Source organism: Sus scrofa, chromosome 16 (assembly GCF_054392235.1).
Source record: "Sus scrofa isolate SSC_HxYL_T2T_F1_AM1 chromosome 16, Sscrofa_HxYL_maternal_Yorkshire_Landrace_v2.0, whole genome shotgun sequence".
NCBI classification, from domain to species: domain Eukaryota; kingdom Metazoa; phylum Chordata; class Mammalia; order Artiodactyla; family Suidae; genus Sus; species Sus scrofa.
Genome location: NC_139398.1, coordinates 84,580,880 through 85,734,312, shown reverse-complemented (window position 1 = coordinate 85,734,312; position 1,153,433 = coordinate 84,580,880). Strand labels below are relative to the sequence as shown.

The window sequence follows — 1,153,433 nt, the reverse complement described above, 5'->3', positions numbered from 1 at the left end:
ATCACAAACCTGCATCTACAGTCCTACCTTCCCCGGAGCCCCAATCTTTTCCTAACAGCCATGCACTCACTATCTCCCCGAGGATGTCAGATGCATATATCACTCTAACCCACCTCATATATAACTCAACCTAGTCTCCCAGCTTCATCCTTCACTTTCCCCATCTTGAGAAGTAGCACTAGAATTCACTGAGCACCTGCAATCCCAAACTTGATTAATCTTTCCTAACCCACCCACTTCTAACCTTTCAGCAAGTCCTGCCAATTAGGTGCTGAGTTACCCATGTGTCCGCATTCTCATGTTCTCTCTCTAGCCCATCATCTCTAACCCAGACCCCAACTGAGAACGGTCCCCGCTTCCACCCTTGCCTCCCACATAGGAGCCAAAATGACCTTTCCAAAACTGTTCATCAGAGCATCTAATTCTCCATTTAAAAGCCTCCCAGGGCTTCTGAGCAGACTTAGGAGGAACTTCAAACTCCTTACCTGGGCCAATATGGATTTATATCAATCGATTGCCGTCTGACACTCCGACCCTCATTCACTTAGCTCTCAGCTGATGTCATGTTCCAGACACACAGGCATTCTTCAAACACTTTAGTGAACTGCTGTGTGGCACTTGCCTGGCATTTTCCTCCCTTGGAGCTATAGATACATGGCTGATTCTGAGCTGGCATTCAGTTCTCAGGCCATAGGCTTCCTGTGAAACGTTCCCAAATTATCCAGTCTAAGCAGGACCCTCACAGCCCTTTTCCAGCGTCCAGGTTGCTATCATATTGCCTCGGTATATTTTTTACACGATGTTTACATTTTTTCCTTGCAATCGTAATGATCTTATTTGCTCTTTGAAGCGACTGGGTTTCCTTCATCCACTAGAACTAAATTTCCCGAAGACCATGACCGTCACTTTTGTTCATCGATATGTGTTAACACACTCCTGTTGTCTAGAATGCACCTGACACACGGGGAAACAGAAGAGCAGATCTACTTGAACGCTTGTTACGAACCAGACATGGCTCAGAGAGTGTTACCTTAAATCACTTCCTGCTCCAAACAACCCCATGCAGTCCATGTGATGCATATTCTGTGTTTCAGAGGAGTTTAGCAGACGAGGTTGACTGGCTCGCTGAGTATGTATTACTGATAACAAGCAGAGCTGGGATTTTAACCTAGTATGACAACGTCCAGAGTCCACACTCTACATGTTGCAACCTTCCTGCATTTAAGTGTAAGGAAATAAGTTGCATGGAAGAACAAATAGAACACTTGTATCGTATTGTCATATATTGCATTAGCTCTTATTTTAAACTTGGCTCAGATTACTGAGTTTCCTTCATGTGAAATGTTGCAAGTGCCCCAGCCATGGAGTTGGGAGCAACTGAAACCACAAAATCCATGAATGAACTGTTCTGTCCACTCATCTTCTCATGGGGATTTCTCAGCTGGAAGCATTGAGAGCAATGATTTAAACCCACCAGCCCTTATCAGCCAAGATGCCAAGGACCTGACATCCCTTGGTGCCCCCTAAAGTATTCAAAGTTTTAGGGATGTTGCCCTGAGCATGGATTTTTCTTTTGTGTAATTCCTCTGTCTCGTGTGGCACAGTCCTCAGTGTTAGACTTCGGCTCTTCCATTCCCATGGGTGACCATGCCTGGACTGGGTGATGAGCCAAGACACAGCTTAGTTCCATTCCCTTCAGAAAACCAGCCCAGTGCCCAAAGTTTGAGCATCTGCCATTGCTCCTAACAGTCATTAGTGAACAATACAGTAGGTGGATCCTCGTAGTTCATTATTTGTGCCTTACCTATTAAGGAGGTCCCTGTGCAGACTCTACTTCACCTCGTGACTTTGCCTTCATATGTGCATCGTCACAGGGAAGTCAGGCCAAATGGCATTTCTGCTCACTACTGAACTTTGGCAAAACTCCCATAGGGCTACTTATTTTGTCTACAGTTTCTGCACTTTTAGGCTGCCCGTTAATAACATATATCAGGATGGCAACCCTCTCTAGGTTTATAGAACCCAGATAAAACTGAGCTTAAGACTTCACCTTCAGCTACTGAAATAGCAATTTTTATCTTAAAGACTATTGAAGTCAGAAAGCTATTGAAGAAAGCTTTCATATGATTGTATTAAAAAAGGAGTCTAATAGGCATAAATCTATCTCTACAGACTCTTGCCTTTACTGAGTCTGGCCTTATTTCAGTATATATTATGAATCTTTAAGACAGCGTTTACACTTCCTTCTCTGTGTTGAACTATTTACAAAGGATGTCTATGAACGGAGATAAGGTTAATGAGAAAAAAATATCACCTCCAGCAGCTGAGCCAAGCAAGGTTCATGTCGATTTTTTTTTTTTTTTCAAGTACAGCCAAGGAAAGGGGAAAAAAAGACATTCCGGACAGGAAGAGATAATGCACCGTGGCTTTTCCTAACCTCAGCCCTATTTGTGTCACAGAGCTGAACCGTGCCTTGATTAAATCGCAGACATGCTCACTAATATTTCAGACTTGCAAATAATCAAAATGATGTTTTGTTCTCAATTAACTCCTTCCTTTTCTGACTGCAGGGAAATGAGTAAGTTAAGGAAAGCCGTCAAGAAGACTTGCTATCCTCTGAGTCGAGATTCCAGGGTGAATTGAGAAATGAGCTAAAATATGAGGGTATCACCCACTGGGAACACACACACGTGTGCGTTCACTCTCAAAGGCAACACAATGTATGGTAATGACCCTGACCTAGACTAGGGAACAGACTCAAAGGAGAAGGTGGCAGCCAAGTGACCTAAGGAAAGAGGAGACCCCACAGTGGAGCTTCCTCGTGGCCAGCGCTCAAGTCTCCCCCACAGGCTCCATGCCAGTGTACTTCCATTCTAGAGAGAAAACAAACTGCTACCCAGGAGAATGGACCACCGTCCTGCAGTCAGCCTATTACCTCAAGGGGTCCAGTAGGATGCCTGCCCAGTTTTGATCATCACGAACAAGCTAGAATGCTGAATATGCCGGCATAGAACAAGGAAAAAAAAGGCATCATAGGGGACAGGAGAAGACAGAAGCAATTAGAAGAAAACAACTCAAGATGGAAGAAAATGCGCTTCATCGTTTCCTGAAATGAAACTCGATAAAACACACTCATATGAAAAGGAGCTTGTATATAGAACAATAGAAAAATGAAAAGCCACGGGAGATTTTCAGTGAGAGAAATAAAGTTAGAATTAAAACACCATGATTACAGATCTAAATAACGAATTACATCAAGGAACTGAAGTACTTCCATACATATAAAATCAGTAACAGAGAGATAAGATTTGAGACAATGATAGAACATATATGAAAGCAATTAGGAAAATATGAATAAGTAGGGAAGGCATATGGTGATTGTTATTCCTGAATTAGAGATTTCAGTAAATAAAACAGATGTACTTAAAGATATATTAAAAATTTCTCCAGAAACTTTAAAAATACTGAATCAACAAGTCCATTGAGGGGTTCCTGACCTGGCTGAGTAGATTAAGGATCCAGAATTGTTAGACCTACAGCATAGATTGTGGCTGTGTCTTGAATTCAGTCCCTGGCCTGGGAACTTCCATATGCCACAAGTGTGGCCATAAAATAGAAAAAATAAAATTAAGCTAAATTTTTTTAAAAAGTCAGTTGATAACATTATACTCCATACTATTTTGATGCACATATTTGAGTTAAGTGATTAACCGTCAAGGAAAAAATTCTTGAGGCATCTAGGGAGATTAGGCAGGCAGGTTACATTATAAAGATTTGAATATTGGTCTAGGCAACATCTATAAACTTTGGGGTAAATATGACATACTCTGCATGCCCAAGGCAGATATAGCTTAGGAAACACTATTCGAGAAGCCCTGGGAAAAACAAAACTGACTTAACAATGAAATGCTTCCATTTAGAGATAAATCAAAATAAATGTCTTAGAGATTAAGAAACCATGAAAAGTTGAGTAATAAATTCATTTAGAAATGGCACTAAATATATTCACATGATATGTTTAACGCTGCAGAAATAAAATTGGCATTAATACTGAATTTGCATAACATTTTCAATGATAGAAAAATTGTAGCTATAGGATGTGAATGTGCTATAATGATTACAGTTAACTTCAATAATTTATTATGTTACTAATCATTTAAGACAGAATTAACACAGACGCTAATATGGCAAAACGTGCATATTCTAGCTTTGGGGAATATAAATAAATGTTTATACTCACGTTGTTAACATCTAAAAATAGAAAGGTAGAATTATTCTGCTGATGAGTTAGCAATTGCCAGTTTTAGGAAAATGAGGTTCATATACAGAATTTCTCACAATAGAAAAATAAGAGTGGACAGAATGGCTAATGAGGTTTCCATAGAGACTGGAAGTCACAAATATCTCAATGACAGGAAGAAGCAGCCTTAAATATGGTCTCTTCCCTTTCCCACACAAATATTAATGATATCTCTTTATGCAGAATATGGAAGGTGAAATTTAATCAGCTTTGCAATCAGCCAGTTTAATTCGCTGGATGGGTTTGCAAGGGAGATTTGCATCCTGTGTCATTACAGTATTTCCACTGACATCTTCTGTACTCCTTGTCAGGGTTGTTCCCATTCTTTGGAGGATATGAAAATAACATATAAGGCCCTGATTTTCCCAAAATGACTCTATCCTGTAGCCAAAAATTGCCATGATGAGGCCTGGTGAGTAGGAGAAAAGATAGTATTTGGAAAAGACCACAGTAAATTAGCACCTCTTATGTGTCATTCATATATTTGCCTGAATTCATTATTCAGTGATAGTGAGACACTTGGGATCCTGTTGAAATATTGAACTTGATTTAAAATTTCCATCCCTCAATAAGATTAGCCCCAAACTAAATTAAGGGGCTGATAACAGAACGGATGTGCATGAAGAGCAAGCATCGGGAGTTCCGCACGTGGCCCCGCAGAAACGAAACTGACTGGTATCCATGAGGATGCAGGTTCGATCCCTGGCCTCGCCCAGTGGGTTGGGGATCAGATGCTGCCGTGAGCTGTGGTATAGGTCACAGACGTGGCTCAGATTCCAAGTTGCTGTGGCTGTGGCTCCAGTTTCAAACCCTAGCCTGGGAACTTCCATTTGCTGCAGGTGTGACCCTAAAAAGCAGAAAAAAAAAAAAAAAAGAGTAAGCATCTTGTTCTAAAGCCATCGGCACCCAGTTCTGTGGATGGAAGACCAGTGTTCTTCCCAGAATTAACTTTGAGACCTCCACTCTAGCCTATAGGTTTTAAATGGACTCAAATTTTATGAGATCTATTTATGTTTAAATATTTTGCAAAACAAAACAAAACAAAACACCACAACTCATTCATTTGATTTCTGTTATTAAAAAAAAAGTTTTGTGTTTTCCTTCTGAAATCCACTCTGGAAGATGAATTCAGAGGTCAGAAACTTGAGGAATTTTACTTCCCACCAAAAAGTTTCCTATTTTAAAATATTACTGGTAGTGCTCCGTAAAAATCCACATGTTATTTTGAGTAACTGTATTAGGCCAAAATCTCATGCAACTTTATTTTCTAGACTTCCTGACTCATTTCCAGCTGTATCCAGGCTCTAAGCCAAGACTGGATCACCTCTTGGCCTTAGCTCCAGCCACTGCCCCACCACCAAACAAGCCACCTGGAAGTGGCAAGTTAAGGCACACATTAAAGAGGAAAGATTCTCCTTCTAACAAAACCTTTTCTTCTCATCCCAGGTCCAAGCATCTCCCCATTTTATGAATTTCTAGAGCATTTACAGTGACCCTAGGGACATCTAGTTTCAGGTCAAGTGCTACGTTTCAGTTTCTAGTGTTTCTAGCAAGCCATCTATGTCTCGTCTCTGGCGCCTAGACCGTATCTAGAAGAGGCCAGAGCCCATGCTTCCTGGGTGCCTGCATCCCTAAACACAGAGCTAAGACCCTCTGTGTATCAGTTTTCATCACACAATACCATGACCAGGAGGGCTCTGGGCTAAATTCTCCCTAGCCTGAGAGTCTAACAAAGCTCTCATCAAAATTTATGAGAGAATAAGGTCAGAACCCAAATAAAGCATCCAGATATATACACTTGTTTCAGATATTGTGTGATTGGCTCCAGCCTTCGTTCACAAATACGCATCTCAAAATAATCACCCCAAAATTTGTTTAATTTTGTTAGCGTACAGCGGAGTTTCAATGTTGCATTAGTTTCAGGTGTACAGCAAATGAATCAAGTATATATATAATCCATTCTTTTTTTTTCCACAGAGGCCATTACAGACTATTGAGTAGAAAGGTTTGAATAAGGAAAGTGTTCTCATTTGAGAAATGTTTTATTAGATTTTAAGGCAGGTACATTATGAGCTCTTTGAAAATCTGATATTCAGCAGGGGCACAATTTTGTATTGTTCGTTTATAGATTCTCAGCATGGTTTATGAAGGAAGCAAGAGAAAGAAGGTGTCAGAAAATATGAATGATTCCCACCCCCAACACCGGGCAGGAAAAACAAAAAATCGAAACAACCCTGGGTAACATGCCACACGTGTCACCATGATGTCAGGTGCTTCAGTCCACCGGAAAAAAAAATAGGCTAAAATTCACAAGTTTGTAAATGATGAGTCTTTTCACTTATTAATCTAGATTTTCTTCCCTCAGGGAAATTTAATCTCTGATTTCAGTGGGAAACACATTTTGAAATAAAAAAAGGACACTACTTTATCTTCCTCAGCAAAGCTGTCACACGATTCTCTGCATGAGCAAAAACACTTACATCAGTGCAGACTTTCTTGCAGGTTGTAAATGTTATAGCATCTACAAAATAAACTCTTTTTAAAAGTTATTCTTCTAAGTTTTATTCTTAAGATACTTTGAGCCATCTGAATAATATCTTTGCCACTACAGCATCCTAAAAGCCTTAGTTCTTAATTTCTTCATTTTTCACATGTAGTTGTGATTCTAAAGAAATAATAAAACATCCCATCAACAGAAGCAGAAGCCATTTGTTGAGTACCTACTATGTGTCAAGCGTTGCACTGGATGCTGGGGATATGCTAGTGAGCAAGATAGTCCATCATCCTGGGAGACAAACAATGAAAGCTGTCACCCCCATAAAGCTCAATCACTGATGATGGGGGAGCAAGGGGAGCTGGGGAATGTGAGCAGGACGGACGCAGCCTGACCTCAAGATCAGAGAGGGCAGCCCTGATAAAGGTACGTTTAAATTGAGACCTGAAACAAAGGTGAAGAATGCAAGGGGAGAAGGCCATTCCAGGTGGAGGACATGGTTAATGTGAGAAATGATATGGTGACTTTGGGACAAATCAATAATGTCAGCCTGCTGCGACCCTGGAAAGGAACGAGTGCCGACAATGACAGAGGAGAGGCCCTATCTGGAGGACTTGAGTGAGCCTGGTAGATGGGACACTTTCCACAGGGTGATGCGAGGTCATCAAAGAGTTTAAATACCATAATTATGTTTATAAACGTCCCTCTAGCTGTGGAGACTAGAGAGCCAGAACTGGAGGCACAAGATAAGTTGGAGTGGACCTCTCTGTCCAGCCCAGGAAAAAGATGATTATGGGTCCTGCCAGAATTGGATGGGAAAAAATATGGAGGGATGCCAGACATACTCCGGAAGAAGAGCTAAACATATTTGGTGATTGTGATGAGGAAGAAGAATATCTGCACACCCATACGGCTGTGCAGGTTGTGCACTAAACATTTCAGGGGTGCCATTGTCATCACATCCATATTAAAGTTCCTTGATGAAGTTGTGCATTATAAAACCTGAAAGCCCGATGATGAAGGCATCTGCCTTGGTTTTTATCCTTGCCAGATGGTAATGGTGACACCATTTATTAGAAGGTAAGGAGAAAATCAGGTTCATGATGGTCAGGTAGGCAGTGGTGTGGTGACCAGAGGAAATAACAAGAGGACTGATAAATAGTTCAAATGAAGATGGGTGCTAGTCAAGCGTGGGTCTGCTGTTCAGGATATTGGCATGATGAGGTGTCTTTAAGAAATCTCAGCCTTCAGAGGATAATGGAAGCAAGAGCATTTTCTAAGAGTAGACCAAGAGGGTGTAGGGACTGAAAAATTTTGTAATTTCAAAACTTTTGGAATTTTAACCTTCAATGGGAAGGGAGAAGCAAAGGATGAAGGGCAAAAGGGAAAAGTAGCTGAGTTTTAAAAAGTGTTTACAGGGTATACTGACACAAGAGTGGCCTTGATTAGCATGATTCCCTTGGAAAGGTGCAGAATACTCGGAGCTCCCTTTGTGGCCCAGTAGAAACGAATCTGACTAGTATCCATGAGGACGCAGGTTCAATCCCTGGCCTCGCTCAGTGGGTTAAGGATCCAGTGTTGCTATGAGCTCTGGTGTAGGTCACAGACACAGTTCAGATCTGACGTTGCTGTGGCTGTGGTATAGGCTGGCAGCTACAGGTTCAGTTCGATCCCTAGCCTGGGAACTTCCACATGCTGTGGGTGCAGTCCTAAAAAAGACCAAAAGAAAAACAAAAAAACAAAAAAACAAAAAAAAAAAAAAGGAAAGAAAGGGGCAGAATCCAGATTGTAATGGCTTGAAGGTGGAATAGAAGATGCAGAAATAGAAACAGGGGGAGCAGACAACACTTTCATGCAGTTTAACTGAAGGAATTAAGGCGAGTGGAGTAGCAGCAGAAGGATTGTTAGAATAAAGTGGGGGGTTAAATATGCAAAACAAAGGTAATTTTTTTTAGGCGTTTAAACAAGCACAGTTGAGGTGATTAGCTTCCTGTTGAAGCAGATGCTCATTGTTCTTTGTAATAAGTGAGAATATTACCCCATACACGTCTCATTGCTGTTTCACTTGAGTTAGCGCAAATCAAAAGGCTCTAAACTGATACAGAAAGACCTTCAGTAAGGAAAATTTTCAGGAGATAACTTGAAAAATCATATGTTCTCTAATGAAATTACTATTTTATCACTTTTTGGAGAAATTCTTTTTCTCTCTTCAATTTACCTGTTCGGTGGCTTATAAAATTTTAAATTCAAATAGTGATACAAATATACAGTAGGAAACGAATAGCAGTCTTATACCACGTTAGTTACAGAAATGTTGAAGCGGAATTTCAAAGCAGAAGCTGGATTATTGAAAGAAAAGTCTTCTTGCTATACATCCATAGCCTAGCAAACAGAAGCCCATAATTTCTTTCTTATAATATTTGAAGAAAGTAAAAATTAGTTGTAAATTGAAATCCAACAATTTCTGATCAGAAAATCCATCTCAATACTTTGAGTACTTTCAATTCATATTAAAAAGAAGAAAGATTACAAATAGTCTACTTATCTTCTCAAGAAATTATCCAGGGAAATATTGTTTTTGAGAAAATGTATTTGAAGAATCTTTAAAGATTACTTCATGAAAACAACACTCATGATACTTTCAAAAACAGTCATTTTAAATAACTTGTGATTGCTTCTGTTGAAATAGTCTAATTCCCATTGAAGGGATTTTTATGTTAGAATTGGAGAAACTGGTATCTCACTCATTATTCATCACAGGTCCTAAAGCAGAAAGTCCATATAATTAAATACTAGTGCATTCTGTATTTTGTTTTCTAAGCCATTTTCTTTTGCTTGAAGATCTGGCAATAATTCTTTCTCAGAGGTATGCCTTCATCATTTACGACAAAGCTGCTGTATTAAATCAGCCCCGGGAATTTGGAGCCTTCCGTGTGGTTCATTTTCAAAGTCTGCGTTGGCCCGTCCAACTGGATGGTCCATTAGCTGGAAAGCATCCAGCCTGTCTGCATTTGGCTCTGCAGTCACCTGGAACACCACCTGTCATGCTGACATGCTGGCATCCTCCCATATTACAATCAGGCTGCAAAGTCCTACCCTTCATTAGTCTGAGGTCCCTGATTTCTCTTGGGATGCTAAGTTTCTTCAGCTGATGTTTGTGTAAGATGGATGAAATAATTGAATCCAAGCATGGCTTCAGAGACAATGTATTGTCCAGTAAATCATTTTTACTTAGGATAGACGGGCCCATTCTCTTCCCTTTTCTCCTGCAGAGTCTCTGAAATTTTCTGTGTTGCTATATAGATTTTCTGTGTTGGCCACTTGTTGCTAGGTGGCCAAGTTGGAGAGAAATGGCAGAATACTTAATGATAATGTATGGAAAGGCTAATTATAAATAATTAATAGATAAGGTGATACATTTGTTATTGCCTAATTATCGGGAATACTGTGCATTTTTATTCCTTTTGCATTCTGACTTTTCAGTGCACTTTTTGGAGTTTCACGCCCCAACAGAAGGAAATGTCAGCATCATTATAGAAATTTTGCATATGAATAAGAAGCCCTTTTCTCTCAACCCTCATCACCTGACAGTCAGTCTATGGCTTTCGATTGAAAAGAAACAGTAAGATTTTATCTCTCCATAAAATTAAACATAATTTTTTTCTTCCTTCTGTTAGAAGTTTTTAATAGTCTAACCAAAAATCTACGTATTTTTGAGTAACAAAACTATGGAGGCAAGATAAATCTACATTATAAAATATATATATATATAACTCCCTCTGGATTTTCTTTTTTTCCTTAAATTAGTTAATCACAGTGATGCAGAGTATAAAAGACTCTGAAAGCATATTATATTAGCCACGGTCCTCACGATATTCCTGCAGGGCGTCTCTTAGTTGAGAAAGACACTCATCGGGATGCCTGGGCCAAAACACATCTCTGCGTGGTAGTCCCCCAAATCCAAGATGTGTGCAGTCAACTGAAAGGCAAGGCTAGTTTTGAGGGTGGGAAAGAGAAAATCACTGGCCCCACTTTCCTCTTTCACTAAAAGGAGGCTCTCCTTAGCCTCTCCTTTGCGTTATTGTGCATTAGGTGTGATTTTGGTGAAGGCTCACACTTAGGAAGAACCCATACATTTGTCGAGTTGAAAATAATGTTCACATTTGTGTACTGACACCATCGGAAGACTTTGTGGGAGGGAACTGAAGAACCAGAGGAGCCCTATCCCGTCAAAAACTGGGTCACTATCTCATCAAAAAAAAAAAATCAAAAAAATCAAAATCAAAAAACTGGGTCACTATCCCATTAAAAACACTATCCCATCAAAAAAAAAAATCAAAATTAAAAAAACTGGGTCACTATCCCATCAAAAACACTATCCCATTAAAAACTCTGTGTGTGTGTGTGTGTGTAGAGAGAGGAATATATATACATAACTGGGTCCCTTTGCCACACAGCAGAAATTTGCACAACATTGTAAATCAACTATAATTAAAAAAAAAAAAAAGATAAAAGAAACGTCCTGCAGTGTTGTCTGACCACTGGTGCCTTTTACTGTGTGATGTTTTGGGGCTCTGTATTAATCATCACAGGAAAACCTGTTCAGATTTGCCCTGGGGTCCCCCGTCTTGGCTTCGGCCCACCACTCCCTGTCATACCTCTGATCTCCGGGACCCTCAGACCGCCCTTTGGTGGGTCGGGTGAGATCCTTCACGGGTTTTTGACGGGGTATGTTCCTCTGGTTCTGAGACTCTTTGGCGGGTCTTCCCTTGGGTGAGCCTGACCAGTAGCCACGCTGTGTTCTCAGTACCCGCTCAGCTGGGTGCACCTCTGTCTTCAATTCTGGGAAACACTTTTCTCTCGCTTGACTCCTGTCCTCATCCTTTGCTTCTGGCGCGCTGTTAAAAAGACGCTGGGAGGTCTGCTCTTTCCTTAGGCCTGAACCTTTCTTTCATTCTGTCAGGTTCACACCCTTGCTCTGTGATCTGAAAAAACCCCTCCCTTCCATTTTCCAGCTCACTGATTTTCTATCTCTTTTGTATTTAAACTACCTATCACATTTCCGTTTGGTCAAAATTTTTAATTTCCAAGTCTCTCTCTGATACAGTTTTTCTTGGATACAATATTTTTTGGATTCTTTCTAGGATGAGGATTACATTAATGTTGAATGTCTACATGGCTGCATTTTCGAGTCCTCTTTCTTTCTTGAAGAGGGTAGATTCTTCCATCCTTCTAGTTCAGGCTTGGATCCATTTCACCACATCTCAAGGATGCTTCTGGGTAAGTGTCCAGCAACCCATAGTGTCAACTGGTATTTAATGTGCACATATGGGACATATGGAAATAAAATTTTTTATTATATTTATGTTTCTTTCTCCTTATATTACACATTTATATACAAATATTTGAGTCATTTATAGTCCTTCAAACTACCTTCTGGTTTTCCTCATATTTTCAATATATCTTTATTTTGGCTGAATTAGCCAGTCTCTTTTTTTGTTTTTGGCTGCGCCCATGGCCTGTGGAAGTTCCCGGGCCAGGGAGAGAATCTGAACTGGAGCTGTGACCTACACCACAGCTATAGCAATACAGCAGGATCCTTAATCCACCGCCCCAGGTCAGGGATGGAACCAGCACCGCCTCAGAGACAAATCCGATCATTACCCCACTGCCCCACAGCCGGAACTCCGAATTGGCCAATCTCTTAATGAAACTGTTTTTTGATGTTCTTTTTCTATACTATAATCCATTTTTTGATTTACAGCTTATAACCTAGAAAATCACACGCTTTCAGTGTCAAGACTTCAAAACCATCAGTGGAAAATGAGATGATTTTCTCGCTTGTGATTTTCCAGCTTTGGTTGCACTTGTAGAATTTCCTCTGAGCTATTTTCAGAGATTTAGCTATAGTTTTGTACTCATTCTCGGCAGCCCACTTTGACATTTCACAAGTTGATACCTCTTTAACCACAAGCATACATTCCTGGGTCCACGGCTGGACATAAGGTCAAATATTTACTTTTTTACTTCCTTTTTTTTTTTTTTTTTTTGCTTTTAGGGGCTGCACCCATGGCATATGGAAGTTCCCAGGCTAGAGGTCAAATTAGAGCTATAGCTGCCAGCCTACACTGCACATAGCAATTCAGGATCAGAGCCACATCTGCGACCTACACCACAGCTCGTGGCAACGCCAGATCCCTGACTCATTGAGCGAGACCAGGGATCTAACCCAAGTCCTCATGGATACTAATCGGCTTCATTTCCACTTCACCACAATGGGAACTCCCAAAGCCAAATGTTCTCACGGCTTGTGTGTATTTCCCAGCAGTTATGCTAGGGCCAGTGAGAGATGTTATATAAAATGATTCTTCTAGAAACAAGCCTGGGCTACCTTGAACCTCAATTTTTGGTGTCTTATGTTGCTCATTCAGGAAAAGAGTTTTGGAGGGAAATTTAGCCTTAACCCATTACCCAGGTAAACAGGAAGAACTCCCTAAAAGCTCCAGGGGGCCTCCCAAACTGGGGCCACCCTTGTCCTGTCTTTCTCCGTCTCAAACCTTCCCCGGGGCTCCAGTTCCCTAGAACAGGATCCAATTTCTCTCTCGGATCCTCCTCTAATTCTGGTTATCATATCAGTGCCATGGGAAAGGCCGGGAAATAAGCTGGTTATGAGCTTTCACCAACGTATTTATACCTGATGCATAGAGAAATCATATGTTTATCACTGACTCAATGGCTTCATACAATTTAAGGAGATAATTTAGGCAATACTGTGGATTTTCTTCCATCTAAGACTAGTTTAAATATTCCTTCATTAATTTAGGCCTCTTCTTGGGGGAAGAAACATACTACAAATAATATGTAAATTATAAGGTACCATTCTCATTTTTTTTCTGGATGTTTTTTGGTTTTGGTGTTTTAGCTTTTTTTTTGGGGGGGCGCACCTGTGGCATATGGAGCTTCCTAGGCTAGGGGTGGAATCAGAGCTGTAGCTGCTGGCCTACACCACAGCCACAGCCACAGCCATAGCCATAGCCACACAGGATCCCAGGATCCGAGCCACATCTGCAACCTATACCACAGCTCACGGCAACACCGGATCCTTAACCCAGGGATCAAACCTGAGCCTTCATGGATGCTAGTCAGATTCGTTAACCACTGAGCCACTGGGGAACTCCCCATTCTCATTTTTAAAATGTTAAGTGCTTTTAAAATTGTTTTAGAATAAAAGGTCTGCCATGGTGAAACTATGCCTCATTTTGATTCAAGATATACATTGTATTAAATAACTATCAACTATCTGAGTTTTGGAATTTCAGAGAAAGTGTACAAAAAGCATCATTTGGCTAGGACTAGCAACACAATTTGTAGAATTAAGTACAAAATTAAAACGCAGGCCTCTTATTCAAAAGACAGGGGAAATATGTGAAATACTAAACTACGGAGGTTTTTCCCCTTTATTTTGCAGTATCTTTCTTTACTTGTTATCCAGCTTGTTTATACTTCTTTTTGTATTTGATATTTAATGTCATTCTAAGTAATGACCATTAAAATTATAAATTATTAGCAGGCATTTTTCCATTCATTTATATACTATGCAATAACATTAGATATAAATATAAAAGTATTTAATTCATTTGCAGAGTCACCAAAATTATATAATGCATATGTTATAACTCATACCTGCATGCATATTTTGTTCTTATCGGAACAATGGAGACACTACCCCACAATTACAATACCTGCTTTTTCGTTTTTGTTTTCACTTCTTGATGTGCTACTTTTTTACCAACCTTCTCTACCTTTGGCTCATTGATGAGTGAGGAAGGACTGAACGGAAAAGGAACCACAAATTAGTCTATTTTTCTCTTTCTTTGTCATCATTTTTAACCCACATCATAGAGTGATGCAGGGAAGTAACACAGATTTTTAAAAAAGATACGTTTCCTTCATTGGTTGTATTTCTTACAATCACGCCGCCTTCTTTCTCTGTTTGCAGCATCTTCTCATTTAAAGAAAGGTCTGGTTTGAATGGAAAGATTGGCTTCCCGGAGCTGCCTGTACCTCCTTTCCTCGGTTCCAGACCTAACGTGCTCACCCTGTGTGAACACTGAGTTTCACGGAACCATCACCACTGTGAGTTCACAGAAATGCTGGGCTCATTGACTTTTAGAAGGCTCTATGGACACACACCATACAGCTTCCCTAAAAATAACTCGAAATGAATTATAGACCGAAATGTAAATGAAACAGTCTGAAACTCGGGAGTTCCCATCGCGGCTCAGCAGAAACGAACCTGACTGGTATCCATAAGGAGGCGTGTTCGATTTCCAGCCCCACTCAGCGCGTTAAGGATCCAGGGTTGCCCTGAGCCAAGGTGTAGGTCGCAGATGCAGCTCGGATCCCACATCGATGTGGCTGTGGTACAGGCCAGCAGCTGTAGCTTCGACTGGACCCCTAGCCTGGGAACTTCCATAGGCTGCCAGTGTGGCTGTAAAAAAGCAAAAAAAGAAAAAAGAAAACTTTGAAACTCCCAGAAGATAACACAGGATAAAATGGAGATGACTTTGGGTATGGCAATGACTTTTTAGATGCAACACCATTAAATGATTCATTAGAGACGTCATCAATAAGCTGGACGTCATGAAAATTGTGCTAAAGATAATGTTAAAAGATTGAGAAGACAAGCCACAGTTTGGGAGAAAATATTTGCAAATAACACATCTTGAAAAAAGTCTCCTATACGTATATATGTAAAACTCAACAATAAAATAGTTAATTTTAAAATGGGCCAGGAATATGGCAGGGAAACAACTCAGGAGACAGAGCGACATCCTTGCCAACCTAACTGCAAATTTAGATGACCATAAATAGAACCTAGTGATTGGTTCCATGTTTCTGCTGATGAATCAAAGGCAAAATATCTTTCTGAATTCTATCAAAGGCAAAATATCTATCTGAATTCTGCCATTTCTCCAGCGTACTCTGCATACTTGCTTCAAGGAAAACGTTTCATCAGCTAAGCTCCCAAATCACCTACGTGATGAATCATTTTCTGAATAAGAAATCGCAAAGTAGAATCAACCCTTCTGGCTTTGATTTCCTCTAAGAACTTTGAGGATCTTAAGGGAATATAAGCTACTGATAATATTCGGCTTTATACATGTATTTATTTTTACATACAGCTTGTAATTCTAATTCAATGGTAAGTGAAAGACAAAACAAAAATGTCTCTTTTCATTTTATAGGTAGTACATTACCTCATTTATCTCTTTACACGTAACAGGGAACTGAACAAATATCCTTCATTACTGCACGTCTAATTTTATTTCTTAGAGCATATACCTGTGCCTTAACCTCAAAAGGTTCTTTATGGATATGTGAAAAAATAAATCTGTTTCCAGGCTAATTTCCACCAATTACATAATTGATGTGAGAATATCAAAAATTGATGATTAATGTATTTAACTGCTATGAAAACAGAATGTAAACAAACAAGAGGGTTGCCTTTCTTCAGGTCAACATTGATTCTGCAGCTCTCACCTGTGATGAGGTATCCTTCAATCCCAAGCTCATCAGCTCTCTCGCCAAAGCTGCATTGCCAGAGCTGTATTCTCACACTCAGATTTGCCACTTCGAGGTCAACAAATGCAAAATGGATTCATCATCTAACTCCTCCTTCTCTGACCCTTCCCTCTTCCTAAAGATGTATGTTTTAAGTCCATCACCCTTGGCTGAATCCTTGTCATCATTTTTTAAATTGTGACCCTCATTTTTGATTTATCAATTTCTTTCCTCCCCTCAAGCCATTCAGTCACCAAACTTTTTTCCTTCCTACCATAGGAATTCACATATCAAACCTGAGACTTCTATCCTTAGAAAAATCTGCTTGCAAGGTTGGTTCTTGGCTGAAATCTGGAAACTTGGCTGGTATAGAGTGTCCTGAACTGATTAAAAAACTTTCCCCATTTGATAAGAATGGCTCATTGTGACTAAGCTGCTTTTTTTTTTTCTTCTTTTCTTTTCTTTTTTATTTTTATTTTTATTTATTTATTTATTTATTTATTTTGGCTCGTTTCCACTGAGCCACGACAGGAACTCCTAGGCTGTTTTTAAAAACAATAGGGTCTATGTCAGACAAGTCCTTTCCTTCCGGGGGTCAGGGATTACAGTGGTTGGCAGAGAATGTCCACACAACCAGCTCCTTAGAGTCTCTTCAGTGAGCTTCCTTGATAGACAGTACTCCCTACACATTGTCTGGACTTACTGCTGGAGGAATTAAGCACACCCTGCACGGCTTCTCTGGGGAGACTGTTGGAAGCTTGCGCCTGGTGTCTCCCGGACCTTATCTCCCTGCACCGTTTCCCTTACTGATCTTGCTCTGTTTCCTTTTGTTGTCCTAATCTTAGCTGTGAGTTTAACTCGGCTCTGAGTCCTGGGAGCCTTCATAATGAATCACTGAACCTAGAAAGGATATTGGAGTCTTGGTTTCACTATTTATTTTACTATTTTATTTATTTTATTTTATTTTATTTTTTGGCCACCAGGTCTGAACCAGAGTTGCAAACCTACACCGCATCTGTGGCAATGCTGGATCCTTAACCAACTGTACCAGCCCTGGAATTGAACCTGTATCCCAGTACTCCAGCTATGCCACTGATCTCTTTGTGCCACAGTGGGAACTCCTCACTTCTCTTTAGATCTTCGTCGTCCTTCATATGTGTCCACATTTTTTGAAATTAAATTTTATGGGAGTATAGTGATTTACAATATTGTGTTAGTTTCAAAAACCTAGCTTGCCTCTTTAGCTCTTATCTTCCCACCTTCAAAATAACTCTATAGATTATTTTAATTCTTAACTGTGGTTCACTTCTCTCTTTATTATTCCACTCCTGTCATCTCAGCTCCATCATTTTCTCCCTGGGTTTGTAAGGGTCTCCGTCTGAGAACCTTTGGCTGTCATCTTGCCTAGGAAATCTTTCTCTCTTTTTTCTAAAACAACCCTGGAAAGACACAGTGTCACCGTGGTATCTTCCATTTATAACGTTACAAACCTCCCTGCACGACAGCATCCTGACCTGTCTCAGGAGGACCCCTATCTCTAACCTCACGGCTTGTCAAGTCCCACCGGCTCGGCACAACCCACCCACAGACACCAGTCCTGTCAAACTGCTCCTGGGTCCTGGTTACACCAATGGTCCAATCGCCCCAAGTCTCTGAAAAATGCTCCCTCTCCCTGGAATGTTTTCCCCAAGGAGAAATAACTGACTTTCCAAAACGTACATCAGGGGTAAAAAAAAATGAAATAAAAATGATGCAAATGAAACTATATACAAAGCAGAAACCGATCCGCAGATCCACAGACATAGTTATGGTTGTGAAAGGGGGTGGAGGAGGGTAAGTTAGGAGTTTGGGATTAACAGCTACACCCCAGGATACATAAAATAGGGAACCAACAAGAACCTCCTGTACAGCATGGGGAAATATACTCAGAATTTTGTAATAACCTATAAGGGAAAATAATCTGAAAAATATACATATGTTTTAAATTACGATTCCCATTTTCAGGGGTAAGAAAACGGTAGTTTAGCGTTAGGAAGCCACACGGACATCTACTTAGAAAGCACCTGTGTTACAGACGTGGGGTTTAACTTTCTTTTTGTTCTGTTGGTGACCAGAGTATCTTTGCAAACATTCTACAGTATTATTTTCCTGTAGTGACACATACACTCCCAAACCTTTAAATGGGTGCAAACCACTGTGTTCTCTGCTGACCACAGACTTCTTCATGGATCCACTTTTCAGCTCTCGGCCAGAGATAATGAGCTTAGCAAAACATTTCACCACTGCTTTCTCGGTCAGAACTCCTCTTCAATATTCTTTTATTTTAGCTTTCTTTGAGTAAACATATGCTCATTCATCATTTCTTCCCAAATACTGAAGAATGTTTTTCATTATGTTAAATGCGTCTTTGTTTTTAAAACTATGAATCATTCTTTTCAAACTTATTGCCCTGAGTGAGAATATTTATTATATTTTTTGGTTCCTGATGTCAAATTAACACGTTTTAGAAAATAATGATAGCAATTATTTCTACCCAAGTCTTTTGGATATTTGAACATATGGCTAAACTGTGAATGATTTTTCATAGTGTAGCATAATTTTCCAGTAAATCAAGGATGTTTTTGGCAAGATCGTTATGGAAAAGTCAATGGACTTTGAGATTTGTGCATGTTCCTTTTGTTTCAAGTTTTTGTCCAATTTTTTAAAACTGTTGAGACTGATAAATTCTTAATTGGGGTATTATATTCAGACTCAATGACTATAACAAAACTGTAATTGAAATTTAAAATGAGTGGACGTGTTCTTTAATCTTATTAGGATCAAAATAGGAAAACAGTCTGCTCATTTATTTCAATGTTCTCTTGCATAACATTTGAAGTTATTTTAAAGTTTTCACTTGAAGAATACAAATTTTCCAGATCACAAGGAAACTTTAAGATCATAATGGACTTTATTTTAAAAGAAGTTGCATGGATGTTTGTTTTGCTGTTGCTGCTGTTCGTTGTTATTTTTTTTTTAACTTTTGCTTTGAACGACTTTTCACTCTGTCTCCTTTGTTACTCTCATTTCCTGGATTTATAACCTTTATCTCAAGGGCTCTGAATCCCCAGGACATGGGTATTTGAAGTGACGGCTAAGCACGACATATGACCTCAATCCTCCATGCACGATGCTAAATAAGTTAAGATCAGGAGTTCCCGTTGTGGCTCAGTGAGTTAAGGACCCGTGGTTGTCTTCCTGAGGATGCAGTTTGATCCCTGACCCGACTCAGTGGGTTAAGGATCTGGCATTACTGCAAACTGCAGCATAGGTTGCAGAAGCAGCTTGGATTCAGTGTTGCTGTGGCTGTGGTAGGCTGGCAGCTGCAGTTCTGATTTGACCCCTGGCCCAGGAACTTCCATATGCTGCAGGTGTGGCCCTAAAAAGAAAAAAAGAAGAAGGTCAAAAGTTTAACCTTCATAAATTCAAGTTAATACCACACAAATTAAAATGAAACAAAATGACATGTACCATTCAAAATAAGATTGTATGGTTCAATATAAACCTTCACATCTACCAAAAATAAGTAAATAAACAAACATGCGCCTGTATTACAATGGTCTGATAACATACTTCCAGAGGAATTCTCCACAATAATTTACAATAATGAAAGTTAGGTCCTATGAGACTTATTCTTTTAATGATCTTTCCAGTATAGCTGTTTTGTTATTCTCAGGGAGTCCATGGCTCAGACATTTGGGAAGTCCATGACAGAGATGACACTTTTCGGTCCTGAATGTCTAGGGTGCTGGGGACAGAGCTGAGAAGAGCATCTCGACCAGGAGATGGGACACCTGGCTCGAAACTCAGTTCCCAGGTGACTTCTACACCCACAGTTCTGATGGCTGGACCAGTACAACGTGAAGGCTGCTACACCTGAGAACCTTTCTCCAGGTGTCCAAATGCAGCTTCTCCACCCGTGACTTTGGCTCCTCAAGCCTCATAACTGAACTCTGAGAAAGAGCATGCTCACGTGGGGCCTCAGGAAAGAGAGCTTCCCGGTGACATAAGCAGAGCTTACATGGCTTTCTGACCTAGTCTCAGGCATCGCGCTCTCGATTCCATTCATTGTTCTCTCCTAGTCACAGGAGACAGATGCCCACTCTGATTCCAAGGGGAGGAGACACGCCTCCTCCTCTTGCTGGGAAGACTGACGAGGTCACGTGGTTCACAAAGATGCGGGAAGGACCATAATGCTGCAGCCACGTGGAAAATACCATCTGCAACACGCCAATGTTATCACCATTTGCTCCACCTCCCAGGACCGTCACATGTATGCAGAATACGTTCAGACACCACATAAAGCCACAAATAGATGCATATAAAGCCACAAGCAAAGAACACATTCTGAACTCTCCCGAAGCCCTCTGACGCTGCCCCTTGGAACGTGGTTTATTTTTGAAATACCTTATTTCAATGTTATTATTGAATAATAGTATTCAATAAAATAATTACTAATACCTTATACTCATTATTTATAAGATGATCCATAGTTAGTTATACCATGACAATTTTCTTGAGCATGTTAACAGCAAGTGCACAGCAAAGTTACAGTAATGAAGATGAAAATCAGTGTCAGTGATCTTAGTTCCAGACAAAAAAAGTGATGAGAGAATCTTTTAAAGTGAAAAGGAGCTGAATCAAAGGACATGTACTGTCATGACTATATATATACATATATAGTGTTAGGAGGGCATTGGGGCAAATATAAGATGTTTTGTAACAGTATTTTCTCTATGCACTGTAAACTGATGTTGCATCAAAAATAATCTAAGAAAAATATTCAACAGCTGCCTTCTATTATAGGTATTTTTGCCAATTCCCATGTACATAAATATGAAAATTTTCTTTGAGCAGAGAAGTGTCTGCTGAGAGCGGTTTGCTTGGTTCAGCCTGCATTTTATAGTTCACTACATAGACTTTTTAAAATACAATATGTAGGGAGTTCTTTAGTGGTTCAGTGGTTAGAACTTGGTGCTTTCACCGCGGTGGCCCGGGGTTCCATCCTTGGTCTGGGAACTGAAATCCCACATCAAGCCGCTGCAGGCCATGGCCAAAAAATAATTTTTTTAATTAAAAGTAAAATATGTAACATAGGTGGACTATGTGAAGAATACAGAATTCTACCATGTCATAGATTTTTGTTTCACTGAATAAAAATACCTTCCCCTTTAGGAAAATTTTTGTAGATCAAGTGAATATATGCATAGTAATTAATGGGACTGCCAAAACCTAATTCATTTGGTAAAATAGATAAGTATATGTGCTGAGACTGAACAACTCTCCTTTGGCTTGTTAGTAGCATAGTCCCTGCAACTGGCTTATTAAAACGTAAGGAGTAACATTAAATTTTTAAAAATTAAACTACTTAATGAGGTGCATTGCTGACACCAAAGCCTAATCAGAAGTAATAAAACAATTTTTACACAAGAACAGTTTATTGGGTTTGGTCATTATTTTTTTTTCAGTCACACCTTCAGCATGGGACCAGGAATTGGATCCAAGCTGCAGCTCCAACAAACCCGATCCTTTAACCCACTGAGCCAGGCCTGGGATCAAGCCTGCCCCTCTGCCGTGACCGGAGCCAAGCTGCTGCAGTCAGGTTCTTAACCCACAGCACCACAGCAGGAACTCCATTTTTTTTTTTTAAATTAGGGATAAAAATCCACGCAGATACCTACATTATTTAACCATCTATCTCTTCAGAAGTCATTTTGTACCGGTTCTTACAGACTGAACGGAGTCAAAAGTTGCTTGTTCCTCACTCTTTCCACGTATATTTATTTCTGTGCATACCATGTTGTGTTGTTATAGGTCGTACATCTGTTGCTGCATCTGATTATGCATCGAGGATAAGGTTCATTCTCTGAACATCTTTTCATCTCCAGTATTTAGCACCATGCATAACAATTTCCTATTAAAACAGGAGCACTCCGTCAAATGTATTATTTGTTTGGATGAATGAAACAACGTACCTCAGAAGCAGATTTATTTCTGAATCTCCTACAAATACTACTACTACCTACCAGTTTTCTAAAGTTTTTTTTTCCTTAATTAGTATCTTAGTTATCCAGTCAGATAACCCAGGAAAAGCCATGCTTCACTCACTTTTCAATCTAGGCTTATACTGGATACACAGTGAGAATCGCTTTATCAAGTCACAGTGATTCAAGGGCTTTCAGCGTAACACAGTCCTTACCTTTCATTAGAGAGCGAGGCAACACTTACAATATGTCCACAATACTCACGTTTATCATCTATTTATTAGATATTTGGTACCATACTATCCACACATTTTTTCACCCTGATTTCTTGGATTAATATATGCAGATGGCCACTCCAAAGCAAGATGTAGAGTTGTTTTCTGTCGTTTTCATAGCTGCAAAGGTCTCCACTGTTTATGCAACCAGGTAGCTGCAAATGGACATTTATTTTTAAAATTGTTTTTGCTATTAAGAAAAGTACCACAAGAAGCAACTCTGAGTATATACGTTTCTTTTCTGCCAGTTTATTTTTGGATAGATTTTCAAAAAAAGCATTGAACAGCATGCTAAATAGTGCTATATTTTCAAATACCTCTCTGACAGATAATTACTCAGAAGCAGGACTACTGGATCAGATGGTAGTATTTTAAATGTTTTTGAGAAATCTTCTGTTTTCCGTCATGGCTGCACCATTGTACACTTCCACCAACAATAGTGCACAAGAGATCCAATTTCACACCAACATGTATCTTCTCTTTTTTTGCCATCCAGAGAAGCTGTAGTGTAAAACCTGCCCATCCTTGGGTTTTGTTCTGTTTTGTGATGCAAGAGCCTGCCCTAAGCTTTGACTGCTAAGGCAGCTACTTCAAAAAAAATTCAGGCCTCCTCCCTAACCTCCTACCTTTAGGATCCTTTGTTTCAGAGATGTTTGTTGGTTTTATTACCAAATCCAGGCTTGCTCTGCTTGCCCCATGACAGGCCATTAGATTGGGAGACACGTTTTTGGCACAAGGGATAATGACTTTGAATCGGAAAACCAGCAGATTGAGAAGATGCCAGACTTATGTCTCAAAAAACCATGTCCCCTCAGTCAGAATTCATGTCCCTTTTATACAAGAAAGGGGAGGTGGGGTGGTTAGTGGTTGCAAACCTCCTGATGAAGAAATACTTTGTTTTTGCAGCTGTCCAGGAGGTCAGGGCATAACATTCCTGTAAACTTCCAACAAAACAAATATTTTTCTCTATTCTGCAACATTTTATCTAAAAATGTAATACTCTTAAAGGTCCTAGCCTTAAGAATTAGCTATCCTGTATATTTCAGGCTATCGGAGGCATCCTTTTGCAAAAGGTGATAGAAGCACCGGGACACCTGAGCCGTGACAGAGGACACAGATGGAGTCAGGTTTGCTCTTTGCTATCACCATGTCATTGACTGACAATTTAGGTCACTTGTTTTTAATCTTCCTGCACCTCATTCCCACTCTTAGGTGGCAGATTCACAGATTAGGAGTGACCCGGTGAGACTCCTGGTCCCCACCCTCAACCCCAATAAAAGCAGAGCCCCAGACCCCATGTTCTCCCACTCTCTACCCAATACTTCACTCTGTGACCCCAGATGCCCCACGTAATTTTCAGGACATGTGAATAAAAAATATTTTCTTTTTTTCCAAAGTTTCTTGGTGATTTTCCCAGAGAGTGTCTTAAAGCCATGGTAAGAACCACAAGAGCCTGTCCATCCACAATTGTGGTTATTAATAGTTTGAGCCCAGGAGTTCCCGTCGTGGCGCAGTGGTTACTAGGAACCATGAGGTTGCGGGTTTGATCCCTGCCCTTGCTCAGTGGGTCAAGGTTTCGGCGTTGCCGTGAGCTGTGGTGTAGGTCATAGACACGACTCGGATCCTGCGTTGCTGTGGGTCTAGCATAGGCTGGCAGCTACAGCTCCGATTCGACCCCTAGCCCGGGAACCTCCATATGCCGCGGGAGCGGCCCAAGAAATGGCAAAAAGACAAAAAAAAAAAAAAAAAAAAAATAGTTTGAGCCCTAGACAAAATACAGATGTGATGGGATACATTACTGCGGTCTTTTAAATTGCGTTTCCCTGATCGTTTGTGGCATGTGAATATTCCCTCAATAAACCTGCTAAAATTAAAATAAACACAAGGAGTAAGCTATACTAAGCAGCTTTCAAAGGTACAAGCCTTTGTTGGCAGGATTAAAATGGTAAGAGAACAAAGCATTAAAGGAAGCACCTCTTGATTTTCTCTGGCAAAGCAATTTTAGGCCAAAGGTGGAACATTCACCACTGAAGGTGATTTTAGCAAGGGGCTTCAAAGTCTAAAGGGTGTTTTATAAAGGCTCAGTTCTCATCTTTCCCCCTACGTAGGGAGTGGAATATTTTCCTTTCTAACTTGTAAGTCAATTTTCAACATGTGTGTCTTCTGATGGAAACCCATTATGGATTTTTCTATTCCTAAATGTATTTAGAAGCCACGAGTAAATCTGCAGAGTCTCTGAGCTGAAAGGAAAGTTATTAGTCAATAACGCGAGATATATGACCAGTCTTTCCAAATGTGAAAATGTAAGTATAGATGTTTTTGTGGTTTGCAGAGTCAGAGGCTATGGATTTATGGGAAAGAACACACTCGTGTGTTTCAACACAGCCTCCCTCCATGTGGGTGGGGGGCAGTTCTAAGAGCCGTGCCCCCCAACCCCTCACTCCCAGGGCCCCCATCCCCAGATGCTCACATCTTTTATAGAAAGTTGCAGAGTGTAGTTGGCCCTCCACATCCATGGATTTCCCATTCATGGTTTCAACCAAACATGGATGAAAATTTTGACATTTCCACCCTCAGCTGGTTAAATACACATATGCGAAACCCTTGGATAGGAAGGGCTGACTGTATTTAAACAAAACACAGGGAGAGGGAGTTTCCCTCGCCAGCATTTAAGAGGTGATAAGAGCCTGCATGATGTAAGGCCTAACAACAATGACAAAAATACACAGCAAAGTAGGATTTAGCTCTACGTGTTTGTAATTGCCTGATAAATCCAGTTAGTGGCATTTTCAATCACTCAGAAAAGAAGCTTACTAAATCCACTTATGGGATAATGTGAGCACCTCATTTGAGCAGAAATTATCAGAAAATAAACCAGCAGCTTTAATATTGAAGTACAGTTTTGATAATGCTCTTTCCCATGATATTTTTAACCTTTATTTACTTTCTAAGAACCAAACATTTGCCCTGAAATGAATAAATTGTTTGTATAATTACTATATGTATATATGTGTATATACATGTAATTTACTATGTGCATATATATATGTAATTTAGTATGTACATATCTCTATGTACATAAAATTTACTACACATGATACAATTGTACTTTTTACTTCAATGCTCATAAAGAGCTAAAAGTTGTATTAAGTATCATCATTGTTGCACCAATTTAATTTACATTCCCATCAACAGTGTGTGAGGGTTCCCTTTTCTCCATAAACTAGCCAGTACTTGTTCTGTGTGGTTTTATTGATGATAGCCATTCTGACAGGTAGGAGGCGACGTCTCATTGTGGTTTTGATTTACATTTCCCAGATGATGAGCAATGTTGAGCATCTTCTCATGTGCCTGTTGGCCACTTGCATATCCTCTTTGGAAAAATATATATTCAGTTCTTCTGCCCATTTCTAATTGGGTTGTTTGATTTTTTTGATGTTGGGTTGTATGAGTTGTTGTTGAATATTAATCCTTTGTTAGAATGTAAATTGATGCAGCCATTGTAGAAAACAGTTTCTCAAAAGGCTAAAAACAGAACTACCATAGGACTCAGCAATTCCATCCTTGGGTATATATCCAAAAAACAAAAAAAACAAAAGCAGTAATTCAACAAGATACATATGCTCCCAAATTCATAGCAGCATCGTTGATGGTTGTCAAGATGTGGAAGCGACATAGTGTCCATCATTAGATGAATGGATAAAGATGTGATAGTTAGATAGAGAGACAGACAGACAGACAGTGGAATACTACTCAGACTTAAAAAATATTGAAACTTTGCCATTTGCAGCAACATGGATGGCCTTGGAAGACATTATGTTAAGTGAAATAAGTCAAACAGAGAAAGATAAATACTGTATGATATTACTCATATGTGGCATCTAAAAAATACAACAAATTAGTGAATATAACAAAAATAGAAGCAGATTCACAGATACAAAGAACAAACTAGTGATTTATTACCAGTGGGGAGGTAGGGAGGGGAAATAGAGGACTGGGGGAACAGGAGGTACAAACTATTGGGTATAAAGTAGGTTTCAAGGATGTATTGCACAGTACAGGGAATATAGATTATATTTTGTAATAACTGTAAATGTGTAAGCCTTAAAATAATAAAATAACTTTTTTATAAGCTAGGTATAAACCTACTATTTTTTGACATTCTAGACATGTTTAATTCCAACAAAATATGTATATTTTAAATATGACTCTTCTTTTTCAGGTATGTGGATTATTCCCTATTATTAACAAATTGATTTGCATTAAGATATGGGACAGGGCGATGGGGGTAAGGGAGGGAAGAATTGGGTGTTTGGGATTAGCAGAGACAGATTATAATATAAAGGATGGATAAACAATAAGTTCCCACGTTATAGCAAGGGGAACAATATTCAATATCCTGCGATAAAACATAATGGAAACAAATATGAATAGGAATATATATATATATGAATCGTTTTGCTGTACATAAAAAATGAACACCATGTTGTAACTCAATGCTATTTCAATAAAATTACAATTGATTTTGTACTATTAATTAATAATAAATAAAATTGTATCCTTTTAAAAAATATTATGGTTTCAATACAATTAGAAATACCACTTTTCACTCTTTCGGATGTTTTAGGTACTGATGGATACATTGAACTTACTGCAGAGTAACCATAGTTGAGGCACACAAAACAAGAGTGGGGCAGCCATGGAGCATCTGGTCTCAGACAAGTTCCTAAAACATGGGAGGACTTGTGCTGTACATAACCCAAGGATACCAGTGCTTTTAAAACATCTGCTAGCTGCAACCTTGTTTCAAGATAGTTTCCCCTTGTAACTATGCAACCATTTCAAGCCCCAGCCATTCCTTACTTAACAAAAGCCTTTTACATTTTACCAGCTTCAATTATAATTCTCAATAAACAACTCTGTAATTAATGGCAAACTTGTGTTTTTTTTCTTTATAAACCACTCCATCACCATCCCAATTTTGTAGTCTGGCAGAAAAATTCAAGTGGTTCTTATAGTCTGTGTTACACCGCCTGCAGTCTTAACCAACCCCCCAAAGATGCTGCTTTATTTCAGTCAGGTCTCCATTTCCTTGAATTTTGGTTAAAAATACCTAGCGTGGCTTTATTTTCTATAATTGATTTTCTTCTGGCCACCAGAGTTACTGGACTTTTTTTTTTAAATAAGCATATATAAGACCCAAGACAGTTGGAATTAATTTCAATTTATAATATATTTATTGTATATATGTTTTTCTCACTTATTTACTAACACTATTTGAAATAACACAATTTTATGCAATATGTGAACTTTGGATTCTGTCCTCTAGTAGGTGTACAAAATCAATACTGACCACAGTATTGACAACATTGGCTATTAATTGGCCAACTTTATATTTGCATTCATTCTGTCTGAGTCGTGTTTACTCTTAACTCAGGGTTAAGAAAACTGTTATTTATAGAAATTTCTGACATATTAGCTTCTTTCTGATGGTGGCAGTCTTCCTTGTTATTGTTATTGTCCCGTGATTGTGTTATGGTTTTCATCATAAGTTTTAAGGTCATTATGCCACTATGATCCATAAAAAAAAAAACCACCACTGGATAAAGCATAAAAATTAGAGTTTTCATTACATGAGTTATTAGTCTTCACTTTAAATCTTATGTTCATTCCCTTGTGGCTGCCTGATGGGAGGGGGAGGGAGTGGGAGGGATCGGGAGCTTGGGCTTATCAGACACAACTTAGAATAGATTTACAAGGAGATCCTGCTGAATAGCATTGAGAACTTTGTCTAGATACTCATGTTGCAACAGAAGAAAGGGTGGGGGAAAAATGTAATTGTAATGTATACATGTAAGGATAACCTGACCCCCTTGCTGTACAGTGGGAAAATTAAAAAAAATTATAAAAAAAAAATCTTATGTTCATTCCAACTTGGGCATATTTTGTTATTATTGCTAGTAAGAATGACCTTTCTGTTATAACAACTCAAAGAGAGGCATACTAAAATTATCGCTGTGGCTAAGTTCCTTTCATTAATTAGGACTTTCGTTTCTATACATGTTCATAAGCAAAGTATAATTTTTTTTTCTGACATTTAACAAACGTGTAGGAGAAAACTTCCTGCTTTCTGTTAAACACTAGGTTTAAGTACTTTGGTACATACCAATATGTTCAACGACTCTTCATGAAATAATAAGGAATTTTTTTATGGCAAAGATTAACTGAATCTGAGAAAATTCTCTCCTGAATTGATGTATCACTTCTCAAGCAAAGAAACAGAAAAGACATGGACATGCTATGCCATTGTCCTGCTATTATAATCATCATGATGATATTCTTATCAGAATAACCTTCAATATACAAATTTTTCCTTCTGAAAAGTATTGATTTGAAACATAACATTTTGTGGTGTCTTGTTGGACATCTTGCTCATTGCTCTTCATTCCAGGAAGTCTGCTATCTTAGAATTTCAGTTGAACTTTTTTGATGACTCAGGCATCCCTGTAAAATTTTTTAAGGCTTCTTCCACGAATGGCAGAGTCTAATGTCTCACCCTTGAGTGTGAACATTTGTAATGAGAAAAAAAAGCAGAATTAAAATTGCATTACCTCTGAGACAAGGTTTGAAAAAGTGACACTGTTTTGGCCTGGTGTTCTCCTCCTTGTCAGATGGGTGTGTTGGAAACCCTAAGCCAACTTGTGAGAAATCTACCTACAGTGGAGCCACCATGCTGGAGAAGACGCATGGAAAGACAAATGCCCAGGCTTCTCAGTGCCCAGCTGTTTCAACCCTTGCTCAACCCTCTGATCTGGGTGGGTAAAACTTTGCATCATTCCAGTTCCCAAGTTTAAGGCTGCCTTACTTACTTCAAATTCAATAGAGATGACCCTGCCTTTCTCTGCCCTGTCCAAATTCCTGATCCCTAGAATCTGTAGGCGTAAAAGCTGATAGCCACATACCAATAAGTGTTCATTTGTTTTGCAGTCATGGTAACTGAAACCCTTCTAAAATACATCATTAAAAAAACCCAATTAATCCTTTGATATCACTGTCTCTTCAGCTGTTTTTTCTCTCTCCCACATCTTTCTTTTTTTCTTTCTTTCTTTTTTGGACTAAATCTTTTTTTTTTAATTTTATTGAGGTATAGTTGATTTACATGTTGTGTTAATTTCTGTACAGCAATGTGATTAAATTATACATATACATACATACATATATACCCATGTATATTCTTATTCATATTCTTTTCCATTATGGTTTGTTATGGGATATTAAATTAAGTTCCTGTGCTATACAGTAGGACTTTATTTTTATTTATCCTACATATAGTAGTTTGCCTCTGCTATTCTCAAATTCCCAATCCTTCTCTCCCTTATTCCCTACCCTTTGTCCCATATCTTAATTTAAATCAATTTGCTAATAAGTAATGAGGAATAAAACACATACCTGAACAATAAAATAACAAACATCTATTTTAAAAGCTACGTATAAAGCTGCTAGTCTTGTCTACATTTGAAACATGTTTAATTCCAACAAAATATAGCCTTTATTTACATCTGTTTTTTTTTTAAATATTACCTCTTCCCTTTTTAGACAGTTATTGTTTGAGTTAGGATAAAGCCCAGAAGTGTCCTCTAAGAGATAAATTTTGTCAGCCAGTCGCTGAGCCTCCTTCTTTCTAAGTTTATCATTCATTATCCAGACAGGGAAAATTGTTCAACGAGAAGTATCAAGGACTGTTGAATATTTACAAAGATGAGGAACGAGAGAGACTAAAGGCTAATGTTAACTTTGGTGAGAGACATGTGGAAGGAATTTCATGAGAACCAGAAGTTTGAAGGATTAATAAGAGACAGGGGAAATAAAGATAGCGAGTTTAGGCAATCCAAGATTTTAGCTGTGACATTGAGAAGAGATATAAAACCACAATTTCTAGCAAAGATGGAACCAAACGAAGGTGTTGATTTTTCTTTGTTTCTTTTTAAGGTGAAAAACACTTGAGCAGCCTTAAAATCTTTACTGAAGCGTCAGCAGAGACAAAGATTGAGCGTATATGTTTTTAGCAAATACAGAAAAGAGGTCAAGGCCCCTCACTAAGGGAAAATGAGCTTCCTCACGTCCTACTGAGCTCACATGCAAAGATTTCCTTAGAGAAAAATAAAGGGTGCTCCTTTTTTTTTTTAATCTAAAAAGAAGATTAAAATAACATTAAATGTAAATAGAAAATTAAGTTTAAGTTGGCAAAATTATGCATCCTAAAGTCTTGACAGGATGAAAGGAGTAAAGAATAATCCAGAGAAAGACTTCTGTATTAAGGAACTTGTGCTAGGATACTAAGCAATCTGAGTTCTAGTGAAAGAAAGGATGGAGAAACTTGCTCTTCCATCTCCAGCTCTTCCAAGGGAAAGCAAAAGAACTACAAATATCTGGAGTTCCTCTGTGGCTCAACAGGTTAAGGATCTGGTGTTGTCACTGTTACGGCTTGGGTCACTGCTGTGTGGCACAGGTTTGATCCCTGGCCCGGGAACTTCCACATGCCATGGACTGCCCCCCCCCCAAAAGTACAAATATTTAAGAAGGACATCCTCCAGAACTAACCAGGAGGGCTTCTCCATCAGGTTTCCTTCTCTCTTTTCTCCTCCTGAAAGAAGTAAAAATGATACATTCATATTTTTAATGAATCCAGAGCCTTCAGTTCCAGGAATATCTATATTACTGTCTCAACAGTCCCTCATATATCTTTGACATGATGGGAATAAATAAATCTTCTAAACCTGATAACATTTGCCAATACCTTTTTGTCAAGGGTCATATAAAGAAACTACAGAAGAACTATGTCTAGATACTCATGTTGCAACAGAAGAAAGGGTGGGGGAAAAAATGTAATTGTAATGTATACATGTAAGGATAACCTGACCCCCTTGCAGTACAGTGGGAAAATTAAAAAAAAATATTAAAAAAAAAAGAAACTACAGAATAGTTTACACTTTAGATCATCTACTTTATAGCTTTAAAATGTATACTCTGTGTGCATCGCCACGAATCTATGCATAAAGATAAAATATGCACATGACATTTTCACTTACATTCAATGGCTTTGATGAGTATAGCTGTGGGTTAGTTTAAAATTCCAAGAGAAGTGTGTGAAGAGCGAAGGAATACAGACCTTTTAAAGCCATTTCTAGTGCACATGGTGTTTTTAGGTAGTATTTATTTCCCAAACCGCCTTGCCTTATCTCAAAAACATTATGGAATAATTGATATTCAAAAATATCTAACTGGAGTTCCCATTGTGGCTCAATGACAACAAGCCTGACTAGTATTTATGAGGATCCAGATTCGATCACTGGCTTTGCTCAGTGGGTTAGAGATCCGGGGTTGCCCTGAGCTGTGACATAGTTGGCAGGTGTGGCTTGGATCCCATGTTGCTACGGCTGTGGCATAGGCCTGCAGCTGCAGCTCCAGTTCGACCCCTAGCCTGGGAACTTCCAAATGCCACTGGTGTGACTCTAAAAAGAAAAAAAATCCATCCTTGCTATATATAAAATTATTGCGTCAGTGGGCTAAAACCTCCAGCGCTAACATAAAGATCAAATCATAAGTAAACATTTATGAGACTCTAGACATTTATAAACATTTATAAGACTCTAATTTGGAAATATTCTTCAATTTTATCAACTTGCATTGCATCACGGAAGTAACCCTCACCTCCTCCAAATATCGTTTGGACATTAGTGTCTAACATATTTTTGTTAAGACAGTCAGTAGCATGATTTTTCAAGCATAAAGCAAATAACTTTAGTATTTTTTCCTGTTGGACTTTATCATTATTGCATTTTATTTCTTTTTTTTTATTTTTATTTTTTTTGTCTTTTTTTGCTATTTCTTGGGCCACTCCCACAGCATATGGAGGTTCCCAGGCTAGGGGTCTAATCGGAGCTGCAGCCGCCAGCCTACACCAGAGCCACAGCAACGCTGGATCCGAGCCACGTCTGCAACCTACACCACAGCTCATGGCAACGCCGGATCCTTAACCCACTGAGCAAGGGCAGGGATCGAACCCGCAACCTCATGGTTCCTAGTTGGATTCGTTAACCACTGCACCACAATGGGAACTCCTGCATTTTATTTCTTAACATTATTCAGAGTTTGAGTGACAAGAGTCTGCTGAAGATCTAGCTCATTGTCTATGCTAAAATTTCTAACCATTAGGACTTTGTGGAAGTATAACTGTAGTTATAGCTTTATCTCTCTCTATTTGCCCACCCACCCAACACACACAATATACACAGTCTAAAACAAAGACAAAATGTATAAAACTGTCAAGAAAGTAACTCAGGTGAAAGGAAAAGGTGATACCAGAAATTCAGCAGTCCTTGGACACACGTGATCTGGTAAAGGCAAGATAGAGAAATACAGTAACAAGACTAATGGATGTTATTTATGAGGTAAGGACTAATACATGTGACTGCAAAGGTAGCTAGTCAGTCTATGGGGACAAGACAGACAAGGCTTGTCTGCCCTTAGAAGTTGGTATTGTTGGAAGAACCACTGGCTTTTCAACTATTTCAATCAGCAGATCACTCAGTTCTTTGAGGTTCAGCTTCTTCATCTGTTGAATACCTGGGACTGGGGAAATGTTTTAGGAGTTCCTAGGAAATATAAAATTCCAAGGTAATAGTACAGAATAGAGAATTGCAAAAAGTGAGCATTACAAAGAGACAGTCTGATTTGTTTGCTTTTTCCTCAGCCTCACTTGTGTGTGGTGTTATTTATACCTGTTTATATAGATATGTATATACATATGCTTGTGTTTATGAAATTATTTTATATATGCATACAATTTCATAAACGCATATATGTATATATATTTGATGTACTGAAATTGTGTTTAGAATATTTTCCTCTATGTTCATAAGGGATGTTGGTCAGTAGATTTTTCATGTGATTTCTTTTTTCTTGGTTTGATATCAGTGTATGAGGCATCATATAATAAATTGAGAAGTATCCTCTTCTGTTCAACTTTCTGGAATCATTTGTACAGATTTCATATGATTTCTTCATTCAGGATTTCCTATAATTCTCGTTGAAGACCATCTGGGCCTGATGCTTATTTTATGGGAAAGATTTTAACTATAAAATCCTTTGATAGACCTAAAACTCTTTGATAGAGTTCCATTCAATTTTTGTTTGTTTGTTTGTTTTGGCCATACCCACAGCATGCTGAAGTTCCCAGGCCAGGGATCAAACCCATGCTATAGCAGTGACCTGAGCAACTGCAGTAACAATGCTGGATCCAGAGCCCACTCAGCCACACGGGAACTCCTCCACTCAGTTTTTTTATTTCTTCTTGAATTGGCTTGGTAATTTATTTATTTCATGTACTCATTCCATTTTATGTAAGTTATCAAATTTATTGTCAATATTAATCCTTTATTTTTCTTTTAATATTTAAAAATTTTATAGTGATGTCTTTTTTATTATTATGATAGTTTTTATCTTTCTTTTTCACTGAAAATTTGTCTTGCTAGAAGTTTACCAATTATATTGATCTTCTTAAAGGACCAGATTTTTTTGATAATTTCTTCTGTTTTGCTGTTATCTACTTCATTATTTCTGCCTTTTAGCTATGTTTTCTCCTTGCTTGAATTATATTTGATATTATTTTTCTAGTTTCTTAAGGTAAAGCCCGAGGTCATAGATTTTATACTTTTTTTCCAATAAAGAGTACATTACTATAAAATTCCCTATATATACACTGCTTTAGCTACAGCTCACAAGTTCTGTATGTTGTATTTTTATTTTATTTAAGTACAAAAATTTGTAGTTTTCCTTTTGATTCCTCTTTGCCCAAGGTGTTATTCAGAAATGAGTTATTTAGTTTCAAAATTTGGAGGATGTTTCTCAGTTATCTCTCTATTAGTATTTTATAAATTAACTTCATTTGGATCATAAGACATACTTTGAATCATTGAAATTCTTAGAAATGTATTGAGGCTTGTTTGTATGGTCTATACAGGTTGCCCTCCATGTCTGCACGTTCTACTTCTGCTGATTCAACAAACTTAAGATTGAAAATCTTCAAACAAAAAAATTCCAGAAATTGCAAAAAGCAAAACTTGAATTTGCCACACACAACTGGTACTGATTAACATATCATTTACATTGTACTTACAACTATTTGCATTGCATTTATATTGCATTAGGTATCATGAATCATCCAGACACTATTTAGAGTACATAGGAGGATGTGCCTTATATGCAAACACTAAGCCATTTTACATAAGGGATTTGAGCCTCCATGGATACCAAGGAATGATTGCATTGGAAAGTGTTCTGTGTTCACTAAGACTGTGTGTTCTGGTGTTGTGTGGAGTGTTCTAGAAACGTCAGGAGTTTGTTGGTAGTTTTCCTTTGTTTAAATTGACCCCATCCTTACTGATTTTCTGTCTACACATTCTATGAATTATTAGGGCCTGGGTGTTGATGTCTCCACCTTTAATTGTGGACTTGGCTCTCTCTCTCCTTTCTGAAGCTCTGTAATTGGGTACAAGGTATAAATTATTGTGTCATCTTGTTAATTAGACATCTGAGTATAATCAGCAAAAGTGAACAAAAATCTATTATCTCAATTGCCCTTGAACAAAGCTGAGCATAAAAAGGAAGTTATTTTGCTAAGACACGGATGAGTTTATGTAGGCACATTAGTGATTTAAAGGATAAAAGGACGAAGAAGCAATTTAAGTGTTTTGGGGGAAGCCCAGAGGGCAGATGGAGGATCAGCATATTGGGCACGGCTTTGCTGAGAGAGGGAATCAAGTGGGTGACCAGGGATAGTGTGGCCAAAATGGTACCTTGCAGAGCTGAGATGTCTGAGACGGGACTGTTGTTTCCTGTCTGGCATGAATCTTTGCAATAAATTACTCACAAAGTCTTCATTAAAGTCGACTTTCATGCTAATGCTCTCTGCTGGAACAGCATCTTTTTGCTCAATTCAGAAAAGTTTTGAGTTCCAAGTCAGAGTAACCACTGTGAGACCCCAAAACTGTCAAAGTGCAAGAGCACAGGGTCAGTGTGGCCATCAGAAAGGAAGTGCTTGAGAGTGTGAGGGAATACAGGAGACTTTGGACTTTTTCAAACCATGGAATTTGGGGCTGATGGTACTCACACATGTCCTAGCTGGAAGACAAACTTACAGCAAAAGAAAGGATTTTTAATCATCAAATACATTAGATTTACCCTTTTCAGTAAAGGAAAAGAAGTCCTAAATTTAACTGGGAGTTTGGGTTCAGTAGATGCAAATTATTACATTGAGAATGGACAGCAATGAGGTCCTGCTGTATAGCACAGGGAACGATATCTAATCACTTGTGATAGAACATGATAGAAGATAATATGAGAAAAACAGGACTGGGTCACTTTTCTGTACAGCAGAAATTGACAGAACATTATAAAGCAACCACTTTAATAAAAAATTAAAAAATAAAAATACGAAAAATGTATTGCCTCCTATAGGAAATCCCGAAGTTGAGACATATCATTGTGATTTGAATAATTTACCTTTTATCTATGGTCAGAGGTTTTCTGGCTATAGTTTTGACAACCACACTGTACAGGCTTATGCATTTATCAACATCAGAGTTTCCACACGTATGCTTATAATGAGTCAGGGGGTCATTTGAAGGAAATTTACATTTAGCTGAGGAAGGCTTGGAGCCTTCGCTTACATGGCTTGAGTTTTGTTTTGTTTTCCATATGCCCAGGCTTTAACAATCTGTCACACAGATGAAGAAAAAAAACCATTTGCAGTCACCCAAATTTGCCTCAGCAGAAGAAACACATACCCAGAAATGTTTGAAGATAATTAAAATGAAAGCCAGCAGTTTGGAGCATACCGACTATGATTAAAGTATGCTATCTGGAATTCCCATCGTGGCGCAGTGGTTAACGAATCCGACTAGGAACCATGAGGTTGTGGGTTCGATCCCTGGCCTGGCTCAGTGGGTTAACGATCCAGCGTTGAGCTGATCTGCGGTGTAGGTTGCAGACGCGTCTCAGATCCCGCGTTGCTGTGGCTCTGGCATAGGCCGGTGGCTACAGCTTCGATTTGAACCCTAGCCTAGGAACCTCCATATGCCACGGGAGTGGCCCCAGAAAAAGGCAAAAAGACAAAAAAAAAATAATAATAAAAAAAATAAAGTAAGCTATCTGCCTTAAGTGAGAATTCTTTTTGAGGAATATATATGGGCACTTTTCTAAAAACTGGCATTCACTCATCTACAGGGTCATAGAATCATTTGGTCCCAATGTGGAGGCGTGCTGTGGAAAATGGGAGTAGATGGGTTTCCAGCAGTGAAATGTACCCCCCCACCCAAGGCAGGCTAGCCTTAGAATAAATGTAGAAAAGTGACGGTTTCTAATAAGTTAATTTAGAGAAATCTGGAAAAGTTCAAAAATTCAAAACCCCTGCCTCACTCAACCTGTGGAATTGGGACTAGTTCTTCACAATAAAACTTTGCTATGTTTGAAATTTACCAACAAGTTTAGAAACAGCAGACAATACCTAGTCACTTGTGATGGAACATAACAAAGGATAATGTGAGAAAAAGAATACACACACACATATATTTGTGTCTATTGTCATTATTCTAGGATGTGGATGTGTGTTGTGTATATATATGTTACTGGGTCCTTTTGCTGTACAGTAGAAAATTGACAGAACACTGTAAACCAGCTATAATGGAGAAAATAATATCAATTTTAAAAAAAAGCAGAAAAGGCGTGCCCACTGTGGCCCAGCTGGTTAAGGATCCGGCATTGTCTCTGCATCGGCTCAGGTTTAATCCCCTGCTCTATGCACTGGGTTACGGAACTGGTATTGCTATAGCTGTGGCTCGGATTTGATCCCTGATCCAGGAATTTCCATGTGCCATGAGTGCAGGAAAAAAAAAAAACAGCACACAAAAATCCATAATTGTACCGGAACCTGGTTTATAAGAATGGTTGAAGCGCTGGCCTTACAGTCTTGAGAAGTCAGAGAAGAATATGGCATTTCCTGATAATGTTATTATGAGAATGAAAATAGCACAGGGCACATGGCAAACTATTCAGAACGAGTCACTGCACATGGTCCATGTTAAGAAATTCTTGCTGGTTTGTTATTTATTGACCTGTTAACAATGTCCATTCTGACTGGTGTGAGGTGGTACCTCATTGTAGTTTCGACTTGCATTTCTCTAACAATTAATGATGTTGAGCATCTTTTCATGTGCCTGTTAGCCATCTGTATGTCTCCTTTGGAGAAATGCCTATTTAGGTCTTCTGCCCATTTTTCACTTGGGTTTTTTGTTTTTTTTTTGTTGTTGTTGAGTTGTATATGTTGTTTGTATATTTTGGATATGCAAAATCTAAAAATCCAATGCTTGTCTGACGCATCATTTGCAAAGATTTTCTCCCATTCTGTGGTTGTCTTCATTTTTATAGTGGTTTCCTTTGCTATGCAAAAGCTTTTGAGTTTAATTAGGTCCCATGTGTTTGTTTGTGTCTTTATTGTCATTATTCTAGGATGTGGATCAAACAAGACGTTGCTATGATTTATGCCATAGAGCGTTCTGCCTAAGTTTTCCTCTGGGAGTTTCACAGTATCTGGCCTTATATTTAGGTCTTTAATCCATTTCGAGTTTATTTTTGTGTATGATGTTAGAAAGTGTTCTAATTTCATTCTTTCACATGTAGCTGTCCATTTTTCCCAGCACCACTTATTGAAGAGACTATCTTTCTTCCACTGTATGTTCTTGCCTCCTTTGTCATAGATTAGTTGACTGTAGGTGTTTGGGATTATCTATGGGCTTTCTATCCTATTCCACTGATCTATATTTCTATTTTTGTGTCAGTACCATATTGTTTTGCTGGAGAGGGTGTGGAGAAATTGGTACCCTCCTTCACTGTTGGTGGGAACATAAAGTGGTACAAACATTATGGAAAACAGTATGGAGGTACCTCAGAAAACTAAATATAGAACTACCTTAGGATCTAGCAATCCCACTCCTGGGCATATAACTGGACAAAATTTTCACTGAAAAAAAATATATGCACCCTTACGTGCATTGCACAACTATTCACAATAGCCAAGATATGGAAACCACCCAAATGTCCATCAACAGATGAACAAATTAAAAGATATGGTACATATATACAATGGAATACCATTCAGCCATGAAAAAGACAAACTAATGCCATCTGCAGCAACATGGATGGAACTAGAGACTCTAATGCTAAGTGAAGTAAGTCAGAAAGAAAAAGACAAATACCGTATGATACCACTTATTTGTGGAATCTAAAATATGGCACAGATGATCCTATCTTCAAAACAAAAACAGAACATGACCAAGAAGAGCAGACTTATGGTTCCTGGGGGGAAGGAGGAGGGGATGAGATGGACAGATGGGCAGTTTGAGGTTTGGGGGTACAAAATGTTATGTTTGGGGTAGATGGGCAACAGCACCTTACTGTACAACACAGGGAACGCTGTCTGTGTGATTAGGTCATTTTGCTGTACAACAGAAAGTAAAGAAACCTTGTAAACCAACTACGCTTTAATAAAAAAAATTTTTTTAAAGAAATCCTTGCTCATATTGCAAGCAAATTCTCTTATCAAAGGAAGCACATTTGGCACCTGCTGTTCAGGCTATATGGCGCACTACACCTTGGGGATGCATGTTGTAACAACTTTCCTAAACATGTAAATAAAGGCATTTCTTTCATACCTTAGCTTTCTAAAAGCATTCAAAAAATTTAAACATTTGGGAAATGGCTCTGTGTCCTTAGTAAATATAAGCAGAAGTCACAATCAGGACTCGGTTTATTGTTTTGGGGAGAAAATCATCATTGCCTTAAGGCATCAACCTACATTATTATGTTCATGTAGGTCCTTTTTGTTATGAAAGATTTACAGAATAGAAATTCAGTAACATGCAGTCTGCTCCTTCCCACTAATTATACTGTTAAAACGAATGAATGATTTACTTTGTAATTCTTAATGAACTCACTAAGAATGGTCTGATTTATGAGCTTATATCCCTACCGTGGGGATCAAGTAAAGGCATCTGGCTTTGAAATACAGTAAAACTGTGCCATCAGGCAGTGCATGAGGTCCAATGAATTCAATCATGTAAAAAGGCAGATTATATATTTCTATGAAATTAGAAAAGAATATTTTTGAGATTATATGTTATTGTGAAAAGCTCCGAAGAAAAGATAGTGAAACACAGAGCAGCCACTAAACTTACTCTGAGACGAGGGAATCCACACGATCAGGAGATGGACCCAGTGATTTTTAGAAAATGTCAATAATTAAGCAATTACCATTTCGGTGCAGTTTTAGAACAATTCTTTCAACCCCAAAAGATTCCTTGTGCCTGTTTTACAGTAAAAGCCAACCCCTCCTTCCCCCCCACCCAGGCAACCACAAATCTGACTTCTGTCTCTAGAATTGTGCCTTTCCTAGAAATTTCATACAAATGGAATCGTACAGTAAGTAGTCTTTGCGTCTGGCGTCTTAGACTTAGCATGACTTTCTTGAGGCTCATCTATGCTGTCACACATCTCAGTAGTGGATTGCATTTTATTAGTGAGAAGTAGTTCAGTATACGGTTCTATCTCAAATTGTTCATCCGTATAACACTGGATGGACATGTTTTAGGCTATTGTGAATCATACTGCTTTGAACATTCACATACAGTCTTTGTGTAGACATAGATGTTCTATTCTCTTGTGGACGCAGCTGGGATGAAATTACTGTGTCATCTGATACCTGTATGTTTAATATTCAGAGAAGCTAACAAACTGTTTTCTAAAGTGTTACTTCACATTCCTACTAGCAGTGTGTAGTAGATCTCCTTTTTATAAATCCTTGCCAACACTTGGTACTGTCTGTTTTTACTATGGCCTCTCTAGTGTGTATGTAGTGCTTTCTCACTGCAGATTGAATTTCCCTTTTCCTAATGACTCATGATGATGAACTTTCTTTTCATGTGCACATTAGCTATTCTCTTACCTTCTTTGGTGAATTTTTTTTCAAATATTTTCCCATTTTAACTTAATTATTTGTTTATTATTAAACTGTAATAGTGCTTTATATCTTCTCGCAATGAGTTCTTCCACAGATATATGACCCAAAAATACTCTGTCCTAATTTGGTGAAGTCCGATTATCAACGTTATCTCATGGACCATGCATATCGTACCGTATGTAAAAATCCTTGCCTATCCTGAGATAAAATCAGTGTTATCCTCTGTCCTTTAGAAACCGGATGCGTTTAATGGTTGGTGAGCTTGTAGCTCTCAGTCATCCCTTCAGCTTTTGTCTTTCCTTTCATCTACTGCTTTGTTTCCTAGAATATCTTTCATCAGATTTTTACAAACCAAGAATAATAAAGATCCTGTTTTCCATTTTAAATAGAGTTAAGGGCTATCTTTTGCTTTTGTTTATTTCCCATATTTATGTATAGAGTGAGAAACTTCCTCAGTGCGATGGGAGCATCCGCAGGTGACAGCCAGGCTCCCCCCCAGGAGCCATAGAACAGAAAGGAGCAGGGATCAATTGAGCTACACGAAACACATGGGATGTATGTATGTTTTTAATTTTTTCCAGCGTTATTGAGCTATACTTGACAAATGAAAATTGTATAGATTTAAGGTGCACAACAAGATATTTTAGTATGCATAGATATATGAAATTATTACATGGCAATCAGGTTAATTAACATATTCATCACTTCATATAATTAGAATTTTGTGTGTGTGTGTGGAGGACAAGAACACTAAAGATCTCCCTTGGCAAATTTCAAGTATAAAATACGGTGCTATGAACTATACTTACCATGCTCTGTATTAACCCACCAGAATGTAATCACCCCACATAACCAAACCTCTGAATCCTTTAACCAACATCTCCCAATTTTCTTCACCTAGCTGCCCCTGGCAGCCATCATTCAATTCTCTGCTTTTATGCATTAGCCTTTTTTTTTTTTTAACATTCCACATATATATCCACATGTATAATCATGCAGTATTTTCTTTCTGTTTCTGGCTTATTTCACTTAGCATAATGTCCTCCAGGTTCAGATATGGCAATGAGTGTCCATTGATGGATGAGCAGAAAATATATGGTTTATATATGACGAATTCAAAACGCAGAGCAAGAAGAAAAAGAAGCAAAGGCGGACTGAAGTAGAATATAAACATGGCGTTAGGGCTTCAGCTGACCTGGGAGAGAGAAAACCAAGCTGTCAGATGTGGGAGCAGCTGATTCAAGATAAAAGCCTCAAATGAAGGAGGCAAGCCTTTAATCACTTACAGTTGTGGTAAAGCAAGTGTCCAAAACTGGAGAAAAGCACCATCTCCCCATGTTCCATTTTGTCCCATGGAAAAGCACCCCAGTCCTGGGTGAGGTGGTCATTGCAGACATGGGGGTCAATTTTGGGGGGATATCTGAACAAAGGTTCTGGCAGCGGACAAACCCTAAGGTCACAGTTGGAGAGTAAAACTGCTGAGTCACAGTGGGGAAAATGTTTCAAGGTTTCCTTCTTCTCCCCTCCATAAGGTGGTCTCAGCAGAGGGACCAGAGGAGGACTTCTCCCCAGAGCTACAGATAAAGAGAGAGGAATGAAGCACAAAAGATGCTGAGCTCGCCAATAAGCAGTTGAACAACTTAGCTTTTATTCAAGAGTCTCAGACAAAGACACATGGAGCCAGATGGATCCTAGTAGAAACTGGCCAATTTAAGGATGACATGCTTTCTAATTTGAGGTGACAAGATCAGTGCCTTATGCAGAGATAAAACATACTTCATGCATCCATTCTTCCCTAGTGAATTCCAGCAGGGACATAACATAACTTACAAGCTACTTGCTTCTTTTTTTCCTTTTTCTTTCCTTCTTCTATTTTTTTTTTCACTGTTGCCCTTGTATATGAATATCACTCACAATATTTTGTCACATTACAGTGAGAGTATCATCAAAATAAGCTTGGATTCTTAATAGCCCTGTAAAATTAAAAATAAAACCAGAAGAAAGTATACCAGCAGACATCTGTCTATATAAGCCATTTAAAGAGATTGGATTTTTTTTTTTAATATAGCATGGAGAGGAAATTTTTAAAACTACCTTCATATGCATTTGCTAATTAAATTTTTCCTTTGTTAAATGAAAAAAAAATGGCATATGGCTTTTATTCAGGTAGAGGAAAAACCGAGCAATGAAGAATTAAAAAAAATGAATCCCTGAAAGATGTTCAAACAGTGGGAACGTTATCTTTTGATAGCTGCATTCATTTTGGTGTTTTCAAAGTAACTTTTAAGCTCTGTAGACTATAAGGGAAATTCACATCTACCTAGAAAATACATGTATATTTGATTTATTTGAGGCCTTACATATATTAGTCTTGCTTTCTCAGGAGAAATATGACAAAGTCCACGTCACATCTTTCACAGTCAGCACATCTATCTTCGAACTTGAGGGTCTTTCTCATACCGCCTTGTATGTCTTCTAGCATATATATAATAAATTACTTTTCTCAAAGTATTACAACCATAGGTATGGTAATTAGAATGAGACAAATTGCAATGGTCATTTAGTAAAATGATGAATCGGTTAGAAGCAGTTGGAGGCAGAAAACTTAACATTGAGACTATGATGAATGGGTGAGTGAAGGTAAGATTGGTCTGTGAGATGCAGCTTGAGAAGAACTCTCCTTCCATCCCCCAAACAACAAACTCTTCATGGTGGAATTGAAGACACACATAAGAGGAGGGGAGATGGGTTTCAGTTTCAATATCTCAGGGTAAGTATTTCATTTTATGGCAAAATTGCTTTTCCCACAAGAGAGTACCCTTATTCCCTGAAAAAAAAAAAAAAAAAAGCATATTTAAAAAAAAAAATCTTATCCTTTATCTCTTTTTTCCCAGGAAATTACTTTTTACTTTTATGGCAAAATGACATTCATTGGATTCTCTTTTTACTTCTCTACTGTCTTGGCAAGTTTTCAAATTGGTTGAATTCCCCCCCACCCCAACATATGCCTTGTTGATCCTGCACCATTAAATGAGTCTTAATTTGATCCAGTGGAAACTGCATTAAGATTAGTTTTAAAAATAAATTTATAGAGAGTTCCTGTTGTGGCTCAGTGGGTTAAGAACCCAACAAGTATCCATGAGGATGCAGGTTCCATCCCTGGCCTTGCTCAGTGGATCTGGCATTGCCATGAGCTATGGTGTAGATCACAGATGTGCCTCATATCCTGCATTGCTGTGGCTGTGGTGTAGGCTGGCAGATGCAGCTCTGATTCAATCCCTACACCGGGAAGTTCCATATGCAGCAGGTGGGGCCCTAAAAGAACAAATAAATAAATAAATAAACTTATAGTAAAATTTTCAAATATATTCTGAATCTAAAAAAGTTGGGGAGTTCCCTCCGTGGCTCAGTGGTTAATGAAACCGACTAGCATCTATGAGGACTTGGGTTCGATCCCTGAGCTCACTCAGTGGGTTAAGGATCTGCGTGGCCATGAGCTGCAGTGTAGGTTGCAGACGTGGCTCAGATCCGGCATTGCTGTGGCTGTGGTGTAGGCTGGCAGCTACAGCTCCGAATGGACCCCTAGCCTAGGAACCTCCATATGCCAGGTGTGTGGCCCTAAAAAGACAAAAGACAAAGAAAAAAAAAAAAGTTGGGAGTGAATGTGATTGCAAAAGGGCAAACTATTATTTGAAAAATAACCATTAATTAAAATCTCAAAACCCATCGCTCTAGGCTGGGGATTGAACTTTCAACTCCCGAGCAATAGTCAGATTCTTAACCCACTGCACCACGGTGGAAATTCCCAAATTAATTTTTACTTCTACTTACTCTAATCTATAAATGTATTTACGAGTAAAATTATCTGCAGATGTGACAGTTACTAAAGACTAATATTTGAGAATACGTGATAACAACACATTTTTATTCATTGCTGCAATAACTAAAAGTCAATTTCATCAACTGTGTAACCATTACAAAAAGGTTCATGTCCTCACACACACGGGATTGCTAAAAAGCCACATAGATGCAATGAATGTCAATTCAGTCTCTGAGATTGAATAAAAGATGGCCAAACGTAATCAGTTTTGAAAAAATAGGAATGTAAACCCAATATCACTTCGTTTCTTTTGCTGTTTTTTTTTTTCCTCTGCTTTACTATATCAAGAAAAGAAAAGTATTTTCACATCTATGTTATTCACATAATTAATCACATCTAAATATGGGTACCTTTTAGATAAGTTCCCTAGAGATATTAAAAACGTCACAGTATGCTGCCATTTCTCATAGCTTACTCTATCAGAGCTGCTGGAATAAAGAATGAAAAAGTGATTCAGGGAGAGTATGTTTAAATTTTGAACGATGGCTGACAAAGAGGAAACTGGCTGATGGCTCGTGGCTACATGAGAATAAGTCTGGTTTACTATTGCCTTGCTGGTGGATGTTTAGCCTTTCTGGTGTCCTATTCTAACTAAAGTCCCCTTGTCGAGTAGTCTTCTGCAGCACATTATATGAAATTCCAAAAAGATAAGAATTATATGAACATCGTACACGCAATAACAGGAGGCCACGACGGCCAAGGAAAGGTCTGATAAGCTATCAGCATTTTCATTTCACTACATTTCTATGAAAATGAGTGAATATTTAATTTAAGCTCAGTTTTCAAAGTCAGCAGAATGTAGCATTTCACTTTTGCCCTGGATAATCTTCAAGAACTTTATTTGGCATTTTCATGGTCCTTTCTTCAAATCTAATAATGTCACCGAGTCCAAGCTCTGTGTTGGGGCAATTTTATTCAGAAAGCCGGCAGACAGAGAAGATGGTAGACCCGTGTCCCAAAGAACCATCTTACCCTGGTTAGAATTCAGGCTGCTTTTATGCTAAAAAGAGAGGGGGTGTGGCTGGTGGTTGCAAATGTTTTGCTCCAAAATCCTTTGCACTTAACAGCTGTTCACATGGGTCTGGTCACGATGCTCCTATAAACCCCCAACAAGACAAGTGTTATTCTCTGTTCTCCAACGTTTTATCTTATAGGAATGGAATAGTTTCACACCTTTAAAGGGCAGAACCTTGAGAATGGCCTATTCTGTATATTTCAGACAATAGGGTGTATTCTTTTACAAAAGGTGCAGAGCCAGTCATTAAGCACAAGCAACAGAGCACAAAGCTTAGAGCTAAGGGAATAGATCTAATATGGAGTCGGGTTTTTCCTTCTCTATTACAATAAGATGCATTAAAGGCTTCTCTATAGCACAAACAACTATATGATATCCTGGGCTCCCTGGGCCCCTCGAAATTGAAGGACCCAGAGGATTAGGCATTTTCAACACTGATAATAGATTCTATGTATGCTGACAGTATCAATAGGTATTTGTCTGGGCCTTCTAACTCTACTGTAGGAGTTTAAGTCCTCTTGATTCCAAAGAGGATGCCCTAGTTGTGAGATACCTGAGTCCATTTCTGTCCTGGTGGACCTCCTGTAGTACATGAGTGCTCTGTGGATAGGAATGAGAGATCCAAGAGGCAGGTGGTCCAGGAGATCTCAAATTCCTGAATCCTATCATCTTCTCTCCATGGCAACTTGGAGAAGACCCAGGGAGTTGTGGGCCCACAGAGGACAAGCCTGGTGAGAGGACACTCGTACCGTTAGTCAGTGCTCCAGTGCCTGACGGCATGGTCCTGGCCTCCCCCAGGAAACGGAAATGTAGCTGACATATTCCAGGGCTGGGGGTAGATGAAGACTGGCGGAGCTGCTTTGTGCACAGCTGTCCATCCGGACTTGACCCTGAGTTAAGGGTCTTACTGATAATGATGCAAAGTCAGTCTCAGGAAAGCCGGGCAGTTGTCAAGAGGAAGCCTGCAGAAGAGCAGGGAGCACTGCTGACCCTTCCTGATGAGTTAACTTTTCTGACTATTCCTGTAAAGCTCTCATGTCTGGTTAATCTACATTCCATCTCTGTAGACTTAAGAAGGTCACTTTTTATTGGGTATAATCTTGGAAAGCAAATAAATAAATATGGAATGCAATACAAAGCAGGAAAAAAAAATGAAGTAGTAACAGCCATATTTTTTACATTGTGAGACCAAATTCTAGTCAATAGAACTGGAGCCACAAGAACCCACTGGGTGAAATAAAATTATGTGATTTAACCTTAGCATGTTATTCTCAGCTAGGGAGCAATTGCCTATGAGGAAGGGAGAGCATTAATTTCTAATCAAACTTGGGATAAGGCTAAATGCGTAAAATCACTTTCACACTTTTGACTTTGTTAGGAAGATTTTGCTTAGAATGCGCTATTAATGTGGAGCTCTACCTCCAGATAGAGTCAGCTGGGGTAAATAAATAAACGTTGTAAGCAGAATAATGGTCCGAATCATTTCTCACTGGTGATTCGGTTTCACTGCTGCGAGAAATTGTCTAGGAAAAAACAGTTAATGGAATACTTAGTTCATCCTGATACTATTAATTCTCTTGAATGAATTGAGAAGAAGGTAGTTAACCAGGCGTATTATCTCAATTTTACTGCCTCGCTAACACTCAATTGCTTGTCCCAGGTCCCACATTCAGTTCACCCTATCGTTTTGCTTTATCTTCTCAACATGTTCCTGGACTGGCCTTGCCCTAAATGCTGCTGAGGTCTCACCTTGCATATGAAGACAACCTGGAATAAATTAAAAGGCGTTAAAAAGAGGCAACTCACCAAGCTGGGATGAGACCTTCCATTTATCATTCAGATTCGGGCATTCTTGTTTCAGCTCCGTGCCCTCTGGACCCATCAGGGTTGATGCGAAGCTCGTTTCAGTTACACCAGCCTCTTCCAGCTGCGTCTTCTCTCCTCCTCCTCCTCACTCCTCTCTCTTTGCTGAACTTTGAAAACTGCAGCGTATTGACGTGATGCTCATGGGCCACTATTTCTTACAGATGTATGGTATGGCCCCAGTTAGCATCTGTGTGGCCTTGGACGAGTATGTAACCAAACTCTCAGTGTCTAAGAGATGACAGTTCCAACCTCATAAGGCTGCTGAGATGAAATGAGTCGGTGCATGTGGAAGACGTACGTATATGTCCACGTTGCTGGCTCTCACCACCTCTGAGTTTTGCTTCTCTTTTTCTGGGCATCTTTGACATCTTCCTGCGTCAAGTGGATGCCCCATTTCTTTCTTACAAACGTTCTTTGAAACTCCCGTCTCCATTGTTCTCTCATTTCTGTGAACGTCTACAAAGACAGTGACTGCTGATTTCCTCCTTGAAGCTGGTCATTCCGGGTTTGCTGTCACCTTAACTCATGGGTTCGAGGGGTTCTCATTCAGGATGTTTCTAGGCGAAGCCAAAGTATCTTACGTGGTTCGCATCCGCCTGACTAGGTGCTGGACATGCTTCTGACACCCTTCTTCCCTCCACGGTAGCTTCACAAGCTCTCCACAGCCTGGGCAAGAACACATGTTTTAACCCTCCCTGCTTTCTAGAAGTCTCCTTATAGCGGGCATCATAAGGCCTCTTGGTTTCATAGGTGAATGTTAATTCACAGAGAAGATGAAACTTGATCTAGTAAATAATTCATGCTTAGGCATCAATAACATGCAGTTTTAGGAAAGATTGATGCAATAAACCTCAGCATAATGACTTTTGTGATTGGCATCTAATCAGACTTGTGTTCTTGTGAGTATGTTAGATGTGCCGAATTGTCATATTTGATAAGTAGCCTATGTATTATGTCACTTCTCAAAATACTTTTTCTTTCAGTGAGAATCGTACCTTATGCCATATTTTATTCCTACTAGTATAGAGGTCTGCCTTTAGGAAAAAGCCAAAAATATAGAAATGTTTCCAGGTTTTAAAAATGTCAGAAATTCCTGTCGTGGTGCAGCGGAAACCGACTAGGAACCATGAGGTTGCAGGTTTGATCCCTGGCCTCGCTCAGTGGGTTAAGGATCTGGCGTTGCCATGAGCTGCAGTGTAGGTCGAAGATGCTGCTCAGATCCTGCATTGCTGTGGCTGTGATATAGGCCAGCAGCAACAGCTCCGAATGGACCCTAGCCTGGGAACCTCCAGATGCCACAGGTGTGGCCCTAAAAAGACAAAAAAAAAAAAAAAAAAAAAAAAAAAGGAAAGAAAGAAAAGAAAGAAAGAGAGAAAGAGAAAAAATAATAACTAAAAATGTCTACTACTGTTTGCTAAATAAGTATGCTAAGAATGGGGTTAGTTGCAAAATTAGGCCAGAAAGAAATCAACTACATTTGAAAATTCTCAGAAATGCAGCATATCCAGATATGAGCCATTTCTGGAAGTCAAATTATTGTGATTGTCCAAAGGTTCTTTCAGAAGTTCTCTGCCACTCTATAGAGAGCTTCCAATAAATCTATTTCAACACTCACAACACCCTAATACTTCAGGATGCTTGCACCATCCCGCAGAGTAGGGAAGGCGCTCACTCTCTGGAACTCCATTACTCCTCTGCACTTTTCTGTATCTATGTTCTTTCTTATCATATAGAAGGAACAACCTGAATAAAGTGCTTTCTCAGACATTGTTACAAAACTCACCAGCTGATGGGAAAATTCAAAATATTTACCAACAGGTCTCACAAGGTCAGTGATGGATTTGAAGTGGTGCCCAGGTATCCTGGTGCTAACACGTTGAAAATTAGCCCGCTTCTTCCCTCCTGCTCTTTTCTTGGTTAAGATAAAATTTTCTTCAAGTCTCAGGTTAAGTACTACTTCTTCAAAGGGTGCCTTTCTACTGAGGGCCTGGCTCGTGTTCTCTCTGCTATGTCCTCATAAGACTGTCTCATCATATCTCTAACAGCTTAGTCTTAGCATCCTCGCCACAGCTTGTTCTTCTAATCACGTTCCTCATCCTACCTGGCCTGTAAAAGGGATGAACAGATGTCGTCTTAGGGTCTATCAGTTATCATCAAGAATAGTAAATGTTGTGTTATCGTTGTGATTATAATCACATACATATACATGTAGATATACTTTTTGAAATTATGTTGGCACCAAATTGTGGCCCTTGAATTGCTATGAGGTAATGATAGTAGAACAGAGGTAATCCCAACATGTAAATTTCAATATTTGTGCCAAGCAAAGAACAAATAGTTTCACAGTTAATGCCACCTAAACAAAAACGTATGGGTGTTCCTACAGAGAACACATATGGGAAATGGCATATTTTGTTATGATCCTAAAACACACATGAGTCACAGTTGATGTCCAATAGAATGGCTTTTAGGATATTCAATGACGCTAATTTGAATTTTACTGGTGTTGAAATTCTGCTTGCACTTATAATTTTGATATGTTTGTATAACTGCATGAGCTATATGCATAATGTATTTATATTTAGTTTTATATTTATATATATTTTATGTACCAGTGCAATACAATTAATTCAAATCAACAAAAAATGAAATAATAAAATAATAATAAAACATTAAAAAAATTTTTAAATTAAAAACTCACACAACATTCCTTCCAGATAAATAACTGAGCAAACAAACCTCTTACTTTACTTGTTATTTATTTTTAGACACAAGTTTAATAGTAAAATTTAAAAAGAAAGATGTGGGAGTTCCTGTCGTGGTTCCGTGATAACGAACCTGACTAGTATCCATGAGGACACGGGTTTGATCTCTGGCCTCGCTCATTGGGTTAAGGATCCCACGTTGCCGTGAGCTGCAGCCTAAGTTACAGATGTAGCTTGGATCCTACTTTGCTGTGGCTGTGGTGTAGGCCAGCAACTGCAGCTATGATTCGACTCCTAGCCTGGGAACTTCCATATGCCATAGGTGCAGCCCTAAAAGCAAAAATTAATAAGTAACTAAAAATTTAAAAATAGAAAGAAAGATGCTAAGACTAAAGTAGCAGCCTGGAAACTGCAGGGCATCTTGAGGCAATGTTGACCTACAATCTTGGTCTGTGAGTGACACAGAGAAAGGGCTGGGACAATAGCGAGGATGGCTTTACAAGCTCGTGTGCTTGCAAATTCTCTGCATCAAGGTTCCTTCTGAGTGTCCCACCCTGTGTTCCAGGAATTAAGAAACTTTTTGAGTCTGGCTGTTGGGAGCACACATTACTCTCACCCCTGCCTGACTACCCAGCGGTGTTCCCTCCGGCGACTGAATGATTTCAGAAGGTTCCCTCACATGCATGTGCTGACTGCTCCCTGCTGAACCATCAGGGGATCCTGCGCGGATCCCCAGGGTCCTGCTAGAAGGCAGGATTTCCCGTCTTTGGTGTTCTGTCTTATGAAATATAATCACCTTGGTTGGGTCCTGAACACAAGATCAGGTGCCCGAAGCACAGTGAGGTCAAACTGAAACAGAGAAAGTGCTTGGAACAGAGAAAGGTTTATTGCAGGGCCAGGAAGGGACAACAGGTGGCTCCTGCCCACCCTCCCCCCAAACTCCAAACTCCCCGCAGGGTTTCAGTAAAGCCTTTTTAAAGGCAAGATGAGTGAGGAGCTCGGTTGACTGTCACCAACTTCTTGGCGTTGGATCTTTTGTCCTTGTAGTGTCCACATAGGTCAGGTCACAGGGTTTCTGTAAACCTCCAACAAGACAAATATTATTCTCTGTTCTGCAACTTTTTATTTCTATGTGAATGGAAATGTGTCACCCCCTTCAAAGGCCAGAGCCTTGGGAATGGGCTGTCCTGTACGTTTCAGGCAATAGACGACATTCTCAACTGGAAGCAAAAGCAATGGCGTACAAAGATTAAAGGAAAAGAAACAGATCTAATACAGTCAGGTTTCTTCTTCCCAGTTAGTGTCCCCAAATTTCCGTCTCCATCTCCTCGATGAAGGAAGACCACAGAGTTCCCAGTCCTTGCCCATCGCCTGGAAAGTCTGCCCAGGCAGGGAGCTGGGGAAATTTCGCTACTCATCTCATTTGACTCCTGTCTCTGAGGAACCAAGAGGCACCAAACCCGTGGTTTCTCTATTCCTGATTCATGTACTTTGTTTTGCCAGGTTTTTCTAATGCATTTCCGTTGTTTCAGGCAGGAGGCTCACTCTGCTTCTTTTTGCTGTATCTTGGCCACAAGCAGAATCCAAGCACCATCTTATTTTAAGTACTGTTCCTTTCTATTATGTGGATGGCATCAAGGGGCCTAGCGAAAGCTTCTTCCACTGCAGTTTTGGAAACAGCTTACAGTTCATACACATTTTTCCATAATTCCTTTATAATCAGTTCATATAGATAACAACCCTCTCTTTCATGTGTTGATGTCTATTAAATACATAGGTTAATTTCTGGAAAATTGGCTTCTATACAATAAAACCTCATATTTCAAGAATAGGATGTGCTTTCTTTTTTTTTTTTTTTTTTGTCTTTTGTCTTTTGTCTTTTTGTCTGTTGTTGTTGTTGATGTTGTTGTTGCTGTTGTTGCTATTTCTTGGGCCGCTCCCGTGGCATATATGGAGGTTCCCAGGCTAGGGGTCCAATCGGAGCTGTAGCCACCGGCCTACGCCAGAGCCACAGCAACGCGGGATCTGAGCCGCGTCTGCAACCTACACCACAGCTCACGGCAACGCCGGATCGTTAACCCACTGAGCAAGGGCAGGGACCGAACCCGCAACCTCATGGTTCCTAGTCGGATTCATTAACCACTGCGCCACGACGGGAACTCCAGGATGTGCTTTCTTATTGTTCAAATCTTGTATACATTCCTCAGAATTATTTTAAAGTTTTATTTCTATGAATTGTGTACATATCTTGTAGAGTTTATTCTTACATATTTATCCTCCTTTGTTGGTTTCAAAAATTGATTCTATTATCTCCTTATGTTTATTAACTGTTGTTTCGATTTGAGAAAGTTACTGATTTTTGCATATTAGTTTTCTGTGCAGAACTATATGAAATTCTGTTATTTATTCAAATATTTCTATTTGAATATTATTATACAGTTCTCTCATAGATACCCGTTCTGAAATAATTCATTATTCATTTGTATTTTTCCACATGCATGCAGCATAGGCCCCTTTGCTTCTTTTTGACAATCCTTATTTTTATAAATTTACTAGATTCTGGTTCTGCATCCCACTTTTATTCATGTCAACTAGAAAACTGTGATTTGAGAAAATCTCATTGGTAATTCCTACTCTCCACTTTCACCTATTCTTTTCTACTTCAAGAGAGTGTCATATCAATTAATAAGATAATTTTCTTGAAATAATTAAGACTGTTCAAGAGAGAGATTTAACGTAAGTATTAAGAGTTAGCATAGTGCTTTATCTTATAAATATTCAAAAATAGAGAGTTATATAAGAATGGTAAGTGGGCTTGGGTGTGCTAAGAATTTAAATATGTGTGCATGAATTAAAGATTCAGTGTTGACATAAATAATTTATATTTAAAAAATTTAAGTAAAACAGCTTGGAGAAATTCAAATGCAAATATGTATCATCTAATGTTAAGCATTGAGAAAGGACACAATTAAAAGAAATCATATTGCTGAGTATTATAAAGGTGAACATTTTCACTTTTTTCTTAGAATTTTCCAAAAATATTATGATGTCTCTTAATTAGATTAATGCTACAGGTGGTAACCAATACCTAAACTTTCAGCATCTTACCATAAAAACTTGTTCATGCATTTTAGGGATCAGTTGGGATAACAGAGGCTACACTAAACATTTTGATTATAAAAGTTTTAATTTGGAAAGAGCACCTTCTCCAACTTCTGATGATCAGCCAACCTGCCTTGGCTGTTTCCGTCAACCTAATATACTGGAGTGAATATTTCTTCGATTCACCTGGAAGCTGCATAAGTTCTCAGGAGTCTCCAAGAAGCTCCTATCGGCTGTCCAGGTCTGAAGCCAGGCTCTCCAGGAAGCCACAGTGAATCCTGCCTCTGCCCAGAATCTGCCTGGAGCTAATTGTGAGAATGACGGCGTCTCCTTCTCTGCCATCTTCCAAATCATGTGTGTGTTCTCTCCAAGGCAAACTCTCACCTGGACCCAGACAGAGAAGGGAATTCTCTGCTTCAGCATCCTAGAGGCATTTACAAAGGTGTGGTAGACAACAGAGAAGAATACAAACTTTTGTAACATTGCAGAGGGATGTAGGTGGTCCCGGTTGGTATGCTGTCAGTAGGTAGGAAGATGAGATGATACTTTCATGTCCACTCCACATTCACTTTCTTCTCCATCACTTCACTCATTTTCTATTGGCAGGGACGGGCTGTGTGGCTCCACCCAGTTACAAGAGGGGCCACCTCTCAGTGACTATGCATAGGAGGAGAGTAGGAAGAGTAAAATGAGTGAAAAGTTAGCTTAGCCAACAAATAATTTAAAGATAAGTTTCCATGAACCTTTGCAATTTGAAAAAAGTAATACTGAATCCAACAAGTAACATAAAATAATAGTTTATTAACATCGATTTTACTCTTGACACCTTAGATTTTCTTATTTATTGAATGATTACTTTTACTACCTTTGAAACAGTCTACTGCTTTCCCAGGATACAAATATCAGTGCTAGAAATCAAAACCACACTGAGTACCACCTCTCATGGTCAGAGTGGCCATCATGAAAAAGTTTTCAGGGAGTTCCCGTCGTGGCACAGTGGTTAACGAATCCGACTAGGAACCATGAGGTTGCGGGTTCGATCCCTGCCCTTGCTCAGTGGGTTAACGATCCGGCGTTGCCGTGAGCTGTGGTGTAGGTCGCAGACTCAGCTCGGATCCCGCGTTGCTGTGGCTCTGGCGTAGGCCGGTGGCTACAGCTCCGATTCAACCCCTAGCCTGGGAACCTCCATATGCCGCAGGAGCGGCCCAAGAAATAGCAACAACAACAACAACAAAAAAGACAAAAGACAAAAGACAAAAAAAAAAAAAAAAAAAAAAAAAGTTTTCAAATAGCAAATGCTAGAGAGAGTATAAAGAAAAGGGTACCCTCCATCGCTGTTGGTGGGAATGTAAATTGGTACAGCCACTATGAAAAACAATATGGACGTTCCTCAAATAACTAAAAATTGAGTTGTCATATGATCCAGCAATCCCACTCCTGTACATACATCTGGACAAAATTATAGTTTGAAAAGATATGTGCACTTCTATGTTCATAGAACACAAGTTACAATAGTCAAGATATGGAAACAACATAAATTTCCATCAACAGATGAATGGATAAAGAAGATGTGTGTGTATACAACGGAATATTACCCAGCCATAAAAATGAATGAAATTATGCCATTTGCAACAACATGGATGGACCTAGAGATTATCATACTAAATTAATTAATTCCAAAAGGGAAAGACAAATCCCGTATTATATCACTTACAGGTAGAATCTAAAATATGACACAAATGAACTTATCTATGAAACAGAAACAGTCACAGACACAGAGCAAAGACTTGTGATTACCAAAGGGGAGGAGAGAGGGGGAGGGATGGACTGGGAGTTTTGGATTAGCAGATGCAAAATATCGTATACAGAATGGACAAACAACAAGGTGGTCTTCCTGTATAACACAGGGAACTGTATTTAATATCTTATAATGAAGCATATGGAAAAGAATACAAATACATGTATCTATCTTTGCTGTAACCAAAAACAAATACAACATTGTACATTGTAAAGCAACCATACCTCAATAAAATCTGTTTTAAAAGTAAATACATAAATTTAAAAATCACAAATATTCGTGTTGAAATCACAAATTTTACTGTATAAAAATACTGAATTAACATACTAACTTTTCTCTGATGACAGTGATACTGATCCTTGTCCTGAAGGGAATGGTCGCATTCCTTGGAATTTGCAGAAAACCTACCTCCATTATAAAGCAAGGAAGAAGGATCTGAAGTTTGCTGATAAAACTCAATTTTCATATGAACATAGAGGAGACCTTTTGAGTTTCACTCAATCACGTATAGTATGATCCTGTGAAGTTTTACAAATATACACCCTTTATAACCTTGTTTAGGCTAGAAAACAGTCTTGGATTGTACTCCTTATTGTGAGAGAAAATTAGCAGTTTCTTGGATTTCTGCTGGAAGCTTCTAGCAAAAAATCAGAGAAGCAATATATGTATGTTTTCTGAAGCACGTTCTATTAACTCTGGAAGGAGATTTGAAACATCACTTGAGCTAGGAATATGTTATACATTTTATTCACCTAAATAAGTCTCGTTGAGTATTTTCTGAATGTATGAAAGAATGAGAAGAATTATTTATATAATGCATTTACTTCTCACACATATATAACAAGGCTCTCAAAATCAGATATTTTCTTGTCTTCTCCCAACAATATCTACTGCATTAACTTTTGTGAATGAGTGAAAGTGGAAACCACTGTCAGATGTGTCCCATCAGCCCTTTTGTTATCAACTGAAAACCTTAATATTTCTCTGGGAAAAAGGATCTTACTTATTCCTTCACATCATACAAATTTGCTTTTCTTATGCTACTGCCCCCTTATGCTATTGAAATTTTAATAAAATCCACACCATTAATATTATCTGGTCATCTACTCTGTATTTAGGTTGCAATGTTATGTGCATTTTTACTACAAAAAAAAATTTACAAGGAGAGATGCACTGCGTTTCTCCAAATCCCTAGGAATTACTGCAGAAAGATAAGAAGAGTTTCATTGTATGTCCCCAGGTCATCTGGGTTATTAACTAGATAGATTTAACCATTAGTAGCCGCCTGAATTATAGCTTCTTCAGGATTATTGGCCATTCATTTAAGTTTTGAGAACAGTTACCAGAAACATTGCACTATGCTAGGCAATAATTTCAGCTCTGGCAAAGGTATTTTTACAGATCATATATTTCCAAACAATTTTTTTTTCTTCTAAAATAAGTGTAGTAGCCTTCTCTTGTAGACGCACTATCTAAAAAATTTAGGCAAAGTGGATTTAAAAGTGAATAACCCACAAGATAATAAAAGGTGTGTTTCCATGTAATTTAAGGCTTAGAGTAGTATTATCATTTCAATTCTGCAAAGCAACTTTTCATGCGTGGGGTTTTTGAGTGTATATATAGTTTGTCAGTGGTCATGTTAGGGACAATCTTGGCTTATAGGAAATTGGGAACCACTGGGCATTTGCTGCACTTTTGTGTTTGTAAACAAACAAACAAACAAACAAAAAACAAACAAAAAAACCTGAAATGAAAGGTAGTAATGGAAATTAGGTAGACTTCCCCAAAAAGGAAACAGAAAAGTGCATAGGAGTTCCCACTGTGGCTCAGTGGAAACAAATCTGACTAGCATCCATGAGGACAGAAGTTCGATCCCTGGCCCTGTTCAGTGGGTTAAGGATCTGGTGTTCCCATGGCCTGTGAGGTAGGTTGCAAATGCAGCTTGGATCTGGCGTTGCTGTGGCTGTGGTGTAGGCTGGCAGCAACAGCTCCGATTAGACCCTAGCCTGGGAACCTCCATGTGCCATAGGTGTGGCCCTAAAAAGACAAAAAAAAAAAGAAGTGTGTGTGTGCGTGTGTGTGTGTGTGTGTGCATGTGCCTGTGCATGCACAGATCTTAAGAGAAGGTGCATCCTAAAGCTCTCTAACTGTGCTGGCAGGTAGGATAGATTCCCTGTTTAATTTCCACTGTGACTTACAGTAACAGAGGCACTTTCTCAGGATGGCTTCTAGCATCCTTGGGATTCAACTATTACATTTTTATTATAGCTGTGTTAGTTTTGGTCCTGGAATAAGTAATGCATTTTCAAGTGATTATGACATATTGAGTAAATAAAATATAATTAGTGTGATTAATGTTGTTTTTTAATCTAAAATCGGACCGATACTTTCTGTCACTAGCCCATATTTTAATTTGTCACCAGGCCTCCATGACAATAGAGACGGTGAACTTATTATTTGAGATATCTATGCCTTTTCCATAATTAACTATGGAGAAATCAATTATTATAAATGCACAGTAATAATTAAGGCTTGTAATTTTCTTTCGTGATGACTAAACATTTTGGAGACTTAATTACATATTCATAAAGAAAATAGAGACATGATAAGGAATATTATAACAGGTTGCGACACCTTTAATTAAGCACAGGAAATTGATATTTGCCCATTAGGAAATATATCTTGCATTTATGCAATCATGTAACATCATATAGAGAACAACTATATCATCTTGATGAATAAATGAAAATGAACACAAAGATTCCCCAAATTGTTGGTCTATATTTTACCTACATTTAATGATTTTTAAAATATTAGTGAAGTTATTCATTCTGTTAGAATGCTAAATTCTCTCTATAATAATACTAAAAGATAGTATGCCAAGTTTCTGTTCTTTGGCAGATTTTTAGATCAATGAAACAATAGCTTAGCATTGATTATAGTTTTTTTATTTCCTACAGTAATAGAACAAGCGAGTAAAGCTTACTGAAAAGCAATCCATTTAAATGACTGAAAGTCTACAGAAAGATCTAGACAGAATGTACAACTCAGAATGGAAATATACATCAGCGACAAAACCAATATAAATGCTGGTCTTCATGAAATCATTACAAATTAAAAGTGGGGAAAAACATGCACATGTTTGAGCTATTCGCTATTTAATATCTCCTCTTGAGTGCTTGTTATTTTCCAATGTATATTTTTGTCAGTTCCTTGGTGTATTTATACAGGGACACTTTTTATGAATTAAATTGATAAAATACTCCTTGGGGCTATTAGGTTATGAAAAAATATTGTGTAGCATTACAAACTTTCAGCGTAAGAATTTAACCTGAAGGAACAATGGAGATTTCAAATGCGGTGAATTATTTTAGTAATACGAAACCCTGTCAAATGACACACAAACGTTGCTTAAAATTAAACACTTATATTTAGAGCGATAGAAATTAACATTTCAAAGAAAATTTTTAGGGAGTTCCCATTGTGGCTCAGTGGTAAGGAGCCCAACGGGTATCCATGAGGACGTGGGTTAGATCCCTAGCCTCACTCAGTGGGTTAAGGATCTAGCATTGCTGTGAATTATGGTGTAGGCAGCAGATGTGGTTCAGATCTGGTGTTGCTGTGGCTGTGGTGCAGGCCAGCAGCTACAGCTCTGATTCAACCCCTAGCCTGGAAACTTCCATATGCCCCAGGTGTGGCCCTAAGAAACAAACAAACAAACAAAAAAGACTGAAACTTGGGTAAATGGTTAAATTATAAGTTTTTCAATTTAGTGTCTCACTAACGGTATTTTATAATTTATCTTTTCATACTCAAATGAGGTTGTAGTTGTTACATGACACTCAAGGCATTTCCCATTCTATGTGCTGCCATAAAAGTTGCTCTTTCTTTAAAATGGCAAAATTAGAAAGGCTAGACAACAAACAGAAATAATTTGTCTCTCCAGAACTTGAAAGAAAATCTTTCTTTAGTTGATATACTTTTAAAAGTGGGGGTAGTGTCTTACTCTTTTGTGTGTTTTCAGGAAATATGCTAACAACTGCCCTTCCACACTCTTGAACTATAATCAGGGCTAGAGGGTTTCTTTATAGGAGTGGTAATTATACCATATGTTCGCAAAAGAAGCTAAACCTTCATAACATGATCCCCTAATAAAGTCAATGTTTTCAAGGAATTCTTAATGCAGAAGTCTCTTTTTGTATTTTTTATTTTCTCATGAAGTATCATAAGTTATCACTAATGAATGAGTGAAGCTTATTTCAACATATACTTTGTAGTTTTCCAAAATCATGCAACGGAAACAGCTAACTGCCAAAATGCATTATACAACTATTTTACTCCATAAATCCAGGGTAAAGATGATTTTTAGGGATATGCATTCAAGATTTTTTGTTTATGATATACTATGTTTAACAAGGTAATATTTCAGTTTGATGATTTCTGTGAGTTAAGGCCACATTCGCAAAGATATAGTTGATTAGCTTCCAATTCTCTCTTTTCTTTCCTAACCGAAAGTATCTTTAACTTATCTCAGGCATGATTCCATTTTGCATGAATTTCTAGATGCAGTGTTCTGACCTTTCTCTATCAGTTAAGATTTACTTTCAGAAACAAGTAACAAAAGCAGGACTTCAGAGGTCTGCACTCATAAGGATTCACTCCCTCATATAAAAGGGCAATGGAAGTTGGCTGTCCACGGCTCAGAAAGCACCTCGACCCAGTTTTCCGAGCTCTAATGTATATGAATCCTCTATTTTACCCCTTTTAGCATAAAGCTTCCAACCGTAAGGACACCTCATCCACCAAGAGGGCAGCTAGAACCAGAGCTCCCGTGCCCATCCCATTCACATTCCTGAAGATCAATGGACAGAAGCCTGCTATTACTCTATCCCCTCATGCTGATGGCCACAGTTAAGGAGATAAAGACAAGTTTTTGGAGCGAAAATGAAGACAATGCTAAAAATATAAATTTTTATGCACCATGATTCTTAAAAGAGGAATTAGGTACAATATGTTTGGAGATTGTTAAGAGTCCTGAAAAATAACTTCCTATTATTGTAGGCAGAGAGTTTTCCAGATCTACGTTTATAAACCTGGTCATATAAAACTGTGGTTTGTCAAATCATTCCTTTGGTAAATTTAAACTCTTCTTCTTCTTTTTTCTTTTAAGGAAAGTCAAACCTCCAATGTCAGTGCTGCGGAAAATGGCAATGAAGATGTCTAGGGCATCAATGGGTATGACTCCCACATCCTTTTATTAGCAATCTACTGGTCACGTGCAGCAAAATAAGGGACATCTCGAGTGACTTGGACCATTAATAGTTTAGGGTGTCAACCACCCTACCAAACTGATTTATTCCTAAAGTTGCATATTTATTTATAAGATTTATTAAAATATTCATACCTATCTATATGCAGGGCATAAAGTTCATAGTGATTGCACTATTAGTTATAAATTGTCAGCAACTCAGTTATAAATTGTCAGCAATTCATAGAAATTAATTATCTTTAATGGCTCTTGATTTCCCAATAAACAGCTTATTATGTGCTTCAGCATCTTTGTGAAATATGAAGCACTTAAAATGAATATTCGTGTCATGGAGGTAAGAATGTTCTCAGTAGCAATACATTAAATTGCTCATGATTTGCTAGCATGTTTCTCTCCACACGCCTCCAAGTCTTCCATTAAAATAAAGTGACTTAAATCACACCAAACCGTACTAGCCCCTGAAGTTACTCAACCCATTTTGCATGCTTTGGGCCAAGGGGAAAACTCATGAAACTCATGAAATCCATGCCCAAGATGGTTTGTCATGGCTTACACTGCAAAGAGCATGCTATCAAGTTTGTGTCTTGTTTATGATGGGGATCCTGGATTCTCTGAAGATTTTGAGGTGCTTATGGCTTATGTGGAATCCACAACTCTTCTCAATATTTTCTTCATAAAGTAACTGAAAGAGACCTGAGAATGTTTGTGTGTGTGCTTCTGAAGTGAGCACAAATCGGAAGGACCATCTTGCCCATCTAGTTTGAGCCTTTGGTGCTTTGCTTTGATAATGAACATACTCTTGGAGTTATCAAGTCTTAAGAATTCTACTCCCTGGACTGCCTTGCCTATAAGCGTGTCATGTTTCACTGAATGCATTTGCAAGTGGTATTTGTCTGAATACATCCTTTTAGTCAGGCAGTTAACAAGTATGACTTCCTCTGTGCTGTCTCTGAGGCACAGCTTAGTCACATCTGAACTCTGTCTTCTGCTGACATCTTACTGTTTTAAACACTTTGCTCCTGTATTTGTCTGAGGCATTGTTATAAGCTTCACACCAGGCTGATCTAAAGCTTTACTTCCTGATGACTTTCCATATGCCTCTAAGGAAATGTTGGTTGTGCTTTCTCTTCCAAGCACCTCCATTCTGCAACTTCTTAGTCTAGAAAGTTCCAGCCTGCCATGGGTGTTTCTTAAATTACTCCTGAACAAGTTTTTCCACATATATACTTCATTTGTCATTGTGAGGAAATAAACTCACACGTAATGTTTGAATCAATTGCAAGGAAAAACCATCGAGAGGAACAGGGTGTGGGATTTCATGGTGGGATTTAGAATTGAAACTCTAATTAAGTCCTAAGAATTATTACCATACTTTATCAAATAGATTGTATTGCTTAATTCGTGCGGTTCTGATACTTTTCCTAAAGCATGATAGTACATGGAAACCAATGATTGTATTGTCTAAGATTTATATGTTTTTATTCACCAAGAGCCAACAAGCTTCAGACAAGACCTATATAGTCTTGCAGGGAAAAAACAAAACAAAACAGATTTTAAGTGCTGGGCAATAACTTGTCATTTTCCCTGACTTCTTATCAACTTTGTCTTTGGCACTTTTGTCATTTCGAATGAAGACATTTGACATTAATTACATTTTTGTGACCCTTAACTACTCTTGTTGGAAAAGCCAAGCACTTCGGAGAAGAAAATTGTACTGAGAAAAATCCTTGAGATTAGCTCATATCTCTAGTGCTGTCAATTCAAGTCCTAGTTCCTTGGGGAAACTGTTAAAAGGGGCCTCAATGTCATTTCAATACCAGGATGTTCAAATACTGCTTTCATGCCACAGGAAAGGGAAGAAACGAAATTGATTATTTTGTACAAACTGTTTTTAACATTCTCATCCAGGGGAACTTACTCATACTTCTGTGGTTTCATGGCACCATCAAGTAACCCCAGTGTGGCACCTTGCTGTGATTATTCGAATTGGCATTTCTCAAGTGAGGCTATAGGTTTTTTGAGGGATCCTGAAATAAATATATAAAATCTCTTCAATATTTCCCATAATATTTATTATATCAAAAAGGATCAATGTTAAGTCGTATAAACAGAGAAATACAGCTATTAATACATAGTATATATACCTGCTTTTAATTTTTTTTTTTTTTTTTTTTGGCTTTTTAGGGCATATGGAAGTTCCCAGGCTAGGGGTCGAATCAGAGCTACAGCTGCCAGCCTAAGACATAGCCACACAGGATCCAAGCCATGTCTGCAGTCTACACAATGGCTCACGGCAACGCCAGATCCTTAACCCACTGAATGAGGGGAGGGATCGAACACACAACCTCATGGTTACTAGTTGGATTCGTTTCTGCTGCACCACAACGGGCACTCCCATACCCGCTTTTAATTTATTTGTTAGATGTTGTTGCTTTCTTTCTTTCTTTTTTTTTTTCTTTTCACTTGGCATTATTTTTTTTTTTTTAATTTAAAAAAAATTTTAAATTGTAATCAGTTCTTATTTCCCCAATACATTTTTTCCTACCGTACAGCATGGTGACCCAGTCACACATAAACATACACATACACATTCTTTTTTCTCACATCATCATGTTGTTTCTAACTTAGTTTAGGCAAAGTTTTTTTTTTTAATTTTTACTCATTTAGACTTGGTGCAAACTCATGCTTTTATTGATATTCACGTAGCTGAGAATACATGCTTTTTCTTTTTGTGTTTACATGCGACACTGCAGCTCAGCAGCTGTCCATACTCAGGTTTCATTTTTTAGGGCTGAAGACCTTCAGAGAGGAGATACAGTCTGGATATATTTTAGTGGGGCATTCCTATTTCTTGATATTCTTGTCGTGGTGAGAAGTATTGTTTGTCTTTTACTATTTATTAAATGCAAGCATGAGTACAGACTTCTAGGTAAAGTTTTTTTCATGTAAACTTCTAAATATTGCCTCACATGAACAACTTTATTAATTCTGAACTATTTATTTATTTATTTATTTATTTATTTATTTTTGCCTTTTCCAGGGCCACTTCCTGCAGCACATGGAGGTTTCTAGGCTAGGGGTCTAATTGGAGCTGTAGCCACCAGCCTACGCCAGAGCCATAGTAACACGGGATCCGAGCCGCATCTGCAACCTACACCACAGCTCACAGCAATGCCAGATCCTTAATCCACTGAGCAAGGCCAGGGATCAAACCTGCAACCTCATGGTTCCTAGTCAGATTTGTTAACCACTGCGCCACGACGGGAACTCCCGAACTATTTATGCTTCTAAATTAACATTGCTTTGTCTCTGGTGGGTCCTTCTAATATCTTATTAGATTCAATTTAAAGGTTTTTAAGAATTTTTGTATGTATATGCAGATTTCATGCTAGCTCATGTCTAGCTCATGTTAATCTGAAGAAGATAGACTGTGTTGAAGTAATAAACAAACGCCCAGCCTCAGGAGCTTCATCAAGAAAGTCTATCTTTAGCAAACGATATGGATGCCAAGCCGTTGAGCTGAGGGATCTGCTCCATAAAATGACTTAGGGACTTTCATCCAGAGAGTCATAGTCATCATTTTCTGGCTGCATCTTCTGGATCATGAGAACACCACAGTCACCGAGGCAGAAAGAATGGAGATCTTCCGTGGGCTGAGGCCACGCCAGCTGCATTTCAGCCCCTGCAGCCCACTGGCTTGAGGTGGACATGTGACTTGGCAAAAAGGCTGGGCTGTGTCTTCTTTCTTGTGCCTGAATGCAGAATTGCTTATCGGTAAGGTCTGGAATTGAACATATTCCTATATTTGTATGCTCTGGAAGAGTTATGGTGGCTACTCCCTAGGGTTTCTGTGAGGGTTAAGTAAGTTAATATGGGTAGACAAAGAAAGCTAGGCCCATAGTAAGCACTAAAACCTGTCTGCTGGTATAATTATTGTACTAATTAGGGGTAATAATGGCAGTGGTATTGTGGTCAAGGGAGTAGCAATAGTCACATTTGCAGCAGCAGCGGTAGTAACACTGGTAATAGCGGTAGCAGCAGTTGTAATAATAGTAACAGTGGGGACAGTACTAACAATAGTAGTAGCAGTAATAAGAGTAACAGTGGGGATAGTACTAACAATAGTAGTAGCAGTAATAAGAGTAACAGCGGGGACAGTACTAGCGGTAGCAGTCGTAGTAATAAGAGTAACAGCGGGGACAGTACTAGCGGCAGCGGTCATAGTAATAAGAGTAACAGCGGGGACAGTACTAGCGGCAGCGGTCGTAGTAATAAGAGTAACAGCGGGGACAGTACTAGCGGTAGCAGTAGTCATAGAAGCAGTGGTGGTAGTAGGTAGTAGCAGTGGTAATAGTAGCAATAGTAGTGGTAGTTTTATCAGCAGCAACAGCAGCAGAAGCCATAGTGTCAGGGGAGCAGTAATATTTGAACTATAGGCAGACCTCGGAGATAATTGTGGGTTTAGTCCCAGATGATCACAATGAAGAAAGTATCACATAAAGCCCGCCACATGGATTTTTTGGTTTCCCAGCACATGTAAAAGTTATGTTTATACTGTACTGTCCTCTCTTAAGTGTGCAATAGCATTATGCCTAAAAAGACAAAGCACATGCCTTAATTTAAAAAATACTTTGTTGGAGTTCTCACTGTGCTACAGAGGGTTAAGGATCCAGTGTTTTCTCTATGGAGGCACAAGTTTGATCCCCCAACCAGTGCAGTAGGTGAAGGATCTAGTGTTGCCGCAGCCGTGAGGCAATTTGCAGCGATGGCACAGATTTGATCCCTGACCCAAGAATTTCCATGTGCCTCAGGTGTGGCCAAAAAAGAAAAAAGTAATAAAAATAAAAATGGTTTATTGCTAAAAACCTGTTAACTATTATCCGAGCCTTCAATAAATCCCAGCAGTAACATCAAAGGTCACTGATGGCAGAGCACCATAAAAAATAGAGTCATAAGGAAAGCTTGAAATATTTTAAGAGGCGTTCCATTGTGGCTCAGCAGGTTAGGAATCCACTGTTGTCACTGTGGTGGCTCTGGTTACAGCTGTGGCATAGGTTTGACCCCTGGCTGGGGAACTTCTACATGCTATGGGCATGGCTGAAAACCAAAAAGCACAACAACAATAAATCATCAAGAATTACCAAAATAGGACATGGAGACAGGAAGAGAGTGACAGCCAATAGACTTCGCCCACGCAGGATTGCCCCAAACGTGGAATTTGTAAAAAAAAAAAAACCTCAGTGAACGGAAGGGCAATAAAACAGGTATGCTGGGAGTTCCCATGGCAACTCAGCAGAAATGAATCTGACTAGTCTCCATGGGGACGCATGTTCGATCCCTGGCCTCACTCAGTGGGTTAAGGATCCAACATTGCCTTGAGCTGTGGTGTAGGTGACAGAGGTGGCTCAGATCCCACATTGCTGTGGCTGTGGTGTAGGCTGGCAGCTACAACTCTGATTCGACCCCTAGCCTGGGAACCTCCATGTGCCACAAGTACAGCCCTCAAAAGACAAAAAGAAAACAAAAAAAAAAAAAACAGGGTATGCCTGTAAAGATACGGTGGGGCTGGTAGAAGCAGCCCCAATATTGGTAGTAGCAGCACCAATAACAGGGATCCTAGGGGCCTCCTAGGAAAAACTCATATGTAAAATTATATATATATGCATAATTTTATATATACTGTATATGTGTATATATATACATACATGGAAAAACTCATGTAAAATTATTTATATGCATAATTTTATATATACTATATATGTATATATATACACATACATATAAATATAGTACATATATTTATAATTGTATACATATAGTACAGATCTTTACCTTTTTGCCCTTAGCACTTAGATTTCATATTTAATTTATTTATTGTTATGTTCCTAATTCCATTAGACATTTAGTTAAGCATGAGCATTCACTGTCATTTATTTGAAAAAAAAAGGTTGAAATATTCTTTCTACTATAATTGCGGTTTATATGCTCACAGACTGTTTTAATCTCCTCTGGGGTAATTAGATTTTTGGATACTAAAACGAGATTTTCTGGGCTTTGCTGCTTCCTCCACCACTTCTGAGGTTTTGTTTTGTTTTTTCCTCAGCTATAAAATGTGAATTCTGATAGTACTGACCTTGTAGAATTGTTTTAAGGACTAAGTGAGTTAATACACGTGAACTACTTTGAAGAGTGGCAAACCCAAAACAACTGCTCGACAAGAAGTACGTAGGTGGTACCTCCTGTCTTGTGCTATTTATTTTCATCTGCCCTCTTTGTCTCAATCAGCCACAATTTCTCTCTCTTTGGCTTAACTGATTGCTTTTAGTTTCTGGCTGTTATATTTTGTAATCGACTTTCTTCTGCTTTCTTTGACATTTATAAATTGCCTTTGCTGGGCCCTGAAGTTGTGTAATGAGTGAATTTAATTTCACTGCTTGTTTTCTCAATATATGCATTTAGAGTTAAACCCCTTTTTCCCAAACAGTTTGCTTTGTAATTCCTTAAGGACCAATAATATACACGACTTTTTCCTGTCCTTATTGGCTCATCGTACGTTTTGTTTAAAATGTGTCTCTTTAAATCTTTCGCTCCTTGTTATTATATTTTCTTCTTCTTACTGAGTAGTAAATTTGTTATTATTTATATTATGTATTATATGTTTTTATCTAGTCTAGGTACACATTCCAGATGTTGTCGATATTTTCTCCTGGTTTGTGACTTGTCTTTTCATTTTCTTCATGATATCTTTAGAAGCGTAGACATTTTTTAATATACGTTTCTTTTATCATTTTTGATTTTTTGCATTCTAAGAAATTTTGCATATCCCAGGGCACAAAAGTTTTCTTTTTTGTTCTCTTCTAGAAGTTTTACAGTTTTAGATTTTACCCTGCGGTCTCCTTATGGGCTGGGATAGATTCCATCCTCCCACCCTCCACCAAACAGAGGGATTTCCTGCTGCTTCAGTACCATCTCTTGAAAATAATACATCTATATCTATCTTTTCACTATTTTTTAATCTCACCAATTTGATGTATTTTTGTTTCATTTTTTTGTGTGTATTTTCTTTTGGATTAATTCAATTCTTATCATTATCTGTTTGTCTTTTCTTTTTTATGGCTGCACTTGCAGCGTATGGAACTTCCTGGGCTAGGAATCGAGTCAGAGCTGCAACTGCTGGCCTACGCCACAGCTTGCAGCAACACTGGATCCTTAACCCACTGAGAAAGGCCAGGGATTGAACCCACATTCTCAAGGATACTATGTTAGGTTCTTAACCCACTGAACCACAAAGGGAACTCCTGATTTTTAGCAATACATTCTCTTACCATACCTTCAGGTGTTGCTTTAAGGATTGCAACATACCTAAGTGAATTTTTTTTATCCTCCAATAAACTCTTTTACCTATGCCTTCTTATACCATACTGGTACTTGAGGATACTTTTTCATTTACATCAATACCTTTTTAATATTTTAATGTTATTGGGCTAGCCTATATTCTATTTACGTATATCCTATAACTATATGACGTTATGACTATTGTTTTTAGTGTTAATGTTAACTTACATTTACCAATAGATTTATTCTTTCTGTTGTCCTTGGTTCTATCCTAATTTATTTTTCCATCTTGGCTGATTTTACTCCAGTGAGAAAGCTAACATTTTTTTGTGTGTGTGAATATCTGCAGTTGCTAATTCTGTTTTTATTTGCTTTGTTCTTGTTTATTTTAACTGCGTATTTTTAAGTGTTTTTTTTTTTTTTTCTTACTTGGTATGGGGAATTCTAGATTGGAAATTATTTTCTTTCATCCTTTTACTTGATTTTTTTCTGACTTCCATTGTGTTTGCCGACAATAGCAAGCTGTCATTCTTAATCTTACTCCTTGGAAGGGGATGTGTGTTTGTATTTCTGCCTGCTTTTCCTATTTTTCAGCATATTTACTAGGACTTGTCTAGCTGTGGTCATTTTGCATTTAAGCTACTTGCACTTCCCAAACGTCTTGACTCTGAGAGCAATTCCTTTGTTGATTTGAGAGATCTCAGTTTCTCACTCCTTTTTCTATGTGATCCTGATTTTATGTAAGTCAGACCTTCTAAGTCCCCCCATTTTGAAGCTCAAGATATCTTATTCGAGAAAAGAGTGGTTTTATCTATAAGAAAATCCTTCCCATAATGAGAGGGCGAGTGCAGTGGCAGATAATTCTTTTTAGCTTAATAAGAGAAGACAGACTAAAGGCTCTTCCTTGATGAATCACAAGCATCATATAGAGAGCACCATAAGTTTAGCATTAGACAGTATATTAAAGACTAATGTTACTGAGAGCTTATAACTTCGCATATCATTTGGCTGTGAGAAGAAGTATGTCTTTGCCTTTTGCTGGTTAGGTATATTTTTATCAAGGCATAAATAATAGCTTATGTGTTTAATTAACTCTAAATGATTTGAGGTTTGGGACTCTGTCAACTCCCCAATGACAGCTCATGGTGCATTGTGGGTACTTAATAAAAGTGTGTCGAATGACTATTCCTTGAAGAATGTAGACTTAGCAACATCAGCAAAATCTTGAACCCCAAATATGTCATCATGCTTGTCTTTTTCTAAGAAAGATTTCATGAATTGGCAAATAGATTTTTCTCTGTTGGTCCAAAAGTATTATTGGATATTCAAGACACAGAGAGGCCTGGACTAGTCAACACAGATCCAGAATGATTAAAGAGACTTGGAGTTCCCTGGCAGCCTGAAGGTTGAGGATTCAGCATTGTCCCTGGCCAGGGAATTTTCACATGTTGCTGGCGTGGCCAAAATAGAATAAATACAATTCATTATCTCAATTTTCTTGTGAAACATATTATCGTCTATTTTAAAATTTCAGAATATTTTCTTGCTAGTCCAGCTAGTATCCAAATAAGAAGGAATTGTGCTTTTTACAATATCAGAACTAGGACTTAAAAAGGAGCTCTGGCAACTCTTTGGTGATCCACCCCTTTGGGTCCCAGGGTCTATAAGGTATGGATACATATGAGCCTAAGAACAACTTGTGACTCATGCAAACTAGAGGGAAGGGCTCAGATCACACAAGACACTGTACTAGGGAGTCTGAAGACTAGTTTGCAATTACTTCACTCACACCTCTTAGTCAAGGTCCTATAATAAAGGCTTCTTGGCCCTGTTTACCCTGATGGATTAAACATGTCTGCAGCATTTCAGGCACATCCTCACAAATGTTCTCTCCAAGCACAGTTTACAAGGCAGTGGAGCCCAAAGTACTGATGGAACTATTTATTAATCAAAGTGTCATTCCTTAAAACTTGTAAATTACAGCCTTTAATATTCTGGTGGCAGTCATGATTTTAAAGGACCTCTACTTCACTTTTTTTTGTTTGATTAAAAACTCCCCCAAATTCTCAAAACTTAATGTCTTAAGATACAAAGTTTCTTCTAAAACATAGACATTTGGTATTAAAGTAAAACATGTCAGGCCTTAGGGGAAAATCCCCCGCGAATAACCATTTTAACGACCCTGGGGAGTGATTGTTTCTGCCTCAAAGATTAGGTCACCACTTATTCCTTTGCTCAGCCAGGTACAGGTAGAGATATAATTGGAAAGTAGTTTACCGCCTAAGATAAAAAGCAACAGGGTGCAGATCTAACGAGAGTCCTGCTTGAACCTGTTAAATGCATAACTATGAGCCATAGAGAGTTTACCAAACAGACATAAAAGGGATGTGTATGTTGTGATGCACAAAATGTGAACAAGAATATTATTTCAGTGTATTCTCCGAGAAACTGAGAATAACTGTCCAAATGACTAAAATTTGCTAATTATGTGTGAGGAAATGTAGTCAATTTCGGTTATGCACAATGTGGATGCTTTCATATATAAACTTTATTCATTTAATTTTTAGTGGGAAGAGTCAGTGCTTCAGTATTAACGAATAATTGGAACAGATCTATGAAGAATATTTTATTCATTTTTCATTTTGTCTCATCTTTTATTCATTTGTAATTTGTACAATGTATATTTTAATTCTTGTCTGAACCATTTGAGAATATATATTTTAATGTCATGCCTTTCCCCCTGACTACATAAGTGTGTTTTCCATAAAAATTCTATGTTCTCATGCATAACCACAGTGTGGGTACCAACTTTAAAAATGCAATATTAACATGACAGTTTCATCTAATCTTCATCCATATGCTAATTCCTTCATTTGACCCAATGGTATCTGTTGAGTATTCTGTTTTTTGGTTTTTGTTTTCTGCTACAGATCTAGTCTAAGATTATATATTGCTTTTGTCTTTTCTCTTTATTCTCCTAGTTCAGTCCTTCAGAATAACTATTCGAAGTAATAATAATTCAGTCCTCGAGGAGGGAGCAGGTATTTTATCAACATTTCTCCAACTTTGCCTGGTATGTCCTCAAGACTTGACCTAGTTTAGGCATGACCAGCCGGGTTAGACATGATGGTGGGCTCACAAGATGATGCTCTTCACTCCCACTGGGACTCTGATTTTTGACCATCTGGGTGAGATCTTAGCAGTTTTCTCCCCTCTGTGCTTTGTATTTGTCTCCTTTTCAACATGTACAGCGTGAGCTCTGGCTTCTAGTAGCATCACCGTTACTCGTTTGCTCAGTTTTACAATATGCAAAACATAACCTCAGAATCTCTGCACCTGTAGATGACAAAAAGCCAATGCAGTGGTAAAAGGAAAGATTTGTTTGTATGTGATTCAGGTGATGATAAATCTCGGTTACTCCATGTTGGGTCACATGTTTAAGTAATTAGGATAATCTCTCCTCATTAAAAATTACTGGTACAAACTTTTATGATATAGGGTGTATATCCTAATTTTCTTTCCCTCTCATTTTTATCCCTCATTTTTGGAGCATTTCATTTCATTGCACTGCATACAGTGTCTCTTTGTACTTTGTGCAGATTAGTTTATCTTTGTACATTGAGGAATCAGTTGGCTACTTTGTACACTGACAAATCAGTTGGTTACCTCTGTGTAACTGCTTAAAATAGGAACCATTGAATTGGCTCATGATTCTTTGGGCTCGGACTGGTGGTTCGAATGATGTTTGCTGGACCGGCTCAAGCATCTATGTTCAGCTGGAGAGGTGGCTGGGTCCTGGCTGGTCCAGTTGATCTCATTTGTATGCTTGGTAGTTGTCTGGCTGTTGGTTGCAGTGGTAAGGGATAACTGGGGCTTGTGTCCTTATCATGCAGCTCTGAAGACAGAGCTATTTCCCTGGAAATACCAGTTTCCAGTACAGTGAGCCAAGGAAATAAGACCTCTTGAGGCCTGGGTTTGGAAATGAGCCACCTTCATTCTACCACTTTCCATTAGCCAAAGCGTCTTGTAAGAATGGGACAGGTTTCAGGGCTGATGAAGCATATTCTGCCCCTTGAAGAAACGTGTGGAAGGAACACTGCAAAGTGTGGACACGGGCATGAGGGCAGAGTGCTGCTAGCTCTTTGGGGAAGAAAAGTATGGCTTACAATAAGATCAAACAGCAACAGCAAAAAGAAAGCCAAAGAAATTCCGGTTGTTATGAAAATGGATACGAGACTCCGCATGTGAATTATAGGTCATTTGGCTTTCTGATGTCTTTTTTGGTCACTGCTTTTAACTTCTCAGTTATGCAAAACAAATACCTAAATGGTTCATATCTACGAGCAGGGTATATTTAAGGGATAAAGGCCCTAGGAAAAGACCAAGTTGCAACTCTGATATTGTCTATATGTTACTGATCAAAAGAAAATCAAAAAGACATTTTATTTGTGTGAGCATTTAAGGAATGTGTGTATACAGGGTAGGGGGGTGAAGGGGGCTGTGTCACTATGCTGTGCAGCAGCAGAAATTGACACAAGTCTGTTCTCCAAGTCCATGATTTTCTTTTCTGTGGACAGGTTCATTTGTGCTGTATATTAGATTCCAGATATAAGTGATAAGGTTGCCAAGGAGGAGTGGGAGGGAATGGGATGGACTGGGAATTTGGAGTTAATAGATGCAAACTATTGCCTTTGGAATGGATAAGCAGTGAGATCCTGCTGTATAGCACTGGGAACTATATCTAGTCACTTATGATGGAGCATGATAATGTGAAAAAAAGAATGTATACATGTATATGTGACTGGGTCAACTTGCCGTACAGTAGAAAATTGACAGAACACTGTAAACCAGCCATAATGGAAAAAATAAAAATCACTAAAAAATTAAAGAATAAAAAAGAAATCGACACAACACTAAATCAACACTACTCTAATACAAATTTTTAACAAAAATGTTTTAAAAAACCTTTTAGTCATGATTGTACAAGACATTATAAGATACTGAAAATCTCTGGTTTTCAAAAACAAACAGTAGACATATTAATTCCTTCTCATTGTTTGACCTATTCTTTGATATTTACATAGGTTACTGTCAGGGGTGGAGTTTTGACTTTTACTATATAGGATTATTTTCATATCACCAGAACATTCAGATGCTGCTAAAGTGGAGAAAAGGTTTCAATATTTGAGAGAAATCTGTTTTAACTGATTTGAAATTCATCAATAGTATTTTATCATTTTTCTCTAGTCTTTTGATCCAGACACCCTCAACTCAAGTCCAAATCAAAGTGGCTTTGTGAGAATTATCTCTTTTCAAATTAACTCCATTCTGAAATACCTCACATCAAAAAGGCCTTGAGGAGAGATCAGAGTATGAAAGCCTAACTAACTATCACAAGTCACCTCCAGATCTTCTGCTGGGACACAGGCATGAGGCAATCTGGCCTCTGGGTTAACCCCCATCCCCCACTGTTTAAAGTCCTTACCTTGAACCTGCCCTAGAGAACAGAGCCCTCCTAATCCCTTCCTGACCTTCTATTCCTGCAGCCCCCTTTCTAGCCCACCACCATTGTCCACTTAGGCAGACCTACAGCCTCTAGTGGGATTCAGGAAAAAGCAAAGTCACTATCTGACGAACTAAAGCAAAGGGAAGGTAAAGAATCTACAGCTAGAGAATTTGAGGCCAGAAAAGGATGGTGGGATAATTTTAGAAAGGAGATTGGCATTGAGATAACAGGAGAGGAAGCTTCTTCAACCAAGAGGCAGCAGATGAGCTCCCAGAGACCATAAAGAAAACCTTTAAGGAGAAAGGATATCTGCCTGAAAAGCTTTTTTTTTTTTTTTTTTTTTTTAATGCAGACAGAAGTGCCCTGTTCTGGACAAAGAATGCCAGATAAGACAGTTATTGGTAAGGAAGAGAAACGGAGCACCAGGATTTAAAGCAGGATGCATAGACTAACTCTACTGTTTTGGGCAAATGTCCTCAGGGGTGTGATCAGGACTGTCCTTATCTGTAAAGCTGCTCACTTTCAAAACTTGAAGGGAAAAGATAAACACCAGCTACCAAACACCAGCCTTTTGGTTGTACAACAAGAAAGCCTGGACAAGTCTTTTTTTCTGGATTGGTTCCATCGGTGCTTTATCCTTGAAGTTAGGAAGTACCTTGTCAGTAAGGACTGCCTTGGAAAGTTCTATTAATATTGGAAAAATTCCCCCAGCCTCCCAGAACCTCATGAGTTCAGCACCCAAGCCACGGACGTGTTCTACTTGCCCCCAAACAAAACATCTCTAGTTCAGCCTCTGGATGAGGGTGTTGTAAGGACATTTAAGACCCAATACACATGGTGTGCTATGGAAAGGATTGCCAAGCTGTGGAAGAGGACCCCCATGGAGACAACGTTATCAAAATTGGGCAGGATCACACCATGGAAGATGCCGTTGTTGCCATAGAAAAAACCGTGAAAGCCATCAAGCCAGAAACAATAACTTCCGGCTGGAGAAAATTGTGTCCAAGGTTTGTGCATGATTTCTCAGAATTTACAACAGAGCCAATTAAGGAAATCATGAAAGAGATTGTGGATATGGGAGAAAAAAAAAAAAAAAAAGAGGTGGGTAGAGGAACGTTTTGAGATATGGATCTTAGGGAGATTCCAGAGCCAACACCAGAAGAATTAACAGAAGACAGTCTGGTGGAAATCAGTGCTTTTCAACCGGGGTAACGAGACAATGAGGAGAGGACATAGAAGAAGCAGTGCCAGGAAATAAACCAACACGGGACAATATGGCAGAAGGGTTCCAATGAATTGAGATTGCTTTTGACTTTTTTTTTTTTACTACATGGATTCTTCCAGGCACTGAGACTAAAGAAAACAGTGGAAGAAGGATTGGTACCACATGGAAACATTTCTAGAGAAATGAAATGAAAAAGCAAAAAAGGTCAGACAAATTACTGTGTATTTCGGTAAAGTTACCCCTCGTGGGCCTGCCGCCCCTGACACCTCCTCCACCTCTTCTGCCTCTGTCATCCTCTAAACAGCAAGGCAAAGCCTGCCCTCCCCTCCTGCCCACCAGACATGAAAGGGATGAGTTGGAAGGGCTTCATGATGCTCCGCCTCCGCTTAATCAACAGAAATAATTTCATGCTGTACCATTAATAAACCCATCTATCGTATATGTGTGTGACTGCCTTCCTGTGAAAAATCTAATCACTGTGCGGAAAGAACGGTATGAGATGTTTTTGTGCCACCATCATCATCGCCTAAGTATTCATTGAGTAGAACATCGTATGCAAGACAGACTGGAGTGAATAGTTTATCCTTACCTAACTTAAGGGGAGGGATGCTTACTAGGACATTAATGAGGTGCTAGTTTTCTTACTGTTTTAGAACTTTGTTTTCAAAGAATTGCATTACTGTACAGTGTGCCTCTTTCTTAATTAGAGAAACTAAAAAATATAAGGAGAAAATTCGGAAGCTCCTCAGTCTGTACATCTAATTCTTTGTTGCTTTTCTGTAATTGTCCTTATGCGTATATTTTAAATAAACATTTTGCAGATTTATTTCATGGGGATTCGTCCTTGCATTCAAAAGTGGAGTATTATTGTTTTGTGTTCTTCTTGGCCACTGCTACGTCGAAGTGCGTGGAGAGCACTGAAGGCTCCATTTAAGGTGTTTGTGCCCTCCCAACATTTCCCAAAGAAATGCGGATTCACTGATCATACCAAAACTTACATTGAAATAACCTACTATAAACTTGGCTCTTAAGTATTTACTTTGGTTTGATTTTTTGAGGGCTAATAAAACCACTTTAATTTGTCCCTTTTATGTCACTACATTTAACCCAGGAAAGGGAAGAGCTGCAACAGGAAAGGCAGAAATATCAGTCATATCCTCCAAAAAGGGGATTTGGTAAGTAAAAGCTTTAGAAAGATACCTATTTGTCCTAGCGGACAGAGAAGATTTATAATGACTTAATTTCCAATCAAGTTCACATGAAATACATTTTTTCCCAAGTAAGAGTTGGTCAAAAAGAAGAATGCTTCCTTTATCTTCAGAATTTAAAAAAAAAAAAAGGTTTTATTTTATTACTAAGGTGTTCTAGATCACTTTAAATATCATGAAAACTTACTCACTTTGCTGAAACTAAAGTTTCAAAATCATTATCATGTTAATTGCTCAAATCAAGTACAGCAAACACAGCCTCGATGACTTGAGGCTATTGCTAGGAAATTTTAGTTTTGTAATGTCCCTTGGGCTGTAGGCCTTTCAGGTGTGGCACTGTTGTCTTTAGCCTGTATTTTCCTGTGCCCTGAAGCTACCTCAGTCCAGATTCTCAATCTCACCTTCACCAAATTAAATCCTCCAGTTCTGTTTTGCTCCCCAAATCACCCTACTAGATGCATTTAATGTAGTCAGTCTTCCCTGCTTTTCCTTCTGACCGCATGTGACTGGCACCCAGAGCCATTTACAGCCCAATCTAGTCGTCAACAATGGAGACTGCTTACTTTTTCAGTCTGAGCCTCAGCTCACAGAAGGGGTCAAAGCTGAAGACTGACATTTAAAAGTCATCAATATATAGTTGCTTTTTTTTTTTTTCAGTTTAACTTTTATTTTATATTTGAGTGTTCTTGATTAACAATATGGTATTAGTTTTAGGTGTACAGGATAGTGGTTCTTTTTTCAGATGCTTTTCCCATATAGGTTATTAGAGAATACGGAGTAGAGTTCCTTCTGCTATGCAGCAGGTCTTTGTTAATTATCTACTTTATACATAATTGTATGTAGAGATGTGGGATGCCCATATATATATAATGTCATTGGATAGTGTCTTCGTTGAGACTGTGGCAGAATACCACAGGCTTGGTGGCTGAAACAACAAATATTTATTCCTCAGAGTTCTGAGACTGGGGTTCCAAAAGCAGGGTACCATCATGGTTGGGTTCTGGGGAGAGCCTTCTGCCTTGTTCAGACAGCTGTCTTCTCATTCAGTTTCACATGGATAGGAGAGCAGAGAAAGAGTGAGCTCTCATGTCTTCTCTTGCAAAGGCACTAATCCCAACCCAGGGATCTGACTTCACAATCTTACCTTCCAAAGGCCCCCTCTCCTAATAGCATGACACAGGAGTTTAGGATTTCAACGTAAGGATTTCATAAGGGATACATTTGGTCCACAACAGACAACAGGTGATTTCCTAAGAGGGAGAAACACCAAGGTCTGAATTCCAGGCGACTCAACCATGTAATGTTTTTACCAAGGAGGTGGGGCTGGGAGAGGAATCTCTCAGGACTGGCTCATGAGAACAGGGGAAAACCAAGAGACGAGATCTCAAAGAAGCCTAAAAACTGCTTCAGGAAGGAAGAAGGTATCCATGATCAAACGGTTGGTGAAGAAGAGGATTTTAGGCAAAGAAGGTAAACTCCTGGGTGCTTTGGGTGGCCAACTATCCATTCCCACAATGACAGTAGCTACAATTATATCATAAATGTAGGATGCTCTTTCTGTCTCTCATTAATGTGTAAAATTATAAACCTATTCCTCACAGGTATTTTCGAAAATGTGAGTTTAAAAGCTTTCTAATGTATTTCAGAGGCTAGAAGCCAAGTTGGAATAGCATTTACTGTCATGGAACCATCTTCTGAGCCAACTGGCTTAGTGGAAAAAGTGTTGAAGTACAGCCAGCCAATAGGAAAGAAAAAAACAAGAGCAAAAACATTAACTCATCATTGAGATAAATGCAGATGATATAATGGCATCACAGAGGAAATGAGACTGAAACGCAATCACTCATTCCATCAAGGGGCTTGGCTGCCATCCCTTCGGGTGTCAAAAGAGCATCCTTTGGCATCAGTCAGAGAGATGTGGTCCTGATTCTGATTCATCTCTCAGGAGCTGGAAGAGGCGGGCCAAGCAACTCAGCTTCTCTCACCCTGTTTTCCTGCCTGTGAAATGGGGAACATTTCATCCATCTCCTGGAGTTTGTACGTGGATGAAAGTAGATATTTCTGTGAAAAGTCTAGAAAGGGCATTCAAGTATCCCTCAGTAAACATCACCGCCCACAACATACATACACACACACACACACATATATATATGTAATATATATGTATATATATTTCCATGTTATCTGAATATGAACTCAATGGTAATGTATTTTTAGATCCAAGTACAACACATTTCTCTTATTATATACTAACTGCACTCATAGTCTCCGATACACTTGTTAAAGAATGGTGGAAAGAGAATTTCTTCACTGCCTCCTCTCTGTGCTGTTTTAGGTCTTGTATCCTCCAACTCCTAGCCTTGTGGTTAAGTTCTCTCTCAACCTATTTTGCAAGTCGAGAAGCTTAATGTCACAGAAGATGAGGGACTGACTCGGGATCATGTAAAAAGTTTCCAATGTTCTGTTCATTAGTCGGGGATTCCGGTAAATAGGAAGATCATAGCAGGTGAGTTAGGACTCTTGCACCACTTGTTACAGGTTTACCCTAATAGTGTGCATTCGTGGCTGTTTAAGACATCACATCTGTCGTTGACATCTGAGCACCTTGCTAATACTTAGAAGAATTGGGAGGAAACCTGTAAAAAACCTGTTTGAAGCACTTCATATAAACTTGTGGAAGAGACGGACATTCAGAGATGACAAATAGTTATCTTTTTTAGCACCTAGAAGTGATTTTTTTTTTAAGCAGTGATCATCTGTTTTAGGGATATTAAAAGGTATTTGGTATTGGCGTACGCACACTGTAGTATATAGAGTGACCGGCCAAGAGCGATCTGCTCACAGCCCAGGGGCCTCTACCCAAAACCATCTGCAAGAAGATGGATGTGTGTTTGTGGGGAACTGAATCACTTTGTTGTACAGCAGAAATAATCACCACACTGTTTGTTCATCAGCGAGACGTCCAGAAAACTTTTTGAAAGCGTTATTATGGTTCATACTAGTTCCACAATCTAAATAATTCATTTTTACTGATATATTTCTGTCATTTCAAAGCCAAAAATCTATTCAGGTCATTTTTTTTTTTTTAACCTAAGAAGTGAAGCAGGAGGTTCCATTAGGTGTACAGCAAGGAACCACATGATTGCCTACATTTTTAAAAAAGTGTTGGGAGTTCCCGTCGTGGCACAGTGGTTCACGAATCCGACTAGGAACCATGAGGTTGCGGGTTCGGTCCCTGCCCTTGCTCAGTGGGTTAACGATCCGGCGTTGCCGTGAGCTGTGGTGTAGGTTGCAGACGCGGCTCGGATCCCGCGTTGCTGTGGCTCTGGTGTAGGCCGGTGGCTACAGCTCCGATTGGACCCCTAGCCTGGGAACCTCCATATGCCGCGGGAGTGGCCCAAGAAATAGAAAAAAGACAAAAAAAAAAAAAAAAAAAGATAAAAAAGTGTTGTCTTCACTTAAAAATTCACTGTAATTTGATTACAAAAGATTAGATCCAAAAGTCACTGTACATAAATTGGAGAAGCATCTTGGCTGCCCAGGTGTGCAGGATGTCTTTGCTTGAATGATTAGCTGACCAAAAGAGAAACATTGCCCCCAAAAATGTTGGTTGCTGCTGTCTATCTGCATGAAGGGTTTGGCTCAGCATACGTTCTGTAAAAGCAGGTGGCTGTCCATAGCATTTTGCTAGTGTACCTTCCCAAATGCAGAACTAATCCCATTATATGCTTTTGCTCTCACTGAAGCGATGGTTCTGAATCAGTTTAATTTTAGCTTTGTGTAGTTATCGGTATTAATATTTTAAAGTTAAAAAATCATGGTGCTGTGGCTGTGGTGTAGGCCAACAGTTGCAGCTCCGATTCGACCCCTAGCTGGGGAACTTCCATGTGCCCTAGATGTGGCTATAAAAAGAAAAAAAAGGAGTTCCCGTCGTGGCGCAGTGGTTAACGAGTCCGACTAGGAACCGTGAGGTTGAGGGTTCCATCCCTGCCCTTGCTCAGTGGGTTGGGGATCCAGCGTTGCTGTGGCTCTGGTGTAGGCTGGTGGCTACGGCTCCAATTAGACCCCTAGCCTGGGAACCTCCATATGCCGCAGGAGCGGCCCAAGAAATAGCAAAAAGCCAAAAAAAGAAAAAGAAAAAGAAAAAGAAAAAAAGAAAAAAAAAACCAAAAGTTAAATATCACAGAGCCTTTTTACCCACACACAGCTTATAATCAAAGAGAATTAATCACCCATGATAACCTGCTGACTGGTCAGTTTGAACGGATGCCCCATTTATTAGTTCAATTTCAACCTTAAGTAATCAGTCACATTTCCTAGTTCGTATTTGAATGGCATGTGCCTGAAATTACATATAAATGAATACATGAAAAAAAAAACATGAAATACATGAAAAAATAAAATGAAACAATGTCTGCTTTGTCCAGTACTAAAGCATTACAGGCATATAAAACTTAAAAATACAGAACATAGGAGTTCCCACTTGGCTCAGTGGCAACGAACCTGACTAGTAACCACAAAGGTGCAAGTTTTATTCCTGGCCTTAAGGATGTGGCACTGATGTGAGCTGTGGTGTAGGTCACAGATGGGACTTGGACCCCGTGATGCTGAGGCTGTGGCATAGAGCAGCAGCTACAGCTCTAATTCGACTCCTAGACTGGAAACCTCCATATGCCGCAGGTGCAGCCCTAAAAAGCAAAAAAATAAAACAAAATAAAAGAATTCCCTCTCCTGAGAAAAATCACTGTGATAAAACCGCTTTTATCATTGTGATATGTTTTAGCACAATATAGTATTAATAATTTCATTATTAACATAGTTACAGTAAATAGGATTTCCTCTCTCTCTGTCTCTCTCTCTCTTTCTCTCCACCCGTCCTCTTCCCTTCCTTCTTTCCTTATTTGGACCTTCCAAAGCCTACTCCATCCAGGCAATTCCAACACTGTGCTCTTGGACATTACATATTCCTGGGCTAGAGATAAGAGAAAAAGAACAAAGTTAAAATATCCTCTCCCAAAAGGACAAAAGGAAAGAGGTCCTGTGACAGGGCGGAGAAGACAGCAAGTTAAGTAATTTATCAAAGAGCAGAAAGCCCTGCCTACCAGCCTAAGGAGAGGTTGACAGCTCATTATCTCTGGGCTGAATGGCAGCCGAGTGGCTCTACCAAAGTCAAAACCAAAAGGAGTCACCTCCCATTGTCTTCAGACAACCAGAATCCCCAAGGGATTAATGCACAACTTTTTAACTTCCCCTGAGGTTAAAAAATAAAGATAAGATAATGAGCCAATTTATTCAGAAGCAAGAATAATCAAAGGCAATGTTTTCATTATTAATCTAAAAGGTTTAATTACTTGCTATACCACTTGACAATTATGTATTAATCACATGATTAATCTAATAACCTTGATGTTCACAGCATGAAAATTTTGTGTAGTATGCACAAAATTAATGTAGGGAGTGGTTTGAGTTTAAGTTTGAATGATATTTAAAATTTCTGAGCGAAGAAAATTTAAGAAATTGATAAGGCTGGAATTCCCGTCATGGCTCAGTGGTTAACGAATCCGACTAGGAACCATGAAGTCGCGGATTTGATCCCTGGCCTTGCTCGGTGGATTAAGGATCTAGTGCTGCCGTGAGCTGTGGTGTAGTTTGCAGACACGGCTCGGATCCCGCGTTGCTGTGGCTCTGGCGTAGGCTGGCGGCTACAGCTCGGATTCGACCCCTAGCCTGGGAACCTCCATATGCCGCAGGAGCGGCTCAAGAAATGGCAAAAAAAAGACCAAAAAAAAAAAAAAAAAGAAAAAAAGAAAGAAATTGATAAGGATATGTGACAAACTTGCATAAGTATATGATATTTTTATAAATTACAGAATACGTAGATAGGCCATGATGTGTGATTTCTAAAATGCATCACGTCTATTTCCTAGACTGAATTTTTCTTATAGGGTCCTAGGAGTTTGCTTTAGGACGTATGTTTCCTTCCCATGGACGTACCATGAAAACTGTGCGTTGCATTGTCTTCACAGACTTCGAGCTCGGCTTGGATACATTGGGCTCTCCTGCCTGATTTCACCATCAGCTAACAGTTAACTTGGAAAAATGTATATTTAGGTACAATGTAAGTAGACAAGGAACATATGCCACCCTTCCACCCAACAACAAAAGTTATGCATAGAATGTTAGAGGCTTTAGGCATTTCCATATTAACTGGTAGTAGTTTTGGTTTTTGGTTTTTTTTTTTTTTGTCTTTTTGCTATTTCTTGGGCCGCTCCCGCGGCATATGGAGGTTCCCAGGCTAGGAGTCGAATCGGAGCCGCAGCCACCAGCCTACACCAGAGCCACAGCAATGCTGGATCCGAGCAGTGTCTTCGACCTATACCACAGCCCACGGCAACCCCTGATCGTTAACCCACTGAGCAAGGGCAGGGACCGAACCCTCAACCTCATGGTTCCTAGTCGGATTCGTTAACCACTGCGCCATGACAGGAACTCTGGTAGGAGTTTTTAACTCTGGCATTCACAGTGAATAGGTTGTTCAAAATAAGAACATTATTCCCTCCAAAAATTATTTTCCCTTTACAAATTTCAAATGGATACCTTTCAAAATATGTTAATAGGTTTCCTTTTTTATTAAATGAATGCATGCATGTATGAATGTATTCTTAAGTAGAGCCTTTCAGACATCTTAACCTTTGAAGGCTCAGGGATGTCAAGACAGACATCAAATATTCCATGATGTAAAAGCATTTTCAGGAACTGTGGGTCCTATGCTGAAACATTCTACATTGTGATACTTCTTGAGTTATCACATTGGCTCTTTGCGTTTCCTCCTCCTCCTTCTCCTTCTCATTCTTCTTCTGCTCTCAGATGACATTTCTCTATGCTAAGCATATCTATTCACTGAGGAATCTTTTCAATAATGTATGGTATCTACTCTGTTCTGGGAAGCTGCATGACCAAACTGAAAGTACAGAAAAAAAAATAAATGAGATCCCTGAGAAGAGCACCTTGTAGTGGCAGAAACTAAGTGCTCAAAGGAAAGGAAGAAAGAAGGAAGAAAGGAAGGAAGGAAGAGAAAGAAAGAAAGAAAGAAAGAAAGAAAGAAAGAAAGAAAGAAAGAAAGAAAGAAGGAAGGAAGGAAGGAAGGAAGGAAGGAAGGAAAGAAAGAAAGAAAGAAAGAAAGAAAGAAAGAAAGAAGGAGGGAGGGAGGGAGGGAGGGAAGGAAGGAAGGAAGGAAGGAAAAGAAAGAAGGAAAGAAAGAAAGAAAGAAAGAAAGAAAGAAGGAAGGAAGGAAGGAAGGAAAAGAAAGAAAGAAAGAAAGAAAGAAAGAAAGAAAGAAAGAAAGAAAGAAAGAAAGAAAGAAAGAAGGAAGGAAGGAAGGAAGGAAGGAAGAAAGAAAGAGAAAAAGAAAGAAAGGAAGGAAGGAAGGAAAAGAAAGAAAGGAAAAGAAAGGTGGGAAGAAAGAAAGAAATGTGGGAAGAAGGAAGGAAGGAAAGAAAAATAGAGAGAGAACACATTGTCATTTGGCTGCAGAAGCCACCTGAAATAGCTCCCAATGATCAAGGTTAGAACAACAAAATGAAGCAATAGTTTATAACCCAAAATATAAGATAAACATCCATGAGTATACATTAATCAAGATACATAAATAAATGGGGTAAAGGAGACAAGTTTCCTCCTATGCAGAAAAATTGCAAATAAATTATGTTGATCCTTTGCCCTCCTTCTGGTGGAGTATCACTCTCCAGTCCCCAGGTGTGAGCTTTACGTCATGACCTTCAAAGAATACAGTAGGGAAAGAGGAGATCAAAGAGTAGCTTCAGAGAAAAGATAACTGACAAGCTCTGTCTCCGCCAAGGGAGTAAGGTCATCGACAGCCATGAAACACATTCCTATTAGATACACCTGATATCACGTAATGAATACCTCTGAGGTCTTTGTCCCCGTGATCCACAGCCCCTGTCTGACCACAAGAAAAAACTACCTGACCAATAGTCCTTAAATCTGTCAAGGTAATCAAAAAAACAGAAATTCTGGAAACCTGTCATGGCCAAGAGAAGCCTTAGGAGATAAAATGGGTAAGTGTAATGTGTTATGCCAGATGGGATCCTGGAACAGAAAAAGGATATACCGGAGTTCCCATCATGGCGCAGTGGTTAACGAATCCGACTAGGAACAATGAGGTTGCGGGTTCGGTCCCTGCCCTTGCTCAGTGGGTTAACGATCCAGCGTTGCCGTGAGCTGTGGTGTAGGTTGCAGACGCGGCTCGGATCCCGCGTTGCTGTGGCTCTGGCGTAGGCGGTGGCTGCAGCTCCGATTCGACCCCTAGCCTGGGAACCTCCATCTGCCGCAGGAGCGGCCCAAAGAAATAGCAAAAAGACAAAAAAGAAAAAAAAAAGAAAAAAAAGAAAAAGGATATACCAATTGGTATAGTGTGAAATAACTTAAGAATAATCTATTAATGTGGATTCATTAGCTGGGGTCAATGTATCATAAAGGCAATGGAATATGTTAGGAATATGCAAAACTGGGTGGGTGTGTGCAGGAACCCTCTCTATCTTTGCAACTTATCTGTCAGTCTAAAACTATCCTTAAATAGTTTATTATTTGAAAATAGCAATTGCTTATTTTTTAGTATTTGAATGTGTTAAACCCATCTATTATTGACAGACGGTGTCATATAATGTCACTTTAATCAGTGTTTCCCAAACTCTAATCTTGTGTGGGTATCACCAAAGTCACGTTTCGCATTTTTAATGTGGTTACTAGAAACATTTAAATGACAGAGGTGACATGCACTATATTTCTTTTGGACAGCGCAACTCTAGACCATGTCCATTCATATCTTACCTTACATAGCCTAGAAAATCTGATGGTTTTCCACACATATGCTTCGCACTGACTATATTTTTTTCTCTTCTTTTATATTTATTTGTTTTTGTCTTTTTAGGGCCACACTGCAGCACATGGAGGTTCCCTGCTAGGGGTTGAATCAGAGATGTAGCTGCTGGTCTACACCACAGCCACAGCAACTTCAGATCTGAGCAGCATCTGTGCCTACAGCACAGCTCAGAGCAATGCTGGATCCTTAACCCATTGAGCAAGGCCAGGGATCAAACCTGCATCCTCATGGATACTAGTCAGATTCGTTTCTGCTGAGCCATGATGGGAACTCCATTTTCCCTTCTTTTTTTAAATTGAAGGACAGTTTTTGTGCAGTAGTCTATGTTACAGGTATATAATATAGTGAGAGAATCACTAAGTCTTGGCAAAGATCTTATGACTAGTACAGAATTGCTTTGCATTGGCTTTCCCTATAAAACTACCTATTCCTGGACCTCTCCCTGAGAAACTCTTCTCTGTTCTGGTGTGTGCATGGAGATCAGGGTTTTTAAACACTCCCCAGTGATTCTGATGTACAGCTGACAACGGGAAGCCCTTCTTTAATGTTTTATAATGCAGGAGACAGCAATGATTTCCCTTCTCAGAATGTGACTGGATGACCAGTTATGGCAGGATCTCTAGGTATCTTTGTTGTTTGTTTGTTTTGCACCTTCCTGGCTGCTACTCTAGAAGTCAGCATGATGATCTCAAGGTTTAGGGTCAGGAAATTCAAATGAAGCAGAAATTGCTCTCACCCATGTGTGAATTTCTAACGGCCATTGGTGTAGAGTCTTAAGGAAGGAGAAAGGCATGGGGGGTGGGGGTGAGCAGTGATGTGGGGGGGTGGGCGGTGATGTAGGGAGGGAAGTGGAGGGGGTGCAGAGGGGAGCCAAGAGGAATGCAAGACAAGTTTTAAAGAATAAAAAGAGATTACCGGGACAGAGGAAGAAACCAAAGAAAATAAAATAGGAGCTGACAGTTATAGGGTTTATGATTATCCATCTTCCATACATACTTTCAATTTATTGTCTTATTAAATTCTCATAAGAATCCATTTAAGGTGTATTGTTGTACCTATTTTACAAATGAGGAAAAGGCCCAGTGAGAGTCAATTATTTGCCTTGAGACGGCCGGTGAGCCGAGAGCAAGCAGAGAGGCCAGGTGGAGAGAGGGGTGTGCAGCCACGTGCTGTCTTTCTACCAGAGGACAGACGAGTGGATGATGCAGCGGTAAGGTTTAAATCGTCAAATCAATACAGTCAGGCAAACACAGAGCAATCCCTGTGTCTGAGTCAGTGCTTCTACGAAGAATTGCTTTTCTAAAGTCAATACACCCATTAAATAGTTTATTTTAACATTGGAATAACTGCGTAGGTTGACATAATGCGCGCTTGTGTTGACCGTTCATTGGTGCTTTCCTCAAGTAACTAAATACTTAAGTATTTCCTCTCTGAAATAATGTGGTTAATACAACCAAAAGAAGGCTTTCACCGTGTATTGTCTAGCTGTGGGTATTTGCCCTGTTTCCCCAGCGGTTTCTTCTGAAGCACCTGTAAAGACGTGCCTGAGCCTCGGCGACTTAATGCCTAAGAGCTGATAACCCTGTGCAGGCTTTTCCACAAGGGGGCGCTGCACCGGTGGGGCTGAATAGGTGGCAAGAGTAGGTATACATGAGCATGTGTGTTTTGGTCCCAGGACCCTGAGACGTGCCTGGGAAACATCGTTGCTGAAATGGCCACACTATGGAATGAGAATATTTAACGATGCTGGAGAATATGGAGACACAAATTGCAAATGAGAAACATCAGGAAAATTTGCAAATCCTATTTGGAAACATTATTGTAGTGATACAGGGTTTACTTAGGGAGAGAACTAGAGGACTATTTAGTTCCGAAAACATGAAGAGAAATTTGTTCTAGGAAGAGTTGGGACGCATCCCTTGACAGTGAGGAAGAACTCACCATATGCTGAAGGGAGGGACTATTTTATCTGTGGGTATTCCTTGTGGTGCTGTATTAAAAGGAGATGAGCAAGTTGACTAAAGAGAGTGGAAAAGAAACAAAAGGGGCCAGCTGCATACGTGGCTTCTGAGAGCGCACAGAAGAGCGAGCAAGAGCCTATGGTGGATATTAAGGTTTAATTCACGAAACTCTCTGAAGTTGCTAATTGTTTGTGTGGAAAGAAGTTAGTCTCCAGATGACTAAAAAGACAGCAAATCAGGGGGCTAGGGAGAGAGGCAAGATGAAAGAAATAAAGTTCATAAAGTGAAAAAAATGCATTTACGGAGATATTTTTCAGAAGAGAATACATGCTGGAGTGATTTCATTTTTTTTTTTTTTCACTTTTTGTTATTGTTTCCTATGAGTTGCAAACCAGGTTCACTTTGTGTGTGTGTGTATGTGTGTGTGTGTGTGTACACAAATATATTCAATAGCTGAATTCATACACTTCTACAGCTTCAGTATATTTAAGTGTGGCCCTGACCTTGAATTGAAGCTGCTGAATCGTATGGCCAGTGTTGAAGCCATGTCTAGATTACAGGGCTGTGAACTGTCCATTCACTGTCCCGGTGAAAACACAAGGATATCTCCCCCATTCCCCACCCCCGCTGATGGGAGTATAATAGTATAACTTGGCATTTTCCACTTAGGGGCGTTGGTGCCAATGTGCTTACCCTCTGGTATTGCTACTCTGGGCAGCTCTCCCTGTGTCCACTGATAGATCAGCCCTGGACTGTCTTCTTGACCTCAGATGGTGCAGACTCCTGGGGGGGGGGGAGTTGAGTCTAATTACCAGAAAATGTCTAATTGATTTTGTCTAATTATCAGTCTCTTCAGTTTTAGCTTCACTCCATCCTCAGTGGCTGACCCAGGATTCCCTGGGTCCTGACATAAAACAGCATTAACTGCGTCACTATGATAATTCGTTTAATATGTTCAACAAGTTGTGGAAATAACAGCACCAGGACCACTCACTAACCTACCGACCTGAACTGCTAACATCACCAGCGATGTGCCATGGCTTGTCCATCTCCCTGGATGCTGTACAAAAATATTTGAGAAAATAATACATAAAAATCACTGAGAAGATGTCAAACTATTTACTATCAGAGACTGGTGAGGTTAGATCTTGACCATCTAGTTCAAAATGCTGATTTAGACTGAAAGGACTTCAGGCCAATGGAATTAAATCCAACTTGTTAAAATAGGAAACTTCACTATAAATATTTATGTTTAACATATTCCATGGAATTTTAACCTCAATTAGGCAGTTAAACCATAAATCATTTTAGAGGTCCTCTTTCTCTTTATGTATTTTGAAATGGAATGGAGGGAATGACCCTGGAAGGTCTCCAGTTTATAAAGAGCTTTGCTGAGGTATGATTGGTATCCAAGAAGATGCACATATTTAAAATATACAAGTCAATTAACCCCGACATCCATATATACCTGTAAAACCAACCATAATCAAAGCAGTAACATAGCCATCACCTCCAAGACTTTCCTCCTTCTCCCTTGTAATTGTTTTATTTTTATCTTTATCTTTATTTTATTTTAGTTTTGTCTTTTTAGGACCACACCTGCAGCAAATGGAAGTTCCCAGGCTAGGGGTTGAATCAGAGCTGCAGCTGCCGGCCTACACCATTGCCACAATAATCCCAAATCCAAGCCACACCTGTGACCTACACCACAGCTCACAGCAATGCTGGGTCCTTAACCCACTGAGCGAGGCCAGGGATCAAACCCTCGTCTTCATGGATAACAATCGGATTCGTTACCACTGAGCCACGACGGGAACTCCTGTTTTATTTTTCACTGTGGTAAGAACATTTAATGTGAGATCTACTCTCAATAAAATTTGAAGTGCACAAGACAGTGTGGTTAACAACAGGCACGATATTGTATAGGAGATCTCTCGTCTCCAGTCATCCGACACAGTAGAATTTTACACCCAGGCATAGCAACCCTCCGTTTCCACCTCCATCCAGCTCCTGGCAACCACCATTCCACTCTCTGCTTCTATAAGTCTGATGACTTTAAGTACCTCATCTAAGTCAATTCACACAGTATTTGTCTTTCTTGATGGGCTTACTTCCTTAGCATAATGTCCTCCTCCAAGCTTATCCATGTGGTTGTATATGGCAGGATTTCTTTTTCTGAAGGCTGAATAACATTTTATTGTATGTATATACCATTTTTTCTGTATCCATTAATGCATCAACAGACATTTAGGTTGATGTCTTGGATATGACACCAAAAGCAAGGGTAACAAAAACAAAAATAGACAAGTGGGACTACATTAGACTAAAAAGCTTCTGCACAGCAAAGGAAACAACAAAATGAAAAGGCAATCTACAGACTATGAAAAAATATTTGCAAAACACCTATCTGCTAATGAGCTAATATCCAAATATATATAATAAACTATGACTCAACAGCAAAATAAAAAGAATTAATCCAATCAAAAATGGATTGAATGACACGTCTCTAAAGAAGACATACAAATGGCTAGTAGATACGTGAAAACATGCTCGCTGTCACTAATCATCAGGGCAAAGATAATAAAAACCGCAAAGAGATATCACACCTGTCAGAATGGCTATTATCCAAAAAAAGAAAAAAAAATGTATTGGTGAAGACGTGGAAAAATTGTGTCTTGGTGGCGTGAATGTAAAATGGTGCAGCCAAGGAGTTCCCCCTGTGGCTCAGCAGAAACAAATCCAATTAGTATCCATGCAGATGCGGGTTTGATCCCCAGCCTCACTCAGTGGGTCAGAGATCTGGTGTTGTGGTGAGCTGTGGTGTAGGTCACAGATGTGGCTCGGATCCCACATTGCTATGACTATGACGTAGGCTGGCAGCTGTAGCTGCGATTTGACCTCTAGCCTGGGAACTTCCATATGCCTTGGGTGCAGCCCAAAAAGCAAAAAATAAAATAAAACAAATTAAACTAAAAGGTTCAGCCACTATGGAAAACAGTATAGAGATCCCTCAAAAAATTAAAGATAGAACAACCATATGATCCAGGAATCTTACTCTCAGGTAGATATCTAAAATAACTGAAATCAGGATCATAAAGATATCTGAACTCCCACGTTCATTGCAGCGCTATTCACAATGGCCAAGACTCGAGGGAGAGCTTGCTGCCACGGTAATTTAACACATCCAAACATGAACTCACAAGTTCATGAGCAAACCAGCTCCCAGAACAACTACCTGTTGACTGTCAACTTTCTCCGATTATTTTTCTTTCTCCCTCCACCCATTCTCCCCGCTATCCCTACGGGATCCTGTTGGAGGAGCTATGGACACAGTCCAGTATCTACTAGCCCCCATCCAAGCTAGTCAGCAGTTGACCAGGGGAAATAATTGTCAGGATTCCTGGGTTGCAAAAAACTTACTAGAGGGTAAGCACCCTTCTGGATACTACAGACATATCTTTGGCAGCCTTGAAGCGAGGAAGGGACTCACTCTGGTATAAAAGATTCTTCTAAAAGCTCTTTCTAATGTACTGAGCCTCAGGTACCCTGTCTCATGACATAGCTTAACATCTTTCTCCTTGGAAAAGGAGAGATACTCAGTGTTACTAGTTATTTTAATACAGAGCAAGATGATGTGGTTATATTTGGAGAGGAGGGGTGATAAATTGACTTCCTGGCATTGTCTTTGTATGTTTCATCGGCTCATACACTTTTGTGTTTTCTGTCTTCCAGAATGCTTAAACCTGACCAGGAGTGGTGCATCTCAGCACTAGAAGCCTGAGGACTGGTTCACCCAAAAGGTACTTACAACATGGCAGGTGAATTGATAATTCAACAAAGAAAGCAGGATGCAGCGCATACCTGTGGATGAGAAGAAATTGGTCATAGCAAGTGACTTGCTCAATAGCACCAGAGCATCCAGAAATGTCACTATCAGGGGAAAAAAGTGAGCATCTTAGCTTGTATGAAAGGAATCATGCATTAAAGAACAGATGATTTAAGAACAAAACATAGAAGAATGTAAAAACCATCATATTTAGGAGTGCCCTTGTGATGCAGCAGGTTAAGGATCTGGTGTTGTCACCGCAGTGGCCTCGTGCCAGGTTCAGTACACCTGTGGCTCAGGTTCAGTACCTGGCCTAGCAACTGCTACATGCCATGGGTGAAAAAAAAACATTTTTACACATAAACAGTTGGTTATAATCACAATACTGTACTGGGAACTCACTACTGTAAAATGAATCAGTGTCCATCCCTCTCACTCTCTCTCTCAGAATATTTTCCTAATATAAATAAGGTCAAAATATTTTTACAGATTCAAAATCGTAGCACTCTCCTTTCATAAAACTCAGATGATCATGACACCGGTTGTTCCAAATATACTGACAATCACCTCTCTGTCCACTTGTGACTGTGGCTGAACTTAGATTCTTCATCACAGATAAAGCCAGGCCATTATCTTTCTGGAGTTATTGTCTTCTGCCCAAGGAGGACAGGAGGAGAACTGGCTTTAACTTCGCCCGACAGAATCAATGCCATGGTGTTGAGATAAGCTGACCACGGAAGGCAGCAATTCTTTATTCAAACAAGAGCCTGCGTTGGAATGTTCTGAAGATACACCCTGGAGGATGGGAAGAGTTGCCATCCTCTGTGTAATGAATCAGGCTCTACACTCCTCCCAAGAAAGGTTTCCCTAATGGGTGTTCAAGGAGTGTTTGAGTCATGTACTCTCTCACTGCGGAATAAATAATGGCCAAAGTGTAAATGAAGAGAGATGGAGGCAGGGAATCTGGAGAGTGGGGGCAGATGCTGGTCTCATGGGACTTGGGACCAGTGCAGCCACTCATTTGGCCATTCAGTGGTTTAATTTGTGCTATCAGTTATTTGGGAAAAATTGAAAAATCTTTAAGAATTGCATCTATTCTTAGATATGACTAGCTCTTGAGGATAAAAACAAGTTAAGTAAAATAAAGTATTTTGTTTAAAATAGGTAAAATAAAGTGTTCCCCCTACAGCTCAGCAGGTTAAGCACCCAACTAGTGTCCATGAGGATGTGGGTTCGATCCCTGGCCTCACTCAGTGGGTTAAGGATTCAGCATTGCTGCAAGCTGTGGTGTAGGTCACAGATGCTGCTCAGATCTGGCATTGCTGTGGCTGTGTCAGAGGCTGGCAGCCACAGCTCTTAGTCAAGCCTAGCCCAGGAATTTCCATATGCTGCAGGTGTGGCCCTAAAAAGAAAAAAGAAATTAATTTTTTAAAATTTAAATAAAGTAAAATAGGTAAGGTAAGTTATAATATTCTCTTCCAAAAACTATCTTAAATAGCTGTTTATATATTCAGTTTGAGTAAAATGTCACTAAGACCTCATGCACATACAGGATGTCCAGCACTTAATAATATATGAATCATTAGGAGTAATTACTGACCTCCTTATGAGTTTTAGTCACCTGGTAGGAGCTCAGTAAATGCTGAAAAATTGACAGAATCTGTAGACTGAGAAGCTGGATGGGAAATCAAATTCCACAGCTAAGTTTTGATTTTCCTCTGGATTCTTCCACACTCGATTGTTCGAGGAAGCTCTCAAAAGAGCTGTCAGTGTCCTCGGGAGAATTATTTACATTTCCAATATAGTGTGGGTTAAAAGGCCCTCCAAGAAAAATGGCATGAAATAACCCGGGCCCCAGGGGGGCCCCACAGGAAGATGTGGCTGGAGTGAGTTATTTGAAGAATGTAAGGCAAATACCACCCTGTCAATAATGACAAGCTCTTTCAGAAGATGAGGTGTGGGAGAATAAATCATAAATAGGTTTCAGGTGTCAGTCAGGAAATAAGCTATTACTTTGTCCCAAGTGGAGCTGTTGGGGACAACAGAGCAGAATATTGCATATCTGGAGACTGCTGCTAGCTCGGGTACCATGGCAACCAGGACAGGCGTGGGAGTAACAGTCATTCCTAAGGTAGATGGATCACAGCGGATTTCTCTTCTGAACTCAGAATGCAGAGGCTAAGAGGTATAAATGGAAAAGTCAGTTCACTAACTCCATGCATGACATTCTGAGAAGGTCCAGCCTTCTACACTCTTGGGCATGCCTGGAGCCATGGGAGGATCTGATGGAGAGCGGATTCAAGCAGCATCTCTTCCCTCCCTTGCTGGGTGAAACTGTGCAACATCTCATTTGTACCCTGTACAGAAATGCAATGATCAGAATCTTTGCCACCTGCCACTGGGAAGCCAATTTAAGGGAATGAAGTGGAGATATTTTAAAATAGAACAATTTTAGACAGCTCCGATTTTGCCTAAAATGTGAGCCATTTGCTATTATAGAATGATAGTTTTAAAATTCTAAGACTTTCCTCTTCCACTCATCCTGTGATCTCAGTAAAAAAAAAAGGGGGGGAGATCTAGGTGGCAGGAAGGCCAAGTGATCCCCTAGAATTAGTTCTTTCATTCTTATTTTTGAGGGGCATTTCTTTGTAAAATAAAATTAAAAACAAAAACAAAAAAACTCAGAGCTGAGCTTGTGCAAACACAAGTGGGCCAGAGTCAGAATGTATCATGTGAGGCATAGTAATTGAAACATTCATATGTTCTTTGTAATCCTTCTCCTATCACAGCTTTCTCTACGTGAAAGTGGTGATCTGACTGCTAAAGGTTTCACAGATTAGTTTTAGGTATAGTCAGGGTTACTCCACAGCCCATTAAAAATTACTTTTGAACTCCTTTTCTCTAGACCTTTTCAAGTTGTGGCTATAATTCTGCACCCAGTACTGGGAGGTAGGTTTTTCCCCTGCCCTAAGCAATTCTCGACACCAGCTGGATATGCCATGATTCAACTTGATTCTGATACAGTTTACCCAAAGACAGTGTGAGATTCCACGGCTTCAGGGGTCAGTCCTATAAGACTGCTCTCTGCTTCAAACACGAAGCAAAAGGGCAGGTTGTTGCCTGGGCTTCTGACCAACTGGCAGTAGAGTTTTGAAATTCCTACAGCCTCATCTTTGGTTCAGTTAATGTGCTGGAGCAGCTCACAGAACTCAGAGAAATATTTTTCTTATTAGATTATCGGTTTGTTATAAAAGGCTGTAACTCAGGAACAGCCAGAGGGAAGAGATGCAAAGGTGTGGGAAGGACTCAGCTCTCCCCTGCCCTCTCCAAAGTCACCACGTTCCTGGAATATCCACGTGTTCACCAGTCTGGAAGATCTCTGAATCCCATCCTTTTGGGAGTTCATGGAGGCTTCCTTGCATAGGCATGATTGATTAAATCTCCAGTCCCCTTCTGCTCCTTGGAGGTCAAGGGAGAGACAGGTGGTCCCAACCCTTCGATTGTATGCTTGGTTGCCCCTGGTAACCAGCCCGCATTCTTAGGTGCTTTCTAAAAGTCACCTCATTGACATAAACTCAGGTGCGGTCAAAAGGTATTTGTTATGAATATAGATCTCCAGGGTTTTAGGAGCCCTGTGCCAGGAACAGGGACAAAGACTAAGTGCATATTATTAAAAATCACAATATCATAGTGGCTTATATGTTTCTGCGCGTGCAAGGCATCTTCTCAGACACAAGAACTCTATAAAATCTTTATCATATTGTATTCTTTATCGCACTGAGAATCTTGATTTTTTTCTGTATATTAAGGAAAACCTTTTCTTTTAATTGTATTGAAGAATCTTTTCCTAGAATAAGCCCTTTACTAGTTTAGTTATTCTTTTGCAAAGTGGTACGGTATGCTCTTGCCATTTTATTTCAACTTTAAAGGAAAACACTACTCGAGTTTAGGAAATTCTGCTCTATATAGATCTATGTCATTCTTTGTCCCCAGAACTTTGGCATATCATTTGTTATCACTAAGCAGTTTGCTTCTTTCAGGGAGTCCAACATAACTGCCTTATTTTATCCATGCTCCTGAATACTCAACTCAACGCCTGTTAAGAGCAAAATTGAATAATCAGATATTAATGCTCAAATTTAGCAATAAAACCTAGCTGGTGTTGAAAAAGCATCAATCTTTATGCTTATAACGCCAAGAAAATATTTCAGATTCTTACTTTTAGAAAGTATGCAAAGATGTGGTCAGAGAAAAGAGAAGAGGACGAAAGCAAAAGAAAGCTCCTGAGCGGCTGAGTGAATAAATGTATGTCTGTTGATTGATTGTAAACATATTTCAGAATTAGAATTAAGCTCAAGTGTTGGGAGCAAATCCCCCACGTATCGCTCAAGTTTCTGAGAGTCATGTGAATAGGGACAATAACTGACTTTATTCAAGACTGTCTCTCCAGTGAAATCACATGAAGAGATGGGATCTGTGCCTCAGGTGATGTTGGATAAATGAACCTCAAGTGACTTTAGCAAACAACTTCGGAAGATGTAATCAGGGCACACTGCCTGCTTAGTAAAATAAAGACAGAGTCTCCCTCCAAGCAAGGAGTAGGCATGTTCACTGCCTGTTTTAGAATATTTGTGTTCCTGAAGCACAGAATTCCTCTCTTTTGATGCAATTCATGCGTGTGTGCAAATAGCATCTAGCCCTCCTTACATCTTTCTGTCCTGCATGAAATATGTATGCTCGAGTTCACTTAATATAACATAAAAGAGACTGAAAATATTCGACAAGGGTATATAGCATGGAATTGAGTTAACAAAAGGTTAATACAGACTGCTGTGATTCCAAAGACAGACATTGAAACAACTGGAGGGATTTGCAGGAAGTTCAGTTTTGGGAAATTTTGGAGCTGATGGATTACCATCCCTGACTCTTCAAGCAAAGTCTGCATGATCATGTGAAGAGATGGGATCTGTGCCTCAGGTGATGTTGGATAAATGAACCTCGAGTGACTTTGTTATCTCCTTTCATTCTGCAGCTGGAAGACGAAGCTATTGGGAATCTGAGGACCAAAAAATCTCAGCACTCAGACCTATGCTGTATATATTCCATATTAAGCACCTGCAGCCACAGAAAACACTCCAAGGATTTATAGTTCTTCTTCTTTTTTTTTTTTTCTTTTTAGGGCTGCACCTGCCGCATATGGACATTCTCAGGCTAGGGGTCAAATTGGAGCTGCAGCTGCCAGCCTACACCACAGCCATAGCAACTCAGGATCTGAGCTGTGTCTGTGACCTACACCACAGCTCTTGACATTGCTGGATCCTTAACCCACTGAGCGAGGCCAGGGATTGAACCCACATCCCCGTGGATACTAGTCGGGTTCATTACCACTGAGCCATGAAGGGAACTCCTTGGTAGTTCTAAGAATGCTAATAGTATGCTTGCTTTCTTTCCATATACTCTTTCACAAAATCCTCACTAGTCTCCGTTTCCCTTTCCTCTGGATAAATAGCAGGAAGCATTCATATTGAGAGGAACGTCATCCTTGAGTAAAGGATGGTATATGCCATTTATCTGGGATTCACTTGTAGGGATTATCCCAGTATAAATTTCAACTCAATGAATTCATCAAAACTCAGATGCATGCTCCCCCAAAGAGTAAATTTTACTGTCTATGAATTAAAATGCAAGTTTTTTTTTTAAATCTGACTTCTAAAATGTCTTCCAGTTCTAATAGTCTTTATTTTAAAAAAGATTTTGACTTCCCAGAATTTTTTTCCAACATTTTAGCAGAGAATGCCTTTGAGGCTTGGCCTTAGTCGTATCCTGACTTAACACAGGAGATCTAATTAATATTGAAAGAGATCTGAACCATATTTTTCTTGGGCAGAAAAGAGTTTCAAATTACTAGTAGTCGTGAAATTGGCTTTTGAAGGAATGGAGTCACTTATTGAATTGAAATAGCTGCTCTTAGGGGTTGTAGAAATGCAGCCTGTTTATTTGATGCAAAGTAACACCTGGTATTGTTTTTTACTTCCAGGAACCACTGAAAAAAATTCTAGGGATACTGACATTAGCAGTCTGGGTACTTACCAGGCACGGTGCAAAATGTCTCCCATGGATTATTATACTTAATTCTCAAAATGAACTTGAGGCCTCAATACCGTGAGTTATTTTCATCTTCTACAGAGGAATGGAATTGATTTATTCTGTGCATGACCATGTACCTATAACCAACAAGCTGAGACTTTAACCCATGTCTGGGTATCTCAGAAGCTCACCTTCTCCATGATATGCTGTCTCAGTTTCTCTGGTCTCTATTGAAATTGATTTTGAAGCACACTCAGGTGCAGCATAAACTTGGTAACCTTCTTAGAAATAAAAGCAAAATAAACCAATGGAATCTAATCAAATTGACAAGTTTTGCACAGCAAAGGAAACCAAAAAGAAAACAAAAAGACAACTTACAGAATGGGAGAAAATAGTTTCAAATGATACAACTGACAAGGGCTTAATCTCTAAAATATAAAAGCAACTTATACAGCTCAACAGCAAAAAAGCCAACAATCCAATTGAAAAAGGGGCAAAAGACCTGAATAGACATTTCTCCAAAGAAGATAACACAGATGGCCAACAAGTACAAGAAAAAATGCTCAATATCACCGATCATTAGCGAAATGCAAATCGAAACTACCATGAGATACCACCTCACATGAGTCAGAATGGCCATCATTAATAAGCCCACAAATAGCAAATGCTGGAGGAAGTGTGGAGAAAAGGGAAGCGTCCTGCACTTTTGGTGGGAATATAAGCTGGTACAACCACTATGGAGAACAGTACGGAAGTACCTTAGAAAACCATACATAGAACCACCACATGACCCAGCAATCCCACTCTTGGGCATATATCCAAACAAAACTTTCCTTGAAAAAAACACATGCACCCGCATGTTCATTGCAGCACTATTCACAATAGCCAAGACAAGGAAACAACCTAAGTGTCCATCGACAGATGATTGGATTAAGAAGATGTACATAGTGGAATACTATTCAGCCATAAAAAGAACAAAATAATGCCATTTGTAGCAACATGGATGGAACTAGAGACTCTCATCCTGAGTGAAGTAAGTCAGAAAGAGAAAGATGAGTACCATATGATATCACTTATATCTGGAATCTAATATATGGCACAAATGAACCTTTCCACAGAAAATAAAATCATGGACTTGGAGAAGAGACTTGTGGTTGCCAAGGGGGAGGGGGAACGGAATGGCATGGATTGGGAACTTGGGGTTAATAGATGCAGACTTTTGCCTTTGGAATGAATAAGCAATGAGATCCTGCTGTGTAGCACTGGTAACTATATCTAGTCGCTTGTGATGGAGCATGATAATGTGAGAAAAAAGAATCTATACATGTATGTGTAACTGGGTCACCATGCAGTACAGTAGAAAATTGACAGAACACTGTAAACCAGCTATAATGAAAAAAAATCATTATATAAATTAAAAAAAAAACACTATCCCCCTCAAAAAAAAAAAAAAAACACTTTATAACCATCTTAGAAAGCAATAAGTACCCTGCCTGGCCCTGCCGCCACCCCCCATTAAATATAAAATCCTACAAATGGGTGTGGAAATGCCACTTTCCATGACTTAAATAGTCACTTTACTTACATTTTAAATCAAAATTTAAATCCATCCTTGTAGCTTCCCATTTGAAATAAGACAACACAGGACTAGTTGGGACTGTGAACATTTTCAGCCAATATACCCGCTGTGTGATGTCTAATCGCTCTGTGGTTCTCCCAGGGGAGATGGGCTGTGCGAATATCCATACCTAGAGCTGAGATAAGGAGTTTGAGCAAGAGGAAGGCAATGAAGGGTTTCATTTTCATCCTCAGCTCCCCTGCAGTTTGCATGTCCCTGATGTCATCATCCAGACTGTGGCTGCCCCACGTTTTCCTTGGAGGGACAATGTGTGGCTTCCGGGCAGCAGGAGGTGACCACCTTAAGATGCTCAGCTAGAGTTTTGCTTCTGCGCATTAAATTGAACCCGAAGTCACTCTCCTCTGTATCTATCGAATTAAGTTGTCTTTGATAGATCTGAGTAAATTATTTCTGGAAAAGTTGAGTGGGTTGTGAACTTTATTTTTTCCTGACCTCTAGTGATTCAGGGAGGGAGGGGTGGGTGGAGGGATCATTCTTTGCTTCTGAGCCCTCCAGGTGGTAATTCCGTACAATGATGGGAACGAAATTATTGACCTTGGGAATTTAGTCTGTGTGGCTGTTTAATCACTTTCATGCTCTTGCTTTAGGGAGGTTCCAAAGTCCTTTTCATGTGTGTTCTATAGATGCCCAGAATCACATTGCACCCCCCTTTCAAATTACTGGAGCTTGGAAACCTGAAAAACAAGTAGAGATTCCCTATTACCCGTTATTACCATTTTGTTTTCTGTCATGACAATCGGGCTTGTGAAGCAATAGAAAGGGCATAAGTCCACTAAAGCAAAGAGAAAAATAAAACCCCTCCAACCCATTCCGTTTGCAAGTGGAAGGGAAAGAAAGCATATGACAATGACTTTAAGACATTTCTCTTCTTCCACAAACCTATGCTTGCCTGTCTGTGGACCTTGCTCAGAAACAGTCTGGAGAACAGATGCCACTCCAGAAAATATGTTGCATTGTTTGTCCAAGGGAGGTTTTCCTTTTGTTTAATTTGGAAATGCTGCATGCTGCAGAGGTTCTGCGGAGAACATTAAAATCGAGGGCCATGAAGCGTGAGTTCCTCTTGCTAATTTATCATGGATTTTCACTTCGATCAGTCTCTGACGCTGAACATCTGTTCGGGAACTTGCTGAGCCCAAGAAGTTCCCCCAGAGCTTCCCCTGTGGGGGAGCAGTGGGCCTGCCTCTAGACCAGCCCAAACGCAGCCTGTGCATTTCCTTGCTTTAGCAGGTGCTGCCTGAGCTACCCTTAGCCTGACAACTTCAAGAGAGAAAAAAAAAAAAAAAAAAAAAACGCAAAGCGATAATGCCGCAAAACATAACTGCTTGTCGAGCCTCCTAAGACTCATAACTTCACAACTTCTGTTGAGAGCATTAATGGAGAGTTAATTAGCCATTGTTGTGGCTGATACTGAAGTCTATGGTTTTTCTTTTTATGGGACTGATGTGTTATCTGGGCTAATTTGCAGAAGTTTGATAACCAGAGGTTTCACACCAGCATGAAAAATAAATCATAGGTGATGAAAACCTATTAAAAATATCCAAATAATCATAAACCACCAGTCCTAATCACTGAGAGTCGTCAAAAGATAACAGCCAAACAAAGGACTCCTTTGACAGCATCAGCTAAAATTCCAAATTTTTTTAAGCACAATTTTCACATCTGGCTTGGCATTAGGATTCATAGAAACTCAACCTAGGTACAGATGTCAAGAAGGGCAAACTGCTTAAATCTCGATAGGCCGATGGGGAAAGGGGGGTTGTCTCCATCCAGGGAGCAAGGTTGCAGATGCTGCAGGCTCCAGTTGGGGCTTCTCCCAGAGAAAGCCTCTCCAAGGCACCTGCTGAATGCTTTCAAGGATGCCATGCTTGGAAGTGAATGCCCTCATGTCTGCCAACTGCAGAGAATAACAGAGATTGCAAGGGCACTAAGAACCCAGTGTAGAGCTCCTGACACAGAGCATAACAGGAGAATTACTACACTGTAGGCAGTTGAGTCTGTACAATGGTTAGTAAAGAGGCCACTGCAGAATAACCAGGCATGGACTCCGGTCCCACATGACATAAGATGAGTCTGGACCCCTGGGATCCACCCAAGGCTGGCAGAAGCGCCAGGAGGCAATGTCACTGACCAGGCCATGGTGTAAGTGCCCACCTCCAAGCTCCCAGTGAGTGTTGGGGGCCTGCCCTCCAAAGAGAGAGACTCCAACCCCCTGGGCTGTGGCAATAAGGGCTGCCCCAGGGAGGGGAGGAGACAGCAGCAAGCCTGGGACATCTGTGGACCAGCGTGACTAGGAGATGCGTTTGCCCTGCAAGGAAAGGGGAAGCCAGCATTAAAGGAGTTCCTACCATGCTCCAGAAAGGAAAGGCACCCCGAGTGTGATTCCTCATTAAACCCTCACTCCGTCCTGAGAAGCAGGCTTCATCATCTCTGACCGCAGAGGAGGCTGAGACCTTGTGAGACTGAGCAACAGGCCCATCACTCAGCTGAGAGCCGACAGAGGACAGGACCCAAATCAAGACGGGTCCCACCCCAGGGCCTGAGCTCCTCCAGCACCTCGTCTGTCCCTCTGGGAAACCTCAACGAAGGTCCGGTCTCCCTCCAGCCTTTCTCCCACTTCTGCAGAAGCGGACTCTACCCATCGGTAGAACCTTGATTGTTCCATTCACGTCCAGCACAGGATAGTCAAGTTACCAAGAAAAAATAAAATGAACAAAGAGTTATCACCGTACAAAGTCTATGGAGGGACAAAACTACATGCAAGAACTTAGTTTCTCAATCCAAGGTTAAGTAAAATCAGGACACTGTATTTTGCAAGTTAGGCACCAGGACTTTCACTTACTGCTGTGAACCGCTCATCTTCTCAAATCTCTTTTCCTGAAGTATTACTCAAGGAAAAGAGACACACTGTGTGTTAGAGGCATCCTGGATGATAGTGATCGAATCCCTCCTGATCAGTTAAGAGCTACAATCCATGCCTTACAATACTGCAGATAGAGATATTCGTGGGAGAGTTTAATAGAGGAACGCCTTTGAGACCAGCTCCTTGACAGAGCAAAGAATAGGAGTCCCAAGAGTCACATTCACTCAGCAATCCACATCTGTAGCAACAGAGGAGAAGGCTTCCATGGCTTATTTGGGAAGAGCTGTGAGGGAGTGGGGCACTGGAGTTGTAATATGAACCATGAAAGAAGACAGTACTCTGGGTATTTGGGCAAGAGCATCTGCTTGGAAGGAATGGAAAGGGCAGAAGCCTCAAGGCAGAAAGGACTTGGAGGATTTCAGACAGAAAGGAAACCAGGTCCTCTGCCAGGTAATGACAAGCCAGAGGATGACATTGGAACATCAGGAAGGTGGATGGAAACAATACCATGTGGATTGTTTCAGACCATGGAAAGAAGTGTGGGTTTTGTTCAACTTGGAATGTGAAATTATAGTGATGCATCCGTCTTCACTTACACTCTAGGGAGAGAATCCTTCTTCCTGGCTTGACACTGGGTAGGAGGAAGGCAAACATGGAGGAGAAGGAAGATTCTAAGAGGCTGGAAAACAGATCCAGGGGCCACGTCATAATGGTCTGGACCATGAAATTAGCACTTGAAATGTGAGGTGGATGGAGGATTGAAACATTTGTGAATGCAGAGCTCCCGAGAGGTGCTGGGGATGTGAGATATGCAGGAAAGAGAAGAAAAAGATATGACTGAAGTATCGGCCAGAGCAACTGAATTTCTGGTCTTAGCAGCAACCAAGATGGGGCAAGCTTTGGGGGAAGTCGATATGTGTGTGCAGGTCGGGGATGAGGTGAGGAGGGGAAGCTGTGAAGCTCCATGAAGCAAAAGTGAGGAGGTCTTCTTGGTTTCACTTTCCCTCACTCTCCACCTCCACAGCTCATCCATGAGGAGGTCCAGGTGGCACTACCTCTAATGCACATCCCGGTCCTTCTACCTCCTCCTGCTTCTGCAGCCGCGTCCCATGTCAGCATTGTCTTCGACTGAGCATCTTTTCTTTCCCTCCTGTACTCCATGCTCCAGTTTCTGTGCAACCGTCATGATCTTTCAAAAATGCAAAGCCGATCCTATCACTTCACTGCTTAAAAGATTCTAATGAATGCCTGTGAGATTTAGAGTGAATGTTCAAACCCTGGCCCATCAAGGAGCCGTGTCCCTGATTCTGCCATTTCTTCACCCTGTGGCCACACTGCTCTCCCCTCTCCCAGGGCCGTCTGGCCTGAGAGCCTTCTTCTTGTTCCCCAGCCTCCCCTAAGACCCCATTGTTCGACCTGGGGAATAGTTGTTATCCCTGCCTGATTGATCTCTGCATCACTGACTCCTTCCTGTCACTCAAATCACATTTCCAATGTCACTCTTCAGAGAAATTTTGTCTGCCCACACAATCTCAAGGAGCCACCTACCCCTTCTCCATCATATAACCCTATTGAAATTCTCATTGTTAATGTCATCCGTGGCATTGACCTTGTGAATTTGTTTGTTTATGGCATTAAAGTACAGGAAAAAGGGCTCTTTCCTCTTTGATCCAGTGGGGCAGTGCCTGACACCTAAAACTCAAATATTATTTGAACAAATGAATTCTTACTTCGTCCATACCTTACAACAGCACTTGGCCTAGAGCAGATGTTCAGTGAAGTTTTGAAGGTTTGGAGTTTTTTAATAAATGAACACTAGAAGAAGGAGCCCAAAAGATTCTCAAGAGTCGTTCAAGTGTCTCATTTCTCTTCACTGGGTTACTCGAGCAGGCAGTAACGAGTAATTTTCTTGATCTTTGGATCAAAATACCACTGTGATGACTGGCAGCTAGGTACTGTGATATGCCTCTTATTTTCCTTCCATTTCTGGACGTTGAAACACTCAGGATTTTCAACCTGATTTGTCCTGTGTTGTTAGACATTGCTACTAAGCGTAACAACCTCTGTGAAGCAGGACCATTGTCCTGTTTGCTTCAGGATGAAGATCCATGCACCTGCCACCATCGAAAGAGGATTAGCCTCGTCCCCTTCAGTTGAGGGGGAGGGGGCTCTTCCTTCTCTACTGGGGAGCATTTCCTTCTCAAAGGTGGGGCTCTGATCAGAAAAACAGCAGCACATTTGCAAACGTCACTTTATTGCAGAATAAATAAGTAAATCCCATATTTGCAGATGGGCTGCAATATCAATTTATTGTAGGGTAAATTAGTAAACCAAGTCGATATTCCCTTTGTCCCCCAGGGAAAGCAAAAGTGTTGGTTCAGTCTGAATAATGAACAGCATCCGTTCTGACTAAACCAGCCATTTATCAAATTGATTGTTGTCCTTGTGCCCCCATTGATACATATAATTAGCCTTACTTAAATAGATTGCCAGGGTTGGGGGCATGATGGAGGAGAGAGGAAAAAGAACTGAAAACCATCATCACCCAGCGGGGGGGTGGGTACCCAGAGGTACAGCGAGGTGGTCAGCAGTCTCAGAATAAACATGGTTTATTCTACTAGAGCATGGATTTATCTCAGAATTTTGGAGAAAATGTGAGGCAATTAAACTTGCAAGTATTAAGAGCATCATTTTTAAATTAAGCTAATACATTCTTAGGAATGCTAAGGAGCAGAATGCATCTTCACAAGAAATTTCTGCGGTAAGAGATGACATCATAAAGGAAGCTCTCTTAGGCATCAAACCTGGTTAGGATATATATAATCAGGGACCCTGTGTGTCCCCACTGGCATTCAGTTCCCATGTTACTAGAGATTTCAGCAGAAAGATTGAAGAAGCCCAAGGAGAAGGTCACTTTCCTACTGCCCCTATTCCAGACCCTAGCAGACACATTCGCCTCCTAGCTGTGCTTTCTTTCCTTGCTTGGCAAAAGCCCCCATCTGGCTCCTCCCTGACCTGCTCATGGGCCTTCCCTCGAGGAGATTCCACCATGAGGAATCCACTTAGTGTGCCCAGCTCACGTTCCACAAGCTTTGGAGCCTCAGCCATCCCAGTAGCCTTCACTATCTGCTCCACCATCAGGATGCAAGCTCCCTACTTCTAGCAACCAGGTTTCATCTCTGTGCTCCTCATTTCTGGTACCATCGGGGCTCAGTAAATACCTGAAGAATTCTGGGACTTACTTTCCTTCTTGGATAATTGGCAGAAAAGCAGACAAGAAAGCCATGTGAGCAAGAAGAAGCACAAAGAGAGGGCAGGAAGTGAGGGGAATAGCTGTGTGAGAGGGTACTGGAGAGGTAAGCCAAACCAGATCATGCTGAGCCTGGTAGGTCAAGGCCAGGGATTTGACCACAGAATAGGCACAATAAGAAGCCTTGAGAGGTTTCATGGAGGGTGCTCACAAATTTGCAAGTTACTACAATTTGCATGTGATGGCTAAAGGATATTTTGCAAAGCAATCTTAAAACTTAAATGCATATAGTCTAAAATACCATTAGATGTGTATAGTCTAAATGCAACTTGCTGGCATGATGTCAATTGAATGGATGCAGAATGCTAGACTAGGATGTGTGTTCACTATTTAAAATATTTAATATGATTAAATTAAATGTTCTTTAAATTTAAATAAAAATTCTGCCTCACTAAATAATTTGACATGAAATATTATATTTGATAATTATGTTTATATTCTCTTCTAATTTTAATATGCAATTCTTAATGTTTAACTTTTTGTCACATTTCCTTTAATTTAGATGTTTGAGGAAAATAAATTCAATTTTGTATACTTCACATAAAATTACATTTTACTTTTAGTCTTTTAAGTTATTAATATCAATAGAATAAAACGTGAATTTGCATTACATGAAATGTGAACATATTGGTGTGAAGCTCTTGATTATAAAAAATGTCATAACTTTGTTAATATTATTATTTATTCAAACATTGTCAGCCTACTAGCAGAATATTCAGACATGGGCAATTCTAATTAGTGTTTTGTCTCTGTCATCTAAGTACTGATACGAGGTAAGACTTGGTCCTCAGGCTCCTTTGACTCCCACTCCCTGCTAGGTGGTGAACAGCATTTGTTCTGTGCGACCAGAATCTCTTCCTCCATCTTTGGTTACAGTGGTCCTCTCCAAATAGGTAAGTCTTTCCTTCCTCCTCCATGGTTGCTGGTGGGACTGTTAACACAAGGGTTCTGCTCCTCCTGATGACAAGGAGGAAAGAGTGAGTCAATATGGGCCATTTTATAACAACTCCATGTTCAGCATTTCAGGTGTCACTGCTGTGCAGTAAAACACCCCAAAGCTCAGATCCCTTAAACCACCTTAATTTCTAGGTAGTCATGTGTTCTGTCAGTTCATAGGGTAGGTCTTCTCCTCTGAGGGGTGTAATTTGGTTCTGGTAGGTGGGCCACCCAAAATTTCTTAGATCTTTCCACTTCTCAGGCCCCACTTCCTATTTACATCCCATGTGAATTCTCATGGCAACAGACTCCTTCCTCTTTCCTGCCACGTATCTTTTCCCACCCAAAGGCTGTTCTACACTGTTGTCATGGTGACAGTCCTAAGGCATGCATATGATCATGCTCCTCTCACTACAGAATCCTGCAAAGTCTCCCCATAGACCTCAGAGTGAAGTCCAATATTATGATGTAGCATAAAAGAACCAACCCTGTTATCTTTTTCAGCCTCACCTCTTACCACAGTTCTCCTTGCATCCCCTGGGCTTTACCCATACTGAAATTGCTTCAATTCTCTAAACATATTACACTTTCTTTAGAAACAGAGTTTTGAGATGTGTGACTAGATTTCCTTTAGGTCCTTTCATGTGATCCCCCACTGAGACCACTATAAATGCTTGTGTCTGGGGGGGGGGGGGGTTGGTAAGATTGAGGTAGCAAGTGGGAAAGAAACTAGAAGGTGTCTATGAATTCAATATGAAAATGCACCAACTCCTTGTCTCAAAAATTATACTTCTCATGACCTAGTAGAAAAAGAACTCAGAGTTGCTCCAAAATTATTTCATTGCAACATATCCCATCACAGCAAAAATTGAAAACAACTTAATATGTCTTTTGATAAGAGACAGATTAAAAAATGTTCTGTATATTTATGCAATGAAATATAATACTAGGCCCCTGCTAGATCCACATGTAATAGCACTAAGAGAAAAACCATCTTATTACAGAACATGAAAAAGTGAGAGGGCTGAACCGCTGGGAACACTGCATGTTAAGAGGCTCTTACTTTGTTTGTGTGGTTTGGAATTTTATTATTTATTATTGCAAAAAAATGCATGTGTCATTTCTGGAACACAGAGGTAGATGTGAGTTTAGATATGTCAGCAAACAAATCTAAACATCTTGGTTAGAATGAGAAAACTTTCGTCTTATAATAAAATGGTCTATTTCCTCCTTTTGACTGGTTCTACTTTAATTTTCTATCAGAATGTTTCTGCTAAAGTACATGAAAGATCTATGGAATATAATCAGCTATGTTTGAGGAGTTACATTCACAATAAACTCTTATTCTTAGCCACTTATAATGGAAACAACTAGCTTTTGGCCTTACCTTTCTCCAGCTGCTTTCAAGACAACCATGAGTTTTACTTGGAAAACTTAAAAAATATCTTTCAGTTATTAATATTTAAACCAATGTTGTTTTATGCAATAAGAGAAAAAAGTAACATTTAAAAGCTTCTGCCCTTTTATTGATTAAAATCTGAAAAGGTTTCCATTGAATTGACCTCAGATTAACATGGTTGCAGTCTGAATTAAAAAAAAAAACATTTTCTCTATTTGTATCCACATCCAGGTGAGTAAAAATAAGCAGCAACAAATCACTATTACCTTTGCGACGTCTCTATAAACATCCATTCCTATGTGGGTCCATGCAGATAAGTAAGTGTCTCTTCATGGAAGCAGACTTTTCTTTAAGTCTTTCTTTACATGAACACACTTTTTTAATGTTTGGTTTTAGTTTGGGCAGCAAATCAATATGGCATTACTTATATTTTTGCATTTCTCTTTCTGTCTTTCTGTCTCTCTCCCTCTTTTACCTATTCTTTGACTCAAGTAGTCATTTTTTTTCTCTTAAAATGATGAACACGCCATGGTTCTATTTTATAGGATACTATTTATCAAAATATTGCCTTCAACCTTCCTTATTTTAATCCCTTTGATTCTATGCCCTGAGATGTTTGATGGTGCCAGTTTTTAAGCCATTTGCAGAATTTGCCATGTAAGTGTGTAAATCAACATCCCCAGCTTCACCTGACATCATTTTACAGGTTAGACATCCTCCTTTTAATCGCAGTGTATCTGGAAGCCATGGACGCCCCAAGTCTGTCGTCAGCATCTTCTTTCAGGTTCCAAAACCCCATGACTATTGTGGCCTCTCCTGCGTTTCGTGTCTTTGTAAAATTAGTTCTATTGGTGATTTCTGGAGGAAACAGATTTAGTTCTTACAGCTTGGATCTCATTTTTCCAACTTATCCTAGAAGTTGTATGTAATCTTTAATATGAATGCAAAGGAATTCTCCTTTGTAAGGGGTTCTAGAAAGTTGAAATGAGCAAAGAAAATTTAACCATGCCAACCATGACAACCAGGGTTTATTCCTTATTATCTTAGGCAGAAAACAGGTTGAACTCTTCAGAACTACCTGTAATGGACAGAACAGTACTTTATATAATAACAAATTAAATATATCCCAAAGCCATAGTGACAATGCATCTAAATTCCTGAGTTATTGAAATGTTACATTAAAGAATCATTTAATCTCTTACTTATTAAGATGCTAAGTTAAGAGCCTACTTACAAAATATACAAATAAGTTAAAAGAGGATTATCTAATGTCTCTGTGTAAGGAGGATAATTACTGGTACCTTCCCAGCTCTGAACTATTTGTTTTATGCTGTGACTAGAAGAACATTTGAAGTGAGTTTTATAATCCGTTTTTATTATCCAATTAAACTTCTCCTAAAAGTACAATTAGAAATTTATGAGAAAGGAATCAGAACTCATTAAAGGGTAAAGCTGATATCAAATTTCTAATTTATGGACTTTCAAACCTTTAACCTTCTGTCCTTTTTGTTGATTAAAACACTTATTTCTTTACTAATCTACCTAGACAAACAACTGAATTCTAATTTTCCATTGCTGAACGCATTTGAAAATCCTTTTACATGTTCTTTTTTCATGTAATGATGTAAGCCATACTAAATAACACTCACTTTTAAGGTTTCACATTAAATACATCTACACATAACTATACTTATATCTGTATCTACATCTATGTTTAATGATTTCTTTGGACTTACATGCCTAGCAATATGGCCAATTAAACATGACACAATCAGGTCTTGAGTGAATAGAAACAGATACACGTTATTTTGTCTTCTGGATATATTAAGATATAAATGGCAAACAGCACTATGTAAGTTTAAGAGGTACAGCACAATGATTTGACTTACATATATTGACATGATTATCACACTAATGTTAGTGAATTCCCATCATCTCTTACAGATACAAAATTAAAGAAAAAGAAAAGATAGGTTTTCCTTGATAATGAGAACACTTAGGATTGACTTTTAACAAATTTCATATATAACATATAATACTGGTAATTACATTAATCATGTTATACCTTCTATCTTTAGTACTTATTTATCTTATAATTGGGAGTTTGTACATTTTCATCCAGCTGAGAAGACTCAAAACGCTTTTGACTTTAGCCGGTGGCTGAAATCATCTGGGGGCATCTTTATTCACATGGCTGATGGTTAATACTGGTTATTGTACTCAAACTGGGGTGACAACCAGAACGACTGCACATGACCTCTATTCATGGGATTTTATATGTGCACCACATGATACATGAGAACATATTTGGGGTTTCTCATGTTGTGGAGGCTAGAGTCCAATAGCAAGCGTCCCAAAAGAGTGTGTCATTGTGATGACCTAAGCTTAGATGGCAGCTGGCATCACGTTTGCTAAACGCTATTGATTGAGACAGTCAAAGAGATGCATCCGACTTCAATAGCAGAGAACATATAGACATCCCACTACCAGATGGGTTGACTGTCAAGGTCACATTGTAGAAGAGCGTGTTGCACCATCGTGAGACAACAACAGTATGTCACATGAGGTTAAGATGCATGGAGGAGATTGAAAAAGTCTAACGTATGAATAATCAGAATCCCAGAAAGGAAGAAGATTATGCAGAGAAACAACTTTCAGACAGAAAACAGCTAAGAACTTTCACAAGGGTGGAATACATAAAACTACCTAGAATCACAGCCTATACCAATAAACATTTTAAAAAAGGAAACTGTATCTTTTCATGTTGTAATAAAAGGTAGAAACAAATGGGAAAAAAAATGGAGAAAATTCTCAGGATGAAAAGACAACAGAAGAATCACTTAATGCAATAATACAAGGAATGGCTCCTCAGGCACAAAAACAGAAGCCAAAAAGTTGAAAAACTGCATCACCAAAGTGCTGAGGGAAAATAGATCTTACCTGAAACTGTCTATGGAGCAACACTGTATTTCATTAACGAAGGTGCAATATATTTCAGGTTATGAAAAACTGAAAAAAAGATAAAGAGCTTTTGCTAAAGAATTTTAGAGGGTATATAGTTTTGTAATTTTTCAGTTTTATTGAAGTATAATTGACACATAAAAATGCCATGTATTGAAGGTATACCATTGGATATTTTGGTATAAGTATACACTGAGAAAAAAGCAATACAATCACACTAATACCCACCGCCTCATTTACCATTTCTTTCTTTCTTTCCTCATCAGTTGATAATGAAATGATTTTCACCATTTCTCAATTCACATTTTTCTTCTGGTTTGGTCCAATTCTATTATGACTTTTTTTTTTTTTCCCCACTGTACAGCAAGGGGATCAAGTTATCCTTACATGTATACATTACATTTTTTCCCCACCCTTTGTTCTGTTGCAACATGAGTATCTAGACAAAGTTCTCAATGCTACTCAGCAGGATCTCCTTGTAAATCTATTCTAAGTTGTATCTGATAAGCCCAAGCTCCCGATCCCTCCCACTCCCTCCCCCTCCCATCAGGCAGCCACAAATCTGTTTTCCAAGTCCATGATTTTCTTTTCTGTGGAGATGTTCATTTGTGCTGGATATTATGACTTTTTAAATTAAGACTTTGCTTTTTTAGAGCAGTATAAAATTCAAGACAAAATTAAGGGGAAGGTACAGAGATCCTCCAAATACATACTGTTCTCGAATATTCATAGCCTCCCCCGTTATCCATATCCCCCTCCAGAATAGTGCATGTGTTACAACAGAGGAAACCATGCTGACACCACACAGATATCATACTTACCCAAAGTTTGTATGCGACGTTATAGTTCACTCTTACGGTTCTGCATTCCATAAGTTTGAACAAATGTCTAATGTGTGTACATCATTATAGCATTATACAAAGTATTCTCACTGGCCTGGAAATTCTCTGTGCTCTAGGTATTCATCCCTCATCTCTTCCCTCTAATCCCCTAAACTCTGAAAACGACACATCATTATCCTGAATCTATGGTTTTTGACTTTTCCAGAATTTCATATATACACATACATATGGAATCATATACTATGTAGCATTTTCAGATTTTTTTATTAGTAAATGCTGGGTTGGTATCCTGTGGAAACAAACATGTGAGAAGATCTGGAAGAGGTTCTTGAGGGACCATGATCTCTGCTTTGAGGTGCGGGAAGCACCACTCTAGATGGTGTCTTACAATATGGGGAAGGCTATTTACCAACAATTCATTATACCCTTCTTGTAAATAAGTAGGACAGACCCAGGACTAATCTCCTGTTGAAGCTTTGCTTTATTTTCTGAGGTTAATTAAGCTCTCAGTATCTCGACAACAAGACAGGATTGGCTCTGTCTTCACCTTTGCCAGGGTTGGAGGCTGCATCTTGTTACCATAGCAACCTGGTCCACAGATTTGATGATAATTAAAAACTAACCAGAAGAGCATCTTTATCTACTGGAACTGGGACACAAATCCTCAAAAGTAGGAAGAAAAGTAAATATCATGCCCATACCCAAAAGAAATGTAAAAATTTTTACAACTCACTGCAATAGGGAAACGCATTAAATATCAATTTGTTTAAGCATTTAATAGTTAAGTTGGCAAAAAAAGAAATCCTCATAGACCATAGTATGAATTAATAAAATATTTTTTACTTGGTTCAAAATCATTATGTGGATTTTGGGGTATGTTATCCTTTTTATGTACAGAATTAAGATAACAAAACGCCATATTAATCTTTTGAAGTGCATAGAAGTATGTACTGTAAAAAAGGACAAATCCATGTTTATTCTCCTTACTCTTAATTTCCAATCATTGGTAGCAACTCTAGTTCCTTGTCTATAAAGAATCACTTTTAACAGTGTGTGTGTGTGTGTGTGTGTGTGTGTGTGTGTGTGTGTGTGTGTGTGTGTACACGTATCAGGGCTTCGCAGCCTGGCACTGTTGACACATGGCTGCTAGACTATCCACTGTGGTCAAGTGCCACCCTGTAGGATGTTTACCAGCATCTTGGCCTCTGACCAGTAGCATAACCCTTCAGTTGTGTTAAAATCCTCTCCAGACATTGCCACCTGTCCTAGAGCAATCTTTTTTTACCTTATTTCTCTTCTACTCCACCCCACATTTCAGTGAACACGGATCCCCTGCAAAAACATTCAGATTCAACTGAGAGTTGAGATGATAACAGGCCAGGGAAAACACCCCAATACTGTGCTGGTGGGGAGCACCTCCTAGCCATGTATTCAAGAATTTTAGAACCGTCCCTTCTGGACTGGCTCCCTGTACCCTCATAGCATCTCCACACATTCCACAGGAAGTGGAAGTTGTCACTGAGTTTGCCCAAAGTGAAGAATGACTGAAACTCTTACTATGAAAGATAAAAACTATTTTTTTTTTTCAAATTAAGCCAGCCTCTCATACATGGCTGATAAGAACGTAAATTGGGGAATTCCCGTCGTGGCGCAGTGGTTAACGAATCCGACTAGGAACCATGAGGTTGCGGGTTCGGTCCCTGCCCTTGCTCAGTGGGTTAACGATCCGGCGTTGCCGTGAGCTGTGGTGTAGGCTGCAGATGCGGCTCGGATCCTGCGTTGCTGTAGCTCTGGCATAGGCTGGTGGCTACAGCTCCAATTAGACCCCTAGCCTGGGAACCTCCATATGCCGCAGGAGCGGCCCAAGAAATGCCAAAAAGACCAAAAAAAAAAAAAGAGTGTAAATTGGTACAACTTCTACGGAAGGTAGTTTGGAAGTCTATATATTAGAATTGTAAATGCATACACCTTTTGATCTAACAATTATGTATCTGACCAAATTCTGTCAATTTTCGTGCATAGATATAAAATAATATATTTACAAGGAGGCTCAATGACGTAGTTTTTTTTGGTTTTTTGTTTTTGTCTTTTGTCTTTTTAGGGCCACACTAGTAGCAAATGGAAGTTCCCAGGCTAGGGGTCTAATGGGAGCTACAGCTGCCGGCCTACCCCACAGCCACAGCAACACCAGATCCAAGCCACGTCTGCAACCTACACCACAGCTCATGGCAACACCAGTCCCTAACCCACTGATCGAGGCCAGGGGTTGAATCCTCAACCTCATGGTTCTTAGATTTGTTTTTGCTGCACCATGACGGGAACTCCAAAGTACTTCTAGTAATAGCAAAACTTGGGAGGCAACTTAAATATTTTCAGCAAGACTGCTCAAGTAAACAGATTATATCCAAAAAATGTAACTGTAGCAAATCACACTTCATTATATATTCATTTATATTTTGTGAATTTTAAATAACATGACTGAATCACCTATTCAAAAATGAAATATAGGCGTTCCCGTCATGCCTCAGTGGTTAACGAATCCGACTAGGAACCCTGAGGTTTCAGGTTTTCAGGTTCCCTGGCCTTGCTCAGTGGATTAAGGATCCAGAGTTGCCGTGAGCTGTGGTGTAGGTCGCAGACGCAGCTCGGATCCCGTGTTGCTGTGGCTGTGGTGTAGGCCGGCAGCTGTATCTCCGATTCGACCCCTAGCCTGGGAACCTCCATATGCCACGGGAGCGGCCCTATAAAAGGCAAAAAGACCAAAAAGAAAAAAAGAAAGAAAGAGATATAATGAGCCAATGTCCTCCTGGAATAAGCAGAGAACACCTACTTATGTAGCAAAAGGCCATTAATATTGGTATCATTTTAATTTAAAATATATTTCAAATCAACATATGTGAGATAGAATACAAAATTATTTTTGAAAACATTTTCAATTGGATAAGTTGAAATATGGGTAGTAAACCCACTGATATTGTGGCAAAATTCCAATACTTGCTAGCATATTTTTCACTATTTTTTTATCATAACCCTGGGAAACAAGAAACAACAAAAGGACCTCAGAGAATTAGGAAAGTAGGACTTGCTCTGCATTTTTGCCAGCAGTTGATTTTTTCTTTTCTTCCTTTCTTCTCTTTCTTCCTTCCTTCCTTCCTTTCTTTCCTTCCTTCCTTTCTTTCTTACTTTCTTTTTTTCTTTCTTTCTTTCTTTCCTTCCTTCCTTCCTTCCTTCCTTCCTTTCTTTCTTTCTTTCCTCCCTTCTTTCTTCCTTTCTTCTCTTCCTTTCTTCCTTCCTTCCTTCCTTCCTTTCTTTCTTTCTTTCCTCCCTTCTTTCTTCCTTTCTTCCTTCCTTTCTTTCTTTCTTTCTTTCTTTCTTTCTTTCTTTCTTTCTTTCTTTCCTTCCTTCCTTCTTTCTTCCTCTCTTCTCTTCCTTTCTTCCTTCCTTCCTTTCCTTCCTTTTTTTTTTAAGGGTAATTAAGTCATTCTTATAAGTGTGCAATAATATTTCAATGTGATTTTAATTTCCAATTTCCTAGTGACTAATGATGTTGACTGAATTTTTGTTTATCACCTGTAAGTTTTGTTTCCATTTTTGTTTTTATTGTTTTATTATGTCTTTTTTTTTTTCTCTGCAATTTGGAGTTCTTTCCATATTATGGTTACCAATTCCTCATCAGGGATATGTTTTGGAAATATTTTCTCCCATTCTTTGGTTTTTATTTTCATAAAGTCTTTCAAAGACTGTACATTTTAAATATTGGTAAATGCAATTTACATAATTTTTTCTTTTATGGTTCCTCCATATCGTGTTCTATACAAGAAATCTTTACCCCAAAGTCATCAAGATTTTCTTCTATTTTCTCCTGGAAATTTTATAGTTGTAGGTTTTACATTGAGATATCTGATCTACTTTTAGTTAATTTTATGTGGTACCAGTTATGAATATTCATTGATTATTTTTACCCATACTTCTTTGCATTATATTTTGCAGTAATTGTTCTTATGATTACAGCATATATCCTTGATTTTTCAAAGTTTAAATAGAGTTAAGGTTGTAGCATTTATAAAATATAAATATCTAAGGAATAGTAAGATTCCATTTACCATGCCTGAATTTTTATGCTTTAGTAATTATGTGCATATTCATGTCACATAAACTTGAATACAATGTTAAAGTGTTTGATTTTATAGACAAGTGTTTTTTTAAAGAAGCAAATAGAAACAAGAGATATTCTTTTTTCTTTTTAGGGCCATACCTGCACATATGGAAGTTCCCATGCTAGGGGTTGAATTGGAGCTGCAGCTGCTGGTCTACACCACAGCCACAGCAACATGGGATATGAGCCACATCTGCAAACTACACTGCAGTTTGTGGCAACACCAGATCCTTAACTCACTGACCAAGGCCAGGGAGCAAACTTGCATCCTCATGGATACTAGTCAGGTTCTTAACTCACCAAGCCACAGCGGAAACTCCAGAAAATTTTAATATGTATCATATTTTTCCAATTTCCAATGTTAGTCACGTCTTTGATAAAATTCTGGTTTTACTTGTCTTCAGCCTAAAGAACTTTCTTTAGTATTTCTTATAGTGCAGTTCTGTTGACCAATTTTTTATTGCCTTGAATAACATATAAGTTGCCTATCATTTTTTTCCTCTATATTATATGTGTATATTTTTTCTGTCTACTTTCCAGAGTTCCTCTTTATCTTTGGTTTTTAACAATTTAACTATTTTCTTCCCGAGGCGATGAGTTTCTTTTTCTTTAAACTGCTTGGGGAATGCTTAATGTCTTGAATGTAGAAATTATGTGTTTCACAAATACCAATTATTATTTCCCCAATTTTATTTTCAACTCCAGGTTTTCCTCTTCTGGAATTGCAGTCTTACATATGGTGAACTCCTGGATATTGTTACAAAGATCACTGAGATTTTATTTGCTATTTATCTTAAAATTTTTCATCTCTCTGCTTCAGGTAGAAGCAATTTTCAAAGTTCTCTCCTTTTTTTCATCCTACTTTAATCTGCTGTTAAGCCCATCTAGTAGCTTTATTTCAGTTATACTTTTATTCAGTTTTCAAATTTCCTTATGTTTCTATATTTTATTTTTCTCTGCCTAAATTTCTTGCCTAAATTTCTAAATTCGTTACCTCATTGAGACCATATTTTTAAAATTTCTGGAGTTCCCGTCGTGGCGCAGTGGTTAACAAATCCGACTAGGAACCATGAGGTTGCGGGTTTGGTCCCTGCCCTTGCTCAGTGGGTTAACGATCCGGCGTTGCCGTGAGCTGTGGTGTAGGTTGCAGATGCGGCTCGGATCCTGCGTTGCTGTGGCTCTGGCGTAGGCCGGTGGCTACAGCTCCGATTCGACCCCTAGCCTGGGAATCTCCATATGCCGTGGGAGCGGCTCAAGAAATAGCAAAAAGACAAAAAAAAAAAAAAAAAAAAAAAAAAAAGAAAACTATAAATCATTATCACTAATGAAAATAAAAGCAAAAATCCTCAACAAAATATTAACCAAATTCAGTAATACATTAAAGGGATCATACATCAAAAGTGAGATGCAAAAAAGATGGTTAAGTATCTGCAAATCCATTGATATGACACACCACATTAACAAAACAAAGGATAAAAATCACATAATCATCTCAATAGATGCATAAAAAAAAATTAAAAAAAATAAAAATAAAATTTCTTTGAATGTGTTTCTTAATTCTTTGAAACTACTATATGGGCTACAAAATTTTAAGTAGCCAATATAAAGTGTTAATATCTCTACATAGATTTCCTATCAGTTCATCCATTACAGTTACATTTTCTTCTAGTCCTTGAACATAGCTATAACAAATATCTGTAAATCTTTGTTATTGACCTAATATCTGGGATATCCCCAGCTCATTCTCCATTGACTTACTTTTCTCTTTCCCATGGGTTACATTTTTCTCTGTTATTTTATGTCTTTTAATGCTGGATTGTGTGCAAGATTTGTGATGATAGCTTGGAGAGATTGGATTCTGTTTTCTCTAAAGAGTATTGATTTTCTTCCCTTAACAAGATTTTATCTCAGCCGAACTCAAACTCCAAATTCTGTCTTCCCTACAGTTAGCAGAAGTTCAAATCTTTTAAGTTATTTGACGTGTTCTGGGCTACTCGGAGCTTATTCTATACAAACATAGTTAAGGCAACAGCCAATAATTTGGGTAGATTAAACAGAACTTGCTGTCCCCCCTCTTTTGCTCTATTTTGCACTTTCTCCTTCACTTTCCAACTACTGTGATCGCTCCTTACTCTACCCTGAGTCTTCAGCCAGTAAAACTAAATTTTTATCAGAAATTTAGCCACTTCACATGGGAACAACTGTTGTCTGCCATCAGGCAATAAGCCATGAACTGGGAAATTTAGTGTTACTACCTTCTTTCAATTTTATCCCTACCTTCTTTGAGTAGATTTTAGTTCCCTTGGACTTGTTTTTTTGTTTTTCTTTTGTTTTGCTTTGCTTTGTTTCATTTTTTCCAATTGTTTATTGTTGTCTGAGGATGTTAGTCCAGTATGAGCTATTCTGTTATAACCTGGAGAAAAAAATCCTCCTTTTTAGGAAAGATTTTGCCACTAAGTGTAATTAAAAATAACTTGTTTCAAGAAAGACAGTAAAGGAAGAGCAAATTGATAAGTTCCTAATGATGAATAATGTATCTCCCGAGTGCTATGATAACCTTGTAAGCAGAATAGATTTTTTGTTTATCTAAATTTACTTCTGTGTAGTTCCCTATCTTTTTACAGGAGTGAGGAAATACCAATTGTCCCTGTCAACAATTGTGGAGAAGGCCTCCCTGGAAGATTAAGGAAAATCTTAGCAATAGGCACATATCTGCACATTATATGTACTCGGGAAGAGACTGTTGAAGTTATTTAATCGATAGACTGTTTTACTTGGGGTCTAAATCACCTCTTGCCGGTGGGTTCTTTGAGCTCACACCCCTGCTTGCGTACTTCCTGCCCACGGCTTCGAGAGGCTCTAGAGGAAGAGAGAGCGGGTTTAACTGGTATCTATCAAGAAAGGCTTTAAAAAGAGGTGTGCGAGTCTAAGCTGGTTTCAAGAAGACGTTAAGATTTTTGAGAATAAAGATGAGACGAGAGCTTAGTAAGTAGCAAAGCAAGTGTAAGGCCCGCAGCAGGGGACAAGTGACCACAGGACCGTATCCTAAGGGGTCTTTCCCGCAGCGCCAGGACGGTGAATGTAATTTAGCATTTAGCATAGAACGGGAGCCTCAGAAGGTTCTGGAGCAGAGGATTCTGACGAAACCTGTCACTTATTTGCATTAAGTGATAACTTTGCTTTAAAATGTTAACTTTATCCACTTTTTATTGTATTTTTGCGTTAAAATGATACCGTCATCATTTGCATTCAAATGATAACTTTAAGTAAAAAAAATAATAAAATAAAAATAAATTTACTTCTGAAAAACATAACTCATGAACATTCCAAATGTCTGTTTTGGAAAATGGCTCTATGCTCTTTAAAAGTGCATAGCATGAGAGACTTTTGCTGGAAAACAGTGTGGCGATTGGGCCAGAAATGAAGTAAGTACAAATTGAATGAGAGAGAATTAAATAAAATAATTTTGTTTATTTCAGCTTCCCATTGAGTTTCTCATTTTGCATAAGCAGTCACACAGAAAATTAATTTAATACATGATTAAAATTTTGAAATGTTCCTAATTGTTTTGTTCTTCACTGATTCCTAAAGTGTCTTATGATCATAAAATTCATGCTTATAAATATTACTACTATGCAGAAGATGAAAAAGAAGTGTATTTTTTTTGCACCATCCCGAAATAACATACAGCATTTTTAGTCCTCCTCGGACAGTTATTAGAAATATGCCTGCACATCGTCAAAGTGTTTTGCCTTGATATAATAATTATTCTTCTGTCCCGTGACATATAAGTTTTAAGTTGAGTCAATGGAGTTTTAAAAACTTCCACAGTTGTCCCCATTCGAATAATACTTGGAAATATCTTAGATATATGTAAAGTAAAAAGTTACTACCTTTTAGAAGAATGATAAATTCTTTTGATTTTCAAAAATATAAAAATATAATGCATACATTTTATTTCAGAGAAATAATAACATATGGCATATTGTAGTGAATTTCTACTTATATGAAATTTTCTTTCTTTAAAAAAAATTCAGGGGCTACATCATGACATTCAGTGTACACAGCGATGTTTCTAAGGCCCTGCAAAGTCTTGACTCAGGTAAGTCAATGCGTCTCAACCTGCCAGTTTCTCCCAGGACCCCAGTCTATCAAGAACTTCGGAAAACAAGGCTCAGATACAAATATTTTTAATTTTTTTTATTTTTTCCATTATAGTTGGTTTACAGTGTTCTGTCAGTTTTCTGCAGTACAGCAAAGAGACCCAGTCACACATACATATATACATTCTTTTTCTCACATTATCCTCCATCATGCTCCATCATAAGTGACCAGATAAGTCCCCAGTGCTATACAGCAAGATCTCATTGCTTATCCATTCTAAAGGCAATAGTTTGCATCTATTAACCCCAGATTCCCAGTCCATCCTATTCCCTTCCCCCTCCCCCTTGGCAACCACAAGTCTGTTCTCCAAGTCCATGAGTTTCTTTTCTGTGGAAAGGTTCATTTGTGCCATATATTAGATTCCAGATATAAGTGATATCACATGGTATTTGTCTTTCTCTTTCCAACTTACTTCACTTAGTATGAGAGTCTCTAGTTCCATCCATGTTGGTGCAAATGGCATTATTTTGTTCTTTTTTATGGCTGAGTTTTATATATATGTGTGTGTGTGTGTGTGTATATATATATATATATATATATATATATAAAACATCTTAATCCATTCATCTCTCAATGGACATTTATGTTGTTTCCATTGGTATAAATTTTTTTTTAATTTTCCCTAATCATAATGTGCATACAAGAGTAGCAATTACTGACAACAGTCATTAAATAGAGTTATCTGTTATAACTCTATTGCTGTTTTTTGGCGATAAACACACATATTTATCAACTGTTAATCAGAAACTTAATTCCAAATAATCCTGGGCAAGTTTGTATTTGATATTTGATAGAATGTATTAAAAATAACTATACAAATTCAATATTTAAAATTGAATAATAGGATAAAAAAGGATGCCTGGAGAGAGATACAAGAAAATAAACGTAATCTCACTGAACCCTTCTAATAACACTGTAAAGAAACAGATATAATTATTGCCATTTTACAAGTAAGGAAACCAAAGCACCAGATAGTAAAGTAACTTGTCCCATGTCACAGGACATGGAGGAGCTAAGAATGCACCCAGACAGCCTGCCTTCAGAAGTCCCTGCCGTTACACTTACACCTACCCTTTCTACTCAAATAGTAGTGATTTCCAATGAAAACTAATCTTCCTGGAGCATCCATTGCAGAGATGTCTCCCCTCTGAGTCTCAGAACTCCTGAGTTGTTTGTTTTCTTTGGCTACCTCTGAAGGTAACCCAAAGACTTTTATTCTTCAGTGCCCCTGAAGTCATGATCCCAATTATTTCTAGAGGGTATTATTGTTCCATCTGCCACATACTCACAGTTCTAAAACTTCTAAAACTTCTCCTACTCTATTACACGTAGAATCTGAAATATGGCACAAATGAACCTATCTACAAAACAGAAGCAGACTCACTTGGGGTTGCCGGGGTAGGGGCCAGGGAGTGGGATGGAATGGGAGTTTGGGGTTAGTAGATGCAAACTATTACTTTAGAATGGACAAGCAATGAGGTCCTATAATGGGAACTAGACTATGATGGAAAAGAATATTTTTTAAGAAGAATGCAAAAAAAAAAAAAATCTTCAGGTCCCTGCCCATATTCCCTCAGTCCCCTCAAAATTTACCTGCAGCTTTGGAAGAGACTTTCCAAATATACCTATAGGGCATCTTTGCTCGTGACTCCATATGCTTTCGCCGAAGGGCAGTTTCTAGGAGCAGGAGTGTCTCAGTGTGTGCAAGAGGCAGGCCGGATGTGACAGGGAGCTAATGTTCCAAAAAAGCAGTCCTTCCCATGAAGCGAGGTGGAATAGTGAGTAAGAACCGAGCTTCCTTGAGCCTCAGTGGTGTGATTCTGAACTGTGCATTGCGCATTTTCACAGAGGTTGCCCAGGGAGATCCTTCTACCCTAAAACCCATCATGATCCCTCACTCCTTAATGCACCCTTCCGGCTTTCCTTAATTTCCCCTGTCCTTCCCCTTTTCCCTCTTTGTGTCCCTGAAGTCATCTTCAGGTAAATCATGTGCACCAAATTCTGGATGCAGAGTCATCTCTTGGCGGGACTCAAACTAAGATGACGATCATGAAACACCCTTCTGTTTCTCCCCTTCAGTCCCTCGTTCCTCTTTGTCCCCCTCCTAAGGAAACTCTGTGTGCTCAGTGCATCACATAAAGGACAGTATCTGCAGGAGGCCACATGACCTCTATTCTCATCTCACCTCCAGAGGGACCTATCTTCTCAAAATTAAATTACCTTCAATTACCATCTGAATGTTGACTGTCCCACAATCATTAACTCCAGCTCAAATGCCTCTCCTCTGTTTTACAATTGTCTTTCCAGTCATTTATTCCAGGCGCTGTTCCAGTCATGAGTATAAGATCTTCAAACACAGATTCTACCTCAGGGGGCTTGCATCCCAGCTGGGAGAGAGAAAACACCAATAAATTATTACAAAGGATAATGGACAAGACCAACCAGTGAGCATTAAAAAAATAATACAACAGAAATTGTGCCAGAGCTTCATGGGGATGAAGGAGAGCTTCGGCTGAGATGGCCCAGGACCTCTTCAAAATTAGTACTTGATATAAAGCCTGCGTTCATTCCTCTCCACTGAGCGCCCTATCAGGTACCAGATTGCTCCACTTAGGTGTCTAACTACTGAAAACTGAGCACATCCATGACTAGGTCTGATTGTCATTCAAAAATGCTTCATTTGCCTCCCTCCCCAAGGTCAAGTCTATCCATCCAGCTTCTTTGGACAGAGGAAGAACTCATGACCCTTTCAAGTCTTGTTTTTATATTTGGCTGTCTTTCTCCTTCCCCTTACTTTTAACCTATAATCGTCTTTATATTTGAAATAGGTTTTATGTAGAAAGCAGAGTTAGATCTTATTTTATGACCCACTCTGCCGATCTCTTTTAATTGGTATATTTACAACATTGACACAAATTGATTATTGATATAGTTGGATTAATAGCTACCATATTTGTTACTGTTTTCTTATTTTATTGAGATTGTAACTGACAGGGAACATTGTATAGGTTTAGGTACACAGCATAACAGTTTGATATGGTTTGATATACGTGTATATTGTGAAATGCACACTGAGGTATATGGAATGACTGGCCAACACGCAGTGCTGTGTAGTACAGGGAACTCTACCCAATGCTCTGTGATAAACTATGTGAGAAAAGTATCTGAAAAGTATCTGAAAAAGAATCGATGTGTGTATATGTACAACAATCACTTTGTTGTATAGCAGAAATTACCAATACCCTGTAATTCTGCTGCACATCAATAAAACACCAATGGAAAAAAAGAAATGATTATCTCAAAAATTTCAGAAAATATCTATCACTTCGCACAGTTCCTAATTATTTTTCTTGGGATGAGAACTTTCATGTTCTGCTCTCTTACCTGCTTTATATGTGCCATGCAGGGTTGTTGACAATGGTCCCTGTACTGTATTTTGCATCCCCAGAACTAATGTATCTTGTAACTGAAATTGAGTATCTTTTACCCACCTTCCACTAAGGTTATTCTTTTCTATTTGTTGCCCTTGTTTTTCTTCTTATTTTTGCCTCCCACTCTTGTTATACATTTTCCTGTATTAATTGCTTATTTTTGCCTCCCACTCTTGTTATGCCTTCTCCTGTATTAATCGCGCCTTATATATGATTCTATCCTTTTTTTTAAAATTTAATTTTTTTTTTCTCCGCTGTACAGCATGGGGGCCAAGTTACCCTTACATGCATACATTTTTTTCCCACCCTTGGTTCTGTTGCAGTATAAGCATCTAGACATAGTTCTCAATGCTACTCAGCAGGATCTCCTTGTAAATCCATTCCAAGTTGTATCCGATAACCCCAAGCTCCCCATCCCTCCCACTCCCTCCCTCTCCCCCAGGGCAGCCACAAGTCTATTCTCCAAGTCCATGATTTTCCTTTCTGTGGAAAGGTTCAATTGTGCTGTATATTAGATTCCAGTAATAGGTGATAGCATATGGTATTTGTCTTTGTCTTTCTATCCTTAAGCATAGCAGTCATATTTTTCTTTACCTTTTTAGGGGTGGCTCTGGAGTTTGCATTATACATTTACAACAAATTCAATTCCACTTTTGAAAATAACACTGTACCACTGTATAGGTGATGCACGTATGTTGCAATTAACAACATAATCCCATCACTTGTATCAGAGCTTCCGTACATTTTGTTTATGCATAAGTATATATACGTAAGTGTACATACATAATCAGATAACATTGCTGCTGTTATTATTTTGAACAAAATGTTATTTTGAACAAAATCGTGTTTGTTAGCTGAATTAAAGGCAAGAAAAATTAAAGTTTCATCTTACTTTAACATAGAGCTCTTTCTGTACACTTCCTTTCTTTGGGTAGATCCTACCTAATGACATTTTTCATTTTCCTTCTCCCTGCAGAACTCAGTTTAATTTTTCTTGCAAGAAAAGTCAACTGGCAACAAATTCCCCCAATTTTTGTTTACCTGCAAGAATCTTCATTTCTCTTTCACTTTAGAAAGCTAATTTTGCTGCACATAGAGGGGGTTGCTTTTTTCTCTCAACGCTTCAAATATGTCTCTCCATTCACTTCTTGCTTATATGGATTCTCAGGAGCTGACATATGTAATTCCTATCTTTGTTCCTTCATAGTTGAAGTGCTTTTTCCTCTGGCTGCTTTCAAGAGGCTGTCTTTGATTTTCTGAAGTTTGAATAATATATACCTAAGTGTAACTTGGTGGCATTTATCCTGCTTAGTGTTCTCCAAGCTTCCTGAATATGTGGTAAACAATTTGACATTCACTGGGGAAAATTCTCTGTCTTTATCGTTTCAAATATTTCTCCTGTTCTTTTCTTTCTTCTTCCGGTAGTCCTTTATAAATGTTAAAAGTTTAGTAGTTGTCCCACAGTTCCTAGATATTCAGTTCCATTATTTTTCTTTCTTACTTTCTTTCTTTCTTTCTTTTTTTTTTTTTTTCTTTTTCTTTTTAAGGCTGCACTTGCAGCCTATGGATGGAAGTTCCGGGGTTAGGGGTCAAATCAGAGCTGCCGCTGCAGGCCTACGCTACAGCCATTGCAACGCGGGATCTGAGCCCAGTCTGCGGCCTACACCACAGCTCACGGCAATGCCAGATCCCTAACTCCCTGAGCCAGGCTAGGGTTCGAATTTGCATCCTCATGGATACTAGTTGGGTTCATTACTGCTGAGCTACAACAGCAACTCCCTCCATTATTTTTCATCTTTTCCCCTCTTTTCCATTTTGGAAGTTTCCAGTGACATATCCTCAAGCCCAGAGATTCTTTTGCCAACGGTGTACAGTATATTAACCAGGGTTTGGTGAGCGTGTGCCCCTGGACTGTGAATTTTCACTAGTGCTTCTCAGGTGCTATTTCCGTCTTAGGTGGGACAGGATGGCCAGAGGGGGCGGGATTTGGGTAGAAGGAGCTAGCTTTGGACATTGCTCTGCCCCTGGGCTTGCTCAGCTCAAATACCCCACTAAGATAGGCTCTAGGAAAATAATTTCTCTTGAGAGCAGACCTTGTTGAGAAGGCAGAATGCTCTGATGTCTTTCAAGATGCTGACTTTTCTTCTCTCCCAGCTGAAAGGCTAAGGGTTTTACTCTCAAAGCTCCATCATGATGCTCTTAGCGTTCCAAAGAAGTAAAACGCACAAAAGCATGGGACCCTTTGACACTGTCCCCCTGAAAGTTTTAGTTTGTGCCCACTGAGTCTCCAGCAATTGGTCAGTGACAGCTTATATGTTCCTAACCTCTGTTCCCCAGGAGGTTTCTGTGCAGGGGTTTGTGCATAGGTGGGTTGTGAGACTCAGCATCTGCCTCTCTGTCTCTTCAATTTCGGAGGCAACAGTTCACCCCGTGACCTCACTTCTCTGAAGGATCTAAAAAGATATGTTGGTTTTTCAGAGTGTTCAGCTTTTCATTGTTGTTAGGAAGTAGTGGAGAATTCTGAACTTCTTACATGCCCGATGAGAAAACAAGAGTATCAGATTTCGTTTTGATTTGCTACTTCAGAGATTAACCTTAATACAGGTAAGGAAAGGAACAAAATTTTAAATATAAGCTCACTTTTAAATATTGTCATTAAAGTGCCATGAGATCAAGGTACACATTTTTTTTTTCTAGCGTGATGGTATATGGTTTGAAAGGAAAAATATACACTTCAGTCCTGTATTGAATATATCTTTGTTGAAAACTACATTAAGGTTTTAGCCAACATTGACAAGTAACTTACAGAACTATGTCCAGCAACATGTTATTAAATGTCTATGAAATAAGGATTTTATGCTTTTTGATGTCTTTGCTCACCTACTATGACTCTAGCAGAAAAGGAGGGTACAAAGGCTGGTTCCCTTATGAAACCTGATTCTCTTCAAGTGGTGTTTTTTTCACTCAAATCAGGCATCAAGTCAATAATAAGACATTTTAGGAGTGGCTGTTGTGGCAGAGCAGGTTCAGAATCTGACTAGTATTCATGAAGATGTGCTTTGATCCCTGGCCTCGGTCAGTGGGTGAAAGATCCGGTGTTGCCCCAAGCTGCGCCATAGGTCTCAGATATGGCTTGGATCTGGCATTGCCATGGATGTGATATAGGCCAGCAGCTGCAGCTCTGATTCCCCTCCTGGCCTGGGAACTTCCATATGCCTCAGGTGTGACCATACAACGAAAAAAGAAAAAATAAATAAAATTGATTAAAATAATCAGATATTTTAATGGCAAACACTTCATATATATTCTTTCAATAATATAGCCACGCATGCAGCATATGGAAGTTCTTGGCCCAGGGATTGAATCTGAGCCACAGCTGCGGCCATGCTGGGCTGGGGATCAAACCTGCACCTCTGTAGCAACCTGAGCCAGTGCTTCGCATTCTTAACCCACTGTGCTGCAGTGGGAACTCCAACACTCTGTTCAGTTTAGGAAGAGGTTTAGGAAAGGAAGACTTTCCTGATATTAGAGATACTAGTGATTTTTGTGGAGAGTGCTGATGTAGAGGCTGGAGTCCAGGGAAAAGGAGAATTTCACACACAGGCCACTCTTCCCTGTGGATTTTTTTTTTTTTTTTTGTCTTTTTAGGGCCGCTCCTGCGGCATATGGAGGTTCCCAGGTTTAGGGGTCTAAATTGGAGCTGTAGCCACCAGCCTTGCCACAGCCGCAGCAATGCCAGATCCAAGCTGCGTCTTCGACCTACACCACAGCTCATGGCAGTGCCAGATCCTTAACCCACTGAGCAAGGCCGGGGATCGAACCTGTGTCCTCACGGATACTAGTCAGATTCGTTTTTGCTGAGCCACGATGGGAACTCCTTCCCTGTGGATTTAATCCAGGGCAAAGGAACTTCTCTGTAAAAGCAGTTCCCAATTGTGCCATCTCTTTAAAAAATCTCGTCACATTTAACCGCAGCCTGATCTGAAGTAATGTATTAAAAACAATGACTTTTAAAATTGTTTACACTTTTGGAGCAGTATGTAAAGAAATCAGGTTAATAAATTAGAGTCTTTTTAAAGTGGTGATCATATGTGGGTACATTATTAACTAACCCAAAAACCTCTTTGCGCTTAAATAGGCAAGATGCAAATACACACCTGCAACCTCCAACCACGTCTCTTTGCTCTCTCTTTTTCTCTCTCTCTAACTCACACACACACATAAACACACGCAAACCAGAAAAATCTAAATTCAGTTATCAAAAGTCATCCCCTCTTGTATATTATACTAATGATTCATAAGTATCAAAGAAAGTTTATATGGGGATCTCTGAGTTATTTGGATAAAAATTCAAGTTATTTTCTAATTATATTGTATTAAATTAAATTAATTATCTAATTTAATTATATTGTGTTACTGTATAATAAGCTATACTAAAGACATGATTTCTAGTCAAAGTCCCCACTTTGATCCTTCATACAGTGAATAAATATGAAATAAGACTTTTTAAATATTTGTTTGCAGAATCCAAAAAAACACAAAGATTTACTTTTTATATAAAATCATTGAGTAACCTAAAATTAAACTGACCTGAAATTTTGTTTATATTAAGAGTAAAAAGTTACTTTATCATTCCACTGACAAAATATAGAAAGTGCAAGATGAAATTCCCTATTTTTATTAAAATTGTAGTTTTATACCACAAAATATTTTTTCACTAAAATACATATGGAATAAAATTTTCATTCCATTTATTCTGCTCCTTTGATGAATAGCCTATAAAATATGTAAATGCAATTTAATATACAAAACAAAAAAATGAATCTTAGTTCATTTACATATATCAACATTTTTATTAAGATCATTGTCTGCATTTAAATATATTTTCATTTTAAGCTACAAAATCTTACTAAAAACACCACTTAAAAATACACCATTAAATAACAATTGTTCAGATAGAAGCATTTTGTAATTAGATTTTAAAAGATTCAAATGAAAATGATTTTTTTTGGAAAAATCATTTATTGTTGTACCAAATGTTTCTTTCAACTCCAGATATGTACTTCATAAGTTATCATTTATAACAGAGGGACAAATCCAGAAAATTCATCCTGATTATTTTCCCCACTGATTAATTACAGAGCTAAATGCTGATGCAGTTGGAATATTTCCTACTTATATATATATTTCCTTAAGAAAAGGAAAATCATACTTCAGTCATTAATTTCAGTAGCTTGTATCACAAAAAATTCAGATTCACACAAGGCACACGGAGCAGCTCCTAGTTTACGGTTCACTTCTGATCAATTGATCCATTGATTGGTTCATACAATAACCACTTTCAGAAAGGCTTTTAAAGAAGTTCATGTTAACACACACAGCGTAATAAAATAAAATATGACTAAAACTCAATAAGGTCTAGAGAGTGGGCAGTTCATTCACCCATGTGTCCTTATCATGCATTCCCCCACTGGTCACATAGTTACTCAAATGCCCTAATTCTTTGAGAGAAAAAAAAAGGACCCATCAGAGAGCATCTGACCTTATTGAGCCACACAGGGCTGAGTGTTCTAGAATGTCACCTGTAGGAATTCTGACCATTCACGGGTCTGCAATTTGGGCAATTTTGCTTCTGGCAGATATTATTTCACCTGCCCGTTCTCATATTATACCACTTTGCTGGGTCTTTCATTTTCCTTTTTTTTAGCGGAAATGTCTTCCTAATCGCAAGCTCACGTAGACAAAATAAGAACTGGAATTTATGATACCCGTGTTGTGGGAGCTTAGAAAATGCTGACTAATACGCTAAAATACTGTCTGCTGTGGGACCAGCACTTGCTGGCCTTCCAAGATAAATAGCCATAAGCACCTTGAGCCATGAAGGAGAAAGCCCACAGCCTCAGGCCAGGCCTCCGCCACATTCCCTTTCTCAGGGATCCGACTCAAAAGGGTTCTAATCAATCGATAATTTAGGGTAACCTCAAGCCAGGCCTCCACCACATTCCTTTTCTCAGGGATCTGACTCAAATGGATTCTAATCAATCGATAATTTAGGGCAACCTCTGGATTTGTCCTATTAGGTAACATTAAAATTTCAACCAATAAAATTACATTCAAAATGTGCTTTTAGAAAAGTCTCCTTTACTTTAGCAAATGTACTTGCTTCATAGATGTGTGGTTTTCTACTGCTTCTCAAAAGTGGAGCAAAATGAACATTTTCACAGTATAAAAGTTTATCCCTCTTGACAAACCATTGGTTTGCCCTTTTCTTTCCTAAAATCGGTAGGACAGGTGAAGCTTAGAAAAGGTCATCAGACCTCTGTGTTTTTCCCACATTTTATTCTGTTCCCTCCTCACTCAGGTCACCAGTCAACTGATTATTCACCAGGCGTATAGGGGGTGTGAGACCCCAAAACATAAACCCTAAGGGACCTACCTCAATCTAGGTGCCCAGGGAATTCCAGATCCGTTGGGGTAAATTGCCTAAACAAGTAAGTAAATAAATCAATAGAAAAATAATTAGGGAGTTCCCGTTGTGGCGCAGTGGTTAACAAATCCGACTAGGAACCATGAGGTTGCGGGTTCGGTCCCTGCCCTTGCTCAGTGGGTTAACGATCCGGCGTTGCCGTGAGCTGTGGTGTAGGTCGCAGACGCGGCTTGGATCCCGCGTTGCTGTGGCTCTGGCGTAGGCCAATGGCTATAGCTCCGATTGGACCCCTAGCCTGGGAACCTCCATATGCCGCAGGAGCGGCCCAAGAAAGGGCAAAAAAAAAAAAAAGAAAAAGAAAAATGATTAGAAATGGTGCTGTGTGTTATAGAAGCAGTAAGTGGTGCTGAGACAGAGATGAGAAGGTGGGAGCAGAGGTGTGGCATGAGCCACCCACACAAACCCAGGGACTGGGCTCTCGGCTAGCCTGGGCTGATCTCCAACAGGGAAGAAACGCAGAATCAAGAGATCAGGGAGTTAGGAATTAAAGGTGACTTCTAACTGGATGATTCTGGGCTGATAGCCTCTGAACTGTTTTCTCACACTGTGACTCATAAGCCTATGTTCATTGCAGCATTATTTACAATAGCCAAGACATGGAAGCTACCTGAACATCCTTCAACAGGGGGGTGGATAAAGAAGATGTGTTACATATATACAGTGGAATATTACTCAGCCATAAAAAAGAATGAAATAATGCCATTTGCAGCAACATGGATGCACCTAGAAATTATCATATTAAGTGAAGTTAGACAGTGAAGGACTCATATTTCTAGCTTTCTATCTATGATGGAAAACAGGAAAAGCTACTTATTATCAACTGTTCCTCATTGTGAAGAGACACTAAATTTTCTAGAAACCTCTTCTTAATTTCAGCCCAGATAAAGAAAGACCCCTTACGTCATTTGTCATCAAAGTTGTCACCCTCTGAAGCACACCAAGTTGTGACAAGTTTATGAATGTCATGAGATAGAGATCCTGTTGTCGCCTGTTGGGTTCAACAGGTCTTTGGACGCTTCAGATCGGAAAAGCTTTTGAAAAGAGCTCTCAAACACCAGGTCATGCACAAAGACAATTACACCAAGAAAATAGCTGGAACTGGATGGGGTAGTTCTCATTCTAGCCACTTAACAAGACTGTCTACCTAAAATGGGCAAATATGTACATGTTAAGGATCGAGAGATGCACCAGAATTACCCTTTAAAGTCGAAGATTTCCTTTTGCCTCCAAGAAAATAAAATTTTATTCCATGTCTACCTGGAAGCTGAGGCCTGGAGGAAATACCGGAGCAGTGAATGACCAGCTTTTCCTGAATCCAGGTCACTCGTTCACGGACATTTGATGGGAATGGTATGGATGTCTCTGTTGATGGGAATGGTATGGATGCCTCTGTTGATGGGAATGGTATGGATGTCTCTGTTGATGGGAATGGTATGGATGTCTCTGTTGATGGGAATGGTATGGATGCCTCTGTTGATGGGAATGGTATGGATGCCTCTGTTGATGGGAATGGTATGGATGCCTCTGTTGATGGGAATGGTATGGATGTCTCTGTTGATGGGAATGGTATGGATGCCTCTGTTGATGGGAATGGTATGGATGCCTCTGTTGATGGGAATGGTATGGATGTCTCTGTTGATGGGAATGGTATGGATGCCTCTGTTGATGGGAATGGTATGGATGCCTCTGTTGATGGGAATGGTATGGATGCCTCTGTTGATGGGAATGGTATGGATGTCTCTGTTGATGGGAATGGTATGGATGCCTCTGTTGATGGGAATGGTATGGATGCCTCTGTTGATGGGAATGGTATGGATGCCTCTGTTGATGGGAATGGTATGGATGCCTCTGTTGATGGGAATGGTATGGATGCCTCTGTTGATGGGAATGGTATGGATGCCTCTGACGTTTGAGTGAAAACCATCAACATCACATAAAAGGCATCCAATTAAACATATGTAGGATGTCACAGAAGGCAAAGCTCTACATGTAACAGAAAAAGCGCCAGTCCTCTTAGGAAGATAGAGCCCATTGGTACAATGGGATCTATTTTTACTATGAAACTACTGGCTAAAAACAAAGTAAATAAACAGGAGAGAGAAAAAGGGAGAGATGAGAGAATTTCATTATATTCGGATTTTTAATTCATGTGTAATTATATTTATAAGCTGCTAGGTAGGGTTTTTTCCCCTTTGGATAATGGAATAGGTCCAATATTTTATTGAATAATAACCATATTGTGAGACCATGCAGAGAGGGTCTTTTGTTTTCTTTATCCTACATGCACTGAAAAAAAAAAAATCATTGGAAGCTTTTATTAAGGGCAAGTTGTGATTAAATTTACTTCTAAATCTAAAAGAATGTTCCCCATTGAGTACAGAAAATGAGTTAGAGGATCAAGAATGCTCATGTTGTTGGATTGGACTATTTCCATGTCATGATTCTAAGATGAGAGTCTCAAAACAGCCCTTTTTCCTTGTATAGGAGACACATGAACTTGACCAAAAGTTGCATTCTGTGAAGACCCTTAGAGGAAGGGTATTAGGTTTCTCAAATATGCAAAGAACATCTTTGAATTTGTAAGACAAAAGAAATTCTAAGAGGCCAGCAACAAATTCACACAGGGTATTCAACAAATTCTACATCCAACAGAGTATATGTATTCTGTTTTTAATGCCTTTCAGGATGACGAGATTTCAAGAAATTCTATGTGACAATGGCATATATCATACTGAGTCATATTAGAAACTCTGTGATAAATATAGGTCATTTGCCAAAACTAAGAATTTCAGTAGAGATCATTTACTATATTCAATGGGATTTGTGTGGATGAACCAAGTTAGTACTTTCAATGGCCCAAACTCAGGAAGGGTTTGTTCATCTTCCAATGTACCTTTCCCCCAGTTCATCTATTATTAAGTGGTGTTCTGGTTATCTGTTGCTGAGCACAACTAATAACTGGATTAAAAAATGTGTTATTGTCTCTTGCAATTCTGGTAGTTGATGGTTCATCTGGGCATCCCCTTCTTGGGGTTCCCATCAATTAAGGCAGGTCAGGGCTGAGCCTGGAGACACCTGAAGCCCTCTTCAGTACACACCTGGCATCAGACCTGGACACAGGCTGACTGGAAAATCGGGGGTAGACAAGGCACCTCTTTCAATGTGACAAAAAGTCTTGAGATTCTTGCATGCACAGTAGTTTCAATGGGTCAGACGTCTTAAGTGGCACCTAGATTGCACCAGGGAAAGTAGTCTAAGGAATCATGGCAGAAGTTCCATAGTGTCATTTAGGTTTCTTGTAACTTAGTCTCAGAAGTCAGCATCACTAACACCACATTATCTTGGTTATACAGGGTCAGCTGGACTTAATGTGGGAGATGGCTACATGGGGTGTGAATGAGAGCAGGCCTGGTTCATCAGGACCATCTGGGAGACTAGTTATTAGGAGGTTATATTCATCTACTGGAGGCTAGGGGAGAAAAGAAGGTGTGTCAATTAAGGGAGTATAGGTTTTCAGCTCAATTCCTTTGAATAAAAGGGATGTATGTTACACAGCAGATTAGTGCTATGCTAGCTCATTGAGAGGCATCTCACAGGAAGCCAGTTTAATTAAATAGGAAACTCATTTATGATTATTTAATATTTGTTACTATTTGGGGAGGAAGCAGAGAATCAGGTGGGCACTGAGCACTGTCATTTCTTGCTCTTCGAAAAGGATTAAATAACTAAAATATCTTTTGAGGTCAGCAGGTTACATTTACTTGGTAAAAAATTCAGGAATGGTTGTTTATTGCCAGGAAATGGGGAACTAGCCCAGTGCTTAGAATCCATCAGACCCTTGAATAATCCCAGCAATCAAGGAAGCTAGTGACTGATTTATCTGTAAACCAGGAATGTCATTTGCATCTATCACCAATCAGGAAGGTATCTACTTGAGATATTTGAAAATGGTACAAATTATCCACAATGGACAGATCTGTTTTTCTTCATTTTCCTCATTCTTTGGTGGTTACTTATCACAGGAAACACCCCAGAAACCTCAAATCCCCCTGCTCTTGTGCTAAACCCCGTAGGTATCTAAATTCTCATGATTACAAAAGCTGAAAGTCGAGGGGAAAAGAACAATTCCCAAAATGGTCTAAAAGTACCTTCCCGTTTAACTTGGCTGCCAGACACACCCGTTCGTCTCCAGCAGGACAGAAGCCACCTTTCCAGGAAGCATGGCAGCTGCTGACTAAGACAAAGAAACCCCACATGAGGGTCCAAGCCAGGAAAGAAAGATGCTCATGTGACTGGAATCCCAGGAAGCAGAATCTCCAGGGGCAGCAGGAACTATTCCAAACTCTGGAGAAGAGCAGTGAGGACCAAGACCCCAGGAAGAGCCGGGGTTAGATGCTCAAGGTGGTCTTGGCCCCAGGAGGCCCCCACCTCGGGGGCCTGTGGCTGTGGAGGGAGCAGTTTTGCCACCTGTGGGGCCACTGAAGACCCAGGAAGATGCAGCATAAGCACGAGGACATGAGATGCTGCAAACACACATAGAGAAGGTACAAGCTTCTGAGGACCAGCTAGTTTATGGCCCTGTTTTCAGAGGATGAGACACAATGTTGATTTGGGGTCAGCAGGTGGCATTTACTAGATTTGGAAATACAAGAAAAGAGAGTCATTGGGTTACTCACGTGTCACATGTTTAAGCTTTTTCTTTTTTGCTAGTTCTAGAAGTCTAGTGAGTCAGTTTATAATTGACTTTTGCTGTCCTGGAGTAGCTGAACCAACAGGAAGAGATGCCGGAGGCCAGTCAGCGTGTCTCCACCTGAAGGACAGGACAGTCACCAACAGAGGGTGGGCAGCCGGGCTCCCGTCTCTTCTCACAAAGGTCCTCTGTACGTTGGGTGGAGGGGACACTTTGTGTCCCCTCCCCGGGAAGGAGGTGCGGGGATCCTGATGCTTTCAGGGCCCATTCCCCTCATTCCTCACTCAGGGGCACCAAGAGTGAGTGAAATGGCACATTTGAGGCCAAGCTGACCTCTCAGGACACAGAAGCCTCAGGAAACAGCTCTAAGTGTGGCTCTGAAGTGACTCTGTCGACCCCAGGATGTTCACAGTGCCCATGCAAGGTTCCTGGCGAACAGTCACCACTAGTCGCAGGTGGTTCACAATCAAGGGGGCTTTTCTCCTTCTGCCACTTGGGTACAGTTCCCCAGATTCCCAGGGGGGACAGGAGAATGCAGTGGGGGAGGGGTAGGACCCAGAGGCCACTTGTTTCTAGAACGTCATAATCTCATGGCTTTCACTGTTAACCCCATCCATCTGGATTTCATCCTCCTTAAAAGAAAACGCAGGTTTTACTCTAGCTGATCACTGACCTTCCACGGCGTTTAGATGAGAAAACAGTCAAAAAGTATAACAGAATACTATTGATTTCTTCCGTTCATCATTCACTTATTTTATGTATGTCTTTAAGGCCTGAGATATGCCAGAAAGTGATGATAACAGAGATGATATGATAGAACCTTGGTCCTCAGGCAGCCCCCACCATAATGAAGAAACAGATGCACGATATATTGGATTATGTTAGTGGATACATTGAAGGTAATTAAGATCTAATGTTTATTAGAAAAAGGAATGACCTCTGACCTGACACTTCAAATTTGACATCATTTGGTTCCACAGTGGTCAAAGGGCCCACACCCACAGAGCACTTGAAATCATGGGGGGAGAATGAGGGTCAAAGAAATACTGGTTCATCCGATGAGCAGACTGGGTTAAGTCCAACTACCTTCTCTGTCACACTTCTGACAGGTTATTAAAAACCCTGGGACAACTATAGGATCCAATTCAGAAATGAAGATGTCTAAATGATGCCTCCAAACCCAAGACTTTAATAAAACCTGGGCAAACACTCTACCTGACAAGTAACATCCCCAGCCACTCTCACGTGCATGTTGCATTTGATTATCTCATAGTTGTGTGAGGTACACAAGTAAGAACAATGAGCTTCTGAGAAGTTAATCTTCTCAAATTTTCCCAGCGGGTACGTGGTTTTCTTGAATTTCTTTTTTGTTGATGCTGGGTTTTTTTGTTTTTTGTTTTTTTTTCGTTTTTGGTTTTTAGAGCCACACCTTTGGCATATGGACATTCCCAGGCTAGGGGTCCAACCAGAGCTACGGCTGCCAGCCTACGCCACACCCACAGCAACTCAGAATCCAAGTCACGTCTGCAGCCTCCACCACAGCTCATGGCAACGCTGGATCCTTAACCACTGAGCGAGGCCAGGGATGGAACCCACATCCTCATGGATCCTAGTTGGGTTCCTTAACCACTGAGCCATGAAGGGAACTCCCTGAATTTCTTTTAGTTGGAAATGCTGTCCTGTTTGTTGAAACTCATGGATCCTAGTTGGGTTCCTTAACCACTGAGCCATGAAGGGAACTCCCTGAATTTCTTTTAGTTGGAAATGCTGTCCTGTTTGTTGAAACTCATGGATCCTAGTTGGGTTCCTTAACCACTGAGCCATGAAGGGAACTCCCTGAATTTCTTTTAGTTGGAAATGCTGTCCGGTTTGTTGAAACGAAGGGAGCCAACCACAATGTGACCTTCACTGAGTTAATGATTTTACACAGGTGCACTGTATTGGGGGGGGGGGTGGGAAATCCCACCAACGGTCACAACTGGACAGCTTCTCTCCATGAACTTTAGCCAACTCCCCCAAGGCAGCCACTTTACTCTAGCTTTTATAAACACAACTTGTCTTATTTATTTATTTATTTTTAAATTACATTGGAATATAGTTGGCTCACAAATGTATTAGTTTCAGGCGTGCAGCAAAGTGAATCAGTTACACATATACCTATATCCATTCTTTTTTCCCATACAGGTTATTACAGAATATCGAGGAGAATCCCCTGTGCTGTACAGTAGGGGCTTGGTCGTGATCTGTTTTATTTATAGCCGTGTGCACGTATTAATCCCGTGCTCGAGACACACCTTCTGAATCCTTCTGGCGTTCGCCCTGCGTTGGCCCTGCTCGCCCTCTGGATTTGAGGCTCTTCAGGCGGGGTTTTGTTTGTTTGTTCGTTTTTGTTTTCTTCTCCACGAGTCCCGCTGTGTGGGGCATCTGCCTTCTGCCCAGAGTGAGCGCACGTGACTGTCATTCGATCCCACGGACAGAGGTCTGGAGAGAGAGCCCCCTTCACGGGGAAGGGCCACACGCTCAGCTGCTGCCCGGCCGTCAGGGAGGGGCCTTGAATGTCAGGGCGACGGCGAGTGCGCTGACGACGCGGGCCGAGAACCACAGACCTCAATACACTGCGAGGAGCGGGGTGGGGGGGTGCGATGCTTGGCCCTGCAGCCGCCCCACCCCCACATTAACCCCTGAGGGGAAAGGCCAGGCTGTGGGAGAGGCCGGGGACCGACGTGTCCCCAACCACCCAGAGAGTAGGGGCGCTGCAGGGTCCCGATGGCTCCTCACTCCCAGTCCAGAGCCCTCTGACCTCCCTGGGACCCTGTGCCTGGCTTCTCCCTCTGCCAGCCGAAATGACAACATTAGTCCAAGAAGGGCACTTGCCTGGCTCTTCAGAGGACCTTGGGGAAAAGCTCCAGCTCCAGTTCTCCAAATTACACTGCGAATTCCCTGCAAGGTCAGGACCCTCGAAACCTGAAGCAGGAGACTGACATGGGACTAAATCACACAAGCCACTCGGTCCCAAGGGTCCCAACAAATATGCCCCTTGGTGCCTGATGTGGGAGCCCTGCAGACAGAGCCGATGTGCCCTCTCTCCGGCCCTCATCTCCGGAGCCAAGGACGGAGGCCGGCGGCCGTCATCACCGGACGAGGCGGCCACCGGGGGAGGCTCGGCTTCCCTCTGCATCCAACACGTCTGACAGGGCAGGTCGCACAGGGGCTGAGACCCGAGGCTGGTGAGTCAGCAGAGCAGGGCAGGTGCGTGAGTGCATGTGTGCATGTGTGTGTGTCTGTGTGTGTGTGTGTGTGTCTGAGTCTGCGTGAGGGGGTGGGGGGAGGAATGGAGAGGGGCGTGCCTATGAGAGGATGTGTGTTTGTAGCATAAGTTGGAAAATGTGATTACCAGTGTGTGGGTGTTTGTTGAATGCATGATGAGTATACAAGAGTGTGCATGGGTGCGCACGAGAGTGTGAAAGTGTGTTTGCGAGGGGGTTTTGTGAGTGTGCGCGTGGATGTGCATAAACTGCGTATGAAAATGTGGGCGTATCATTGTGACTGGATGGATGGGTGTGAGTGTGTATGTGAGTGAAAGGGTGCATTGGTGTGTCTGTGAGTACGAATGTGTGGATAGGAGAGTGTGTAAAGGGGGGCGTGTGTTTGTGTGTCCTCTAGGACTGGGGAAATGTGGCGAGAAGGGATAGAGGGAGGCTTGGGAAATATGGACCCTGGCTTTTCCCCTAACGCATACATGCACGTCTTACTGAAATTTCACGGGCCCGGGGAGCCTGTAAAAAGGATGCGCCAACCCGGGCAATAAAGAGTCGGAGCCCTCGTCTGCTCAATGCCCCAGTGCGCATGCGTGTCCCGGCCCCTCTGCGCCTTTATCTGGAGGCCTCACTGCATCCCGGCTTGGGTTTGCAGTCAAAGGCGTCCGCTGGGACCCCCTGGCAGGGCTGGACCTCTCACTTCTTTTTTTCAGCCTTTCCTTTAGTCCTTTCAGACTTTCACAACGGATGATGCTAATCACGTCTGCTCAATAACTTTCAAAAGGTCATGATTTGGGGGAAAAAAAATCTGTTTGCTAATTTTAGATTCTGCTTCCATACACCTGTTGAAACGAGTAACAAAACGCAGAAACTGGAAGAATTTATGAATTTGCTGTTCCGTTTTTTCCTCTTGCATTATTATTTTTTTGCAGACAGAACAACCTTTTCCTGCTGGGGAAGGTCTTTGTCTCACAGGCTTTGAAGGGCTGCCGTGGAGCAAAGGAAACCCCCCCCCCCCCACAACCACCGCTGCTGCCGAAGCTCTCTGAGGAAAGGGGTATTGTCAGCTCTCATCCCCCAGAACAGCTTCTTTCAGTCCAGAATTTCTCTAGAGAAGGGAAATACATTCACTTAGGAAGAAGGCAAAGATGCAGAAATGGGGGGAAAAAGACAGACTGCTGGAGGATTCTGTGGGTTAGAACCTGGGGCCGGGAGTCAAGATGCAAGGCTTTGTTTTCAAGCCTGCACCTCAACTTCTGCTTCCAGTTTCAAAACATCACATCCCATACAAATGCATGTCATAATGGTTTTGAGAAAACCTGCCCTATTCTATGATTATCAGAGGTTGTATGAGAAAGGCTATTTACTGCAGACTTTTGAGACGCAAACTAAAACTGTCAGAGCATCTCAGCTTGAGGGAGACCTGTAGCCATGATGCTGAGCTACCTACTGCCCAGAGCAGCAAGGATGGGGACCATGTTGACCTTTGCCCTGGCCTTTGCCCCGAGTCCATTCTGCAGGTGCAGACAGTGGCCATGGTGTCAGGAGATGACTATACAAAGACAAGGCAGAGCTGGGTCAGGGTATCCCAGAGGTTACATGGTATTGGCTGCTTTTTTCTTTTCTGAAAAATGCAAATAATGTCTGTCCTTCATCTATTCATATCCGTATATGTGTCACATAAATGAATACAGTTGATCCTCCTGGAAACACATTTTTCCCGATTTGTTTCTTTGTGGGTTTCCACTGGTAGGACCTTCATGCTTTTAAGATTAAACCCAGAGCCAAAGAAAAAAAAAATCCTGGTAATATTGAGAAAGACACTTTAGTGTCATTTCTTCCATCTTAGGAAGCCAAGATATTTTCATTCCCAAGAAGAACAGCCCCCGTGGCAGGGAGGGCTTTTGGTTATTTTTTTTTACTGACTTAAAATAGAGACCCAGAAGAATTTTTGAAACCCCTTGATTGGAGACTGTGGGGAAAGAGTGCCGTTTGACATATTAATGACAACTCTGGAACATTATCTGGGGCACCTGCAGAGGGCTTGTCTTAATCGCTCCATGTCAACACCCATGGACGTGCACTAGTGTTCCTCCAGCCTTAGACAGACAACCCAACGTTCTCCTGCTGGGTGTGTGCCCCAAAGAATTGAGAAGGAAGGACGGAAGACAAAACCAGGATTGCACACTGAGCACTCGAGGACTTCGCATTGGAAGGTCACTGTGTTCGGATCCCCTGTCTATCCGTATTATGACCGGTGACCATGCCCTGTATCCAGTGAGAAAGGCATCTCCTTCAGGGAAGCTGAAGGAGGTTTCAGCTTTACTCTCCTTTGATTTATTACTCATTGAAGAGAAACAGATTGTTGGTTCTGAGGAAATACTGAAACTAAAAGTTTAATCTGAAACTAAAAGGTTCAGATAAAAAAAAGTCAAACTTCCAAAATGGTATATTTGGGAGTCATGGAATTTAGAGAGAGCAAAGAGCTTTCAGTGGATGCTAGGGTTATATTTTAAAATGTGCATCCTAGCATAGCTGAAAGGATTTTGTCTTGGGGAATGTATGGAAAATGTAAGTACCAGAAGTTCCTGTTGTGGCTCAGTGGTAACGAACCTGACTAGTATCCATGAGTTTTAGGGTTCGATCTCCGGCCTCACTTAGTGGGTTAAGGATCCAGTGTTGCTGTGAGCTGTGGTGTAGGTCGAAGATGAAGCTTGGATCATGGCGTAGGCTGGCAGCTGCAGCTCCAATTTGACGCCTAGCCTGGGAACTTCCATCCATATGCTGCAGATGTAGCCCTAAAAAGCAAAAAAAAAAAAAAAAAAAAAAAAAAGAAGAAGAAGAAAAAAGAAAAAATGTAAGTACCATATTGTGTGTACCATACAATTTTACCATATTGGGCCTAGAAACATGAAGAAGAGAAGAAAGATTGCATTTATATATAGCAATTTATTTAGTTACTTACTTACTTATATTGCTTTTCAGGGCTGCACCAGTGGCATATGGAAGTTCCCAGGCTAGGGGTCGAATCAGAGCTGCAGCTGCGGGCCTACACCAGAGCCACAGCAACTTGGAACCAAGCCACGTCTGCGACCTATAATACAGCTCAAGGTAACACCCGATCCTTAACCCACTGAGCAAGGCAAGGGATTGAACCCTCATGGATACTAGTTGGGTTTGTAACCTGCTGAGTCACAATGGGAATGTATAGGAGTTTAGATATTAAGAAGAGACACATTGCAGGAAAGCAGAGCAATCTAATTGCCAATCAATGAATGATATATTAAACCCACATCTAAACAGAGATACATTTAAGTAGAGCTAAAAATAAAAATAAGACTATTTCTTGTATTGTGCTCAATGTACCACTACCATTTGAGTTTTGCATTCACTCTACCCGTATTATTTTGGAAAACTTGATATGGGCTGTCCATGTTCTGAAGCAAACAGCTAAATTTGAGGCTGGTGGGAGCATACCGCATCCTTGCCTACGCTCCGGAAACCCATTACCACGGAGGCAAATTTGCGACTCTTAAACACACCTTCTTGCAACTTTAGTCAAAAATGTAAAATGGCTTAGTAGAAGGTAAACCATACAGCTTGGATATCTCTATTGTTTTGAAAGATACAAAGAATAAAATACATACAGGTACTGTATTCATTTCACAGTTGCTGCCATGATAAATGAACATGAAGGTAGAGGGTTAAAACAGCAAATGCATTATCTCACAATTCTGCGGGTTGGAAACCCAGGTGGTTGGCTGGTGTCTTTGCTCCTGGTCTCACAGGAGTGTAATCAAAGTGTCAGCAGAGCTGTGTCCTTGCTGCAGGCTGGGGCTCATCCCCTCCCAGGCTCATGATGGCTGTTGGCAGAATTCAGTGCCTGGTGAGTGCAGCATTAAGGTTCCCTTTGCCTTCTAGTTGTTGCCTGGGGGTCATTCTTCGTTTCCAGAGGACATCTGAATTCCCTGGCTTGTGACCATCTTTGTTTTCAAAGCCAATGTCAAGTTCTCCTCAAGCTTCAAAACTCTCGTCCTATGTATCATCACAGCTGAAAAAACATTCTCTGCTTTTATGGGCTCTTGTGATCTGATTGGGTCAGAAATTTAATTAGATCTAATCTCTTTTTTTAATGTACCTTTCTTTAATTTTTAAAAGCATACACAAGAGAAGCTATGTGTTTTGCATAGAAATGTTCACATAACAATCCATTTCTTGGGAGTTCCCTCCATGGCTCAGCAGTTAACTAGGATCCATGAGGATGTGCGTTCGATCCCTGGCCTTGCACAGTGGGATAAGGATCCAGTGTTTTGTGACCTGCGGTGTAAGTCACAGATGCAGCTTGAATCCCGAGTTGCTGTGGCTGTGGGGTAGGCCAGCAGCTGTAGCTCCAATTCATCCCCTAGCCTGGGAACTTCCATGTGCCTCAGGTGTGGCCCTAAAAAAGCCAAAAAGAAAAAAAAAATGCGTTCCTTAACAGTTTTCCAAAACTATTATATATGTCTGAAATTAATTGATTAAATATATCCAAATTTTTAAGTGAAATTGAAATCTCTAATAAAACTACCAGATATGCTAGACTTTTTCCAAAATCAAATGAACACAGAATCTGAATATTGTTTGTCTTAAGCAAAGTTTATTTTTAGCTTTACTGCCTGTATTCTGTAAGATACACCTTTATTGTGCTTTGGCAAATAGGATACATTTCTTGAAAACACTGATCAAAATTTTCCATACTTACAGCCCTGTAAGACAGATTACAGTGCAATATCAAATCTAGTCCCGATGCTACAGAAATCTTCATTCCAAAGCAGAGTGGAAGAGTGAGACAGCACCTAGTACACCTGCACTTCATAGTAAGCCTTTGGCTTTGCTCAGGCTACAGAGAAAACATACCAAAACTCGTCACAGCCTGAGTCATTCTCGTTGCTCTCATAGTCTGCCACAGTTAACACTGGCTAGGAGAAAATTCTGCTCATGTCTGTCCAGATTTCTAAACACAGCACTGAAATTCAAGTCACCACATTACCAGTACTAAGTGTAGTCTCTTCTCTTTTTTTAAGTTAATTTATTTTTAAACAACATTTTTGTGATTTCTGTTCAAAATAAAATGCTTATTTTTAACTTATTCACCATAGGAAGTTTCTAATATACGCTATGCAGAGCAAAATACATTGAATTCAATTTCTTCTAATGCATTGTGTTGCGAAAGCAGAGACTTTCTGCAAAGAGAAAATTACAGCACTAAAGGTTACATAAAAAGGAACCATGAAAAGAAAATGACAGAGAGGAAATATTAAATATAAGAAGAGCTGCCCTGAGCAGAAACCGTACATCGATGTCTTGATTTCATAGCATTTCCAGTATCATTTGTAAAAATGTTCTACAAATTGCCTTTAATGTTTTGAAAGGCATTCAATAGATGTAGGCAAAGTTGAGGAAGAATATCCACCAGTGGAAGCTATGCTGCTCGGCTTTGGCATCACAGTTGGCCTCATGGCCTCGGACCAAGAGTCTCTGCCAGGACCTGAATCCTCCTGTGACGTCACTCGAGTGCTTGATGTTGCCGGGCTGCGGTCGTACATGACGTCACCCTGGCCAGGGTGAGGACGGGTCTGTCGCTCCAGCCCCACTCACAGAAATGAGGACACACAAACCGTGATGTGGTCACGGCAGACTGCTCAGTGTCACCGTGACAGGAAGTGGGTGATGGGGAGACAAAGGTGTGGGGTCTCCTAGGGTCCCAGGTACAACACACCTGTTTCCCCACCTGGGCTGTGCATCCGTCGGGAGTCAAACATCAGATGCCTCACTGAGCATCATTCCCGCACCAGATAAAAGCTGTTTGGAGGAAACGGGCTCCTGGAAAGGAAAGGAAGCCCTGCAAACCTGCAGATCAGCCACTCCTACCCTCCTCACTCCTAGGTCAAGGACAAGAGCTGTGGGCAAACTCGCTGGGGAAGGCAGGTGCCCCAGAGAGGACAGGACAGGGGGACCCCACTGCTCAGCTTGCTCTTGCCGGGGTTCCACCTGGACTGGGCTCTTCCCTGGGCACAGTGGGACAGTGGAGGGAAGCCAGGAGTGCCCTGCCTGGGGTGGAAGAACCAGGACTGGGAGACACCCTTGACCTTGACTCTGGGCCAGGACTTACCCACTGTCTAAGGTGATCTTCCCAATTCCCATGAGATTTCATTTCTTCTTATGTAAATGCAGACACAGTCAATGATGAAGATTGAGTGGGAGATCGAAGATGTGAAATGTTTAGCAGATGCTTTCTAAATGTAAGTTAACATAAAAATTGTCACTCTGAGCCAAATGTGTATTTCGTCAATGGTGCTTTTTGATACTTATTCATAAGTAACATCTGACTGATGACAGTTACACAACAATGCGGTTCCACTAATCTCCTCTCTGGTTTCCCCCTTCCTTTAGCATGAAGCAGGCTCCATCAGCCATCACCTCTAGAAGAATCTTTCCTAATCTTATCATTTCTTCTTCTTATGCAGCTGACCTACCCCTGCCCTTCCCTTTTCTTCCAAACAGAAGAAAGAACCATCTGCAAAGAACTATCCAGGCACCTACATCCAACTCATCTATGACAAAGGAGGCAAGAACATACGATGGAGGAAAGACAGCCTGTTCAATAAGTGGTGCTGGGAACACTGGACGGCCACATGGAAAAGAATGAAATTAGAACACTCCCTAACACCATACACAAAAATAAACTCCAAAGGGATTAAAGACCTAGATATAAGGCCAGATACTCTAAAACTCTTAGAGGAAAACATAGGCCAAACACTCTCTGACATAAGTGACAGTAACATCTTCTCAGATCCACCTATTAGAGTAATGACAGTAAAAACAAAAATAAACAAATGGGACTTAATTAAACTGAAAAGTTTCTGCACAGCAAAGGAAACCCTAAACAAAATGAAAAGACAACCCACAGAATGGGAGAAAATCTTTGCAAATGAATCAACTGACAAGAGATTCATCTCCAAAATTTATAAACACCTCCTACCTCTCAATACCAAAAAAAAAAAAAAAAAAACCATCAAAAAATGGGCAGAAAATCTAAACAGATGATTCTCCAAAGAAGACATATAGATGGCTCAAAAACACATGAAAAGATGTTCAACATCACTCATTATTAGAGAAATGCAAATCAAAACCACTGTGAGGTACCATCTTATACCAGCCAGTATGGCCATCATCAAAAAGTCTACAAACAGAAGGTGCTGGAGAGGGTGTGGAGAAAAAGGAACCCTATTACACTGTTGGTGGGATTGTAAACTGGTGCAACCACTGTGGAAAACAGGATGGAGATTCCTCAGAAAACTAAACATGGAACTACCATTTGATCCAGAAATCCTACTCCTGGGCATCTATCCAGAGAAAACCATGACTCGCAAAGACACATGTACTCCAGTGTTCACTGCAGCACTATTTGCAATAGCCAAGACATGGAGACAGCCTAAATGTCCATCGACAGAGGAGTGGATCAAGAAGGTGTGGTACATACACAGAATGGAATATTACTCAGCCATTAAAATGAACAAAATATTGGCATTTTTAGCAACATGGATGGACCTAGAAATTATCATGCTAAGTGAGGTCAGCCATAGAATGAAATACCAACATCAAATGCTATCACTTATATGTGGAATCTAAAAAAAGGACACAACGAACTTCTTTGCAGAATAGATACTGACTCACAGACTTTGAAAAACTTAAGGTTTCCAAAGGAGACAGGTTGGGGGGGTGGGGGAAATCCTATAAAACTGGATTGTGATGATCATTGTACAACCATGAATGTAATAAATTCATTGAGTAATTAAAAAAAAAGATCAATAAAAAAAAAAAAAAGATCTAGAGCCATGATCCTACTGCCTTACATCTCATTCATCGACCAAGTTCCAAACTTTGTTGTTTCCTTGAAATCAATTTGATTTCCTGTTATTTTATGGAAATTGCATTTCCCAAGGTCAACAGTGACCTCTAACTTACCATATCCAATGATTTTTTTTTTCATTCTGGGGCTGTTAAAGTGTGTTTGGGGGGCTCTCTGGCCTTTCATGAACATCATTATCTCCCTGACATCTTTTACTGACAGCACTTCTTCATAGCTCACCTCTCATTCACATCCCCCTGCCTCCGTTTGTTACTCAGGAGTCTGATATAACCCCTATTTCTTTTCAATCCCTGTGTCATTTACAGGTAATACTCTCCATTCTCATGTCCTTAGCTACCACTGCAAACTGGTAAATGTCTTTCAGCATTTTGACCTTTTCTGAGGTTTAAGCCCAGATTTCCAAACTGCATGGAGAATAGTTCTATAAAAACATTCTAAGGCACCTGAAAATTAAACTTCTAAAACCAGATCTCATTATCTGTCCCTAAACACACACTACTTCCCCTATATCCGAGCCAAGATGGTTTTGTTAATAAGGGTTTGTTAATTATTTAGAATCACTACTGATTTCCATAAGGAAGAGCCTGTAACAGAGAAGTTTGCATTGATCTTCAAAACACTTCGAGGTGCGTTTATCAGTGAAAGCTAGGGTGCGTTAAACTCTTGACATAAACAAGAATTGTGAGTGCCTAGGTACTTTCCAGGAGGCAGAGTGAGGAATACAAGAGCAGGAAAGAAGAGAAAAGAGCAGGTAAAATGATAAACTTGGTTTCGATTTGGTAAAGATGAGTTGGTGAGACTGTCAGTGTCAGGGTAGCTGAAAGGAGATGCAGGACATTGTAAGTTTCAACTCATGCAGGGTGCAAGGTAAGCCCTTCCAGCTCCCCAGCAAAGAACCTTCTAACCAAGTTTAGCAGTTGCCTTAGAGAAGGTGAATGAAGCAGAAGGGATTATTTCTCAGGTCTGGAATGATACCAGGGCAATGACAGAAGGACTCTCTTAAAACAGAAGACAATCAAATTCGTAAATGTAGTATATGGACAACAAAGACAAGGAAATGCAGACGGATGAAAATGTGGAGAGATCTGGGGGATGTGTTCAAATTTCCAGTTTTTGGAAAAAGCATTGGAATCTATCTTTTCTAAATATTAGGGGGTGGTCACAAAAACCTTCCCCATGGAAGATTTCCTCAACTGGCTTCATAACTTGATCACAACCAGCTATGGAGTCTCATTTGACTCAGATTCACCATCATCACCTCCGTCTCCCTCACCCTGGGCTGCCTCTGGACCTGGTGGGTTTTATCCCATTTCCACCCTTCTCCTCTCTCCTTTCTAGCCCTGGTCCAGCCCTGCAAGCTTCATTGCTCATTTGCCTGTGACAGCTTTGTCCTGGTGGGATCCTGCCAATAGAAGTTTCTGGAAGGAAATGGAGCATGAAGAGAAGGGAGAAATTGGGGCATTCCTTCCCTCCCTCTGTCATTGATAGAGTCTTTGTCAGCAGCTGAGTCTCTTTTGTGGATCCAGATAGAATTCTGGGCTTGCCCTGCTGATGGATGACCCTAGCCCCCGGCTCTGGACACTGCTCCCTGCCTTTGAGCCTCCAGCCTGCAGAAGCATGAAGTCCTGTCCCGAGTGGCCTCACCAACTCACTCAGATTCACAATTTTTCCATCACATGTATGAGCAACGTTGTTTCAATCTTCTCTCTATTTTTTCTTAAGGATAAATAGTTTTCTTTATTGTTATATTAACGCAAACGTACAGGCAGACCTTGGAAATAATGCAGATTCGGTTCCAAACCACTACAATAAAGCAAACATCACAAGAGAGAATCACACAAATATTTCAGTTTCCCAGTGCATTGAAAAGTTATGTTTACCCTATAGTGTAGTCCATTAAGAGTGCAATAACATGTCTAAAAAATGTACATACCTTAATAAAAATATTTTATTGCTAAAACCTGTTAACTGTCAGCCAACAGCACAGGAATGCAACAAACAAATCCTCTCTGTTTTAAATACACAAAATGATTCATGTTCAAACCTTCATCAATAGATTACTTATGGCCAAAGATTCCCACCAAGTCCTAATGACACACAGACTCTTGCCTTTCAGTTCAGATATCATAGTTCAACCCCTATCATTTCTTGAGTTTAATATTGGAAGACTATCTAAAATATTAAGTACATAATCTATCCTCAACAAAGGCAGAGTCAAGGGTAAAATGTAAAACATTTTCTTATCTTTTTGCACAACCCAGACCAAGGACCTAAAGTCATCCCTCCATTCGTTTCTCTGCACCTATTTGTTTAATACACATTTACGAGCACCTTCCATGAATCAGGAATTCTCCTTTGTTTCTCCAGGAGAGGGATTAGAGGTGTGTGGAGAAGGATAAATGAGAGCAAAATCAGCAACAGCAACACAACAAAACTGGTTTCTGCCTCTGAGGAGTTTGGATTCAACTGCGGGGGAAGAGCATAAACAAATAATTTCTGACTCCAGCCAGGCTCTGCTTCCATATATATCAGTGCCAGCTAGGGAAGGAAGGATTCCACAGTCATTTCTCATTAAAAACACAGAAATGTGATTTTTTTAAATAAATATTTATTATCTGCTGTGTGTTTACTCTTAGTGCAATTCACTTTTATGCCTCTTCTGTTTGACTTTCTTCAGCTCGTTGCAGGCTCTGTCCCACCAGCCTTGCATCCTCACAGCTGTCAGGGACCGAAGTCTGGGTTTTGGTGTTAATTTGATTTATCCTACAGGAAACAAATGTGCGCTCTGCCAAAGGACCAGAGCAGCCATATAACAAGACCTATTTTAAATCTGACTACATTATATATTGCTTTTTTCCAATTCACTGAATATTTCCCAGAGCAGAAATACATTTACATTTGTTATTCCGTAGACTTATCTGTGTACCCACCAAGCACAATACTTCATTTGATTTACAAGCCGAACGCCATCGGAGCGCTTCCCCGCATCTTTTATGAAATGTTTCGGCGTGGAGCAAACCTTGAAGAGTCACAGATTGTGAGTGATGCCGTGGGGGTCGCCTCAGCATCTGGGGGTCCCTGGAGATCAGACGCATCTCCATGTTTCACTGCAATGAGCAGAATTAAAAGGGGCATGACAATATTTTTGGAAATCAATTGTAGGAGAGACTGAATATGCACAGGGACCCAGTCAGACCATATAGGAAAATAGAACCCTGACCTACCATCTCTAGCAACCAACCCTGCAAAAAACCCGTGACCCACTTAAAGAGTCCAGGAAGCCAGCCTGCTTTCTGTGTCAAACTTGTGGGAAGTCTGACCACTATCTAGTCCCTAATCCCGGAAGCCAACCAATAATCCCTCTAACAACTGGCCACCAAGAACCAGGACTTGGTTAATAATGGATAGTTCCCCTAATTTTTGCCCCCACTTTTAATTTAGGACCAACCAGAGAAAGCCAAATATGCAACTATAACCAAGCACATAGGACACCTCACTTCTTTTCAGCTCCAGCTTCCTCATGCCGGCATCCTCCAGTCAGGGCATACCTGAAGCCATCTTTTTTCTTTTTTTTCTTTTTTCCTCTGTGACAAATTTACCATTCCTCTGCCTGCCTGTGAGTTTCTGCCAAAAAGCAAGCGATAGTAGTGGACTCCCTCACCACAGCAAGCTCTGAATAAAAGAGCTCTGGCTTTTGTCATTCGGTTGCTCTTTATTTTCACATATGATTTTTCTGGTGTTTCTTTCCACTTGCATTTATTGGCCAGATACAGAAATCATCACCGCACTGAACACTGTACTCAAGTTTTTAAAACAAGATTAATTATCAGAGCTTCAATAAGCTGCTTCTGAGAGAGGATGTGCAACTGTTTATCATAACATCTTGGCTCTCATCTGAAGATGTCTAATAAACCCAATATAAAGTGCTAAGAGAAATTCTCTACTGGGATCTATGTCATTTGTGCTAAGCAGAAATGTAGACTCCTTTGGAGACAAAAGCTAAAGAGGTGAAATTAGAACGTGCCTGGAGAATAATTCTCCTGTATATAAGAGGAGCCTTAACGACAGTACCCGGGGAGAGAGTCAGCCAGCTACCAGGATAGGTCTGGAAGCCCCATTAGAGTGGCCCCATTATAGCAGGAGACAGTCCATCTATGGCAGAGATTAAAGAGGAATTTCACAATCTCCATCACAGATTTAAAGGGATCTATGGTTGAAAGGTCAAGGCAGTCTCTTTTGTGATGCTCTAAAATCTAGTACATGAACTACCATAGTAAGCATAGATTAAAAAAAAAAAAACCTTTAATTTTTAACATATTAATGTACTTACAATATTTAAAATGTATGATTTGGGTGGGTATTAGACTGGCTGAATTCTTATATGTCTCTAAGATTTTATGATTGTACACAACTATAATTTTTATACTGAGATGTCAAGGGAGCCAGATATTTGCACTAAGCAAGTCCAGGAAGGACAGGGCTGTGCATTCAGGGAGGAAGATTATCTCCCCACAGTAGGAGGAGCTTGTCTTCTAAGAGGAAATGATAAATAAATCGGATGCTTTATCCTAGATGGGATCCTGCAACAGAAAAAAAAGGAGAATAGGGAAAAATTCAGAAGACCTAAATAAAGTATGAAGCTTAGTACTATATCAATATTGGCTCAGTAGCTGTGACAAAGATACCATAGAACATGAGATCTTAACAGTAAGAGAGAATGGAGGGAACCCCAGGTAGTAGAGGAGGAGGATGCTAAGCTCACCTCTTCCCAAACATACATCTGCCTGTGGAGCAGCCCTTACCGGAAACAACCTGGCGGAATGCGTCTTCTATAAAACCAAGGCTAAACCTACAAGACTCCATCCTACTAAAAAGATTTCATGAGAACTGTGTAAGTGTCTTCCACTGGGGTTATTCAGGGAAGCATACTGTCAGAAGTATGTCATGTCTGAGATATTATATTAAATTCTAACACAAATCTGTGAGGGGGAAATATGAATAAAGTGGGCATAGCTCATGCTACACAGACAATTCACAGTAGTCAACATATTTAAGAAAGTCTGAGAATCAACCATTGCCATAGTGTGGACCCCAAACCATCTTTATTAAATGGTTTGTCCAGGGTTCAAGGGTAACGTCAAGGCATGGGGGTAGAAATCTTTGTTACCACACATATAAAATATTTTTAAATGAGCCAGCTCTTTAAAGGGATTCCACCTATGGATTTAGATTTCCTTACTAAATAGTGTGGGAATTTTAACTTTTAGTCACTACACCAAATACACTGTTTGAATCAAAGACTCAAGATCATGGCACACTATTTAATAAATAGTCACTAACAATGTTCAATTATCGGGAGTGATGACGAAACAAAGCATAACAGCTGCAGGCTCCCCTAGACTAAACATCATGTTTTACACAGCAGCACCCTACTTGAATAATTCAGTTCCCATTATAAGGATTGTGATGATCATTATACAACTACAGATGTGATGAATTCATTTGAGTAATAAAAAAAATTAAATCAAAAAAATAAGTTAGGCCTAACTCAAGGTTAAACATGAGCAATAAAGACAAAAACGAACAAAAATATTTGTAAACAACTCCAGCAATCAAGTCTGGGTTTCATTAGGAAGCTGTTGGAGAGATATTTTCATGCATGAACTTTAAATTATAGGGGAAAAAAGGAGTTCCCGTCGTGGCGCAGCGGTTAATGAATCCGACTAGGAACCATGAGGTTGCGGGTTCGATCCCTGCTCTTGCTCAGTGGGTTAAGGATCCGGCGTTGCCATGAGCTGTGGTGTAGGTCGCAGACGCGGCTCGGGTCCTGCGTTGCTGTGGCTCTAGCATAGGCTGGCGGCTACGGCTCCGATTAGAACCCTAGCCTGGGAACCTCCATATGCCGTGGGAGCCGCCCAAAGAAATAGCAAAAAAAAAAAATAATAATAATAAAATAAATTATAGGGGAAAAAAGAAAGGAAGATGAATTACTTTTGCTGTTTTGAAGTACGTATATATGCCAGAGATTTTTTTTTAAGTTTTATGGAGGTGAAATTGACATACAATAAGCCATGTATACCAACTGTAACGTATGTGCATAAACATAAGACTATCAGCACAATCCAGATAGTGAACGTATTTATCAACTGCATAAGTCCTTGTGCCCTCCTGTAATCCCTTCCTCCCTCCAGGACCCCAGTCCCAGGCAGACACTGATCTACTTTCTGAATTTTTTAGGAAAATATATGATTAGATAGATAAATATGTATAGAGAGAGAATGTACTTCTTTCACCCAGTGTATTTTGGGGTTTATCAATGCTGTACATATGGCTACAATAATGCATCCTTTTTGATTGCTAATATTCCTAATTCTTTATGGTATGGATGCCCTAAAGTTTGTTTATCCATTCACCTCTTCATAGACATAAAAACCATTTCCAGTTGGGGGCTGTTGACCATAAACCTCCTCTGAGCATCGTGTTCGAGTCTCTGTATGGACAGAAGTTTTCATTTATGTTGCCTAATATTTGTAAGTGGAATGGCTATGTCACGTGACAGGTGATGTGTATTGCCTAAGACATTGCCACACCAGGTTCCAGATGGTTGTGCTGTTCCATGTGCTCCTCTGAGGTGTGTTTGAGCTCCAGATACTCTGCATCACCAACAACACTTTTTGTGGGCTGTCTAAACTTTTAGCCATTCTAATTAGTACGTAGTACATCTCATTCTGGTTTTAATTTGCATTTCCCTAATCACTAACGGGATTGAGAATTTTTCAAGTGCAGCTTTGTCATCCATATAGATTCCTTGGTGAGGGGCTTTTTATATCTTTTGCCCGTTTTACTATTAGCTTGCTTGTTTCCTTGTTATTAAGTGTTTTTTTTTTTTTTTTTTTTTTTTTTTTTTTGGTCTTTTTGCTATTTCTTGGGCCGCTCCCGCGGCATATGGAGGTTCCCAGGCTAGGGGTCTAATTGGAGCTGTAGCCACCGGCCTACACCAGAGCCACAGCAACGCGAGATCCGAGCTGCATCTGCAACCTACACCACAGCTCACGGCAACGCCCGATCGTTAACCCACTGAGCAAGGGCAGGGACCGAACCCGCAACCTCATGGTTCCTAGTCGGATTCGTTAACCACTGCGCCACGACGGGAACTCCGTTGTTATTGAGTTTTAAGGATTCTTTATATACTCTGAATACAAGCACAGTATCAAATAAGTGACTTGCAAATATTTTCTCCCAATCTTCTGTGGTGTCTGTTTTCATTCTTTTAATATTGCCTTCCAAAACCCAGACGTTCTTAAATTGGATGAAATAATATGTATCCTTTTATATTTTATACGTGTGTGTGTGTGTTTGTGCCTGTGCATGTCATTTCATTATATATAAATCACTTCTTCCATGGGTTGTTTGCTTGTTTGAATTTGCCCGGCATATTTCTCATTCTCCAGAAATACAGTTAAGAGCCAAATGTTTAAAAGACTCATGCTTCCCCCTCAAGGAAGTGAAATATATCTTTCTATAGAAATATATCTTTATATAAATAAATATATATATCTTTCTATGCCTTAAGTGTGGTTGGTATATAGCAACTGCATTCTAAAATGTGTAATATGCTCTTGGGATAGAACATAATGGAATATAGCCTAAGAAAAAGAAGTGACTGGGGCACTATATTGTACTGCAGAAATTGGCACAACATTGTAAATCAATAATACTTTCATTAAAAAAAAAAAAAAAAGAAAGAAAAGGGGAAAAAAGAGTAACCTCACAATGAAGAAACCTGATCCAAACTACCTCAGCCCACTGGTGAAAGTTAATATCATCAGTGACGAGTCATGTTGATACTATGTACCCTCAACGGGACTTGAGGAAAATGGCACTTTATCGCTCTAGTCTTCCTCCCCCAACCAAAAGTCCCAGTGTGATTATTCGAAAAATATCAGCCCTAACCCAACGGAGGGGAATCCCACAGTACAAGGACCCTCTGCTCCACGTCTGGGTAACTGTCACAGCCAGGCTGCCCCCGAGGAGGCATGACTAACCAATGCCATGTGAGAGCCTCCACGTATCCTGGAACGGAAAAGGGACATTAGGCAAAAATTAAGGAAATCTGCATGAAGTACGGTCTTGCAATAATGCATTCACATCAGTTCATTCACTGTAACAAACGTACCGCACGGATGCAAGGTGTCAGTTATAGGGGACATGGTGTGAGACACTCAGGACACCTGTGTACCAACTTTCCAATTCTTCCTTAACTCTAAAAAGGTTCCAGTTCCCAAAGCATATTTTTAGAAAATTGTCTAAGGACTTGGGTTTATGTAATCCCTTTAAGTGCTTCTTCAGATGCAGATGTTATGAATGGAAGGCTCGTGTTCTATATTTCTTGTCATATAAATTGGCCCCCCACTGCAATAAAGCCGCTGATTATATACTTACAAGAGAGCAAATGTCCCCTTTCCTGTTCCTCTGGTCCAAATGAGTTACTATCGTGAGAAGTCACTGCCCGTGATGTACAAATGTAGATAAATATTTCACATCAAAGCCTTCCATGGCTTATGGAATTTTCTTTGCTTGAGTGGTTTCTGAGGATGAAATTCAAGCTGGAACAGATATTAGAGTGAAATCTTAGTGAATTTTGAAGGGTTCTGATGGATTGAAAACATCTAGTGAAACAGAAGGAAAATATAATTCCTTCCCATAGATAATGCTCTAAAAATTTAACCAACTGAAATATTATATTAAATAGCTCTGGTGACATTTGGTATTTTAACAGCTCCATGTTTACCATATGAAGATAAAGTGAGGATTTCATTACACTGTTATGGATCATTAATAGAAGAGGGTGATGATAACAGTAAGAAACAGGGCAGGGTGCTCTGGAAGGCTCTGGCATCCAGCCTGCTTACTTCCTATGTGCTTTTAGGTAAGTCTTTTAACCCAGGGTGTTCATCGTTTTTCTTCTATTATAAAGGGATAATAAAGTACCCACTTCATAAGATCATCGACTATTGCTATTTTTGCCACATCTTCTACCTCTAACTATATATATATATATACATATATGTATATATATATATATAGGGTTTTTCTTGTAAAAGTCAATTTTCTGTAAAATGAATGAAGAAGAAAGAACGCCCTGTCTTTTACGGTTAATCTCTCCTTTTTCACTTACGGTGTTAATCCTTCCTACTTCTAGACCCAGGTTTCCAACTGGCCTCCTGCCCTTCAGCCTGCAGGACAGTCCTTACATAGCATCTCCTGTGGTGCAAATTGCCGTGGCTTTTGTTAACATGAAGATAATTCTGATTTCTTCCTTCTTTTTGGCTGGTAAAATTCTACCTTTTCACATACAGCACTTTAACAGAAAGTCATATTTCTGTTCTCTTCTGTGAAATCAGCAGTTATTGTTATCCTCGCATGCCCGCTTTTTCTCTGGCTGTTTTCAAGGTCCTTTTTTTCCTTTTCTTTGAAATTGCATTTTGACTATGCTATGTCTAAGAAGAATTTTTTTCATACTTATTTTGCTTGTGTCTTCCAGAGATTCTTGCCTACAAAGGTAAATTTTTCACCACATTTTGAAAGGATTTAGCTATTATTTCTTCAAACATTTTTTCTGTTCCCATTTTGCACTTTTTTCCTTCTAAGGAACAATTACATGTGCACTAGGCCATCTGATATTATCTTTAGTTCCCTGAAGAGCTAATCATTCTTTTTCAACCTAGTTCTCGCTTTTCTTCAGATTAGAAAAATTCAATATTTATATTTGTATGTTAATATCATATTTACTATTTTATATGCATATATAATTATAATAAATGTTTACTATGCAAAATAATATAATACATAATAAACATTATATAATTAATTATATATTTTATTATATATTTATAGTATACATGTTTATAATACATCATTATTTATAATGTAAGTGTTGTAAATAAATATATAGTATATTAATACAAACATATTAATATACAATATAAGGATTTATAATGTGTAAATAAAATATTTAATGTATAAAATATAAACATTTAATTTATATTTTAATTATATGTAAGATGAATAATACTTTTATGTAAAAATATATAAATACTATATTTTATGTTAACATCAAATATAAATATATTTACTTTATATTTAATTACATATAAGATGAATAATACATTTTATATAAAATATATAAATATAATATTTTTGTGTTATATGTTTACTATTTTATACACAGTTCATCTATTAATATTTATATTTTTATTCAATATTTATATGCAAACTATAAAAATACAGATATTAGGTAACAATATGTATGCATACATCTCTGGATACAATTTTTGCTTTAAATAATATGTTACGTTTTTTATGTCTAGGAGGTTTGGCTCCTCTATTTATCACTTTGCAGATTAAAATTATGTCTTTCTCCAGTACAATTGTATTTCCATGATATCCTGAACTCATACATATCCATGCAACTTGCTTTGGTCAGTGAAACATGATTGAGAGTGACAGGTGACACTTTCAGGCATTGCTTAAGAGCCAGCATGCCCTTCGTGTAACCTTCTCTTCTCTCTCTGCCTCGATGTCTATCGGTGTTCCAGAAAGTTGAAATCTCATCAGGCTGAGTTTGGCAATCATGCAAAGCAAAGCTCTATAATGACCTAATAGAAATTATCATACTAAGTGAAGTCAGACAGAAAGACAAATATCATCTGAGATCACTAATATGTGGAATCTTATAGAAATGATACAATAGAATTTACAAAACAGAAACAGGCTCAAAGATTTTGAAGCCAAAACTGTTTACCAAAAGGGGATGGGGATGCGTGGGTGGGGATAATTTCGGGGGTTGGGATACACACACACACACACACACACACACACACACACACACACTTCTATATAGAGAATAGGCAGGTAATGGGGACCTACTGTAGATAGCACAGGGAAATTTACTCTGTACTGTGTGTAACCTAAACGGGAAAAAAAATCTAAATAGAAATGGATATATGTATATGTATAACTGATTTATTTTGCTGTATACCTGAAATTAACACAACTTTTTAAGTCGACTATATTCCAACAAAAATTTTTTAAAAGAATAAACATTTGTTGTTTTAATCAATGAGATGTGTCACTTGATACTGTAACAGAGTTAATTAATTCTGCTGATACTGTGGATATGTACATATTTATTACAATTTTAGAATAACTTGTCATTTCTAACTGTATCCCATTAGCTTTTTTGGAAATTTTTAGTCACATAGAATATTTCAAAGTAGTAGACATATTTAGATTATTGAAGCACCCTCTTCAAGGGCATAATGTGTGTTTCTATTTATGTAAATCTTCTCCTATGCCACCAAAGAAGCATTTTAGTGTCTGTTATGGCATAATTTATGCCAACATTTTTCTCAAGAAGAATAAGTATTTTTTATCTTTAATCTATTAATTGTAGGGTAAGAAAAATATTCTGCATAAATATTTGACATGACTCTTAATTAATTCCCAATCTTAAATAGACAGAGTTGGATTACTAACTTAAAGATAATAATGACCTTTAAACTCTTTTTTTTTTTCTTTTTTTTTGGTCTTTTTGCCTTTTCTAGGGCCGCTTCCATGGCATATGGAAGTTGCCAGGCTATGGGTTGAATCGGAGCTGTAGCCACTGGCCTTCACCAGGGCCACAGCAATGCAGGATCCAAGCCGCGTCTGCAACCTTCACCACAGCTCACGGCAACGCCGGGTCCCCAACCCAATGAGCAAGGCCAGGGATCAAACCTGCAACCTCATGGTTCCTAGTCGGATTCGTTAATCACTGCGCCACAACGGGAACTCCTGACCTTTAAACTCTTGATTACTATTAAATTATATCTTAGAAAATTTGTATGAATTTACTTTCCCACCAGCAATATCTTACTTTTTTTTTTTTTTTTTTTTTTTTTTTTTTGTCTTTTTTCAGGGCTGCACCCACGGCATATGGAAGTTCCTAGGCTAGGGGTCTAATCAGAGCTACAGCTGCCGGCCTACACCACAGCCACAGCAACGCCAGATCTGAGCCACATCTGCGACCCACACCGAATCCTTAACCCACTGAGCGAGGCCAGGGATCAAATCCGCAACCTCATGGTTCCTAGTTGGATTCGTTTCTGCTGTGCCACGACCGGAACTCCAAATCTTACTTTAAAAAAAAAAAAAAAAATTAGCTGCATTTGCGGCCTATGCATGTTCCTGGTCCAGGGATTAAATTCACCTGCAGCCATTACCTACACTGCGGATCTAGCAATGCCAGATCCTTTATCCCACTATGCTGGGCCAGGGATCAGTTCGTGCCTCTGCAGCAACCTGAGCTATTGCAGTAGATTCTTTTTTTTTTTTATTTTCCCACTGTACAGCAAGGGGGTCAGGTTATCCTTACATGTATACATTACAATTACAGTTTTTCCCCCACCCTTTCTGCTGAATAGCATTGAGAACTATGTCTAGATACTCATGTTGCAACAGAAGAAAGGGTGCAGTAGATTCTTAACCCACTGCACCATAGCAGGAACTCCAATCTTACTGTAATTAAATTTTCTTTTCTTCAGGAAAGGATTCAAATGGATGGATAAATGGGTAGAGAATATGTGTGTAATGAGTGTTGGTGAAGATACCCCCACAAATAAAAAGTAAACAAAATCCACATGCGTTAGTATGCATACACACATATTTTTTAACCTAAACAATGAAATATACAGATATACACACACATATTTACTTTTACGTATGTATACATACACGCATAATTGTGGGCTGTTGCTGGCAGAGCTAGAAATCATGATTTGGTCAGTCTTGTTTAATTCTACCCTTCAACTTCTCATTGGAGTACAATGCAAACCCCAAACATCATAGCATTTTACCCGTAAGTTCTGCATTATGAATCTCTAACAGCTACGAATGCAACAATATTATTGCCATTAGCAAAATCACAGTACTTCCTTATAGCTATATAATGTTCATTATCATATTCATTCTTTATCTAAATTTCCCCAAATGTTTCACAAATATGTGTTGTTTTAGACTTTTTTGTTTTCCTGGTCCCCTTTAGCAATGAAATTTTACATTAAAATGTATTTTAAGTCAGACTGAATTGAACAGTCTCGTTGCATAGATCCTTGTAAATATGTGATTCACCTTATCTTTGGTGTCCACAGAAAAGTGGGATCTTGGAACAAAAGCATCTTCTGCTTTTTTTTTTTTCCCTTGATGATGATGATAAAATATTCTCTAAAGCATTTACACTTATGTATCTAACCACCAATAGTAAAGTATAATTCTTATTTCTTATTGATCTACTTCCCAGTAAGAATTTATTTGCATCAGACCATTGTCTATTGTTGAACCCACTTTCTTTCATTATTGATGTGATCAAGAATCATTTCATGTTCAACTAAGGCTTTCTCATCCTACTTTGGTGTTTTGCTTGCATCCCTTTGACATTTCTCTCTAACGAGAAACTTTGTCTTCCTTTATTAATTTGTAAGATACCTCTATATATTCTGAATACCAAATCCTCCATAATAAGCAATATAAATATTTCTCCTAGTCTTTATTTTGACTTTTACAGGGTTAAAGTCACATAAACATTATATAGAAGTATTGCATTTTAATGCAATTTTTTCCTTTATGCAGTTTTTTCCCCATATAAAAATTATTTCATACTATAAAATCATAGAGATATTTTATATATTTTTCCAACATTTTAAATGTCGCTTTCACATTTGCATGGTTAGTCTTTCTAAAATGTATTTAGGATATTTCTCTACTATTCACGTGGTCACTTTACTCAAAATCTCTTTTTTGTGTGTTTTCTCAATATTTATGCTATACCTGGTTCTCTCAAATTCATATTTCTATTTCTTGTCTCTCCACCATTTTAGATTTATTTATTTCTCCATGAAGAAAACTTCAAGATGATATAATTATAATTTTATAATAAATTATGATATCTTGATTGGTCAATCACTACTACTCCTCCTTTTCCTTCATTATCCCTCTTTTTTGTCCTTAAAATTTTGTTTTCCCACAGGAAATTTAGAATTAGCTTATCGAGGATTGGATATATTTCCCTGTGCTATACAGCAAGACCTCATTGCTCATCTACTCTAAATGTAATAGTTTGAACTATTTGATACATTTTAATCACAAATGATGCTCAATTTCACTAAACATTTTTTTATACAGCTTTACCATTAAGACTTGGAATCCGGTGATTCTTCTTCAAAGTAGTTTTGTAGTCTACATCCTTTGCGTGTCCTCCGAAATTTTAGAATGCACTTTGAATTTTCAACAATGAAAATAAAAACAACAGCATCAATAAAACCCACTGTGATTTTTGAACCCATAGACCTATTTGGAGGGAGTTCATACTAATTAATAACAATACGGTGTGTTGCGTTACTTCATCATTTGTCAGTAGTTTTGTGTAAAAAGATTTTAGACAATAGGATTTATGAGTTGTTTTGGTTTGCTTGGTTTCTTTGGTTTTCCCCAGAGAAGATTTTCCCTCTCCTGTTGGGCAGGTGCGATGAGGAGCTGATCCCAGTTCCGTGGAGCTGAAGAAGGTCCTGACTCATCGCAGCTTTAGTAACAGCCAGTCCTCCTCTGGCTTCTGATGTCTGTAGCCTGTGGGCTCTGCTGCTATGCTTACTGAAGGCGCCTTCCTCTAGAGAGACTTTGTCTCATGGACCAAAAGGATGTGGCCCTGCCGCCTGCCTCCTTGCGAGACCAACCCTGAGCAAATGCCCCGTGGAGAAAACCAGCCTCCTTCTAGATGGGGTCCCGTGGACGTCTGTCTCCACAGCCCCCAAACTCTGCTGGTTTCTGTCTCTTGCAGAGACCTGTGCTCTGAACCAAGACCTATGAACATTCCCTCCAAGAACTGCTAAATGCCCCCAGGAAGATGATGTCCAGTATCTCAACTGAGACCATGTCCAGTAGCTCAACCCACAATTGAGAGCTCATCTCTATAGAGGATTTTAGCTTAATTCGTCCTACCTTTGGGTCTCCTTTATGTTTAAACATTTGACTTCTGTTAATATGTCCATTTTTTGCTGGTTTATGTGCTTGGGGGCGATAGTTTGTCACTATTTACTATACCAAGTAGAAGAGGAAGTTCTTAAAACATTTTTGAATGAATTCTTTGGCAATTTTAAAGAACTCTGCCATGACTTTTGGTATTTTGGTATTTTGTACTTGCCTAGTTAAATGGGGTAATACTGTTTTCAGAGAATAATTCATCCATACTTTCATGCATTCATTGCTCATCTTGGACTCTTTTAATTCTATTAGCATAAAACACAGGGAGTTCCCATCGTGGCGCAATGGAAGGGAATCCGGCTAGGAACCATGCAGTTGTGGCTTTGATCCCTGGCCTCGCTCAGTGGGTCAAAGATCTGGCATTGCCATGAGCTGTGGTATAGGTCACCGATGTGGCTTGGATCCCGCGTAGCTGTGGCTATGGTGTAGGTTAGCAAATTGTAGCTCTGAGTCGATCCCTAGCCTGGGAACCTCCATATGCTGAGGGTGTGGCCTTAAAAAGCAAAAAAAAAAAAAAAAGGAAAGAAAGAAAGAAAAATACATAGCTATCTACTATATCATCTTGTTGCAAATTTAATTCTTGTTTTCACTATTTTTCTTTAATCAGTGGTTTATTTAAATATATTCATCTCTTTTACCTTTTTTTTTTTTTTTTTGTATTTTTGACTTTTCTAGGGCTGCTCCCATGGCATAGGGAGGTTCCCAGCCTAGGGGTCAGAGCTGTAGTCACCAGCCTATGCCAGAGCCACAGCAATGTGGGATCCCAGCCAAGTCTGCGACCTACACCACAGCTCACGGCAACGCCGGATCCTTAACCCACTGAGCAAGGCCAGGGATTGAACCCACAACCTCATGGTTCCTAGTCGGATTCATTAACCACTGCGCCACAACGGGAACTCCTCTTTTACCTTATTTTCAATTTACACTTCTACTTTTCATATTTTAGTCTGTTTCTTTGCTTTAATGTCTTTGATGCTATCTTCTTCCTTTTAATAAACCCTACGTGTAAAAGACAGAGTGAAAATTTCTGCCCAAAATAATATTTATACATTCAATGAGATAATAATCTAAAGGACCTTAGCACAGGGCTCAGTGTATTTTAAGTGCCCAATATCAAAATGACTATACTATTTTTGATACCTATTACTGTCATTATAATTATATATATATAACTTTTAATTAAATCCCTAGCCCATTTCTGATCCTAAACATATGTATAAATTTATATAAACTATGTATTTATGTGTTTGTATATATCCATATAGAGAGAGATATATATACACATATATGTATATATGTAGACACAAATATGTAAAATGGGGAGATACTTAGGAAGATTTTCTTATTTAATTGCTCTTGTTTTTTTTTTCTTTTTTTTTTGCTATCTGTTAAAAAAAGAAAAATTCAGAGAGACTGAAGACAATTAGTAGCTAGAGTCTAAACCAATCACCTTTCAGGGACACATTGCCTGCATCCCTTCTAAGGCAGAGGTTGTCCTTTCAACAGCTGCAATGGCACCACAGATGTTTTGAGGGTCCCACAGGTAAGCTTTAGAGTAAGGGTGACCGTGCACTTCAGGCTGGAACATTTCAAAAGCTGCTATGAGAGGTCTGGCCAGCCTTTCAGACCTTCTGATCTTCACTCAGTATCTTTCCCAGAAATCAAGACAAGAGGAAAAACTTGCAGCAGTGGAGAGAAATTTTTTCTGACCCATGTATTATTCACCTGCCCATCCGATGCTAAACTTAAACCCTGTTTTCTCTCAGCTTCTAGCCATTGTGTTTTATCTAATGCATCGCCTCTCCGTTTTGGCAAAGGCACAGTTGATGGAATGGCATAGACCTTCCTCCCTGCCATCCTTAGTCAAGAATTCTCCCTTCAACACCTGTTGCCCAGCAGGCAGTATTATCATTAGAGTATATCTCTTTTTAAAATGTATTTTGTTGAAGTATCTTTGATTTATATCATTGTGTTAACTGATAGAGCAAAGTGATTCAGTTATACCGTAGAGACATTCTTTTCCATATTATAAGGAACCCTAAAACACAGGGCTACTGGAAAGCGGTTCTGCTTTCTTTGAGGGCTTGAAAATAGTGAAATCTTACCCTCTTTGGCACTTTCACTGCCCAGACATTCGAAGGAGAGTGAATCTTGCTACTTCTCTGCTCCCCAGGAGAAAACCACCGAGTGTGACAATACAGCATTACCTGCGCTCCACCTTCCTCTCACCATTAAAATATATACACTTATAAATGCCATGTAAATGCCAGGTGCCATTTTACATTTATTTTTTAGAAAAATAATATTTGGTGTTACCTATCTTCAAGCAAAAAGTAATTCTACCTGAAAGTTCCCCCAAATTTATCTTGTGGCTTCCTCTCCTCCCTGACATGTGTAGGTCCCATTTTTCAAATTAAGAGCTTAAGGTTCTTAGTTTCTCTTCCTTGGAAATATCTCTTTTAAGGCTGGTCACCCAGTGGTTTATAAGTCAGTTAGTCAATTACAGTTTAGTATGAATACGCTTGACCCATCTTTCCTAAGAGAGTGTTGATATAGAAAAAAAGAAAAAAGTAGGGTAATTATGAGGATGCTGGTGACCTGAGAGGGGCGAACGGATACCACTGGATAAAGATGATGACCCAGAGCTGGGCAGGAGGACCACCAGATGACCATGAATTGACACACTTCCAACTATTATTTTAGGAATTAGCACTAGACACCAGAAGCTGGTCTTGCCGTTGAACTAAGGCAATTTTAATAGCTTCTACAGCAGTAATTCTTTTAATTGTACAAACTACATTCCTAACCACAATTACCAATAAGAAGTAGAATATAGTCCCAAGTTGAAATGAGATGTGATCTAACAGGAAGTGGATAGGAATGAATGAGGCAAACACAAGGTCATCTGAGCACATGTCGCAAGGTTGTCACAAATAGCCCGCTATAGGAGTTCAGTTCATGGAAAAGGGGCCAGGAAGCTTCTTTAAAGCAGGAAGATATATTTCACAGCCTCCTATGGACTACGTGGGTAGTGAAGGGATAGACTAGACAAGATGAAGCTATACCATAAAAGCACTCATGGCACATTCGAAACATCTCCAATCTTAAACAGACTTTATGTTTTAGAGCAGTTTTAAGTTCACAGCAACATCAAACAAAAGCAGATACATTTCCCATATACCTCCTGCCCGCAACGATGACAGCTTCCCCATGGTCCACATTCTGCCTCCTCCAACCAGTGGTACCTCTGTTATAACTGATGAACCTACACGGACACGGACACGGCATTATCACCATAGTTCACAGGAGGGGTCACTCAGGGTGTGGCACATTCTACAGGTTTTAACAAATGTGTGATGACCTGCACCCATCCTGATAGCATCACTCGGCAGAGCTTCACTGCCCTAAAAGTCCTCTGTGCTCCGCCAATTCATCACCTCCCCATTCAACGCCTGACAACCATTGACTTTTTACTCTCTTCGTGATTTTGCCTCTCTGAGAACGTCATATAGTTGAAATTTAACAGCATGTAGCCTTTTCCCATTGACTCGCTTCACTGAAAAATACACATTTAAGATTCCTCTGTGTCTCTTCATGGCCTGATAACTAATTTCTTTTAAGTGCTGTGTAATATTCTTCTATCAGATGTTACCACAATTTATTTATCCATTCGCCTGCTAAACAGCATCTTGGCTGTTTCCAGTTTCTGGCAATTATGAATAAAGCTGCTGTAAACATCGATGAGTGGGTCTTTATATGGACATAAAAGTTCAGTTCATTTGGCCAAATGCCAAGGAAGACATTGCTGGATGATAAGGCAAAAATATGTTTAGTTCTGTAAGAAACCACCAAACTGTCTTCCGAGGTAACTACCATTTTGCATCCCCACCAGCAGTGAAAGAGAGTTCCTGCTGCTCCACATCCTTGCCAGCATTTGGGGTTGTCCGTGTTTTGGATTTTCATCATTCTAATAAAAATCACCATTTGTTGCCTTCTTATTCCTTCTTATTTATTAGCACCGTTCTTGTTTATTCGCTCACACATTCCATTATCTTACCCAGTTCCTGCTGGGGCTCAGCAGTAACCAGCTCAACTAGTTTCCATGAAGACACAGGTTCGATCCCTGGCCTTGCTCGGTGGGTTAAGGATCCAGGATTGCCTGAGCTGTGGTGGAGGTCGCAGACGCGGCTTGGATCTAGCATTGCTGTGGCTGTGGTGTGGCCTGGCAGTTACAGCTTCAATTCGACACCTAGCCTGGAAACTCCCATATGCCACAAATGCGGCCCTAAAAAGCAAAATATATATTATATATATATATATATATATATATATAATATATATATTATATATGTAAATGTAGTTGACTTACAATGCTGTATTCGTTTTAGGTGCACAGCAAAGTGAATCCGTTGTACATGTACCTTGCACTGGGCTGGAATTCAGGGCACATGTAAGGAGTCATGGGGGCTAAATAAGCAGTGAGTGAGGCAGTTATTGGCCCTAACAGCCCTTCTGGAAGATCACATCATTTAACAGACATATGATCTAAGTGTCCTCTTCGCGTTTTTTCAGAGGTCACCCCTTCCAGGTAAAAACGGAAAGAGAATGGGGTTTATTGTGCACCGGTTTGGGGCTCTGGACTTGCTTTTCAGGCCCACATCCCGCCTCCCTGGCCCCACCTAGCCCCTCCCACCTAGTGTCTCTCTGCTCATTTCCTCCCTGGCAGGTCCCTCCCTGGCCCCTTCCCCCAATCCCACCTTCCCTTCCACTTACCTCCCAGCCTGTCCATCTCCTCCAGCACTTTTCTTCCACCCCTTCTCCTCACTGGGATGGAAGCTGCCCAGGAAGTGGCTCCTCTGCTCTGCGAGCGGGGGTGGGGGGTAGGGGGGCGCTGTTCTGCCTTGACTTATTTTGCACCCTGTAGCCTGACCCCACCCAGGACTCTACAGGTGGGTCAGGGCATGCTGGAGGTCCTAACACTGTATTTTCTCCCCTTCGCATCCCATGACCTTGGAGAAAGGGTACCACCTCCAGCCGGTGATGGGTCAGCCTCCATCGGCCTTTCCAGAAATGGAAGTCAAACTCACAAGGGTGGATCTGCCCCATAATCCATCCCTCTCCCAGAAGCGCATTTCAAAGTCGGACTCAAAAATAACCCGTGACATCCCATGTGCCAAGAATATTCCCGGAAGGGCTTTGATGCTCCATGTGCCATGAAAGAGCCCAGGGCAGCCAGGGGCAACTCTGTCCAGCCCCTTCAGGGGTCACAGCCCCTAGCTTTGGGGGGTGAGAGTTCAATGTCGAACACAGGAACCTCACACCTGCACAGACATGGGCTGCCGACCCCAGCTCACCTGCAGCTTCTCTGCAGCTTGAGGACCCCTGGCCCCAGTCCAGCCAACAGGCTTGGATCTTGCTCCCACCTGTTATCCCAGGTCTCCCTCCCAGTGGCCCTGGTGTCCAGGTGCTCATCCCTTCCTGGCATTTTAGAGACACAGCTGTTTCCTGGAGCCCGATGTAAGCTTGATCAGTGTAAGAGCAAATGCCTCCTGCCTGCTTCTGGCTTGTCTGGACCTGGGCACACACTGGCTTGTTAGAGATAATGACATGACCGGACAGTAATTGCGGTCAGTGAGTGTTGCTTCTGTCATGCCTGGACAGAGGTTCTGCCCTGCATTTTTTCATTTTTTCATTTGGACTTTAGCCTAGAAGAGGTCATGGCAGCACCTGATCAGTTTGAAAAAATCCCGAATGTTTTGACTTTGCTTTTGAAAGCCTCTTTTGAAGATGGTCACAGGGAACCATGAGCACACCTGGGTACCTTCCATGAAAGCCACCTTACCTGTTTGAAGACCTTAAGCCTTTTGTTTGCAAGAGACTGAAGAACATTCTAGAAAAAAGAAATGTTCTCAAAAAGCATTGCTTTCTAATTAGTTTGTCAGCTGAGGAGATAACTGGCATTCTGTGCTGGGCAGGAATGCACAAGAGCCAAGAGCACTAATACATGGGACCCCTGAATTCACGGCGCTTGGCGGGCCCGGTTACCACGGCAATCACCCCATCGCCTCACCCTGGTGCACCTGTGACAAATAAGATTAACTGCTCTATTTTGCTTGTGGCCCAGGGATAGACATCACCAAGAACCAGTGTAGGAATTTACCAAGTTAAAATCCCTACTGGAAAATGGACTCCCATCCCCAGACCGCACCCTAAGATTTGGTTCCCTTGTTCTGTGATCAGACCTGGACATTGGAAAGATAAAAATGTTCAGCCAGGATTATATATCCCTGATGATCATGCCACATGAGGACTGGGCCTCAATGTTGTTCCAAAGCTTATTTTTCTTTTCTGAGGCTTGATTTGAGGACTGATTTTAAAAAATAATAATAGCAAGGCAATTCTGACCACATGTGGTCTCCAGGCTTCCTATCAGCTTTAGATAAGTGCAAAGTTTGCTGGATTTGATGGGATATTACATTGAATCCCAGCACTTTTTCCTTTCCCTGGAGGGGTCTTACTTGGTGTTATAGAAGCCCAAAGATGGACAGCTTCACCAGGAGCCTGGAGGCCACCTGAGGGCTGACCCATAAGGGCCTTACCTGCCACCACTTCCAGTTTTTTAACTTGTGAACTAAAGGGGTTAAAATGTGTTTAACCATGAAGTTCCCTCTCAATCTGTGTTTCTATCAAAGCTTAATTGCATCTCAGGCATTAGAGACATTTACAGACAGGTGTCTTGTCTACCATCTTCTGCACATGTCAGGGCTGAATTTCATTTCTTTATTTTTTATCAGTTTTTTTATAATTGATTCACAATGTTCTGTCAATTTCTGCTGTACAGCAAAATGACCCAGTTATACATTCTTTTTCTCACATTATCCTCCATCATGTTCCATCACAAGTGATTGGAAATCGTTCCCTGTGCTACACAGTAGGATCTCATTGTTTACCCACTCCAAATGCTATAGTTTGCATTTGCTAACCCCAAACTCCCAGTCCATCCCACTCCATCCCCCTTCCTCCAGCAAACACAAGTCTGTCCTCCATGTCTGCTATCTGTTTCTGTTTTGTATAAGCATTTCTGCCAAATTTTAGACTTGCATGTAAGTGATATCATATGGTATCTGTCTTTCTGACTTACTTCACTCATTATGAGAGTCTCTAGTTACATCCATTTTGCTGCAAATGGCATTTCTGTCTTTAAGAGCAGGCTGGCATCTGAATGGATTTGGCCTTTAAAATGTGAATGGTAGTGAAATACATGCCTGCAGAGCAGAAGTTTTATGAGCCAGGGTGGGATTCAACCAATTCCCATTCACCTGTTCTGTAATTTGGGATAAGATGAAGCTTTGTTAGTCTGAATATGGAATGATTGTCCCAGGCAAAAGATCCTTGCCTACTCCAAAAACAAATCTTAACTGCTTAAACCACTGAGATTTTGGAGATGTTTGTTACTGCAGCATCACATAGTTTTTCTGACTGATACAATGTATCCCAACCTCTGAAAACTTCATAGGAAGTTTAAAATGCCTTGTGCTTCACTGAGTGTGACACAGCAAAGTGTGTGATGATCATGATGATCCTGATAGAATAGCCTGTTTGACTTATCAGAAAAGACATCATTTTCCACGTATGGCAATTATAAAACATGTTTATGACATCATTTGTCAATTTCTTGAATTTGGCCTGTGTGACTTACAGAGGTTAATACAATACAGAAATTTCTGATTCTGAGGCTAAAAATTAACAATTATATTCTTTAAGAATTTTTACTGTAAGTGACAGCCACCAATGAAGATGTGGAGCTCTTTTTGCAATTTTGTGGTCAATGATTTGGACATCAAATGCTACAGAACTTCATAGGAAGTCAAATTTTATCTTTGTGATTTAATATTATTGAGTTTAACATTACACATCGGGGGTTGTGGTTAGCTTGTATTTGTGGCAATGAACGGAATAGATGGCATTCAGCTGAGATCATATGCACAAAATTACATGAAAAATTGAAATATCAAGGTTCGTTTAGCACAGCTGCTTGCTAATGAAGAAACATTACTAATGAAGAGATTTATTCTCTAAAAGGAACTTCCACCTGAGGCTGCAAAAATGCAGAAGAGATGAATAAACTAAGAGAGAGACAAGAGGAATTATTTCTAATTAAACATCAGTGAAATATTTGCTGAACTTCAGATTCTGCAATGAATAGATCACTGGTTGTGAAGGCGGAATTCAGGCTCTTTTCCTGGTTGATTACAATGCTGGACTAATTTGAATTTGAAATTGCCCAGTGCTCCTGTCATTTTAAAATGCAATTCCTTATATCTTTGTTCTTGATTCATGCATTCTAAGATACCAAACAGCTCTCAAGCTTTAGAATAACAACAATGGCAGGGAGCTCCCGTCAGTGGCACAATGGAAACAAATCCGACTAGGAACCATGAGGTGGCGGGTTCGATCTCTGACCTTGTTCAGTGGGTCAAAGATTCGGCGTTGCTGTGAGCTGTAGTGTAGGTCACAGACTTGGCTTGGATCCTGAGTTGCTGAGGCTGTGGTGTAGGCTAGCAGCTCTGATGTAGCTCCGATTAGCCCCCTAGCCTGGGAACCTCCATATGCCGCGTGCATGGCCCTGAAAAGCAAAAAAAGAAAAAAAGAAAAAAAGAAAAGAAAAAAGCAGCAGCAAACATGGACAGCAAAACTGTTCTCTTTCTGGTGCTGAAGATGCAAAAATACTGTTACCTGCCAGAGTCAAAGCAGGTCCTATTTTGCCTGATGGTTGGAAGAGCCTCTTTCTCTTTCAGCACGCTCTGCAGCAGGTAAGTGCTTTTTAGAAACACATGGTAAAATTTAAGGGAAAATAATTATCTATTTTGAATATTCCCGAGGAAGTTTTCAGAAGTGTAACATAAAGTTACGGAATGACAATCACTGGGGCTATTAAGTTTGAGGCAATAATGTGCAATACAGAGAGGCTGACCAAGTCCATGAGGAACCGGCTGGGCCTGGAAGGCTGAGGTGCCAAGGACAGTTCTCAGCCCAAGGACAGCTGATTGTGGCATCTCACCCATGTGGTGGATGCCTGGATGCCGCTCATCCACTGAGTGGTTTTGCAAACAAGATTGCGTTGGAACATTCGGGTGAAACTTATGTCAAAGATTTTCACGGACCTCAAGCGACAGCTCGGATGTGGCATTCTCCTGCCTGCAGCAGCAGTGTAATGACATTTTGGATACTGACATCCACTGTTCATCACGGGTATTTATTGTTTGCCTTGGTGCTAGAAGCGAGGGCATAAAAATAAACAAGGCTAAGGCCCATTTCTCAAGCAAATCTGAGTGGTCCTTGAGGCTTAGGTTTTCTTTTCTTTGGGACCTCAGTGGGGTGGGAAATTGGTTGGTGTTATTTCAACAGAAGAACAGGCTGATGCCACCATGCTCACCCATCCTAGCAAGGAAATTTTCAAGCCAGGGATTGTCCATTGGTCATAGTCAAATAGGTGTCCCCCGCTCCCTGATCCCAAGTGTCGAGCATCAGAAGACAGGAATGCTGCACTTGGGCAGGTTGGCCATGGGGTGTGGACACAAAAGTATAGGAAAGTGAAAGTTCAGGGGTCCGTGTTCTCCTCTGCTTCTCAGCTCCTAAATTTTCCTAGTGGACTCCTTGTTCTGCACGCACCAAGAACTATGCCCTGTAGAGTTAACGGAAACTGGTAACTCGTAGAAATTCCTAAAATTGTCTTAAAGAGCAATAGATAGGGGAACAGCTTGTTAAAATGTCTCTGCTCGATCCTAAACTGCCTTCATTGATTCAGCTCACTTTTTTTTTTTCCTTTTCTCTTCTTAATTTCTCTTCCCAGCTTCATGCAGCCCATTTGTATGGGAATTTGGAGTCAGTCCAGCATGAGCTGGTTGGGGCTGGTTGGGACCACCAACCCCAAAACTGGGCCTGCACAGGTGTCTGATTAATGGCTTTTTGACATCAAAAGACTGGAAAACTCCATTCTCAAATCGTGCTAACCACCTTCATTTGAACATGCCTAGACATGTAACTGAGATGCACCTATGCAAAAAAAGCAATGACTACCTCACCTTTTCCCTACCTCCAATCACCTTTTTCCATGCCTAAGACAACCCTGCTTATCCCATAAATATCCTACTCCCCTCACCTTTGGGGAAGCAGATCTGAGACCTGACCTCCCATCTCCTTTCTTGGCTGCCTTATAAATAAACTCTTTCTTGGCTGTGAACCTCCAAGTCTCAGCATTTGGCTTGTTGTGCTTTGAACAATGGGATCTGGTTCAGAACCAGGATCTGAAAGGAACCCTTTTACATAACTCAGGAGCACAAACAAGTCAAGAGCCAACCCAGGTACCATTAAAAATACATAAAAGGGACCTTGTGTTGCAGAAAAAAGAGCACTAATTCCATCTGAGTTCACTAGAAGGTTTCATGGAGGATGAAGTCACTGGGTAGGGCACTGAAAACCCAGTAGGATTTGGATAGAAACAGAGAAAAGGCATTGGGATGAAGGAAAGGGTTCTGGAAGATGCAGATACTTGGGTAGTGAGAAGCCTGCAGGGCTGGGATGTATGTGCACTCAGCTGATTGCATCTACCCAGACAGCAAAGGGCATGAGGATTCAAGTCTGCCCTGGGTTCAGGTTCAGTCTCAGCCTAGAATGATAGCAATGCATTCTGCTAGGAATGACTGGGCCCCCACAGGGAACCATACCAACAGTAGTAGTCCCCAGAGACATTCCCCTCCAGAGCCAGTGTCATGGCTGGACTAGCCCTTGTGCTTGTCGTCATATCTGCAAGTTGCATCTCCGCAACAACCATCAGGGAACATTGAAATAACAATAAATAATAATGCTTATTACTCACAGGTCCTGTAGGGTACAGAGCACACCTGGGGCCACACAGTGAGGTGTTAGGGAGACGGCGGGGTTCAAAGGTAGGGTGCCTGGGGTTTCACGGTTCACTCTTTACCAGTGCTTTCTAAAAGGGGGAACATCATGAGTGAGGTGTCCTGGCTCTAAATCTGGTTGAGTAGCTGGTGATGTGTTTATGCCACACAGGTAACTTTGAAGTGGATGCCTCAGCAATCAAAACTTCATGCCAGGCACTCACATTATAATCAAAAAAGCTAATTGTCAGGTATTCCCACTACTCTTGGTTTCTGCCACAGCCCTCCTAAGGAATACTCATACCTGCAGAGAGTGGACACCAGGAAATCACAGAACATGGACCTGAAATGGACATGAGATCTGTTAGAAATTTTTTTCTATTTATTCTAACATTCCACCTCTCCTTCAAAGCATTGCTTCCTCTGGGTAAAGTCTTAAGGTCCTCTATACAGCAAACATATATACATTATTAAATATGCATGTATTTTGAAAGTCTTTTATTAAGTGTTTCTCATAAATTTCAGCTGGTATTTGATGGTAATAGGTTGGTGCCACTCCTCTTTCAACACATAGATTTGTGCTTTTCCTTCTGAAAGTTCTGGAGTTTGCATAGAATAGAGTCAAAATTGTCAGTATCAAAGGCGAAAAGACTGATCTCCTTTAAAATGTTTAAGAAAAGACCTGTGTTCAAGTGCCTACCACATGATAACAGTGTTACATTCTATGAAGAATTGCCTTTTTCGACCGAGGTTCTCTAATATCACTTTGGCAGAATAAGCAGTAGAGGGGAAAAAGAAAACTAGAAATATCACTCAACAGCTTCTTTATATTTTTCTCAAAAACACACCAAAGGTACATTGACCAAAGGTAAAAATTTTTAATTCTACTGAAAACTCCTTTGAACAGCTGAGCAAAGAATGTGAAGGTCTGAAGTTCAGTGAAAATTATAAACTTCACAATGCAGCTCAACCTGAAGTACCCTAGCTTCGGATGATGGAACATCAACAGTTAAAGGGGGAAGTTTTCACCTTGAATTCCCTGTAGAGTGAATACTTTTTATAGGTCCTCTTATTCCAACTGCCTTCTTTTCTTAACATACAAGTTCACACTGACCTCAGTAACATTTTCTAGCAGCAGCTAGAAGGGGGCTGAGAACAATTCAATGAACACCATGAATTGCTAGAGGGGAGATGCCAGCCTAGAAACATGTCTCTACTAGGTAACTTGCCCTCCGAAAAGCAAAAGAAAGACATGGGTAGTCAAACAAAAATAAAGGGTTTTGGGGGGTGGGAGGTTGTTTTCTGTTTTGTTTTTTATTTTGCAAACAGGCCCCTCTAAGCTATGTTAAAAAACATCTTTGGGTTGAAAGATAATAATATTACATGGAAATTCGTATCTGCATAAAAGAATGGAGAGCCCTGGAAAGCATCAAAGGGGAGAAAAGCAAGAGATTTTTAAAAATTTATTTAAAAGATAATTAGCACTTTAAAGAGCTGCTGGTGCAAGTTCATAGGCATCACACACAATGAGGCCAAACAAACTGTAATGGAGTTTGGAGAAGAGAAAGTTTTATTGCAGAACCATGTGAGATGGGTGGCTCATGCCACCGCCCCCCTTCCCCCCCCCGCCCCCCCCCGCCCCAAAGCTATAACTCCCCAAACCAAAAGAGTAAAGCCTTTTTCAAAAGCCAGGTGAGGGAGGAAGGTCTCAGGGTAAGTGATCAGCTTGTGCACAACTTTCTGCTTGGCAGATAGAGAGGTAACAAAGACAGGGTCACAGAGGTTAGCACTGTTCAGCTCCAGGAGGCCTGGGGGCTATGTGCTCAGGTCATCAAGTAGGTAACATCTTCCATTTGGCGGCGAGGGGGTTCACATTTGTAAGACAAATGCTATTGCATCAGATAGTATTATCTAGGTGCTTCAGAGAGGAGCTAAAGCAGAGGATGCTTGGGCCTGCCCCGGGAAGGCACCATAGGGTCCTGCTCAGTTACAGAACCAATTCTGCAAGATTTTTGTCTCAGGTACAAATTATTGGGAACCCTAGAGAGCTCTGTTACATTTACTAACACATTGCTGTATTAGAAATTAAAATTAGGGGAGTTCCCATCGTGGCGCAGTGGTTAATGAATCCGACTAGGAACCATGAGGTTGTGGGTTCAGTCCCTGCCCTCGCTCAGTGGGTTAACGATCCGGTGTTGCCGTGAGCTGTGGTGTAGGTTGCAGACGTGGCTCGGATCCCGCGTTGCTGTGGCTCTGGTGTAGGCCAGCAGCTATAGCTCCGATTAGACCCCTAGCCTGGGAACCTCAATATGCCGCGGGAGCGGCCCAAGAAATGGCAAAAAGAAAAAAAAAGAAAAGAAATTAAAATTACAGCATATATTTTTTAACAGATATTAAAGAAAATATTTATTTATTAATCAATTTTAAAGTATTGATAATAACCCCACACTACAGTACCAAAAATATCTTCATAAGAAAAATAACTACAATTTCCAAAAAAAGGAAAAAATTAATAAGCAGGATGGCATTCTTTTATATTTTTGCAAATCTTTTAAATACCTAACTTAAAAAAAAGACAGCTAAAGTATCATGTTTGTTTGACCATTTGTTCTGCTTTAATATCACACTTACCATAGACTTTGGAAAATTTTTGTTAAAGAATGGAAGTGAAAAAAGCAAGTACTATTGTATCATTATGAAAATGATTTTAAACTCATGGATATTCTGATAGGATCTTATGAACCATAGGAGACCTAGACTGAACTTTGAGAACCACTTGTTTAAATGAAAAATAATACACTTTGAAGTTTATAACATAAGTAAAAGTAAAATGTGTGAAAACATTAGCATTTAGGCTGGAAGGAAGGAAATGAAAGTAAGTTTTGTATGCCTCTCCCAATAGAGAAATTTAGAAGAGGCCCCAATATATTTAAGGTCATATATGATAAACCTACAGCTAATATCATACTCAATGGTTAAAAGCTGAAAGCATTTCCTCTAAGATCAGGAAAAAGATAAGGATGTCCAATCCTGCCACTTATATTTAACACAGTTTGGAAATCCTAGCCACAACAATCAGACAAGAAAAAGAAATAAAAGGAATCTGAATCAGAAAGAAGTAAAGGAGTTCCCATTGTGGCGCAGTGGTTAATGAATCCGACTAGGAACCATGAGGTTGAGGGTTCGATCCCTGGCCTCGCTCAGTGGGTTAAGGATCCGGCATTGCCGTGAGCTGTGGTGTAGGTTGCAGATGCGGCTCGGATCCCGAGTTGCCGTGGCTTTGGCGTAGGCCAGCGGCTACAGCTCCTATTCGACCCCTAGCCTGGGAACCTCCATATGCCGCGGGAGCGGCCCAAAGAAATAGCAAAAAGACAAAAAAAAAAAAAGAAAGAAAGAAAGAAGTAAAATCATCACTGTTTGAAGACGACATGATACTGTACAGAGACAATCCTGTAAATACTAGAACTCATTGATGAATTTGGTAACGTTATAGATATAAAATTGATGTAAAGAAATCTGTTGCATTTCCATATACTAGCCATGAAGTATCAGAAAGAAAAATTTAAGGAAATAATGAAATAATCCCATTTACCACTGTATCCAAAATAATAAAATACTTAGGAATAAACCTAACTAAGGAGGTAAAAGATCTGTACTCAGAAAACTATAAGACACTGATTGGAGTTCCCGTCATGGTGCAGTGGTTAACAAATCCAACTAGGAACCATGAGGTTGCAGGTTCAATCTCTGCCCTTGCTCAGTGGGTTAACGATCCGGCATTGCCATGAGCTGTGGTGTAGGTTGCAGACGCAGCTCAGATCCTGTGTTGCTGTGGCTCTGGCGTAGGCTGGCAGCTACAGCTCCGATTCGACCCCTAGCCTGGGAACCTCCATATGCCGCTGGAGCAGCCCAAGAAATGGCAAAAAGACAAAAAAAAAAAAAGAAAGAAAAAAAAGAAAACTATAAGACACTGATTAAAGAAATTAGAGATCACACATACAGAGAGAGAGAGATGGAAAGATATAGCATGTTCTTGGATTGGAAGAATCAATATTATTAAAATGACTGTATTCCCCAAGGCAATATACAGATTCAATGTATTCCCTATCAAAGTACCAATGGCATTTTTTTTAAAGAACTAGAAAAATAATTTTAAATTTCGTACGGAAAAACAAAAGAGCCTGAATAGCCAAAACTATCTTGAGAAAGAAGAACATATCTGGAGAAATAAGGCTCCCTGAGTTCAGACTATACTCCAAAGCTACTGTCATCAAAACAGTATGGTACTGGCACAAAAAGACACAGATCAATGGAACAGGATAGAAAGCCTGGAAATAAAACTTATGGTCAGTTAATCTATGACAAAGGGGGCAACAATATACACTGGAGAAAAGACAGTCTCTTCAATATGTGGTACTGGGAAAACTAGACAGCTACATGTAAAAGAATGAAACTAGAACACTCTTTAACATCATATTCAAAAATAAACTCAAAAAGAATTAAAGACCTAAATATAAGACCAGATACTATAAAACTCTTATAGGAACACATAAGCAGAACTCTCTTTGACATAAATTGAAACAATATTTTTTGACCTGTCTCCTAAAGTAAAGGACATAGAAGCAAAAATTTAAACAAATGGGACCTAATTAAAGTTAAAAGTTTTACACACCAAAGAAAACCGTGGACAAAACAAAAGGAAAACCTACCGTGTGGGAGAAAATATTCGCAAACGATATGACTGAAAAGCAATCAATATCAAAATATATAAACAGCTCATGCAACTCAATATCAAAAAAAATCAAATAACTCAATTAAAAATGGGCAGAATAACTGAACAGACATTTTTCCAAAAGGAAATGCAGATGCCAACAGGCACCTTTTATGCTGAGAGTGATGCTCATCATCAAGGAAATGCAAATCAAAATCCCAGGGAGGTCACTTCACACCTGTCAGAATGGCTATCATCAAAAAGGACACAAAGAACCTGTGCTGGCAAGGACATAGCAAGGAGAAAAGGGAACCCTAGCACACTGCTGGTGGGAATGTAAATTGGCAGAGCCATTGTGCAAAACAGTACAGAGGTTTCTCAAAAAACTAAAACTGACACTACCATAGGATCCAGCAATTCCACTTCTGGGTATATAGATGGAAAAACACAAAAAACCTAATCCAAACAGATACATGCACCTCATTGTTCAGAGCAGCATTATTTACAATTGCCAAGATATGGAAGCAACCTAAGTGTCAACAACAGATGAATGAATAAAAATATGTGTGCATGTATGTGTGTGTATATATATAATGGAGTACTGCTCAACCATAAAAAGAACAAAAATTTTCCATTCACAGCAATATGGATGGACTTGGAGGGCATTATGCTCAGTGAAATAAGTCAGACAGTGAAAGACAAACACTGCATGATTTCACTTATATGCGGAATCTAAAAAGTACACCAAACTAGTGAATATAACAAAAAGAAGAATCACGGATATAGAGAGCAAACAAGTGGTTACCAGTGGGGAGGAGGAAGGGGGAGAGGAAATTAAGGGTAGAGGAGATACAAACTATTAGGTATAAAATGAGCTACAAGGATATATTGTACAACCTGGGGAATATAGCCGATGTTTCATAATAACCATAAATAGAGTGTAATCTTTAAAAAAATGTGAATCACTATATTGTACATCTGTAACATATGTAATATTGTACAGCAACCATACTTCGATTTTAAAAAGATGCATACGGAATCCATTACGTTCAAGTTCACAGCTTAAGATTTTAAAAAAAAGAAGTAGCCTGTGACACTGTATAAATTGTCAATATTAGAACAAGTATTAAAAATAAATAACACATATTTAGCATATATTTCTAAAATGTCGATTAAAATATTGTAAATTAATTACTCAAGGAAGATAAGGAAAGAAAAAAACTCATACATATTCAGTACAAATAGAAAGCACGTTAAATGCATACAAACCCAGTAATATCGGAAAGTACATTGAATGTAAATGGTTCGCCATCAATGGCATAAATTTCCACCCTAAAAAGACAGAAAAAGAAGAAAATGTAGCTAAGGTAAGCATATCAAAGGAAATAATGAACAAACACTTGAAACAATGAAACAGAAAGAAGAAACATTAGAGAAAAACAATAAAACCAAAAGTTATGTCCCAGAATGTATCAATAAAAGTTATAGAACTCTAGCTACACTGAAGAAGATAAAAAAGAAAACAAACACAAATATTACCACTGTATTAGTTTACTCAGGTATTTTGTTTTGACATCCTGAGAATAAACCCTTTCTCCCCAAGTTTTGGGAATTAGTCAAGTAAGCCTACTTCCATCAGTTCCAGGATACATTATATTGAAGATTCCAACCATTGAAATAATATAAGGAAAAGGCTTTTTTTTTTTTTTTTTTTTTTTTTTTTGCTTTTTAGAGCCGTACCCGTGGCATATAGAGGTTCCCAGGCTAGGAGTCAAATCGGAGCTGAACCTACTGGCCTACACCACAGCCACAGCAATGCAGGCTCCAAGCTGTGTCTTCAGCTTACACCACAGTTCACATAAATGCCAGAACCTTAACCCACTGAGCATGGCGTGGGGTCAAAGTGCGTCCTCATGGATGCTAGTCAGATGCGTTAACCACTGAGCCATGACAGGAACGCCAAGACATTTTAAAAATATAGAATGGAAAGGAGGAAATAAAATTTTTATTCTTCACAAATGACACAGATTTATCACATAGAATATTGTAAGAAATTTGCATAAAAACTGACAATGTTTTAAGTTTTTGTGGCTGCACCCTTGGCATATGGAAGTTCCCAGGCCAGGGACTGAATCTGAACACAGTTGCAACCCACGCCACAGCTGTGGCAACACCAGATTCTTTAACCCACTGTGCTGGGCCGGGGATCAAACCAGTGTCTCCACAGAGACCTGCACCACCTCCATTGGATTCTTAACCCCACTGCACCACAGCAGGAAGTCCAAAGTTTTAAGTTACAATTACAGAGTAACAGGATACAAAGTCAACATACAAAATAAATATATAATGTACAAAATAAGTTGTTTATATTTATATACACATCTCTATACAAATGAACACTTGAAAAACAAAATGAAAACAAAATTGTTCACGATTACATCAAAAACATGAAGCAAGACAAAGTTAATGAAAACATTCAAGATCTACACACTAAAAATGATAAACCCTTTTGCTGAGACAAATTAAAGATGACCTATATGCATGAAAATAGACACTTTTGTCATTGGATTGGAAAGTTCTCCTTGAACTGATTTCCAGATTCCAGGTAATTCCAAACCAAATATGACAGATGACGTCTCAAAGGAATATGAGACATGCATATAAATTAGAACAGTCCAAACAATTTTCAAATTTCAAAAAGCCCTGCTACCCTGCTTTGTTTCCAGAATTTATGATAGAGTAAAAGGCATTACATAAAAGGATCAAGAGCAGAAAGGATAAAGTGATATGTGGCTTCATGTGAGCCCTGAGGCTGTAGAAGGTATAAACATCTCAAACCCTTGCTCCAGAATTCAGGTTTCGGTCATGAGGACTCAGTGCATCTCCTTTCAGAGGCCCTGCCCACCCAGGACACGTGTGGGCTTCTAACAAGTTAAACATCCTTTCACCTTAATTTGCTACTCTTATACCTGGCCTTGGGTGGGGAGGTGGGGGTGACAGGGGGATGTCTTTTTAAATTTTTCTTAATTCTAAATCGTCTCCCTTTCAGATCACAAAGGCAGGGTTAATGCATATAAAACCAAAGGAAACCATGTTGGAAGTAAGATGGGACCACTGAGTAATAAGAAGAAACTACTTATTACTCTTTTTCTAAAGCCACATAACAGAGATAGAGGCAAGCATGTGATCTACTTTGAATGAATATTAAGAAACTGGTTTGTGGAGTTCCCGTCGTGGTGCAGCAGAAACAAATCCGACCAGGAACCACGAGGTTGCGGGTTCAATCCCTGGCCTCGCTCAGTGGCTTGAGGATTCAGTGTGGGTCACAGACAAGGCTCAGATCTGGCATTGCTGTGGCTGTGGCGTAGACCGGAAGCTATAGCTGCGATTAGACTCCCAGTCTGGGAACTTCCATATGCCACAGGTGTGGCTAAAAAGCAAAAAAAAAAAAAAAAAAAAAAAGAAAAGAAAAAAGAAACTGTTTTGCTTTAAAAAAAAAAAAAAAAAGAAGAAACCGGTTTGCATTTTTTAATATAATAACTAGATCAACGTAATACACACAGCTTAAAAAAACATAAAAGCTAATGGTATTGATGGAATTAAACTCAGTAATTCCTTGCCTTAACCTTCTACATGCCTACATATAATACAATCCGTGAGATTTTAATTACCCCTGTTTAGCACTGCTCTGGCCCTTACCTTTGCATATCTAACAGATATGCTTAAGCAACTATTTTTTTGATTCATCGGCTATAGAATATTTTTCCATAGTGTTGGCTCTATGATAGATGAGCTATTAATTATTTTTCTACCAACACTCCCACTTCTGTCCTTTTCCAATTATTGGTGACTTTAACACCTTAAATTTTTTCACTTGATTATCCCTATTGACCTTTTAATATTGAAGTTTTTAGTTATTTTACAACAATGTAAATATTTTCTTTTGAATACCCATTTTGTGAGATGAGCATGTTATTGCCTGTGTGCTTCTTTACCCTGACTTTAAAGTTAAAAATATGTATATTCCTTTGTGTTAGGCATAATTAAGTATTTTGTGTCTTCTCTGCAACTTGATCAATAAAGTTGAAAATTGATAAATATCAGTTTATTATTTTTACAAAAAGAAAGGTTTGGACTTATCTGTAGCAACAGAAGGCAGAATAGCCGTTGCTTTCAGAGGATACAGAGTAGAAAAGGGCATCGGGGAGCCTTCAGGATACTGGAAATGATTTCTAGTTGCGTATATGTGTAAATATGTAGAAATAACTTTTCTGCACATTTCGTGTACACCTCATTCTCTGCACGTTTCTCTCAATAAAAAACACCAGAGAAAGTTTGGGAGCATTTATTTCGCCAGCTAGGCTGGCCTAGAGAAAATGCAAAATTCAATTTGGAGCTATTTTATTGTCCTGGAAGAACCTTTCTCCTTTCAAATAGATTTTAAACAAATTGGGGTCTGCAGGGGCAGGCTTTGTTTTATTACACAGCTCTGTGGTCATGCGGGATTCAGTTTAATGAGAACGGAAATAAAATCATCCCCCATCAAATGAAAGCCCCCACCACCCAAGCCTGGAGTCCTGCCGAAAGGCACAGCAATGACCTGCTGGTGTCACAGCAGCATATGCCTACGAGTGTGCCATGTCAGTCTTTACAACAGCCACACACTCTCCCACGGCAGCAGACACCACTTAACACAGGCATCCCACATACAAGCTGTATGTGCTGGCAGATGTTTAATTACCAGGACCACTCTGGATCATGGAACCACTTGGAAGCCAGTTCCCAAGCTGAGAATTGATGTCCATCAATTGTTCACCTCTAACCAATGCTCCATCCAAAAGAAACACACGCAATAGCAGCAAAGTCAGGAAGACTGACATCTGAGCCACTTCAAGGCTCCCTCCACACAGGTGGTTTATTTGTGCTCCTTAGAAGTCAAGAGGATAAAGGTCTTCTAACAAATCAGGTAGGTCTGAATATTATTGCAGATGAATAATATCTCAGGTGTCCTGGATACATGAGCAGGTCGGAAAAAGAATTTTCCAGCATAGTGAGATGAAGAGAAAGAAGAGTATATCGAGCTAAGACAGGCTGAGAGCACAGCAGAACAACTGCCTGATGACCATGGAAGTCCAACCTGAGTGCATGGTCATGTCTGTTTTTATAGCACAGGGACAAAGGAGAGAGGAGAGGTCACAGGATGCACTTGCTGGTTGGTTGGGGTGTATTGCCCCTATAGGGGCGGCGAGAGGAGTGGACCAAATACCTTTCCTAGCAGGGCCAGGAAGGAGTAGGGCAGGTTGCTCAAGAGGGGCTTGAGAACTCTATAACCATTGCAGATGGGATGAAAGGGGCATTAAGGATTTGCTAATTTTTTAATCTCACCCAGAGGCTTCTTGAATTTTATCTCCTTGAAGAGGCCTTGAAGTCCCACATGTAGTGTAGAGGAGGAAGACCTGGGCTGTGTAGACCAAAGGTTCTGCAAGCAGACTGGGTGTAATTATTCTGAGTGAGCAATTTACCACCATTTCTTTTTCTTTGTCTTTTTAGGGCCTCACCCACGGCATATGGAACTTCCCAGGCTAGGGGTCGAATCAGAGATGCAGCTGCTGGCCGGCACCACAGCTACAGCAATGCCACATCTGAGCCACAAGTACAACCTATGCAGCAGCTTAACAGCAGCGCCAGATCTTTAACCCAATAAGTGAGGCCAGGGATCAAACCCACATCCTCATGAATACTACTTGGCTTCTTCACCCGCTGAGCCACCATTTCAAGTAAGACAAGCAAAATAGTCAAAGAAGGAACAGATGAACCTGAAATCTCGATGACAGCATAATAAAAAATGATTTCTTGCTCCTGTAAAGTACAATAGATGCACTCAGGTTCTGGCAAGCATTCCAGGGTCCATGCCATTAGAAGCTTAGCCATTTTCTACACATGGGTCTCCAGGCCCCCTGCCCTTGATACTCTCCCGGCTGATGTGGGAAGAGATTGGATGGTCTGTCTGGAAGTTTTTAAGGGTCTGGGCTGGAAGAAGCACAAATTATATCAGCCCACACCCAATTTCCTAGAAGTCAGTGGCCCCATTCAGATAAAAAGAGATCAGCAAAAACAGCTACATTATGGAAGAAATGCATGGGCCTTGGACCAGAGAGCTGTTTGAAATAAATTTCAAGGCTATTAATATAGTAAGGTACTTGTATGGGTCCAAAGCAGAAAAACGCTTGTTCTCAACATCCACTAGCCAATGTAATTAGATCATCCAAAAATAATCTGCTAGAAAGATTTGCCTCTGGAATAAAGTAATTTCCACTTTTAGGGAAGAACAATAAGCAAAATTTAAATATGTTGAGAAAAAGGAGTAGAGGCCAATATTTCCTAATTAGGGCAAGTTTGTAATTAGAATATGACTAATTTCCTCATTAGGATAGGTGAGCAGATATTTTAAATTTATTTAAATACATATAATAAAATGAAGTAAAATAGTAAATTATAATATGCAAAAATTGCCCAAGTGTGCACCGCATTGAATTTTCATAAAACAAACATGCTGGGAAACCAGCACCCAGATCAAGATAAAGAGCATGACCAGTGGAGTTTCTGTTGTGGCTCAGTGAGTTATGAACCCAACTAGTATCCATGAGGATGCCGGTGAAATCCCTGGCCTGGCTCAGTGGGTTAAGGACCGGCATTGCCGCAAGCTGCTGTGAAGGTCACACAGGCTGCTTGGATCTAGTGTTGCTGTGGCTGTAGTGTAGGCTGGCAGCTGCATCTCCGAGTCCACCCCTAGCCCGGAACTTCCATATCCCGCAGGTGCAGCCCTAAAAAAGGCCATGACCAGAACCTCCCAGCCTGCCCCCTGCCCTACCTCACAATGCCAAATACTATTGACTGTTACCTTGGTTTCTGCTATTTCACACCAGTTCTACCTGACTTTGAGCATTACACAGGAGGTATCATAGAGTGTGTACTTTTACCCAAATTATTTATTCAATGACTTGTTTATGAGAGTCACACATGCTGCTGCGTTTAGCAGTAGAGTCCGCATTTTGGTTTCTGAATGATATTCCATTGCTACTTCTGAGACTAATAGTTCTCAAGAGTTTGCACGCAGCCTTCTTTTTCCTTTTTTATTTTTTTTTTTCCTTTTCTAAACCCATTCTCTGGAACTTATGCTGTAATTTCCACATAATGCTGCACTCACACATTCCACCCCAGCCTAAACACCCCTACTAATAATAAAGCCTGCCTTTATTGAGCAGATACGAAGCATGGAGCCTTGAAATACAGAGACTGGTCACTTTAAGTTCTGTCTGCTGTATTCCTCAGCTTCTGCAGTTGGTAGGACCAGATAATTGGATTTCAGCCAATGGCCTGTGGGTTGAAGTGACGTCTGGGGCTTACAGGAATTGTCCCTAGGATGCACTCCCACGTGAACCTCTGCGTTCTTCAGCCATGACATAGTAGACTAATTCCGTCCTGACCTCAATTCCCTCCACATTGTTTGAACCTTCTCTGGCTTTGCTCATGACTCTTGCTAAAGTTCGCTTCTTTGGCTGTCCTCTCCCACAAAGGTTCTCTCACAAGCCCTGTCCCTGACTTTCCAGGCTTCTGGTTTATACCCTTTGCCTGAATGTCCTCCTGCAACTCCCAGTGGCGGCTTATAGCACCTGGGGGATGAGGACCAAAAATGGGTACTGCCACTCTCCTTGGGATTCCGGATGTCGGCAGGAGCCTAGAACTCACATAGCCTGGAGGAACCCACTTTCTCTAAGTGCAAATGCCCTTCACTTTCCACCCAGCTTTTCAAGCTGTGACCTATAAGCCTTCTTTAATCTTTCTTCCTCGGCTCCTGCAGGCTCCTCTACCTTCAAAATCTGTGTCTTTCCGCCCCCACTCCTTGCCCTATGAGTTTCTGTCCTCATCACCTCTCTCCCAGGCTATTACCTCTGCTTCCTTTCAGCATCCAAACAGCTGCCAGAAACTTCTCTCTCAAACGTCAGACATCTCCATTCTGCTTAAAATGCTCTGGAGGCTCCTTACTGAATGCAGAGTATAATATGGGGAATCTTAAAATGGTTTGAGGATTTCCAACCAAAGAAGTTTCCAAGTAATTGAACCTCGTTCAATTCAAAGGCTTTTTGCTCTGCTCTCCCCACGTGTCCAACCCCTGAGACCCTCACAATATTTCACCTTCGTTGGAGCACCCCATGCACATCTTTGTACACTTCGATGTCTAAGAAACCTTTAAATAATACCCTCCAGTCCTCCTTTTAAATCTTAAGCTACTTTTAGGTACCTACCTCACATAGCTTGTGATGTCTTTTTATCCGTCGTTTCTTTGTTTAACTGGAGCACTTTATTAACATCTTTATTATAGATTTTCTTACCATAAGTAATGACACACTTACAATTTTTCCTTAGAGAATAATCTTTTCAAAATTAATTTCACCATCATATTCCCAGGACCTCGGAAAATGCCTACAATATGATAAAATCTTTGTAAACATTTGGGTTTTGTCCCTATCAGGCATTTATATTCAATTTTGTATGATATTTTCATGTTGGAATTTGAGATACGAACAAAGCCAACCCAGGAAAATCTGTATGATGTCATCATTAACTTGGAGAAAGTGTTCTTTATTTGTATTATTTTCTTTGCTCTATGATTTCTTTTTAGAGATAATCGGCACAGCAGGCCTAACTATTGTGAACTCTGAGCTAATAGACTCTGAATGATGTTTTAGAACATAAAGTACTTTCTGTCCTGAAACTACATGATGGACATATTAATAGCATACATGTCGCATTTGAAGTTGAGGATTTGAGACAAGGTAATCGCCTTAAATACACAGTAACTTAACCTATAGAAAAACAACAACATTGGCAATAGCGGTCCTAAATATAGTTTCATGTACATTAACTCCTTAGACACCATCTTCACCAAAATGAGAAAACATAGGACCATTACAATGGTACTGAACATTAAACAGTAGCAAAAGAAAAAGAACAAAAATATTAATGGCTAATTATATCAGAGTCATGAAAAAAACCTGTTGGATATTCTTTCCATGACTTCAAAATCCTGCGACAACATAATGTATACAAAACAATAGTTGAACTGTCTCAAGTCATCTACAAAAACAGAAACTTTTAATCACAGGAGAATTCAGATGCAATTTCCATAACCAAGGAGAGCAAGGAAACCAAACTGGGTTACGAGACCTAATACTTAAAAAGCTGTTCAAGGGAAGATGTGAACTTCCCTTTCCTGGAAACCATAAGTTCTTACTCTCTATCCTGTACACGTAAACCTGAAATTCTGCCTAAGGACTACCAAACATTCAGCTCCTGGATAGCCTGCCTTAAAAAGGACAGAGCTTGATCACCTTATCTTGTTTCTCCACCAAAAATATAACACTTTGAAAAGAAGAAAAGATTTAAAAATAAATTCTCCATGCTGAGCTCCTCTATATTTTTTTCTTTTGTCTCCTGGCATTTTTTTTCCCCCTAATTTCAATCTTTGTAAAGTCACACTGGCTTCCTATTCTGGTGTTTGGGCATGGCTATCTCCCAGGATAATTGCTGATGTTTCATGCTCCTGATTCTCTAATTTAGGAAGATGGCCACATGAACCACTTCCACTTTCTGTGACTTGGTGCTGAAGGGCATATCCTGCCTGGGAAATGAGATGAGCATTATATCTTTAATTGCTCTTCCAACAGCCCTTTGATCCACAATAGTCCTTTGCCTTTTCCTGAAGAAAAAAAGCAGTCCTTCCTCTAAACGTTCCTAGGTCACAGAGTTGCCAGTACCAGTGTGACAGCATGGGAGGAAGGCTCCAGTTTCATGTATTAGAAGAGGTATATCTTTCTTTTCTTCCAGTGCAATATATTTTCCATCTTCATAACTGTGTTTGGTGCAGGTCGCAGATGCGGCTCCAATCTGGCATTGCTGTGGCTATGGCATAGGCCAGCGACTACAGCTCTGATTCCTAGCCTGGAACCTCCATATGCCTTGGGTGTGCCCCCAAAAAGCCAAAAAAAAAAAAAAGAGAGAGAGAAAGAAAGAAAGAAGGAAAGAAAAAAAAAAGGAAAAAGAGCTAAATGTCATTAAGAAGAGTGAGCTTTGAGGCTTTTTAACTTACCTAGTCCCATCCCCTCTTGCCCTGCTCCACAGCAGCCTTAGAAAATAACAGCCCAACTTCCCAGCACCAGAAAGGGTAGAGCAGGGCAGGAAATGTTTCAGAGCCTCACTAGTAAATAGGCAATGTTATCTGATTTGATTGAGATTTCCTTGGGAGAACCAGAGGTTTCAGGCAAATAAGGAAATCTCCTTAAAATCTTTAGATGATTACTAAGCTAATTAAGTAAAGACTTCAAAGACTCAGCCTTTATGGAAGTAAATTTTAAAATTTACTAAACAAACAACTACCACAACAAAAACCAGGAAAAAATAAACTTTGGAGTGGGATGAAAAACTGACTTATTTTTTTTCAATATGTATTTTTATTTTATTTTATTTTTTTAAGATCACTGGTATTTTACTTTATTTTTTAATTACTCAATGAATTTTATTACATTTATAGTTGTACAACAATCATCACAACCAAATTTTATAGCATTTCCATTCCAAACCCTCAGTGCATTCCCCCAGCCCCCAATCTGTCTCCTTTGGAAACCATAAGTTTTTCAAAGTCTGTAAGTCAGTATCTGTTCTGCAAAGAAGTTCGTTGTGTCCCTTTATTAAATTCCACATGTAAGTGACAGCATTTGTGGTTGGTGTCTCACTGTCTGACTGACTTCACTTAGCATGATAATTTCTATGTCCACCCATGTTGCTGCAACTGCCATTATTTCTTTCCTTTTAATGGCTGAGTCATATTCCATTGTGTGTATGTACCACATCTTCTTGATCCTCTCCAATGTTCATTGCAGCACCGTATACAATAGCCAAGACATGGAAACAACCCACATGTCCATCGACAGAGGAGCGGAAAAACTGGTTTCTAGAGTTGCTCAATGTTTGAAATGTCTAAATTTGAACAACAATAACAAAAAGCATAGAAAGAAAAGAGAGAGAAAGTATCGCCCATACACAAGAAAAGCAGCAATAAATATAAATCATTTCCTGGGAAACCTGGATTGGACTTACTTGACAATCACTTTAAATCAGCTATTATGCTTTTTTTTTAACAAAAAAAAATTAAGGAAATCATGCTTAAAGAAATAAAGGGAAGTAGGAGAATGTATCTCATTAAATACACGCAGCAAATAGAGATGAAAATTATGAAAACAAATGGAAATGCTCAAGTTTAAGTTTAACAATAACTGAAGTGAAGGATTCCCTAGAGGGTGGAACAGAGGATTTGAACAGGCAGAAGAACTGGCACACCTAAGGCTGAGTCAACTAAGGAACAGAAAAGGGAAAAAAAATGAACAGAACCTTAGAAATCTGAGGGAAACCATAATCATAGCAATATACGTATAATGGGAGTTGCAGAAGGAGAAGGGAGAAAGAAAGGGATAAGATATTTGGAAAAATATATATATATGGCCAAAGGTCAGAAGACAAATGTTGGAAATTCACCAAGTCACCGAATATCTTCATTTCTCTCTTTCTAGTGCCTGGGCATCAGGCTGCTAGACTAAGAATAAAATCAATTACGTATGCGTTTTGTCTCTCAATAGATGAATGACAGAAAAGGCACAATTCTCTATTTTACTTAAACCTGCTCTGTCACTCACCTGCATGGTTATTGGAAATTCAACCTCATTCACTATTAGTGTTCTTTGCCCACCACTCCAACCCTGAACAGGTGATATCCAATCCCTTGTTTGTTTTGCCATGAAGCCAGATACTAATTCTGTGATGGCTTCTTGCGGACAGGCACATGGAGGGAGTTTGCGTGTTTGCTAGAATCAAGGGCTTTGTTCCCTGGCCCCAGGCATGGACTGTTATGTCTAGTGCTCAGCATCCTGAGTGTGTGAACCCATCACAGCACATGTCATCTCAGCACATCCCAGCACGCTCTCAGAATCCATCCCTCAGCTCATGTCCCAAATTAAAGAATAGCAACCTTTCCCATCCTGAATCAGGACCACTTCTGCTTCCCCCAACTGTAGCAGTAGCACCCATCTTAGTTCTGGAAAGACATGGGATCATGGGCTTTAAATGGGCCAGAATCACAGAAGGTATTCTGCCCTACTGTTCCGCCTCTCAACCTCAGACCATTAGAACTCAAACGGGAGATTTTAAATCATAAGGTAGGAATCAGGATTGGTGCTGTTTTATTATTTCCCAGTGAAGCCCCAGCTTCTTCCACTGAATACCACCAAAACAATGATTAAAAAATAGTAGGACCTAGTTGTCTTTCTTTTAGATAACTCACTGGATCACATGCACAGAGATGAATACATATACATACATTTAAATTATGACACATCCAGCATCTATTTCTTTGTTTCTCCTTAACATAATTTTCATTTTATTCAGGCAGCCTTTATATTCAGGTGATTTATCAGAAGCTGACTCTGCCCATTCCTTCATTTATTCATCATTTACTCATTTAGCACTTCCTTCCATTGCCTTTACTCTGTTCCAGATTTTTAAGAAATATTAATTCAATACTTGCAGATGTACCCCTGAATAATCCAAGTCAATCAGGTTTGGCTCAGCACATTGCCAATATGTAGATCTGGAATGGAAACCTGACACCATCCAGATCAATGAGGTATAAACAGCTTTGCCACCAGCTTTGGAGCACGCTCCTGTTACTCTCCTAGGGGATGCCCAGGAGCAGCCTTTGCCATCTGCAGGTATAAATGAGGAATCCTGGAGCCCCAGGTCCTAGACATTCCACTTTCAGGAAACCTACCCCGGCAGAAGCTATACTATGAACCAGGGACTGGAGAGACGGAAGGCCTGGGACCCCACTGCTCCACAAGCCCGGGAACTCATCAGCACCAAGGCCAGTGGCACCTCAGCCTTCCAGGGAGTGACTCCCCAGAGCTTTCCTATTTCCTTACTAAGCAATCAGGGGAGGTTTCTCTTTCCAGTCACTGGAAACTCCTCTGCGTGTTGACAGGCCTTCCAAACCCAGAGGTCACATAATGTGTGCAGTGATAAAGAGAATGGCCCAGGGGACTAAGTCTGGGAAGTTTACTCTAAGTCAGGGACCTGGTCCAGGTTGCCCTTGAAATATTCCATGTTTTGGCCCTGCCTCACTCTTAACATTCAAGTAGGTAAGAAAAATTATTCCATGGGACTTGATGAATATGCAAATGAATGACAGTGCCCATACAAAGTCAATTATAATTAAATTTATCATGCTTTCAGCTTGGTCTGATTCATTATGGGGAAGGTAAGTTTTCAGACAACTTTGAATTAATTCTAGAATAGAATTTTGGTCTCCAGTTCCTTTCCTTAAATCACTATTAACACTCAGCCAGTGGCTGTGATTTAAATGCATTTCACTTGGAAGCCAGCCAAAGGAACTTCCCTACAGAAGCAAGAGGAAATGAAATGACTTGGTGTTTTCACAGGACTCTTTCAAACTGCATACAAAAAATTCATCAAAAAATGTGTTTAAAATTCAGCTTCCCAATCTGTTGATCCTTATTTGGTCAGTTTTTTGTTTGTTTGTTTTTTGGGTTTTGATTTTTAGGGATGAACCCATGGCATAGGGAGGTTCCCAGGCTAGGGGTCCAATCAAAGCTGCAGCTGCCAGCCTACACCACAGCCACAGCAACATGGGATCCGAGCCGCATCTGCAACCTACACCAGAGCTCACAGCAATGCCTGATCCTTAACCCTCTGAGCGAGGCCAGGGAGCCCACCTGCATACTCACGGATGCTAGTGGGGTCCATTAACCACTGAGCCAGACGGGAACTCCTGGTCACATTTCTAATGAAGTTGTTATGGGAACACACACCTTCCCAAAGTCACAGATGAAATCTCTCCATTTCCAGCAGTAAAAAAACGTCAGGCAACAGTGCAGCTCAATATACATTCTACTCCTAGCTTCAGTTTCCTTTTCTGTAAACTGAGGATCACCTTACCACTTTCAAGATTTATGGGGTTGAAATGAGATGATATGAATACCCAGCACCGTGACCATCTCGCAGTAGGTAGGCAATTGCTATTGTGTTCACCTTTTCTACCCACAGACTTCAAAAACCATTCTAAAATTCAAGTTCATTCTCTACTTGGCTTCAGTTTAACTCTGACTTTACCTTCAGCTTTTCTCCTAAAAAGCCCTCTGCTCTCTCCAGAGACATCTCGCTATTGTCCAATCACGGTGCGTTACCGCCTCCAGCTGCGCATCTGTCCTGGCCACTCTCTCTTCGTCGCAGGCTTTCTTCTCTCCCAGCCTCTCGAGACCTTGGCGACCCGGTTTCCCGTCTGCTTCCTCATGAGGGTTTCTCTGGGCCTCTGCGTCGCAGTCACCACCTCATTGCGAGAGCGAGGACGAAGTGGCTGGCACTCTAAAACACCTGACTAAAAACTAAGCTATCCCACTTACTAATGTGTGACTTAGGCAAGTCCCTTCATGAATCTTGATGAGTCTCACACCCGGTCTCTAAATGGTGAGGACAGTATACCTGCGGCATCTATTTGTGGGTGAGAAGCAACCTAAGCACTTAGGACACAGCCCTGCAGGTGGCGCTGGCTCACCCACGTCAATGCCCTGCATTGTGCAGTGACACGGATGCTCCACTAGGGGGCTCGGAAGCACATGACTCAGCCCCAGGCTCTAAAACAGGGAGGCAAGATGCAAAGACTTCATGGGGGGCTCTTGCAGCATAAACGAAATTCCACAGCTGTCCACTATTGACAGCAAACAGGTTTCCAAAACAATGGACACTGGAAATATTACGTTATACTTTCTATCTTTTCTGTGGTACGACCTGATTTCTTTCCGTGTATGTTTTGATGAGCGACTCAATCCCTCTGAGAAACTGAGAAGCATAATTAAAAAGTAAACTGCCTACTCTTCATTTTATTGGCATTACCTAGTCTTACATCATACTTTAGTAGAAAAAATATTAACCTAGGCTGTCAATCCAACTTGAAACATTACTGGACACAAGACTTTGGAAAAATTCCCTTCAGGAGCCTCATTGTCTTTATTTAATGCAACACAAATGAAACAGCTGCCCTCACAACCTCGTGTATTTATTGAGAGTTTAGATTGAATAATTTATATGAAAGATGTGTGAGCGCTTTGAACCGCTATAGAAGCACAGAGGTCTATCAGGAAGCTGAACTTAAAACGATGCTTCTAAATTAAAAGTTGCCTGGTGATACATTTTCAAGGCGTCAATTGCCCCGAGTTGTACAGAACAAGGGGTTGCTTAGCCAGTTAATGCTTTTTGGCATTCGCATTTAAATCAAACTGGACAGTAGGATGAAGTGTGGCTTTTCCCTTTCCGGTCTCCTTAAGGTAATTATTAATGAAGCCAGTTTGATTTGGGAGTTTTTGTGTAGGAATAAGACACATAGCCATATGCATTAATCCCTGGGCTCTCAGGAAAAATTGTGGAGAAAAGACATATGCTTCTGCTAGAACAGAGCAATTCAATTTGTGGGTTTAAAAGGCACAAAGAATGCACATGGGTTCAGATTTTTAACTCTTCATACTGTTTCCAGGTCACTGTGCCCAGCAGGATTTTCCTGCATGGCACCCCAGAATAACAGGAGCATTGCGATCGTGGGGTTCTACTTACTGCTGTGACTGGGAACCCCAAGGCGGGAGTTGGAGAGAACCCACAGATAAGCAATGCTGTTTGTGTTTTTCTGCTGCTCAAATGCTGTCTGTTTTTGCAGAAGTACAGAGAAGTCACTGCAGAGATTAAGAGCCGTTTAACTCCCCTGACATCTGTAGCCTCATATAAGGCATGGGGGGATGCGACCATCCTTCACAGAGCAGGAGTGAGGATTAAATGAGAATTCACAGTGTCCTGGCAAGTCTGTGTCTGGTTCTCCTCCCTCTGTACCTCCCTGGACACCTGCTGCCTGACTGCAGACAGTACAGAATTCCCTGTGCCTGGAAGGGAAGTGTCAGCAGGTGCCGCCACCTTGAAAACCCTTGTTGCTTTGGTGTTTTCCATGTTTTCTGCTTTCTTTTAAATAGGACACACAGAGCACCATCAGAAGAGTGGGACAGACGGGAAGAGTTCCGCCTTTCTTCACCCCACCAGAGGCAGAAAGTTCAGGAGAGGATCAAGAAAGAGCTATTTCCGCATTCCCATGAAACCTCCCCAACAGCACTCCGAGTGGGGTTTATCATTTCTTCCATGAAGAAGCTGGGCGGGATAGGGAACGTTCTCAGTCATACAGAGAGGGGCGCTGTTTCTGGTGGTCCAGGAACAAACCTGGCCTCTTGGAAGACCCTGCATCTCCCTGGCAAAGGAAGGGACCAGTGCACCTCCAGGTACCCCGTTCCGGGGATGTGAGATGAAGGAGGGCATTGGGGGGAAGGCAGAGAGCGTAAGTCTGCAAAGCCACAAAGCTTGTGCTGGCAGAGGATGTCTCTTTTGTTGAGATGGGCAAAAGGGTCTCCCTTTCTTCCTGTCAAAGTCTTAATCATTCTTCTCCTCAGTAACTTGGAGCCAACAAAGATTCAGACCAGCTGAGGAATGCCCAGCTCCTGGATCTCAGAATGAACTGACAGGTGGTTTATTGGAGGAGAAGGTTTTGATGAAAAGCCCCTCAGCCAAGCCATTCACCTGGTACAATGCTGCCTTCTCCACCATATGTCTTGCCTTAGCTTTTGCCAAAACATTCTTGGCCAGCAGGAAGACAGGTCTTCACTGTGCAATTCCCATGCATCGTTGAAAGGAACTAAAGAAATACTCATTTAGTGAATTGAAAACTATAGAAAAAAGGACAGAAAATGGGTCATTTTAATAGTAATCACTTCATGGAGTTCCCATCATGGCACAGCGGAAACAAATCTGACTAGGAACCATTAGGTTTCGGGTTCGATCCCTAGCCTTGCTAAGTGTGTTAAGGATCCAGTGTTGCCATGAGCTGTGGTGTAGGTCGCAGACGCAGCTTGGTTCTGTCTGATGTTGCTGTGGCTGTGGTGTAGGCCAGCAGCTGTAGCTCTGATTGAACCGCTAGCCTGGGGACCTCCATATGTCTCAGGTGGAGCCCTAAAAAGCAAATAAAATAAAATAATAATATTCACTTCAATATTTATCATAGAACAACTAAATGTCTCCTGGTTGTTGCAAGAGGATACTATTGTGGGAAAATTCATCTTCTTCTCTCTTTTTTTTTTTTTTTTTTTGGCCTTTTTAGGGCCACACCCTCAGCATATAGAGGTTCCCAGGCCAGGGGTCTGATCGGAGCTGCAGCTGCCGGCCTACGCCACAGCCACAGCAACATGGGAAACAAGCTGCCTCTGTGACCTACACCACAATTCATGGCAACGCCAGATCCTTAAGTCACTGATCGAGGCCAGGGATGGAACCCACATCCTCAGGTATCCTAGTCAGGTTGGTTAACTGCTGAGCCATGAAGGGAACTCTGGAAAATTTATGTTCCAGTCGGAATTCTCTTCTGTATAGGATGCATTTGTTGGCAACCATGAAAATCTCTCAGAGCAAGAATATAATGATTTGTAACTTAGCCAGTTCAGAAGTCCTGCTTTAGTAAGATACAGTCAAAGCCTGGATCGGAATTAGATACTGTGCCTCAGAAGAGTTTACAAATCAAAATTGGCAATTGCCTCATCCATATAGTATTTTTATTAAATATTTACTATTGAATTTTTAATTGAGTGCATTTCAGTTGCTTGCCCCAGGAATATTTCTCAAAATAGAGAAAAATAAACACTAGACAACGTGGGTATTATGGCATAGAGGTTGTAAAACATTTTTAGAATACCGTCATTTTGCAGGGTGACATTTATAGCTTAATATAAAATTTGAACAAAAATAGAAAGATGTGTGGAAATGGAGCTTATATATTTAAATATTAATCTAAGGCATGTGATACCAGGACACTAAAAGAACCGATACAGGTAGTTCAGGGCAGCAAGCCTATGACACACGACATATGCAATGTCTTCTGCAGAAAGCATGAAGGAATTATGCTGATTCCACGGTGATATGAGAGCAGTGATCTTTGCATTTTCAGCAAAAAAAAAAAAAAAGAGAGAGAGAGAGAGTCATTAAAATTTCATACTTATGAGTTCCTGAAGTTGCTCAGTGGTAATGAACTTGACTAGTCTCCATGAGGACATGGGTTTGATCCCTGGCCTCGCTCAGTGGGTTAAGGGTCTAGGGTTGCTGTGGCTGTGGTGTAGGCCGGCAGATGTAGCTCCCATTCAACACCTGGCCTGGGAACCTCCACATGCCACAGGTGTGGCCCTAAAAGACGAAAAAAGTAACGCATACTTAGCATGTGCGAGGCGTTGTGCTGGGAATTTTGTATGAATGTTCCCCTGAATCTTCAGGGCTTCTCCGTGAAAGGAAAGCAGGACTCAGCCACAAAGAGGAGCCGTGAACTAAAGATTTGACTTAAAGTGGTATCAGAAATTCCCACTATGATTGGCAAGACATCTCCTCCCATCCAGGAAGAATTTTCTGCAAAGTGAGAGTTTCTTGGTGGACAGTGTATATACATCAAAGAGTTTCAGTTATTCTGAGCAACCTATAAATTTCTATGCTGTGAGAATGATGACTAAACAGATAAAATGCATTCAGAAGGAGAGGAAATAAATAAAACTAGATCATCAAATGAAGCTGAGGACTTCCTGGGCTGCCCCCACCCAATCCCAGTGTCAGACCAAACACATGAAGCCCGATCTTACTCCTATTCCGTCATACGTTCAGCTGGATCAATTGGTTATTACAGTAGATGCTGCGAATATTTTTTAAAAGTGTGGCTCACGCAACGCACCTAAGAGTTGCAGATGGAGATTGTTTGGGGAGACTGGTTTTTTGTTTCTTTGTTTTGTCTTTTTGCCTTTTCTAGGGCCACTCCGTGGCATATGGAGGTTCCCAGGCTAGGGGTCTAATTGGAGCTATAGCCGCTGGCCTAGGCCACAGCCACAGCCATGCCAGATGCAAGCCGTGTCTGTGACCTACACCAGAGCTCACGGCAATGCCGGGTCCTTAACCCACTGAGCAAGGCCAGGGATCGAACCCGCAACCTCATGGTTCCTAGTCAGATTCATTAACAACTGCGCCACAACAGGAACTCCTGGGGAGACTGTTAAATGAAGTTCTTTCTATATGCAATACACGGCAGGGTAAATCATGGGTGTGGTTTCAAACAGCTTTTAATGCCATGGATAAGACAAGCTGGACCAAAAATAAAACTGGATCATCCATTTCATCTCCTGACCCATCCAGCGGTGACTTTGGGACCCTTGGTTTCAGGGCTCTCATCTCCCTTATAAACTGGAGCAGTTGATTTCCTTGGCCTTTTTAGGGAGACGTTTCCATGGCTCTGGAGCCTATATCCTTGCCAAGGAGTTTTATAACAGCCTTACCCAGAAGATGTTAAAATGTCCAATTTTCCTGCCCCTAAATGAATTGTGTTTTCACTTTGGATCCCAACGTCTCCATAGAAAGGAAGCTTATGCACTTAGTCCTAAACCGAATAGTCAGTGATAACGTGACAGGTTCTCAAAATGGGGCCTGAGGAGCCCAGGGAGCCCCTCCATCCTTAGCAGGCAGAATGCAAGGTCAAAACTAACTTTATAATAACTCTAAGACATGATTTTCCTTCGTTCCTGTCATTCTCTCATTCAGGAAGTATTGAGCTTTCTAGAAGCCTCTTGACATGATGTCATCATCACTCTGATAACGGGTAGAATATATGTTTGTGTATTTTTCTATTTTCTAGGGTTTTCCAAGGTAGTATATTCAGTATATAAATATAAATATGTGCATTTCCAGAGATTAACTCAGTTGTTCTCAGGACTCCCACATCTTGATTCTATCTTCAGTTCCACCTGCTAAATTTTCTTTAATCCTCAGTGTTATTCAATAAATAAATGACTTTTATAACTAAAGTTCCTGGAAAATGTCCTTAATCCTATGCAGAAACACAGAAAGAAGCACATAAAATTTGTTGTTTTCATCTTTTAAAGTTTTATTGAAGAGCTAATTTACAATGTTGTGATAATTTCTGCTGTACAACAAAGTGATTCAGCAATCCATGTACACACATCCACTCTCTTTCAGATTCATTTTCCACATAGGTTATCACAGAATATTGGGTAGAGTTTTTTGCTATATAGCACGTCCCCATTGGCCAGTCATTCCACAGACCTCACCGTGCATATGGAGTCCCAAACCCCCCGTCCAGCCCTCCCCATCCACCACTTGTTTCTTTTGCAATCCAATTTAATATTTTATGGGAGACATTCCTAGAAGTGTACATTTTGTTTATACTGTTAATTATTTTAGAATTTGAAAATGTATTATTTTAAAATACAAAAGGAGGAGTTCCCATCGTGGCTCAGAGGAAATGAATCTGACTAGCATCCATGAGGTTTCGGGTTTGATCCCTGGCCTCACTCAATGGGTTAAGGATCCGGGGTTGCTGTGGTTGTGGTGTAGGCTAGCAACTGCAGCTCTGATTCGACCCCTGGCCTGGGAACCTCCATATGCTACAGGTGTGGCCCTAAAAGACTAAATAAATAAATAAATAAAACAAATACAAATGTATTTTATATTACATTTTCCTTATATTTGAAGTTTGGTCATTGGCACTTGCTTTCTCAAACTACTGTCTATGTCTAAATATGGTCAAAAAGATGGGGCTGACATATCAGAATTTTCTGACTCATGAAAGAAAGGAATCTATTCCAAGGAAAGTGGGTGAAACTATATATAAGAAATTAAAATATGATGAAGACAAGCTTTCCTCCTTCATAGGTATTAACAATTGACTGCATCGAATCTTAGTTAAAAGAACATTTTGAATCATATTGCAGTGTCAGGTAAGTGGTACCATCATTTTGAGACTAATCATTCAAAGTTTAAGGAAAAAGGAATTCACTCTACTAAGTGTAGCCGTGATGAGCTCTTTAAGAGACACAACTCTTACAGACTTTCACACCAGAGATGACAAAGCCTGGAAGCACCTCCCTGGGTGAGTTATCACATTGTGGTGGCTGGGTACCACGAACAGCTGATGCAGGCACTGCTGAATGCCCGCTGGGTGAAAATGCAATGGAGAAGCGGGGCCTCTTTCCCATGACTCAGTAACTCATTGATTCACAAATTTTGCTACCAACACAAAGACCGAGTCAATATCTCAGGTACAGAACTGTGCTTTGCCTTACAAATGGCTAAACCCATAGACGTGATGGGACTTGCTATTTTGCTCACTTTGGTCCAATATGAACACCAAACAGTAGTTGAAAAATATTTCCCAGTATATGAATATTTATCACAAAACTTAAGTGGTGCTGAAATATCTGAAGCATGTAATAACTTTTGGAAAACCATGGTTTATCCTAGGAGTTCCCTGGGGACTTGGCAGGTTAAGGACCTGGCGTTTTCACTTCTGTGACGCAGGTTCCATCCCTGGCCTGGGAACTTTCCCATGCCGCAGGCAGTGCCAGGAAAAAAAAAATCACAGTTTATTCCAGAAGAAAATATGCTTTGATATTTTCACTAATGGTGTGGAAGTAGCAATGGATAAAACTGCAGGAATCAAAGCCATAGAAGGAAACTATACTGGCAGGCATTGTATTTCTCCCTACCACATACTCCCATGGAACAAAACAAATTTTTAAAAAGATTTATACTTAAAAATGCCTAGATGAAGCAGTAAAAAATTATTATTATTAAATCTCAACCCGTTAGCATATCTATCCTTTTAAAAATATTTTGGGTGTTAAAATGAGAACCATAATGCTTCTCTCAAGAAAAACCACATGTGTGATTCTTTGAGTTACAAACAATACCAGCTATGTTTTTCCATGAACACCTTCCATATTTTAAAAAATAACTGACAGACCAACTACGGTTTCTCAAACACAGATATTTGTCAGATACTTTCTTTGAAAATGAATAAAGCGAGGTATTAGCTTCAAAGGAAACAGCTGACAATATGCGTTTCCAATGACAAAATTGGAGCTTTCAAGTGAAAATTAGAATTTTGGAAAACTTGCATTTGCCTCTGGGAGCTTGGCAGCTTCGTGATATTTTAAAAAACATGTCTCTTATAAGATTGGTAGTCATATTCTCAAATGTGGTTATTTGTGTTGTGCAGGTGAAACACTCATAAACAAAGCTCTTTTGAAACACTCCTTACATTTTTAAGAATATAAAGGAGCCCCAAAACAAACCAAAAAAAGGAAATGTAGGGTAGTGAATTATTGCAGGAAAACAAGAAAAAAATCAGTGGAAAACAAATCTTGGTCCGACCCACCAAAATAGACAATTTTCCTACTTCAATTCAGCACTTTCAATGAGGAGGGACCGACAGTATTTTTAACTTTAACCTCAGTAGGGTTGGACCAATGTGGCCTAAACCGTGCCTGAGGAAGACTAGTTCTCACTATCTGATGCAGGACTCAGTCTGACCTGAGAAAACCAGGGATGCAAGTATAATGGCAGATGAAAGCTCTAATGTTGGAATAATAGGTACCCACCTCTGAGTCTGGCTCTGTCTGTGACCATTCTGTGACCTAAAATTTTGGCCCAGCAGCCAGTTTCCTTATTTTTAATGTTAGGACATAACAGGTACCTAACTCATAAGGTTGTTTATTTGGTTTATTTGTTTTTCTTTTTTTTCAAATGTCATAGGCTTTTAGGATCTCAGATATTTTAGAGACAGACTGCATGGGTGATTCCATTTCCTTATTTATTAAGGCACTTAGAATAGGGGCAAAGGATGAATTAAATAATGGCTAGTATTGACTCAATAACAGGTCATTGCTGCAGAGAAACCCCAAAGAACTGGGTTCAAGACAGTTGCAAATTGGGCCTAATTTTCCTTTTTCTCTCTCACAGATGTTTGTAAGATTCAAATGCAATAAATAGAAGCACTAAGCACTTTGAAACACACACACACAGGTGCACACATGAAGGATATTGATTTTATTCTGAAAATTAAAGAGGAATTAGATTTAACATAAAGGGAAACATACAACAAACTCTAAAAATAAGCTAATTCATCATTTTTAATGGGTTCGCTTGCAGAACTTAGAATATAGATACTGAACACTCCACACCATGTATTCTTTTAACCAATTTTATAGCAGACTCCATGCTGGACTCCAACAGGCAGGATGTCCTCTCCCATGAAAAAAAGAACACTATTCCACCTCCAGAGAACCCTTTGTCAAGTTGAAGAGACAATTACGCAAACAAGGAATAAGAAATCAAAGATGATTTTAACTGCAGATTGCATTAAACCCTATCAATGAAAACAATAGACAAGAAAAGAATGCCTGGGGTGGGGGCAGGGCACTGACTTGGACCCAGGTCAGGTGAGTCTCTCTCTGCCAGGGTGAACTTTACCCTGAGATGGGCAGCATGGGCAGAGGGGAGCAGCAGGTGAGGCTGGGGGTGATCCCCAGAGGAGAGCAGCATGTGCCAGCATCCTCAGATAAGACAAGGGGCCACCCTGGCTGGACTCTGGAGAGCAAAGGGGTGTCAGGAGTTAAGGTGAAGAGAGGGCTTGTGACATATTGTTTATTTCAACCCACATGCAATGGGAATCCATGGAGGGCTGTTATAGGGGAATGAGAGGATCCAGCCAAGACTTGCAAAGGTCACTCCAACTGTTCTGCACAGAGAACACAGGTGGGGAGCAGGTGGATGGGGGTGAATCAGTAAGGACAGCCTCCCTGCCACCAGGTGTGCACCTGATGACAGCATCTGCTACAGGGAGGGGAAGGGAGGGGGCATCTGCTACAGGGAGGGGAGGGGGCAGTCTCACTACTGGGGTGGAGGCGGGGGGGCATCTCACTACTGGCAGGGGCAGGGGCATCTCACTACTGGGAGGGGAATGGGGGCATCTCACTATTGGGAGGGGAGGGGGGGCATCTCGATACTGGGAGGGGAGGAGGTGGCAGCATCCTGGGCACTGATGTGAGGAGGGAAGCCTGGACCGAGAGGGAGGGAGGGAAGTAGGTGGAGTTGGGATATATTTTGCAGGTGGAATGGCCAGATGGGTTTGCTTAAATCATAGGAGTCATGTATGCTGTCTTGTCCCTTCCCTATGTGGGGAAGGCAATAGTATGAAGGAAATAGCATGAATCTTTTCACAAGAGAAACTTTTGCACAACTAATGGCTTTTGAAATTTATTTGCAAATATGATTTGAAATGTTCGTATAAGTCTCTCACTTCCTCATAGAAAAACTAGCAATATTCTTGTACTTTCTCAAATAATTAAAGCAATGTTTTGAGTGGATGCTGAGTGAGAATTGGCAATTATTTTTACTCAATATTATTGTTTCATTTATCCTAAAATTGAATTTTTGTCATAATCCCATAGTGATTATTCTTATCATCACAAGTTTTTGTGACTTCAGCAGTATTATCATACACTTTATTTGCCACTTGTACTTCTCTAAAGTTTCCCTGCATATATTTTTTTTCTTTTTTTTTTTTTGTCTTTTTGTTGTTGTTGTTGTTGTTGCTGTTGCTATTTCTTGGGCTGCTCCCGTGGCATATGGAGGTTCCCAGGCTAGGGGTCCAATCGGAGCTGTAGCCACCGGCCTACGCCAGAGCCACAGCAACGCGGGATCCGAGCCGCGTCTGCAACCTACACCACAGCTCACGGCAACGCCGGATCGTTAACCCACTGAGCAAGGGCAGGGACCGAACCCGCAACCTCATGGTTCCTAGTCGGATTCGTTAACCACTGCGCCATGACGGGAACTCCCCTGCATATATTTTACAGAAGCATTTACTTATTAAATTTTTCAAAATATTAAGCATTCAATAATTATACTACTCACACATTTTTTGTATTTTTATCCTATTTCTTGTTTTTAATTTGCTTTCAGGAAAGGCATTTTAAGACACGGCAGATTTTCATAACCATTGTAAAAAATAGATGTACTTAGGATGACATTTATATGTAATTTTGATACAACATTAGAAGCATTATGGCTAGTTTGCCAAGGAAAAGCATGAGGCAAGGAAACTTTTCACTATAGATACATAAATCACGTGCATAAATCATACAGAATTTACAATAAACTGGCCAGCCAGCAGCAGAGAGAAAATGTCTTCAGGTTTTAGTCATCTTCACATTCAAGCTTGTTATCTCCTCTGCATTACTAATAAGAACTCAATTATCCCCCCTCCAGCTTGTCTGCACTCATGGTGCTCCCTTTTGGGGAGCTGGGCAGGGCAGGAGGATGCATGTTCTTTCACACGAGGTACTAAAGCTGTCTGTAATTCTTCATCCTCTCGGCGATTTTCTCACAGCAAATGTTTCCATATACTCCTTTCTTTTCACTGTATCCAGTGATTGATTCTGTCTGTAATGCATCTTTCATTCACCCAGGCACTTGTAAAAATAATGTACAGTTTGCTCCCTGGCATCAATAATAGGAGAACTACTCTTGCTATTTGCTGTCACTGAAGATGCTGCCTGTTAGCCAATTCATATGAAATACATTGATAGTAGAGCAATACTAATATAAAGGTTTACATCAGCTTCATATGTCTTGAGATTTTGAGTTGTGGCCAAAGCGGTAATAATTAAGAGTCAATCAACTCCATGGAGACGAGCGGTTTCCGGCTTAGCAGGAATCTCAGGAAGCCCCCTCTGATGCATGGAAGGAGGTTTGCAAATTTCCAAGGGTTTTGGTTCCTGACTTTGTTGGGATACTTATCCTTTGTTGGGATACAATCTTGGGGAAGAAAGAGTTGGATAATAAATTATTTTGGCTTCTCTTAGATGTTTTCAGATTGGTCGGAACCAGTGAACCTTAAGCCACCTGCTTAGGATCAGTGATGCTAAATGTGTTCATTTTCCCTCCGAGTCCTTAAAATTCATGTAACTTCAAATACGGGGGGTAAAAATAAGGCATGTTGAATTGTCTTGATTCTATAGATGATATTAGATTACCCAGGAAGTAAATCTAACTATGTTTCTTCTCATAGTTCTGTCCTCTCTGCTAAACAACATAATTAAAAGGAGACACTGTGTGTAGTTCATTTTCTCTTAAAGAGAAAAAAACTGTTGAAAATACAAATTAAAATTATAAACACTCTTTGCATATTCTAGAAAATTGACATAGACCTCATATCAGTCTCTCATTTTTATTTTATCCACATAGAAATGCCATGAGGAAGGCAGAATGGTTATTAGCTCTATTTCTTAGACTAAAAATATCAGGCAGGAAAGATGTGTAATTTCCCAGAGGAGTTGAAGCTTAGAAGTGGAGGAGAGAGATTCAGGCCAAGATGTCTGACTCCCAGTTCTGGTCTCTTCCCCCAGTAACTTGAGCCTACTCACTGCTCCTTACTGCCCTCCCGCTCAGAGTGCTTTGGGACAGGAGAGTCATACAAAACTCTATTGGTTGAAGGATAAAGATACATGACAATTGCAACTTTATTTAAATAATATTAGTCCCTATTTTCATTGTATTACTTTGTGTTGACTTGCCTAGGTTTGTAACAAGTTATCAGTAGATTTGCACTCTTCTGAAAATCATGTATTAGTTTTTTGCAATCCAACCCTTCCACCAAGAACAACTAGAAACACTGATAAAATTAAAGGAAATGTCTGTTTGAAGGCTTTGTAGAACTACCGAGACAGGAGAAGCCAAAATCCCAGAGATAACGGAAGTACAGAGAAGCAAATTCACCGCAAAACTCATTTTCCACTTGAGCCATTTGTAAATTAAAAGGCTAGTTCCTACTGGCTCAGAAGCCAATCAGGTAGCTAAACCTGAGAGGTGAAGAAGCTGAGCAGAAATTCCAGAAGTCTCATTGCATTAGAGAGACCAAAAATGGATTTCAGGTCTCAGCAAGAGAGGCATTCAGAAGCAATTCTGAAGGGCTACATACTGTAAGAATAAACTGAAATGAATCAACCTGTTAAGAAGAATAAAGTTCAGCCTCTAATCAATCCCTGATCAGTTTTAATTTATGGTTGGATTCCAAGTCACTGGGTTCTGAATTTTTAATTCACAAAATCTCAAGGGGCAGTTGGTACTTAATGATGAATTACCTGCTTGTCAAAAGTGAAAATAGATCTTCTCTAAGAGTGATCAATTATCCTTACAATGTTTCAAAATATATGTGTGGTATTAAATTACTTAACACACCAGGAGGCAGAATGAAATAATAGAAAACAAAGAAAACAAACAGAAAGCTGACAAAGATGCAAGAGAAATCTAGACATTTTAATTAATGCTATTAGACACAAACTTTAAATTATATAAACACACATACTAATAATATGATCAAGAAATTAGATGGCAAAATGGAGGTTATCAATAAAAAAATTGAAACCATAAAAGTGAATCTAATGGAAAATATAAAATTAAATATGCGAAAAATATAATTAAAAGCATAATAGACTGTTTGACAATAGGCTATTGAATTATTAAGGTGAAAAACAAGTTAAAAGAAAACATTAAAATTGAGGGAAAATATATTTAAGAGCATAAGAGAGAACCATTTCATGATGAAAAAGATGTTACATATGTTTAAGGGGAGTTTCAGAAGTAGAAAAGAAAAAGAATGAAGAAAATCTATATAGAAAAAAATAAATGACAAGAACTTTCAAAAGCTAATGAACAATGTACAGAAAGAACTAAAAAGACTATGAAGAGAAACATACCCATTGGAGTAAAATTTTTTTAATTTTAGGACAAACAAAATCAAAAGAATAGTGGGCAGGGCATAGAAACATCAATGAGGAAAAAAAGTTTGACAGAACTTCTCAACTGAAACAGTGCAGACTAGATGAAGTGATAATAAAATCATCAACGTGTTAGAACAGAAATAAAAGTCAAAGAAGAATTCTATACCTACCTAAAACAGCATTACTTTTTAAAAGGCAAAATAAAGATATTTTCAGACAAACAAAAATTGGTGGAATCTGTAACCTCCACACTGAATAAAATGATCCCAAAAGGGAACGCAAAGTTACAAGGCAGAATTAAGAGCAAGAGAAAGAAATATGTGGGGGGGGGGGTCTAAATGGACATTGACTTTTGCAGACAACTAAAGTGTTTTACTGAGTTTTAAATATCTAAAATAATAAAATATATGGCAACACTAGCACAAAGTATGAAAGAAAAGAATACAGAAGTAAAGTGTTCTAAGCTCCTTGAAGTAGTCAAAGTAGAAAGCATGGATTCAGGTTGTACATGCTCCAGCTGTACCCCCTCCACAACCAGGCGTGACTTGCCTTTCAGAAGACAGAAGTTTCTGTGGACCTCTGTGGTAGTCTCAACTGGGGAGAGTGGGGATGTGACCAGTATGTATTGTATAGAGGCCAGGGATACTGCTAAGCATTGTACATTGCAACCCCGTCCCCCAAAACAAAGAATGTTTCAGCTCAAAATGTCAACAATGCTGAGATTGAGAACCTTGCTCTATAGTGTCTGCTTAAGATTGACTAGAGAAAAATCCTGACAAGATGCATGCATATCACCGGACAAGTTTGACCTAGACTTAGACCCAATAGAATGTGTACATTCATGCACCAAGAGACATGTATAAGAATGTTAATGCTGTAAGAATATTACAGCATTATCTGAAATAGAAAAAGGAAATGGAGAAGCAACTCAAATGGTCATCAACAGTAGACTCTCTCAACAAAGTATGGGTCATTCATACAGTGGAAAACTATAGAGTGACAAGAATGGACACACAACAATATGGATGAAGCAAAGCACAGCAGAATACATAGTTCACGAGTTTCCTTTTGAATTTTTCAAAATCACTAAAGCTTAGCGATGCCACTTGAAGATAGTGTCTTCCACCTCAGGGAACAGAAAAGAGCGGTGCTAGGGAAGGGCAAAGGAGAATCTCCGGTGTGCTGGAAACGCTCTGTTTACACGGGAGGCTTCACTCTGTGATAATTCATTAGGTTCAACATCTATGATTTCTGCACCATTGTTTACAAATGGCAACCTTTGATAGAAAAGAAAGAAGGAAAGATGTCTTTAAAACATCCCTAATTACTAGAGAAATGCAAATCAAAACTACAATGAGGTACCACCTCACACTGATCAGAATGGCCATCCTTCAAAAAATCTACAAATAACAAATACTGGAGAAGGTGTGGAGAAAAAGGAACTTTCCTACACTGTTGGGGGGAATGTAAATTGGTACAACCGCTGTGGAGAACAGTATGGAGGTTCCTCAGAAAACTACCAAATGATCCAGCAATCCCAATGCTGGGTATATATATGGATAAAACTATAAATTGAAAGTTCCATGCACCCCTATGTGCATTGCAGCACTATTCACAACAGCCAAGACATGGAAACAACCAAAATGTCCATCGACAGATGAATGGATTAAGAAGACATACAATGGAATACTTCTCATCTGTAAGAGAGAATGAAATAATGCCCTTCGCAGCAACATGGATACAACTAGAGATTCTCATACTAAGTGAAGTAAGTCGGAAAAAGAAAGACAAATACCATATGATATCACTTACATGTGGCATCTAAAAGGTGGTACAAATGAACCTATTTACAAGACAGAAACAAACTCACAGACATAGAGGACAGACTTATGCTTGCCAGAGTGGAGGAGGGCAGAGAATGGGATTGACAGGGAGTTTGATGTTGGTGGATGGAAACATTTAGAGTGGATAAGCCATGAGGTCCTGCTGTATAGCACAAGGAACTATGTATATCCAGTCTCTTGGGATAGACCTTGATGGATGACAATATAAGAAAGGGAATGTATGTATGAATAACTGGGTCAGTTTTTTGTACAGCAGACACTGGCAGACATTGTAAATCAACAATACTTTAATAAATATTTTTTTAAATCACTGAAGGGATTTATTCAAAGGTCAGAATTCTGGGTTTTTCGGGGGGGGTGTTAGTTTTTTTCCTTTTCTATTTTTTTTTTCCCACTGTACAGCATGGGGACCAAGTTACACATACATGTATACATGTTTTACCTCCCACTGTTGTGTCACAATGAATAAATAAATTTTAAAAACAAGCAAGTAATGATAATCTGTGGCCTCTGACTCTCGGGGTGATAATACATGATGCTTTTTTTCCAAAAGACACCAGTATTTGTGCCAGGCTGGAAACTGATTGATCTAAAATATATGTTTTTGCTAACTCCTGAAAGTTTGCCTATCTTTTCTCAGTGTTGACGTGTTTCTTTTTACTGAGGTGCTGGAGGGAATGAAAAGAGGATGGAAAGGCAGCATGAGGACTATGTGGGATTGAATAAGCACGAGCCTGTAGAGGAAGCCTCCCACTTGACTGGCCTGGAGCTGTGTTTATAGAGAAGTTGAGTTAGAATACACTGGGTTATATTCAATAAAATGCCTAAAATTAGTCTATAAATTACAGTAGTATTACTTTTATATTTACAACCATCCTGGCCTTATTCACTTAAAGTTTACTTTCCCTGCAACATTATCCAAAGTGTCAGATTTGGTTGAAACGAGCTCATTAGCAACTGTATTAAGAGATCAATCAATCTATTGAGAATTTTTTTCGGATATAAAATAGAGAATACATCCAAGTTCTAGTACTTCTCCGGAGGATATTATGAGTAATACTTTCATAAAGTTAGCTTTTCTTTATTCTTTTGAACGTCCTTCTCTCTGCTATTTTTAGTATGGAAAGATGTGGAATAAAAATGATTGAAAAGCTTTTCCTCCAAATCAAAAGTAGGGATTGAGCAATATCCTTGTGCCTTCACGCTTTTGTTCATTTTTTTGGTCTCTTATCTATTTGTCTTATGAAACTCCTGGGCTTTGTGAGTCAGACATCAAACTTTACCAGAGTCTTATGAAAAGAGCATAGGGGGAAAGGTATAACTAGTTACATAGATGCTACCTGGTATTCAGAGGGTATTTTCTATCTTCATTCAAAACCACCACAAAAACTCTGTGAACTTAAATAAATGGTTTATTTTAGAATCAAGACATCAAACATGTACGAGACATTACCTTTACATTAAAATAAACATCCCAGAGTGGACGGAGAATGTATTCCTATCCAATCCAGTTGAGCCTCTAAACTACAACCAACTCACTTGTCCTTTCTCTGTGGGTTGTCTCAACTATTTCCGCTTCTCCTAAAACTCTGCATCGACAGCACCTCTTCTTTCTCATCTCTGGGAATTTAACCGCTGCCTGATGCACATCAGATTTGTTATCACGGAGTTCCCGTCATGGCTCAGTGGTTAACGAATCCGACTAGGAACCATGAGGTTGTGGGTTCGATCCCTGGCCTTGCTCTGTGGGTTAAGGATCCGGCGTTACCGTGAGCTGTGGTGTAGGTTGCAGATGAGGCTCAGATCCCACGTTGCTGTGGCTCTGGTGTAGTCTGGCAGCTACAGCTCTAATTAGACCCCTAGCCTGGGAACCTCCATATGCCGCAGGAGCGGCCCCAGAAAGGCAAAAAGCCAAAAAGCCAAAAAAAAAAAAAAAAAAAAAAGATTTGTTATCACCATTTCCACACAGAATGGCTTTCACCTGTATTCGTCATGTCTTCCTCCCCTTCTGTCCTGGGGAGCAGGTGCTCCTGCATTAAGCCAAGCTTCTCTCCAGATACCCATGGACTCATCCGAAGAGCCTCCTCCTCAAGTCGCAGCAGCTCTGTCTGATATAGCAACTATCTTCTTTCTGCTCTGCAGTCAGCCTTATCTTCAATACCCTCGGCAGCATTTTCAATTGTTCAAGAATCCCCTATCCAAAAAAAACCAAAAAACAAAAAAAAAGCAAAAAAAAACCTTGGCCCTATATATTCCTACAGTTACCCACATACGTCTCATTTCCCACCAAAAACTTAAAGATTTGCTACATGCTCTTTTCTTCTCTTCTCTCCAACAGAATCACCGCTCCCATTTCTCCCATCATGCAGTTCACACCGCTGCAGGTAAGACGCTAGTGACTCCAGGGAGCTGTGGATGCGTCATACCTCCCCTCTCCCCACCGCCACACGTTCCTTCTTTCCCAGCACCACGGCGTTGTTGGAGACAGAATCCTAGCAAGCAGCACCACTGAAATGGGAGTAACTTCACTTTCCAGGCTCACCAGCTACTCCTGATGGAATTCTGCTGTTTTACAGATGAGTTAAGTGCCAAGCATCTTGATAAGGCTTTCAAAACAATTTGACTATTATCTCTCAGAATGGTGTGTCAGTTTGCAATTCTACCAGAAGTGCATGGAAGGGCGGGATCTGATGACACTGGGATAGTTTCATCCTTTTTTTCTTTGTTTTGGCCAGCGTGGTGAGTGAGAAACTGTATTTTATATTTTTGAATTCAAGTACGACTGGAATATTTTTCCATATGACTTTTGGCCTTTTGTATATTTGGGCATTTGCATGTTTATTTTTGGCCCATTTTCTTATTATTATGTCTACTTCCTGATGGTTTGTAAACTCTCAAATCTAATATGATATGATGCTTTTAAATAAGTTTTTTAAACCCACAAAATACAACCAAATTATACATTGTCTACGCGCATGTATATAGAATAAAATCTATATATATGCAAAATAAAATTAGCCCAGTGTATGATAGAAAAATCACAAAACTGTCATTAATAAAGTATTGGCATCGTGGTAGATCCAGATTTGGGGCTATATGGACAGTAATAGGGCTGCCTCCTCATCTCAACCGGAGCTCCTACTAAAGCTGGGCTGGACCCGCCTGTTGGCACCTGGATTCCCTCATGTCCACCCTGGGACCCAAGGATCCACCTTCCCACAGAATCTGGCTCAGTGTCTGCTCGGCCACTTGCGGCCCTGGCCTGACAGACCCCCGGGCTCACCACTTTCCCAATTACAAATAAATGCACCCTTTGTATGGGTCCCCCATTCCCCATGCTGGGGTCCCACCCCCAGGGTCTCTGAGACTCTCGGAGAGAAAGAGGTTTCCTGGGACTGTGTGCTTTCACTGAGTCCTGTCTGTGTCAGGAGGAAGGATGCATCTTGGAGAAGCAGAAGTCACAGACATACCTTCTCTCTGAAATTCCTTTCTATGCCAGACAACATAAAGAGGAAACCCCCTACAAGCAAGGAAATCTAAGCTTCTATTTAGGATTATTATCCTCCCAAGATGGCTCATTTTAGTGAGGCAAATGCCACCTGCAGTTCGTGGGGAGGGGTATGCAATAGTTCTTCAAAGTTCCCCAAACATTGGTCTGGGTTTGCAGTTTCAAAGGGAAAAAAGGAGAGAAATGAATTTGCCACGTTGTAGCCCTGCATTCTACCCCCTGCATCCCGACACATGATTCTTAGAGGAAAGGAGGCAAGTATAATAAAAAGGAAAAGCCAAACAGTGAAAGAATATTCATGTCTGATTAGTGTTGCGTGGGGGATGGTAACGTCTGTACTCATTCGAATACAGACGCCGCTCTGATTTGTTCCTGTGTGACAGGAGCACGCAGGACACTGATGAAAAGGTTTGGTTGATGAGTTAAGCTATTAAACATTTATAACCGTTTACATTCATACAGATCAATTCATCCCAACTTCTCATGAAGTCTGATTATCTAGATCAAATTGAGGAAGAAATTTTATAGTCATGCAGTTACTGTCAAAGATGATATCTGCCAAAATGGATAATTCAGGTAAAAATGGCCTTCATTTCATGCCCCAATTATCGATGCTCACTGATCTTTGTAATTTTCCATTAAGATGACAAAACAGAAAAATCACTCAGTCCAGTCATTTGACGATAAAGTTAACTGCTAAGAAAGCTAGTTCTTCTTACTTTGGGCACCCCAATTGTTTTTTTTTATTTTTGGAGAAAAGTTTAGTATTTTCTTCCAATAACGCTTTCTTTTTTTATCAAACTTGTCATCCTAATAACCAGTAAAACATGTTGAGAATATTGTATCAGTTTAAAGTAAGATAAATATCTGCATGTGCGTGTTTGTGTGAAATATGAAAAGTTACATGTAATTGGGGTGAGTCAAAGGAAAAATAAGCAGATGGTGAGCATCTTATGTTTGTCTGGCTCTGTGTTTCTTCCTGTTTTATCATCTAACAAGTGCCTGTGGTTACTTTTAGTTGATGAATTTTCCTTTCCTCATAATATTTGTAACGTGTTTCAGTTTTCTTCTGCAGCAAGTCATGTAAAATTGAATAAAGAAAAGAAACCACGCACATTTTCTCTACTGGCACCTGAAGGGTGGAGGTGTACGTTCTGGATGGAAGGTTGTCTTTGGAACCAAGTCCCTCCTACCTTCTTGTCCTGTGACCCTTAATGTCTGACTTTTATCCTCATGTTCACAGAATGGTTGCTGCGCCTCTAGGCATCACCCTTGTATTCCAGGTAGCACAAAAGCATGAGGCCAAGGGGGAATGTGCCAGCTGAGAAAGAAACTCTTATTAAAAAAAAAAAAAAAAAAGAAAGAAAGAAAGAAAAGGGGAGCTTCCTCAGAAATCCCACTTCCAAGTTTAGATTCTTTCTTATTGGACAGAATTATGTCACAAGGTCACCACTAGCTAGAGGAATGATTTTTAGCTGCACACTTGGCTGCCCAAACCATATGGAGGTATGCTTAGAAATAGAAGAAGAGGGGTAATGAATGTGTGTAGACCAATTACAGTGTTTTCTACAGTTTCCACTGTGCTTAGGGTATGGTTGTTATACAGTCATTTTAGGTATAATAATTAACACTCAGGACTTCCCATTGTGGCTCAGCAGTAACGAACCCAACAGGTATCCATGAGGATGTGGGCTCGATCCCTGGCCTTGCTCAGTGGGTTAAGGATCTGGCATTGACGTGAGCTGTGGTGTAGGTCGCTGACACCACTCAGATCTGGTGTTGCTGTGGCTGTGGCTGTGGCTGGCAGCTGCAGCTCCAATTCCACCCCTAGCCTGGGAACTTCCATATGCCACAGGGGCAGCCCTAAAAAAGCAAAAAAAAAAAAATTAACACGGGACATGAGTCAGAGATGTGTAGAACTTGTAACATTGTGGCCTGAGAAGAGGGAGCTGTGATGGATCCAGACGTGAATTGTTATTAACACTGGCTGGCGGAGTGTGGATGTGCTCATGGGAGCATCAGATGAGCCCCTGAGAAAGGCTCTGCTACTATGGCTGGTGATGCTGGTACCTGTTCACTGGGTGTCGTGGGACTAGAGACGGTGGCTTGGAGGATGGCAGGGGGAGGGGTGAACCGAGAGAGAAGGGGCAGGGCTGCAACAGGAAGGGAAGTGACTTGAAAAAACCATGGCGAAGCCCCACTCCAGCACTGCGCTTCAGCCATCCTGCCATTATCTCCTTGGATGCCCTTTTCATTCCAAGAAAGTTCATTTCCTCAAGTCCTGTAATCAGAACAATGTCTACTTTCCCCCCAGGACACTGGCCACCCCAGGGAGGCTAGTGATGTTTATTACAAACACAAACTTTCTCTGACACATGCAGGAATGAAGTTAGATTTTTTTTTTAAATTGATCCTGTGGCAGGGGCTGTGTTGGGTTCTTTATCTGCAGTGTTTTACCTAACCCTTGTAAAAGCCTTTCAAGTAAGATATATTAGCATCATTTTACACATGTGTACCATGGACCAGGCAGATCTGCTGATTCAGATCCTCTTGTCTACAGCATTGTATTATTCAGCGTTCTTCAGAGAAATAGAACCACTATTTATGGATGTATTCGTGTGTGTGTGTGCGCGCGAATGCAAATGTGTGTATGGACCCAACCAGAAAGCAGGGAGAGGGAAAAATGGAGAGATAGAGGTACCAGCTAATCAGGTTAGAACCCCCTGATCCAGACATGCAAGAACTAGATTTTTGGCCCTGGGAGCCATTAAATTCTCATTTTATGTTAAGCTAGTTTGTGTTGGGTTTCTATTTGGAGAGAATCTTTTCAACTACACTTAATAAGCATCTCTTCTTCCCCAGTTGCCAACTGGATAAGCAGCTGTACACGTTTCTCTGAGGGGTTCTCCTTTCAGCATATGTGAGCCATCCCCAGCGTGGAAGGAAAAAGAACAAGTGAAGCGCAGCTATCACATAAAATAAAACGTGCCCTGGAGTTCCCCTGTGCTGCAGTAGGTTAAGGATCTGGCATTGTCACTGCAGCCACTCAGGGTGCTGCTGTGGCTGCAGGTTTGATCCTTGGCTCAGGAACTTCCACATGCCATGGTGTGGCAAAAAAACAAAAACAAAAACAAAAAAACCCGCAAATATAGAAACACATAGTTTCTAGCCATGAGAGAACTGTCCCTGCCAGAGTCTGCCTATGTAATTGTGAAGTCATGATTTAGAAAAACAGGTTTGTAATCTTTTATTTTACTTTATTTTTGCTTTTTGTGGCCACGCCTGCAGTGTATGGAAGTTCCCAGGCTAGGGGTTGAATTGGAGCTGCAGCTGCCAGTCTACACCACAGCCACAGCAACGTGGGATCCAAGGCGCACCTGTAACCTATGCTGCAGCTCACAACAACTCTGGATCCTCAACTCACAGAGCAAGGCAAGGGATTGAACCCAGATCCTCATGGATACTAGTCGGATTCTTAACCTGCTGAGCCACAACAGGAATTCCCAGATTTGTACTCTTTTTATGTAGAAAAGGAACCGGCTCACTTTCTCGTCATCCCATCTCAGGTTGGAGCGCTTTGCCAATGCAAAACAAATTAGGAGTCTTGGAAGAATAGTTAAATTGTTTTGTCTTGGGAAAATGAAGGGAGCTTCCATCTCTGCTAATACATGTAATCTTTCTTCCACAAGGAGGTCCTGACGGGATGGGTCAGATGGCATTTCTAGTCCCGCCCACCCACCGCTGTGACAATGGCACCCTGAGGGGAGGGCTTTCCTTCCCCCTTAGCTCCCTGGGAAGCCCCCTCCCTCGTTCCCATCCCTCGATGAAAATGATCTCCTCTTTCTTGGTGTGTTCTCTCATGCAATCACTTTGAAACACAACCAACTGCTTCTCTTAAAGTATCCATTTCAGGAAAAAAATAAAAATCATTTAAAATAAAAAAATAAAATAAAACTATAACTTCTGGAACTCACTGGTCATGCTTCTCGTTGACAAGAAAATCTCCCGATTATACGATAGACCTAGTCTGTGGCCCATAGGCACATAGCCAGACTTATTCTTCAGAAAGTAACTTACTAATGGAAGTTGAGGACAAGGGAATTCACCCATCTAGAAAGAGATGTGGCGTTCCTTTATTCCTTGACTAATTTTCAAAGATTATTATGCATTTGTCCCAGAATGCTAAATCTAAAGAAGGGAACGCTTAGATTCCTCTTAATCATTTCAGGTGTTTCACCTCGTGTCCCAGCCTCTTTTCTGGGAGGACTTTATCTTCTCCCCTGAATAGCTTCCCTCTGCAGGCACTCAGCACCTCCCACAGCCAAAAGCAATAGCCCAGTTACAGGCCGTTTGCTTCTCATTTCTACCTAGTGCTGGGCCAGACGGTTAGGCACCATTTAACTAAATTACTGGTGAAATTATCAACCTTACATCAACACTCTGAGAGCCAGCTATTAAAAGCACATTCGGAGTTCCCGTCGTGGCGCAGTGGTTAACGAATCCGACTAGGAACCATGAGGTTGCGGGTTCGATCCCTGCCCTTGCTCAGTGGGTTAACGATCCAGCGTTGCCGTGAGCTGTGGTGTAGGTTGCAGACGTGGCTCGGATCCCGCGTTGCTGTGGCTCTGGCGTAGGCCGGTGGCTACAGCTCCGATTCGACCCCTAGCCTGGGAAACTCCATATGCCGCGGGAGTGGCCCAAGAAATAGCAACAACAACAACAACAACAAAAAAAAACAAAAAACAAAAAACAAAAAACGACAAAAAGACAAAAAAAAAAAAAAAAAAAAAAAAAAAAAAGCACATTCGGTGATGTTTTGTTTTGTTTTCTCTCATTTTTCTCCTGGCTTCAAGATGTAGAAAAGGTTGGTATATGAGATTAAAGGATAATGAAATTTGTCTTTGACCTTCTTCCCCAAGGTAGGGAGTCCTGTGGCGGGTCAGGGGTCGTACAGATTGAGTAGGAAGAGCCGTCACTGTGACCGCGTTCAGAATGGACAGAGTCACACCTGGAGAGGCATCAGGAATGGGTGTACCAGGGTCTGATTTGCCTATGACACTTGAGGAATCTCAGTGAGCCCCAAGTGAATTTGCATTTGTGACTCTCAGCAATGGTGGCCAAAGACACAGTCATGGCGTCTCTGTTGATTACTTTTGGAAAGACATGTGGGGTCCATGAGATTGCTCAAGCATAGAAAAAAATACTCTTTTTTTTTTCTCATTAAAAAAAAATGGCTAAAAGGAAAACCTTCAAGAAGTCTGGGCATAGACAGTCAACACATAAAAATACTGGAATGATTGCCAAACAATCAATTCCTACAGGCTTTCACCATCCCATGAGACACTGTGGAGACATCCATGGAGCTGTGGGAGGAATTTATTCAGGAAGACCACGCCAATGAGCTCCAGCTATTATGACAAGCCTGAAAGATCAGGGGGGAGGCTCCAGACAGGGCCCGTCAGCTGCAAAAGTCATTCTGCCCTCCCCTGGCTCTCTCTCAGGCAGAAACTTAGGGAGCGTGGTCCTTAAGCTTTTAGGAGAGAAACACAAATTCACTGTAAGGTTAGTCAGCACGGCAAGCCAGTAAGCAAGGGATGTGACCAGCCATCATCCCATCAACTTTTCACTAAGAAAACCCACACGGGGCCAAAAAGGCAAACTTCAAGAGAGGCTCTCAATATGACGGGAATAAAATTACGCATGGCGTCATATTCCTATAACCCTCTTGGAACTTCACCTACCAAGGCCGTAATCCCTTAGTCATTTTACCTCATCGAATATTTAATCCGATAGTCCAATAATATGGTTATTTTTATTATTCGTGATAATATTGAAGGAATACTGTTATCTATATGCCCTTCCACATGCAACGGAACCTCACTAATGATGTCCTCACAGTTTCTGACTTTGCAGAAGAAGGATCTGAGTCTTCATCAGTTCAAGTAAAATGTCCAAAATACACACAGTGATCAAGGAGTTAGAAAAAAATTACACCCAGTGAGTGGCGAAGGCTTTGAGCCAAGCTCTGCGCTCCTGTGCACCTCACTCCCAATCCCCATGCTTATCACCCGGGATTTAAACATTGAGACGATCTTGAAAGCAAGGTCACTAATGCCATCTCCTTTGGAGGCTTGACTCGTGCAGAAAATCCTCCCTCTGAGAGCATCCTTCTCTCAAGATGTTTCAATCAACTTGTGTAGCCGGTGTCTGAACTAAATGTCCACAGGGCCAGGCAGGGAAACTGAATGTGTGAGTTCTCTGAGTGTAAGATAGATTTGCAAATCATCTCATTTGGTAAGCTGTCCTTTTTTTTTTAAATAATAATTTTTATTTTTTCCATTATAGGTGATTGACCTGGTTCTGTCAATTTTCTGCTGCACAGCAAGGTGACCCAGTCACACGTACATGTATACATTCTTTTTTCTCACATTATCATGCAACATCACAAGTGACCAGACAGAGTTCCCAGTGCTACACAGCAGGATCCCATTGCTTATCCATTCCAAAGGTTCTAGTTTGCATCTATGAACCCCAAATTCCCACTCCCTCCTACTCTTCCCGCTCCTTGGCAACCACAAGTCTGTTCTCCATGTCCATGATTTTCATCCTTTTGTTTTGTTGACAGTTTTCCTTTGCTGAGCAGAAGCTTTTTAGTTTGATGTAATCCCATTTTATTTATTTTTTTCTTTTGATTTCCCTTGCCTGAGGAGACATACCTAGAAAGGTATTTCTAAGACTGATGTCAGAGAATGTACTGCCTTTGTTATCGTCTAGGAGTTTTATGGCTTCAAGTCTTACATTTGAATCTTCAATCCATTTTGAGTCAGTTTTTATGCATCGTGTGATTAGAGGTCAAGTTTCATTTTTTTGCATGTAGCTGTCCAGTTTTCCCAACACCATTTGTTGAAGAGGCTCTTCTTTTTTCCATTGACCATTCTTTACTCTTTCGGTTATAAATTAATTTCCATATATGCATGGGCTTATATCTGGAATTAAAAAGATGTGGTGGGGAGTTCCCATCGTGGCTCAGTGGTAAATGAATCCGACTAGGAACCATGAGGTTGCGGGTTCGATCCCTGACCTTGCTCAGTGGGTTAAGGATCCTGTGTTTCCACGAGCTGTGGTGTAGGTCAGTGGCTACAGCTCCGATTAGACCCCTAGCCTGGGAACCTCCATATGCCATGGGAGTGGCCCTGGAAAAGGAAAAGAAAAAAAAAAAAAAAAAGATGTGGTGCATGTGTGTGTGTGTATAGATAGATATCTAGATGGATAGATAGATAGAGATAGATATTTAATGGGCTAGTCCTTGGCTATGAAAAGCCATTAAATCTTGCCATTTGCTCCAGAGTGAATGGGCCTTGAGGACATCACACTAAGTAAACTAAGTCAGAGGGAGAGAGACAAGTGCCATATGATTTCACTTTTATGTGTAATATAAAAAACACAGAACCGAAATAAAGGAAGAAGCCAAACAGAAACAAACCAATATGTACAGAGAACAGAGTAGTGGTTACCAGAGGGGGAAGGGTGGGGGGAAGGATGAAATGGGCAAAAGAAATCAACCGTGTGGTGACAGATGGAAAATCAAATTTGGGCGGCGGGCAGCTTGTAGAGTATACATGAGCAATATGATGTTGAATACATGTATTTTATATAATGCTATAATCAAGGCTGCCTCAAATAAATACCCATATAAAAATACAAGAATGGGAGTTCCCGTGGTGGCGCAGTGGAAACGAATCCAACTAGGAATTGTGAGGTTGCGGGTAAGATCCCTGGCCTCACTCAGTGGGTCAAGGATCTGGCGTTGCCGTGAGCTGTGGTGTAGGTCGAAGACTCGGCTCAGATCCTGCATTGCTGTGGCTGTGGTGTAGGCTAGTGGCTGCAGCTAGCCTGGGAACCTCCATATGCTGCGGGTGCAGCCCGAAAAAGAAAAAAGAAAAAAAAAAAAAAGCAAGAATGAAGATGCCTGTATCTACACATAAACAGTCTCTCTCTCTCTCTCTCTTTCTCTGTCTCTCTCTCTCTCTCTCTCACACACACACACACACACACACACACGCTACCCCAGGCATTCAAACTCACTTTTATAACACAGTGTATGCTGACCGAAGAAAAGCCCTCCCACTCAAGACAGACTTGTAGACAAGGTTTTGTGATCCTATTTCTGACACTATAAATAAATAAAAGGAAGTGAGAAAAGTGCTGGGTTAAAACTGCTCAAAGCACAATCAGGAAGGACGATTCGGCCTTTGAGGTCCATTTGTGAATGTTTTGAATAAGCGAGTTAGGAATGGATGTTTTCACAGGAATGAAAAGGAAGACCGTTGGAATGAAGTAAAACCATTATACTGTTACACTGAGGGCTCTCATACTGAGTAGCAGTGGAATGAAAACTGGACCGTGTTAATATTCTAATTAGATGCATTTTTGGAATGCCAGAGCTCTTACAGAATTTTAAGTTTTTCGGAGGTTAAAGTCTTTCGTTCTTATCTGACATGAACAAATTTCAGTTGTTACAGGGGAAAAATGAAGAATGCCAAAATGGAATATCCAGCTTAAGCAAAGTCCTTGAGCATTCGAATCTTTTTGGCAGCTTGTGTACTGAGAGAGATAAGCTTCTGTGCGTCTATGCTTCATCTTTGTTTAAATTGTGAAATATGCTGGTGATGAATTAAAAATAACTGGGAATTATATTGACTGGTGTTGGAAAATATTCAAGGACAAGGCAAAGGTAAGCCTGCCATTGGGATGAGCCAGGATCCCCAGGGCACTTCAACGGTCGTGCTGTGACTGCCCCCCAGCAGCCCTCTTTGGGAAGGAATAACCTTTTACATGTGTACTTTAGGGGTGTTTGGGTGTCTATAATTACATCAGCAAAACAGAGGGTTGACCTTGGATTCACAAGAGTCACACCCATTTTCTACTGCAAATGTACAAAGGAGACCTAGAAAGAGGTATGATTGCCGCAGAAATGTCCACGTGACAGCAGAGAAGCAGGTGCCAGGCTGTGTGGAGCTGGAGCATTGCAGTGACGCACGTAAGGATTCCTAGAAAACCACCAATAGCCAGGAAAAGGCAAAGAAGGATTTTCCTGCAGGTTTCAGAGAAAACAGGTCCAGGCCAACACCTTGAATTCAAGACTTCTAGCCTCCATAACTTTGAGACAATACATTTCTGTTGTTTTAAAGTCCCTCAACTTGTGGGACTTTGTTATGGCAGCTCTGGAAAACTGAGCTAGAAATGAACCTAACCAATACAATTGCCAAAGATGTTGCCATTTGACACAGGTTGTCTTGGTGCTGTTATTAATAGCATCTCTTAACCCTCAAAAGTGACCCAGTTTGGATGAAAAGATGTGACCCTCAGTCTGTACCTTACCTCTGGCCAGCTTCAACTCATCTCTACTTCCAAGTTTTCCCCTTTTAAACATATGAGTGGAGGGTACAAAGAGTTAAGAGATAAAGTGAACAGCATCGTGGCAGAAAAGTGGTAATTTTTAAAAAATCTCTGAGATAAAAAAGAAGTTTAGAGTTTCCAACGTGGCTCAGTGGAAATGAATCTGACTAGAAACCATGAGGTTGGGAGTTCCATCCCTGGCCTTGTTCAGTGGGTTAAGGATCTGGTGTTGGCGTGAGCTGTGGTGTAGGTTGAAGACTCGGCTTGGACCCTGAGTTGTTTCTGTGGCTGTGGTGTAGGTCACAGATGTGGCTCGGATCTTGAGTTGCTGTGGCTGTGACCCTATGCCTTGGGTGTGGCCCTAAAAAGCAAAAAACAAAGCAGAAAAGAAGTGCCGGCCATGCATACATTGTTGACATGTAGGAAAATTGATGGCTTCAGTTCCTAGCTCAGTTGATTTGCTTGTGAATGGCAAACATTGAAGAGACTCCGAGGAAGTGAGGTGAAATGCAAATAAAGAGAAGAGGACTCTTTAAAGAGTTCCCATTTTTTACAGATTTCAACTAAGGCCAGACTTCACTTAGGGATGTGCTTGGTGTTAAAACCCAGACAGAGCTTTAGTGGCTTGCGAAATGAAAGGACAGTGTTCAAAGTGAACACGGAAGCCTGAAAAAGAGAAAGGAGAGCTTGACACAGGGAAGCCACAGCAGGGAAGCCACAGCAGAGAAGCCACAGCAGGGAAGCCACAGCAGAGAAGCCCATGGAAATCCTGACACGGGGAAGCTACGGTGGAAGAGCCCACGTCATAGGTATAAACTACCTGCCTCTCTGGCTGCCTCCAGAACTGCCCCTATGTAGATCTACATGGGAACTCAGCCAAGTTTGGCTGAGGCTAGAATAGAATAGAACTCATTTCTAGGGAGACAGGCTGAGGAATCTGAGTTTAGTCAAAATGAAAAACTCAATCAATCCTTTTAGCAGGAACATATAAGAATCTATAGTGTTTGTTCGTTTGTTTGTTTTATGGCTGCACTTATGGCATGTATACGTTTTCAGGCCATGGGAGGAATCTGAGCCACAGCTGTGACTTATGCCAGCTGTGGCAATGCCAGATCCTTGAACTCACTGTGCTGGCAGGGAATCAAACCTGTGCCTTCGCAACGACCTGAGCCACTGTGGTTGGATTCTTAACCCACCCCACTGAAGCAGGAACTCCGGGATCCATAGTTTTTAATCAATGTCTCCATCATAAGACCCTAGATTCCAACCAAATTATTGGACATACAAAGAAAAAGACAATATGAACGCATAAGCAAGAGAAAAGGCCATGCACAGAGGGCAACTCCTTCCCTGAAACTTCAGCCAAAGAAAGAAGAGAGAAGAAAGGAGGAAAGGAAGGAAGAAGGAAGGGGGAGGCAGGGGGGGAGGGAATAAAAAAAAGAAAAGAAAAGAAGAAAAAACACTCCGCTATAAGCATGGGGCTTTCTGGCATGTAGCAAGTAGGCAGAGCCTTCTGCCCCAGTATATCCGTAATATTATTTTTATTTTCACAGTTCTACTGTCAAAAGTCCTGACTCCAAGCTCTCATCAATTAACAAATTACCCTTTATTAGTCTAGTGATGGATTAGAGTAGCTTCATTGGGAAAGAGCAGGAAAGAGGCAGGAAAGCAGTTTTGTTTTCCTCGTTGGGTGAGTTCGTTTTAATTTTATTGAACTTGAGGATAGATAACATTTATGGGAGCTGCTGAGGAACAGCTTCTGAGCGTTGGTGATGCTGCTGCTCATCTACCAAATTCTGTAGGACTAAGCAGAGGAGGTGACTACATCCCTGGCAAAGACTGTATGTGGCCCCCGTTCACCTCTAGCCATATTTTCTGGTTGTCTCATTAATTTCATTCCGTAAGAGAACAAAAGTGTCCCAGGGAGCATCTGATCTATTTCCACTTTTAAAGAATTAGTCCCAGAAAACGCAATGTATTTAGAAGGTTAGATGGTTGGCTAGTGTCAGTCCTGGACTGCAACGCCACCTCTTAATCGCCAGCATCTCTGCTCTCAACACTGCCTCAAACTTACACCAATCAGTGTCTTGATTAATCTACTAAGTTCAATTTTTCTCACATGCCTGTTAGATGCCAAGAGTTGTCCTGGGGCTTGGAAGTGCATTCGTGAACACGGTGGAGGAGAGCTCTCTGCCCTCAATCTGTATGGACCGTTCTGTCCTGGAAGCTACGCAACCTGGCTGGGAGTTCGAATCCGCTGATAAATATATTATTATGTTTACTTATTTGTTTCGAATTATGTATTATAAGTTTCACTTCTGATAAAGAAATTTCATTTATTGATTTTCCTAATGTGTTATCCCTCTGGCCCTGTTTATCTATAAGAAGTTAAAGAAAACTAGACATTGCAAAAAACCAAATGGTACTTATTTAATCTTTGCTGTGACTAGGCTTGTTTCTAGGCACTACTGCCCTTCATTTCCTTATGTTTTACTTTGTTTTGGTAAAATTCATCGTGACCTAATAGAAATTCATTTTATAAAACTTAAAAATAAACATTTTGCATATTAACATAAGATTCTTGTTTTTCATGATTTTTTTTTTTTTTTTTTTTTTGTAGGGCTGCACTCACAGCATATGGAGGTTGCCAGGCTAGCGGTCGAAATGGAGCTGTAGCCACTGGCCTTCACCACAGCCACAGCAACGCTGGATCCTAGCTGCATCAGCGACATACACCACAGCTCATGGCAATACCAGTCCTTAACCCACTGAGCGAGGCCAGGGATCAAACCTGCAACCTCATGGATGCTAGTCAGATTTGTTTCTGCTGAGCTGTGATGGGAACTTTCATGACTGTTTATCCTCTCTTTGCTGAAATTTGAATCGTGTTTCTTGGCCTTCACTAGTTATGCTGTAACTATTAAAATTGAATTCAAATAAATTATAAATGCAACGATGGCACTAAAATCATGTGGTTATGCATTTACACTAAAGTGAATGAATGTGAGTGTTTATGTGTGCATGTGTGGGGGTTGGCTATTTTATTACATCTATGTTATCAAAAAAAAACCCCATTATTTTTAGAATGAGCAAGTGGATTACCATTTAGCACACACTAGACTATGATTACTTCTGATTTACATGCTGCAAAGAAGCCCTTATCTTAACTTGCACTGCTATGCTGTTCAATATCCAAGATCCAAAGCTAAACATCAGTTGGTCAACCCTTTAAGACATTAATTATATCACTCTCCAATTTACTTAACAAAAGAGTTTTGCTAATAAAGTATGACTGAATCTTCTGGTCCTATACTTTGTATTCCCATACCAACGGAAGACATTTCCTCACAAATTTAATCAGTTCCTTCAGGTTCTCCTCTAAGTTTCTCTTCCCCTGTATTACAAAAGGGAATCATTATTTCTGATAAGATTAGACTTCTAGTCAAAAGAGAAGAATATGGCCAAAGAACTCTGTCCGCCACTAAAAAAATACAGAAAACAATGGAGACACGCACTCCAATATAGGTTAAAAAACAAACAAAATTAAGGAAAAGTACCTTTGGATATTTCTACAGTGGGGAGTCCAATATGTAGACTTCTGAATACTCTAGAATTAAAAGCAAGCAGTGGAGGCTCAAATTTATTTACTCAGAGAAACAGCAATTAAACACGGTGTGTTTGTGGCAGGAGATCATAAAATCACTCCTGGTATGAAGTAGATCTAAGTCTGAGTTCTGTTCTTATAAGAAGAAGCTGAACTTGTCCTGGGAAGCCCGCCGCCATGTCCTAAGGAAGCCCAAGCTACCTGACACGGAGTCACCAGGAGAGTTTCTCCTTCAGTGGAATTCCAGACCCAGCTGAAAACCAGCATAAACCAGCCAGCAGGTGAGTGAACATATTCTGAGATCTCCAAACTCCGGTCTTCTATGTGAAAACCTGGATATTGTGGGGCAGAGACCAGTTGTTTGGTCTCTGATGTTCCCTGTTTGAATTCCAGACCCAAAGAATCTCTGGTTCTAATAAATGTTTGCTTTACACGGCTATTAGAGTATTGGTTACATAGCTTCAGTAGCCACAATTTTTCTCTTTATTATAATTTATTAAATGGTGATGATTGTAGCAGAGCTCAGGACAAGAATATGGTTTATTTTCTCCCAACACTTTCTTTTCATCAGAGAAAAAGGCAGGTAGGTACATGCCATGCTTGCTCTGCTGGCCTCTTCCTTTTGGTGTCTTGTGTCAATACACATTTGCTATTTAAATTTATGTAAATAAATTGTACACATTTTCCATTTCCAGAGTTTCTCAGGATATTTCTTCATTAAGAGTCATTATATCTCCTAGATGCAAGTGAGGTGGGGAGGGCGTTTTTCTCATACCAGTTCCCATTTTTTCCCCAAGTCCAAGGTCTAATTAGACTCTGCTTTCTGTATAAGAACATGATATTCACAACACTTATGCTCAATCCACACATAACAGTTTTGTCTTCAAAATAAACTTCTAAGACCAGACCTAAGTAATTTCCACATCATCCAGGAATTAGAAAGCAAATGGAAAAGGAACTTAATCTGAATATGTAATCTTCTCTTTTTATTTATTTGAAAGTTGGCTTCTTTGTAAATTCTACAGCTACATAAAAACATATTATAGGCCATTCTTTGCCTTATTTCTTTGCATGAATTAATATTATTGGACTCATTTAGCATTTTTGAAACTATGACCTTTTTCCTCAAGACGGTATGACCAAAGCAGTCATCTAAATGGCAATCAAGCTGAAATTATCACGGTTATTTCTTAGCTGCTGTTCTTGCCTGTATCTTTTTTAGTATTTTCATTAGATTTCTCTCTAATTCACTGGCTTCACATAACATGTGGATTTGATGTTCTCACTTGAGCTGTCAAGTATACATTTTCATAGATTTTAACATGAGACACAGACTCTTTCAGAGTAGACCTCAGGAGGTAAATTTCAGTGCTGTGCTGAAATTACGGTGCTTATGGGTTGCTGCTGAAGACAATTTAATTTCACTGTGTCTTAATTTACTAGAAATGGTGATATAAAATAAGATCGGGTTGAACACCTGGGGTGTCTAAGCAGGATGATGAAGATGGAATGAGAGTCAAGATGTCCTTGGTGCTGACAAAACCTGGACATTTAATTCCCCACAATAAATTTTCTCTAACACCTAACAGTGTCCTTCTGATTCTGAATAATTATGCTGTTATTTTTCATGTGGGGAAAAACATGCATTCTTTCCATAAGTTGCCCAGCTCGAGGTTAAGAAGTTCTTCTCTCTTGACAAGCAAACTCAATTTTTATCCAATCTGTTATGCTTTGAATTTGTTTACTGCTCTCCCTTTTCTTTTTCTTTGATTAGCCAAAAATCTGGAGACTCGAGCTCTCCTGACGAGATGCCACTTTATTTACAGAAAGGCAGGGCACTGCCCACTACTCGTCACATCACTGGCAATTCAGTCCCAGGTGTCTGCCACGTGCTGAGTTAGAGCAGTTGTAAGCAAAACATCAACCGGCACATCCTGTGCAGTTCAAAGTGTCTGGAGTTCGGAATTTTGCTTGTCTGCCTTTTAGGGCCACACCCGTGGCATATAGAAGTTCCCAGGCTAGGGGTCGAATTGGAGCTGCAGAACCAGCCTACACCACAGCCACACAACACCAGATCTGAGCTGCATCTGACCTACACCACAGCTCATGACAACGCTGGATCCTTAACCCGCTGAGCAAGGCCATGGATTGAACTTGCATCCTCATGGAAGCTAGTCTGGTCCATTACTACTGAGCCACTACAAGAATTCCAGGAATGCTTATAATAAGATTTCAGCTCATTGAATGGTCTGTTATTACAATGGAAAAGATGGATATTCTACTAATTTATTGGTCTATTTAAAATTTTTTAATCTAGCTTTCAGAGAAGACCTGCTGTGTCTTATATTAGACACATGAGATGTGAAGGAAATAAGATAAAATCCTTTCATTCAGAAAAATGGAGTGTTTGCATCTTCTAACCCCAAACTCACAAACTATTACATTTAGAATATATAAGCAATGAGATCCTACTGTACAGCACAGGGAACTATATCAATCTCTGTGATAGAACATGGTAGATGATAGAATGAGAAAAAGAATATATATATTATATACACATATAATATATATACATATATATATACACATATACATATATATATATAATATATACACATATATCTTATATATGTGTATACACACACACACATATATGACTGGGTCACTATGCTTACAGTGGAAATGGACACAACTCTGTAAATCAACTATACTTTAATATAAAATAAATAAATTTTTTAAATGGACTGTTACTGCAGTGACTCAGGTCACTGCTGGGGCACATGGGTTCAAACCCTGGCGTAGGAACTTCTGCATGCCACAGGTGCAGACAAAAAAGGGAAAAAAAAAAAAAAACATGTAAAAGAGAAGAAAGCAGATGTTAACTAGAGAAAAAGCAACCCACAGGCTAAGTTTCCTGATGCCCTTTCTTTAGCTAACTCTCCCATTTTTCTGAATTCTGTGGTCCTGCTCATCCTTGCAGCCACTATAGCGGGCACCTATAATGGAAATGGGATATAATGATCACCAAAAATGCTTGAGGAAAAGATTATTTGGGGCTGAAGATGGAAAAAAGCCAAATTAAGGACACTGTTTTAAAATCCAGCTTTACGTTTAAAAATCTTAAATTTTTAAATCTCTCCAATCAATGAAACTACACTCCTTAATTTTAAGAATTCAATGTTCACTTTCTTCAGCATGTTCTGATTCAGTCTCATGCAAGACTTCCACGAGGATAATGATTTCTGGGTGGGTGAGGGGTGACATTTACGTGAAGCCATGATTTTCTAGCAGTGAGATGATTTCGTGTTTGAAATCGAAATGTGCAGGTGAAACTTGCCTCCTTACTTGAATTGCAGAATGCACGTGAGCAGCCCCTTCTATTAAGTCAGCCTCCTCTAATAAGCTGCTCAGACTACTTTATTGAAACCAAAAAGCATGAAGGAAGGGTCTTCCTTCTTTCCTTCTGCACAGCCCAGGGGGAAGCTGGTTGCCCCTCCTCTGAATTAAGCTCTCACTTGCTCCCACTCTTTTGGAATTTATCAGTGTCTCCCTTGTGTCACAGCATAAACACGTGATAAAGTCTGAGCTTCTGCGGGGCAGAGTCTGTGATTATCTTGGCTGCTGCTTCCCCTGTGTGTGCCTCTCCTCAGTGGCTCTTTGAATGTGAAGGGGTTAGTTCCAGAATCCTCATGGATGCTTTCAACTTCATCGCATCCTCCACAGGGCAGTAGCAGCCAATGAACCATTCCCTTACACTTAAGATATATATTTTTTCCCCGAACGTGAAAAAAGGCTGTTATTTTTACTCATCACGATATACAACTCTGCTGGGCAGATCTGTCTGCTTTTTTGCTCACATACACTTGGCTCAGTCGACAGGGTTTTACTGATGCCCTCTCTAGTTCAGCACTCCTGGTTTTGCCTAACAACCCAAACCCACATCAAGTGCAGCAAAACTCCACAAACGTGTGCAGGACCCAAGAAGACAGATGTGTTGATACACCTCCTTAATCCAGCTGGGAGATCGACCCTATCTGCCGGCAACTAGGACAAGAGTGATGACAGCCCCAAGCATGGGTCATGGGTGTCTGTGGCTTCATGTAGCCCAGGTCACTTCATGCCCTTTGTTTGACCTGAGATGGGGGACCTTAGGGACAGTGATGGGAGGGATCCAGCCTACAGAGACCCTCCCACAAAGGCTGCTACAATGTGTGTTAGGACACGTGCACACTCAGGAGACTCCTTCCCAGGTCACGGAATGTAGGAAGAGTGGGTCCAGCCCTGACTCTGCCTCAGGGAACTCTGTGACCTGGAAAGTCACTTTGCCCCCCAACCTCAGTTTCCTAGGGGGCGGACAGGTGGGCTGTAAGCTCCAAAGGCATCACAAGCCATGGAACTTTGTTCTTTAACAACTTTAGAGACAGACACAGGTCATCCAGCTCTACCAGATGCCCAAGAGTTGTGTGGCTGTAAAGGGGGTCACCTCTGCCTGGGAAGAGAGTTCAAACAATCTGGTTGCAGCTGCAACTAGCAGTTTCCTGGAACTGAGAAACTCAGAGATGGCCGTAAATGATAGCATGACTGTGAGGAAGCAAAAGGCATAGAGTACCCAAGATTTCGATTTTTCTCCATAGAACTTACAGAAGCCACAGCCCAGAGATTTTATTTCCTGTCATACCACAGAGGCGTGTGCCCCCCAGCATCACAACCTCAGGTATCAAGTAGTTACCAGAATAGGATGAAGGCAATTAGTGGACAGTGTTTGTTTTATGAGGGAAAAGGCTTTTATTTCATTTAAATTATATTACCTCAAAATCCAGGAGAAAAATAATGAGGTGAAAACCATAAAAGTAGCACTATCAAAACATATTTATTTATTGTATGCTTGACTAATTTAAAGCATAGAAACAGTTTGCACTGATTTTGCTAGAGATGTCCCCCTTTTTTTCATAATGATCATGAAAATTTTGTAACTATAAAACAAAACAAAACAAAACAAAACAAAAAGGAGTTCCTCTTGTGGCTCAGCAGAAATGAATCTGACTAGCATCCATGAGGATACAGGTTCAACCCCTGACCTCACTCAATGGGTTAAGGATCCGGTGTTGGCGTAAGCTGTGGTGTAGGTCACAGACATGGCTCAGATCCCTCATTTCTGTGGCTATGGCATAGGTCAGTGCTACAGCTCTGATTCAACCCCTAGCCTGGGGACCTCCATATGCCAAGGGTGCAGCCCTAAAAAGACACACACAAAAAAATTGTATCTATAATTTGGAATTAAGTTTTCTTTAAAGACACATATCCCTAAAACCTATCAGGTAAAATATAGGTATTATCAGGTATAATATGGAGCTATTTTTTTGAGAAATTATTTTATAATTTGATTACTGATGCATCAGATTGTTATAAGGCATTTCCATGTCCAAGACACCCCCTCTATAAAGTGATTTAAGGATGTGGCCCCCTTGGACTTTCTTTTGAGGAGTTCCAACCTATCAGATAATGCACACACAGATAATCACAGAACCTCACAGTGAGAAATAAGTACCTATGATGGTGCTTCTTGGTGTACAATGTCTTCTCGTTTCTTTGTTTTGTTTTGTTTTGCCATGTCTGTGGCATGTGGAAGTTCTCAGGCCAGGGATTGAACCTGCACCACAGCAGCAGCCAGAGCCCCTGCATTGACAATGCTGAATCCTTGACTCTCTGTGCCACACCAGAACTCCATAACGTCCCATCTTCAACATTAGCCTTTTGCACCCTCCCCATAAATCTATAGAAGAGAAGAGGATAGATGATACTGTTCCAGATTTATCAAGGAAGATGTAAACTCAAACCACCCGATTGCAGAGTCCACCACTGAGAAATGCCGGTGTTTACTTCCTCCCAGAACACCAAGCTGTAGTTACAACTCAGGGGTGAGAATGGGCAGGGTCAGCTCCTGCCCCATTGAGTCACCAGAGAAAGAGAAAGCTTTTCATTTGAGTCAAAAGAAACAGATGTGAGTTTATCTTAATGGAGTCAAGGGTGCTGAATATTTCCTGCTCACGGAGGAAGGAACCTGAGCAAAAAGACACACATGATACAGTGTAACAGATAACGCACTGCCTGGTGTGTGAGGCTCCTGGATGGGAACAGAGGCAAAAGGCACAGAAAAGAAAGCAGCTTGTGTCAGATCTGAACTATCCAGTGGAGCTTGGACACAGAGATTTATTCCATGGAAACCGAGAGTCACTGGAAACACTTCAGCAAGCCCATGACATGTCAAGTAGACAATCTGGGGAGAGTTACTTAGAAGCATCTTGTCTCATTAATACCCACTTCACTCTATTTCTTGTTAGAGTCTTTTAGGCTAAAAGACTCTAACAAGAAATAGAGTGAAGTGGGTATTAATGAGAGTGGAGAGTAAGAAACTCTACTGAAATTAAATAGCAACTCAACCATAAGCCACTTTTATACCGAGAGGTCTGCCTATTCCTAACCATCCCAGCTTAACAATCCTAGTTGGAGAGATTGGGCATAAAAATCATGTACTTTCTGGGAGTTCCCAATGTGGTGCAGTGGAAATGAATCCAACTAGTATCCATGAGGACAAAGGTTCGATCCCTGGCCTCACTCAGTGGGTTAAGTAACTGGTGTTGCTGTGAGCTGTGGTGCAGGTCGCAGACGTGGCTCGGATCCCTCGTTGCTGTGGCTCTGGCATAGGCCAGCAGCTACAGCTCTGATTCGACTCCTAGCCTGGGAACCTCCATATGCCATGGGAGCAGCCCAAGAAATGGCCAAAAAAAAAAAAAAAAAATATATATATATATATATATATATATATATAAGAATCAAAATAAAGGTGAATATCTTTCAAAACAGTCCTGAAAGAGTTCAAACAATATTCTCGGGCACATAAAGAGTTGAATTAAAGAGAGACTTGTTCCTTTTTAACTGGGGTTCAATATTAAAAAGAGGCTTAAAAGAGGCTGAAACGTGTAATTGGAGATTGTCAATTTCGAAGAGTTTGAACATTTCTTCAAATGGATGAATATCTTCAAAAACCCCTAGAAAGTGTTTGCAAATCATTATCTGATAACAAGTTAGTATCTAGAGTATATTAAAAGAATACATAAGAGCTAAAATTCAACAACAGAATTACCAAAAAAAAAAAAAAAATCTAAAATGGGCTTGAATAGACGTTTGTCCAAAGAAGACATTCAAATAGCCAATAAGCTCATGAAAAAAAAAAATGTTCACTATCATTAAACATTAGGGAAATGGAAATCAAAACCAGAGTGAAATCACACTTCACACTCATAGACAATCACTGTCCAGAAGAGAGAATATAGAATACAGAACAGAGGCGTGTTGATGAGGATGTAGAGAGAGTGGAACCCTTACGGATTGCTAATGGCAAAGTGAAATGATGCAGTCAGCATGGAAGACAGCACGGCAGGTCTACGCTAACACTTCCAGACTCGCTCGTAGAAGCGATGCTTTACCAGATGGCAAATCTTCTCCCATGGCTGAATGCATAGTCTTCCCTGCGGCATGTTAAATTGTGAAAGATAAAATGGTAAATATATACACTCACAGTCAAGATGCTTTTGAAGTAGTTGGTAATTCCAGAAGGCTGTGGAAACAAAGGTATTCTTAACGTTCCCAGGCACCCTGGTGAAAATGGACAGAAAACATAAGAATTACTTGACATCTGCACACTATCCCCTAAAACCTACCATCATAAGCACATAAGCATAGAGATCCAGAATGAAGAGGGAAAAATAAGGTAGAGGAAAAAATTTAGCAGATTTCATACTAAACGCTCTGTTCTGGCTAAAGGACTTTTACAGAATAGAAAGATAAATTCATGAGAAAATCGTAAAGAGAACACTGATAAGAATCACAGTTTAGAAGTTCCCATTGTGGTGCAGCAGAAACAAATCTGACTAGGAACCATGAGGTTGCAGGTTCGATCCCTGGCCTTACTCAGTGGGTTAAGGATCCAGCATTGCCATGAGCTGTGATGTAGGTCACAGATGCAGCTTGGATCCCGCACTGATGTGACTGTGGTGTAGGCTGGCAGCTGTGACTCCAATTTGACCCCCAGCCTGGGAACCTTCATATGGGTGTGGCCCTAAAAAGCAAAAAAAAAAAAAAAAAAAAAAAAAAAAATCACAGTTTAAAAGGTCTTTTGAGTATTTCCAAGTGGATTTTATACAAGTGTCTTCCTCTATAGGCTGTGGATATGGACTAGTCTTAATACATTATTTTCTTAGAGAGGCTGAAAGAATCCCTACTTAAAAAAAAAAAAAAAAAAGGGAGTTCCCATTGTGGCGCAGTGGAAACAAATCTGATTAGTATCCATTAGGATGCAGTTTTGAACCCTGACCTTGCTAAGTCGGTCAGGGATCCGGCGTTGCCATGACCTGTGGTGTAGTTTGCGGATGTGGCTCAGATTCCACATTGCTGTGGCTGTGGTGTAGGCTGGCAGCTATAGCTCTGATTCAAGATTCAACCCCTAGCCATATGCGGAGGTTCAGCCCTTAAAAAAAAAAAAAGAAAAAAAGAAAAACCTTAGTTGTCATAATGGATTAAAAACAGATAATATTTTTTGTTTGCTAGTTAGGGAGTTATAACTTATCCTACAGTGATAGAAGAAAATATTTAATAGGAAAATTATTTGTGATTTAGTTAAGGCTTCTCAATCACAAAATTCTCTATTCTCATAACCCACAAGCCTCTGCAAAAGTGGAATGAGTAAATAGAGTATTGAAACTAAAGTTATTTAAACGATCAGACACCTCTGAAATCTCAGGGCCTAAGATACTACACTTAGCTTTCATGGCTCACAGGAATTTATATGTTTTCCTGCTCTGCACTGGTGGGTCCAGGTCATGGAAACTATGGTGCCGATACTCACTCCCTATTCTTTACGATTGATGAAATTCCATACTGCAAAGGAAGAACTCGTACCCTCAGGCCTGTCATGAACTTGCAAATGATGTTTTTCTTCAACAATCACCTGATCAGCCCCTTTGTGATGAAAACTAGATGGTTCAATGTTCTGAAACAGGCGTCAAAGAAAGCCCTCTTCCAACCTCACAGGACTACACCCCGTACTCATGACCACCATAATGGTAATTAAATTGCAAGTATCAATCGTTAAATGCTTGTTCCCCAATTCAAACTACATCATCCCTTTTCAAATGACAAAAATGGGAAAGTCACAGCAATTGGACATCTCCAACTAAGGTTCTCTGAGGAATTCTGGAAGCAGAAGGTCCACACAAGTTGAATGAAGATATATGATCCTCAGAACAAGCGGACAACTTCATGAGACTGACAGTTTCAGTGCAAGACCATCAGAGCAAGATTCTTTTAAATCCCTGGAACCACTGATCGTCATATGCCCCTTTCCACACTTTTTTGGTCGTATTTTTGGCCATACTTCAGATAATAAGTTTAGATTTTACACTTCGGACTTCAGTAATAATAACTTGCCTAAGTCTATGTTTTACTACAATCACCACCTTAAACTTCAAAATTCAGACTTCACAAGCAATTTGAAGTATGGTCAGACACATAAGCGCTTATTTAGAAAAACTCAAATAATGGTCATAATTGCAATCAAGGCTATTAAAATACATCTTTATCAAGGATATTCTAATCATTAATTACCCTTAACAAGAGATCGATTGATAAAGGCCTGAGACAGAGTGTTATAATTTTACTTAAAAAAAAGGCATAACTCAGCCTGATCACGTGATATGATCTAGTCCTTGCTGACTTTCTCTTTTATGAGCATGTATGTGTCTCTTTTGTAATAATACTACAAATCAAATCCCCAAAGAGACTCAAACATTTGAAACCGTATATATTACTATCGCATGATAGATCAAAGTGTTTAGGACTATAAAACACAGAAAGTAAGGAAAAGATATGTTATACCAAATTACCCAATAAAGAGACAAAGGCATATACAGAATGAAATATTGACACACAATCCTAGAACTAATCAGACCTCAAACTATAAATCAGACACCCAACCTATAAATCAAACTATAAAGGACACCTCATCATTGAGGACAGCCAGCACTTTGGGCTGCAACTTTGGATGGAAGGATGATGAAAAAGGAGGTTTTGAGTGAGTTCCTTCACTCTCAGGAAAGCATCCTGTAACTTCCTGATAACAAGTAACCATGAGAACAAGTCGGTTTTTTTTCTTAATTAATATTTCTGATAATATATTTTGATTTTACTTTATTTTTTTTCTTTTTGGCCACCCCACAGCATACGGAGTTCCCAGGCCAGGGATCAGATCTGAGCTGCAGGTGCAACCTACACAGCAGCTATGGCAACAGCAGACCCTTCAACACACTGTGTTGGGCCAGGGAGAGAACCTGCATCCTGGCACTGCAGAGACATCATCAGTCCTGTTGTGCCACAGAGGGAGCTCCAAGAACCAGTTTTAATTGTGTCTAATGGATTAAGGACAACTCAATTCCATGTACTTTCACAGCCAGCCAACCAGTGACAAGTCACATTTCTGAAGCGTTGGCAGAAACCTCGGCAGCATAAGCATGTCAGGAACCACTGTGTTGAAAGCCAACCATCAAGCAACATGCACATACTAGTAACACGGATTAGCCAAACAAATGTCTGAAGGCTGCAACCTCTCAAGGTCCACCTCTCTTCACTACACCCTTCTAAGACTCCTAGGTGAAATCATTCCCCTAATCGACTTGGAGAGCTTTTTCCTGCAAGCATAACTTTCTTTGACTTCAGCGTGTCACAAGCTCAATTTTGTTGGTTAGTGGCCCCCTTCTTTCAAAACCTAATTAAAAGCTTGCAATGATTAATTTAATCTTTTGCAGTAAAGATGTTGCTTTTCTTCTTTTCAATATGTCTAAAATTAATGCAAGGAATGCTAAAATACATGTCTGCACACTGGTGGACAGAGCCATCAAATCTTTCAAATTTCCGCAAGGGAAACCCTTTGATTACTTAAGAGAAAAAAACAATGAAAAGATAACAATTTTATTATGGAGAGTTCAAGAGCACTTGCCTTTGTTTCTTTTAAGAGAAACAAGAAGGCAGATGCTTCTCAGAACAGTCCTACCTTCAGGGAATATGCGGGTTAATGGGCATCAACCACTAGTCCCTTTTGATGTCTTGTCTTGCTCTGTATTCTACAACCTTATAAGCTTGGTGCACTCAGAATTTATCTAACTACTTAATAGCTTTGCCCTAATTTATATGAGGAAGAGCAAATAGTAAAACTCACATAGGAAATGATGATTATGGAGTTCCTGTCGTGGCTCAGTGGTTAACGAATCTGACTAGGAACCATGAGGTTGCAGGTTCGATCCCTGGCCTCACCCAGTGGGCTAAGGATCTGATGTTGCTGTGGTGTAGGTCACAGACGCAGCTCAGATCCCGTGTTGCTGTGGCTCTGGCAGCTACAGCTCCGATTAGACCCCTAGCCTGGGAACCTCCTTATGCCGCAGGAGAGGCCCTAGAAAAGGCAAAAAGATAAAAACAACAACAAAAAAAAACCCAAGATGATGATTATATATTATATAGTATCATATGTCCCGGACAATTTTTCCTAGAATAACCACCTCTTTTTGAATCTGGAAAGAACATCCAGCCACCCCCTCCCCCCAACTCATTCTCCCTACACACAAATTATTGATGTTAACTTATTCAGTCTTTCAGATCAGGAAACCCACGTGACATTTAGCCTCTTAACAGAAAGGGAACAAGAAGTTCAAGGGAGAATCATCCAACAATTTGGTTTAAATATTCCTTGATTTTAACCCATGTGGTGTTGAAACGTTAGAGTGCTTCCATAATGTGACAGGCCAAAATCAAAATGATACTCTCATAAACTAAATTACATAAAAATTGATTTCTCCCATGGTGGTGGAAGAAGTAAGAATTATTCATATGATGCACAAACTGAAACTGTTAATGTACTTTTTATCGTCTGTAAAAGTAATATTATCACGAAGGTAAAACATTTCCTTAAGTGTTATCCAAATTTTGAGTTTAATAATGACCACTTTTCCCTTTATTTTTTCATATTCTGATCTTTAAGTGATGCATAATATCTGATTATGTGATATGGGAGCCACCAAGATAGCTCTTATTTAAGAGGTAGTAAAAGTACTTAATAATTTCTTTAATATCCTAGTTAACATTCTTGCTGCTAATGAGCAGTTTTTAAATTACATTACTCCTTAGAGAATATGCTTAAATATGGTCTTCCTTCAAACTCTATCATAACAGTTTGCTAATTAAAATAAGTTACTCATGAAATCATAAACAGAGTAGAAAATATAGAGTCTGAATAGAAGTAAAAAGATACTACGTAATTCCTAGTTTATTGCAGGTTTACCGTTTTTGAGACCCAGAATCATGGTTGATCTTGAGAGCAAGACTAAGTATGACAGAGCCTTTCTGATTGGTGTAATCGGAAGACACATTTTTCTGAGAAAATCAACCACCACCACCACTATGTGTAAATTGTAGATTTTAGATACGTGGTATGTACTTGCTGCATCAGTACTTTCCCAAGAATTAACACCCTCAGATTGGATATTGATAATGATGCGTGCAAGGTCAAAATGGAACCTGCAACCTCATGGTTCCTAGTCGAATGCGTTAACCACTGTACCATGACGGGAACTCCGGAAATCATTTTTATATCTTTATTTTTATTTATTTATTTTGTTTTTGTTTTGTCTTTTTGCCTTTTCTGAGGCCACTCCCGCAGCATATGGAGACTCCCAGGCTTGGGATCTAATTGGAGCTGTAGCCACTGACCTACACCAGAGCCACAGCAACGTGGGATCCCAGCCGCGTCTGTGACCTACACCACAGCTCATGGCAATGCCAGATCCTTAACCCACTGAGCAAGGCCAGGGATCAAATCTGCAACCTCATGGTTCCTAGACGGATTGGTTAACCACTGCGCCACGATGGGAACTCCCCGGAAATCACTTTTAAAGATTAAAAGACAACCCCACAGAATGGGAGAAAAATCTTTGCAAACAAAGTGACCAAAAAGGGATTAACCTCCAAAATATACAAATATCTCATGCAGCTTTATATCACAATAAATAATAAATAAACAACCTAATCAAAAAATGGACAGAGGATCTAAACAGTTTTTCAAAGAAGACAGACAGATGGACAAAAAGCACATGAAAATATGTTCAACATCACTGATTTTTAGAGAAAGGCCAAGTCAAAACTACCATGAAGTATTACCCTACACAAGTCGGAATGACCATCATCAAAATGTCTACAAACCATAAATGCTGGAGAGGGTGTGGAGAAAATGGAACCCTCCTACACTGTTGGTAGGAATATAAATTGGTGCAACCACTATGGAGAACAGTATGGAGGCTCCTTTAAAAACTAAATACAGGAGTTCCCATCGTGGCTCAGCAGAAACAAATCTGACTAATATCCATGAGGATGCAGGTTCGATCTCTGGCCTTGCCCAGTGGGTTAAGGATCTGGCGTTGCCATGAGCAGTGGTGTAGGTCAGAGATGTGGCTCGGATCTGACGTTGCTGTGGCTGTGCTGTAGGCCAGCACCTATAGCTCCAATTTGACCCCTAGCCTGGGAAGCCTCATGCGCTATGAGGGCAGCCCTAAAAATCAAATCAAATCAAATCAAATCAATAAAATAAAAACTAAATTTAGAGCTGCCATATGATCCAGCAATCACATTCCTTGGCATAAATCAGGGAAAAACAGCAATTCAAAAAAGATTCAGTTCCATCGTGGCGCAGTGGTTAACGAATCTGACTAGGAACCATGAGGTTGCAGATTCGATCCCTGGCCTTGCTCAGTGGGTTAAGGATCCAGCATTGCCGTGAGCTGTGCTGTGGGTCACAGATGCGGCTCAGATCCCGAGTTGCTGTGGCTCTGGTGTAGGCCAGCGGCTACGGCTCCGATTAGACCCCTAGCCTGGGAACCTCCATATGCCGCGGGAGCAGCTCAAGAAAAGCCAAAAAAAAAAAAAAAAAAAAAAAAAAAAAAAACAACTTATTTATAAAGCAGAAATAAAAGTCACAGATTTTGAAGTTGTACTCATAGTTACCAAAAGGAGAGGGACAAATTAGCATACAAAATATATAACTAACAAGGACGTGCTGTATCACAGGGAAATCCACTCGATATTCTATAATAACCTATGTGAGAAAAAAGAAGGGATATTTTTATATGTGTAAGTGATTCCCTTTGCTGTATACTTGAAACTCATAAAACATCATAAGTTAACTACACTCCCCCAATTTTTTCAAGTTAAAAAAATAAAATAAGGGAGTTCCCTCCATGGCTCAGCGGTTAACGATTCTGACTAGGATCCATGAGGATGCGGGTTTGATCTCTGGCCTCGCTCATTGGGTTAAGGATCTGGCATTATTGTAAGCCGAGGTGTAGGTTGCAGATGGGGCTCAGATCCGGCATTGCTGTGGCTGTGGCATAGGCCAAGAGCTGCAATTCTGATCCAATCCCTACACTGGAAACCTCTATAAGGTGCAGGCACGACCCTAAAAAGGAAAAAAAAAAAAAAAATTTCAAGTCCCTTTCTTCACAGCAGTTTTTCCAGCTGAGCTCCGCCCTCATTGATCAGGTCTCAGGGCTCCTCTTTCCCTTCCTGAGATTCTCCCCAGGAATCCATCCATCTCTGAAGTCTCTGCAGTCCTTTTTTATCAAAATATTTCTTCCAAACAAACACAGCACAAAGCTCAGTCCATTGTAATCATTAATGAACATTCCCTTGCAGGAGAAATCAGAGCAAACATATATCTAGAGCCAGCTCTCCAATTAAATGAACTCATTTAATCCTCATTAATAACCTGATACAATAGCTGCAATTACTAACCCCAATTTATGGCATGAGAAACTGAAGGTCCTTAGTTAATTCCTCCCCTTGCAATGACCCACTTTGGCCTGGCCCAGCCTGAATACCTCACCGGCAAGGGGGATGGGTGACCACGTGTGTTTGGTCCTTATCCAGACCATCCATCCCAGCTTCCTGGTCAGAAACATCCACCTGCGCTGGTGGAGCGTAATGAATGCTGAGGAATAAACCGAAATAAATCATTTACGGGAAACAGGGCACAGAGGGGTCAAGAGCACCTTCTGTGGGACAGGCTTGCCTGGGTCCAGATCCCAGCCCTCCCTCATTAACTGGGGGACTTTAGGAAAGTTACTTAGCCTCTCAGAGCTGCACGTCTCTCATCTGAGAGGTAGGGGATAGTAACGGGACAGACCTCAGAAGGCCTAGTTTAGAGATTGAAATCAGCTTAGGCGGAGTTCCCTTCGTGGCTCAGAGGAAACGAATCTGACTAGCATCCATAAGGTTGCAGGTTCGATCCCTAGCCTCGCTCACTGGGTTAAGTTATCTGGAGTTGCTGACCCCTAGCTTGGGAACGTCCATGTGCCGCGTATGCTGCCCTAAACAAAACAAAACAAAAAACCAACAAAACAAGTAAAGTGAGCTTAGGTGGACTGATATGGAGAAGCAATATATAGGCTGGCACACTGTCACTCCCAGGTATATTTTATTACCCAAACACATGTGTAATATCGATTGTCTCTGCTTGTTAAATGCCGAAGCGAGTGTACAGCTCCAGGCTGGTAATAAAATTGCTCAAACTTTCATATTTTAGGACTCTATGATATTTCTGACAGAAAGGGGGAAACTGGGGCTTGCCTGCAAGGTTTTGGGGGGCACAGGGACCTTATGAGGGAACGTTTTAAGATTCACAAGGAGAGAGCATGAGAGGCATGTGATAAATGGGCCAGGAAGAAAGAGGTGCCAAGAAAGCTTGCACTGTATTATGTCTTCTGGTAGAAAAGCAGCTAAAATCAATGATTTCCAAAAGCCATCAAGCATTTCTAGGTGTCGAAGAGTGAGCTTGGATTGTACATGGAATGGAGAGTCCAAAGGGACCTGCTGTCTAGCACGGGGACCTCTGCTCGGTAGCCTGTGATAACCTACATGGGGAAAGAATCTGACAAAGAGTGGACATGTGTACAGGTACAACCGATCACTTCATTGTACAGCAGGAATTATCACAACATTGTAAATCAACTATAGTTCAATAAAACTTTAAAACAACAACAACAACAACAGGGAGTTCCTGTCGTGGCGCAGAAGAAACAAATTTAACTAGGAGCCATGAGGTTGCAGGTTCAATCCCTGGCCTCACTCAGTGGGTTAAGGATCTCGTGTTGCCGTGAGCTGTGGTGAAGGTCGCGGATGTGGCTCGGATCTGGCATTGCTGTGGCTGTGCTGGAGGCTGGCAGCTATAGCTCTGATTTGACTCCAAGCCTGGGAACCTCCATATGCCGCGGGTGCGGCCCTAAAAAAAAGGACAAAAGGACAAAAAAATTAAAAAAAATTTAAAAAACAGTGTGACTGGAGGTTTACAGGCCTTAGTTCAAGTAATCCTCCTAATAATGTTATAGCTCAAGTTATAGTCTTACCCTCATCTTCCAGATAAGGAAATGAAAATGCACAGATGTTTGGTAAATTGTCAAAATTGTAGAGCTAGTAAAAAGGGAGATGAAGGAAGGAAGGAAGGAAGGAAGAGAGACAGACAGATGGAGGAAGGTAGGTTAAGAACCTGTCATAGTCTCCATGAGGTTTCGGGTTCGATCCCTGGCCTCGCTCAATCGGTTAAGGATCCGGCGTTGCCATGAGGTGTGGTGTAGGTCACAGACACAGCTCGGATCTGGCATTGCTGTGGCTGTAGCGTAGGCCAGCAGCCACAGGATTGTGGGGTGCATGAGGCACCCCTGAAGGTCTTCCAAAAATCACTGGGCTGGATGGACTGAGGCTCCATCACCAACATGGCAAGGACTTGGTCACCCAAAGACTGACAACTATGTAATTATTTCATGCAACACATTGCTGTCCCAGGAGCAGTTCTTGTAATCTCCCAGGTGGGCTGGTTTATACCTTTCTTACAGATGAGCCTAGGCTGCTCCTAATTACTTCTAATTACTTCTCCTAAATGCTTCTCCCGAGTATCTGCCGCTTCCTAGCACCCCTCACAATTCCAGAAGGATGTCACCAAAGCTTTTTGTAAAAGACAATCCCCCTCAGCACTAGGGAAGACACTTGGAAATGTACAGTGGAATAACCTTTCTAAAGGGCGATGTGGTAAACAAATCAAAAGTCTCCAATACGTGTCTACGTCTGACCCAGTCATTTCAGTTACAGGAAATATCCAGAGACATACTGACAAAGATAGTCACCCCAGGCTTGTTTATAAAAACACTTGGAAATCACCTAACTTCCCCCAAACAGGAGTTGCACATTCCTGGCAGGGGAATGATGGAGCCACTCAATGTGAAGAAGAAGCAAACAGCTTGTTTCCTGGAATTTATTCATGGGCAGGGCTGAGAGGGGAAACGTGCATTGAACGGTGTTCCAGAAGGTATTTATGAAGACATTTGTGTAGCTCCAAGAAAAGGAACATTAAGTGACAGCAGTCATCTCTGGCATCATCTGAGAGATGTATGTGGCAGCGGCTGCTTTTTATCCACATTCAGCATCCTGCCCTTCATCCCAAGAGGATCTGTCCTTTGTTTGGACTTGAGTATTCCAGATAAAGAAGGACACTTTCCTACCTCGCCCACCCCTGGAGGCTTAACCTCGGACGTGGCGCAGCCACCTGCCGGTGGTTCTTAGGAACTTTCGGCTGACCCACTGCAAGACCACCACTTCCTCCTCACCTCCTCTGACCCTCTTCCTGTCTGGAGGAGAGAGAACACTTGGAATTGTAGGAGGGCAGAGACCACTTGCTAAGAAGAGTAGAAACATTTTTAATAGAGGTGCTATAAACACTCCAGTCCAGGTATCTGTGTGAATATAAAATTCATCTCTATGGGAGTGTGGCCACTGGGTCATAGGGAAAATACACAATTTATGAGAAAACCATCAATCATTCTCCAGAGAATCTGTGCCACTCGGCATGCACACATCACAATAGCCGAGCAAAGAAGCTGGATCTGCCGGTTGCTTTCTTCCTCTTTTTTTCTTTTAACAGCCACGCTTTGCAGCACATGGGAGTTCCTGGGCCAGGGGTCTAATGCGAGCTGCAGCTGCAACTGCAGGCCTACAGCACAGCCAGAGCAACACCAGGAGGTGCCTCAACCGCGACCTACACTCCAGCGTGCCGCAACACCAGATCCTTAACCCAATGAGCAAGGCCAGGGATCAAACCCACATCCTCACAGAGACAAGGTGAGGTCCTTAACCCTCTGAGCCATAGCGGGAACTCCACCAAGATCTTTCTTCAGATTTACCCTCTCCCACTGGGGGTTTGGGATGGGCATATGCACACTGGGTATATGGAAAGACTGACCAACAGGGACCTGTTGTACAGCATAGGCAACTCTACCCAATATTCTGTGGTGATCTATATGGGAGAAAATCTGAAAAAAATGGATGTGTATATATGTACAACTGAATCACTTGGTTGTACAGCAGAAATTATCACAACTCTCTAAATCAGCTGTACTTCAATAAAAATTTTTAAAAATAGTGGGAATAAAAACAGTAAGGTTAATATGAAAAAAAGACCCTCTCTCAAATTTACTTCTCAATATATTCATATTTACTCTAATGCAACATTTTTAATATAACTCTAATGAATGAACATTGTTATAGTTCATAAACATTGTTATAGTTGTATTAACATTGCCATTATTTTAATGTGTTTCTACACATAGGTATTAGCGCCTTCTCCTCCCCTAAATCTGTGCCTTAGGATCACTTCTATCTAGGAGTTCCCATGTGGCTCAGCAAGTTAGGGACCTGATGTTTGGCTCTGTGAGAATGCAGGTTTGATCTCTGGCCTTGCTCAGCCAATTGCAAATGTGGCTCTGATCAGGGGCTGTGGTGCCTGTGGTGTAGGTCACAGCTGCAGCTATGATTCAACCCGTAGCCCAGGAACTTACATTTGCTATAAGTACAACCATAAAAAGGAAAAAAATCATTTCTCTCTTGTCCAAGACGGAGAAATGCCCTGAGACATACAAGCAGGTGCCATGAAGGCTCCACAGCCAGTGGGGAGTGGGAAAATGGTGAGATTCATTAGCCTAACAGCTGGCAAATAAAGTTTCTAAAACCTCGAATCATGGCTTCAAATTTAGTAGGTGTTTCTCCTTGAAAGGACTTAGAGTATCTTCTTGGAGAATGCTGGTACCTTCTCTTTTCCACTTCTCATCAATGCACAATTTCCATGAACCCAACCGTGATTGTTCTCACAGAAGCTTGACATGAAAGGTACTTGACATTCTTTACCAGTAATTGACATCCTGTGACCTGGAGCAGTTCAAAACCGTAAGATAGAATCTCTGTCTCTTTAAAAAATAACACCTATTTTCTAGTAGATAATTTGATTATTTTTGGCAAAGATGGAAAAAAAATACATGGTGTAAGTTTGAGGTCTTCTAAGAATAAGAGCCATTAACCTCATCTATCTGTGATGATACAGCAGAGGGAAACAACAGAAGTAGTAGTCCTGAAAAATGTTACAATTATCTTTTGAAAAGATCAAAGGGCTTAAACGCCTAAAATAGGATGCATGTTGCTACAGAATGATAGAAACATTTTAAATGATGTTTTGGTATCATTTAGGATAAGCTAACTGATTGAATGAGTCCGTCTCAACTTGTGTCATGGCTCAAACCCCATAGCAGTTTGGTTCTTGTGCACGTATTCCCTCCAGGTCGATGAGGCCAGGACACAGGAAGAGGGTAGGGGATGAACTATTGTTATATCGGCCATGGGAGTGAACCTCAAACCCATTATGCTGAGTCTTTGTGGTGGGGGGGGGTCCCCAGGGCAGTGCCAATGCCTTGGCCAGCCCATAGCTTCCAAGGACTCCCTGGGCATCTCCAGTCAGCACCTGAGCAGAGGGCTGGCAGATACTCACACCGGAAGTGATAGATCCTTTTCTGTTGCTCACAGCCCATTGGCCAGAATCAGTATCAAATTCACCGAAGGCACCAGGATAGGGAAATGAGGTTGCTTTCTGAGCAGCTACTTCCCAGGAACAACTCTGACCTAGGATGCGGGAACACTAGTCTTTGATGGGCAGTGAGCTCTCTTTACAAACTATTGTTCAAGAGTCGGTTATTTGTTTTATTAATTTCTAGAGTAGTGGGACATTGAGATATCTCTTGGATATTTTTCCTTAAATATTTTCCTCTTTATTTTCCCCAGGTGTCTAATCTTTTTGTTTCCATCAACAGCATTAAATCTAAGCACGACAGCAGAAACTGGCACCCAAGAGTCCTTTAGAATATTGTTTCATACTATATTACTCTATTCTCATTTTCAGCCTTAGGTGTATATTAAATCTTCTCATTGTTTTTGTCATGATTCTTAACGTCTATTTTGTATTCATAGCTATGGTTCATTTTGTCTTATTTCTCCAGCTCTGTCTTGTAATTACTGTCTTCCCATCAGTAATATCTAATTTATCACTACCCTTCTTTTGAGATATTTTTCAATGATTATAGGTTTTTTTCAGAATTTTTATGGGTTGGAATTCCCCTTTTCTTAGTTCATAATGCTCGATTCCTTTTTTTTTTTTTTTTTTCTTTTTTGGCCACAACCTCTGCATATGGAAGTGCTGGTGGGTAAGGGAGAGAATCCTAGCCCCAGCTGCAATCCTACACAACAGCTGTAGCAACGCCAAATCTTTAATCCACTCTGCCACAGTGGGAACTCCCCCATGCCCTATTCTTGCCTTACAGATTCCACTCTTTATCTGATCTTTTCCAACATCTTAAAAATGCATCTTAAACATATGTATTTTTACGTCTTTTTATAAGATGTAAATAGCCCCAAGCTAGAAATAACCCAAATCTTCATGGACTGATGACAGCGTCTGAATCTCTCTCAAGGCGGGATCATCTCCTATGTGTCCACAGTCTTTCCTTAACTTTCGTGGGATCTGTTTTAGGGAGACACATTTTGACCCCAAGTATGGAGAATTTTTAATAAGACTCTACATTTGCTTTTGGTCCACAATATTTTATCAGTCCTGGGCTGATACATTTTTTCCATCAGCATGACTGAAATACATAAATAACGCAAAATAAATTTTAAGGGTAACCTTTGATCCTCGTTGATATATATTATATATAATTTTAACTACAATGGTCCTTGATATCACCCCTAAAATGTCCATTTAGCTCATCTGTAGAGAAGGTATTCCTTTGCCGTCTCAAGCCCAGGCAATCCCAAATATTTTTTCTGAAGCAACAAGCCTATATTGTAGAGCATGGGGAATTATAGTCAGTATTTAGTAATAACTATTAGTGAAGTATAATCTGTAAAAATGCAGAATCATTATGTGGTATACCTGAAACTAATATATTATAAATCAACTCAATTTTCAATAAAAATCTCTTTTCTGTTCAATGACTCTGCCTTTTCTAGAATTTCATGTCAATGGACTCACGGACCATATAATTTTGTGTGTGTGTGGCTTGTTCACTTAGTATCATGCTCTAGAGAGTCATTTTTTGCTGGTGTGTATCAGCAGTTTATTCCATTTCCTTACTAAGCATTATTTTATGGATATACTATTATTTGTTTATCATTCACTAGCTGCTGGACATTAGGGTTTTTTTTTTTTAACTGTTTTACTATTTTGAACACAGCTGCTATGAATTTTGCATACAAATACTTGCATCATATTGTCTTCTTCGTATGCTGAGTGTTTGGTTAATGGATGCAGAAAGTTGCAAATTTGTGTTGTTTCATGTTGAACTGTATTCCTGTATAGGGCGTTGGGGCTTGGTCCCCCGAGAAATTTTATTATTTAGATTGCTCTGACCTTTTCAAGAGTTGCTTTTAAGTTTGTGAGGGTGAATACGAGCAGATGTAATTGTTGCAGGCTACCTTTCAGCATTTATTTCTGTATTAGATTTCTGCACATCACACCGGCTGGAGGTTCTTTGTTCTCAGAGGCAAATATTTCCAACCATAGCACAGAACTAGTGCCCACCTGGGCCTGGGATTCAGAGTAGTGAGCACAAGTCATTCGTCCTTACAGCGTGGATGGACCTGACTTCCCACCTCCTGACCCTCAACCCAAGGTCAATTCCCATCCCCTCCAGCACAAAAGAAGGCTATGCTGCAGAGGTATCTGGTCCCACTGTGGCCCAACCTCCCTACAGCATGTCTGTCATGTCAAGTCAACTTGCACAACCTTCTGTTTTAACCAGACCTTTAGTTTAAGGAACACTAGGCATTTATGGTAGATCTTTCTGGATAGGGAAGCTTTAAGTATCACGGCTTTTTCTATAAATATATTTTATTTCCCTAGAGGCACTCTTTGACTCTGTGAAGCATTCACCAGCATGGAAATGGGAGGCCTTATAAACACTGGCCACAGAACTGCCAGGTAATATAAAAGCGATGCAGACTGGCTTCGCTTTCCCAAGAGAAAGAGCTGCCTTCGTCAAAATACATACAATCATTAAAAGGAGAATCCACTGTAATGCAGCAAATACGATAACCATCTTTTCAAACAGGACAAAAATTGGCAACACTCTCTCTAATGAGTCCATGTGTGAGTTGCATGCATTAATTTGCTTTTTGCTTTAGGCTCTTAAAATTTTGTAGCTAACAATGCCCAGTTATGGCAGTCTAGATGTCACTGAGACATGACATGCTTGGATATTCAGGTATTTTCCCTACTCCCTTCCTCTCCACTGTTTCCGAGCATCTAATCCTTTTCTGTCCCTTAGCCACAATAAGCAGGGCGGGGTGAACCAGCGGCCATCCCTCAGGCACTAGAAGTGGATCCAAAGGGCACGTCTACCCAGGTTGGGTAACAGCTCATTGTCTGACAAAGAATCACCTTCACAAGAAAAAAAAAAAATCTTACACAGCTCAACAATAGACTGGATTGTTGTCTAGGTCCCAGTTTCTTTCTCACTACACGTTGGAACTTGTTTTTCTGAAAAGCTTCCAGAAAATAACCAGACAACCTCGTGAAGTTCACAGTGATGGGCTTTAAGCTACAGAGGACAGCGGGCTGCTTCCTAAGCATGGAGCGCTCGCCCCTGCCTCTGGGTCTTCAGGCTTGGGGTCTGACATGTGCTGACTGCCAAGGACGGAGGGCCCACCCTAATGCAAGCCCAGCCCCCGCCCAGGGGGCCTTTCAAGCTCTGGCACGCACCCTCTCTCCTTCTTTCTTGCTCTAGGATTACAAAACCCTTTTCACCTGCTGTTGCTGCAGGTACTGCTTCCGGGTCAGGGGTGAAAGCATCTCGATTTTGGTCATAGGTCAAGCCCACCAGGCCGCTGGCTCTTCCCGGGGAAGTGGTAGCAGTGTTGGGGTGGGGGGGAGGTTCTACTGGGACCAGTAGCAATCACCCTGGGTAACAGCCCAGGAAAAGCAGGGCTCTCCACCCCTCAGCCCCACCCGCTCCACCCTCCACTGTCTTGCACAATCGCATATTGCACAGTTTCTTTCTTCCCTTTTTTTTTAATTTATTATAGTTGATTTACAGTGTTCTGCCAATTGCAGCTGTACAGTAAAATGACCCAGTCATACATATATACGGATTCTTTTTTACATTATCCTCCATCATGTTCCATCACAAGTGATGGGATAGAGTTCCCTGTGCTGTACAGCAAGACCTCATTGCTTATCCATTCCATATGCAATAGTTGGCATCTACTAACCCCCAAATTTATTTTAAAAAGAGAGTTCACAGCTTAAAAAGAAATTATGGTCACTCATGTTAAGAGGGCTTTGTGTTTTTGACAGTCTCCCCCGAGCCCTCCATGGCTGGCTCCTCCGGATCTTTCTAACTCCTCCTTCTCTCTCACCTGCTCCACAGAAACGTTCTGTTCTTTTAAACTCTTGCCACGAGCTCCTCCCCTCCTTCCGAGGGCCAATTCTCTTTGCTTTGCCTAAAATGTGGACCTGCTGATTGGCAGCACCTGCCCTTCCTCTGCTCAGTCCCTGCCCTTTAGGGAAAGGGGGGAGCACCCAGGGTCCATTCAGGGTTCTCCCTCCTTCGCAGCAGAGCCTGAGGCCCCTCTGCCCTCCAGGTGCCCCAGGGCCCTGTGCCTTGGCTCCCATCTTGCCCAGCCCTGCCCCTGGGAATGCCTGCCGTGGGCTTGCTAACCAGGAACCCACAGTCATTTAAGCTTCACAGATCCCAGTTTTCCATGATTTTAGATAAAGATCTGACTTTTCAGGAGGGTATCTTCCTATGAGCTTGCTCCCATGAAGGAGGAGATTTCGGGTTTAGATTCACCTGCTGTGAAAAGGTTGAGTTTCGCTAAATTCTGTTTATCCAAGAAGGTAGGTACCAGTTCCACCCCAGGGGTGAGGCGTTTGGATGGAGTCGGTCAACCCGATGTGGCAGGTGGCCTCCCTCTTGTGAGGACAAGGACACATGATGAAAGAGAACAGGACTTAGTGGGCATCTCGATGAAAGCCGAACACATCCAGGTGTGGGCAGTTGTTAAACTTATTAAAAGGCCCCGGAGCAATGTCCTGCTGCCGTCATCAACCCAGCCACTCCCTCATGGCTCTGGCTGTAACGAAGGGGTTCCAGATCCCTCCCTGCACGCGCAGTGATTGTGTGATTGTGATCCTGGACAAACCGTGCCATGTTCATTCCACAACAGCACACGGGGGTGTGAGGCTGTCCTCAGGTGAATCCAGCCTTTACTCCCACTCATTTCTATTCATATCTAGTTTTCATGGGAATGTCCTCTGACCAGAGTCACTTTGAGAGAGACTGAAAGAGACAGACAGACAGGCAGGCAGAGGCCGCAGGTGGGCTGTAGCAGATGTGCTGGTACAGAGGGAGGCTCATCCCTCCCCACCCGCCACCTGCCCCTCAGGTGATCTGCAGGTGCTCAGCTCACTGTCACCTGCTTCCCAGCACCTCGGGAGCCCCAGGCTGTGCCACGGGCAGGACCCCACTCACGGCCTCCCTATAGGAAGGGGCCCCACTCTGCTACCCTGGGTGCACTGCCCTCTTTCAAATCAGCGACTCCTGCCTCTGCTTGGAGTTGTTACCACTCCACACACCCTTAGAGAAGGTTTGCATTCTTGCCAAGGGCACTGTCCCCGTCCCTAGGACCCCAGGGCTCAGGGGACTGAGAGCTCTGGTCCTCCATGATGGGACAATGGCCTTCTCCCTAACTCATGCTGTCTTCAATGCCATACCAAAGCCGTGCTTCCCAGAATGCCTCAAGACACCTGCCTTCTCTTTAAAACCCTTCCAAAGCAGATAAAGACTCACAAAAGTAGTTACATCCAGGGGTTCCGATCATGGCTCAGGGGTTAATGAATCCAACTAGGAATGATGAGGTTGCAGGTTTGATCCCTGGCCTCGCTCAGGGGGTTAAGGATCCGAAGTTGCTGTGAGCCATGGTGGAGTTCTCAGACGTGGCTTGGATCCCATGTTGCTGTGGCTGTGGTGCAGGCTGACAGCTACAGCTCTGATTAGACCCCCCTAACCTCCATATGCCGCGGGTGTGACCCTAAGAAAAGACAGACAAACAAGTAATTACATCCAAGAGCGTTTGTCTGTCTGGGCCGTGGCCTCTGTTTTCACAGAGAATGAGCCAAAATTCAAGGCTGGTCACCCTGTTCCCTTCTCTCCCTCCCACCCCTCCTGCTGACCCTGCCACCTTCAGCCCTTCTCACTGTGTGGCTCTCAGAGTCTCTGCCCTTGTCCCCAACTTGGAGGTCCCCTCGTTTCTCACCATGGCAGGCCCAGGACCTCCAGGCCCCCTCTGCGCATCAGGAGAGAGCTCGGCGACTTCGGTGTCGCCTCTCTCATGCAGGACACAAGACCCCGCTCCCTCTGGTCTCTGGCTGCTTGCTCACACCCTGGCGGGAGCAATAGGACTCAGAGCCCAACCTTAGTTCAAAGAGGACGGGAGGCAAGGAAAATGAACAGACATACAAGCCAAGTGATGGGGAGAGGATATGCAAACCGAGTTATTTCACAAGTGTTATCCCGAGAGTGTTCTTTTCAGAGTGACCACCGGGACCATCTAGGCACAGGACTGGGGCTTTTACCCACTTTCCTACATTAATCCTCCAGGACCAGCTTATGGGGGATACAGTCCCTTTTGTTTTAAACAAATCCCATCCCCCAGTGCTGCTCCCACGTCAAGGCCCTTCTGTTGGATGCCGTGGCCAGATCGGCAATGGGCTTTCCTGCCCAAAGCTGGAGCTGTGCCAGCCCATCCAGCCAGCTCTGGACCTGGCTCTGTTCTCAGGGGACCATGTCCTCAGTGCAGGAAGCAGTCTCTTGCTTTCCACTGTCTAGACTTCCAGTTCTTTTGTGGAGAGCTCTCCTTGGGGCTGAATCACAGTAGCTAAAAATACATGTTTACCTGTAGTTTGGTTTTCTACCAAATTTTCTCTTTCCCACTGCTCCCAACAATTTGGCCCAGGCTCCTTTATCTTTCTATGGATGTGCACAGGTAAGATTCTACCAAATGGCTCTAGAGTCTGACTCTGAACACAACGTGCAGGGTTCCATTCCAACTGCCCTTCCTCGTTCATATAGTGTGGTCTCTGCACACGGGTGGAGAAAGAAATTTTCCGGATTTAAACCAAGGTATAGACAAGACAAGTTTATTGAGGCAAGAGACACTATTAGTACAATGGGCTTACTTTCTGACAATCAGGGAGAGCCGACTCTGGGCGCGTGGTCGTGTCTGTTTTTACAGCCCAAAGACAAAAGAGTTCAAGAAGTGGTTCTGCCATACGCCTGTTGACCTGCTGCTTGGTTGGGGAAGAATGGGGTCTTCGGATACCCTTGCTGGTTGGTTGGGGGCACATGTTGCCCCTATAGGGGCAGGTAAGGAGTGGGCTACATACCTTCTCTAGTGGGGGGCAGGAAGGAGGAGGCCAAGTTGCTGGGGTGGGGAGGTCCTTCAGGACCTTGTAACAGTGACAGTGAGACAGGTGGGATGATGAGGGTCTGGCAGTTCTTTTCTTGGCTGGAGGCTGTTTGAGTTTTATCTCCTTGGAGAAGCCTTCAAGTCCCACATATATGGCCTCTTACCTGCAGCTCCCTCCACCCAAAGGAACATTTCTGGAGAATTCTAGGGCCCACGCTGTCTGAATTTTGGTTTATTTTACAACTATTCCCATTCCTGCTTTCCATAAAACTTTTTTTTTATTAAAGTGTAGTTGATTTGCAATGTTGTCTACTGTACAGCAAAGGGACCCAGTGCTATATATATATATATAGTCTCTCTCTCTCACTCACACACACACACACACACACACACACACACACACACACACACACGTGAAACTGACAGCACTAACGGCCTGAACCCAGCCAGAACCCAGATTGGGACTTGAACCCACGTGCCAGCACTTGAACCCAGCCTAAACCCAGATTGGGCTTAAACCTATGGTTTTAAATTAAAATCACTCATCTGGTGTCTGGACTCACTGAGGTTCAGGGTCTTCATGCCTCTACACAGAAGGAATTCAGCGAGGGACAAAGTGATAGGCAATAAATAGATTTATTAGGATAGGACACTTGTGAGAGATGCAAGCAGGCAGGCACGGAGGCTCTACCCCGAGGATCCACTGGGCTACAGTTTTATGATCCAAAGGCGGGGGTGGGTGTGTGTGTTGGGGGGGGGGGTCAGCAAAGACCTTCTCTTCCTCTTTCTTGGAGCAGTAGCTCCTCTGGAGTATCTGGTAAGGTGTGTATTCAAATCCGCAGAAGGGCGGTCCTCAAACTCCTGCCCTTGGTCTGAATCTGAATCCTGGCCTCGTCCCATCCACACCCAATGACCTGGGCAATTCGCACACCTCCTTCCACTAGTCAAGCCAGCCTGCTTTGTTCGGATGTCTTTCTCGAGCAATTCTTACAGGGATCTCCCAGAGTTCCCTAGGTTTTCCTCTCCATCTATGGTCCTTTATTGGGACTTCTATAACTACCTGTGCCTACTCCATCCCTATTTTATATGTATATGTGTGTGTGTATATATATATATATGTATATTCCCTTTCTTATATTACCCATATATTATTATATTCTCCATATAACTATTGAAAAATATGAAGCAGTGAAAAATCCAATGAGGAAACATAAACTATCCAGGTTGTAAAATACGTTTTATGTGCAGACTTTCCTCGCGTTGTCCAGTGGCCTCCGTGGTGCCATGATGACCTTGTCTCCATTCTCTGAAGGTCAGAGGTTGGATTTTTGTTATTTTGACCCCTTAGTGCTTCCCCTCAATGGCTCTCTTGATAAAAGCAAAACAGATTAGAGAACAGAAACAAAACCCAAACCCCTAAATGACCCGTCCTTTAAAAACTTTTTTCCTTTCTCTGATTATCTCAAGGTCAAGGAGCCCCAGGTAACTAGCAACCTTGACTGCGGACCACAGAAAATCTCTTGAACACATTAAAGTACTCCCAGTCTTTGTTTACATAATACACACCAGTGAGGAGACTATTATTACAAGCTAGTGCCTTGTGGGGCTCCCGTGAAGCCGAGCAGGCATCTCTGGGCTCCTGGGCACACAGCCTTTCTGTGTCCCCCATGTCTTATTTTTAGGGAATGAATTTCAGCCTCCATGCCTTTCCCTGGGTGCCACAGTTGCTAATCAGGGAAGGGAGGGGTTGCAGAGGCAGGAGATGAGCAATCAAGAAACAAGAGCTCAGCTTTGGGGGCAGGGGCCTGGCCCTCCTCAGGGAATATACCTAACAATGTCTTTGAGTTCTTCAGCAAGACTAAAACCCCAACCAATGGAAGATGTTAAGGAAGCTCCTTTATTCCAGAAAGAAGACCACCAGACCGATGAACGCCAGCTTTGAAGACAATGCAAGCTTGCCTCTACCCTGATCCTTATCTACAGCCCTATAGTTCACTCCCCAAACTATAAATCCACCTCCTAATCTCTCCTAAACAGGGGAGGAGGTGGGGGCGGAGTGGGCAGAGGCCCACAGTCCTTAAGGCATTAGCTTGCTGTGACCCTCCTTTGCCTGGCAAAGCAATAAAGCTATTTTTTCTCCTTCACCAAAACTCTGTCTCCATGTTTCCATTTGGCACCAGTGAGCAGAGGCTGAGTGCTGGCAACCCTGGGCATGCAAGCCTTTCTGTGACCCCCATTTCTTGTTTTTAGGGAGCAAGCTTCAGCCTCCATGGCCTTCCCAGAGTTCCAAAGGGCAGTTGCTGATCTGGGAAGGGAGGGGATGCAGAGACCAGGGAGGAGCAGCCAAGAGACAATAGAGCATCCCTGGGGCAGGTCCTGGTTCCTCCTCAAAGAACACACAGAACAAGAGCTTTGAGCCTTTCTACAGAACCAAAACCCCCAACAAATGGAAGAACCACTAGATGAAGCATCTTCATTCCGGGAAGAAGGAGGACCACCAGAACCAGTCCCAGGGCCATGAAACACCGGCTTTGAAAGACAACACAAGCTTGCCTCTACCCCATCCTTATCTTCTGCCCTATTGTCCACTCCCAGAATTATAAAACCACCTCCTAATCTCGGGGTGGGGTGGTGGGGGAGAAGGAGAATAGTCTTTAAGGCATTAGCTTACTGTGGCCCCCTTTGCCTGGCAAAGCAATAAAGCTGTCTCTTTCTCCACCAAAACTCTGTCTCTGCATTTTTTTTTTTTTTTTTTTTTTTTTGTCTCTTTGCCTTTTCTAGGGCCACTTCCCACGGCATATGGAGATTCCCAGGCTAGGGGTCTAACCGGAACTGTAGCCACCAGCCTACACCAGAGCCACAGCGATATTGCCTTAGATGTTACAGAAAGTCTTCTTTCCTAAGAGTTGTAAGAATGGCATGTATCCAGCAAGTCCTTCCATCATAACCTGAAGAGAGTGAAACTGACAGCCCTTATGACTTGAACCTAGTCAGAACCCAGTTGGGACTGGAACCCTCATGTCAGGACTTGAACCCAGCCTAAACCCATATTGGGGCTTGAACACAGTTTTTAAATTAAGATCACTCACCCAGTGTCTGGACTTTGTGCTTCAACACAGAAGGAAATCAGCAAGAGACAAAGCGATAGGCAAGGAATAGATTTATTAAGAGAGGACACTTGTGAGAGATGCGGGCAGGCGGGCATGGAAGCTCGGCCCCAGGATTAGGTGGGCTACAGTTTATTATCCAGGGGGAGTGGAGGTTGGATAAGACTGCCTCTTCCTCTTTATTCTAGAAAGAATTCATCCTTGGTATCTGGTAAGACAGTATTTGACCCTATAAGGTCCAACTGGGACTGTCATGGTGCTTATTCAAATCAGCAGAAGGGTGGTCCTTAAACACCTGCCCTGGGTCTAAAAACTGAATGCAGACCCCACCTCATCTCCCACCCAATGGCCTGAGGCATATCTCACACCTCCACTAGTCAAGCAAGCCTGCCTTGTTCTGATGGCTTTCTTGACCAATTGTTAACTTACAGTGATCTCCCAAAGGTCCCTGGGTTTCCCTCTCTATGGTCCCCTGTTGGGACTTCTACAACTACTTGTCTTACTCCATCCCTATCGAGAGAATACTTCAGGTTGCTCTCTATTCCACAGACCAGAACCATCAAGAATCTAAATGGTTCCTTCCCACCGGCACCTTTATAATGGACAATCTTAACTTACCTATGTTTGGTCAACCCTGGAACAATCCCCCAAATATCAGCCATCTTCCCAGCCTGATGCAGTTTTCCTACTGTGGACATATATCTGTTCTGATAATCACTTGAACTGAAAGCACGTTTCCCTCTCCAAATGCTGTGGGTTTTTTTTTTTTTTTCTTTTGTTCTTTAAGCTGTATAACATCTCAGCTGCCACAAGGAGTATGCAAAAAAGTATGACTCATTTAAATATTATCCTTCCATTTACAATAAAAGTAGTAATAGTAATGACATGTTTGTTCAACCTTTTGTGTGTGCCCAGGCCTTTTGCTAAGTGCTTTGCTTGTGTTAACTCAAGGAATCATCTCAACGACCTTTGAGGAGTTCCCTTGTGGCTCAGTGGGTTAAAGACTTGGTGTTGTCACTGCAGTGGCTCTCAATGCGGTGGCAGAGGTTCCATCCCTGGCCCGGGAACGTCTGCATGTCGCAGGTGCATCCAAAGAGACAACCATTCAATACAGGCAGACCTCTGAGATGTTGTGGGTTTGATTCCAGACCACTGCAATCAAGTGAATATCACAATAAGTCCAGTTACACAATTTCTTTGGTTTCTCAGTGCATGTAAAAGCTATGTTTACACTAAACACCAGTCAATTAAGTGTGCAATAACATTCTATCTAAAAAGTATGTACCTTAGTTTAAAAATTATTGATGGCTGAAAAATGCTTACCATCATCTGAGCTTTCAGTGAATTATAATCCTTTTGCTGGTGGAAGGTTTGAAATATTGTGAGAATTATCAAAATGCGACACAGAGGCACCAAGTAACCAAATGCTGTTGGAAAAACGGCGCCAATAGATTTGCTCTGTGCAGAGTTGCCACAAAGCTTCAGCTTGTAAAATACACAGTATCTGTGAAGTGCCATAAAATGGCGTGTGTCTGGATAGGCGCTCTCATTATCTCCACTTACAGATAAGAAACTGAAGCTCAGAGAAGGGTTTTGTTGTTTGGTTTGGTTTGGTCTTTTTCTGTTTTTCAACATGATCCAGTTTATTCTGCCTTGGAAGGGCGGTCCTGAGAGTGGCAGGTGCACCCTCTTCTGGGTGGAGGGAGGGCCTGAGGGCCAATTAAGGCCACGGGTGGTCACCAGCCCTAAGGGCAGAGCTGCCCCTGGAGCCCAGGCCCATACCACCAGGTGTCTCCATCAGACCTTGCGCCTGGAGGTCCAGAGGGGGGCGTCATGGAGATGACGGAGCACATGCCCCAGAGCCCCTCACGCGCAGGTGGCCCTGTGGTTTCCTCAAATGGGATCAGGTAAAGAGTCCAGTGGCAGCTAAGACTCCTTTCTCTTTCCATCCTGATTCCCTCCCTCTCCCTCACAGGTCCCCTTCTGTGAGGGGAGGTTGGAGCAGCTGTGCGCCCTTCTGGAAGGTTCTCCAGGGAAACTGAGGTGGAGATACATCAAACGGGGCTGAGGGAGGAGTGTATACATGGGTTGCAGTGACCTCCGTAGAGAGGTAGGTCCTTGCAGATATCTTGTCCACGTGGGAGCTCTCTTCCTCCCCCTGTCCTGTTATCCGTGTGCTGACACAACGGTGCAGCATCCGCGGGGCTGTCTTGCAGTGCACAGCCTCCCAACGGTCTGCAAACAGTGGGGAAGAAAGATCTGGAAACACAGAGCCGAAGGCTGGACTGTGCAGGAATCACTGTAATCTCTTAGCTTGTACATGATAGACGTGTTCCAAATTTGGGCAAACATCTGAAAATTTTACATGGGATCTCCCAGAACAAGGTGTTATTTTAAAGATAAATCAACCTTGATTCATAATTATTTCCTATTCTTGCAACATAATCGTTTTTGTCTGGCAGTTAACATAAGTGTTCTGTTACTTTTCTTGACTTTTTTGTTTCTGAATATGAATTTTTAGTCTTTTTGAATATAGAGGTTCTGTCTACATATTCATGTAGAGGTGTCTTTTCAAAATCTGAATAAACATTTATTTTCATACATGACTTTGTAGTATGAATTTTGTGTTCCTTTTCTTTTCAGGACACCCAAATTAGATAAACTTGAGATGCTTTAGAATGGGATCCATCCTTGGAGTTCTCATCGTGGCTCAGTGGAAACAAATCTGACTAGTATTCATGAGGATGTGGGTTTGATCCCTGGCCTCACTCAGTGGGTTAAGGATCTGGCGTTGCGGTGAGCTGTGGTGTAGGTAACAGATGTGGCTCAGATCCCACAGGGCTGTGGCTGTGGTGTAGGCCAGCAACTGTAGCTCTGATTAGACCCCTAGCCTGGGAACTTTCCTATGCCGTGGGTGCGGCCCTAAAAAGCAAAAAAAAAAAAGAAAAAGAAAAAAAATTGGAAAACACAATTGAATAAAGTTCTGTGTTCTATGGTAAGACTCAGTTTGAAAATATTAGGAGCAGTTTTTCAAACTAGAGATGAACTCTTGCTGTTCCTGTGTACTGCTAATCACTTCGCAAGGGCTTACCTTTTACATTTTTCTTTTTCTTTTTTTTTTTTTGTCTTTTTTTGCCTTTTCTAGGGCCGCTCCTGCGACACATGGAGGTTCCCAGGCCAGGGGTCCAATTGGAGCTGCAGCCATTGGCCTACACCCGAGCCACAGCAATGAGGGATCCGAGCCTATACCACGGCTCTCGGCAACGCCGGATCCCTAACCCACTGAGCAAGGCCAGGGACCCAACCGGCAACCTCATGGTTCCTAGTCAGACTCGTTAACCACTGAGCCACACGGAAACTCCTTAAATTTATTTTCTTTGTTATGCTTTTAGCAGCTGGTCTTAGGAGCTCTGCACTACCCAGAACTCTCAAATGTTTATCAGATGTACTCCTGCTGCTTTAGGTTCTGGTTCTGATGTGACTACGATAGCAGGGTGGGTGAGAGCTTCAAATCCTTCCAAGAAAAATGGATGCCAAGAGGATTGATGAGCGAAGAGTCCCTGCAGACATTCTTTGATCTCATAAACAAACTACTTTAAAGAAATAAACGAAGCATAAACAAGTATTAATTCCAGAAAAATAACACAGTTTCAGATATTATTATAAGGACAATTTGTTCTTATTTTAAATACCTACATTTGTGCAGTCAATACTTTCAATTATTTCTGCTATTCTTCACAAGCTAGGCTTAAGAGGACACTTTAAATGGAAATTTACATTATGTATTTCAAACAGGTCCAGGAAGGGATTTTAAATCATTTTTTTTTTTTTTTAATGGCCATGCCTGCTGCTTATGGAAGTTTCCAGGCTAGGGGTCGAATTGGAGCTACAACTTCAGGCCTACGCCACAGCCACAGCAATGCGGGATCTGAACCTCATCTTCAAACTATGCCACAGCTTGCAGCAGCAACGCTGGATCCTTAATCCACTGAGGGAGGCCAGGGATCAAACTTACATCCTTGGGGACACTGTTGAGTTCTTAACCTGCTGAGCCATAATGGGAACTCCCTTTATATCCTATTTTAATTTTATTTTTTAAGAACAAATGAGGTCTAAAAAGAGGAGATGGACACATGAGCATTGTGTGAGAATGTCTAAATATTAGAATATATCACTCTAAATACAAAGATTCGGAAAAAAAATCACAAGGCAGAAAACTGTGGTACCACACTTATTCCACTCACTTTCTAAACTAACTGTCAAATGTAGGTTCTTCATGGGATGCTTTAAAATGTTAATATTTCATATAATACAGATACACAGAATTCAAACTGAATTGGCCTGGGATGGGGTCTGGATTATATTTAAAAACAAATAAACAAAAAATCTCCCAAGATAATACTAATACGCAGGAGTTCCGTCGTGGCTCAGCAGAAACAAATCTGACTAGCATCCATGAGGACACAGGTTCGATCCCTGGCCTCACTCAGTGGGTTAAGGATCTGGCGTTGCCATGAGCTGTGGTGTAGGTCACAGATGTGGCTCAGATCCCTCATTTGCTGTGCCTGTAGCTAGTCTGGTGGCTACAGCTCTGATTTGACCCCTAGCCTGGCAACCACCATATGCCGTGGGTGAGGCCCTAAAAAAACAAAAAACAAAAAACAAAATTAACACATAGCTGGAGCTAACAATCTAGATTGTCAGCCTGCTCAGTGGGAAAGAACAGGCCTCCCCCCAAAAGCGTAGGAAATTCTTCTTCCACTTAGCACTAAAGGACATCCAACATTCCAACAGGTGAGTGAAGTCTTTTAACTGTGTAGTCAGCCTGGATCATCTGGGTAAAAAGAGATTCGAAAAATTCATATTCCATTAGTTTGGGTTAAAAGAAGTTTACTCATTTTAACATGCTTCATTTGTTCATATTTGTGTACAGTTTTATTTTATTATGTTAATTTTAGTGTCTAAAATATTAAATTAATTTTCGGTCAATTGTACATTGAATACATGTGAAATTATACACATATTTATATATATTTGATGTATATATGTTTATATGCATACCTGTGTGTATATCTAAACACACACACATATGGAGAGAGAGAGGGAGATTTTATGGGATCATAACATTGAAATATGGATTTCAGGCTCTTCTAGCTAAGTTACTGTGCTGACTGGTAGTAAGCAATTCATTCTAGAAAAAAGCCCTCATTTTATGCAAGGAAGAATGGACTATATTTTCTGTAGAGAAGATCAACCTATTATAAATATAAATCCATCATGAAGGGTACAGGATACCAACACCTTGTAAATGAAAAAAACCTGATAGGTTTTCCACGGCCCACTTTCCTATCACCCATAGAAATGTTTGTAAAAGTTGTTTATGACATCAGAGTCATCAGGAAGCTGGTTGATCCGGTCTTGGCCTCCATACAAGAGGCCATAGCATCTGACCACACAGGAGCACGGTGTGGGGCGTACCCAGGAGGCTGCCTGCAGTCTCACTCTGATTAAATGCTCTCCTTTGATAGAGACGGCGCCTCTGCATGCCTGGGAACGCAGGGGACTCTGAGGTTATGCAAAGAAACATGCCAAATTGTTTCCTAAATGGCAGGATTTATTTCAATGCTCACGTACAATTGAATGAGACAAACTATTTACATAAAACGTAAGTACAAAAAATATAATACAATTTTTACTGTACATCGTCGGGATTCTCTTCTTTTGTCTCCCCAAACGGGGCTGCGGTGAAAGGAAGCTTGCTGGACTGTTGGCAGCACTCGGGATCATTCTTCATGAATTTATTCTTTAAAAGAGATGAAGAGGTTCGGGTTCTAGACATGGAATTTGCCAGGAGCAGTGAGTGAGTGGGACACGTTCACGTCTGTAATAACAACTCATTTTCCCTTATAAAAACGCTGGATCTCCCCAGCATTGAGAGCAGGGGAGAAAGGGTTTCTGCTGATGGGCTGGGTGACCTCCCCGTCCCCCCTTCCCTGAACTTCCATCCCTCGATCCCAGGCAGCAGGCCATGAGCTCATGTGGTGCCAGGACTGGGGGCTGAAGCCGATTTTGAAAACGACGTTATCTGTTGGGTGTCGTCCGACAACTGAGATGTAGACCTGGGGAGCTCCCTCGTGAGCCCTGAAGACCAGGGAACTGATGAAGAGGAAAGGGTACAGTGGAGACCCCTGGAAAATCTGCATTTCATACTTCTAACAACTAGCTTTCCAAGGCAGCCTTGAAAGTCAAAACTGAAAAATAGTGTGGTACACCCAACAGTCCTGAGGGAGAGAGGATTTCCAGAATCCCACAAGCCTTCCAACAGGGCAACCTAAAACTCGTGTTAGGGGAGACAGTGCTACCTTGTTCTAAAAAAGCTCATTATGATGAATACATATTGCCTTTAAAAAAATAATTTCAAGGTCAGTAACTTTCTGTAAGTTTACCAAGGGTTCAAGGTGGCTTTGGAGAAGGTTCAGTGAAAAAAAAAAAAAAAGAAGAAGAAACAATCCCGGATAAGTTTATTTTGTATCACAAAACAGCAACAGCAAATTAACACAGAAGGAGGCATTGAACAATTCATAACGTCTTCAAAAGTCACATCCAGTGGCATAACACGCAAGTTTAGTTAGATGCTTTTGAAGAATCCTACCTTGGACCAAGTTTGTGCCTTTTTCTGCCCAGGATGTAGACTTTTAGTGGTCAATGTAGATGCTTATGTTAAGGTTCATACTGTGCTTTCTTTCAAAGTGTGGAAGTTCAAGTTCGATTTTGGCCAAGTCACGTTACAGGGGAAGAGCTATCCACGTTAGCAGAGAAAACACTACTGGCTTTCTTAACCCAAACTGAGTGACAACTTCATGAACTTGGGATGCAGTTTTGACACTGACTTCAGACAGACAAACAGCAGGCAATATTCCCGGAAGTTCTCATCCATCCGTTGGCGCTGTACCAGTCATGACCAGCCTGCAAATGATGCTCCTTGCCTACAGACATGCCTGGAGAGGGACATCAACAAAACCCTCTAACTGCTAGAGGCAGCCCACTGACAGTGCGACTACAGAACAAGCACTAAGGTTGTTTGTTTGTATTTATTTTTGGAAAGTGTAAAATTAAAGCCGTGTCAGTTTCTGGAAGGCTGGGAGTTGGTTGACCTAAATTCTGAAGACACCATGGCACCCATTCTGGTACCACAGCCCCAGCGGGGTCAAAAATCACATCTGATGATGACGTGCTTTTTGTTCATTTTCTGTTCCTGAGTTCAAAGAGGCAGGGAAGAAAGATTTTCTTCAAAGTATAGCCAATCAGTCCTATGCTTTGAACCAATAATATCCAAAGGAAATGATCCATCATCGTCTTAAACAAGGCACTGGCAACTTTTTATAGGAAATTAAACTACCTTCACTTACTAATGATGCTCTCTTCCTAGGAACATGATAGAAAGATAGTTTGGATTTTCTGGAGCAGATTTTACTCCCAGCTTGTATTTATCTAACACGTGGACCATTTTGAATATCTACTATTTGGGCCATTTGGCATTAAGTTGCTAAAAAGCTGAGAAAGAACAGGACAGTGTTTGAATGGCTGGCCTCAGATTTCTGAGGAAGGAAAAGGCGGGATGAATTTTAGTTTAAGGAATGCCATTGAGTGTATTTTTTTTAAAATCTCTATTTCTTTCCTTTCATGTCTTAAAGTATCTTTGACTAGTTACCATTACCATGTTGTCGAAGTAAAATTTGTTTGCCTGACTGAGGATTGGCACGGAATCTGGTCACGGGTAACAAGCTTGATTGATTTTTCCTGGCAGAGCTAATGTGGTCTTTTGAAAATGCTATATGAGAGAGCTTTACCTGGGAACAGTGCATTTGGGTCACGGTGATTTTGGTTTTGATGATATGCTCTTAGACCTTTTGCAATGTGAACATATTTTCAAAAGAGAGTAGGTTCCCATTCTTAATGTTTCTGTAACATGTACCACATTTTTGATGATACAACCTATGACCATTAAAAAAAACCCACCCTGATCCATCTCTTCAAAAATATCCATAATGTATCTTTAACCTAAATCCATAAAAAAGGAGTGTGGGATAGAAAAATCCCTGCTAACAGTTCAACTTCACATCTGGTTCATTACTTTTCAATTCCTCCAAAAGGAAAGAAGCAAGGATTAAAGCAATATATTTGTTTGTGTTTTATCATGTTATCAGAATAGATGACCAGAAGGCCTTGGTTCTATATTTATAGAGTTATAAGACATATTTAAATCAATTATTATTAATGACCTCACTGGGAAAGAACAGCAGAAATAAATTCCTGGTCTCCTAATATTTCATCTTACGTAGTAACACACTGTGAAATATTTGGCATTCCCTTTTGTACATTTCTCGGACCAAAACAGATCTAACTCTCTGTTTCCCCATTTCAAAACACTAATCAGAGAAGCAGAGGGTCAGAAAGGCTTTCTAGTGTCTGATAATAGAAAATCAGAGGTAATCCATTTGGGTAATGTCATGTCAACATACATTACCAAGTCAACATGAATTATGAAATAATAGCTTAGAAAGAAAGAATAGTCTGGTTATGGCCAGTGAGATCTGTGAACTCCAATTTCTATCATCTTAAAAAAAAAAAGAGCTGGAGTTCCCACTGTGGCGCAACGGGATCAGTGGCGGCTCAGGACACAGGTTCAATCCCCAGCCTGGCACAGTGGGTAAAAGATGTCGATGGAGCTGTCATATAGGTCACTATTGCAGCTCTGATCTGATCCCTGGCCTGGAAGCATCCAGGTGCTGCAGAGCAGCCAAAAAAAAAAAAAAAAAAAAAGCAGAGAGTTTGCATATGAAGACATTTAAGGTTATTGTTTTCATTCCCTGCCTTCAAAGACAATGATTATTAGAGTTGTGGGATTCGAGCACAGTGCTGCCACCTGCAGAGCAGCGGCTCTGAGGCCGACTCAGTGCAAGGCATCCACCACTGCTACCTGTTGCCTCTGGCCAGGTGCCCCAGAGTCATCTTTTGAAACATAAAGACTGAATTCGATTTGGTTACCTCTAAATGCCACAAGAAAACCCCACTGAAATATAAAACACACCCTGGGGCTAAAAGAAAGTTGATGACCACAGGGCAAAGTCTATAAGTTTGACAGGGTCAGGGAAACGTTTGTGATTTGTTCGAAAATTGAGGAAAATGTCATAAAAATGCATCAGGATATTTGCAAATTCAAACACTAAGGAGGCTGCCCCTCCACTGTGCATTAAGGAAGTGTTTGCCCAAAGTGATGAGCTGAGGGCAGACTTGATATATTTTTAAACCAAACCTCCTTTGATCTGCCCTGCACTCTGACATGCCCCCTCCGGAGCCTCTGGGGACCTGGGGTTCCCCTGCTGAGGCTTTGAAGGCATCTGACCCACTAATTCAGCCAAAGACCCCAGTGGGAACACTCTCCACACAGGCTTTGATTCCTGTGAATTTCACCCTTTTGCAGATAAATAAGGAAACAGGGGCACCTTCGCCTGCACTCTGGGCAGTCGATGCCGGAGCATCCAGGGGTCAGACCCAGGGGACTGTGCCTGCCCATCACGGGTCCCCACCTGGGACTGTCCATATCACTTTGCTGGGAGTGGCCAGGTCCCCTTCTTTTCAAGGTCACCTCCCTCATTCTCTTCCTTCTTCTTTGGCATCACTGGTGAGTCAGTGGGGCCAGACCCCTGGTTCATGCCCACCCCACGGGCTGACCCTTCCTGGGGACAGAGGCTTCTCCGTGGCAGAGACGCCCTCACACTCACGCTTTACTGCTCCCAGTTCACTTAGCATCTGCCAACCCTCCACACACCCAGGGAGCCCTCTTTTTCCCTAGTTTTTTTTTTTTTTTTTTTTTGCTTTTTGCCATTTCTTGGGCCGCTCCCGCGGCATATGGAGATTCCCAGGCTAGCGGTCAAATCGGAGCTGTATCTGCTGGCCTACGCCAGAGCCACAGCAACATGGGATCTGAGCCGCGTCTGCAACCTACACCACAGCTCACGGCAACGCCAGATCCTTAACCCACTGAGCAAGGCCAGGGATCAAACCCACAACCTCATGGTTCCTAGTCAGATTCGTTAACCACTGAGCCACGATGGGAACTCCTTTCCCTGGTGTTAATGCCAATTCTAGTGACAAAATACAGGCTTATGGAAATGTTCCCGAAGGATCAGGAAGGTTCAGATCTTCCCTCCCATTACTTTCCAGGGGCAGCAGCACAGAAATAAGCCTAAAGGGAGTCAGACAACCAGGTAAGGAAACGCCCGAATCTGGGGGACACTGGGGCTTTAGGTAGTAGCGCCTGATCCTGCACCCCCAGAGTTCACGGAGTCCATGTCTTTTGAGTGACACAGCCCTCAGTGTCATCAACACCATCAACCAGCACTATTTTGGGGAGGCCTCCTGCAAGGATTCTGTGGCACTGTAGGGGGGATAGTAGACAGTGACTAGTCTAGTCCAGAGAAAACACTGGACACTGGGAATCACGTCCAAAAAATTTAAATGTGAGGCTGAAGCCAGTTTCCTAATGGACACCAGCCAAACTTCAACTGTCTCCAGAAATAACCTTAGACATTACACTGTGATTATTGTCATTTGATGTTAAGCTCAGAGAGATGCAAATTAAAAGTATTAGTCTCTATTTGTGCTTCTTCTACCAGAAAGACAGAAAGAGAGAGGAAGTAAAAGAGAGAAAGAAAAAGAAAGAAAAAGAGAAAGAAGGAAAAAGAAAGAGAGAGAGAAAGAAAAAGAAGGAAGGAAGAAAGGGAAGGAAAAGAACAAAGGTAAAAAGAGAATGAAGAAGTCACACAGAAAAATGGGACAAATGTTGGCAGAAATCCCAACCATCACAGCCTAAGGAAGGGCTGCTGTAAGAAGGAGGTTCCAGCAGAAGTGGGCAGATACCCCCGTGAAACCTCATCACATGGAAGCTTAATGGGGGGAGGCATGGACACATAAGCAATAGCTCCACAGTGATGGGAAAACAGAAGTTACTACATAGCTTGTCAAAATACTTAGATGATAGCTAAAACTATTCTAAACCAATTGATATCCTGTAAAATAAGTGAGAGGGACGGAGGGGGGAGAGAGCAGAACAATTTTCTTTTGAATAGAGTGTTAGGGAACAAAAATGAGTGATAATCGTAAAGGTTTACATAATGAGTAACATGAAAATTCTGTTGTGGGGGAGGGTGTTTTCCCTGGTTATTGCATAGACTGATTAAAGATCAACTTGGATGTCATTTAAAAAGCATTTCCCATCAAATCCAGTAATGCTGTTTTGAAATATCAGTATTCTTCCTCTTAGGGAAGATAGAATGACCATTTAAGTTTAGAAAGTGTTGCAGGAGAGGAATTAAAACAACAGCTAAAATGTGCTACACAGTAAGGGCATTTTTCTTACAGGAAAGTGATGAGGCAGGTAGCAGCATCCAATGAAAATGCAACCTAAGAACAATGAGAAAACGTCCTGGCTATATTCACCTCCTAAGTGTGGACTCTGCATGGAGACAGAGCACGCTCACTCAGCATACAAAGGAATGTGGGGTATGTATCTTGACCTCCCCGATGGAAAGACCTGGAACACCATTCATTTGAAATCTCTCAGACCTCTCAGATCCCACTTGCAATTTCAGCATGAATTTTAGTAGAGCTGTTTCTGAAAATCTGGGTATATGAGAATATTTTGAACGCAACAACACTCATTTCTAAGGATAGGATTTTTCATTTTCTTTAAGTTGAATAGGTAAAAACATGTATGCTAAAAGTCTGTGTTCCTCAAGGCCCATAGTATATGTTTTCAGAGATCTGAAGCTTCATTTTATCAATAAGAACATGTTTGAATGTCCACCCAGGCCTTTGTCACAGCACCCAGAGGCATCAAATGAACAGTTTTAATCTTCTTCTAACTTTCAGTAATTATTCACCTAACTGCCATATGTTATGTATCAGGTTTTTTTTGTGAGTAATCAATTCTTTTTTTTTTTTTTTTTTTTTTTTTTTGCTTTTTAGGGCTGCATCCATGTTATAGGGAAGTTCCCAGGCTAGGGGTTGAATCGGAGCTGTAGCCACTGGCCTATGCCACAGCCACAGCATTGCAGGACCTGAGAAGTGTCTGCAACCTACACCAAAGCTCATGGCAAAGCTGGATCCTTAACCCACTGAGCAAGGCCAGGGATCCTTGTGGATCTTAGATTCGTTTCCATTGAGCCACGATGGGAACTCCCTATCCTGTTTTATTTTTTTTTCTTCTGGGGACACCACCAAATAGTATCATAACACCTCTGAAATGCTGATGAATGATTGAAGCTCAGAACTACAGGGATCATTAAAAACTGGATACCCTGATTTCTCAAGGTACTTCTGGAAATGCTGTTGCCCCCATGCAGGGAGAAGGGGGAGTGGGTGGGTGGGAAGGCAGCACTGAGATAAAAAACAAAAGGCACCAGAGCCAAACATCTCCTCACCTGACCTGGAGGCAGCAAATGACAGCTTGGTACATGGGGAGCATTTCATTTTTTCTTCTTTTTTTGTCTTTTTGCCATTTCTTGGGCCACTCCCGAAGCATATGGAGGTTCCCAGGCTAGGGGTCTAATCGGAGCTGTAGCCACCGGCCTACGCCAGAGCCGCAGCAACGCGGGATCCGAGCCGCATCTGCAACCTACACCATAGCTCACGGCAACGCCGGATCCTTAACCCACTGAGCAAAGGCAGGGATCGAACCCGCAACCTCATGGTTCCTAGTCGGATTCGTTAACCACTGCGCCACTAGGGGAACTCCATGGGGAGCATTTCAATAGGTACAGCAATGAGCTGCAGAAAGCCAACTTTGCACGTCATCAATGCTCTTGTTAGAGGCTGACTGCCATACAGGAGTTCTATCAGGGCGATGTAAAATTAAAAAAAAAAAAAGTTGCTTTTCATTACACGTAAGTTCTTTCAAAACTTTCCATAACATGGAAAATAAAAAAAAAAGTTGTTTTCAATTCTATTTCAGTCCTTTCAAGACTTTCTTCATTGGCATCATGAATGTTCAAGATTCTTCTTTGCAGAGAAAGGAGAGGTGTAGAGTCTATTATCCAAATGTTAAACAAGTGGTTATTTTATGGAGTGTTTCTTGGGGATGCTACTCTGGACCAGAGAGGTGGGCTTCCAAGCCAACCACGTGGCAAGGAGCTCCCTGAAATGTCATGACATCCATACGTCAGAATAAGGCTGGCTTCACAGGAACCTGTAGAACACGTGCCCCCTTCACGGAGTCTGTACCTCTGCCCTTAACACTCCCCTCCCCCAGAGAAAACACAGTGACCGCGTCAAGACCAAGGGCGGGGCACCTCACCCTCCACACCATCACCTCTGCAGGTGGTTGCAAGCCAAGCTAAATCTCTGGTGTCCTCAGGCAAAAATCATTCCAGGTCCAAACACACACAGGATAATCCAGACCGAGAAGATGGAGCTCCATGGTGAGTCTTTGTACGGCCACATTCATATTCTTCATTTTATCAATATTATAAACCAGGTGGAGGTTGGGGGGTGGGCTCTCACATAAAGTGCCGATTTTCTTGAATTATATCATCATGAAGATTTGCGCTCATGAGCAAGAGGATGTTCATATTTCTAAAGACTCCTTCCAATGTGGGTGGTACATTTACAAAAAAGCTCAAGAAAACAACTGACTCGTTAGAAAAATGGACTCAACACAATAAAGAGATTTCACACCATGGCTCATTAAACAATGACGGAAAATTGTAGAACAGATTTTCGTGATGCCATGTTTAGACGATTTGTTGCTTTTAAGGACGAGCGTTTTTGGCAGCGATGGGATACGTGTGGCTTGAAATGCACTTGGAATGTTTCCAAACTCCATCTCTGAAGTGTTGGAGACATGGGCAGGCGTGGAGAGCAGGCCTCGAGGAACTGGGGAATTACAAGAAGCCAAAAATAGAAGAGCTCTTAGTACTCATCATAGTTATTGAGATCTGTGAAGTAGGCGTTGGAATAGGTCTTCCCAGTGAGATGTGGGTTGAAATATTTGTTTCTTTCCTCCAGGATCAAGTTGTTTTTGTTAAATGCCTATAAAAAATTGAAATAAAATAGAAGATTTAAGAATACTCAGTAAATATTTCAGAAAAAGAATATAACTACGAGACAATACAGGAGTTCCCATCATGGCTCAGTGGTAACCAATCCAACCAGTGTCCCTGAGGATGTGGGTTCGATCCCTGGTCTTGCTCAGTGGGTTAAGGATCTGGCATTGCCATGAGCTATGGTGTAGGCTGCAGATGTGGCTCAGATCCTGCATTGCTGTGGCTGTAGCGTAGGCCAGCAGCTGAAGCTCTGATTCGACCCCTGGCTTGGGAATTTACATATGCTGTGGGTGTGGCCCTAAAAAGACAAGAAAAAAAAAAATTAGAGAGAGAGAGAGAGAAAGAGAGAGAATTACAGTTGACCTTTGAGCAATGCAGGTGTTAGTGGTGTCAACCCTCCTTGAAGTCAAAAAATAAGTATAACTTATAGTCAGCCCTCCATTTCCCTGCTTCTTCCAGATTGGAACTTCCTCTGTTATCTGCAGTATTGCATCCTGGATTCAAACGACCCCCTGACATGTAGTATTGTCACATTTAATACTGAAAAAAACTCCACATCAGTGGACCTGCACAGTTCAAGGGCCAGCTGTATGCTGAATTTGAGTTCTCTTGTAGGGCTCATTATTGAAAAATGAGTTTTCTCACTTACTTGTCTCTCACATCATTTGCTTTGATGAGGACTTGCCTTGTAACTACAATGAGGTAGGTTTTCATACCAGTCTATTTGTGAATTTTACTCTACTTTTGAACTTGAGTCAGGAAGTTTCCAAGAATTAGAAAACCTAAATTGAAACCTCCTGGAGACCTAAAACCAGTGATTTCAAATTTGCAAACACTTTGAATATTAGCATTTATAACTAAGTAAATTTTTTTTTCTTCCTTTTCAGAGCCATGCCTGCAGCAGATGGAGGGGTCCCAGGCTAAGGGTTGAATCGGAGCTGCAGCAGCTGGCCTATACCACAGCCTCAGCGACGTGGGATCTGAGGCCATGCCTGCGACCTATACCACAGTGCACCAAAACACTGGATCCTTAACTCACTGAGCGGGGCCAGGGATTGAACCTGTGTCCTCATGGATACTAGTTGGGATCTTTCTTGCTAAGCCACAATGGGAACTCCCTGAGTAGGTATTTAAGCAGCTTTCTGATTGCCATGGTACACTGATGAGGGATTCTGCAGGAACTTTTTTGATTAAATGCAGGAAATGCATTTGAAATAGGCTTGAGGAATTCCCACTGTGCTTCAGCAGGAGAAGAATCTGACTAGTATGCATGAGGATGTGGGTTCGATCCCTAGCATTGCTCAGTGGGTTTAAGGATCCAGTGTTGCTACAAGCTGCAGCAGAGGTCGCAGATGTGGCTTGGATCCAGCTTTTCTGTGGCTGTGGTGTAGGCTGGCAGCTGTAGCGCCGATGACCCCTGGCCTGGAAACTTCCAATATGCCATGGGTGTGGCCCTAAAAAAGGAAATACGCTTGAAAATTAGTTGAAGATTGTCTTTATAACGCCGCCCTGGTGATCCCTGCAAGGGACCTGTATGTCCTCTGACCAAGCGACTGGTCCTCATTCCGCTGCCCAGCGTGTGCGGGTCCTGAGCGTGGAGGGCTTCTCTTTGTGCCAGCCCTGCTTGGATGCAGAGGCACAGCAAGGGCAGCCTGGCCGGTGACCAGTGACCCTGTTTTCCAGCATTTTCTATGTTGCTATTTCCATGACCCACTTTCAACCTAATTCCCATTCTGAGAAGCCACCTTTCCTAAGGCACAGCAAAGCTCCAAAGGCCATTCATCATAAACAGAGCCCTTTATCTTGTCCCCACCCTACCACCCATGCCACCAACAACCCCGGGGGGTCCACCGACCTTCTTTGCACACCTGGCCGCAGGGGTGGCCGCTGATCCCTTACCTTGATGGCCTCTACTGAGTCATACTTGTCCAGTTTGTTGATGTGGTTGGTTATGCTGGTGTTGAGAGGGGCGGGCGCGACGGGGTGGATGACGGTGGCGTCATGGGACTGCTGCTGGTACCGCTGGCAGTAGGTGTAGACGAGCAGCGTAAGAAGGCAGCCCAGGATGGAGCTGCTCAGCCCCACGGCGATCATGTGGAACACGCTGAACTCTGCGGAGACAGGACCACGGGGACCCTGGTCAAGAGCCCTCTCCGCCACAGCTCAAAGGAAAAAGGAGGATGTGGCAGAAAGCCCCGCATCCATTCCCAAACGCAGGGAATCCCAGGACCCTGTACAATGTCCTGAGCAAGACATTTCTCTGCAGTGAGCACCGGCTACAGTTTAAGTCAGCGCCCTTACGGAGGATAACCTACTTTTTGAATAGGTTCAAACAATCACCTTCATACTTTAACAGAGACAGTTTTTCAAAGGCTTGAATGAGACTGTTCTTCTGCTTCAAGTGAAGCATGATCCACGGTCTAGGGAACATGTTTTCTTTTTTTTTTTTCTGGCTTTTTGGGGCCACACCTGCAGCACATGGAAATTCCCAGGCTAGGGGTTCAATCGGAGCTGCAGCTGCCAGCCTACACCACAGCCACAGCAACGCCAGATCTCTAACCCACTGAGCGAGGCCAGGGATCGAACCCACGTCCTCCTGGATACTAGTCAGGTTCTTAAGGGGCTGAGCCACAAGGAACTCCCTAGGGAACACGTTTTCCATGTTCCTAACAAGCTGAGGTTTCCTGCCTGCAGCGGGACTGTGTCCCAGGACCATGGAGGATGCCTTTATTGCTCTTCCATCACTGCTCACCCGCAAGCTGGGCTATTGCCCCCTCTCCTTTATCATTTCATTTTATTTCAAAATGTGTTCCAATATGTCATTCTTAGGTTTCCATTGCATTTTTTGAATATGGATAGACACACACTGCATAACATTAGAAAGTACAAAAGCGTATACAAGAATAAGTCTATTTTTTTCTTTCCGAGAGGGAAACTGTGCTTTTCCCAGTGAAATTCTGCGCTCTTAGATGCAGTGTGTGCACGTTGTAAATATTACTGTCCCACTTTTCTTCACTCCTGTTGCATTTCTTTTCTTTTCCTCTTTTTTTGGTCCTTTGTCTTTTTAGGGCTGCCTATAGAGGTTCCCAGGCTAGGGGTCAAATCAGAGCTGTAGCTGCTGGTCTACACCACAGCCACAGCGATGTGGGATCTGAGTCACATTTGCAAGCTACACCACAGCCAGATCCAGCAAGGCCAGGGATCACACTGGTGTCCTCATGGATACTAGTCAGGTTCATTAACCATTGAGCCATGATGGGAACTCTGCATTTCTTTCTTATAAAGAAAATGGGTTATTCCAAAGAAATAAAGGATTTGTGGCAAAGGAATATGAACTTGTAAAGGTCGTGAAATGACCCTCCTATTTTTATAGTGTTTTTCCCTATTTAATTATACCTTTATGTTTTTTGAGTTATAAATATAAAATGTTGAAAAGCTGAGCTGACATGGACCTATGTCTCTGCTATAGAATTGGTTTGAGCGACATCAAGGGAGCATAACCAATGCTGCTTAATCTCTGAAAAAGAACTACAAAAGAGAGAGAGAGAAAAAAAAAGATATTCATGGTGTGTTGATAAAACACTTTCCAGTCAAAGCTTTGAGCCTTTCAGGGAATAAGGACAGCATCTGAACCTTGTCTGTGAAGCTGAGATTATTGAAAATCAGGCAAAGGAAAACAGGACCGCGTGTTTTCTCTGTTGGCTTGGCACCGCAGTGCTAACCAGTCGCATAAGGATTGCCAGCTTTCTGTCTCCACTGCCCAGGCCTGATGATCTGGTTCTCTCCCAAGGTGTCCCCTCTGTGCACCACCAGGGGGCCAGTATCACCCTTTCTCCCCGTACCTGTCCAACCGGCATCTGAACGGGACCACTGAAGATGCTTGCTGGGCATCACTGCGGGTGTGGGTGAGTCCCACTGGACCACATGGGGAGGTCCCCTGGGTGCTTGTGGAGAGACCTGTGAGTTTGTCCCCTGCACCCAGGCCCTGGGATGCCTACACTTTAATCACCTGGGCTCGTCCCTGGGAGCCCTCTGATTTGCCTTTGCCTCATGTGTGATTTGCAGCACAGGCGTCATATCCCTCATCCATCCCGAAACCGTCTAAGCGTCTTCCACTAAGCTGCGCCCCTTTGCTGCTCCTGGACACCGTGGTCTGGGGCCCTGGGAAATGCACTTGTTCCACCTGGTGGATGCATGCCGCGCGGAGAGGGAGCCTCCTCATGACCAACACACGCTCATCCACACCGAGACTCCAAACTAGTGGTTCCTAATGCAGCTTCTTGTGTCTGCACCAGACACCTGGGGCTGAATAACCCAGGACGACCCTACTAGAACATTCCACAAGTTATCCTCCAGCCCGACACCTGTCTCAACCATTCACTTCTCTATGATTTGGTCCCTGGTTTAGCAAAGTGAAAGGAAGCCATGAATCTTTGGTCTTTCCGGATTGTGACTGGAGGACTGGACATCTCCCAACCTGGGATGCTGGATAAAGCATCCAAGGGCCCTTTCACCTGCAACCACTAGAAGCTTTGACTGTAACCCTGAAGATGTTCTCGAGACAGGCCAGGGAGGATTTCACACATGTTGGCTTTTCTCCATACTTTAGCCGACTGGAGTTCCCCAGAGTCAGTGCCATGTACGGAAAAAAGAACTTCGGCTGCATGGATAACATACTATATTTTAACAAAGGAAGGTGTAGGACTCTCTCCATATGCAGATACTTTGTCATTAGTCAAATGAATCATGCCTGCAGGTGCCTGGGGAAGGCTGGGGCCAGCTGACATCTTTATGATGACAATACAGTCTTTGTGTCTCATGCAACTAAAAATGAGCCCTCCGAGTTGAAACATTCCAATATGTCTGCAGTTTTCCGCCCAAGGGGAAAGTAATACCCATTATAGCTTCTTTAAATGTGCTTAGGCTGGCTCTTGGCTTTGACTATTCTCTTTGCTCTTGTTTTTGGCCAGTAAAGCTAGAGGAGAGACCAGTTGGTCCAACTGGCTGATTTTCTGTGCAAGCAGTTTGATTGATTTGTCAACAAGCTGAAAAAAGGCCTCCAGGATGGCCTCCCAACATCCCCAAACATCCTTGCTAAGTAACCGTTTTCTACCCCTCGGCCCTGCAACAGCTTCATCTGACTTCTTAGGCGTCTCCTCTGCTGTGTCAATGTCAGCTGCCTAACGAGCTAAAAAATCAGTCCTGAATATTGTAATTAAAATGTATACGATTGAATCAGTAGCACCTCAAAGCTTGATTTGGTGCAGGCTTTGGCCCAGCTGGTTCAGACACGGAGAAGCTGTATTTCAGGATGGAAGTGGGCTTTTTGGCTATGGCCTTGGGGGTGCCCAAGACCTTGGAAGGACTCCACTTTTATTTTATTTTATTTTTTCATTTTTAAAGTTTTGTTGAAGGCCGGCCAAGGAAAGTGGTTTTGAACCTGTGTTAGGCCGGGAGGGCTGCCTGGACCTCCCTCAGAGCAGAAGTCCCTACAAACTCTGCTTACGCTGGACCCTAGACACAATCCTTAGGGATGCTCAGCATTGCGACTCTTCCTGTGGTGCTTGAAGCTCCACTGGGATCCCAGCGCCTGGATCCAAACCCAGCCCCGCTTCAACTGTGTGTGTGAACCTCATCTCTGTGACCCTCATGTCCTCATTTACAAAATGCAGGTAGGAGTTCCTGCTGTGGCACAACCGATCTGTAGCGCTAGGACACGGGTTCAATCCTGGCCTAGCATCTCCCATTAAAGGATCCTTCGTTGCTGCACTGGCAGCATAGGTAGGTCACAACTTCGGCTTGGATCTGCTTCCTGGCCCGGGAACTCCATATGCCGAGGGGAGGCCAAATGACAAAAACAAACAAACAAAAAAATGCAGGTAAAAAGATGTGGTTGCTCTGCTTCTCTAAAAATCTCTGAAACCTGGTCACCTCACTCACATGGCAGAGAAGACTGACCTGACCATTTGCGGCAGAATGGACCAGAACTGCCAGGAGAGCATCCATTAGCAGCTTAACCTCACCCGCTTGTCATGGCAACATCACTGAAGAGACTGGATATGGAGCGTGGCCTCCAGACCCTGTGCAGGTGCCACGGAGTTATGCCCCATATTACTCACCTGTCATGGGAAACATGCTCACCTCCAAACCTTCTCTAGCTCCAAGGGTTTTCTGCAGAGAACTGGGGGCTGTGGCAGCCCCATGCATGCTCTTTGGGAGGACGAAATAGGATACACCTCTTGTCATTTTACGCAGTGTCTGGGACATAGTGGCGGCGGATGCAAAAACACTACGGCCACTACTGTTTTTCTGTGAATGAGCCCACGTTCATCTTGCAGCTGGATCCTGGGCTGGGGGCGGGGGGCGCAGCCTGTGAACTCACTGAGTTGACCCACCTCAGGCACCTGACATCACCCTTCTCAGGATGTGACTTCTGGTTTCAGAGGGGCTGGAGCTCTTTGAGTCCCCATTGTAAGCTCAGCACCCTCACAAAACTGGCAGAGTGGTGCTTAGCAAAGATAAGAGAAAGAATGGAGTTTACCAGATGGCTAACTAAACAGATAGAATGCACCAGACTCTTTTTTTTTTTTTTTTTTTTTTTTTTGGTAGGGCCACAACTAATCAAACAAATATACTTTTTTTTTTCTTTTTTCTTTTGGCTTTTTGGCTTTTTTAGGGCCACACCCATAGCACATGGAAGTTTCCAGGCTAGGGGTCGAATCTGAGCTACAACCACTGGCCTATGCCACAGCCACAGCAATGCCATATCCAAGTCGAGTCTGTGACCTACACAACAACTCAAGGCAACGCTGGATCTTTAACCCACTGAGCGATGCCAGGGATTGAACCCACACCCTCATGGATCCTAGTCGGGTTCGTTACTGCTGAACCATAATGACAACTCCACATAGCACACTCTTAATAGCATTACCTTTCTCAAACACACCTACAAAACTGCAGCTTCCTTAGGAAGGTAAGGAGAGACCAAAGCCTGTTGCACTGAGCTGAATAAGACTCCCCACTGAGAGGTGGATTATGCTAGGAATGGTTTAAGTACAGTCATCGGTGACACACAGAAGATGCTGGTCTTGTTTGTGGCTCTTGGCTCTGATCACCAAAGGCAGACCAGGGCTGGGCTCTGATCAGTGGACAGTCCGCCCTCCTATCCAGACAGGACTGAAATAGATGGGAAAGTCCAAAAGCATCTGGATCTGAACCAGAGAATGTGATTTCTGTCATTCAAGATGAAAGGAAGTTTGAAAAATACCTCTAGAGATACAGGTAGAAACTTTTGCCCATAATAAAATTGTCACATTTGTCATTTCAGCAGATTGGAGATTGGAGGCTGACTACCATGGATGTGTACTACAAATATAAACAAAATAGTTGAAGTCTGTGTTACTCTGGGAAATCTAACTGTAACTAATACCGCTGGATCATAAAGCTCACATCCGCCAGAAAACACCTGCAGGGCTTATTAAACCGCAGAGTGTGGGGGAGCTCCCACTGATCCCTGGCCCAACGCAGTGGGTTAGGGATCTGGTGTTGCCACAGTGTACCATAGGTCGAGACTGCGGCTCCGATCCCTGGCCCAAGGAATTCCACATGCCACAGGGTGGCCAAAAATGACCAACAAAAAAACCCCAAAAATCCATAGTGTGGGGTCCCACAAAGAGGTTCTGATTCTGCAGCTGGAGGTGGAACTGAGAATCTGCATTTCTACCAAGTTCCGAGGTGACACTGATGATGCTGGCCTAAGGATCCCCCCTGGGAACCACTGATCCAAGCATCAAATACAAACTCCTAATATTTATAGTGCCAGAATACAGTGTTTGGATACAGGAGTTTCATGTCCATTTTTCTTGGCCAATAGCAGAAATATCATATGACACATAAGGGAAGAGAAATGATTGGAAACCATCAAATACATGAGAAATTAATTAAAAAAGAAGAACTCACCTCCACACCTTTTCTCTTCTATGCTGCTGGATCTCGCCACTGATACTTCTGGAAAAACAAAAATTCAATCACAATGTGTAATGAGTGCTGGGAAGGAAAGTCAGGTTAACGATTTATTTACAAAATGTCTCATGATTTTGAATTTCCTGTGAGTCAAAGTTTCCAAAGGTCTGATTATTTTTTGTTTTGCTTTGTTTTTGTCTTTTTGGGGCAGCATCTGTGGCATACAGAGGTTCCCAGGCTAGGGGTCAAATCAGAGCCGTAGCTGCTGGCCTACACCACAGCCACAGCATCGCCAGATCCAAGCCATGTCTGTGACCTAACACTACAGGCTATGGCAATGCCGAATTATTAACCCACTGATCGAGGCCAGGGATCGAACCTGTGTCCTCATGGTTCCTAGTCAGGCTCATTACCTACTTCTGAGCCACAACAGAACTCCCCTGATTATTTTTAAAAAACATATTTTGTTGTGTTAACCAACCAGAGATGTATTTGGTCAAGGTCACCTTGACTGTGAAGGGGTGAGATTTATTAGCACAAAAGGGGGGAAACAACACTATGGTCTCTTTTGCTGAAACCTGGGCATTAGTTTCAGAAGGATGTGCTGAGGTTCTGTCACAATGTATTCTGCCAGCTGTGGGACCCCACAGCATTTGCCTGCGATGCTCCTGCCTCAGATCTTGTGTCTCATCAAAGCCAGGGGTGTCCTATTCCCTGGGGAGGGGGACCGCTCCCCCAGAGCTCAGAGGAAACTGCCGCAACAAACCATGTGTCTGCTCAGGGCCCATCCACACTCTCTGGCATGGCCCAGGTGAAACCCACAAGTAGCGTGCCAATACAGGGAGGGAGCCACCTAAACATTTAACCCCGAGGATAAACACCACTGCAGAAGTCCCAAAATGTGATTTTTTCCTTTGATAATAAGAATGAAAAATATGTCTGGTTAATAAGGAAACACCACCAATAAATACTCTTGCGCTTCTAGACCACAGAAGATTGAGGTGCCTTATGAGGTAACTTTCTCGAAATTATCATCTTTTCCATAAATGGAAGAAAACAAGGTATGGCCTATCATTACTTTGTAAGAGGCTGGTCTCTGCTATGGTCCACCTCACAGTCCTAAGGCAGGTGTTGGGCACGTGGGACACGGTGTATGAGTGTCTAGCACCATATGCCTAATGAGAACGTGTGACAGGTGACTCTCACTATGAACCTCGATTTCGCATGGAAGAGCCTGTAGCAAAGGGGCCGGCCAACTTCTTCTCCAAGAGGAGAGCACGGATGGGTATATAATGTATTTTCCCAAATATATTAAGGTTGCAGGAAGAGAATGGCCCTTTCTTCTCTGTGCAAACACATATGCACAGCATTGCTGAAGCACTGACCTAATGGTAAAATAACCGAATACCTTATTGTCATTTTTTGAACAAACTCTTCTATTGTCATCATGAAATTGTAGAACACATTGTGCTTAAAGATATCTTCAAACTCGTGACCTAAATTCAGGTCTACAGCCACTGTTGTTTACAAATCTATAGTCACCTTGAAACCACAAGAGTTGATTGGATCATCTCTGCGTCACCCAAACGGGACCTCAAAAACCAGATAAAACTCCCACGTATGAATCATTTCCTCTGGAAATGTTGGAAATGATTTTGTGTGCCCTGACCAGCATCCCCCACCCCCTTACCTGGGATGAAATTGGAATCAAAAACACACGGCCGGCTCTCTGTGGTGTTTCCGGAACACTGGCCGCCCACGGGGTAGAGAAGAACGCACTGGCGGACGCGGATCTGGACTCCAGACACATCACACTCGGACCAGTCTGACCACTCCGACCAGCTCTCTGCAGCGGCCAGAAGAAGAGAGCAGATGCAGCAACAATACCCACCAAGTTCGAGTGACTTGGAAGCTCAGGCAGCTCACATACATGAACTTTTCATACAATGTATGTTGTGGGTCTGGGCATAAATAAGGTGGACTCGTGTCTTTTGAACAGACCAGTAAATAAAATACCTGGGGGCATGAATAAAAGAACTTGAATGCTTTTGATTAGAAAGAATGTGTTTAAAATACATTTTCCAGGAGTTCCCATCGTGGCGCAGTGGTTAACCCATCCGACTAGGAACCATGAGGCTGCAGGTTTGATCCCTGGCCTTGCTCAGTGGGTTAAGGATCCGAGGTTGCGGTGAGCTGTGGTGTAGGTCGCAGATGCAGCTCACGTCCCGCATTGCTGTGGCTGTGGCACAGGCCGGTGGCTACAGCTCTGATTTGACCCCTATCCTGGGATCCTCCATATGCCATAGGTGCGGCCCTAAAAAAAGCCAATAAAATAAAAAATAAAAATAAATAAATAAAATACATTTTCCAAAACCCACATTATTTGAATGCTCTCAAGTAACTGGATGAGTCATTCCCAAAGCTAATCTGTGGGCAGTGCATGATCCTTCTGTGGTCGGCAGAGCCATTATAAGTGTGGACACTATGCTCAATGCTTCCCTGGAAAAGTCCCACAGGCCTCAGCGTGCAGGCAAGAGAAATGATGGTGCAGGAATGAGAAAGGCCTGGATGCTGAAAGGGGTTCGAGCTACTTCAAGTACTTTCTCCCCTGTTGTGAAAACAACTCTGCAGGGTCAGTTCACCCAAGGCAGGCTGTTCTTGGGGGTCAAATTCATGTTCTCCCATGTTTACTGTCACTGAAGCACATGGGATCCACGTGCAAGTCTGGGTCGAGGCTGAAAGATGAGCAGCTCTGGTCACTTCACCCCAAGGTGGAAGATTCAGTAGGATGTGTGACATTCACCCGGGCCCAAGGATGTGTGGAAAGAGAGGATTAACCCTCATTTTAAGGAAGGAGGTTGAAAAAAATGAGCTCTCAATATCCCTTCTGAACTATTCATGGTATAAATAAGATGTTTTTCTACGCAACTTGCTTCTTTCCTCTTTTTAAATGGAAGCATCATCTTTGCAGTTCAGGGAACTTTCGGCGATCACCCTGGGGTTTTGATCCAGTCAGCAGGGGGCGCTTACCGGGGCAGGGCTGCGTGTTGCAGAGTGCCTCTTCCGTGTGCAGCCCCAGGCAGATGTCCCCTCCGTAGGCGGGGGCTGGGTTTGTGCACGAGCGTGTCCTCATGTAATGTCCACCTCCACACGTCGCCGAGCACTTTGACCAGGGCGACCAGCAGGACCACATGCCATCCACTGGGAAGGGACATAGAGTCACATCACTTCCGAAATCTAATCTGACCCCCTGCTGGGGCTGCAGAGAGGCTGATGTGCAGGTTGCTGGGCACCCTACTGGCCATCCCTGGAGGAGATGTGGGGTCTTGCCTGGCTTTGCATATGCCTCCCTATCTTTTTTGCAGTCCTATTACTCCTTTCAGGAAATATTTCTAAGAGTGTAATATGCAAGCATGAGGATGACCAAGGAGGGCATGTATGTACATAGTGAAAGCCCAGTCCCTGGGAATGACCTTGAACCCTTTCTGCAGCTGTCAGCTAGCTCTCACCCTCCTTCACTGCACGACCCAGTCGGCCAAATGAGACTTAGAGGCGAGGAGAAGTAGTTTCTTACTAACTGATTCTGACTTGCTGCTGGACAACAGGATGGAGAAAAGCTAGCAGGTGCCATGAGGACGGACAGAAGGACACTCTATAAACGCAGGTACTGCAGACCTACAGCATGAGGCTACAACAGAGTCATGAGACGGATCCTAGGAACGGCAGCCAGACTTCAGATTGAACGTGAGGGTGAGTTTTCTAAACTGAACGGTTCCTTGACTATGGGTGTCCACCCTGGCTTGTAAGGCCAAGCGTTGCTGTTTTCTCCAGGGGTCCTGGTAGCTGGAGTCAGCCAGCCCACCTGGATCTGGAGAAGCTCAGCGCTTCATCCTGCAGTGGCTGATGTCGCCAAAACTGAGACCTCACATTGACACTGGTCTGAGAGATACTGTCAGACAGAACCTCCAATATTCTAACATCTGACTCCTTCTTCCTAGCCAGCCCCTCCCCATTTTTGCTGATTCCTAGGGCAATGCTACAGGATGTGGTCAAGATGTCATTAAACTCTTGATTACTGGGCGACAAACAGTCTTAACCATGGCTGACTTAGTTAAAAAGCTGATGAGAGACTTACTATTAACATATGTAGATTGTATCATGATTTATTGTCTCTGTGGCTCTCATTAAAAAAAAAACAATAGGAGTTCCTGTTGTGGCACAACTGGATCAGCAGCGTCTCTGCAGCACTGAGACTGAGGTTCAATTCCTGGCCTGGTACAGTGGGTTAAGGATCTGGTGTTGCCGCAGCTGGGGTGTAGGTTGGAGCTGTGACTCAGATCTGATCCCTTGCCCGGGAACTCCATATTCTGTGGGGCAGCCCAAAAGAAAAACAGAAAAGAAAAAAAAAAAAAACAAAACATAAAACAAAATACAACAGAAGCAACCATGAAAGGAAATGTCACAATCATTTAGGACATTAGGTTGCTTTGGCTAGAATGACCTACTCTGTGTTTTTTCTTATGCCTACCATGATTTACTGCATCTTTATGAAGCCATATTTTTTTTAGCTATAGGCATAGGGAAAAAGAAAGCATTTCTGAGAAACACAAGCAGAAACTTCCTGTGATGATATTTTTGTTTGCAAAAAGTAAATCAATACCAAAAAAAAAAAAAAACCCGCCAACCCAATTTTAAATGAGTTTTCAACCTAATTAGAAATTTTGTGATTCAGTGGTTTACATAAACCTGCAGAATTCAGTAACATTTTCCCAAATAGGCCATAAGATATATCAGAAAATAAAGAGGAATTGATCAGATAGCTGACACTGGTTGTATCACTGGGAAAAAAGAAGGCAGACATATGTTTGCCTAAAGTGTAAAATTTTCCAAAATTTTCCAAACCCTCTCCTCTATCTGTTGTCACTGGGCAGTTTTCTCTGTCTGTAACCTGACAGAGATTCTCACTCACTGATTCTTCTCCTCACCTTTATTGTTTTAATAAGAAAGAGGAACAAATGGTCTTGGTGAATTGGAATATTACTTGGTAACAAAGAACCATGTGCTGGCTCTACCTTTGTCAGCCAAGATCTGGAGTCACTTCGGAATCAAACCTGAACTGAGGCAAAGAAAACGCGACAGAGAAAGACTGAGATACTTCTCAAGGTTGGAGGTCAAGTATGGGAAGTCAAGGTACGAGTGAGACCAACCTACCAAAGGTGAGAAAGGATAGTTGCAACACGGGCTCAACTTTCACATCGTATTGTAATTTTTGATACACATTAGAACTGGAGATCAAATGGTTCACTGATTAATGTAACAGGTATTTTATAGTCCTCTAAACTTAAGACGGATTTTCAAACGTAACCATAACGAGAAAACTTGTAGGTCAAACATAGGGCCCATGTGTAACTGCGTTGTGGACAGAGCAGGACTGAGGAGGAAGGAAGACACCCTGGAGGAGGTGAAAATAGCCCACACCTGGCTGAGAAGCTCCGCATCCCCAGCCCCAAGCACTCTCAACCTCTCCTGGCTGAGTTACGTCCTGCCCTGTGTTAGGAATGTTCCGGGAGGTAAGAGAGATGGATGTTTGCCCCACCCGGCCCCTTGAACGCATCCATTACCAAGTGGAAAGTGGGGGCGGCCACTTTGAATATTTCCACAACCCTCTGTGGAATCTTGGCTTTGGCCAAGAAAATGAGGACAGAGTTATTTCCAGACATTAAGGTTATGTATACATGATACTGGCTTGACCATCAAATCAGCGAAAATAACAACAGTCACTAGATCATATTCACGGGATGTCTCTGGGATGGAGCTGAGCCTTGCCCTCGAGGGCCAGGGCAGCATCCAAACATCCAGAGGAGTCTGTACATTCTGCCGATGGCAGGGAGGACCGTGTCTGGAGCCTGGGGAGGTGGGGGGTGGATCCTGACATGCCTGCATGGCGCTCCCTGCTCCATCTTACTGCATGGATCTTAATCTCATAATGCTGCCCACAGGCTCCCTCGAGCACCGCCCCCCTCCCCCGGAAGGAATCCTTCCCCGCTCTACGCTGGGGCTGTGGGAAAGACATGGCTCTGTGACCTTTCCCAGCTCCTCGGCATCGCTTGGCCAAGAAAGTTGGGTTGTTTGGAGAGAAGAGTCTCCCGAGGCTGGAGAAATACGGGCAGAGATAGTCCAGGAGGACCGGAGCAGCTGGAGAGCGGGGACATTCTCGGGAGCCTCAGCTACAAAGCTGGGAACTGTATTTTCAGCTTAACATACACACTTATTCATCCATCTATCCACACACCAATCCACCTGTCGTCATTCATCACCCATCTCTCCACCCACAATTCACTCGTGATCCATCCATCCATCCATCCATCCTTCCATCCATCCGCAGATGCTCACAAAGAATTGCTATGAGTCAATTCTTTGCTTAAGGAACTCAGAAGGTTGTTTGCACCTACTGAGAATGATGCTGTACTTGCAGGCTTCTGTGCCTTGCTTCAATGCCAAGTACACAGTATTTGGCATAATCCCTCATTGCCCATCCTTGTCTGTCTATATGGCCAACTCCGTACTGTCTCCTATCATTCAGTAATGCCGAGTGCCTGTTCAGTGTAACTGCCATGATCCCCGCTCAGCGGGTCCCTGGGTTGATGTAGCCACTACGTCTTGTCATCACCCCCATAGCCGGGGACCCCTGTGGGTTGACATAAGTCACAGGATACCTCCTCACGAAACTCTTAAGTCCCTTTCTGACCCGGACCAGGTCACTGTGCCTTTCTGTCCTCAGTGAATGGGCACAGTGGGCTATCCAAAAACGGTTGCTTAAAAACTGAAAGAAAGATCAAGTAACCAAGCCGTTATTTTCTCATCATTCAACACGCATCACTGACAGCTATTTCAAGGGTGTGCCAGGCCCACGCTGGGAGTGAGATGGCCCCGGCCCCGCCAGTGTTCACTCTGACAAAGTCAAGGGCAGGAAGCACTCCTAGAGCGCTGCACTCAGAATGGCCGTGAAGCATCAGGTGAAATGAAAGATCCTCTGACTGGGACAGCAGGTGGAAGAGGTCAAGGTTCAGAGCTGCACACAAAGAGGGGCTGGAGGGAAGCAGAGGAGCCTCAGGGCTGTGTCTGCGGACAATGCCCTGAGCAGGGGCTCCTTGAGCTCACTTTCCTAACCCCGCAGCTGTTGGGCAATTCTGTGAAACGAAAAGCCAGGCCTCAGGAGGAAGAGCCAGGAGGCACAGCTCTGTGGGCCCCCAGGATGGGCAGTGGGTGTTGAGGGGACCGAACCTGGGAGGAAGTGGATGTCTGAGGGTAGAAGGCACCGGGGCAGTGGGGCAGCCTCTGGCGTGTCACCTCCGCGACTGTCACTCTGGTGGGAGGACTCTGCGGTGGGAAGGAGGCCAGTTCCTGGGGGGGGCTGGGCCCCTCGGAGTCTGGGAGGGACCAGCTCCAGTGTCAAGGACAGGATCCAGCCCACGGCAGCCCAGCTTCCTCCTTATGAGGCCTGTCCCTGGGTCCACCATCCCTGATAGGGCTCCCAAGAATGCTTTGTTTTGTTTTGTTTTTATCATTGTAACCCCTTCCATTTTATTTTTTGAAGTTTTACTGAACTAGAAAACTGACTCATAAAATTAACGACCTTTACCTCCTGAGACAAAAATCCATGGATCAATAAAGAAATAATGGAAATAAGAATCTAATTTAAATGAAATGAAAACGAAGTGAGCATGCAGCAAAAGGGCTGTGGTTAAGGGACTACTTAGAGCCTTAAAGTCAAGCAGCAGAAAAGGAGAAATGTTGACAAGAGGAAAGAGATGAATCTAATCCGGCCTAGGTTGTAGTGTCTTGAGACCAGTGCAATTGGAAGATCACATCTATGTCCGTCTATATCCTCATCTATGACTGTACACCTGTACCTATACCTACGTTTACATCTGTATCCACATCTGCATCTATAACTACATCTGTATCTATTCCTACATTTACATCCATATCTATAGCTACATCTGTACCTATACTTACATTTACATCTGTATCTATATCTACATCTATATCTACATCTATGTCTTTACCTATATCTACATCTATACTTACATTTACATCCATATCTATAGCTACATCTATATCTACATCTGTATCTATAACTATGTCTATATCTATATCTACATCTATAACTATATCTACTTCCGTATCTCTATCTACATCTATAACTATATCTACATCTGTATCTATATCTATAACTATGGCTACATCTATAACTATATCTATATCTGCATCTACATCTGTATCTCTATCTACATCTTAACTATATCTACATCTGTATCTACATCTACATCTACATCTGTATCTATAGCTACATCTGTATCTATATCTGTAACTATGTCTACATCTATATCCACATCTATAACTACAGCTACATCTGTATCTGCATCTCTGTCCATCTATATCCACATCTATAACTATGTATCTGTACCTACACCTACATTTACATCTACATCTATATCTAAACCTCCATCTCCATCTTCATCTGTATCTACATCTAAATCTGCATCTACATCTCACCCTACATCTCTACCTACGTTTACTTCTGTATCTACTCCTACATCTACATCTAAACCTGCATCTAGCTCTATAGCTATGTCGCTACACTGACATCTACCTCTCTATCCAGGCACCTATCCATCTATGACCAATTTCATCTCCAGCATACAGCCAGGGGAGCTGAGGTCGGACCTTGCTGTTCAGACCTTTGCCAGGTGACTCGATCCGCTCACCTGGGCAGGGCAGGATGTTGCACTCCTGGTACTCCAGGGACGGGCCCAGGCAGGGCAGGCCCCCGTACTTGGGCTCCGGGTTGTTGCAAAGGCGCTTCCGGTTCCGAATGCCCCGGCTGCAGTCTCGGCTGCACTGTGACCATGAGGTCCAGGCCGACCAGGCCCCGTTGACCGTGTGGGCGGAGTATCGCCCAGCACGCAGGAAGTCTCCAGAAAGACCTGCAAGGAAATGGCCACAGTGTGATTCTGTCAGGAGCTCTTAAGAGTCACCAGAGTCCGAACGAACCTTCGTTCTGTGTTCCTTGTCTGCTTGGCTTCTGCAACGACACTCTCAAATGTCAGCGGGACACTCTCTGCACTTCAGGAGCAAAAAACAGACAGAGGAAAAGTTGCAGTTTGAGTTACAATGTATAGCTCCATCTTCTTTTTCTGGGTTGCTATTAAATAGGGGTACAGCGAAGAGTTCAATTTATGAATGTGGCCAAGTCCTTACCCAAGTAATGGGTTTTTCACAATAGGTCACTTATTCTAAGGAATTTCTTACAAAGAAAACACACCTTCTCACGTCTGCTGGGAATTGCACAACAAAGGGCCCTTGTGCACTTCATGTTCATTTGATGCAAGTGCCTATGGACTTAGAATGTTCAAAAGTATTCAGTCATTTTCTCATATGCAGCAATGTGACACAGGTTTTTGTGTTCCTTTTTTGTCTTTTTAGGGCTGCCCACACAACAAATGGAAGTTCCCAGGCTAGGGGTCGAATTGGAGCTGCAGCTGCTGGCCTACACCATAGCCCCAGCAACACACGGGATCCAAGCGGCATCTGGGACCTACACCACAGCTCACAGCAACACTGGATCCTTAACCCACTGCACAAGGCCAGGGATCGAAGCTGTGTCCTCATGGATGTTAGTCAGATTCGTTTCCACTGAGCCGTGATGGGAACTCCAAAGTGACATAGGTTTAACCCCAAACTCTCAAAGTATGCCATGAAGTTCTGGGGAAGTGTAGGCAGACGTGTCTACAGTTCTCTTCACTACCAGGTTCTTTTGTTGTTTTCTTAAAAACTCTCACTCAGAAAAACCTAGATGAGATGTTCTTTACAGAAAATGGATTAGAAACATTTTTCTGTGATGAGACAGTTCTTTGTGGTTAATCGGTAAAAAGCACACTATCTAGCCTCATTTTGTGCGGTCAGAGGCAAACAAATTCAATTGTGTATTCTCAAGATATCAATACCAAAAGTATGTGGATGGGCATTAAACTTAGATCCGTGAAGATACAAAAAGAGGGAGTTCCCTGGTGGCCTAGTGGTTAAGGGATCTGAGTTGTCACTGCTATGGCTCAAGTTCAATACCTGGCTTGGGAACTTCTGCATGCTGTGGGCTCGGCCAAAAAAATCAAAAAAAAAAATAATAAAAACAACATACACAAGAAGGATGAAGTATGTTTTAAGCCACACCCACAATATCCTTTTGGAGGAAATAAAAGATGTCTTTTATAAACGTGAATCAAAATTTTCCTTAGTTTATAGTAGTGTCATTTAAGTTGAATGTTAGTGTTGGTTTTGAATGTATCTGAGAATGGAAGGATTAAAAAATATATGTTGAAAAAAGAGAATACAGTATAGAGGAAAGCTCTGTCATTCTTTTTTCACTTTGATGCATAAGAAATGAGGTCACAGTCTGCTCTGAAATCAGGGAATGAGCAACGAATTGGAGACGAGGTTGCCAGATTTAGCCAATAAAATACAAGAATCTCAGTTAAATTTTAGTTCTGGATAAACAACAAATAGGATTTTAAGATAAATATGACCACATAGTACTTGCGATCTACTTATCCTAAAAAACATTCTTGGAACCTACTCATCCTAAAAAAATTCTGAAATGGAATTTCTGCTGTGGTTCGGTGGGTTAAGAATCCAGTTGCAGTGGCTTGGGTCACTGTGGAGGTCCCTGGCCTGGCACAGTGAATTGATCTGGCATTGCTGCAGCTTTGGCATAGGTTGCAGCCACAGCTCAGATTCAATCCCTTGTCCTGGAACTTCCATATGCCAAAAGCAACAGCCATAAAAAAAAAATCTGAAAAATATATGGAATTCATATTTAATTGGACATTTTGTATTTTATCTCACAACCCTAACTTGAGATCACAAGACCTTTCCTTATGGTAAGTAGATCTTTAAAATGGGTCTTCAGGAGTTCCTATTGTAGCTCAGTGGTAATAAACACGATTAGTATCCATGAGGATGCAGGTTCAATCCCTGGCCCCGCTCAGTGGGTTAAGAATCCTGCGTTGCTGTGAGCTGTGGTGTAGGTTGCAGACTCAGCTCGGATCCTGCATTGCTGTGGCTCTGGCGTAGGCTGGTGGCTACAGCTCCGATTAGACCCCTAGCCTGGGAACCTCCATATGCCTCGGGTGGGGCCCTAAAAACAACAAACAAACAAAACAGCACAAAAATGCTGAGAAATATTCCAGGTGGTCTACTCTAAGATGTTACTACTGCTGTTCTCCTCAAGTTGTGCTCCACGAACCTTCTAGAAGCACTTAATTTCTTCTTAGCCCTGGAGAGGTCCTGCTAAATGAGACGAGAGTGATGGGAGAGGTGCAGAGGAAGCAGAAATGAATCTTTTGGGGAGGCCCAGCCTCGCCCCCTCTCCCGCAGTTGAGATGCCGGAGCTTCAAGGGGGACAAGGGAGGTGCAGGAGGTGAGGTGACCATTCAGGGGCAGGGCCAGGCAGAGGGTGGACCTTCCTGTCTCCCGAGAGTTCTCCCTACGTGATCCATATGGCATTGACGGGATTTATACAATTACAAGGGGCAACGCAATTTCAAAGACTATTAAAGGATTCTCACTTGCTGGACTTTCTAATCAAAAGATCCTTTTATGCATATAAACACAGAGATGCACTTCCATTGTCTTTGTCCAGTTTGGGGATAACTACAACAAAAAGCTTATTTGCAGTTTCCATGTCCCAGGGCCGGAAGGACGATGCAAGAACTCTGAGGCTTTCTCAATATATTTTCTGACCCTGAATACATCTCCCAGAGATGCTTCTGGTCCTGTTATAAAGACAGGGTTGTTCTGAGGGCTGAAGTCACAGGACCACCTCACTGTGTAGCTGAATTTTTAGAGTAATGGTCTTTCTCATCGATTTGCTATGAAGTCAGCTCTGCTGTAGGGATTGTTGTTACAAAGATGGCTCAGCTGTAACTGCTCTTCTATGAACTAAGAGACGAGATGGAACGCCTGTCCCCACTCACCGTCGGTGGAGCACCCGCTGGTGCCGTCGCTAGAACAGTACCGCATCTCAATCCTCTGTCTCCCCACTTCCAGCAAATTTGGATCAGGCAGGCGGGCCTTGCATGTGTACCGAAAGCGCTGCTCATAGTGGCCCCCGTTGTCAGAGATGTTGACAGGTGTCCATGGGGTCCAGGGCGTGGTCTTCTTCAGCTCGGGGCACGGGTTGGTGTTGCAAGACTGGTACTCCTGGGAGAGAAAAGGCATGACCGGTGCTTATCATAGGGCAGAGCAGAGCCAGGGGTTTCCTTCTTAACGTGAAAGACAGCTCTCCAAAACTGCAGGTCCTGACACCCACCAGCTACTCCACAAAGTTAAAAGCACATTTTTTTTTTTTTTTTTTTTGGTAAATCAGGCATTTCAGAGAATGTTTAGTGTTCAAGCTAACTATAAAAGGAATCTGCATAGTTTCTGCATCAAGGATGAGAATGAGCTAATACATGTAATTGTATATGAATAAAAATGGTGATTCCCCAGTCATCTTTCTTTCACTTAATAAGTGACCCAAAATGCTGATTATTCTGATAAATTCAGATTTGTTTTTTAAGATTAAAGATAAAATGATGGAACCAGGCTTTGCTTTCTTGGACCACATTATGTTCAGTTTGAGACTAATATTTAAAGTTTGGGGATCACAGATTCAAAGTGTTTAGAATGGCAGCCATCCAAATGATAACACAGAATATAACTTTTAGTCGTAATAGATCTTAATTTAATTCACAAGATTTCCCTGATTAACATTTTCATGGCATTTCTGTCTCACCTCCCTTTCCCTAGTACCAGGCACCTCCCTGGCAGGCACAGGTGGGAGGCCCTGGCACCTGGAGCATGCTGTTTGGGGGTGGTGGAATTTAGGATTATAAACTTAGGCCTATTAATCTGGCAAGAATTTTAAACATTCTGTCTCCAGAAATAAGACTAAATCTAAGGGGCACAGGATTTGACCTTGGACATAGCACTGGATCACAACTCCTCCTGTTGACAGTAAAGGATGTTTCACTAGAGGGAAAACACACAACATAGAATATACCCCATCATGGCCATACTTTTAAAATAGTTTTATTAATATATATATTTATTATACAAACATAATACATATAATTTATATATAAATAAATATATATAGTTATGTATATACATAGAGAGATGGGAGAAGGATGGAACAATTCTCTTTTTCATAATAAATCTTAGAAAACTAATGAACTCTTACTATCTATACAGACATATATTTATTATGAAAAAGAGAATTGTTTCGTCCTTCTCCCATCTCTTTTGGTTGAATGTTTGGATATTTATCCAGTAGATCAAACAACAAGAATTTTCTAGTATCAGGCATCGCCCATTAACTGTGTACCCCACAAAAAGGACTCAGTTCTTTATTTTTACCCTGCTCTCCGTATCTCCAACAATGACTTCCCATTCTCCATCATCTTACCTCACGTTTCCCATCACTGGTCATCACTATACAACCTCCCCCACAAAATAGACTTAGACTGGAAGCAAACTGGACACAAAACAGACATGAGTCAGGCTACACATTTGGTGAGATCAAAACCCAGGCTATCCACACCTGGGAGACAGAGCCAGGAAGTGGAGGGAGATGAAGGGGCTGGATTCTCAGAAGGAGAAAGTTATGCATGGTTTCCCTCTCTGGTATTCAGCTGAGTACGAACTCATGTATGTGTACAGAGACACTACCCATGGGTTGGGAAAGACCTCCCTGAAAAGACAGATAAGAGGGAATGGTGCATCTCACTCATATAGGGCTGGGAGGAGCACTTGATCCTAAGAGCCAGGCTGAAAAGTTCCTAATTCTCCAGGCATCCGTTGGGGTACCAAGAAGACGCATGTCTCCAGAGCAGGGAAAAACCACCCCAGACGAAACTCTGCTCTGATCACAACAAAGCTTACTAATAAAACCCCTAAAGATCAAACTAGTTTCATACAACTTGATCTTGTCCCAAAGGAGAGCTTGAGCATATATGGGGGGTACAAAAGTGTCCAGGACACAGCTAGGAAAAGGCCACAATGTCTTATGTCGAATCCAAAATTACCAGATATGCGAAGAAGGTGCTAAAAAACTCAACCTATTATGAAGAGAAAAGGCAGTCGACTAAAATTGGCACCAAAACAATACAGATGACAGAATCTAATCAAGAACATTTAAAACAGTTATTACAACTGTACTGCATATGTTTAAGGAGCTAGGAAAAAGACTTAACATATTAAGTAGAAACATGGAAGATATAAGGAAGAAATAAAATCAGCTGTACACAACAGTCTGTGAGGCCATCTTTAATCTACTATAAAAACCAGACAAAGGCATCAGAAGGAAAGAAAACTGCATGGAAATATTCCCTGTTGACCTAGGTACAAAAGTGCCTAACAGGATTTTAATAAATAAAACTCCAAACTATACACAAAGATTGGTACCTTATAATTTAGGTAGGGGGTAGGTCAAGGGTGAAAGGTTGCATTAACATTTAAAATGGGGTGGCACAAATGAACCCATCTACAAAATAGAAACAGACTCACATACATAGAGAACAGACTTGTGACTGCCAAGGGGAGGGGGAGGAAGTGCCACAGACAGGGAATTTGGGGTTGGTAGATGCAAACTCTCACATTTGGAATCGATTAGCAATAAGGTCCTACGATATAGCACAGGGAACTATATCCAATCTCTTGGAATAGAATAAGATGGAAGATTATATGAGAAAAAGAATGTATATATATATACATGTATGACTGGGTCACTGCTATACAACAGAAATGGATACAACACTGTAAGTCAACTATGCCCTAGTAAAACATAAAAATCAGATCAATGTAATTCACCATATTAAGTCTTAAAGGTAAACCTATGTGAACATTTCAATAGATACAGATTTATGAGCTGATAATAGACAAAAATCCGTTCCTTATAGAAACTCTCAATCAAGAAGGGATAGAAATGAATTTTCTAAATATGATGAAGAATATTTATTAAAAACCTACAAGCAGAATCTTACCTAAAAGTTAAAACCTGCATTTTTTAAAGCTGCAGAATATTAGATCAATATTCATTTTATTGCTGTGTATTAGCAATGAGGAATCATAAATTAAAAGAATGTCATTTACAGTAGTATCAAAATATGAAATATTTAGGAATAAGTTTCACAAAAAATGTGCATGACTTGTACACTTAAAGAAAATTAAATTTTCTAAAGATCTACAGAATCAACATAATCTTAGTCACAATTCCAGAAGCATTTAAAAAAATAAACTTTGATAATTCTAAATTCCAGGCATGCAGAAATTCAAAGTATCTAGAATAGCAAAAGCAATTGCAAAGAAAAGACACTGTTGGAGAATTTATACAACCTGACTTCAAGATTCATTATAAAACTACAATACTTAAAATGTTGAGGCATTAAGATTGAAAGATGGAGCTGAGGAATGGAAAGCCCAGCGATAAGACTCGCATGTTTATTGATTTTTATGTTTGATTATCTGAGACCACTCAGATCACTACTAAACTGAATGTAACTACTAAGTATTTGCATATAAATGTTTCCTAAGTACAACATGTGCAACATGAAGGTCAATTTTCCCTACATCGCATCTGCCTGAAAAACGCTATTTTCTTTCATAACAATCAGCCAGGGTAGCAACTTCCTGCGAAAGCCTATATATCCACGGGCATCAACTGCATTCTTTTATAATCATATTTCTCTTCTCGTCGGTTTCTTTAGCTACACTGCATGTTCATGCCAACACAGACCTTTGAGCATGGAGGAGTTAAAATCTTCCATGGGGGTTGGAGAGATTTCTGAGTCACAGGACAAACTGGTAGAAGGGCCACCTTCTAACCTACTGTCTAACCCTCTGCAAATCTTGAGATGCTCAGAACATGTTTTAGTCCATCTGGGCTGCTCTAACAAACCACCGCAGACAAGCCATTTGTAAACAACAGAAATTTATTTCTAACAGCTCTGGAGGCTGGAAGTGCGAGATCAGGGTGCCAGCATGATTGGGGGAGGGTCCTGTCTGGGTCACAGATCTCTTTGTAGTCCCACATGGCAGAAAGGGCTAGCTTATTCTTGGGGCCTATTTTATAAGGACAGAAATCCCACTCATGGGGACTCTGCCCTCATGGTCCAATCATATCCCAAAGGCCCCACTTCCTTTTTTTTATTTTCCAGGGCAGCACCTGTAGCACATGGAAATTCCCAGGCTAGGGGCCAAAACTGAGCTGTACCTGCAGCCCTACACCACAGCCAAAGCAGCACCAAATCCAAGCCAAGCTTGCAGCATTGCCAGACACTTAAATCCACTGAGCGAGGCCAGGAATAGAACCTGCATCCTCTGGGATACTAGTCGGGTTCTTAACCCGCTGAGCCACAATGGGAACTCCAAAGGCCCACCTCCTAAGACCATTACTTCAGGCATTAGGTTTTCCACACATGGATTTGGGGGCACACAAGCATCCAGCATATAGCAGAACAGATTCCAACAAACCCCAAAGAGGGGTCACAAGATGATCTCAAAGTGCTTAATCAGCACCTTTTGGAATCCACAATCTTGTGTTTGATTTAGTCCAATGACTGCAAATAAATATTCAGTGCACCACTTGAATCTGGTTCCTAGAAGGTAAAATGATTTTGCTCCACGACAATCTACACTGGCTGCTCTGAAGAGGCGATGATGATTTAGAGATTTTAAAGAATATTCCTAATTTCTTTCCATTACTGTTACTAGTTATTACAGACCCAATGAAATAAAACAGAAATATTCTTTTTTCTGGGTCTTTTTGCCATTTTCTTGGGCCACTCCTGCGGCATATGGAGATTCCCAGGCTAGGGGTTGAATCGGAGCTGTAGCCACTGGCCTACACCAGAGCCACAGCAATGTGGGATCCGAGCTGCGTCTGCAACCTATACCACAGCTCACAGCAACGCTGGATCCTTAACCCACTGAGCAAGGGCAGGGATCGAACCCGCAACCTCATGGTTCCTAGTTGGATTTGTTAACCACTGAGCCACGACAGGAACTCCAAAACAGAAATATTCTTTAAAATATAAAAGCAGGAGTTCCTGCCATGGCACAAGGGGTTAAGAATCCAACTGCAGTGGCTCAGGTCACTGCGAAGATATGGGTTGCATTCACTTTCGACAAGTAGGCAAACTGCATTCTTTTCAGGGCAGAAAAGCAGCAAATATTCCTCTGCTTTCTTACTAAAAAAACAAAACAAAACAAAAACAAAAAAACGATATATGTGCCTGCATACGTTGGATTATATATGTGTGCATATCTAAGAAAATGGAGCCGGTTCTCCACCTTACACATAATTGTAGGCATTTCTTTTTATATCACTTGCGGAAAGCCCAAGAGGATAAGAAAATCAGGGCTGTCGCTGGAAATCATCTTTATTATAGAAGCTGTGATTTGTGGGCATTCCATAAACTTACATCTCAAATGAGAAGATCCATTTATTTGGTTTATTCTCTCACTATAATGCCCTTAAATTCTTAGTCTCTCAGAGTGAATATCAAGAGTTCAGACATATTTTACAGGCAAATCCCTTGCAACGAGAGGAGAGACTACTTTTAGTTAGGAGTGAGAGCCTATTCTTGGGAAAAAATGTTTCCTTCTCAAACTGGCAATTGAAATGGATGACCATGAGCAAAAGAATTTACCTGTTATTCCCTTTCCTCCATTTTTAACGGAAAAAAAATGCTCAACTGCAATATCCTTGCTTCAGAAGATTCTAATAATTTGTACATATTTTTAAGAGGTTTTATGAGGAATTTTGGAAGAACCAGATAAGTGATGCCATGTTATTTAACATTAAGGCTTTGAAAGGACAATTCATGGGGCATTACTATTACAGTAAGACCTTTACAGAATACCAGATAGGTGCCCTGGATTTTTTTCTTTTTTTTTTCTTCTTTTTGTCTTTTTAGCCACATCCGCAGCATACGGAGGTTCCCAGGCTAGGGGTCGAATCAGAGCTGTAGCTACTGGCCTACACCACTGCCACAGCAACTCAGGATCCGAGCCGCACCTGCAACCTACACGACAGCTCATGGCAATGCTGGATCCTTAACCCACTGAGCAAGGCCAGGGATTGAACCTGCATCCTCATGGATGCTAGTCGGATTCGTTTCCACTGAGCCATAACAGGAACTCCCCTGGATTCTTTTAAGTGCAAAAAGCAACAATCATCTGCGATCTTAGGGGAAAATGGGATTTTTCTACTGTGGTGCAATGGGATCTGTGGCATGTCCACCACGCGAGGACACAGGTTTGATCCCTGGGCCAGCGCAGTGGGTTAAAGGCCCCAGCGTTGCCGCAGATGTGTAAGCTGCAGCCACGGCTCAGATCTGATCCCTGGCTTGGGTACTCCATATGCTGTGGGGTGGCCAAAAAAATAAAGAAGAAAATCACACTTTCCAATGGACTCAAAACAGAGAAAAAGAGAGAAAAAATGATCTTTGCATGTGTGTATAACTCACCATACATGTACAATCAAAAGAAAAAACTTAAAGAAATAAAAAATACTCCCTGTAATCACAGGCTTTAGATGTTATTACAATTACACAGTCACACAGTCACACTTGTGTGGGCTGAAGGGGCTTAATTTCTTGGCAGGAAAATGCAAAATCATTTTAGAATAATGGAGTGGTTATGGAATATTCAGTCATGAAGACACAGAAAAAACACAGCCATAAAATCATACCTACGGCTCGCGCAAATCCTAATTGAAAAAATTAAATGTACGATATTTCAAGCTATTACATTCAGCAGCCTAGGCAACTGTTATTATTTTACCAACACCTGGTGATTAATCTGTGTCTGATAAGCAAACATTTATTTTATATATCAATGAATTTATAAAAAACTGCTTTGCGCTTATGAGAAATGCACTAAAAATAAATGGGGTCAGATGGTGTTGATAAACACATGTAACTTGTTTTCACCTGCCCACTGGCTGCAAAGTAATTAAAGACCATTTTCCTCTCTTGGATCATTTTGATGCTTGTATTTACTTTTTAAATTTTGCTTTTGTAGCTAAAGGAACTTGGGCCAAAACAGAGTTATACAATCTTCCTCTATCTGCTTATTCCATCGGCCACATTCCTAAAGATATTATACAAAGATAGTGGTTTTCTTCTCCCTTTCATCAGGGATGCAGGGTTGAGTAGTCCTACTGGGAACCCCAGGAGCATCTGGTCCGTTAGTTACCTGCACCCTGATTTCCTTGATTATGGCGCAGCTATGCTCCAAGGATGCTATGTCAATAAGCACCACTCAGACTGGTGGCCAGAATTCTCAGGTTGCCCTAAAAGCCCTCCCCCCCACCCCGCCCTGGGCTATCATGCCCTTTGTAATTCCTTCCCTGGAGTGTGGGTGGGTCCTGTGATGATGATGGGCTAGGTGGCTATCTTGATTAGTTCCTCCCAGCCCAAGACCTTGTAGTGGACAAAAGAGATTCTTCACCTGGCTTTGAACATGTTCGCTGCCCTGCTGCAAGGGGACCATGTGGCTAGGACCAGAGGGCAGCCAGTAGGAACTGACAGCATCCTCCTACCTGCATCCAGGGGAAAACAAGAGCCTCAGTCTCAAAACTTCAAAGGACTGATGTCGACAAACAACTACAAGGTTTGAAAGAAAATTGTGAGCCTCAGAAAAGTCTGGAGCTCCGGTCAACACCTTGTTTTCAGCTTGTGAAAATTTAAACAGAAGAAGCTCATTTAAATTAAGCCCAGGAGTTTCCATCGTGGTGCAATGGAAACGAATCCCACTAGGAACCATGAGGTTGCGGGTTCAACCCCTGGCCTCGCGCAGTGGGCTAATGATCTGGCATTGCCATGAGCTGTGGTGCAAGTTGCAGACGCAGCTTGGATCTGGCGTTGCTGTGGCTGTGGCATAGGCTGGCAGCTGTAGCCCCAATTAGACCCCTAGCCTGGGAACCAACATATGCCACAGGTGCAGCCCTAAAAAGATAAAATAAAATAAAATAAAATAAAATAAAATAAATAAAATAAAATAAAATAACATAAAATAAATTAAGCCCAGATGTCTGAGTCATAGAACCATGAGAGAATAAATGCATGTTGTTTTAAGTCACTAAATTTGTATTAATTTGTTCCATAGCAATAGAACATTAATATACACCTATGTAGATGGATATTTCTTTGGTATTTGTATATATAAGGGAATCTATTCCATGACCTTATTTTCGTCTAATACTCCAAGGACTCAACTTATTAGATAATTCAAATTCAGGTGAATTTTCTTATCTCCTGCCTCTTTTAATTCTTAATCTGGCCTCCCAGTGGTAAGGAATCTTCCTTCGTGGAAATCTCATTATCATCCTTCTATTGGTAGTCCTCCAATGTTTGCTTATAAGAAAGCTTTGGCTCAAAGTCCAAAACCATGACTGTTACTTGCTATTAATATTACATAGGAAATTTCAAGATGTTAATGAGAATCTGCATGTTTTCTACCAAGTGGAGGTTGTTTGTTACAACTCATGTCTTACTAAAGGTGCCTGATGCCATCCTGAGTTCATTTTTTTGAATTCAACCTCATAGAATAAGGGACAGAAGAAACATGTGTTGATCAGCCCATTGTATTTCAACTTCACCAGTTCCACTAAAGCTGTAGATATTAGTTCCCTGTGTTTGAGAAAATATGTTGGGCAAATGCCTTTTGTTTAAGGACAAGAACAGAATTTTTTTATTATTTATTTTTATTTTTTATTTTTTTTAGGGCCGCACCTGCGGCATATGGAGGTTCCCAGGCTAGGGGTGGAATCGGAGCTGCAGCTACAGGCCTACGTCACAGCCACAGCAATGCCAGATCTGAGCCACATCTGTGACCTCTGCTGCAGCTTGTGGCAACACTGATCTTTAACCCGCCAAGCAAGGCCGAGGATCAAACCCGAATCCTCATGGATAGTAGGCGGGTTCTTAACCCACTGAGCCACAATGGAAATGCCACGAATTTAAAATGGCATTCCATTCCTTTCGTGAAAGCGCTTCTCCTCAAGTGTGTCTCTGTGTGGGTCACGGGCACTAGAGGAAAAGCATCTGTGGTCAGGAGAGACTGAGAAGCCCTGGGTTCCACAAAGGTCAATGGGTTCCTTCAAATCAGAAGTGATCAGAGCAGATCTGGAGTCCTTTGTTTTTTTTTTCTTACAGCTTCTCGGGCAACCACGAGGAAGCCCACCTTAGCAAATGCTGGCAAGGAGGACACTAACTGGAATCAAAGGTTCTTAAAAGATGAGAGCATTGGAACGATACAGAGAAGATTCGCATGGCCCCTGCGCAGGGATGACACACAAATTCGTGAAGTGTTCCATATTTTTGGGAGTGTGGGGTGAGTAGATGCAACTATTACATTTACTTTTAGGATGGATAAGCAATGAGGTCCTGCTGAACAGCACGGGGGATTAGATCCAACCACTCGGGATAGACCATAACGGAAGATAACATGAGAAAAAGAGTGTGTGTGTGTGTGTGTGTGTGAGACTGGGTCACTTTGCTGAACAGCAGAAATTGGTACAACATTGTAAATCAACTATACTTTAATAAAACATGTTAAAAAAAAAAAGGTGACAGCAATTTCCTTGTTGAATGACTGACTCTATAATCAACCTCACTGATTCAAAACTGAAAATAGGGTTGTCTCCCTAGGCTTTTGAACTTGTGTGGAAGTTACCCCTCTTTCTCCAACGCTAACTAGGATTTTAAAGGCTGAGGATGGAGTCTTCTGTTCAAAAAATCTCATATGTATGATTGGGTCACTCTGCTGTACAGCAGAAATTGGCACAACACTGTAAAAAGACTAGGCTTTCATAAAAAAAATTCCTTAGCCCACCTGACTCCATGTTCTCATGGGGGAGCCGATAAAATATCCCCCTCCTATGCGACTGTCAGGAGGTGACTATTTCTAGAGTGTAGGAGGGACTGGGAGCTGGCACTTGATTGATTTTGCTCCTCCAGCGACTTCTACTCTGAGTTTATTCATGAGCGGGCTGGTCCGTTTTTACTTTGAAACGCTGGGCTCACTTTCAAGTTCATCGCCTTTGTGACAAAGAGGAAAGCCCATTAGGTCTGTCCAGGGGATCTACTCCCTTTAATGTCATAAGCTAGTGGCTCAGCCTTCTCATCTATAAAATGGGCACGTAGAGAAACACACCCTGATGATCCGGGAGTGTTAACGAGGTGAGGTGTTTACAGTGATTAGCAGGGATCCTGAAATGTGGGGCATCTCTGGTTTGCAGAGATGCCTGGAAATGAAGATGGGGTGCAGAACATGAAAACATTAGGGGTTCTTCCACGGTGGTCACTAGCAATCTTGAGGCGTCCGAGAAAATGTGGATGGTCGCAGCAACCCAATTATCTTAGCAGGTTACACTCAGAGGAATGGATTTACCTAACGGGGAAAATGAGTCTAACCCGCATCTGCGTTTCCATGTATATCATTTCACTCCCTCAGTAATGTGATCGTCAAGCAGAAAATTATCTTCAAAATGTGTTCTTATCGGAGTCGACGTGAAGCTGACTTTTTATCAGTTTGCATTCCTTAAATGATTAGTTAAGATTTCATGTCCTAAAAGATAGTAGCAGGGATATTTATTTAACCTAAAATTCCTACATCATGAATGATGTATTTGGAACATTCACTGTTAAGGTCAAAGTCCTTCTGACACTTCGTTTCACCAGGAGGGAAATATTTGGGACTCTTGGGTGTGTTTTTGGCTCTGTACGCTGGGACCCCATCGTCTAATGGATCTGGGAAATGAAAAACATGCGTGTTTTATCAACATCTTTGCTTATAATTTAAAGCACAAGGAAGCAATTTTTTTTGCTCCTCTTTTGGCCAGTTTACTGTGGGAAATTATGTTTCTCAAACAAAAATATTTAAATGACTTTTTTCTTATAATTCAGATTGTTTAACTAGGTTCCTATTACCTCATGAATATTTCCTGCCAGCACTTATGAGAAATGTCCTGAGCATCTAAATTTTAAAAATCCTGTGTTTGAAATTTAAAGTCAAAGTAATATCGTCCAAATGGCATTTTTAATGAACAACACAACCATGAAAATAGAAGCATCATGTTATCCATCCATTCATCAGCTCATCCATTCCTCTTTTTTCCACTAATCACTGTTGGAACGTCTATACCTTACGCAAGATGCTAAGCTGTGTCCTCAGGGGATTTTAGATGTTAGTGGTGAAAATAAACAGAGGAAGTTCAAGGGAGAGATAGGAAAGTTCCATGAGCCCCACACCAACTACGAGTTACGAGTTACGGGAATTAAGATGCAGGAGCGCCTTGATCTTCAATAAGATGAGGTCATAGTAAATGATACTGGGACCAATCCCCTGGGCCACTTGGCTTGGGATTCTACGTCTGGCACATGGACCAGTTTGTGTGTGTGTGTGTGTGTGTGTGTGTGTGTGTGTGTTTTCATTTTTTAAAGATGTTTGCAGTAGAGCTGATTTACAATGCCGTGTTAATTTCTTCTGCACAACAAAGTGATTCGGGGAAACACATACATCCTTTCATTCTCTTTCAGCTTCTTTGCCCACATAGATTATCACAGAATATGACCAGTTTTATACCAAGAAGCATTTTCCTGCTCAGTCACAGCACCAGAGGTGGGCTGCACCCAGCAGTTTAGTAACTGATTCTGGTTAAACTACCCATTCCTTGGTACAAGTATGTCACTGCTAATACAAAGCAAATGAAATCCCCAGCTCAATCTTATCCACCTTGAGGAAAGTTTAAAGTCTCCATCACAGAAAATAAAAAACCTACAGGATAAAATATAAGTTGTCAAAAGAGTCGGGTATCTGCCCTTATTTTTTCTTAATACAGTGAAAAGTCTTTGTACCCCAAATTTATAAATGTTCAAACTGTATGCACAGGGTCCCTGTGGCAGTCCTGTTGAAAAGAGTCAAGTGCCAGAGCAGCCAGCCCAGGACTGTGGTCACAGGGGACGGCCAAGGGTCATTTCAAGGTGGGAGGCCTGCCTGGGGCTCCCCGAGCTCCATCATGATCCCACTGGCTTTCTTCTGCAAGCCGGGAGCTACATCATCAAGAAGCCCCCGGTCACCCAGCAAAGGAGATGCATTTCCAACCCAGCAGCATGAAGGCACTGCCCGTTCTCTGCAGAGTCACAAACTCAATGAGAAAACATAAAATATAAAATGGCTTTCAGGGCATCCTTCCCAAATAAATTATCACAAAGGAGAATATTCTATCTAAAACGCAGACATCATGACACAATAACTTGTCTAAGACCTCTATTGATGGACTTCTTTTCCTCTCTTCCTCCTTCTTTCCTTCCCTTTTTTTCTCTCCCTCTCTCTCCCTTTCTTCTTTCCTTCTTTTTTGGCTGTGGTGAGCAGCAGCCTGAACATGATAACACAGTAATTTCTCTAAGACCTCTATTGATGAATTTCATTTCCTTCCTTCCTTCCTTCCTTCCTTTTTGGCTGTAGCATGTAGAGGTCTGATGTGGGATCTCAGTTCCCAAGACCATGGATTGAACCCAGCCCACAGTGGCGAAAACACTGAGTCCTAACCACTAGAGCACCAAGGAACGCTTGGATAGATTTATTCTAAAATTTATATAATCTTCTCTCCCAGCACTTAATTTAATGGCTTCTTAATGCCTTGAGGTTATAATTAAATTTACCTGTTACTGAAAATATTTGAACGCATTAAATTGTGTTGTTCCTGTTGCTTTGTCCTAGCCTAAATACATTTCTCACATCTGCTTGAATTTTGTTTTTTTGGTATCTAAGTTTCTGGCCACAACTCAGCTATGTCCTATGCTCCCATGGCTCATGGTCCTCTTCCTACCCCCATCTTTGTGATAGATACTCTGATCATTAAGCTGATTGGAGCAGGTATCAAAGAGAACAGTCAGCCCGGTGAGGACTTGCAATCTGTGCCCCAAGGCGGGACAGCAAAACCTTTGTACACACCTGCTTCCTAAACCGGGCTTGATCTTAGCCGCCAGCATTGAGGTGGCTGCTTTCCCACCAATGAGGATTGTGGTAGCATTAGGATATTCAAGGTGTTAAAATCAAACTAAACACCTCTAGGCTTTAATATACTTACCATAGGGCAATGATACAAAACAGTTTATTCACCTCGAAGTTTCCTATAAAAATAATTGTCCAAATCAACTTTTAAAGACTGATCTACATGATGGATTTTCATCGACTTAATTTGAAAATCTACACATTCGTACATACAATATGGTGATTAAATTCAGTGGGTAAACTTCCATCAAATCCATATTTTTATCACAGATATTTATTTATCCTGATGCATGTACATTCCTTATTTCTAGCCAAATTTTCCCCCAATTGCCACTATATAAACACACTTGTGCGTGTGTATACATATATATGTGTGTGTCTCTATCTATGTACATAAAAACTTATGATGGAGGTCACTTGTATGGAAGTTTCTATATGCAGATTATCTAAACCAACAAATGCCGTACAAATCTCTTGTTCTAGAAGGTTATGTCTTTAATAAAGGGAGGGTGTTTCTTGCGTTTCTTATTAAGGCTATCTTTCAGCTCTACGGGAAAATGTCCCGGTTGAAATACTTAGGATTCCATACTGTGAATGACTTTAAAATTTACTTTTCCTTTTCTAGGACACATTGTTGAATTTAAACAAGATTACCGACTGTGCTCTGCTTCATCTTCTATTCATTGAGGCAAAAAAATTAATAAGGTGGCTGAATAAAAATGCCTGCCCTTCTAAAATAAGACCGAAGTATCTCTAAACTGCTTAATTTTCTTAGAAATGTAAGCATAGAGAACAAGAAAAATAAGTGATATGTTAGAGTGACTGTATACATCCAAGGTTTTATATTGTGACAGGAAAAAAAATCTGTTTTCTTCTTTTAAACCGTTCCTTGGTGTTAGAGGGTGTTTGGCTTTATTACACCATGAAATGTTCTAACCCATATGCAGACAGAACATTGCAGTCAGGGGACTGAGCTGGGAAGGCTTCTTTCGAACAGGAGTTTACATGGGCAGGCAGGAAAAACACCAGCAGCTAGAGGCCTAAATATATATTTAATGTATACAATATATTATTGTGTATAAAATAAATATACGATTTCACAAAATTATAGTCCAAGGAGCATGCAAAGAGGTGCCAGTGTGAGTGAGTTTGAATGGCAGCCTTGAAGAACGCTGGGAAATTAGTGTTAATTGCATTTCTGTGACTCTGTGTTACCAGCAGGGTAAATCCCAAAGCGCTCAGCTTTCCAGACTCAGAAAATTAGATCAATTGCACAGGCTCAACCCCTCCCGTCCTTCGGCTGGTAATGGAGCCATGGAGTGCTCTTCTAAAGACCCACGAACACAGACTGTGGCTTCAGGCTTCTCTGCCACCTTTCCTGTAATATGTGATTCTCCAAATTCACCTGAAAACACCCCTCCCTCCTTCCTGCTACCACCGGGGGCCTGGAAAGTAACAGAAGGTGCCACAAGGACCTGTATGCAAGACGGAGTCTCCAATGATTTTAATGATGTGGGGAGAGATCTGCTACCTATTTCCTGTTTTCTCTTTCTAGACCAGCACTGGACACTTGCTATTTGTCACACAGAAGAAGACCTTCCAGTCCTTCCTCCATCAAACATGGCACAAATGGGGTTCATGCATCCAAAAAACCAGCGCGGCATCTTGCGTTTCTGATAACTTTTCCTCAACGGTCCTCAAAAATCTTTAAAAATACTGAATAATTTTTCAGTCACTGAACAATATACAAACACCCAAAGATCACGCAGCTATGGTTCAAGTGGGGCAGGGGCCAGGAACCCATCTCACTGAGCACCCACCTGTCCAAGGCTACCCGCAAAGATTCAACATGGTGCCATTTGCCAGACACGCAATAAATGAATGTTACTCTCCATCCAATGGTCGGTCATTAACTCCTAGTCCCTGGTCTTTGGGACACAAGTGAGAAAGCTGGAGAGAATCCCGGGACCCATTATCTCCATGCTTGACCTTACATGGTTTACTTCTTTGCCCTATTGTATTGAGTTGGCTATCATTTCCAGAACAATATCAAACATTCGCAGTGCTGGCAGGAACCCTTGGCTTTTCTTTGACTTTAATGGAAAAGCTTCCAACCTTTCGCCATTCCTTATGATGTCGTCTGCTATCTCATTTTAAGAGGTATCCTTCATAAGGTTAAAGAAGTTCCCATCTCTGCTTTGTTTGTTGACTTTTCCAAAAACTATTAGGAGGGAGTGTGGAATTTTATCAAACATTTGTTTTGCATACATTGGAACGATGACAGCGTTCTTTCCTCTTAATCTTATTAATACAAAGTGTATTATTTACAAGACTCTCCACTTGAACTTCATAAATGTCATATTATGAATATGGACATATGGATATAAGAGAAATATAAATATTTACATATGTATAGTTTCTATTTATACATAAAATCTGATGGATTAATGCTGCACAAGGTTGTACAATATGTACATTGACAGAAGGGCAGAACAGCAGACAGATGTGAGGGCTCAGATTCGGCGTGCATCTTTTCCTAAGCAGTGCGCTTGGGCGGAGGGCTGGCGGTCCTTGGATGAAGGTGCATGGAAACATGCTGGCTGCCTGCCAAGACCTGAGCCTATGCTGCTGTGAGGGACAGAAGGAGAAACTTGTACCACTTCACACAAAGGCCCCTTACTGGTTGGCAGTGCTGCTGGAGTTCATCCATTTCTAACCCTCAAGGCCAATGCCATTGACCAAACAACTCAACCACCGGATATCTTATCTTGGGAGAACCTGTTACAGAAATTTCTCACTTTAAAGCCAATGTCCTTCTCTGTCTACTGCTCACTTTCCCTGCTGATGTCTCTACAAGCAGGCGCTTCTAGCTCTGACTTACAAGCTCTGACTTTCCCCTCCTCCACGAGGTGGCCATGAGACAAAGCATATGAAAGTGAAAGGAAGGGAACGACAAATACAACTCAAGTTTAGGGTTAGTAGTTGGTTATTACATTCAGGGTGGATAAGCAGTGAGGTCCTGCTGTAGAGCACAGGGAACTGTATCCAATCACTTGTGACAGACATGATAGAAGATAGTATGAGAACCAGAATGTATATATATGTATGACTGGGCCACTTCGCTGTACGGCAGAAATTGACAGAACACTGTAAATCAAGTATAATAAAAAGTTAAAACAAATAACTAATACGTACATCAATAAAAGTATTTTTAAAATGTTGAAGACCTGACTCTACTCTGCATGTCTTTTTGCAAAGGTGATGACTCTTTGGGGACTTCTGGAGAGAAAGTTTGATCTCTGCTGCTGGGTTGTTTTGTTTTGTTTTGTTTTGGTCTTTTTGTCATTTTAGTGCTGCACTCATGGCATGTGGAGGTTTCCAGGCTAGGAGTCTAATCAGCGCTGTAGCCGCCAGACTACATCACAGCCACAGCAGTGCAGGATCCGAACTGCATCTGCGACCTACACCACAGCTCACGGTAATGCCGGATCCTTAACCCTCCAGGGAATCGAACCTGTGTCCTCATGGATGCTAGTCAGGTTGGTTAACTACTGAGTCACGACGGGAACTCCTCTGCTCTTGGTTTAAATGTGTGACGGTTCTGCCTTAATTTGAATTTTGTAAAAAATTTATAGCTGCACCTGCAGCATATGTTAGTTCCCAGGCCAGGAGTTGAATTGGAGCTGCAGCTGCCGGCCTACACCACAGCCACAGCAACACCAGATCTTAGCCACACCTGTGACCTATGTTGCATTTTGCGGCAACACCAGATCCTTCGCCCACAGAGTGGGGCCAGGGATGGAACCTGCATCCTCACAGAGACAATGTCAAGTCCTTAACTTGCTGAGCCACAAAGGGAACTCCAATTTGAATTTTTGCCAGTGGCTTTCACGCAGTCGAACAAACAGTTGTTCTGTGCCAGGTACTGAGAAGGTGCTGAGGTTGCAGAACTGAGCCACAGAGACCTGGCACCTGCAACTAACTGGGGGCTTAGAATCTCACGGTGTCCTCTGCAAAGAATCTCCAAGCCGCTGGGGACACCTCCCTTCTCCAGCGGAGAGGACCACAGAAAAAGCATCACCCAGCTTTCTCGAAATTCACACTCACCCATGATTTCATCCTGGTTCAGTTACAAGGACCCGATCTGCAATTTAAAACCGTGCCAAGCAAGTATCTGGCCTCCACCGAGATGTGAATAAAACGTCTGCCAAGTGCCAGATCGTCACCCTTCCTTTTGTAACACTAGTCCCTTATCTTTTTTAACTTGACTACCCTGGGCTGGAAGTTCATTCAGATTCCTTTCAAACAAACGAGGCTAAGCCTGATAAATGCAGGGCAAATTCACAGCCACACCTACTCCCAGGCCTTCTCTGCACAAGTTATCAGCCCAAAAGCCGCCAAAGGGAAACTGTTAAATTCTGTTAAATAACAAGGAACAATGACTACCGAGGGAAAAAGTTATTTCCAATGATTATATTTTTTTGCCGAGAGTCAGGTAAAAGAAGTGAAGAGTCAGGATCTTTAAAAACAGACACTTTCTTTCAGAAGGAAACAGGGTTTCCTTTGGCCAGATTCCTCTCATTCTGCTCTGACTCCGGGGGCGCATCTGAAAGTAATAAGATCTCTGAGCTCCAAGGATGGCAGACAAGACGGAGAGGGCGCGAGAGCCCCTGAGAAGATCGCATAAGGTCTGTGCCCCAAGAAAACGTCTGCTAAATCTTCACGAAGGTGCGCACGTGGAATTCACAGCCTACAAAACTGGGGTTTACAAAGTCTAAAGTCAACCCCAATGGACCCGAAGTATTTACGTGTCCAGCTTAGTGAGTGTGCAGGCTAAAGGACCCATTTCTTTCCAGGAGATTCAGAGGCACGGAGACACGTCGCAAATGCACTGAGATCCACAGGCAAACCTCTACTCTGCAGGGTAACCAGTGGGAGTTCCTCAGTGCACCTAAGGAAGGTACCAGAGGCCAGCCACCCCCACACGTACCCTCAGGGAAACGCCAGAGCCTCCGCCAATTCCAGGGCCAACCCCTGTTGCGGCAAACTACTGGGGACACCATCCGTATCAAAGTTCCGCTGAACACTGATCTAACTCTCAGGAACCCCTAAAACATCCAAATGACCTCTGCTAAACTGGTGAGGTGGGCCTTGTCCAGAGCAACCCGTCCAATATACAGGGAACTTCAAATGACAAGCCTCACTCTTTCCAGCCTCTGGACACATGTAGCTTATATATATATATATTTTTTTTTAATTTATTTTTTATTGTTATTTCCCCCAACACATTTTTTTTTTTCCCACTGTACAGCATGGGGACCCAGTTACACATACATGTATACATAGTTTTTTCTATACACAGAACTACCATATGATCCAGCAAATCCCACTCTTGGGCATAAATCCGGACAAAACTTTCCTTAAAAAAGCTTATATTCAATATAGCGTTTTCCCCTGGAGTTGATGCTATTGGGTTGTTAGTACTTCCCTTCCAAGGTTGAGAGCTCCTTGAGGTCAAGGACAGCAACTTAACCAGACCCACATTCCACCCAGCCCGCATCCCAAGCTGAGGCTCCTACTCAGAGATGTTCAAGACGTGTGCTGAGGGAACTGAGCTGGATTCCGCTTTGGCTGGGTTCATGAAACGCACCAAGGGAAATAAGGCAACATTTGACTAGCGCACAGGATGATGGTCTGAAGACGGCTCGAGGTCACCACCTTTAAATTCTTATTTACAAAGCAGAGCTCAAATATTGGAATCCATGCCCCTTCAAACTATTCAGTTCAGCTTTTCTTTTGTAATTGGGTGCTCTGCATTAGTTATATGTACTCAGGTCTTGCCTCTGGGGGTCTGATAAGGTCTGGGAAGGTCACCGCCAAGTATAATCTCATATCAAAACCAATTTTAATGAACTTCATACACTATTACTGCAGGCCTACTGGCTTTTGGGGCTAAATTTGATTCGTGTGAAGCAGCCTTGTAAAGCTAATTAGAAAGAATTTGAAATAATTTAAGAATATGAACCAGAAATGCAATGCTCATAAGCTAATATCAGGGAAAGAAAAATTAAATGTGAACTAAAGGCAGCTCCACTGGGGTATAAAGAGTATCTGTGAAAGAAGACTAATCACAAAATATGTTCCTTTATAAGAAACGAAGAAAGAACCAGACAGTAGGCAAGAACAATACACCGCACAAGAATAATCACTTCATCCAAAAAGATGGTGATAACATTTTCCCAAATTGCCATCATCTTTTTAAAAACGTTAGTACATAAATTTAATAACTAGGTTCATTTATTCACTATCTTCAACTTTGCCAGGAATTAAGGATACAATCACAAATAAAACAGATATTGTCCCAGATTTTAACATCTTAAAACATCTTCTTTGCGGTATTCCTAAGTTTAAAAACAAGTTAATTCATCTCATATTAATGGGATGGAACGTCCCCCTTTGACATAGGATGAAATCCAAGTTCCTACAACACATTTGAGGGCATCATGGGCCTTAATTTATCTTCTTTCAGGTTGAGAAGCATGGATTGTGGGAAAGTCGCATTGACAGACGACACAGATTTGCATGCATCACATCATGTATGTATTTATAATCAAAGAGCTTCTTTTAGAAAGTGAAACCATATGGTAGTTCTCATTTAGTTGTCTGAGGAACCTCTGCACTGTTTTCCACAGTGGGGTACATTCCCACCAACAGTGAAGGAGGGTTCCCTTTTTCCCACACCCTCTCCAGCATTCGTCATTTGTAGACTTGTTAATGACGGCCCTTCCGACTGGCGTGAGGAGGTACCTCCTTGTAGTTTTGATTTGCACTTCTCCAATAATCAGTGACGCTGAGCATATCATATGATCCAGCAATCCCACTCCTGGGCATCTATCCGGACAAAATGCTAATGTGAAAAGATACAGGCACCCCTATATTCACTGCAGTGCTATTCGCAACAGCCAACATGTGGCATCAACCTCAAGGTCAGATGAAGGGATTAAGATGTAGTACAAATATACGGAATACTAATAGAAAAGAATGAAATATTGCCATCTGCAGCAACGTGGGTGCAACTAAAGATTCTCATACTACGTATAAGTATGTCAGAGAGAGAAAGACAAAGACCCATATGATATCACTTATGTGTGGAATCTAAACTATGGCACAAAGGAACCTATCTACAGAATAGAAACAGACTCACAGACATAGCGAACAGACTCATGGTTGCCAAGGGAGCAGGGGAGCAGGATGGATGGGGAGTTTGGGGCTGGTAGATGCAAATTCTTAGACTTAGGATGGATAAGCGATGAGGTCCTGATGTACAGCCACAGAGCACTATGTCCAATCTCTTGGGATAGAACACGAAGGAAGATAGTGTGAGAAAAAGAATGTATATGTATATGGCTGGGTCGCTGCGCTATACAGCAGAAGTTGACCCAATACTGTAAATCAGCTATACTTTAATAAAAATAAAATTAAAAAAGAAAGTAAAGTTAATTTTTTTTTTTAATGTGAAGAAAAATAATTGAAAACATGATGTAGCTTCCAGGATTAAAATCACCGATGGAGTTATCTCATGGAACTATTAACACAAGAAAGTGAGTTTAGCCTCAGTGATGGAATAGCGATAGGAAGTAAGAGCCAGACCCCAAGTTCCTCAGCCTGATATGCAAGTCCTTTCAGGAATGAAAGCCCTTACTTTTTTTTTTTTTCTCCTGCTTTTTTAGGGCCCTACCCGCAGCACATGGAGGTTCCCAAGCTAGGGACTGAATCAGAGCTGTAGCTGCTGGCCTGCACTACGGCCACAGCAACACAGGATGTGAGCTATGTCTGTGACCTACACCACAGCTCACGGCAACACCGGATCCTTAACCCACTGAGCGAGGCCAGGGATCAAATCCGCATCATTATGGATACTACTCAGGCTCGTTACCTCTGAGCCACGATGGGAACATTCTGGAAGACCTTACTTCCCAGAGCTGCGTCCTGCCACATTCCTTTATGCATCCTCGAGCCACACAAACAATACTACTTATGGTTCGCTCTTCATGCTCCTTCCGCAGGGAAACTCCATTCCCATCTCAACGTGGCTAAATCTCAGCCATGGGGGTCTTTGGGGCCCTTGACCCATCCAGCCAGAGGCAACCCCTCCCTCCTCTGGAGTCATCATTTTCTCTTGAATGTTCCACTGACACTTCCTGACTTCTTCCTCATATTCCGGCCATTAGATTGATATTTTTTCTCCTATGATTTTCTCCTATGATTAGGAATTTTACTGTATGCATTTGCATATCTTCACCTTCCATAGTATCTTGTTCAGTTCTTCGCACACAGTAAACACTCAACAGTTTTGGCTGAAAGGAGGTAGAGATGGAAAGATATGAAAAACTCTACAGAGGATACAATGGAAGACATGGATCAGTAGCGGAAGTCATTGAGCGTTTTCATCTCTTTCATACATAAAACTACTTAGAAATGAACAACGACCTATGAGGTCACAGCAAGCCCTAGGGAAATTAATTATCAAAAGTGACTCATGCTACAGGCAGAGCTCCTTTCCATCCTTCACTTTCAGGCGGCAAAAGGCTTATCACCAAAGGCTATTAGCAAGGGCAAGAAGATAAGAGAAAGAAATCAGTTCCATAAGCTTCATAAGGAAAAGTGCCTGGCGAACATCAGAGGGCTCCTTCTGGTGTCTGGATTCTGTCCGTTTGCCCCTGCTATTTTTGTCTCGCTCTTTGGAGAGGCTATGGCTCATGTGCTTCTGTGGAGCCTGCATGATTTTATAAGGTGGATTCCTTATAAAGGTTTCCTCCTTTCAGCCACTGCCCTCTCTTCCTCCCACACGATGGTTGCTTTCTGATGGTCTTAAACTGGGCAAGTTCAAGGGACTAGGACAGACTCGAACAGATGTGGAAAACCTTTCACACCATGAGAGATGCAAGATGCCAAATAGTGTGGGATGTGACTTTCTCACGCAGCATGGCTTATAAAATAACGCAAGAATGTGACATGGTATGAGCTGGTTCCATCTTCAAGAGCCTTTATTAAAACTATTTCTTTCAAACCAGAACCTCATGAGATTCTGCAAGTCAATTGAAAAAGCATGCCGTGGAGTGAAATGAAGAGACAGCTGCTCTAAGAATGCCTGTTATTATAACACATCATGGGACCACGGAGAAGAATCATTCAGCTCTTTTATTTTTCTGACACATGTTCAAGACTTCCAAACGTATCCCTGTATTTCTATTTAGAAATGTTAACCAAAAAAACCAAAAAAACAAAAAAACCCAAAAAACGAAAAAACAAAACCCTAAGTATGGCAGTAGCATTTTTTTTACTCTTTCTTATATTCACACAGAAGAGTTCTATGCTAGGCTCTCGTTCTTAGAAAAGTCCAGGATTTAGTAAAGGGATAGCATTGGGGAAGAAAGAAACCAGTGCATCTGGGAAAAATATGCAACATTTTAAAACCATTTTTTCACGTTCCAACATCTGTTGCTTCCTTCTTTACTTAATTACAAGTTGCTTTGAAAATTATTATGTATGTGTGTTAACAACTGAAATTATCCACGTTCAATAATTCCACTGGAGGCACTCAGATGAAATAATAAAAAAAAATGGGTAATGCAAATCTTAAGCAAAACACCCATTAAAACATATTGTTGATATAATTAAATGCTTATGTAACTTTCCCCCAAAGGAAGAACAGTCTGCCAGGAGCAAAACCAAATGACAAGTATCATAGAATCAAAATTTGTTTTAAAACTCTCTGGCTGCACACACCTTACTCTTTCCAAATCGAAATGCAAACTAAAGTATATTGTGTATCACAGCACAGGCAAACAAAAACAAGCTAGTGAACACATCAGTGCACAGACCCTTCCAGGTTAAGCTTCACAAGTGAAGACTCTTTCTGAAGTTTTACACTGGGACCCGGAGCCCCTTACTCACTGTGCTATCCCCAGAGGCCACTGCAGGGCAGAAGCTTACTATTTATTAAATAATAACAGCATGAACATGAATAACAAATGAAGACGTTCAGATTCTAGTTCCATCAGTGTGCGTTTTGGCAAACATTGATTAAGACTGTGATGTATGTGGGTGTTGCAAACCTGAGTCAATCAAATGAAGAGCCCACCACGGAAGAGGCACAGCCAAGGAAGGGGCAAAATCTTTGTCCATCAGAAGGAGGACTCCCTAGGATTTTGTTTGCTTGCTTACTTACTTGGTATTAGAGGGGATTTTAGAAATGAGCACGTGGAGTCAGTATGTTGGCCTCTATAACATGGAACCTACCACAGATCAGACCCCTGCTTCCCTCCAATCCCCCGCAAGGTGGTTAGGCAGTTAGTATCATGTAGAACACAGTTCTTGGATCGGGATGGCCAGATGGACAGAAGGTTTTCATGCAAGCATGGCCCAAGCTATAAGGCATGAAAATGCCTCCTGGAAACATGGCCCCAGCCTCTGCAGTGAGGTGCTAGACTGAAACATGATTTTCTTTTCTTTTTTTTTAGTGTGAACATAACTGTACTTTTAAAATTTATTTAGTTATTTATTTTTGTTGTCTTTTGGGGGCCATATCTGCAGCATACGGAAGTTCCCAGGCTAGGGGTCCAATTGCAGCTGCAGCTGCCAGCCTACACCACAACCACAGCAACTCGGGACCTGAGCTCTGTCTGTGACCTACACCACAGCTCACAGCAACACCAGATCCTTAAGCCACTGAACAGGGCCAGGGATCCAACCTGCATCTTCACTGATACTAGTTGGGTTCATTACCTCCCAGCCACGAAGGGAACTCCTATTTTATAAAAATTTTATGGGAGTATAGCTGACCTGTAATGTTATATTAGCTTCAGGTGTACTGCAAAGTGAATCAGGTACCCATATAAATGTATCCATTCTTTTTTTCCCCATATAGGTTATCACACACTGTTAAGTAGATTTCCCTATGTTATCTATACCGTAGATTCTTGTTAATCCTCTATTTTAGACAGTAGATGTATACGTTACACCCACTCTTCTTCCCCTCCCCCAACAGTTTTATCTATGGTAACCCTAAGATTGCTTTTGAAATCTATGATTTTGTTTCTGCTTTAGAAATAAGATTTTTTTAAAAGTAGAGGGAGCTACCCAAGGATGCCCATAAATGCAAGAGCCCATCCTTGATGCTACAAATTGCACCCTGAAGACAGGAAGTCATCCCGAATCAGAGGGACAGCAACAGATCACATCATTTACGGGCCAGTTTGACGGGGTAAGGGAATTGCTTTTTAAAAACTACGAACAAGCAAAGCCCGTTCAGACTCCAAGAGAGCCTTCCCTTTAATTGCAGTGGCAAGTGCCCAGTGCAACTAGAAGGAGACAAGATGAACTACAGAAATTGACCACAAATAAGTGCCCAATTTGGCAGAGACATCAAATCGACTAAACGACCCCAGGAGCGTTCTTTATGGATAATCCACAATTAGCCCAAAGTGTCAGCAGGGCTACAATCAAAGACTAAAGATGCATTTGGAAAAGACTAGTCCCTGATTGTTTTTATAGGCACTTCCACTAAGGCTTTAAATTTAGAAAGCCACATTTAATTACCCATTTTGTAGCAGTTAAAAATCTGGCATCATTTAAAACAGAGATCTGGGTTTCCTATAGCTGAGTATTTATTTATGCCTTTAGAAAATCAGTTTGTTCTGTGTGTATGGGGTTTTCTTACAAGCCTACAAAAGATTTTTAAACTCATGACCATTTAGTGGAAATTGTTAAGGCTGAGAATACTGCTACTGTGTTTCCCTAAGCGAATTTTATGTATTTTAATATCAGGTATTAGAAAATCTTCACTATGGAATTTATAGGTGAACTGCAGGGGAAGATCGTGTGTGTGTGTGTGTGTGTGTGTGTGTGTGTGTGAAGTCTCTTTTACAGCAAAAAACCTCTATTTATGACAGCTTCTCTTTTCAATTAACTTTGCAATCACTGTATTTGAATTATTATAGCCAGAAACGAAGCGGATTTTTGTAAAGCCAAAGAAATCTGTGCAATAGATCCTTCCAACACTGTAAATAAAACATTTTTTGTGAAATACTCCAGATCTCCATACCAATTACAATTTCCAGAGATTGCAGAATAATTTATACGTTCTAGAGGGAGACTTCTGATGGATAAATTCCTATAATCCATCATTGTTCTTTTTTCTCTCCATCTGCATCATTCTTAAACTTGATGGCCAAACTTCCAGCTCTAAATTTCAGAATGCGTACTGTTTTTCAGCCATCCGCCGAACCACTTGATTCTGTGTGCTGGTATTAACTTTTTCAAAAGACTCCAGCCTCTTCGAACAAAATGTGGCATTTTTACTCTGACAGTCTCTCATATTTGCAAGCTCTTCACACAGGGAGATCTCACATAACAAAAGAAAGCCAATTTTGCATTCCCATGTTTATGAAGGTATAATAGCAAGTTGCAGCTAGGGAGAGCAATCATTTCCCTTGCAAAAGAATACGTGGGAATATAAGCGAATGCCTTGTGCAAGCGCGGTGCCAGGGAAGAGCACATTCTGTGATCTTCTTTGGGAAGGTCAAGGTCATCTGTCGAGTTCCTGGTAATGGATCACACGAACCTTTTAGATCCTCTCCAGTAGGCACGGCATAAAGAAAGAGCATCCGTTGTGAACTGGTGTTTGAGAGGTAGCTTCCAAAGACAGGAAGGGGAGGAGGAAGCTGGGAGAGGCGTGGAGAGCATGGACTGATTTTCATGTCTTTCAGGGTCTCCCCTCCTAGGGGAAGGATCTGGGATTTGAAGAGCTTCCTCGGAGGAGGGCAGTGAGCAGTAAGGGGAGGGCGTGGGCACAGCAGTTAAGGTGCTTTTGACTCAAACTAGCAGAAGCTGTGGGGAATTTTGATCTCAGGTAGCCAGTCCCCAGCAAGGGTGGCTCCCAGGCAGATGTCCCCAGGGGTGTCTCCTGTTCCCCCTCCGCCCTCATCTTGTGACCCCCTCGGGCTGCCAGTAAGAGAGGAGAGCAGTCCCTGTGGCAGCTCCAATATGCACATATCCTGAAAACAGAAAGGAGCTCTCCGTTCTGGCCTCTTTTTCAGGAACAAAGAGATTTTTCCCAGGAGCCCCCGGCAATGCTTCTCACACGCATCCGAGGCAAGAAGTGGGCCACGTGATGGAAAACCACTGAGCTAAGTTCCAATGCCTGATGGAAAACAGAGTGCAATCCAGCCCCATAAAGGGCACCACAGCCACTTCCTGGCAGGAAAGTTCTTAGGAGACCATGGGACACTGCAAGGGCCCCAGGCAGGGTTTAATCCTAATTTGTAGAGCTTCAGAAATCCTAAGCTCAGGGACCCCTTCTAGTGAGATCAGGATCTGCCTTCATGCAGCCAGGGATGGCAAGTGTCTGGAGGGGCCCACACGGCAGCCCCCACCCCAAGATCGCAGCTGCAGGCATGGTGGGGGGCAGGTGTCTGCCAGCAGTGCCCACCTGGGGCATAGGCTTCATTTCCTGTGCTTTTTCACATCAGGTTTCCCCTGAGGCTCCTGGGGCTGCTGGGCTTGTGGGGTGCAGTCCTGAAGCCACCCTCAACTAAGGGGAGCCCGCGAAGGGCAGGGACTTCGGGCGGCACTGCAGTCTTGCCAGGCATCCTGGAGGGACACAGCCCTGCTGCCCTCAGCAGTGACCTTGATAACAAACCCCATGTGGGTTTTTCTTCTGTTTTGTTCACCTCACCCTTCTGCAGATTCACCTCCTGGTCTAAGCTGTTGTTTTGTCTCAAGCTCTATTTTTTTTTCCTTTTAGGGTTACACCTGCAGCCTATGGCAGCTCCCGGGCTAGAAGTCGAATCGGAGCTTCAGCTCCCGGCCTACCCCACAGCCACAGCAATGTGGGGTCTGAGTTGCATCTAAGACCTACAACGCAGCTTGTGGCAACGTCGGATCCTTAACCCACCCAGCAAGGCCAAGGATCAAAGCCGCATCATGGTGGATACTAGTTGAATGACAAGGCGCTACACAGAAACGAGTTGTTTTGTCATACAGTCATTATTTTCATACATTACAACCTACTTGAACTTCCAGTTGCCAGGTGTGTCTTGCTCTCAAATGAATCCATAGCCATAACTGGACACAAACAATTTTCTTTAGTGTTTTACCTCAGTTCTGATTAACCTTCACAGAAGCCTTTGGATCGCATGGACTGATTTTCATGTCCTAATCCTTGACTTTTCAGGGCCTTCTGGTGGTCCAGTTCTTTTGAACCTGGGAAATAAATATCTCTCCCATGCTCCCTGTTGAAGTCTTAAATCACAGCTTTTGTCGACTGTTTTACACTGCGTGTGATATTTCAGTAATAAATACTGTGCTGGCAGGACTAAGTCTGGTTCTGATTTTGAATTATCTGTGCTGTGTGTGACACCATCTTCAGCTTTATTCTTTCATACATCTGCTAAACCTTCCAGAGAAAGCTGATTACATTAATTTGAGAAGCAAATTTTATGTACACACCATAACATTTTATGTCTGTCTTCTTTTGTGTGTTGTAATTTTCAGCCAAAACATAAAATGAAGATCTGGGTTATGAGTTCATCTTCAAGTAATTTCCATGCCCATGAGACTCTTATTAATGGAACTCTCATGGTTGGTTGGAAGTATATGATCATAATACATTTGGACAAAACGTTCACTCAAAAAGATACCCTATGTTCACTGTAGTACTATTTACAGTAGCCAAGACATGGAAACATCCTAAATGTCCATTGACAGATGAATGGATTAAGAAATTGTGGTATATATGTACAATGGAATACTACTCAGCCATGAAAACGGACAAAAATAATTCCATTTGTAGTGACAAGGATAGAATCAGAGACTCTCATACTAAGTGAAGTGAGTCAGAAAGAAAAAGAAAAATACCATATGATATCACATATATGTGGAATCTAAAATACAGCACCGATGATCCTATCTACAAAACAGAAACAGATCACAGCCATGGAGAGCAAACTTGTGTTTGCTGGGCGGGGGGAGGAAGTGGGATAGACAGGGAGTTTGGGGTTGGTGGATACAAAGTGTAACATTCGGAATGGATGGGCAATGGGGTCCTACTGTACAACACAGGGAACTGTGTGTGACTGGGTCACCTTGCTGTACAACAGAAATTAAAGAAACAGTGTAAATCACCTACACTTTAATAAAAAATAATAACATTTGTACATCAAGGGTGCTAATGAACATGAGAAGTGTTATGGAAACACAAAAAAAGCTCCTCTTTCTTTTTAAGATCCACTTTGTACTTTGTGAGAGTGAAGGAAAATAAGATCTTATCACTGATGACTCAACCTTGAGCAAAAAAAATTATCCAAATGCAGTCATGGCATTAAATTCTATTTGTGCCCAAAGAATCAGTTCTCAAATGCTGGCCCCGTTGCTTACTGGCCACTAGCCACGTTCATTAATCTTTCTCAGGTTGAGTTTCTCCAACTCCAAGTGGAGGTAGGTAATAATGCAAACTGCCGAGCAGGCACTCAGAGAGGATAAACACGATCAATTTGAACTGCTCTTAGAACAGTACCTGGCACGCAGTAGGTGCTCAGTAAAAGTTAATTATTTGATTGTATAACACAGAATTTCAGTCTACCATAACATGCCTAAATAATAACTCCAGTGTGCTCAGTTATAATGTCCTTTCAATATTTCATTGGATATTGCACATTAAGTTCGGATTTATAAAACATATAACCATTATCATCGTGGTTATTAGACACTACCAAAAAGGGTTAAAAATGAAACAAAACTATGCCAAAGATAATTAAGCCCAAGGTGACTATTCTAAAATGATCTAATTATTTTAAATAAAATAATTTAACCTGGGATTTCCAAGCTGCTGCTGTGATCCAGGCTTAAATCCTGGCAGATGACCTGGAACAGACACGGACCCCCTCTCAGCCCATTTTCTCGCAGGGGGAAGGGGAAGATTAACCAGAATGGTGACATTTCTCCCGGAGCCCTGCTGCTCCAGGGGCAGGCTCAGTACCCTGGGGCAGTTTATCCTGCTGGGCTGTCTCGCTTTCCTTCATCCGTAAGCCCTGGTGTAGTAAAGTCCCATTTACGGAGCTGTAACAGAATGACAGGCAGACTACTGCACCTAGCTCTCAGCTGGTGCTCAATAAATAACATCATTTCCCCTCATTTCTCTCTACTGCCCTCCAGGGTTACGGGGAGGGCTTTATTGCATGATTCATCTATCATCACATGCCTAGATAACAACTCGTCTCATGATAACCTCATTTCGATAACATTTGACATAATAAAGTAAGTTAGGATTTGTAAGATGTGAACTCACCGCCATTATGGTCACTAGATATTCTCAAAATAGGTTAAAAAGGGAACATAAATATGCCAAATACAGTTAACATAAAATAATACTATTTATATGTCTATATAAATGCAAATTATAAATTATGTAAATATTACTATAAAGGAATTCTAAATATGAAAACATAAAATATGAGTTGTTAATATTATATTTTGAGAAATTTCTTATACAAACGATTCATACATCTCAGTAACAACAACAAAAGAAACAAACCAATCAAAAAATGGCCTGAAGATCTAAATACACATTTCTTCAACGAAGACATACAGATGCCCAATAGGCATATGAGAAGATGCTCAACATCGTTAATTATTAGATAAATGCAAATCAAATTTGCATTTACAATGAGGTATCAGCTCACACCAGTCAGAGCAGCCATCATCAAAAAGCATACAAACAAGAAATGCTGGGGAGGGTGTGGGGAAAAGGGAACCTTCCTACACTGTGAGTGGGAGTGTAAGTTTGTGCAGCCACCATGGAAAACAGTATGGAGGTTCCTCAACTATGAGCCAGCAATGCTACTCCTGCATATAGATCTGGCAAAAAACTATAATTAGAAAAGATATACATACCCCTATGTGCACAGTAGCGCTATTCACAATAGCCGAGACATGGAAACAACCTACGTGTCCATCAACGAATGAGCGGATAAACAAGATGTGGTACATATACACAATGGAATACTACTCAACCATCAAAAAGAAGGAAATAATGCCATTTGCAGCCATATGGATGGACTTAGAGATTATCCTATACTAAGTGAAGTGAGTCAGAAAAAGAAAGACAAATACCACCTGCTATCACTTATATGCCGAATCCAAAATATGACCCAAATGAGCTTATCTGTGAAACAGAAACAAACTCACAGACATAGAGGTCAGACTCGGGTTGCCAAGGTGGAGGGGGTGGGTCAAGGTGGGATGAAGTGGGAGTTTGGGACGAGAAGAGGCAAACTAGTATACACAGAATGGATATAAACAACACGATCCCACTGCATCTGTAACACGGGGAACTGTATTCAACAGCCTGTAATAAACCATACTGGGAAAAAAGTATAGAAGTTTTTTTTTCCTCCCTGAAGCTATGTTTCGATGCCAATAACAATGGTGATGATTTCTATTTTATGAATGTTTATGGTAAATTTACCACGAGCTAGGAAGTATAAACTCGTTGCTCATGCATCTGGCGTATCCTCACAGAGAGCCAGGTGTTGGTGCTTCGTATTTCATTTGAGGATGCTGATGGGAGACACGAACAGCATCCTGGTGATGCAGAGGCAGAGCTGGGATGTGGCTTCACCTCTCTCACCTGCTCACCTGCTCTGGGAGGCCGCATGTGTGAAGGGACACAGTGGACATCTGAGCAGGAGCAGTGGGGACCAGAGGGAGCCAGGGCTCCTGGGGGTTCTAGACAAGCTCCCTTGAAAGTGGGAGGAAATGCCTGCCCATTAAGTGTCCCGATGGGTTTCATTCCAGACTCATCAGACATGTGCCGCTGGGATCCAGAGAAGGCATTCCAGGATCACAGAATCAGTGATTTCAAGGCCCAGGGACTAGTGCCAGTCAAGTGCAGCTGGCTTTGCCCTGCATGTCAGGGAGGAAGACAGAGGCCCAGAGCATGGGCGGGCTGGCCTCAGGGTCACACAAAGAACTTGAGGCCGAAGATCCAGGCCCTCCCTCTGTGTGTGTCAATCAACTCCTCAAACAGCCCAAGGCTCCATGGCCCCCATGCCTTCCACACCCTGAACTTCTTTTTCTCTAACTTTATTTACCATGATAAGCTCATTTATGATGAGATCCACCTTTTTAAAACTTTTAAGCATTTAACACTGTATTGTTGACAATAGGCATAACGTCATATAGCAGATCTCTAGAACTTCTTCATCTTGATTAACTGAAACTTTATTTCCCCACTTCCCTCTCTACCCAGCCCCTGGGGACCTCCATCCCGCTCCTGGATCTGATGTATCTATTTTAGACACCTCCTGTAAGTAGAATCACACAGTGTTTGTCCTGTGACAGGCTAATTTCACACAACATAATATCTTCAAGGTCCATCTGTGTTGTCACATGTTACAGAACTTCCTTCTTTTTAAAGGCTGTATAGTATTCCATCGTATGCATACACTGCATTTTCTTTAACCATTCATCTGTAGATGGACATTTAGGTTGTTTACACATCCTAACTACTGTGAATAGTGTTGCAGTGAGCCTGGGAGTGCAGAAAACCTTTCAAGACCCTGATTTCAAGTCCCGTGGAGATGGAGAAATTAGAACACTTGCGTGCTATGAATGGGAATGCAAAGTGGTGCAGCCGCTGTGGAAAACAGCATGGAAAAATTAAAAATTAAAAAATAAAAATAAAACTACTTTATGCCAGCAATCCCATTCTGCACATATATCCAGAGAAAGCCATAATTTGAAAAGATACAAGCACCTAATGTTCATTGCAGCACTATTCACAACAGCCAAGACACAGAAACAACATAAATGTCCATCTGCAGAAGAATGAATAATAAAGATGTGGGACATGTATATATGATACGATGTTATTTATTCAGCCATAAAGCGGAATGAAATAATGCCATATGCAGCAACATGGATGGACCTAGAGATTATCACACTGAAAAAGCCAAGCAAAGACAAATATCATATATCACTTATATGTGGAATCTAATAAAAATGATACAAAAAACTTATTTATAAAAAAAAACAAAGTCACAAATCTAATTTTTTTTTTTTTTTTTTTTTGCTTTCTAGGGCCATACCTGTGGCATATGGAGTTTCCCAGGCTAGGGGTTGAATCAGAGCTACAGTGGCTGGTCTACACCACAGCCACAGCAATGCAGGATCTGAGCTGCATCTTCAACCTACACCACAGCTCACTGCAATGCCAGATCCTTAACCTGATGAGCGAGGCCAGGGATCGAACCTGTGTCTTCATGGATGCTAGTCAGATATGTTAACCGTTGAGCCACAATGGGAACTCCAAACTCACAAATTTCAAAAGCAATCCTATGGATACCCTAAGTGAAACTGTTGGGAAGAGGGAAGAATGGGCAGGGTGGGAATAACATATACTCATGACTGTATAAAACAGATGAGTAATGAGAACTACGTGGATCTAGCATAGAAAAATCTACTCAATAGTTTTTCATAACCTACATGGGATAAAGAATGGATATATTTACATGTATGACTGATTCACTTTGCTGTATATCTGAAACGAATACAACACTGTGAATCAAGTATACCCCAATAAAATTAAATAACAGGATAAAAAAAAAAACCCTACCATATGATCCAGCAAGCCCACTTCTCCATACTTATCCAAAAGAACTGAAATCAGGATTGTGAAGAGGTATCAACATTTAGAACCTTCAGAGCAAGGTTTTACAGAAAAAACTAACAGCTCTCAAGGTGGGTCCTCATCTGTCTGAAATGACCATCTCGTGCTGAGATGTAAAGAAAGGCTTGGAGATTGATTCAAAGACAAAGACATATCAATTTCACTGGTGAAACGTGAGAAGTCTTTCTGTAGAAGTTTCAATTTAAAAATGATGGGGCAAGCAAAGATGCTCAAGTCTTGTATAGCCCTTCATACTTGAACTTGAAATCAACTCTTTTGCTCTTGGCTGCTATAGCGCTCAGGACATTCAAGTTCTCATGCTTTCCACAAACCTATACTTTACTGTGTAAGTACCATTTCACTAGCATACCGTCATTTCTAATGAGCTTGTGCTCAGAGGCAGCTAAACCCAGGAATAACAATTAAAGAACCACAATTAAATAACAATTAAAGAGTAGGAAGGAGAACACACAGCGAAGCTCTAAAAAGGTGAGACTTTCTGGCAAACATCGGAGGCATCACATATTTGATACACACAGCAGCTCCGAGAGGAGGGAGTTATCATTTCTTTCTTAGAAGAGGAGGCTGAAATTCATAAACTATCACCTGACTTGTCATCCAGGCAGATAACACCGTGGCTCCAAAATCAGTAAGTTACCTATGCTTACAGCTGCTATCTTAATAGAAGACAAAAAGTCAGAAACAAACATACTCTGTGGCCAAAGACTTCTCAATGGCAGCTTGAAGAGCAATATATTCCTTTGCCTAAACAGCTATTTATTTTTTTGGCCGCATCCACAGCACATGGAAGTTCCTGGGCCAGGGACCTAGGCTGAGTCACAGCTGTGACTTAAGCCACTGCTGCGGCAACGCTGGATCCTTTAGCCCAAGGCGCCGGGCTGGGAACTCCTTAAATAGCTATTATTTTCAAACAAACATTTTGGGAATTGAATTGAGAGGATCTATTTTCTCAACTATCCAAAGAAACCAAGCCCTTCATTCTGCTTTTGTCCCTGACTCGGCATTCCTGCCTTCGAAGCACAGAAACTGGAATAGATAGAAAAAGCCATGCGGGAATAAAAAGAACTGCTATGCTTCTACCGTAAAGGAGTGGACAGCTCCAGAGTGCCAAAATGACAACTTTCTGGAATTACATGGCCAGCAGATGAACTATGGTGGGGAAGGAAGAAAAAGAAAGCTAAACTAAAATACCTACAAAGTTGTGTTAGGCTCACTGGAGACACTTGTGATATTCCTTTGGATTTGGAACCGGATATTATATTTATTTCACAAGCCATAATTTTGGAAATTGAGACACAAATAAAACAACAAATACATTAACATTTTAGAAACACATTCAATTTTTTACCTTTATAATCAGATGTATTCCCACCCCCCTCCCCCACCCCGCGCACCCCTCCCCACATACTCCAAGGACTACATAGGAGATGGACTACCCTTTCCTTAATATACTTTGCCTTTAATTAAACTGTTTTTATTTATTTATTTTTATTTTATTTTTTGCTTTTTAGGGCCACACCTGCAGCATATGGAGGTTCCCAGGCTAGGGGTCCAATCGGAGCTACAGCTGCCCTCCTACGCCACGGCCACAGCCACATCAGATCTGAGCCATCTCCGTGACCTACACCACAGCTCATGGCAATGCCAAATCCTCAACTCATTGAGCGAGGCCAGGGATCGAACCCGCATCCTCATGCTTCCTAGCTGGAGTCGTTTCTGCTGCGCCACGATGGGAACTCCTAAACTGTTTTAAAATGTAATTATTGAAGTCGCTTTGCAATAAGAAAAATGAATGACTTGAGATGTTTTCTGAGTTCAATGTATTGCTAAGTTTTAGAAACTGGGGTGCAAGATCAGCTCGGGCCAGCCATCCCTTCGCTTTCCTAGTGGAGGAGACAAGCCTTGATAGGCAAGTGGGGATCCCAGTCTTAGATGCCAAGCCACCAGGAGCAGGAGGCTCAGTTTCAGCAAAGAAAACATTTACCACATTGGAATTGCTTTCCTAGAACATGTGAAGGTTTACAGATTTATCTTGAACATTTTCTTTCTTTCATTGTTTTGTTGTTGCTTTTTTTTTTTTTTTGCTTTTTTAGGGCCGCACCCATGGGATATGGAGGTTCCCAGGTTAGGGGTCCAATCGGAGCTCCAGCTGCCAGCCTACACCATAGCCACAGCAATGTGGGATCTGAGCCATGTCTGCGACCTACACCACAGCTCATGACAACTCTGGATTCTTAACCCACTGAGCGAGGCCAGGGATCGAACCCACAATCTCATGCTTCCTAGTCGGATTCATTTCCACTGCGCCATGCCGGGAACTCCCACCTTGCACATTTTCACACATAAGTTTAAATCTCAACCTCTGAAATATCAACAAATACATCATCATAAATGGGACACTAAGATTTTTTCCATAGTGGAAAGTTAGTTCAGGCTGGTCTGGAAAGAAATGCCTCCTATAATCAGTAATAGATTCCATTAAAGCTACTGCAATATCTTTGCCAGTGCAAAGGGAAAGAAATCTAATTGCAAATCCCAATAACAGAAATCTCCTTGAGTTGAACGTAATACCAAAGCGTCTTATAACCCTTGTCCTCTCTTCGAATCTCCCAAGGCTGTCTGGAGTGTGTGGCTTTTGAGTCTCATAAAACAAACTTTACAGAAACACAAACTCATCCTCAGCCTCATGACCCAAGGTTACAAAATTGCTGTGAAGACCAATGGGAAGATCCGCAAGGAAGGGGCCAAGCCAGACCTTCTCCTGCTGAAATCTCTCCACCAAAACATCCCTACTGCCTCTGTGTCCACTCTGCAGTGCCAGCACCAGGGCCAGGCGAGTGAAGTGAAGCCTTCGGAGCTCAATCATTCTGACAGATGGTACCGGGGGAACAACAAGCCTTCGCACGAGTCGGATTTTATTGGAGAGTCTAAAGTGTGAAAAGAACTATGACCTGCTAAGGCAGAAGAAAAACAAAACCATACGTTGTTTTTCGTTCCCTAGGAATTGGCACCAAATGTGCTCTGACAACGGCCCCGTAAAGTTTTTCACTCCTCAGTGTCGTGGGTGTGTCTCCACTTTCTGCCTCAGTGTGGGCTCAGTATAACCACCTTATTCCATTTTCTCAAACCAAATATAGTGCCCAGCATTAACCCGGTGAAAGTTTTTGTACTAGCTCAGAAATGAGAACTGGGAAACGCCTGGGGCAGTTTATCTCACATGGGAATATTGATTCCATGCAGCCTTCCGGAAACTCTGAGTTTCCAGACTCTTCCACAGACATTCTCATTCACTCTCATTTGCAGTGCATTGAGTGCCTGTTGAGAATCTCGTGTTTGCTGAACATGGGTGTGTGCAGAGCATTCGGTGTTTGTAGAACACCTAAGTTTTGCAGTTGAAAGTGTCTGCAGGGGACCTACTGTGTGCAGCGCCCCCTAGTGTGTGCTGACTCTGGCCTCTGAGCTCCAGAGTGTGAGCTGGGGATGAAGGGGACCACTCACCACATTGCAGCCCGCACAGTCAGGCCCGTTCTCGCAGGTTCTGCGGCGAGCTTGAATGCCGCCCCCGCACTGCGCGGTGCACCGTTCCCAGGGACCCCAGCCGGTCCAGAACACGTGGGGTGGGCACAGCAGATGCTCATTGCAGTATCTGTAATGAGGGAAGCAAGAGGAAAAAGAATTGCTTTAGTCTAACGTGAGTCCTCGATCTCTCCGCTCTGGGTCTCTGCACCAGATGTTGAACACATGGGCATGCTCTGCGTGGAGGGGCGCTTGGAATTCCGAGTGGTCGCACGGGGAAGGAGGCAGATGTGGCGCTGGCCATGCTGTGTGTGCACAGACAATGGGATGCGGGAGACAATGAAGAAAATGCTAGACTCACAATGCAGGATGGATCTTCCTGCGCAGCCAATTAAAGGAGAAACAAACAAAACAAAACCCTTCAAATAGACGCCCGCAACATGAGAACACATCGAAAATACCTAAGTAGGGCATTTATCTTCTAAACACAAACACTGAAAGATAAAGGAGGTTAGGAATATCAAGTCAGCAAACTGTGTGTGGAATTCATTTCTCATCCTAAAATCAAATCAGGCCCATGAGCCTACTAATATAAGTTAAAGAAAAGTTAGTCTCATTGGGGCTTGAAGCTTCGTGTCGCCTACTTTCTAGGCTACCATGTTCTTAAACTTCTTTGTAGACTCAGGAGGATGTCCAGCAACCGTAATTTCAATGACCATCAGTTATCCCCAAAGAGTTGACAACTATTGACAACTAGTCCAATTTTTTTTTTTTTTTTTAGTGACTGACTATACTTGTACATGCATATTCATGTTGCCCACTTTTAGCCAAACACACAAGGCCTTCCTTAGCATTAGATGCATCACATTTCTCCTCAGTCTTGAATATTACCAGTATTCCTTGTTTCAAGAGGGAAACAAATAAACAAACAACAGAAACTAAGAAGAAGAGAGCCTGACACTGTACAGGTTACAGCTCCTAGGGAAGACGTTACTTTGCATGTGGCCAAACTCAGGGAGACACAGTTGGCAATTTAAAGGACCACTGAAATTCAGTATTGGAGTTCCTGCTGTGGCTCAGCAGAAATGAATCCAACTAGTATCCACGAGGAGGCAGGTTCGATCCCTGGCCTCGCTCAGTGTGTTTAGGGTCTGGCATTGTTGTAAGCTTTGGTGTAGGTCGCAGATGTGGCTTGGATCCCGCATTGCTGCAGGACGGCAGCTGCAGTTCCGATTCCACTCCTAGTCTGGAACTTCCATATGCCCCTGGTGCGGTCCTATGAAGAAAAATAAACAAATAAATAAATTCAGTATTAAGCGCGAGTTTAGCTTCTAGAGAACCCCAGAATGTAAGTTTTTCTGTCTCTTTCCTTCATCCCAGGCCATTTGCCGTCAGACACAAGACACAGAGGTCCCCGCCTGCCAGGCTGAGTCAGTCACCTTTTACAAGTCTTCCTATGAATAAACACTCATTCCTGCATGGCACTATGAAAGGCGTTGGCGGGAGTGCGTCCCTGCCACAGAGTGTAAACCTGAGACGAATACAGAGAAATAGACACAAGCGGGTTGTGCTGGACAGAACACACTATCTTTTCTGAAAATGACGTACAGTCAATTTACAGTGTTGTATTAGTGTCAGGTATACAGCAAAGTGAATCAGTTATACACAAACATGTATATATGTATATATGTATATTTCCATTATAGTTTATTACAAGATATTTTTTGCTGTTGTGTTTTATTTTTTATTAGCATACAGTTGATTTGCACTATTGTGTCCTTTTCTGCTGTATGGCACAGTGACCCCGTCACACGTATATACACACATTCCTCTTCTCATATTTTCTTCTATCTTGGTCTATCCCAAAAGACTGGATATGTTCCTTGTGCTGTACAGTGGATACAATGCCCGGTGCTATAGAGCAGGCCCTTGTTGTGTATCTATTTTATATGCAGCGGTGTGAATACGTTAATCCCAAACTCCTAACGTAGCCCCCCTCTCCTTTTCCCCTTTGCTCAACACAAGTTTGGTTGCTATGTCTGTGAGTCTCTACTTTGTAAATAAGCTCGAGTCATACATTAGAGTCCTTGGATAAGTGATATCTTACGGGATTTGTCTTTCATTTTCTGACCGACGTCCCCAGCCTGATAATCTCTAGTGTTGCGTGGCTGCAAATGGCAAATTTCATTCTTTTTATGGCTAACTCCACTGTGTGTGTTTATATATTATACATATACATATATAATATATATATACACATCTGTATATGTGTGTGTTTATATATATAATATATATACCACATCTGTATATGTGTGTTTATATATAGTATATATATACCACATCTGTATATGTGTTTATATATATATAATATATATGTACACACCAATCTTCTTTATCCACTCCTCTGTGGGAGGGCTCTTGGGTTGCTTCCATGTCTAGGCTACTGAAAACAGTACTGCTGTAAACATACGGTGCATGCATCTTTTTGACCTGTAGTGTTATCCAAATATGTGCCCAAGAGTAGGAATGCTAGATCATCTGGTAACTCCATTTCTAGTTTTTTAAGGAACCTCCATACTACTTTCCATCGTCGGAAAACACCATCTCAATGAGCAAAAAGTAGATTTAGTCAGTAGGTAATTTCCAGAAAGTAGGAAAGGTAATTTGAGGAGCAGAGTTTCCCAACGTCAAATACTGATATGATTAAACTGTTTTCAGATCAAAGAGGGGACATTTGATGGAGGATGTGATGGCTTCAGAAACAGGTACAGGCACAGAAAACACGAAACATCCACATTGAAGGGAGTCAACTGGATGAAGAGTCCTGAGCAGCAGTGGGTATTCTGGAAAAGAACGGAAGGTAGAAAGAGTGAGAAGAGTGAAGGAAAAAGGTGATTGAGGAGGAGCAAACAGGAAAAGGTGACAGGGGTGGAATGAACGTTCTTCATACAAAGAGAGTGGAAGAACTTGAACTGTATTTACAGGGAACCAAGGAAATCCCACAAAGCTCCAGAGACAAAAGAGCACCGTCGGAGCTGCAGCAAGCACGGGGCTTCAAGAGCTGGTGTTTCATCCTGCTGGGGATGGAGCTCAGGGGGTGGGAGGAGCTCACTGTGCCTGAGTGTGGGGTCTGAGCCACTGCTGGCGGGTGAGGACACAGCAGGAGGGGCCGATGGAGCACCTGCCAGCTTGCGAGTCTGCGTCTGCAACCATCAAAGGAAGAGGCAATCCACGGTGGGGGCAGGTGAATAAGAAGGGTTAAATGTGGAGTCTGGTGAAGTGGGAATAAGCTGGCAGCTGTGTGGACGTACAGAAAAACGAATAAATGAGAGAGTCCTAAGTTAGCTCCTCAAAGGAAAGTGGGAGGCATATTTTTTCCAGGGAGAGAGGGTTAAGATTTCACAGCAGAAGGACCCTCCAGAGTCCAAAAACCAATCAGGAAAACAACCTAGTCTCTCAATTGTCACACGAAAGAGTAGCCAGTGAAACGTAGTACTTATCTCTCTTCTTCATGGGTTCAATTTTTAAGACACATAGTCTTTTTGTTTGTTTGTTTTTGTTTTTTGTCTTTTTAGAGCTGCGCCCACAGCATATGGAGGTTCCCAGGCTAGGAGTCGAATCAGAGCTGTTGCTGCCAGACTATGCCAGAGCCACAGCAACACCAGATCCGAGCTGCGTCTGCGACCTACACCATAGCTTACAGCAATGCCGGATCCTTAATCCACTGAGCAAGGCCAGGGATCAAACCCGCAACCTCATGGTTCCCAGTTGGATTTGTTTCTGCTGCACAACATCAAGAACTCCAAGACACATAGTCTTGCAGGGCTCCGAGTCTTAGAGCTCCAGACTCTCCACATTCTTACACGTTGGAAAGAAGGGGAAGAAAGCTTCTAATTAAGAGAGTGGATAGAAGAGCCAAAAGAAAATTGAGGACATAACAGATGAAAAACATTTGACCCTAGGAATCCCGTGCAAGCGTGTAGAGTTATAGGAGGTAAGATGCCCTGACTCCTCCATGACTATCAGCACGTGTGCTGGTGCAGGGGGTGTTCCAAGAGGAAACCAACATTTGTTTTGAGAACGAGAACGAGCTTGGAAGGAGTAAGTCCAGAAAATGCAGAACATCAGAACTCTCAGCATTTCGTTCAAAATAGCAATGTGCATGCAATAAGCCATTCGTGGCAACATAGAGGCAACTAGAGATTCTTATATTAAGTGAAGTAAGTCAGAAAGAGAAAAACAAATACCATATGATATCACTTATATGTGGATTCTAAACTATGGCACAAATGAACCTATCTACAGAACAGAAACATACAGACACGGAGAAGAGGCTTCTGATTGCCAAGGGGGAAGGGGAAGTGGGAAGGACCAGAAGTTTTGGGTCAGCAGATCGAACCATTACCTTCAGAATGGATTAAGCAATGAGGTCCTACTGTACAGCACAGGGAACTATAGCCAATCTCTTGGGATAGACCAGGAGGGAAGATAATACAGGAAAAGGAATGCATCTATATGTATGACTGGGTCACTTTGCTGTGCTGCAGAAATTGGCACAACATTGTAAGTCAACTACACTTTAATACAAAATAAAAAAAAAACAGAGCAAACTAATGTGTCAAAATACAACTCAAATATATGATATATCACATCATGATATATGAAACCGGTTTCTAAACAACTTCGAGGGACCAAATCAGGAAAGATTAACTGAGGGTGTGACAGAAAGAAAAAAATATGAAATACATATTCATGCATATGCATGTATAAATAAATATATGAAGGTTTCATTAAAAAATACAAATTAAAAATTAAAAAATTGAAAAAAAGTCCACATGTAGCTTCTCTCACTGTGGCCAGAAGACCACCTCCTATTTCTTTTCTTTTTCTTTTTTTTTTTTTTCTTTTTGTCTTTTTGCCATTTCTGGGGCCGCTCCCGTGGCATATGGAGGTTCCCAGGCTAGGGGCTGAATCGAAGTTGTAGCCACCGGCCTACACTGCAGCCACAGCAACATGGGATCGGAGCCTCGTCAACCTACACCACAGCTCACGGCAATGCTGGATCCTTAACCCACTGAGCAAGGCCAGGGATCGAACCCGCAACCTCATGGTTCCTAGTCGGATTTGCTAACCACTGAGCCACGATGGGAACTCCAACCTCCTATTTCTAAGACGATTCTACCAACATTTCAAGGGACTGAACATCCTTGATCCCTGACACTAATTTCAGCTTTCAAAGACAAGAACACACCATCCATAAGGATGGAGAGGGCAAAGGAAAATTTTATTAAAAGTGCCCATAAAACCCTTGATTTTTAATAAAAAGCACTGCTGCTAAGCCACCACTTCCCCGCAGCAAAATAAATCGTAAGCCACAATCCTTTCTCATCTTTGCCTACCGCAGGCCACCTCGAACGTGCTCAGTATATTATTACAGCTGAAAGTCTTCTGCAGCAGAACCTGGTAACTGCATGCAGCACGGAACTTTCAAACAGTTTTAATAATGCAGTTTGGCTGCACTTTCGAGTTGCCCACCATGTGCCTTCCCTCCTGTTTCTATAGTAGCCTTGTGATAAAGGACACACCAGGATATGTGAGTATGTCACCCTCCGCAAGGGACGTCAAAGGGAAATAGAAATTGCCAGGTTAGGAGTTCCCATCGTGGCACAGCGGTTAACAAACCCAACTAGGATTCATGAGGATGTGGGTTTGATCCCTGGCCTCACTCAGTGGGTTAGGGATCCTGAGGTGCCATGAGCTCTGGAGTGGCTCTGGTTTGACCCCTAGTCTGGGAACCTCCATATGCCATGGGTGTGGCCCTAAAAACAAAAAAACAAACAAACAAAAAAGAAAGTGCAGGTTAGCCTGTCCCTTGATGTCTGGGTTTCACTCGCAAATTCACCCTGGGAGGGGTCTGCTCAGAGGCTAAGCTCTTACAAGCTCTGAACTCTAGATTCTCTGCAATTTCAAGGGAGAACTGCCTCTCTGACCCGCTTATGGTTTCAGCCAAAGAACTGCTGCCACTGAGAAACGTACCTCTTGGTAAACTCCTGACTGGGCCTCCAGTGTCTTTCTTGGGCACAAACAACAACGGGCATCTAAAGTGAATTAATCTTGGTGACTTTGCTTGTGCAAGGATTTTTATTAACTTATGGATTTTAATAAAATCTACACTGTAGATAAGGCATGGGTTCTTCACTCTCTAGTCCTTTACAGACAACTGACTTTCAGCAAATTACAAACTAAATATTTTTGAAATTTTATGGGCTCTCCTGGACCTCTAGTATCTTAAAGCACTGAAAGTCACAGGCACATTTCAGGACGCATTAAAAATACACAATGGAATACTACTCAGCCATAAAAAAGAACGAAATAATGCCATTTGCAGCAACATGGATGGAACTAGAGACTCTTATACTGAGTGAAGTCAGAAAGAGAAAGACAAATACCATATGATATCGCTTACATCTGGAATCTAACATAAGGCACAAATGAACCTTTCCACAGAAAAGAAAATCATGGACTTGGAGAATAGACTTGTGGTTGCCAAGGGGGAGGGGGAGGGAGTGGAGTGGTTGGGGAGCTTGGGGTTAATAGATGCAAACTATTGCTTTTGGAATGGATTAGCAATGAGATCCTGCTGTGTAGCACTGGGAACTATGTCTAGTCACTTAGGATGGAGCGTGATAATGTGAGAAAAAAGAACATATACATGTATGTGTAACTGGGTCATCATGCTGTACAGTAGAAAAAAATTGTATTGGGGAAATAACTATTAAAAAATAATAATAACAAAAAAATTAAGATTTTAATTTTGCCAATGACTGCTCATTCTCCATGTGCATTTAAAAGTGAATTAAGAACCCAGCAATGCTTCTCCATAAACTACCCCTTTTTTTCCACAAACCTAGTCTCTGTGAAGAAAACTGCCTTTCATAATGCTGCATAAACTAGATTCTCAACACCGTATTGTGTTCCTTGTCCTATTTCTTCATGCTACAAACTGTGTTCAGTTCGGATCAGCCCACACTAGTTTGTCACTGCAACCTGCTAGGCAGAACCAAGCTGATCCTGGTTTGGTTCTAGTGATTTCTCACTGGTTTGCTCCACGTGATTGTTCCTTTGCTGGACCACACTGGAATGATGGAATCTTTTATGGCAGTAGAGAAACTGTATGTGTATTAAGTCCTCCACGATATGATTTTTTACCCCAAGAGAAAGCTAAGGGAATCAGTAGGGAAGAGTAATGATAATGACTTGGAAAGAGCATCACTTTGGCTCATCATGGGATTAGGAAGTCTGCCTATGAAGATGAAGACAAATCGTATAATAAACCCCCATCCATTCCTGGGTCTCTTAAATTTGATAATGCAGTGGAAAGACTCTAACGTGGTCTCCATGAGTCTCACTTCCTGGAATTCACTTCTTCTGTAATCCCCTCCCACTCAGTGAGGGTGCAACCTGGGATTTGCTTCTAACCAATAGACTATGGCAAAGATGACAGGCTCTCACTTCCGTGATTATGTTACGTTCCACCAAAATATCCTTCTTTCCAGTAACTCTTTGCTGTGCTGGCTCTGAGGAAGGTGTCAAGGAATTGAGGGCAGCCTCTGGCAAACATGACCTTGGTCTTTGGTGCAGTCTTGTGACATCCTGAAGCAAAGGACCCAGGTAAGCTATGTCCAGACTGTGAACCCACAGGAACTGTGAGCCAGGAAGCAGGTGGTGCTTTCGGCAGCTAAGTTTGAAGTAATATTATTATGAATGACACTAAAATAGTTGTCAGATCTTGGCTACTATAAGAAATACCTAAACATACAAAAGAGGCTTGAGGACCAGAGAATAAGGAGAAGCAAGTAGAATTTTTGTGGAGCATGGTATAGAAAACCTAAATCACCTTGAATAGACTGTTGGTATAAATAAATGTAAACTTTGAGGATGCTGCCAGCCAGGGTTTAGAAGGAGACAGAATAAAGAACACAACTCAACAACAAAGCCAACCCAATTAGAAAACGGGCAAAGACCTAGATATTTTCAAAAAAGACGTACAGATGGCCAAAGAAACCCATGGGAAGATGCTCAACATCATTTGTCCTTAGGGAAATGTCAATCAAAACCATGAGACACCTTTTTATACTTGCTAGAAAGGCTATAATCAAAGAATGGAAAATAAAACTTGTTGGCAAGGATGTCGTGAAATCAGAACCCTTGTACCTTGCTGGTAGCTTTGTAGATGGTGAAGCTGCTGTAGAAAACAAATTGACAGTTGCTCTGAAATCTAAGCATAGAATTAACATATGACCAAGCAACCACATATATATACATATATGCAATCACACACACATATGTACACACAATACACACACACGCACACACACACGTATGCATGTATATACTCCTTCATATATACACAAAAGAACCGCAACAAGGACTTGAACAGATACTTGAATGCCAGTGTTCACTACAGCATTATTCTCAATAACCAAAAGGTGGAAATAACGCAAACATCTACTGAGAGGTGAATGGATCATGACGATATGGTACAGCCATGCAGAAGAATATTACTCAGCCCTAAAAAGAAGTGATGTTCTCATACATGCTATAAAACGAAAACAATATGCGAAGTGAAGTAAGCGAGATACAAGATGGCAAATATTGTACAATTGCTTCTAATTATCTTACATTTCCTAAATAGGCAAAATTACAGATCTGAGGTTGCCAGAAGCTGCAGGGAGGAAATAATAGGGAGTTATTGCTTAATGGTTAGCGTGTCTGTTTGGGATGATGCAAAAGATTTGGAAATAGTGTTATGTTTGCACAATACTGCAACTATAATTGACGCCACTGAACTAAACGCTTAAAAATGGTTATATAGCATATTTCATGTTACATATATAAAACATTATATATATATGATACACAGATTTTAAAAAAATTAAAAGGAAATAGGATCATATTAATAGAAGCTGGAAGAAGTAATGTCTTTATTCAAGGAAGAAAGCTTCCAAAATTGGCTCTGCAGTTATAGGGAAAGCAGAACACATCGTGACATGAGATATATAGCTAAGGAAATTTCCAAGCAGTATGTTGAAGGTTATGCCTCTTTTCTTCTTGCTGCTCATAGCAAAATGTGAGAGGAAAAAAAATGAGGGAAGCAAAATTAAACCGAAGGAAACAGGATGGTTTTGGAAATTCTTAGCCTCTACTGATGGCAAAAGATGCTAAAATGAAGAAGGAGCTTTTGCGCACTGTCAGGAAAGGCTGACATAGAGCAAAACGCCGAGGCTGTGACTGTACAACCTTTGGCGAAAACCTTGAAAAGATCAAAAGATCAGGGTGGTTGTCAGTCACACAAAGAGTCCTTCCCAAAGGTCAAGTGTGAGAATTGCAGATGCTCTCCATCACAAGTGGGCTGGAGGGGGCTGTCCCTCAGCCATCTCAGCAGATCCCCAGGTAGAGCAGGGTTATTTCAAAAAGATCTGCGGGGACAGATTTGTTTAGAGGAATAACCCCCAAGGAAATTCACAGAAGACGGATCGAGTTTATTTCAGCAAAAACACTACCAGCATAGACTAAAATGGACAGAGAACGTATAAATGAAATGAGGCTCTTGGAAACCCAACATCCTACTGGCAGGAAGCAGGCTGACACAATGGCCCACCTGCAAGCAGACGCTACCTTCATGGGAAAGGAAGGAAGGCTCAGGAAGCGGAAGAGAGAGGCCAGAAGGCATAGCCAAGAAGTTTTAAACTTCAAGGATTATGCCCAAGCCTTTACGTTTAAGCAAGCAACTCCAAACACTTGTCAGAAGAGATTTCAGAATTTCTATAGAGCAGCGGTTCCACTGTACTTCCCATTTTCCCCCTTTTCAAACAGAACCATCTATATAGCTCTTACCCTTCACCTGCCCCACTGTGTGTACGCTGGGTGTGTTGGTGGCAGAGAGCTTGTCTCTCAGGTTAAAGATGGACAGACTAAGATAAACTGCACCCAGGGAGTCTCATTCACATCTGGGTCTGATTTAAATGATAAGGTTCTGATGTGGGGCAATGAGGGAATGGCATACCACTTCTGGGGCACTTGGGAGTGGAGGAAGTGCATTTTGCGTGTGGCAGGGACAAGCGTGGCAGGGACAGACAGTCAACTGCGGCAGATAAACTCCGCAGCTCTGCCTCCTGTATTCACATCCTGTGTGATGCCCTCTCATGATCTAGGACCAGGTCTGTGACTTACTTTTTACCAAGAGAATGTGGCAAGGTGCTGGTAGGTCACCTTTGCAATGACATAACATAGGAAAGTGACATCCCTCTTACAAGGAGACTCTCTTTCTTGCTGGATTTGAAGAAGCATGTCACCATGTTGGGAAGGCTAATTTGGCATGAAACTGAGCCCAGTCTCAGGCTGATGACTGGTGAGACACTGAGGTCGTCTGTGTGACAGCCTAAAAGGAACTGAATACTGATTGAAAAAAAAAAAATCATGGGATCTTGCAAGTAAATCCTTCCCCCGTTGAGCCTCAGATGTGACCATGATTCTGGCTGAGCCGAGAACCCAGGTGAGTCTTTTAGGAACTCCTGGTCCCCTGAATCTGTGAGGTGATGAATGTGTGCTGTTTTAAGCCATTAAGTTTGTGAGCCATCGTTGCACAGCAGGATAAAATAAATAAGGACAATAGTATTTGCATTTTGTTGGTATTTACATAGAGATCCATTGTATCAATCTCTTTGGGAATCGGTGCTTCTACTCAGTTTCTACTACACAAGAAAATCATTTTCCAAGAAACTGTAGAACAGAAAAACAAAGAGCCCATGCTTTTTAAAGCATATCTAGAAAATACGTTAGTATTGCTTTATCCATTATTGAGACAAAAAATGAGGTGAACATTTCTGAGATTTCTGTTGTAATAAAGCTCTCCTTGAATGTTTCGGATATGAGAGATTTTGTCCCAAAGGAAAAGTCACTAACTATAATCCTAGTTAATGAACTGAGGGATATTTTGGGGAAGGGTCCCTGTATCCATTTGTGACCATTCAGGGGTTCTTTAGGATTGATGGTGTGTAAATAAGCATGAGGATGCAAAGCAATGAAATTAGAACACACCCTCACACCATGCACAAAAATAAACTCAAAATGGCTGAAAGACTTAAACATAAGACAAGACACCATCAAACTCCTAGAAGAGAACATAGGCAAAACACTCTCTGACATCAACATCATGAATATTTTCTCAGGTTAGTCTCCCAAAGCAACAGAAATAAGAGCAAAAATAGGCCAATGGAAACTAATCAAACTGAAAAGCTTTTGCACAGCAAAGGAAACCAAAAAGAAAACAAAAAGTCAACTTACAGAATGGGAGAAAATAGTTTCAAACGATGCAATGGACAAGGGCTTAATCTCTAGAATATATAAGCAACTTATACAACTCAACAGCAAAAAAGCCAATCGACCAATGGAAAAATGGGCAAAAGACCTGAATAGACTGTTTTCCAAGGAAGATATACAGCTGGGCAACAAGCACATGAAAAAATGCTCAACATCACTGATTATAAGAGAAATGCAAATCAAAACTACCATGAGATACCACCTCACACCAGTCAGAATGGCCATCATTCATAAGTCCACAAATAACAAGTGCTGGAGGGGCTATGGAGAAAAGGGAACCCTCCTGCACTGCTGGTGGGAATATCAACTGGTACAGCCACTATGGAGAACAGTTTGGAGACACCTTAGAAACCTATACATAGAACTTCCATATGACCCCGCAATCCCACTCTAGGGCATATATCCGGACAAAACTCTACTTAAAAGAGACACATGCACCTGCATGTTCACTGCAGCACTATTCAAAATAGCCAAGACATGGAAACAACCCAAATGGCCATCAACGGATGATTGGATTAGGAAGATGTGGTATATATACACAATGGAATACTACTCGGCCATAAAAAAGAATGACATAATGCCATTTGCAGCAACATGGATGGAACTAGAGACTCTCATTCTGAGTGGAATGAGTCAGAAAGACAAAGACAAATACCATATGATATCACTCATATCTGGTATCTAATATACAGCACAAATAGACCTTTCCACAGAAAAGAAAATCATGGACTTGGAGAACAGACTTGTGGCTGCCGACGGGAGAGGGAGGGAGTGGGAGGGATTGGGAGCTTGGGGTTATCGGATGCAACTTGGAATAGATTTACATGGAGATCCTGCTGAGGAGCATCAAGAACTATGTCTGGATACTTATATTGCAACAGACCAAAGGGTGGGAAAAAAAATGTATACATGTAAGAGTAACTTGGTCCCCATGCTGTACAGCGGGAAAAAAAATAAAAATAAAAATGAATTAAAAAAAATAAGCATGATGAGATTTTATTAATGCTCACGTATGTCCAGTCCTTGGTCTTTGGTCCCTCCCCATGGAGACCAGGGACTCCTTCAATCTTGAGTTTCATTCTCGAATATCCCTTTTGTTAGAATCACTGTGGTATTTCTTTATATTACTTAGATGGAGAGCTTTCCCACATAACAGGGCAAAGAAATCTAAGACTCTCTTGCTTGTGAAGACCGAGAAAGAGCTGTCATGTGTTTGTTTTCCCCAATTTTCAGGAACGTCTTGATTGCCCCCAAGAAAGGCTGTTCACAGGGGGAACTTTGCCTGGATCACAGCCCCTGTCCTTACCATCCACACAGCTATGACTCAAGTCCAAACTGTTCCTCATCAAGCAAATATTCATCCAGCTCAAATGCGTGTTTGTTCTGTAAAATCAGAACATTTCAAACGGAAGTTCCGCAAACACATTAGCCGTCCTGATTTTTTTTCCCAAGAAGGAAGGTTTATGAACACTGGGAAATGGATACAGCACGTACATCCGTGTTAACCACACAGCTTTTTTCTTCCTGTGTGCTCAGCCCGGCAAAGGTGATAACAGGGGTGAGGTTTGTGGAGGTGTCGTGATCCCGGGGTGGCTTTGCACTGATGAAAGTGACTTTGCTTGAATGGGTTCCATTCTGCGACAATGTATAGCATTTTAAAATTTATAACCCATTTAAAATCTTACAACGCTGGGAAATAGCAGGGAGACAACTTTCCCATAATCGACTTTCCCACTTATCAGCTGGTGTCAGATGGGAAATGACAGGCTTGCGTAAGACTGTCACTGGGGACTGCTTCAAAATCGACCAACCCTGCCTGGTAAAAATCACCCTTCGCTCTCCTCAGAGTCAAAAGAAGGGAATCTTTACTGGTAATTTAGGAACACAGTGAAGAAAGAAAAGCATGATTCTCTACATTTAATTTCAGGTTGTAATAAATGTCTAGTAGAGAATGATCTATACACTAAGCCTGTTGGTTTTGTCTACATAAGGATTAATCACGTAGCAAATAACTGCATACAGTACTCTTATTAGGCTCCAACTGGACCCATTTCACTGGATACAAGCCTTGTTACATTTTATTTAAAAGGCATTAAAAGCCACTTTGCTTGTGCATCAATAGGGTAAATGTATGTGAGTATGGAGAATAAGAATCCTGAAAGTGATGTGAAATTCACCTAAATGGACTTTCTCTCAATAGCCATAAACAGGAATGTACTTTAAATATGCAAGAAAGAGTCAAGTATTACAACTGCAGATTTTATGAGGCCCAAATCGAATGTCTGGGTCTATAAAAGGCAACAAACTGTCAAACGTGAGACTGAAATAACATACCCCCATGACACGCTGAAGGCTTAAAATACACATAGAAAAGGATCCCTCCCTCTGGGATGTCCTGCAGCTTCCCAGAGGGTAGCTGTTAATAGATAAGCATGTAGGCATTAGTAGTCATAAATATAAGAAAAATACTATGTTCTCACTCATACGCCAGTTGCTTAGTGATGGAAAACTTACCTCATCTGATCCATCTGAACCCAGGATCAGCCCAGGTCCTATTTGCAATTGTAGATTTGAGACCAGCCTAGTTGAATTCTAACAAGAACAAGCACTACCTAGCAGACCCGCCTGCCTAGTCTCCAGGGAGCCCAGCCCAGCACTGCCCCTGCTTCTGGGTCTCCAATCCCCAGGGAACGGCCCCGCTGAGTGTACTCTGCAGGCTCCTCTATGGCCCCCCGTGATGCTGTCACCCTCAAGCTTTGGTCAAAATGAAAGGATGTCAGGCAAGGAGGAGGGCCACTGAGCCCAACAGAACTGGATGCCACTATAAGCTGAGTAAGATCCAAAACGAAAACCGCCGGGAGACCGACCACGCTGGAATGACAGTAAGCATGAGGATAGCGATGCAGGAGCAGAGAGGGTGCCTACCTTTCCTCGCGGTTCTGTCCCACACACACCCGGCCCCCGTGCCGGGGCGTGGGGTTGCTGCAGGACCTCTGGCGCACCTGGAAGCCGATCCCGCAGGTGGTGCTGCACGGAGACCACGAGGTCCAGGGGGTCCAGCCTCCATTCCTGGGAGAGGAAGCATCAGGGTCACTGGAGCCACACCTCTGTTTGCACCCACCCCCAAATTCACATTCTCCCGCAGGGACCACTGCTTGTGAGCTGCGAAGGAAGAGGGAGCAAAGAGCCATGGGGATGAGTGAACTGTTAGAGGGGTCTTGGTCACTGTAAGGTCCCCCCCCCCTCCACCCAGGTATCTGATTTTAGGATCCAAATAGAAACTTTGAGAGTCAAGCTGTATGTACACTGTAAATAATTAAAAATTGGCTCTATTAGAAACAATTCAGGAAATTTAGCTGTCACAGGTTAAGTCCATGAAAAATAATGTTATTGCATTGAAAAGTAACTAGGGATGAATCCTTGAAACCTTTAGAGTTTATGATTTTATTGGACCGTTACCATATCAGTTAAATCTATGAAAAGTGCACATTTGAACAAAATATCATCTAAAAGCTTGCTTTAAAAATCTATTAACATTAGTGAAAATTAGCAACTCCTTTGATAGCTTTCATAGTCATAAAGAGCGTCAAAGGAGTTTCCTGCTGTAGCACAGCAGGTTAAGGATCAGGCATTGATGTAGCTGTGGCTGGGTCACAGCTGCAGCTCAGATTCAATCCCTGGCCCAGGAACTTCCATACGCCTAGGGTGCAGCCAAACCACCCCCCCAAAAAACCCTATAATATTCAAAGTATTAAAACAAGCTTTACTAGAAATGAAGAATGGATATTTTAAATTCAGAGTCTTGGCGTTTTCTCGCAATGTGACAAAGATACAGTGTATAAAGAAGTGCAGGGAGGGGAAGGGAGTGGGATGGATTGGGAGCTTGGGGTTAAGGGATGCAAACTATTGCTTTTAGAATGGATTAACAATGAGATCCTGCTGTGTAGCACTGAGAACTATGTCTAGTTACATATGATGGAGCGTGATAATGGGAGAAAAAGGAATATATACATGTATGTGTAACTGGGTCCCCATGCTGTACAGTGGAAAAAAAAAATTGTGTTGAGGAAATAACAATAAAAAAGTGCAAATTGTGTATATCTTTTTAAATGTAATTTTACATAAGTAAAAAAATAAGGTAAATGTATTAAAAATGTAAAATAAAAATACAATGAATCACTTTTATAAAAGCGGTTTGAAAGATAAACTGCTGACAGCTTAAGAAAAAATTTTAGTGTTGATTTTTTTCCTTACACTGTCTGCATGTAGAATGTTTATAATTTAAATATCTCCCTTAGCAGTTCGTCCCTGCTATGTAAAAACAAACTACAGGAATTTAAAATCTTCAAGTATTGAAATATTGGTTTAATCCAGAGCCCAAACTCCAACATAGATGAAGGTTTACTGCATGTAGAAATAATTTTACTTCTCTAATTGCATATGGATTTCTTTTTTTTTTTTTTTTTTTTTTTTTTTTCGTCTTTTTTGTTGTTGTTCTTGTTGCTATTTCTTGGGCCGCTCCCATGGCATATGGAGGTTCCCAGGCTAGGGGTTGAATCGGAGCTGTAGCCACCGGCCTACGCCAGAGCCACAGCAACGCGGGATCCGAGCCGCGTCTGCAACCTCCACCACAGCTCACGGCAACGCCGGATCGTTAACCCACTGAGCAAGGGCAGGGACCGAACCTGCAACCTCATGGTTCCTAGTCGGATTCGTTAACCACTGCGCCATGACGGGAACTCCTGCATATGGATTTCTGAACGGATGTTACTTTCATCTGTGGGATTTACATTTCCACTGAAAAAAAATCAACTCACATTAATTCTAACCTTACTTTATATATGCCTTTAGAAGCATGCAGGTCCACAGCTACGCCATTCAAGCTCAAGGTATAAAGAACAAATTGAATATGTAATTTCTAACACAATTACAAAGGAAAGTTCCTCTGAGAAAATTCTTAGTATATTTATTCTTTCTCTACTTTATTTTCTGAAGCTTAACAGTCATCTACTGTTAAAATACATAGTGATACCTCGATGTATGGTATAAAAAGCTTCTTTATGATACTATAACCTAAATAACACAAAATAAGACAGATCCTCTCAAGTTGCTCCTAAAGGTAATTAGTATCTTATACTCCATGACATTCACAATTTTTTTTTTTTTTTTTTTTTTTTGCTTTTAAGGACCGCACCTGTGGCATATGGAGGTTCCCAGGCTAGGGGTTGAATCAGAGCTACAGCTGCCAACCTACACCATAGCCAGAGCAACGTGGGATCTGAGCCACATCTACGACCTACACCATAGCTCATGGCAACACCAGATCCTTAACCCCACTGAGCAAGGACAGGGATCGAACCCACAACCTCATGGTTCCTACTCAGATGCATTTCCGCCACGCCACGACAGGAACACCGACAGTTACAATTTTAGTATCCAAATAATTCTCTGACTTTACAGACAAAAATAGCATTTTCAACATAAGTAAAATGACGTTTTCACTTTCAGAGTTCTTTAGGTAGGAAAAACGATGGTTAAATAATGCAGGAAACACTGTTTCCAAAATTATTTGGAAATTCTTCATTTCCTAAACCTTTTAACAAACATGGTATCTTATACTACATTGTCTACTTACAGCATACGGAACACACTGTATTCAGGGAGGGAGGTCAATGGAGAAATGTGTACGTAGTAGGACTATAATATCTGGGGGAATAAATGAGTGTATTGTCCATGCATGTGGTTATTCTTCAGAGCTGGGTTTGCTGCTCAGAGGCAGACATAGCAGCAGGTAACCACCAAAGAAATAGTATCAAGGAAGCATGTATCATTAGAGGGATCATTTTTTGTGATTAAGTCAACCCCAAATCATCTACTTATGCATCGAAAACATGCATTTCTTTGATCTTCAGTCTTAAAATAATCACTAATTGCATCACAGCTCTGCTTAGTGAATGACATTCCAACCAGAGCCGCGGAGGTATCAATAAACAAGTCACAGCACTCAATAGTCCTTTTTCCTCCCCATCAAACAGTATAAAAAAGAATATTAGCCACTTATTATAATCTTTCAACAATCACAGTTCTATAGCCGTTTTAAAGTTGCTGCCAGGCATCAGTGGAAACCATCTTAGTTTTATAGAAATGATGCACCCATAATGCAATGTCGATGGGCTTTTGTTTTCTATAATAACAGGAATAATCCAATCTGTGTTGGATTATTCTGCTGGGCTCCCTTCAACTTTATGGAGGGATTATTATCCTGCTGGGCTCCCTTCAACTTTATGGAGGGATCTGAGCTGATCTACGGAGAAGGGGAGCAGAAGGCAAAGTGTACCCTTGCACCTTGCCTTTCCACATCTGACCCCCTTCTCCTCTTGGGAGGCTGAGCTCTCACCCCCCAGGCTCCCACGTAGAAGGGTCACCCATGTGAGTTTCAGTGTTGGTGATGTCACAGACGACTCACCCAGAGGCCTTTGCTTTCTACACAGGCTCCTGGGAAGAGGCTCACACTTAAACAATATCCCACATACAAGGAGGGAGAGTTTGCAGACCATCTGAGAGGCATTCTTGGTGTCTGTTTTAAAACATAGACTACTGCTGTGGTCATGGTGCCACGGGTGATGCTGGAAAAGGAGGAGCAAATTGAGTAGAGTTGTAAGAAAATCAGAGAAACAACAAACCAACACACAGAGGAGACAGGAAACCTACTCCACAGATGACACTATTTGAGCCATTTTCCAGGTTACCCCGCAGCTGACGTTAGCTGAGTTGGGGGTGTTCTGAGCTCAGATGCACCACAGCACAGAGCAGAGCATTTTGACTGAGGACTTTGCTTCTGTCTCCCAGGTACTGTCAAAGCGCCCTGTAGTGGCTGCTGTGGTCGGCCCTTCTCCAGATGCTGAGGGTGGTGTTGGCGGTTACGACTCAGGGGAGAGGATCTAACATCTCCAAGGGTCCTGCTACAGAGTTCCATGCTACCAGCCGAGGTCTCCACTGGGTCCACAGCACAGCTCAGCCCAGCCCCCTGCCTCCCCCACGCCCAGCTAGAGATGCTCAGGGCACCTCCACTTCCTGCACACACTCAACCTCCCTGTCAGAGTGGTCCTGGTCCCTCCTGATGGGCACAGGTTTTGCTCCAAGAGAAAAATCCCATAAACAAAGTATAGGTAAGAAACACCGAAAGATGCAGATTTATTTTCTTTAGATTGCAAAGTCCTGTCGAGGAGCCAGTTATTTGCCTGACCTTCTACCTTTCTAGGTAGCTAGTTACAGTTTTCTCGCTCTCTCTGGGTACCTCCTTCCCTCCCAAGAAACAGAATTCAGAAATGACATACACCTTCGTGTGTCCCTTCTAATGATAAAATGGTTAACGAATCCAACTAGGAACCATGAGGTTGCAGGTTCGATCCCTGGCCTTGCTCAGTGGGTTAAGGATCCCGCATTGCCATGAGCTGTGGTGTAGGTCGCAGACGTGGCTCGGGTCCTGCGTTGCTGTGTCTGTGGCGTAGGCTGGCAGCTACAGCTCTGATTAGACCCCTAGCCTGGGAACCTCCATATGCCGAGGGAGTGGCCTAGAAAAGGCAAAAAGACCAAAAAAAAAAAAAAAACACCCCAAAACCAAAAACCATTTTTTTTCTAATCCTCAGTATGTCTGACTTGGCTCTGGTTTGATAATAGGTCTGGTTTAGCTAATTACTTTATATTGTAGATTTCTTTTCATAAATCGAATGCCTTTAATCTGCTACTCTAAGATAGTGGGAAAACAAATTTAAATGATGTGATACCTAAAAGCATTTAATCGATGCTATTATGTTCACAAAATGTATTAAATTAGCAATATTTTGAGTTTCCCGACTTTCTGGATTAAACAATAGAAATAAATGACAATAATACATAAAGAACAGGCTTAACTTTGAGTCACTAGATCAATCTTTGTGACGGCTTTTTGATATACTTTGCACAAATTGAGGAAGTACTTCACATTACTGACTGAGCCAAAAAAAAAAAAAAAAGGTTTGCAAATTAGGTAGTTTCCAGTTTTTTGCTTCCAACAAAATTGAGGCCAGCATAAACAGGTTTTCAACTGATAAAGTGCAATAAAAATAATCTTGATGTTAGACTACCATACTTTTGGCAGACAACGTCAAAGGAATATGTAGACCAATAGTCCCTTGCTGCTAGAACACGAAATATTGGCTGCGAACTGGCTCAATCCACTTGGCTCCTCATGCTTGTCTCTTTCCTTTGACAGCATCGGCGGCTCCCAATGGTTAGAAGTGAGTGAGTGCCAGAGGCCCTCCCTTCTGAACTTGCCTTGAGGTCGTTCATAAGAATGAAAGCAAATCTCAGATCAAATCTGGGGACACATAGCAAGCGATGACATGGCCTGTTTTGGTAAATGGAGGAGTCCCAGCTTCCTATCCCTCAGGTGTGCTGAAATGTACACTCATGAGAGAGTCTCATAAAGCACAGGTGATGCTCCTGGCAGCTATCTGCCAGCCTTCTCATCAGAGCAGGGAAAGGCAACCTCCGGGATCGCAGCAGACACTACACCCAATTCATGTGAGGGGAGAGAGGCACACACAGCCTCTCAGCTCATCACTCTTGGATGGCCCTTAATTCATCAACTGATAGTGATCCCTAACAGCCCATATACCAGTCAGGGAGCCTTGCGTGCAGATTCAGAAAGCTATGCCCACTGCTAGCAGCACGCTCCTCTAGGAGCACCAAAGTAGGATAGTTTTAGTAGTTGCAGAAGCTGCCCCTAGAATCCATAGTCCTGAATCTGTAAGAAAGAGACAGGACACACCTAAGGGAGCAACTAAAACTCCTGTGCCCACACATGTACGCGGCGTCAGATGGGACAGATGTCATCACAGTGTTTGTACGTGGACAGTGTGGCTTCTGGATGCAGTGGTCTTCACGGCAAGTTACTCTCCTGTCCCTTAAAAGAATGGTGGTAAACTAGATACCCTTCAAATACTTGCAGGTTGGCATCTCATTTTTTTTTTTTTTCCCAAAAATTGCAGAGTTCCCATTGATGCAACAGGATCAGCAGCATCTCTGACGCACCAGGACACAGGTTCGATCCCCAGCACAGTGGATTAAAGGATCCAGCATTGCTGCAGCTGTGGTTTGGGTGGAAACTATGTCTCGGATCTGAACCCTGGCCAGGAAACTCCCTATGACTGACTCGGCGCAGCCAAACAAACAAAAAATTTCAAAAGTTGCCAAGATGCAATTTCTGTTACATCCCTATGTCCATGTGTGAACAGAATTTAAACACCATAGTGATTTTATTTTATTTTTTATTTGTCTTTTTCGGGCCACACCCGAGGCATATGGAAATTCCCAGGCCAGGGGTTTTACCGGAGCTGTACCTGCCAACCTATACCACACAGCCACAGCAACGCAGGATCTGAGCCGTGTCTGCAATCTACACCACAGCTCAAGGCAAATTTGGATCTTGATCCCACTGAGCGGGGCCAAGGACTGAACCTGCATCCTCATGGATATTAGTCTGGTTCTTACCCCACTGAGCCACAACAGGAACTCTCTCACGGTGATTTTATAGCCACCTTCCCATTTAAAACATTGATGAGTGGGGTCTAATTTAACATTCAGAAATGTTATGCCTTCCTTCTCCTCTTTCATTTGTGTGCACAAGAAATATTTTTTTTCTTAATCCAACCATGAACATATGAATAGGTTTAGATTTATTTAAACACATAAACAGATTTAGAATCTAACTTGTAATCTAAAAATCTCGCCAAGGATCACATCATTTTCCTGTGGTAAGTGTTTCTGTCCTTTTGTGACCTTTCTCTTAAAGAGGGAAGGAACATATTGGAAGTGATTTTCCAGGAGTTCCCACTGTGGCTCAGTGGGTTAAGAACCTGACATCATGTCCATGAGGATGAGGTTCTATCCTTGGTCTCCCTTAGTAGATGAAGGATCCCGGGTTGCCCCAAGCTCAGCGTAGGCTGCAGATGTGACTTAGATCCAGTGTTGCGGTGGCTGTGTGTAGACCTGCACCTGCAGCTCTGATTCCACCCCGAGCCTGGGAACCTCCATATGCCTCAAGGGTGGCCGTAAAAGGAAAAAAAAATAAAAGTGATTTCCCAAACTCCTGTCCAAGCTGACTTTACACCTGCAGGTAGTTCCGAGTATTGAGGGGGACACACCTGGAACAGTTGGCGATCTCCACGCGGGGGCCCTCGCACGGCCAGCCGCCACACTGGGGGGCCGGGCTGTCACAGGAGCGGGTGCGGCAGAGGCAGGAGCCCACGGCGCTGCCATCCGTGTGCGAGCAGGGTGTCCACGGAGACCACGCGCCGAAGCGCCCGTCCACGGTGAGGTTCCGCGTCTGGGAGACAGAAGCAAGGAGGTCAGAAAGAGTTAGGGCTGCAAATATAATAGAGGAACGGGTGAAATCTCTCTCACAAGACCCCTGGAACTCATTTAGAATATTTCCTGTGACAGTTCAGAAGAGATGAACAGGGGGGGTTTTCAAAGTAAAGCAGCAGAGGTCACGGGTGGAGACAGTGATGGAGGCTGGGGTCCGGGGGTGGGGGCAGGAGGCAGAGGGAAAGAGGGATGTAAGAGTTGGGGGAGGGGCAGAGGAGGGAACTGTCAATCAAGCAATGGCCTGTCAATCAAGCCGTGGTAGGCCTGTCCCCTCCCGTGAGAAACCCAGGGAACAAGAGGAACTGGAGTGAAGAATCACAGATGGACAACGCTGTTGAATCTTTACGTACCTTAAAAAACTGAAAGATTGATTAACTAGTTTTATTTACGACCTGGCTTGGCCTCAAAAATGGCTTCAAACTAACAACATGTCATTGATAAGAGTAAAAGAGCACAGATTAAGCAATGCGTTTGCTCCTTGTTAGGGACATTCTGGTCAAACCCATACTATCTCCATATGCAGAGAAAGCAGAGCTGAGGACTGAACCGGGAAACAGGACAGGGTCAGAGCGGGGGCCCGGATGCCCCGTGATAGGGATGCTCTGAAGGCCCTGGGCTGGGGGTGGGGTGGGGCAGGGAGGGAGAGCCTCACCAGCGGTCCCCTGGCCCAGGAGGCCCAGTTCCGGGGAGGTGGAAGACTGGACCACGACGCCACCTCACCTCTGATAAGGTCATCTTCTCAGGAGCTACAGAGGGTCCCTAAGAGTTGAGAGTCACGGGGTGCAGCCTTCAGGTCACCCAACCCCACAAAGGAATCTCCCCTTCAAAAAGGGATAGAAGAAGACCTAAGGCCCCCCCCTCCACACTTAACATGGGGACTTGTGCGTTTCTTAGAAAACAGGACAGCAAAGAGAGGATTACAGGTAAATTGCACGCTTTACCCTCTGCTGCTGGCTGCCCCTGGGGTCCTGTCCGAAGGCCAGTGCCCTGGACACTGATTCTGGGGATGAAAGACCCATCGGCCCCACAAGAGATGAATCCCATGATGACACAGCCAGTTCCTTTGGGGCAAGAAACTACGTGCACATCCTGTTTCAGAACAAAGCCAACACCGAACTTTGTGTGTGAGCATCCGGGCCAGCTTTGCCTCTGCTCCATCACGTCTCCAAACACAGCAGGGAGGAGGAAGCCCGTTCATGTCTCTCCCAGGGCTGGTTCCCATCTCCCGATGCCACAGTTGTGACTCTGTCCTTCCCCTCTCCTAGCCACACTCTAAAGCTTTGTACCCACTAACTGCCTGGCTATTTCCGTAAGACGCTGCACAGAGCGGAAGAGGATGGAACTGCGTCATCATCTGGAAGCTTCTCCAGACCCTACCCAGACAGAGTGAGAGCACAAAGGCAGAGTCTTCCTAAGAGGAAAATATCCCTGTGTCTATGGTCCCTGGAGCCCCCCCACCCCAGACTATCGTTGATAAAAATGCAGCTCCTCGAGTTCCCATGGTAGCTCAGTGGTAATGAACCCAACTAGGATCCATGAGGATGTGGTTCGATCCCTGGCCTCGCTCAGTGGGCTAAGGATCTGGTGTTGCTATGAGCTGTGGTGTAGGTCACAGATGTAGCTTGGATCCCAAGTTGCTGTGGCTGTGGAGTAGGACAGCAGCTATAGCTCCAATTCGACTCCTAGCCTGGGAACCTCCATGTGCCATGGGTGCAGCCCTAAAAAAATTAAAAAAAAATTTTTAATTAAAAATTAAAAAAATGCAGGAGTTCCCAATGTGGCTCAGCAGAAATGAATCTAACCAGCATCCAGGTTCGATCCCTGACCTTGCTCAGTGGGTTAAGGATCCAGCATTGTTGTGAGCTGTGGTGTAGGTCACAGACGTGGCTTGGATCCCATGTTGCTGTGGCTGTGGCTGTGGTGTAGGCCGGCAGCTACAGCTGTGATTCAACCCCTAGCCTAGGAACCTCCATATGCTGGGGGGGGGGTGGCCCCAAAAAGACAAAACAAAGACAAAAACAAAAACAATGCAGCTCCTACCCTGACTGTAAGGAGATCTTAGTGTTTTATGGGAGAACAGAGCCCCGAGTGAGTAGGGAGTTCAAACGCCTAATTTCTCACCTGAATTTGCTGTTACACCAGCCAAGGCCCTGCTACATGGGAGTTTCAGCATTCAGCCTCCACCCCTTTGATAGCCCTCCGGTTGCCTCTGGCTGAGAGGGAATTTGCACAGGTAGAAGAGGGCTCAGCAGGTGCCCTCACTGGCACTGACCATGCTCACCAATGCTCATGCACTTCTATGTCCAAACACCTGCCCGCCAAGTAAATGTGGCTATGACTGCTCTACTGCAAAAAGCATGAACCCTTCGCTCAGGGAGCCAGCATCAAGGTTAACAGTGGTCCCACGATATATGTGTAACATATTACACAATAAAGGGCTAAGCATAGTAATCACTACTATTACTTCGTGAGTGTGCTGCCAGTCTCGGGAGCCTGTGAAGTCAGCCCCCCTCTACTTCTCTGCCCTCGGGGGGTGGGGTGTAGGGCTGGGTGTGGGGGTTGACCCACCAGCCACCTGCCCTATGGAGGGGGGGGGGCGATCCTTCGATGGTAAAGTGGAGCAATGAGAGTTTCTGCCTCTACGCTGTCCTCGGAGGCTAAAAATAGCACCTGTGGACTTGTCAGGTGGGTGGCACAGGGGCCACAGCCCAGATCAGGGCACACTAGGGGAAAAGGCATTGCATGGATCAGACAGAAATGATGCCGAGCTCCTTTTTTTTTGTGTGTGTGTGTGTTTTTGCCATTTCTTGGGCTGCTCCTGCGGCATATGGAGGTTCCCAGGCTAGGGGTCTAATCGAAGCTGTAGGTGCCAGCCTACGCCAGAGCCACAGCAACGCGGGATCCGAGCTGCGTCTGCGACCTACACCACAGCTCACGGTAACACTGGATCGTTAACCCACTGAGCAAGGCCAGGGATCGAACCCGCAACCTCATGGTTCCTAGTCGGATGCGTTACCCACTGCGCCACGATGGGAACTCCCGGAGCTCCATTTTGACTTGACAAATGCAAATATGGTCCCTCGTTCCTCCCTCCGGGCATCCAAATGACGCTCTATGTCAGACGAGAAGATGAGGAGCTCAGTTCCCCAGCCTTGTCTGTGTGCTTTTGGCACAAAGGTGTTGGCTGGAAGGGGAAACCGGGGACGAGAATTCTCACAGAGGGAGAAGAAGGAGAAGGGCAGCTTCCACCGATTGGAGCATTTTCACCTTGAAAACAAGCCACAACTCTCATGCACATCACTGAGGTTTGGCTCCCTGGCTGGGTTTGGACAGGAGACCAGCGATTCCTTATTGAGCTGTGATCGGTGGATGGAGGCATGGTGGAAAGAGGGATTTCAGGGCACAGGACTGGATTATGTCACCATGGTGCTGCTCTGTGTATGATGTGGGCAGGTGCCTGTGCCTGTACACCCCAAACACACACACACATACACACGTCACAGCTCACAGAAAATGGTGCAAAAACCTAAAGAGCTTAAAAGCAAATGTTTAAAGCCACAAGAAAAACCAACCAAAACAGAACACTGGAATTCAGGTAGTTTAACACATCACGTTGACCCTAAAATTTTACATCAAAAATGTCCTCCTCCTCTGAAGGCCTGCTGTTCTCTGGACGAGGCTCCAACTCAGCCCAGAAGGGGCCAGAAGCCTCTAGAATGTTGCCGGAGGGTCGGGAAAAGGGAGCCCTGGGCGTGACAGTAGAAAATAACAGCCGCAGAGATGAAGATCTGTCTTCAGCACCTGGATTTATGGGTCCTGGCGGGACTGTGACACAAAGGAAAGCAATGAAAGCACTTGGGCTGCTCAGCCTGCCGGGCTGCTGGGGAGAGGGCAGGACAGGCTGGGGAGGCCCGTGGCGCACCCTGGCTGGACCCCAGACAACAGGAAAGCCTGGAGGGGAGAGAACAATCTGCAAGTGGGGGAGCCCCAGCCCCTGGGGCAGGGAGTGGATGGGGAGGGGGGAACAGGGACCAACCAGCACAGCGACCAGCATCATGGTCAGGAGAGGCTCTACGAGACTTCGGGCTCCCTCCATTAGCCTCCTTGGCTGCGAAGGTGTGAAGGGCAGTGCATGTTAGGGAAGTCGGTGTGACTTTTTTTTTTTTTTTTTTTTTTTTTTGTCTTTTTGCCTCTTCTAGGGCCGCTGCTGCGGCATATGGAGGTTCCCAGGCTAGGGGTCCAATCAGAGCTGTAGCCACCAGCCTACGCCAGAACCAGAGCAACACAGGATCCGAGCCGCGTCTGCGACCTACACCACAGCTCATGGCAACGCCAGATCCTTAACCCACTGAGCAAGGCCAGGGATTGAACCCACAACCTCAGGGTTCCTAGTCGGATGCATTAACCACTGCGCCACGACACGGGAACTCCCGTTGTGACTTTTGAAGGTCTAGTAATTGCCCTCCCCACTGTTGATTAGAAGCTTTTGAAGGGACAATTATTGGGGGACCGATGAGAAGATTGAGAGCAAAGACGGTTCTCTTAAATCCCTCCTGGCTTCTGTTTCTTTGTCTTAAATACAAAGGAAATACCCCAGAGATGGTTAGGCTCTCTTAAGCGACAAGAGAGCTTAAGGACATCTGGGTATAGAAAAATCAAGGACTTCTGAAGTCAGCAGGAAATCTGCTATGATGGTGGCGAATGGAGATGGAAGCAGAAGGCACTCAGAATGCCGGAAGAGGACATTTTATGATGGAAAAATACTCGGGATTTGGCAAAAGCTGAAAGAATAAGCCAGTGACGTGTGGAAAGGGACCAGCAGGGCCATGAATCAAGCTGCCAGCAGAGGTGGCCTTTCTGCGAGATAAACTTACCAGTCAGGGGACACACTGGTCTGAGTGAGCGACATGAATTAAGTCCTCGTAAAAGGCCCCTGGTCTCTATCTCACTTTACCCATAGGGAAGCTGACACTCAGAGGTCACTCAGTTTGCCCCAAGTCGCTCTGATTGTAAAAGACTCAACCATCAGTCTAAATAAGCTAAATCCAGGGCCTGTAATCTCAGCCATTTCATTCTGTAAATGAGTCTCATATGGGTGAGCGTCTTAGGGAAATCAGCTTCGTATAATTTTACCCCCCATCGTGTAATACCCAAGTTCCCTCCGACTAGGAAATAATGGACTTCCAAGAGACAGCTAAGGGAGATGCCATGTTCGTTACCAAGCATAATCCTTAATCCCACTCTTGATTTATTCATGTTCAATTCATTCATTCCCAGCTGATCAAGGATACAGATGCAGCTGCTGAGCACAGAGGTCCCTGGAGCAGGTGTTTATTCCTGGACTCTAACCAACATTCTCTTAGGACTAAATTGAAGTGCTATGTTTTCTGTCTGGATATTTTTTTTCAGAAGGTAAAAGATTTTCTTTTATTTACTTTCAAAGCCTCATGCACCTTTTGTGCAAGACTGTAACAAAACAGGACATTGAATGTGCTCCCTGGAAAGTCTTGTGTCATGTGATGACGTCTTGTCTCATGTGATGACATCAACTTAATATCATCCTTAAGTCTATCTGTGCACATGAATTACAGGATGGAACTAGCATCTGTGACGAGAACCAGGCTGGAGCATTGTGTGGCTGGCAAGGCAGGCAGTAGAAACAATCTTTATTACCTCTGAATCCCGGTCCTACCATCTACAAATGGAAGTGATGGAGTTCCCGTTGTGGCTCATGGTATTGAATCCGACTGGTATCCATCAGGACGAAGGTTCGATCCCCGGCCTCACTCATTGGGTTAAGGATCTGGCATTGCTGTGAGCTGTATGCCACAGACATGGGTCAGATCTGGCGTTGCTGTGGCTGTGGCGTAGGTCAGCAGCTGCAGCTCCGATTTAACCCTTAGCCTGAGAGCTTCCATATGCTGCAGGTGCAGCCCTAAGAAGCAAATAATAATAATAGTAATAATAATAAAGTAAAAATAAAATAAATGGGAGTGAGAGATAAAGTCATGACTGTTACATGTGATACTGCATTGAAAGGGGTCTAACATGGCCCTGAGCACCTGGTCTAAACACCCAATTAACCTGCATTCCCTTGTCCTTCTTTTACAGTAGATTTCAGTGACACCTCTGAGGCTTTCTGTACATACTGCACGGGTGACTGATGGGTCACCAACCCCTGATCCCACGTATCAGCCGCTGCTCCTGGAGATGCTGGCAGCGGGTGGGGGCGGGGGTGTGCCATGGTCTTGAAGATGGATGTCAGCGGTGCTGGATTTAAGTCCTGTTTTCTTGCCCAGTGTAGGTGCCGCATCCTGAGTAAACCTCTGGCCTGCGGTATTTCCCTCTAGATAAAGGGATCTGGGCTTAATCCTTTCCAAAGTCCCCTTCCACTCCCAGGATGATAATTACACAGCAGCCAGGGAGGGATCTGTTCTTTCAAGATATTTAGGTGCTTATTTGGTCTCTGTATCTTGCTAGTTACTGCACGAGAGATTTTTTAAATAAATACATTTTTTTTTTTTTTTCTTTTTAGGGCTGCACTTGAGGCATACGGAAGTTCCTAGGCTAGGGGTCAAATCAGAGCTACAGCTTCAGACTATGCCACAGCCATGCTGGATCCGAGCTGCATCTGTGATCTACTCCACAGCTTGTGGCAACGCTGGATCCTTAACCAGCTGAGTGAGTCCAGGGATCAAACCCACGTCCTCACTGTGTTGGGTTCTTAACCCTCTGAGCCACAACGGGAACTCCCTGCATGGGGTATTTTGGAACAGACCATGGCATGCCAACCCCATGGGCCTACACAAGATGTGGGTGATATTTAGGAATAAATACCTCACGTAGATTCTTAGACCAAGCTATCCTTGTTAAATAACATCACATGTTATGCAGGACATGCATATTTTAGAATCACTCTAGGTATGTAAATTTATACCTTGCTCGAGGATTATGAATCTCTTAAACTGAGACCCATGTTTCCTTTTTTCTTTTTTTTTTTTTTTAGGGTCGCACCTGTGGCATATGGAGATCCCCAGGCTAGGGGTCGAATCGGAGCGGTAGTTGCCAGCCTATGCCACAACCACAGCAATGCCAGATCCGAGCCGAGTCTATGACCTACACCACAGCTCATGGCAATGCCGGAGTCCTGACTCCCTGAGGAAGGCAACCTGCATCCTCATGGATACCAGTTGGATTCCATTCTGCTGAGCCATGATGGGAACTCCAAGACCAGTGTCTGCAGTTGCAATTATATAAGCAAAGAGAACAGGAATCAATAGTCAGTGAATGATTGTCCCATCTCCTGGACAAGAGAAATCCATGAACATTTTTAAACAGGGATCTGTTAGTGGAAAATAGGTCTCCTTCTTTCCCAATAAAATAAAGCTGTTCTTCCATTTCAGTCAAAAATTAAAAAAAAAAAATTATAGAAGCAAATGACACTTTTTTTATGACCACGCCCACAGCATATGGAAGTTCTCGGGTCAAGGATGGAATCTGAGCCTCAGCTGTGACCTATGCCACAGCCGTGGTAATACTGGATCCTTTAACTCACTGCACCAGGCCTGGGATCAAATCCAGGCTCCCACAGCAACTCGAGCCACTGCAGTCAAATTCTTAACCCACTGTGCCACAGCGGGAACTCATGCAACTGACATTTTTAATAGCTTTGAAAAATACTTCTCCAGAGAAAAAATGCAAATAAACAAAATAAGAAATGAAAAAGGATAAATCACAATGGATACTGAAGAAATGCAAAAAAAAAAAAGAGAATACTATGAACAATTGTATGCCAACAAGTTTGATGACCTAGAAGAAATGGACAACTTTCTAGAGACTTACAACTTGCCAAAACTGAATCAAGAAGAAACAGATCAACTGAACAGACTGATCACTAGAAATGAAATTGAATATGTAATAAAAATACTCCCTACAAATAAAAGTCCAGGACCAGATGGCTTCACAGGAGACTTCTACCAAATATACAAAGAGGAACTTACACACGTTCTCCTTAAACTTTTCCAAAAGGTTGAAGAAGAAGGAACACTCTCAAAGACAGTCTATGACGCCACCATCACCCTGATTCCAAAACCAGACAAAGATACCACCAAAAAAGAAAACTATAGGCCAATATCTTTGATGAATATAGACACAAAAATTCTCAACAAAATTTTAGCCAATTGAATCCAACAACATATAAAAAAGATCATACGCCAAGACCAAGTTTGATTCATTCCAGGTTCCTAAGGATGGTTCAACATATGCAAACCAATCAACGACATACACCACATTAACAAAAGAAAAGTCAAAAACCACATGATCATCTCAATAGATGCAGAAAAAACATTTGACAAAGTCCAACATCCATTCATGATCAAAACTCTTACCAAAGTGGGTATAGAAGGAACATACCTTAACATAATTAAAGCCATTTATGACAAACCCACAGCAAATATAATACTCAATGGAGAAAAGCTGAAAGCCTTCCCGCTAAAATATGGAACAAGACAAGGATGCCCACTCTCACCACTTTTATTCAACATAGTATTGGAAGTCCTAGCCACAGCAATCAGACTAACAAAAGAAATAAAAGGGGAGTTCCTGTCGTGGCGCAGTGGTTAACGAATCTGACTGGGAACCATGAGGTTGCGGGTTCGGTCCCTGCCCTTGCTCAGTGGGTTAATGATCCGGCGTTGCCCGTGAGCTGTGGTGTAGGTTGCAGACGTGGCTCGGATCCTGCGTTGCTGTGGCTCTGGCGTAGGCCAGTGGCTACAGCTCCGATTAGACCCCTAGCCTGGGAACCTCCATATGCCCCGGGAGCAGCCCAAGAAATAGCAAAAAGACAAAAAAAAAAAAAAAAAAAAAAAAAGAAAAAGAAAAAGAAATAAAAGGTATCCAAATTGGAAGAGAAGGGGTAAAATTGTCACTGTATGCAGATGACATGATACTATATACAGAAAACCCTAAGGACTCAATCCCAAAACTACTAGAACTGATCAACAAATTCAGCAGAGTAGCAGGATATAAGATTAACATTCGGAAATCAGTCACATTTCTGTATACTAACAATGAAATATTAGAAAAGGAATATAAAAATACAATACCTTTTAAAATTGCACCCCAAAAAATCAAATGTCTGGGAATACACCTGACCAAGGAGATGAAAAGTTTATATGCTGAGAACTATAAAACATTAATCAAGGAAATTAAAGAGGATTCAAAGAAATGGAAAGATATTCCATGCTCCTGGTTGGAAAAGTTAATATTGTAAAAATGGCCACACTACCCAAAGCAATCTACAGGTTCAATGCAATCCCTATCAAATTACCCAGGACATTTTTCACAGAACTAGAACAAACAATCCAAAAATTTATATGGAACCACAAAAGACCCAGAATTGCCAAAGCAATCCTGAGGAACAAAAACCAAGCAGGAGGCATAACTCTCCCACACTTCAGGCAATATTACAAAGCCACAGTCATCAAGACAGTGTGGTATTGGTACCAAAACATACAGACAGACCAATGGAACAGAACAGAGAACCCAGGAACAAATCCAGACACCTACAGTCAATTAATCTTCAACCAAAGAGGCAAGAACACAATATGGGGAAAAGACAGTCTTTTCAGCAAGTGGTGAGGGGAAAACTGGACAGCTGCATGTAAATCAATGAAACTGGAACACACCCTCACACCATGCACAAAAATAAACTCAAAGTGGCTTAAAGACTTAAACATAAGACAAGACACCATCAAATTCCTAGAAGAGAACATAGGCAAAGCATTCTCTGACATCAACCTTACAAATACTTTCTCAGGTCAGTCTCCCAAAGCAACAAAAATAAAAGCAAAAATAAACCAATGGGATGTAATCAAACTGACAAGCTTTTGCACAGCAAAGGAAACCATTAAAAAAAAAAGACAACTTACAGAATGGGAGAAAATAATTTCAAACAATGCAACTGACAAGGACTTAATATCTAAAATATACAAACAACTTATACAACTCAACAGCAAAAAAGCCAACAGCCCAATGGAAAAGTGGGCAAAAGACCTGAATAGACATTTCTCCAAAGAAGATATACAGATGGCCATAAGAACATGAAAAAATGCTCAACATCACTGATTATTAGAGAAATGCAAATCAAAACTACAGTGAGGTACCACCCCACACCAGTCAGAATGGCCATCATTAATAAGTCCACAAATAACAAATGCTGGAGGGGGTGTGGAGAAAAGGGAACCCTCCTGCACTGCTGGTGGGAATGTAAGCTGGTACAACCACCATGGAGAACAGTATGGAGGTACGTCAGAAACCTATACATAGAACTACCATATGACCCAGCAATCCCACTCTTGGGCATATATCCGGACAAAACTCTACTTAAAAGAGACACATGCACCTGCATGTTCATTGCTGCTCTATTCACAAAAGCCAAGACATGGCAACAACCCAGATGTCCATTGACAGATGATTGGATTAGGACATGCGGTATATATACACAACGGAATACTATTTAGACATAAAAATAACCAAAATAATGCCATCTGCAGCAACATGGATGGAACCAGAGACTGTCATACTAAGTGAAATAAGTCAGAAAGAGAAAGACAAATACCATATGATATCACTTATATCTGGAATTTAATATATGGCACAAATGATCCTTTCCACAGAAAAGAAAATCTTGGACATGGGGAACAGACTTGGGGTTGCCAAGGGGGAGGGCGAAGGAGTGAGATGGACTGGGAATCTGGGGTTAACGGATGCAAACTATTGCCTTTGGAATGGATAAGCAATGGGATCCGGCTGTATAGCAGGGGAGCTATGCCTAGTCACTTGTGATGGAGCATGATAATGCGAGAAAAAAGAATGTATACATGTATGTGTGACTGGGTCACCTTGCTGTGCAGTAGAAAATTGACAGAACACTGTAAACCAGGTATAATGGAAACAATTTTTAAAAATTAAAAAAAAATACTTCTCTAAGTCTGCTACATATTCCTGCTAGCCATTTTCCGCCAGTTCATTTCTTTCTAAAAGAGTTAGAAAGAAATGAAATAATAATAATAATTAAAACAATCGTTGTTAATATGGGATTTTCCATTTTCTCTCTGTTACTCTACATAAGTCAGAAAGACATATGAGTTCCTTTCCTATGGTTTACTCAAAGTGACATAATTTATTGTCTGTGGTTGGATGTGCTGCATATTCTAATCAAAAGTGTATCTTGGGGAGTTCCTGGTGTTGGCGCAGTGAAAGGTCTAGATCACCTGTCCACGTTTGGGGAGTGAGACAGGTCTAAGTCCTAGCCTTTGAGTTACTCTGCCCGATGCTCCCACTTACAAACTGAAGGATAGGCTTTGTGGCACAGAGAGTGCGAAGTGCAGGTTCCCTGATAGGAAACAGATGGACTGTTCGGGTGCCTCGGGCAGTTCTGAATGGAAGAAACAGCATGGACTTCAACAACCAGAATGCACCCCTTCTCTTCTCTCCTCTGTCTTGCAGAGGTGTGGCCGCAAGGGACAGCACAGAGATCAGCAGCGGTGTAACAGCCACGTGACGTATTTTCTTTTTTTCTTCCTTTCTTTTTAGGGCTGAGCCTGCGGCATATGGAAGTTCCCAGGCTAGGAGTCAAATGGGAACAGCAGCTGCCGGCCTAAGCCACAGCCACAGTACTGCAGGATCCAAGCTGCACCTGCGACCTACACCATAGCTTATGGCAATGCCAGATCCTTAACCTGAGCGAGGACAGGGATCAAACTTGCATTCTTATGGATACTAGCTGGGTTCATAACCCGCTGAGCCACGGTGGGAACGCCCTCCCTTTTCAAATATGCTGAAGTGAATAGCTTTTGCTCATATTCTCTGAAGAACAAAAAAAAAAAAAAAAAAAAGAATTTGGGAGGACGTGACGGAGGGCTCTCAAGACAAAGGGGAAAAAAAGCTGGGTATTACCAGTGAGGCCCCAAAGAAATAATTAGCAAGGGAAAGTGGGAAACTGCTGCCTGGATTCCGAGCATCTGGTTCTAAACACAGCGGAGTTTCTCCTCATTCTGCGGGGTTCCCTGTGGGAACGTCCATTAAGCTGCTTCTCCCGGCCCTTCCCGTGACCCTAAGCAGTGTCAGGAGACTGTCCCTCATGGGGTTCCATCATAATATCCTGTAGTTTATTCTTTTAAAAGCTCTACTTCTCAGCTTCTGGAATTACAGCTCCCAGGGGATATTTATTGATGGGTGTGGAAGTTGCTATTTTATCGGTGCTACAAAGGGAAAAATAGTCGACATAAAACCTGGAGAAAAAAACCAAGCATAAAACAGAGATGTGACATCTCACTTTCACACCAGCACTATTTTCTCTCAAGATATTTATTTTCAAAGCAGATAGCAAAGTCCTGGCAGCATCATACGAGGCTCTGCGCAAGCTAAGGGGGTGAATGAGTGAAGGGAGCACAGACTGGATTTGCAAGGAAGGTTCTCAGTACACGAACCTCAGGCAATTTGGGTTAGGATCTTAGGACATCCGGGTTTCGCATGGACATGTGTTTCTCGGGCTGGACACATGAGGACACTTACAGGACAGGTGGCGATGCTCTGCTCCCACTGCGTCATGCTCAGGCTCTCCTCCAGGCTCGTGCATTTCTTCATCACCACATCCCAGCCACAGTAGGGGTCCTGGGCCCCAATGCAGGTGCTGGAATCACACATTAAAGCATCAGCAGAAAGGCAGGTTTATCTGCTACAATAGATGCAAGCGAAGGGTCCATCCTGATTCCCTGGCATGGGAACTAGTTATGAGAAACAAAGGTGCAGTCTTCACACTAGAGAGCATAGTTATCTGCACACACGAGTAACTATCTAATTAAAAACACATAATTAATTTTAGCTGAAATATCATTTTAGTCGAAATTTCGTTTTCAGAGATAAAGGGCAGACAACCAGATGACTATCTGTTCTAACATGAGCCTTCTGGTGTCAGGAACAATCTAAAGTCAGAATTTTGCAAGGCTCAAAAATACTAGCTGTTCCATGGGGTCCTGCTGTACAGCACAGGGAACTATATCCAATCACTTGTGGTAGGACATGAGAGAAGATGATATGAGAAAAATAATATGTAGGGAGTTCCTGTGGTGGTGCAGTGGAAACAAAATGGACTAATATCCATGAAGACCCAGGTCTGATCCCTGGCCTTGCTCAGAGGGTTAAGGATCTGGCATTGCCGAGAGCTGCGGTGTAGGTTGTAGATGTGGCACGGATCCAGTGTTGCTGTAGCTGTGGCAAAATCGATGTAGCTCCGATTCGACTCCTAGCCTGGGAACTTCCATATGGCATGAGTGAAGCCCTAAAAAGCAAAAAAAGAAAAAAAGAAAAAAAATGTACATGCACACACACACACACACAACGGGGTCACTTTGCTGTACAGCAGAAATCGACAAAACATTGTAGATTGACTAATAATAAAAAAATTTTAAAAATATGCACAACTTAAAACAATACTAATTGTTGTCACCACCCCCATCACCACCACCATAATCATTGCCATCACCATCACTGCCCCACAACCGTCACCATCATCACCACCGTCATCACCACCATCATCACCACTGTCATTATCACCACCATCACCACCATTATCATCCTATCACCACCATCACCGCCATCATCATCCTATCACCACCATCACCACCATCATCACCATCACTGCCGTCATCATCCTATCACCACCATCACCACCATCATCACCATCACTGCCGTCATCATCCTATCACCACCATCACCACCATCACCACCACCGTCATCATCACCATCATCACCACTGTCATCATCACCACCATCACCACCATCACCACCACCGTCATCATCACCACCATCACCACCATCATCATCCTATCACCACCATCACCATCACAATCACTGTCATCATCACCACCATCACCACCATCACCATCACCACCATCACCACTATCACCACCATCATCATCCTATCACCACCATCACCATCACAATCACTGTCATCACCACCATCACCACCATCACCATCACCACCATCACCACTATCACCACCACCATCATCCTATCACCACCATCACCATCACAATCACTGTCATCATCACCACCATCACCACCATCACCATCACCACCATCATCATCCTATCACCACCATCACCATCACAATCACTGTCATCATCACCACCATCACCACCATCACCATCACCACCATCACCACTATCACCACCATCATCATCCTATCACCACCATCACCACCACCGTCATCATCACCACCATCACCACTGTCATCATCACCACCATCACCACCATCACCATCACCACCATCATCACCACTATCACCACCGTCATCATCACCATCATCACCACTGTCATCATCACCACCATCACCATCACCACCATCACCACCATCACCATCACCGCCATCATCACCATCACAACCACCACCCATCTACTCAATAACAGTTATTAGTTTGAACACCTACTATGATATATACAATAGCCTCATTTAAAAACAGTTTTTATAGGAAGGTATTAATATTTTCACTTTATCATCATTCCCTCAATAAAAGGTATTACTTGTAGAACACCTACTGTGATATATAAAAATATTATATCATTTAACCATTTAAACAGCTCTAAGATGGAGATATTATTATTTTCACTTTATTGATGAGACAATGGAGACAGAAAATTTCTAAAATTTGCCTAAGGACAAACAAATATACCCCAAATCCTGCAACACAGTTGGTTGAAATTTAATAAAATAGGGAAGTCTTCCTTTTGAGTACCATACCTTAAAAATGCACCAAAATCTAATAATTTATATTTTTTAATGTAATGGTTTAGTGGCTTAACACACTATTACAGTGGTAATATTATATTTAACATAATGGTTTAATAGTGGTTTAATACACTCTTGAAGTGGTGATAGTGTATTAAATAATACCCTAGTGTAATAAATAGTGGTTTAATACAGCTCTGACTATAATATTCAACATATTCTGTCAGAAGTGTTACAGATGGTAGATATTTTGCTTTAGCTTTGCCTAAATAAAGGAGCTCATGTATTAGACAAAGATCCTGAAGTTATAAATACAACAGGTAGACATGGGGAGAGGACACAGGCAGAAGTGACAGTGACGGAGACAAATGCAGCAGCAGATGTCCCCACAGATAAGCGGGGCATTGGACACGCTCTCTCTGAAGGGCCAAGAGGTCAGGTGTGCAGGACATGGCTGTGAGGACAGGTGAATAGCTTCTGCATCAGGGCAGAGATTACAAGAGGGTGAATCTGTTACAGAGTCAGTTACCAGTTCACCAAGAGAAGGAGGAGACATCATGCATAATTATCAAATAGGGGGGCCAGGGAGGTGGTATAAGTAATAATAAGTCATTAACATTAATAATATTAAAAACCCTAATTATCACACATGGGCATTCTCCCTGTGCTTGCTCCTGTTTTCCTGTCGGTGAGCAAAAAAGGGCCAAGCTACACATCAAGAATTATGCAAGAAGCCTGAATTCCTTTGCCGGTGTCCTATTAAAGCAACATGACCATTAGACAAAATTAAACATCCAAAAAGGCGGAAATTCCACAAAGTCCCTAACTTTGCCAGAGGCTTCCCCTTGCAAAGCTGCCTGGAGATCTGAAACAGCGCCACAGGCTTACATGGAATATTTTAAGCTGTTTCCAACGAAAAGCTGCTTCTTATAACATCTCTTTTTTTCCGATACTACTGGTGATTCTGCATGTTCTTAACATTACAGTGAAAATACTAAAACTTCTCTATAGACACAAGTGCCCATTCATTAAAAATACTATTTATATATATTTTCCTCACTTAAAATATTTCATACGATGGACAACTTTCTGATGAGCTCCGCCTTTATTCTAAGTTACAGTTTAAAGAAAAACCAGTCCCCACGGTCTGTTATTTTTGGCAGGTGCGACTCTTAAAGAGAGCATGTGGAAAATCACAGACCTCCTATGAATGCTGCTATCATGAAAGTGGCTTTTCTTTATTCCATTTTGAAAATATTTCTCTTTGTGTGATAAATCTTCTTAATGAAAAAGTTTTCCTTATTTTGTTAAGAACTTTAGATTTTTCTCATGTAACATATGGCTCCGGTATTTGAAAAGTCTTTGAAAACAAAGAAAACAAGTTGGTCAGAATCTGAGGTTTTAACTTTAAAACACATTTATTGAAAATGTATTTTAGGGCTCAATGTATATTTGGAAGTAGGCCTTAACTGTAGAAGAAGGATAAACTATTTTCCTCTGTAGAGGAAATTTATCTAATGATATTGAAATTATCTAGACTCTTTTTATTTTTATTTTTTTTCATTTTTTTATTACTCAAATGAATTTATCACATCTGTAGTTGTATAATGATCATAACAATCTGATTTCACAGGATTTCCATCCCACTATCTAGACTCTTTTTAAAGTTGTGGTTTTAAGTTATTTGGTGAATAATAGGAAAAAAATAGGTCAATTCATTAAAATCTTTCCACTGAACTTCTGGAAAGCTGAAGCTAATTACTGAGTATGATTCTCTTGCAAGTTAGATTATCTAAATATCAATGATTTCATTCAGCTTGTTTCTGTCACACTCACAGCCATTAGGTCAGTTTATTAATTTATATATTTATGTATTTATTTATTGTTTAGGGCTGAACCCGCAGCATATGGAAGTTCCCGGGCTAGGGGTTGAATTGGGGCTGCAGCCTCAGGCCTACACCACCGCCACAGCAATGCTGGGTCCGAGCCACATCTGTACCCTATGCCAGGGCTTGTGCCAACACCAGATCCTTAACCCACTGAGCCAGACCAGGGATGAAACTCGCATTCCCACAGACTCTTCAGCCTCAGTTAAGCCCCTGAGACACAATGGGAACTCCAGCTTATTTTTGATATTAAGAATTTTTGCCATATCAGCAAAATGTATTCATTAAGCATGGAATTTTAAGAGTTTTCCATCATTTATTCAGCACATATTTAGCACCTGCCTAGAACTGCCTTTGAAAGTGGTGGATGTACCAGACAAACCAAACAGACATAGTCAGCACGTCCAAAGCACTCATCTTTTAGTGAAGGAAATAAACATTAAACGAATACACTGATAAATAGCAGCCAGTTGCAAAGGGAAAAACAGAAGCGGGTGTCAGGAAGTACGTAGGGAGAGGCATTTAAACTGGGACCACTGAGATGCACAGAGCGATGAAGTGATACTCTTCAGAGAAAACAACGTTTCCGCAGGAAGATCAGCTTGGAAAGGTGCTTCAGTGGGGCATGAATGGGAGTTTGAAGAAAGGGCATAAGCGGAGGTGAGGCGTTGGTGCAAGTTCGAGATGTAGCATCTACTGAGCCCTCCAGCCTCCCTCCTGGGGACTTGGGTTCCCTTGGAAGTGATGTACTTTTATTTTATCATTATTATTATTTTTTTTGTCTTTTTGCAATTTCTTGGGCTGCTCCCGCGGCATATGGAGGTTCCCTGGCTAGGGGTCGAATCAGAGCTGTAGCCACCGGCCTGTGCCAGAGCCACAGCAACTCGGAATCCAAGCCGCGTCTGCAACCTACACCACAGCTCACGGCAACGCCGGATCCTTAACCCACTGAGCAAGGCCAGGAATTGAATCCGCAATCTCATGGTTCCTAGTCGGATTCGTTAACCACTGCGCCACGATGGGAACTCCAAAGCGATGTACTTTTACAATGCTTCCCAAATGTGTGCAAAAATCGCGTGTCAAACATCAGTCTTTCTTTGTACTATCGTGATGACGACAGTGGGAAGGAAGCGTTTACCTGTTCGTGGATGGCAGTGCCCTCATGCCTAAGACAGTGTGAGGTCCCTCGTTCCTGACTGTTACGTCACTGCATCCTGCAGAATCTGCTTTTACTTTAAACATTGCATTAAAAACGCTGTCTTACTAAAAATAAGACGGAAGGAATTCCAACGAGGCGATAAGCTTCCTGAGGAATGCATTCTGAAAGAACCACAAATCCATCAACTGGTAAACCCAACTAGAACATGGTATTTGTTTGTTTTTTAGTTGCCTCTTCTGCAAAACCAGAATGGTCATACCCACCTCACTGGGCTGGTTTGAGGACTAATTTACATCACAGAGTAGAAAAGAAAAAGTCTTAGTGAATGGGATGCATATTCTTATTCTACTTCATCTCTAAAAGTAATTATAACTAAAACATGCTGTTGATTTGGGGGAGTGTCCAAAACCATTCCATACAAAAAATACTCAATCTGTGAACGTCATGGGCATTTGGTAAGGCAATGTGACACACCCCGAGGAGTTCCATGACCTGTTGCAGAGTATTTCAGCTACCAGTTTGGATCCACTCACAATTCACGACAGATGTTTATTAAGTGAGAAGACCACACAACCAGTGGGTGGTACAGAGTCAGAGGACAGAGACATGGCCCAGGAGAGCGCTGGGAAGAGGTACTGTTTAGGCTGACCTTTGAAGGAAGCTGGGGTTTAGCCACATCCTTGGTCACAATGGCCCCAGGAAGGCTGACGAGTCAGGTGCATGTACAGCATGCATGAAGTGGGAGGTAAGCAGATTCAGGCTGGGCTGAAGTTTCCTTAAGATTCCAGAGAAGGGAGTTCCCGTCGTGGCTCAGAACTTAATGAACCTGACTAGCATCCATGAAGATTCTGGTTCGATCCCTGGCCTCACTCAGTGGGTTAAGGATCTGTTGCCGTGAGCTGTGGTGTAGGTCGCAGATGTGGCTCAGATCCCATGTTGCTGTGGCTGTGGCGTAGGTCAGGGGCTATAGCTCTGACTGGACCACAGGTATGGCATAAAAAGACAAAAGAAAAAAAAGATTCCAGAGAAGGAATTGATTGATTGATGTGATTAAAATGTTGAAGTTCTGCTTCAGTGAGGGAAATTTAGCTGTGGTATGTAGGATGTGTCAGATAGTGAAACTCACTAGAGGAGTAATTCATAATTCCCAAGAAGAACTGAAATACAAGTACAATTGCAATAGCTTTTTTTTTAAAAGTCAGGACACATGCCAAGTAAACCAAGATATAATTAACAGTAAAAAAATTACAAGTTTATACTCATTATGTATAACTTGCTAAAGGCACTTAATAATAATTCATGCTATGTGCTATGATTTGTAAAGGAAATTAATGAACAAGAATTTCAATTAGTCACTAACATTTAATATATTGAAAACTATTCACTACTGGCTTACATTGCATTGATTAAATACAATGAGGATTTTTCACATTTCACTATTAATATTCAATTTAAATAATTGATTCGTCCCACCAGGAATACTGAACAAATGGGTTTTAGTTGCATTTTTTTGGGGGGGGGTCTTATTAGGGCTACACTCACGGCACATGGAAGTTCCCCAGCTAGGGGTCGAATCAGAGCTACAGCTGCAGGCCTACACCACAGCCACAGCAATGTGGGATCCAAGCCAGGTCTTCGACCTACACCACAGCTCACAACATCGCCAGATCCTTAACTCACTGAGCGAGGCCAGGGATCAAACTCCCATCCTTATAGATCCTAGGCGAGTCCAGTACCACTGAACCACAACGGGAACTCCTTAGCCACAATCTTATTAGGATATAACACTCAAATTTTTTGAAAAAAAAAATCTGTTTAAAACAACAAGAGCGACATACATTTTCAAGGAGGCATTATGGGAAAATTGATAGTTTAGAAAAAAATGGAAAAAAGTCGAGGGCATTTGAAATGAGAAAAACACAAGTGCTTTCTGGAACTCCAGTACTTGTGGTCAGCTTTGCTTTCTGATATGACACACAGCTTTCTGGAACTCCAGTACTTGTGGTCAGCTTTGGTTTCTGATATGACACACAGTCCTGTTTCACCCACTTGTCCCACACGGATTCCCGAGCTGTTTATCTTGGCCTCCGGGTGGGTCTCAGTCATAGGGAACTCTTCTCTAGAACAAATATACAATTTTTCTGGAAAGGCCAATTCTGCCCCCTGAGTGAAGCTCTCCAGGGAAGGCGGCCTGGGCTCTGTCCAGCTTTGTCCTCAGGGAGAAAAGGCATTGAGATTGCAGTGATTTCCAGAAGGGATGACCAGAAAACACCATATCCCTGTGCCCAAGAGAGAAAGAACAGAATCACTGGCCTCTTGGTTTGGGGAAAAACCAACACTTTGGTCATCTATCCTCTCTGTTCTGTAAAACAGAGGTAATTGCAGGTTCCTTCAAGCAGGACAGGAGAGGAGTCATCTCACATCAACTTTTTTAAAGTGCCAGGCCCATTACATGTCTCTGATTTTTTTCTTCCCCAGTAACATATTGAATAACTTGCTTATAATCACACCCCAAGCCAAAGGCTTATCCGGAATCCACCTGAATCCAAAACTGATGATCTTTCTATATACTGGCTGCTTTGCAGGCCCATGGGAATGATGGTTTCCACACAAATCATGAATCCACTGGACCATGCTTCAAATGCAGTCTTAGGGGGAGCTCAGTGTAGAAAAGCCAGGGTGTTTCTCAGGACAACTCAGGTGCAAGGATCTGGAGCTGAGACCATTACTGCAGCCCAAGTTTTCCTATGGAAGCTCTTTACAGAAATATGCTTTTTTTTTTTTTTTTTTTTTTAAAGGAAATGGAATAGAAAGCTGAACCCAAAACTGTTGATTGGCTAAGGATAGCCAAGGAAAGCTCAGAACCTGTACTAGTGAATTTGACCTGAGGAATATTTTTAGCATACCTTCTTGTTCCTAGAAACTTATTCTCCCTTGTGACGACAACGTGATCACATGAACACATTTGGCAGAAGAAGAGAATGAAAAAAATGTATGCATAATCCCATAATTGTAGGGGCAACTCATAGCATCTCTACAAGATGGCACACACATATTTTCTTTGCCTGTAATATCTCTCTGGATCAAATATAAGTTTATATCATTGTCAAGGTGGATGTACCATGATGCTACAGAAGCTTAAATTTCCTTTCTTCATGAGACCCTTTAAGGGTCTGTGATTAGCCCTAATCATTTTTGTACTTATAGTATGATATTATTTCCTTAGAATAGGGAATTTCTCTTCAAATAGAGCATCTCTCTCAAATTATTTAAGCCTCAGGCCCCACAAAACTTATATTTTCCCCTGATTATTACCAAACAATAGTACAATTTATGTTTCTTCATGTACTGGTCTAGTTCTTGCAAGTTCATGTTCTACCTATCACCTTTTGACGGTTTTTCCACCCTGTCCAGAACTTGGGGGTGTTAACTTAGGACTTTCTAGAAGATACTGTGTTCCAGCCCAAGCCCACCTTGGATCCCCTCTGACAATGTTGTACATAGCATGTTGGCATGAATACTTTCGGTCTTTTCCTGCTATTGTTTAAACAATATTAATGATGGGAACACGTGATGTTTTGTTTTTTTTTTCAACTAATATCATATCATACAGATGTCTTCATAATTATCATTTGGTCACTTCGGAATAATTCACAGAGTGAATACTCCATTGAATCAGTATATTGTAACTTGGTAATTAATTCCTGTACTATTGGAAATTTAAGATTGGAGCACTGGTTGTGATTCAGATACAGCTTAAAAAAATAATTGGACAGGGATGGCAGGTTTCGAGATTGGACCTCGTGGAGTCCAGGATTAGACTTTAGTGACGAATCAACTTGGGGATAAAGTCTACAGTAACTCCAAGGCCCTTTGGCTCGAATCCACAAGACATATCTGGGAGACTTTATTTATATCAGAGTTTCTCATTAGCTTCTGGGCCCAAGGAAGACGAGGTCAGGGATCCCTCACCCATCACTGTGCACTTAGAGCCTGGCTTGGTGCTCAGCACGTATGAAGCTCAATGAATACGCTACAAAGGAATTAACAAAGGAAAACCCACAGACTTTAGAGGCTACACCAAAGCCAGTGCAAACAGAAACTTATGACACTGAGATGTGGGAAATACTAGATTTATTTTGAAGGGAGAACATTTATTTTGTAAAATGGGTCCATGTCAAAGCCGCCTTCTGATGCTTGCACAATATGCATATTCAGTATCCTAGCTGGGGGATCTCCTAGAGATCCTACCACTTCTCTCTCTACATTGTGTGTCTCTCCCATAAGACAGAAGCTGTCTTTAGAGAATATTTAATCAATAAAGGTGCCAACTTATCGTCACTACCTTTTAAAACTTGGCTCTTTCAAGCTAAAAAAAAGAAAAAGTCCCTGTAGTAATTTAATTTCTATACTAAGTTTCTCAATGAGGTGTTAACTTTTTTTTTTTTATTACAAGCTAAGTGAATTAGGAATTCCTAGATACCCAGTCACAAATGGAGCCATTTTTTTTTTACTTAATGGTTTCCTCTTTTCCTCCAGTTTTATGAAGGAAAATTTAAAAGGCATGTTTCTTAGGTTATGTATAGGCTATATAACCTATATAGGCGCTTCTTCTCTTTCCAATTAGTTTTTATGGTAAAGCAAAAATAAAACAAACACCTAAGGACTAAGAAGTTTCAATCTTTGGGGTAACTTAGGTTTTATATCACTACACTTTTTTGTAAAGGGGGCTTTTTGGTTTCACAGGAACTGAAGTTTACTTTTTAGGCTATAAAGGAAAATAGCAGAAAAGGAAGAAGCAAAGCATCCATTTGTTAATTTGGTAAGTATTTACGGAGCCTGTTGCAGGCCAGGCACATGCTGAAGGCTACATGGAATCTGGAAAGACAATGCCTGGCCTTGCCAGCTCTTGTCCCCAGGGGCTGAAAGAGGAATTCTAGTATCTCTTCTATGACTGATGATCCTTAGACATTTTCTCTCTGATTCTGATCGATACCTCGTCTATAACGTTGGAACCCTGCAACCTGATAGGTTTATTTTGTCTCATAATCTTGGTGGGTGTCAAATAAAAAATAAAAAACAGAGAAAACTCCTAGAAGAGAACATAGGCAAAACATTCTCTGACATCAACCTTTCAAATGTTTTCTTAAGTCAGTCTCCCATGGCAATAGAAATAAAAGCAAAAATAAACCAATGGGACCTAATCAAACTGACAAGCTTTTGCACAGCAAAGGAAGCCATTAAAAAAAAAAAGACAACCTATGGAATGGGAGAAAATAGGGCTTAATCTCTAAAATATACAAACAACTTATACAACTCAAAAGCAAGAAAACCCAACTGAACAATGGGCAGAAGACCTAAGTAGACATTTCTTCAAAGAAGATATACAGATGGCCAACAAGCTCATGAAAAAATGCTCAACATCATTAATTATTAGAGAAGTAAAAAATCAAAACTACAATGAGGTACCACCTCACACTAGTCAGAATGGCCATCCTTAACAAGTCAACAAATAACGAATGTTGGAGAGGGTGTGGAGAAAAGGGAACCCTCCTGCACTGTTGGTGGGAATGTAAGCTGGTACAACCACTATGGAGAACAGTATGGAGGTACCTCAGAAAACTTAGTATAGAAATACCATATGACCCAGCAATCCTACTCTTGGGCATATATCTGGACAAAACTTTCATGGAGAAAGATACATGCACCCATATGTTCATTGCAGCACTATTCACAAGAGCCAAGACATGGAAACCACCCAAACATCCAATGACAGATGCATGTATTAAGATGTGGTCTATACACACAATGGAATACTACTCAGCCATAAAAAAGAAAATAATGCCATTTGCAGCAACATGGATGGAACTCTCACACTAAATGAAGTAAGTCAGAAAGACAAAGGCAAATGCCAAATGATATCACCTATATCTGCAATCTAATATATGGCACAAATGAACCTTTCTACAGAAAAGAAACTCATGGACTTAGAGAACAGACTTGTGGTTGCCAAGGGGGATGGGGAGGGAGTGGGGTGGACTGGGAGTTTGGGGTTAATAGATACAAACTATTACATTTAGAGTGGATAAGCAATGAGATCCCATGGAATAGTACAGGGAACTATATCTGGTCACTTGTGATGGAACATGATAGAGGATAATGTGAGAAAAAGAATATGTGTGTGTGTGTGTGTGTGTGTGTGTGTATGACTGGGTCACTTTGCTGTACAGTAGAAATTGACAGAACACTGTAAATCAAGTACAATGGAAAAAATTAAAAACCTGAAAAAAAAAAAGAACCTGAGTGTGTGAAGAGTAGAAAAACACCATGCTATAAGAAAAAAACTAGGGTTTAGAGTTATATTATGTAATTTCATACTTAAGTTATCTCATGTAACACCTAATTTTATAAATGAGCATATATCATGATGTAAGACACATTCATTTATTATAAACATGATAATAATCTAATTCAGGAATCAGCGAACGATAACCCATGGGCCTAATCCAGCCTGCTCCTTCTAGCTGTGCCGAAACACAGGGCAGCAGGATGCTCGACCCTGGGGCCCTCGTGACTTTTCACATCTCCACAGAGAGCAAGGCTTAACCACAGCTGCCCTAAGCCTTGGCAGAACACCCTGGGCCCCTCGCTATCATACCTTTGGGAGAGTTATGTTCTGCACCCCGTCCCCCATTCCTCTCTGTTCCAGGGAGGCTGTGCTGAGATGGTTTCTCATCGCCTCCTGGCTTCTAATGAGGTGTAAGGCTTTCTGCCCCCTACCCTTGCCCTTAAAAGGTCCAGCCGCAGGCTACAAAAGTGCAGCATGGAATCAGCTCCTCAGCCACATGGGGGCAAGTTCTCCTGTGCCTTGTCATCTCGCCTCTTCTCTCTCTTTTTCCTTTTTTTGGCTTCCCTGAGGCATACGCAGTTCCCAGGCCAGAGATCAGATCGGAGCTACAGTTGTGACCTATTCTGCAGCTCTGCAACACCAGATCGTTAATCCACTGTGCCGGGCTGGGATCGAACCTATGTCCTGGCTGGTGCTGCAGAGTCTCTGCTGATCCTGTTGAGCCACAGGGGAAACACCTGGCCTCTTTTGTTTTGGTGTCATCTGTGGGACAAGGGACCTGAGTATCTGACATCTTTTCTGCTCTTTTGCTGTCTACCTAAAAAATAAAGTGTCTGAATCTAAAAGTGAACTGTTTGTTGGCTTGACGAATCTGTGTGCCTTGTGGACACACAGCCACACCCCGTCTTCATGGCCTGCGGCTGCTTCCAAGCTATAGGACAGAGATGGGCACTAGTGACAGAGACCATAGAGCCCGGGGAGCCTAAAGCATCTTCCGTCCAATTTACAGACAAGGTCTGCCAGGTCACTGACCTAATTCATGTCCAATCCCTAAAACAACTTTAAAATCTTTATCAAAAGTCTTCCCATCAGGGGTTCCCATCATAATACAGTGGTAATGAACCTGACTAGTATCCGTGAGGACACAGGTTCAATCCCTAGACTCACTCAGTGGGTTAAGGATCTGGTGTTGCCGTGAACTGGTGTAGGTTGCAGACACAGCTGAGATCTGGCGTTGCAGTGGCTGTGGCATAGGCCAGCAGCTGCAGCTCCGATTTGACTCCTAGCCTGGAAACTTCCATATGCAGCCCTAAAAAGACCGAAAAAAAAAAAAAAACTGCCTTCCCATCAGCCCTTCCCCAGGCTTTCCTTTCCTTAGACTCAAAGAGCATCAGTCATCAACTAACCAGAAGGCTACACTACGTTCTTGGAAGTCAGGGGCGTGGGGAGAAACAGCTTGATTTCTGGACATGACTGTTAGAGCCTGCGATCATGCTTTTCTTCCTGAAGCAGGGAGATTAAGAATGCTCTCAGCTCTCGGCCAGTCCATTTGCCTCCCAGTGGCAGGTTATGACTTCGCACTGGGATTTACATCAGCAGGAATGAAGTGAGGGGCTATTCTTGGCTCCTTTGCCCTGTGCATCCTTATAAAGACCTTTTACCACTTTCATGCTGCTTCCGGGAGTCCCTGGCTGTGCATGGGCTGCGCGTGAGAAGGGCTTCAGGTTACCTGTCTTCTGTTTCCTGTGCCACATCCATACCAGCCCCTGCCAGATGCCCATGTTCATCAATATTCAGCAACAGTTAATTCATTTGATGAAAATAGCACATGTGTATTGTAAATAAGTCTCTGCGGACGAAGGATATACAGGAAAAGTAAAGGATTCCCCCCCGCCACTCCACATCCGCAGAGGTCACCACCCATTCTGATGAGTGGATTTACTGCTAGCGTAGTTTTTTCATGCTATGTATTAAATAGGTTATGCAAAAGAGGCTGACATTAAAATCTTTTCACTCGTTTTTGGAGGTCAAACTTGACTATATTTTTAAAAAATATTTTTCTTTCAGGAGTTCCATCATAGCACAGCGGAAGTGAATCCAACTAGGAACCATGAGGACGTAGGTTCGATCCCTGGCCTCACTCAGTGGGTTAAGGATCTGGCGTTGCCATGAGCTGTGGTGTAGGTCACAGAAGTGGCTCAGATCCCACGTGGCTGTGGCTGTGGTGTAGGCCGGCAGCCACAGCTCTGATTCGACCCCTAGGCTGGGAACTTCCATATGCCGCAGGTGTGGCCCTACAAAGACAAAAGACAAAAATAAATATGTATATGTATTTTTCTTTCAGAATAACGTTCTGAGAAAAACAGGTATGAGAAACTAAAAACGCTGTGCTGTTGGCTCCAAGGTACAATGGGTGCACAGCGTGGATGGGGCAGGCGTGCACTTTTTCCACCCTCTCCTGGGTCCAGGGTCATCTCTAGAACAGCTGGAGAGTGGAGACTCATTTTACAGACACTCAGGGGGTTCGAAACCTCCCTTTGGTCTTCTTAACCTCGCCTGGTGGCAGGTATAATAGAGAAGGCAGTAAAGAGAAGAAGCTGGGGGTCGTTGTCAGCAGACCTGAGTTCAGCCTGCCCTGGTATTAACGAGATCTGGCTCTCAGGATCACAGGGGGAAAATACCATCAAACAGCCCATCTGTGCTGAAATCTGACCGCTGAGCGTGATGGCCTCATTCTACCTGGGGCAGCACAGAGAACCAACGATAAAGTCTGCGTATTAGAGGCAGAGAGGCCAGGGTTTCACGTCACATGACCTTCGGGAGCCAGGACACCAAAAGGCGCAGCCACCACATCCATCTGGAAAACAGAGATGAGGTTGGACTGAACTCTCTGCAGTGATGAAGGAAGTGGGGATAAGATGCAGCACAGTGCCAGACAGGCGAGAGACTCTTGGGGAAATGTAAGAATTGCTATCATTCAGAAGCATCTTAAGAGATACCAAACTGCGCACTGCCTTTGAAAAACGACTCAAAAAAATGAAAAATGTGAATACGATTTTGAAGGAGACAGATGATTAAGCTCAATTTCTCTTCTTCATCCTTCAATGCGTTTATAACATTGATTTTTGAATGACAAAACTTCTCAGATTCTCCTATGAAAAGTTTATTTAACAAAGAAATGAGTATAGTTACTCAGTTGGCATCTTGTTCCTATTCGATGTACTTCTTTAGGAATAGTTCTTGAAGACTAAAATTGCTTTTGTCCAGGAAAAAAAAAAAAACAAAACACTATCTTCCCCCATAACCTTTTAAAAAAGAAATCTGGAGTTCCCGTCGTGGCGCAGTGGTTAATGAATCCGACTAGGAACCATGAGGTTGCGGGTTCGATCCCTGCCCTTGCTCAGTGGGTTAAGGATCTGGCGTTGCCGTGAGCTGTGGTGTAGGCTGCAGACGTGGCTGGGATCCCGCATTGCTGTGGCTCTGGCGCAGGCCAGTGGCTACAGCTCCGATTCGACCCCTGGCCTGGGAACCTCCATATGCTGCGGGAGTGGCCCAAAGAAATAGCAAAAAGACCAAAAAATAACAATAAATTAAAAAAATAAAAAAATAAAATAAAAAAGAAATCTGGTCATGTAGACATGAGTTCCTTAAAAGTGGATTTTTAAAATTTCTCCAGTGATCATTAACTGGAGAGGTTTTCCTGTCTTTCTCTAGGAGGAGGAGAGTGGAGAAACACTGGAAAAAATTCTAAAACACTGGGAAAAACCTCCCAATCCTGGGGTTGACATCTGTAGATTTTCTTTTCTCAAATAGAATATTTAAGGGTCAAACATAAACTCACCCGCTCTGGGCAAGAGCATCCGGAAAACCACAGTCTATCAGCTTAAATAAAGTTATCGTCTCTCGCTGCTTTTCTCTGAGCACGTGGACAAGTCAACAGCGGGGAGATTCTGCTCTGGATGAAACTGTAAAATCATCTCCTCCCAGGAGGCTGATGAAAACAGACAAGGGGCTTATTCTCCTTGAAAGAAAAAGGGGGAACTGTGAACTCCTCCCAGGCGGCTGTGCCTGGTGGCAGCCGGCGCCTGTGGATTCATGATTGAGCTTCAAGTGCTGTTGCCTAGGAGATGAGAGGAGGCCGATGATGCCTGCCTTCCCTGACCTGATGCGGGACTTCATTGCCTAAGTTATGCCTATGAGCTGCTGAGCCAGCAGAGCACCAGGAAAAAGGCGACTTGCCTCATGCTTGGCAAGCCACAAACTCCACTCCGATCCCGGAAACACCTGCACATGGCACAGCCCTGTCTTTTTGTCATCCCATGTCACATCCCCAGAGCTTGCTGGGCTGGAGCTGGAAGACCAGTACCCTTCCAGCTTCATTCAACTTGTGACACTCCTGTTGACTGGACCCCAACCCTCATCCCTGTCACCGACGGAACCCTCAGCTACTGGGCCAGAATAATTCCTGCCCTAGGCGAGGCTTGCAGGAAACATGCATCAGAACACACTTCAAGCGGCGGCCACTGGTCGAATTTAGAAAGAAGGTGTTACATAAAAGATAGCTGTTAACAGAGAACACCGTTTGTGACTATAACTACGATGGCATTGTCATTAGCCGGGAGATGCCTAATGTGTTTATTCCTCAGCACTCCAATACAGGGGAGGCCTCGTATTATGTACACCTTGTTATCTAAAACCATCTAGGAAGATTTTTATTAAATAGAAAAACCGTCCTTCTACCTAAGAACACCCACTTTGCAGAGGGCTGTAAATTTCACACTACCCGGATTATCTCATTTCATTCTAGAGCAATTCACACGTGTTAGATGAGAAAGCGAGGTTTAACATACTCTAGCGACCAGGTCAAGAACTTTATACATACATATATACGTTTATATACCTATGTAAAATATGTATAAAATTTATACAAAACATATATACATACACAAACTATGAATTTATACATACGAATATTTCTAACTATGAATTGTAGTATATTATACATACATTATATATATACATTATGTGTATGTAATATACACACACATTATGTGTATATAATATATACATGTCTATATATGTGTGTGTGTGTGTATAAAAACTTGTGACAGGTTAACTCAGAAACACCTAATACCAGCATTACCACTGACTATTACAATGCACTGAATAGTTTATTTCAATCCTGACATCTGTGTACAGATGTTACAAACTGGCTTTTTTTTTTTTTTGGTCTTTTTGTCTTTTTTTAGAGCTGTGGCCACAGCATATGGAGGTTCCCAGGCTAGGGGTCGAATTGGAGCTGTAGCTGCTGGCCTATGCCACAGCCACAGCCACGCGGGATCCGAGCCGTATCTGTGACCTACACCACAGTTCATGGCAATGCTGGGTCCTTAACCCATTGAGCGAGGCCAGGGATCGAACCTGCAACCTCATGGTTCCTAGTCGGATTCATTTCGGCTGTGCCACAACAGGAACTCCTAAAGTGGCTCTTCCTCCACGGATACTGATATCTTATTTTCATCGCAGCACCTGGTTTGCATCAGATCCTGGGATGCAGGACTCACGGGGATGCTGAAGGCCACATCCCATTCAGCCACAGGAACTCTGAAAGCCCTCAGGGCTCCTGTGCCCTCTTTCTGGGTGGGCCATCTATAAGGGATGCACGGCGGACCCCTGGGGCTGCCCTACCTGCGAGTGCGGTAGAACTGGCACCTCTTCAGCGGGATCTTGGCCACGTGCTCCCGAAGACCCACGAACAGGACGCTCTGGCTGTGGAGGATCTGCAGGCTCCTGATGGGCTCCGGCCGCCTCTCGGGGAAGAGCTCGATCTCTTCCAGCAAACAGCCGCCCGAGCTCTGAGTCAAGGGCGCCCGCACCTTCTTGATGGAGCCGTAATCTGCCAAGGCAACAGGAAAAGAAGAAATTAAGGTCCGTGGGTCTCACCCGTCCCTTGCCGTTAAGCCTCCAGCGTTCCCCAGCCTGGCTGCACACAGAATCAGCTGCATTCTCACAAAGGCTGAGGCCTGGGCCCCACCCCGCACCTGTTCGACCAGCAGCCACTGGATGGGGCCGGGCGCCAGTATTTTTACAGCTCCCAGCAGAGCTAACGTCCATCCACTGGGCTACCAGCTGGTGGTCCAGATACAAGTCTAGAGACCCAGCGCGCAGTAAAGCTCACTGTGGCCCAGTGCTGCCAGCTTGCACGGTACCACAGAGGGCGCTGGGTCGGAGGAATCCTGGAGACCACCTTGGATTCTCAGTGCCAGACGGAGTTGCTGACGTTGCTGCCCTAGCACAGCAGAGCCGGGGCTGGAGGCCAGCTTCAGATACACAGGAAGCAAAGGACAGCTTCCTTCCTGCCCCGGAAGCGCACCCCTCTCTGCCTCTCCGTCCAGATCACCTCCTCCCTCTTTCTCTCTCAGGTGTGTTCTTTAGGATGCTCTCCTGGGTCTCCGTTCCACAGCTTCTTCCTTCCTGTACTACTGAGCATCCCTTTCGAGCTGGTCCCCTCCCGACTCCAGGGTTTCTGCTCGCCACATGCTCACGCTCACTTATTTTGGTTATAAGTCCTGCTGGATGACAAGTGTCCCAGGGTCCCCTGAACCAGAGACTCCCCAGGGTGGTGGTGAGGGGCACGGAAAAGGGTCCTCTCAGCCAGGGAGGGGCACGACTCAGCCCACACTCGGTGTTGTTGGAACCCAGACTTGCAACACGTCCTATTGTCCCTGAAGCACTGTGCCGAGGCCCCTGCAGCCAGGCTGCAAATCCAGGGTGTAGACTCAACCTCCAGCAGCACCTCTGAGAGCCGTGAGCAAGTTCCTCAAATCACCCTGAAGGCACTGGCTGTAAAAAACCCACGGGGATCTGAGTTTCAAAACACAGCGATTCTTGCCGTGGAAACACAGACAAGGAGGCTAGGAAGTTATCTGTGGCTCTTCTGATTTTAAACATCCTTCGTCTCTAAGGACTCTCATAGGAATGGAAAACGTCAAAGGCATTTTCTGTCCCAGTCTTCTGAGATTTGCAGATTGATAGGAGACTTCAGACCAAGGATGTTTACATTTAAAAAGAAAATACCCATGTGGGTATATATATTATCCTGAGTTCATCCCGAAACGTGTATCTGAAACATCTCCAGTGAACATTGATGGATTATGAGCTGCCTGCTATAAGCATGCATTCAATTATGTATACAGTAGCATATGCAGCATTAGTAAACTATTGCGTAATTTTACTGTAGGTGAGCTGGTTGAACGTGTAGCTTTTGAGAATTACTACGTATGCTGAGAAGGTTAAAAACATAGTACCTGTCTTAAGGGAAGAGTGTCTGTTTGTGATCACATAGCAAGGGAAGGAACCAGGGGGAGGGAGAAGAGGCAGAGAGAGAGAGAGGGAGGGAGAGAGAGAAGGGGGCAGCCTGTGTGCAAGGCAGCATTTTTACAAACGCTCAGACGTAGGTGTGGAAGAGAATTTGTATGTGTTTATTAGCATGAGTCAATCTAATTTTGACTTGGAAAGCACAGCTCCCAGTTGGAGGGACATTCAAGCCAGTGATGTCTGGGCCTTCCTGCCCACACAGTGCAATGCATCAGAGATGGGCACAGCACCAGCACAAAGATGGGAACGAGGTGGGCACTTCAGGGCAGGTGACCTTGACAGGGTCTCAGCCACACCATCCTGAGAGGGCATCTCTACCAGCAGATGGAAGTGCCAGCCTTCCTGTGGGGCAGTGACAGGCACAGAGTCTGCGCTGCCCTCTGGGACATGCTGACAATAGAACAGGGTCTGGGACAGGGGTTGGGAGCCCGCCACCATGAGGTGAGCAGCAGGCTCCGATGAGACTTAAATAAGAGACTCAGGATAAAACAGAACATTTTAGAGCAATGCAGGGGTGGAGGTGGGGCAGAGGCAGCACAGGTGGGTGTCCAGCTGGAGAACTGTCATTTTATCTTTTGACTGTTACCACACTATTTTCAGGGGAAACATGGGTGACAGAGCTAAATCCTATTCAGCAGCTGAACAGTTTCCTGGCTGTTGATTATTTATTTTGCTGATGGATTATTACCCTGAGAAACCAAATTAGTAACAGTTCAAACATCAATATGCTCACATGCATGGTGAATTCTTGAGCAATTGTGGGGGAAAACACATTTTTAAAATATTTTCAATAATTTGATTTAAAAGAATGAACCACTGTGGATCAAAACTTCTCCACGTGTACTTCTGCCCATCTTGTATCTGACTTTCCAGTTGCCTGGGATCTCACAAAACTACAGGGCTTAGCATTTCAGAGAATGGTTCGTAGCCTGGCTTTATGTCTTGTCCACCACCTGTGTCTCTGCTTGGTCCTCGCTCGGAAACATCTGATCTGGGAGCCTTGTGAAGCCGCCTGTCCTATGGGCACCAACCAGGTCAGCACCTCCAGACCCAGGGGCCCTGCAGGAGCTTCCTTCTGTTTTTGCTTTATCATACTTGCCACAGTTTAATAACAAATGTACTTGTTTTTTTTTTTTCCTTCTACACTTGTCCTTATGAAGCTCCAGAGACGATCAAGAGTTTGCCTTCTGCTGTCTGCTATATGTTCATCGCCACGGTCTCTGCGGAGATGAATATACACGAGCTGAGTGAGAAACTGAGCAGAAGAGTGAGGGAAGAAAGGAAAGAAAGACGAAAGGAGGGAAGAAGGCAGGAAGGCAGGCAGGCAACTATTACGCAAATGTCATGACTTGTGCATTAGCTAAAAAGACTCCCGATTAGTATGTTTGCACCGCAACCTTTAATGAGAGTTAGGACATCGGTGTGAAAGTGCGAGAAGAACTATTATTTCGCCAAGTCCCAAATGTTTCCAATGAAAGTGTCATAAACCAAATAGGAGTGAGGAAAAACATCTTCATTGGTGTCAGCTGGAGAAATATCCGTTCTGAACATTTGCCGTAGAAAAATAAAATCATGCCCACCTTCCACACACCTGAAACTCAATACGCGAATCAAAGTCAGTGGCAGGAGAACAGAAATGCCAGAAAAACAGAAAGCCTTCTCAATCAATTCTTTAAAATTTTGAGATCAGAGAGAAAAGGACAAATTGGCGCTTCCTGTCCATCTCAGAGCCCCCCTCCCCAAGGAGAGAGGAGGAAGTGTGGCTCTGTAAGTGCAAAATCGGAGCTGACAGCAAGAACAACGCGCTGGCACTGCTTTAGCCCAAATGCTCCTGAGAGTCACCTTTTTGTAGGTATTTTGAAACTATTAACTACTAATTATGTTCTGGACACAAATTTGAGAGTCTTATATTTGCAGTTTATCTTGCAAATGGAAAACTGTAGCTATTCATTGTGGAAGAGACAGAGCTGATCAAAACTGATCATGTGGTTGTTATCTGCAAGGCCTGAATAGTTGTAATTACAAGAAATGTAAATATTGTACTGAAGGACTTCTATTTGCCTCATTTCAGCAGAACAGGAAGCATGTTGACTTCCTAGAGGGTTGGCAGATTAAACAAAGGATGCCCACTTAATTTGAATTGTAGATAAACCATGATTTTTTTGGTATTACTAAAAAATTCAAGATTATTCAAGGTTTAGCTGAAATTCCAATGAAAGTGGGCATCTTATACTTTTATTTGTTACATCTGGCAACCTCATTTTCATCCCCATCTCATTCGATCATCTCAGCAAGCTGATAACGATGAAGCAAATGCATGCATGAGCATCCCCACTGCATAGATGAGAAAAATGAGTTTCAGAGACTAGAAGAACTGACACGTATTTCCTATTAATGGTCCTTTCAAAATCCTGTAAGGGAGTCAGACGTGAAAAGGAAGGTCACTTCAATGCTAATGAAAGTAACAATGGACCACAACGCAAACACTCATTAAAAAGCCAGTGTGATACCTAGGAAAGGGTAGTTTTATTTAGATTGTCTGCATAGCCTGTTCATCCCAAGAACTCTTCTCGTAGTCTTGAAAGTCAACGTTCTGATCCATCCATCCATCGGAAGCCGCCGTCACCCGCCCACGTGGAAGACACGTGGAGGCAGCATCTGCTTTAGAGAGCACCGGGTCCCCCCAGGAGCCAGGACCACATTCCTTCTGCATGGGCACAACGTCAGGCACAGACAGGCACCCACAGTGACTGACATCCCTGCTGTCTTACACCGTCTATTTAAAGAGTCCATCCGTGTTACTGCAAATGGCCTTATTTCATTCTGTGTCATGACTGAATCCTACCCCACTGTATACAGGTACCACATCTTTATTCATTCTGCTGCCGATGGACATTTAGGTTGTTTCTGTGTGTCTTGGCTATTGTGACTAGTGCTGCAATGAACCACGGGTGCATGAATCTTTTCAAATCATGATTTTTCTCTGGATATATGTGCAGGAACGGGATGGCTGGCGTATAGCAGTTTTATTTTATCTTTCAATTTTTAATTTTTTTTCCATGCTGTTTTCCATAGCAGCTGCACCATGTTGCATTGCCAGTGATATGAGAACGCTCCTGAGCAGAAATCATCAGACTGTAGGTCTAAACAATTCCTAATACTGACTTTTGCTGGTGACTAATTAAGTCATGGAAGATCAGAGGCACGTCAGACGTCAGACGGGGGCGGGGAGGAAACACAGAGGCAAGATTGGACGATCAGACTAAGAAATATGTTCATTTCCACCTCAAAATGCTGAGCCATTAGGAAAACGGCTAAAGAAAAAGCTAAGGTCATTAATAAAATGGTTTACCAAGGTGAAGTTGGAATACTGTCATATGAAACAGTCGTAAATCCAATTTTAAAAGTGACTGCCGGGGAAGAAATATTTACATCGTTCTTATCAGAAGACTGGAGTGTTACTTAGAAAGGACATGAAGAAATTCTTCCCTCCCAAAAAAGTTCCAACCACAAGAAATGACCCATGAAACACTGACGCTTGCTCCACAGCCTCTATCCCACAGGAAAAATGTTTGCATTTCTTCCAGGATGGGTAAGTGAAACAAGAACAAAACCAAATAAATATAAATGCACGTGTTTTTCAGCAGAAGGTTAAAAATAGACGTATTTTGGTTTCAGTGAAAAAAAAAGGTTCTTAGAGCAGAATGTGATAGTAAAGAAAGCTCCCAGGACAGATTCCTAACACTTTTCATGAGAGCAGAGTGACCTGCTCATGGGACCTGGGGACGCAGCAAACATGATTGGCATCTACATAAAAGCTCCAGGCACCGATGCCTGGAGGCAGAAGCCCTGGAGTGTGTCTAGACCCGCACCATCCAAAGGAAATACAGAATAACCCATGTCAGCAATTTAAAATTTTTCTAGTGGTCACATTTTAAAGAGAAAAAAAAAAAGGAGTTCCCATCATGGCTCAGTGGTTAATGAATCCGACTAGGAACCATGAGGTTGTGGGTTCTATCCCTGGCCTTGCTCAGTGGGTTAAGGATCCGGTGTTGCCATGAGCTGTGGTGTAGGTGGCAGACGCGGCTCTGATCCCATGTTGCTGTGGCTCTGGTGTAGGCCAGTGGCTACAGCTCCAATTCAACCCCTGGCCTGGGAACCTCCGTATGCCACGGGAGCGGCCCAAGAAATGGCAAAAAGACAGAAAAAAAAAAAGACAAAGAAAAAAAATGAGAAGGTAAATTAAATTTAATTATAAACTTTGATTTAACCCAAGGGATCCAAAATATTATAATATGTAATATTCCAATAGGTAACCAATATATAATTATTGAACGGCTCTGCCTTCTTTTTTATACTGTCTCTGCAATGAGGGTTCAGTTCAGACCACCCAAGATTCTGGTGTCCATCAGCCCCATGAAGTTATGGTCATGGTATTGGACAACTTGAAGATGAGGTGGCCTGGGACAGCCCACTGCTGCTCTAAAGAGCCAAGTGCCCACCACTCCCCCAAACAGGCAATAATTTCATAACCCACAACATGGCAAGTTTCCTTTGACTGCATTTCACATATTGAGCTTTGCCATACAGTTTTCACTGAACAAAGGGCTGCATCTCCACAAATGTTTGACAGTCCTTGCACCGGAGCTCCTGCTGCAGAAAAAAGGATGCAGGTCCTCAGAGGTTCACTGAAGGCTCCTGGCTGCCCAGCAAGTGAGCAGAGCCCCGGAATGGGCATCTCGCCCCTAATGCCTCACTCAGCCACCTGGCATCACCTGCTGGCAATTTTCCCACGGGCAAATGACAGATGTCCCGTGAGAGCAGATGTAATTACTTCAGGTTATGTCAGAACCTTGTGGATCGCCACAAAGTAATCAGAACCATTAAAAAAGGTTTTTTCCCCCCTTTTCTGTTTTTGTTTGTCTGCCTTGTAGAGTTTTCCTTTAACTACAGGTGAAGCTTGTCCCTACTCTTTTGGAGCAGAGCTTCTCTCCCAAACCAAAATAGTGAGGGCGACATGATTTTACATCACCCATAGCCTGAATAATCACCATATGAAACCTAGCATAAATGAGAAAAAAAAATACTGATATACCGAAATTACCTATACCAAAATACCAACTTTAAGCTAACAAGGAAAGGGAAGCACAGATGCAAACTTGATGGACAAATAGAAAAATACCGGCAACCTTCCTTTCCCTAATAGGGTCAACTTTCTGCATCCAATAAGATAAGACCTTGGGGGAGAATATGCAGGACCCTACTGGTGTGGCCGCTCTACAGGCCTATCATCTACCGTCATTAGGTTTTCTAAACTAAAATTTCAAAGAGTCATAAACTAAACTAAAGAGTCATAGGATATCAGAGTCAGAAGGAATCCATAACAACCTTTTGAATTTTGCAGGTAAGGAAAGCAAAACCCAGAAATGTTGATTTCCAAAGGTCAGGCTATTGGGGCAAAGTTTAGGTCCTCTTTATATCAACCAAGTACTGCTTGCTAAATTTTTGAAGCCGTCTTTGCTTTGGAAAGTACAAGAAGAAGTCCTTACAATGGTGAACCAGTACTAGTATGGCTGATGAATTTCTAAAAGATCAAGTGGTCTGATAAAACGGTGTATTAAGTCATAGCTGTTATTCGAGATAAAGGTTAGGCTATGATTTATGGATGTGCATATCTTTTTTTTTTTCTTTTTGTCTTTTTGCCATTTCTTGGGCCGCTCCTGCGGCATATGGAGATTCCCAGGCTAGGGGTCTAATCGGAGCCGTAGCCACCAGCCTACACCAGAGCCACAGCAACGCAGGATCCGAGCCATGTCTGCAACCTGCACCACAGCTCACGGCAACGCCGGATCGTCAACCCACTGAGCAAGGGCAGGGACCGAACCCGCAACCTCATGGTTCCTAGTCGGATTCGTTAACCACTGCGCCACGACGGGAACTCCAAGGATATGCATATCTTATCACCAAATTCCCTACACAAACACCTATGGTATAAGTGGTGCCAAGCCCAGGATAGATCTGGCTTCTCTGCCAGGCTAGGGGCTCTCATTTCCACAAGCTTAGGAAGGAAATAAGAGAATGAATGGATGAAAAATGCCTAGAATATTCATTTTCAGTTGTTTTTTAAAAGAGGATACAAGGTGACAAAAGATTGGTTGAAACAAAAAAATTACAATAAAAGTAATATCCTTAAACCACTAATTTCTTTTCTTTTTTTCTTTTCTTTTTTTTTTTTTTTTTTTTTTTTTTGTCTTTTTAGGGCTGCATCTGTGGCATATGGAGGCTCCCAGGCTAGGGACCCAATCCGAGCTACAGCCAGCCCACACCAGAGCCACAGCAACGTGGGATCCAAGCCGAGTCTGTGACCTATACCACAGCTCACAGCAAGGCCGGATCCTTAACCCACAGAACGAGACCAAGGAGCGAACCTTCGACCTCATGGGTGCTCATCAGGTTCATTAACCGCTGAGACATGACGGGAACACCTGCTAATTGTTTCTGTAATGTAAGTTTTATGTAATATGAACACTAATACACATAATTCAGTTATCATGGTTAAAAATTGACAATACTGTTGTTTACTTTGGGGGAAAATTGCTATGTCCCTAAATTTCAAATTCCAGTTGGGTAGCCAACATGGATGCACGTGTTTAAACAAGAGTCTATTCTGTGACTTGATGGGATGGTTACATAAAACAAGCTCTCACTGGGCATGAAAGGCACCTTAAGAAAAGATAGGGATTATTATGGGCCGAATTGCGGCCCCTCAAAATTCCTATGTTTAAGTCTTCATTTCCTAATACCTCAGAACGTGACTATAGTGGAGAGAGGGCCTTGAAAGAGGAGAGGAAGGTGAAAAGAAGCTGTATGGGGGGTTCCTCCTCTAATAGGACTGGTGTCCTGATAAGAAGAGGAAATTAGGACACAGATGCAGGCATCCATGTGTAAGGCCACATCTGAAAGATGCCCGTCCTCCAGCCGCGGGGAGAGGTCCCAGAAGAAGGAAACCCTGCTAACCCCTTGACCTTGAACTTCTAGCCTCCAGACCAGTGAGAAGGACATTTCTGTGGCTTAATCCATCCAGTCTGCGGCACTTTGCTGCCTTCGTTAAGGCAGCATGAGCAGACCGGCACGTGGACTTGCTTAAGAGTAGAGAGATCCTGTCCCCTGGATGATTTGCTCCAAACATTTCCACACTAGACTCCAAATTACCTTCCTGTATTTCCCTAAGATATCACGACTCACGTTCAAGCGCGAAGGCAGCACACACACTGTTCGGCAACTTTCTTTTTACCTTGTATGATGGTGACAGAAGATTCCTATCAGTTAACAGCCTGGCATTTTCAAATATTGTCATTTATGTTGCTTAATGCCCTATACATAGGATCGTGGACAGAAAAGCAGCAGGAGATGATACAGAACATGTAGCATTGTGAAAAACAGGTGCATTTTGGTAAACATTATAATTCAGGTATCTTAGGCCTTGCTCACAACCTTTATGCTAACGACCCTAGTGATTTGCTGGGGGAAAAATTAGTCTCAGAACGAAGTTCAAGGACGAGCCTTCCAGGATTTGAGGTACAGGTTGCTGAAGACAATGAATTTCTTTCTGGAGGATGTCTGGAATTTTAGCCTCACTAAAATTTCAGGAGTTTATGAAAATAATCTTTTATTTTTGGAAAGAAGGAAGGTAGAAAGGAAAAAAGGAGGGAGAGAGGGAAGGGAAAAAAAAAACAACCCATGATCAGTTCGATATAATATTTACTATTGCGATAAATAGCAATAATAATTTTGATTGTTCAAACTTGTATATGATCAGACAGCCTTTTCAACTCATTAAAGCGTCAACAATGAAACAATATTTCCTGTCATTATATTCCATGTATACAGGAGCTTCAACTCTAATGAGCTTGAGAACCCTGAACAATGAACAAAGGCCCAGAGAAATTCATTCTTGGGTATAGCAGCCCGAAGCACTTGCAAAACATAAAATAATTATGAAAAAACATTTAAGGGGTAGAGCTGTAACATGCTCAATACATTATAATTATTATTATTTTTGACTTTTGTCCTTTTAGGGCCACACCTGTGGCACATGGAGGGTCCCAGGCTAGGGGTCGAATCGGAGCTACAGCTGCCGGCCTACACCGCAGCCACAGCCACACCAGATCCGAGCCGAATCTGCGACCTACGCCACAGCTCACGGCAACACCAGATCCTTAACCCACTGAGGGAGGCCAGGGATCGAACCCACAACCTCATGGCTTCTAGTTGGATTCGTTTCCGCTGCACCATGACGGGAACTCCAAATTTTTGTTTTAAGAAAGGAAAAAAGTCACACCAAGAGAAGGCTAGTTCAGGAAAATACAACATAAAAATGTGGGAGTCTCGTGAAACCTTAGATGGTTAAATCTTTTCTCGTGATTCCGTCTCTCCTGACTTTTCTAAGTTTTGCTGTACATGTTTATGATGCGCTTGCCGTGTGCCGAATCCAGTACCAAAATTAAACCTGTGAACAGGCCAGGTGGCAATTCTGACAAAGGTCGCCTCTGACAGAGCTGTAGATTCACAGCAGACACCAAGGCCACTAACGGGGCGGCGGGGGCGGGGAGCTGAATCACCTTATTTGCAACGGTGCATTTGACTCTGTTTGGGTCTCTGCTGCTGCATCCCAGAGACATTTTCAGTGTTTGGTCTCATCGACCCAGACTTACTGCCAGAGTAAAAGAAAAGCTTTTGTCTTTGCATCCGTTCCCATTCCAAGCGTTATCAGTGAGGTAATGATGAAATGCCCTCTTCTGCTCCCCGGGCAGCACGTTGCCATAGCAACAGATCATTATATAAAGTTCATCAAGTCAGCCCCTTGTTACGCCAAAGTAGCAGACGGCGAATATGTTTCGAAAGTTCTTTCTTTTTTCCCATAATTGAGCAAATGAATTAAATTGGTCTTGGCATCGGAAGCTCAGCATCGCATTTATATAGAAAAGGGGACTTAAGAGCAGAACACAGGCCTTCTTGGCTACTGTAGGCCTGCAAAGGGGATTTTAATGAACTCGGTTTATCAGATTCAACGAATGGCTTCTATTTGTCCTCACAGCGGAGAGTTAGCCAGCTTGAACATACTAGTTATAAATTAGACGCAACGGTCTTTTATCCCAAAGTATTATTTTATGCCCTATTTAAGTACCGTCACCCTTGGCAGCTAAGTTCCAGGGAAGCAGGTGCTGGGGGCAGAGTCGATCTTATTCATTCTGCTCTCAGTGGCATCTAGAACAGGGCCCGACACACAGTAGGTGCTCAAGTAGAGCACAAGGTTCACTGTGTGGACCTGGTGCCCAGTGGTCCATGTTAGACTCCTGTCTCCAGGTCACGCACGTCTCTGGGTCTCAGCTTCACCCTGGGCCCAGCTCACAAGCTGGGGACCACGTGGGGAGCTCACCCACGCAGATGGCTTAGATGCTGCCTGGCACGCGGGGTGTGTTATGTAAGAATCCACTATTATTTTACTGCTCTTTTTAGCTTATAGATTATAAGCCCTTACTCAAGTTTTGTCTAAAACGAGCAAGCTCCCTGCCTCTGTCAGTACTGCCCACACCTAAAGCAGAGGGGTAGATAATAGCTCTATTACAGCAACCTCTGCTGCCTTCCTGAGAGACACAATGAAACAGAACACTCCTTTAAAGACCCTGAATCATAAGCCGATGCTTACAGGAAATTTACCGCTGGAGTTTCCTGTGACTGAGGACCCTGTTACATTTAAAACGAGTGTGCAATTAATAAAGTCCCCTGGGCATCCTTTTCTAAAGCTCTCATCTAGCCCCAACGTGCAATTCTAACTCTCATCATTCTGCTAAGGCGGCCATTCGAGTTTCCAGCAGGAAATGACTCTTCTTGGATTTGTTGTATCTAAATTACAAAACAGCCACCCAGTTGGCAAAGCTGGCAGCCTTTCTCTGACAGTCAGCAGGCAGGAATACAGAGTCTAGATTATCCTCTCATTCCCAGTGGTCAAATTCACACTGCATCGGATTTCATCGGGTGTGGACTGAGGCGGTTGAGAAAAACCTATGCCAGGCGCTTTCGTATTTTGCACCATTAACTTGGAAGGAAAAAAGACAGCTCTCTCCTCAGTGGAATAAGAAAAGCACTTTGTCATTTTTCTGACTCGCTACACTACACTAATGATGAACTGGTGGCTGAGATTCCAAGTTATTTGGTAACTTGCCTCTTCTCATAGGCCTTCTTTCGGTGTGAACTTATCCATGCTTATGGCTTCGAAGCCAATCCGAGGTCTCCATTACCGACCCAAACCCTTCTCTTTAGCTTCAAAGAGGGATTTCCAACTGACTGTCAGCCCTACTAAAGGAAACCAGAGCTCAGCATATCCCAAAAGCAAATGTGTCTCCCCTTTGGCTCAAATCTGTTCATGCCTCTGAAGTCTCATTTCATTTGTCAGGATAAAATTTTCCACCTGACCCATCCTATGTTTTAGCTTCATCTCTCTCTCTACTCACAACAGCAGCTAATTTATTTTACTTTTATTTTTATTTTTTTTTGGCTTTTCTAGGGCTGCACCTGCGGCATATGGAGGTTCCCAGGCTAGGGGCCTACTCGGAGCTGTAGCTGCCAGCCTACACCACAGCCACAGCAACACAGGATCCAAGCCGCGTTTGCAACCTACACCACAGCTCACGGCAATGCCGATCCTTAACCCACTGAGCGAGGCCAGGGATCGAACCCGCAACCTCATGGTTCCTAGTCGGATTCGTTAACCACTGAGCCACAATGGGAACTCTGCCAGCTAATTTATTTTTTTCACCTTTCCGAGCAATTGGATGCATCCATCTGCAGGTTTTCCACATCCTCCCAAACCTTCTCCAGGCAGCTCCAACCCTCCCCTCTGTGGGGTGTTTCTGACCCTCCCAAGCCAGGTCATGGTTTCCAAGTCTCTGTGCCTCTGGGATCCAGAGGAAGAAATCCCTAACCAGTCCAGGAGGAGAGGATGGGGAAGGGAAAGTCTGTACTTTTCAACTGGACCCTGAAAGATGAATATCATTCACCAGGCACAGAAGGGAACGAGGGCGAGTGGGGGAGGGGGGCGTCCTGCCAAAGTGGGAAGATTAGGGACCGTGGCTCAGGGACTTGTAGGAGCAAGGGTTCCTTGGAAGGGTGATGCATCGGGAATGACCACTGGGAAACAGTTCTGTTTACATGTGTTTGTGCAACGCCCCACACTAGATCAAGTGTGATAAAGGGCTGAGCTCTGCAAAACACTTTAACAAGCCATGTGGAACAGCGTATGTAGCACAGCTGAAGATTCCAGCTCCCTGCGGATCAGCAACTTCAGCTTCCCAGCCCATGGACCATGAACAGGTTATGAATGCACCGTGGCACAGATCTCCTCCACGCACGGGACAGTGTGGGCAGCTTTGCCCTGCTTGGCTGGTCTCCATGGCAGCAAGCAGCCTTGATTTTTCCAATGTGCCATGTACAGAATGCCATTTCCTATGGTTGCCATGACTGGGAAGGCCTGCCCTGGCCAAAGTTCTCCATGCAGCCTCCAGGAGACGCCCATGGAGGCAGAGACAAGCACCCCGGTAAGAGCAGAAAGCTGGGAATCACCCAAAAGCCAACCAACAAGATTACGTTCAAGTGAAGAGTAGAAAACCGTATAGTGGCAAAGATGAAGGATCGTGAGTTGTGTGCATGCACGTGGATGAATTTTGCTCAAAATTTTTAAAAGAAAATCTTAGGAGAATACGCATAAATCCATCTACCTAAAGGTCAAAACCATATAAAATTAAGCTATGCCCTCTAGGGAATAAAATATGGTGAAACGATAAAAGAAAGCAAGGAAATCATAAAAACAAAATTCAGGGTAGTGGGTACCTTGGGAAGAGGGTTTGGGTTTGGGGGGTGTAAAAAGGGGCCTTCAGAACATTTGTGCTGTTCTCTGTCGCTTGGCTGATGGGTAAACTGGCACACCTGTGTTATTACTTACTACTCTTTATACTGAAAATACCTATCTAAAATAGTGCCTATAATTACCCCCCAAAAAACTTCTTAAAAACGGAAAGCTAGAGTTCCATTGTGGCTCAGGGGGTTAAGAACCCGACACAGTGTCCGCGAGGATGTGGATTCAATCTGTGGCCTCCCTCAGTGGGTTAAGGATCTGGTGCTGCCACAAGCTGCAGTGTAGGTCACAGATGCGGCTTGGATCCAGTGCTGCTGTGGCTGTGGTGTAGGCCTCAGCTGCAGCTCCAATTTGACCCCTAGGCTGGAAACTTCCATATGCTGCAGGTGCAACCATAAAAAGAATAAGAAACAAACAAACAAAAAACCCAACTACAAAGAAAGCTACTACACAGAATGCAATTTTTTATATTTGCAAACTTACCTTTTTAGGTGAACAGGCATACCTGTCACCCCCGCCCCAACACACAGACACACGATAGGATGCTAATTTTGATGTAAATATATTACAATAGAAATGAGTATTAAGAACAAAAGGCATTGTAAGTATATAATAAGGCAGACACTTCTATTCCCTAACATTCCTCTGGACGCAACGCTTATTCTTTGGACAATGTCCTGAACAGAGCTGGGGCTAGGTGTCAACACACTTCTTGCCATCCACCCTAAGGGCCTGGGTATGGAGGTGTCTGGCAAGAAAGTCTCCCCGTGATATGAGGGGTGGACTTCGGTTGGGATCCTTTTGAGAGTGAAAGATAAAGGGGTAGGGGAGAGAAAGCTGGGAGGTGGCAGAGAGCTGCAGGCGCCTCAGGAAAGCTTCCCGGTGACCACTGAGCCTTCGAGGTGTCAGCTAAACTCACACGACGCTTGCTGTGCCTTGTTCTTTTTAATTTTATTAAAACAATTAAACTTTTTTTTTTTTTTTTGTTGCTTTTCAGGGCTGCACCTGCGGCACATGGAAGTTCCAGGCTAGAGGGTGAATCAGAGCTGCAGGTGTATAGCACAGTGAGGCAGTGATGCTTATATACCTATCAGTTCTTTTTCAGATTCTTTTCAATATAGGTTATTAAGCACAATGGAATAGCTTTCCCTGTGCTACACAGCAAGTCCTTGTTAGTTACCTAGTTTATAAACAGTACGTATATGTTAATCCCAACGTCCCCATTTGTCCCTCTTCTCAGTGTTTCACCTTTGGTAACCAAATGTTTGGTTTTGAAATCTTTTTTTTTTTTTTTTTTTTTTTTGTCTTTTTGCCTTTTCTAGGGCTGCTCCCATGGCATGTGGAGGTTCCCAGGCTAGGGGTCCAATCGGAGCTGTAGCTGCCGGCCTACGCCACAGCCATAGCAACTCGGGATCCAAGTAGGATCCGAGCCACGTCTGCAACCTACACTACAGCTCATGGCAACGCTGGATCCTTAACCCACTGAGCAAGGCCAGGGATCGAACCCACATCCTCATGGATACTAATGCAGTTTGTTTTTTTTTGTTTTTGTTTTTTTGTCTTTTTGCCTTTTCTAGGGCCGCTCCTGCGGCATATGGAGGTTCCCAGGCTAGGGGTTGAATCGGAGCTGTAGTCACCAGCCTACACCAGAGCCACAGCAACGTGGGATCAGAGCTTCGTCTGCGACCTACACCACAGCTCACGACAACGCCGGATTCTTAACCCACTGAGCAAGGCCAGGGATCGACCCGGCAACCTCATGGTTCCCAGTCGGCTGCGTTAACCACTGGGCCACGACGGGAACTCCTGGTTTTGAAATCTTTGAGTCTGTTTCTGTTTTGCGAATAAGTCCTTTTCTATCATGTTTTATTTGGTTCCACATGTTAGTCATCTCAAGGTCAGGTATGACAACATACGTGATTATATCATTGAGGACCTACATGCAGTGCTTATGCTGATAATTAATTTTTGAGAACCCTTTCAATACCACAGGTGAGGATTTTTTTAAATGACTTCAGAGTCACATCCATGTATGAGATTTTAAGTATGAAGACAATTATTGAAATTTTTATAACACAAAACAATGAAAATTGAGGGCTATAAAAACCTGATATATCTGTTCTAGAGGTGTGAAAACCAACTTCTACCGGTTTTAACTCAAGATCGTTGCAAGGAACTTTTACCAATGGTAGACAAGTCTCAATATTTTAGCCTCACATGGTATATGCTGAACGCATATTTTCTAGTTAAAGAAGAAGAGAAATCCTCTTTCTTGAGCAAATTTTCTTTTCCTCTCTCCACTCAAGTTTAATTTCTCAAATAAAAAAATTACATATTTAATCAGTTTTATTATTTCAGAGTGTATGATTAGACTAAAAATAGAGTACAAGAACTGCCCTCTGAACATTGTTTTAATCTCAAAATGCTTTAAAAATTTCAGAGTTAAGCTTTTGTAGCCTTCAGAAATCCGCAAAGAGATGATAATTATTCACTTGGTCAGAAAGTTAATTAATTTGCACTGAATGCTCTTAACTGGTGAAAAAGCTCGGAAGCTCTTTTTCTTCTTTCTTTCATCTCTGGGCCGAGCTAACATAATGACAATGTGGCTGGATGACGGAGGGATGAGTAGCTGGACAGATGACAGATGGCTCCCTACTTGCCACCTACCCATTTATTCAGTATTTATTTAGCATTTGCTGTCAGCCAGGGTACAGCAGCGGAAGGAACACTTTTCCTTGACATTTTTTTTTTTTTTTGATCTACAAGAGCGACTGCATACATAAATATAATTTCAGGTATTCTTTTTTTTTCCTTTTGTCTTTTTAGGGCCACACCTGCAGCATACAGAGGTTCCCAGGCTAGGGGTTGAGTGGGAGCTGTAGCTGCCGGTCTACACCACAGCCACAACAATGCCAGATCTGAGCCACAGCCACAGCAATGCATGATAGGAGCCGCATCTGCGACCTACACCACAGCTCACGGCAACGCCAGATCCTTAACCCACTGAGTGAGGCCAGGAATTGAACCTGAATTCTCATGGATACCAGTCAGATTCATTTCCACTGAGCCACAACGGGAATTCCTCAGGCATTCTTGACTTTAGGAGTTGGTTAGGTTTTGGCTGCCTTGATTCTTCATTCAAGGTCTCATTAGCAAAAATCACACCTTCAGCTTCTCTGAGAAAATACCTATTTATCCAACAGCTAAGTCAGATACAAGCAAATAGGTCGTTGCTCCTAGGACACTGGTTTCAAACCCCATGCCATTTTCAACACTACGAGAATTGTATGGTTTCTTGGTAACCTCTGCGGCATCTTTTCGGAAAGACACTTCCTTTTCAAGACCATAAAAGGCCCTATTTAAAACTATTACCTTTAGAAAGGACAAGCCACGAGCCCCTACTGCACAGCAGAGGGACGTATACCCAGTCTCTTGGGATAGAACATGAGAGAAGATGGTATGAGAAGAAGAATGTGCACATATGTATGACTGGGTCACTATGCTGTAGAGCAGAAAGCGGCACAACATTGTAAGTCAACATACTTTAATAATAAAAAAAAAAAGAAACATCAATTTGGCCATTTCAATATTTCAAAAAGGAAAGTATTTTAAACCAACCAACAACTGGATCCAAGTATTATAAACCAACCAACAATTGGATAGCTTTTTAACTGCACTGTGGGATTGTGTAATTTTTTGGCAAGAAATAACTTATAAGAAACTCTGATGTTGACATCTCTGCAAATGACACGTATGATGTCCCACACCCACTCGGGTTTGTTTGTAGACATGCCGCTGTCAATCACCACACGACTGTCAGGCTCTTTACCCCAATCCCAGTCTGCTGCTGGGATCCGGGCGGAAGGACTATTTCCTTCCACCTGTGCTAATTCCCCACTGTGATGGGGGAGCTCCCGCTTCCTCTGATGGGCTCCCGGTGGGAACGGCCCTATTTGCAGGTACACCACCCTCCCTCTGCCTCAGCGCTTGCTCACTCCCAGGTCTGTCAAAGCTCTTCCTTTCACACGGACGGATTTCGCTCCCCACATCTCCTCCGCAAAATCCTCTTGGCAAAGAAATGATGGGGTGTTTTTACTTCTGGTCACTCTGCCGTGTAATGACTTCTAGAAGAAAGCTCATTTAAAATGTCACCATTAAGGATATTTCTTTTCTTTTTTAAATTTTATTACAGTTGAGTTACAATGTTCTGTCCATTTCTGCTATACAGCAAAGTGACCCAGTTATACATATAGAGACATTCTTTTTCTCATAATATCTTCCCTCATGTTCCGTCACAAGTGATTGGATATAGTTCCCTGCGCTGCTAGCAGGACCTCATTGCTCATCCATTCCACACATGTAATAGTTTGCATCTACTAACCCCAAACTCCCGGTCCATCCCACTGCCTCCTCCTTGACAACCACGGGTTTGTTCTCACACAGTGGAGACAATGCCCATTCTCTCCTGACCCTTCTCTGTGTACTGCCCTCTGCTTCAGAATTTAATTACCTAGAGGCCAAAGCCTAAATCTCATTGCCAGGCAAGGGTCATGCATACAAGACAGCAAGGTCGGTGGATGGCACTCAGGCAAAGAATGAAAAAGGTCGGCGGTCAAAGCCAAGGCGTCAACAATCCTACAAGTAATTTCTGCGGTCATCAGGTGCCGGTCTGCCTTGGCCCAAACGACCTGACACCTTTGTCGAGCCTCCGTGACCATGTCCTGTCTGTTGGATGAAATCACTACAGAAAGATTTACTCCAAAGACAACGTTCCTATCAAAGGGCGAGGGGGGCAACACTGTCCCCTGACCGGAACCTGAGATTTCCTCCGGCAAAGATTCAATTTGTTAACACATCATAACAGAATCAAATTATTCCAGATTTTATGGTACTGAGAAGAATTCTGCTTAGAGAATGCGAGGGTGGCCAGTTGAGAGCAATTTCGCATATTCCATTAATGTTCACCCGCCACCGTGAAGGAGGGGGAGTTCTAAAAGTCTGTTCCTTGCCTTCCCAAAGGAATCACAAAACCGCATCCACAGAACGTCTGCGTCAGTCCGGAGCAGGGACCATGTCTTCTTGGGGGAAACCTGAATGCGCCCCAGTGGTCCTGGAGTAACTGGGTGGCAGACACACAGCGCCCCCTAGAGGGGAGATGCCATTGCCAGACTGCCTATAGGGTGAAGTCAGGGATTCTCCTGACAGGGTCTAGGTTTATCCCTAGAGTCAGGAAAAGACCACACCTCAAGGTCACAGTACAAAGAAAGGAAGGAGAAGTGAGAGTAGAGATGGGGGGAGGGGGTGCAGGCAGAGACAGTGATGGCCATTACATTTTTAATGTTGTAAGATATTTTATTTGTCTTTGGTTTGTGATGGAATTATCTGTTAAATGCCATAAAATATATGGCATTTTCTCCCTGCCTTCCACTTCTACACTATTGATTGTTTTTTTTCCGGGGCAGACATTAGCTCACGGAGCACTGGAGCCAATGAAAAATGAAGTCTTCAGTCTAGATGACCAGGCGTAGAGCCAATAATCAATGCAACTGGGCAGCTCAAACTAGAGGGAGAGAGGTTTTCGCCTTTGAATATGAGCCACCCTAATAGTTGCAGGAGTAGATGTTTGTCCCAAGGAGAAACATTTTATATTTAATTTTAAACTTTTAAGACTGAAACTTACATTGAGAGTTTTTTTTTGTTTGCTTGTTTATTTGGCAGGGATGGGGCTTCGGGACACTTCCTGTGGTAGCAAGTTTCTAAAGTGGCCCTACAATCACATACATATGTACCCCCTCTTCTGGAGTAGCCCAGCCTGTGATGATGGTATGTCACTCTTGGGATCAGGTGACATTATACGGCCATAGTGAGGGGTTTTACAGGTGTTGATTTTGAATTAAAGTGGGATTACCCTTTGTGGGCCTGACTTAATCAGGTGACAGCCCTTAAAAGACAGCCAGGCCCCTCACTGAGAAGAAAGGCTCTTTGCAGTCTGGATGGAGGAGGTGGTTATGTTGGAGAAGGAGCTGGGTGGGGAGGAACTGCAGGCAGCCTGTGAGACATGACAGTGGCCTCTGCCAAAAGCCAGCAACCCCCTGAGGCCCTCAGTCAAACAGCCACAAGGAAATGAACTTGTCTGACAACCTGAATGAGCTGGCATGTGAATTCTTCACCAGCCACGCCTTCAGATGAGATTGCAGCCCTACCTAACATCTTAATTGCAGCCTGCTGAGACCCTGAGCAGACAAGCCAGACAAACACAGGCTCTAGACTCATGGGAACTGCAAGGTAATAAATGTAAGTTGTGTTACACTGCTAATATTATACGTGTGTGTGTGTGTGTGTGTGTTTGGATGAAACACCTTTTAACAAATTTTGTACTAAGAAAAGTAGGTAACAAGTGTTGGTAATACCTGTACAATGTATTTAAAGCATTTTCTCCCAGATGATGAAATGAATGAGGATGGAGTGGCCATTTAATTGGGAGTTTTATTACCTATGAAGACATGTGTTCTTAAGATCATTGAGAGAAATCCTTTTATAATAACACTTGCAAGTTTGTCGTCAAATTAGCAGACAGGTGGGTCTTCTCATAATTGCATTTCTAGGACAAAAGTATCTGCAAAAACATATCCTAACTTATGCATTCCAATAACTGGTGCTCTACAAAGGACTTACCTGGCAAAGTTTTCACAGCAAATGGTTTGAATGTTTCTCTGCACACGTGGAGGTCTCTAACTCACAAAACAAGAAAACCTGGGACCCTGGATGGATGTTACTAAAATCTCCTTGGAGCAATGATATCATTTCACACAGAAACACTAATATACTAACTAGAGTTTTGTGTAAACAGGAGGACAGCAGACTTTGGAATAGGGGGCTATTTTGCTAACCTCCAGCACCTGCCATGACAGCTAAAGGAACAGGACCAAAAATGTGCATCGGGCGGGATTTCTACGAAAAGACCAGGTAAAGAGACACAGTTTGTATTTCTTTGGTCCACAGACTGCAATGTTTTATGCCCTGGGACAACTGGCAACCAATACCAATCATGTGAAACATGAAAGAGAAAGAACGAAAGATTTACACGAGTCTGACACAGAGAAAGAGGAGAGAGAAAGCAGATAGAGAAGGAAACAGGAGATGTAAAACTGGCTCCTCTGTGAAGACAGAAGTGGATTGCATCAATTTAGAGTAAATTGGGATATTTACTCATTAGCGTATAACTTCAGATTATTTTGTGGTTGGGGAACGAGGCATAAAGTACGAAAATTATTCAGGAAACATGTTTAAAAACATATTAAAACCAAGAATTAATGTTGCTATATTTAGTAAAACAAAACAGGGAATTATTTTTATACCATGTTAAGTGGTTTGGCATATATTACACTGCACTCCACAGCAGACTTTTCATTTTAATTGGGCCTGACAGAGTAATACCAAAATACTCATTTTTTGTTCGTTGAGTTCAGGACATGGAGAAATGGCAGGGGAGCAGGGGAAAGGCGGGCTGCACTTTAAATGTGGCTGCGAGACCAGATGCAAAGTGGAAAAGTACACCCAGGTGAATTAGTGCCCGGGGCCGCTGCAGTTTAGAATAGCACATCCTCGGCTTAAAGCAGCAGAAATGTGCCACCCCACAGTTCTGGAGGCCTGAGGTCTGAAATCAAGGTGGCAGGGCCACGCTCCCTTGAGACGCTGGGTACCTTCCTTCCTGTGTCTTCCCAGCTCCTGGGGGTGGCTCTGCATCACTGGTGGTCCCTGGCTTTCAGCAGCATCACTCCAGTCTCCGCCTGCATTGTCACATGTCCTTTTCCTGTGCGGGGGTCTCTCTCCTCCTCTTATAAGAACACCAGTCATATTGGATTAAGGGTCCACTCTCCCCCAGTATGACTTAATCTTAACTGATTGTCTCTGCAAAGACCCTATTTGCAAATGAGGTCACATCTGAGCTATTGGCGGGTTGGGACTGCGACATATCTTTTGCGGAGATCACAGTTTAACCCGAGACACCAGGCAGTTGGGATTGTCCTTCACCGCTGCTATTCACTGTAATTATATTATCATTAAAAACTCAAAATCCATTAAACTTTATCAAATAAGCACTCAAAGGACACAATGCTCCCTTTCGGCTCGCGGGAACCTTATATAAATGGACACGTGCAGGGCACATCCAGATTGGGTGTGGGTTTCCAATTTCCAGGGAGCAGGTCAGAGTGTGGAGCGATTGTAAAAAAATCTTTCCAAAATAAGGGTTTCACCAATGAATGCCTGGGCGTGACACTTAGGCAGTTGTGAATTGATTAGAAATATTAAGGGAGATAATTGCCAGTAAAAGGCAACAGTAACCGTATTACTTAATTTTTGGTACCTGAAAAAATCTCCCTAGGGTCTCTGAAGTCTTCGGTACTTTAGCCCGAGGGAAGACTCAGCAGTCTTCCTCTCTTTAGAAGGGAGCTGAAAAACTGAAGAATTAGGCACTGGAAGAATCTATCTATATATATATGTATACACACACACACATATACACTATATATACATATATATGTATAAATAATGGGATTATTATTTCATTATATATATATATATATATATATATAATTATATATATCATTATGTGGGTGTGTGTGTTTATAAAATCCCATTCCTGAAATTCATTATTTCAGGAATGGGATTTTGACTTCTGCTGAGCAAGGTGCAATTGCTACTCTTACAGAAGTTTCTACAACATACTTATTTATTTATTTATTTATGTCTACTTAGGGCCACACCCGCGGCATATGGAAGATCCCAGGCTAGGGGTCAGATTGGAGCCGTACTGCCGGCCTACACCACAGCCACAGCAACGCGGGATCCGAGCCGGGTCTGTAACCTACCCTGCTGCTCACAGCAATGCCAGATCCTTAACCCACTAAGTGAGGCCAGGGATTGAACCTGCGTCCTCAAGGATGCCAGTTGCACTCATGGATACTAGTTGGCTCGTTACCGCTGAGCCACAACAGGAACGCCCTCTGGAACACTTTCTATTTCTTTGCTTTTCCTGCCAGCTCATTTTGGAAGTATTACTGATTTCTGGATTTTAATAATGATCGGTAGCAAGTAACAATAAAAATGCCTGTTCTGTGTTAAAAATACACAAGCTGAGAAGGAAGGACAGGATCGCATCGTTGGTTTCTCCAGGGTCTTTGTGGACGCGGGAGTCTGGGCTTCCACCTGCATCGAGGAATCGCCTTTCCGTCTGGTTACCTTGACCCCCAACCCTGTGACCAGCACAATGTCACCTACTTCGTGATCCCTTCAGTTTTCCTTCTCACTGAGATGATTCCATGCAGTGGTTGTGAACTTCATAAAAACCAGATTCTGGAGTTCCCGTCGTGGCACAGTGGAAACGAATCCGACTACAAACCATGAGGTTGCGGGTACGATCCCTGGCTTCACTCAGCAGGTCAAGGATCCAGCATTGCCGTGATCTGTGGTGTAGATGGCAGACGTGGCTCGGATCTGGTGTTGCTGTGGCTGTGGTGTAGGCCAGCAGCTGTAGCTCCAATTGGACCCTTAGCCTGGGAACCTCCATATGACTCAGGCACGGCCCTAAAAAGATAAAAGACAAAAACAAAAACAAACCAAAAAAACAGATTCGGGGTCTAATCTCTGGTGAAAATAGTGAAGGTCACATAGTCCCTCCAACTGAAGTCCCAGAAAGTGACCCCCCCCCCAGTCTGTCTCTCCCACCTCTTGAAAATCATTATACGCAGTGGATCTCGTGTGCTGCCCTTAGAAGGTCCTTCTTAACACTGAAATCTTTCCTACCCCATGTTCCTTCTTCAGGCTTTATTTGTTTTTCTCCATCTAACATTTAAGGTAACTATTTTATTGTTTGTTTCTCGTTCTAAAAGATAAGCTTCTTGAGGACAGGGAGTCTGTCCACTGTGTATGGACAGACTGAATCCTCTGCATGGAATTTGACATGAAAACTGCAGGTTCTCCCTTCTCGGAAAACGTTGTCAGCAACCACTGAATGGCCCAAACCAAAAAAATAAATAAATAAATAAAAAATAATAATAATAAAAAGTAAAAAATAAAATAAAAAAGCAAGTGAGACCTTGACGTTACCCAATTCTCTCCCCTTTATACCTCCCAGAACAATCTATACTGAATCTATCCGTTTCTCTCCATGAAAATAACCAACAGTAGTATTTCTAAAACTTTTAAAAATTATCACTCTGGCAAGGAGACGTTCACATTTTTTTCTGTACTTGTCCTCACACCCATGAAAGTTTAATACGAAAGACAGCATATTTGTTTAAGCAGTACATGTATATTTGGGCTTTGTACCTAAAAATAAGATTTTTTTTTTTTTGGTCTCTCAAGACATTTTTTTTTTTTTAGGGCCACACCTGATGCATATGGAAGCGGATCTGAGCCACATCTGCAACCTACGCTTTCAGCCATGCCGGATCTTTAACCCACTGAGCGTGGCCAGGGCTTGAACCTGCACCCTCACAGACACCATGTCAGCTTCTTAGCCCAATGAGCCACAACGAACTAATTTTTGCCTCCTTGGGAGCAACACAGTCCAGCTGAGAGTGCTGCCTTCGTCATCACCACCACCTGACCGACAGCCAAGCCCTCCACCCCCATCCTCCCCTGGACCGTGTTTGTGACTGTAACAGCTTTGACCAGACTAGCCTTCCTTACGCAATTACAATAAATGACACATCACTGCAGTGCCTATTTATTTTTACATTAATCCATGAATCTTGCAGCAAAATGATACTGAAGTTGCAAAATAGAAATTTTACCCCCAATTTTACCCTGTTTCTACCCTGGTTGCTCCTCTCCAATTCATTCTCCAAGAACTATGGACAATAATCTTTGAAAACATTTATTGTTTCATGTTACTCCCTTTCTTTACAAACTTTTCAATGATATTATTATTGTTAGTATTCCTGGATTAAAATCTGAGTTTCTTAACAAAGCCTATAGAGCATATGTCATCTATCCCTGCCTTTGTTTGTAGCCACGCAAGCTGCAGGGTTGGGCAACTTATTCCTTGGTGTGACTGCCTAGAAAGCAGAGCCTGAGCAGGGTTATGAGCTGATGCATTTCGTGGGATACAATCCCGAGAATGTGTAAGTGAGGGAAGCAGCGGAGCAGGAAAGGGAGCGGGTAATGCCACATGAGAGGTCACCACGGGTCATTCCTGGATGCTGAGCCACAAAGGGACACCTGCTTGGCTATGTGCAAAACCCACTGGGTTCCTGAATAGCCCACTGGAGGGAAAAAAGAGAAGGAAACTTATGAGCTGGTTCCTTCCCATGTCCCGCCTCTTGCTGGTTGAGGTGCACCCCGTAGGGAGTTAATCCCTCCGCACTTCCGAGGTGTAGCTCCCAGACCCTGTAGCATCTGTTTGAGAAGCTACATCCCAGGCCAGTGGTGTGATGTCTCACCCACGTCCAGAAGTGGCTGGAGGGCCTGGCCACCAGCTGGTCAGCATCAGTGGGAAGAACATCATGGTTCTGCCCAGAAACCTATCAGCACGGGAGGCAGCTCAGGGGGAGCCAATTCCAGGAGAAAGGAAGGCCAAGAAAATCTGAGGAGGCAGCTAAGGCAGGTCTGATCCTGCCTTCTCTAAGGTTTCCGCACACACTGGACCTTCTCTAAGGTTTCCGCACACACTGGTCTCCACCAACTCTCAGGGCCCTTCATATTCCAGGAGACACTTGAAATTTTCTTCATCAGAAATTAAAATGGATCCTCAGTCACCACCCATCTTTTTCCCATGCCTTCTCTCCTGAGAGTTCTGACCTGGTTCTCTTTTTGACTACACATCAAGGTTTTCTGTTTTACAAGTAAGAAATAACAGATGCTGTATCCCTAAGTTCCCCATGTACCTCGATTTTTGAAAGAAAGATTAGCCTAGAATGTAACTCTTGGGTCACATTCAACTTTTCTCCAATTTTTGTCTGTATTGTTTTACTTGAAATCTGGTATTGAATATTCCATCATTTCGTTGTGTTTGTTTTCCTCTTTCTCAAAACTCCTCTATCATATGTTTGGCTGAATCTAGCCAGTAATTAGCCTTATTCTGTGCTTGTAAAAGACACCCCTGGTATCTATTCAGTTGCCTGAGATTTTCAATCTGGGGAATGTCTGCCTATTCTCTTTATTCCTGGCTGAGTATTATATATTCTTGATTCATATTTTCTTTTGTTCAGAATACTTTAGACCACATCTCTTAGGTTTATGCAGTGAAAGAGTATTCCAGGACTCTCTAACTTTTTTTCTCCATTTGCACGTATTTTTTCTCCTGAGTGCCTAGATGATTCTTTACTTTTGTAATTTAACAGTGTAACCTGACTACAGCTAGTGTTCATTTATTCTAAGTCAATATTGTTCAAACACGGTGTGCTTTGAAATGTGTAGATTCAATTCTTTCTTTATTTCAGGGAAATCACTTCTGGTCCTTTTGCTGTCCCTATCCAGACCAACAAGTTCTATTATGTATGATTTCTGACTTTTTTTGTCTTGTATATTTTAATCACGCTATTAGCTGGCTTTGTCTTAAAACGTTTTCTTTCTAATCAAGTCATGTCTGTCTTGCTAACTAGTTAGCAAATCACACCAGCAAGAATTGAGATGAGCTGCAATCATGTCTGCTGTGCTCCTGTTGGATAAGAGATTTTATATGTGCATTGCAAACAATTAGAAATCAATCACAATGATGTCAGGGCCCAACCACAGAGGGGGGGCAAGGAACATTCACTATAGAGAAGTGATTCTAAGGTTAAAAAAAAAAAATCAGTATTTCCTCCAGAACAGTGCTCCTTGAATCTGGTCCAGAAACGCCAGCATTGCGTTGGGCTGGGAGACTGTTAGAAGCGACCCCTCTCTGTGCTGAATCAGAATCTCATGAAGATGGACTCAAGAACCTGCCTGCCCTCCAGCATGCTTTCCAGGTGAGTCACCCACGGCTCTGGTTGAACCAATGGTGGGCTAAGATAGCACCCCAACACTGAGGTCTGTGGAATGACTGGCCAATGGGGACCTGCTATAGAGCACAGGGAACTCTACCCAATATTCTGTGATGATCTATATGGGAAAAGAATCTGAACAAGAACAGATGTGTGTACATGTATGATGAGTCACTTTGCTGTCCAGCAGACAGGATCAAAACCTTATAAACCAACTACACTTCAATAAAACTTTAAAAAAAAGAAAGAAAAAATGTACTCCAGAAATAATACGGGTTGGAATTAAGGGAACAAATATTATGCAAAAATAAAAATGCATGGTCAGCAGAGGTGGCAGAGGGTCCAAAACGACAGAATGCGAGAGAAAATATGGGAGAAGGAGCAGATTTGAAGACACCCTGGAAATGAGGCCAAGGGAAAATAAAGGAATATATTTCATTAAGAAAGGAGAGGAGAAACCCCGAAGCCAGATGACATGTCCATGGCGGCGACACAGAATGAGAACAACCATAGTGAAGGGCAGAGCAGAGCGACAGCCACACGCGAGGGGCAGGCAGAATACTGGGAGCTGGCAAAGGAGGAGCAGAGGGGAGACGTGCTAGAGGAACGGGGTTCTGCAGAGGAAGGAAGATTCCCGGAGAGATGCATGGTCCACGCGCTGCTGACTTGGTCTTTGTCCAGAGGAACCGCGCAGCCATTGGCATATAAGACTCCATCACTAACAGGACGCCAGGCATCAGTAGCCTAGAGGAGGTACCACTGCCATGCTTGCCTCTGTTCCGAGAAGACCTTCGAAGAAATAACTTATAGAGAATCAGCACAGTTATGGCTGGGATGATGTGCTAATGCTGGCTGGATTTCCAACAAGAGAGAGATGGAAGCGACAGGAAAACAGACCCAGAAGGTGTCCAGAAACAGCGGGGTGGTGGCAGCGGGGAAATGCCATTCAAGCCGCAAGAAGCACCGTGCACGGGACTATTAACAGAGGTCTCTTTCACTTTGATTCTTAGATAATACGGACAAATAAATTAACCAACTTTCAAATGACCACTGACAGGTTTTCTCCAGTGTGTGTTTATTCAAGCCAACTCCAGAGGAGAGAAAATAAGTTATTGAGGCAGAAGACGAACGCAGGTGGCCAGAGGAGGAGCATGGGCTCTGACGCCTTCTTTGACATGGCTGTTGATTAACATTTGTGGTGTAAGGGCTCCAGAGAGTAACTGCCCCACGGGCCTTGTTTTATTATAGGAAGTGCACCTACCCTCATATGGACTTTAATGTCTAGCCCACTCCTCAACGGATAAAAAGGAATGAGAGGAAGGGTGACTCAGTCTAAGGGAAGAGAAGGACAAAGAATCATGAAACTTATGGGGCATTTCCACCCCTAAAACTCCTATTGGACAAGGACTGATATAGGTAATTGAACACGGCCAATGGGAGAAAACCGCATCTTTCTGGACCCCAGGTTGGTACCCCCCATCTTTAACGGATAAAAACCCCTGTAAAACAATAGAGAGCAGGGGGCTCTTCTCCCCCTCCCAGCAGCCCTGGGAGCTATTTGCTTTCCTGTAATAAAGACTTTGCTTGCTTGCTGCCTGTATGTTTGCGGAATTCATTTGTCAACTGCATGAACAAGAACCCGGATTCCGGTAGCATCTTTCTGGCATCATTATCACCAAACCTGATTCCCAAACCCAAGATATGAGAGTGATTTTATTAGCAAGTTAGGAAGTATTCCAGCTTCACATTCACTGGTTGTAAATGGTACACTCCAGCTCTATCATATGAGTGCTTAATAATTCCTAGGGGAGCTACAGCTTGCTCAGCTGAACTGTAAGGACCCACCCATGTTTGCTCAATGTCAGCTTTATTATCAAATGCACCTATGGTTTGCCTTGATGAAACCCTACTGGGGCAATATATTAATAAAAGGCCATAGAGGAGTTCCTTGGTGGCACAGCAAGTTAAGGATCTGGCATTACCACTCTGGTGGCTTGGGTCACTGCTGTGGTGTGGGTTCAAGCCCTGGCCTGAGAACTTCCACATACCTTGGGCACGGCCAATAACAGCAACAACAAGCTATATAAATATCAGGCTTTAGAATTTTAAATGTAAAATTCTATAATTCTTGCCATCCTACTTATCAGGAGTTGTTTGGCTCTTAGCAAGTGTAGCTGAAACAGACTGGCCTTTGGGGATATTCTAACATTCCATTTTTACATTTCAATACCTTGGAAATAAAGAAGAAAGCTATTGGCTGGGTCATTAAAAATTACATCCTGAAAAGTTATTTTATTCTGAATTAAACCTTGCAAAAAAAGAAATCTCCTTCAAACTATATGCATCAACCACAAATGTAATAAATTCATTGAGTAATGAATTAAAAAAAAAAAAAAAAACGAGATAAATGGGGATTTCCAGAACTTGGTTGGGACAGGAAATCTATAATTTTAGAGAGTTCCTCAAGTTAGAATCATCAAGCTAGTCTAAACAAACCTAAATACCACCTCTGTATCCAGATGCTACGGGAACTCTTTGCATGTCTGCCCTGAGTCCTAGCATCTGGTCGGGAGAAAGGCTCTCTGTGGGGCTCCAGCATCCATGATTGTCTCCCTGCTGGAAGGGGCCTTCACCCACTGCAACCCCCATCCCTCCTCTTGAGTTTAACAACAACTCGAGGAGGGAGGCATGGGACTACAGAAGAGCAGTTCGATGTAAGGCCTCTTCTTCCATTGTCTCAACCTGTGACTGGAGTTAATAACATCTTGCTATGCCATGACTGAATTTGTAAATAGGCAGTGGATTAAAACAAAAGCAGGAATTCCCATTGTGGGGCAGTGGAAACTAATTCGACTAGTATCCATGAGGATGTGGGTTTGATCCCTGGCCTCGCTCAGTGGGTTAAGGATCTGGCGTTGCCCTGAGCTGTGGTGTAGGTTGCAGACGTGGCTCCGATCCCACGATGCTGTGGCTGTGGCTGGCCGCTGCAGCTCTGATTCGATCCCTAGCCGAGGAACTTACTTACACCGCATTGGCGGCCCTAAAAAGCAAAAATTAAAAAAAATAATAATTTAGGAGTTCCTGTCGTTGCTCAGTGGTTAGGGAATCTGACTGGCATCCATGAGGACCTGGGTTTGATCCCTGGCCTGGCTCAGTGGGTTGAGGATCTGGCGTTGCCGTGAGCTGCGGTGGTGGCTGCAGATGCAGCTCAGATCCCACGTTGCTGTGGCTATGGCTGTGGCCAGCAGCTGCAGCTCTGATTTGACTCCTAGCCTGGGAACCTCCATATGCCACAGGTGTGGCCCTAAAAACCAAAATAATAATCATTAATAATAATAATAATAATGTTTTTAAAAAGCAGAAAAATCAGGTCTGTAGAACAAAAAAAAGTGAATCTCTATGGGACATATTTGCTGAATGGCTTGTGGTCCATCATTATCAGCATCAGAACTGCAAACCTGGAGGCAAGATCTGGGAGCACCATGGCTACTACAGCCTGGGCTAATCCCCTAGCTTCGATGTTGTGGGAGAGGAAAAGGCTGGGGTGGGAGAGCGCAGGGAGCAGCCCAACCCTGAGATCATTCAAAACTGACTTGGGCAAGCAAGTTTCTAGAAGGCTGTACTGTTTCAAAAGCCACAGATGTTGACTATAATTTCATTTTGGATCTGTAATTTATCTAAGTGGATCTGTTCTAATTTGATTTAGATTCTGCTCAGACACATTGCTTGCAATAAATTCCTCCATTATGTTATTCCAGGGGGCATGTTTGAAACAATGGTAGAACAAGTTGCCCATTGCTATGGACTGAATGGGACTACCCTCCCCAAATTCATGTTAAAGCCTTAATCCTCAGGGCAATGCTTTTTGGAGGCGGGGCCTTTGGGAGGGGATTAGGTCAGGAGGGTGGAGCCCCAGGATGGGACTGGTGCCCTTATAAGAAGAGACAGGAGAGAGATAACCACTATTTCCACATGTGAGGATGCAGCAAGAAGGCAGCCGTCTACAAATCGGGAAGAGAGCCCTTCCTCACCAGGAAACAAATTGGATTGCACTTTGACCTTGGACGTGCAACCTCCAGAACTGTGAGGAATCCACGTCTGTTGTTTGAGGCTCCCAGTCGGTGGTATTTTGTTATCACAAGATACTCCTTAGAAGGGCAGCGTCATTAGAAATCATCAGAAGTCCACTAGGAATCATTACAAACACAGCGGAAACAAACGTGACCTTTCCATGGCCTTGGCTGGGGTCCAGGTCAGACTTCTTAGGTTGAGGCCACAGGATGCGCTGTGCAGACCCACCAGGGCCTGCTCAGGACCCATCACCATCCTTCTCCAACTACTGATGAGAAACTCAACAGCCTCCCAGAATTCCAAGAGGACTCTGTGCTCTGTGGCATCAACCAGAACATGTATGAAAAGAACCTAGGAAACTTTTTGGTCTGTTTCATTCATTCCTCAGTCTACCCCAGGCCAGGCACCTCCTGGGGGTAATAGCATAAAAATTGCAGAAAAAGGGTCATGGTTCCTTCTTGGACTCGAGTGAGCAAAACAGATGCTGTGATGGCAGTTCCTCGTCTGCTCTTAAAAGAAACAGACCTGACCACCCATCCCCTCAGGCTACCACATCAATCTTCAGCAGGCCTTCTCTGAAGGGGTCCTGGAAGCCTTCCCAGCTAACCTCCTCCATGCTCCCTCCCTGCCCGTCCCAGACCAACCTTTAGAGGCCCAGTGGCCTCCTTTGGGGACCCAGTGGTGACATCTCTGTCCTCACCTGACCTGACCACACAGCAGCACCACCCACAGGTGACCCCTCCTGCATCTGGCACCTTGGCTGTGTTCCTCCTCCTTCAGGGCCATGTCTGCCTCCTGGGTCAGCTCTTGGCTTAACCATCATCGCCTGGGAGAGGCCAACCCTCACTGGCCAAGCCCAGAGCCTCCTGGATCTCCTACCACTTTGCTCTCTTCGCACCCACTGCAAAGGCTGGTCCTCCCCTCTCATGAGGTCCTTAGTGGTTGGTTCACTATCTGCCGTCCAGGCCTGAACGTAAGCTCCCTCAGATCAAGACACTGCCAGTCTGTTCACCATCTCACTCATCCACATTCAGATGATCCATAATAGAGCAGAAACTCCGTAAATCTTAGTAACTTCATGAATAAAATGAACCAACTGACGGATAAAAGATACTATTAACACCAAGAGTGGAAACTGTGTCCCATGAAAAAGGGCCAGTTACACAAAACACACAGCACAGAGGAGGTGGGGAGGGAGCTTATGTAGGAGCACCTGGAAGCAAGAAAAAGCAAGGCCAGGCTGCAAAACTAAGACCCTGCCATGAAGCTGGCCTTGGGCACCGGGCACTGTCCAGGTAACGAACAAGAGATGGGACCTGCCTTCAACAGGTGAGTTACTATGGAAACCAAACAGGTCCGACTGTCCCTGATAACTTGATAAGTAGTGTTACTTGTGTTTTCTGTAAAATGTTTTGTTATTTATGCCCTCAAACACGTTCTCTGGAATGCTTCTATATACCATCCTCCCACAGGAAAATACTGCTGTGAGCACGGTTTATTTAGACCAATCACAAATCATATCACAACCCAGGATAATATTTCATTCAGCAATGCCCTCTAACAAATTTCACTGTCTTGAGTTATCCTAATTAAAAGGATCTTGCCAAGAAGAGACTTATTTTATGAGTAGTTATGAAATAATAGTTTAAAAAAATCAGGCACTGCTTTTCCAATTAAAATTATGACTAATGCGGTGAAAGAAGATGATGAAATTACTTCCAGAGGAAGACGACGGAAAGGGAGCATTGTGGGCTCTGCTGCTGGGGGGAGAGGAGACAGGCCAAAACTTGACACTGAGATCGCATGTTTAGAATTCACTTTTTTTCTTTTACCTATTTTATACTATTTATTTTTTAATTAAAGTATAGTCGATAGACAATGTTGTGCCAGTTTCTGCTGTACAGCAAAGTGACCCAGTCATATGTATATATATATATATTCAGAGAACTACCATATGGTCCTACGACCCCACTCCTGGGCATGTATCTGGACAAAACTATAATTCAAAACGACACACGTTCCACAGAAAAGAAAATCATGGACTTGGAGAATAGACTTGTGGTTGCCAAGGGGGAGGGGGAGGGAGTGGGATTAATTGGGAGCTTGGGGTTAACAGAGGCAAACTATTGCTTTTGGAATGGATTAGCAATGAGATCCTGCTGTGCAGCACTGAGAACTATGTCTAGTCACTTGCGACAGAGCAGGATAACGGGAGAAAAAAGAAGGGATGCATGTGTGTGTAACTGGGTCACCATGCTGTACAGTAGAAAAAAAATCATATTGGGGAAATAATTAAAAAAATAGATGAAAATAAAGATTTGGAAACTATAAAAAAAACCAAAAAGATACATGCACCCCTATGTTCATTGCAGCACTCTTCACAATAGCCGAGACATGGAAACAACTGAAATGTCCATCCACAAAGGAATAGATACAGAAGATGTGGTACATATAAACCACGGAATCCTACTCAGCCTAGAGAAGAATCAACGAGTGCCCTTTGCAGCAACCCGGATGCAACTAGAGGCTCTCATCCTAAGTGACGTAAGTCAGAAAGAGGAAGACAAAGCCCACATGCTCTCACATGTTCAGAATTCAAAACAAATCGGACGATGGCAGAAAGCTCCCGGGAGGCGGGGCGAGCGCCTACCTGTGGCCAAATAGATGATGTGGACGAGCGCATCCCGGCCCTGCACCACGTCGACGGCCACGTGGGAGAAGCGGCTGTTGTCCTCCATGAAGGAGGGCACGGCGGTCACCGGCTGCACCACCTCATGCATCAGAATGAACTTCTGAGCATCCTGCAGGTTCCTCTCCGTCAGGTTCACGTACAGGCCCTGGTCCACGGTGCCGCACTGCAGAGAAAGACAGGCCGTTACTGGCACCCGCCCCCTGCACCCTGCTGCCAACCCGGGTCACCGCGGACCACGGGGGGCGGAGGGTGACTGGGGACCTGAAGATCCGAGGTGTGCAAACATGCTCCCTTCCTCGTCCTCCCGCAAGTCCCCAGCCTGGGCATCCCTCCCATTTTAGGTTTGAACTCGTTGTACTGGGGTTGGGGGAGTCTCTCAACATCCCTCATCAAGAAGTGATGAGACGTTTTAAGAGAAGGAAGCGGAAGTCACTGCGGCCTTCACAGCATAGGCATAAAATCTCCTCATCACCTGCTGAGTCCCTCGGACGCTGCCTACCTGCTGCGTCCCACTCAACCTGCCAGATAAATCGGGTGCCCAGACTGAAAATGCAGCAACCAAATGCCTCATGCAGATTTCCTAGTTCTCCTTGGATCGCAGGTCTATAAGCAAGATACGGAATCCACGGAGATAAAACTAGGTCATTTTAATCTGTAAACTATGAAATATCCTATCGTCTTTCACGCGGGCTACGAAACTCTATGCAGGCCTTATGGCTTTGTAATCATATTCGAAACGAGGAGAAATGAAAAACTGGTTTAGAGTCGAGCCTCTGAAAAATACCATCGTGTCGGGGAGCAAAAAGTGCCATTCCCAACTGTCTCTCCGGCAGGCGAATTATTTTGAGCTGAAGAACAATGACGGCCCGAAAAACTCGGGGCTTGGACCTTCCCCTTAACTGCCTAAAAGAATTTAGACAGAGGGCCTGTTCCTGGAAGAGAGCCACCACCAGAGACGGCTGCAAAGAAGATGGGCCAGGTGGGAGGGGTGAAACTCAGCAGGGCCTAGAGAGTGGACCCCACGTCCTGTCCCCTTGTCTCTGCCAGCCCAGCAAAAATATATTTACGAAACTTTGCTGTTCTATCTCCAGGTCAACTGCCTTCCTCCCCCTTTGAGTCCCAAAGCTCTACCCTCAACATTCTCTGGTGTCTTTAGCTGAAGATGGAATTGAAGGTAAGTGTTTTGGCCACTTTGCGGAGTCACTTGCTCAGTCCCTCCCACCTGTATCTGTTCTTAAGCTTTTGCTTGGTTTTTCTCCTGTTAATCTGACTCGTGCCAACTTAATTCTTCACACTGGTCAGAAGAATGGAGTGCAATCTCTTCCTCCCCAATAATGATGAATCTTCAAAAAGAGAGGGGGATAAGAGATGAAAGAAGTGAGGGGGGAAGGGAGATGATGGGGAGAGAGAAGGCTCCTACAAGAAGAAATCAGAAGGAAAGAGAAAGGATCTCAGGCAGAGGAAAGACCACGAAGAGAAAGCTGGGATGGACAGGGGAAAAAAAAAATCAGGCCTGGAAATTGCTGAGAATTAAATTCAGAGCCGTGTTGTGGATAGGCTGGCAGGTGCTCTGTAGGATGGTTTAGGGCAAGGACGAGGTTAAAAGAGGAGTAGGAAAGCAAGCAGAGCTTTCCCAGGACAGAGCACAGACTCAGAAAATTATCACCAGCAATTCTCATTTCTTTCATAAACTTTAAATCCTGGTACCAATAAAGGCTGATCCTCGGCAGAGCTTCATCTAAGCAGGTTTGATGGAAATGAATTTCCCTGTCCATACCACCTGAAACTACCTTTCTAACATGTCATTTCTAATACTTGGTTTTATAATAGGTTGGAGGTACAGACGTCTAAGATGGAAATGGCTTTTTAAAACCAGACGATATTTTTGTAGCACTGGATAAAATACCCTACATGCCCTAAAATGATAGGCTGATTGTAGAATTAAAGAATCTTGGAGTGAATGGATTCTGAACTGGTGCAAGGCTCGGTTTAATGTCACGACCTTGCGTGGATGGCCCGGGTACCAGGTGGTAGACGGTCAGGTGAAGGTGAAGGTTCAGCTCAGTGACCCAGGAGCCACGTGGTCTCAGATGAGGCGCTGCCTCCCAGCCTCTGTCTTTATCTGGAAAGTGGCTAGAGAAGCACTTCCTCTGTTCCCTTCACAGGGCTGCTGGGGGGCCACCTGAAACGCTCCGTGGAGAGCATCTGTCAATTCATTGCAAGTGCTTGTAAATGCCAAAGAACAGGGCCGTGTGCCTGGCACGGAGAAGCCATTCACACAATGGTCAATGGTCAATGTGCCTGCCTAGGAGCAGGCAGCGATTCTATGGTCCATTGAGCTGCAGGGGCCGGAGCGAATGAGTGAATAAATAAAGGAAGGAAGGAATCAATGGGCAAATGAATACAGGGCAGTTGTATTGGGGCAGGAGGGCCGTGCCAGGAGGTTTTATGAAATTACCATATATGCCACTAACACTTGGAGGACAGAGACATGGCCTGTTCACAGATGCATTACGACATGAGAGAGCTCTGCCGGGCTTGGGGCGTTCCAGTTCTGAAAAGTGATGCTGTTTGGCTGTCGACTCTAAAGGCACAGGGTGCAACAAGCCACCTGCCCTCCAGGGGAGGGTCTGTACCCAGGTGTTTTTTTGAAAAACTGGCATGAGAAACATCAGGAGGTAGGATAGAAAGCTGAGGACCTCTGGCTGCTCCTGAGGAATCTGTGGACCCAGGAGACTCCAGGGTGGGTGGGGGGCACTGTCTAACAGGACCCCCGATAGCCCCCTGCCCTTTTTACCACCCTCTAATTTAAACCAGTAACCGGAACGGTCCTTGTGATTCTATGATTTGTAATAAATAGATATTGGATCTTGATGTTTGGTCACAAAGCTCCTAAAACCCTCGGAATTTCCTAAGTGAAGAGAGCACGAAGGCATCTTTTGTTATGATACTGAGGGGACTTTGGGAAAATACCTAAAGACAGGGGCAGGTTCCCAGGGGACCCAACGCTGTGATTAGAGAGTTGGAACTTTCAGTCCTAAGCCCCTGACCTCCAGGGAGGAGAAAGGGGCTGCAGGCTGAGTCCATCACTAATGGCTAGTGATTTCATCAATCTGCCTACCTAAGGAAGCCTCCCCCCCAAACCCCAAAGGGCAGAGCTCTCAGAGGGTCCGGGTGAGTGAACACAGGAGATGGGGGAGCGAGTCCAGCTCAGAAAGAGCCCCGTGCCCTTCCCCCACATCCTGCTCTACACAGCTCTTCCATCTGGCTGTTCCTGAGTTACGTCCTTTATGCGAAACCAGGGATGGAGTAAATAAGATGCTTCTGTGTTCTGTGACTGCTCTAGTCCACGAATCAGCCTACGGAGGGGTCCTCAGAACCTTCCATCTATGACCCATAGGTCGGAAGCCTGGGGGACAACTTGGACTTGCGATTGGCATCTGAAGTGGGGGTCAAGGAGAGAGAAGAGCCTTTTGCCTGTGAGCTCTGATGTTTACCCTCCGGGTAAACAGAGTCAGAATTGAGCTGGACTGCTGGACACCCTGCGAGTGTTGGAGGACCACTTAGCGGTGGAACTGATTGACGAGATTGTTATTCCCGGACTAGGGATCGAACCTGCTCCACAGCTGGAACCAGAGCCACAGCAGTAACAATGCTGGATCTCTAACCCACTGAGCCGGGACAGAACTCTGTAGAGCTGGTTTTAGACGATACTCTACACTCTACAATGTCTTGGTTTCATGTGCCAGCCTATAATGAATATCTCACCCAAGGATTCTTTTTCAAATATTTTGAAAGCTATTTAAATTTACAGCCTATATTTATTGGATCAGAAGGAACCTCGCCAAGTCTCTCATGGGCTGCAAATTCTCTGGCTGTGCCTGATATCCTGGGCTCCCCTAGTGTCTGTGGGACACCCTGGGCACTCTGGGCAAGACGAAAACAATAAAAGGAGTAAAAACACAGCTCTGGTCCTCCTGCGGCTCACCCTCCATTATAGCTGTCTTGTTAACATCTCTGAAAGTAGTAAGATCGATACTTCTACTAATTCTTAACACAGTAACCCTTGCATTCTGGTTGGTTTGTTCCAAGGACAACAGATTCCCCCCTCATCCGCTGGCCAGTGCAAGTGCCTGATTTTTTTCTTTCTTTCTTTCTTTTTTTTTTCTAGGGCCACACCTGCAGCATATGGAGGTTCCCAGGCTAGGGTCACATCGGAGCTGCAGCTACCTGTCTACACCACGGCCACAGCAACGCAGGATCTGAGCCACATCTGCAACCCACACCACAGCTCACCTCACGGCAAAGCCATCAGAACCCTAACTCTCTAAGCAGGCCCAGGGATCCGACCCGCATCCTCATGGATACTAGTCACGTTCTGTTACCATTAAGCCACGAGGGGAACTCCAGCGAGGGCCTGACTTGGATGGTACCTTCCAGCCATCTTGCTGCAAACTTGCATTAGGTACTAGAAGGTGCCGACAGCCTGGCCACGCCCTTCAGTTGGTCCTCCAACAAGGGCCCCCTCATCTGCTTGACCACTTTTGAGGGTCTGTTTTCCATTGTGGCTCCATCATTTCTGATTGATGGTAATCACCACTGCGCAGAAAACTCCCGAATCTGTCCCCTCACAGCAGTGCTACTGGGTCTGGATGATGTTTTCTGTGAGTGATGCTTATCCTGGTGTGGCCCAGAGTCCAGGTGACTTTGGGAACAGCAGCCTCAACCCAGCAAGACTTTCACCACACTTACTACAGTGGTTTTGAGATTGCAATTGATAAGAAATAGTATTTTGTTTTGCTATTGTTTTCAAGGGAGATTTCGGTATTAAATCTTGAAAAATGATGCACTATTCCTCCCAACCCATTCTTCTTCCTGCACCTGCATCACGTTTCTGCTCTTCTAATGAATTAGCTGCTTCGAGTGTGTAAGTACTGCATAAAATCCCAAATGTCAGTAGTCAAACAACAGTACACCTAACCACTTCTAACTGTTGGTTATGGCAAACATAAGGCCCTTTATATACGACTAGTGGAGGGATATTTAATCCAAAACATATCCCCGCCCTATGCCAGCCTCGATGGTCCCATGAAAGTCAGTGAGGTGGCTTCATGTTAGCATGGTTAGCAAATACCATAAACCACAAGAAAACACTTGGCACTAATTTGTACCAGAAGTTATACAAAGAATTGCCATAATCTATAACTTTGGTCCCATGCACATCTCAAATTCTACCCGAGGAAGACAAGCTCAGCTAAGCCACTTCCTGGCTGAAATGCATGCCACGTTCTGCACGCTTCATTCCTTACCCTGCATATCCCCCCTCCTGTCTCATAAATGTGAGCAGGCCCTTCGGGGTGACACCGGCATTATAAAACCAGATGCCCGTGGCCTTGGGAAATGAGGGGATGTGCTGTGTGCTACCAATGCATCCAGACAAAGGGGCTACAAGCTACTGCCTGGAGGCGGTAAAGCTTCACAAAGTTTATTAAGTCTGCTCATTGTGAAGACTTTTGCAACAGAAAATCAAGACATTAAAAAGACACTAAAAATATCCTGAGCATCTCTGCTAATTTTTTTTAAACCTCTGGATTTTACAATTGGGCTTTCTTAAAGGGTTTGATAGAATTCATGGTTTTTACAAAGGCCCTTCTTTTTTTTTTTTTTTTTCCTTTTTATCTTTTTTAGGGCTGACCTAGCAGCATCTGGAAGTTCCCAGGTTAGGGGTGGAACCGAAGCTGCAGCTGCTGGCCTACACCACAGCTACAGCAATGTGGGATCCAAGCCACATCTGCGACCTACACCACAGCCACAGTAACTCTAGATCCAAGCCTTGTCTGCAATCTACACTGCAGCTCATGACAACACCGGATCCTTAACCCACGGAGAGGGGCCAGGAATTGATCCCGCATCCTCATGGATACCAGTCAGGTTCATAACCTGATGAGCCAGAACAGGAACCCCTACAAAGAACCTTCCTAAACTGTTACTATGCCCTAAGATCCAGGGACACGGGGGCCGGGAGACTGAACAAAGGCGCCGAGAGAGTCAGTGTTCAGGTAATAATTACACAAAACACATCTGTCATCAGGACAAGTGATTACTTCATGTCTGGTTCCCACCAAAGTGTTGGCTTGCCTGCATCTCTTTGTCTGGCACTGCGCTTTCTCAGCAGCAAGGCCTGGATAATAACTACAAACCCGATTGCTCAGTTTCCTGACTTATAAGTGAGACTAATGATGTCCACTTAGCAGAGCTGCTCAAAGGGAAAATAAGACAAAGTAAGTAAAAATAAACATTCTAAAATCCTTCTTCCTCACTGTATTGATGAAAATGGGAGATGGCAGATGCTAAATTATTTGCCCAAGTAAAGCAGTAAATGGTAAAGTGGATGTGGAAACCCTTTCCAATTCTTAAGCCCAGGATCTTTAGGAAAAACAAACAAACAAAACAATTAGAATTGCAAAAAAAAAAAATATATATATATATATATACACACACACAAATAAACCATGGATTTCTCATCCTGGTGCAGCGGAAACGAATCCAACTAGGGACCATGAGGTTGCGAGGTCGATCCCTGGTCTCGTTCAGTGGGTTAAGGATCTGGTGTTGCCATGAGCTGTGGTGTAGGTCGCAGACATGGCTTGGATCCCGCACTGCTGTGGCTGTGGTGCAAGCTGGCAGCTGCAGCTCCAATTGGACCCCTAGCCTGGGAACCTCCATGTGCTGCAGGTGCGGCTCTAAAAGGACAAAAGACAAAAGTAAATAAATAAATAAACAAACAAACAATTAGAACGGGAGGGTCCCTGCCAAAGACCAAGTAAAGTGTAAGATAATTGAGTTTTCCATACCCCCAGTTTTCTAAAAAGCCAGAGATTGTGTGTGTTGGGATGATAAACCAATCAGAATTTGGAGGCCTGGATACAGGACCCCGGTCAAGCATGGATTAGTTATGACAGCTGCAGGTCCCCTAGGTAGAAGAGGTGAAGGCTTCGCATCTCAGGACCGAGGTTGGGATTCCAGCTCAGCCACTAATCAGCAGTGTCCTTGGCCCGATGATGTGTCTGGGGGCTCAACACCCTCCTCTGACTGTGGGAGGCGCTGTTACCCATCACAGGACTTTTGGCAGAATGCACCACATAATGCAACCTTGGTGGTCCTAAAAATTACACCCATGATGAGGTGATGATGCTCCTGGGAAAGTCCTTCTCAGAAGATAAGCCCTCAGGGGAAGCCTGCTGTTATGCATGGAAGTCTGTGTCTTCCTAACACTGATCTGTTGAAACCCAGTCCTCTGGGCGGCTGCATTTGGAGTTGGAGCCTCTGGGGCAGTGACTGAGGTTAAATGAGGTCTTAAGGATGGGGCCCCGGCCTCCCAGGATTAGCAGCTATCCATGCTTACTCAGAAGAAGCCCCACGAGGACACACTGAAGGTGGCCATCTACAAGCTGGGAAGGGAGCTCTCACCAGAAACAGAACCGACCAGAACCTTGACCACAGGCATCTAGCCTCCAGAACTGCGAGAAAATAAAAATCCAGCCTGTGGTGTTTTGTTATGGCTGCCTGAGCTGACTAATACACCTGCTGACCAACCAAACAGGAGTAGATGGCTTGACCCCTGGGTTCCAGCGCCTTCCGCACATGGGTAGACGGGCTTATAGCTTGAACATGCTGCACTTCTGTGATGTCTAAATGCATGGCCTCCATCTGCTCTCCTTTCCCCACCGCTGCCCCATCACAGCCCATTCACCCCAATGGTTAATCTCGCCACATTTGCCAATTAGAGCTCAAATTCTGTTTGTGCATCTCCAACGGCTCTGTGCCCGGGACCCATTCATGACAGCGACATTCATTAGGAATCAGAGTTTCTGGGGACACAGAGTCCACCATCATTAGCACTAATTGAAGCTTGGACTCCCCAACCTGCTGCATTATGCTGGCCTCTTTCAGTCCAGCCTCAGGAATCACAGCTGACAAAAGGCCCTTTTTGGGTCTGGGCGCCTGAGCTGACAAAAGGCCTCGGTCTATTTACAGGAGACACGCTGAGTGTGGGACTGTCCAGGGGGCTTGGAGGAGGGGCACAGCTCACACGGAATTGTGCATGCACTGGGGTTTCAACTGTCCCAGCCAGTCTGTCTCTACAAGGTTCCTGCCGTCTCTCTGCGGGTGGGGGTGGGGTGACAGAAGGAGGGCCCCATTGTCCTGGGAATTACCTGGAAGTTGGGGTTGGGGTTGGGATACGGCAGCCAGGCGGACCGGGAGTTCTCCTGGTACTTGAAGGGTCCATTAAAGGCCTGCGAGATGGCACTCAGGTTGAAGACACACACGGCCGAGGCAGCGATGCTATTCCTGGGGAACGAGGGAAGAGAAGGGAGAGGTGGGTCCGAGAGGCTGGGGGACCATGGTCCTCCCCAGACCCTGTGATGCTGAGCAAGCGCCTGTAGGGAGAAAGATTCGAGATCAGTCTCCTAAACACCCAAGGATGTAGCCGAAGCAGTGGGTGGTGTCCTCGGGGTTTCTCGGGCGGAGAACGAACACTTCACTGTAGAAACGACAGTATTTAGCAGTTATGACACCTGCCCGCCTGCCTCATGGGATTAATTCACCCAGCCACGATGGGTGTGACAAAGGATTCTGAAGAGCTCTATGTAATGCCTTTCCAATTCCCAGAGGAAAAAGACTGTCTTCCAGGGGACGGGCCTCTCATCAGCCTAGCAGGGCTCTTCCCACCCATTTATCTGGTTACTTTAGCTGGCGGTGGGGCAAGCTGCTGTTACTGCTTTTTTTTCTTTATAGAGCCACAACCATGGCATATGGAGGTTCCCAGGCTAGGGGTCGAAGCAGAGCTACAGTGGCTGGCCCACGCCACAGCCACAGCAGTGTGGGATACGAGCCACATCTGCAACCTACACTGCAGCTCACATCAATGCCAGATCCTTAACCCACTGAGCAAGGCCAGGGATTGAACCTGTGTCCGCATAGATGCTAGTCGGGTTCTTAACCTGCTGAGCCATGACAAGAACTCCTTTTTTTTCCTTTTTTTTTTTTTTTAAAGTCCCAGATAGCTATGGCTATCTGTTATTCTCAAAAAAAAAATAATAATCCATTAAAAGCATTTTGCCAACAGTGCCTATCAGAGAACCTTCCTACACAGAACCTATTTTTTTTTTAATTAAAAAGCCTTTTAAATTCAATTGGTCAGAGAGAGACACCTGCCAGAGCACTGACACAGGAAGTCGTGAAGTTTGATGGAGATTCCAGTTCTGCCGAATTGAAGGCTGCAATTGAGAGGCTCACAGAGCCCAGACCCCTTTCACTAAGCCTAAGTGGAAACAGCAATGTTTTGTTTGTTAAATAAATCTGCCTTGGGAGCTCAGCTTGGGTTTTAAATTTTCATGTTATTGCTCTTCGCCAATACCAGGTCTACGTATCGGTTGTTTGCCCTGAATCAAGGGAAAATCGGGAACATGGAAAATCGGGAACGTGAACCTGATGCTCGGCTTATCTGACAAACACGGAGCAGGTGGAAGACACCATTTCAAAGGCTTTACAGATTCCAATTCACTTGCCCTTTACAAGGTAAGAGAAGTTCATTGATAAGGAAGCTGCAGCCCAGGAAGGTCCAGACACCTGCCCGATTACCCAGCTCCCAAATGGGAGAAGTGAACTAAAACTCCAGGTGGGGAGGAACTATCTGAATCCAAATATCCAAAGAGGAAATACCTGAATCTCTGTGACAGTTCTATGTGGACAGTAATAAAAACAACAAAACGCCTTCCTGGGAAGACTGGAGCCCTGCGAGCAAGGGTGTGGGTTCCTTGGAAGCTTCAGCACAGAGAACAGAGTCTGGCGGGAAGATGCGAACCCAGACTGTGGGCGAATAGAGTGAAACAAAAACATGAACTTCTTCCTATCGCTAATTTTACTCTTTTTTATATTATCTTTGGAAAATAAGTATATGAGGAGTCAAAAAGTATAAGAAAGAAATAGACTTTGGATGTGTGACTGGACTTCAGAAAGATCGAGAAGGCAACTCTGTTAGAGCAAGAACGGCCGGCCAGCCCCTCAGCAGGGATTCCATCCAGGGACCAGGTGACCACTGTCCTGGGACAGTGACAGTCGAGGGGGATGGTTAATAATAATAATAATAATAATAATAACAACAACAATAATAATACTACCTCCCTGAGCCCTCTGCCGAGCACCTCACAGGGGTCGTCTTATTTATCACAGTCAGTGAACCTCTAGATTCTGAGACCAGCCTGATTTTACAGACCTAGGAACCAAGGAACTGGGAGGTTATTGAACCCACATCACGGCTTAAACAGGATTTACAGCTGCTTTTCCAGGGCCCCAGAGTTCACACCTTTGACCCCAGTGCAGTGCTTCTTCCCAGGAAGGGAGGAAACTCCTCTCCCTGCCGGCATCTCATTGCTCAGTTCACTGCATTCACTCCCTCTGAAGGGGACTGGTCGGGGTCTCTGATGTCAGTGCCCCTGGGGCTGCCAGTCTGAGCATCCCTGACAGGTGTTGGTGGGCACTTTTTCCCCCACACACACATACACTTTCCAGTGCTGCCTCTGCCCTTTAACTTCCTGTGATCTGAGGGAATTCCCATTGTGGTGCAGCAGAAAAAAAACCGACTAGAATCCATGTGGACACGGGTTTGATCCCTGGCCACCCTCAGTGGGTTAAGGATCCGGCGTTGCCGTGAGCTGAAGTGTAGGTTTGCAGATGCAGCTTGGATCCTGCGTTGCTGTGGCCGTGGCGTAGGCTGGCAGCTGTAGGCCTGATTAGATCCCTAGCCTGGGAACGTCCATATGCCCTGGCTGGTTTTACAAACCAACAAAGACAAACAGCATTTCCTGTGATCTGAGAAGGGTGGGTTGGGAGGAAATGGGTGACTCTCTAGTGGCTCTACCTCCCCCTCTTCCCAGGATGGGCCCACCTGCCAGAACTACATATTCACCTTCTCCTGCCCATCCCTGCAGGTGGGTGAGGCCAGCCCAGGTCTAGACATCCATGACTTCACAGACGAGAAGGCTTGGACTGGGATCTGCGGTCACAAGCCCATTTGGCTAATAGACCTTCAACCCCCTGCTGCAAGCTGGCCTCTATCCATCCTCACGGCAATAACGAGGCTGCTCTCTTTTATTTCTTGTTCAGAGTCCAGGTGGGTGAGGCTGGGAGTAACCTCACCCACCACCACCCTGCTGAGCCCAACGGTACTGGAATGCAGAGTTTGCTTCCTCGGTCTTCTGGAAGCAGCTGCTAGGAAAGTAAAGTTCCTCCTAGCTCTTCATCCCCTAAGGAGGGAAGAGAAATCACAACTTTTGCCCCCAAACTCCCACTACTTTATTATCTGTGAGCCAGCATTTTTAGACATCCAGGAAAAAAACAAGCAAAACCTTCTGGGACTCTGCTGTAGGAGTGTATCGTTTCCAGCAGCCTAATTCACGCCTAAGGGTTGGAGAAAACCACACGGCCCTAGCGATGGAATGAGCTAGAACCGTGAACTCTGTCTCCACTCCCCAGTGCTGAGGGGCCTTATGTACAGAGAGAAGTCAGACCTATGAGCAAAGCACCAGGAAGCTTGGCCGAGGCACTTTTAGCCATCAGTTCAGAGACAGGACAGAACTGAGCCTCAGACCGTCACTTTCTTTCAATTTGGAGAAAGTCTGGTCGGGAACGAGGCCATCTCTTGGGAGGGCAATGAACAGGCTGACACGCGGGGTGGGGGGAGGAATATCATGGGATTGGAGATGACTGTATCAGAAGGTTGTTCCCAAGACCTAGCGAGAAGAAGTACTGGAGAGAGAAAACGGAGGTCTAGCGATTCTACTTCTGTCAGTACAGATGCTAAAATATACTCGGTCATATCTAACAAGATGGGCATTTGCGACAGTGGACAAATAGACTGGAACAGTCTGAAACTTATTTTTGCAGGTATCTAAACTGGCCGTTCGCCCTCTTGGAATGGCCTGGACACGGGACTTTCATAACTTTTTAAATCGTCCCTTTACGCCCACAGCCAGGCGAATGAAGAGCTAAGTAAGCCAAGCTCCCACTGTGTGCAAAATCAATGTCAACTGGGCAGCTGAACATTCATCTTGTGCAGCTGACACTGTTTCTTAAACAAGGTTTTGGAAAGCAAATCAACTTCAGAACCTAAACATTGATTTTTTTTTTTTCCCGAAAGAAACTTATCAAGGAGAGAAAATAACCTAGGGGGTTGAAAACCAGATGTATAATAAAGACAGTCGTGGTAGGATGGTGGGGTTGCAAAGGGTGGGGAGCCATCTATTTTTATCTCATTTTTCTAACTTCACATCAGAAAGAAGACTCTTCATGGAATAAACATTATTATCAAGCTCAGCCGAGGGAAGAATACCATGGAAGTGAGATGTAGAGAAAGTGATTCTTCAGACATGAAATCCATGGGTGGGCTTCAGAATAGATAAAAAGTAAGGTGACAAGACGTGGGAAGCCGCAGAGACATTACAGGGGGACCGGCTGTCCGAGTTCACCTGGGACCTAGAGGTTTCCTGGGTTACGGAGCTGTCCTCAGTGCTGAAGCCCGGGCAGTTCGGGACACACCGGCATGGCTGGTCAACCCATCCCATTTCTTGGTACTTCCAGCCCATCCTGATTTAGATCCTTTACCCTGGATACAAATACACCTAGTTGGTGTGTGTCTAAACTGCTAGGTCCCTGGATGAGAGACTTCAAAGATGAGGCGAAGCAGAACTTGCACGGCAGAAGCATCATTCCCATAGCCAAGGTTGAGGAGAGTGAAGCTCCGAGTCGCTGTGCTTCTGGGGGTGGGGTGTGATCGCGGGGAGTCTTAGCACAGCACAGCAGCTAAGAATGGAAATGAAGTGTGTGTCATGTTATGTACACTCCGCCAGACAGAGTGAAAGAAAAGAAACTGCATGATTTATCTAGTCCACATAGCATCAGTTCTGAAGACAGAGGTATCTCCCCACAAGAACAAAAATACTATAATTTTTTCAAAAACATTTAAAAAGGAGATGCATCCTTTTTAAAATGTTTACTTTCTGGCCGCACCCGGGGTGAGTGGAAGTTCTAGGCCAGGGATCGAACCCTCGCCACAGCAGTGACCCAAGCCACTGCAGTGACAACGCTGGATCTTTTTAACCCACTGGGTCCAAGAGAAGTCCTAGAATAGTCATTTTTAGAAATGCCTAAGTTAGGAATTTTCTAGAACACTGATTTATAATGCAGCTTTATGGGAAAATGAGAAAGTACATTGCATACATGAGCAGGGCTTTAGTTAAGACTCACTATCTCAAAGATCAGACTCTCCAGACAACCATGCTTTCCTAATGCAAAGAGGTGTGACTTGGGTATAGAAAAAAATGATATCTGATACTTTCCAGTTTGCAAAAAGTGCCCAGAGCACACGGGTAAATGAGGAGGGAAAAAAATGTACAGGGAATAATTCGATGCTAGCATTGCATAGGATAGATCAAAACTTTGGGACTGGTTTTATTTTCCTAATACCAGTTTCAGAAATCACATCACTTTCTGTAACTCTGAATTTATCCTCAAAAATTGAGGGAGAAGAGGAGTCCCTGTTTTGGCACAGCAGAAATGAATCTCACTAGTATCCACGAGGATGTGGGGTCGATCCCTGGCCTCGCTCAGTGGGGTAAAGGATCTGGTGTTGCCGTGAGCTGTGGTGTAGGTCACAGATGCAGCTCGGATCCCGCGTTGCCGCGGCTGGCAGCTGCAGCTGTGATTTGACCCCTAGCCTGGCAACATGCATAGGCGGCAGGTGCAGCCCTAAAAAGCAAAACAATAAAAATAGAAAAAAATGAGCTGTTAGCCCAGGAAAAGAAGAAAGGTTACTTCTAAGGCAACTTGGAAACCTCCCAGGTCAGAGCAAAGGAGACGCATTCAGAGAGAGGCGAGGAGGACGGGGTGGGAAGCGAGGACCTGCAGTCACATACACATTGGTGGAAAAGACGGCATAGATCAAGTCCAGCTCCGGCAGGAAGAAAGTGCCCTGCAGCTCGTTGTAGTAGAAAGGGACCTCGCCGGGGCGCGAGCAGTTGAGGCGCGCCTTCATGAACGTGGTCCACGTGTCCTCCAGCAGGAACCGGCCCCCGAGGTCGTTCTTACACACCCGGGCCGCTCGGGAGAACACCGTCTTCCCACAGTCATGCTCCACGGCATTTTCGCGGAAAAAGAAGTAGGTGAAGTTCCCGATGTCGTAGGATGACACGAAGTTGGGTTCTAGAAACGACAGGGAAAGAAGAAGAGTCTCAGTACTCGTGGGCGACTTCTGCGTGTCTCGGCTGCTCAGTCTTTCTTCCAAGGAGACTTGATGTTGTGGGCCCAACATGAGTGAGTTCTTATCAAATGAACGGGAGGCCCTAAGTTTTATGCCACTGGGTGGAAGGCAGTACACGCATTCAGAGTTAATAAAGCGGCACGTGGGGAGTTCCCTGGTGGCTCAGTGGGTTAAGGACCTAACATTGTCCCTGCTGTGGCTCAGGTTACTGCTAGGGTGCAGGTTGGATCGCTGGGCTGGGAACATCCACAGGCCGTGGGTATGGCAAAAATAAATAAATAAATAAATAAATAAATAAATAAATAATGCAGCAATTAGGTAGCGCCAAAAATATGGGCAGCATCTAAAAGGGGAAGCAAAACATTGCGGCACACTTTGAAGCCATATCTAGTTCATTATTTGTACATTCTTACATAACCTTCAGAAAAAGAGGGAGCAAAAGAGATTAAAAACATGAAATGTGATTCAGAATATAGGAATATAGGAATCTAGTATCCTGTTTGTGTAGAAGACAGCATTTTTTGGTTTTTGTTGTATACATGAGCATGACTTCAACATAATTTACATGCTTTTAGTAAGAACTTCAGAAGTGTTTTTCTTTTGTGAAAACTGAAACTAGAAGGTTAGTGTCTTGACTTGGCAATTCCTGTTACCATGGTGACCATGTAACTGTGATGATTGACTCTTATTTTCTTATTTCTGGGTTTCTGGGGAATCCATTTAGAGAAGGGAAGTGTATTCAGATGGTGTAAGTGCCTGGAAGCTTTCTGGTCTCATAATTAGATTAAAAATAGGGACTTGGAAGAGTTTCCATTGTGGCTCAGTGGTAACGAACCCTACCAGTATCCATGAGGATGTGGGTTCTATCCCTGGCCTTGCTCAGTGGATTAAGGATCTGGCGTTGCCGTGAGCTGTAGGCTGGCAGCTGCAGCTACAATTCTACCTTTAGCCTGGGATCTTCCCTATGCCACAGGTGCGGCCCTAGAAGGACAAAAAGAAAAGAAAAAAAAGGGACTTACGAGATGACAAAACTATGACAAACCTTACTTACTCACCATGCTCATTTGGTCTTTGGGAATTAATTGTCAACTGAGTTTCATACACAGCATTGCAAATGCAGCCTTCATAACTTCCTGTTTGAGTCTATGGATAATAAGTATGATCCCCTTTCAGACACAGGCGTGTCTTCACACTGATCTTTAAAAAGGTTTGACTCGAGTTTACTCTTTTCTCTATTGCTGAGAATGTTCCATTCAATCGGCAGGTTATCTTAATTTTATGATATAATCAGGATCAGAGGACAATAACCTTGAGTGTTCAAAATTAATGGAAAGATACAACAACTGTATCCACAAGAATACGTTTCAGGGATGTGGGGGCGGAGATTAAACTGGCTTTGTACGTTGCCAGACCCAACCAGATTGTAGCAAGAAACAGACATATTCTTGGCAGGACGACTACAAAGAGGTTTGTCTACAAGTTGACTCATTAATATTAAGAGTTAGACTCATTAATAAGAGTTATACTTCCCACAGGCTCACCTAAGATCTGAAATGCACACCTTGATTAAAGGCTGCTGCCAGTTTTCAATCAAATTCAATTGAATTTCCATCAATATCTGATGCCATCACAAAGTGTTTCAACTTGACCTTCTAAAATATAACAACTGTGTAACATGATGGAGGATAATGTGAGAAAAAGAATACGTGTGTGTATATGTGTGTGTATATGTATGTGTGTGTGTGTGTGTGAGAACTGGGCCACTCTGCTGTACAGCAGACATTGACAGAATATTGTAAATCAACTATAATAAAAAATAAAAATAAATAAAAAAATTAAAATTTAACAACTATTCCACATTGTACGCATGATGTGCTTTTATCTTCGACCCAGGATTTTTTTTTAGGGCCGCACCTGTGGCATATGGCATATGGAGGTTCGCAGGGTAGGGGTCCAATCGGAGCTACAGCCGCCGGCCTACACCACAGCCACAGCAATGCCAGATCCAAGCCACATCTGTGACCTACATCACAGCTCAGAGCAATGCCAAATCCTTAACCCACCAAGTGAGGTTAGGGATTGAACCTGTGTCCTTACGGATACTAGTTGCGTTCGTAACCCACTAAGCCACAGCAGGCACTTCTAGGATACTGTTGTTAAGCCATATTGAGTACAGTAAGTAATAGATAATTCAACAAGTACTGATCTTAGCTTATAAACTGTCAAGCATAGTGTCTGATCACTTGCTTTAACTTGAAATGGATATTAAAAAATCCAGATTGCATTAAAATGTATGAGATGGAAGTCAGAAACATTTACTGTTGGGCATGCTTTACTATTCCCGAAAGCAGCTCACAAAAACAGGAGGCGACGCATCTCTCACTTGTGTTTTTGCAACGTAATGCGAACCACCAGAGGAGATTTTTTAATCCAGTTTGCTGTGAGTCTCCCAAAGAGACCTACACACTGAAGCAGACCCCACAAGCAAAGATATGAACCTTTTACAAAATTTGACTGGGTTTCTAAAGATAATATTCCTCTCTGTGTCTAAGTCTGAATGAAGAGAAGCCTACATCATTTCCGGGCAGGTTCTCCACCCAGGCTCACACAACCAGAACACAGTTTGATCGCCGAAATGAAAATAAAAACCCATCCACCCCACCATGGCTATCATGGACAACGAACCTTAGCAAAAGGAAGAGCACACGAAAGAGGAGGAGGCAGGGCAGGTGCGTCTAGCTGTAGCCTCCAGCACACGTGGATGAGATACGAGGCAGAATCCACAAGGTTTGTCACATACTCTCGTGCCTACCCACTTCTGCTACTAACTTGGGTACAAACAGCATGAAAACCCCACAGTAAATAGCTCTAGTACCCAGGAGGCTTGAGCAGGAGATCGAGGTGCTGCCAAGATCAAAAGATCTGCCTGGTTTCTTGCAGCTCAAGGTTGGTCTGTAGTTGAGGATCCCCGTGAAGGGCTAATATGACTGCATGAGGCTCTGTGCCCCGCGCCTCCCCTTCCTAAGCTCAGTATAAACTCACGGGAATCGCAGGGGCAGAGCTGTGTTCCTCCTCTGGTTGCACAGAGAAAGACAGTGAGATCCAGAGGCTGAGGAACCTGCCCGGGTTCACGCAGCTCGCAACAGAGGTGGGTTACCTCCTGAATCCAGACCGTCGGACCTCTGAGCCTGTACACTACCCTGAAGGAAGTAATGGGCTGCCAGGGAACAACTGTTACCCGAACCATGTTCACGGGAAGGACTTGGAATCGGAGGCTCTGGAAACCAAGGGGTGAGTGCGTTTACTCAGGACCAAGGTAAGGTGAGTTTGAGAACAGACCCAGTGGTCTCAACCCTGCAGCTATTAGGGACATCAGGGACGCCGGAGAAAGAGGAAAGAGCAGGAGGAAGGAGTCAATCATCCAAGGGCTTATTAAACAAAATATTGTCAGAAAGCGGTTGCCCCAACTCCAGAGATGCTGTTTACAAGGGCGCCCCCTGGTGACTGGGAGGACCTCGGCCCTGTGTCCACTGTCCACTCCACTGGGGACAACCTCACTCTGATTTCTCACAAAGGGGAGTCCTGGGATTTGTCAAGTGGACTGGATGTTCCTCTTTCCAAGGAGAACATCCAATATCTCTCCAAACCACCCTGAACCAATTTTATGATAGGGTGACATAGAGCTTTTTAGAAAGAAGTGCAAATACACTTTGCTCTGCTAGGAAATCACACGGAGAATTTGTGCCTAGTGCACAGTGTATGTGTTTCTCTACCTTGCCACCCGTTACAGGTCATTTCAGTCGGGGAACTAAACAACATTTGTAAAGACAACCTGCTGCCCCAAGGTGGTACTGCAGGAGGATGAGGGGCCCTGACTGTGTGACCTGCCATCCCCTTAGGAAGCTCCAAGCCTTTTGAAGCTCAGCCAGCATCCTGATCCCTTTCCAAAGACAGCAGAAAAGCAGGAATAACTGTTCAATAGACAGCCAAGTAGCTCTTGCATTTACAGATATAAACCTGGAGGCAGGTGATGTTTGCATTTCGCCAGGCAGGAGAATAAGATGCATATTGTTTCCGTTCCATTATTTAAGTAGTGTCTCTTGTTAAAATGCAATTCACCACAAGCCAGTATCTGTCGCTCCTGAGTGAACTGAACAAGTCATAAATCTGCCAATGGCCTTCTTGTCTACAATGAGGGTGAGTGCGTGCAAGACAGCTCCTTTATTCATTCTCATTATTAGAGCTACAAATGAATAGAAAGTGCTGCTAATTCAGAATAAAAACAGACATGGGTTTATGTCAGCTTAGTATATGTATATGCATGGAGAGGCTGTGGGTGTTTTTCTTTTTCCTTTTTCCCATTTGTAAAATGCATTGAGTTATGGATTACAGAATATTCTACACACTGTATCACGTTATCAGAAGAATTATGTTTCAAGATGTGAGAAATTTCACTTTGCACATTACATAATAGAGACCAGGCAGATGGAGTACTGAGAAGGGACCCACCACCATATGAATAAACACGAATAATAATGAAAAGAACAAAAGCATCAGCATCTTTGAGAAGATTCTGACCATATAAATCCAAATGCTTAACACCTGGATGGAGCCTTCCACTCCACCTTTCATCAGTCTGCAAGGTACCATATTCCTTGGTCCAATCCAATGACTGATCAGACCCCCGAGAGCCTCTTTACATAGAAATATTTGTCTAAATTGATGAGGATGGACAATAAAGACACAAAAGGACTTCCAATTTTTCAACCCTACAAAAATCTTACGAGAATCAAGATCCATCATAAAGTTTTTTTGCGATCCAAGGGTATCTTGTGATATACGTGCCAAAGGCAGGCTGGAAAATGGGGGTAGGGGTGTAGCCTGTATGAATTGTGGGTCTGCCCATCCCAGCTTGAAACCCTGGGCTGGCCCACTGGCTTCCAGAATGTTCCTTCATCCTTGTACAACAATTCCACCTACTGTGCTATAAGGATTAGAGACTGGTACAAAGCAGCATCTCATAAATGGTGGCTATAGCTTTTATTTCCTGATTTACTTTGGATTTCCCTTTTAATGACTTCTATTGAGAACTTCACATGATGTAACGAAGAATCAAACATACACATATGAAGCTTAAGGGTGGTCAGAATTTGAGAAACAGAAACACAATCAGGCTGAGGTTTTAGGAAAGCCAAGCCACTCCACAAAAGGAGAAGGCGTTGATAGGAACGATCTTTAGACAGGACACACAGCAAGCCAGAGGGCTGCAGTTCCCGAATTTGTTGGTGTCAGTCGCCATCAAAACCATGCTGTGCATGGTCCTGGATTTCACAGCCTCTCCTTGTTGGGCATATTGTTTCCATTGTCACAGCTCCACAAAAATGTGCTGCAGAGGGTTCCAAAGTCAAGCTAATTTTATCTAGGCATTTATTTAGTTAGTTAGTTACTAACTGACTTATTTTTCTTTTTACAGCTGTACCTGTGGCATAGGGAAATTCTCAAGCCAGGGGTGGCCTTGGAGCTGCCGCTGCAGGCCTACCAGAGCCACCGAAACACCAGATCTGAGCCACATGTGCAACCTATGCCACAGCTTGCATCAAGGCCAGATCTTTACCCCACCAAGTGAGGCCAGGGATTGAACCCACATCCTCAGAGAGACTATGTCAAGTTCTTAACTGGCTGAGCAATGGGAGCTCTTAGGTTGTTGTTAAAACTGGATAATTAAACTAAAATGAAATATAGTAAAAAGTAGTTTAGAAGCCATTGATGGACTCAAGTTTTTTTTTTTTCCCTAAGATTTCGAGGACAAGACTAGATAGATAGAGAGATAGAGATAAATAGAGATAGATAGATAGAGATGAACGTGTGTGGGTGTGTGAGACATCCATATGTATAGGATTGAGGTGCATGTATACACAGCTCAACACTGTCACCTACTGGCTGTATGAACGTAGTCAAATTACGTAACAGCACACATCCTTCGCTGCCTCCTTGCAGAATGGAGGTAACACCACCAATAGGTAGTATCATTGTGAGAATCAAAGGCAATGCCTGCCTAGCGCCACTTGGTCGCTAAGCCTCGGCATACAGATGACTGTTTATTTACACATATAGATTATACATCTATAAGTTAATAATAAAATATACAAACATATAAACTAATACAAATGCATATTGTGGTAGACATATCATCAGTACTTACTTCGCAAGCAACTTCATGAATATTGCGTTCTGTAAATCAAATAGGAAGGGTCTGTGTTCCTTTCAGCAGATCTGGCACCAAATATGGAGGAGGGTCTGGGCTAGAGACTGAGCCTGATGCCAACCGGAGTGCCCTCCATCACCAGGTGCCTCCACCCGCTGTGGGGATGGCCCTAGCCCTGGGGATCCACAGCACGTGCCCTCAAGGCTGGTCTGAGGCAACAACCAAGACAGATCAACAAGACAACACAATGAGGGCCAGGACAATGGGGGCCAAGGACAGCGAGGGGGATTCAAGGCTCAGAAAGCAGGGACTCGGGGAAGGGGTAGATGGGAGGCAGGGAATGGGCCCAGGCTGAGCGCAGGAGGAGAGCAGCCTGAGAGAAGACCCCGGGGGAGGCCAGGAGGGGAAAGAGGCTAGCGCTGGCTCAGAAGGGATCAATCAATGGGGTGGGCAGCAGCAGCCAGGCCAGGGCGGCGATTCATAGCATGGATTTGCATTTCAACTGCCACTGGAGAGATGTGGAAAAGCTTTAAAGACAAGTTTTGACCCCAATTCATGGGGGGGGGTGCTGGTGCTGGTGCTGGTGGCAGTGATCAGATGAAGGGGCGGGATGTGGCCCCGAGCGTGTCCTTTGTGATCAGTGACACACCAGCTGAGCCGTGGACCCCCAGGTCCTTCACGCCCTGAGCACCCGGCAGAAAGAAAGTCCTTGCGAACACAGCACAGGAGGACTAGAAACAGGGTTTCCAGCAAACACGATCCCTTCTTTGTCATAAGGAATACGATGGCAGAAAGTAAGCTACTGAAGTAGATTTGCAAATTTAGGGAGGGGTAACTTGTCCCATGTGGACACCTGCTGTCTCTTCGGAAATGAGAATTGCCACCTGCCCATGCACTTGAACCCTAGGAGCCCCAAACTCTCACCTAGAACCCTCCCTCCCTCCAGGTCCGCAGGAGCTCCTTAGCCAGCTTTTCATCTACCTGTTCTAGCCCATGGGGCCCGACACATCCTTCTCTAGGCTGCTCTCGCACTCCGTTCGAAGCACAAAGCCTCTGGCAGACTTCCAAGCTCCTGTAAGAGCCTACCAAGTCACACATTCCTAGGCTCAATTATTTACAAGCAATTTCATGACTACATATTTCTGAAGATTTTCAAAGCAGAAAGTTTCTATTGACCGTGTTCATTTTCTCCTGATTCTATCTCAGATGTGTAGGTTCACATCGTCTTGGGAATCAATCATTTAACCTGCGGAATTGTAACACTTAGGAGCGCTTTCATTGGAATATTCACTTTAATTCGAAGATCTTAGAAATATTTTAACACCGAGAAAATATTTTTAAAGACTCGGAGGAAAACATATAAGATTTAATTGAAAGAAGATATTGGGCTTCAACACGACGCGGCGAGAATAAATAAACCTGCGTGACGGCTTCGTCTTTGACTCTGGAGCTGATCTAAGTCAGGGCAAGAGAGAAAGGAATAACCCAGAGATTATACCATCCAGTGCGTAGGCACGAATGGAAAAAATGTCAAAGGCCATTGCATGAGAGAAAATAAAAAAATTTAATAGAATAATATGGAGACAAATTCACTGAAACACAGAGAAGTGAGTATCTTATAAACAGGATGGCAATGTGATTTATGGTCCAAACTGGACATCTTTTGAGAGGCAGAGGGAGTGATGGTCATAAACCTGCCAGGTGCCACGAGTGATACAGGACTGTCTCCAGGAAACGGCTACAATCTCCAGACAATGAACAGCTGACCATTTTCCCAAGTGGTTATATAAATACTTGTAAATGTTGAAATAATATATCATATTCTCTATAATGGGGCATATTTTCTTCGTGTGGATTTTTTTTTTTTTTGATGCAGATTTCCGTATGTCTTAGTATATACAGTTGGTGCCTCTGGCCTGATAATATCTTGGTGGGGAACAAAAGGGTGGATTCATCCATTCTCTTGAAATGTGAAAATTGGATGTTCAAATTGTAATTGAACAGGACCCTAGGGGGCCTTCCCAGGACAGATCACCAACCCCCCCCTGGGCCCCCCATGTCATCTGCCTGCCTCTTGTCTGTAAAAAAAAAATTAGCCAAAGAAAACATTTAATCAGAGAAATGAGTAAATGCTGAAGCAAAGGAAAACACATCAAGCAGAACAAAATAATAACAGCTTAGCCATTAAGCAATGTTGAAGACTTTTACCTTCTCATCGAGGGCTACAGGGAACATTCTGCGATAAATCCTTTGAGCTGTTTGGCAGATACTAAAACCCCCAGCATGTGGAAGAGGCTGACTGTATGCTGACCACAAGCACGTAGACCCCAGACCAGTTGGAACCAGAAGGCTGATGATGTCGACTCCCAGTTGCTTCACCACCAGCCAATCAGAAGACTGTCTATGAGCTGATCGTGCACACTGTGACCTTTTCTTAGCACACAACCCTGTCCCTTTTTCCCTATATAATCTCTGAGCAAAACCTGGGGAGTGGGGAGTTGGTTCTTTGGGACATGAGTCCATCTTCTTCCCAGGATCGTCAGCTTCCTTAATAAAAATATCTTCTCTTTCACTCAGTACTTGTCTCCCTGTATTGGAGTCTTGAGGGATGAGCAGCCAAGCCTGAATTTGGTGACAAAATGACTTACTGGTAAGTGTAAAGCCTTCATCATCAGACTGAAGGGATTCTGGGGCTGCCCACCTTTCAGGAACTCAATACACAATGATCAGGACAGAATACAACACTGTTTTCACAGAGCGTCACAAGAACTGATTCCTTGCTGTCCCCTACCAGACCTGAGTGCTCATGATGGGCTGTGTTGATAACCTCTTCTGCTTTGAGTTTTAACCACAGCTCATCCCATCTCCTTGTGCAAGTTTTTACCAACCAAAAAAACATTTCCAAAGTCCCCACAGGCTTCTTCTAAGGCAGCTTGTACATAAAAACGTGGGCTTCAGGAGGCAGGTTATGATGGTGTGTTTCCTAAGACAGCAACTGAACAAAAATGCAGCCGGTATGCCATAGAGGGGCAAGTATATGTCTTCAAGTTCTAGCTCGTGTACCCTGGCCTTGGGTCAGGGGGCTGATCCCTCTGACCCCAGTTTGCTCATCTGTAAATGGGAATAGTGCCATCTCCCTTGAAAGGCTGTGCAGAAGATTCTAGATGATGCGTATATGGATTCTCTCATCTACTTTGGCAGGTTATAAGTAGCCATGTGACTCCTCCTTGCACCTGGAGTAATAACTGATACCAGAGCCCCCAGCAAGTGCACAGACGAGCAGATGATGTGCAGGAAGGCTATTCATTTAAATTTTTTGCTAAGCCTATAAAGATCATCAGACTGGCTGTACAATGCTATTTACAACACCCTTCCCACACAAGATAGGCAATCCACCCAAGGCCCTCTGGTAGGCTTGATCAAGCATGAAAATTAGGAAAGGACAGCTCGTCATGCTGGGTCTCACATCACACAACTTTGCTCCCAGGCTCTGAGGCCACGTGTACAGGTTTAAACTTCATGAGTCAACTGTCAGGGTTTAGCCTTTCAGTGCAGTACTGAACAGAGCCCATTCTTCACAAGGACACCCCTTTGTAAGCATCTCCCCAGATGCTGTTTGGTAAAATACAAAACTAGGCTGCTGGCTATGCAATCTTGATTTTTATTCTGGCTTTATCTAGCTTTTTTTCCTTGATAAACATTTAGATTTCCTAAACAAATGTACTTCACATCCAGACCCCACCTGTCTTTCTTTCTTTTTTTTTTTTTTTCTTGCCCTGGGAACTCAGCCTCCACTTATGAATCCCCTGCTTTAGCCAATCTGTCCTGTCCAGGGAACACCTGGGGCAGCCCATTCATACCTTCAGGACCTGCACTGAGTAGATTTTGCCCCAAGGAGGGACAGTGGCCAGGAGGGAGCCCAACAGTCACTCCAACTTGGCAGTGTCTGAACCCCCAAGAAGCAGTGTCTGCTCCGCTCCCCAGAAGAAGCAGAGCTCCACAAAGCAACTGTCTTTTCCATAAGCAGAAACAGTTTCTCTTCGGGTTAAGCGCAGAGGGGGTTCTTCTCCCTCCAAGTCCATTATCTGGAATCACTAGGAGGTTAATCACTGTATCTTAAAGACCTCCAAGAGTCCATGCAACACACGCGGATAACGTCATTAAAGTATTCCAAACTCGGAGAGTTGGAGGTTGTTACAAAGAGCTTTCTTAACTAGAAACATATCCGTTCCTAAAAAAATAATGCTGTGGATTATGTCAAGTGTGTTTTCCTCCACAGTGAGGTCAAGGCTGGAATCAGAGAGCGGAGGAACCTGGGGTGTTCGTGGAGACACGTGGGGTGTTTGACAGAAACAGACGCTACCTTCGGGAAAGGCAACCGAGCCGGCGGCCACGTGCCAGTGCGGTTCCTCCCTGCGGATGTGCACGCGGACTTAGTAAAGTTCACGGAGGGTTTTGTTTTTCCAAGTTCCTGTCAAGGCTTTAGGCCCCGTGCAAGAAAACAGTTCCCTGAGAACCCCCAAACTCAATTTGTACATTAATGTGCGAACGTCATTTTTCCCTTTCATAAGTTTACTGTTTCCCTGATTTGACTGCTCGTTTCTTGAAGGCGAGTTTTACAGCTTCTCTATTTTAAGCATCGACTATTAAACATTTATTATCCGGCTTTACAGTAATCATTTCATAAGGGTTATTAACGGTTACTATTTGACTGCATTAAGGCTGTTAAGGTATTTTCTAAACACATAACGTTGTTTGAAGAGTGATGTTGGCACAGGGGCAAAATCTGCCTTGGAAACTTAGAATCATGACCCGCAGTGTAACTCGACGTTTCAAATTCCTCCAGAACCTGATCCAATCGATCAAACGTTGTCTTTAATGACTGACTGGATACATAATGGTGAAAACAGGAGGCCACATGAGATAGCAAAGGGTGATTCTTTAAATGCTTGGACCTGTACCAGCTTCAAACGTCCACGTCCGTGTGTTTAAATTCTGCCTTACAACTGATAGGACACATCCCCTTGTTAACAACCCAATCTGCCTTTCTGCTCCTTATGAAACGTGCTTATTTTCTACTCATTCCACAAATATTGATGGTGCCTCGGTGGTGTTCCAGGCACTGGGTGAAATGCTGAGCACACAAAACTTGTTCACGTTCTGGATCCCTGCCCTCAAGGAATTCATAAAAGCATGGATGGTGAAACCAAAGACATCAACTACTCATCTGTTAACTCATTCAAAAAAGATGCCTTGGGGCTTACTCTGTGCGCCCAGCACCATTGAAAGCTTGTGGGATACACCAGTGACCAAGACAAATAAGTCCAGCCATTGGGGAACTTTGCTTCTAGCAAAGGCAAGAGGACAAGGACGAACAGAGCCGAACACTAAGGAGCTAAGGATAAGCAAACACTGTGCGACTAAGGGGACTCAAGAGTTAAATGCAGGGGGATGTCATTTCACATCAGATGCTCAGGGTGAGGTCCCAGGAGAAGCGACATTTCAGCAAAGACAAAGGAGCCAAAGAGTTCCCCAGTTAGGACAGGGACCAGCAAGCTATAGCCCTCAGGCCAGATGCTACCTACTGGCTGTCAATAAAGTTTTATGAGCACAGCATTCACATATGCATTGGCAATGGCTGCGTTTTGGCTTGGACGGCAGAGCTGAAAAGCTGCAACAGAGACCATATGGGTATAAAAGCTAAAATACTTACTCAATGGCCCCTTAGAGAACATGTCTGTGATCCCTGGGAGAGAGGACGAGCCAGTGCCAGCTGACAGCCAGTAAGAGGTTAAAGCAGAAGGAGCAAAGAGTGGGTTGGGGTGTGGAGAGGGAGGTAGTGGGAGGCCGGCCAGTGGTGCTATGGTTTCTCTGCAGGTGAAATGGGGGCTCCGGTGGGCTTTGAACAGAAGGATGGCCAAGAGCTCCAGTGTCGTGGCATGAACACAATCACGCATGATGCTGAGAAGGGACAAAGGGGACCCAGCTGAGTGGGTGGGAAACCAAAGCCTCAAAGGAAGTTCCAGAGGCACGGGGACAAGGCAGGAGGCAAAACTCAAGGGAAACAAGAAGAGCAGAGAGCGCGTGTACCGACAAGCATGGTGAGTAAGGCACTGTGCACGCAGGGAACTGCTCACTCCTCCTTAAGGGATGCTGAAGTGTGTGTGCGCAGAGAAGGAGGACTCGGGGCTGAAAGATTTTGCAGGTGGACACCATGGTGGGGGAAGGGACAAATTGGGAGGATAGGAATAACAATATATACACCACTGTATACAAAACAGATCATTCCGAAGGACCTACTGCATAGCACAAGGGAATCTACTCCTTCTGTAATAACCTACATGGGAAAGAAGAATGACTACATGCACATGTATAACTGAATCACTGTGCTGTACCCTGAAACTAATACAACACTGTAAGTCAACCACAGTCCAATAAAATTAAAAACAAAAAAACCAAGCAGGTGACGGAGCCAGATCACACAGGGCAGGAAAGAGACAACCCCATGCAGGTGTCACGGCCAGCCCTGCTCTCCTTGCCACTTCAGCTGATGGCTCAGCTACCACCTGGGTCCGCTGCACAGGTGCGGTGGTGCAGGTGCGACACCCACTCATTGGTGGGCAGCCGGTGTGCATCGTGGGTGGTGTCATGAGAAGTTGCACCTGGCACCCTGGTTTGAGATCCAAGGCACTCGGCTTGCTTAAAGCAGGTTGTTGGAGCTACACCACTTATGCTGCATCTCTAGGAGATGTGGTGAGAAGATCAGAGGCTAGAAAGACCCTTCCTTGAGGCTCCCTTTATCCTGGCGGGATGTCTTCCTGGACAGCCTGATGCCACCATTTGCCGGAAGCGTAGCCCTGAAGCACAGGGGGTCCCAGGAGGCCGGGGTCACTGAGGGGTCATGACATAGCCTGCTCTGTCTACCTGTTCAATGCTCTTTTTTGTAGGGCTGCACCCAAGGCATCTGGAAGCCCAGGATAGGGGTCCAATCAGAGCTGTGGGTACCAGCCTACACCACAGCAACATGGGGTCTGAGCCACATCTGCAACCTACACCACAGCTCATGGCAACACCAGATCCTTAACCCACTGAGCAAGGCCAGGATCAAACTTGCATCCCCATGGATCCTAGTCAGGTTCCTTCCTGCTGAGCCACAAAGGGAACTCCTACACGTTCAGTGTCTTGAAGAACATCTTTTGTGCTCTGGGCCCCTTTGAGCCTGGAGGGTCAGAGTGTTCATTTCTGCCCAGCCTTCACCACAGTCCTTTGAGGGAGTGATTCAGACACAGAACGAGGGAGCTGAAACCCCCTTGAGGATGCCGCCTAGGAGGGATCTCCTTCCCCAGGGGCCGTGGAGGGGAGGAGAGATGCACAGTGGTTACAGGTCTGCAGTTTGAGCGGATGGAGCATAAAAGGAAGAAACAGGTTCTGGGAAAAGAGCACAATCCCTGGAGCTCGACCTCTGATTCTCTTTGGAAATAAGAAGGCAACACCGGGAGTTTCCGTCATGGCGCAGCAGACACGAATCTGACTAGGAACCATGAGGTTGCGGGTTCGATCCCTGGCCCCCCTCAGTGGGTTAAGGATCTGGCGTTGCCGTGAGCTGTGGTGTAGGTCACATACCTGGCTTGGCTGTGGTGTAGGCTGGCAGCTGTAGCTCAGATTAGACCCCTGGCCTGGGAACCTCCATATGCTGCAGGTGCGGCCCTACAAAAAGAAAAGAAGAGGCAACACCATCTGCCAAGAGTGAGAAGGATACCGCTGAGACCAGGACCAGTGGGCTGAGGAGGGACCCAGAGCTCGGAAGGAGAGGTAAGAGTGTCATCAGAAAATAAGATGCTACAGGTTAAGGTTTCAACAGCTGAGCCTTTCCTGTCTGGGGCCCTGGGATGGGCTGAACTGCGTCCCCCAGCAGATGTACTGGTACCTCTCATCACAGCCTTCTTTGGAAACAGGGTCACGGCAGACATAATTAGCAAAGGTGAGGTCCTACTGCGGTGAGCTGGGCCCCTAATATGACCCATGTTCTTATGTGAAAATGGTCATAGGACGACCCACAGCCCCTGTGAGCAGCGGCAAAGACTGGAGCGATGGGGCCACAAGCCAAGGAAGGCTGAGGGCTCCGGAGCTGGAAGAGGCCAGGAGGGGTCAATCCTCCCTGCTGTGTCCACTGAGAGCGTGGCTTGGCCGACACTGTGCTCTTGGCTCTCTCTCCTCCAGAACTCTGAGAGCTCACATTTCCACCTTAAACTACCCACGTTGCGGTACTTGGTTCTAGCAACCCTAGGAAACACAACAAACACAGCCACCCACCATCCAACATGTGTGGGAAGACGTGGCTTGAAGGGAGTCTGTTGGTGCCTGGCTGCTGGCTGGCTGGAGGCTGGGTGGGAGGATGCCTGGCACAGCGCTGGCTCAGGCAAAGCCAAAATGTGCATGACCCCTGGACCAGTCATTTCAGGAGTTTGCCTTATGAGCTAATTAACACAAGTACAGCAAGGGGCTACCTCCGTGTCGAGGCAAATTATCCTACATACACGCTCATCACAAGCCGTGAACCTGAACACAAAATTCTGCTGATATGGTTCATTGGGCCCCCCCTCCAAAGCTCCCCCTGCTCAGACAGTCCTCCTCCCTCAGCAGAGAGATGCTGGCAACACAACACAACACAACACAACACAACAAAAACAAAACCCTTGGAAAACACCCAGAACAAAAACATGAATTTTGTTTATCATCATCTGTGAGCAGCTGCTAGCTGAGTGAGAGCCTCAAGGGGACCTGCAGTCCTGCTAGCATCTGGAGGGTACCACAGATTGGGCGGTGACGTGAAGGTGCCTGGGGGACCTGGGTGTGGCAGCAGCAGGTCGGGAGGGTCAGGAGAGGCAGCCCAGAGGGTCTCAATGGACTTCTTTTCAACTAGACTTCTTTTCAATGGCTGCAGTTGTTGGGTCGTATTCGATACGATTCTAGGACATATCTGCCTCCTGTGCCTGCAGAAGCCCTGGGTGAGCTCTTCTGTCCTCGTGACATCACCTGACTCTCACATGGAAAATATTCCACCCAGAGGGTGAGCAGAATCCGAGCCCCTGAACAGGTAAAGAGTATCTCAGTCGCATAGAAAGAAACAGTGTTTCTAACCTGCTAACCAGGCTGTAACCTGAATTCTTTTTACAAGATATTCTGCGGGGTGTTATTTCAGGGACGAGAAAGAGACACTGCTCCTAATAACGTTTTGCTTTGCTTTCATCAAACTCAAATTAAAGAGCTTGCAGCTGGGGAAGCAGCATTTTGACTTTTAACTGGAAAATGTGCGTGGCCAGTAAAAATCAACGGACGAACAGAAAGAACTTTAAACTATACAGATGAAAGCTACAAGGTGGAAAGGAGACCTTCCACCGAGAGTCGAAGGGTTCAGCTGAGACAGCTCCACAGAGGGAACTGAGTGACTGCTTCGCTTTGGGAGAACAATTCACGTCGCCCTTTGAAAGCATTTCAGGGTCATACAGCAGAACCTGACAAAACACTGTAAATCAACTATGATAAAAACAAATAAAAATCTTAAAAAAAAAGAAAGCATTCAGAGTCATTCAAAGAAACGGGCTGAGGACACTCCCTTTGCTACAAAGGACCCTTTTGAAGGCAACCTCTGGTGGCTGCTTGAACTACATCATTTGACGAAACAATTGTGTGTAAATACGCACGTCATGTGAACAGGCATAAGTGATCACTCTAAACCAGTGGGTCTCAGGCAGAGGCAAAGATTTTCCCCAGGGGATGCTTGGCAACTTCTGCAGAAGTTTCTTATTGTCACAACTTGGGGAGTGGGGGGCAGGCTATGGCATCTAGTGGGTGTAAGCCAAGGATGCATAGGGCTAACCATCCTCCCGTAATCGGGACTGACCCTCCCCCAGCAAAGAAGGATCTGGTCCTGAACACCAATAGCGCTGAGGCTGAGAAACGCTGGTCCGACAATTAAGCTTTTAGCTTTTCCTTGGTGAAAGGCCAGGCTATCTTTGGAGAACTTGAAAGCTCAAGACAGGAAATATTATCATGGCAATGACAAGATTTCATCTTTGTGCAAACTATGAAATAAAAGCTTGAGGGGATGGATTACACAGGATTCTTATATCTGCCCATCACACTGTGTGTGTGTGTGTGTGTGTGTGTGTGTGTGTGTGCGCGAGTGTGTGTATAAACACATTTACACCTGAACACAGAGTAGACAGAGGGCTGAATTTCAGCTGGTACATCTCAGGACTTAGCCAACTTTAACCTCAATATGGGTGGTTTGAATCACTTTCTATTTGTTTGGGAAGCAAGTGACCAAAGTCTAGTCCAGGATTCAAAGGACACCGTCTCTAAGTTTCCGATTTCTTAAAAAAAAAAAAAAAGACAAGGACCATGGTTCTTCTTCCACTGGATAGTGTCACATCCGGATGTGGTACCTGAAACTGCAGCAGTGACTTTGCACCCAAGGGCAGAGCTCACCTGGACCAACCGGATGGATTTTGGGGGGCACAGGGAGTGGGGACAGGACTGGGGGTCTTTATTAACTTTTGAGCCGTTGAAGTGAGTAATGCTGAAGACATCTCCCCAACCTTCTAGTTATGTGACTTAACACCCTTTTTGAACAAAAAAAATTGGTCAAGCTATTTAGAGCAGCCTGCGGTCAAACACCTTCTTCTACAGAGCGGTCTGTCCATTTCATGACATGCTCTTCGCTTCTCTTTTTCGATGTATAAGATGAAGAAAGAATGCACATGAAGCTACAGTCATCTTGGACATAACATCAAAGTCCTAAACTTCAGGGGGATCCCGTTGCGGCTCAGTGACGTACGAACCCAAGTGGGATCCGCGAGGATGCGGGTTCGATCCCGGGCCTCGCTCGGTGGGTTAAGGATCTGGCATTACGTGAGCTGTGGTGTAGGCCGGCAGCCACAGCTCTGATTTGACCCCTAGCCTGGGAACGTCCATCTGCTGCAGGTGCAGCCCTAAAAGAAAAAATAAATAAATAAAGCAAAAAAATGTACTACAACTTCAAAAAATGCCACGGAAAAAAAAAAAAAAAAAAAAAAAAAACAGCTTCAGTCTGTGAAGGTCCATGTCACAATTAGCCCTACAGCATTGAGGACATCCTGCTTCTGCCTAATTGGCAAAGAGTCAATATGATGCCAGTCCATGCCCAAGTACAAAACAAGTGACATTTTGATTTCTTTAGAAAATGAATACATTGGTGCTTTGTGTTTTAGAAACTGTGGCAGTTGACTTGTGAGCACCCAGAAACCAGACAAGAGCGAGGGGAACGTGGGGCGATGGCCGGACTTACCGTTGAGCCACTTGGAGTTGTACTGGGCGGTGCGCAGAGGAGGTAAGATGCCCAGACTTCGGTAAATGGCAGGATCGCGTCCCGGGAAATCCATGGCCGTCGCAGCATAGAGCTCCCCGCCGGCCGTCAGGAGGGCCGTGGAATTGTGCTGGGGGCTGTAGGGACAGCGGGCCATGCCGCTGATCTGATCGTGGATCTCTGTCAGGTTACTCAGCTGGACAAGACAGAGAAAACAATTATCCCCCGTGGAACCCTTTCATCGTGTTGGTGGATTTTATACACCTAAAAGGTAAATGAAGCATGGACATGCTCTGGGGCTCAGGCTAAGACAGGACACGCGTTTGCATTCTGATGAATTTTGGATAAAAACAGCACGCTGTGGTCACTGTCAGAGACTGTGCCAATCGGGAGTTCCTGTTGCGGCTCAGCAGGTTAAGGACCTGATGTTGTCTCTCTGAGGATGCTGGTTTGATCCCTGGCCTTGCTCAGTGGGCCAAGGATCCAGCATTGTCATAAGCTGAGGTGTAGGTCACAGATGCGCCTTGCATCCAGTGTTGCTGTGGTTGTGGTGCAGGCCTGCGGCTGCAGCTCAGATTCAATCCCTGGCCCGGGAATTTCCATACGCTGCAGGTGCGGCCATAAAAAGTAAAAAAATAAAGAGAGAGAAGCTACCAATCTCTCTCACCATCCTTTGAGAGGTATTGAACCTCAGGTTATTGAATATGCACAAAGTAAGAAGTCAGATTATTGTCTTTGACTTCTATTTATAATGCATGGGCAGGACAGATCGTTCCACTGTAATTAAAAAACCAACTTCAGTATTTATAGAAATAAAATCTGCAGTAAAAAATGAGGTACAATTTTATCAATAAGAGCAAATCAAAATATTATGACTAGCCCTAAACTGTGTGCATGGGTAAGGATGGATAAATATTTAGCACCACTGGAGCCCACGTTTCCAAGGTTTTAGTTTTGAGTTTTCAGAGAGACAACTCAGAGGCCTGCAGTCACCTGGTTGGAATCCAGCATTTGAAAAGCCAAACAGTCCCTGACTGAGAAAAGGTTCTCTGGATGGTGAGGGACTCTCCACTCCACTGGTTTCTGTCCTCTTACCTGAGAGCTAAGAGAGCAGAGGGGCCACGCAAGGGGGCTCAGATACACTGCCTGTTCTATTAGATCTGCAGCCCTGGGTAAGCGACTTAAACACTAAGCCTCAGGATAAGCCCACGTGGAGCAGGTGTGAGGGTGAAGTGATGGGGCTGTTGTCATGTGCGTAGAGCAGACCGTGGTACCCAGGGATCTCTCTGTGAGCACCACTCTTTTTTTTAATGGCTGCACCTGCTGCATATGGAAGGTCCTGCGCCAGGGAGTGAAACGGAGCTGCAGCTGCGACCTACACCACAGCCACCACAACGTCAGGTCCTTTAACCCACTACGCCGGGCCAGGGATTGAACCCGAGCCTCCCCGGGGATCGAACCCGAGCCTCCCCAGGGACCCAACCCACTGCAGTAGGATTCTTAACCCGCTGAACCATGGTGGGAATACTGAGCATCACTTCTTATCATTATTCTCCTCCCTTGATTTCCAAAACCTGAACGCTAATTTGAAAATAATGAATAGTAAAAGAAGACAATAGATTCAGGTTTTGAGTGAAATGGTGTCACCAGGAAATTAGCATAATGATATTTCTTCATTATGTTCCCTGAGGAAGCCGAAAATAATATCCCAAATTAGGAAGACGATACGCGTGCTCCAAAAACCCTGCAATTTTACACATATAAGACATGGATGCTGAAAATTCCCCTGTCAATAATGTCAGGTTAAAAGAGAAAGAAGGAGTTATAATTTTATTTTCCTACAGTTCCGTTTGGTTTTTTCATTTGCTTTTCTTTTCTTTTTGGCCACATCCACAGCCTATGGACTTCCCTGGGCCAGGATGGAATCTGAGCCACAGCTATAACCCATGTCTCAGCTGCAGCAACTCAGAATCCTTCATCTACTGCCCTGGGCTGAGGATCGAGCTCCGCCTCAGCAGAGACAACACCAGTTCCCCAACCCACCACGCCATGGTGGGAACTCCCACTTTAATTTTTTGACATGCTTCTTATCCAATTTGTAAATAATATCCTCTTCATTTGGATTTTGATTTTAGGTCATTTTAATACCTAACCGTATCCCTACAATAAAGCAGAATAAGAAAAAAGAATATGTTTAGGATTATGTTTAAAGTCATTAGTGGGGAAAAAAAAAAAAGCTGGTAGGAATAGCGTGAAAGTCTATTTAAATATAATTCAACAAGCTGTAATTATTACCAGGTCTTTATATAATAATGTGATTAGGAGTAAATCAATGCATCCAATGTTTATTCAATTGGAGACAAGCCTTTTTTTTTTTGATTAAAAAGAAACATCTTGGAGAACAGAAACACATTTAAAACGAGGGTTTTAACAGAATGTTTGGATTTTCCCTGTATTAAAATGTGTGAAAACTCCATGAGAAGCCTTACCGTGCGGTTGGTGCAGACAGGCGTGAAAGCGTTGGTGCCGCAGGTGAATAACCGGTCGCCACCCACCAACAGTACCCGGATGTAGTTCTGACATTCCTCCTGAAAGGACATCGCAGGAAGCGTGTTAAGGCAGCTTGATCACAAAAGCGAGGACGGAAATGAGTACATCTTACCTAGTTAAATTACATATTAACTGACCCCTAAAAAACCCCCAACCAAACAAAACCTCTCAGTTATCAACCAAAAAATAGTAACAAAAGTCTTCAGGAGTCTGACTTTATCTGCACACTTGCTCAATATAGAATATTTGTAGGAGTTCCCATTGCAGCGCAGCAGAAACAAATCCAACTAGGAACCATGAGGTTGCAGATTCGATCCCTGGCCTTGCTCAGTGGGTCAAGGATCCAGCGTTGCTGTGAGGTGTTGTGTAGGTTGAAGATGCAGCTCGGATCCCAAGTTGCTGTGACTGTGGCTTAGGTTGGCAGCTATAACTCCAATTCACCCCTTAGCCTGAGATCCCCCATATGCCGCGGGTACGGTCCTAAAAAGCAAAAAAAAAAAAAAAAAAAAAAAAAGAGAGAGAGAGAGAATATTTGCAAAGATAAATAGATACATAGATGGTCGGTTAAAATCTCAAAGTCTGTGTCATCTTTTGATGAACGTAGTTCCCTTTTGAATTGTATCTGATAACAGTGCAAACCCTAAATTGCCTCCAACACGTATCAGGAAAACACATAAAGGAAACTAACTCTTAGAGGCTGCTCATGAAACTGTCTTGGAAAACCCCCAGGAACTTGAGAAAACACGGGGAATGCTTCTCCGACGGCCGAGGTCACATGTGAAACTCTGACTACAGACTAGAAGAAGTTGGACGGGACGTTCACAAACTGCCTTGCACACCTGGCAAGCATCTATAAACATGTTTGATTCTTGGATGGGTAAGTAAAAACATAACTAACAAGTAAAGGGTATTTGGAACACGTGGGTTGAAACCACATATTGAGGGATGACCCAGAGTTAATTTTTTTTTTTTTTTTTTTTTTTTTTTTGCAGCGGCGAAGTGAGCATAGAAATCCGAGGTGTGGCTGTAGTAGTGCTCAGACTTCTGGTTAGAAAGCTCTTCCTTCCTTCATTCAGCCATCGAGCAGTGACTGATCAGAAACCCTTTGGAAGAGACAGCGGAAGAAGTCACCATCGAGGCCCTTAGCACAAAACGCAAATACATGGAGTGGTTCACATGCTCTAATAAAGAAGCAGAGAAGAATGGTGTATTGCTAAGTCCAGCGGGGAGGGGACGGGAGAGGGTGCAGGAAGGCTTCCTGGAGGAGGTGACAGGCTGAGATGTTTCAAAGGAAGAGCAGGATTTGGTGAAGCTTCCTGGAGGAGGTACCACCTGAAACTTGCTGAGCAAAGGAGGAAAAGACCTTCCCAACAGGGAGAACGGACTGTGCCGAGGCATCCAGGGGAGAAAGCACAGTGCTTGCTTTCTTTTTATTATTTTTTTGACCGCACCTGCAGCATGCAGAAGTTCCCAAGCCAGGGAACCCAGGTCACAGCAGTGTTTCAGGTCCTTAACCTGTTGAGCCACCAGGGAACTTCGAAAGCATGGTGTTTTATCATGTACAGAAGAGGTAGCACGTGAGCTGGTGAGCCAGCCACAGGCCAGGCATGCCATGCCAGTGAACTCGCATTTTATTCTGAATGTGAAGGGACCATTACATGTTTTTACTGCACACAGTTTTTGTTTGTTTGTTTTGCTTTGCTTTTTAGGGTAACGCCCACGGCATATGAAAATTCCCAGGCTAGGGGTTGAATCGGAGCTGTAGCTGCTGGCCTACGCCACAGCCATAGCAATACCATATCTGAGCCGTATCTGTGACCTGCACCACAGCTCTCGAAATGCCAGATTCTTAACCTACTGAACGAGGCCAGGGATTGAACCTGTGTCCTCATGGATGCTAGTTGGGTTCGTAACCTGCTGAACCCCAATGAGAACTTCCACTGTGAGCAGCTTTGACTTGATCTGATATTTGTTACTGAAGGACCACTTGGGAAGCAGCTGGTAAAGGTGGGAGCTGGCAGTTGAGGAGACAGGTAAGGGTAAGACAGGTAAGACTTCTGTAATCACTCCCTCCTTATTCCCTGCTTGAACCATGATGAGGTGTGAGAGGGTGCAGCCAGACTCTAGCAAATGAACAAGTGGCGGTGACTGACCAACCAACCAGACTCAGAAGATGCGGCGTGATGACAGGATGGGTTGAATGACACAGGGCCCAAATCAGAAGGATCTGGATTTAATGGCACAGCAGTACTGTCTTCAATGACATGGAACCTGGTCCCCAGGAAATATTGATTTGCCAAAACTCAGCCTGCAGGATGACCTAGTTGTGAAGGTAAAACGAGCTACAAATATTTGAATTGGCAGAGTTCCCCTTCTGGCTTGGTGATGAACAAACCCGACTAGGATCCATGAGGATGCAGGTTCCATCCCTGGCCTTGCTAGTGGGTTAAGGATCTGGCCTTGCTGTGAACTGTGGTGTAGGTCAGAGATGCAGCTCAGATCTTGCGTTGCTGTGGCTGTGGTATAGGCCAGTGGCTACAGCTCTGTATTTGACCGCTAGCCCAGTAATTTCTATATACTGTGGGTTCAGCCCTAAAAAGACAAAAAAAAAAAAAAAGAAAGAAAGAAAAAAGAAGAAAAAGAAAAGAAAAAAAATTATGAATATGCTTTCTAATTGTAAATTGAAATACCAAAGAATTTAATTAATAATAGTAACAAATTGCTATTGGCTCATAATCTTGATGACACTTCAAAAAATAAAAAGACAGAATGAAAGATGGAAGTTAACACTTAGAAGATTCAAGAAATGAGTGTAAACAGAAGGCCATAAATTCAGTAACTGAGAAAGGTACCCCAGATGGGGAGGCTTGTTTTGCGCTTGTTCTGTTTTGTTTTTATAACTGGGGAAAGGGAAGGAGAGTTCAAACGAGAAAGAAGAAAACAAGACTTCCAAAAAAGCACCTCGTTATCCCTTCCCGGGCTGTGGAAGCGCTCGCTCCGAGAACCCAGAACACAGAGGAGGGAGACGCGCCTCCAAGAGCAGAAGGGCACAGACTTTGCAGAGACAGGTTCAAGGTCAGGATGGAGCACCAGACTTGATCCCATCCAAGGGGACAACAGAAGCGCTCTCAGAGAGCACGGGCCGAGAGGGCCTTCGATGGCCGGAGCGGACAAAGTAGACACAACAATGATACCACGCTAAAGAATGAGAGAAAATTACCCACAGTGGAGAGAAGGGGGGGATTTTGTGTTTTCCGTGGCTGCTTTTAGGACTCTGTCCAGAATGAGTCAAAATGAAATGAACGTTTGTTTTGTTTTGTGGTTTGTTTTTTTTTTTTTTTAAACAGAAGCCCCACACAAAATAGAGGCAGTCTTACCAACTTGAACACAGAGAACACATTGAAAAGACATGAGTTCATGGCTGAGTTCCACAGACCCAGGGAAGAAACAGCCAGGGCCTCTGATCAATAATGGGAAGAGAAAACAGTCAAGATAACAAATGCGGTGTTTATCTCGAGCTCCCCGGAGAAAGACGGAGTGAAAGTAGGACTGCGGGGCTTCAACCCTTCCCGGAGGCTCATCGCCAGCTTGATGAACCAGACTCCCAGACGCAGAAACCACCTTAGGGTTACCAAAGGGAAAAGGGGGTCCGGGAGGGAGGAATGAAGAGGTTTATGTGTATTGATATATTAATAATATGTTAATATAGCATTATTACATGTCAATATTGACACATTTATATATCAATATGTTAATTATATGTTAATATTAATATATTATATATTAATGCTAATTATTATATGTTAATATAATTAATTATATATTAATAATATGTTAATCATTATATGTTACTATAGTATTATTGTATGTTAATATTGATATATATATTAATAATATGTTAATCATTATATGTTAATATAACATTATTACATGTCAATATTGATATATTTATATATCAACATGTTAATTATACGTTAATATTAATATATTATATTAATGTTAATTAGTATATGTTAATTATATAATTAATTATATTAATAGCATGTTAATCATTATATGTTAATATAGTATTGTATGTTAATATTGATATATATTTATATATTAATAACATGTTTATTATATGTTCACAATATAATTAATTATATATTTATATATTAATAAATATTAATGATATATTTGTATATTAATAAATATTGACACGTAATATACACATTATATATGTTAACGTAGAAATCTATATTCTATAAAATATACTATATATAAAATAGGTACCAACAAGGATGTACTATGTAGTATGCAGCACAGGGAAGTGTATTCAATATCTTGGAATAATCTAGAATGGAAAAGAATCTGAAAAAGATTCTATTTATCTATCTATCTACATTTACGACGGAATCACTGTACCGTACACCTGAAACTAACATGATATCGTAAACCAACGATAACCACGACAAAAGATAATAAAAATAAGGGTAAGAACAAACTTGATGAAGAACTAGAGAGATGATGATGGCTGTGGAAACCAGGATGCTCAACTGTCGGAGCAGAGGCACAAATCCAACAGGTTATCCAAAAATAAATAAATAAATAAATCTTGGAAAAAAGTAAACGAGGGAGGGAACAGTGTTATTTCGATAAGAACAGAGAATTTCTGAAGTATGTTCTGGTCATCAGGGCCCCTGGAGCAGACGGACACTCTCCCGTGAGAAGGCTGTACCACCTGGGAGGGATCACCTGTGCCCGTGTGTCCGGATCGCTGCCCCAGGGTGAGTGAGGATGTGGGAAGGAGGAAGATCATTGCCCAGGACACCTGGACATGAAGGCCTGCGGCGTCTCTCTAAGAGGATGGAGGCAGCCTCAGCCCCACGAAAGCCGCAGATGCTCATGATAGGTGGGGCCTGACAAGGGTACCGGCATGCAAGGTCTGAGGGCCCAGGGAGGAGGGCGGGGGGGCACTCTGTCTCATCAGGTGAGGCTGGATGGGCTTCGCTCACCCACTGTGTCAAGGAACCACTGGAGGCAGGAGGTACCTGGGTGTTTCTTCTTTATCTGTCCAGAGCTGAGCCCATCCAAGCGTCTGGGTCAGCACAGCCCAGCCCAGCCCCTTCCTGTTTCTCTGCCCTAAAAATTCCTTTATGCTTTAGAGTCACAAACTGCTCAACTGATCCTACCAGAAACAGACTGGATATGAATCCTAAATAAATAAATGTCCTTAAGATAAACTTTTTTATGAGACATTGGGGCAAGTCCAAGCAAAACAGAATGGAAAACAAAGAAATGGAAGAAGGCAGAGGTTACTTGGCTTTTGAGCAGCAGACAAATTCAGGAATCAGAGGGTCAAAATTAAGAGTGACAGGAAACGGCCTGAGTGCCAGGCCCCACAACACCCCATCTTCCCATGCTGGTGACCCTACATCCAAAATCCCTTACAGAAAATCCGCAGTAAATCACTGAGTCAGTCTCTGCTGTGGACACAGCCTTTTCACGGGTCCTCTGAACTGGCTACAAGCACTGCTTGGACCACCTGTTTTCATACGGAGTTATAATGTAGCTGTCCCTTTAGGACGTTTTATTTCAGGTTTATCTTTTAAATTAGCTTATCTAAATGTCCATGATAAGAACCTCACTTGAGGATTTGTTTCCTTTCTCCCATTTCTGTACCTTGGAAATGGCCTAATGGGCCTTAATGAATCCTGATTTTCCAAGAAGTCACAGTGCACATTCCCAAGGCTCCAGCCGCTGCCACCACACGGCTTCTGCTGCTGCTGCTGCTGCTGAGACTCATCTATCCACACTTGAACATTAAAACAACCCACTTGTGCTTGTGATCCTGCAGGTGCATCAACCTAACCTGGCCTTTGAAGCAGTTCCTACTTGAATTGATAACTGAGATGCACAGTTGCTGACTCCCCAAAAAAGCTTGTAGATGAGCCGCTTGCACTGCCCGTTTGATCTCAAGGACCTAAGGGTCCAGGCCTGGCAGTGGCAGCATGTGCTTCTGGACAATTTTCTTCATGAATGAACTGAAGTTTCCTGAGTGGGTGCATATTTTTCCCCCCAAATGGGTGGTTCTGCTTGAAGAAAGACTAACTGTGTAGAAAGATGCCCTGTAAACGGGGGGAAAGCCTCAGCAGCCCCCAGCCATCGCCCCCCCATCTCTCTGAGGCAGGTGGAGGAGGGTGTGTACAGCCCTCCTGCTGAAAGCAGTGTGTCTTTCCCTAATGATGCCTTACCTTCCTGAGCATCCAGAATGCAGAAGAACAATTTAGAGTCATTGTAGGTGCCTTTTAGGCTGCATGTATACCACAAAAGTCTTGAAAAACTGTACCATCCAATCAGATGGACATATATTTATAAAATCTTATTTCTAAATATAGTCACACATATGTAAGATGTATTCACTTATGTATGAGATGTATATTTTACATATGTATATATGCACAGACACATTATAGAAGCCTTTATATAAATATATAGACACACTATTAGATCCATATTTAGATACACAATTATAGATATTTATGCCTATATCTATAAATACATAGTTATATATACATGCATAGGAAGATGTATTAAAATATGTTATATAATAGTGCATTAATAAATTAAAATATGCTATCGAAGGTTATTTACATAATGAGACAGTTTTCATCTGAGCTGACTCATGAGGGAAACTGTTCAGAAACTTTAATTTTATAAACCTAAATTCATCTGCACAGGTTGTTGGTATCTCATCTTAAAGACTCCTCCATTCTTGGAGCCATTATACAGAAAAAAGGCAGACCTTCAGCTGCTACACGCACTGATTTAACTTATAGGCTTCCAAACACTGGCACCCGGATGAACATGCTGTTTTGCCCCCCCACATCACCAAGTTCCCAGGCAGGATGGTGCCGTGTTTTAATTCTGCGCATCAGGTGGTGTTTACCTGACCAGGAGCAGAACCTGACCTGCTGGGGCGCAGGAGCACAGGATACAGCAGGTGCAACAACACACGGAGTGCTGGATTCTAACCTAAACCCTCCCACTAACTAGCAAAATAAATCTAGGAGCTTGGTGTTAAACACCCTGAAATGAGATCACCAACAAGAGTCTTTGGGAAATTATAAAGTACACTGTAGGCATCAAAGAGCCCTTTCATTCCCTTGATAACCCGTTGCGTTTCTTTTGCAAAGTCCCCAAAGGTCATGGTGGGAAGGCTTTGGCGTAGACACAGTGACCCCGAGCACACAAAGAGCTCTTGTTAGATCATAAGAGAATTGACTCTTTCGGTTTAAAATAATATTTGTGTAAAACCCATTGGAACAGTTCTAGCAGCCAACCTCTAAAACAGTGTTTCAAAAACGAATTACAACGGATTTTATGATAAAATTATTTTTGAATCCACAAACAATACAGATGTTCCACCCATTGTCTCAACGGAGGGCATGTGTAAGCCATCGCTGGCAAAGTCATCCATCCCCTTTCTCCAAAGTGAGCTGACAACTGTGAGCAAAACAGAGCTCAGAGCTCAGAGCAGCCTTCACCCTCCCTTCTCTGCTAAAAATGCCCCCAGCATTTTCTTGACCCCCGAGTCCCTAAATGGTCATTTTAATGGACGACACATGAAGTCCCAGCAACACGGGGAAACAGGAGGAACTATGCCGGTTCTCGTCTGCCCTGCTCTGCAGCCCGTGGAGGAATGTTCTCCCAGGAGGAGCGAGTGGGCAACAGCACCACGCCTGCAGCCCCAGCCCCTCATCCACGCTTTACATTCTTGGCTCTGCAGTAAAGCACATTCTGTGCAGGAGCACAGACCACGCTTCTTAGGGTAGGAAAAAAAAAAAAAATGAGCTCAGCCAAAATGGCTGGCATTTTTCTCATTTTTGAGATGTCACATTTTGCATGATTCTTTTTCTCTCAGGGAGAAGGGAAACTTTGTGATTCTGTGCGTAAGTTTTCATATTACTATTGCACTGAGAAAAGCATCAAATAATTGAATTCTGATTCCTAAAAGCAGGGCTGCTAAGAAGAGCTAAAATTCCATTCCCCCTAACTCGATGGTACATCTTTGGGAGAAATGGACTCTATGGAAATGTTTCCTGATTTGGCCCCTGGAACTGTCAGAACAGGAAAACTGGGATTGGATGAATTCGGAGTTCAGGGGCCAGCCCCTGGCTGGCTGCGCCTTTTCATAGGGGCTGTTTGCTTCTTTTCCATCTGTGTCCCTGAAGCTGGGCTCAGGTCTCTGATGGCCACTGTGCCAGGTGTCACTTTAAGAAAGCAAGCGGGATGCTAAATAAGAGAAAGCGCAAAAGTGCAAAAGTGAATGAAGAGCCCCTGGACCAGCTCTGTGGCACTGCCTAGGCTGACGCCTTCATAAACCTATTTTATCATTTTGTGCACATGGATTTTATCCTGTGTGGTTCTGCTATAAAATTGAATTCCTTTTTTTTTTTTTTTTTTTTTTTGTCTTTTTGCCTTTTCTTGGGCCGCTCCCACGGCATATGGAGTCCCAAGGCTAGGGGTCGAATCAGAGCTGTAGCCACTGGCCTACGCCACAGCCACAGCGACTCAGGATCCGAGCCACATCTTCGACCTACACCACAGCTCACAGCAATGCCGAATCCTTAACCCACTGAGCAAGGCCAGGGATCGAACCCGCAACCTCATGGTTCCTAGTCGGATTCGTTAACGACTGCTCCACGACGGGAACTCCAAAACTGAATTCTTTTTCAACCAAACATAGGTTTTTCAAAACCGTCTGTGAGTTTATCAATGCACATCATGCAACCGAAGAGAACCTGCACCCTTTCTCACGTATTGGTGCTTGAAATTCATCTTCATCTGTTTTCTTGCTGTTGTTGTTTGTTTTCTTTGCTCTGCTTCTCTTTTTTGGCCACCCCAAGGGAGTTCCTGGGCCAGGGATCCCAGATCTGACCTGCAGTTCTGACACAGCTATGGCAGTGTAGGATTCTTTAACCCACTGTGTTGGGCCAGGGATCGAACCTGCATCCCAGTGCTGCAGAGACACTGCCGATCCCATTATGCCACAGTGGAAACTCCATCTTCATCTGTTTTAACATATTTATCTTAAAAAAAAAAGTCCCATCCACAAATACGGTTCAAATCGATTTATAATTAAGGAGGTTTGTTCTTGGCCCATTAAAATTAGAAACATGGGAAACTTAAAAGGTATGATTTTCTTTGACAACGTGTTTCACTCATTTCCTTTTCTGTGTATCAGGAAAACGCAATTCGGTAAAATAATGATTTGTCCCTTTGGTGCATCCCTGATGAGCATGAAAGGTGGCCTCCCCTGTGTGTCCTCTGGTTTCGACTTGATTAATTTCTAAGGACCAAACGACCAATGATCACAGTTTAAGGCAAAATAAGGACCAATTCAGATTGAGCAGGAGCAACTCTTCACCCCAAGGAGAAATAATCTACTAGTATGAGGCTATCGCACAGATTGTTTCAAAATTATAAACTCATAGTCTATCAGCAGGGGAAACCTCGCCTAGATTAAGCAACTGAATGCTTTCCTTTCATCCACCAGGAGACTGAGTCCACAGAGAAGATGATTCATTGTTGCTTTAAAAAAAAAAAAAAGGCTATGAAATAAAAAAGTGTGATCCAAATGAAATATGAAGGCACTCTTAGGGAGAGCAACATTCAGAACAAACATTGTATAAATTGCCACTACATTTACTGTTTTGGAATTAAAGTTGGGACTGTCAACCAAGTCACTGTATGGCAAAGTCATGATGGGTGAGAAGAATTACTGGCATCCCGTGGGTAGAGGCCAGGGACACTGCTAAACACTGACAGTGAACAGGACAGACTCTAGGAGGAGTGACTGGCCCCAAACATCAGGAGCAGTGAAGGCTCAGCTGACTGTTCCCTCCTCGTTAGACTGTAGATGAACAGCTACTGCAGGCTGTGTCCTGGGCTCAACAAGGCCCCCTCTGATCCAGCTCCCAGTTCAGGGGAAGGGGATGAATACTTACAGTGCAGCCTGACCCAGAAATACAAAAGGTTACTGAGAAGGGATGCAGTGTACGTGGTCAGGCACCCCAAGGGGAGGGGACACGAAAGTCCTGGGAGGTGGGGGAGGGAGGGCAAGGCGGGTGGGGACAGGTTCGGATGGGGCCTAGGAGTGGGAAGGAGACACAGCCACCCCCCCCAGGCCCAGGGCCACCAATCACACATATTCCCAGACAGGCCTTCAGACAGGCAGGTGGCAACAAAGACTTTTGCTGGGTTTCCCAAAACTGAACAGTGCTGCTGCCTCTGGGTGTGTCAGCGCCCCAGAAGGAAGGAAGAAGAGAAGGAAGCTTCAAAGTCCCAGAAGGAAGATGAAGACAAGAAGAGAGAAGAGAGAAAAGAGGAAAGGTAAAAGGGAGAAGAAAGCCCGGGCAGAATGAGGCCATCAGACAGTGCCCAGCAACGTCACCAGACAGAGGGAACAGTCTGGCATGGGCACCATGGACAGAGAGGCCAGGGCCTCCCATCACTGGATCTTGCCAGAAGAAAGAAAGTCATTTTTCCCCATTCCCCCAGGCAGGCATATCTGATTCCCCAGCTTTTACCCCTAGGACAGGAGGCCTTAATCCAAGAACTTGCTGTGCTTTCTACATGGATGCGGCTAGAGAGTCTCCTACTAAGTCAAGTCAGAAAGAGAAAGACAAACACCCCATGATATCACTTAGAGTAGAATCTAAAATATGGCACAAGTGAATCTATCTACAAAACCAAGACAGACTCCAGACATGGAGAACAGATTTGTGGTTGCAAAGGGGGAGGGAGGAAGGAGTGGGATGGATTGGGGAGTTTGGGGTTAGTAGATGCAAACTATTACATGTAGAATGGATAAGCCATGAGGGAACTATATCCAGTGTCTTGTGATAGAAGAGGATGATGGGGATGATAGGGAAAAAAAACATACATATATGTATGACTGGGTCACTTTGCCATACAGTGGAAATTGGCCCAATATTGTAAATCAACTATAAAAAAAAAAAATAACCTGCTGTGCTCTGATGAGCGAGAAGCAAAAGCATAGGAATTCACCCATCACGTCACACATGTCCGCACTGCAGGGAGAGAAAAACCATATAGGAAGCGCTTCTTCAAAAAATTTATACATCATTTATACAAATGCTACTGAATTTCTTGGAGAGTTAAATAAATTTACAAAGTACTGCTATATTTATATGGGGGAGGTATTTTAAGAGACGATATTCTGATTCTTTATAACCTGGCGCTACCTTGAAAGCATCTTGAATCTCTGGTGATTTATTTGAGAGGCACTTTCGGAGGTTAAATATCTTCCAGTAAATACCTTTCTTCATTTTCTGTCCATTTTAATATCTCCAAGTGTTTCCTTCTTCCTCTTCTTCCTTCCTCCCAGTTCTTTACTCAGTTTGGGGAAACCCCAATAACTTTTGCTCAGACCTGTCTCTGGGTCTGACTCACAAAAGGATGCGTTAGAAGACAAAGAACCAGCAATGAACTTGGGTAAAAGAAAGTGCACGATGGTCTTGGACAAACGCAGATGGGGTGAGGCTCCATCATCAGTGCCCTCTTCATCTGCTCTTTTTGTCCTCAGGCTCTTGACCTTGGGAGCACACCCTGTACAGGGAGCCCTCGATGACACTCTCTCTGCATCTGCTTTCTTCTGCAACCCAAAGGGTGATTCACATTGGAGAGGCCCCCGTTCCAATTAAATAAGACAATCACTGACGAAATGAAACATAACAAGCTTATGCACCAGCTGCAGAAGAGTTTCCTCAAGACGACCCAGTGTGGTTTTCTCCAAAACACAGACTTCCTTGGAAAAAGGACTCATGCCTCTTACTGAGCAAGCCAATTGCCGGACAGTAGGAGGCCTGCACTGGGCACAATGACTCAGAAAAAGCACTTCTAACCTTAGGTAGCATCTGCTCTTTCCCTAGGGACTTGGGGATATAGACTTTCATATGGAAAGAGAGAGAAAGAGCTTGTTTTAAAGATATAAAAGAGGACTTCCGGTCATGGCTCAGTGGTTAACAAATCCGACTAGGAACCATGAGGTTGTGGATTCGATTCCTGGCCTCGCTCAGTGGGTTAAGGATCCGGTATTGCTGTGAGCTATGGTGTAGGTGGCAGACGTGGCTGGGATGTGGTATTGCTGTGACTGTGGTGTAGGCCGGTGGCTACACCTCCAATTAGATCCCTAGCCTGGGAACCTCCATATGCCACAGGTGTGGCCCTAGAAAAGGCAAAAAGACAAAAAAAAAAAAAAAAGACATGATAAATAAATCTCAAATGACTTTTGCTATAATTTTATTTATCATATGGATACTCTCTGGAGTTAGCTGTTAAGATACGATCGGTGAAAACTTACACTATTATTTTCAAAATGCAGGCCCCTATTTTTCTAAATGACATCATAACCAATGAATTTCCTATCTTATTCCAATGATTGGGAGAGCAAGTTAGATCTGATCATATATTTTGCATGCTTTTTAGAAACTGATTGAAACTCTTATTTAATGTTAAAACCTTGAGAACTTACCAGGCCTATATCTGGAATCTTGCCTTTTTTGTTCCATTTTCATGGCATCATCATGAGGAAAGGCCCTCATGTTAGGACGTTCTATCCCAGTCCTTCAGGATGGAGGTGACAACCCATCACAGCGTCCTCCTTACCTTGGACTTGCCTTTGCTGTAACAGGCCTTCTTGGTGGCTTCATCACACTCCCACTCCACAGCCTGTAGGAAACACCAAGATGACAACAGCTATTAGGGCTCTTAGCAGGGCCCGGAGTGAATCAAAGGGAACAAGTTTTAAGGCATGGGTAACCAGATCAGGCAACATGGGCCCACCATGGCACCAACATTTTCACATTTTCGTACTAGCAGAATTCATACCAAAGACATGAAATTCATGGAGGGGGGCTTATACTGAACTTTCAACTTGAAGTCTTTTAAAGGACTCACCCCCTAATTAAGTATTTTCATCTTTGCAGGAACCTTGGGAGACTTAAAACCAGTCACTGTAAGAGAGGCACAGGCCATGAGTGGTACTGCATTGATTCTAGAAAGTCACTTCTGTGAAATCACAGAACAGATTCACAGGAGGCGGAAAAGAGAAGGCTTGAAAGAAAATGATCTAAATCCTCATTTAGACTTGTATATCTTATTTTAATAGTCTGTCATTTATCAATATTCATAGATAATGACGCGAGAGAGATTCTGCATATCCTTAGTCCCAAAACACATACAGGAATGATGAAGAGTCAGTAAAATAAACAGCTCATGCAAAAGCCCATCTACCACTTTCTCCCAATGCCAGTAATTGTCACACTGTTATTAGCTCTGATTAAATACTTAGAGCTGCGACTCTTTTTTTCTCAGACTTTCCAAATCTAACCCATGCTGATCCATTTGATATGCATCCCGCACATCTGATGCTAAGTCACAAATGGACCTGTGATTAGTTAACACACAGTGCTTACTTCATAGGAAGAAATGGTGCCTGCAAACACTAATGGCCAATATGTTGAGACTCTGATTCATATTTTGAATAGATTTCAGCATCTGAGATATGTTATCTTTTCTATTGTTTTATGGAATGTGGACTTCTACAGGGCAAAAAAAAAAAAAATTCTCCACTCTGTCCACCTGTTATTACAATTATGTTCTATCTTACTGGGAGAGTTAGATTTCTGAAGAATGCAGGATTTCTGAAGAACCAGATAAATCACTGCTGGAAAAAAAATTTAAGCGAGGGACTATTTGCTGTTAATTTGGACTATTGTTACATAATAAACTAAGCTAGGCCAAAAAAAATTAATGTCACATAGTATGAAAGAGAATAACAGCTTCATTCTTCCAAAAAAGAAAGTTTTTTTCTTCCTAATTTTCCTAAACCAAGGAGAATCACAGTCATGTTAACACTATTATCTAGTATCTGCTGTTCTCCAAAGAATGTTACATAACAGAGATTAAAACATAAAGCACTGCATCTTGCATAACTTATCTTACTTGGTAAATGTGAGTCCATAAAACAAGTGGTCTAGAGAGAACCACTTGAGTACCTTTCAAACAGAAACAAAACCATAACTGTTCCCTGTGCAGACTTAAAAGATGTTTGTGGGTGTCAACATCTGATAAGAGAATTCGTTAATTCTTCCTGTGATGCGTTTTTGTTTATGATGTTTAATGGCAACAATCAGGTTATAGCTGATCAGCATCTAATGCAAACAAAGGACTTGAATTCCATACAAGAATGACAGATACTTTTATGAGAAGGGATGACACCTTCAAAGAGATAAGCGCTTCACATTCAGTTGCACAATTTTATGTCCCCACAAAGCACAGATAAAACAGGTTCATTGCTGTTACTCTGAATGGAGCTTGTCTTTCCTAGATCTCTATGTAAAAGCCCATTCGGTTGTTTTCAAAGATTAACTAAAGCTATCCACGCCTCTGCCCTCACGTGACCTCAAAACAGAATTGATACACTATGATATATATTCTTTAGCAAAGCAGATCCTATTAGCATTTGGATGTTGTATCACCAAGAGGATTAAGTGTTAGGTATCACAAAGAGTTGTCTGTGCTACATAATTACGAGGAAAATTATAGGAATTTCTAGGAAAATTATACAGTGAAATGCTTTGGATAAAGATGCATTCCTAGTGGTTTTCATTGGTCTAATGATTTTGTTGAAAGGTAAATAGTAATGCTGACTTCAGTAAACTTAAGAGCTGCAAGGAGCAGAGTTAGTCCCAGAGTTACAAGGAGAGTATTTATCAAATGCCATCTAAATCATTCAAATCCTTCTGCTGAAATGGCAAACAATCAGCTTCCCAAGTCTGTCTAATGTCCGAGTAGCCTTTGCATTTTCAAGATAAAACTAGCAAGGATTGAAAGGGGACAGTAACAGGGGGAAAATGTGAGAGTTTCCAAAAATATTTCATTACTTTATCTAGTTTACCCAGAAAGAGCGACTGCTTATACAAGTTTATTAAATCAACAGAAAATAGGAAAAATCTTTTCCTGAAGATGATTATTAAAAGTAGCAAAGCTACTTTCCTGAGGCATTTTTATTACAGTATTATCAACTTTCCAATAATATTCAAATCCAGAATTCATTAAAGACCATGACTGTATAGCTTTGCTGTTGATTCACTCCATACTTGATCGGAAAACAGGACAAAGGGAAATGACATTAAGAAGAGAACTGAACTAGGAAAGATAGGGCTGAACACCTAGGACTGGATAGCACAGAATTTGAAAAAGAATGGAGTGGGGAAACAGGTCTTTTCCAGATTGCCTTAAAATTGGGTGTCCAGATTAATCCCTTTGTGTCCTTCTGTTCACTCAGTGAACTTGACTTCACCTATTTGATCACTTGGCAGCAATGGGGAAAAAAAAAAAAAAACACTATCACTGGAGAGAAATATGAATACCAGTGGAACTCGCTGGTACCAGACCTTATTTTTCAAAGTTACTCAATTATTCTGTTTGAAATTAGGTTACATTTGAACCTGGTCATAACATTTCTTCATCCCACAAGATTTATTCTAATCTATGAAACTCCTTTAATCAAGATTCTCAACTCTATTCTCAATGGAGATTCTTTGTTACTCTTTCATGTATCACGATCTTGAAACAAATCCCACTACCAGTTTACGAAGCTATCTTTCTGGTTGACTTCCTTTTAAGACACTTTCCTACCCATCCAAGCCTATCTTGATGACAGTCAAAGCAAAGGCTTAGGCTTGCTACATTCTATCGTTCATTCATATCTCAATACCCACTCATAAGTTTATTTCCTGAGTCTCTGTTTCTTCTCTTGTTTTTGTCATCAACTTGACTTTTTCTTTTTTCTTTTCTTTCTCTCTCTCTCTCTTTTTTTTTCTTTTTGCTTTTTAGGGCTGCACCTGCAGAATATAGAAGTTCCCAGGCTAGCAATCAAATCAGAGCTGAGCTGCCCAGCCTACACCACAGTCACAGAAACACCAGATCCGAGTTGGGTCTGAAACCTACCCCACAGCTGATGACGGCAATGTTGGATTCTTCACCCACTGAGTGAGGCCAGGGATCGAACCCACATTCTCATGGATACTCGTTGGGTTCTTTATTGCTGAGTCTCAATGGGAACTCCATCTCTTGTCTTCTTCTATCACACAAGAGCCCAGTAGAGAAAAGGAAGCTTAATTCTCTACTTCATTCTGTATTTAATCTTCATTATATGTTTTTTTTCAATAGCAGATATGGTAGCAATAATATTGTGGCTACTTGGAAATCCAAAGTTTTTTTTTTTTTTTTTTTTGGTCTTTTCTAGGGCTGCACCCACGCATATGGAGGTTCCCAGGCTATGGGTCGAATTGGAGCTACAGCTGCCAGACTACGCCACAGCCACAGCAACGCTAGATCCAAGCTGCATCTGCAACCTAAACCATAGCTCACGGCAACACCAGATCCTTAACCCACTGAGTGAGGCCAGGGATCGAACTTGCAACCTCATGGTTCCTAGCCAGATTCGTTAACCACTGAGCCACGACAGGAACTCCCCAAAGACTTTATATAGTAGGCAATGAGTTTGAAGTATCTACATTTTAAAATACATGGAGATTCCTGTTTGTGGTACAACTTTTTTTTTTTGTCTGAAAATAGTTAGAAATAACATTTGTGCTATTCATCAACTTGCACACACATTCTCCATTCTCTCTTTCCTTTGCTATTCATTAAATACCTACCAAATGCAAAGCACAGACAGATAATGAGTGATAGAAGGAAACATACATACAGATAATATTCACACGCATCAGACATTAGTTTCTGATAAAATGTGACTTCCGTCAGCCTAGACAACATCGTGCTAAATCTAAGAATGCATTAGTGGTCATTTTCATTGTCACCAAAGCTCATTCAGCTCAGAACGCAGTGATACATTGGAACTCACAACATCATCAACTTTCAGGAAGTGACAGTGCTACAGACGGACCTAAAAAGAAAGGGAGGAGGTTTAGAGAAAACCATTTTGTACCTGCAGAAACCCTGGGAAGTGTACGGAAGCACCTATTGTTTCGCAAAACAGTACACGCCTCTGTCAGGCACACATACCTGCCCAGTTATGGTAGCCAGAGCTGTGATCTTGGGAGAAAATCAGATGCAAGAAAGAAAAAAAAAAAAAAGATCGGCTCTTTTTATGCACGAGTTACATACATATAAATCCACAGTTCTGGGAAGTGTATAAACAAAGCTGTGTATGATCACATTCTGCAGTGAAAGAAGTTAATTAGACAGGGACCAGCAAAGGCAGATACTTTTCATAAAAATGAAGAGAACAACATTCTAGGCAGATGGGCCAGGGCTCTTTCAGCAGATGGCTTTGTTAATTAGATACTGGCAAAAGATAACATTAAAAAAAAAAAACTAGTGTAATTACACAGTGCCAAAAATTAACAACCACCTGAGGGTTTGTTTTTTTTTTTTAATACGTTTGCATTCATACTCCTATGTCATGGATTTCTGTGAAATGCTGGGGAATGTAAAATTGTCATGGCGATTATAAACAAATTGCCAGGGAATGTGAGACTGTATCTGTGCAAAAGGGAAGCAAAATGCAAATGAGTTTGAACTTGAAACAGTCATGATGGTTATGTGACCTGAATAAAGTGTCCATCTAGTTATCCTTGAGTAAAAGCATCTCCATTAATTACTTTTCATGGCCACACATGAGGTTCTAAACAAGAGGCATCTGAGATGGGATGCAGTGCATGGCAAGACATAAAAGGATCAATACTTGAGTTACTTTGGAAGAATTTGTTCAACTTTCGTCTCTATCTTTACTCCTCAGTGGATGACGCATTCATTATTAATATTAATTCATAGTACACCTGCATTTATGTCCATGGCAAATATAGGCAAGTTCATTTGATTCTTTTCTTTTTTTTTTTTAATGCTGCATATGGAAGTTTCCAGGCCGGGGACTGCCCTACTCCACAGCTGCAGCAACACTGAATCCTTTAACCCACTGCACAGGCCTGGGATTGAACCTGCACCTCTGCAGTGACCGGAGCCGCCACAATCAAATTCTTAACCCACAGCAGGAACTCCCACTTCTTTCTTACTGCTGGACTCCAATCAGAGAACTGGAAAGAGACTTTATCAATCTTCTAACTATTGTTTTTTGATTCTTATGCAAGTGTTGCCATCCAACATTAGAGATAAAACTTAACCTTAGAGAGTTCCATAAAAATGTGTTACAATCTTTTTTCAAATCCTTATTATCAAAGCCCAAAACTTTCTTCCACCAAATAATACTAAATCGAACTCCCTCTGATCACTGTCCAGTGGAACCTCTAGCTTGTGAAATGCTTATTGGGCCTTTTGTTTTATCACTGGGCATTAAATTTTTTATTTATTTATTTTTGATCTTTTTAGCGCCACACCTGCAGCATATGGAGGTTCCCAGGCTAGGGGTCTAATCAGAGCTGCAGCTGCCGGCCTACATCACAGCCACAGAAACATCAGATCCAAGCCGCATCTGCAACCTACACCACAGCTCATGGCAACGCCGGATTCTTAACCCATTGAGCAAGGCCAGGGATGGAACCCCTATCCTCATGGATACTAGTCGGATTTGTTACCACTGAGCCATGAGGGGAACTCCATCACTGGGCTTTTTAAATTGAGGAATGTTTTTTAAACTGAGTGGACAATGCATTCGATTCCTAGGGCTGCCATAACACAGCACTCAGGCTGGGTGGCTTTAAATAACATAAATGTATTTTCCCACAGCTCCCAAGGCTAGAAGTTCAAAATCAGTCAGAGGTGATCCCTTCTGGGGTCTCCAAGAGGGAGTCCTTTCCCTGGCTCTCCCGCCTCTGGTGGCAGCCAGCCTTCCTTGGCTTCTAGAAGCATCCCTGAAACCCTCACCTCTGCATCACATGGCTTCTCCTTGCCTCTCCATCCCAAAGGCCCTCTTCTTATGAAAACACTGTTTTTTTGTTTTTTGTTTTGTTTGTTTTTTGCTTTTTAGGACTGCGCCCGCAGTCTATGGAGGTTTCCAGGCTAGGGGTCTCCAAGAGGGAGTCCTTTCCCTGGCTCTCCCGCCTCTGGTGGCAGCCAGCCTTCCTTGGCTTCTAGAAGCATCCCTGAAACCCTCACCTCTGCATCACATGGCTTCTCCTTGCGTCTCCATCCCAAAGGCCCTCTTCTTATGGAAACACTGTTTTTTTGTTTTTTGTTCTGTTTGATTTTTGCTTTTCAGGGCTGCACCCGCAGCCTATGGAGGTTTCCAGGCTAGAGGTCCAACCGGAGCTATAGCTGCTGGCCCATGCCACAGCCACGGCAACATCAGATCCTTAACCCACTGAGCGAGGCCAAAGATCAAACCCCCAACTTCAAGGATCCTAGTTAGGTTGGTTAACCGCTGAGCCATGAATGGGACTCCTGAAAGCACTGGTCTTTGAATCAGGGCCTGCTCAACCCAGTAAAACCTCATCTTAACGAATGACATCCGCAAAGGCTCTTTTCTAATGAGGTCACATTGGGATCCTTCAGGTGAAAGTGAATTTGGGGGGGACCCCATCCAACACAGTTCAGACAGGGGAACACTGACATTACAAATTCGGAAACTGCCCATCAGCAGGGCCAGTGCTCTGCAGCCAATCAGCCCCCAAATCTTAGCAAAACATTGACAGCAATTTATAAAACTTTGGTGATGGCTAACCCCAGCGCTAGGTGCTTTTATCTCATGTATAAGTCTCTCTCTGACTTTATGTAGATAATACCATTCCTGGAATATTCTGGATAAGGACACTGGCTAAGCAAGGTTCCCAAAGCCACAAAAACAGAAAGTGGGGCACCAAGATGGGAAGTCGGTAACCTGGATGGAAGGCTGGGCTCGAAGCCACTGTCCCGTCACTGAAGTTGTCAAAGTTAGTGGCCTTCATTACATATCGTCTTGGTTTCTTTCTTCCCTCCGGGATTGAGGAGAACATAGACCTAAAGCACAGAAGTGTGTGCACCTCCAAGTTCAAGCTGTTGGCCTTCAGTAAATATTAATTAAGCATAAAAGCCATTGATGCCCCTGTCCTGAAATGTCTTCATTTTCAAAGTCTCTGGGTCTGTTCGTGGTACCAGTATTGATTTTCAAGGGGACATGATTCATCTAGTGACACTGTGGAGTTAACACCTGTATGGCAAGGGTGCGATCTGAAAAAAACCTCAGGTTGATTTTGTGAAATTACCCATCTTGACTACGAGGACAAGTCTGCTCTTGACACAGTGGCGATCCGTTTGAAAATGGATATTGAAAGACCGTCCCTGCCCCTTGAGGGCCCTTCACTCACCTGGAGTGAAACCCTTCTGGAATGTTCTGCCAGAACCAACCACTCGTTTCCTCTCTGTCTGACTTCCTAGGACCTCTCACCCCCACACTCTGTTCTGATGCTCAGACAGTGCAGACTTGTGCGCAAGCCCCTCTCCAGGACGGCCATCTGGCGAGTGCTTCCCCCTCCTGCCATGTCTTTGCTCAGGGGTTACCCTCCTCCCTGGGGTTTATACAACTAGGCATGGAAAACAGAAACAGGCTTCCCCAACGCCTACTGGAAGGTGAGCTCCACTGGGGCAGGCATCTCATCCTCTTGGTTCACTTTTATGTCCCCAGCGCCTAGAACAATGCTTCACACCCACCAAGAACTCAGTTGTTGGACAATCCACTCGCCGAATGAAGGGGTAAGGATGCTGGGTCCCAGAAGCCTTAGAAGTGGCTGCAGGTGTCCTGATGGTTCTTCCCCTTGTGGAAGGGGCCGGGGAGCAGGTTGGGCAAGACCATCATGCCCCGCGTTTCTGTGGCCAATGCCTCTCAAGGATTCCTCTTCCACACGCTTCTCTACACCCTGACACCGGGAAGCAGAGCAGCAAGGTGGGTGCAAGATCAGCGAGGGCCTGCCTTTCCACACTTGTTCTGCAGAAGACTCATGTCATTAAGCAAATTCTTATGCATTATCTCACATGAAAGGAGAAAAAAGCAGTATTCGCTAAATTCATGTTATAATTTTTTTTTCTTTTTACAGCCCCACCTGCAGCATACAGAAGTTCCCAGGCTAGGGGTCGAATCAGAGCTGCAGCTGCTGGCCTACACCACAGCCACGGCAATGTTGGATCTGAGCCGCGTCTGTGACCTACACCACAGCTCATGACTACACCAGATCCTGAATCCACTGAGCGAGGCCAGGGATCGAACCTGCATCCTCATGGACACTTCGTCGGGTTCTTAACCCACTGAGCCACAATGGGAACTCCCATGTTGTAAACACCATGCAAGATTTTGGTGCTAAATCCATAGAAAAATGTGAGGCCAAGAGACTGGAGTCATAGCACTTGCAGTGTCCAGTCATTTTGATATTTTGTTTGGATTGCTTACTTTTGAAATAATACCGATTTATACAAATTCTGTAGTCATAAATAAGGTCACCTTTGCATCTCAGTGAAGCTGGAATGATAGCAGACGGTTTATCCCATGTTCTACAATAAAGCAGGTAATCCAGGTAACATCACAATTAAAGTTATTTCCCTGAGTGTTGTCAACTGCCTCAAAATTTCATGTATGGTATACACGGATGTATCTCATTTTTACATCATAAAATCACAACAAATGAATACATAAATTCCCTTTGCACCTGTAGCGTTCTGGGGCTACACGAAACATGTTTGGTTCTAAGGAGCCAAGCATCTTTAATAAGCAATTTAAAATGCTTAGAATGAACCTGAGGATGGAGAAAAGAACAAGTAACAGAAGATGAGTTCTAATAACCCTAGTCCTAAACACAAATGAGTCCCACTAGATGATTTTGTGGGAAGAAAAAAAGTGCATTAGGAAGAAGGCCAATATCAAAGGACAGGATAATATCTGGCATAATATTTAGAATTATGATTGTCAGACACTGAGGCACCAAACAACTGTTACACGTCCAAAATGTTGTCATCAATGCAAGCGTTGCTGGAAGGTAAGGCTGGTAACAGCAGCTGCTCTTGGTGTCAAAGAAATTTTCATGGATCCAAGCGGGATTGGTTTGAAAAATGACATATTGTCCAATGGGTTAGACTAAATGCAGGGAGAAAAACCTAATTACTAGAGAAATGACTACTTTTTACACAAAAAAATTTGCTCAAGTATTTGTGTATAAAGAAGCCAATTCAAAGTCAGTCAAGAATGGGATATGAGTTATGACATCAGAGTAAACTGACTTCTCAAGGACCAGCTCCCTAACTGAGTATTTCCCCAATGTGTTTGGTCGGAAAACTATTGCTGCAATTGCCATATTTGCAAACATACAACTATTTTCTCCATCACACAGACGATGCATTTCAAACATCACTAAATTTGGAATGTTAAGCAAAAAATGTTGATGCTCCCTAGAAACTAAACAGATATATCACAATTGAATTAAAATCAGACACTGTAGCTACACATACAAAGTACCAGAAAGGAATAAGCTGATTATAGAAAGCTATGAAAAATATCAGACCAAGATGAGTTTTTTAACCCTCTTTGAAGACTTTATAGGACAATGACAGGAAGTCTTGCAAATTAATTAAAAAAAGAGAGAGAGAACAGGGCACATATTGGCATGGGATCCTCTGTAGGACCTCAATCCATGGGAATGATGACTGTTGTCTTGGAAATGTCTTTACAATAATAACTTGAACCAAAGCTTTCTTACACAGAGTGCTTGGAGTATTTGCAATCACATTTGAGCACCACTGGGAAAAGTGAAGAGAAACAATTCTGGCCCTAATCTGGGAATAAGTCTCCCTGTCCTCAGACAAGATTTCATTAGGAACATAGCTAAGGAGTTCAAAGGGGACACATCTCACAAGAAATATGAAGGACCACAGTTTCTGCTTTTGAGGAAACATGAAACTGATAATAGAAAAAGACTCCAGCAGCCACAGCATAAATGCAAAGAAAGATGCAGAACCTTTATCATTCTTTGTTTGGCTTAGACTTTTATTTTCAGGATGGTAAAAAAAAAATTTTTTGCATTTTCAAGAGAACGACCCCATTTGACTGTGCGTGTTAGGTTTCTCTTGCTAGAAGCGTAAGGTCACTTATATTGGGTTCGTCAGTTTCATTCCTATTATTACAGATTCTGGCTAAAGCCTAATGAAAGCATTCTACTTTTTTTTCTTCTTCTTTTTACAGCCACACCTACAGCATATGGAAGTTCCCAGGCTAGGGGTCAGATTGGAGCTGCGGCTGCCGGCCTAGGCCACAGCCACAGCAGGTGTAGGCAGCTACAACCTACGCCACAGCCTGCGGCAACACCACATCCTTAACCTACTGAGTGAGGCCAGGGACCAGATCAAATCTGCACAATCACAGAGACAACGCTGTGTTCATAACCGGCTGAACCACAGTGGGAACTCCATGATGAAAACATTCTTTTTTTTTTTTTTTTTTTGTCTTTTTGCTATTTCTTTGGGCCGCTCCCGTGGCATATGGAGGTTCCCAGGCTAGGGGTCGAATCGGAGCTGTGACCACCAGCCTACGCCAGAGCCACAGCAACGCGGGATCCGAGCCGCGTCTGCAACCTACACCACAGTTCACGGCAACGCCAGATCGTTAACCCACTGAGCAAGGGCAGGGATCGAACCCGCAACCTCATGGTTCCTAGTCGGATTCGTTAACCACTGCGCCACGACGGGAACTCCCATGATGAAAACATTCTAAATGAACTGTCATCTTGGTAGTCAATCTAGATGTAAATATATGGATGTTGGCTTTTAGTTTTTCCATCAATATTTTCTATTTTTTTCTGAGACTAGCTTCATGAAGACAAACAATACTCCACCCCGATTCCTTTCTCCATGGTTCTGAGTTACGATACGTATGCTAGACTCACTGAGTACTTATCTCAGATGATACAGGCTTACTGGGGAATTATTTTATACTCACTGAACCACGCTGAATTTATTTACTGTTCACATTATAAACACTTGCTTCCTGAGATGCCCCCATCGCTACAAAGATGGCCTTCAGCCTTAGAACATATTGATCTATTTGCCAGATCGCAAAATACATGGAAAACCCCTTTTAAGAGGCTTGTTCAGCATTAGTTCCATCAATGTTTGGTCGTGGTTGAGAGAAATGAACATTAAAATTTGTTTTCTGGTGTATGTATGGGCCGTTAGATTTCCCTCTTATCTTACAGAATACGTGTAAGAGATTTGCTTCAAGAAATATTTTTTTATACTATGACCACACTGTCGAAGGAGAACTTAATAAACGTGATTGATATATTCCTGTCCCAGTTAATATTTAACATTCTCATAATTTTACATACCTGCTTGAACTTAATCAAATAAATAATTTAGCATTAAGCACCAATTTGGGATTTCACTATTCATTTCTTCAAGTAGTAGTCTCTCTTCTCAGCTTATTTATGTGCCAGGAGGAATGTTATCATAACTATCACTCAAGTCTTTGATGAAAAAGACTGCTAAACAAGTCCCAAAGTATTTCTTATTCTTATAAGAATAATACTTGGTGTTTTTTTGTTTGTTTGTTTGTTTTTGGCCACACCTGTGGATATGGCAGTTCCTGGGCCAGGAGTCGAATCGGGGCTGCAGCTGGGGCCTGAAAGTGAACGGATCACTTTGCTGTACAGCAGAATTTGGCACAATAATGCAAATCAACTATACTTATTTTTTTAAATGTTTTAAAAAAGGGAATATTTATTCACCTCCAAATCAGCCACATTCAGAAGTCAAGCTAGAGTTTTAGGTATACTTGGGTTTCGATTATCATTATTCTCCATATCAAGAGAGGACACTTAATGGCTTTGCAGGGAACACTTTGGGTCTGACCTTTCAAGTTCTGACTTTGAATTCGTTACCTTTTTAATCAGCAGAGTGAGTTCAACTAGACCCAGCAGGTGAACATGTAAGTAGAAAGCTGTCAGGAATCAGGAGCTGACACAACGCTCCCAGAGGAACCGGTACACGGAGGAGCAATGCAACAGCAGAAACCAGACCGCGTGTGACAATAAAACACCCTAAAATAGCCGCCAGAAAGATACACGGGAGAAAAATTATGGCATATTCCTGATGCGGATGATGTCACAGTTCTTTTGCTCATCACTATGACACGTTGCCTCCCAACAGCCACAGGAACCAGACCCTGCTATTAAGTTCATCCCAGGCAGTAGAAAGAAAGGAAAATAACTTACCAAAGGTCACCAAGCTATTCCACAGATGACCTTGGATTCGAACCCAGGCCACCTGGCCTCAGCCTCTGGGATGTTAGCCCATGTCTTTCAGCCCCTTCTTTTGTGACTACAGCTCCAGGACCTCCCAGATCCCTAATTCATTCCTGCCTCCCCAGAGTCCTACTCAGAGACGGAGTGTGCTTGCTTTGAACTTGGAAGAAGTAAAATGCGTGGCTGTCTCTTTCTAACAAATGGAAAGAAGACTCTTGGTGAGGACATGGGGAATGTGGGTTGGGGGAAGAGATGATGCCTGCTCACTTCATCTTTCCTGGGATTTTGACGAAACCATCAATGGTGGCAGTGTTGATTCCATACCATGCATACTCACTCATTCCAAAGTCTTGACAAACACCCCCCGACACACTCATTCATTTGAGCTCTGAAAGGCCACGGGAAACACAAAACTGAACTTAACTGAGAGTAGTCTAATACTCTGCTGAATTAACTCGAAATCACATCAAGGCGAGACACTGAGCATCTAGGAGTGGATAAGCTAAGCGTGTCTATAATCCCGTCTTCTGGCATGTGACATCTGGGTAAAGATTATTAAACTACATACAGCTAATTCAAACTGGGTTATTATTCCCAAAGTGAGTTTATATGTTGGGCTTGAGGGAATAAAGTAAAAAATACACATATTATACAAGATGATGAGCACAGACAACCCCCCCCTCGCCCCCGCCAGAGTCCTGAACAGGGTGTGATAGACCCACCCATGACAGGGGCACAACCAAGGAAGCATGAAGTTCTAGGCTGAGATGCTCAGGTTCCACGTTCCCCCAGTTGCAGTGAAAGGTCCCCATCTCCTGACAGGAAACGGCCAATCCCTTCCTCCCCCAGTGCATAGCAGGGAGGTCCCAAGGAGCTGAGAGGGACCTTTGAAGAGGTGACGCCTCATTGAAGAGGACCAGGCAGGACAAGGGAGAGGAACCACGGGGCTTGGTACAGTCCTGGCTTCTTGCACTGGCTGGGAGCTAGCCTCGCTGGTCTCTCCTAGAATGTCACTCCTCCTTGTCCCCAGGCAGTCCCAAGATTCCCCCTGGCTATCCTCTTGCTGGAGGACCTGGCCCTGCAGAGTCTTCCTAAAAGGTCCCAAGGTTGCCCATACTAAGGGGGAAGCCATACCTTTCTCTGGAAGCCAGGACACAGGCTGTGGAAAAGCACTGGCTTTGACTTCAGTGTTTTCTAGCACAATCACGCCCTAAAAGAAGTCTAATGTCCCCGAAATAAATAATGCTAACAGAGTTACCCTTCCACTTCCTGAGGCTTAAAGGTCTGATCAGGATGAATGACTAAGAGAAGCTGATTTGTTCTTATTTGTTTTTCCAAATAGGATAACTTTTTGCCATACACTCTATATGTGCTCTCCCCCAAGGGCAACTGGTTTAATGGATTATGATGATGGGTAATTAGGTCTCTTAATTATTTTCTTAGGATTATTGTAGCAGAGAAAAAAAAACCAAGCCATGGACACATACATTCAAAGAGCAATGATAAAATATTTAATTGCTTTTTAATGGAGAAATGAGTTCTGGTTTTGAGAATATCCCTTATCAGGGTATTTATCATTTTTCTTTGCATATTCAAAGGCCTTATCAGTCTATTTATAACCATTTTGATTGGTTTACCTTCTATGTGGTTTGACAAATGTCATTTGTAATTGGTTCGATTTGTGTTCATGCTAACACCCAATCTGGGTGATGTGACCAACATCTAATGCTTAATCACCCAATTTTAATTGAATCTATTAAAAAATGGATGCAGCAAGTCCAAGTGTGGCCTACAGAACCTCAGAATGTCATCTCTTCCAGACATCAGACCCTGGGCACCTCTCAAACATTTCATCCCTAAGCCACCTCTGCCAATTCTTGCTTTTCCTTTAAACAAGGATGAGTCTCAGGAGGAAGAAACACTTCGTTTTAGGAAATAGCTTCTATATTGCCATTACATAAGTGATAAAATTGTATGATAGTCCTCAGATGGCAAAAATGTTCTCTTCTGACGCCTGACAACACTAAGGGCAGTCACTGAGGCTTGTCTGCCTTTAAGATCAATGAACTCCTGGTACAGGAAACATGGACAGAAAGCCGGTGCGATCCTTAACCATTTGTCACTGGCTCTACGCCAAGAAGAATACCACCAAACAGGCAATGCCAACACGTGAGTCATATTTCTATGCAATCCATTAACAACTCAGAAATGTATTCATCTAACATTTATTGAGCACCTATTCTGTAAAGGAATTCTGTAAAGGAATTAAGGCTCTGCGTTAAATGCTGTGTATAAATTCTTCTTAGTACTAACTGAACTTGGGTCTGCTAGCCTGATGCACAGTAAAGCCAACATACTAGCTGGAACTGAAAAGGAACGGCCCATCCTTTCTAACTGGATCCTTTCTAAACCTTCCTTTGTTTTAGGAATTCTGAGCCTGGTAAAGGTGACAGAAAAGCAAGGAATGGTTATAATACAACCTGGGAGATAAAAGTATATGCCAGGAAAAGTGAATAGAAAAAGGAACACGTAGGGTGAAGGAAATGGAGGATCATTCAAAGAAGCTCAGCCAAGCTTCCATCTGTGTGGGGCAGGAGGAAAAACGGAGGCTTATGGTAAATGAAAGGGGCAGGTGCTTCCTAGAAAGAGGCAACAGCATGTGTGAGGCCTCTGAGGCGTGAAAAGGCATCGCACGGTCAAGGTCCTGTAAGGGCTGTGCATGGCTGAAGCCCATGACGGATGGTGGGACAGCAGGCTTTGAAGCTGCAAGAGAGAAAGAGGCTTTGACGCTTCAGACCATGTCGCTTCTTATATGACGTGGTTTGAAAAGAGAAATTTTTACATCTAAAGGATTTCGGTAGGAAAGTAATATAATAGTTTCCTTATATTATGGCATTAATCACAGCATGAAGGGGGAAACTGAGGCATGGCACATGACAAACAACTTCCCAAGGTCAGACAGCCAGCCAGAGAAGGAACTAGGATTCAAATATGAACAGAGAAGCAGTTCAGAAAATGACCAAGGAGAAAGGACTGAACAAATGAGGAAACAGAAAACAATTCATGGGAGAACATTACTGAGATAAGCCCACGGAGGGAAAAGAGTAGAAGCCACATTTCAGAAGCCTGAAGAGGGTAGAATCAGTGGTAGAAATGGGCAGCATCTAAGAACAGGTGCAGACACCGTCACTACTAACCCAGACAGGAACTACCAAAGACCTCTGGACACAAAGGCTGGAGTTTGTTCTCTGAGGTCAGTGTGGGGTGTTCCACCCAAATGGTCATGGTCACATGAAAAAGCAAGATATTGTTCAGGAAAGAAGCTGGTTTGGAAGGAAAGACAAAACCTTATTTTGAGCCTTATGTTATCTTTGCTTGGGAGCAAAGGGGACTGTGTGATATACGTGTGGCTCAGATGTTTGGGTTGGGTTTTTGTTTTGGTCTTTTGTGGGACGGAGATGGAATAAGAAGTCACAAGAGCTCACACAATGACAAATCTGAATTCCACACATGGGTTAATAAGCAGGATCTACATCCAGTTGTAAAGCCAATATATTGCCACATGGTTGTGATGAAGGAAAGAACAGTGTATTGCAGGCACCAAGCAAGGAGAATGGGCCACTCATGCTCAAAAGATCTGAACTCTCTGAAGGCTTTCAGGGAAAAGATTTAAAGGGCGATATTTGTGGTGAGGGCCCTGGGGTTCATGACTTTCTTCTGATTGGTTGGTGGTGAGGTAACAGGGTGGCGATTTTGGAATCTTAATCATTAACTTTTTGGTTCCAACTAGTATATTGGCCTTACTGTGCATCGGGCTAGCAAACCCAAGCTCAGTTAGTACTAAGAAGAAGAATTTATAAACAGCATTGAATTAAATTAATAAACTTATTATTAATAAGCCTTAATTAAATTAAATAAACTTATTTATAGAAACCTCCTTTTTAATCCCATTCTAATCCTTCAGGTATCTGTCCTTCACAGCTACCAAGGAAGGAATAAATGCAAACAGCTCCTGGGCAATAGTTTCCTTTTTATGTGTTTAAAAGTTTCATTGTAACACATCTTTCCACGTATGTTGACAAGAAACTACTCTTTGCTTTGGGAAAGATTTGAAAATGAAATTTCAAATAAATGCTTAAAGAATTCCAAATGATTTGACAAGCTACCATTCACTTAGTAGGAAAAAAAAAAAAAAAGATACAGATGTCTGCCAAAAAAAAAAAAAATCTGTTCAGAATATTAAGTTGCCTATTGCAATATTTAGAGAAAGCTGAGACAAATAGTCTGTGCACTGAGGAGAATATGTAAATTTGTTATTACTGCGTAATAAAATGGTGAATGTATGTCTGGTCTTGTCTAGTCTACCTCACCGTTAGTTCCTGACACAGAGCTTCTAAAGTCCTTGGAATTCCCTGGTAATAGGAATATATTTTTAAATTTTTTTTAAATTAAAGTATAGCTGATTTACAGTGTTTCCTCAGTTTCTGTTTTACAGCAAAGTGACCCAATCACACACAGTTCCCTGTGCTATACAGTAGGGCCCCATTGCCCATTCATTCCAAATATAATAGTTCTCATCCCAAAACCCCAAACCCCCTGGTCCATCCCACTCCCTCTCCCCTCCTCCCTGGGGACCACAAGTCTGCTCTCCATGTCTGTGATCTGTTTCTGTTTTGTAGATAGGATCATATGTGCCATATTTCAGAGTCCACACATAAGTAATATCATAGGGTTTTTTCTTTATCTTTCTGGCTTACTTCACTTAGTATAAGAATCTCTAGTTCCATCCATGTTGCTCCAAATGGCATCATTTCATTTTTCAGTATGGCTGAGTAGTATTCCATTGTATATACGTACTACATATTCTTAATCCATTCATCTGTCAGTGGAAATTTAGGTTGTTTCCATGTCTTGGCTATTGTGAATAGTGCTACAGTGAACATAGGGGTGCAGGTATCTTTTTGAATCAATGTTTTATCCAGATATCTGCCCAGGAGTGGGACTACTGGGTCATATGGTAGTTCTATATTTAGTTTTCTGAGGAACCTCCATGCTGTTTTCCATAGTGGTTGTACCAATTTATATTCCCACCAACAGTGAAGGATGGCACCCTTTTCTCCACACCCTCTCAAGCATTTGTTATTTGTTGACTGGTTAATGGTGTCTGTTCTGACTGGTCTGAGATGGTACCTCATTGGAGTGTTGATTTGCATTTCTCTAATAATTGGTGACAAACCATCCCATTTACCATCAGATCAAAAAGACTAAAATACCTATGAATAAACCTACCTAAAGAGACAAAAGACCTATACTCTGAAAACTATAAGACGCTGATAAAAGAAATCAAAGATGACACAAACAGATGGAACTCATGCTCTTGAGCTGGAAGAATCAATATTGAAAAAAAACTATACTACCCAAAGCACTACAGATACAATGCAATACCTATCGAATACCAAGGACATTCTTCACAAAACTGGAACAGAATATTTTAAAATTTGTATGGAAACAAAAGAGACCCCAAATAGCCAAAGCAATATTGAAAAAGAAAAAATGGAAATGGAGGAATCAGGCTTTCTGACTTCAGACAATACTACAAAGCTACAGTTATCAAAACAATATGGTATTGGCAGAGAAACAGAAATATAGATCAATGGAATGGGACAGAAAGCCCAGAAATAAACCCAAGCACCTATGGTCAACTAGTCTATGACAAAGGAGGACATCACATGCAGTGGAAGAAATACAGTCTCTTCAATAAATGGTTCTGGGAAAACCAGAAAGTTACATGTAAAAGAATGAAATTAGAACACTATCTAACACCATATACAAAAATAAACTCAAAATGAATTAAGATCTAAATATAAGGCCAGACACTATCAAACTCTTAAGAGGAAAACATAGGCAGAATGCTCTCTGACATAAATCACAGCAACATCTAGTTTGATCCACCTCCTAGAATAATGACCACAATGACATAAATAAATCAGCGGGAACTCATTAAACTCAAAAGCTTTTGCAAAACAAAGGAAACCATTAAAAAAACAAAGTCAACCCACAGAATGGGAGAAAATCTTTGCCAACAATGCAACAGACAACGGCCTAATCTCCAACATATACAAACAACTCATACAACTCAACAACAAAAAACCAAACAATCCAGTTGAAAAATGGACAGAAGACCTAAACAGACATATCTCCAAAGAAGACACAAGGATGGCTAACAGGCACATAAAAAAATGTTCAGCATCACTAATTATTAGAGATATCTTTTGTTATTCATAACAAGCCACTTTCACCCACACCTGAGTTTATACTAATGAGGCAACTCTTGATGGGCCTAAAGATGGCTTCAGGATGAGGACTGGTTGTCAGAGGAAGCAGCCCCATGATCACAGAGTTGGAACTTACAGTTCCACCTGCAGGAAGGAGTGAGGGGCTGGAGATTGAGTTAAATCATCAATAGCCAAAGATTTATTTCTCCATGCTCATATAAGTAAACCTCCCCAAACACCTAAATGATGGGGTTTAGAAAGCTTCCTGGTTGAGGTTGGTGAATACATTGAGGTTGGTGAACACCGTCCTGAGAGATGCTCACCTGGGAGGACAGTGTGCCTGGGGAGACCACGGATGCTCTGCGACTCACCCACCTACCTTTCCCTATGCATCTCTTCCATGTGGCTGTCATTGAGTTGCATCCGTTCTAACAAACTGGTAAAGGAGTAAGAGCAATGTGATTCCCTGTGTTTTGTGGGCTGTTTAAGCAAATTATTGGATCTGGGAGGGTGGGAGGTGGGAAGCTCCTATTTAGAGCCAATTGGCCAAAATACAGGGGACAACCTGGACTTGTGCCTGGTATCTGAAGCAGGAATTAGTCTAGTGAGACTGTATCCTTCACCTGTGGGGTCTGGCGAAGTCCAGGAAGTTAGTGTCAGAACTGGACTCAATTGTAGGACACCCAGTTGGTGTCAAGCGAGCAGGAGAACTACTGATGTAAGGAAAGCACCCCTTATTTGATGTCAGAAGGGCATTAGTGAGCAGACACTAATCAGGGCAATGAAAGAACCAAAACTGTCCCCTCCTTTTTCACTCTGTCCTCCAAGTTCCCCGAAGTCACTGGAACAAATGTACCCTGCCATTTAACCTTTAGCTATCACTTGAATTTAGCTTCTTGTAAAACAGAAGAAAGCACGGTCTTTAATGCTGTAATTTGTCCTAGTTCCTCCTCTCCTGTTTACATGGTAAAAATAAAGTTGTTCTTGTTGATTACACTTAGGATTTTAACCACGAGCTGCTACAAAAGACGTTGTCTTGGCCTGGATTTCCCCTCTTTCACTTGAGTATTTTCCTTAATGTGCAGAAACATTATAGAAACAACCTCAAATGCTATGATGATTACTCTTTTCCCAAACACATCCCCACCTCATCTCTTCCTACAGTAGGACTGAGAAGTAGCTTGTAAATCTACTTTTGCTGTTATCTTGAAACGAATCTCAGAATTGGAAATTCTCAAATGGTGGCTCTGTGTCTAATGTCTTCCTAGGAAATATGGGCCAATCATAAAAGATGTAAACACACTCAAATTCAAGTCTATTTGGAGGAATTATACTGCAAGATTAGAAGAGAATAAAATGCACCATCAAAACAGATCCGTTAATTAACCCAACTCTGTAAATCAACGAAACTTCAATACAGTTTTAAGAAACAGATGACTTTTTAGTTTAGGTTTCTTATTTCCTGTTTAAGAACATTTCGCATCAACACATTCCTACAAGCCAAGAGGACCAGAGTGAGTGAGAATGAAGATGATTGCAAGAACAGGGGCAAAAAAGGAGGGAAGAAAGAAGGGAACCAAAAGCCAGAAGGAGAGGGGACATGGGTAAATTGGCAGCAAAGAGAGTGACCATGAGGAAGAAGAAGGTGGAAAACATTAAACCACCTGGTCTCCAAGGGGGAAAAAAAATTGTTTCAATTTGTGCAAAGCAAATCCCAGAAGAAAACTCCAGAATAAGCACTCGAAATTAAAATACAGCCCTACACTCGGGAAACTATCGTATAAGAAAATAACTTTACAATGGAGGTCAAACGGATAACTTGGTTAGGAAATAAATATCCCCCAGTTCCTCAGCTTTGAGATTCCAGGCTGGTCAGGAGTGGAGTCAGCTATCTGCTCAGATCCACAACCATCTTCATGTTCTACCCTCCCTTCAACCTCACCTGCGGGGAAACGTTCCGTGTTCCCCAGTGGACCCTGGAGACTGAGATGGAAACACAGAAAAGAGAAGCCCGTGTCTAGTTTTACCTATCTGAGGACAAAGAAAGCTACCTTCCTCCCAATAATGACAACAGCTCTTTAAAAAAGACCCTCATTGCTACCAAAAATGTGTTTTTCCAAAGGTTTGCTGCCTTCGGTGGAGGGTGGAGGGACGTGTTGGGAGGGAGGTGGTGTGGGGCTGAGAATCAAGGGCTTGTCTACTAAGTAATGCACATCTTTTATTTTTAATTTTATGACCACACCCATAGTATATGGAAATTCCCAGGCCAGGGATTGAATTTCAGCCTCAGCTGCTACCTACACTGCAGCGGCAGCAATTCTGGATCCTTTTAACTCACTCTGCGGGGCGGGGCATCGAACCCATGCCTCAGCAGTGAACTGAGCCTCAGCAGACAGATTCTTAAGCCACTGAGTCACGGCGGGAACGCCTACTAAGTAATTTATCTTTTATTTGGAGCCCCCCCCCCCAAATGAATACGCTGGTCTTTGAAATAAAATTCCTTCCAATCTGATTCTTGGGACTCTCACTGTAATACATACAGACGTTAATGTTTCCGAATAGAAAAATAGGAAAGAGTATTAACAGACGAGCCGGGTGAAGGAAACAGTGAGTGAGTGGCCCACTGGGATGGCAAAGAAATACACTCCTTCCTCCCTTTCCTTTTCTCTCTCTCTTTCTTTCTCAAGCACAGGCGTATAAGGTGCAGCATTAAGGTCTGCTCTTAGAAAGTGTTGCCTCCTCATCCGGCAGAAACCCAGGGGTCTTGAACGGCCCCACTGCAAATTCCCCTCCTGTGCTGCTGACATGAACAAGGTCCTTTAGCCAAATGACCTTCTCATCACAGGCCCAGGCACTCACTGTTGCTGCTGACCCCTGTGTAGGGGCTTCAGGTCGCTGCCAGCCCACGCAGTTACTCAAGCAAGCCCATCACATCTTCCCGAGGGAACCAGGGGCCACCACAGCCTTTGATACTACAAAGTCTGCCTCCCACAGCCTGGGTTGTTCACCCCGTTCCCCATGTGGCCTGTGTGATGTGCAGTGTCCTATCCCAGCCGTGAGTGCGCATGGCTCATACACTGTTATCATCTCAGCTGTCCAGTGCCGGGTGTCCTGTGTTCAGCCGTCCCCCATAACCCTTATGGGAGGGGATTGCCTCTATCACCCCAGAGTGAAAAGAAGGCGATTAAAACCAGCATCATCTGGAGTTCCCGTCGTGGCTCAGGGGTTAACGAACCCGACGAGTATCCATGAGGACTCGGGTTCGATCCCTGGCATCGCTCAGTGGGTTAAGGATCTGGTGTTGCCGTGAGCTGTGGTGTAGGTCGCAGACACAGCTCAGATCCTGCATTGCTGTGAGCTGTGGTGTAGGCCAGCAGCTATGGCTCCGATTCGACCCCTAGCCTGGGAACTTCCACATGCCCTGAGTGTGGCCCTAAAAAGACAAAACAAAAAACAAAAAAAACCAAAAACAGGCACTATTTACTCTTCCCCCTCACCCCACCCCCGGTTAGGCTAAACCAAGTTCAAGGGAGCTGCCCCCTCAGCTTCCTTCCAGCCATCACAGGACTGGTTTCCACCCACGATGAATGTCTGGGCTCCGAGCACAGGAGCAGGGAGCCCTGGTCTGCTCCCCACCATGAACTTGGGGGAATGTCAGGCACTCCACTGGCATGCCATATTCTCACGTTGAGGACCTGGCATCTGAAAAATGCGGGAAGGAGGAGGGCAGCGCTTTGCGGAGGAAGACCAAAGAGGGATTGCTATGTTTGAACATTCCGTGCCCCAGAGCACCCCTCCTCCCAAGCCTCTCCCACACTTTCTCCCACCGCCACCCAAAAATCCACGTATCGCACATTCCCCAACCTGCTGGGGAACAAAGGATGTCAGTGCTGGATTCCCCACTGTGTGAGCCGCACACACTGCTGGCTCTACATCTTCTCTGAGGGCACGTTAGGAGACGATGAATGGCTCAAGTCTCTGAAGACCGATGGATATTCCCAAGGAGAGAGCAGTCTTGTACACAGTTTTGGGTTTCGTTCTGATGTTTCAGGTAACACGGAATGTCAGAGTTCGCCAGGGCACATTCCAAAGCACGTGAGCGCCTCTGTACTTTCTAGGGATCGTGTAAACAGAATCTACTGGCGGACCTGTACTTGTAAACACTATTAATAAAGAGGATGAAAAGAAACGTATCATTTGGGGGATACACCTGTTATCTGTGACAATCTCTACAGGGCTAGGACTCCATAAATGCCTAGTACGCATTTACTAAATCTCCATTCAAATAATGATGTAAGGCTTGGTTGAGCAAGCCATTATTACTGAACGTAATTTTAGGCTACAGTGGAAACTTTTATCAGGTCCCTTAAGACAGTACTAGAAAACAGTATTTTATTTTTAAAGTAACCTCCTCCCACCCCCATGAGAAAGAATGTAAGAAGATCACAGCAATGACACCGCAACGAATCTCTTTTGATGGGAGGAAGCAAACATGGTCAAACTAAAAATATCCTGATTTCTCTGCCTAGAGTGATCAGGAGGATTCAGTCCATTCCAGAGTGCCCACCTCACGCTAGCCTGCTTCTGAATGGACCCTGTGTAATTCATCACTGTACCCCCAGGGCGGGTTGCTAGATAAATGAATACAAATTCAACTGTATCGAAGCAATATTACCACGGGAGGATTGAGGCATTTGCATAATAAATTTAAACACTAAATATCAAGCAACTCACTGAAGGACAGAGACTGAAATGATGGCCCCTTAATGAATTTTCAGAAAATTCCTGAAAAATCCCATTTTATAGGTTAGGAGACTGAGGTTCAGGCTGAGGGAAGGTACTTCAATGAGCCCTGCCCAGCTAGCAGGTGGCAGAATCGAGGTGGATCGCTAGGTTGCTGGCTCAAAACACTAGGATCTTTCCATGACCCTAGGTGCCCTTGTCCACACCACAAACAGTAGGAGGAAGTGTTTACCTGGCTTTCGTATTCAGAAAAGAGTAGGTTCTTATTTCATAAAACTATAAAGGGTTTGAGTTGAGAATGCAACTGTACTTCAAAGGCTCCTGGGTTTGGAGAGAGTCATGCAACTTCGAATCTCACCTAAATTCCCTCTACCTGTCCCTCTATACACGCTGCCAAGATGTTGCTCTGTCCACTTGATAAATCCTGTGGCTGAAAACATCAATTGCTGTAACAGTCCATCGACGCCTCAGCCCATTGGCTGTAGGACGTTCTCTCTTAAACTGAGCTGACATCTATCACCCCATAGCTTTTACCCATTAGTTCTGGTTCTACGCCTTGGAGACAGGAAGATAAATTCTTAACCTTCTTCCAGATTATTGTTCCTTTCCTACTTATGAACCCCTAAATTGTCCTCCTGGGTCTTCTATTCTCTAGGCCAGTGTACCCAAGTTCCCCTTCTCATTTCTCAGATCATATGGTATCTGATTCCTCTTATTATCCTGGTCCTTCCCTCTCTAATCTTCCTTCCTTCCCTCCTTTCTTTCTTTCTTTCTTTCTTTCTTTCTTTCTTTCTTTCTTTCTTTCTTTCTTTCTTTCTTTCTTTCTTTCTTTCCTTCCTTCCTTCCTTCCTTCCTTCCTTCTTTCTTTCTTTCTTTCCTTCCTTCCTTCCTTCCTTCTTTCTTTCTTTCTTTCCTTTCTTCTTCTCTTTCTGCCTTTCTTCCTTCCGTCCTTTCTTTCTTTCTTTCTGCCTTTCTTTCTTTCCCTCCCTCCCTCCCTCCCTCTCTCTCTCTCTCTCTCTCTTTCTTTCTTTCTTTCTTTCTCTCTCTCTTTTATTTTTATAAGTTCCTGGGCTAGGGATTGAATCAGAGCTGCAGCTGCAGGCCTATGCCACAACCATAGCAACACCAGATCAGAGCTGCCTCTGTGACCTATGCCACAGCTTGGGGCAATGCTGGATCCCTAACCCACTGAGGGAAATCAGGGATCGAACCCACATCCTCATGGATACTAGTTGGGTTCTTAACCTACTGAGCCACAACAGGAACTCCTCATCTCTCTTCTTTTGGACTGACCTGTAACTCAAAAGTATGGAATTCAACTAAAATGCTGGAAGATCATATATCATTTGAGATTTGTCAGAATAATTTGCTGCAAGGGGTGGGTGTGCTGGAAGTGGATAAAATGAAACAAGATTTGCAAAACATTTGGATACATTTTTCAACTGACTGCTGAGTACAGAGATTCATAATAATGTTCTCTTTATTTTGTCTAAGTTTAAAAGTTTTTAAAACAACATAGCATATCCCAGAACATGCATGAAATCTCCGCTATGATAGGATTTGTTAGAGAAAAAGCTAAGTCCCACATTCTGTCTCATAATGCTGTATATTGATTAATGAGAAACACGATTGCTTTTTTTTTTAGAGCCAGGTACATTTTGTTGATTTCTGTTTTGTAAAAAAAAAAAAACCTATGCTATTTTCCCTTCTTGATTGACGCGGTTGGTCCTTGTTTTTATTGCTGGTGGGTCTGCCTTCACTCATAGAGCTTCTTATTTGCCCTTGACCATCTTCTTTTGGTAGATTTCACCCGTCAAGCAGCTTATTCATTTGAGACTCTACACACGTATTTTTAGCATGTCCTTTAAATCCACATCTGAGTCACTGGTGAAAAACACTGAGACAGGCTCAAGTTAGAACCTAGACCATGAACTTGCAAAACATTTTCTGTGTGTGGAGGGTGTGGATGGATAACTGAACAAACTGAGATGAGACCACCCATTCACTGAGGAAAACACAGAAAATGGGGTCATGGAACTCTCGGCGGAAAAAATGTAAAGCTTATTTTTTATCCTTTTTTTTTTTTTTTTTTTTTTTTTTGCAATAAGGTTCAGCATTTGTTGGTAAGGTGATGGCACTGATCTGGAATGTTAAAAAAAAAAAAAAAGAATCTTGATAATGATGGAACTGAAAATGCCCCCATAATAAAAATATTATTGTCCCTGAGCAGTGAGTTGAGGTAGACATAGGGCGTAGTAAATCTGCCAGGGGAAGGAAGGAGATAATTGGATGTTAAGAAAGAATTCATCTTCCTTCCGCTGCAGCAAGTTGCATTTACATCACACTTTATAAATAATCACCTCTAACCCTTCAACAGATTGCTGCAATTTATCACGGATTTTTTAAATGCTACCTTGGATATAGATAATTAATCAGCACCAACTGTTTGATTTGTAATTGCTTAATAATTGGGGGATAAATTATATTTATCTCTGTGTTAAACATACTCATTTATTTTTTTTCAAGTAGGCATATTTCAATTTCTTTCAGACGTGATGACAAATTCATGATCAATACGCTAGGAAGATGTACACCACTGGCATCATAGCATTATCTGCTGAGATGATGAGAAAAAGCACGTTTCCCGCCCCCTCTTCTAGATTGAAAGATCAGAGCTTTAGACTAAGGGAATGACCAAAAATGCATCCTTGGCAAGCATCACAGAAAGCCAGCTGAGGAGGGAGCTGTACTGGGAGAAAAACTATGGCATGAAGAGATAAGAGCTTCAAGCCTCAAATTCGTTGTGCTGGGGACTCACCCAAAAGCCTCTCTTGCAACAAACTGCCTAGAACAGAATCCCCATCCTTAACTGGAGACGGTTTGGTGCCAGCAGGAGGAGGGACACAGGCAGGTTGATAACATACCATATAATCTCTCGTAGCCTGGAAGCCACAAAAATAAATATCAATGCTAATAACAACCTATTGTGTTGGAAGTGTGATTCTAACCTGCCTCAGTAACAAGACTGGTAACCAGAGAACAAGAAACTAGAGAAGGCTGCAGAATTCATAAAGATATACAAGGACAGGCAGTTCCCGTTGTGGCGCAGTGGAAATGAATCCAACTAGGACCCATGAGGTTGCGGGTTCGATCCCTGGCCTCGCTCAGTGGGTTAAGGATCCGGCGTTGCCGTGAGCTGTGGTATAGGTTGCAGACACAGCTCAGATCTGGCGTTGCTGTGGCTGTGGTGCAGGCCGGCGGCTGCAGCTCCAATTCGACCCCTAGCCTGGGAACCTCCATATGCCGCAAGTGTGGTACCAAAAAGTCAAAAAGTAAAAAAAAGAAAAAAAAGAGAGAGAGAGAGAGAAATACAAGGACAGTTATTTGTGTTCCTTTTTTTTTTTTTTTCCCCTTTTTATGGTCACACCAGTGGCATGTGGAAGTTCCTGGGCTAGAGATGGAAAAGGAGCTGCAGCTGTGACCTACACTGCTGCTTGCCTCAACACCTGATCCTTAACCCACTGAGCGGGGCCAGGGGTTGAATCTGCATCTTCAGTACACTGTGTTGGGTTCCTAACCCACTGAGCCACAGCAGCAACTCCCACGGGTTCTTTTTATTTTTAGCTACATGCAACCATGAGCAAACTGTCTAACCTAAGACGGTTTGTTCATCTGGAAATATGAAAAATAAATAAATAAACGCCCTGATTACCTAAAAACCAGTGAGACAGAGGTCAAAGGAGATAATATCCATGAAAACTCTTGCGTTTTCACTAAAATGGAAACATTTTAATTATAATGAATCCTGTAATGGTAGCAAAAAAAAAAAAAAAAAAAAGCATAAACTATAGAATGCGAGATTTTGTGTGATGAAAGATAAGGTTTCTATAAATGTGTGTAAGATTTCACAATGTATATTCTTTACTTCTTAGGAATATTTCTAAGGGTCTGTTCTGATTCAGTGATCCAGTGCTATTAAATCAGAGTCCTCGTGACAATGAACTCCAATCCCCTGTTAATTATTGTCCAGAAGGAAGTCAGCAGAGCGGGCCGGAGTCTGTGAGCCCTACAAGGGCCCACTGGCAAAGCCGGCCTTCAGCTGGTATCGGGGAGCTCGGATTTCAGGAGCATTTCCACCAAGAATGGCTTACTGTGTTCAAATTACTTAGGGAACAAGGTGGTTCATGCTGAAACCTGTTTTCCTGCAAGTCTGGAATTTTAGCAGGTTCCAGGCAGAGGGTGCCTATGGGACCAGCCCTCCTGAACCCCTGGGCACTGAGTCCAATGGGCTTTCCTGGTGGACAGCACGTCTCAGGTGTTGTCACCATTTGTTGCTGGAGGAATCAAGTCCATCCTGTGTGACACCACTGGGAGAGACCCTGGAAGTCCACGCCTGCTTTCCCCGGGACCTTCCTGTTGTGCCCTTTCCTGCCAAGGACGTGGCTCTGTATCCTTCGCAAAAGAAACACAGCCTGGAGAGCACAACGTGAATCCTCCTGGAAAACCACGGAAGCTGAGGTGGTTTTGGAAAACACCCCTGACACCATAACTTTACGAATGTATGGGGAAGGGGCCGTTTTCAGAAATAGGTGGCCAGACACTTGAGGAGTAAGATTTCATAAGTCAACTTGAAACTACGGCACAGGTGGACCTATCTATAAAACAGAAACAGACTTGCAGACAGAGAGGACAGACCTGTGGTTGCCAAGGGGATGAGGGAGGGAGTGGGACAGACGGGGAGTCTGGGGTTAGTAGATGCAAACGATTACATTTAGAATGGATAGGCAATGAGATCCTACCGTGCAGCACAGGGGACTAGAGCCAGTCCCTTGGGATAGACCATGATGGAAGATAGCATGAGAAAAAGAATTATACGTATGTATGAGTGGGTCACTGTGCTGTATAAACAGATATTGACCAAAAAAAAAAAAAAAAAAAAAAAAGAGAAGAAAAGAAAAGAAAAAAGAAAGAAAGAATCAGCATGATATCTCTAGACCCTAACCAGAAAAGAGAGCGTGAGAGGACAGGGTGCAGGTGCTGGCTGGTCAGACACGCAGCCTTCCCCTTGAAACATCTTCTCAGTTCTCAGCCTGAGATCTCCCAACCCGGTCCCTCAATGAACATCCGAAAAACATCATCCTGGACTATGCTGGTCAGACCTAGAGATTCCTCCAGGCGAGGTGATGAAACTTTGTTTTACCTGCAACTTCTGCTTAGGGAGGAGACACTAGGAAATGTGAAACTCTTTTTAAAATAAATAAATCCGTAATTATATGTGGATGTGTGTCTGTGTGGATACAATTTAAAGAGTCTCTTCATGAACTTAACCCAATTTCTTGCTGATAATATTAGTTAACATGAACTGAGAGCTTCTAGGCAAAATAAAAGCCACTTTATAAATCTCATGTAACCCTCACAATAACCCTATGAGGTGCCATTATCACCCCCATTTCACAGGAGAAAGTCAAATATATTATTATTATGGAATTAAGATGGGTTATCATCAAAATGTAATGTGTAATATTTAACAATCTTTATATCTACTTTAACCAGGGTGACCTGGCAAAATTAACAAAACACACAAGCAATAGACCATGACGAGACTCTTGACAATGGCCTATTTCCTTCTGCACGAATAAAATTTCCATTTTCCCTCTAGCACCGAACGTTTCTTTAACTGGAATTAAAATATTCTTCACCTCATGCAAGCACCTAATTTAATCCAGCCAACAGCTCCTAGACAAACAAGGTTTTCCCTGCTATTCTCAGATGTGTTTATAACCAGCGGGCCTAACTGGGGATGGATTTACTTTCCCTCGGGACACTCGGCGATGTCTGGAGACATGTTTGATCCTCACACTTGGAGGGGTGACACTACAGGTGAGCATCGGCAGGTGGAGGCCAGCGATGCTGGTAAACACCAGGGACCGAATGCCTGCAGTCCCAGTGGAGAGTCATCCACCCCCAGTGTCCCCTGCGCCAAAGCTGAGAAACCATGGTTTATATGAAAAGTAAACCCCGTACTCTACTATTTTATTGCTTTTCTATTGATTTATGGATTGGCAGAGCTATGGAGAGATACTGAGAAATATCTGATTCTTACAAATGTTGCCAAACAAACAGTAGGGTAAATAGAGCCAGGAAACCTGATTAAAAGAGATGGAGGAATTCTGCTGTCCCTGACAGAGGAGCAGACATCTGTCTGGCATCAGTCAGGTCACCTGACTTCTTGGGAATATTGGGGCCTCCTAAGGAACGTGAGAGACAGCCCATGTGTCTTCTTTCCATCCCCTGATTCAGGTCAAACAAGGTTCACTCCTCGGAGCTCACGGATTAATGTCAAACACTCTTTTAAAGAAATAATGAATAAAAATGAAATTAGGAAGACTCATCAAATAGAGGACAGTAAAAAAAAAAGAAAAGAAAAGAAAAACTAAGCAAAGAGAAAGTTAAGGTTGGAAAGACAAGAAGTCAGAACATGGGGTGAGGCCTGTGGACAGGCTGGCAGGGAGCCATGGATTTGTCCCTGGGGTTTTCAATAACTCCAGGGAAGGGAACCCAGGTCGCCCTAAAGGCAGTGAGTAGAAATGCAGTAACTGCATGTTCCCACAACTTTCTTTTTATTTATTTTATTTATTTTTTAAATTAAAAAAAATTATTTTTTTTTCCTTTTTATGGTGGCACCTGTGGCATACAGAAGTTCCTGGGCTAGGGGTCTAGGGGAGCTGCAGCTGCAGGCCTGCACCACAGCCACGGTAACACAGAATCCGAGCTGCAGCTGCGACCTACAGCACAGCTTGCTCCAACACCAGATCCTTAACCCACTGAGCAAGACCAGGGATCGAACCTGCCTCCTCACAGACACTATGTTGGGTTCTTAACCCGCTGAGCCACAACAGGAACTCCATGTTCCCACAACTTTCAATCAAAGGGACACACATGTATATATAAAATCACACACTCCCCCTTCTTGGATGGATATTCAGGAAAATCTACATTATATGACACTTCTTTATAGCTAAATCCACTTAATTAATTTACTACCTTTTCTAGAAATAGTGTGATCTCACCCACCATAGGTACCCTGAGGCATGAGCCACTCTCTGGCAGTCCTGTCTGGTCAGATGGAGAGAGGAATTCCCAAGTGGCTCCCTGCCATGGCATGCTCTTTCTAAAATACACATTCTGTCATGTCACAAATGCGCCTCCCCATTCCACAACATGAAACCTGAGTTCCTAGTAGTTGGCAGAATAAAGACGTCTGTGCCCTGATCTGGGATGCATTAGGTTACATGGCAAAGGGGGATTTAGGCTGCAGGTGGAATTAGTTTGCTATCACGTGACCTTGAAATGGGGAAATTATCCTGGATTATCCAGGGAGTCTACAGTGTCATTACAGGGGTCCTCACCTGTGAAAGAAGGATACAGGAGCGTCAGAGTCAGAAGAAGAGATGCACTCAAGAAAGCAGAGGTCAAAGTGATGGAACTGCTTGCTACCTTTGAGGACGGAAGGGGCCGTGAGCCATGGAATGTAGGCAGCCTCTAGAGGATGGAGACGGTAAGGAAACAGATATTCCCCTACAGCATCCAAGGAGCATAACAGCTCTGCCAAGACCTTGATTTTCCCTGTTTTGAACTCCTGACATCCAGAAGTATAAGCTAAAAAATGTCCACTATTTTAAGCCACAAAGTACGGGGTGATCAATACAGTGGAACAGAAAACCAATGCACTCTGGTTTTAGTTTTCTATTACTTTCTAACAAGTTGTCCTAAATTTAGAGGCTGAAAGCAATACCCACTTGTTAGCTCACAGTTCTTCTGGGCCAGAAGTCCAGATGCGGCTTAGCTCTGTTTAGGATCTCACCTCCCGATGCTGAGGTGTCAACTGGGATGGAGAGCCCTTCGGAGGCTCAGGATCCTCTTCCACATTGACTGGTTGTGGCGAAATTCGAAATTCGGTTCCTAGTGGTTGGAAGACTGAGGCCATCTGTCCCCAGAGGCTGCTCATCAACCTCTGCCTTGTGGCCCTCTCCACACCATGGAGGTGACCTTCTTCAAGGTCAACAGCAAAGCATCTGGCACTGCTTGGAGTCCCTTTTGAGGGCTCACTTGTGGTTGATTTAAGTCCACCTAGGACAAGCTCCATTTTTGATTAACTTATATTCAACTCATTAGCGTTCATTACATCTGCAAAATCTCTTTACCAGATCAGGTAACCTGATCACAGAAGTGAATCCCATTATGTTAACAGTGCTGCTGACACCCAAGGAGGGAGAATTAGACGGGGCATGTCCACCAGGGGGCAGAATGCTGGGAGCCCCCTTAGAATTCTCTACCACGCTCCTTGGGTGGGAAAACTAGGTCCTTGGCCAGCTTGCCCCTGCCAACTGATCTTTAACCAAATTCCCCAACACAGACAAGTTAGTAAGCTGTAAGCTACGGCCCTGGGTGTGCTCAAGTTTACAAGGAACACATGTAACCTTAGGCATGTCCCTCTCAATCCAATGACCACCCCCAAGGGGTTCCCTCAGGTCCTGCTTTCCCATCTCAGAGAGCTAACACTTCACCTCATTTTCATGGTCAAAGAACATAATGCAGAGCATAGCATGCACCTGAAATAATAATTATTAGGCCCCTTAATGCACATGAACCGTGGTTTTACTACAAATCTGTATATGACCATTCTGTCTGTGTCAAATGTATTTTCCTGATTGAATACTCCAATTCCAAATGAAAGCATGCTGTAATGAATATCCAGCCATGCAATCATTTTCAGGAGACTCTAAAACAGTAGCTCATACAGAATTCTGAGAGAAACTAATAGTGACAAGGGGAAGGCAAAAGACCTTCATTGTCATAATGTAAACTCAACCCTGGATGTGCTTGCCTGAAAAGTATCAACGTAGACACATCCTGAATGAATTATGCAGAGAAAGCAGCCATCTGGGAGTTAACAAGGAGCCGGCGAATAAAGACTGGAATATAATTACTTCCATTCCTTTTTTATGACAGATGGGGTCGGTTCCAATTAGACACTATTTATCCATTATTATTAACAATCACTCTTGATGGATTTTTTTTCCCTTTATTATCTAACTCAAAAATTCTTTCTAGGGTAAATTTTTGAGAAAATGAGGGCTAGTGGGACTCTAGACTCCTAGCCCACAGGCCCTGAATCTAGGGGTCTTTTCTGTGAAATTAACAACAGCCTTTCTTCCTGGTTCTTACATCCTTCCGCTGGAAGAAGCCTACCAGTACAAAATGGATACGCTTTGATAAAGGGCTCTCCTTGTGCCAAGGCAGCGCACATTGCTTCAATTATAGCTGCACGCCAGCGCTGGGGGAGGGGAGGGCCAGTGCTCACAGCCAAGCCTCAGGAAATGTGATGACTGCCCAGGGAAAGGGGCCCCCTCGGCCAGCCAGATAAGCTCTGCCAGTCTGGGGCAGCTGGCCCCGCAAGACGGCTCACGTTTTCTAATAATTCTATTCCAGTAATAACACCCAAGGAGAGGAAGGCAGAAAGAAACATCTGCAGTTGTGCACTAAATTCCTCACGCCTCCAGCACCTCCCAAGCCCCTTCCTCTAATTAGAAGCATTTACACCTCCTCCCGCTTCCAGCCACTACCTAGTAGATGCCTTCTACTCTCCTAAGCATTTTGAGCATCTCTTGTTAGAAAATGTTCCTGCCCACAAAATGCTTCCATTCCAGGAGGCCACTAACCTAATGCCACAGCGTGGTTCTGGATTCTGCAGACAATCTCGGAGAGGACCCCAAGCATCAGTCATTGAGCTGGGAACCAACCAGGACAGCAGCCTCTGGGAGTTAGCTTGAAAGGCCCCAAATGCCTAAGGCTCTACTTCCACAAAGAAGCACGGGATTAACAAGGAACTCCTTACTTAGTCTCCCAACATGGTAAGGTCCAAATGAAACATATCACTGAACTCAAACCATAGTGGCCCAGTGAGAGCCAAGAGGCAGGAGACTCAAAATCAGCTTGCTTCTTCTCTAAAGCCAAACCTAAACATCAGCTTGCAAGTTTCCAGAACAGCTGTTTTCGGATGCCTGATCCATCTTTCTGCCCAACAGTTATCCCGGGCAGGCAGTGGTTCCTCTGACGCACGGAGGGCTGATCTCAGGAGTGCTGGGAAGAGCCCAGCCCAGGAGGTTTCAGAACTACCTTTTCACCCATAGAAGTGGCAGCCTGTGATGAATCAGGACCCAGGTGCGCTGCTGGGGGTGCTGCATGGGGAGTGGGAGAAATACTATCAAAACATATGGATGCTTCCAAGAGAACTGAGCCAGGAGGTATGAGCTTTGAAGCAATTTTTCTACAGAACTGCACTAAATGACATTTATTTACTTATTTACTGCTTTTTCTAGGGCCACACCTGAGGCATTTGGAAGTTTCCAGGCTAGGGGTCTAATTGGAGCTGCATCTGCCAGCTGACACCACAGCCACAGCAACTTGGGATCTGAGCCACATCTGCAACCTACACCACAGCTCAGGACAACTGGATCCTTAACCCACTGATCGAGGCCAGGGATTGAACCCATATCCTTGTGGATATTATTCGGTTCCTTACTATTGAGCCACAATGGAAACTCCCTAAATGATATTTATCTCTTTGTGTAAAGCTTCCAAGAATACTAAGGATTTGTTCCACCATCTTGACCAAATACCGATGCTAAAATAAAGTGCTACCATTGCACCTGTAACATTATAATAAGAAGAAATTACAAAGAGATGGCTCATGAAGCTCTATTTGAAAATGCACCTGTGTGTTACACGTAGGTCAGTTACCTTCACCTGATTGCATCAACATCAAGTCGAATTTTCAAATCATTACAAAGCTTAAAGAGCTTTTTTTTCCCCCTAGCATTTTACTGATAGCTTTGTTCTCCCTAGACTCTATACCCATCCACACCTTCTCTCTCTCACTCAGTCCAATATGGGAAAAAGGGTCAGCAGTCTTTCTCTGCAGCCTGATGTGGAATTCCCAAACTGCTCTGGGAAACATGGCAGACATTGGTGTTCTTCTCCTTGGCTCACTGTGCTCACTGCCAAGGACACACCCCTTCAAAGAGTGGCCCCCAAAGACCTGGTCTAAATATAATATGTGTCCTGGCCATAGCTGATTGGACCAGGCATCCATTCTACTCCGAATGAGATACTCCTCGGCCTTTGCTTTCATAAATGATGAATTCAAATGTTCATCTTCTACCTCCTCCTGTCTTTTCCACTGGCAAGGACAAACACACGGTTAAGACTGAAACAGGGCACAGCAACATGAATGGAACTAGAGACCCTCATACTAAGTGAAATAAGTCAGAAAGAGAAAGACAAATATCATATGATGTCACTTATATCTGGAATCTAATACACAGCACAAATAAACCTTTCCACAGAAAAGAAACTCATGGACTTGGAGAACAGACTGGTGGTTGCCAAGGGGGAGGGGGAGGGAGTGGGAGGGACTGGGAATCTTGGGTTAAGAGATGCACACTATTGCCTTTGGAATGGACAAGCTGTATGGAATGGATCCTGCTGTATAGCACTGGGAACTATATCTAGTCACTTAGGATGGAGCACGAGGGACGATAATGTGAGAAAAAGAATGTATATATGTATGTGTGACTGGGTCACTTTGCTGTAGAGTAGGAAATGGACAGAACAATGAGAACCAACTACAGTGGAAAAAATAAAAATCATTTTAAAAAAAGACTGAAACAGGGGAGGGGAGGGAGGATGGACTGGGTGTTTGTGACATGTGTAGAATTTCAAGGCCTCCGCAAGGAGATAAAACTCTAAAAGCCTCCAGCCGAGATAAGAATTACCAGACCCTTATCATCCCACCTGACTCACTGCGATTGTTACAAGGTCCCTGAGGACGTCCCCACCCCAGCAACCTGGCCTACTCCTTGCTGCCCCTACTAGGAAAAGTATGTGGCCCACTGCTCACCCTCCCCCTACAGGAGCAAATATGCCCCCAACCAGCCAGGACGCGTATCCAAAGATGCCGTCATTCCCCAACCAATCAGCAGGTCAGATGGTAAAACCTCCCCTCTCTCTCCTTTGTCTCTGGGCTATAAAAACAGACATGACCATGCAGGGTTGTCTCTCCCTGATCTGCAGGAAGTCAGCCTACTGTGCTCATCGTGTCTCTGGCCTCAATAAATGTGCTTTTTCATCACTTTCCTTTGAGTCTGGAAAATTCTTTCTCCAACCCTTGTGCACAGACCACGACAATATGCACCCTATTGTATACAGAACGGATGGTCAACAGCGACCTGCTGTATTACACAGGGAACTCTACTCCATACCCTGTCATACCCTACACGGGAAAAAATCGGAAAAAGAATGGATATGTGCATGTGGATAAGAAGATCACTTTGCTGTAGAGCAGACATTAACACAATACTGTAAATCAACTGTAATAAATGTTTCAAAAATGAAAAGAAAGAAAAGAGAGACTGCAAAACCGGAAGTAAAACCATGCATCAGAGAAGGAAACCATCTGTGATGAGACACATGAGGCTCTTAGATCTGTCTTGGGCCAGGGCCTCCTGTGTCCTGGCAACGTGTGGGCTTCAGACCCTTCTTTACTTGTGGTCTAGACACTCACATCACATTTCAGTTCATTGCTTCTGTTCTCCATGCACCCTATGCAGTGAAGGACACAGCACACCCTGGGGTGGCCAGCGAGGCAGAAGATCAGGAACTAACACATCAGTGTACCCATGCACACGCACACACACACACACACGTGCACAAACACACATGCACCCACATACATGTGCACACGCAGAGAAAATGAATAAGGAATTTCCTATTTATTTTTAACTTAGACATCAGCATGATCTGAAAAATACCATCTGTATCCATACTTAATAAGGTTAATTAAATATCTGTTAAGCCGTTTCAGAGTCAGCAAAAGCACCAAATGCTATTTTTAGGCTTCACACAATATGCTAAATATTATTCAATTCAAATAGATCTGCACTCAAGTTCTTTTCATACATGGGGAGTTCTTAGAGCCAAGTGGACTATCTCTTTGAACACTGTAACTATTTTCAGACAAATATAACTGGGAGTTCTCCCTAAATAGAATTTAAATATCACTTAAATGTCAAAGATATGGTTATTTCATCCATTGAAAGATTTACAATTTATATACCTTTAAAAACTCTATTCTTCTAAAGGGAATTATACCCATTTCCTCGAGTTGTGTTATTAAAGAATAGAAATTAGCAAACCACAGCCAGCAAGCCCATCTGACCTACTACCTATTATTATCAGTAAAGTTTTATTTATATACCATCTCTGTTCCTTTACATATTGTCTGTGGCTGATTTTGTATCACAGTGGCAGAGCCAGTCGTTTGCACCAGAGATCACATGGCCTACAAGTGCTTCAAAACTCACTATGTGATCCTTTCCAAAAAAAAATTACCAACTCTTGTTCTAGCCAAATATGGCAAAGCATGGTGAAAATCTTTCTTCCAGAGTTCCCATCGTGGCACAGCGGAAACCAATCCAACTAGGAAACATGAGGTTGCGGGTTCAATCCCTGGCCTTGCTCAGTGGGTTAAGGATCCAGCGTTGCTGTGAGCTGTTGTGTAGGTCTCAGACGGAGCTCAGATATCATGTTGCTCTGGTGTAGACTGGCAGCTGTAGCTCCGATTAGACCCCTCGCCTGGGAACCTCCATATGCCGCAGGTGTGACCCTAAAAGGACATAACAAAAAAAAAAGAATAGAAAATCTTTCTTCCTTAAACCTACCTAAAAAATGTAAATGCCTTCACATTCAACCAAATTCAATTCGAAAATGAAGATTCTTAAAATCTCATTAGAATAGGCATGTTTCAGATGAGAAAAGCTGTAGCAGAATTACTGTAGAAAAACAATGTCTATGCAAGTAATTTGTCAGGGACTGCTCTGGGGGTACAGCTGGTTTCACTGGGGAGGAGCCCTGTTTCCTGAAAGGGATGGATAGCATCTGAGTCAGAACACTGATTCGCCAACCTGCGCTGGTATTTCTTGGATGGACCTGTCAGGCAACCAATCCAAGCTCTGTCTACTGTCTTTTTCTAAGTATCCAACTCAAAGAGAATTTTCACCTCTTCCTTTAAACCACAGACCCACGGCTGTCCTCAACACTTGTGAAACGAGTTTGCTTTTAATTGCTTTCTGCCATTGCACCCAGCCCTTAAAATCCCAAGTATCATTGTGGTTATTAGTCCATTTACCTGAGAAGCTCTGGTCAGCACCAAAGGAGTGCAGGAGTTTCTATATCACTGTAACATCAACAGCCCTTATATCATCAGCACATTATGTATAGGTAAGTGCAGATTTGCTTGCCTACTCTCAGCCCTAAATCGAATTAACACTGTTTGCCCACCGTAACTTCCACCAAGAGTTGCAGTAAAACAATTGAGTTTGCGGGGAATTGCTAATTTTTGCACAGCGTTCTGGAAGTCCTGCATGGAGAGAACCCTATTACATAGATGCATTTGTGTCTGGGATCTGTAGTTTTATTTAGCGACTGGGGGGCTGCTTCAGAAAGGTACCATGCAAGCTTAACCTCCGGTGAATGAAAAAATAATATGAATGTGTGGCTGTTTTAAGGTGGCAGGAGGGAAGTAGAGACATAAAATTCGTCTCTCATAACACAAATGTTACGTTGCTATGGGTGGGAATGTAGATTATGACTCCCTTGTTTTTGTTTAATATCTTGTGCTTTCTAAAGCGCTTTCATGAATATTGCCTTGAATCTCACAGTACCATTGCTTCATAGGTGTCCTTGGTAGAATAATGCATAAACCTACGGATTTTTATCTGTAAAATATTCATGAAGTAGACTAGTATAACTATGTATAGACATGTGCTGCTTATTTTTAAATTTTTTATTATAGTTGATTTACAATGTTCTGTCAATCTCTGCTGTACAGCAAAGGGATCCAGCTATACATATCCATACATTCTTTTTTCTCATATTATCTTCCACCATGTCCCATCACAAGTGGTTGGATATAGTTCCCGGTGCTATACAGTGGCCTGTGCTACTTATTTTTAAAGTAACTAACCAGGATACTTATTATGTTACCTGAACACCAATCATTAGCGCCAACCTGTTAAAAACATGCTTTAAGTTCATAAGGAGTTTTCATATGCATGCAATATAGCAAAATTAACCTACTTTAAAATATTTCATGTTCTAATAACTGAAATATAAATGTATACCTTAGATAAATATTCCTCTAAAATGTACATCTTAAGTCAATATTTGAACCCTCAAGACATAATTTTTTCATAGCATTTGTATTCAGGTAAAAATGTGATTATGAAGAGCATATGCTCATTCTGATCGAACCTACTAAGAACATTTTTTTCTTGAACTAGAGTTAAAAAAAAAAGAATAGAAAATCTTTCTTCCTTAAACCTACCTACAAAATGTAAATGCCTTCATATTCAACCAAACTCAATTAGAAAACTCAATCTTAAAATCTCTGTCTCCAAAATCACTGATGGATGGAAAGAACTAGCAAATAATATAAGAAAAATTTAAAAGAAACACGTGATAGAGTTCCCGTTGTGGCTCGGTGGTTTGCAAACCCAGGTAGTATCCATGAGGATGCAGGTTTGATCCCTGGCCTTGCTCAGTGGGTTAAGGATCCAGCATTAGTGTGAGTTGTGTTGCAGGTCACAGAGGCGGCTCAGATCCTGCGTTGCTGTGACTGCGGTGTAGGCTGGCAACTACAGCTCCAATTTGACCCCTAGCCTGAGAACTTCCATGTGTTGTGGGTGTGGCCCTAAAAAGCAAAAAAAAAAAAAAACCAAAAACAAAAAAACAAACCACCACCACCAAAAGAAACATATGACATATATGGTGTGTTCTAAAATAGAATTAAAATAACTTCCAAAGCCTCGGAAAATCTTAAAATACTTTTATAGGGTACTTTATCAATCAAGGGTCCTATGAGAAATCAGTGACATTATCACATAAGATAATTTGAGCTTAATAAGAGGACTAAAAATAAAAATGTCAGTGCGTAGAAGGTAACACAAGAGTCCCCTGTGGCTGCTAAGGGGTCCAGAGGGACAATGAGAGAAGGCTGGATCCACAAAGAGAGAGGCAGGTGGAGCTCCCGTTATGGCTCAGCAGAAACGAATCTGACTAGCATCCATTAGGACGCAGGTTTGAACCCTGGCCTCGCTCAGTAGGTTAAGGATCTGGGGTTGCCGTGAGCTGTGGATGGATCCCTGTGTGGCTGTGGCTATGACTATGGCCAGCAGCTGCAGCTCTGATTTGACCCCTAGCCTGGGAACTTCCATATGCCATGGGTGCGGCCCTAAAAAGACAAAAAAAAAAAAAAAAAAAAAAAAGAGAAAGAGAGAGAGAGAGAGTCTGGCAGTATAGAGCTTTGTAATATGAGTTCTTGGGAAGCTGACTTTTGGTTAGGAGCCATGGCCAATCCAGGGTGACCCTCTGGGAATGATAACTCTGGCCTCCCTCTCTTCTCTACAGAAGTTCTATACGACTTCTCTATTGGTCCCATCCAACCAACCAAAAGCTTGAAGGCCCAAGAATACAGAAGTGTCTACACAGCAAGATCCCATGGAGGAGGGGAAAGTGTATGGGGAGAGGCAAGAGAAGATGCCCAGCACAGGCACACGTGCTTTCAAGGTGACACAACAGGAGAAAATGAATGCGGAGTGATTCTCAACGGTGTTTGCATTTCTAGTAAATATAGGCTCACAGATGAAATTCATTTACCAAAATCAAGGTAGGAATGAAAGTGATTATTTTTTCCAACATTAAACTAAAAACCATTTTAACCAAAAACGAGTTGTATAATGAAGTGGCTGGAACCAAAAGGTAGCCTTGATAAGGTTACAATTACCTTGGTGGTAGGGAAGTCACAAGTTTTAAAGTAGATCTAAGTCATATTGTGTGATATTTGAAAAAAAGCAGAAATGACAAAACAAAACAAACAAAAAAGCAGAGAACATATAATCAGGCTCTCCATTAAAAAGGTTTGTTTGTATAAAAGGTATTTATAAATTAAATGGCTTTTTGCTGGGAAAAGAATCCTAGCTGCAGTCCTATTTTAATCAAGTGTTTAAGCTTCCTAGAGTATGTGGTGTTCACAAAACATTTTTCTGACTCTACCAGTATTTCCCGAAATGTTTTGCTCATATACTCTTATCAGTAAGATTTTGGCCTTTACTCTCCATCCATGTATATTTCATTATGTAAATATTATACATGCATACAATTGTGCATTTGTATATGTATATTTTCATTACATTTTAAAAGAATTATAAAAAATGAAAAATAAAAAAGAATTATATAATGATACAATGGAAGGTAATTACAGAATAAATGCTACCTTATACCTTATCTAAAGTCTTAGAATAATGATGTACGATATAGCAAAACAGTCACTGAAAACTTCGTTTAGAGAGTCTGCTTTTATATTCAGTTTATTTTGACTTTTAGTTTAAAACTGTTGTAATTAGACATCTCAAATCAACGTGTCAATCCAGTGGTATCCTCCACTAGTCTTACTTAATTTTGATTTCTTTTGAACCCATCTTCCAATTAGGTGATTTTTTATTGAAATTTACCTAGTACATGTCTATCCTCACTGATGTCGAGACCTCTTGCTTAAAAACTGATAAGAAAAGTTTAAAATGAGCATGAAACACACCAAAACGCTCCCGTTGGAAGTCTTGCAACCAATTAAAAGTGTATGTAAGAATATTTTTAAAAAATTTTTATAGTTTTTACAATGTTCTGTCAATTTCTGCTGTACAGCAACGTGACCCAGTTATACATATATACACACATTCTTTTTCTCACATTCTCCTCCATCATGTTCCATCACAAGTGACTAGATATAGTTCCTTGGGCTGTACGGCAGGATCTCATTACCTATCCACTCCAAATGCAACATTTTGCATCTACTAAACCCAAACTCCCAGTCCATCCCACTCCCTCCCCCTCCCCCTTTACAATCACAAGCCTGTTCTCCATGTGCATGAATTTGTTTCTTTTCCATAAATAGGTTCATTTGTGCCATATATGAGATTCCAGATATGGGCATCATATGATATTTGTCTTTCTCTTCTTGACTTATTTCACTTGGTGTGAGAGTCTCTAGTTTCATCCATGTGGCTGCACATGGCAATATTTTGTTCCTTTTTATGGCTGAGTAGTATTCCATGGTGTATTATGTACCACATCTTCTTAATCCATTCATAGGTTGTTTTATGTCTTGGCTATTGTGAATAGCGTTGCAGTGAACATAGTGGTGCCTGTATGTTTCTCAATGAAAGTTTTATCTGAACATATGCCCAGGAGTGGGATTGCTGGATCATATGGATGTTGTATATTTAGTTTCCTGAGGTATCACCATTCTGTTTTCCATAGTGGTTGTACCAATTTACATTCCCACCAACAGTGAAGGACAGTTCCCTCTCTCCACACCCTCTCCAGTATTTATTTGTTGACTTGTTAAGGATGGCCATTCTGACTGGTGTGACGTGGTACCTCACTGTAGTTTTGATTTGCATTTCTCTAATAATTAGTGATGTCGAGCTTTTTTTCATGTGCCTGTTGGCCATCTGCATGTCTTCTCTGCAAATGTCTACTTAGGTCTTCTGTTCATTTTTCAATTGGGTTGTTTGTTCTTTTTGATGCTGAGTGGTATGAGTTGTTTGTCTTATTCTGGAGATTAGGTCTTTGTTTGAAACTATTTTCTCTCATCCCATACCTTGTCTTTTTGGGTTTTGGTTTTGTTTTTTTGGTTTCCTTTGCTGCGCAAAAGCTTGTAAGTTTGATTAGGTCCCATTGGTTTATTTTTGTTTTTATTTCTACTGCTTTGGGAGACGGAGACAGACCTAAGAAAACATTTGTAAGGTTGATGTCACAGAATGTTCTGCCTATGTTTGCTTTCAGGAGTTTTACGGCATCATGTAAGAATATTTTTTTTAAGAATTTTCTACATTTCCAACTTTAAAGTATGGATAAGGTCATTATTACAGTGACACTTGTATTTCATTTTCAACAACAAATTCTTGTAAGGATGGAAGTATTTTAAAGTGTTTGATTAAAAATTACTTTTCCATTATATCAGTTTTTTTGAAAAGCAGATTCCTTCTCATTCTTGAAAGAAAGATTATATTTTTTTCAAAGCATACTATTAAAAATCACAGAAAATTCAGCAAATTTGGACCACTTCCTCTTAAAAAAAGGATGGCTATAGACACACATTCATATATGTGTATGTACATATGTATATGTACACATTTATATACATACGTTAAATTTTATTACTATATGGCAATTTAAAAAATATACTGTCACCAAATCCATACAGAACCTTTCTAGGGAACACCAAGTAATGGCCTCTCCATACGTCATATTACAAAACATTATGAAGATCCTACCGCATAAATAACATAATGCAGAGTCCACTTTACTGGCACCTGTAAACCGAAATCCTACCCTATTTATCCCTGACTCCCCCGGGATACCCCAGAAATTGATTCTGACATGTGTTAGCATCATGACATATTGAGAAAGCAAGAGTACCAGCATCAACTTATGTATTAAGATTAGTAAACCTTAAGCCGCTTACCTTTATTTAAAAAATAACGGGAGCAGAAATTCTAGTATTTCTTTCCATCCATTTTTTTTTTTTTTTTTTTTTTTTAACGGCTGTACCTGTGGTATATGGAAGTTCCCAGGCTAGGGGCTGAATTGGAGCTGCAGCAGACAGCCTACACCACAGCTGTAGCAACACTGGATCCAGTCTGCATCCAGGGTCTACACCACCGCTTGTAGCACCACTGGATCCTTAACCCAATGAGCGAAGCCAGGCATGGAACCCACGTCCTCATGGACACCATGCAGGGTTCTTAACCAGCTGAGCCACCACAGGAACTCTGCAATCCATTTTGAAATCATTGCTTTTGACTCGATACCTGCTGCATCAGACTCACCTGCAGGTGTTTGTTAGACATAAAGATTCTTGGTCCGTGGGCTCAGCATCTAGCGTTGGCGGAGTCACAGACACAGGACTTCAACAAGTCCACGGACAGGGCAGACGGTGAGCCACAGGGATGGCCCCACAGTGTTTCCCTCCACTGGCCCTTCTGCCACGTGACCTGCAGATCCCAGAACTAGCGTCCGGTTCTCCACCACTGGGAGTCCCCTACAGGCCTGGGACCTCTTTGACCAACAGACTATGACAGAAGTGACCTTGTTCCTATTAGTTCCCTGCTCAGCCCTAACTGGCCTGACAAGCTTAGCTTCCTGCCTCACGAAGCCAGTGCCACCATGTAAGGACTACAACTACCCATGGAAAGGGAGCAGCAGGAGAGTCTCCAGGGGATAAAAGGACAAGGGGGGTGGGGTGGGCAAGGAGTTAAAAGGGAAGTGCAGGGAGGCTGAGGGAGAAACAGGGACGGACAGAAAGAGGAAAGGAGGTGAGAAGGAGAAGGAGAGAGAGGTGAGATATAAAATACTACCTGCCACATCCCTAAACAAAGAAGGTCATGGTCATCAGAGGGCAGCCCCCTCCTAGGGTGGGCGGTGAGCCCTGAGGGAACTCAGGAAGTTAACAAAGAACACCTGCCACCCAGCAGCCACTGGACGGCAGTCTCTCCCTACAGGGAGCCCTCAGGGAGCAAGGGCAGTGGTACTGGCCCCAGGTAGCTGACGTGCATCTCAAAGGAACGATGTCAGTAAGCCAGACCTTGCATCTTCCCCTACAGAGAGACATGCTAAATTCCTTAGGTTGAGAGATCTAGTTTCCTGTTATGAATAGGCATCTTTTCTTCAGACTCCCCGCTCCTAGTTGCAAAACTCCCGAATCTCCTAGCTCCTCCCTGGCCTCCTCTGAGTGGTATTTAAGAGCTCTATGAAATGCTGCCTCCCTGGGCTAGAGTCCTCATTTTGCCCCAGAGAAAACTTAACGCACAATTCTCAACATTGTGCTTTTTTCCCCAAGTCTATAGAGGGAGAGGGAAAAGAAGAAGGAGGAAGAGAAAGAGGAAGGGGGAGGGAGAGAAAGGGGAGAGAGAGAGAGAGAACCTGAGGAGCAATGATGCCCAGACAAGAGGAGCTGATAAACCACGGTGCATAAGAAACTTTCAGCCCCAACTGCCTCCATCTGATGCCAGGATAGTCATCCATCAACGCCCCAACTATGGTTTTTGGAAATTGCCAGCCAAATAAAATGGTTGTTTTAAACCACTAAGAGTTGCAATCATTTTAGCAGCAAGCAATAGCCAACCGCAAGGAGTAGCTGTTCTGCCACAACTCTGGGGGTCAAGGAGGACCTTTTCCTGCTCCTCACAGGTGCTCAAGTCAAGCCCACCCTCCGGCTGAGTCTGCGCTCAGCCTGAAGCACTAGAAACAGGCTGTGTCTTTCATCCCCAACTCACCAGCCCGCCCAGGCTCCCTTTGCCCAGCTGGGCAGAACCATAACTGGAGCAGGGACAGTAGTGGCACTTAGAAGGTGCCAAACATTAAAATAATGATGGTTTTAGATGCATGCAAATGTCCAAGCCCCCTTCTCTCTTAGCAAATGCTCACTGCCCCAAATTGACAAATGAATTCTCTGAGTGTCCCAGCCCATTGATGGCCGTGATCTTAAAATACAGTAGTTACCAGTGTACCCTTGATTTGTGAAGTTCAGGATCATGACAATAAAATAACAGGGACCCGCATTCAGCGCCTATGACCTGGCAGGCTGCACGGTGTTATCTGCATTCATCCACCATAAAAACCTAAAGAGAGGCCTTAAGATCATTTCCAAGAGGAAACTGAGACACACGGAGTTTAAGTAACTTGCTCAAGGCCACACACAGAGGCAGGGCACCCCCAGCGAGTATTTTCCCAAACTCTTCTTCACTGCCTCTAGTTTTTGATACAGAAGTTGCAGATCAAATGCCAGGGAACAAAACCTGGCTGAATTTAAAGGAAGATGCACTACTCTAGAATTCCTTGTAAGTTTAAGCAGTTTTCACAGTAACTGATTCAACAAAAACAAGCACAGAAAAATAACATGTTTGAATTTCCTACATCATATAATACACGTTGAACTGCTTATATCATGAGGCCAACTGCAACAGCTAAGCAATTGCTGTTAGTTTCAATCCATGACATTCGGTCACGGGGAAGCTATTTGGCCCCCCACCCTTTCCAGGGAACATATGGGAATGTCTGGGGACCTTGTGGTTGTCCTAATGGGGGGCAGGGTATTGCAGAAAGGGGGGACCCCTTCTAGGACCTGAGCATGGGCTCCCGTCTAACACTCAGAAATGAACTGTGCGAGGAGACACAGGTGCTGACAAAAGCAAAAGACTTGGCCGGGAAGGGGCGCCGGCAGAAAGCAGGAGGGCGAGGGAACCCAGGCGAGCTGCTCTGCCACGTGGCTCGGGATTGATGAGAATGGGGTTAGTCTGTGGGTTGTCTCTGGCCAGTCCTTGGTCCAACGCGCCTCCTTCTTGGTGGTGCGAGCACCTCTCAGCCAAGATGGATTCCAACGCTAAGGATGCTGGGAGGTTGGTCATCCCCCACCCTCTTATTCTCCCCGCCCCCCCCCATTCTCCTGGTTAGTCTTCAGGGCAGCAAAATGTTCCTTATCAGGGCCTCCTGCTGGGAGACAGCTCGTGCAGGGGGCCGCTACCTTGCCTGGCCAAGGTGGGCAATTTCTGCCAAGGGTCCCCTAACAAGGGCACTGGAGGTACAGAGGGCCCTCCCTCCTTCCTCCACCATGAAAAGGGATTATCCAGTTGGCCATACCAACAGTGCAAGACGCCTCTCTGACTGTCTGGTCCCTGATGCCGTGATCCCAGCTCTCTGCTCCCCGGGCCTGGGTGAGGTCACGCGTGGGCATTTAACCACAGAGGCCTGGGAGAGCGTAAACCTTATCGTGTCCACTAGAACATACGCTTCTGCTGGGTCTTCCTGCCCTTCCTTCCCTGGCAGAACGCCAGGCAAATGGTCAGCACCTGATATTTATTTGTCAATATCTTCTCCCTTATAAGGTCTATCTCTAGAAAACTTGATAGGAGAGACTCCAAGCAAACCACGTAACTGCTTCCTTCTGAAAAAATGACTTTTATGAAACCCTCCTCTCCCCCTCCGGAGGCATATGAAAAACAAACTTCCTCTGATTTTATGGATTTACTTATCTTAAAATTTCTCTAACAGGAAGAGGGACACAAACTTGAAGTTTTGAACCTGCAGTGTTGACACCCAGCTGTTTTATACCATTGGCTCATTGCTGTTTTGTTTTGTTTTGTTTTTTCTTTCCACTTAATAGCAATACATCTAGGGCATGAATTAAATTCTACGCTATTTTTTTTTCTTGTCTTTTTAGGGCCACACCTGTGGCATATGGAGGTTCCCAGGCTAGGGGTCTAATCAGAGCTAGAGCTGCCAGCCTACACCACAGCCACAGCAACACTGAGCCACGCCTGCAACCTACACCATAGCTCACGGCAATGCTGGATCCTTAACCCACTGAGCAAGGCCAGGGATTGAACCCGCAATCTCATGGTTCCCAGTCGGAGTCATTTCCACTGTGCCATGATAGGAACTCCAATTCTACACTGTTCTTGATTTCAGTTTGTAAGGTTGCATTTATAGAATTTTTCTTTCATGTCTGCCTCTCCTGAATCATTCACTCACCTCATTTCTTTTGTCACTTTTCCCTCTCCTCCTCCAATTTTAGATTTTAGATTAATCACTGATCTGCTATATGCCTATTTTAGCCATGCTACACCCAGTAGTCAGAATTAAGAAACTTAACCCAAATTAGTCACTGATATTAAGGCATAAGTGGAGGGGATATTAGTGTTTGCAAAAATCAATAGATAAGTAAGTTAAAGTGAATGCTGTTCACTTCTATGTTTGCTCTACATTAACTTACTGTGTTGGTTCTATATTTTTCTCTAAAAAGAAAAGAAATAAAGAGCAAGTGGTTCCTTGATTTGCAAATCACAATTACAGTCTATGTATTTCACCCTCTCGGACTTATCACTAGAAGTATCTCTGCCAACAGAGGAATAATTGGCTTTTCATTAATCATGCAATTGGAGGGAGGAGAGAAACAAAGTGAAATGGGCAACAGAAGCTCAGATCAGATACCTCAGTGGATAATCCCCAAACCTTGTCTATTTTGTCTTTGTGAGGGGCTCAGATGGCACGTGGGCTTGTGGCCACAGGTCCATGATGTGGGCGCCCTCTGACTGCCACCCCGCCCAGCTCCACTGCAGTTGCTCAGTGTTTGAGGCTGGACCGGGCCTGGTTCTTGGGAGGCGTGACACCTGGGGGATAAGCCTCAGCACATGCAACCCGCCTCACTTTGGGGAATCACACATGCCGGTGGGATATTCGCCATCAACATCAGCAAAGGTGCCCCAAACCCAGGGACTTGCCTTGGGTTCAGAAGTCATAATTCTGCCAGCCTCCACGAGCTGGATACGAATTCATCTTTCTGCTCTCTCCAGGGTTCTGTGGTCCAGATACCCTGGCAAAAAGCTCTTCAGAGATCCATGGACCAGCCTCTCTGCTTAACCTCTCAGAACTCCAAGGCCTGCACCTGTTACTTGCTCTGTCCAAGGACACTGGTTCCCAGCCCTTCACCCATAGAGCAGAGCACCGCCTCTTCCTGTACCTCGAGGACTCAAGGCGGAACTGGCTTCCTAAGGAGCCAACAATCTAGCCCCCTCCCATAGCTACCTGGTCCACAATTCATTCATTCTTTCATTCATTTTCTCTCTCACTCTTCCACTTCCACTAGCTGTTTTCCTCCTCCTTCTCTTCTCCAATGCCACTAAGATTTTCAATTTTCTTTTCACATACCCACTAGACAGTCAGCTGGATGCCTCACCATCACTCAAGGTCACTTGGGTCAAAGCCGTATTTCTCGCCTTCTATCTTTTCAATACGCCCAACATCCAGCCCCTCCGACCCCACTCTCCTGCTGCTCTCCAGAACTTCGATGCTTCAAGGCACAGTTTTCATAGCTCATGATTGGATCCATTCCCACAAAGTATGACTGACACCAGTGCTCTCCCTTCCTGAAGTTCATGTTCAAAGCAGGGATCCCAATGCCTCTACGTCCTTACTCAGCAGGCATGAAAAGGATTTGGGGATTTCCAGCTTTAAAAGTCTATTTGAGTGAATCTGATGACCTAACAGATTCTAGAGCCACAGTGTTAAAAAGTCAGTGAGCCGCTTGTCCTAACTTGCATTTGGAACACTCATTCTAGTGGAAAAGGCACTGCACAGAAATGAACCAACCTTCGTGGATTAGAATTAAGCAAACAAAGAGAGAGATGAGAGACCAAATAATTCACAGCGTTTGGATCATAAGCTTGACAGAATTTTCCAGTGGCTCAGATGGTTTGTGGGCGTCAAAAGGGAAAGGAAGGGACGATGGGAAGGGGAGAGGAGGAGTCGCTGTCCCTGCACCCTGCTCCTTAGTATTTACCTTGGGAGGTTAAGAGTAGCTAGGAGGTCTGAGGTCTAAGCTGGAGTTCACCAAGGTCACAGATGTGAGATACTGACGAGTTGTCCTCAAAGGAAAGTCAGGAGAAAGATGGTGCCTGCCACGGAGTTCCTGTCGTGGCTCAGTGGTTAACAAATCCGACTAGGAACCATGAGGTTGCAGGTTCAATCCCTGGCCTTGCTCAGTGGGTTAAGGATCCGGCATTGCCATGAGCTGTGGTGTAGGTCGCAGACGCGGCTTGGATCCTGTGTTGCAGTGGCTCTGGCGTAGGCTGGTGGCTACAGCTCCAATTAGACCCCTAGCCTGGGAACCTCCACATGCCACGGGAGCAGCCCTAGAAACGGCAAAAAGAAAAAAAAAGATGGTGCCTGTCAAGTAGGAGCCCTGGTGAGTTTCCATGCATGCTGAGCTCTTCGCACACAGATGGATACACACATCATAACATCTCGGCATCAGCTAAGATGACCACTGTATCAGTAAGATCCAGGAAAACCGAGCCTCTTTACGTTGCTAAATATCTTCAGAGCATCACATCATCACACATATCTGGAAGCTCCTGTTGGATATCACTGTATTATCCCAAGAGTGCTCAACGATTCTAGGTAGAATTAGCAGAAAATACAGTTTCTATTTGCCAAATAAAACTGTGACCAACCGTGAAGCAAAGAGAGGAGCGCTTATCATCTAAAGGGTATTTTAATGTGATGAATGATAATTAAGACTTAAAACTTCAAATGCTGCCATGTTAATTTAAAAAGGGGCATATAATTGGGACAAGGCAGTATGGAATTAAATCCCCCGTGAGGAAAGGAATAGGGTCTAAAAAACATCAGTTATTTTAAGAAGGTCAGGAAAACGGTCCTGAATGTATGAAATGTATAATTAATATACCATGTATATCTCCATTTATATACTTATCATGTCTTAGAGGCTGACCTATGAATCTTCAAATACACTGGCTATATAAACCGCCATGACATCTGAAATTTGTCAAAAGCTGATAAAACAGCTTACTTTCTAAAAAAGCTAAATGTGGGAGTTCCCTGGTGGCTCAGTAGGCTAGGGATCTGGCATTGTCACTGCTATGGCTCAAGTCACTACAGGTTAGACTGCTGCCCAAAGAGCTTCTGCACGCTGCAGGTGTGGCCAAAAGAATATATAAATAAAAAGCTAAATGAGATACATTTATACAGAGCTCTCCAAGCATCAGGCCACATTATATAATGTGACATATTCTATAACTGTGAAATCTACATTTTCCAGGAAAATAAAAAAGTCTTTCTGTTCTCTTTGAAAAATGGTACTTCCCATAAATGGATTTATTAACAATTAATGAGCCTTTTCTGGCAGCGTTCACTCCCACTTTGAATGCTATGGAAAACGAAAGACTTGGGGCTTGAAATTTGACCTACATCCTAATAAAACAGTAAAAAAAAAAAAAAAACTAACTGAAACGTATAGGAAGACAGTACATAATTTCACCAGCGATTTATTTATTTCATACATGCCACGTACACCAAAGGCTTTTGTTCAAACTGTATCACCTTTTTCTCCTCCTTCTCAATTTACTTCAAGTGCCTATTACCTTCTCAAGTTTGCTGCTCCTGGATCAGGCATCTTTTTTTGTATAAAAAGAAGATGCATATGTCCTTGACCATGAGCAATGAGTTTAAGATTATATATATGTACTGCAGTCATGCTTCAAAATGATAAAAAGCCATTTAAATTATGATTTCCTTGGGGAAAAAAAATCACCTATTATTAGAGCTATACTTTTATTCACACATGCAAGGCTAATCAAAAAGCCATCAACATAAAATCTCCGTTTCCAAGGTAAATAGATTACACATTCTTTTTGGACTCGGGGAACACATTTACACTGATGGTTCTGTGTAATTCCATTTTCTACTCAGATGCCAAAATCAGCAGATTATGATGTGCTTGGTGAGGACTTTATAATGTCTATTTTTGTTTAGTTTTACATGTTATGACTTCGATGCTCAAGGTTAATCTGGTTACTTGGTTTTTCTAATTACAAGAGGAAATCTGCATTTTAGAATGTCTCCAACACAAGGTAAACATAGGACATTGTCCAGAAAATGATCTGGTACAGATGTAAGCCCTTATGATTTTTAAAGTTCAGGATTAACTGGAGTTCCCGTTGTGGCGCAGCAGTTAACAAATCTGACTAGGAACTATGAGCTTGTGGGTTCGATTCCTGGCCTCGCTCAGTGGGTTAAGGATCCGGCATTGCCGTGAGCTGTGATGTAGGTCACAGATGTGGCTTGGATCCCGTATTGTTGTGGCTCTGGCATAAGCAGGTGGCTACAGCTCCGATTAGACCCCTCACCCGGGAACCTCCATATGCTGCAGGTGCGGCCCTAGAAAAGACAAAAAAAAAAAAAAAAAAAAAAAAAAAAAGACTCAAAAAATAAAGTTCAGGATTAAATGATGAAATAACACTTCTGCATTATTTTATCATTTTTAAATTTCAGCGTCCGTACGGACGGCCACAATACCAGGTAGGAAAAGGAGATAAGGGGAGGAAAAGACGTAATATATTCTAGGTGTTGAAGCTCAAGCTCCAAACTGTGTGGGCTCAAAACCAAACAAACAACAACAACAACAAAAAACAAAAACAAAACAAGTGAAAGCACCCTCTTCTCCTCAAAGAGATTTCACTGACTTAGGGAATTACGGCAGCAGCTTCAAGATCTCCCCCTGGGAAGACAATACAAAGGAAGCAATATTTGACGGGCAAAGAACAATAGTCAAATTTCAGAGAAGACAAGCCTCACTGGATGCTCCACTAGGAGGGAACACAAGGGAAGGGGAAAAAGATGAAGAACAAAGTGGTATGTATGGTGGTTACCTAAAAAACTGAGTAAGAGCCAAACGTTCAAAAGTGACAAATTCAAGTTTAAAAACCATACCTTTTCCTAAATTCCACATCATCAACTAAACTATCCCACAAATAGATGGGCATGGCAGTTGATTTACTTGCTGTCACATGTGTGCAGAATTTTAAAATATAGAGATATGGAGCTCCCCTTGTGGCTCAGTGGTAAGGAACCTGACTAGTATCCATGAGGACATGGGTTTGATCCCTGTGGGTGGAGGGGGGGGGTGGCTAAAAAGACAAACATAAATAAATAAAAATAAAATAAATGTAGATATGAACTTAGATGACCAAAATGTCACCCATCATTAAAAATGATATAGATGGAGTTCCCGTCGTGGCGCAGTGGTTAACAAATCCAACTAAGAACCATGAGGTTGCGGGTTCCATCCCTGGCCTTGCTCAGTGGGTTAAGGATCCGGCATTGCCATGAGCTGTGGTGTAGGTCGCAGACGCGGCTCGGATCCTGCTTTGCTGTGGCTCTGGTGTAGGCCAGGGGCTACAGCTCCGATTCGACCCCTAGCCTGGGAATCTCCATATGCCACAGAAATGGCCCTAGAAATGGCAAAAAGGCCAAAAAAAAAAAAAAAAGATATTGAGGAGTTGTCTTGGATTAAGGATCCAGCATATCAGGTAAGGACCTAGCGTTGTCACTGCATTGGCTCAGGTTGCTGCTGTGGCATATGTTCGATCCCTGGTCTGGGAATTTCCCCATGCCGTAGGCTCAGCCAAAAAAAAAAAAAAAAAAAAAAAATGATATTGATGGTGTTATAGGTTGAACTATGTCCCTCCCCAAAAAGATGGGGGGAATTCTAACTGCTAGTACCTTAGAATGAGATCTGACTCGGAAATCAGGTTTCCATACAAGTAATCAAGTTAAGATGGGTGGGTCCTAACCCAATAGGACTGGTGTCCTTGCAAAACGGGGGAGATGTGGACACTGAGGTGCACAAGCACAGAGGGAAAGGAAGGCTATGTGGCCAGGTGACAGCTCCAAGCCACAGGCCAGGGATGCAAAGGGCTGGTGACAAAGACCAGAAGCTGGAAGAAGCAAGGAGAGCCCTCCCCTAGCACCTTCATTGAGAGCAGGGCCCTGCCGACACCCTGATTCTGGATTTCTGGCCTTCAGACCTGTGAGGTTATATATTTCTCTTGTTTCCAGCCACTCAGTTTGTGTCACCCTGCTACAGCACTCCTAAAAAATTGATACAGGCAATTACAATAAAGGCACCACAATCCAATCTTTTTTTTTTTTTTTAAAGTTTCTGAACCGTTCTCCCAAGCAAGCAAATATGCATACATAATAAAAAATATTTATCTAGTTTGATTTTCTCATGCTGTACTGATCCTGTGTTTTAAAGACCATTAACTTTGAGTCCTGTTCTCTGTTTGGCACAGAATTCTGAACAAGGTTTTTAAAGGAAAATATCTGTCATTTAGGTTATTTTTCAAGATTGGGGCAGCTGCGTTATTTGCAGCTTTCAATACATAAAGTGACATCTGCAAGTGATGTGAAAAATGGATGGTGATCGTCAAACACGTTAACATGGCCCCACTGTTATGTGATTTTCAAACCATTATCATAATATTTTAGTAATGAACTCTCCAGGTCTTCAGCTCTGCCCACTGTTGAATGGAGGCCATTAGCCTAGGTAAATACCTGCCTGATGGAGCTGTTAGGAGCACGGGATCTCTTCAGTTAGCCATTTGGACCAGCTTGATAAGCCAAGCCAACAGTCAACTTGCCATTAAAGGCACAAAGTGCACCAGAGGTGGTGCGTCCTCAATGGTAATGAAATATTGAGGGGGAGCTTAGCTGTCCAGAAGAAAGGGCCATCCATAGCATAGCCATCGAATCTTGGAAGCTAAGAGCGGAACCAGTCATTGGTGGTCACCCATCCATCTAGTCTAATTCTGTTGAGATGGAGGAGAGCAGATTAGAACGGGACAAGGGAATTACACAGAAGCAGCTGGCATGAAGGGGGACATTAAAATAGGACCAGCCAGGAGTTGATTTGGAAGAGAGAACAGACAAAGGCATAGGATCTGAACATGAGAAGCAGCATGTGGAAACACAGGTGGGGGGCTGAATTCAGCTGGAGGAGATGAAGCCACCAGTCAGGAAGCAGGGAAGTTGGGAAGGATTAATTAATGTCCATCTCATCCTGGGGATATTCTCAGAGCTGACCTTGCATTCTATCCATATTAGGCACAAGAGTCACCAACGACTCATGTCCACCTTGGTAGCGTGGGGCTCAGGTGCCAACCTGAAGTATCCCTTTAGGCACAGCCTTAGGCAGAATGTCCTCATTTGTAAACATCTGTCTTTTTAACAGGTTTGGGGAAGGAGGCCACCAACCCATAATACCCTTCTCTGCCCCCGCAGCTGAAACTAAAAAGCCAAAGCACATTTAAAGAAAAACTGGTCAGTGATGACTATGAATGACAGAGAGAAGAGCCATGCTTCACATTTCTTTTCTCCCTTATGGGGCTGGACCACCACAGATGTCCTCCTGCAGCTGAAATATAACAGGAGGAGAGCTCCTGAAACTGGTCAGGGCCCCAGCTCAGGTGAGAACCAGAAGTTCCCAAGGTTGTCACCTTGACACACGACTATCCTTAAACAACATCCAAAATACAGGCATAAATAAAACTGCAGTGCCATCTTCTCAATCCCTGATACCATATCCAAAGGAACTTCTCCCACCACCGCCACTCGGATGTGGGGATAACGTGCAGCATCTGCAGGTGTGACAGAGTCTGCTGAGCTATGATCATCTTCCAGGACACCACGGAGGTGAGCATCAGGACAAACAAGCTCTCAGACATCACCAACCTCCTTGTACATCTAAGGCAGGTCCACTTCAGAAAAGGGTCAGAAGGGCAGCTTCCCATTTGCCAGAGGAAACCCATTCCCTCCACTTCAAGCAGAGGAAAGGCAGAATTTACATTTCCCTCTGTGCTCTCCCACTTCCTGTTCTCTTATCTCTTTGCCTTTCTGCCGGAAAACATTTATCATCATCACTGGATGATGTGGGGTAGAGCCAGGCTGCCCAAGTGGGGACAATTTGGCCCCCACTGTGCAGGACAGCAACACTCCCTAAACAAAGGATGATGTGACCTGAATGTCAATAATGCTGAGGTTAAGAAATCCTGAGATAGAGGAAAAAAGGAATAGCCATTATTAAAATTCTTATAGTCGTAATGCAAGGAGAAGTTTTATAGCACCAGGAATAGGTAGGCCCTCTGTATTTTATTTTTTTATTTCTATACATTTTTTAAAGGTTGCCTCCTAATTATAATTATTATAAAATATTGGCTGTATTCCTCGTGTTGTACAATACTTCCTTATAGCCAATCTTACCTCCCACACCTCCACCCTGTATCTCCCCCTTCTCCTTCCCACTGGTAACTACTAGTATATTCTTTTTCTCTGTATTAACTAGTTTGTTGTATTTTTAGATTTCACATATAAGTGATATCACACAGTACTTGTCTTTCTCTGTCTCATATATTTCACATACCATAATGTCCTCCAAGTTCTTTCATGTTGCTACAAATAGCAAAATTTCATTCTTTTTCATGGCTGAGTAGTATTCCATTGTGTATATATACCGATATCTTTATTCATTCCTCTGTCATGGGACAATTTGGTTGCTTCTTTATCTTGGCAATTGTAAGTAATGCTTCTATGAATATTGGTGAATGTATCATTTTGAATTAGTGTGTTGTTGTTGTTTTGTTTTTTTTTCCCGGATATATAAATATACCAATGAGTGGAATTGCTGGGTCACATGGTAGTTCTATTTTTAGTTTTTTGAAAAACCTCCATTTTGTTTTCTACAGTGGCTTCACCAATGGGAGAAAATACTTGCAAATGATATAACGAATAAAGGATTAATATCCAACATACATGAATAGCTCAAACAACTCAACGTCGAAGAAACAAAGAACTGGATTTAAACATGTGCAGAAGAACTGAAGAGACATTTTTCCCAAGAGGACATGCAGATGGCCAACCAGCACATGAAAAGAGCAAACAACATTGCTCATCATCAGGAAGATGCAAACCAAAACCACGAGACAGCACCTCACACCTGTCAGAATGGCAACAACAAAAAGAACACACATAACCAATGTTGGTGAGGATGTAGAGAAAAGGGAACCCTAGTACACTGCTCAGAGGAAGGTGGGGAAAACAATCAACACATAAGTGAACCCGAACATTTCAAGGGTTGATTTTTTTTTTTTTTTTTTTGTCTTTTGTCTTTTTGTTGTTGTTGCTATTTCTTGGGCTGCTCCCGCGGCATATGGAGGTTCCCAGGCTAGGGATTGAATCGGAGCTGTAGCCACCGGCCTACGCCAGAGCCACAGCAACGCAGGATCCGAGCCGCGTCTGCAACCTACACCACAGCTCACGGCAACGCCGGATGGTTAACCCACTGAGCAAGGGCAGGGACCGAACCCGCAACCTCATGGTTCCTAGTCAGATTCGTTCACCACTGCGCCACGACGGGAACTCCTGATGTTTAAGGGTCAAGTGCATATAGTTCATGCCACATAAGCCTAACGGAATCTCATACCTGCCTTACCCTTGTGGTGGGTCTAAGAAACAGGTAGTGGTGGAAACAGCATTGAATTTCATATTCGTTTTCACTTTCTGTTCATGCATTTTCTGGGCTGTTTCTCAGGGCAGATTTGCAAAGATCATCAAGGCACGGCCCCAGAGCACAGGCACCCAAGCTGCTGTGACATTAACATCAACCACATCTAGATAAAGCCTCAGCTATAGAACTGAGACAGAAGCAGCTGCTGAGCAGTTTAGAAATCTGAGGTTCAGATGCTGGCCTGGCAAGGAACCGTGTTGAGGGAGGAAAAGAAGCTACATTTTCATGCACTCATCATTTCTTCTCTGACTCCTACGTGGCTAAAGCTAAGGGAAAAGAGGGAGGGACCCCTCAAGAAATTTTAGTTATAATATAGCCAGAAGTTTTGAAATCAGGTTTTAAAATTTTGCTTGTTTTCTCTTCCTTCCTGAGTTGATTTAAACATCTTAACCTCTGATGATATGAAGATAACACATATATATGGTAGATAATTTGGAAAAAATCACAGGGAAATCTATAAAGGAGAATCCAAACCATCACCATGTAGAGATGAGCACTGGATAATTTACTTATTTCAGATACTACATATAACTTAAATATAAAAATGGGAAAGAACCTGAAATCAAATCGAAGGAATGCCCGAATTTCATATGTCTTCACCATACTTATAAAATCCAAAAACATTCCTAAAAGGCACCACTAAATTCAAAAAAGAGAAAGCTTTAAACTGAAGTCACTAAGCTTGTTTCTTTTTAACCACCAGCTTCTTTATAGAACATGTTTATGTTTGCAAGTAGTAAAACTTAAATCAGCTGTTTAGGCTGAGGAAACAAGTAAAAAAACCGTTCAGGACAACCACGAAGTTTCACAATGCCTGTATAAAATATTTTGAAATGGAACAAATTTCAAAATCCAAGCAGGCTCTGAGCATGACTCTCAAAGAAACAGAGAAGGCGGAAGATGACCATTTATCAAGCAAAATATCTCCCTCATAAGAGTCAAATCACTTATTGGAGAAAAATAACCATTATTAAAAATTGACTTGTGTCATGAACTATAATAAATCCGAAGAAATTCCACAGAAATAAAGAATCTTTATGTTCCACCCCCACTTGTTACTTTCACTTTCTTACACTAAAAATCATCCCAAGTTTGTTTTAAATTGGAGTACCATTTTCTTATATATTTATTACGTATCTTTGTTTTCCCATAGAATTTCTAATCACATGTCCACTTTTCCTTTTGATAACAATAATCATCACATAATTAACTACTTTCCAGTTGTTACCCTTGTGATTTAGATAAAAATATCTTTCTTCTTAAAGGCACTTTAATGGAACTCTTTCTTTTTGGCGTATTTTTGATGGATTGTATATACGAGACATCATATTTTTATTTCTATGAATTCTCTCTGGATGATAATTTTCTCTTTTGCATAGCAGCCTTTTCATGCTTTATGGGTATAATATCTACTTTACATTATTTTTTTAACTAAAGTTAAACATGCACTTTATTTATTTATTTATTTTCTTTTTAGGGCCGCACCTGCAGCATATGGAAGTTCCCAGGTTAGGGGGTGAATCAGAGCTGCAGCTGCTGGCCTACACCACAGCCATGGCAATGCCAGGTCCGAGCTGCATCTACCACCTACACCACAGCCCCAGCAATGCGGGATTCCTAACCCAGTAAGTGAGGCCAGGCATCGAACCCGCATCCTCATGGATACTAGTCGGGCTCATAACCTGCTGAGCCACAACATGAATGCCAACATGCACTTAATTTCAAAAGGCATCCACGGGGCTTAACACAGGAGACTGAAGAAAGTCCTCCACGCTGTGGTCCATAAACTGTTTGTTTGAAGTAAGAACTTTCAACTCTTTCACTGGTCTATTTTGGCATTATTTCCAACTCTCTAAATAATACAGCTTCACTGCTGTTTCTTGACTCTTTCAGTTAAAGACATCATTTACCGGCTCCTTTTCCAAACTACCCCTCTCCCCCATTGATACAGACACAGCCCCCGTCTCTGCTTTCTCAATATTGGTTTATTATGATTCTGCTTAGATACCCGATATTTCCATATAGATGCCTATGACAGTGCCCGTCGCAGGTATGCCATGAAATAAGACATTATTTGCCAAAGAATTGTTTTTCCTGGAGTCGGTGATGGTGTTACCTCGGTTTCTTTGGGCTCCTATAACAAAATACCATAGACTGGGTGGCTTATAAAGAACAGGAATTTACCTCTCACGGGTCTGGAAGCTGGGAAGTCCGAGATCAAGGTGCTGGCAGATGAGCTGTTTGGGAAGGGCCTGCTTCCTGGCTCAGAGATAGTGCCGTAAACTCATGTGGCCGAAGAGGAAAGGGGTCTGTCTCTCTGGGGGTCTCATTTTAAAAAGTTACCAATCCCATTCATGAGGGTTCTGCCCTCATAACCTACTCACCCCCCAAGACCTCACATCCAAACACCATCACACTGGGGGTCTGGTTCCAACACAGGAATTTGGGGGAGACGCGAGTCTACAGCAGGTCTCCTTCTTTTTTTTTTTTTAAATTATATACTTATGACATTCGTCCACTCAACTGTAAAAAGGCATTTTCTCCGATACATTCAAACATCCCAGGTAGTCCATGATTGATATCTTCCTGGAAACTGCTGATATGTTCTGAAACTGTTGCGTCTACTCCAGCCTCCTTTTGAGGCCCTGCAGCTCAGTGGTTCCACAATTATCTCCTTTGTCCTCATCCTGGGCATATTTTTCTCTCCCTCTCCCTTGTCTTGGAGCCTTTATTTTGGGTCAAACATATTCATCACCTACTGTTCATGTATATGCCCTCATTTTCCATCTCTCAGTCTTGGTTTCGACTGTGTAGGAGATTTTATCAAATTTATTTTCCAACTTTCCATTGACAACGTCATTTTTATAATTAGATATTTAGATAGAATCTATGAAGGCTTTTTTAATTCATTGAATATTTATTTCTCCCTGATTCATAGATGCAATGGCTTTTCTTCTTTCCAAAAATATTAATGATAATATCTTCTATTTCCTTCCAGTTTCTCGTTCAGTTTGTTTCACTACCTATTTTCATAATTGGAACTGTAAAGAAAATCAGAGCTGGAGATATATATGTATCATATATATATGATACATATATATATGAATGCTTTGTAGACCAGTAGTCACCAATGCCTGTCGCTCTGGATGATAACTTTGCATATATGTGTGTGGTAACTACTAATGTCAACAACTTTATAATTCCAGTTGTAGACTAGGCAACAAAAGCGTATTTTCAAAGTCTATTATACACACACACACACACACACACACATTAACACATCAATGAAGAGTGATTGGGATCTCGCTATATAGACTTTTACATAGTTTCTTTGTTTTCTAAAAATGGGAGTTAAGGAGTTCCTGCTGTGGTGCAGTGGGTTAAGAATCTAACTGCAGTGGCCCAGGTCACTGCCAAGGTGCAGGTTCAATCCCTGGTCCAGTGCACTGGGTTAAAGGATACATACAGCATTGCCAAAGCTGTGGTGTAGGTCATAGCTATGGCTTGGATTCATTCCCTAGCCTGGGAACTTCCATATGCTGTGGATGTGGCCATAATGGTTTGTAAAAAACGGATGTTAAACTATGTCTGGGTGCACTCATCCAAATGAACCTCCACGTTTTTCATCTTCCAAAATTAAGTCTCTGACTTCTTTCTGTATGACGCAGAAGCAGCTATGTCAAGGTGCAAGGTGAGGAAGATCTGGGAATCGAACTGTGTCTCCCATTGCCTCCTGGTTTCTATAGCTTCTGTTGAAAAGTCAGCTGTGGTTCTGCCTTCTTGGGTAAGGTTATTCCTAGGTATTTTATTCTTTCTGATGTAAGGCTGAGTAGCCCCCAGGTGAGTAAGACATGACACAAATAGATTAAACACCATGACCTAATGAAGAAGTGTTACCAAAACTCTAAAAGGTTAGGTGAAAATAGCAAAGGGCGAGTCTGATGGGCGTATATTAAACAAAGGCAGGCTCCTCACAGCTCTATCCACACCCTATCCAACGCTACCACTGATTCTGAATAAATTCAGGATGACAAATAGCTTGTATGCTTAAGATTCACCAAATCAAGGGTTTCAGTCCATCCACTCCAGAGAATGGCAAGTCAACGTGACCCACATTTTTTCAATTATATTTCTCCCCTGCTAACCATTTTCCCTTAGCCCCTAGGTAATTGGGAGACTTCAGCTTCCAGAATACATCATCTCTTACCTAAACAAGAAACCTATTACTTAAATATGAAATTAAGGCTTTTGCCAGTATATTGGCTTATGTATTTGTGTCAGCGTTTTGGGAGAGGCACACAAATAAGAAGAAAGCAGACCAGAGAATTCTGAGCATGCTCATCATTCAACAGTTATGTCAGGTACTGGGCCACTTCTGAAATAGAAGTAGAAATGCATTTTCAATAAATGAAATGGGCCCCTCCATCTGTCTGCAGCCTGTGATTGTCAGACAGTGTTTGCTATTGGCTTACAGAAATTTCCAGACCTCATTTCATGAAACTAAATGATACACATGACTAAGAAAAATATTCATGCATCTTCAATTTAGTTTCTGAGGCTGCAAGTGAGGCATAAATTCAGAAATGGACAGGGAGAATTATGAAAAAGTAAGGCATGCACAACACAATGAGATGCATTCAATAATCAAGCAGGTGTTACATTTTTTTAAAAAAGACATAAAAACACGCTGCTTCGTTGGTGCAACAAGGGGCCAGTGCCTGGCAATCAGGGTCTAGAACATCAGGACAAGCTGCAAAGTAAGATTCCTACAACTACTGCGTGATACAGTGGTTTTAGGCATCTGTGTTCCTGGTACTCTGCCCTGTCCCCTTCACAGGACAGCGAGCCTTCCTCTGGCTGCTGTCAGTATGGACTGATTCTGACTCAGGCTGCCGGCTTCTCCAGAGGAGTTGCTCTTGGCTGATGAGAGCCACTCCGCCAGCAGGTTCACCACACCCCCCCAAACTCAAAAACCAGGTGACTGAAGGACGTGGGGAAAACTGGATATAAATCATCAAGCCCTAGCCTCCAAGGGGACCACCTGGGATTCTATCCGCTGCATGGAGTTCCTCTGGAATCAGGCTGACACTGGGCTCCGGCTGAGAGCACATCCCTATCCAGCTCCTTTCTCTGCCACTTCCCTCACCCCTCACCAGCTGAGAACACGCCCTCAATCAAGCACTAGCCCATGAATCCCCATGTCTGACTTCTGGGCAACCCCACTTAAAACCAAGATATAAATATCATTAAAAATTAACAAGCCTTTTCACTGTCAGCCAGTTGTCAACCACAGGTGGTACAGACAGCAGTTAGTCCTAATGCGTAGAAGAAAGCAGCTTATTAATGATTAAGAGACTAACCTTTGGGGCCCAGCATCCTGGGGCCCAAATCATAACTCTGACCCATACCAGGTGAGCGATCTCAGCTAAATTACATAAACTCTCCAAGCTTCAACTCCTCCTGTGATAAATACTGAAAATAATATCCGCACCTTAGCACTGCTGAGGAAATAAAAATGAGGTGACGTTTATCTGAAGAGCTTAGTATACAGAGTGATGACGGCACTGTGGACACGGTCACCTCTATCTTACGACAAACCAGGTCATTCAAGGTACACCAAAGAAGCACAACGCCGAGTTTCCAATGCCTGGGAAAGTTTTCCTTAGAGGAGGAGGAATCCAGGAGTGAGGTAAGCAGTGTGGGAGGGAAAAGTAAACAGAAGATGGCTTAAATTCCTGAAGAGTCTAAGCCTGAAAGGGACCACGGGGGTGATCCAGCCTCCACTTCTCCCTGATTCTCCAAATGCACCGAGAAGAAAATTGAGGTCCAACGAGGTTAAGTGGTTTGTTCAAGGTTTGCTATTTACAGACATGTAAGAAGCTCAACATCAGAAGCTTGCTCCGTTGGTGTGTAGTAGAAAATTAGAACTGCTGGAATGGCGGGGGGTAAGGGCAGGGGACAGGATCAGGATTAATCTTGTTTTTGTAGCGCCATCTGGGAGAAAACGCGAGTGTCTGCCCAGGTTTGAAAGTCCGAGTTTTCTGCTTCTTCCTGGGTGTGCAGACAATCTCTACTTCCCAGCCTCCCTGCAGGTGGTTGAGGCCAGGTGACCTAGTGGGTGGGTGGAATGTGGGCAGAGAGGAGGCATGTTGCTTCCTGGCATGGCCCACACAAATCGCCTCTGCATCATTCTCCTTGCTCTCTTCCCTGATGCCCCTGGAGGCGTGGGCTGCAGATGCAGGCACCACAAGCAGAACATCGGGGTTCCTGGACGGCAGCACGACACCCAGCCACCATGGCCCCTGTGCTGGAAGATGCCATGTAATTAAGAAATAAGGCTTCTCTCTCTCTCTCTCTCGCTCTCTCTCTCTCTCTCTCTCTCTCTCTCTCTCTCTGTGTGTGTGTGTGTGTGTGTAGCCACTGAGAATGAAGGGATTTTTTTTTCCCCCAATTTAGTAGCTATTTATTAGCAACTTGCTGGGGACAGTGGGAGGTTCTATGCAGGAGAAGGGAATCCACACTATTCTGAAGGGCTGTTTTTTAACCACATTAACGTGAGTTGACTACTATTCTCTGAAACTAGTAAAATCTTAGTTCTTATCTGTCTGAATTCTACATCAGCCACTGTAAATCCTCCAGGGAGTTATGAGAAAAGGAAAGAAAATGAATTTGAGAAAATGGGCAGATAAAACAGCCCTTGACAGAAAATTTTGACCAAGGAAGCAAAAGTAAGAGATAAGAATCTGGGGACACATGGTGACACTACAGGTTCCCAACCTATGGGGTCATGGTCTAGTGAGGTCCATGAAATTACTGTCTGGGGAGTCAAACTAAATACACAAACCAACCATTGTCTGGAAAAAAAAAAAAAAAAAGCAAAAACAAAAACAAAGAATTACACTGCATTGTACTGTGTTCAGTTATCCATTCGGGAAATACTCACTGAGAACTAGAAAATACTACAGGGTATAAGGACCCATAGCACTTAGGATATGAAATTTTTCTGAAAAGGTCAGATGGTAGATATTTTAGCATCTGCTACAGCTGGTCGACCCAGCTGAATGTAACAGCCATAGACAATATCCAAAGGAACGTATGTGTCTGTGTTCCAGTAAGATTTATTAATTATGACCATGGGCTGGCAATATGCAAATGAATGGACATGGCTAATTTCCAGTAAAACTGTAACTATGCTCAGCAAGTCTTAACTTTCAACCCCCCGAAAGTATTTAATAAAGAACTCTAAGATCCCTGCCACTTCCACAACACTATGATTTCAAGAACATATTTGATAAAGAAAGGCAAACAAGAAATAATGCCTAGAATCACGATTTTTGGGATGCCATGGAAGACCAATCTCCCCTTATTCAATAAAAATATAAAACAAGATTTTAAAAAATGAATCAATAGGAGTATCTCATTTGAATAATTATTCTAAATTATTCAGTAAAATATCATTCTTTAAATCACAAAAAAGATTTCCAACAGAGGGTAGTTAGAGCAAATTGTTAGGACCCATTAGGGAGGGTATGAGAAATATAAATGGGCTCAATTTATCTTTAAATTTAATATCATATTAATAAAAGGACACAATTGAAACTCGAGAATCCCAGAGGCTTCTTTGGAAATGGCCACTACGAAGGGCTCGTACATATGCTTGGTTAAGTATATGGAAGGATCTAAAGAGGAAAATTCCCCAATCATGTCAAAGACCGTCTGGATTCAGTGCAGCAATGTCAACATCTCAGACTCAAAACGCGGCTTCCTCAAAAGATGTGGAAGCCAAGGCAGTGATCCTCTAACACAGGATTTCTCAACCTTGGTGCTATTTGCTTTCAGAGTCAGGAAATTCTTTGCTAAGCGGAGAGGGGCTGTCCTGTGCAATACAGAATGTTTAGCAGGGTGCCAGGTCTCTGGGGTCTGGCCACTAGGTGCCAGTAGCGTTCCCTGCCCCCCTACCCTACCCCCCCTCCCAGTGGTGACTACCAGATGACTCCAACAGGTAAAACAGCCCCTAATTGAGAAACACCGGTTTAGAAATGGACTGGCGTGGAAACACAATTCCCCAAACCCAAACAGACAGGAAGCAAGGTTAGCATTTACCTTAACCTTGGAGAGAATTCTCTCCCTTATTGACCAGGTCGTTGGAGACGTAAACGGTTTTCAATTTCGAAATCATAGAGAGGCAGGTGGCAAATTGGAACACAGATTTCAATTTTTCTGCTTATTCCAGCAGCTGTGAGTGAGAACCAGGCAGTGAATTCCTTTCCCTCAGTCACAAAGCAATAGAAATATGGATTCGGAGCTATTTCCCCAAAGAACCTTAGGAAGACACGCAGGTTAAATGAGCTGCCGTCTCTGTGTTCCTGGGACGGTGCTGAAGGCACTTCGACCTCGGACCCTTCCAGACAGGATCCCAGATGGGCAAGTGTTGTCAATTCAGCCTGAGGCCAGCTGCATGTTTATATCTCCCCGCAAAGCTTTGTTCTTGTGAAATAACTGCTGTGATCAAGGCAAGAACAAAAGTGATTCTGAAGAGTTGGGTCTGTTCTTCTGACAAGAAGTAGGAGGAGTGCCTCGCGGTAAAAACCTCCAGGTCCTCTCTCATTGTGCCCGAAAATGATTGGTTTTCAAGATGCTGTGGCCACATTTCAGCCCGCAGTGAGTTGCAGGGCAATTTATCCCAGCCTCTGAGGGGAAAGACACCTTATAAATGACGTCACATTCATATGGGATTCTCCGGTCATTGATGAAAAACAGGTTTTGTTCCCTTAAATGAAACGCCACTCCTGGTCTTGAACTTTTGATACAAAAAGGTATGTCCGTTTGAAAATCACAACGACTATTCCAAATAGAGCTATTTTACATCGTGGCGGATTTATATGTGAATAGTTTTGCAGTGATGCTAAGAGGTTTACCTCAAACAGATAACACTCCCTCTGGATAATAGTAATCACGCCCCAACCCAATCCGTGCTCAAACCTTGAATGCTTTAGAAACGCCACTGGTGAGGTCTCCACGTGAAGAGGGAGGAAAAGGGAAAGAAGAACTCTGATTTGGGGTTCGGTTGATTCCCGTTCCAGAGTGCGATCAGGATCAGGCTTCTCCGGTAACACGACCTGGCAGTTAGTTTTCTAGATCTAAAGCCGCTTCACAAACCTCCATTTTTCCCATCAGTGGCTTGTTGCTGGGATCCACAAGCTGAGCCACAAGGCACCCCCGTGCTGGATGGACAACGTGCTCCGACTTCCGTGCATAACGCCGGCAGCCCGTCTCCCATCCTTCCCTCTCTGCTTGGGCAGGAACGAGAGCTGGGACCCTCTTCTCCTCTCACTCAACAGCATACGTTGGCATCATCAATTCAGTGTGTGGGGACCACTTTGGCGAGAGGGAGGGGAACTGGAGAGGATGCGCTAAGGGGTGCCACTGTGCTCCTGCTGTGACCGGGAACTCTGCTGGCTGCTCTACACAAACCAGAACATTGCATTCGGAGGTCACTGACGCGGGCATCTCTAGAATTCTGTGACAATCACTAAATACAAGGGGAAAAAGGGGGGACATCATTCAACATCTGCTTTCTCATCACTGATTCTAAAACAATGTCCAGGCAGATGAATTTAGGGTAGAGAAAAAACACAGGGCAGAGTACGGAGCCGACAGTTTGGCTGGTACGTAAGAAAGGAAAGCATGAGACTCAGGAATTTCTGATCCTGTCCCAGAATCTTCCTGCGGGGTGAGAGTGTGCACACATGTGTTTTAGGATGCCTCTTTCAACAAGCATCTGTCATTGTTCTACTCCCTGGGTTTCCTGACTTTCGTTCTCTTGAATTTCAGGACAAAAATAAGAAGTTCACGCATCTCCTGCTAATGGTAAGTTTTAGAAAGTTGCGGCGTGAACATATTTATTAAAAATCGAGGGAGTGAAACTTCCACAGACATTTGTCTTGTGTCTACCACCTGCCAGGAAACCTCATCCAATAATCTCCTCTCATCTAATACTGATAAAGACATCAAATGCTCCACACGGCACAGAGGGAATTTCAATCTGAGACCATAGGTGCTGCTCAGAAATGAAGGCTGAGGCGAGAAATGCACCAGAGGGTCATTGGCGCAAAAGGACTCAAGGTGGGTTGTAAAGAGGTGACGTGACCGTGAAAGTGGGACCTGGGATTGGCAGTCTCCCAGACTGAGAGGAGGATGGGGTACCAGCGTTCTCGAGGAAGGCCATGGGTAGATGCTGAAAGTTGGCAAGTACTTTCTGGTCCGAGAAGCTATAAGCAGCTTGGCACCAAGCCGTGGGGAAGCATCTCAAGCTGATGGGAAACAGGAACGATGCAAACAGCCTCCAGAAGTCAGTCTGCTGTCAGGCAGAGAGGGGCCAGATCAAAGGAAGCCTCGTCTGGAAGTAATTAAGGGCTGTCGCTGGTTTTCGATTCTGATTCTCTCCACTGCTTTTGCAAATTGCTAGAGTTCCCATTGTGGCTCAGCGGTACAAATCCAACTAGTATCCATGAGACTGGGGTTCAATTCCTGGCCTTGCTCAGTGGGTTAAGGATCCAGTGTTGCTGTGGTATAGGCCGGTAGCTGCAGCTCTGATTCAGCCCCTAGCCTGGGAACTTCCGTATGCCGTGGGTGCAGCTCCCTGACTCCCGCCCCGCCAAAGAAAAGGCAAATTTTTTATCCCTCCTGGTATTGGTTTCCTCATGTTCTTTTTTATTTTATTTTATTTTATTTTATTTTATTTTATTTCATTTTATTTCATTTTATTTTTTGGCCAGCCCACAGTATATGGAGTTCCTAGGTGAGGGACTGGATCTGAGCTGCAGCTGCAGCAACACTGGATCCTTAACCCACTGTGCTGGGCTGGGGATCGAACCTGCATCCAGGTCTCCATAGACACTGCCAATCCGGTTGCACCATAGCAGGAACGCCTCATGTTCCCATTTTAAACAATGATTTTCTATCTCTGAAGAGAGGGGGGAGGAGAAAATTGTTCACCTAATATCTCCAAATTAATCCAGACGGTCTGGAAACACAAGATTTCTACAACATAACCAGAGGCATAGAATCATAAACACTTGTGCTCCTTCTGACCTAGATGTGCGATGTCCAACTGGGTAACACTGGCCCCCTGAGCTCCTGAATGGTGGCTGCTGCAGATCCACGTGTGCTCGGAGACTGAAATACACGCGAGATTGGGAAGGCCAGCTACAATTTACAACAAGAAACGGATCAGGGGAGTTCCCATCTTGGTCCAGCGCTAACGAACCCAACTAGTATCCCTGAGGCTGAGGGTTCAATCCCTGGACACACTCCGGGGGTTGGGGATCTGGCATTGCCATGAGCTGTGGTGTAGGTTGCAGACACAGGTCAGATCTGAAGTTGCTGTGGCTGTGACTCCGATTCAATCCCTAGCCTAGGAACCTCCACATGCCATGGGTATGACCCTAAAAAGCAAAAAAAAAAAAAAAAAAGGAATGGGTTTCATTACTTTTTTGCAATGACTGCATATCAAAATGATAATGTGTTACATACAAGATATTATTAAAAATAATTTCCCTCGAAGGAATTAGGAGGTATGAACTGATATGTCTAAGATAAATACGTTATGAGGGTGTATTATAGACACAGGGAATATAGCTGATATTGCTGAAGTGACATATAGCCTCTCAACACTGTGAAACACCGTGATGTGTGCCATGAAGACTATTTAATATTATACATCAACTCCACCTCAATTAAAAAAACAACGTCCCATTTCTTGTTTCTTTGTACTTGTTTCGACGTGACCACCAGATGAACTTAAACCACCCATGAAGTTCACGTGACGTCTCTATTGGATGGGGCTGTTTGCAACAGCAGAATAGCCCTTTCTTTATCCGTGTGTCCAATCTTTTTAGTACCCTTGGGTATGGGCATTTACATTAAAATAAAATAGTCATAGAAATTACAAGGATGAAGATCCTGGAGACATGTCAGAAAAAACAGCCTGTCCTAAAGAACTGGCAGAAGTCTCTCTCCAAAGTGAGAAGGCTACCGGGCACTGTCGACAACCATAAAACGTGAAAAAGCGAGGTCGCACGTTTGTGTACCAATGGCACCTGATGCCTGCTGTCCGTTATTATTATTTGAAAACAGGGCCATGTTTTCAAGCCAGCGTCCACAAAGCCCCGCCTTCCTGCTTGGCCCTGTGTCAGCAGACCGTGCCCGGCACCAGGTGGCGATGCCCAGGGTTTTCCCTGCCTCGACAGGGACCCTTCAGTTCCAGCCATAACCGCAACCTGACTGCCACCAAAGGGTAGTCATGACCATGAGAAGCAACAACGGGGAACGTATAGTTTCCTTGCCTCTAAAATAACATCACACACACGGTAACAGCAAATGCATCTCCCAATTTTTTGCATCTATTTATTTTGAAACAAAAAATGCACAATAGACACTCGAACTCTTTATTCAGATGCCTGGATTTCCCCATTAACATTTTATCACATTTACTTTTACTTTCTTTCTCTCTGTGTGCATGCATATGTATAATAAATATAATTATATATATACACATACACGTATATACATAGAAATATACACATGTATTGTAATTTTAAAAATCATTTCAGAATAAGTTTCAGAAACGATACCCTTCACCGCTCCTTATCTCAGAAGGTTTGTGCAAAGAACAAAGACATTCTCCTTCATAATGACACCACAGTTATCAAAATCAGGACATGAATATTAATACATTTCTACTATCTTCTCCACAGACCTTAACATTTTGCCAGTTGTCCCAACAGTGTCCTTTTATAGCAGGAAAAAAAATTTTCATTCTTTCCCAACCAAGTGTTTCATTTGATGGTCATGCCTACCTTTTTTTTCTCTTTATGATGGCATAGCTCTTCTTTCTTTTAATGCCTTTCATGACGATGATTTTTTTTTTTAATTTTTCCACTGTACAGCAAGGGAGTCAGGTTATCCTTACATGTATACATTACAATTACATTTTTCCCCCAGCCTTTCTTCTACTGCAACATGAGTATCTAGACAAAGTGACGATGATTTTTAAAGACTAGAGGCCAGTTTTTTGGTAGAAGGCCCTTCTGGTTTGGTTTGTATAATGGTTCTCATAATAAAATTGGTTATAATCTTTGGCTTTAATATCATGGAAATCTTGCTGCGGCCTTTTCAGTGCATCTAATCAGGATGCTTATACTAGCTCTTTGTCCCATTACTAATGAAAGTACCTTTGACTAGTTGGTTATTGTGGTACTGACCTGGTTTCTTCATGATCAAGTCGCAAGTCTTCCTCTTGTAACTAATAAGCATGTCATAGATAAAGACTTTGAGACGATATAAATATTTTGGTCATCATCAAACACGCACCTATAAATTTAGCATCCACTGGTCATTTCTGTCTGAATCAGGTTTTAGAGTGATAGGTACCAAATTATAATTTTCTAATCAAATCATTCCTTCAACATTTGCTGGTTGGCACTTTTAAGCAAGGAAAAGCAGTCCCCTTTATGTCATTTGTTTATTCATTCATTTCTTTTTATGTTAATATTTACTCATGGATTCCTAGTTTATTCAGTGTGTGGTAATCTGATACTATCATTATTTATTTTAACAATTATATGGTCCCAGATTTCAAGCTGGCTCCTAGATTCTTTTGACTGCTCTCATTATTCTTTGAATACGTCTTTAACATCTGAAGCAACAAAATCTTCCGGGCTTATCTGGGACTTTCACTGCCCAGGACTTGGAATCAGTTACTTCTCCACAAAGCGCCTGGTTCTTTATAATGGAGAATTAAATTTAGAAACCGAGTGCCAGGTATTAAGTGTGCTCATTACTGCTAGAAGGACAATGCTTCTAGGCCCTCTCAGCCAAGGCAGCCGAGAACCCAGGAAATCCTTGACTGTGCATATGGAAACATACTTTTGCACACACACATACCTACCCATTTCAACACACACGATATGCCAAAAAATAGAGTATACCATGAGAATCAAAACGAGCATCCTATCTATGGAATACCCTATATATTTTATAAAAGATTATTTAAAATCAGAGCCATAAAATGGCATTATGGTTAAACGGCAGATCTTCTGATTTCTTATGAAAACAATCAAAAGTGACCGATGACCAACTCATTTAAAGTGTTGAGTTATATACTAAATCGTAGTGGATTGTCCAGTGTGATTAAATGTTATTAAAGTCATTATTTATTGTTAACACTTTTAGAAAAACAAAAGCAATGAACATTTGTTGCCAAATTACTGCCTTATCTCTGTGCATGCCTCACCTTATTTAATTTTAGCAATGACAGTACGGGGTAGACAGGGTTTTATGGCCATTTCACAGATAAAGAAAGCCACAGTTGCTGGAATCACAAAGCTAGAAAACAAATCCAGGTCTATGGGTCTTCAAAGTGCTTTACCAGTATTAGCTTTCTTGGGGCATTAGCTTATTTTAAGGCCCCGGTGAAGAAAACAGAGGTCTAATCTTAAACCCCAACTCTACAGCTTCCTGAAAGTTCCCAAATACCAGCATCACAGAGAAGAAAATAATACAGACTTTTCTCCAATCACTTCTTAGAACCCTAAGAGAGTCAGTTCTCTTAGAACGCTCATACATGAGGGTGATTAAAAAATTTTCTCCAGACTACGCACAGTCCAAGGATTCTGGAAAGCTCCACAGGGAGTTACAGAATCTTGGTGAAGGCACTATTTATGCTGTGACCTCTCCTTTTCCAAGGAGACCCCAGCCATTAGACCCTTCTAAAAGACTGAAAGGGCCAAGTGAGCCTTTGTGGATCACATCTGCCACTAAAATAAACATTCCACGCAGGCATAAGGCTCTCAGGCTCCTCTTCAAACACAAAAACAGAAGTAGGTCAATTGCATTTTTATGTATCATCTCTAATTCTTTGCTCTACGTGGTTTGCAAGCCTTATCATATTTATTTAATTATAAATAATAAAGAAGGAACAAAGATGTTACTCTAAAGGGGTTGATTTTTACAAGACTGTGGTGGCTGGATGCATCCAACTAAATAGTGGTTACTCTGACTGGGGGGAGAACGGCCGCTCCCTGACTTTGAGGAAACGCCCTTTGAATGATCTATCATTTGATGAAGAATAAATCAGGACGAAACCCAGGAGAGAGGCCACACAGGAGGCAGAGAGCTAATTGGGAATTAAAGCAGGTGATGACTCATGTCATATAGCCAAGAGGCCTATGGCCTGACCTGCTGCGGAAAAGAACCCTGGTCTGGCTGATTAATACCTTCACACGCCTCTGTCTTCATCCCCTCAAACCGTGAGCTAATTGGGATGGAAAATGAAAGCTTGAGAAAAATAAATCGCACCTACCTGGATCAGAGACAGATCCTCAAGCTGTAACCTGAAGAGGTAGTTTCTACAAAATACAAAAAGAGAGTAGTTGCATTTTTAATAGATTCCCCCAAAATTACAGTTCATAAAAATTATGAGAACAGGGTGGGGAGCAAAACTCAAGCATTTTTGGCTTCCAAAGCCTTCTCCTGTTAAGAATGTATGTACCACAGATGTCCTTGGGACTCAGAGTTCAAAGAGGCGTCCAGTCTGTCAACAGAAACACACATTTGAGATTGGCGAGAAAGCTAAGGAATAAGGTGTGTGTGTGTGTGTGTGTGTGTGTGTGTGTGTGTGAAAGAGATTAAGGTAAATCTAAATTATTAATCAGCTCTCTTAATCTATGTGGAATGGGCAAAAGGACATGAGTATCCAATTCTGGACATGAGTTTTTCAAGTTCAGCAAGATGATATAAAACCATTCTTCACGCGCCTTCGGCTTTCCAGATTACCTACTCTCACCACGTTTTATAATTACAGCCCATCCGGGCTGTGAATTCAACAACGGCCTGAGTCTTACAGAGCTCCACGTGCAGGATGGATGCAGCGTATAATAAGTATAGAAGCATGAACGTGTCGCTTTGCCATCAAGGGTTTGAAAGAGTCAGCTCTGGCTGCCCAAGTGTGAAACAGGAAATCAGAGCCAAGGAGAGGGATGGTTTTTCAACAATGAAGGGGAAGGAGAGGGAAATATGCAACGGAGGTCAGCAGAGCACAGGGAGCAAAGGTAGACATTGCTCACGGGAGCCTCTGGACGGTGATTTTGCAACTTTTTCAGAAGCGATGGATTGGCCTCCAATGAAATTCATGAAGGGATGAGCGTCTCCTTAACTTCATGCAGATGAGAAGCTGGTGCAGCAGGAACAGCACCCCAGGGATGGAGGGAGCAGAAAGGCAGCCCAGGTGTGTGCAACAATGGAGGGAGAACGTGGCATGTAGTGGATCCTGAGAATCCATGAGTATGTGTGGGATGGGGGCCTCTCAGAGAAACGGAGGGCACTGTGACAAGGGCTGGTCCAAGGTTACCACGATGGCACTAAGAGAATAACACCATTCTCCCAACGCCGGCAAGACACACAAGTAAATGACTTCCACTCTCTGGGGAGGCGGGCAGGTGTCAGACGTGAACACACTGTCCCAGGAGAGGAGACAGGGAACAGCCAAGTTGGGCCACGGGCACAGCCTGGAGAGGACCAAGGGACATCTCTATGGGGTGGATGCAGACGGGAGCACAGAGCGGGCGGGCGGCTGCTATCCAGCAGTGTGTGTGTGTGTGAGTGTGTGTACACTGCCCACTGCCAAGGGAGTAAAGGGACGGAGCCTCCTGAGTCCCTGGATGCTCGGGTTTCTCACAATTTGTGCCTCTCCACGGGCACCCCGCCATCCTGCACTCAGACCGCCCTCTCTCACCACCACAACGGCCTGCTCACTACACCGTTCCTGTGCCTCGAAGGCCACCTCTGAAATAACACCAGAGAAGCATCTGTGTGGCTCACGGTGCCTCCAGCACAAAGCCATTTGGGGGACACATCCTCTCTCTTATTACAGTCAAGTCATAGCCCCCTAAGCAGAACTGACTAAGGATGCCTTTGAGGACGGGATGGGACATCAGCATCTTTTTCTTTTTCTTTTAATGGGCGGTACCCCCCGCACACAGACGTTCCCGGGCCATGGGTTCGAATCAGAGCTGCAGGTGCGACCTATACCACAGCAGCAGCAACACTGGGATCCTTAACCCCTTGCACCACAGTGGGAACTCCTCTATTTCTCTTCAGTCCAGCACTCCTGAGAGGCAAGGTTTCCAAGAGAAACTTCTTCCTTGGAGGGAAGGAACATGAACTTGGCACACGTAGGAAGGAGAGTGGCAGAGCAGCCAAGGTAAGCACCTCGGGAGGCCGGCTGGCATAGGAGGAGCTGCCAAGCTCTCACCGGATGGGAAACACATAAATCTTCCAGATGGCCCCAGAGGCAATGACTGGCCCTAATGCTCTCAATGCCTCTGTGAGTACTGCAGCCCCCTGCTGTCACGCTGGTCTCATCATGGGCTCCCTGGCTGCAAGAGGCTGTGACCAGTCAGTGCCCAGCCACCACAGGAGGCAGTGGTGGTGCTAGTGGCCAAGAATATTTGTGCACACGCTATTTAAACAATTGATGGGGAACAAGGACCTACTGTTCAGCACAGGGAAATCTACTCAATACTGTGTAATAGCCTACATGGGAAAAGACTCTGAAAAGGCAGAGACATAAGTGTATGTATAACTGGTTTGCGTTGCTATACACCTGAAATGAACACAACTTTGTAAGCCAACTATATTCCAATTATTTTTTTATTTTCATTTTTTTTAATTTACTTTGTTTTTTTTGTTGTTGTTGTTTTTTTTTTTTTTGTTTTTTTTGATGGCTGCACCTGCAGCCTATGGAAGTTCCCAGGCTAGGGGTTGACCTGGAGCTGCAGCTTCAGGCCTACACTGCAGCTTGCCTCCATGCCAGATCCTTAGTCCACTGAGGGAGGCCAGGGGGTGAACTCACATCCTCCCCGACACTATGTCGTGTTCTCAACCTGCTGAGCCACAATGGGAACTCCCTCAATAAATTTTTTTTTAAAAAAGGACATTTGTGCAAAGGCCAAAGCTTGGCCCCAGACACACTGGGGGAGGAAGCTAAGCACTCTGTGCTTTCATCTTTTCATCTGCAAAATGGACCGCATATCCATTCCCTGGGGTTGCTGCCAGGTCTAAATCGAAGGAGAACACTTAGAATGGCATCTAACCCACTGTCAGCACTCAACTGATAGCAGCTACTGGTAGGCGGTTAACAGAAAATATGAACATTTCCAGGCATGTTGAAATTCTCAGGGAGTTCCCATCGTGGCGCAGTGGTTAACGAATCTGACAAGGAACCATGAGGTTTCGGGTTCCATCCCTGACCTTGCTCAGTGGGTTAAGGATCCAGCGTTGCCGTGAGCTGTGGTGTAGGTCACAGACATGGCTTGGATTTGGTGTTGCTGTAGCTCCGATTGGACCCCTAGCCTGGGAACCTCCATATGCTGCGGGTGCAGCCCCAGAAAAGACCAAAAAAAAAAAAAAAAAAAAGAAATTCTCGGTATATTCTCCATTGCCCAGGGAAGGAAAGAGCATTTCTGTCCTCTGGCAATTGCAGGTTACAGGCATAAACAAGCACCGTAACCTCTGTATGTTTAGGTGATGGGAGCTATTGTCAGTACGGATGGTGGTGGCACCACTGGGTTTTTGGAGAAGAAGACAACCTCGTTTATCGTGTCATTGTTCTGGGACGCGGTCATCACAGTCTTTCCAACACCCAGTCTCTGTTAAGAAAAAGCTTTTCTGCAAATATTTCCAAAACAAGAAGTCATTCACATTATCAATGAATTACTAGACAGCGTAGATGATACTGCAAGGCCATCGCTCTCTCTTTTGCTCCAACAACACATACCTACTAGCATGCGTGCCCAGCCTGCGGTATCTGCCTCTGGAACTTTCTAGAAAGGCAGTTCTCATATACAAGGAAGAGCTAGAAGTACATCGCACCATTAAGGAAAGAGGGCTGTAGCATCCATGATTTTCTGCAGAGCTATGGGCAGGGCGACGAGAGAGAAAACTTCAAAGCTGAGTTGGAGGAGATGAAGAGACCACTCTCGGAAAGCCCTCGGTCCCGTTTTCCAGTATTTTCCACAGGGGATGTGCTACGGTCTGAATGCATCTGTTGAAATCCAACCCACAAAGGCGGTGGTATTAGGAGGTAGGGCCTTTGGCGGGTGCTTGGGTCATGAGGGTGGAGCCCTTGTGAAAGGGATTAGTGCCCTTAGGAACGAGGCTCCAGAGCGCTCCCTAGCTCCCTAGCCCCTTCCACCGCCGGAGGACACGGCGAGAAGTCGGCCATCTGCAGCCTAGAAAAGGACCCTCAGAACCCAACCAGATCTTGGACTTCCAACCCCCAGATCTGTGAGGAATAAATTTCTGTTGTTTATACGCTCTCAGGTGTGTGGTATTTCGTGATAGCAGCTCAAATGGACCAAGACAGGAAAGCACTGATGGACAAACCTGTCACACTCTCCGTCTACATCTCCCAACCAAATCTGCCTCTCAGCTGGCCAGTCCTGCTGCCCAGCTCCCCACAGTCTGTAAAAGCGGCCCCCTTTCCCTCAGCCATTCCAGTGGATCCAAACCTTCCCCAGACACCTGAGAATGCTCATCAGTAATCAATCACTATGGCAGAGGTGTTCAATAGGTGACCATAAGGGGCATCACGGGGGTCAGGGGGGGCAGGCTTACAGGAAAAATGACACAGTCCTTACGAGAGCCTATCGTCATGACCGCCACCATCACCATGCCCCATACCCTAGCAGTACTTGCCTTTGGTAATTCCTGGGTTACAAGATGCACGTGGTGGTGTTTTTGAACCCAACCTCATTTTTTTTTTTTTTTTACCTAACATAAATCATAGAATCTAAGAAAACTAGGTTGTCATTAAAGTGTATACCCCTTCATTTTCAGATGAGGACATTTCTGCAAATTAAGAGGTTCAGTGTGATTTAGCCGAGATTACTAAGATTCAGAGAAAGTCCTATGTTTAGAAACAAGACCCCATCTCTCTGTCCCTTATCCCACTGTGCCAAATGGCCTTACAAGTTACCCGGTGGCCCCTTTCTTTTTCTTTTCCCCAGGCGAGGGGTGCAATCGAAGCTGTAGCTGCCAGCCTTCGTCACAGCCACAGCCACACCAGATCCAACCTGCATCTCTGACCTACACCCCTGTGGTTAGATCTGAGCGAGACCAGGGATCAAACCCACAAACTCAGGGGTTTGTTACCACTGAGCCACATGCAGAACCCCTAGCGTCCCGTTTCTAATTTAACTGGAAACACACACACACACACACACACACACACACACACACACACACAAATAAATCATTCCTGTGGTGAAGGAATTTCAGGTCTTCATTGTTCATTCACAGGTGAACTTACAAATCATTCTGAGACAATTCCAGTCTTAGTATGCTTCATGACAAGCTCTGTACCGTAGGTAAATGACTCTCAGCTCTGGGACTGTGATCTGACTGTGACACCTGTATTCCCATTAAGAGAACATGTTAAGCCCACAGGTCTCGCTGATTACACGCTGCCTCCTTTCTCCCCTTTATTGCGCATGAATTCTCCCTGAAACTGCCTACTCACACTTCCTCTTACTTTTTCTTTTAGGACCACACCTGCAGGCTAGGGGTCGAATCGGACCTGCAGCTGCCAGGCTACACCACAGCCATTAGCCACACCGGATCTGAGCTGCGTGTGTGACCTACATCCCAGCTTGCAGCAATGCCAGAACTTTAGCCCACTGAGCAAGGCCAGGGATTGGCCCCCTCATCCTCACCGACACTAGTCAGATTCTTAACCCACTGAGCCACAATGGGAACTCCTACTCATACTTGTTTTAAGAGTGCCCGAGTTTCTTTATTTATGAACGGAGACAGCAAATAATACAATTTGTCATTATATTTAACACAAATTCCTAAAAGACCGTGGCCCTTTTTTATTTTTAGAGGGGTGAAATGAGCAATAGATTTAGATTATTATACGGCCATCCAATGAAATAAGTATCATGACATAGTTCAATAGACTTCTGACTAATACTTTTCCAGTTTTTTTCTTTTTTTTTTTTTTTTTGCAGCTGAGTACTATATTTTAATCATCTTAAATGAAATTTCGGCATATAAAAGAGCAAGAAAATGTACTCAATGATTATAATTACATACAATACGTGTTAGATCATAAAGTTAATGGATTAAGCTGATTTGAAAATTCTGAAATTGGCATTATCAGAACTAGCTATAATCTTTTTTTTTTCTTTTTCATCTTTTTAGGGCTACAACTGCGGCATATGGAGGTTCCCTGGCTAGGGGGTGAAACAGAGCTCTAGCGGCTGGCCTACAGCCACAGCAACAAGGGATCCGAGCCATGTCTGCGACCTACACCCAGCTCCCAGCAACACGGGATCCTTAACCTACTGGGCAAGGCCAGGGATCAAACCCACAACCTCATGGATACTGGCTGTGTTAGTTAACCACTGAGCCACCATGGGAACTCCACTGTCTACAATCTTACATGGCCTCAGTGTCTGTGTGAGGCCTAGTTTGCAGTGGTTGGTTGGTTACATTTCTATTGCTGTTTTTTTGTTTGATTTTGGAGACAACGTGCCCATAGAGGCTTTCAAATATCTGTTTAATACATGACTGTGTCTACACAAATCCCCAATAGGCAATTTAATGTCTTGCTGGACCTTTCCATAATAGAAATATGTAATATGACACATTTTAGTATTCGCTTTATCGATCATGATTTTCGACATTTGTTAAAATTATAAAAGACAAAATTTGTGGAATTCCCTAATCACCTCCCTGGAACCTAAGAATCTGGCCAAACATAGTGTGGACTCTGCTCTTCTCAAAACCCTTTCCTCAACCTAGTTGGTTCCAAGTTCAGCTCCAAGGGTGTTTCTTGTGTTGGAAAAATTCCATCCCAGCTGGCAACGTGAGGGACCAGAAATCTCCCCCGACAGCTTGATCCATCACAGTGGAGGTCGATGACCTCTCAAGTGAAAGGTTACGAAAAGAAAGAAAATCTTCTAAAGGGAATAAAAAATGGATACTCCCAGATGTTGGGCCACTCAGGCACTAAAGTAAGATCTATGGTCTCTGCAAGTGGCTGTTCTCCGGGGTATTACAGAAGAGGCAACCACTTTATCTTGCAATTGTGAGCACACAGAGGAGGGAAAACAATATATGTGAGGTTCACAAGAAAGGCTACCGACCTTTCCAACAAGAAGGAATAATGCTTCTGGCTCCCAGCCAACAGGGAATGCTAACCAAATGTTTCATATAAGGTCAGTTTCTCTAGGAGGGCAATGCTTTGAGCAACCCGAAGCATTTAAGTGGCTTCATTAATCTTCCCAACACCCCCTCGATGTAAATAGGGAGTAATGAGGGCTATTGCCATTCTTCGGGGAGAGAGGCGGGGGTGCAGGAGGTTAGGAGATTAGATCCATAAGAGTTTTAGTTGTGCTGCTTAGGGGAGCTGGTCCGTAGTGCTGTTTTTTCCCCCGCTCTCATTACAGAACTACAAAGCAAGAGGGTGAGCAGGCTGCAGAAGATCAGGTTCTGTTTTAGGGCCACCGTCGATTAAAGGATGGGGGTTCTTCTTCCCTTGGGAGGAACCTACTCTTTTTCAAATGCCTTGGGTTAACATTTGACATTGCACCTTCAAATGTCATCACTGGATGACGTTTAGGAGAAATATACGGGAGAGACAACCACCCGATAAATTGGATAATTCAAATCACAACGCCATTATCTTTGGCAGACACAAACTGACAGTCCTGAAGCCCATTCATGCTTCTCCCGCTAGACATCTGAGTGTGTTTTCTCCCTCTCCACAGGGTGTATTTCTTTTTGACGATGGGATTGACTAACTCATTCCTGCATCCTAAACCATCCCCCAGTGGCCCATTAGCAACAAATCACTAAGCCCAACAATATATTCTCCGAGGGAGCAGTGAGGGCCTTAATAGACGAAGTTCATTTATGTCTTCATGTAAAGTAATAAAATTCAGCCAGCATTGAAGAAAAGGTTGAGCCATCATGAGCATATTAACGAAATGACTCATTTTATCTAGAGACACTATAAAACCTAACTCTGACCTCCATTAATTATGAAAGACACAGGTGTTTTAAAATGACATTCTCTTAGAATAACTCAATGGGTCTCTGATGAATAGAGCCATAAAATCAAAGGGAAAAAATTCCAAGTTCTTATCCAACATGTAGGCTAGAGGCTTGCTTATCGCCGAGGAGCAGAAAACTGACTAATGCAGAAAGACAGACCTGCCCTTTGCACTATGAAAACGGACAAAGAGAGGCAGGTGAATCTATTTATTAAACGTGCTTTAAACAATGGTGACAGAAACTTACATTTTGGTTGTTTTATAAATGCTTAGATCACGGTTGATCACGAAACAATCTGAAAACAAAACACACACTGCACATAAACGGTCAACACTTGGGTAAACTGGAGAGTAAAGCTCGTCTCACCTGTACTTTGCCTGCTTCACTCGCCTATGATTTCTCTTTACTGAATGATTCTATCCTGTTGTCATGACCCACTGGCACAGAGCTTGACACTGGGACTTCCTACAGGACAAATGTTCAACTGCATCGAGAGACTTAAAGATTAAAATATAGGGAGTTCCTGTTGTGGTTCAGTGAGTTAAGAACCTGACATAGTGTCTATGAGGATGCAGGTTTGATCCCTGGCCTCGCTCAGTGGGTTAAGGATCCAGCATTGCCGCAAGCTGCAGCATAGTCGCAGATGTGGCTCAGATCTGGCATTGCTGTGGCTGTGGTGCAGGGCCCCCTGCAGCTCCGATTCAACCCCTAGCCTGGGAACTTCCACATGCTGCAGGTGCAGCCCTCAAAAGAAAAAAAAAAAAAAAAAAAAAAAAGATTAAAATATAAATTTGTGACTTTGAAGCTAAGGAAAGCAGTAACTTAAAGCACAAAATATTTTTATAAAAATGATCATTATCCACCTGTAAATATTTAATATGTCAATCATATCAATAACTTTAAAGATTATAAAGATTAATTTCATCACATAAGTTACTCATGTAGTTCACCAACCTATCACTGTTGTGCCTTAGAATCTCATTAAACAAATTCCAGGAGATTTTAATTTTTTGTTGTTGTTATTATAATCTTTCCCCAAATATCTCTTTAATGTACTTTTTCCATAACTTTTGAGGAGTTTAATTACATTTTAATATTACTAAATTATTATATATATATATATATATATATAGCACTACCTTTAAATAGCTGGAACACCATCACAGTTTTTGAATACTGCATTGGTTTTTTACTTTGCTGATACATTTTCAAATATGGTGACAAAGGTGTAATGTGATCATATTCTAACTTACCTCCTCAGTCAGAACTTTCTCAACCCTTTTCAAAAATAATCAATATGTGTACTTTGGGCTGTAAAATATTGAAAGTAATTCTGATTTTGCTATGTCGTTAGTGTCCAGTACTCTCTCCAAATTGTATGGCTTATTTCATTATCTAGCCCCAAAAGTCTATTTCAAATCCCTTAAAAGTCTGGGTTAGAGAAATAAGTTGCAAAGAATACATCAAACCCCAAATCAAACCATTTTAAATAGCACTCTTGTGTGTTTAAATACCAAGATGAAAAGGCACAGAAAGTAGATGGAGAACTTCTTACTATTTCACAAGTAGAACGAAAGAAGAAAGAGTTTTAGTAGCAACAATTAAGACCAATGTTATCAGCAAATTTCAGAGACATGAAATCAGAAAAACCTTTTCCCATAAGCATATTTAGGGACGAAGTTATTAATCAATATTGTCAATAACTACACTGATCATTTAAATTTTATTACGTTCTAAGTATTACATGCAAATCTCTAAATGCTTTGAGGATTACAGATGATGACTTATTGCTCTAAATTTAGCTCCCAACTTCTGCCTTTGCTGGCCCATTGGGTATCTGATTTGTTTCTTTCCATTTTTCAGATAATAGAGATCATTTCTCTTCTAAAAAAATACCACCTGAAGTATTTTATGATTCCTGTAACCTATGCTTTCCTAGGAATATTCACTCTTCAAATTATCTCCATATATACTTCTTTTTCTGGGTTATCTTCAGAGTTAGTAAAATCTGTGATTTTTTTCACGTATCTTCATATAATAGAAGAATTACAGCTCATCTTCCATATGCCCAATCCCAGCTGATGCCATAACAAGCTTCACTTCCAAATTTCACTTCCAAACCTCATCTTTGACCCCACCCTCAGCCACCAATGGTGATTTGCTTCAATCAGAGTCAAGTCCAGATCTGAACTATGTCTCAAATCTGATTTATCTCCTTTTCCACTATCACTGCCTAAATTTAAGGTCTCTCTACCGTTATGGGATTCCCCAATGACTCCTCATGTCTCCAATCTCGCCAAACTCTCCTGCATTTTGTACACACTATGGCAGAATTATCTTCCTAATGCACATCTGAGCATGCAAATACGTGGCTGTCATCTCCTGAGCTCCCACACACAGTCTTTAGCACAGGTTCTCAATTTACTGGGATAGCAGATTATCAGAGGCTTGATTAAACCAAGGATTCCAACATTTACTTCCAGAAACTCAAAGGATCTGAGGAGGGGCTGGCCATTGGCATTCTTGAAAGATTTTCCAGATCATTATCAGGACAGCCTGAACTGGAAACACTGGTCTAGAGGATTAAATCCAAGCTCCTCCATAATCTAAAGCTCCAGCCTCACCTATAATAACTCCCTGGCTCAGTCACTAACAGGTCCAGTCAACGTGAACTCCCTTCAGCTTCATCTCATTTTCTGGCCTCCCAGGTCCACAGCCCTACTGGCCAGAAGACTTCCTCCTACTGCCGGACTCCTGGTGCATCTCCAAGGCCCAGCTTCTCATGGCACCCTCTTCACCCCCAAGGACTGTCACCTTTCTTTCCTCTTAGTGTTCCAGGGCCCTTTATTCAGGCCTCCCTGGAGAATTTAACTGCATCTGTCCCCAACACCCACCAGACCACAGGTCATGAAACTTTTCCATGGGCTAAAGAGCAAGTACTTCACTTTTGTGGTCCTACTGGAATCTCTGCAGTTAAAGCAGGAAAGCAGCCATAGGTAATATGCAAATGAGCAGGTGTGGCTGTGTTCCCATAAAACTTTATTCACAAAAAAACAGGAAGCCAACCCAGGGGCCTTAGCTTGCCAACTCTTGCACTAGGCTATGAAGTCTTTGGCAGGTAGGACTGTATTGCATCTCCATTTCCCCAATGCCTAAGACACTTCCTGCATAAATAACAGTCAATAAATATTTGATGAATGAAGAGTCGGGAAAGAGCAACTACGTGAACGAATAAATTCTGACAAGCGCCCTGTGGGACAGGCTAGGAGAAAAGCTCTCAAGACTCAGAACTTGTGACGCATAAGCACATTCAGAGTAAGAAGGCTGGTTAAAGTTTATCACATTCCCTCACTGGCTCATTCATGGAATATGGGAAAAGGGCCTGTATGGATATTTATAACTAAATAAGTAACTCTTATGTTAGGTTTATCTTCACCCCACCTCCAGCAGGGAGGAAAGTGTGGAGGTTATTTAATTTTTTTACAATAGCATAAGAGACACAAGGGTTGGAGGTCTTTCCCACGGGGTGTCTTTAGACCAGCTTTTCTGGCAAAAGCTCACCCTCTAGGGCCACCTTTCGGCCCATGGGATCAGCGCAGCTGGGAGGAGGGGCAGAGAAAGCTTAATTCTGAATGGATGCCCCGGGCGATGCTTAGGTACACAGATGCTTGGTAAATATCGGAGAAAGAAAACAACGCAGGAAGGCAAAGAGTGGATTTTTTTTTCTTAAAGCACAGAGTAGGTTAATTAATCCAACGGGCCTCTTGGAAGACAGGGGCAAAGAAGTAGAAGGAGGAAGCTCAGCCCAGAGAATCTTAAAAGGAAAACACTCCAGTGAATCAAGAACCAACAGAGGAAAGGAAATGTTTAAACTTTAAAGTACAGGTTTAAAAAAAATTCCAGGGGGGGTAAAAAACGAAGAGCAGCAATAAAAAGGGGCCATCCTTGCTTTCATCACCAGCTGCTTCTCCTAAGTCATAATTACTATAAATACAGTATCAACATCATCATTACCTAGGATTTCTTTGCCCTGTGGGGGTTTACTGCTTTTTGGATTCACTCCTAATTGCTCATTTCTTTCCACTCAGCGCGAGTTACCTTCAACTGTATAAACTTGATGAAAATGTGTCCTTTGGAAAATGGAAAGAAGTGGTGGTTACTGGAAGCAGAATTGTGGGTCTGGGAAAAAAAAAAAAAAAGCTCCAGTTTTACTTTTAACTATAGGCTGCTTCCAACAGATTAACTCTAAGGTAAAACTTTAAAATAAAAATTGGAATCATAACCACCAAAAAAAGAGAGAAAATTATTTGGGTCAGTTTTGAAAGCGTTCTCATGTGAATCTAAAATTTAGCTCCATTTGTTCAAAGCCAATGGCAAAATCATCTTGGAAGAAGGAACGTATACTAATGAAATAGAAGCCTGCCCATTCACTCACTGTCACCTTATGAAAATACATGCTTGGAATGTGCAACAGCAAATTCAGACCCAACATAACAAAAAAGCAGGGCAGTCTTTCCTTTTCATCTTTATTTTTTTAGATTCAAACCATGGGCAAAACACTGTTGAGAACAACACAGCCAATATTTTTCGGGCCCAGTTTGCTATAACTGTGGTAAACACCAAGCTCTGCCTAGAAAGTACGTGGGTTTTAGTTTTGGTTTTTAGTAGTAAGTATGCTGATTAGAAATCTGTACTCCTTGTCACACAGATCCATATACGGAAATGTCTTCCAATGTACTGAAATGCTCCACTAACTGCAGTGGCAGGTCAAAGCGTCCTGAACAAGGCACGAGGCTCTGGGCTGATACTCATGTTGGGTCAGTGTGCAAGGGACCCATGCATTTTCATTACCCTTTCAGTCGACAGCTTTACCAGGTTCCCGTTCTGTGATGTAATAGAGTTGGCATTAAAAATTCCCAAAGATGTACATAAATCTCCCATTTGTCATCAGTTATGATCTACACCTGACCCATACACCTGACCCCATGAGTTTCAATCCCATCACCTTAACGGAGGTGGCTGGGCCTCCTGGACTCTGAGGTGCTTGGGTGAGGGATCACAGGTAACTGTTCTTGTCCAAACATCACAGGTTGTTAGACTTTGCTTCTCACTGATACATTGATATCACACGGAAACTTGTTAGAGAGCATAGGGTAATCCCAAATCAAGGTGCAAGAAGATGAATGAAAGACCAAGGAACAAACAGAAAAGCTGAGAGAAACTCACATTCTCTCTGAATGAGAAGCTCTTTTTTGTCATTTTTAGTGTATGGCTTTATGCGTTTCCAAAAGCTGGAACATTTGTAAATGCCCGGATTATCATCAAATAACTGCTTTGTGTGTGGACCAAGCTAGTTGCAATTTGGGATAACATTTGAATTCAGCACAGCATCACCAGCATCCATACCGTGAACCCGACACACTAAAGACAAATGGATTCATTTGGAGAATAAAACGTAATCGCGCTTGCTGAGATCCGTCACAATCCTATACACAGCCGTACGTAAAACCTGTACGGACCTTGTGAACTACTGTTACTATCGTTACTTTTATGATTATCTATAAAACATATCTAAACCTCGACAGAGTCTTTCATTTGGAATTTTCATTCATATATATATATATATATATATACACGCAAAATATACACACATACATATGTAAAATGGAAACGACTTTTAGTAGTTTTTTTTAACAAGTCTATAAACCATTTATAAAATATATCCCAATAGTAGAAACACGTAGAAATCAAACACTGCGGGGAAATAGCTGAAAAGGGTAACTGGGAATGATTTCTGAACTCGTGTTGTTTCTCCGGGCTTCACCATATTTTCTACTTTCTCTAAAATGAAAATGCCTGAGCTCCATCACTGAAAACACAAACACTATTAATTTTTAAAGAGGCGTAGGTAAAACAGGATATGAATATCAATGCTTTTAAAATAATATGAGCGAGACTGTGCCTCTTGGAAATGGGCAACTTAAGGATCCTTCCAGAAGCGGCATCACCTCCCCTACTGCATAACCACAAATCGCCTAAGGAGAATGGGGTCTTTTCTGGGTTTTGTTTTCTTTTGCTTTGCAGCAGGAGAGCTTCTTTTTGCAAAGAAGCAAAGGATTTTTAACTGAATTCAATATCAGGAACATAAAGTATCACTGGTAAAGTGAAATTATCCAACAAATGGCTTTATAATGTCTAGTGCTAACCATAACAAAACCAAAAGTGCATATATATATATATGCATAAGGTGGCATATGGAGGTTCCCAGGCTAGGTGTCCAATCGGAGCTCCAGCCGCTGGCCACAGCCACAGCCACAGCGATGTGGGAGCCGAGCTGCATCTACACCACAGCTCACAGCAACACCGGATCCCCAACCCACTGCGCGAGGCCAGGGGTCGAACTGGCCTCCTCCTGGGTACTAGTCGGGCTCATTACCACTGAGCCACAACAGGACCTTCCGCCACCACTCATATATTTAAACCATTACAGAGTTCTTACACATAACCCCGCTATCTAAACTTCTTTTGCTAGGTCGAGCCCTCCCAAACAGGAATCTGAGGGTTAGGTTATTTTTAAAGTTTTATAACTGGCTCACACTCCCTCTCAAACTTTCTGAGCCTAATCCCACTAAGTATCCTCGGTAAAATTGCTTCTCTCCATGCTCAGTGATACCTGCCAGAAATGCATATGTACACTTATGCCAAAACCTGCTGATACCCGCACAGCTTCCCCACCACTGCATGCTTAGAGGGTGTCTGTGACGATGGCAGTCTCGTTTCAAGGACTGTCTTATTTAATCCTCACAACAGCTGAAAAGAGTAGAAATAACTATATCAATTTTAAAGATAAGAAAATAAGATTCCAAAATAGGCTGAAGGTCATGCAGTTAAGCAAGTCCACCTACCCTTCTCTATCTTTCTTTTCTTTACTGAGTGTCTGTGATGCACCACGTCCTGTTCTAGAATAGGAAATACAGCCCAGGCTCCTGGGATTGCTTATCAGAAACTCAAGTTTAACCACACACCCTGGGCTTTTATGTGATAAGCCTGGAGATCCTATTTCTTCCAGTCACCAGGCTGTATTGCATGTTAGCTTGACTCAGTGGCTAGTCCAATCCCTCCCGTGGCTGGGCTGGGGCTATGGTTAAATGAGATGGATGGAGACTTCAAGGACTCTGGGATGGAGCCCCTCCAGGGATGCTGGGATGGACTCCTCCAGGGTATAGGCAGGCGTGTGGTGCTGCCCTGTTTGTGTGGTGCAAGGACCTCCAGAAACCATGGAGAGTCTTTTGAGTCAAGCTCAGAGGAAAATGGTTTCCAAAGTCCTTTAGAATCGACTGAGACATGCAGGACACAGGTATACCTGTTGAGGTCATATTTGCACCTGCTACCCCAGCAGGGAGGCCTCTTCCCCCTCGGCTAAGAATGAGAGTCCATTTTCCATAAGGACTGGCTTTGAGGTTTAGAGACTGTTACTCCCTGTGTCCTTGCCCACATAGGTATCTGGAATAAATTTACTACAACCTCAGCCCCCCTGTTCCGTAAGTGTCCTACACATATATAAACCAAATCCTGGAAATATTTATGGTGAATAAACATACATTTGGAGAAAAAAAAAAAAAGACATATATCTTTGAGCTTATACTTGGAGGAGAAACTGTACATTTTAGAGAAGCAAAGAAAAGAGAGACACACCCTCTACTATCTGGTAAGTCCCCAAGTGATGAGGGGGAAGGGGAAAGTGAACCATGATGAGAAATAATTCAAAAAGTGCAGGAATGAAGACAGATGGGCAGTGAGCTCACGGAACTGTGCAGAGCAAGGAGCATATCAGCCCAGATCCAACGGAGGACCCTTGGGCCAGACCCTTACAATAAGAACCTCACCAAGTGGATAACTGGGGATGGGGGTGCGGTAGCTAATACTCCATGAAAGCAAAAGAGGTTATCAAATCCTAGAGGCAAGAAAGAGGACAGCTGATAGTTGTGGGCCACATAAGTAATTCCACATACATAATGCCTGGGCAATGTGAGGATAAAAAAGATGTGCGTCTCCATAGGATGTGGGACCACAAGCCAGAGGTCCAATGGGCCACAGCAAAGAGCCTAGTGAAACCAAGTGAATCCAGATGACCCCTGCAGAAGATGCTATTTCTCTCACATAGCTGAAGGCATACAAGTCGTAGTAGCTCCAACAGAAGCTACTGGGGGGAGATACTTTTTAAAGATGACTTTGGCCATGGTATGCAGAAGGAGGAGAAAGTCTTAGGGCCAGGAGATCAGTTAAAAACCCCTGCAATGTACGGCCCAGGCTCCAAAGATGGAATTCAACGGAAATCAGCATCAGAAATTCCCCCTGCAGTCCCAGTGGGCTGGAGTGAGCAAAAGTACCCACCCCGGCAATGCTCACCCTCAGTGTCCACCCAATAAGCACGAAAAGAGATACAGGTGACACGTTAAGTGCCCGGAACTCAGCCAACGTCTGTCTACACATTTAAAGTTATGAATGTACAGCTCGAGTCTTCAAGGGTTGGGCAGATGGACAAGGTCTTCTTAGGGTCTGAGAGCAAAAGCAGGGATTCTAGAAACAGTTCAATGTTTGTCCAGACTTCCCTGAGCCCAAGTCCGATTTAGCTTCACCCTGGTCTATGTGGAAATCCCACACCCTCTCGTGCTATGAATGGTATGTTTCATAATCAAGTAAATTTGGCCAAAAAAGACACGTGCACTCTTCTGCACATTCCCTGAATGTCAGAAGAGTCCAAAACTATAAAGGGCTTCTTCATGTTATTCTATCATGTTTCCTAAGAGATGACTATAACATGTTTCTGAATTGTTTTATGACAGTGGAGTTACAATAGTCTGTTGATTTCTGCTGTACAGCAAAGTGACCCAGTTCTACATACACATACATTCTTTTTCTCACATTATCCTCCATCCTGTTCCATCATAAGTGATTGGATATAGTTCCCTGGGCTGTAGAGCAGGATCTCATTGCTTATCTACTCCACATGCAAGAGTATGCACCTACTAACCCCAGACTCCTACATCATCCTCAAAACACGCTGGCAGGATAGGTGACTTGAAGGCAGGAATTGTGCATGTTTTCTAAGGAAGTCATGGTAACTAAGGGGACACAGCCCAAGATCAGTGCCGAGTGTGTTTGAGTGGCCTCATTGTCTAACTGGAAGGTCAGGTGCTGACCTGCACATTCTTCTTAAGAGAGACAAAAAATAACAACTCCATTGGGAGTTCCCATTGCGGCTCAGCCAGTGAAGGACCCAATGCGGTCTCTATGAAGATGTGGGTTGGATCCCTGGCCCCCCTCGGTGGGTTAAAGGAGCTGGTGTTGCCGCAAGCAGCAGTGTAGGTCTCGCTGCTGCTCTGATTCAGCCTCTATCCTGGGAACTTCCCTACATCGCAGGTGTGGCCTTAAAAAAAATTAAAAAAAAAAAAAAAAAAACCTCCACTGAGTTCTCAGTTGACTGCTAAGTGGCCTAAGAGAGGGCACAAAGAAAGGTAGCAATGGACGTTGAGAATGGACAGTACGGGGTCTTGATCGCTGGAATCGTGCTGAAGAATGTAGACAGAGTTGAGAACACGGTTTCTGGAATGAAACTGGCTCCGAAGCCTGGGTCCATCTTTTATTGGACATAGCCACTGTGTGCTGGAGCAACACAGTCCTCCATTTCTGCCTCAACTTCCTCGTCTCTAAAGCAGGGTGGTGGCAATACCTACCGCGGGGGTTTCACAGAAGGGGGCAGAAAGGAATTAATTCACATTAGAACATATGCACACTGCGGTATTTGGAATGACTGGCCAACAAGGACCTGCTTATACAGCCCAGAGAACTCTACCCAATGGTCTGTGATGATCTATGTGGGAAAAGAGTCTGAAAGAGAACGGATGTGTGCACACGTATAAACGAATCACGTTGTTGTCCAGCAGACACGATCACAACCCGTAACTCAGCTCTAGCTCAATAAAGCGTGAAAGAAAGAAAAAGGACAGCTCCTGGTACAGGAGGGACTTGCTATAAGGGGCAGTAGTCATCCTAGTAGTAGCAGCCGTCATGACGCTTTTAGATGGAATTTCAGCCTTAGGTGAAATCTACTTAGCGCTTGCTAACGATGGCAAAGAAACTCACACATAACTGCACAGATGTGAAACGAAATCCGAAAGTATCTGCAGTGGCAGAACATAAGGTCTCTCACCTTGCTCCTACAACCAGTTCTTTCTGTCCTGGATCAAATGTTAACTGCGAGAAATCCACAGCATTCTTCGCTCTGAACTCCCGTAACCAGGGGCCAATTTCTAAATAGGAAAAACAAATAAATAAGATAGAAATGAATGAGTGTTTCCTCCAGGGGCCGCAGAGATGCACATCAGGTAGCAAACATTACACTTCGGGGAGGATTTGAAGGTTCCCCCCAACGTGAGCCTTTAGGGGCCCCCAGAAGCTTCCATCAGGATGTCCCCTAATCCACCCTGAGAACGTGTGAAACAGAGGGCAGCCACCCCTTAGCAAGCGAGCAAAGCCTCAATGCTTGGTTGTGATGCACAAGCCAGATGTGCATTTTCCTTTTGGCTCTGGACTGGGCAGAAAATAACACAGCATTCACAGATTCATCAGAGGAACAGTGAATGCAAACAAGACCATGTCCTGTGCGATTTGCCGGGAAGGGACCGAAGACTTGGAAAAATCACCAAAGCCCTCAGTGGGAACAAGGAAAAACACAGGCGCCCCCTTTGCCTTCCTTCAAAGTGGATGTTCCATTTCCCTGTCCTTTGGGTTTCTAATTTGGCCCCAAGATCCCACTTGTTAAGCATTCATCCTTTCTAGATGAGAAATCCAGTTACTTCCAGGCCTCATTTGCATTTTTTTTCTAAGGGAAATCAGGAAGCAGCCACTCTTCAGAGGCAGGATTTTTTTCTTTTTTTCTTTTTTTTTTTGTGTGTGTGTCTTTTCTAAGAACTCACCCGCGGCATATGGAGGTTCCCAGGCTAGGGGTCTAATCAGAGCTGTAGCCACTGGCCTTCGCCACAGCCACAGCAACGCTGGATCCAAGCCGTGTCTGCGACCTACACCACAGCTCACGGCAACGCCGGATCCTTAACCCACTCAGCGAGGCCAGGGATCGAACTCGCAACCTCATGGTTCTTAGTCGGATTTGTTAACCACTGAGCCACGACGGGAACTCCTAGAGACAGGATTTTTTTACAAGCACTGTTAATTCCTATTCAATGACCTCCAGCCTAGAGTCTGATTACTGTATCAGGACAGTATTTGAAGAGGGAGAGAACTCTGCTTTGTGAGCCATTTTGGCAACTTTCATGAGCACCTTTCTGACACTGAGAAAAATCTTCAGGGAGTCGCCTGCCAGTTGGGCTGAACCTTATCATTATCCTTGACAATTAACCATGTGATCTGATTGTCTTTTTCCTTGGGTTTAATATTGTGAGTAATATCACACTGACTAAACAGGCACACGACAGCTGTCACATCAACCCAGTTACTGGTTTGAGGGGAAAATGTGTAGCACTGATATAATCTCTTTCAACAAGAACACATGCTAAATACAGATCTAATAATGGAAATATGCCCATAGCCTGCAACATGTCTTGTAGAAAGGCCATTGTTGACATGAATGAGGCGGATTATTCTCAAGCAACAGCTTTCTATAAGAAACAGGAATTTCCCTACTACCAGTTACCGGAGGGTGGAAATGAGATGAATGAGAAAGTTCTTTGCTTAAAAGAAACCAGGGTTCATTTACATAGAGAGCTGTGTTTGGTTTATGACATCTAAATATGGGAGTTCCTGCTGTGGCTCATTGGTAACAAACCTGGCTCGTATCCATGAGGATGAGGGTTCAATACCTGGCCTCCTCCGATGGGTTAAGGATCCGGCATTACCATGAGCTGTGGTGTAGGTCACAGACACGGCTCAGATCCAGCATTGCTGTGGCTGTGGTGTAGGCTGGCAGCTGTAGCTCCGATTCAACCCCTGGCCTTAGAATGTCTATGTGCCACAAGTGCAGCCCTAAAAAGGTGAAGAAAAAAAAAAAAAAAGGGGGAAGAAGAACTCTTCATAGGTGTGGTATGGTATCTTGATTCGTTTTAGTATTTTATGTAAAGTTCTTCATTGTATAAGAAGTCCATTTTTAAAAATGCTTGTTGAGAACAAAATAAGTACAAAGCCGTATCACTATACAGAACTGTTAATAAACGGTCTGTTCCACAAGTCCACAGCTCAGTTAGGAAACAAGCACTACCATCTTTAAACACAGTTTCTATAGCTATAAGAACTTTACAGGTGTTTTAGGTTTCACACCTAGAAAGGAGCGAAGACTGGGAGCTTAGGGAAGAGGAAAGGAGATCTGACAATAGAGTCACGGTACAGGCCTGCCCTGGAGGAAGCATGTCAGGTGGGAGACCTAGTGCCCCCTGTGGCCATCATTGGTATCGCTCCCTCGACTCCCCAGGGGAGCCCCTGGTCAGGGTCTGTTTGGGGAGCCAGAACCCTGAGGCTCTTCTGCCTGCATTGCTGACCGTGGTGTCTGCAACACAGGGTACAGAACCTTAAGTGTGAAAGGCAATACTAAGTGTGTGGAAGAAAAGAGTAAGGACGAATTCAAGAGAATTAAAAATGAAAGAAAAGAGAAAAAAGAAGAGCGAAAGAAAAGCAATGGCAACTCAAGAAACGACTGGGAAAGGTGTATTAAAATAGCATTGTAAATGATTTACTTACAGGTCCAGAGGTCTGGACTTGACCTCATCTTGGTAGCAAGGCTCTGAAAAGATTTCAAGCAAGCACTTGACCCCTTAAAGCAAACATCTTAGGAATCTGAATGGGCCATTGACTGGCAGGAAGGAGCAGGGAATGGAGGCGAGAATATTAAGTTTAAAAATGAAAAACAGGAGTTCCCGTTGTGGGCTCAGCAGAAACAAATCGGACTAGTATCCATAAGGCTGCAGGTTCAATCCCTGGCCTTGCTCGGTGGGTTAAGGATCCAGCGTTGCTGTGAGCTGTGGTGTAGGTCATAGACGTGTCTCAGATCTAGTGTAGCTGTGCCTCTGGCATAGGCTGGCAGCTACAGCTGCGATTCCACTCCTAGCCTGGGAACCTCCATATACTGTGGGTGCAGCCCTAAAAAGATGAAAAAGAAAAAAAAAAAAAGAAAAGAAAATCAATGCAATTTAGGTAGCAGCTATGAAAATGCAAAGGAGGATGCGATGGGAACACAGCTGAAGGGGGGAAGGCTGGTTTTAGAGAAAGCTGATGGGTTCCGGGGTGACCAGAGAAGGTTACCTATGACAAATTTCCAGTGACTTGACGACTGCAGCATCAGTCCTTGCTAGGCATCCCTGAGATCTCGAAGTGTCCATCGAGTTATTTGAGTTCAAAAGCCTCATCCTACAAGGAGGAACCCCCGTGACCAGGAGCCCCGAGTGCATGTCTAGGGCTCCATCCCCCAAAGCTCAAGGTTCCCAGGGCCAGGCACACAAGTCATAGCCAAAGGCATCTGAGGGAAGAACAGAGGGCTAAGGGCTGACCGCCCTGTTCCAGAAGAGGAAGTAGGAGCCACATGAGACTATGAAAAGACAGGTGCAGACAAAGAGTTAACTCAATCCCGTTTCCATCTTTCTTTTCATGGAGGAGAACTGGAAAAGAGTGAACAAAAGGAACCAGGGTAAGGAAACCTCTTTCAGATTTTGGCTCCCACACTAAGCAACAGGAAAAGAGGTAACACTACTTTCTAAAATGCCTTCCACCCAGCGTTCCCGTTGTGGCGCAGTGGAAATGAATCTGATTAGGAACCATGAGGTTGCGGGTTCGATCCCTGGCCTTGCTCAGCGGATTAAGGATCCGGATCCGGCGTTGCCGTGAGCTGTGGTGTAGGTCGCAGAAAAAGCTCGGATCTGGCGTTGCTGTGGCTGTGGTGTAGGCCCACAGCTGTAGCTCCGATTGGACCCCTCGCCTGGGAACCTCCATATGCCGCAGGTGCTGCCCTAAAAAGACAAAAGACAAAAATAAAAAATAAATAAATAAAATGTCTTCAACCAATAGAAGGAGCTACATGAAGAGGGAAAATGAGTAAACATCAGATTGTTCTGCCAATATTGTTCAACCGTCCTTATTTAAGTTTCAAATTATCTTCCCCCTTAAGACTCTGTATTTTTATGGTTACAACGAGATCAAAGTTGGACCATCTGCCATCTTCTCTCTCCCCCCCTTTTTTTCCACTTCCCTGTATTTTCCTCCAGAAGGTCAGAATATCTCAACTTTGTATACTACGTGGCCTTCTATCTTACTGGGTGCTGTGAAAGCCTTGACAGAAAGCTCCTGCACCAACCCATCTCCCTAAGTGAAAACCAGCCCGCATCCAGGCCTGTGCTTTCAACTTCCGTATAAGACCAGAACCATGATGTGCCACTCACTTTTCAAAGACCAGTCCCTCTGCTTTGCTTCAATCCTGTCTCTTCCTTCCTCTTGATCCCTTCCCTAAATTACCTCTAACCCTTCCAACATTACCAAGCCTATGAGAATATGCACACTGCCTGAATTTAAAAAAAGAAAAAAAAAAAAAACTTGAAAATCTTTTTCATTACATTCTTCCATTATCACAGTTTTAAACACCCAAAGAATATACATAATAAACTCCCAAGTGCAGTAATTATAAAGAGCTGTGGGAAGTTCCTGCTTGGTGCATTGGGTTAAGGTGTTTCTCCAGCTATAGCATAGGTCAAGGCTGAGGCTCAGAACGTCCATATGCCATGGATGCAGCCAACAAGAAAAAAAAAAAAAGGCTGCAGGCTTGGTTGTACACATTAAGTGTTGCCACCTCCTTAAGAAACATACAATCCTAATTTTGAACAAATTATTTCAGAGGTTAGATAAAGAGATAAAGCTTTTTTCTCTCCGCAGACTTGAGACTCTCATGATCTTGATAATCTTTTTTAAATTTTTTTAATTTTTTTGTCTTTTTTAGGGCTGCACCTGCCACAGATGGAAGGTCTTGGGCTAGGGCTTAAATCAGGGCTACAACTACTGGTCTATGCCAGAGCCACCGCAATACTGATCAGAGCAACATCTGTGACCTACAGAAGCTGGCGGCAAAGCCAGATTCTTAACCCAGTGAGTGAGGCATGGATATGGATGGGTTCTTAACCTACTGAGCCACAAGGGGAACTCCATGATCTTGATAATCTTGAGACTAAGGCTGGACAGGACTTTATGAAGGAAAGAAAATCATAGGCAACCCTCATTCAGGAACAGGGCTAAACGCATTCTTATGGAAATACCTACATGAGCACATGACACATGTAGGCACGCACACACTGTTTCATATGGAATAGGATTTATTCTGGAGACAGGAGAATGGCTTAACAAGTGTGACATCAGATAATCTATGGATAGAATTCTCCACCCCAATAAGAGATTTCCATAGCAGTGTGAAGAATGCCTCAAGGCCGCTTTCTAAAGACTCAGAAAATGAGCAGTTGCAGATGCCTAACAAGAGCAAGGAAAGAAGGGAGTCAAGTGAAGCAGGAGAGGAGAGAGCATCCGGGCAGATGGTGGCGAACAAGCTCACTGGGTTCCAAAAAAAGGCCAGGCACAGGGAGGATGTGCGGAGGGCACACAGCAGGTGGGGAGTTGGGGACACACAATTTTCAGTAACAATGACTTCTTTTCCTATGGCTGTACCAGTGGCCTGTGAAAGTTCCCAGAACAGGGATCAAACCCAAGCCACCGCAGTGACCTGAGCCACAGCAGTGACAACACGGGGTCCTTAACCTGCACCACCTGGGAACTCCAACACTGACTTTCTTAATGCACCTCATTTCCCCCAAATAATGACTTTATTCCCTCCAATCCCTCTATTCTCATTTTGCTAAAATAATCATACAAGGAAATGGAACTTCAATATGGCAGCCAACACAACCACTGTTCAAATTTAAGTCGTGATGTAAAGATCTATAAATTCAAGTTGAGTATTTTGTAACTTTCAATATTTGATATTAATCATCCTAGCTAATCCACTCATTACACAAACATGGTTGTTGAAATACGGCAATGATTTTCTGCTGCAAAATTAGCTGCGATGTTCCACATTTGCCTTCTCTTATTACTACACAGGTATCCCCTGATTGTTTTGGAAACTGTCTATAAAAAGTATACTGGGAGTTCCCATCATGGCACAGTGGTTAAAGAATCTGACTAGGAACCATGAGGTTGCAGGTTCGATCCCTGGCCTTGCTCAGGGGGTTAAGGATCCGACGTTGCCCTGAGCTGTGGTGTAGGTTGCAGACGCGGCTCGGATCCCACGTTGCTGTGGCTCTGGCGTAGGCCGGCGGCTACAGCTCTGATTGGACCCCTAGCCTGGGAACCTCCACATGCCGCAGGAGCAGCCCTAGAAATGGCAAAAAGACCAAAAAAAAAAAAAAAAAAGTGTACTGTTTGCATTTTTTAAAGAACCCAGTGTTAGAGCATCAAGAAATAATTACTTTGGAGTTCCAGTTGTCGCTCAGTGGAAATGCATCTGACTAGTACCCACGAGGATGGAGGTGGGATCCCTGGCCTCGCTCAGTGGATTAAGGATCCGGCACTGCCATGAGCTGTGGTGTAGGTTGCAGACAGGGCTCAGATCTAGCGCTGCTATGGCTGTGGCATAGGCCAGCGGCTACAGCTCCAATTCAACCCTTAGCCTGGCCACCTCCAAAAAGACAAAAAATGTTAAAAAAAAAAAAAGAATTACTTTCAGGAACATGTATCAGGATCCTAAATTTGGCCTAAATAATTGGCTTATATCGATTAGAAACTAGCTTCACTGATTCAACTTAGTCTCCCCCACCACCCAAAAAAGAAAGAAAAGAAAAAGAAAAAAGAGTAAAAGCTGCTAGTCAGAAAGGCACACTTTGTAAAGTTAGTGATGGTTGTATATTAAGGAAACCTTTCAGCATCTGATAAGTAAGCATCGCAGGAGATTCTGCTGTTGAAGCACAGTTCTCGTTCAAAACCCAACAGATCTTCCAAAATTCAGAAAGGTGGCTCCACCCTGGGCTGAATGAAGGCTGCAGCACTGACTGTCTGCAGACCAAGCGGACGTGTGGGCAAACGCCCGGAGGTGAAACCTCTGAGGTCAAAGGGGGGCAGCTCTGAGTAGCCTCAGCTTCACTCTCCACCCCTTCCAATCTTGGTCCATGAAGGAGCCCAGAAAGCAGGACGGACGGCACAACTTCTTTGGTGAACCTGAAACTCATGTTGGAAACTGAGTCACAGGCTCGACGGGGCAGGGCTGGGGATGGTAGGTAAAGACTGTTGGAAGCGCAGCAGAGCACAGGTTGCAATGCACAAATAGAGACACGAAAGTGCAAACCAAGGCCCCCTCTTTTTAATTCTCATAAAAAGTTATATCTTGGTTTAATCTGCATCTACCACTGCACCTGGAAATATGAATAATGCTAATAATATGACTGTTGAGAAAGCAGCTAACAAAAATAGCTAATATTTAGAGAGTCTGTGCCGCTCGCTAGGTAGGTGCTATTCTGTGCACCTCACAGGTAGATTCCTGTACTGCTCACACCCCCTCTATTATAGGTAAGGACACAAGTCTTGCCAAGATCAGCAAGAATGAGATTCAGCTCCTAGTCTGGGAGCTGCTGTTTTTAGCAGCTACACTGGACTCTTAAACTGCAGCGCATCTGAAATACAGCATCCTCTGTGACACCTTGGAAGGTAACAGCAAGAAAAAAATCAATGACCTCTTCACTTTGAACCTGAGTTTATGCCCACTGCCATATACTGTTAAGTAAAAATTGCCCCCCATTCAGTTTAAGAAATAGGGGTTCCCGTTGTGCCTCAACAGGTTACAAACCCAACTAGCATCTGTGAGGATGTGGGTTCGATCCCTGGCCTCGCTCAGTGGATGAAGGATCTGGCGTTGCCCTGAGCTGTGGTGCAGGTCGCAGATGGGGCTGGGATCTAGCGTTGCTGGGATCTAGCGTTGCTGTGGCTGTGGTGCAGGCTGGCCGCTGAAGCTCCAATTCGACCCCTCGCCTGCCTCAGGTGCAGCCCTAAAAAGAAAAAAGTAAAAATCGTGCATTTACCGTTTTCACAGTTTTTCCTAGCAATGATGATTGACGTGTCCGTTCAGATCTATGGGAAAAAGCGCTCACCGTTTTCACTTTTTAGGTTTTGTGATCCGAGGATCTTGATATAAGTAAGTAGGGAGAAAAAGTCAATAGCCATTTACTGATCTGCTTTATTGGATACAGAAGTCCCGGGATGAGAAGGCGGGGGGGACGCAAGCAGAGCAGCAAGGCTGGACTTCTCAGCGGACAAGGCCACTCGGCTGTGATGGGGCAGGGGGAGGGGAGACACGGTCTTGAACGTGCAAGAGCTGGATCCTCCCCCCCGCCCCAGAGGGCACATCTGCTGGCAGGGCGAGGTGGGCAGACGTGCAGGGTGGGTCCTGGGCGAGCTTTCTGGAAGCTCTCCTTGCCTGACCTTTCCCCCGCATTATGAAAGGAACCAAGCTACCTCAAAGATGCCTCTTACTCTTTGAAGCTGGCACGTGCCACCCTTTTATGAGCTTCATTTTCAGCTCCAGTGTATAACATGAACCATTCCATCAATGTAATCTGAGCTAAAAATATGATTGGAAAGTAGAGGAGTGGCATTTTAAAAAGCCCTGAGAAGGATACATGGCAGGTTGTTGCCGTGTCCTGCACTGTCTCTTGACGGCTGCCGTTTTTTCCTGCCTCCCCCTTCCCCATCCGCTTTGCCAGGCCTGTTCCTCCAACAATCACAAAGAGCAAGGCAACTCAGAACAATTGCATCTGGCAGCAGGTGGGAGGCACCCCCATGCCATGCTTCACCCCCCAAAAATGACACAACCAGGCTCTCACTGACCTGAGTCCTGCCTGAAAGTCTTTAAGTGATTGCAAGATTTCAGCCCCCAAACCTCATGCTTGTTGAGTGGCAGATCAAGGCAAAAACACATCATCAGGGGGGAGTTAATGTAAATTCGCAAACATTTTATACGTGTGAAAAAAAATATATATCAGAATCATGATGTCTCTTAGCTCTACTTTTTTTTAGTATCTATATTTTCAGTGTTTCCTTGGTTTCAGGAACTCTATTAGATAGTTTTCCATGTTAATAACTTATTTCATCAAATGTTCACAAGCCTGTGAGGTTAGAACTAATATCTTTGTTGTAGGAATGAAATTTTTTTTTTTTTTTTTGGTCTTTTTAGGGCTGCACCTGCGGCATATGGAGGTTCCCAGGCTAGGGGTCTAATCGGAGCTGTAGCCGCCGGCCTATGCAACAGCCACAGCAACTCAGGATCCGAGCCTCATTTGCAACCTACACCACAGCTCACGGCAACGCCGAATCCTTAACCCACTGAGCGAGGCCAGGGATCGAACCCCCAACCTCATGGTTCCTAGTCAGATTCGTTAACCACTGCGCCATGACGGGAACTCCAGGAATAAAATTTTTAAAAAATCAAAAACCCTGACATTTCTGACAAGTTCAACATCTCGCCAAATGTACCAAAGTAGGGAGTGGCTAACTGGAATTTAAATCCAGGATACGACTGAGGCAATATTTCTGTAAGGACCAAAGGAAAAATCAATTTTCCAAGGAATGTATAAAGTTGCATTCATCCTTAGGACCTAGTGATACATCAGCACAGTAGCCACCACCCACCAAAAGAGAGAAAAATTGAAAAGAAGGAAATTGGTAGCAGTTTGTTTGGTTGGTTGGTTGGTTTTGGTTTTTTGTAATTTTATGGCCACACCCACAGCATATGAAATTTCCCAAGCCAGGGGTTGATTCCAAGACAAAGCTGCTACCTACACTCCAGCCGGGGCAACACGGGATCATTTTTAACCCATTATGCCAGGCCAGGGATAGAACTGGCACTTCCTCAGTGACCAGAGACCTTGCAGTCAGGTTCTTAACCTCCTGTGCCACAAGGGGAACTCCAGGAGTAGTTTTCTGATAGCAATGTTCCAGGCCAGGCGACCCACTGGGCAGGGTACAACTTGAAGAAGGAAGGTCCCGGGGCAAAGTGGAAAAAGCCGGGGCCCATCACAAGCAGCAGGGTACCCAGGGAAGAACATCACAACAGTGGACCATGTATCTCCTCCATCCTTGTGTTTCCAGGACGGGTCTGGGTTATGCCAACTAACTTAGAGATCTGCAAGCGAGCTACGCCTTACTTCAGCTTTGTGGAAAGGCTGGAAAATATCAGGCCAAATGTGTTTCTCCAAATATATGGGACCTGAGTAATTCTAACAATCACGCCGACCCAGGAATTAGTCCAGTGAAATCAACTGGAGCAGGACATCATATTGGCCATCTGCCCACTCACCCCTTATTTTACAGTTGATAAAACTCAGGGCAAAGAGTATGCGGGACCCCAGAGTTGCAGGTTAATGAGCGACAAAGTGGAAAACCCCCAGTCCTGCACTCTCTCCGTCAATCTATTTCCCTCCTCAGAGTTCCCTTTCGTGGCGCAGCAGAAACGAATCCGACTAGGAACCATGAGGTTGCAGGTTCGATCCCTGGACTTGCTCAGTGGGTCAAGGATCCAGCGTTGCAGTGAGCTGTTGTGTGGGTCACAGACACAGCTCGGATCTGGCATTGCTGTGGCTGTGGTGTAGGCTGGCAGCTGTAGCTTTGATTGGACCCCTAGCCTGGGAACGTCCATATGCCATAGGTGCGGCCCTAAAAAGACCAAAAATTTTTAAAAAACAAAAAAACTATTTTCCTCCTCATGACAGCACTAGGAGGACATACACCCAAGTGGAAAACCATGACTGAGCACAAAAAACTTCACAAATTATAGTTTTATTTCCTTTTTTTTTTTTTTTTTTTTTTTAATGGGCCATACTCACAGCATAAGCAAGTTCCCAGGCTAGGGGTCCAATAGGAGCTACAGCTGCGTGCACCACAGCCACAGCAATGCAGGATCCGGGCTGCATCTGCGACCTACACCACAGCTCATGGCAATGGCAGATCCTTAAGCCACTGAGCGAGGCCAGGGATTGAACCCGCGTCTCATGGATACTAGCTGGGTTCATTTCCACTGCGTCATAATGGGAATTCCCCAAATTATAGTTTTTAAGGAACCAACATATCTATATCTAGATTTATATACTCAAACATATATTGGCAGATTCATGTATGTGTGTGTATATATATTCACGCATATATATGTACATAGATATATAAATATGTATATATCAATATACAGTTACATATATTTATAGCTTGATAACAGATACACACAGCTGTACAGATATATCTAGATACAGGCATCAGTATGTTCATTCATATATATGTGTGTACACATGCATATTTACATAAGTTTATGTGGAGAGATATAAATACACACACACACATATATTACACGCTGAAGACCACAGTAAAGAGGAAAAAAGGGGTTTCAAAAGCTTGCTACAGGACGTGATCAACAGGTTTCACTGACGCAAACTTTCCTTTAAAATAAAACAGAAAGCATTCAATAATAACCAATTAGATAAATTAAAACATTCTATATCCGTAAAAGCAAAATGATCCCACTACCAAGAAAGCATAGCATAGCTTTCATCGACACTTTCAGTGGTAAACACGACATGTAAAACACAGTATTTGGAAATGTGACAGGGCTACATCAGATCCTTTTTGTTTTTTTCCAGCATATCTGCTCACCTCGAGTCCAGCGTTTTTATTTTGTTTTATTAAATTCGGGGGGGGTTGTTTGTTTTGTTTTTTGGAGTTTTTTTTTTTTTCTTGCTTTTTAGGGCCACACCTGCAGCATATGGAAGTTCCCAGGCTAGGGGGTCGAATCAGAGCTACAGCTACCAGCCTACACCACAGCCACAGCAACGCAGGATCCAAGCCATGTCTGCAACCTATACCACAGCTCATGGCAATGCTGGATCCTTAACCCACTGAGCAAGGCCAGGGATCAAACCCGCATCCTCACGGATCCTAGTCGGGTTCGTTACCATTGAGCCACAATAGGCACTCCAAGTCCAGTGTTTCATCAGGTCTCTTCCTGTGTTTCTTCAAAAGAACATATAATAATCCGTTTTTCACAGTTTCACTATAGGAAAAATCCACAAACTGTAAGTCGTACAGAATATTTGTGCTCTAGAATTGGGTTCTTCCAAAATATACTGCTTCATCTTGGACAGCCTGCCTGGCAGATTTCTAAGAAACCAAAAAACTATGACAGTTTACTTGCCTTGAAGTCTTTCTGATTTGGGTCTCCTAAACTCCAACACGATTTGGAAACCGCAAGTCTCACTTTGGGCTGTGTTTTACAGCCTGGAATCCACGGGATAATATATATTCACAATGTAAGTAAACATTCAATAATTGCCGCAAATCAGTTAAATTATAGGAAAGGATGCATATGCTATTCCAAGAAGGGCAGAAGCACACAGCCTGCATCAGGGGAGCAGCTGTTAGATAAAGGCTGGCCTGGGATTTGTTTCATTCCTAGAGGGAATTTCATATGACTTTTGGACACAGCATTTCTGAGTTAGATTATTGCAGGATAATACAGAGCCAAACAAATGCCTTTGCTCTTTATTCTAGGTATATACTATAAAGGAAATCTTAGGAAACAAAATTGCAGGGGAATCAACACCTATTTCCTCACCAATTGAAATGTACTCCCTTTCTCAATCAAATGTAGGATCTGTGATTCCATGGTATCCCCAACTTTCCATTCATTTGCACGATTTTCTGGCAACACCAGAAATACTTGTTCCATCTCAGGACTGAAATGTCAGTGTTAGGTGAGAGCCAGGCTACCCTGGGTCATCCAAGAGGTCCCGAGACACACCTGGAAAGGTGTAAAGAGAAGCTTCTGGAAAACCATCAGCAATCTGGGTTCAAAATCCACCTGGCAGGGGGCATTGTCTTCTTGTTTGTTTGTAACTTTTAAGATAGTGGAAACCTCCTGTTTCATTGAACCATCTGGAGCAATTATTCCTGGTGACTGCAGGATAAGAACGAAGCTAATCAGTGGCAGGTTTTTACTGCTGGGTAACTTACACAAGAAGCAATTTCTTCTCATCCATCTATCAAGGCAGATTTTTTTTTTTAATTTAAAGGATTATTCAAACTCTTATGTAAAATGGGTAAGGCCTCAAATTTCTGGACTATGATAGGCTGTGTCCTCCAGGCTGTGACACTGTACAGGGGCGGTCCTGCTCTGACCTCTGCTTGGATTATAAGCAGCCTGCATCACCTGCAGGGAACTTTCCTAGGGCAGGTCTTAATTTTGCCTTGTGACCTGCAGCATAAGACTGTAGGCTATAAAATCTAATTGCAGAATCTTAGTGTTGGGCCAGAGTACATTAAAAAGTAATTTCCTTTAGATTTATAACTTTAGAACTACAAATGATATCAATGTGATGAAAAGTTAAACAATGAACCATTTCTATTCACCAGGCACTTCACGCTATTCCACGCACTTGCGTGTAAGCGGTGATGACCAGAGGACTGACAGAAGTACAAATAAAGCCGTTTGCCACCGGGTAACCCCGGGGATGGCAGGACAGAGTGTCAGGAATATCATAGAACCTTAGGGTGTTTGGTTTGTTTGTTCGTTTGTTTGTTTGTTTGTCTTTTTGCCTTTTCTAGGGCTGCTCCCAAGGCATATGGAGGTTCCCAGGCTAGGGGTCGAATCGGAACTGTAGCCACTGGTCTACGCCAGAGCCACAGCAATGCCAGATCCAAGCCTCATCTGTGACCTACACCACAGCTCAAGGCAATGCCAGATCTTTAATGCACTGAGCAAGGCCAGGGATCGAACCCGCAACCTCATGATTTCTAGTCGGATTTGTTAACCACTGAGCCACGATGGGAACTCCGGGTGTTTGGTTTTAAAACATTCTCATTGCACTTAGTCCTACCACATATGCAGGAATTGCCAGACTTTAATAAAATAAATCATTTCCCAATTTCTCTTTCTCACCATCTATGTCTCCTTGCTGATGGAAAAATCATATGTTCCCATCTAAGCCTCTGCCTCCCCAGACCTCAGGATTCAGGGGACAAAGCCAGTCCAAACGACTCAGGGGACAAGCTGGAGTGTGTAAGGAAGTCTCCTCACTTGAAGACATCCTAGAAGCTCCAAGGTGATCTCTGTACAAGTACTGATTCCATCTAGACATCAGAGCTAGAACCATCCCCAAGACAGACCCTATTTTTCCAGGAACTTTAAGGTTCAACATTAGGACAATACACATAAGAATATATATATTTTTTTCCTTTTCAGTCCTGTACCTGTGGTATGTGAAAGTTCGAGGACTAGGGGTCGAATGGGAGCTGCAGCTGCAGGCCTATGTCACAGCCACAGCCACACCAGATCCAAGCTGCAGCTGTGGCCTATGCCACAGCTTGTGGCAACACTGGATCCTTAACCCATGGAGCAAGGCCGGGGATTGAACCCACATCCTCAAGAATACTATGTCAGACGCTTCGCCCACGGAGCCACAAGAGGAACTCCACAAGAATATTATTATACAGGATATTCTTATAAAGAATATACTTTACACAGTTCACTAATATTTCTTGAGTACCAGCTACACGGAAGAACCCACCAGAGGTAGTGGCTCGGATACAAAGTTAGGGAAGACAGACCTCTGCCCTCGAGGCGTTTAGCATTTAGTTTAAAAGTTAAGCAGAAGAAGAGAAACGGTCCCCAGAGAAGTGTGATGATAAATACTTCGCTGTCCAATAAAAAGGCACTGCAACCTACACAGGGGATGTCACATTCCAGTTTTCCAGTAGCGACACTGAAAAATGTTAAGAAGCAAGTTAATTAGTTTTAATTAATTAATTTACAATTATTTTAAATTAAAACTGTTATTATTTCAACAATATAGTTTATTTAACCCATCGATCCAGGACCACATTTCAACATGTTATCACAATAAAAATCTTGGAGATATTTTCACTTCTGGCGTCTAAGTCTCTCAAAGCCAGTGTGTATATTGCATTATATACTACACAGCTCGGTTTGGAAGAGCCACGTTTCAATTGCTCGGTATCCAAACATGGCTGGATCATACATATCTATTAGGAAAAGGGATTCCTTGGTCATACAGAGGTATTGATGTCTTACATTCATCACTGAAAAAGAAAGGAATTCTGGGTCTTCTCAGAACCAACTGCCACTTACATGCAACTGAAGCGGAGACTGCCTCTGCCAAAACTGCCCTCCACTCACCCAGTCCTCAATGAAAGTAACATTTTCTTTGGAGTTTGAGTTGCATGTGAATTTCAGATGCAAAAGTTTTTATCTATGGGACTGCGAGGCCAGCACCCGCTGCCTTATGTTTTGAACAAACTATAAAGCGGGAGAATAATAAAGCAATAGTTCCCGTTGAGAAGAATACGTCAGTTCATTTCCAGGAAGCATCAGGCAGAGTACCTAAAGCATGGGAAGGTCTAGAGAAATGTCAGTTCCCAGCCTCACCACTCTTTAGGCGGTTCAGGATGTGTTCACCCATCTCACAGTTTTCCCAGGAGGATGGCTCCATTAAAGCTTCTGACGACATCCTGTGAAATTGGTTTGTGATGATCCTTATACAACTACAGCTGTGATAAATTCATTGAGTAATAAAAGAAGTTCATAAACAACTGAAAAAAAAAAATAAAGCTTCTGACAACATCCTGAGGACCAGGCACCGTATCTGACATCAGTTTTGCCTCCTCTTAGAACTATCTTCACTTTCATATAAATCACAGTCTACCTGCTGAGGGCAAACAGCCCCACCAAATTTAGAAAGGCACGAAGAACCTTCCAAACCAGTTGAAAAGAGAGCACCCTTCAGCAGAAACCTATCAATCCAGTGAAAGGTTCTTGAGTAATAAGTTGACTCAGTGGGTCTGGGGCATTCAAACATTGCCTGGTCCAAAGGAAAGTCTGACCTCCTAACCAGATCCTGGGAGATAATCTCTAAGACCTTGGAATATCCTGCCTGATAAGAGTGATTCTTTGTACCTGGGAGCCTTGATTATCAGTGGGGACCTTTGACCATGGTGTATCAGTCTGACCTCCTTAGGGGCTGGAGACTAAATAACAAGGTTGGTCACATAGGCGTTCCATGGCTACGGACTGAGCTAAAAAATAAAAGTCCCTTGGACACCAAGGCGCAAGAGAGGGTCTGGCTGGCACTATTTCGTGTCTTTTGTCACACATCCTGCTGAGAGAATTGAGTGCTGTCCAGATGATTCCAGACAGAAAGAACAAAGAGAATTTTGCTGCTAGTTTCTCCTGAACCTTGTTCAATGTGCCTTTTAACATTGCTAATTTTCATCTGTATCCTTTTTCTGTAATAAACTGTAACTATAAGCATAACAATTTTACTGAGTTCTCTTTCTAGGGAAATCACTGAAACTGAAGGTATTTTTGGCAACCCCTTAACTCAGAGGTTATCCTTCTTATGTTGATAATCACGGAAAAGAGAATAATAAAATCCAAATAAATATTTGTGGCAGGTATTTAAATAAAGACATGTTGGTTGAGGTGAGTCAGAAACACACAGAAATCACTCGCTCATTTAATCAGAGGATTATTTAACCTGCTTTTCTAAGAGGAGACCCCATTTCTCTTGGGTAGCTCAAAATCTCTTAGGTGGCCAGTCTACAGCTATGACAAAGGTGCAGGCAGCTCTTTCCTAGGATAAAGCTTGGGGAACACACCTTAACATAATAAAATCCATTTATGACAAGCCCACAGCAAATACAATACTCAATGGAGAAAAGCTGAAGCCTTCCTGCTAAAATGTGGAAAAAAACAAGGATGCCCACTATCATCCTTTTTATTCAACATAGTACTGAAGTCCTAACCACATCTATCAGACAAACAACAGAAATAAAACATATCCAAATTGGAAGAGAAGAGGTAAAACTGTCACTGTATGCACATAGCATGATACTATATAGAAAACCCTAAATACTCCACACAAAAATTACTTGAACTGATCAAGAATTCAGCTAAGTAGCAGGATACAAGATGAACATTCAGAAGTTGGTTGCATTTCTGTATACTAACAATGAAATATTAGAAAAGGAATATAAAAATACAATACCTTTTAAAATCACACCCCACAAAATTAAATACCTAAGAATAAACCTGACCAGGGAGGTAAAAGACTTATATGCTGAGAACTATAAAACACTAATCAAGGAAATGAAAGAGGATTCAAAGAAATGGAAAGATATTCCAAGCTCCTAGGTTTGAAGAATTGATATTGTAAAAATGGCCATACTACCCAAAGCAATCTACAAATTCAATGCAATCCCTATTAAAACTCCAAAGACATTTTTTTCACAGAACTACAACAAACAATCCAAAAATTTGTGTGGAACCATATAAGACCCAGAATTGCCAAAGCAATCCTGAGGAGCAAAAACCAAGCAGGAGGCATAACTCTCCCAGACTTTAGACAATACTACAAAGCAACAGTAATAAAGACAGTGTGGTACTGGTATCAAAACAGACATACTGACCACTGGAACAGAATAGAGAATCCAGAAATTAACCCAGACACCTATGGTCAGTTAAGCTCGGACAAAGAAGGCAAGAATATAAAATGAAAAAAAGACAGTCTTTTTAGCAAGTGGTGTTGAGAAATCTAGACAGCCACATGTAAATCAATGAAACTAGAACACACCCTCACACCATGCACAAAAATAAACTCAAAATGGCATAAAAACTTAAATGTAAGACAAGACACAATCAAATGCCTAGAAGAGAACATAGGCAAAACATTCTCTGACGTCAACCATACAAATGTTTTCTTAGGTAAGTCTCGCAAGACTACAGAAATAAGAGCAAAAATAAACCGATGGTACCTAATCAAACTGACAAGCTTTGGCACAGCAAAGGAAATCATTAAAAAACAAAAACACACAGAATAGGAGAAAATAGTTCCAAACAATGCAACGACAAAGGCTTAATCTCTAAAATATACAAACAACTTATACAACTCAACAGCAAAAAAACCCAACAGCCCAGTTGAAAAATGGGTGGAAGACCTGAATGGACATTTCTCCAAAGAAGATATACAAATGGCCAACAAACACATGAAAAGATGCTCAACATCATTGATTATTAGAGAAATGGAAATCAAAACTACTATGAGGTACCACCTCACACCTGTCAGAAGGGCCATCATTAACAAGTCAACAAATAACAACTGCTGGAGAGGGTGTGGAGAAAAGGGTACCCTCCTACACTGCTGGTGGGAATGTAAATTGGTACAACCACTATGGAAAACAGTATGGAGGTTCCTCAGAAAACTAAATGTAGATCAATCATATGACCCTGCAATCCCACTCTTGGGCATATACCTGGATATTACTCTCACTAAAAAAGACACAGGCACCCATATGTTCACTGCGGCACTATTCACAAGAGCCAAGACATGGAAACAACCTAAATGTCCAATGACAGATGAATGGATTCAGAAGATGTGGTATATAAGACAATGGGACACTACTCAGCCATAAAAAGAACAAAATAATGCCATTGGCAGCAACATGGATGGAACAAAAGACTCTCATACTAAGTGAAGTAAGTCAGAAAGACAAAGACAAATACCACATGATATCACTTATATCTGGAATCTAATATACAACACAAACAAACCTTTCCACAGAAAAGAAACTCATGGACGTGGAGAACAGACTAGTGGTTGCCAAGGAGGAGGGGAGGGAGTGGGAAGGATTGTGAGTTTGTAGTTAATAGATACAAGCTATTGCCTTTGGAGTGGATAAGCAATGAGATACTGCTGTATAGCACAGGGAACTATATCTAGTCACTTGTGATAGAACATGATGGAGGATAATGTGAGAAAAAGAATGTATGTGTGTGTGTGTGTGTGTGTATATATATTCACACATATGGTCACTTTGCTGTACAGTATAAATTGAGAGAACACTGTAAATCAACTCCAATGGAAAAAATAAAAATAATAAATTGAAAAAAAAATTAAAGTGAGCAGACATGCCATTACAGTATTAGTTGTTCTCTTTAATAATTAACACTGATATTGAATAAAGAAAGCCAAAATGCCACTGCTTTGGAGAATTCTTTCAGGAGAGTTGGAAAAAGGAAAAGTCAGATTCAGAGTCATCAGTAATCGCAGGTCTCTTGTGAAATTCACACACACATGTGAAGGCGCATTCTTGGTTTATAAGGTCCCTGTGGACTTCCAGACAGGTGGACCCACCAACAGCCTTTGGAAGGCGGTCCAATCTCAAATGGCAAGGCTGCACTCCACTGGCACTGGCTTTTTCTGCCTGCAAGGTGCCACAGGCCACGGAGAACTGCCTTTGCTGGCCACCAGCCCCACTCAAACTCATCTGCTCTGCAGTTTTCTTCCGTTTTTTTTTTTTCGCAACAACCCCCCGGGTCGCATCAAAATCAGTTCTTTATTCAACTCATTCTCACTCTCCCACTTTGCTAACACAATTCTATTCCTCCTGGATGACTTTCCCTCCTTTTTTCTAACAAATATAACAGGCTGGGAGCCCCTGAAGGGCAGGGTGCAGGTTGATTAAAATCTGTGTTCTTGTATGCAGTGCACTAGGCCTCAAATAAATATGCCTTTGAAAGTGAAAATGAACACTGAATATAATGAACATTTCACAGCACACTGTGGTCCCAGAATCTACCTGCATCCTTCCTTAATAGCTGCTCTAGCCATTCTCTATCCCTTCTGGTCCACCAGACATCACACGCATAACACCTCTTAACTGGTGGTTGTGTTTCAGTGGCACTTATGAACAATATCCTACCATTATTTTCATTGTTTTACATGTGAACAAGTTTACATATAATTATTCTTGTATATTTATCTTTAAAAGCCATCTTTACTATCTGTAGAGTATAACTATTAGTATTTAGGCTCTAGGGCAGGGAACAGCAAATGATGGCCCATGGACCACACTGGACCCATTGCCTGTTTTATAAGTTTTGATGGAGCACAGCACTCATTACATACATTCTGGGGCTGCAGCTGGGCTACAATGGAAAATATGAACAAAGTTTGCCTGACCTCCAAGGCCAAACTCTTTATTACTTGCCCCTTTATAGCAACAAACATAAATCCCAACCTCTGTCCTAGACGATGATAAACTAGCACGAGCTCAATAAATATATACTACAGATAATTAAACATATGAAGGGCCATTCTTTAGTGACAAAAATTAAGACAAGATCGTTAAGTAAGAGGGAGCCTTTCGACACATCCCATATCTTCCCAAACACCCCATTTTAATGATGAGAAAGCCAGAGAAATCAATCACCCTGCATGATCTGCTATATAACACTCAGCATCAATAAGTAATAGCATTTCCAGAATATTTTATTTCACTCATTTCATCTGTCCTTTAATATCCTTCAACTAAAACAAAAACAAAAGGCATCCAGAAAATCATTACCCTCCTCATGGACAAAAGTGGAGAGAAAAAAAAAAATAAACCTTCTGAGATTCCTCGCCTTTTACCCGATGTTATCCAGGGGTCCACAAAACTTCCGTGCCTCACTCCTGGTACTCAGGGACCAGTAGCCCCAAAACAAAGATGCAAGATGTTAGGCTGAAAAAAAAAGCGTTTTAAATTCAAAACAAAAGCTGACACTTGCAGGTGCGTATTTCCAGCAGAGATGGATCTCTTCCCGGCCCAGCATCCCCGAGAGAGCTCTGCACACACCACAGCTTCACCTCTCCGACGTTCACAAAAACGAGTTCTCAAGTGGTCCGCAGAGGAGGAGAGGGGGGAAAAACACTCTCTTTCCCTTTGTTTTATCCTCTCTGGTTGATTTTACAAAGCTGTGGTTGTTTTCATTTCTAGACACTAACTGGACAGGGACCCGAAGCCTGATTGTCTAAGAGGTGCTGTCATTCCCAGCGGGCAACACGGCCCCTGGGTGGACAGACCAGGAGCTGCAGTTCTGAGCTCCTTGGGGAGAGTGGTGAAGTCAGGGCACCATCACATTTCTAATCTTGTAGTGAGCTGTTCCTGACAGGTTCCTGCACTCATATACCCCAGATGATTTCAGAATCCCTCCCTTCCTACTCTCTGCCCAATGCTCACGGCATTTCTCATGGTCAACGCTAATCACTTGCTGGATCCCATCAATGTCTCCACCCTGGACCATCCACTACCAGGCACAGGCAGCTCTCCTCTGGCGGACAATTAACACCCCTGTGCCTGGTCTCGTTCCAGGAGTGAGACGCTGTAGGATAACGGACAGAGAAGGGTCTTCCTCTCTTGAGATGCATCTGCTAGTGAGGAAGACAGAATCCATGCCCTAAATACTAAGGGCCACGATGTCAACAAAGAGGGTGACTTCAGAGTGTGGCCTGATGCGACGTGATGCAGCGCTTACAGGGCAGAACACTCTGCTGAGGTGACATGTCCGCTGAGACCCGAGGGACGAAATAAGTCAAACAGAGACCTGGCTAGAGGACACTCCAGGAGAGAGACCTGCCTGGGGAGAGGTCCCAAGCGGGGCATGCGTCAGAGGTCAGTGGGCAACAGAAACAAGGCAGGCGTGTCCCGAGAGGCGAGGCCAGGAGAGGCCAGAAGAGGCCAGAGGGAGGCGGGGCCCGTTCAGGCAGAAACTTGCAGGAGAAGGAGGAAATGTTTAGACAGAATTCCACAGGGCTGCCTAGAAAATTCTCGCTGTAAAGGACCAGAGGGTATTTCAGGCTTTGCAGGCCATGTGGTCCCTTTGTCACAGCTACTCATCTCAGTTGTAGTTGCTATAAACAAATACAAATGAATGGGTGTATCAGGCTCCGACAGGACGATATTCACAATCACGGGGGGCGGGGGGTGGGCAGATGTGTTTATGGGTTGCAGACTTTCCCAACCCCTGTGCCCTGGCACAGGGAAGCCAAGGTTGGGGGTGGAGTGTGAAGGTGGAGGGGATAGTTAGCATGCACCACACTGCTTTTTTTTTTTCCTTTTGTTGCTGCCCTGCAGCATGTGGAGTTCCCAAGTCAGGGATCAGATCCAAGCCACAGGTGTGACCTCTGCAGCAACTGCTGCAAAGCTGGATCTCTAACCCACTGCGCTGGGCCAGGGATCTAACCTGTGTCCCAGTGCTGCAGAGATGCTGCTGATCCCAGTGGGCCACAGGGGGAACCCTAGCATTTTCAAAAGCCCCTGTGGTTAGAGTGTGCACAAGGACCCCAGGGGAACACAGGGAGTGAGCTGTGCCTCAGCAGCCCAGGGGAGCAGCAGGAGGGATGCGTGTAGGCAGGGTTTAGATGTAGCTGTCTGGGGAAAGAAGGAAATGCCAGGAATTAGGAAGACACCCAAGTTTTCCCCAGAGCAACTCAGTCTATGCGGGCTTTTCCAGAACAGGAGAGAAGGATGAACTACGGGTTTGGGGGTCTGGAAATCCAAGTGGAAATGCCACTGGAAATCCCGGTGTCTATGCAGGCACGCAGGCGCAGGGCCGTTCTGGGGTTCGAGAGCGGCTGAACTCAGCTCGGGCCGGAATCTGACAGCCATCAGCACAGAGATGGTATCTGATGTGGTTCTTGACCGGGATATGAAAGGGAGCAAGTGACAACAAGAAAACGGGTCCCCCCACTGAAAGTCAGCAAAGCGCCTTGTGGAATGGGGGGGCGAAGGGACACACAGGCGCAAGGATGAATGAACAAGTCCCACGCCCTTACGTGGCTCCCTAACAGTGGCTACCGTATCTACGGCCAAACGTGTAAACTTGGACGTGCCGCCTCCTCCCTTCTCCAGAGGCGATGGTTTATAGTCCCAGTTAGGCTGCCAGCCTCACTGAAGATGGATTACTCCTCCGTGGGCTCCCTTGAAAGACACGAACCCTTTTGGTGGTAATTTGATGGGTAACTAACAGCCTCTTTGAACCAGTTCCTAGACATTTGTTCTGATTTGTTTCTCCTTTCCAGTTAACCCATTTCATGGGCATGAGCAGAAAAGGGATGTGTGTGTGTGGGGGGGGTAGTTCTGCCTGTCTTTGCCTCCGGGCATGTAAAGAAACAGATGTTACAGTAACTACAAATTTTTAAGCTTTAAGGAAAGGATGGAGGAGGTGGAGCGGGCTGACTTGAAGGCACTTTGGATTCCAAATCAGACTTTAAAAAAAAAAAAAGGCTTTGCAACAAGAAACTGTGAGCGGAAAAGAACCCCCACAGAGTTCAAAGGGACCTGAGTTTAATCAGACAAAAAAAAAAAAAATTTTATAGCCTAAGGAACCCCGTCGGTGTGTGAGGAAGTTGTGCGGTTGGACGGTACAAGGCATTAAAGCCAGTTTGCAGTCCTGTTATTCTCTCTGTTTGCAACTAGTGTTGAAAGAAATTCACTGTGCAAAACAGATACTGATGTGGATCCGACCCAGAGATGAACACTGTCATGCAAAGCGGCTTCTTATGCTGAGCAAGACAACAAGTGGCCTGTAATTACCGGGGTCCCTTACAGCCAGCCCCGAGGTCCTCTCTTGCAGGGGTTCCATCACATGGCTTGCTTTGTCTTCCAGTGATGCTCCCACGCACTTGACATGACCTTTAAGGAGCCTCCTGAAGCCACTGATGAGTCTGCCTTCAAGAAAAAGCCCTGTTCTCTCTATGTGTAAATGTGTTGGTTTTAATTCCACATATAGGATCATGCAGAGTTTACCTTTGTCTGGCTTATTTCATGGAGCATAAACCTCCAGATCCACCCATGTTGTCACAAAATGGATGCACGTTGTCAAAAAGTACAGACTTCCAGTCATAAAAGAAATACATCCTAGGGGTGTGCCATGGTGACTGAAGTTAATAATAGTGTACCATGTATTTTGAATGTTGCTAGGAGAAATAATCTTAAAATTCTCATCAAAAAAAAGAAAGAAAGAAAGAAAGAAAGAAAAAGCCTTGAAAGAAGAGGAGGTGAAAGCTGGCAAGATGGACAGAGTTCCCTTCTTCAGAAAAAGCTTTTCCTCCCTGGGGTCATCCACTCGGTGCTTCATCTGTTCCCCACCTGAAGGTCACACGCGTGGCCAGATCGCCGTCTCATTAATTACAACTGTGGGCAAGCCATGAAAAATCTCATTTCATTTTGCCGTTCACCCTCCTTTTAACTGGCTTTTCATAATTGTACTTCTATCTTTGATATAGTAGATCTATTAAATTTAATGCCATGCAGAGATTTTTGGAACTCCTGGCGAAAAGATCTGGACCGTAGGCTCTAAAGGATGTGCAGGCTTTGCTTGGGAATACGTGAGGGGGAAAGCTGCAGAGTGTTCTCGTTTCATATACAGAGAAAGGAAAGTCACGTTAATTGCATATGGTCAGTATAATAACGCTGTCCTTCTGGAAGGGTATAATTAGCCGGAATTGTTTTCACAAACAGGACCGACCAAGCCGATGTCTCAGCTTGCATTTGTGCTTTTTCTTTTTTTTATTGCCCCGCCAGTTATAAACAGTTCTATTTTTATTCTTCCCAAAACATACACACTACTACATTAAAGCTGCTCAGGCATAAGAGATCCTTACAATATCTTTATAAACTCTGGGGATGAAGATAAGGTTCTTTTCAAGTGTTGAGTCTATTAAAAAGATCGGGGTGACAAGAGCAGGCAGTCCTATTACTCAGGGAGCCGACACTAAATGGGTGACATGAAGACAAAAATCCCCAGGTGAAACTTCTCTTCTGAATGTGTTAGTACTTGAACCACAGGGAAACATACAGAAAGTAATCGGATGCCTTGTGTAAAGATGAAAAGATCATGTGCGTCTTTCATGTCTTAACGAATTTAGGCAAAAATTCTGTATTTCCACGTCATACAGTATAACATCAGTGACTATTTATGGATGCATTTCTAATCCAAAGTTATTACACCAACATGATTGGGACAGGAATGATGAGAATAGCTTTTCCAGTGCTGAAATTCAACTAAAAAAAAGTAGGACTCGTCCGCCCTATGTTCACTGCAGTACAATGCACAACAGTCAAGACAGGGAAAGAAACAAAATGTTCATCAACAGATGAATGGATTAAGAAGATGTGGTATGTATACATAGTGGAATACTACTCAATCACAAAAAAGAACAAAATACTGCCATTGGCAGCAACATGGATGCAATTAGAATTCTCATACTAAGTAAAGCAAGTCAGAAAGAGAAAGACAAATACCATATGATAGCACTTACATGTGGAATCTAAAATATGGCACAAATGAACCTATCTACAAAACAGAAACTCAAGGACATAGAGAACAGACTTGTAGTTGAGAAGGAGGAGGGGAAGGAGTGGGATGGACTGTGAGTTAGTAGATGCAAACTATATTACATTTAGAATGGGTAAGTAATAAGGTCCTGCTGTATAGCACAGGGAACTATATCCAATCACTTGTGATAGAACATGATAGAAGATAAAGAATTTATATATGTATGATTGGGTCACTGTGCTGTACAGTAAAAATTGCCAGAACATTGTAAATCAACTATAATAATTACAGAAAAGATTAAAGAAAATAATAGGAATCATTAGGTTTTAATCAAATTGAACTGAAGGCAGTGGATTCTCTTGGAATACATGGCAGTGACACTTGCCCTCAAGGAATTCTGTTGCTTCTGCTTCTTTATTATTTATTCAATTTGCTTTTTAGGGCCACACCCTTGGCATATGGAGGTTCCCAGGCTAGGGGTTGAATCGGAGCTATGGCTGCCGGCCTACTCCACAGCCACAGCAACGCCAGATCCTAGCTGAGTCTGTAACCTACACCACAGCTCACAGCAACGAGGGATCCTTAAACCACTGAGTGAGGCCAGGGATCGAACCTGCAACCTCATAGTTCCTAGTCAGATTTGTTTCTGCTGAGCCACAACAGGAACTCCTGCTTCTGCTTCTTTAATGAGCATCTTCTGTCTCCTCTGCCCTAGGCTTGGCTTGGGCCACTGCTCCCCTGGCTGTGCCAAAAGTTTCTCCCTTAGTGACCTGATCCTCCAGTGTCCTCTGCTGTCACCCCCACACCAACATCCTTAGACGAAACCCCAGCAAAACCACTCAGATTCATGAGAACCACTGGTGCAGAGGAGGCAGAATGAACTGGAATCCAAGACTGCTCTGATCAGAAAATTATTCCTTGGACAAACTTCATGATTGATTCTCCTAAGGTCATGACAGCAGATTTTAGAAATTTTGTTGTCCTGATTTTATAGGTGGATAATAAGAGATTGCTTTTATTTATTTTTTGTGTTTTCTTAAATTTTTTATTAAAATGTAGTTGATTTACAATGTTCTGTCAATTTCTGCTGAATAAAACAGTGACCTAGTCATTCATATGTGTGTGTGTGTGTATATATACATTATTTTTCTCCTATTATCTTCCACCATGTTCTATCACAAGTGATTGGTTCCCTGTGCCATACAGCAGGACCTCATTGCTTATCCATTCTAAATGTAATAGTCTGCATCTAATTCAAGATAAACAACAATTTCAATGGTGACGTCACTGCTCAGCAACAACCTTTGAGCCCTTTGAGTAATTTCATGACCTGGTTATCAAATGAACTGCTGTTCACCTCTGCAGTGGGTATCAGGTCTCATGCGTAATGTTTGGACAACCATCACAAGTTAGCATCAAGCATGGGCACACATTCTTAGAGATAATGTTTAGGGAGTTATCCACAGGGATGGGATTTTGATTCTGTTAGCAACCCTACTAGAGCACAGCAAGTAAGATCTTAAGAATTTGACAGGTTGGATATATTTCAGAAGAGTTAACATTTTAGTAGTCTAAAAATTTATAAAGGTGTTTTTCAAAATACATATATTTAAAAATGAAGGCAGCTATAACTGGAGGTTAGATTAAGAGACAGAGACCCGAGAAAGAAGATCTCCATAGTATTCCAATAAATAAATAATGTTTATCCCATTTCATACCTTGCTTTTTATAAAAAGACATTAGCTACCAAAAGCGATAAAGCCTCGGGACACACTGCTGAGGAATCCTGTTTCAGAGGATGGTGAAAATAATAAAATAACAATGAAAATAATAACACCCGTAATGGTATGTCTGGGCACACACATCATTTTAGGCACTACGCTAGGAAAAAAGGTGGTTATTTTGTAATGTTCCTTTCTAAATCCTGAAAAATCCTGAATCAACTCCTATTATCCACATTATTCATGTAAGAAAACTAGAATTCTACGAGCTAACAGGCAAAGAGCAAGAAATACAAATGGTGGATATTTTTTATTTTATAGCTTTTAGTCTATGATTAATGTTTTAAATTCCTTTTTCAAAAAATTTTCCATCCTATTCGAGAAAGTAAGCTCTTTGAAAGCAAAGAATTGAATATGGAATCATTCTCTCCACCAACATATGTGAAGTCCTTGTTTGAGGTACAAAAATAAAACAAAAATCTCACCCTCTAAACACTCAAGTCTGTGCAGAATCATATACTTTTCTCCTTGAAAATAAAGGAAGAATGCAGGGCTCTTTTTAGAGAGAAAGGAGGAAAGTGATCAGAATTAGACCATGGTGACTTCTCTTTTATTCTGTTACAGGACTGAGTCATGTACTTCCAACATGTGATGGGTTCTAGAGAAATACATAAATGAATTCCTAACTCTGAATTCAAATACAGATTAATCTCTTCTTCTCTAGGTATGACCCTCACACTGATTTCCTCAGAAATTTTTTTCCAACTCACAATACTCCTCTTAACTACATCTATTTTCTGTCTCATCTCTGCCATGGCCCCTGATTCTGCCTGTGTATCCCTTACACACTGTAGAATCTGTCGAGTGTTGGTCTCATCTATGGGACTGGGTCTGTAGGTTCTGCGTTGACCGTGTCTGCTGACCCTCTTAGAGCCATTTACGGCCTCACTGGTGTGTATTGTTTGACTCCAGGCTCATCTTCGGCAACAGCTGGCCCACAAGAACCCAGGGTCCAGGAACTATGAGGGCATTTCTGGAGAACAGAACACTAGAGGGCCCCCTCAGAGTCCAAGATTTGGTGTTTTCATGGCAACTGTCAATTTCGTTGTTTGTCCCCCACCCAGGAACAGTATACGGTTGAGTTCACACTGGAATCCCATAAAGCAGGCTTGGTGTTTGGTGGCTGAATTTCTCCTTCAAGAGTCTGTTTCCACCCACGACCTGCCCGCCTCCTGCTTCCTAGGGGGCTGTTTGGAACTTTCACTTGGCAGGTAGGAGCTGCAGCTTGCAGCTTTATACAGGAGGCTGAGCTTCTGCTGTTCTTGCCCAGCAGGATCCTCATTGCCCACTTCTCCCACCCGAAGCAGTTTTAAAGCCCCAGCCCCTAAGGCCTTTCAACTTGGATTCCTCCAGAGGATTCCACACCTAACTATTATTTTGGACACCTGTCCCCTGAAACTTTCCCTTTATTGCTTTGGGAGCATCTCGGTATGTGTTGTCATCACACAAGGGTAAGGGATTTCTCCCATTAACTCCATGTACCGTTTGGCTGGAAATCTTTCATAAGAACTGCCCTGTTTTCCCCTCAGTAAGTATGACTGCTACCCCCAAATGAACAGAGTCCATGAGTCCTAACATTTTCACATGGATAAATATTTCAGTTTACATCTTCAGGGAAGAGGTATATAATTTTAAGTCACTGCTATTTTAAGTCATTACTTTATATATATAATTTTAAGTCACTGCTTTTTTTAAGAATAGGATATAAATTCCTCAGGTTTCAATGAACCATTAATTGTATCCCCCAAAAAGAATATAAAAACCCAAATAAACACAAAGTTAATCCAGGTTTGGGGATCCCGCCCACACACATCCTAATCTCTTTACTAGACCCCCATGCGAGATAAATACCACATGTGAAATAATTTCAGTGCTTCAGGGCTGCGGGTGGAGTATGAAATCTTTAGTCTCCAACTCCAATCTTAACTTTTATGTGCCAAACCATCTGTAAATGCTTAGAGGAAAGTGATGGACTGCCCAGAAACATTTTTCCACCTCGCCTGGCCCTACAGAGGCAATCCTTAGTGATCCTTAGTCACTGCCTAGTCACCGAGGCAGGCTTACTTGTCAAGGCACCTTATTTTTTTTTGTTTGTTTTGTGTTTTTATTTCTTTTCACGTGGTTAGGAAGCCCACTAATTAAAGGTCTGAGAACTGCACAGGACAGTTCATGAGAGTTGAATTTTTCATGAGATCTGATAAATCATGTTAGCATCCTGGGACACGGCTTTGTTTGTGGGACATGGCTTTGTTTGTGGGATTATGTGGCCGAAAAAGCTGGGTCTCCAACCGTAAAAGGCATCTGTCCTTCTAATCTGCACATGAATAAATACAGCACCCAGGAAATCACTGCAAAGGGCTGATACAATCTTTTCTGTTTGACTCCATCTGAAGATGGCTGCTGTCCTAGCGAGGCACTCTGTCTCTCGACGTTCTACAGATGATGAAAACAAACAGCAGCAAGGCAGATCCAGTTGGGTACCGGATCTCCACCTAGAAACAGTCACAGCTGCGACCCCCACCTACCACCGCGCCAGAGGGAGGTCCCCGTTATACGGGAGGGCAGAAACAGGGCAGGAGCAAATTGCTGGGATGAGAGAAGTTCTGGAAGATCACATGGTGGGGCGGGCTGGAAAGCAGCTCCAGCTCTAGCAAACCTTGTCGCCTGGCTGCACAACATACAAGAGCTGCTGCTGCGTAATACAATGACACATCCTTTGGGAAGGATCTTTCTCTCACTTGGAGTGTGATATCCCTGGCGCTGTCCACTGAAGCGTCACATAGGTAGAAAGGGAGAAGAAACTCTGAGTATCTGAGAATTACAAGACACACCACAGATGGGATATTATCTAAATATACTCCCTACCCCCATCCCCTTGCTAGGGCAACAGTGACATGGTTCTCACCAAGAGGCACAGACCTGCAGCAGGTCCGTTGCTCAGGTGCAATGCAAAAACAATGTTTAATCCATGCAATGGGATGGCCGATCATAAACTAAAGTGAAATAAAATAAAAAAGCATCTCCAGCGACCAGAAAAAAATAAGTATGTGGACTTAGGTAGGGCTCAGGGCAGGATATACCTGGAAGAAACACAGTATTTCATTGCTTGCTTTTAAAAAGGTTGCTGGAGTTCCTGTCATGGCTCAGCAGAAACGAATTTGACCGGCATCCATGAGGACACAGGTTCAATCCCTGGTCTAGCTCAGTGGGTTACAGCTCCAATTCAACCCCTAGCCTGGAAACCTCCATATGCCGTGTGGGTACAGCCCTAAAACGACAAAATAAAACAGGCTGCTGACAAAACCTGGGGGTACTCAAGTTTGGCTCAGGAGCACGGGGAAGTCTTAAATAAGAACAGTAATGATAAACACATGCAAAACTCACTATAATCTTCCCACGTTTTCTTTCGCGGCTGTGTACATTAAAATTTCTCATAGCAGGCATCTTTAACAACCAACTATGTAAATTTATTATTTCCATATGTTCTTCCTTTTCCCCCCTAAATTCCAAACATTGCCCTCCAGAGTTTTCAAAGGCAGAACTAAAAATCAGAGAAGACATTGAGCAATTTTGTGCCGACACCTTTGAGAGTGAAGAATTTATATCTTATAAATGGTGTGAATAATACATTTGACCCTTAATACAAACCTATTTTATAGCCTTGCATGAAATCCCTACTACATATCTATATTAGACAGGCTTCAAAGGTCTAGAGGAAATTTTTTTCTTATAAAATTTTCATCGTAGGAGTTACATGTATTCATAAGGAACAGCCTGGTAGAATTTTAAAGCTTTCCCAATGAGAGATGCATGGCTTGCTTTTATCGGGTCCCTTGAGGGGAAAAAAAGCTTAAAAGGTTTCAAATCAACATCACCTAAGAGTTAATCGGTCCAAAGATAGAGTTAGATAAATATTATAGGAAGGGTGAATATTCTTCTGCACCAGATTTCATACTGCATAATTAGAGTTTCCACAATTTTGCAACATGAGTTTTTGTTTTTCGTTTTTTTTGAGAAGATACTTAGACATTCAAAGAGAGTCAAATTCCCACTGTCCCTTTCAAGAGACATGAAAAGGTCCCAATAGTTCTTGCTATTCTCTCAACCTTTCCAGGAAGCATCTTTTAAGTCTCAAGTCATTCAATGTTTCTTTTAAAAATATGAGAAAAAACTAAAAATGCAAAATTCTTGCTCTTCTTCATGGTATCATTGGTTGGGAACAATCTGCTGAGGGAGATTTTGTTTCCTGTCCAGGGAGTCTCCAGCCAGCCAGTCAGTTTTTCTTTTTCTTTCTTTTCTTTTTTTTTTTTTTTTTGCTTTTTAGGGCCACACCCGCGGTACATGTAAGTTCCCAGCTAGGAGTCGAATCACAGCTGCAGTTGCCGGCCTACACCACAGGCACAGCAACTCAGGATCTGATCCACGTCTGCCACCCACACCACAGCTCACAGCAACACCGGATCTCCAACCCACTGAACGAGGCCAGGGATCGAACCCACATCCTCAAGGATACTAGTCAGATTCATTTCCACTGTGCCACAACAGGAACTCCCTGTAGTCAGTTTTTCAATTGCAAAAGAGTACTGAGTACTGCTCCTCGTTCAGAAATAAATACATGTTGGCATACGCGTTCTATTTACCAACCAGGGTTTGGGCATAGAAAATATTCCATGAAGCTTATACTGGGATTTATTCCTGAAGCACATATGCCAGAGCCAATTACATAACTATGAGATAAGCTGAGCTGCCCAGTGTCTCTTCCGTGCTAACAGAACCCAATTCTGTACACAGGAAGAGTTTTACAGGGTCCTCACCCGGAGTGGGAAATTTAAAAGGGTGCCAAAAAACACAGCAATCAAGGTGTATGTGAAGGCCATCTTTGAAAGGTGTAAGTTAATGCAAAAAAGTCTATGAAGAACAAATGATCAATATTTTAAATAAAGACAGCGAAGTTCCGTAGGCGCTTGGGAGGATCCTGTCTATTTAAAATCTCTACAAGAAGTTTCTGTTGTGGCTCCGTGGGTTAAGAACGTGACCAGAAGCCTTGAGGATGTGGGTTCAATCCCTGGCCTGGCTCAGTGGGTTAAGGATCCAGTGTTGCCGCAAGTGATGGCATAGGTAGATATGGCTCAGATCTGGTGTTGCTGTGGCTGTGGTGTAGGCTGGCAGGTACCGCTCCAATTTGACCCCTAGCCCCGGGAACTTCCATATGCCTTGCGTGCAGCTCTAAAAAGACAAGATCAACTAACAAAAACTGTACAGTTTGCTCATCATGGATTATTTTTGTCATCCATATTATTATTTTTTTTTTTTTGCTTTTTAGACTGCCCCCTCAGCTTTTGGAAGTTCCCAGGCTAGGGTCCCGGCTTACACTCCAGCCACCGCAACTTGGGATCCAAGCCACGTCTGCAAGCGACACCACAGCTCATGGCGACACTGAATCCCTGACACACATGAGCAAGGGCAGGGGTCGAATCTGCATTCTCATGGATACTCTTCAGATTTGTTTTGGCTATGCCACAACGAGAACTCCCTCGTAGTTTTATTTTTTAAATGAGCATTAACTTACCTTCATTACTGAGTTTCTCTGTGTCTCCTAAAGAGGCACCCAAGAGGGGTTCCTCATCACCCCTATTCCCAGCCCTACTGGACTTGGGTTAATTTACGATTTTCTCATTCCATTTTGCCAGACACTTCCGTTCCCTCTGTACCTCGAGGCAGCCATGTGACACAGCTCTGACCACTTGCACATAAACAATTTTGCACATGCCTCCCATGAAAGATTTTGCATTTGTTGCTGATTTCTGATGTACAACAGATGGGTAAAGAAGTTGGTTAGCCTCCATTCACCTGCTGCTGCTTCCCTCCGCATGCTGCCAACAGCCATCCAAACATGAGATAAAAACAAAAAGCAAACGCCACCCTCAAGAGGGTGATTGAGCAAAATGACAGGGCCTGGGTCCCCACTGACACTTGCGAGCTCCTGAACCAGCCCTTGGGTGCTTCATTCCTGAAGTCTAGTTAAGGAACAATAAATATCCTTACCATTTAAACTGCTATTAGGTCAGTTATCAGCTACGTGCCACCAATGTATTTCTAATCGATGCTGTGAGCTTAAGAGCCAGTGAGTTTTCAGAGTAAATGTTTCTCAACTTCACTGCATAGGTGACTTTTAAAGCATATATTAAATTTTATCTCCCATGTTTGTTTCTAGATAGGAAGAAAAAGTGCTGTGTCTAAAGTGGAAGATGATTGCACTTCAAAATGTTAGTTAATTGGAGTTCCCGTCCTGGTGCAGCGGAAACAAATCCGGCTAGGAACCATGAGGTTGCAGGTTCGATCCCTGGCCTCAATCAGTGGGTTAAGGATCCCACATTGCCGTGAGCTACAGTGTAGGTTGCAGACTTGGCTCGGATCTTCTGTTGCTGTGGCTGTGATGTAGGCCAGCAGCAACAGTTCCGATTACACCCCTAGCCTGGGAACCCCCATATGCCTCGGGTGTGGCCCTAAGAGGACAAAAAACAACAACAACAAAAAGTTAGTTAATTGTGGAAATGTGTGAAAATGAAAAGTCAAACCACTCCTTATATAAAATACATAATTTTCCCCACTAAATGTCTGTGATAAAAAATGTTGTCAGGCTCCAAAAGGTCACTAGAAATCTCTATTTCTAGTTTGTTTTGGTAATACAGAATTTGATGTTTTTCCCTGTCTGAGAAATAAGAGAGGAGGGAGAGTTTCTAGATAAGCTTTCCTAAAGAGATAAGGAATGTCCCAAATGGCCTTTGAGCTACCTTATAATCCTGGTTTAAAAAGTAATAGAATTGGAGTTTCCATCATGGTTCGGTGGTTAATGAAACTAAGAACCATGACGTTGCGGGTTCGATCCCTGGCCTCCCTCAGTGGGTTAAGGATCCGGCGTTGCCATGAGCTGTCGTGTAGGTGGCAGACGCAGCTCGGATCCCAAGTTGCTGTGGCTCTGGCGTAGGCCGGTGGCTACAAGCTCCGATTTGACCCCTAACCTGGGAACCTCCATATGCCACGGGTGTGGCCCTAGAAAAGGCAAAAAGACAAAGGAAAAAAAAAAAAAAAAAAAAAAAAAAAGGAACGAAAAAAGGGTAATAGAATCAGCAGTATGGTAAAACCTTTGTTATAATAGTCCAATAGACTCATTCTTTCCTTCAATATATTGAGATTAAAAGGCAGTAAGAGATTTTTTACATTAGAGATGTTGCTACTAATAGAATTATAACAATTACGGTTTTCCTTTTCGCAGACCAGTTTTCTTAAAACATGAACCATGACGTTTTCCAAAAAAAACTGACTCAGAGAGGAAGTCAGGACACAGGGGCCGCTGCGGAAACACACAGGAACAGCAGCCGATGCCAATATTTACTACAAGCGCTGGACGCCAGAGGTCCATTCCTCTGTCATCCCAGGTGGTAGTCATCACAAGCAGATGAGTATTCTTATTTTATTTTACTGAATTAAAGTGAAATAAAATCAAAAATCCATGATTTCAGGGCACTGCTTAATCCTCAACCACAGCTCATGGCCAACGGCTACCATGTTTGCAAGCACAGAATCTAAGTATTTCCACCCTCACAGAAAGTTCTGTTGGAAGTGCTGATTTTTTACACATGGGTCCTCTAATTGCTCCATTTCTAATTGCAGAAGGAGGAAGAAAGAAAGGACCATCCGTGAAAAATCAGTCCTGTGAAAAAACAAACAAACAAACAAAAAGAGTTGTATGCATTACAACCCAAATTACTGTAGCTAAATGCAGGCCTCTCCCACTTCCTCTGCATGCTTTTAATAGCTGCTAATTCCAAGAAACACGATTATCTCTTAAATGAAATAGTAACTTCACAAATCAGTGGTTCTCCAATGCGATGACATCTTCTCAAAGCACAAATGAGTCAGAAATATTTTCCTCCAAAGATTCTGCTTGGTGAGTGAAGTGTTTGAAGCAGCAGCTTTCCATATCAATTACTTCTCATATCAAGTTAACCTCAACTAAAGGGTTTTTAGCTTTTAAATAACCCTGGAGGGAGAAACTTTACTGATTAAACAGCTTAAGGGGTGGTTTTCCATTAAAGGCCTGAATATCTTGGAAAGTAGCTTTGCTAATACACACACAGAGACACACATTTTATGAAATGTTGCCTAACATTATTCATAACTATTTTTCTCCTTGTGAAGGTCTCACATTACGCTTGGCATTCATGCCAAGGAAACAGGGCACTGTGTTCTGATAAACTCAGGAGATTTCTTAAGTAGTATGAGCACTGGATCCCACATTCTGACAAGTCCATTCTTCTCCATCAGATGTGCACCTAACCGAGTTTTAAAAGTGAGCTTCATGGAGGTATAATTTAGACACAATAACATTTACTGATTTAAAGTCGATGACTTTTAACAAATGTATAAACCTTTTCACCTCCACCTCAATCTGACATAAAATAAGTGCATCAATTCACACCTTTTCTTGGGAACCTTGACGAGGAATTCCTTCCTTTGTCCTGTGCTCAGGTAACTATTAACAGGTAGTCTGCTAATTTGGTTTTGTCTTCTACAGAATCTCATTAACTGGGATCATAGAGAATGTGTGTTGTTTTCTATCCGGGCTTTTTTTCATCCATTTTATCGTATGTATAAGTAGTTTATCTTTATTGTTCGGTACTATTCTGTTTTACACAATTCATTTGACCGCTTCCCTTGATGGACTTGTAAGTTGTTTCCAGTTTGGGTTAGTGAGGATAAAGCTACTCTGAATCTTTGGGTACAGATCTTGCTGTAGACCTTACTCAGCTTTTTATCACTCTTGGCCAAATAGCTCTGAGTGGGCTTGCTGACCTTTAAGGAAAGTGCATGTTTAACTGTTGAAGAAACTGTATGTTTTACAAAGTGTCTCTGCCATGTTGCATTATCAACAGCAAAGCATGAGGTCCACCTTCGCTAGATACTCACTCCCACTGCCCAGTACCACCCATCTTCTTCATCTGAGTCGCTCTGCTGGATGGGAGGAGCTATCTCCCCATGGTTGTCATTACTGTTTTGCAAACTGTCTAAATCTCTAGTCCATTTTTAAAATTTTTCATTATTTATTTTCTTAAGTTGTTAAGAGTTTCTTCACATAAGCTAGACACAAGAACTTTAGGAGATACATTTATTTTCACATAGCATCTGGATTGCTCTTCTTTTTTCAATGGTGTCTTTGAAGAGCAAATCCTTTTTTTTTTTTTTTTTTAAGGGTCACATTGGCGATACATGGAAGTTCCCAGGCTAGGGGTCTAATCAGAGCTGTAGCTGCCGGCCAACGTCATAGCCACTGCAACACCCGGTCCAAGCCATGTCAGTGACCTACACCGCAGCTCACGGCAGCACTGGATCCTTGACCCACTTAGGGATTGAACCTACAACCTCATGGTTCCTAATTGGAAGTGTTTCCGCCGCGCCATGATGGGAACTCCAAGGAGCAAGTACTTTTAATTTGGATGTGCTCCAGTTTATCAAATTTACTTTCAGGAGCTGTTTTGTATCCTAACAAATTCTGCAAGTAATCCAAATGCAAAATCCAAATGCAAAATTCAAGGTCTCATAAATTTTTTTGAAGGTTTTTCTCCTAAAGATTATATCATTTTAGCTTATAATTTAGGTCTCTGATCTATTTCAGTTAATTTTTGCATAGAGATATCATTTTTCCAGCACAACTTGTGGAAAGGGCTATCATTTCCTCACAAAATTACCATGGTCATTTTTTGTTTTTTAGAGTTGAACCCATGACATATGGAAGCTCCCGGACTGTGGCCCCTGGCCTATACCACAGCCACAGCAACGCAGGATCCGAGCCAAGTCTGCAACCTACACTACAGCTCACAGCCATGCCAGATCCCCAACCCACCGAGCAAGGCTAGAAGGGATCAAATCCGCATCCTCATGGATACTAGTCGGATTCCTTATCGCTGTGCCACAACAGGACTCCCCCAGGGCATCTTTTTTTTGGAAAATGAATTGACTGTATATGTGTGTCTATTTCTGGTCTCTGCTTTCTGTGACCTTGATTTATGTTTATTCTTGTACAAATATCACACTGTCTTGAATTCAGGGACTATAAGACTTCCAAGATTGCTCTTCTTTCTCAAAACTGTCTCAGTGTTTCTAAACCCTTTGCATTTCCATATAAGTTTTAAATCGCCTTCTCAATTGACACAAAAAAGCACATTAAATTTTGATTTATAGATTGCAATGCATAGGGTATAGGTGAATTTATATCTTTTAATATTAAATTTATGAATATTCATCTCTTAATTGTTTAGGTCTTTTTAATTTGCTCAGCAGCATTGGGTAGTTTTCAGTGGCTCCTGTGCATATTTTGTTAATGTTATCCTTATTCCATATTTATGAGCTACTGTAAATGATATAATTTCATTTCAGTTTCTAATTATTAGTTGAGAGTCTATCACAATGCAATTGAATTTTCATACTCACTATGTATCTTGAAATCATGAGACGACACATAATAGTGCTAATAGATCTTTTTAAAATTTCAATTAGGATGTTCTGTAGAGATACTCTTGTTTGCAAGGAAGAAGGAGAAGGAGGAAGAGAGGACGAAGGGGAAGAAGGAGGGAAAGAAGAAGGAGGAGGAGGAAGAGAAAAGGCAAAGAAGAGGAGGAGGGAGAGGAGGAGAGAGCTTTTACTATTTCTTTCTAATCTGTGCGTCATTTTTTAAAACTACTTTTGTTACAACATATGGTTTATTTATCTAGTATTATCTTTCTCAGGAGCTACTACAATGATAATTAAAAGAACTGAAAGTGCTAAGAGTAAATATTCTTTCTTTTTTTTTCTTTTTGCCTTTTCTAGGGCCGCTCCTGGGCATATGGAGGTTCCCAGGCTAGCGGTCTAATCGGAGCTGCAGCCGCCAGCCTATGCCAGAGCCACAGCAACACGGGATCCTTAACCCACTGAGCAAGGCCAGGGATCGAACCCACAACCTCATGGTTCCTAGTCGGATTCGTTAACCATTGAGCCATGACGGAAACTAATAAGTGTAAATATTCTTGTGGGGATAGCATTTATCACTAAATATTATGTTAGATTTAGACTTTTTTAAAGATGCCTTTGGTCATGATGTTACAGTACCTTTTACTTCTAGTTTTTATCATGAATGTGCGTTGAATTTTATCAAGTGATTTCTCTATATCTATTGCAGTAAATTAAAAATATATATTCACAGACATGGCTTGGATCTGGCATGCTGTGGCTGTGGTGTAGGCCGGAAGCTACAGCTCCGACTCTATGCCTAGCCTGGGAATTTCCATATGCCATGGATGCAGCCCTAAAAAGACCCCAAAAAATTAAAAAATAGAAATAAATATTTTTGGTCAGGTAATGCACTAATTTACATTGATTTATTTTCAAGTGTAAAACCTTGGAAATCCCAAGTCATCTTACATTTACAGGACAAAACCCGGAGTTCCTATTGTGGCACAGTGGAAACAAATCCGACTGGTAACCATGAGGTTGCAGGTTTGATCCCCGGCTTCGCTCAGTGGGTCAAGGATCTGGCATTGCTAAGCTGTGGTATAGGTCACAGACTCAGCTCGGATCCTGTGTGGCTGTAGCTCCAACTTGACTCCCAGCTTGGGAACTTCCATATGCCCCAGTGTGGCCTTTAGAAAAAAAAAAAAAAAAACAGGACAAAACCCACTTGGACATGGGCATTCTCCTTTTAAGAAATTGCTGGATTCCACTGTTAAAATGTTATTAAGGCGTTTTCTGCCTATTTTTGTGGGAGATATTGGTCTATAGTTGTATACTTTGGAATATCTTATCTGCTTTTGGTAAGAGTAATAACGACTTCTTAATGTGTCATTTTTTTTCCCTTAAATATTTGTCAAAATTCACTATTGAAGCCATTATGATTTGAAGTTTTCTTTGTCAGAAGATTTATAACTACAGATTTAATTCCTTTAATGGATGCAGAATTAGTCAGTTTATCTGACATTTCGTAAGTAAATTTAGCTTGTTTATCTTCAAAGAATTTGTCCATTTCAACTCTGTCATCAAATTTACTGGCATAGTGTTGTTCATTGTTTTCTATTTTTTAACTTTTGTAGGTTCTGTAGTGATGTCTCTTCTTTCATTCCTAATATTGATAAGTATATCTCTCCCTTGTTTCTAACCAATCTACCTAGAGATTTATTTATATTTTTTATTAAAGAACTCTGTTTAAACTGATCTTCATTATTGTTTATTTCCACTTAAGTGATTCATGCTCTTCATTTTCTTCTTCCTTCTGTTCACTATAGGTTTAATTGCGTTTTCTTTGTTGTTGTTGTTGTTGTTGTTTTTTGTTTTTTGTTTTTGGAATCCCTTAAGGAGGATCACATTGATAACAGATCTTTCTCCATCCCTAATACAAGTAATTAATGATAAAAGCCTCCCCACAAGCGCTCCTTTAGCAAATATATACCACAAATTTGGATGAGTTGTGCTTTTATTGTCACGCAGATGAAACTGTTTGAGAATTGCCCTTTGAATTTTTTATTTGACCTATGAGCCACTTAAAATTATACTGCCAAAATTCAAACATAATTTTCGACACATCCTTCTGTTAATGATATTTAGTTTGATTCTGATATGCTCAATGATCACACAGGCGTGATTTCAATCCTTTCAAATATATTGAGGCTTGACTTAAGCTGATCTGTGTTTAGATTCTCCATCACCATGTCTTGAAAACTTGCTAGGTCTTGGATTGCTGCTGCAATCATTGGCCTCATCTCGTTTATTTCCTTCATCTAAGTAATTACAGTCCTGCTCCATCTTCTGCCTAATGGACATGGTCTAAAAACTGCACTTGCTAATATTTTGTCTAGTCTTCTTGATTAATGCAAGAAGGTAAAAGAGATCCCTCTTTCCCATCATGGCCAGATAGTAAAGTCCCCGTACCATTTTTCAACTTAAAAATCATCTGTTTACCAAATCTTGGTCAATAGGAGACATGCAGGATGGAAGCTTTCTATCCATCTGTATACAATTTCCATAATTAGTATTAGATATTACGGTTAAAAACTCTATCATGAAAGAAGAATTCACTATTTCATATATTTTGCTTTGGTTTGCATTTATAGTCCTAAAACTAATTATTTTGAGTTAGGGATTTATACCTTCATCCTTGAATTTATCAGCTAAGATTTTGTTTCCCCACTATGAGAAGGAGAATTTATGATTTCCATAATGGAGCTTTATTTTTGTAGGTATTTTTTTTTTTTTTTGGTAGTGCTGACACTTTGGAATTAAGAAAAAAAAGCATTCAAATGAGTTCTAAATTTGAATAAATCATGCTTTATATTATTCTAGTCCCACTTTTTTTAATTCAGAAGATGTTTGAAATTGGCTTGAACCATTCCACCCAATGATTTGAAATTTCCTCTTGAACTCCGAAATTATAGCTTCTCAACATACCTTCGCATGATACACTAACACTAAAATCATAAGGACTAAATATTCAGATGTCCTGTTCCCTTAATCTCTGCTAGTTCCCAATACTGCTGTGCTTCAAAGAGTTTTGAAATATCACTAATAGCTGGGAGCATTATACAACTACATTTAAACTTGATGCCGGCTATTTTTAATGGTGGATATAATGACATCTGGTATTGCAAGTTTGTATTTTCACATGCACAGAAGCACACACAAACTCTCATTTCCCCCACTCAATATTCCTACAGAGGCAGCATTGCCATGCCTGTTTTTTTTAAGCATTAATGGAGGCACAGAATTATTAAGTATCTTGCCCAAGTTCACACAATCATTACATCTCAGGACACAAACCCAACGTCTTGTCTCCGACTATATTGCTCTTTCTACTCAACAGCTAGTCAGTAATGACCTCAATTAAGGAGCCAGACCAACTCTAAGATTGTCCCTTTATACAGTAACCTCACACAGTACAGTTTGTTAAAGATCGCTAGATATTTATCTGGTAACAAGCAGACATTTATCAGCCAAATCGTTCCACTGCTTAATGGACCCCAATCTTGGCTTAGAGACGCTGGGGTCCTTCAGGGCCTTAGCATTCCTCTCCTGCTAGCAGATTAATATTGGCCTCCCACTTTCTGGTGTTCAGGGCCAAATCTGTTTCCAGCCTTCTAAGCAACTGGGAAAGGGAAATTTTCTCCCTTGGCTTCCAGGAGATCTGATTGTCCCTTCCCCTGTCTTACTGGCTGCCTCATCTCTCCAAACGCCGCATCCGGACTTACTCCAGGGTTCACTCATCAAACCTCTTCTCTTTTCTATCTACACTTGTTCCTCTACGGATTTCATGCAGTCTTCTGGCTTTAAATGGTATCTATATGCTGATAAATCCCCAATGCCTACCTGCAGCCAAGACGGCTCCCCAGAACTCCAGACTTGCATATGCAACGGATGACGTGACATTTCCACTTGGATGCTGAAGAAGCTTCTCACACTGAACGTGCCCCAAGGCGAGCTCCCGAAACTCCTTCCAAGGGCGACTCTCTCACAGTCTTCCTCATCTCTGTACCTAGCATTTCCCCTCTAACCAATGGCTCATGTCCAAGGCCTTACATCACCCTTGCCTTTCTCTTTCTCTTAACGGGACATACACAGTCTGAAAGGAAGTATGTTGGACTAGGCATCCAAATAAACCATATCCAGAATATGACCACGGCTCCCTGGGGTAGCTCATCCAAGTTGCCATCATCACAACCTAGATTACCCACCAGCCCCAAACTGCTCTCCCTGCCCTGCATCCCACCCACTACCCGCATTCAGCCTGTCCTCAGCACGGCAGCCAAGGTGACCCTGTAAGTCGCTCAAGTTCTTCTACTACATCACTCCTACACTCACGGTCTTCTCAATCCACAACCCCCACCTCACGCAAAAGAAAGGTCAAAATCCTTAAAGGCCCTACAGGCCCTGGACCCCATTATGCTTCTAATCTCAGTTCCACTACTCTCCCCCTGCCCCCACCAAGGTTCTCTCCATTCTGGTCATCCTGGCCCCCTGCTGTCCCTCAAACCTGCCATGTGCCTCCTACCTCAGGGCCTTTGCACCTGCTCTCCCTTCTGCCTGGAACACACTTTCCTCAGTTATCCACATAGCTTGCTCCCTCACCTCAACTTGACTCAGTGGGTTATTCTGCAGGAGTCACAACCTAGTCAAGGAATCAGAAACCACCCTCAAACATAGAATATTTAATATAGAGCATTGTTTGGTTGCTATTGGGAGAACTGATAAAGTGAAAGAATGAAGGATGGGGCCTGGACAAGCCAAGGAGAAGGATGTGTGACCAGAGATGAGAAGTGACCAACAAACTGGTGTGGCACTCATCAGCCTGCTCCTGCTGTTGTGCTCTTGTCTAGCAGCTGTGACTCAAGCAGTGGCCACCTGCTCCCAGGCTGGGGACTCAGAATCACCCCAGTGCTCAGCCACACAAGAGAGGCATAAACATAATCCTCTCTATTTCTCCCGCCGCCTCAGCCACTGCTGGTTGGTTCCTCCCATTCACACAGCCTAACGGGAAGCAGCTGGTACGGGATCCCGAGGAATTTCACCGGCTCCTTGGCCAGCGGTACAAAGTGAAACATAAAAGGGGCAGGTGCGGGGAGGGAGACAACAGGTGAATGCCAAGCACACCTGGTTCCCCCATGAACATTGCAAGCTGCCTCCCCTGCTCGGCCCGTTTCCTGCTTTATGTTTTCCCTCCGTCCTTAGCACCGGTCTATATTGTATCATCTTCTTACTGTCTGTCTCTTCTAAGAGAAAGTACACTCAGTGCGGGCTGAGACTCCTCCTGTTTCTGTTACTGGGGCAACCCTGGGACCGAACTCATTTCTGGCACATCATATGCACTCAGTAAATATGGATGGAATTATTAATGAACTGGACCTCTGCTTTTATCTTCCAACGAGCAGAAGCTAAAGCACTCTGTGTGCTGAGGGGAGGGACTCGAGTGGCATAAAATCAAAAATACAAATGAGAACAACAATCGTAAATCACCTCCTGAGAGCCACCGGGAGCTCAACGGGCAGCCCAGCCGACCCTGGCATCAGGGCCTGGCTTCGCTGATTCTAGGTAATAGGGTTTGCAGTCTAACACGCTGCCCAGAGGGGCCCTCGAGGTGGGGACAGTCAGAGAGCAGTTCCACAGACTCGCAGACTCTCGCAGACTCGAAAAATCTATTCATTTCGGCACCCCCTGCGAGCAGGCACTGTGGCCACACTCTTGGTTATGAGCAAGAACGCGTCCTGCCTCGTGTGACACCTGTGGTCAGGTTTTCTGCCTCTAGGAGGCAAGTGGGAAAGCAAAAGAGACGTTAAGAATAACTCCTCCCCAAAAAGCTTCAGGGACGTAAAAAATTAAGGTACTGATTAAATTAGTACACACACTAAGATTTAAAAACCTCAATGTGGAGTTCCCGTTCTGACTCAGAGGAAACGAATCTGACGAGGATTCATGAAGACGCAGGTTTGATCCCTGGCCTCGCTCAGTGGGTTAAAGATCCAGCATCGTCGTGAGCTGTGGTGTGTAGGTCGCAGATGCAGCTCGGATCCCACGTTGCTGTGGCTGTGGTGTAGGCTGGCAGCTACAGCTCCGATTCAACCCCTAGCCTGGGACCCTCCATATGGGGCTGCTGCGGCCCTAAAAAAAGCAAAAAAAAATGAAAATAAAAACTAGAGTCTCAACAATAATTTTACAAAATCTCATCCCCAGCTTTACCTCAATCCCACTGAACTACTTAACTTATAAAGTATTCCATGTTAAAGTAATAAAAACTATTCCCCACCAAGGTAAATCAATCCAAAAATTGATTATCTCAAGATAAAATATAGCACAAATTATTTCATTAGTGGCCCTAGAACACAAAAGTAATACGACCGCTACTGATTGTCTTCAAAACTCAATGCATTATTTTCATCAGAACTTAATCACTATTATACAAAACACACAACAGGGACCCTTTTTAGCTTTCATCGGTCAAAGGTCAATAACAACAGAAAAGTACAATGCAGATGTGAGAATCCGTTCACTCAGTGAAGAGCCTATAGTGGTTGTTCAATGAATACAGTTTCCTCGAACATCTATCTATGTGCCCTCACAAATGATCATTACACACCTACTACCTTAGAGAGCTGAAAAGCGGCATGCTTTTTAATATCCCATTTTTTCAGATAGCAATCTAGCAAGAGACTTTCAAATTGTCAATGTGTTACAAACGCAGTTTTAAATGTATTTTTTAAAAGAAAGATTTTATTTATTTATTTATTTTACAGCCACATTTGCCGCACATGGAAGGACATTCTCAGGCTAGAGGTTGAGTCAGAGCTTCAGCTGAAGCCTATGCCACAGCACATGGATCCTTAACCCACTGAGCGAGGCCGGGGATCGAACCTGCTCCCTCGCGGATGCTATGCTGGGTTCTTAATCCACTGAGCCACAGCAGGAACCAGGTTTTAAATGTATTAAACAGGCAGTGAACTTATGACTCTGGTGCTTCACTTGCAAAGAGTTTCATATGCAGAGTCCATAAGATGCTGAGATTCCGTTATATGAAATCTCCAGTCATGTGCATGACAGAAGTTAAATTATTGATGGGTCCAAGGACTTTTTAAAGGATCCACAACCACACTTTTCCTCCCCAAGGAAACTCAAAGGAGGACAACTCATAACTCGTTATGGACCCTAAGTGAATCACACTTGGTTTACGTACATTTTAGTTTTACAGAGAAAAGCACTGGGGTCAGGACAGTTTTCAACAGTAAGCAGTATCTTGCTGCACTTTAATCAGAGTCATAGGAAAACACTGAAATGAATTTTATGCACTCTATTGTAAATTAAAGTAAGATTTCCTAATTCTTCCGTGGGGATGTGCTCATACATGCTTGGCAATTTACGAAGGTCACATGGCAGATCTGAGACTGGAAGAACAGAGAGAAATACTGGAAACAATTTTAATCAAGGTTTATGTGCTCAAAGACTCCGAAATCTAACAAGGATTCTAGGAAATACCTACCAGGTATGAGGCCCTGGGACAGGTATGGGGCCCTGGGACACACAAGGGGTCAGGGGACAGAGGTGAAGCCATGGCACAGAAACATCTTCTCTGTCTCCCTTCTGGTGTCCCCTTCCTTTTTTCTAAAAGGTCATAGTTCACTGTGCCTCAGGCTCTGTGGCTGCCCGAGCTCTGCCTTCTCCAGCCCCAAAGGGAGCAGGGGGTGAGCCAAGCAATGCCAGTGGCCCTGGGGCCTGTGAGCCAGTCCGGGGAAGAGCAGTGACAGGCAGAATCATGGGCAGGACTGGCAGTTAAGAGGGCATGAGGGAATGAGTGCACAACACCCTGCGGACCTGTAGAGAGACAGCCTCTCGGAGATGGCGAAGAGCCGACAGTTACAAAACATACCACGGGTTGTTATGGTCAACAAGGAACAAATCAATGCCTTTGACATGAAGCCGACGGATATAATTATACTGTGCAAAAGGAAAATACAGGATCCATAACAAATATTCATGCATACTGTGGCGTGGGAATAGAACCCGAGTTTAAAGTCCTACGTGAGCCCCTTTTGGTCACGGTCCTTTCAATCTCCCGAGACTACACATGGGAATAAAGTCGGTTAAGCTCCAGGGCCACTTTGCCACACCCCCGTCGGGTCCCAGAGATGCCCTTCCTCGGACCTGCGGCCAAATGTTGGGACTTCAATGTCAAATATCCACAAGATCTTCCATAAGGCCCAAAACAATTCTCATGCCCATCGACAAATCCAGAAGTAGGAAAACACTCAGTGGAAACACCCAGGAGTTAGAGATAAAGATCCCGGGGACCTAAGAGGAGAATTAGCAGCACCTGCCCGATTCTGCAGGCGCAAGTCATCTTAGGGGTTAATACTAAGTGCTGTCCAGAGAACTATATCCAGTCTCTTGGAACAGAGCATGATGGAAAACAATATAAGAAAGGGAATTATATATATGTATGACTGGGTCACTTTGCTGGGTCACTGCAGAAACTGGCACAACTTTGTAAATAAACTGTACCTTAATAAAAAAATTAATTCACTCAATGAATTAATGCCATCAAGGTCACTTCTGAGTGTACATCCAGACCACTATAGAGATACGTGCACCTCTATGGTCACAGCAGCACTATTCACAGCAGCCAAGACATGGAGGCAGCCTAAATGGACATTTATATATATATAATGAAATACTACTCAGCCATAAAAAAGAACAGAATAATGCCATGTGCCGCAACATGGACTCAACCAGAGATTCTCATACCAAGTGAACCAAGTCAGCAAGAGAAAGACAAATACCGTATGATCTCACTTATTTGTGGAATCTAAACTATGGCACAAGTGAACCTATCAACAAAACACTGACTCACAGCCATAGAGAACAGACTTGTGGTGGCCAAGGGGAGGGGAGAGGGAGGGATGGAGGGGTAGTTGGGGATTAACAGAGACAAATTAGTATATACAGAATGGCTACACGAGTTCCTTCTGTATAGCACAGGGAACTAGATTCAGCATCCTCTGATAAACCATGTTGGAAAAGAATGGATATATGTATGACTGGGTCACACTGCTGTATAGCAGAAATAACACAAGACGGCACATCAACTACACTTCGGTGAAATATTTTTTTAAAAAAATACTAAGGGCTGTCAGCTAAGATAACGAAGAAAGACCTCCAAAGGAGTCATGACATTAAGGCTGCAAGGCAAAGGAAGCCTGAATATAGCATGGCTCCCTCCACAGGTGGTCTCTGTGCAGAGTGTCAAATTGCTCCAATTCCCATAACCGGTGCACGTCTTCTGAACAGTAAGCACGCTGGGTAAACTTTAATCAATAAACAAACAAAAGCAGAATATGGCACTATCGCCTTAAGTGGACATTAAACATTTAAAACTCATTCCAGAGATGCTTATGAGACTCCCTGAGCGTGCTGAGAAACATGCTGTCTTGAAGGGTCACTATTTTTCCCTCCATACTGGAACAGACGTTTGGGCAAACGACAAGGACATAAGTGGGAAGGATGAGCCTGGCATGGGTCAGGCTGTGTGAGCAGCCACTGCACAATCAGGGATAAGCATTCCAGAACATGCACTCAAGGGAGTAACCTTGCAAACACAGCAAACGCTGGTAGGGCTTGTTGAGGAATGAACTCCACAAGACAAGAGGAGCCCGAAGTGGCAAATATTTTACCAAGGCTGGGAAAAAAGATCCTGCCAGCATCCTCTGCCCAGCCAGGTAAATCAAATCAAGGCTTCAATGAAACCCGCTCAGTTGTATCAAGATGTTACTATAGCATCTGGTCCACTTCCTTCATAGCCAAGAGACTTCAATGTAGAACGCTAAATCATGAAATTTTAAATGCACAGGGAAACCAAGTTTTTTGTTTGTTTGTTTGTTTCGTTTTGTTTTGTTTTGGTCTTTGTAGGGCTGCACCCATGGCATACGGAAGACCCCAGGTTAGGGGCTGAAGCAGACCTGCAGGTGCCAGCTTACATCACAGCCACAGCAACGAGGGATCTGAGCCTCATCTGCAACCTACACCACCGCTCACGGCAACGCCAGATCCTTAACCCACTGAGCGAGGCCAGAGATCAAACCTGTATCCTCATGGATAGTAGCTGGATTCTTAACACAACTGAGCCACCACGGGAACTCCGAACAAGCTTTCAAATATCAAGATTATCCAATCTGTTCTTTATTTCTCTCTCATCAGTGTTTCATCGTACTTTCTCAAACTTTCGAGAAGAGAGCAGAGAGCAGTGTTCATGGAGCGTGGCTGTGGCCACCTGCCCAGCTGTAACGGGAGCCATTCCAAGCACTGACTGGACTCCAAATGGCCACAGGGAACTTTCTGTGTATGCTTTTGATCAACAGCCTCGTCCCTTCTTAATAGAAGCGCTTCCTTCCTAAAGCTCTGGTACACGTGGCCCATGGCCTGCCTCCTCCCTCGCAGCCAAGATCGAGGTCCTCAGGAACCCCCCCCAACAACTGCCCTGCATCCGGGGTGCCTGAGCCTCCCTCCCCCTGGGCCCGGTGGCCGTGGGGTCTGCTTCCTGGAAACTAATCCCTCACCTGTGCCCAGAATCCTGTCCCCTCCCACAGCCCCGGGGACTCTGCCTCGCCAGTGACCTCCCCCTCGCTCCTCTCTTCACGTAGCCCCGTGTTGGGATGGTTAAGTAATGCTCTCTTAAAAAGCCCTTCCCTGTCCTCGTGCCCCTGCCAAATGAGACGATAGTTCTCTATTTTTATATCTTTTTCTTCACCTCACATTTATCCTTCCTCTCATCGCCATAAGGTTCCATCCCCCAGCATGGCTCTGAAAAACGCCACTTGCTATGGGTTGAACGTCATATGTTGAAAGCCTAACCTCGTGTACCTGTGACTGGACGTCTATCTGGAAATAGGGCTCTGATGTAAGTGAGTGAGATGAAGTCACACTGGATGGGGGTGGGGGCTAGATCCAAGATGACTAGTGTCCTTATGGGAACAAGAGAAGACAAAGACACAGAGAGAGTGCCATGGACTACAGACTAGAGGGATGGAGCACAGCCAAGCAAAGGCCAAGCACAGCTGCCAAACCTCAGAAGCTAAAAAGCAGCAAATCAAGATTCGTGTCTGAAGCTTTCAGAGAGAGCAGAGCCCTGCTCCCACCTTGATGTTGGCCTTCCAGCCTCCACACCTCTGAGAGCATGCCATTGTTGCTGGTTTGTTTTTTGTTTTTTTTTGTCTTTTTAGGGCTGTGCCCACGGCACATGGAGGTTTCCAAGCTAGGGGTCCAATCGGAGCTGCAGCCGCTGGTCTACACCACAGCCACAGCAATGAGGGATCTGAGCCACGTCTGTGACCCACAGCAACGCTGGATCCTTAACCCACTGAGCGAGGCCAGGGATTGAACCTGTGTCCTCATGGATTCTAGTTGAGTTGGTTAACCGCTGAGCCATGAAGGGAGCTCCCCAGGTTGTGGTATTTTGTTACAGCAGCAATGGGAAATTAATACACCCCTGCGGACAGAATTTCTGGGAGGGTGACCATCGGTTTTCCCAGGACATGGGGCTTTAGTGCTACCCCCCAGAGACATCCAGATGATGCTGTGACTCTACCTACTGGCCCACATCTGCCTTGAAATCACTGCATCACCAGACATGCTGATGGCCACCTCCCTCTTGAAAAAGCTCTCTTTTCTCGGCTCCCATGAGTCCTTGCTCTCCACTAATTCATTCTGGCTGATGCCAGCTAGGAACTCAACATTCTCAGTGGAACATCAGCATTTCAGACTCCCCGTCTTTATTGCACCTGGAATCCACAGCCAAGAAATTGGGGCTCACACTCCCGGCTTCCTGTTCCATCCTGTTTTATCTCCTTAAATCCGCAGTGGTACCATCTTGAAATTTCCAGACTCCACCCAGCTCTTTACATTTCTGCTACCATTTCTATAGCTTAGGCCCTCCCAGCTGCTCCCTTTGGTCACAACAGCAGCCCTGGAAGAGGCTCTCGCTGCCTCCCTTCTGCTGTCCTCCAGGATGAGCCTGCGCAGACAGAGGGGACTGTTTTTTGTTTTGTTTTGTTTTCTTTTCTTTTTATGGATGTGCCTGCAGCACATGGAAGTTTCCAGGCTAGGGGTCGAATCAGAGCTGCAGCTGCCAGCCTATACCACAGCCACAGCAATGCCAGATCCGAGCACACCTTCCACCTACACTGCGGCTTGCTGCAACTCCAGATCCTTAACCCACTGAGAGAGGCCAGGGACTGAACCCACATCCTCACGGGCATATGCTGGGTTCTTAACCTGCTGAACCACAGTCGGAACTCCAGAGGAGGACTTCTTGAGATGCCTTTTGATGCCATGTGTGATTAAATCCTCATCTGCCGCCACCTCCTCTCCGTGATTTGAAACAAGACGTCATGGCTCACTCTACTGGACATGCGCGGAAACCCGCGGGGCCCCTCCTTCACTTCAGGGCTCATCCCCTCGCTGGTCTCCTCTCCCTGAAACACTGCTCCCTTCGTGAGAGTCGCGAACGCCTTCTGACAATCACCTGGGACTCGGCTCTGGCACTGCCTCATTCTAGAAACCTTCCTTATCCACTCAACACAGCCCGGGCTTCCTGGGCTCCTGCAGCAAAGACACCTGTGAGAACCCAACAGAATGTAATGCGATGGTCCTTTGGGTTTATATTCCTAAAGACACTCTAAACCCTTCGCAGGAATTCTAATTTTTGCCTTAAGTGCCCCAACTTTTAGCACAGACCCTGGTCTATAATAGGCACCTAACAGATGTTTGCTGAATGTTCACCCCCAATTTTAAAAATGCGAATAAAAAGTATGCTGAGATGCCATTTATGAATTATGGATTTGTCCCAAATCCCAAAGCCTAACAGCGCACACTGCGGGAAAGGCTGGTGGGAAACAGAGGCTCACACCCCAGGCAACGCGACTGCAAAATGGCACAACTGGAGTTCCCATTGTGGTGCAGCGGAAATGAACCCAACTAGTATCCATGAGGCTGTGCGTTTGATCCTTGGCCTCGCTCAGTGGGTCAAGGACCTGGCATTGCCATTTGTTGTGGTATAGGTCGCAGACAGGGCTTGGATCCCACATTGCTATGGCTGTGGTGTAGGCCAACAGCTGTAGCTCCAATTCGCCTGGGAACTTCCATATGTCGTGGGTGCGGCACTAAAAAGCAAAAATAAAATAAAATAGCACAACCTTCACAAAGGGAACTGGGTAATAGCTAGCAAAACCGCAACTGCATTTACTCTTTGACCCAGCAATCCCCATTCTAGGAATCTCTCCCATTGGTACCTTTCCAAAAATAGCAAAAGATGTTTGCAAGAGGTGCTGCACACGGCAACACTATACCTGATCACACATGAGAGAATAATCTAAACATCTCCCAGCAGGGGTTGTCAAGGAGGTTACAGCTCATTACATGAGCAGAGCTGTGTGACTATGAGCAAAAGAGATATAAATCCACATTACTAGGGAGTGAACGCCAGGGTACATTATGAGGTCAAAAAATGCTAGATGCAGAAAAGTTTGCTCATAGGCTACTTTTTAAGAAAAGAGGGTACGAATATGTCTGTGTATGTGTGTGGAGTTTTGTTTCTATTAAGTAAGAGGCATCGGAGTTCCCTGGTGGCCTAGCAGTTAAGGACCTGCTATGGTCACTGCCGTGGCATGAGTTTGATCCCTGGCCCAGGAACTTTCACATGCTTCAAGCATGGCCACAAAAAAAAAAAAAAAAAAAAAAAAAAAAAAAAAAGCAGAAACCATAAACTGTAAGTACAAGATGTGCTAAAGGCAGAGAGAGAGAACAAGGGAAAGAAAACAGGGCATGAAGCTGTTTTAATAAAAACGACCCCTTGTTTTATTAATTGGATGTAAAACACAACAGAATACTGCACCGCACGTTTTGAAAATCTCTAAAAAATCAAAAGTGAAATTAAACTAATGAAACAGACTGGATTTTGAGGTGGTGGCAGAGCCACACAAGAAGAAATCACTTCAAGGGATTTCAAGGCAGGCATTTTGCTTCAGGGTCCCAGTGAGATTTATACCCAGAGGACTAACAGAAGGAAAATCACCTGAAAGGGTTTTCTGTAGTCAAAAATGATGAGTGTGGCACAGCACTGTGATTCTGAAGGGGCAGAGTAGGGGTTGCAGGAAAAGGCAAAGACATAATTATGTTGGCCTGTGGGACGGGATTCTGGGCACGGGAGAGAAAGATAAAATACAAGAGGTCCAGAAAATCCCTGGAGTCCTAGAGATGAGTTGGGAGTACCCAGAGGGACTTACAGTGCAGTTTAGACAGCATTTCCCTTAGTTCTGTACTGAAAAGACCTCACTTTGAGCACCAGACGGAAATGGCTGCTCTCAGGTCTCTGGAGGGAAACGGACAAGGGGAGTCAGGGCTGTGTTGTTAACCCAGAGCATAATCGAGCCATCCACGGCCACTGTGTGGTCTCAGAAGAACCCGGGAGCCAACTTCAAGAGGGTCCCCTAAGCTTGACATGTGACAAGTTCACCAGCTACAAAAAAATCAAAGCTGCCATCGACTGAAATTTAGCAAATGTTGAAATCCATGTATTAATAATAATGTCAACACCAAAATGTTTAAGGAAGCAAACATACCCTCTTATTTTTCCCCTTTGGATAATGTGAGAGGACCAACTAACGAATGCACTTTTCACAAATGGTAAAGAAGGAGTTCCCGTTGCGGCTCAGGGGGTGAAGAACCCAAAATAGTGTCCGCAAGGATGTAGGTTTGAACCATGGCCTCACTCAGTGGGTTATGGATCTGGCATTGCTGCCAGCTACAGTGTAGGTCTCAGATGCGGCTTGGATCTGGTGTTGTTTAGGCCTGCAGCTGCAGCTCCAATTCAACCCCTAGCCTGGCAACTTCCATGTGCCACGGGTGGAACAGTTTAAAAGAAAGGAAAAAAAAAGGTATGGGAGTTCCCTTCGTGACTCAACGGTTAACGAACCCAACTAGTATCCATGAGGATGAAGGTTCGATCCCTGGCCTCACTCAGTGGGTTAAGGATCCGGTGTTGCCCTGAGCTGTGGTGTAGGTCACAGACGTGGCTCGGATCTGGCATTGCTGTGGCTGTGGTGTAGGCCAGCAGATACAGCTCTGATTCGACCCTAGCCTGGAGCTGGATATATTTTAATAATTGTATTTTTTTTTTGTCTTTTTAGGGCTGCACGCGCAGCATAAATTATTAAAATACATTTTATTTTAATAATTCATCCAATGGATAGTTTTGTGTTTTGTTATTTTCTATCATAAAACATTTCTAATATATACAAAAATAAAATAGTCTAAGGAACACCCAGCCCCTGCATTTATTTATTCATGGTCCACTTTTTTTCTCCATATGCCACAGGTGCCGCCCTAAAAAGACAAAAAAAAAAAACAAAAAAAAACAACAACAACAAAAAACAACAACAACAACAAAAAACAACAAAGGTAAAGGAACTTAAAAGAAAGCACTGGCTCTGCCTTTCCTACATGAGTTGCATTCTCAAGATATTCAAATGGTTGAGGACAGAAAGTTGTTTTATATAGAACTATCTCAGCTATTACATGAAGAACGAAGAGTACAATTAAAACCTCCCAGTTTTGCCTACATGAGTCCATCAGTTGACCCAGGCCGTGATCTTCAATGGCTGATAACTTCCCATCCCGATGAAGGACACAGCAGCATCCACGACACAATGGGGACGAAAAGATGCACGCCTGCCTCTGAGTGGCCTCTCGAGATCACTGCTCATTTGCAGAAATACGCGGGACAGAAAAACATCCAAATGGCCCCAATGCGATGCACCGGGCAACACCTACCCTGGAGAAGCGCTCCAGGACAAAGAACTCGAGTTTCTTTAAGAATCAATTCGCAAGGGGAACAACAGGAACAACCACCACCGCAAAACACAGCGAAAGATGCAGAGCCTCAAGAACTAAACCAACTAACTGCCACGTATGGACTTCGTTCAGTTCCCGACTCAATCCCATTGTTAACGAAACAGGCAGAAGCATTGCAAGGACACCAGGGATCTCAGAGAACCCACGGGGTGTCGGCTAGTTTTACGGAACTGGTTTTTGCTTGAGTCTTGTACTGTTTGGTGTGATAACGGTGTTACAAATCCCTTACCTTTGATCGTCAAAAACTGAACTTTTTATGATAAAATTCTCTAATTTCTTGCATTTGCTTCCAAATAATTTGGCAAGTGTCGGGTGGAGTGTGAGCGGGGAGTTCAGAGAAAAAAGGTGGGCCATGAATAAATACACGCAGGGGCTGGGTGTTCCTTAGACTATTTTACTTTTGTATATATTGGATATGTTTTGTGATACAAAATAACAAAACACAAAACTATCTATTGGAGGAATTCTTAAAATACAATTACTGATAAATTATACTTAGTGTCTTGATATAAGTACAAGGTTCTTGAGGACAGGGACAAAGACGCACTTACCTTTCATCCTGGATGCTCAGAATGAGTGCCCAGGGTGCAAAGAACCCTAAATAAATTTTGAGGATTTAAGGAATAAAAGAATGTACATAGATACTAATTAGTTAATCCTACAGATCTGTGGAGATCCTTGAGGCGGTAAACCAATTCTGTCTGGGATGCAAGGCCAGATAGAGACCAAGGCTTTGCTGGGAAAAGCCGAAATGAAGAATCTTTGGTTTGGGTTGCTTCTGTTGTTATTTCTATGGGTCACATTTTAATCCCCTGGTTCAAATGCCAAGGAGGGTGACAGCACCTGCTAACTCCAGGTGGCCTTACCAAAGGGATTTTCTGCCCATGACAGCTCTGGGCTTAGATGCTTATTGAGGTGGTGGTCGGTTTCAGAATGTGAAATTCTTATGAGGGGGGATTTTGTATTTTTGCTCTCATTTTTTTTTTTTTTTTTTTTTTTGTCTTTTTGTCTTTTGTTGTTGCTATTTCTTGGGCCACTCCCGCGGCATATGAGGATTCCCAGGCTAGGGGTTGAATCGGAGCTGTAGCCACCGGCCTACGCCAGAGCCACAGCAACGCGGGATCCGAGCCGCGTCTGCAACCTACACGACAGCTCACGGCAACGCCGGATCGTTAACCCACTGAGCAAGGGCAAGGACCGAACCGGCAACCTCATGGTTCCTAGTCGGATTCGTTAACCACTGCGCCACGACGGCAACTCCTCCTGCTCTCATTTTTAAATGGTGTCTAAAACGAGAGTCGCAGACTGTGAGAGTGATAACTTTACCCCCCGCTCCGGGAACTTGCAGTAAATGGCACCTCTGCCATCAGAGCACGCTTGTTGCTCACCTTTATAGGAGATGACCGGATGCTCTGCTCTCTGGCACTGGGATGCGTCTGTCTCTGGCTGGGCGAGTCTCCACCACCCCAGGCTGGAGAACAGCCATGCGATGATGCAGGGTCCCTTCATGGTGGGCAGGGGGCCTTGGACTCTGGGTGCTTGTCTTTAACCAGAAGCTCGTCTTCCCGTCATGTGGGGAAAGTGCCTAAAATACACAAAACAGAACAAGTGGGTGAACAAGACCTCAGATTTTGTGGTGCGGGGGCAGGGTCTTTTGGTAAAGCCTCTTCTTGCTCTTTAAGAAAAAAAAAAAAGAGCCTTGGAGTGCTTAGACACACCTTTTTTCCTAGAAGGTATTTCAGAAATGTGTGAGGATATGCGTATGTCTCAATCCAGACCTCTTGCCCTCCTAATAATTTTATGAGATAACCCATCCATTATAAAGGGAGAAATGTGCTCAGGTTTAAGCTCTACTGAGCTGTGATCCTCACCTCTGAGGAATACAGTTTAAGCGTTGTGATCATGGATTGGTTTTCCCTGGGAATGCTGTTCTTACCCCATGTGCAAACACAAATCTACATGTGCAAGCCCTAAGAATCCTTCCCCTTCCCTTTTCAAAATACAAAAGCCACTATTAAATAAGGCCATGACCATTGTCTTTTACTAATAACCTGATTAATAGTGTGCTATCCAATTCTTAAAAACCATCCATAGTTGCTGAATTTATCCTTTGAAATTTACAGAGGACCTGCCTGCAAAGTTTCTGGCTCGAGATCAAGTGTGAATCAAATAAAGCCTCTATGGAGCACCTACTGGGTGAAATCAAATTACTATGCTGGGAGCTGTAAGACTTTAAAGATTATGAATAATTTAAAAGATTAATAAGCTTTAAAATAAGACAGGCTTATAAAAATAACTATAATCCAAGCTGTTAGAAAACCGTAAAAAGAAGCAGGAGTTCTGGGGGAGTTAAGAGAGAGGGTACCACTGCTATTTCAAGATCAAGGAAGAGTCCAAGGAGTTCATGTTTGAGTTTAATCGTGGAGGATAAAGAGGATTTCAACAGAAGGAGATTTCTGGAAGTCATCCAGAAGAGGATGAAGGATGCACTGGAAAGGCAAGAGGAAGCAGCAGGCAAGATGTCTTGGGAATAGTTTACGGCCCTTGACCTTGACCCCAGGAGCTATAAAGGGGAGTAGTGGGAAGGGGCTAAGAGAGGAGGTTGGGTTAAGATTCAGAAAGCGAACATACCAAGGTCTGAGGTCTCTATTTTTAGGCAACAAACTACCACAATAGATTAACATGAGAAGAAATATTGGTAAGATCCTTCTCACCGTCGTGTACATGGGACATTGGATAAAGAAGAGCCTGGAGGTGAAGTTAATCTAAAGCGATGGCAATTTTCAGAAGGGAAATAAATGAAGCTGGGACTTCAGGTGGCATCAGCATCAATGGAAATTAAGGCAAACCCAGCAAAGACTCAGTGTGGTGGGTATGGAAAATTAAAGATGTCCACAGCTTCAACCTTCCTTTCACAGAAGGTGGATCCATGAACCTGGTTGATTCTATGATTCCTTTGCTCCAATACAACAAGAGTGATGAACCCAAGTTTCCAGGACCACACCCTAAAGAAGCTGGCAGTTTCTACTCTCTGTCTCTCGGAACACGTTCTCTGGAGGCATCAAGACTTGAGGTCGGAAGTCCAATGTCCCAAAAGTGCCTTGCTAGAGAGACTACAGGTAGGACCTCCTAGTAATACATGCTCTGAGCCCAGGTTCCCAGCCACCCCCGCCAAGACACCAGACGTGTAAGTAGGCGGGAAACCCACTGACATCAGAAAGTGTCCCAAGAGCAAAGGAGCCAATCAGTTAAGCCCTGATTCCAAGTTCCTAAACCCAAAGTGAAGAGGCACAGATGCACTCAAGAGAAAGAATGCAAGTCGCCTCGAGGAGAGTAATGTCATTTTTTCTTTCTTTCTTTTTTTTTTTTTTTCTTGTTTTGGCCATTTCTTGGGCTGTTCCTGGGGCATATGGAGGTTCCCAGGCTAGGGGTCGAATCCGAGCTGTAGCCCCCAGTCTACGCCAGAGCCACAGCAACTCGGGATCTGAGCCGCATCCGCGACCTACACCACAGCTCACAGCAACACCAGATCCTTAACCCACTGAGCAAGGCCAGGGATCGAACCCGCAACCTCATGATTCCTAGTCGGATTCGTTAACCACTGAGCCAAGATGGGAACTTTTTGTGTGTGTGTCCACCCTCCAAGAGTTTATAAGCCGGGGAGGAGGGAAACTCCCCATTTTTTCAAATATGATCATCAACAGACGTTTTAGAAGGGAATACGATCCCTTGGTTTTGTGCATGTTGGGTTTAAGATGCTGAGAGAGTATTTCAGGAAATTCAGCAGACTGTGGAAAATCCAGGTTGGATGCTCAGGGAAAAAAAAGACTTCAGAGACAGCATATAATATGTGGAATTTTAGAATCATGGGTGTGGTTGAGACGCACAAAGGGAAACCATGAGAGGGAACAAGAAGGGCTGGAGGAAGGTATTTATTTAGAAGTTGTTGAAAGAAAGAAACCACACGAAGGTGAGAGAAGAGAACAGATATAGCACATCAAGCGAATACAGCAGCATGGGGACCAAGACGAGTTGGAAGGTAGAAATAACACGTTTTCAAAAGAGGTCTGGTCACCTGTATCACCACGCCCGTGGCCACCACAGGTCTGTTTGCTACGTCTGTGAGTCTATTTCGGTTTTGTCAATAGGTGCATTTGTACCATAGTTTAGATTCCACATATAAGTGCTATCATATGGTATTTGTCTTTCTCTTTCTGACTTACTTCACTTGGTATGAGAATCTCTAGTTGCATTCATGTTGCTGCAAATGCAACCCCTTCTTTTCTGATCCCTCTGACCTGAGACTTAGGACATGACAGTTCATCAAATGACATAGTTTATTACAGAAGAACACCTGTTAGAGGGGATTTAGATGCAGTTTTGTTCTGTTCAGAGTAAGGCGATTTGGAGTGCCTCTCCCATCCCCTCCAGGCGGGCTGCAGGTAGATAACCGTGGCCCCACATCAAAACACACTGGAGATTAAAAAATATGGGAAGGCTAATGAACATCACAACGGATGCTCAGGAAGTGCTGGTGAGCTCTGTGGCAGCTGGGACAGCAAGCACTCTACCAGGGCCTGGCACGCAACAGGCACCCAGAGCAGTATCTCTGACAGGCGGATTCCCAACAGAACAGCATTCCGTCATAGAGATAGGCAGGAGTGCAGCCTCTGAGACTGAGGGCCAGTCACCTAAATGCTAAGAGCAAATTTGTGTTGTGCAGATAGCTTCTCAATGCATCCGATGCAAGACAACATAGAATCCCCTTCTGTTAACTACAAAAGAAGTTGTGCAGACAAGCGCCAATTGGAACTGACCTACACTCACCGTAGCCACGCGCTCCCATCTCAGCTCTAACATCCTCCTGAAGGAAAGGTGGAGAAAAACAACACAAGGGCCTGACACGTTCCCTCCCTGGGATTCTGAACGTGATGATTAGAGGAGGAAACGCATGTCAAGTGAGAGAGCAGCTAAAGTGGGACAGCGGTTCAACGGGGATGAGACAAAATTACATGATTGCCAGGTTAGGCTAAGGGAAGCACATTTAATGAGCACAGGTGATTTTTAGAAGTTTATAATTTTCAGACTATATACCATGGTACCTTTTTATCTTAAACCAAAAGTTCTATAAAAAGTCCGCCTGGTAAGGTGGCAGGGAGGGGCGTTTATAACCTTGATTTAGAGTGAGGTTTTTCTGAGCATCCTACCAGCAAGGCTACCTCCTTGAAGAATCCTTTACTCTAAGTAGGCTCAGATCTAAATACCGGATCAGACTCTCACCTCTTGGTGGAACATGGTGGGGGAAGCAGGGTTAAATCAGAGATTTTAGCACTCAGTCGCAGCAGTACTGACATTTAGAGTCAGAGAGTTCTTTGAGGCACTGATCTCTGTATCCAGCAACATTCCTCGTCTCTACCTGTTAGATGCCAGAAACACCCCCCCCCCCCAATTTGGGTCAATCCAAACTGTCCCCAGACTTTGCCAAATCACCCTGGTTGAGTGTCTCTGCTTTGTACGCATCAAAGTACCTCTCCCTCATTGGAAATTAAATAAGCTATCATCACTTGAAAGATTATTTTTAAATATACTTATGTCGATCACCCAACTGAATTCATACTGAATCTTTTCAGCGAAATCTCAATAAAAATGAAAGCCACATTAACGAGAAGGATTTTCTACACTGGGGAAATACACGATGAAGGAATTTTCAAAGGATCCATTTCAATAAAATTGCCCAAATATCAACCCACCACCTCCGGAAAATTAAAAAGGTGTTTGTTGAGTTGATACTAAATGAGAGGTTTTTGCCAACAGGAAGATTTATTACGGCAGATGGATTTGGGCTACAAAATAGAAGCATTTTTGTTGCATCCATTTCAAGATCCCTGAAGCCTGCCTCTTAGTTTCTTGATGTGGGAGGAGGATGTGTCTATAAGCTCCATCTAAACAGCAAACCTCTGTATCTACGTGTTGGTGCAGTAAATAACCTTTCCCATTCACACCCACACTGCCAATGAATAGACTCTGAGGAACAGAAAAACAACGGTTCCTTTTAGTTTAAAAGAAACGGCTGTCAGATTAAAAAGAAATCAGAATGAAAGCTTACACAAGAAGTTTTGCTTAGGGAACAAAGTCAAACTAGTTATTAATAATAATTAAAAAAAAAAAAAGATCCAGAATAAGCCTCATGTATTTCTTTGCAGGGGAGGCTGCGTTCCTTCGGAGCCTTGGGCCTGCTGCAAAGAATGTCTAATGTATAGGGAGTTCCCATTGTGGCTTCGCTGAAACGCATCTGACTAGCATCCATGAGGATGCGGGATTGATCCCTGGCCTCGCTCAGTGGGTTAAGGATCTGGTGTTGCTGTGAGCTGTGGTACAGGCCGCAGACTCTGCTCGGATCTGGCATTGCTGCGGCTGCGGTGTAGGCCGGCAGCTGTAGCTCCGATTCCACCCCCAGCCTGGGAACCTCCATATGCCGCAGGTGCGGCCCTAAAAAGCAAAAGAAAAATAAGAGAATATAGATATACATACATATGCATATGTGTGTGTGTGTGTGTGTGTGTGTGTGTGTGTGTGTGTGTGTGGGACTGGACCGCTTTCCTGTACAGCAGAAATTGACACAACATGGTCCATCAGCTATACTTTAATAAAAATAAAAAATAAGCAAAGTTGGAAGTGGCCCGATCAAGGGGCGCAACTCAGGGTCCGTGGATACCCTGCCAGCCAGGATCTGCCCTGAAGACTTAAGGGCTCCATCCTAGAACGGATGAAGTCTAGTGAGAGAACTGATCAATGAGCTGCTGGGAGAGGACCAGGAAGCAGAGTTCCACACCCACCAGAGCACCCCGGTCCTCAGGAGCTGCTTCGCGGTGTGCTCTTAATTGTAACATCAGACAGACAACAGCCGGATTTACGAGAAGGAGCTGGGTAGCTCCTCTGACAGGTCCGCATTTGCCCTCCTCCTTCCATCTCTTGGCCCTGTTCAGGGGATCAGATGAACTGCTCCCCTAAAGATGAAAAGCCCCAGCCCACGCTGCAAGCAGCAGAACCCACTGGAGAAGTCCACCCAGCAGCCCATGAAACCTCCCGGTCTTACCCCTACCCGCCTGGGTACAGCCAAACACGGTGACGTGGTGTCTGTTGCACCATCACCAGCTGCTGCCAGGTAAACAGCCCTGCCCTACTCAAAATCTCTCGGGTTTCTCTGGGGCTTTCCAAAGAAAATACCATGCCCTTTCACCAGTAATGCAACTCCTTCTAATTCCACCTCCACCAACCCTGCCGCAAAGGTCACCTCCAGCCCTTCCAGCATAGTCCGAGTCCTAGAGTAAGCCTGGCACACGCATCTGCACAATTGCTGATGCCTCAGGCTGCACCCCTGCCCTGTGCCCTCCTGCTACCCAAGGTCAAGGCTGGCCTCCATCACCACACACAGAGCGGCTACCCTCTCCCGTCCTCGGTGGCAGATCCTTTTGAGGAGAAACCCAATGTGCCAATTCCGGTGCCTGCTTCCTCATCAAAGGTTACCCAGAAGGTCATATAACCTTCTGTGTTTCTAAGTTTTGACTGCGTCTTTATATTGGAACCAAGCTAAGGGTTGAACGTGTAATTACAGTCCCAGATGTAAGCATTGCCACATGCTGAATCGGCCGCCTGAATGAGAAATCGCATGGCCGACCTTCTATTTAGGGTCTAGAAGTCACTCATTTCTTGCCACAGAGCAAGCACCATTGTCAAGTGGCTTATTCAGCCCTTGGCACACAGGAGACAGGAAGTGACTCAACAATTCATATTTTTTGAGAGAAGGAAGAGGCATTAAAATCACCTCTCTCTTCACCTCGTTGCAGAGAAAGCGAAGGCTCAGATGGGCCGAACAGGCCTTACAGGTTGAAAGGTGAGATCAAGGGCACAGTGCCCTCTGGCCCTTTGCACGGTACACTCAGCCTCCCTGCTCACCCCGGTAAAACCACACACTCGTGGCCACAAGTTCAACTGGCCCCAATCACCTGCAGAAACAGAGTCCTCTCTCCAGAGCAAAGCGTAAGGGATGACCCATTGCCTGGAAACAGAGGGCTTCATTGATCTGGCCAGTCATGGGGAAGCAGGTCACTTGTGGGCACAGGGCTGCTCCCCAGCACAGGGGGATAAAGATGGAAAAGGACACAGTCCGGACACGTCCAAGTCCCAGGTATCAACAGTCAAGCAAGCAAACTTCTATCTTTCAACCATTACCAAAGGGCAGTAGGAACAGTCTTAGGGAACGCAGAAAAAGGAGGGATCCCTCTGAAGGCAGGGAGAACAACAGAAGCCGGGGCTTCTGAAGGGGGTTCACATGCAAGTGTTCAAACAAGCAGGAATAAAGGTCCAGCAGACCCTAAGTCCATGGTGTGTTCAGGGCTGCAAGAAACGCACCAAACGAATCTGAGCTCTTTCCTCATGGTGGCCTCAGCCATTCTAGGTCCTAAGCTGGAAATGGAGTAAACAAAGAATCGATAAAACAGTAAAAACTTAATTTAATGCCCAGGGTTCAAGTAAACAGATGCTTCCACCCTGTTGCAAAAACAATAACTGAGCATCTCATTCTTTGGGAAATAAAGCAAAGTTAAGACTTTTCTTGTTATTTTACTGAATCTATAAAGAGCCATCAGGATGTTCACCAAACACACCGCATCTTCAATTTTTAGGGACGTTTTGGTAAGAATTGGATCCTTCTAAATATTATTTTAACCCACATACCGTGACTGCCCAATCTCGGCCAAAAGAGGTTTAGCACAAATTAGGGCAACATTTTTAGGAATGTGTTAATGAAAATTCGGACTGCCCTTAAGGACAGAAGCACTGCGGGTGCCACCTTCAGGTAAGTAACTGAATAAGAAATCGGCTTTGTTACTCACGGATTTTCACCATCTCTGAACTGAGATGAGATGGAATTTTATGGCTATATAAAATGACCTCATGGTAGAAAATGGGAAAAAGCAAACATTAAGCTATTTTATACATTTCAATAAGGGTTCGGCTCCAGTGACCTTATTTTATATCTCTCTTCAAAGAGAATTGTTATTATACTTTTGCCTTTTTCCCCTTGTTTAGCTCCAGATGGCCTGGAGGAACCATAAAAATAAATGAAGTCCATTAGATAAAATTATTATTTACACAAAGGCAATATTAATTTTATCTGTCAGCAGGTTTTAAAACCAAGTGAAAGTCTGTTCAGTCTACTTCTATGCCAGCCAAACCCATAGGAACCCTTTCCAAGAAAGAAAGGGGGAAAAAAAAACAAACCTTAAATTATGGGTCCTTCAAGGCAACATAACTGTATTTCTAAAGGATTTAACCAGAGATGTTTCTTCAAGGCAGGAAACTATGGACGCAACAAAATAATCAAGTTATACATGACTCTCTTAGTGTGAAAATTACGACTCATGGCTCCCCTGTGTTTTTAGTTCAGATAAGCAGAAGGTGGAATATGCCACCTTCTTTCCTGTCACCTGCAAGGTGTGATGGCTCTGACGCTGTGCAGAAGATGCAAGAGAGGCAGGAAGAAAAGAATGAGCTCCCCAATGTCCCTACTCTGGTCAGCGTCACTAGACACCTTCTCATGGCCAAGTCCAGTGGGCTCATGAATCTGGACTTCTCCATGGCAACTGTGCCAATGGTCTCTCCTCTTGAATATCTCTTGAAACCCCTCTTTTCCCTGGTTTCCCTAACACCCCAACCTCCCTGTGTTCCTACTGCAACCAGCACTCTTTCTCTGAAGCCTTCTCTGTAAATAAAAGTGCAAATGGTCGTTTCTGCTCCATGTACACATTCTCAGTGGCCATCTCTCCAACTCGCATGACATGATGTACTTTCTAAAAGTGAGTGCCTTCCAAATCTGTAAGTCTCTTCCAGACCTCCGAACACAATCCAGACCCACCAAGGGGCTCCTGTTGTTGCTCCATGGGTTAAGGACCCAATGATGTTTCTGCGATGATGAGGGTTTGATCCCTGACCTCACTCAGTGGGTTAAAGATCCAGCTGGGAAGCTCCCCTCGTGGCTCAGTGGTTAACAAACCCGACTAGTATCCATGAGGACACGGCTTTGATCCTTGGCCTTGCTCAGTGAGTTAAGGATCCGGCGTTGCTGTGAGCTGTGGGGCAGGTCACAAACACAGCCCGGATGTGGCACTGCTGTGGCTGTGGTGTAGCCAGAGGCTACAGCTCTGATTCGACCCCTAGCCTGGGAATCTCCATATGCCTCAGGTGTGGCCCTAAAAAAAGGCAAAATACCAAAAAAAAAAAAAAAAAAAAAATCCATCTGGCATTGTCCTAAGCTGCGGCATAGGTCACAGATGCGGCGGTTCAGATCTGCTGTGGCTGTGGCTTAGGCCTCAGCTGCAGCTTTGAGTCCACCACCAGCCAGGGAACTTCCGTATGCGGCAGGTGCAGGCATAAAAAGAAAAATAATAATACTCCAGACCCATAAGTCAAAGTAGCCACCATCACATAAACAAGCCAGAGGTACCTCATCAGAAGGCGACCTGGTTATCTGTCATCGCCAACTGTCTCCGTGTCTATTTCCTCTCGGGACTGTGGCTCCACCACTTGCATGGACATTCAATTCATGACCTGAGGACGCCCCCACCATCGCACCCCCTCACCTCCCCAGAGCCCGTCTGTCCTTCTGTCACTCTGTTCTGACGACTCTCCTCTTACCCATATCTAGAATCACGCCCCCATTCCCACCGTGACCAGCCCTCTCTCTATTTCTCACCTCTACAATCTCAGCTGCTTTGGACACATTTCCCTGCCTTGGTTCCCATTCTTAAGCTTCATCTCTGAGTAGCCGTCTCTGATGGGTTCCCATCTCCCCCTCATCCTCGTGTGACCCCCCCTGTACATCGGCGCTCATTTCTATTAAAGCCTGTATCATCCGGAACGACAATCCCCGCATTCCAAACCCAGGCTGGGAAAACCTCAGCCTCCGGACAAGACAGGACATAGTTACCGCCCAAGAAAGGAGCTGATGGAGAAAAATAATGCAAACCCTCACCCACCCACCTCTCCAACTTCTTAACATTTCTGCTTCCATTAAAATGCAATTCATGTTCCCTGTCCTTCTCTGACTCTGCTATGCATTGTCACAGATGTTTTATTCCTCTACGAAAACTCTCTTAACATCTGGTCCACATACAAGGATTCCCATGGTTTTGAGAAATGTCCTTTCTAAATGTCATCATTTTCCAATTAATGGTCCAAAGGGATGAAGGGATTACTACAGACAGACCGAGCTAAACAGAGGGCGTCCCCTGGGTCTGAAACATGAAAGCCCACGGAAGATATGACGGACGTGTGTGCGAACCCGTTAGGGATTCGGGAAGTTAGTCTGGCGCACCGTAATTCGCTGGAACCCCTTGAAAAATCAAAGGGCAAAAAAAGGTGATGTGACAATTCACAGCAGAAGTAAACTCATCAAATGCATTGCTTTAGGATGAAAATGCTACCATCTTAAAATAGCATGAGATAAACTTACAGATAAGAGGCTACTAATACACTTGGAAGAAGTTCGTGAAAAGACCCCTGTTGGTGCTTTCAGGCTTGACTGAGAATGACCCCTGTGTAAGGAGCTCTGCTGCTACCTAGCAGGCCCCAGGACATGTCAAAGATGGTTCATGTGAGTTCAAAATCCATCGCACTCTTTGGTCAGGGAACAAAAAAGACACACCTCTAGAGCACTAATTACTAGGCTGGGTTCCATTTGTTCAAAACAAGAATAAGTAATCCTTACCGAAATTAAAAAAAAAAAAAATAACTACAGTTAAGAGTACTGGATTGCATATTTGAAAGTTGCTCAGAGAGTAAATCTTCAAAGTTCTCATTATAAGAGAAAAACATACTGAGATTTATCACATCAAAATCGAAGATGCTACTAATCAGAGGTGGGTAAGACCTAAGAAAATGTAAAGGAGGTTATTAGGTTATGTGCAGTTATTAATACAGCTCTTATTTTCCTGAAATAAGCCCGTAAAATAAGTACGAGCATTCTTTCCTGTTCTGCAGATGTGGAGACAAGATGTAAGGAGGTCCCACAGATAATGGGGAGAGCTAACCATTTTAACCGGTACATCTCTGGCTCCAAATTCAGGTCACCTTGCTGTACTAAAGATACCACCCCTGTTTCTATAATAATAATTTATTGACTAGGGATCGGGAGCCTGGCTAGACACATGGACCGTCCGGTTGGAAAACAAACAAACAAACAGATGCTCTATTGCTACTAACTGACTTGGCACTGGATCTGAGTATTTGTTTCCTTGGGGACAGAAACTTCACCAAGTTGCTGGAGGCAGTTGCATTCACCGATCCTGGAGCCAGAGATCTCGGCAGGGAAGAAAGCGTACCAGCCCTTAAACAACAATGGAAAGGCCTTGGTGCCACGTGTCACCCTCTGCCCACCATCTACACATCCTCTGGGGGCCCCAGATGCGGACTAGCAGCCACCAGCTGGTGAATATACATTTAAATCTCAGCCCCGCCCTGTCCCTGAAACTGCAAATTCATCCTCTCTTCGCTTCTTGAGTGCAAAGAATTACCTCCAACCAAACGTGGACTGAACGAACCACCAGCCGCCCCTCTTGCCCACATCGGCTTCCTGCCCCAATCCTCCCCATCACAGCGAGAGTGCTTTTGAGTTCTCCGATTTCCTCTGGTGACACTAAACCATCAGTAACCCTGTCCCATGGAGCACACGCCTGTCCCCCCCCACCTCTCGCCTCCACTGCTGCAGTCCCGCGTGAAACCACTTCCTCTCTCCCTGGACTCAGCAGAAGCCTCTCTAGTTAGGGTTTTTCACTCTCACCTCCCTCCCAAAGTCCACTGTCTCCATCGCAATCACAGTAATCTCTGGAAAGAGACTAAAACAGTCAAACTCATAGAAGCAGAGAACAGAACTTCCCTGGCTGAACAGGGCTAGAGAGTGGGAGAAATGGGGAGATGCTGATCAAGGGGTAGAAAGTTTCAGTTATGCAGAATGAAAACATTCTGGGGAGCTGGTGGACCCCGTAGTGACTACACTTAATAAGACCATTTTGTATGCTTGAAATTTGCTAAGAGAGTAGATTTTGGTTGTGGCTTTTTTTTTTTTTTACAGTAAGCACAAATTATTTTCTCAAAATTTTCACAATGACTCAATAAGGTAGCCATTAACAGATGAGAAAACTAAGACCGACAAAGGTTAAAGTAAGGCCAAGTTAACTGCCTAAGATTACAAGACACTCAATTAAGTAAGTGGTATATCTTAGATTCAAATCCAAAATTTTCTGATTCCAAAGTTTCACCTTCAAAAGCCTATTTAAAACAGAACAAATATTGTACAATAACAAGAACAAAATCCACCTCTCCAACTTGAATTTATTTCAAACATTCATACAGATGATTCACTAAGGGATTCTTTTTTTTTCTTTCTTTTTTTTTTTTTTTTTTGTCTTTTTGGGGCTGTACCTGCGGCATATGGAGGTTCCCAGGCTAGGGATCGAATCAGAGCCGCAGCTGTCAGCCTACCCCTCAGCCACATCAATGTCAGATCCAAGCTGTGTCTTGGACCTACACCACAGTTCACAGCAGCACCGGATCCTTAACCCACTGAGCGAGGCCAGGGATAGAACCAGCCTCCTCCCGGATGCTACTCAGATTCGTTTCTACTGAGCCACGATGGGGACTCCCCAAGAGAGTAGATCTTAACCATAGACATACAAAAGGTAACTAGGTGCGGTGGTGGGTGTGTTGGTTCATTTAACTGTGATCATCATTTCACAATCCACACGTACATCAAAACATCACAGTGTACACTGTAAACACAGGCAAATTTTATTTCTCAACTGTACCTCAATAAAACTGGAGAAAAAGGATCAACTTTAACAAAACATCGGTATGTTTTTATTTTTTATTGAGGTATAGTTAACTTACAATATCATGTTAATTTCAGGCACACACACGCTCTTTTTCAGATAATTTGCTACTATAGGTTACGACAAGATTTTGAGACACTTAGTTCCCTGTGCTATGCAGCAGGACCGTGTTGGTTATCTGTTTTCTACACAGTACTGTGCATCTGTTAATCCCAACCTCCTAATTATCCCCCCTTCCCCTTTGGTAACCACAAGTTATCTTTTTTTTTTTTTTTCAGATTCCACAAGTGATATCATATGATGTTTGTCTTTCTCTGTCTGGCACATTTATACGTTTTTTAAAGGGCGGCCCCTCCCTGGCCCCCGCATCTTTCCAGCACTCCCATGCACCGTGAAGGGGACACACATGCACACACACACACACACACACACACACCCAGGTGCGCGTGTTCCTGCACATGCACGCGCGCCTCTGGTATTTTTGCCCAGTAAGCTCATCACCTTTCAGATGCCACTTGCAAGGTCCACAGGTCCCTTTTCTAGGTCTGTCCAAGGTGCCGCCTTCTCATCACTCAGGTTTTCCTCAAGGTCACTTCCTCAGAAAGGCCTCCCCAGCCAGGCCAGCTCAAGTACAGCCTCTCACTCTACCAGATTCTGTTATTTCTCTGATTCATGTCATTAAAACTACACAAAATCACTCAATTGAGGTAGCTCTTGAAGGCCACTAGACTATCCGAATGGGGACCTGAGCCCACTGGACGTCCCCAGGACCCAGAAGGGAGATGACATTAAATAGCATCCACTGACCAAACAGGTCCAAGAGGGGATAGGAGCCAAGACAGCCTTTATCTACGTGATGGAAGAATCACTGCGAAGGCATGGATGCTTTCTGCCGGTGATGCTGGGCAGGGCTCAGGGCAAGTTTCAGGAATGCCTCTATGGAAAACTGCAAGTTCCGTCATAAGGAATCAGTCTATTGGGTGAGATTTCAGAAGAACACGCCAAGGAAGAGCATGAATTAGCTGCCAGAAAAGCATCGAACAATTAGCACATAATGCAACACTTTGAAAAGCTTACATGCTGAGAACATATGGCGTTTTATTCTTCAGTTCATTAGCCTGAAATGTAAAAAGGTCACTGAGGACATTACAATAAAGGTCTCCATGGTTTCACGTAATCTGCAAGTCGTTTAAATGCTGCATTTCAAAATATTAAAAGCTATGTGATGCTAGATATGTTAATGGAAATACAAAAGGAACAATCTCTAAATACAAGTCCAGAAAAAGCAATGGCAGTCCCAAAAAAGCAATGACAGATGGCACCCATTGGGCAAGTTGTTCCTTAACAGCGAAGAGGGTTCAACACAGCTGCAGGTGCCTGCTTGCTTTTGCCATTCAAAAGGTTAGGAACTATCTATGGTGTCCCCCAGCCCACAGGATCCTGGTGACCCACCCTACCCGCCACCGCTAGCTTGGGAGAGGCAGTGTTGCAGAGATGATAAGATCGCAGACTCTGGATCTGGACTACCTGGATTCCAATAGCTCCGATATTGGATAGCTCACACCTCAGGTTCCATTACCCATCATATGCAGATAAGACCCATGGCTTAGGATTACATGAGTTAGGCGTTCCCCTTGTGGCTCAGAAGGTTAAGAATGCAACTAGCATCCATGAGGATGCAGGATCGATCCCTGGCCTTGATCAGTGGGTTAAGGATCCAGCACTGCCTCAAGCTGCGGTGTAGGTCACAGATGTGCCTCGGATCTCAAGTTGCTATGGCTGTGGTGTAGGCTTGCAGCTGCAGCTCCAATCAGACCCTGAGCCTGGGAACTTCCATGTGCCTCAGGTGCGGCCCCAAAAAGAAAAAAAAAAAAGATTGCATGAGTTAATTTGAAAGAACATAGAATATTCCCTAACAATAAGGAAGCACTTAAAAGAGTTTTAATAAGCAAATAAATACTGTTTTACAAATGCTTTTTAAATCACACAGGAAGAAAAAAATCTCTAACAACCAAATTAGTGTCTTCCTACAAAGAGATGATAAAATCAGTACACTGTTTAAAAAGAGCTGTGGTGGTGGGCGGCCTCAGTCTCAGGAAAATTCCACAACTCCTCAGGAAGCATGTAAAAGAACATTCATAGCAGCATTTTTCGTAATAGCAAAAAAAAAAAAAAAAAAAAAAAAAACACCTAGAAATAATACTGGAGTCCACTGAGAGAATGGAAAATTTTATACTATATTATATCAAGTGGAAAATGAATGGACACCAGCTACATACAACTTAAACAAGTATTAGAAACATCATGTAGAGAGAAAAATTCAGTAATAATATATCTTCTAGCAAATCGATATTTTTGCAAATATAAAAAGAAGCAAAATGAAAAAATAATTTGAATTTATTAAAACGACACTTATATGCAACATTGTAAATCAACTATACTTCAATTTAAAAAGATAATGAAAATCACGGAAACATGTTCTAAGACAATTGAAAAACTGGGAGTTCCCATCGTGGCTCAGCAGAAACAAAACCAACTAGTATCCATGAGGATGCAGGTTCCATCCCTGGTCCCAGTTAGTGGGTTAAGGATCCTGAGTTGCCCTGAGCCATGGTGTTGGTGGCAGACGAGGTTTGGATCTGGTGTTGCTGTGGCTGTGGCGTAGGCCAGCACCTGCAGCCTGGGAACTTTTGTATGCCGAACCTGTGGCCCTTTTAAAAAAGAAAGAACAAACAAAACGTAAACAACTGTATTTGAAAGTGAAGAAATGTAAAGCCAAACTTCGCAGTGGTGCAACGGGAAAATGGATGAATGTTGAATGAACAATGGAGGTAACTCCTTACTTCATCACCTGCCTGTGATCACACCTCCTGGATTGATGAGCCTCAGGTATCCTCCTCAAACCCCAGACTTTCCCATGTCCACCCTTCTGCATAGAACACACCCTTCTCTGTCTGGGTTAGACTCTCCCACCTCCTCTGAGGTCCAGCTCAAACACCGGCTTCCCCACTTCCATGCCCACCTCCCCAGCAAGGGGCACCATGGCCCCCACGTATTGTATCCCAGCCTCCTCCGGACACAACAGTCTCCGTGGCCCTCGGGTCACATTGCCAAGGAGGCTGGCTTCTTCTGCCTGGTGACACGGCATGCCTGCTGAGCAGCAGAGCCATGCAGGAGAGCCCATGACCCACCCATTACTGTATCCCCTCAAAGCCCAGAGAAAACTCCTCATATGTGTTGCATGGATGAACCCACCTCCTACCAACAGTGGAAAGCAGCATTGGGCTAATACAGGAGGAGGCTGGGGATCAGATGTGTTTTGAAAGCACAGGAATCATGGGAATGAACTGGGAATGAAAAGATTATACTCTTGGCAGAGAAAGAGAATAAAGTGTCAGGGGAAGAGGTGACTGGGTAGTGAAAACATGGGACTGCTTGAAATGAAAAGACCAAACGTATAGGCAATGTCATCCAATAAACGACGGTGCCCCCATCCTATTCAATATTACGCAGCTTGTAAAACCCATGCAGTAAAACTCTACACACGGACGCAAAAATCCAATAATGACGCTATGTGAAAAAAAATAAAGTGTGACAATTATTTACCTAGAAAGAGAGAAAGAAGAGAGAAGGAGATGGGTCCATGTTTTGAGTGAAATAAACCAGATGATTTTTATATGTTTGTAGGTGAAAGAAAATTGTGATTATGCCCAGGCAGCGGGGGTAGTTTACATTCTTCTCTACTGTTCGAACTTTCAATTTTCAAGTATTTAGTTTGGCACACGGAAGTTCCTGGACCGGGGATTGAACCCGAGCCACAGCTGTGACCTACGCCACAGGTGCAGCAAGGCCAGATTGTTTAACCCAATGCATTGGGCTAGGGATCGAACCAGCACCTCTGAAGTGACCCGAGCCACTGCAGTCGGGTTCTAACCCGCTGCACCACAGTGGGAACTCCATTTTGTAACTTCAAGTCAGTTAAAAATATTTAGGTTTATGGGGTTCCCGTGGTGGTGCAGCAGAAACAAATCTGACTAGTATCCATGAGGATGCAGTTTTGATCCCTGGTCTTAGTCCGTGGGTTAGAGATCCAGTATTGCCGTGAGTTGTGGTGTAGGTCACAGACACAGCTCAGATCCCATGTAGCTGTGGCTGTGGTGTAGGCAAGCCAGCTGCAGCTCCAATTTGACCCCTAACCTGGGAATTTCCATATGCCACGGGTGTGGCCCTAAAAAGCCAAATATATATATGTGTGTGTGTGTGTGTGTGTGTGTCTATATGTTTAAAATAAGTGAACAATGGGAGCTCCCTGGTGGCTCAGTGGGTTAAGGCTCCAGCATTATCACTGCTGTGGCATGGGTTCAACCCCTGGCCCCAGAACTTCCACGTGCTGTGGGTGAGGCCAAAACAAACAAATAAATAAAATAAGGGAACAGGATGAGATGAGTTTTCTGTATTAACTAATGAGACTCAAGCCCTAACATCCATATTTAGATTCATCTCAGGTTGACTCACTGGATACGAGGGATAGAAAAAGATGGGCGAACAGGAGCTGAGGGCAGGACAGAAAGCAGGGCAAGTTTAAAGGGGGGGTGGCTAGAAGGTAGAAACGTCGGAGACAGCGCAGAGGTGCACTTCCCACAAGCAGTCTCCAAAGGGAACAGGAAATCCCTATTATTCTCATTTAAACCTATGCTGAAGATACGTGATGCGTAGGTGTAAACTCTGAGTCAATGACAGACGTTTCTGCAACCAGATCCTCTACCTCCTTTTCTTACGATACATATGTCACCCTGGAAAAAAAGGAACTCTCCACTCTTGCCAACAGGAAGGAGATAGGTTTTATCAGGCTTAACAGAGAAAGCGTAGTGCACAAAGCCCTCTGCTTATACAGAGAAGAAATGATCCCACACATAGGCTTTGATAAATACTTTCCAGCCCGACATGGCCATTCTATGTGTTTTTTTTTTTTTTTGTTGTTGTTGTTGTTGTTGTTGTTGTTGTTGTTGTTGCTACTATTTCTTGGGCCGCTCCCGCGGCATATGGAGGTTCCCAGGCTAGGGGTCCAATCAGAGCTGTAGCCACCGGCCTACGCCAGAGCCACAGCAACGCGGGATCCGAGCCACGTCTGCAACCTACACCACAGCTCACGGCAACGCCGGATCGTTAACCCACTGAGCAAGGGCAGGGACCGAACCCGCAACCTCATGGTTCCTAGTCGGATTCGTTAACCACTGCGCCACGACGGGAACTCCCATCCTATGTTTTTGTCCACAAAGCTTCCCCTGGAGCTTGGGAAATGGCACCTGTGAAGTCATGACAGGGGGTTACCACACGTTTGTTTTGTCGGTAAGCAGTAGATTGTGTCTCCGGTTGAGGGAGGGCACAGATGACAGGGATGCGCCTTCTCTACCACCACGTGTCAGAGCCCAAGTGTGATGGTTAATCGTGCTCTTCTCTGGGCAAATCCCAGCAGTTCTCTGACGATGACCACAGGACCACCAGAAGCAGCTCATTAATCACAAAGATAAGACTGGAGCCGACAGGGCTGTGCTTTCACTCACAAACGCCTCGTTCTGGAAAGTCAGATGTTTGTCCAACACCAAGCGTGCTGTTTGAGGACACCTTGCAACAGAGACAGACCTCTCTAGCTGGTAGCTCATCTCAGGGACCATGATGAATCAGCAAGTTACGGAAGCAAACTACCTATCTGAGGAGCCCCAAAGCAAACTTTGTTTCTGGAGTTCCCTGGCGGCCTAGGGGTTAAAGATCAGACATTGTCATTGATGTGGCGAAAGCCCTGGCTCCCTGGCTCAGGAACATTTGCATGTCTCAGGTGCAGACAAAAAATCAAATAAAAAAGAAATCTTGGAGAATCTGTTGTTGCTTCACAAAACTGAATTTATTTCTATGGTTCCCCAACACACACCACACACAGAGAAAGAAAAATTTTAAGAGGTGTAAAAGTATCCACACACATTGTCTTAATGGTTTCATCTCTAAGACATTCTCCCAAAGAATTCATCAGATAAATCAACAAAGATTTATGCTGAACTATATTCCTTCTAGTCTGATTATTACATTTTACAACCACAATTTGGAACTTCTGTTTAGAGCAAGGGAAATGGTTGTACAACTAAAAGCATCAGGGAGAGAGGATATTGGTACTGAGAGAGATTTTAAGGACATCCTCAAGACACAACACTAAGTGTACGCTCAGGACTAAAGTCTGTGAGTGGCATATAAACGCAGGCGTGCCACAAGGCACACCCACAAATGTGAGCTCACGTGTGCACACACAGACCTTCCCACACTGAAATGTAAACATACAAACACTGGGATCCTGGGCTCGGCGTCTGACTGTAAACTGGATGCAAGTCTCAGCTCAGCCTCTTGCAAGCAGTACCGTCTCTATTTCCATCTTTTAAGTGGGGATAACCTTTGAGGATTTAATTCTTCAATCCATGTGAACCACTTAGAACAATGCCCAGTCTCACTGCAAGTGCTAATTGTTAGACACAACAACGTTACAATTAACATCTGGAGGAAAATACACCCGATCGTTAGAAGGTCCTGAGATGCTTGTTTTTTGCAAGTCTACGGCAAATGGGCACGAGTGATTATTATTATCGGGAGAACTGTTTATGTAGTCTTCCACTGAGAAAATGCTAGAGGGAAGAATCAAGATGAATTGGGGAGGGAGGTCCCTTCTCACCAGAGGACACAAGTGGCTCCATCTAATGAGTCCGGTCTCCACATACTTGTTTCACGGGTCGTTCTTGAAGATGCTGGCAAGAACGGGGAAGACAACATCGAAAATCACCTTCAAATATTTGTCATTATTTTTAAAAGGACAAAATTCTTGAATCTCATCACAGCTAGGCTGCCATCTAAAAGGAAGACCTGTTGCACCTGAGTGGTCCTTTGCTAAGCGAGAAGCTGATGGCTGCTATAAACTTCAGAGAAAAATAAAATGGAACAAGATGCTAAACCCAACTTCCCTGGAGCAAATTCCACCTGGTCAAAGACTTTGCTCGCAGGAGGGAGCGAGAATTGAAACTGAGATTTTTTAACCTAAGCAGCACGCTGACCCCAGACCTTCTGACTGAAGCCAGCATGGAAAAAAAACAAATCAAGAAAAACAGGATGATGTGCTGAAGACTAGGAAAACTACGAAAGTGGCGTGGCATCCAGTGTTAGAGCAGATGAAGGCATTTGCGGGGGTTTATCCAGAACTTCCTAAATGGGAGTCAGAGCTAAAGCATTCAACACCGCTAGAGTCTTCATTTATCCTGTGAGCTTCCCCTATGCACCATACTGAAGATGAAATACAATGAGATCAAAACCCTTCAAAAGCTTAGTTTAGTGTCCAATATTTTTCTCCAGTGGTTAATGGTGATTCTCAGAGACTGAAACAGAAGAGGTTACAGGAAGAGGCAAGAGGGCAGACACGTTGAGAAAACAATTTCCTGGCAGAAGAGAGCCACAACAGAGCAGCCCAGCATGACTAGGAGACTGAAAAACTGTGATCCAGGTGTGCCCAGGACCCAAACTTCAGCCTCCAGGTTAGAAGTCTTCACCATTTACCAAATCTGCCCACACAGTGTTACCATTTTCTGCATGCAATGACAAGAAAGACTGGAAAAAAATGATGAGAGCTTGCGAATCATAGATTCGAGTTGAATCCAGTCAAGAGATGATGACTCAGAGAACTCAGCCTTCTGGCTGCAGGGCATCTGCAATCTAGAAAGGGGCAGCGCCAGAACCTGAATTCCCATGTGTTTGACTCAAAAACCACTGTGCCGAACTTCTCTCCTAAAAACAAAAAAATTCACAACTAAAGACTGAGCAATCTCCACCCCAGTGGACTGGAAACCTTAAAAAAGATACCCTACTCCAGAAGAAAAAGAGAAGGCCACATCAAGAGGTAGGAGGGGCAATTTCGCGATATAAACAACCCCATACCTCCTGGGTGGGAAGCTCCACAGACTGGAAACTAACTGGTTCACCTACAGGAGTGAGAGTTCTGAGCCCCACATCAAACCCTCACATGCAGGGTTCTGGCACTGGGAGAAAGAGCCCCAGGAGTATCTGGCATTGAAGGCCAGTGGGGATTATGCGCAGGAGCTCCACAGAACTGGGGGAAACAGAGACGCCATTCTTAAAAGGCACACAAGGACTTTCATGTGCATTGGGTCCCAGGGCAGAGCGAGGTCTCCATAGGAATCTGGGTCAAACCTGACCGCAGTTCTTGGAGGACATCCTGAGAAAACAGGGGTGAACATGGCTTGTTGTGAGGGAACGACATTGAAAGCAATGTTCTTGGGAATATTCAGCAGCCATGCCTTTCTCTGGAGGTGGCCGTTTTGGGAAAAACTGGCCCCACCCATCAGTCACCCTGAGAAGCCTCAGGGCAAAGAACAATCCAGGTGGGATCACAGCCCCACCCCTCAGTAAATAGGCTACCTAAAGACCCCTCAGGCACACAGTCGCCTCTAATCCCATCCAGAGACTAAGCCCCACCCACCAGAGGGATTAGAATCAGCTCCACCTACCAGTGGGCAGGCATCAGCCTCTCCCATCAGGAAGCCTACAGCAAGCCCCCCATACCGACTTCAGCCACATGGGGGGCAGACACCAGAAGTAAGAGAGGCTACAACTCAAAGGTCACCACACCAAAAACCTATAAAAATGAAAAGACAGAGAACTATAACTCAGATGAGGGAGAAAGAAAAAACCCCAGAAAAACAGCTAAGCCATGAGGAGATTCTTAGCCTCCAGGAAAAAGACTGTTGATGCTGAAGATGATGCAAGACATTGGAAATAAACTGGAGGCAAAGATGGATAACTTACAGGAAACACTGACCAAAGAGATACAAGATATAAAACTTAAACAAGAAGAGATGCAAAATACAGTAACTGAAATAAAAAACTCATTACAAGCAGCCAACAGCAGGATAGAGGCAGAAGAACGAATAGGCGAGGTGGAGGACAGATCAGTGGAAATTATGGATGCAGAACAGAAAAGAGAAAAAAGATTGAAAACAAATGAAGAGAGTCTCAGAGAACTCTGGGACAATGTGAAACGCACCAACATCCATATTATACGGGTGCCAGAAGGAGAAGAGAGAGAAGGGGACAGAAAAAATATTCTAAGAGATAATAGCCGAAAACTTCCCTAACGTGGGGAAGGAATCACTCACTCAAATCCAGGAAGCACAATGAGTACCATATAAAATAAACCCAAGGAGGAATACACCAAGACACATATTAATCAAACTGACCAAAACTAAAGACAAAGAGAAAATCTTGAAAGCAGCTAGGGAAAAGAAACAAATAACATACAAAGGAACCCTGATAAGGCTATCAGCAGATTTTTCAGCAGAAACTCTGCAGGCCAGAAGGGAGTGGCATGATATACTCAACATGATGAAAGGAAAAAACCTCCAACCAAGATTACTCTACCCAGCAAGGCTTTCGTTCAGATTTGAAGGAGAAATCAAAACCTTCACAGATAAGCAAAAGCTGAGAGAATTCAGCAACACTAAACCAGCCTTACAACAAATACTAAAGGATCTTCTCTAAGCAGAAAAGACAAGACAGCAACAGGAAGCAAAAATTCCACAAATGACAAGGCTCACCAGTAAAGGTATATCTACAGTAAAGATATGAAATCATCCATTCACGATTATACCACCAAAATCCGAAATCATGAGAAGAGGTGGGTACAAATGCAGGACACTGGAGATGAACTTGCAATTAAGAGAACAACAACTTAAAACAATCTCATATACATATAGACTCATATCAAAACTTCAGAATAACTGCAAACCAAAAATACAATTGATACACAAACAAGGAATCTCTGGAGAAGAAATATATCTCATAGTAAATAAGTGCATAATCCACCATAAAGGGGATCATTTGACATCATTCTTGGAAAGCTGAAGTCTTCTCACATCTGATTTCTGATTTCCTCTCCATCAAAGAATTTATGATAATTATAATTAAATAATGCAACTGTACAATTAAATAATACAGTTTTACAATTGTATTATTAATAACCATTTCTCTCCATGGTTCAATGTATAATGTCTTGTTTATCACATCACCTAGAATGGTGTAATGCCTTTATTGAAGAATCAATAAGATGTAACAAATTGTGAGGACATATTTATATAGTTACACTATTTTTTAACCAATTTATGCATTTATATTTTACTTATTTTCAGAGGGTATATTATTTTTGTTATTCTTACCAGTTAAGTTATTCTTTTTATTATGCTATATAAAATATTTAATGGTATATAAGGCTTTCTTTATAAATTTTAATTGCATAATATAACAATTTTAATATAATGCTAATTTTTAAAGAAAAATTGAAATGTAATAGATACTACTAAATAGTAAGGATGAAAGCCATACCAAATAGGATAAAGTACAGAATAAATTTCCTATTTGTCTCAGCATATTTTCCATTCCACTTCTCCAGAGGGAGTCACTTAATCTGTTTCTTAAGATCCATGGTATAATAATCTGTGTGAATGTAACTGTGTTTAAATGTATGTATTTTATTCTGCAAAAAAATAAAAATAAAATTTCAGAATTAAAAAAAAAAGAAGAAGAAGAAGAAGCTAGGAGTAGAGAATGAAAGTTTCCGGGAAGGATCTTGAGGGATCTTTTCAGTTTGGAAAAAGATCTGAAGGAAGACCTACAGCAGTGGCATCTGGGGGTGGCAGTGACTGCGAGCGCCCCATAAGTAAGCAGGGAGCTCTTTGTATACTGAGTTTTTCGTAGGCTGGGTTCCCCTTAGACTGACACAAATTGGGGGTTGGGATGGATGAACTACTAGTAGATAAAGAAGTTCAAGAGCCATGCAAAACCCACTGAAATTGATATTATTATTCAACGGTTTGAGCCCAAAGCACACTTTTAGGTTCAAATGCACTAATTATCCAGATAGCGTGTTGCCGTCTACATAGTCACGAAACCACAGACACTGCAATCATGTTCAATATCTTTTGCTATGTATAACTATAAATAACTTCATAATTTAAATTACCCATGATTAGAAATGACTTCACTCGCATTACAGATACTCTATTACTTAGTAATTGTATTGGCGGAGACCTGGCTGCAAGCCCAGGAAAGGACGACGTCTCCAACGTGCCATGTGCAACCCTCAGACCATCTCCGGAGACCCGGCCCCCACGTCCTCACTCAAACATATTTAGGAGACGTTCCCGTTCTTCGCCCAATGTTTTTCCCATGTGAAAGCAATTACGACAGGTGGCTAAGGAAAGTTCTTCTAGGATTGTTCATTCCCAAAGACAAGAGTAAGTGGAAGCACCAGTGGGCACAAAGGTGGCTGGGTGGCATCCTCAAATCTGCATCCACGGAGTTCCTGTTGTGGCTCAGAAGTATCAAACCTGGCTAGTATCCACGAGGATCCGGGTGTGATCCCTGGCCTCCCCCAGGGGGTTAAAAGATCTGGTATTCCCATAAGCTGTGGCATAGGTGACAGATGCGGCTCAGATCTGTGTTGCTGTGGCTGTAGCGTAGGCTGGAGGCTACAGCTCAGATTTGACCCCTAGCCTGGGAACTTCCATATGCTCTGGGTACGGCCCTAAAAAGACCCCCCAAAAATATGCATCCATGTACATGGGCATATTACTTAAACCACGTATATACAGTTTTTAGAAGACTAGGAATCACGTGCTACATGTCAGCCAAAGAGAACGTTTCTAGTGTATCCACTCTGGTTACGAACCATGCTCCTGGGGGATCTCACAACCATCCCAGGGACCACAGTCCCCCCCCTCGTGACATGAAGCCCCCATCACACAGCACCCGGGTAAGGACTGGCATCAGCAGGCCCTCCTGGTCCTCTTCTCAGCCTTTGAATAGCAGCCTCATCTCTCCCTCCACTGTCCCCACAGCATGAGGCCGTAGGGAGAATGGTCAAATTAGCGTTTCCGATGGTAACCTAGTTATGTTTTCCCCAGATCACAATCGTATACACCTTTAGCCAGTGTATCTTTACAAATCCATTCCAAGACCAGTGAGCGAGGTTCTCATCCTTGGGGATTTTCTGGGCAGGATTCTCATCACATGGGGGTTTTCCGAAGGAATTTCAAGGATGAGAATGGGCCCAGGGTTGCTAGCGAAGCACAACACGGCCAAAACCAACAAGCTGCCTCTTGTCCTGACTGTCCCCATTCCCTTCAGAGCAGGGTCTCTGAGCAGGTCAGCGCTCCAAGAAGTCAAATGCAAGCCTGTCGCCATCCAAGAGGGCCCCACGTGTGAATCCCCTGACAGTCCTCTGTGCTGGTCTACACCATGAAGAATTTATCCTTTACGTGCTGTAACCCCATGCTTAAAATGATTACCTCTGTGCGCGCACGCACACGCACGCACACACACACACACACACACACCCCGAGCTTGGATGTCTACACCCTTTTCTCTTGCTCCACTCTTTTCATGGAATGTTAACCCATAAAGCAGCATCCAGCAAACACCCACTATCTTAACAGTTAATAAATAAAGGGACTGTGCTCCCGGCCGAGGGCTCATGAGCTCCACGTAAACACACAACCACAGAGACACAAAGACCTTGCACCACTCATCTCATCTCTCCACACTTCTCTGGAATTTTTAGAAGTGTGTGTTTCCACCTCGCCCTCAGTTTCAGAAGAGGTGCTACAAGCTTATCTCCGACACCGCCCCCCACCCTATGCAAGCTGGATCTTTCCGTAGGTCTCTGCAGCAATTTGTGGAATTAGATGTGAGTGTGAGTTCAGCCTAGCTTCTGGCTTGAGGACGCTGGATGCATTTCCTAACCCTCGTCAACCCTCTTTCCTCATCTAGAATAGGAGCACCATCGAACTGTCATGGTTTTGTGAGGACTACATAAGCTCATGCTTTTAATGGTCCCAACACATCACCAGGCATGCATTTTTTTTTTTTTGGTCTTTTTTTTCTTTTTAATGGCTACATCTGCAGCATATGGAAGGTCCCAGGCTAGGGGCTGAATGGGAAAGGCACCTGAGGCCCACGCCACAGCCACAGCAATGCCAGGTCCAAACCACATCTGCAAGCTAAGCAGCAGCTCACAAGGTACGTATTAATGGTGCATGGTGAACGGCCTTGTCTCCCTGCCCCGGCCAGTGTTCTGGATGACTGACGCCTGGCTTTTCTCTTTTTCTTCCATCTACTCTCGACATCGCTTTAATCCTTCCACCCTGCCCCTCTTGTACTTGATCCTGCGGAGAGTCCCTGGGCACGGCTGGCAAGACACAACACAATGTCACTCCCAACTCCTGCCTCACCTTCCACCAGGCACCGTGCATGGCTCAGCCTTCTTGAGACACGAGCATGCTCACACCTACACACCCTTTTTGTTCTTTACACGCGGAATGCCTTCTCCTGATTACGACTTTCCATTGACAGCTCCCCCTCTGCTATGAAGGGCCATCTCGGATGCATCTGCAGAAGCTTGGTTACCTACCCAATTTCACCATCCCCTCTAAGAGAACTAGTTCTTCCTTCAACCTTGTACTCAAAACCCATGGCATATGACCGTCATCCTTTATTCCACTTACAAAGTGATATAATTCTGCACAGACTCAGTTTTCCCAATACAACATCAGTCCATGGGCAAAGACAATCTTATGAGTAGGATTTTTTCCCCTTTTTTACAGCTGCTCCTGTGGCATATGCGAGTTCCCAGGCTAGGGGTCAAATTGGAACTGCAGCTGCAGGCCAGCACTACAGACACAGCCACACCAGATCCAAGCCTCCTCTGCAACCAATGCTGCAGCTTGCAGCAATGCCTGATCCTTAACCCACTGAGCAAGGCCAGGGATAGAACCCACATCCTCATGGAAACCATATCAGGTTCTTAACCTGCTGAGCCAACACTGGAACTCTTAGTAGAATTTGTTCTTTTAATCACAATAGAGAGCTTGAGATATTAAACATTATGGAGACACAACCAATGCTTGTGAGACCAATGAGGAGGTACAGGGGTGGCTAAGAAGGTAGCTCCTCCATCAGGCTTGCTGACGCTTAGCTCCTGCATTGCCCCTTGTTGGCTGAATGCCTTCAGGTGAGTTAGTTAACCTCTCTAAAGCTCAACCGCCTCATTACAAAACGAGGATATTAATTTTACTTTCCCTGTGGGCTGCTGTGAAGATTATAATACTGAATTCTTTCCATGCATCATCTCCCACTGACGAGCATGCAATGATGAACACACACCTGCTGTCACACTGTAATGAAAACTGGAACCTCTCATTTCAAGCCGTCTCATATTCGGTTGAAAAATGGGCCCATCTTCTTTGCTGAGTATTCCTTGTCAGTGCTCAGAGGTTTAAGCCTTGGAAATAAACAACTTAATAAGACAGAAGAAAAGCGTGGGAGAAAAGAAAAACAGAAACTGTGCACACACAGCTCTCCTCCTCGAACACCAGAGCTGGTCAGAAGCACAGTAAAGGTGCTACATGGCGCTTATATCCAAGTTCTAAGATAGGCTCCGTGTCCTACGTGAATCACCTTTAGAAGATGTACATATGGCTTTTATGTTAATTTCTCCACCTATGAAATCCAGGGCTGTCGTGTTTCCCCTAACCATGGTGATCCATGCTTTTGTTAGCTTTGGCTGCCATGAGGTTAAACTAAGCAAGATACATCGAGGATTTTTTTTTTACTCCACATTGTAAAGTCAAGTGATTTCAACTAGCACTCTCTAATATATTTACGGGAGAAAAACAGGACTCTGATTGCAGCTTGGGTACACATAACTTTCTAATACCAGCAATAAATCTCTGAGCCAAGGCTAAACCATTTATAAGATGTAGCAACAGCTCCAAGTCTCTGATGCTGTTTCACTAGATTCTTTATTTAATTAAATTATTTTGAAATGTATATTTGCAATGATGAGTGATTACAAGATTCCTATAACCAGGGATCATCCCAGCGGCCCCCCTGGCACATAATCTGAAGACAAACACATTCAACTTTATTAGGCAGAAAGCATGATTAGACTAACCTCTGAGAGCTAGTTCTTGAGATCCCAGAATGAAAGTAACCACAAATGAATGAACAAACACTAAGACCTTCCAGGTGGATCATCTCAGGTGACCTCCAAAGGTCACGTGAGGAGAATGCTGGTATCACCACTGTAAACCCACAAGCAGTGAGCTGTTTGACGTTTCCCTCTTTCCAACAGGTACGCGATTCCAGAAGGGATTATCCAGCCACCCAAAGAAAGGGTGAAGAGAAGGTAACCAGGGGTGATTATCTCACCGTTTTAATGAGGAGCCACGTGGTCTGGAAGAAACTTCTAGAGTTTCAGAAGCCTAATCAAGACACTCGTTATTCTATCCCACTGTGAAACAACAGGTCCAAGCAGCCAACGCCAGGAACGTCCTCAAAGACCATGTTTGCACATGTCAGGAAACAAAGCACGGTGTTCAGAACACCCTGCTCCTTACAGCACTTCCATCCCTTCTGAGAATCTGAAGACAACTTAGAAAAGGCTTCACAGAAAAACGGTCTCCCCAGATTTGCAGAATCCTGCAGGAATCCCACAGTGGGGACCATCCTATGTGCAACCTCAGAAATCTTCTCTATCTAGGAGCCATGAATGGCTTGTCAACTTGCCATTCACACGGCAGCGCCTTTCTTAATTTTAAGCAATACTTGAAGTTAAGTGTCTGAAGTCCTAGGACAACCTTCCTTCCCTACCTGGTCATCTCCCTTCACCCTCATTCAACTAAATGACTTTTATATATAAACGTCAGTGGGGCTTTGGTTGAGAGACACCGTGAAAAGAACTCAGCACTTGGAAATGGGCAGACATGAGCCAAACACAGAGATATAGACCTTGGCCCAGTGACTTCACCGCTGTGAGGTGAAGTAAGATACCCACACCTGCCTCGGTGGGCAATCACAGGAACTAAATGAGCTAATACCTGCAAAAGGTTGCCAGGGTACCTGGTACCCAGCTGAAGGTCGTTAATCATGAATTAGTCTGCATGGCCTTTTAAAAGGGGGACTTCAAACACACTCTTCCATATTGTTCATTACTCCTTCCTGCTGAATGGACCCCAGAGGGGATGAGGGTGGGCAGACAACGTGTGTAAGCTGAGACACCAAGGTAGTTTCCAGAAGCACATCCTGTCTGCATCTTACACGCTCACAGCTGGCCAAGAAAAGGGACCCACAGGCCAGGAGAAAGGACCAAAAATGGTGAACCTACCAGGGAAAAAAGTCTCCAGTGCCCCATGATGATGCTAAGACGCACCTCTGGGCTACACTAGTCAGAGAAATGGACATGGGAGAAAGACTTTGCTAGCAATGAAATAAACGGAATGCAGTCAAGATGACACCCTAAATTAGCTCTGTCTCAAAGGGCTTCACAGGCCTAATGGCAGGAATCAACCAAATAGAAACATTTTCCTAATGGCAGTTGCTTACTCAGTATTAAGTTTGGCAAAGTGATGGATATCTATGCATAATATAATTTTAAAATGCATGTAACATAGGCTTTTTTTCAAAGGTTGGCCAGCAAGAATAGTCTCATAAAGCCTGCACCCCAGACTTATTAAAACACAAATATGATAATTAAAGCCTAGAGAAGTAAGAAGCTAAAAATACGTACTAAAAGATGAAACACACTACTCTCATGTAGATATTTGAATGTATTTTTGCTTTGGGGGGGTTAAAAAAAAGAAACACTGATTTTTCCCTCCAATGAAAGGACTCATGGGAGTTCCCAATGTGGCTCAGCGGAAACTAATCTGACTAGTATCCATGAGGATGCAGGTTCAATCCCTGACCTTGCTCATCGCTCAGTGGGTTAAGGACCTGGCGTTGCCGTGAGCTGTGATGTAGGTCGCAGATGTGGCTCAGATCTGATGCTGCTGTGACTGTGGATTAGGCCAGCAGCTATAGCTCCAATTCAACTCCTAGCCTTGGAATCGCCATATGCTGCATGTGCAGCCCTGAAGAAAAAAGAAAGGAATCACGGATATCAAAAAATTAGATATGTTGGGAGCTCAGCAGGTTATAAACCTGACAAGTATCCATGAGGACACAGGTTCGATCCCTGACCTCACTCAGTGGGTTAGGTATCTGGCATTACTGCAAGATGTGGTGTAGGTCACAGATGCGGCCCATGTGGCTGTGGTTGTGGTGCAGGCTGTCAACTGCAACTCCAATTCAACCCCTAGCCTAGGAACTTCAATATGCTACAAGGGTGACCGTAAAAAAGATAAAAGCAAAAAAAATTATATTCTGATTTATACAAAGTATCAAATTTAAACATTAAATACTTACTGGATGTGTATAGCATGGATAGCACTAAAACACATTTTTTAAAAATAATTCAATGAACTTTACACAGGATTAAGGAGTTTAAAAGCATATTTGGAGAGAAGAAATCTATACATAACTTGGCTATTAAGAATTGATTATTCTGTTCCATTGCTCTGCATGTCTATTTTGGTACCAGTACCACACTGTCTTAATTACTGTGGCTTTGCAATACTGCCTAAAGTCTGGGAGAGTTATGCCTCCTGCTTGGATTTTTTTCCTCAGGATTGCTTTGACAATTCTGGGTCTTTTGTGGTTCCATACAAATTTTTGGATTGTTTGTTGTAGTTCTGTTAAAAATGTCATGAGTAGTTTGATAGGGATTACACTGAATTTGTAGATTGCTTTGGGTAGTACGGCTATTTTTACAATATTAATTCTTCCAACTCAGGAGCATGGGATATCTTTCCATTTCTTTGAATCCTCTTTAATTTCCTTGACTAATGTTTTATAGTTCTCAGCATATAAACTTTTCATCTCCTTGGTCAGGTTTATTCCTAGGTATTTAATTGGGGGGGGCTCAATTTTAAGAGGTATTGCATTTTTTTATTCCTTTTCTAATATTTCATTCTTAGTATACAGAAATGCTACCAATTTCTGAATGTTAATCTTGTATCCTGCTACTTTGCTGAATTCATTGATCAGTTCAAGTAGTTTTTGTGTGGAGTCCTTAGGAATTTCTATGTATACTATCATATCATCTACATACAGTGACAATTTTACCTCTTCTCTTCCAATGTGGTTACCTTTTATTTCTGCTGTTTGTCTGATTGCTATGGCTAGGACTTCCAATACTATGTTCAATAAAAGTGGTGAAAGTAGGCATTTTTGTCTTGTTCCAGATTTTGGCATGAAGGCTTTCAGCTTTTCTCCATTCAGTATTATATTTGCTGTGGGTTTGTCAAAAATGGCTTTAATTATGTTAAAGTATGTTCCCTCTATACCCACTTTGGTAAGAGTTTTGATCATGAATGGATGTTGGACTTTGTCAAATGCTTTTTCTGCATCTATTGAGATGATCATATGATTTTTGACTTTTCTTTTGTTAATGTGGTGTATGATGTTGATTGATTTGCGTATGTTGAACCATCCTTGTGCACCTGGGATGAATCCCACTTGGTCATGGTATATGTTCTTTTTTATATGTTGTTGGATTCAGTTGGCTAAAATTTTGTTGAGAATTTTTGCATCTATATTCATCAAAGATATTGGCCTATAATTTTCTTTCTTGGTGGCATCTTTGTCTGGTTTTGGTATTAGGGTGATGGTGACCCTCACACCACGCACAAAAATAAACTTGAAATGGCTTGAAGACTTAAAAATAAGACCAGACACCATCAAACTCCTAGAAGAGAACATGGGCAAAACATTTTCTGACATCGACTTTACAAATGTTTTCTTAGGTCAGTCTCTCAAGGCAAAGGAAATAAAAGCAAAAATAAACCAATGGGATCTAATAAAACTCACAGGCTTTGGCACTGCAAAGGAAACCACAAAAAAAAAGGGACAACCTACAGAATGGGAGAAAATAGTTTCAAACGATGCAACTGACAAAGGCTTAATCTCTAAAATATACAAACAACTTATACAACTCAAAAGCAAAAAAACCAAACAGCACAATTGAAAAATGGGCAAAAGACATAAACAGACACTTCTCCAAAGAAAATATACAGATGACCAACAAGCACATGAAAAAATGCTCAACATCACTAATTATTAGAAAAGCGCAAATCAAAACTACAGTGAGGTACCACCTCACACCTGTCAGAAGGGCCATCATTAACAAGTCAACAAATAACAACTGCTGGAGAGGGTGGAGAAAAGGGAACCCTCCTACACTGTTGGTGGGAATGTAAATTGGTACAACCACTATGGAAAACAGTATGGAGGTTCCTCAGGAAACTAAACAGAGAACTGCCATATGATTCAGCAATCCCACTCTTGTGCATGTATCTGGACAAAACTTTTCCTTGAAAAAGATACATGCACTCATATGTTAATTGCAGCACTATTCACAACAGCCAAGACATGGAAACAACCCGAGTGTCCATGGATTAAGAAGATGTAGTTGGAGTTCCCGTCGTGGCGCAGTGGTTAACAAATCTGACTAGGAACCATGAGGTTGCGGGTTCGATCCCTGCCCTTGCTCAGTGGGTTAACGATCCGGCGTTGCCGTGAGCTGTGGTGTAGGTTGCAGACGCAGCTCAGATCCCGAGTTGCTGTGGCTCTGGCGTAGGCCTGTGGCTACAGCTCCGATTAGACCCCTAGCCTGGGAACGCCCACATGCCACGGGAGCGGCCCAAGAAATGGCAAAAAGACAAAAAAAAAAAAAAAAAAGAAGATGTAGTATATACACACAGTGAATACTACTCAGCCATAAAAAAGAACAAAGTAATGCCATTTATAGCAACTTGGATGGAACTAGAGACTCTCATACTAAGTGAAGTAAGTCAGAAAGAGAAAGACAAATGCCATATGATAACACATATCTGGAATCTAATATACAGCACAAATGAACTTTTCCACAGGAAAAGAAACTCATGGACTTGGAGAACAGACTTGTAGTTGCCCAGGGGAAGGAGCAGGACTGGGATGGACTGGGAGTTTGGGGTTAATAGTGCAAACTATTACATTTGGAGTGGATAACCAATGAGATTCTGCTATATAGCACAGGGAACTATATCTAGTCACTTAAGACGGTACATGATAGAGGATAATGTGAGAAAAAGAATGTATATATATGTGTGTGTGTGTGTGACTAAGTCACTTTGCTATACAGTAGAAGTTGACAGAACACTGTCAACCAACTATAATGGAAAAAATAAAAATCATTAAAAAAATAATCAAAATTTAAAAAGAAAAAAAAGAATTGATTAAAAATACCTAGTGGAAAAGCATAAGACATATGTATGATAAACACTTAAATTGGAAATGTTTGTTATCTAGAGGACAGAAAAGATATAAAAAGAAATTAGCCTGATGCAGAGATTTTTTGCAGTACTCAGTTTCAAACAGGTCTTAAGGTTAGATGTTTATTATAATGAAATTTGGAGAACAGTGAGGAAAAGATTCTAGAATGAGAAACATGCATTCTATGAAATTTCTCATAGAATAAACACTATACACAAAAGTTGCTTAATCTCAGCACTACCACCATTGGGATGACAACTCATGACTACTCATTGTCATTATGGAGGGGGGCTGGGGGGGACTGACTGGGGAGTTGTCTGAGCTCTGGAAGGTGTTTAGCTGTATTGCTTGTCTCTTCCTAGGAGAGGCCATTAGCTCAAGACAGCAGTCCATCAAAACGACAATGACAATCCAAATATCTCCAGATACTGACAAATATCCCTGCTTTGTCTGGGTGGGTGGGGGCGTGAATCCCCCTCCTCCCCATTAAGAATCACTGCTGTATACAAGGTTAAAATCTCAAAGAAATGCCATAACAAAAGGACTACACATAAAAAGGGAACATTCCAATCTTTTCTGTAGGAGGAAAGGAAATTCAATCTTCTCATCTACTTACTATGCCAATATCCTGTAAACAGAACACGCTGCATGTATCAATCAAAACTGTATCCTGAATCCTACAACAGTTTCACCACAATGAAATGTGGGTTTCACAAAAAAGTTATATAATGAAAACCAGATTAATTTGCTTGTTACCACAGTAACAAGGAGAGCACAGTTTGGTAAATGAAATGAACACTGTCAAAATCTGTAATCAAAGTCTCATCTAATCCATTTTAAAAACGTGAACAGGAACCTGCGTGTCCCTAGGAAGTGGACTTTGACTCCTCACCTACCTGGCTTTGTGTTGCTTTGGAGATGGTAACAGAATTACAAGCCAGGTATGCACCTGTAGAAAAGGCAGTATGACCTTCAGAGGAGTCAGCCATGAAGCACAGAAAGCAAGCTCATTGCCTGTCCCTGACTTCTCTTCTCTCCTCGCAGCTAAGTTCCTTTTTTGCTTTCAGTCCCAAGAGTCAACTGAGCCTTTTCTTATCAACAGGCATGGGGTCACTAGCTGCTTTTAAGCTCTGGGTGAGGACCTCACAATAGTTACTTAAGAAAAAGATCAGAGTCTCCTGTCCTGTCTCACCATCACCACCACTTTTACCACCCTCACTGCCGTCATCATCACCACCTCCACCACCACTGTCATTACCACCACCTCTTCCTCCACCATCACCACCACCACCATCTCCACCATCGTCATCACCACCACCACCACCATCTCCACCATCTCCACCATCGTCAATACCACCACCACCACCACCACCATCACCACCACCACCATCTCCACCATCGTCAATACCACCACCACCACCACCACCATCACCATCACCACCATCTCCACCATCGTCAATACCACCACCACCACCACCACCATCACCATCTCCACCATCTCCACCATCATCATCACCATTGCTACCATCTCCACCATCGTCAATACCACCACCACCACCACCACCATCTCCACCATCGTCAATACCACCACCACCACCACCACCATCTCCACCATCTCCACCATCATCATCACCATCGCTACCATCTCCACCATCGTCAATACCACCACCACCACCACCACCACCATCTCCACCATCGTCAATACCACCACCACCACCACCATCTCCACCATCTCCACCATCATCATCACCATCGCCACCATCTCCACCATCGTCAATACCACCACCACCACCACCACCACCACCACCACCATCTCCACCATCTCCACCATCATCACCATCGCCACCATCACCACCATCATCATCACCACCACCACCATCTCCACCATCGTCAATACCACCACCATCATCACCACCATCACCATCACCACCATCTCCACCATCGTCAATACCACCACCACCACGACCTCCACTATCACCACCATCACTACCACCATCACGATCACCACTACCATGAGCTGAATGGTAGAATTCCTAAAGCAAAGAACCCTGCAAGCCTGCACGGGGTCCACCACAAGCTAACCCATTTCCAGACATAAGCCACTAACCTTGCCAAGGTGGAGACACACTGGACATGCCCAAAATACTGAAATTGTTCACAAACTGCAGAAATTCTCCCCATGTTACAAAACAAGTTTTCCAGAAGATGAGCATTCATTTAACTCTTACACTTCAATAGGGGTCAGGTGCTGTTCTTAATAGTTCACAGTTGTTAAAGATCCTGCCCCTATAACAACCCAATGAAACCATGACTACTGCTGTTATCCTCTTTTTAAATACATAGGCTTTATATTAGTTTTATATATACATCAGTTATCTATAATGAGTATATTAATGTGTTAATTTATATTCTGCAGCAGCTTTAATTTCACAGCAAAATTGAGGGAAAGATACAGAAATTTCCCACATGCCCCTTGACCTCATGCATGCACAGCCCTCCCCACTACCAACATCGCCCACTAGAGGGGTACATTTGTAACAACTGATGAACCTACACTGATACAACATTATCACCAAAAGTTACTATCCTCTGTTAACAGATGAGGAAACTGAGGCACAGACACCCTAAGAAACATGCCTAAGGTCATAGTAAATTGCAGAGCTGAGATTCAAATCCAGGTAGCAATTTCTCCAAGGTCTGTAAACCACTCCACTCTGCAGCCACTCTAACGCGAAAATAGTTGCAAAGGAAATTTTATTTTGTCTCTTTTGTACTATGTGCATTTTTCTGTAAATTTGTAAAGAATATTTTAAAAATAAATGTCGTAGAATCACACAGAGCTCCAGGAACCTTTGGTCTGCAGATTTCTAACCTTTTTCTTTTCTAACAGCAGAGTCCAATTTTCAAAAGCTTTCATCCTGGCCACCCCCCTCCCCCAAATCAGAGCACTTTGGGGAAAATCACAGTCCGGAAACAATCGATTTCACTTCAACCTTCGTTTTTCACAGACATGGAAACTGAGGCTGCAAGAAGGAAAATCTTTTGCCAGAGAACCACCGAGCTAGTTGATGACAGAGCTGAAATGAGAGCTCAGGAATCCTGCTACCAATCACTGGCTCTTTGATTAGCCCTTGGAACCTGATTAATCAACAAATACAGAAAAGAGCAGTTTTTTATCTATCAGTTCAGAAATAGGACTAAAGACACAAGAAATGATTCACCAGCAAAGTCCAAAGATAACCACTCACTCAAACATGCCTCTCTCTTTAAACCTTCAGGGTCAAATATCCTAGCGTTAAGTCTGGGATCCGGGCTGTATTTCTCATCCACAGAGTCCAAAGCCCCTTTCAGGCAAACCTGGGCCACCAAGCCCACAGAACAATTGGCCAAGGAGAAACTAATAAAGATCATTGTACAACGACAAATGTAATACATTTCATTGAGTAATAAAAAAAAAAAAAAAAAAAAAAAAAGCTTTGGTGATCTGAGATCTGAGTTTACCAGATGAGTAAGATGACAGCCAGGTCCTCTGTGTGCCTGTCCATCGATGTCCAGTGCACACCTCCAGCTCCAGGCTCCCCCCACCCCCCGCCCCCGCCCCACTCCTGGGAAGGGTCATTTACCTGCACCTGCAAGAAACACAGGGGCTCCTAGGCAGCAGCTCTGGAGCTGATTTATGGGTTGACCTTCAGACCTTCACATCTTAAACCTTTCCATGACTAAGTTTCTCCCTGTGGAAAAATATACCTCCTTCTCTAAGGAGGTGTTGAGAAATGATTAAACACACCCAGCCAAGGAGCGAAAGTGCCTCAGACGGAGGGTGGAGATGGGGCAGCCGTGCTGTTACCTGGGTGGCTCCTGTCCATCATTCATGCCGCTACTGAAACAAGTCTCTGGGCAGAGAAAAGACTTTTGGAAAAACTGTGGTTTTAACAAATGGGTAAGTCCCCCTACTGCGCTGGTGGTTTCATACTGAGATTAAGTGCCATCCTATATCCTTTATCTAGGTTATTGTTTTGTTTTTGTTTTTGTTTTTCTCCCTATATCCAGGCAGGATGAAATCTTAATTTTAAAAATGTTCTGGGAGTTCCCTCTGTGGCACAACGGATCCACGGCATCTTGGGAGCACTGGGACACAGGTTTGATCCCCAGCCTGGCACAGTGGGATCAAAGTGGGTTCGATCCCCAGCTTGGCACAGGATCCAGCGTTGCCACAGTTGTGGCTTAGGTTGCAACTGCAGCTTGGATCTGATCCCTGACCTGGGAACTCCATAATCCATGGGGCGGCCAGAAAAGAATGAATGAATGAATGTATGAAGAAAAGAAAGAAAGAAAGAAAGAAAGAAAGAAAGAAAGAAAGAAAGAAAGAAAGAAAGGAAGGAAGGAAGGAAGGAAGGAAGAGAGAGAGAGAGAGAGAGAGAGAGAAAGAAAGAAAGAGAGAGAGAGAGAAAGAAAGAAAGAAAGGAAGAGAGAGAGAGAGAGAAAGAAAGAGAGAAAGAAAGAGAGAGAGAGACAGAGAGAGAAAGAAAGAAAGAAAGAAAGAAAGAAAGAAAGAAAGAAAGAAAGAAAGAAAGAAAGAGAAAGAAAGAAAGGAAGAAAGAAAGAAAAAGAAAGGAAGAAAGAAAGAAAAGAAAGAAAATTCTGTACCTTTCTATGAAACTAATAATTTGATAGGAAAAAACTTTTACAGCTTTTATCATGAGAATTTTTCATTTTTAGAAAGCACTAATGAAGGGAGTTCCTGTCATGGCTCAGTGGTTAATGAATCCGACTAGGAACCATGAGGTTTCAGGTTCGATCCCTGCCCTTGTTCAGTGGGTTAGGGATCTGGTGTTGCCGTGAGCTGTGGTGTGGGTCAAAGATGCGGCTCGGATCCCACGTTGCTGTGGCTCTGGCGTAGGCCAGTGGCTACAGCTCCGATTAGACCCCTAGCCTGGGAACCTCCATATGCCATAGGAGTGGCCCAAGAAATAGCAAAAAGACAAAAAAAAAAAAGAAAGTACTAATGAAAAGCTAATGGTAAAGGTTTTATTTTTCACTCCCTTTCATTTACTTCATTAAATAAAAAAAGCATGTGAGTAAGAGATAAGCATTCACCTACACCTATTATAGGACAAAAGAAATCAAATGGCCTTCAAGGTCTATTTAAGAAAGTAAAAAATAACTATGATAATAAGGAACTCCAGTGAGATACTAAGGTCATACTTAAAATACAGTATTTATAACTAATAAATTTCCTTTGACATTACATAGGCTCAAAAGGAGGACTTTTCTTTATTCACTTTTCCCCTGCTCTTTTTTATTTTATTTTATTTCTTTTTTGGGCACACCGTGGCATACGGAAGTTCCCAGGCCAGGGATCAAACCCGTGCCACAGCAGTGACCAGAGCCACAGCAGGGACAGTGTCCGATCCTTAACCCACTAAGCCACAAGAAAACTCCTTAATTCATTCTTTCAAAGCATTCTGTTCCATTTTCCTGGGACTGCTTCAACATCTGCTTCCCCTGGGCACTCGGTGGTCCATCCCACCCCCCCACCCCCCACCCCCGACTAGGATTTCCAGTTCATTGGTCTTTAATCTTGCAAAGCATCCAGGATATTCTTTTCACAGATTATAAATAAGGAAATAAAACAATCTGCAAGTAAGGGAAAACAGGCAAACAAGCTGCTTACATTTGCACAACAGAGCATTTGGTACCTACTCACTATATTTATTCTTGAGTTATAACAAATGACAATTTCCATCTGGACTTCTTTTTTCATAAAAGGCATTTTTCATTTCATCCTGTGATAATTTGAAAAGCTGTGTACACTGTGTAACCATAAATAAAATAGCGCACAGCATCACTCCAAAAATTATTCTCAAACTTCACGCATACTAAGCTAGCTGTTCCAGCCCAGACAAAAGAAATAGGGTTGGATGGCGGCATGATAGAAGGGAAGGAAAAAAATAGCATGTTTCTGGCATGTTCTCTGCTATGCTGCTGATTATCCTGTAGGGCTCCAGAGTTGAATAAATCTTCTTAATTGGACATTTAGCCCCTGGGTAAAGCAATCTAGTAAGAGACAAATCTTTGCTGCTGAGGCCTACTCTGTGCCTAATCTATGGTATCCTCTGAACTTGGCCCCATTCAGGGGTCATGCATCTCCAGGCCGCATCCAAGCAACATCAAGGGCAAGCAAAGTGTGACTCGAGCTGCAACAGATAAAAGCCTCCTGAGTCTCACTGTCCTCAACTACAAGAAGCTGGGCCCTTCCTTTAAATCACCCGCGGAATGAATATCAATGATACTCAGATCACTTTTCGCCCACTCCCAGAAGGAGGGCCCACCCTCACCTCAAAAGAATTAAACTGTGCTGGTGAACTACCGCCAAGGGAGGGAGAGAAGAAGGAAGAAATGAAATTAATCTCATGCCCAACAAATAGAAACATTTACAATAAATACACACTCATGATTGGAAAAATCACAAATTATAATATCCTCGCAGGAGGATAAACAGGCTAAGGTCCAATAAGATTGTGGCTGTCAGTGCTAGAGCTTTCTCTTAGAAGGAGACACTGATCTTAGCTCAAGCCAAGTGAGGCATTCCCTGGAATTAAAAGACTATCCTTTCGAGAAGGCGGTGTCCTGTCTCAGTAAACGATGGAGAATATTCAATCTTGTCATGGATTCCTTACCCTTCTCTTCTTCTGCTTGTTCCAACTAAGCCCTAGAGAACTACTTCTGTGAAAACAAAATATGCTCAGCCACTTCCTAGATTCTCCTATATGTACATGCCTTATCTTTGGAATGGCTATCTTGATTAAGAATATTCTTTAGACTTGCATATTAAAAGTGTCATATAAGTGAAGCGATATGAACTGTTGCTCTTGTGATTCCTTGACCATTCTGCTATTGTTTTGGACACTGAACAGTCCCCACTGTCACTATTTCACTGTCTAAAGAGAATTCATTTCCAAAGCCCAGTGTGTATACATCCATCAATCCATCAGCAATCGCTGGTGTTTCATCTACAGGGCCTACCGTTGCGAATAACCTATCACATGAAATACGTGTGGAATGATTGCCGGCAGGAGGTAAAACCAAATCTGCATTTCCAGCTGGGGAGTCATGAGGTCAGGCGGCCAGGGGTTGGGCTGCTAGGACTCAGAGTAAAGAAACTTTGGGAATGACAGGCCCATCCCCAGGAGAAAGGGAAATTAAAATATCCAATGCCAGGACAGTGGGCAAGAAAGTTTTCCTCAGTCATTAATAGAGTGCTCCAGGGGAGGAGAAAGATCGTGACTTAAACATACACCACCTGTGATAGCAAACGTAAAAGTATACACTAGATACAGATGGGGCTCACTCGAAAGAAGGAAGTTGGGCTGAGAAGAGTAAAAAGAAACTCAACCGCTTCCGAAGGCTTAGATGACATTTAGAAAGTTTACAAAGATACATGCACCCCTATGTTAATTGCAGTGCTATCCACAATAGCCACAGCATGCAAGCAACCTAAATGTCCATCATCAGATGAATTGATTAAGAAGATATGGTACCTAAATACAAAGAAATACTATGCAGCCATAAAAAAGGACAAGCTAATGCCATCTGCAGCAACATGGATGCAGCTAGAGATTCTCATGATAACTTAAGTAAGTCACAAAGAGAAAGACAAATACCATATGATATCACTTATACGTGGAATCTAAAATATGGCAAAAACAATCTTATCTACAAAACAGAGACAGGTCATGGCCATGGAAAACAGACTTTTGTTTGCCAGGGGGAGTAGGGAGGGAGTGGGGTGGACAGGGAATTTGGGGTTGGTGCATGCAAACTGTTACATTTGGAATGGGCATGCAATGGGATCCTACTGTACAGAACAGGGAATACTTTGCTATACAAAGAAATTGAAGAAACACTATACTATAAATAAACTATACTTAAAAAAAAAAGGGAAAGAACTTTTAGGCAAAGAGTATGTAAGACTTAAACGGCACACGCCTGGTTTTGGGCAGGGTGGAGATGGGATCCACAGAAACAGGCTAGTATATGTTGCTATATTGGGGCACCTTCTGGTACATTCAGTTCGACTTCCTTAAAGAAGCAGCGGAAGCCTTCAAATAGTATAAATTGGAAAGGATGATAAGGTGTGCCCGAGTGTGCAAGGTAGGCAGAAGAGGGGAAGTTAGAAGAGAGGGTAGGAATGAATGCTTGAAATCACTGCAGAAACTGAAGGAATTAAATCACTCTGTATTTCCACTCTGTTGAGTATACTGTGTTTGGTTTTTTTTTTTTTAATGATTTTTATTCTTTCCATTATAGCTGGTTTACAGTGTTCTGTCAATTTTCTACTGTACAGCAAGGTGAGCCCGTCACACATACATATATACATTCTTTTTCTCACATTATCATGCTCCATCATGCTCCATCATAAGTGACTAGATACAGTTCCCAGTGCTCTATGCAGCCTGTTGAGTATACTGTGGAGAAAGAATGGATGGCAAATATGATTTCACAATGTTTTTCTTGTACGTGGAAAACAAAAGCTCCGCATGCTTTGTAAAAGCTAAATTGCATAGCATTAATACATTATTTATTTCTGAAACATTCCTGTATGCTGTTTCCCCAACAGTCTACCATTTACAAAGTTGATGACTCCCTCTTTAAATGAATTTCACCGAGTGCAAGCAAGGTGTGTAGAATACGTATGTAAAATCTCCATAAAGTGAAACTCATCTGAAGAAATTAAGAGACATCTCTAGCACGTTTTTCCATCTAGTAAAATCTGATTCAAAATGATCATCTATTCAACAACAACAACAAAAAAAAGGAGTTCCCGTCGTGGCGCAGTGGTTAACGAATCCAACTAGGAACCATGAGGTTGCGGGTTTGGTCCCTGCCCTTGCTCAGTGGGTTAACGATCCGGCGTTGCCATGAGCTGTGGTGTAGGTTGCAGACTCGGCTCGGATCCCACGTTGCTGTGGCTCTGGCGTAGGCCAGTGGCTACAGCTCCAATTAGACCCCTAGCCTGGGAACCTCCATATGCTGCGGGAGTGGCCCAAAGAAATAGCAAAAAGACAAAAAAAAAAAATCTATTTACTTCTCATTTAACTGGATCACAGCTTAAAGGATACCCAACCCTTTTGTCATTGTGAAATGAAAACTTATGTATTATTTTAGGAAAACACATATTACATGCATAAATGGGCATTATTATAATCATATTTCACTGCAAGAATATCTGAGACTTTAACGAATACTATCGAACAAAATTAATTTCATTCGCAGTAGGTGCAGCATAAGATATGGTAAACTCTACTCCACTGCGTTCAAGAACTATCGATTCACACTAAGAAAACATTACTTTCACTGAAGATGAGAATCTTTCTCCAGCTCTTTCTGTGTCTAGCCAATATATTCTCTCCAAGTGAGGATACAATTAAAAAAAGCCTCTCTGGTTAGACTTCATAACATAAATTTCCCCTCAGCACTCTAAGTGTCAGGAATCCTGCATAAATGTTAAGATGGAAATATGTTCATTTTCAAAAGTTTGTAAGTCATTCACTTGATCGATGCTTTTACTGTCCACAAATCAGAACATGAACATACCGGGAACAGAAAGTTTCACACAAATGATGCAAAAAAGTCCTCCAAAAGCCTTGGCAAAACCTACCAGATCCATGGCTGAGAAGAAAATACCAACCATGGGTATCATTCGCAACTGAGAAAAGAATTTTTCCCAGAATCAAGGCAAGAGTTTTTGAGTTGGAAGATCGTGGAATGAATCTATCTTCATGATTCTACCTTGGGGAAGTTAAAAAACAAAAACAAAAACACTTCTGCATCTTAGCTTTATTATTAAATGAGAATAAAACCCTTTACCTTACAGGGTTTTCATCATGACTGACCTAGCATTCAAAAACTCCAGGTAAAATGCCTGGCACATAGTAGGTCTGTTGTAAATGTTACACCATTTCCTAGATGGCTGTTCAATAAACATTCCACTATTTCATATGTGTCTCCGTTTCGTGGGACTCACTGCCACCCAAAGCTTAGTGCACTTGAAACCAAGTTGAAGAAGATCTGGTCCCCACGAGACAGAACGGATCCAAAAGCAGATGGGCATTTGACCCAAATAAATCAGACTTTTGTTTTCCCAATGTTCAATCAACCACTTCTTGATTTATCAAATAAGTGCTTCCAAGAAGTAATTACTTCTTTTAAGATGCATCTTTCGGGAACTTGCTTTTGGTAAACCACATTTCATTATAGAATGCAAAAAAAAAAAAAAAACCCAAAAAACAAAAAACAAAAAAACGACTTTGGATGGTGCAGAAGTTGTACCAACCACAGGGACTTGACTGCTCAGTGTCTCGGTTTATTGGATTGGAAGACAGAGCTCTCCTACCTAATACAGTGAACATGATTCCTGAACACAGATACCTCTAAGAAATAATTTATTGAGCCTCTGAGATGTGGGGTGATAACGGGAGAGAGGGAAGAAATGCAAACATTATCACACATACCAGAGGACAAATACGTACCAAAGAAAACGTACAGGAGCTTAATTTCACCTAATGCACATGTTGAAAGACGTAAATTAGCATTTCTTTTAATGTTCCTTTAAAATCAGTGTTTTTATAATTTTCTCATCCTCCGGCTTTTTTTCTTTCAGTTGGCAAGGTGTCAAAAGGCAATAAAGAGAAAAAGTACTTCCAGATGGTTGGTCTAAGCAAATTGGGTGGAATGTTCCTTTCAATAAAAGGGAAAATGTATGTAATAGAGGCCTTGCTGAACACCTATCAAATCAAAACGACTACTGTCTGAATCGGTGTAATTCACTCCCTGGTTTATGGCTTCGGTCTCTTTTCAAAGACTTTCCCAAACTCACAGAAGAGTCTGCGGTGCTAGAATTGGTATCAGATCACTGATGTAGCTCGAAGATAAAGATGGTGAAATCTTCCACCGTTAGACAACTTTCTTCTCGGGAACACAGTTGAGATCATCGAGCAAAAAATAATACTAATAATAACAATAATAATCTTTTTGTAACAATGTGCATCCTCTGAAAGACAGCTTTAACCTGCCCTCGATCAGCCCAATAAACTCCACGGGTTTCAGGAATAACATCGGCAAACACTTTGCCATTCCAAGTATTCCTTTGACTCTAATGACTGTGGTTTGGGGGGGGGTGACAGTTAAAATAAGGGAGGACAATGAAGAGATGGCGGGGTCATCAGATCGAAGCTCCTAGAAAAGCTGACTCTTAATTTCTTCAACCATCATTTGGGAGGTTGACTTTTATTTGTTTCTCCCTTTTATTCCTAAATCCATGAGCACATGAGGGGGAAAGCTCGAGACTGGAGATGCGGGAGTCCAGGAGACGGAGGGGTTAACAGGGGGCAGTGCTCATCCACTCTAACCCATTTCTGATTCCTGGGAACTCTGAGATGAGGCCTCAAGTCATTATTCATCAAAAGGCAGGCCCCACACTTCCTGGCAATTAGATCCAGCCGAGCCTCCCAGAGCCCCAGGGGCAAGGGAGGGCAGACAGAGTAACTGCTGGGTCCTGCCTGCCTCTCTTCCACGCCAGGGCTGGCCTGGATGGAAGCTATTGGCACAAGGGCAGGAATACTGTCAAAGGCAACTTGAAAACTGCAGTGCCTCCAAGCCCTGGCCTTCATGGATGCACGATTACACAAATAACAAAGTTTTCAAGGCTTACATATGTCCTGCTTTTAATTTAGGAGAGTGCCTTCAGACCAATAGCCGAAACCAAGGGCAAAGTTAGTTTCTCTGCCTGGGAACATCTGGCACAGTCTGGAGACAATTCTGGCTGTCACAACCAGGGGTGCCCCTGGCATCCGGTGAAAAGAGGACAAGGATGCTGACACACGGCCTCCAATGCACAGGAAAGCCCCCCGCCACAGAAAGAAACTCCCCAACCCCGAAGAGTGCCAAGGTTGAGAAACTGCTTCAGATGGAAAAAAAAAAAAAAAAAAAAAAAAAGAAAAGAAAAAAAAAGTAAGTTTGGTACCATTATGCCCTGTAAGGAGGAAAGACTCAGGAAGACCAATTACCAGACGTAATGATCAGACGCCCTCCCATGATTGCAATCAAAGCCTTGCCATTTGCTCGCAATTCCTGTATCTACGGAACTGTCCCTTATCCCCGGCATGTGACAACTGCCCTCCAGAGCTGACAAAGGGTAATGAGCTTATGGAAAGCTGGAAGCGCCTTACCATGAAACTTTTCTCAGCTGCTAAAATTGGAAGCCCGCTACAGTCATTGGACAATATTCTAATTATCTCTTATATCCCATACAGATTTTCTCTTTATTCTGCCGTGTAAAAAATAAGAGAGGCAATTTATAGCAGTGTTTCAACTCTCTGCTATATTATTTTAAGATGCTGCTACTTTTACATTTTACCCCAAAGAGATTTCACTAGAATAAACAAAACCTGTTGGACACAATTCATGAACAATTCTTTTGCAAAGAATATTTTTTCAACATTTCAGCTGCAATTTCTAATTAAATATTTGATTCCACTGGATTGTAGGGGCAGAATATATTTATCATTTCTACTTAGCCACGTCAGCTTCTTTGCTAAAATACTTGTTTTAAATTTCTCCCATAAATCTACATTTATTCGAGCCCAGAATGGGATCCCAGTTTGTGCATTTTTCTTCTCAACAGCCGCTATCATTTGACCCCAGTTAATCCTTGGCACTGCCTGTAACATGCAAAATAGGAACCAACTATTACTTCTTGTCGTTTTGAAAGTTAAGAGGAACAAGAATGATCACGTAGATTCAATCTGCCTGATTCTCTAACTGCCTTCCTGCCTCTGGAAACATCCTTCCTTCACTTCTGTGCTGTATCATTTTTTGGGGTCTCTTTTTTTTAAGGGCCGTACCCACAGCCTGTAGAAGTTCCTGGTCTAAGGGTCGAATCAGAGCTACACCTGCCAGCCTACACCACAGCCACAGCAACTGAGGATCTGAGCCGTGTCTGTGGCCTACACCACAGCTCACGGCAACACCAGATCCTTAACCCACTGAGCAAGGCCAGGGATTGAACCCACATCATCATGGATGCTAGCCAGGTTTGTTACCACTGCACCTTAACGGGAACTCCTGTATCTTTTTTTTTTTTAAATATACCGAGATGCTTTAATGTACAATCCAATACTCGCCACCAGAGGAACCATGCCTGATAAAAAACAGTAGGTATTTTTTTTTTATCTTTTTAAATTTTTAAAATTATTTTATTTTTTTAAGTATCCCTGATTTATAACATTGTGTCAATTTCTGCCGTACAACACAGTGACCCGGTCATACGTACAAACACATTACTTTTCTCCTGCTGTTGTCCATCACGTTCTATCCCAAGAGACTGGATGTAATTCCCTGTGTTGTTGAGTAGGACCTCGTTGCTTATCCACAGATTCTCAGCTCCACATGCTCCTTGCCTCTTAGCCATTCTGTTTGATAACTTCATTTTAACATTTATTAAATCCCTCTCATCTTAGTTTGGGCTGCTATGACTAATTACCATAGACAGGATGGTTTTGTGTGTGTGTGTGTGTGTGTGTGTTTTCTTTTTTTTAGACTGGACAGATTTAAGAGCAAACATTTACTTTCACAGTTTTAGAGGCTAGAAAATACAAGACCAAGATGGTAGCAGATTTGGTGTCTGGTAAGAACCCTCTTCCTGGTTCACAAAGGCTATTTTTTTTTTTTTGTCTTTTTCTTTTTTCAAGGGTTGTACTCATGGCACATGTTGGTTCCCAGGCTAGGGGTTGAATCAGAACTATAGCTGCCAACCTACACTACGGCTCATGGCAACACAAGATCCTTAACCCACTGAGCAAAGCCAGAGATGAAACCTGCGTCCTCAGGGATACTAGTCAGATTCGCTTCCTCTGCGTCACGACAGGAATCCCACGAAGGCTATTTTCTCGCTGTGCCCTTGCCCTGCAGAGAAAGGGAGGAGGGCCGGGGAAACAAAGTGGGATGTGTAAGCAGTCTCACGTCTCGTCTATAAGGGCACTAATCCCATTCACAAGGGCTCCACCCTCAAGATCGAGTCACCTCCCCAAGGCCCTGCTCCTGCCCTCATCACACTGGGGCTTAGGAATTTAGCATATGAACTTCAGATGGACGCCACTATTCCGTTTATCAGCCAGATGGAGCAAAAACAGGGCACACACTCCCTTTCCCAAGTTCCGTGCTTCAGTGGGATCAGCATTTGGTTTCAGCCTGCAATCATCAGACCCGTCCTGTGATTCTGATCAAAGCTGTGCCATTCACCAGACAAAACTACAATTCAAAAAGAGACATGCACCCTCACATTCATAGAAGCACTGTTCATAATAGCTAAGACATGGAGACACCTAGATGTCCATGGACAGATGAATGGATAAAGATGATGTATAGATATATAGTGAATATGACTCAGACATAAAAAGGAATGAAATAATGCCATTTGCCTCATCATGGACACAACTGAAGATTATCATACTAAGTGAGGTAAGTTGGAAAGAGAAAGACAAATACCACATGATGTCACTTATAATTGGAATCCAATAAAAAATGATACAAATGAATTTATCTACAAAACAGGAAAAGACTCACAGATCTCAAAATCAAATTTAAGGTTACCAAGGGGGAAACACTGAGGGGGGGGATAAATTAAGAGATTGGGGTGAATATATACACACTACTATATATAAAATAGATCACTAAGAAGGACTGACTGTAGGGCACAGGGAACTCTACTCAACATTCTGCAATAACCTATATGGGAAAATAATCTGAAAAAGAATGGATATGTGTATACGTACAACTGATTCACCACGTTGTACACCTGAAACTAACACAACATGGTAAGTCAACTATACTCCCTAAAATGTAATTAAAAAAAAAAAAAGAATTACTGTGTGATGAGATACACCAGAGCCCACGTCAACCAACATACAGCTGGGAACAACACATTGAGTTTTCAGAAGGGCAAGAACGAAGAACAACTCTTGTTTGTCCATGGAGTCACACAATGTTATGACTAGAGCAGACTCTCTGATGTGCATTTCAAGAGCCCGGCTGCTACAGCTGCGGTCAACCCCCTGGCTGAGGGATGTGCTCTGCGGGGCCCTTGGTGCCATATTGATTCCAAATGGAGGAAGAGTGTTGGTTCAAGGGCAGCACCATTCCATCGCCCCTTGGCGTCATTTGCTGGTACACATGCACACAAGGCTCTGGAGGGAACCATTAGGACCCTGGAGCTTTTTAAACAAACAGTGGACCAGCAGACCGTCACTGAAACTCATGCAAACCCCCGCCTTTATCACTGACCCTCGTGTATGCAGGTCACCCTGCACATGACGTGTCACCATGCACCACGCAGCTTTCTCTCCCCCACCATCTCACCAGTGGTAATGACAGTAACATTTGCCAACAGAGTAGACCTGGGCTGTATGAGAGCCAATCTTTCTGTTTACACACTTCTTGAATAAAAAGTTAGGCTTGGGAGTTCCCACTGTGGCGCAGCAGAAACGAATCCAACTAGTATCCATGAGGATGCAGGGTTGATACCTGGCCTCGCTCAGTGGGTTGGGGATCTGGCATTGCCGTGAGCTGTGGTGTAGGTTGCAGATGTGACTCAGATCCCACGTTGCTGTGGCTGTGGTCTAGGATGGCAGCTGCATCTCCAATTCAACCTCTAGCCTGGGAACTTCCATATGCTGCAGGTGCAGCCCTAAAAAGCTAAAAAAAAGTTAGGCATTAACCATTACGATTTGCCCTAATTATAGTATTTGTCGTTACCCATAATACCCAGGAGACGTATGGTATTTGCACTCACAGAAAAGGAGCATGAGACACAGGAAGCATTTGGACTTGTCCCAGTTACCCATGTGCTAAAGAGGAGGGGAAATATTAAATACCTGACCTCAAATCCTAAGGGCTGACTTAGGATGTCCAATAAATACACTGCTGGTGAATGTCTGTCATCTATAAAAGGAACTTTCGAAGGAGAATGGATGTTCTGAGAAAACAGACAGGATTCCTGATATAAGGAAGCCACATCATGGTTGGGGGATGAGGAAGAGCCTACACCCCTTGCAGAGTTACCTTCAGCATCTTCAAGAAATGCAAAAGCTCTCCAATGACCTGACTCTGTAATCAGACCTCTGCTACATCCAGAGCAACAGAATTCGCATTCGTGACCCCAGATTCCCAAACCTTCACGCTTTTGCAAGCTCAATGCCTACTGCAAGGCCATTACTTAGAAGCTGCTTCTCCCCCTACCCATGTAGCCATTGTCAGCAGTCTGGTGGACACCCATCCAGATCCTTCCCCAGGTATCACATACAAACACATGCATACAGACTCGGGGGATGAGGGTCTTTCTGCTTTATAATGTGAGATCTACTCTTCTCACTGACGATAAAAATCGCACCAAGTTAACCACGGGTGATTGCAATCAGTCTTTAAATGGCTGCATTCTTATCATCTATAATCTGTGGCTACGTACTCAATACTGGGGGTAGATTTTAAATATTTGGGGGGAGGAGGACAGCATGGAAAACAATGCTCCTATGAACACCTAATATACATATTCTTATACATGCATGCTGGCATTTTTATTTCTATAATCTATGCTTCGAGAAGGTAGAGTTCTGGGTCAAAGAGTTTGTACATTTTTTTTTTCCGAATAGGAATTTTTTAATTTTTTTTAAATGTTCAGTTTGTACATTTTTAATAGGAACTGTCAGACTGCTTTTCCTAAAATATAAACAATTCACATTTAGGAACAGCTGAGAGTCCCCCTTTATCAGCATCCTTACCAACAGTAGGTTTTCTGCTTCCTTTCTTTCTTCTCTTTTTTGAGAGCTGGAAGTGGGCGGAACACGATTTCATCTGCTTACTGGACATCAGAATTTATGTGTATGTGAATTGCTTCTTCAAATCTCGGCCCATTTTCTTGTGGGATGTTTGGATTTTTCTTATCCATACACAGCTTTTCATAATTTTAGGGCGATGCCCTCAGCTCCATCATATGCACTGCAAATACCGTCTGTATGTGATACTCAATTTGTTTGATGGTTTATATTCTCTTGTGGCATACATTATTTTTAAAAGGACAACCAAATTATATTCGAGTCCTCAGGTTGCCAAAAAAAGAGGACGAAATCATCAGATAAATCCCAGTTTGCAACTGCTAAATGTGACTTAAAAAAAAAAAAAAAACTGAAATATAAACTTGGAAAAGATCCAGCACAAATAAAGCTACACGTCCACAACTGCATTCTTCACTATTGGCACAAACGTCATTTTTCCCCTTCCCTGGGTGGGAAGAACTCGGTTACCCACACAGTGGATGATGTGGCTGGTCCGTTCTGACCTTTGGGGTGGATGTTACTATTGAAGCAGTGTCTGTGAGTCTTCAATCTGGACTATTGTTGCTTTAGGCATTTTCAGCTACAAATACTGCTCTGTATACTACAGGATGGATTTTTTTTTAATATTTTTTTTAATTTATTTTATTTTATTTTAACCACAACATGTGCATGATATGCTTAGCTCAGAGACGGTCTCCAACCTGGGGAGAATCAGGAATCCTGAAAAGAAAGCCGAAGAGCTATGTATATGAAATGGGATGAATTTGAGGGAGCAACTGACTCTCTCTTTTTAAAGGGTATGTGGCATCTGTGTTTTTCTCTTCTTTAGAGATAAAAAAACAAGCAGGCCAGCATGAGGTTTTGTCCACCACCAGCACTGTCATCCCCCAGAAATTTGCAAGTAATAAAGTTGCAGGCTTTTTTCTTAGGTGGTGAAGAGGGAGAGAAATACATTTATCATTTTACCTGATTCTCACGAGCATCCTTCAGGGTTGTTGGGTTTTTTTCCATCTTGTTGAGTGTTTATCAGATTGTCACTGGTATCAACTATAAAGATGCTTTATAGAGTTTCAAATCCCAAAAATGGTGGAATAAAATTAGTCTTAAAAAAGATAATGAAATCCTTTTTCACCTCAGTAAGCGAATCTGACAGCCAGGATCAACAGTCAGGTCATAACAAAAGCCAGGTGATGTGCTCTCTGGGTCTCACAGAGAGCCTGCGAGCAATGGTTCAAAGTCCTGATCAGCAGAGGCAAATCCCACTTTCGCACTTTACTGACCTCAGTGAGTTTCACATTATTCAAGAAGAGGCACTTATGTCAGACAGAGAAAGACAAATACTGTATGATATCATTTATATGTGGAATCTCAAAAAAAAAAGCAAACCAGTGAATAAATGAAAAAAAAAAGAAGCAGATTCACAGATATAAACTAGTAGTTACCAGTGGGCAGAGGGAAGGAGAGGAGGGGCAAGATAGGGGTAGGGGACTAAAAAAAGGGGGTTGTTATGGCATTATATGAAATCGTGTGTGTGAAACTTGTGAAAACTGTAAAGCACTATAGATTTTTTTTAAATAAGACATTAAATTTAAAAATAAAATTTAAGGAGTTCCCATTGTGGCTCAGCGGAAACAAATCTGACTAGCATCCGTGAGGATGCAAGTTCCATCCCTGGCCTCGCTAAGTGGGTTGAGGATCCGGTGTTACCGTGACCTGTGGTATAGGTTGCAGAGGCAGCTTGGATCTGGTATGGCTGTGGCTGTGGTGTAGGCCGGCAGCTGTAGCTCGGATTCGACCCCTAGCCTGGGAATTTCCATGTGCCATGGGTATGGCCCTAAAAAGACAATAAATACATAAAATAAAATAAAATAAATTTTTAAAAAAAGGAAGGAAAAGAAGCAATGCCTCTACTTCCTGAGATCTGAACATCATCATATAGCAGAGACAGAAGATCCTATAACTTTAAAATTCAGGCTGATTCCAACTGAGGGTACTGGAGGTCAACTTACCACTCCCTGATAGACTTGTTCCAAATGACATTCCTTTTTTTTCCATTTTTTTTCTTTTTCTTTTTTTTTTTTTTTTTTTAAGGGCTGCACCCACAGCATATGGAGGTTCCCAGGCTAGGGGTCTAATCGGAGCTGTAGCCACCAGCCTATGCCACAGCCACAGCAACACCATATTCAAGCCATGTCTGCAACCTACACCACAGCTCACAGCAACGCCAGATCCTTAACCCACTGAGCAAGGCCAGGGATCGAACCCGCAACTCATGGTTCCTAGTCGTATTCGTTTCCACTGAGCCACAACGGGCACTCCCCAAATGGCATTCTTGAGGCACACCTCAATCTCAAGAAATAACAGGCGTTTTTTTTTAATAAGATCTATTATACACCACAGAGTCTATAGCTAATAACCAGACTGTACTATACACTTAAAATTTGCTAAGAGAGTAGATTTTGGGCCAAGTGTTTTACCAAAAGAAAAGCAAAAAACAAACCAACCAACAAAAAAACAGTAATCAGAAAGAAGTAGATGAGAGGAAATTTTGGAAGGTGAGAACCTTGACGGTACGATGATTTCACAGGTATATTTTTTTTTAGGCCACACTCACGGCACACAGGAGTTCCGCAGGCCAGAGACTGAACCCATACCGCAGCAGTGACAACACCAGATCCTTGCCCGCTGAGCCACCAGGCAACACCCCACAGGTATAGTCTTACCTGCAAAGGCATTGAGATCTATACACTAAGTACATAGATAGCATTCTATATGTCCATCGCACCTCAATAAAGTGTTTTTTATTCCATGCGATCTTTTGGATGATTTACCAACTACTCTCTAGGTTGGCATTTTACCAATGACATGACCCACTGGGAAAAAAATGACCTATCCTGTAGCTCAGCTCATTCGTTTTAACAAGTGCTTGATCACCCTGCCTTGCAAATTATGTGTGTCCTTTTCCCAAAGGTCTCTGAGTCAATTCTGGATGCTCCAACCCATGACTTCTCAACATCCAGCCCTCTACCCTGGTTTACGGCAGAATACACCTGTCTCGGGGGATGAATCATAACGGCCTGCACCAACTCTTATTTTCACCAACTAGGAGAAAGGAGAGTCCTTGATTTTACATGCATTGGCCAAATGCATTTCCCTTTGATAGCAATCAATGTTCTAGGCCACTGACAAAATTGTGGGGACATCCTAAGCTTACATGATCCTTTTACAAAAGGTGCCAACGACAAAAGGTGCCAACATCCTAAGCTTAATATCTTTGATCCTTTTACAAAAGGGGGGGGGGGTCACTAGAACCCTTGCAGGGAATCACACATTGACTGGCTCTCTGGCCTGCATCATTATTTGCTGTATTATTATTAACAGCATGCCCTAAAGTCTCTCACCCAGCACCCGGCAGACGCTGAGAGATTCATTTAGTCAACAAGTATGCAGACATGCACACGGCTGCCGGAACTGACACTGAGAATATAAAATTCTCGTTGGCCAAAAAAAACATTCCCTGGGCCTCTCAAATACTCAACTTTCACTAGCGCACGGTTCCTGGGGGAAAAATGTATAATTAGAGTGATCAGAAGAGCACAGTGCGGGATGAGGAAAGAGTAGCCAAAAATGTACTGTCAGAAAGTCACCTGCTGGTCATAAAGAAACCCGGGGAGATCATTAAAATGTCCCTCACCCCTTGCCCCCCACCTCCCAAGACTCAAGTGGGAAGAGAGTGTTTGTGAGAAACAGCAGGAGCATGAACTGCTGATTGGAAGAAAAAAAAAAAAGCCAAATAAGTGTTGAAAAGAAGTTATACACAGCCAGCCCTCAAACCCACCACTTCCTTACCCATGATTCAACCCACCACAAACCAACCTGGGGAAACCGAGAGCCAAGTGGATTGACTGCACTGCACCCTTTAATAGGAGGGGTTCAGCATCCTCAGACTTCGGTATCCGGGAGGTCCCGGAACCAATCCCTGCAGCGAGCGAGGGACTGCTGTGCTTCATTGTAAAGAGAGGACCTCATTTTCCATAACCAGGATGGCGTTTTATGCCACAGCGGTGGAGAATTTTGCTGCTCAAATGTTGCATGAAATCGCTCAAGGGGAGAACTACCTTCAGGACTTGTCACTTTCAAGATCACTTCTGAAGTGCCAAAAGCACTGCCCTACCAAGTGAAACAGGCCAGAGAGCTCTCCAACGGATGCCAACACCTACTCAAACATCCCGACACCCACAGTGCTGCCTGAGGCACCCTTTTCCTCCCTCCAAACTCTTCCAGGTGAGAGGTCTTTATCTTTAAACACAGTCAAATATAGAGATGACTCCAAAATACGGATCTCTAGTCCCAATCATTCCCAAATGGTCCCTACTCTCTACGACTGCCTAATCTCGCCAACCAGATGAGCAATGAAAGCCTTCGAGTCAAAATGGTCATGACCCTAGGAGAATCCCTTTTCCCTCCAAAACCTTCCCTTCCGCAGAAGTCAGTCTCAGTAAGTGGTGCACCATCCAGCAACTTACTCGAGCCCCAAACCTGCATATCATTCTTAGTGTTTCTTCCCTTCTCCCCCAATGCCCAAGCCATCAGAGCACCTCTGATCCTGCTTCTTAAAAATATGCCAAATCCAACCACCTCCACCACCAACACCCCAGCCTGTACCACCATCATACCCGCCCGGTCACCCATGATGGCCTTCTAGCTGGTCTTCCTATGTCCCTCTTTCTTGCCAACTTTACCATCCAGGAACATTTAAATGACAGTTTTAAAATGCAAATAAATGCTGTCCCACCACTGCTTGGGCAAAGACCTCCCCACTGTCCATCATAAATACTGAAGTTTCCTATCCCGTCTTCCAAAGCCCGACACGCCCTAGCTAACTCTTGCCCACCTCTGTGGCCTCGATCTCCATCACCCTCCTCTTCCCCCGAACACCCAGCTGTCCCTTGGGCTCAGTTTAAGATCTGCTCCATCACCCTCCTCTTCCCCCGAACACCCAGCTGTCCCTTGGGCTCAGTTTAAGATCTGCTTGGAGGGAGGGGAAGGGTGGCTCCAGGTTATTTCTCCTTGTGGCTTATCCTTGCAGTTTTCAAGAACAGTGGTTAGTGTGTTACAGAAAGAAGAGAAACACGATTTCCAATCCGACATCAATTGGAATGCCCGCGCGTCCTCAATGAACCCCACGTACAGGAAGAGATGCTTCAGAGGCGCCCTGTGTTTGTACAGATGGTTGTCCACGAGGGACTTTTGTTTGAGATTAACCACCAATCATGTGTTTTCTGCAAGGGAAATTACACAGTGAGAGTGAGGGTTCTAACCCTCAAAATATTTGCTGACTCCGTCAAATAAAACCAAGACACCACCCGCGGAAACCTATAGCTGCTTTATTTTGCAATAACACTGAAGATAGGTGGGTCAATTGCTTTATAATTCCTTCTCTGTAATATTATGTCATGGGAGCTCCCTGGGTGACCTTTAGAAAATAAAGAGAGTGAAACACATTCTGGATTCTGAAATCACATATTATCCATTGGGGTTGGCATTGGGGTAACCTCTGAATTACCTTGGCAAGTTTCTTCATCTCTCCATGCCCCTGTTTACTCATCTCCAAACAGGGGATACTACCAGCGCCTACTGTGTGTGGCTGTTGAGAAGATGAAACAATATAAACATAGCAGTTATACACTGCCTGGGATGTAGGGCATGCTCAAGGAACTTGAGCCACTAGTATGAATTATTACTGCGTTATTAGCTGTGGTTTATTTAGTTCCATATTATGAAATGTTGGAGAACCTCTATCAAATTTCTATGATCCGTGCCACATGACAGGGACTGTTAAATGACTCCCACTGGTGAAATGGTCCAAGTTCTTCAGACCCCAACACGGGTGATTACTGCAGGCAGGTGGAGGTGACTCAGAATATTTATACTCCACCCTTTCTACACTCGGGGAACTGGCTTGCATCCAGGAAAAAAAAAAAAAGAACCAGAGTTCCCACCGTGGCACTGTAGGTTAGGGCGCAGCTGCAGCTCAGGTGCGATCCCTGGGCCAAGGACTTTCCTATGCTGCAAGTATGGCCAAAAAAGAAGAAGGAGAAGGAAAAATTACTCAAACTCCACAAAGTCTTCACAAACTATGCACTGTGGTTAGAAATGTTAGTTGTAGGTATAGCTGACCTTTCAGGATTTGCTTAAGAAAATAAAAATGACTTTGTGAATGTTTTTCTGTAACGACAAGATTTGAACCAAAAAGTAAGAGTCAAAGTCAGCATACACATAAGACACTTAACATTTTAACTGCAGAACAAAGTGAGACCATCGTAACTCACTCTTCTCATTACAGTCAATGACATCCCGGAAGAAACTTCCAAGACAACTCTCAGTACGTCTAGACTATGGAAAGATCTTAGAAGAGCATAGCAGCACATAAAATAGAAAGTTATGGAATAAATGCAATCGCCTCCTAGAAAAAAGGCAATGGAATGATCAAGTTAGCATATAACTATGAATCTCAATGAATTAAGAAGGAATTTCAGAAAAAAAAAGTCATAATTAGTTGGGAGAAAAGAACTAGATTCGTTTACGAAAAAGATGCTTGCTTCAGTGACGATATTTCAGAATGAGCACGGGAAACACGGGGTCATGCAGGACTCACCAATGCTGCCCCTTCTCGTCCAGGGACCTGTGGATGCTCCCTACCTGCTGCTCACAGCTCAGAATACGTGGATGGGTTGAGCCCCGGCTGATAAAAACAGTGGGTAACTGCCCACACTGTCCAGGGAAAAGCACTGGGTGTGCAGGTGTCAATGCTCGTAGCACCAAATCGGTGAGAGACTATTTATTTTAAAGGTGCTGCATAGCTAATAGATATTTCAGTAGCTTATCAATTAGATTTCCAGAAACTCATCACTAAGCCACAAAGCCGGGCTTAAGAACACTTTTGTAGACATGGATTTCATTGATTACATCTCTGCCCTGGGGACCTTCGTGAGTTCCAGTGTGGTGCTATCTGTCTGTATCTATATTTACATCATACCATCTTTATCTGTATCTATAAACCTATATGTCTAGCAGTATATCTGTATCTATTTACATCTATCTATCCATGGATACATATATATTCAAAGGACTCAAGGTTGTGCTCCCAGCATGGCAGGGACACTGTAAAGGTGCATCAGTGCTGTTTTTTGAACACGTACATCCTTTTTGCTTTTTAGGGTCACACCTGCAGCATATGGAAGTTCCCAGGCTAGGGGTGGAATGGGAGCGGCAGCTGGCGGCCTACACCACAGCCACAGCCATGCTGGATCCTTTGACCTACTGAGCAAGGCCAGGGATCGAACCCACCTCCTCATGGATACTAGTCAGTTTCTTAACCCACTGAGCCACAACGGGAACTCCCGAACAGCCCTGATGACGAATTCAGGGTTCTGAGCTTGGCTCAGCCTGTCACCTGTCAGTCACGCCTCACTGTGCTCATTTTACATTTAATAAGGTGTATGCCTTGAAGATGAAAGTCCACTGTGATGCTGACAGTGGGTCCAACAGTCAAGTGAGGAAACATTCCATGCTATGAAGGAATGGACATCTGATCCTACTGTGTCGGGGAGGGGCCGGGGGTCTTGATGGATGTGCTGTCTGACTACTGTCAGCTTCCCTTTCAGTTATCTTCACAACTCATGGAAAAACCAGTGGAGAGAACAGACTTTGGAAGGACCAGGGACTCTTTCTGCTCTAAGACACACTGTGAACAATGGTCACTTCTACTGGAAAACAGCAGACACTGTTTGGGAAAGAAGTAGAGGGAACGGCCTCAGCTGGACAACGTGTAGTCTATTTTGGCTACGGCAAATCGGAATATTTAATGATTGTAAAACCATGAAATAAACATCTTAAGTCCAAGGTAGCACAATCAAAAGGCTAGAGGAGCACCTTTTTAATCAAACCCTTAAGGGCCATTAGAGAAAATCATGTTTTACATAATTTCAATCTGCATCACTTCATCTAATAACAGGTACCTAGTCAGTGCTTATTGTGTGTTAAGTACCTGCAAGATGAATACAATCAAGTTAAGGGCTTCCCGGTCTGAAAAGGAAAGACTACAGGTTTACAAGCAGCAGCGCCATGAATCCAACTTTCAGTGGCCACTGTGGGGACACGCCCAGGAATGCTGGGCACAAGGGAGGCACTGCTTAATTTATCCGGCCATGGAGAGGGAAGATGAGGATCCACAGAGGAGGCGAGCTATGAACTGAGAATGGGTGAGCAAGTAAACACCCACCTGCTGGACAATATGGGAAAAATTACAACCAATACACTAAACGCTGGTCGGGGGCAGACAGTCCCTTCCTTTTGCAGACAATCTCCCATACTTCCAGTTCGGTGACCAAATCAGAAACAGGGTTTTTCTTACCCGGTTTGAAAAATCCCGGAAGACCCATCTATCCATCCATCCATCCATCCAATAAATATTTATTGACAGTTTTTATGTCTCCGGCTGTTCTCCATGACTGAAGATGCAGCAGTGATTAAAACAGGCAAAAATCCTGTTTTTAAAGGAGAGGGCAGAAATTATGCAAACAGTGAAGATGGTGAGGAAAGAGGTGGGGCCAAGGCACTGAAGCCTACAGGACTCCAGCAGGGCTGAGAGATGAGCAGTTGAGGGAAGCGAGAATGGCCAGAGATGTAGGAGTCACACCAGGGAACAGCGGTGTCCTGAAACCAGATGGAGCAAGTGCTCAGGGAGGCGGGAGAGAGGGACTCGTCTGTAGGAACGCTGCTGACCCTGACTGTCCCATGCCACGCTGACTGCACGCTGCCCCCTGGATTTAGCAACATGGCTGTGACTGCTGACCTTCAAGAGGCAGGACTCATGGACTGATGGGAGGACTGAATGGCCAACGTGGGTTCAAGAGGAAGTGGAAACACGGGAATTGAGGATAATAAATGCTTTCGAGGAGTTGTTCTGTAGAAGGAAGGAGAGAATTGGGTGAAAGCTGGAGAGGAAATTCAGAGCAACAGGTCATTTCTTTTTTTCTTTTTTTTTTTTTTTTTCCTTTTTAGGGCCATACCTGTGGCATGTGGACGTTCCTGGGCCAGGGGTCATATCGGAGCTAAAGCTGTCAGCCTACACCACAGCCACAGCAATGCCAGATCCAAGATGTATCTGCAACCTACACTGCAGCTCAGGGCAATGCCGGATCCTTAAGCCACTGAGAGAGGCCAGGGATCGAACCTGCATCCTCACAGAGACTATCAAGTCCTTAACCTGTCAAACCACAGCAGGAACTCCAACAGGTCGTTTTTTTGTTTGTTTGTTTTTACGGTAGATGTTTAGATTCCTATGGAAAGATCCAGCAGAAAGGGGAAAATAAAAATTGATGATGGAGGAAAGAAAGGGAAGAACTTTTAAAAACTATCTTTGAATAGAAGAGAAAGAATGGGATTTTGGTGCCCAAGCTGAAGTCTTGGCCTCAACTAGAATGAGAGTGGCCACCAGGTGGGATGTGTGACTGGCCAGGTTGGGCAGATGCCTCAGCATCACTGTCGCAAGGAGGTGGCTTTCTGTGGAAGGAAGAGGGACAGGAGAACACATATTCAAAGGATACGGCTTCGGAAGTGTAAGCAGGTCAGTCACCAAGACCCCCGCAAAAAAAAAAAAAAAAATTCCTGAACAATGGTAAAGAACTTAGCTGTACCTACCTAATTCCTTAACACTGGAAATATAAGATCTGCTCACTATTTTTAGATACTGTGATATGAAAATATGGTAGTATGTACTTCCCAGAATCTCCTGACCATCTGTGCAACCTTTGCTTTTTCTGCTTTGGTTTAACCAATCGTGGTTACTGTCCAAGCTTTAAGTAAAAGCAAATGAAACAGTATGACCCTGCTTCCCTTTGTGGCCGGGGAGGCTAACAGAGAAACACACACACATGAAAACCACATGAAAAGCTCCAGTGGATAAAACATGAACTGATTAGGTTTGCAACCCTGCAGCCATAGAAGCCGCTCCAATACTCTGATCTGGAGACCACAATGCAGGAAAAGCTCGAGACCCATGAAATCCCCAAATCCAAACACAGGGGCCTTTTTATGCCCTCAGGAGTGTTCTGCCAGAAAAGATCTTATGCATAGTTTAATCAAGGGAGCGGTATCCTTACGTGCACATGCAAATCTTCAAATCCCGGCAATGAACCCTACCCACATCTGCCCCTCTAATGGGTGTCTGAGAATGAACAGTACACATACACCGTGCCCAGCTTGGCTTAAACACAAAACGAAGAAAAGAAAGTGGATTCTGAACTTCACCGCACATCTGTAACTCACAAATATTTATAGTAGTCACAAAGCCGGGACAATAACATATTTGGCAGATACTCACCTAAACAAACAACTTTAAAGAGCCCCAAATCCCACTGCGGAAGAGAACAGGAGAGGAGGCAAGGTCTCACCAGCTCTGCAGCAGGAATTCCGATGCATCCTAATGGGGATAATGGAAGCAGACAATTCTCCTGTCCGTGAACTTTGCTAATGTGGAGTGACATGCATATGACAAAGCAGATCAGATCTGCATGGGGCCTTTTGAGATGGCCTCATGGAGATTTCCCATCAGGCTGACTAGACAATGGGACCAGAATAATAACATGCAGAGTCCACAGCTTTAGTATTTCAGACGCTATTAAGAATGACAGGCTAAACCTTGATCCCCAAATACAACTGCTCAGTGTGTTTAAGCAAGCAATGTATCCTGGATCAATAACATACATAGAAACGCATTGGAAAGATCACAAAATAGAACTCCTACCCACACAGCTGCACCAACAGCAACGCTGAGAGTGAAACTTGGAATTCTACAGTCAAGAAATCTAGAAAACTTAGACAAGTGAAGATGGAGACTTGAGTTGGGGTTCAATCTATCCAAAGCCAGGTTCACCTCCATCGCAGAAAGAGACAACTGGCTAATTTCCTGTCTTTTGGAACTCACAAACTATGACACCAGTCTTGTAGGCACATGATGATGTTCAATTAATATGTTGGGTGGGAGCTCTAAGCTCAACGAATAAAAGACATCAAGCAATATCCATGAGACTTGACCAGCGCTGCCTCAGTCTTTCAGACACACCACGAAACACTGACGGCAAACCCCAAAAGTTAGGTACCAGAATGAAACAGGAGGAAAAGCACTGTGATATGATTTAAGAATGCTCACCATCATGTGTGAAGTTTTTTAAATGAAAAAGTCTGAAATACAGTTGCCAAAAAAATAGGTACAATGTAAAAGTTAACTCTTCCCTCGCCAAGAGCAGAAAGTAAAAGAAGGAAAGGATTCCAGTTGTCTGGCTGGAAACACGGTCTCTATTTGTACAATGAAGCAATGCGTTATTGATGTCTCGCATTCGTATAAATGTGTTGGATTGTCTGGACACTGTCATTATATTAAAACTGGGGGATAATTTTTGTTAGTGGGGGAAAAGAGAGGCAGACGAGAACTATGGGAAGAATTACAAAAAGCTATTAACGATTCTCAAATAGCTGAACTCTTCCATGAAATAAAGACGCATATTTTTAATACTATCAGAAGACATTTGTATAAAATTTCTAAGCATTGGTTGAAATAATTACAAAGGAAATATTTAGTGACACTAATATATACTTCTTTAAATTTAAAAGGATAAAGTTAACAAGGAAATAAAGTGGGGGGAAATGACGACAAAGGGTTAACAGTCTTAAAAATTAATTCTGTAAGTATCTGTAAGAAAATATTGGCCCTCAACGGCTAAACAAATATAATATAAAGGCTAACAATTCACTCACACGTGTATCGTCTTCTCTCTGTCTCCCCTCCTTTCTTCCCGCCTTCTCAAAAAATGGCTCATCATCACATAAATTTTTTAAAAATCTACCAACATCATCAGTAAACAATACAACATATACAAAGGAGGCAATACTACCAAACTGACAAAAAAAATAACAATGATATTCAATGATAGGTTTCAGCAAAACTCTCTAACATATTATTGGTGAGGCATAATTGTCTAGAACACTTTGGCAAAGCCGATTGGCCATCTAATCAAAATGTAGTGGCTCTGAAATAGTATGTCAAGTACAGCTCTTCTGTTCTAATGAGTTAATCTTCAATTATTTAAAAAAAAATTTTATACTAACAGTTGCTATCATTTAGGAAGCATCTACGTTATGCGCTAAATTTCTGCCCTTCACAAGGTAGGTGACAGGTGAGCCTTAAAGAGCTAGAAAGCAGGAGTGGAATCCAGGTGCCCAAGGTGCTGCAAAACTCACCCTGCCATGATCCTTTCATATTGTCCACGATTATTATTAACTGAAAATAATATATATCTCCAGTTACATCACAGTGCCTTGAGGTGACAGAATACTGTGATGCACTCAAGTGAGATCTATTAACCATTTTCAATAACATGATACATTATTACCATATGCGTGTGATATAAAAGTATACATTATAACAAGGGAAAAAGCAGTGGGCAACATTTTGTGTCTAGTCTTATGTCGACTCTGTAAGACACCCATACAAGACTACATGAAATGACAACAGGGATTGTCATTTCTGTGGTAGGGGCATTAGGGGTGACCGTCCCCCTTCTTCTATGATTTTTATAATGAACATTCACTACTTTAATCCTTGTCTCCATATTTGTAAACTACAAAAATACAACAGCCTTGAAAATTTCAGATAGTGAATATATGGCTCATACAGGGCAAACGCCCTCCACCCCAGAGACAATTGGTTTAGAGTTTGGTGTTTGTATGGATATGACTTTATAACATACATGCACTTGTGTGTGGAGATGGCATCTGTGTGTTTTCAAGATGACTTGGATGATACATGGGGAAAGAATCTGATAAAGTATGGATGTGTGTACACATATAACTGAATCACGTTGCTGTCAAGCAGAAATTATCCCAACACTGTAAATCAGCCATATTTCAATAAAACCTTTAAAAGTGAAAAAAAGATGACTGGGATTATAATAAACATATTATTCTGCCCTCTGCTTTTTCTAGTTAATAAGGCACCATACACAGGTTTTCAATACTTTCATATTCTGAATTTTACTTTTTATGTCATTGCTATTGAAGTGAAGAACTCTTTCCCATTACTTCTAGAAAAAGTACGGAGGGACCAGTGGCTCTAGAAAAAAGGCATATCTTCAAAAGTTCTGATACATCAGGCTCATGGGTTTGCTACAGTTATTTATTTCTATGAGGGAATGAGTGAATGAATGAAAAGCAGGACAGGTCCCTGCTTAAACTACTTAAGAAACATACATTAATTGATTTTCCTTTGATGATAAGCTGTAAGGTAAAGAGTCAAATAGGCCTTGAGGTGTCAGAAGCATCCTTTTGTATGAAAACGTTAAAACAAAAACAAAATCCTCCTTTGAAGTATGGGACAAAGGGAGTTGCCATGTTATCCCATAATTTCTGTACATCAATCTTGTTCCTACTCGAGCTTGTAAACATCTGCTTTTGCTCAGGACAAGCAAAGAGGATTTGAAATCAGAAAACTTCTGTGCAACTTAATTATAAGACAGCCCAAGATAATTGCATGTTTGCCCTAATATGTGTAAGCAGCAGCATATACAGCCACTAAAGAAAAAAGTCACATTTAGAAATTCTATGGAGACCGAAATAGGAAAATCTACCTGAACTTCTTCCACAAATGAGCTATATGTTCTAGAATACCCAAATACACTGAAAGGACAGTGTTGATCAGGCCTGGCCTGGAGCAAAGCTAGAGTGTAGGTGATGGGACTCGGACTAATGAACTTGGGGCATACAGGCTGTGGCCAGCATGGGAACCCCAAGTCCACTCACACCACCGAGCGTTCTTGCTGTTAACAGCAGACTTCATTAAGAGTGGTTTCGGATTCCATTCTGAGCATTCAGGCTAAATTTCATTAAGGGACTCGTACCTACTGGCCATTCAAACACTCTCACTCTCTACACTGCGGCATCTCTGAGCATGGCAAGGATCATGGCAGATCAGGGCTGAGTCAACTCCAGCCTGTGGGCCAAATCCAGCTCAGCTTAACGCCTGTCTTTGTAAATAAGTTTTATTGGAACACGGCCAGGATTGCTCATTTACTTACATTGCCTGGGGCTGCTTTAGGCTACGCCACAGAGCTGAGTCGGTGCGACAGAGATGATAACGGCCAGGAAATCCTAAAATGTTTCCTGTCTCACCCTTTTCAGAACTGATGTAGACTGCTGTTCAAAAAACGGATGTCTTATTGTTAACGGTGAACCTCTCTTTAAGGACTTCAGTATTTCCAGCATAGAATAAAAGTGCGTCTGACCTTATTCTCAGAAGGCCCGCTCAGTGCTGAGAGGCAGTGATGGGTTAGGGTTAAGCAGGTGGGTTCCCATCCCAGCTCTGCCTGTGACTCCTCCTGAGCTCTTGGGCCTAGTCCTGGGCATCTCTGCGCTTCCAGTTTCCTTCTGGAAGCTGGCTCATTCATTCACTGCCATTTTTAACAGCAGAGAAGAGTTCTGCTCATATACTATCACAGAGCCTCAATCTATAAAACTGCTGGCTTCTTCATTTCCCATTTGGGTGTCCGACTTACCAAGGAGGAAAGGGATGGAGTGTTTCCTGGATCATGAATCACACAGCGAATTCACAGCCGCGTGGGCATGCCAGCCCAACTCTCACACACCAACGCTTCAAGAAAGAAAAGAGAAACAAAACAGAGACCCTATTAACCCATTTTTCAAAGAGGCCGTGCTCATTGCTTATTGGTTTGGGAATGTTCCATGGATGTCCTGGACAGCCAGTGCAAGCTGCTTTAGCAGTGTAAGACTTCGAGCACAGCTTGGAAACCACAAATAGGACAGCCCCAGCTTTGTGTCCCATGTACCAGTGGACTTCTTTCTGCCAAAAAGGAGAAATCAAAGTTCAAATGTTAATATATGAAAATAAATCCCATGAAACTACCCAAAGGACCATCGTGTCACACCTGATTGAATTACTTTAAGCACTATGAACATCAAATTCAGACTGGTTGTGTGAATTGACATTTTATAATGGGTCTTTCATTCTGTTTTGGGGAATATACAGTACCTTAAGTAAAGGTTTCAAAAACAGGAGATAAAGCCAGAAGGAACAGAATAAGCTCTATTAGACTTTGAGTTTGTATTTGTATTTACATATTCATTTATTTGATGTCCAATATGAGACTTTATTTTTAGAAAGAACTGTAAACCCATAAAAAAGAGCACTTTAAGAAAACCAAGCAGAGTTATCAAACCCCCTCATTCCATGTAACATTTAAAAATCCTGAAAACCTGGTATCATAGGAGTTCCCATCGTGGCACAGTGGTTAACGAATCCGACTAGGAACCATGAGGTTGCGGGTTCGATCCCTGGCCCTGCTCAATGGGTTAAGGATCTGGCATTGCCGTGAGCTGTGGTGTAGGTCGCAGATGCGGCTTGGATCCCACGTTGCTGTGGCTCTGGTGTAGGCCGGTGGCTACAGCTCTGATTAGACCCCTAACCTGGGAATCTCCATATGCCGGGGGAATGGCCCTAGAAAAGGCAAAAAATAAATAAATAAATAAATATAAAAATCCTGAAAACCTGGTATCATAATGTGACGAAAGACTACAGAAAAGCACCAGCCTCCCTAGAACCATGTATATCAGAAACTGAAGAAATCGGTAACTTTCCATTTCTTATTCAAAAAAAGAAGTATGTCCATTACTAGTTAAGGACACATGTTACTTCAAATACTACACTTCAGGGCTCGTGCTTTTTGTTGTCCTGGTTCATGAAGTTTGTGTCTCCTCCCAGCATGCCACAGCTTCCTGCTGTCATAAACCTGGAACACACTGATGTTGTCTATCCAGATATATACTCTTGGGCAGCATCTGAGAAAGATGATGTGTAAAGGGGGAGAAGAACTTCCCAGAACATTCTGGAACATTCTGGCTATTCCTCTCTCTATGCAACGATTCCCACACCATCTACTTAGTAATTATCTAAAGGCCACCTGCCTGCAGAAAATACACTGAATTAAGAGCATCTGGATATTTATAAGATTTTTCAATCTGCTGAAATGCCATTTGAAAGTCCTGAGATTCGGAGGCCAGAGGGCAGGGGCTGGGTGACAATGTCTCTCCATGAGGCTCCCTGCCTCTGTGAGGTGCCTTGGTCAGTTCGCGGGAAGCAAGCAAACAATGCAAAGCAACATATTCCGAATTGCCCGGGAAGGAGCCCACAGCCCAGGTGCAGGCATCCACTGGAGCATCACAGATCCCAATGAGGTCCCAGGGGAGCCTTGGAAAGCCTGTGACTTCATCCTTTGGAGAAGAGGAGGTGCAGATGCAAATCCTTCTGGCCAAAAGAGGAGTAAGGGAGCACTCCCCAAGGTAAGAAAGCATACCCGGCCCAGGAAAAATTCCTAGGAGCGGCCAATTCCTTTCTCACAACACCAGTAATATCTCTTTTGGGTGTGGCAACAAATATGTTAGTTGGGACTTCTTCATTAAAGAACGTGCTTGAGTATAACTTTTTCTCTTGAGTCCTAAAATCTATTTCACAATTAGTACTATAATTTCTTTGCATTTGTTTATCTCTTAGTTTAAAGTTCACTAACAAAGGTGGAACAGATCCACTGGTTTCTGCTATGAATACCCATCTAGCAATTCCTATACACTCCCATGTGCCAGAATTAAATTAAAAACATGACTGATAATTAGGTCTGGAGGCTGAGCGCCCCCATCCTCCCTCAGTGAGATCATTAAATTAGCTGATGTGTCCCTCAGCTAGGACGTCCAAGACTCACGCCTACAGATCATGGCCCTCCTTAACGGCAAAGGAGACCAAGGCCAAAAAGGACACTATGAGAATCCAGAATCGTTGACAGAACAGCAAATACTGCAGGAAGAAACTCTTCCCGCTGACCCCAAGCAGGGACAGCCTGCATCCCGGAGAGCCAGAGAGTCCTGGCGCAATCTTCAGACTTCAAAAGTGAGCCCCTTCTTTGTAAAAAGGCAGCAGTCAGTGACAGAATGCCCATACCAAGTTCACGTGGCTTGGGGGAAAGACCAACTCCCCTTAAAATTTGAAGTCTAAACCAGAAAGCAGGAGTTCCCATCATGGCTCAGTGGTTAACGAATCCAACTAGGAAACATGAGGTTGCAGGTTCCATCCCTGGCCTCGCTCAGTGGATTAAGGATCTGGCATTGCTGTGAGCTGTGGTGTAGGTTGCAGATGCGGCTCGGATCTGGCGTTGCCGTGGCTGTGGCGTAGGTGGGCCAAAACAGCTCTGATTAGACCCCTAGCCTGGGAACCTCCATAAGCCATGGGAGCAGCCCTAGAATAGGCAAAAGACAAAATAATAATAATAATAAAATAATAAACCAGAAAGCAGTTCCAGTAGCAGGATTCAGTGACTTACACCCTAAGAAGTTTTAACTACGCCTGTGTTTACACCAACAGTGAAAGAAACATTTGACCTCCCTGGCCTAGGACAGCCAAGCACTGCATTGGGACCGTCTACTCCAGAAGGTCAATCCTAGCCTGGGCAAGTGTGTCTCTGTCTAAAGGAATACACACCATGCAACACAACACTCACGTGTGCCAAGTAGTGTAGTCTCTGGAACGGAAACCACAGCAACTAAGCAGTGACCTTGAATAGGCTAAGCTAAAAGTCACGGATACCAGACACTTCAGGTCTGGAGGCTGAGTTTCTGCTCTCTTCCCCCAAGGAGGTCGTAGGTTAACTGATGTATAAACCATAAATCATTGAAATATTTTCTATAAAACTGTGAAAAAATTCAATAGGTAAAGAAGCTACAAAGTCCCCAGAGGATCATCTCAGATAGGAGGTCAGAATATTTTAAAGTGGATATTTAACTACCCATTAAATAAGAAATGGTTTATGTTTTGTTAGTGTATTAATGTCCCCATTTGATGCAATTTCATATTCCCCGTATTGTTTTCTCTCTTAGCTTAGCATCAGCTTTAGTAGAAAGAACTCCTGTGTGCTTCTCAATTAGAGTCTCACTCCAGAAAAAAACTGCCACTGTGCACACACACGTAGATGGATCCCTACAACACTCTGTGATTTCGAAACAATAAACCTTTCCTAAAAGTTGTACCTGTAACCACTTCAGCAGGCTCTTAAGATTTCCTCTAAATTAAAATGAATACATAAAATTTAAACATCGGTTAGGACTAAGTGCCATCAGAGTATGGTTTTCTGCTAAAATATGCAACCTTCCACTGCACATGCTGTGCAGAATAAGGGGGGGAAATGTGGATTTAAACATTTTCCTAAAAAGCAAATATAGGCTGAGTGCTGGCCTTTATCCTACAGGTACAAGAGAGAAATTAAAATTTCAGGCTATTCTTAAGAACGCCATTTAGAAATAGCACCACAGTAAAATCATTGGAAATAAAGTGATAATGGATAATACCACCTGGCATCCTAGGGATGTTAAGCGGAGTCAAGGAAAGAAACCCCATGAGGTTCAGGCTCAGAAAACCTATAAGCCATTGGGCTAGGGTTTCCCATTTACAGTGTCGCTAGGGTTTAACTGAGAGATACCCTATCATCCATCAATGGGCCACTGAACCACCATGTAAAGCACACCACCCTTGGGCTGGAGTGAACAGATGGAAACCCCAACCCCAACCAGGGGTTTACAGGAGTGCAGACTGACTGGAACAGGTGCAACAAAGCACCTTTGCTAGGGTGGGAAATCGGGACTGGAGGGCAGCGAGGATCACAGAGGGAAAGTTGGCTTCGTGCTCGAGTTTGTAGAGGAATATAAGAAAGCAAACGAGAGTCTAAGTGGGAGGCTGGGGAGCAGGGAGGGGTGGCATCAGGAGCCCATGGATCAGCTGGGTGTGTGCAAGGCAGTCTATCAGAATAGCCACCCCCAGGCACAGCCAAGAGGGAGGAAGGCTGAGAGGAGAGACTCCAGGGAGTGAGAGGCTAGAAAATCAGACCATGAGCACGTGTTAACCTGAAATAGCGATGAGACTTCATCCTAAAGAAGGGGAGTCATGGGAGGGTCAGTAAAATGCCAGGACAAGAGCGGTATTTAGAAGAATCAATATGGTGGTTCTGCAGAGAACAGACAAGAATGGGAGGAACCATGGGTGAGAAGCTGCCACAGAACAACTTTTGATTTTAAAATATATCTATACATATATACTTGTCTTTTTAAGGTCGCACCCATGACATATGGCGGTTCCTAGGCTAGGGGTCCAGTCAGAGCTATACCAGCTGGCCTATACCTCAACCACAACAATGCAGGATCCAAGCCGCACCTGCAACCTACACCACGGCTCACGACAACGCCTGATCTTTAACCCACCGAACAAGGCCAGGGATTGAACCTGCAGCCTCATGGGTACTAGTTAGATTCGTTTCTGTTGAACCACGACGACAACGCCTGATCCTTAACCCACCGAGCAAGGCCAGGGATTGAACCTACAGCCTCATGGGTACTAGTTAGATTCGTTTCTGTTGAACCATGATGGGAACTCCTAAATTATATGTATCTTTAAAAACTGTAAGTCTTTTTTCTTTTTGGTTATGTATGCTGCATATGGAAGTTTCTGCACCAGGGATCGAATCCAAGCTGCTGCTTCGACCTACACTGCAACTTCAGCAATGCCGGATCCTTAACCCGCTCTGCCCAGCCAGGGGTCAAACCTGCACCTCAGCAGCCACCCTCAGTGCAACAGAGACAATGGCAGATACTTAACCCCCTGTGCCACAGCAGGAACTCCAAATCCTAGCCCATTTTTGCAAAACATTAACTGAATGGAAACATCAGTCTAGAAATTGTGTACTAAGGAGGAAGGAATGTCTCTGAAATGAAGACCATAACCAACAATGAGAATCAGAATCGTCTCACTAGGAATTAAGACACAAAATACGTAAAGGATACTGCTGTTCGCTCGCGGGTCCAATATCACCAGTGTGGTGGAGAAGCCAGCACTCAGAGGTGGACAAGGAGTCGAAGAAAATGGGTTGCCTCTCTGGACGCCACTCCCCTTTCTGACACTGTCCCTAACTTCGCCCTTCTGCATGATGTCACCTCTGACAGTCTCTGTGGTTCCCTTTCAAATACGGATGCCCTGTTGGATGGTCTCTTAGAGAAATCGACAGAAGACACTGAGGATAAAGCAAGATCAACAAAACAGAAACAGACTCTCCAACAAAGAGAAGAGACTAGTCGTTGCCAGGAGGGAAGGGAGAGGCGGAGGGAAGGAGTGGGAATTTGAGCTTAGAGGATGCAAAGGATAAACAACAGGGTTCTACTGTATAGCTCAGGAAACTATATTCAACATCCTGTGATAAACCATCATGGAGGAGTTAACGAATCTGACTAGGAACCATGAGGTTGTGGGTTCGATCCCTGGCCTTAGCTCAGTGGGTTAAGGATCTGGCATTGCTGTGAGCTATGGTGTAGGTTGCAGAGGTGGCTCAGGTCTGCGTTGCTGTGGCTCTGGTGTAGGCTGGTGGCTACAGCTCCAATTAGACCCCTAGCCTGGGACCTCCATATGCTTTGGGAGCGGCTCAAGAAAAGGCAAAAAGACAACAACAACAACAACAACAACAACAAAAAACCATCATGGAAAAGAGTCTCAAAAAGACGATACACATGTGCATAACGGAGTCACTTTGCTGTGCAGCAGAAATGAACACCACATGGTAAATCAACTATACTTCAATATAAATTTGTTTTTCAAAGATGCTCCCTGAAAGTAAAGGGGGTTCCTGTGGGCCTGGGGATCATCAGAGAAATGACCAGGAATTCCAAAAAAAAGGTGCCAGCAACAGCACCGAGAAAGAGGCATGAAGGCAAAAATGGCAGAGGGGGGGAGGGGAAGAGGAAAGAACGCCCAGAAAAGGGGGGGAGCGTGGAAGAGAAGTGGATACACAAGCAGCAGCCTGCAGGGATGCAGGTGACAGCAGGTTGGGCTGCAGACAAGAGAAGGAGGGCCCAGAGCCACCTCCTCTCCCAGCTGCTCCCACATTCCTAAGCAAACTCCTAGCACTCGAGAAAACAACCCAAAGACGAAAAGGAACTTCAAGCTTGAGGTGACGAACAAGGCATCTGGTAAAGGCAGTGGCCTGCAAAGTGGGCTCTGGGGAGCAGTCGCCTGTCCCTCCCCTCTGGGCAGACTCGGTGTCAGGGGCTGACCCGTGGAGCAAGTTCATCATGCTCTCCCCAAATATCAGACAGCCAAGTGCTTCTCTTTCAAGACGGTGTCAGGATTCAAGGTGTGGAAAGTGGTTTTTTAAGATGGGTCTGTTGACTGGCTTAATATCTCCCTCTCAACTTCGAATGTGGTTTCACACTATGATGTGTCAATGCTGGGCGCGGCGTTAGAAAAAGACATGATGAAGGGATCGAATTCCCAGGATGTCTTTTTTCTGTTTGGAAAGGTGTCCCTTCACCTCAAGTTTGGCCTGCAGCAGCCAGCGTAGGGAATCTGTGCTGTACCTCAGTCCAATTCTGCAAACAGTCTCTGAATCCACATCAGTGCAAACAGCTGTGGCTTTAGAAGGTTAGAAATCTTATACAGACATGGGTACAAATAGCTCTGGCTTTAGAAGTTAAAGATCATCCACAGACATGGGTGATACAATAAATGAGCGGGCAGGAAAAAAAATTTAAAAATCAGGTCTTGAGAGTTTTAGCTGCATAATAATACTGTATCTGAAAAAGCAAAGGAATGTTTTGCCTCGATTTGCACATCAGTATACACGGCCGCTCGGACACCTCCTTGCATCACAGTTGGGTACCGGCTACGTCAGCGAATGACACACACAGCGCCAGAGTTGTGTGGAAAGGTGGTGTCCTCAGGGAATTCACCCTTTGGCCTTTCCCCAGATCAGAAATGATCTCTTCAATAACCAGCTAATTAGTCTCTGTACAAATCATGCCACCTATTGATCCAGACCGTTTAGTAAAACCTCTCTTTGATAATTATCTCACCTCCACTTAGAAAAGACAAGTGCCAGATGTGCCAATTTCGCTTCTGTAAATCTCTGACTGTTTTAGGGCTAACGTCAGAACACCTGACAAGCAGCCCTAGTGACCGCTGTGGCTTCATGGACAGTGTGTCCTCACACGGGGACATAGGACCTCCTGCGTGGGTTATTCCCTGATGCCATCATCTGGCGCTGAGACCAGCAGAGGCAAATCTGATCTTCCTGAACAGAACAAGCACGTCTGAAAGTCACATCCAAAGAGTAAGATGCACAGGAAAGAGACACATACATCCTGCTTGGAGCCCCAAGACTCGCTGCTACATGAGAGAGCAGTCACTGCAAATGGGATGGTTTAGAAACCTTAGACACGGCTGAGACCTACAGAAAAGGGAAGGCGGAAACGGGATTTCATTGCTGAAAACATTGACTAATCCTACCAACACTCGGGGAAAAAAGGAACCCAATGGTTTTCCACTCCGGCTTCCTCCAGAACATCCTTTGGTGAGTATTTAAAGCTGGTAGGAGTTTCTGACCCTGGACCGAACGCATTGCCTCCGTCCCTAAAATAAAACCTGTGTGAAAACCACTTCCTATTCCTTTCCTCCCACATCAGGCAATGTGATGTGTTCTGAGCTGCAAAGAGGCATGGGAACAAAGGGAAAGACGGGGACAAAAGTGACTTCTTTATCCAGGCAGACAAGGTGCCAAAAACTAAGCGACTGCTCAAAACAAGCAATTTCCAAAACGGGCTTTCTGCAGACACCAACGTCTCTGAGTAGTGACTACTTTCTTCCTTCTGCCACCCTGTGCCAAATTTTCAAAGGGTGGCCTCACTTTTCACACAGGCAATTGTGAAGCATTTGCACAAGTGGTTCATTTGTGTGGGCAATTGGCCTCTCAGCTTTCATTTTGACAGCGAAATTGATCCGTCCTTTGGAGACTAGAATCTCAGGACCCATAAGGAGAAGGCTGCTTGAAGCTTTTTGAAAAACGTGGTCTCTCAATTCCCACTTTATTCAGAACGACACACCCAACCAGACAGCCTGTGAGCAGTCGCTTGCCCACACGAAAGAGATTCAAGATCCAAGCTGAGAGATCGAAATTCAAGATTGAATTCTAAGATCAAGATTTAACTCTAAAATGATGATTTAACGCCTGTTGTGACTTCTGTTAAAGCCAACAGCCAGGGCTTGGGTTCTTATACCAGCCCGTGGTCATTACATAGGAAGATGGAAAGGTCTGCCATGGATGAAACTCACAACTGGCACCAAAACCCTCCCAGAACCAAGCCGAATGAAGCAAAGGTCTCATGCAAAAGAGTGTTCATCCCTGGAAAGATGGCAGACCGTGAAATTCACGACGGATTGTCAGCAAGACAGAAATGGGATAAACTCCTCAGAAAAATATTTTTCTTAAAAATGAACAGAGACAAGTTTTTTCCTTTTTTCTTTTTTTTTAAGTTTCTAGCAATGAAGGATGCTCTCTCTCCCACTCAGCAGAGAGAAATGCAAAGATGCTGTCCTGTAGCTCCGTGATCGTAGTCTGGGCAATCAGATTAGCACAGACCACACACGCCAATCCGATACGCACGCTGGGCTGGGTCAGTTCTGGGTTCTCCGTGTCTTCATGGACTTTTTGTGCCCAGACGTCAACGCTGCTCTTTTACGTGGTGTAGCGGGACCCGTGCCCAGCAAATTGTGTTTTGACTTAAAAGTCAAACGATGGTGTTGGTTTTGGCTTCCAGCCAGCGAGTGCTCTGAAATCATTTCAGAACATTCCTCTCTCCAAAGGCCTGAAGAGTACAAGACGTTTAAATCCTGCTGAAATCAGTCCCAAGGACCTGTCGGGTCTGCCATTGTCAAAGCTCGGCTCCCAGACCAAAAGGGAAGACAACTCATTTTTTTCTTTCCCGTGACTGCGGACAACCAAGTTGTTCAAGAGATGCATTTGCTTCAACAGAAGTCTTAACACAATGTGAATCTCTAGGTGTGTTGCATAACCCCAAATCTAATTCAGTTCTGTTTGTCATCCTCTCCATACAAACTACTGATCAAAATGAGAACAAGGCGATGCCACGTTGAACCCGATGGTGTCTTACCTTCCTGTAAACACGGCTGTGTTTAGAGTGTTTCCACATGTGGGGGAATAAAGAGATGTTCTTTTCTTTACACTTGGCCATGAGTCATGTCAACCATTTCAGCACGAACTGTATGGAAATATCCTCCCCAGGCCCAGCCCCAGCCCAGCCTCACTGATGTTTCAAAACATCCATGGCAGCTGCCTGCCATTAGTCATGAAGCCGTTCTGCCCATCCTGCCGCCTCCATCAAGGACAAGATCTGATCAAATCAGACTCGCTAAACAGAACCAGAAGGCTGGGCACGACCTGAAGCAAACCTGCTGGAGAAACAGCGCTCTTCTCGATGAGTCCAAGATGCACGTCATTTGCTCTGCAACAGACACCCTTAAACAAGCCAGCCCTCGACGCTGACCTAAGTCACCTCTGCCTGCATCCCTCTCCCTATCCTTGAGGAGAACTCAGTGGACCTAAAATTTCACATCTGGGAGAAGAGAGCTGAATAGTCTTGGGAAATTTCTGGGCTTAGTGATTATTACAGGAGCCATGGTCAACTGCTAGCATTCAACACAGCCCTGCTTGGCTGGACTAAGTGGCAAGGAAACAAGATCGGTTTGAAAGGCAGGGGGTGTTTTACGAAATGGTGTTTCATTATTTTCCACTGACAAGCTCTGCCAGCTAATGTGACAACACAGGACAGCGATCGGGGCATGTCTGACACATACGGCCCCCAGTAACTGTCTGCTCTGCCCCCACCGTGGGCTGGGCTTCAGTTTCCTTTTCATAAACTGTCAAGAAGACGAACCCCTCCTCTGTCGGACACGCAGTATTAACCTGACCGCTGATGTCGAATTGGTTTTTTTTTTTTTCTTTTGATTTTACAGTAACTCCCCTCCTTGTGGTTCGTACGAAGTTTATTTATGAATCTGAATCCAGAACTCTGTATCTCTTGCCCTTTTAGATTATATCTCGTTGGCTCGAACTCATCACTCAAGTCAACCATCCTAAGAGCCATTCCTGCATCTCAGCTGGCTCTCTGAAATCCACGGGCACGCCCTGTGCCCCTGTGTGATGTCGTCACCACTGTGGTCCCCTGACCAGGACACCAGGCAGCCACCTCTGGGTATCTCACATCACCTCCCGCTGTTTGTCTGCTTCTTCCATCAAGGGCAGTCATCCTGTCCTATAACTTTGAATCCCTGAGCCCACGCTTCCAGAAAGACATCTGATAAGGTTTCCATCATTTTACTTCCGGGTGTGTGTAAATGACAATGGCCCCAGACAGAACCCCGAAGTCAGCCTCGAGAGTCAGTCTTCCAACTCGGCATCTTGTCATTCAATGGGATGTCCCTCAAAATCACCCAGAAAAACAGAGCAAAGCAAACCAAGGAGGGACCAGGAGGCTGCCCCGCCCTCCTCTAGAACTAGAAGATGCCAGGCACGCAGCCCAGGAGCCCAGGTAGGAGATGATGGATGGCAGCTGTGGAGGACAGAAGATCCTGGAGACGAGTCACACCTTCCTGGACCAGAGGCTCAAGGCTTGCCTTGACCCCACCTCTGCTCAAAATAAAATTCCCCCCTCACCTCTCTTGAGAAGGATTTCTAGACCCAGAGGAAGTTTTTCCAGTGCCCCTCATTCAGAGTCCAGTCTCCTTTGTTTACATGCTGTTCATGCTCTTGTAAAATCTAAACTCATCCCAGAATCTCGTGTGCAAACAAGCCAAAATCCTCCTCTTGTCTGTTAAGGGTCCTTCTCCAAACTCCCTGGGGAAGCTGCCCCCACTCACCCCAAAACCTCCCTAGGGGCTCAGGGATGTCCCCATGGAGGGGACAGCTGCTCACGTGAAGAGAGTCAGGACAGGAGGACGACGTTAATCCCATGGCCGACAGTGACCAGGCAGGAAAACGCCTTTCCTTGGGAGGAGACACGCTATCTTTGTAAATCGAATGCTTATACTGGCGATTCTCTTAGTAGAATGTTTTTCACAGCTGTCCGGTGAATTGCTGAGTGATAATGACTCGAAGGTGGAATGAGTGATGCTCAGTGGAATGGGAGGGCTTCCCATGTAGCATTCTGTGTGACTGATTAAAACAAAACCCACGGTGGTGCTTCCTGGGCTTCGGTTCTCCCCGTCGGCACGGGTCGCAGGCCCCCTCACCCACGGATGCCCTTAATGTTCTTGGCCCTTGGCTAGTGGTCCCCCCACCCCACCCGCTCCCCCACTGCCGTGTTCCTTCCCCACAGTTAACTGCAGAGAAGAGACAAGTTTAAGGCTGCTCCCGTTCCCCCTCCAGGTTTTCATGTCACATGTAGCTTTAGAAAACAAAGACATGCTCTGGCCAATGTGAACCTGAGAGTATGACACGCTTCAGCAAATTAAAAGCGTAAAGGCACGTTAGGTAATTTAGCACCAGAAAATCAGTATGTTCTAGAGGAACATTTCATGCTTGACTTTAAAAAATGTGCAGATAATCTCAATGTTATGTTTTTGTTTTTGACCTCTGTTCATTCAAACGTCTAATTCCCCTGGACCACTTTTTAAGACGATAAAAGTGATAGAAGGGATGCTATTCCGTGATGGTAATAAGTCTAAAAATTGAATTCATGGTTGGTTTTCTCTCTCTCTCTCTATTTTATTTATTTTTTTTTGGGGGGGGGGGTGCATGTCTTCAGTATGTGGAAGTTCCCAGGCCAGGGATCAAACCCGTGCCACAGCAATGACCCCAGCCACAGGAGTGACATTGCTGGATCCTTAACCCACAGAGCCACCAGGGAACTCCAGAATCCAGGGCTTTAAAGAAAGGTTTGTGTAACTCTAGTGAGAGAACAAAACAGTGACGGCAAAAATGCGAGCAAGGGACAGCAGGACACAGACCTGTCCTTACCTTGGAATTTTGTTTTTCAAACTATATACTCAGAGTTAAAGGAAGTCATTCTTGTCACATCAGGCTTCTCATCACCCCCTCACCCCACCCCGCTTGGACCAGCACACAGCCAGCCTCTCAGCACAGGGCTCATGCAAAAATCTCTCTCTCCCGCCTCACGTATTTCATTAGAGAAACTATCCTCTGATTACACCAGGGAAATCAAACCATAAACAGAGCCCCGCATTCACAGGGAAAGCGGACAGCGCTGTGGGAGGAGGTGATAAGACCCCTTATCATTCCTGGAACAAAACATCTTGCCCTGTTGGCCGCTGACTTCACTGCTCTGGCTTGCACTGGGAAGACGGGGCAAGGCTGTGCATTATTTACTGACAATTTCTCCTGTCATGCCCCCTTTCCAAAGATTGAACAAGACGCTGTAAATCAGAAAAGTGACATGACCTTTTGGTGACAGCTGCTTTTCTTCAAGTCATCCAAGGTAAGGCCCCGAACACTAATTTGATGCCAGACAACAGGCTTTGCCCACATTTCCATTTTTTTTTTTTTTTCTTTTTGGGAGGCATATGGAGGTTCCCAGGCCAGGTGTTGAATCAGTGCTGTAGCTGCTGGCCTACACCATCACCACAGCAATGCCAGATCCGAGCCGCACCTGCAACCTACACCACAGCTCATGGCAACGCCGGATCCTTAACCTACTGAGCGAAGCCAGGGATGGAACCTGCAATCTCATGGTTCCTAGTCGGATTCGTTTCCGCTGCGCCACGACAGGAACTCCCCCATTTCTTGATCGACATAAAGTCCGCAGCCCTTTCACATGAGGTCTCTCCAATGTTCATATTCTGGGGGCCACAGGGGCCTTTCAACAGAAGCGGAAAAGATAAAAATGGACCCTAAGCATCCCGCGATGAGAAAGGCCCGTGTCTCACGGTTTCCCTCTGCTGTGAACCTTGGGAAAAGTCACCTCCCCATCACTCAGCCAAGGATGGCAGAGGGGTACTCCCCTTCGCAGACAAGACACGGACAAGGTGTGACACAGGTAACGATGTGGGTTCCGTCTGAACCACAGGGTAGGAAGGAAACCATTTACCAGCGTGATGGCAATCTGGACACCTGAGCGGTTTTAGACCTACGCCCACCGGCCATCAAAGGGCAGCCTGTCCGCAGAAAGAGACCCTCCCCGCGCTCCCGGCTTTATTTCCCACCAGCGTATTCACCCTTTATCAGCCCTACAGCCCACATGGGCCCCCTGTGCTCCCCTCAGCTACGACAGACCTTGAAAGGAAGGAAGGAAGGACAGACAAGGTACAGTGACATGAGTTGCCCCCCCCCCCAGGACATTCACTCCAGGAACTGTCACTGCTCAGAAGACATCCTCATTCCTGCAAAAGGAACGCCCCCTTCTCCTCGATTTTGATTTGCTTTGACAGAGGCATGGCTATGGAGGAATCACACGCTTCCCAGAGCAGGATGCTGTGCAGAAATGCCAGGGCCATCCTTGGCCTGTCCGCAGATAGCGGTGGCTCGGTTGTTCCAGCCCACGTGCCAGCACATGCACAGAGACGTGATCCCAGGGGCAGAGCGCATCCCACCCCGCCCCGATGGCTCCCTTCAGGGGCAGAGGCCAGCACCATGTTTAGGAAGGCAGTTTTCACAACCCTGTTAAAAGGAGAATCACGACGGGCTCCCACACATAAGACCACATTCTTTTTTTTTTTTTTTCCACATTCTTTAACCCAGACCAAATGGAACTTTCCTTTCCCTTCCAGCCACACTCTCTCTCTCTCAACAACATTTAAAAAGAAACCAGAGATGCAGAATGACCGCTGCCATCAGTCGCAAGGTAGATGTGCCTAGTTTCTCCACCCAGCTTCTTATTCAAGGTGCTATTTATTACAAATGCTCTAAAACCGCTGTTCTCCTGCAGGTGAAAGCACAGCACTGAGGTCTAGAGATAAGGAAGCCGTCAGAGGACTGGCAGGAAAGCTTCCAAAGCCTTCTCATTCCATCAGGATGAAGGTGTGTCCTGCAAGCAGCTTCAGAGGCTGGAAGTCTTCCACGAGCGCTGCTGCAACCACCCAGGACACAGGGATGGACAGAAATCCTGCTTCTTCCCCAGGAGCTTAAACATCTGCCTTGCACCTATGGGATTCAGCGTATAAACAGAACTGGATAATTCCGGACATGGCTTCTTTCATATGGTAGGGGATGTTCACGAAAGAAAAAATAGTCAATCTTCATTATTCACGGATTCCACATTTACAGACTCCACATTTGCAAACCCGCCTAAAACTTATTTGTAACCCCAATATGCACGGTTGGCTGTGAGTTCGAGTCTAAGGAATCCGCTCTATAGTAAATACGGTGCCTTTACACAGAAATATGCATACAAGGAGGTTCTGTTTTCATAGGTTGAGGAAGATGTTGGGACCAGAGGCTCAGAGAGCCCAATCCTGTATGGCTCCTAGAAGTAATGGTTCAGTCCTAGCTAATTCAGGGTTCACAGCGAGCTTTCAGAGCATAATTACCACGGGTCCTTCTTTAGGACGGACTGCAAATACTGAAGGTCAAGAGCGACAGACAGAAGACCCTGACACCATCCCAGCTCTACCCAAGAACGTCAGATGTGGGCTGCCACGAAGGTGGGCTGCAGGACGGTGAAAGCGAAGGGCTTGTCACACAGAGGAGGGACCCCTTGACGGAGGAAGATGAGGGGTCAGGCCATAGAGACCCAAAAGACACAGCTACCTGACTGTCCCTGAAAAGCCAAACAGTGGCCCTCCGGCTTCCAAGAAACACAGAACGCATGGCACTAGCGAGCAGACGGTGGCACCCCTGGTGCCTGGCTGTCGGGCATGAACTACCACGGGCAGAAACCTTTCGGAAGTCATCCTAGAGAGAACACTGGACCCCTCAGAAATAGAAATCTGGATAATTCCGAGCCTCAGGGAGGACAGGCCTATAGCCAGGGTCACTTACTTGCCGAGCAGGGGCTCCAGCTTTGCCTGGCAGGACTCCGCAGAGGGCTCGCCCTATAATGTGAACCAGATCCCCAGCTTCTCCCGCAGGTAATGATCCTTGCTCCCAGGATTCGAGGAATGATTACAGTCTAAAGGGCGGATTGCGTTTCATTACACTTGAGATAATATATTCCTGACAACCGAGGCCGTTAACTTGAACGTCCAAACACATCACACTGGCCCTTTGACAGACTCCCATCTGTCACACGTCAGACAGGAAAGTGTTTTCCTGCTGCACAGCGTGTGAAGGAGAAAAAGTTAAACTGGTTCTCAATGGTGAGTCTATTTTTTTTTTCCCCAAGCCAGGAAAGTCTTGATTCAATGCAGGCACTTGTAGGACCTTGAGATCTTTGACATGAAGGAAAAAAAAAAAAAAAAAAAAACAAGCAAAACCATCCGTAAAGACCAGAAGATAAAAAGACCCAAAGCCATTGTTTTCTTCTTTCTTTTTCCAGGGCTGACTCCTCTAGAAATATCTCCGCGTTCATTATCATCTTAAGATTTATAACCCCTACCTTTGGGAATGGAATTAACTTCCCTTTAACTACATTCCTCCTTTTATAATGAAAAAAAGAAAAAAGGATAATGTGAGAAAAAGAATATATACATATATACACACACACACACACACACACACATATACATGTGTGACTGGGTCACTTTGCTGTACAGTAGAAAATTTACAGAACACTGTAAACCAACTAATGGGAAAAGTAAAAATCATTTTTTAAAAAGACAAAAAGAATATTAAAAAAAGAAAGAAAAAGAAGACTAAGCATCTTTCCTCACCTCCACCTCCACACTGAGAGTTGTCAAGAGAGAGAAAGTGAAAACGACAGAAGTGTCTCCTGGGACTAAGCACACATACTGATAAGGTAGGACATAGACTCTTCCCCAAGTACAGAGAGGTACATTCCTTTAACCCTGGGCCCCAAAATATAAGCTGGGGGACTCCCCCCATGCCATCATAAAGAAACTCAGCATAATCTATAAATGATTAACTCGAATTCAGGCATTATGGATATGAGGCAGAGATCCGAATTTTTATTTCACCAGCATCAGACAGGGCTTTATCGTGCCTCTACCGGAGACTGTGATTACTGCAAGGTAACCACACCTCTCAAGGAGCTCCCTGGTTACTTAGCAGATGGCGCGCATGGTTCCCGAGAAAGCCTCAAGACTGGGAGGCAATGTACCAAGGAGAACAGGCCAGGACAGGAAACGGGTTTCAAAATGGGATCAAGCAATCGTGCAAGAAGAAGTAGTGAGCAATTTTTTTTTTTTTTAATGACTATTCCATCTGGCTTTTCAGCCAAACCTGGTTCTAAAAATTTCCAGATCTCTCCAAACACTAGCTGCTAAAATCAGGACGTGTACCTGTGTTAAGAGAGCATTTTAAAGAGATCCAGCAGCAAAGATGAAAGGAAGGCTGAAGCGCCACTCAAATTTTGAGCCGAAAAGCAGAGCACAGGACTATAACTTTCAGAAGACCCTTCTGAGAAGAGAGGATGAGTCTGCAGGGACCACGTTATCTGGAGAGTCTCGAGGCGCAAAGCACTGCAAAAAGAAGGTGGTCAAAAGAGTTTAAGGGTGACCAGAGGAGGTGCTTAGAAAAGACCCAGTCCCTGTCTGCCAAGTACAGCAGGAGCCAGCTCTTGTTTCCAAGAAGCCCACAGTTACAGGACTTGGGTGGGGGCATAAATTCTAATGAAAGTCCATCTTTCGGGGTCCCTGCAGGATTTCCACTCACCAGCTTCATCCTTCTGCAGGGCTCTGAGTCCCTGTTACCCAGCTCAACAAGGAGAGGCCTAGCCAGGGAGGGAAACACCTGTCATGGTGGCCCTGTGCCTTCCTGAATCTCCCTCCAACAACCCACTGCAAAGAACTGAACCTATAAAGAGGGGATGTGGGCGCAGGTGAGAAAAATCGGGATTGGGCTGGGGAAGAAGAGGGAGTAATTGGAAGCAGAGAACAAAACGGAACAAACCGAGAGAGGGAAAAACCCTCACTTTGCAGGGAATTCCAGGAGAACCCCAAGAGGCAGGAAGAAACGAGGAAAGTCGCTGGTGAGCTGGCGGAGTCCAACGGGGGACACCTGTGACTGGGGGCACTAACAGAAAGCACATGTGTCTGTGGTCTTGGCCTCCTGTCCCTTCAGCCCAGTCCTAACGGGGCCGAACTGTACCCCAAACCACAGAGGGGCTGGAGGAGGGGAGACAGGGCTAAGTCGGTCCAGCTGCAACAACAAACCAAAACGGTCGAACCGCGAAAGCTTTTACAAATAAACATTGTGGTTCAAAGCCAGGGGGAAGCCCAGCACTAGAGGAACTTCAAGGAGTGCTGGACCTCCCCGGACCTCGGTTTAAAAACCATTTAGAACTGCCTTTCAACGAGGTGTTTAAATGACAACAGAGAGGCCTCCTCACTCAAAGAGAACTGGGATCAAACAGAAATTCTCAGAAGAAGCCTGCTCTGGCTGGTCTACCCAGGGGCTCAGCTCCCCTTTCATCTCCCCATGGAAACTTCCTTCGTCCTGAAACTGCCTCAAAGCCCCCAGGACACTCGAAGCTTCCAGAGTCTTAATACTGTTACCCCCGGAATATCCTATAGCAATCCTAGCAAATTAGTCTAACTATGCACCTATTTCGGAGCTTTGGGGAAATAATTGGGCTCCCTGTTTGTGCTCAAAATCTGCTGCTTCTAAGTTCAGTTCCTGAGAGTACAAACTGTGGCCCAGAATTTGCCAAATTGCTTTAAAAAAAAATAAAAAATAAAAATCAGAAGGCAGAGGAATATGGTACCCATTCACCATGGCTGTGAATCTACAACCCACTTCCTCTTCTCTAAGGAAAGCTGGAAAAAGGCTCCCCAGAAGCCAAAAATAGCACCTTGACCCGAGTTTCAACTCTGTCACTACTTTCTACCCAGGTAGCAGGGACATGCTCTTTTGTGGGGTTTTGCTTTGTTTGGGGTTGGTTGGTTGGTTTTTTTCCCGCTTCCCTGGATTTGCTTCCCAAGTACAAGCAGGAAAATAAGAGTCATCAGATGACAGGAAAGGGATGAGCTTTCAAAACCATGCCTGCCGAGTTCCAAGCTCCAAGGCGGCGCTCAATGTTTGTATCATTCTAATAAATGGAAGTGTTCCTTGACCCAAAAAAGCGATGGCCTAGAGGGCTGGGGTGAATCTATGCCGTGAGCCTGGATCCACAGCTTGACCTTTCTGGGCCCTGGTGCTCAATCTACAAAATGAAGTTGTTTGGTTTATTTTCTTTAATGTCAGTTCTGGATCTAGAAAATCTAGTTGTCGGAGCATTTGCTGTCTTCCTCTGTATGGTGCAACAGCCATGGCTCATTCCACCCCGAGTACGACATCCTTTTCTCCTAGCAACTGTTCCAGAAAAAAAAATAAAATAAAAAATGAAAAAAATACGAAACATCAGTTTGATACCCTCCAGCATACAAGGACCACATGGCTTGAAAGGCTCAAAGGACACGTTTTTGACAGGAAGTCCAAAAAGAAAAGGAAACTTACTCTCTAAAAATCAGAGTTTTCCCCTTTCACAAGAAGGAGGAGGAACAGTTAGCCACTACAAGGTGTAAAGGTCCAGGGAGCTGATGACAGATAGGTCCCATTTTTTTTTCCCCTCGTGACAGTGGTTTTGTTCTCAATCTTCACGTTGGCCGCCTTCTAAAAATTGATCAGAGCACTCTTTGGGGCTTTCTCAACTTCTCAGCATGATGTACAAAGTATAAACATAAGCAACTGCCTGAAACTAAGGTGAGCACTTCCCAAGGACACCCTTTCCTCAAAGATTAAGCCACTCCACTGTGTAGACACATCACCCATAAAGCAGGTAACGAGACATGGACGCATGCACACATCTACCAGTGGTCCAGCATGGAGATTCAGGCAGCTCATGGTCAGATGGCCTATCAGTCCACAGAGGGCAGCTGCTAACCGCTCTGGGGCTGCAGGAGGAACCCACAAGCTGAAGCTCCAGGAGGGACCAGGGAAAGTGTCCGCAAAGGGCTGGATGTCCGCGTTTCAAGTCAAGTGTTGTGTGGAATATGTCACAAGAAGCTTTGAATTGCTGTGGACGGCGGTGCCAACTCCAGGGAGCATGTCTGAGCATCACTATTTGGGGACCCAAGGACCGCTAACAGGCAGGTATAAGAAGCCAAGAGGCTTGGCCAGAGGGGCTCCCAGATGGTTAGACATCTTATAATCAGATGTGTATCAAGAGTGACACCCTTTACAGTCATCACAGGTTACGTTCCGCTTCAGCTGGGAGAAGGTAAGCTGCGTTGAAAGAAAACTGATTCGGTCGTCCAGAAGATGAAGCTCTAGATTTCATCCATTTTCGCAAGATAAAATACAAACCAGGAATATTTTTATCAACGCCAAAGACAGCAACTAAATATATAGTGAATTTTATATGATATTACAAGATTGACATGTAATATATAGGTTTTTTTTCTTTTTATGTACATACCTGCAGCATGTGGAAATTCACAGGCTAGACTTTGCATCGGAGCTGCAGCTGCTGTGCTACACCACTAGCCACAGCAACGCCGGATCTGAGCCACAAAATTCAGCAATGCTGGATCCCTAACCCACGGAGTAAGGTCAGGGATCGAACCTGCATCCTCACAGAGACTACATCAAGTTCTTAACCTGCTGAGCCACAATAGGAATTCTTAATACCTATTTTTTTTTAATTTCCCGTAATTACTTTGTTTTCTTTAAAAATTGGAAATGTCTTCCAGAAAACTATTTTTGATGGATCAGTTTTCAGAGAGACTCTAAGACAGCTCCCAGGATACCTGCATTGCAAGTTCCCTTTCCTTGAGGGTAGGTAGGACCTCTAACTTGCTGATACCAACAGAAAGCAGCAAAGGTGACAAGATATGAGTGATTACAAGACTCCGTTATATTAGATTACAGCACGTGTCTTGCTGGAGTCTGTCCCGCACTGGCTCTGAGGAAGCAAACAGCCAAGCTGGAGAATGTCACATGACAAGGAGCCATGGGCAGCCTCTAGTGGCTGAAGGAAGCCCCTGGCAAGAGCATGAAGTCCTCAGTCCTACAACCACTAGGAAGTGAAAGAGGAGCAGACCCTCCCCAGTCAAGCTTTCAGATGATACCCCAACCCCAGTCAACTAACCTCATCGCAGCATTGCAGAGAAGCCAACGAAATTTTACCCAGACTCCAGACCCACAGAAACAGTGAGGTAATAGATGTGTTCTTTTAAGCTGCTAAGTTTGTTGCATTATTTTAATATACGAGTGGATAACAGATACAGACCACCAGAATGATACAAGTAATTTCATTTAAAACAAGCATATATAGGACACTGCTCAACTGAACTGGTCTACCATAAACTATAAATATAGATTTAATTGATTGATGTTAATAAGATTTTGTTTCTGGTTTTTTTGTTTTTGCTTTTGTTTTCTTTTTAGAGCCACACCCGGAGCATATGGAGGTTCCCAGGCTAGGGGTCTAATCAAAGCTACAGCTGCCAGCCTACACCAGAGCCACAGCAACGCAGGATCCGAGCCACATCTGCAACCTACACCATAGCTCACAACAATGCCAGATCCTTAAACCAATGATTGAGGCCAGGGATCAAACCCGCAACCTCATTGTTCCTAGTCAGATTCGTTTCTGCTGCCCCACAACGGGAACTCCAATAAGATTAATTTTGGAGGGCCAAACCCATGGCATGCAGAAGTTCTCAGGCCAGGGACTGAATCCACACCACAGCAGCAACCAGAGCCACTGGACGGACAACACTGGATCCTCAACCCACTGAGCCTCAGAAAAATTCCAATAAGGTTTTTTTTTTGTTTTTTGTTTTTTGTTTTGGCTTTTTAGGGCCGCACCTGAAGCATATGGAGGCTCCCAGGCTAGGAATCCAATCGGAGCTGTAGCCACTGGCCTACACCACAGCCACAGCAATGCCAGATCCGAGCCACATCTGTGACTTACCCCACGGCTCATGGCAGTGCCAGGTCTTTAACCCACTGAGCAAGGTCAGGGATCAAACCGGCATCCTCATGGATGCTAGTCAGATTTGTTAGCCACTGAGCCATGATGGGAACTCCCGGATAAGATTATTTTTAACTGCAGCACAAAATCAAGTATTGTAGATAGCTGATCCTCACTTTCTACTCAGTAATCCACAGGGGTTCTAAAGACAGCAAGGCCTTAACAGTTAAATAAGATCAAAACAGCAGCATTTGATCATTCGTTACTAACCATGGATAGTCCACTCTATAACTGACCTCATTGTCCTAAAACAGCACATCAACTACTGCCAAATTTCTTTTCAAAATTCTGATAGTTTGTATAAAACATTCCTGAGAATCCACACCAGGAGACTACTTTTTTAAATGATTTTTATTTTTTCCACTATAGGCGGCTTACAGTGTTCTGTCAATTTCTGCTGTACAAAGTGACCAGTCTCACACACACATTCTTTTTCTCCTATTACTGCCCATCATATTTCATCATAAGTGACTAGATATAGTTCCCTGTGCCTCTAAGACAAGGGCTTAATCGCTAAAATAGACAGACAATTTGTACAACTCAACAGCAACAAAACCAACAACTCACACTATGAGATTTTGATTCTGATGTTAATAACAGCATAAAGGAAGCATGTGTTTGCTTGAACAGGCATGAAAAAGTATTGCTAAATTGCGTTCCATAGACCATTTCATGTTTGGGAGGTATCTTTAGTCCACGGAGTGTGTTGAGATAGACAGATTTGTTGCTTATAACTCCTTATAGTTATGGAGGCAAAAAATCCAAAATCAAAGCATCAGCTGATTCAGTTCCCCGGTGAGGGCCCTCTTTCGGATGTGCAGACGCCCATCTAGCTGGGTCCTCAGATGGCACAAAGAGAGAAGCAAATTCTCTGGCATTGCTCCTTACAAGGGCACTAACCCCCTCATGAGTACCCCACCCTCATTACTTCTTCTAACCCTAATTACCTCTCAAAGGCCCCGCCTGCAAAAACTATCACATTGGGAGTTAAGGTTTCAATACACGATTGGGTGTCAGGAGACAGAGTTGAGTCCACAGCAGTAAGTATGTTTAAAAAGCATGCTTCTGAATGAATTTAAACTCATGATTGGTATGTTTTACATAAATGATTCCTGTCTTTCTTCTGCTAAAGAGCCTACAAATGCATGTAATAAAACATAGTATGCTGGGCATCCAAGCAGTAAGGTTGTGCTCCTTACTCAAAGCTAAATGTTTTTAATTACATCTTCATTTGGAAAGGACAAGGGGGAAATGTTTTCCTCATCTTGACATGTTTATCAATTTGAAACAGAACCAAATGTTCCAAGTTTACATTTTCTAGCTCCCAGAAATTATGGAATCCCTTATTTCAAAGATTCATTCTTCTCTTGTCAATGAAAGTGTACAATACAATCACATGAAAATAAATACTATATTAAAGCCATGTATTCCTCTACTTATAATAAACTGATAAGCCTTTGTCCTTAAGTTTTGAAAATTTTTAGATTACTTGTTCCCTTAAGACTTAAATTGGGTTAGTTATCAGTTATCTATTTTGCTATTCTTATAGACAGTAAGCTTCCAATTATTCCCTCTGTCTGCTGTCTTAGATTTCCTTAAACCTGGCTGAACAAGTAGCATATGGCTTTTCTTGGGACCTAACCCCAAAGATAGCTAAGTAAACTAAATACTGACAGTCTCATTATAACTTACATTATTTGTGCAGAGAAATGATATTTAAAAGCTCTGGGGTGGAAGATCTAAATAGACATTTCTCCAAAGAAGGCAGAAAGGTGGCCAAGAGGCACCTAAAAAGATGATCAACATCACTAATTATTAGAGAAATGCAAATCAAAACTACACCTAACACTGGTCAGAAGAGCCACCATCAACAAGTACACAAATTGTAAATGCTAGAGAGGGTGTGGAGAAAAGGGAACCCTTCTAAACCATTGGTGGGAATAAAGATTGGGGCAGCCACTATGGAGAACATTCTGGAGGTCCTTAAAAAACTAAAAATACAGTTACTATATGATTGAGCAATCCCACTGCTGGGCATGTAACCATAAAAGACAAACACTCTAATTCGAAAAGATACCTGCACCCCAATGTTCATTACAGCACTATTTACAAAAGCCAAGACATGGAAGTAAGCAAAATGTCCATCACCTACCATGAGATACCACCTCACACCAGTCAGAATGGCCATCATTAATAAATCCACAAATAACAAGTGCTGGAGGGGCTGTGGAGAAAAGGGAACCCTCCTGCACTCTTGGTGGGAATGTAAACTGGTACAGCCACTATGGAGAACAGTTTGGAGATACCTTAGAAATCTATACATAGAAGTTCCATATGACCCCACTCTTGGGCATCTATCTGGACAAAACTCTACTTAAAAGAGACACATGCACCCGCATGTTCATTGCAGCCCTATTCACAATAGCCAGGACATGGAAACAACCCAAATGTCCATCGACAGATGATTGGATTCGGAAGATGTGGTATATATACACAATGGAATTCTACTCAGCCATAAAAAAGAATGACATAATGCCATTTGCAGCAACATGGATGGAACTAGAGAATCTCATACTGAGTGAAATGAGCCAGAAAGACAAAGACAAATACCATATGATATCACTTATAACTGGAATCTAATATCCAGCACAAATGAACATCTCCTCAGAAAAGAAAATCATGGACTTGGAGAAGAGACTTGTGGCTGCCTGATGGGAGGGGGAGGGAGTGGGAGGGATCAGGAGCTTGGGCTTATCAGACACAACCTAGAATAGATTTACAAGGAGATCCTGCTGAATAGCATTGAGAACTTTGTCTAGATACTCATGTTGCAACAGAACAAAGGGTGGGGAAAAATGTAATTGTAATGTATACATGTAAGGATAACCTGACCCCCTTGCTGTACAGTGGGAAAATAAAAAAAAAATATTAAAAAAAAATGTCCATCAATTGATGAATGGATAAAGAAGATGTGATACACACACACACACACACACACACGCACACACACACATATATATACACTGGAATATTACACAGCCATAAAAAAGGAATGAACTAATGGCATTTGCAGCAACATGGATGAATCTAGAGATTATCGTACTAAGTGAAGTCAGAGAAAGACAAATATCATGTGATATCACTTATACATGGAGCCTAAAAAAATGATACAAATGAACTTACTTACAAAAAAGAAACAGACTCAGACAGAAAATAAACTTACGATTACCAAAAAGGAAAGGGGGTGAGGAAAATGAAGAATAAATTAGAAGCTTGAGATTAACAGATCCTACACACTGCTGTGTATAAAATAAACAACAAGGACCTACTGTATAGCTTAGGGAATTATATTCAACATCTTATAATAACCTATAAGAGAAAAGAATCTGAGAAAGCATATATAATACATGTACAGACACACACATATATATATACACACACATACATACACACACGAATCACTGCTGTATATCTGAAAGTAACACAACATTGTAAATCAACTGTGTCCTCCCACACACCTCCACACATGCTTGGCATCTGTCATTCTATGTGCCTAGAAAGGAGCTTCCACTCTGTCCCATAATCCCTAAATCAGCCTTTCTAACTAGGAAATCAGGGACCTAAGAGATAATGGTGCCATGACGTTTCATAAAAGATAAAACACACAAATGTCTTGTATGGACCTAAAACACACAAATGTCTTGTATGGACCTAGAGGTTATCATACTAAGTGAAGTCAGAGAAAGACAAATACCATATGAGGAGCTCCCACTGTGGCTCAGCAGGTTGAGAACCCAACACAGTATCCATGAGGATTCAGGTTCAACAGTCCCTGGCCTCGCTCAGTGTGTTAAGGATCCAGCATTGCTGCAAGCTGCCGTGTAGGTCACAAATGCAGCTCAGATTCGGTGCTGCTGTGGCTGTAACATAGGCCAGCAGCTGCAGCTCTGATTTGAACCCTAGCCTGGGAACTTCCATATGCTATGGGTGCAGCCATACAAAGAAAAACAAATACCATACGCTCTCACTTGTATGTGGAATCTTAAAAAATGATACAAATAAACTTACTTATGAAACAGAAACAGATGCAGACATACTTACAGTTACCAAAGGGGAAGGGGGGGGGGGTAAATCAGGAGCTTGAGATGAGCAGATAGATACCACTTCACATAACACGGATAAACAACAATGCCCTACGGTATAGCACAGGGCGCTATATTCGATATCTTGTAATAACCTACAATGGAAAAAAACTCTGAAAAAAAATACATCTGAATCTCTTTGCTCTACACCAAGAACTAATATTGCAAATAAACTACAGTTCAATCAAAAAAATAAAAAATTGATGAAAGAACACAATGTCTTTATCATCCCCCTACACATTTCCACTGTGATGATGGCTGCATTGCCATAGACGACCTTGGCCTCAAGACTGGAAGTGGCTACGACCAGTCACAACCCCTAGACCTTCCCCCACTTAACAGCTGGGAGCACCTCTCTCCAAAACCTGAACTAATGTATGGCACGGATTCCAAAAAATAAGGATGCAGCTTATACCTACGTTCTCACCCAGACTCATATTGTGGGGAATACTCTTAATTTCTTTCAAACAAGGAAGCTGTGTTTGGGAAAAGGCAGACAAAAGACTTCTCAAGTGCAAAGCGAGGCTTCTGTAGGAGTTCCCTGAAACAAACCAACAGAGGAGGAGATTCAATGATAAATGCAGCGGCAAGAGCTGCTTTAGTCCCAGAAGAAAACAAAGCCACATGCACATGTAAGGTACAGGAGATCAGGACAATATTATTAATATGGAAGCAAGATTTTCCTAGCAAACTAGTTCATTTCTTTTTTAACTTAGCCACTTGCAGTCACTCTATAAAGAAAACATCCTTTACCCCGGGTATGAAGTAAACACGGTGGAGCTGCGACAAAAATAAAGCAGCCAGAATCTAAACCATAAAGAGAAAAACAGAGGGCTAAAAATGGATACTCTCATTTTGCCTGGAAATTATAGGCTTGGCAGGTGCTCCGAGCCACCAAGGTCTCCGCTGCCAACTCGACCTTCCTCCGTCCCAAAGCTGCCGGCTCTCCTCCAGCAGAGATGCTCGCAACAGGCAATGGCAAGACATGTTTACTATTCACAGAGATGAGGAGACACGGGAGTCGTTCCAAACCAAGAGATGTAACGATCAAACCCGGACTGGACCATGTTCCCCACACAGCAGTGCCCCCTTTTCAAAAGAATTCTTTATTATACCTGATTTACAGTGTCCTGTCAATTTCTGCTAAACAACAGTGACCCAGTCATATATATACACATATATATAATCTATATATGCACACACATACATATATAATCTATATATACACACACATACATATATATACAATCTGTACACACACGCATACATACATAATCTATGTTTACACACACATACATATATATAATCTATACACACACACATACATACATATAATCTATATACACACACATACATATATACATAATCTATATACACACAATCTGTATATACACACACACATATATACAATATATATACACACACACACATATATAATCTATATATACACACACATATATAATCTGTATACACACACATACATATATATACAATCTGTACACACACATGCATACATATATAACCTATATACACACACATACATATATATTCTTTTTCTCATATTATCCCCCATCATGTTCCATCACAAGTGACTAGATATAGTTCCCTGTGCTATACAGAAGGATTTCATTGCTTCTCCACTCCAAATGCAACAGTTTGCATCTACTAACCCCAAACTCCCAGTCTATCCCACCAGTGGTGCAGTAGCAGGCTTCCTCCACACTGGCACTATTGACTGGGGCCAGCAAAGTCCCAGCACTGTCCCTGGAGTTGTGAAAACAAAAACGTCTTTATCGTTGCCAGATGGGCCCCAGGGAGCAAAATCACCCCTGGCCCAGAATCATGGTGCTGGTTCCATAGGACAGTGTAACTTTTAAATGCAGGCATTGAAAAGGACAGGGTAGGCATTCCTCTAGTGGCTTAGCAGGTTAAGAACCTGACATAGAGTCTATGAGGATGCAGGTTCGATCCCTGGCCTCATTCAGTGGGTTAAGGATCCAGCATTGGCACAAGCTGCGGTGTAGTTCACAGATGTGTCTCGGATCTGGTGTTGCTGTGGCTGTGGCGTAGGCTGCGGCTGCAGTTCCAATTCGACCACTAGCCTGGGGAACTTCCATATTCTGCAGTTATGACCATAAAAAGAAGAGAAGAGAAAAGAAAAAAGAAAAGAAAAGGAAAGAAAAAAGAAAAGAAAGGGGTAAATCTATTTGCTGCCCTAGAACTATCTTTGAGACAGAGTCACATGAAAAAAAAAGCAGGAGTCAGAACAATACCTGAGTTGCTGTTTGTTATACAGAGTATGCATTATGTTTCCACATGCTTAGAAAACTTCAGGAAAAAAAAAACAGAAGAGACTTTATTGTGCTTGTCTCTGGGAAAGAGGATCTCATCTGCGTTTTTCTACTGTTTACATTGTTTGCTATGCTTGTGCATTCTTTTTCAGTCATTTAAAAAATGATTTTCACAACTGACCATGTTTTAAACATTGTCACATTCGATACACATTTTTAAAAAACTAGGAGGTGTGGGGGGTGGTTATTTTTCAGTCAAACTGTAGCTCCAATGGGCCTTGAACCTGGAAGCCTCAGGTGAGGGAGCTGGATCCAAGGGCACAATGGCACCACTGCCAGCCTCCGCCCTGGCATGGAAGCCCACTGACAGGCACCGCCTACTCTGATGAAAATGGGGAGAAAATGCGGGAAAGTGCCACAAGTGACCACAAAAGACTGCTTGCTCTGGGGTAATCCTAGCCCTGAAACGAGATCATTAGGACTCATGGGCTCAGGCCTCCTTTCTAAGGGATGCTGGCAGCAAGTCCCAGCCGCTGGTCGGCCACCACCTGTGCCGGGAAGGTTGCAGCCAGGTCTTCACGGAGTCGAGGGAGGTGGGTGACTGTGGTGCAAGAGTCTTCCGGTATCACCCAAACCTCCCACTGCATCATTCCCTTCAGGAGGCCCAGTTCCATCATCCTGAAGGCACTGAAAGCCTGGACCACATGCAGCCATTCAGGTGTGGGTTCTGGCCGCCCATCAGAATCACTAAGGAGATGCCAGAATGCAGGGTCCCAGGCCCGTCGCGGACGCCCTCTCTGAGTACGAGGCCTCAGAGTCTCAGTTTTAACAGGATACCAGGTGATTCCTAAGAAGCTTTCTGCGTATTTGTGAACCACTTTCATTTTCAGGTTTAAATCAGCATCTTATGTAAAATACAGTGACTTTCCCAAAAGCTGAAATCTAAGGATGTTCCCCAAAGCCTCCCTGTATCAATCTTGAAACAGGCAAGAGAAACGGAGTCATCATGCATCAGGAAAGAAGTGTTTCAATCACCCACAATGAGCCAAGTTAGTGCAATCAGTTTCGGTCCATTGAGCTGAATGCCTGTAGATATTTAATTACACCACTCAGGGTCCTTGTCACTGCCTGGTGGGCCAAGATGACACCTGACAGGTTCGAGAGACATGAAGAAGCGTGGACAGCATGACTGTGAAGAAGCCAGAATAAAACCTCAGTGAGAAATTCCACGTGGCTCACGTGTGGCGACCCGGGCAGGGAATTTGGGGATGAGGTTACAAGTTAAAATGATGCTCGGCTGTGGGACCGGGAAGGCTTTCAAGTTCCCCTCGGCTTGACTAAACCGTCAGCACTTTTCTTACCGACTCTGGGCCCCCGAACTCCCTTTTCTTAGAGCATTTACTTTAGAAAACTTACAAAGGTCCATTCTTTCTCTGCCTAAATCTTCTCCCAGCCTCTTGCAAGTTTTACAGCCAAGGAATGCTGGTCTCAAGGACCCAGGAGCCACCTTTTTGGAATGCGATTGTCAAGAAAGATAGGGCCCCTGTCTCCCAGTCTCTGTGGGAGGGTGGGAGCCCGATGCATGGGTGCCAATTAGCAGACACAGGTGGCCTCATCACACCAACCAACCACCTCCCTAATGCCCTCGCTCGCCCCAGGACCTACAAACTCTTCCGCTTTTCATTTCAGTGGAATGGAGTTCACACTCTCTCCTCTGCTGCAATAGTCTTGAATAAAGTCTTCCTCACCCAAGTCTACCTTCTCCAGTGCAACTGGTCTCTGACATTATTGCAGGGACCTGCACAGCAGGGAAGTCTGTCTCTTTATCTCAAGAGCAATGGGAATGCAGCCAGGCCTCAGAACTGGAGGTGCAAACATCAGAATGGCTGTATATAGAAGTAACCTGATTACCAGTGGGGAGAACACTTGAAACAAGGATTACGGCAGTAAAAGTGAGGAGAGTCACAAGGGCAGTGAAGGACTCTATCTACCAATGTGATTGAAGAGAATGGAAAAGAAGGGCTAGAATATTTGGGGGTGGAGGTTGTTTATGAGATAGAGTTTGGCAACTATTAGAGAAGGAGTGCAAAAAAAAAAAAAAAAGGAAAGAATTTAGCATGATTCTGAAATTTCTAGTTTGGGAAACTAGGTAAATGTATTTACACACGAAGATAAGGACATCCAATTCCCAAAGCGTCATTAAAGGAACACAAGCTGCTCTTGTGTTACTATAAAGTTTCCTATTTTCAATGTTTACCATAAATACTTCAGAGTTAATGATCTGGGATTGGATTCACCTGAGGAGTTGGCTGATTGTTCTCATTCTTCCTCTTCCCACTCAGCATGAAATAATTGGCAAACACGCCCCATAAGCATTTCTAAAATATTCTTCAAAGTCACTGCCAAGAGGGAGACCGTGTTTTCAGATCGGGGTGTCTGGGATTTATCACAGGAGTGGGTCGATCTGATGGAAAAGAGAATGAGGTTTGGCAATGCCAAGGCAGAGACGAGTTTCACTGCGCACAGTGAGTCCCAGCAGACGGCAGGCAAACACATCCTCACAGGGGAGAGGCCAAATCAGTTCTCTTCCCCAGACACCAAGCTTCAGTCCTTTTCATCTCATGAGCCATATAAACAAAAGGAATTCGATGCCAGGGACAGGGAAATGAGTGGCATGAACTGCTCGGAGCCCGGCTGAGAACTAGTGCCAGACTATGACTTGGAGCATTTTCCACTTCCACAGGTGGGAACTTCAGGGTGCTCGCTGGGGGACTCCAAGGCTCCATCTGACGATGCTACGTGGCAGAACTGCAGAGTTGGGAAAGTGGGCCTAGGTGGAAAAAGGATCTTTGTTTCCTGGCACAGTCTGGAGGGCGGTAAGCTTGGGTGGCTTTCTACCTGGACAGAATTTGGTAAATAAGCCTCAGGAGCCTCGAAACCAGAAGAAAAAAAAAAAACAAAAAAGCCAAGGCAGGTCACAGCAGCTCTGTGCCTGGAGGTGGGAGCCAGGTGGGCGGAGCGGCCAAGACAGGCCTGAGCCCATCCTGGCCCGGAGAGGCCCTGGCGCCATGCCTGCAGGAGACGGGTTCCTTGTGCAGAATGACTAAATGCTACAAATAGGGAAACTCTGCAGATGAAAGTTTTATGGGTTTATTAGTAATAACACCATGCAGGGCACTAAAACTTCAAAGTCCTTTGACTAACAAGGTCCCACTAATCCTTACAACACCCCAGTGAGCTAGGGAAGCAATTAAGTACCATGATCCCATTTTAGGGAGAGCAGAGAGAGGTAAGAAGCTTTGCTCGGGGCTACTGGGAGATCAGCGTTACTCCCGTCTCAAGGACCAGATTCCAGATTCGGATCAGCAGCCTGCGCTGCTCCACTGACTCAGGCTGCCCCTCAACACACAGGGAGGGGCTGCGAAGGAGTCTTTCATTACTCACAATGGACCTTATGATTAGAATTTATTTAAAATTAAGCAAGCAGACACTGTTTTTTGTTTGAGCTTGAATAACAGTAAATGACAGTGATTTTGCCAAATTAGAAACGTCTGACCTGAGGAGGTGCTGGCAGTCGGCTGTACCAGGTTGGCAAGTCTCATCCAGAGTCAGAAAAGCATCCCAGGCCCGGCCCAAAGTTCTACTGGCTTCCAGGGCAACTTGAAAAGTTCAAGTGTAAGTACTAAAACCCTAGTGTTTTTCCATCTTCCTTGCTTTTTTTTTTTTTTTTTTTTTTTTTTTGGCTATGTCAGCAGCAGGCTGAAGTTCCCAGGCCAGAGCTCAAACCTACACCACAGCCATGACTGGAGCCACAGCAGTAACAACGTCAGATCCTTAACCACTAGGCTACCAGGGAACTCCTCAGTCTTCCTTTAAATAAACTGTATTTTTTCTGAATACTTATTTATATGGTGAGACTCTTCGGAAAAAAAGTAAAAAGAAAATAACAGTTGTGAAGGACCTCTCATCTGTGGATTACAAATGACCTCTGATAACTTCAGAGGCATGTTCTACCTGCCGATTTTTATGCATGGAAATCCATTTCTATTATGTAACACTGGGGTTGCTTTACCTATTTTTACCCAAATACTTGAAGGTTAATTTAAAAATATCAATTAAGTGAGCACGTAACAGCATATCAAGTGGTGGTATTCCTTTATTTACCCAATCCCAACTATCGGATATTTTGGTGGCTTCTGATTTCTGTTATCCTGACACTAGATAAACATTTCTCATAGAGCTTTCTGGTTCTTTCTCTAGGGAAAATTTGTAGATGAATCACTTCATCAATGGACGCACACGTAGTTAATGGTTTCGTATAAACGACCACACCATTCTCTAGCATGTTGTATCAATTTCCCGCTTTAAGAAGGAAATTCTTAAATTCCTCTACTGTTGGGGCTTAAGGGCAGCAGTGAGTTGCAATCATGGCTAGAATATTCGGCTTAAAGCCCTGTTTAAAAGAAATACAGATTGCAGTCAGAAAGAATGCTTGCTGGGGATGGCTAGTGAAGGCTGCCAGGGAATGGAGAAAACTAACATCTTTCCAGGCCCCGAAAAAGCCGCCACCAGTTCATTAAGCAACTATGGAAAACAATTCAAGTATAAGGCCCTGGCAGAGAAGGTGTCCCCACGATTTTATACTCGAGGACAATGAGACTTACAGAAATTCTCCAACTTGGTTGTAATATGATGGAGCCGAGATGGCTGGCCCCAGGTGTCTGCTCCCTCCCATCAAGATAAATACGAGTCCTTACCTGCTGGGGTCCCTGAGCAGTTTGGGTAGAAGGCTCTTTTTTTCTTTTCTTTTTTTTTTTTTTAGGGCCGCATCTGCAGCATATGGAGGTCCCCAGGCTAGGGGTTGAATCGGAGCTGCGGCTGCTAGTCTACACCACAGCCACAGTAATGCCAGATCCAAGCCACATCTGCAACCTACGCCAAAGCTTGGGCAACGTGGGATCCTTAACCCACTGAGCAGGGCCAGGGATCGAACCCGCATCCTCATGGATACCTATCATCTCCTGAACCCACTGAGCCACAACAGGAATCCCTGAGAGGCTCTTTTGGTCATGGCCATTGTTCCTCCACTCCTTCAAGCACTAATAACAGAAAAGTTTTCAATCCTAGATCCAAATGAAGCCCCAAGCAGCTTGCACCAAAGGAGTACTCTGTAAGAACCTTGGGTACTGAAAGTATTTTTCCTCACACCCTAAGGCGCACATGGTTTTGATGGCAACTTTTGAGTCAGACAATTGTGGATTTCAGTCCTGACTCTGCAACTTACGACACGTATGACCCTCCCTTCTCATTTATTACATGAGGATGAGTAAGAGCGAAGGAGACAGTTCATGGAGAGGGGTGAGTCCAATGTCAGAAACACGGTAAAGAAATGGTCTCTAACGAAGTGGAAACGGACATATCAGGAGGATTCCTATCACTGCAAAACCGGTAATGAAGAGGGAGCCCAGGTATCTGACCCAGAAGAAGCCAGAATGTAATCGATCGTTCACGCGCTGCAAAACCTGGCCTCGGGATGGTACGGTATTTCTCTGGGTGGCATTGCCCACACAGGCACCGTGAGCGACGTTCCAGGAATGGCACGTTCCTTGTCCCTGCAGCGTGGGCCTCAAAAGAATCCTGCGGCAACCTCATGCCACGGCTAAGAGCCACAGCTCCGGGGAGACAGCCAGCTCTGCCCAGTGCTATCTTGCAGCCTCGAGAACTTACGTATCCTCTGCCAGCCTGCGTGTAAAATAAAGATCATCACGGTTCACACCTGCTGTGAGAAGGGAGCTAATACGACAGGCGCAAATTAGGGTGACAGTGTCTGACCCACGAAACCGCTCTCAAAAAAAACCAGAAAACAAAACAAAACAAACCTAATTGCAGGTATTACGGTAATCAGGAAAGCGGTGCCCCTGTCATCCTTGTGCTCCCCTCCCGGCACGTGGTGAATCCCAGCTCCCCACCTCTTTGAAGAAGGCAATGGCCACATAATCTCTCTGGCTGAAAATAAGCGGAAGGGACCAGAGTCCCTCTGGGTAGAAGGCTTTAAGAGACAGGGTGTCCGTATTACCCCTTTCTCACCATCACATCACAATGACCGCGCCACTCCAGGTGACAGCAGTCCCAGAAGTCAGCCTGCCCCCTCCCCAACCCAGAGTGAGTCAGAGGGAGCAGAGCCTCTGCCAACCCTGATGCACACAGGGCATGAATGAGAGACAGTTTTGGACAGTGTGGGGTCCTTCGTCATTGCAGCTTGACCCATCAAATGGAGGCTGAGATGGGTAATTTGTCAGAGTGGTGCAGAAAAGCTGGGGAAAAGATCCCAGCACTTGATGAAAAGATTTTGAAATGATAATACGTGTGAAGAGGACTTTGTGAATTAGAGTAGCAGCAGCAAAGCTGGGGACAAGATCCCAGCGTTTGAGGAAAACATTCACAGTAATAATACTTGTGCTGAGGGCTCTCGGAATTTATAAGAGTAGGTGGCTGAGGAGGAAGGCTTTTCCAGAGCAATGGAAAGTTGCTGACGCGCGCTTTGCTTAGGACCTGGTGGAAGCTGACACTGCGCCCCTGGCACTCAGGAAACAGGAGACCCCAACGTCCCCACATCCATGGACCACACCTCAACGTCTACACGATGGGGATCGAAGTGCCCTGAGGACGAAGGAGTGATGGGGTCCCAAAACAACTGGGCTGGGGTCTTGCCTCCTGCAAGACTGGGTGTCGCTCCACTGGCCAGCCAGACACTGGAGGCACTCCACTGGGGACACTGCACAGAGACAGAGCAGATTTGCTGTGGCCAGGTGTACACACCCCACCTCCCAGAGAGTTCTGCGTCATGGATGGAATTGGTAGGGAAAGAATGCTGCAGCCTCTTCCCACCCATCCATACCCACAGCCGGAGGACAGGAAACACTTCAGCACCAGAAAGTAGTCATGACTTCAGAAAATTCAAGAAAGCTGACATCAAAGCAACCGGTTTGGGTCCAATTCGAATAAGCAAGGGAGAAGATCCCTTGTGGCTCATCCTCAGTAATGAACCTGACTAGTATCCACGAGGATGCAGGTTCGATTGCTGGCCTTACTCAGTGGGTTAAGGATCTGGCATGGCAGTGAGCTGTGGTGTAGGTCACAGATGTGGCTTGGACCTGGCGTTGCTGTGGCTGTGGTATATATAAGCTGGGAGCTAAGCTCCAATTCAACCCCTTGCCTGGGAACTTCCATAAGCTGCCCTTAAAAAAAAAAAAAAAGAAGAAGAAGAAGAAGAAGCAAGAGAGTTTGTTAAAATATCCAAAACCTGCAGCATAACTCATTGTTACAACTCCTGTGTAATGCACTGAATAACTGTTGCCGTTAACAGTTTCCTCAACCAGCAAGCCAGGAAGTAGTCACTTTAACAAGATTCATTAATTACTTCGCTGAATGATTCAGTTACAAGCAAACTCATTTACTCAAAATTAAATGCTCTGTGGTACATTTTTACTTCTAATTTTGTTTGAAGGAAGCATACAGAAAAGTGAAAAAAAGTAACAACCCACTGCTCTTAGCAAAATGATGGGGTACTCTTTAGAGTAGGAGATTTAAATGCAAATTCTGAAGAACGGGGCTCTACAATTTTTAATTTTAAACGGGCTCCAAACTCTTGCTTTTGTTTCTCAAAAATACACCCAGCCAGTCATGTTTTCTAAAGGCATCTGTCCTTTGGGAAATTTTTCTTCTGCTTTTCCTCTAAAAACTTGGCAGTGTTTGGTTTTGTTTTTGCTTTTGTTTTTCTTCTATCTGCCTCTTGACACTCTGGAGCATAGAAAAGGGTATTGTAGAGTGTTCTGGAAGAGTTCTTTGTTTCGATTTTTGTTCTTTTATGGCACCTCCTGATAGCATCACGTGACTTTGGAAATCTATTCTGCGCAGGGCGAATAAGGTGTGAGACGGAAAGTTCCTGCCCTGTGTTCAAAGAACAGAGCCAGCCCTGCTGAGGCTGCCCTGAGTTTTCCCTGGATTGTTTTAGAAGCACAGAAATGATCCTTAGCTCCATCTGGGGCACCAGCCAAAGGAATCACTCACAACAGCGGATCCTGAGGGGATCAGAGGGTTGGGAGGTGATGGGGGGATGCAGCAAAATAATAACCATAAATGCATCATCACAGTTTGTGTTCACGTCCAAATAGGTTCATAATCTTTCCATAGACTTTTTTCCTTCATTGTGTGAGCGGCATACAGTTACTGCAGAACATTTATAAAAGGATTTAATAAGAGGAAAACTCCTTCATAATCTGACCAAGAGATAATCGCTATCATCATTTCGCTGCATTTCTTTCCTGTCTTTTTTTCTTAGATACATATTACTTCATATATACGCATATATTTCATAAATGTATATCGAATTTACACTTATTGAAAAGATAGGCACAAAGTACATTTCCATGTATATCAAGTGAAACCTTCTAAATACAGGATTTGTATCAACTGCATGGTATTCATGTTATTTACGTAACATTATTCATTTAACTGTTTCCTTACTGCGGGCCATTGCTTTGACCCTTATTTTAAGTTGTTCCTTTTCTGAGTTGTTTTTTTTTTCCCCCCCCTGTCTACTGCCATTGTTAACAAGAATGATCAATATCAGCAGGGAAGGAATTATGAGATCACCTAGTCAAGTGAATGATTTAAAATAACAATGAAAAAAAAGAACTTTATTTATAAGCAGCAGTTGTGCAGTGAATTATACAGCTTTCATTAATAGAACCTATCGGCTGAATACAGAAATCAGTAATAAAAATGAGGACTACTAACTGATCAGTGAGCCCAGTAAAGACCAGTACAACAGTGGGAGGCTGTGACCCTGGGCTCTAACTCTTCAAGGTCAGACACTAGAGGACCAAGTTAGTCCAACCATGGAAAACAGCAAGTAAAGCCGAAGGCTCTGACCTTGACATTTTGGCCAAACTTAGGGAGTAGTGTATTAAGTGCAGAGAAGAGTGAAGAAAGGGGAAGAGGAAAGACCGGAGGAGAAGGAGAAGGGAAAGAGGAGCCTGGGGAAAGGATGACAGCAAGCCAGGAGATGGGCTGGGCAGTGGCGTGGGCCTTGGGAACCCATAGCCAAGGACTGGAGACCCCATACACACTCTTGGGCTCAGAGAAGCAGAGCAGGAGTCCAGATGCTGGAAGCTAGAATAGCAGAGTTAGGAATCAGTCATCTAAAGCCAGGGTCACCAGAGTGATGGTGTGACCCCCAAAGGGTCCAAAGATGCTGGCAAGACGCATGGCCGGGATGCCTGCTGCACACGTCACATGACTGCTTGCTATGCAGCATGGAAGTCTGCCCTCAAAAAGAAATTTTATCCATCCATCCATCCATCCATCCACTTAGTTATCCATTCCAAAGATTTTAAGCACTAGAAAAATGGTGGACCGTGTGCGAAAGGAGGCGTTGTTCATACAAGCTGTGGATGTCGATGGCAAAAGGCCCACTCCCAGGTGAGGAGTTCAGTCCCTTGGGGTCGAATCTGATCTGACAGTCAGATTTGTCCTCGAGAAGAAATGACTTTCTACTGAGTCAGAACAGTTCAACCCCCGGCTGAGACCAAGTCTGAACGTAGCGTGCAGCACAGCGCTGAGCCTGAGGGCAGGGTTAAACCAAAACATCTGCCAGTTGGAGGGGCTCTGGGAGAGAAGCCAGCCACATGGGAACACCAGCTGTGACAGATGGGAATCAAAGGCAAGGACAGAGCTTCCCACCAGGAAATAGGCGTCTTGGCTTGAACAAAACCCAGGAGTACATGGGCACATCTGACGAGCACCTTAACTTGGTTTTGTAGGACATTCTGATACTTCATGGGGAAGAGTCTGGACATGTTTGAAAGATTTATCCGTTCACCTTGTAATTAGGAGAGGACTCCTCAGGGCGTGCCAGGCGCCATGGAATTCATCTTCTACCTCAAAGGTAACCGGATTTTGCCTAACATCTCAGAAGCAGTTTTATCACAGAGGGCTACTCCTCTCTGCACAGGGACAATGCAGCTTTAGGGCCACCTGTCCCGCCTTCACTCTGGCCACTTGAGCCAACGCTCATGATCTGATGGATTCTTTTGTTTTTTAATTGAATGAAATATTCTTTACTTTTTTTTTTTTTTTTTTTTGTCTTTTTGCCTTTTCCAGGGTCGTTCCTGCAGCATATGAAGGTTCCCAGGTTAGGGGTCTAATCGGAGCTGTAGCCACTGGCCTACACCAGAGCCACAGCAACACGGGATCCGAGCCGCATCTGCGACCTACATCACAGCTCACGGCAACACCGGATCCTTAACCCACTGAGCAAGGCCAGGGATCGAACCTGCAACCTCATGGTTCCTAGTCGGATTCATTAACCACTGCACCAGACGGGATCTCCAGATTCTTTACATTTAATACTGCTTAATGATTTCCGCAAGTTTCACAGAGGCAACTTCAGAATCCCAGAATTACCCTTTCTTTTCCCCCTGCCCCCTATATGCCCCTCACCTCCTTCCCTCTCCCCCCCCGGGAACCACTCGTTTGTTCTGTTGAGTCTGCTTCTTTTTTGCTTTATTCACTAGTTTGTTGTATGTTTTAGATTCTACATATAAGTGATATCACACAGTACTTACCTTTCTCTGTCTGACTTATTTCACTGAGCATAATGCCCTCCAAGTCCATCTGTGTTGCTACAAATGGCCAGATTTTGTTCTTTTCTACGGCTAAGTACTATTCTACTGTGTGCGTGTGTGTATATGTGTGTGTGTATATAGTGTACACACACACATATCTTCTTCACCCATTCTTCCGTCAGTGGATCCTTACGTTGCTTCCATATCTTGGCAATTGTCAAAAATGCTGCTATGAACCTTGGGATGCCCGTATCTTTTTGAATTAGTGTTTTTGTTTCTTGTGGGTATAGGCCCAGGAGAGAAATTGCTGGGTCCTGTGGGATTCTTTCCCAACTCCCTGCTCTTACACATGGAAAGCTCCCCACTGCTTGAATAGCTGACTCTTTCTCATTTTTCTTGTCTGTCTTCAAATGACCTCTCCTCGGAGAGGTTCTTGCAGACAACCCCGCTAAAATCCAGTGCAACCGTTTCCCATGATCTCAATTTTAATCATATATTCAAGGCTCTCTTTTCTTGCGTGTCTTCTATTTTCCCAACCAGACTTTAAAAAGGAGCCATGTGCTTCCTGCTCATCAGCCCGTTCCCAGTGCCCATCACGTGGTCGGCTCTCCGTGAGGACACTCTCCCACGTGACACGCACAGAATAAGTTCTGATGACAAATGCAGCTTTTAAAATAACATTTATTTCCTACATATGATATTGCATGATTCAAAAAACTATTTCAGAAGTATGCAAAAAATAATTCACTTGCATAGGACCGGATGACTGTATTTCTGTTTTACTCTGCTTGTACTGAGCAACAAAGCAACTAAGGGGCCCCCAAAATAGAAAACGGGGTCAATTTAGCCAATAATTCTTTTTTAAAGTTTGACTGGAGGTTACATGAGAGCAGGAGAAAATGTCTCTTTCACACCTGTGCTATCAGGGTTGAGCAGAGCGCCTGGCAATTAATAGATGCTCAATAAATGTGTTTTGGGTTAGAAGAATTTCCATTTTAAAAGAACACAGGGTAGTCCTCTTTTTAAAAATATAAAATTACATAAAATGAAAAAAAAAAAAAAAAAACACGCTTCTATCCCCCAAACCCAAATATTTTACAGAGGTAGCCAGTAAGGACAGGTTGATGTATATTCTTTCATTTTCCATGTATTTATGACCCAAACTGTGTACACAAAAGACTTATATATGCTATTTTATAATTTACTTCATTCATTCAATATATTATAGATGTATTTCCATGTTTACAAAAATAGACATGTCCAATCCTTTTAAAGGCCATGTATTACTCTCTAAACCATTTATCTTTTAAAATTGCTTATTGAAGTACGGTTGGCTTACAATGCTGTGTTAGGTTCTGGTGTACAACTCTAAATCCTCTATAAATGTCCCTTCTTGTGCACATTTGGGATTTTCCACCTTTAAGAAGGAGAAGTCAGTGAATACCATGTACCACTGCACAATGAGTTGAGCATAAACTCAGGACCAATGCCTAGACGTGCCACTACTGGGTCAATTAATATGGACAGATACTTCCTAAACTGCCCATGGGCTGTTACAGTCACGTCAGCCCTTGCACACATTGGGGATGTCCGCTTATAAAATGGGGGCCCATCTGATGGGTGAAAATCAGTTGATGGCTTACATGTTCTTAATTATGAGTGAGGCTGAACAGTTTCTCATACCACGAGGTCCCTTTTATATTTCTTTTCCAATAATAAAGAGGACGTGATGCCACTTTGCCAAGCGAGATGCTAATAAGCACTTGAAAGGGATGCTGGGAGATTAAGAGCCGGATGGGCAACCGGCTGCGTGAGTCAGGACTGCAATCCACGCAGAGCCTGGACCACCGGCCTTCTGCCTCTTGAGCCAAATGGGCCTAATACATCCCTCATTTAGCCAAGATGCTGGACAATGTGCCTGACAACATTTTGAATCATGCGTGTGGCACTTCAGCTGACAGAGTTTCTTTTATTCATCATCATATCTTCGAAAAATACAAAATAAAAACACTCGCTGGCATTAGAGAACAGAGCTTCTCTTCCCATGGGCTGTGAAGGGACACAGGTGACAGTACCCACCACATGGGAAGGCCATATACGGGGCTCTGAATTGCAATGGGAATAAAATGAAAGATGAAAGTGGAGATTAAGGGCTTAAGGGACCCAGTTTTCGTGCGAAGCTGTAAAAAATCGCTCTCGAGGCATCGGGTCTCCCTTGTCACAGGCATACAGAACGAGAGGAATGTCTGCTCTGGGTCCCCACCGCGGGTCACCATCTGTCCACCTCCAGGCCATTCCCCCACTCGCCTGCCGCCTTGCCACCCACGAGCTGCCAGCAGGAGATGGTGGGGCCATGACGTTCATGCCACTAGCATCATCACCCCACTGCCAGGCGGTGCCCACAAAATACTCTTAAAAAAAGACTGAATGAAATGCCCCCCCAGGAAGCTCTCTGATAAATGCTCACTTTTTTTCTCTTTAAGAATCTGTTTAGACCAGGGGTTCTCCACCGCAGCCCTAGAGGCACTTGGCACTAGATAATCCCTCCTTGGGAGGGGCTGTCCTGTGTATCTGGCAGCATCCTGGCCTCCACTTTGACACGTCTAGCACACACACACACACACACACACACACACACACACAGCCAGTTGTGACACCCACAACCCTCTCCAGCCATGGCCAGAAGTCCCTTGGGGAGGGGGGGACAAAATCTCCCCCAGTTAGGAACCACTGGTTTAAATTACAGGACAACCACCAAATATGGTTTTGCTTATTTTAAAACATGCGATGCTAAAAAACTTGTTTAATTTTGACTGTGTTCCTGCATCCAGAGCTGTTGGGATAGCAGAGCCAATAACATAAGCTAGAAGTTAGCAAAATAAGTCATCGGGGCTATTTACAACTGATTGGAGAATAGTAACTGCCTGGGGCAAATCAGTCATTAGCTGCTGCTGATCTGGAGGGGGACAGAGCATTAATAATTCAATAAAGCAAAGGCTGCGGGCAATAAAACCTCAGGGTTATTTATTTAGCCAATTAGATTCGTTTTTGGTGGCAACCCTGCTCTTGTGAGTGTGAATAAGCCATGTGTATTCTTCAATTAATCAGGAAAATTGCACCTCGCAAATCTGCTCTTATTGCCTTTCAAGCTGGAAGATGCGAGGTGCAAGCGGTCCTCCAGCCTGCGGAGGAGGGAAACGCCAGCTCGGGAGAGCAACAGACTCATAATTTACCAGCCTTGTAGGGAACGGAGAGGCGTGGGAGAGGTGTGTAAATCAGACCCAGCCCCGGCCTTCGCACTTCGCTCCCTTCCAACCCCCCATCCTCGATCCGGGGCAGACAGGCATCGGAGCAGGTAAAATTTAGACGGGCTGGCACAGGGCAGGCACAGTGTATTACTGTCAGTGATGAACAATCCTATCTTAACCACCAAGAGCCTGGAAAAGTGGTGTAAGCACACAGCCAGCGTCATAAAGGCAGGATCCTTAAGATCCTTCTGTTTATCCACTTTGATCTCAATTTAAGGGATGGGAACTCCTGGTCCCCAAAGTGAGCATGGTGGAGGGAGGGGGGCAGTTATTTTGGTCCAGGTCACGATGTGTCCAGTTGATCAGGAGTCATCTCTGAACCCTATAAACTGTGACAGCCAAATTGGGAGGAAAAAAAAAAAAAATCACCATGAAAAAGGCTATCTAAGGAGTTCCCACTGTGGCTCAGAGAGTTAAGAACCCGACTAGTATCCAGAAGGATGCGGGTTCAATCCCTGGCCTCGCTCAGGGAGTTAAGGATCCAGCACTGCTGTGAGCTGTGGTGTAGGTCACAGATGCAGCTCGGATCTGGCCTTGTGGCTGTGGGGTAGGCGGGCAGCTGTAGCCCTGATTCACCCTCTAGCCTGGGAACTTTCCATATGCCACAGGTGGAGCCCTAAAAAGCAAAAAAAAAAAAAAAAAAAAAAGACTATCTAGGACTACATAGTTCGGTTCACTGGGATAGACTATTGGAAATTCTAGAGATTTCTGCCTAAACTGTTCAGATTTAGAAATTCCTTTTTTTTTAATTTTTTCTTATTTTTCAGTTGCTTGTTTCCATTTGTGGTCTATACCTCACTTCCTTCCCGCTTCCTCCGTCTTCTTTTCCTTTTGTTTTGGTCCCGCTCATTTGCTCAGAGGCCAGATTTAGTTAAAAGAAGAGGTACCTGTAAGCACAGGGCACCTTCAGATGCTCCAACAGACCAGGTGCTCCCTGAAAAGTCACGGACACGATTCCAGGGAGGAGCTACCCTTATCATGGACTCGCATCCGGTCTAAACAAAGAGTGTGGCCCTATGAAGCCCCCAAAGAAAGATTGCAAATGCACAGACACATCTATTTCAGCCTCCATAGAGATGCGGGGTCAGGCAAGTGGCCCCGATGAACACACAAAATGGAAATCACATCTCCAAACCCGGCTGGTTCCCCGAAATGTTCAGTAACCAGAACATAAAGAGAATCTGCTCCTCATGAAACTTCACTGACCCCAAACACCATCTTGGTCAACCCAACAACCCAAACATACTTTCCTTTTGTTCTTTAATGTGTTTTTTTTTTTTTTTTTTGGCCGTACCCACAGCATCTGGAAGGTCCCAGGCCAGGGATCAAATCCGAGCCGCAGCCGTGGTGACCTATGCCACCGCTGCAGCAACGAGGGATCCTTTTAACACATACTGCACCAGGTCAGGGGTGGAACCTGCGCCTCCACAGCAGCCCAAGCCACTGCAGTCAGAGCCTTAACCCACTGCACCACAGCGGGAACTCCTCCTTTAACATGCTTTTGGTTGCGATGCCCAAGGTCAGGGGTGTAGACAGGCAGATTCAAATGATGTGGCTGTGACCAGATGGCTCCACAGGGCCTGATATTCCCTCCATTTGGGTGACAGGGTTGTCTGACTCCAAAAGATCCAGGAGATCTTTGTCACACATTTAAATGTGACACCTAGGAGAACCATCCTATTAACTCAACTCAACCACGGGAATCAGATGCCACCTAATGGAGAGCAGCAGCTTCTGGGACTCAAACTCAGGGCAATTCAGTTCTGACTGATGAAGCCAGAAAAATCAAGATCTCCACCACCCGCAGTGGCTATCCCGAGGGGTCAGGGTCCTGGGTGGGATGGAGCGGGGAGAAGGACCCTCGTGGGTGTCCAATAACAAGTGACGTGGATGCTGGTCACCAGACAGGAACCGGGAGCACCCAGTGACATGTTGGTCAATGTTTAGAAACAGGATTTCCCAGGCAGCCCTGAATTACAGTGTTTGCCAATTTCCATGGTGTAAATGCTCCCACTTCAAGCTACCAGCAGGAGGTTACTGGCCAAGGGGATGGGAAGAGATGCACAGAATCAAGCACCTCTTGACTCTCAGGAGGTGAGCGCACCACGCACCACGCACCACGCACCACCGGCAAAGGCTGAAGGGAAACCGGGCAGGGGCCCTGAGACCCATTACCCATGAGTGGGGATTTGCTCTGTACGGTGCTTCGATCTGGACACAATGGGGCTTACTGCTCATGTATTCTGGGATGCTGGATGGAGCGTCTTTCCTTTATGGCCCTCTGTTGGCTTTATAAAATGCTTAGGAATTTAAAAATTCATGAAGAGCACATATTAGCTTAAATCCAACTCTCGAAAGACTGTTCATTTTCTTCCAGTTGTGACCCTGTTGCATTGAATATTTCATGAAACTATCAAGCCACTAATTTGGATTCAGTGGCACATTAGTTTCATACAGATTCCCTGTTACTGCCCTTTCCTGACCCACGATTTTCACCTTCTCATTCTTAGACCTGCTGGTCTGTCCCCCGCCTCTCCCTCTGTCACCCCTTCCTCTCTCCTTTCCTTCTCTCCCACTTGTTCTCTGTCTCTGGGGGGCTCCCTCCATCTCTTCGCCATCTCTCCCTCCTGCTTCCTTTTCTCCCTCCTCTACCCACTTCCCGTTTTCTCTCTCCCATCCCCCCCTTCCCTCCCTCCCTCCCTCTCTTTCTGTGTCTCTCAAGCTCTCTGGCTCGCTCTTCTCTCAATTTCTCTGTAAGGCAGAGGTTTATACACTTATCCTCATAAAACATCTGGCAACCCAGGCCCTTGTTTCTAATCATGTTTAAAGTGGCGAGTGACTGCAGAGAGAACAGAAAGAGGCGAATCAATTTTAGCACCGTAAATACCACCCATTACAAAAGCCTGCAGGAAGCTCGGAGTGCATTTAAAAGTACGTATGACTCATACAGATGATATCAGGTACCAAAAACAAGTGCAGCAGGACAGAAAGAATGTATAGACACAAGAGAGTAAATTCCTAACCATGGAACATGATGGAGGATAATGTGAGAAAAAGAATATATACATAATATATATACTATATAATATATACATGTATACGTATGACTGGGTCACTTTGCCATACAGTGGAAATTGGCAGAACACTGTAAAGCAACTATAATGGAAAAAAATGAAAATCGTAAAACAAAAAAAATTTTAAAAAGAAAAAATTGTCCAAAAATCCATAAATAAAGTTATCGGAAAATGCTGCAATAAGAATGCTAAGCGTTAGTTCCCTTTTTTTTTTTTTTTTTTTTTCCTGGTTTCCCCCTTCCCTGGTACCTACTAGCCAAGCCTTTAAATTCCTAGACCTCGAAAGCTTCAGAGGAGAGAAGTAAATCAGACCCAAAGATTGAAAAGCCTAAGTCACAAAATGAGTACAGTTTAAAAAAATAAATACCCGAAGACTTAGGTGGGAGGGAAAAAAAAAAAGCAGCTGTGAGGGATTAGACAAAGAATAGAAAACCTATTGAAGGAGTTCCCGTTGTGGCGCAGTGGTTAACGAATCCGACTAGGAACCATGAGGTTGCGGGTTCGGTCCCTGCCCTTGCTCAATGGGTTAACGATCCGGCGTTACCATGAGCTGTGGTGTAGGTTGCAGATGCGGCTCGGATCCAGCGTTGCTGTGGCTCTGGTGTAGGCCGGTGGCTACAGCTCCGATTCAACCCCTAGCCTGGGAACCTCCATATGCCGAGGGAGTGGCCCAAGAAATATCAAAAAAAGACAAAAAATAAATAAATAAATAAATAAAGAGACAAAGCTTTAGAAATTTAAAAAAAAAAGAAAAAAGAAAACCTATTGAAGATACAGATCATGTCAAGGTCAATTACTCCTTTTGCCTGACAGAGACAGTGCAGCCAACATGTGTGTGAACAGACAGAAGGCAGTATGACTTCAGTGTGACAATTCCTGGGAGCTAATTCTTTATTCACGGAATCATATTCTGCAATGCAGGGGTCCCAAGAAACATAATTCAAAAAAATGCTGTCACCCAAGAATAATAAAAAAAAAAAAAAGGAGAAAATGAACTGTTGATAGCCACAGATATTTCAGAGAAAAACAGAACAGATTCCCAACCTGAAACCATTAAAATGTAGGCAATTTTATAAAAGAAACTTTTTCCCAAAGATTAAGGCAAAGCACGTACTGCATGTTCTTCTGCTAAATAAAAATGAAAAGCTGTTTGTAGTTCTTAGAATTATTTGACACATGTGTCAATAATAATTAGCCACTAACATTATTTCGTTGGCTTCCCACAGTCAGAAAAATATAAAAAAATTCCTTATGTGATTTCTGTATTTTAACAGACTGCTGCTTATTTAGGGTGTCACAGGAGGCTATGAGCAAGCTGCGAGTTAGCTGTCACAGTCAACGTTCGACATCTTTGAAGTTAATGATGCTAAAAGAAAATGCTAGAAGAACTGTACTTAGAGAGTACGTTTTAATAACACTACTGAAGAAGTAGTTCACATTCCAATAAAGCATTAGAAATAACTCGGTAGACTATGTGGAATCACATCTGAAGGGTGAATTATCATTTTATATCAGTACATGTATTGTTAGAAATCAATTCATTCAGCATGAAATATTATCTTGACCACTCCTAAACTTCATTACTGCTATCACCTGAATGTTTGAGTCTCCCCCAAATTCATATGTGGAATTCCTAAGCCCCAAGGTGAGCATATTAGGAGGTGAAACTGATTTGATCACGAGAGGGGACCCTCAGGAACAGAGGAGGGAGCTTATGATAGCCGCTGCCAAAGTCCCCTTGCCCCTCCCCCACGCAAGGACATGAGAGGACCATCTGCGAAGCAGAACCCTGGCCTTCACCAGGCACTGGATCTGCCAGCACCTTGATCTTGGACTTCCCAGCCTCCAGAACAGTGTCTATTTTATTATGCAGCCCAAACAGACTAATTATGGAGCCATCATTAAGAAAGCACTAAACTGGAGTTCCCACTGGGACCTGGAGGGTTAAGAACCAGACATAGTGTCCACGGGGATGCGTGTTCAATCCCTGAGCTCGCCCAGTGGGTGAAGGATCTAGCGTTGCTGCTAAGTGGGGTATAGACTGCACATACGGCTCCAATCTAGCATTGCTGTGGCTGTGGTGTAGGCCTCAGCTGCAGCTCCCATTTGACCCCTAGCTTCCATATGCCTCGGGTGCAGCCATATAAAGGGAAAAATAAAAAGTGCTAAATTCTTTAAGAAGAGGTAAGTTAGTCCTGGTTCAACGACCATTTCATTTGGTCCATTTCTCAAAGTGGATGATCTCTGAAGGATCTTGCAGTGTTGGGAGTTCCGGGGAGGTGCACCCTCCAGGGTCCCTAAAGTCTGGGTCATTATCTCCTCCAGCCCCTCGCCATCACACACACTCCTCTGGCCAATTTGCAGCATCTGTTCACCAGATACCCATGGCTACGGTAGCCAGATTTGGCAAATAAAAATACGAGATGTGCAGCGGAGCTGGAATCGCTGATAAACAACGCATAGTTATTTCGGTTAAATTTCAATTTCTGATAAACAGGGGATACTTTTTTTTTTAAGGGTTAAGTTCAGAATAGATTTATCCTAACACAATTATGCACTGTTTATCGGAAGGTCACCTTCCAAGGGGCATCCTGTATTTTATCTGACAACCCTACCTGGGGAAAGCTTTGTACAGTCCAGGGTCCTAACCCTGGTGTCTGCCTCCTCTTCCCAACCTGGGACCCTGGCAATGATTTTTTAAAAAAATTTTTTTTTAAAAAATATGTGCCTTTAAAAGAAGATGTTCATGAAAATGCTAGAATATCAAAAGAAAGTGTTAGGCAGGACAGAAATCTTGAGGAATCCCTGAAAGACAGAAAGGAAATCAACTGACATAAATAGAGGAACTCACAGCCTCCAGGATGACCTAAAAAGACTGCTAGGAAACACCCTACTGCCTCTGGGGCTGCTCCAAATTCAGAAGCTAGACGCAATGATGAGCAAGGAAAACAAAGACTATGGAGATTCGCTGGGCAACCCTATTCAGAACCTCGAAACCCCCACCCTGGGTCGAGCATCTACTCTTGGGACAGAACCACCCGCGTGAAAACTTGGACCAAAGAGGCAGGAAGGTGCCCTGAATGACCACTGCCACTTAGGAGGCACAAGACCCCGCTGTACACCCAACCCCATCATCCTCAGCCAATGACCTCCAACTTTGGAAAGCAAATCCTCAACCATAGATTCCAGGCACTCAGGATGATGTAAGGACCAAGAACCTCAGGAAAACCAACATCGCATCAACATCAAGAGTCACCAAAGATACATGGGTCCTGCACAGTCTTTTAAGTTAATGCTTAGATATCTTGCATTCTCCCTGCCAGCATGAATGAGATCGCATTACCTTCTCGCATAGTCCTCATTTATTTCTCGGAAAGGGAAAATTATTGCGCTTTGCATATTTGTTTTGTAACTTGTAACCTGACTGAATTCTTCTTTCTTTCAATACTTGTAATTGATTACCTTGGGGTTTAAGAACCAATCACTTGGGAAAAATTTATATTTTCTGTTTCAACATTCGTATTTTCTATCTAATTGCATTGCTTACAATTTCCAGAACAGCATTAAACTGCACCGGGAGAGTCAGCATCATCTTTTACTTTAACGGGGAAAGAAGCAGTTACCCACAACATTTCTCTTAGAAGTTATGTTCTGTCTGGGAACAAAGGCTCTACCAGGGCTCACCTGGGAGGCCACTCCATCCCCACTTCTGCCTGAATCGCTCACTCTTTGGTCTTTCATCAGACAAGTGAAATCTGTTTAGGTGGGCATCTCCATGGGCAGGTGAACTGAGATCAAGGTGGAATCCCTGCACGCTGGGATGGCCCTGATGAGCATTTTCACAACTTGTAAGCAGCACCTATGCAATGGCTCCAGATGCTAAATGCACTGCCTTTCACAGCTAAGTTTGCTGAGAAAGTCCACTCTGACTTACCCAATTCTAAAGTCACTACACCTACCATTTGTGACCTTATTACTCACTACTGCTCTCAGGTCAGGAAAATTAATGACTAGCCTCCACCCTGTATCTGCTGATGCCAGCATCTGTATGGCGTGTACACCTGCATAGGACCACACACCTGCCACACACCTGCATAAGACCCCCAAGGTAATCCACGCCTAACCTGACCTGGTCCCTACTCTCTAATATGCTGCTTGTGTGTCCCCAGATCACAAGTATTTACTCACAATACTTATCTTTATATTCTCGAGTAAAATTTGCCCGGTAACGGAGCCTTTTCTTTATTATTTAAAGGTAAGGTATTTAAATCAATTTGAAATCCACTATCAGGTTAACATTTGTGAACAGGCGCATATTAGAAATCGACAAAGCTCCTTCTGAAGGGAGTAACTTTTAGTAAGAACTAATCTCCTGTGTTCTTTTGGATTTCAAGTCAACACAGCCTTGTTCGCAAAAGCACCTTGTTCACTAGTTGATGTGTTTGATTGGTTTGGTTTCCGGTTGTCATTTCTTTTGCATCAGCTCTGGCAAGAACCTTCTTAGCATTTTCATGACAATCGGCCCTCTTTGAGCAACCCAAAATCCCTGGTGAGGCTCACACACCACCTTTTTGCAAGTAAGGTCCAGACAAGAGTTGGCACGGGTTGACGTCACAGCCAAGGAGCAGTCTTCAGCACTTTGGCCCAATTAGAAAAAATTAGATTCGAGGCAGAATTAAACCAACAACAATGGGCACCACTAGGTCTACGGAAATCGTTCGATAGAGAACAAAATGTTAGTTTCATAAAACCTGAGAACAGACCCTGACTACACGGCAGGGGCTATGCCTGGACCCAGATGCAAGGGTCTCTGTAATTCTCACTAAGACTGTGCAAAACAGAGCAAAACATCAGCCTTTCCATAAAACACATACATTTGTCCTCACTAAACAAGACAGCCCCTGTCTGGCTCGAGCACCTAAGGTAACTGAGAAGCTATCTTTGGGAAGAGAGCTGGGGGCTTGGCGGAGATGATGTCAAAGGATTTTGCCACAACTCGTTGGGACATGCTAGACATTATCAATTACGTTGCAAATGTCTGGTCCATCTAGTCTTCTTGAGTGTCAGAAATGTTGGGAAAAAACACTCCTCAAACTGCGGGGTCAAAATAATCCATGACGATCCATTATAAATTTCTACCTACCAGGTTTACCCAAGTGAGTGTCTATTCTGGTTTGTGGTTTTGGTTTTTTTTTTTTTTTTTTTGCTTTTTTTAGTATCTATTCTGAATACACTGCCTTCAAGCACCATTCAAGAGTTCCAAGTTTTAGCTACATAATGGTGGATTTTACCCTCACCAAAGGCTCCGTGCCGCCTTTGGCATTTTTCTTCTTGCTATGTTGTGATCACGGAAAAGATACACAAGTGAGCCAATGAGTGCAAACTATTTGAAATAAAATATATGAGAAACTTATAATTAGAGACAAGGAATGATTCTCATCTGCTCCCCGAATTGAATTCCTCGGTGAGAATGCTTAGGTGAAATAATCAAACATATGTAAAGTGTCTGAGCTGATGTCTTCCAAACAAATGCACTTAACAAATAGGATTGCCAACCTTCCTCGGCTCATTTGCAAAAAAAGAGCAACGTTGGCAATTTGAGAATCATTAAAGAGGCCCAATTTGAATTCACTGAAGGCCTCACACAGAAGAGAACAAGAGGGTTGCATAATACATCTTATTTAAATTGACACAAGTTTTGTCTTAGTACAAAGGCAGCTTGGGGGAGACTCCAAGTTAGATTTTGAGGATGAAGATAGAAAAAGAGTATCTTCTTCTTTCATGGGATTCACCATTAACTTCTGTGTATCAGAGGGAAAAATAACTGTGAAAATAAGTTGACACCAAAATGATGCACTGGCCATCAGCATGATATGTCCAGAACAGAACTAAAATGTATGGATAATAAATAAATAAATGTCTTCCTCCTTCAGGGCGGTATCCTGCCACTGTGCTTTGCAGGAGCTGGGCGGGGAGGGTAAGGGCATCTCTCAAAATAACCAGCCTCGAAGCCCTGACGCCTAATCCCACATCTGGCCTGAGCCTCTGGTCACCCTCCTGCCCTCCCTGGGGAGAACCTACTTAGGAGGCCTCGTGGGGGGCCTGGGGCTGCTACACCACACAGGGGACAGTGTCCTCGATGACAACCTCCCATGTCACACCAGCCTTAAACCTGACTGCATTTTCTCCAGCTTATCCCCCAGACCTGGCAAGGGTCAGTCCTGCTGAAGCCAAAGCTCGAGTGGTTCCCACGGGCACCATCACCTGCCTTTCCACTGGGTTCTCTTCTGCATCAACCAAGAGATTACGGCCGAAACTCTGTCTGCTCTTCTACAGCCTCGTGGAGTGGCTTCGAAGCCAGCACTGTCAGACCGGCTGGCAGAACTACAGGAGAGAAACTAGGAGTCTCGTGGCTCCAACCAGCGACAGGCAGCCCTCCCTTGGTGCCCACGGCACGTGGCCAGCACTTCGCCCATGGTATCCTCAGGTTCAGCCTTGGACCTGTAGGACCTGTAGTTGTACCGTGCAGCCTTTGACCTCAGTTTCCCCCACCTGAGAACTGGGGCCGTCCATTCCAGGCCTGAAGTGCATCCCCAAGGCTCTGAGCAGGGTGCTGCTCCACCTACATCAGGGGCTTCGAGGTGCTTTCATATTAATGCGCCCAAAGGGTCTATGCAATTCCAGGACCTGAATAGAGGCAAATGCAGCTGAAACCTCTAAAGAGGCAAAGGTTTATGAACAGGTAATAAGCATGGGCAAATTCCCGGATTAAAGTTAGGATAAGATCTCTGTCCTCAACTGTACTGTTTTGTTTTCATCGGAGCACCTTTAAATTGCTCTTGCCAAACTAATCTTGAACTAGAAAGAAAAAAACAACAGTAAAGGCTTTTTTTAAGTAATTTAAAAAGGGGGAGAAAAAACCTTTATCCTCACAGCCATGTTATCCTTTAGGAAGGGACGAGGGTTCCCTAATTTCTTGGAGATAAATTGGTTAGTCCTACAATCCCGAGTACAGATTCAGTATTTTTATCCAGAGAAGAAACCACAGACACAATTAATTGATTTGCCAGGAGGGGCCCTCAGTTTATGGCCATTCATGCTGCTCCTTGGCCAACGTGTGGCCACACTTCCTGGAATACAGATAAAAGGCAGAGCAGCTTCCATAAAGTCCACCAATCCCTTTGCAAAGTTCATTCACTCATTCAATAGTATTATAAGTGATTAAACACTTTTCTAGGCCCTGGGGACCCTTCAGTACAAGTCAGAGACACACATCTAGTTGCATGGAGTTCATACTGTTGTAGAAGAAAAAGGAAAAAAGTAAATGGTTTTTTATCTTTTTTTTTTTTGCATTTTTTTTTCAGGGGCATATGGAGGTTCCCAGATAAGGGGTCGATTTGGAGCTACAGCTGCTGGCCTACACCACAGCCACAGCAACGCAGGACCTGAGCCTAGTCCGTGACCTACACCACAGCTCATGGCAATCCCGGATCATTAACCCACTGAGCGAGGTCAGAGATCAAACCCACATGCTCATGGATACTAGTCGGGTTCATTACCACTGAGCCACACTGGGAACTCCATAAGCACATGTTACAATAAGCTGGAAAGTGGCAAGTTCAACGGAGAACAGTCATTACCTGCTGACTGCTGGCTGAGTGCCAGGCTTTGGGCACACATCACCAAGAAGGTGATGCCTTTGCTGGAGGAGAGAATTGAGGCTCAGAAAGGTGACGAAAGTCCATTAAATTCATACCAATGGGAAGCTGGCTCACAAGTGAGGATGCAACGCACAGCTGCCTCACACAAGAAGGTGTCTAATCATTACACTACTTCAATCTCAGGAAATCCCAAAGAGACCCCAGTGGCCATCTGAACAGGGGGACCACGTCCCATGGTAAGAAGTTAACACAAGGGGACTGGACAGAGCGTGACCCAACACCCTCAACGTCCCCAACACCCGAGCTCCTCCTCGCCACCTCCTCGGTGTCTGCAGCACTCTAATTCCACTTGCTTTTCATTTTTACAGCCATCTTTTCTCGAAAGAAACGAGTGTAAGGAGACTTCCTCGAAGAGCATCCTTTTGTATCCATGATGCCCAAAGCCTGGGAGAAACCAAGGTGTGCTTTAGCAGGTGACCCCATAACTAAGCCATGGGACATCCGGACAATGGGATATTATTCGGGGCCAAAAGAAAACCAACTGAGAAGTCAAGCAGACGCAGAGGAACCTTAAATGCATGTTCCTAAGTGAAAGAATCTAACTCGCACAGGCGACATGCTGTATGGGTCTAAGTACATGACACCCAGGAAAGGGGAAAACTATGCAGACAGTAAAAACATCAGTGGATGGGGAGTTCCCGTCGTGGCTTAGCAGAAACAAGTCTGACTAGCATCCCTGAGGACACAGGTTCAATCCCTGGCCTCACCAAGTGGGTTAAGGATCCAGTGTTGCCATGAGCTGTGGTGTAGGTCGCAGACACGGCTCAGATTTGGCGTGGCTGTGGCTGTGGTGCAAACTGGCAGCTACAGCTCCAATTAGAGCCCTCGCCAGGGAACCTCCACATGCCGCAGGTGTGGCTCTAAAAAGACGAAAAAAATAAAATTAAAAAAAAAAAAATCAGTGATTGCCAGGGGGAGGGAGGAGGGAAGGATGAGCAGATGGAGCACAGCGGATTTCTTCAGGCAGCAGAACTCCTGTGGGTGGTATTACAACCACAATACCCATCACTACACTCTTGCCAAAAGCCACAGACTGTACGATGCCAAGAGTGAACCCTAATGTAATACGGCCTTTGCATGTTCATGACGCATGAACATGGGTTCCCTGGTTCTAACAAACAACCCCTCGGGTGGGGGACGTTGATGGCGGGGGAGGTTGTGGGATCAGGGGGTTTATGGGAAATTGCTGTACGTTCCCACAGTTTGGCTCTTCACCTGAAGCTGCTGGAAAATAGAGCCTCTCGATAAACACATGTGTATATATATGCATATGTATTTTGTACATGTACACGCATAAAATGTGCATATATGAAATGTGTATGTGTGTTAGATATGTCAATACACACATACATAAAACGAATGTTAAGAAGCACACTGTCTGAAGTTCCTGTCGTGGCGCAGTGGTTAACGAATCCGACTAGGAACCATGAGGTTGCGGGTTTGGTCCCTGTCCTTGCTCAGTGGGTTAACGATCCGGCGTTGCCGTGAGCTGTGGTGTAGGTTGCAGACGGGGCTCGGATCCCGCATTGCTATGGCTCTGGTGTAGGCCGGTGGCTACAGCTCCGATTCGACCCCTAGCCTGGGAACCTCCATATGCCGCGGGAGCGGCCCAAGAAATAGCAAAAAAAAAAAAAAAAAAAAAAGCACACTGTCATCCCCACATACTAACTTTAGTCAGAGAGTCCCCAGATCCTAAACTTACATTTTTTTCATAATGTCCGCCCTCTCTTCCCCACACTTGCCCCTTTTGATACCGCCAAACTCCTCCAGAATGAGGTCCCGGTAACAGGACTGATTAATTAGCGACGGATTGACTTCTATGGGGAGAATGGCGGCACAGTCTTTCTGCTTATCAAACAGACCTGGAAGCCACAGACCCAGGGAACGCGAGGACAAAGATCTCATGAGGGCCTGAGAGTCCTTGATAATGGGATTAAGCCTATTTTCCTCCCAACTCCAAAGGGGCCCAGTTAAGTCCACGTGGCTGTGTCTTCTCTCCTTCGCAATGTGCGCCACGTCCTCGCAAGGACTTCTTCCCAGCCCGTCTCGACCAAGACTCCCGGGGAACAGAGATGGAAGATGGAACCAAAGGATGGCTTGGATGCAACGCCGGCAAGAGGCCAACGCCTCCTGAAGTGCCAGACACACACCAGCAGCGGAACCGACCTTTACCGAAATGAACATGTTCGGGAAAAAAACATTCTCGAGTCAAAGGCCAACCAATTCTCGGATCTTATCTCTCAGCACACTTAGGTTCAATGCAACCCATGCAGGGTTGCCAGACTCTTCACAAACAGCATCTATTTCTAGCAGGTGCTAAATACTCTCTTTTCAGTTACCTTTTTTTTTTTTTTTTGGTCTTTTTAGGGCCACACTTGCAGCACCTTGAAGTTCCCAGGCTAGAAGCTGAATCGGAGCTGCAGCTGCCAGCCTACACCACAGCCACAGCCATGTAGGAGCCGAGCCACATCTGTGACCTACACCACAGCTTTCTGCAAAGCCAGTCCTTAACTCAAAGTGTGGCCAGGGATTGAACCCACATCCTCGTGGACATTATGTCAGGTTCTTAACCTACAGAGCCACAATGGGAACTCCCTCTGGGCATTTTTTTTTACTTTAAAAATTCTTGTGAACTGATTGGATACATTAAAATAGTCATGCCAAAGATACGACTAGGAATTTCAGGAAAAGAATAATATCTGTATTTCTGTGCATGAGTTTCCTTCAAAACCAGAGTAACTGCAAAACACTTCAAAGTGATGAAATTCTTTTCTATTTCCTTTGAAACGGCCATTGTTTCAGGCAAAGCAAAAATCTGTGTTCCATCTAAGCCATGGGGCTGCAAACATCTTTGGTCCCACCTGGATTCAGCGGGGTCCCAGTGAGGTGATTAGTGACCCAGAGGCAGTGAGCACACCGCCTTTGCTGGCAGGCGGACAAGAGACTCTGAATAACAGCTTCACACAAGAGCAGATTCAAGAGCCACTGGTGAAGCCACTTCACAAGAGGGCAAGTCAAAGAGCGAAAGCTGGAAACGTTCGGGTGAGAGAAGCTGACTCCTGCAGGCACCTCTGCGGCCCCTGCCGTCACGATTTCCCAAAGCAGGAAGACTGAGCCTGTCCTGTGCAGGGAGGACCAAGTCTAGGAAATAGCATCTGCGTGTTCTACCATTCAATATGCATTTGCTCATCCCCCGAAGTGCATGGCCCAGAAACAAATGCAAGAACGTGAGAAAACGAGACTGCACCCCCAGGGAGGGCGTTTCTGTGCGTGGTCACGTCACCAGCCCATCAACGTGACTTCCATGAAGCTGTCACCTGGACAGACGTGTCTGCCGAGGATGGGGAGGGACTGGGGGGACCAGGACTATCAAAGAATCTTTGCATATTTTAAGTGGTTCTTGGCAAAGCAAACTAGTATTTTTTACAATTAAAAATGAACCGAATGGATGGACCTAGAGATTATATACTAAGTGAAGTGAGCTAGAGAAAGACAAACATCCTACGATATCACCTCTACGCGGAATCCTTTTAAAAAAATGGTGCAAATGAACTTATTTAAGAAACAGGAACAGACTCACGGACCTCAAAATCAAACGTACGGTTACCCGAGGGGAAAAGCTGGGAGGAGGAGGGACTGGGGGTTTGGAACTGGCATATACACTCTGTTGAACATGGAACTAATGGTCAATGGGAACTAAATATTCTGCGACAACTTATATGGGATAAGAATCTGAAAAGGAATGGCTATGTGTACAGCTTTAACTGAATCGCGTTTTGCTATGCAGCAGAAATGAACACGACCTTGTTTTTTTTGTTTGTATGTTTGTTTGTTTGCTTTGTAGGGCTGTACCCGAGGCACATGGAGGTTCCCAGGCTAGGGGTCAAATTGGAGCTCCAGCTGCCCGTCAACGCCACAACCATGGCAACACGGATCCTTAAGCCACTGAGCCAGGCCAAGGCTCAAACCCACATCCTCATGGAAACTAGTCAGATTCTTAACCTGCCGAGCCACAACGGGAACCCCTGGGACAGGTTTTTAAAGGAGCAAAATGTAGCCATTTCTTAAAACTTAACAAGACTTGCTAAGGTTCACAGTGAAAATACATTTACAAGAGTTTCAGGAAATTTTTCTAATATACTCTATTTTATTATTTCCTTTGAAGCAATAAAATACCTAAACAGTGGATATTCTAAATTGTTTGTTTTGCTAACAAGTATCAAGAACATGCTCAGTGGAATTCCCACTGTGGCACAGTGGGTTAAGAATCCGACTGCAGCGGCTCAGGCCACAGTGGAGGTATGGGTTCAAGCCCTGACCCGGCTCAGTGGGTTAAAGGATCTGGCTTTGCCGCAGCCATGGCATAAACTGCAGCTGTGGTTTGGATTCAGTCCCTGACCCAGAAACTTCCATATGCCATGGGTATGGTCATTAAAAGGAAAATATTATATTTTATTAAAATATTGTATTTTTGGTTCTTTTCCATTATAACTTATTACAAGATACTGACTATCAGTCCCTATGCTATTCAGTAAATCCTTGTTTATTTTCGATATAGTAATGCACATCTGTTAATCCCAAACTCCCAATTTATCCCTCCTCCCACTCCCCTTCAGTAACCTTAAGTTTGTTTTCTATGTCTGTGAGTCTGTTTCTGTTTTGTAAATAAGATCATTTGTATCATTTTTTAGATTTCACACACAACTGATATCACATGGTATCTATCTTTCTCCTTCTGACTGACTTCACTCACATGATAATCTTTAGGTCCATTCAGGTTGCTGCAAATGGCATTGTTTTGTCCTTTTTGTGGCTGAGTAGTATTCCATTGTTTATATGTACCGTATCTTCTTTAACCATTCCTCTGCAATGGTCACTTGAGCTGCTTCCACATCTTGCCTATCATCAATACTGCCGCTTTGAACACTGAGGTATGGCTATCTCATGCTTCTGAAGATGCACTGACATCTTTTGCTCTGGACTGTGTTTCCAAGGATGTTTGTGTAGCAAACAGCCTTGAAAGACAGAGACCGTGTCTCTTTCCAAAAGCAGAAGGCAGATTTCTTTAGAGACAGAAAAATATGGTTGACAAATGGTACACCACCCGTGGCCCACAAAGGCTAGGCTTCACTTGGAACTCAACACACTCCCATAGATGCATCCAATGAAATAATATGGGTGTCCATGAACATTCTTGGTTTTCGAATCAAAATCCTAGAGCTGCAAATCCAGTTTTAAGTGTATTCTCTGCAAGTGTGCCAGTCTCTCTCTGAAAACACTGTTTTCAGGAAGGCACCCAGGTTGAAGGGACAGCTCGTGAAAATTTGAGGCCATGTAACAGACTCTTTCCCATCTCTCATAAGGGACCGTCTTCAAGAGTGTCTGGGCGTTGCCGTGAGCCGTGGTGTAGGCTGCACATACGGCTTGGATCCCGAGTTGCTGTGGCTGTGGTGTAGGGTGGCAGCTGTAGCTTCAATTGACCCCTAGTCTGGGAACCTCCATATGCCGCGAGTGCAGCCCTACAAAGCCAAAAACAAAAGAAGTGGCTGGGCCTTCCCAAGAGATTCTAGTGGCCAAGCAGCCTCAAGGCGTGTCCTCAGATGTCACCTCTGTTTCCCCTCTTAACAAAGAGAACACTGATCCACACAGTTCCTCTGAGTCACATCTATAGGGATGTCTTTAAATGAGAAGCCTGAGAAGTAACAGCAGGAGCTCCTGCCCGGCTCAGGTGTTTCCCTCAAAGCACCCAACGCACGGTAATGAAAGGGACAGAGAATGAGCAGACTCTTGCATGATCCCAAGGCGGGGACAGTCCAGCCTGATCCCAAGGGCTTCTCTGCCTTTTGCTACCATCAAACCGACACCCAGTCAAAATGCCAATGTTGCCAGATTGTACACCACATAGCACATTTGGTAGAGGGGAAGCAGGTAAACCAGATGTTGTACATGATAATTTCCAAGACAGCTTTACTAACAGAGCAAACTACAAGTGAGGTCCCCACCAGCTCTGCGGTATCTTTCCACAATCTGAAAGGCAAGAGAAAATTCTGCCATCGCACTTGCCTCACAGGTGCCGGCACCTGCCCTGACACATCCAAGAGAGACCAGCATGAAACAGGGTTCCTCTCAACCTAAAGAACGCAAACACTCTGTTCCCCCAAAAGTCATGGCAGTTCATTCCACTGAACTGTCCCTTACAACGCTGGGCCAGCTGTCCCCTTTCTGAGAAGGCCCTTTAGAGGACAGGGGTTTCCAAGTTACTGTCGGTGGTGGAGCAGGGAGAGTGGGAAGGAAAGGTCTCCCTCCCGCCTGCTTCATTTTTCTTCATGGCATTTGATTCCCCGGAATCTGTCCATTTGTTGGCTCCTTAATGAACAGCTGCCCTGCCTCTTCCACACACGAGAATGTAAGTTCCACGACGAAGATAAAACTCCCGAATCCCCAGCCTGCCTGGCACACAGTGGGCACGAAATATTTCTTGAAATGAACCTTTGAGTCAACGTCAAGTCCTTTAATGAAGAATGCAGAATTGCACTGCCTGATAAAACGCGTGTTGGGAGTTCCCGTCGTGGCTCAGTGGTTAACAAATCCAACTAGGAACCATGAGGTTGCGGGTTCGATCCCTGGCCTTGATCAGTGGGTTGAGGATCCAACGTTGCCGTGAGCTGTGATGTAGGTTGCAGATGCGGCTCGGATCCCGCGTTGCTGTGGCTCTGGTGTAGGCTGGTGGCTATAGCTCTGATTCGACCCCTAGCCTGGGAACCTCCTCGGGAGCAGCCCAAGAGATGGCAAAAAAAGACCAAAAAAAAAAAAAAAAGCATGTTGGAAAAAAAGCTTAAAGATAATAATAATTATAGAAGCTGATTTCATAGGAAGCACTAGAAACGTCCACCAAGGCTGTCGGTCCATAAAAGCCAGGAAACGAAAGTTGCTACCTGGGACCCCAAAGGTTCAGTGAAAACAGCCTCACCCCATATTATTATACGCAGGATTCAGATCACAAAACATGTCCAAGTTAACCTGATGAAGTGAGTCATCAAAATGTGAGATTCAAAGTTGCTGAAATCTGAAGCTCACGCTTGGCGCACTCAATGCACCAGCCTGCCCGCCAGTCATCAACCCAAAATCACTGTCCTGGAGCAGTCAGGAAGTTGTCTCAAGAAGGCTGTGTTTTTAGAACTGCTTTGATACTTTACTTTAAAAAAAAACATGTTTAGGTATACAGTTCTATAATTTACAGATTAGTCCATGAGAATATTTTTAAAGCCAAAAAAAAAAAACAAACCCAGGCACATTTGACTACCAGTTACCAGGAAGGACAACATTCCGAACAGCCTATTTGAGATAATCACTGCTCATTTACGTTTTAATATGCATGAATAAAAAGGCCTTAAAACAGCCTTGGGCATGAGTCCCAATATTTGTCGTTTAAATTAGTTAATCTGGTATGGGCTTCCAAACGCAATGCCTTATTAAAGAGAACCCTACATGGTACCATTTTTCTTTCTCCCTTTAGCTTAGTCTATTAGAGACTCACGGGGACATGGTATTTCTCTCCGAAACACTTGGACCTGGGGAAACCCTCGTGATGGAAAGACAACCAGCATTCCCACTTGAGGGAAAATGATGTGTTAGCTCCTGATGGTAACCAGCCTATATATATATTTAACAACAGTGGTTTCTCAAAGAAACCTTGGTTCCTACTGCCTCCAAAGCCATCATGCTCGTGTATCTTTTTATACTTTAAAAAAAAAAAAAAACAAAAAGCCTGCATATTTTTGATGCTTGCTGCCTTTTCATAATGTTTTCTAAACTTTTTAAACAATTTTGATGACTGCGCCCATGGCATACAGAAGACCGAAGTCCAGAGACTGCATCCAAGCCACAGCTGAGCGCAGGTCACAGCTGCGGCAATGACAGATCCTTTAACCCACTGCACCAGGCCAGGGATTGAACCCGCACCTCCACGGTGACCCAAGCTGCAGTGACACCGCGCCATGGCGGGAACGCCTCCATGGTATTTTCAAATACAGAGTCCCCTGTGTGACACACCCACCTTGGGATGGAGGCTGCTGTAGTGGCAATGACAGGTGTACCCAGAGCTCAGACTATGATTTTCTAGGATAGCGCATGCCCAGTAATTGGACACAACTCACGGTATCTGAAACCTGAAGTTGGGTGTCGGGGCTACTCTGGCAGCACGTCTGGAAGGAGGTTCCCAATAAAGATGGTGTTGGCTAATATTTAGCCAGCACTGCAAGATCCTAGGGGCTGAGCACGATGGTGGTGGTTCAGATTCAACACAGACCCATAAGGAAGTGCTGCTCTCGTCCTCACTTTACTGAAGAGGAGTAGGAGCTGGAGGAGCCAGGATCCTGCCCAAGGCCACCAGGGAGCACGTGCTGGGCAGTGACGCAGCCAGAGCCTTTCTGAGAAGCCACTGCTGATCTGTCTTCATGAACCTCTCTCTAAAACTGCATGCTTCCGACAGCAGCCCCTTGTTCCTGCCTCTGAGGTCCTCTCGTTGGACTCCCAGCTCCTGCTCAGAAGCAGATGGACTCCAGGCTTCTAAGCTGGCACGGCCATCCCTGGGATGGGATGTGTGCAGCGCTGGGCACAGTGATGGACCCAAAGGTGTCATCCCACATTAACTGCTCGGAGGCCAAGGGCAGCCCCCGCCACCAGGGTCCATCGGACCCTGTAAATCTTAAGTCACTGGAGTTTTGACTCCAAAGGAAGGTGGCGGTAATGTTGAGGGAACTGCCCCTTTATTCTCCTCAATGGGACGATGACAGCTGAGTTTTAAATTATGGGGTAATTGGAGTTCCCACGGTGGCGCAGTGGTTAACGAATCCGACTAGGAACCATGAGGTTGCAGGTTCGATCCCTGGCCTTGCTCAGTGGGTGAAGGATCCGGCGTTGCCATGAGCTGAGGTGTAGGTCGCAGATGGGGGGTCAGATCCCACGTTGCTGTGGCTCTGGTGTAGGCCGGTGGCTACAGCTCCGATTCGACCCCTAGCCTGGGAACCTCCATATGCCACGGGAGCAGCCCTAGAAAAGGCAAAAACACAAAAAATAAGTAAATAAATAAATTATGGGGTAATTGAAAATCACTTCTGTGCCCTTCATATGTTTCCACTGCCCTCAAAACACCTTTCTATTGATATTATGAAACTCGTGTAACTGACATAGCTGGGGAAGACCATTTTTCACATCGTGCTGTCATTAGAGATTCACGGTCACCTGACACATGAGATGGACTGTCGTGGACTCCTGGCCGACGCCTCACTCAGGACAAGGTAGAGGTTGGGTGAAGATGAAGGAGGCTGGCTGGGGACACTCCTGGCTCCTCCCAGACACCTTCCTAATCTACTCAAGTTCAGTTGTTTTTTTTCTTTAATTGGTGTATAGTTGACAATGTGGTATTAGCATCAGGGTTACAGCAAAGTGGATCAGGTATAATATTCATATATCTATTCTCCCCCCACCCCATAAGTTATTACGGAACATGGAGTAAACGTCTCTGCACTTTACAGTAGGTCCTCGCTAGTTATCTATTTTACAGACAGTAGTGTGTGTATGTTAATCCCATTCTCCCAGTTTATCTGCCCCCCACCCCGGTTTCCCCTCTGGTAATTCTAAATTTAATTTTGAAACCGTTGAGTTTGTTTCTGTTTTATAAGTAAGTTCTTTTGTATCATTTTTATTAGATTCCATATATGTGATATCATACGGTATTTATCTTTCTCTTTCCGGCTTCCTTCACTTAGCATGAGAATCTCTAGGTCCACCCATCTTGCTGCAAATGGCGTTATTTAGCTTTTTTACGGTTCAGTAATATTCCATTGTATATACATACCACATCTTCTTTACCCATTCCTCTGTTGATGGATATTTAGGTTGCTTCCAAGTCTTGGCTATTATCAATTGTGCTGCAATGAACATGGGGGTGCATGTATCTTTTTAAATGATGCTTTTCTCCAGATCAAAGGTGTTTTAAAACAGGAAATGTCCCAGGGAATAGACACATCTCTATGCTCCATGAAAGTGCTTCTTTTCCCCTAGGCCAGAGAGGTGAGGAGATGGGGGGATGGGGGGGTGCACAGTAGAAGGCCACTCGGGAGCAGGCAGGCCAGCAGCTCTGGGTGGGGCTCTGATGCTCTCCGTTCCATCCCTGTCTCTGGAAGCAAGGTGAGCACCTGAAGCTTCCCTGAGTCACACCAGCCTGAGAGGCCAGATGTCAGCCCCTAAGCCCAAGAGTCCCATGCACCAGGGAGCTGCTTGTCCTCCTCTGTGCTCCCATATTTGCTCCTTTTGTATAAGCTGGGTGATCTTTCTCCCAGATTGGCTTTTCCTTGACAATGAAGGGGTCAAAATTCAGGCAGAGGTTTGCAGGGAACTGGGTGACGAAGGAGGCTTTGCTGGCTTGAGGATCCACTTCCTGATCCAACAACAAAAGCGTCCTTGCTTTGGGTGGAGGTGCAGGGTGAGACGGAGAGGCAGTGGAGGGGACGGGGACAGAAAACAGACTAAGCTGGTTTTTAAGGTGCTCCTGGACCTGGCCTTGGCCTTGGCTTCTGCACTGTTATTTCCCTCTGGACCCTGTCGGATACAAGTTTCAGATGTTGCCAAGCTCCCCACTGTCAACCAAAGAGTCTTATGATGCTTAATACAAAAGTAATGCAATGGAATATTACTCAGCCATTAAAAAGAATGAAATACCGGCATTTTTTGCAACATGGATGGACCTAGAAATTATCATGCTAAGTGAAGTCAGCCATACAATGAGACACCAACAACAAATGCTTTCACTGACAGGTGGAATCTGAAAAAAGGACAGACTGAACTTCTTTGCAGAACAGATGCTGACTCACAGACATCGAAAAACTTATGGTCTCCAGAGGGGACAGTTTGGGGGGTGAGGGGATATGCTTGGGCTGTGGGATGGAAATTCTGTGAAATCAGATTGTTATGATCATTATACAACTACAGATGTGATGATAAATTCATTTGAGTAATAAAAAGAAAAAGAAAAAAAGTAACGCTCATGAAATGTCTCATCCATTCATCTAGAACTGAGAAACCATTTCTGGAAATTGGGTGCAATCACTACCCACGGAGCAGAAATTTCGGGTCCAAATTCGAAGATGCCATTGTTACCCATACTCAGAAGAGTCTCGCATCACAGCACAATTACGACAATACACCTGAGAGCATCACTATCATACACAAACACAAAGAGTCGCACATATGGCAATGCCACCTGCAAGGAAAACGACTTCCAATTCACTCTCCACCCAGCTCTTTGGAGAAAATTATGCCACACTCTGTCATGTTTTATTTCAGTTCCGAAATAAGTTTTAGAAACCATAAGACACGTTTGTGGAAAGAATGACATTGTTTTTAAAAGAAAGAGGTACCATTACTCTTCAACTCCTCAGACGCCTGTGTGGAGTCTAACATGGAAAGCACTCTGTCACTGAGACACAGCCACAAGGGAGATGTGATGTCTTGTCCCCAGGGCCCGTTCCCAGCCCACAAGATGGTGCCAGGGAGTGAGATACCATGAAACAGTTGACGAGCCCCTGATCAAGAAAATCTTCAGCAGGCATTCTCTGTAGCTGCTTGTTTCAGGGGTAGGTCCTCCAAGTACTATCACAACCAACTCTGACCCAGTAAGTCCGCGGGGCCTGGAGCCATGACCCCTCAAGACTGGGCTGCGGGAGTCACACCTGAACCACGACACAGAAGGTGAGGCTGAGCTTGGCTGGGGCTGGCGTGGGTTTAGCACAGTCGGCGTGTGTTTTCGTTCTGTGCGTATGTTGTGTATCTGTTTTGTGTATGTGATCAACAGTTATGGAATTCAGTCTCTCAAATAGATATATTAGTTACCGCAAGCTAAAGGAATGTAATGAAACGTATGTATGCTGCAATTATGATAATGCCACAAGCCAATGCGTAAGTGCCAAGCCGTGGGTGCGAAGTACAGAAAAGTCCCAGTGGCACCGGCAGGTGCAAGGATGCTTGTGCCTTTGTGATGCCACCTGGTAGAGACAGGGAGGTGAGAGTAGTTGGTCCTGAAAATGGATAACTGCCCCCCCACCGGCCCCTCCACCACCAGGAGACGTCACAGGAATACAAAGCCTCACTACTACTAAAACCTCACAAACTTTTATGGAGCAACTGAAACCAGTAATTTTAAGGGAAAACATCAAACTGTCTATTGTCGTTTCTTTACTCTCTATTCGGCCCCACTGGCGTTAATTTTTCCATGTTTAAAAAAAGTCATCAGGGAGTTCCCGTTGTGGCTCAGGGGTTAACGGACCCAACTAGCATCCATGAGGACACGGGTTCGATCCCCGGTCTCACTCAGTGGGTTAGGGATCCGGCATTGCCGTAAGCTGTGGTGTAGGTCACAGATGCGGCTCGGATCCTGCATTGTGGTGGCTCTGGTGCAGGCTGGCAGCTACAGCTCCGATTGGACCCCTAGCCTGGGAACCTCCATATGCTGAGGGTGCGGCCCTAGAAAGACAAAAAGACTAAATAAATAAATAAATAAAGTCATCAAATGCCAAATAAGGAAAAAAGGAATGGATAAAAAATAAGGGGCGTATTTGGTAATGAATGCACGACAAAACCACAGGAATTGCACCATTCGTAAGGACACAAAGAAGGCTTGCTGCCTATGGAACGTGATCTGATTATCTGGAAATATCCTCACTTCCCCCTCCCGTTAGACTGCAAGCTATGTGAAATCAGAGAAACACCTCCTATGTCTCTGAACATCAGGCAAGGCCTTATCCAGAGTAGACTCTAGAATAATCTACGCAGGAGCATAAAGTTTGACGACTGCCTTCTTTTCTCATGGACCAGAAACGGGCACTTCAGTTCTTTAGTATTTTTTTTTTCTGTCATCACTGAGGATAAGAAAACTCAGATATATAACCAGACCACAGTCATCAACACACAGATATCGCCATCACCGTCACGGTGTTTCAACTGCTTGTGTATCGTTAACCTGCACTCACTAATAACCAAAACCAGACTCCAAATGGATTCCAGAGCACAGACGCATCTGTCCCCTAGGAAGGTGACAAGAAGAAACTGAGATAAGAAAGTGTAGGAAACATGAGGAAAAAGGGCGAAACTAGGGCTGTCCTGAACCAGAAAAGCTTCATGTTGCAGGACTAGGTATGCAAGGAAATACAAAGCAATAAGGAGAAAATATACGGGCTGTGCAGCTCCATTAGCCAGCATCCATCTGCTACTCATATTTTCATATCTTCTGTACCACCCTACAGCATAGCATATGCAATTAGGAAGACACTGCGATGCAATTGTTTTTGAATTAAGTTATTGTCAACAGGCCGACCACACAGAGCCAGATGCAAATCACTAAGTCAATTTAGCACCAGTTTACAAAGTTTGGGTTAATCCTCAGCTCATTTGGCGTTATTAGGATGCATTATTAAATGCAGCGCGTGGCTCGGGTGCCATCCTTGGTAAAGTCGCCACATACTGATCTTGACAGTGGGACGGATGTCGTCCCCATGAGGCCACCAAAGCCATATTCTTTCTGAATGACAAGAAAACGTCTGCTCATAAGACACACAGGCAGAGCGAACTGGCCAAACATCAAACTTTCCAGACGTTTGGATCACGCGAGCGCTTGAAGTGTGGGTAGCATTTTTAATCAAAGCGTGCCGCCTTCTTCTTCTACCCAGAACACGACTTACCTCCCGAATCATGCAGACACCACCCCTGCACTAAGCTGATCAGGCTGATGGAACCCAAGGGCCCACACACAGGTGCCCTGAGGCCAGAACAGAACACCCAGGACACCCAGTTACATGTGTATTGCAGATAAATAACAAGCAACACCTCAGTAAAATTATATCCCATGAAATATTCAAGACACGTTTACACAAGATTCAACTCGGGCAAAGCCACTTGCACACCTTTGTTACCGCCCCGTCTACACTGTTTGTTTCAGAAGAGGAAGATGCTGGGGATCCAGTTCCAAATCCCTCCGCTCCCTGGTGAGTTTCCCCCTGCCTCTTGGGCCTTTACTTTTAAGCGGGGCCATTACTCCATGAGAATCTTTCATCAATATCTTCAGAAGCTGAACTGTTAATTAAAGATCAAATTAAATGAATCCCCAGTGAAAGCATTAACTATCCTTGACTTAATGGGGGAAAAAAAAAAAACAAAAAAAACAAAACAACCCTAGACACGGATTTAACAGCCACTCGTACGAAGCTAGAATTTCTTACACTGATGTTCTTGATGGTTATAATGATTTCACACAAAGACCAGGGGGAAAAAATCAATTAGCAACATTCTAAGATAGCCTTTCTCCAATTAAACATGCTTGACTCACAAAATACATGAGCAGTTTCATATAACTGTGTCAAGACGGCCGCTAGCACAATTTAGTCTCTAACTTGTTAGAATTATAATATACCATAGAATTAAAATCTATGTATATTTACATTTAAAATGCAGGATGCTGAGACAAAAGACCTACATTGCTGACAATTTCCTTTTACTCTAAAGACAATCGAAATACACATATGTGTCTGTGCGAGTGTGTGTGTGTGTGTGTGTGTGCATAAAATCCTCTGTTAAGTAGATAGACCTAAATATAGACAGGCACTCCTTTAAGTGTTTTACCACGGACTGAATTAAAAAAAAAAAGTTTGGCGGTTGGCAAACTATTCCATTTGGAAAGGATGGATGATGAGCTCCTGCCATGTAGCACAGGGAAGTGTGTCCATTTTCTTGGATAGATATGATGGGGGGACGTCCCATCATGGCTCAGAGCAACCAAATCAGATTCGTGTCCATGAGGATGAAGGTTTGATCCCTGACCTTGCTCAGTGGGTCAGGGGTCCAGCTTTGCCGCGAGCTGTGGTGTAGGTTGTGGACTCAGGTCAGACTCCGAGTTGCTGTGGTTGTGGTGGCCTGGGAACCTCCATATGCCGTGGGTGCAGCCCTAAAAGGCAAAAAAAAAGACTGTGATGGGGCCGATATGATAAAAAGAATGTATATATATATATATGTCTGACTGGGTCACTTGGCTGAACGGCAGACATGGGCACATATTGTAAATAACTACTTCAATAAAATAAAACAAACAAAAAAAAGGAACACGAAGGGGGCACAGGAAAGCACCCAAAAGCTAAGCGAGCACCTGGAAGTTTCAGAACACGGTGTAGACACGGCTGTTGCCCAGGCAACCCTCTCCTCTCCTCCCAACTCTGTCCTTCCTCGTCCTTGCTCCACCCCCCGGGGCAGCCGTGTGCACGCAGGGTGACCCTGGATGGTTCCAGCCACACGCAGGGCAGCAGCAGCCCCTGGGGGGGCCCCAGGAAGTTCTTCTGGAGGAGGAAGAACAGGCCGGCCTGCCCTTCCTCCTGCTGGAGTGCAGGCTCGCCGCTGCAGGGGGAGCAGCCTTCTCCAGCCCTAGAAGTGCCAGGCATGAGGACAAAAGCCACAGGCTAAGGATGGCGGAGGGGAGGGGAGGGGAACCTGGGTCCCACAAGGCTCCCAATGGGCTCTAGACAGGCGGCGTTGCTACACGACAAAGCCCTGGTCTTCACTGTCTAACCCGCCATAAATCATGCTTGCAGGTGCCTGCAGCTGACCACGTCCCAAACTGTTACAAAATGGGAAACTTCAAAAACTCTGTAAAAATGGACACCACACTGTAAATCAAAGACACTTTAATAAAACAACAACAAACTTTTAAAGAAAAAGCTCTATCTACCTGCAGAAAAGGCAACTTTTCCAATTTCTAGATTGTTCCACTGTACTTCCTAAACAGAAGATGGAATTTAGGCATGTACATTTTTTTTTTTTTCACGGCAAAAGGACTGAAAATAATCAAAGCTACCACAGAAAGCTAAGATCTCATCCTGAGCATCCTGAGCAAACTCACTCTCTGCCTTTAGAAGGGCTGCAAACGAATACTGTAAAATAAGCTACAAGGGTATGTGGTGCACAAGAGGGATAGAGCCACTATTTTATAATAACCATGAATGGAGACAACCTTTAAACATGGCAAATCACTATCTGGTACACCTGTAACGTAATAATACCATACATCATCTATACTTCAATAAAAAAATTTTTAAGATGTCATCTAAAACAAAAATAAAAATCAGAGGTCCTGTTATGGCACAGCAGAAACAAATCCGACTAGGAACCATGAGGTTGCGGGTTCATTTCCTGGCCTCACTCAGAGTGGGTTAAGGAACAGCATTGCCGTGAACTCTGGTGTAGGTGGCAGAGGCGGCTCGGATCCCTCGTTGCTGTGGCTGTGGTGTAGGCCAGCAGCTGTAGCTCCAATTCGACCCTTAGCCTGGGAACCTCCATATGCTGCAGGTGCAGTTCATGGTGGCAGGTGGACAGCGCGGACAGCAAATCTCATGCCACAAATAGCAGAGGCCTGGCCTGGACTCCTCCACCAGCCTGGCCTGAGTATCTCAACACATCCTGCATCGCAGGCTTACAGAGTTTCCATGGGCTTCCTCGAGGGTCAGCCATCGTCCTTCCGGGCCAGGAGACACATGCAGAGCTTGTGGCCTGGTGCCCTCCCAGGGAGACCAGAGCACGCGGTCCCAGAAGGGCACTGCAGCTCCCAACTTCAAGGAGAGGAACGAGTTCAGGCTGAAATCCATCAGGGACAAGCCACCTTGGAAAACATAGGTGACTCTGTAATTAAATACCCTTCTCAGAGGGTCCTACCTGGGGGCTGATGGCGGGAAGTGGGAGGAGAAGGAAAGAGAAAGGAAGACAGGCAGGCAGGCGTGGGGACCAATTGAGGGCGTGTGCCGTTGACTGTTTTTCAGGCTATTGTCTCACAGGGATGCATGAAAGCTAAGCCCTGACTCAAACAGGACGGGAAGGTTTTCCTCCAGAGAAGGCATCTTCTTGATTGTTTTGCCCTGCGATTTGCATATGGTATGACCCCAAGTAAGGTCAGTGCAGAGCACGCGTGCATCCCTGCAGCAGAGCTGTGGGTACAGTACACAGAGCCTCTGGCCCCTCCTGTATTTAAACAAACAAAAAGAGACGAGGAGGAGAGTATGCAAACATGTTTTATTGTCCCACTCACTTGCAGGACTAGATGTGTGCAGGAGTGGCATTTGGCATCTCCACGCCCAAAGGGAAGAGACTCCAGAACACTGTGCGCCTAGAGCCCTGCTCGGGGCCAGTAGTTCTTTTCTTCATGGGAACACAGAGCGACCCAGGGCAGAAGTGAGGCTCTCAGCTGCCAAGAGAAGGCTAAAAGACCCCCAGGACCTTCAGCACAGTTATTGGTTGGACATTCACAGCAGGCTGATGGGTAAAGCCTATTCCCAAGAGCCGGTGTCCTCAAAGACTCTGTATTTGCATGAAAAACTTCCAGTAGGTGGATTTCAGAGCCAGACACCAATATCAGGTATCCTTGGCCATATCCGTCTCATTACTGTAAGCCACTGAGCAGATGCTCCACATCCTGGGACTAGCCTTGAATGCCATGAAATTCACGTGGAGCTGTCTGTGTATTTTTAAGTCACATCCTCAAGTTGTGTACGTTCAAAATTTAAAAAGAAACGCCTTCCGCAGGGGACACCTTGTAATGGATCAAAGCCAGTACAGTACGGGTCCCAAATGACATCACTCTTGACTAAGGATAGAGGCGCTCACTGACCAGACATGGGGGAAATTATAAAACTGCCTGTTGCGATGGGTCAAGGTTTGAGGCACAGATTTCTTTAAAACCCAACTCTTCGTATCATTTAAGACAGGAAGTGTCCAGATGCTCAGTAACCACCAGTTGACGTTAACTATGACTATGAAAGGATGTTAGCTGATTACAGATTATGAATTGTAATCTCCTCCATGTTGATGTTGCAAAGCCAAGAAAACACAAATGTTTCATTTTACAGTTGCCACGAAAGACAGCTTTAATTCTTTCAAATACAGTACTCATTGTACAACTGCTGGAACATGTACTGTTTCCCAGAAACTTCTGCCAGCCCCAGAGATGCACAGGGAGCAGGACAAAGTCCCCGTTCTCACAGAGGATGGATGCACACAGGGCAATAGAGGATAAAGCAATAAATACATAGATGATGATGTAACACTGGGTGGTCCTAAGTGCTAAGAAGAACCGAGTATGATGAGAGACAGAGAGAGATGGGTAGGAACACAGATGCTCCGATCCTGGGGGTGACCCTGGGGCAGAATCCTTCCTGAAAGAAGGCAGGAGCCATCGCATCTCTTGGCGTCTCAGGGAAGAGAATGTGGGGGAGTGTGGCTGGAGGTCAGGTGCAAGGAAGAAAGCAGCCAAGGAGGACGCGCAGGGGCCAAGGGCAAGAAAGACCGCGTGACGCTCTGTCATTGGTGAGTCCTGAGCAGAGACGCCATACTGCAACTGACAACATCACGGTGCCAACATGAATGACGGGAGCGACCCGTTGGGTTGGTTTTTTTTTTTCAGCCTACCCTCATTTTCAATCTCTCACCTCCTCCAAAGGCTTCGACATCCCCCTTGTTTTCATAATCCCCTATGGCTGGGGATTAAGGTCCAATCATCCTCAGCATTCCTATAACTGCAATTTTTAAATTTTTTTATCAAAGTATAGTTGATTTACAACATTCCTTCAATTTGCACAGCAAAGTGACCCAGCCACTCATACCCACACATTCTTTTTTTTTTTCATTTTCCATCATTATAACTGCATTTTTGGTGGAAATCAAAATTCATCACCGAGCAGTTTCTCCTGATCAAAAATTGCAACAAATTTCAGAATGCTGGAGAATTAGAAGTCTAATTTAGCCTTGCTACTTATCTTCTATCTGGGCAGAAATATAAAATAAAATAACATGTGGGTGAAAAAAAAGATTTCTGGAAACATCTAGTATCCCTATAATAATGATTAAGTAAGTTCAGGTGGAGGGGACCCAGGCTGGGAGCTCCAGGTTCCTCCTTCCAGCCTGGGTCTAGTTCTTATTTTATTAATTCACAGGAAGCAAAAGCATCTTGATTTCAACAGAGAGCCCATTTGGGCTTCATTTATCCAATGAAGAAATCTATTCAGTATAATGTTTTTAAATTGTATTTCATATGGCTATGACTCTGACTTTCAAATTACAACCTCCCTTCATCCGAGATTTCACTAATTACCAGTGGGAGATCTCAGATACAGCTTCACTGTTCGGGGAAACAGGAAAGAATCTGTAAGACAGATGGCAGCCTCATTGCCCCCTTGGGGACAGGTCCACAGACTGTCAGAAACTCTTGGATGACATCGTGGAGGCAGTTTAACCTCCTCCAGTCCATGTGACTTCCCCAAAGCACCAAGAGGAGCGTTGCGTAATTGAGCCTCTTCCAGAAAGGAGAGCAGGGGAGAGCCAGTGCCCACACTCAAATGACCCCAGTCCTTGAGGCTGGAGGACCCCTGGGCTACTGGCTAATGCAACACATCTCTGCTGGCATCTTTTCTCGAGAGGAAGACCAGATTCCTAAAGCTAAAATAGTGATCTCTTTTCTAACTGCTGCAAGAAGATACAGAGCAGGCTCGTGGATGGAGAGCGTGGCTGTCATCCATTGTCACTGAATTTCCAGTTTATAATTTCAGGGATCAATGATAAGAACAATCTCAAAGTGAGCAATCAGAAATGTATCCCAGCAGGAGTTCCCGTTGTGGCTCGGCACAGCATCCTTAACCCAACGTTGTCTCCCTGAAGATGCAGGTTCGATCCCTGGCCTTGCTCAGCAGGTTAAGGATCTGGTGTTACCACAAGCTGTGCCAAAGGCTGCGGACAGCTCAAATCCAGTGTTGTCGTGGTTGTGGCACAGGCTCCAGCTGCAGGTGCAGCTCCGATTCGACCCTTGGCCCAGGAACTTCCATATACCACAGGTGTGGCCATAAAGATTTAAAAAAAAAAAAAAACTAAAAGAAATGTAGATTCTAGTAGATTAACTGTCACCCAAGCTGCTCTTCTCCACATTCACGAAGAAGAAAGCCAAATGAAAGCCCAAAATGGCACCTGGGACCACCACCAAGGGGGGTTCTCAATCTCATGCAAAACTTTCAAGTATCATTACATGAATACATCCACCCAGAATAATTTACCTGATAGTTGCAGACAGATGAAGGAATAGAAGCCAGCAGATAATTCAGGCTTCTCCTTAAAATCATTCAAAGATTGATTTAGCATGAGGCAAGGGCCAATTTAGTTGTAAAAGTTTAATTTTATATTAGCTGTAACGAGGGCACTCTTTCAGCAGGTTTCATGTATTAACTTCGACGCATTGGTTAGGAGTGCCTAAAATTACCCGGCGTCTTAGTTTCCTCATATCTCCATTTAACTGCTAAAAAATGTATTAATACACACCTAAGGTTCAAAGTTTGTTACACAGATCTGATGTTTAATTCCCTAATTTTTGTAACCCAACATCAATAAGAAAAGTCTTTAAAAAAAAAAAAAAAAAAAAAAAAAAACCTTTTGCTTTGGACTGCAAATAGCTATCATCAGACAATCTTACACCAAATCCAGTTTTTAGAGCGACGACTGCCAAGAATCCATTTAAGAAGGAGGCTATATTTGATGTTCGATGAAGTGTATCCCCACGGAGCAGGGTTGGAAGGGAAGGCTCTGGGTATTCAGCAGCCTCAACACAAGGGATAAGAAGCTGACGGGAGTTGGGTATCTCTCTGTGGCTTTGCTGTGCCCTTAGGAACTGGGCAAAGATGGCCAGTAGGCATGTTGAGAAGGCGAGGAAACCCATCAAAACTAAGCCAAGGCCAGAGTGGATAAGCAATGAGATCCTGCTGTATAGCACAGGGAATTATACCCAAGCACTTGTGATGGAACATGATGGAGGATGATGCGAGAAAAAGAAAAAGAAAAAGAATATATATATATACACACATATACTGGGTTACTTTGCGATATGGCAGACATTGACAGAGTATTGTAACTCAACTATAATAAAGAAACCTTTTAAAAAGCCAAGGCGAACAGGATGCTCCAGGATGGCAGATCCTAGGTCAGAGGTCCCAAACATGACCTGCCTCAATTCCCAAGAGCTCGCTACTACCTTGAAGACCTGCCTCCCAGCCACTGGCCATCCCAGGACCACCATGCTTCTTACAGGGAGCCCTGTGCTGTACCCTCTTGGAAGCAAGAGCTTGTGCCAAAATAACCTTTACGATTAAAAAATTACTGAGTATTTGTTAATTATTATTATTGAAATTATTGGTCTTATTATAAGCTTGTTACAACCAATAACAGAATGAAATGGGTGTCAATGCCTCAGTGAAAAATATCCATCCTTGTTAGACACGGGATGAAATTAGTGAGGCAGCATAGGTATTATTTTACTAGAAATAAAATAATGTTAAGAAATTACAGGGTTGCGTTCCATCACAATTAGATCTAATTACTTTTTATTGCCATAATAAAGGAGCACGTGCTTTGGAGAGATGGCGCTTTTAACCGTCGCCCCAGAGAAACAGGACTGCACCTCCGGTGGCTCAAGTCACTTTCAGGTTAAACCATCCCCAGAACACTTGGTGCCATGTGCACGGTCACTAGTTCCTTGGAGAGAGGGGACGTGAGCCGTCTTAGAAAGCAAATGCCATCTGGCACAGTACGACTTCTCGCTAACAGTTTATCTGAATGCCATCATCTTGTATTTCCCACACACGCCTTAATCACCTTCTTCAGAATAAATCGGCTCTCCGGTCAAACTTGCTTTCCCATGCCTGATACACAATATGGTTACAGACGCTTATTACTTTGTGCAGGACGTACTCCTGATGTTTTCCTTCTTTCTCGGTTTCCACATTTGATGCCATACCTGTAAAGCCCATGATATAAATCTTCAGTCATCCCCACCCCCCATCGTGGGGTTGGGGGGGGGGGGACACACACTTGTATAACTGCCATACAGTGACCCAGACAGGACCCAGGCTCTGCCCTAGAAGGGTCCACCATGGAAAGCTGTTCTTCTGGCACAAAGGAAAACTTGGGAAAGGAAGTGTGGGGCACTGTTTCCAGACCATGGTCATGAGGCTGTGATGGCAGCTGGACAGAGGTGAGTCTCTGCAAGTGGGTTGAGTCTTCAGAGCCACAGATTGGAATTCACCACCCACATCCCATCACGAGCAACAGCTGACCTACCTTCTCGAGTTCCCCACACCGGACTGGAGAAAGCCCTTCTAAGGATGGAGCAGAAAACCAGTATCATCTCCTTCTTCATCAGGAAGCCCCCTCCGCTTACCACACCCACTAGCCACCAAGTCCTGTACGTGGAGCCTCCTAAATTCCCAGTCAGTGGACCAGTTCCCTCTCACCCCGTTACTGACCTAAGAGTCTCCAGCATATTGGACTTGGGCTACTGAAGAGGCTGTCTCCCTGCCTCCAGTCTTATCTTCATCCACCCGTCCTCCATGCTGCAGAACAGACGGCTTATAAAAGCCCATAGAGGCATGGCACTGGCGGTGGCACTGGCTAGACAGGACATTTCCAGGTCTTTAGCTGCTCCAAGGTATCTCATTCTGTGGCCTTCCCTGAACTTCCCTCACTGCCACCCCCCATACTCCCTGGAGCTCCACCTCTGCTCCCTTCGGTAACCCTCCTCCCACGTCAACGCCGTGACTTTGCGACTTCCCTTCTTCCTTGGCACAATGGAAGTTCTGGGACCTTCTCCTGCATGCCTGTCCTGTCCATTACCATGTTTTTGGTACCTACTGCAAAGGAAGAGCTTAAAGTGAATGACAGAGGCAAAGTAAATCATGATGAAGGCCAGAGGTTCAAGAGAGGGTCTCACCAACCATCCGAGAGGATGCTTATCAGAACCCTTGTGAGTCCAACAGTGAAAACTGAGTATTTGACCATGAAATCCATGGCTCCAAAACAGAAGAGATGCAGAATAATCGGCAACCATTGACCAATTCTGGCCAAGCAGAAGGTGTCGGGTAGAGACAAGGAAAAGTCCACTATTTCTCTCCAGAGCTGTTTTACTAAGGGGGAAGGCAGGTGATGAGGGGGGCTGAGGAAATGAAAACAGGGTGGGGAGACAGGACTTGGGAGGGTCCACTTTCCCACTTCTTCCAAGATCCACTAAGTGTCCACTGCTTAGCACTTAATGGGCATTCAACAGCAACAACAACAAAAAATACTGGATGACACAACATTGATCCTAGAGTCCCAGGGTCCCTGAGGTACTGTGGGACCCACACGGGCCCAGGGTGTTATCATTCTAATATTCTAAATTCCATAAGAAGTCTTGGAGTTCACCTTAAAGCTTAGTTTCTGGCGAAGACTACGTGCAATTGAGTTTCTCTTCATCTGCTCTTGCTTCATTGACTCAGGATGTATTTACCAAGAACCTGCCATGGGCCACTCGCTCTTCTAAGAACAGGAGAAACACTATTGAATAAGACAAGGTGCCTTCAATCAGGGACCTTAGTGGGGAAGACAGAACAAAATAGTATATATACTAGACATCAAACAAGGTCAAACAGTGAGGGGAGCGCGGTAGGAACTAAACGCAGAGGAAGAAGCAACAGCTGTCTCGTGGGTATAGCCAGGAGTTATTTCAGAAAGGATGTCAGTAGCCTGGAGTTAACAGATGCAGACTATTGCCTTTGGAATGGATAAAGCGAGGAGATCCTGCTGTGTAGCCCTGGGAACTACGTCTAGTCACCTACGATGGAGCATGATCACGTGAGACAAAGAATCTATACATGTATGTGTGACTGGGTCACACTGCTGTACAGTAGAAAACTGACAGAACACTGTAAACCAGCTATAATGGAGAAAAATGAAAATCATTTTATTTATTTATATACATACATATATAAAAGGATGTCGGTAGAAGGATCCCCCTGGGAAGGAGATATCCAAGGGGCCAGGGTGATGGAAAATATTACTTACATGGAACCTGGAATGAAAGTTAAGAGAAAAAAAACCTTAAGACTGGAAGCCAAGCCCCTTGAGCGCCATGGCTGCTGGCACAAAGCCAAGCCCCCACCTCCCCCGCATTCACCCACTCAGTCTTCCATTCCTTTACCATCCCATTTCTTCCTTCAACAAAGGGTCCACTGAGCATCTACGGGCTGCCCGCACTCAGACAGACAGGAATGATATCCTGCAAGGAAGTGAATCTGACCACATCAAACCTCTATTTGACCAATTTCGACCTAGGAAGTGGTAATTTCATAGGCTTCACAGCTGATACTTTACTCCCAAATTAAAGCACAAATGAAAGATAAAGAACATGTTTTAGCATCTGGATTTTTTTCAAGGTCTTTGTATGAGCTCATTCATACAGCATCACAATATATTAGTATTTCTAGCAAAAGAGGCTCGACTCTGGATTACAGGGGAAATCTTAAGGAATTCTTTGGTAACCATGTTCCATTTCCAGGAACTGCTGGAAATAAGTAAAACAACACGTTCTTGAAACATTTTATACTTCAGACCCTTCTCCCAAGTTAATGCAAAATCTACTATATTCTGCATGCATAGGTGTATAATGGAATTCCTTCCATTTACCTCCCAACAAGAAATTCGACCTAAGATTATTTTCCAATCCCTCAGGACAGAAATGTTCTCATAGATAATTTCAGATACCAATTCAAGGAAGTTACACAAGTCTGGGAAATATTCTTGGTGGCCACCATTACACACAAAACGTGTAAAACTGCTACAATAAACTGAATCACAGTCCATTCAGCCTATCACGCCAACGGCAACACACAGTCGGAAGTTGCTGTTTAAGTCATTCATATTTCAGGTCACAGTGTGGCCAGGGGTATCCAATATTGCCTTTCCTGGTATCCATCCTAAGAGTTAGGAATATTTGGAGTTTCTAATTCATGAGCTCATCCAACCCTTATGGAATTCATGAACAGCGACTAATTATAACAGACTCGTACATCCTGGGTGATGAATGTTGTAGGCGTATTTCCCACGGTACGACGCCATCCTCCCAGAGCTGGTCCAGGGTGTATCGCGTTCAGGAGACTTTATGATGCAGAAGCTCCTCTGATCTACATGATTCGCCATGACACAGAACTGGAAGATGTCCTATTCTCCATCTACACTAAGTCAGGGAGATAGATCCTTTGCACAAGAGTCCAACCTTTTTATCCGGAGGCCATGGCAAGGGTGCAAACTATCTGACATTGGAAGCACCTGTGAATATCAGTCCAGCTTCTCAGCGTCCAAGAAAAAGTACCTCTGATACACTGGAGATAAGAGCCCTGATTAAAGAAACAGAGGGCACCATCTCTCTCAAAAGACCCCTCCAACCTGCAAATAGTCCCACTTGACTTGTCCAGGACCTGTGTCCCACGACTGGAAAAACAAAGTGGGAGTTCCTGCTGTGGCGCAGCGGACACAAATCTGACTAGTATCCATGAGGATGCAGGTTTGATCCCTGGCCTCACTCAATCGGCTAAGGATCCGGCGTTGCCGTGAGCTGTGGTGTAGGTCGCAGATGTAGCTCTGATTGAACCCCTAGCCTGGGAACTTCTGTTATGCTGAGGCTGCAGCCCTAAAAAGCAAACAAAAACAAACAAACAACAAAAACAAGGTGAAATAACTGTTAATAAGCAAGAAACAAATGACTCGAGGGGAAATTATAATAAAAAATAATAGTAACACAAATACAAACAATACCATCCTCAGACAAAGTGTGACTTCTCCTTCATCTGCTCTTCTCTGCACTGATATCTCGTTCACTCTGCGCCAGGAAGGAATAATGAGGAATCTGGAAACAGCCTTGATTTGAGTTTGGAGATGAATAAAGTGGGAGTACTCACTGGTCTTAGATTCCTGACATCTAAAGTTACAGGAAGGAGTTCCCGTTGTGGCTTGGCAGGTTAAGAGCTTGACATAGCGTCTGTGAGGATGCGGCTTCAATCCCTGGCCTCACTCCGTGGGTGAAGAATCTGCTGTTGCCACAAGCTGCACCATAGGTCACAGAGGTGGCTCGGATCTGGTGCAGCTGTGGCTGTGGCATAAGCCAACCGCTGCCGCTCCAATTCAACCCCAAGCCGGGGAACTTCCTTATGCCACTGGTCCTGCCATTAAGAAAACAAAAACAAAAACTTAAAGAAAAAATGTTACAGCAGGTCCCAGCTGTGGCTTGGAGGAAAAAGCGCTCAAAGAGCCCCTCTCCCTTGCTTTACAGCATGGGGACAGAACCTATTTTTCTCAATGTCACCCCAAAAAGGAAACAAGGGCACAAAAAAGTTTACGTTCCTCCTCCTTCAGCCATCACAGCACCTTTAAGCATTTCTTTTTACATAAAATCGCATTTGACGACGTGGTTGCAGACACCCAATCTTTACATCCCCCAGAGCATCACGAGTGGGAAGCAACGTCAACCTTGCTACTTTACAAACAAATGGACGCACATGCAGTGAAGGGGCTGGTTTAACGCTGTGTGGGGAGGAAGTGATGCCCCCCAAAGCAGCAATCCTGGTCTTCCAACGCACAGTCTAGTGTTATTTTCTTTCTTTTTTTTTTAAATGAGATGTTCCTAATACCTAAGCAATCTCGATGCACACGGAGTGGAGTTAAAACTCGACGCTTGTGTTCAATTCCGCGGCCCCGTGGACGGTGTTCTGGCACCGTGTACAGACCTCGAGAGGAACTGGTCTCCTGCCAGCAGGAGCACATCTTGCTTCTTGCGTCTCCTTTTAAGGCATGTTCAATGAACGGCTCAGACACCATCTCTTTCTGCCCCCCGCACAACCAAATCCTTCCAGGGAACGCGCCCGCGTGTGGTTTAGCGGCAGATTATTTGTGTCTTGTTTTCTGAAAGTCGCATAAACTTAACCTGAACAAATATGTTCCCCGGCATGTTCTTCCTGAATTGCAGTCAAAGTTTTTCAGTAATTAAGCATTTTCTCCCAGAGTGTTGGGAACCAGAGTGCCGTGTGCCAAAGCAAGACAGGCATTAATGAAGACGGAAAATAAAGGGAAGCCAAGTTCAAGCAGCAAAAACATTCTGCCTTATTTCATCGCAATGAGAGGCCAAGGGGAAACATGCAAAGTGCGGCATAAAGTAAGTTCCTTGTGGTGGTTGATGTGAATTCTTCCACTAAGATCTTTTATGAAAAGAAATCACCCATCTTAAGAACTAAATAAGAAGATTAAAAAAAAAAAAAAAAACTAAACTAAATAAGGAGTTCCTATCTTGACTCAGTGAAAAATGAGTCCGACCAGCACCCACGAGGACCCAGGTTCCATCCCTGACCTTGCTCAGTGGGTTAAGGACCCAGCATTGCCACGAGCTGTGGTGTGGGTCGCAGACACAGATTGCATCTGGTATGGCTGTGGCTGTGGCTGTGGCTGTGGCAGGCAGCTCTGCAGTCCCCATTCAACCCCTCGCCTGGGAACCTCCATATGCTGCAGGTGTGAACCTAAAAAAAAAGAGAAAGGTAAATAAGAAATCACAGCCACCTACCTAGGTCTAAGGTATGTTCCAGTAAATTCGAAAACATTGATGATGCACTCCTCTAACATGGAGAACTAGGCTATCCTTGGGGGGGAATAAATAATCCAGAATTCTCTCTCTGCCTCTCATCCTAGAAGGTGTCAAATCCTCTTGATGCCATCCAATTGCCATAATTTTTTTTCATTCTAAGACGTGTTAACCAAATCAAATGAAAAATATACATAGCCTAGAGAGTCGTCTTCCAGAAAAGTTCGGCCGTGGGGACCACATAATGTTAGGGGGTGGGAGGAGGGAGAAGAGGAGGGAGAGGATGGGAAGAAAGGGAGCATCACGTCTCAGCAAGATTTGCAGCCTCTGACTGTACCGTGTCGTGGCAGTATCGGCTTCGTGCACGAGACGATGGTACAGCCAAGCGCGGTGCCATAAAATGCCAAGAAACGAAAGAACCCCTGATTCTCTCTACTTCCAAAGCTTCCCCAACCAATGCGTACCCCAGGAGTCAACTTCAAATGTTCTCCTTTCAATTCTCCCCTTTTCCAATCAATGACAGCTGTTACGGTTTCACATAGGCTCGTTATACATTTGAATATTAATTTCATTTTGTAAAATCTCAATGCCCTTGAGAGAGATGCTTACTTCTTAGACAGTGAAGTGACATATTAGCTTCCTATGTGACAAATTACGACAAACTGGGGGGAGGGGGCTGAAAACAACTCAATTCCTGGAGGTGAGAAATCTGAAATGGGTTCCAGGGGGTGAAATCAAGCCCTCGGCGGGGTCGCGCTGAAGGCTCTAGACTGGAGCAACGTCCTCACCTTATCCGGGCCCCAGGGCTGGATGCTCGCATCCTTTGGCTCCAGGCTTCCCATCTTCAAGGAAGGGAGCACAGCACCTTCAACTGCTCTGCTCGATCTTCGCATTGCCTCTCTTCTTTGGAGCAAATCTCCACCTGCTTCCTTTTCGTAGGACTCTCCTGAGTCTTTATGTTACAAACTTGTCCATTCAGAATTCACATGGACAGTCAGGACAAATCTCCCATCCAAATACGCAACTGGGAGTTCCTTAGCGGCTCAGTGCGTTAAAAATCCAACACGATGTCTCTGAGGATATGGGTTCAAACCCTAGCCTCTCTCAGTGGATTAAAGATCTACTGTTGCCACAAGCTGTGGCCCAGGTCACAGATGTGGCTTAGACCCGGTGTTGCTGTGGCTGCGGCATAGGCTGGCAGCTGCAGCTCTGATTTGACCCCTAGCCTGGGCACTTCCACGTGCGGCAAGCGCAGCCAGGAAAAGAAAAAGGAAGGGGGTTGTGGGATGGAAATCCTATAAAATTGGATTGTGATGATCATTGTACAACTATAAATGTAATAAAGTCATTGAATAATAAAGAAAAAAATTGTTTCTCCCCAGCCCCTACAAAAAAAAAAAAAAAAAAAATCAGTCCACCTGGTCTCAAATATTTAATGTAACTCCATGGTCTCTAATTTTAATAAGATGAATAATGTTATCAATGACAATAAAAGTAACAAACATATAGTGTGCACCAGGTATATTTTGACATATTCTTTCACACTAATTCATATATTAATTCATGAATTCTAACAAAATTGCTAACAGATGAGTACTAGCACCTGGGTGCTATAGACAAAGAAACTGAGCACAGAGAGTTAACTCTTTTGCCCAAGGTCATGGAGCTAGTAAGGTGGCAGAGCCAGATCTAGACAACTGGGGCCCAGAGTCTATGCTTTTGACCACTACTCCCAACCCCTCGCTATATAACAGATTTAGCATAAAAAGAATTCAAGTTTACTTGCATTATTTTTTAGAGTCCACATATGTGACATCACCTAGTATTTGTCATTCTGTGTCTGACTTACTTCACTCTGTGTGATTTTCTCTAGGTCCCTCCCATCTCTAGGTTGCTGCAAATGGCAATATATTATTCTCTCTTATGACTGAGTCGTATTCCATTGTGTATATACACCACATCTTCTTTATCCACCCACCTGCCGATGGACACGTAGGCTGCCTCTAGGTCTTGGCTGTTGTAACAGTGCTGCCATGAACACTGAGGTCCACCTATCGTGTCACATTAGAACTTCAGCCTTTTCTGGATAGATGCCCAGGGGTAGGATTGCTGGATCATTTGGTAGGTCTATTTTTAGCTGTTGTTTTTTCTCTTTTGGCTGAATCCATTGCACTCTGGAAATTCCCAGGCCAGAGACTGAACCCATGCCACAGCAGTGACAATGCTGGATCCTTGCTTCAAAGAGAACCCTTGAAACTAACACAATATTGTAAATCAACTATACTTCAATTAAAAAAAAATAATTCTAGGAGTTCTCATGGCGCAGCGGGTTAAGGATCCAGTGTTGTATTGCAGTGGCTCGGGTGGCTGCTGTGGCAGAAGTTTGATCCCCGACCCTGGAACTTCCACATGCAGCCAAAAAAATAATAATAATAATTCTAGAAGTTCAATCTAATGGAATAAAATATAACTAGAAAGTAAGGGAGTTCCCGTCGTGGCGCAGTGGTTAACGAATCCGACTAGGAACCATGAGGTTGCGGGTTCGGTCCCTGCCCTTGCTCAGTGGGTTAACGATCCGGCGTTGCTGTGAGCTGTGGTGTAGGTTGCAGACGCGGCTCAGATCCCGCGTTGTTGTGGCTCTGGTGTAGGCCGGTGGCTACAGCTCCGATTCAACCCCTAGCCTGGGAACCTCCATATGCCGTGGGAGCGGCCCAAGAAATAGCAAAAAGACAAAAAAAAAAAAAAAAAAGAAAGTAAATAAAGACACGAAAGAATGAAAGAAGTAACAAGTTAGTTTGTAAGGAAAAGTATGGACAGAGACAGACCTAGATTTACATTCATCCCATCTGCAGGATATTTAAAATACAAAATTATTTTTAAATGCTTCTTTTAAAAATATTAGCTTTGGAGTTCCCGCTGTGGCTCAGTGGTTAACAAACCAGACTAGGATCCATGGCCTCGCTCAGTGGGTTAAGGATCCTGCATTGCTGTCGCTTTGGTATAGGCCGGCAGCTGCAGCTCCAATTCAACCTGCAGCCTGGGAACTTCCAAAGGCCACAGGTGTGACTCAAAAAAAAAAAAAAGAAAAAAAAAGAAAAAAACTTCAAAATGTTCTACTGTGAAAATTACATTTCAAATCACATTCATCTACAAGCATAGTATATATTTATAATAGTGTTCTTTAGACAATGCGAAATACATAAAAACATTTAAAATCAAATTCAATTTTTGAAATATGGTTTAAACACCTTCAGGAAAGCACACATTATTTGTTTACTGAAGTATAACGGATGTATAATATTATATAAGTTGCAGGCGTATAATACAGTGATTTACAATGTTTAAGGCTTATACTCTGCTTACAATTATAAACTCTTACCTAAGATAGAGTGTGGCTACTTGTACATTCTTAGTCCTATTGTTAATTTGGGAACCCCTCACCTTGCCTAGTTGAGATTTCCATCTCTAAATAGGCAAAATAATGGGATATTTTCATCTCTACATGTCAATACAGAGGCATGTACACAGGATGCAAATTCGCCCTGCAGGATTTCAGAGGACCTTACAGCACTTTTCTAGGGCACAGGAAGAGAGAGTGGGTACTATTTTCAACTGAATTTCTTTCTTAAACCAGCCCTTCCCAGTTCAAGGGAGAGGAGGGCTCCCCCGGAAGCCATGCCCCTAGCCTGGCAAATACCACTTCTGCACCTGCCAGGATGGTCCCTGCAGAAGTTCCCAGCTGGCTGTTACTTAGATCCCCAGCCAGATGGATGACAACAGGACCCTGGGAGCACCCCTCTTCCCACACATCCTGCCCCCAACTTCCAAAGGATGGGCATCTGAAATCACTGTTGTCATCCGGTGCGTCACGACATGCCCTGTGCTTCCCATGTGGGAGGATGGAGTTTTCAAAACCCCGCTGGTCCATCCTGTACCCAAAGCTGACAAGAAACCTCATTAGAAGTTGATAAAGGGGGCGTTCCTACTGTTGTGCAGCGAGTTAAAAACCAGGTGTTGTCCTGCAGTGGCTCAGGTTGAAGCTGCAGCTCAGATTCAATCCCTGGCCCAGAAACTTCCATATAACCAAAAAAAAAAATTTTTTTTTTGTCTTTTTGCCTTTTCTAGGGCCGCTCCCACGGCATATGGAGGTTCCCAGGCTTGGGGTCAAATTGGAGCTGTTGCCACCGGCCTACACCAAAGCCACAGCAACGCGGGAACTGAGCCTCGCCTGCAACCTACACCACAGCTCACGGCAACGCCAGATCCTTAACCCACTGAGCAAGGCCAGGGATCGAACCTGCAACCTCATGGTTCCTAGTCGGATTCGTTAACCACTGAGCCATGACGGGAACTCCCCCCCCAAAAAATTTTTAATTAAAAAAACAAAACCGAACAGCACAGGGAACTATATAAATCTCTCGGATGGAAGATGGTAAGAGAAAAAGACTGTATGTGTGTGTGACTGGGTCACTGCGCTGTACAGCAGAAACTGACACAACACTGTAAATCAACTATCCTCTAATTAAAAATACATTAAGTTGACAAAAGGGAGCTTTGTGACAGCAGGAGTACAGGGCAACTTTGATCGGGATCTTGGAAATAGGTGTGAAAATGCGCGCCGGTGTGGTTACAGCATCAGAGGGCTCAGCAGAAAGCTTGGGACGACATGCAATGCTGGCACTAAGCCCGATCATCTGAGAACTGCACAAACAGAAGAGCGTTCAGCTGCTCACAGAACGACAGCTATGATGCCCCCGCCCCTGGCCCCGTCGGAACGTTATGCAGCTAACTCGACAATAAAAGCCAGGAAGAGTAGCCATCGAGAAGGTACTGCTGCTTTCAGATAAGACTTTTTAGTCGCAACTGATGAGATTCAGAGAAGAAAACACTTAAATGGCAATCGAAAATCTGAAAATAAGTTTATCACAGGACTTTCATTTCTTCCCATCCCTAAAAGAGCACGCCAGAAATCCAGCTGCGCTCCCGGCACAGAGGCCCCCAGACCTCACTCGTCCATCAGACGAGATCTAGGCAATGCCTCACAGACACACTGGTGACAGACTGCTGTTCTCTTATTAATTCATTTGCTCCTTTCTTCACCATGGTTCCTTGAGATTCGTGAATTCAGTCTGCAAACAATCGCTTTTCAGTCCCTCGAACACAGTGCACATGCTGTCCATTCAACTTAACCAAACGAATCTTCTGTACACCTGCTCCGTGTAAAGCATCATGCCAGGCCTCGCACAGGAGGCCAGGCTGGACCTGACCTCAGCCCTGTTTGTGAGGAGACACAAGTGTATGCGCCACTGACACACACACACACACACAGGAGGGGAGGGGGAGGGGAGGGGAGAGAAAAAAAAAAATCCCAAGTCTAGGTGGATGGGGTAAAATGTTGTCACCATTTCAATAACCAAACACCAGTGGAAAAAGAAGTTCCACAATACCTGCTGATAATCGCATTGTTTTCCTAAATAAAAAGCAGTGAGATTCAGTGCACGAAATGTCTGTGGAGGAGAAAACGGGAATTTGCTTGGCGGTTTTTCAGGGCTCCAGTTCTCCGTGTAGCTTCATTGCGGCTACTGAAGGTGAGGGGCCAGGACCCACGGCATCAGCATCAGGGGGGAGCTTGTTAGAGATGCAGCACCTCAGGCCCTGTCCTGGAACCCCTGGGTCAGGCTCGGCACTGTCAGAGAATGCTCAGATGCTCGGTGGGTACCGCTCAGTAGTCAAAAGTGTGCAATAAATACCGGGAGGGTGATCAAGATCCCAAAAAAAGCCACTCGCCCTTCACTTTTTCTAACTTTCGCCTATAATTAATGTCTCTAATTAATGAAGCTGACCTGGCAATGACTTGGCATTCCTTGGCGAATAGGATGCCTTTTTCACATAATTCATCAGCGAAACAGTCAGTTTGGGGCCGCGTTAGACTATACCAAGATGATTTTCCCAGCTAATTATGAAGAAGATAATGTCACCAAAGTATCCACGGGCTGCACCTTACCAAGGACCTGACTGCCTACCACCTGATTTCCTGTTAGCCCAGCAACGCACACTCCCAGGCTTAAAACACACACACACGAAGCAAGCAAAGGAACACAAAGGAGTCTTTCCCTTCTAGGGATGGTTTACGGTAGCAACAGGTGAGAAAGGGCAAATCGGGCAATGATTTGCATCATCCCGGGGCAAAGAAACAGGAGCAGTAACCACGGCAACCAGACAAAAACTTCAAATTGACTTGCAATTTACAAAGGGCAGGGCAACTCTATTTCTCCAGCACGGGCGCGCACATGCGTGCGCGCGCGCGCACACACACACACACACACACACACACACACAAAATTAACTATGGGCAAATCCACAAAAACTTTTCCCAGAAATAGCCGAATTTGCAGGAGACAGTGACAAAACCCTTTTTACTCAGGCATCTTCACAGGCACCTGTCTGATCTGCTGTGGAACTGTTAAACTGCACATTTTTTTTAACCACTGGGTTATTTTAAGTGTGACTCAATGTAAATCTAGGTTTTCATGTATCCTAAAGATAGAAAGGGCCCTTCCTTGAGTCAGCTCATTCTGTAGGTGAAAGGAGGTGAATTCACTCTCGAAGGTCAGTAGGGTGGCATCTCACCAATTCACAAGATTTAAGAAATTCATGTAACTTCTAATTTATACCTAAAGAACAGGAAGGACCTCCCGGATCCTGTTCACTGTGTTGGTCCTCTATCGATTTCCTCGGGAAGGATGAACCTAAGAGTGCACATTATTTGCAGAGAGAAAATGAAGAAGGACCACTTCAACCTTAATGCCAACTCGCCTACTGCCTGGAGATGTCCGTCCATCCACCTCCATGGCCAAAGGCGACTCCCCCGTGTATTGCTGTAGAGTCTCCCATTTATCTGTTTGATGCTCTCTCCCTCCCTTTCAGATCAGATCCTACCTTCCCTGTGGTCAGCTCAGCTTGTGCACCGCCTGGGGTGTGCTGGAGCCCCAGCAGGAGGAAACGGCCAGTCCACTAACAATATGAGAATCGCAATAAAAAGGGGTAGAGAATAACTGTAAATACGAGTCTCCATGATTCATGCTCCGCCCGGAATGATATGTTTATCTTTCAGTTATTTTTCATTCCACAGAAATATTTGGGGGATGGATAAAGGGGCTCATTTGGGGCACCTTCTACCCGAATTACCACTCCCGGGGTTAAATTAATTACCCTGGAATATAATAAAAACATAACTATAGCACTGAGCGCCACCCTTCCCAGCATGTTTATGTGAGTTTTTGCCTCGCTTTGTGCGTTTGTGTTTGGTTTTTCCTCCTTTCTCTGCAAAACACGCCACTGCTAATCATCACAGTATTATTATCTGCAGCAAAGTATGCAAATAAAAGCTGACGATGTCTGTGAAGCGCTCCTGGTTGTGACTTTTTTTTTTTTTTTTGAGGGTCCCACTTAAAACAGCTCTAAGAAAACATTTCAAAATTGAGTATGTGCATCCCATTCTGTGCCTCGCACACTGCCGAGGAATTGACACCCCCTCCACCCCCTCCAATTTCTGGTAATTTAATGCCTTTTTTTCGTGTGGCATTAAAATAGAACAGCCCCCTTCAGCTTTTCTGTTTGTTCACCTCGGGGTTTACGCAGCAAGAAAAAAGCGTTCCATCACCCCAAATGCAAAAACAACCTGAACTAGCTGCTGTGACCATTCCAGCGTCGTTTTAATTTGGTGCTAATTCTCTAATTTGCTCATTTATTTTCTCTAACCACATAATTAATGCTGAAAGAAGCCTTTGAGAGGTTTGCCACTGAGCGCTCAGTCTTAGCAGAAGGAAAAAAATCCCTTAGATAGGTTTCCAATCGCCATGCGTGTACTGAAGCCAAGAAGCGGCCAACTCACAAAATCCACACAATTAAGTGCTGAAACCAGCAGCGCCTAGGACAGCCCAGACCGTGCTGAGACCAGGAGAGGCTGCACTTTCAGCCCGTAAATGGGACTGCGCTTCCGTGCTCCCCATCACAGCATCACTAATTCGCATGCATCTATAAAGGGAGCCACTAGGTCTATGACATCTTACCCCCCTTCCTTTTATGATAGCTTATATTTCTGGTGGATTCTGATGTAGTTCCCTGATTGAAACCCATTTCAATACCCCCAGACTGTGTGCTTCTGCGAGGATCGTCACAACACACAGAGGAACCACAAATCCAGACCTTTATGGAGAAAAGTGCAGGAGAAAAACGGAGCATCGCTGAACTGCACAACTTTGTGAGAAAAACTGGCATAAAAAACAAACAAAAAAAAAAACAAGCAATGCCCACCAACGGGATCTGAGGAAGGCTTCTCACTGGGGCCCAGGATCAGGCTTTATTCAGCCCCCAATTGTAACCTCGGATGCAAAGGAATGTGGTCTGAAGCTGGAACCCCTCGTCCTACAAAACGTTCATTCACTCGCTTGCTTGTTCCACATCCTTTGAGCGCCTACAGTATGCCAGGCGCCGTTGTAGGGGCTGAGCAGTGAGTGAACAAAGCAGCCTGTCCGCCCTGCAGGGTCGGCCCTCTAAGGAAGGAGACATCAACCAGAGAGACACAAAGGTCTCCAGAGATGTTGGTGGTGATGGGGCTTCACAGCAGGACCAAGGGATGCAGGAACAGCTGAGGAGCAGGTGGCTGAGATGGGATGGGTGGCAGGTGGCCTCTGGACAAGCACGGAGGGAAGGGGAGCCAGAGGGCCTGGCTGGGGAGGGTGGGAAGTGGGGACTGCAGGGCAGAGCTCACTTAAGGCCTGGGGCCCCTCCAGAGACGCGGGATTTGTACATTATTCCACCTTTTATGCCTTCGTGGCCAGCGGATCAAGGTCAACGTCATGAATGACCAGTCATGCCTTTGGCTGTACCCTTGATGTCCATGAGAATGGCACTTCACACCTCTGCGGCCTTTCTCCCCAAACATGTAACTATAGTTGAATCCAGAAAAAAAAAAAAAATCATGCAAACCCAAATTGAGAGACATGTGAACAGCACTCCCCAAAACAGTCAAGGTCATCAAAAAACACGGACAAGTGTGGAATTCCCGTTGTGGCTCAGTGGTAATGAACCCAACTAGCATCCCTGAGGATGCGGGTTCCATTCCTGGCCTTGCTGAGTGGCTTAAGGACCCAGGGTTGCCGGGAGCTGCGGTGTAGGTCACCGATGCAGCTCAGATCCCGTGTTGCTGTGGCTGTGGCGTCGGCGGGCAGCTGTAGCTCCGATTCAACCCCTAGCCTGAGAACTTCCATATGCTGCAGGTGCGGCCCTCAAAGGAGAACACCAAAAAACAAACCAAAAAATCATAGACAAAGGTGAGAGACTGTCACAGACAGGAGGACGTGACAACCACACGTGGGATCCGGGATCCTGGTCCCGATCCCGTGGGACAAGCACACAAGGGGAAACCGAGTCCGTCCGAGTCAAGCACCGACCCGGTGCAGGAGGGTGCTGGTCTTCCCGGGGGGTGACCGGCCGCCGCAGCGCTCCGGCCGAAGGCAAGACCAACAGGGAGATCCGGACGCCTGGTGTGCGGAACGCGACCGTCTCGGCAACTCTTCTGGCAGAGCTAAAAGGAGCCTCGTATTTTATTTTTTAAGCTCATCTTGTTCAAGGTATGGAAAGGCGCTCTGTCTAGAAATAATGACTCTGGACTATAAACTAAAACCCGAAGGATGGCTATGTGACAACGTGGGAGTAAACGATTTCGGATTTAACACCTCCCTCCATGTACCTGCTAAACAGCTTATCCAGTCCATGTGAACCGCAAAGCCAGCCCGCTCCATCCCTTTATGACTCTGAATTACAGAGTTCTTTTGTTTTTTTTTTCCCCCCACTGGCCTCGGTTCTTTCCTCTGAGGCACAAGTGACAAGGAAAACCTCCCTCCCTGTCAACAGTCCTTCGAGTCCTCTGAGAATGCTTTTCAACCCAAAGACTTTCCTGCCTTCACCAGGTCCTGAACTTCCCTACACCAACGTGTGGTAGTGTGGCCGTGGTATATCCCTTGTGTGTCTCTACGTGTCCATGCTGTGCACCTGCTGTGTCCCAGCTGTGTCCCTGTTGTGTCCATGCTGTGTCCCTGTGTGTCCCTATGTGTCCAAGCTGTGTTCTTGCTATGTTCTTGCTGTGTCCCTGGTGTGTCCAGGCTGTGTCCCTGCTGCATCCATGCTGTGTCCTTGCTATGTCCCTGCTATGTTCCTGCTGTGTCCCTGGCGTGTCCAGGCTGTGTCCATGCTGTGTCCTAGGTGTGTCCCTGCTGCATCCATGCTGTGTCCTTGCTATGTCCCTGCTATGTTCCTGCTGTGTCCCTGGCATGTCCAAGCTGTGTCCAGGCTGTGTCCTAGGTGTGTCCCTGCTGCCCCCATGCTGGGTCCTTGGTATATCCTTGCTATGTCCTAGTGGGCCCAGGCTGTTTCCCTGGGTGTCATATCTCCAGGGAAGGAACCTCACATCTTCCAGGGAGGAGGTCGCAGGTGAGAGGGACCACTTGATAGGGTCACAGGTACCTGAGGAGATGCTCAGGCAGGGCTGCTGCCACAGCGGTCCCCCAGCCCCTCCTTCACCTTCTCAGGCATACGGGGCATGGGCTCACGGTGGCCGCTCTCTATTAGAGGCTCCCGTCTAGATGAAACTCCCCAGAGACCTCACTCCCCCCTCCTCTGTCAGCTTCACAGACCAACACAGCGCCTACATCCACGGATTATTCGATAAAGGATGCTGACAACTTCCAGGGAGTAAAGCAAGATGGGGCTAATGCAATAGAGGATCTCGTGCCTCTGGCGCAGCCGGGTGATGTGTGAGGAGAAAATGAGGAAAAGACAAGGGACCAGGTGAGAAGAAAACGAGGCGTGTCTGGAAGGATGCCTGACTCTCCTGAGCGGTGTGAATTCCTGGGCTTACAAAACGAGCAATTTTAACCCAAAATGTCAGACCAAGCCTTTGAGGTTTATGATACTTATGGAATTAATAATATTAGGGAGTTCCCTGGTGGTGGCTCCATGGGTCAAAGATCTGGTATTGTCATTGCTGTGGCTCAGGTCCCTGCTGTGGCATGAGTTCGATCCCTGGCCCAGGAACTTCTGCATGCTATAAGTGTAGCCAATAATAATAATAATAATAATAGCACCTAACAGAAAGTGAAACCTCCTAAATTTGGTCTCCAACAATAAGCCCTACCATGAGCTTTTCCCTTTTATGTTTTAGTTATGAAACTTCCTGAGAGTTCTTGATCAAACTGGCTTTCCACTGAAATTGATTTCACACAGGCTTTTGTGTAGTCAGGACCATGCAGCTGCCTGTAACTTTATTATTATTTTTTTTTTTTTTTTTTGTCTTTTTGCCATTTCTTGTGCGGCATGTGGACGTTCCCAGGCTAGGGGTCGAATCGGAGCTGTAGCCACCGGCCTACACCAGAGCCACAGCAACAAGGGATCCGAGCCGCATCTGCGACCTACACCACAGCTCACGGCAACGCTGGATCCTTAACCCACTGAGCAAGGGCAGGGATCGAACCCGCAACCTCATGGTTCCCAGTCAGATTGGTTAACCACTGCGCCACGATGGGAACTCCTGCCTGTAACTTATGTAAACAATTTATTGGAGGTAATTTCTTTCTTGTTCAAACTGCTATGCACATGTATATTTTAAACTTAAGTAAAACAGAGATATAAGCAATTTTGGAAGATAAAGCAATTAGTGAGTGATATAGTGGTTTAATTTACATGGCTAATAAAAGAGTACTTAAAAATCTATTAGTAGATGAAGAACTGTCCTTTACTTAGATAAAACAGGAATTACCTCTTCTAATCAAGAAAAAAAAAAATGTGCCATATGATATAGAAACCCCACTCCCGAGCATATATTCAGACAAAACTATACTTGGAAAATATACATAAGCCTCTATGCTCACATTAGCACTATTCACAAGAGCCAAGATGAGGAAACAACCTAAATGTCCATTGACAGAGGAATGGATAAAGAAGATGTAAGTAAGAAAGAGATGTATATGGAATATTGCACAAAGGTCTATTGCTCAACCATAAAAAGAATGAAATAATGCCTTTGCAGCATCTACTAAGTGAGAGATTAGCATGTCAGGTAAACCAAGGAAGAGAAAAGACACATACCATATGATATCACTTATATGTGGAATCTAAAATATGACACAAATGAACCTATCGGCAAAACAAAAACAGACTCACAGACACGGAGAACAGACTCATGGTTGCCAAGGGGAGGCTGGAGGGAAGGACTGGGAGTTTGGGATTGGCAGAGGCAAAGCAGTATTCAGAGAATGGATTTCCAACAAGGTCCTGCTGTAGAGCGCAGGGAACTATATTCAAGATCCTGTGATAGAGACGGGATTAAGATGGCAGAACAGAAGGACTGGAGCTCAACTGCTCTCCTAAAAACAACAAAATTCACAACTAAAGACTGAGCACACTTCACCAAAATGGACCGGAAACCTTAGAAAAGATACCCTACTCCAGAAGAACAAGAGGAGGCCACATCAAGAGGTAGGAGGGGCGATTTCACGATATAAACAACCCCACACCTCCTAGGTGGGAAGCTCCACAGACTGGAAACTAACTGGTTCACAGAGACTCACCTACAGGAGTGAGAGTTCTGAGCCACACATCAAACTCTCACGTGTGGGGATCTGGCACAGGGAGAAAGAGCCCCAGAGCATCTGGCATTGAAGGCCAGTGGGGCTTGTGCGCAAGAGCTCCATGGGACTGGGGGAAACGGAGACCCTATTTTTAAAAGGCACACACAGACTTTCACATGCACTGAGTCCCAGGGCAAAGCAAAGTCTCCAAGGGAATCTGGGTCAAACCTGACCGCAGTTCTTGGAGGACATCCTGGGAAAACAGGGGTGAATGTAGCTTGTTGTGAGGGAAGGACATGGAAAGCAAAGCTCTTGGGAGTATTCAGCAGCAGTGCCTTTCTCTGGAGGTGGCCATTTTGGGAAAATCTGGCCCCACCCGTCAGTCAGCTGCTGAGAAGCCCCAGGGCAAACAACAACCCAGGTGGGATCACAGCCCCCCCCCCCAACTCAGTAAACAGGCTACCTAAAGACCCCTCAGGCACACAGCTGCCTCTAATCCCATCCAGAGACTAAGCCTCACCCACCAGAGGGAATAGAATCCTCCTACCAGGGGGTAGGCATCAGCCCCTCCCATCAGGAAGCCTACACCAAGCCCCCATACCAACTTCAGCCACAGGGGGGGGGCAGACACCAGAAGGAAGAGAGGCTACAAACTCTATTATCTGTAAGAAAGTCACCACACCAAAAACTTATAAAAATGAAAAGACAAAGGACTATAACTCAGATGAGGGAGAAAGAAAAAACCCCAGAAAAACAGCTAAGCCATGAGGAGATTCTCAGCCTCCAGGAAAAAGACTTCAGACTGTTGATGCTGAAGAAGATGAAAGACATTGGAAATAAACTGGAGGCAAAGATGGATAACTTACAGGAAACACTGACCAAAGAGATACAAGATATAAAACTTAAACAAGAAGAGATGCAAAATACAATAACTGAAATAAAAAATTCACTAGAAGCAGCCAACAGCAGAATACAGGAGGCAGAAGAACGAATAGGCGAGGTGGAAGACAGATTAGTGGAAATTACAGATGCAGAACAAAAAAGAGAAAAAAGATTGAAAACAAATGAAGAGAGTCTCAGAGAACTCTGGGACAATGTGAAACGCACCAACATCCGTATTATAGGGGTGCCAGAAGGAGAAGAGAGAGAGAAGGGGACAGAAAAAATATTAGATAATAGAGATATAGCAGAAAACTTCCCTAACATGGGGAAGGAATCACTCACTCAAATCCAGGAAGCACAACGAGTACCATACAAAATAAACCCAAGGAGGAACACCCCAAGACACATATTAATCAAACTGACCAAAATTAAAGACAAAGAGAAAATCTTGAGAGCAGCTAGGGAAAAGAAACAAATAACATACAAGGGAACCCCAATAAGGCTATCAGCAGATTTTTCAACAGAAACTCTGCAGGCCAGAAGGGAGTGGCATGATATACTTAATGTCATGAAAGGAAAAAACCTCCAACCAAGATTATTCTACCCAGCAAGGCTCTCATTCAGATTTGAAGGAGAAATCAAAACCTTCACAGATAAGCAAAAGCTGAGAGAATTCAGCAACACTAAACCAGCCTTACATCAAATACTAAAGGAACTTCTCTAGGCAGAAAAGAACAACAGAAGAAGGAAAGGAAAAAGAGCTGCAAAAACAAATCCAAAGTAATTAATAAAATGGCAATAAGAACATACATATCAATAATTACCTTAAATGTGAATGGACTAAACGCCCCAACCAAAAGACATAGACTGGCTGAATGGATACAAAAACAAGACCTATATATATGCTGTCTTCAAGAGATCCACTTCACTTCTAGGGACACATACAAATTGAAAGTGAAAGGATGGAAGAAAATATTTCATGCAAATGGGGATCAAAAGAAAGCTGGAGTAGCAATACTCATATCAGACAAAATAGACTTTAAAATGAAGAATATTTTCAGGGACAAAGAAGGACATTACATAATGATCAAAGGATCAATCCAAGAAGATGTTATAACACTTTTAAATATCTACGCACCCAACACAGGTTCACCACAATATATAAGGCAACTGCTAACAACTTTAAAAGGAGAAATTGACAATAACACAATCATAGTGGGGGACTTTAATGCCCCACTTACAGCAATGGACACATCAACCAGACAGAAAATCAATAAGGAAACACAGGCCCTGAATGAAGCATTAAACCAGATGGACTTAATAGATATTTATAGGACATTTCATCCAAAAGCAACAGAATACACATTCTTCTCAAGTGCACATGGAACATTCTCTAAGATTGACCATATCCTGGGCTACAAATCCAACCTCAGTAACTTTAAGAAAATTGAAATCATATCAAGCATCTTTTCCGACCACAATGCTATACGACTGGAAATCAACAAGAAAAAAACTGCAAAAAACACAAACCCTTGGGACTCAACAACATGCTACTAAACAACCAATGGATCACTGAAGAAATCAAAGAGGAAATTAAAAAATACCTAGCTGCAAATGACAATGAAGATACAACACTCCAAAACTTATGGGATGCAGCAAAAGCCGTTCTAAGAGGAAAGTTTAGAGCAATACAAGCCCACCTCAGGAAACAAGAAAAAGCCCAAAGAAACAAGCTAACTTTACATCTAAAGCAGCTTGAGAGAGAAGAACAGACAAGTCCTGAAGTTAGTAGAAGAAAATAAATCTTAAAGATCAGAGCAGAAATCAATGAAATAGAAACAAAGAAAACCGTAGAAAAGATAAATGAAACAAAAAGCTGGTTCTTTGAAAAGATCAACAAAATTGATAAACCCCTAGCCACACTTATCAAGCAAAAAAGAGAGAGGACTCAAATCAATAAAATTAGAAATGAAAAAGGAGAAGTAACAACAGACATCACAGAAATACAAAGGACCATAAGAGACTACCATATGCAACTATATGCAAATAAAATGGAAAACCTAGAAGAAATGGACCAATTCTTAGAAAAGTACAATCTTCCAAGACTAAACCAAGATGAAACAGAAAAGATGAATGGACCCATCACAAGAACTGAAATTGAAACTGTGATTTAAAAACTTCCAACAAACAAAAGTCCAGGACCAGATGGCTTCACAGGCGAATTCTATCAAACATTTAGAGAAGAGCTAACACCTCTCCTTCTGAAACTATTTCAAAAAATCGCAGAGGAAGGGATACTCCCAAACTCATTCTATGAGGCCACCGTCACCCTGGTACCAAAACCAGACAAAGACTCCACAAAAAAAGAAAACTACAGGCCAATATCACTGATGAACATCAATGCAAAAATCCTCAACAAAATACTAGCAAACCACATCCAACAATACTTTAAAAGGATTGTACATCATGATCAAGTGGGATTTATCCCAGGGATGCAAGGGTTCTTCAATATCCGCAAATCCATCAGTGAGATACACCACATTAACAAACTGAAGAATAAAAACCATATGATCCTCTCAATAGATGCAGAAAAAGCCTTTGACAAAATCCAACACCCATTTCTGATAAAAACCCTTCACAAAGTGGGCATAACGGGAACCTACCTCAACAAGATAAAGGCCATATATGACAAACCCACAGCTAACATCATTCTCAATGGTGAAAAGCTGAAAGAATTCCCGCTGAGATCAGGAACAAGACAAGGATGTCCGCTCTCACCACTACTCTTCAACATAGTTCTGGAAGTCCTAGCCACAGCAATCAGAGAAGTAAAAGAAATAAAAGGAATCCAAATTGGAAAGGAAGAAGTAAAACTATCACTATTTGCAGATGACATGATACTATACCTAGAGAACCCTAAAGACTCTACCAGAAAACTGTTAGAGCTCATCCATGAATGTGGCAAAGTCGCAGGATACAAAATCAATACACAGAAATCGATAGCGTTTCTATATACTAACAATGAAAAAGCAGAAAAGGAAATTAGGGAAGCAATCCCATTTACCATTGCATCCAAAAGAATAAAATACCTAGGAGTAAACCTACCTAAAGAAACAAAAGACCTGTACTCTGAAAACTACAAGCCACTGATGAAAGAAATCAAAGACGACACAAATAGATGGAAAGATATACCATGCTCGTGGATTGGAAGAGTTCATATTATCAAAATGACTGTACTACCCAAGGCAATCTACAGATTCAATGCAATCCCCATCAAATTACCAAGGACATTTCTCACAGAACTCGAACAAAATATTTTAAAGTTTGTTTGGAAGCTCAACAGACCCAGAATAGCCAAAGACATTCTGAAAAAGAAAAATGGAGCTGGAGGAATCAGGCTCCCAGACTTCAGACTATACTACAAAGCAACAGTCATCAAACTGCATGGTACTGGCACAAAGACAGAAATATAGATCAGTGGAACAGGATAGAAATCCCAGATTTAAACCCATGCACTTACAGCCAACTCATCTATGACAAAGGAAGCAAGACTATACAATGGAGAAAGGACAGCCTTTTCAATAAGTGATGCTGAGAAAACTGGACAGACACATGGAAAAGAATGAAATTAGAACACTCCCTAACACCATACACAAAAATAAACTCAAAATGGATTAAAGACCTAGATATAAGACCAGACACTATCAAACTCCTAGAGGAAAACATAGGCCAAACACACTCTGACATAAACGACAGCAACATCTCAGATCCACCTATCAGAGCATTGACAATAAAAAGAAAAATAAACAAATGGGACCTACTCAAACTTCAAAGTTTCTGCACAGCAAAGGAAACCCTAAACAACACAAAAAGACAACCCACAGAATGGGAGGAAATCTTTGGAAGTGAATCGACTGACAAGGGATTAATCTCCAAAATTTATAAACAACTTCTGCAGCTCCATACCAAAAAAACAAACAACCCCATCCAAAAATGCGCAGAAGATCTAAACAAACAGTTCTCCAAAGAAGACATACAGATGGCCCAAAAACACATGAAAAGATGTTCAGCATCACTCATTAATAGAGAAATGCAAATCAAAACCATGATGAGGTACCACCTTACACCAGCCAGAATGGCCATCATCCAAAAGTTTACAAACAATAAGTGCTGGAGAGGGTGTGGAGAAGAAGGAACCCTAGTATACTGTTGGTGGGATTGTAAATTGGTGCAACCACTGTGGAAGGCAATATGGAGATTCCTCAGAAAACTAAACATAGAACTACCATTTGATCCAGCAATCCCACTCCTGGGCATCTATCCAGAGAAAACCACGACTCGCAAAGACACGTGTACTTCAATGTTCATTGCAGCACTATTTACAATAGCCAAGACATGGAAACAACCTAAATGTCCATTGATGGAGGAGTGGATCCAGAAGAGGTGATACATATACACAATGGAATATTACTCAGCCATCAAAAAGAACGAAATACCAGCATTTTTAGCAACAAGGATGGACCTAGAAACTATTATGCTAAGTGAAGTCAGCCATACAGTGAGGCACCAACATCAAATGCTTTCACTGACATGTGGAATCTGAAAAAAAGGACAGACAGAACTCCTTTGCAGAACAGATGCTGACTCACAGACATTGAAAAACTTACGGTCTCCAGAGGAGACAGTTTGGGGGGTGGGGGGGATGTGCTTGGGTTGTGGGATGGAAATCCTGTGAAATCAGATTGTTATGATCATTATACAACTACAGATGTGATAAATTCATTTGAGTAATAAAAAAAAGAATAAATAAATAAATTTAAAAAAAAGATCCTGTGATAAACCTTAATGGAAAATAATATGAAAAAGAAAAGAAATACATATATAACTGAATCACTTTGCTTATGGAAAAAATTAACATTGTAAATCAGTAAAATTTTTAAAAACTTTAAAAAAAAAAGAAAAACATGAAATCAAAAATGAAACATATATAAGAGAGCTGTGTAACTACCAACTATCCCACAAAGGACAAGATTTGAGTACAAGAACCCAATATTAAGCACACTGGCAACGGTGAGTTCTTTGAAATGTTTACATGTCGCCTCTTTTTCTAGACACTTATTGGATCGTGGTCCCATGAGAGATGTGAGCTCCCGTAGAAGAAGGTGGTTTCAGTCTGCAACACGAGCAACCTAATCATGCTCATGGACCCCATAACAATGCAGGAACTGTAAACATTTACAAAGCGAGCAACCTCCACTCGTATTTTTTTTCAATCCGAGCTATAACTGCAACCACTCCATAGAGTCTAAAATTGTGGACAAAAGCTGAGAAATCTAAACCACTAAACTCATTCCAAGTGTTTCTAAATTATCATATCAAAGCACAGTAAGGTATAAAGAGGGACCAGAGGGAAAGGGACACGAGTCTAAAGTGTTTCAACAGTGAATTATCAATTATCACTCATTGCTACCAAATCATAATCACCTCCGGGGTGAACTTGTTTTTGTCAGCAGTTCATCTGGAAGAAGTGGTTCCCAAGCAACTTAAAATCAGCCAGGGATTGGAAACTGCAACCCAGGGGCCAAATGGGCACCACAGCTTGTGTGTATAAATAAAGTTTTATTGGAACGAAACCACGCCCCCTGCTTTGCATGCCGCCAATGGCTGCGTTCATGCTACAACAACCTGACTAGTAGTCATCACAGAGACCACGTGGACCTCAAAGTCTGAAATATTTACCAACTGGCCCTTTACAAGAAAATGCTCTGGAGCTTGGTTTAACCTAATAGAGCAAATGATGGGCAGGGACAGCAAGGACAAGAGACTCTTTCAAGGGCAGGTGAGATGGGAGTTCCCGTCGTGGCTCAGTGGTTAACGAATCTAACTAGGAACCATGAGGTTGCGGGTTCGATCCCTGGCCTTGCTCAGTGGGTTAAGGATCTGGCGTTGCCATGAGCTGTCGTGTAGGTCGCAGACGCGGCTCAGATCCCGCGTTGCTGTGGCCCTGGCGTAGGCTGGTGGCTACAGCTCCGATGAGACCCCCTCACCCAGGAACCTCCATATGCCATGGCAGTGGCCCAAGAAATGGCAAAAAGGCAAAAAAAAAAAAAAAAAAAAGCAGGTGAGATGACTGCCATTGCATTGCATTGCATTGTTCGCTCAGAGCCCAGACTTGAGTTGGGACTTGAGAAAGAGCTGGATTCTAAACCAGAAGGACAAAGGACTCTTGAAGGGATGGCGACAGATGGTGACGTTCCTGGCTGTGCGGGCTCGCAGGAACCAGATACAAATACCTTATTGTACATGATGAGTATGATCATTTAGAGACACTCAATGCATTTAATGGTTTGGAAGGGACTGGTCACAGGGACAACCAAAAGTACCCTGCAAATAGCTTCCAGGCACTGTCCCCACAGAGCCTCTCGCAGTGAAGGAGAACTAGAATGAGGAAAGCTTGGTAAGGTTTGCAGAGACATTAACATTCTGCAGACCCCAGGCAAGAGAAGCGGTACCTTATTTCTTGAGGCGTGAGGGCGCAGCAAGGGTGTGACAGGTGGGCTTCCTTAGGGAGATTAGTTCTAGAGATGCGAAAGGATTGAATCTAGAGCAAGCACTGTATTACTTGCAATATTTATCCTTGTGGCCCTTTATAGGGTTGTATCGTGAAGAATAACGATTCCAGTGTTTGCAGTAATTGTATTTTAAAGAGTTATGGGCCATTTCAGACAACCGGGAACCCCTTTGGGGTTATCAAATCGAAAAGTAATCAACAGGAGCCTTTCTTCCTCATTAATAAGCCACACTCCGCATCCAAAATACGACTTGCCATAAAGCCTGTATTTGTATCGTACACTGCGGTTGCTAAGTTCTAGCTACCAAATGCCTCCCGAAGCTATAAAAATGCTGAAAGGACGAGGTAAATTTGCCTGTCAAGAGAGCCCTCCTCACCTCCAAAAGCACATTAAAACTTGGTGCTAACATGAGGATGCCCACTGTGGCTCAGCGGGTTAAGAACCCCACATGGTGTCCGTGAGGCTGGGGGTTGGCGCCCTGGCCTCGCTCAGTGGGTTAAGGATCCGGCCCTGCCACGAGCTGCTCCGGATGCTGCAGATTCAGCTCAGATCCTGCATGGCTGTGACTGTGGCACAGGCCTCAACTGCAGCTCTGATTCAGCTCTAGCCTGGAACGTCCATATGTCGCAGGTGCGGCCCTAAAAAGAAAAGAAAAGGAAAAAAACAAAAAAACAAAAAACCTCGGTGGTAACTGACATTTAAGTGTAGGCTTCAACTAGAAAGCCAAGTGGGAAGGGCATCTATAAACCAGTAAGTAAAGGGCTCTTTGCATGTTTATATATTTGAAATGAAATCTGTCTTTGAACCCCCCTGTATGAGGTAAAGAGAGTGCACTGATTTTATCCAAAGGAATTCACAGCACACACAGGTACCTTTAATTTCATTTCATAACCCAGCCGCCCACGGCCCAGTGGAGACCTGAGCTTCCAAAGGGAGACTAGGCAGACTACCCAGCTTAGGCAGACTAAGTGAGAAGACAACTGCTCCCGATTTCTCAAAGGCTGCCACCTCTCAGTTACCTTCTGGAGGTGACAGTTTCCCGGAGAGCCACCAGGAACTGAGGGGCACTGGGCTTCACTGCCAGTTCAGGCCCCTGGATCCATCCCCACTCGTGGCCAGGGAAGCAGGGCCATTAAAGGGCCAGGATGCTGGTCCTGTCTCAGCCCAGGATCATATTTCTGGTCCCATGATCGGCCTCTCCCCTGGGGTCTCATGTGACTTCATGTGAGCTTCCTGTGATGGCTCAGTACATAGGGTCGGCAGGGACACCCATGTGAGAAGCTGGTGAGGGAAGCACAGGGCACACCTGGGAGCCAGGGCCGGTCCCAGCCACCTCAGCTACCACCTCCAGGCCTGCTGGGCTAGGAGCAGGGAGCAGCTCCCAGTTCTGAGAACCAGAGGGGCTGCGTGGAGGGTCCCTGCTGGGTGCTAAGGCCTTGGGTGGACGGGTACAGCCAGCCTGTGAGACCCTCTCCAGGCACCTGCTCCCCTCCCCCACCTTCCCCAGGGCTCCCGTCGGGACAAACAGCCAGAAGCAGAGGGCTGGCCAGCCTCTGAAGCAGTCTGTGCAGATGAACCTCCCAGAGCCTGGAGAGGGCTCAGAGCGAATCTGCAGAGGTGAGCAGCAGACACCCGGAATGAAAGGATCGGGCCTCACCTCCTTCCTTTTTCCCTCCTGTCAAGAGATACTTGGGAGTTCCTGTCGTGGCTCCGCAGTAATGAACCTGACTAGTATCCATGAGGATTCAGGTTCCATCCCTGGCCACACTCAGTGGGTTAAGGATCCAGCATTGCTGTGGCTGTGGTGTAGGCTGACAGCTGCAGCTCCAATTTGATCCCTAGCCGGGGAACATCCATATGCCACAGGTGCAGCCCTAAAAAAGCCAAAGAAAAAAAAAGAGAGAGAGAGACTTGCTTTTATGTAGCGCAGAGCCAACAATTTCCATCCCGACCGCTTTTTTTAATTATTATTATTTTTAGCAAATTCCGCTTTTTCCTCCCCCTTCCTTCCTTCCTCCGCTCTCTGTGGGCATCCCTGAGCAGGGGGCTGAAGAGAGGGCCTGAGCCAAGTGCCTCCTCGTTCCTCACACTCTCAAGCAGACAAAAGGTCAACCCACACCGTGGCTCAGGCAGAGAATTTCCATTCATCAAATCATCACAACAGTAATACGGGCCAACATTAAGAGTGTGCTCTCTGGAGCAAGCAATTTACATGCATTAACTCACTGATGTTCACCAAAAAAAAAAAACAACCAACCCCGAGAGGTAGGAAGGACGCTTTATCATTTTAGAATTGACGAAAGTGAGGTATGGGGGCGGGGGGATGAGTCCATTCCTCAAGTTCTCGCGGCTACTTAGTGGCAGAAGGAAACTCCAGCCCCAGCCCCAGCCGTCTCTCTCCGAAATCTACCCTGGACACCGCTGCATTCATGCTGCTTCGTAATCCTGGTAAAAACATCGAGAAGACTTTGATACCTAAAGAAATCCTGCAACTAATCTGCCTCGTGGAATAGAAACATCCAGTTCAGTGAAAAGAGTGACCCACTTTGTAATGTGCGTGTTGGACCCTGCAGGTTGTATTTGCTGAAGTCCCCAGGCGCCAGCTTCCGAAGCCTGCCTTTAGGGAAATGAATTCGAAGATGAGTGACTTAAGCAAGTGACGGCACGTGTACTTTATCAGCTCCTATACACTGAACAAGAGGAATGGTGGCGCAGGTGGCATTTCTCCTCGGATGGCCTCGCACACGCTCCCCCCAACATGACCTTCTGCAGGGTGCCTCTGACACCCACCCATCAGTAAGCACTCCATTTCTCGAACCCCCTGAGCCTGGGCAAGCCCTAGGACTGCCTGACCAACTGGACACAGCAGAAATCCCTGAGCTTCTTTTGATTTGGTTGTTTAATTTTTTTAGGGCCACACCCAGGGCCTATGGAGGTTCCCAGGCTAGGGGTGGAATCAGAGCTATAGCTGCTGGCCACAGCCACAGCCACAGCAATGCCAGATCCAAGCAGCATCTCTGACCTACACCAAAGCTCAGGGCAACGCCAGATCCTAAACCCCCTGAGCGAGGCCAGGGATTGAACCTGGGTCCTCATGGATACTAGTCAGATTCGTAGCCACTGAGCCACAACGGGAACTCCCCTGAGCTTCTAATGGCCTGGAAACTTGGGTTTTCTGCCTCTTGGAGCCCACGCCTTCTTGCAAGAAGAGGGAGACCAAATGTGCAAGTGAAGCCATCTGAACATCCACCTCCGTAAAGTCTCTGATCAGGCTGGCCCCAGATCTAGCCCAGCCGCCACAGGATCACAAGCACAGGCCAGATGCAAGGAGAAGCACCCAGCCAAGCCCCGCCACCCACGGGCTATGAGAGAGAATAACAAATAAATTACCGTCTTAAGCCACCCAACTATGAGAGCATTTGCTACACAGCAAAGAGATCCTGGAAACAAATGAGGTTATCAATGTAATATAGTTTCTCCACTGAGAAGGTTGAAAGGTTAAGAGGGCTCTGGACAGGAAGTAAGAAAACTACATTGTTTGCTTAAATTCTCAGGTAGAAAAACCATTTGACCTGGGAGCCAGGCATCCACAGGAAATTTCAGGAGGACAGAGCTGCAGAGGTCTGGAAAGCGCTTATGAGCAGACAGTCTCTTCGTTGTCGTCGTCGTCATCATTAAACTAGACGTTTGTCCTTTGTGATCTTCTTCCTCGACGTTGCCCACCCCGCCCCACCCCTGTATCTGTATCTGCATCTGCATCTGTATCTGTGAGTTCTGGTATATTGCTTGTTGGTGATGGTTTCTTTAAGAATCCATATAGAAGTGGCTCACACAGTATTTGTCTTTCTCTATCTGGATTATTTCACTTAGCAGAATGCCTTCAAGGTCCATCTATGTTCTCCCAAATGGCAGGACTTTTTTTGTTTTTTTCTTTTCTTTCCTGGCCACCCCTCGGCCTATGGAGTCCCCAAGCTGGGCGGGGATCAGACTGAGCCACAGTTGTGACCTAAACCCTAAACCACAGCTGTGGCAACCCCAGATCCTTAACCCACTGTGCTGGGCCAGGGATGGAACCTGGGTCCCAGGGCTCCCAAGGCGCCAATGATTCTGTTTGGTGCCACATCAGGAACTCCAGGATTTCCTTATTTTTTTATGGCTGAGTAGTGTGTGTGTCTGTGTGTGTGTGTGTGTGTGTGTGTGTGTGTGTGTGTGTGTGTGTACAGAGCACATCTTCTTTATCCCTCATCCATCAGTGGACACAGGTTGTTTCCGTGTCTTGGCTATTATAAACAATGCGGCTATAAACGTGGGGGGTAAGGATATCTTTTCAAATTAGTGTCCCCCCCCCTCAAAATAAATACCCAGAAGTAGGACTACTGGACCGTATGAGAGTTCTATTCTTAATTTTTGGAGGAACCTCCATACAGTTTTTCCTAACGGCTGCACCAATTTACATTCCCACCAACGGCACACCAGGGCTCCTTTTCCTCTGCATCCTTCAAAATGCTTGCTGTTTCTTGTCATTTTGCTACCAGTCATCTTAACAGATGTGAGATGATGTCTTCGTTGTGATTCTGATTTGCGCTTCCTCGATCATTAGTGACGCTGAGCATCTTTTCACGTGGGCCATCTGTAGGTCTTCCTTCGAAACCTAATATTCAGATCCTTTGCCCATTACTAAATTGGATTATTGTGGGTTTGGGGGGGGTTGGCTATTGAGTTTTTCTTTATGTATTTTGGATATTATCCCCTTATCATATATATGATTTGCACATATAGTTTCTCACATTCTATAGGTTGCCTTTTTATTTCACTTCTGTTTCCTTCTGCTGTGCAGAAACCTTTTAGTTTGATGGAATCCCGCTTGTTTATTTTCACTTGTGTGGCCATTAGGTAGTTTGTAAGATATGGTGATTGCATTTGCAGGTCTTGGTGCTTCCGGAAAATCCAGAGAGCCAGGCAGAAGGGCAGCCTTTTCGGAGCTTTGAGCCATGTTGCAGCACTGCATCCAGATGGTTCTGGCTAGTACCATAAGCCTTCCTTCCAGTTTTGAAAGCACAACCAGCTGTCAGCTACATGCCGGTGTAAGGAACCATCCAGGCACAGCAGCCAGGCCTTGGGCGCAAAGAGCTGCCTGAATCACTGAAACAGGAGTCCCCAGCCTTCTTTCTGGCAGTGGCCAGGCTTGTTAGCACCTTTCTGAGAGGTCAGGAGGCAACTTGGCTGGCCCAGGAGGCAGCTGGCCTCTGCCTGTACAGCTGAAGTCTCCCTCTTCCTCTGCCCCCTCCCCCTCCAGTGGCTGGACTCCTCCCAACAGCTTCAGAATATAGAACTGTGGCTTTTTGCTTGTTTGTTTGTTTGTTAGGGCTGAATCCACAGCATATGGAGGTTCCCAGGCTAGGGGTCAAATCAGAGCTGCAGCTGTCAGGCTACCCCACAGCCACAGCAATACCAGATCCAAGCCACATCTGTGACCTACACCAAGACTCATGGCAACGCCTGATCCCTAACCCACAGAGCAAGGTCAAGGATCGAACCCACATCCTCACGGATACAGGAGGGTTCTTAATCCACTGAGCCACAACGGGAACTCCCAGGACGGTGACCTTTATTTCATGTTAAGCTATTGAACCAAAGCTACTACTAATAAACTTCAATTAAAACAAAATAAAACATGCAAGCTCTTTATGCCAGGAACGTTTCAGACTTTGACCTATAGGCCTCTGCCAACTCGACTGAGACATCTACTGAACTGGAACCAGTGTTTTTTCTTTCACATTATAAACTGGTAGCTTGCTCTCAAATTCTGGCCTCCTTATGGTATTTCGATCCTTATAAAATTCCATGGATACATTTGCAAGTAACTCGAAGTTGGCTTTCAGTGATCCATTCATTCTGTTTAAAGCACTGCCGCAAGAAGGGGGCAGGCAATTGCGAAACACAAGTCCTTGGGGGCAACCCACTGCTCTTTCTGCTGCTTCACCGCCCAGACTCTCACTGCTGACACTTCTCCCCGGATCCTGTGCAAGTGCAGCCTTCGGAACTGTCGTTATCTGAAACTGAAGCACCATAAAAATCCCAAAGCTGTCCTGTTCAAACAGACTCCCTAGAGTTTCCAAAAGGCTCCGCAGCCAGTGCGACCTCTGAAGAGAAGGCAACGCCAAAGCCATTAGCTGGAAAGACAGGCAGAGAGGCTGGGGCTTCCCCACGTGCTGTTCTTGACCTCAAATTCTCAGCTTTCTTAGATGAGACTCTTTCCAGAGAGTGTATGAGGCAATTCTTTGCTGTGTTGGGTTATACCAGGAAGAGACAGACCGTGTGATAAAAAAAAAAAACATTCATGTTGAGTTGATTTTGTTCTAATTCTCTGAAAATTGTTCATGCCTGTGTACTGTGTCTATACGGCAACGGCTATGTATTAATCAGGACATTTGATGCACCAAAGAACAATTGCCTATGTCTCAAACCATGTAGTTTGGGATTTTAATGTTTGCTGTAAAGAAAGAGAAAGGAGTCAAATGAATTCATTAAAACCAGAATCCAGAGCCTTTAACGTAACGATAATGGTACTATAGTGTGTGAAATGAGACATACATATTTTAATATAATTTTTGCACGTACAAAGAGTTAAAACCTCGGATTCACATACATTGTTCCAATCTAAACTTTTTAAACCCTGATTTAATTGTAATGAATCTTAAAAAAAAAAATGTGTGTTCACACCGGGCTGCAGGTGAGAGGAAGAGAGTTCAGACATTCCCGTGTAGACAGACAGCTGTGTTTCTTTACGTGTCAGGGCTTTCACGGCTGCACATAACCTGATGGATCATTATGCCATCAACACTTTTATCCAGATTAACTATTCAACCCACATCATCGTAGACTCTTCGAGTCTCAAACAACATCCTGAAAAACAGGGCTCCTTTGTTACAGGCTCTTCTTTTCCCTTCAAGATACTTGGCAACATTGATCTCCAAACAAGGTATTTCTCTTTCAGGCGTATATAAAAGAGAGAGGAAAAGTGCATGGAAGTGAGTTAATCCTTCTGGCTCACAAACGCCTGCGCAATGAGAAATGATGGGGGGGGGGGACCTCACTGGCACACAGCCTGAGGGATGCAGCCACTGGTGTTCGGACGTCATGGAACCCACTGCTGATGGCTCAGCGCAGAGAAATGGAGCATTTGGGAGACACGGAGGAAGGGATCCCTCTCCAACGGGGCCCAGTCTAACCGGGGTCTTGACCCACAGGCTGGCAAACCTCTAAAACGGAAGGCTTGGCATAACCCTGGATGCCATGCCCAGGGGCCAGGAAATCAGCGTGAGAGAGGCCCGCAGGGAAGGCAGGCAGGAGTGGGTGCTAAGCAGCCTGGTTATCTGCCTCTGCTCCAGCCCCAGTTCCCCCTTCACCTCCGAAGGCTCTTCAACTTTGGGAAAGGTCGCCTTCCCTTCTTATCCTGATTGCAACACGCATTACACCCTGGAAAGGACAGTCCTGCCACAAAGGTGGATTGTGTGATTTTTGTCTCTGAAAAAAAACCACCAAGAACCATATCTCACAGGTGGAGCCACTGACATCAACACCTTTACGCAAATCCTCCGGTGAGCTCATCGCGCGCGTCTCGGCATTTAGGACGGGCCCTGAGATCCTGGAAGGAAGGCTGCGAACAGTTCCATCTTTCCCTTAGTTCCTGTGAAGCCCTTTCGGGGTCTCAGGCCCTATCTGCGCACAGAGACCCACCTCTGCAGACACGTCTCCTGGCTACGCGTGTGCAGATGGGGGCAGCTGTGCACCCCATGTGGACGGTCCTCCCCAGAGCCTTGGACCAAGCACGAGCCACATGTCCCTGCTCGTGGGGCACCTTCCCAACCTTCTCAGCTCCCTTCCATCCCAGCAAGGCAGGAAGCTCTGCCCGGGTGTGGGGAGAAGAGCGCTGTTCCAACTGTCCCCACGCCCAACTCTTCCGCACGCGGTCAGCGCCATCCTGGCTCAAGGTTCAAGGGGATCCTCAAGGTTTGACAGCCTCTAAAGCATCACTCAGGTTCTTGGGGAAGCCAGGAGGAAAAGAGCATCCATCCTTGCCACAGCAAGGAGCATGCAGCTGGGAAATTTGCACCAAGAAAGCAGACGGCATCTTTGTCCTCCACCCACTGTATTCCCAGAGCAGGCCGTGGGGTCTGGCACAGAGGAAGTTTCTGGTAAACACTTCTTGGATGACCAACTGTCATCCTTCACCCAGCCCTCCTCTGGAGCTGGACTACCATAAACACAAATGGCCCGCGTGTTCATGGAACGGCCACGTTAGCCCTTCTTTAAAGCCATGGCATTTGCAGCAACTCGGATGGACCTAAAAGTTATCATACTATGTGAAGCTGGACAGTGAGAGACAAAACATCCGATGATATCACTTATATGCGGACTCTTCAAATAAAAAGATCCAAATGAACTTATTGGCAGAACAGAAACAGACTCACAAACTTTGAGAAACTTAGGGTTACCCAAGGGGACACAGGATGGAAGGGAGAGAGGAGGAGGGACAGGGCAGGGGGGTTGGGGTGAAAATGTTCTAAAGTGAGGCTGTGGTGAGGGCTGTACAACTCCAAATATACTCAAATTCACTGGCTTCCCAAACAAAAAGAAAAGGAACATAAGAGATCACCATCTTGCTCGGATGGTTGCGCACAAAGGGATGAGCTGGACAGCCTCGTCCGTGTCTCCCAAGTTCTGGAACTCTATGGAATGGTCATCTCCAGGAGAAGGCTGTCAACAAAGAGGACACCATACTGCAACCAAACGCATTTCTCTTCCTTCAAACCAAACCCGCCTCCCATGCACCACGTCAGTTTGAATTAAGACAGCAGGACGGGGTTGTCAGAGTAAAGCCATTAAAAATGAGCTCATCCTCTGTCAAAGGTGGATGACTTCAGAGGCACACACAAAAGATCCTTCGAGAAAAAGAGGAATCAAGGAGCACGGCAAAGGCGTCTGTATGAATGGGGAAGGGTTTCCCCAGCCGAGGGGAAATGGAAATACGATTCTGCCGGGGTGAACTGGTCCTTTGTCTCGAGAATGGTCGGGGGCATCCTGTGTAAGACGAGACCTCTGCTGAAGGGTAACTGTATCTTTCCTTTTTTCCTAGAGATGAAAGCCCCCTCCGAACACCAAGCCTCTCCTGCCCTGGGGGTCCTGTCAACCTTCTCCTTTGACCTTCTTTCCACGTAAACACAACTGAAGGGGACACATACCTCAGCTGTTCTTTGTTACGACGACCCGGCCAAGAAAAGTAACATGTCCCTGTTAGGCATGTAACTGTCCCCATCACCAAGAGACAGTTCCATTCTAAAGGCCAGAAAGGGCTCCTGGTTTTCCTCTCAGCACCCACTTTGCCCAGCCCAGGATCCCAGAGCTTCCGACCTCTTGGCTCACAATGAAAGATGCTCCTTTTGTGTGCTCCAGAGAAGGATGCATTGTTTGACCAAAGCAATCAATCCTGGCATTAGACCGAGGGTGACCATTCAAAGACGTGCAGCATGCCTACTGTTTGAGCTCCTGACGGCGAGGGCCAGGATCCTACGACTAATTTGGGATCGCTGGAAATCAGCCACCCCAGGACACACGGGACCTCGTTAAAAATAGCCCAGCTGCCCCTCGGAACATTTCAGCTTACTGTGGCAGCCCCAGAAACCTGCTTCTAGTTTCAAAACTGGCTTACTGCTCCGGAAAGCAGTAGAGGGGTAGCATTTCATGATAGGGAATTTCTCGGCTTGTCCACGAGATTTTTAAAATAGATTCTTTCACGTGAGAACTAACAGTTAAATAATTTTTAAGAGATTATTAATATGGAGTTGGATGTCTTTAGGCATAAGCAAGCCATATTGCATAGTGTAGATCAATACAGAACAATTGATACTATTTTCAGAACACCCCCTGGGCCTCGGAGCCGCTTAAATGTGGAGCATTTAATTAAATAAGTCCCATTAATCATCTGGAAGCTAATGTGGGAAAAGAAAACAGCGAACAACCTCCCACTTGCTCAGAAAAGCAAAGCATTTCACACATGTATATTTTACAAATGTCATGGGTACCTCTAATTACATTTTTATATGAATTCCTTTAGCTTTCAACCAATTCTTAAAAATCTAACACCAAACTCTTTTATAGAAGTACACCTACAAAATTGTTTTCTTCCCATCTAGCCGAAAGACACAAGGAATGGATTTGGCTGGCACCGGAGGGCCCCTGGCACCAGAGGTTTTTTTTGTTTTAAAAATCTGACCTAAACTGTAACCTTTTCGGGCCACACAGTCATTATCAGGCAAAATGGCTAAATGGCAGACTTTGAAGTCAATCCCGACACCTCGGTTTAAAAAAAACAGGGTAGGAGTTCCCTGGCGGCTCCAAGATCCAGCATTGTCACTACTGTGGCGATGGTTACAGCTGTGGCACGGGTTCGATCCCTGGCCTGGGAACGTCTGCATGCTGTGAGTGCAGCCAAAAAAGTATTAATAATAAAAAATAACAGCGAATCAAAAATTAAAAAAAACAAGGCAGCCCTCACCCAAAGACTAACAAAGATAAACATCGGGGTTCCCACACTTTCAAGCAAGCAGCCTTCCCTAACATGCTTTTGACTTGTTTTCCTAAGTTTACCCCTACAGGCTTAATGAAACTGGGTGTTCGCTCAAAAGGGCAATTAAAGAAGACCCCACGAAGGGCACTTGGCCCTGGGGCTTCCCACTTCATTCCCCAACCTGAGCCATGCGCTAATTGTGCCCTTTGTCCGGGCGGCTCCAAGATCATGATTTTTGCCAAGCTTCCAATCACGATTATTCTTCTTCCCCCTTAGCCTTGTCTCCAGCAACCTCCAGGCAGGAAGTCTGGGCCCCAAGCCCGTTCTTCTGGGAACCTACATTTTAATTTAAATCCAAAAAAAATTAAAGCCCATTGAAAGGCACTTAGTAGCAAAATCCAAAACTTGCATTAAAGTTCGCCCGCGACCACCAGTAATTAAAGAGACTCCAGACCACAGATCCCTGGGGGTGAACTCGTAGCCCTCTTTTATGAGCCACAACCTCAAGGGCACCCACTCCAAGGGGCAGGCTGGCCAGATCCCGTCCCCTGGGGCTGCGTTCCCATGCCAGACTGGGTCATGCTGCTTCGCGGCTCTTCTGCAGAGGACAAGCTCGCTAATGACGGAAAGGATCAGAGCTGTGACTCCTCTTGCAAAAAATGATCCCTGTCTGCGTTGCAGGAGGAGGACAGAAGTGAGTGTAGAATTTATGAAAATGAAAAAAGAGACTAAATGGAGTCAGCGGTCTCTGGAGAGCCGAGGAGTCTCCAGGACCCAGGGCCACCCTTTCCTTTTCGCAGCCCTTCTCCATGTTGACTCCAACCCAACTCTCGATGGAGCCAGGCATTCCGAGAGAGGAAAAGCCTCTAGGTGACACTTAGGAGAAGCAAGAAACAAGATCTTCATCTCACTGAGTTGAGGTCACGACGGTCCTTTTCCCTCTTGCGAGAAAACAGCAAAGCAATTGGCCGCCAGACGAAAAGCTGAGATTTTTCTGAAAGATTATCAAGGAACTCTGGGTCCCAGAGATCAAATGAAGGATGTTTATCCGGCCTTCTCTTTCCCAAACTCATCCCAAAGCCTGTACTCTTCCCCTCCATCACCCAAAACAAACACATCAAATATACTTCCACACTGGGTTTGAATCTAGAGTGTATGATCTTCTGTTAGTGTCTTCATTATACGAGGAAAAAAAAAAAAAAAAAGGCCGTCTTAAATACTATGTAGGCGTTGGGAAGAATCTTTCCTTCTAATCAAAAATTTGGCGTGTGTTACTCCGTGTATTCTCTTCACCATGTTGGGCCAGTCAATCTCCCCTCCACGCACGGCCCACGTTCAAAGCATTGATTTCCTCGACCCAAACTCAATAAACAATTAATTCATTGATAGACACTCTTTTTAAACATGCATGATCCGGAGTTCCCATCGTGGCGCAGTGGTTAACGAATCTGACTAGGAACCATGAGGTTGCGGGTTCAGTCCCTGGCCTTGCTCAGTGGGTTAACGATCTGGCGTTGCCGAGAGCTGTGGTGTAGGTGGCAGATGCAGCTTGGATCCCGCGTTGCTGTGGCTGTGGCGCAGGACGGCGGCTACAGCTCTGATTGGACCCCTAGCCTGGGAACCTCCATATGCCGCGGGAGCAGCCCAAGAAAAGGCAAAAAGACAAAAAAAAAAAAAAAAAAAAAAAATGCATGATCCAAGTTCAAAGCATTGAGTTCCTCCACCCAAACTCAATGAACAAATAATTCCTTGACAGACACTCTTTTTAGACATGTCTTCAAGGTATGTGAATTGACCAGGTGTCTGCCCACTGTGAAGACGGACTGTGCCCTTCGTCGGTCCTAACTGTGGCTGACAGCTTTAGCAACTGAAGTCCAGACATCACCATTAACTCCATGGGGTTCCGAAAAAGTGGACCCCCGCCCCCCGCCCGGATTCCCGGGTCAGAGATGAGGGCGTGTGGTCACCCAGAAGAACCTTCTGCTGACACCATCTCGGGGCGTGTCCTCTGAGACCCCCACCGTGAGCCCTTCCCCACGGGCTCTCCCCTGCACCTGCACCAAGATACACCTCAAGGAACGGGGAACCCAGCAGGTAGGCCTGGAGAAATTGGTCAAAGTTACATAACATCTACAGGCGTTAGCTTTTGCGTGAATGAATCTTTGCAATTCTTACTTGCCAGCTTGCAGTTTCCTCAATGATTTCTTTTCACAAGCTGGCGATAGGACCTCGGGATTCCATCACGGCTGCCAGGCAGAGCGTAAATTTGGCTCCAGGCCTGACTTTGGAGTCTGCTTGGAAAGCCTTGACAGCCAACAGGCGCTGCCTGGACGTGCAGAGCTCCTCGACCTCCCAAATCCACACTCCCCGCCCCCCACCCTCCACCAGCCCCAACCCCGACCACAGCCCAACTTGCATTCATAGGGGCCACTGACACTGGTTTCCGACGTGCGCTGGAGAGGAAGTGGGGGTAGGCAGGTAGATTGGGAAATATGGTGAACTCAAACACCTGGGCTTGGGTATCCCCACCTTCCTGGCACCAGCTTTGTGACCTGGGGCCAAGGAAGTGAGGGTTCAAGGTGCAGAGGTGGGAGGGCCTCGAGAGGCCTGGCTCCAAGCCTTCCAATCTCTGCCATCATGATGCAAGGCTGAAGAATGAGACTTCCCACTGCCTGGCCACGAGCATGTCTCTCTTCCAACAGAGCTGTCTGATAAGCAGAGGTATGCCGCTCCCAGCTCAGGAGCAGCATCGGATGCAGAAGAAAAGGCTGAGATGGAACTAAACAGCCCTCACATTCCGGTCATCCTTGTAACTGACCCACACGAGGTCTGACCTATGAGCCAACATGAAGCCGCCCAGGAATGAGACTGAGCCAAAGAGCACGTCCATCTATGACACCCAGGAGATCCCACCATCCAGCAGCTGCTCTGAAAGCCCAGAGCAAGAGCAGGCGCCCCCATGTGGACAAAGCCTGGCAAGCCCCTTTGACACTGGGGAGAGCACAGAAATGGAGAAAGACGCCCCCATCTGGACAAAGCCCCCATCTGACACCCCCATCTGGACAAAGCCTGACACCCCCATCTGGACAAAGCCTGGCAAGCCCCTTTGACACTGGGGAGAGCACAGAAATGGAGAAAGATGCCCCCATCTGGACAAAGCCCCCATCTGGACAAAGCCTGGCAAGCCCCTTTGGCACTGGGGAGAGCGTAGAAATGGAGAAAGGAAGGCAAGAAAGTGAGCCAGCTCTTCTTGTTTGAAAATTAAAGGGTCAATCAGAAGTTCTAAACTTGGCTTGGTCCAAAACTTTGCGGTGAAGGAGAAACACAATACTTCAAAGGCAGCTGGGTTAGCAGAGAAACTGACCGGAGGAGAACCATGAAGAGGAAGAAAAGGAGAATCCCTCTGATAGGGGAAAAGAAAAAAAAGAAAAACGCCATCACAGGCTATTTGAGGAGTAGCCCCATCAGGAAGGGCAGGAAACCACAATCCAGCATCCTCCTTTCCGCCTGGGACACCTGGTCCCCCTACGTCAGGCAAAAGTTCAACAACTGGGAGCTGGACCCCAGCGCTGAAAAACAGGATCTTTGTCACAGCCCCAAATCTTAAACTTAAAGGAATAAAACGTCCAACTTTATCTCCCAGCTCAAACTTTAAAGCCATTTTCCTTCGCTGACATGGTGCCAAAGATCCTCCACGTTTGTGGAGCCCCCGCTGTGGCGCAGGGGGTTAAGAACCCGAGTAGGATCCATGAGGAGGAGGGTTTAATCCCTGGCTTCGCTCCCTGGCTTAAGGATCCAGCGCCGCCGCAAGCTGCGGCACAGGTCGCAGATGGGGCTCGGATGCTGTGGGGCTGTGGCTGTGGCTCAGGTGGGCAGCCGCAGCTCCGATTGGACTCCGAGACTGGGAACTTCCATGTGCCGCAGGTGCGGCCCTAAAAAAGAAAAAGAAGAAGGTTCTCCATGGTTAAACTTGAGAACAAGGATGAGAGGGAGGGAGGGACCATCAGACAGAAGGGGCCGCACTACGAGCCCTGCAGCTGTGACGTGGCCCCTGCTGGCTCTTCCCTGTGTTCCAGAGGGCTGGTAAAAAGCCAGCATCCTCTACCTGGCAGTGTCCAAAGTTGACACTGGAGGTTAACATCTGGAGGCTTTCCAGAAAAGGAAGTGGTTACCAAAAAGTTAAAAAAGTCATCTAAACGAATGGTCTAATACATTTTCCCCACTTAGCACCACGTCTTCACACAATTCTGTAGGTAACACTACCTGTTCCCTTAATTATGATCAACTGCAGCCACCAGCTGCAGTACAAATCAACGATTCCTCTAAAGAGGATCTTCAAGCAAGAGAAAATGGCATCGTTTTCTTATGTTTCCCCACTAAATATCTGTCCTGGCCTCATGGAAATTTCGTGTAAGTGGTCAATCTGTTTAATCAAATGCCTAACTAGTTATCCTTAAAATATAGAGAACATGAGCTCACTGGAAATGAAGGAAAATAGTCACCAAAAGTACCCACCTAAACAGGATCTTACTGACCAATGAATGCCGTCAAAAGTGACACCAAAACCTAGATGTCACCCACTCCTTTGCCATCTAATCAGTGGAAGGAAATAGTAATGCCCTCTCACAAGGACGTCCTCCCCACTCATTAAGGGTGAGTAATAATTTAGAGCTGGTAACAGAAAAACATGGGCATTTTATAAATTTTACTCCTAATGTGTGTGTAGGTTCGGCTGAAACTCAGGAGGAGCCAGTGAGAAATGACATGGGTCAATTGCACTAGGATTTAAAACTCTGTTTCATCCCAGTTTTTGCACCCAGCTACTAGGAGGGCTGAAGAAATGAGACGTGGCTGTTGCCGAGAAATGCCGGCCTGAACCATCACAGGGCTGCAGAGAAATACTTCATTACTAACGGAAGGATGCTTGTGAGCCTGGAGGGTCTCGGCCAGCTTGAGAAAGCCACACCGGGTGTATGTGGAGCCGGAACTGTCTCTGCCAAAGTAAACACTCCCACGGAAAGTCACCATGTGCAAACCAACTGGTGTGGGGACGGCAAGGTGCCCAAGACACAGCAAAGGAGGCCCCGAGGCGGGAGGCAGAGAGGATTTTCACACACAAAGCAGATGGAAGTCACCATAAACACGAGGAAAGAGCTAATGACATTCGCTTCCATCCAGAGTCAACAGTCGAAGAGCAAGGAAATTACAGGCAATTCGTATGTATCTCTATTCATAACCTAATCTCAGCTTGTGCTTTAAGTGCAAAACATGTCAGAGCAGAATGGAGAGAGCCAGAAGTGACTCAATGATTCTTCTAATAGGGGAGGGAAAAAAAGCACTCTCTCCTCTAAGTATTCAGGCTCAGGGCACTAAAAAGCTGCACCCTGTCCCTGGGTCTGTAAGAGGCGACCTGCCTCGCCAGCCAAAGCAAACGCTCTGCTAAGTGAGCAAGGAGACAGAGGCAGGCACGGCGCTCTTTTCTCCACGCCAGGTGAGCAGCAACCTTTGGCGAGCAGAAGGATGCTCGGGGAGGTCCAGACCCTGCAGCTCTGGTGAGACCAGGAGCCTGTGCGTTGTGTTTTCAGAGACCACCCCCCGCCCCCCGCCCCACCAAGCTATGCCCCCGGACCCATAAAACTGGCAGAAGAGCCAGTCCTCTAACCTGGGGGTCGGGATAGCAAACGCCGAGTAGCCAGGTTGGCTAAAGAGTTTAAGTGATCTGATTCGGTTCCGTGGTTTCCTCTGGAAACAACCTGGGCCTGCTTGTTTTCAGGACCCAGGTCACAGCTCTGATACGCTGGCCAGGAAGTGTCGCAGGATCAAAGAGACGCTGCTCATCCTGGCGTCCGGTGGCCTGGGCACGAGGCTTTGTGAAAAATTGTGGCAACACAGCATACAATTCCCAGTGAACACAGCGGGATTTGTTCTGGCCACGGGTGGTTTAATGAACTCGAACTTGAGTGATTAGGCACAGACGGCTGTTTCTTTAAACAACTTTGTAGAGAGATGTGACATACCATAACATTTAGGCGCCGTAAAGGTACATTTCGGTGGTTTTTAGTAAATGTACAGGGTTGTGTGTCTGTGTCCAAGGTCTTGAAAAGCCCCGCCTGCCCGCCTGCCACTCCATCCAAGCCCCAGCCCCAGGCCACCTCGAATCTGCTTTCCATCTTCATAGGTTTCCCTTTTCTAGACGTTTCCTATAAGTGGAATCACACGATATGGGGTCTTTTGTGACTAGCGCCTTTCACTAAGAGTCCTGCTTTCAAGTTCGCACATACTTCAGCCTTTATGAGGAGTTCATTCACTCGATTGCTGAAATAGTGGCCCATTGTATGGCTAGATTACATTTTGTTTATCCACTCATCTGTTTCAGCTTATTAAATCTATAAATCCAACTAAGTGACAAGGCTTACTGACCTAATCTCAGAAATAAAATAAGAAAGGCTTCCATAGTGCAAAGACATTCTAGAATTTCTAAAAGTCTCCATAACATGCGAAACTATGTCATGAGGCTACAATACCTTTCCTGGAATCTGTACGCCCGTGGGAGGGGGCGCTGTTTTAAACAAGTAAACAACATCCTTGAATTTCACTTTTTCCGTGTTTCGATACACATAAACTATTTTAATACACATCAAGGGTTTTATGCTAATCTCTGAGTCCAGCAAGGTCATGGATTCATTGACCAAGCATTTTCAACTGTGCACACAGCCCCGCATTACGATATACGAGTGTACAGTCAGTCCTTGGCTCGCAAAGACATCTGTATTTCCGGACTATGCTAATACATCAGTTTGGGGGTATTAGAAACGCTTTTCTCCACATGGTGTTTAGCTTCCCTGGGTAGCTCCCAGCATCTTGTTTAAGCCAGCACCTTTATCTAGGGCTCTCTACTGCAGTCTGTACTATGCACATACTGCCTAGAGGCATATTCTACCCAAAGTATACGCTACCTAAAGGCATTTACTGATTCATTCACTCACTATTTAGGAACCGAGGGAGGGCAGCCCTGGGCCAGGTGCCCTTCTGGGCATGGGAGACTCACCATCCACAGTCTTGACCCCTAAGTCTCCTTTCTCTAATGGGTGAAAGATTCTAAGGAATGCAGTGCGTTGGGATGGACCAAAATGCTTCAAAGAGAAAAAGAGGAGGCTGAGGAAGAGGGGAGAGAGGGAACGGACACTTGTCTTAGGTCGCGTGATTTGGAGGCACCTTTCGGAAGACGGGACACTTGAACCAAAGCCCTCAGAGCAGCAAGATGTGGAAGCAGTGAGCCTTCAAGGGAAGTGGAGGAAAAGCATCCTTGGCCAGGGGAAGAGAACACGCCAAGGCTGGAAAGGAGGCCAGAGGGGCTGGAGTCAGCAGGGAGGGACAGGGGCAGATTCCAGGCAAGTCAGGGAGCCAGGATCTCTCTCACACTCACACAAACACACACACTGTCCCGATTTCCTGGCCTCAGGAACACATCTCCCCCAGGGAACGGATTCTGTCCCTTTGCAGGGCCCAGCCCCCTCCTCCAACTGGCCCATCCTGCATCCCCTGGGTGGGCAGCCAGTCCTGCTTGCTGAGTTCTGTCACTGCATCCAAACTGTTCCCTGGACCTGTTCTCCATGGCAGACCTTAGTTCTGGGGATGTGTTTTGTGCTGTCAGTCCTGAGGCCCTATCTTGGTAAATCCACGTCCTCGCCCCTCTTGTAGGGGAGTCCTACCCGCTTCCTGACTCCAGCCCCCTTTTATCTTCTGGGGGACCGGCTACTGGGTGACCCAGAGGTGACGCAGGCACGGCATCCCGACCCACCACGATCACCGGGCCGTCTCCACATCCATCCACACACTCTGTGCGGAGGCCCTCACAGGACCTCTGTCCAACACCCGAGTCACACGGGGACAGTTTCCCCACTGTCAACTGCTGCTGCCCTCACCACCCCTCTCCAGCTGGCCTGGAACCCATCCACACCGCCGACAGCGCTCCAGCGCAGCCGGCAGCCCTGGCCCTGGGGACCATCCTGTTGCCAGCAAGTGCTTCAGTGGAAGCGGAGGCCTCGCCCCACTGCCCTGCCCAATTAGGCAAAGCACTCCCGGTAATTATTCTCCAGGTTCCCTGAGACTAACTTTCCCAAAGTCCAGTCCCACAGCTGGAACATGCGGAAACCACAGGCACTGCAGAACCAAATTCCTACTCAGCTCCTATTTGGGCGTCCACTGGCTTGAGCGATGGCTTAATGGCCATGCTGGCTGCGCAAAGGAAGCTGGGCATCCAGAGCCATTATTTTTGCTTTACGCCACCAGTTACAAACAATGTACTCGGCTTTACAATCGGTGAAGTTTTACGGCAGATCTAAATCTCGGCCCTGTAAAACAAAACGCGGGAGCCAGTTGGTGGATTCTAAAACCCATTTGGCTGCAGGATGTCCAGCCCTAAGTGTCCCTGGCCCGGGTCCCTGTGCCCTCTTGGCACCACGTGCGTGAGCAGCGCTGGCGGTGGAGCGGCCACATCCTTGGTGGCTGGCTGAGTCCAGCTTCAGGAGATGTGTCACATACCGGTTTTTTGTTGTTGTTGTTTTTCTTTTTACAGAAAGGGAAGTTCTCTGTCCGTATTTGCAGTGCGTTTGTAAGGAACACATCTCTTCCAGCAAGTCCCTGCCCGGCACTAGCCTTTTTATGATGCTGCAGATAACTCACGGGAAAGGCTTAGCAGAGTTTTTCTCATGGCTTGCTTTTTTTTTTTTTTTTTTTGGCTCTGCTTTTCTTTGCATAGGCATATCATATATCGTTGCCAAATGCTGGGTGAATGTGAATTGATTGGAAGAGGCTCTGTTTCCTGTGAACAATTTGTCCTTGCTCAAGCCTGATTGTCACTTGCCTAGAACCTTTTTAATTTCACATCTCAGCAAATACAGCGTGATTTCTCCAGGAGAGCTGCCTTCTGATAGCATCAATCTTCCTGGTTATTTATCATACATATCTGTAATTGAATTACCCGTGGCAGTAATGCGATCTACTCGCAAATGTACATAAAAATGCAACATAAAATAAAATTGTTCCAATGTGCACGACCTCATCACTCTACACGAACCTTAGGGCAGCCAGTTCCACAGATAGGGACAAGTAGGGAAGGACAGATGGGGAGATAAAGATTAGCGGGCGCACGGGGCCTTCCAGAAATAAAAGAAATTCACCCCCAAACTTTATTCTCTCTTAAAATAGAGCATCTTTCAAGATTAATCAGGAAACCAATTCTAGGACATGGAGGGGGGAAAAAAGCGTAAAGAATGGAATGATCTTGTTCTTTTTCAAAGGCCGCAGTCCTACGCTGATACATTTTAAAACTTAGGGAAGCGAAGGGAAGCACTCATGCTCGCTCTGGTCAAACAACTATTAATCCTGGACAATTAAAGAAGGTAAAGAAGAAGACAAAGACAACAGCAAGCCCTTTGAGAAAATATTCTGTTTTCTTGAGCCCACTGTTGGGTTAATCCCACTTTAAACGTCATGCCCCAGGGAAATGTAATTTGTCTTTGAAGTTGCTTCAGATACGCTTGAAATTCAGAGCCAAGTTTCCGTAGCTCTAGAACCTATAGATGGCAAAGATGAATGATGTCAATTCCAGGACATTATAATAAGTTACTTGTTATGGGGGACCTTCTCTTGGATTAAGGTTTCATTTGCTTTGTTCTGTTTGGCTTAAATTCTGAATCAAAACAAGTCTGCCTATGTATAGTCTAGCTTACTTGAAGTTTTCTCTTCTTTTCTTGCCATGAGATACTGATGCTACATGTATCCAGATAACCAGTACCCGATACATTCATCAAAGAAATCAATGATATATTTATCAGGCACATCACAAGCTGCTGCTTCAAACTCCTTCTCAATGAGCTAGCTTCTCCTCACCTGTTGAATCTGTCTTTATCAGGCTTCCAATGTGTGCTAGAATTAGAGACAGCAGACTGCCCCCTATCTACAGCTGATGAGGTCTACAAGGCAGCAAGCAGAGTGGCAAAAACCAGTCATTTTTAACAAAACATCGGCATCTCAATTTTAAAAGCTTGCAGAGACGTAAGTGAGAAGGTCTGTGTCATCAACAACACTCCACAAAGACAGTATAAACAGCTTAAAGGGCTAAGTATACCCATCGTAGGACCCGAGGAAATAGTTCACTTTCTCTGTATAAATATGCAAATAGATGCGTGTGGGCAGAAATGCACAAGGTTCCATATTATGTGCCTTGCACTTTGGTGTAACTCAATTTGTTAGACACCGTAATTTACATTTTAAAAGTTATTTAACACCAAACATAAAAATGTGTCACCTTGGTTTTATAATTATACCCTAAGCAATTTGTCTCGGTAGCTATAGCAACAATTTCAGACGCACTTTTAAATACAAATATGGTATAATTTTAGAACCAAGAATGACAGAGGATTTACTGCAGGACGTGGGACAACTTTTCTCAAACACTTGTACATAGACTGCTCCAAAAATGGATTCTTCGACTGACATATTATAAACTAATTAACTTGTTCTATCTCGCAAACTATAGGATCTGTGATCCAAACCTCTTCTTAGGGATTCGTTTCTAATCTTAGTTAACTCTCGGGTTCATGATGACTTGTTTATATAATGAAATACCTTCAGACCTTCGGCTGGACATTTAAGGAAGCTCTCCTTCCCTCCCCCCCCCCCCACTTTCTGGGAGGTGTATCAGAAGCAAAGCCTCAATTTCAATTACTTTATAATCACAGCAAAAATAGTCATTTGGAATCAAGAACCATAGTCACTGAGATAATAAAAACTATGTAATCGTTCATCTAAGCCGCCCTCTCTCTCAGCAGCACGAGACAAAGTCCCCAGGAGCTGGAATCTGTTATTTTGAGCAATTAGCATACGACACAAAGAAAAGTTTGGTTTTAACATCTCCAATCAGGAATCTAAAGTGAACCAAGAGGTCTTGCTGCAAAGCCATGGATGGGGATTCAGAAGGTCTAGGAACTCTCTAAAACCTAAGCCAAAGTTTACAAGAACTTGGGTTCATTCATTGTGCCCCCTGGCCGACACCTCTTAAGAGCCACTGAGCTATTCGTGTCCATGTTTCATTCTACCCAGAGGTGGAGAGGAAAAACTTTCACAAGGAAAGGGCAGCGAAGAACGCACAGGTTTATTTTTACCAAGTTCTGAACATCTTAGAAACATCTTATGGACAAAGACAAGCGTTACCACCCAGGAGACCAAAGTCTTTGCTCGCAGCAGGAATCTCGCAGCTGTTTGCCATTAAAACAACCAAATAAGTTACTGCAATTTGTAAAAGGCATAAAATGATTAGCATCAGCCATCTTCTCCCTGTTAAGAAAAGACTGTATGGGCTAAAAGCATGTAAAAGCAGAGTTCCAGGAGTATGCAAATGATCACATGACCAGTGCAACACCTCGGATGAGCTGCTACTTCGTGGCAAAGTGTGTGCAATAAAGAAATGCAAGGAAAAAGAAATTTGTGTTTCAAGTGGCCCCAGCTGGACATTTCGGACTGCTTTTTCATTTAAGACGAATATGGAACAAAAATCCTTGGGGGTACAAAAATCCCAGTTTCCTTTTGGGTAAACAGACACGTAGACAAGAAAAGTTATGCAAGTGACACACAACTTAAGGTATGATCTCCTTGAATCAAAATTATGAGCTGGTCCCTGAAAATAACGCAAGATAAACCTGACCCTCTCTCCAATAATGAAACTGGCAGTAAATTAGCAATTAATTTAGCACTGCTAATGAGGTGTTAAAAAATCTTCCCCAGTAAAGTCTGTTTTCATCTTTCTGTGTCTCCTTAGCAAAGACTCACTCTGTAATTAATAACATATCTGTTGTTTCTAAACTTGGCCATTGCAACAGAGCTCTTCTGGATAAGCTGTGACATACAATTGTTTTTCTTAAAAACAAGATTCAACATAAACCTCAATTTTTTAAAAAAATGCAACCATCATTTGTAACTCCTGGCATTTTAACTAATTTGCTCCCGAGGAGAACTTAATGTTAAATATAACTCACATTATCCTCACTCAATTTCTTCTTCTTCCTCAGTAAATACGACAGTTCAAGGGAGAAAGACAGATGCACAAACAGGAAGCGTTTACAGGGACACATTTGTCTCTGGACGGAGTTTTTCTATTTAGAGGACTTGAGTTTGGTAACCACCTTTCCTGTCCCTTCATCCAACAAAGCTGACATCTCTCTCTGGTCAACAGACTGGCTCCCCCACCGCCCTCCCACCTCCAAGGAATTATTGCCAGATCTTCTCTTTGAGATTAGGACCCCCACCCACTCGCCAGCACACAGGAATAGCTCCTAGCACCCTCTCTCCCTCTTCCAGCGCTCGCTCTCAGCGCCCCCTACTGGGGATCCCCGGGACGCCGCAAGCGCAGGAAAGTTAAATCCCATCTTGCAACAGCAGCATCCAGGTACAAAGCGAGTTAAGAGGCTGTGGGTGAACGCGCTTCCCGCCAAAGCGCGGGGAATCGGGACCGAGGGCGCTAGGCCGTGCACTGGGCGCCGCGGGGAACGATCCCTGGGAGACCCACGTCTTCCCTCCGGGGGCCAGATCTATCTCTGGCTTAGAAATCCTGAGCCAGGGGATGAGAAACCTTGGAGCCGCGGAGATGCCCGCGGAAAGGGACTGGCCCGGCTGCAGCCCATCGGGCAGAGGGTTCCTCAGGCCTCGACATCCCCGGTCGCGGCGTTCAGGGCGGCCGCCAGCCTCAGTCTCCCTCATTAACCAAAGCGCTCGGCGGAGTTGAGCCCATGTCCCACCGCCTCCCGGTTTTTCTCCGGCGCCGCAAAGCCCCAGTAACTCGACCAGAAAAACCTTGCCCCAGGCGGCGATTAAGGGACAGCGAAGTCCAGCCACCGAGACTCCTGTCCTTCGTTCCTGACGATACAAGCCTAGACGCGCCGGGGGCGTGCACAGACCTCCTCTGCGCACCTCCGGGAGGTGCTGGGTAGGGGTCCGCTCTCTCCCACCGCCCAGTCGCCCATAGGGTCTCTTCCGCTCCTTACCTCTGCTCGCTCAGATCTCGGCAAAGGCAAAGGCACAAACTTCCAGCCTGCGTACGAGCTCAACTGTGCGCGTCCCCGCAGTGATGGTAGTCCTGATTCTGCACACCCAGCCCCCGGCCTGCCCCCCACCCAGTGCCTGCAGATCGACCCGGCCCGAGATCCACACAACCCACCCGCCAACCACTGCTGCCCCGAGCAGAGGCTCGGTCCCGGCTGCCGCCACGGCCACCCGAGGACGCGGCGGGGGGTCGCTCACCAGGTGCGAGGCGCACTCCTCGTGCCAGTCATTCAGTGCCTAGGGCCCGAAGCAGCTCTGAGGGTCTTCTTCAACGCCGGGCAAAGGAAGTCGAGAAAGCGGCCGTCGCCTCCCGCCACTCCCCCAGAGCCACCCCCAACTCGCTGCGCTCCAGGCTGGGGGCGCGGGCTCGAGCGCCAGGCGCACGGTTCCCGGGCGCACAGCCGGACGGGGGGTGAGCAGGTTCGCGCCCCGCGGCGGCGACGGGCAAGGAGGCAAAGTTGGATGCTGGAGCCAGCTCCGCAGGGAACCTGCGAGTGGGAGAGAGGAGCCCGTGGGCCGGACCACAAGCGCCAGGCCGCCCAGGCAAGAGGAGATGGAGACTGGGGGCCGCCTCCGGGCAGGGACCTAGGGAGGCTGGGGGCTGCAGAGCCCTCCCGCGGCGGAAGCACAGCGCGCGGGAGCGGGCGCAGCAAGAGCAGCCGCCGCCGGCGCCGTCTTCCCGGCGAGTAGAGCGGCACCGGGAGCACGGGCTGGGAGGGCCGCACCGCCTGGCCCCGCCCCGGGCCCTCCCTGGCCCCGCCCATGCCCCGCCCCTCCTCCTCCCCCTCCCCGCCCCGGTGAAACCCGAGCGCCCCACCCCGCGCCTGACCTTCCCAGGCCCTCCCCCGACACCGCCCCTTCCCGGGATCGGACCCCCGCCGCGCCTGGGGCGCCCCCGGGGACCACAGGAGCCCAGCTCCTGTCTGCCCAGGGCGAGTGCGCCCGAGCTTTGACTTTTAGGGACTCCCTTCCCCCAACCTCGCAGAGACTTTCCTTGGCTCCCCCGCCCCCCGTCCCGTCGCTCCGACGTGGCTGCTGGGGGGGGGGGGGCGGGGGGAGCGGTATAAAGGATGAGAGGCAGCCCCGGCCGGGACCCAAGACGTGGCGCGTCCACTCCGATGGCCTCCGCTCCAGGTACGTGCGAGTCCCCCGGCCGGGTCGGCAGTGTGGTGGGGCTAGGCAGGGGCTGCCGGGTCCCAGTTTGTGATTTTGTTCTTTTTTGTGTTGACACCCTCCTGTGTGCTCTGAGCTGGAAACTTTTTAAAGACCGAGGGTGTTGCTGCGGGTTCTTGGAGGCGCTCTTTGGGGGGTGCGCCTCTGGGCTAGATCGGGTCAATTTCAGCAGCGTTGAATTAGAAGAACAAATCCGACGAACCGGGGAGGCGGGTCGGGGGGGGGCGGGCTCCCCAGGCAGCCACGCTGAGCGTTAAGAAAGGAGCCCTCCCCCCAGATGGACAAAGTCAACTCGTCCAATTATGGGGCAAATGGTACTTGTTGCACTTTTGCCGGATCTTCCAGCTTTATGGAGCAAGTACTTAGGCGAAAAGATTTGTAATTGGGAAACAAAGTACCTTTCAGGACGCCTAGAATTTGATATTTTGTTGCAAAACTTAGGCACAGAACCCTGAAGGGCCACGCCTGACCCTTTTTTTCTGGATGGGGGTGGCGGACAGTATCTCTGGGCCTTTTTCTCTCCATCTTGGCCTCAGAGGGTGGCCGTTTCCCTAGCATAAGGAAACTCCCGAACACGCCACCACCACCGCCCTCTCCCTGCAGTGACAGAGGACAGCCAGAGGCCCACGTGCACACAAGGGTCTTGAGCCATTGATGGGTTCTTGGGCTTTCCTGCCACTGGGAGTGGCCCAGTGTGCCCGTTACTGTGCCATTGAGTTCATCTCTAAAACAAAGAACCCATCACTGGCTGGAAGGTGTCCTGGCTCCCATGGTAGCCACGCAGATCCCAGAGGACAATAGGAAAACAACTTGACATTGATGTGTCTTTATTTTCTAGAAAATATTTTTTAATGAAAGGATTAAGTGAACGCAGTTGCGCAGGTTTCCATGGAAGCTCAGCCAAATCCCCACCATCTCTGATGCCCTGGTGATGGAGCTGCTGTGGGTATTCCAGACCTCGTTCGGATTTCCTTTAAGACATCCGGAGGGGGTGTTGGGAGCCGATGCGCCCCTGAGAGGCATGCTACCCTGGGTTGTGCAGGGGCTACTCAGCCCGGTGCCTGGCAGCGGCCTGGCACCTGGGGCCTTAATGAAAAGCTTAACATGTGTTCTTCTGTGCTTGGCAGGGGGGCGGGGGGGGGGGCAGAAGCTCCATTTCCGGCATCCCGATTCTCCTGCCTACGTGGCACAGAGGCCCAGGAGTGCTCACTGGGAGAAGGAGGCTGGCCAAGGTCTAGCCAGGCTGCTCTGCTCCTGGGGAGGGGCCAGCGGAGGGAGGACACCGCCTTACACTTGGCCTTGAAGCTCTTGGTTGGGTATGTGGACCTTGGAACCTCCAACGGCCAAGGCAAAGCCAAGGCAAAGGGACACAGAAGTCAGGACCCACGTGTGTTCAGCTATTCCTTGCTCTTAGCCCTCAACAAAGATAAATTAAATTAAATTAAATTAAATTAAATCTCAGCACATAGGGAGCCAAGCAATGGAAAGGAAGTAGCTTTCTACACCATAACTCAGGAGGGCTGGTAACATTTAACTTAGTAAGTTATGTAACTTTATGGGTGTGTTGGGGGGGGGTCAATTTTACAAGCAGTTTATAGGCTACACAGAAGCTTTGTTTAAATAGGTATTTTTAGCAATAAAGAATTACTAACAAATTAGGAATGAGGAATGAGTGAAACCAAGTAATAATTCAGGATGCCTCCTTAGTTTAAAGTGAAATGGAACAAAACTGAAATCGTGATTTTGCCTTGTGACCTGGAGAAAGTTCCTGAACTTTTCTGAGCTACAGGCCCCTCATCGGGAGCTTAAACAAACCTGCTGGCACATACGGCCTTTGGAAGCATTAAAGGGAAAAGGAGGGGATGGCAGCGAAATATTCACCCAGGGCCCAGCACAAAAGCAGGCGCTCTGCAATTAAAATGGTGTAAAAAAGGGAGTTCCTGGTATGGCTTAGCCGGTTAAGGACCAGATGTAGTGTCCATGAGGATGCAGGTTCGATCCCTGGCCTTACTCAGTGGGTTAAGGATCCGGCGTTGCCTCGCTGTGGGGTAGGTCACAGATGTGGCTCGGATCGGTGTTGCTGTGGCCGTGGTGTAGGCCAGCAGCTGCAGTGCCAATTCAACCGCTAGCCTGGGAACTTCCATGTGCCTCCAGTGTAGCCATAAAAAGAAAAAAAAAAAAAAAAGATGTAAAGGCATCCATAGGTGTTTTTCTTTCTTCCAAATGAAATTTCTGTTTTTGTTTTTTTTTCTGTGAAAGGTCTGCTCCCTGCAGAACTTCTGAAGTGAAGCTGCTTCTCATCACATTCCATAGTAGGGCTGATCATTTCAAGACAGAACTGTTTCATTCTCTGCTGCTACAAATAAAACCCTAGCTCTCCCTAGGCTGTATTAGGTTAGCCCTGTCGATAGTGTAAACGAATGTGAGAACCCACCGGACACTTGGTGAAAATGATGACTTCTGGGGCACTGATTGCTGTGACCTGAAAAACGCCATCCATTTCCTGATTCACCTCACTCCCTGGGCGGAGCTCTGGAGCATCTCTTACGGCTCTGGAAGAAGTAACCGATTTTGTCTTTCTTTCCCTCCCTTGTGCTTGAATTTCAGCCACACGACTAGAGGAGAGGAGCTGGGCGGGCCCTGCAGAGACGGTCACCCTTGAGGCAGGAGATCACGACGCTGCTGTGGGTCCCAGGGGACCGAAAGGGAGGCCTTGCTGTCTGTGATGCTTGCGATGCTCTGAGATTGTATGACTACCTTGAGACACCTCGGCTGAGAAATGGTGGCTCGAGACCCTTAGGACCTCAGTGGGCTTTCCTACCAGTGAGCTGGGGACACGTGACAGTCACCATCCCCAAGTGTGCTCTCTGCAACCCTGCTTTCCTTCTTTCAGATCCGTGTCATTTAACTTTTTTTTTTTTGTTTGGTCTTTTTAGGGCCGCATCCACAGCATATGGAGGTTCCCAGGCTAGGGGTGGAATCAGAGCTGCAGCTGCCAGCCTACCCCACAGCCACAGCAACTCGGGATCCAAGCCGCGTCTGCGACCTACACCACAGCTCCCAGTAACGCCAGATCCTTAACCCACTGAGCAAGGCCAGGGATCAAACCTGCACCCTCATGAGTGCTAGTCAGATTCGTCTCCGCTGAGCCACGACGGGAACTCTGCATCTTTAAAAAACTGCTAGATCATCTGATCAACGTCATCAGTTTTTTTTTTTCTTAAAATGGCCAAACATTGGTAAAAAGATATGCCATTGTACACATCACTAAAATTGCCTAGTGCTATTTTTTGTTTATAGGTTTTACGTATTCGAAAGACCAATGATTATGGCTGCAGGTGACACTGTCCCCCAAGTTTTGACAGATGAAGAATCACCATGAAGGGAGAGTTCTGGGACCCATCAGCTCCTGCTCACATCCCTAGAGCTTCACCAGAAACTCTTTAGGGTTTTTTAAAACCCAAGAACTGTTCACTCCCATTTCAGGGTAGCAGCTCACTACTCTCTTGGCAGTGGTCAGCAGACCAATTTTGATCAAAAAGAACAGCCCAGGGAGTTCCCATTGTAGCTCAGCAGTAATGAACCCAACTAGTACCCATGAGGTTGCGGGTTCGATCCCTGGTCTCACTTAGTGGGTCTGGGATCCGGCATTGCTGGGAGCTGTGATGTAGGTCACAGGTGTGGCTCAGATCCCACATTGCTCTGGCTGTGGTGTAGGCCAGCAGCTACAGCTCTGATCCCACCCCTAGCCCGGGAACTTCCATATGCCTCAGGTGTGGCCCTAAAAAGCAGAACAACAACAACAACAACAAAAAAAAAACCAGCCCAGAAACTAGGACAGAATAGAAAGAAGACAGTCATGGCACATCCGTAAGTGAGCGTAAATGGGCGTGGAACAAAGTAGAGGTACTGGGCCTTACATGGAAGGACCAGCTCAACCACGCTGCCACCAGCCCTGTGCCAGTCTGTGCACTGGACACTCTGCCATGGCCCCTTCTCTGAAGTCTGAGTTTCCATGCCAGCCGAGCCAGGGCCTGCCTCAAGCCTCCCCGGTCTGGTCAAGGGGACATTTTGCCACTGCCCATTCTTCCGTGCAGGTTGGCACATTGTGACCTGGCCCTCACCCCATCCAGGTGAACTCTCCTCACCTGCGAGCATGGTTGACCTCACCCCACAGGTGAAAACCACCTCCTTGACCTCACAGCCACATTCAAGGGAGCAGCCTGCCGTGAATCTACCCACTGGGAATCACAGAAAAAAACCCAAGGATACAGCAGCCTGAACATATATTCAATAGGAAATGCTCACATATTTTTTTTTTTTTTTTTTACTTAGAAAAGCTTAGGAATTCATCTCACTTTCGATAAGGGTCTGTTAATAAAAGAAATTGTATATTTCTTCAGCCCTGTACCAGAAGGCCAGAGTATTCTAGAAATCTGGAAGTATTTTTCCTTGTGTTTATGGTTAAATTTCTAGATATATTTTTCTAGCAGCCCAGTTGCCTTAAAATAAAGTCAGTGTGCTCAAAATACCTCACGTTGTCTTTTTATAAGTATGGTATGAAGAAAAGGAAAAAAAAATGCTCAATTTAAACAATTTTTGGAATACCTAGAGGAAATGCAAATGATTTGTGCATGTATATAAGGCATTCTGGAGTCAAATTTTCTGACATTGAGCCTTGTATGTGTCTTGATCTATAAGCAGAGAATGGCTGTGCCTAAAAATTAAATTGTTTGATACTTGGTAATCAATGCCCTCTACATTCCTCTGTCTTTGGAAATGGAGCTTCAGGGGAAAATACGTAGCTTTGGAAATAATGTTTCCAAAAATAATGCTCATCCTACATAGAATTAGACACACAAACTCATTTGTCTTAGTTTATTCCATCATTTACCAGGGAGACTAACACATAATGACCTTGAGTTCCATGAAAAGAATATCTACTAGGTGAAATTAAACCAATAGGCAAAGTGTCTCCTGAAGCAAATCGGCGGGAAGATGAGCTATCAAGGATCCTGTCAATCTGTCTGTCAATTCAAAATGTTAACTTCTCTCACCCAGAACACCAGCACCTCCTTTTACTGGTCTCCCTGTGGCCCCCGGTCTATCACTACACCACAAGGATCATCGGCCGATAGCAACCCCCCATCATCCTTAATAATCCAGACCTCCTAATCGAATCTAAATTACAATCCATCTGGCTTTGGAAAAAAAAAAAAGTTTGACCATAGAACTCAGTCACAAGGAATAAGATGTAATGGGATTCCAAGAAAGGAGTTATAAAATGAGGCAACAATTAATTGAAACATGACCTTTCTTGCCCCTTCCCCCAACTTCCGGATTCCTGCATGACTTGACTGTGATCATTGAAATTCCAGCCACCATCCTGGACATGTAACATAGCCTTAGGATAAAAGCCATGCGCTAAGGACGATAGAGCTGAATCCCTAGTGACGCTGCAACGGAGCTCCCTTATCAGCCTGGGATTGCTACCCTCAGACTTCATAACAAGAAAAAGAGATAACATTCCCTTTTGTTTTATCCGTCATTGTGGTCTGGTTTTAGCAGAGAATGGGATTCCCAAGCAACAGAAGGTCTAAGACTCTTCCAGATCCAGCCTCCGTGCAAGTTCACGTCTCAGCATCACCATCCATGCAGACAGACCTCACTCAGTCCCTCCCTCCACTCTGCTTTCCTACCCTCAACATAGACCGCTGCCTAGCCGGTTGCCCAGCATGTGCCCAGCACTGGGCTACAGGGGAAGAGGAGAAGGGAAAGCAGTGCAGCCACTGCCTGCCTTTGCAGGAATTACAGCTGCTGGGGAAGGCGGGGTCAATGACCTCACAAGTGTGTGAGCATAAGCCCTGGTCAACGCATGTTCGCCAAGGGAGGGGTGTCTGGTTTAGTCTGGGGAGTCGGAACAGGCATCATGGAAAGGGTGGCCTCTGAGCCGACACTGGAAGGATGAGCAGTGACCAAGAAGAACACAGAGGCAACAGTAAGGTTCCAAGGAAGGGGAGAAAGGGTTGACCTGAGAAGTTAACTCTTACGCATTTGGTAAAATAACAAGGATAGTAAGAAAAGTTGAGAAAAAATAGCCATAGAGACAATCTTCTAAAATCATAGGGAGGACAAAAGATGAAATAAAGACAAATCGATGGATCCAGTAGAAGGCTGAAAGGGAAGGCCAAAACGAAAACAAAAGAAAAGAAGAAACCAACTCCAAATTGCAGACTTTTAAGTGTCTCCAGTAAAACCACTTAAGAACGTCTGCAAATGAAAAGGAAAAAAAAATATATAGAAAGAGAAGAACTAGAAGACATTAAATATATAAAAACCAGTTATCTCAGAGAGCACAGTAACACCAGGGGAAAAAATATATATATATATACACCAGGCAAATATCAGTCAGAATAAAGCTAGTTTACAAATACTAATATCAGAAACACAGATCTTTAGATTAAAATCTTTTTCAATAAAAATACTATCTAAAAAAGATTTGGTTCGCTAAGAAATACAAATATGTGCACAACAAATGAAATAGTTTCAAAATATAAATAGTAAAAATCTATAGAATTAGAAGGAAGATTGTCAAATCCTCAATCATTGATGGAGCATATTTCTCTATTTTTAGTAGATCTAGAAAAAAATAGTATGAAGTTAGATATCCTAAGAAGAGCAATTAAGGTTATTTTATTTTATTTTGTTTAAAAAAAAACAAGATTATTTTAATGGATATATCAAATCCTCGTGCAAGATGTACAAAAATTAAAGCAAGTCTGGGGCCACAAAGCAAATCTCGATGAACTCTGAATAGATAGTACCAAGCAATTAGGTTATAAATTAATACTTTACAAGAGAATTTAGAAAATTTCATAGTTGTCAAGTGTAAGCTACCTTTCTAATAACACGTGATAAGACAATGAGAATCAGAAAAGTTCACATGTTGTGTAAAAAATACACAGAAAAGTTCGTATGCTGTATAAAACTTACATGGTGTAGCTAAAGTCATATTTACAGATAAATTTAGCCTTAATCACTCATATCAGGAAGGAAGTAGCAAAATTTTCTTCTTCCAGGTTTTTTGAGATATAATTGACACACTGCACTATGTAAGTTTAACGTATACAGCATCATGATTTGACTTATAAAAAGATTTTTGCAATACGTTTAGTGACCATCCATCATCTCATATAGACACAAAATTAAAGAAATAGGAAAAAAAATTGTGGTGAAAAGTTTAAGAAAGATGGAAATTAGCAAGCTAAACATCTGACTCAAAAACCCAGAAACAGAATAAAACAAGGGAAATGACATAGCTAATATCACGTATTAATGAAATAGGCTCTAAAGTTACAATAGATAGAATGGACAATGCCAAAGCTGTTTTTAAAAAGTCATAAAAGATAAGTAAAGAGAGACAAACCTCCGATAGGATCCATAACTCGCTAAAAACACTTCGCTTCGGAAAACTGAAGAAGAAATGAAGGTCCAGACACTTACAATCACTGAAGAGACTGAGTCCATCAACCCTTCAGCAAGAACAACAAACAGGACTGCATGATTTTCCATGAGGGTTCTACCCAACACTCAAGGAACAATGAATCCCTATTTTATGAAAGTTATTCCGGTGAATAGAAAAGGCACAGGCCAAACTCTTCTGAATTCAAGAGTGTGTTATCATTAGAAAATGTACGAATGTGTCGTTCCTGTTCCTGTTGTGGCTCAGCCGTGACGAACCAGACTAGTATCCAAGAGGATGCAGGTTCAGTCCCGGGCCTCACTCAGTGGGTTAAGGATCCCAGCGTTGCCATGAGCTGTGGTATAGGTCATAGATGTGGCTCAGATCCCACAGTGCCGTGGCTGGGGTGTAGGCCGGCGGCTACAGCTCCACTTAGACCCCTAACCTGGGAACCTGGGAACCTCCATGCCACAGGTGCGGCCAGAAAGAAGGAAAGAAAGGAAATATACCAAAATAAATCACCTCCTTAACAGAATAAAAAAAAAAAAAAAAATTTCAATAACTATCGTTTAAAGAAAACCTCTTAGCGATTAGACTAGTAACAGAAGGAAATTTTCCTAATCTAATAGGCTATCTACAAAAAAGAATCAACAAAAACTAGAAATTTAATTATGAAAAGTTGGAGATATCTATTTGAAAGAGAAAATCAAGACAAGCATGCAGACATCAGCACTTCTATTCAACACTGAAACGGCAGTTGAAAAGGAAGGAACAGAAGTTCCTTTGTGGTGCAGTGGGTTAAGGATCCTGCACTGGCACTGCAGCAGCTCCGCTGGGGACTGGATATGTCCAGGGTGCAGCCAAAAAGAAGAAAAAAAAAAAGGGGGTTCCCGTTGTGGCTCAGCGGTTAACGAATCTGACTAGCATCCATGAGGACATAGGTTAGATCCCAGGCCTTGCTCAGTGGGTTAAGGATCTGGTGTTGCCGTGAGCTGTTGTGTAGGTCGAAGACTTGGCTCAAATCCTGTGTTGCTATGGCTGTGGTGTAGGCTGGCAGCTACAGCTCCGATTAGACCCCTAGCCTGGGAATCTCCATATGCCGCAGGTGCAGCCATAAAAAGCAAAAAAAATAAAAAATTAAAAAAATAAAAGGAAAGAAGAGAAAGGAACAAATTTTAATTTCAGACTGTTCAAGTGTCTCCAGTAAAACCACTTAAAAACATCTGCAGAAATAATTAGAATAAAGAGAATGTTCTACAAGTTTGCTAGATAAAAATCTCAATAAACAAATCAATTGTGTTCCCATAAACTAGCAGCAAATATGAGAAAATACAATTTAGAAAAGATAACATTAATCAAAAAATTAATTTGTTACCTAAGAATATGTTGGCAAAAGATATGTTCGACCTTTCTGGAACACTTATAAAGCTAAATTTAAAGACCCTAAGGAATCTATTTACGTGCACATTTATGTGCACTATGACTCAGTATATAGTATCTTGAACATGAAATAATCTTTTAGAATTGTCCATGCTTCCCAAATTCATCCTTAAATACAGTGAGGATCTGAAATACAATCAAGATCTCAACTGGCTATACAGAACTTAAGTAGATCCTAAAACATGGAAGCAAGACAAGAGCAGATGTTTATGAGTGGTTACGGAATTTCTGTAGAAAATGAACAAGCTTAAGTGAGACTCTTAAGATATCAAAATGGTTCATAAGGCTATAGCAACTATGACGTTGAGATGCTGGCACAGGGATAGACAAAAAGAGCAGTGGAATGAAGGACCCATAAATGGACCCCCACCTATGCCAATCTTTGCCATGTGACAAAGGGGCTCACTGGGGACAGGTGAGACTCAAATGGCTCCAGGATGATTGACTACTCTGATATAAAAACATTGAATCTGATACTTCCCTCAAGCCATTCAAGGGAATAACATCAAAGCAGATTAAAGCCAAAGTGAGAAACAGAACATTAGAACATTTAGGAAAACGTATAAGCATCTATCTATAAGACCTCTGGGTAGGGAAGCAGTTCTCAAAATAAGATACAAAGACCAGTCTTAAAGAGAAAAAAAATCAATACAGCAAACAACATTAAAGTTTAGAAATTCCATATGACAAAATACAACTTAAAAGCAAGCCATAGCCTGGGAGAATTTTCAGGGCATACGAATGACAAAAGATGGTAGATAGAATGTATTTTCCAACTTCTACCAGTCTGCTGGAGGAGGAAGCAATAGAAAAATGTACAAATGAAACAGGAAGCTCAATGGCCAATAAATATAAGAATAGAATACAACCTCCCTGATAATCATGGAAAGGTAATTAAAACAAGATGGCACCACGTTAAACCAATCAGATTGGAAATTTTAGAAAGTCTGGCAATACCAACTGTTATCAAATATTGAGGAGGGGAACTTTAGAGGTGTAAATTGGTTCTCTCACTCGAGAAGGCATTCTGGCCACTCCCCTAAAGTGGAAAATGGGCGTTCCACACAGCCTAGGTGGCAAAGTTGCAGAAGACGTGTAGCATGCAGCCAGTTCATACACCGTACTAAAACCAGAGTTCCCATTGTGGCTCTGCAGGTTAAGAACCTGACTGGTATCAGGAGGACACAGGTTCAATTCCTGGCCTTGCTCACTGGGTTGAGGATCTGAGGTTGCCATGAGCTGTGGTATAGGTCAAAGACATGGCTTGGATATGGCATTGCTGTGGCTGTGGCAGAGGCCCACACCTGCAGCTTTGATTCGACTCCTTGTCTGAGAACTTTTATATGCTGTACCTACAACCCTTAAAACAAGAAAAGAAAAGAATTAAAACCAAAAATCATATCTGCTTATGTATGAACACACACGTAATAGCCAAGTAGCACAGAAATGATAAGCACTAAATTCATGGCTGGGGAGGGAGGGGAGCTTGTGGATAGATAAACAAGGGACACCAACTTTATCTGTGATTTTGTTTAACATTAAAAAAATAAAATATAAAGCAAATATTGAGAAATGTTAAGATTGGGTAAAACCGGTTGGGCGGGTGTTCATTAGATTATTACCCTTTTCTGTATGCCAGCAAGACTCCATAACAGAATAAAGAAGGTTACTGAGAAGTAAAGAAGTGTTGGCATTAGGCAAAGAAAGGTCATTAGAGCAGTTCTGGCCTAAAAAGGAACAGAAAGACTGGTAGCAGGTGTAGAGATATGTGCACAGAGGGCTATTTTTGAATAGTGGGTCATTTCAAAGCATGTTTATACATTGATGGAAATACCTTCAAAGACACACAGAAATTGTGCAAGAGAGGAAACAAGATCATCCCATGAACAAAGGCCTTGGAAAGATCAGAGACAATAGAATTTGTGTTTGGAGAGAGCGGGGGTTTGTTTCAGCCTTGTCCCAGCAGAGAGGACCAGGGAAGAACCAGGCAGAGGCAAGAAGGGACATTTTGTTGGTACAGATGAAGACCTGCCCTCTTGATAACTTTTGTTTTCCTAATGAACCCTGACATCCGATCCAGATGGGGAGATGGTAGCGGGCATTAAGTTTGGAGAAGAGAAGCTATGAAATTGACATTTTAGAAATCAGGAAAATAAATTTACTGGCATCTCCACGCTGCGGCGAATGGCCAATTGAGGCCGTTGATCCTCATCCTAAAAAGATCCCCGTCCACACGTGAGCGGTATTTTCTCCAGCAAAGTTCAGCAGCTCTGAGGCTGGTGTGGTGAAAGCTGATGACTGGGGTCAACCAGGAGATGGTTTCTCCAAGCCACAGAAAAGGAGCAAAATAGGAAAACGGACTAATTTTTCAAGGAAGTGAGTTTAAGGATGGTCATGCAATGGAAGCTAACTAAGGAGGATATGGGGGGGAAAATGATGGCATCAATGGACCCAACCTCTTCCAACGGATGAAGTCCAGGAACCACTGCAAGGGAACCGATAGAAAGTGGAACCAAAGAAGCTGTTGTGGGGGAGGTAGGTTGAGGTGGCGCAGTTCATCAAGGCGACGGGGGCGGAGATGCAGAGGTTGGTGAGGATGGTTAGGGAAGAGGTTGTGACAATGGAGAGGGGGTTGAAGGTGAGGCGGGTTGGGTCGTGGAACAGAAGGCCACCATCCTAGATGGGTCATCAGTGTAGGTGCTGGAATCAGCGAGAAGAGTCTTCAGTGAATGAGGCAGGGTGACATGGGCAGGTCAGCAGAAAACAGCCATGAGAAAAGGACACTGCCTTATTCATTTCACGGAGTTTGAAACGTGGTTCAGAGAGAATGCATCTCGGTGACATAACACAAACTAATAACCAGAGGAACCCAGAAGGGCTGGACTCCCAACTCCATACTCTTTCCACTGTACCAAACATCTCCTGCAAGTTTCAACACAGTAAACCTGACTAACCGTACAATGGAATCTGATGTTAATCTCTAGTATCCCTTCCAGAAGGAACCGGTCATCACAACCCTTAACCAGTGTGACTCATCAGAAATATCTGGGGAATTTGTCAACAAACACAAGCCCAGGCTGACCCTCAACAGGGTGAGTTAGTCTCTACGGGGGTGAGTTCAGACCTGTGATTTTGCAGAATCTCCTCCCCAGGTGAGCCTGAAACTCAGCCTACTCCATAGCCCTTGACTCAGGTCATTGTCAGGACAAAAACTCATCTGTCTCTAAAGCCTGAGAAGTTCTCATAGTCCTGAGGAAGAAACGATCCGATAGAGCAAAGGCCTGAGAGCCCAATCATGAGTGTTTTCTAACCATCTCTAAGGTTCTTGCCCTGGGCGGCTGATACAGCAACTCATTCTATGCTAAGCTGTATGGAGAGACATGTTTTTCCCTTCAGAATCTGATGTAATCAGAGCAGATTCTTCATATTTGCTCATCTTGCCCAAAGATTCATTAACATATCAACTTTTATCAATGGATTTCTATAAAGTATTTTGCATGTCTATAATACCCTCTGCAAAACGTTTGTTGCCTAGTTTATTACTTGAGAGATTGCCTATATTCCGGGAGCCTCTCTCTCTCTCTCTTCGGGTCGCTCTCTATCTCTGCCTCTATCTCTCTCTCTCTCACATACAACTTTTCTCTTCTGCTGGGATCAGATTTTACAGTTTTGTGCATGAGTGACAGTGCTTCCCGTGGGACATGAACTGAGAAAAGATGCCCCACTGAGTAGCACCAAGGCCATTTGACCAGTTTACTCTCTCTCTGCCCTATTCTCAGCTCAACCAGCACAGACATGATTATTTACTCAGGCAAGTTTAAGAGCTACAATATTTTTTTCACCTTTCCCTACCCCTAGAAAATGACGTCACCCCAACTTAACCAAGGGAAACACATCAGGCTCTTGGTGGGCGAGGAAATGGCCTGGAGGTACCTTGTTCTCAGAAAATGATGCCCCACCTTCTAGCCTGGCTAACCAGCTAAACGTTGCCTCCTCTTTAAGGGGCAGGATGGTCTTCTAGTTCATTCCCCAGAGCCTCGTGCAGGGCATGGCACGTAATTCACCCAGAGATGGTGACTACACAGGGAAGTCACAAACATCTGAGACGTAGGCAGCCCTCAGTCAAGGGTCTTACTATGTGTCTTTCATGTATCAGTAGCTGGCACGTGTTGAGTATTTCCTGCTTACCAGGCTCTGGTCAACTGCTAATCTGTTGACCGCTCCCAAGAACTCTGTATGCTAGAAAGCAAGTATTATCACCTCTCTGTGGATGGGAACATTAAGGCACTGAGAGGTTAAAGGATTCCCCCCAAAATTAGACAACTAGGGGGCAGAGGTGGGCGTCAGATGGCACCACTGCTGTCCTCAGAGGCCCGGTCTTCATGGCCTTGACCGTGCACTCCACCAGAGGACGGGGAACTTTTCCTATAAAGACCAGGGAGTAAATCTTTAAGCTTTGTGAGCCATGGGGTCTGCGTTGTCATTCTAGGTGACAGATAAATGCACTGTGTTCCAATAACACCTTATTTACCAAATTCGGTGGAAGGCCACCTTTGTCCCCCCCGGTGGTTGATCCAGTGACGCCCAAACTTGAGCATCCCCCAGAATCACTGGGAGAGTTTGTTAACTCTTTAACCTGTCTCCAGGTAATACTGATGCTGCAGGTCTGGGGACCAACTGCTCTTTAAGAATGCCAGCTTGGGGGCATTTAGCAGCACAGCCTGCCTGCTACCTTCTGAAAGTAAATCAGAATTACTCTAAAATCTCGTGCTTCCTGTGACTAAATCCTTATCATCTCCTTCCCTTTGGGGTCCTATTCTCAGGAATTTCATTGTCAAGAACATCAGCTCTTCAGACCTGGACCAGGTTTTATCTTCTTGGTATTCCCAGTGCCCTGCCTGGTGGTTTATGTTACCAGGAGCTCAGAAATATTTGCTTGTAGCATGACAACAAACGAATGACAATAGTGCTTTGTTCGATGATGTCTAACAATTTCATACAGCGACAGAAATGCTAAGGATTGGGGTCAATTTCTCTAACTCAAAGCATGACATTACCTAGTGTGGGGAAATCATTCGTTTTGTACCATAGCTCATTCTTCCCACTTCACACATTTTAGGCAAATCTACATTTGAAGACAGTCCTGAGTTCCATCCAAGGCACATTGAATATAGCCTGCCCGGAACTGCGATTCCACATAAGAAGCAGCCCTGGCGGGTCCAGATGCTGTTCCTTAGAGAGAGGAGATGGGAGGAGGCGTGGGTTAGAGGACCTCACAAAAGGCAGGAGCAGATCTGACAGTGAAAAGATGGGGATGAGGCCGAAATACCTCACAGCCGGGACACCTGCCAGGCCTGACGCCCCCTTGGGATCAACAGCCAGATGTAAGGCACGGAGCAAGCTACGGACAGATCTCAGTGCCCTGGCCAAACCATAAAGGGCATCTGGGCCCCGTGGTTCCCTTTATTTAGAAAAACAGGTGGGGAATGTAAATGTTCTCTAAACCATCCATTTTTTTTTTCTCTTTAGGGCTGCACCTGCAGGCTGTGGAAGTTCCCAGGCTAGGGATCACATTGGAGCTGCAGCTGCCGGCCTATGCCATGGCCACAGCAATGCAGGATCTGAGCAGCATCTGGGACCCACTCTGCAGCTTGCAGCAACGCTGGATTGTTAACCCACTGATAGAGGCCAGGGACTGAACCCACATCCTCATGGATACTAGTCAGGTTCTTAAACTGCTGAGCCACAGCAGGAACTCCCTTGAATTTTTTAAAAAAGAACCTTGTGGGATTACAAAGCATGACTTTTCTCCTCACCCCCCCACTCCCTCCCCATTCTGAGAAAAACTGAGCACAGCAGTAGCATGAAAAGACTTCTGGCTGTCTTGGGTACACAAGCATCAGGGCCTTCCTGTGTCCAAGTGTGAATCTGAACTGACAGAACCTGCTCAGTCCTTTAATTTTATTTCCTAAAGAAGAAGCAAACTTCTAAGTGTTTTTATTCCAAGTTTAATGGCTCCCATTCCCAAGGTCGGCAAGCAGATGGAGTTGAAGGCAAGAATGTATAATTGCAGATTAGGAAGCTGCAAAATTAATATTACTTTGTTAATGTCAAGATAAGATTTGAGAGCCAAAAGGGATTTTCAAGATCATTGATCTTAAACCTCATCACACAGATGAAAACACTGGGGCTGGAGCAATTCTGTGCCCTCCCGAGTCACAGAGCCAGTTGGGGCTGGAGCTGCATCTGATGCCCTGACTGCTGGCATGTCAACTCTCCCGCCCCGATGCTCCACTCTCCCTATTAATTCCTTACGAGAAAGGGGCTGTAATTTACCCCTCGCTGCTTCGCCATCCAGTGGACGTGTGTGTGCACAGGTGCATACATATCTACAGTAATTATTTGGCTCCAGATTGGAACTTAGTCCCCCATTTTCAGAGATTTCATAATTTACTTGGATCTGTTAACAAAACATTGTACAAAGACCGTGAAAGAATTATTCAAGGATGACTTAACCTCGCTATGCGTGGTAATAAAGATTTAATTGGGCTTTATGTGACAGAGACCCAAAATAACAGGGGTTTAAATGCTGGAGGCAAAGGAAAAGCCACGGCTGTAATGATACAATGCTCCCCAAATTCCTCCAGGGTCTGGCTCCTTCTCCCTGGGGCTCCCCCATTCCTAGTGGGCTTCCGGTTCATCGTGAGCCAACATGGCAAATCACCACCCCAAATTCCAGGCACCAGGGAAGGGCAGGGAGAAAGGAAAGCATACTTTTTCCTCTGCAGACCTGCCCTGGAGGCCACACATGTGACCTTGGCTGGAACTTAGTACATGGTCAGATCTAGATTTCTGGTAGTCAAGGGCCCCGCTAAATACAGTCTATGGAATTACATACTGTAGCAGAAACAATGGTTATTGCTTTTTGCCTTAGTTCTGCCTCATTCACCTTTCTGGCCTTCCAAATATCTAAGCCTCATCATCTCTCATGCGAAGACACCTCCAATCCCTACCCAAGGCAGGCAATCCCGAAGTCTCATATGGCCCGAAGTCTCATATGGCTACTACATCTGCCTCCAAGTGTGTGGTGTCTTCACCAAGTCCAGGTTTGGTCCCTTCGGTCTAGCAATTCTAAACAAAAAGATAAGTTTTCTGCCCACCCATTGCATCCAACATCCAATGGTAAAGTAGGAATGGAAAACGTCCATGAAAAAAAAAATCCCCCAGTGGAAGGCAAGGGTATGAGTCTCTCCCTCAAGAGAGAGTTGACTTAGCAGAGTGGAGGTCCTTCCATTTTTGCTTAATGTCTGTCTGGCTCTAGTTTTAATCCACCTCTCTCGTATGTCAAGCAGTAGCCAGAACACAGCACTGTTCTGAATTTTCTGATCATTTCCCCGAATGCTCATGATGGCATGCGTTCTGCCTCCCAAGACACCGCAGATGACCACATCACTGCGTGTTTTGTCACTACATCACAGGGATCACCAGCTTTCCAGCCACCAAGATCTGTGTCTTTGCTACCCGCTATCAGAATGTTTCCTCTAGGCCAATGACATTCAGCTTAAGTTCTAACGAAGACCATGCTGCACGTTTGGAATCAGATTCTGCTCAGGTGGGAGTGGCCACAACCCAAAGTGATGGTGGCTCGAGCAGGAAAGAAGTTTACTTCTTTCTTATATCCTATCTAAACCACTGTCTCTGCTCCACAAGGTCACCAGGCATCCAGGCCCGCTTTTCCTGGTTGCTGCGCCAGGCCTTGGTAATTCTTTGGTCTTCGTGGCCAACACTTCCTCCCATCATATCCTCCAGTGAGGAGGCAGAGAGAGGCATGCTATGTTCTTGGAGATTTCACATGTCATTTCTATTCAATTCTATTATTCAGAAGCAAATCTCAAGAATAAATGCATGTGTCAGCGTGGCTTAGTGTCCAGTCAAAACTCCAGGTTTCGATTGCTCTAGAAGAAGGAGAAGTTGCTACTGCTGTGGAACACGAGCTGTCTCTGCCACACTCTGGAAGCCTTTTCGTGTGAAGCATAAATATTTAGAAAACGACCTACAATTAGTTTATAGATATAACTGCACTGTGACTAGACTTTTTACCTCTAAGTCTCCCTCCTCTAGAATATTGGCCATACTGCCACCAAGGACATTTTAAGAAATTTCTCATGCAAAACGTTAGGGCCACCTCACCCTTTACTGTCGCCTGATCTTCCCTCTTTTTCCAGCCACGCTGAGGGATGGAGGGCCAGACTCCCCTTATATCTGAAATGATATAAAATTGAGGGAATAGGTTTTCAGATAACTGCTCAAAGTCCACGTTTATTACCTCTAACTCCTTATTTCCACTTGCCCATGAAGCTTTTCTTTTCCCTGGGCATAATCTTCATTGTTAGAATGTACATGGTCTCTTTGTAAGAATATCTATTTTCTTTTGCATCATTAATCATCTCAAGTATGCTTTGTCATCAGCATCCTATTTTTCTAGGGTCTGAATCTACTGTTTGTGTTTTTGGCTGACTCATGCACATGGTAGATTGTTCTTTTGTGATTTTTAAGTTCAGATTGTGAGTATGCTCCGTGGGGCTTTCTTTATCTGTGAAAATCCTAAGTGTTCTGGATTAAAATATGTCCCTTGGAGAAGGTTTTGGGGCATCCTAGGAGGAATACCAGCCTGGGGCTACATTTTGTTGTTAATTTCTTCTTTCGGGCATCCCATGTATAGTGACATCAAACTCAAAACACTTCATGAAAAAAAATCTCGTGTTTATAATTTTAAATGAAGAGTTTTTCATGAGCCCAGGAGAAAACCACTCTATTATCTCATGGCTGTTGAGCAGATGTTTTACGTTCTCTTCCACAAGGATACAGCCAATCAAAGGCTTTTGGGATGGAGGGAGGGAGGCAAAGTCATCACGTTGTCTTGCTTGTTCCAACACCTTATTTCCGGTGGCCATTAAAATCTGAGCCCCTGGGTTATTGGTCCCCAAGCTGGCATGCCCCACCTACTCCCTCCCCTAGTTCACATAAAGCAACCAGTTGAATTTCTATTCTCTCTTCATTTTTAGCCCTTGGGAGTTTCCTTATTTTGCTGTTGTGAGCTCAGCTCTACATTTTAAAGAAGTTTGTGTTATGTTTATCCAGCCTTTCCTGGAGTTCTGCAGTGGGAGGAGCTTCAGAATACTTAGTGGACTGCGTTTGCATAAAAAGAAGTCAACACCTTATTTCCTTCTCGTAGAAGAAGTTATATACTTCCACCTAATAAACTGCAACAGAAGCAAACAGGCTAAAAGAGAACATTTGCAACACTTGTCACAGACAAAGTCTTAGTGTGCGTGTATAACAGGGCACATCTGGTTATTTGAGCTTGATCCCAGATGCTCCTACATACAGACAGGCTCTGCTTCCCCTTCCTAGATTACTCATCCCCTCTCTGAAGCCTGGTAAATTCTTGCACCCCAAGAACAGGCATCTGCAGAGTTTACAAGGGTTGGCACTACAGAGTTCCCACCCTAGAAATGGCAGTTCTTCTGTTTACTCCCAAGAGTATTCCTGACCATTGAAGACAGCTGTCCGGCTTCCCCATACGGCGTCTTGATGGAAGACATTGGAAGGGGGAGCCAGACCAAGATGGGCAGAGGGAGTTAGAAAGCAGGCAGCGATGGCAGCACACTAGCTAGGGTATTGCCACATGCTGGGATTCCTCTGGGGTCTCCCAGAACTAATAGAAAGTGGATGCTTCACAGTGAGTTGATTTCTGGCAATCAGCTTGGAGGCAACTAAGCTTCCATAATTGATTGGGTCCCTAAAGCTAAGGTGACTTTATACTGCCAAAACATGGACCACTGGGGTGGTGCTAAACATACAGAATGCTTAAGAAAAAAAAAAAAACCCAAATAAGACAAAGGAAGGCTAACTCGTAAAAGGAGCAATAAAAGAGATCAGATATACAAATTATTTTTGCTAAAAATTAAACCACAGTGAGATACCATTTTCATCTACCAAACTGACAAAGATGATGAAATATGTATTTTACCCTCTAATTTTTCTGACGTTGGGCATGTAAATTTGTAGACATGTTATAAAGGGAAATAAGTAGCAAGTGCTTTAAAAATGAACACACCATTTTACTCCAAATTAATCTGAAGAAATAATAAATGGTTTACAAAAGTTGGGGACAGAGGTTATCACTATGGGACAGTAAAAGATGGAAGCAACATAAGTATCTCACAAGAGAAGTATCATCAAATACAGGGTTTTCCATCTATTACACAGCTAGCAGGGAGCCATCTGAATCTCACTTTCTTCTCAAAGGCTACTTCCACTCATGAAAAACTGCTTATGATATTCTTAGGAAAATGATTTATGACCTAAGTGAAATGCACAGGTTGTAAAACGATAGTAACATATATAGCCCTCATTTTTATTTGTGCAAGTATTCATGATAAAACAGCCAGGAGTGTGTATGCAGATGAGTGATTATCTCTCCCTTTCTCCACATGAATTTCTCCATTTTCTCAATTTTTCCCAGTGAAGAGGGAGTAGCTTTATTTTCAGTGAAAAGGACAATACGAGCTATTCTTTCAATTATATTGTCCCTATCAGTTGGGTGGCCATAGCTCCAGAGTTTTTATTCCCATCTTCCCTGACTCACATCCTGGAGAGGTTCTCCAGGGGAGGACAGCTCTGCGTGCCCATGGCCAGGGGTGGCCCCTCCTGATCACTGCCTACTGCCAAGGAGGATCCCTGGAGACCACCTTGGCCCTGGGCTTGGTCAGGGTATCCCCGAGTTTCTTGACTGAAGACTCGTATTTCACATTCCTTTTCATTTTGTTTTCCTTTTCCCTCCGTTCTGAATCGCCTCTTTCTGTGTTGTTCCGCTGGTTAGCAATTTCATCACTCTTCATACTGGGTTGCCTGTGTGTGTTAGTTTCAAACAGATGAAAGTGCCAACAGTTCACAATATTTTACTTCCATAGAAAGCACTTCCAAATGATTTAGCCTACTTCCATTATATCTGTTCCTCATTTAGTGGAAAAATCTTTCTCTCGATTGATTAGACATTCTAGTTAGCTGGTTGCCCCAATTAGGGACTGAAGCAAGGCAGAGTCATGTGGGCTCTGAGCAGTGTTTTCATATGAGCACATTGGTTGATTTTTACTTAATCTTTTTAGAATGATGCTTTCCGTCTAATCTAAACCATTCATTTACAGGGGCCAGTTTCAACTGACGTTGAAACAGACTATACACACACACACACACACACACACACACACAGATTCCATTTGCCTTCAATTTAGAACTGACTAAAAGAAACACACACACTTTTACATTTTATAAGGTGATTCAATGTGTAAGGTATTTCAAAATAAATTTTAAATTATTTCAAATCTTAAAAGCTACAGATGACTGGAAATAATGTAGAAACAGAAAACCCAATTTTAAAATGCATAGTTCACACTGGGGTATAGGATAAACACGCATCTCAACTTCCTCCTGGAATTTTTCAAAGAAGAATAAAATAAAATGTTATCTAGAAACAAAAGCAGAAAGATGTTAGTTCTTGGGCAATGATTATCAAATGGGTCATGTAATTACCACTTAATATAATTTTCATTCACTTTATAATATTATTCCGCTTTTAATCTTGGTTTAAGAAATGAGATTCTGGGGTTCCCGTTGTGGCTCAGCAGGTTAAGAACCTGACATAGTGTTTATGAGGATACGGGTTTGCTCTCTGGCCTCACTCAGTGGGTTAAGGATCCAGTGTTGCTGTGGCTGTGCATAGGTCACAGATGCAGCTCCAATTCGATTCCTAGCCCCGGAACTTCCATATGCTGCAGGTGTGGCCAAAAAAGAACAAAAAAAAAAGAGATGAGCTTCTCTCGGCACAAAGTGATGATACAAAGTATTCCTCAGGGGGTTCCCTGGTGGTGCAGCAGGTGAAGAATCCAGCATTGTCACTTCAGTGGTTTGGTCACTGCTGTGGCTCGGGTTCCATGCCTGGCTCAGGAACTTTCTTATGAAGCAGGCAGAGCCAAAAAAAAAAAAAAAAAAAAAGTATTCCTCAGGCAGGCAGCTGGGGTGTGCAAGTCTGAAATTCAGAAGAGAGGTTTGGGAGTCCTCAGTTCAGATATGATTCCATCGGCTAAGACTAAGGATGGAGAAGAGCAAGGTCGAGAAGTGGGGCTTGGGGCTCAGAATTCAGGAGGAAAGGAGGAGCCAGCAGTGGACTCGGGAATGTCAATGAGATGGAAGGAAGGCTAGGATGGCTCAGGGTCCTGGGAGCCAGGAGAAGGAGGCGGTCCAAGGAAGAGGCAGAAACCAAATCCATCAATGCTGCTGAGGGGTCAGGTAAATGGAGATGTGCCCACTGGATTTAACTGTGTCCATCGATGAAAGCAGCTATTGGAAGTGGAGGGGTGGGAACCTGTGAGACGGGAGAAGAGATGGAGAAATGCCGACGGCTTTGCAAAATTTTTTTTGCAACTAACTCCTAATAGTAAAAAGTGAGCATGAACAGTAAAGAGGAACTTTACTAAATATTTTAAAATGTAAGTGCAATGAACAAGCTGTTACAGAAAAGACGCTCAGTCCTCATATTGCAAAAACAAAGATACTTTTAAAGCAAGACATTATTATTAGGAAAAAAAAAGGAGTTCCCTGGCGGCTGAGTGGTTAAGGACTCACAGTTGTCACAGCTGTGACGAGGGTTTGATCCCTGGTCTGGGAACTTCCAAAAAAGAAAAGAAAAGAAGAAAGAAAAAACTCAAGTAAAGCATGTCTGGGACCCCTCTGGAGATTTTCTTACATACAATTGTAGGTGAATCTGTGATTTTTCTCAAAATAGATCTCAAAAGGTAAAATGTGATACTTTTGCTAACAATCTGGAAGGCCAGGTTGAACCCCTTCAATCTGTTTCAGATCTGGGAGAAAGGCCTACCTGTATAACGTGCAGGACCCAAGGCAAGTGAAAATACGGAATGTCATGTTTGAGAATGATGAAGAATTTCAAGATGTCACCAGCACAGCATGAAACCAAGTGTGGAAATGGGCTGAGCAGGGCCGTTCAGCCTGTCCTAGCAGAGTGTGAGGGGGTCTGTGGTGATGGGGTGGGGCTGCCCCGAGGCCCCACTGCCTCATCCACACGCGGGGCAGAAGGGAGAAGGGGAGGGGATGCCTTCGGTGGGCTTGGAAGCTGTCAGGAGAACAACCTCAAAACTGGGGTCAGACTTTTGATCACTCGCTCTTACCTCCTCCAAGCATTTGTCTGCCTGTCACCTTCTCGGTGATACCAGTGATACCCACGTGAGATTCCATTTAAAATGTCAGCCCCTGTCCCCACACCCCTACTAAGCTCCATTCCCACCCTTCGCCTTCAGGACATGTATCTGTATCACCTTAAAACAAACTATATACTTCTTAAAAATTAGTAAAATAATACTTTTACTAGAAAGTAAGCTCCAAAGGACAGGAATTTTTAGCTCTTTTGTCCTGAAAACAGTGCCAAGTCACTATTGAGTGCCCAGTAATATCTGAGCTTGATTGAATGGATGGATGGATAAATTTAGGGTTGAATAAAGGGGTCTTGATGTCAGGGCTCCCTGCAAAGTGCCTGACCCAGAATATCTCCGCCCCTCTTGAGGGCGAGTCTTAAATTACACTGGTGGAACCCGGCTCCCGCCGCTCCCTGTGGTCCTCTTTAAAATGCAAACATTGCGCGGGTTAAACATTATTTAACACTAAGGTTGCATCAGCCTTTTACTGCTTTTAGCCCCAGAGGGAAGCAAGGGATGGTGGAAATGTCACCTTTACAGCGTAAAAGCGAAAACAGCCAAAGTTGGAGAGGGACTGAGCAGAAGAATAGGCAACATTTTAAAAGCTGCTTTCACAAAAGCCGCCATCAGACCCCACTGTGCGGTTTTAGCTCAAGACTCTCACTTAGCAGAGGCTCTGATGGGTAAAGCAGGACCTTGATTGGCTGTGAGAGCATGTCCTTCTCCAGGGAACCCGAGATTGTCTGGAGGGACCAGAGTGCCTGTGGAATGATCGGGAAGGGGAGGCAGCGTGGGAAGAGCAGGGCAGTTACAGGAAAAACATCCAGGGTTCCAGAAAGGAGGCGGCAGGAGCATCATCGCGAGCCGGCTCCATCCCTTCCCAAGGCCCCCTGAGCACCAGACCCCCCACCCCACCCCACCCCCCACCCCGCCCCGAGTCTCACAGGAAGCACAGACTCTGGATCTCATTTCAGGTGAAGGGGAAATCTGTCTCAGGTCAGTTCATCTTTCTGCCGCTGTCCATGTTTTCTGAGCCTCAGAAATAGAGGAAGAGCCAAAGGAAGAGGGCCTCCCCAGAGACCCTCATTTTATGAGACCCCTGCCCTTTAGGATTCCCCCAAGTTCTACCGACACGCCTGTGGACCGGAACCCCTTGTGTGTCTTTATTATTGAGGTTCTGAAGCAAGATTCAGTCTGATTAATGGGTTTCTCGTGGCTGCTTCCTAGGGCAAGATAAGAGAGTAAATTGAAGGTGGGAAAAGAAGTGGAAATGAAGTAGGTTCCTCGGGTCCTGCCCTCCACCGGCCAGTCCCCGTAGGAAAGTCAGTCTCTGCAGTGCTGGCCCTGAATCTGGAATGGGATCTGCCCCAGCTGTGAGGGAAGCCTGCCGTCACTTAGGCTCTGCCCTGGGTTCCTTTGTCCACTTCGTCAGCCTTCTCTGTGGACCAGGAACATGGCTGTGCCTCAGTCTTTATCCTAAACGGGAAGGAGACACCCCCCCAAGGAATGATCATTTTGCGGTAGAAACATATTCAAACAAAAAGCAAGAATCATTACTCACGACCTGGACATGATCGTGCCTTTTCCCCTTGGACATGTAAGGTGACAGGATGAGGTCATGGTGCTGAAACTGACAGCCCGAAAGGCCTGAGCCCAGCCAGAACACACACTGGGGCTTGAACCCATGTGCCAGGACTCGAACCCAGCCACCACCCAGACTGGGGCTGGAACCCACGGTTTTAAATTAGAATCACTCGCCCTGTGTCTGGACTCACTTAGGTTCAGGGTCTTCATGTCTCTGCACAGAAGGAATTCAGTGAGAGACAAGGTGATAGGCAGGAAATAGACTTATTAAGAGAGGACGCTTGTGAGAGATGCAAGCGGGCAGGCACGGAAGCTCCGAGGACCCGGTGGGCTACAGTTTTATCATCCAAGGGGACTGGGGGTAGGAAAAGCCCACCTCTTCCTCTTCCTTTGAGCAGTAGCTCCTCCTTAGTATCCGGTAAGGTGTGTATTCAAATCAGCAGAAGGGCGGTCCTCAAACTCCCGCCTTGGTCTGAATCTGAATGCAGACCTCATCCCATCCCCCACCCAATGTCTCAGGCCTCCACTAGTCGAGCCAGCCTGCTTTGTGCTGATGGTTTTCTTGAGCAAGTATTAGCTTACAGTGGTCTCCTAGCATCCCCTGGACTTCCCTCTCTATCTATGATCTTTTACTGGGACGTCTGCAACCACCTGTGCCGACTCCATCCCTATCAGTGCCTCCCAGATAAGTCAGTCTGTAGTAATCACGACACTAGCAAGAGGAGAAAGTCAGCACACCCTACCCAGCTGGAACTGGGGAGACATTCCAAAATCAATCTAAGGAGGTTTTGCGTTTTTTTTAAATAGTTGGAACACTTGCTAAAGAATCCATCTGTGTTCACAGCACTGGGGGAGCAGTGGGAAAGTTCCAGCCTAGCAAAGCAGTACCTCTGGTAAAGGGTTCAGGAATCACAATCCTTTACCCCAGAGTGGGAAGACTTGGTCAGTGAGCATTGCCCAGCAGGACAGCTGTGACTGGTGTGTGCCTCTTGTTCTTTACAAAGGGAGTGATCGTTGCGTCATTTTTCCCCAAAGATAACTTTTTGCTGTTTGTTTGTGTCACTGCTGATTTCGTGGCTCTCCAGATACGATCCGATGGAGAGATTTTGCAAAATTCTGGACTTGGATTGAAAGGGGTCTGGGAGATATTTTCTCCCACAAGAGAATGATGCACATTGCATGCAGAGAAGGGTAATTCGTGACCAAGAGAGTGCAGCAGCATAGCTTGTATTACTGTTCTCCACTATTGGCTCCTTCTTACCGAAAGAGGAATGTCCTTCTCCTCCCCCACTTGACCTTGTGACTTGCTTTGGACGACAGGTATGAGCTGACAAGACGTAGACTTCATCTGGCAGAAGCGCCAAGAGCCACTGGGAGTCTGCCCCCGTCTCCCATTCTTTTCCTTTAGCCAGGCTCATGGCATGTCCCCAACAGGGGCCACCCCTCTAGCTTCTGTGCTACAAAGAAGATACATGCAACTGAGCCACAGATGACAACAAGTGCCAGTGAGAAATTAACCCGGGATTTGGGGGGTTGTTTCTGCAGCAAACTATGGTGAAAACTGATGGATAGATTGTGGAATAGCCCAACTCTTGGTTTCACTGATTATTCCCATATGGAGGGGTAAGCAATACCGTGCCTATGAGGAATCATATGGTCAAAGGTTTTGCTAATTTAAGTTTAAAAAATCTGAAAGTTGAGGGGCTGGCAGCATGTAAATAAAATATTTAGATTACAAACTGAAACTTGGAGTGAAGTGACGATGCTGCCTTCCCAACAATGGTTTGACTATAATTATTATAAGAATTCTTAATGCTTTTGAATTTAGGCATACCTTAGTAATTAGAACTCGCGCTCTGTGTAACTAGTGTGTGCTGTGATCTTTTTCAGGAAGGAATCAAAACCGACTGCTTCAAAGACGAAGGAAAATGCAGAAGTTTTTTAGCTGAATATCTGTAAATTTAGAATGGATGTCCACCCATAACTGCTTCAAATATTACTCGGTTTCTCTCCAGTTTTCTATAAGCTAATTTTAGAGGGGATTTGACAGACTGGTAGTCTTTGTTCCATCTCTCTCTTTTTAACCCCAAATAAAAAGATGAAGACTCAACAGATTCCCTTTAGGAAAAAAAAAAAAATATCAGCATTAAAACTCACATCTTCAAAGTCATTTGTACAAATTGCCAGGAAAGCTGTTGCCCTCCTGTGATCAGTGGGCTCTAAATAGAAGTTTGAGAAAGCCCGTCAGTGTGCTTGTTAGAGCATCAATAACCTTGGCCTTTAGGAAAGAAGGCAGAATGAAGACGGATGGGTGGCGGGCCCGGCCAGGCAGGCTCTTCCTCTGCCAATTGTGGATGCCGATGCCGACACATTTGCCAGCGGCACTGCTACCCAAGTGCAATTAACAGATGCCACGGCCAGAACAACTGTTCATCTCACTCTATGCCATCGCTCTGACTTTGCAGCTCACTCTTTTAATCATTTTAATAATGTGACATGCTGCTATTTTTGTTTGTTTGATACATGCTGGAGTGACAATATTTCCCAAAGAATTATTCATAATGTGCTAAGATCCATAGTTTACCATGCACGTTTTAAGTTGTTTGTTTTTTTTTTTTTTTTCTTTTTTGACCACACCCTCGACATATGGAAGTTCCTGGGCCAGGGATCAAACCTGGGCCACAGCTGTGACCTATGCCGTGGCTCCAGCCATGCTGGATCCTTAACTTATTGAGCTGGGCTACGGATCAAACTCTTGCTGCCTCAGAGACAATTCAGGATCCTTAACCCACGGCACCACAGGGGGAACTCCAAGTTTTAAGTATTTTTAAAAATATTTTTAATTAAAGTCGATTTACAATGCTGTGCCAATTTCTTCCTTACAGCAAAAGTAACCCAGTCATACATACACATACATTCTTTTTCTCATACTATTTTCCATCCTGTCTATCCCAGGAGACTGGCTATAGTTCCCTGTGCTGTACAGTAGGACTTCATTGCTTATCCACTCTAAATGCAACAGTTTGCATCTACAGACCCCAAACTCCCAGTCCATCCCACTGCCCCCCTCCTCCCCCTTGGCAACCACAGGCCTGTTCTCCATGTCTGTGAGTCTGTTTCTGCTCTGTAGATAAATTCATTTGTGCCATTTTTTTTGTGGTCTTTTGTCTTTTTAGGACTGCACCTGTGGCATACAGAGGTTCTTAGGCTAGGAGTCCAGTTGGAGCTGTAGCTGCCAGCTTATGCCACAGCCACAGCAATGTAGTATTCAAGCCTCATCTGCGATATACACCACAGCTCACCACGGCAGCACCAGATCCTTAACCCTGGCCAGCAATCAAACCGGTGTCCTCATGGATACTAGACAGGTTTGTTAACCACTGAGCCACGGTGGGAACTCCCATTTGGGCCTTATTTTAGATTCCACTTAAAAGTGATATCATATGGTATTTGTCTTTCTCTTTCTGACTTACTTCAAATATGAGAATCTCTAGGTCCATCGATTATTTTGTTCTTTTTATGGCTGAGTAGTATTCCACTGTATATATGTACTATATCTTCTTAATCCATTCATCTGTTGATGGACATTTAGGTAGTTTCCATGTCTTGACCATTGTAAACAGTTCTGCAGTGAACACATGGGTGCACATATTTTTTGAATTGTAGTTTTGTCCGGATACATGCACAGGAGTGGAATTGCTGGATCAGATGGTAATTGTATATTAATTTTTTAAGGAACCTCTGTACTATTTTCCATGTGGCTCTACTGTTCCTGGGTGCTGTGATGGACCCCTGAAGTATTCAGTCTTCAACCAGCAGAAATGCAAAAAGACAGTGGCTAAATCACATCTTCTTAAATACCCCAAGGAAGAAGTGACATACCTCACTTCTGCTCATATCTCATTGGATATAAAGTTGAGCTGAAAGATGTCCTAAGTTGAGCAGCTACCTACCAAAAATGTCTATATTGCGGAAGAAGGAACACAGTTTGGGGTTAATGAGTAGCTTTCCCTGCCATAATCACCTGGTGAACTTATACATTTTATAAGTTTCTCTATGTATTTAAAAACACTGGCCTTTCTATGTCAACATTATGTCATTTCTCTTTCAAAATTCAAGAGTAATGCCTACATATGGCATTGAATTATTAGAAATCTGACTCCATCTTTCTACACAATTTGTATTCTAGTTCTCAAAGCATTGTTGTGTAATGCTTGCTAATTAAAATTCATCTAATACTTCTGGGCCCATTTGGAGCATTTCAGGCCAAATCTTTCATGATTTGGGGTTGAGGACAAACATGGTATCATGCACACTGCTTCTCTCCAATACCATACAAATATTAAATCTGATGACCTCAGAATTTATTCCCTGGGAAAGAATCCAGATACTTTTCAATGATTGATATATTCATTCATTCATTTGTTCATTCATTCAGAAATATTCACTGTTCACCTGCTAGAATCCAGGCATTACGTCTCATTGTACATTCTTCTGCCAGTGTAAAATGCTTAATTTAATTACCTATATTTTTAATATAAATCTGTTAAGGATTTCCCAAAGGGAAATAAATTGTGTTAATGATTCCCCTCCCCACTTTCTCTAACACATTGACCTTGCTGTTCGTTTCCTCAAAATGCTCTGGATTATTGGTGAATCAGGGAGCTGGTCTCCCAGCAGTGCCCTATTTATTAAAGTGAAAACACTGCGCTGGCTTTCCTGCTGGGGAGCGGTGACTCATAGCCCCTAGACCACACGCTCTCCCACTCTCTCCTCATCTCCTTCTTGTGCCTTCTGCTTACCCAGGGGCTCCAACAGTGCTTTGGCTTTTTAAGGATAAAAAGCCCTTTTTTTGAACAAAGCCTCCCTATCACTTTTCCTTGCTCTTCCCACAGTGGCTGTCTCAGAGACACACACTTAGAGAAATGGAGAAAAGGGTCCATACTGATGACTTGATAATAAGATAGATTCATTTCCAGTTTTGTGTGTTTGTTTTCAGCCAAATTAAAGGAGAACTTAATTGAATTGTCAGCACATAGAACATTAAACGAAACTTTCGATGACAGATTGTAGTGTGGTTTTTGGAGTGTAGTTTGGAAGAGTTCAAAGAATTGCGACGATTGTTTAACAATTTTCTTCCATTTCCATCTACTTATGTGGATAAATTTTCTAAGCACTTGAATTTATAAAAGTACAAAATGAGAATGGCAGTGATACTGAAGCCTTTTTCATTTTAGCAATAACCGATGTTCTTCTAGAGACATAGGAACTGAAAGAAAAAAATGAACAGAAAACTAAAAGAAGGCAAGACATCACCCATTTCACTGAAGACACATTTTTCAATAAAATGTGATGTTCCTTCTTACGATTATCAAAATTTGTGAGACATTTTCATTTTTTTTTCCCATCATGCAATAGTAATTATTGCAATGATGACTAAATCCAGCAGCAATTATTCAAACTGTAGAACGGGGGTATTTAAACTATCACATGATATTTTAGAAAATTAAATTTAAACACAGACCCACATTTATATTGTAGAGAAGCATAACGGAAACGCAGATTTAATGAGCAGAAAACGTGATGCAAAACTTCTATAAACGAGGAGTTTGTTGGTGCTGTTTAAAAACAGTCGGTGGTGGGTAGCAAATTACTTTGGAATTCAGATTCCATTGCAGAGATTTAAAAGAAGAATATATTAGGTTTTCACTTTAAGTTCCCAGGGTTAACAGGACATTTGAAATGATAACTTGGCATTATTTACATTTACGATAAGACATTTTTGGATATTAACCTAAGCATGGGAAGGGAACCATTCACACATTCAACATTCTTTTAGGAAAAACATTTTAAGATGCCAGTCCTGGTGTGGGACCGTTTCCTCGGTGGAATGTACTAGAACGGACTAAGAGCGCACAGCGGGAGGATGTGCAGATGGTCTCTCTCTTACCCGAAGCTGCCGGGGCTGGAGACGTAGCTTTACAAAGGGAATATGGTGCCTGCACCACAATGTACGAGACATCCCGCGGTGGGCTGAGTGGTCACCAATTCTTTACCAAGTCTCCCGTGAGAGGTAGAGTCCATTGGCCTTGGCCTTGAATCTGGGTTGGCATGTAACTTGCTTCAGCTGCAGCTTTTCTGCCACCTTCTTGGAATTCACCCTCTGAAAATTCAACTGCCATGCCAACGAAGCCCAAAAGAGTTTCAGGGAGAAGGCTATGGAGGAGATGGCTCAGCCCTCTCCGAAGTGCCAGCCCAGGGGAACCTCTGTTGACTGCAGGCCACAGTTCACACCTTGTGGAGCAGAAGAACCACCCGGATGAGCCCATCAATCCACAGAGCTAGGAGAGGTTAAGACATGGTGATTGTTGTCTGAAGCCATAAATTTTGGGATCCCACGATGCAGATCCTTAAAATAACAGGTGTATATACCAGTAGAGAGAAAACTGGAAATAGTTACAATATGGGCTAATAAAGATTATAAATAGCCTCACATCCATTTATGTCAAGTTTTCTCTTAAAAGTTCATTAGGTCATTTCTTCTAGCCACCTGAGTTATGAATAAAATGGGTTTCAAAACATTTTGAATTTTAGAATTGTGGCTACGCGTTTGTGGCTATGTGTAACTCTTGCTGTGAATTTAAATCTGACCCTTAGGGAATTCCTGCTGAGGCTCGGCAGGGTCCGTGGTGTCTCTGCGGGGCCAGGACACAAATTTGGTCCCTGGCCTGGCACAGTGGATTAAAAGGAGCCAGCATTGCCACAGTTGTGGTTGCACAGGTTGCAACTGCAGCTTGGATCCGATCCCTGGCTGGAGAACTCCATGTGCCATGGGGTGGCCAAAAAAAAAAAAAAAAAAAGGAAAAGAAAAAGAAAAAAAAATTCAAGCCTTGCTTTTAAACCCAGCTGAAATCTTCTATTCTCCAAAAATCTAAAACTAATAACACCCATCACAGGTTCCCTGGGACCTTACGGCCGTCATTGTACATTCAGAGGTGGCTTTCTTCTCTATTTTGTATCTTCTCTAATTGCCATACTGGGTTATATACTACTCCGAAAAAGGAAGTGTCCTTTTTCCTCTCTCTCTTTCTGGTAGTTTCAAGCCTTGGGTTTTGCACCCAAAGGTAGACACTTGCCATTCTCACTGTGTCTCGTCTTTATTACATACATCTATAATCATCTGCCTTTTGTAGATGAAGAAACGGAGGCCCAGAATAGTTAAGTAAACTTCCCAAAATCACACAGCTCTGAGATTGCAATGCCTGGATTTGAATCTGGACAGGTAACATGTGGAGCACTACACATGTGGCCTGCACTCTGAAGAACCACCACCTGAGCTGACAAACCCAACACTTGGGCCTCTCTCACGTGGGAGACGATTATGTATGAAGCTGTGCTTTTTTTTCCTACAAAAACTCGATACAATTCACAAATCTTTATAAAGCAGCAAAACACTGTATTGGTTACCCAAGGCGATGCAAAGGTGACTATTCATGGGAATCACTCAGAAGTAAATACACAGATATAAAAATGCATATCGCCCAATTAATTTTGTTGAATCACTGAACGGATAAACTACTGGTTGAATTTCCCTGGCTCATCTGTCAAGGCACTCACCTTCCCTTTTATTAAGAACATAAAACATGCATTCATCAAAAATAGATGCTCTCATTAAAAAGAGCACAGTCCAATGAGAACACATAGTAAAAGAAATGCAAGCTTTAATAATCATCAAAACATGCCCGGGTAAATGCATAACGCTTACCAGATATAAGCTTGATCAAAATATGCTTTTCTTTCCATTTGGCTATTATCTTTCCTCCTTTCCAGGATACCGCAGACCTTCTCAACGCTCCTATTACTTCCAACGTCAAGTTCATTCTACTCCAAAGCTCCCCTCTGTCTCTCTCAATTCTTTCTGCTGTCCTTGTTTTGCATCGCCAAGGCTCTTGCACCTGAACTGGTAATTGACCCTTTGTCCTCATCTTTGAAACTCTCTGATTCAGAAAACTTCCTTCCTGGTGAGACCTTTTCCATTTCATAAGCGTCCTCTAAGGAAGCCAGGTTCTCTTTCTTCGGAACATTTATAAGTCAGCAAAAACAACCAAACACATTGAAACACAATCAGACACATTGGAAAGGACGTGTAGGTGGATTCTCAAGTGTAACCCATTTGCAATGTGCTGAATTCATGACCCAGCGCATCCGAAGGGTGTACAACCTGGAAACTCTTCCAAACTCGGTAGACTGTGTGTGTATGTGTGTGTGGTGGTTTTTGTTTGTTTTTTGACACACACCCCATTTTTATTGTAGAAAGAAATATAAGTAGAAATATTTTGTCACTTAGTCCCACTGTTGAGACCAATTCACATCTAGTGTTTATCTTTCCAGATCATTTTTGGACACATACACAGGTATAAATGTTTTTATGAAAATACAGTTGCACTAAGAAGACCTGTCTATATCTTATTTGATCTGTATATAGGTCTGTATCATTAAGACTGCATAGCCTCCTACCGACGGGATGCACCAAAATTGACTTCCCTGTCAGTGGACATTTTTGTCTAATCTAAAGACACTGCAAACAAGACCTAAAACATGATCTTTGTGTATCTCTAGCACAGCTGTTTCCTTAGGATAAAGTCCTAGAAATGCAATTGCAAGGTCTAAGCGATTATGAATATGTTTAAAGCTTTCCAACATTGTCTTTAAACTGTATCTAGTACATGCTGGTTGCAAACAAATTCCTCTGTGTAGCCAGTACCTAGTCCAGAGCTTTCAGCACAGGTGAAGAAGGCCAGGATGCCCCAGTCAACACTCTGCCCAGCCTGTCAGCCTTCAGCTCGTTGAGCAGCTGAGGCATGACCTGTTCTGGTTCAAGGGATATTTTAAACTTCTGGAAAATTCCATCCTCCCTAGGGTCATGCTTTGCACAGAATCCAGTTCTTCCTCGGGTGCTTCAGCCATGCTCCCTACAATCTCTGATTCATCTTCTTTTTCTACAGCTTCAGGCATAATCTCATCTTCTGTTTCTATTACAATTTCAAATTCTGGGAAAAAGCAGTTCCCGTCTGGAACTGTACTGTCCAAATCACCTGCTTGTGCACAAGCCTGCTTGTGTCCCAATCTGCAGTCCCGTGCCTGATGCTCCTTACTGCAGAAATGTGCCTGGTGACATCTGGAACACGTTTGGGGGACCTCGACAGCCACAGACCCTGCAGAGATGAGCCCCACACTTGCGCTGGAGGCTCAGGGAGTCTCCTGTCGCTGGGGGAGCTCAGAAGGTGGTTCATAGGAGTAGAGTAGTTTCTCCTGGGGAGCCGATGTCTAAAAACACATGGCAGCACGGCGTCTGGCAGCAGAAGAGGAAGAGGCGGTGGTGAAAGGCGACGATGGCGGTGCCAGGCAGCGGCACCTACAGGTGCAGGAGGAAGGACAGCGGGCGCCGCACAGCGTGCAGGCCAGCTCCGTGGGCCCCGGCAGCCCAGCCTCACTCAGCCACTCAGCCCGGCCCCTGACCTTCCTTGGGAAATGCTCACTGCGCAGCCGCCCCGCCCCGCCGACGCCGCCTCCACGAAGCCCACCTTGGCCTCCCTGGCGCAGGTAGCTGCCATGGGCGCAGGCAGCCAGTCCAAAGCTCAGTAGATTTTGAACCTAGGGCAAGAAACTGGCCACCTGGTTTTGGCAGCGAACACTTTTGGAGAAACCCAGCTTTCCACTTGCTAAATCAGGGAAAACAAGGTAGTGGAGGAAAAGATGGAATTCAATCATCATTGGGGGGTTTCCAGAAAAAGAAATAGTAATCTCGCTCCCCCATAAAACCCTTAAACCACATTATGATGAAATTGAATGATTAGCAGCAATCTTTCAGATTTAAAAATCGGAGAACTGGAGTTCCCGTCGTGGCGCAGTGGTTAACGAATCCGACTAGGAACCATGAGGTTGAGGGTTCGGTCCCTGCCCTTGCTCAGTGGGGTGACGATCCGGCGTTGCCGTGAGCTGTGGTGTAGGTTGCAGACGCGGCTCGGATCCCGCCTTGCTGTGGCTCTGGCGTAGGCCGGGGGCTACAGCTCCGATTCAACCCCTAGCCTGGGAACCTCCATATGCCGCAGCAGCGGCCCAAAGAAATAGCAAAAAGACAAAAAAAAAAAAAAAAATCAGAGAACTGATCATTGAATTGGAATAGCAGCCCCTTACTATTTAAATCAAAATTGCTAGAGGCTGAACTTTCAAGTTTAGGGCTTTATGTTAATAAAATTAATACAAACAAATAAGGTTAATATCTGCTTATTACGTAGCTCCATATATAAATGCATGTTTTGACATTTAAATGATTAACATCTAGAGCCTTGGGTATAAATGCATATTTAGGTTCATGCAAAGGTCACATATTTAGCCAGTATTGTTGATGAAGTATTTTTTGTCCTAGAAGAATGCTGCTGAAATAAGAGATGTTTTCACATTCAAAAGAAATGCAAATATTTACCTATTTGCTGCTTTTATGATACCAAAAACCACCTGAAGGGCTACTTGCTTTCAGTGTCCTCATCTTCTAAGTAAATTGTGTTGACAGTGAAAATCCTCCCACGACTCGCTGTGGATCTGAATTTGCAGCATGGGTGGAGGGTGCGTGTCTGCGCCCCGCAGTGTGCATTGCTCGTGTGAGATCTGGACTCAGAGACAGTGTCTGGGGGGCTGATAATAACTGTCCTGTCCACCCAGTGACATCCACCTCCTCCTCTGCCCAAGGTCGGGTCACAGCCGGGACCTCAGCGGGGAAGACAATGCATGTGTGTGAAACACCGTCTCCCGACAAAGTTACTCCAAACATCCAGGTCCTTTGATAACCTGTTATCTGATCGAGACAGCTGGCTGCATTTCTCCAAAGCAGTCAGCACCCACAGGCTCATAAGCCTAACTAGTTGACCAGCACGAGTTAACTCCCCAGCACCGTCCTGGCCATGTGGGCTCTGTGCACCTCACTGGTGAGGCCGACAGGGGCATCATTGGGCCTGTGTTCACAGACTGTCACCCCCTGGCATCAGGTGGCCCATTCTGTGTTTGTTCTAAACCCCACATCAGTAATGATCAGAAGTTAATTGTTCCAAGGTCCCTTCGTGAAGGTTCTTCACAGCCTGGAGATTGCGACTTGATGAAGTAGCTGGCTGTCCCCACGCTTCCCAGACAGTCAGCTTATTAGGAAGATGTCCTTGTCACCAAAGGCTATTTGCTTTCTGCAGAGAGGGCTGTGAGCTCCTCCTACCCTCGCCAAGGGTAAAGGTCCCCCAGGGGAGGCTGGCGTGGATGTCAGGCGTGCTCCAGGGAAACGGGTCACACTTTCTGATGTTGACGGGAGGGTTGGGGCAGAAAAGACCAGATGGGCGATTTCCTTCTGTGGCCCTGGAAAGTCCAAACAATAATAGTAACACCATTTTCCATATTGTATCTGTTGGGATTAGGGTCTGCTACATGGGACAGAAAACCCAAATTGGCAGTGGTCTCACAGCTTAGGTGTGTTACTTGTCCTGTCTGTAAAATCAATCCAGAGGCAACGGTGAGGCCATGGATGAGCCTGCTCCCCTAAGGCTTTAGGATTTATCCAGCCAACACCTCAGCTATCCCCAGAAGGTGTCCCATAACCTCAGAATCCTAACCAAATGCCAGAGCTCCAGCCATCACAGCCATTGTCCAGAGAGGAAAAAGGTGGCCCTTGTCCCTGTAAAAACACTTCCTATGGACTGCACAAAACACTCCAGCTTTACATTTTATGGACCAAAACACATGGTCACATTTAGTTTTTTTTTTTTTTTTTTAGTTTTTTTTTTTTCTTTCTTCTTTTTTTTTTTTTTGGTATCTTTAGGGGGAAACCTGCTGCATATGGAAGTTCCCAGGCTAGGGGTCAAATAGGAGCTATAGTTGCCAACCTACGCTACAGCCACAGCAATGCAGGATCCGAGCCATGTCTGGGACCTACACCATAGCTCACAGCAATGCCGGATCCTTAACCCACTGAGTGAGGCCAGGGATTGGGTTGAACCTGCATCCTCATGGATGCTAGTTGGGTTCGTGACTGCTGAGCTGCAATGGGAACTCCCACATTTAGCTTTGATGAAGGTGGGAAAGCAATGATTTGGCTTCGTGGCAAAAAGATTAGAAAAAAAATTAGGAAAAGGGGGTGGCGGATTCTGAGGTTTCTCCTTCATGTAATTATAACCTCTTGTCACGTAAAGCACTTTCATTAGGGACTACTTTTGGAGAACAATTTTCTTTATTAAAGCAATCATATCCTATAACCCCAGAAACCAAATAAACGAAGGCCATTTGCCTATTCATTCTGATGATATATCAAATGACATCCTGACTTGAAATTATTTGATAGTCTATAATCTGTACCAATTATACATTGAATCATCATGTCTCTAAAGAACCCTGAATACTCTAAAGATAACCATAGAATGAAGACAGGATTCTGTTTTTGTTAAACAAGAGAAACGGCAAAAAAAAAAATCTGTGAGAAAAAGTGACTTTGCCCCATCTGGAAGTTCTAAAACTCAGATCACTAAAGCTTTCCATGCTAGCATAAGGAGTCAAGCCATACAAGAATTAAATTTTATTTATTTACTTAGAGAGGGAATTGTTACCACTGTCTCCCCAGGGACCCCCGCCCGAAAGCAAAATCAAAGTTTATATGTTGAATTTGAAATCTGGTTGCTATGACGATTACAATAACGCCACTCAATTCCACTGGGTCTTACTGGTTTCATTTGTTTTTAAAGGAAAGGGTGTATTTTAGTCCCAGGGAGACAGGAATGATGGATAGAGTCTGAGACCAGAGGTCGGAAGACTGGTTTCTATTCTCAGCTCCCAGCATTGATTTGTGTGGCCACAGGCTAGTTACTTAAAGTCTTTGGTTTTGTATCTATTTTCTACAAAGCTCAGCTACTGCCATTTGATGGCTCACTCTCCTCCTCAAAGATGGTAGGGAGCAATTAGGAAATCTCCTTTGAGAACCCTTGAGGGCCTCGCATTCTGAGTGCTGTTCAGCCTCATTTCCCTATGTAGGTAACTCCCTACATCACGCAAGCAAGCGTGGTCCATGTCGCCAATGCATTTGGAACGCTCTTGTCTTGGCAGGCCTTCCTCCCTCCAGACATCTGATGAACCACAGACTCACCAGCTTCCAAACTTCAGGGAACTGTTTGGATCCAGATGTAGTCAAATTATCAGAAACCCATTTATCACCCATTGGCAGCTGAGTCATGGACACTTTGTGTGGAATGAGACAAGACCAAGAGAGTTCAGCCACAGCTCTGGGAAGTTCAATGCCAAGGCTCAGATCTCGGCAGAGATGCGAATGAAGAACACCTGGGAGTCTCCATTTCTGGCGCAAGACAGGCAATTTCATCTGCCACACAAATGTGCCCAAAGCGTCTATTCTTTTCCTTCTGAATGGTCTCCTGCCACGTTTAGACATAGAGTGAGACTGTCAAATGCTTTTTTACCATAGAGTTTGGAGATAAAACTGCTCATGCCAAAATAAACCAGTCTGCTAAGAAGGATTTGGTTCACTAGAAACTTTGAAACTGCCTCCACGTCCATAATTAGATAACCAACCATTTAACATGTTTTAGAAGGCCCGTCAAAAATAGGAATATATGAAGGGCCAGTATGATAAGCAACAGCACAGAAGTGGTCATGCTGCTTGTGAAAGAAATCACAGACTGTTTACAGGCTTCACAAAAATCAATGTCCGAGGACTCGTATGATATTTGCAACCAAAACCGACACCACTTTAAATCATCAGCTGGAGAGTCAGACAGACCTAGAGTAAGTCCTACCTTCACCATTTACTATTTGTGTGACCTTCAGCAAATACTTTCTCTGAGCCTCAGCGTCCTCATCTGTCCAATGGAAATAATGTCCACTTTTCGGGGGGCTAGGAGGATTATAGGGGAGCACGCAACAAGGCTTCCACGTTGTAAAGTATCAATAGTTTATTTCCTTTCTGTTTAGAAGTTGTCTCCGCGGGAGCAGGAGGCGCAGCCTGCACAGGTGGCAGGATTTTATGCTCCTGCCTGAACGACTATGATTCCCTCCTTCCGATTTCTACAAAACGCATTAGGTAATAAAAGAAAACCTCAAGTTCCATAATCAGCCCAAAACCTCATCAAGCCCAGACGGAGCCTCTGTGTCTCACTCTTTGTTTTCTGTTTCTGCTTGTTTGGGGGAACATTTTTATCCTGTGGACATTTAAAGAAAATGGAAAGCCAACAGGGATGGGGACCCAGGACTCTGTAAGCGGGGCGAAGACGTTTCGGGTGCGTCTCTGGCTTTGTTCCGCCACCTTAATAACAGCGCAAACCATCCCTCCATTCCTGGAGTTTCAGGATGACACACGCAACTCAGAAGTTTCCTTGGACATTTGTTCCCCCCCCCGCCCACCCCCGCCCCTGAGCAACCCCCAGCTTCTGTCTGTTCATCCACAGAGGAGACCACAAGGTGGCAGGAACCTGGAAGCTGGGCTGCCCTGGAGCAGTTGGAGCCCCTGTGCCACTGATGGGACTCAGGGGTTCAAGAGCCAACTGCACGATTCTGAAGACAATATCATCCTCAGTTTAAATACACTAGGAGAGCCCTGGACGTCTGCTCTGAGAACAGGGGTTTCTTTCCAAATATTGTTCTCTCCTGATCTAGACACCAGGTCTTCCATATTTTTAGCTACACATCACACTCCTCTGCCACAAATGCCACTCGTCTCACTGGCGGAAGTCTACAAATACATGGCAATTATATAATAGAGCAGCTGGTGAAAGAGGGCGCAATGCCTCTGCCAATCTCTTTGCTCCCACTTCCATCCTTCTCCTGCGTGGCCCAGCTCCATGCAGAACAAGGCACATTAGAGGCCGGAGAAGGAGCTGGAGCCTCCTTTTGCCAAGATTCCTTTTAGAAGATTGGCAGAGAGCTCAACTGTCTGTGTGTAGGGGAGCCATGGGATGGATCTGAGTGTGTGTGTGTGTAAGACAAGGAGAGTCTGTGTGTTCCATAAGGAATCTGGCCCACGTGTTCATTTGGAGCCTGTTTCTAGGGTGAGCAAGCCACCCTCAGTCTCCCAGTCACCCTGCTGGTCCTCTACTTATAATGTCATCTGTCCATTGAGAATTTCCACCAAGTCAACTAGCACCTGCCTCAAGCCCACGCCTCCTAGAAGCCTCTGCAACTCCCATTCTCTTGATGTGTGCTCAGTCTCCTTTGCAAACTGGCCACACGCCTATGTTTCTTTTCACCTCCAAAGAGGGATGGCAGGTTAATCACCAGTAAATTTTCTGACTCTGTTTCCCTAGTTCCTTTAGACCCTGGGCCCCTGTGGGACGGGCACCCGTGCAAAGAGCATCATTTCAGTCATTCCTTGCTGATGGGTGTGGGATGGGTGTGGACGTATGCAGGACTCCCCCAGCCAGGAAGAAGCCCTGGGAATTGTCATTCCTCCTGAGAAGGGTCCAAGTGGGAGGCCCTGGGGCACCTATGCCCACAAAGCGAAAGCAGTTCCAGCTACTTTGTAATGAAAGAACTGCAAATGCATGCGCTAGGAGACGGGAAGGAGGGGCTCAGGACGGAGGCAGAGAGAGAGATGGAAAGAGCACCTGTGACACTTGCTCCCTGGGTGACTTTGCAGGAATCAGGTGACCTTCCAGAGCCTCGGTTTCCTAGTTTCCTCACGTGGGGAATGGGGAATATATAACTAGGCCTGCAGATGCGTGGAGAGAATCACCCCCTGTTATAATGGAGTAATCAGTGGTTGGCAATATCAATGGTGCTGGGAGAATCTGGTGAACATTTTTTTTCTTTTTCGGCCATACCTGCAGCACATGGGAGCTCCTGGGCCTGGGATCGAATTCCAGCCACAGCTGCAGCCTATGTGACAGCGACGCCAGCACTGGATCCTTAACCCACCGCGCTGGGCCTGGGATTAAAGCGGCACTTCAGTGGCGACCCCAGCTGCAGAGACAACACGGATCGTTAATCCACTGCATCACAGCGGGAACTCCAGGTGCATTTTTTTTTTTTTTTGTACCGACTAAAAGTTGGCAAAATTGAGGGCAAACAAGTAAAATAATAATTATATATGCTGTTTGAAGATGTGTAATTGTTTTTCCTTTTTAAAAATGTTATTGAAGTTGATTTGCAAGGTTTTGTTAATTTCTGATGTACAGCAAGGGACTCGGTTATACATACATACTTATGTATACACACACGCATATATATATATATATTCTTTCCATTGTTTTCTCACAAGATATTGAACATAGTTCCCTGGGTTATGCAGTAGGACCTCATTGTTTATCCATCCTGTGTATATATAATAGTTTGCATCTGTTAATTTCCAGCTCCCAATCCTTCTAGCGCTCATTTCCTCTCCCCTTGGCAACCACAATCCTCTTCAAAGATGTGTAATCTTTTTTCTATCATAGTTGAATTACAATATTCTGTCAATAGGCTAAACTTTTTTTTTTTTTTTTTTTTTTTTTTTTGTCTTTTTGCTATTTCTTGGGCCGCTCCCGCGGCATATGGAGGTTCCCAGGCTAGGGGTCGAATCGGAGCTGTAGCCACCGGCCTACGCCAGAGCCACAGCAACGCAGGATCCAAGCCATGTCTGCAACCTACACCACAGCTCACGGCAATGCCGGATCGTTAACCCACTGAGCAAGGGCAGGGACTGAACCCGCAACCTCATGGTTCCTAGTTGGATTCATTAACCACTGCGCCACAACAGGAACTCCGAAGATGTGTAATCTTTTGAGGGTCTTAAACCATAGGCCAACAGCTTCCAAAATATGATCCATATCATTTGAACCATTACTCCTTTTCCTATGAATCTGTGTTGAGAAATACTTTAAAAATGCAATATGCAATGTGATAATAAAACTGTGATAATTAATACAGGCCGTGGTTGATGAGTTAGAGCAAGACATCAGAATAGAAAGTCTAGACACTAGACCCACAATTACGCAGTCACCTTGTATGTGACCCCAAGTGACACTGCAAGGCAGGAGAAAAGATTTTTGTGTGTGTGTGTCTTTTTAGGACCACACTCGTGGCATATGGAGGTTCCCAGGCTAGGGGTCACATCAGAGCTATAGCTGCTGGCCTACGCCACAGCCACAGTAATGCCAGATCCGAGCCACATCTGCAACTCACATGATAGCTCATGGCAATGCCAGATCCTTAACCCACTAAGCAAGGCCAGGGATTGAATCTGCATCCTCATGGTTACTAGTCAGGTTTGTTCCTGCTGAGCCACAATGGGAACCCCAAAGATGGTCTTTTTGATTGATGGCGCTGGGCCAGTTGGATATCCATACGGAAAAAATGATTCTGGAGACCTACATCACACTAAACACAGAAATCAATTACAGATGGGGTGCAGATATAACTGCAAATGGTAAAATAATAAATCTTTCAAAAGGAAATATAGGAAAACATATTCATGACTGAAGTAGGCATAGATTTTTTTAAAAACCTGCAACATGCTAATCATAGGAAAAAACGACAAACAAAAACCACATTAACATTAAGAACTTTGGTACATCAAGACACCCTTAGCAGAGTGAAAGGGAGCCCCATGGATTGGGAGAAAGTTTTGCAAAATACATATCTGAAAAAGGACTTGTACAGAATTTATAAAGAATGTCTACAAATCATCAAGGAAAAAGGCGGACAATCCAATAGACAAATGGGCAAAAGACTCGAGCAGGCACTTAGAAAGATACTCCCAATAAACATATGAAAAGATGTTCATAAGGCATCAAGGAAATGCAAATTAAAATCACTTTAAGGTACCACAACAATCCACTAGAGTGACTAAAATGAGGACAAAATACACCAAGGGTAGGAAAGGTATGGAGTCAGATCCTCATACACTGCTGGTGTGAGCACAACTACTTTGGAAACTTGGTAGAAATATTAAAACAGAACACACCTATACCCTACGAGGCAGCGATGCCCCTGCCAGCCATATAGCCAGTGGGATTGTGCATGTGTGTGTTCAGCAAAAGACATGTATAAAAATGTTCTTAGCAGCACTACTGAACCAAACTGGAAAGTCCTCAAATGCCCATTGACAATAGAATGGAGAAATAAATTACAGTGTCCATCTGCGCAGGGAATGCTACGCAGCCATAGTAATGAATAGACTCCAAGACGTGGATGAATGTCACAAACACAACATTGAGAAAAAGAAACCAGGGATCCCATTGTGGCGCAGAAGAAATGAAACTGACATCCATGAGGATGTGGGTTTGATCCCTGGCCTTGCTGAGTGGGTGGGGGATCTGGTGTTGCCATGAGCTATGGTGTAGGTCGCAGACCAGCTTGGATCCTGTGTTGCTGTGGCTGTGGTGTAGGCCGGCAGATGTAGCTCTGATTCGACCCCTAGCCTGGGAACTTCCATATGCCAAGGGTGTGGCCCTAAAAAGCAGAAGGAAAAAGGAAGGAAGGAAGGAAGGAAAAGAAACCAGACACAGGAGGTAAAGGTCCCTTGTTTTACAGTCTAGAAAGTAATCACTCCTGAGTAGGGGGAAGGAGCCACCAAAACGGTGCTCTAGGGCTGGTAACATTGTTTCTTCTGAGTACTAGTTACAGGGTGTGTTCACTTCGTGAAAATTCACCCATCTGTACCTTTATGATCTGTGTGTATTTCTGGGTGTATATTGTGCCTCCGTAAAAAGTGTGCCCCCCAAATTGGAATGTGTATGAGGACATACGTGCACACATTCACTACCCAGTTTCATTAAGACCAGACTAGGGAAAGCCTAAATATCCCAGTGATGGTTAATTTTATACGTCAGCTTGACTGGGTCGAAGGGTGTCTGCACAGTTAGCTGAACATTATTCCTGGGTGTGTCTGTGAGTGTTTTTGGAGGAGATGAGCATTTGAATGACAGGCTGAATAATGCAAGTTGCCCTCACCAGAGGGATGAGCATCCTGGAGTCTGCTGAGCGGCTGGATGGCACAAAAAGCCCAGTGAGGAGAGAATTCTCTGCCCGATGGCTTGAGCTGGTGCACTGGTTTTCTCCTGCCCTCAAATAGGGACTTAGACCATCAGCTCTCTTGGTCCTCAGACCTTTGTACCCCGACTACAACTACACGACCAGCTTTCATGAGGCTCCCGCTTGCAGACTGTGGCATTTGTCAGCCTTCGTAATTGCCTGAGCTAATTCCTTATAATAAATCAATATCTATATCTATGTCCTATTGGTTCTGTTTTCTGTTTCCCTGGAGAACTCTGTCTAATACAGTTCCACATTAAACTTTCATGAGTTCTAGAATAGCAATTCTGCCCTAAAGCTCCTTGCAGCATTGCAGCTGCCATCCCACACAAGACTTCATTAGGGATGCCCTCTGCCCCTCTCTGCTTTACATCTTTTTGTTGTTGTTGTCTTTTTAGGGCCACACCTGCAGCATATGGAGGTTCCCAGGCTAGGGGTCACATCAGAGCTGTAGCTCCTGGCCGAGCCACAGCCACAGCAATGCAGGATCTGAGCCACGTCTGTGACCTACACCATAGCTCACGCAACACCACTAAGCGAGGCCAGGGATTGAACCTACGTCCTCATGGATGCTCGTCAGATTCGTTTCTGCTGAGCCATGACGGGAACTCCAGCTTTGCATCTTCCATGTCTTTGTGGGCTCCTCAAGTGAGAGATCTACTAAGCCACACCATCGCTGTTTCCCCGCAAATCCACCGCTTTACATTTGTGTCTGAACCAGAGCCTCTGATTTATGGAAGACTGTCCACCCATTTGGTTCCAGGTCCCCCAGTAGAGAAGAAGTAGGATAGATGCAGTAGGATAGTTGCACAGGTGGTTGGGGCAGGTCCCCGGCGGCGGGGGGCGGGGGAAACCATGGGTAGAGGGGGGACTTGGGGAGCTTCAGGAGATTGCTGTGGGTTGGTGATTGCTCAGCAGGGCCATCAAAACAAGGCAGGTTTGCTTGACTAATGGAAGCCTGAGATATGCCTTGGGTCATTGGGAGGGGGGTGGGAAGAGGCCTGCATTCAGGTTCAGACCGAGGGCAGGAGTTTAAGGACCACCCTTCTGCTGATTTGAATAAGCGCCACAACAGTCCCAGTTTGACCTTGTAGGGTCAAATACTCTCTCACCAGATACCAAGGAGGAATTACTGCTAGAAGAAAGAGGAAGAGGCGGTCTTATAGGACCCCCACCCCGTTGGACTATAAAACTGTAGCCCACCTGATCCTGGGGGCAGAGCCTCCTTGCCTGCCCGCTTGCCTCTCTCATAAGCGTCTTATGTTAATAAATCTATTTCTTGCCTATCACTTTGTCTGTCACTGAATTCCTTCTGCACAGAGGCACAAAGAACCTGAACCTCAGTGAGTCCAGATGCTGGAAAGTCATCTCTTTACGGGGATGTGCAGGGCTGGGCTCTGCATTTATTCGCTTACAGATAAGGAACGGGAGACAGTCCCCAGCCATTAGGTTGATAACACATATGTAAATAGAGTTCCTCACTCTTCCTAGAAAGGAGATGAAAAGAAATTATTTCTTTAATAGCAGAGCTACCTTAGCTTAAACATTAGGAAGGGCTGACTCTGCATTTCATTGTCTAAGGAGGTTGGCAGGTGTTAAGATCCCCAGTAAATGCAGTATCATTGAATCAATTTCCAGGTCCCCCCCTCCCCCACAGCGAAACTTAGAAACAATTCCTAAGGCTTTGCTCATGTAGAGACGTCAACCTCTTCCTTCCCCAAAGAGTCAGCTCAGCTTAGACATGGTCTCCACAGTTCTACAAAGTTTAAAAGAAAACAAAACAAAAATGAATTTTATCCTGCCATTGGTACGGGCTCAGTATAAGTTGTTAATTTTATCGGGTGAATTATTTGGCCATAAAAGTACGTTTCTGCATTTTCTGGAAACTCTCATTCTGCCTGGGGATCTGATAGGGCTGCCCCTGAATCCTCACAGCTCAGCTTGCAAAGGGAGAAAAATAGCTGTAAATAGCTTTGCTTCTTCTCAAACGGAGTCCTTTCAGACTTTGAAGCTGAGCCTCTAATGAAAGGAGAAGATGCTGGCTCCAAACTCCAGGTGCAGAGCTGTTTCTGATAAGATGAAAAGGATGTTTTTCTTACCAGATATCATTCCCCCTGAATGTAGTATTTCCTAAACAAAGCAATTACACGCCCAATGGTGCAATTTATTTCACGGGAGCCCAGTTACTTGCTTCTTAGTTCCTGATATAATGATGAGCTTTGGAATTTTTTTGGTCACTCTTGTCCCTTTGTTTGAATGTTCCTGCATCAAAAGGCAAACTCAGAAGCTATGGGCAGAAGAAATTAGTGAACTTTGTGAACTTTATTATCAAATCATATTACATTATGGGTCTATAAGCAAATTATTTCAAATCTGGTGAATTTCATTTCATTTCATCCTCCTGTTGATTTAAAACCAAAAGTGTTATTATATCAATGCCTAATTATTGCTGCAATTTGTTTTATAATTAACCAATTTTTTTTTTTTTTTTTTTGCTTTGCCCAAAACATGTAGAATTCCCAGGTCGGGGACTGAACCTGTACCACAGTAGTGACCCAAGCCTCTGAAGTGACAATGACAGGTCCTTATCCTTCTGCACCACAAGGAAGCTCCCATCTAATTTTTTTTTTTTTTAAGGCTGTGCCCTTGGCTTATGGAAGTTCCCAGACCAGGGACTGAATCCAAGCCAAGGCTGTGACCTACGCCTCAAGGCAGGGTTCTTTAACCCACTGTTTGGAGCTGGGGATCAAACCTGGGCCTCCATAGCGAGCCACTGCAGTCAGATTCCTAACCCACTCTGCCCCAGTGGGAACTCCCCAACTAATTTTTTTTATTTTGATAAAATACCTATAACATAAAATTGACCTTTTTGGGAGGCCAAGCCCCTTCAGAAGTTCCTGGGCCAGGGTTTGAATCTGAGCCGCAGCAGTGACAATGAGCTATGGCAGTGACACACCAGATCCTTAACTGCTTGGCCACCAGGGAACTCCTAACATTGCCCATTTTAACCCTTTTTCAGTGTACAATGAAGTGGCCTTAAGGTCACCCACAGTGTCGTACCAACCATCATCTCTCTCTAGTTCCTGAATTTTATTGACAAACATCACCCATGTCCAATAGTCCCAAGAAATCTCCCTTCCCACGGAAAATGAACTCTGTTGCCAAATGATTTTATCCCACAATATTTGTTCTCGCCAAATAACTTTGGAGCATAGGGACAGGAAGTCATAAGAGCTTTCCCTTTGGAAATCCCACCCTCCACCCAAATTCTGCCATGTTCTCCATCGTGGGGGGCCTCAGGGGTGACCGCATCCATCCTCATTGTGGAAGGGTCACCTTGGCCCTAGGCCAGCCCAGAGAGACAACCCCAGAGCAACCCACCAAGGACACAATTAAATTTCTAGGAACAATCTGCATTAATGGGCTGTTCCGCCATCTCATCTGTCACCAGCGCAGGTGGCACGCCAAAGGCTCCTCCTTTGGATTGGAGAAAGGTGACATTTTGCTAAGAGCCACTGAGAAAGTTAGAACCGAGTTTCACCCCTTTATTTCACCTGCAGGTTCTCCTAATTCCCTGCCTAACAGTGCTAAGATCTCTCCCTTCTGAGACTCGACGGGACTGAAAAAACATCTGGATTTGATTTCAGAGGAAAAAAAAGATAATGGAATGAACCCCTTTCCAAACATAACCTTTAGGTTCATGAAATCATTTCATTCTATTCCTTAGCCCCCCCTCCAACCACCCTCCCAGTGCAAACCCCGAATCAAATCCCAAACCCATCTGGCTGCTTCCAAATATGAAAGAAAGCTTTTAATTCATACCAAAAATGTAGGCTTCTCTAATGTTCCAAACTACAGCTTTAAACCCTGAATCATTCCTATGAGTGCAAAGGCTCAAGAAAGCTGGGGTAAAACAATCCTTATTTAAAATGTAAGCTCCAGAATTTCATAATGAGAACAAAATGTGGCAAGGCACGAAATGTCTCACTTTGCAAGACCCTGCATCTCGCTGCTCCATCGTAGCACCTGGAACACAACCTGGCAAAGAACTCTGCACTGGAATCAGTGCTGCAGTGGCCAATGGCAGCCTGGTGCGACTTACTCCAGAGACAGTTGTCAGGGTTGGGGGGGGGAGCGGGGTCTTCACGGCGGGGTCTCCACTACCTTCTGTGTCTCCTCTTCTGCCCCTTCCCCGCGTTCCTGACCCTCCTCCGTCTCTGCTGTGGCTTCTCTCCCCTTAACCTCTGCTTTCTTCTTCCAGCCACCTCCTTTGTGCCTCGCTCTAGGCTGAATGCTTGTGTCTCTCCAGATTTCAAAATGTTGAAACCTCCTCCTCAGTGTGACGATATTTGGGGGTGGAGTCTTTAAGGAGTGATTGGGTCGTGAGGGTGGAGCCCTGATGAAAAGGATTAGTGCCCTGAGGGAAGGGCACTAATGGAAGAGGCCGGGAGCTCCCTCTCCCCTTCCACTTGGTGGACCCAGGGAGAAGTCTGATGCCTCGGAACCAGAACCTGGAACCTCACTGGACACCATATCTGCCTGCGTCTTGACATTAGACTTAGCCTCCAGAATGGTGTAGGGGGAATATTTCTGTTGGAGCAGCCTGAGTGGCACCTGAAACCTGCCTTTTCTTCTTCTGTTTAATTCCCACTTCTCCCTCTGTGAGTCTTCTCTTTCCTCTTCCTCTCATTTTCCATTTGGCTTCCTCTCCCAGCTACCTTCTCCCTTATTTAGCAAATGCATGGAACCCAGTTGCATTTTAAGTTGTATCAAGTATCCCCATTCTTAGTTTTTTTGGTGGAATATGAAAACCTTATAGGCATCTGCATTACAACAAAGAATAAACTGTTTTTTACTTGTCTTTGGGGTGGGGTGGGGGGGGGAGGGTCTGTCTCCACCATGGCAAATGCAGCAGAGTTCCAGGAAGTTGGCCAGGTCCCATCTGATGGAAATAAGTTATTCAATTGCTCACAAATCCTACTTAAACAAAACAAAACAAACAAACCCTCCCCTCACAAATTTGGGGTGGGGGGGAGATTGCTTTTGGAGACAAAGGATAATTTTTTCCTTTCCATTAGGGTGCCTCTGCTGGTGTTTTAGCTCATCCGAGGACTAGGTAGATGCTTTATGAGGTATAAACACTATTACCCAAAGTGTCTGCTTTCCCAATTCCAGCTTTTTGTTCAGTTAATGTTGGTACAACACACATTAAATTGAGGGGTATTGATGCTTTCAGCAGAGTACAGTTCCCTGGAAGAAGATAAACCTATACTTTATTTCCTAAGTTAACAAAAATGAGCATGAGCCTTATTTCTGCTGTTTTCTAGAGGACCATCAATACTTATTTCTCATGGTACATCTTTCTCCTTAGTTTAATGGAATAACTGACAAAAGCTAATCAGCAGTGTCACCGTGATCATCACATTGACTTGTACAGAGTTCATTCAAAGAAAATTATATGATTTTTATATTTCATATAAAATGTTTTATAATGCATGCAAATATATATTTTATATTGCATATTAAGTATATTATCTTGATTTTGCAATACCAAATATATATTACATCTAATATATATTCAATATTGCAGTATAAAATATATAACATATATATCATGCTGGAGGGATGGAAAAGAAAACTAAATAATTCATCTTTCCTACTTTCAAACCCCTGAATTTTCAAGTTCTCCAGATAAGTTGATTGAAACAGATTCTTCAATATAATATGAGAAAAATCTTCACTGCTCATATCCTATCCATTTGTACAGTTTCTTTTCATAAACTTGTAGAAGAAGCAAATGCTGGCTTGTTTTCTTAGTCGGCGGATTAACTTGCCTCCGCTGTGTGTCTCTGCAGTTTTCCCATTCATTCAGCTTATTCCTGCCTTGGCACAGAGCTTTCCCCCTTCTGGATGCAAAGGCAAGAAATATGGTTTGATGATTAGCCTACCTGCGATTTCCAGATGCCTTTACTCCCCTCCTGTTGATTCCTAAGCACTTGCCAGGGAAGGTGAGCTGGCACGTCAGTAGGCAAAGGCTCTTCTTCAATAAACGTGGGTGGATGAAGGAAGGTTGAATAGCGAGAGAACAAAAAGGGAAGAAAATAGCACACTTTGCCATTTCTGTAACCTTTGCTAAAATTTTTCTTCCGAGGCTATAAATTCATTTCTTTCAAATAAGAAGCTTTGTTGAATAAAAATATTCTTAAAATTGCCATTAAGTGCACCATTTTGTTCAAGATGAACCCATTAAACCTTTTCTTTACTATAATTAAGTCCCATACACAGCAGTTGGAAACATTTGTCCAAAATGCTAAAAGATTAGCTATCAGCTTCGTATGAGCTGGGAAGCCAAAGAATAGATGTCTATTCCCTAAGCTCCAAAGAGCTTGTTTTGCTTTGTTTTGACACTAAGGAAAGGCAGGTGGCTGAAGCCCAGGACAATGGCTTTGACTCCTCAGTATAAGCCTATTGAACTTCGCTTTGTTCGCATCTACAAATGCAATTGTTTCTGGAGGAGAGACAGAGGGGAGTCCTAAAACCAGACAGATGACCTGTGGAGGAGAACAGACAACCATGGAGGGGTCAAGGGCAGTCTGCCTGGTGCACCCAGATGGGAATAAACCTGGTTAATGGGCTATTACGTAAGGAAAGCTGGTCACCCAGCCTCCAGTGCTGGCCATTAGAATCTGGGCTGTTTTCAATTACATTGCACGCCATCTAGATGTTTATCTGCAATGCTATCTGTGAATTCTGAGGCACAAAAGAATTGACTGATAATGACTGTACGTTCACACAGAATGAAAACTACCTACAGTTTACGGAGCCATCAATTGAAGTCTCCCGTATACTCCAACAGACTATAAATAAGACGGAAGTGCAGGATAAGCCGATTGAGAACATTAATTTTCCCCCCCATGTTTATGAAGGGAAAATAAGCTTATTTCCTTTGCTTTTCTCTTCTCAAGTGGAAAAGGGCTCTTAGAATCTTGCAGGGGTGATATGGAAAGGGGCAGGGAGAGGAGAGTGGACGAGCCCACAAGGCAAGGGTGACCGGGGCTGACGGAGGGCTAATACTGACGGGGAGTTCTCCTGGGAATCTGGCCTCCAGGAAGCACTTCCTCCAGTGGCCACCAATCAAGGCAGTTTGTGATGTCTTTTTTTTTTTTTTTTTTTTTTTTTTTTTTTTTTTTGCTGTTTGCGTTTTAGGGCTGCATCCTTGGCTTATGGAAGTTCTCAGGCTAGGGGGTGAACTGGAGCTACAGATGCTGGCCTACACCACAGCCACAGCAACTCGAGATCTGAGCCGCATCTGTGACCTACACCACAGCTCATGGCAACGCCGAATCCTTAACCCACTGAGCGAAGCCAGGGATCAAACCCACATCTTCATGGATACTAGTCGGGCTCATTACCACTGAGCCACAATGGGAACTCCGTAGCCTGTGATGGCTTGAAGACTTACCCTGAGAGCTATGCCCCTTGAGGCTGCATGAAAGATCCAAGCCACCAGGTCAGTCACAAGGCAATGGAGGTTGCCTAGCTTTGGGTGGCCCAAAGAAGTCTGCACACTGGCCCATGGGCCACATTCAGGCTGCAGCTTATTTTTGTAAATAAGATTGGTTGGCACTTAGCCATGTCTGTTTGTTTCCATATTATCTACGGCAGCTTTTCACACTCCGAGGGCAGAATTGAGTAGCTGCGACAAAGACCACAAGTCCAGGCTCTTGTCTGAAATAATGTGAACTGAACTATTAGCTTGGAATGTGGGTTTAGGCAATAGACAGGTCAGCTATTCCTGCAAGAGCCTGAAGTCAGGAGATCCTTAGTAAATGTTCTGGGTTAATTAAGTCCACGAGGATCTTTGTGAGGTCCTCGGCCAGGAGAAGGCCAGATAACAACTCATTGGGCTCCTCTCTCTATCACCCCACTTCTGGCCAGGTTAGTTCTAGATTTAGACATACAATGCTATTCTATTCTTCTAACGTGATACACCTGTTAGAAATTAAATAACGTGATTGTCTTGGACAAAAGTACTGCAGCACAGATGGACACCCGTTACACACTCTATTTGTGTGCCCTTGCTGATGCAGAAAGTGACTTAAAAACTTGCCACAAACTCAGTGACTTAAAACACACAAATGGATTATCTCACAGTTTGGAGCTCAGAGGCCCCAAATCAGTCTCTATTGAAGTCCAGTTGATTGACAAGGTTGCGATCCTGTCTGCTGTCCAACCAAGGGGTTCAGTTACACATGTACACACGTCCATCCTCTTTCAGGTTCTTTTCCCACACAGATGATCACAGAAGAGTGGGTAATTCTCTGAGCTATACAGCAGGTCCCCATTGTTCAGTCACACCATATACCTCAGTGTGCAGAGAGAATTTTAGGGGTACAGTTCTTGGGGTTACAGGTTTAGAGATGAGGAAACTGCCTTGGTGGGTCAAATACTCAGAGGCTGTTGATGATCAGACTCCAAGTAGCTTTAGAAAGGGTTTTCTTGAGAGGGAGAAAGAGAGAGAGAGAGAGAGAGAGAGAGAGAGAGAGAGAGAGAGAGAGAGAGAGAGAGAGAGAGAGAGAGAGAAAGAAAGAAAGAAAGAAAGAAAGAAAGAAAGAAAGAAAGAAAGAAAGAAAGAAAGAAAGAAAGAAAGAGAAAGGGAGAAAGAGAGAAAGATGGAAGGAAGGAAAGAAAGGCAGAAAAGGCTTCTGGTCTTTTATGGGCTGAACTGTGTTCCCTACAAATTCATATGTTAAAATCCTAACTCCCAGGATCCCAAAATATGACTGTTTGGGGAGACAGGGCCTTTGAAGAGGTAATTAAGGTCAAATGAGGTCAGATGGGTGGGCCCTAATTCAATGACAGGTGCCCCTATAAGAACAGGCGATTAGGACACAGACAGGCACAGAGGGAAAACTGTGTGAGGACACAGGGAGAAGGCAGCCATTGGCAAGCCAAGGAGAGAGGCCTCAGGAGAAACCAGTTCTGCCAACACCACGACTTTGGACGTCCAGCCTCCAGAACTGTTAGAAGTAAATATCTGTGGTTTAAGCCACCCAGTCTCTGGTACTCTGGTGTGGCTTCTCTAAGAACTAATACAGGATCCAGGCAGTGGAGGCTCTGGAAAGCGGAGGCACCTGTGAATGTTTAGCAATCAGGGCTCCCAGCAGCCAGGGGGGCACTGGTTCAGGAAGGGCATCTGGGCTGACCCCCAAAATAGTGTCTACATAGCAGGCAAATGCCAACCCTAGGAAGAGAGGGTAGATGCTGTCGAGTTGAGAAGAATGAAAGCATTTCGCTGCTCTGAGCTATGAAGCTCAAAACTGGGACATTCTTAAGAACTTTTGAAGTTGGAGTTTAAAGTCTCCTCGTAGGCAGAATATCTGCCTTAAAAATAGCACCCAGGGGAGTTCCCGTCGTGGCGCAGTGGTTAACAAATCTGACTAGGAACCATGAGGTTGCGGGTTCGATCCCTGCCCTTGCTCAGTGGGTTAATGATCAGGCGTTGCCGTGAGCTGTGGTGTAGGTTGCAGACGCGGCTCGGATCCCGCGTTGCTGTGGCTCTGGTGTAGGCCGGTGGCTACAGCTCCGACTGGGCCCCTAGCCTGGGAATCTCCATATGCCACGGGAGCGGCCCAAGACCAAGAAATAGCAAAAAGACCAAAAAAAAAAAAAAAAAAAAATAGCACCCAGGGATAAGGCTCACCAACATGTAAATCTGCATTGCTTTGCCATGATGGGCAACAGGCTTCCCTCTGGGGTGGCATCAGTTTCATTCTCCCCTTTGCTCAATGTATGTCCTGAAAAAGCCATTGAATTCCTAAAGAATGGAGAGATGGGCCATGTTCCCCCCCTCCCCAGATGCTTGTAAGCACAGAAGCTGTCCACTTACAAAGTATCCTATTCCCTTTGTACCTTTTCTTCTTGAACTTGGTTGCAGTCACCATCCCATTATTCACTTCGTACCAGATGGATGGATTTTCCACGGTCTCCTATTTTCCGCCCCAATGCTCCAGTCCCTGGCAAGGATAACAGCACACTGTCCTTCTCTTCCTTTAAAAGTCTGTCCTACAGCAATGCTTCTCTCCAACGCTCTGGTATAAACCACATCATCCACCCTGCTCATGATTTTCCTGACCGCAGATTCTTTGTGGCATAGACTCTTACTTCTCCTGCGATGTTCCACCCTGCGTCAAGTGCAGAATGAATAATGGAAACGACGTTCACCTTTGTTTTCCATGCTTGGTAGCACTGCAGAGGCTTGTAGCAGATGGCATCAAAGGTGAAGGTACAAGAAGACAATGGATTTTGCAATCAAGGAGGTGACTTTAAACAAGATGGAACACCAATTTGTGGGCTCCTATTTACACGGGGGTACAATCCAGCGGTGAGCCAGGATATGCTTTTTAAGAAGCCTACGTTATTTTCTGTTGCATAGGACACTGGACAATGAAATACAAATATTTGGGGGTTTTGTTACAATCAAAGCTGGAAAGGTTTAGGGTGTTTTCTTAGGCAAGAGTCTCGATGTGGTCAGGAAAAGGTCTGTGAGCTCAGGAGCAATATGACATTGCATTTTCTGTTGGACTTAGTTTTCAGGTATCGAATGCATAGAAAAAACAGAATAGACGTTTGTAAAAAGGATTCATTTGAGAAAAAAGAAGTCTGGACCATTCTTTGTTGCTCATCCGAGGGCTACTACACCCAGAAGTGAATTACAATGGACTTGTAGCTCAAGCAGCAGAAATAATTAGAAACTATTAGGAGCTATTTGAAGAGTGATGGTGGACAAACTGATCCCAAGTAGGCAGATAAAGAAGATTCTGAGCCACCAATCTTGTTGTGCCAAGATGCTCAGAGCACAAAGGATGAGCTGCATGGTTCGGGCTGGTTGTGCTCGGTGGGTTCTTAGTCGGGTAAGGTCCCGGGGACTGGGAGCTCAGTGGAAGAGGCAGGTGTGGAGAAAAGAGTCTGCGGTCCACAGGACCAGTATGGAAATCAGCTCCCTATGTGTCTGCCTGATAATAGTTCAACAGGAGAAGGATTCCACAGGAAAGACGCCTAGAAGAGAACCACAGAGGAAGCGAGTCTGTGCAATACTTCAGTCCAGCTGGTGGTCTCCTTAACTAATGCCACAGGTCAGCCCTGCAATAACTGTTTACTGAAGATGGCGACATGCTGGGAGTCAATCGAGCAGTTTCCCTCTCTTAGTCTGTTCAGGCTGCTGTAACAGAATAGCACAGTCTCACTGGCTTATAAACAACAAAAATTTACTTCTCACACTTCTGGAGGCTGGGAAGCCAAGATCGAGGTGCCACCATGGTCCAGTTCCGATCAAAGCCCTTTTCCTGGTTCATTGCCGGCTTCTTTGGGCTGTGTCCTCAGTTGTAGAAGGGGATGGGGGGTCTCTTCTCAGCCACTTTTGTAAGGGCATTAAATCCCATTCACGAGGGTCCCGCCGTCATGACCTAAGCACCTCCCCAAGGTCCCACCTCCTACCACCATCTTTGAGGGTTAAGATTTCAACCTGTGAGCTTGGCAGAGACAGAAAATTCAGACTATAGCAGATTCTTCCCGTATGGAGTTAACATTCCTGCGGGAGAAGAGGTGAGCCTGCTCTGATGCAGGGGAGGGGCTGGAGAATAGGGGGAAGAGAGTAGGGTGTTGTATAGTGTGTTCCCCTACGGGCTCCCTGAGCAGAAGATCTTTGAGCACAAAGTGGAATGGAACGAAGAAGTGAGGCATATGGAGACCCTGGCAGCAGGGAGGAGGGACCGTTCCAGGCAAAGAGTCCGAGTGCCACGATCCTCAGGTGATCATGAGGTTGACAGGCTCCAGGAACAAGAAGTTGGAGGGACTAGGGCGGGGATGAAAAGGGAGACGGCAGACTCTGTAGTGGCCAAGGGTGTAGAGCTGCCCCGTAAGGAACAAGGACTCCATCCTTCAGAGGATGGGAAGCCACCGGGGTTTCCCATGATTAGAATGAGAAAGAGATACAGTCCAACCGATTGTCTCACTTGGTTTCCTCACATAACACTGGAGTAGAAATCGAGACGGTGAAATCCCAGAGTGGGCTCTATCACCTGCTAGCTCACTAGCCAAAGCAAACCATTTAAATTCATCTGGGACCTGCTCTTCCACAAATAAAACTGCTGAATTTGAAGACTTCACATTACTTTTTGCTCTCAGTGAGCTGGATAATGTCTAAGTGAAATACGGTGATATCAAAAACTTTAACATGGAATTTTATTGTGCTTCATGCATGATTTTTATTCTAGTAGAATCTAAAAATTCCAAAGTTCAAAGGGTCCCAATTAGCTCATTTCATTTCTTTTTATTTTTGTTATGAAAAGCACAAGTAAGTTCAAACACTTCTGGTGCATATACATATATCACACACACACACACACACACACACGTTCATCCACCCAGTAGTGTTCTCATGTTGTAAATCACCCCAGTGGGGTCGACGCTTTCTGGAATTTTACCACAGAAATCCAGCCACAGTAACCCCTCTGATTCTACCTTCCAGAGATGATCACTGCCTAGTTTGGATCCTGTCTCTGCCAGATACTTGCCAACTTTTCTGTCTTCACAGCATCTCTGAACACCTTTGGTATGTCTGGCAATGTCTAGCTATGTGAGTCCCACCTTCCTAAGGAAGAACCCAGAGGACTTGGGATTATATAATGTGTGTGAGTATATGTATGTATATGAATTATACGTATATAATATATTATAGAAATTATAATTATAATGTAATACATCAATTATAATATGTATAATAAATTTTACTTTAGACATACTATATTATATATACTAGAGTGTATATATGGTAAATATATAATATATATAGTAAATATATAATATATGACATGTTATGCAACATGCAGTTTGTATGCATGGTACTGCAAATAATTCCTCTCAACCTCCCACTTATCTTTTAATTTTATTTATGATATCTTTACTATACCCATTCCCCAAAAGTTCTATTCCAGACTTGCCAAAATCATTCAATTTTACAGAATCTAGCAATATTCTTAATCACATTAATAAAAATTTTGAGTAAAGATTTCTATCATCAGATCCTAAAAATCTAATTAAGAAGAAAATTTTCTGATTAAAGACTTTAAGTAAAAGTTCTGATTAAATACTTCAGATAAAGTAAAAACATCTTAAAATGATGTTTAATGAGACCGGACATTGTTATTAAACATTACATTAAATTATAAATTCCTAAATGCATTCCGACTGCATGTGAAAATAGAATGAAGGACAGGGAATCTCCCACTAAAATTCAGTCTGGTTTAGGTGAATTTAGCTACTGCACTAAGACAGAATCAAGGCAATAGTGTAATTATTGGAAAGGAAGTAAAAGCAGTATCAGTTTTTGCAGCGAATGTGATTTTATACCTAGAAAATTCAGAAAGCTTAACTCAAAGAAAACCTCTTAAAACCAGTTTTTAAAAACACAAACAAATGAACATGTCACTATATAAGACAAATATTTACAAAACTCAACAGATTTTCTCTATACTGGTACCAAGCATTTAGAAATTATAATGGTAAAAGATTCCATTCGTGACAACAATGAAACTACAAAATGACTAAAAATAAATTTATCAAAGAGCTCATAAGATTTAACATATGTATTTCAACATTAATATTTTACAAGAGACACACAAGAATCGGATCTGATGTTGCTGTGGCTGTGGTGTAGGCCTGTGGCTGCAGTTCTGATTAGACCCCTAGCCTGGGGACCTCCATATGCCATGGGTGTGGTCCTAAAAAGACAAAAAGACCAAAAAAAAAAAAAAATCTGTGTTGATGGGCATACCATGTACTAAGATGCAATTTGTGGCAATAAGAACACACTGGAGGGGAAAGGAATGGAGCTGTACAAGAACCAAGTCTTTGCATAATTCTCAAGTTAAACTGCTATGATCTGAACTGGATCATTATATGATAAGAGGTTAATTATCATCCCCAGAGTAACCACTATCAAAATAACTAAAATATATACAAGAAAACAAATGAAAAGAGAATTGCAACGGTAGACTACAATATATGTATTTATCATACATGACAGCATTCATAAAGAAATAGAGGAATGAGGAGTTCCCGTCGTGGCGCAGTGGTTAACGAATCCGACTAGGAACCATGAGGTTGCGGGTTCGGTCCCTGCCCTTGCTCAGTGGGTTAACGATCCGGCGTTGCCGTGAGCTGTGGTGTAGGTCGCAGACGCGGCTCGGATCCCGCGTTGCTGTCGCTCTGGCGTAGGCCGGTGGCTACAGCTCCGATTCAACCCCTAGCCTGGGAACCTCCATATGCCGCGGAAGCGGCCCAAGAGATAGCAACAACAACAACAACAAACAACAACAACAAAAGACAAAAAAAAAAAAAGAAATAGAGGAATGAAAAAGACATCAGACAGAGAAAACAAATAGTAAAGTGTCAGATGTAAAAGCAAGGTGAACATTCTTGTCCACGGTACAAGGAGTGAGAGTGGATTGGTGACCAATACCAGGACTCAGCAGGCATGAGGAAGGAAGGACAAGAACCCACACAGAACACCTAGAAGCAGAACCTCATCAGTAAGTCCTGTCCCCTCACCCCAGCAGCTGGCAACATCGGTCCATCATTCCTACCTGCTCAACAGGAAGAGTATGAAGCTTACTAGCTGTGTTCTCCTCCAGGGATGCAGGGATGATTCAGCTGCTGGCTAGGTGCATGGAGCATCGCCCCAGCCTGGGGTCACCTTTATGTCCTACTGGTGGGGACTACAGGAAAGGTTAGAAAACTACCAGTACGACATTCCATTCTGTGGCCCCAGCATCAGCCTGTCCCTTGTGGATTCATGGAGCATCCTGACCCTACTCTTGACCTCAGGAGAAGGAGCCTGGGTTCTCAGTGTTCTGCTTGGTATGAACCAGTCCTAAAATAGCCAGAAGATTAGGGATAAAGGAGGGAAAGACAGCTGGGGGTGGGAAGCGGGACCTGCCACTGAGGCAGGGGAAGCAGGAGGCCATTTCCAGAGAGCCTGGGGGATGAAGGCTGGGGGCCTCTGAGGACTTGACCTGAACCTGCACCTGCCAGGATCCCGTCTCCCAAGAAAGATCAAGCTCCCTGAGGGCTTCCCTTGACTCTGCACCCCCTCCCTGGGGGGACCTGCTGAGCAAGAGACTGTGCAGAAAGTCAGCATTGTGACATTGCCAATTATGAGAGGTGGTGCTGAAAGCAGCCTTTCCAAACTATCAATAATAAAAAACAAATTTCTGTCAACCTTGCTAGAGGAAAGATGGAATTAGCTTTCTGTTCTCTCTACAGAAAATGATATTGCTGAATTATTGTCATGGGGGAAGGCAATGTGTGTGCAGGAGGAAACTCAGAGAAGTGAGCATGGCAGACGCGTGGCAGGAGGTCAGTTCCTGTTACAGTGAATGATAACAACTGCATGTTATTTTTCTGGATTTGGCCATGTTTTGCCATGCTACTTGTCAGCTTCTTAGCATGTAAGCGTGTGTGATTTTTCTCTCATGTCATTATCATTATCTCGTTCTGTACCATCTTCGACCCCCAGCACACCTGGGCTATGCCTGTCCCCATTGTGCTCAGGTGGCCGTCAGGGGCTTCGGGGAAGACAGGGCCCCCACCTCCGCAGAATCTTCCATTTATTGTTATGAAGCTGGTCCGAGAAGACTCTTAGAATTTTTAAAGTGCTTCCTTGATCTGTTATGCCTCCTTCTTCATCACTAATATATTTTGTGTCTTCCTCTGTTTGATGTAATCTGCTTTGTCAGTGGCTTTCTATTTTCCCAAACCAGCTTTTGCTTTTGTGATTTTGTTTCTTTGTCTTCTAGTTTGTTCATTTTGACTATTGTTCCCTCGCTTTCTTTCCACCAATAAATATGGGACTAGGCTTTATTTAGTTATTTATTTTGGAAGAGTGGCTACAGCAAAGAACAAGCCAGAATCTCCCCATCAGGGAGCTTTTGTTGTAGGCTGGAGAGGCAGTAGATAAAGGAACAACGGAAGGTATACTTTCTCATCCGATGGTGACTGAGGGGATATGAGGAAAACAAAGGTAAGTTAGGGAAGGTTCTGTTTAGATGGGATGATGAGGAAAGGTATCTTCATGGGGGTGACGGTCAAGTCGAGACCTGAACAAGTCAGGGAGCGAGGCAGACTGCATTTTTCTGGCCCCAAGGAAGCAAGGGCAAAGACCCTGGGGTGGAAGCGGACTTGGTGTAACAAGGGCGGCATGGAAGCCCTTGCGTCGCATGCAGACCGCAAGGTCAAGAGAGAAGGAAAAAATTCAGAGAGGTGCAGGGTTCAGATTTCATGGGCTCTTGCAAACCATGGGGGAAAGTATGGTTTTAATTTTGAATATGAAAGCGAGACAATGGAGGCTTTTGAGCAGGAGAGCGATAAACCAGATTTACATATTTTAAAGCAGCTGCTGGTGCCAGTATGCCTCCTTTGCTTTCAATTCTGCCTCTGGGAACCTGTTCGTGCTGTGATACCAAAAGCCTGAAGTAGCTGGATCTCGTGGGCGGGAGTAAACACAGGATTTGGGGCCTGATAAAAATGAAAAAGTTGCGTGAGCATCTAGAAGGTTTGGACTGAGGCCCAGCTTTGAATGCAAGGTAGAAAGTGAGAAGTTCCCATCGTGGCTCAGTGGTTAACGAATCCGACTAGGAACCATGAGGTTGCGGGTTCGATCCCTGGCCTTGCTCAGTGGGTTAAGGATCTGGCATTGCCGTGAGCTGTGGTGTAGGTCGCAGACGCGGCTCGGATCCTGCGTTGCTGTGGTTCTGGTGTAGGCTGGCGGCTACAGCTCCGATTTGACCCCTAGCCTGGGAACCTCCATATGCCACGGGAGCGGCCCAAGAAAATGGCAAAAAGACAAAAATAAAGAAAGAAAGAAAGAGAGAAATCAGAGTCGTCCACACTGATTAGTTTTTACACAGATTGGCTATTATTTGTTATACAAATAATATATGCTGCTTGTCAAAATATTAGCGAACGACAGATAAGAGAAGAAGAAATGAAATAATTCGAATTTGCAAATCTAGAGATAGCTACTGTCAATATTTTGATTATGCATACTTCCCATTTTTCTATATATTTATGTATATGAAAGTATACTTACGTGTTTTTCCATAAAGTCATATATGTTATTTGAATCTATTTTTTGCATGCAATGGTTTATCAATATCTTCGTGCTTCTAAGTGCAGGTCAACATACATATGTTTAATAGATCTAAGAACATCCCATTGTATGGTTCAACTGGGGTTTTATTTAAACTCTCTCCAGGTCATTTAGGGTTTTCCACATTTTTGTCTTAGTAGCAAGCGATGTCCGGAAGGTTTCCATAGTTTCATTTGGGGCACGTGTTCTTTCTTTCTTTCCTTTTGTCTTTATTATTAAAGTAGACTTGATTTCCAACGTTGTGCCAATTTCTGCTGTACAGCAAAGTGACCCAGTCATATACAGGACTACACACACACATATATATATTTTTTTCTCATGTTATCTTCCATCATAGCCTATCCCAAGATGACCATGAGAGATGGGATATAGTTCCCTGTGCACTACACTAGGATCTCACTGCTTGTCCATTCTAAATGTTCTTCACAGAACTAGAACAAAATATTTTGAAATTTGTTTGGAAACACAGAAGACCCCGTAGAGCCACAGCAATATTGAAAAAGATGAGTGGAACTGGAGGAATCAGGCTCCCTGATGTCAGACTATACTACTAATCTACAGTTAGCAAAACGGTACTGGCCGCAAGAGCAGAAATACATAGATCAGTGGAATGGATAGAAAGCTCAGAATTAAATTCAAGCACCTATGGTCAACTAGTCTATGACAAAGGAAGCAAGAACATACACTGGAGAAAAGACAGTCTCTTCAATAAGTGGTGCCGGGAAAACTGGACAGCTACGTGTAAAGGAAAGGCATTAGGACACTCTCTAACACCCTACACAAAAAATAAACTCAAAATGGATTAAAGACCTAAACATAAGGCCAGATTCTACAGTCCTCCAGAGGAAAACATAGACGGAACACTCTTTGCCATAAATCACAGCAACATCTTGTTTGATCCACCTCCTAGAATAATGATAATTAAAATAAAAATAGACCAGTGGGACCTAATCGAACTCAAAAGCTTTTGCACAGCAAAGGATAGCATTAAAAACCCTGCTTATTATTGCTTGCTACTACGTTCTTAGATGTGGACTGGCCAGGTCAAAGCATTCCACTTTTCAAATCTTTGGGTGCATTGGCCAGTGGCTCTCCAAAATCCTGAGCTGATACCAATCCCCCAACACACACACCCCTGGCACATCTGCCTTTCACCTGCAAGATCAAGTTCTGGGTACCACATCCTTCTCCACTTCTGTCTACCTGCCTGTTAAACTATGCTTCTGCCTAACTCTTCCAGGTTGCATTTTGGTATGAACTTATGTCCTTTTTGGCCTTGGTTGAATCACTTATTTCCTATCTTTGCTGGTTCTGTTGAGCATACTTGTCTTCTTCTCCTCAATGATTTTGAGAGTTCTTGCTATGTTAACAGTAATTCTGTTCTACAGACTGTGATGGTTTCAATAGTCTGATGCTTGTCTTTGAGATTCTTTTTTTCTGTAGAGGTATTTGAAATGTTTATGTCAATAGATCTGCAAAATTTGTGACTAGAAGGTTCTGCTAGAAAGACCTCTCTTGCCCTCAATTCTATCAACATGCAGTTTATCTTTCTGTTGGTAAAGACTTATATTTATTTATTTATTTTTGTCTTTTTTTGCTATTTCTTGGGCTGCTCCTGCGGCATATGGAGGTTCCCAGGATAGGGGTCGAATCGGAGCTGCAGCCACCAGCCTACGCCAGAGCCACAGCAATGCTGGATCCGAGCCGCATCTGCAACCTACACCACAGCTCACGGCAATGCCGGATCGTTAACCCACTGAGCAAGGGCAGGGACCGAACCCGCAACCTCATGGTTCCTAGTCAGATTCGTTAACCACTGCGCCACGACAAGAACTCCAGACTTATATTTATATGCGAACCCAGCTGTTGTCTGTCTTGGTCCCATTAGCATTCTTTCTCTTTTTAAAAAATTATCCCAATTTTATTTATTTTTTCCCTTTGGCCACACCCACAGCATACGGAAGTTCCTGGGGCAGGGATCAAACCCAAGCTGCATCTGTGACCTACGCCATAGCTGCGGCAATGCCAGATCTTTAACCCACTGCACTGGGCTGGGGGGCCAGGGGCCGAGGCTCGAACTGGCAATGCCATGGAGACAAGCCAGATTATTACCCCACTGCGCCATGCTAGGAGCTCCCCTTACTAGCCTGCTGGTGAGAAAAACAAACAAACAAACAAACAAACAGAAACAAAGTCACACCCTTCCACCAGAGCTCCTGGGTACACTAACATTCCTTGTCACCTGGGCAGAGTCTGCAGAGAGCAGTCAGACTGGGGCTGTTTGCTGGGAGGTCCTCACGGGTTCCCATCAGATAAGGCACTGTCCCTGGACTGGCTGTGCCGTGAGCCCTCCTCAGGGGCCAGGGCTGTCCCCAGCTCTGAGAGTGGCCACACATGCCTTCTCTGGAAGGAGGCGACAGGAAAGAATGCTGCTGGCCACACAGTCTGCCTGCGGGATTTGACCTCTCCCTCCACACGTCTGAAGAGATGATGGATGATGGCGCAGGAGACACCCTTCAGCTCTCTGCCGAGCTTGTCTGCACCCCCAGTGACCCTGAAGGCAGACGGCAGTTGCTGTGGAAGAGGAGGGTCTCTTTGGACCGTGCGCCCTAAAGCTCGCTCAGAGCATCTGATGCTGATGTCTGAGCCGTAAGAACTGCATTCTCCCGAAGACAAATACCAACAAAAGGACGAGAGGCTCTGAGCCCCCAGAGATGTCTGAGTCCATACAGAACTTTGCTCTTGCCTCGAGATTTCTGTCCCCACGTCACTGAATTTTGCACCCAGAGATTGAGGAAGCCTTACAATACTCTCAAAACACAGGCACAGGGCCATACCGCTGACACGTCCTCACTTTGGGGCTACAGCAGCTGTTTCTTAGAGGCCATAAATAGGGGTTTGGAACAGGAAACAAGGGAGATTGTGCTCAGGGGCAACTTTCCAGGAGAAAGACAAACACGACAGAATTCGACTCTGATGCAAAGGACACAGTTCTGAGTTTTAGCTGGAAGGTGATAGTCACAGACCCTGGGATCACTTCTCCCTTGCAAAAACGTCCACCTCCGTCTTTATTCGTCCATGTGCCCTTGACAGAGCGAAATCAAGAATGCTGCTAAGACGGCTGTCTCCCCCTGGGGGAGGCTTTGGCAACATCCGGAGACCTTGTTTGTTGTCACGCCAGGGAGGGGGAGGCAGAGGCTGCCCTGTACCCCCTGGCGCACAGGACAGCCCCACCCCCGAAGGATTACCCAACACTAGCTTGCCAGCAGTGCTGAGGCTGAGAAACCTGGTCTAGAAGGAAGCGGAAAAGGGCCCCGCGCCCCCTTTTAGGTTTCCTCTCCATTTAATCCAGGAAGGAGATGCTGACCCGATACCTGGGGACACCTGAGCGAGGCAGGAAAAGCAGTACCTGAGGAGGCAGGGGTTGTGGCTAAATTGATGGAGAGGGAGGTTCTGGCAAACCAGCTTCGTGGGGGAGGGGGAGCCTGGCCCCTTGGCCTGGGTCTTGCCATCCCCACAGTGTGGCGTGGGGGTCCTGCCCACCATGAAGCCCATCAGTGGGGACTCTGTGGAAATTTCCAGCCAGTCTGCAGGTCAGGACACCGGGAATTTCCTGAGCATGGGACCACAGGAGCTCAGCCTTGCCCATGGCCCTGAGGCTCCATCACCAGCCCCCCTGCCCAGGAACCACTGAGCCCAAAGCAGGGCTCGCAGGTAGCTCTCCACCGCCCTTCTGAGCTCCTTCTCCTGCTCCAGGTGAACTCCGGCCACCTCTGGTGGCTCAGTCCCGGCTGCCCCCCGCCCCGGGAGGGCCCAGCCACATTCCAGAGTGTCTCCCCTCTCTCTTCCCCCTGACAGCTCCCCCTTAGGTCCTGGTCCTATGAAGCAACAGGTTCCCTGAGCCTGCGACCTCCACTGCCACCTTCCCACCCACGAGGCTTCCGCTTGCTCTCTCCTCATCACCCAGGGTCAGTGTCTCTCACCCCAGGCTGAGCTCCGGGCCCTGGGCTCCTCCCGAGGGCCGGCCAGGGTGGCTCCCCGGTCCCTCCTGCAGAGAGGAATTAGGAGACCCACTGCCAGTGAACCTTGTGCTCGATTGGCTGTAGGACAGAAGGTTAAAGACTGATTCAGTCACTGGGAGCTGATTCGGGGTGAACCCCCTGACTCCCAACGGCGAGACTCCAGAACCTTCAAAATAAAAACACTCCGCTGGATGAAACCAGTGTCTGTCCACGTGAACCCCTGAAGGGGGCCATCCTTGGGGACCGTTGTTGTCCTTGTCCAGGTTCCAATGTCACCAGGGTTGAGTTCACTTAGCTCAGCGGGGCAATTCTAGCTGAAAATGTAGACCTTTTTTTCTTTTCTTTTCTTTCCAGGCTTGGGGCCCTGTTACCCTCAAGGTTTCTGGCCGTGCAGACCACAGCTGCTTCATCGTCCCTTACACCCAGACCTGCTGCAATGGGCTTCTCAGTTACAGCCACGTGCCCCTCCTAAAGAATTCCCACCGGAGGGATCCTCGGTACCAATAGTTCTCTGTCTCTCTGTTTGTTTGCACAGGAAGAGAATAAACGGACCTCTTGTGAAATCACTCTCCAAGAAGCTCTCTTCGGGGCTGTACATCACGTTGGAGAGAGCAAAAATGAAATAAAGCAGAACAGGGCAGACAAGCCAGCAAAAACCGAGAAAGGAGCCTCCGGCCCTCAGGGCTAAGCCTTCCAGGCCAAGGTCAAGTGAGACCTGGGTGGTTTCCCTATCAAGTTGGGATCATCCCGCTGGAATGGTGAGCGCCAAAGGTCCAGCTGTCCTCTCGATGGGCCGCAAGTGGGGGGTGGGGAGTTATATTTTCAATTAGGTTTTTTTTTTGTCTGTTTGCTTTTTCTAGGGCTGCTCCCTCGGCATATGGAGGTTCTCAGGCTAGGGGGCGAATCAGAGCTGGAGCCACCGGCCTACGCCACAGCCATAGCAACGCAGGATCTGAGCTGCGTCTGTGACCTACACCACAGCTCACCGAGCAACCCACTGAGCAAAGCCAGGAATCGAACCCGCAACCTCATAGTTCCTAGTCGGATTTGTTAACCACTGAGCTACGATGGGAACTCCTCAATTAGATTTTTTACTTATTGCAAATAATGCAATAATGTCGAGCAACTAGTGAAGAAAATCATCCAGAATTCACATTCTAATAAATCAGCCACTGAGATCTGTCCATTCAAATACTATGAATAAAAATATTTTGCTTTTAGCTTATGATCATCATGGCAAATGTATACATTTATAAATCCTGTTTCCTTTATTATGATAGTATTATCTTTCTTTTTCGACTGTGCCCATGGCACGAGAAAGACAGAGAACTATTGGTACCGAGGATCCCTCCGGTGGGAATTCTTTAGGAGGGGCACGTGGCTGTAACTGAGAAGCCCATTGCAGCAGGTCTGGGTGTAAGGGACGATGAAGCAGCTGTGGTCTGCACGGCCAGAAACCTTGAGGGTAGCAAGGCCCCAAGCCTGGAAAGAAAAAAAAAGGTCTACATTTTCAGCTAGAATTGCCCCGCTGAGCTAAGTGAACTCAACCCTGGTCACATTGGAACCTGGACAAGGACAACAACGGTCCCCAAGGATGGCCCCCTTCAGGGGTTCACGTGGACAGACACTGGTTTCATCCAGCGGAGTGTTTTTACTTTGAAGGTTCTGGAGTCTCGCCGTTGGGAGTCAGGGGGTTCACCCCGAATCAGCTCCCAGTGACTGAATCAGTCTTTAACCTTCTGTCCTACAGCCAATCGAGCACGAGGTTCATGCTCACCCTGACGGGTGAGAATGTCTATTCCCTGACAATTTGCCCCAAGTATCCTCTGCCCATTCAAAAAAGAAAATCTACCTTTTAGGTTTATTTGGGGTTGATCCTTGAGATAACTTTTGAAGATGACGTCAGAGGATTGATTTTTTTTTTCTTTTTCTCTATTCTAAGCCACCGCTGCACATTCTTTTGTTGTTGTTGTTGTTGTTGTTGTTGTTGTTGTTGTTGCTATTTCTTGGGCCGCTCCCACGGCATATGGAGATTCCCAGGCTAGGGGTTGAATCGGAGCTGTAGCCACCGGCCTACGCCAGAGCCACAGCAACGCGGGATCTGAGCCGCGTCTGCAACCTACACCACAGCTCACGGGCAACGCCAGATCGTTAACCCACGGAGCAAGGGCAGGGATCGAACCCGCAACCTCATGGTTCCTAGTCGGATTCGTTAACCACTGAGCCACAACGGGAACTCCCTGCTGCACATTCTTTAGGTTCCATGGCCTGGGAAAGGCTGAGAGAAGGAGGAGCTTGTCTTTGAATGGTAATTATCTATTTATATCCTAAAAGTATCTGGGTTCATCCTGCTTCTCTGTTCCCTGGAACACAAGCTGATTCTCACGGGGGCAGGTCATGTAGGATTTAGCAGTGAGTTAATTCGCGGTGGAAGAATACCTTCTCACCTGCTTTGCTTACAACCTGTGCCCACAGCATCACGCTAATAGTGCACCCAGCTCCTGCTTCTTTCCTTTTCTGCTAGAAATTATTGTGGCTATGGATATATGACAGAATTTACTATCTTAAATATAAAAGGCAGTGGCATTAACTACATTCACAGTGTTACGAAACCATCACCGCTAAGAAAGTTACAATCATCCCAAACAGAAATTCTGTACCGCTTAATCAGTCTCTCCCCACTCCTTCCTCCCTCCAGCCCCGTCCCCTTTTCCACTTTCTGTCTCTGAATGTGCCTTCATATAAGTGGAATCGTACAGGGTTTGTTCTTTTGCGTCTGTCTTCTATCACTTATGTGTTTTTAAGGTTGATGTATATTGCAGCATATAACAGAATTGCCTTCCTTTGCATGTCTGAATATTATCCCACTTCATGGTCCCTTTTTTTTGGGTTTTTGGGCCAGGAGTCAAATCCGAGCTGCAGTTGTGACCTATGCCACAGCTGTGGCAATGCCAGATCCTTAATGCACTGTGCCAGTTTGGGGATCAAACCTGAGTCCCAGTGCTCCAGAGACTTGGCCAATCCCGCTGCACCACAGCGGGAATTCCTCTTTCCCTTTTTAAAAATGCATTCATCTGTTGACACTCGGGTTGTTTCCACTTTTTGGCAAAACTGTGAATAACGCTCCTGTGAGTAGTGACGCACAGGTGTCTGTTCGAATCTCCGTTTTAAATTCTCTTGGGCATATACCCAGGTGTGGAACTGCTGGGTCACAGGGAGATTCTATGTTTATTTATTTATTTATTTTTTTGAGGAACCACCAAGACGTTTTGCACCGTGGCTTCCCCATTTTCCTTTCCCACAAGGTAAAACTGTTTGTATTCCTAAAGAACTGCTATGAGATTTCATCTCTCTCCCCCCTTTCTTTTTTTTTTTTTTTTTTTATTTTCCCACTGTACAGCAAGGGGGTCAGGTTATCCTTTCATGTATACATTACAATTATATTTTTTCCCCCACCCTTTCTTTTGTTGCAACATGAGTATCTAGACAAAGTTATGGATTCAGAAGATGTGGTACATATACACAATGGAATACTACTCAGCCATAAAAAAGAATGACATAATGCCATTTGCAGCAACATGGATGGAACTAGAGAATCTCATACTGAGCGAAATGAGCCAGAAAGACAAAGACAAATACCATATGATATCACTTATAACTGGAATCTAACACCCAGCACAAATGAACATCTTCTCTCCCCCCTTTCCATTGGATTTAGCCACTTGCTTCTGGGAGGGGATACAACAGAAGCTTTTGAAGTACAGTGTGATGCCCCAGGCTTCCTCTTTTCCCTTCTGCCTCAGGAATCAGGACTCAGAACAGCAACTTTACAAATTTACAGCCCTCGTGCAAAGTGCAGGAGATGAACTCATGACTGCGGGGACTGAAATGTTGACGCCACTTAAAACCGCAGCAAAGCGGCCTGACCCACCCATTTTACCTCCTTGCCCTCTTGCACGTCTCTGTTTTTATTTCTTTTCTTTGTCAGATGCCTCTACATAGGATATGACCTTTGTCTGGAATCAGCACTCCTCCAAACTGTTGGGGTGAAGTGTATGAAACTGTCGTTTCCGCAGGTCAAAAATGGTCCCACGTCAACAGTTTCATATGATTTAACAACAAAGAACAACATCAGTAGCAGCCGGGCATGGATTCCACCGGCCCATCAACATATCTCTTTCAGCCTGGAATTATCTGCGTGCCCATTTCAAAGATGGGGAAAGGTGAGGCTCAGGCTCATCAAACCACCAGCTCCAGATTCCAAATTGAATCATGACCCTCTACTGGTCATCAAGTTTCTTCCCAGTGCCCCCACCTCCTCTCCCACGGTGCCGCTAGAGGTCACCTGTGACAGTACTGATTTCAGTCCCTTTGCTTGGGAGTTGCCTTCATTCGTGCTTACAGCCACACACATGGAACTTTGTTAAGCATGTGGTCTCTATCATTATTATCCCCATTTTCCAGACCAGGAAACAGAGGCTCATTCCTGCTCTTACCATATTGCACAGAAGTGACTTAAAGACCCAAATAAGCAGGTACAATTCTAGCAAGAACTAAAGAGACCAGGTTTCTGGCTTTGGAAGAAAGTGGTTTGTCTTGCGTGTGAACTAACTTCCCATCTGTATACACAAATTACACAAACCCACTTAGCCTCTCAATCTAAAACCTTACTCTCAAGGTTTCCTCTCTCCTCATGTAGAGTCTGTTCTCCACATGCATCCCAGCCAGGGCCGGGAAGGACATCCTGCCTCCACGGTCAAAGGTCTCATTTTAAGAATTTCAAGTACTGCAGCAGACACAACAGTGGTGCCTATGCTGGAGGACATTTATCGTCAAACGGAACTTTTTAACTTTATCTGGTCAATGCATGCTGGAAGCTGACTCTCTGGGTTTCGAGGGAAGTCAAGCTTATTAATTTGCAATCACAAACATGACAATTGCTGTCCAAATGAGTGAGTTTGTGACCAGAGGGTTTTTCGTAATACAGTATCTTATTTTTCTTTTTCTCTAGTCTTTTTCCCACCTGTTTATCTTCAGAAGAATCTGAAGTTTCCCCACCTGTTCTGGAATCTAGGTCATTCAGAGCATGCTCACTGAGAGTGGAGCCCAGTCTAGCCCTGGGGGCTTACATACGCCTACTTTCAAATTCTACCTGGTTATAGATCAGTGTGTGTTTACATTGTATTACTTGTACAAAACCACAGGAAGACGTTTCATTAATAGAAACAAAAGACTTCACAAAGAACATGCAGGTCAACCTCAGAAATAGAAATAGAATCATTGTCTTTTTTTTTTTTTTTTTTTTTTTTTTTTTTTAATGGCTGCACCAGTGTCACACGGAAGTTCCCGGGCCAGGGATTGAATCCTAGCCACAGGTGTGACCTACTCTACACTTGTGGCAATGCCAGATCCTTTAACCCACCTCACTGGGCTTGAACCTGCACCTCCACAACAACCCTATTCTTAACTCACCGCACCTCAGTGGGAACTCTCATAATGTCTTTTTTTTTTTTTTTTTCCCCCCAGGAATGTTGAGGTTGAAATAAAATGAATCCTCAGTCATCATTTTTAAAACAGACATGTTTTTAGATATTGAAATAGAGTCTTTATTCAAAATTATGTGATATCGATGATTGGAGAAACATTTAAAACAAGAAACAAATAGGACACCCAAAAGAAAAAAAGGACACTCATGTTTCATTGCTTGGTATATGTTTTAAATTATAGGGTAAAATCACAAACCTGAATGATTAAGGAGATCCAGATGTCACAGATATGAAGCCAAGAGTTTATACCACATCTTAAAAGCAATCCCCATTGCATCCTGCAGAAGTATGGAGTGATGCATGGGATGACCTAAGGTAAGAAGGAGAGAGAAAGATGCTCGCTTCTACACAGGAAGGCAGTGAAACAAGGCCATGAGCTGTCCGCATGTTGTGGACTCTCCCCCAAAGCTTAACATTTTCAGCTCATTTCAGCTCACTGCCCAGTCCCTACCCTCTTTCCCTGGCATAAACTTTCAGATGACCGCCTACCATGATGAGGTAGTGAAAGAATTCTTTTCAAAATAATATACCACTCGCACTGTTTGCATTCATACAATCTCTAACCTGATTCCAAACTCATTCCCTAGCAAGACCCTCTTAAAAACAGGTGGGTCTCCCCGCGCTGCTGTCATTTGGCGTTTTCTCCAATACGAGCACCATCTGTCTACGGCTTCTGTTATCCCACTGATGGCCAAAGTCGATTTGGATGATCGGACTGGTTTCTTTCCTCCTTGGATACTTCTGCCTCTCTGTCTCTGCTCTCACTTAAAGAAAAGGAGGTAGGTCTACCGGCCTCAAAGTTACAGCAACCAGGTTTCCCAAGCCTAAAATTAGAATAGCGATAATCTAATAGGAATGACTGCATTTGAGTCTGCAATGGGGCATGTTATTTAAGTCATCTGAATGACTAGAATGGGCAGTCCTTGGCCTAAAGAAGATGAGTAGACATTAATTTCAGTGACTTCCTACCACTTACAGGTCCAGAGTATTCTAACTTGAAGCAGTAACTGCATTTGAATGAGAGACTGAGAATTTAAAAGTCATACTTTATTTGTGAATTTTACAACTGTTGCGTTTATTTCCTAATATTCATATTGTTCCAGCATTTATATTTTGGGAGATTTGTGTTCAGAGAAGCACCCAGGGGAGTTCCCGTTGTGGCTCAGCAGGTTTAGAACCTGACATAGTGTCCTTAAGGATGTGGACTCAATCCCTGGTCCAGTTCAGTGGGTTAAGGATCCGGTATTGCTGCAAGCTGCTGCATACGTCTCGGATGCAGCTTGGATCCCATGCGGCTGTGGCATAGCCAGGCAACTATAGCTCCAATTCGACCCCTGGGCCGGGAACTTCCATATGCCACGGGCGTGGCCGTAAATTAAAATAAATAAATAAAATAAAAAAGAGAGAGAAGCACACAGATTGAGCCATCTTGGTTGCAGTCACTATCTTAGGTGACAGAAAAGGTGGAGAATCCCGAGAGCTTGGTCAATTTCAGAATGGAGCGTGGGCAGCAACATGGTGACACTCCTCGTCTGGTTTGGGGGTGTTCCTCAAACCTCTCTCTGAAATGGAATTGGATGCTATTGCTGGCCCCCTTTTCAGTAAGATCCTGCCTGCCTTGTTGCCCATCCCCTTTGCTGCCGACTGAGCAGGACGTGGAGGGAGGGTGGACCACACCTCATCCTGCAGCCAGCAGGCCTCTGGCCTGACCCATGGGCATGTGATCCCATAATGAGGCTCCTGGGGCAACGGTATCCAGCCCCGTCACAAAAAAATGCAGAGGCGGGGGGAGGATGATGCCTTAGAGCACTGTAGAGGCTAACCCCCTGCTAAATGAACAGGACAACACTTTGTCAAGGCTAGAGAGTCCACATGAGGGCAGCTCCAGAGGAACAAAAGCCTGAGTCCATTTCACTTTGGTGATGGAGCAATTCGTGTCTCACGCAATATTCATCAATGTGATGCCTAGGCAACATCTCGGGAAGGAGCAGGTCTCTAGGAAAGTATACTGTGAAAGCGTTTCTAGAAGAGTTTGCTTCAGCATGCATTAGCTTTTCTGTAACTCTTGGTAACTTTTGGGTATCCAAACAATCATACTATCACCTTCATCTCATTAACCAGCATTAGCAAAGCAGGAGTTGCATGAAATTGAATGAGAATTTAGCATCTGAGTAGACACACACACACACACACACACACACACACACATGAAAACTATATATTTACGAGTTTTCCACTGAATATCTGAAATAGCTCCGACTCTCCCTCTCTCCACTTACAAGTCTATATACCGTGATTGAAAGAGAGAGCATCTGAACTTGAGATGTACAGAAAATGAAAGGGCTGTCCCCTCCCAAAGTAGGCGCAATCACCGCCTCCAGGACACAACTGCTCTTCCCAGAGCTGGCCACCTGAGTGCACAATTAGCTAGAAATCTTCCCACCTACTGGGACATGGGAAAACAGAATAGCAGGACAATGAAGCAGATTATTTTGGCTCCTTCCTCTGTGGGAAGAGGGAGTAGGCTCAGAGCTTTCCCACACCCAAGAAGCTGAATACTACTTTCCTGGCTCTTCCGAAGCAGAGACCTCCGTTTAATACAACCAGGCCTGCCTGTCATGGGTTTGTAAACCTATATGGGGACCCACATTACTGGCGATTGGCAAACCCAAACCTAAACACATTTTCTATCATCACACATGAACTAGAGGCTATAGCCAAAATGAGAAAGAGCTTTTGTTTCCTGGAAGCAAGAGGGTTCTGAAGTTGGTTTACAAATAATAGATATACTTCTTAACATCCCACATCATCAGCCAAATGGAAAATGCATTTGTGATTTCAAGCAGATGGAGACACCCCCAGCCCACCCACCAACTGATGTTGCTTCGTTGGGAAGACATGCAACATGCTAGGAGTTCCACATTGCCACCATCCTTTGAAAGGGTCCCAAAGCTGAGCCCACACATTCCGAATGAAATAGCTTTGCAAGCTATTGTCTGTTCAGTGTGTCCAATGAGGGAGAATGGATTCCTCTTCCTCTTCCACCTGTCTGCCTTTCTATCAGTTGATGGGACACGTCACCATGGCATCTAGGATCTTGGCAGTATGGAGCAGGTGAATCTGCTTACAAGGGCAGAAAAGACCTGCCTGTCTTCGGCTTCCTCTCTGATCTGATGAGGAAAAATGGATTTATGTCTGTGACTCTAACAAACAGAGCAGAAATAATATCCAGGTAGACAAGACATGAGCAGTCAGCCCTTTAGGGCAGGATAAATCATCTAAGAATGGGGTACCTACGACATTGGTGCACCCTTCTGACATCACGAGTTTGAACGTGCTTTTCTTTTCCTTTAGACTTTTTAAGATTTTGACATCATTGTAGATTCACATGCAGTTGTAAGAAATCATGAAGGAAGATCCCTGTTCGGCTTATCCAGTCTTCCCCAATTAGCTATCATCTTGCAAGATGAGACTGCAAGGTCTCAGCGAGGATGCGGACATGGATGTAATCCAGCAACACGTGGTGTTTATTTGAAAGTCAGTGTAACCCTTTGAAAAAGGAGCAAATCCATAAACACATCTCAGGTTGGACAAACAGTCTTTGGATGATGTTCTGTGTGTTGATGAAGGGACATCTTTGCTGGGCTGGGGTGTGCTAACGCACTGCCCATTCTTTGAAGAGACCAAAGTTCTGGATCACTGACAGCACTTCCTGTGCAGGAGCAACTTCTTCCCAATCTGCTTCAGTTTAGGATTTCCTAAAATTAAGTTAACAGAGTGTCCAGTGTGGTAGGAACCAATCACCAAGAGGCAGAAGAAATATCTGAGGCTTGAAAGTTTGAAAATTTGAAAAAAGAACAAAACTGCTGCCGTGTAGTGGCAGACGTAGAGACCCAGGAAGACCAGGATGGAGAGAAGGGCGCTGACGTGCACACGGGTGCGAGGGCCCCTGGGGCCCATCGCTGTGTTTCTCATCTGCTGCGTGTGTCTCCCCAGGGAATATATTAAGAGCACAACAGAAATAAGGAAGATAAGTAATGGCAAGCCAAGCTCAATGGAAAGAAAGGCCAACTTTAAAGGAGGCATTTCTTTGAAGGGATTTGTTGCATTTGGGGACAGAAGGGCCAGGAGGTCTTCTTTGGAAAATATCCATTTACGTTTGCTCTGGAAAACAGATATGCTAAATGCATATACCAGGGACCCCAGAATCAGCCAAGGGACCAACCTGGATATCCTCATCTTCAACCATGAGAAGATTGGGTGAGGGATGGTGGCAATCTTGGCACAGTAGAAAACACTCAGCCATGTGGCAAACCAAAGTCCCGATTCATTGACAAAGAGGAAAATTGCAGGCCTCTCAGCAAGTTGGAGGAATCCGATCAAGGAAAGACCAGCCAGGGTAGCGCAAAAAAGGACAAACTGAAGACCAATCCTGGAAATCGCCAGGCAGGAGATAAGGAGAGCCAGCGGGTTCAGCTTTCTCCGTTGGATCAGGTCAATGCCGTTCACAACCACAATGGTACCATTGACTAAAACCCCGATGAGAAACTGTATCACTGCCAACAGAAGGTAGCCAGTGTGGTGAGACGCCAGCATTTCGAGGAGAAAAAAATTCAGATCTGTGGATAGTTTGGATTATTCAAGTTTTCTATGATTCTTCAACTAGATTAGAACCCTCTGGGGGACATAACTCAAACAGTAAGGGCAGTGGGGTGGGAAGATGGCAGACATTTGCTTATATCTCGATGTAATTCCAGGACAGTCAAATAAGAAAGAGATACTCTGGCGAGGATTTGCTTCTTAGGGATGGCATTTGCATTTTCCAGGTCTGCGTAGCTTTCAGCTTCATCATAAGCAAATGGTGGAATCAGACACCTTCAGGGCTGGGAGAAGGGCTCCTCTACTAAATCAATGGAAATGCCTCAGCCCTTCACCTCTACTGTGAAGGTTTAATAATGCCCACAGGTGTGATTCTACTTAACGAGGCGTACTTTGCAGAAAACTCCCCCACCCCCAACTGTTTGTTTGTTTGTTACTTCTTTCTTTTTGGTCACATGCTCAACATACAGCAGTTCCTGGGCCAGGGATCAAATCCGAGCCACAGCAGTGACAATGCTGGATCCTGTAACCACTAGGCCACCAGGGAACTCCTTATTTATTATTATTTTTGGGGGGCAGGGGGACTCTTATTGGAAACCATCACTTAGAGTCCTCTGCTCTAACGATGCAGTACAATCAGCAACGTAAGACTCCTTGGTAGTAGTTCTCTGATTGCAAAGGTTGAGCAATTTAGGACCACTTAACATTTAAAAGTTACATAATAAAACATACGTGATAGGAGTTCCTGTTGTGGCACAGCAGAAACGAATCCGACTAGGAACCATGAGTTTGCCGGTTTGATCCCTGGCCTTGCTTAGTGGGTTAAGGATCCGACATTGTCGTGACCTGTAGTGTTGGTCGCAGATGCGGCTCGGATCTGGCGTTGCTGTGGCTGTGGTGTAGGCCGGTGGCTACAGCTCCAATTGGACCCCTGGGAACCTCCATATGCTGTGGGTGCGGCCCTAAAAAGACAAAAAGACAAAAACAAAAACATGTGATCGAACACAAAGCATTAACAAAATACAGTAGCAACATAACTAGGCTTGTGTCTATGTGCACACAATAGGTTCAAAGCTTAAAGGAAGAACATACACAAGAAAACAAGAACTATTCAGTGCCATTCCCACCAGGGACCAACCATCTGCAGGGCTTGAAATCTTTTTTTTTTTTTTTCTGGTCTTTTTACGGCTGTACCTGTGGCATGTGGAAGTTCCCGGGCTACGGGTCAAATTGGAGCTGCAGGTGAGGCCTAAACCACAGTCACCGCAATGCCAGATCTGAGCCTTGTCTGCGACCTACCCCACAGCTCACAGCAACGTGGGATCTGAGTCACATCTGCAACCTATGCCACCGCCTGTGGCAACACCTGATGTTTAACCCACTGATGGAGGTCAGGGATTCCGATCCCCATCCGCAGGGATTCTAGTCGGGTTCCTAACCCACAGAGCCACACTGTGAGCATCAGGGCTTGAAATCTTTTGCCTACGATTTTTTCAGGACTACGAGAATATTACGACATGAGCTGTCTGTTCCGGGGAAAACAAAACGGTAAAAGTGGGCTGATTCCGTTTGTCATTTTTAACTAACAGACTACTTTTGGAAAAATGAAATGAGTGTGTATCGAAATGTATTCTGCGCAGGTGTTATGCTAAACCAGGTTTTCTCAACCTGGACACGGTTGACATTGGGGCCGGGTGTGGCTGGTGATGGCCTGGGCAGTGTAACACGTCTAGCAGCACCCCAGCCTCTGAGCACTAGAAGCAGCAGTACACCCACTTTCAGGTGTGACAGCCTGAAATGTTTCCAGTCACTGCCGAATGTGCCCTGAGTGACAGAACCCTCCTCCCCCACATTGAAGACCCCTGTCCCATCACTGCAGGGACAAACCTGGCTACAACAGCTTCTGTCCTCAAGGTGCTCAGAAACTAAAGGCGGAGCCAGCCACCTTGCATGGTATGACCCAAAACTAGTTATTTGGACAATTCACCACCACAGCACAACGTGGGGAGCCATGGATTAAATATTTGTAGAACTGAAGCTCTTCCAATCCACCACTTGATCAAAACGGCCCCAGCAGAGTCCCCAACGAGGCAAAGGTCCTTATGGATACGTGTTCCTTTGTCCAAAGCGGTCAAAAGTGATGAACCTCACCTCTGGAAAACTGGAAGGGAAATCACATGAAGCCACCAGTGCCAAGAGGAGATGCGTAAGTTTCTTTATTCTTCTTCTCTGAATATGCAATGCCTGTGCCACATGCGACGCGACTTTGTTCTCATCACAACTTCAGTTCCATGTCAGGAACGGCCAGGCACGTCTTCCATGAGTGGGTCCTGTCAAAACAGACTCAGATCCAAGCATGAGGATCAGGATCCTCCTTGTCCTTCTCCCTCAGGTGGAAAGAAAAAAGCACTAGAAGCTTTCTGATTTTACACTCTGCAGGCTGGAAAAGTGGACACAGCAGGGCATCCACCTATGAAGTAAGGAAGCCGAGAACTCCCCAAAAGTTTCTCCATCAAACCTCTGGCGTTGCCCCTGTGCTTTGTCTGCAAGTGCTGTTTCCGCCCCAACCTCACGCCCCGCAGATTCCTCTCCGTGAGGACGTATCTGGGTTTTCTTCTCATCCCAGAATTCATTCACCCTTTCGATGTTTGGCAGATGGTACATTTTAAAGTAGAACCAACCTCCATTGGAAAAGGGTTTTCATAGCAAAGGAAAGAAATAAACATTACAAAATCTCTTTGAAAGAGAGCTTTTGTTTTCTAATTCTCCATTCCTAGAGACAGCAGGTCACGGGACCCCCATTAGCCTCTTTTTCGTGGCCCCAGTGTCACCATGACGTTTCCGTGGTGACCCCTTCAGCATGGCCTGTGCACTTCAGTTATGCCCAAAAGTCACCGTCACACCAAAGGGGGAGACAGGGAAGGGGATTCTGTTCTGAGTCTAGCGGAGCCAAAGGAGGCGCTCAGCACCCACGGTCGACCAGCAGAGATGATGCACAGCACACCACACACTCGGAAGAAAGCACTGCACCCCTCAATTTGACTCATTAGCATGCTGTTTCCTTTTTGGATTCAAGCATCTGGAGGGGGTATTTGGTTCTCAAATATTCTATTACGACTTTTGTGAGCAGCAGCTTGGGGAGCAGAAGCAATTTTTCATAGAAGACTTTATTTCATGTAGAACAGGTTTTCTGACGCGGGAATCCCATGGCGTGAAAAATAAAAATTCATGAGGCTTAAGCTACACTTCTTTTCATTTAATAATTTCCTTCACCAATCTCTTCAGTGCACCCACACCGAGGCTGCTGAAGGCATGTCCTTCCTGGACAAGTGCCACCGACTCGCCTGAGACGTGGCGCACGTGTTCCACGGAAGGATGGAGGGATAGGGCTGCCTGTCCACAGGAACGCGGCATTCAAGGGGCTGCTGGACCAATGCCCCATTTTCAGGGCTGATTCAGAACCTCCAAGGGTGCCTTGTCCTGCCTCCCCCCAGATTCCATCCCATCAATCAAGATAACCATGGCTGTTGGTCATGCTCTTGTACTAAGCGAGGGTGAGCTAAGTATTTTAATGAGCGCCGCAACAAACCAAATAGAGGGTCCTGCGTATAGACCCTCTTTGTGTCTGTGAAGCCATTTGGTTTAGTGAGAAGGACACCTCAGAGAATTTCTGACTCTGCGATGAGAAACGTACAGGGCTGGCCTCACCTGTCAGTCATCAGCTTGGAATGGTGACAGTTTTCCATGGACAAATGGCTCGGAACAGATGGAACAAATCCTGATGTGGAGAAATTCACGTGATGATTACCCCGTATTACCCTGATTAAGTCTGCTCGCCGGCACTCATCTGTAATGAGCAGTCATTAAAGGAAACAATGCTAAATATTCTTGAGGTAACTGACAGGCGGAAAGAGTTGCTTATTTATATTCAAATCATTCAGCTCCTCCAAAGAAAGGGTGGTTTTTTTCACAGGCAGTCAGATGGACACCCGCAAGCTTCTCACCAGGTAGGAGGCTATTATGATCCAGCGAAACACGCACATTTACTCTGGGATTAGACTCATCGAGAGACTGGGCGATGGTGTTAATACCTTTCCCAAGTGGGTCTTCCCACTTCATCATCAAGGGAACCATTCCTGCTTTAAGGAACCTGCATCTGTATTAACATTATGGAATATTTTATAAGATCGCTCAAATAAGAAAGAGAGAGAGTCTGGGCAAACTAGTGCTGACATCCCTTCTGAACCTTCCCCGTAGAAGAGTTCAGCCTTTGTGAAGCCTATATGGAATTTATTCTGTCTAAAACTCACACCATGTTGGTTAAAAAAAAAAAAAACACACAAAACTCCAGACCCTTTCAGAGTAATAATTCTTCACATTCATTCATTTGCTTCTCTCCACTTGCATTTGCAGTTGATCTTTTGGACTAAAATTGCTGTCTTTAGTATTCAGGTCACTCCCAGATGCTTGTCCGGTCTCTGCTCTATTTATCCTGGTAATGTATTTCTGTGCTTCTCCTCACTCTCTCAATGTGATGAAATTTACTTGCATCGCAGCAAATAGAATAATGGAGCAATGTAATACACTGAATTGAAGTCTTACACGTAAAGAACGCAAAGTGCTTTTACAAGCAAGAATCCCTTGTTAGTTACAATGAGGAAAGAGATGCTGCCCTTCCATCACACAAATAATCTCGAGTTCTCAGTTCTGCCTTCAGCTCTCAACCGAGCTGGGGAATCTCAGATGCGCCCTTGCCTCTTCCCTCCCTTCTCCCTTCCGGTCTCCATCCTTCCCTCTTCCTCCCTCCCACCCTCTCCCCTCACTCCCTTCTCCCTTCCTCTCTCCTACCTTCCCTCCACGTGTCCACGCATATTTACGGTGTGTCTTACAGACTAGGCGCTGTTCTAGGTACAGAGCACGTGTGATGAACAAGACAAAGTCTCCGCCATCTTGGATATTACATTTAGTGGGAAAGATAAGAATTAAACAAATTAAGCAATAAAGTAAAGAAAGAAAGAAATACGTCCAGATAATGTAAAGAGAGGTTCGGTGTCAGAGAGCATGGTCAGGGAAGGCAGAGTCCTCCAGAGGGGAGGTGATCATTGAACTGAATAGGAAGGAATTGTCCACAGCTATCTAAGGGATGAGCAGGCCAAGTGGACAGAGCAGGTGATAGAAATGCTCCCTTGAATAAAACAAAAAACAAAAAACAGGAGTTCCCGTCGTGGCGCAGTGGTTAACGAATCTGACTAGGAACCATGAGGTTGCGGGTTCGGTCCCTGCCCTTGCTCAGTGGGTTAACGATCCGGCGTTGCCGTGAGCTGTGGTGTAGGTTGCAGACGCGGCTTGGATCCCATGTTGCTGTGGCTCTGGCGTAGGCCAGCGGCTATGGCTCCGATTCGACCCCTAGCCTGGGAACCTCCATATGCCTCGGGAGCGGCCCAAGAAATAGCAACAACAACAACAACAACAACAAAAAGACAAAAGACAAAACAAACAAACAAACAAACAAACAAAAAAAACCAGAGCTTAAGTGCTCCAGAAAAACAAATGCCTAAATCTCGAGGTGCCTAGAGCAGCATGAGCAAAGGCGGAAGGAGAGGAGAACAGAGGGGCAGGCGTGGCCAGACCGAGGAGGGCTTTGGACCACAGTAAGGACTAGGTTACAGCCTCAAAGTGATGGTAAGCCATAGCCAAGCTGTGTGCGTGTATGAGTGTCTGTGTGTGTGAGTGTGTGTGATTAGTGTAATGGTGGGGTGGGTGCAGGGGAAGGATGTGTCCTAATCAGATCGATGGTCTAAAACATTTGCCCCGACTACTCTAAAAAAGAAAAGGGAAGAGAAGAAAAAAGAAAAGCACTCACTCTGGAGGACAGACTCAGGGGTCAGGACAGAGCTAGAACGGGCCCAGAAAGACCGGTGTGAAGGCTGTTGCCATGGACTCGGCCAGGGGTGCTTTGGCCTTAGATTAGACTGGTAGAAGAGGGTGGAAAGAAGTCTCTGGATGTGGAACCCTGCAGGGATTTCAGGTGGCTTTGAATAGGGGGAGTGAGGGGAAGAGAGAATTCGAAAATACTTTCAGGTCGTTGGCATGCCCCACTGGTGATCCATGGTGCCGTTTTTCAAGAAGGGAAGCTTGGAAGGAAGTTAAAATCGAGAGCTCTGCTGCAGGCATGTTCAGCCTGAGGTGCCAACTCCAGGAAGAAATGTGATTAAGCAGTGGGTGATAAATTTGGAATTCTGGGGCGCCACGAGGGTTCAAAATATGCCCTTGGAATTTACTTTGACATAGACGGTATTTAAAGCCATGAGGCTGGACAAGATGAGGTAGGGAAGGAAGGGATTGCCAACTGGAGTGTCTGAGCACTATAAAGAAATTATTTTTTGCGCCGACGTCACTCCAGTTGTCCCATCCGGAAGGAAGCATGAGGAGAGTAGAGTTTGTGAGTTAATGCTTGCTTCCCTGAAGACAATCCCACTAGTCATGGGAGCCAATATACACGGCTGATTCGATCTGCTGTTTAATTTAGAACTATTATTCCTTTATTCACGAGGAAGGTTGTTCTGGAGATTTTTCTGGTGCCATCTTTGATGAATTGGATTATCCACGTTAATGCTAGATTTATCAAAAAATTGTTAAGCTTTTTTTTTATTTGCTATGCACCAGAACAATTTAAATTGCATGGGAATCATCTCTTTTCTGGTGAATGGAAAGAATCCGCAGTGAAAGAATCTGAGGCCAGAGGCTTTGGAGAAAGGGCAGAATCCTTATGGTTTCTTTAGCGCTTAATATGCTAAACATTTGACAGACACGGTTTCAATTTGCCTTCCTGACAACTCTATGAAATCAACATTATCTTCACTTTAGAGATGATTAAATCGAGGTTCACAGAGGATTGGAAACTGCCCCCAGTCATGCAGTTAAAATGTAGCATTTCCCAGTTGTGGACCAAATTCTGATGTTAAATATTATCTTCGTTCTCATCCATTCAGCATCACTGCCTCCCGTGTTACCACTCAATGGTAGTGAAAAGGCCTTTCAGTGGTTTAGGCAGGAATGTTGGACAACCGCTACTTTTTGCCTGCCCAGCTTTCATTGCCTCGTCTTCACCCTGACTTTCTTGGGAGGAACCATCTCCCCTCCGTCCTTGTTTATGTTTCTTATTTGGTGCTGTCCTCATCTTCGAATCCAGGAAGAATCACATGACCAAGTGTAAGCGTTCACCACTCACCTGCCTGGGGGAGATCCATTCAGGGATGAGCAAGAGGTCCAAATTCATCAAATTGAAGAAGTCCCAGAAGTTTTGATTGAGCAGGTGGGGCAAAATGAGCCTCTCTGTTGGAAACAGGATGCTTGCTGAAGTTGCTGGCAGCCATCTTGCCACCATGAGGGAGGACTGGAACCTGCCTGACAGCAGATTCTGCGCAGAGAACGTCAGTGTCCAGAGAAGAGAGAGCAAGACCAGTGCTCAGAACTCATTAGCCCCCAGAGTCAGCCCTCGTTTACCATTGCCCTTGACATTTAAATGAATCTTTAAATTCCCAGTTTTTGCTGAAGCAAGCTTGAGGTAGGTGTTTCTCACATTGGGTGTACTATAATACAACAGCTGTGGGCTACAGAGACCAGCAGAGACACGCTTTTCATTTTTCACATTTGGGAATTGGGAGCCAGAGAAGTGACCTGCCTACAGTCAGTCATTTAGTGACAGACCTAAGGCCCAATCCATGATCTCTAAATTGAGCATGGAATGCTCTAATCACTAAATTCATGTTTCTTTTTTTTTTTTTTAAAACTTATTTGTAGGAGAGTTGTTTAGAAAAAAATACAAAAATCTTTAAAAAAAACTTTTTTGGAGTATAGCTGACTTAGAATATTGTATTAGTTTCAGGTGTACAGCAAAGTGAATCAGTTATACATATACATATATCCATTCTTGTTCAGACTTTCCCATATAGGTTATTACAGAAAATTGAGTAGATTTCCCTGTGCTATACAGCAGATTCTTTTCAGTTATCCATTTTATATATAGTTGTGTATCTATGTTAATCCCAGCATCCTAATAATCCCCCCTCATGGTTTCCGCTTTGGTAGCCATAAATTTGATTTTGAAATCTGTGTTTGTTTCTGTTTTATAAACAAGTTCTTTTGCAGCATTTTTATTAGATTCCACATAGAAGTGATACTGTATGATATTTTTCTCTGACTTACTTCACTTAGTATGACAATCTCTAGGTCCATCCATGTTGCTACAAATGGCATTATTTCATTCTTTTTTCTAGCTGAGAGTATTTCCATTGTATTTATGTACCACATCTTCTTTATTCATGCCTAAAAATTATTTTGGGGGGTTTCTGTATATATTTAATGATTCGTTCCTCATCACCAACTCACTCAAACAGCTCAGAGTCTTATTGTGCCATGGGAAGAGTTTACAAAGCATAGCATTACCTCATGGACATTAGAAGTTTTATTCCCTCCACACCGCATAGACTACCAACAAAATTGTGCACTGAATGGGCATAATTTGTCCAGAGGATGTGTGGTCCAAGAGACCTTAAAATGCATCAACGTAGCTATTGCTTATAACAATCAGATTGGGCACACGGATGAAGGGGTGCAAAGGTCGTCTTGAAACAGCTCCATTTCTGCCCTAGTCCGATCTTGAATGGTTCCCTTTTAGCCTAGAAGCCAAACCTCTTTTTCCTGCTCCTTAAAGAAAGGATTATTACTTAGGAATTGCCATGAAATGGCAGGACGGGGCATTCTGGGTTTTCATGAATAAAGGCTTATTTCTCCTTCTCCCACTAAGACAGGCTCCTCCAGACAAAATGTTGACAACTTCTGGAAGGCCCATATTGTTACTCCTTATCTCATCTCCCCAGCTGCTGGACCAGGCTTCATGGTCTCCCACTTCATGTGGCTTGGGGATACTGGTTCTATCCCCTGCATCCAAGAATAGATGTATGTGTGCGGATACACATGGTGACACCCTATAAACATCCAAAGGAACAACAATGGGGGAAAATGAACAAAGCTTCTCAGGTTTAGGGAGGTGTTGCTAGTGAAAGTATCACATCATCTATGTCATGTTTCTCCTATGGCAGAGAATATGGCTCCATCTACCACCGTTATCTAGCATCCTCTTTTTGTGAACATTTGTGGGACAAATGAGAGATGAAGGGTAAGATCTGTCACTAGGAAATAGAGTGAATCTCACTGATTCAGAGGAAGTGAAAAAACCATGAACTTGACTTCCTGAATGCAATACAGTTAATTTAATACAGAACCATATCACAATAGATCTGCAAATGATATTAGTGCTTATTTGGGACAACCCCTTATTGTAAGAAGAAAAAGAAAGTACAATTCCAGAAAAGATGTATAATTCCCTGTGACTTGTTCCAGGGAATAGTCAGATACTGGATTCTAGAAGAGTAGCTGCTGCGGCTAGTGCAGCCTTTATGGGAACAGGATGGAATAATGGCAGGATATGGGTGGATGGGACACGGGGACTATGGCCTTCCCAAGGAATGACCAGTGACCATGTTTTGGGGGAGAGATGTGCAAACCCCACATACAAATGCCTGTATTCCACCAATGTTGACTGCAAAGTGTAGACACTGGAGCTTGCTGTCCCTTTTTCAAAATTTGAGGGGAAAAAAAGAACACTCAACATAAGAACACTCAACATGGTACCCAAGACTCTTCAGCCATTCACAAAATAAAGTTGGTCCAACTTCATTTAAATAGCAAAGGTAGTATATTAGAGATGGAAACCCAAAAGCCACCTTTTGTTATAATTTTCTTTTTGTCTTTTTAGGGCCACACCCACGGCATATGGAGGTTCCCAGGCCAGGGGTCCAATCAGAGCTATAGCCACCAGTCTACGCCACAGCCACAGCAACACCAAATCCCAGCTGCGTCTGCGACCTACACCACAGGTCATGGCAACGCCGCTGGATCCTTAACCCACTGAGCGAGGCCAGGGATCAAACTCGCCACCGCATGGCTCCTAGTCGGATTCATTTCCGCTAAAATTTTCTGTAGTCATTAATTCTCATCCTGTGCATTTCAGGCTCCCTACATACAGAATAAATGAGGGTAGAGAAGTTTCATTTTATGAAATATTTTCCTTCCTCAGTTATCCACCAGTCTGAATGTTGTCTTGTTAGAGTCAAATTGATAATACCAATTTTTAAAACCTACTCTTCCTGTCTGGCACAAAACATGTTTTAGATAGTCCTCTATTCTACTGCGGCGGAGGAGATCTGGATAACATCTGGATAACATTAACAATCAGGAGTAGGGATTTTGCTGGGTTGAGCTGAATTTTTTTTTTTTTCTAGTTCTGACTTAACACAGCGACTTACAAGACTTACTTCCTGCTAAGAATTCACACGATCAAGAAATAAGCCATTTTGGCTATAAAAACAGGATGAGACCAAATCTACTGCAAAAGTAACTGTTGTTAGATACATTCAGAATATATGATGCTTTGATCTAAAACAGAGAAAGCAAACCTGACTGTGGATTCACAGCGATCTGGAGGGCGGGAGGAAGGCGAACAGCACAACACGGGAGGGAAGACTATGACCTCAATCACATGAGCTGCTAATTGATGCAGCGCAAATCTCTCCTGTTGACCCAGATTGCTGGGAACAGGCATTTAGACCCCATGTTAGTTTCTAACCATGTTGAAGTCTGACTTATGAAATCTACTTTCATGCCTCTTTCCCCCACCAGATAATCTAGCAGATCTCCAGCAGAAGTGGCCTGCACTGCTCCAGCATCACTTCAGGTGGGCTGAAGTGTGACAGGAAGAGGCCATGACCAGACCCTCTGTGAGGTTAGATGACGTGCCCAAGCACTGGGCCTTGGGAGACACGATGGGCCCCAAGCAGAAGCAGAGGCCCTACCTCAGCCAGGTCTCACTAGCCCTGTACTCACTACTAGTGGGTGAACAGAGGTGAGGAATGACACATTCTTTGCAAAGCAGGATCTTACAAAATGAAGACCTCAATTTCTTTTGACCACTCTGCCTTCTTTGCTAGGGACTTGTAGCACCATATGGGAGGAAGCTATGCCAATGATCTATGCCCAGTAACATCTGGGACATCTCTGGGTCTCTAGCCTGATTCAACCCCAGCAAGGCCATGCTCTCATAGAGAGGGAGGGGGCAGCATCAGCACCAAGGTGTCCTTGAAGGATGTCCTCGCTGGCTTTTCTCTGCAAAGCCCTGTCTCCATCAGCTCACTCCTGACTCTTGGTTAAAACTCTTTTATCTTATGGTTCTGATGGTGGGTTTGCTGTAAGGTCCGCATTCTCGGGAGCTAGAAACACCTGCTTAATTCTGCTTAATTCCTTTTTTTTTTTTTTTTGCTTTTTAGGGCCACACTCGAGGCATATGGAAGTTCCCAGGCTAGGGGTTGAATAGGAGCTGCAGCTGCTGGCCCATGCCACAGCCACAGCCACAGCAATGCCAGATCTGAGCCACGTCCAGGACCTACACCAGAGTTCATGGCAACGCCGGATCCTTAACCCACTGAGCAAGGCCAGAGTTCGAACCTGCCTCCTCATGGATCCTGGTCAGGTTCATTACCACTGAACCACAATGGGAACTCTCCCTGCTTAATTCTGAGGGTCATCCACAAAAATGGACTTGACCAAAGCAGTGTAGAAATTATTTTACAACTGAAAGTTCTCTTAAAGATCTACTACTTCATTTAGCAAATCTACCACACACCTTGGCACACCCGGATCTTTGATATTTCACTTATTTCTTTGTCCATTGAACAAATAACTTCCTGGGCAAATACGGTGCTATGTATTTACTCATATGCTTCATTAGCAATGTCAGGAAGAAGAAGTATGGTTAACATATCTACCCCCCAAAAAAAGAAAAAAACCTGTTTGCGATTGCATTTGAAGTAAGTTGCTTCTGGCTATTTTCTTTTAGAGGCCATAATATGGCAAATGTCACATAGATAAATGTGATAGTTAACAAGAGTTGGGAGAATTTGCAAAAGATCTGTCCAGAAGCTTGCTTATTCCAATGTTATAACCTCAGTGGAGAGTCTCAGGGCTACTCAAGCTACATGTTATCTTTCCAAAGTACCAATGTAACTTGACTGGCTTCTATTTTCCCAGTTTCCTATAATTCAATCAAAAGTCAGCAGTCACATGTCCTAGGGCAAATTCTATTTCAAATATGAATTTTTAATGAAACACAAATATGCACATGCATGTTCTAGCAAGTTATCCTGCCTATGCAAAAGTATATTAAAAGTGGAGCCACATTTACATTTGTTTTGCATTTGTGATTTAAGAGGTCAAAATATGCAAACTGCATCCACTCTTGTCAATACCTTCAAGCAAAGGAAAATTTTATTAAAGTAAAATTAGACTCATAACCCACAGAACAGCAAATATCCCTCATTTTGGAGAAAATCTGCATTTTGAGAAAGACAATAGGGATTGATTTTTTTTTAATCTAAAACTGAGAATACTTAACAAATGTGCCTATCTGAAACCAGGTATATCCTGCACGTAAACACACAATTAAAAAGCCAACTTAATTATAAGCATTGTACAACCCAAATGGAAACAGTTATGCAGTCTACAATTGGAAATTTTCATATGGAAAATAAAATAAGGAACAAAAGGAATAAAAGATTTTTGGTGATTTCTAAGAAAGAGTTTTAAAGATAGCCCATTCTTACCTATCATCTACAGACAAAGAGTACAGGCATAAGAGAATTTGTATTTGCTAAGATGATAGAAAAAAATAATGTACTCTAACATAACGAAAGAATTATACCCTTATTCTGTACATGCTGGACTCATTTAAGGCTGTTTCACCAGAGGATTCTTTTTTTTTTTCTTTTTCCAGATTAAAGACATTGGGTTTTTTGAAAAACAAACAAACAAACAAACAAAAAAACCAAAAAACCAAATCCAGCATCAGTGTTTGCCACTGAAAACACCAAAGGCCAAATGGGAAGAAAAAGCAAAGTAGCAGTTGCATGTGTGTGGGCACATCCCAAGCATGATTAACTGCGTAGAGTGGATGGATCCAGGCTGACATTTCTACAGGTTGCCTGGTTCCTCTGCGACGCACCAGATCATTATACTGGAGACAGCGCACCTTCGTGCCTCTGGTTTTGCATTGGTTTTTATTGGGTATGGGGCACCAAATGCCAGCGTGGACCCTGTGGTGTGCAAGTGTTGCCATCTGAGTAGCTGGGATTTGCCACACCTGGCCCACTCTTCCACAGTCACATGACTCAGGCCCTCTCCTAATTCAAGTCAAATGGCACCCCATCGAAAAGGCCTGATCTGATTTCCTGACTCCACACCATCAACACTATTCAGTCCCTTCCCCTACTTCAGTCTCATGATTGCCAGACACTCTTCCGGAAACTTTTAAAGAATAGAGATTTTACTTACGTCTGGAAATTACACAACACACCTGGAGCCACCTAGCAGGGTCAAAGGTAGAGAGGAGAGAGAACACAGGAGCCTGAAGTTCTGATTTTATTGGGGTGGAGGGTGGGGGTCTAGGGTTTCTGGAACTATTTTTTTGTCTTTTTAGGGCCACACCTACGGCATATGGAAGTTCCCTGGCTAGGAGCTGAATCCGAGCTGTAGCTGCTGGCCTACACCACGCTGGGTCTGAGCCGCTTCTTCGACCTACACCACAGCTCATGGCAAGGCTGGATCCTTTAACCCACTGAGCAAAGCCAGGGATTGAACCCACGTCCTCATGGATACTGCTTGGGTTTGTTACTGCTGAGCCATGATAGGAATTCTTCAAGGACTCACTCTTTATTGGTGAATTTAAAACATAAAAGAGGGAGTTTAAGAGCAGGAAGGAAAAAAACCAGTAGCTCAAATGGTCGGTTATCTAAATCTGCCAGGAGCTCTAAATCAAAGGGGCCTCAGGGAAATGAGGCAGCCTGGCTCCTCATCTAGTCCTGAGGCTGCAACCATGTTACTAGAATTAGCCATCTTTGAAGACGATGCCTCGCATCAGTGCTTGAGTCAGGCACTTGCCTGACACAAAGGGAAAAAGCAAGACTGTCAGAGCTTGCACCACAGATGGGAAAGTTGTCTAGAATCTGGCAGTGAGTCCTGAGCTACTGGGTTTCCATATTCCCATCTGTGCCAATTGTGCCGATCAGGTTTCTGGACCATCCCATCCAGGAGCTAGAACCAATCCTGGCAATGACTAGTACCATTCAGTCCCTTCACCTGAATGGCAGGAGGAATTTTGGAGGTCAGATGCCGAAGCAATGGATCTTCATATCAAAATGCGGCTTAAATGAAATTACATGTGCAGTCACATGACTATATGATGCTAAGGAAGTGTCATCATGAAGACATAATCTCTCTCTGTTCTCTGTAAGAAATATCTTTCACACACACACACACACACACAAATTTTAAGGGCCACCGAAACGGCATATGGAAGTTCCTAGGCTAGGGGTTGTTATTGTTTTTGTTTTTGTTTTTTAGGGCTGCACTTGAAGCATATGGAGGTTCCCAGGCTAGGGATCAAATTGGAGCTACCACTCTGGCCCACACCACAGCCACAGCAATGCAGGATCCAAGCCGCATCTGCAACCTATACCACAGCTCACGGCAACACCATATCCTTAACCCACTGAGAGAGGCCAGGAATCGAACCTGTAACCTCATGGTTCCTAGTCAGATTTGTTTCCACTATGCCATGACGGGAACTTGATATCCCACAAAATTCTAATGGCTGGGATTATTCCTGAGCTTCTTATCATATTATGTTCTGCACTATGTCTCTAGCAGAGACCTGCAGTTCTCATGAGACCGTCTCTTCCTCTGGACACACAGCTGGACTACATTTCCTAGTGTCCCTAGTGCGAGGTATCTCCCTGTGATGGGGTTCAGGCCCGTGGACTATCACCAGACTGGATGTGGACCTCTCTGAGGTCTGGGCTATAATAACTGCCCAGGAGCATAGCTCAGCAGAAACGAATCTGACTAGGATCCATGAGGATGCAGGTTCAATTCCTGGCCTCACTCAGTGGGTTAAGGATCCAGCATTGCTAAGAGCTGTGGTGTAGCTTGCAGACAAGGCTTGGATCTGGCATTGCTGTGGCTGTGGTGCAAGCTGGTGGCTACAGCTCCAGCTGGACCCCTAGCCTGGAAACCTCCATATGCCACAGGTGCGGCCCTAAACAAAAACAAAAACAAAACTGCCCAAGCCCCATCCTCATCCTATTCCTCTTTTCCTGGCTGAATAGAGAGAACTCCAGAGAGCCAGAGGAAGGTTCAGCCATGTGATGGAAGGATGTGGCTCCCTGCATGCCTGCATGGAGCAGTTACCTCACTGGACCTGCTGCCCAAATCACACTATGGGTAGAAAAATGAATGAGAAGTAATCTTTTATTGCATCGAGCCACCCAAATTTTGGGAATTATTTGTTTCACAGTTAACACACCCTAACTAATTAATGGCCCTGAAAGTTTTATTTATGTATGTATTTATTTAATTTATTTTTTAATTTTAAAAATTTTGTTGGAGTAGAGGTGACTTACAATGCTGTATTAGTTTCAGGTGCACAGTAAAGTGAATCAGTCAGATATATACATACATCCATTCTTTTTTCCCATACAGGTCATTACAAATGATTGAGCAGATTTTCCTGCGCAGGGTCTCATTAATCATCTCTTTCATGTAGTAGTGTGTACATGTTATTCTTACCCTCCCAATTTCTCCGTCCCCTCAATGGTTTCACCATAAGATTGGTTTTGAACTCTGTGAGTTTGTTTCTGTTTTACAAAGGGTTTTTTTTTGTTTCTTGGTTTTTGTTTGTTTGTTTTGTTTTGTTTTTAGAATCTGGAAATCCTAGGACCTTTTTTTCATTTTATTAATTTTAAAACATTTATTTAAATTGTGCTAAAATATATGTGACATACAAGTTACCATTTTAACCACTTTTTTTTTTTTTTTTTTTTGTCTTTTCGCCTTTTCTAGGGCCGCTCCCGCAGCATATGGAGGTTCCCAGGCTAGGGGTCTAATCAGAGTTGTAGCCGCTGGCCTGCTCCAGAGCCACAGCAACGTGGGATCCAAGCCGCATCTGCAACCTACACCACAGCTCACGGCAACGCCAGATCCTTAACCCACTGAGCAAGGGCAGGGATCGAATCTGCAACCTCATGGTTCCTAGTCGGATTCGTTAACCACTGCGCCACGACGGGAACTCCTATTTTAACCACTTTTAAGTGTACAGTTCAGTGGCATTAAGTACCTTCATATTTTTGCGCAACCACCACCACTGTCCATCTCCAGAACTTTTTAAATCGTGCAACACTGAAACTCTGCACCCATTTAAACCACTTCCCCTCCCCTCCCCTCAGCCCCTGGCCACCCCTATTCTATTTTCTGTCTCTGAGGGTTTGACTTCTCTAAGTTCCTCATGTGAGGGGAATCATGCAGTACTGGTCCTTCCATGATTGGCTCATTTCATGTAGTATAACGTCTTCTCCTAGGCTCCTCTGCATTGTAATTCGGGTCAGAATTTTCATCATTCGGGGTTGAGTGATGTTCTGTCATGTGTACAGTCCACGTTTTGTTTATCTGTTCCATCTCTGCTGCTTTCACATTTAGCCATTGTGCATCATGCTGCTGTAAACGAGGGGGTACAGAGACCTGTTCTTGTCTCTGCTTTCAGTTCTTTAGGGCGTATGTCTAGACGTGGAGTTGATGGATCATAGGGCAGTTTATTTTTCATTTTTTGAAGAACTGCCAGACTTTTTCCACAACAGCACACCATTTTACATTCCCCCCATCGCGGCAGGTGGGTTCCAATTTCTCGACCTGGCCACTAACTCTCATTATTTTCTATTTGGATTTCCTAGGATCTTAACCTCCAGCACAGGTGAAGGAAAGAAACAACATGTTACTGCATCAGTTACTGTCCTAAATGGTAATCAGTATCTCTGAAATGCGTCCCCGAATAAGAACTACTTTCATATATTCAAAGTCCCACTGTTCTTTCCTTAATATGTGCCACAATCACTCTTTCTCCCCAAACCAAGCTTCGTGATCATATGGTGACTTCTGAGCGTGAAGGTAAGGCTGCGGGTAGCTGTGTGGTTGTCCCGGGATCTCGGGGTAACGACTTGCTCCATCAGTGGGTGACAGCCAGCGAGGTCTGCGTCTGACAGCTCAGGCAGGCAGTTTTGCTGGTGTGCCTTGAGAACACTGTAACCTTATCTGGAGCAAATTAGCAGGAAATGGAAATTCTCCTCCAAATAGATTCCAGGAGATTGAGAACTTTTAAAACTGCTTTCCACAGGAATGTCCACAATGCCTGAAGTTCTAATTAAAAGGACTCCTGAACTTCAGCTCTGTGTGGAATTTAAAACAAAACCAAAACCAAAAAGTCTTCCTGCCCTTGCTATGTAGAAATAACACCTAATAGGTTTCTTAAAAATAATTTTTTGAGGAGTTCCCATTGTGGCTTAGTGGTTGACGAATCCAACCAGGAACAATGAGGTTGCAGGTTCAATCCCTGACCTCGTTTAGTGGGTTAAGGATCTGGCTTTGCCATGAGCTGTGGTGTAGGTCACAGACGTGGCTCAGATCTGGCGTTGCTGTGGCTGTGGTGTAGGCGGGCAGCTGATTAGACCCCTAGCCTCGGAACCTCCATATGCCGAGGGTGTGGCCCTAGAAAAGGCAAAAAGACAAAATAATAATAATAATAATAATAATGAGTTGTTATTCCTTTAGGCAAAAATTTAGAGAAGGCTAAAACAATATCTTAATTTTACTCTCTATTCCTCCATCATTCCTTGACTTATAGGCATCTGTCCGGACAAAACTCTACTTAAAAGAGACACGTGCACCCGCATGTTCATTGCAGCACTATTCACAATAGCCAGGACATGGAAACAATCCAAATGTCCATCGACAGATGATTGGATTCGGAAGATGTGGTATATATACACAATGGAATACTACTCAGCCATAAAAAAGAATGACATAATGCCATTTGCAGCAACATGGATGGAACTAGAGAATCTCATACTGAGCGAAATGAGCCAGAAAGACAAAGACAAATACCATATGATATCACTTATAACTGGAATCTAACATCCAGCACAAATGAACATCTCCTCAGAAAAGAAAATCATGGACTTGGAGAAGAGACTTGTGGCTGCCTGATGGGAGGGGGAGGGAGTGGGAGGGATCGGGAGCTTGGGCTTATCAGACACAACTTAGAATAGATTTACAAGGAGATCCTGCTGAATAGCATGGAGAACTATGTCTAGATACTCATGTCGCAACAGAAGAAAGGCTGGGGGAAAAAATGTAATTGTGATGTATACATGTAAGGATAACCTGACCCCCTTGCTGTACAGTGGGAAAATAAAAAAATTATAAAAATAAATAAATAAATAAAATAAAATTATTGCACAACCTCCTGGTAGGTAAAATAAATAAATAAACAAATAACAATCGAAATTGAAAGAAATAATCCTCAACTTGAAGGACGATTAAGTGAAAATAAATAGCCAGAGACCTTTTTGAACAACGATAACAACAGGGTAAAGAGAAGTGTCCTTCACTATCAGATATTGAAAGGTATTATGAAGTGTCAGTGATTACAATGGAGGAACACTGGCCTCAGCGAACCAAGGAATAAATGGGTAGTCCAGTAAAAGAAAAAAAGTGTGTATGAAACCATTTTGATATCTAAAGCAATGAGAGATTATGGGCTATTTGATGAATGTTGTTGCGATAAGTGGCTAAGCCCCAGGGAGAGAGAAATTAGAGTCCCACTGTCTCAGAATTTACATAGAAATTAATTAAAGATGAAGCAAGTGGTGAAAATGCAGAACAATATATCTTGGCAGTGGGAATGAAAATGATATGACTCCTCCGGAAGATAGTTTGTCAGCTTATTATAAATTTAGACACACGTATAGTCTATGATCCAGCAGTTTCACGTCCCATCTCTTTACTTACCAAGAGAAATAAGGCGTATGTCCACAGGAAGACTTGTACAAAGAATGTTCATAGCAGCTTTTTCATGACAGCCAAAAATAGGAAAGAAGGCAAATGTTCACCAAAAGACATTTGGATGAGTGGATAACTACACTGAAATACAATCATGCCATGGATGGCTGTTCAGAATTAAAAGGAACAAACTACTGTCCCAGGTAACCCCATGGATGAATATCAAAAACATCATGTGGGGTGGAGAGAGCGCACATTGTGTGTTTGCATTTATGTGATGTTTTAGAATAAGCGAAAGGAATCTCTGGTGCTCCGTATCAGAACAGTGGTGTTCTGTGGTCAGAACGCGATGTGTGGAGAGAACTGACTGGACCAGAAGAGGAGGACACTTTCTGGGGTGAGAGAAGGATTCCACATTTATATGGCAGAGGTGGTGACAAGGTGCATAGGGTGGTCAAGCGCATCAAAGTATCAGTCTTATTATATGACAACTATATCTTAATAAAAGTCTTAAATTATTAAAGGTTTAATATTTAAAGGAAAGCCTGACAAATACAACTACATAACTTGAATTTCTGTGGAACAAAAAAATAAATAAATAAATAAACAATATTAAAAGATGAGGAAGAACCAGAAAGAAATTATTCTCTATAAGCCTAAGTGGGTGAGTTCCCGTCGTGGCACAGTGGTTAACGAATCCGACTAGGAACCATAAGGTTGCGGATTCGATCCCTGGCCTCGCTCAGTGGGTTAAGGATCCAGCATTGTCGTGAGCTGTGGTGTGGGCCGGCAGCTGTATCTCTGATTCGACCCCCAGCCTGGGAACCTCCATATGCTGTGGGAGCGGCCCTAGAAAAGGCAAAAAAAGACAAAAAAAAAAAGACTAAGTCGATATTTCATTTTAGAAAGTTTTCATTATTCACTGGTTGTAAGGTGAAAAAACATTTTAATTTTTTAAAGAATATTTCACTAAAGGAGTAATTAAATAATTCATGAACTATAGTAAAATATAATTCAATAATTAACAATGCTATATCATAACCTACAATTATTGATGTTAAAAACTTATTCACAGTATGTTAAGTTTTAAAAGCCAGTTAAAAAGAGAATTATAGTAAAAATGTAATTTCATTTTAAAATATACATACAGAAAAACCTACAGAACCATACATATTAAAAATTAACTGGTATTTTATGCAGACAGTAGAATTATGGATGATTTTTTTCCTTTTGTTAATCTGGTGTTTCCTAATTTTTATTTCAATTAACATGACTTATCTGTGTAATTTTATTTATTTATTATTTTATTTTTTTTGTCTTTTTGCCATTTCTTGGGCCACTCCCGCAGCATATGGAGGTTCCCAGGCTAGGGGTCTAATCGGAGCTATAGCCACCAGCCTCCACCAGAGCCACAGCAATACAGGATCCGAGCCGCATCTGCAACCCACACCACACCTCATGGCAACGCCAGATCCTTAACCCATTGAGCAAGGCCAGGGATCGAACCCGTAACCTCATGGTCCCTAGTCAGATTGTTAACCACTGCACCACAACGGGAGCTCCATCTGTGTAATTTTAAAGAACCGCAGATTAACTACGTGCTTTGCAAGCTCTGTTAACCTTATAGAGATGGGCTTCACCTTGACATTCAATCACTCAGGATTGAAATCAAAAGCCGATGACTAGAAAGCCAACTCTCTTCTGGAAGGTTTCATTTGCTTCCACTACAAATATTCCTGCTCCGACTGGTCTGAACACTGGCCTACACTTGGCCTGATGGGGCCCCAGCAGGACTAGAGATGGGGATAATATTTATGGATGATATTTCAAAGACAAAAGTGACCTTAAAAACCGACAGGTCTGTGGTGGTGAGGAAACCGGGGTCAAATACACTCAATGATGCCGTCGAGGCCATGGAGATGCAAGCCCGTCCTTCCTGGTGCCACGTTCTGGGCTCTTCCACTTTCATCCACCTGCCATTCAGAAGCTGAGCTCTCAGACAATCAGAGTGAGTAGAGCAGACACTGCTGCATTCCCACTCTATCAGCCCTGGTTTGAAAGCAGTAATTACGGCAAACACTTAGCATGTGCCAGGTTTGTTCAGAACAAACCTGTGCTGACTCAGGTAACACTCAAGACAACCCTGGGAGGTAAGAACTATTATTAAGTCCATTTCAGAGATGAGAAACTTGAGTCTCAGAGAGTTTATAAGTGAGTTTCCAAGGGTATCCAGCCTGCAGTGGAATAGCCAAAATACAAACCCAGGCAGTCTGGTCCTAGAATCCACGATCTTAACCATCTGATGCACAGAAGAATTAACTGAAAGATTCACTAAAACCATTTCCTAGACCCCGTCCTCAGAGAGTCTGATGCAGTAGAGCATGAACATGCATGTCTATCAAGCTCACACGTGGTGCCAAGGCTGCTGGTCTGAGACTGACATGGGGAGCAGCTCTGCAGACATGAAGTGTGGCAATAAAGTGCGCCAGCTACTTTCCGGAATTGAATCTAGTAAACAATCAATAAGGGATGAGTTACCCGTGGATCAAATTAATTTACCCCAAATGACTTCCTATTGATACAGTAGTAATTGGTAGCAAAGTTGGTTGATAATACAATTTAAAGACTGTTACTTATTCGACTACATTGCAGCAAGTATGAGGCCATGCATTCTCGTGACAAGCTGGCTGGCATTCCAGAGCAATGGATAACCGAGAGGTATCATTTACTGTAAAACCACCATAACAGCGTAACACGGTCTTCTAATCACTAGAGTCTCATTTTCAGAAGTCACAGAAGACAAAGTATGAACATAGCATCCCACAGAACCCTCACACTCCCTTTGCTCTCCATCTACGTCTGTTTTTCCAGGAGAGGTTGCCTTGGATACAAGTATCCTTATGCCTGCAAAGTCTATCCCCTGTGGTAAATTAGCCAAATCGGCATTCAGATTTCATAAATCTGCCTGTTATTAATTTTCCTGCATGGCTCAAACCCCCAAAGTTTGATAACCTTCAATAAAACCAATGAAACTATTCCCCGAACTCTCCAAGTGGACAATTGAACCCAGACTTGTGGTGACCACAGGGGGGCACGGGGATTGCCCTGAACTCCTGTCCCAGGGAGAGGAGAGCATCCTTCTAGATAAAGACACTGGGACTGCAATGAGTGAGGCTGGCTTCTGAAAGCCCACCTGGACTTCGCTAATTATGCCTAACCCTCAAGACCTGGACCAGCTACCCTCCAGGAAGGATGACAGTCCTGCATTTAAGAAATCTCAGGCTTGGAGTTCCCATCGTGGCTCAGCAGTAACAAACCTGACTGGTATCCATGAGGATGTGTGTTCGTTCCCTGGCCTCGCTCAGTGGGTTAAGGATCCAGTGTTGCCATGAGCTGTGGTGTAGATTGCAGATGGGGCTCAGACCTGGCGTTGCTGTGGCTGTGGTGTAGGCGGGCAGCTGTAGCTCCTATTCAACCTCTAGCCCGGGAACTTCCATATGCCACAGGTGCGGCCCTAAAAAAGCAAACAAACAAACAAACAAAGATAGCAACCTTAAAAAAAAAGTGATTTCAGGTTTAATCTTCCTCTGCTTAGAACAATCAGTCCAACCAGTAGCTTGGGACTGGTTTCCTCCCACCTGGAGATCTTCCATCCCTGTGGGCACCCTGGGGAGCCACCAAGCTGATGGTCAGTGGACAGAACTGCTCCACATATAAGAAGTCAGTAAGTGGGCACATACTGAACGGTGACTCCATGGCACAAGGTCCAAGGCTATTGGAAGGGGAAACTCATGACATAAACATTTTTGTTAGGTCATAAGGGGTCAGGCCCAATAGGAGGTCTTCATTGTATTACTGGAGTCCCTTTTATATTCCCCTGCCTCTGAATAAAATGCAAACAATGGCCCCTGATGAATCCCCTTGCTGTTCTCACTCTTCAATCACCAAGTTCACCATCAAAGATCTGTCTGGGTCAGGACCACTGCCCACAGAGTCAGGGAAGGAGGCTGTGGGCCATTCTTCAGCTGGTTCTCACTCTGCAGGGAAGAGACTCAAACCTCAAGATTCAGGTTCCCCCTGAGCCCTGAATTCACCAGCTAGGCTCTTAAGACCCAGGAATGAAAAGCACTAAGCAATTCCTCTCTGGAGCTGCTGCAAGGCAGGGAGTCGTTCAACAAGCTTTTTAAGAATCAATAAAAGGTCTTTCAGAAAAGCCATAAATATTTCTAAACAAATTGACAAAAAATAAGGCCTACCTATGAACCTCATTGGTCCTTACACAGAATATGCCCTAGCATTCTCTGAGACCCCCAGATTTCCTAATGCATTCCCCAAACTGCCCAGCCTGCAAAACGACACCCAATGGTCATGACGTCATTAAGACCCACACCTCTAATCGTCCCAAGCCTCTCTGAGGCTGTGATGGGCAACAGGGCCCAGGTCCTGATCCCTGGAAGTGCTGAATATGTCACTTTAAATGGCAAAATGGACTTCACAGATGTGATTAAAGGCCATATCTGGAGATGGGAAAACTACTCTGATCCTCCAAGTGGGTCCCACAGAATTGCACGAGCTCTTAAAATTGGAAGAGGGAGGCAAGGGAGTGAGTCAGAGAGATGGCAGCGTGGAGGGTCCAGATGTCAGGACAGGGAGCCAAGATGGGAAGGTGGCCTCGAGGAGGTAAGGCCGGCTCCCTGCTGCCATCCAATAAGGAGATGGGACCTCAGTCCACCGGCTTCTAGGAACTGATTTATGCCAACACCCGAATGAGCACGGGAAAGGAACTCCAGAAAGGAACTCAGCCTTCTGACTCCTGGACTGTAGCCCAATGAGACCCACACCGGACTTCTGACCTCCAGAACTGGAAGATAATAAATGTGTGTAGTTTTAATCCATGTAGTTCGTGGTTATAAGTTATAGCGGCAGTAGAAGACAAAGACAGATTTCAAGCAAGTTCCTTTTTTCATTAAAATCTTTCCACGCTAACCAATGTGATTCTTTCTAGGCAAAGCCTCTAATTACCCCAGACGCTGGTTCTGAGTTGTAAAGTAACACTCTTCCTCAAAGGGAATAATTTAGAAAGGTCTTTATAACTTTTTACATTAACTTTTGATATAAAAACACCAGTAGATTTCCATTCTGCCTTTTAGCCCAAATGACTCCAGCTTGACTAATCAGAGCAGAATCAGGAGTGATGTAATCGTAAACTCCAAAAGGAGGATGGATGCTATCTTTTCTGACCCTGAAGGTGGTCTCAGCCACGTCTGGCAGTGATTGCATAGCGTATTCTGGAATGCATCAGGGCGAGGAGGGGAAAAACAAAGATACGGATCTTCTAACCTCACAGTCTGGTTTTAATACCGTTTGTCTGCAGAAGAATCGACTATTAGGGAATGATTTCCTCAAGTCCAGTTTTTAAGACCGCTTTCATCTAGCCATCTGCTGAGATTATCTTGATAGTGGTAAGGGAAATTTCTGTGAACGCATGAATTTCTTTGTGTATAAAATAAAAACCGAATCCTGTTCTTGACCGTCTATGGATAAAAATTAATTTGACATTTACTCCTCAGTATGTATTTGTGTATATATATATATATATATATATATATATATATATATATATATATATGTAATGTCTACCAGATTTATACTATACACACACCCATACACAAGTGTATGTATATAATATACACACCAATTTATGTCACACACACACAAACTACACATGCATATTAATCAGGATAAACTAGATCTAAGCTGCATCTGCTATCCATCACTGTATACAAACCACACAACCTTCACGGCCCAAAACAACAAAACTGTGTTCACTCACAGCAGTTTGGACTGGGCTCAGCTGGCAGCTCTTCTGTGGGTTTTGCCTGCGGTCACTCATTAACACAGTCATCTGTGGCCCAGCCAGTGCTGAACGGTCCAAGGCAGGTCGATTCACGTGCCTGGAGGAAGATGCTGGCTGGCAGCCAGGTCTCTCTCTGTACATGGTCCCTCCCCATGGATGCTGGCTGCACAGGGTGGTCTGAAGCCAGCGGGGAGGTTGAGCAGAAGTTAGGAAGCCTCACGAGACCTCTGCTGGGAACTTCTTCAATGTCACTGCTCTGTCTATTGATCAGAGGAAGTTGCAAGGTCAGCCCAATTTCAGGGACTTGATCTTTTTTTTCTTCTTCTAAGAATGAGCTTTTCTGTTCATCTACATTATACTAAATTTTGCCCTCGGAGAAGAGCAGCAATTCACATTGCAAAGATGATGGAGGAATTTATGGCTATTTTTATAATCTATCATAAACCCCAAATCTCAAAGGTTTATTTCTACTAATGCTGCACATCCATCGTGGGCTGCTAGGGGCTCTGCTCCACATGATTCCTCATGAGAAAATGCAGGATGCTGGATTTCTTCCTCTGTGCAGATCATGCTGCGCTGGCTATCAGAGCTGAGTGAAAGATATCAGTGATGTATCTTGCAGGCAATTAAAAACCCAGGTTCAGGAGTGACCTAAGTCACTCTTAAACACTATCCAAGGTAAGTTATACACCTACACCTGACCCCAGAGGAGTGGTAGAGGGACTCAAATGTGAGCAAACACATATGCTAATAAGTAGTACAACATAAATTTACGTTATGTGCATGTGTGCGAGCGCGTGCGCACGCGTGTGCACACGCGCACACACACTCTGTCAATCAGTAGTTTCACACAGATACCTCAAATATTTGGAAGCCCCCAGAAAGCTATCCAGGTTCTGGAAATCATATCCTCTAATTATATGTCAGTTAAGAGAGAAAAACAAGAAGATAGATAATATTTTTGTTATTACTATAAGAATTATTGATGGGAAGACTAATTCTTTCCTGTTTGTTCCAGAGATTATGATGAAAATGGAACCTACTTGTCAATACTAGTTACCTTTGATCAGATATGGAAGGATTTTTATCTACAATCTAAAGATATCTAAATATTTAAGATACCTAAATATCTATCAAAATTGTCAATCAAATTTCTAAAGATGTTTTGCCATTTTGTAGTTATGTCTTTGGACATAGTGGGTGGGATTCTGAGCTGTAGTAATTTGGGTGTTCACAACTGCTCAGGCTCTTTCTCCTTCCAAGTCCTGGTTAATCCTCTAGCCACTTAAAATTAAATGTTGTCCTGTGACATGATTTGGCCAATGAAACTCCACCTTATATTTGCATACAATTCTACATGACAAAGCGCTATTCCGAATATTATTCCATAACAGAGTTAGCAAGATAATAATTGGAAATTAGCCTGCTCTCATGCAATTTTTGCTAAATAAAAATGATTCTACAAACACCCTATGTACAAAAAAAAAAAGGCAAAACAAGTAATACAGAATCATCAAGACCACCAGTTGGAATTGTTGGACCCAACGAATGATACGGTTTTTTAAAAATTGAAATGAAGGTAGAAAATAGTTCATATTTTTAATGGTATTTTTATTAATATTTTCTTACTCTTCATGTTGGAATCTTTACAAGTCTGTAATGAAGCAGGAGGAGAGGTTTATAAATTCTAGTTGCCTTTAATGGCTCGACTGTTTTCAGGGATTTAATCTTTTTTTTTTCTTCTTCTAAAAATGAGCTTTTCTGTTCATGTAGATTATCATAATATTTACCTGAAATCCAAATTAGAGGATTTTTTTTTAACTTAAGATGCTACCCAGGAGTTCCCATTGTGGCTTAGTGGAAATGAGCCCGACTAGTATCCATGAAGATGGGGGTTCAATCCCTCTCCTTGCTCAGAGGTTTAAGGATCTGGCATTGCCATGAACTGTGGTGTAGATTGCAGACACGGCTCCAACTGGTGTTGCTGTGACTGTGGCGTAGGCTCCGATTGAACCCTTAGCCTGGGAACTTCCATATGCCGCAGGTGCAGCCCTTAAAAAAAAAAAAAAAAAAGCTACCCACAGAAATTAGCCACCCTGGGCTTCCTTAATTTTTTCCCTCATATGATTTCACATTAATTTAAGAAGGTTGATGCTATTACTCAATAGGTTTTAAATAATAGTCCCTCTAATGATTTGAATGACAGACCCCCCAAAAAGATAAGTCCTACTCCCAGGCCCTGTGCATGTAAATATTTGGAAAAAGTCTTTCCAAGGGTCATTAAGTTGAGGATTTTGAGATGACATCACCCTGGAGTGCCCAGCTGGGCCCCAGATCCAGTAACCAGTGTCCAGAGAAGAGACAGAGAAGAGACGGAAGAGGAGTGGAAAAGGCCCTGTGGAGACAGAGGCAGAGACTGGAGCGGCGCACCTGTAAGCCAAGGACCAAGGACGGCCAGCCGCGCCACCATCACCAGGAGCCGGGGGCGGGGAATAGCGGAAGATTCTCTCTGAGCCTCCAGCACAGACCACCGTCGCCAATGCCTTGATTTCAGATTTCTCACCTTCAGAACTGTGAGAGGATAAATTCCTGTAGTTTTAAGCCACCTGGTGTAGGGTGACTTGTGACAGTCCCAGGGACCTCATACAGACCCTCCCATGTCACTCAGGCTTGCCTTCTCTCCTCCATCTTTTTTTTTTTTTTTTTTTTTTTTTTTTTTGGCATTTCCCAACAAAGCAGCAGAACTCTAATCTCTGAATTAAAACGCTGTTTAAAATCTCAGCGATTGCATTTCACAAGACTTCTTTTGAGTTCTGCAGAAAAGCGGAGGTTACCATGCCACACACACCAGGTGTCAATCATGGATGTGAAGGTACACCTTGTGCTTTGCACAGAAACATCTAGCTCTTGTTTGCACATACAGAGTAAATGGAACAGAGATAAAAAACAAACAAGTCCTGTGTTGGTCCTGCCCCTGACAGTTGTCTGTGTGAACATACAGGCTATAAACCACTGTATATATTCTATACTGATTTCCTTTTTTTTTTTTTTTTTTCTGCTCCTATTTTATTTTCCAGGATTGAAAGTTACCTCTGAAAGATGCCAGTCTGAGATCAGCTAATGTTCTTTGGCCTATTAAAATGCAAATTCATACTTCTGTGCAATATGTGATAGATTTGGGTAAACTGTGGTGTTCTCTCCTCGCAATTCTTTACTGGTTTAATTTTAATCTGGATTGTCTATCAAAACTCAGCCTATGTCAAAATTCAGCTCAAGTGCCACTTTCCTCACTCAGTTTCTCTATTTCATTCTTCATTCTTTTTTCTTTTTAAGTAAATTTGATTGGAGTATAGTTGACTTACAAAGTTGTGTTAGTTTCAGGTGTACAGCAAAGTAAATCGGTTAAACATACACATATATCCATTCCTTTTCACACTGTTTTCCCATATAGGTTATTAGACTGTGTTGAATAGTTTACCCTGTGCTATACAGTAGGTCCTTATTACCTGTCTATTTTATATATAGTAGTGTGTATTTATCAATTCCAACCCCCTAATTTACCCTGCCTCCCCCCATGTCCCATTTGGTAACCATAAATTTGGTTTCAAATATTTAAGTCTGTATCTGTTTTATACATAAGTTTTTTTATCATTTATTGTTAGATTCCACATATTAGTGATCTTATATATTTGTCTTTGTCTGACTTCTTTTAGAAAGATAATTTCTAGATCCATCCATGTTGCTGCAAATGGCATTATTTCCTGCTTTTATGGCTGAGCAATATTCCACTGTATATATTCACTGTGTCTTCTTTATTCATTCATCTGTACATTCATCCAGCAACTGTTTAGGTTGCTTCCATGTCTTGGCTACTGTAAATAATGCTGTGATGAACAGTGGGTGTATGTACCTTTTCGAATTACTGTTTTTTCTGGATATATGTCCAGGTCACTCTTCATTCTTACAATTTATTTTTTATTCCTGTGAAATGCAGCAACATTTATTGAACTCTTAAGTTTCAGGTACTATGCCAGACTGTCATGGAATAATTTTGTTTATTCAGGGAACACAACTACCGTTAACCCCTCTTTACAGATGAGGGAAAAACACAGCAGGGTTCAGGAACTTGTCTGAGGTCACTGTATTAGGATGCTACTGCTGTGTAACAAAGTTCCACACACTTAGCAGCTTAAAACACCAATTTGTTATTTTGCTGTTCTTCGGTCAGAAGTCCGACACAGCAGGATTGGTTATTCTGCTCAGAATTTTCCGAAGTTAAAATCAAGGTGTCGGCCAGGCTGTATTCCTTTCTGATTTAGGCTCTTTGGAGGAATCTGCTTCCAAGGTCATGCCCATTGTTGGCAGAATTCAGCTCCTTGTCATTGTAGGATGGAGGTCCCCATTTCCCTGACACTGTGCCCTCTTCATCTTCATGCCAACAACAGCACATTGAATACTTTTCATGCTTTGAATCTCTCTGACTTCCTCTTCTGCCTCTTCTCTTAAGGACTTCTGGGATTACATTGGGTACCTCCCAGACAATCCAGGATAAACAATCTCTCTATTTTAAAGTCAACTGATTAATAATCCTAATTACATCTCCAAGTCCCTTGCTGTGTATGATAACATATTCATGGGTATTATATTAGGAATCCTAGGTTCCTAGGATTAAGATTGGAATGTTCTTAGGGCTGTAGTTCTGCCTACCCATATTTTTCACAGTTAGGGACAGACCAGGGCTGTAAAGCTAAATTTGTTTCAGTCTTTGACCTATGTCCTGCTTCCTCCTTAAACTCACCCCTCAACCTGGGCTGTGGAAGTACAAACAGTAAAATCTAAGAATGCTGGTGAGATGGTAAGATGTAACGTCTAAAACTGAAGACTCTAGGTAATCCTGTCTGGAGTCAAATCCTTGGTCCCTTCAGCTGTAGAATGGGGGTAACATAGATATCCACCTCTAGGCTTGTTAGGACAGTTGATTGACTTACTATTTGTAAAGAGCCAACAACATTGCTTAGTATATAGGAAACATTGTAGAAGTGAATGTTAATAAGTAAAAATAAATTAACATGAGGTGAGAGAGAGGACAGCATTTGAGAAGCGATTTCCCCCATTTTATAAAAGGGGGAAAAAGTTGGAATATTTGTGATTATAACAATGCCCTACTTTTCAGCTAATGCCGTAAGATGTATGTTGGCCAGATTTCAACCTACTTTTGGGGTATGGAGTGTGTTTTCTATGTATTAGATGCTCACTACTCAGTTGGGAGCTGAAATGGATTCAGGAAAATTATATAAAGGGAATGTCATGATTTTTTTGATGATACCTATTTCCAGACAGGTTATTAGGTGGGAGAATAATTTTTAAAATATATTTTTCTAGTCTCAAAAATGTGTTTTTTTGGAGTTCCCTGGTGGCTCAACGAGTTAAGGATCCAGCATTTCCACTGGCTCAGTGGCTGTGGCTCAGGTCACTGCTATAGTGTTGGTTCAATCTGATCCCTGGCCCACGAATTTCTGTATGCCGAGGGTATGGCCAAAAAATAAATTTGGTTTCAAAAAGGATTTGGAGAGAATTTTATTTATTGAAGCAGTTGCTCTGATGGAAAGCAAGATCACAACATAACTAATAAATAGCTGAAACAATCTCTGTGATTGAATGACCCTTGATATAGCTATGGTATTACCGTTGATGTGACAGAGAGCCTCGACAAATGGCTCTGATATGCATAGGAAGGTATCGACAAAGCTTGCATCTGTCCTAAAATGTCATGTCCTCTGGCTGACCATAGCTATTGATATATGATATCATATCATACCTTATGATATCACTTATATCTGGAATGTAATATATGGCACAAATGAACCTTTCCACAGAAAAGAAAGTCATGGACTTGGAGAACAGACTTGTGGTTGCCAAGGGGGGAGGGAGAGGGAGTGGGATGGATTGGGAGCTTGGGGTTAGCAGATGCAAACTATTGCTTTTGGAATGGATTAGCAATGAGATCCTGATGTGTAGCACTGAGAACTATGTCTACTCACTTATGGTGGAGCATGATAATGTGAGGAAAAAGAATGTATATATGTATGTGTAACTGGGTCACCATGCTGTACAGAAGGAAAAAAATTGCATTGGGAAAATAACAACTTAAAAAAATTTTTAAATTAAAAAAAGGAAACTCTCTTAACGTCTAGAAGAGATAAGAGTTTTCATCAGCAAAATAGCACCCAGTAATTTATCAGATGATTGAGAGAAAAATAAGAACTATTCATTTCTTGGCATTGATGCTTAGAAAAAAAAAAAAAACACCAGATTTTTCCCAATGAAATTATACATTATATTTGCATACTGGTATATTTATAGTATAAGTATACTGGTAAAGCCTTAACACTAAATCATGGTAGAACAAAAATAGGCTGTACATCCTCAATTTTCTAGACGTGAAAAAATAAAGAAAACAATATCTAGATCAGCAGATGATAAGGAATAACAACAAAAAAGAAAGCAAATAGGAGAAAAAAACAGGAAAACAGAAGTAAGAGCTAACATCAGTTACAATAATAAATATAAGAATTGAACTCAGTTACAAAAGGGAAGAGTCACAGAGTCATAAAGCAAATTCTACAATATGCTGTTCAAAAAGAGACACACTTGAAATGATATATGGTTTGAAAATAAAACAATGGACAAAATATATAGAGCAAATGAAATTATACAAAGCAACGTGGGACTAGTACTATTAATCAAAAATTCAATTTCAAGGCAAATTTAAAAAAATGATTTAATAGTGTCATTATATGTAGATAATAGATATGTTCCAAAATAAAAACACGTGTGACATGAAACACTTGTACGGATTTCTAGAGTTCAATTCTCTAATTAATCGAATTGTATCAACATTTATTCAGTTTCTATCAGTACTAAGTGCATGTCTACCATGTACCTGGCATTATGTGAGAAACTGCTCTGCTTTAAAAATTTAAGCTTAAAAAGGTAAATTAAAGTACTAATAATGTAAGTGTACCTGTAAGAGAAAGAGATTGGAAGGATATATGACAAATGTTAAGTGTGTAGGCATCACGATTTCTTTTTTTATGTGCTTATTTATGCTTTTTTCTACCTTATAATTTTTCTACTCTAATAAATACTATGAAATCCCCGTATGATGCTGTGCTCCCAGCCACTGCTCATGGCTTGCCCTTGCCTCCAGCCTCTGTCCCCAACTCAGAAGATGTTGGGAGATTCTACTGGAATTTCTTCACTCATTTCTTTTTTTTTTTTTTTTTTTTTTGCCTTTTTGTCTTTTTGTTGTTGCCGTTGTTGGTGTTGTTGTTGCTATTTCTTGGGCCGCTCCCGCGGCATATGGAGGTTCCCAGGCTAGGGGTGCAATCGGAGCTGTAGCCACCGGCCTACGCCAGAGCCACAGCAACATGGGATCCGAGCCGCGTCTGCAACCTACACCACAGCTCACGGCAACGCCGGATCGTTAACCCACTGAGCAAGGGCAGGGATCGAACCCGCAACCTCATGGTTCCTAGTCGGATTCGTTAACCACTGCGCCACGACGGGAACTCCTCTTCACTCATTTCTGAGAAGAGCTGGCCTGTCATAGAGGATAATACCAGCATTTATGCTCCTTTTTCAAAGTCTCTGGCATCAGGATGGCTTTTCCCCCTAGTTTTCAATGCTGACTGAAATTGAGATTAGACACACATGTAACAAAAATATGAAGTAGTCCTTATGGCTATATTTTACATGCAAGCTATATTAGGCCCTAAAGAAGAATCAAGCCAATGTTTCCATACCATTAACTCTTGAAAAAGCATATTATATTATGAAACATTTCAGTTATTCGAAAAAGTATGAAGAATACTATAATAATTAACAGGGTACCAACAATGTAGCTTAAGAAGCAAATATGTACATTTCCACTTAAACATCCCACATGTTCCTAGAACACCATATGCCTGAAACTGAATTAATCTTCACTCAGTATTACATACGTATTAGAATTACATATGGTTAGGAGAACTGATTCTGGGACCAGATGGTCTGGGTGTAAACCTAGTTGCTGCTCTACAACTAACTTTCGATAAGTTACTTAACTTTCTCATCCAAAATTTGAGAGTAATAATAATATATCTACATCAGATGTATGAATATTAAGTGAGTTTAATATATGTAAAGCATTCAGGATAAATCTTAACATTTCTGAGAGTTTCCTCCCTTGATGAATGGTGCTACTTCACTGTCTCACTGTCCAAGCCAGCTACATGGAAGCCACCTGCAACTTTGACAATTTTCATTGTAATACTCCTTGATAGCCACCAGGTTCTAAGATTTGCCATTGTTCTTGAATCAATCTCCTCCTTTAAGTTCTCCCTTCCACAATTTTGAAAATCATTTCTTAATTGGGCTACTGTAACACTGCCTCCTTGCCTATTTCTACTCTTTTTCTCATGTAACTCAGAAATTCATCATTTAAATATTAAATTAGGAGAATAAGGCAAGGGTGTGACTTATCACCACTCCTATTCAGTATCACACTGCAAATCCTAGCTAGTGCAATAAGACAAGAAAAGCAAAGGTAAGTGAGTTAGGAAGGAAGAAATTAAATTGTTTTTCTTCACTGATAACATGATTTTTTGGGTAGGAAATCCCCCCCACCCCAGAATCAACAAAACTACTCCTGGAACTAATTATTGATTATAGAAAAGTTTCAGAACACAGGGCTAATTTTCAAAAGTCAATTGCTTTTCTATATATCAATAATAAATAATTGGAATTGGAATTTTTAAAAATGTATTTATAATAGCACTAAAATAAAAATACTTAGATATAAATCTAACAAAATATGTGTAGGATTGATATACAGAATGCCACAAAACTGTGATGAGAGAAATCAAAGAATCTAGAATAAATTGGGATATATTTCATGTTCTCAGATTAGAAAACTCAATTGTATTACAATATCCACATTTCCCAACATGATATGTAGATTCAAAACAATCCCAGTCAAAATTTCAGCAAGTTACTCAGTGGATCAACAAACTGATTTCAGAGTTTTTATAGAAAGGCTAAAGATCCAAAATATCCAGCACAATACTGGAGGGGAAAAAAAAATCAGAGTGCTGACACTGCCTGCCAGCGCTTATATAAAGCTACAGTCATCAAGACAGAGTAGTGAGAGAAGAGACACATAGATCAACAGAAAAGTACAGAGAACTCAGCAACGGATCCACAAAAATATCATTGACTGATCCTTGACAAGGGAGCAAAGGCAATTTAAGAGGGAAAGAATAGCATTTTTGACAAATGATGCTGGTACAACTGGGCATTCATATTGTAGGAAAAATGAATTTAGCCGCAGACCTTACAACTTTCACAAAAATTAACAAAGAGTGATCATAAATCTAAATATAAAATGCAATGCTATAAAACTTCTGGAAGAAAACACTGCAGAAAATAATGACTGAGTTTAGCAATGGATTTTCAGATATAACGTCAATATTACAAGAGAGAAAAAAATTGATGAATTAAACTATTAAAATTAAAATGATGGATTTATGACAGACACAGTTAAGATAATTAAAAGGCAAGCCACAGACTGGAAAAAAAATATTTACAAAAGATATTTTTGAGAAAGGAGTCTTATCTGAAATAGATAAAGAACTCTTAAAGCTTAACTATAACAGAAAGAACAAGTGAAAAATGGGCAAAAATCTGAAGAGATATCTTACCAAAGAAGATACACAGATGGAAAATAAGCACATCTAAGATGCTCAACATGATTTCCCATAGGTGAATGGAGATTAAATCAAGTAGATAGACTTACACATCTATGATAACATCTAAAATCCCAAAACTAACAATACTAAATGCTGGAAAGAGTGTAGAACAATAGGAACTCTCAGTCATTGTAGTGGGAATGCAGAATGATACCACTTCTTTGGAAGGCAGATTGGCAGTTTCTCACCAAGCTAAATGTTAAGGATAGTCTTGGCATACAATCTGGCAACTGTGCTCCTAGGCACTTAGCCAACTGACTTGAAAGCTTATGTCCACACAAAAACCTGCATATGAATCTTTATAGCAGCTTTATCCATAATCGTCAAATGTGGAAGCAACCAAGATTCTTTAAATAACTAATTGGATAAATAAACTGTGGTACATCCATACAGTGCAACAAAAACACGTGAGCAAGCAATAAAAAATAAAATAAAGGCAAGCAGTGACTTTAAATGCCTATTGATAAGTGAAAGAAGCCAGTCTGAAAAGGCAATATACTGTTGATTCCAACAATATGACATTCTGGCAAATGAAAAACTATAAAGACCTTGAAATGACCAGTGCTTGCCACAAGCTCAGAAAGAGGGAGAGAAGAATTAATGCATAAAGTATAAGGGATATTTAGGACAATAAAAATATTCCGTATGATACTATAATGATGAACATGCCTTTGTCAAAATCTATAGAATTTTACAGGACAGAGTGAACCTCAGTGTATGAAAATTTTCAAAACTCATTTGGAATGCTGGGATATCCCAATAAAAAGTTCAGAATGTGACAAAAGAATCTAAATATATTACAAATGTATGAAGCAACTTCAGTAAAAGGAGTGAGGGGAAAAGTTGCTGACCCAAGTAACTTTGGAAATGACAGGCTCTAAGACTAAAGGATCTACACATAAACATTGTACTCTATCTGACAAAATTGTTTCCCATGGGGTGAGGGTTAACACTGTTGATACTGCCACCCATGCACTCTGGAAGTGAACAAATGAATAAATGAATGGCAGGTAGGGGGCGGCAGGTTCTTACTGTAGGATTGAGAATTTACAGGTCAGCAGAGGGAGGAGGCTAAAATGATCATGTGGATCAGAGATGGAGACATGGATAGAACTCACATTTAGCCTCACAGAGATGTAAATTGCTACATATAGAAACATTTATATACATGTGTACATGAAGGTTAGTATATACACATTTGTTTCCTTGTATCAGCTGAGAGAGCCTAGAAGTAACAACACTCCAAGAGCAAAGAGCACACCTAGCACCTGAATCTTGGTATCTGCTACCATCCTCCAATAGAAGGAATCAGAGCCCCTTGAAGAAGTGGCTGGTTCTAGAATTGGGGCATGGAAAATACAAGATAAGCCTGGAGAATTGTGTAGTCCCAGCTAATAAGAAAGTATAAAAAGTAAACTCCCACATGATGGGTTATGTCAATAAGACAAAGGTGCCACTGGAAGAGTTCCCAATAAACAAAGCTAAACAATGTGAGCAATGACATCCAATCTCCTAGGCAGAATATTCCCAAATAATTTATGCAGATGCTCTGAAGGAGCATAATTCCTACTCCTTAAGGATAGATTGTGCATAGTAGCTACCTTCCAAAGAGCGCAGTATGGGACAGGGGTGAGGGAAATGTAATTTTTTATAGTAGAGAAACTTGACAAATACTACTTCAGCCAGAGGGTCAAGGTCAACAACAACAGCTATAAGTCATGTTAATATTGTGTACCCTTAATATGATGTGATGGAAATGGCACTTTCCCTCTGTGGTTTTCCCCCCAATACTCCGTAATTCCAGCCTTATCAAAATAAAAAGTTCAGATAAATCCCAATATAGGGACAAAATAGTTGACCAGTACTCCAGTTGTCAAAGTCATAAAAAAAACAAAGAAAGTCTTAGAAACTGCCAGAGCCACAAGAAACCTAAGAAGACTCAACAGCTAAATCTAGTGTGGTCTCCACGACAGGAGCCTGGAACAACCTCACAGGTCAGTGGGTGCAAGTGGAGGACATATGAATAAAATATAGATTTTTAATAAATATCAATTATCAATATTGGTTAATTAAGTATAACAAATGTACCATACTAACGTAAGATAGTAATAAGAGGGGAAGATGGGTATGAGAAACACGGGAATCCTCTGTAGTAAGTTCTTCACTTTTCTGTAAATTTAAAATTGTTCTAAACAATTAAAATCTACTAAAATTTTACGTTAGATTGTGATAATTCCCTTTAAGTCCTTTAATATCCCCAATTACCTTCAAAATGAAGTCTAAAGTCCACTATGGCACTGAATTCCACCCCTTATTTTTTCTTCTTTCCAACTCACACTCCATTTCATACTTATGGGAGCTCCTCATGGTTCCTCAAACCACAACAAAAAACCACCACTCCCTTCCACAATTCCTCACCTTCAGAAATTCCGTTACTCTAGATCTTTCTTAACAAATGGCTCATCTTTAACAATTCAGCTTATTTACTCCCTCTCAGAGAAGTATTCCTTGGCCTTTCCAACATGGATTAATTGGATGGACCTTCTTTGTACAATTTGGCTCCTAGAAAGTGCAATTTAGTCTATTGCCTTGCTACTTGCTACTCAGTGTAGTCTGTGGACAACAGAGTAGGCATCACATGGAGTTCATTAAAAATGCAGAATCTCACCTCACCCTAAACCTACAAAATCAGAATTTGCATTTTAACAAGATATCCAGATGATTTGCAGCCGTATCACAGTTGGAAATGCTTTGAGCGTCCAAAATTTACTTCTCCCCAAGCCCTAGCATGTGGTTCTCTGAATTTTTTTAATTGTCCATATCCCTGCCAAGTTATGAACTCACTGAGGACAGAGGCCATGTTTCATTTGTTTTTTCTTTATCTCCAGTATTATCACAGCATCTGGGACATTCACAGGAACAAAACTGAATTCATGACTGGCTCAAGGACACACTAGATGAGAGGCTGTATTGGAAAGGCATGTAGGTTTTATAGGTTAATACCTAAGACTCCATTTATCTTTGCCAAAATTTAGGAATGACTGAGAGTAGGCAAAGGGTCAGGCAGATGATGTACAAAACATCAAGTTTATTGCTGATGAAGCTGATTTGGGAGCACAGAGCTTTGTTGTACAGCGAGGCAGCTTCGTTACACTTTGCCCAGAGTTAGGCAGCCATAAAGCTTATCCAAGCTTCACCTTGGGAAGTGGAGATCTGCTCCTGTGCAATGTCAGGCAGTGAGGCACAGAGCTGTATTTTTTGCTCTAGGCAGAGTCTAAAGGGTGGAAACAGAGGCTCATATCAACATGGTCAGGGGCTTCGCTCACAGTCTCGGGCAGCTGTGGTCCCTCCTTCCTGCAGTGAAGTGATAAGTACTGTGACACACGGTGGGAAATTCAGAGGAAAAAAGGAATGAATAGGGATCAATGGAGAAGACAGAAATAGAATGCTTGAGTTAAGGTCTTGAACTAAAAAATCTCAGGGTGAAGGTTGAGCAACGGACACAGAATCTGAAGGGCTTGACTTGGCTGAATTTTGCCTCCTTTAGGATGAGACCCTCAGACATGCCCCACTGGGGACCAAACTAGATCAGAACTGACTCCACGTGGTTTCCAGGTGAGCCAAGGGTGATCTAAAACACCTAGCTCAGCATACAGCCCCCACTGGCCACACCAGACTGAAGGGTATGGAAACCTCTATTTGTGTTTCACTCTTTCCAGGGGCCTCGCTTTCCAACATCTCTACTGACCAGAAAATTATATAATATGAAGTGTCACTGCATTTTTAATCCATTCAATAAGGATGAACTCTAACCAACCAACAGTAATAAGCTGAATTTTGAGGAGACCAGGAACATGCAAAGATTCTTTAACATAGTCTAATGCAAAACGACAAGGGCTCAGAGCCATATCATTTGAAGTATTATTTATTCTTTGCTTTTTGTATCACTGAACTCATAAAATTTGTGTTTTTCCCTAAAATCTTTGGGTAACATGTATAGTTTTTTTTTGGTAACGTGTAGTGTGATATGTATTATAAAAATATAATTTTATGCATTATTATAATATCACATTAATGTAATCCTCAGTGAGGCAGAATACCATACTCAGTAAGCCTCCAGGTGTTTTTGGAAAGCCTTTTTTTGCACAGTGATGTAAGACCCATATGTATGTTTTCCTAAAAAGTTAATATGATGATACCTACTAGTCATACCATTAAAAAACACAGAGTACAACTTGACAGCCACAATTGTGGAAGAGTTGAGTGTTGATGTAATCACCCAAGGTAGCAGAACTCTCCTGAGGCACAAGGGGCTTTAAACGCAACTCGGCAAGACATTCCAGTGCTCAGGCAAACATCCAGGGATGGTTTCCCCTGGTTCTTTTAGAAAGAAAGCAATGTTGAGAATGAAGGATGTACATGCTTAGGATTCATGACCATATACCTCTAGTTCCTGCCTGCCCATGGCAGACATTACCAATTGATCACACAGTCTTCTGTCCTAACCTAGATGTGGCCTTCTCAACCCAGAGCTCCAGGCAGCCACGATTAATTGATTAGAGTTTGTATATGAATTGAAAACTATCTGATATTCCAGAGCTGGTAATTTCCTCTCTCACCCCCTCTTCTCCCCAAACACAAAGTTGTGTGTACATGTCTCAGCAGCCTCCTATTCTGTTTTGATCTTTTCAGAAAGTCAGCTCAGGCTCTGCATGCTTTACTGTCATGTTGCCAGCATCTTCTGTGTGGCATCTTTTTGTTGCAAGATTAGAAGAATAGGTGAAGGGTGGTGTCTGAAACTCAAACAGGGACTGGAGGAGATGAGCAGGTCTGGACAAGGCCCAGAACAAGCTCGTTTTGAACTGAATGAGTCTGAGGTTTTGGTAGGACTCCCCATCACTCTCCTCCACTGCGACCTAGACCCCAGACAACAGAGACTTTGGGGGTCAGGTCTGGCTCTGCAGCTCACACATGCTCGGGCCTATTTGTTGGAGGGAGGGTGAAGTCACAGGGCACACCCACGAGGCCTTTGTGTGTGCGGGTCTGGAGAGCAAAGAAGGGCTGGATCTGCATCAGGGGTTTGAGAGGCTTCAAGGTAAAGTTCACAGGCAAACCTGCAGGGAGCAGGGCATATAGCATGACCTGGGAACGTTTATTCTCCTCTGGTAGCAGAATCGGAGAGCAGTCCTATTATTTCAGCAACCAAAAGGGAGACTGTAAGAAAAAAAAATTGGATTTTGCTCTTTGAAATGGATTGACTGACCACACAACACAACCTGACAGAGGCACAGACCACATCTTACCTCGACTAAAATATGTCAAGGAAAAACATTTTAAACACTTCAAAGCACTCAATATATAATCACTAATATTTATATATTAATGTATGATAGTTATATATTTATGATAATTTCTACTATAATATTATTTTGTATAGTATTATATTATATCATAAATATACTTATAAAAATGAAACTGAACAAAATGCCCCTTGGAAAGCAAGTACATTGGAACCACAAGCCCACTGGGACTAGTCATGTATTTAACATTTGGGCTGAAATCTGGGCACATTAGGGATGTTGTTACATATTAGGCTCTGATCCTGCAGGACCGGGTACTGTGTCCATGCAAACGACCCAGCCAGAGCTGACGGCTATTGAGAAAATGACAAATTCCAGGGTAATTCACACTTCATGTTGCCAAGTAGGAAGTCTAATTATTCCTACAAATTATTTTTAAGAAAAGCATGGCATATGGAATGTCTGGCCTATGGAGACCTGCTGTATATCACAGGGAACATTATTCAATGTTCTGTGATAATCTCTATGGGAAAAGAATCTGAAAAAGAATGGGTATGTGTACAGCTGAATCACTTTTTTTGTACAGCAGAAATTATCACAACATTGTAAATCAACTCTACTTCAATAAAACTTTAAAAAATGAAAAAAAAAAAGACAAGCATAGTGCCACGTGCTATATACAGCATTAACTATTGTAAAGTAATGTACACAAACTTTAGACAGATAATGCCATTTTAATTACATGTTTTAAAGTGCAATTAAATGAATCTGTTTCATCAAAACGTCAATCCCTAGATTTATTTATCAGCACCTCAACAGCAGATAAATATCCTACTGTCCTGAAAGCCAGAGTGTCATCAGGAAGACAAAGCGGTTGCCACCGGGGAAAATATACCTTTAAAAAACACATTACTTTTGAGGAAAGAACAAAGAACGTTGATCCAGCAGTAAGGGTGTTATTGCTAGGCATTTCCCAGAGACTAGATCACCAGATGGGAGATCTGGCCCATGGTGAACTCCTTCCTAGGGGCCATTAATCCTGAGAAATTCCTTGGGACTTATTTTGTCATGTAATTAATCACACACAAGACCTGGAGTATGATGTTCATTGTAGCTTTAACTACAAGAGTAAGAAGAAAGAAGAGAGACAGAAGGAAGGAAGGTAGGAAGGATGGAAGGAAGGAAGGGAGGGAGGGAAGGAGGGAAGGAGAGAAGAAGGAAGAAAAAAGGAGCAGAACAAACAAACAAAAAGCTACATGTTCAACATACGAGGAAATGGCCACAAAAGGAACACTAACTACATAATAGAAACTGAATGCCTAGGAAAATTCACTTTTCATAAAACTTAATTTAATGGAGAAATTCTCCTAAGGAAATGCTAACTTTTTAAAAGTAGAATTTTGGTAGTATATACCCAAATTTTCCAATTTTACTTAAAAATATCTGTTACTAGGGAGTTCCCCTAGTGTGCAATGGAAATGAATCCAACTATTATCCATGAGGATGTGGGTTCGATCCCTGGCCTCACTCAGTGGGTTAAGGATCTGGCATTGCTGGGAGCTATGATGTAGGTCACAGATACAGCTCGGACATGGTGTCACTGTGGCTGTGGTGTAGGCAGGCAGCTGTAGCTCTGATTTGACCCCTAGCTTGAGAACTTCCATATGCCACCATGGGTGCAGCCCTAAAAAGCCAAAAAAAAAAAAAAAATTATTACTATAAAAATGAAACCAAAGGTTATAGTAAATTTATCTTGGTAACAGTTAAATGGATTATTATTTCCTTCCACTTGTTTTTCTGTATTTGTTATTATTCTGTATTACCTTTCAAATTAAGATATATTTAAACAAGTAAAATAACAAATGTTAAAATTTTTTAAAATATCTAGTTACATTTTATATGTATGTTTTAAATACATGTAAAATACTCAACAAACATTTAGAATCATGATATTTCTTGAATAGACAGAAAGATAACTTGAGTTATTAACATATAATTTAAATATATGTCCTGATGTATGATGTATTCTAGTTGGGAGTCATTAATTTATGCATTTTAAATAAAAAAACACAGAACCAATGGAACTTGCTTTGATATGTCTATTTAAAGAACCTATCAGGAGTTCCCATCATGGCTCAGTGGTTAACGAATCCAACTAGGAACCATGAGGTTGAGGGTTCAGTCCCTGGCCTTGCTCAGTGGGTCAAGGATCCGGCATTGCTGTGAGCTGTGGTGTAGGTTGCAGACGTGGCTCGGGTCCATGTTGCTGTGGCTCTGGCATAGGCTGGTGGCTACAGCTCAGATTAGACCCCTAGGCTGGGAACCTCTGTATGCCGTGGGTGCAGCCCTAGAAAAGCCAAAAAGACAAAATAAAATAAAATAAAGAGCCTATCATATCCAATGATCTCTCAAAAGCTAGTGTTTTATGACATAACAACACATCACTGGGAATGTCTTAAAAACATAAATATCTACAGGCTCCAGAGAATTCTATCCACGGTTTGTTTGTTTTAAACACTAAACTACTGCCAGATGTAACAAGAGCCACCAGTGAACGTGGATACTTTCACTCTACTTGGAAAGGTTTGGACATTTAGGTGATGCTGGTGTCTGCATGTAGTTCTATCTTGTGATCCTCCTGCCAGGGAGAATCCTGTAAGAACTGCTTGATCAGATGGCCTGAGATGGGGAACAGAAGGGCCAGGCAAAGCATGCTCTGTGCTCACATGAAGGTTTAGGATCCCAACATGGACCTTCTCTTTCTACTCTCTATTGTCTTACTCCCTCTGGCCAACAAAGAGTCACCTGTGCCAGGCATCTCCAAGGGCCATGCACAGAGCATTACTGTCTGATGATGGTAAATTTCCCAGGATTGCCAGCTCCCTCCATGTGCTTTCATTAAAACTTCCAAGAAGGCAGAGATGGTGTCCCGTCTTCCTTCACAGCTCTCTGAAGTGCCTGCAGAGATGGCTCACCTGCAGCAGGTCTTCTATTAGTGTTTGCTTTGGTTAATTTTTAGTTTTTAAATTTTTTATTTTTACTTTTTAGGGCTGCACCTGTGACATATGGATGTTCCCAGGCTAGGGGTTGAATCAGAGCTACAGCTGCAGTCCTACACCACAGTCATAGCAACACAGGATCCAAGCCATGTCTTCAAACTACAGCAGAGCTCATGGCAACTCTGGATCCCCAAGCCAATGAGTGAGGCCAGGGATCAAACCTGAATCCTCATGGATTCTAGTTAGATTCACTGCCGCTGCACCACAACAGGAGCTCAGTGTTTGCTTTCTTTAAGTGAAGGAGGCGATGATGAATAGAAGGTGAGGGCCTTTTTATTGATGAGAATCAATGAGGAACTTCATGGGTAGCTTGGCGATGGATGTGCCAAAGTCCATTTAGAAGAGGCACTGTGAGAAATCCCTGGAGTCACTGACTTGCATAGAGAAAAAAGAGTAATCAAAGACCTTTTTTTTTTTTTTTCCAAAATAAAGCAGCAAATTAAGCATTGCCCTATACCTAGGATATCTGAGTACAAGAAACCTCAAGACAAAGACACAATTTTTCATTCTATGCTTAGATAACTATGCTGAGTGATATTAATTAGCTATCAATAGAAATCTGGGAATGCTTGAAACCATTAATGGAGTGACCTTTACAGAGCTTCAATATTCTTGCCATGGATGGAGGATTGATTTATCACTTGTGCAGGTTAAATGAAGTCCTATATTTTTATGTGAAAATGTGTCATTTTCAGAGATAGAGGAATTCTAGAAGTCTACTGAATAAAGAATAACCTCTTGGGATTGTTTTTAAAAAATAGATATTCCCAGATAGCCCACAGATTCTGATTAGATAAATCTGAGACAAGGCTGGACTTCGTATTTTCAAGAAGTACCGTGGGTGAGTCAGAGGCAGGTGTTTCTGATGTACACTGAAAAATGCAGACAGAGGAAAGGGACAGACAGACATCGGTGTCAAGCAGACGCCCACTTCCACACACTTCCGAGAGCGGGGTGGGTCCCTTAGGTTCTGGAAGGCTCACCGTCTGCATCTTTGTGATGAGCATCACAACAACCGCCGTGAAACGCTGGGAATGCAAAGATCCTTGCCCAGTGAATAGTCCTTGGGTTATCATTCCCCCCAGTTCTATAAGCCCACTGTGTAACCACTTTGTCGAAACTGCGGCTGTAGGAAGGCAAATCAGGGCAAAAAAAGGAGAAGTTGAGGGTCTCTCCCATGTTTTCAGCATCGGCATCTTGCTTGGGGACTGCTCTTTTCTTTTTTTTTTTTTAGGGCCACACCCATGGCATATGGAGGTTCCCAGGCTTGGGGTTGAATCAAAGCTGTAGCCACTGGCCTACACCACAGCCACAGCAATGCCAGATCCGAGCTGCATCCGTGACCTATACAACTCATGGCAACGCTGGACCCTTAACCCACTGAGCGAGGCCAGGGATTGAACCTGAGTCCTCATGAATTCTAGTTTGATTCGTTTCCACTGAGCCATGAGGGAAACACCAACAAATACGTATTTTATTAACAGCCAGCAGTTAATCAACATTTGGAGTTTGGTTTGTGTGTAGTGTTAGCTATTCTACAGCAGTTTAAATAACTTGGCCAGTTTTTGTGCTCAACAACAATTTAGAGTGTCATACATTTTGATAGAATTAAATTGGCTCTTATAACTCAATAACCCTCACCTCCAAGAATCAACCATAGTCTATCTTCAAAGAAATTACTGGCTTTTAATTTTTTCCCCTGTGAGACATCAATTTTAACAAACCTATTCCAGGTCTAGTGTTACGACACAGAGAATGACTTCTTAGTAATTCACAGGGGAAGATTTACAACTAATTAGGTCCCCTTTGCCGAAATTAAGACACAAATGAATCACAAAATCAACCCTTTTAAGTATAGCATCTAAGATGTTTGCAGCTGTTGACATTAAGAAAGCAGAAGATAAATTGTAGCAAGTGGAACAAACAAATTCAAACAAGTTTTTAATTCACAAAAATATAGATGAAATTAAGATGACATCAAAGGAAATTTCAGTAGTTGCAAATCAAACAGGAGATGAACCCAAAGTGACTTCTTGTCTTTAAGGGCCTTAAAAATGGATGTTTTCTTCCAGGAGTTCCTGTTGTGGCTCACTGGAAAGGAATCTGACTAGTATTTGTGAGGACGCAGGTTTGATCCCTGGCCTCACTCAGTGGGTTAAGGATCCTGCATTGCCGTGAGCTAAGGTGTAGGTCGCAGATGTGCTCAGATCTTGCATTGCTGTGTCGGTGGCATAGGCCAGCGACTACAGTTCTTAATTCAAGCCTTAGCCTGGGAACTTCCATATGCTGAGGGTGTGGCCCCAAAAAGACAAAAAAAACAAAAACAAAAACAACTTTTTTTTCTTCCAAAGTAAAGGCAAAAAGAATAAGAAAAGGGGATTGTGTTACCCTACTTACAATCAGAAATTTTTATTAATTTTGGCTTCCAGCATTTTACTAGGTGCATTTAATGGTTGTAGTCTGTTACTTCTTCTTCCTACCCATAAATATGTGAAAGAAAAATGTTAAAGGGTCAATTTCTTTCTAATGCATTTATGTTGTTTGGTCTTAATTTTACATTTTTTATTATCTCATCTTAAACTGATTTTTATTAAGTCATGATGTCTTGCTAGAAAGTTATGTCAGTTATAACATCAGCATCACAGAGGATGGTATGTATGTGAAAATTAACTGGAAAATTGGTAAAACAATTACTCTTTAACTCTTTCTCACATGTTGATTAGTTAGGTTAATTTTGATCATTAATATCCCATGGGAGTCATTCCAGAAATTTGCCTCTTTCTTAGCACTTGCCTCCAGACGTCACTGAATTTCCCGTTTTCCGTCATGTTACTTCACTAGTTCACCATTAAAGGACTGTTTTCAATTTTATGACACTGGAGAATTTGTGCTCTAGGGGTAGATTAAGTAATATGTAAAATCCTTTCTAGTGCACGGCCACTAGCGTTGATTCTGGAATTAACCTGTCTGGATGCGATGCCACTGCTGTTCACCTGCGTGTGACTTGGGAGTGGGGGTCAAGTCACCTCCCTGTGACCCTTTCCTCACCTGCAAACACGGAGAAATAATATTATCTGTTACACAGAGAGTATTGAATGAAGCAACTCAGTACTTCAGGCCTACTGCTTAGCACTGGGAAAGCGCTTAACGAAATCACTTCTCTCATTGCTGCTGTGACCGTTAACTAGTAGTGGCATCATTATTGGTTTTGTTGTTCCAGTTTGTCATCTTGAAATAGCCCCGAGAAAGCCACAAGAATGTCTCGACTCCATTCTCAATGAAACGACTCTGAAATACAGGGAACGTGAAAACTCATAAACTAGATCTACATCTGACAGAGTTACACTTCTATTTCCAGCATTTGGAAAAAGTCTGCATCCCACCCTGAGGCATATGGAACTGGTTTAAGATAAATTTGGGCCAAAGGAAAGTTTTGATGATCTTTCATGTTCCTAAGGGAATGAACTAAGGAGAGTGGGGGCAAGATCAACCTGGATGCTGGATAATGAGGCTGTCGAGGTTGACAACACCTCCCTCTGAATATCCTCAAAGCGGTGTGCGTGCATCCAAGGCGATGAAGAGTAAGGCTGGGTCAAGCCCTGAGACCCAAACTTAGAGAAATGGCAGGTCTCTGTGACTGTACCTGTGGGGGACCACCGGAAGGAAAGACCCTCACCAGACAGCACCTGTGAGAAGGCCCTTCAGGATGGGCAGGGGGAAAGGTCATCTCGAAGACACAGCAGGGGGGCCCACCCAGGACCGTAGCATTTGAAGCATGATTCGGGAAATGAGGCAGGTGAGGGAGACAAAGCCAGTGGGGAGATAGAAGACATCCCCTCTGAGAAACGGTGAGGAGAAAAGTGTGAACAGAAAGACTTCAGTGGAGTTCCCGCTGTGGCTCAGCTGTTAACGAACCCGACTAGCATCCATAAGGACTCGGGGTTGATCCCTGGCCTTGCTCTGTGGGTTAATGATCTGGCGTTGCTGTGAGCTGTGGTGCAGGTGGAAGATGAAGCTTGGATCTGGTGTTGCTGTGGCTGTGGCTAGGCTGCTGGCTACAGCTCCAAATGGACCCTAGCCTGGGAACCTCCATATGCCTCGGGTACAGCCCTTAAAAGAGCAAAAAAAAAAGAAAGAAAGAAAGAGAGAGAGAGAGAGAGAGAGAGAGAGAAAGAAAAAGAAAGAAAGAAAGAAAGAAAGAAAGAAAGAGAAAGAAAGAGAGAAAGACTTCAGCAAAAAAGACACTGGATGAAATAAAGAGAAATTACCTGGAAAATTTTTAAGTGAACTAAGTAAAATATACACTAAAGAAAGTAATAAGCCACAATAATGGGTAGAAAATAATTATATAATGGATGAATTTAAGTGGGCTGCTGATGGTGCAAAAGAAAACATATGTAAGACCAAAAATAATAATTTAATGACAATAATTTATTTAGAACATCTCAGGATATATTACTAAAAGCAAAAGGAGAGTAGAACTTTGGTAATTTTTCCTATTACTTAGTGGAGTCAAGGTAAATAAGAGATTTTAGTCTACTTTTGAAGATAGGTTAAATACCTTTTGGAAACATGTCAAATTTTAATTTTCGTAATTCTTTAATTTTTTTTTTTTGTCTTTTTGCCTTTTCTAGGGCCACTCCCAAGGTATATGGAGGTTCCCAGGCTAGGGATCTAATTGGAGCTGTAGCTGCTGACCTGCATCACAGACACAGCAACACAGGATCTGAGTCGTGTCTGTGACCTACATAGTTCACAGCAACGCCAGATCTTTAACCCACTGAGCAAGGCCAGGGATTGAACCCATCACCTCATGGTTCCTAATCAGATTCATTAACCACTGAGCCACGATGGGAACTCCCCTTAAAATTTTTTATTTTTAAGTTAAATTACAGTTGATTTACAATGTTTCTTCAGTTTCTGTTTTGCAGTAAAGTGACCCAGTCACAGAGAGTTCCCTGTGCTGTACAGTAAGGTCCCATTGCTCATCCACTCCAAATGTTATACTCTTTATCCCCAAACCCCAAATTGCCCCAAATATATGTAAGACTGAAAATAATAATTTAATGACAATAATTTATTTAGGAAGTCTCAGGATATATTACTAAAGAAAGAGGGAGAGTAGAACTTTGGCAATTTTTCCTGTTAATGCCCATCCATCCCAATGTCAAAATTTTAAAATAGCCTATATTACCACTGGTTTAAAATAAATAATAATAACAATAATGAAAATAGACCATGTAAAACATTAAAGCATATGCCAAGTATGTAATCAGAGGCAGTTCATAGTTTTATAAGCTTTTATTAAAAGCAAGACACAACAAAGTTAAGTGAACTAAGCAATCAACTGAAGAAATTCAGAAGGAATAAGAAGTAAGAAAAAGGAGAAGAATAAGAGAGGAAAGAAAGAGGGAGGAAAAGCAATTGCAATGGAAATAATTGAATTCAAATTCAAACTTCTTTCAAGAAAGAATAGAGAACCCCTTGAAACAAAAAGGAGATAAATACAAATAAATACTCAGGAAAACAAAAAGGGGAAATTTTCTCCAAAACAGAGAAGATTTTGTTCAAGGTAAAAGAATACTAGATTGTGGTGAAAGAAATTGAAGGAAGCACAACAGATGGAAAGATATCCATTCATAGATCAGTAGAATTAATATTGCTAAAATGTCCATATGACCCAAAGCCATCTACAGATTCAATGCAATCTCAATCAAAACTCCAATGGCCTTTTTCACAGATGTAGTAAAAATAATTCTAAAATTCACATGGAACCACAAAGGACCCCAAATAGTGAAAATAATTTTAAGAAAGAAGAACAAAGCTGGAGGTAGCATAATTTCTGATTTCAAACTATACTCCAAAGCTGTAGTAATCAAAACAATATGGTACTAGAATAAAAACAGACGCATAACTTATGGTACAGAACCAAGAGCCCAGAAATAAATCCCACATATTGGTCAACTAATATTTGACAGAGAGCTAAGCATGCTTAATGGGGAAAAAAGATATCTCTTCAATAAATGATGTTAGGTAAACTCGATAACCACATGCAGAAGAATAAAATTGGACCCTAACTTATACTACTCACAGAAATTAATTTGAAATGGATTAAAGACTTAAACATGAGATGCGGAACTATAAGACTTCAAAAGAAAACACAGGAAAAGTCTTCTTGACATTGACTTTAGTAACAATATTTTGGATATGACACCAAAAGCACAAGCAATAAAAGCAAAAATAAACAAGTGGGACTACATTAAACTAAAATCTTCTGGACAGAAAAAGAAACAACCAACAAAATGAAAGACAACCCAGGGAATGGGAGAAAATATTGGCAAGTCAAATACCTGATAAGAGATTAATAATATCTTGGATATGTAAAGAACTCATACAACTCAATAGCAAAAAATATCCCACTAAAAAAATAAGTGGAGGCTCTGAAAAGACATTTTTCTAAAGAAGATCTACAGACAGCCAATAGATTATGAAAAGATGTTCAGCATCGTTAATCGTCGGGGAAATGCAAATCAAAACCACAAAGAGATATCACCTCACACTTGTTACAATGACTATTATCAAAAAGAAAAGAGATGGAGTTCCCATCGTGGTGCAGCGGAAATGAATCTGACTAGGAACCATGAGGTTGTGGGTTCCATCCCTGGCCTTGTTCAGTGGGTTAAGGATCCAGCATTGCCCTGAGTGGCGGTGTAGGTTGCAGATGAGGCTCAAATCCTGCATTGCTGTGGCTGTGGTGTAGGATGGCAGCTGTAGCTCCAATTGGACCCCTAGCCTGGGAACCTCCATATGCTGCAGGTGCAGCCCTAAAAAGCAAAAAAGAAAAAAGAAAAGAAAGGGGTTCCCTTGTGTTACATGGGTTAAGGATATAGCATTGTCACTGCAGCAGTTCAGGATGCTGCTGTGGCATATGGGTTCCATCCCTGGCTCAAGAAATTCTGCATGCTGTGGGTATGGCCAAAAAAAAAAAAAAAAACAGCCAAAAACAACCAACCAAACAAGCAAGCAAAACAAAACAAGAAATAGAAAGTATTGACGAGGATAGGGAGAAAAAGGAACTCTTGTGCACTGGGGGTGAGAATGGAGACCGACGCAGCCACTATGGAAAACAGGAGGGAGGTCCTGAAAAAAATGAAAACTTAGAGCCATGATATTATGTCGCAATCCTACTTCTGAGCATAAATCCAAAGGAAATGAAAACAGGATCTTGAAGAGATCTGCACAGCCATGTCCGCTGCAGTTTTATTCACAACATCCTAGAGGTGGGACAACCTAAGTGTCTGTCAATGGATGAATACATAAAGAAGACATGTGTGTTATGTACACAATGATATATTATTCGGTCTTGAGAAAAAAGGATATCCTGGAGGTTCCATTGTGGCGCAGTGGTTAATGGATCCGTCTAGGAACGCTGAGGTTGCAGGTTCGATCCCTGGCCTTCCTCAGTGGGTTAAGGATCTGGCGTCGCTGTGAGCTGTGGTGTAGGTCACAGCCGCGGCTCAGATCCCGCATTGCTTGGCTGTGGTGTAGGCCAGCAGCTGTAGCTCTGATTAGACCCCTAGCCTGGGAACCTCCACATGCTGTGGGAGCGGCCCTAGAAAAGGCAGAAAGACAAAGAAAAAAAAAAAAGGAAATGCTGTCATTTGTGACAGCATGGATGGAACTTGAAGGAACTAAAGTGACATTAAGTCAGACACAAAGACAAATACTGTTTGATATCACTCATGTACAGAATATAAAAGACAAACTCACAGAAACAGAAGGTAGAATGTTGGTTCCCATGGTGGGGGTGGGATAAATGAGGAGATTTTGTTCAAGGGTATAAACGTCCAGTCACTAGATAAATAAGTTCTGGGGATCTCATATATAGCATGGTGATTGTAGTTAACAATGCTCAGAGTTCCTGTTGAGGCTCAGAGGAAATGAACCCAACTAGTATCCATGAGGATATGGGCTCAATCCCTGGCCTGTCTCAGCGGGTTGGGGATCTGGCATTGCTGTGAGCTGTGGTGTAGGTCGCAGATGCAGCTTGGATCCTGTGTTGCTGTAGCTGTGGTATAAACCGGCAGCTGCACCTCTGATTCGACCCCTAGCCTGGAAACTTCCATATGCTGCAGGTGCGGCCCTAAAAAGATGCAGAAGTTAAAAAAAAACAAACCAACAAACCAAAAAACACAATATTGTATTTTATACCTGAAAGTTGCCAAGAGAGTAGATTTTAAATTTAATCTTTAAATTTTTAATTTAAAAAATATTTTAATTTTGTGTGTGTTATCATCACAAAAAGAAATGCTAGTAGTGTGACATGATGGTAATTATACGCTGTTAACTGGTGATGTGTTGGTAATCACATAAGCAATGTTTTAGACAATGTCCTGTGTCACTACATCTCAATAAAGCTGGGCAAAGACGACTAGAATATCGCACAGAGGAATTTAAGACTGCTTTTTAATAAACGGATTATTTCTTTTCTTTTTTTTTTTTTTTTTTTTTTTTTTGTCTTTTTGCTATTTCTTGGGCTGCTCCCTCGGCATATGGAGGTTCCCAGGCTAGGGGGTTGAATCGGAGCTGTAGCTTCCGGCCTACACCACAGCCACAGCAACACAGGATCCGAGCCGCGTCTGCAACCTACACCACAGCTCACGGCAACGCCGGATCGTTAACCCGCTGAGCAAGGGCAGGGACCGAACCCGCAACCTCATGGTTCCTAGTCGGATTCGTTAACCACTGCGCCACGACCGGAACTCCCCTAATAAATGGATTATTTCTAAGGAAATATCCCATGGGTGTGTATTCTGAATGACAAAAGCTCATAACAAACAAAGACTGGAATTCTCTGTAGCGCAGTGGGTTAAGGATCTGGTGTTGTCACGGCAGCAGCCTGGGTCACTGCTGCGGCCAAGATTAGATCCCCGGCCCAGGAATTTCCACATGCCGTGGGCACAGCCAAAGAAAAAACAAAAGAAAACAAAACAAAACTACACACCATAAATATTTTACAGATGACTTCTTGGAAACTTCAAAGACAGAAGCAGTCCATATAATATGTGAGTTATTCAGAGGACAGAAAAACACGCAAGGCTAACAAGTTCACTTCGTCAAGCTAAGAGAAGATCATTAGACCAATGTGTAAAAAAATACACCACAAAACAAACTGGAGAACAGACTTGTGGTTACCGAGGCGGAGGGGCAGGGAGTGGGATGGACTGGAAGTTTGGGGTTAGCAAATCCAAACTATAGCATTTGGAGTGGAAAAGCAATGAGATCCTGCTGTAGAGCACAGGGAACTGTATCTAATCACCTGTGATGGAACATGATGGAGGATAAAGTGAGAAAAAGAATAGATATGTATGTATACCTGGGTAATTTTGCCATACAGCAGAAATTGACAGAACACTGTAAATCAACTATAACAAAAAAAAATTTAAAAAAACCCTCACGTCTAATTTCTCTTGATAATATGGATGTTAAATACAGTTCAACTATACATGAAAAATGCTTCCACCCCAGAAAAGGCTGTGCTCACTAAAAGGCTGATCTCTCACAGACTGGTTTAGTATTAGGAAATCTATTAATATAATTTTATACATTAAGAGAACCAACAGGAAAAATAAAGAATTCTGCTATTTGCCAAAAAGAAAAAAAGCTCATAACACAATTTAAATAGAAAAATTCTGCTATTTCCCAAAAAGAAAAAAAAAATGCGTAATTTTAACACGATTTTTTTTTTTTTTTTTTTTTTTTTTTTTTTTGCTTTGTTTTAGGGCTGCACATGCGGCACATGGAAATTCCCAGGCTGGGGGTCAAAACAGAGCTCTCGCTGCTGGCCTACACCACAGCCATAGCAATGCCAGATCCAAGCCCTGTCTGTGAACTGCACCTCAGCTCACAGCAACGCTGGATCCTTAACCCACTGAACGAGGCCAGAGAGCGAACCTGTGTCCTCACGGATGCTACTCAGATTCATTTCCACTCAGTCACGACAGAAACTCCATTAACACGCTATTTTAAAAAGCTCGGGTGATTACAAATAAAAGAATGCTTTCATGATGTGATCTTTTTAGCTTTTCTTTGCTAAGCATTTTTTTACTTTTCTTATTAGAGTGCAGTTACATTCTTTTTCTCATATCATCTTCCATCATGCTCCATAACAAGAGGATGGCGCCGGTTCCCTGTGCCGTGCAGCACGACCTCACTCCGTATCCATTCTAAATGTCATAGTCTGATTTTTTTTTAAAGTCTCAAACCAACAACTACTGCACTTAACCTGAGGATGCCAAACATACTCTGGTTAAAAATCAAGAACAAGATAATCATCACTATTATTATTTTATATAATTCTGCAAGTCTGTTTTACGGGACATCTTCTTCTCAGCACACTTATAACTTAAAGCACCAAGGAATAGACTCATTAAGGAAAGACAATGACATTGTGGAAGATACATTTAAAAAAAAAATCTAAAGGAGCAACATGTTACGTTCTCAGATAAGAACATGATGAATATTTTAATATGTCCATTTTCTTTAGTGAATATACAATTCTAATGGAGTTCTAATCAAAATCCCAGTAGAATATTTTTCCTTGGGACTTGAAAATATGATTCAAAACCTCTTGAAAGAATAAGCTTGTACAAAAAGCTTAGGTCTTCTGGGTTAATAGTTTTCAAGTGAATTATTTATATTTGATTGCTGTAGCAATATCACAAAATAGGATATCACCCTTAATGTTGTCAGCGTTACATCAAAGTTGGAAACCTAACATCCTGGTTAACCTATTTCATTGGCTGTATGAAAAGAATGTTTCTGTAGAGGTTGTGATATTTTGTTTTGCTTTTAATAAACCTGAGACCAATTTTTCCTTTGACTTTCAAAGTTTAAACATGTGCAGAACATAGAAGGACAGAGGTAAGTATCCTCGCAAATATAAACACACCTGAGAATAAAATCAGCAGATTATCTTTTGACGACAACAACAAATTCTAGTAATTATACCTTATGAAGGCAGAGAATATTCTGGAAACTCCATCCTCTAGTTTGTGAAATTCTTGTGAACACAACGGTCAAATGGCTAAACTGTATGCAGATACAGCCAGATATTACAGATTTCATGAAAAAAATGTTATGAAAAAAAATTCAAAGAAGATGACTTTGTGTGATGTTGTGTCTTGGGTTTGTGTTCCAAGTTTGTCCCATTTCTCCACATTTTAGTACATACAGTGAAAACGGAGTGATAGCCTATTATTTTTTTATGAGAAAGGAATTCTATAATAAAAGAGATTTCCTACTTAAGAACTAAGCTGAAAATAGATCCCAGCTGACCTCAGTGTATACAACTCCCAACTGGAAGAATGTCAAGAGAAATATCAGATGGTGCAATATGAAGGAATAGATCGAAAGCAGGATCTCAAGCTTTCCCGCAGCCCGGTGTTCACTGCTGCATTATTCACGACAGCCAAGATAAGGAAGGGACCCCAATGTGGGTCCTGAATGCAAAGATAAAGAACAGGGATAAGGAAAATATGCTTACAATGGAATATTATTCAGCATTTAAAAAGAAGGAACTCTGGCCATTGTCGACAACATGGATAAACCTGGAGGACATTATGCTAAGTGAAAGGAGCCAGATGCAGAATGAAAAAAAAAAAAAAAAAAACCTGCATGATTCCACTTCTATGAGGTAACTAAACTAATCCAACTCAGAGAACCAGAGAAGAGAAGAGGCTGGGGGCAGGGAGAAACAGGGGGTTTTTGTTCCTGGCCATAAACTTTCAGGTGTGCAAAATGAGTGCTTTCTAGAGCTCTAGTGTATATATGTAGTGCCTATAGCTAACGACACTGCATTGTAGACTTAAAATTATTGTCAAGAGGGTAGATCTCCTGTTAAGTGTTTTGCCACCAAAAAGAGTGGGGCAGGGGAGCACCAGAAAACTCTTGGAGGGGATGGATTTGCTTATCACTTGATTGTCATGATTCTTTTCCTGGGTCTGTGCATATGTCCAAACTCATCAAATTGGACACATTAAAAATATGAGGCTTTTGTATATCAATTACCTCTCTACAAGCTGTTTAAAAGCAAAATGATATAGGAAAACTGTGAAGTCAATGGGAATAAACCAAGACACACAAAAATCAACTTGTTTTCTCAGTCACCCTCAAACATAATAAACATAATAAACATGATGATTAGAACCATCCAGTTCATGGTAACACATTAAATGGTCTACCATGTAAGACCAGTCCGAGGTGCAATTAGCTCTAGGGACCAAAGTCAAAGCGATGAAGCCGAATAGCCATGAAACAAGTTAGTTCCCTTCGAAGATTTCATGCTCTTGTTAATATGTAGCTGATGCAGCTTTCTGGCTTTTAAGATTGGTTTATTCCTCTGGGGAAGATTTATATGAGTTGAAACGGTACAGTCCTGTCTCATTACTTGTGCCTAATGCCTTGAGCCATTACCAAAGAACAGAGATCCACATCAAAAGCCAAAGTCAGATTCTATCACCAAAACTCATATGGTCTTGACGATTCTGTGATTTTTTTTTTTTTTCCTGGCACCTAAAACTCTGTCTCTAAAGACAATTCCCTGTGGCCCTTAATTACTTATGAGAAAACCAAAGGCTCTGATGTTTCCCCACCCTTGTGGGCAAGTTGTTTTAGAAACCTGATGTGCTCCAGGCCCCCTGCCCCTCAGCCACCTTGCTTTTCTTCTGTCTACAAGCCTATATTCTTTTAATTGCAATATGCTGTTTCTGATCCTTGACTACTTTTCCCTCTGCATAGACTTCGTTAGCTAAAGGCCTCTAACTTTGAAGTAATAATTCACTTTTTCCTTAGATCAGCATAAAGTTGGCAGGATCTCTGTGCCATCATCAGCTCAAGGAGGAGCCACAACTATGCATCTTTGATGGAAAGCGTATTTCTTCAAAATTCTTCAGAGAAAGATATCCCCTCATTTCACAGATAACCTATTTTAATGTCTTTTAAATTCCAAAGAAATTCTGGTGTTTAACCTAATCCCAATGCGTGAAAAACAGAGCTTCACTCTGCTGCCTTCAACAAACAAAGCTGGTCCATAAAATTCTGAACACAATGAGATCTTTTTTTTTTTTTTTTTCTTCTGTCATCTTTCTCATCACTGTCTTCTCATCAAGATTCTAAGGGAGTGGATTTTAAAAATGATCCTGATTCAGTATCCAGCTTGTTTTCTAACATTGAAATTGAATCAGTCACCAAGTTCACGATTTTAGAAATAATGAGGTTTCTGGACCAGAAACTGTACGTCTACCCTTGTTCCATTATGGGTCCAATTTAATACATAATGAAAATTGCTATCTTTGGCAAGGTTGAGTTCGGTTACAGACTAGTTGTAGACGTTAGGAAATATATTTCCTCTATGGAGATGCCCTTCATTATCGTCGCCCTTACTTTCAGTTTGTATGGCTGGTCAGGAAGCAGTGGGAAAGACAGGCTGGGAGAGTCATTCTAAGGAATTCAAATCTATATCACTCTGAAACTGACATTAATGACTGGAGCCCATCCTAAACCCAGACTGGGACTTGAACCCCATGGTTTTTCAATGAGAATCACTCACCCAGTGTCTGGACTTCCTGAAGTTTTCTGTGCCTCTGTGCAGAAGGAATTCAGCGAGGGAAAAGTGAAAGTCAAGAAACAGATTTCATAAGGTAGGATGCTGGTGAGAGACCCTCTGCCCCAGGATTAGGGGGGCTACAGTTTCAGCATTCGAGCGGAGTGGGGGTGGGAAAAGACCGCCTCTTCCTCTTTCTTCAAGTAGTAGCTCCTCCTGGGTATCTGCTAAGACAGTATTTGACCCTATAAGGTCAGGCTAGGACTGCCATGGTGCTGATTCAAATCAGCAGAAGGGTGGTCCTTAAACTGCCCTTGGCCTGAACCCGAACGCAGGCCCCGCCCCATCCCCCACCCAATGGCCTGCAGTGTATCTTGTGCCTCCAGTAGTCAAACAAGCCTGCCACGTTCTGGTGGCTTTCTTGAGCAGTTACTATTTTGCAGTGATCTCCCAAAGTTCCCTCGGTTTCCCTCTCTATTTACGGCCCTTTATTGGGACTTCTACAACTACCTGTGTAACTGTCCCACTCCATCCCTGTCAAGACCATTGCACGAGAGACTTGGAATCCCATGTCCGAGTGTTCCCGGGCTACCGCAGCAAAGTACCACAGCCTCCATGGCTTCAACAGCAGACATTTATACTCCCACAGTTCTGGAGGCTGGAAGTTTAAGATCAAGGTATCGGCCGGCTTGCTTTCTCCTGAGGCATCCTCCTTCCTTGGCTTATGGATGGCCATCCTCTCTCTGTGTCTTCCCACGCTCTTCCCTCTGTGCTTGTCTGTATCCTAATTCTTCTTCTTCTAAGGACACACATCTGTTGGATCAGGACCCATCCCAGGGACCTCATTTTAACTGAATAACCTTTTTTTTTTATAGGTATACACATCCATTCTCTTTCAGATTCTTTTCCCCCATACATTATCATGGAATATTGGGTAGAGTTGTCTGTGCTATACAGCAGGTCCCTGTTGGCCAATCACCCCATATACGTCTATGTTCATATGCCCATCCCCAACCCCAGTCTTTCCCTCCTTCCCCCCCCCTTCCCCGTCTTAACTATGTCTTTAAAGAATGTATTTTCCAAATGTAGTCACCTTCTGCAGTCCTGGAGACAGGACTTCAACATGTGAACTGTGGGTGAGGGAGGGGCCTCATTCATCCACAGCAAATAGGAAACAACCACACTACATCATTTCTCACCGGAATGTTGGGGTCATTCAACACTTCTGACACACGCACACACTACTGGCCAACGCGTCTCTCAAAAGTAGAAGTGGTAAAAACAAATTCCATTTCCCCATGTGCATGGATGGTGTGCAATTCTTGCTGGAAGGGTTACTATCTCATTCACACGGGGAGACAGATCCCATAGAGAGTCTTGTAATGATATCCATCTCTTCCCTGGACTCTTCTTTCACTGAAATTCCTTCTCTTCCTATGTCTCCAGCTAGAAGATAAACAGCAGCTTTCCTGGAATGAAGCTGAATAACTTGGAGACACTGCGGGGAGCACACTATTTCTCTGACAAGAAAAATAAAACGTGATAGGGTGACACTGGGTGTTTCAAAACTTCTCCTCCGTATCTTATCAATATTGCACACGAGTATAACCTGCTGCAATGACAAAGGAAAGATGATGCCTGTTTTTCTGAGAAGCAAGAAACGAATTAGCAACTGACAGACATAAACCGAAGAAAATCTAAATGCTGGAAATGAGAATCAATGATGACTTGACAAATATTAATTTTAAGTACTTTTGTAATGTTGTTTCTTCATGTTTTGGCAAAACTTTTCCCAATTCGTACAACAGGCTTTCACCTGTTCCATATGTCTTGAAAGATTATTAACCATTTCCCCAATCAATTTTACATAAATTTCTCTTCTCTTCTTCCTTGCATTCACGTTGCTACCATTCATGATAAAACATTTCTCAGAAATAAGTCTTCAATTTTAAAATTTAATAGAATTAAAGTCTCTGCTAGAATGAGATAATTATGACTAGCAGGGGGCAAAATTAGCCAAAAGGTCGTTCTAACAACATAGAACAAAATGAAGTTTAGAAGCCCCATCTCGGTAAAACTTTAGAAGAGGCGTTGAGTGACGCATCTGCCATCAGAGCCGTGTGTTCCATCCTCTCATTTCTCCAAGTCAGCAAGTTGCAAGGCTATTCCTTCCTCCCTTTCCTATAAGCCTTGAAATACTCTTCCTGGTAAGAACCTATCAAAGGTCTGCCCCATAAGTGTGAAATGCATCTGAAGGTTTTGCATCTGTGAGAATAAAAACTGCATTTGTGGAGTTCCCGTCGTGGCGCAGTGGTTAACGAATCCGACTAGGAACCATGAGGTTGCGGGTTCGGTCCCTGCCCTTGCTCCGTGGGTTAAGGATCTGGCGTGGCCATGAGCTGTGGTGTAGGTTGCAGACGCGGCTCGGATCCTGCGTTGCTGTGCCTCTGGTGTAGGCCGGTGGCTACAGCTCCAATTCAACCCCTAGCCTGGGAACCTCCATATGCTGCGGGAGCAGCCCAAGAAATAGCAAAAACAACAACAACAACAAAAAGACAAAAAAAAAAAAAAAAACTGCATTTGCTTATTAAATATACATTTATTTAGCCTCAGTCTGCCAGGTACTGTGGTAGGTCAGTGCTTCTCAGCCAAGCCCCATCCCCCCCACCCCAAGCTTAAGGGACATTTACAACATCTGAAGAGATTTGGGGCTGTCACAATGAGGAGGGGGTTGCAACCAGCATCTAACAGGTAAAGACCAGCGATGTTGTCATACATCCTACAAAGCACAGGAACCCCCACCGCCACCCAAGTAAAGAATTATCTGGTCCAAGTGCCTATAGCACCAAGGGTGCAAAAGCATGTAGTAGGTCCTTGGAAACGAAAAGAAACTCATGAGTTGAAACTTGTTAAGTGCAAGATAAGCTCAACCTAGATTGCAAATTGGAACTATGAGTTAAATAATTATTGCTTCAAACTACAATGTTTGAGTGGGATTTGTTGCATAGAAATGGCTAATTGATAAGAATTGGTCATAAAAATAAAATTGGCCTAGATGAGTACACCCAGAATGATCTTGTCGAGCTAGAAAAATGAGGGCAGAAGGATGCAATGCTGGAAAGAAGCAGGGGTTTTTGGTTTGTTTTTTAAGGTTTTTTTTTTTTTTTTTCCATCTTTGGCTGCCCCATGGCATAGAAGCCTGGGGCCAGGGATCAGTTCTCATCTGCAGCTGCAACTTAAGCCTCAGCTACGCAACACTTGATCCTAAACCCACTGTGCCTGGCAGGGGGATCAAGTCTACATCCCAGTGCTCCCAAGACACCTCTGATCCAGTTAAACCACAGCGGAGCTCCAAGAGGCAGGTTTTAATGGGATGATGGAGTGATGGAGAGAGCCAATGAAAGTGGGGGAGGTAAGGGGGTGGGAGGGGGTAAACAAAAGAGATCTGAGGGAGCCAACAGTGACAAGAAATGAAAAGGGAAGGAAAGCTTCCAGAACAGAAGGGAAAATCACATCAGACGGCAGGGTCCCTGTGCTGTACAGTGGGTCCCCTCCTGACCATCAATTCCATATACAGTGCTGTTCATGGGCCAGTACCAAGCCCCCAATCCCTCCCTCCCCTGCCCCTTTCCTCTTTGGTAACCATAAGTCTGTTGCCTAAGTCTTTTTTTTTCCCCCTTTTTTTCTTTTCTTTTTAGGGCCACGTTCTCTGCATATGGAAATTCCCAGGCTAGGGCTCTAACCAGAGCTACAGCTGCCAGCCTACACCACAGCCACAGCAACGCCAGATCCAAGTTGCATCTGGGACCTGCACCACAGCTCACGGCAATGCCCGATCCTCAACCCACTGAGCAAGGCAAGGGATCAAACCCGCAACCCCATGGTTCCTAGTTGGATTTGTTTCTGTTGAGACATGACGGGAACTCCTGTTTCCAAAATCTTTGAGTCTGCCTCTGTTTTGTAAATAAGTTCATTTGTATCAATTTTTTAGATTCCACATGTAAATGGAATATCCTATGCTATTTACTTTTCTCTGTCTGAATTATTCATTTAGGACTCCACTCAATATTCTATAATAACCTATATGGGATAAGAATCTGAAAAAGAATAGAAATGGGTATATGTATAACTGAATCACTTTGCTGTACAGCAGAAATTAACACCACATTGTGTAAATCAACTGTACCTCAATAAAACTTTAAAACCAAAACCAAAAATAAAACCCAAATCAGGAGTTCCCGTCGTGGCGCAGTGGTTAATGAATCCGACTAGGAACCATGAGGTTGCAGGTTCGGTCCCTGCCCTTGCTCAGTGGGTTAACGATCCGGCATTGCCGTGAGCTGTGGTGTAGGTTGCAGACGCAGCTTGGATCCTGCGTTGCTGTGGCTCTGGCGTAGGCCGGTGGCTACAGCTCCGATTCAACCCCTAGCCTGGGAACCTCCATATGCCGCAGAAGCGGCCCAAGAAATAGCAACAACAACAACAACAACAACAACAACAACAAAAACCCAAATCAGATGAAAGAAAGGGGCCCATAAGCGAAGCACTTAAGGGGGCCAGTGAAACAAATCCTTCTTCGACGTCATCGTCTTAAACCAAAGACGAAGCCAACCCCCAGGAGAGTGTTTCCAGCCTCCTGTACCAGGATACGTTTGAAGACCTGATTAACCTCCAGAAAGGAGAGGTAAACCGAGTTCTGGGACTCAGTCAGTGCCCACAATACCAGGATGGAGGACCCCCCATCTGTCAACTGCTATAGGACAGTCCTGGTTGGGTAGAGAAGACACTGAAAGGAGGAGGCAAAGCAGGAGACACGGGGACTCCATCAGGCCATGGCTGGTCTGTGGCTGGGGTGATCCTGGGCATGATACTATTAGGTAGGCACAAAGATCTAGTACTTCTTAAAGTACTTTTTTTTTTTTTTTCTTTTTGCACCTGAAAGTGTGGCATGTGGAGTTTCCCGGGCTAGGGGTCGAACTGGAGCTACAGCTTACACCACAGCCACAGCAATGCCAGATCTGAGTCACATTCGCAACCGACACCACAGCTCACAGTAACACTGGCTCCTTAACACACTGAGTGGGGCCAGGGATTGAACCGGTGTCCTCATGGATACTAGTTGAGTTTGTTACTGCTGAGCCGCAACGGGAACTCCTGAAGTCGTTTTTAAACCAACATTCTTCAAAGAGAAAGCTGGGGGAAGAAAATAACTGGGTCTACAACAGCGATGAGCCCTTCAGAAATGGAAACCATCAGACTGGTCAAACTGGGCGTCCAATAAAAGAGCAGTCACTAAGGGGCCCGCGCTTCATAAAACAGCTGTGACAGCACCAATCGGGAGGAAGCGAGAAGGGTCACGTGGAGACAAGACATCCAGGCAGAAGGGATCTGACCCCGTATATGACACACCCAAGGTCATCCTCTCAGCATAAGTAACTGCAAAGAATGAGGGAGAGCAGTCTTTGGTCAACTAGGACAGCCAGTCTTTGTGTAGAATTTACGTCATTTTGGGGGGAAAGCTGGGCAATCCCATCTCTGTCCAGGTTAAAGCCTCAGAGCCTGGCGACACTCACACTGCCCGGCTACGCTCACCACTGCCCTAGGTCAGACTTGAGTGGATGAGAAGGCAGGACTGGAAAGAGAATTTGTTCATATTCTTTTGTTTATTTATTTATTTGTTTGTTTATTTATTTATTTATTTATGGCCTCACCTGCGGCATGAGGAAGTCTGCAGGCCAGGGATTGAACCTGCACCCCAGGAGCACCCTGAGCCACAGCAGTGACAACACTGGATCCTTAACCCGTTTCAGCCAGCAGGGAACTCCTTGTCCATATTCTCATAAGATGAAATATCTTCGCCACTAGATGAAATTCATGCTCTGTAAACAAGAATTTCTTATGATCCCACAAGATCAAGATTTTGGGGCTGAGAGATTGCGCTTTAGAGTAGTGGAAACTGATTCCAGGCGTTCCCGTTGTGGTTCAACCAGTTAAGAACTTAACATATTATCCGTGAGGACACAGGTTCAATCCCTGGCCTCACTCAGTGGGTTAAGGATCTGGCGTTCCTGCAAGCTGTGGTGTAGGTCGAAGATTTGGCTTGGATCCCAAGTTGCCATGGCTGTGGTGTAGGCCCCATCTGCAGCTCTCATTTGACCCTAGCCTGGGCCCTCATTAAAAAAAAAGGAAACTGATTCCATAGTGGTCAAAACTGCAAGCCTGATTTGTAGTAAAATCACATAAATCATCATTTTCCCTGAATTCCTAGTCTAGAATTTTCTTTATCTTTTTCTTTTTTTTTTTTTTTTTTTTGCGCTTTTCAGGGCCACACACTCAGCATATGGAAGTCGCCAGGCTAGGGGGCGAATTGGAGCTACAGCTGCTGGCCGACACCACAGCCACAGCAACTCAGGATCCGAGCGGCGTCTGCGACCTACACCACAGCTCACAGCAACGCTGGATCCCTAGCCTACTGAGCAGGGGTCAGGGATGGAACCTGCATCCTGCTGGATCCTAGTCGGGTTTGTTAACTTCTGAGCCACGAAGGCAACTCCTCTAGAAAAACTTTTGACTATACTATGTTCTATTTAAGTTAAATAGGAAATACTAATTGACACTCAGATGGGCAGGTAAAGAAATTATAGGACAAAAACAAATGGAGTGATTTCCCTACAACTAGAAAACCTAGGCTGAAATTTGAATTCCGATCACTAAGTGTCAGTCCCATGAGCTTCAGAACGCCTTCGCTTTCTGTGTTATGTTCATCCCAGTTTTCTCTATTCCCATTTCTTCCCTCAAAAACGTACCCCTCCCTAGAGTATCTTCTTTTTTTATTGACCCATGTTCTTTATCTACTTCCTGCAGCAACAGCTCCACTGAGAAAAAAATTTAGATATTATAAATCTAATTTGGTAAGTGAAATAGATCCCCTGAGCTGCAGGCTGACTGTTCATGAGCTGCAGTGAGATTTAAGTATTTAAATGTAAACAGTTAATACCCTCAAAGAGCAACAAAAGGCAATTCATGATGAAGAAACCAAATAGAGTCATCCCCAAAATATAGTTTTTTTTAAGAAGCAGAAGCATGCAGTTTTCAAAAAAAAAAAAAAAAAAAAGGAGAAATGGACAGAGGTCATGAACACAGTACACACACACACACACACACACACACACACAAGTGGTCAGTTAGTGGCCAGTTCACCCAGGCCAACAAGTAAACTGAGGTTCAGCCTAATTTATAACTAAAATAATGCAAATAAAAATGTGGTTCATTTTTCGCTACCAGCTTGCCAAAGATTAAGATGTTTAATAATACCCAGAGACAATAAGAGAGTTTGAAAATAGACATTCTCACGCGTTGTTAGCGGGAATGTAAATTGGTGCGATGTGTCAGTGTGCATGTCTAAACTATCAGAATATCATTTCATTTCTAGCAATTTATCCAAGAGGTAAACACACCTGTGTACACGTTTGTTCATTGCAGAGTGTTTGTGATGGTGGAAAACGAAGCACAAGCTAAATATCCACAAGGGGCCAATTGGACGTTGCTTTTTGGTGGAAAGAAAACTACACAGTCATCTTTAAAATTTTAAATAAATTTATATGTGTGCTTAGGGATGAAACTTCAAAACAGAGTTACTTCAATGAAAAAAAAAACGTGGCATATTTTTGGTAATGCATCTATACCTGTGTATAGAGAGGTTTCTATGTGCACCGAATGCTAATAGACTAACGTCAGGAAACACTTGAGGGTGACCTGGGCTAATGGCCAGAGATCTGAAGGATGGGGGATGGGAATGGAGGATGACTTCCGATTTTTACACTCTTCTCTTTTGTCCTGTTGGAATTACTTCCTGTGAGTACACTTACATTGCTCTCCTAATTACTATTTTGTGAAAAGAAGCCATACTACTTCAGAGATGAAAACTAAAATTGCAGTTCAGTTCTGATGGGTGGTCTCTACAAACCCCCAATCCTAAATCATCACTTTGGTCAAGCTGGCCCTGGGCCCAGCCGAGTCTAGGGGTCTTGGGTGGCCGATTTCCCCAGCACATCTGAAAGTGAGGGATTTCTGAGATGCAGGGTTTTCACTACGAAATTGGGACAGTCTTGGGGTGGAATGTGAAGGACAGAAAGACCCCAAGACCTTTAGAGCTTCTCCAAAGCCAAGGGAGGATTCAGGAGACAAAACAGCCAAAACCTTGAGAGGAGAAGGATTTCCTTGGCACTAGGGAAGGATTCCTGCTGGCTGGTGGTAGAGCCAGGGGGGGAGTCAGGAAGCAGGAGCACAAGGAGAGAGCTTCTAAGTGTACCCCACACCCTAGACCTGGCTGCCAGACCCCATAGACGCCCCATGGTGGGGCGGGTCTGGTCCTCATAACTTCAGGACCTTGGATGGCTCACCAATGTTCCTTCTACCCAAGCAGGCCTGAAGGACCAGAGAGCTTGGCCACCTGGAGACACCACTTAGGAAGCCTAATGGATGCCTCAGTGGTCACTCTTGGAGCTCCCCACACAGCTCCCCGCTAGCTTGGGCACTGGATAGTCTTCCGGAACCAGAACACTGATTATGATGGAAAGTGATGCAAAATAACTCAGATGAACTCTTGTACCAGAGCTGTGAAGACCCCACCGAGACCTCTGTGTTACTTATTGGTCCAAACCGCACTATTTGCTCCAAGCTTCTTACCGCAAACGCATATGACCCTCTGCCTGGGACTGTTTCCCACCCAAGGTTGCTGGCTGAGCTAAGCCATCCAGCCTCCATCGGAAACGCTTATGTCCACCATCTACTGAGAGTGAGAGAAGATGAGGACTCAACTATAAATACTGTTTTTATGGTGCAGGCTCCTACTGTGATGTCATCATTTGAAGGTAGCCTAGAAAATGGAAATGAACTTCAAAGTCCAGAGGGGAAAAAGAAGATCCTATGGAATACTCTTCAAATGAAATTAACTGACCAGCAGGCGCTTTGAGGCTTTCAGGCTACTCAGCTTAAATGAGAGTGAGCGTGTAATGATGGCAGACCCTGTCCGGCCACAGACTGTCACTTCCTTTTGGTTCTCAAATAAGAATCCTTGAAATGCTGTGCCACATGGCAGATTCAATTTTGTTCACTTACTTTTCATCTCCCAGACATAGTTTTCTTCTGCAAAAAAAATATGGAGATACCATTTTTTCAAAGGCAGCTTACCATTTAGAGAAACGTGCATAGAGAGGGAAGAGAAAAGGAAGACCCTCATAAAGCAATGCATTTTCATGCACAGTGATGTCTCTTTTTGCACAGCCTAACTTTCACACAGGTTGAATAAAAGCTTTGCTAGGACCTGTCACATACCATCTACACTGAAGCTTTTCTTTAGCCCCATGACTGCTACCTTGGTTTATGCTCTCAGCATCCTTCCCTTCATTGTTTTGTTCACTTTCTCAGCCTGTGTCAGGTGTCATGCTAGACACAAGGAATGCAAAGACAAACTAAGCATGGTCCTCGCCTCTAACCATCCCCTGCTGGTCTTTATCACGTGGATATCCCACATGCAGATCTATTTCAACAGAACCCATGTGGGCTGGACTCTGCTCTCCTTTTATCTTTTTCCTTTTATCGAGCATCACCACCATCTACACGATTTATGAATCAAAAACTTGGCATAGCTTTTCTTTCATCTAGCCTTAACCTAATCAGTCTTACAGCTTGAAATGCCTTTCTACATTTCTCTCTCCCCTTATCTGTCAGGAAAATTTCCAGCACCAAGTAACAGCTGGCTCACTGTGGCCAACTCACGGTGGCTTAAATTCTTAGGCTATTTATTGTTAATGTAACAAGAAGTTCTAGGACTGATTGGTAACCCAGAGAAATATTACCAGGCTCTGCCCATTCTTCCACTCTAACAAGCATAGTGATTTATTACCTCATTGTCACAAAATGGCTGCAACAGCTTCAGGCATCATGTTCCTACACAGTTATATTCAAAGGTAGGAAAATTCAGGGAGAAGCCAGAGAAATGGGAGTATTAGGATAGAAATTTTTTTCCCACAAGTATCCACCATCAGACTTCCTTTTTGATAAGAAATGAATCACTGAAGCACTCACAAAGTTTCAATTACTTTATTTTTTAATTATGTGTCAATTCTGTTTCTCTTTCTTCTAACTGCAGTATCCCCACGTCAGCATTCTACTGAATGAATATCCTCCTAAAAGGTTCCTGCCTCAAATCTATCTTCTGCACAAATGCTAGCCCAGTATTTAGTATGGAAACCATACTGAAAGAGGACAACCCATGATTCTTGCCTCCTGATATTCATAGCCTTGTGTAGTTCCTCCCACATTGTTCCAGGGTGGTATGGGCAGCCAACAGAAGATGACACAAGTGACAGGATTTCACTTCTGAGGTTAGATTAAAAAAGGCACCATGGCTTCATCTTGGTCTCTCTCATCCCTCACTCTGGGGAAAGCCAGCTGCCCTGCCTTGATGATGCTCAGCAGCTCTATGGAGAGGTTCACACAGTGAGAACTGAGGCCTCCTGCCAACAGCCACATGAGTGGGCTTGGAAGTGGATCCTCAAGCCCTCAGCTGACACCTAGACTAACAACTCATGAGTAGCCCTAAGCCAGAAGCATGTACCTAAGTTCCTTCCCAATTCCTGATCCTCCTGATTTGTGGAGACTGGGAGATAATAAATGTTAAGTCAGTAAGTCTGGAGATTATTCGTTATGATCATGAATTCAGTTAAAGTGAAATTTTCCTGCCTGAAAACTGAGTGGTCCTTTAAATATTTTGCTTTTTGTTTCTTTTTATGGCTACCCTCAGCACATGGAAGTTCCTGGGCCAGGACTGAATGAGAGCTACAGATGTAACCTGAGCCAAAGCTGCAGCAATACCAGATCTTTTAACCCACATGCCAAGCTGGGGATCAAACCTTCACTTCTGCAGCAACCCAAGCTGGTGCAGTCAGATTCTTAACCCACTGTTGCCATGGAGGGAACTCCCAGATTTAAATATATTGAACTGACATTTCAAATTAGGAGAGGTCACATAAATATCAGAGCATCTGGGTCACACTAGCTCCGCATGTGCATAGAGCACCATGGGCTGAACCAGCAGGTCGGCCACTTCCTTTAAAAATTCAATGCAGGGGAGTTCCCACTGTGGCTCCCACTGTTATAAACCCAACTAGCATCCACGAGGATGAGTTTGAACCCTGGCCTTGCTCAGTGGGTTGGGTATCCGGCATTGCCTTGAGCTGTGGTGTAGGTTACAGATGTGGCTCGGATCCCTTGTTGCTGTGGCTCTGGTGTAGGCCAGCAGCTGCAGTTCCAATTTGACCCCTAGCTTGGGAACCTCCATATGCTGTGGGTACAGCCCTAAAAAGAAAAAAAAAAAGAAAAAAAAATTCAATTCAATTCCAATTCACTATTATTCTTTCAGCAGTGGTAAGGACACATGATAGCTGCAATTTTTTATTCCCCACTTGTATCATTATTTCAGGTATAACAGAGACATACTCTTGTGTACCTATGTACTTATCAAAAATGGGGAAAGTGGAATTCCCTGGTGGCTCAGTGGGTTAAGGATCCAGCATTGTCACTGTTGTGGCCTGGGTCACTGCTGTGGTGCGGATTTGATCCCTGGCCCAGGAACTTTCATATCCCACGGGAGCAACTAAAAAAAGGAAAAAAAATATAGACCAAAAGTACTTTGTTCAAAAAGCAATTGGGGTGGAGTTCCTCTGTGGTGCAGTGGGTTAAGGATCTAGCTTCAGCAACTTAGGTTGCTACAGAGGTGCAGGTACTATCCTCGGCCCGACTCAGAGGGTCAAAGGATCAGTATTTCCGCAGCTGTAGCACAGGTCACAGCTGTGTTTTGGATTCAGTCCCTGGCCTGGAAACTTCCATATGCCATGGATGCAGCCATAAAAAAAATTTAAAAATTTAAAAAGCAAAACATTCTCTGACATCAACCTCATGAATATTTTCTCAGGTCATTCTCCCAAAGCAACAGCAATAAAAGCAAAAATAAACCAGTGGGACCTAATCAAACTGACAAGATTTTGCACAGCAAAGGAAACCAAAAAGAAAACAAAAAGACAACTTACAGAATGGGAGAAAATAGTTTCAAATGATGCAACTGACAAGGACTTAATCTCTAGAATATACAAGCAACTTATACTACTCAACAGCAAAAAAGCCAACCATCCAATTGAAAAACTGGCAAAAGACCTGAATAGACGTTTTCCAAAGAAGATGTACAGATGGCCAAAAGCACATGAAACAATGCTCCACATCCCTGATTACTAGAGAAATGCAAATAAAAACTACCACAAGATATCACCTCACACCAGTCAGAATGGCCATCCTTAATAAGTCCACAAATAACAAATGCTGGAGGGGGTGTGGAGAAAAGGGAACCCTCCTGCACTGCTGATGGAAATGTAAGCTGGTACAACCACTATGGAGATCAGTATGGAGATACAACAGAAATCTATACATAGAACTACCATATGATCTAGGAAGCCCACTCTTGGGCATATATCCAGACAAAACTTTCCTTAAAAAAGACACATGCACCTGCAGGTTCATTGTTGCTCTATTCACAATAGCCAAGACATGGAAACAACCCAAATGTCCATTGACAGATGATTGAATTAGGAAGATGTGGTATATATACACAATGGAATACTACTCAGCCATAAAAAAGAATGAAATAATGCCATTTGCAGCAACATGGATGGAACTAGAGACGCTCATACTGAGTGAAGTAAGTCAGAAAGAGAAAGGCAAATACCATATGATATCACTTATATCTGGACTTTAATATACGGCACAAATGAACTTTTCCACAGAAAAGAAAATCATGAACTTGGAGAATAGACTTGTGGTCGCCAAGGGGGAAGGGGAGGGAGGGGGAGGGATGGGATGCTTGGGGTTAATGGATGCAGACTATTGCCTTTGGAATGGATTAGCAATGAGATCCTGCTGTGTAGCACTGGGAACTATGTCTAGTCACTTATAGTGGAGCATGATAATGTGAGAAAATAGAATGTGTACATGTATGTGTAACTGGGTCACCATGCTGTACAGTAGAAAAAAATTGTATTGGGGAAATAACTTTAAAAAATAACAATAAAAAATAAAAAGCAACTGGGGAACACCTTTCTTCATTTAAAAAAAAAAGAGTGTTCTTGTGTTTAGTATGAAAACAAAGTGTAAGAAATATAAGCAGGTCTCAATTCACCCATTTATCTTAACTGCCTGGTCCCCTTATGTATCTGTTTATGCTCCCATATCTGTAGGCAATGGCAGTTCATTAGCACAGCCCAGCTTCTCTGGATTCCCTGAGACCACTGATTTGTCAGGTTCACCCCTCCTTGACTTCTCACCCTCTGTAGGGGTTTTATGTGTCTACTAGGCTGGGCTGTGGGACCAGCTGTTAGGTCAAGCACTACTCTAAATGTTGCTGTGAAGCTTCTTTTAGATGCTACTAACATTTAAATTGGTGGCTTTGGGTATGCCGATTGCTCCCTGTCCTGCGTGGGTGTCATCTCCTCTGTCGAAGGGTAGTTAAGGGCAAAGATAGAGACTTTCCAAATAAGAAGGAATTTGGCCTCAAGGCAGCAACATGGAACCCTGCCTGAGGTCCAACCTACCTGGCCTGCCGTGTAGATTTCAGACCCAGAAGTGCAACATCAACTCTTATCTGAATTTCCTGCCTGCTGGCTTGTCCAACAAAGTTTTAGACTTGCCAATCCCCACATATAAGCCAATTCTTTCTTTCTCTCTATCTCTATAGGTATATAGAGATAGACAGATAGATATATCAATATCTATATATAGATAGATTGATCAATCAATATCTATATCTATATCCATAGATACAATATATAGATATAGATGCACATATATGTGTAGTTCTGTTTCTCTGGAAAATCCTGACTGCTGAATTGTGTCTGATATGTCACAAGGACCCACTGTATAGTACAGGGCAGTCTATTCCACGTTCTGGATAACCTACATGGGAAAAAAGAATGGCTATATGTATATGTATAACTGATTCACTTTGCTTTAAACCTGAAGCTAATACAGCATTGTAAATCAACTACACCCCAATAAATTGCTTTAAAAAAGAAAAAAAATGTGTCTCCCTCCAATTCATAGTGTTGAAGCACTAACCCCCACTGTGATGGGGTTTTTGGAGTTGGAGACTTTGTGAGGTAATGAGGGATACATCAGGGACCACTGTGACGGGATGAGTGTCCTTATAAGAAGAGGAAGGGGGAGTGGCTGTTGTGGCACAGCAGAAACGAATCTGACTAGGATCCATGAGCATGCGGGTTTGATCCCTGGCTTTGCTCTGTGGGTTAAGGATCCAGTGTTGCCATGAGTTGTGGTGTAGGTCACAGATATGGCTCAGATCCTGCATTGCTGTGGCTGTGGTGTAGCCTGGCAGCTGTAGCTCTGATTCAACCCCTAACTTGGGAATTTTCATGCTGTGGGTGTGGCCCTAAAAAGCAAAAAAAAAAAAAGAAGAGAGAGAGGGAAAGAGATTAATCTCCCTCTCTTTCTCTCTCACTCTCTCTCTCCCCAAAGACAGAGGAAATGCCATGTGAGCAGATGCTAAGGAGGCAACCTGCTACAACCCCAGAGGAGAGCCCTCACTGGACACCAAGGCTGATGGCACCTTGATGGTAAGTATCCAGCATCCAAAACTGAGAGGAAATAGATGTCTTTTGTTTGAGCCCTCCGGCCTGTAATTTGTCGTGGTAGCCCAAGCAGAGTGAGACACCTACCTCCCACAGTCCTCATCCTTTCTCCTTCTATCCCTAGGTCGCTGGTCATGCCCCCCTTCTACCCAGGACATCCTGCCCCACTCAACATCACCGTCTCCTGCCCCAGGACTCAGCTCGGCCAGCACCCTTCCCAGGGAGCTTCCCGTGACTGTGCAGCCTGGAACACGCGGTCCTCCCCGATGCTGCTGGCTCTGCACCACCCTCTCTGTCTGTCCACACGGTAGATCGGAATACAATGATCCTTTTTATGTGGGTGACCAGAGTAGGAACCATCTCGTATTCTGCCTAGTGAGTGAAAAAATGAATGGATGAATGGATGAATCCTAACATATTATTGCCGAGGAGGACAGACAGACAGAGGATAATTTTAGACAAAAGTAGTTTGATGGGATTAACATGTAAATCACTATAGAATAGAACGAATGCTTCATAATTTAGGGGGAAACAGAAGGATTTTCTGGGCTTTGGGCAGAGCTCTTTTCCTAACTAAATCATTTCATGCACAGCTTTTGCAGACTCGTCTTCTGCTGGTCATAATTAAGCGTCCCCCACCTCCCACTGTTTTGAATTACTTTGTGCTAACACCAAAATTGTTCCACAGAGAGTCAGATTTATTTGCTGAAATGTGATGAGGAGAAGTGGGATAAGAGACATACTTCACATGCAGCGCCCGTTGCTAGCACAGCTGTATTTCTGAGAAATATATTTTGGTCCTTTTGCTCCATTTCTTTTGTAATTTAATAACTGAAGTACAAAGCTCATGAAAACTGGGAATGTGTTGGAAGGTCAGTGAGGAAAAATGTGCGTGGCACAGTTAGGAGAAACGAGGGAGTTACAATAACAGAGGAAATTGATCTTTCTGACCAATGGTTTATGGCTAAATGTCTGTTTCAGCTAAAGACCAAACATTGGCTTCTGTCCTCAAAATGGTGGAGCAATGAACAAATTTAGAGTCAGAATTCTTTTTGTACTTCTATCATCAGTATAAGTATTTAAGAATTATTTCATTTAAGGCCAATAGAGTAATATCATGATGTCAACATATAAAAGCAAAGGTAGAGCTGGTTCTGCTCCTTAAATGACAGACCTAGTCACTCAGATACTTTTCTCTCCCAGCACTGAGCCTTGCATGAGCACATGCCACGTGCACAAATGCCTTTATGTCAAAAATCAACATTCACTGAGAAACTAGAAGTTTGACCAGGTCCTGAATGATGGGTTGGCTGGTTTTCCTCCTTGGGGGTGGGGGGGGGGTGCCGTAGTTTGCAGTCTTTACTTGATTTTGCACCTGTAAATGGGATGTAGATGATATCTTGATTTTCAGGGAATCTGGTGTTATCCACACCAGCGTTCATGGTAACAAACCCCATGTCCCAACTGAACGTTTTAATCAGCACTTTCGGAATGAAGTCTGTTTTCCTTTAGCAGATGCATTTGTTGCTATCGAACCATCTGATGCTGTGAGGAAGGACAGAACACAGGCTCTGCAATCAGACAGAGCTCCAGCCATATCCATCTTTGGCCTCCCCAGATGTGTGATCTTGGGCAGGACATTTTGCCTCTAAGAACCCCAGTATCCTACTCTGTAAATGGAGGTAAATAAAAACCACCTTATGGGAACAACACGAAAATTAGTTCAAGCATTTGGAATAGGGATTGGCACATAAGACATGATCAAAACTGGCAAAAAGTGTTTGTAACAGAATCCGGTTGACACCATTCCCTTTGGTTCGGGATTCTGGCTGAGACTTCAAAAGAACAGGATGAAAGCCCCTTGTGTTCCAAAGTAAAGGACTTAACACATTCCTTCTGGGCTTATTAAAAGACTGAAGAACCAGGCTAGTCACCAAACGATGTGTCTAGCATGATATATGCAATATGTGTGTGATGTGCAACTTCTATATCTATAGTACATGTACACATGTCATGTATATATGCTACATAGAATATTTACATAGAAAGATACATATATGAGAATTAATGAGTTCATTGACAGGGATGAGCCATAATAAGACTTGTCAACCAAGGAGGAGATGACTGTGGACTGTCTCTGCAGGAGAGCGGGAAGTAGGATGCTAGCCCATCCTCTCAAGCTAAGGAAAAGGAGGCTCCAGGAAGAGACATCAGAAGAAACTATACACACTTTAAGAGGGAGAGATTGGGATCTTACAGACAATTCCCTAAATGCTAAGTGAAGCATCTAGGGGAGATCCTGGGAGGGCTAGATGTGTATTTCTTAGAATTAGAGGGTGTATGTAAGAAGAGCCTGTTGCTTGCTTTCCCCCTGGAGAATGTGGAAGAGGAGAGGCTGGCTGGAGCAGTGCAATGTAAGCCCTGGGAAGAGGAGAGGCTGGCTGGAGCAGTGCAATGTAAGCCCTTGCGTGTCCACCATCTTGCCTAGCAAGGGTGCTAGAGACGGTGACCAAGCCAGGCAGTTTGGAAGCACCCACCCAAGAGGGAAACCTACTGAGACAAGCGGTCCCATCACTAGGAAGCTCTGGGTGTACGGTCAGATCAAAGCAGAAGAAGGATTTTAAAAGGTCCTCCACAGAGTTCACAGATGTGTTTGCAGAGACCTCTGTGGGGCTGCCAGACAACCACGGGGGTGTCTCCCAAGGAAGTGCCAGCTTTGGGGAGACAATCACACAGAGGGGCCAGTGGGCTACAACAGCATCAGCCTCTGGAGCTGTGCTGCCTTTCTTCCATTCAGCGTGCCCCGCCGCTGTCCTGCAGAGATGGGAGCGGGAATGCGGCAGGAGGAGGAGCGATGGAGCGCGCACACCTCCCTTCCACTGCGGGACCTTTCGCTGAGGTTGGGGAGCAGCTCTGCGCCGAACGTAAGCTTAGCGCTTTTCATCTATATGTGTAATACCCGACAGTGAAGCTTCTCTAAAGATGAAGCATCGAGAAAGCTATATGCACCTGCCTAAGATGTCTTCAATGGGCAGGGACGGAGCTCCAACAGAGCAAGATTGACAACACGAGTGGGAGCAAAATGACGTCATTTCCTGTTTGTGTACTTCGGCGTTCAGAGGTCACAGTAAACCAGCTCCACACCAGCATGTTATCATGGCACCCCGAAATAGCGGCATACCCAATTTCACAGGTCAGATACTTTTTATTGCCCAAAATCAGGACGGCGGCGGGGGCCATCCAGTGCCATTTATTTGTGAGTCATATTCATTTAAATACAGCCTAATTTAAAGTGCCTAAATTATTACAGTGGGACAAAGCCCCAGGGCCTACAATCAAATTAAGTCAAACCCAGGTTTCCACCAAGTCTGTTTTGTAGTTTTTACTTGCACTTAACTTCTGTAACATTTTTCTCATTATCACCCAAACATGGACTAAATGCACTCCCTAATTCTGCCCTCAAAGTTTCCCTAACAAGCCTCTTTTGTGCAGAGGCACAGAATTTCTTCATCGGTTGAAAGGGTACCTTCTCTTTACTTCATAGTCAATGAAGAATGGGGGAAAAGACAACTTCTGGTTTGAAATTTACCTCCGGATTTGCCTAGATATCGAGCTTGTTAAAATACTGGGAGAACCATGATGGAAAGGTTCTGAACCTTGGCCTCCCTCCCAAACGGCCGTGAAATCAATAAGGAAAACAACTGAAACTAGAAAGGACTCAGGCCCCCCAAAACATTGCCAGAAGACAGAGAAAGCCACAACCTTTAGGTTACCTGAGAGGAGAGAAAAACAGCCACAAATTCCAGCGGTGCTCCTCTGCCGACTCTGCCTCTGGGAGCCTGTGGACGCAGAGCAGAGAGGAAAGAGCTGTGAGAAAGAGCAGAGGGAACAGAGGGCTTAGAAGACGTACAGACAAAAATCACCCCCTGAAAGAGGAAGTGAAATAGTAAAAGCAAAATTGCTCAACACCAGGCAGGAGTTGGAGACGCATAGCACTGCTATGGAAAAAGAGCTTGCAGCCTCAAAGAAGCATTGCTTGTAGGAGAGAAACTGATATGCAGGAAGGACACGGTATCCCTTAGAGATGAGGCAGTGAAGGGAAAGAAGGAAATGACAAGGGAAATAAGCAGAATAATTGAACAATAAGAACAGCATCCCTGGTTCTTGGTTTAGATGTCTCAATGTTATCCAGATGTCAGCTCTCCCTAAGTTAATTTATAAATGCAGTGCGGTCCCAAGTAACATTCTAAGGAGCTTCTTAATGGAGCTAGACAAGTCAGAAAAATAAACACACAAAAATAGCTAGGAAAACACTGACAAGGAGGAGCTTGGGGGTAGGGGGAGGCTAGAGGGAAGAAAAGGCCCACCAGATATTAAAACATAATATGAGTCCTATGCAATTAAAACAGTGTGGTACTGGTACATGACTAGACAGAACAGTGGAATATTACACAAAGTAAAGAAAAAAAATGCAAACAGGTATCTCAGATCACTGAGATAACAGCAATATTAATGATATTTATATATATGATGTTGGGACAGCTGGGTAGTCATTTGGAAAAAGATAAAAATAAGATCCATTTCTCAACAACACATAAAAAAATAAGTTCCCAGTAGATAAGGGATCTAAATGTAAAAAATAAAACTATGTGCATATACATACTAGAAGAAAACAGAAGTAAATTCTCCTATAACCTGAGTATTACAAAAGGCTTGACTTAACATTAAATGCCATAAACAATGAGTTTAACTATAAAAATAAATACTTCGAATGGCATAAATACAGCATAAGCAAAGTCAAAAAATGACAAATGAAAAGATTACAATATTATATTACAGATAAAAGGATTAATACTACTAATTTATCTTAAAAATTGTTAAATTCAATTTAATCAAAAGCCTAATGGAAATTTTTACCGAAATAAAAAAAAAATCCTAAAATTTATAGAGAATCAGAAAAGACCCCAAATAGCCAAAGCAATTTTGAATAACCTAGAGACATCACACTTCTATCTTGAAAATACATTACTAAGCTATAGTAATCAAAACAGTATAATACTGGCATCAAAACATACAGACCAATGGAATAAAATAGGGAATCCAGAAATACACCCGCATATGTGTGGTCAACTAACCTTTGACAAGGATGCCAAGAATATACAATGGGGTAAGGGCAGTCTCCTTAATAAATGGTGTTGGGAAAACTGGATATCCACATGCAAAAGAATAAAATTAAATGCTTAACTTAAACCATCCACAAAATTAACTCAAAATAGATTAGACTTAAACATAAGAACTGAAACTGTAAAACTCCTATAAAAAAATATAAAGAAACAGTTTCTTGACATTGGCTTTGACAATATATTTTTTTAATATGACACCAAAGCCTGGCAATAAATGCAAAAGTAGACGAGTGGAATTATACCAAACAAAAAAGCTTCTGCCCAGCCAGGGAAATAATCAACAAATGAAAAGGCAAACTATGGAATGAGACAAACTATTTTTAAATCATATATGTGGTAAAGATTTAATATCCAAAATATATAAGAAACCCCTAAACTTCAATAGCAATAAAACAAAGCAAAAACACACACCCTAAAGCCTCTCAAATAACTCAATTAAAAAACAAGCAAAGAAATAAACTAAATAGACATTTCTTCGAAGAAGACATACAAGTGGCCAACAAGTAAAGTGCTCAACATCACTAGTCATCAGGGAAATGCAAATCAAAACCACGATAAGGTATTATCTCATTTCTGTTAGAATGGGTGTTATCAAAAAAGGAGGGAATGTGAATTGGTGCAACCACTGTGGAAAACAGTATGGAGAGTCCTCAGAAAACTAAAAATAGAATTACCATTTGATCCAGCAATCCCACTCCTGGGCATCTATCCAGAGAAAACCATGACTTGAAAAGACACATGTACCCCAATGTTCCTTGCAGCTCTACATACAATAGCCAAGATGTGGAAACAGCCTACATGGCCAGTGACAGAGGAGTGGATAAAGAAGATGTGGTACAGATACACAATGGAGTACTACTCAGCCATAAAAAGGAAAGCAATAACGGCATTTGCAGCAACATGGATGGACCTAGAAATTATCATGCTAAGTGCAGTTGGACAGTGAGACACCAACATCATATGCTATCACTTACCTGTGGAATCTAAAAAAAGGATACAATGAACTTCTTTGAAGAAAGAGACTGACTCACAGACTTTGAAAAACATAATGTTTCCAAAGGAGATAGGTTGGAGGGGAAGGGAGATGGGCTGGGAGTTTGGGATGGAAACGCTATAAACTTGGGTTGTGATGATCCTTGTACAACTATAAAGGTAATAAAATTCATTGAGTTAAAATTAAAAAAAAAAAAAAAAACAAGAGAAAAAAGTATTGGCAAGGTTGTGGCGAAAAGGGAACCCTTGCATCCCGTTGATGTAAATGTAAATTTATTCAGTCACTATGAAAAAAAACATAGAGGGTCCTCAGAATATTTAAACTAGAACTATATTATGATGCAGCAATTCCACTCCCAGTATATATTGAAAGAAGCTGAAATCAGGGTCTCAAAGAGATATCTGCACCCCCATTTCATTGCAGCATTTTCCACAATAGTCAACACATGGAAGCAATCTAAATGTCCACTGAAAGATGAATAGAGAAAAAGAATGTATATATATGTATGACTGGGTTACTCTGCTGGGCAGCAGAAATTGACACAACACTGTAAACCCACCATACTTAAATAAAAATAAAATATTTTAAAAGATAGGTGAATAAAGAAAACGTTTTATGTACATAACAAAGGAATATTATTCAGCCGTATGAAAGAAGGAAATTCTGTTCTTTGTGACAACATGAATAAATATAGAGGACATATGGTAAGTGAAATAAGCTAAATACAGAAAGACACAGGTTTTATTTATCGTAGTGATAGGGAAAAAGAAAGTCTGACGCTACTTTAGATGTATTACAGGATTGAGCAACTTAGTAAATAATGCTAATATTTTGGGGAGTCAGCGTTCTCACCATGGAAGAAGGAACCTGTGTATATGGGAAGTTCAAATGGCAGGAGAGAATCTTACGAGAATGGATTGCAAGTGGAAGGATTCGTGTGAACAGCTGATGTTTTCCAAATGCAGTTGTGTATGTGTATATGCAGGCTTAACGTGCACGTGCATATATGTATGTATGTATGTATGTGTACATATGCGTGTAAGTATATTTATATGTATTTGTAGACACATGCATTTATTTCTTGGTTCTGTCCTCTGAAAGTCAATAGTTTTCTGTGGTTAAAAAAGAAATATCCTGGAGTTCTTGTTGTGGCACAGCGGAAAGGAAGCTGACTAGGAACCATGAGGTTGCGGGTTCCATCCCTGGCCTTGCTCAGTGGGATAAGGATCTGGCATTGCCGTGAGCTGTGGTGTAGGTTGCAGACGTGGCTTGGATCCCACGTTGCTGTGCTGTGGTGTAGGCTGGCAGCTGTAGCTCTGATTAGAGCCGCAGCCTGGGAACCTACATGTGCACAGGTGCAGCCCTTAAAAAAAAAAAAAAAATCCCTATTCTTAGGAAATACGCACTGAACTATTTAGGAGTAAAGAACCATGATATATGTAACTTTGGCTCAAATGGTTCAGAAAAAAATTATCCATGTATGTATGTATGTGTACACAGAGAAAGACAGAATGATAAAGCAAATGGGATAAAAACAGGTGAATCTGGATAAAGGATAGAAGATTGTTTGCACTATTTTTGTTTTTGCAGCTTTTGTAAATTTGAAATTATTTGCAAAGAAACATTTAGAAGCAACGACAGCCTCACTCTTTCCCAGCTCCCTCTCTCCCTTTCACTGTGCCTGAGCCTGGTCCTCCACTCCTCCACTGAAATCAGGGAAAAGACCCCAAGATCCCTGAATGGAAAATCCACGGGGAATTCGTCAATTCCTTATCTCGCTTGGCGCTGAATGTGGGGGTAGCATTCTGCTCTTTCTGCCCCTCACTTCTTAAAAATCAATATACTCCCTTGACTTCTCTCCATTTTTTCCTTCTCACTTTTACAATCACCCCACTCGGGCCTTTCTTTTTTTTTTCCTCCTCTGCTCAGCCCTAAAATGTGAGAATTTCCCAAGATTCTTTGGTTGGGTCTCTTTTCACTCAGCATGTTCTCCCTGAGAATATTCTTCCATTGTCAGGGCTCCAGATACCACAAACTGGATAATCAGTTAAATGGCTGATCATGGAAAGCTGGTTAACCTAGTATATCATCTAGCTCTTACTGTGTAACAAACACCTATACAACCTCTGAGGCATTCAAGGATAAGCATTTACCCTCATGGGTCTGTGGGTTGGCAGGGTTTGGCTGACTTTGGTGGAGATGTTTTTGGCCATGGCTCTATGCTGCGGGCTAGTCTGGGTCTGCTCTGCGGGTCCCTCACTCTCCCTGGAACAGGGAGCTGGATGACACACACTCTAATTGCAACTGGGCCCGAGCCCAACCAGAACACAGATGGGGACTTGTGAACCCACGCTCCGGAACTCGAACCCAGCCTAAACCCAGACTGGGACTTGAACCCACGGTTTTAAATTAGAATCACTCACCTGGGTGTCTGGACTTAACTGAGGTTCAGGTTCTTCATGCCTCAGCACAGAAGGAATTTAGCAAGAGACAAAGTGATAGGCAAGAAATAGATTTATTAAGACAGGGCCCTTGTGAGAGACGCCAGCGGGCAGGCAAGGAGGCTCTGCCCTGAGGTTCCGGTGGGCTCCTGTTTTATCCTCCAAGGGGAGCGGGGGTCGGAAAAGCCCGCCTCTTCCCTTCCTAGCTCCTCCTTGGTATCCGGTGGGGGTGGGGTGTGTATTCAAATCAGCGGAAGGGTGGTCCTCAAAGTTCCGCCCGGGGTCTGAACCTGAATGCAGGCCTCACCTCATCCCCCAGCCAACGACCTGAGGCAATTCTTGCACTTCCACTAGTCAAGCCAGCCTGCCTGGCTCTGATGGCGTTTTCTGAGCAATTTATTAACTTACAGTGATCTCCCAAAGTCCCCTGGATTTCCCTCCCTATACTGATCTTTATTGCGACCTCTACAAGCACCTGCGCCTACTCCATCCCTATCACGGCAACGGCAGAAGGGAAGAAGGCAAATAGAAACATGTAACATCTCTGGAGCCCTGGGTCCCGAACGGGCTCACCGCCGTTTCCACTCACATCCCACTTGCTAAAGAAAAGCCCGTGGTCGGACTCAGTCAAGGGTCAGAAAAGGAGAACAGCCCAGGCTCACTGGAAGCAGCAAGGCCACTTAGGAGGGCCACTCTGGAACCTTCTGGAAGAAGAAGGTTTGAACCTTTTTTTGGAAAGTGTGTCAACGGGCTCTTGGTACGCGTACCTCCTCCAAGGTGGCCGCAGAAGCATGCAAGCGTCTTGGAGCGGAGCCACTGGGGACCGACCAGTGTTCTTCACGGTGGGGACATGGCTCAGTGCAGATGTCAGGGAAGAGGCAGACGGAAGCTGTCCACCTGAAACACCCATTACCTGGAGGTTTGGAAAGAGCATTTTTTCTGAGATAGAAGACCAGATCTTCCATGGTCCAAGGTTTTTAGATTTCTTTCCCCACTGAGCATTTCTGGAGAACTGCAGGGGTGTCACGCTGACTGACCATGGGGGTTGCTGTGCCCACTCCTCCTGGCACAGACATCTCCTGTTCCCTGGGGCATGCGCTGTTGCTGCTGGGCTGCCCTGGACCCTACAGGTGATGGGTGGCTCTGCTGTGGCCCCTGTGGCCCCCTGGCTGCCCGAGGCTACAGCTAAGAACCGGAAGTGTGCGGCATGTGTGGTTTCCCTTTCCCATGTGTGTAATCTGCTTACATTGATGGCTGAGAAGCCTAATTTGGCAAACATTATCCCACAGGCTGGGAGCAAAGTATGTTCCCACAAAGAACAAAGGACCTTTCTAAATCATGGCTCCCTGGGGCTTCTTATGAGAATGGTATGTTCGATACAAAGGCAGCGTACACTTTTAGGTGCATTTGTTTTTTTTTTTAAAAAATAGTCCAGAAGAAAACGGTATATGAAAGGACGTTCCAAACCCAGAAATATGGAGGGGCTTTGGAGCATAATGGTTAAAGCTACAGGCTCTGGAGTGGGGCTGTGTTATAACCCTGGTGCTGCTAACCAGCTGTCCTCTTAACTCCCCTAAGATCCCATTTCTTCATCCATAAAATACAGCTGATCCTAAACTCAGAGTTCTATAAGAATGAAACAAAAGACTATTAAAAGCCCTCAGTGTCCTAACAATAGGCTCTGACAGAGTAAATAAAACTTTTACAAAAATGTCAAACGAAAACTATTATCACAGTCTTATTTTGAGGGTTGCTGAATTCTTTTTCTTTCTTGCGTATCCCTACAGATGTGTTACTCAATTCTGACAGATTCGGTTTTGAATTCTTTTTGGCCTGTTTGTGTCACCTCCTTCCCTTGCGGTGGGCTGGACACCACGTGCTTCTCAGCAGTGCAGGACACAGGCTGATGGTGTGTCACACCTGAGATTCGGGTGCACGAGCCCGAGTTTCTTCCTGCTTTCACTTCCTCTCTCTCTGGTTCTTCCGGCTTGTTCTGCTGAAACAAGCTGCCATCTGTGAACCCAGGGACTAAGGAACGGGTGGCCACCTGTGGTCAGGAGCCAGGGAGGAGCCGAGGCCGCAGACCAACAGCCCAGAGGGAAGTTCAATGTAACTGCTTACGGTGCAGCTGTAGTTAACCGATACATCTACACGGTACTAAACACTATACGAAGGTTGAGGTTTAATCTCCAAGAGGCCAAAGGGCTGGATTTGCTGCTTTCTAGAGAAACTCAATGGACTGCTTTCCTGCCAGACTCTCTCTACCCTTGCCTTCTGAGCAAGGGCTGTTGTGGTGTTCTACCGAAAAATAAAAACAAACAGAAATGCTAAGCCTCATCATTGTGAGTTGACGACACATTTGCAAAGCAAAGCTTTAAAGTCCCACATTCCTTTCACTTATATCTAGTACCTACGGTTCTGTCTTCTTCCTTTCTGTGGCTTATGCTATTTTCTGTAAAACAGATCCTTCACGCAACCGCCTAAGCTGACCACGGAGACGTACCACCTAGTGCTTAGACTGTGGAAAGCACATGGTGAGTGAACAAGCACAGTCACAGCCCCTAGTGATGCCAAGGCTGAAAAACTGATGCTTGGACTAGAGCCGGCACCATCACTCCAGATGAGGCCTTAGCCAGCTGCCGCCAGCCCGGCCCTGCCCAGACTGCTTCCGCAGAGGTGGTCATTCAGGCTGGGAAGTGGCCCCACAGAGCAGCCCGCCACAGTGCTGTGTGGCAAGGACCTGCCCAGTGCTTGATGGGCAACCTGCCTCCGAAGCAGATGGATGTGAGGGAAGCAGGATGGCGATCGGGAGTGCACACAGAAGTATTTCAGTCTGGGGTCAAATGGGCTTTGGGGAGCTTGCCACCATCTGCTGTCCCCGGGTTCCAAGTCTGCTCATCCGGCTTGCAGATGGAGTGACATTTTAAAATTTCTTCCATCTTGGGAACTCTCTCAGTGGTCCTCTCTGTGGCCATGAAGAGCGTGTCTACTCGCTATCCAAAGGCTGCCGAGTTGGTAGCGCTAAGGCTCCAACATTTTACCATCTGATTACTGCGGGGAGAGTGCACTGCCACTGTGGACTCGGAGGCACAAAATCTTATTACCCATTTTTCCATTGGGTCACAGAGACCCTACAGCACGTTTCTTTATGAACAGAAGACAATCGAATTGCAGACCTGAGGCCAACCTCAGCTCCACCACCCTTATTCCCTGTGGTCCAGCCATCGGTGATTCCTTACACACCGTCGCAACCACCGCCAGTAGCAGTAGCAAAACCACCAGCAGCACAACCACTAAAATGCAACACAACCACCACCAACAGCAAAATCAACAGCAACAAAACTGACACCAGTAAAACTGAACAGAACCACCCCGCAGTCTCCTTCAGCAACAGCAAAGCCACCATGGCCTCCATCCACCACCAGAGCCAAATCACCACCGCATCCCTACCAAAAACACAACCACCAGCAACAACAAAATTATCCTCACCAAAAATAACAAAACCATCACCCTGCATTTATCAGACACCTCCTTTGTCAGATACTGTACTAAGTCTGTAAGTATTTATGTGCATTATTGTACTTAATTCCTACTTACTAGGGTCCTGTGAACGGCTCATGCACTCTCAAGCCGTAGCACTTTTGCACACTTTCTGCCTCTGCTTAAAGCCCAGCCAATATCTCTATTATTTCACTCACCACCCTGCTGCCGACTCTTCGGCAAACTCTACTCATACCTTAAAACTTGACATAAGCATTAGGGAGAAGCAGCTGCCTTTTGTCTATTCTGTGAACACCTCTCTCACAGGAGTTATCAGGTTGGAAGGTAACTGCTTATTCCCATGTGTTTCCTCCAACTGTGGTTCAACTTCACGAAGGAGAGAGGTTGTGTCTCCACCGTATTTGTGTCTCCACTGCCAAGCACGCCGTTCACTGCAGGGAGTGGTAAAGCCATGTTGGAAGGGCGCAAAAGGGGAGGTAGAGCGCGTCTGAGCTAAATTTGTATTTATCATAATAGAAAGTCCACAGTGAAAGTCTAATGTTTACATATCAATAATAAGTGGGAGAAGACATATTTTTAAAGATACGGACACACATACCAGAGGAAACAGCTCAAAGAGGTAAAGTACTTTTCCGGGCCGGGAAAGTGGGTCTGGATTGAGAAGAGGGGCAATGGGGAGATTTCTTGCTTTACACTATAAGTAGATAGAACTTGGAGAACATATTTCCATATGAAAAGATACGCTACTGTTTGCCAAATACCCCACCTTTGTGTCTTTTCTTTGTCAATCGTTCTAACTCCTTAGACCTTCAAGTCACTAAGACCCCCAAACTCCAGGTCTCCAGCAGGAGGCAGCAAGGAGCACGTGTTTGAAGTTGGATCCAGGCACCTGTCCCAGTCAGCCATTTACCTGCTGTGTGATACTGGGAAAGTCATGAACCTCTGTGAACCTTAGTTTACATGTGTATACAGTGAGGATGACAAGTCCTACCTGACAAGATGCTTGTGGGAACAAAATGAGGAGATAGATACAAACTACTCAGCTTAGAGTAGGGGTCCCCGCAAATGTACCGGCACCAGTCCTGCCATACTGAAGGATCACCTGGGCAAAGCCAGTGACACTCCACATGGGCTATGCACATCCGATTTGTTTTAAAGACCCACAGTGGCAGTTACTGAAGTGTGTAAATCTGTCTTTCCTTTCCATTGGCTCACGTGTGCGTGTGGTACCAACTTCTTTGATGACAATGTTTTGCACTGGGGGCTCTCCGTGCCTACTGCTGCTTTCCCTTTGTCATCGGCACAGTGTCCCTGCTTGAAGCCCCTCCACCTCCATGCCCGGCTCAGCTGTCTCTGTGCTTCCTTCTGGAGCAGAGTTTCCTTCTTTCTTTCTTTCGTTTGTTCATTCGTTCTTTTTCTTTTCTTTCTTTCTTCCTTTCTGTCTGTCTGTCTATTTTTCTTTCCTTTTTAAATTCTGTTGAAGTAGACTTGATTGGCAAGCTTGCGATCATTTCTGCTGTACAACAGAGTGACCCAGCCCTACATGTACACACATCCATTCTCTCTCAGATTCTTTCCCCACATGGACGATCACAGAATACTGGGTAGAGGTCTCTGTGCTATACAGCGGGTCCCCTTCAGTCGATCATTCCGCATACCTCAGTGTGCACATGCCAGTCCCAAACCACCTCCCCCCCGTCTACCCCTCCCTCCCACGCCCCCAACCGGCCCCCTTTGGAAACCATGTTTTTCAAAGTCTGTGAGTTTGATTCTGTTCTGCAAATAAACTCATTTGTATCTTTTTTTTTTTTTAAGATTCCACATATCGGTGATATCATTTGAAGTTTGGCTCTCAATGTCGGACCAACTTCACTCAGTGTGATAGTTTCTAGGTCCATCCATGTTGCTGCAAATGGCATTATTTCATTCATTTTTACGGCTGAGTAAAATTCCATTGTATGTATGTACCATGTCTTCTTTACCCACCCCTCTGTTGTTGGACCTTTAGGCGGCTTCCATGTCTTGGCTGTTGTATATGGTGCTGCAAAGAACACTGGGGTGCATGTCTTTTTTCCGAATTATGGTTTTCTCTGGATAGAGGCCCAGGAGTGGGAGTGCAGAATGGAATGGTAGTTCTATTTTTAGTTTTTTGAGGAACCTCCATACTTTTTCCATAGTGGTTGCACCCATGTACATTCCCACCGACAGTGTAAGAAGGTACCCTTTTCTCCACACCCTCTCCAGCACTTATTTGTAGACTTTTTGACGATGGCCATTTTGGCTGTGTAAGGTGGTATGTTATAGTAGTTTTGATTTGGATTTCTCTCATGATTAGTGATGTTGAGCATCTTTTCATGTGTTTTTTTTGGGGGGGGTGCATCTGTAGGTCTTCTTTGGAGAAATGTCTATTTAGATCTTCTGCTCGTTTTTTGATTGAGTTGTTCGGTTTTTTTTGGATATTGAGCTACAGGAGGTGTTTGTGTATTTTGGAGATGACTCCCTTGTCGGTTGCTTCATTTGCAAATATTTTCTCCCATTCTGTGGGTCTGTGTACTAGGGGCCTCATTTCACTTTCCTGGTTCTGTTAAAATGACTCTCTTTAATAGAATACATATGAAAGGTGGAACTTTACAGTCCCTGCTTGTATATAAACTAACATCCCTTGCAATTATATTTGAAAAATAAAACACGTTATTGAGGAGAAAAAAAAAAAGTGCTCCCCACTCTCGTGGTCCTAGGGGAGGCTTTTATAATGGATTCAGAGATAAAGAAAGAAAATGTAAAGTCCCAACAAAGTACCACTGGGAAGAGGTTCACGGAAATAAAAAAGAGAGTGCCCTTTCTCTCGGCTTTCCTTCCTCCCTTTGGAATGAGCTCACCTCCCTTGACCTGTGGACACGCAGCACCTCTCAGACTGTCTCCCGCAGGCCTGTGATTGAAAACCACATTCACCCTTTGCAGAAAGCCTCCCCATGAAGACGGAAGGAAGAAATCGCTCCTCCCTCCGTGTCAGGAGTAGGTGTTTTTCTGACCCGTCTATCCCTTTTCAAAAATCAGCTCTAAGAGTGATTTCATTTGCATCTTCTTTTTAGCCTCTCTGGGCCCAGAATTAAATTTGTAATTCACCCCCTACTATGTGGAAGACTGTCTGACTTGCCAGGAGACCCAACTGCCAGCTCTGTTTTAATTTCAGACCCCTTAATCTTTATTTGGCTTTCTGAAAATACTTCTCTTAGATATTCCTAAATTTTTTATTATGTTGAAATATTGTATCTGTGTAAGCCATTTCCCATCTTCCTTTGCAAGGAGACAGAATATAAATAAATTACTCAACATGCAAAAAAACCTTTTTTTTCCCAATTTTTATTTCCAAGGCGGGTGGGAAACCTGTTTAAATTCTGCTGCACCTCAAATGGACTACAAATGCAGTCTTTGTGTTGTTCTGAAGCAGATCTTTTGATAAGACATAGCATGTTCTGGTGAGGCATGGAGTCAAATTATATTCTTGTGCAAAATACAGGTAATACGTGTGACAAGTCCTGGATGTCATGGAGCCTGGCTGGGTACAAGAATGACCTCATTTCTTCAGCATGACTTTTCCTTGAAGGAGTTTTATAAGCAGGTGTTCTCTGATGTTATGGCTTCAGGGCCAGATCCTAAGTGCGAACTACGTGCAGCCCCCTGGCTAGGGGCTGGGCTAAGAGTTGAAAATGGTTCTGGGAGTTCCCATTGTGGCTCAGCGGGTTAAGAACCCGACCAGTATCGATGAGGATTCGGGTTCAATCCTTGGCCCCGCTCAGTGGGTTGAGGATCTGGCATTTCTACAAGCCACAGTGCCGGTTGCAGACAGGGCTCAGATCTGGTGTTGCTGTGGCTGTGGTGTAGGTGGGCAGATGTGGCCCTGATTTGACCCCTAGCCTGGGAACTTCCATATGCCTTGGATGTGGTGCAAGGAAAGAAAGGAAGGAAGGAAGGAAGGAAGGAAGGAAGGAAGGAAGGAAGGAAGGAAGGAAGGAAAATGGTTCTGGAGAAACTCCTCTCAGAGGACTTTACAAGTTATGAAAAAATACTGATTGCAGTGTAATCTTCCAGAGCAGTGATAAGATCAATAAATTCAGATTTACAGAATCCCAAGAAAGTAATGCCTTAAGCCCTGGAGTTAGGAGGTATTTGGCCAGGCAGTCCATTTTGAACATGCCTGTGTGATTTAGCGATGGACAGCCAAGTGCCCCCTGGTCACTGAGCTGCCAAAAGGCGTGCATACGTAGTGATGGAGGGGGACTTCTAAAAGAATGGGGCGAACCTATTCACGGAATCCTAGAACCTGCTGGGTGTGATCTCTTGTAGATTTTCCCAGTTTAAAAGTAGGAATTCTAGGCATTGTCGCCATGGCGCATTAGGTTAAGAATCTGACGGCAGTGGCTTGGGTTGATGCGGAGGCATGGGTTCAAACCCCAGTGTGACATCAGTGGGTTAAAGGATCTGCTGGCATGGCTGCAGCTGTGGCTCAGATTCAATCCCTGGCCTGAAAACTTCCATACACCTCTGGTACGGCTATAAAATAAATAAATAAATGAAAGTGGGACTTCTACACAGAGAGGCAAAACAGGAAGGCTTCATCAAGCAGTTTTTCCCATGACACAAGAGTGTTCATCAGCACAATGCATTCTCCATGGAAGACCTGTTTTCAGCTGGTGTACCAGCCTGTGGCCGAAGTTCTCCATGGAAACCGTGAGCAGCTGAGCGACACAGTTTCAATGTTTAAAACAGGATCTGCAAATCGTCTTCCTCCATCACTTTGGGAGGCTCGCCCACTGCTTCACATCCGTGGTAAAGCAGTAGTTTCAAATTCTGGACACAGCGATTCCTGAGCCCCAGTGACATCCAAGAAACAAGACGGATGCTCCGGTAGCCCCAGATGATTTCACCTGCAAGACCACGGGGCTCCGTTTACCCCCTATTATCAAGCTTTTTACACTGAGGCAGCACATGTTTTTCATTACTTTCCCAAATTGTTAGACCTTAAAGAGATGAGATATTGTCTCATATTCATCTATGCATCCTAAGCCCTTAGAACATTTCCATCAGAAAGCAGATAGTCACTAAATGGTCATATAATTAATAGAGTTGATGAAAAAGAGAAACTATGTGTCTCTGATAATACCTTTCGTTATTAACTGACATGACCCATCTATATGTGCTTGGACTTTTTACCCTTTTGTTCTACTGGGGAGACCAGAAAGAGAAGAATTCATGAACTCACGTACGTAATGTCATAGCAGAAAGCAGTGAAAAAGCCTTGAAGTTTTACAAGTCTAGGTTCCAAGTAAAAAAGTCTGTCCACTCTTGCCACCCTGGAAATATAAGCAGCCCCAGGCTGGAGGGAAAACGACCAGTGTGAGAGCAATGGGAGGTAAGATGCTGGGACGGCTCTGAGCAAAAGAGGGCGGGCCAACTCTCCCCAGTCTGAGCCTCAGAGGTGCTGACAAGGATTCCAGGTGGTTGGGGGTTTGGGCCTAGCTCTAGGTAGAGGTTGAAGAAGCAGCAAGACCCAGAGTAGAAGGCCTTGTGTAGGGTGTCTTTCTGGAAGGCCTGCAGCTGCCTTGCAGAGTTCCCAGGACCCCAGCGAGGTGCAGGAAGGACTGAACATTCCACGCACACAAGTGTGGCATGAAAGTCACTGAACTCAGCCTCATGGGGTGGCTCTGGCCCAGTGCATGTGGAGGAAGAAGCAGAATGAATCCTGGGTACAGATGTAAGACTGTCAGATCTACAGATGTGTCCTGCAGAGACGGAGGATGCTGCAGAGACACGGGGCCCTGGAAAGCAAAGGCCAGAGACAATACAGGAGATGCTGAGAATTCTGGACATACAAGTGTCACATGTTATGAGATCTCTCCCACCTTCTCTTGCATTCCTCCCAGAACTTAAATATAACTCCAGAAATGGTGGGATAATCCTAATTTGGCAAACATTTCTAGCACCTCGATGCAATGGAGACATGAAGGTGAATTTTAGAGAAACAAAGAAACATCATTTCTTGCACACTGAGACAATGCAGATTGAGATCTACGCACGTGCTATGAACATCTCTACAAACGGAGGTAAAAGCAAGTCTGATTTTAGCACAACTCTCCCTGGTACCATAACTGGAACATCTAAAATAAATAAATAGATAAATAATAAGGGGGGAAGTGAACAAAGTTCCAACAACAACATTTTATTTACGTAGTGTTTTCACTGCCTAAAATCCAAATACTTGTAGACAAAATAGTCCAACCTTCCCTACACTGTCACTGCTGAAGAATGCCATGAGTATCCTGTGTTTTCAAATATTCAAGGGAGAAAACAGAACAGGACTCTTAAGAAGTCTGGTGGAAGTCAAGCTTTCACAAAAGTAGTTACTCCAACTTTCGAAAGCTTGTCTTACCCATGTGGCCCTTTCTGTATGGCTGTAAGTGGTGAACAGGAAGTGGGAGCTGCCGGGATGCAGATGCCGAAGGCACAGAGATGCCCATTCCCAGGTGAGCTCAGGCCAAGAAGAATGGAAGCAGAGGAAAGCTGACCCAGCCCTAAGTGGCAAGATCTGGGGGCTAAGAGTTTGAAAAACTCAACACACCAGCTTCTTGGAAGAAACCAGAGTCTTCCTGGAACCCAGAAAAGGAAGACTCTTACAGAGAAACTGAGGCTCAGACAGGCATGACCTCTTCTCTTGTTAAGGACCAAGGAGGGTGCCCTTCACACAGGCAGGGAGCAGGTCCCCAGACCAGGCTACCCTCTAGCTCGGAGAGGGAGAAAACAGCACCCACCTGTGCATACAGGTGCCTCCATCTCCACCTCTCTTATCCTCCAATCCTCACCTTTCTATCCCACCTTGTAAAAACCCACACTCAGGGCAAAGCCAGTATGGACCCAGGTCCGAACGACGCACGGATACAGCGCACCACGGATGTGTGCATGTGTTTGGAGGGGTGACTGTTGGATGCTGCAGAAAAGAAGGTTTAGTGAAGGAGGGCTCATCCCTCTGCAGGGGCAGCGCTCTCCCAGAGAGGCCCACAGTCTCTGCCATCACAGACGGGGTGCTCACTGAGGAGTAAACGTCCATCCCAGTGGCCTGGCCTCTGCCTCCTGACCACATAGCAGCTCGGAGAAAATGATGCTACAGTCGGTCTTTCTGACACCGCTTTGCTCCTAATGAAGGCTCCTGTTTATTCCTGGGAACATCCCCTTCGGACACACCACCACCACCTTCCCTGTCAAGGATGTCTGGGAAGTTGTGAAGAAGCTTCCAGAAAACAAAAGCCAGTGAACGGTCTTTCCTTGAACCAGGATGGAGACAACTGGTGTAACGTAAGTGAATAAAACCAGAGACAGTATGGAGCACGTAGGCACATGCATTTCTTTGAATACTGTTTTGGGGTTGGTAGATGCAAACTATTACATTTAGAATTAAGAATACTCTTCTTTACTTACAGTCAAGGGTATTGATCGCGTCAAACCTACAAAATGCCCTTCACAGCAGCACTTAGATAAGTATTTGACTAAATAACTGGGTAGTATAGTCCAGTCACATTGATAAAAATTGACCATCAGAGCTCCAAATAATTGCTATAGAAACCATTAGACTTCACTACTGATCTAACTCAAAGGCCAGCCAACTACAGTCAGGGGGCCATATCCGGCTCACTGCCTGCTGCTGTGAATCACATCATTTGGAATATAGCCACACCCATTCATTCCGGCATTGTCCTCGGCTACTTTTGCGTGACAACTGCAGCCTTGACTGTGACAGAGACCAAATGGCTTACAAAGCAAAAATATTTACTCTTTGACCCTTTACTGAAAGAAAATGTGTGGCGTTAAGGAAGGCCACTGGGACTGCTTGGTGGAAAAGATTCGGGGTTTGGATAGTCAGCAGTCTGAACTCAGGGAGGATCTAGGAGCACGTCAAACAATAGTCAAGCATGACCTGGGGGGAGAAACCCCACGCATCTGCATTTGGCTTCGAAGCAGTGCACAGTCTGGCAGTGAGCACTTGTCACCTCACTGCTCAAAAATGGAAGCGTGGGGCCTCTGGATGTCAGGTGACCCCTGAGAAATCTCACAAGGGAGTAAGCACCTGAAAGGCAAACTCCAGCCAAAGTGCTTGGTTTTGCAAGTTGCAATTGGCTCAGATTTTCCTCTAATTTTTAAGCAGCTTATCATCACCATGAAAGGGAGGGAAAAGAACCTTCAAAAACTTGTCTTGCCTTTTTTTTTTTTTCGGATAAGAGCATATTACGCCGTTTTAAATTTTAATCAAGAAGTTTTCCCACATAATTATTCCTAAGACTTGTCTATCACTTTATATCTTAAAATACGTTGTCTTATCCAGGAAAACTCTCCCCTCGCCCGCCCTCTCCTTTCTTTTTTTGGAATAAACCTTGCTGAAGTAAACTGACTCTAATATTTCAATTCATCACCCTGTATCTAAACCAAAATAATGTTTGTTGTGAACCTCCTTTAAGTACCAACTGAAAGAAAAATTTAGAGATTTTTTTTTTTATTGCCAAGGGGTGGGAAAATACATAATAATATAGACATGTGATAAAATAAAATTAATTTTTACAAGAGGCAAAAAAAATCCTACAATGCATGATCAAATAAAATTAACTCGCATATTTTATCTACCATATATGGTACCCCTAGCGTTTACCTGGTGCTGTGCCGTGTATTTAGCATATAAAATCCCCTATAATCCCTACAGCAATCCTGGGAAGTGCATGCATTTTTATGTGGGGTTTATCAACGAGAAAGCAAGCAGGCCCGAAAGCCAGACCGACCGCCTTCCTCCCCAGCCCACACCCCAACCACCGCATGAAGTGCTGTCCCTAACGTCACAGAAATTGCTATTCCGAAATAATCAGTTCTATCCTTGCTTGTATTTCCCTTGACTGACCCGAATAATGTTTGTTTTTATTTAGGAATCCAGTTTCTTAAAGAATGCATGATTTTATTGAAGACCCTGCACAGGGTCTTTCCCACGCAATGGAAAGAGGCCCGTCATTAAGCTCGAGACAGAGAGCCCGGAAACATGCGTCATCCCTCCAGGGGCGTTCCACGTCCTCGGATGGGTGACAGAGAAACGGAAGAGCTTAGCATCTGAGTGTCCGTTTTCTCTGTCACCCCTGCCGGTTCTCTATTCATCCACCTTGCAGACCTTATTCTTGTTTCCTGAAAATGCTTTATAAATCCTCTAGTGTTGTTTGCATTTTAACTAGTTTCTTCTTACTCTCAAGGCACACTTTCCTATCAAAGCACAGCAGAAAGTTCCACTGCTTGTTCCCACATGTCACACAGGTACTGCTGAAATGAGAACCCCTGCTATTGTCCCTCTTTCTCTTCCTCACCTGCCGGGGCAAAGTCAGAATTTACCCTGGAGAGACCCCAACCTTCTTGAAAAGACTTTCCTTTTTTTTCTGTTTTATTACTCAGATGAATTTATCACATCTGTAGTTGTATAATGATCATAACAGTCTGATTTCACAGGATTTCCATCCCATAACTGAAGCACATCTCCCCACCCCCCAAGCTGTCTCCTCCGGAGACCATAAGTTTTTCAAAGTCTGTGAGTCAGCATCTGTTCTGCAAAGAAGTTCAGTCTGTCCTTTTTTCAGATTCCACATGTCAGTGAAAGCATTTGATGTTGGTGTCTCATTGTATGGCTGACTTCACCTAGCATGATAGTTTCTAGGTCCATCATGTTGCAAAAAGTGCCTGTATTTTGTTCTTTTTAATGGCTGAGTAATATTCCATTGTGTATATGTACCACCTCTTCTTGATCCATTCCTCTGTCAATGGACATTTAGGTTGTTTCCATGTCTTGGCTATTGCAAATAGTGCTGCAATGAACATCAGAGTACATGTATCTTTGCGAGTCATGGTTTTCTCTGGATAGATGTCAGGAGTGGGATTGCTGGATCAAATGGTAGTTCTATGTTTAGTTTTCTGAGGAATCTCCATACTGCTTTCCACAGTGGTTGTACCAATTTACAATCCCAACAGTGTACTAGGGTTCCTTTTTCTCCACACCCTCTTCAACACTTATTGTTTGTAGACTTTTTGATGATGGCCATTCTGGCTGGTGTAAGGTGGTACCTCAGAGTGGTTTTGATTTGCATCTCTCTAATAATGAGTGATGCTGAACATCTTTTCATGTGTTTCTCGGCCATCTGTATGTCTTCTTTGGAGAACTGTCTGTTTAGCTCTTCTGCCCATTTTTTGATGGGGTTGTTTGTTTTTTTGGTATGGAGCTGCAGAAGGTGTTTATAAATTTTGGAGATTAATCCCTTGTCAGTCGATTCACTTGCAAATTTTTTCTCCCATTCTGTGGTTTGCCTTTTCATGTTGTTTAGGGTTTCCTTTGCTGTGCAGAAACTTCGAAGTTTGATTAGGTCCCATTTGTTTATTTTTGTTTTTACTGTCAGTACTCTAAGAGGTGGATCTGAGAAGATGTTGCTGTTGTTTATGTCAGAGAGTTTTCCTCTAAGAGTTTGATAGTGTTGAAAAGACTTTCCTGAAGCTTCTCTGGCTGGGGAACCACAGGAAGACAGTGTTGTCTGGGTGTCACATGCCACCCACCCGCTCTGCTCGCACTCTGGTCCGGGGTCAGCCATGGGCCCCATCTGCTCTGCTGTGGAGCCGACCAGAAGTGTCCAGGAAGCCCTCAGAGATGCAGCTTCAGTGCAGATGTGTCTTCAGACAACCCTTGAGTATCCCTGGAGACTCTCTCTCCCTGTGTGTACATACACTAAAGCTCGAGTTTAATTTTTTTTTCACACTGTGGACATAAGTTCACATAATTCCCACATCAAACTGCTGGAAAAGCCAGTCTAACATCACCCTATTTTTATGTTTTAACTCAGTTTGAAAAAAAAAAAAAATCACACACACACACATTTTTTCCAGTGCCTGCCTAGTTCTAGAAAAAGCTCACTGGAAACTAGAAACACAGAAGACTGCCTTTACTTCCCAGTAATGGAACTTGGTCACAAGGCTTCCAGGCCCTTCCCTTCCCCAGACACTCGTCAATATTCCCTTACTCATAGAAGGCAAGCCCCCTCGCTCCTAGGGATTCACATCTGGGGGTCTTTCCCCTTTGGCACTTTTTCTCCTGAGGTGGGTGCTCTCACAGTGAACAGGGAATGTTCTGGCTCTTCTGGCCCAGTCCCCTCCTCCTGCTCCTGTCTGCCCTCTGCAGGTTGGGAGAGTCAACAGTGTCCCAAAGGGGAGGGGCTTTGCCCCACCTGTCCCAGGAGGGACTATATATTGGGCATTGGGGAACCCAAGCTAGATTCCAGGTTCACTCACTTGAAAATGAAATCAGTAAAGGTAAGGAGTAAAAAATAATGATATTTTTAAAATAGTTACAATTATAACTTGAGCCATGTAAACCCATAGTAGCATCAAAAAAAAAAAAAAAAAAAAAAAAGCTGGAATTCATTTTTATCCTTGGTGATACCCAGCCTTGTTATATCTTAGCTGAAGAGTCTGTAAAATGCAAGTACAATTCCCAACAATTCCTTAGAGTTATGGTGAAAGTTATTCATGCAAAAATCATTTTTAAGAGATTCAAGCATAAAGGTTTTTCCATGCTTATAAAATCTCTTTCTAATGCCCTTCTCATTGCCCTTCTTTCAAGGCCTGGTACCAAAGCATTCCGAATTGTAAATACATGAGTACTACTTGAATTTAGGAAAATTAAGATATCGCTAAATCAGGATGGGACTTATAACCCAAGCCATGTCCTAGTTTAACTAGCAGCATTTTTTTTTCTTAGAAGTACATAAAATAACGGTGCATTTTATAACCAGTGGAATTTTAGATTCTATGAAATATAGCAACTAAATGTGTCCCTCCAGAATTCAAGGTCTTTTTAAAAAGCAGGTTAACTTTGTTATTGGATTTAATTCATATCTCAGTAGCTTTTCTCAAAATTTGCAGAAATTGTACCTTGCGGACCTCCTCATGGAGCTGGGAGAGATGATAGCGGGGACCTGGCCCCTGTTCCTCAAGGGTGTTCCTTGGTCAGAGAATTTAACCCAAAAAGGTTCCATTGTTTAGTAAGTTTGGGAGATGTTGCATCGAAATTTCTCAGACTCTTTGATACACTAGTATAAATTACAGGTGTTCTAGTGTTCAGGATTTCCCTCACTTATTTGACCACTAAATCTCTTTCCTAAAAGCAAGTTGTAGATGAATAGAAAGGCTGAGAAAATGAGACCCCAAGAGATTATACAAACTGCCCCCAAAGATATAGCCAATAAGTAAAATAATAAAGCCAGGAATACCACCTGGATCTCCATTCTGGTTCCCGCGCGTCTACCTCTCAGCACTATTTCATGCCTCATTTTCCAATGAAACTAGTGAGGCACCATGGTAAGGTTATTGCTTGCCTAACGCACTTCCCTAAGATTTCGTAACCAGCAAAGTAACAGAATCTAGTCACAGACAGATTTCCACTGGCGAGCCACAGCTGTGGAATTTTTTAGTGCAGTGTGATGTCCACTGGAATTTGTCACCCAGTTGCCTTTTAACACCCAAGAGCAGATCTGGGAGCTCCATTTCAGAGCAGGTTAAGAGTCAATCAGAAAGAGAAAGACAAATACCTTATGATATCACTTATACGTGGAATCTAAAATATGGCACAAACGAATGGTCTATAGAGCAGAAACAGACTCACAGACATGGAGAACAGATTTGTGGTTGCCAAGGGAGAGGGGGAGGGAGCGAGAGGGACTGGGAGCTTGAGGTTAGTAGATGCAAATATTACACTTAAAATGGATAAGCAATGAGGTCCTGTTGTATAGCACAGGGAAATACATCCAGTCTCTTGGGATAGAACCAGATGGAAGATAGTATGAGAAAAAGAATGTCTATATATGCATGACCAGGTCACTTTGCTATATAGCAGAAACTGACGGACAGAACATTGGAAATCAACTATGCTTTAATAAATTGTTTTTTAAATGAGACAAAGACACCTCTGTTATTATAGGTCCACTGGGCTTTAATCTGGTGAAACTCTTGAGCAGGTAATACTCACCAGAGGGTCCGCCGCTTCTGGCTTTGTGACTCCCTCACTTCTGATTATGAAAATGTCCTTCCTACATGGCACTGCACCATCATCATTTGCATTTTTATTGTTTTGCCTCAAAAGCTCCTAAGTTATTTAGATAAGCACTATTAAACAAAAATCTGAGTAATTAGTTCTTTTGATGCATCCTGGTGGCAGCAGAGAAACTCAAAGATGTTTATTAACAATACAATTGGTCTCAGGTGGGACTTACTATAAACCGAGCTTAGCCCCAGAGCAACCTCTTATGAAATTCTGAAGAAGAATTAGGAATTTCTCTCTTCCCACCTCATTCTTCATCGACCAGCTCCTGCCACTTGGGTAGGATCATTATATCTTTCCTTCCACTAAAACACCACCAATCCTGCTAATGTGGTGTCCCAGGCAATGACCAGAACACAACCACACACTCGGTCAACATCCACGGTCTCACAGGACTTTGAAATCAGAGGGAACCCAGAGCTCGTCCACCTTACTTCCCTCACTGGATTCGCTAGGGACAGAGATTCGAGTACACTGAGATTCCCCAAAGGCCCACAGCTGGCAGCGTGACCCACACTTCCCACCTCTCACCCCAGGGAATTTTCTAGCATCCAACACTCCAAAGTGTCCCACTGACCAGCCCCTGAAAGTCACCAACAGATTCCATCTGTTCTAAGTTACTGATCTACAGCAAAATCCCCACACTTTCCCCAGAATGACAAATGTCATTCATGTCAAATAGTGACATGAAATGCATTAAAATAAGGACACTGATGGGATCTTAGAAAATGACCCAAGGAAAGATCTACATGAAGGAAAAAAAGATTTTTTGTGTGTGTACATTGGAAAAGAGAACTGTGAGTTGATTGGCAGCTAGAGCAGATAGGGGACCTGTGGTCTTTTTGGTTCTTAACCAGTTTTAAGATATCCAGCACATGTTGGACCTGTTGGGGTCTCAGACTTGAATGCAATGGGGTCGGGGGAAGGGGGAAGCTAGCCCCCAGCCCCTGAAAGCGCCTTCTGGCACCAGGAGCTCCTCTTCTACTCAGATGCCTTCCCTCAATCCCAGGTAGGAGTGAGCTCCAGTGTAAAAGTCCTTGTGAATGAGGCTTTCTCCCACGTGCCATGTAACACACAGCAGAGCAAACAAGAGTTCAAATAAAAGATTTCCTCTTAATCTCTCAACGTTTTGTTAATGCACACTCTCCAAGGAATAGACAGAGAAAGAGAGCATCTGCCTGCTTCTCTCACTTGCTGAGACTCATGCTCCTGAAAATGTTAGCCGGGTGCCAGGTGTCACAGAAACACACTTCTACCTGAGGCATCACATGAAACACCCGCTCTGAATCCTTAGCCAAACAACTGTACTCCCTTCCAAAATATCTAGCCACCTAATCTGTGTCTCTAACATTATCTTTGCGATGTGCACATACAGGAAAACCCAAGTTTTGAGGGGCAAATATTTCAGATGAGCAAAATATCTCTGAATTTGACCCTAACTTCCTAGTTTTTCTCACTTCTATAGCTAGGATCTGTGAAAAGCAGTACAATGTTTTTGGTATGGCTTTTCTTAACAAGTGAAAATAGGTGTTATTCTTTTTCCTATAGATGGGCTTTATTTTAACTCAAATTCCTACTGTCATCATGTACCACATTAATAACTTCACACGCCGAGAAGATTTGAAATGGGAAGTGTCATCAGTTCCAAGAGGCTTGGGTGAATCTAATTTAGTGTCATTCACAGGAGAGGCTGAAAATCTTTATACCTGATGTGGCCCTAAATGGTTAGGGAGGAAGAAACCCAAAAGATAATGAACGATGCATGTCTAGATTAGACTTGAAAAGGGGAAGTTGATGAGTACAGAGTCGGAGAGTGGTAAATTCAACTGTGAGGAATGACCCAGCAACCTTATTAGCATAAACAAGAGCACACTGGGAACCAATCAGAAGAGCAAAGTCAAATTTGCTGACACGTGAGAAGTGACACATAATGCAGAAAAATGCCTCTGCTCATTTCTTTCCCATTTTCTCCAACCAGACAACCTACAAGAGAGATGGTACTTGCAAAAAGTTCCAGATTAACTTTACCAACTGTGTTGTTTGACTTTATTGTTAATTAGCGCCAGAAGCAACTCCCTTTTTCTCTCCTCTCTCCCAGGATTCCCCTCTGGATGCTAATAAAGTTGAGAGACTTCTAAGTTTCACAGCCTCCGTTGAGAAGTGCTGTTTTTCTCTATTGGCAATAGGGGGGAAAAATAAATTAACTTGGAGGATTTCTTATGGAAACAGTTTACAATCAAACACCCCACTGTTGACAAAATCATCATATCTGTCACTTCGCTCCTCTCTGCCAACTGCATAGTTAGTGCCATTACCAGTAAGTCATGGAAATATAAATGAATGTGGATTATACAACACAAAATTGCATAAATATGAATATTTCATGGAACCTAAGCAATATCACAAATTGTACATGACACACAATCGGCCCTTGCTTCCAGACGATCTTAAGATCTCTCACACAGACGAAGGAAACCCTTTTGATAGAACATTAGAAAGATATTTCTGGGTGGGTATTCCTCAAGGCAAATGCTGAGAAGAGGAGGGGAAAGTGTTCTGTTTGGAACTGATTTTAAAATACACGAATGTGTTAGCACATTTTTTTTATGTTTGGGACATGCAATTTCATTTTTATATTTTCCTAAATGGAATGTAATTTCCAAAAGAGTTTCAATAAGAGTTCAAAGCCAAAAGCATCTAATGTGGTATCACCTCCTATTGTGGATCATTCTTGTTTGACTCCTTTGGGAAAATGTTAGACCAGACCATTCTGCACCCAAATTGCCTGTGATCCTTCCAGCAGGAGCACCCTTCTTCCTTTTCTCTCTGCCCAAGACCAGCTCAAGACACATTGCTTCTACCCTTCTTTGAACTTAGTAAGTCTGGATCCTTGAAAGTATATCCTTTGACGTTTCTTAGATTCTCTAAGATATAACTCTTAGACTTTCTTTGTTCGTGTTAGTGACACCTTCAGAATTTCCATGCTTTTGCACACCCTCCCTTCTCAGTATCCAATACTGGGTTCAGAAGTCCTAGGCAATCCCTATGTATGTAAAGGAAATTATTAAATTAAGGAGCATGTTCTTTAGCTTCTATAGAAAATGAGATGGAAATGGGAAAATAGCAGAGGAAGCCCGGGTACCTTTGCATAGCAGTGAAATCTCAACCTTGAAAACCAAAAACATTCATATATATTTTTTTTATTTTATTTTATTTTATTTTATTTTTTTGTCTTTGCTATTTCTTTGGGCTGCTCCCGCGGCATATGGAGGTTCCCAGGCTAGGGGTCGAATCGGAGCTGCAGCCACTGGCCTACGCCAGAGCCACAGCAACGTGGGATCCGAGCTGCGTCTGCAACCTACACCACAGCTCACGGCAACGCCGGATCGTTAACCCACTGAGCAAGGGCAGGGACCGAACCCGCAACCTCATGGTTCCTAGTCGGATTCGTTAACCACTGCGCCACGACGGGGACGCCTATATATTTTTTTAAAGTAGTGTGTTCTGGAATTTCTAGGTGGCTTAGTGGTTAAGGATACAGTGTTGTCACCTTTGTACCTCAGGTCTGATCCCCGGCCCAGGAACTTCCAAAGAGCCAGAGAAAGAAACGGGAAATTCAGTGTTATGACAGCCAACAGGCCATTTCAAGACTGTGGATATATTCCAAGGTACCAAATGCTGCTGAGAGATGAAGCCACATAGAAGGTGGGCACTGGATTTTCTAAGTCGGGCAACTTTAGGGACCAGAGTGAGAATATTTTTAGTGGAAAAGTGGGGACAGAGACCATTCTGAAGGCTGTTAAGGAGGGAAGAGTGCAAGACGAGGAAGAGGGAAAACAAGTCAAGAAGTAGGACTGAAAAAGAGAAGGAAGAAATTGAATGGTAGGGAATTGCGAGAGAACACCTTTTTCGAAATAGAGAGACGCTGATCTGAAGAGGGCAGTAGAGGAGATGAGGTTGACGATTTAGGTTGACAAGGAGATAATGATTTTTAGGAGGTTCTTAGGAGCTTCCCTTAGGGGAAGGATCCAGATCAGAGAGGTGATGGTCTGAGACATGTCCTCCACTCTAGTGAGAAGGACTGAGGAAAGGATGGATGTAGGAGCTTGAAGGTCAGTGTTTAGATCTGATGAAGGAAAACTGACAAAGTTACCATCTGCTGGCTTTTTATTCTTTTGTTAAATAGGAGATTCGGTTATCTAAATGCTTAATTTTTAAAAAAAGAGAAATTCTAGAATTTGAAACAAAAATTTTAGGACAAATAAATCCAAGGTTCTCAAGTGGTACCATCTTAGCATGGGTCTGAATTTTTAAAACCATAATCCAGTAGTTTGAAGTAATTTAAAAAGGGGTTGCAAACTTATTTGATGTTCACCATATGGAGAAGCTCATTCATAATACAGAGAAAAAACTCTCAAACCTCTTTTTTCTCCTCCATGAATCTCTCAACACTACAGCTTCTCTAAAGTTTCTCGAACATCAAACACCAGACATGTTTCTTCATACCCAGCCCGTGACCACTTTCTTACCCTCTTCTCATTTCCTGCTCTCTGATTGTCTCTAATGAAGATAAATGGAAGCTCCTTTGTTAGATTCCTTTCTCATTTCTCCTACTTCTAAGGCTTTTTCTATCTATTCTCCAGATTCAAAGTTTTGTATCATGAAAGATCCAGGAGCAGTTCTGGAAAAAAAAAGTTTTCTTAGAAGGCTGGGAGGGAATGTAAAAAAGGAATAGAGGGAAAGAATTCACTCATCATGAAGTTGTAGGACAGCTATTTCAATACCTCTAGAGTGGCTTTCATGGAATGTGAAGTGAACACTGGAGAATGATCCAGCATGACCATCGCATTGGAGTGTAGACCCAAGCACTCAAGGCTGGCTCGAAGAAGGGCAGAGGTTAAGTGGATAAAAGAATGGTCAATAACTGAAAAACTGACCATGGCACAGTACTGCGGTTGACACTGGACAAAATTTGAATTATTGACTGGCCATGTACATTGCATGCATATGCCAGGCATACTAATCCAGATGCTGAAAGAGCCAAAAGGAATGAAGAGCAATGTTGACCGCATGACTCAGTGGACACTTGAGGTTAGGTTGGGTCATAGCAAAATCCCCTTTGGGGGCTTTGAATTTGCTAATGAAGCTCAGTAAATCCACAGGTGAACCAGGAGATGCATTTCACTCTTCCATCCAGCCATTGAAATGATTATTATCTTTGACACAAACAAGAGGAATGCCCAAACTCCTCCTTTGCAAAGTGCCTATGTGCCTATTGTGGGAGGTTGTCTTAGTCAAGGACAAAGAAAAAAATCTTCCTGGCTTAACAGAACAGGATCATTTCTTGCTCATGCCAAGCCACTGGATCCACCAACCCTTCAGAATGGCTGAAGTATAGGGGTTGAGCCTTCCAGGCTGCTCTGAATCTGTGTCCCCTCCATTGTTCCCACTGCAAAGGAGAGAGTGTTGGCAGGTTCTGTACTGGAGAGTTCCCTTGGCCCTTCCAGATCCCCTCGCCAGCGTTTCCAGCCGCTCAGAGTCAGAAGGGTCTGATCCCTATGATCTTGTCCTCTGGTCCTCATTGCATTTGACCAACGTCGGGCAACACATGAGCAGATGCTGAGTGAGTTCAGGGCGTTTATTTCTGCACTCACTGACTGTGAGGTCACAATGGCCTGACTGCATTCCTCTACCGAGAATCAGGGCTGTCTCTCTCTCTCTTTTTCTGCATTCTGATAACTGTCTCCTTCTCTTGTCTTTCCAAGCCCAGGTGTTGCAATATCTCCCACTGTGACTACACCCAGGGTGTAGCACCATTCCTTGCTGTTCTCTTAAAATGTAGTCCACATCTTTACAGACATTTTTGCAAAATTAAAATCCAATGCACTCCTTTAATAAACTCTTTTCATGGAGTTCCCGTCGTGGCTCAGTGCTTAATGAATCCAACTAGGAAGCATGAGGTTGTAGGTTTGATCCCTGGCCTTGCTCAGTGGGTTAAGGATCTGGCGTTGCCGTGAGCTGTGGTGTAGGTGCCAGACGCAGCTCGGATCCCGAGTTGCTGTGGCTGTGACGTAAGTCGTCTGCTATAGCTCCGATTCAACTCCTAGCTGGGAACCTCCATATGCCACAGGTTCGGCCCTAGAAAAAGACAAAAACAAAAACAAAGACAAAAACAAAAAACCAACTCTTTTCAATTACTCAGGTTTCAAATGCTTTGGTCTGAGAATGGCCCACATCACTTCCACCAGAAATCATTGACCAGAATTAGTTGCATGCCCTGCTTAACTACAAGGGGCCTGGGAAGTTTAACTTCCCCCACACCCCCAACCCCCTGTCAATTACCCAAGAGAAAGAAGACACCAGTATTGATGAAGACCAGAATCACAGAGGGCCGGCAATCCGTGTAATATGATTTACGTAACAATTAGAGACAAAATGGTCCCTTTGCCACTTTCATCATGAGAATCAGCAGGTAACTCATGACAATTCCTTTTTGGTCTGATTGCAGACTGTTGGAGCACTTCCAAAGCAGTGATCAAATACAAAATTGTCAAATTAACCCCCAGTTGGCAATCAGATTGAGATAGCTGTTGTCTCTCCGGTTAGAGAAGATGAACTATCAGCTCTAGAAGAATAAGCAAGGCAAGTCACAGACCTTAGGCAGTATTGGCTGGATGTGTCCTCACATACAAAATGCTGTAGAGTAGCTTTCAAAGATCTATTATACCACTGTAATAGGAGGGGCAGAAACGCAACGCTATCTTCGAAATACTCTGCTGGTTGGTTAAAACAACTGGATAGAGGTAGGCATACACCTCTATCCTGAACAGATGTGCCAAGGGCAGGCAAGATGACAAGAATAGTATTAGAGTCAGGGGAGCCAGACCATGGTCTCCTAGTAACCAGCTAGATGCCCCGGCCACATCCAGTCTGGTTTCCTATGTGTAAATTGAGGCAACTGCATCAAGAGCTTTTTAATTCGTGATACATGGATATGTCCTAAGAGCTGCTCACCTCAGCTGTTAAAAGGAACGAAATACCAGCATTTTTAGCAGCACAGATGGACCTAGAAATTATCGTGCTAAGTGAAGTCGGTCAGACAATGAGACACCAACATCAAATGCTTTCACTGACATGTGGAATCTGAAAAAAGGACAGAATGAACATCTTTGCAGAGCAGATACTGACTCATAGACTTTGAAAAACTTATGGTCTCCAGAGGAGACAGTTCAGGGGTTGGGGAGATGCGCTGGGGATGTGGGATGAAAATCCTATAAAACTGGATTGTGATGATCATTGTACAACTACAAATGTAATAAATTCATTGAGTAATAAAAAAAAGAGCTGCTAAAACTGTGCAAATTTTGGAATATATTTGTATCTGTGATTTTTTTTTTTTTATGGAAAGGATTCACAGGTTACGTTAAGAGACCAAAACATCGTTTACCTCTCCCCTTAAGAAAAACGTTAGAACCAGTGGGCGAGAGGATGTTCGATGATTCTTACAGACCTAACACACGATGATCCTGTGGGTCATCTCTGGTCAATACAGTGGTCAGACGAAGAGTATATAATACAGTCTCATAAAAATGAAATTGTACGCATGAAGTATGAAGATGGAGTATAGTTGATACTCAGTAGAGGTATGTAAATCTAAAACTGCATCTTATTTTTTAAAATTTCTGAATGTCATCTTCAGAAGGCCATAGAAACGTTTGTCCCAAATGATGTTTTCTTTCTTTTTCCATTACCTTCTTGATAATGAGTCCCTCCCCTGCTTTACATTTGGTATTTTGACTTTACTCGGAGTCACTCTGTGTAGAACAAGAGGTTGAGAATAATTTCCTCCAAATGAAGTAGGCACATTTTAGATCAACTACTCAACTTGAAGCCTAGATCCTAAAATACCTATTTATTTTTCAAAATCCTACTGAAGTTTGCTGATGTACAATGTTGTGTTAAATTTCTACTATATAGCAAAGTGACTCAGTTAACATATATATTCTTTTTCATATTCTTTTCCATGATGTTGGAATATAGTTCCCTGTGCTACACAGTAAGACTTTGTTGTTTAACCAATCTATATCTGAGAGTTTGCCTCTGCTAATCCCAAACTCCTAATCCTTCCCCTCTCCCTTAGCAACTACAAGTGTGTTCTGTATATCTGAGAGTCTGTTTTTGCTCAAACACCTACTTAAATAACCAGCAACTGTTCTGGACAAACACTTGTCCAAAGGACAAACTTTAAAATGACTATGAGCAACTCTCAATGGACCAAATTTCTAACTTAAATGTCCTAAGGTAACTAAACTGCCGGCTCTCAGCTTCACTGCCCAGTTGCTTTAATTAACCACAGGTTCAGTTTTACTTTCACTCTAATTGGGTCCTTGACTAATAGTGCATTAAATACTTGGCAGTGCATGACAGCTAATATTACAAAGACTTCATTTCTCCCAACTTCAGTTGGGAAGGTTTAGGATGTCAGTGTATTACTGTCGCTAGCTTCCCAAGGAAACAAAGGGAAGAGGAAGATTCAATATGACTCAAAAGCATGATCAGTACCTACAGGCATACATCAGAGATTGGAAATCTTTTTTAAAACAAGACATTGCGTCAGGAACACTCTCCATCCTAGCATTTTCAGAGTGTACTTGGGTGAGGCTGAATACATCTTCAGTCTTGAGAGGGGAGTTGAATGTGCAGAGTCTCACAAGGACGATGAGTATGCATCCTGCCATTCCGTTCCTGTTGGCCAAGACTAGCTTTTGACAGTGGCAGAAATAAGTATGAGGGACTTCTCTATTTAGTTTTGGACGTCTCACTTAACACATACTGTTTTTGTGCTTAAACACACAACTGCCATTTATGGATTCTTAGCTGTCAGTGTTAAATTCTTGTCCCCCATTTTCTTCCTATAATTTTCACTTCCATTTTAAAAAATGTTTTGATGAAACATGGGATTGGTCAGGCGGGTTCACTCCAAAGTTGATGGTTCATTACCCCAGTTCTGCATACCTCAAAAGCGGAATTATCAAGCCAGTGCTTCAAACATGGTGTCAGAAACAGTCTTCTCCAATCAGCTGCTTGGTGTTAGATGAACGAGATGAAGTGCACCGACTTCTAAAGGATGATTTTTCCAAAGGGATCATTTTCAAGTTCACAAAATCAAAATGGTGTGCAACAGAAAAGGAGCATATGTAACTGGTTCAAAGAAGAATCTCAAGATCAGCTATATGTAGAACATCAAAAATGCTGAATTTGCTGATGTATGCAAAACTAAGCACAAAATGGAATCTTTGTAATGACGTTCGGATCAGCTTTTCTACAGGGTAGAAATCAACGGTATCACTCTCAAAGTTCATCTGCATTTCTGCAGGTAAAGGTCATTTGCATTTCCACCAGGTTTCTACAACTTACAGAGCTGCATACAGCCTAGACAGTGGCAATCAAGGGTATATCCCACTATCAAATTAATAACCCCGGAAGATCTGGTAGATAATTCCCAGCACTCTATTTAAAAGACAACCTTAAAAGCCTTTCAAAAATTTTCCCAACAAGCTTGCCCTGGGGATCATAAACGCCATCTCCTACTATTATGGTTGATCACATTGTGCTGGTCCCATTGGATCTGGCTTTCTTATTTCTATAGAGGCTGCAAGAGTGCTAATTAACCATGTATTTGCTTTGGAAATTGAGAACCATGCATTTCTGAGCTACTACCGAATTAACTTCTGTCTGGAAGTTTTCATAAGGAGATTGAATTTTATTTTTTAAAGCCACTATCATTTGCTATCCAGAAGCTAGCAAACCAACTCAAAGAAATTCTCTCCACAGATTTCCCTTGCTGTACCTGCAAAGTTGGGTGAATTCTTCCCTTCACAATGTCCCTCCAAATTGCTAAGTTTCCTGTCCAGTCAGAAAGTGACCTTTCTCACCATCTGTAAGGCCAGGACCCTAAGTCTAATTAACCCTAAGAAATAAATTTTCTTCTTTAAAATATCTCATCACTCTTGATTAAATAACAGTTATTTTCAAATATGACACTTCTTGAATGGCTCTAATTTTATTCTGGTAAAAAAAAAAGTGGATAGATTTACATTAAATTCTATGTAAATAACTATATTGCCAGGAAAAGACTCAGTAGGCATTGGCGATTTCTGAGGATGAGTAAAAATCAGATATCATTTCAAAATGTTTTATTTCATTTTACAAAAGCAGAGTCTACCTAATTGTTAGTGATGATTCAGAAAGAAAGAGAACGGACCTCTTAAAATGAACATGGAAAATATCAACAAAATTTCAAGCACCTAATCACACAAAATTCCTGTCACGAGTTCATTCCTCTCTTCTGCTGGATTGTAGGTCGCTAGCCTGTTTCATGAAGCCATTGGCTTCCAGACGGAAAAGAGCTACGGACATCCCGCCTCAGGCCAGTGGTAGAATTTGACAGCCTTTAAATGAAGTCAGTTTAGAAATCTGTACGCAAGCATCTTGACTTGGAAGAATCAATAGATCGATGTACTTGCTACAGTCCTTTCCATGAGGGTCTAAGACTTGAAGGCAAAACTGTTCACCTGTAGTTTAGAGCCTTCGGCCAGCAGAACAAAACAAAATTACCTGTATTTGGCAAAGACTTAATGATTACCATCATCAATAATATCGGACTGCAGGAGGATGAACTCCCTGTTGGAATACAGTTCATAATTATTTCGTAAGGGTTGGATCCATGCATCTCCCTGTGAGTAAGACAAACGTCCAGAGTCTTCTCAGGAGGCACAGACTGTCCAGAATATTTCTATTAATAGCACTGTCCCTCAACAAACTCAAGAGGAGGCTAAATGTCTCTTCTAATTTGATGACTTTCCCCATGTAACTCTTGCAGTAGCATTGAGCTAATTTAAGAGATATATAGCACGTTAGACAAACTTAATTATTTCTACTGTTTCTCTTTTTACAAGGTAAAAAATAAATCTTGGAGATTGCTCTGGGGCCTTTGTGAAATCTCAAACATAGTTCTGGATGCAAAAGGTATCCTGACGTTTTTATTTTACTTTTTCTAAACATGGGATCCGATCTTGGTAAGGGAAAATCGCAACAGCTGTCAGAGGAGATTTGGGGCACTTGATTTTGATTGGATCATAGACGCCTGTATCATGGGATCATACGTCACTTGATTTTGATTGGATCACAGGTGCCTGGATCATAGGATCATAGGTCACCAACTGCATGGTGACCTATTTAATCAAAGTGACAACAAGATATTTTGAAATACACATAAAAGGTAATAAACTCTTAAAAAAACCTCAGCTTTTTCACAAGTGAGAAAATTTGTTCTTTGGGGTTTTTTTTCTTTAAACAATCAAGGACATAATAAAGTCAACATAAAGCACAAAAAACTGTTTTGATAGACACAGTTTCTCTGCTATACAGACAGATTTTGCAAAGGTAAAGAATCACCTTTCATCTTGTAAACTATTCAGTAAACCAATGAAACCAACCCATCTAAAATAAGCAAACTTAGCTAAAATTTTAACTTATGTTATGCCTTCTGTTTTTAATTCAAAAAATTAAAAAAAAATTCAATGGCTGCATTTGTGGCATATGTAAGTTCCCAGGCCATGGTTGAATCCAGCCTGCAGCTGTGACCTACTCCACAGCCGTGGCAACACCACCAGATCCTTTAACCAACTGTGCTGGGCCAGGGACTGAACCTGTTCCGCCTCAGCAACCTAAGCGGCTGCAGTCAGGTTCTTAACCCACTGCACCTCAGTGGGAACTCCTATGCCTTCTTTTCAAATTATTACAGTTACCATAAACTAAATCAAAATTTAAAAAATGTTTTCAGGCCTCATCTTTTTCAAGTTCCTTCATATTCTGGAAGGAACTGACTCTTACATGAGAACAAAACTACTCTTTTTCCTGAGAAAATAAAGTCATATGCACCCACTTGCCTTTTTCTATCGTCACTGCTTGTAGTGGACTCTCAACCACATTTGTTAATTGTAACTCCTGACCAAGGTGAAAATTTTCCATTACACAGAGAGAACTAGAGAATACCTCATTGAGAGACGTCTGTCGTTCTGCAGCTTTTTAGCAGAATAACGTAGCTGGTAAATACACTTAATTCAGCTTTCTACAGTAACACCTACTCTTTTTATGCCTACTTCAGTAACAGGACCTAAAGCTATGGACCCTTATGACTAATAGGAAGCTTAAAATTATGCTTAAACATTAATATTTCAGTATTCCGTGTCACTTAGAAAATATCTAGCTATCCAAGAATTATCCATTAATTAGTTCAACTTAATATTAGTTTAAGGTTTTAAATTACATAAAGACCTTGGAAATTATGTTTAAGCTGACAAACTGAAAAACATAATTACTATTGATATAAAAAGTTTGTTGGACTAATGATTCAATTTAGTCGAGCACAAATTACTTTTCATCATCTTTAACACGGTGTAGGAGTATTATTAGCTTATTTGATCATGAAGCCAGCAGAATTTTAGGAAGTTCAGACTAATGATTCTCTTCATGAATGAGAAAATTGATCAAGTAAAATAACCCATATGCTTATATCTAGTTAACACTGATAAATCATACAAGAGACCTAGATTTATTTTGAAAACTGTAAGTATTAAACCAGACCAGTTTGCCAAATCTATATCTCAATTATGTAAACTTGGATTCTTAAAAAGTTTCTGATCTAGCAGAATAATCTTTTAAGGACACCTCTCTTAAAGTATTAGAAATTAAATTTTGTCACATTGAGGGAGCTTTATAAATATTTTATTCGTATGTATATATTTACCTCCATAAATATTCAGAAGAGAGCGCCTTTAATTTAACTGACATAAAAATCTAATTAATTGGAGTTCCCTTCATGGCGCAGTGGTTAATGAACCTGACTAGTATGCATGAGGATGCAGGTTCAATCCCTGACCTTACTCAGTGGGTTAAGGATCCAGCGTTGCCATGAGCTGTGCTGTAGGTGGCAGACATAGCTCAGATCCTGCATTGCTGTGGCTGTGGCTGTGGCTGTGGTGTAGGTCAGCGGCTACAGCTCCCATTCAACCCCTAGCCTGGGAACCTCCATGTGCAGCAGGTAGGGCCCTAAAAAGAAAAAAAAAAAAATCTAATTAATATCCTCTGGAGATGGGGGGAAAAACCCTACTAATACGATGAGAGGAGAATGCCTTTCTCAATTATATACATGGACACATAGACATAGAGACATGCAGCGAAGTTATAGCTTCAGTTCCATAATATTAACCCCAGGTCAAAAGTAAACACAGACACACAAAAACCTCTGTGGCCCACATCTCAAAGAGCCATTCCGCCTCCTAGAATTTCTTCATTGATTACAGTTCAAAATAGACAAAAAGGACCAAAAATATGAATTCTCTATTGTCTGTCATCCAAGAAAGAATTAATCATTATCCTCCATCTCTAGAAATTATTAAACCATAGATGATAGAGCCACATTCTCTATTGTGGCTCCAATGGGAATTAAATTAGCTTCTATATGAAACATCTGTGTGAATGAGAAACAAAGACAAAATACAAAATCAGAGGAAAAGAAGAAAATAAAACAGAGCATCAATGATATCAGCATTCTATAGCCACTTAAACTCAGACTGGATGCCAAGAAAACAAACAAACAAACAAACAACCCACAGGTTTAAGTGGTCCAAGATGCATGCTCCTCCAGCAAGACAGCTTGTCAACGGTACCTCCAAATTAGTAAACAATAGCTGTAAATGTTAAAGTCATAACTCTCCTATGAACATAAAACAAACAAGTGTGAAAGACTGTGTTTTCCTCCTTAATTAATGACGGAATCTGATGGGTAAGCAGCTGTGTCAAGAATGTCATCTGGTTGACAGACCACATCATTCTGCACAGCGTCCCCAAGAGGTGGGTACTGACCCTGCAGATGTCAAAGCGGAGAGTGTGACCCTGTTCTCTAATCCTCTTGATGAGACATCATACCTGCTACATGTTCTTTGTAATTTCTAAAGTAGTAAATACGTTTAATAATTAAAATTTTATTTTTATAATTGTTAAAATACATTCAAAGTTTAGTTGGCTAAATAAGTAGGGTAATCAAGCTGGGCCATCACCACCATCGCACAGGAGGCTGAAATTGTGGGCTGTTTCCAGCACAGGCACTGACTAGCTGCACTGCCCCCTTGAAAGTGCCAGTATCTCATTCATACAATGAGGGATCAGGAGGGACACACTCTGAAGGTCAAAGGCAATATAGTGGAAGGTCAGCTGGATACTACATTGTACTCACCTGAGGGGCTTGTACCATTAATAATTTTCTGACATGTTATTTTTACTAATAAGTGACTTGGCCTAAAAGGCCTTTTATGTTTGCTTAAGATAATTTTTTTTCAATATCTGGAAGTCCAAATATTTCTGTCATAACTGTAAACAAACCTATCCTAAGTGTGTTATTCTTGGCTCTTCTGTATGTGCATCTTTCAAGCCCTTAAAATCTGAAGGCTAATCCAAACTGGCATGATTTAGAAGATCCAAGTAGAAAAATGATTACTTTTAATGCAAGCCTTTTAAATTTTATGAAGATTTTGATGAGGAATAATAAGTATCAACAAAATTTTGAAAGTTCCTTTTTATAAAATATAAAATACTCAGTATCTAAATCCAAGTTGGGCTTGGGAAATCTGTGGTTAACACTGGATGTTTCGTGTTTTATATTTATATTGTAATATTTAAAATGCAAGTATAATACTTAAATATTGGTCAACTTGTTTTTACAAAAATTCTAAATCACTAAGCTTTATTTGTTCATATGGTCTTTTTCAAATCATTGCAAGGAATTATTTACTGTATATTAAAAACTCCCTTAACAAACCCCTCTCAAAATAATAATAATTTTCTGACCCCTTCCAAAGATACACCAAGTAGAATTTGGGTGAGATACATAAATCTTCATTTTATATAATCTCCACATTATTTTACACAAACTGAAGTACAAAAATCATCAGTGGATGGAACTTTTCTCCTAAGGAATAAATAATGTTATGATTGAAAAATAGTTAAATGTCTCTGGTAAATGATACATTACTCGGTGTCTCCAAAGCAAAGGTCACCTATATTGAAAGTTTTCTGGAATGATGTAACTAGTTACTTAAGAAGTAACTAGATTGTCACTATTTTCTAAGTGATAGTTTATCATATTTAATTATACCTGGTGTAATATTTAGAATGTATTCTCGGTTTCACCAAAGAAAAGCTGTAAACAAATACAGTTCCCTTTACTCATTCCTCTTGCTTTCACTTCCTTCTTTCTTATAAGTGGTTTGAAGAAAATGGATGAAACCACAGCTGGATCTTTGAAAAGATCAGTAAACTCGATAAGACTCTCGTGATGCTAACTGACAGAAAAGAAGGAAGACACAAATCACCAATATCAGAAATAAAAGTCATCACTACTGACCACATGTGCATTAAAAGGTTAACAAACAATATTGTGAATAATTCTATGTCTGCAAACTTTATAACTTAGATGAAATGGATGAAGTGAGCAAATTTTATTTTGAAAAATACAAACTACCAAAACTTATACAAGAAGCTGTTAAAATAAATTCATTGACAAAATTAAATTTACAATTTATAACTTTCCAAAATAGAAAGCACCAGATCCAGATGTGTTCACTGGTGAAATCTACCAAATACTTAAGGAAAAAATAATACCACAAAAAGATGAAGAAGAGGGAACACTCCCAAAGACATTCTATGATGCCACCATCACCCTAATTCCAAAACCAGACAAAGATACCACCAAAAAAGAAAATGATAGGCCAATATCTTTGAGGAATATAGACACAAAAATTCTCAACAAAATTTTAGCTAACCGAATCCAACAACATATAAAAAAGATAATACACCACGACCAGGTGGGATTCATCCCAGGTGCACAAGGATGGTTCAACATACGCAAATCAATCAACATCATACACCACATTAACAAAAAAAAGTCAAAACCACATGATCATCTCAATAGATGCAGAAAAAGCATCTGACAAAGTCCAACATCCATTCATGATCAAAACTCTTACCAAAGTGGGAATAGAGGGAACATACCTTAACATAATTAAAGCCATTTACCACAAACCCACAGCAAATATAATACTCAATGGAAAAAGCTGAAAGCCTTCCCACTAAAATCTGGAACAAGACAAGGATGCCCACTCTCACCACTGTTATTCAACATAGTACTGGAAATCCTAGCCACAGCAATCAGACAAACAAAGGAAATAAAAGGCATCCAAATAGGAAGAGAAGAGGTAAAACTGTCACTGTATGCAGATGACATGATACAATATATAGAAAACACCAAGGACTCAACCCAAAAATTTGATCAAGAAATTCAGCAAACTAGCAGGATATAAGATTAACATTCAGGAGTTCCCATCGTGGCTCAGTGGTTAACGAATCCAATTAGGAACCATGAGGTTGCAGGTTCGATCTCTGGCCTTGCTCAGTGGGTTGAGGATCTGGCGTTGCTGTAAGCTGTGGTGTAAGTTGCAGATGTGGCTTGGATCCCACGTTGCTGTGGCTCTGGTATAGGCCGGCGGCTACAGCTCTGATTAGACCCCTAGCCTGGGAACCTCCATATGCTGCAAAAGCAGCCCTAGAAAAGGCAGAAAGACAAAAAAAAAAATTAACATTCAGAAATCAGTCGCATTTCTGTATACTAACAATGAAATATTAGAAAAGGAATACAAAAATACAATACCTTTTAAAATTGTACCCAAAAAAATCAAATACCTGGAAACACACCTGACCAAGGAGGTAAAATACTTATATGCTGAGAACTATAAAACATTAATCAAGGAAATTATAGAAGATGTAAAGAAATGGAAAGATATTCCATGCTGCTGGGTTGGAAAAATGAATATTGTAAAAATGGCCATACTACAGATTCAATGCAATCCCTATCAAATTACCCATGACATTTTTCACAGAACTAGAACAAACAATCCAAAACTTTATATGGAACCACAAAAGACCCATAATTGCCAAAGCAACTCTGAGGAACAAAAACCAAGCAGGAGGCATAACCCTCCCAGACTTCAGGCAATATTACAAAGCTACAGTCATCAAAACAGGCTGGTACTGGTATGAAAACAGACATACAGACCAATGGAACAGAACAGAGAACCCAGAAAGAAACCCAGACACCTATGGTCAATTAATCTTTGACAAAGGAGGCAAGAACATAAAATGGGAAGAAATAAAAATCATTATATATATGTGGGGAAAAACAATAAATAATACCAGTTCTTTATAAAATCTTCTACAAGATAGAAGCAGAGGAAACAACATTCTAACTTATGCTGTGAGGGCAACATTTACCACAATGTCAAAACCATACAAAGACATTACAAGAAAGGAAAACTATAGACTAGTATCTCTCATGAACACAGCCAAAAGTCCTCAGAAAACAATTAGCAAATAATATCCAACAATGTGTAAAAATAAATATACATTACAATCAAGTGGGAAATGCTTTAGATATTATGCAAGTTTGTTTCAACATTCAAAAATCAATCATTGTAATTCATCATGTCAACAGGTTGAAGAAGATAAATCATATCAACTGATGCAGAAAATGCATTAAAAAATCAGTATCCAGTCAGTCATGAAAAAAACCCTCAGCACACTATAAAGCACACTATAAAAAGAGGGGAACTTTCTCAACTTCATTTAAAGATACCTCCAAAACCCAGCAGCTAACATCATAATTAGTGGTGAGAGATTAGATTCTTTCCTCTTAAGACTAAGGAAAATGTAAGATGTCCTGTCTTACCATCCCTATTAGATGCTGCCATACTAGAAATTCTAACTAGTGCAATAAGACAAGAAAAATAAATAAACTTTGTACAGATTGGAAAAGAAGAAATAAAACAATCTTTATTCATGTATGATATGATAGTCTCTACAGAAAATTCCAAGAATCTACAAAATAACTTCTGGAACTAATAAGAGCGTATAACAAAATCAAAGAATAGGTTAACACACAAAAGGCAATTGCTTCCTTAAAATTGTTCTGAAAAAAAGTTAATCCAAATAAATAAACACTGCCACACTGAGAAAGTTGTGACTAAATTAAGGAGAAAATACACTTTCCCCTGAGGAATTAATAATATTCTGAATGAGTAACACAACTTATGCTTTTTAAATTACTTTATACTCATTTTGGATTTTCCTTAGAGTTGGATGAGGGAAAGGATTCCAAATAAGTCAGGTATTAAATGATAATAGACCTAAATGGAGAAGATGGTCTTGATGGCTATATTTTAACAACAGAAAGAAAAAAAATGTACAGTTTGATGAAGGAAAGTGGGAATTTATCCTTCCTTTATATACATGATAAAATGGACAACTTAAATCTCTATGCTACTTCAAGGGTTCATAAGGATAGAAAAAATTGCGTTAAAGCCTTTTCAAAAATAACTTTGACAATTTTCTTCTTTCCTATGCTCAGTTTAAACAAGAGCTATTTGTCATTTTCTTTAAACTCCATCTGCCTTTTGAAATGTTTTTATATAGAGGTTTAGTGCCTTTACTCAGTTATCCAGTGGGTTATGACTCTCTGTGCCTGCTCTCTGATGATGTGTGTGTGTCATCAAACATGAGGGTTAGAATAGTAATTGCTACTCTGTTACTGAGCAGCCCAGTAACAGCTGCAATAAAACCAGGCATAAATGTTCAGACCCCATCTTAATCCAGCTCCAGACAGTTTTCATTCATGAAGCCCACTTTACCCAGCTTTTTATGGAGCTCCACTGAACAGTTTTCCAGAACTCTGAAAACTAGCAAAATCCACACATCCTGGAGTTAGTGCCATGTGCTCCTCTGGAAGGATGCAGCAGTAGAAGGCTGGAAGACTTTAAGGGGCACTATCTTTAGGCTGGTTCATGTGGGTCCCCACAAGCTGGTACCAACCACCAGCATGTTCCTGAATGCCCAGAGCCTCGGAATAGCTAAAAGAGCTCACCAAAGCACCGCAACCCTCTTCCATTACGAAAATGTGGAGACCCTCCCTTCAGCCTCACTTTGCTAATGATAGGAGAACATCCTATCTAAATTCCGTGCACACTTAATGGAGCAGGCTGAAGCTGTCAAGGGTGGATCTCTAGCCAACCCAGCACTCCTTTCACTATTCCCTCACCTACCAACACAAACCCCCAAATAAAAGAATCCTAAGAAGCAAAATACTTATTCAAAGGAATTTTTACACATAAAAGTGTGAACTGGAGTTTGGTACTTGCCATCAGCCTCTACATGGATTAAATCATGAGCCACTGCAGTGACCCTCAACACCTCCTGAGTGGGCTCAGAGTGGAGACCAGGAGTGAGGCACTCTGTGCTCTGGGAAAATTGGAAGAACGAGTCTTCAGATAGTGAGATATTTTTAAGAGAATATTTTATGAACTCACTTCTTGCAGCTCCTCATATCTAAAAAAACCCACTAAAATCCTTCACGGTGATGTCTGCCCCTCATGACCAGTAGTCACCTTCATGAGACCAGCAGCAAGCTTTTGTGAAATGGGTGCATGCCTGTATACACCTCCCCCTTCATCTTTATCCTATTTATCCTGGATCCCCCTCTCACCTCCTCCGAGTGGTATCTCAAGGCTACCTGAGAGACTGTCTCCCAGGCTTAAGTCCTAATTTTGCCCCAAATAAAACGTAACTCTCACTTTTCAGGTTGTGTTTTGTTTTGTTTTGTTTGAGTCCACGAAGGCGCAAAACAAGATATTGTACATTTTATATCTTTCAGGAGAGTCAAGGACCCCAATCTTAGATTATGACAACTACTAAAACCTAGCCTATATCATTAACTTCACAGAGAATAAAAATATATTATGTTTACCGCATTTCAAACTAAATTATATCTCTGATAATGCATCATTCCCCACACACAACAAAGACACCATTTGTTTTACTATGTGTATAAGTGTGTATGTCCCAACACAGAGCTGGTACGTTGTCCTGGGAACTTTCATTTTTCCAAAACGAGTTTCTATGTGAACATTTGCAATGCTCTGAGTCTTTTCCTTTCTTTCTTCATTTTTAAGAGAGCACAAAGTCTGCTCACAAAGCTAGGCTTGACACCTACTCGTTAGAATTCAGAAAGGAAAGGGTGACAAGATTCCCACCACTCAGAGAGAGGATCTCCTTCAAAAACACCCTTATGGCAATGGGGAGTGATGTGCAATTTGTCAGAATTCCTTGTCTCTAAGCTTTTGCTGGAAATATTTCCTCTGGGACGAGAAGCTATGTCTAAATTGGAAACAGAAAGAATTCTCTTCAGGGAATTCCTATCAAAAAGAAAGACAAAAAACCAAAAACCAAAAAACACGTCCCAACGTCATTTCTCAATGGAAATCTATCCTTTACAAATACACACTCAGATAACAAAAAATAATACTCTAAAAGGCTCTTTATATGTGGCCATCTCAGAGAAAAAATATATAGGGATTTGGGAAAACAGAAGGTAACCACTGAAGTGCAAATATAAATTCATTTTTGCTCTTCCTCAATGATGTCCATATCAAAACCTCGTTTAAGCATAACCTCTGGAGAATTAGTTTTGTAGGATTTAAAATAAACTGAAGAAGTAGAACCGAAAAAGTCACAAAAAGGGGAGCGTTAGATTTATGTATGAGAGAAAACAGAGATGCCAGCCATCATTCCATGACTCCATGAATCCCAACAAAACCTAGACAAGGAAACAATGAGAAGTGATAGTCGATACCTGGACTAGAGGTGCAACAATGTCTGAAATCCTGCCCTGCCAAAGGGCAGAGTGGGGAGGAGAGTGAGCATTAGGAGAACATAAGCAAGTGCAGGAAGAGAACGAGTACCTGGAGCCCCATCGTGCGCAAAGAATTAAAGCCACCCAACCACTGTGATGGGCACTGGACTCCGCCAGGAACAAAGGAGGAGGAAAGAAGCAGCCAACAGATGACTTTCAAACGAACTGCTGTGTGCTCCCAACCATCTAGAGCAGCACTGCTTAGCTAGTAATGCAATACAGAAAATAAAAGTGAATGTTGGTAGAAGTTCAAAAAGGAACATGATGCAAGAATCTAATTACTTCAGAACTTGGGGAGGAGAAGGTACACAAGAATGAAGGGAAGATTGCGATCACCTCCTAGCCTTTATTGCCCCTAGATTTCCAGAGGGATGCGACTCAAAAATAAGTTAAAAGGGGGAGTTCCCGATGTGGCGCAACGGAAATGAATCCGACTAGGAACCATGAGGTTGCAGGTTCGCTCCCTGGCCTCCTTCAGTGGGTTAAGGATCTGGCATTGCCGTGAGCTGTGGTGTAGGTCGCAGAAGTGGCTTGGATCCCACATTGCTGTGGCTGTGGTGTAGGCCTGCAGCTGTAGCTCTGATTCGACCCCTAGCCTGGGAACCTCTGTTTGCCACAGGTGTGGCCCTAAAATCAAAAAAATTAATTAATAATTAATTAAAAGGTCGGGTGTTTGATAGACGGAGTGCAGAAGAATGATAAAGGACTTTGGGAGCAGAGGGGTACTAGACAATCTATGGGGGACCAAGACAGGCTTTGAAAAATTAAATGCAAAATCCACGATTATTTTACCCTAATTCTGGGAAGGACTATAAATCACTTATGCATCCGAAATCGTCATAAAAATGTATCAGTTTTGCAAGCATTTTCTGTCCCCTACAGAATTTACTTCTCATATTTGGCCCAACATTTTTAATTGCTTTTTAGGAAAACACTTTTTATAGAAATTTCAAAAATCGGCTTTGAAAGTCTCTTTCAGATTAAAATGCTCTGGTAGGATTGGGGCTTTTGAGATTAAAATAATTTCTGGCTAGCCTCTTTGAGCTGCTCCCAGCATCTTATTTAAATACCCGCGAAGACTGCCTGGAAAGAGAAAACTCGCACTTCCAATGAAACTAAGACCCATGGTCAGCGTATTGCTTAGGTCTAGGAAGAAGCTCTGCTAAGGAAAAGGCAAATTTAAGAAGAATTAGAGGGAGTTCCTGTCGTTGCTCAGCAGAAATGAATCGAATTAGTTTCCATGAAGATGCAGGTTTGATCCCTGGCCTCACTCAGGGGGTTAAGGATCTGGCATTGCCGTGAGCTGTGGTGTAGGTCACAGAAGTGGCTTGGAGCTGGTGTTACTGTGGCTGTGGTGTAGGCCGGCAGCTGTAGCTCCGATTCGACTCCTTCTAGCCTGGGAACTTCCATAGGCCACGGGTGCGGCCCTAAAAAAAGCAAAAAAAAAAAAAAGAATTAGAATATTTATTAAGATGTATATCCCCTACATGTATAAGCATACCTGCAAACACTGTTAACCTCAAGGAAGATACCTTGGCTGGATGGTCTTATAACTCCTGATAAGGCTGTGATGTAGAATCCACATCCAGCCTCCAGGTCATCCACCTGTCTGCATCCTATGTTTGGAAAACATTTCCTCCCTATGTATTAAACAAGGGCAGATGGCACAGCAACCAGGGATCCCAGTTTTAGAAGCCAGATCTGAAGAAAGAGCCAGAGACTTTAACCGCGACTTTTGCATAAAATTGTTTATGGCATCTTTTAAAAATCCAGTGAAGAAACGGGCAACCCCCTGAACAGTCACCATCAAGGAAAAAGTTAAATAAATCAGGATAAAGCCATGAGACGTCTAGGGAAATTCTAATAACATGGGAACCAGCCTACCATAGAAGATAAGTGATGAAAAGTAGAATATAAAGCTTATTTAGAGCACAAAGCTAAACATGCTAAAATAACACACTCACCCTCCCTCCACCCGGACACCCCACATCTAGCAAATGCCTGAAGGTTAACATACAAATGAGTCCACAGTGGTTGCCTCCAGGTGGCAGAAACCCATCTTTAATTGTACTTTTTACACCATTAAATTTTCTCTATAATGAGTACGTGTAGCTTTTATAATAATAAACACAGTATATAATTGATTTAAATAAAAATAAATGAAGTGCCAGTCACAAGGCTCTGAGCAGCCTTGAACTTGGGACTATCAGTTATTCTTATGTTAACACAGACAAATGTATGGCTTTTTTATTAATCTCAGATAATAATATATGCCCCCTGGGTTGAGATGGAATTAAATGGGATGACTTAATTAAAATAACATATTAAAATAAAATAACATAAAATAATAATAAGTGCCAAAACCAACTCTAGCACAAAGTGGGTAAGAATAAATGCCAGCCAATTCTGCACATGGACAATACAAGTAGTCAGCGATCTGTTGAAAAAAACAGCCCATTTCAGATGAGTATTCCAGCCGCTGCTTCTCCACAGCCACGGGACTATTACACCTGCACTGTTGATCTTCAGGGCCCCCCCACTTAGGAGGTGTTTCCAAACACAGGAAGCCACCCTTCCTCAGCTGAATGCCACAAGGCATGGAAAGCTTTGACGATCGGCGACGACGACGGCAGAACATGACAGCAAGACAGATGGTGATGAAAATAATGGAAGACCTAATACAAGAATAAACGATCCAGTACCTAATTCTACAGCAAGTTCTCACATCAGTGCCCCTGGAATAAATTTAGAGCATATCGTTACAACTGTGTTTCCATGTCCCACAAGGACATAGACTAGATTACACTGAGACAAAAGCATCAATGTGTCAAATGCATGGAGAGGTGGCCTAAGGCAATGAGAAATATGTTCTCATTTCATTCTATTAATATTTTATCTGAATTGCATTTCCTGTTTGGTGCTCTGTGATCACATAGGGCCGAGTTATTCATAACCAGATTGCTACTTGCCCTTTCAGATTTATTCTTCATTCTCTCCAAATAAAATAGGATTTATACAGGAATATAGCACAGAAAAGCCAAAGAGATTTTTCTTCCATTTTTTAATTTTTTCCCATTTTTCAAAGTCTTATTGAAGTATAGTTAATGTACAATTTTTTTTTTTTTTTTTTTTTTTGCTGTTAGGACCACGCTTGTAGCATATGGAAGTTCCCAGGCTAGGGGTCAAATCAGAGCTACAGCTGCCAACCTATACCACAGTCACAGCAATGCGGGATCCAAGCCACGTCTGGACCTACACCACAGCTCACAGCAACGCCAGATCCCCGAGCCGCTTAGCAAGGCCAGGAGTTGAACCCACATCCTCATGGACACTAGTCAGATTCCTTTCCACTGTGCTACAGCAGGAACTCCTTGATCTACAAGGTTGTGATCCTGTCTGCTGGACAACCAAGTGATTCAGTTATACATGTACACACGTCCATTCTCTTTCAGATTCTTTTCCCATACAGACCATCATAGACGGTAGAGTTCTCTGTGCCATAGGGCAGATTCCTGTTCAAAAGCCAAAGATCTTATAACGCATTTTTTTTTCTTTTTTTTTTTTGGTCTTTTCAGACCCGCACCCATGGCATAAGGAGGTTCCCAGGCTAGGGGTCAAATCAGAGCTGCAGCTGCCGGCCTACACCACAGCCACAGCAACGCCAGATCTGAGCCTCATTTCCGACCTAGACCACAGCTTACGGCAACACTGGATCCTTAACCCACTGAGCGAGGCCAAGGCTGGAACCCGCATCCTCATGGATACTAGTCCGTTTCATTTCCACGGAGCCATGGGGACAGGTACTCCATAATGCGTTTTTTAGAGTAAATCATCATCTTCCTCTAGAAAAGCAACGTAATGGAATATTTCAATTTTGTCAACCTTCAACAAACCTAGATAATCCTATGTCGGTGTTTAATGTTTTTAGTGCAAAAAGATGTTAAATAAATGTTTACAGATGCTTGCTTTAGATTCAAAATCAGTTTCATGTGAAACCAAAATGTGTAGGGAAGAGTGGTCGAGAATATTTTTTAGCGTTTGAAGCTGGCAGAGAGTCAAGAATAAGACAGACTTCAGACCTCCTCCTCCGGGATTTCCTCAGGGAAACAAAACAGAGGTGTTGACAGAAGGTGGGAGGCAGAACAATAATCATGAATAGCCCGGGATGCAGGACTTCCCATGGCAGATCTACCTGGGCCAGTTCTGAATCCCCCAGAGGGTCCAGGAGTCGCCTTGGCTGGATGGATCTCATAATCCCTGACAAGACTGTGGTCATGGAAACAGCCATCCTCCAGCCTGCGGTGTCCCCATACGCAGCTACCAGACCAATACAAGATCAGGGCGGTGCTCCCAAGGTGGGCTGGGCCATGCACCACTGTGTTGATGCCTTTGTCTGGGTGAACCTGGGTTTCTCTTCTGTCCCGGCAAACCCTATATCCTGGAGGGGTGACTTAGATCAAGGGTCACTTCTTGTCTCTTCCCCAATTTGGGAGATAGCCAGAGAAGTAGCACCATGGGCTGAAGAAGCACCCAATACCGGCAGAAGTTAAAGCACACAGAGAGAGGAGGGGTAGCACCCAGGGGTGGGGTGACTAGTTACGACCTGGGCAGAGCTGGGAGCTCAAAGAATCCTCTCCTTGCTTCCTTCCACTTCCCTGGCTGCCACCTCTTAGTTTCTCACTGAAACCCCCTCTTGTTGACACAGGTTGGTGTGCCCCAGACTCAGTCCTCATTTCTCTTGTCCTCCACCCACAGTGCCTTCCTTCCCATGGGTCTGAACACCATCTACCTGTGGGCGACACCCCAAACTGCCTCTCCAGCCCAGCCTCTCCACAGCTTCAGTAAATGCGTGGGACTCCCTACTACACAGATCCACAGAAGTTTCTGGAGGGCGTTCTTAACGTATCATATTCAAAGCTTATTATTTTCTCCTCCAAATATGCTTTTCTCATTGGACTTCCCATCACAGAAAATGATACCATCCACCCAGTGTCCCCGGACTCCTTTCTGTTCCTTATATGATGTCTCCCTATGATGTCTCCCACCTGCACAGAGGGCATCGGCACTTGTGGAAGGACCGTGTCATTTTGTGAATGTATCTTCTCCGTGCACTTATGCCTGTCTCTCTCCCGCATTAGAGCAGAAGCTCTGAGAGGAAAAGGACTTGTCTATCTCATTCAAGCATCTCAAACAGTCCACAGCCCGGGGAAGACAGCTTGTCTTAGTCCATTCAAGATGATAGCGCAAAATACCACAAACCGTACTCTAAACCACCAAATTCTATTTCTCACCGTTCTGGAGACCAGATGTCCAAGATCAGGGCACCGGCCTGGTTAGGTGGGGGTCCCCTTCCAGGTCACAGACTTTTCCTTGTGCCCTCATGTGGTGGGAGAGATGGGGGCTCTCTCTAGAGCCTCTTTTATGAGGCATGAATCCCATAGTTAATTAATTAGCCCTTAAGTATCTCCCAAAGTCCCCACCTCCTAATGTCATCCATCACCTTGGGAGTCAGGATTTCAATGTATAAATTTTAGGGAGGGACAAACATTCAGACCACAGCAGAGCTTCTCTAACTAATGAGGTCTTGAGAGATGAAGGGAGGCTGGTCCATGTGAGTTGTACTAACTCATCAGCCTCTTGCCCAGTTCAGTGGGCTGGGCTTTGCTGGTTTCTGGAAGATTTAGAAGTGAGCGTTGTTGTTTTTTTAACTGAAATATAGTGTACTTACAAAGGTGTGTTAATTTCAGGTTTACAGTGAAGTAAATCAGTTATACATACTCATACATCCACTCCTTTTCAGATTCTTTCCCATATAGGTTATCATGGAGTATCGAGTAGATTTCCCTGTGCTATACAGTACATCTCTGTTACTTGTCTGTTTTACATAGTAGTATATGTACGTCAACCCCAACCTCCTAATTTACCCTTCCCTCCACCACCAATGTTTCCCCTTTGGTAACTATAAGTGTGGTTTCAAAATCTTTGAGTCTGTTTCTGTTTTGTAAGTTCTATTGTATCGTTTTTATTAGATGCCACATATTAGTGATCTCATGCGATATTCATATTTTTCTGACTTACTTGGTATGATAATTTCTAGGTACATCCATGTCGTTGCAAAGGCATTATTTCATGCCTTTTTATGGCTGAGTAATATTCCATTATATGTATGTACCACATCTCCTTGATCCAATCCTCTACTGATGGACATTTAGGTTGCTTCCCTATCTTGTGAGCACTGTTTTTAACAACACAGTATCCAGTTTACTGATGCTGCCCACTCGGCTCTTTCCCCTTCAAAACCAGGTGCTCATATTAAGCTGAATTCTCCTGGGCAGACATCCTGAAAGGGGGGGGGGTCCTCACCAACACAATATGTTTTTTTTTTTTTTTTTTTTCCCACTGTACAGCAAGGGGGTCAGGTTATCCTTACATGTATACATTGCAATTACAGTTTTTCCCCCACCCCTTCTTCTGTTGCAACATGAGTATCTAGACATAGTTCTCAATGCTATTCAGCAGGATACACAATATGTTCTGATCTTGCTGAGATTGACCTGAACATCTGAGCCACAGAGCAAGTCAAAGCCAGGGGTCCCTTTAGAACCCTGGATCTATCAGCTGCTCCCTTGCCAGACACCAGGGACTGTCTTCCCATCAATCATGAGCACAGGAACCAGAGGCTAAAAGGTATGTGGGTTAGAATCTGCATCTATCTCATCACTTATGATTTCAAAACACTTTTAAAGGCAATAGCTTTTTCTTTTCTTGCTTGTGCTGGAACTAAATGTTGCATTGTCAAGGAAAAGGATTCCTACTTATTAAGAAACATCCTTTGGGGAAAGGGGGAGGGGTTCTTATCTGGAAACCAATGGGGCAAAGGGGCTAACATTTTACAAGCTGCAATAAAAACCAGGAAAATCCCAGAATGAGGACAGCTGGGGAGAACAGAAACTCCTGAACAAGGACGAAGTCAGAGTCCTGGCTCTCAGGTGGGTGTCGTTGGACGGACGGACAACAGACATTCTGCGGTTTGCAGATTCTGCCCCCAATCCCCCGACCTGGGGTGGCGGGGGTTGGGGGGCGGCTGCTGTATGAGGGGCTTGTCTCCGGCTGCTGCCATCAGTCCCTACAGCCTCGCTGCCTGCCCCTCTCTTCCCTCCATGGGCTTCTGAGTACTTCATTAACTTTTAAATCCAGCCGTTTAAGTGCTTGCATAGCCTAGTTCCCGTTCATGTAAAAGAGCCATTACAACCTCTGTCTCTCCTCATATACTAGACTCATCTCATGCAGGTATCCAGAAAGATGGTCTCAATGATGCTACTTTAATTCCTTGGCAATTAAGAAAGGCAATAAAGTCAGCAGGCCAAACTGGCCCTCGAAACAGGAGGTGCTTCTAAGAGCATCTGGTCCGCTTAGCTGATGCAAAGGTCTGGCTGGCCAGAGAGGGGCGCCCCAGCCAGAGCCGTCCTCTGGGAACCAGATGGCCTCCAGAGCGTGTCCATCTGCACTCCACGTCGGGGAGGGCTTTGGGGGGGCTTCCACCTAATCGCCTTTGGGCTTGTCTCACCCACATGCGAAGTCCTCCCACAGGTCTGACTGGAATTCCTCAAGCCCATGTCCCCTTCTTTAAGCAATCACACTTCACATTCCTGGGTGAGCTTTGGGTCTGATTTCCTCTAGAATAAAAGTATTTTATATCTTTTTAAAGGAAAAGGAATAACCTTATCATTATTACTACTATATTATTATTATTACTGTATTATTAGAAGTTATTCCAGGAGTTCCCGTCGTGGCGCAGTGGTTAACGAATCCGACTAGGAACCATGAGGTTGCGGGTTCGGTCCCTGCCCTTTCTCAGTGGGTCAACGATCCGGCGTTGCCGTGAGCTGTGGTGTAGGTTGCAGACGCGTCTCGGATCTCACGTTGCTGTGGCTCTGGCGTAGGCCAGTGGCTACAGCTCCGATTGGACCCCTAGCCTGGGAACCTCCATATGCCGCGGAAGCGGCCCAAAGAAATAGCAAAAAGACAAAATAAATAAATATCCTGTGAACAGTAAAGCGGCCCAAAGAAATAGCAAAAAAAAAAAATATATATATATATACATACATATATATATATATATGAATGACTAAGTCACTTGGCTATATAGCAGAAATTGGCACAACATTGTAAATCACCTATATTTTAATAATATAAAAAAGATTATTCCATGTTTTCTGGATTTTCCCCCCTCTTAGTTATTTCTAGAGCTTTAAAATGTGAGCACCAAAACCATGTTATCATCTCAGAAAGGCCAGATTGTTGTCAAAAACACCGTAGCCAAGATGAGTCTCAGGTCAGAAGTTTGTGTCTTGGAAGAAACTGTGCACAGCTGACAAGCTGATAAGCCTGAAGCCTTTAGAATGGGGACTAGCTTGCCACTGGGGCCTTGGGGATGTGTCATCTAGTGGTCACAATCCAGCCCCTGAGAGCCCAGCTGCCTAGGTTCAAATCCCAGCTCCTCTTATTAGCTCTGTGACCTGGCACAAGTGGCTTCCCCTCTCTGTGCTTTAGTTTTACATCAGTCAGAAGAAGATGATAACAGTACCTGAAACTGAGTCTCTATAAAACTGAGTTCTTCTGCTGAGTTTCTGATGAACCTCTCTGTCCTCAGCTTGACTCCCTTTCTTTTCCTGAACCTGTTCCCCTCAAGATTGAGGAATATCAAAGAAAAGGGAGATTGCAGCCATATACAAGTGCCTCTGTCCCTTTCCTTTGAAGTAAAATGCTTTTTGTCTTCCTTGAGTCTCAAGAAGATGGCTCAAGAGTGAATGATTAGTAGACGTGAAGATGGAGCATCAAAGAACACTTGTTGGACTGGGAAACTGGTCACAATGTAGACTATAGACCACCCAGCAGTCTCTGAACTCCCAGTTCCTTGAAAGGTAGAGACAAATGCCTCACACAAATCCCCAAGCTGTTTTTCCAGGAAGCAGACCCCCACCAGATGAAAACGGTTGACTATAACAACATAGACGCTAGACTGGTTGAAACCAGAAGGTTGATGATGCTTGAAACTTGACCTTGATGCTAGCCAATCTGAGAACTGTACAAGGGCTGATCATGTATCCTGCAGACCCCTCCCTCACATTGCTTTTAAAACCCCTTCCCTGAAAGCCGTAAGGGAGTTTGGGTCTTTTGAGCAGTAACTGCCCATTTTCCTTGCTTGGTGCCCTATGATAAACGCTGTGCTTTCCTTCACCACAACCTGGTGTCAGTAGATTGGCTTTGCTGCAAGTGGGTGAGTGGACCCAAGTCTGGTTCAGTAACATATCTAGGTCATGGGGAGGTGGTGAGGTTTAAATAAGTTGATAAATAGAGAACATATACTGAACATTTTGTTCCATGGAACAGTCTACTATGAACATTAGTTCTTAATTGTCCATAAATAGATATAATTTTGATTCTGACTCACTATCCAACCAGACCAGCAGGAACTTACTTCTGACCTTCAGGGGTTCCTCCAGACCTCTGCTTGGACCAGACTTGGACGTCGGCACTCTGCCTGGGTCTCCCAAGAGTCCACATGCCAGGACGTATTTCTCAGAAACTCTGACATGGGTGGTATCCCCAGAGCCTGGAGTGAGGTCTGGAGTGCCCACCACTCAACATAGGCAAGGAAACATGAGAACAGACAGGCAGTAGGAACAGAGCAGAGGTCCAGACTTCCACCTAAGCATCTGTGAAAAGGCTCCATCCCCTATCTCCAACCTGCCCTTGAGAAGCCAACTGGAGCAGAAAGGCTCACAGTTCACTTTATAAGGTCAATTTGCAGGATACAAAATGCAGCATACTTTCAGAGTAGAAATAAAATTTAATCTTGGATATTGTAGCCAAAACTTTAATGACATGGAAAGATATTCACAATATTTTGTTAAATAAAAAAGGTCAGGTTATAAAACAGAATCAAGGATTGTGTCTATATTAATTGTCCAGGGCTGCTGTAACAAAATGCCACAAACTTTGGGGCTGAAAACAAGAGAAATTTATTCTCTCAGAGTTTTGGAGGCCATAAGTCCAACATCAAGGTGTGGGTAGGGCCGTGCTCCCTGTGAGGTGAGAGGGGAGGACCCTTCCTCACTTCCTCTAGCTTCTGGTGGTTGCCAATCCTTGGTGCTCCTTTGTTGTGCCAGCATCATTCACGTGGTCTTTTTCCTGTGTGTCTGTCTTCACCTGGCCATCTTTGTATAAGGACAGCAGTCATATTGAAATAGGAACCCGCCTTCCAAATGACCTCATCTCCATCTAGCCAATTTACCGGCAATGACCCTAATGCCAAATAAGGTCATAATCTGAAGCTAGGGGTTCGGACATCAGTATATCTTTTTGGAGAGACATAATTCAGCCCATGACAGTCTCCCATGTTAAATTAAAGAAACTATATCTTTTTCAACAAAAGAACCTATATCTTTTTCATCTCTTTATAAAGCCACACCCACACATACCTGAATGCCATTGACTCTATGTGCTGTTCTCACCACAGCTACCACCTCCTCTCCAGCTTCTCCCCTCCTCGCTCTCCCCTTGCCCCCCCCCCCAGGTGAGCTCTGTTGACACCTGGATCCTTCCATATGCCTCTGTTTACTCAGAGGTTCCTGCTCAGACCTTGGGAGGCATACACCCATCATGTAAAGGTGCATGTTCGGGGGAGGGTTTTGCCTGTGTTTTGGCTTGGTTCGGTTTGGTTTGGGCTGTGCCCACGGCATATGAAGTTCCTGGGCCAGAGATCGATCCAAGCTGCTGCAGTGACAACACCAGATCCCTAGGCTGCTGTGCCACAAGAGAATCTTGTCAGTATTTTTTAATAGAATATTTTATGTGTATTTTCTGAATCTTGCTTTTCTCACACAATAACATCTAGTAGAACTCCCTTTAAGTCATCTAAGATCATTGCTCTAAATCTTTATTTCTCTTGATTGTGCAATATATTTTGTACTATGACATATACTCTAACATACTACATACATAATACATACTATAGTATATACAGATAATTTGGGGGCACCAGCCAGAAATTAAGTGATTGTCTTTTTTGTTTGTTTGTTTTTTGTTAGGTTTTTTGCTCTTTAGGGCTGCACCCACGGCATATGGAGGTTCCCAGGCTAGGGGTTGAATAGGAGCTATAGCTGCTGGCCCATGCCACAGCCACAGCCACACAGGACCGAGCCATGTCTGCAACCTACACCACAGCTCATGGCAATGCCGGGTCCTTAACCCACTGAACAAAGCCAGGGATCAAGCCTGCAACTTCATGGTTACCAGTCGGATTTGCTTCCGCTGCACCACAACAGGAACTCCAACAGTGATTGTCTTAAGATACTTGGGGACAGGGATGCTCTTCCGTTATCTCTGTTTATTCGAGCCTAGTACATCCCTGAGATATGATAGCTTTCCAATAAATATTTATGTCTTTGATTTGCAGCTGAAGAATTTTGCAAAAATTTCAACTCTTAACTCCAGTAGAATTGCTACCTACGTAATCTTATTTCTGCTTGAGAAAGACACTGACATTTTAGAGTCCTAGAAACTAATATTTAACATTCTACATAAACCATCATAATAGGTCATCCTGGCAGTGCAAGGGATTAAAGTGCACCTACAGATAAGGAAGGGGGACTCTGAGATGTGAACACTAAGTTGTGTAGACTAGTGGTTAGACAGAGGGGGTCACACCCTCATCTACTGACAACCCCCTTCCTAGACCATCACTCTGTGCCACTTAAGGGTCCATAAAAGAAAACTCATCTCATTTGCTAGAAGTGGCTCAGAAAAATTTAGATTTGGTTGTTCCCAACACCTCCACTGCAAAGTTTCATGACCATTGAAAATAAACAAAGCAATGAAGCAGACCAAAAAATTGTAAAGTTCTAGCAGTCCAGGACCCAACCACTGTGCAGAGAACTGTTCTAACTCTTCTTTGCTTATTTCAAACCAGTGGCTTGACTTTAGAGCCAGATGTGTTAAAGCCAAAGGGTGTTTGGCTCTAAGGGCATGATAGAAAGAGTCACTCATTAGTCATTAGGCAGTGGTGAGAGAGGCAGAAACCTGGAGTTTCAGGCACTGAATTGAGGGAGCCCAGTGGTGACCTGTGAGATTTACCAGGACTAAGTTTGCTATGTGTGTCTGCCATTTCTAGGAGGATATTTCCTAGGAAAATGTTTGAGAGCATTTGACAGAGAGGCTATTGGAAAGCTCCACTGCAGCATATTTTTCCTTTAATTACCTATAAATGGGTGTGTGACTTTGACAGATGCTGTAAACTTTGGTGTACAAAGTGACAAAGGACCACTGCAGTTAGGAAAAGATGTGAATTTCAAAGGAGAGTGTTGCCTAGAGTTTACCTCTCTTACCTTCCTTAAATAGCAGATTGCAATGTGGATCTCAACCTGGGATGAACATTGTAACCACTTAGAAGGCTTTAAAAGTACTGATGCCTGCATTCTAATTATTTGATATTAGATGCAGCTGAGCATCAAGATTCTAGAACGTTCTTTGAATGACTCTACCGTGCCACAGAAATTGAGACCGCATCCCTAGAAGATTAAAGGATTAAATCTTTAAGACGTGGAAAGGATTAGGATTGTTAAAAAGCTAGAAGGGCTGCTTGTGAAATAAGATAAAATTAAGAGTGAGAAATAACCTCTTCATGTGGCAACGTAGCCTTCCATGATCCACTTCACAGCTTCGCCTTTGGCCTGACCTCCAATTTTTCCCTGCACTTTGTTGCAGCAGCTGAACTGAATTTTCTCCACATCAACCACACCATTTCTCTCCTCTGTGGCTTCATGACTGCTTACACTCTTCCAGGAATCTTTCCTTAAGTGAATTGGGATCATTCTTGGCAACTCAACCCATGGTCTATCTCACTGAAGTTTCCATATGACCCCACATGAACTCACTGTGTTGCATTCAATGACCTGTTTTGGTGCAGGTCCTTCACTTGACACCAGTGAACATCCTAAAAGCAGAGATTCTTCCCATTCATTTGGGTTCCCATCACCTATACCAGTAGGTGACCCATCAAGGAATGACTATAAGATGAAGTCAGAAAGTAGGACAGCATTAGGAAGCATGTACCAGTTACTCATCAGTTGTAATATTGGGAAATGTATAGTCCTGACAGGTACACACATTTACGAGAAAAGTTGCTTTGCAGATGATAGCACCCAAAAGATTAAAAGAGAACATTTATGGAAAATGAGAGCAACACAGAATTTGTTGCATCCTTATATCCAGAAAGAAATTACACTTCAAAAAGATACATGCACCTCTATGTTCACTGCAGCACTCTTCACAATAGCCAAGACAAGGAAATGGATTAAGAAGATGTGGTTCATATATACACTGGAATACTACCCAGCCATAAGAGAGAATCAAATAATGCCATTTGCAACAACATGGAGGCAACTAGAGATTCTCATACCAAATGAAGTGAGACAGAAAGAGAAAGACAGATACCATATGATATCACTTGTATGTGGAATCTAAAATATGGCACAAGCAAACCTATCTACAAAACAGTGACAGACTCACAGACACAGAGACCAGACCTGTGGTTGCCAAGGGGGAGGGGGAGCAAGTGGGATGGACTGGGACTTTGGGGTTAGTAGATACAGACCATTTAGAAAGGATAAGCAATGAGGTCCTACTGTACAGCACAGGGAACTACATGCAGTCCCTTGGGACAGACCATGATGGAAGGTAATATAAGAAAGGGAAAGTATGTACATACATGACTGGGTCACTTTGCTGTACAGCAGAAATTGGCACCACACAGTAAATCAACTATACTTTAATTTTTAAAAATAAAAAAGAATTAATTGCATCTCATACAGTATTTATAAATTTGTCTGCATTTCCCCCCTTGTCCTTATTTTTAAAAGCCAAGTAACGCTCTGTGGGGAAATCCTTTTGCAATGTGTACAGGTATCAAATCACGATACCTTTTAAATATCTTACAATTTTATATATCATTGTACCTCAATAAAGCTGACAAAAAATGTAAAACCAAGTAACATAAAAGTATCCTAGTAGCCAGGATTTTTTTTGAGCCTGATGGAAATAACAAGGTACTCCATTTCTACAAGTGGCCCCACAGAAGAAAGGCTTTCCCTTGGGGAGATCGCAACGCCCTGAAACACAGCTGCAAACGTTTGCTGCCTCACCAATCATCTCTTGCACGCGGAGTGGCCAAATGGCAGTGACACTTCAGAAATATCAGAAACTGGTCATTTATTCCTTGACTATCTTCCCAGACAATCAAACTCTGAACATCTCCTGTGTGCTAAGCAACCCCGGCTACTCCTTTCCAGCAACTTTGCAAGAGGCACTGTCAGAACTCCTTACAAACAATCAAGTCTGAGAGGTCTCGGGAGAGGGTCTGCACTGGAGCAAATGGTGCCGGAGCGGAAGCAAGGGCAGACGTCTCCTGCCAAGAGCAGTGCGTGTTGTGCAAGATGAAGTTCTTGTCCAGGAAGCCTCACAACTGTGTGGCACTCCGGATTAGGCGCTGCAGAATGACAGCGATTTGAGCCACGGCGCTTGGCTGGCAGAGGCTTTTACGTACGCTGTCAAGCTTAACGTTGGCATGCGCCGGGCGATTCTGTAGTGCTGGGTACACAGCGAGCCTGCTGAGGGCTGTCAGTGTCACACAGAGCGAGGATGGATCAGAATCCTGGGGTGGTCAGCATTCAAAGAGGGTCAAGAGACCTTCCTTCCTCTTGCAGATAACGAAGAGAGATCAGAGGCTTAGTGGTTCTTGCTGAAGAATCACACAGATAAATAGCAACATGCACACCCAATCCACATTTGCAGGCTTAAGCTGGGGTTCTCTGCTTCCATGCTCTGAATTGGCTCTTTGCACTGTCCAAATGCACCTGTTGTTTTTCAGCTGACTCTTGACCTTATAGGCAGCCTAAGGATGACAGTATCAACTCGGGCAAGTCGACTTGGGGCTGTGCCACGGTCTCTCCAGGCACTTCCACTGGGCATCCCTCACACAGCTCAAGTCATCTCCACTGGCATCCAGTTATTATCACTATTATTAAAGTATAATTTATTTACAGTGTTGCGTCAATTTCTGCTGTACAGCATAGGGATCCCATTATTTTTCTGTCACTCACCACGTCTGGCTGACCTTATCTTTGACCTAAAAATCTTCAAGACTTAATTCCTCAAATTGAAAGGGTTTCCAACAGGTATGTGAGAGTAGAAGCACTTCTATTAAGTTCGTTGTCTCTTTCAAAAAAATAAATGAATAAAGGAGGCGATAGGAAGCCAAAAGGAAATATAATTATAGTTCTCTTTGCCTCGCCTTTCATCTCACAGAGAAATGTGAAGTCTTATGTAGCCTGTGGGTTGATTTCAGCTGAACAACACTCAACTCATTAGAAGCTATTAGACGGGGTATTTTGGAAAAGAGTACAGAGGGGAGGTTGTGAGTAAAAAATTTTAAATGTTTTGTATCCGAAAACAAGAATAAATTTTCTTCCAAACACAGAGATAAAATTAAGGGGAAAAAAATAGAAGTACAGCCTCAGATTAATTATTTTCTCCCCAGCCCATAAGTAAGGGCTGTGCATTAGCAATGCGTGAGTTTACACACACCCCTGTGTACCCCAAGTATCTATTATCTGTATCATGACTTCATAATGATAATGGCTGTCGCCTCCTATTCGGAAGCAAATGCAGCAAAAATGAGCTGGCAGACACTCCTCTCCTGCCCTATTCCTCCCTCACCCCCAAATAACTCATCCATTGTTTTTTCAAAGAATTGCCATCAGATAAGAAAAAGGAGCATCAACCAGGACAGAGGAGAGCTGCCTCTCCAGCACTGGCTACAAAGTAACCACTTCAGAAGAGAAAAACCAGGGGAGGCTTTAGATCTTCCCTCCAGGAAGAGTTTGACATTTGCTTTTAAAAATGGCACAATCCGTTCCTTGTTTGGCATATATACAGAGGCACAGTCCATGTCTTCATTAAACTGCCATGAAGGGAACACATTCTTCGACAGATTTTTTTTTTTCCCCTTCTGGCTGTGCCCACAGTACACAGATGTTCCTGGGTCGGTACTGAACCCAGGCCACTGCAGTGACCCGAGCCGCAGCAGTGACAACACCGGATCCTTCGCCCACTGAGCCACCAGGGGACTCCACTTTGACAAATTTTTGACTCAAAATGCTTGAGAAACGGACTCAAGTGATTAGGCATGAGCACAGGATGGGATCCTCCCCCAAAACATGGCACCCTAGAGGTGGGACCCTAGGGATGGGCCCATGGATTCTAAGACAACGGGATTGGAAGACGCTCTTCTGTTTTTCAAATGACGGAGAGAAAGAAATTCTAAGTGAAGCTGCGGCAGGATGCCTTAGCGATGGCCTGCGAATAAGATGCAGGAATTGCAGGTCACACCCTCCAGTCCCCACGTCGATTGCCTTTGTGCCACTCTCGGGGATTTGACCATTTCTCTTGCTTTGGGCTGCAGTGGTTGCTCTCCACGAGGCACTCCTTCTGCATTTATCTCAGCAGTAATGTATATGCACCGACTTCTTTTTTGAGGTCCCTGTATCAGCTTTTGCTCAGTTATGTTGTGGTAACAACCGGCACCCAGGAGCTTATGACCTCAAAGGTTTGGTTCTCCCCGGGTTCCGTGTTGGCTGAGCTCAGCTCCACACGTCTTCATGCCAGGGATCAGGCTGAGGGATTGGCCCCTAGCAGGGCCTTGCCCCCACATGGTGGAGAGAAAGAGGAGCAGAAGAGGGTGATGGCTCCTAAGTCTTCTGTTCGGGAATATGTGTATCACTCTGCTCACCCATCACTGACCAAAGGAAGTCACATGGGCAAGTGTGACATGACTGGGCATGAACTGAGCTCCTCCCACAAGTAGATGCAAGAAGGAGGGATCCTGTAGAGTAGAGCAGGGCAGTGAATGTAGAAGTTCCAGGGCAGGGATTGCACTCCCGCCACAGCATCCACCAGAGCTGTTGCAACGTCCACATCAGATCTTTAACCCACTGAGCCACAAGGGAACTCCCAACATCTTGAACAAATATCATAGTCTGCTATTCAGCCTTTGGTGGTCACTTTGCAAGAAATAAAAGAACGTGGCCATTCCACTAAAAGCCATATTTGCTCTACTAATAACACATTTATACCTTGATATGCCATTTTCATGCCTTTTTGTGTATTTAACAAGCTTTCTTTTAAATATCAAATTATACGTAACTTTCAGAGATACTTTAAGCACCAGTTAAACTCAACCATACAGTTACCAACCACACTCATGACTCACTGAAGTGCCATCAATGTGGCAGCCCGGACCAAGTCTACCCAGACATAGGCAATGTCAGCTGGGTCAGCTGTTTCCTGGTTGGCAGCAAGCTGAAGACATCATCATTTGGAAGACGCATTTCTACTGCACATTTGTTGAAACATGGGAAAAACTGAAATCTTACCATCAGTGAAATTCCTTATTTGTGTTTATAAAATAAGATTTGTGGTTTAGTCTTTAAATATTCTGCATCTGTGGAGTTTCTGCTGTGATACAGCGGGTTAAGGATCCAGAGTTGTCTCTGCAGTGGCTCCAGTCGTTGCTGAGGTATGGGTTCGATCCCTGGCCCGGGAACATCCGTATGCCATAGATGTGACCAAAACAGAAAACAACGACAATAAGTCTGCATCCTTGCTCCTCAAAATATGGTCAGAGGCCCAGAGCTATTGACATTCCCTGGCAGCTGGTTAGAAATGCAAAACCGCTGGACTTTAACTATCAGATTAATAATGTCTGCAGGGGGTCCCGTGCTCATTAAGGTGTGAGAAGTGGTATTACAAATGGCATTGGTCCCATAGCTAGAGTGAATACACACACGTGCGTGGATCATGGGGACAACAGGACGACCTCTCCCCACCCCCCCTGCATCTGCACCCTTGGCACACGAGGCAAGAAGAAAGAGCATCAGAGGGTTATTCCATTCACCAGAGTAAGTATGATGACAAGGACAGACTGGATAGCTCAGCCCCGGCTGCACAGTAAAATCACCTGGAGCAGTCTTTTAAAAATACTGATGCCTTCCACCTCCCCCTGCCCTGCCCCCCAGCAGAGATTCATTTGGTTTGGGGCATCCACATTTTTAAACACTTCCTCAAGTGATTATGGGTAGGGGCTTCCCATACAGCGGGGGATGGAAGGTCTACTTGCAAAGTGAGCTATTTGTGAGCTGGGAGCAGAGCTCTCCTGCTCTCCCGTGAACATAGGAATCCTCCTTGTCACTCTCAGGACCACAGCATAAATGCATTCTAATTGAGGGGGCAGGAAAGAGAAAGAGGTTGGGTACTGTTTAGAGCCACCAGGAGCCAGGATCTGAGTAGCACAGATCCCAGATTTGGTTTGATTCTTCTTGAGCCTCAGTGCTCTGGTATGTTAAATGGGCTTAATTAAACCTAATAACTGTCACTTGCCGTCCTCTGTCTACACTTCCCAGGATTCTGAGTTTACAAAGGTGCTCTTTATGTGATGAAACTTACTAAGGTGCTATACAGATACAAACATGTGTTAATTTTTGTACACCTTTTAAAAATTATTCTTGAATGCAAATCAAAACTACCATAAGATACCACCTCACACCAGTCAGAATGGCCATCATTAATAAATCCACATGGAGTTCCCGTCGTGGCGCAGTGGTTAACGAATCCGACTAGGAACCATGAGGTTGTGGGTTCGGTCCCTGCACTTGCTCAGTGGGTTAATGATCCGGCGTTGCCGTGAGCTGTGGTGTAGGTTGCAGATGCGGCTCGGATCCCACGTTGCTGTGGCTCTGGCATAGGCTGGTGGCTACAGCTCCGTTTCGACCCCTAGCCTGGGAACCTCCATATGCCGTGGGAGCGGCCCAAGAAATAGCAAAAAAAAAAAAAAAAAGAAAAAAAGAAAAAAGAAATCCACAAATAACAAGTGCTGGAGGGGCTGTGGAGAAAAGGGAACCCTCCTGCACTGCTGGTGGGAATGTAAACTGGTACAGCCACTATGGAGAACAGTTTGGAGATACCTTAGAAATCTATACATAGAACTTCCATATGACCCTGCAATCCCACTCTTGGGCATCTATCCGGACAAAGCTCTACTTAAAAGAGACACATGCACCCGCATGTTCATTGCAGCCCTATTCACAATAGCCAGGACATGGAAACAATCCAAATGTCCATCGACAGATGATTGGATTCGGAAGATGTGGTATATATACACAATGGAATACTACTCAGCCATAAAAAAGGATGACATAATGCCATTTGCAGCAACATGGATGGAACTAGAGAATCTCATCCTGAGTGAAATGAGCCAGAAAGACAAAGACAAATACCATATGATATCACTTATAACTGGAATCTAATATCCAGCACAAATGAACATCTCCTCAGAAAAGAAAATCATGGACTTGGAGAAGAGACTTGTGGCTGCCTGATGGGAGGGGGAGGGAGTGGGAGGGATCGGGAGCTTGGGCTTATCAGACACAACCTAGAATAGATTTATAAGGAGATCCTGCTGAATAGCATTGAGAACTATGTCTAGATACTCATGTCGCAACAGAAGAAAGGGTGGGGGAAAAAACTGTAACTGCAATGTATACATCTAAGGATGACCTGACCCCCTTGTTGTACAGTGGGAAAATAAAAAAAAAAAATTATTCTTGGATTATTTTATCTTTCTAAAGACTTACCGATTATTTGTAACTAAAAAAGATTGCTTCCTACTTCATGTCATTTGAATCTGGGTAGATAAGCTAAAATCAAGAATTTTCAAAGTGGGTTCCTTGAGCCACTGGGATTTACTAAATTTGGGTTCCAAGGAGTATTTTTCAAGTACAACTAGGGTTTTTTTGGTGATTCTATTTCTACCCTTTAAATTTATGAGAGAATATTTTATCTGAATTTAGTTTTTTCTTCTACTTCCAAATTATGTTTCTATATTATGATGACATCACATGGTTCTATGTAAGGGAAGCCTAAGATTACATCAGAGAATAAGCAGTAAAAATATTGCCATTAATGAGCAGAATATTTAGAGTAATATTTAACTGTTTTGGAATTATTAATTTTTTTCTGAGTTAATCTAAGTATGTTTGCTACATGTACATACATATACACATAAAATTGGTAGCATGTGCTTTCACATGTAATTAAAGCAGTAGAATTTGAGAGTTTCATGTAGGTGCATGTATGCATATCTGTATGTAAGAAACATCCATATTCACGTATGGTAATTTTGAAGAGATGGTGAGCCTCTGTCATTTTAAAAGCCTCTTAAGTTGTCAAGGTCACAGAGATAGAGAATGAACCCATCTGTTCCAGCTGGAAGCCTGTAAATATAAAGACCTGGGATGGATGACATTATTACCGGAGCAAGAAGGCTTCCTTCATGTCTTCTAACTTTGAAATGTCTAGCCATCTTGAGTTGGGTTTCAGATGCTGGCAGCAATCCACCAGACTTTTGAGGAGGAAAAATTACTTGCACTGAAGCTACTGACAACAGGCCTTTTATTCCGAAAGGATAAAAAATTCACAAGTGAGTGCGAATGTGGGCAATCCCATATTTCTTTGCTCAGGTGTCAATACTACATCTCCGGAAGGCTCCCAAATGACGACTCCTGCTTGACAGCTTAGGAAGAAATGTGGCAGTGATCATTAATCTCATGGGGAAAGTGGTGTGTGTAATGAGAAAAGATCTACATATGAATCTTTACTTTGGGAGATAAAAAACAGACATTGTTGGGAGGAAGAAGATGAAGCCCCCTCTATAATCTTTCTTCCTCCAACCAGTTCCACTTTTCACTCTTAGAATGGTGATACTCTGATCAAAATGTCCCTTTTACCTCAAATCCAAGTGTAGGCTCTTAGAAGGGAAGACAAGCTTACAATTAAAGCAAGAAGTCATTTATATTCTCTTTTAAAAACTTATTTGCAGAACGGAAACAAATGCGCAGACTTTGAAAAACTTATGCTCACTAAAGGGGGCGGGTGGTGGGGGGAGGGATGGACTGGGGGCTTGGGATTGCATATGCACACTGAGGTACATGGAATGACTGGCCAGTGGGGACCTGCTGTGTGGCACAGAGAGCTCTACCCAGTATTCCGTGATCATCTATGTGGGCAAAGAATCTGAAAGAGAACGGATGTGTGTACATGCGTAACAGAATCATGTTGTACTGCAGATGTTATCCCAACCTTGTAAATCAACTATACTGCAATAAAACTTTAAAAAATGAAGAAGCAAACAAAATAAGTAAGTAAAAGCTAGAGGTCCAGCTCTCTTCCCTGTGCTGGTAGGGATAGCAGAGCATAAAAGACAGCACCTTCATGAAAGTGACTTTCCTTGGGCTGATCCTCAAATAGAGCAGGAAGACACCCAGGAGACTGCAAAGGCCCACATTCAACCAACTCAAGTCCCAGAAAGAAGAGCTCATCAGAGTAATGGAGGCATTCTTTTTTTCTTTTTTGGGTTTTTTTCTTCTTCTTCTTCTTTTTTTTTTTTTTTTTTTTTTTTTTTTTTTTTTTTTTTTTTTGACAAATGGTACAGGATCCAGGCAGATAGAATATGTGTTGAGGTATATTCTAGAAATCAAGACTTCCATAAGGTAAGCGAAGATAAAAGGGGGTAAAACAGTCATGTTGGGAAATTTTTGTTTTCAAAACAACTCAATGCTCCCCATGGTTTTAAGGGATAATCAGTAAAATAGGTGGTTCTTTCAACTCAAGTAACAAAGAGAAAACAAAGCTTTGATCTCTTCAAAGGAAACCAAATACCGCAAATGGGAAAACCTTAAGGACAGATGGAAAAGGACAGTCTTGGCTTGTGAGGGTGTAATAATAAAGCAGCCCTTGGAAGACACATTAAGATAAGCCCACATACCCTCTATGCATGCGTGGCGTAGATGTTCCTCGGCGGTGCTGTTCAGTTAAGGATGGCAAGGATGGCATCGAGCCATCTGGGGGTGACGAACCTTGTGGCTTTGGATGCAGAATGTCCTCAAACAGAAGAGAAACCAGATGCCACCTGCAGAGAGGCAGAGTCTTATCAGTTGAAGTGAAAGCATTAAAAGCTGTGCATTATTAGGTTGCTACTTTTTAAAAAGTTTTTAAGTTGAAGTATAGTTGATTGATAATGTTTTGTTAATTTCTGCTGTATAGTAAAGTGATTTGGTTATAACATACATATACATTCTTTTAAAATGTTCTTTTCCATTATGGTTTATCACAAGATAGCAATTATATTTTCCTGTGCTCTACAGTAGGACCTTGCTGCTTATCCATTCTGTAGACACTTGTTTGCATCCGCTAATCCCAAACTCCCAGTCCACCCCTCCCCTACCCCACTCCTCTTTGGTAGCCACAAGTCTGTTCTCTATGTCTGTGAGCCTGTTCTTGTTTCATAGATAGGTTCATTCGTGTCATATTTTAGACTCCGCATATAAGTGATAACACATGGCATTTGTCTTTCTCTTTCTGACTTACTTTGTTTAGTATGATAACCTCTAGGTCATCCACGTTGCTGCAAAAGGCATTATTTCATTCTTTATATGGCTGAGTAAATATTCCATTGTATCTATGTACCACATATTCTTTTTTTCTTAAAGATTATAGTTGATTTAGTGTTGTGTCAATTTTTAAAAAGTGGGTAGGGAGACATGCAACCTGAAAGTGAGGTTCTGAAAAGTCCGCCCATGGTTCTGGCCATGGTGCCAGATTCTCTCTCTGGGTCCATACGCTGGGGACATAACCTGGATCTTGAGCTACCTTCCAGAGCTGAGCCTTAGAGGTAGGTCAGCTCCTTTGGGACAATTAAGCAACACTGTAACCAGGAAGGTGAAGGAAAAAATTTCAGAGATAATGAAGCAGATCTAACCCACAACACCAATGCTTCTGTATGGAGTTTAGGAATGAATTCTATAATTGTTGTCTTAAAAAAAAAAAAAATCCATGTCATTTAAACCACTTGAAAAGTCTATGGGATTTCACTACATTAGTGACATATTGACCCTGGGGTTTGATTTTGAAATTTTCAATTGATTGGAAACCTGTGGGAATTTGATTAAGTTTGAAAAGAGGGTTTGATAGTTTAATAGAACTTGATTTATCTACGTATTATATTTACAAGCATTCAGTTAGTGCTTAGAAGGAATCTGCTTGTTGGGCTTGTAAGTCTGTCCTGTCAGGGATGTGACACGTTTCAGATATATTAAATTTCAAGGATATAGTTTTAAGATGCTTAAGGAAATTTAACTAAGTTGCTAAGTTTGATTGGTTGTTTAGGTTGTTTAATCCCATCTGTTTAATTTATTTAAGCAAATATCCGTAAGTGCAATCATTCTTATATTTATACCAAAATTATTCAATTTATTAGTTGAAACAAAATTTGTCATTTTAATAGCTTAAGAAAAAATTAATTTTCAACCTTAAAAACTGAGCACTTATTTAAGTAAAAATTATTCTAAGTAGTCTCTTTTGAGATAAAATCTTTATGAAAATGTCCTTTAAAAAAATCTAAATTTGGATTGAGAACTATGTCTAGATACTCATGTTGCAACAGAAGAAAGGGTGGGGGAAAAACTGTAATTGCAATGTATACATGTAAGGATAACCTGACCCCCTTGCTGTACAGTGGGGAAAAAAAAAAAAAAAAAAAAAAAAAAGCAAAATAAATAAATAAAATAAAAAATACAAAAAAAAAAAAATCTAAATTTGGGAGTTCCCATTGTGGCTCAGTGGGTTACAAAACCAACTAGTATCCATGAGGATGCAGGTTAGATCCCTGACCTTGCTCGGTGGGTTAAGGATTCGATGTTGCTGTGGCTATGGCCTAGGCCGGCAGCTGCAGCTCCAATTTGACCCATAGCTGAGGAACTTCCATATGCTGCAGGTGTGACTTTGAAAAGCAAAAAAAAAAAAAAAAAAAAAAAATCTAAATTATTGTATACCTCAAATAGACTCAGAAAGGGGTCACATTTTTGCTCTGAATTATCAGTAAAGTTGTTTTGGTTTTTTAAATAGTCATTTGAAGAGTGATCCTAATACTGCAGCTAATCGTGAAGCCCCTACTGCATCAGAGATGGTCTTTTTTGTACAGTATCTATGTTGCAATCATTCAACTCCCACTCAGTAATAATATAATCATGATATTTTTAGCATTCTGGTTCTTAGAACACGTCCACTGGCATGTCTAATCAGCGTTTTCTAATAGTGACCAGAAGCAACTTATCATCTGGCTCATATTTATATCCACTTGAAAACTAAAGGTGCGTGCACTCCACCAGCGTCATTGTCAAGTGTCCTCAGGCTTGACAGATAAAACTATTTCATTTCTAGGGCTTTTTTCCCCCCTCTGGGGCTGGACAGAAAAGTAATGGCTTCAAAAGCTAAAAGCTCTTTAGCACAAAAAAGGGCTTTAGCACCACACCTATCACGTAGTGGGTGCTAAGGGGTCCCTCTATGCTCAGCTCCCTGCGTCAAGCCTCCATCGCCTTATTCCTCCAGGAGAAGAAGCAGCCAAGGCAGGAGGCAGACGTGAAGCAGGAGCCTTGGCGGGGGAGGGGGGGTGGTGGTTCGGGCAGTGTTCTCAGGACTCAGAAGATGTGGCACATGAGGGCTTCGTGCTTCACCTGCCTTCCCCGTCACACTCAGCCCCTGGAGGACCCACCTGGGTAAGGTAGGGCCACTTTTCTTGAGCACAGTGTCTTTCTTCAAGTTTCTCCCCTCTAGTTTTTCCTGTGCTCTCAGGGGTCCCTCATATGGTACTCTGCCCAACTCATAGAGCCTTCGAGGTCTGGGTCAGAGTCCTTATCCTGATTCCTGTTCCCAGGGGACCATGGATGGACCTCAGGGGGAGTCCTTGAACTTGTGTGTCCAAGGGGATCCATGTAAATTCTTATAGGGAGAGGCCTCATGGTGGCCATCCTGTTCTTTAAGGGTCCCGCACTCAGAAAGGGTAAGGTCACCACTCCAGGTATGTCCCAGCTCTGCCCACTGCCAAACATCCCAACCTCCATCCATTCCCAGGGATCCCTGTGAGCTGGCTCTGCAGGCAGGTAGATAACCAACCCAACAGAGATGCTGGGGGCTGCCAGGGGGCCTCAAGGTTAGTCTTCAAGAGTCAGCATCAACTGCACAGCAAAGGGTCAACCATGGGGTGTGTCACCCACACAGATGGAGATATCAAAGGTGTTTGAAGACGACAGGTTAAATATTTAAACACCATAGGATGATTTGACAGGGACAAGAGCACAGAGTAGGCAGCAAAACACTCGCTGTTCTGACGAGCCTTCTATCACCCTCTGCTCTGGACAAAGCTCTTCATGCTGACTCTCTGCTCACAGCCACTGCCCACCTGCCTGCCCATGTGCCGGCCACAGCAGGACTGCAAGAATGTGTCACCTCATCCATGATCAGTGAGAAGAGCCTGCAGCTCAAGGTAGGAAAGGGCTCTTCAAAGTGAGAGGGCCAGCCAGAGTCACAAGTAGGAGATGCTGAGGCACGCTGAGCAAGGTGACCACCTTTCCTGGCATTAGCATCGCAAGTCCTGCATCCTGGGAAACCTGTCAGTCCCTCGAAATGGGGGTTGTTATTTGCCCTAGAAATGAAAAGCCCCCAGAGTTCCCATGGTGGCTCAGTGGTAACAAACCTGACTGGTATCCATGAGGATGCAGGTTTGATCTCTGGTCTCGCTCAGTGGGTTAAGGATCCAGTGTTGCTGTGAGCTGCCATGTAGGTCACAGATGCGGCTCAGATCTGGCATTGCTGTGGCTGTGGCTATGGTGTAGACTGGCAGCTACAGCTCTGATTCAACCCCTAGCCTGGGAACCTCCATATGTTGCCGGTGTGGCCCTAGAAATAAAGAAAAAAAAAAAAAAAAAAAAGGAATGAAAAGCCCCAAACATGAAAAGCCAAAACAAGGGTGTGGCCCAGAAGTCTTTTAAAAGCGGGTCATTGGGAAACACGCAGGAAAACCTTTTGGGTGGAGAACTCTTGCAAAAGATCAAAGCATCCCTCTGCCAAGGACACGGAGCACCAGACCCTCACTAAGTGGTAGGCTTGGCCGTCTGGTGGGCAGCCGCTCTTTGACTCAAGCAACACTTGACTTCAAGACAGAGCTAAACAAAAAGTTATTTCCCCTTTAGGCTGTTGTGTTCTCATCCATGTGTTTCCTTTAATAACCTCCTCCAGCCCAAACACATTTCCCTTCACGGTGAAGCTGACGTCACTTGGTCATGGGGTTACACAGATCCACTGACAGACCACACTGCCTCCCAGCCTTCAGTGCCCTCCTGGGACCCTCCAGGCACTGGGAGAGTCTTGGCTGGCTGGCCAATCCTCAGCCCCTCCAGAGGAAGAGCAGTGCAGGAAGTGACCTCCCATCCTATCCACCTCACCCCTGCTTCTGGTGGGATTTTGTGCCCCTCCCCTGGGGACATTGGACTCTATCGTCATCAATGGGAGGTTTACCACTGGCCTCCGGTGGGTAGCGGGCTGGGAAGCTGCTAACACACCCTGCAGTGTCCGGGTGAGTCTCCCCCACCCCCGGCCCCCGCCGCCCCACATACACTGCAAAGAATCCAATGTCAGGAGTTCTAGTTGTGGCTCAGAGGAAACACATCTATCACCCCCGAGGATGCAGGTTCAATCGCTGGCCTCGCTCAGTGAGTTAAGGATCCGGCATTGCCGTGAGCTGTGGTGTAGGTTGCAGACATGGCTTGGATCTGGCATTGCTGTGGCTGTGGCATAGGCTGGCAGCTACAGCTCCGATTTTACCACTGACCTGGGAACCTCCATATCCCAGGGAAGCAGTCCTAAAAAGACAAAAAAAAAAAAAAAAAAAGGGAATCCAGTGTCAGTAGTGCTGGGGGTAATGGTGGCTGGGAGGGGGCGTCTTGGGGGCTGGTCTCCGGGCACTTAGAGGACATGGAGGACCACACAGCCCAAAGCGTGCACATTTATCAGCTTGTCTGATGAAGATTCTCACTGTTTCTGAGAATGAGAAAAACATAGGGAGAGCAAAGAAGCATGAAGTGATAGCAAAAACTTCAAGTCTATAGAAAAAATGTGTCTCCTGCCCACCCCGGGTATTAGGAAGAATCAGAGCCTCATCAAGGCTGTTGCAAATGATCTAATGATGCTGGTGATGTCACTGATGGTTTTGCAGCTCCTCTCCCTGTTATAATTGTGTAATGATACCCTGTAACGAGGGGAGGGGGGAAAAAAAGACCATTGTATGGGGAGCTGTTTTGAGGGTGCTGCATAGGGTGCTGGCATTACATTGAACTCTCTCTGAAACACTTTGCAAATTCACTTAAAAATTTATTGATATGTCCACACAAAGACATGTGCACACAAAAAAGGAGTTCATAGCAGCATTATTGGTAATAGGCAAAAATGGAAACCAGTCCAAATGTCCATCAAGTGATGAATGGCTAAATAAGATGCGCTCTAGCCATATCCATACAAGGGAATACTGTTTGGTAATAAGAAGAGATGAGGTACTCATACAGGCTACAGTGTGGATGAACCTTAAAAACCTATGCTAAGTGAACAAAGCCGAACAGAGAAGACCTCAGATTGTTAAAATTCCAGTTGATATGAAATGTTCTTACAAAAAAAAAGCAAATCTATATACATGGCAAATGGTTAGAGCTGCCTAGAGTTGGGAGGGAGGACAGAAATGGATATTCCCCCAAAATTGGCCTTCGGGATCTTTTAGGGGTCGTAGAAATGTTCTAAAACTGAATTGTGGTGATAATGGCACAAGTTAGTAAAATTACTAAAAACCGTTGAATTACACACTCAAAGCAGGTGAACTTTATGGTATGTAAATTATACCTTAATAAAGCTCTTAACAAAAAAATCGATCCGACTTGGAAGGATTTTTTTCCTCATCTTTGCTAGAGAGTGTTACAGGAAGAACACTTAATCGGAGAGAAAACAGCATCTATGTCCCCATTCCACCATAATTAGCTTCATTTCTGAAGGGAAGGCACTGATTTGCTCCTGGACTCTGTTTCCCAAACTGTAAAGTGACAAATAGCCCCTAAGGTACTGTCTGTCTCTCATGCGATGAGATTTGGTTGACTGGCTTCTCACATTGCAATCGGAAAAACATCCTCCTACAGCTTAACTCGTGGTCTGGTCATTATAACAATTACATCACGTTTGAAGCCCACTTTGGCTTGGAGAGAGTGGGTGACGGTGCTGATAGAGGTCAGGTCCAGGACCACATGGATGGCTGAGGCGCTCTCTCTCCAAACTGGCCCCATTAGCAGTCACATTACCCTAGTCTCAGACAAGGATGTCTGCTGTCAGACCAGAAAAAGACCAGCCTGGGTCTCCTCAGGCAGGTATGTCACACCCAGGGGGTTCCCTTCCCCCTCAGGCATGGTGACACTTCATCCACTTTGGACAAGAGATGGGGACCTGCAGCATTAACTCAGACCTCACTGCCTGAGGCAAGACAGCTGCCCCACCCTCACCAGGCTCATCCTGCTTGGGAGACAGTGGGTGAAGATGAGCAAGCAGGATCGCCCTTGGGGGAGCTCTTGCCTCTTCAAAGGCTCCAGGACTACAAGCCCCTCACCACTGTTCTTTGCCTACTTTCCCAGTGAGGAACTAGGAAATAGCCACCCCTCCTCCTTGGGGAATTCCCCAGGCAGAACTGCAATCCCACCAGGGAGCCTGGGACACCAGGAACTCCACAGGCAGTTGCCCAGGTTGTTGACTGCACATGGATACCCAGCCAAGAGGACTGGGGCAGAAGGTGAAACCCATCTGTGCTCTACTTCCTAAGATCAATACCCTCATGTAAAATAATGACCTTGACGAGAAGGAGCATCTTTTCCTAATTTGAAAACAAACAAACAAACAAACAAAAGCACTGTAAGGCCAGAGGCAGCCCTGTACATCCTTGTGCCACCATGCCCAAGGGGCATCAGATCATCCCTGCTCAGTGTCTTCTGGGATCTCAGGAAGGGCTGCCCTGCCCTCTGGCTGCAGCCTCCTCTCCAGCTCAGACATGGTCTATTGACCTAGAAGGACTCAGGCAGCTCCTGGCTGGTTGAGTTCCCAGCCCAATCTCCTGTTTCCCACCATCCCATAACTGATGGTCCCAAACTCCCTCCTTCCCCGTCAGTCAAATAGAAAAATCTCCACCTAAGTTTTCAAATAAACCAATGCCTCTGAGTTGCAGCTGAGAGCTCTTCATGCTGCAGAGGTGACAAAGACGAGAGCCCTCGTGAGTTGAGGGCTGGGTGCAAGCCCTGTGCCAGGATAATAAGGGAGTCCCAGGACAGCTTACTCTCCATGTTTCACAGATGGGAAAACTGAGCCTCCGAAGGTTAAATAACTGGCCAAAGCCACAGACCCCAGTGCGGTGGCAAATCTATCTAACCACTTCTCTGGGTCTCTTTGATTCACTACATGCTCTAGAATTTGCTTTCCTCTCCTGCTTGTCTTTCAAAACCCACCCAAGCCCCATTCCCCACTCAGATGATGCCTCACCTGCAGTGACCTTCACAACAAAACCATGTGCAGGGGCCGCTCCTGCTAAGCTGCTTTCACACAGCCCTTTCGTCATGCAGGCCAGGCCCATTTTGTGCTTACTTTTCAGCATATGCATCTTTAAAATAATTAAAATGATGCCAAAGATGAAAACTTTTGTTTCTTCTTTTTAGAGCCACAACCATGGCACATGGAAGCTCCCAGGCTAGGAGTCAAATCGGAGCTGCAGCTGCCAGCCTACGCCACAGCCACAGCAGCAAGGGATCCTTAACCCACAGAGCAAGGCCAGAGATCGAACCTGCATCCTCAAGGATACTAGTCAGATTCTTAACCTGCCGAGCCACAGTGGGAACTCCCCAAAGATGAAATCTTTTCATGAGAAATTTTGAGAAACCCAATTGCATTTTCCCAGCCCCTAAGGATAAGCAACCAGGAAAGTTCCATGTTTCCGAATGGTGCAAACACATGGAAAAACACCTTCCCACTGCAAAGGTGGAAAAGCGTTGGTCTTACCTTATATCTTTTTTAGGTCATTAAAAAAAAAAATGGGAGGCCACCCTAACTCAAAGTATTTTCCAAAATACAGTCACTTCCATTCCTGAATTCCCACTCATGTCATACAGAGTGTAAACTAACCAAGCATCAGTGATAACCCCTTCTCCCCAGCTATCTAATGCGGTAATCTTCCAAGGAGAGTTCCCTTAGCAAGTACAGTAGAGGAAACTTAACCAGGATGTACAGAATTGGGGAAATTTGTTAAGAAGGCCAAAAACTGGGGGCACCATCAGACAGAGCGTCCACTCTTTACCCCAGCTGGCAACTGACAATACATAGCATCTTGTTTCCATGAGAACAATAAGAGATATATGGCAGTCTGGAAATAACTCTTTTGCTAAAACAATCCAGCTGTGTCTTTTTACACTACGTTACTTTGTGAGTCCTCTGAAATAATTTGCGACTCCGTCATTGCATTACTAAATTAGGGGGCATAATTCTCCCAGTTAAGTATTTAAGTCAGAAAAAGAAGAGGAGAAAGAAAGAAATATCTCGTGGCATCTTTTGCTCAACTTTAAAGAAACTGAAGACTTGTTCTTGCCAAAGAATGAGTGCTAAACCCTGCGGGCTGTCACAGCTTCAAACGAGCTAACAGATGTTTGTTCTCAAGTGCGTTTTCCTCTCAATGGCATTTTGAAGGTACTGTAAACTTACTGACACAGTATTTTGGTGGAAACTTTTTTAAAAGATTATTTTGTTATTAAAAACAATTTCAACAAGTGTTTTTGAATACATGTTGACCCATAGGGAACCGTAGATGAGTTTAGTGACTTACGGAAAATGTAGAAACAGCAAAGGTGTTGCCATCACACACAAACTTGGCTGTGAACCTCAGAACAGGCCTGCTTTCTTTCCTCGTTTGGCCCTCTTCGTCCTGAGTATCTCTCATGTAGACCAGGGTTCTGAGCTGATTTCAACCCTAGTGGGACATCTGGCAATGACTGAAGACATTTTGGTTGTCCCAACTGGCGATGCTACTGTCATCCAGTGAGTGGAGGCCAGGGACCCTGCTCCACAACATACAATGCACAGGACAGACCCCAATGACAGAATTATCCAGCCCCAAATATCAGTAGTGTGGAAGCTGAGAGATCCTGGGGTAGACAGAAGGTAATTTTATCTGGTTCAGGTTGTTGTAAACGAGACATATTTTCTGCCTGTGCTAAGCTTACAGTCTACGCAGGACAGGCACATAAACACACCTTCCCAATGTAATGTGGGAGAGCTCGCCAGAACAAGGAGTGCTGTACTGGACTCCATCTTGTCAGGACCAGGGAAGAATGAACTTGACACAATCTAAGGCTAAGGACGGGCTTAGAGAATTCAGGAAGATGAGTGAGAACTGGCCAAACTGAGGAGAAGGGAAAGGAAAAGCAGATATGGGGCACCTCCAAGCAGCTCTTTCTTACCAGGTGGGAAGCAAGGGAAGGCAGGTCAGCTCCATGGTACCTTGTGTGGCTGCCAAACTGGAGCTTTGTCTGGTGGGTCCTGGTTGTGAGGTCATGAGATGAAGGTCATCCACCAGGGACCTCTATGGATATTTAATGTAAGAGAAAAGATTGGAGACAAGGACACCGGTGTGAGGTTACCTCTGGGGAGAGAGGAACAGGGCATGGGAGGTGAGCAGGGAGAGAACGGATCAGAAGCAAGAAACAGGAGGTAAAATCTTGATGAATTTGTGAGTAGGAAGTAAAGACAATGAAGGCTCTAGGCTGACCTCCAAAATCAGACTCGGATTACTCGTGTTCCTTCCAAATGATTCATCAAACTTCCTAGCCTCTTGGTCTGTTGACCTCCTCATCTCCAGTGACCTTTCTTCCCTCCACCTTGGCTACCTGTACAAGAGTCATTCTTGTAATGACCATAAATTCCAATTAGAACCCTCAATTTTGGTCATCCATTCTTTGACTTTCTCCTCTTCTGCTTCCAGAATATTTGCTCAGCCCTCTTGGTGCACCAAGACACCTGGTCCCTCTCATGCCACCTCTTTCTCTCTACCTACTGACGCTGTCCATGTTTGTGCATGCCCAGCTTAGAGTCCCTGATCCACTAATAAAAACCATCACCTCAATGACACTCTCAGCCCTTTCCATCTCTCTCCTTACATTATCAGTGCCTACCAAGACCTTCAGCCTTACACGGGATCATTCTGTATTTCTGCATGTGATTCTACAATGGTCTCAAAATAAAAGGTTTAATTTAAAAAGCACACCTTAATCCTGAATGATGCTGACTCTCTGGCATGCTTACCAGCGTACAACTAAAGTTACCACATTCACAATCAGGCTAATTCATCACCGTAAACATTACGTGGAGTCTCTCCTCTTTGTCCTTTTTTTTCTCCCTCCCTCATCCCACCTTTTATTATTGATTCACATGTGTGTGAAACATATGTAGACCATAGGTCAATTTTGCTTTGGTCTCTGGGACAGAGCAAGCCCACTTTTAGCATGTGTGCTAGAGGAACTTATGCCCTAGTCAATCTTCAAAGACCCCAATCTGTCTTCTGCTTCCACCGTTCAAGGAAACTTCTCTCAACAAGGTCACCAAAGTCTTCATCTCCCAAATCCAAAGGAAATGAGTGAGATGTTACTTGACCTTTTGTTAGAATTTGACACAATCCTTCCTCTGAAAACATTCTGCTTTCTTGGCTGCCATGAGTTCTCTGCATAAAGGTTTCAGCCTGTAGGAATACAGGAACTTAACCACTCTGTATTTTGCTGCTTATTTTGTGTGGCGTGTGACATCTCAGTCACCACCACTTTCCTAGCTTCCACCAAGACCTCCTGCCCAGACTCCTCTCCCTTGTCTCCCACATGGTTCAGAAATTTTAAACATGGAAGAGATGCTGGCAGAAACGGCAATGGAGACCCTTTATGCATTCTTTGACCCTGCAACATTCCAACAGAACTGGACGGAGCCTTCGAGGTGTCCATATGCACACCTGTTGTGAACTTTCATCAAAAGCTGAGGGTAGAGAGTGAGACTGACCCCTCATCAGGGCACGGAGGATGCTTGCATCTGTTGTCTATCATCAAAAAATGGGGGAAACCCCTTAGCTATTCGTCACCATGGTAAATAGAGGCCATGATGACCTGTACCAAAGCATCATGGTCATTGCCCACAGACAGTTCATGGTTGGTGAAAGACAGTGGTTTGTTAGCAGAGACTTTGCTTTCCAGTAGGTGCCTTTCTCTTCCATCTTACCTGGGCGTATAGCTGCCCAGGTGAGCTCCATTTCTCAGCCTCCCCTTGCAGTTTCTTGTGGACCCGGATGAAGGTTTAGTAACAGGATGTGAGCAGAAGCGAGGCCTACCATTGCAGATTGAATTGTGTCACCTCCCAAATTCATATGTTGAAGTCCCAGCATCTCAGAATGTGACCTTCATTGGAAAAAGGATCTTTATGGAAGTAATTAAGTTAAAGTTAGTCTTTTGGGTAAGTCCTTATCCAATAAGACTGATGTCTTGTAAGAGTACAATTGGACACTGAGAGATGCATAGAAGGAAAACGATATAAAGAGATAATAGGAGGAGTTCCCATGGCACAGTGGGTTAGAACCTGGTTGCAGCAGCTCAGGTCACTGCAGAGGTGCAGGTTTGATCCCTGGCCCGGCTTGGTGGGTTAAAGGATCCTGGCCTTGGAATTTCCACATGCTGTAGGCACAGCCATAAAATAAAGTAAAAAAGAGAGAGAGGGAGACGATGGACTTCTATAAGCAAGAAGAAAGGGCCTGGGATATATCTTTTTCTCGAAGTCCTAAGAAGGAACCAACCATGCCAATACTTTGATTTTGGACTCTTGGTCTCCAGAACCGAGAGACAATAAATGTCTGTTGTTTAAACCACAACAGAAGGTACTTTGTTACAACAGCCCCGGAAAAGGCAGACACCACTCTCAGGTCGTGACCCTAGAAGGGGATACAGGTGAACTTTCCGGCTCACTTCCATCCCCATGGGCCTGCACACGGCTCAGTCTAGAGCAGACGTGGATGGTCCAGAGTGGAAACCACAGGCTGATTTGCCAGAACCACACTTCTGTTAACAGGGCACCCTAGACTGCTCCCCTCCGAAATGTTACAGAAGATAGTCTATCCTTTCTAAGCCACGAGGCTCAGGCTCCCATTGTTACAGCAGCTTAGCCTATATTCTAAATAAGTCTTGCTCACAGACCATGGCTAGCTGTAGACAGACTCACATGCGACTTTCAAAGAAAGCTTGAAAGTGAATTACACTTGACCTTTCATGCCTGTTATACATTATCCATCATATTCGTAGAATTTAAAGTGCCTGTCATATCCATTCCTGCCTCTTAAACCTCTGATTTCATCGATCTCATCAACTAACTTGGTTTTCATTGCCAGCCTCACTTCTCTTTCCATTTGCAAATCACTCAGAACATCGCTTCCAAGGTTTTTGTTTCTTCTCATCTCCTTTGCCACAGTATTCCCTTTATTTCACTCCAGTCTGGTTTTTGAGTTCAAAATACTTTCTGGAATACAAGCCTGCCACTGCATGGTTCTTTTCTTTTCAACCCAGGTACAACCGAATGTGACTCAGCCATCATCATTGCAGGTAGAGCACTTTCCCAAAATACGCGTCCACCTCTTCTCTTCTATCTTTTGCTTTGAAGTAAAATCCCCTTTGAAATTAAAGAGACTTCTTCCCATAATAGAATCCAGTAACAATAGGACTTAGCTAGACATTTTTGGCCTTTTAAAAACGTCGACATTAAAATGAAAATTTGCTGTTAATTGATACCTAAATGCCTGACTTTTCCTAATCATTAGAAGTATAAGAAAGAAAGGCTAAAAAATAATACTAGCACAAAATGCTAATTAAATTCTGTCTTACTCTAAGGAAACTCCACGGCAAGAATTTTATCTAAGCTGGAACATCTGGGATAAAAATTTTCAACATCAAACACAGGTTGCTTTAGGGTTTTCCTTACGCTGTGTCCTGTTGTTTTTCTTGTGCAGATATCCTAGGGAAGTTCAAATAGGGGATCTGTTTTACATTCCAGATAAAAATTAAAAATCACTGAAGCATTTGTCTACAAATGCAAACTAATCAGTCAGTCCTACTTCTGTTTCTCTCTAGAACGGAGGGCACCATGGATACATTTAAATCATCCGGCAGTGACATAACTTACCTTCTCTGTGAGCCGTTTTTCACTTACAAAATTTTAGTGGTTCAATGCACTAAGCAGAAGGTAAAATATGGAAACATCGTATTTCTTTCCCTGCCTCTGTCAGAGAAAGAGCTTGTGACCTTGGGAAAAGAAAATATCCTTCCTCTGACTTTGCTTCCTCATTTGCAAAGCAGGGAAATCAACGTCCCACTCATTTACTAATAAATTATCTCATTACTGAGTGTAAACACTGCGATTGTGTAGCATTTATTTCTGCAATCTGTCAGGACGTTTCGAAATTTCTGCATGAAATCTACAACTTAATGCAGTGTTTCTCTTTCTCCCTCTCCCATGGCGTGTCAGAGGAAGCAAGGCTGAATGGCGAACACATGGGCGGCGTAAATGGAATGCTATTGAATTTATTTCGAGATGGATAAAAGGAAATGTGATTAAGTTTCCTAAAAGCCTTCCAAATAAACTTCCCTTAAAGACACGATGGAAAAGGAGGTTTTAGCTGATCAAAGTAGAGCCTCAGATTCCTTGACACTGGAAGCAAAGGGCAGATTGGGGTAAGCACCAGAGAATCGATGCGGTGTAAGCCAAAGGCTTTACAGGACAGAGAGGACCCCCCGGAAGTGTGGACGAGAGCAGCTCCTGTTGTGGCTCGGGGGTGGGGTGAGGACCTGACATCGTACCTGTGAGGATGCGGGCTCTTCCCTGGCCTTGCTCAATGGGTTAAGGATCCAGGGTTGCCACAAGCTGCCATGTAGGTCACAGATGTGGCTCAGATCACAGATGTGGCTCAGGTGTTGCTGTGGCTGTTCTGATTCGACCCTTCGCCCAGGAACATCCATATGCTGCAGGTGCGGCCAAAAAAAGAAAAAAAGAAAAAGTATGGATGGGATGCTTGCGAGCACGGAGAAACAAGCTCCATGTCCGAAGCCTTGAGTTCAGATTGGCAGCTGGTGTAAGGGAACTAATTCTTTCTGTCTGTCTCTCTCTCCTTAATGTAAGTACAATGAAACATATAGAAAAACCTATGTTTTTATTTAGTGGTGAAAAGCCATAATGTCTCACAAAAAGGAGAGGAACAGCCCTACAGATCTGCAGCCCTTAGAGAAAGCTTTCCTTCTGCAACGCACACAAGCTACCAAGGATCACAGAGGATCCACAGCAAGCAACCCCTCAAGAGGTCTGGGTTGTTCGTTGACTAAATTCTAGTCTCTGGCCAAAGAAAGAAAAAGAAAAAAGGGACCATAGTAAAAAAAGTACAAGCATAAATATGCTCAACAGCCCACATATACTTTTGGCTTATCTTCAGGTTACATTCGCAAACTCGTTCACAAACACCACAAAATGTGTACACTTTACATCTGTCCCCAACTTTTTCACCCTTCAGGAGGCTCAAACTAAAGCAACATGATGTTTACTTCCCAGGACTCTGTAATCCCACTGCCTTTGGAGTTACACGTGTGGGAAGTGGTAACCCTCTCAGGGTCATCAATGTTCCTGAAATATACTCGTCATAGAAACTGGCGTCTTTATCCTTTTTAAACACATCTGCCTGCCCCAACTTAGCAATAACCTGAACACATGCAGGGACCCACTTTGCACGGAGTGGGAGATGACCGTTACATGCCAAAAGAGCCAAATTTATCAAGGTGAAAGTCTCCTCTCTCAAGGATTGTGTGTCTTTACGGTAAAACCAAATCGTGAGTTTCCATTCAAGTGGATATTTTGCGATCTGTAGTTTGTCAACAGTCACCTGCACTCCGTTTTGATGATTTTCTTTTCCCCTTTGCAACGTGATCAATGATGTTATTGAGTCTTCCTCCATGAGCACATCATTTTTGAAAAGCCCAGTGTTAATCTGCCCATAAAATAACGTATTACCAGCCTAAATAATTCCAATGGATTATTTAGGCTCATTGTCTTTCATACAAAGACAGAAGATCTGAGACATTCTCTTGTTAAAAGAAGATTTGAAAAAAACTGAAATAAACAGAAACAACGATCAGGAATGGAGCGAAATGGAAGCAGGACATCAAATCCCTGTAATCAAATCCCTGTAATAAAACAGCCTTTGAATCACGGATGAGCATAAACTGAAAAATCTCCTGCTTTTGTCTGTAGATATTCCTCGAGATAGTATGCCACGCTGCTCTTCACTGGAGATACTTAGAAGTTGCCAGAAGTAATTAATCTCAAGGAGAAACATTTCACTATGAGGTGTGATAAAAAGCATATTACTACAGAGGCATTCTCACCATCAAGTTCTCTCAGCCTATTGAAAGTTTTTAGTAAAAAGTGTACACACACACGTATGCATGTGAACCATGAGACACCAAAGCAGTTCATGATTTTAATAGTAACATAATTGATAACCCATACATTTTACATATAATTTTTGAGCGGGCTCATCACAACTCTCAAAGCTTAAATTAAAACGTGAAAAATAAATGTTTAAATGAAACACACCAAGTTGATAACAGTGCCTAATATACGGTGGATCTGATTAAGGGTGTTTTTTTGTTTGTTTGTTTGTTTGTTTTTTATTTGCTGTCGTTTCTAAATTTTCGGCACTATAGAGTTAGGATTTTTATAATAAAATATTTCAATATTATATTCAATTTTTCCAAACCTACTAACATTTTCACTACCCACAAAGTGTCTCCTTCTATAAGGCACTTTATGTGAGTCAAGGTGTTTAATAAGATTCTGAGGTCTACAAAAGTAAACAGAACACGATGAAAATTATTTTCAAACCCACACGCCACAAGCCAAGGGAACGTGTGGATGAACATTAGTATCTGTAAAACATCCTCTTCTCCTAGAAAAGGATACCCTAAACTGAAAACAGCAGGGGTCTCCATGGAATTGGGACTGAGGGTGGCTCTTACTTTCTATTTGGCACATACTCATTTTTAGTTTTTGCATTGTTTCTATTTCTGTGTTTCTTCTATTTGATAAAAAAAAAAAAACTTCCTGTTTCCCTTGAAAAAGTTTGACTCTTTAATGAAAATCCTACATGACTCATAAATGTACACATTTTCTGATTGCACGATAAGAACCAATATAGAAAAATTAGTCTTTGAGACACTGAAAACTGAAAAAAATGTTTAAGAAGTCACTGCGGGGGGAGTGTGGGGTTTCTTTGGGGAGTGATGAAAATGTTATAGAATTAGACAGTTGCACAACCTTGTAAATAGACCACTGGACATTATACTCACAGGGTGAATTTTATTGTCTGTGAATTATAGCAGAAGAAGGAGGCGGAAGGGGAGAAGGAGAAGAAGAGGAAGAGGAGGAGGAGAGGAAGGAGGGGAGGGGACGAAGTCACCAGAGCACGTTCCCCCAAATCTCTGTGTCTCCTTCCCGCCAAAAAGTGGAAGATGAGGAGCAGACAGGGGAAGCTGGCGGAGGTAGCTAGCTGAGGCTGGAGAATTCTCAAGGCCATCTTACTCGCAACAAACACCTCTTTTAAATCCAATGGCCTTGTACAGGCAGACGCCTGGGCTGCACCAAGAAGAGACTCTCTGTGAAGACATTACACCTCGTCAGGACAGGTATTATCCTCCCTCGCCCAGAGTTAGTGACTTTTGTGAGAGGAGCCCTGCCGAGCGTGTGCCTTTGGTGTGGTCACCCTGAGCCTTTTCTCATGGTCTGTAGCCATGCTGATACCTCTGTCAGCTGGCTAGTGCTGAACAATGAACCGTCTCCAAATTTAGTGGCTGTACCCCCACCACTGTGTTCCCCTCCTGTTCTTTAAAGCTCCTCAGGCACAGTTTTAGGAAGATAGAAGGGAAGGAAGGCTGTAGCCCTTATGTTACCTTAGACGAGGCAGGTCTACGATGGTCAAGGGAGAGTCGGAGACATCTCACTGAGTCAAGGGAAGGCACTGAGTTTTTGCTATTTAAAACAAAGGACTCTTTAAGAGTTCCCGTCGTGGCTCAGCGGAAATGAACCTGAGTAGCATCCATGAGGATGCGGGTTTGATCCCTGGCCTCACTCAGTGGGTTAAGGATCCGGCGTTGCTGTGAGCTGTGGTGTAGGTCACAGACATGGCTCAGATGTGGCATGGCTGTGGCTGTGGTGTAGGCCAGCAGCTACAGCTCTGATTCAACCCCTAGCCTGGGAACCTCCACATGCCCTGGGTGCAGCTCAAAACAAAACAAAAAAAACCCAAAAACAAACCAAAAAAAACCCATAAAACAAAGGACTATTTATATGCTTGAGTTCATCATTCCACTAAGATGAGACCATCAGGTCAAGCAGTATGTTCCTCTAGATCCATTTCATGTGGCTTGATTTTATAGGGTGAGAGCTAATAACTGGGAAAACAGCAATAATCTCAAAATAAAGAAGAACTGAGCAGAAGCACATGAGAATTTGTCAGTAAATTTATTTTTAAAAATGCTCCCTTTTGGGCTTTATTCTCAGACACTATGACTCTAAAAGTTTGGGGTTTAATGCCAAAAACTGTAATTTTAGCAAGTGTCCCAGTTAGGTCAAGTTCAGCTGCATTGGGTAAGAAAAGGGACTCATTGTATCTGCTCCATCGCATTTCAAGGGATGAACCAATAGGCGGGAATGGATGTAGCATGTTGATCTGAGGTGCATTTAAGCTGATCTTATGAGCCAGGCTAATCACAGAGGGAAAAAAATCTGCAATAGTCAAGCTTATATCAGGCACAGTTCTCCCTTACTTTCCAGGATCTCTATTTCCTTTTTCCATCTATCGATCGCTCATTAAAATCTAGAAGCTTCATGTTATCCCAGGTATCTTGTAGGATTGCATACAAATGCAAGTTACAATGACCTCCCAAATAATACCTAAGATAGAAAGAAATGCATTTATTGTGAGTAAGGAACCCAACAATGACCTGAACCCATGTGGACCCCACTTTTCCCACCTCGCCACGTTGCCGTCTCTCAACCTCATGGTGTAAAAGGTGGAACTAGGTCTCCAGCCATCACATCCCAGACAGAACACTGAAAGAACAAAAAGGAAGAAGCAGATGTCCCTTTCCTTTAAAGAAACATTCTGGAGTTTGCACATTTCACTTCCACTCACATCTCATCAGAACTTGGAATGAGATGACTGGAAAGGAAATCACTACAAAGGAAGACTGGAAGAAAACATCTCTGTTCCAGACTAAGAGATGGGGGCACAATTCCCAAGGAAGAAGGAGAAACGAACCATGTGACAAGAAGAAATCCCTGCCTTAATCAGGCTATGTCAGAACATCTACCTGCATTCACAGCCGGTAAAAAGTTTTATGCCCAATGGTATTCATGGTAATTATTTATAATAATATTAACTATTGGTAAACACATTACATGGTCAACAACAGGAAATCATTAAGTCAACTATGGTACATGAGTTTAATAAAGTAATATAAAATAATCAAAAAGGTTGGTTACCAAGATCATTTAATCATTTTCAGCTTGAAACAGTGCCTAGCTTCACCCACATTTTCTTTTAAATACCCAAGAAGCACAAAAACTCAAAACATTAAAAACTAAGACTGAGAAATGGACTGATTCCTCACGCTTGGAGGAAATAACCACAGGCAGCACAATGTTTGATTCAGGTAAATCTACCCAGGCTTTGGTTCACAGAAACCTGAACTCTAAAAAACAAATTCCTTCTAAAAGTGAAAACAAAAGAACTAAAAGAAGAACACATTTTCCATCCCCCACGAACAGTGTCCCAAACACTATCACTCTGGCCCACCGTCCCAGGCCACCCTTAAGGCACTGGCAGATGAGTGGGCTTTACTTCCGACCAACATCGCTAAGCTTTCCTGCCATTTTCATCCTATATCTATGCAGAAATGCAAATCCCAGGAAACAGCTGGGCAGGAAGCAAAGCAGAAGATGCTAGCAGAATCCTGGTGCTTTCTGGCTGATGATGCCTCAGGGGTAAAGCTTTATAGATGGAGGCAGAGACAGAGAGTCTTGACAGCAGCAAGACAAGAACTGTCACTTTTCATATACTTCGCTGGGTCTGAGTATAAGAAACGACATAGGCAGGGTCTCTCTTGGGAGAACAGATGCACATGGGGAAAGTCTCAGAGACTGGGAATCCAAGCAGGAGCCCTGCACATCAACAGCACCTTCTTCCAAACGGAGATTCAAGGAGGAGTCCATCCATTTCGCAAGCTGGTAGATGCAAACTATTCCATTTAGAATGGGTAAGCAATGAGGTCCTGCTGAACAGCACAGGGAACTGTATCCAATCTCTTGAGATAAAACACAATGGAAAGCGCAGCAGAAAGGAATCTGACTAGTATCCATGAGAACGCAGGTTTGATCCCTGGCCTCACTCAGTGGGTTAAGGATCCAGCATTGCCTTGAGCTGTGGTGTAGGTTGCAGATGTGGCCCAGATCTGGCGTTGCTGTGGCTGTGGTGCAGGCCAGCAACTATAGCTTCAATTCGACCTCTAGCCTGAGAATTCCGTATACCACAGGTGTGGCCCTAAAAACAACAACAACAATAACAACAACAACAAACAAATTGCAAAACATGATGGAAGGTAGTATGAGACAAAGAATATATATGTATGTATGACTGGGTCACTGTGCTATACTGCAGAAAAGGGCACAACACTGTAAGTGAACTATACTTTAATAAAAATAGAGTGCCTCTTTGCTTCACAAGCGCTCTATTAGAAGTGATGTTTCCTTATTTAATGATGAGTATCAATGAATCACCACTTCAAATCTGAAAGATCAATGGAGGAACAAATTTTTGATGAATGTTTTTCATTGAACAGATGAATTTTGCAGCCATTATTTGGTAATTTCAGAGGAAGTCAAGGTCTGGCTATTTGGAAACACCGGCAGAATAGCCATAAGGCAAAAATGAACTAAAATCAGAAAGTAAGAGCACGATAATAAGCAAGAGATGGTTGAATAGGTCTGCAAAGAGATTCAAGATACTATGGCACAGTTAAAATTTGCAAGGGGGATAAACACTTCTGCTGCCATAGAAAGTAGACAATGATAAGTAGGCTAAAACTGCACTCCTCTCTCAAAATGAAAGCACCCCCTCCACCTCCTAAAAGTATCAGAACTTGGAAAAACAGAACAAAAAAGGTACGGAACTCATGTTTTTCAAAAATTACTACAAAACATCACTACAAAAAGAAGAAAGAGTTGAACAAAGACAGGGTAGAAGATTTAATAATAGGAAGGAAATGTCTCCCTCTGTTGGTAGGACTGTAAACAACTTCTTTTTTTTTTTTCATTTTTAAAGTTTTATTGAAGTGTCATTGATTTACAAGGTTGTGATAATATCTGCAGTACGACAACATGATTCAGTTATACATGTACACACATCCATTCTCTTTCAGATTCTTTGCCCACATAGATGATCACAGAATATTGGGTAGAGTCCCCTGTGCCATACAGCAGGTCCCCACTGGCCATGATTTCACGTACCTCAGTGTGCATATGCCAATCCCAAACCCCAATCTCTCCCTCCCCCACCACCTGTTCACTTTGGTAACCATAAGTTTTTCGAACTCTGTGAGTCTGTTTCTGTTCTGCAAATAAATTCATTTGTATCCTTTTTCAAGGATAAGTGATATCACAGGACTTTTGTCTTTCACTGTCTGGTTGATTTCACTTTGTATGATCATCTCTAGGTCCATCCATGTTGCTGCAGATGGCATTACAGGAGGCACTTTGAAAGTACATCCCAATGTTTCCCAACTCTTTTTCTTTTCTCTTCTTTCTTTTTTTTTTTAGGGCCACAGCCACAGCATATGGAGGTTCCCCAGGCTAGGGATCTAATCAGAGCTACAGCTGCCAACCTACACCACAGTCACAGCAGTGCCAGATCTGAGCCGTGTCTGCAATCTACACCACAGCTCACAGCAACACTGGATCCTTAACACACTGAGCAAGGCCAGGGATCGAACCAGCAACCTCATGGTTCCTAGTTAGATTCGTTTCCACTGCGCCAGGGCAGGAACTCCCCCCAACTCTTTTTCTTTTCTCTCATCATCCACTCTTTAGACCTTTCCCCCCAGTCACCACCCCTCCCTGTTTGGACCCTACAGGTTTGCTGAATATGTGTTTATGTACTGTCTGTGTAACTGTTCTCTTCACATAGAAGCAAGTTTCTTTTCCCACCTCCTCCTACAAAAATATTGTTAGAGATGCATGGATTTTCACTATTCACTCTGAAGAAATCAACTAAAATCACTTTTATGCTCAAATAGTTATGATTTTGGCCAACAGGAGCATTTTCTAGCTTAATTCTACGTCTGTTTTGTCAATTAATCTGAGAAACCTTCCTTGCTTTCTGGCATAACAAGCTGTTCCAACCTCAACTTGTACCTGAAATAAGAAATTTCTCTAAGGAGTCATGATTCCTTATGGGGTGAAGAGTATTAAAGGCCAAGATCTGATTGTTAGGGGTGCTCATTACAACTGAGATGATACTGTTTCTAGGTCATATCAGAGGTCATAAATAGAAAATGTAATTTTTAAATGATGAATATATATTTTCAATTTAATTTTACCATTAATGTTCTTAGTTTTACCTTACAACATGCATAAAATAAATTTTAAATAATAATACTAATATTATAGCTACAAATAAAACCACTGAATGAAATTACAATTTTTATAACTCTTTTATCTTTAGATGCATTATATTAAAGATTTACATTTGGTACAACATATTAAAGCCATTTGAAATAAATTCTTTCTCTGTTAGGTTAGCAATCTGATACACAACTATATCAGTTTCAAGTTGCTTTAAAACTGGCTGATAGCTATATGATTCAAAAGTTAATGTAGTTGTTGTAGAGATGGGATTAAAATGGTGGAATAGAAGGACTGGAGCTCAACTTCTCTCCTAAAAACAACAAAATTTACAACCAAATGCTGAGCAATTTTCAAAGAAATGGACTGGAAACTTTCAAAAAGATATCCTACCCCAGAAGACAAAGAGGAAGCCACATCAGGAGGTAGGAGGGGTGATTATGTGATATAAGCAACCCCATACCTCCCTGGTAGGAAGCCCCACAGACTGGAAAGTAACTGTTTCACAGAGACTCACCTACAGGAGTGAGAGTTCTAAGCCCCACATTAAACTCCCATGTGTGGGGATCTGGCACTGGGAGAAAGAGTCCCCAGAGCATCTGGCACTGAAGGCCAGTGGAACTTGTACACAGGAGCTCCATGGGACTAGGGGAAACGGAGACCCCATTCTTAGAAGGTGCACACAGACTATCACGTGTACTTGTTCCCAGGGCAAAGCATCAAGTCTCCATAGGAATCTGGGTCAAACCTGACTGCAGTTGTTGGAGGACCTCCTGGGAAAACAGGGGTGAATGTGGCTTGTTGTGGGGGAAGGACATTGGAAGCAAAGCTCTCGGGAATATTCAGCAGCCATGCCTTTCTTTGGAGGTGGCCATTTTGGGAAAATCTGGCCCCACCCCTTGGTCAGCCTGAGAAGCCCCAGGGCAAACAACAATCCAGGTGGGATCATAGCCTCGCCCATCAACAAACAGCCTGCCTAAAGACCCCCCAGGCACATGCCTCTAATCTCACACAGACAAAGCTCCACCCACCAGAGGGATAGGAATCAGCTCCACCAAGCAGTGGACAAGCATCAGTCCCTCTCATCAGGAAGCCTACAAGAAGCCCCCGTACCAACCTCAGCCGCAAGGGGGGCAGACGCCAGAAGTAAGAGAGGCTACAACTCTATTATCTGTAAAAAGGTTACCACACCAAAAACCTATAAAAATGAAAAGACAGAGAACTATAACTCAGATGAGGGAGAAAGGAAAAAACCCAGAAAATCATCTAAGTGATCAGCAGATTCTCAGCCTCCAGGAAAAAGACTTTAGACTGTTGATGCTGAAAATGATGCAAGACATTGGAAATAAACTGGAGGCAAAGATGGATAATTTACAGGAAACACTGAGCAAAGAGATACAAGGTATAAAACTTAAACAAGAAGAGATGCAAAATACAATAACTGAAATAAAAAATCCATTAGAAGCAGCCAAAAGCAGAATGCAGAAGGCAGACGAACGAATAAATGAGGTGGAGGACAGATTAGTAGAAATTATAGATGCAGAACAGAAAAGAGAAAAAAGATTGAAAACAAATGAAGAGAGTCTCAGAGAACTCTGGGACAATGTTAAATGCACCAACATCATATTATAGGGGTGCCAGAAGGAGAAGAGAGAGGGGGACAGAAAAAATATTCCAAGAGATAATAGCTGAAAACTTCCCTAACATGGGAAAGGGACCACTCACTCAAATCCAGGAAGCACAATGAGTACCATATAAAATAAACCCAAGGAGGAACACCTCAAGACACATATTAATCAAACTGACCAAAATTAAAGACAAAGAGAAAATCTTGAAAGCAGCTAGGAAAAAGAAACAAATATCATACAAGGGAACCCTGATAAGGTTATCAGCAGATTTTTCAGCAGAAACTCTGCAGACCAGAAGAGAGTGACATGATATACTCCAGGTGATGAAAGGAAAAAACCTCCAACCAAGATTACTTTACTCAGAAAGGCTCTCATTCAGATTTGAAGGAGAAATCAAAACCTTCACAGATAAGCAAAAGTTGAGAGAATTCAGCAACACTGAACCAGCTTTACAACAAATACTAAAGGAACTTCTCTACACAAAAAAGAAAAGGCCACAACCAGAAACAAAAATACCACAAATGACAAGGCTCACCAGTAAAGGTATATATACAGTAAAGATATGAAATCATCCACCCACAATTATGCCACCAAAATCAGAAATCATGAGAAGAAAAGGGTACAAATGCAGGACACTGGAGATGCACTTGCAATTAAGAGACCAATAACTTAAAACAATCCTGTATATACATAGACTCTTATATCAAAACTTCAGAATAACTGCAAACCAAAAATCTACAACTGATACACAAACAAAAATCAACTCAAATTCAACACTAAAGATAGTCATCAAACCGCAAGAGACGAGAACAAGAGAAGAAGGGAAGAAAAAAGAGCAACAAAAACAAATCCAAAAAAAAAAAAACAAACCCAGAAAACAAAAACTGGCCTTTCATTAGCCGCTTGAGAGCTGTATGCCAGTGCACAGTGCTCTCAAGACCAGCTCAGAAGTGTCTGGTGAAAGGGCCAGGACCCTGTGCTGGTATGAAGCAACGGGTATTTGGTGACAGTCAGACAGTCACCAGCACTCAAAGCTTCGTCTGCACTGGGATGTGCAGTCCAGCATTCCAGCACCATGCCCCCAGACAGTGACGGAGAGCTGCAAGCCAGGGTGCTCTGAACAAATGGAGGGCAGAGACAACTGGATTTGGTTTCCTATCATACTTCCTCAGCAGCAGATTAAGGAGCAGCTGAGGCCATACTCAGGCCTCAGACTACCTCTCCCACTGGCATCCACTGCTTCTCAGGAGTTCCTTTCATTTCTGCTGAGCAAACAAATTCGGCATAAACCTGGCTGAACCTCCGTTAGGACCTTCTGGAAAACAGACTACTAAGGACAAAATAAGATCAGATATAATTTAAAAAGAAACTTGGTTTAAAAAAGGGAAAAGTTAATGTAAAAAGGAGCACACTGAAAGGTCTTAATAGGTATCTATGTCATTGGTTTCTCATTTATTCTTCCACTGATTATTGTTACAAACATGTACATAATTGATAAAAAATATATCTCACTTGCTCTTGCAGAGCTAACTTCACCAGTTTTTATTTAATATATATTATAGATAAGCTAGTATTTTTTAAAAACCTGCACAAGATATATTTATAGCCACACATGCTTCCCTTTTTTCAGTGACTGTGTGCTACTTTTGACCTTAAAACATTAAAATTTCTTAAATCGAGGAACACATTTTAGCTTTAACCCTGCTTGTCTCCAAGGCAGCGTTTGGCTTTTTCCTGCTTTTGGAAACATTCTGTTTTTCATTTCCATGGAACATACCCCTTGATTTTCCTGCCACCAAATTGAAGTCTCCTCTTCTCATCATGTCTTACATGTTAGTGTTCTTGGGGAACTTACTGATTTGATTCATATCCTCATTATTCTGTGCTTGAAGATGAAAAATATGTGAGTTCCTAACTTGTAGAGTCATGTAGAGATAGGGGAAGATAACTCATTCTGAATGACACAGTTAGAGTCCAGAGCATTATAAACAGCTGTCCATCCTTAATTAAATGCAGTAAATTATACTTTATCATATATTCATATTCCCAAACTGCTGTAAATCAGAAAGATGATGTGCTAACCTTGAAACATCACACTTAATCACAACAAGACCCCCAAATAAGGCATAGCCTCATATTATTTCAGGTTAGTAGAGAATAGTTTTATTTTATCTACTTCATGCATGGACCTTTCTCTGTAGGAATGAACATTCACTGTGAGGCTAAGATTATAGAAGTGCTATATCATGAATGCAGGAAAAAAATGTGTTTCTACAGAGTGTGAGTGATAATTAGCCATTGACAGAGAACCTCAACTATGTCAAGAACTTGAAATAAATAGATTTATGTCAGAAGGGAAGCCAGCAAATGTAAGCTTACATACTGCTAGGGAGAAAAATGATTGAAAAGTAATAATTGTTTAGCCATAGGCCAAAATTTCTGCAAAAGCTCTGAAATAAAAATTTTGAATAATCAAAGACATTAAAAATTCCTGTTTCATTAAGCCATAGGTCTGATAATTCTTACTAGAAACAAAATAATGCCATGCCATGGCAAGTGGGTAACAGAAAGAGAGAGAAGAATCATAGACCAGAGAAGGGGTCCAGATATACCACTTGGTCGTGCCTCTGAGAACATCTCAGGATGTTGAGACTTTATCCTCGCCTTGCAGTTATAGACAAGACATTTCTCATCCTCCAAAATCATTTATGCAATTCAAAATAAAAACCTCCTCTTGATGACCAATTACTTTCACTGTAACTGTTGAAATTAGAATACAAATACATCTCTTTTTCTGCTTTTGCAAGAGAGAAAAATGACCCCTACTAATATCTGCCTCAGCACTCTGCTGGAAAGGCAGGACCCTTTGGCTGCTAACCCCCAGCTGAGGGGTCAGGTCCTAGAGTGGCAGGCACTGTTCCTTCAGTTCTAGAACTGTCCAAGTAACCCAGACATGAAGACCCTTCAGCAATTAGGACAGAGAACTTTAGCCAAAGTTTAAGCCAAACTAGAGGCAGTACACCAGCAGAAACAGGGTGTTCAAAAAAGAAGGAGACAGAGATAGAGGAGAGTACCTGAGCAACAGGTGTGAGGCTACAAGGACCATTGTGTAGAATGCTTATAGCTTTGTCTGTGGAGGGAAGTAATAGCTCTTAAGAGGACTAGGCTTGCCCAAAGAGTCACTGAATAGAGACAAGAGCTAGGCAGATAGATGGCTAGAGAGATAGATGGCTAGATAGACAGAGGAGATAGAATAGATAGATAGATAGATAGATAGATAGATAGATAGATAGATAGATAGATAATAAAAACAGACATCTGGGTATCAAATTGTCAACTTTTTCTTGGAAGTTCTCTTTGCTGGAATATTGCTGGAAGGGATCTTGAGGTATCTGATACCAGAACAAGGGCCACTGTTCTGGTATTTCCAACCAATAGAGTACTAAGTCTGAGATCTCTTTACTCCTTCTTCTCCAGGAGTATGTGTGCGTGGTCAGGAAGCTGATCTCATTTGATGCCTATTTAACAGAATTGCCTGGCGATGTGGAGAAGCATTTAACAGAACTGCATGGCGATGTGGAGAAGCAAAGTGACCACTTTCTCGAGATGTGGCATTTCCCCTGAGACTGTGTTCACTCTGTCAACTTAAAAAATATGCACAACCTAAACGCTAAGAATTAAACTTTCTTTTGGGCAAAATGAGGACTATAGCTCAGAAGGCAGCATTTCAGGTAGCTCTGAAATATCACTCGAAAAAGGCAAGGTGAAGGTCAGTATATATGTGATTTTGGTGAAGGGAGGGGTACATGCAACCAAACACCCATTCTGCAGAAGATTGTTGACAGTCTCGTGAAGGTTACTGCCTATTACAAGGAGCAGACATCACTGTAAAGGATTTTAGTGCTTTTCTAGATATGAGGAGATCCAAGAATTGGCCTCATAAAATCTTCTGAAAATATCTATCTGAAAAAGGAAAAAAAAAAAAAGGAAATATCCATCTGAAGCCCTGTTCTGCCAGTTTTCCCAGAGCACAGAGCGCGCCACTCCTGCTCTCCACCCTGAGCTCCCTTCGGGGCATGCTGAGGACTGGCAACTATAGTGGCTCATGATTCAATCCATGTGGAGGCAGATGGCAGGTGCCCATCTCCAGTTCACAGCTCAGAGGTTTCAGTCTTTCCAATAAACTCTGATCCACATGGATTTTTAAAAATCATCTCAAGCTTGCATGTCCTTGAGAAAAATCTAAGTTCATCTGGTGACTGGTCAAAACCACTAAGACATCAACAAATAAATGAGAAAAGGTCAGGAAGAGACATTTACACAAAGAAGAGACAAACCTTGTTAACAAACTATGGACAAATATCCGTGTGTGTGAGAGAGACAGAGAATGAGAGATAGAGACAGAGAATTAAGCAAGTAATAGTTCTCTTTATCAAATTAGCCTCTAATAGTAATTATGCAATTAAAATGATATAAAATTACATAACTAAAATATAATTGTGAGCGAGTACACTGCAGAGATGAAAGCACATTTCTTTTGGGAGCACAACTTGATAGAACTCTTCTGGAAGATAATTTAACAATATTATTCACAACCTCAAACTTGCTCATTTCCATGGATCCAGGAAGCTCGGGAGTCATATCGCATTATGGAGAAAGGGTAAGAATCCAGAGTAAAGAGTTATGCAAGATTTTTCCTACAGGGTTATGATGAGAAGCAAAAAATTTTATGACAATACAAACAGTGACATAATTTCACAAAAGAATAATATGGAGCCATACAAATGTTCACAAAAAATAACATTTAGAGATACTCATTTCAATACAAATTGAAAATAACAAGATACTGACTTGTATAATATGCAACATTATGTAGACTTTTTTTCACCAGAGGAAATGCTAAAAGAAAATCCAATTTAAGGTTGAGTTTGAAAGATTAAAGGTGAGTTTGAGGGATGCAATTATGTTTTTGCTTTTGGGTGTGTGAATCTTTTGGCGATTTTATAGCTATCTTTAATGAGCATATTGCATTTTTTTTTCAAAGCCTAACATACTAGCTTTTAAAAAAAAAGCCAAGCTTCTTATTAGATTCATTTTTTTTTAGATTACTGTGTTATCTTAAAATTATTATCAACCTCTTGTCTTGTCTCTGCCAAGGCAAAATAATTTTTGCTTTTTAAACACTTTCTTCACAGGTTTTACCTACAAACTCTTTAATTATATTTGTTACTCTTTTCTGAAAAGGTCTCAAGGTCCTTCTTTAAGAACTTCCCAAAGAAAATTCTGACATATTAGGGAGCTCAGGGGACCACTAAGTTGTTAGTAGATTCTTAGAGTACTTTAGCCTTGATTTTTTTTAATGATTTTTATTTTTTTCCATTTTAGCTGGTTTACAGTGTTCCATCAATTTTCTACTGTATAGCAAGGTGACCCAGTCACACATTCATATATACATTCTTTTTTCTCACATTATCATGCTCCATCATGAGTGACTAGACGTAGTTCCCAGTGCTACACAGCAGGATTTTTTAAATAATAGTCAAAGATATTTATTGATGCAGTTACCATAAATAGATATAAATGCATGTATATACAATAAATAATAAAGATACTATACATTTTTTAAAAATCTACAAGGTTGAGGTATTTATAATTATGTATATATTTAAGATTTTTGCATCACTATGGACTTACTGATTCTTTCTTTTTAATGATTTTTTATTTTTTCCATTATAGTTTGTTTATAGTATTCTGTCCATTTCTACCATAGGGCAAAGTGGCCCAATCACACATATATATGCATTCTTTTTCTCACATTATCCTCCATCATGTTCCACCATAATTAACTAGATATAGTTCCCTGTGCTATACAGCAGGATCTCATTGCGTATCCACTGCAAATGCAATAGTTTGCATCTATTAACCCCAGACTCCCAGTCCACCCCACTCCATCCCCCTCTCCCTTGGCAACCACAAGTCTGTTATCCAAGTCCAGGAGTTCTTTTTCTGTGGAAAGGTTCATTTGTGCCATATATTAGATTCTGTATATGTGATATCATACGGTATTTGTCTTTCTCTTTCTTACTTCACTTAGTATGAAAGTTTCTAATTCCATCCATGTTACTGAAAATGGCATTATTTTGTTCTTTTTTATGGATGAGTAGTATTCCTAGATAGATGGATGGATGGATGGATAGATAGATAGACAGACAGATAGATAGATAGATAGATAGATAGATAGATAGATAGATAGATAGATAGATATTACATCTTCGTGATGTTTTTTAATGGAAAAAAATGGAGGCTAAGAGAAATGACATACCCTTCATGGTTTCACAGAGCCAATCAGCACCATGGCCAGGTTTTTCCTTTATTTATGTAAAATAACTGAACCTGTTAACAAGTCCAATTTACCCACAGGTTGAATTCTCATCTCTTTGATCTACAACCTACTCTGGGTCTCATTCTCATAGTTCTGTTATTGATTAAACATAAGAAGAAATGAAACGATGCCTATTATTGACCTCTTTGCATCACATTAGTTCTCAATAAAATAAATGAGCAACATTTTCCTTTACTCCCAGGCATTCTCATGCTGCCCTTATGCACATATAGAAAGGAGCAGAGATGAATTTTAGCAGAATCCAGGAGGCAACTCATCTAAAAGACACCTGTTTTGGAGTTCCCGTCGTGGCTCAGTGGTTAACAAATCTGAATGGGAACCATGAAGTTGCGGGTTCGATCCCTGGCCTCACTCAGTGTGTGGAGGATCCAGCATTGCCGTGGGCTGTGATGTCGGTCACAGATGCAGCTCGGATTCCATGTTTCTGTGGCTGTGATGTAGGCTAGCAGCTGCAGCTCCGACTGGGAACCTCCATATCCCGAGGGTGTGGCCCTGGAAAAGACAAAAAAAAAAAAAAAAGGCACCTGTGCTAGTCCTGAAATATGATTGAAGGCCCATGATTCAAAATAGGTATGGATTAATGTTTGGAAACTTTATGAAAAAGATGAATTATGAAGTGAAGCAAAAGCAAAACTCTTAAGAAAGGAGAAGGCTGACCATTCTGCCAATGTCTGCTGCTTGCTCTGCAAGCAGATTCTCCCTATAGCTGCTCCTTGCTGGAAGAGTAGTTTTCTCTTGGCCCTAATCTGTGGGATGACTATGCATTCTTTGAAGCAGAGGAGAAAGGTAACCATGAAGATTCAAAGTTTCCCTCTAGGACACATCACCTACACCTAAACAGAGTAAAGGAAGCAAAAAAAGATCATGACATGTCAATGAAGCAAGTGATTCCACGCAAGCTGGAAAACTTTGAAATAAGATTAATTAAAAGAAAAGACCTAAGAAGCCAAAATATTGATAACAGAATTGAAGGGCTCTAAAACTATTTCCCTATGATATGTACTTCCTTCAACTTTTCCGGCATTTTTTGTTTGTTTAATTTTTTTAATTTTTATTTATTACTTTTTTAAATTACTCAATGAATTTTATTACATTTATAGTTGTACAATGATCATGGAAATGCTATAAAATTGGGTTGTGATGACTGTTTTTCAGCATCATTGCTAAGAGTATTCTCTACTATAGAAGACCCTTGTTGGTAAGTTGTGACAACACTAACGTAAGGTAAAAATAACAAAAAAGGGTTAAAAATAATTAAAGGATAACCTAATGTTCATGGGTAAATGCAAACTAGAAGACAGCTGGGTGACAATTAACATCAGGTAAAAAGGAATGCTGTTATCCCACAGAGAGGAAGAGAACTATGATGAAGAAATATCTGAGGAGATGTTCATTTGTGCTGGATATTAGATTCCAGTTATAAGTGATATCATATGGTATTTGTCAGAAAAGAAAATCATGGACTTGGAGAAGAGACTTGTGGCTGCCTGATGGGAGGGGGAGGGAGTGGGAAGGATCGGGAGCTTGGGCTTATCAGACACAACTTAGAATAGATTTACAAGGAGATCCTGCTGAATAGCATTGAGAACTATGTCTAGATACTCATGTTGCAACAGAACAAAGGGTGGGGGAAAAAATGTAATTGTAATGTATACACGTAAGGATAACCTGACCCCCTTGCTGTACAGTAGGAAAATAAAAAAAAATTAAAAAAAAAAAAGAAATATCTGTAAAAGAAGAAAAAGTGCTGGATGGCACAAAGGAAAATTCATCCCACCAAATCACCAAATCTGATTAAGGTTTGTTTCCTATGTATTTATAACTATAAATCCAAGCATATATATGGTGGCGTCATATGTAATTGCTGTCTTGATAGGTCAAGAACAGTTCAATAGGCATTTTGAAATGGTTTACAAATGAATTGCTATGTAAGATGCATATGCTTCCTCTGGAAGCAAGCACTGGGTTCCTGCAAGCCAATCTTTTTGTTAGACCTCTAAACTCCTTAACTTCAAGAGGACCTTTAGGCATCAGTGTTGGTTGGCTCTCCTGGGTTCCCAAGTGAGTCAAACAAGAGGGTAGATCATCTTAAGTGAGTGATTCCTGTTGTGAGGGTGGGGGAATGGGCTGATGATTCCCTGGCTCAGAATGGAGCTTACTTGGCTCCCCACATCCTTCCCTCATCTCCACATTCACTTTCCAGGCCCCCATGGCCTGGAGCTCACAAGTTCCATAGCAGCACAAGATTCCCTCCCAAGTCAAGAAAGGGAAGCAAGCAGAACACAGTCCAGTTTAAGGTAGTCAGAGTGTGGACTCAGGAACTAGACTGCGTGGGATCAAGTCTCAGCTATGCTACTTCCCAGCATTGCCTCAGCATCTTCCTTCCACTTCCTTCCTTGGAAAACCAAACCAAGACACAGAATGCCTATCTCAGAGGATTAAGAGCCCTGTGTTAGCAGGCACACACACATACCACAAAGGCAGAAGATCTAAACAGACATTTCTCCAAAGAGGACAAACAGATGGCCAAAAAACACATGAAAAGATGTTCAACATCACTAATTATTAGAGAAATGAAAATCAAAACTACTATGAGGTACCAGCAAGAATGGCCATCATAAAAAAGTCTACAAACAGTAAATGCTGGAGAGGGTGTGGAGAAAAAGGAACCCTCCTACACTGTTGGTGGGAATATAAATTGGTGCAATAGCTGTGGAAAACAGTATGGAGGTTCCTCAAAGACCTAAAAATAGAATTATTATACAATCCAGCAATCTCACTCCAGAGAAAACCATGACTTGAAAAGATACATGTCCACTGCAGCACTATATACGATAGCCAAGACATGGAAGCAACCAAATGTCCATCAATAGAGGAATGGATTAAGAAAATGTAGTACAGGAGTTCCCGTCGTGGCGCAGTGGTTAACGAATCTGACTAGGAACCATGAGGTTGCGGGTTCGGTCCCTGCCCTTGCTCAGTGGGTTAACGATCCGGCATTGCCGTGAGCTGTGGTGTAGGTTGCAGACGCGGCTCGGATCCCGCGTTGCTGTGGCTCTGGCGTAGGCCAGTGGCTACAGCTCCAATTCGACCCCTAGCCTGGGAACCTCCATATGCCGCGGGAGCAGCCCAAGAAATAGCAAAAAGACAAAAAAAAAAAAAAAAGAAAGAAAGAAAATGTAGTAAATATACACAATGGAATATTACTCAGCCATTAAAAGGGGTGAAATAATGGCATTTGTAGCAACATAGGATGGACCTGGAAATTATCACACTAAGTGAAGTTAGTCAGACAGTGAGTGACAAACATCAAATGATATCACTTATGTGGAATCTAAAAAAGGATACAAATGAACTTATTTGCAAAACAGAAACAGACTCACAGATTTTGAAAAACTCTATAGTTACCAAAGGGGACAGGTAGGGTGGGGAGGGAGGAGTGGGCAGGAGTTTGGGATGGAAATGTTCTAAAACTAGGTAGTGATGATGGTTGTACAATTATAAATGTAATAAAATTCACCGAATTGTTTTCCTAAAGTGCACAGCCCGTGAAGAAACTCAGTAACTATTAGCTATGGTGATTCTAATCTTTTGATGGACGTGCGCCATTCCGGAAAAGAAATCTGCATGCATAGACAAGCAGATATCAAAATGTACCCAAGCACAGAGTTTCTTTATGTTGAAGAATATGCCAATTCTTTACAGTAACTCACACCTATGGACAAAAAGTTATAAAGAGCAAACACAGTAAAGCAAGCACAGCAAATACTTGCATTTGTCTAGTTTCATCTCTATAGCCATTCTCCAGGGACGCGGAATCCCTCTCCCCTTGCCTCATAAAGATGACTGTCAAAATTAATCTGCAGTATTAAGGGCAGTGTTGACAGCCTCATCTCTATAAATGTTATTACCGTATTTTTTTTTAACCCACAAACCCTGCCCATCTTTCTCCGTCCAGGCACTTGGAGGGCTCTGCTGGGAGAGAAGCACTTCTCATCGATAGAAATTCAATTTGCCACACAAGTTAAGATGCCGTAAACTCCTCTCCCCATTGCTATACTGCTGCTTTTGCAATCATAAAACGAGCCTAATGTTTAAATGTTAGAAAGCACTTAATGTTTAATCGTTGGAGATTAAGTCTCTTTCATGATGCCTGAGCTGCCCGGCAATAGGTTAGAAATTGATTGCCGGCCTGCTCCAGGGGCTCTGCCACTGCTCAAAGAAACATCTGCCCAGCTTTCCAAGGCTCATAAATGCCAAAGGAAATGAAAAGTGCCCTTTCTCCAAGGCAGTCGTGAGTTTCGAGGAGCCAGGACAGGGCAGCCCTGGGCAGGACTGGGGCTAAGGATGCAGAGACATGCACACAGGAATTTGTGATGTGCTGGGACCCAAGAGTCTGGGCCCCAGGCCAGGGGCCTCCCAGAGCATCCTTCTGCTGTGGCAGGAGGAGCCCTCGGCCACCACACTCATGAATTGAAACAAGCAGGCAAGCCCTCTTGTGAGAAATGCCGGGACCTGGCCTGTTCCACACTCACTCCAAGTCACGTGACTCAAGCCATTCACTGCCATCCACTGGCACGTCTGCCTATAGAAATCTTGTTCTTTTGTGCCTGTGAATAAGATCAGAGAACACAGGCAGAAGACAGAAAGGAATAATTGCTTGCTGTCACCCATTCAATCTCTAGCAGAGCCCACTTGGAAAGAAAAGAATTCAGCACCACTTGGCAGCAGGCTGTTGACACCATGAATGATGTCGCATAGCCAGACCTCAAGCAAACCAAGGCCTCGTGAACGAGGAGCTCTGCCAAATAAGGATCCCGTGATGCCCCAGCGACAGCTGTTTCCTGCTGAGTCGGGCCTTGGAAGCAGAGATTCAGAGTTCAAATCCCCACTCTGCCACTCAGGGACGCCCTGACCTTGGGCGAGAACCTCTCCACATCACTTTCCCCTTTTAAGAAGAGGCTCCTGATGCCTGGATCCCAGGGTGTCTGGGATTATTGTGCAGGAAGTCATTCAGGAGAAACCCAGTAGATGTTAGCTGACACTGAATCTATAAATTCATCATCAGAGCCCAGACACAATCAGGTTTTTGTGTGTTGTTTGGCGTTTCAGCATTAAATACATTCTATCACGATGCAATCTGTTTCTATCTGGGTTTCCCAGCCTCGGCACTACTGCCTTTTGAGCCTGGATAGTTCAGCACTGTGAGGAGTGGTTCTGTGCACAGTAGGGTGTGGAGCAGCACCTCTAGCCTCCAGCCGCTAGATGCCAGTAGCATCTCCCCTCCTCAGTTGTAACAACAGACAAATGTCACCAGACACTGTCCTACATCCCCTGGATGGGAAAATAATCGGTCAAGATTCACTGCTCATTGCTGCATTCTGAACACATGGAGGTAACAGTCAGCAGCAGAATCAGGATGTTGCCTTTTCTTGCTTGTTAATAATAACCTTTTCATAAAATACACAGAGCAGCCACCGCTGGTGCCCTTGGACCCATAACTAGAGTCAGACTGCAGCATCCCTAGAGGCATAAACAAAATCTTACCAGAAGGAAATGACCTATACTCAAAAAGAATTCCACTATTTTACCCATTTATATTACCATAAACCTGGGGAATGTACAGGAGGATGAAGCATAAAACGTAACACGGGGTTGGCCCTAATTTATCAATAAGGGGTTTTGATGAAGGGTTCTAGATTTGTTGATGTAGATGGAAGCAGCTCTAACAGTTTACTTGGTGGGTTGGTCGGCTGACTTGCTGGCTGGTTGGTTGGTTGGCTAGCTGATTGATTGGTTGGCTGGTTGGTTGGTTGGTTGGTTGTTTGGCTTGTTGGTTGATTGGCTGGTTGTTTGGTTGGTTCGTTCGTTGTCTGGTTGGTTGTCTGGTTTGTTGGCTGAGTGCAAGGTCCTTGAGAGCAGGGATCTTGCTATCTTGTTCACTGCTCTATCCCCAGCATCAAGAAAAGCACCTGGGCCATAGGTACACAGTAAGTAGGTACTGAAAGAACCACTAGACTATCTTCTTGCTGTTGAGTAAGACAGTGTGTGTGTCTCTCTAATGGGCTCCCCTTTTCTCTGATATCTTCGAGCCGAAGGCTTGCTTCCTCCATCTGATCAAACCACAGACCAAGCCTTGGCTATAGAGAGCATCTCCATCAAGTCCATGAGTGACAGGCAGGGGCAGCTGCCCCAGAGAAGTAGTTTGCAAACATAATGAGGATCAGTATAGGTTTGGGGAGCATTTGAAGAGCACAGACTCTGGGCACAGTCCCTAAAATTCTCCAGTCTGGGGCTGGAGTCTGAGAATCTGTAAAAGTGTCCAGGAAATTTGGGGTACTATGCTCTGTCCCACTCACACCCTGCATCCCTGTTCCATCCTTGCCTTTCTCCAGAAATGTCAGTGGGATCCTGGTTCTTCCTCAGAACCCAAGTCTGAGAACTTGGTGTAGGAACAAGAGTACCTGAGAGTATGCGGGAGCACAGGAGATTGGAGAGGGGAATAGAGTATCTCTCTGCAAAAGCAGAGGCCTTATCTAAGCAGCCTGAGGAGAGGTCCATCCATCATAAAAGCCAAGACATCTCCTCGCTGTATTTTTTCACTCCAGGTACACCAAGAAAAAGCAGCAAACAGGACTTGTGAGTGTGCCAGTTGTGCTCAAATGATGTGAAGTGACACATCAAGATGCAGAGATCTTTCTTCCCCAGCAACTTGGGGTCATCTCTGACATTTGCCTCTGCTTTTAATGTCCACAGTTCACAAGATGGAGTCAATCAGAAGTTCTGAGAGCTTTCAACGCTAAACAGCACTCTTGTTCTGGAAGGGCAGCCCTCCTCGGCATCACACCATAGCAAGCTAAGGGAAAAGGATTTTTCGATATGAATATTTTAGGAGGGGAGTAAGGCACAGTGATCTCATTGTGAAGAAAGCTCAGTCCCATAAGGTCACCTTCAGAGCTGGAGATGATTCACATTGAGAAAACTGACCTTCAGCGTTTTTCTCTGCTATGTGTTTAAACAGCAACCATGGCCTCAACCAACGAACTAAAATGCCATGAGAGTGGGGAGGCTGGGAGGCTTGGGTTTCAGACCTGGACTAAATAGATATACACATGCAGGCTGGAGGGATTATTATAGAAGCCTGTGAGACTGCAATTCTTAACTCGGGACAATGACACAGCATCAGACAGGGCTCTGTCATCACTGCCGTGATGGAGCCTGAGCTGTGCAGACACAGGAGAACGAGGGCTCTGTGCTTGCCTGCGCGAATCCAAGGAGACAGACGTGCCACACAACCAAGTCTGTTACAGCAGCAGAGCAGGTGGGGGTGCAGATGGAGGAGAGGACGATGGGAACTCAGTGCACACATGCAGAAAGGAAAAATAATTTAGGTGGAACTCCCAGGTTTCTGACACTCAAGCTGCTGTGTGAAAAGCAAGAGGTAAGAATTCAAAATAATATCAGCAATAAAACAACATCGGTGCTTTAGAAAACAGTGAAATACTCTAAAGGCAAGTCTTTTTTTTTATAAAGCCAGCAGACCTCATATGTGAATGAAAATCAAGTCCATTAAATTTTTTTTCTTTAAACAAATAAAGAAGAGAAGCTCTCTGGGAAATGATAGAACTCCTTGAAATCCTATCACAACACCCTTGACAATCTCAACATGGGAAAGGTGTTTTTCTCCACCCAAACATGAGAAATTGTGCTGGGAGAACTCAATAAGTGCCAAATGCCTCAAAGTGCAATTGTAGCTGTCAGTAAAGAATGAACGAGCAAAATTCTTCACAAACTTCGCACCAGAAGTATTGAGTGTTTCACAAGACTCAACAGCAGATGGATACATTTTTATGTACAGTGTTCTCAGAGGCTGTAAAGATAAACACACCTATGTAAAAAAAAATGTAGTCCATTATAGGAAAGTACATACTTAAAATTATAATTATTATTCTTGCTTTCCACTATTGAACAGTTAAGTGCTTATGTCTTGGCTGTCTTAATACAGAATGTTTAATGTGATATATTACTTGTTACGACATTTTTAGGGGAAAAGGAACTTTCCACCCCTTATCGTACCAGACCCAGTTCTATTCGCCATTTCAAGACTTCTGTCCTCCTAGCAGTGTTCTCTATCCAACCACCAGCAAGTGAGATGACCATGCATGTTGGAATCTTGTGCTTTTCACTTCCTTGCATTTCAGCTGCCTCAGGTTCCTTCCTGGGGATCTGCTGCCCATTCAATCTGTCACTTCACCATAAGCAGCAGAGAAGGTGGGATACACTAAGGACTGACCTGCACAAATAGAAGAGCCCTCATGCTTCTTCGATTTTAGCCGGAAAGCAGATGTCCCCCCCCCCCAATATTTTATCTCTGGCCTAGACATCTCTTCTGTGAGCCACATTAATTCATTCAACCATCAAAGTTACATCTCTGAAAACTCTTCCAGGAGTCACCATCTGAATGAATGACCCCCAAATTCACCTTGTTTTCATATTTTCCTATCTTTGTCCTGTTTTTAGTTATACATTATCATACTTTCCACTGGTAACTGAAGATCACAGCATTCACCCTTGATTTTTTAAAGTGTAACATGAATTAAGATTTTTGTCACTTTTCATATAACCTTACATAACATTAACTCCATTTACCCATGCATGTCTTTTGAAAAATCATTGCCATGCATTTTGTTTCTACATATTCTCATATATTTTAGACCCCCAAACTTTATTTTGTACAGTTAATACTTATTAAGTATAAGTCCATTTGTACTTTCTGTTGCTCTCTATTTCTTACTAAATTTGTGTTTTTCCCATGGGGTTCTTTTTCTTTTACCTGAAGAAATCTCTTTAGAATTTTTTTTTTTTTTTTTTTTTTTGGTGAAGGTCTGACAGTGGCAAAATCTCTCAGATTTCATTTATCTAAAAATGTCTTTATTTCACATTGACTTTTAGAAGACATTTTCACAAGGCATAGACATCTAGTTTGGTCTGCATTTTCTTTTGGCACTTTGAAGATGTCATTCTATCATCATCTGAATTCCATCATATTCATTGAGAAGTCAGTGTCTGCCTTATTTTTGCTCCTTTGAGAATAATGTGTTTATTTTCCTCTCTGGTTGCTTTCAAGGGTTTTCTCTTTGTCATTTGGTTTTTGCAACATTACTTTGAATTTACCTAGACTGAGAATCACATAGCTTCTTGAATGTGTTTAATCTCTCATTTTCTCTTGGAAGATTGCCTACGCCCGTTTCACTCTCTCTTCTTCTAGGACAACACTTACATATTAGTGCTTTTCACGGTAAGTCATGATTCTTACTTGATACACATTCAACTTTCTGCCTTCCTGTGCATTGGCTTGGTATTTTCTGTTGGTTTAAGTTCACTAATTCTTCTGTTGATTAAATGTGCTATTAAATTCATCTAATGAGTTTATAATTTTATTTATTGAACATTTTAGTTCTAGAGTTTCAAATTATTCTATTTTATAGATTTTAGTACTTGATAACATTCTCCACTCAATTGTCCATATTCTGAAATGTCTTGGGAGAAGCAATCTCTTATGGGCTTTAAGTATCACTTCCTCTTCTTGCTAGAGATGCCAAGAATGAAAGGCTCGGGCCACCCTTTACCTGGACCATTTCTCAAGAGTGCATTTTCAGCCAGCAGTTTTGAGGAATAATGTAATATCTTTCTCTAGGACAAAGAGCAGGCTTTCTTACTGCTAGCAATAAAGCAGGGGATTCTCTAAGCTTAGTGTTCCTCAGCTATAATGCAAACCCACTGCATATGGAGCATCCATCTGAGTCGTATCATTGCCCCTGTGGAACTTGAGAGGAAAGAAGCAAAGCAAATATGCCAATGCTCTGCTGCTTGCTGAGCCAAGAGCAATAAAGTCCTTTCTCTGACCCAGGAGACTCATGTCTTTTGCCAGCATTCACGAAACAGTAATAGATGAATGTGTTATTTTGAAAGTTAGGTAAAGTCAAATTCCAGCCCAGACAATCAAGCATAGTTTTTCTTTTTTCTTTTTCAATTCCAAATGACTTTATTTCTACTATGGCTGAGGATTCTAAAATTCATAGTCAATATGAGTATGAATATGGCATAGTTTTTCTTTATTGAGATATAGTTGTTTTACAATATTAGTTTCAGGTGTACAGCAGATTGATTCAATATTCTTATAATTATACTCCATCTAAAATTATTACAACACCAACATCAAATGCTTCACTGACACATGGAATCTGAAAAAAGGACAGAATGAACTTCTTTGCAGAACAGATACTGACTCACAGACTTTGAAAAACTTATGGTTTCCAAAGGAGACAGTTCAGGGGTGGTGGTGCTGGGTATGGGATGGAAATCCTATAAAACTGGATTGTGATGATCATTGTACAACTATAAATGTAATAAATTCATTGCGTAACAAAAACAACTTAAAAAATTCTGAAAAAAATAAAGCTATCGCAAAATAATGGCTATCCTCCTTGTGCTGTAAAACATACCCTTGTAGCTTACTTATTTTATACATAGTAGTTTGTACCATCTAATTCCTTACCCCTGTCTTGCCCCTCCTTCCTTCCTTCTTCCCACTGAGAACCACTGGTTTGTTCTCTACTCCTGTGAGTCTGTTGTTATTTTGTTACATATGTTCATTTATTCTGCTATTTTAGATTCCACATAAAAGTGATAACAGAGTATTTGTTTTTCTCCATCTGACTTTCTTCACTAAACATAACACTCTTTTAGTTCCATCCATGTTGTTGCAAATGGCAAAGTGTCATTCTTTCTTATGGCTGGTTAGTATTCCATTTTATGTATATCACATCTTCATTATCCATTTCTCTATTGATGGACACGTAGGTTGGTTCCATATCTTGGCAATTGTAAATAATGCTGCTATGGACATTGGGGTGTAGGTATCTTTCTGAATTAGTATTTTTGGGTTTTGGAGATAAATACCCAGGAATGTAATTGCTGAATCATGTGGTAGATCCATTTACAGTTTTTTGAGGAACCTCCGCACTGTTTTCCGTAGTAACTGCACCAATTTAAATGGAGGCTGGTGGCGGGAAGTCTATCCTCACTGGTCAGCTGTGGATCCAACTTCTAATTAGCCATGGTTTTTTCTATAACTAAACACTGTATAAATTCCCATGTACTCCTGGCAGTTACAGATTTCACACTTGTCTGCATTCCTCGCGAGAAAACAAAAGCTGGGTCTCACTCCATAGCGTGAAGATCTCTCTTGAGTGTCCTTAGTTAGCATGGAGCAGCCATGCTTGGGCAGGAAGCTACATTGCAATCACAGGAAGAGGAGGGAGAGAAAACCTTTATTTTGTGCAACTCGAATATTTGTAAAATAGCTGCCACCATCACCAGCTATGTATTTAACTCAATGACTGCCGTGAGCGTCATGCCTCGCTTGGAAAGTGGATGTATGTCTGTGTTTATCACGAAAGCTCACCAGCAGAAACCTTCCTCCCTTTGCTACAGACTTACCAAAACTTGTCAAGTCTTTTCAGGTTAGTAGTTTCTTTAAATACATAGTATTTTAGAAAAAAAAATCAATAAAAAGTTCATCTTTAAAAAGTCAGGAAATTATAGTCATTTTGATGTACATGTATGAAAATGCTATCATCAGCAAATCTGTTTCCATCGTCTTTTTCCTTTCTCTATCCTGTTTCTTGGTATGTCTGATCATTTTTTTATTGAAAGGCATGGCTTACCTATTAAAAACATAAAAAGCTCTAAGCACATTATCTTCCTGCAGGAAAAGTTCACCCTACTTTTTAATAGGTAATCTATACTGAAACAGACCACCTTAATATAATCAAAGCTTGAATCCCATGCTAAGCTGATCTGAGGCAAGGTTGCAGTTTTTGTAAGTCTCTGTCTATATCTGGTTCATTTCTGTTCCTAGGATCTAGTTTCCCATGGGTCCCAGTTGGAAGCCTGGGATATCTACTGTTTAACTGGTGTTTCTTCTTGGCAGGTCCTGATCTAAAACAACACAATTTATCATTTCAGTTTCCATGGGTCATAGATTCAGACGCAGCTTAGTCGTGTCCCCTGCTCAGGGTCTCACTGGGTTGCAGTACAGTTGTCAGCTGGGCTGTATTTTCATCTGAAGTCTTGGCTGGGTAAGAACCATTTTCTAGGATCATTCAAGTTGTCGTGGAATTGGTTTCCTTGCAGCTGTGTCACTGAGGGCTCCAGGTTTTTGCTGGCTGACCCCTAGAGACACCTTGGGATCCTACAGGTCTCACTGAGTTCCTTGCCACGTGAACTTCCTCGACACGCCTGCTCACTTCATCAAGCCAGGGGGGTAACGTTCACTCTAGCCCCCTGAGGCAGAGGCTTACATCAGGTAATGTTATCATGGGAGGGGCATCCCATTGCCTTCCCCACGTGCTACAGGTAGAAGAAGTCATGGGTTCTACCCACACTCCAGGAGAGGGGATTATATAGGGTGTATTACCAGGGGGCAGAAGTCTGATCATCTACACCAGCCTCCCCTGCAATGGCTTGTCCTGACTGCCAGGAAAACAATTTCTTAGAGTGACTTGTAAAAAGAGCCACATGATCTGAACCCAAACTCTCCAAGTTCATCCCATGCTATGCCATCCCTGATGAGCTGTACCCCAGTCTTTACGTGTGCCCCACTCCTCCGGATCACTGGGACATCACACAGACACTTCCTCTACACAGGTTACTTTTTACTCAGGTAATGCCGATAGGGAACCAATTGCTTCTAATGCCTTTGTAAGAAGAGGAAGAGAGGTCTCTCTGTGTCCTTGCACTCGCACCGAGGAAAGGCCATGTGAGCACACAGCAAGAAGGCAGTTGTCTTAAGCCAGGAAAGGGGCCCTCACCAGGAAATGAACCTGCTGGCACCTTCATGTTAGGCTTCCCACTTTCTACAACCTGAGAAATAAATTTCTGCTGTTCAAACTACCCGATCTATGGCATTTCGTTATAGCAGCCCCAGCTAAGACACATCTCTCTAAATCCCAGGCTCCCCTGGGCATTCTGCTGTTCCTCACACATAAATTGGTCTTTGTTATCAGCTCCACCAACTTGTGTCTAGGTCTTAGATTCTTTCTCACTATTAAACTCATACAGACCCACATCGGTCCTTAAAGACTCAAGTATGTGAGGGTGCTTGGGAAAGGATAAGTGAAGTAATAGCAGTGGTGAAAACAGGGCAAATAAACACGATATTCTCCATGAATGTCACTACACTAAAGTACACAATACAGAAATAAAAATTAAAATAAACCGTCACTAGATATTCACAGTGGGGATTTTACATTTTACATGAAACCATGGGGTTTTCCCACTGTTACACATGTAATAATATGTCTAGAATTCACAATGATAAATTATATTAATGTTTAATGACCAATATCTAATATTCCCTGGGGCACATTTAAGCCCAGAGCCCACTCCTGTCACCAGAAGTTACGCCATTGCATTGATTTTTCTTCCTGGAGGTCGGTCCAAGGCCCCCAAATTAAGTCCACTGACCTCACTTCTTTTTCCTATTTCCACCCAGTCTTCATCTCAGGATATAAAGTGGTAAATGAAATCCAGTAGAAAGAGGTGATCTTTCCTTATAGCTCTGGTTATACAAAAACATGGGGTTCTTTTCTTTTTCCTTTTCTTTTTCAACTATTTACAACCATTCCTTACCGGAAACAAATAGTGAATTTCGAAAAATTTTAAGAAAATTCCAAATATTCTATTTCTAGTTTTTTCTGGCTCATATTCTGGTGTGATGGAGCTGGCTCCACTGGCCCAGGAGAGTTGCATGTGTGCCTTTCTTCCCAACTTTGTGCTCAGGAAGAGCAGACTGATAGCCTGAAGTCAGCTATACTGGGAGTATTTACACCAAGGAGATGCACAAACTGCTATAACAGGAACTCCTTCTCCCACCCCCTAGAGAACCCACAGATGAACACTTACCAGCTACCACTGTCTGTTCTGAAGTATAAAGGGGGTGGGGTCAGCTGACTTGAATGATCAAGAAAATAAAGTCCTCCTTCATCATTTGCTAAGAAACAGTCATTTCCGATGAATTCCATCAGTTTCTTTTTCTCACACTCCACTGTCACTGAATTTGTACACCTCATCGAGTCTCAATCCAGTGTTGCCTTGTACTGGGTATTACTATTATTTGGCTTTTTAGGGCTGCACCCACAGCACATGGAGGTTCCCAAGCTAGGGGTTGAATCAGACCAACAGCTGCTGACCCTATGCCACCGCCACAGCAATGTCAGATCCGAGCCTCATCTGCAACCTACACCACAGCTCAAAGCAAGGCCGGATACTTAACCCACGAGGGATTGAACCCTCGTCCTCATGGATACCAGTCAGGTTCGTTACCACTAAACCACAATGGGAACTCCTGTACTGGGTATTATTGATAGAGTGTTTATCTGACAGAGTCATATGTGCTATTAAATAAAAAGCTCAGTTCATTCTACTTTATCTCCCCCATAGAACCTGGGCTTGGGCCGTGCACTGAATGATATTTCTTGACTAAATTAGTTGCCAGTGAAATTAGTTTCTGCGTAAGCTCCTAATGGAAGGCTGAAGACATGTTAGTGCCCTCCAGGGCTGAGACAATCCTTCAGCCTGTCTTAGTTGTCAGGTTTGAAAAAGATGCAGGGCACCAAGTATGCTGCACTAATTCAAAGGAAACTGAGCCTTAAGTACTTCAGAAATGTGACAGACAAGAGCTGGGCATATCCCGAGAGCAAAAAAGGAGGACCCATAGAATCTGAAGCCAAAGTAAAATGAGCCTTTTTCTTTTTGCAAATGCAGCCGAAACTAAGGACCAAATTAAGTGAAGAAATGAGGAAACCCTTGGAAAGTGTTCTGCAAGTGCTATGGATTTTTACTGCCATTCTTTTTCATTCGGTTTCCTGGTGGCCCTAATGATTATTGATAAGAGAGTCAAGAAGATCCTGGAAACAAAAGAGTAATGTTCTGGGAAAACAACCCAAAAGAAGAACAAAAATAAAAAAAAAAACCAAAACAGGAGAGGCAATGTCAAATGCTAAATAAAACCTGAAAGAAGAAGCGAAAAAATATTATTCATATATTAGCATGAGCTTGAGGATAATGTTTCACTCTGGGACCAATTACTGCAAGGAAGGAGCTAGACAATGGAAGCAATAAACTATTTTTTAAAAGAGTAAAAAAAAGAAAAGACATAAATATAATTAGATGAGATTTATATGAACCAAGATTTCCTATGGAAGGCTAGAGAACAAAGAAGGTCTTTGGAGAAAATGGAAACTTCAAGGGGAAAAGAGCTGTATGTAAAAGTTTACAAGATCCCAGAACTTTGCACACGTATTGTGTTTCACTGTTTGTTTTTTGTCTTTTTAGGGCTGCATCTGCAGCATATGGAAGTTCCCAGGCTAAAGGGTTGAATTGTTGCTGTAGCTGACAGCCTGTGTCACAGCCACAGCAATGCCAGATCCAAGCGGTATTGTGACATACACCACAGCTCACCACAACGCCGGATCCTTAACCCACTGAGCAGGGCCAGGGATCAAGCCTGCGTCTTCATGGATACTAGGCAGATTTGCTTCCACTGAGCCACGGCGGGAACTCTCGAACACGTACTGATTAACATCTGTACATTGTTCCCCTTATAGGCCCCTGACTCTTGGCAACAGGAAAACAAGTCTGGAGGGAGCCGCCATGTCTCACCCATCCCGACTCCTCCTCAGAGTCTGGGGTAACGCCCTACCCACAATACGTGTCAGATAAACTTGGAGCCAGGTTGCCGGTGCCTCCCTGACACTCTGGTTCTAGGGATTTGCCTTTGTACACACCTTCCCCTTCTCTTGAAATAAGATAAAAGGGCCAGAATCAAGGCCATTTGAAATACTCTTCCCACATCTGCTCATCACTGTGTGCCTGTCTCCTCTTTAAAAATGTTCAACGCTTACCTCCTCCGAATATACTTATTTAGTATTCTGAGAAAGCACATTTCGGTGAAAATGTTTGCTCCTGTCTAGACCAATCACTGAACACACACATAGAGACAAAAATGAACACGACTTGTAAAGTCTGAAACTTTTCAAGGGAGGGTTCGCATTATGGTTTAGTGGGTTAAGAACCCAACGCTGCCTCCATGAGGGTTCAGGTTTGATTCCTGCTGTGCTCAGTGGGTTAAGGATCCAGTGTGGCCACAAGCTATGGCATAGGTTGCAGATGCAGCTCGGATCTGGTGTTGCTATGGCTGTGGTGTAGGCCTCAGCTCTGATTCAACCCTTAGCCTGAGAACCTCCATATGTCGCATGTGCGGCTATAAGAATAAAATAAAATAAAATAAAATAAAATAAAATAAAATAAAATAAAATAAAATAAAATAAAGTAAAGTAAAATAAAATAAAATTTCTCAAGGGCTCAGAATTTCATCACATTAATATTTCAACATGTGCCAAATAAAGTTAACCAATTGAAAATAAAACTATGCCCACACATTCCAGCCTCACTGATCCATTTTGGAATTCCATGTAGATTCTCCCTCACCTTATTTTTTTTCGAAGTCTGCTTTTCCCTTAGGTGTAACCGTGGGCAGCCTTGAAGTTTCTGTCCCAGGCCATCTGCTCTTTACTGCTCATGTCTCAGTGACCTCATTAACCCCCATGATCTAACTACAACGTGTGAAAATGATTCCCAAAGCCCTGACAACTCACCCTCTCTCAAGGCCTATATATGCAGGTGCCTACAGGAAACCTTTACCGACATCCCTAAAATATATAAAAATCTCACAAGCTGAAATCCAAGCGGATCTTCTCTCAAAGTAGCCTTTTCCAGCTGCCCTTTATTACAAAAAGCTTTGTCTTATTCACTGACTTCAGGTTTCACCCACCTGGAAACCCCATACATCTTCTTTGCCCCAGGTCTAATCTTATATAAAATGGTATACGTGGTAAGTGGATCCATTTCAGCTCTTCTTTTTAAACAAAAGTTCTTTGGATTGTCCCATTTCTGGTTCTATGTCCTCAACACCTAATGTCTAAATCCCTAAAACAGTCTACAAACAGGTTTCCTTGTTCAGGGCTCTCCCAGCTCTAGACCATCTGTCTTAAGTGAGTGTCACTAGAAGCAGAATCTGAGATAACGATTTCTTGATACCTGTGACTGACCAAGGATGCCTTACGAGAAGGGGAGTAGGGACAGCAGATACAGCAAGGGCAAGATGCTAAGAAAACTGGGCTCTTGGCCAGAGATTAGCTTGAGTCAATGTCTCAGGGAAGCTTTGGATAATCCATGACATGACAGGGTTGATCCCATCTTGAGACCAGAGGACTGGCCATCTGTAAGCCTGTGATGGTCAGTGTACCTGTTGGGTGGGGTGCTTTAACTCCCAAAGGGGTCCATTAGCCAAGGGCAACTCCTCAGAGACAGGACAGCCACGAGGTGCTGCCGTACTCAGAGCAGACGGAGATAGATGACGGCTCCTGGGCAGGGCACCAACAGCATCCCCAGCACCAGTGGTTCTCAAAGGGCCATCCCTAGACCAGCAGGAGCATCGCCTGGAAACTTGTTTGGCATGCAAATTTCTGAGCTCTATCCAAGACCTACTGAATTAGAAACTCTGGGGTGGGACAAAACAATCTGTTTTTACCTGTCCTCCAGGTAATTCTGCCACACACTAAAGTCTGCATCATCCAACAGAGCTTATGAATATTTCTAAGTCCTATATGAACATTTCTCCACTAATCAAGAGCCTACAGTAACCCTGACTCAAAAATAAACTGCCACGGTTAACAATAAATGCTTTCTACCACGTTATCTTCTCCTATTCCCCCAAAAGTCCATCTTGGCAACCCTTCTTTCTCTGTAGCTATTAGTTATCACAGAATACTGGAAGAAAACTTTGAGGTTAATTAATCTAGCTCCCTTTTTGTGGAACCCCAGAGGCTCCCAAACTGTAAGCATCTTAACAGGGATTATACAACTGGAACATGGGTCTCCTTATCTCGTTTAATGTTTTTTTTTTTTTTTTTTTTTTTTTTTTGTCATACACAATACCAACTTTACACCAAATTAGGAAAATCTGTGACAACACAGGCACAAGTTGCTCAGTTCTGCGTCTTTATACTTGTGGTTGTGTTTTCGCCTCTAGTTAACATATTTGCCCAACTTTTTTCAAGCTGTTTTTGTCACCTCTTCCTGGAAAGCTTTCACGACAGATGTGGGATATTGTTATTACTTGTCAATACCCACTTCCCCCTCCATGGGGAGTACACCTCTCCCTGCCCCACTGATGACGGTCCTGTCCGTGGAATGTGAGGACGTGTGATGTATGCTGAGTAGGGAAGGTTGCTTGGCCTGGACCCCAGCACCACTGCTCTCTGCCCTGGGGCTCCTGGGATCTGGACCACGGAGACTGTGGATCAGACTTACACCAGACCGTCTGTCCGGGTCAAGCAAGTCAAACTCAACAGAGACATTCCCCAGCCCACAGACTCAGGGGAGAGAAAGGAATACCCTGTGAGACCATCCTGCTTGTGTGTTTCAGCACTGCTACAACAATAACAATAGTAACGTGTACGGGTCCGACCCTGGAAGATGATGGTGTTTCTATGCCCTGTTTCAACCCATTTATTTATTTTTTTTAAAACTTTTCATTGATTTGTTTTTTTAGGGCCTCACCTGTGGCATATGGAAGTTCCCAGGCTAGGGGTCTAATCAGAACTGTTGCTGCTGGCCTACACCAGAGTCACAGCAAAGCCAGATCCAAGCCACGTCTGCAACCTACACCACAGCTCACGGCCACGCCAGATCCTTAACCCACTGAGCGAGGCCAGGGATTGAACCCGCAACCTTGTGGTTTCTAGTCGGACTCGTTTCTGCTGTGCCATGACAGGAGCTCCTAAGAGTTTTTTAATTGCAGTAGAGTTGATTTGCAATGCTGTGTCAATTTCTGCTGTACAGCAAAGTGACCCAGCCATGTATATGGGAATATGTATACATTCTTTTTCTCATACTATCTTCCATCATGATCTGTCCCAGGAGGCTGGATATAGTTCCCTGTGCTGTACAGTAGGACCTCAGTGCTTAGCCATTCTAAATGTCATAGTTTTCATCTACCAATCCCAAACTCCCATTTATTTTTCACACCAACTCAATGAGATGGGTGCTATTTTTAGGCTCATTTTATAAATGAAGAAGCTGAGGCAAGAAAAGCTGATGTAACTTGCCCAATGCCAAACTGCTGGGACACACCCAGGACACCCAGCTCTGAAGGTTGTGCTGTCTCCTGCTCTGTGGGTGACATTTCAGGCATTTGGCTGCTTCTGCATCCCTGGCTCCTTCTCTGGATACCCAAATTTCCACAGGAATTCCTGTAACTTTACCTTTTTCTCATTGAACTGAGTTGCAAAGATGTCCTGATTTCTCTCCCCACCTGGGAGATAAATGACGACGTGGCCACATAAGGAGCCTGTGGCAAGGAGCTCGGGAAGTGTTGGCTAAGTGACAAGCAATGAAGCCCTAACGTGGCTCTCAGCACTGAGGGTCAGCACTGCTGCTGTGGGCTCTTTGCCAAGCTCCCATCTGCCCCCTACCCCTCTCCCTGCACCCACGGGCAGCGTAACTCTGTCTTGGCCAGCTCTCCAAGGCCAAACTCTCAAGCTGGTGTCTTGGCCTCCTGTGATCTGTCCTCAGACTCTTTTCTGCCTCTTTTCGCATCTCCCTGTGTTCGCTCCATGTTCCAATCAAGTGCTCCACGCCCTCGCTCCTGCGTGAACACACAATTCTCTCCCCTCCACCACAAGGGGTGCTTGCCTCCTGACCGCAAGTGCACAGTCCCCATCCTGGTAGCCCCGGCCACACACTACTCCCCAGAGCACCCTCTTCCCTCCTCTGGGCTCTGATGGCACATCTCCGTGGCTCTGGTGCATATGTCTCTATGCTCATCATGTTCCTCTGCCATCAACCAACTCTCTACTCGTGTCTGCCCCTGAAAGCTGGGATCCAGGTCAGACTCATCTAGATCACCCAGCAGCACCTCGCACAAAGACTTGCAAGTAGTAGGCACTCAATAAATGTTCCCACAAGTGATGTTCCTACAGGCTCACTTTCGTGAGGTGGGCACTGTTAGCTAGTTCTATGGGGAGCTGGGTGGGATGTGGGGGGATCAGCCACAGAGGGTACGACCCCACCAGCTCCCCATCGGCAGATGTTGGCCATCGCTGAACAGCATGCCACCCTGTTCGAAGCTGTTGCCAAACAGAAGGTTCTCTTGGCAGGAGTGTTGGCACAGGCTGCCTTCTGCAGGCTATGCCCCTCAACCAGCTCCTCCACTGGCAAACGAGCCTCCTCAGAACTGGCTTGTTCCACCCTCCACAGGCCTCCTGCCACACAAACAGATGGGCCCCAATGTAAGTGTTCTGGAGAGCAAGCGTGCACATCAGCTTGGAGCTCTCGATACAAGATTTGGCGCTCGTACACGGTGTCATCCCTCCAAACAGCAAAGGCACACTGCTGCGTGATGCGAGCTGCTGCAGAGGAACTGGTCTCATAGTCTAATGTGAGAAACCACTGATTAAAGAGTCCCAGACCTGGAGGAGGGACGGAGGATGAGAAATAGATGGAAGGAAACATCCTGTCTCCCTTTAAAGCTTGGGCTGGTGGCACCCGAGGAGCTAAAGAGAGATGCTTTTCTTTGTCTGGGTGGAATTCAGATTGAAGACACTTCAGGCAGCAGCCAAATCCAGGAGTGGGACGTCTAGGGCTGCCAGCGGGGCAGCAGGATGACAGACACTGCTGTCGGGGCCTGGTGTGCCTCCCCACACAGGGGTGAATAAAAGTTTAAAGTCTTCCCATCTGAGCCAAAATCTATAAACCATGTTCCAACAGCACAGGTTCAGAGAGAAGAATAATGGGCTCCACGTCCCGCCTTATTGATAACCTAGTTGCAGTCATGTTCCAACCCAGCCTAAAAACCTTTATTGACTCAGGGGTTATCGTAATCGTCTGATGGCCTGAGCTGGCTGGACCACACAGTCAGTGGTGGGAGCAGCCAGTGTGGCCTTGGCGTATGTTACAATTTTAAAAGGCTGCAATTGACGAAGAAATAATACCACCTACAACTCTGAAGCACTTTAATTCTGGTCTTTTTTTTTTTTTTTTTTTTTTTTTGAGACACTAAAGACAGATAGGAACTGCATTGATCTTGGGTGGCAGATCTCACAAGAAATTTCTTCCACTGGGACTTGTGTTTTTGCTTTCACTTTGCAAACTCTAATGCACCGAGGACTCACTTGGAATACATGAGGCACAGCTTGAACGTCCCAGGCACGCATCGGCAGAACGTGCCAAACGGCTCTCGGACCACGGGGCAGCCGCATGATGGAAAGCAGATCATCTGGCAAAACGGCCCAACGGCCAGCAGGTGACCCCATTGCTGGAGCAAGATGTGCCCAGCACTGGAAGATGCTCAGGCTCAGAAATGGGTTATAAATGTTCATTCTCTAATATTTGGAAGCTGAGAGACTTAAATACCCCAAGCTTTGCTGGTCACACTAGGGTGTCAGGTGCTTCTCTGCAGATAAAATCCATCTAGTCTGTTTATTGTCTGCCTTTTAAGTCATGTCTTGTTTCCAGACAGCTCCATTCAGAGACTTGACTAGGGATTAAGCATCCATCGTGAATGTGGCTCAGAGACATTGAAAAAGAATAAGAGAGAAGTTTATATATCTGCTGCAGAAGAGTTATCTTACTGTGACAGCTTGGAGTGTCATGTTTATTAAACAATGAAATGGTAGCCTATAGCTCCATCGCACATCGCAGTTGTGCCTGAAATATTGTTCTACAAGGAAAAAAGGAAATTTATTTTTAATAATGAGTCAAGCCCTCTGGAATATTTTATATCAAATGTTTTGAAGCAATTAACCTATAATTTTATTTACTGAGGTACACGCATTTTGAGAGCTTCGAAAGTATTCAGAACCCACTGGTTTTTCAGTCAGAATGAGTCCAAGAGTTTGACTTTAGCATCTATGGATGACTTCATTGTAGATCATAAGTGTGTCCAAACTCGTCTTCACTGCCCAGAAATTTTTGTTTTCATTCTCTCCTCTGGCAGGAAGTCACTACAATGTTCATTTGTCTGAGAGCGGGATGAATGGCTGACTCCTGGCATGAACAGGTTGAGGAAACTGTAATTTGTTCCCTGTTTCCCTTGAAGGTCACCGAATTTAACACTGTGATTGAAACCCAGTGCCTCCTATAAATTTCCAAAGAACTCTGTTTCCTAAGAAGGCAGATAATTCGGAGGTGGGATGTGTTGACCTGTGCACACGTTAAACAATTTTAAATTGTTTCCTTTCATCTGTCTCAGAAGTAATCTATAGCCAGACTCCGATATATAAATCCTCTCTAAAACGAGACAGTTAGAAAAGAGCCCGTGAGGACTGGTGGGTTCATCCACCACGCTGACACCCCAGTATGGCTTCCAGTGGTGACAGATGACACTGATTTTCAGCCTTGGCTTGACTTGAACGGGTCGCCTCTATCTCTGGCTTCCCTCTTGCAGGGAAAACATGTCTCATTTATCCCCTTGGCATCATTCCTAGTCAGTGAATGAGGGTGACATTTCTCCCAGGTAACTATCTCAAAGTTTTCTCACTGAGCTAGTTAAGGTAGAAATGTTTTGGCATTGGAAAACACACGATAAAAATCATTCTTTCACCCTGTGCCTGGGAGGGAGGGTAGAACCTCTACCACAAAATACACCTGCCTTTGCCTCTCCTAGTTCATGTAATCTCTGGCATCCCAGAATGGAAAATTGGTTTTATCCCTGGATACATATAAAACCATGGGAGGTCTCTGGGTCCTCTAACAGGGGATACCTAGGGGTACCTCTGTAGGAATGTAACTTCGTAGGGGTAGCAGTGGCTTCTGGCAAAATGGGAATGGGCAGCTAAAGGTATTTGAGTCCGAAGAATTGAGGCAGAGTGACTAATGATGGAGGCCACAGCAGGGAAAAGCATGCTTGAGAGTGATGAGAGGGTCTAAGATGCTGACACATACTGAACCCGAAACACAGCTCCTTATAATTTCTGTTGGTCTCAGTCGAAAGGATTCTCCCTGCTTTTAATAATCTTTTATTTCAATCTAACTCACACAATCCCCTGTATTAGTTTCCTAGGATGGCTGTAACAAAATAGCACAGACTGAGTGGCTTAAACAACACAATTTTACTGTCTTACACTTCTGGGGGCCAGAAGTCCAGAAGCCAGGTGTCGGGAAGGTTGACTTCTTCTGAGGCTGAGAGGCCCTCTGACCACGCCCCTCTCCTGGCTTTTGGAGGTCTGAGGGCTGGGATCTTTGGTGTCTTTGGCCAAAGAAACATCACCCTAATCTCTGTCTTCATATCCACGTGTCTTTCTTCCCACGCATGTGTGTCTTGGTGTATAATTTCCCTCTTCAACAAGGGAACTACTCATATTGTCTAGTGACCCACCTTGCCTCGGTATGATGTCATCTTAACAAAATCCATCTGCAACAACCCCCTTTCCAAATGAGGCCACATTCCACCGTACAGGGAGTTAAGACTTCAACATCAAAATCCAACTCATAACACCCCCTACACAATATTTCTGTAACATTCTGCCTCCTCTTTCTCCTCAGACAGAGGGCTCAGGGCCTCACCAATCAGACTTATAATAAGGAACAGAGGCTGTTTGAGGCAATATAAGACCACAGAAGTAGAGACATGCTCAAACTGCAGAAGCCAAAGGAAAATCAGAAACCAATTAGCAAAAAAAAAAAAAAAAAGTCTTGTGTGTGGTCAAACTAAAAGGACTAGAAGGACGAATCAAAGTTTAAGGTAAGAACAGAGGAAGCCATAATATTGGATTCAACATAAATACACAAAAAGCAGGGATGGGTAAATAAATGAGGTATAATTATCAAAACCAAAGTTCTGGGAAGCTTTTTCTCACTCCAAAGAACTAATCACCCTTCTGTGGAAAAACTTTCAGCCCAACTCAACCAGGAGTGAGAGTCCTCTATAAAAGGAGTGGAGAGCTTTTTTCTCAAATCATCGGACACTCTCCCTTCATAATGAGTCTGGCTGTACTGCATGGGACGCATGAGTAAGAAGTTAGTACATTCCATTCAAAGGATGCCTTCAAGTGCTAGGGCTTAATTCTTTCCCAGAACCCTGTTTAAGAAGTACTTAAGGATATTAATAGTACTACATTCTGATAGGTATCAAGACAAATTTTCCATTTTTAAAAATAACTATTTTCTAGCTTTCTATATGCTTATTTTTATAGAAAGAACTGAGTTTATATTTTATTTCTAGCAAAGCAGACAGTGACTTCTGTTTCCAACAAAGGTTATTGTTGAAACAAACCTTCAGACAAAAGCAACTTGAGATTCTGGATAAAATATTAAATATAATCTCCCAGGAAAATTTAAACCTGAGAAGATGAAAAATTGTAATAATAACCTAAACAAAATCTAGGGGAAGCTGAAATCCGGAGAGCCAAGCACAGGATACTTAATCTACTTGGACCTGAAGGCAGCTGCCCATCCCAACAAGCTCCCCCTTTGGTTGTGCAGCACAAGGGACTTAGCCTCGGCCCTAAGGGAGGAATCTAACATGAGACCCTCCTCACACTTAGTTGGAGGCAAAGAAAAATATAACAGGGAGTTAAGTTATAAGTAAACTTTTTCTACACATCCATGCTAGAAACTGCAGCAGAGGTTGTCTTGGCCATGTTTGGAGCAGGTAGAAAAAGAAAGGAAAAAAATGCCCCTGAAATATTATAGCTATAGGATAACCTTTACATTAGCATTCCCTGGGAGATCCAAGTATCCTCAAGTTACAAACCTCCCAGACCTGAAGTATTTCTGGAACTTGACACTAGCAACTGTATATATTCTCTGGAGAAAATCACCTTTCTCCTAGCCCTCAAAACATTACCGTAATAAAATGCTGAAAGCAACGAACAGCACATCAACGACAAGCTCACAAGAAAAGAAATCACCACGAGAAAGTTAAGAAGATGCAATAGACAACAGAATTATACTCACAAGACTACAGTATTAAAATTGTCAGGAACAGATTATAAACTAATGATAACTACTCTATGTAGGGAAAAGGAATTTTTAAATTTTTATTTATTTGCATATTTGTCCTTTTTTTGCGGGGGAGGGGGGCACACCCACGGCATATGGAAGTTCCCAGGCTTAGGAATCAAATCAGAGCTGCACCTGCCGGCCTACACCACAGCCACTGCAACACAAAATTTGAGCCACGTCTGCCACCTACACCACAGCCCAGAGCAACACTGGATCCTTAACCTACTGAGCAAGACCAGGGATCAAACTCATGTCCTCATGGACACTAGCTGGGCTCATTACTGCTGAGCCACAATGGGAACTCTTGAATTTTTTTTAAGTGACCTAGTACACTTGAAAGAGAACCAAATAGAACTTCTAGAAATAAAAAATATATATGTGTAGGAAAGAAAATTTTAAATGAATGAATGAACATATTAGAAATAGACAAATGGAGACTTGATGATCTGGAGGATAGGCCAGAAGAAATTATCCATGACACAGCGCAGAGAGACTCAAATCAAAAAAAGGGTGGGGAGGAAAGGGAGAGAGAATGAAAAATGATGTGGTGGTTAGTGTGAGAAACACCCAACATCTGTTTCAACAGAATTGAAAAAAAAAAATAGAGAATAGAGCAGAAGCAACATTTGAAAGTAAAATTACTGCAGATTTTCCAGAACTAGTAGAAGATTCAGGAAATCCAACAAATCCCAAGCAGGGAAATAAAAGAGAAATTCAACATAAAGATTTATCATAGTAAAACCAGATAAAAACAAAAACAAAATCTTAAAAGCAAACAGAAAGATAGAATGTCATCAAAAAAGCAACAGTTAAATGCAGCTGATCTAGTAACAGCCATAACAAAAGCAAGACTACTGTGTAACAGTATCTTCAACTCAACGTAGAGGAAATAACTTTCAACCATCAAAATACTATCTACGAAAGAAAATAAAACATGTTTTCACTAAATATAAGCTGAGTTAATTTACCACCAGCAAACTTTCACAAAAGAAATCTTGAAATGTGTAATTCAAGCAAAGGAAAGTAACGACAGAAGAAAAGTATGGAATTGAAAAAAAAAAACAAATAAAAAAAGTTAGAGGGCAGATATAATTAAATATTGGCTGTATACAACAATAAGCATGCCTTGAGTGGATTTAAATAAAACAATAATGCTAATTCCAATACTGTTCTGTCCAAGAGAAGAGGAAAGAGTTGATTAAATTTAAAATGTGATTAAATTAAGTATGTAGGTTGTGATTCCACCCCCGCACCCCCCCACCCCCGCTTTTTAGGGTTGCAGCTACGGCATATGGAAGTTCCCCAGGCTAGGGATCTAATCAGAGCTGCAGCTGCCAACCTACACCACAGTCACAGCAACACCAGATCCCAGCCACATCTGTGACCTACACCACAGCTCACGGCAATGTCAGATCCTTAACCCACTGAGCGAGGCCAGGGATCGAACCTGCAACCTCATGGTTCCTAGTCGGATTTGTTATCACTGAGCCATGATGGGAACTCCCTGTACATTGTGATTTCTTTTCTTTTCCTTTTTTTTTAAATTATATTTTATTTTTATTACTCAAATGAATTTATCACATCTGTAACTACTAAAAAAGCTAGGGACAAACTATATCACTTCAAAATAAGAAGATGGAGAGTTCCCACTTTGGCACAGGTTGGTGTGGAGGTGCGGGTTCAATCCCTGCCTCAGCGCAGTGGGTTAAAGGATCCACAGCTCAGATTCAATCCCTGACAAACTTCCATATGCCATGGGTGCAGCCATAAAAAAACAAAACAAAACAAAAAGACCAAAAAAAAAAAAAAAAAAAACCTCAAAAAACAAAAAAAGAAGATGGAAAAAATGGATTGATAAGAAATACTCAGTCTCACAAAAACAAAACAGGAGATAAAAGAAAAAGAAACATAAACAGGAAGAGGCAAATTGAAAGTCCAATAAAATTATGATACATTTAAATCATTGTATTAAATTTAAATCATTATATTAAATGGATTAAAGATTCCAGGTAAGAACACAGTCCAATAAATTTCTAAAAGACCAGCTGTGAGAGTTCCCTTGTGGCTCAGTGGGTTAAGGATCTGGCATTGTCACTGCTGTGGCTCTGGTTACAGCAGTGGCTTGGGTTCGATCCTTGGCCCTGGAACTTCTGTGTGTTGCAGGTGCAGCCAAAAAAAAAAGACCATCTTATGCTGTGCATAATGGATACATTCCAAAAATAAGGACCCAGAGATGCTGGATAAAAGGATTTATATATGTATCTGTTATGTATGTATGTATGTATATGCCAATAACTGCTAACCAAAAGAGAAAAGCTATGGCTCTTTTAACATTGGATAAAATAGACTTTAAGGCAATAAATATTGCTAGAGATAAAAAGAGTTCTCTCATAGTTGTAAATGATTTACTTCACCAGGAAGACATAAATATTTTAATTCATATATGCCTGCAGTGGGCTGAATGGTTGCCCTCAAAAAGGCATTTCTCAATCCCAATGCCCAGAACCTGTGAATGCTGCCTTATTTGTAAAACTTCTCCTGAGGTTAATTAAAAATAAATAGATAAAAAACAAGATAACTCAAATGCTAGTATCAAGAATTTGAAATCCTAACAAATATTAGTAAATTGATTAAACAATTCATTTTTTAAAATAAAGTACATAATATCCAAGAATAAATCACTAGGCTATTCTAGGAATTAAGCTTTGTGTGTGTGTCTTTTTGCCATTTCTAGGGCTCCTCCCGCGGCATATGGAAGTTCCCAGGCTAGGAGTTGAATCGGAGCTGTAGCCGCAGGCCTACACAAGAGGCATGGCAATGCTGGATCCAAGCTGCAACCTACACCACAGCTCACGGCAATGTCGGATCCTTAACCCACTGAGCGAGGCCAGGGATCGAACCCACAACCTCATGCTTCCTAGTTGGATTCATTAACCACTGTGCCACGACAGGAGCCCCGAATTAGGCTTAATTTAATATTAAAAATGAAATCACTGTACCTTATTTCCAACAGATACAGGTTATCTCTGTGGAAAGTAACACAATGTCTTTTCTATCAAAGGAAATCTTGGTGACTCCATTTCGTTCCGGTTTCGGTTTGGGCGGAAATGCCCCTGCCACCCCCTTCCCGTTTATCTCTTTTCCCAGCAACAATCTGTTTCAATTAGCCAACTGGGAAGAATGTGCGCCCTGACCTGACCAATGGGAAGGGGACAGCTAAATCACCTGCGTTAGGGACAAGTAGGGGAGGGTCCTTTGTTCGGGGCACGGGCTTTTTGGAGTGCCTGCACCCTTTTGCAGAAGGAAGGAGCCTTGTCAAGATTTCTCCTTGTCCACGTGTCTCACTTTCCGACACTGGCAACCCGAGCCAGAGTTATCTTAATTGCCAACATCTCAAGAGATCCTGCCAAACTGAAAAATTCAACATCTATTCATAAAATCATTTATACAAAATGTAGAAGATAATTTCCTAAATACGACAGAGGACCCCTAAACATCTCTTATTTGATAATAAAATGATGAAAATTTTCTCTTGGTGGTCAGGAAAAGAACAACAACGCTTGTAAACACTAATTCTGCCTGAGGTTATGTTCTAGATGTTACATCTAGCACAGTAATACTGTAAAGAGGGAGAGGATGTATTTAAAAATTTTAAAGGGGGTATCAAAGATCCCTTCATCTTCAGACAATAGAGTTGTATGTTTAGAAAATCCAAAATAAACTAAAGATGCTAGTCAGAAATTTTGAGTTTAGTAAGTTTGCTCAAAAATGAGAGCAACAGGAGTTCCCGTCGTGGCACAGTGGTTAACGAATCTGACTAGGAACCATGAGGTTGCGGGTTCGGTCCCTGGCCTTGCTCAGTGGGTTAACGATCCGGCGTTGCCGTGAGCTGTGGTGTAGGTTGCAGACGCGGCTCGGATCCCGCGTTGCTGTGGCTCTGGCGTAGGCTAGTGGCTACAGCTCTGATTCGACCCCTAGCCTGGGAACCTCCATATGCCGTGAGAGCGGCCCTAGAAAAGGCAAAAAGACAAAAAAATAAAAATTAAAAAAAATAATGAGAGCAATATACAAAAAATCAATTGTACTACACAATTGTGCACTGTACTGCCATTGCGCAATTAGAAAATTAAAAAATATTTAATTCCACTTACAAAACTACAGTAACATCAAAAAAACCTAAAATATCAAGGGATACATATCGCAAAGACATCGTGACCTATTCAACAAACACTACAGACATTGCCGAGAGAAATTACAGAAGAATTAAGCAAATGGAGAGACATGCCACATTCATAAACTGGAAAACCCAATATTGTTAACAGAGTCAATACAGTTAAATGCCAGTTCTTTAAGATGAATGTAGAGATTCAATTAAGTGCAATCTCCGTCAAAATACCAGCAGGAGAATGCGTGTGTGGCCATGTGTGGAAACTGACAAGCTGATTCTAAAACATAGAGAATAATGTAAAGGCTCGAGAGTGGCCAAGACCTGATGGAAATGCTATAAAATGGGATTGTGATGATCGCTGTACAACTATAAATGGAATAAAAGTCAACGAATAATTAAAAAAACAAAGTGTGGCCAAGACGCTGATGGAGAGCAGCAGGGTTCAGTCTCGCCCCACCAGATATGGAGACTTGTTATAAATCGTTGCTGATGAAAACATGGTCTTGGGGAAGCAAAAGATTTGAGAAGAAAATGTGAAGGCTGCTATGTGTGTATCTTAAACTGTGTGGGGCTGTTATGGGGATGTCTGCTTTGCAAGTGTTCATTGAACAAACGGTTCATATAAATTGCAAGCACTTTTTGTCTGTGCTATATTTTAAAATATAACAAAGAGAAATAATTGACGAAAGAGAATGTCTTTAAGAAGTCTTAGACTTCAGAAATGAAATCAAGAATTGGTAGGTAGCAGGGAAGCCACAGGCAATCTTGCACAATTGGGTGTATGAAGTGGAGTCGTTGGCCAGCTTTCCTGACCTCACCACTGAGAGGCAGGCAGGTTTAATAGCTGTGTTTAAAGTGTCAGATGTAAGAACAATAGCAGTCTTTCCTTAAATGATGTTTTAACAAATTTCCTACCAGCTCAAGACTCTTTTCATTATAAGGGTCTTTTCCTGACTATCAAAGACAATTAAACCCCTACCTAGGAGCACCCTGTGTCTTAGGTCAGCCACTTCCTTTGGGCCCCCAAAATAGACCTCCAATTCTATCTAACCTGGGCTAAAATCACCACCTGGTCAAGGGAGGCAGGGGGAAAGACAGAAATCAAACAGAATGGAAGAGGATGTAAGCCCAGGGAAAGAAAAAGCAGAAGGCATTCGAAACGACCACAAGAACCTTCTGCCCGGCAGTGAATATATTCCACTTAGAAACCACATTTTGCTTCTCATAGGGTGGGTTCCTCCTCATTTAAGAACTGAAAATTCCGCACGCTTTGTAAGGTGCATTTTTTTCGAGTTGATGAAGTGCCCCAGATGGTTTTGCTTAGCATGTCCCATTGACTGCTGTGTTCTGCTCCCTGCAAGACATAGAGCTTTGGGAACCTAACTGACTGTGGTGCATTTGCTGTTTTGGTTTCAAAGCCATTCTGTCCCAAGTCATACACTCGCCAGCAGAGCAACACTGAGGGACCGCATCAAAGCTGCCCATGACAAAAAATTAAAAAAAAATAAACAAATAAAAGTTAAAAAAAAAAAAAGAAAAAGAAAAAAGAGTTCCCGCCGTGGCGCAGCGGAAATGAATCCGACTGGGAACCATGAGGTTGCAGGTTCCATCCCTGGCCTCGCTCAGTGGGTTAAGGATCCGGCATTGAGGTGTGGTGTAGGTTGCAGACGCGCCTCGGATCCTGCATTGCTTTGGTTGTGGTGTAGGCCGGCGGCTGTAGCTCCGATTGGACCCCTAGCCCGAGAACCTCTACATGCTGCAGGTGCAGCCCTAAAAACAGACAAAAGACAAAATAAATAAAAAATTAAAAAATGAAGTTGCCCATTAGAAACCTCAGTGACTATTTCTTCCACAGGATTGAATATATTACTCCAGCTTCTGTCAACAAACGAGCATCAGCAACAGTCTTTGCACCCCCGGGACAAAGGGCAGTGAGTACTGGCGTGAGTGGGTTCGAGTCTGAGTCACAATGATCACTGCAAGGACGATAATTCTTACCTCTCACAAGACTCAGTGAAAAACTGAGCCAATAAAAATAAATTGAAAACCTCCATATAAAGGAGCAAAAAGTACCACGTGCACTGGTGGCCTCAGAGTAAATGTGGGCCTGGATAGGAGGAGGAGTGAAAAAAGCAGGCCGTTGGTCAGTTATGCTTCCCACAGCAGAAGGGAGACCTAAGCAGCTGCTTCTCAAGAACTATGTTCCCTTATCTATTGGTCACTTGAAACTAAAAAGCCCATTTTTGTTGCTTAATTGAAAGTCCCAAACTGACTGCAAAGACAATAGAATCTGGCCAAGACAATTATTTTGGGTTTTTTTGGTTTGTTTGTCTGTCTTTTGTCTTTTTTTTTTTGTTGTTGTTGTTGTTGCTATTTCTTGGGCCGCTCCCGCGGCATATGGAGGTTCCCAGGCTAGGGGTCGAATCGGAGCTGTAGCCACCGGCCTACGCCAGAGCCACAGCAACGCAGGATCCGAGCCGCGTCTGCAACCTACACCACAGCTCACGGCAACGCCGGATCTTTAACCCACTGAGCAAGGGCAGGGACCGAACCCGCTACCTCATGGTTCCTAGTCGGATTCGTTAACCACTGCGCCACGACGGGAACTCCCTGTCTGTCTTTTTGATTTAGGGATTAAGCAATGTTTTAAACACTTTTGAGCTAGATACCAACATTTATGAAGCCAGAAATTTTGCATGTTAAAAATTCAAATTTCCAGGGTGTGTGTGTGTGTGTGTGTGTGTGTGTGTGTGTGTGTGTGTGTTTAGGGCCACACTTGAGGCATATGGAGGTTCCCAGGCTAGGAGTTGAATCGGAGCTGTAGCCGCAGGCCTACACAAGAGGCATGGCAATGCTGGATCCAAGCTGCAACCTCCACCACAGCTCACGGCAACACTGGGTCCTTAACACACAGAGCGAGGCCAGGGATCAAACCCACAACCTCATGGTTCCTAGTCAGATTCATTTCCGTTGTGCCACGGTGGGAACTCCCCAGCTTTTTCTGAGATGGATGCAAAGGGCTAAACTTCCCTCATGCTGGCAGAAAAGCAGGTGCATTTTCCCTCTCTGCTTGGCCACAGTCCCCACCACTCCTTTATGCTGACACCAGCCCACACCAGTCATTACCGACTGGCCCCTCCCATCATTTGAGCTTTTGATTCACCTGCCTTCATGCCTGTGTCACTGGTGGAATATAATCTCTCTGAGGGAAATGATTCTGCTCTTTGGATCACAGATGTAAATCAATGGTCTGGAACAATGTCAGGCAGAGAGTAGCGGCTAAATAAGTATTTGGCCAATGAAGTGGTGTACTGTCTTCAAAGAGGGTTGGGAGAAACTGTTTACATTGGCCATGGCAAAGAAAAAGAATTTGTTCTAAAGGGGCTAAACTTGCTCAGCTCACACAGAACCAAGTGGGCATCAAGGAAAGAAAATGAGACTTCAGACAAAGCAGTAGTATGAATTTGTTCTCAGGAATGGATGGGAGCAAGGTGGATACTGAATGGAGCAGAATGGGTGTGCATCCAGCCACAGGCGCTCTGCAATTGCACATCCTTAACTCTCATGCAGAGATTCTTTCTTTCTCTCCTACACTCAAAAGGTGAGAGTGGGTTTGCACAGGGAAACAGTGCTTATCTCAGTTCCTTCGCTGGGCCTAGAGTAGCCCAAAGCATTGCTACAAAATACTCTCCCGGAGTTCCCGTTGTGGCACAGTGGAAACAAATCCAACTAGGAACCGTGAGGTTGCGGGATGGATCCCTGGCCTTGCTCAGTGGGTTAAGGATCCGGCATTGCTGTGAGCTGTGGTGTAGGTTAAAGACACGGCTCGGATCTGGCTTTGCTGTGGCTGTGGTATAGGCCGGCAGCTATAGCTGCGATTCAGCCCCTAGCCTGGGATCCTCCATATGCCATGGGTATGGTCCTAAAAAGACAAAAGACCAAAAAAAAAACCAACTCTCTGGGCCATGTTCCAGGGCAGCCAGGCATGCGGGATCTTCACCCCGGAGCTAACACACACTTAGGCGTAATGGAAAGAATCAAGCTTGGTGATGATGTGATGTGCGTTCCTCAAATGCATAAAAACGCACATGGACAAATGATGCAAATCAAACAGAGAGCTGCCTGCCAGAAGCAAGTCCCCCGTGGTGTCTCACTAGCTCCAAAAATGACTACCAGATGATAAAGGAGAGTGAGCCCCATGCACTCTGATTACCAGGAGAGACTGACAAATCCATTAGGTGCAAATAGGTCTCCTTCAAGTCCATTTTACTTGCTAAAAGCAAGCAATGCTAAGTTTAAAAAATGAGTCAATTTTTCATCTCATTTCTCACTGTCTTACATTTGCTTCATCCATCTCCAGCTAAAAGACTAAGAAGGTTTGTGTTTTGAAACCAAACTTGGTTGCTATTAAAACTCAAAGTTAGATCTAGACTGGGCACGAGGCAGAGAGATAGAACCTTCAGTTTGTGGGCAACGTGCTCTGTCAGACTCATCTGTAGAAATACGATCGGAGAGGAAGGGAGGTAACTCTGATAAACCATCTTCAATGCATCAGACCGCAAAGTCCTTTGCAAGTTTTGCCACTGAACTCTGTATCCCAAGGAATGAGGAGGTTTATAAAGAACCCACTAGAATGCAAAATGGGGCAGCCCTATTATGGAAAATAGTATGGAGGTGCCTCAAAAAAATGAAAAATGGAACTATCAAATAAACAATCCAGCAAATCCCTTGCTGGACATTTATCCAAATGAATTTAAATCAAGATCTCAAAAACAACCCACTGAATGGAGAAAATATTTGTAGACTCTATATCCAATAAAGGGTTAATATCCAAGATTTACAAAGAACTCATATACAACACAATTACAACAGCAACCACAACAAACAGTCCAATTAAAATATGGGCAGAGGACCTGATAGACATTCCCCCAAAGGAGACATACAGATGGCCAATAAGAACTTGAAAAGATGCTCAACATCACTGACCACTGGGGAACTGCAAATCAAAACCACAGTGAGATGGCTCCTCACATCTGTTAGAATGGCCATTGCCAAAGAGACAAAAGATAGCAAGTGTTGTTGAGAATTAGAAGAGGGAATCCTTATGCATTGTTGGTGGGAATGTAAATTTGTGCAGTCACCATGGAAAACAGTATGGAGATTCCTCAACAAATTAAAAATTGAACTACCAGTGAATTCACTCCTGGGTACTGCAAACTGTTATATTTGGAATGGATGGGCAATGGGACCCTAATGTACAGCACAGGGAAATGTGTGTGATTGGGTCATTTTGTTGTACAACAAAACTTGACGAAACATTGTAAATCAACTGACTTTAATAATAATAAAAAAAGAAAATGAAAATACTAATTGGAAAAGATATAGGCATCCACAGGTTCATTACAGCATTATTTACAATAACTAAAACATGGAAACAACCTAAGTATCCATCAATGGTTGATTGGATAAAAAAGTTGTGGTACATCTATGCAATGGAATACTTTTCAGCCATTAAAAAAAAGGAAATGTTGCCATTTGTGATAATATGGATGGACTTTGAGATCATTATGCTAAGTGAAATAAGTCAGCTAGAGAAAGACAAATACTATTATATCACTGATAGGTGAGATCTAAATCAAAAACAAACAAACCAATGGAGTTCCTATTGTGGCTCAGTGGCAACAAATCTGACTAGTATGAGGATGCAGATTCAGTCCCTGGCCTCGCTCAGTGGGTTAAGGATCTGGCATTGCTGTGAGCTGTGGTGTAGGTCACAGACATGGGTCGGATCTGGTGTTGCTGTGGCTGTGGCGTAGGTCTGTGGCTGCAGCTCTGATTCGACCCCTAGCCTGGGAACCTCCATATGCTGCAGGTGTGGCCCTAAAACAAACAAACAAAAACCAACAAAAAAACCCAACTTAGTCACAGGTACAGAGAACAGATTTGTAATAGCCAGAAACAGGAGGTGGGTGACGGTCAAAATAGGTCAAGAAAGTCAAAGCATATAAACTGTCAATGATAAAATAAATATGTCATGGGGATGTAAAGCATAGCATGGTGACTATAGTTAACAAGTTGACTAGTAATTGCATATTCGAATGTTGCTAAGAGAGTGAATGTTAAAAGTCTTCATCACAAGAAAAAAATTTTGTAACCATGTATGCTGAGAGGCATTAACTAGATTTATTGTGGTGACCCTTTCACAATATATACAAATATTGAATCACATACTGTACACCTGAAACTACTACAATGTTAAATGTCAATTATACTTCAATTAAAAGAATAAAATATCTCAAAGATATCAGCACTCCCATGTCCACTGGAGCATTATTCACAATAGCCAAGATATGGAAACAGCCTCAATGTCCATCAACAGATGAATGGATAAAGAGACTGTGGTATACACATACAATGGAATACTATTCAGTCTTTAAAAAGAAAGAAATTCTGCAATGTTTAATATGGATGAAATAAGAGGACATTATACTAAGTGAAACAAGCCGGTCATAGGAAAACAGACTACATGATTCCACTTTTATGAGGTATCTGAAATAGTCAAGTCCATTGAATCAAAGAATTGAATGATGGTTTCCATAAGCTGGGGGTAGGAGAAATGAGGAATTACTAATCAGTAACCGTAAAGTTTCAGTTAAGCAAGATGAATAAGTTCTAGAGATCTGCTGTACAACATTATACCTATGGCAACAATACTTTATTGTAGACTTGAAATTTGTTAATAGATCTAATGTTGTGTTCTTTCTAAAATTAAATAAAAAATTAAATTAATAAACAAAAAAGGATCCACTTTATTAGGAAAGGTTTTAATCAGCTGTGTTGTCCATCTTTCTCCTAGACTTATTTAAAAATTACTTTTTGGAGTTCTCTGGTGACCTAGTCATTAAGAATCTAGCATTGCCAGTACTGTGGCTCAGGTTCAATCCCTGACTCAGGAACTTCATAGTTCACAGGTACAGCCAAAAAAGGAAGAAACAAACAAACAAAAAACCACTACATTTTAATAAGTACAAAAATTATGCATGCCCTAAAAAGAGGCTCACATGTCTCCCAGCTCTCAAGAGTCTTGTTGGGAGGCTCACATGTCTCCTACCTCTCAAGAGTCTTGTTGCTCTGTATGCCCAGCGGCCAACAGATTTATTATTCTATATTCTATACAGTATGTAATGGAAATAACAGAAGCAAGCTTAGTGAGAGGAGGAGGGGTGTGTAGAGGTCTCTGAGCCCCCATGGTTAAGAACAATTTCAGTAGACATAAGGGTTTTAGACCAGAGAAGAAATGAGTGAAACATGGGTGGAGGAATGAAGAAAAGGACACAGATCCAGGAGACCAGTAGGATGTAAAATCAACAAACAAGGTCATGGATTGTGAATGGTTGTGTTTTCCACTGTGCCTATGGGTTCATAATGCAATGAAGTGGACTTAAAATACTTTACCTCATTTGCATAGGTTAACTTCATTTTTATTTATAGATGGTTATATAAAATATAAAGAAAATCTATTCATGTTTGTGTACTTATAATGTACATAGCCACTTTGAAAATTTCCCTTAAGAGACCTATGCCTTTAAGATTTCTTAGGTTTCAGTTTCTATTTAAAAATATGGATAATTTTACTCTTCCAAGGTCAGTACTGATTATTTAAAGTTATTTTCTTTTTTTAATGATTATTTTATTTTTTCCATAAAGTTCTTTTCTTATTGTATTTGCTAGCATGTATTTTTTAAGTTAACTAATAATAGTCAAAGTATACTTCTCATTGTTTACAAGTGAAAATTATTTATCCTTATCTTGTTTTAAGATAGGATATTCTAATCAAATTTCTTTTCTATCTTATTTTAATCAAGGTTTATTAAAAACATCTGCTAAATTTCATCAAATATCTGTCAGCATCTAGGGCTATATTCATTTGATTTTCTCCATTAACATCATGTCTTCATAAAATGGGTTAAATTTTCCAAATTTGTATTCACTCCCTTACTCCTAGAATTCTACCTGTGAATGTCTCAGTACTAAATTTTAATTGACAATATTTAATTTGCATCTATATTTCAACTATCATTGAACTACATTTTTGTTCTCTGTGTATTCTTTACCATGTTTGATATTAATTAATATCTAGATTTATGTAATCTAGAAGCTTTCTCCCATTTGTTTATGGTTTATAATTTAAATAAATTGGAATTATCTGTTCTCTAAAAAAAAAAACAAAAAAAACACTTCAGCTCCATTTACTCACCTCCCAAAAATTGCGCTTTTCTTCCCATGTTTGTAATTAACACATATTGTTAAACATCTTGATATACTATTTTTGTTACTTTTATAATCAATTACATTTCCATTTTCTGTTGATCTTCCTTTCAGCATTCTGTGTCTGCTTGTAGGGTCATTTTCCTCCTGACTGAAGAGCTCCCTTCATGTGCTCCTAGAAAGTACTCTTAATTTTTGCATCTCTGAAAGTGTTTTTATTTCACCTTCATTTTTAAAGACTATTTTTCTGATTAAAGAATTCGAGGTTCACAGTCACTTTCATCACTTTGAGGGGATTGTTCAATCGCCTTGTGACTCCCATTGTCTCTCATCAGAAGTCACTTGTAATTCTTGCTCTTTCAAAGTCCTCTGCCTCTTCAACACCATTGACTGCTTCTAATATTTCCCTTTCTTTGGTATTCAGAACTTACAGTGATGTGTTTAAAGCTGGATATTCTTTATTTGATTCTGATAGGGCTCATAGGCTTTGGTTTTGAAGATATCTGTCTTTCCTAAGTTTTGAAAAATATTTGGCCATTATTTCTTCAAGTATTGCTTCTGTCCATTCTCTTTCTTCTTTTTCTGGAACCTCAATTTATCTTTTCATTATGTCCATATACCTCTTATTTTCTTTTCCTTATATTTAGTCATTTTTACTTCTGTGCTTCAGTCTGGATATATTCTAAAGCTTATTTCCAGTTCACTCAACTATGATGTTACACTCATCAACTGAGTTCTTCCTTTTACTTGTTTTTATTTTTCCATTATAGGATTTCTTTTTTTTATTATTGTAATCCATTATGAGATTTCTATTTTAATCTTCTTATGGTTTCTACTTCTCTACTGATATCCCTCATCTTCCAGTTTTATTTTTGAACATATTAATTATAGGTATTTAGTGTTCATGTACAATAATCAATTTCTTGATTACCTATAGGTATGTTTATATTACCTGTTTTTCTCTAGTTTTGGGGTCCAGTCTTATCTTTGTGTATCCCTGGCTTTTTTAAAATAGAGTGCCAAATGCTGTGTATGAAAAATTGTAGAGACAATTCAAGGCTTTGGATAACGTTATCACTTTCCCAAGTGTATTTAATTTTTATCCTGGCAGATCATCTTTTTCTTATCTAGGATTAAGCTAGTTGGGAGTTGGCTTTTTGAGTTACAGGATGTTTTAAGTTCAGCCTTACTCTGAGGGTGTAAGCCTGCAGTGTAATAACCAAAATCCTAGAGAAAATAATAAGACTTCTTCTTAAAAGATCCTTCACTACAATTTTTGACTTTCCAGCCTTGTGATATTACCAAAAGCTTTGCTCAGGATCTTAACTGGTCACATTTTTTTTTATTTTGCATTTGCTTTGTGGGCATTAGCATGCCCAGATGCCAGACACCTCTTTTTACATCTCATTTCTTTTCTGTATCTTAGCTCCAGAAATTCTCACAGTCTTTGTAACTCTTTGAAACCTTCAAACATGTATCTGCGTGCATATGTATTAGAAATTTTCTCTCTATTCCTCATGGATCCAAAATCAGCTAAAAGCAGAGTCAGCACTGTTTAGCACAGTCAGCTAAAAGCAGAAAGTGGCTTAGAATGATGCTTAGGTTTCTGACTTGCTTAATCAAATTGATGATAGTATCATTCGCCAAGACGGGGCTTCTAGAAAAAGACTCTGTGAAAAAAGGAGTTAACATAGCAAGCCTACCTGTTATCCAAGCCTGGTCCTTGACTTGAATCTGAGAACTTGATTTCAGGAGGGTTTCTGCCATTAACTGGTAAGAGTTGCTTGCTGCACCAAAACATTTTGTAATAATGTTTATGCTGAACATCTGCTTTTCTTCTGGGAGTCTTAAATTTCAATACATTTTAGACAAGGGGTACCAATGTGATCAGCCCCCAACAAAAACTGGATAATAAAGCTCTATTTGTTTCTTTGGTTGGCAACATTTCACATGTGTTGTCATAACTCATTTCTAGGGGGAATTAAGTGCATCCTGTGTTAATCTTCTGGAAGAGGACTCTTGAAAATTTGCATCTCATTTCCTTCAGACTTTTCTCCATATGCCTTTTCTTTTGCTACTTGTGACCAGGATCCTTTTTCTCCATAATTAATCATAATCATGAACGTGACTATTTGCTGAGTCCTGTCTATCTTTTTAGTGAATCACCAAACCCTGGCTATGTGTGAGGACTTCTCAACACAGACCAATTGAATTAGGAACAAAAATGACTTCAGATTTGGATGGGTTGAGTTTGAAGTACTCTTTATCTTACTTGATCTTTTATTTATCCATTTCTTTGGTTCTCATTTGATCTTTCAATAGCACTAATGTTGACCATCCATCGCCTGGACACATGACTGGCTTTGCTTTTTATTGCACATTTGTCACCAGGTTTAGTTCTTATTCTCTCCTTCTGGCAAACTTGCAAGCACATGATTTGAGATTCCTGGGCCCTTTTCTTTCTTCGCAATATCCTCCCTACCTAGACATCCACTCTTATCCACATCTACAACTTCAATTACCTCCTATGTACAGTGGACTCACACATTTATAGCTTTGGCCGCTATCTTCCTCTCAGGCTCTAAAATTGGATGCTAAACAGGCTGCTTCTCTCAGGTAAATCAGAACTACCCCAAATGCTGGGTGACTCCAACATTCCTATTGAGAACAAACCAAGTCTTTGCCTCACAGCACTTCCTCTTCACCTACACACTTTTTCACATTTTTTTCTCTTTAGTCTTAGTTAGCACATGGTGTGTCTTCTCTGTCCATGATCCATTTGAATCCTGGGTTCAGACAATAAGGCTTTACTGAGCATCTACAACATATATCCTACTAGGACTAGGAATATGAAGCTAGTTAACACATGGACCCAGTCTTCAAGGGCTTTATTAGCTAATTAATTATTGCAGACACGGAAATAAATAAGTACGATAAAGAAGGATAAATGTGAATAGAACAAAGTCAGGCCATGTGATCAGCTCTCAAAAGAGGAAGCAATCAGATCTCCCATAAGATGGAGGAGAGGCTGCTTAAGCTGTATCATGAAAGCTCAATGGGTGTTCTCCATAAAGACAGAAGGAAGAGAGGATGAAACACACACTGCAGGGAGAGAGGGACATGTCAAAGTCACTATGCCTGTGAAACACCACAACAGAAAATGTCACAGGAACCAAACCAATTTAAAATGCAGGGTATTAATTTTCCTAAAACATCATTCATTTGAAAACCTAACTACCAGGAGAATCTAAGGAAATAAAAGAACTATTGTTTCTAGAGTTTGCTGTCTGAAGCAGGGTTTGAATGATGAAGTCTCTAGACAAGTCTGTCTCCATTAGTTCTCCTGAGAGCAGCTAGTACACACCCTTTCTTTCATGAGAGCAAGAGACCAGAGCCAGATTCAAATTCCAGGAGACATGAGGGGAATGAGAGCAAAAAGGATTGTCAGGGGAAATCTTAAAAAGGAGGGAATTAGGATAAGGAAGCCAGTCAATGATCCCAATAGACAGGGCAAAATCTCTTCCCCAGATAAATCTGGGTGATTACTGAGTGGATGGAGGAGAGGCACTTGGGGAGTGTGTGCTTGACCACGTGCTTTTCAAGGTTGTCCAGAGGACAGTTAGCAGTTGCCATTTCAGGTGTTGGCTGCAACCATATCAGCATCAAGTCTTCCCAGAGTGAACGCCACAGTTACTACTCCAGGAAGTGTGGGTGGAGAATGACTGTCTGGCACCGCTCATAGCATGGCATAGCACAGGGTCCACTCTACCTGGACCAGTGCATCCTTGCGCACAGACCAAGGACTGCTGCAGGGCAATCACAGAGATCCCCATCATCACCTCCACCACTGCTCAGGCTTGGCCATATATTCACAGGAGGAATTTTAACCCAGGACTTTTTCTTCATGTGCAAAAAGGGGCCACCTGGAATTCTCCCTCTGCCCCAAAGGGTACCCAGACAGTCAAGTGGTAGCAGATGTTCAGTGTAACAACTGTCAAGCATCTTCTATGGGTCAGTGGCTGCAGTAGTTACCACTAAGCATTTTAATGTTTACAAGACATGTTCCTTGCCCATCACAGAATAAACACATCTTGGGAAATGGGCAATTTAACCAAAGTGTCATAATTAGCCTACTGTTAACAAACACAATGATCAAAGAGGAAATCTCCAATATGGATGTACACTCAGGGCAGAAAAAAGAAAATCAATAGGAATAAAGTGGTGGCAAATACGCTTGCTGAAGTCATTGCTGACTTCAAAAGTGTAGATTTTATTGCATGATAAAGTTATATATATATATGTATATAAATATAGTAATATAACATACAGTCTTTTTCTCCAGCCTTATAAACACTTTTTATGGTGTTGTGGCCTTAAAAAAACAAGAAAGAAAATATTTCCTATAATTTCCCTAAAAGGTTCCATGTAAGGAAGGGAGCTCAAGGAAGACAGAGTAATAGGAAATGAGACATGGAACTGCAGTTCACACCCAGCTGTTTAGCTTTTACTTTCTAGGCTATCACCATTATCTGCATTAGAGGATGATTTATCCAAAGTAGTTCAGACTAGCAAAGAGAGAATGACATCTATGGCCACAGGATTTTTTTGTTTTGGGGTTTTTTGGTTTTTTTTTTTTTTTTTTTTTGCTTTTTTAGGACCACACCCGTGGCATATGGAGGTTCCCACCCTAGGGGTTGAATCAGAGCTGTAGCTGCTGGCCTACGCCACAGCCACAGTAATGCCAGATCCAAGTCGCATCTGCAACCTACACCACAGCTCACGGCAGTGCCAGATCCTTAACCCACTAAGTGAGGCCAGGGATTGAACCTGCATCCTCATGAATCTTAGATTCGTTTCCGCTGCACCACAATGGGTACGCCCGCAAGTTCTAATTTTTATAATTTCCCCACTTCGAAAAAGCCCATTGTTCAAAAACAGTAAAAAAAAAAAATAGTAATAATAATTCAAAAGTCAAAACCCTTATTCTAATTTCTCTCCACCCACTGGTCTGGGTAGCAGAATGAGCAGGCTGGAATTAGATAAGTATTTCCAAATGGCCTTCACACTTGCTACTTTCCAAGACCCTTATAATAACTTTGGGATTTTCTATCTAAAATTGAAATATGAGGAGTTCCCATCATGGTGCAGTGGAAACGAATCCAACTAGGAATCATGAGGTTGCGGGTTCGATCATTGGCCTCACTCAGTGGGTTAAGAATCTGGTGTTGCCGTGAGCTGTGGTGTAGGCCAGCAGCTGCAACTCCGATTAGACCCCTAGCCTGGGAAACTCCATATGCCACAGGTGCGGCCCTAAAAAGACAAAAGCCCAAAATAATTATAATCATAAAATAAAATAAAATTGAAATATGATATGTGAATGCAGATAAATACCAATATGTCCAGAAATTAAATTTCACCTGTAAATTTATCCCACCCCTGTGCCACTTATCAAAGATTATTTAATTAAATAGTTTAATTCCAGTGCTTGAAGAAATGACTTGTTAATTAAGCTGGGGAAAATAATATATGCGGGCAACAGAAGATAATCAGACTGTCCGTCGGGCACAAATACATTGACTTGAAGAAACAGCACATTTAATCCTAAAATCACCAGTACCCTGTTATCATTAGATTGTTCATTAATTCCATCAGCCATTAATCTGTCAGACAACACTCTGGCCTAGTAATAATTGCAACTATCTTTTGAGGGTTTATGCCACGTCAAGAGTGGCCCCAAGAACTTCAAAGATATCACTCCTCAGATAATCTTCACAGCAACCCAATGGGGTAGAACTATTCTGATTTCCACTTTATGTACAAGGAAACAGAGAATTCAGGAGGTTGAGCAACCTGTCCTGAGCTTGAAACTAACAAGTGGAGGTCCTGACAGCAACCTGGACACCAGCCTCTGAGCCCCAAGCCTCGTCTGCTGTATCAGATTTGTGCCATCTACTGGGCCCTGGTATCACTCTCTGGTAGGTTCTTTGTGATGGACCCTGGAGGCCCAGATTGGCAATTCTAAAAGGCCCCCCAGGAGTCCTAAGCATCTGGCCTGCTTTCTCCCTGCCCTGCACAGGGAGAGGGAGAGAAACCACTGGAAGAAAGAGATCAATTTTGGAGTTCCTGTCGTGGCTCAGTGGAAATGAATCTGACCAGTACCCATAAGGACACAGGTACTATCCCTGGCCTCACTCAGTGGGTTAAGGATCAGGCATTGCTGTGGCTGTGGCGAAGGCCAGAAGCTACCGCTCTGATTCGACCACTAGCCTTGGAACCTCCATATGCTGTAGGTGTGGCCCTAAAAAGACCAAAAAAAAAAAAAAAAGAGAGAGAGAGAGAGAGAGAGAGAATGAGAGGCCATTTTTAACTTCCTCTCAGACTGCACAGTGTATTATAAATATGTAAAACATTATCAAACTCCATACCAACCCAATTCTCAACATCAGCTGTGATAAAAACAAAGCATCACATGGAACAAGTTGGGTATTTAAGAGTCACTTTATTTCACAGCATCAAATACATCTTCCCAAACTGACAAAATTATTCTAAAAGCAAAGTATAAAACATAATGATTTAATGCATTTTCTGCATTTGATATTTCAAATGATATCCTTTATTTTTCTTACACTTTTGGTATAAGTTTGCCAACTATTTTTAAAGTCCTTCATTTTATAAAATTATAGCGATAATAGATGGTATGAGTTTTAATTTTATTTTCAGTATCCTATATGGCACAGTAAGATGTTGGCAACTTTAGGTGGATCACGAAAAGCAACTGTCATAGTTGTCTTTAAACAAATCTGCAAAATCTGAAAGCCTAAAAAATGACTTAGTTTCGCTTCTGACTCCCCAGCAGCCGTTGCTCAGGTGGAGACTCTGAGGTCTCATTGCATGCTTTGGGTCAGACCTTTAAGGCCAGAGTGGAATCACAAAGTCTTATTAAGACCTCAGCTCTGCCACCTTCTCGAAGCTGCAGGACGTATTGCCATAGGATTTTTCTCCTCTTCCTTTCTTTCTTTGACATTGTTTTTATTCCTGGTCCAAAGTTTAGCTGGATGCATCGAAGTCCCCACATGAAAGGACTTTTCTTCTTCTTTTAATTGAAATACAGTTGATTTACTATATTTCACCAGTTTCGGGTGTACAGCATGGTGATTGTTGTACACACAGTGGTTCAGTAAACGTACAGATTTCCTCCACTTAAAGTTATTACAAAATAATGACTATATTTCCCTGGGCTGTACAGTATGCCTTTGTAGCTTATCTATGTTGTACACGGCAGTTTGTATCTCTTGGTCCCCTTCCCCTTCTGGCCCCTCCCCCTTCCTTCTCCCCGCTGGTACCACTAGTTTGTTCTCCACACCCGTGAGTCTATTTCTGTTTTGTTATACATATTTTATGGTTTAGATTTCACATATAAGTGATAACACAGGGTATTTGTCTTTGTCTGACTTATTTCACTAAGCATGATATTCTCTCGGTCCCTCCGCATTGTTGCAAATTACAGAATTTTAGGGCTGAGTAATATTCCATTGTGTGTGTGAGTGTGTGTAATGTGTGTGTGTCTGTGTGTGTGTGTATACACATCACATCTTCTTTATCCATTCATCTGCCGATGGACACAGAGGTTGCTTCCATATCGCGGCTATTGTAAATAATGCTACTATTAACATTGGGGTGCATGTATCTTTTCAAATTAGTGTTTTTTGTTTTCTTCAGATATATACTCAGGAGTGGAATTACTGAATCATATGTTTGTTCTTTTTTAGTTTTTGAGGAACCTCCATACTGTTTTCCACCTTGGCTACACAAATTCACACTCCCACCAACAGTGTATAAGGGTTTCCTTTTCTCCATCCTTGCCAGCATTTGTTATTTGTGGTCTTTTTGAAGATAGCCATTCTGACAGGTGTGAAATGATATCTCATTACAGCAGTGCTTTTTGGATCTATCTCTCAAGGCAAAAGAAATAAAATCAAAAATAAATACATGGGACCTAATTAAACTTAAGGGCTTTTTTGCACAGCAAAGGAAGCCATCAGCAAAACAAAAAGGCAACCTACTGAATGAGAGGAAATACTTGCCAATGATATGACCAATAAGGTTTAATATCCATAATATATAAAAACCTCATACACTCCAATATCAAAAAACAAAGCAACCAGATTAAAGCTTGGCAGAAGACCTGAAGGGTCATTTTTCCAAAAAAAAAAAAAAAAAAGACATATAGATGGCCCACAGGCTCATGAAAAGAGCTCAATAAAACTAGAGGATTTTTTGGAGAGAGAGATAAAAATCCCCAACTTGGAGTCAAGAGATCTGGGCATAGATGCCAATCCACTCTGCCTGAGCCTCATTCAATCTCCCTCAACTTCTCTCTTTCCATTTCTAAGTCAAAGTCTAAGATCTCTAAAGGCGATGCATTGATATTACCTTATATGTGACTCCATCAATTTCTCACATTCAAGTTAAATTAGTCAATTTCAAGCAGAAGAACCTTATCCTTTGGACCTGAGTTTATTGGCACTTGCATAGTAATAGCACTTCCAAACATCTCCTTGTATGTTAAAGGAGACAATATTTTGGGGGATGTGGCTCCTCTCTGATGCTATAAAGTCCGAAAAAGGGCATGAAGACCTACTGTGTATAATGACGATTTTCTTTTCTTTTTTTTTTTTTTTTTATGGCCACACCTGTAGCATATGAAGTTCCCAGGGAAGGGACTGACTCCTAAACCGCAACTGCAGCAATGCCAGATCCTTTACCCACTGCACCTGGCCAGGAATTGAACCTGCACCCCTGCAGTGACCCAAGCCTTTGCAGTTAGATTCTTAACCTACTGCACCACAGTGGGAACTCCTAACAGTGCTTTTACAGACTTCAAGAAAGGGGAGATGTTTTGAAAATTAGGAGGCAGTTAGGCATCCTTTCCCTCCTCCTTTAGATCACAAATTCGTGTGACTTCAGAAGTTAACGGGGCAGGTCAAATCAAGGTGGGAGCGGGCAGGAGCCAACAGGGAGTGGTAAGGACCACAGTAAATTGGAAAGGGGAGGTCTTACTGAGAGGCACTCAAATTCAGATATCTTTTTTTTTTCTTTCCTAGGGCCACACCTGCGGCATATGGAGGTTCCCAGGCTAGGGGTCCAATTGGAGCTGCAGTGCCGGCCTACGCCACAGCCACAGCAACACAGGATCCGAGCCATGTCTGCAACCTACACCTCAGCTAACGGCAATGCCAGATCCTTAACCCACTGAGCGAGGCCAGGGATCAAACCCGCAACCTCATGGTTCCTAGTCAGACTCGTTAACCATTGAGCCACAACAGGAACTCCCAAATTCAGATATCTTTACAACACTGTGCCAGCCAAACTGAATGAGGCTGTCACCTGAATTTAGTCCCTGTGCTGTCAGCTTGCAACTTCCAATCTGAAGAGATTGGTCCTTGAGAAAGGTTGGTGGTCCTTGGGAGACCCACTTGTGAGTTCGGCCCAACTGTCAGATAGGAAAGGCACAGCATGCAGGCACCCACAGAGGTGTGGGAGCCACAGAGGGTCTGTATTCTCACTGGTCCATCATCGAGTGTGAAGTCCCAGAGCCTTCCCCCACATCTGTTTCAGGCTTCGTGGGGAGGAGGGTGACTGAGCACCATGGGTCAGCACTGACCATCCTGCTGACACTCCAAGGTGCCAGCCAGGATGCAATGTCTCAGGCATGAGGACTGCTCAGACAGCAGAATGATGCATGCAAAAGGGGGGAGTGTGTGTGTGACGATTCCCCAAAAGTGAGTAGAAGTTCCTTTGAGATAGATTAGAAAAAGATTTTTTTTTTATTAGAGTATAGTTGATTTCCAGTGTTGGGTCAATTTCCTACCATACAGCATAGTGTATAATACATTCTTTTTCTCCTATTATCTTCCATCGTGATCTGTTTAACAAGGGACACGCTGGAAAGAGTAGCAGGTAAGTCTTGTGGGAGAGAGTTTATGACGAACTTTCTGGAAAGGGTTTCCCCCCTTAACTGCTTTCTAGTAGACCTCGGGAGGCTGTCCTACTCACACCTAGGCATGTCCTTTCCATTCCTGCATGTTGGAATTCCCATCTTCAGCTACCCCATTGCCTCAGCAAGGATATGTGTATAGCCAGGTGTGGTGGCAACTCGGGGGGCTTGAGACACCAGGTTGGAAAGAAGAAGTGTCCGTGTCCCCCTTCCTGCTGCCAGCCCTCTGCTGAGCCCATAGGGAAAGCACCTGCACCCTATGCATCCAGGGCTGAGTGGGAACTCAGCCTCTCGGGAAGGGCAGACACGAGTAGGGAAGGACCCTTTCCTGCCTAGACAACTCTAGGAGGACAAGGGCCTGGGTGTCAGGGAGCCAGCCATCTGCTGGAGGAAGCTGGTCTCTGAGAAGCGTAGGAGGGAAAAGATGACCAGCCTAAAGATGCAGAGCAGGTTCAAATATGCATTAAATGTCCTGAAAGGGGGACCCGGTGGGGCTGCCGAGTAGAGAAGACATGGCGAGGTGTAGCTTAGAATAACAGATTTTCTTGCCTTTGTGTCTTTATATGATTGCTAAAATGAGAACTCCAGATCTGTCTGTCTCCTTTTTCTGTAGTTATAACTGTTGAAGTCCATAAAAACTGTTCCCTCGCACATTTGGCCAGGAAACCCAGGCTTCACAGGAGCCGCACGGAACATTCCATCTCGTCCTAAAGCAAAACCTGTCACATCCCAACAGCACAGTCTTTCTCTCCTTCTATTTGTAATAAGTGTTGCCTTTCCTGGTGGGTTTTTAAAAGTATTATTAAATAAAACCTTGCCAAATTTACTTTGCAGAAGTATCTTTTATGGAAAGCAGATGGAAAAAGCTAACTTAAAATGCAAATCATAACATTATAATGACTTCTTAATTTTAAAAGTTATAGCTACAACTTCCCAGGAGGGACTGAAAGAGATGGTGACAACAGCTGTGGAAGAAACATCAGAAGTGGGAGGTGCCTGGAAAACAAAGAAAGGCTGCAGAGTGGCACAGATCACGAAGAATATTCCTTGTTCTTAGATGTGGCGGCCTGAGCACTCAACGCATGTTCAATTCTGCAGCGTTTTTTTCAGGGAAAGGAAAGGAAAGGAAAGGAACAAAGACACCTCCAACCTTCAGGAGACAGATTACTCCCCAACGTGTCTACACATGCCACGAGGTGTACAGAGTTCTAGAAAAACACATCTAATGTCCCCCTCAGACAGGAATATGAAACCACCATTCACAGGTTCTCCAGATTCTAATGTATTTACTCAGATGTTAAACGCCTGAAATGAGTATTTAACAAAGAGGTTTCGTGCTATCCCCATAACCAGCATCTGCTGAAACCCACCATTCAAGAGGGGTGAACTCCTTTTTTTTTTTTTTTTTCTTTTTTAGGGCTATACCTGCAGCATATGGAAGTTCTCAGGCAAAGAGTCTAATTGGAGCTTCAGCTGCCCGTCTACACCACATCACAGTCACCCTGGATCCAAGCTGCAGCTGCGACCTACACCACAGCTCACAGCAGAGCCGGATCCTTAACCTACTGAGCGGGGCCAGGGATTGAACCTGTGTCCTCATGAATCCTAGTTGGGTTCTTACCCACTGAGCCACACTGCGAACACCCAAGGGTTGAACTCTTAAGCACGTGCTTATTTTTGTAGAAAGTGATGGGGTTTTCTCCCCCAACTGTGTTTCCTACTGTTAATGACCCCCTCCCCTTCCATCTTTCCTGGGATAGAAGAGATTTTAGAAATATTTTCAACTTACTGGTAAATTTTAATACTGCCCTTGTGAATAAAATTCAATATATATGCAAATATATATCTGTCTCCCCTACGATTCTTTGTACTTTTTGAATAGCACGTCACCCCAGGTATTAAAATACACGCATCCAGGAACAGATCCTGTCATCAGTGGCGTCACCTCTCCCACATGCTCTCAGGGCTGCCTGGCCTGTGTCACAGCATTAACTGCTGTCCTCTGGGTGAACGGCTGACACGCATTTGCTCTGAGCAGCCCTGGTCTCTATAGAGCCGACTGAAATTAAACAGCTGGAAGTATTTTCAGATTTCTGTCTGGGGACTGCTTAATATATCAGAACTCAGCATGAATTTCCCACTGAGATAAAAGTATAGAAGTTGTTTTTCCTTTTTCCTCTTTTTTTTAAGGCACCTCCATTCTCCCCCCAACACAGAACATCAATAGACTACCATGTCTTTCAAGTTCTTATCATAGGTTAGAGAAAAGAAAAGGAGTCCTAAACTCAGCTGTCCTTCTCCTCCAAAAGGAAAAATGGATCAAAATCTCCCTGGGGGCGGAAAGCCGAGGAGGAGGGCATGCAATAGCTGTAGCCGCTCTTTCCTGCCCCCAGAATTAGACACAGTGCCTTAAAAGGGCTCCACTGAAAGCCAGTGACGGGAGGCACTTTGACTGTCATGTGTGGGGAACACGAGCCCTTGGGGGCCCTCAGTCAGTCCTTAGTTTCAGAAAACAAGCACAGTCATTGCCACATCCTACCGTTCAGCAGAGAGTAGGATGTGACATGCAATGTTTCATCTTGAACCACATCCAGGGCGTGAAGTTGCTGGAACACTGAGCACTTCCTTGCTATTTCTCCACTTTGGTGGACTTCCTATCAGATACCCCGCCCCACCCCCAGCACCCCCCTGCACAAGATCCTGCCACGAAGTGTGATTCTAGGAACACCCATCAGGATCATCAGGCGGATTTCTCTCATTAGAGCCTTGAGCTACTTCAGCAGACTCAACATGCTTAAGCATCCAAACGGAACTGGAACATCTAACGGATAGAATCCAACAGCATCTGCATCTAGCAGAATCCAAAAACATGTGGACATGAACCAGGAAGCCTTGCAACCAAGCAGCACTGTCTGATGACTTAGACAATACAGGCCTTTCAAATCTATCTATCTGTCTTTAGTTTTGAGTCGTTTTTACTTAGGCCACATGGCTAAGTGTTAGTTACAGTGGCTTCTAGACACAGTAACTGTGTAAAGGGGGGAGGGGACCCGAAGAGAAACTGAGGGTCCTGTGGATGCATTTTTACAGAAATCTTTGGAAACTAGAGATACTCATCAACATCTTTCACAAAGAATAAAACTGAGCAAAACCTTGGAATGTCCTAGTGCCCCTGACCTGTGTCAACTAAGCTAAGCTAAAAGCACATTTCCCAGTGCTCCCATCCCTGTGTGGTCCTGGTAGTGCTGGCCACGAGGGGTATCTTGCATGAGATTTGGAGCGCAGAAGTGAAGTGGTGGCTTTGTCTTTTTTATGCTCTGAAGGTCCGTGAAGGGCTCGGCGCATGGGGACAGCTCACACACCTTGTCACTGCCTCGCTCACTCACCTTGATGATAACCACAGCCCCTCCAGTCTTCAGAAAACACAGTCATCACCACATCCCACCATTGAGCAGAGAGTAGGGCGAGATAGAAAATGTCTCTTCTTGAACCGCATCCAGGGCGTGAGGTTGCTGGAACATTGACTGCTTCCTCACTGTTTCTCCACTCCTGTAGCCCCTCCAGGACCCACCAGCAGGAAGAGACTGGGATAAAGTGAGTGAGGCACTTGCCTTGGGGCACACAATTTAAGGTGACATCAAAAACTCAATAATCAAGATAGTGTATTAATGTGCTTTTTTTAAAAAAATGAATGCAGAAAAAGATATGGTGAACAAATTATCACAATATTAAACAGAAGGAGGGGTAACAGTGTGGGAATGAGCCATATTTCAGTATGAGGCAAAAGGAAACATCAGAAATACTGATCTCGCAGGCCGTGAGGTCTCCTACAGCTTGTTCAAAGCCTGGGTCCAGCACACGAACACCTGTGTAGCAGAGGGCATCTCCGTTCATGGCATTGATGAAACAGGTGGTGACATCTGCAAATTCCACCTTACCCTCCATTTGTCCAGATCTTCATCCTTGGGTGTCCCAGTCTGTCAATACTCCCTTCAATATCCAGATGTCATTCTGCTGGACCCAGAGAAACTTCATGCTCAGCCCTCAATGCATAAACCAGATACCGTGGCAACGAGCCGCACAGAGGCTCTAGCAACAGCGCCATACTCTGCATCGCTGTTGTGGTTCCGCTTCTTTGACTGATAAAGGCGTGATTACTGTATACGAACTAGATTATGTCAACTAGGAATACAACACAAGTGGATCCAGGTGTGGTGAAGTCAAATTTTACAGAGAAACATCTACAGCTTTTTCTTGGTTGGTACAAGCCATCTTTTAGACCTTGTCAAGATGCTGTCTGGTGCGTTCTTTTGCTAAATGACCAGAGGCTTCTTATCAATGGAGCCTACTGGTTATATTCCTTAGAAAATAGAAAACTCAGATGTCCCTGTGTCTCTACCAGGACAGAAGTATTCCTCTTCAAGCTCAGTTTGTTTTTTTCTTTATCAGCAATAAAGACAAAGCCATAGTCCTTGGAAGAAGGCATAGAACGTGCTTAATAAACTCAAATTCCACAAACCTGAACCCCCTTGGAGGAAGGTATTGTTATGTTGCAAAGTTCAGTTATACTTAAAATACAATTAAAAGAGAAAATTGTTTATCTTTAAGGACTTTTGTGAGGGTTCCAAGCTATGAAACCATGGATCCATCTCTGAGTAATCCTGACATTGCTATGAGTCTTAGAGCTGGTTAAGGTGGACAGACTAGGCTCGTGATCATGAAAAAACTCTCACACAATCTTTGGGGAAGACACCAGATTTTTTTTTATGGAATTTGGACTCAGCTGGATAAACTACAGTTGATGCAAATCCTTGCTCCTAAGATTTGCTATGAGAAGAACCAGGACACAAAGAGGCAGACACCCAAAGACAGCTGTTGACGCTTAGAGACCTCACTGTCAAGGGAACCATTCTCGACACACCTAGACCAGGGTTTCTCCATCTCAGCACGATTGGTATCTTTGTGGGAGAGCTCTTAGGCGGGTGGGGGGCTCTTCTACACACTGTAGGATATTGAGCAGTACCCCTAGATTCCACCAGCCCCACCTTCCCCAGTGATGCAACCAAATGTAACTCTAGACATTGCCGAATGTCTGGACAAAACTGCCCTCGATAGAACCACTGGTGTAGATGACCACACCGTCTCCTAGCTACCAGGGCCGATGCTGGGGTAGCAAAGCCAGAAATGAAGGCCAGCCCAAGGGTGGATATGGAGAGTTCAGAGGCAGATATGGATGAAGGCTGCCTACAGAATAAAGGCAGATTGGAGACAGGGAGGGGCTGACACCAAGTCCATCACCAGGATACCATTTGCCAGATAAGAGTCAAGTCAAGCTCAAAGGAGGGACAAACCAGAACCCGGCACCATATTTCACGCTGATGTGGTAGACACTGAGTACTTGGTAACAGATTGAAGAGACTGAGTTCTTGAGAACACAGTACTAATATTTAAGGCCAAAGTTTCTCAGCCCTTACAAGTAAAATCGACTGAGTCAGCTAGCTATTGCTTTGTAACAAGCTACAGCAAAAACCCAATGGCTTAAACAAAAAGTATTTTTATTTCCCTTGAGTCTGTGGGTCACCTGGGGGTTAGTCCTTCTGGTCCTGGCTCGCCAGTTCCGAGGCTCTTAGGCTTTTCATGCGCTTGGGAAAAACATAGTGGCATACCTAATGTGATACCTTTTAATCTTAATTGTTTCGCTATGTAACATAAATCACTATTATGGATTACTCAGGTATCATTCCAGAGGAATCATAATGGCCAGATTCTATTTGTCCTGTCACCCCCAACCATTATTATGCTGTCAGCCTGGCAATCAATAATAGTCACTCTCCTCAGCTCTAATTTCTCTGTCTCAGCTAATAACCCTTATTTAAACGTTAGCTCCAAATAACTTTGACCTTTTTCCAGGAAGTAGCTGGATGTAAAAAAAAAAAAAAAAATTGGATGTCCAAAAAAAAAAAAAATCCTTTCTTTTTCTACATTCCCTTTCACTCAAATTGTGCTTTTTGTTGTGATAAAACATGGGCCCTTCTACACACACACACACACACACACACACACACACACACACACACACGGCTTTGCTTTTTAAAATTGACATTCACCCTCAGTCCTAAATAGTAGTTCACCAGTTGTAACACCAGTGAACAATGGCAACAAAACAACTAGCTTATATTGAGTACCTACTGTGTACCAGGCACAGAGACTATACATGGATAAGTCTTTTCATCTTCACAATGACCATTTTTTACAGAAAAAAGAAACTAAGGTACCAAAAGGATAAATGCTTCACCAAAGTTCGCTCCATTGATATGAGGGCTGAGACTCAAATCTCATCAGTTCCATCCTGAGCCCATGATTCTATCCTTACTCTGCTGCCTCTCCAATGTTGAATAAATTATAAACATTCAATGGAATTTTTATTTGTTTTTTATGGCCGCACCCATGGCATATGGAAGTTCCTAGACCAAGGACTGAATCCAAGCCACAGCTGTGACCTATGCCACAGCTGTGGAGATGCTGGCTCCTTAACCCACTGCACCAGACGGCGGATCAAACCCGCCCCTCCACAGTGACCAAAGCCACTGCAGTTGGTTCAACCCACTGTGCCACACCAGAAACTCCAAAATTTTAATTTTTTGACAATAATGATGAAGCTACCATTTCTCTTTTTTAAGAAAAGCTAAATATAAGTGCAGTCATTTGTTTAAAAATACAAGATTTGCAATGACTTTGATATTCCAAGACTGCTGACTTGGCTAACTGGAGAATATTAATTCTTTCATTTGCTTTATGTAGATATCACTGTAGGGGACGCACAGATTATTTAGTGTAATGGAATCCAATCTCCTGCTATAATACACCATAACTTTGTTTCTGCAACATTGCTCTGACTCTGAGCAAACATTTTTCAGTTATGTGGTGCTGTTAAATTTGGATGCGTTAAGAAATGGAACTAGAAATGGTATAAGTCAGGGGGACAAAGAAGCTAAAGTGTGAGAAGGAGCAGTTTCATCAATAGTTGTATACAGCATCCAATTAATGTAAATGCATCCTTTAAGAGAAAAAGAAGGATTTAATCAACTAAAAATGAATGTGGGAGAAGAACACGTGTCACTGAGTCAGAACAGCTGGGATGGGGGAGGGGTGAAGTGGCAGCAAACTGGTCTTGGGAGGAAGGGACTCACTGGTATGATAAGTGCATATAAAATATAAAACAGGGAGTTCCCACTGTGGCACAGCGGTAATGTACCCGACTAGGATCCATGAGGATGAATGGATCCTGACCTCGCTCATTGGGTTAAGGATGCAGCATTGCCGTGAGTTGTGGTGTAGGTCCCAGATGCGGCTCAGATCTGGCGTTGCTGTGGCTGTGGTGTAGGCTGGCAGCTGCAGCTCTGATTCAGCCCCTAGCCTGGGAACTTCTATATACTGTGGGGGCAGCCCTAAAAAGACAAAAATAAAAAATAAAATAATACATAAAATACAAAGTCAAACTCTTTTTAACAAAACTAGCAAAGTGGTCATTTGACAATCCATTTGCAAATAAAGGTAGTACTTTGGGCAAGAAACATTAATAAAATTATTAGCAATATCAAAGAACTGGTTTCTCACAGAGAAATCATATTAAGGAAACTGAGGATGGTACACTTTTTTTTTACTAACTTAAATATATAGCATTACTTACATTTTTGAAATAAGTTATCACAGTTGAACACACAGATGGAGGCCCTCTGTGTGCATTTCGACAATTACCAAGAAGTAAAACATCCATATAACCATCACCCAGGTCAAGAAATAGAACACTTCCGCACCCCAGAAGCCCCTTTAAGCCTCCTCCCAATTACCACCTCTCAATTTTCCCCCAAATGCAACAACAAATTCTCCTCGCCGTTAACACCAAAGTTTCTCTTTTTCTTAAGCTTTACGCAATGTGGTGAATCTCACTGCCCAATATCCTTTTCTAACTTCTTTCTTGTCACATTATGTTTGTGAGGTTTAGCCATGTTGTTTCATTCTGCAGTTTTTCACTGATTTTCATGGCTATGTTGAAGTTTATTGCATTGTTGCATTGCATTGTTGAATTTACCAAAATCTATCCATTCCACTATTAATGGACATTAGGGTGGCTGCCCGTTTAGGACAATTATGTCCAATGCCACTGGGGACTTTCTCACACACGTGTGCATGACTGTTGGGGTGAAATTGCTGGCGCATAAAGTCTATGTGTGTTCACCTGAGTAGAACGGTTTTGCAAAGTAATGGAAACAATTTAGACTCTATCAGTAGGACAGGGGAGTTTCTGTTGTCCATATCTAGCATCGCTTTTATTTTAACTGAAAGGTAACTTGGTCACACCATGTACTAATGATCACAAGCAGTGGTTTAAGTCCCAGCAAACCTAATCTTGTCTTTCCCAGTTTCAAAAGCACAAAGAAATTCAAATCCCTTTCTTTCCGCTTCCCCTGCCACAGTCAGTCACTCCACAGATGCTGATCATACACATGCTGCCTTTGTCATCCCCCACACTCGTCACATAAGGCTTGTCCAGCACCTGCACATCAGCGGGGGTGGCCCTACTCCTCCCCGGATCACCTGTCATCATTTACTCACTTGCTCCAAATAACAATCGTTTGTGCAGCATTGACTGTGTGCTTGTCACTGAGCTCCCACTAGGGATAAAAGGTGATTAAGACCTGGACTCTGTCCTGAAGAGCTTATAGTCCAGCAGGGAAAAGAGGTATGAAAATGAACAAATGTTATAAACTGTAACAAGCATAACTAAGGAAATAGAAAAATTTACGGTCCTAACACTGGCATCAAAAGAAAGGAAGAAGGAGGAGGAGGAGGGGGAAGAAGAGGAGGAAGGAAGGAAGGAAGGAAGGAAGGAAGGAAGGAAGGAAGGAAGGAAGGTAGGTTGGTTGGTTTGCCTGAAAAGAAAAGACAGTGGATCAAACTTTGGGCAGAACTTTGAAAAACTAATTAGGAGTGCTCCAGGATAGGGGTTAGGATTCAAGCTATCTAGCCAGGATGCAGGAGTAGAAGCTGAAGAAAGGAAACGGCCTGCCACCCTCGACCTATCCTAAGTAGATCAGCATAGCTGGGGCTTAGACAAAGCTGGATGGTCCGGAGAGACTCACAGACGTGACCCATAACGTCTGAGTCTCCCACTCTCCACTCCTACGGTGACCTCGATCCACCCAGAATGCCCTTCCTTCTCCAATGGCCCTTCCTTCTTCCCCTCTTCCCGCCTGGGGCAGCCTCTTCCACCTGCTGCAGGTGTGGATGCATGATGCTGAGATCCCCCCATGGTCTTCCTTTTCTCCCTCTTTCTCTAGATCTACTGACAAAGGGTAAACAGTAACTGAAAAATGGATTTAAAATCTCCCAAAAAAGGATTCAATTTTGCCTGCATTTTCTCTACTGAGGATTCTTAGTGCTCCATCAGTTCTAAAGCACCTGAGCAATAGCAACAGGCTGCTGCTGTCCTAAACCTTCCACATTCACGATGGATTATTTTGAAAATGAATCAATGCACAATGTGTGCTTGGAGAGCCTCGTGTACAAGGCATGCAAGTTGCTGGATGAACACTTCACAGGGAGGACCTGGCGTGACACGCGGTGCTGAGAGGACTCGCTGCCACCCCCACCCCCACCCCACCCCCCGCAGTGGTCCCAGATCTCACCAGCCTACGGTCTGATCGAGGAAATGACAAGACTCAGAGTTGCAGGAATGAACCCCAAATTACACCCGATACAAATGCACCAAGGAAACATCCATGGTGCTCACCCCATGCAACAGGAAGGACCTGGAAGGGATACAGGGAGCCTTTTCTGAGGTCACAGCGCCTGACTCCGCTGAAAGAAGAACATCCATCTTCAACTAGGTGGAGCTGAGGGAAGGGAGAGGCACGTGGATCGTGGGAAAGAAAGCAGGGGCCATGCCAACGTGGCGGCGGGAGGGCGGCACCTCCGAGGACATGAACACAGACAGGTGTGGCCAAAGGCAAGAGGCGCTGGGGGAATGCTTCTGGGATGAAGAGGGAGGAGCCCATGAAAGACCAGCTACGCAGAAGCTTGAAGCTCAGCTAGAATTTTAGACCTGAGTTTGCCCCTCTGATAATGGCTCAGTAGCTCCTATGGGGTCAACCTCCCCTCAAATTATTAAAAAAACTCCCTTGAACTATGAAAAATAAATAAATAAAACCTCCAAACTTGAGACCCGAAGGTGCTGGAGATGACTCAGGCAGGCAGATACCAGAGGGGCAGTGGTACTTGAAAAAGGGACAGGAGCTGGGTCAGTTTCTTGCTTGTGTCCTTTGCCCCAAGGACAGGCCAAGCAGATGAAACTCTGCAGTCTGACTGGACTGAAGACAGAAGGACAGAAACGGAGCAACCCCAGCAGCTGGAAACCAAGGGCGGTTATCTGGCAGGACAGAGCCCTAAGTTCTGTGCATGAACTGCTGCATCTCTGGCTGACTCAGGACCATGCAGGCCCAGCTACAGCTCTAAGAACCAGACTCAGAGTTCTGGGCTCTGCCGGGAAAGCAAAGTCTCCACTCTGAGTTAAGGCGCTAGGCTTACAGCTTGAATTAAATCATGACAGTGGGTCTTCTGGGTCACAGCTTTTTGGTAGGAGGGTGGCCTGCATGACCATTTGGTATTCTTGCATTTTCCAGGGGTGATTCTGATTTCATTGTGTGGAACAGACTGTGCTGGGGCAACAGTGGAGGCAAAGAGGCCTTAGGAGGCAGCTGCCGAGAGTCTCCACGAGAGGGGATGGTGCCTCGGGCGGGACAGGAGGAGGTGCGGGGTCTGAGAAGTGGACATGGGGTCACCAGAATGCTGGGTGGAGTTAAACAAGGCTGAGGACGCCTGAGGGCAGAAGGCCTCCAAGGTTAGACGAGACAGCCAGCAGTGATGTTCACGGCAACACACAAGGCAGGAAGAAGACAGAATTGGGGAGGAGTCTGACAGGTGCTTTCAGACACGTGGAGTATGAGGGATAGCTGAGCTGTCCAGCAGAAACGCCAACTTGGCTGTTTAATATGGGAGCCAGAGAAAAGTCAGAGTTTAAGATAGAAATTTGTGAGACAAGTGGGTTTCGGGATAACGAAGCCGCGGGTACAGGCGAGACTCCTAAAGGAAAGAATATGGGGTAGGAAGCAAAAGGGACCTGAGATCCAGTCTTCAGAAATCCCACAGTTTCATGGCCAAGTTGAGCTGGATATGCTTGCAGAGGATTTGGAGACAGCAAAGCCAAAAGAAACAGAAGTTCTGCTCGAAAGGCAGTTCCGAGGTGGCTAAGGACGCAAAACCCCTAACCCACTAGCATCCCCATAAACTCGCCCCGGCCTGTTCTAAGATTTGACCCTCAAATGCACCTCCAAACCTAATCTTCCTGGGCTCTGAGGAACCCACGCCCTCCTGACATCTAAGAGCCCGTGACTTCAGTACATCCTGCCGTGTTCTCACCCTCCGTCCATTCCTACCTGGTGTCTGTTCAGAGCCGCGTCCTCCTCCCGCAGGGCTCACGCTGTCAGCCCAGGATGATAAAGAGTATCACACAGTCACCTGGAAGCCTGATTTGAGAGTCTGATCTGTTCCCTGAAAAGAGACATAAAGAAAAAAAAATGTTTGGCGTGAACAAGACTGAGAGTCTGAAAAATTTAACATTTAAACATGTGAGAGTCCACAAGAAAGAATTGTTTTTAGTTGGCTTTGCTTTACTGAGTTTTTTGTGGTTTTTGTTTTTTGAGTTTTTTTTTTTCCTTTGACCAATTCAAGTTTATTTTATTTTATTCTTTTTACGTCCACACCTGAGGTCTATGGAAGTTCCCAGGTGAGGGGTTGAATGCAAGCTGCGCTGCCGCCCCACGCCACAGCCACAGCAACACTGGATCCGAGCTGCACCTGTGACCTATGCCACAGCTTGTGGCAGTGCCGGATCCTTAACCCACTGAGTGAGGCCAGGGATCGAACCTGCATCCTCACAGACGTGTTGTCAGGTTCTTAACCCACTGAGCTACAACAGGAACTCCTGAACAATTCAAAGTTTAAATGACTGACCTGGTAAAATTGCCTGTCTGGTTTTGAGGGCCACTGTGACCTACATGTAACCACCTATAAGCCTCAACACAGGATTCCAAAAATAAGAAACAACCGCACATGGAGAGAAGAAACGCAGAGGTGCAAAATCGTAACCAAAATCAATTATACAGGGTTTGCCTGGAACCTGGTTCTTCCCCGTCGACGTCCCTTCTGGGGCATCAGCTGTGGCTCCTCCCATGACCTCAACCATCCTCCGAATGTCATCCAAGCATCTCTTGAGACCCCATGACGCTCTCAAGGGGCCACGAAGTCAAAGCTATTTCTCTACCAGTATTAAGTCAATATTTGACTTTTTGTGCCCTTTTTTTAATGCCTTTTTTTTTATGCCTTCACTAGTCTTTAGTGGAGTTTTGATGCAGTGTCAAAGAACAGCCACAGTTATCTGGTGGGGGAAAACAACATTAAAACCCCTCCTTTCTCCAGTGACATATCTGAAAAACAACCAATTGCCAAGACTGAACACAGAAGCAGATGTGAGAAGGCAGCTGTCTTCCATCAAAGAGATGGAAAAAGAATGTAAAGCAATGCCTATCTCTCACCAAATTTCTTTTGTTTTGGAGCCTATTGTTATTTTTCATGGAAATATGGTATGTACGTGGTCATGTAACAGAGGTGTCATTAATATCTTTAATGAATTATTAAGTAAATATTTTAAAAATTAATTTTGAAAATGGTACACTTTGCTAGATATAACACACACAGATAAGCTCTCTGGGGGCAGGGCCAGGGGAACTCGGGCCCCACCCACAGGTACGGGTCCAGAAGGGACTGGAGAGGCTCAGCTTGGGCCCTGCTGCCACTAGGCCCCAGTCACTCTCCAAGTGCACTTATTTCTGTGTGGCTGCTGTCTTTCCAGAATCCAAGAGCCAAACTGGGCAAGAGCCCACACCCCATGGTGTCACCGCCGGCTCATCTAGAACGCTAACACGCACCTCTTCCCCTGCAGATAGGAACCTGGAAAACAGATAGTAGACCAAGGCTCACATTCAGCCCGGACCCACCAGCACAGGTGGACCAATTGCTAAAATATGAAAGAAACTCCTTGTGGCTCAGGAGTTCCCATTGTGGCTCAGTGGTAACGAACCCAACTAGTATCCATAAGGATGAGAGTTCGATTCCTGGACTCACTCAGTAGGTTAAGGATCCCACATTGCTGTGGCTGTGGCCGGCAGCTGTAGCTCCGATTCGATCCCTAGCCTGGGAACTTCCAAATGACACAGATGCAGCCCTAAAAAGAAAAGAAAAAAAAATATTAAAGAATGTCCATAACCCAACATCCAAAGCATTCCTCCCCAAGAGCCCCACAGGCAGAGCACTAGCATCTGCCAACAAAAAAGGGAGAACCTGGAGAGCCAACTCCAGCATATCCCACCTCACCCCCTGTGGCTTCCCCAGGACCCCGAGGTCTGCCTACCCTCCTAGTCCACCCCATGGTGTCCTGGTTGTCCCACATGGAGGACCACTGCCCATCAGAATCCATGTGGTCCCAACACGCACACTCCTTCTCTATCTTCTCCCTCAGTCCTTCTCCCCACAAAACTCTGACCCAGCAGAGTCAGCTTTCCGGATTTTCCTTCCTCTACGTCATCTCACCTCCCTCCTCCAAGGCAACCAGCCTCTTGACCTAGATTTCAAAGCAGGAGGGCCATCCTCGTAGACAGGCTGTGGAAGGCACCCTGATCTGGGTGCCCCAGCCGTGGTCTTTGAAATGCTACATGAATTTGAATGTGCCGAAGGCTCCAAATGACTCTTCTTCCCCTACCAAGACCCAACAGCCTCACTGCTTGTTTCTCAAGCTTTGAAGAACTCTTGCTTGCAATACTTGCCAGACATTACCGTGTTTTTCTTCCCACTCCTTTCTTTCCAATTGCATCACTGATAAGCCAGTGGGTTTTAGACTTCACTGCATATTAGAGTCACTGGGGGAAACTGGAGAAAATGCTGGTGCCCAGGGTGAGCCTCATACATATGTGCCAACCTCAGGGAGATACCCAGGTATTGGCAGTGTTTAAAGCTTCCCAGAGATGCCAATATACAGCTAAGACAGGGAACCAGTGGTCTAGGCTAGAAATCTACTGCCTATCTTCTCCCTGACTCCCTGCCCTGGGCACCCCACCACCACTCCATGTCTAGAGGTGCCTGGGAAAGTGTCTTCTTTCCCCTTTCTTTCCATTGGAAGCATCCCTCCCAGGTGGCTGGGCCAGTGGGAGCAGGGTTTGGGCAAGACCAGAGTCTTGCATTCAAGACAGACCTTCTCCAGAAGACTAAAGCTCTTTTCTGTTCCCTTCTCTCTTAGATGATAAGGAACAAACTGATCAAGGAGCCCTGCATCCACTTATCCTGTGGTCAATCCCAGGAGTGTGCAGGGCAGGCCTGATCACGGATTGTGCACCAGCCAAGGTCGTGTGACCCACATCGGAATCACCTAGGCATTTTTTTTATTTATTAATTTATTTCAATTTTATGGCCGCACCTGAGGCACATGGAAGTTCCCAGGCCAGGGATTAAATCCGAGCCACAGCTGGGACCTTTATCCCAGCTGTGGCAATACTGGATCCTTTAACCCACTGAGTCAGGCCAAGGATCAAATCTGCACCTCTGCAGCAAGCACCCTGAACCGCTGCAGTAGGATTCTTAACCCACTGCACCACGGTGGCAACGCCACCTAGGCATCTTTTAGGAAAGCTGGTCTCTGCACCTCTACCCAGACCAAGTCCATCAGACTCTCTGGAATGGGGCCCAGGGAGCAGTATTTTTAACGTCCTCCAGCCAATCCTGATGAGCAGCCAGAGGCAAGAACTGTTCGGCCTCATGGTCCAAGGAATCTCAGCAGGCGCCACCGCCCATCTTCCTCTGCAAAGATCTGAGTGATGACGCGGTTAACCTGGCTTTCCATCTCATGTTTTCTCCTGTCCATCATCTTGAAAATCACCTGAGCTGAGCCACCTGTGCTTCGGCCTGTGGGTCCATCAGTCTGTTCTGCGTCACCCTGAAGTCCCCACTAACCACCCCCCCCCGACCTCCTTTGTGTAGGTGGGTATTGACCTGAAAGTACAAACTCCTTGACAAAGCCCAAGGTTCACTCAACCGCAGTTTTCCAATGGGACTAAAAGATCTACTAAGAAAAAGGTATTTTGCAAATTAATAAATATGTTTATTTTTAAAAGTAATACATACACAAAAGAACAAACAGCATCTGAGTGTGTATTTGAATGAGATGAGCTCTTTTAGCTCTCCCTCTGCAGCCCCTTCCCGGAGGAAAAACTTCTAAAAGACACATGTTCACGTTTGTACATCTCTCCCCAGAAGAACTCTCCTATTTTGGAAAATCAGAATATATTCCTAAGACCTGACCACTGCCTATGACTCTCCGAGGGAGAGGGATGAAGGTCTCCTAGTCATGAACCTTCAAGAGCTGCTCAAGGATCAGAAAGGGTGCAAGAGGACGCTGACACTGCACCTGACACAGCCTGCAGGAGCTTAGGGTGCTGTGGTCAGAAGTAAGGATGGTCCAGCAGTTGGAAGGAAATGGAGAAGGTCATTACATACGTGAGAATAAGTATTGTATTCTGAGTTCCCTGCTGGCTTAGTGGGTTCAGGATCCAGCATTGTCACTGCTGTGGCTTAGTTCGCTGCTGTGGTGCAGGTTCAATCCCTAGCATGGAAATTCCACCTGCTACAGGTGTGCAAAAGAGGAAGAAAAGAAAGAAAGAAAGAAAGAAAGAAAGAAAGAAAGAAAGAAAGAAAGAAAGAAAGAAAGAAAGAAAGAAAGAAAGGAAGGAAGGAAGGAAGGAAGGAAGGAAGGAAGGAAGGAAGGAAGGAAGGAAGGAAGGAAAGGAAAGGAAGGAAGGAAGGAAGGAAGGAAGGAAGGAAAGAAAGAAAGAAAGAAAGAAAGAAAGAAAGAAAGAAAGAAAGAAAGAAAGAAAGAAAGAAAGAAAGACAGACAGACAGACAGAAAGGAGGGAGGGAGGGAGGAAGGGCTATGGGCTGATTTGCACTCTCCCAAACTTCATATGCTGACATACCAAACCCCAGTACCCTAATGGAGCTATATTTGTTGTCAAGGTCTTTAAAGAGGTAATTAAGGTAAAATGAGGTCTTCTGCACAGGCCCTACCACAATCTGATTGGTGTCCTGATTCGAAGACAAAATTTGGACCCACACAAAGGGACAAGAGAGGAAGGTCTATGTGAGGACAGGGTGAGAAGGAGGCTTTCTCAAGCCAAGGAGAGAAGCCTCAGAAGAAACCAAACCATTGACACCCGCATCTTGGATTTGAGCCTCCAGGACTGTGAGAAAATGTACATCTGTTGTTTAAGCCCCCCGGTTTGTCATGTTTTTAGTACAGCAGCCCGAGCAGACTAATGCAAGTCCATGACCTTAATTCCACTCTGGTCAACTACAGATATTGAAACAGACTAGAGAGTTCCCATTGTGGCTCAATGGGTTAAGAATCTGACTAGTATCCATGAGGATGTGGGTTCAATTTTTGGCCTGGCTCAGTGGGTTAAGGATCTGGCGTTGCTGGGAGCTGCAGTGTAGGCCTGCAGCTGCAACTCTGATTTGACCCCTAGGGCTGGGAACTTCCATATGCTTTGGGTGTGGCCCTAATAAGATAAAAAAAAAAAAATGAAAGCAGGAGTTCCTGTCATGGTTCAGTGGAAAGGAATCTGACTAGTAACTATGAGGATGCAGGTTCAATCCCTGGCCTTGCTCAGTGGGTTAAGGATCCGGCATTGAGGTGTGGTGTAGGTTGCAGACATGGCTCAGAGCTAGCGTTGCTGTGGCTGTGGTGTAGGCCAGCAGCTGCAGCTCTGATTTGACCCCTAGCCTGGGTACTTCCGTATGCTGTGGGTGTGGCCCTAAAAAGACAAATAAAATAAAATAAAATAAACATGCTAGAAACGGAGTTACTAGATAATGGAAACTCCTAAAATGATGCTGTCAGCCTCCATGCCAGGAAACCCTCCCAGAAGATTTCCTGGTGTGATTCAGTGTGTACATTTTTAGCCAAGATAGCAAAGCAAATCTTCCTTATACGTTCTTCTAAAATTTAAAACACAAATGCCAAAAAGTAGTCCCCATAAACAGCTAACATAAATCGGCCATGTAATGGTAGGGATTTTTCTTGAGGAGAGGTAGTGTGGCTAAGACTGAGGAAGAATGTTCTGAGGAGTTCTGGACACGTTGCGCTCACTCTGCACCTTTAGACTAAAGCCTGCTGCCTCCCCGAGCCTAAGCCTGCGTGATGGACTGCGTGGGGGAGAGACAGGGGGTGGGTGTGAGAGCTCAATGGCTCCTGCAGAAGAGCTGGGGCTGCAAAGTGAGTGTCTTCTGGTGGAAACCTAACTCACGAGGAAGAAGCCCATGGTTTCCTCCCTGCTTTGAAAGCGGACCTGGCTTTGATCAATAAGCTATTATAAATATGACGCACAGTTGCGAGAGAAAATAACTTCTGTTTCAGAGGAAGTGATACAGATGAAGGCGCCGCCATAGCCTTTGAAAGTCAATACCCCCTGCAGTGATGTAGAGGCTGCAGGCCCCGGGCAGCCTTGCGGGTTATCGGGGCAGCGGGCAGTCTGGCTGATTACTGGAAGAGCGCTGCCTGCCTTGAAAAGCTTGCAGAAGATAAGGTTTTCTTTGGCATCAGCGCAATGGTCAACTTAGTTGTGTTTTTTTGTTTGTTTTTTGTTTTTTTCTTTTGCCAAAACTCTTAGAGGTGAACAATAAATATTCCAGACCTGTTCTCTTGCAAATTCAATACAGGCAGTCTGCCCTTCCGGGCACTCTCTAACAGGTCTGCCCCAGCCCACCGACCTTTTATTACACTGTCTGGAATGCTCCTAAAAATATCTTATCAGAGCCAGTGTGATGCTGTGTGGGTGCCAATTCACTGAAAGGACAACTCTAGAGGCGGCAGTTGCCCTAATAAAAAGTGGAGCATTCAGCAGTGGTCTGAGGGGTTCCAGTCAAGAAGCCAGCATTCCAGAACTGCTTTGAGGGTGTTTGTTACCTGGATCTCAATCACCACCCTGGGCTGTGCATATTAGCATACTCAGTGCCAGAGATGGGTTTTTAGGAGTAAAAATGGTGGCTTCTAAAAATTCTATGATGGGGAGTTCCCTGGTGGCTCAGTGGGTTAAGGATCCGGCACTGTCACTGCAGAGGCTCGGGTGGCTGCTGTGGCTCGAGTTCAATGCCTGGCCAGGGCGTGGCCAAAAAAATTCTTAAAATAAATAAATAGCAATTCTGTGATGAATGTCAAAAATGGGTTCTCATTGGCAAAATTAAAGGTAGTCAAGACAGGTGCATTGGCAAAATTGTTTCAGAGATACCCCCTCCCCCATCTAGAGTATAGGAATCCAAAGAAACCTATTGTTTCCTCTTAGGACCGTATCCCTCCCTCAGCATCCTAGGTTTAGCCATCGGCGGGGGGTGGGGGTAGGGGGTTCTGGTTGCGAGAGAGCAATTGCAGAGATAGCAGTTCTGAAAAGTTGTCTCTCTCTAGCAACACCGAAATTACGTTAGGCACAGAGACCTGGGACATCACGGGTCTTACAGAGCAGGCTGGATCTCCTGTGTCTTTTGCTGATAGGTATTTGTTTAGTAAATGAAGATACAGGGGCATCTGGGCTGAGACTTGCCTTCATTAGAAGCTGGTACTGACGCTGAAAGAGAACAGCTAACCTGCAGCCACCTCTAAGGGTACATGTCGAAGGCTACATTATCTACCACAAAGAACCAAGTTGCCTGAGTGCCTGTCGTGGCGCAGTGGTTAACAAATACAACTAGGAACCATGGGGTTTCGGATTCGATCTCTGGCCTTGCTCAGTGGGTTAAGGATCTGGCATTGCTGTGAGCTGTGGTGTAGGTCACAGACACGGCTCGGATCCTGCGTTGCTATAGCTGTGGCGTAGGCCGGTGTCTACAGCTTCAATTAGACCCCTAGGCTGGGAACCTCCATATGCCATGAGTGCGGCCCTAGAAAAAAGACAAAAAAAAAAAAAAAAAGGAACCAAGTTGCCCCAGGTGGTTTTCTCCAAACTGGTGGGCTCTCTCCAAGTCCTGTTGTTGTTACCTGCCCTCCCTCCTCCAAGCACCAGTTCATATCTAGACTCTCCTCAACCACCGCCTTCCACAGAGTCTTCTTCGTCTAAGGTCTTTGCACCCAGAAAACAAGGGCTAAACAAACTATCCTAGATTCTCTCACTGTCTTGCTGTGACCTTTTTGGCAATGTTTTTTCCATGTCTAGGTGTTTCAAGCCGATGTCCTAAGACCTCATTTTCTATGCTTGGGAATTATTTTGTATGTCCTTAAGCAAAGAGCCCAGTCCCATGAACACAGAGCTTCTTGCGAAGTTCATCCACCGTTTTTGTGCCTACTCTGCGTCTGACTAACTTCAGGGCTCAGAGGAGAGACCAGAGCTTGGCTCCCGTCCCCAGGAAATAATGCAGGAAGAGAGCATGAACACCCTGATTCAAAAGCTAGGTCTCCCGGTGAGCCTTTGCTTTCATACACTTTACAGGGAAAACATCTGCAGTATCAAATTTCTACAACACTAAGAAAGGTGGCCGCTTCCCCAGAAGGCTAAGGATGAGCTCACTTTTTCCTCCAGTTAATGCTTTAAAGAGAGGCAGTGTGGTTTTTTTCTCAGGAAAACTGGATTTGCTATATATGGGTTCAAGGTGACAGTCCACTACTGCAAACCTCACATTAGACAATGTATTTAATTTCTCTGAGCCCCAGACACTCCTATATAAAATGGGAAATACTGTTTATCCAACTGGGTCATTGCGAGGATTGAATCAGTACAGAGCTCCGTAAACTCTAAAATGGTCTGCAAGTGCAAGTCTTCATTATTTTCAAGCACTCACTTTTTTTTTGACACCAAAATCATCTTGAAAGTACTATTTCAGTCTGAAAAGTCCACTGAACTTACACAAATAACCTACTAGAACCTTTAAGTAAAAAGAACAACTCTTTCTAAAAAATTCCTTCTTGAGTTAAAAATGCTGCATTTCGGAAAGCCTTTTGTTTTTCTTAGAACAGATGGTAAATACGGCATTTCTCGCAGACTTGCCATCTTACATCTGGGACGTTTTAATTTCTTCGCAAGGTAGAGACAGAAGTCATAAATTAGCAGCAAGACGGCCGACTTCCGCTGGCGGCACAGGTGATTCTAAAGGACAGGGTACAGTTCTAAGGCGAGCGTGTTGACCTCAGCCAACTTGCGGAAGACCCGCCACTGCTCATGCTGCTCATTTTGTCTGGTAAGACGCAAACAGCACTTTCACCCCCAGAACCTGGAGAGACACTTGCTGTTTCCGAAGGCAATAACTCTCTGGGAGTGACAAAGCAGGCACGTACCTCCGCCTAAAGTCAAGTTTTATGAGACCATCCCTTCCCCTTCTTAGGAGGGTTCATTTTTTACCACATTAACATTAGGAAGAAGTCATCTGGCTTTATTAAGCATGTTTCTTCCACTTTAGTAGACTAAGCTGTTCAAAATGTGCCAGGAAGATGATGAAAGCAACAAAACCATTTATCTGAAGGAAAAGAAAGATAAAATCACTGGGAGCCTGCAGCTTAAAGAACCCATTTTCTGTTTTAGATTGATATATACACGCAATACTTGGAGACAAAACACAGGCGAAGGACGTATCTTCAATGTTCTCCCTCCAATTTTAACTTTAATTAATTCTCTGTATTTCATAACAATGTATTTTCCAATTACACAGGGGCTTGCTCCAGCATTCTAAGCAGGACCGTTACCGTTCACAAGTCGTCCTTGTGTTTCTAATGACTCCGTTTTAAACTATTAATACATATCTCATCTTAGGTTAATGAAATAGGCTAATTTTCCTTGCCTAATAATTGCTATAATAATCTGATATTTTTCAAGCTCTACAATAACCATCTGCAAAATATACATCCTTGACTTTAGTTTGTATCTGTGTTAGCGCTCTCCAGAGAGATAGAACCAGTAGGAGGTACCTCGACATTTATACACCAGGAGATTTATTACAGGAATTGGCTCGAGCCGTTATGGAGGCCGAGTGGACCCTCCAGTTGTCATGTGCAAGCTGGAGAACAGGAGAGCCGGTGATCTACTTCAGCCCAAGTTCAGAGGTCTGAGAACTAGGGGAGGGGGAGGGGGGTTGGTAAATGTCCTACAGTCTGAAGGCCTGAGTATCAGGCACCCCAACATCTGAGAGCAGGAAAAAAAATGGACGTCTCAGCTCAAGACGAAAGACAGAACTTGCCCCTGCTCCCACCTTTTCGTTCATTTGGGTTTTCAATGGAATGGGTGATGCCCATGAGCAAGGACCCTCTTCCCAAGTTTACTGATTCAAATTCTAATCTCTTCCAAAACCACTGCACAGACACACCCAGAGATAACACTGTACCAGCTCTCTAGTCATCCCTTAGCCCAGTGCAGTGGACACATGAAATTAACCATCACAGAATCTATCCCAGTATCACCAATGGGAAAGATGTGAAGGTAGATGACGAAGACACAGTTGCCAGGCACAGAGGGTCCCAGATTTCAAAGTCCCTCCCCATTTGTGGCACAATAACCTTATGCTTGGCTCTTGGCTCTGGGATAAGAGGGAATTCTTTCAGCAAACACAACAAGGTAAAAACAGTATGTGCGTGGAGGTGGGGGGGTCCTTTTTAGGGCTGCACCTGCAACATATGTAAGTTCTCAGGCTAGGGATCCAATTGGAGCTACAGCTCTGCCCTACAGCACAGAAAGATGGGATCTGAGCCGTGTCTGAGACCTACACCGCAGTTCACAGCAATGCGGATCCTTAACCCACTGAGCAAGACCACGGATTGAACCTGCATCCTCATGAATACTAGTTGGGTTCATTTCCACTGCACCACAATGGGAACTCCATGGGTGTGGTTTTGACAATCCTCCTAAGCTAAGCTTGCCCTTGCCAGTAGATGCTGGTGGTCTCTAGAGATGAGAAAGGGCAAACAAGGTCCCTTCCCCAGGGCCTTGCTGCCCAGACAGCACATCACCAGACAATCAGGTTTCAGACACAATTCTTTCACACACATAGTTCATGTTTCTTGGCAAACAGGCCTGAAACAGACTATTTCTGGAAGCTTGATGGAGTCCCAGCTCTCAGCCACTTTGGCACTCCTGGGGTATCTTGTGTGATCTGGACACAGAATTTTCAGTTAAAAGACCAGATGTGAAATGCAACAGAGCCTTAGATCGAGAGCAACACTCTAAAGGGGTACAGGGTCTGCTGGCCCTGGGTGGTTCCTGCACCCTGTCCATGGGAGGGCAGAAGGATCTACGGTTTAACCAAACCACATATGCCAATTATTCCATGGACTCCCCATAGCCCTCAATAAGAATCATCTCCTTACACGAATTAACTGATCCCCAGGGCAGAGATTTGCAGACGAAGATGGCTGAAGATTTGAGGCAGATGATGCTGGCCTGTGTACTTACATTCAGCATCTTTAAATGCCTGTCAGTGGACTGTGCATTCCTCCCAGGTCACGCAAATGCAAACTAACCACCTCCAGGGTAGAGTAAAACTAACTAGCCCCTGCACTGTCCATGCTAAAGCATTTTGCAGGAAGATCACTCGTGTGTGACCATGGCACTTGGAGTGATGGCCAACAGAAAAATGCAGAGGGCCTGGTGAGACCATTTTCTTCATTTCTCTGGTCCACCCCCTTTCCCCAGCCCAGGTTTTCTGAACTGAGGGACTGGGAGGGATGTTCCCCTCTCGGTTTGAACACAAGGTAAAAAATAGCTAGAAAGGAAAAAAAAAAATCTTCCATTCTTTTTTCTTTTTAGGGCCAAATCTGCTGCATATGGAAATTCCTAGGCTGGGATGGAATTGGAGCTGCAGCTGCCGGGCTACACCATAACCACAGCCACTTGGAATCCAAGCCTCATCTGCAACCTACGCTGCAGCTCAGGGCAATACCGGCTCCTTAACCCACTAAGCGAAGCCAGGGATCGAACCCACATCCTCACAGAGACTACACAGGTCTCTTTCTTTCTTTCTTTCTTTCTTTCTTTCTTTCTTTCTTTCTTTCTTTCTCTCCTTCTCTCTCTCTTTCTTTCCTTCCTTCCTTCTTTCACTTTTTAGGGCTGCACCCACAGCATATGGAGGTTCCCAGGCTAGGGGCTGAATTGGAGCTACAGCTGCCAGCCTACACCACAGCCACAGCAACGCAGGACTTGATCCGCATCTGCAAACTACACCACAGTTTACGGCAACACTGGATCCTCCACCCACCAAGTGAGGCCAGAGATCAACCCGCATCCTCATGGACACTAGTCAGATTCATTTCTGATGTGCCGCAAGAGGAACTCCCAAGACTACATTGGGTTCTTAACCCACTGAGCCACAATGGGAACTCTGAGATGAAAATTTTAAATAAGCGGGCCCCTCACAAAAGATGAAAACTGGGGTCAACGCAAACAGACATAGAAAACAATGTCCATCATGAGTGCTTTCTGCTGATAAATGTTCCAGAAAAGATTTACATGGTCCCTTTATAACCTTACAGGGCTTTTATCTGAGGAGTAACCAAAGGTGAGATGAGTCCAGGGAGCTCAGCTGGTCAGGATGCTGTGGGAAGGTGGCTCATGGACCAGAGTCCAGCTCCCAAATAGATTGAGGATTCCGCTCTGTTCAGTTTCAAATGCAACACCTCATCCCAGAACACTCCAACACACAGCCCACCCTCAGGGAAGAACACAGCCGACTGACACAAGATGAAGATCTGTGTTTCATTCCGTACAGGTTATCGCTCTCTATTTTAAGATACACTTGCTCAAAGGGATTTAACCTGTGTGGGAAAGAAAAATGCCAGGTGTGCTCAGCCCCAGCAGAACTGTTTATCAGGGACGGATGCTGGTGGAGGAGCGTGTCTCTAAAACTCAGTTTTCCCACTTGGAAGGTGAGGCACCTGAACTCAGATTCATGGCTGCTCTGCTCCATACGGTCTGGTTCATCATATTTGCTGAGAGCCTCCCCGTACAGAATGGGGGCAGACCTGAGAAGACACCAAGGAAAGGGAGGACCTGGTTCCAGATCTCGAAGAGTTTTGACTCTGAACTTGCTTTCCAAGTCAGAACCAATGGCTGCAAACGGTGGTGAGTAACTCAGGACAAAAGAACGTCACAGCCCAGAGATGATGTAGGAGCCAAAACAGATCATGAGAAAAACTCCCCTGTTTCTCGCCTTTTCTCTAGTACCACCCTTCACTCTGACACCTGCTGTGTGGGGGTTTTTCCACACATCATTCCCTTGGACAGGAATCAGAGTTAGTCCAGCTCCATCCCACGAGGCTGCCCTCCACCTCCAATGCCAATGGCAAGCAGTGGGTCCCCAGGTTCCCCCCAACTTCAGTCCGACTCGGCTACCAATCAGAGGTTCTCACAACCCCTCCGTGAATTAAATCGTTTGCTCGCACAGCTCACAAAACTCAGGGAAACACCTTGTTTTTATGTAATAAAGGATGATAAAGGATACAGAGGAGGAGCTCCCGTTGTGGCTCAGTGGAAACAAATCTGACTAGCATCCTTGAGCATGCAGGTTCAGTCCCTGGCCTCGCTCAGTGGGTTGAGGAGCCGGCGTTGCCATGAGCTGTCGTGTGAGTCGCAGATGTGGCTCGGATCTGCCATTGCCATGGCCGTGGCGTAGGCCAACGGCTACAGCTCCAATTTGACCCCTAGCCTGGGAACCTCCATGTGCTGCAGGTGCAGCCCTAAAATAGACAAAAATAAATAAATAAAACTAAAAAGATACAGACGAACAGCCAAAGGAAGAGATTAGGTCTAGGAGGGTTCCAAGTGTGGGAGCATCTGTACCACGGAGTTGAGGTTCCTCGGGTGTGTGGGGAGGCGCACCAACCTGGCACGATCTATTATTAACTCCATTTCCAGCTGTTCACCCCCCCTTGGAGGATGGAGGGAGGAGCTGAAAGTTCCAAGCTTCTAATCATGGCTTGGTGTCTCTGGCAACCAGCCCCCACTAAGAGTCAGCTTATTAGAACAGAAGATTCCATCACCCAGGATCTTTCAAGAGATATAGGAGCTCAGTGTCAGACGCTCCTGTTACTCAGGAAACTGCAAAGGTCTTAGGAGCTCTGTGCCAGAAACCAGGTTCAAAGACTAACTATTAGAGCAAAAGAGTCCCTCGGCACCTCCATTTCCAAGGATTTTAGCAGCCCTCTGTCAAGAACTGAGGGCAGAGACCAATACGTATATATTTGTTATTATCTCACAGAGACAGTGGACATTGAAGCGACAAAAAAAAGAAAAAGAAAAAGAAAAAAACAAGCTTGTTAGAGAGGTTGGTTCTGGAAGGAAATGATGATGATAAGGAATCTGGGCCGAGATGAGAGAATCCACTAGAGGAAAGAGAAGGCACAGGCCAAAGACAGCCATGGAGAAGGACATTTGGTCTTCTGGAAAACAGTATGGCCAGAAGTGAAGACAGGCGCCAGTAAATAATAAGAAAAATGATTGATAAGGCTGTTGTCTGAACACAGAAGTTCTAGTGTATTGGGTAAAGTTTACACTTTGTCCTGAAGGCAATGGGGGCATTACTTTGTGGCTATTGACAGACTGATTTTTTAAAGGAATTACACAAGATTAATAGGGTATTTTGGGATATACACTTTCCTGCAGTAAGAATGCAGTAGAAGGGAGAAAGACGGAAGGCAGGATGAGCTGTGGAAAAACACCTTCAGTTATACAAGCCTGAAGGACTGCGGCTCTAGACCAGTAGGTCTAGACCAGAGTGAAGCAGCGAAACTGCCAAGAAAACTGTTCTGCTCATTTTTGGTAGGAAAAACAAAACTAAAAGCACGACTGCCCTAGGAAAATAGCTTGGCAGGTGCCCCATATAATAGATCATCCTTTACTTATGTCACCCGTGTTTTGTTTTTGTTTTTGTTTTTTTGCTTTCACTGACCACCAAATAATTGCTTCAGCACCAGCCTATTTATCTTCCTCCCAAGTCCAGTCCAGCAGACCCGAATAGAATGAAAGGATTTCAGAAGTGGTGGACTCACCAGACTGCAAGACCTCATTCCTATTGATTTTCCATTACTGCTTGATATAATATCTGTCTCCCAGATATCACAAGCCAGGTGCCAAAGGAGCACAGCTGACGCCTGGGGCAAGCCAGGTTTTTACCCCCAACATAGTCGTACAGCTCTTAAACGGGGCACGTCATTGAATACCACGCGGTACCACTGAGCCTCGCTAAGGATCTGTGAAGCTGTAACATCTTTATTATAATTTCTTAACTATTTTTTTTCTTTCCACAGCCCCACCCGTGGCATATGGACGTTCCCAGGTGAGTGCTTGAATCAGAGCGGCAGGCCTATGCCACAGCCATGGCAACACAGATCCGAGCCACATCTGCAGCCGACACCACAGCTTGCGGCAACACCAGATTCTTAATCCACTGAATGAGCCCACGGATCAACCCTGCATCCTCAGAGAGACAGTGTCGTGTCCTTAACCAACTGAGCCACAATGAAAACTCCTAATATAAAAAAGTTTTTAAATCATAATTGAATGCTACCTGTGCAGATATGAACTGAATGCAGCAACTGCTGTCTCCAGGGTGTGCACTAGACATGCAAGAGTGCTTTTGGTTTCTCCCCCAAATCCAAAAGCACAGTTGATCACAACCTTGTAAATCAACTATATTTCAATAAAACTTAAAAAAATAAACTGAAAAAAAAAGACAAAAGCACAGAAACCTGCTCCTACCCATTCTATGGAATTACCACTATCCTAATACCAAAACCAGATTAAGAAAAAAAGACAAGATAATATCTTTCATGAACATAGATGCAAAAATTATTAACAAAATATTAGCCCATTGGATTTCCCACTGTGGCTTAATGGCATCAGCAGCATCTCTGAAGTGTGGGGACAAAGTTTGATCCCCAGCCCAACACAGTGGGTTAAGGATCCGGGATTGCCACAGTTGTGGCATAAGTCGTCACAAGTGCAGCTATCTGATCCCTGGCCTAGGAACTGCATATGCCATGGGGTGGGCAAAAAAAAGGGGGAAAAATATCAGCAAATCAAATTCAACAGTATATAAAAAGAATTAAACATCATGACAAAATGGGATTTATCCCAGGTATATAAGAGCTGTTCAACATTTGAAAATCAGGAGCTCCTATCGTGGCTCAGCGGTAATGAACCTGACTAGTATCCCGAGGACGAGGGTTCAATTTCTGGCCTTGTTCAGTGGGTCAAGGATCCATTGTTGCTATGCGTTGTGGTGCAGGTCACAGATGCGGCTCGGATCCTGCGTTGCTGTGGCTGTGGTGTAGGCCAGCAGCTAGAGCTCCAATTCAACCCCTAGCCTGGGAATTTCCATATCTTGCAGGTGTGGGCCTAAAAAAACAAATAGACAGAAAAAAAAAAAAAGACAAAAAAAATTGAAAATCAATTAGTGTAATCCATCATATCAAAAAGCTAAAGAAAAAAATTATATGATTTTATCAATAGATAGAGGAATATCATATTATAAAATTCAACATATTCATGATAAAAATTCTCAGTAAACTAGGAATAGAGGGGAAATTCCTCAACTACATAAAGAACATCTACAAAAAACCTGCAGCTAATATCATATTTAACAGTGTGAAACTAGAAGTATTGCCACGTGGTCATGAAAAAGGCAGGTATGTGCCCTCCCATCATTCCTTTTCAACATCATAGTGCCAGTACTAGCTAATGCAATGAGACAAACAAACAAACAAAGGGAACTAAAATGTATATGGATGGCGGAAGAAGAAATAAAACTGTCTTTATTTGAAGATGACAAAATTGTCTATGTAGAAAACCAGAAGAACCAGCGAAACCCTCTGGCAGTAGTAAGTGATCATAGCAAGTTTGCAGGATGCAAGATTAACACCAAAAAGTCAATCATTTTCCTATATACAAGCAGTGAACAAATGAAATTTGAAATAAAAAATACAATACCATTTTACAGTAGAACCACCCCAAATGAAATACTTAGATATAAATCCAATAAAATATGATTTACTAGGTTTTTAAAATAAAACCTAATAAAAGATCTCTGTGAGGAAAACAGTAAAACTCATAACATATCAAAGAAGAACTAGTTGAATGGAGATATTTTCCTTGTTTGTGAATAGTAAGACTCACTATTGTCAAGATATTGATTTTTCCCAACTTGATCTATAGGTGCAAAATCCCAGCAACCGATTTTGTGGATTACTGACAAATGGACTCTAAAGTTAAATGGAAAGTCAAAAGACCTAGAATGGTCCACACACTACTGCTGGACAGCCAGGTCAGAGAAGTGACCACACCTAACTTCAGGCCTTAATTCAGAGCTACAGCGATCAAGACAGTGTGGAGTTACTGAAAGAAGAGACCAAATACATTGATGGGACAGAATAGAGACCTCAGAAATAGACCCACACAGGAGTTCCCACCGTGATGCAGCGGAAACAAATCTGACTGGGAACTATAAGGTTTCGGGTTTGATCCTTGGCCTCGCTCAGTGGGTTAAGAATCCCGTGTTGCCAAGAGCTGTGGTGTAGGTCACAGACGTGGCTCGGATCTGGCATTGCTGTGGCTCTGGCGTAGGCCAGCAGCAACAGCTCCGATTAGACCCCTAGCCTGGGAACCTCCGTATGCCGTGGGTGTGGCCCTCAAAAAGACAAAAGACAAAAAAATAAGAAAAGAAAAGAAATAGAGCCACATAAATATGGCCAACTGATCTTTGACAAAAGAATAAAGGCAATACAGTGAAGTAAAGATAATTTTTTCAACAAATGATGCTTGAACACCAGACATCCACATGCCCCCCCCCCAAAAAAACAAACAAAAAACACAGAATCTGGACACAGACGTGTTCTTCATAAAAATTAACTCAGAATGAATCATAGACCCATTTGTAAAACACAAAACGATAAAACTCCTGGAAAGTAACATAAGATGAAATGCAGGTGACCTTGTGCACAGTGGGACTTCTTAGATGCAACACCGCAGGGTGGATTTCTGTTTCTTAGGACCTAAAGAGCCATACTTAGAACAGATTGAAACCTTGTGTCTCATGGCAAATGGGTTGGAAGACATGCAGAGTTAGCTTTGAGTCTTGATCCCACAACTCCTCAATGAGGTGAAACTGAGCACCTCATGAAGAGTAAGCCTCGGGGTTTATTTGGCTTTTTTTCCCTGTAAAATTAGAATGAAATATCTCCTGTGCAGTAGACACTTTTTTCAAATGATATATGGTATAAAAGTATACTTTCTTGGAATTTCTGGAGGCTCAGCAGGTGAAGGATCCAGCATTGTTACTGCTCTAGCACGAGTTCAGTCCCTGGTCCAGGCAGGTCTGCATGCTTCAGATGCAGCCAGAAAGAAAAAAGAAAACACATCCTTTCTTGTTTTATCTATTCTTCTTTTGTTCACTTTTTTCTTCCCACATAATATTGCATTAGTTTTCTAGGGCTGCTATAGCAAAGTGCCACAAATAGGGTGACTTGAACAACAGAAATTTATTGTCCCAGAGTTCTGGAGGCTAAAGTCTGACATCCCAGTGTCAGCAGGGTTGGTCCTTTCTGAGGCTGGGAGGGAGAATCTGCTCCATTCCTCCTTCCTTGGCTTGTCCTCAGGTTCATACAGCCGTTCGGATGGCTGTCTTCAGGCTCACATGGCCTTCTCCCTGTGTGTGTCTCTGTGTCCAAATTTCCCCTTCAATAAGGACACCGGTCATATTGGATTAGGGCCCACCCTCATGTCCTCTTCCTAACCAATCCCATCTCCAATGAATGTAGTTCCAAATAAGGTCACATTCTAAGGTAAATGGAATTTTCAGTTCATTGACAATCATGACACAATTCAAGCCTTAACGAATGTGTAAAACACAGACTCTATTAGACTATTCTCCTAATACATCTACTCAATTCTGCAAATGTAAGGGTCTCACCTAACTTCTCATCTAAACACACAGCTGTACATGATGGCTTCTCAGGAGTGACAGCAGCTCTTAGCTAACCGTCACGGGGGCTGGCTATGTGACCAGCACTGTTAAATGAATTCACTCATAAGAGAAAAAGTATTTTCTCTTAGCATCTGATTCTGAGAAGAAAAAGTGAAGAGTAATAGAGCATGTAAAAGATCTGCACATGGAGGGAAGTGGGAGAGATCTGGAAGGCACGCGAGACGTGCGCAGGCGTTTGCGGAGTCTCTTTGCCCCGGTCGCTTTTCCAGAGGATAAGCAGTGAAGTCTAGCATCTCTGACAGCGCATCTTAGCATTCCTGTAGTTGCACACAGGAGGATGTATTGAATCAGACACTATTCTTCTAAGCTACTGAGCCACAGATGAGGGGACTTAGGAGGGAGGCTGGGAAGACAAGGGGGGGAAATGCCTCTGTGGTCTCCATACTGCAAGGAACTGCTGTAGCCTGTCATGCAGTAGACCTATATCCTAAATCGGCTCACATTCTGGCGTGGGCTGATGAGCTAGGTGGGGGACTTCCTATGGGGCTGCACCTACCATGTCATCTCCTGCTCAAAGACAAGGGGCACAGCACAGGATAGGGGCCAACACATAGGCATTGAGAGAATATGAAGAGGCCTGGACAAAGACCAAAGATGAAGGGCAGTGACGAGAGAGAGTCAGGGTCCCCCTGAGACCAAACTACAGGAGACTGATCCCCAGGATTGGAGAGGATCATGGCCTCTGCCCATGACTTCTTCGCTGGTTCTGCATTTTAGAAATGTATCCTTTAGTTTTGATGACTTGGTCTGAGCTGAGATTGCATTGTGATTTCCATTCTCCAACATAATTCTGTTTCCTTATCTCAGTTGGAGAATCAAAGAGCATATTAATATAATGTATTATGCTAGATTTCACCTAGAGCACACAATACAAGCTATTTCCCAACATTTTCAGCCTGAGCCCAAATAACGTTAATCAAATTTAATATGTCATTAATAAAAGTTGGTCTATGAACCAATTGTTATTTTGGGGTGGGGGGTGGGGGAATAGTTTGAAGGATAATTTAAAGGTCGTTTTGATTTAAGATGAGTTCAAGTTTAGCAATGCAATTTCACTGCATTTACTATACATCTCTGTGATGAATGTAAGGCAGGAAAACCAACCTTTATATTTTCCATCTATAATTAATGAGTGGCTTCTAGCAGGGTTGGGGAGAGGAGAGAATTGTGATTACAAAAGACCAAATCAACTGAGCAGTGTCGAATCTTCTAGAGGCCAATTTAAACCAGCTCAGGTGTCAGCTTTCTCACTTTTGCATTATGAGGTTTTGGTCTTTCTTTAAAGTCGTGATTACATGAAACATGATCAGAAAGGAGACAGGAGAAACTAATGATCAGACAATGGTTTAAATTATTAAAGCTGATTTCAGGACCTGAATGCCACCAGTCACAGTATGGTGGGTTTTCTAAGGAAGTAGTGGGGAACAGGAGTGACCTCAGCCCTTCTCTGGCTCTGCAGAGAGAGAGAGTTCCCCAGTGACCTCTGTCTGCAGATCAAGTCTACCCCAAAGGGGAAACGACAGTTGGAAATTCCAAGAAGAATCCTTAGCCTCACTGGGCCTCCAGGATTTGATTTCTCTTCCAATCAGATGAAGCCCAAGGTCTGGGGCTGCGGGCTGCCGGGCATCTCTCCCCCTCCTCCCGGTCACTTGCGAGTTCCCTTCCGAAGAACTGGAGGGATCTGCGATTCCATCCACACTTGGTGGGGAAAGTGCCGTGTTGCATGGAAAGTGGGAGGCACCCACACTGCAGTCTCTCATCCTCACCATGACACCACCCTTCCCAAATCCAGCTTACCAGAAGGCCGTGCCTAGCCTTCTGGCAAAAACAGTTCTGCTTCTGCACCTCCATCCACTGACAAGGCCCTCACTTAGAGAGCACAGACTGGCGGAACTACAATCCAACCTGGCCAAGCATTGTCCACCAGGTGGCCTTTCCTAACTAGCTTGCCACACCTCTCAGAATGGATGCCATCACTCCCTGTGACCCACATCCCATGGCAAAGGTGTGTCTCCCCCATTCCTGATCTCTCCTTCACAGTGGACACCACACAACCTGTGTGACCCAATCCTTTAATAAAAGTATCCTAACATAGCACAGTTTTATTTCATTGAGGATAAATTTTTTTTCAGCACCTTGGTCAGTGGCTGTCGGGTCTAACTGTGTACCTGAAACTGTTTTTTGGTTTTTTGTTTTTGTTTTTGTTTTTTTGGCGGGGAGAGGGGGAGTGGGGGGTGTTTTGTTTTGTCTTTTTACTGCTGATGCCTAGGACTCACTTCCTGAAGATTATGATATAATTGGTCTTCATGAGGCCAAAGCATTGGCATTTTTGCTGTGAACTACAGCCAGGGGCAAGAATGTGAGCAGTGAATTTAGGAGTTCAAACTCTGGTCACCACACAGCTCTCGCATTAGAAGGACCCTTTGGCACCCCTCTGGTCTCTTAATCCTAAATGACGAGCTTATGTGGTAAGGATCCTTCCGGCCTGTTCCCAAAGTGAAGCAATGTGATTGTGGGGAGGAAAAAATACGAATGAAGCCATTACAGTGCTCCTATGGAAACGTCTGACCAGATTACTGGAGCAATCAGAATGACCAAACTAATGTTTCAGGTGATGCCTTATGGCAGGGAAATTACGCTAAGAAATTCATGATGCTTGAAAGGGGTCTTGTGAGGCCCTTTTGTCTGTGGCCATTCTGCACGGATGGAGAAAAACCTCTTTGCTGACTCCCAAAGGAAGGCACTGCAAAAGAATTCGTCCAACTGGCTCCAGAGCAGAGCACTGCCACTACCTAGAAACTCCTTCAGCTGAGTCCCGCTCCAGAGGCTGCAGGGCTAGTTTCCTGCTGAGAGGGAGAGAGAGGAGCCCAGTCACATAGCAAACAACAATATACCTGAGTTGGGCAAATAGCATCTTACTTCAGTTTTGTCGTATTAACAAAATATTGACACCTTAAAAAGTCTGCCCCACTATGATGCAGCATTTCAAGGCTTTATGCCGGGAAATGGCAAGAGCCAATACAATACGTGATAACACCCAGAAACAACAACAACAAAAATAAAGCAAAAAAAAAAAAAAAAAAAAAAAAACCGAGAAACGAGAGTCCAAAGACTCTCACATTTGATCTTTTATTTTTTACTATTGCCAGCCACTTCAAATCAAAGATCTGCTCATAAGGTGAGGGAATAAAATGATGAAAACACAGAAAGGTGCCACCTATAGCCAAACATGTTATGAACTTCATGAGAATTAATCATGTAATCATCTACCAAGAAATTTTGCACCTCTTTCTTGTTTGAACATATATGTGAACCACAGTGGAAATAAAATTCATAAACTTTCAAGTTTATGAAAAGTAATATGACCTCAATTAAAACTAAAAGAACCTCCAATATTGGTTTCCTGGTTTTGATATTGTACTAGAGCTGTGTGAGACGTTACCGTGAGGGGAAACTCATGGGAATAGCCATAGCAATGGATGTAGTTGTAGTGATTTACTAGTAGCAGTACCAGCACCACGAGGAGTACTAGTAGTACGAGGCAGTAATAGCAGTCGACAGGAAGCATTTACATCCCACGACAATAGGGCACAGTGAAGAAAGAGCCCAGTTAAGGTAGAGGGGAAACATCTTTAAATTTAAATCTATGGTAAGATCTGTCTCTTGTTATTTACTGAGAGAGAGCAAGAAACTTCCCAAAATAATTCAACCCCAAACTGTATGTTTCTCACTCAAGTTCCCAGAAATGCAATCTTTAATGTGAAAGCTTGTGAAGAGCTCAAGGCATGTGAAGTAGTGCCTTGTCCATTAAACCTACAGATGTGTTTAACATAGGACGTGGAATATGTTTATTTAACATACAAATTAATTCCTCAGCCTGGTGCTAATCGCCCCATCCTGTATAAATGGTGAGTTCCTCTAGTATTCAGGAAGCATCACACCCTCTGGGACTGACTTAGCCTTCTCCTTACAGGCCAGCTTGAAAATGAATAGGTACTCTAGCAGCTTCAAGCCTAAACACAACTCAAAGCTTGCTTCTTTGTGAAGAGTCTTCCGCTGTTGATCCAGTTGAGAGACAGGGTCACGGGTCTGGACCCTGGAGATGTTCAGGATGTAAAGCACCTGCTACATACAGATGCCCCTCTAGACACAGAAGACTCGGGTCTGGAGAGGGAATACTGCAAAGACCCTGGAGATGTTCAGGATGTAAAGCACCTGCTACGTACAGATGCCCCTCTAGACACAGAAGACTCAACAATGAGCAAGGCAGCCGTGGTCTTTCCTGTTCTTAAGGAAGAACAACCATAAGCACACAATCCAACAGATAAAAACCACTTCAGGCAGGGTTGAAAACGATGAAGAGGAGTTCCCACTGTGGCTCAGTGGGTTACGAACATGGCTAGTATCCATGAGGATGCGGGATCGATCCCTGGCCTCACTGAGTGAGTTAAGGATCCAGCGTTGCCACAAGCTGCTATGTAGGTTGCAGATGTGGCTCAGATCCCATGTTGCTGTGGCTGTGGCATAGGCTGGCAGCTGCAGCTCCAGTTCGACCCCTAACCTGGGAACTTTCATATGCCACTGGTGTGGCCCTAAAAAGCAAATAAGAAAGAAAGAAAAATAAATCTATGATGAAAAAAGAACGCAGAGGATATGACAGAAAAGAGTGATTTGCAGGGGCCCTGGGTCAGGGAAAGTCCCTCCAGAGATGACATTTGAGCTGAGACTTGAGAAACAAGTAGGCCAAGGGGAAGGAAAGAATTTCCTGGACTAGAGAAAGCAAAGCCCCTAAAGTGAAAATCCATCTGGTCTTTGCGACAAACAGAAGTGGCCAGAAGGATAAAAGCTGAGTCAGAGGATCCTGGGAGCCCAAGGCCTGGTAGGATGGCAGTGCTCAGTCATAGGGAAACTGTCACACGTGTCCCTGAGCCTTCTCTGCATGGCGCATAGGAATCACTGAGAAGGACGAATTGCTGAGACACGGCTGGGTTTACAGAACCCGCAGGGTGACCTCTGCTCAAACGCTTCCTGTGGATGGCAAACTTGATTTGAGACCAGCTTCCTACAAACCAGTAGGCACATTTGGGAGGCATCGCTAAACTGCCACAACCTCTCACTGTGACCGGATATCTCTGACTCAGCTGCTGCACATAGGGCCTTTGGCGTTAAGCCTTGGTGCTGTCCCTCTGGATCAGAACAGATTTTTGAAGAAACTCTCCAAACTCCAAAGCACTTTGCAGAGTCGAGGGACTCAAACCTTTACATCTGTCTCCCTCAACATCGGCACAGATGTGAACCTTGTAGTGGCTCAAAAGAAGTCCTGTTTTCTCACCGACAAACTTCATTTAAAAAGAGTAGGTATGGGAGGAGGAGTTCCCGTCGCGGCTCAGCGGCTATCATTTTCTAGTGAAGAGCACGTCAGAGCTGCAGAGGGCGCAGCTGGCCCAGGGCGATGCTCAACTGTGAGACTGAGGGGCGGCCCACGATGTGCCAAGTCAGGGGCCCCGAGATGGGTCCCAGGAGCAACTCCCCTTTCAAAGCGGGCTCCCCTCCTGTTGTCAATGGTCTGGTGGCCTCATGAGCTGGGCAAGACCAGCAGTATGACCTGGACAAAGCACCAATGCCACCATTTCCAAGAGGAGAAGGAGAAATCTGGCTGCCACCAACCTCTGAGGGCCCAGGTTACAGCGCAGGAGTGCACGGCCCAAGGACAATCCCATTGTCCACCTCTGGTCTCCGGGCCCGGGCTCTCCTACCTGGATGAGAGTCCCAGGAAAAGGCCATTGCTAAAGGCAGCACACATCCTCCAGACCGCTGCACCGGGGGTCCCCCAGGAGGACAACCACAGACTTCTAGGGTTTGCAAAGTAAGACTATGCACTGGCCTGTGGGGGGGAAATGCCACAAGCTCACAGAGGGGAGTCCTGTGGGCTTCACTGGAGAGAGGAGCTGTGAGCGTCCGTGGAAACAGTGACTGATGCACACACTACAAGAGGAGAACACGCAGGCGCTTACCTGGAGCGAGGGCACACAGGCTGGCAGGAAGGGAGTGTATGCAGGCACATGAGCAAAGGGAGAAACTGTCGTTTTTCCCACGGCTCCCAAGACTCCTGCCTAGAGCATGTTTGCAAATGATTCAAAGGTGATGGAAAAGGACATGACGATGGAATCTGTCATCTTGCTGACAAGCTGTCGTAAGATCAAACGCACTCCACGACGGCGGCCTTCAAGCTCACTCCGCGCTTGGACGGCTGTGTCAACACCCGAGCGATCTGGGGCACATCAGTAACGGAGCTGAGTCCGGGCGTCTGTTTCTGTTGCAAGCATCTGTAGTGGGTCTTCCGTAAACATTCGCTGGGCTGCAGGATTCCTCCCAGGGGTGCCCACATCGGTGATAAAGAGCCTGAATGAGAAGTTACCACCAGCTGGTCCTTGGAGGACACCCTGGCAAGGGCCCGAGTGGAAGGTGTAAACCTGGCTACTCAGGCAGGTCCCATTTCCCACAATGTCAAGTGGACGTTTAACACAGGCCACTTTGTCAAAGTGGCCATGGTGCCCATCAAGAAACTGCTGCCCTTGAATGGCCAGGAAGCAGTATGATCATTTCTGAGAGTTTTAAATCACGTCGAAGGATAATAAGCCACTACCCAAATGGCCAACACTTGTTAAAGCAGAACCCCCATCCCATCTTTGTGAGACCTCCATGCTGAGACAGAGGAAGTCTCCAGACCTTAGAAACTCCCTACAGTGTCAGCCTTTGTGTACTTTGCCCCTCCCCCCACCACACACATGCCATCCACACAGAAAAAAAGCCTCTACCCACAACAGCCTCTTTAATAAAGAACGCATCATGGAAAAGGGAGCCAGAAATTGTTATCTTATTATTCTGCCCGCGCCCAAGTGACAGGAGAAAATATTTCCCAGCCTTCACATCCCTGAGATGCTGAAACTTGATTTGCAATTAGTTTGGTGCTGAACACAAGCGCCTAACGAAAAGGCATTGTAGCAGGACCATGATGCCACGGTGCAAAACCATTCAGAGTGCACTTGTTAAAGACGAGGGCTTGTCGTCAACTTTTTTAAAACTTGTTAAAGACAAGTTGAATGCAGAACAAAAGGGACCTTGGAAATAACCATCAGGCTAACGAAACCACATTCCTGAGCGTCGAGGCCTGAATTTAATGAAATGATGTGAAGTATGCTGGAAGTATTTAAAGGGTTTGAAATGTACTCCCTAGTTCTCTTTAGAATGGTTTGGGTTTGCATTGCTAATTAATACAAATTCTCGGTGAGGTTGTGTGTGTGTGTGTGTGTGTGTGTGTGTGTGTGTGTGTGTTGGGGGGGTAATAGCAAATACCTACACCAAACACACAATGCCAGAAACTGCATTTCTCTGGAAAGGAACACCGTTAAACTTTAGCATCTGCACACAGAATTTGAATACATGCAGGAGGCTGCTTTAGGGATCAGGATGCTCAGGATTCCATAATGATCACTTTCTTTCCACCCCTGCCAGCCTCTGCATGCAGAACTGTCTAATGGAAGTCCACAGAGAATCATCTGGAAGCTGGCAGGCCACAGGGACCTCAGCACACAAGCATTAAGACATACAAACAAACTCGGCAAATGCTGAAAGAAAATTAAATTACCTTTAAAAGGGTTATGAAGCCAGCTAGGAATGCTAAGGACATTCACAGAAGCCTATTGCCGGCTGTCTTTGCTCCTAGAATCTTAATTCCAAATGATATTGACGGGTATGCACGCCAAATCCTTAAAACCACACAGATTCCTATCACACAGGGATGAGAGCTGGATGAGGAATCAATATACAAATCTCACATGAGATGGAAGAAGACTTCAGGAAAGACACCAGTTAACAGACTAAGAGATGACAGCTTAAATTTGATTTGGAGAGAACCTCGGAAATTGTTTGCACAGACGTGAGGTTATGTACACAATAATTTCATGCTTCTCAGCACACAGAAGAAAATAAAACTTGTTAGATGACATAATGGGGGCATTAATTCTATTAATGGATCAAGAGTTGTTTCTAGAACTTTTCCGTGGCTTCATCATCTTGATATAATTGGCCATAGTGCTGCATCTGCCTTTCATCCCTCACTGGGAAAGGCGTCAGAGAGAAAACGAGAAATATAATGTTTACTGGTGTCAAAATGTTTGAGACACTTAGGTTCATCGGTCTGGAATGACCCCTTAGCCAAAGTATTGAAAAAAAATGTTTTAGGACTAAAAAGCTTTCCACTCACTGAAAAAAATAGAATGAAGTGATTTGTCTACAATGCTTATTTCAGAAAACACCGAAGAAATAAGCAAAGCTCAGTCACAAAACCACTAAGCTTCTTCAAGGTGATGTTGCCACTGTTTCCTCAAACTCAGCTGAATCAGCTCTACTCCAGTGGCAAAGCTCTGAAGCAGAAAAAAAAAAAAAAAAAGATAGATAGATTACAGTTGTGGCAAAAGCTCCATTTCAAAAGCACAGGAAGATCGCTCTTCCCCATGCACCCACATTTCATCACTTACGGGCAATTTCCATGGAGTTCTCTACAAACGGGAAAGATGAGGAAGAGGCCATGGGATAGATGCAGATTCAAGAGATCTGAGACTCACCCTTCACCCTGAAAAATAGTCCACGTTGTCAATCCATAAATGGAATTATAGCCCCACCAACAACCAGTGCTGATGCAAAAGTGCCTGGGTGAAAAAAAATTAAATGCCTATGAAAAATGGTTCTCTGCCCACCGGCATCTATCTGTTCTGGCCCTCTCTGCTTTTCCCATTTGTCTTTATTTTCATTTAGAGCCATGCAGTATGCTGCCTTTCACTCCAGGCACAGTCCCGCACAGCCCTGGGGGTGTAGGCATTGTCCTTGTCACCTCTGGAGCAACATGGGGGAAAGAAATTACTTATTGATTTTCTTTCCTGTAGAAGGGTGTCTCTGGAAGAGTTTCTTGAACCAGGTCAGGTATGCCTACATCTCCCGCGGTAAGAACCTAGACCCTGCTGTGCCGGGGGCGTCCTGTTCACCCACGAGCCCCTCCCAGGTGCACCAGCTCTGGGCTCTTTTAGTGAGACAAAGAAAAAAAGAATGCACTTCAGAAGTTGAAAGAATGAACCAAAAATGGTGTTTTCCCATCTGAATGGTCGGAACAGTGTGGCGTGAGCTTTGCTGTACTCCTTTATTCTAAGAGAGGTTGGGGACAGCCCGTTCTGAAATGAGGGTGCAGCTTAGATGTGCAGGGAAAACAGAAAAGGGCAGACACGCACATGGAGGGGCCAGTGCTGCTGGATCAGGATCCAGCACATGGAGGGGCCAGTGCTACAAGTCACCGTGGAGCAAACCGAGTCGGAACTAAGAGAGGGAAAATCCTTCACAGCAGGCTGAGGTGTTTGTGCTTTATCCAGGGAGTGGCAAACTGCAGTCTGTGTACCATGTCTGGACTACTGCCTGCATGTTTTTTGTGTAGTTTTTGTTCTATTCTGTTTTGTTTTGAGGTATCATTGATTCATAACATGTAAGTTTCACACATTGCAACATCATGTTTCTACTTGTATACCCTGCCCAGTGCTTGCTCACCACCCTAAAAATTTAGTTTCAAATAAACTTTTATTGGATCAGCTAAGTGAATCCAAAGTGGCCCAAGCCGTGGCCCAGGTAGACCTGTCCCTCTGTAGGGACGACAGCTATGTATGTGGCAGGGGGACAATGAGTCACATGGCAGCTGGCACACACCAGCCCCAGGCCCCGGCCCACAACTGAGCAGGACCCCACAGGGCCTTCCAGGGACAACACCCACCCCCAACCTCAGGTCCTCTGCCTGCCTCTTACCTGCAGAAAAACTTTAGCCAAAGAATACATTTTATCAGAGAAGTGTGAAAATGCCAAAGCAAGAGGAAACAGTCAATAAGACACAATAATGATAGTTCAGTCATTAAGCAAAGTCAAAGAGCTTTAGCTCCTCCTTAAGGGCTAGAGAGAATATTCTGAGCCCCGTCCTTGAGGCTGTTTTACAGATACTGAAAGCCCTTCCAGGTGGAAGGCATTAAATATATGATGAACAGACTGTAGCCATGACAGAAGCTGCTCCATCTTGCACAATTCCAAGAACTTGCTTCTAGGAAATGGGAACAAACCGACCCTGGAACTGAAAACTGTGCTTAAACCAATCAAGATGCGGCTGGTCAGAGCACAGCATGACAAATTTCAAGACACCTGTCAGAGCTTGACTGTGTTGTTCTGCCTGTAGCCCCCATCCCTTCACCTATGCACCTGCAAATCCCACTTTGAGAGCTCTGGTTTTCTGGAGCTCCCGCTGTGGCACAGTGGGTGAAGAATCCAAATGCAGCAGCTTGGGTCACTGCAGAAGCAGGAGTTCCATCCGTGGCTCATTTCCGTGTGTTAAAGGATCCAGCATTGCTACAGCTGCGGCACTGGGTTGCATCTGCAGCTCGAATTCAATCCCTGGACAGGGAACTTCCATATGCCTCTGGTGTGGCCATTAAAAAAAATTTTTTTTTTAATTCTGGCCCCCTGATCACCAGTTGGAAGTTGGTTCTTGGACATGAGTCCACCTTCTCCCCAGGTTGCCAGGATCCTGAATAAAGAAAACTGGCCTTTCCTACCAACACTTGTCTCTCAAGTATTGGCTTGCGAGTGGTGAGCAGGCAAACCTGAGTTTGGGAACACAGCCCTGGTATTCTCTGTCTTTGCCCCCACCCTGGCTCCATCCCAGTGCCCCTAAGGTGACCCCACTGGCCCTCAAAAGGGAGCCTCAGCCTTCTCATCAGTCTGACAAATCCTCTTCCTGCTGCCATGACTCTCCCAACCCCAGCTTCCTGCCATCGGCTCAGAACACTCTGGAGGTTCCGGAGGGTGGGGTGGTGATATATATATATTTTTTAATGATTGTAATAAAAGCCAGTTGAAACCTCTTTTTCCAAACCATCCTTTAATTTTTTTCACATGGTCTGCTCTCCGTAAGAGAAACAATAACCTTTGAAGAAGACAGTTTTTAAAAGTAATCTGACTACCCTATCCTTACATAGTAAGCTTCTGCTGCAGCTTATTGAAGACATAAACAAGTGTCTCATGCAAATAAGGTTATGCTTAGTTTTAGTTAAAGAAGATAAATTGCTAAGGGGAATGAGTCATGAACTCTTCTAAAAACAAAATTATATAGATGCAGATAGAGATATATGGATATATACTTCCTATTGGTTCTGATTCTCTAGAGAAAGAACCCTGGTGAATATAGGCATATATAGTGGGATCTCGTGTTGTTAATTATTACCACTGTGCAGATTTACTTGTGGTGAATTGATTGCAGTATGTCCCCAATTCGTTCATGTCTCCTTGTTTCCTAGCTTTTGATTGTCCCTTTCACACTGACTCTAGGCTGAGGCACTTAACTTGACTTTTACCAAGGAGACAGCGGGAAATGCGATCTAAGCAAAGACTTGATTTTTTTTTTTTTTTTGGTCTTTTTTGCTATTTCTTTGGGCCGCTCCCGCGGCATATGGAAGTTCCCAGGCTAGGGGTCCAATCGGAGCTGTAGCCACTGGCCTACACCAGAGCCACAGCAACACGGGATCTGAGCCGCGTCTGCAACCTACACCACAGCTCATGGCAACGCCGGATCATTAACCCACTGAGCAAGGGCAGGGACCGAACCCTCAACCTCATGGTTCCTAGTCGGATTCGTTAACCACTGCACCACGACGGGAACTCCTAAGCAAAGACTTGAAAAGTGTCCGTGTGTTAGAGCTTACCATTCTGCTGCTCTTGAAACCTGAGGTTGCCATGTGAACCATCCCAGGGTAGGCTGTCGAGGGAGCAGAAGCCACTGCCAAAAGACCCCGGGTGTCCCACCCCTGCTTGTCAAGGCTGATCCACCAGCTGACTGCAAGCAAACAGCAAGCCCAGGTGAGGTCACCTGTGACTTGCCTGGGCCAGAATGCCCAGCTGAACCTGGCCCAAACTGCCAACCTGAAGAATCATGAGTTAAATAAATGATTGGTCTTTCCAATGACTAAGTTTTGGGATGGTTTCCTATAAAGCAAATAGTAACGAACACATTAGAAGAGAACAATAAAGCCTAGCAGTCTACATCCTAAAAAATCAGTAGCAGTAATTTCACGCAAAGGTTATAGATGACTTTTCACTTAATCTTCTCGGCATCTTTTTACAGTGTTAATAATGAGCATGTGTTATGTCTTTGAGTACAAAAAATAAATAAATAAATAAAAGCACATTTTCTTTTTTTTTTTTTTTTTTTTTTTTTTGCCATTTCTTGGGCCGCTCCCACGGTATATGGAGTTTCCCAGGCTAGGGGTCTAATTGGAGCTGTAGCTGCCAGCCTATGCCAGAGCCACAGCAACTCGGGATCCGAGCCGCGTCTGCAACCTACACCACAGCTCATGGCAATGCCGAATCCTTAACCCACTGAGCAAGGGCAGGGATCGAACCCGCAACCTCATGGTTCCTAGTCAGATTCGTTAACCACTGCGCCACGACGGGAACTCCCACATTTTCATTTTGAAAAATTAATTTTAAGTGATCTCTCTTCTCAGATTTTCTGCAGTAATTACTGTTTGCACAACTAATTCTCCAATTAATCATGAAGTGTTTTGATGTCTTGAACTGATATTTAAGACTTTCATTGCTACTTGGCTATGTAAGCAGAACAAGGAGTAGTGCCTATTTGTATGTGTATTTCCCATAGTTCTTAACCTATAACTGGCATAGAGCAGAGACTCATAAATGATTGGCTTTACTTTGATTTGAAATCACTTTTTTTTTTTTGGTCTTTTGTCTTTTTAGGGCCATACACAGCAACTCAGGATCCGATCCGAGTCTGTGACCTATACCACAGCTCACAGCAATGCCGTATCCTCAACCCAGTGAGCTAGGCCAGGGATCGAACTCGAAGCCTCATGGTTCCTAGTCGGATTCGTTTCCACTGCGCCACAACGGGAACTCCAAAATCACTATTTTGCATTAACAAGTCAGGCAAGGTGGGGAACAGAATATTTGCAAGAAAAGCAGAGTCGCTGGCTATGGCAGTGTCCAAAATTAGTGAGTTGCCTTAAAACCCAGTTCTCACACATTTAGGGTCATTTGGATTTGCCTGAGTCCAGTGTAAACAGGGGGCATTTCTTTGTTTACACAATTCCCTGCTTCCACTTCCAATTTTAAGCTTAAGTCAGATTGATTTAAGCAATAAATATACATACAAACCTGTACATTAACAAATCATAGAAGTTGAGAGAAGTCAAGTTCTGTTAGAGAGCTAGCCTGGAAAGAGAATAGTTTTTAAAGACAAGTTAAACAAGTAACATGGAAAAGTCGCATAAGGCGAAAGGGTTCAAATGCAGATGAGATCATCTGCAACTTGTTTTCCAGAATTTAATTTTTAGATAATATAGCCAAGAAGCCAACAATTCCCCACCTTCAATCAAGTTAATAAAGTACAAAGAAAGCAGCTGTCGTGGAGTTCCCTGGTGGCCTAGCAGTTAAGGATCTGGCCTTGTCACTGCAGCGGCACAGGTTCGATCCCTGACCGGGGAACTTCCACATCCTGAGAGCACGGCCTAAGCAACAGCAACAACAACAACGAAGAAAGCAGGCATTGTTCAGCCTTCTTTGATTTTTCAAGAAGACTCCGCGTCAACTTTTAAGAGGGAGATGATACCGAGCAAGATAGCAGATGATTAAAAACAAGGCAAATTGCTAGATGAGAAACGAAGCAAGACTGTCACTGCCGTCAACTTCAAGAGGGTCACTTGGGTGCTTTGAGAACTGAAGTGGATCATAAAACCGAGTGGCTCTGACACAGATCGGAACACTGGGGCTCTAAAATCTGCCGACACTAACGTGGGAGGTGGAGAGAAGAATGAGGAGTGGTGTGACCAGGATTAAGAGTTGAATCATTTAGGTAATTGGGCCAGCAGATGGCAAATGCAGTTCATTCTGAAAGACTGTGAAATAATTAGTCCAGGAGAGAGACGCTAATCTAGTAGTAACGACCCTCCGTTTATGCAGCCTTCTTCTTTACAAAGCCCCTTTCCCCAAGAGCTTCCCACAATACCTCTGCAATGACCCTGCACAGTGCGCTAAGACGTTAGCAGCGACGGAAGGGCCCTCTCCAGGAGTCGGATAATCTACACGACCAGGGCCGGAGGAGAAGGAGACAAGGCTCAACGGAGAAGCAGGGAAAGTCCAAGGGGAGGCACAAATAGAAATGTCTTTTGGACACTCAGTGGCGAGAACTAAATCAGCAGCATGACTGCTCGATTCTGAATGACGACTCGAGGGATTAGCGTGTTATCGCTTTGGGGTAAGATTATATATATATATATATACATATATATATATATATATATATATACAATCAGATTTTGAGGTTTTTCTCTAAGTAAAATTTAAAGAGTTTACCTTTATCTTCCTAAAAATGGTGAAACACACACACCTTTCAATTGGCCAAAGGAAACTTTTCGAAGTTTTGTAAATGATCCTGAGGCTCAAACAAGTGATTCAGTGAGTGGAGGTCTCGGGGACTGTTTTTTTTTTACAGCCGCACCTGCAGCATACGGAGGTCCGTCCCCAGGCTAGGGGTTCAATGGGAACTGTAGCCGCTGGCCTACACCACAGCAATGCCAGATCTGAGCTGCATCTTCAACCTACACCGCAGCTCACAGCAACGCCCAATCCATTGAGTAAAGCAGAGGATCAAACCCATAGCCTCATGGACACTGGTGGGATTCATTTCCGCTGAGCCACAACAGGAACTCCTTTCTTTTCTTTTCTTTTCTTTTCTTTTTCCAGTTTCTCTAGCTCTTAGTGGAGCAGAGGGTGTGATGGGACATGGTTAGACTTTACTGCAATAAAGAACCAGCTGTCCAGTCCTTCTCGCAACCCCTCTACCCAGACACCTCAAGTAAATAAACATGAGCCTCTGGAACATTTTAAAAGCTTGAATTTTCTATTCGTCTAAAACAAATTGACATCCCTTCTAGATTATGCATGGCTTAGGCTGAGTAGGTTTATGGGGAATTGTTGAGCCATCAAAAGACCAGAAAACAGAGAAGATGGCACTTGCCCTGCGCAGCTTTGGAGGACTTGAAGTTAAAAACACAGCACCTCTTGTTTATGTGACTGGGCAATTATTTACATGAATCATCTCTCCCAGGGAGTTGGTGGGGGAGGGTCCGCTTGAGTCTACAAGTCAGGTCACTGTAAGAATTGAAGAGAGATGGAGGCCTGCAGATACACAGAAGGAAGTATGAGTAATGTAACTGAGCTAGCGCCCTCGGGGGGCGCCTGGGCACACAAGCCTTTCCGTGTCCCCCATTGCTTGTTTTTAGGGAGCAAGCCTCAGCCTCCATGACTTTCCCTGAGTTCCAAAGGGCAGTTGCTGATCAGGGAAGGGAGGGGATGCAGAGACCAGGGAGGAGCAACCAAGAGACAACGGTGCAGCCTTGGGGCAGGTCCTGGTTCCTCCTCAAGAAACACACAGAACAAGAGCTTTGAGCCTTTCTGCAGAACCAAAACCCCCAACAAACGGAAGAACCACTTGATGAAGCATCTTCATTCCGGGAAGAAGGAGGACCACCAGAACCAGTCCTAGGGCCATGAAACACCGGCTTTGAAAGACAGCACAAGCTTGCCTCTACCCGGATCCTTATCTTCTGCCCTATTTCCTGCTCCTCAAACTATAAAACAACCTCCTAATCCCTTCCAAAGGGGGCACAGTCTTTAAGGCGTTAGTCTGCTGTGGCCACCTTTGCCTGGCAGAGCAATAAAGCTATCTTTTTCCCTTCACCCCAAACTCCGTCTCCTCATTTCAATTCGGCACTGCAGACAGAGGCCAAATTTCAGCAACAGTAACAGGGCCAAGGGGACCGGATCCTTGTGTGAACTGAAGTCTGGCACTTGCCCTCGGCCTCTACGTGAATCATGAGCCACTGCAGCTGCTGACCTGCAGCATCCCGAGCAGAGCTCAGGGTGGAGACCGGGAGTGAGGCTCTCTGCTCTGGGGGAATCGGAAGAACAGGGCTTCGGATAGTTAGATATCTTTAGGAGATTTTGATAGCATCACAGTTTCCTCTTCCCCGTCTCATTGTAACAAAGCACTGGAACAGCAGATGTTTCACAAATTTATTAACGTGAAAGCACATTTTCAGAGAGAGAGGGGACTGATATTCATGCAGGTTAAAAAGAGGGCTGGACTCACTTTGCAATAGTGTTTATATCCCACTGAGATGAGATCTCCATGGAGACCCAAATTGATCTTCTGACTGGTCTTGGGCAGGATACCTTCTGTGCACAAGGAGCAAGTTAGACGGTGGCCGGGTGAGGAATGGGCGACACTCCTTCTCTAGCAGGGAGAGAGCAGCCCAGGCTGGTCAAAGCAGGGGAAGGGGCATGACAAGGAGACATGGCCAGAGGCTTTGGGGTTTCATCCCCTCGAAGGGGACTTGACGCCTATAACAATTTTATGAGCCCACTTCTTGCATCTCCGCATGTCTAGAAAAACACTAAAACCCCTCAGTGATGACTGATGTGTGACAAGCAGTCACCTTCATGAGACCAGCAGCGACCTTCTGTAAAAGGTGCGCCTGGCTGCAGGCGCCTCCCATTCACCTTTCTGCGGCGTCGGTCATGACGTTCCCTTGGTGACGGTCCCCTCCTCTTGCTGCCCTATTTCAGAGCCGTCGGAAATGCTCCCTCCTGGGCTGTGGTTAGGTGGACCAGACAAAAGATGTCACGGTGGGTCGTCAGGTCCTCGGTGAGAACAGCCACTCCCGAGGGCGGGCCGCTGAGCCCTGGGGGGACTCAGGAGGGAAACAAAGACTGGCCCCCAGCTGAGGTGCACAGCGAAGGAGTGATTCCCGGGAGCCCGGACCTTTGCATCTTCCCGTGGAAACGGGGTTTCTGTTCATCTTTTCTATAAATCTGGTTATCTGTAAACCTTTAGTTCCTACTACCTTCCCTTTGCTGCAAAAGCTCACATCTTAGCTCCCCCCTCATCTCCTCGGAGCAGTTTCTCAGGGCTACCTGAGATGCTGTCTCCTGGGCTTAAGTCCTAATTTCACCCCAAATAAAACTTGACTCTAAACTTTCAGACTGGAGTTCCTGTTGTGGCGCAGGGAAAACAAATCCCACTAGGAACCATGAGGTTGCGGGTTCGATCCTGGCCTCGCTCAGTGGGTTAAGGATCTGGCATTGCCCTGAGCCGTGGTGCAGGTCGCAGATGAGGCTCAGATCCCGCGCTGCTGTGGCTGTGGTGTAGGCCATCAGCTACAGCTCCGATTGGATCCCTAGCCTGGGAACCTCCATAGGCTGTGGGTTCAGGCCTAAAAAGCAAAAGGAGAAAAAAAAATTTTTTAAATAAACTTTCAGGTTGTGTACTTTTTTAAGCCGACAGTTGCTTCCGTCTCCCGAATGCCTTTCTGTCGGCAGAGGGTCAGACCTCAGCCCACCTCCCGGTCAAGTTGCCCTGGAAGGACGGGGAACTCCTGGTGTTAGATGCAGAGCAGCTCAGCCTGTGCCGTGTGGATTCCAGTGCCTGGGACAATTTCCTGCCCTGAGAACCTTCTCAGCTATGTTCAGACATCACAGCAATTCCAGGCACCATAATTCAAGAGAGACACTGACAAACGGATGTTTGATCACTGGGGTGGCAGGCTTGGTGAGCCCTCTGGAAGCAGACCATTTAAAGAGTAATTGCTGGAATGATGTTCATTTTTTAAACGGCGGATCTTAAAATGTTTTAAAGGGTGATCATGCACAAGAGAGGTTCAACTTAATCTGTTTACATAAAACTCTGAGCAGCACCGTCCAGTAGAAAAATAACGTGAAGCACATGTGTAACGTAAGCGTTCCAGCTCCAATTTAAAAAGCAAAGAGAAATTGGTGAAAGTCATTTTTATTTACGTTACCATCTCACTATTTTGAGAAATAACTGACATCGAACATCACACGAGTTTCAGGTGAGCGGCATAATGCTCTGACGTTTGTACGCATTGCGGAATGACGGCCACAATGAGCCTACCTAACATCCGTAGCCACACACAGTCACAACGTTTTTTTCTTGTGATGAGAGAACTTTTAAGATCTGCTCTCTTAGCAACTTTCAAATATTCAATACAGTATTAACTATCGTCACCGCGCTGTACATTAGACTCTATGACATATTTATTTTATAACTAGAAATGTGTGGTGAAATTAATTTTAATGATGTACTTTATTAACCCAATATAACCTACATAGTATCATTATGGCATATAATCAATATTTTTTAAAATTATTGAGATAATTTAATAGGCTCTTTTCTCACTAGGTCTTTGAAATCCAAAGTATATTTGACAAAATTCCCACCAGCCACATTTCAAGGACTCACCGGACACACGTTGCCAGTGGCTGCCATATTGATCAGAGCAGCTCTAGAACCTAAACTGGGCCACAGTGTCCCCAGAAAGAAATATCAGGGCTCTGTCTTCAATGTCCTGGTGACCTGAGGCCCCTGCTCTAAATCATTATGAGCTATTAATGTTTCCTGCTAATGGTAATTTCTCAGTTGGAAAAACATCCACAGCTCTTGTCTCTTTTCAACTCATGCTAACAAAGAAGCACCTTTCCCGAGGTCCCCTTCTCGCCATCCTGATCCATGCCTTCCTCCTACGTGTGCAAACGCCTGCATCTCCTCAGCCCTGCTGTCCTCCACGTCCTCTCACATTCTGCAGTGGCACACGGCCTCTGCCTCTGGTGCACACCACATCTCTCACCTCATTTTCACTACCTAGTGCCCATGAACTGAATTTCGGTGGCACATTACTGCAAACCACAGGCAGCTTTGCACACCATCGGCAGCTGCCAGTGAGGCAGTCCAAGCTGGGGCGTTCTCACAGCGATAGGGCTCCAGTGCTACCTCAGTGCCCTTGGAGTTTCTCATCTGCCTTGTGTTTGTGGTTGTTTGGGGGTTTAACAGACACAAGATATAAGAACTATTGTGAAAAGTATGTCCTCCAAGACCTGCCTGTCTGGTGTCTAATCTGGAGGTGTAAAAAAGTGTTCTTAGCAAAAATTTTATTCTAGAAAAGCCTCAGAGGGTGTACTCTGTGGGGTACCCCACCCACCCAGGAGAAATCCACAGCAGGTGGTATCTGGCCAAAGTCAGCACCTAAGGCTGATAGAGGTATCTGGAGTGTCTTGGGGTTGAAGACATTTGGCCTGTGGCCCCTCCATAGATCCTTTACCATATGGCCATTTTCCAATACTTTACACTATATCAAGAAGCGAGTAGATGGGGGGGGGTCCCCTTCCCCTTCTCTTCTGACATCAGAAGAAAGAAGTCTTGGCGCTTTCCAGTTGCGTCCTCTCACTGTTCTTGGCACCAGATGATGCCAGCGAGTAAAAGTTGCTAAGCGTCACTTTTAGAAAGAAAATAAGATAGATGCACATGTTAGGTCTTTGTGTGACTTAAGCCAAGTGCCAAGTTCAATGTTTTTTAAATATCCTCACCATAGGGATGGGAGGGAGAAGACGTGTCAGAATAATCTGTGAATCCAAATGCTTTTTAATTGTGAAGCTGACTGTAGTTTCCATCTGCTGGTTTAGCAAAACTTTTGTACGCCGAGAAAGAATATGCACGTTAGTGGGTATGACCCCTGCCAGCCGTCTCCACGGGGCTGGGAGGGGGACTTCAGAGTGCAGATTCTTTTAAGACATGATTTAAGGTTCTCCTCAACTGTCCACACCACATATTGATTTTCTGTCACAGCTCTGTGTCTGGAGGGGTGGTACTCGCCATTGATCCACAGAGAGCATTTTTAGAGCATCAAAGAGGTACAGAAGGTGAGGCTCAGAGGGAAAGACGGAAGCCGTGCTTTTAGGGCTGGATACAGCTAAGCAGTGTAAAAGTCACATCAAATATTAAGCCAAACCTGAGGGTTTTTAAAAATGTTCTGAGACCTGTTGACATATGAAATTTAACGGGACACACAAAAAGGGAAAGGATGATGACCTCTTCTGATGGAAAACTTCCCTCCGATAGAATGGAAAGAAGCCGTAGGACCTGATAAACTGAATTCTGCATTTATCTTTTCTTAGCGGGCTTCCGTCTGTAAATCCCAAGCATCTAGATTGCAAAGTTCAATCAATCCAGTCTTCTGGATTGAATTGATTGAATAGATGTTAATAGACCAAGGTCAGAGTTCATCCGGGGACAAGCTGTTAGCTTAGCTCCAGCGTCAAAGGCTGTCCCGGGAACTCTGATGGTGGAATCCAGAGCAGGAAGTGGCTGACTTCATGGACATTACTACGACAAAGAGCAGAACTGTTCTGGAACACAGCTGCCCACCTCCCAGGCCAGAATGCCCACTGGCCATGGAAACCCTGCATGCACCCAACGATTAGACTCGGGCCCACTGTATTAGTCAAATGAGGCAGCCAGAACAAAATTCCACAGACCAGGGGTGGGGGGGTGGAAGGGAGGGGGGAGGGCTTAAACCACAGAAATTTATTGCTTATCATTCTGGAGGCTGGAAGTCTGAGACCAGGGTATCAGCATAATCTGGTTCGGATGCTACCTCTTTTCTGGGCTTGGAGATGGCCGCGTTCTCACTGTGTGTTCGTTTGGCCTCCCTTGGGTTCAGGCACACAGAGGAAGCAAGACATCTCTGGTGTCTCTTCCTCTTCTTATAAAACCACCAATCTTATGAGATGAAGACGCTACTCTTTGACTTCACATAACTTTACCTCCTAAAAGCCTTACCCTCAAATACAGTCACGTTAGAAGTTAGGGTGCCAACCTGTGAATTAAGAGGCGGGTGAGGACGCAATTCACTTCATAACACCTTCCCTACCCAGCCTTCTTTCACTTTCCTAAGCAGACTTAGTCTTCACTTAAAAAAAAAAAGAAAAAAGAAAAAATATAAAAGGATATCTTTTCTCCTTTGAGTAACAGTTTAGAGTTTAGACCTGTTTTATCCCAATTTTTTAGGCTACTAATAGAGTTGAACATGTAAATGAGCAATAAAGAGATGATCTACTCACAGCCAAGTGGATAACTAACTCAACTCATGAAGGCCATGAAGACAAAAAGTAAGCTCAAAGGAAGACAACTATGAATCTGCAAACTTGAGTTTCCTGCATGATGACTTGCACGGTTCCTGGTACTAAATAAACCCTCAGTGTCAAATGAATGAATGAATGAATATTTTTCAACAATGAAAAGAGACTGATATGAATTAAAATCAAAGCCAGAAATGGCCCCATTCATCCGTGCTTATTCAAGGCTAAAGTTGACCTAAAATGACTGCCTTTTTAAAATCAGGATTTCAAAATATAAAACTGTAACATTTCAAACATAGATAATTACATTTCTTATCAAGTGCACTGGTTCTGGTAGAATAATTCAGTTTAATATATATCCAGTTTAATTAAAATTTATAAGTGGTTGTGGACCAAACCAAGTGTATCTTAATTAAATCTGAACATGGCTCACAGATGTTAAGGTCAACCCCAATTTTAATAAATGAGAAGCAAATACAATCATTAGAGAGGTGGCTGAGGAATTTCGGTCAGGGGGAAAGCAAGATAAATGGGAGGGAAGACAGTCCGTTCTACCTGAGGCTCAAAGGTAAATGACCCGCCACCCAGAGCCCGTGGACGAAAGGATGGCCCTGCCCGAGAAGCTGCTGAAATGGAAAGAGGAGCTAATGCAAGACGCCTCCAGTCAATCACCCAGGAGCAAACTTACACCTGCTGCGGAAGAAGGGGGCACCTCCTCTGACAGCTCACACATCTTGGAAGGCCCCAGTCCGTTCGGCCACTATTCAAACTAATCATAAATGGAGACAGACCGTCTCAGCAGAGCCTGTGCTCAAGGCCGTGGGTCTGCTTGAGTAAGGTTACCAGGTGAAATGTAGGGCATCCAGTTAGATTAGAATTTCAGATGAATAACAAATCAACCTTTGCTATAAGGACAGAACTGTGCTGTTGATCACATATGAAATAAAGCCCCACGGTACCACTGCCCTCCAGGAACCACTCCGGGTAGAGTAAGAAACTGAGGCCCGGAGTTCCCATCATGGCCCAGCAGACACAAATCTCACTAGGAACCATGAGATTGCAGGTGGGTTAAGGATCTGGCGCGGCCCTGAGCTGTGGTGTAGGTGGCAGATGCGGCTCAGATCCCATGTAGCTGTGGCTGTGGTGTCGGCCGGCAGCAACAGCTCCAACTCAACTCCTAGCATGGGAACTTACATATGGTGAGGGTGCAGCCCTAAAAAAAAGAAATATCTCTGAGCGCCTTCACAAGTGGAGAGGAAATGAGGCTAGTGGACCCGCACGGGCGAGGTCAAAGGCCACACTGGGCACGGTTAACAGGACGGAGCTTGTGGGGAGGGCAGAGGTGGCTCAAGGGTGTCTAAAGCTCTGGCACCTTTAATACTGGAGGATTCATATCAGCTCCCTCCTGGGCTGATATGAATTAAAATCAGATCAGCTCTATCCCTGGGTGCCTTCTCAGTATTGTACTCAACTTAATTATCCAAAAATAAGTGAACAACCACCACACCCGGGGTAGGTGCAGCTATTCCAGTAATTATGTGCCCAGCAATGAACCTGCACCAGAGCCAGAAGGATTCAAGGAAAAGAGATGTCTGGCTTTCACCGTGGTACATAAACAGCCAGAAGGAAGGACCCCTGCTGTGCAGCAACATGTCAAAATATTTTAAAATCATATATTCCTTATCTACTCCCACTCTGGGGGACGAGCACACTCAGGTATATTTTCCTTAGCTTTGTAAAATGGTGGCTTAATTTCCTCTTGGAAATTCTCCTTAAAAGGGTATTGCTGCCTAAAGCAGGGTACCACGGTTGGCTCCCAGAACTCACCCACCCAGTTTTCAGTCAGATGCTTCTTCAAAACACCCCTGGGAATAGACTGTTTGGACCTGGGGTGTGTTATCTCAGTGAGCGGCACGATAAACAGGGCTAGAGTTCTGGGTCAGCCCTTCCAGCCATTACCTTAGAGTCTAATTAGCAGTGTTTTGAGATGTGACAACTTTGCAATTAAAAGGGGAAAAAAAAAAAGGAAAGACTCCTGTTCTGGTAGTATTACTAAAACATCAAAACTCTCAGGAAGAAGAGGAATGTGCTGTTAGGTCTCCTGGCTTGCGGGTGTAGAAAGCCTGGCTTGAGGAGCCTGACTGGTGAGAAGGAGGGGGAGCTTCTGCAGGGACCCCAAGGCCCAGCAGGGGGCGATGCCTGACCTTTCATCCCCAGTTTCACCTTGAGAGAGGCTTGGGTCCCCCTGACACATCAGAGGATTCTAATGGGTTTGCCAGTCTTGTTCTTACTGTTTGTTGTTGTTGTTTTGTTGGTTGTTTTGTTTTTTGTTGTTGTTTGTTTGGTTTGGGGGTGCTGGGTTTGTTTGGGGTTTTTTTGCTTTTTGATTTGGCTCACCAAGAAAATTAAGAAAGAGAGTGGGAAAAAATACTCTTGAGGTGACTGAGCAAAATTATAGAAAAAGGCATGGGGGAGTTCCCCTTGTGGCTCAGTGGAAACAAATCGGACTAGCATCCATGAAGACGCAAGTTCCATCCCTGGCCTCGCTCAGTGGGTTGAGGATCTGGCATTGCCGTGATCTTGGTGTAGGTTGCAGACGAGGCTCGGGTAGCATTGCTGTGGCTGTGGTGTAGGTCTGTGGCTACAGCTCCGATATGACCCCTAGCCAGGGAACTTCCATATGCTCTGGGTGTGGCCCTAAAAATACAAAGAAAAAAAAAAAAAAAAGAGGTATTGGGGGAGGTGCCAGGTAGGTGGGCATGCAGATCTGAGAGATGTCCTGAAAGGTAGAAGTCAGAAAATGGTGAGCCGCAGGCAGTGGGAAGTGGGCAGAAGGCTAGAGAGATGTGCAGGAGGTGCCTTGCAGGCTAGCAAGCCCTTCCCTGCATTTCATCCCTACACCTCGGCCTCCTAGCCCTCTGGCTCGAACAGGTGTCCATACCTGGCAGCCAGTGGGGAGAAGGAGGGAGCAGGCAGAGTGGCTCTGGTCTATGCTGGGGGTATGCACCTCTGGAATTGCAGGGAAGGACCGTGTGACAGGACGGTGGCTGCTGGGAGGCTGGTTCCACGCATTGCTGCCTGATGATGATGATCCAAGGGGCTCTGCCTTCCCTAAGGCCACCGTTGTCCAGGCTCCACCTTCCATTTGCAGGATGGAGGTGTTTGTGAGCATCCTGGGCCATCAAAAAGGGAGGTGGAACACGCAGGACAATGCAGATGGGACTAAACAAATCTCAGGGCTCAGGATGACCTGGTCACACAGTACCCTCAGGCGACTTCAAGGATGATCGATAAAACGGCAAGGACCACAGTGCCCTGAAGTGCCTACCAATGCGACCCACGCAGATGCGGACGGGAGAGTCTGCATGGGCTGGTTCATCTCCCAGGGGTCTGGGCAGATCAAGCAGGACTGGGCAGACTCCTGTTTGCCCTACACATGCCCCCTGGACCCTGGTCCATGCTCCTTGGACCACAGACCTCTCTCCTCCCGTCCATTCCTGGCCCCCAGCCCGCACCTCCACAAAGCACAGAATCTTATCTAGTAGGGTGACAAGGTGCTCTGGCTCTTCCTCCATCTGCCCCAACCCATTCTCTACAGTACAAACATAGTACGTCTACACACAGGGACTTTTTTAGATTTTGAGAGCCACAGACAAGGCAATGACTCTCAAACACCTTTATCTTCTTCAAAAGGTCCACTTCCTGCAAATCAATAAAGAGCCTTGAATCCCAAGACTATCACCTCTTTGTAAATTCTAAAAACCAGCTAGGAAACTCCAGTAGCAAGATATGATTTCTCCATTATCTACTCATGACCTTCCTGGGACAAGAGCATGGCAGTCCCCACCCCAGGAACCTGAGATTGGGGAAAAGTAGGTGTGAAAAGCACCCAAACTTGTGTGTTTGCAGGTATATTACACTGGTTAATAAATCAAAATATGTTCCCATACTGGCAGTTGGATAACTGCTGTAAAAAAAAAAAAGGTCGTGTATGCTTATAAACAGGTTGGTCCTAGTTGTGGATATACGTGCCTTTGAATAGTAGATGACTGGATTCTGACTAGCTGATGGAATTCTGAATTATTCAGATGTTCCGTCCTGAAGTAGTATTGTGATCATAGTTAGAAATAAATAATAGACTATTTTTTTGCTGCACCTGCCGTATGTGGTTGAATCCAAGCTGTAGCTGAGACCTACACCACAGCTGGGGCTACTCCAGATCCTTAATCCATTGCACCACAGCTGGAATTCTAAATAGACTTTTAAAAAAAAATGAATGAACAATTAACAGTAAAATAAATTTGTTAAAATAAAAGCTTTGCACGTGTTGGGTGGTTTTGAGTTCTGCAAGTGAGGGAACTGGCACGAAGGGTCTTGCCTGCAAGTGTAATGGGTCAGGGACCAGCCAGGCCTTCACGCCCCTCGTCCTGTTGTCTCCAGGGATCAGAGCATGGGGCAGAGGGCACCTAGCATTTGGAGATCTTCCTGGATCTTTCCAGAATGGATTCCTGAGGACTTTTGCTAGCCCAGGGCTTTTAGCCCTTTTCTTGGTGCTCTGGTGGATGGGAAATTGGGGCAGGAGGGAGAAACGAGGGGGTTAGGACTAACATATACACACAACTGTATATAAAATAGATGAGTAACAAGGACCTATTGTACAGAACAGGGAAATCTACTCAATACTGTGTAATAACTTGTATGGGAAAAGAATCTGAAAAGGGACGGATGTAAGTATATATATAAAACTGATTTACTTTGCTGTACACCTGAAACTAATACAACTTTCTAAGTCAACCACACTCCCCTAAAAATTTATTTAAAAAAATAAAAATTTTTATAAAATTGAATTAAGTTAAATGTAAAAAAAAAAAAAAAAAAAGATACTCTGAGAATCCCACTGCAACTTCAGAGGCTCAGAGTGTCATCCAACATCCAGCTGCAAACAGAAGATTTCAGAAAATCTGCTCGACAGATCAATCCAGAGGAAAAGGGGCCACTTCCAGCCTTGGTCAAGTCAGGGAGTTAGGTTCATTCAGAACCACCCCCAGACTGAGAACTGCCTGGTGTAGTAGCTGAATCCTGGGCCCAACGATGTCCGCATACCTGTCCCCAGACAGGTGACTATGTTACCTTATATGTCAAAAGAACAGTGTGGATGTGACTAAGGATCTGGAGGTGGGGCGATTATCCAGGAGGGCCCGTGTTTATAAGCCGACTGGAGTGATGCAGCCAAGGAATGAGCAGCCTCAGGAGCTAGAAGACAATCTCCCCCTGGAGCCTCCCCGTCCACACCCTGAGTTTAGCCCAGGAGACACACTGCAGATGTCTGTAACCTCCAGAACTGCAGCAGAGTAAATGTGTGTTATTTTAACCCACAAAGTTCATGATCATTTGCTACAGCAGCTAAAGGGAAAAAGTGCCCCTGGCTTAAAGCCAGAGAGAGGCTCCTCCTTTCCACGTCCCTGTCCTGTGGGATAATTGCCATCACAAGGCTGCAGGGCTGTCCCCAGGTTCATGGTCCTGGTTCTTCAAGTTGCAAGGCCAGCACAGGTGCCCGCAGGGAGGGCAGGATCAACCAAGGGGTCCAAGCGAAAAGCCCAGGCTCTGTCTGCCTTTGATCTCACTTGCTTCTAGGGCAGGAATACCAATGCGGAAATCCCATCGTCACTATAAAGTAGTCAAGTGTAAATCATGTTGGTGACAAGAATTGGCCACTGATGGCTACTATCTTCTCCATCAGAGGCAGCGCACTGAAATTTAAAAGGCGGCTGGGAAAAACGTCACCAGGGAAGCTGGGCTTGAAGTCACAGGCCTGGGTTCCAGCCCTGGCTATCTAAGGACCTATCCTGTGTCCTACAGGACCTTTAAATATTTTTCATTGGCAGCTTTTCATCTGTAAGATCAGGATTAATTACGCTTTCTCTCCAGAAATGGTGCAAAATCCGATAAACTAAATATGTACTAATTTTCACACTGTTTGTAACTAGCCTGTGTGACTTGAACACAGTCTGATAGATGGAAGTTTTAAGCACCTTTGAGCCAGGTGAGGGACTGGTATCATTGTTATAACTTTCTGAAACTTATACATTTGAACAAATCAAAACTACTATGAGGTACCACCTCATACCAGCCAGAATGGCCATCATCAAAAAAATCTACAAATAGTAAAAGCTGGAGATGGTGTGGACAAAAGGGGACCCTCTTATACTGTTGGTAGGAATATACATTAGTGCAACCACTGTGGAAAACAGTATGGAGTTTCCTCAAAAAACCAAAAATAGAACTATCATTCCTGGGCATCTATCCAGAGAAAACCATAATTCAAAAATACACATGCACCCCAATGTTCACTGCAGCACTATTCAAAATAGCCAAGATGTAGAAACAACCTAAAGGTCCATCAACAGAGGAATGGATAAAGAAGATGTGGTACATATATACAATGGAATATTACTTGGCCATAAAAAAGAATGAAATAATGCCATTTGCAGCAACATGGATGGACTTAGAAACTATCATATTAATGAAGTTAGACAAAGAGAGACAAACACCATAGGATATCACCTATATGTGGAATCTTTTAAAAAAAAGAATACAAATAAACTTATTTGCGGAACAGAAACAGGCTCACAGACTTTGAAAAACTTACGGTTTCCAAGGGGACAGGTAGGGGGAGGGATGAACACGGGGTTTGGGATGGGCACACGCACACTGAGGTGTCTGGAATGATTGGCCAACAGGCACCTGCTGTATAGCACAGAGAACTCTATCCAATATTCTGTGATAACCTATGTGGGAAAATAATCTGAGAGAGAATGGATGTGTGTATATGTATGACTGGGTCACTTTGTTGTACAGCAGAAATTATCACAACCTTGGAGTTCCCGTCATGGCTCAGTGGTTAACGAATCCGACTAAGAACCATGAGGTTTCGGGTTCGATCCCTGGCCTTGCTCAGTGGGTTGAGGATCCGGTGTTGCTATGAGCTGTGGGGTAGGTCAAAGACTTGGCTTGGATCCCATGTTGCTGTAGCTCTGGTGTAGGCCAGTGGCTACGGCTCCGATTAGACCCCTAGCCTGGGAATCTCCATTTGCCACAGGAGCAGCCTTAGAAAAGGCAAAAAGACAAAAAAAAAAAAAAAAAAAAAAAAGGAAAAGAAATTATCACAACCTTTTAAGTTAACTATACTTCAATAAAACTTAAAAAATAAATACATAAATAAAAACGTATATATTTGACACGTTGGGGGGTGGGGAGGTGGAGGATGGAGCAGAAGATAGGAAAGCAAGACTGTTCTGGAAAAGAAAGATTCTGTAGTCACTGGCCAGGTAACTCCCCACCCCCACCCCCCCACCCCCGGGCCCAAGAATGTTTTGCAATGTTTTCACAATGTTCAGCTAAAAGAAATGTTCCTCAAAGTGAAATACAGGTAGAGAAGCTCAATGTGTAAAACTGCAAGTGGGGCATGGCTCGGACTGACACAGGGAACAGACCTCAGTGGCAGCCAGGTGCCCTGTGACTGCCCCAGACCCTCTGAAAAAAACTTTGTGGGGCCCAGGGAGCTTAGCTCCAAAACCACTGCTCCAATCTCTCCCCGTGGATGTTAACGCCAGGGGCCCGTTGGCTCTTGAATGTTTTTTAATGAAAATGGGGGCCTTTCACATGTAAAAAAGAGAGGCCCAGAATTATTGTCTCATCAGGCAAATGTCAGGCCAGTAGCAGAGTGTGAATTATGGAGCAGGAGGGAACTCCAAGGATCCTATAAACTGGCTCCTTGTTTCACATCTCCAGGGGTCGCCTGACTTTCAGCCCTGTGCTGTTTATATTAAACCACATGGCCTCTCACACCTTCTCTCACTATTTCATGTTTTCCTCTCTCTGCAGTTCTGATTTGCCCCTTTAGAGGTGAACCCCTTCTCGTCTTCTATTTTTCTTCCCAAATAAGGTTCACTGAGCCATATATGCCTAAAAGAAATCTCTTACTCCTAGATGTGCTTTCCTGTCAGTTCTCCTAATTATGGGTAGTAGAAAATAAACGTTGGTTTATCCCAAATGCAATCCCACTCTTTAACTAAGGAAAGACCCAAGAAACATAACACAGTTTCTAAAATGCCTCGGCTGTATACACAAGTATCTTTTCATGTTTGCAGATTTAAAGAATGGCGTTTTTTTGTTTGTTTTCTATTTTCCTTCTTTCTTTCTTTTTCTTTCTATATAATGATTTCTATTTTTTTCCATTATAGCTGGTTTACAGTGTTCTGTCAATTTTCTACTGTTCAGCATGGTGACCCAGTTACACATACACGTGTGTATTCTTTTTTCTCACATTATCATGCTCCATCATAAGTGACTAGACATAGCTCCCAGTGCTACACAGCAGGATCTCACTGCTAATCCATTCCAAAGGCAATAGTCTGCATCTATGAACCCCAGTCACCCCCTCCCTCCCCCTCCCTCCCCCTTCCCCTTGGCAACCACAAGTCTATCCTCCAAATCTGTGATTTTCTTTTCTGTGGAAAAGTTCATTTGTGCCGTATATTAAAGTCCAGATATAAGTGATATCATATAGTATAGGGCTGCACCCGAGGCATATGGAGGTTCCCAGTTTAGGGGGTGAATCCGAGCTGCAGCTGCTGGCCTACAACACAGCCGTCGCAATGCCGGATCCAAGCCACATCTGTGACCCACACCACAGCTTGTAGCAATACCAGATCCTTAACCCACTGAACCGAGCCAGGGGTTGAAACCCATGTGAAGATGAAGGCAGAGAATGGAGGGATGTGGCCACCATCCGAGGAGTGCCGGGGCCACTCACTGGGAGCAGGAAGAGGCAGGAAGGATTTTTTTGCAGAGCCTTCAGAGGGATTAGGATTTGAGCGAGGTCCTGCTGACACCTTGATTTAGCACTTCTGGCCTCCAGAATTGTCAGAGAACAAATTTCTGCTGTGTTAAGCTTCTACGTTTGTGGTAATTTTTTATGGCAGCCCTGGCACAGGGGTTTCTGTATCCATGGGCATTATAACCCTCCCCTCCCAGCCTGCTTTGTCTAAGGGAAGAGATATAGGGAAAAGGAGGTTTCTTTTTCTGGTTTTTTTAGGGGGGGTGGGGGAGGGGATCCCAGTCAAGTCTGCGACCTACACCACAGCTCACAGCGAGGCCAGATCCTTAACCCACTGAGCGAGGCCAGGGATTGAACTCCCATCCTCATGGATACTGGTCAGTTTCATTACCACTGAGCCATGATGGGAACTCCAAAAAAACGTTTCTTGTATTGGTTCAAACAATCAAAATATTCAGAAGAAAATTGAAAAATTCAAAATTTGGATGTTCCAAAGTACCTTTCTATTTCACAGCATGAAGATAAATATCTAGATTGGTTCTGATTTCCCAGATCTTTGGCTTTTGGTAGATAACAGGCTTTTTTTGGGCATGAGGCCCAGGTCTCTGAGGGTGTTATCTGTGCTTTTCTTTAAATATACACGGCAGCTAGTTGTCACCTATATGAGTGATTAACAGATATAGTAGAAGAACTTGTTCACAGCACCTGAGTAACAGGTGTGACAGGCCGTACATAATTTGTTACCTGAGGCACTGTAGCCAATTTTAGCATATTCAGGATTTGACGCTTTATCCCATCTTTACACTGTCTCGCAGGCCCTGGAGTACTTCTTGCCCTCTTTTACTCATGCATCTGGTCACTTCTGAGTTAACCTTGGTATTTCGGAAGTAAATAAATGTGTCTACATTGCATTTCTTTCCCAAGTAAAACCCCCAATTGTTCAAATCCTGGACTTATTACCACTGTTCCTAATGATTAACCCAAATAGAGTCTTGTTTTTTTTTTTTCACTTTACAAGGCTATGTTTTTTTAGCAGTGTCCTTATTTTCAAAGAGCAGAGTTTAGAGATGTGATTGATACACAGAACACATGCTCTTGGGATCTCACAGCAGGGAGCATCCTGCTGTGATCAGCCCGTGCCAACTGAGAAGGCTCAGCCACACAGTGTCACTGCAGGCGGGCAAAGTCACATCCATGTAGAGAAAACATTTTGGAGGGAGTTCCCATTGTTGCTCAACAGTAATGAACCAGACTAGTATCCATGAGGATAGGGGTTCAATCCCTGGCCCCGCTCAGTGAGTTAAAGGACCTGGCATTGCCATGAGCTGTGATGTAGGTTGCAAACGAGGCCCAGATCTGGCGTTGCTACTATGGCTGTGGCTTACGCCAGCAGCTATAGCTCTGATTCCACCCCTTGCCTGGGAACATCCATATGCTGTGGGTTCAGCAGCCCTAAAGAGACAAAAAAAAAAAAAAAAAAAAAAAAAAAAAAATTAGAGAATAAAGTGTTACATGGAAGTGCAGGAAAGTCAGGGGTTCAGTTTCTTTCAACCCATATTTGTAGCAAGGTATTGACCCCTGCACCGAGGAGGGCTTCTCCAGATAAGGACCTGCCCCTTGGCCACTAATTGTACGTATCGGGCTCCCCTCTGTGCTGTTTGAGCCTCTCCCTCTTGCCTCCCTGTGGAGAAGAGAAGGAAGAAGAAAGGATGCTCTCTAGCAGCTCTCGGCTCCGAAATGGAAGTGACAGGCTGATGAGGTCACCTAGTCACCCACAAACTTGCAAGGAACGTCTCTGTATCTCCAAATCAAATGTCGAATGTATGTCACAAACTTTTGAAATGTGCATTTCCTAGAACCGCACTTCTAGAAATCAATCCTAAGGAAATATCAGAAAAGTGCAGAAGGACACAAGTCAAGGATATTAATCAAAGTGGTGTTTACTCTAGTAAGAAGAAAAAAAAAACCCTAAATGTGCACCATAGGAGATCAGTATATAAATTATGGCACAGCTTTATCATGGAAAACCACGGCTGTCATTAAAAATGAGACTAAAGAATGTGTCTGTGGACATGGAAACATTTATTACATATTTTGAGTGAAACTTAGTTTTAGTTTCCTATTCCTGTGGTAACAACTGACCACAGACTTAGTGGTTTAAAACAACACAAATGCATTATATTGCAGTTCTGGAGGTCAGGACTTAAACTGGGTCTCACTGAGCTATCAAGATGTCAGCAGGGTTGCGATTCTTCCAAAAGATGGAGGGGAGAATCTTTTTTTTTTTTTCCCCGATTTAAACAGCTTCTAAAGGCCACCTGCATCCCTAGACATATGGTCCCTTCCTCCATCTTCAGCTCTCTCCCTGACTTTGACCCCTGCTTCTGTCATTGCATCACTTTCTGACTCTGATCCTGCTGCCTCCTGCTTGACAAGGATGCTTGAGATGCCACTGGGCTCATGTGGGCAATCCAGATAATCGCCTATACCAAAATCTTTAACTTAATCACATCCGCCAAGTCCCTTTCACCATTAAGGTCACAGATTTATAAATTCCAGGGATGGAGTTCCCATCGTGGCTCAGTGGAAACAAATCTGACTAGCATCCATGAAGATGCAGGTTCGATCCTTGGCCTTGCTCAATGCTGGTTAAGGGTCTGTCGTTGCCGTGAGCTGTGGTGTAGGTCACAGATGCGGCTCAGGTCTGGCGTTGCTGTGGCTGTAGCCAGCAGCTATAGCTCCGAATCGACCCCTAGCCTGGGAACTTCCATATGCTGCTGGTGCAGCCCTAAAGAGACAAAAGATAAATAAATAAATAAATAAATAAATTCCAGGGACTAGGACATGGCCTTCTTTGGGGGGATTATTCTGCCTGTTGCAAAAGTTCTAATTGCAAAATAATGATATACATAGGTAAGTGTGATCCCATTTGGGGAGCTTTTGATGGAAATGATATGTAAATATTAGCCACTAAGAGACTGTAACAAGAGAATGTGAGGGGATTTAGGGTTTGCGCTTGTACACATATTCACGTGAGCACACAGCCCCAAGGTTGAAGGTTCCTGGAGACCACCTACACCTCCCAATTCTTGGAAGCCCCTCCTGATCTGACCAGCTCCCTCACCAGCACTTTTCCTGCCCCAACTGCGCTGCTTAGCATCTTGGGTTCAGTGGACTGCCACTGCCTACCTCAGAGTCCAGGGAATCCCACTGGGTCCCAAGGGACAGTTAATGGGCTCTAAGCATTGCTCTCGGGTGGCATAGGGCTTCTCTGCTCTCAGGTCATACAAAACCATCTGACGTGTCTGCCTTTGATGGTTCTCCACTGGACCACTCTGACTTCAGAGGCCAGCCACCAATTTGGGGGGCCACCCACACTTCTGACTGATGGATATAAATTCAGGGGTCCCCCACGACCTCCTCAGTTTTGATAATTCACTACAACAAGCCCTAACCTCATGAGACTGCAGTTCTTACTATCATTGTTTTATTATAAAAGAGGTAACTCAGGAAGAGCCGGATGTGAGAGATGCTGCGTCTGGGAGGGTCTCCGAAGCAGAGCTCCCACACCTTATCCCCGTGGAGTCAGGATGCATCACCCACCTGGCACATCAGTGTGTTCACCAAACAGGAAGCTCTTCCAGCTTTACTGAGGTCTAGTGTGTGATTGGCCACGTAAACAGACCCCTTCTCTAAGGGCCCACCCTGAGTCACCGCGTTAGCGTAAACCCAGTTGTGGTTGAAAGGGCTCATTACAAATGGCAAAAAAACCCTCCTGTCACTCAGGGAGCTCCGAGGGTTTGAAGTCCAGTGCTAGAAACAGGGTCCTCATTGATACCAGTCGGGTTTGTTAACCACTGAGCCACGATGGGATCTCCTTTTTTTTTTTTTTCTTTCTTAGGTTTTTTGTTTTTTTTTTTAGTTTCACTAATACAGTCCCAACGGCAAATATTCTATTCTCTTGTCTCCATAAACTCTCAATGTCTCTCAGAAAATCTGCTATTTTGGTAACTGAGTCACATGTTCAGATTTCCTTTAGTACAAAAGTATCCCCAAGTTTTTACTGTATCAGACCAAGATCCTTTGGATCCAAAAATATCGTTACCAAATCTGTGAGATATCTCTTTATGCTTACAAAGTTGGTTAATTAACCACTTCCCGAAAGCTTCTATCCACTGTAAATTTTAACACAGTGACAGTGATTGCACAAGTAAGCTCTTTTCATTTAGGCAAAAAACCATTTGGAAACCTCAACCTGGAGACATAATTCTATGCTGGCAAAGAGCAGACTCCTCTGAGATGACTATTAGCACCCCCGCCCTGCGCCATTTTTCTGTAGTCAACCTTGATTAAATAATGGGAAACACTTGCACATGAGGAGGGGCCTGAAATTGTCAACAGCCAAAGAACTTTACCCCTAGGTCCCTTTTGCAAGATGGCAGCTTGCCCTAGACCAGAGTGATTGATTCAGAGGTCTGGAGCTCATCTATAACCAAGTTCCAAGAGAAACGTGTCAGTACTGCTTGTCACAAGCAGAAGAGGATGGAGCATACTGAAACGGTTACTAATCAACTTTCGTCATCAAAAAGCACTGTACTCTATTGGCCAAAACATTAGTCATGGGATTAGAATCCAGCCTCCCCTGAATAGCCTAATCCTCTTAAAATGGCTCAGAGTAATCAGGTTAGCTTCACTGTAAATTTCAGTAAACCCATCATTCTTATAAAGGAGTTTCAGCAAACCAAAGATCAAACAGTTTCTTAAATCCTTGATGCTGCTGAAACACTGGGCAAAATAAAGGTCTTACGGAGCACTTATATAATTGATTTAAGCTAAAATATACTAATAGAGACACATTTGCCATCACGAATAGATTTGTATTCTAGAGGCTTCCACAGTGGCAACAAATTTTGAGTGCTGGTTTTCTAAATAATATGACAGTAACAAGAAAAAGCACCAGGAAACCTCTCACTGTAGTTTTTTGTTTGTTTGTTTGTTTGTTTTTGCCATTTCTTGGGCCACTCCCACAGCATGTGGAGGTTCCGAGGCTAGGGGTCCAATCGGAGCTGCAGCCGCCAGCCTACACCAGAGCCACTGCAACGCAGGATCCAAGCCCCGTCTGCGACCTACATCACAGCTCACGGCAACGCCGGATCCTTAACCCACTGAGCAAGGCCAGGGATCGAACCCGAAACCTCATGCTTCCTAGTCAGATTCATTAATCACTGAGCCACGATGGGAACTCCACTACTTTCTAACAATTGCCACATGGAAGCCTCTTTGAACAATGCCACTTAAACACGTAATGACTAAACAGAGGGGCTAGTTGTCTTGTGACCTTTTGGTAAGCAGAGTACCCTCTCCTGGGAGGCGATGCCAACCTGACAAGTGAACTCAACTCAAGCTTTTCAACCCATCAAGCTGGCCTTGGCAAATTCACCAAATCCATGCCCACTTCAAGTCTCCTAAGTCTTTTTTACACATACCACGTGACTAAGCCACAGCCCCATCTTCCTACAGTTTGCAGAAGTGCTTAAGATGCCAAGAATAGGATCACAGTGTGGTCCTGTAAGTTTCTACTTAGACTCAGTTCCTTATTCGAATCTTGCTCCTCCCCACATCATCCTGGATTCTTAGTTCCAGGTCTTACCTTATCCACTGTCCAATCCTGATTCATACAATTGTAATAATCACACCTGCCTGTCTTATGTAAGCTACATATAAAAATGTTGAAGGTTTCAGATTCTAGAACAATGTCCATTTTCAAGTTCCAGTTGACATAAGAAGACATCATCACCCGGGGATCTTTCCTTCCAATAAGCGTCCTTGTATTGACCCCAAAGTTTCCTGCAGGCTCACCTGAAGCTGGACCTACACACAAATGCAAACACAGAGGTGCAGGGCTCAAGAACCTGCACTGAGTGCAGTCACTCAGGCAGGTTCCAAGATTCATGCTCCTTCCCGACTGCCTAGAAGGGAACGACTCCCCACGATTCCACCCCACCTACACATGGGCTCCTGGACAGCCCCATTTTCACCACGTCTGCAGAAGCCGGCGCTCCTGACAAAAGTGAAAAGGCTGCTGCCAACATAATTCCAACTGAAATGCTTTCACTCTTTTGGAGCGTATCGGTGGATGGTTAATTTTATGTATCAGCTTGGCTGGGCCATGGTGCCTGGACATGGGATCCAATATTATTCCGAATACCTCTGTGGAGGGATCTCTGGGATGAGACTGACATTTGAGTTGGTGGACTAGGAATAAAGCAGACGGCCTTTTGTGGGGCATCCTGTTCATCCCATCAGCTGAGGCCTTAACAGAACAAAAGACTGACCTCCCCAGAAAAGAGGGAGTTGTGCCACCAGACAGCCTTCAGCCGTGAACTGCAATGTCAGCTCTTCTCCAGCAGCAGGATAGTCTTTGGACTTGAACTGCAACATAGGATCTTCCTTGGGTCTCTAGCCTGATGGGCTTCAGATAGGAACTGCAGATTTTGGACTTGCCAGAATACAGATTATGTATTATATTATTAGTATTTTATATCATATGTTGTATATATGATATACATTATACATAGGTACATCCTGGAAAATTTTAACACACTTTTACCATATTTTAATATGAAAAGTACAAAAATGTAATAAAACATTGCACAAAGACACTCTTAAACCCATAATCCTCCAAATTAATCACCGAGGACCATTGTAAATCAACCCTACTTTAATTTTAAACATTTTAAAAATAAATATTTTTTAAAAAATTATTAATTATATCCTAATAGCCTCTTCGTTCTCTTTAAGTGACTCGTGTCCATTGTTTTCTGGGTCTCTTTCGGGATGTATTCACCTTCCTATTCGTCCTTGAAATCTCGGGTGGAGGAAAGTACACAACCATGGCAATCTCAGTTTCCCACTCTTTTCAAGCTATGTCCTGAATCATAGGTCAGAGATAGAGCTACTCTGGTGCCGATGTCATAAGAACATTATTAACTCCTACAGGATTTATGAGTCAGGCTTATTGAACAACAACAAAAAAATTACATTCAGTGCACAAGACCCCCTCAAAGCAAATGAGAAAGGAAGTTTGATGGAGAGTGATGGCAGCTGAGCGTCCTCCCGGGAGAAGAAGAGAAAGGCCATGTGGGTATAGGCGCTGCCAGCAACAGCCATGCCACACACACACACGCACGAACACACGCACGCACGCACACACACACACACAGACTAAAACAATGATTTTTTTTGGCTGTGCCCCTAGGATACAGAAGTTCCTAGGCTAGGGATGGAACCCACACCACAGCAGGGACCCAAGCCACGGCACTGGCAACACCAGATCTTTAGCCACTAGACCACCAGGGAACCCCGAAGATTTTTTTAATGACAAGTGACTTCTGAGTCTCAGTCTAAGGAGATGCCACCACAAAGTAACAAAACCACCAAAGACTACAGAAACACAGAATAGGTAACACTATTTCAAACTGCCAACATATCTGCTCATTTCAATTACTTGGAAGAGGAGACACACAGAATATGGGTAATAAAAAGCCAACAGTAATCCACAAATCTAATTTTAGAAAATGGTTCCAAGTCTTCCTACAAGATCCTTCACAAAAAGAATTGGCAAGTGTTACATTTGCAGACAAGAGAGCTTCAGCAGCTGCCTGAGAAGACCTGTTGGAATCCGGTCTCCCAGGACAGCAGTGCGGGGCAAAGTCACGTGGTCCTCAGCTCTGCCAGGGACCCCAAGGTCTCCCAGGGATGGGCTCCAGGTGAGTCTGGAGATGAAGGTCCTGAGAGAGCTGAACACATGAAGCCCAAAGATATAGAAATCTCCAAACACCCAAGGAATCACTGGCGGGGTCGGGAATGTGCAGGAGTAAGTGTGAAGTCATGTCCACTTGAGAATTAAAGAAAACGTGATTTCACTTCCCACCGGCAGGCGGATAACGAACGGACACCAAGTTACCATTCTGAAGCAGGTTTTTTTTTTTGGTGAAGGTACTTCACTGTACTTTTTCCACCCACTAAAAGGAGCTCCAACAACCAGGTTGTAGAACACACTCATCCTTTCTTAGCTCCAACGTCTCCTACTTGTGAAATACATCCTTATTCTTGGGGGCGGGGGGGGGGTGGCTGGGGAGGGTGGTACGTACAGACCAAGTGCCAATTACAGAGACCATAACTCTTCTGTTGACTTTCCCTCATCTTGCCCATTTACGACTTAAAAGATGTGTTATGTGTGTGTGTTTACAGTTTATATTGAAAGGTATTATAGGAAAAATGCACTGTGCAAACTTTTTTTTGGCAATTTCATATAACAAATGAAAAGTTACTGCTTTACGATTTTTAAAGTCTTAAATTTGTTTGACAAAAATTAATGAACGAGTGGAAGAACAGCATAAACACTTGGAATTATTACCCAGAACATCTCGTACTTATCAATTTGTGCAGGAAGACCGACTCCCTCAGAACAACTCATTAAAGTTGAGAACTGGACTTTTGGCCCATAATTATTTCTGGAAGACCAATCCTAGATGTCACTGACTAATTGGGCTAATTGGAAGAGAAAAATGGCACAAAATGTTCTTTCAACATATACATTAATTTGCTTTTATTTTCAGCTAAGGCTTTCGTATCTAATTGTTTTGATTTGTAGCTCCGAATAAATGAAGAATCCCAAGGGAAAAACATTTATAAAGGGCAATTCTAAAAGAAAATAAAGATAAAGAAGAAGAAGGTCAAAAGTGCCATAAAACCTAAAATATTACTCTTTTGACAATTTGCTTTAAGATACTATAGCCACTTAAAACTCACTAAAAATATCATCTTGAACACTCTTAGGAACTGAGAACTGTGCGTCCCAAATAATTGTCAACATGACATAGAGCTTTTGCTCCACTGTAAGGCAGTTCCCAGCTGACAAATGGGTTGTGCTCAAAAAGTTCTTTTGAAGTTAATTGTTCAGAACTCAGGCCAACTCAAGAGAAAATTAACCCTGAATGCACCTGGTTTTAGTTTCTTTGTGCTCCCACATGAAGTACCACAAACTGGGCAGCCTAAACACAGAAACTGATTGCCTCAGTTTTGGAAGCTGGAAGCCCAAGATGGAGGTGGTGTTGGCAGGGCTGGTTCCTTTCGAGGGCTGGGAGGGAGCGTCTCTCCCAGGCTCCCGAGCTTGCTGGCAGTCTTTTGCATTCTGTCTCTGCCTCCACCCTCACACCGCATTCTCCCAGGGTGCAGGTCTGTGTCCAGATTTCCCTTCACATACAACAAGGGTCATGCTAAATGAGGGACACACCTTGTTCCAGTATGACCTCCTCTTGACCAGTTATAGCTGCAATGATCACATCTCCAAAGCTGGTCACTTTCTGAGGCAATGGGACCGGGGCGGGGGGGTGGGTGGGTAGGGAACACAGGTAAACCCACAACCCTCCCCAAGTGCCCTCTGAGCAAAGACAGCCCTGCTTCTCTGGGCTGACGGCTCTTCCACACTTGGAATGGGGGCCGAGGGGAGAGCAGGGCTGAACCTTCAGCACCAGGAAATTGGGAGTCTGCTTAGGGCACCAGAACACTGCCCTGGAAAGGAGCCTGAGTCCCTTCTGAAGGCACCTGGCTCCACAGCAGTGTGTGTTCTCCAACTTGGGAACACACACTGCTGGGCCCACGGCCCCTCCTGATCCAACAGGTCGGCACAGGGCTCCAGACACTGCACTTCTAGCAAGTTCCCTGGGGAGACCCTTGCTGCTGGTCCTGGGCCACAGTTTGAGAACCACTGCCCTGAGGGATACGTTATTGAAAAGACTTGCTTTTCAAGAAAATAATTGTAAGGGAGATAAAATTCATCTCCTTGGGAAATACCTCCACAGGAAGAGGGGCTGCAATGGTTTGGATGGTGGTCTCCCTAAAAGTCCTTCCACTGCATGGTTTTTATGTCTCTCAATAAATAAAAACATGTGCAACCACGTATATCATAAATAACAGTATAGATTATGTAGATACATTACTAACATTGTATTATATGTGTATTAATACAGTGTATAACATTAACACACTACACACTGAATATATTATATATGATAATACATATTATATATCTATGCATTAGGTGCCTATTATATAGCACAGATGTTACATTTTATAATGTCATTCCATATTCTATCTCATAAATTGTTGATTTATTTATATCTACACCTATCAATCCATATCTACCTATCTCATTCCAGAATGCAAACCCAATTGTTTTTTCGTTTCTTTTTTTTTTTTTTTCCTAGGGCCGCACCCACGGCATAAGGATGTTCCCAGGCTTGGGGTCAAATCAGAGCTCAGCTACATGAACATTAGATCCGAGCCATATCTGTGATCTACACCATAGCTCATGGCAACACCAGATCCTTAACCCACTGAGCAAGGCCAGGGATCAAACCCAAATCCTCATGGATACTGGTCAGGTTTTTAATCTGCTGAGCCACAATGGAACTCCCAAACCCAGTTGTTTTCAACACACCTTCATAAAGTTCTGTATGGCAGACACTGCCCAACACTGCCCAGATGGAGGTTCTGAGCCTGCCTGGCAGGTGCCTTGTAACCTGGGTGTGTCATGTGACTCACTACTCTGTGCTACAAACAGGAGAGAGGCCCTTGTGGCTTCAGTGGCCATTTCTGAGTTGGCGGTTCCTATGTCCCCTTTGGTGGGAGTCCAGAGAAGTCAGCTAGAGGTCAAGAGAGCCCTGCTCACACTGCCTGGTTTCCAAATGGGTGTCTCCAACCCTTCATCCCACCAACCTTTTTCTCTTGCTCCAGTTCAGACAAGCTCAGGGAGTAAGATAAGCCTGGTGCCCCCTCATTGCCTCAGAAGGACTTGTCTTCCTGATATACTGCCTCCAGGCAATGGGGGACAAAGGGTAACGGGATGTCCCAGTGGAGCAATTAGACTGCTGCCTGCTTTCATCCTGGGGTCATCTGACGTCCTCTGTTCCCATGCTAGCCCTCCAGCCCACGTGACCATACTTTCTAAGCCCACTGCAGCTACTGGGTCTAAACCCATTTCCAACGGAATAACAGAGAACAAGATCAAAGGCCCCTGTGTCAATACAAACAATGTCATGGCTAGCTTAACCCTCTAAGTGAAGAGTTTTTACTTGTCTAGCACAGGGGACTATATTCAAGATCTTGTAATAACCTACGATGGGAAGTAACCTGAAATATATATGCATATAACTGAAAACACATACATATAGAAATTTCAAGAGAATGATTTTTCCTATCTCTATGACTGAGTTCTAATAGCTGATTTTCTTGCACATCTCTTTTCCAAGTAATTAAAAATAATAGCACAGTATGTAAATGGCCTGAAGTCTCAGTGATAGAGAGAATGCTTGTGTTTCTTGTCTAGTAAATGCCACCAGAGTTTCCTGGTACCAAGAAAGTCAATTTACTAAAACCAGCAGAAAGCGCTTCTGTGATAAACCTACTGTACCATTTTCCCTTGGAAACATTTGTAATCTACTGTATCAGGGATGGAGAGTTTCTATTAAAAATATATCAACACCCTCATAAAGACCATTTTCCCCATACAATTTATTCTGAGTAATAACATCCAAGCCACTAATGTGTTGGCAATCAATTTTTGCTTCTCCGTTCACTTTGATTGAAGAGCATCTGTTTCTTAATAACAGAACGGCTCAAACACAAGATAACATTCAATTACCTGGTGCAATGACACTGCAAAGCCCAAGATGCTTCCCCTTTGGTGGTGACATAGCCACGTCTCAGCCACTGGCCCTAAGGGTTTGCGGTTCTGTTTACATTTCAGTTCTCAAACATGAACTGAGATGTTAATTGACTCCAAACATGAGTAATATAAATACTGAACCTCGGCTAAACCACGAATATCTCCCGGGTAAAGATACGTAAAAGAGTCACTTAGCCGCTGATGAGGGCTTCCCCTTGATCACGTTTCTCATCAGAAAATAGTGAAAGGCAGGAAAGTGAGACTGGTGGCTTGAGTACTTAAAGGCAGTGTCTCCTGCTTCTTCTGGGAGGTGGCTAGGGCGGGCTGCTGTAAATGGAGTTTTTATTCTCCCACTTTCCCCTTCCTCCCCTTCTTCCAGAAACAGAACCCCGTAGGGGAACTCCTTCCAGCAGACAAATTTGGGGCTGACCTCTTCCTCTGCCTGGGGGGAGGGAACAGGGCTCAGGTTTGGTCCACCAGAGAAACTCAAGCCCCTGGCCAGAGCGACTGCTTCAGCAACGGACTTCCGCTGGGGCCAGGCAGGCAGACCCTTTCCCCACAGGACTTGGCTGGAATCATCAGAAAAGACACCCTCTCTGGGGATGGCTGGCTTCATCATTGGGAACACAGATGCTCAGGTGTGCTGGCAGCCACTTCTGCCACCGCACAGAAACTTCGTTGAGAATGAAGCAACTCAGGGGGGCAGTGGATTCAAAAGGCAGAGAGGGAGCTTCCTGGGGTCACTGCATGTGCCCCTGAAGCCTAGGCACCCCCGGACTTCCCTGATACAGAAAACCTATGTTACATTAAATCGGGCTTCTGTCCACTGCAGCTGAAAATATCCTAATACAGACACTGAGGAGAGGAAAAGCATCTCCTACATCTAGGCTGGAACGAAACCCTTGTCTCTTCTACTCACAATACTTCTGACACCAAATGTGTGGATTTTCTGCGCCAAGCAATTCTCACGCTAAGTACCCAGAGTCAACACAGACCTTGTCACAGGTTAAGGGCGCAGTCCTGCAAGACTACCCCTCCCTACAGATGCCAATCGCAAGTCTGGGACTCTGGGACTTTTGACCAACCAATTGCCTGAAAATGAAGGATCCCGATGACCCCTTTCTCAGATTCAATAAAAGAGCTCACAGAACTCAGGAAAACACTTTGCTCACTATTATTGGGTTTAGGATAAAGGATACAACTTAGGAACAGCCAAACGGCAGAGATGCGTAAGGCAGGGTATGAGGGGGAGGCAGGGAAAGAGACTTCCATGTTCCCTCTGGGTGCACAACCCTCCCGGCGCCCAGATGTGTTCATCAACCCAGAGACTTTCTCACCCTGGTGTCTAGGGGCTTGAGGTGGTTCCATTAGGTTGGCATTTAGCCAGTGGTAATTACCTCAATCTTCAGCCCCTTTAGAGGCCAGGGGGTGGGATATAGCTATACAATGGAATATTATGTAGCCATAAAAAGAACAAAATCATGCCATCTGCAGCAACATGGTGGAACAAGAGATTCTCTAACTAAGTGAAGTTAGTCAGAAAGAGAAAAGCAAATACCATACGATATCACATATGTGGAATCTAAAATATGGCACAAATGAACCTATCTTTAGAACAAAAACGGATTCACAGACATGGACAGAAGATTGTGGTTGCTGAGGGGGAGGGGGAGGGAGTGGGATGGAAGGGGAGTTCAGGGTTAATAGATGCAAACTGTCGTATTAAGAATGGATAGACAATGAGGTCGCTGTGTAGCACAGGGAACCGTGCCCAATCCCTTGTGATGGAACATGATAACAGATAACAGGAAAAAGAGAGGGTGTATAGACGTATGAATGGGTCACCTTGCTGTACAGCAGAAATTGACAGAACAATGTAAATGAGTTATAATAAACAATTGTTTTGAAAGAAAAAAATCCAAACCCTATAATCACAGGTTGGCTCCCCTGACCACCCGCTCCCATCTTCCTCCCAGAGTCCCCTTCTTGGTAAAAGTCAGTTACGGTTGGAAGGCTTTGCTACGAACAACAGAAGATGCCGCTCTCATCCTAGTTGGGAAATTCTAAGTGCTTTAGGAGTTCTCTTCCAGAATCCAGGGACAAAGACCAAATACATGTTTCTTATTATGTCACAATATCACAAAGGCAAATCTTGTTTTATTTTGAAAGATGGAGTCTGTTAGAGCTTGGGGTGTCAGCTAAACTTTAATGTATGAAGTAAGGAAAACAAAAGGGGTTTTTGGTTTTTTATTTTTGTTTTTGTCTTATTTCATTGATGTTCCAGGAATGTGAAGGTACAATAGGACAAGGGACAGAAAGGGACATAGGTTGTCTTCCGTGGCATTTCTTTCATCAAGTGTTAAGGAGACAAGTGTCCCAGGATGGCGTTGGTTAACAGGACTGTGTGCTCCGGGTCCAGACATTTCTGTTCCTGGCCTTCTCTGCTGTTATCACCTGAGGGCCTGAAATCCTTGGAGAACCGAAGTGTTGGCCCATCATCAGAATCTGACTGGCTCAGATTAGTAAAGGTGGCCCCCGGGGCAGAACAGCAGTTCCTGACACGTGCACCATGGCTCATAAGTTGTCTGGAGGCTGGCTTCTCAAGCACTGCTATTAATGAGATAATTGCTACATTTTCCCCCCTGACATGAATAATTTATTTGTGGCAACTCTCCCGGAAA

At 43.2% G+C, this 1,153,433-nt stretch overlaps 2 protein-coding genes, 4 long non-coding RNA genes, 2 other non-coding genes and 1 pseudogene across 24 annotated transcripts; 5 read left to right on the top strand and 4 right to left on the bottom strand.

The window, feature by feature from the left end:
• Nucleotides 1-256,943: 256,943 nt before the first annotated feature.
• Nucleotides 256,944-787,411, bottom strand: SEMA5A (semaphorin 5A). Of its 17 annotated transcripts, XM_085001945.1 has the most exons (25): nucleotides 786,929-787,411; nucleotides 662,887-662,981; nucleotides 658,662-658,760; nucleotides 598,599-598,795; nucleotides 543,932-544,031; nucleotides 525,962-526,007; nucleotides 453,902-453,964; nucleotides 441,169-441,267; nucleotides 438,662-438,875; nucleotides 420,784-421,069; nucleotides 415,024-415,159; nucleotides 406,766-406,970; nucleotides 373,471-373,678; nucleotides 356,174-356,291; nucleotides 343,375-343,556; nucleotides 336,113-336,256; nucleotides 322,167-322,184; nucleotides 321,788-321,935; nucleotides 285,453-285,678; nucleotides 282,189-282,407; nucleotides 276,448-276,618; nucleotides 275,108-275,263; nucleotides 273,415-273,462; nucleotides 267,355-267,566; nucleotides 263,603-265,441 (listed from the first exon to the last, which is right to left on the bottom strand). In XM_085001945.1, the coding sequence occupies exons 4-25, from the start codon at nucleotides 598,717-598,719 to the stop codon at nucleotides 265,322-265,324; spliced, it is 3,240 nt and encodes a 1,079-aa protein (XP_084858071.1). In that variant the 5' UTR covers nucleotides 598,720-598,795; nucleotides 658,662-658,760; nucleotides 662,887-662,981; nucleotides 786,929-787,411; the 3' UTR covers nucleotides 263,603-265,321. The 17 variants fall into 17 exon arrangements, 16 of the variants coding, with proteins under 16 accessions (XP_084858071.1, XP_084858078.1, XP_084858070.1 ...); XR_014831038.1 differs by lacking the exons at nucleotides 322,167-322,184; nucleotides 658,662-658,760 and adding an exon at nucleotides 256,944-258,348 and having other exon boundaries at nucleotides 263,836-265,441; XM_085001952.1 differs by lacking the exon at nucleotides 322,167-322,184 and having other exon boundaries at nucleotides 786,673-787,411.
• Nucleotides 294,741-294,844, top strand: LOC146395696 (U6 spliceosomal RNA). Its single transcript, XR_014831659.1, has one exon. It is a non-coding gene; the product is annotated as a U6 spliceosomal RNA (small nuclear RNA).
• LOC146395695 (uncharacterized) lies at nucleotides 397,418-404,760 on the top strand. Its single transcript, XR_014831039.1, has 3 exons — nucleotides 397,418-402,940; nucleotides 403,200-403,340; nucleotides 403,803-404,760. It is a non-coding gene; the product is annotated as an uncharacterized LOC146395695 (long non-coding RNA).
• On the bottom strand, nucleotides 431,080-438,414 carry LOC146395694 (uncharacterized). The gene is made up of 2 exons (XR_014831040.1): nucleotides 434,956-438,414; nucleotides 431,080-434,420 (listed from the first exon to the last, which is right to left on the bottom strand). It is a non-coding gene; the product is annotated as an uncharacterized LOC146395694 (long non-coding RNA).
• Nucleotides 439,084-626,047, top strand: LOC146395693 (uncharacterized). Its single transcript, XR_014831041.1, has 2 exons — nucleotides 439,084-439,306; nucleotides 622,225-626,047. It is a non-coding gene; the product is annotated as an uncharacterized LOC146395693 (long non-coding RNA).
• Nucleotides 787,412-787,570: 159 nt separating the features above from the next.
• LOC110257274 (uncharacterized) lies at nucleotides 787,571-792,434 on the top strand. Its single transcript, XR_002339677.2, has 2 exons — nucleotides 787,571-787,864; nucleotides 790,511-792,434. It is a non-coding gene; the product is annotated as an uncharacterized LOC110257274 (long non-coding RNA).
• Nucleotides 790,347-790,416, top strand: LOC146395692 (small nucleolar RNA SNORD123). The gene has a single exon (XR_014831650.1). It is a non-coding gene; the product is annotated as a small nucleolar RNA SNORD123 (small nucleolar RNA).
• A 27,937-nt stretch (nucleotides 792,435-820,371) lies between the features above and the next one.
• LOC146395691 (uS5 assembly chaperone PDCD2 pseudogene) lies at nucleotides 820,372-821,277 on the bottom strand (annotated as a pseudogene).
• Nucleotides 821,278-861,063: 39,786 nt separating this feature from the next.
• TAS2R1 (taste 2 receptor member 1) lies at nucleotides 861,064-862,098 on the bottom strand. The gene has a single exon (XM_085001942.1). It carries the CDS (start codon nucleotides 862,081-862,083, stop codon nucleotides 861,184-861,186), a length of 900 nt encoding a protein of 299 aa, XP_084858068.1. The 5' UTR covers nucleotides 862,084-862,098; the 3' UTR covers nucleotides 861,064-861,183.
• Nucleotides 862,099-1,153,433: the final 291,335 nt, after the last annotated feature.

Excerpts from the sequence above, each read along its gene's own strand:
- SEMA5A (XM_085001944.1), bottom strand. The coding sequence starts at position 598,719 with ATGAAGGGACCCTGCATCATCGCATGGCTGTTCTCCAGCCTGGGGTGG. Across the intron at positions 441,268-453,901 it reads ACAGCAAAGGCAAGTCCAAG|GAGGAATGTCAGAACTACAT; the intron begins GTAAGGAGGACG and ends ATGTCCTTTCAG. Across the intron at positions 421,070-438,661 it reads CAACTCCAAGTGGCTCAACG|AACCCAACTTCGTGTCATCC; the intron begins GTAAGTCCGGCC and ends TGTCGTTTCTAG.
- TAS2R1 (XM_085001942.1), bottom strand. The coding sequence starts at position 862,083 with ATGCTGGCGTCTCACCACACTGGCTACCTTCTGTTGGCAGTGATACAG.